Below are 1,153,433 nucleotides of genomic sequence, written 5' to 3'. Positions count from 1 at the left end.
CTTACCGTTTCTAATTTTATTTCTCCCTCTCCCTGTTGTGTGTTCTTATCCTGTTTCCTCTCTTCTCATTTTTATTTTTCCCTCCTCTCTTCTGGATAGCTACAGTTTCTTTTGTGGCCATCACATCCTTTTCCGGAGTGGGGAAAAGTGTAACTAAACATTTTAAACAAAAATAGGTGTCAGTGTTCTTGTGGAGTGTCTGACTACGTTACTTTATCTCCACGTAGGGAAGGAAATGGAGTCGTAAAATGGCCGATACGCCTTGTCTATTCTCTTTGGAAGGAAATCAGGTGCAATTTAAAGTGTCATTTTGGGACTAGTTAAAATAGATCCTCGCAGAGACACCACAGGAGCAATATGAAAATATATACTACATTTAGATATTAAGACTTGATTATGCTCCTTATCCCCTGGCATATTTGTCAACATTGGTGACTCAGAAGACTCTATTTTCATTCATCCATCCATCCATCCATTCATTCATTTTTCCCCATGTCCTGACTCCTCACTTTCCTGTCCCATCACCACCCTTCCCTCATAGGCAGCCCCTGTGAGCAGACACCTAGGTTCTCTGTCACTCAGTGTCCCAGGCCATGAAGGCTGTGAGGAGAGTTCTTACCCATGTCTCCCTGTGGACCTGAGTGGGGGGGGGGGGTGTCTCTGGAACAGGTGCCCCAGGACAACGTTGCTGTGTCACAGGATGCGGCTGTGGCTAAGCTGATGGCTCCCAAGAATGGCCACATTTTCTGTTCCCACCAGTAGTTTCTGGTATCTCTGTAGTCCCCTGGTGGTCACCCTTTTTACATTGGGGACCAGTGAAAATAGGAGAATTGTTTTGGGGACCACTCAGGCAGAAATCACCCTAAGCATAAGCGAATTCAACGAATGATCCTTGGGACTGTAATCTTCCTACAACAGCTGGGCGGTTAACTCTTTCTCAGACCGGCACTAAATTTCTACCGGACCGGCAGACAGGGAGGTGGAAAACACTGGGCTAGAGAGCAGAGTTCTCTCTGTTCAGTCAGATACACTTACTATGTTCCTGGTTAGAGTTTAACATTTTCTTCCTAGAGCATTTGTCTTTTCCTTAAGTAATTTATCAGACATCATTTTCTAACTCCTGTGGCTTTTTCTTTCTTTTAAAAAAATCATTATTTATTTATTTTAGTGAGAGGAGGGGAGGCAGAGACAGACTCCCGCACGCGCCCAACCGGGATCCACCCACAAGCCCACTAGGGGGCGATGCTCTGCCCCTCTAGGACTCTTGCTCTGTTCCAACTGGAGCCATTTTTTTTAGCACCTGAGGCAGAGGCCATGGAACCATCCTCAATGCCTGGGCCAACTCACTCTACTTGAGTTTTGGCTGCAGTAGGGGAGGAGAAGAGAGAGAGAGGAAGGAGAGGGGGGAGTGGTGGAGAAGCAGATGGGCCCTTCTCCTGTGTGCCCTGAGTGAGGGTCAAAACCAGGACATCCACACGCCAGGCTGACACTCTATCACTGAGCCAACTGGCCAGGGTCTCTTTTTGCTTTTTAAGTGAGAGGAAGGAAGATAGACTCCTGCATGCACCCCAACTGGGAACCACCTGGCAACCCCTGTCTTGGGCCAGTGCTCTGCCCCTTTGGGGGTCATGCTCCCTACCAAGCTATTTTTAGCACCTGAGGTGGAGTTTTCACGGAGTCATTCTCAGTGCCTGGGGCCAATGCCCTCAAACCAGTCAAGTCATGACTATGAAAGGGGAAAAGAGAGAGAGAGAAAAAGAGGGGTAGAAGCAGATGATTACCTCTCCTGTGGGCCCTGACAGGGAGTCGGACCTGGGACATGCACATGCTGGGTTGACGTTCTACCACTGAGCCATCTGGCCAGGGCCCTGTAGCTTTTTCTTAAAGTTGTATTTTTTAGTTGCTTATTGCTGGTGTAGAAGAATACCGTTAATTCTTTCATATGTGATTTCATAGTTACCAAGCTTTCTGAATAGTGTTGGGATTCTAGTAGGTCATCTGTCGACTCTGTTGTGTTTTATTGGTGAGGAACATAGAACCTGCATGTAACAGCAGTTCGCTTCTTTATCCTTACACGCTCTTCTTGTATATCGTTACTGAAGGTGCAGGCCAGGGCCTCTAGTACTGTGTTAAGCAGGAACAGTAATAATGGGAATTCTTGTCTTGCGTTCAGACTAAAGGAATTGTCCATAGTTTTCCCGTTAATTATGGGTGCTATAGCTTTCTAGCCTATACTTTTTATCAATTCAAGTAAGTTCCTTTCTGTTTCTAGTGGGGCGAGATACTCTAGCTATTTGTATCTATTGAGATGTCATGTGGTTTTTCTCCTGTGGTATGTTGTGTGCATGCGTGTGCGTGGATAGATCTCTTAAATGTTGAAACATCCTCGCCTTTTGGGAAGGGTGTTGTGTTAGTGACAGCAAAGCGGAAAGTCTCTGAGAAGGGGTTCCCAGCAGCAAATTTTTCTAGTACATTGAATATTTACCAAATTATATTTATATATTCATGCCTTTATTCAATGAGTCCTGCTTGTGATGCACTCACTCTGTGTCAGGCTCCAGACATGAGCGATAGTAAGCGAGCCTTGCACTGAGAGATTGGGCCGTAAGGGTAGCTGTCGTTTCCCCTGGCTTAGCAAGTCCGCTATGAGAAGGTGCATAGACCTCTGTTGACTCTTATCTTGGCCATAAAAGGTAGGTTGTTACCTGTGACCGCTAACTAAGAAGGGGGCAACTGTTTAAGATACAGAGAAAGTGGCATGGGCCGTGGGAGCCGAATGAACACTGTACACACAGCCTGGGCTTCTAGACTCACAGTCAACATGTGGACCATCCGCTTGGTTTAATAGGACCTGCAGCCTACGGGGGCCTACCAGTTCATTGTTCAGTTACTTCCCTCCCTTCGACACAGTTATAAACCAAGTAGAATGATACGTAAGCGCTTGGTGAAACAGGTGCTTTTAAATCCCACCTGGAAATTATCCAAGCAATGAAAATAAAACTTGCTCTCAGCCAGTTCTTTATTTATTTTTCCTGAGGAAAATATCTCAACTCGGTGCATATTATGTACATGGCAGGAGAAAGGATGCCTCCCGGGGAAAGAGCCCCACCTGGAACCTGAGCCATGAGCTGTAGGTGCGGGCTGCACAGTAACTAGGTGGCCCCCATGCTGGAAACAGGTTTGGGGAAAGAGCCCCACCTGGAACCTGAGCCATGAGCTGTAGGTGCGGGCTGCACAGTAACTAGGTGGTCCCCATGCTGGAAACAGGTTTGGGAGGACTAACAACTTGGGGACACCCGAGAGAGGCAGTAATTGGGCTTTACTAATTTCTTCTCTCACCTAATTGGATGTGCAAATGATGTGTCTGCACAAAGAACTCACGCCCACAGTTCCTCCCCCTGCATTGGTATGCGGCCGGCGTGTGCTCAGAGCTGAACTGATACACTGAATCACGCAGGCTTTCTTTCCCTGCGGCGAGATCTCTGCACCCTCAGAGCAAGAAGAGAGACGGCTTCTTAATGGAGGTGGTCTCTGTGACATCGCCGTGCAGTGTTTCCGGTGGTGTGATTTGACCTGTCATAAAAGTGGGGGACAGAGGCGAGGCGGCGCCTCTTAGAGGGGGTTATTAAAGGCGGTTTGCTGTGCACGGGCGTGCATGTAACACGCAGCAGGGGCCCCTTCGGTATGCATAACTGTCATATTTTGCCTCTGTGTCTCCTTCAGACGTTAATTTTGTTTCAGCCACTCCCCCGGGGTGAGACTGCTGAGTGCCGGCTGGGCGCTGCTCCTGTGGGAAGATCTCTGTGCGGTCCAGAGTCCTTTCAGGGATTAGCCTCCCCACTGGTAGCACTCCACGTCTCCATAGGAGCTGCGCTCAACTGCTGGATAGATTTGCCTTAATGATCTGTGCTTACTCCTTCCTTTTTAACTGCGTGATGGCTGCTGCTTTGGGAAGACCTCATGCAGCCGGGGGGAGTCAGGAACAGTGTCCTGGAGAGATGGCTTTATTCCCCAATTCTAAAGGGGGACAGGGCTGGCCGGGAGGAGAAGGGGTAAGGTGGCCCCTTTGGGGATGTGAGGGTAACAGAGTGTGGTTGAAGGACAAGGCCCGTCTGGGGAAGACAGGGCAGAGACTGTGACTTGAATTTTGACTCCTGTTCTCATGCCTTGGTGTGGTGGCAGTGTGTTAAGACCTCCCTTCGCATGCACTTTAGTCCTCCTGGCTTTCTTGTCCCGTGAATCTGTCTGTTTGGCTTCTTTCTTTATAGCAGGTGAGCATGAGGTCAGTTTCTCCAGAGTGAAAAAAATGATGCACCTAAACTTTGGGCATTTGTCTTGCTTCAGGTTAGCATCTTCCCTTTTTATCTCCTCTCACTTAGACTGCCCCTTGCCATCGCTGCTGTACATGAAACGAAGAGAGACATAATGCCTCTGCGACCTTCAGGTTGCCAGTTCGTTAAAGGCACAGGACTCCACACTCCTCGGGCTGCTGTTGCCCAGGCATGAGCCTCCCGAGGCTGAGCCAGTGAGACCGACTGCCTTTCCCAAGGTCAAGAACATGCATGTACTATGGCCAGGATCAGAATTCCATCTTTCTGAGCTCAGTGTTTGTTGTTGCTCCACTCCTCTAAGAGCGACTACCCTTGAATCACAGATGGTGTTTGAAGACATCAGGGGTCCCTTGGAAGCCAAGATTATTCATTGATGACTTGCAGGTTTATGTACTGCTGCCTGATACGCTGTTCTTCTGGCCCAAGCCTATGGTGGGCTCCTCGGAGATGCCTCACTTCTGCCTTATCAGTGGCCCCAAAGCATTGCATTGGCTCTAGAGTGTAATGGACTCTAGAATGCAATGAAGCTCTAAAATACAATGGGGCTCTAGAATGCAGTGGGGCTCTAGAATGCAGTGGGGCTCTAGAATGCAATGGGGCTCTAGAATGCTGTGGGGCTCTAGAATGCAGTGGGGCTCTAGAATGCAATGGGGCTCTAGAATGCAGTGGGGCCCTAGAATGCAGTGGGGCCCTAGAATGCAGTGGGGCCCTAGAATGCAATGAGGCTCGAGAATGCAGTGGGGCTCTAGAATGCAGTGGGGCTCTAGAATGCAGTGGGGTTCTAGAATGCAGCGGGGCTCTAGAATGCAGTGGGGTTCTAGAATGCAGTGGGGCTCTAGAATGCAATGAGGCTCTAGAGTGCAGTGGGGCCCTAGAATGCAGTGGGGCCCTAGAACGCAGTGGGGCCCTAGAATGCAATGAGGCTCGAGAATGCAGTGGGGCTCTAGAATGCAGTGGGGCTCTAGAATGCAGTGGGGTTCTAGAATGCAATGAGGCTCTAGAATGCAGTGGGGCTCTAGAATGCAATGAGGCTCTAGAATGCAGCGGGGCTCTAGAATGTAATGAGACTGTAGAATGTAATTAGCTTTGGAATGTATGGAATGTAATGGGACTACAGAATGCAATTAGCTCTAGAATGTAAGTAGCTCTAGAATGCTGTGGGGCTCTAGAATGTAAGGGGGCTCTGGATAATTAGCTCTAGCATGGAGCTCCGGGCAGGGGCTGACTGGCCCTGGGTGTAGCCCAGTTGGTGCTGTGGGGAATCGAGTACTGTTTCTGCCTCTGGTGAACAGAGAGACCTGGGGAAATTCCTTTACCTGGGCGCGATCCCACTTCTCATCTGTAGATCCAGGGGCCCCGGCCAGGTGATCTTTAAGGTTTTCTCCTGCTGAGAAACAGTTGTTCACAGTATTTACTAGTGCATCCCACCAGCTCAGTACAACCACTGTCTGCATATCCAATTGCCATTTTATTTATTTCTTTTTTACTCTCTTGACTTTTTCTGTGACCTCAACAATATCTGCTATTTCTTCAAGTGCAGCAGTCAAATCTCCGTGCATGGAATTTTTTTTCATTGAGTACCCATGATGAGCAATTTATATTTTAAACTAATCACACATCCTATTTAAAAAAAGAAAATAAAGCCGTCGAGTATCCCCCTGTAAAACACTGACGTGCTGGATTAACTGTTCAGAAGCGCTCCAGAAACTCGCTTCCCTGTACCCGCGCAGCGCAGCAGACCGCCGTGGCATTTACAGAGCTGGAACTGACACCAGGCATATTTGAACACCGTGAGATATGGTATCGCTGGGGACAGAGAGTGAGTCTAGCTAATAATGAATGACAGATCCCATAAAATACCATTACACAGTGTTCAGGGCCCAGGAATGATGACATAATTATTAGGAGACTGGGAGATTAAGATATAATTTAAAACAGACACACGCACACACACACACACACACACACACACAGAGGAGGGTGTAATTGGGGAGACAAAATACACAGGAAGTTTGTAATTTACATGTCAAAATACCTTTTTCATGTTTTGATTGGATTAGATGCTGCCTTTCCACTCCATTTATCCTGGCTGCAATTAGAGGCCGCCGAAAGTGACATCTCATGTTCATATTCTTGACACACGGGGCTCAGAGGCACTTTCTAATTCTAACCGACAGGAAGGGGGAGAGGGAAACTTGGGTTTTCCTCTGTCGTGCACTTTTTACTTAACCCCTAATTTGTTTTTAAATGAGCCTGTCACTGCAGTTCACGCGGCTCCCTGCTCGGGCTGCGCCACCTGGTTCCGGGGGACGCTCTTGTCATAACTTGACGTGCGCTGGCCCCACGGGCTTGTGGGGAGAAGACTCTGACACTGGGGGGGGGGGGGAAGCGGAGAACGGTGATTCCTCCTTGAGCAGGACAGGACGAAGACATAAACAGAGGTGCCATGGATGTTATCAGCATCGTTTTTTTTTCCACGGCTCACGGCATCAAGAACAGTTTCTCTGAACCAGAGGACATGGGTGGCAAACATCTCCTCAAGTTTTCCTTTGTTCTTGCCTTTCTGGGTTTTACCTGCAGACACACCCTCCGTGCACTCGGTGGGGCGGGGAGGGGTAAGTCCGAAGGATTTCATTCGTCTTCAGGGACACAGGTGCCTCTTCCTCAGAGGCCCCAATAGGCAGAGGCTTCACATGGTCTCTAGGTTAGCTCTTTGCCATGTCCGTCTGAGAGCCTCACTCCCACCCATCCGAAGGCAGAGGGTCCCTGGCTGGCAGTGCTAATTACCTGTGAGATGACAGCAATTACTACATGCTCATCTACTTGATGGAAGGGCCCTTGCTTCGCTTTTCATCATTTTGACATGTTCCTTTACATTGGGCAAAACGATGCTACTCCCTCTAGATAGCTTTGGGAAAGTAGCGGCAGAGGAGCTAAGACCTTGTGGGTCACGGGGGGCTGGTGCACGTAGCCTAGTGCTGCTCCCGTCGGCGTCTGGCTGCTGTTTCGAGGTCAAGCTGTGGCCCAGGTGGACCTCAGGCCGGGCATTTCTCTTCCACAGTCGCTACTCTCTGGGTCCCCATGACCTCCCCTGCTTACTAATCCTTGATCGTCAGTTTTAAATCAACCAGTATTTATTTGGGTTACTGAGTAGCTGATTTGAGAAAACTCTTAAAATCATCAGAATTGGCCCTGCCTGTTGGCTCAGTGGTAGAGCGTTGGCCCCGCGTGTTGAAGTCTCCGGTTCGATTCCTGGTCAGGACACACAGGAAAAGCGCCCATCTGCTCCTCCCCTCCCCACCCCCACCTCTCTTTCTCTCCCACAGCCGTGGCTTGAGTGGTTTGAGCAAATTGGCCCGGGTGCTGAGGATGGCTCCGTGGCATCACCTCAGGTGATGAGTTGGGTTGCTGAGCAGCGGCCCCAGATAGGCAGAGCATCGCCCCCTAGAGGGCTTGCTGGGTAGACTTCAGTCAGGGCCCATGCGGGAGTCTGTCTCTCTGCCTCCCTGCCCCTCACTTAATAAAGAAAAAAAAAATGATCAGAATCAATGGACCTTATAATGGGGAGGTTGTTCACTATCCCGGGAAGGCAGCAGGATGGAGAGGCTCAGACGGCCCTGATCCAAGTCCTCTGCTGCCACTCCTGCTTCCTGGGATTTGACAAGGTCACTCTGACCCCTGGCTTTCTCATCTGCTAATTAGAGGTCACGGAGCTGGGAAAGGGGGAGCAAACAGATTCACCCCGGGAGCCTCCAGAAAGGAACAGCCCCTCATGACACCCAGGCGTGCCCATGTCTGCCGTCCGGAACCGTGAGACAATTAATTTGCATTTGAAGCCACGAAATGATACCCTATTAACAGCAGCAACTGAAAACGCGCATGCCGAGGGACATCAGAAATGGAAAATTATCAAAAACCCGCACTGTGGCTCTCTGGCGTCCAGCCCTGTGACCTGTTTTCCATTTGGGCTGGAATTGTTGTTCCTCACTGCAGAACGCCGAGTGGCAGCTCGCAGCCTCATTAATATGCATCAAGGGTGGCATAATTAGCTGCCACAGGTAACCCCTCTCTGGCTGTGGGAACTGAGCTAATGTGCAAATGTGTTCGGCATGGCGGTGCTGGGCGGGGTGGGCGCCGGTCCCCGTTCCAGAAAAAGGAAGTGTTTGAATAATATGGAAATACCCTGGATGTTATTAGCAGGATGTCAGGTTTGACAGTCCGTGTTATTGTGAAAATAAATGAGTTCTGACGCAAATAACTTAGGCATGCATCGATTTTTTTTTTTTTTTAAGCAAATCTCGGAACAAGATGCTATGTTCTGCGCTGTTGGTTTACAGAGATTCTGAGGGCTATTAGGAGGAAATCATGGCTAAGGAGCACTTATTAGCGTATTCATTAAGCTGCTCTAAGGTATAACAATCATTACTTTCCCCTAAAATGTGTGTTGCTCCTCTTGCATATTTAATGGACTCTGGCCACCCATACTGACGACAGAGAAGGATGCTGTCAGCACTCTGAAGACAATAACAGGGAGAACTCAAATGACCATCGTTAGTGCCGAAAACATCACGTTCTGTCTTTTAACTCCTGGGAATATTTTTCCTGGACTGTCTTTATCTTTCAGCAATCTTCCTAATGACATTTCTTTAGCCTCTTTATTTCTTTTTTATTTTCAGGACTTTCTCCTTTTTATTTTTTTTCCTTGAGAGGCTCTGGCTGACAAGCATGAGCCAGCGTCCAGGTGGGCACTTCCTGTCACTGGTCAGGAGCCTGGGACTCTAGGCCCAGACTCCTTTGGCGAGAGAGAGAGAGAGAGAGAGAGAGAGAGAGAGAGGGAGAGAGAAGGGGAGGGGGAGGGGGAGGGATGGAAGAGAGAGAAAGAGAGAGAAGGGGGAGTGGGAGGGATGGAAAAGCAGTTGGTTGCTTCTCCTGTGTGCCCTGTCCAGAAATTGAACCCAGCACATCCATATGCCAGGCTGATGCTCTACCACTGAGCCACCATCATTTTGTTTTAATGCACCTGAGATAAGTAAAGTAATTCAGTCAGTGCTGGCGTTGGCCCATATTACAGATGAGGAAATAGAGGCTCAGAAGGGGTGAGAAGCTGCCCAGTGCCTCTTGTCTTGGTGCTATTGCAGCAAAACCTGTGCCCCACAGTTAGCTGCCTAAAACCACAGCTGTTTTGCTATGATCAGGAACCAGACGGACTGCAGTGGGTGGCCACTCTGTGGCCACTCTGCTTCCCGGTGGTGGGCGGGTCATCAGCTATTTTGGCTCCAGTGATTGGAGGTGGCTGAGACACTTTGGAGGCTGGGTTCCCGCTGTCTGTTAGATTGCTCGGCTCTTTAGCTTGTCACCTTTACTGTGGCTGGAAAGTCCCAGTTCAGCTTCCTCACCCCCGTGCCCGGGGCTGGCCTGGCCTCACGCTCCCCGCACAGCACCTCTCCCCGGGTGGCTGGCTGGGCCTGGCTCACAGCGTGCTGGCCTCTGCTAGCCGAACTCTTTCCACGGCTGTCCTGAAAGTTACAGAAGTCGGCAAGGCTTCTTAAGATCTGTCCCCAGAAGTCCCAGGTCATGCCATCTACCCTAGTCCACAGGCCAAGCAAGTCCCGGAAGGAGGCCTAAGTTGAAATGGAGGGGCGTGGTTCCGTCTGGAGGGGCGTGGTTCCGTCTCTCGGTGGGCGGGGCAGCACCTCCCTGTCATCCGCCCACAGCACCCTCATCTGCCTGCTAAGAGGCCAGGCTGGGCCTGATAGGCCACGTTTGCTACACTTCAACATCCTTGCTTTTCTCCTAAATTGCTTTGTTCCCGCCAGCTTCCTGGGTGTGATGGCCACAGGGTTCCTGGTTCTGCTCAGGGCCCCAGGTCACCCTATAAAATCAGAGGTCCCCAAACTTTTTACACATGGGGCCAGTTCACTGTCCCTCAGACCATTGGAGGGCCACCACATTCAGTGCTCCTCTCACTGACCACCAATGAAAGAGGTGCCCCTTCCGGGAGTGCGGAAGGGGGCCGGATAAATGGCCTCAGGGGGCCACATGCGGCCCGCAGGCCATAGTTTGGGGCCGCCTGCTATAAATGGATGCAGGGCTGCAAGAAGGTTGTGACAGGGCATCCCACAACGTGTTGGGGCAGGGCAGAGAGAAGGGGCAGTGCCACCCTCCTGCTAGGTCGAGGGGCAACAGAGCCAGGCTCATGCCACAGGAGGCCCTGGCTTGAAAGGCCTGAGGGAACATGTTAATCATGGCCAATGCTAATGAGAGGAGGCAAGGGGGAGGGGAGTTCTTCCAGGGAAAGAAGGACAGACCTGGGAGGAGGGGCGGGGCCCAAGTCCGACTTACCATCTTATTTAACGACTTCCGAAGCTGGCTACTTCTTGGGACGTTGGCACCACTCACAGGCTCTAAGGTACACTGTGCCTAGAAATGTGCTAACACCCACTGTGTTTGCAGGAATGGCGTTAGCGGTAGACAGGACCGGGAACACGCACCCCCTTGTCACCTGGCCCTATGAAGAGCGAGTCTGATTGGCTGTGACACTTCCCCACGCACTCTGCTGCCTGGCCCCGGCGAACGTGAATGTTAGCCTCCGCTCCGCCGGCCAGCCCGGCGGCCCCTGCTTTTCCCTCTGACACCGCGGGCACCGCCGGGCCCGGCTCACCTCTGCATTCGCCGTTAACATTTACAAGACCTTTCCCATTTTCCTGAATCCCCACGCGATTTTTCTCAGAATTTGGGGTTTCGTTTTACGTATATAAAATCCCAGGAAGGGGTTCCCAGATGGAGTTGGTGTCTCCATACCTAAGTGCCTCTGTGCCAAGTGGGGATCATTCTCGGGTGTGTCAGGGACCCCTTGTCCCTTAGAACTAACTCCTCGTGCGGTTGAGTTCCATCCGGCTCTCAGGATCCGTAGCTGACTCCACGACACAGCCTTCCCTTCCCTGGGCCATTTCAGCATGCCCTGGGATTGTTGGGGGTTTGGGGGGGAGGAGTAGTTATTGAGGGTCTGTCTGGACCGAATTGTGTCCTCACTATCAATCACATGTTTGCAGTCCTAACCCCCAGTGTCCCAGGATGCGACCGTGTCTGGAGATGGGGTCTTTAATGAGGTAGTGCGCGATAAGGGAGGAAAAGCATTTTCTTCTACCCTGTTGAGTTCTGGCTGAGGCCACCCTGTAACAAATGAGTAACGAGAGGGGGAAAGAAAAGGAACTTGAATTACTTATGCATGGGAGTCCAGTGGAGATAGGAGATGCAGAAGGTGCCCAGAGCATGAGGCTTATCTACTGTCCTGAGCTGGGGAGGGGAGGGGGGGTCACAGGTTTCGGAGCGGGAGCACCCGGGGGAAGGAGACAGGAGGAAATATTGGGGGACACAGGTGGCCCCACCAGACAGGTAAGTCTCTCAGGTGAAAATGGGATCTCTTCGGTTCCGGCTCCTTTTCTGATAAGTTAGACCAGGGGTCCCCAAACTTTTTACACAGGGGGCCAGTTCACTGTCCCTCAGACCGTTGGAGGGCTGGACTATAAAAAAAACTATGAACAAATCCTTATGCACACTGCACATATCTTATTTTAAAGTAAAAAAAAACACAGAATGGGAACAAATACAATATTTTAAATAAAGAACAAGTAAATTTAAATCAACAAACTGACCAGTATTTCAATGGGAACTATGCTCCTCTCACTGACCACCAATGAAAGAGGTGCCCCTTCCGGAAGTGCGGCGGGGGCCGGATAAATGGCCTCAGGGGGCCGCATGTGGCCCGTGGGCCGTAGTTTGGGGACCCCTGAGTTAGAGTGACATTTATAAAATGTTGATTTCCCTCACCAAAGGGAAACTTCTCCTCTGTGTTCAAAGCTTCTCTTGTGTCTGCAGTGACTCCAAATCACCCTCCAGGCCAAAACGGCTCGTCCTGGCGTGGAGTATTCCTACTCTAAGTTCAAACGAGGCCATGGGGTGGCCCCGATCCAGTCGTGACCAAGTCCTTGTAAGAGGCGGTTGGGACAGGGATGTACACATAGGAGGACCGCGTGAAGACAGGAGGGGACAGCCGCTGGCACGCCGAGGGCAGCGCCTTGATTTTGAACTCTGGGACTTCAGAGCTGAGAGACAGCACAGCAGTTTCTGTGTTTAAACTGCCCAGCCTGCGGGAAGGGCCCAGGCAGCCCTCGCCCGTGAGGACAGACTCGCCTCCAGATGAACCATCGCCCGACTCCCGGCTCACGGTCTGCGGAAGCAGGCTCCCCAGTCGCCAGGGCGGGGTCTTCTTTCAGCACCCACGCAGCGCGGAGGGTGGGCTTCACTGTCCCAGCGAACAGGCCAGTGGGGCGGAGCCCGGAATGACTAGGGCGAGGGGACTCTGCCCCCGGTTCCACGGAGAGCCCGGCCCTCGCTCCGCCACGAGGACTGCCCGTGACGCTCACACAGCCTCCCTCGGCGTGACCGGGGGCTGGCCACGGAGGACTTGAGTCCGGAGGAACAGGAAGGCCTTGCCCTTCGGACTCCGAGGGGGCGTGATTGGAAGGGCGGGGCTCCGGCGTCCCGCCTGAGTGTGCGTACTGGCTGCCACCTGGAGGCTGCGCCGCAGGTGCACGGAGGACACCGGGCTGCCACCTGGAGGCTGCACCGCAGGTGCACGGAGGACACCGGGCTGCCACCTGGAGGCTGCGCCGCAGGTGCACGGAGGACACCGGGCTGCCACCTGGAGGCTGCGCCGCAGGTGCACGGAGGACACCGGGCTGCCACCTGGAGGCTGCGCCGCAGGTGCACGGAGGACACCGGGCTGCCACCTGGAGGCTGCGCCGCAGGTGCACGGAGGACACCGGGCTGCCACCTGGAGGCTGCGCCGCAGGTGCACGGAGGACACCGGGCTGTCACCTGGAGGCTGCGCCGCAGGTGCACGGAGGACACCGGGCTGCCACCTGGAGGCTGCGCCGCAGGTGCACGGAGGACGCGTCAGTGTCACCATTTCTGCTTTGGCTCCCGGGAGCAGTGGAAGTCCTTCAAAAAGGGAAATAGAAGAAGGACTTGGAAAGCAGCGAAGTACTGGGGAGACACCGCTGGAGGGTAGGACCTGACCTCCCCTCCCTGGGAGGGGCCGGAGGCGCCCGGAGGACGGACGGGAAGAATGGACAGGGGTGAGTCGGGGAGGAGGGGTAGGGGTCATGAGATGTGGGGAGCACTGCGGCGCTGGGCCACAGTGACACTCTCCGTGTGGACAGGCCGGCCATGGGGGGGGGGCACAGGCCTGGCGCACTCAGGGGACAGGGGGATTTATCCGAGGTGAGTGGCTCACGGGACGCGGACACAGATATGGTTCTCCAGCAGACAGCCTGGTCATCTGTTTTGCTTTCTTCATAAATATGTCTCTCCAAATGCTGATGGGAGAGATCTGGAAATAAAAACAGAAAAAAAAAACATTTTCTACGGGCATGAAAGGTTTAATTTATTACCAACCTTTCCACCAAATGAAAATGATTCCCCTTTAAAAAAAATGGTTTGCCACACAAATGTTTTAAAAATGCAATAGATTATCACCATTGTTGTCCCTACTTTAAAAAAAAAAAACAAATAGTAACTTGACTGATGGGTCAACAGGTGTGCTGAGAATGTCTTTGTACATTTCTCTCCGTGGAGGTGGGACTCAGGGTGAACTTGCCCAGGATGAGTTTCACGTCCAGCGGGCTGTTGGGAGAAGGGGGCAGACTTTCAAATCGCTCGTGCTGCTGTCCCCGTGGCCCCGGGCCTGGGGCGTGCTTCCCGGCGGACGCTGCGATCTCGCAGGGGAATGCTCACGCTTACACTGACCCCGCGGGGTGATGCTGGTGTCCTCGCCCATTTCCCAAGGGCCACCCTCTCTCAGGACCCAAAGGAAAAGCACCCCTTGGGCCTCTCCCACCAACAAAGGCAGTCATACCCTCGGGGTACAGGATGTTTTCACTGTGTGGGCTCCGTGAACCTGGGAGATGATCACCTTCCCTCTTGCCGCTGGTTGCCGGGAAGCTCACCCCTACGCCCGTCCGCGGCCCACGCACCGTCTCACGTCTCTGAGGCCCGTTCTCTAACCACGCTGGGGATTCTGGTGTCTCTCTCACCCTCTTTTATCTAACATTTGGGACGGAGCCAGTCCCTGCGTTCATTTCAATTGATGAAACCCCAAACCAGGGGCCAACACATGGTCGAGATAACTTTCAAATGTCTGTACTTCATTTAGGCTCGGGTGGGTCAGCACCACAATGGCTGGGTGGAAATGGAAAAGAGATAAAAGAAAAAAAAAAAGCGCAGAGAGCTTTCAAAGAGGCTCTCTGGAAATACCCGGACGTCTGCTTCCACTGGGGGCGGCGGGATGCAGGGAGTTTCCCGGGGCTCGCGGTTCCGACCTGACTGCGCAGACACAAGCCATCGCCGGAGTCCCTTGTGGCCTTGCCTCTGCCAGTCTGTGACCCCCCGCTCACTCTTTCCAAGACCCGCTTCCCTGCCCTTTAATCATTTTTATTGCTTCTCCCTGGTCCATCTCCTGGCCCTGACATCTCTCTTCAAACACCGAGGCCACAAGCCAGGTACAGAAACGCTAACGAGGAAGGGAATAATATGGAGGCCATTAGGAGGATTAATCTCTGCCCCCTGCATATGCTGCTAATTCATCCCAGCTTCAGAAGGCACGTCTGAGAAGCTCCCTCACGTGCAGACGGAGGTCCTCCGCGGCCCGAGGTGCTTTCTGCGCTGCACGCTGTTCGCCCGCCTGCCGGCCGGTCCGCAGCTCAGCCCTCCGCGGTCTGTCGGCCTCTGTTCCCAGTCGGGCTGCCTTCCCCAGGGCGCCCGCTGGCTCCGGGAAGAGCTCTTTCACTTTACATTTGGCCCGGAACTGGGTCTCACTGACCGTTCTGCGGCCGCCGCATCCCTTCATGCGGCGCAGAAGCAAGCGTGCTCAGAGCAGCCAGGTGCTGGGTTTCGGAGGCCTGGAGACACGGCACGGAGGAGGCAGGGACTGTCCTGCGCTGGCCCCGCTGTGTCGTCTCGGCCGACCCAGACCTGCTCCAGCAGCTGGCCGCAGCCCCCACGCAGCCTGCGGTGCCGCTGCAGAGGTGATGTCGGAGCAGTGATCACGACCTCGTGGCTGGTGTGGAACAGGCCGCTGCGCACTGGTAAAAACTAAGCGGTGAAATGCGGCACTTGGCGCTTCCTTACACTAACACTGAATGTAGGCAGAGAGCACGGCTTCTGGCTGTGGTCAAGGAAGGCCGGTGTGCACACGTGGACCAGGGCAGGGTGTGGCCCCGTCTGATGCTGTGCAGAGCTCCCTGCTCCGTAAGCCAGGGTGTCGCTCGGAGAACGCAGGCACTGGCTGAGGTGAGGGCCTTCCTGAGCAATCCTCTCGGGCTGGGGAGCAGTTCGGTCATGGACGGGCCTTTCCAACTCGGGGCTGCTGGGGGCTGAGCTCGAGCGTGGGCTCGGGGCCAGAGCTCTCCGTCAGCCCTCACCAGTGCCTCTGGTCTCCTGCCAGCTGTGGGCCTTACAGTCTTCTCATCTGTGTTTTTAAAAAAGGATTTTGCAGGCTTATTGCCAAGGTTGTTGTGAGGGTCAAACTAGAGAGTGGCTATAGGAAGGCTTTATAGATGAAGTTGTTTTTACGGTAGGAGGCGAAGCTTACATATCAGTTCAAATGAGGTTTGGTGGCACACTGCAGAACAAAACCCCTACATCGGATGCTTGCCTCTCGTGCACAGCCTCAGAGGTGCGTGTTCCCTGGCAGTGGTGGCAGCGCCATGAATTTGTCAGCCTCCCAGGATGCTTCCAGTTTTGCTCCATGTGACCTGATCCTCATGGCCCAAAATGGCTGCTAGGGCTCCAGCCATCACACCCTGGTTCCAGACAGCGAGATGGTGGAGAGAGGATGACCTTTGCCTTTCTCATTAGGTGCTGCACAGAACACCTCCATTTTCACCCTGTTGTCTAGGACTTAGTCACTCTCCGTTATCCAGTAGGTAGGTCAGCCATTCCTGGTGTGGGCCACAGCATAGCAACAGCTTGGGGGAGGCGGAAGGTGTTGAGGGGGAAAAGCATCCTGGGGTCAATTGCAGTTGAGACGAGCAGGAGTCAAGAAGTCAGGGAGTCCTTTTTTAGTGGATAATGCTCAGAGCCTTGACTGGATCGATTTGCGTCTCCAGGGGTTGTTAGACGAAGTGTTGGCTGGGAGCTCATTGTCTGTGGAATGCTTGTCGTTGTAAGATGTTATGGGACAGGGTACAGTGGGCCATGGAGAGCCGTGGAGTAGGGTTTCAGCAGCAGCAGAGTGGCCAGGTCGTATTTTAGAAAGACCACTTTGGTAGCTTGAATGAAGGATGCTGAGCGGGTAAAGGACACCATCACATACCTGTTGACCTGACATTTCCTCCTCTAGACGACCTTCCCATCACTGTCTTCAGGAGTGACCTCCACCACAGCTGGACTCCTGGGGACAGTTTATCTGTACATCTTCTACGGACAGTTGTCTGATCTCCCCTCTATAGGGGATGAAATGATTGGGGACCGACGTTTTGCCTGTTCCACTTCAGTAGATACACTCGAAGGCCAATCTAGTTGTGTTGCCACCAACTTAATTACAATAGTATACAAAGACTTGGCTCTATATAGACAAGTTCCCATGTTCCTTCATGCTGTTGTTACCATAGAAATGGCATCTTGATACATGTGTGTCCATCAACATAGACTTATGATTATGACTATGCAGTTTGGTTTTAAACCGGGTAGAAGACACAGAGTTACAAACAAAAATACACTTCTACGGTACTTTATATTTATTTATGGGCAGGTGTGCCTTATTTCACTGGGATTTGCGTTACTGTGCTCTGCAGATACTTCCTCAACTTCAAGGCAAGACCTACCACCAGCAAAAAGATTATGACTTGCTGATGGCTCAGGTACTAGTAAGAATTTTAGAGTAACAAACCATTTTTTAATAATTGTAAGTATTTTTTTAATGCTATTGCATACTTAATAGACTATGATCTAGTATAAACATAAGTTTTATGTGCGCTGGGGACCAAAACATGTGTGACTTGCTTTATTGCGATATTTGCTTAAACGTGATTGTCTAGAACCAAACCCTCAATATCTCCAGGTATGTCTAGAGTTACCTTTTCTGGTATACTTTTTCTCCTCATGTGGGCATAAAGAGTTATTTTCTAATGTCCTTTCATTTCAGACTGAAGGACTGCTTGTAGAGTGAGTTTAGCAGTAAATTCTGTTTTTGTCTATGTGGGAATATGCTAGTTTTGCCTTCATTTTTGGAGGTTAGTTTTGCTGAACATAGAATTCTTGGCTGACAATTTCATTTTCTTGTTGGCACTGTGATGATGTCATCCAGTGTCTTCTGGCCCCCGTGGCTTCTGATGAAAAGTCAGCTGTTAGTCTTCTGGTCACTGCAGTCTCCACTTGACTTGCTTCACAGTCAGCTGACTCAACAGAGGTTTCCTGAAATGCCCAGAGCCAGCACACCTCTCAATCACATCAAACAAAAATAGCCTTGCAAGTAGAGTCTTCCAAAAAAAGCAGCCGACACACCTGAGCAAACAGGTCAGGTAATAACAGTTCTTGGGGAGGGAGGTTTCAAAACAGCTCCGGCTCCATGGCCGCCCTCCGGGGCCCCGGGGCTGCATCGGGGAGTGAGTTGTCACATCTCCAGACGCCCGCTGAGCTGGCAAGGGAGCTGTGGAACTAAAGCAAGTTGAAAACCACAGAGCTCACTGTTCTTAGATTTTTTTAAATTTTTTAATACATCTGTTCTCAGTGGCTGGAACTCTGATGAATTTCTGGAGTTTTGAAAAAAGTTGAGTCTTGTCCATTTTTGTCAACTTCCTCTCATTCCTTTTATGGAGAAGAGAATTTTTGGAAGACTTCACTCCAATTTTTATGCTGACTTCACTCATCAATTTAAAAAGAAAACAAAAACGAGTCAGTAAAACAGTTGTCACAATTAGCTGCCAAGAGGACCTTGTGCCCTGGAGTATGTATGTCCTTTAGGGTCCAGTGGATCTAGGCTTTGTCACTTACTAACTGTGGCCTTTGGCAAGTTGCTCATCTTCGTTGTATGTTGGCATTCTTTTATGAATGGGGCATATCAATAACACTCACTTAACAGGGGCATTGTCACCATATAACATGAATTGATATGTGAAGAGTTCTCATGAGGACATCTGGCACAGAATAAGAGTTTGGTACATCTTAGCCTGGTGACTAACTGTTCTTTTGGACACTCACCCCATTCCTGAGCTGTCGATAGGCCAGCTCCTAAAGTGACGTTGAGAGAATTTCTTACCAATGTCACAGAGGTCAGTCGCGATTGAGTCAACCACCCTTGCAGAGCGGTGGTGAGAATGCAGGAAAAGTGTCAGCTTCTGCGGAAAGGTGCTCCTGAAATGGGAAGCCTTCCTGCTCACTGAGCTTCCCTGACTCCTCCAGAGTGGTGACAAGTCCACGGCTCCTTGACTCTTTCATTTAATTCTTCTGACAAGAATCTTTGTGTTTGGATTCAAGTGGACCTAGTGGCTGACTTGAGAGTTTTGGTGGCATTTTCTTGTGTCTGAGATCTCCGGGTTTTGGCCAAACTGGAAGGCCCAGAGCAAGGATCGGCCACGGTGGGCCTCTCGGTCCTGGCTGTGGGTACACGGACCAGACCGGCAAAGCGGCCTGAGGTGGGGCCCCTGCGCATCCTGGAAGTGACTGTCGCTTCCGAAGACCTCAGCAGGAGGAGGAGGCCGAGAAAGGTCTTTTCAAAGCTCAGTGAACAGGGTTAAAGCAGTTGGCCACAAGTGGCTAGAAATGGAACAGGTGGCCTACATATATACCAGCTGCGCATTATGGCTGGTTTTATTGCCGGTTTATAATGTTGTCCCTGGTTAGTTTACAGCAGTTTTCCTGACTCCTGACGTTGTTGTAAATCTCGCTGTTAAAAGACTCTAATGCAGCCCAACGGCCATGAAATGAGATGGGGGTGGGGGGATTCCAAGGACCCGCCGGTTGTAGTGGCACAGGAAGGGGGCTGAGGACGCCCAGCAAGCAAGCAAAGCCACGGGGGGAAATGAGGGGACTGAATGCCTCCTTATGGACTAGGATCGTCCTCTGTCAATTTGATTACAAGCGAGAACAGTGAGCAGTTCTAGGATGAGTCCACCAGGTGGCACCACCGGACACATTTCTTCAAAGGCCCCGTTCTCCACCTAGGAGAATTGAGAAAACCTGTTCTTTTCAGGGTTACATACGTGCTTATTACTTTATCTTCAGTACTGTGTGTGTGTTGTCCTTGTAAACAATGAAAGACCCTTCAGGGGCGAGTTCGAGTGAGCATCCCAGATTTAGGGATACATTTATCTACAGTATTTTCTGATTAACACTGATATATTTTGTGGTTTTTTTTCCTTTTCTTACCCTATGACTATATAAGTCTATACTTCCAATTTTCTTCTTTTTTTTTATCACTTCTGCCAAGAGGTGGGGGAGATGTCTAAGTGGTTGCATTTCATGATTATGAGATTATAACTTGGGTTTGTTTGTGGGGTTTTTTTTTGACAGATAGAGAGAGTCAGAGAGAGGGACAGATAGGGACAGACAGGAAGGGAGAGAAATGAGAAGCATCAGTTCTTCGTTGCGGCTCCTTAGTCGTTCATTGACTGCTCTCCCATATGTGCCTTGACCAGGAGGCTACAGCAGACCGAGTAACCCCTTGCTGAAACCAGATGAGCCCACGCTCGAGCTGGCGACCTCGGGGTCTTGAACCTGGGTCCTCTGCATCCCAGTCTGATGCTCTATCCACTGCCTGGTCAGGTGAGATTATAATTCTTAAGGCACATGGTATCTGTATAATAGGCACTCTCAGTGTTCCATACTCGGCACATGACGATCTCGTGGAGCCTCAGGTTCTGGAGAGTGGAAGATGGGTGATGCCGGGGGGGGCCCTGGGTCCAAAGCCCCTTCATTTCAGGGTCAGAGAGAACTCTGGGCTCCCGCCTCCCCTCCTAGCGCAGCTGCCGGAGTTTCCGTCCGCGGTCCCGGGGCTCTGCGGGCCGACTGGCCCCCTCCAGCCTCACGCTTTCTCCTCCACAACGACTCCGCTCCTTCCCTTTACCCTTGTCATTCAGCCTCCGCAAAAATTCCTTTTCTACCATTTTAGTGGCATTGGGGGACATCTGGCCTTCAGGTCCCATCTGCCAGTCCCATGAGCTCACAGTAATTTGTTTTATTGGCATTTGCCTTTTTTTTTTTTTTTTTTTATGGAATAAAGAAAAGTCTGGTGCCTGGATCATCCTGGATGTTGACTTCTGTTTGTGGATGTTTGGGAGGAAGTCAACCACAGGGTCCCTGGGTGTCCTGTCCTCCCCCCTGCCCCCTGCCCCCCGCCAACCCTGTGTCCTTTTCCCAGGAAGACCACTGGTTCTGAGGAAGCATTTCTGAAATAGCCACGAGATGATGGTTTTTAATTCTGTCTCCACCCTCAACTTCAACAACAATAATTTCGTCTCCTTCCCTTCTTCCTCCTCCTCTACCGTGTTCAACTTGAGCATGCTAATAATCAGTTTTAAATCTTCTCTCCGGTTTCACAGTCAGGAGGCAGATGTCACTTGAAGGGACTCCTTTTTGTGCTTTATGTACCAATTTATCTTTTTCAGGGTAGCGTGGATTCATTGAGTCTGTCTGAGAAGATTAAGTTATTTCTCTTGTTTATATCACGAGGGGTGACACCTGGCTCCCCGTGACAAGGGTGCCCAGTTAAGCGGAACCTTTGCCTCGTGCCTGCCACCTCCCAGGCGCCGTCTGTCCCCACGATCGAAACTTGTACTGCAGACAGATGCAGAGCTCGAGTTAATTTGGAAAGTGCTGTGCAGAACCTGCTTGTTCTGCTCCTGCCCCGAAGAGGGAAGGCTGATGCAAGTCACAGATGTGACGTCCTAGCCGTCAGAGTAACGGGGCAGGTCGCCCAGGGGTGCTAGTGACTCAGGGTTATTAAGGACAGTGCAGGTTAGCGGGGCATCAGCATAGGTCTGTGTGTGTTTTTTTCAGGCCTCTATTTAAAACTGAACATCATTCAAATGAATTGTTTGAAAGACATTATTATTATTATTATTATTTGCAATATGTTATGAGGATCCTGGAAAATCAGAACGTAGATGCCTGTGGAGAGCATAATTGTCCATGCAAGGGACGCAGCAATAGAAAGCGCACCTGTCACCTCCTCTCTGGGGTCTCCAATGGCACTGACGCTGTCTTCCCCGGGACGGGCTTCAATCAAAGCCCCCCATCTCCTCCTGACCTTGGTGCTGCCGTCTTCATAACCGAGTTGGCAAGAGGAGCATCTAATTAAAATCACATTGGTTCCGGAACCCTCTCTGCCCCGTGTGAGGAGGTAACACTGTCACTCCATATAGGGGACAGGTAACAGCATAAAACGCTTTCCCCTGGAGGCAGTGTGCTTGGGCCCGGGCCCCTGCTCGACTCTGCGGGGAGGGCGGCATCTTTGAAGGGAGATAACTTGGTGTGTTCCCAGGGAGCCGCCTGAGTGTTTTTTTATTGTTCTTTTTACTCTCTCCAGGAAACAGAGCCCACCTAGCCAGCCGGGCTTCCCCCAGCAGGCCAGAGCGGTCACACAGAGTAAGGGCTAATTGTCACACAGGCAAGGGCATCCTTTGCGGCTGCACTTCTGTGCACTCTCTCAGTTGCATAGCAACCGCTGAGTCACCTCAAATGGTCCCTCTTGCTCCCGTGTAGCCACTCCCTTTCTCCCCTACCCAGCCCCCAGTGACCACCGACCTGTTTTCTGTCCCTTAGTTTTGCCTTTTCCAGAATGCTGTACAACTGGCACCTTCCAGGATGTGGCCTTTAGCAAACAGCTGCCTTTACTTTGCAGAATGACGTTGAGATTCATCTGTGTTGTTTTAGTATCTCTGGTTCCTTCCTCCCTTCTTCCCTCCCTCTTTCCTATTTTCCCTCCCTCCCTCTCTTTCCCTTACTGCCTTCCTCCCTCCCTCCCTCTTTCCTTTCTTTCCTCCCTCCATCCCTCCTTCCCTCCCTCCCTCTTTCCTTTCTTTCCTCCCTCCATCCCTTCTTCCCTTCCTTCCTCCCTTTCTTCCTATCTTCCTTCTTCCCTTTCTTTTCCTCCCTCCCTCCCTCCCTCCCTCCCTTCTTCCCTTCTTCCCTTTCTTCCTATCTTCCTTCTTCCCTCTTTCTTTTCCTCCTTCTCTCCCTCCCTCCCTCTCTCCCTTCTTCCCTTTCTTCCTTCTTCCCTCTTTCTTTTCCTTCCTTTCTCCCTCCCTCCCTCCCTCCTTCCCTCTCTCCCTCCCTCTTTCCCTTCCTCCCTCCCTCCCTCCCTTTTTTCTCCCTCCCTCTTTCCCTCCCTCCCTCCCTTCTCCAAATCAGGAACTCTCTGGGCCACATCTCCCAGACTCTCCCTTGTGGATAAGAGAAGGAATTAAAGAAGAAAGGTGCGCCCGCTTGGTAAACGACTGCCCTGTGTGCACGTGGTGCTGTCTGCACGTGGAGAGATGCTCAGTCTCCTTTCTTTGGTACCCCGTGATTTCCAGAGAGTCAGGCGGAGACGGAGGTGGCTTGGGCCGTCAGCGCCTTGGCCCGGCCCTGGGAGGCAGCAGTGTGTGGGGTGAGTGTGTGCGCACCCCTTGCTTCCCCGGGTCGGTCATCTCCTCATCCTGGGACACTGGCCGAGAATCCATCCATCTTCACACCTGGCTGGCTGTGTGTCTTGAGAAAATGACTCTTTGATGCTTGGCTTCTTATATTTCAAATGGGTCAGACTTTATCAGACCAGCATGCTGTTCGTTAGAACTCACCCTGCAAGCGTGGGCCGCGAAGTGGAAGGCCATCGTTGTAAACTCGAAAGCAGGGGCCGGGATGACATGACCCACCATCGCCGTCGTCATCGTCATCGTCGTCGTCGTCAGAGACGGGGGTGCGAGGGAACAGGCCCCGCCTGTGTCTGCAGGGGTGAGGCCCAGAGCTGCCTGGAGGGTCCAGAGAACCAGGTTCTGAGGAGCAGCCCCTGGAAGCTTCCAGTTGCTGACTGGTCACTAGGGAGGGCACCAAGCTTTGCAGGTCAGCCAGAGGGTCGGCTTCTCCTGGAAGGATGTTCTGGGTCGTCTGTGGCGTCACCTAGGGCAGGGTTATTGCTGCGCTTGTGCCTGCGTTCCCGTGTCGGTCTGCGGAGGAAGGAGGCCTCCCGGAGCCACGCAGTGCCTCTGGAACTAGATCAAATCACAGCGACGCGAACCGGGAAACAGAGAAATCAAGGCGCAGGGTGTCGGTGTTGCGGGACAGCATCAGAGGGAAGCACGCCCTGCCTCTCCCGGGCCCAGGCGCCCACTGAGACGCGCGGCCCGCACGGGTGGCACAGGTGGCACCGGGCTCCCACGCTCCCCTCCCTCTGAGGCGCGGGGCACGGGCCGGCAGACCCTGGGGGCGTCGCGCCAGCACGGAAACAAGCATCAGTTCTTCACAGCCGCGTCTTCTCCGGCTTCAGGGACCAGGGTCTCTCTCCCCGCACCTGCAGACGTCGGTCTGGGGGCCCAGGAAGGTCACGTTCACAGCCAATGCGGACGAGGGGGCGTGAGCGAGCGGAGGGTCACAGCCAATGCGGACGAGGGGGAGTGAGCGAGCGAAGGGTCACAGCCAATGCGGACGAGGGAGAGTGAGCAAGCGGAGGGTCAGCCAATGCGGACGAGGGAGAGTGAGCAAGCGGAGGGTCACAGCCAATGCGGACGAGAGGGAGTGAGCGAGCGGAGGGTCACAGCCAATGCGGACGAGAGGGAGTGAGCGAGCGGAGGGTCACAGCCAATGCGGACGAGGGGGAGTGAGCGAGCGGAGGGTCACAGCCAATGCGGACGAGGGGGAGTGAGCGAGCGGAGGGTCACAGCCAATGCGGATGAGGGAGAGTGAGTGAGTGGAGGGTCACAGCCAATGCGGACGAGGGGGAGTGAGCGAGCGGAGGGTCACAGCCAATGCGGATGAGGGAGAGTGAGCGGGTCACAGCCAATGCGGACGAGGGGGAGTGAGCGAGCGGAGGGTCACAGCCAATGCGGACGAGAGGGAGTGAGCGAGCGGAGGGTCACAGCCAATGCGGATGAGGGGGAGTGAGCGAGCGGAGGGTCACAGCCAATGCGGATGAGGGAGAATGAGCGGGTCACAGCCAATGCGGACGAGGGGGAGTGAGCGAGTGGAGGGTCACAGCCAATGCGGACGAGGGGGAGTGAGCGAGCGGAGGGTCACAGCCAATGCGGACGAGGGGGAGTGAGCGAGTGGAGGGTCACAGCCAATGCGGATGAGGGGGAGTGAGCAAGCGGAGGGTCACAGCCAATGCAGACGAGGGGGAGTGAGCAAGCTGCGGGTCTCAGCCAATGCGGGCGAGGGGGAGTGAGCGAGTGGAGGGTCACAGCCAATGCGGGCGAGGGGGAGTGAGCGAGCGGAGGGTCACAGCCAATGCGGATGAGGGGGAGTGAGCAAGCGGAGGGTCACAGCCAATGCAGACGAGGGGGAGTGAGCAAGCTGCGGGTCTCAGCCAATGCGGACGAGGGGGAGTGAGCGAGCGGAGGGTCACAGCCAATGCGGACGAGAGGGAGTGAGCGAGCAGCTAGGGGGCAGACAGTTAGAGGGACAACCTCCTGCTCCTGGACCCGAGGAGGGGAGGGAGGAACCGAACGCCTTGCTTTGCTCCCATGCTTTGCCTGTGTGTCTGCTTCTGCGGACCTATCCCAGACGTGTTCTGTTAGAGGGTCCCCTTGGCCTAACCGAAAGCCCACCTGTCATGGTGAAATGACAGGCGTGGGTGTGGAGTCCCATGTGACTGCATGTCCAATGCTTCTACCTCCGGGCAGTGTGAGCTGGTCACACGTGGGTGTGGAGTCCCATGTGACTGCATGTCCAATGCTTCTACCTCCGGGCAGTGTGAGCTGGTCACGCGTGGGTGTGGAGTCCCATGTGACTGCATGTCCTAGGCCTCTACCTCCGGGCAGTGTGAGCTGGTCACGCGTGGGTGTGGAGTCCCATGTGACTGCATGTCCTGGGCTTCTACCTCCGGGCAGTGTGAGCTGGTCACGCGTGGGTGTGGAGTCCCATGTGACTGCATGTCCTGGGCTTCTACCTCCGGGCAGTGTGAGCTGGTCACGCGTGGGTGTGGAGTCCCATGTGACTGCATGTCCTGGGCTTCTACCTCCGGGCAGTGTGAGCTGGTCACGCGTGGGTGTGGAGTCCCATGTGACTGCATGTCCTGGGCTTCTACCTCCGGGCAGTGTGAGCTGGTCACGTGTGGGTGTGGAGTCCCATGTGACTGCATGTCCAATGCTTCTACCTCCGGGCAGTGTGAGCTGGTCACACGTGGGTGTGGAGTCCCATGTGACTGCATGTCCTAGGCTTCTACCTCCAGGCAGTGTGAGCTGGTCGCCAGATGCTGTCAGGCTCAGTGGAGCTCACGGCGAGGCCCGCAGGGTCCCCAGCGAACACCAGGTCACAAACCCCAGGGGAGGAGGGACAGCGTCACTGCGTCTCTGCAGGTAGCTGTTTCTGTGCTGACCTCTCCTCCGAGCATCGAGATCTTCAGGTCACTCCCCGACTGCGGCACCTGCAGCTGACACAGGCCGTGTGCTCCTGGGGCTGCAGGGGACTCCCGGCCCGGGGCCTCTGCCAAGCCGTTTTCAAGGAGCCCAGGTTCTGGGTGCCCAGACAGACCCCCCAGTCACCCTTTCTCTGGCCCATGCTGTTCAGAAAACAGAAGACACCCCGCCCACCCCACAACACCGGTTTCCAGACGGTTCTCCTCTCAGGTGTTTACTTTCTGGTTAAGTGGCTGTTTCTGGCTCCCCCCAGCTCCCTGGGTAAGGAATGGCAGGAGCCCCCCAGGAAGGCTGGGCCTTTGCCCTGCCCAGGGGGGAGCGGGGTGGTGTGAGATCGGTAGGCATCTGCAGGGTTGGGGCCCACGAGGAAAACTGAACACCTGGCTGTGGCTCCTCCCCATTCCATCACATCACTCCCGCAGTGCGACGCCATTGCCCACACGGGGAGGAACAGCGCCCGTGCCCGCCCTCCCCCTGGCCTGGGAATTCACACACTATCCCTCACCCCCAGCCTCTCAGCCTTGTGACCCTTCGATCACTGGTCCCTGACTGACTTTCCGAAGCCTCTGCTTTAGGGGGTGTCAGTGTCACCCCTGTAGAAGTTTCTTTTCTTTTTTCTTTTTTTTTTTTTTTTGTATTTTTCTGAAGCTGGAAACGGGGAGAGACAGTCAGACAGACTCCCGCATGCACCCGACCGGGATCCACCCGGCACGCCCACCAGGGGGCGACGCTCTGCCCCTCGGGGCGTTGCTCTGCCGGGACCAGAGCCACTCTAGCGCCTGGGGCAGAGGCCAAGGAGCCATCCCCAGCGCCCAGGCCATCTTTGCTCCAATGGAGCCTTGGCTGCAGGAGGGGAAGAGAGAGACAGAGAGGAAGGAGAGGGGGAGGGGTGGAGAAGCAGATGGGCGCTTCTCCTGTGTGCCCTGGCCAGGAATTGAACCCGGGACTCCTGCATGCCAGGCTGACGCTCTACCACTGAGCCAACTGGCCAGGGCTGATGCAGAAAGACTTTTAAACATGCCTTCCAACAAAAGGTCACAGCAGTTTTAGAAAGGGCCGTTGAGAAACACGCCCTGTGTGACACTTCCCAGATCTGCTTGTGGTTAGCCTGAAAATAGCCAAGAGGATTTCACTAGAAAGATGAAAACTCTGACCACAGGAGGAGCAGAAATGCCCTGAGAAATTCTCTAGTCCCTGTGCAGGGCCCGAGAGATCTTGCCCATGTCCTGCCTGTGCCAGACAGGAACTCAAAAAATAATTGCTATACCTGCTGGCCCTGTAGCATTGGTAAGGAGACAGGGCGAATTGAAGGGAATTTCTCTTGTCCTAGAAAAGAAACAGTTGATTCCTCTTCTTTCTCCAAAGTTCTTCCAACCTCCCTGAAGAAAGGGGGGCTCATCAAGTTCCCCACTGTGTCCTCTAAAATAAACTCAGTGCCCATCACATAATAGCTGCTCAGTAAGCACAGTTGCTTGACTAATGTAACTGCTGTGCACCGTCAGTTCACTGGGCTGCTTTGCCTGAATCTGAATCCCCCCCAGACTTGGCCCCTCTCCCTCCGTCCTCCCCACCCATCCCCGTGTCCACGGCTGTATGGCGTCCCACCTTGCAGCTCAGGAGAACAAGATGTCCAGATAGTTCGGACATTTCATCTCGGTCCTGCCAAATAGGCAAGATATTCCAGGAAGTGTTGAAGGAAGATTCGAGCCAATGAAGATTCATTGCACCCTTGCTGTGGGTCGGACAGCACATTTGATTTCTGGTTTGATCTGCCTAAGGCAAATCCTCCCTGGTCTGTAAATTCAGTTGAGTGTGTGCTGTCTCATCCCTCCCTCCGGGAGAGGCATTTTTCTTGGCATTTTCACAGAGAGGGGACCTCAGGTTCACCAAGATAAATAAGCTCTTTCCCAAGGCCACACACCACAAGAAGGCAGGCCCCCAAGAATTCCAGTTCAGACATGCCAGACTCCAGGAAGCTGCTCCTGGACTATCTCTCAGACATTCTTTTTCTGACAGTAATTTTAGCTTTAGGAGAAAGGCTAGACACTGTTCCGTGACCTTTCCAATTATCTGACAAGCCCCGTGTTAATCAGCTGAGTCAGGCTTCATGACCCCGGGATGGCTGAGGCCCCAAACCATCTCCGGATGAAATGATAAAACGGGGACTTCTGGGCTAATTAACAAGTCTGAAAACACTGACACGAGTCCCAGCGATGCCTCACTTCGCCCCTGGCCCGTTCCACACCTTCCCCCAAACAAGAAAGCAATGAATTTGCACAGCCCTTGCCTCTGCGGGCAGCAGCTCTGAGAGTCACTGACATGTGTGATTAGCATAAAATTAATTCCTGTTGGGGACACGTCGTCACCACCTCTAATGAAGTTTAGGAAGCGATGCACACTGTTCACGGAGGAAGGCAGACCCTGGTCTTCTAGCCCTCCCCCCCCCCCCCCCCGCCTCCAGTCAGAATGTGATTAGGGTCAGGTGCCGGTGGCGACTTGCACGAGGGACGTTCCTCTCAGTGACTGGAGACTTGGCACACTTTATGACAACGTAAATGGTCTCTTTGGTATGTTTCTATGTTTTCCTTTCATGGGAAAAGTCTCTGCGTGGAAGACAATTACGACAACCTTAAGCCCTTAAATTGTGTCCTTAACTGAGCTGCAATTTGTATCATCCGTCCTATTTATAAGTTTAAGTAAGATAAAGAAAAAAGGAGGAAAAAGTCCCATCTGGAAATCATTTATTTCAATTACAGAAAAATAACCACCACAATCCTTTTACCTACAGACAAAGAGAGCGAACTTAGTTACGGATTTCCTGTTAGAAAAGTAACTTATTTATTTAACTAAAATCCCACAATATATAGAAACCTACATCTTGTTTTCCATATATGTAATATAATGTTTTTACTAAAAATTCATTATTAATGTCATTTAAATGTTTTCAGAGTATTCCATTTTATGGATGTGTCATAATTTACTTAACCAGAGCCTTATTTTTGTATTTAAAAGAATTTTTAAAATTAATTTTGGAGAGAGCCCTGGCCGGTTGGCTCAGTGGTAGAGCATCGGCCTGGCGTGCGGGGGACCCAGGTTCGATTCCCGGCCAGGGCACATAGGAGAAGCGCCCATTTGCTTCTCCACCCCCCCCCTTCCTCTCTGTCTCTCTCTTCCCCTCCCGCAGCCAAGGCTCCATTGGAGCAAAGATGGCCCGGGCGCTGGGGATGGCTCCTTGGCCTCTGCCCCAGGCGCTAGAGTGGCTCTCTGGTCGCGGCAGAGCGACGCCCCGGAGGGGCAGAGCATCGCCCCCTGGTGGGCAGAGCGTCGCCCCCTGGTGGGTGTTCCGGGTGGATCCTGGTCGGGCACATGCGGGAGTCTGACTGTCTCTCCCCGTTTCCAGCTTCAGAAAAATACAAAAAAAAAAAAAAATTAATTTTGGAGAGAGAAGAAAGAGGGGGGAGGAATATTGATTTGTTGGTCCACCTATTTTTTCATTCAATGATTGATTCTTGTGTGTGCCCTGAATGGGAATCAAACCTACATACAACCTTGGCTTATTGGAACAAGGCTTTAACCAACTGAGCTACCCAGCCAGGGCTCTTAATCTTGGACTTTATGCTTGTTTCTAATTTTTCACTCTGTGGATAATGATACAATTCATATCTTTATACATTCTTTTTTTTATTGCAAATTATTACAGGTGCATTACATTTAAGCAATCTGATTTACCAGCTGGGCAGCCTACTTCAAAACTGACATGACTTTTCAGAGCCCACGGAATACTCTAGCAATATTGGCCCTATGCCGGGCCATAAATCAAATCTTAACAAAATTCCAGTGAAATAAAGCTAGAAATCAGTTATAAAGTGTACTAGAAGATGATAAAATATTTGGGAATTAATATATGTTTAAATAATTCATGAACAAAGATTAAATCATAATGAAAATTTAAAGTTATTTTACTTATGTGAAAATAAAGATATGATGCACTGAAATGTGTGAGAGGCAGTTAAAATCACCCTTAAAGTGAATCAGGAAAGAAGACAAGTAAAATTTAATCATGTGTTGATTTTCTTGGTTGTTTCTAGAACAGGAACTTAAAAAGACTTATCAAGTTAAACCCTAAGAAAGAAGAAATTATAATAATAATTTGATAGCAAACATTAGCTAAATATAGAACAAATATACATTAGAAAACTTACAAAGGTCAAAGTCAATGCTTTGAAAAATTAAATCCTAAGGAGGAGTGATTAAGAGATAAAAGACATACTACTGATATCAGGAACACAAAAAAGAATTATCATAGTCTATAGACATTAAAAAAAATGATGGCAGGATATTGTGAACAACTTTGTGTCAATAAAAATTTAAAATACAGGTGAAGTGAGACATTTTCTAGAAAACCACAATTTACCAAGAGGGAAACAAGAAGAAAATGTCTAAAAAATTTTCTATATTGATTGAAAAAATTGAATGTGTAACGAACAAAATTCCCACAAGTAAACCTGCAGGCACAGCTGAGGCCAGTATTACCTTGAAATTAAAGCATGCCATGAACATTTACAAGGAAGAAAAATTAGAGACCAATCTCAAGAACATAAATACAAATATTTTCAATAAAATCTTGGCAAAACAAATCCACCAATAGATAAAAAAAAAAGACAATATATCGCATTGAATTTTGCTTCATTCCAGAAATAGAAGATTCATTTTACACCGGAGAATCAATCAGTATACTTTCTCACGTTGACAGAGTAAAGGAACAAAATGACATGAGGATCTCAATCGCTACAGAGTCACCATTTGATAAAACCTATTAACTGCTTATAAAACTCAGCCAACAAGAAATAGAAAGAAAAAAACAACCTTCCAATTTTGCCCCTCAGAACAATCGACAGCAAAAAATGATACTTTACGGTATGGTATAGAAGGCATTTCTTGAAGATTAGAAATAAGAATTATCATCGTTATTTCCATTCGCTGTTGTACTGGTCGTCCTAGCGAGAAGTCGCCAGGTCACGGTGCTGGCCCATTCAGTTCCTGGTGGCCCTCTTCAGGGCTTGCAGAAGTCCGCCTTCTCGCTGTGTCCTCCCCTGGCAGGAAGGGGAGAGAGCTCGTGTGTCCCTTCCTGTAAGGGACATTAATCCTGTTGGGATTAAAGCTTCACCCTTAAGACCTCATTGAATCGAAATTACTTCCTGCCTCTGAACATGGTGGCTCTGGCTTTAACCTTTGAGCTTTGGAGGGACATGACTCAGTCTGTCACAGTACGTCCCACCAGCCCAGCAATGTGCCTCTGTCCCTCACCTTGGTGAAGGGATCGAGCCCTCGGGGAAGCCCACGTGGGTAGTAGCTCTTCCTGCATAGACCAGAAGATTCCTCAGATTATCCAACCACATGACTTTGCTTAAATGAGTGGTTTTCAGTCAAAAACAACAAAAAATGTGTTCATCCAACCAATCTTGGCTACTCTGAATAACGATAGCGCAGTGAACACAGCAGCACTACGTCTTTACCAGTGAGTGTTTCAAACTCTACGGTAGAGCCCTGGCTGGATGGCTCAGTGGTAGAGCGTCGGCCTGGCGTGCAGAAGTCCCGGGTTTGATTCCCGGCCAGGGCACACAGGAGAAGCACCCATCTGCTTCTCCACCCCTCTCCCTCTCCCCCTCTCCTTCTTCTCTGTCTCTCTCTTCCCCTCCCGCAGCCGAGGCTCCATTGGAGCAAAGATGGCCCGGGCGCTGGGGATGGCTCCTTGGCCTCTGCCCCAGGCGCTAGAGTGGCTCTGGTCGCGGCAGAGCGACGCCCCAGATGGGCAGAGCATCGCCCCCTGGTGGGCGTGCCAGGTGGATCCCGGTCGGGTGCATGCGGGAGTCTGTCTGACTGTCTCTCCCTGTTTCCAGCTTCAGAAAAATACAAAAAAAAAAAACCTCTGCGGTAGATATACACAAGACACTGGATCGTTGGGTCCTATGGTCGCTCTACTCTTCATTTTTCTGAGCAAGCTCCATACTGTTTGGCGTGGCGACTGCACCAGTATCTAGTCCCAGCAACAGTGCACGAGGGTCCTTGCTGCCTCCCTCATAGATAGCGTCCTCACAGGCGGGGGCCGGTGTCCTGGTGTCCTGTTGGTTTGCCTTCCCCCGACAGCCAGTGAAGTTGAGCATCTTTTCGTATCCCTGTCGCCCATCTGAATGTCCTCTTGGGCAAAGTGTCCACTCAGGTCCCCTGCTCTTTTTTTTTTTTTGTATTTTTCTGAAGCTGGAAACGGGGAGAGACAGTCAGACAGACTCCCGCATGCGCCCAACCGGGATCCACCCGGCACGCCCACCAGGGGGTGATGCTCTGCCCCTCCGGGGTGTCGCTCTGTCGCGACCAGAGCCACTCTAGCGCCTGAGGCAGAGGCCATGGAGCCATCCCCAGCGCCCGGGCCATCATTTGCTCCAATGGAGCCTTGGCTGCGGGAGGGGAAGAGAGAGACAGAGAGGAAGGAGAGGGGGAGGGGTGGAGAAGCCAATGGGCGCCTCTCCTGTGTGCCCTGGCCCGGAATCAAACCCGGGACTCCTGCACACCAGGCCGACGCTCTACCACTGAGCCAACCAGCCAGGGTCCTGCCCATTTTTAATCGTGCTGTTTCCTTGTTTCTGTGGTTGCTGAGTTGTGTGAGTTCTTTACCTATTTTGGATATCAGCCACTTCCCGCAGGCCTCGTCTGCAGGCACCTTCTCCCCTGTCGGTGGCTGGCCCGTGTGTCCTGTGAGTGGCTTCCCTGGTGGTCAGGAGGCCCGCCATGCGGTGCACAGACAGGAGCTCTAAGATCAGACACCTGCAAAGTGTATGTTACTCACCAGTGTTATCCCACTAAATTCAATTTAAAAAAAAATTTTAAAACGAAGGACCTATAATCTGGGGGCCAGCATGGCCAGACTCAGGCTGAGTGACTCAGGGACACAGGCCGGGTGGTGTGGGGAGAGAGGGTTCCACCTGGGAGCGTCCTCAGCCTCTGGGGGGCTGGGCTGTATGAACAGAGAGCGAGAGAGCTGAAGGGGGGGGGGTCACCCACTTCCTAAAACCCTGGGAGCCGCAAGGAGCTTGGCTTGCGGTTCCTGTCCCTGAGAGAAGCTGGTGCACCGTGGGGCCAGTTCCAGCCCTGCTCTCTGTCTAGCCTGGGGGACGCTCAGGCCACAGGGCTGACTCGCTCTGCCTGCCACTAGAGGGCATCGGTGCCCTCAGCGGGCATCAGCACAGGATCTGCCCCAGCCGGGAGCTGGAGGGCGCCCAGGGGCCTAGGTCAGGTCTGCTGAGCTGCCTCCTGGGCACCCTAAGATCTGGCTGGGGAGAAGTTAGAAGGTGCCCTAAACAGAAATGAGAAAGCCCTCCAGTCTTCCTGTGACCCCATGCGGTCTGGGCGGGGGGGAGGAAGGGCGCAGGCGCAAGCAGACTCCGCCATTCTGTCTTCTGCACGGCCTTGGCCTGGGTGGGTTGCCCTGTGATGGCAGCGTTGCCATAGTGACTGCATAGGGCATAGCTGTCCCCGGGCCATCTTCCCCATTCGTTTCCTTCAGCAGAGGTGGTGTGACTGCGCCTGCTCTCAGGTGAGCAGCACTTAGAGAAAAGCGCAGGGGAGCCTCCAGGCACCTCAGTGACCCCTGCCGTGGTAGAGGACGCCACCGCAAGTGTGGCTAACCTCACCGAGTCCACCTAAGACAGTGTGTTCTCCCCCTTTCCCGGGGACCACTGGCCCCCTGGGTCCCCTGGGCATTTGGGACCGTGATGGGCGGCTGCTCTTGCTGCCTTTCAGGGGTGGCGTTGGATAGGTTGAGAGATGCCTTTGGGGCTCCTGGAGGTGTCTTCTTGGTCTTGAACTGAAGGGGAGGGGGCTGTTAGTTAAAAAATAAAGTCAGAGAGTCGCAGCTTCATAGCTGAGCTGAGTCCAGGGTCGGCAGGCTCACGGAGGACCCCGGCGGGAGGCGCCCCAAGACCCAGTTCTTGGCTCAGAGTTAGATATTCTGTTTGATTAAAGGCCCGCCACGTGTGACTTATGCTCAGAATGGGAAGTAGCTCTCAGGGTTCTTGGTAGACCTCTTGCCACACGCGGGCCACGGGAAGGCCACATCCGACTGTGTGATGGGGTGTGGGAGCGCTCCAGAGGAGGCGGCACCTGGCCGTCACCGAGGGGACGGCCCCCTCAGACACCTGTCCCGCTGAGGACAGCACAGGGGGCCCAAGCACCGAGTGCGGGGGGCAGGGGAGACCCCGTGTGCATCCTGATCGCATGTCAACCTGCGCTCTGGTGTGCGTCCAGGGGCCGGTTCCTCCCTTGGACGTGCAGGGTGGCCCCAGCAGCGGTCCAGGTGAGGCCGGAGGAGAGGCGAGCGTGGGTGGGGGGCCGTGCAGGCCGAGGGGGCTGCCGGTGCTATCGTGGGCGCATCACGTGGCAGTGGGCACTGGGCCGAGGGGGCTGCCGGTGCTATCGTGGGCGCATCACGTGGCAGTGGGCACTGGGCCGAGGGGGCTGCCGGTGCTATCGTGGGCGCATCACGTGGCAGTGGGCACCGGGGGGCACGGACGTGCAGGCCGAGGGGGCTGCCGGTGCTATCGTGGGTGCATCACGTGGCAGTGGGCACTGGGGGGCACGGCAGGGGTGCGTGGCTGGCAGGCAGGCCAGGGTCCGGACTGGGGGCCATCCTCAGGGACTGGGGGCTGACTTGGGACAGGATGGGTCGGAGCAGAGGAGGCACTAGGGAGCAGCTGAGAATACGGTCTAGGGACGCGCCCACAGCTCTCTCTCGGAGTTCTCGGGCGAGCGCTGCACCACGCAGGGCCCCCGTTTCCACATCTGCAAAATCGAATGATGCAGGAAGATCGCCCAGCACAGTGCCCGGTGCAGGGAAGTGCAGCCTAATGGGACTAAAGAAGGGAGAGGGACAGGTGGACACACAGGGACATCAGAAAAGCTCCGTCACTTAAGTGGACAGAATCTCTTTTGTGATTAGAAAAAGAAAAGGCGGGGAAAAGCTGCTACCTGCAGCACTTCACCAGTGTGGGTTTTATCTAGAGCTGTCCCGGGCAGTGCTGCAAACTGGAACAAGACCCCTCTGAAACGGTCCCCCTCCCAGGAGAGGCAGGGGCTGGGCTCTGACGCCAGCCCTCAGCTGAAGGGGGGATGCTACAGCCTTCCCAGCCGGCACCTTTCCATCAGGCACCTGGAGACGGACCGTGTCAGGGCACCGAGGAGCGTCGGTCAGTCCTGCCGCCTCCAGGCCCCCGCCAGTCTCGGGACAGCCCTGAGCAGGTGCCTCCTGCCACCCGGCTCCCCGGCCGGACCCCCGCGGAGTGTCTCCAGATATCATCCGCCAGTGGCTGGGCTCGTCCACTGATCTAGGAACCCCGTGTCTCCTCATTCCAGTTTAAATACGTGGTTAGAATTAAGAAGGGTAAAACAATCTCTTCACTGCAGCAGCCTCTCCCCGCTGGGTATTCGCTGTATGGTTTGCTCAGCTGTCTGGTGCAAATCTCCCGAACGGTTGGCGCTTGTACCAAAGTCTGTTTCAGGGCAGCCGAGCTCTGGTCCCATCACGTTCGAACCAAAGATGCCGCCGGGAATGGACGTGACAACCCCCGGGACCCCCTTAATCCATATTATGGACAGTTTTCAGAGCCGGAGGCCAAAAAATATCCTTGCAAGGACAGGCAGAATAAAATCAGATTTTAATTGAATTGCTACAATGTCCAAGTAAGGCTAGTTAGGCCTGTAATTAATTGTTGTAGCTATAGCAACTGGATTAGCGGGCACTCAGGGCCGTGCCAGGGGTCCGATGAGAGGTTCTTGAAAACACAAGTGGTGGAGACGGCAGGACATAATTCCTTCTCCTCCAACGGTTCTCCAGAGGGCCCCACAGTCTCCAGCAACCCCGAGCAAATCACTTAATAATATCTGCTTCGACTCATGCGGCTTTTCTGACACCAAAGGCCCCTGAGGTACTTCCTAAGCCATGATCGTGAGTATAGATTTGGGATAACGCCTCGGGCCTGGTTTTTCTTGCGCGTGCACACCCCGCCGAGGGTCTGTTCCGCATCTTTGGGAGCCCATTGCCTTCAGGGTACATGGAGGCGGTAATTCATGAAACGGCATCCTGACCGGCCCAGAGCTCAAAGCGCCGACGGGTGTGAACTCGGAGGGGTGAGGGACTCCTGAGAGGTCCTAGTGTTTGTGTAACCCTTGCCTCATTCCTAAAAGGCTTCAAGGAGGCTTAAGAAGACACACAGAGGACGCCAGGATGGAATAAACTCAGGGAATCCAAGGCAGAGGCCAACACTAGGAAGAACGAAACAACTAGGTTTATGGAAATGCTTGTACAGGAAACGCAAACAGCAGCCCCCGTCAGACGTGGGCACAGTTGTGGACTCTCTTCCGACCGGACACAGATGGAGTAGAACGGAACCACGACCGGGAACGGACACCCAGCCTCACAGCGATCTTCCCTCTGCCTTGTAGACTCCGGTCTTTAGTGCGGACGGTCCTCAGCCCCTGACCGCTGGAAGGAAGTGTGAGGGGCCCGTGAAAGGGCACATCCCCATCCCTCAGAGGAACCCCCCATCCTTCATCAAGCTGACAACTCTTTAAAAATATTGCATTGATTTTAGAGAGAGAGGGAGAGAGAGAAAGAGAAGCATCAATTTGTTGTTCCACTTATCTATGCATTCACTGGTTGATTGCTGCATGTGCCCCGACCAGGGATTGAACCTACCACCTTGGTGCATCGGGGATGACGCTCTAACCAACTGAGCTACCCAGCCAGGGCCCACCTGACAACTCTTGTGTGTCAGAAATATTTCACAATAGGTTTTTCAAAAATAGAAAGAGGCAGCTTTCTGGTGACCATTAAGGGACACCTTTCTGATACGTGGATCATCGTGGAAGCAGACAGGAAATGCCTTCCCATCCCCGAGAGGTGAGCACCATTCAGACGTCCTGTGAGGAGTGCCTCCCACTGACGTAAAGGAAGGCTCCTCTCAACACTCAAAACAATTAATTCAAACCATGTGCTTTGGAGCACATTAAGACAAAAAACAAACAAACAAAAAAAAAAACCCAACCAAACAAAAAAACCCAAAAACTACAAATTGATTCAATGCTTCTGGGACGAAGGTCGAATAAGTTAATAGATGGAAGCGTCTGGTCCTGAGCCTGACCCTAAATGAGACCAGAAAATATTTGCTGTTGTTCTCATCCTTATGGTTTGTGATGGTGCTTATTTTGCACTCGACTTGGCCACACCAAGACAAAGGACTCTCGAAACGGGAAATGTGATTAAACTTCTAATGACACACTGATTTTTTAAATGATGCAAGGCCCACAACTTAAGATAACCATGACTGGAAACACCTGTCCCTTCCTCCTCACGTCTCTGCCACCAACGCCCAGAGGATGAATGGCAGTGCTCAGGGAGAGGATGTGTCTGGCCGGCAGGGCCTGGCATGCGGCCGTGACGCCAGGAGGCTTCCTAGAAGGATTTAAAATGATACCACGCTCGGTGAGTCACGTGGGCGCTCCCCACACGGTCATGGGTGGAACCCTGGGGCTCCCTGCTGCGGTGCTCACCGTCTCTCAGGGTGGAGACCTTGGGTCTTCTCGTGTCCAAGGCCACTGAGGCATCGTGACAACAGGGAACATTCGTACTAATCCGGGGACACAGGGGACTGTGTGTATGTGACATCTCTGGGGTGAAGCAGACTCACGAGTCAAGTAACTTTTTGGTTCAGGTTCAGCTGCTGTGATTCCTTTGTTGTTGTTGCTGCTGTTTGGGATGAACTGCCTCCGTTTCCTCACATCAGGGCCCGTCTCTTTCTGAGGATGACTGAGTGCTAGTGTTTTCCTCGCGTCCTGTCAGCCTGGTTGACATAACCGTAAACACTTACTCCTTGTTACGTGGTCGATTCCACTGAAATCGGCATTGGCGGGAAACTGGCCTGTGTGGGGTTTTTTTCCTAAGAGGTAAGAATACACTGAAAGATAATATCAACATTCAGGGGCAGAAGTGATGGGGGTTTGTGAAGTAATAGAAGGTATATATATTGGCCTCTGTGCCCCCCACCCCCAGTTCCTGCACGGAGCTCCTAACTCCCTTGGGATTCCCCGGGTGATAGAAGAGAGGTGTCTTTTGTCCTGAGGAGGTGACTCTGGGTGGGCACACGGATGGCCTCAGGGTGAGGAGGGCTTGTCAGCAGGAAGACGCAGCCATGGTCAGAAGCAATGGACCCTCTGGGCCCCCTCACTGTCCCCTCTGAGAAGGGGAGAGTGGCTGGAAGTTCATGGCGATCCCGCCGGCAGGATGAAGCCCCATCCACATACCAACAGCACAGGGTTCAGAGCGCCTCTGGGTGGGCTGATGAGAATGGAGCGCCCCAACTCCACAGGGACCCGGGCTCCTGTGCGCGGGACCCTCCTGCGCCTTGCTCTGCGCATCTCTGCATCCTTCATGGCAAACCTGTGTGCGGCGACGTGGGTCTGAGTTCTGGGAGCCATTCTAGCACTGTACTGAGCCCAAGGCGGGGGTCCTGGGGACCCTGAGGACCCTGAATCATGGCAGTCAGTGGGAAGTTCAGGCGGCCACCTAGGCCTGGCCATTGGCACGTGAGCGGGAGCAGTCCTGAGGGACCGAGCCCCTCACCTGTGGGGTCGGACCCTGTCTCTGGGCAGGAAGTGGGAGAACTGAATGGAATTATGGGACACCTAGCTGGCGTCACAGAGAATGGTCTGATGTACGGGAAAAACCAACCCGCGTCCAGTCACCATGCATGTCACAAGTATAGCGTCCGTGGGGCATCGAGGAGGAACTCCCAGGGAGTGTTGGCTTCAGACTCAATTCCAAGCCTAACAACACTAAACCCACAGACCAGACGGGCTCAGAGCCATGGAGCCACATCGGCTCACGAGACGCCTCGGAACTTACCGCTCTGAGTGGGCTGATCCTCAGGCGCCCAGAAGTGAGAGGAGGGTGGGCAGATAGAGCAAGAAAGGAGAGAAACTTCTAGTTTGATTTTTTTTTTTTTTTCCCTGAAAGGGTGGTTCAGGGAACTAACCTGCAATTACCCAAAGACTCCTGCGACTCCTCCCTCCATGGAAGTCCTGTTGTTTGTGAAACCCGGTTAATCCTCTCTCGGTGTCCTCCTCTATTCTGGGTTGAAAACAGACCTTCCCTCCTGCCCAACCCAAATGTGGACGGTAGCTCTGTCGGCTTCATTGTCAGGGAGGCTGACTGAACAAACCATCCTCTTCTACACCTCAGTTGAATCAGCCCCTGTGGGTGAGTCACGGAGGTGGCCACACTCTGTACAATGAGAGGTCACCGAGGGCCACGCATCATGCCACCCAGTCAGTGTCTCCCGCAGGCAGTGGGCACGCCCTCTCACGCGATGCCTTATCCTAGAGAGAGCCAGACTGACGCGTCCGTTCCTGCAGCCTGCACCCCAGCGGAGCCGGTCTGCTCCCAGGTGGGCTGAGCAGCCCTCCTCTCCTTTCGCCTGGTGTTAATCCTGCCCGCTGCCATTCAACCTCAACAACAACCTGGACTGCCTGCCTGCCCGCCCGCCCACACACCTCTGCTCTGACCTGTCCGCCCACCGCCCCAGCCCTGTGTTGATTCACCGCGTGCGTGGGCCCCGCGCCCAGGAAAGCAGGACGCCTGCAGCTCACCAGAGGTTGTTATACCTTTTCTCGTAATCCCGCCTCTTCCAGGAAGGCTCTGCCCCCTTGACAGCATCTGGCCAGCTCTTACTCACCCTTTGGGAATGAGCTCAGGCATGAGGCTCTCCAGGAAGCCGTCCTTCCTCAAACACCTGGACGAATCCCTGAGCACCCTGGGTGTTGCTCCCTGCTAGCACCGGTCTCGAGGCTCACGCCCGCCTGCCAGATGGAACTGTCAACCCGTCCCGGGCAGGGCCCTCGTCTCGTTGACTTCTGAGGAACGAACACCCAGCACGGGGCCTGACACTTAGGACACACTCTGTGGATGTGTGTTGATTGTTGACGATCTGAACCGATTTCTGGTTCCTGTGGCTCTGGTCACACAATCTGATCAAATCCTTTGTCAACATGCCTCTCCTGTCAGCTTTCAGGGCCCTTGACCTTGGGATGAGGTCGAGTGGGACAGGACCCGGGGTCCAGGCTGAAGACGATCAGCAGCTCCTCTCAGGGGCGCAGCTCCCGTCCCGAGCCCGAGGGAGGGAGAGGGACCCTCCAGTCTCCGGAGTGTTTGAGCATAACGCTTGACCTTCATGTCCTCTGCCCGTCTGGTCATTGCCAGGTGGTTTTCTGTGACTCCGTTCACACGCTCCTGTCTCGAGCCTCCTGTTTAGGCTGCGTGCTTGACAGGAGCCGGCTGCTGCCATGCTGGGTAGCCGGGCAGTAGCGGTCCTTCGTCCCTGCGATTGCTCTTCACTCCTCTTCCTCTGCCTCATGCTTCCCAGCTGAGTGAAAGTGAGGGGCCCATGGGGAACCCCAGGGGTGCCCAGAGCAGCAAGGTCACAGAGAGCAGCCTCCCTGCTTCCCGGCCCAGCAGACGCCCTGGGACACAGCCGGGAGCCAGGCTGTGCCCTCGTGACTCTCCCATGCAGATGCACATGCGCATGCGTGCATACACACACGTTCTTCATTCTTCCGCAGCCCCGCTCTTAAGCGGGGTATGTCCTTGGGGACAAAGGCTGTCGGGTTGACCCTGTCTCGTGACCTGGCCCCTGGGGTAATTAAGAGAATAGTTTTCATCTTTATTGGCTGTTTTGATGCAGAACTGAGGTACAGACTGCCACAGGTCGGAGGGAGCTGGGCCTGCGATTAATTTCCCCGATGACTCCTGTACAAGGAGGCGCATGTGACCGTCACCTCTCAAAGTTGACTTCGTCTTTGAGTAAAAGGTGACGAGGCTGGGAGAGAAGGCGCAGGCAAGACGGCGGACGTGACGGACACTTTCAGCAGGACTGACGCCTCCTCGTGGCCTGGATCACTTTGTAGGGTTCTAGAAACCGACTCCCAGGGGTGTTCTCACAACGGGCGGCCCGGGGGTTGGTCGGAGTGAGCCACTCCACGGTTTGGTCTGGAGCATTTTTCCCGAGACTCCCCGTAGCCACCTCGAGTACTCCAGGGAAAACCACGGGAATGTGCCGTTTTGTATCTCTGCCATTAGAATGGAGGTCTGCTCCCAGCTTCAGACCCGGTTGGATGACCCTTCGGAACTGGGCCCTGAGGCGCCAACACCTCCCCTTCATGGCGCGCCGTCCACGATCTGTCTGTGGACCGTGGTCGCCGGGGCGGGGGACATCCCCTTTAAAACGAGGCGGCGGCTGGGACACAACCTGGCGAGCCCCAGGTGTGACTCCTGTTGAGAAAGAGAGCGCGCGTTGATTTTTATTGCCTAGACATGCTGCTCACTGAGCTGCCATTTAAATCCTTCCTCTCCTGTGATTTTGTTAAAAGACTTTGTTTTTATCACACGTTAAGGAAGCTTTAAGTCAGAGAGACGGAGACATTTTTCCTCCCAAAACACTAAGAGGCCACTTTAGTCAGAGTCGCTCTTTTCTAGGGAATTGCCAGCTTCCCACTGGGGGTTTGTCAGGAGCAATGCGTCTTGTTTCTGTTTCCCGGGGTGCAGTGGTGCCGTCTCATTTCAAAGGCCCAGTGACCTATTGAATTCTGCTGTGCCTTATAGAGTGGGCAGGCAGGTGGGAATCCGTGGTGGGCCGCTCCGGGGGCGGGAGGAGTTGGTTTGTGAGTGGCAGGCAGCTGTGTGCTCTATGGGACCGAGGCACCGCCAGCACTTCCAGCCTGTTTCAGGCACATGCAGCTTGGACGCCTTCTTGGCGGACTGGACGGGAAATTTCCCATGAACTCAGCGCTCAGAGCGTTTTGGAAATTCCCAGAAAGCCCTCCCCTCCAGCGGAACCGTTTACATGGCAGTAAATTCTTCAACATTGTACGGAGCCAAATAGGGTGAAGTGAAGAATGAGTGATTCAGCTGAGCCACACGGCAGTGGTCCAGAGGGGGTTCTTCCGGAAGAGCCATCGCGGGTGTTCCCGTGGGAAGCCTCTAATCTGGCTCTGAAAAGAGTCCCAAGATGGGCGTTGTGAAACTCTCTGTGAAGGGTGTCCGTGGGCCCGCAGAGACTCCTGTACACAGCAACCTAATTCTCATGTAAACACTGCTCTTTTGCCTGATGTTCTGTTCAGTTTCTTTGTTTCCCTTGTTAAAGACTTCGCCCGTTTCCCAAGGATCAGATCCCCGGGAAGTGGGCTCAGGTTTCCCGACTTGACACTGGTCCCTCCTGTCGTGAAAGTCAAGCCGGTCACCTTTCACCACGAGACAAGCAGTGGTTTAAGTCAGAGGGTGACCCCGTTGCCCATGTTTGTGCCGCGTCCCACGGAGGGAACCAAAGCTGAAACCCAGTATCCGGTGGTAGGAAGATCCAGAGATAGAAACCGACCCAAAGTCTGAAAAACAACCGGGGAGAAGGAGCTTTGAGAACAAGGTGGCGTCCTTCCAGGACCTGTGATTGTGTGATTCCTCGGAGATAGCGTGGCACCCCAGAGACAGGAGCGGCACACCCAGACTGATGGGCTCAGAGGTTGGCAAGGACAGCGGGAAACACGCTGAGCAGCGCGTCACCTGGAGGCCAGCGCCCCGTGTCCGTGGACAGTGACTCCTGCTTGTTCTTGTTGACCTGTTAAACTATGGAGAGACCAAAAGTTTCATCGCTGTCAGCACAGCAAGCGGCAGGGATTTCTGGTGAGCCACCCACTGATAGGCAGTGCTCTCCGCTGGGGAGACGGCCCTGCGGAAAGCTAGGCATAGCTCTGTCTCCGTGGAGAAACTAGTTCCACACAAGGACGCGGGATGTCCAGCTCCCAAGGGCTGTAACTGAGGCTCCTTTAGTTGGGACTGGGTGCTTCCCACGTTAAGACAGGACGAGAAAGGGCAGCGACAGCACCTCAGAACTCTCACACTTCCCTTCACCTCAGGGATGGTCCCTACAGGGGATACCCCCACCCCACCCCTAACCTCTTCAGGTCAGGAAGCTCTTTGGTCTGAAATACTGGGGAAGAATCTCACCACACAAGATCTCTTTTTTTTATTATTTTTTATTTTTATTTATTCATTTTAGAGAGGAGAGAGAAAGGGAAAGAGAGAGAGAGACAGAGAGGGAGAGAGAGAGAGAGAAGGTGGGGAGGAGCTGGAAGCATCAACTCCCATATGTGCCTTGACCAGGCAAGCCCAGGGTTTCGAACCGGCGACCTCAGCATTTCCAGGTCGACGCTTTATCCACTGCGCCACCACAGGTCAGGCACCACACAAGATCTCTTAATGGCACGTCCGAGCCAGTGTTCTCTGGCGCCAAACTTGACTGCAGATGTCTCTGTCCTGAGATTTTTTTTTTTTATGCTTCGCCTGCTGGAAATCTTAACTTTTAAAGAGTTTGCATCTGAAATGATAAGAGTAAGACAGTTTTTTTTTTTTAGATGAACTAAACTGAAGAGCCCCACGAGTGACTGATTGACAGCTCCCATTGCCAACCACAGTGTCTTGAGTGTCCAGAGAGGGGCCTGTGGGGACATGAGGGAGATGGCGTGCACCGGGGAGGTGCAGGTGCCGGTAAGACACAGGGAACCCGAGCTCTAGTCCCCGGGTGTCACCGGTGCATCAGCTGGGGCTTGGCCTTTGCTGTCTGCGAATTTCCTGAGCCTTGTCCGCAAAGGGCCAGGACGCCCCCAGGACCTGGCACAGGGGCCAGCTGTGCCAGTGAGCCCACGGGGCACTGTCGTCTCCGACTCCTGAGCAGATCTGAAGGGCTGTCGTATGTCTCCTCTGCTGACACCTGAACGCCGTGCTCGGATTAGCAGTAGACGGGGCCAGAGGAGAGGACATGCTCGGCGACCTCGGGCAACTTCCTCAACACCTCTAGCCTGGGTGTCCTAACCTGTAAACGGATACGTTGCTTTCCCTTGTCTCCTGGGTCTCGTCGATGTGCCCCTGCCCAGAGGTAAAGGGTAGGAGCCCTTTTCAGGCCTGGACGACCTACGGGAAGAGGCCCAACATTGTCAGAAGAGAGTGAAGGTCACGGCTTGTTTAAAAATCCCTTTCCACAGTGCAAATATGGAAAGGTACACAGTCACGAGAAAGGACGGAGCTGTGGCAGAAAACAACAGGGCCTTATCTGTTTGTCCCTGCTGCCGGAGTGACCTTCCTGCGGCGGCTTCCCCGCGCGGGGCGTGAATCTTAACTCTTTCCCTCCTTCACTCACCTGCCCACCGGGGCGTCTTCACTGAGGAAGGAGAGCCCCTGGGCCTCCCGCTGGTGCACGCGTGCGCCCTGTCTGATTCTCACAAGTGACAGAGCAGGGGTCACCCACTCAGCCTCTCACGAGGATAGACCGGAGACTCTCCCAGGTGGCCCCGCTGTGACACGAGTCAGCTGGCCTTTGTCCTGCAGGGGCCTGAGGGGTCCCTGCCTGCTGCTGTCCCCACCCCCGGGGTGGCCTCCAGCCCCGTGCCCCGTGAGCCGCCTCCCCCTCCCCACGGCGACCCCCTGTGTGCCCGGGCAGCAGGTGGTACGTGCGCCCTGTCCACTGGCCTGAGGCCACCGGAGGCGCATGGCTCTCCTCGCGCCACTGGGAGGCGCCAGAGGGGAGTGGGGGGACCATCAGCTGAGAAGTCAGCGAAGCCTGGCTTTTACACGAAATCCCAACACGGACTATTCTGAGAACTTCCAAATCGCTTCCGGAGCCCCCTGAACGTTGGGTTTCTCACGGGGGAAAGGACAGCGATCCTAAGGCCCTGGCAGCAGCACCGTCTGCGGGCCGAAGTGAGATAAAATACACGAACTGTTGGCTCGAACAGCGGACTGCTGTTTGCTCACGAGTTCTCTAGCCAGATGTCCGGCACCCTCGGGGCTCGAGCCCCGACCTGCCCAAAGGTTTGACCTGCGCCCACATGTTTCTTTCCAGAAGATTCCAGCAGTAAGCTCAGAAGGAATGTGGTGGGGGCTTTGTTGGCCTATCCGGAATTACAGCGGACATGATCCTGAAAATCCAGATCTATTGTTAAAAAGTATTATAAAAAAAAAAAAAAAAGCTTCCATTTATTTTTTTTCTGCAGATATACTTCCTCATGTAGGGGTGACCATGGTGTTATTTATTTTTTTTCTCATGTTCTGCCCAACACTGATAGTGTATCAGCCGCTGATAACGCAAGCACTTGGTGGAATTAGGCCACCAGGGTCCAGTAGGGTGGCAGCTCCGGACCCCCGCAGCAGCTGGGGGAGAAGACTCAAGGGTTGGCTTGGGGAACAGTTCAGGACCGTGCAGGGTGGGGGTTGTCAGGATGTCAGATCTTCCTAGAATCAAATTTCACTCATCTCACTGTTGAAACAAATGAATGCCCGGATTTTCCCAGACTTGCCTGACACTTATCGAACATCCACATGGCTTTGCACTTGATGAAATCTGTGCTTTGCAGATGCAGCCCCATGACTACCCTGAACGAGGGGTGAGACTGTGTTAGGGTTCCCACTGCTGAGATAAGGAGGCGGCCCAGCGCCGTGGGGTGATGAGCCTGAGGCTGTGTGCTCTGGGAGCCGGTGTCTGGCTGGCTGGTGTTTCCACTCTCTTCAGTGACTCTCTGACTGGATCGTTTTCCTCTGATGAAGAGGAGACTCTGACCTCTCTTTCCAGGAAAGGCTCTTCCGTTGCCCATAAGCATAGATTTCGAGAAGGGCGTCACACTTCTGCGGTTTCCTACTCAGCGGACTTAAGCGAAGAGGGAACTTTGGGTCACTTCACGGAGTGGAGCTTTCTGTCCCCTGCAAGGAATGCTTTCTTCGGGGACGAGCAGGAGCAAGCCTTTTAGGCATTGACTTTTAAAGGAGGACAACAGATTTATGTCTGTTCAAAATGTCCGGCCGCTTATGGGTGGGTACCAGAGGACACGTGACGTTTCCCAGGGATCCGAAATCCGATCTTTCTTCTTCATGTTCTCTTCCGCCATGTGCTCATCGGAGCCAGAGTAACTCAGCTTCTTCTCCGAGTGCGGCTCCTGGGTGCCCGCGTCGAAGATGTCAGTCACCGCAGCCGACTGGCTGTGCCCCGTCTCACAATCCTTCTGTTTAGCGTAAAAAAAAAAAAAAAAAAAATCTGGTTGGACCCACAGGGAACAAGGCGAGGGTCCTCTGCTTCTTATATTGTTTAAGGAGTTCATGTGCAGGTGGCCGGGCGGGACAGGAGGGGATGGCAAGACTCGGGAGGGGGTGGGTGTCGGGTGGGAGCCCTCGGTGACAGACCCAGTGAACTAGGAAGAGATCGCCTGGGGTTCCGAGTGTTTGGCCAGGGCCGGCGAACCCCCTGCGAGCCCTCTTGGCTTTCTGCAGAGCGGGATGAGGGGCTTCTGTCTGATGACGTTTTCAGCGAGAGTGACTCGGGAGTGACAGGGTGAGGCTGTAGAAGCTGTTTCTCAGCCTGGCTGCAGGCTGTGCCCACAGGGTCTGTGTCTCACCTTCGTGTTGTCAAAGCCCCACCGGAGGCTTCGAAATGGTTCCTCTTCCCTGGGAAAGAGAAATATTATCCGCAATGACAAAAAATGATCCAATTTTATTAGGCACGAGTCAGTGAGATATATATATTTCCGAGTTTTGCTTTGAAAGGATATCATTTAGACAAATGGGACAGATTTTCATTGACTCAAAAGTTGCTATTGTCAAAAAGATATTACCAGGAAAGTACAATATGTTGTAAAATCCCACAGAAACTGCGATTCAGCCCCCTTTTGACTTTTATTTATAAAAAACAAATTAATAGCAAATGAGTAAAACTTTCAGACCATTATCTGAGTAATAATACTAAACAGAACAACAACTAAGACAGCCGCATTCAAACAGCTGTTTAAGAAAAACCCGAAGATATTTCATCCATTGTCAAACGTGGCATTTGGGCCAAATAAAGACCAAAGTAAATATTTATTGATTCATGGGAGAAACCTAAAAACTTCTCCTTTATAAGCAGAATAAGCAAATAAACTATGATTTATAAAAACCCCGACTCACTAAATCAGCTAATGGGTCTATTCAAAAAATTCTTACCATGTAAACTGTGAACTGACAATTATAATTGAAAATTACCAGTTTCTCTATGAATTTAATATACATATAGTTAACCACCTGCTTGACTGCACCACGGAGCCATTTCAGCGTGCAAATGGATGTATGAACGTTTGAAGGCTTTTGAACCAAACACGTTAATTGCCAGTCTGTGTTTATGAAAACAGGCTAAATGGATGCTCATCTCTCTCTGTAATAAATATAAAAATTCCCTGGGTTTCTGAGTGTCTGCGAGGCCCACAGGGATGCCTTTTGAGAGAAAGCTCAGATGAGAGAGATAAGTGCCACATCCTTGACAGGGCTCCGTCCACCCCGGGGCCAGGCTGCTGCGGAGCAGGCAGTGAGGTGAAGGGCACAGTCAGGCCACGGCTCCATCAGGGCCCCCTTCCTTCCTCTGGACACCCAGGTGAGCAACCTCGAGCTTACCCCTCATGGCCTGGGGACCCCGGGGCCTGACCTCCTCTGACAGTGACCCGTAGGCTCAGAAGTGCTTCTTCCGCCTAAAGGATATATTTATTCATCCTGTGTCCCCTGCCTCTCTGCAGGGTTTGGGTTTTTCGGGAAGACCTGTTGGTGTAAATTTGACAATCCTCTGTCTAGTCTCATTCGAAGGGGCCAGTGGTTGTCTGGTGGTGTCTGTGGAAGCTGGGTGTTAGTCCCTCCTGCAGTCTCGCTCGGACACTCCCTGCTTTTCTGTGACTCTGCCTATCATGGTGCAGGGGAAGGACCCTTGCTGGACCCTGAGCCAGAGCTCACTGAGGGGTGTGATACCTGGAAAATGGTTGGGGAGTGGTGTGCAATGTGCCCGGTCCTCCATGTGGGTCGCACAGTCAGTGGGAGGTGGTGGCTGAGCAAGGCGGGTGGGTGCTCAGGTGCCCAGGCTTAGACGAGACTTGGGGTCATGAGACTCCTAGCAGCTCCCACCAGCATGTACCTGGGAGCCGCTGAGGGACTGTTGACCTGGAACCAGCCAGGATACAGCTGAAGCCCTGGGGTCCATGGCCGGGTGAGGCTGAAGAAGGACGGCTGACGTGTCCGGCTGCCGCCAACTCAGTCCTCTCTCCCCCCCCCGAGACTTCTGCAAACGTGGGACCGTCAGAAACTCCCTCTGCCAGGAGGGTCGATACCGTCTCTAGCACCCTCCCACTGGCGGTGGGGTGTTTTGATTCTGGGAGGACAGTGCCGGAGTGCTTGTTTGAAAATGACTTCGAGTACAATGCAATTAATTATTATTATTATTATTTTTTAGAGAGAGAGAGTCAGAGAGAGGGATAGATAGGGACAGACAGACAGGAACAGAGAGAGAAGCATCAATCATCAGTTTTTCATTGCGACACCTTAGTTGTTCACTGATTGCTTTCTCATATGAAGGCCCCTTGACCGTGGGCCTTCAGCAGACCGAGTGACCCCTTGCTCGAGCCAGCGACCTTGGGTCCAAGCTGGTGAGCTTTTGCTCAAATCAGATGAGCCCGCCGCGCTCAAGCTGGCGACCTCGGGGTCTCGAACCTGGGTCCTCCGCATCCCAGTCCGACACTCTATCCACTGCGCCACCGACTGACTGGTCAGGCTATAAATTTTCTTTAAAACCTCCCCTTTATCCGTTGAGATCCTGCCATTCACTTAGGGAAGCAGCTGTTGCTGATCGCAGCCGTAAGGGTTTCAGAGAGGTTATCTTCTGACATCTCTACCTGGGTGTTTTGTTATGTCAGATAAGGTCCAAGTGGGCGTTCATTGCTGCAGTTTCCTGGGGCCCTGGCATTCTGCATTGATCTCAAAGGCCAGAATAACAAACCCTGAGACTTGCTTTTAAATCCACCTCTTTAGAAGCAGGTTCTCTTTAGGAGAGTGGCCAGGTGTCTTCGACTTGATCCTCTCTTAAGGCACATAAAGGAGGCTAGAGACTTTTTTTCTTAATATTATAGTCCTCCTATGTACAGGCATACACATACTTCTTAAACTCGTTTTAATTTAGGCAGAAGAAATATATAAAAATGATTAGGTTTGTGAACTGTTACTCCATAATAAACTATTGAAACTGATTTATAACAATGTAGTTTGTTTGTTTATTGGTTTTAGAGAGAGAGGATAGGGAGGGGGAAAGAGAGATAAAGAGAGACATTGTCTTGTTTTTCCACTTATTTTATGCATTCAGTGGTTGATGCTTGTACGTGCCCCGACCGGGGATCGAACTTGAAACCTTGGCTTATCGGGATGAGACTCTAACCAACTGAGCTACTCGGCCAGGGCTGCTTTGTAGATTCTCACACACACTCACCTGGGCTCCCAGAGCCTTCCTAGTTACGCCAGGGACTATTGTGCTCCAACCTTGGGGTTTTGCTTGTAAGCTCCGGTACTACAGTGATTCAGGGTGTGTAAGAAATACAGGATTGTCCTGTTCAAAGCCTGTTCTTCACCCTTGATCTATTCACTGCCCACTACTAGTGCGCCAACTACCAAAATTCAGGCACACCCTTCGTGTTGTCCCCACCACGGTGGGGGGCTGCTGCTGAGGATGTGCCCTCTCCAGAGTCCCCAGGTGTGTAAACAAAGCAGTTTTTGATGAGCTGTCTTGCCTGTGGGCCAAGTCTGCGCTCCCTTGCGAAGCAGCGTGTCCGCGTCTGTGTGCCGTATTTTGAAGGAAGCTAATTAACTGTGGACCATCAACCTTGATACTTGACTCGCATTGAATCAATACACCAGTCCAGACAAGTCTGAGTATTTGCAGGGATAGCAAATAAAGATAAGCCCTCATACCTTAAATTCTTATCACATGGACTCTTTGATGCCAGCATCTAAGACCAAAAAAAAAAAAAAAGCAACCCATGGCATCTTTATATAAAGGTAAAGTGAATTTGTGTATCAAGAACACAGTAAACATCATATACACGAGGGGTGTTATTTTGTTTTGGAACATTATGCCTTTTAGTTCGTAAATAGATTTGGGGCTGGGAGCAGAGGGGCCCAGTGATTCTTGTACCACGCGATAACTTTTTTTTTAAGATGAAGATAAATTCCTGGCACCTGAGACCCGCAGTTTACTCATTTAATATTTTCCTGACACCTCAAATTCCTCAGGTCCGTATGTTATGGCTTCTATAAAATGAGTTCTCCTGTCCAAAAAAACCTTAATACTCTCAAAGAGTCAGCCCATATTCTATTTTTAAAAGATTTTATTTATTCATTTTAGAGAGAGAAGAGAGAGCGAGAGAAAGGTGAAGGGGAGAAATGGGAAGCATCAATTTATAGTTGCTTCTTGTAGGTGCTTGACTGGGCAAGCCCGGGGCCTCAAACCGGAGACCTCAGCACTCCAGGTCGACACACCACCCACGGTGCCACCACAGGTCAGGCAGGCAGCCCATAATCTATAATACTATTTCACTAAGAAGAAGCATGTATTTTATAGTTAATTTTTCTCAGCTTACAAGTGGGTTTTTTATCTCAGATATTAGGAAATGGGACTGGAAAGAAGGGAGTAAAGGACAGAAAAAAAGAAAACAAATCACTGAAAAGATTTACTACAGAGGCAAATGTTGTTTCCACCCAGCACAATCTGCATTACATTTAGCACACGCAGAAGCTGGTGGTATGACAGTCCAAGGTAGTCTCTCTGTGGTTTAGACTCCATCACAGCTGTAACTTGCTCATGTATAACGCAGAGCTTGCTATTTAAAGGAAAATACTTCAAGTGCTTAGGCAAGCTATAAATGAGCCCTTACAAGTTTGTGTGAACCTGCATTTAGCTATTTCCAACATAAAACTGTAGTTCCCAAATTCAAAGCCAAAATATTGACGAAGGTATCCGGGTGCATATAAATGTTACAGATTTTGCACATACATTTTACAGGTTTCCTTCGCAAGTCATAAAACAAAACTTTAAAAGTCTATTTGTTTCTTTTAAAATATCTCGATTGAAACAGAAAGGCACAAACTGTTGATACAGTAACTTGCCTCAATCTCCAAGGTGATGCTGAGTGAAAAACCGAATTGGGAAGATAGGTATCGAATGGTTACTTTTATTTAACATTCTCCAAATGACAGTATCACAGAGAGAGAACAGACCGGTCAGGGCTTAGGGAAGGGGAGTGTGACCCATGGGCAGCCAGGAGTTCCCGGTACTGATAGATTTATCTTGATTGTGGTGATGATGTAAACCCAGATATGTGGTCAAATGTCACAGAACTACACACACACACACACACACACACACACACACACACACACACACGAACAACGAGTACATTCAAAACCAGGTGAAATCCAAGTAAGGCCTGAACTCTCCTTGATTGAATGTATCCTGTCAACATCAGTTTCCTGATTTTGAGAACCTATGGGGTAGACCGGGCGTCAGCTACATGGGATCACTGTGCTATTACTGTAACTTCTTGAGTGTAGAATTATTTCACAATATAAAGTTAGAAACAAATGTGTCTGCTGAAGACAAGGGCTCCAGCTAGTCATCAGAAACATTCTGGAAGCAATTTAGGCAAAGACGGGGTAACCTTTCAGGAGTCTGGGCTTTTAGATATAAACACGGAAAATCCGATTTGGCCATGCTTGGCACCAACCGCGTCTGCGAAGCTTGCACCGTGTAATTCAAAGCAATTCCTGTTTCCATGACTTTTGTGAACGCGGTGGAATCAGTAAGTGTTGGGAGTGAGCCGAGATCACAGAGGATGTGGGTCAGACTTCTGGGTTTGGGTATCCTCACTTGTAATATGAGGACTTTGTCCTAGATTCTCTGTAGTGTCCCGCTTAGCCCTAAATTTTATAAGTCACCGCTTTCCAGTGTAAACCATGATACTTCAGTGAATTCTGCCTCAATGTTTATTGTATGAAACCAGTGTCTGAATTTCATATTGCAAATGTGGATGCAGCGATGACCTATTTATTATTTAACACCATCTCTAGTATTGTAAACAGTTGAGGGTAAACTACTGGGCTAATTTTTACCACTTAGATAAATTAGTGGTAAATTAGATAAGATTAATTTTCCAGGACAGAGGGGTCTGGTCAGTTTTCTAATTCCCTGGTAGAAAACACACAGCTTTTGTCCATGAGTATTTGGGTGGAAGGGGTAGGTTTATTTAGGTCAGTGTCCCCCAGTGTGGAGCGAGTGACTTCCCACCAGACCAGCTAAATCAAATCTGGGGTGATTCTGGCCCAGTAACATGGAGACTCCAGCTTTAAAGAGGCCACTGTCATTGGGGAATAAAGGTGGCTAATGCTCTGCCGACCACCAGTATAGCTTAAGCTTATTTATGCATCTTAACTACTTTTTCATCTCGGGGAAACCGAGCCCACTATGAGCACAGGCTCGGGATGTGCAGGGCCCATGACAGCACAGACACAGCGTCTCAACAGCTGCAAGCTGTCACCCTGCGTACCCATCTACCTTAAGTCTGCAACAATCCAAGTCAGTCATACGAACACAAAACCAGCAACTCAGAGCCTCAGTGAAATCATTTTATTTAACAAAAAGAACCCATAGGGTTCAAACAGAAGTACAAAATACAATCTTCATTTTTTTCCCTGTGGGTTAAAGTGTTACATTTTTAATATAAACAAATAAAAAAAGCTTTCACAGTCAACTCATCAGAAACATAACCCCTGTCCATTGAGTTTCTTAATTGTGCAAAACAAACGAACAAAAAAGTAGATCTGCCACAGGATTCCGTGTGCCAGAGCTGCACGTTTTGAATATTGCAAGTTTTGCATTGAAAAGAAAATTCTAAGGCCACAGTTTCTTTGCAAACTAAGCCTGAGAGTAACACACAAGCAGAGAGCAGCTGAATTTTTACCTTCATTTCCAAGTATTTTCTGTCTCAATGTAGAATCTTCTACGGTCATAAAATAACTTCTTAAGGAAAGGTATGCAGTTTCAACCCACCGCTGAAGGTCTGACAGACTGACAGGAACACAGTGAGGCAGACCACACATCTGAGTGGTCCTCTAAGTGTGACAGTAGCAGCTTCACTTCCGCTTTCTGGGTTCCCCTCGTGACTTCCCTAATACCGGTGATCAGACAGCCCCAGTGAAGGACCCTAGTAAGTAGTTGCTCTTCTACTTGGAGCCAAGTAATTAGACTTTGTCTTCCCCCGCCCTGCTCCCTGCCGTTACTGTTTTAGAATCATGGAGAGGGGCAGTCTTGAGAAGGCGTGTAGCTACAGTTTTGGAGCTAACAACTAGTGGAAGAGAATCTTTTTAAAAGGAAAAACAAAACCCTTTCAACAGCACTTACACACACACACAAGCTGTTTTCAAACACGCACGGAAATAAACGAAATTAAAACCAGAGCAGCGAACGGTTTTGTGATGAGTTCAGTGTCGCATGTGTTGGTGGAGCCGTCGTGCACTGGGGTTTTTAAACAGTGGCTTACACCAGAGGAAATGTGTGTGCCGCTTACACAACCACAGGGAAGGAGGTCTGTCCAGAAGGGGACAACATGCATTTACATGTTTGGAGGAAAACACGAAATGGCCAATTAATGTTTAAATGCAGAATTTCACCTTAGAAGGCTCTCACTGAGTGTGTGACCGAGAGAGAGCCGTGCTGTTGAATGAAAGGCAGTGTTCTCATGAGAACCTGGGTTTCTGGATCCAACTGTCATGACAGAGGGAACCCACCGCTCAGCGGGTCCCCCGTTCCATGGCAGGAACCCGCCTCCCGCCCCTCCTGTCCAGAAGTGCTCTCAGCTCACAAACCCACAGGGTGAGCGGCACAGCGAGGGAGCGTGTACTGCACAGGAGCGCGGAGGGCAGCACAGCACTCCTCAGACCCAGCAGCAACAAGCCCCGCTGGTCTCGGCACCCTTGGGGGAAATGCCATCAGAACACGGCACCCAAACCAGAAGATCAGTTTAACAGGGTCACTCTGACCAGGTACCGGCAGTGGCTGCCTTCTTCTTTTAGAATTTAAGGCATTTCTGCCCTACTTTGATTCTGCGTTTCTTCTGAGACACCCTGTGGTAGACACACCTTGGCCTGCACCTCGTACTGCCCGTGAGGGATTCCCCGGGTTGGTCTCAGGTGCAGTGATGGGTCAGAGAAGGTGCCGCCACAAAGCGGTGCGCCCTCCAAGACCCGTCAGACTGAGACTTAAGACAACCTGATCCCACCAGAGGCAGGTGAGGGAAAGGCCCCTTTCTCCTCCTCGGGTAGTTGAAGGTATCCTAAAGGGGCGACCTTCCTCCCGTTCGTCTGAAAGGCTCTTAGGTGCGTAAGACACGAGGAAAAGCAATCACATGTCCTGTCACAGTGATTCAAGAGGGTCAAAGTCACCGCCTTCGACGAAACGTGTTTCCCCTTCGGGCTGACAAGCCTTTCAAGGGCCTCCTTCTGTTGGTTTTGTAACATTCCAGCGCCAGGTCATACGCTACATTCTACACTGCCCTGGAAGGAGTGAAAACCGAGTCACCTCATGGGGACCTCCTAAGACCACACTCCTTGGGGAGGGTCTTGCATGGACTTCCGTCCCCCGGGGTCTGGGAGGAACCAGGCCGACCCCGGCACCCATGGGATCCAGGAGGAACCGGGCCGACCCGGCACCCGAGGGTCTCACTGTGTATTCCGAGTGGCCTTTCGCATCCCTGCATGTCCCTGTGCTGCCCACGTCTCCACCATCAGGCGCCCCGCCCCCGGATGTCCACATGCGTCAGTACCTGTTCCACACTCCATCCACCCTGAGAACACTGTGGAAGGCACACAGCCCAGTCCCCTCCTGCTGACATGGAGGCCGGTTGCTCAGGTCAGCACAGGCTCCCTTCTCACCCTTGTCACCACCGGGACCCCGTTACTCTGTGACTTTGTATCTCTCACCCATTCTTCAAAGGGACTGTGGCCCCACGATAAACCTGGACAACCTCGCTGGCCCACTGGAAAGCCCACGTGTTCTTTACTTTCTTGGTGTGGACGTTCGTTTCTGTTCTGAAGCGAGCCTTCCCTCCCTCGTCCCCAGGAGGGCAGGGGAAGGTGCCAGCATTCCTCTGGTGGCGGTCACAGTGGCCTCTGAAGCGTGTTCAGAGGATGAAGGGAACAGGCCGGGTCTCTGTCACGTTACTGGGGTGTGGGTCCACCTGCAAAGACAGCAGCCAGTCACCATGGGAGCGCTCTGCACGGCGACTCCAGGGCCCAGTTCCGATCCTGTGACGGCTCAGAGCCTGCGGTTACTAGTCCCCGTCACCATGGGAGCGCTCTGCACAGTGACTCCAGGGCCCAGTTCCGATCCTGTGACGGCTCAGAGCCTGCGGTTACTAGTCCCCGTCACCATGGGAGCGCTCTGCATGGCGACTCCAGGGCCCAGTTCCGATCCTGTGACGGCTCAGAGCCTGCGGTCGTTAGTCCCCGGAGCCCGCTTCGGTGCTCCATCACGTGCAGGTCTGGCCACCGGCCTGACTGCTGGGCTGCAGCACACTAGTGGTGATCAGCAACCGCCCGTCTGCAGACCTGCCCACCGGAAATTTTGTGCTGGTCTGCACAAGAGTTAACCACCCTGATGTTGTGTGAAAATTATAGACCGAATCATCTTAGTCAAATTTGCTCATGCTCAGAGTGATTTCTGCCTTAGCGGTCCCCCAAATAATTCCCCTATTCTCACTGGTCCCCCAGCGTAAAAAGGGTGACAGCTGCTGCTATAGAGCACAAGGAAAATATTGTGAAGGTGGAAATGCAACAGTAAAAAACGTATTTTTGAAATAGGTATCCCCCACTAATTAGAAATTAGCAAGACACTGACACAGGGTTATTTACAAACAGAGCAATGCAAGTCAAATTTGTTTTCTTTGTTTACCTCTGAATAAAGAGGTGGGGGCTGGAAGCGAAAGTCCCGGACGCAAGCGAACACAGGGCAGCGGGCGCCCCCCTCCCAGCGGGGTGGCTGAGGGTAGAGCGGGGTACAGCTGGAGACCTCGTCTTCTGACACCACGTCGGAGTAGTCTGGAGGCGCTGGAACAAAAACGGAGATGACCTCAGAAATCCGCACCAGGTCAGACCCCATCAGCCCCTCAATGCTGACACGAGCAAGACGTCTTTCTCAAGTTGAAGACAAGACAATAGCGTGCCTTCCTCCCAATCACACAGTTTCTCTGCCCCTTACAACAAAGACTGGGAAGCTTCTGCTTTTATGAAACTACTCCTACGAGCACTGATTATATTCTACTCTTTGGAGACGTGTTACAGTCTACGTAACACGAAGTCGTTGAAATGTGGCTACAGAAAATACAGACCACTCCATGCTTGCACTGTGGCAACTGTCTGGCGTTCTGCTATCGTAAAGCAGAGTCAGGAAGTGTAGGTTTATTCCTGGACCTGGTGTCGGTAGCTGTGCATCCGGGATGAGCTCAACACTCAAGAGTCACTTCCAGGAATGATGTTCGGTGGGTTTTAGTAGCAGGAAGAGCAAGGGGGGTTCTGGGGGCTGCGGGAATTACCACCTGAGCGTGGCCTGTCTCGTGCCCGGCCCCGGGCCCTCCGTGCACAGCTGAGCGCTGCCTGTCTCGTGCCCGGCCCCGGGCCCTCCGTGCACAGCTGAGCGCTGCCTGTCTCGTGTCCGGCTCCGGGCCCTCTGTGCACAGCCTGTCTCGTGCCCGGCCCCGGGCCCTCTGTGCACAGCTGAGCGCTGCCTGTCTCGTGTCCGGCTCCGGGCCCTCTGTGCACAGCTGAGCGCTGCCTGTCTCGTGCCCGGCCCCGGGCCCTCTGTGCACAGCTGAGCGCTGCCTGTCTCGTGCCCGGCTCCGGGCCCTCTGTGCACAGCTGAGCGCTGCCTGTCTCGTGCCCGGCCCCGGGCCCTCCGTGCACAGCTGAGCGCTGCCTGTCTCGTGTCCGGCTCCGGGCCCTCTGTGCACAGCTGAGCGCTGCCTGTCTCGTGTCCGGCTCCGGGCCCTCCGTGCACAGCTGAGCGCTGCCTGTCTCGTGTCCGGCTCCGGGCCCTCCGTGCACAGCTGAGCGCTGCCTGTCTCGTGCCCGGTCCCGGGCCCTCTGTGCACAGCTGAGCGCTGCCTGTCTCGTGTCCGGCTCCGGGCCCTCTGTGCACAGCCTGTCTCGTGCCCGGCCCCGGGCCCTCTGTGCACAGCTGAGCGCTGCCTGTCTCGTGTCCGGCTCCGGGCCCTCTGTGCACAGCTGAGCGCTGCCTGTCTCGTGCCCGGCCCCGGGCCCTCCGTGCACAGCTGAGCGCTGCCTGTCTCGTGCCCGGCCCCGGGCCCTCCGTGCACAGCTGAGCGCTGCCTGTCTCGTGTCCGGCTCCGGGCCCTCCGTGCACAGCTGAGCGCTGCCTGTCTCGTGTCCGGCTCCGGGCCCTCCGTGCACAGCTGAGCGCTGCCTGTCTCGTGTCCGGCCCCGGGCCCTCCGTGCACAGCTGAGCGCTGCCTGTCTCGTGCCCGGCCCCGGGCCCTCTGTGCACAGCTGAGCGCTGCCTGTCTCGTGCCCGGCCCCGGGCCCTCCGTGCACAGCTGAGCGCTGCCTGTCTTGTGCCCGGCTCCGGGCCCTCTGTGCACAGCCTGTCTTGTGCCCGGCCCCGGGCCCTCTGTGCACAGCTGAGCGCTGCCTGTCTTGTGCCCGGCCCCGGGCCCTCCGTGCACAGCTGAGCGCTGCCTGTCTTGTGCCCGGCTCCGGGCCCTCCGTGCACAGCTGAGCGCTGCCTGTCTTGTGCCCGGCTCCGGGCCCTCCGTGCACAGCTGAGCGCTGCCTGTCCTGTGCCCGGCCCCGGGCCCTCCGTGCACAGCTGAGCGCTGCCTGTCCTGTGCCCGGCCCCGGGCCCTCTGTGCACAGCTGAGCGCTGCCTGTCCTGTGCCCGGCCCCGGGCCCTCTGTGCACAGCTGAGCGCTGCCTGTCTTGTGCCCGGCTCCGGGCCCTCTGTGCACAGCCTGTCTCGTGCCCGGCCCCGGGCCCTCCGTGCACAGCTGAGCGCTGCCTGTCTTGTGCCCGGCTCCGGGCCCTCTGTGCACAGCCTGTCTCGTGCCCGGCCCCGGGCCCTCCGTGCACAGCTGAGCGCTGCCTGTCTCGTGTCCGGCTCCGGGCCCTCCGTGCACAGCTGAGCGCTGCCTGTCCTGTGCCCGGCCCCGGGCCCTCTGTGCACAGCTGAGCGCTGCCTGTCTTGTGCCCGGCTCCGGGCCCTCTGTGCACAGCCTGTCTTGTGCCCGGCTCCGGGCCCTCTGTGCACAGCCTGTCTTGTGCCCGGCCCCGGGCCCTCTGTGCACAGCCTGTCCTGTGCCCGGCCCCGGGCCCTCTGTGCACAGCTGAGCACGCACAGCCCGTACCTTCTGGCCGCTCCGGCAGCGTCAGGGCCCACCAGCTCACGTCCACGCTGAACCGGCTTGCCATGCTGCAGTTCCTGCTGCCAAAGCCACTGTAGGGAATCGTGCCAATGACGAGGGGCAGCTCCAGCATCAGCTTTTTAGCACCGGGAATGTGAATGTACACCTATTATACCAGGAAGGAGAGAAAAAGAGAGAGAGGCACCAAAAAAATTTAAACCTCATAGTAAAAATAGCTGATTCATCTATTTTTTCATAGAAACAAATGCCTTTGTCACTCGCCACCCCCCACCCCAATATATTATACACCGTCTGGAACAGTGAAATGCAGAGCAAACCACAGGAAGATGCAGTGACCACTCTGTGATGGGGAAATGGCCTCAGCCTACTCCACTGAGAGTGAGCACGACTTCCACAAGAACTACAGGAAAGGAAGGACTTATCTTCAACACGACAAGCACCCATAATGCACCTAAATTCCCTTATGTCGTTTAATTAAATCCCGGGGGAGGGGGGGGAGTTTTGCATGAATTACAGAGGCCGATTTTCATGTATTTCACAATTTGTTGTGATGCTGTTGACCTAGAATGACATTTTGCTCAGTAGCAGGTGCACATTCCCAGTAACGGCACCGTGACAGCTCCATTCTGCATACGGTGAATTTTAAAGAGCGCTCTGCTTACGGCTAAGGAGTAGTCCACCCGGATGAGGCGGCAGCCCAGGATGGAGGGGGTGACGGGGGGGATCTTCAGCATCTTCCCGTTCCACGTGTCGGTGGTGCCGGAGGCGATGTGGTTCCCGCGCACGTTGGCGACCATGTGCCGGACGGTCTTGGTTTTCCCACTGGCCACGTACGTCTGGGTTTGGAAGATAGCAGCTTTCGGGACAATCAGTCGGGAGGAACAGTTCTCTATTTCTGCGTAGATTGGAATTGCTTCTCCTAAAGAGAGAAAAGAGAGAGAGAAAGAGGGAGAGAGAGAGAGAATCCTTCAGAGACTTCCCAAAAAATTCTCACCGGGGTGGAACAGAGCTGTTACCAATTAGAGCTGAAAGATTTACAGCAAAACTGCAACAAACTGGAAAGCCCTGATTCCAAACTTCTATTGTCAATCCAGCAGGTCGCAGCAGAAGGTTTTCTGATTACTGCATTGCTCACCAATTGTAAAGTTACGGTCCTAACCAGTGCCTTCCAAATGAAGATAAGACTGCAAGTAAATGGTTGAGTATCACATTAAACACAAAAGGTCACTAACAAACTCATTAGCACCCACCCAATTAAAACCTGCCCAACCCGAGAACAAAGCCTCTGCTCTCAAGGACTCCAGGGTAAGGCGCAAGCATCCAATGGAGGGAGCAGGGAAGCTCCATCCCCATCAGACAGCTCCCACTGACTTTCAATAAGCCAGGGCCCGGGAGCGCAGGCCAGATAAACCGCAGGGAATCGGGCCCTAAATAAGTGGCAGTCCTCATACCAACCTGACTGTCAGTGTGCTGAAGGTCTGTGTCCTAGCCCCTGTGCTGGTATTCCCAGCAGGGAGTCAGTGCCTAACAGCTCGTTCACAGTACAAGAGCTCTCCTCCGGGCACTGCAGCTGCGGACACTTTTCCACAACATTAAAATAAGATGCCAGCATCTCCCCATGCTTCTAGTGTTTGTCCTTGTTACTGACGTCACAGGATTGAGGGCGGGAATACCAGTTTTATTGACATCTACTAATCCACTCAAAAATATCTAAATATCAGTTATTTATACTAAAGACAGAAACACTTATTATTTATGTTTTAAAATAGTCTATATTTCATTAATTACGATGGACAGGATTTAAAATCACTTCAAATTAGCTAATAAAATGAATGAATCTTCCAATCTGAACTTTCTGACATTTTGCTTACCATTACAATAGCCCTTTCTTTCAATCTTGGCGCTCAGTGAGACCGGACCGGAAGTGAAAAACCAACAGCCAACCATCTTCTCTTGGGTTTTCAATACAGGGGTCTTGAGAATTTCAAATAAGAAGACAGCATTAATGAAACCAGTCTAGAAGATTCACACAACTTAAAAGTAGGTGATTCTTAATTTAAGCCGTTAGAAAGAAATGTCTTCCAAAAAAACAAATGAAATTTTCTTATGTGTCATCATAGTAGGTAAAATACTTGACTTACTGAAACACAAAGCGTTCAGAACCGTTCCCTGTTTAGGGAAACTCGGATGAACTTTCAGGTTCACATTAGGGTGACACCACTGTTTTGCTCAATAGCCATCGTGTTTCTGGGAAATGATACTGCATCCCTTAGAAAAGCAATCAAAACCGCTAGTGGTACCTGTTACCCTGTCAGAGCTATTCTTTTAAGACTTTTTATGTGTAAATCAAGTCAAAGGCAAAATGGTGTAAAAATCAATCAGAATGTTCCATCTGTATTGGCATTTAAAAGGTGGAATACGCAAATAGCCTTTTTCCCTCTTCAAAAAAAAAAAAAGCATGAGCAGGCAGAACGTTTCAAGTGTGTCTAACTTTAATGGTCTGTGGTTTGGGGTAAACGTAGGAAGACACACAGTGTTACAAACCCAGAGATGACAGAATGCACCACCCCACTTTATACTCAATTGTTTCAAAAGAAATGATACAAGCTAAAAGGCTCAGATTACAAAAGGTGCACCAACCACAAGCTCACTGTAAAACCTAAAGTTATAATGTTCTTCTTTATTTATAGAAAGAATAGAGGATAAATAGTATCTCTTTTTGGCAAATAAAGTAAGTGAAATAAAATCTCTAGTCACTTGCCACAATGGCCAGCTCCACAAAGAGTTTAGAAGTAGTTCAGACACTTAGCATTGTCAATTTCCAAACAGGCATTAAAGCAGGTGGTCAGCCAGCCATACAACAGGTCAGCAGGGGGCCGGCTAGTTTAGGACTTGGGCCACAGCTGTTGCATATTCACAATCTTAAAGGTGAGCATTAGCGTACATTCTATTCTATTTTCATGCAAGAATAGAGTGAAACAACTTTTAACTCCTGGCTTTTTTTCCTTATCTTTAAAAACAATGGCTCTAAAAAGAAACCTCCACTACTAAAAAATGTGGCTTTGTAGTACCAGTGTCACTGATGGAAAGTTTCAGTCAGCTTGTATTTTCTATGAAGTTAAAAAAAAAATCATTCATATTTAAATGAAGAACCATTAGGTCCCAGTAGCTATCATGAAAGCACAAGGTATAATTTTATATTATCTTGATAATACGGGTTTAGATGAAAGAATCTTGCTCATTAGCTTCCATCTTTGCCTATTCTGTTGTTACTTACAGCCTCATTCTTCTCACCAGCCTCCAGGGTTTCTGGGGATTATTAGAAGTTCAATGCTTTAATGTGGCCAAATCTGTCACAAGGAAATGATAAGTGAAGGCTCCCCCAGACAGCTGCACGCACTTACTTAATGTGAGAAAATGACACGCAGGATGGGGGGCGCCACGGAATAATGGCGGCAGCCTCAATCACAGGCTGGGCGTGATTAATACTCTTCCGTAATTACTGGTCCCCAACCTGCTATTATTGGAGAGCTTAGAATGCCACAGCCCCAGGAGTGTGGCCGTTGTGGTAAAAGTGACAACTGTGTGTGTGTGTGTGTGTGTGTGTGTGTGTGTTCCGCACGCAAGCATTATCATTATGCAGCCTTATGAATGCATTGGAGCCTGTGTGAGCGTGTCGGCAGAGGGAGCCCAGAGCAGCCTCTGGGACGTGATGGACGTGTGGACACACATGGTGATGGACGTGTGGACACACACAGCCTGTAATCCACACAGCCTCGCAGCGCAGGCTGAGCACAGCTGTCTGGGCGTGCCACAACGGTATGAGACAGCAAGCGACAGGGCAGGCTCGCACTCAACCGGCTAACGGTGGGCACCGCCCTGGAGAGCAAGGGACGAGGGGGGCCGGAGGGATGGAGGGAAGGGGAAAGGACTCACTAGTAACGCTGGCGTGTTGACGTCGATGTGACCGACCACGTGGAATTCTCGCCTGATGCTCTGGGCGGGGAGCGTGGGCCGCTCTGCCACGGCCCTCACGCAGTACCGAATACTTCCGTACTTCCCGGTGAACGAGGTGGCGAGGAGTCTGAATGAAGCCAAGGAAACGAACGCATGTTTCATCGTTCAGTTTAACAGAACCAGGAAAAGCTCTGAACGTGCTGGTTTGGTTCAAGGGAAAATGAGTATGAGCAGGGGAGGTGTATCCAGGGGGAAATGAGTGTGAGCAGGGGCGGCGTATCCAGGGGAAAATGAGTGTGAGCAGGGGCGGTGTATCCAGGGGAAATGAGTGTGAGCAGGGGCGGTGTATCCAGGGGAAATGAGTGTGAGCAGGGGCGGCGTATCCAGGGGAAAATGAGTGTGAGCAGGGGCGGCGTATCCAGGGGAAATGAGTGTGAGCAGGGGCGGCGTATCCAGGGGAAATGAGTGTGAGCAGGGGCGGCGTATCCAGGGGAAAATGAGTGTGAGCAGGGGCGGCGTATCCAGGGGAAATGAGTGTGAGCAGGGGCGGTGTATCCAGGGGGAAATGAGTGTGAGCAGGGGCGGTGTATCCAGGGTAATGAGTGTGAGCAGGGGCGGTGTATCCAGGGGAAATGAGTGTGAGCAGGGGCGGTATATCCAGGGTAATGAGTGTGAGCAGGGGTGGTGTATCCAGGGGGAAATGAGTGTGAGCAGGGGCGGTGTATCCAGGGTAATGAGTGTGAGCAGGGGTGGTGTATCCAGGGGGAAATGAGTGTGAGCAGGGGCGGTGTATCCAGGGGAAATGAGTGTGAGCAGGGGCGGTGTATCCAGGGGAAAATGAGTGTGAGCAGGGGCGGTGTATCCAGGGGAAAATGAGTGTGAGCAGGGGCGGTGTATCCAGGGTAATGAGTGTGAGCAGGGGCGGTGTATCCAGGGGTCGTCGGAATACAGAGGCCGAGCGTCAGGAGGTACCGAGCACCCACACGCGCAGACAGACGCGTGCAGGAAAGAGACCACAGGTGTTCTCGTGGTTGTACTTACTCAGATGGAAGCTGGAAGCTGAAGGGAAATTCGTGCTTTCCCGGCTGTAGTAAGAGGACGCCTTCACCTACAGGAGGAGAAAAAGACATTCTATTTTTAACTGAGGTTCGTACTAGATCAGGAAGTTTCCCCACCTAGAGCAGATGTTTTCTTAAAGGAGATTTTCCCGAGTATAATATCTATTATACTCCAAAAAGCTCATTAAACTGAGATTTAGACAATTAAAATTTGAATTGGTTTGTACTATATATAGCTTCCGTTGTCAAATAGACAATTACTCTTAAGTTACAACCACAAAGTGGCAAAGCCCAGGGCTCCCAGATACATTAATATGTGTACACACACTCACATAGATATATACACATACATGTGTATACATTTTTCCCCCCACTCTTATGCTAGCATGAGTATACTAACATCAGTATACTATTACTAACACCAGATACCAATATTAATTTTGACTGGAAACTAATCAAGCAAAAAAACAGATCTACTTATTTGGGCATGTCACTTGTTGCACTGAGGTGGAGAGGAGGTGAACAATTTATTTGTAATGTGCACACTGAGCATAATACTGAACAGTCAATCCAATGGGACAAGCTGTTAAGCCAAGTCGTGTCTTTATACTCAGGGTCTACTGACTAATGGGGGTGACTTGCTGGTTAACTTGGGATAGAGAGGGGCTTTGCCAAGCATGACCACGACCCCTCCTCCTGCCCTGGGTCAGCCAGGTGCCATTTAATTTCATGCTGAGGCTCATGGATGACTGTGGGAAGGCCAGGATGCAGACTGTGGGTGGGCCAGCCGGCCGGGGGTGGGGGGGAGGGGTGGGGGGTGCTGCCGAGCCTCTGAGGGCTGCACCAGACATCACCCATGTCATTCAGATGCAAAGCCAAGGCCAGGTGTCAGCGTTGGTGGGAGGGCTCTCGGAGATACCTGAAAACTTGCCCTTCTTCCCATGGTCAAGTTTACATCGCAATTCCATCTGGAGTGGGGTGATTAACATGAAGAAAGAATGGCAGAGACTGAGAACTTTCTGAGATGTGCCTGGTCACTTGATACTAAAGTGAAGACTTCTACTGTCTCCATTCAAAAAAAAAAATTTAAAGGCAGGTTTCACCAGTGAGGTGGGATATTGTTTTCACTTAAGCGCTGGATTTCTAAGACTTTACCCAACTCAGTTAACATTTACACCCTGAGCTTTTGGCGAAGAGGAACAGCTTACTGGCCTGTCTTCCTAACCTGCCCCCAGTTTTCAAGGTGGGACGTATTGTGGGGAAGTCAACAGAATATTTGTCACTGGAGGTCATTCGAATAGAACTAATCCCCAGGTGGGTGAGTTGGAGGCACAGCGAACAGGTCCCAGGGACGTGAGTCCACGCTTAATGACAGCGAGAGCACGTGCCAGGACCAGAGTGCCCGGAGCTGCCCCGGGGGCCTGAGCCCTGTGCTCTGCAGCAGCTGTGGCCCCAGAGGCCAGGGAAGCCACAGGGACCCCTGTGCACTGGGCCACAGCTCTCATCTGCAGTCGCCAGGTCACTATGACAAAGTACTTGACAATGTTTAAAACTGTGGGTTTTGTTTGAGGTTGAAATTTATAGCAGTTCTGTCAGTGGAGAATAAACGTGAATAACTTCAACTCTCCAGCAGGGCAGTGGGGGAAGGAGGCTGGACGCGTGTGAAGCTGGCCTTTGTGCACAAGCAGTGACCAAGGAGTGCTGGAGCCCTGGGGGGGGGGGTGCTGGGGACGGGCACCTGGGGGGGGGGGCTGGGGACGGGCACCTGGGGGGGGGGGCTGGGGACGGGCACCTGGCAGCCAAGGTCAGGGGGGAAACCCAGACGGGTGGGGAGGGGCTTATAGAGGGAACAGCCCGAGGCAGGGCACGACAGACGTGCAGGGGGCACACAGCGGCCCAGGAGACTGGAGGAGGACAAGAGGGACAGAGACGAAGTTCACAGACAAAACCACCCAGGAACTGAAATATCTATAATAAGACTTTAATGACGTCAGAACATAAATAGGAAAAACACTTGAGAAAGTTGATACATGTGGGCTACAGTATTTGGGATCTAATGTTTGTTTTCTTTCTTTCCTTTTCATGTATTTATTTAGAATTTTTAAAAAAAGTTCTCCAGCTGACTTGTGTGTCCTTATGCATGGGGGGACTACCTCGTCACAAGGGTCACAAGGAGATGATCCATTTGCTAATGGTCCTGTGGCCACAGCTCCTAACCCAGGCCCCCCTGAGCGGTGGGAGCCCGGGCTCAGGGCTCAGGAAGGATGCGGGGCTCCCACGAGGTCACGTTGCAGGGAAGGGGGGGTGTTACCAAGAACGGAAGCCAGTGCTCTGGTCCATTTTATCTGTCTACCTAAGTCTCAATAAAAGTATGAAGAAAGTCAGTCACAATGACAGCAAGTAGTTGGGTTAGATTAAAAATGCCAAAGAATTCTCTGAAGAGGTATTTCAAAAACAGACCCCACAGCTACATTTCCCAAACTCCCAATATGCTAAAAATCTCTTCGGGTGATTGAAGCTCAGTGAGGATTTGCAATTTAATGACCCTGGCAATCTACAACTCTGCAAAGTTACAGAGATCAGGAGTCATCTCTCTCTCTTTTCTGTATGAAATCAACTAAAACTATGTTTTTTAAAAAAGTAAAACTTTTTTTTTTGCCAACATTTGTTATAATACATTCTAAAAACAAACTATTCACGTTGTTTACATTTGGACATCCCATCCCACCAGAGTGAAAAAAGATCTGACTTTGTGAATCAAAATGCCACCTGTTAGCCCAGATTGTACCAAATCATTTTCCCCTCACAAGTAATTTGCTAAGCAGGTCTAACTATCGACTCAGTCTAGTCACTGGCCCAGAGACAGAGTCCAAAGTCCTGGACTAAAACCAACTGGCTTCTCTCTCCCTGGCCCTCCCCTCTCTCTGGTTAGCCCCCCCTAAAATCTGTGTGGTCTGTTACCTCTGGGGGAGGCGTGCGTGCGCTGGCCCATCCCGGAGGCCACGCTGATGACACCAGGGCAGAGGCAGCACCCAGTCCCCCAACTCACTGCACTTGCTGATCAGAGAGACAGCTTCGGTTCCAATTATGGTTTTCCTAACTGCAATTTCTGGGATCACTTTGTTCTCACACACCTTGACCTTGAGGACTGAACTGCAGGCAGTCTACACCTGGGCACACACAGCAAAACTGCACAGTTTATTGATTTTGTTTAGCACATGGCAAGGGTTAACGACATAATGCATTTTACTCTTGGAGGGCTGGAGCTAGCTGCACCATTATTTTAGATAGAAGCTATTGAGGCGCAAAGGTAAGACAGCTTCCACGAACCCAAGGAAGGCAAAGACTCAGCGTACTTAGTAATTTCATGACTAATGGAAATTGGTGTTTGCCCCTAATGTTAATTGTACCTCAATGCAGCGGGTTCTCACATGGAGGCTTCTGGAAAAGCCTACAGACTTAACTGGACCCCACAAGAGTGATCTTCCCTCCAAAGACTGTCACCGTGCCCAGACCCCTTCCACCCCACAGGGGTGGAAGCAGGTGAAAAGAAAACAAAAGAATTAAAAAAAATTAAAAGAATGTATGGTGGAGAACTCTTAAGTTACCCGCGTTCCCTAGAGAGGAACACCAAGTACGAGGGCCGAGGAACACGTCCTCTGACCCGCTACCCTCAGGGGCTCCTACCCTGTTCCTAGAGATGCCGCTAATTCATCATGAACCGAGAACCAGGACGAGCCTATGGATGCAGGAGGGGATGCAGGGCGGTCCCTGAACCACTGGGCTCCAGACGGAACTTCCCAGACTCCGGTGCCACCCTCCAGTCCTCAGCGCAGAGGGGACAAGACCCGGATCCCCGCGTGCTGCGTTCCAGACCGGGTATCACAGTTCCCATGACAACGGCTCCCTCCCCGAGTGGTCCAGGAAGGTCCCGGGCCGCCAGGTGGAGGCCTGCGCCCGGTGTCGCGCGCTGGGGGCGCACGCGTGGTTCCCTGCGCGTCACCAGCGGCCAGGCTGAGGCTCCGCCACGCCGCGCGCGCCCCTTCCCCCGGCGCCCCCGGCAGGCGGACATCGCCCGGCGCCGCGCCCCCTCCCACCCCGGTCGCCGCGCCCCCGGCAGGCGGACATCGCCCGGCGCCGCGCCCCCTCCCACCCCGGTCGCCGCGCTCACCGGCCGGGGCCTCGCGCAGATTCAGGCGCACGTTCAGGTACTCCACCTCCGAGGCGGAGGCCGGGGTCGCGGGGCTGTCGCTCGGGCTCCAGGCGACAGCGGCGCGGCCGCGGGCCTCCAGGCGTAGCGCGCGCAGGGCCACGGGCTCGGCCACCTCCAGCAGCACGTGCCCCGCCACCGTGTCGCCCCCGGAGTAGCTGCCCTTGTGCTCATCCTCGAACACCAGACCCAGACTCTTCACGCGACCCTCGGAGCCCGCGGCCGCGGCGGCCCCCGCCTCGCCGCCCATCCCGCCGGCTGCAGCCCGGACCCAGGATCGGAAGCAGAGCGGCGCCGTTGTCACCGGCGCAAGCCGCACACCCAGGGCCGCAGCGGCCCCCGTGAGCTGCCCGGTGGAGCCCTGCCGCGCCTTGGGGCCTGTCGCTTTAACAAACCCCGCCGGGACTGCAGCCGGGCCGGGACAGCCCACCCCCGGCGCGCGCCCATAGGTCGTCTGCGAGGTCCAGCCGGTGCCGATTGGTGGTAAACGGTTACTGAGTCATTTCATTGGCGCCCCACGCGCCGGCTGGCGCAGGTAGGCAGTGCGTGATCAAGCAGTTGTGACCTATCGGGACACAAGGCTGCGCACGTGCACAGGCCGTTTATTGGCTGGGACGAGGCACAGTCGTAGAGTACTGACCAATAATGGGGTGGTGCGCCCATGTGGACAGATAGTGGGAAACAATGTTTGGTCGGGAGGGGGCGGAAGCGGGAATCCCCGGGATGGCGGCGTGTCAGCGTTCCCATGGTTACGGACGGGGGGCGGGGTTTGTGGCAGAGTGAGGATCGCTTGCAGAAGTCACTGGGTTCGTCCTAGAACTTGCTATTGTGGCTGAACTGGTTGTGTTTGTGATTACATCTGCAATGCCCGAGAGGAAATAGATGTCCAGGAAAATGGAACTCAGCAATATTTCTTTGTGAGATTTGGGTGCCGGCCGCCTCGGTACTTTAATGGGCAAGTTGGCATGTCCTAATCTCCAGGGTCCTGAGCCCCTTCTCCGGAGTTTTAGCATCCTCACCCTTTCTTAGGGTGGGAATAAGGCTGTGGTTCTCAGCCAGGTATGACCCCGAAAGAGCTCGACCCCTGGGCTCACAGCCTCTCTAAGATGGGAATGGCTCAGGGCCCTTCTTCCTGCTGCTAATGGGTCATGTCATGAATCAGGTTCTTTCTAAGCAACACCGGCTACCCTAGTTTCTGCCCACCGGAAAGGATTTCGTGACTTCAGTGTCATAGTCCACTGAGATTTCCAGTTGTTTTTAATGACCTGTCCACGCCCAGGGCTCTTTTTGCCCCGTACTCGGTTTGATTTTCTTCTTTATCTATCATTCCTTATCCGGCCCATCTAGCATAGTGGCCACCATCTAACCATCATTTTCTGACCCTTTTAAATTCTTCCCGTACAGAAATTCCATGTTTGCAAACTGTTACAGATTGAGTAATCTCTTAAAATCTTGCCTGGTGTAGCTATTTCTTTTCTTTTTTTTAAGGACCCCAAAGGAAAAGTTACTCTACTGTTCTGAGTTTAGGTTATTACTGTGGAACTTTAGTTAGACTTCACAAGTTCAAAGTTTTCTTATTTCCTCCGAAAGAGCATGGAAGAGGCCACAAGTCCAGCCCTGTGTGAAGCTCGGAAATAGCTGTTTTCCAACCGTGTCATTTATCCAGAATAGCCTCCAGCATGTGCTTACACTGCCTCTTTCCTTCATAACACAGCCTGACCTTATCTCATTACTTGCATATTGTCCATCACCCCCACCTGAACCACAGAACTTATTCTCTCCATTGTTGTTCCGTCTGGTACCTCACACAGAGCTCATCCTGCAATACCTGGGCAGTCAGTGGTTGTTGACCGACTGACTGACTCCCAACCCATGCAGTGTTACTGGTTCTGCAGTAAATAAGCCATATTCTGCCTGTTACTCACTTCCCTTAACCCTCTTTAGACATCTGCCCTTCTCTATCCCTCCCCCCTCCAAATTAAGTGGCTGGGAAGGGATAGTGGCCCTCACAGTGCCCCAAGGGCAGAACTGCACATCCCTCTTTGCCCGGTTGTCATTTAATACTACTGTGACGGCAGGTGCCAGGAGTCAGTTCCTAATCAGAGATCCACAGGCTCCTAAGGGTTCCATAAGCCCCTGAAATCGGGGGCCAAGTTTTGAGCATATGAGGGTGTCTGTATTCGGGGCATGGAGGAACAGGGCTCTTCCCTCTCAGGGGATTTTTAAAGGAAGTCAGTGACAGAAAGTCTTCTAGGAACTGCCGAGAAGACCACCACCTCCATGAAATTCATGTCCGCCCAAAGACACGGCGTTTAAGAAAGCCTACAGAGCGAGGGTCCATTTCATTTCCCTCCTGTTGCTCTCACACTCTCGAACTGCTCGGGCCACCCGTTCCGGTTCTCCGGGGCCCGTGGAGGCTGCCGCGTGCCATGCTGATGCAGAGAAGGTCACCTTCCCTTGGTGCACCACAGCACTGCTGAGCGAACCCGGACTTCTCACAGCCACGACTGGTGGACTAGAACAGATACCCAACACGATCAACCAGGGAAGGAAGTAGGCTATGTCATCCACATCCGAGTCAGGGCTCAAATGGCGCGTCTTGGAAAATCTCACCCCGCTCCTGCTCCAGATTTCTGCTTCGTTCCCCGGATGTCCTCACTGGCTTCCTCTCCAAATTCCCTCTCCACCTGGCTGGCGCTGTCTGCGTTGCAGCTACCTGGGAACTTTGTCACGAGTCAGATGTCTCTAGCAGGCCACGGAGAGACTGTTAGGTGTTTCTGAAACGAGGGGCACGAGCCAAGCCCTCAGCACCCCTCGATTTGAGAGAGCTGAGAGGTTTGAGCTCATCAATGTAAGATTCCACCAATCGATTAGAAAGAGCATTCTAACAGAATTCCTTCGAGGGAATGTGCCTGTGGTCCGTGGCGTCTGGCCACAGTGCAGATTCTGTCTCCCTCTGAGCGCCGCTGCGCCCAGCAAGGTCCCAGCAGGTTCTACTGAGAATGACTCGGGGGCTGGGATGCATGGGCCGTGTCTGACCTCAGGGCCGGGTGCCCTGAATGGGGCGTTTCCGGTTTCCAGCCCTGCTCTGACTTGCTGCACGCGTGTGCACTGTGGGCCCTGTGATGTCCCTGCATCGGGGAGGTTACTCCTTTCAGCTCAGAGAGGGGATGCTAGTGTCCCCACAGTCAGGGAGAGCTGGTCATGGCAGCAGGGTGAAAAGTCACTCCCTTTGGCTGATTGCCAGGGCTGGGGACCTCCTACTGCCCCAGCTGGTGCCATCTGACCCGAACCTGGGTGGTCTGTGAGCATCAGTCTGCAGGCTTAGGCTCCTGGGTCTTCCGCCCCCTCCCGGCCCGGCCTCCAGGCCTGTGCTGGGGTCCAGAGCCCAGCCCTGTCCTTGACTTCTTCCTTCTGAAGTCTCTCTGGGCTTCTGATGCGGCTGGTTTGACCCGGAGGGAGTGTAAAGGTGACATGCCGACACCGAGTCCGGTGATGGAACTTAGAGTCAGTGTCAGGCCCCGCCTTCCCAGAGGGCTGCCATTGGGGGCTGGTGCGGTGCTGCCGGGGCCAGCATTAGCTCTACTCCTGCCTCTCGGTGAGCCCGTGAGCCCGTGAGGGCTGGGCCTTGCTGTCCCAGGCCCGGAAGCTGCTGGCATGGCTGTCATCGTCAGTGATAGTATATACAATTACAATGAGCGTGTCCTGGGTGCTTCCTGTGGTGCAGGCTCTGGACTTAACGAGTGCTGCATATACTGTTACATTTAATTCTCGGAAGAACCCTATGGGACAGTTTGTATTTTAGACACAATGTTCCCAAAGGGGAAACGGAAGCCCAGAAAGGTTAAGCAACTTACGGAGCTGAGATTGGAACTTGTAGTTTTCTGATTAAAAGACTGCGCTCTTCAATCTAAAAAGTCACTGATGAGTTTCTTTTAGAAGCCGCTGAGCATAAGTCGGGTGACTATGTATTTTGGGGGAGGCTTCCAGAGGATTCTGCAAGGTTTGTGCTTCAAGCTCTGCATGAGCCGAGTTCTCACACATCCGTGGCCACATTTTGTGCGTACAGATGACTGACTGCTCATGGTTTAAATACCCGAGAAGGGAGTTGGTACCTTCCATCACCCCCGACTGGGACAGCGAATCTGAGGAAACAGGACTAGCAGAAAGCGGCCATCACTACATACTGCACACCCAGAGGGACAGCAGACTACACCGCCCTCGGCGAGCCAGTGCCGCAGCGGCCCCGGTGACAGGTGCCTTCCTAGCCTGGATGTGAACATGGGCTCCAATTGCCAACAGCCCTGGCCTCTCCAGACAGTTCAGCCTTTCCAGGGCCGTTTCTATAGTGTGAAGAGCTGTCGTTTTGTGTTTGTGTGACATCTGTCCTTAAGGATGCTTCACGAGTTTTTAAAAGTAAATAATTTAAGTGCCATTAACCACCTGAGGGGACTCCTGGTGCTTTGCTTATGGCACCAGCTGTTTGCAGGGGCCAGCGGTGCTGGTGAGGGGCACTTCCCAAGGGGACCGTGCAGTCAGGAGCCGAGTGCCACCAAGGTCCCTGGGTTTTCCATTGTGAGCAACAGAGAACGCGAGTAGGAGAGGGTGGGGGGCTTATAAGAAAGCGTGTGGGGGCTTACACAAGGGAAAGCCCAAGAGCCAGACAGGACAGGAGGTAGGAAAGCTCCAGAAGTCGCAGTGTCAGGAACTACAGTTCTGCCTCCTCAAACTGCTCCGTGTCAGAGTGAAGCCATTCATCTTCCTCTGAGTCATCCCGCTGAGATTCCTGGGCCGGAGAACCCGGACTTTCCCGGCTTTGGTCAAGTGCCCAGTCTTGGAACTAAGAAGTGGGGACAGTCCTAAGTGACACTCTTTTCATGGCAGCTTGAAGGCCAAGATGACCCAGTCACCCTTTCCCTTGATCCATGCCCTGTTAACGTGAGTTCTTTCCACGTGGGGGAAGTGGCTGTGTCCCCACCCTTGAACCTGGGTTGACCCAGGAATTTGCTTAGCCTGTGGTAGGTGGCAGGCCATTTCTGAGGCTAGGACTCTGGGGAGGGGGGGTGGTGGTGGTGGGCTCATAAGCATGTGTTCCTGTCCCTGGAACCTCTTCTAGCCATGTGAACAAGCCCGGACCCACATGTTGAATGCAGACATGTTGTTCCAGCTGAGGTCCAACTTAAAGGCTTAAAACAGCAGTTAACCTTCCGAGGGTCAGGAAAATGAAGGAATGCAATAAATTCCTACCACAGAGCCCCGGGTAGCAATGGCAGTGGCTTGAGGGCAGCTGCGTGTCAAAGGAGCAAGAGCGAGCTGCAGGAGAACCACACAGCCTACCGCTAGAAGATGTGCACATGTAAATGTAAGCAATACACTGTCCAGGGATTCACACACGTTGACAGTAAATACGGAAAGGGATGCAAACAAATTCTTAAAAGACGAGTTGCCCGTCGTCGTGGGAGCTGGTGTGGAGAGAAAAGAGAGGGCGGTCCAACTGGGGGCGGAGCCTGCATTGCCCCCCTCGCCTGCCTTGAGCTCTCTCATTCCTCAGCCCATCAAACTTGACGATGCCGTCAGTCCTTGAGGCCCATCAAACTTGACGATGCCGTCAGTCCTTGAGGCAACAGCGTCTGGCGTTTGCGCGTTCTGTACCTTGGCATCAGGTACGTGTTTTACTTAAGGACAGTTTACAAATCAAAACAGAGACTTGCCGTAAACTCCCTTTACAGTTGCGGTTAGAAGACGTTTCCGATCCCCTTAGGCCTGATTGATAAAACTTGGCGTTTCTCCCGCTCCTGCGCCGGCGCTGCGCAAACTTTATGGCAGAGGGGAACAGCTGGTTAAGTGGGTTCACGGAAGGGTGAAGGTAATACAGCCATAAAAACCAAGAGGATAATGATTTTAAATGGCATAATCGTTGTAACAACACCATTAACCTTTTCCTGCCAATTACGAGTGTGTGGTATTATTTTTTCTTTTTTTTAGAGGTCTAGTCAAAGGTTTTCAGGAATTGCATGCACGGTGTGAAAAAGAAGCAAGATAAAATTTGCTGTCACTTTTTTTTTTTCTCTCCTTCAAATCATTCTTTCTCCCAGATCCATTAAGAAATTAAGACCATGGGTGGGTTTCAACTTATTTGTAACTCATATTGGTAGCCCTGTTCCTGGTCGGTCTCCTTTTAGTCCACTTTGTGTTTGAGGGTGAGGCTCCTTGAGTGAAGGTGCCCTCGGGTTTGTTTGGGCATCACGGAAAATTGATTAGCTGGAAAGATTCAAAAATCGAAGAGAGGCTTGTCAGATAATAAACAATTGCTTTGCCCTCTTTCTGTGTGTGTGTGTGTGTTTTTTAGCACATTGCACCAAAATATTTTAAAGATCCAAGAAAGTTTATCACAAGAACAATTCCTTTTTTCTTTTCTTCCTTCCTTCCTTCCTTCCTTCCTTCCTTCCTTCCTTCCTTCCTTCCTTCCTTCCTTCCTTCCTTCCCTCCCTCCTCCCCCCCCTCTTTCCTTCCTTCCCTCCCTCCCTCCTCCCCCCCCTCTTTCCTTTCTTCCCTCCCTCCCTCCAGAAATACCGTTACTGCTCAGGGGAGTGAAAAGAATTTCTCATTGCTGTTGAACACACTAAATTTAAATTCTGAGTCTGCTGTTTATTATTAGGTTACCTTAGTGGAAACCTGTGTTCTACTTAGAACTTAACCTCTTCATTGTCAAATTACAGATATTTTAAAAAAGAAATCTCCTAAGAAAGCTGTTAAGGATGGAAATAGTACTGGCATGCCTGTCTTTTGGGCCAATGCGGCATTCTTTCATAATGAGAGGATTTTGCTTGGACACCTGGTTCTTCAGAATGAAAATGGAATATTCTGGCCTATGCTTGGCAGCTGCTTGTGGCTATAGAGGGTCAACTTGGGTAATGTGATGGAAGTGGCCAAATCCAAGAACCCTCCCCCCCCCCCCGGTGAAATTGGGGGCCTACCTCTCCGCTGGCTGGCTCAGCCAGGTGGCCGATAAGTGACACATTCACACTGTGACCGTCTCACATTCACACACACACACAATACACACGCATTTTCAACAGGGGACAGTTTCCTATGTTTTGTTATTTACCGCTCACTTTGAATTTCTGTCACAAAGCCCCCCCCTTCGTGTTTGCCTCTCTATATAGTCTGTTTACGTTCGAATATCTCTATTTATACCGACTACAGTAAAAAAAAAAAAAAAAAAAGGGTGTCTGGGAAATTATTTGACATCAAGAGCAGCTTTGCATCTGCTCTGTCAGAACATGGTTTACACAGTGACACCCTCTGCACTGACAGTGTCGTTATGTCGACTCCGGGATCCTTCTCCGTTAAATCGTCTTAAACACTATGTCATAGTGACAGCTCGATGCCGCTGGATGCGACATTTGGGGGGTTTGCAAAGAAAGACTTTTCTAAAAAACACAGCTTTCAGATCTGTGGGTCCTGAGCCCTGTTTGCACAGCTGTTCAATCCCGGGGCTCTGCTTGTGGGCCGGGAGTAATCACTCAGGTCCTGTTTCATGCGTGTCGAGGCCCACGTGCTGGAGAACATTCCCCCAGTCATTTGATAGGCAATCTGCACCAGCCGTGATTGACGTCTCGGGACACGACTCTCGCTCTGGAAATATGCAAACTAGCGTGATCTCATGCCCACAGGAGGGCATTGATGCAGGACCGGGCCCTGCACGGTGCCCCAGGGTCTGGGAGTCATGGGGAGTTAGCCCAGCCCGAATGGACAGCGTTCATCAGGCCCTGTGAGTTAGAAGGCGGGTGGCTTGCTTCATGTGCAAACCCACATTTGGGTTAAGAATTCCCTCCCAACAGGTTTTTTTGTTTGTTTTTTTAAACACCCTCCAAATAGAAACCCAACCCCTCCAGTCTCTGCCCTGCGTTGCAACGAATTACTTATGAAAGGCATACACTCCCTGCTACTCGAAGTTTCCACATCGTGCGGGCTTGGAAGTGAACTCTTGAACTCGCGGTTTCAGCAGTCTGCAATAAACCGTCGGCCCAATGCAAAACTGTGCCTATGATGAACCATCACAAAGAGAGAACCCATTTGACAACCACGTTGCCTGACTGCATGCGGGAAGAGAGAGTGCCACCATCCAGCAGGAATTGTGAAAATGAGGTCCTAGCGGGCCGTGCGCGTGGGCCCTCATGACCCCGCGTTCACATCGGCGGTGGAATTATACGCCGGGTAATGTCCTCGAAAAAGCTGCCACGCTTCAGTCTGGAAAAGAACCTCTTTGCTGATACAACAAATCAATTGATAAGAAGAGTTTTTATTGCACTCAATAAAAATAAAATGAAAAAAAAAACCCCACAACGCAACCCCAAATAAACATACATGGCTCATAAAACAAATTGCTCACCTAAAATGAATTACACTCGAAGTTTTTTTTTTTTTTAAAGTAAATTACAGCACAGACTATTCATTGATGTTTCCAGCCACAAAAAGACTAAGATTATAAACAACACTAAAAAGTAAATGTTTCCATGTTTCCTTTCGGTTTCGTATTTTTTTTCTTCTTTCAATTTACAGGATTACTAAGAGCAAAATGTAAAAGGAAAAAAAGAGTGGTAGAAATGGCCTGTTTTGTGAAATATAGGAAAAAATAGACCATCTGTGATTGAGCTCACTTCTCCATATCCCATCTGTGGTCGGAACGCCATTCTCTGCGAAGGGCTGAATCCATCATTCACGGTTTTTAAAAAAAATTATCCCAAGAAGTCTACTTTTGTTAAGACATGCTTGTTCTTGGCTTGGAGTTTCTTTTGAATGAAACAGTAAAGGTGGGCTTTACAATTGTTTTCTGAATCTAGCACTCCCTGCAAAGGCTTAAAAATTTTCAAAGCTGATAAAACAGAACCTTACTCTATTGTTTCTATTTTTTATTCTATTTTATCTATCTATTTATCTATCTATCTATCTATATTTGTATTTTCCTGAAGTGAGAAGTGGGGAGGCAATTAGACCCCCACATGCACCTGACTGGGATCCACCCGGCATGCCCACCAGGGGGCGATGCTCTGCCCATCTGGAGTGTTGCTCCATTGTGGCGGGAGCCATTCTAGCGCCTGAGGCGGAGGCCATGGAGCCGTCCTCAGCGCCAGGGCCAACTTTGCTCCAATAGATCCTTGGCTGCGGGAGGGGAAGAGAGAGACAGAGAGAAAGGAGAGGGGAAAGGGTGGAGAAGCAGATGGGTGCTTCTCCTGTGTGCTCTGGCTGGTAATCAAACCCGGGACTTCCACATACCCGGCCGATGCTCTACCACTGAGCCAACCGGCCAGGGTCTTTTTTTTTTTTATCTATTTTTTTTTAACCTACCATATCTATTGGGCTCCCGCCCCAGCCAACCTCAGTATGAAAGAAATGCTTCTGAACCCTGTGCGATGGGCATGTGTTTCTTCATTAGCCAATGCAGTCAATATTTATAACCGAATCTCGTTAGAGGGGTTTCAATGTAAAAGGGAATCCCGGAGTAGGAAGCGGGATTATCAGCTGCTTTCGTCAGTGAGGCTTGGTTCAGTGTTGATTGGAGAAGGCAATGGCACACCGTGCTGTGGCCACTGGCCTTTTCTCATCGTCTCAGAATGACGCTGCTGCCCACTCACATCCCTCCGATGAACTCACTTGGTGATACGAAGCCACGTGCTGGCTGCTCCATGCGTCACCATCAAATTATATAAAAATAGCCTTTCTCAAATGCGGCGCTCTTGTCGTGTTGGACCGGACTGTTCCTGGTTGGGGGCTGGCCTGGGCCCCCGGGCCCCTGCCTGCTAGATGCACCTAGCTCCTCTCCTGAGCTGTGACAACCACGCAAATCTCCAGAAGTGACCAGATGTCCTCCAGGAGGGACAAATTACATCACTTCTGGGTGAGAACCGCTCCCATAAAAGGAATCATTAAGTTTTCACTGAACAGTTACTGAAAACTATTACTCGTGCCGGGTTCTCGCAGTGGGTGATCCTGTGGTGGAGACAACTCCGGCACAGAGCGAGGAGGAGGAGGAGGAGTGTGAGGTGGTGGAGGAAAGCCAGGGCCGCCAGGGCCCTGTTGTGATGATGTGTGATGATCAGAGGGTGGCCAGCCCTGACTGTGGCCCGTAAACACAGTCCAGTTCTCCAGGCAGCTGGGGCGACTCTGGAGCCAACCATGTTGTCACAGGCCACCACTCATTTCTTCCTGCTGGGTCCTTGGTGTGTGTGTGGGGGGGAGGTAGGGAGAGGGTCCAACCTGCCTTGGATGGGAAAAATCCTCTTCAGTTTCTCAGAGTCTGGCTTCTGTGTCTTCCTGGGGCTTCCTGGGTTCCACAGGTAACCCTGAATTCTTCTTTCTGTTTCCATGTTGTGAAATTTTGCCAATTTTGATTTAGGACTTCTTATATTCTGCTCCATTATTGAGTTCATTGATTAGATACCTGCCTCCCTTCAGGTGTTATTCACTCTGGGAAGCCAGGTGGTCATGTCACTGCAGCCTAAAATCTAGTCTAGGGCGTGCGTCTGGCTCTGAGTAGCAGAAATCTGGCTGCAAGCGCCTTAAGTGGGAAGTTTGATTTCCTCATGTTGTAAGAAGTCTAGAAGTGGGCAGCTGACATCGTTGGTCTAGCAGCTCAGCATTAGCTAGGTGAGACGCTGGCTTGGTGCCTGTGTTGGTTAGAGCATCATCCCAATGTGCAAGGTTGCAGGTTTGATCCCCGGTCAGGGTGCACAAGAGAATCAACCCTTGGATGCATAAATAAGTGGAACAACAAATCGATGTTTCTTTCTCTTTCTCTTCCTCCCTCTTTCTAAAATCAATACCGATAAATGAATTTAAAAAAAATATAGCTAGATTAAATCTCCAAAATTCTCTTGGCTTTGCTTGTTGTTTGCACGGGGGCAGCTAGCTGCTCAGCCCCTGTCCCCACATTGCAGGCCGGCAGGCGTTGGGGTCTGAAGAGATCAGCAGGCTTCCCTTCCACCCTGTGGGTCTGAACCGGGTCACGCGGAGATTCCTAACTATGACAGAGGCGTGGAGTGGAGATCTTACCATCTGGAGGAGAAAATGGCCAAGGAAAGAAGGCTGAAGTAGATTTAGAATTTGTTTCATCCCCATCGGCTAGGAGCACGCTCAGCACGTGCGGAAGGGAGGAGGGGCTGCGGCCGGGCAGGGCCGCCTGGTCCTGTGCTCGTGGCGCTGGACGCACAGACTGACGCCGTAAGAAAGAAACTTCCTCGGGCATGCCAGGGAACTGAATTCTACTGGACTTTGGCCATCTGGTTTAAATAAGTTTGATCCACAGAGATCCCTCTGTGTCACCTTCTGCCGATCATTCGTGGTGCAGGCGACGGATTCACAGAGCCCAAGGAGAGAAGTGTAGGGCGGAAAGCAGGTGCTCGCCGGTGACCTAGCCCCGCAGAACTGTGGTGCCCACCAGAGGGGACGCAGAAGGCAGAGAGCAATGAAATGAGTGATGGGAACCACGATGTCACAATATTAAGCTAAAGGGGCCGTGTGTTAAGACACGTCTGCATGAGCCTTGAAATTTCGCTCAAAGGACATGATATCGTACCTGCCATTCTGCACCTTGCATTTTTTCCTTTTTTCCTTTTTTATTTTATTTTTTTGTATTTTTCTGAACTGAGAAGCAGGGAGGCAGAGAGACAGACTCCTGCATGCGTCCAACCGGATCCACCCAGCATGCCCACCAGGGGACGATGCTCTGCCCCTCTGAGGTGTTGTTCTGTTGCATCCAGAGCCATTCTAGTGCCTGAGGTGGAGGCCACAGAGCCATCCTCAGCACCCGGGCCAACTTTGCTCCAATGGAGCCCTGGCTGCAGGAGGGAAAGAGAAAGACAGAGAGGAAGGAGAGGGGGAGGGGTAGAGAAGCAGATGGGTGCTTCTCCTGTGTGCCCTGGCTGGGAATTGAACCCGAGACTTCCACATGCCAGGCCAACGCTCTACCACTGACCCAACCGGCCAGGGCCCATTTTTTCCTTTTTTTTAAAACAAGTTATTTTAATAGCAACTTATTCAAAGCAACTTTATTCTTTTAATGTATTGCAGAGTTTTCTTCTGTAGGGATGCAACTCTCCATGGACGCTATAATAATTTTTTTATTTCTTTTTTTGTTGTTGCTTTTCCACTTTGATTGTTTAATTTGTGGTTTCTTTCTCTGTTTTGGGGTCAACTTTGTACCTTGTGTGGTTTTTTTGTGTTTTTTGGGTTTTTTTTTTTGTATAAAATGCTCCATTTTCTTTTCTGTTTGGTTTTCTTTCATCTTTGCTCTTACATTTATTTTCTTGTTCCAGCTGTTCTATGGGTCTATTTTATTGTTTTTTCTTACCTTCTCAGATGAGATGTAAGTCATTCGTTTTTCCTTATTTAGCTATGTATATTTTTAATGCCGCGAATCTAGGAAAACTCATTCTCTTCTTCCTGACACTCTGCTTTTAAAGCAACCAGGAAAAATTGAAGCGCTACTTCAAAACTTTCTAGTTGGTTGACTTTTCCCTTCTAATTTAAACTTCTGACTCTGTATTACAGTTGTTCTTGCCTTGCACGTCTTGTGTGATCACTCTGGCTTCATTCTTTATACTATCAAGGTTTATAATATTTATTTTTTCTTTCCCTATTTCCCAGAGTAATACAATTTTTTTTAAATTTATTTTTATTTTTATTTATTCATTTTAGAGAGGAGAGAGAGAGGGAGAGAGAGAGACAGAGAGAGAGGAGAGAGAGACAGGGGGGAGGAGCTGGAAACATCAACTCCCATATGTGCTTTGACCAGGCAAGCCCAGGGTTTCGAACCGGCGACCTCAGCATTTCCAGGTCGACGCTTTATCCACTGCACCACCACAGGTCAGGCCAGAGTAATACAATTTTAATTGTATATTCAAATAAATTTAGTGCTCATGTCTAGCTCCTCGTACCCAACTCAGCATTTAAAACTAAACGCGGTCATTCTGTTCTTTAATGTTTTTTTGATGAAAGCAAGCCTAGGATTTCACATACATTCTAATTTTCCTGCTCTTTCTTCATCACTGAATGGTCTCATGGCCTCCAGTGTTCTTCTCTTGCATGTTTACTTGCAATCGCTGTTTTTAAGGATGTGTCCCCCAACCCCGTCATTTGCATTATTTCCAGAGAGAGCCCGCTAAGTGGGACTCGGAATGTTCTGAAGCCTGAAGTAGTTCCCACCTCCCAGCCTCGAGCATCCCCGACTCTTGGAGAAATCATGTTAGACTGCCCTCTGGTGGCGGACACGTTAACTGCACTCGTATTTTAATAGTCCTGGGGTTGCTTCTGTCCGATTAACCAGAATGACACCGGATGTTCAAGGAGAGACAGCTCTCCTTGCAGTGAGCTGGGTTTTTCTTTATTTCCAGCACCTTCTTTCCTGTTGTCCAGAATCCCTCATGTCCTAGGTCTCAGAACCTTTCCTTAAAGTCCCCGAGACTTGCTTCAAGAGAACCACAGCACGTGGACGCCTAGGAGTTGGGATCATTTTTCTCTATGATCATCACGTGCCTACCGATATAAAACCTACCTACCCTTGTTTACTTTCCCATAAAACCTTGTAAATTTTCTCTTCAATTGATTGCACAGTGGGTATTAATGAAGCCAGCCCTGCCGATTGTCAATATTTTCTTGCCATGAGGCCTGATCAGAGTCCGGTGACCATACCGATGTCTGGGTCCCACCCTGGTTCTCTCCTCTCTCTCTCCCCCTCCTTCTCTCTCCAACCCCTGTTATTAATGTGCATGAGTGAAGCCTGAAGTCGCAGACCCTGGGTGTGGGTGGCAGGCACGAGGAAAAGGCACCCTCCCTGTGGGTGGAGGAGAGGACGTACTCAGCCCAGTCCTGTACCTGGGTCCGCAGCTTCGGGCTGGGCCCCCACTCGCCCCTCGCTAGGACCTTGTTCAGTGCACCCGTTCAGAGCTCTACCGGCCAGAAGTCCGAGGTCATGAGCTCCAGGTTCCTGGCCCCGGGCCCCTGAGTGCGGCGACCTCATCTCTCTTACAGACCACAGACCACTGACGTTGGGGGGGGGGGGGAGGTCGCCAGTGGGAGTGCCCGTGGCATGGAGAGATGCAGACCAACACCAGATCCTTCCAAGAGTGGGTTTGGATGGGGGCAAAGACGGGAGCCATCTCGGAAAGCCCCGAGCGGCCGAAGAAGGCAGGAAAGGGCAATTCAGATAAGAAAGCCAAGTCAAGTGCCCAGGGACGGGCTTCTCCCGCCAGCGACACGAAGCAGCCTGGTTTACGCGTGTCCCTTCCCTACCCTTCCCTACCCTGGTAAACAACTTCAGGGAAAAGAACTTTTATTTGTCCCTCATCATTTTTATGTGACTGATAATTATGTATAATTCTGGCACTCCTTGCTAATAGCAGTTAGAATAAACAATAAGAAACATTGCAGCAGCTCGACAATTAAGGAGCTAATGAGTGGAATGCAAGTTCTATGACGGATATTTGGACATTCATTAGCCGGGAGCATAAGCACTTAAAAAAAAAAAAAGAATGAAGACTTTAGCTAAATGAGTCAAATCAAAACAAACAAACAAACAAACAAAAAATTGGAGGGGAGGGGAAGATTCCAGAAATGGGCTATACTCTTCACGTCAGAGGGAAAAAAAACTTGCTGAGAGCAAGCCAGAAAACAGATATAAGAACAGGGGCAGGAGGTTTACAACCTCGCAGTCACTAAGTGGTTCAAGCTGGACCTCTTGTTTCTGTAAAGAGACAGTTTCCATGGGGCTCAATGTCTTCGGCTGGCCTCACCGCTCCCACTGGTTAGCTGAGAAAGATCAGAGCAGTTGGCCCACTTGCCCAGAGACACCCAGCTACCTGACCCAAATGCCCATCTTCCCAACCTGTCCTCTAACAAGGGGCAAGGGCATTTCACCTGAGGGACATTCTGGAAGTAGCAGAAATCAGCACAGGCCATGCAGGAGTGTGGGTCATCTCTCTCCACTGCTCCATCTACTGTCTCTTTCTCTGAACTGAGGTACCATTTTCTGTACCAAAATGCACCTATTGTGCCAATCAAAGCGCACAGCTCCATGAACTTGTACAATTCCATTATTCTAGAAAGTTCTGTCGTGCCCCTTTCCAGGTACTCGGCGCCTCCAGAGGCAACCGCCCATCTGTTTTCCATCATCAGGGCGTTCCTTTGCCTGTGCTAGCGCACGGAGGAAGTGGCATTCTAGAGTCGTTAGTGCTGGGTGCTGCTGGGTCCCCTCACTCAACGCGAAGGCACGCAGCTGCACAGATCTCAGTAGATCAGCCATTTGTATAGCCGGGTGTGGTCCCATGTTATGAACGCACCACGATGTGTTCATCTGCCCTCCTGTTGATAGGCATTTGGATGGCGTCCAGCTCTGGGCTGCTATGAATGAAGCTGCTTGCCGTCTCCTCCCTAGGAACACAGAACGCTCGGCTCCCAGGGAGGGCTGCTGTTTAATTGCATTGGAAAGAGGAGATCTAGGGAATTTTAGCCAGTTCTTAACAACAACAACAACAACAAAAAGAAAACATTTACACTTTTATACGTCTTCATTGCCCAATGCAGACTTCGCCCACAGGCCAGTGTCACAAAAATTTAGAATGATTTCATAACGCTTTGGCTTTCCCTGTGAGCAGTTCTTCAACTTCCCGTTTTAACCAAGGAAAAACTGATGAATGCATCGAAGCCTTGTGTGCATTCCGTTTGGCCTGTACGTCTTTGTTAGGGGTTGAAAGATAATAGCAGCGTTGAAAGAGAAATGACGGTGTTGGACCCAGCGTACAGTCACGGGCAGGCTGGGACCCAGCAGAACCGTTCCGGAGGGGGCCGCCCCCTTCCCGGCGCCAGGGCCGCCGCCCCCGGCTGCCTAGCTGAGCGGCGCCACCTAGCGTCCGCAGGGGGCGGTGCCGCGCCTCGTTTCCAGTGGGTATTATGAAATCACCGACGTCCTGGTGACATCTTTTGCCAAAAAACTGGAGATTTCTCCCTTGCATACTTGGCTTTAATCATGCGTCATTCCTGAACCCTCTTGGGCAGGGCCCCTGAGGGAGCCTCTTGCATCCCGCCCTCTCCTCCGAGTCCTTCTCTGTACTGAGAGGCTCAACCCCGATCCCAACCGGACCGGTACCATGGACAGCACCCAGGACTGCGCAGGGCTCAGCGTGTGTCCCCGCTCCCCTGGTCCTCCCGGACACCTCTGCAAGGACGGACGGAGTCCCATTTCGCAAGTCCTTCCGGAAAGCCACCAACGCGACTGTCGCTCACAGGCAGGACTTCTCTCGGAATAGGTTGCCAGGTCGCAGGGGCGTTTTGTATTTACTATCCCAACAAGACGGTGTGGCAACGATCACCCTCCCGTTTTACCAATGGGGAAGGTGAGGTTCTGAGAGGTGAAATATTTTTCAGAAGGTCACACAGCCATTCCGGGAAGAACTGGTTTCCAACTCATCATTTCCCAGTACAATGGTGTGTTTTAGGAGTCCAACCCTTCACGTCGTGTCCTGCTCTCCTGAGATGCCTGTAAACTGTTATTACTCCTGCTTTATCCGTCTCCTGTCACATGGTTGGGAAGAATTCCAGCTGGCCTTTATGGGCTGAGCCTGATCACCCATCCTGCTGACCCGAGTTTCCTTGGGAGGTCCCGTCCAGTTGCGGGCACGGACAGACGTCCTCTGTCCTCCCCTGTGACCTGGGGCTCTTGGCTTGTGGGAAAAAAATAGAGTCCTCTGGGATTTGAGTTGCTTTGGTACTTCACCTCCATTTCCCCGGAAAGCGATGCTTGTAGAAAAATTAAAATTTAGATCAGGAAGAGTCTTTAAAATGCACTTTAGACCTGGTGCCGCAAGATAATGAGGGCGGTGGAGAATGCTATAGGGACACGTCCAACGTGGTGCGGTGGTGTGAGTAGCAGGGCAGATGGGTGATGGGTGACCGTGTCCTCCGCTGTCCAGGGGCTGTCCCCATGTGCAGAGGGGCACACAGGGTGGCCATAGAGGATGTATGATATATAAAACCAGGAGGAAGGTGTTGGTTTGGGGTTGGAGGGAGAGTAGAAAGGTATTCACAGGCAAAAATGAAATCTGAGAGGAGCAGTCACCTGTCTTGAGAGCATGCATGGGTGTGTCCTTGACAGGTTAGTGTACAGGCGATCTTTTCCGAGTTGAATTGTGTCCTGTCAAATTCCTATGTTGAAGTCCCAACCTCCACCACCTCAGCCTATGACCTTATTTGTAGAGGGGGGTCTTTGTAAAGGTTCCCAGGTTAAAGTCAAATCATCAGGGTGGGCCTTAAATCCAGTCTGACTGGCATTATAAGAAGAAACCTTGGAGACAGATGTGCAGGCAGAGAGAGCACCACGCGACCGTGAATCCAGCGGTTAGGGTGGTGGTGACTTCAAGCGGCCGAGGAAGTAAAGACAGCCGCACCTGGATCTCAGACGTCCGCCTCCAGAATTGCCGGACGGTACTTTCTGTTGCTTCAGCCCCCCCAGCCGTGGCCCTTGGTTACTCAGCCCGGAGAACCGGCCACATGCTCCGCTGTGCTCACGGAGTTGACAATGACAGGGACAAGTTCATGTGCGAAGGACGTTGCACAGATGATTATACCCTCCTCTGTTGAGACTGCACTCCGTTTCCTCCTAAATCCAGATGGCTCCCACCTAGAAGTGACCACAGTGTGACTCTGAGAAAGTAAGTTAAAGTCTTCAAACCATTCAGAGTGAAGAGAGATACTTCTAAGTTGCAGGGTCAGGACTAAGGAGAGGCGGTGAAACACATGAGATGCAAGATTTAAGGAGGCCCCTGCTCTCAGGCACTGACCCTGCACTGGCGCTGTTCTCAAAGCCGTGCCTCCTCACTCCATGCTCCCTACACTCCTCCTTCGCTTCCCCCTGGTCCAGACCCTGGGCACTTGTCCTTGGAGCCACAGAGCAAGACACAGGCAGGAAGGATGTCTGGAAACTGACCTGTGATTGCTTGAACTGCTGTTGTAAAGCCCGATGGTTCTAGACAAGGGTCTTCTAGATGACGTCCCCCCATTTCCCTGAAGGTTCTCTGTCTGCACAGCTGAGCACAGGATCGGTGTCACGATTTTCATTTTTAGTAATTCTCAGCTGAGGGTTCTGGAAGAATTTGGGGAGAATGTATCCACAAACACATGCTATGGCTGTCTTTGAATGTAAGTTCAATTTTCTTTTAAAAATTGTTCTCAAGACTCGTCCAAGCTATGTGGCTAAGAATGTCCTTGTGACAGATGTGATCTGGACGGATGTCCTTGGCAAGTCTGCAGGACAAGGGGGAGCCGAGGTCCTCTCGTTGGGACCTGACTGTCCTCCACCCACACGTCCATCCCTCCATCCATCTGCCCAACACCTGGGTTTAGGGACTTATTGAGAGAGAAAAATGAGGCAATTATTGTTCAAGTAGCTCACAGACTCTTAGAGAAGACAGGATTATAACTAGATAGTTATAGTAAATGATGACTTTGCTGTGATAGAGGTGGGCACGCGGATGGTGGACATACTCAGACACAGGGTTGAATTCAGGCTCAGGAGAGACAGAGGGAGCCCATTACCAGGAGGAACTGCTTTGGTGAACGTGGAAAAGAGAGTTTGAGTTACTGAGCCGGGTGATCTCTTTAGGAGGTTGGCCATTGGGTAGAGAATCCTAGGGAAAGGCAGGCAAAGGAATTCAAGGTGGTTTGTAGATTTCTGGCACGGCACCTGCCTCACTGGACACAGCAGAACTGGGCTTGGACCTTCAAAGCGGTCACTTTCAGAGCGAGTGACTCTGCCACTATGGAGGTTAGGACACGTTCAAAATGGTCCACTCTGGGAGCCTGGGAATGTTCATAATAATCAATGAGAAAAAGTCACCTCCACTTTCTGGTAACCAAGGCACAGAGTACAGTATGGCAGGCTGAGTTATCGGTTACTCTTATGTCCCCCATTGACCTTAATGGTAAAGGTTTCCTTTTCTTCCATTTGAGTGCGTCGTAATGAAGTAGACCACATCTGTATTATTGCAGGCTAGAGATACTGCTCACAAACATTAGGGGATATTTTATTGATTCATATTCATTTGGAAATATCTCCTAATGTTTGTGAGCTGTGTAGAATGGACATAGGATGAGCAGCAGGCCCGCAGTGAGGTCCGGCTCCAGGTAGGGGAAGCTTCCCAGGGAGCTTGAGCAATCAGGGAAGCCGGTAGATTGGCCCACAGAACCCAAGGAGGTGTCGCTGGGTGACACACCACAGCAAAATGGGTGATACCGAGTTCCACGGATTATATTTTTGGGCAAAAAGTCCTAGATGAGCTACAGATGATATTTTCCATGTGTTCATGCCTAATGTTTGCAATTACTAATAGTTGGGGACAGTTCCCACAGGAACAGACGTCTTTGGTATTTTTTAATACAAAATTAGTCATATGAATTCCCTGGGACTTCGTGTTTTATCAAGTCTCTTTCTCTCTCTCACTCTGTGTGTGTGTGTGTGTGTGTGTGTGTGTGTGTGTGTGCTGTGCTTTGCACTCTTACAAGATTCTTTTTTTTTTTTTTTTTAATGTGAGATATGCTTTAAAAGTGAAGTGAACCAGTCTCTGCTGAAAATTCAAACAAGCGCCTGTTCTGGTCAGAATACGCCGACAGGAGCTGAAAGTCACCCCTTTGATCAGCGTGCGGAGCGCGCGGATGGTCCCTTTGTTCCGCGCTGGTGCAGCTTGCAGAATGTTTATTTGGCAACGGAAAAAAGGTCACCGTTTTAAGGCGGTTCAGAAACCAAATGTTCCCGTCATATGGCAGCCCGCTCACAAAGCACCCCTTGGCTTTGTCGCCTGGGAATCTGTGCTTCCTACCAGCTCGAGCTCTCTTAGATGCGTGTGTGTGCGTGTGTGTGTGCGTGCGTGTGTGTGTGTGTGTGTGTGTGTGTGTGTGAGAGAGAGAGAGAGAGAGAGAGAGGGAGGGAGACACGGTGGTTGGAGGTCTGTCAATTGCAAAGCTGCAGCTCTCCCAGCAAGGAAGCTATTTTTATCTCAAGGTGGGTTCTTTAAATAAGAAACGGAGGCGGTGGGCACAGACTCCTCTGAGCCAGGTGTGACATCTGTGGGAACAGAACTGCACGAGCAAAGGCACTCGCATCAGGTTGCATCTTCCTGCTGTCCAATCCTCGGCTTGAAGTGGCGTTGTCCACAACCCGCCTGCAACAGAAAAGCCCTCTAATTAGTGCCTGCAGAATGCGTCTCTCTACTGCCACCCCACCGGTTGTTCCGGGGGAAATATCAGAGCTCAAATGGGGTCCTGGGATGGGGGGGGATGGTTTGAAGGAAGGGGTATCCCCACCCTGACTCTGCACAGCCATCCTAAGGGGACATCTGAGGCACTGATCCTGGAGGTGATGATGTCTGCCACACCCAGCAAGGCTGGCAGACCCAGCTGGGAAATGACGCATTTCTGGACACACAGCACGCTTCACGGTCCATATCTATCTTAAAAGGCCAAGCTTCCCATTTCACAGGCAGCTAGGGGAAGTATTTCCGAGGGGGCGTCGCCCCTCCTAACAAAACCGCAGACGGATCAAGTGGGTGGTAGGTGGCTGAGGTTAGGATTCTGTCACATGTCCTCTCAGCCCCTGGAGAGCTAATGACAAGGACAGAAAAGGTGAAACTAATCACAGCCACAGCTCGAGGCGCCAATCGTGGCTGGTGACCCAGTCGGCCCACTGCATCCATGGTATTTATTTTTGCTGCTCATGGATTTAGCCTGTGTTTCCAGTTTTGTCCATGGAAGCCTCGGATTGGGTTTATTTGGTTAACATCTGTTAGGACAAAAGTCTCACTCTTAATTGGTGCCATCTGGAAAGGAGGAGGGACACGCCGAGGAGCTTGTACAGTCTGCAAAAAGGCCGGGCTTTATTTGTGAAGCTAGCTAGCTAGCGTTATAGACAGATTGCCAGCAGTATAATTGGCAGAGAAGAGTTGCCTCATTTCAGGTACCTGTGTGCTGCGTGCGCATGCGCATGCGCCTGTGGGGGTACGTGTCCGCATTCAGGGGTTTTCCCAGTTCTCAGGACCCTCCCGTCACCCCTGGCGCTGTGTTCGGTTTCCATAGAGGCGGCTGGCGGGGACCTGCGCACCAGCACCCAGAGGCCTCTGGGCCCTGAAGGCTGGGATACCGCAGGGCGGGTGAGTGCGTCCGTGCCTCAGGCTCTCATTCCAGAGCGCAGTACTGAGACCCATTGTGTGCAATTGAGAAACAGCCAAGGGGCGCTAGTGTTAAAAATAAAATCGGAGGAGAACCGAGCTGGGAACACAATGCACTTTTTTCCCCCTCCTTATGTGGATTACAGCCTGGGAGTGGGTCAAGACCCAGACCTGCCACCGCTCACTCAGACTGCCAGGAGCTCTGTGGGAGGCAGAGACCCCAGTGGGGTCTTTGAACTGGTTTCCAGATGGGCCTTTGTTGTGGAAGGACTTCTTCTCACGTTCTAATTTTATTCCATTTAATTCTTGTCATTTCATCCTTGCTGCAAGAGGTGTGTGTGTGTGTGTGTGTGTGTGTGTGTTTGTGTGTGTGTGTATGTGTGTGTATGAGAGAGAGAGAGTGGACTGGGGGATTAACTTTGTACAATTAAAGAAACTCATTACAGTTCACATATTATATAGTTGCAAGTAGACGAGATAGTGATCATATATTTATACACCTTATGAAGTGATCACCCTGATATACCTTGTACCCAGCTCATAGCATATACAGTTATCACGAGGTTATTGGCATGTTCCCTATGCGGTACTTTATGTGGGGTGGTGAACTTCCGAGCGATGGCCCAGGAAGTCTTTCCACAGGGCTGCCAGGGGTCCCATCTCTTCCCTCGCAGCTGTCTGCGCTTCCGTTACCCTCAAGGGCTCCTGCTGAGAAAAATGTAAGGTCCCCTTTCCAATTGCCTCATTCGTTAGGGCGAAGTCCAGTATATAGTTGGGTGGTATTAAGTCCATCAGCACTGTTGTGTGGCCATTACCACCACCCATCTCCAGAACTGTTCTCTCCTTGCAACGAGACTCTGTCCCCGTAAACAAAAACTCCTCCCACCCCCCCACCCTCCCCACCCCCGCTCCTGGGACCTTGTTCTACTTTCTCCGAACTTGATGACTGTAGGCCCTCTCGTGAGTGGAATCACACGGTATTTGTTCTTCCGTGACCGGCTCTTCCACTCAGTATCATGTCCACGAGGTTCCTGCGTGTGGTAGCACGTGTCAGGATGTCCTTCTTTTATAAGGGTGAAGGATATTCCATTGTATGTATCTGTTTCTTCATTCACTTATCAATGGACACTCGGGGTGTTTTCACCATCTGCCAACCGTGAATGACGCTGCTGTGAACCTGGGTGTGTAAATTCACGGTGGAGCAAAAGTAGGCGTACAGTTCTGGGTACGTGAAACACGGCGTTTCTTCTTCTTGTATTATTTATTAGTTATTGTATTGTTTTCCATACCAACAACAGCACGCCTCCTTCAACCCAACCCTAAGTCGGAGCCCCTGTTTCCAACTCTTTGGAGGTGTAGACCCCATTCGAATTTTTGTGCCTTTATACATTTTGTTCCCGGTGTTCTCTCTGGGACCTTCTTTCTCTCATTTACCATCACGACCACCACCCTTCTGTTCGTGCTTCAACGAGTGGCTTTCACATCTGCTCCTTGGAATACGTTCCTGGAAAGTCTCAGCAGATAGCGGCTCCCTTAACCCTTCACGTGTTGTCCTTGTAGGTGGGCACGGAGGGTGGGGCACGATGAACTGTGTTCACTCACTGTGTGTGGGTTGTCGATGACAGCCTTCACCAGCAGAGACCAGGCCTTGTGCCCTGTGTCTGCAGGACCCCGTGCTGGGTCCCAGGGAAGACCACTGGAGGCATTCCCATTCTCTTCCTGAAGACAGGACATGTTCATGTAGGAGACGCAGGACAGGTATCGTGTCTTCCTTGGTGAACTCAGTGTGCACAGACCACCTAGCTCACTCGACTGTCATAACTTCATATTATGCTCTTAAAGGGCACCTGAAAACTGAATAAGCCTCAGGACCTCTGCCCGGGTCCATCTCGGTCGCAACTTTTCAACATGGCCGTTTCCCCTGCAGGGGTTGTCAAACTTTTTATAAAAACCGCCCACTTTTGCAGTGCTGGTCGACCTGGTCCCTACCGCCCACTAGTGGGCGTTCCAGCTTTCATGGTGGGCCAATCGCGGTGCTGTTTGGTTGCCCGGTAGGGACCAGGTTGACCAGCACTGCAAAAGTGGGCGGTTTTTATAAAAAGTTGGACGACCCCTGCTAGGCAGAGCTAGCGGCTGGCCGGAGACTGTGCTCACACGTTGGAACTTGACAGGAAATGACGCCATAATCGCCCCCCCCCCCCCGGGTGAGCAGAGTGGTGTCTGCAGCAGGAATGCGGTCTCCATGTTCAGCTGGGGTGGCCCCAGGCCGCTGGGCAGGCTGCAGTCCGCCCCCCTTTGAAGTTCAGAGGCCCAGAAACAGGCTTCCAGAGCTTTGTGATGTCTTCATCTGCTGTCATGGGGGGGAGGGGCATGCTGCCCAAGTGCCACCAACCTGCCCACCTCCACCACGACGTGCAGTCCTGCACGTTAAAGGGCTCAGCCAGAAGCAGGTCCCACAGGCCGCTGCCTGAGTCACCGGGCACTCATGATGGCAAAACAGTGTTGTCACTGCATCCTTGGAGGGCCTTTCTCGTGTACAGATGGGGACCGGAGCCCCAGAAAGATAAGCGAGGGGGTGTAGGAACAGAGAGGTGACCGTGGAGCACATACAACCAAAGGACAACCAATCCATCTGCGTGGGTCTTCCTGGGTTTCATCACTGACACCTTTTAATGTTTTCTTAAGAATCTTCAGGGTCACAAGGTAAGAGGCACCTGCAAGAATGTTTCATGCAGAAGTATTTTTCATTCTAGTGAAGGATTAGAGATACCACAAAAACCCCAAATTAGCAGAGGACGGGAACCTTCGATGTCATTATAACAACATAGTCATAGAAATAATAACTACGTCATTGAAACAAGGATACGGAAAATTGCTCCATGACAAGGCAGAGAATGGTCGTGGAATTGTTAGTTTTGTGTTGGCTCTAAAAGAGGTTGCAAAGAATTAAGCCCTGTTCAAATCCTTTTTTTTTGTAAATTTTGTAAATATATAGGAAGAACATTGGAAATGTATACCCCTAAATGTTAACAGGGTCCTCTTTGGAGGATGGTGGGATGCTTAGTGGTATTTTCTTCTTTGCGTTTTTTACTTTCTTCCAAATAGTATACATTGACTAAGTTTTATTTAGTAATCACAGAAAATAAATGCTAAGCTAGCCCATTGGATGGGCAGTAACCTGTGTCAGTGTAGTTTGGCCAGTTTAATGTTGCTGGATTTAAGTGAGACTTTTCTGGGTGTATCAGTTAAGAGACCGAATATACAAAGCATAGCCAGACCACGAATAAAAATAGAATTCTGATCCACGATCTGCAGGAAGCCGTCCAAGAAGCCAAACAACCACCCCTGTGACAGTGAGCCTGCCCTTTCAAATGGCCAGGGTTTGGTCAGTAATTGACATCTTCCCTAAACAATCACATAGAAGGTCCGCCTTCTGGACTGCCCATTTCCAGTTTTGACATGAACAGCATCCAATCAGGACACATCTGAGCGCTTGCCTCTCCCACTCTAAAGCTCGGCCCCTCTGCCAAGTGCACGTGCCAGTGGTTGACGCCCTCGCTGTGGCAAGCTCAACCAGACAGCCTCTGCTGGTTCCCATCTGGGGGGGGGGGGGGGGGGGGGAGGGTTCTTTGTTCATTTTCACGTGAATTTTAGTCTTTTGGGAAACCGCATACATTTGAAAACCGTTCACCATGTACGTAGCATGATGTTTCACATAGGCGATAAGAGCCCAGTTTATATGAGTATGGCCTTCAAGATGGGTGGCCATTTATTGTTTTCAATTGCATTTAAATATAGAACAAAGTTGAATATCTTAGTTAAATAAATGCTTTAAAGGTGTAAGCTTTAACCAGTGGTAGTCAGTAGTCAACCTGGTCCCTACCGCCCACTAGTGGGCATTCCAGCTTTCATGGTGGGCGGTAGCGGAGCAATCAAGGTATAAATAAAAAGATAGATTTAACTATAGTAAGTTGTTTTATAAAGATTTATTCTGCCAAACTTAGCGAAAATCCAACATAAAGTACTTGGTAAGTACTTATTATTATATGCTTTAACTTGCATATCAATTTTATAAAGTAAAGTTACTTCCCTGCTTTATAAATCACCATTACTGTGGAACCACTGGCGGTTAGAAAATTTTACTATTAACAGAGATACAAAAGTGGGCGGTGGGTATAAAAAGGTTGACTACCCCGCTTTAAACCATCAAATAGGGAGGGAAGAAGCTGGCAATGCCACCACGGAGCGTGGGCAGGGAGACAATGGGCACTTTGTCCTCACAACCTGAATGAGCAGGGCTGTGTTAGCGGCGGGCTCAGTTCCACAGGTGAGTGATGGGTGTCCTCGCAGGGTGGCTGAAAGATCTTCCTCACCTGTGCTAAAGGCGCTTACCTCACTCACCGTCTTTGGCAGCTAGCCATGCTCACGTTAGCCATTCCGGTGTCTGCTTTTAGGGGGTAAGATGGCGACGACAATGTCCATCGGTCAGGCCCACGAGAGCCCACCAGGATCAGCATCCGGTAGCTAGATGTGTGAGATGGTGTCTGGATTTGAAGGAAATGAGTCAGGGTCTATCACACAGGTCTTGGGAATTGTCTTGAGTGTTTTACTCCCAGGAGCTGCTGTAACAGTGCTTACACTTTGGTTCTACCTTTAACAGTGTGACTATTGTAGTCTCTACAGGTAAGTAGGGTCTACGCAGGGCAGGCAGGTTTGGAGACGGAGGGAAGGAAAGATTCTGCTGCCAGACGCCGCTAAGGTGATGGAGGCCAGTCAGGCGGGAGGTCCTGCCGTGGGGAAGACGGGGTTCCTCCCCAGCAGTGGGGGAGGGCGGGAAAAGCAGAGGGAACAGCCTGTGGCAGGAGAGCAGAGAGTTTGTGGAAGGCAGGTGCACAGCGAAGGGCTATGGGGCCAACCTCTGGCCTGCCTGGGGGTCCCGTCACCCTAACAGCCGATGCCGAAATTCTCCAGCTTCCCAGCTCACGTCTGTCATCCTTCCAAACCCTTTCCCGGTCGAAACTCTCTTTTTCGATGTTCTCAACACGCTCCTGCCAGACTTTTTCTTCTCATTTTCTAAAGAGGAATGAAGAAATATTTGGGTAAAGAAAGCTAGATGCAAGAGACTGTGAGATGGCCTGTTGCAGACGCCACTTTGTGTGTTGTCTGTTGATTTTCAAGTTGAATTAGGTGGGGAAGATCACCTTTCAAAGGTGACTAAAAAAAAGGAACTCATCCTTTCTAAGGTCTAATTAAGACCCTCTGTCAGAAATCATCAGAAGAACCTTATATTATATCACTGGGGACAGTGAAGACCATTGGCCCCTTTTGCATGTAATAGGATGTCATTATTCAAAGAAGTTGCCTTTTTTTTTTTTTTTAAATCCAAGACTAGAAAATAAAAAGGAAGCTCTTCTCATTAGTCTGTATCAGAGTGACCCTCTTGCTCTTGTATCTGTAACATGTTCGGAGTAAAATTCCTGGGTCAATATGGTTTTGGAGACAGGAGGTTGCGTATCAAACTGATGAAACTCAGGGACACCGGTGGCGTTAACTCGCAGACGTTGCTCACCCATCCACCATCGTATCCATTTTTGGTTTCCTGTCTAGAAAAGTGAGAAAAAATATATAGAATATTATAGAAGATTAAGGAAGACTTCTGTGCGGAACCGTTCCCCTGTTTTCCCATTTCCCCCCCAAGTGGAAGAAAACTGGACCAACAAGTAGGTCCTGACCACATATGGACGCAACATATGGACACAGTACGGGCCCGGGAACGCCGGTCGGCAGAGAGCAGCGTGGTAATCTCTTCCAAATGGACCGTCACCTGGGTATTGGAAACACCACGCTGTAAACAGTGTTCCCGTGTCCCCAGGAGGTTACGCGGGGTTGCCTGCAGATGAAAGCCTAGATTCACATCGTGAAGCAAAGTACGAAAATGAACATTAACCTGCTGAGGGCTCTTCCCCCCCTTTGTTGTCAGACACTGTTCACTGCCTGTCTTCTCGAAACAGCGCGACGAACATCTTCAACGCTCTGGCCGTTTCCTGAGCCTCGTCCTTCATCATCTCTTTCCTGTGACCCTCTTTCTTTCTCACGTCTTTCTCAAAAAAAAAAAAAGTGGGTAAGAAATTTAGAATTTCAAGGGCTCTGGGGTCCTCTCGTCCACCAAATCTTACTTTAGATAAGTCAGAAATGGAAGCGGTGGGAGGCTGTGTGGCCACACAGCGCGGTGGATAGTGGATGGGCCGGGGGTATAGTCTGCAGACTCCCAGGGTAGGACGATTTGCACGGAGCCATGTCCCCGTCAGTAAGTCCCTGTCTGCTGCTGTCCTGTTTTCATTTCAGGAGAGGACTGAGTTCATCAGCTCATCCTCATAACCAGACTCGGCATACAGAATTTACCACTTAATGATGTAGATTGCATTCGTTCAGATAATGTTTATTTTCCTTAACCTCTTTTATTGTAAATGTATACATTCTCAGCGTACGGATGACCAGAAGCAGGAACATACATAAAGGAGCGAAATTCCCCTTTTCTCTGCCACAGTCCTCTTCCCCTTGCTCAGGAGAGCATACTGTATACCTTGCAGACATTTGGATACCTAAAAATATATGCTATAGTTCAAAATATACTATACGTGTGCGTGCTTGTTAAAAATGGAAGCATGTTACACATGCATGGTTTTTGCAACTTTGCTTTTTAACTTTTATTCACGTAAGAATATAGGCATTTTTCAGGCCTCGTTGATCTCATGTGCTCTTGCACTATTACCGGCACGTGTTTTATATACTTTTCTTAAAAACGGCTTTTATTTATTTATTTATTCTTTTTTTTTTTTTTTAGAGAGGAGAGAGAGAGGGAGAGAGAGAGAGACAGACAGAGAGAGAGAGAGAGAGAGAGAGGAGAGACAGAGAGAGAGAAGGGGGAGGAGCTGGAAGCATCAACTCCCATATGTGCCTTGACCAGGCAAGCCCAGGGTTTCGAACCAGCGACCTCAGCATTTCCAGGTCAACACTTTATCCACTGCACCACCACAGGTCAGGCTTATATACTTTTCTATAGGTCATAACCCATAGTGTGCTTGGTATGGATGCGTATCTCATCATTCCTCTGCCGACGCGCATCTTATGTGGACCCTAATTTTCATCGTTGAAAAGGAGTGTATGTCATCACACCTGCAGAGGGCATTCCTAGAGAGGAATGTTTGGGTTCTTCCAGGTATACTTATTGAGTAACTACTGTGTGCAAGGTGACAGAAGGCTGTAAAATCACAAGGTACAATCTTTGCAGGTCAAGAGATAGCTCCTCCTCTCATGGAAATGCATCCGAATAACAAATATCAAGTAGTCTCTTCGTGAGAAAATGCAGAGAAACTCGGAGGGAAGGTGAAAAACACCTTGGCTTTCAAACCCGGCCGGCGCAAAGGACACGTGTCTCAGAGATGGGGGTCTCAGTGGACGTGCATTGTAAGTTTCTGAATAAAGTTAGTCGTCACGGTCAGTGTGGAGGCATTGAGTCCTGGGCATGCAGAAGGTGGTTTTATTGAAAGGAGTGAAAGGAGTGAGAAAATGTCTAGAAAGCACAATTGGTTTTGAACTTGTAGGAAACAGCTTTATTTATCAAGGGGGGGAATGTGATCCTTCACTAGGTAATACAAGACTGAAAGAACTTTTGTTGCAAAGGTCTCTGCTCTGTGTTGGAGGCAAACAAGGCCTCTATTCGGACTCCAGGCTAAGTCACCTCAGTTTTCAGCATTGTGCAGGTGTGGGCTCAGCGACAGGTAGACTTCCCTGGATTCTGGACTGTTCTGATAAATTTCTTATCTGTCGTTAGTGAAGTAGAGGTGAGAATGAGCCCTTTGTTTTTCCTTTCTTTCCTCCTCTCTTTTCTTTCCCTTCTTTTCTTTTTTCAAGTACAATCCCCAATTTTCCTAGGGAAGTTCCTTTTTAACCTTCTGTATGCTCAGTTAAATAAAAACACCTTCCTTCTTTGGAATCTTACAGGAGGGTGCAGGTTTATGGATTGTTGCTTTTTATAAATCGATTCAAGTATAAAAATATTTCCGCAGAGATGAAAGTTATAAGTCATGTGCTTTGACATCTCTCCCTCTTTCAGGTGAGAAATTTGGTGGGCAAATATTCATATTCTTCTTATTTTGACCACTGGTATTTGGCTAAAATTCCTTCCTTGAACTCTTGGGTTCCCGTTCTCCTTCATTCACCTCCCTGGAGTTGAAGTTACTTCCCTAATATGTAATACACACAAGCTCAGCCCCATTTGTGACACTCAGCGAGGTCAAAGTACAAACGTACCAACACAGCGAAAACCCGCAGGGTGGAGGGGAAGGTCACTGAAAACGGGGGACCGACCCTCGGGCTGAATAAAGAAATGATCGGGGAATCTTAAAACATTTTGGTAATTTGATAATTTGAAGCATTTCTTAACTTTTAGACATCAGAGAGAGCCCCAAATGAAGTCATTGGCAGCTAACAGGCTTCTGATTAGGGTCCCAACTCTTACATTGTGAGAGCAAACCCACGGGGTCCCGACTCCTCCATCGCAGAGCAAACCCACGGGGTCCCCACTCCTCCATCGCAGAGCAAACCCACGGGGTCCCGACTCCTCCATCGCAGAGCAAACCCACGGGGTCCCGACTCCTCCATTGCAGAGCAAACCCACGGGGTCCTGACTCCTCCATCGCAGAGCAAACCCACGGGGTCCCGACTCCTCCATCGCAGAGCAAACCCACGGGGTCCCCACTTCTCCATCGCAGAGCAAACCCACGGGGTCCTGACTCCTCCATCGCAGAGCAAACCCACGGGGTCCCCACTCCTCCATTGCAGAGCAAACCCACGGGGTCCCCACTCCTCCATCGCAGAGCAAACCCACGGGGTCCCGACTCCTCATCTCAGAGCAAACCCACGGGGTCCCGACTCCTCCATCGCAGAGCAAACCCACGGGGTCCCCACTCCTCCATCGCAGAGCAAACCCACGGGGTCCCCACTCCTCCATCGCAGAGCAAACCCACGGGGTCCCGACTCCTCCATCGCAGAGCAAACCCACGGGGTCCCCACTCCTCCATCGCAGAGCAAACCCACGGGGTCCCCACTCCTCCATCGCAGAGCAAACCCACGGGGTCCCGACTCCTCATCTCAGAGCAAACCCACGGGGTCCCGACTCCTCCATAGCAGAGCAAACCCACGGGATCCCCACTCCTCCTTTGCAAGAGCAAACCCACGGGGTCCCCACTCCTCCATAGCAGAGCAAACCCACGGGGTCCCCACTCCTCCTTTGCAAGAGCAAACCCACGGGGTCCCCACTCCTCCATCGCAGAGCAAACCCACGGGGTCCCCACTCCTCCATCGCAGAGCAAACCCACGGGGTCCCGACTCCTCCATTGCAGAGCAAACCCACAGGGTCCCAACTCCTCCATTGCAGAGCAAACCCACGGGGTCCCGACTCCTCCATTGCAGAGCAAACCCACGGGGTCCCGACTCCTCCACTGCAGAGCAAACCCACGGGGTCCCGACTCCTCCATTGCAGAGCAAACCCACGGGGTCCCGACTCCTCCACTGCAGAGCAAACCCACGGGGTCCCGACTCCTCCATCGCAGAGCAAACCCACGGGGTCCCAACTCCTCCATCGCAGAGCAAACCCACGGGGTCCCCACTCCTCCATTGCAGAGCAAACCCACGGGGTCCCGACTCCTCCATCGCAGAGCAAACCCACGGGGTCCCGACTCCTCCATCGCAGAGCAAACCCACGGGGTCCCGACTCCTCCATCGCAGAGCAAACCCACGGGGTCCCGACTCCTCCATCGCAGAGCAAACCCACAGGCAGAACAAGATTTAGTTGCTTTCCCAGGATGCAGAGCAGCCAGCGTCTGTTTAACTGCTCTGTTTGGTCTGTGATGTCTTCATCCGGCAATCGGGAGGCACCCAGGAGCCTGTCAGGGCTGGTTTTCATGGTGCTTCTCCAAGAAGCATCAGGGGCTGGCGCCAGGCAGGAGCCCTGCCAGCCTGCTCTGAGCAGGTCTCCCGTGTGCGTCCCCAGGGTTGCATGGCTGCTAGCGATGGGGAAATGGGGGCAGAAGCAAAGCCATTTTGTCTTTCACAGGTTTCAGCACACCAAGAAGGGACTGTTTGTAAAAGAGGCATCCCCCACCACCCCCTTTCTAGAGGCGTGTGGCCCTGCCTGTAGCTTTCAAGTTCAGAAAGAATCTTAATCAGGACGTAGGCTGCTTTAGAGGAACTCTCCAGAAATGGAACAGTGAACTTGTCTGTCAAGGATCAGACGTAGGAAACATTCTGAGGCCCTGGCCAGTTTGCTCAGTGGTAGCGTGTCAGCCCGCCATGAGGTGTACCAGGTTCAATTCCCATGGGGCACACAGGAGAAACACCCGTCTGCTTCTCCACCCCTCTCCCTCCCCCTTCTCTCTCTCTCTGTCTCTTCCTCTCCCACAGCCATGGCTCAATTGGCTTGAGTGCATCAGCCCCGGGTGCTGAGGATGGCTCCATGGAGCCTCCACCTCAGGTGCTAAAAATAGCTTGGTTGTGAGCATGGGCCCCAGATGGGCAGAGCATCAGCCCCAGACAGGGTTTGCAGGGTAGATTGTGGTTGGGGTGCATGCAGGAGTCTGTCTCTCTATTTCCCTTCCTCTCACTTGGAAAAGAAGAAGAAAAAATAAGCAAATAGGAAACATTCTGATGCAGTTGGTTCTCAACTAGATCTTAACCATTTTATGATAGCAAAACATATCCTAGAGTTGTTTTTTAAATTGCAATTTCTTTATTATTAAAAAGAGTAACAATGTAGTTGGTGTGGTCATGGGTTAGGACAACTGTGGGCTTAGAAGAACCAGGATCTATTCCACCTCTGCTTACTCAACAGGTCTGAAACCAGGCACAGGTTACTTCACCTGTCTGTGCCTCAGTTTACCCATCTGTAAAATAAGACCTCTCATCTAGATTATTAGAAGTAATTAAGGAGATGACTTTTAGAATGCACTTAGCACATGCTAAATAATTATCACAATCAATATTAATAATAACTCGTGTTTTCAATGTCTGTAACGTTAAAATATTACTTAGTATTATGTTCCAGAATTGGTAGGCTTTAAACCAAGACAAACTAATCATTGTTGTTTGGTTTTAATAAACTCCACTTCATCCACAATATTAAGAAATTGAGTCCTGATTGTGACTTGGGCCAATAGGTGAGCATTCTGTACACCAACAGATCACTGATTTAAAAAGTCATTTAATTTGAAACTTTGATCATTCAGCTGTCATCTCTCAGATGGTACAGGAGTCATAACCCAGTTCCACCGTGGGTTTGATCATTGTCCTACATCTTAAATCTTATTGTCACCTCTGAAGAAAGCTCTGATACTTGGGGCCTTGAACTTTAAAAAGGACTGACACAAAGCCTGCCTCTGGGCGAACTCTTCTTAGATAAGAGTTATATTTATTAGCATTCGTGTGTGTGTGTACCTGGTCTGATACCCTCTGACTTACCCCTGTACAGGCTCCTGATAAGAGTCTGTAATAAGACGTTTATCATGTGAGTGCTTTGTACATGCCTGGTTGGAGGACAGGATCTGTGTGTCCTTGGCCCCTGGGGAGGCGATGGTACCAGGTGCATATGCACCTCTAGGACAGTGTTCAGTTAGTTGAGTTCCCTTTTTCCACCTTGAAGGGGTTCTGTCGACTCGACTTCAGTTGGGAACTGTGGTGACCCACCTTCTCCTTGGCTTCGTGTAGCACCAAGATGTTCCTTCTACATTTTGTCACCTCTAGTTAAGAAATCAGGGTTCTCGGAGGTCAGGGACAGCACCAAAGCTGCCCCCACCAGTGGCCTCATAGACAAGAAGTTGGATTCATTTAAATGACGGTTGCGCGCTATTCCAAGTCATAGGGAGAAAGGGGGGATGTGGAGACTTCAAATTGGATTAGTGCAGGGGTACCAGAGAAATGAATGGATAAATCAGCGCCCATTAGAAGATGGGGATAGTGAAACCACGGCAACTGGGATGACCAGGAGAGAATGAGGAAGGTCCTCTTGTAGCCTGCGGTCACCCCACCGGAGATCAGTACGTTGAAGATGAGAATGAGGATAGGGGAGCATCTCACGCCCTTCTCCCTGCACAGCTGGACCAGCAACCTTTCTCTACCAAGGTTCTTATCTTGTCAGTGCTACCCCAGGCCATTGGAACGTGCAGCCGGACTATGAAAATAGACATAGAGAGTGTGCTAGTGGATCAGGGGAATCAAAGAGGGACTGCGGAGAAGGATGGGAAGAGAGAGGTGACAGGAGAGTGTCCCCTTCCCAAGTGTCCGTGAGCGGTTCTGGACCCAGTGGCCTCTGCTCTGAGTCTCCTTCCTTCATTGGTCATATTATCACAAGAGAAAGAAATCCCAACAGCGTTTTATTTTCATGACCTTTACGATTATTTTTAAAATACCGCTGCCCATTTCCCACTCCCGCCCCAGTGCCTGCCTCCTTTGGTATCTCTTCCCTTCTGTGACCCTCCCGTGTGTCGCATGCCCCTGCTCACTCCCACACCTCCCTCACCCACTCCCCGCCACCTCTGCCTTCTGCGCCACCTGCCACGCTCACTCTCCCCCTGCTCGTCCCCAGAGGAGAGGGGCTGCAGCCACCGTGGAAGGCCACCCCGCAGGCTTTGAGTCTCTCAGCTTCAGGACTGTGACTCTGTGACTTTGGTGAGAGTGGGCCAAGGCTTAGGGAGGCAGAACGGAGTGCGGGGACAGGAACAGTGACAGTTGCTGTGAGCCCACCAGCGCCAGCAGGCGGGAAATGTGACTGCAGAGCATATGGGCTGCCTGGAATCACTGTCAGCAGCCCAGATCCGGGCTCTGCTGCCCCGCTAGGCAGCGTCGTCCTGGCTTTTTGAAGAAAGTATTTCCTTATACTCCCTTACCTGCGGCGCTCAGAGGAAATGCCCCGAATAGCAGTTCTATGGGACTTTCCACATTCCTAAGCCTATATATCTGGACATCGTTATCCAAGACTGTGTTGTCTCATTGTGTGGGGGACCATTTAACCATCTAATGGAGTCCTGGTGTTTGGACATGTGGTTTGTTTCCATTTTTAAAAACATTCTAAACAATGCTACAGTGAACTTCCTTTTATATACATTTTTCTATAGGTTTCTCATTACTTTTTAGCTGGATAAAAGAATAGAGATGTTTTTAAGATTTTTGATACATTATTCCCACCTGGCCCTTAGAAAATGTATACCAATGAATACATCCATTAGCTTATGTGACATGACCACAAAACTGAGGTCTATTATTTCATTTATATGTGGGTGTATTTATGTTTTTGTTTTGGAAATATTCTAAAAGATAAACACTGCAATGTGGAGATTAGTTATTTCCGGGTACGAGGATTTTAGGGACTGTTTTGGGCGGGGCGGGGAAGGAAAAGGTTGACATTATTTTTTATTTTTCTAAAATGAGCATTTACGACTTGCATTCTGTAGTTCTCTTTAAGATTGGATGTATAGAAGAGAAAATAATATCTTAGTGAATCCTAATTCGTAGATTTCTATTTTTTCTTTCTTACAGACTAATGGACTCTTAGGCATTTAAGGGACTTTTAAGTTCATCTGGTCTAAATCCATCAATGAAATGCACTGGTGGGGAAGCCGAGTCCTCAGGAGGCTCCCTGAATTATTTACATCCACAGAACTAGTCCGGGGCCAAAACCAGAGCCCAGAGCCCAAGAATGTTCTTGACTCCTTGTTAACCAACCATTTTTTCCCTATATTCTTTCTTCAGCTATCCAAAAAGGAAATTCAGTAGCTTTTCCTTCCTTCATCTTCTATTTTAGACTTGTTGACACTGGCTAACATTCACTTTCCAAAACACTCCGTCAACATGTTTGCAGATCCGGAACTGAGCTCTTAGCTTAGCCTCCGGGAAGATGTAGGTTCCTTCTCGTTTAATAAACGCACGTTGAAATCTTCGGGCAGAAAGAACAGGTGCTCAGCCTGGGAGACGCTGCAGGTTGTCCTCACTTCCTGAAGATGCACAGTTAACACCGACTGGCTCCATCCAGGCTTGGAGTCCCGCACACACAGAACCGGAACCGAGCCGCCCCGCATTGCCGACACCAAACACCACAGGCAGGAAGGCGGGGCGTTTATTCATTCTTTTTGGAAGAAGGATTCTTGGGAAAGCACTTTGGGATGCTTTTAGGATAGACATAAATGAGTCATTTTTTTTTAAATGCTAAATTGGCATTATTAACGCTTTTTAGGAAGCTCACCGTAGCAGGGATGGCACAGAGGATCAAAAGAGGTACCGCAGCAGCAAAGCACTGGAGAGAGAGAGAGAGAGAGAGAGAGAGAGAGAGAGAAAGAGAAAGAAAGAGAGAGAGAGAGAGAGATTGAGAGAGAGACCCAAGTTCACATGTGCCTCTCACTGCCTGGCAGACAGGCCTCACGAGTTCGTGTGAATGGCTTGATTAGAATTTGGTCTTAAAGATCTTGGCCACGAGCCTAGCACGTGGGGCGCACTCACTCTACGGAAGCTGTTATTATTTTCACTCTATGATGATAAATGAGAAGAGAATAGAGCAAGCTATCCAAGTTTGGCTCGCCCACAGGGTTTGTAGACTTTCCCCGAATTCATCCAGCCCCTGGTCGCAGGGCGCTACCTCTCTCTCTCTCTCTCTCTCTCTCGCTCTCTCTCTCCATCTCTCTCAGCTGAATGAACTGTGAAAAGGCTGAGCTGGTTCCCAGAGGAGGCAGCGTCCAGCAGCAATATGTAACCCGTAGTCTGTGAGATGGCGCAGCCGCAGGCCCAGCGAGGGGTCTGCGCACATACCCCAGGAGGGGAGAGCCTTGCGCGCCTGCGGCTTGAGGACTCCAGGGAGCTGCGGGCGCACCATATGCTGCGGGGCCTCCCTGGGGGCGGGGACGCAGCCACCACCAGCAGAATCCTGGCGCAGGACGCAAGCGGCTGCACCCACCCCAGCTTCTCAGGTGCTCGCAGCGTGGCATCCTCTTGGACGCACGCCCTCTCTTTCTCGTTCTTCCTTTTGGAACCAAAGAATGTTCGTTTTGGAACAGAAGAGCAGGAGTGAAACGTGGTCAGCCAGATCGTGCTGAAGAGTGAGGGAGCGAAGGAGAAGCCCCATCTGCCTGCGTTCCGCCAAACGTACCACACACGCTTCCTTCTGAAATGCCGCGGCCTGCCGCGGACACAGCGTGCTGCCTACCGGGTCACTGCACCTCTCGGCTTTCTGTGTCCACATCCTGCAGAGGGCCGGGTCAGCTCGCTTCCCATGGGGGAGCCACGGACTTGTATGAAAGGGAGTAGGCCAGAGGCAGGAGGGGCAGGCATACCAGGTGAGCGGAGCAGAGTGGAAACACGATCTGTTCTTTTCTTGAGATGTTTTACGAATCCTGCTGAGACAGTCCGGGGAGTTAAGGATTGATCGTTGCAACGGGGACGAATTCGAGAGTGAAAGGGTGCAGTGTAATAATTACATGGGGACGGTCAGTGAGCTTACACTGAGTGTCCCAAGCAAACCAGAGCGGTGTGGCCACTGCTGTGATCCAAACTGTGTCCCCGGCCCCCAAAATCACATGCTGAAAGGCCTAACCCTCATGAGACTCTATGTGTAGTTGATGAAGTTAAAATAACCCCACCAAGAGGAAATTAGGGCACACAGAGTGACATTGGCTTAGGCACACAGAGGGACATTGGCTTAGGCACACAGAGTGACATTGGCTTAAGCACACAGAGAAAAGACCATGTGAGGACACATGGCCATCTGCTACCAAGGGGAGAGGCCTCAGAAGGAACCAGGTCTGCCAGCGCCTCGCTCTCAGACTTCTAGCCTCCAGAGCTGCAGGAAAATGAACTTCCTTCGTCTCGCCGTCCAGGCTGTGGTGCTTAGTTGCGGCAGCCCTAGTTGGCGAATAGAGCCACCTAAATTTCTCCAGAATTCTTCCTCTGTACAAACGGAGGGTCACACATCCCTCTGTGGATCCAGCTCATTTGGGTAGGTGGTGCTTTGTACCGTGTGGCGAGGCAATGTCTGTCCACCTTGAGCGGCACAGGCCTGCTGCCAGCCACATGCTGGAAGTCCTCTGTTTCACCAATTCTGGACACGCACTGGGATCTTAATTATAAAGTCAGCCAATGCCCATCAGAGCCACCTAGCCCTGAAAAGTGATCGCCTGAAGGGCTTTTTAATTTGGAACTTGAGGAAAAGCCCAAAAGGATCAGTTAAGAATATTTACAACCCTCTCTCTGGAATAGGAACTAGAAATACAACTTAGTGTAATGCGGTTAACGTCCCTATGATCCCACATCACCGGACCTTTGGTGACGCATGGCGGCGTTCCCACGGGCAGGCTTTCCCGGGGAGAGGCTGCCAGGTGACGGTGGTGGTGCTGGTGGGGGCACACCTGCGTGACCGTTCGTCTGGCATCTCCCACGCTTTGCTGCATGGCGGCGTTCCCACGGGCAGGCTTTCCCAGGGAGAGGCTGCCAGGTGACGGTGGTGGTGCTGGTGGGGGCACACCTGCGTGACCGTTCGTCTGGCATCTCCCACACTTTGCTGACTCTTGCCTGGAAGGTCACCAGCCTGTGGCAGGACCCCTGTCCCCCTTCTGTACTTACTCCCCTGGTTCTGTGAATGTTTTCAGACCCTGTCAGCCGTGACTTCTGGTTCGTCCTGGGGTTAAACTTGGTGGGTTCCCAAGGAAGCCTGCCTCTTCCACCTGCTGTCCCAGTGTCTGAGGCTGGTTACTATGGTGGTGGTGGTGGGGGGACTCTTCCACCTGCTGTCCCAGTGTCTGAGGCTGGTTACTATGGTGGTGGTGGTGGGGGGACTCTTCCACCTGCTGTCCCAGTGTCTGAGGCTGGTTACTATGGTGGTGGTGGTGGGGGGACTCTTCCACCTGCTGTCCCAGTGTCTGAGGCTGGTTACTATGGTGGTGGTGGTGGGGGGACTCTTCCACCTGCTGTCCCAGTGTCTGAGGCTGGTTACTATGGTGGTGGTGGTGGGGGGACTCTTCCACCTGCTGTCCCAGTGTCTGAGGCTGGTTACTATGGTGGTGGTGGTGGTGGGGGGACTCTTCCACCTGCTGTCCCAGTGTCTGAGGCTGGTTACTATGGTGGTGGTGGTGGTGGGGGGACTCTTCCACCTGCTGTCCCAGTGTCTGAGGCTGGTTACTATGGTGGTGGTGGTGGTGGGGGGACTCTTCCACCTGCTGTCCCAGTGTCTGAGGCTGGTTACTATGGTGGTGGTGGTGGGGGGACTCTTCCACCTGCTGTCCCAGTGTCTGAGGCTGGTTACTATGGTGGTGGTGGTGGGGGGACTCTTCCACCTGCTGTCCCAGTGTCTGAGGCTGGTTACTATGGTGGTGGTGGTGGGGGGACTCTTCCACCTGCTGTCCCAGTGTCTGAGGCTGGTTACTATGGTGGTGGTGGTGGGGGGACTCTTCCACCTGCTGTCCCAGTGTCTGAGGCTGGTTACTATGGTGGTGGTGGTGGTGGAGGGGACAGGAGGGGAGGGGGACAGGAGGGGACTTTCTCTCCATGTGGACTGGGCTCCGTGCAGCTCTGCCCTTGCAGCTGGGGACTCTGCCCCCTTAGGACATGTGGCTCTTTCTGCATGGAATTTCTGTAGCACAGACATTGACAGAGGCTTCCTGGTGGGTCCAGGATGTCACCCTCCTGGCTAGATGGTGTCCCAAGAGGGTCTATGAACCATTGCATAGTAACACCAGGAAGAAGCCCAGTTTTATTCAGTCATTCAACAGCCATGCAGGGCCTACTATGTGTCAATCCATCCATCCATTCATCCATTCACTCATTCATTCATCATTTATTCACCATGTTTTTTCTGGTGCACCAGGTAATATTTCTAGGCCCTTAGGATTTAGCAAAGAACAAAACAAGCCCAGTGGGAGGGAGGAAGATATTAAAGTTTGGGAACAACCGAGGATGACGTGCTCGAGTGGATCATTGCCGTGGAGAAAATAAAGCTGAACGAGGCGGCCAGCAGTGCCGGGGAGGCGGGGGTGAAGTGCAGGTGTATGTGTGACAGTCTGTGGGGGCTCTCTGATTGGGGCAGAAGAGGGTGGGATGACAGGGTGAGCCTGGTGGTGAGCTGGGGAACGAGAATTCTAATCAGGGGGACAGTGAGACCTGAATTGGTCGTGTTGAGGCAAACGTGGGGCTCTCAGAGACACTGGCCAGAGCGAGCTGGCCGGTTCGTGTGGGGCCGTGAGGCCTGCGGGACGATGGTGGCTGGATCAGGCTGGGTCTTGGGCGAGGGGAAGGATTTCGGCTCTCATCTGTCTGATGCTCCGGATGGGAGTTGATGGCCTGCGGACGATCTCCTTTGCGGTCCACCTGCGCGGGAGGAACGTGGTTTCACGGGCGCTCTCCGAGGTGCTGAAGCTGGCGGGGGACCCAGCGGAACCCCGGTGGGGTTGGGCCACATGGGACAGAACTCAGGAACGACCCTCCCCAGCGTTCGTCTACTGCCTGCCGTATTCCAGAACGTCCCCTACCTTGTGTCCAAATGCCCTAGCAACATTGCAAGATAAAACAAGGTCTTTCAGATTATTCATGGTGAAACCGAGGCCCAGAGACAGCAAGCCAGTGGTCTGAGGCTGCCCAGCGCGTCCTGGCAGACTGGGATCCCGCCCCTTCCGTCTGCCCTCAATCTGCTATTCATTCGCTCCATTCTCAGCATCTTGAACATTCTTTTCATACAGGATCCTTGAGATGGAACACCGTTCGATCCTTGAAAATTGTAACAGTTTAAAAAACATAGACTCCTGTTAGCCGTTTCTGCATCTCCCGCGCGTTTCTGGCTGTGTGCACCTGCCCACCACCACCTCTTAGAGACCGAGTCCCCACACATCTTCAGCATCAGGCTTTATTTGGGGGGGGGGGGAAGAGGTATATAGTACCACGTATGTCCCTTCTCGCTCTCTTCTTTAAAAAAGCACGATGTGGTCTAATTCACACAGTTGAAATGCACGTGAGCCTGTGTCTTCTATGGGTTCTGTCTGCCTCCGACACAAACGTTCTATAGACCAGGCCCCCTAGACCCGCTCAATCAGAGCCTGCACTGTCAAACACTTCGTAGGGGGCCTCTGAAGGTGTGAGGGGTGCTGTCTCTGAGGAGGTGGCCACGGGAACTGGTGCCGATACCTTAACCTCCCGTTGCCTCAGTTTCCTTTATCTGGACGCTGTGGATGATAAGGTGAGGGGAGGAGTGTCCAAGGCCCAGCTGATGCTGGGTTGGGCTCAGGGGTCCCGGAAGACCCTCCATGGGTATCATCCTCCTGCCGGGAAGCTGCAGTGCCCCCTGGAGTCAAAGCCCAGTGGGAACACATGAGCACCGCCCTGGGAAGCCCACTCCGGAGAGTCAGCCAGCCCCGACTTGCTGGGAGCAGCGGGCTCCGCTGCGATGCCAACCACCTGTCAGGCTGAGCCCAGCCCCCGCCGCTGAGTGCACCGTGTCCAAGTGCCAATCAGCTGCCACAAACCCCAGCGGGCTCCTGACAACAGGTGTCTCATTAAACAGACCGCACCCTCCCGGGCTCACCCACTGACAGCCACCGAACTCAAGCTCCACTGCCGTCTCATCACAGCCAAACTCCATTAACAAGTCCTATTAATTACCAACTTCTAAAGGCATCTCCCGTTCCGAGGCAAAATACCTTATTCTTCTGAGATGGGAACTTGCTTGTGATCCTTCAGAAAGACCCATAATTAGGTCCTTTAAAAACGGGGCCCAGGGGCGGGGGCAGGGGAAAAGCCAACAGTCCCCGGGCGGGGCCAGTGCTGAAAGTGCACAACGCGGGCTCTGTTTGTTTTAATTTTGTGCCTGCTGGTGGCCCACAAGGGCCCAATTAACTTGCTACAGATGCTTGTATCAGTTCCATCCTCTTGTCTCATCCTTCCTTTTCTTTTTCTTTTTTTTTTCTGGAAGGGATAAACTTGTAGCACAGATTGTAGGCCTGCAGGCAGCCAATGATCAACAACCAGAACTGTGTGATGATGTGAAGGAAACCCCTGTGAATCGCAAGCACCCCCTTGCAGCGTTCCTGTTGGGAGGAGCCGGCAGGGAGGGGCAGGGCCTGCGCCCCAGGTGGCGAGGGCAGAGCCTTTATGAAATGGCCCAAAGGTGGACATTCTTGGAAGGAGAGCAACTTTGTAGGCTAGCTTCCTCCCCCTTTTCTATTTTACTTTTGGCTGCAATAAAATCATTATGCTGGCCCTGGCCGGTTGGCTCAGCGGTAGAGCGTCGGCCTGGCGTGCGGGGGACCTGGGTTCGATTCCCGGCCAGGGCACACAGGAGAAGCGCCCATTTCCTTCTCCACGCCCCCCCCCCCCTGCTTCCTCTCTGTCTCTCTCTTCCCCTCCCGCAGCCAAGGCTCCATTGGAGCAAAGATGGCCTGGGCGCTGGGGATGGCTCCTTGGCCTCTGCCCCAGGTGCTAGAGTGGCTCTGGTCTCGGCAGAGCGACGCCCTGGAGGGGCAGAGCATCGCCCCCTGGTGGGCAGAGCATCGCCCCTGGTGGGTGTGCCGGGTGGATCCCGGTAGGGCACATGCGGGAGTCTGTCTGACTGTCTCTCCCCGTTTCCAGCTTCAGAAAAATACAAAAAAAAAAAAAATCATTATGCTTATTAATTATGTATATTCCCTTTTCCATCCTGTTCCTTGGAAGGGATCTTGCCTTTCAGAAGAATGTACATGCCCAGAGGATAGCCTTTGCTAAATACGACAAATAAACAGACAGATTCCTTGTTAACTCGGAGGTGTGCCCAGACACAGCCCGTGGATGGCGGTGAAGAGGGCAGGCTGGACTGGCTCAGGTACAGGTTATAAATGCAGCCGTTACTGAATTCAGATTTTTTTTTTTTTTGTATTTTTCTGAAGCTGGAAACGGGGAGAGACAGTCAGACAGACTCCCGCATGCGCCCGACGGGGATCCACCCGGCACGCCCACCAGGGGTGACGCTCTGCCCACCAGGGGGCGATGCTCTGCCCCTCCAGGGCGTCGCTCTGCCGCGACCAGAGCCACTCTAGCGCCTGGGGCAGAGGCCAAGGAGCCATCCCCAGCGCCCGAGCCATCTTTGCTCCAATGGAGCCTTGGCTGCGGGAGGGGAAGAGAGAGACAGAGAGGAAGGAGGGGGAGGGGGTGGAGAAGGAAATGGGCGCTTCTCCTGTGTGCCCTGGCCAGGAATTGAAACCGGGTCCCCCGCATGCCAGGCCAACGCTCTACCACTGAGCCAACCAGCCAGGGCCTGAATTCAGATTTATTAAAACAAATGTTGCTCTTTTGGTTCCTAATTCATTGTAAGGAAAGAACCTATCAGCCTCATGGGCTATTGGTATAAATGAGGTCTGAGTAGATCATTTTTTTCTTTTTTGTGACAGACAGAGAGAAGGACAGACAGACCAGAAGGGAGAGAGATGAGAAGCATCAATTCTTCATTGCAGCTCCTTAGTTGTTCAGTGATTGCTTTCTCATATGTGCCTTGACCGGAGGGCTACAGCAGAGCAAGTGACCCCTTGCTCAAGCCAGCGACCTTGGGCTCAAGCCAGCGACCTTTGGGCTCAAGCTAGAGACCATGGGGTCATGTCTATGATCCCATGCTCAAGCCAGCGACCCTGCGCTCAAGCCAGATGAGCCCACGCGCAAGCCGGTGACCTCGGGGTTTCAAACCTGGGTCCTCTCCATCCCAGTCTAATGATCTATCCACAGTGCCACCGCCTGGTCAGGCCTGAGTAGCTCATTCTCCAGGAGCTTTCAAACTACAATACATGCACGGGGTCCCAGAATCCTCCTCATCATGCCCAGGGGCAGGACTGGCAGGGTCCAGAGTGCTGAAGTCTGGGACATAATTGTTAAGTGGCCAAGGCTTCGGGTAAACAGGGTCACTTTTGCCTCTTGTGAAAACACTTACTTGGCATTCTCTCTTACCCTGTTTCTGTGCATAAACTAGCGAGCAATGTCCCCACTTTCATTTCTGGTTTAATCACTGGGATCGTCTCTCTTTCTTCTTAGTCCCTCTAGCTGAAGCGTTGTCTGTTCCTTTGAATGGGCCATCCTTTCCTCTCTCTTTGTATGCCTTCTGACTTCTCATTGAAAACCAAATATTTGATGTTAGGGACCGAAATATAAACAGGGTATTTTTATATCCAGGGGACAGGTGCTGGGCCTAACCACCCATTTTACCTGCCCAGTTAACAAAGAGCTATACCTGATTATTGCTTATCCTACCCATGTTCTCCGGAAGAGGCTGAAAGCTAGTTTCTTATTGGTGTAAAGTTAGATCTAAATGGTATGGTGAGGGTTGTCTTTGAGTTGTCTTGGAAACAATTGAATTGCTAATGGACCACGTTTGTTTTCACTGAATAAAGATGGATGCTCTTCTGGGGGCCGCCATTGCAGTGGCTCAGGAGCAGTAGAGACTGTTCACCGTGCGGTCCTCCCGAACCCATCTTTATGTATATATCTTTAATTCTCTATCATTTATTTAATTCCATACCTTTTCCCGTTCGAGGACCCCGTAACAGACTTGTCGTGGCTGGACTGCGACAATTTGAATCTAATAACGTGGCTATCCTGGAAATCAAGTGATCAGATTCTCCCCTTCCACAGTGATTTCTTTCTTTTCTTTCTTTCTTTCTTTCTTTCTTTCTTTCTTTCTTTCTTTCTTTCTTTCTTTCTTTCTTTCTTCATTTTTTATTTACTAAACTGCTGTAGCTGTTTCCGTGCTGAGGATTAGCCTGCAGGGTCATCTTAAACTCTTTTCAAAGTGGTTTCTGAGCCTGTGATGCGACTCTCTAATTTCCCCCATATATGCAGTTACTTTTGCATGTCCTCGTCTGTAATGCTTGGCTCCCGAAAGAGAAAAAAGAGAAAAATGCCGGGGGGAGATACAAAGGTGGCTAGCTCTTTAAATCCCCTGTCACTGCTTCCTTCGTTGGTTGGTGCTTGTAACAATGGCAGCTGGCACCACAAACAGTGGCTGCCCACTCCTTTGTTCCTTTAAGACCAGAATGGCCCCGGGCGCTGAGGATGGCTCTGTGGCCTCTGCCTCAGGTGCTAGGATGGCTCTGGATGCAATGGAGCGACGCCCCAGATGGGCAGAGCATCGCCCCCTGGTGGGCGTGCCGGGTGGATCCCGGTCGGGCGCATGCGGGAGTCTGTCTGACTGCCTCCCTGTTTCCAGCTTCAGAAAAATGCAAAAAATAAAATAAAATAAAATAAGACCAGAAGCAGTAGTTAGTGATTGCAGCACAGGTTCCTAACATTAGGAGGGCAGGGTCCTTTCGGCCAACCCTGGTGTTTGAGTAACGTGTAGCGTGCCTGCCACAGGGCTTTAGTGTGGACAGTGGGCGGCCATTGCTGGGTTAAGGAGCTAAATGACCAAAATTCACCATCATTTACCGTCCAAGCCTTTCCCTGGCCTCTTTACCCTTGGATACAGTCCTGAGTCCCAAAGCAGTTCCCCGGGCGGTTTCTGAGAGTGCAATCTTTGTCTGGGCGGGGAGACAGCTCCATAGTGTTTCTTAGCAGTGATTTGACGAATCACAAAAAGAATTAGGACACTTTCATTTTGCAGAAATAGAAAAGCTAACCCCCCACATTCACCTGGAACTTAAGGGGCCCTTTTTGCCCAAACCGTCTTTGCAAAAGAGGAGAAAAGTTGGAGGAGTCACACATTTGGGATTCAAAACTTCTAGGCAAAGCCACCACTATCAAGGCAGTGTGGTACTGGCCTGAGGCTAGACAGATGGATGCAAGGCCAAAAGGTGGTTTGCACACAATTAGATAGTATTCAGCCAGGAAACTGAGCGCTGTTCTCGTACTTGCCGTCCAGTGAGCTGGTGTTTAGGTCTGTTTCCAGCTAATGTCTCCATAGTAAACTTAGTCCTACCCTTTCACATCGAAACGTCATTGTGTGACATGGTTTGTAACCACGCACATTAAATATTTAAAGACAGAAGAACACCAACGCACGGCGGGCTACTCAGACATCATAGCGACCACATTCCACCCAGCAGGTCATCTTAATCAGATGATATTTAGCGTTCGGTTGAATGGCTCAGAGGTGCCGGCAAGCTTGCTCAAGGAGGTAGATTTTAATTTCTCAGGGCTAACCAGAGACTATGGTTCGGTCACTTGACAGTTGGGGGAGTGGGTGTGTTTTTCCAGTCGATGGCAGAGTAAGGAAGAAAACTGGACCCGTGGTCCCCTGGTGTGGACGGAGCGAGGTATCACTCCGCCCAGTTACCGACCCTGGAGTACTCTATCAATATGCGCTGCTGTTGCTCAGTATTTTTTTTTTTCTTAGCCAGAAGCAAATGAATATATTAGTCATCAGCAGCAAGGCATAGGGCAGATGGCTCCAGGAGCCTTGGGTGATTGGGATTCCACACGTGCGTGGGGGTGCGACGCACTTCAGGACTCATTTTCCCGGATGCTGACACCCAGGACAGTCCTCGGAGACCTGTCCATCAAACCTCAGCACGCCTTGCAGAAGAAAATGACAGTGCTCATGCCCAGACAGAGGGGGCGATGGCACTTCAGAATGGCCCCTCAAATCCCAAGCCGCGTGTTGTTTGCAAAGTAAATGAGACCCACGTGAAGGATGCCACTCACAAGAGCCACTTGGGTGGTGCGTGAAGTAGTTCTTAGCTGCTTTTTGGAAACTTCTGGAGCGACACTACCCCCCTCCGCACGCACAGTGGATACAGCCTTTTCTCCCCCCTTCTTTTTTTTTTTTTTTTGAAGCTGGAAACAGGGAGAGACAGTCAGACTCCCGCATGCGCCCGACCGGGATCCACCCGGCACGCCCACCAGGGGGCGATGCTCTGCCCCTCCTGGGGCGTCGCTCTGTTGCGACCAGAGCCACTCTAGCGCCTGGGGCAGAGGCCATGGAGCCATCCCCAGCGCCCAGGCCATCTTTGCTCCAATGGAGCCTCTGCTGCGGGAGGGGAAGAGAGAGACAGAGAGGAAGGAGGGGGAGGGGTGGAGAAGCAGATGGGCGCTTCTCCTGTGTGCCCTGGCCGGGAATCGAACCCGGGACCTCTGCACGACAGGCCGACGCTCTACCACTGAGCCAACCGGCCAGGGCCTCTCCCCTCTTCTTAAACTTAATTTTGATAACCCTGCAAGGCTCAATTGATTTATTTTAGTGTCTAGATTTCTTGTTTGACTATTACTGCAGTATGACTGGCTTTGCAGATGCAGCGCCTGAACCCCGAATATCTGTAGCCGAATGTCCGCTGTCAGCGAGCCATTTGCAGGTGGGTCCTCTTTTTTTGGAACATGGCAGCGCCTCATGCTCACCGTAATGGTGTGTTTCTGTGCTCTGCGTCACATTCTCGGTGCCTGCCTCGTGGCTGAAGACAACAACAGGCGTGCCAAAATCCATCAGATGAAGCCACCGCCGTTCGGGGGCAGGCTAGCCCGGCAGAGTCGCATTTTCAATTAAAAAAAAAAAAAAGATAGAAACGAGCAAATCACATGTTCCACGCAAAATTATCCACGGGAGGCACAATGACATCTCACTGAAAAGCAACGGGAATCTTTCAAAAGCGCCAGGCGCAGGCGTATGGTGACTCCAGGCTGGAAATAGACCCTGCGCTCAGGGAGGTCGAGTGGTTCCCAGCATCTCACAGAAGGCTTTTCACAGCTCCGGATAATGGCAGAGGCTGGCGAGGATAAGATTTCCCTCCTTGTAATGATAGGCAGTGCTAGCTCTTTGAAACTCCCCGGGTATGTCCTGGAATGCTAATTGAGCATTTGGTTCCCCGCGTAGTGGGTGTTGAGTTGGCTTCATGCGCTGCAGCAGCTGAGAGGCTGAGCCTGCCTGATTTCTGTGAGTGGCGTTTGGCACTCCTGGGGGACGCCTCTGACTCACAGCACCCCCCCCCCCCCCCCCCCCCCCGGATTCCGGCACTTGGAGCTCAGCTCCAAACTGTCCCCCTAGCTCCACGTTTGGGTACTTCTCCGGATATAACGCAGCCTTGATTTTGTTTACCTAGCACGCTGCCTTCCGGAAATCTCCATTAATTCCCGCATCTGTTCTTTGCTGCTCTGGGGATAATTGATATTCATAATAATGACCCCCAAAGCAATTCAGGTGCCTTTTGGAACCACGCAAGGATTTTACATCCTTTGTTAAGTGTGGGCGCCCGGGTGTCTCTCGGGGGGGGGGGGTCCCAAAAGAGTGCCGTGGTCTGAGGGTCACAACTGTATCTGTCATGGGACAAGCCGCAGCTTGCTAGGAAAGGAAGTGCCCCTTGTCCCCTCCCCTGTCGCCATCCCTTAGGCATATACACCCTACATGCTGTTTCTGAACGTGTATCCCAGCCCGTGCACCAGTGATACACAGAGATGGAGTAAACACCCGTCGGGCCTCTCCGAGGGGCCATCAGTACAGACAGAGGACAGGCTTGCACCCCGAAAGTTGTGGCACAGTGTGGTTTGGGGGCATTCAGGATGGGCGAAGGCGGAAGGGAGGTCCAGCAGTAGCGAAAGCGATGGACAGTCCTGGGGTGTGACTGCAGGTGCCATCCCATCATGGTCAGTGACGTTGAGACAGTGATGGGCTGGGGAAGGCAGAGTATTGGACGGTCATCTACACAGGCTCTGAAGTCATCCAAGGCGAAGTGCGGACTTGGGGCCAGAGGAGGATGGACGGCAAGGTGGCCACGTTCCCTGTGAAGGTGTAATAACCAGATGGGACTGTGATCGTCCGGTGTCAGGACCTCACCAGGGCGGTCACGGTCTGAAAGCCAGACAGAAACACAGCCAGTCTGATGGGCCCTTTCCATCAGTCTCTGAGTTTTCTTTTTTTTTTTTTTTTGTATTTTTCTGAAGCTGGAAATGGGGAGAGACAGTCAGACAGACTCCCGCATGCGCCCGACTGGGATCTACCCGGCACGCCCACCAGGGGCCACGCTCTGCCCACCACGGGGTGTCACTCTGCCGTGACCAGAGCCACTCTAGCGCCTGGGGCAGAGGCCAAGGAGCCATCCCCAGCGCCTGGGCCATCTTTGCTCCAATGGAGCCTTGGCTGCGGGAGGGGAAGAGAGAGACAGAGAGGAAGGAGGGGGGGTGGGAGGGTGGAGAAGCAAATGGGCGCCTCTCCTGTGTGCCCTGGCCAGGAATCGAACCCAGGACTTCTGCACGCCAGGCCGACGCTCTACCGCTGAGCCAACCAGCCAGGGCTCTCTCAGTTTCCTATTGTCGCCGTATAAAGGGTGATTCATCCGTCAAAAGGCTCCATCTCCGAACTGCCACCCGTGTCAGCCTGTCCCCCTACCTGTCTCTCGGAGACACACAAGTTCAGGCCGGAATGAAATGACTGACTTGTGATTACCCTTCCTTTTATGAGCCGCTGGGCAAAGGGGCAACTGAGGCGGACGTGGAATTCTACGCCCAGCCAGAACAGACACTTCCTGGTGTCTTTGTAATGCGGCCACAACCAACCAGGTCGTTTCTGCGTCTCCACAGTCCTTACCTCGCTGCTTCTCCATGAAGGTATTTAGGTTTATCTGAAAATCCATCCTTTGGTCAGATTCTCTGTAACTTTTTTTTGTATTTTTCCGAAGCTGGAAACGGGGAGAGACAGTCAGACAGACTCCCGCATGCGCCCAACCGGGATCCACCCGGCACGCCCACCAGGGGGCGATGCTCTGCCCCTCCGGGGCATCGCTCTGCTGCGACCAGAGCCACTCTAGCGCCTGGGGCAGAGGCCAAGGAGCCATCCCCAGCGCCCGGGCCATCTTTGCTCCAATGGAGCCTCGCTGCGGGAGGGGAAGAGAGAGACAGAAAGGAAGGAGAGGGGGAGGGGTGGAGAAGCAGATGGGCGCTTCTCCTATGTGCCCTGGCCGGGAATCGAACCCGGGTCCCCCGCACACCAGGCCGACGCTCTACCGCTGAGCCAACCGGCCAGGGCCAAAGATGCTTGCCTTTAGAAACAGCATTTTTTAAATCTAGATCCAGAATCAGTAATGAATTCTCTATTAAGGAAGAGAGAGTGTCCATGCCAAGCTCTTGATCGCATTGGAGGTTGGAACCACAGGCCTTGACCCATTCTAGAGCAGAGGGCAAAGCCATGAGGACCGGGGTCCCACACTGGAGGCCACCCTTTGCACGGTGACAGTGGAAACTCAAAGGCTATATCGGAAGGGGGCGATCAGACGGGCTGTCTGCTGTGTGGCTCTTAGACCGAGACCACCCTTGGGAGGGCTTGTGGCAGAGTGATCACTGTTCCATCTAGCTCTTACGCTTTCACAGAGGATCTCCCCACCTTTCTGAAGGGAGACTGAGAGCGGCTTGTCTACTCCCTTGTTCTCCTTCAAACAGCTCCGTCGAAAGATGAGCATCATCTTAAAATCACTCTGAGAGGTGGAGTTCGTTAACGGAGAATGGACATACTCAACGTCACCTCAGTGCACATGTGTTTTGCTTAATCAGTGCTACTGTAGCCACACCCTGGGACAGGAAGCAAGGGGAGAAAAATTAGAAAGAGGCAAATAAATGGGAAAGACGTAAACGATGAGTCGGCAAGTTTTTCATGAAGGGTAAAGGTCTCACTGGGCTTCTTTTTATGTGGCGATGGAATTCCCTGAACGGTCTAATTTCCAACAGGTGTTTCTTTAGTGATGCTGTTCATTTCTTAAAAATGTATATGGATACACAGATTTCCTTTGGTGGTCAAGTCATTGTAAAGAGCATCGTGTAACATTTATTTAACTCTGTCCTCAAGCATGTCGCGTGTTTTGTTCCGGGATGCTTCTGAATTTTGTAAAACCCCCGACCAGTATGCAAAGTTTCATGGTTCCCTCGCTTCAGTGATGACCTAAGTTCCTGACTACCATCTTTCCCCGAAAGTAAGACAGTGTCTTATATTAATTTTTGCTCCTAAAGACTCGCCAGGTATTATTTTCAGGGGAAGTCTTATTTTTTCCATGAACAAGAATTCACGTTTATTGTTGAACAACAACAAAAAAATCAACATTTATTAATGTACTGTAGTCATGTCATCACAAATATCAGCATAACCAGTTAAACTCTAAATTACATCAATAATTTTTTGTGACTCTATTTCCATATACAATAATCTACCCTGTTTTTCCCGAAACTAAGACAGTGTCTTATATTAATTTTTGCTCCTAAAGATGTGCTAGGTCTTATTTTCAAGGGAGGCCTTAGATTTCTAAGCTTGAAAAAAAAAATTGTACTAGGTCTTATTTTCGGGTAAACAGGGTATATCATTCACAATTCACCAGCATCACAGTGCAATGCATGTAGAGAATGAGGACATTATTTAAGAGACTCTGTTTTTGATCCCCGAGAAGATCTTATTTGTTCTAAAGATGTTGCAGGCTTTGGGCTGGTTTTGAATAGGACCCATTGGACAAGCCCACGAAGGAGGTCCTAGAATTTCTAGTCACGAGATCTAATTTCTGTTCTTGGTTTTGTTGCTGATTAGCTCCATAACTTTGAAAAATTAAAAAGCTTTCTTTCCCTTTTGGGTACAAAATAAGGGAAATTCATACAATAATTTCTGAGGGCTCATCTACTTCTAAAATTTAAAGAACCTAATTTGTAGACACTCAAGCGTTTTCTTGTCTGAAAATCAAAGCAATTTTTGCATTGCTGGTGAATCTAATTAACTCTGCAACATGGCTGCAAATGGAAATGACCTGGACAGTTACAAACAAACAAACAAACAAAAAACCAATGAGTTTCCTGAGCCCAACTAATTATGCTAAATTATGCTCTCTGGTGGCCCAGGAATCTGTGTCTTCAAACTGTCCCCAGTGATTCTGATGCAACACGTCTAAGGACTTGTGTTGGTCAAATAAGTTTGTAAATATGATATATAGGTTTGCTCGCTTAGAGTTTGCATTGGGTGTGGGGGACAGGCTGTAAGCAGGCAGGGTCGTTATAGCCTAAGGCTTTGTTTTAAGACTAAGCCTTTCCCACCCTAAGTGACTTTGTATCAGAGACTTCCTTGTTTGTATATTGGATTAAAGGTTTTGATTTCTACACTATAAAATGGGGCAGAGGAGCCCATGCTGGAGGAGAGCAGAGAGAGGCCACGTGGAGGAGAGGAGAAGCAGCCAAGATGGCAGAATGCTGAAGGAGAAGCCGGTTTGTGCAGAGTTTGTGCAGAGAGAAGGAGATGGGAAACAGAGGTGAATAAGGCTGGTGAGGTAGAAAACTTTGATTCTAGGAAACTCAGATAAGTCAGTGGCTTTGGGAGCCCTGAATGGAAAGGGAAGTGTTTTCCCACTGTGTGTATTTCTTGCCTGTGGGTGCAAGCTAGGATTAAAGCTAATGACCCACCAGTTCTTAGCTCCATTGTTTCATTACTGTCTGTCTGAATCAAATGCGAACCTGCATGGGCCAGGCGGCTGTGATGATGGCCCTGGCTACTGGCTTTACAACTTGCATTTGAAAAGGTCTGGTTTACGTGACCTCCAAGAGCCCTTACCATTTTGAAGCCTCCCTGATTCTCACCCACGTTTATTAAAGTACTTACCGTATTTCCCCATGTATAAGACGCACAATTTTTTGGAAAACATCGGGTTCTAAAAACTAGGTGCGTCTTATACAGTGGTTGTAGATCTTTTTACTTGCATTTCCTGCTTTTTCACGCTCGTTGTCTGTTTTTCAAAATTTGGGCCCCCAAATTAAGGTGCTTCTTGTACGTGGAAGTGTCTTGTAGATGGGAAATACGGTACTTCCTGTCCAGAACTGCATTCAAATTACGGAACATTCAAATGAGGAAAACCTGTCCTCAGGCGTCTCAATGAATAAAAATGTTCAGACATCTCCTACGCAGAAACGTGACACCAAATCCACTCGGTTGTGACCCCCTTCTATAGAGGTATGACAGACAGCCACGCTGATCTAACAAAACACGAGGGGATTCGTTCACCGGAATAAAAAATAATGGGATCCATATCAATTGTCCAGACCCTAACTTAAAGACTTGTAAATTCAGGTTGCGTTGGAAATACGCAGAGAGAAAAAACAAAAAAACACACAAAACAAACAAAACAGAAACAAACAGACCGACGCAGGGGATATGTGTTAAGGGCAGTCGGTTATCTGGTGTGAGTCCAGGACACCGAAGAATGATCTCATTCGAGACGCACAAGGAGAGAGAGAGCTTATCTTGCCGCCTTCTCACGTTCTCGGACAGGATTTCTCCTCTATTCAGGTGCCCTGGGAGAGGGCAGTGGCTTTTCTGCCCTTCACGTACTTCAGCCTTTGTTTCTAGTTGGGCGCATGCCTGGCTGAAATGGAGAAACAGCCATCGGAGCGCACAGGTTTTGAGGCCAATGTTAATTAGCGGTCCTGTAACAAGTCGGTGGAGAACATGGGAGTTCAGGGGCTGGGGCTGTATGTAGTTCAGGGGACTGCCTGGGAACAGAGAGCATGGTGTTGAGGCGGCTCTCTCTCCCTTGTGTCCCTGGGTAGATGCCTGGGTGGCTTGATTCAATCCCGGGGTGGCTGGGAGACAGGAGAATTGTGAGTCAGACTATTAGCTAACATTATATATATGTATACATGTATGTGTGTCTCTGTGTGTGTGTGTATGTGTGTATATGTATATGTATATAGATAGATAGGTAGATGTAGATATATAGATAGATATCTATTTTCCCCATCTCTCTCTCTCTCTCTCTCTCTCTCTTCATCTTTCCCCAAATGAAGAATAATGACTTGGTGTTGCCAGCAAGAACAGCCTGGAGAAATGGGGTAAAATAATACAAAAAAAAAAAAAAAAAAAAAAGAAAAAGACAAAAAAGGTTGACCAATCATGTGGAAAAGCTTATTTTTAAAACCCTTTTCTGCATTGTCACTTTTTTAATTAAAAGAAAATGTCAGTTAAAAATTAAGTTTACAAAACTCCTGGCTATCTGTTCTTAAAGGTGCTGGAAGTGCTTTCGACACTGAACCCAACAGGCGGCGGTCACGGGGTCACGCGTGTGTGAGACGCTGTTGGACTGTGTGCTGATGTATTCCATCTTTCACAGAATCATGCTGAAGTGAAAATAACCAAATTGCTTTGAGTTGAACACTCATGCCCAGTGTACCAGTTTTTATCATGCCACAATTACAGCTCCAGAACACATATGGAGAAGTTCATGTCCAGTGTTAGAGGTGCGAGGTGACTCCTCTGAGACGCTTTCCACAGGGCAGAGTGGGACTTCTCGGTGGCTCCTAACAGCACACGAAAATAGTTCTGGACAAAATGCAAGGACAAGCCAAAATATAAAGCTAACAACAAAACTGGTTTTTAAAAAATAAAAATAAAAATAAAGGCAAGGGGAAAATATGTCTGCAGAAATCATTCGCCATCTTTGATCTCAGCAAAGTGACCCCGGACTTGGCAAAGCTCAGGAAAGGCGTTTCTTTTATTTGTAAAAGTTGAAATGATTGCTCATCGTGTTCCTTTGTCGCTGCCAAAATCTGAGGTTATTTTTTCTGGCTGGACATCTGTGGCCGCCCCATAGGAACCAGTCGGGCAATAAAAGTTTTCAGGCTCATGAAAATCAAAGTATGAAAAGAAAAACAAAACAAAACAAAAAGACAACCGATCCATGTTCGTTTCGGGAACAGAACAATAGGGTTCGGCCACGGACCCAGAGCAGCTGTGCACGGGACAGCTTTCGGAAGGCTGGAAGAGAGACCGAGGTGGCCAGTGTCAGAGTTGAGGATGTCTGTCTTCGTCTGAACGGGAAACAACTCCCATGCGGCCTAAGACGTGTTTTTTGTGTGGCAGACGGCCTTCGGAAGGGAAGTCAGAGAAGCATCAAATTATTTACCCTCCCCGGGAAAATATTTTAAAAGCTCTACCAGAGCTCCATTTCCTAAAGCCACCTGTCACCTAAAACACACCTAATAAGCCCCAGATGGCTGGATCTCAACCTGCAGACTCCCCCCCCCCCTCCACCACCCCCGCCACTTGGGGAGAAAATATTTCACTCATTTCCCGGGACATCCTTAATTCTTTCGAAGCTAAACTTTCAGGCCATATTTTCTGCTTAAACTTAATAACTTGGCTTTGACATTCCTTCCCCATGACCCTGAGGTTCCGTATGGCCGCCTGGACACCTGCTCCCAAACACATTAGGAGCGCTCCGGTTTTTTTTTCTCTTTAAAGTATCAGTTTTGTTTTTCTTTGCTCAGCCTGGAGGCATCCTTTGAATGGGAGAAAGTGGAGAGGACTCTTTGCGTTTGTTCCATCCTGAGTTTTGTTACCGTCTTAGGTTTCTGGTCTCACGTTTTTTGCTGATGTTGCTTTGCAGACAAAAACGATATATATATATATATTTTTTGGGGTTCATACAGTTTTGGAAATCCGTGCAAGTTTTAGGCTCAGATCTTGATGGGGAAACTAATGGGGAAAGGTTCTCTCTCTGTGTAAGTGATTTGGTGAGAATAAACGTAAATGTTCTTGAGTATTTTCTGTGATGTTAAAAGAAAAAATAAAATCTGAGGTTCTTCCGTACTGCTGGAATTGACATTAACATCCCAGCATGTGCTCTTCAAAAACATAGTTAATGAGCTACAAAAATGTCCAGCTAAAATTTTAAGGGGTCAGAGTTGAGGCTTTTAATCAGTTTGTTTAAAAAATCCAAGAATAAAGAAAAATTCCCAATCTGTTGAAAAATAATAACTCTATTTGTTTTTAATTGGGGGGATTACAGTTAAATTTATTACAGTATGAACAAATGGCTAATATTATTCTACCTTTTTGTATGAAATCATTCTTCCATATGTCTATTTTTAAACTAGTATCCTTTTCTTTTTTTCTTTTTCTTTTTTTTTTACAGAGACAGAGCGAGAGTCAGAGAGAGGGATAGATAGGGACAGACAGACAGGAACAGAGAGAGATGAGAAGCATCAATCATTAGTTTTTCGTTGTGACACCTCAGTTGTTCATTGATTGCTTTCTCATATGTGCCTTGACCGTGGGGCTACAGCAGACCTAGTGACTCCTTGCTGGAGCCAGCGACCTTGGGTCCAAGCTGGTGAGCTTTGCTCAAACCAGATGAGCCCGCGCTCAAGCTGGCGACCTCGGGGTCTCGAACCTGGGTCCTCCGCATCCCAGTCTGACGCTCTATCCACTGCGCCACCGCCTGGTCAGGCTAGTATCCTTTTTAACATTAATGAAATTAGTGATTGAAACATATTCTACAGTGGGGGAGGGGTGGTGGTGATGGATGTGTTGACTTCAGACACTGTGTGTGTGATTATTGGAAATGAATGCTTGTCATAAAAGGAAAACTTATAGCATGGAAAAAGCTAAAGTCTCAAGAACACCCCCGATGACTTTTTACAAATATAAAACTTCTTCGGTGAATGCTTGGGGGGGGGGGGGGGTTAATGACTGTTTTTGCTTGAATGAAGGCAGGTGTGCCTGTCTGTTCTCTATACCTCTCTGAGAAGATTTAAGAAAACAGTTCCCCAAATTGCTGTGTGTGATTCAGAGAGTGACTGTGAAAGAGGCTCCTTTATTTTCGGGAGGGGGCGCCGATGCAGAGGTTAAAATAAGTCTCTGCATACAATCTGTTTTGAGCATATAGTATATATATTTTCTATCGGGGGCCCAGAAACCCCGCCCCCCTATCGCATTTCCTTCTAACTCTAGATAATGCCAAATAAACCCTTAATCACGCAAGAAATCACTCCGCTTTTACTGCGCCCCCCCACCCCCGCCCCGCCCCGCCCCGCGCCGCTCTCTGACCCGCCGCTGGCCCACTTCATTTCCCATGGGCTGGCCTCTTGGCCTCTTTCTTCATAAGCCGTGTCACCTGGCCTTCCAGGGACTTCCAGCTCCTGGGCCCATCTGGTTTCTGGTTTCAGGCAGGTTACCCAGGGTTTACGGGGCCACAGCTGCCCCGGAACGGCTTTCCTCCCTGACTCCAGGCAGAGGGTCTCTCTCCATCTCCGGGCTCGCTCTTCCACAAGCTCCAGAGAGGTCTTCTTTGTCTCGGGAGGGCTGTTTGTTCTGTTCTGTTTTGTTTTATTTCTACGCAAGACGGGAAACATGTCTTCCCCAGCGCACATCACTGATTTCAGAGGCCTCCCCTGCAGACGTCCGTGGGGTTTCTCATCAGAGGCAGGTTCCTGGCTTACAGGACTTGTGTGCCAGCGAATAAGCCCCAAACCACTCAGACAGCCCTGTGGAAACTTCTGACCTGAACGTTAGCATCCAACCTTCAAAAATGCCTCAGCGTCTCAGCTCCGACATGTCCCAAATAAACCTCCAGGTGCATTCTCCCTCGTCCTACCCTGTGTCAAAATGCTTAATGGACCCCTCTTGTTGGTGTGACTGCTTCTGCCTGTGACACCAGGAATGTTCCATCACCAGACTCTAAACTTGGCCAGTATTAGCTATCCCTTCCCCGCTGTGGTGGAGGCAGACTGTATTGGTGGCCCAGTCACCCAGGGGTGAGACAGCCACGGCTTTGACTCGAATGCTTTGGCTTTCTAGATTGGCCAACTGCTCAGATCGTCTGCAGAGAACTGTAGGTAGCAGCCGTTTTTTTTTTTTTTTTTTTTTTTGTATTTTTTCTGAAGCTGGAAATGGGGAGAGACAGTCAGACAGACTCCCGCATGTGCCCGACCGGGATCCACCTGGCAGGCCCACCAGGGGCGACGCTCTGCCCACCAGGGGGCGATGCTCTGCCCCTCCGGGCGTCTCTCTGTTGCGACCAGAGCCACTCTAGCGCCTGGGGCAGAGGCCAAGGAGCCATCCCTAGCGCCCGGGACATCTTTGCTCCAGTGGAGCCTCGGCTGCGGGAGGGGAAGAGAGAGACAGAGAGGAAGGAGAGGGGGAGGGGTGGAGAAGCAGATGGGTGCTTCTCCTGTGTGCCCTGGCTGGGAATTGAACCCGGGACCCCTGCACACCAGGCCGATGCTCTACCACTGAGCCAACCGGCCAGGGCCCGTAGCAGCTGTTTTATTGCAAGGATTAGTGAGTGTATATAAAACACACTGGGAAAATGGGGAGCGTTCAAGATGTGTCAGTTAGTGGTCTTACTCTTATTGATCATGAAGAAGATTGCAGACCTTCAAAATCCAATCTCCTACCGGTGGTCAGCAAACTCATTAGTCAATAGAGCCAAATATCAACAGTACAACAACTGAAATTTCTTTTGAGGGCCAAATTTTTTAAACTTAAACTATATAGGTAGGTACATTCCTTACTGAGGTAGCGCCCGCATGTGGTATTTTGTGGAAGAGCCTCACTCAAGGGGTCAAAGAGCCGCATATGGTCACGAGCCGCAGTTTGCTGACCAGGGTCTAGCCCTGTGATGGCGAACCTATGACACATGTCAGCACTGACACACGTAGCCATTTTCGATGACACGCGGCTGCATGCGGCCGCATACCAGAGAAGAATGGGGCCGCATGCTGAGAAGGACGTTTCATCCTCAGCTCCTGCACGGCCAGGTGCAGCAGCCGAGGATAAAACATTTGCTGTAGTGTAGACGCTCTGTGCTGGAGGTCTGTAGGCCAGAACAACAGAACTCCGGCCCAGAGCGGCTAGTTCTGGGACTTCCGGTTAGGCCGTTAGGGGATCTCTGACCTCACTTCCGGCCGGCGGAGCAGGGAGCAGCGGAATGCCATGGTGGAGGCATCTCTGGGGGCCCTGTGATCGCCATTACCAGCAACCACATAACCACAGCAACCATCATCCAATCTACTGTTCTGGGGTGTCGTGGATTTCTAATTGACCATCGTGACTGAGATAAGTGAGGGGGAGGCTGGGAGAGGCGAGGGCCTGTGCTATGGGTGCCGTTTCCCGCCATTAGAAATAGCAGCAGCCATCTTAATTTACATAAGATGCCACTTGCAGAATTTCAAGACAGCATCTGGGCTCAGGAGTTTGTCGACTTGAGAATCTGGAGCTGGAAAGGTGCCGCTTGGAGAATCAAGAGGAGTGCCACTACGAACAGGAAATTTGGAGTGCCTGCAACCGATTACCAGACACTTTTAGCGCCCTGAAAAATATAGCAATGGCTTTACTCACAATTTTTCCCTCTACGTAGTTTTATGAGACCTTATTCTCAGCGTTCAATAATATCAAAACCAACAAAAGAAACAGATTGACAGATGAAGTTAGTAGCGCTTGCTTGGGCTTGAAGTGTACAAAACACCAAGCTTCAACTGAAGATTTAGCCAATGAAATTCAGCAACAAAAAAGTCACTGACAGGCAGGTTAGTTAAAGAATTCCCCCTCCCCCTCACCTATCTTAGTTCACGGCACCCCACACAAGTTAAATAATATCAAGACCAACAAAAGAAACCTACTGACAGATGAACAAAGAAGTCACTGAGCAGGTAAGTTAAATAATTAGTTTTTGGTTTATTAAATACAGTTATATATTACAATTATACATTTTTGTTATTTCAATTATAAATATTGTGAAATTCTGGGTTTTTTCTCGAAGTGACACACCACCCGAGTTATGCTCGGTTTTTTGGCGAATTTTGACACATCAAGCTCAAAAGATTGCCCGTCACTGTTCTAGCCTTTCCGTCAACGTGAGGGCTGAACCCAAAAAGTAGAGCCCCCTCTAATCATGCTGTTTCATTCAATACCGTCTGGTCTTCGAGTCCCTGCACAAAGGCCACTATCTGAGTTGGCACGTGTATCCGAAGCGCAGAGCAAGCCACGGTCTCTGGGGCACAGCTTCGAAGGACAGGGGCTTGGCAGAGAGACAGCCGCACCCCACGCTCTGCAGTAAGGCAGCTCGGAGACCTTGGGAAGGGACAAGGTGCCCCTCTCTGTGAAATGCAGGGTGTGAGACCGAACTCTGGGGGGGGGGGGCGGTGTGAGGATGACATCGATGATGAGGAGGAGGATGCCCACTGACGGTGTGACCGTGAAAAATCATGGAGACCCACTCCGTGCGTTCATACAAAGTCTTGAAATAAACTTGACTCAAGTGAGACAAAACCAAAAGCCACACCTTCTGCTGGACAGCTGATGGCCAGCGACATCGTTAGGGCCGAACTTCTGCATGGCTTTTAATTAATCAGTTCAACGTCCTCGCTTTCCCTTTTATTCATTAATAAATGTTCACGACGCAGCATCTGTTGGTTTGTGAATACCGCAGCAGGACTGGTGATGGTCTCACGTCTCTGAGCTGGGCTCCGGGTGAGAAGGACTGGCTTGATGATTTCCCGGTGACTTTCGTTTGGGTTTCTCCTGTGTGAGAAGGAAACCCAGACTTAGGGAGGATCTAGGTCAGGGGTCTCAAACTCAACTCAGCATGTGGGCCGCAGAGCAAGATCACAGCCGTTCAGCGGGCCGCACTAGGTCTACAAAAGGCAACTGTTACGCAACACTTTTCTCACTGCAGTTGAAAACAAAAACAAAAAAAATCAGTACAACAAGCACAATCGTACATGCAGTTTACTCAGTGTCACAAAACGACCAGAAACTGTAGTTCGCATCACAACTGCTGTTCACTAAGCTAATATCTAGCTAGGATGCTAGAGAAATGAAAAATACAAGTAGGCCCCTAGGCTTACTTAATTTTATCCAAAATATTTTGAACTTCGTGGATTAGTCTGTGGGCCGCACAAAATTGTTCGGCGGGCCGCATGCGGCCCGCAGGCCACGAGTTTGAGACCCCTGATCTAGGTCCTTCCTTGGTTTCTTTGCCTTCCTGTGTGTGAATGTGCTTCCCCGGCTTGGACCATCCCCAGGGCTGGGTACCTGGCGTTCACGGACGGACGTAGCTGGCCAGGGAGTCCCGCTGTGATGTCGGGAGGCTTCAGTTTCATGTCTGGTCTGGGCGATGTGCTCAGAGGTTTCCTATATGACCTACTGGCAAACGGCGTCTCGATCTCTCTCAACTACCTCCCGCCCCGACGGCAGGCGGCACTCTGTGGGTTCACAAGCAGGAGCTAGAGAGAGGCGCCACAGGCCGCTAAGCTGACAGAGGGTCCCCGGGTCAGCGTCCAGTGTCTGACCTCCTGGCTGGAGTGCTGAGCCGGATGGCAGCTTCCTGGGTCTCTCCCCCTGGCTGCTTGGTCACGAGTTCTCTGTGTGCATGACGCTCCCTGTCAACTTGGACAGCCTTTTAAAATTGATTTTACAGGGAGAGAAACATAAATGTGTTGTACCACTTATTTGAGCATCCACTGATTGATTCTTGTATGTGGCCTGACCGGAGATCGAACCTGTAACCCTGGCCTATCGGGATGACTATCCCACTGAGCAACCTGGCCAGGCCCTGGGCTGCCTTTTGTTAACCTCCAGGACTCTTGTTTTTCTTTCTCCTCTCTCCCTCACATTTTTCTTTTCATACTTATTCCCTGCTCTGTATTCTCTGCAATTCTTCCACCTCGGAATTTGGAGGTGGCAGGAACGCCCGGTTTTTTTGTTTGTTTGTTTGTTTTTTTACAGAGGCAGAGATAGGGACAGACAGACAGGAACGGAGAGAGATGAGAAGCATCAATCATCAGTTTCTCGTTGCGACTTCTTAGTTGTTCATTGATTGCTTTCTCACATGTGCCTTGACCGCGGGCCCTCAGCAGACCAAGTAACCCCCTGCTGGAGCCAGCGACCCTGGGTCCAAGCTGGTGAGCTCTTTGCTCAAGCCAGATGAGCCTGCGCTCAAGCTGGCGACCTCGGGGTCTCGAACCTGGGTCCTTCCGCATCCCAGTCTGACACTCTATCCACTGCGCCACCACCTGGTCAGGCTGGAATGCCCGGTTTTAAAGTCAGCTTAACCGCCAGTATTTGCTTCGCTGGTCTTCATCAAATTATCTCGCTGTCCTGAGCCTCGGAGAGTTTAATCCATCAAAGGGAAAGAGCTTCACCTGACCCGGTCCTTGGGTGTGTGAAGAAGTTGTGATCACATGAGGTAGTTTGTGAGAAAGCTCTCTGTAACTTTTAACTAGTTTCCAAAACCGAGTGATCCTTTGAAAATTCCTGACACGTGGATAGGTTGGCGTGTTTCAAAAGGTGCGGGGAGGAAGTAAACAGGGAGGTTTGGCAGTGGGGGCAGTCAGGGCTCAGTGTTCTAGGTATAGGAGGAAGGATCTGGAAGAGTACCCAGGATCGTACCCATTTTATAGATAAGAATACTGAGGCCAAAGGGTTGGAGGGCCTGGCCTTGCTCCCAAACTTCCTTTCAGATCTTTATCATTTTTTTTTTTTTTTTGAAGTGAGAAGCTGGGAGCGGCAGACAGACAGACTCCCACATGCACCTGACTGGGATTCACCTGACATGCCCACCAGGGGGCGAGGCTCTGCCCATCTGGGGCATTGCTCTATTACAACCAGAGCCATTCTAGCGCCTGAGGCAGAGGCCACAGAGCCATCCTCAATGCCTGGGCCAACTTTGCTCCAATGGAACCTTGGCTGCGGGAGGGGAAGAGGGAGACAGAGAGGAAGGAGGGGGGGAAGGGTGGAGAAGCAGATGGGCGCTTCTCCTGTGTGCCCTGGCTGGGAATCGAACCCGGGAATTCCACATGCTGGGCCAATGCTCTACTGCTGAGCCAACCGGCCAGGGCCCCTATCTTTATCATTTTAACAGACTCTGTTGTCACCTGCAAATATTTCATCTGTGGATTTGTTTATTGTTTATCTGGTCTCCCCCCAGCCCACTTTAATTTCATCTAGACTGTCGGCCCCTGGGGAGCTGGAGCCTGTCTGATTAGTTCTTCTCTGTGTGCCCAGAGCTGTGGGTGGTGCTGTTCACACAGGCAGGTAGCTGGATATTGACAGGGAAAGAGAGAAAAGGAGATTGAGCGTTATATTTACTGAAACTTAGAAAACCTGCTTCGGTAGGAAACTGTAACATCTCATTTAGCTTCGTTTGCTAGAAAGCTAAGAACATTCACAGGCCCAACTGCTCCAGGAATTCATTGCTTCCTCAGAGGTCCATGTACCCTCAGCCCCCTGGTCTCGGGTTGGGGGGCGTTTCCGTGAGGCAGTGCCAGTCCGGTGCTGGGGGAGGCAGGGGGGGATTCTTCTATTTTAGGACATGCTCAAGGGGGGTCAGAATTGGGCCAGGGGCATGAAACACTGGGGTCCAGACACTGGTTGGTGGGCTTAAGGGAAGCTTGTCCTTCCAGCCCAAAAATATAAACACGGGCTAAACAGAGATCTGGCCGTTTTTGCCCACCCTCCTTTTTTTTTTTTTTTTGTTGGTAGTTTTCCAAAGTGAGAAGCAGGGAGGCAGAGAGACAGACTCCCGCATGTGCCTGACCAGGATCCACCCAGCATGCCCACCAGGGGGCGATGCTCTGCCCATCTGGGGTGTTGCTCCATTGCACCTGGAGCCGTTCTAGCGCCTGAGGCAGAGGCCATGGAGCCATCCTTAGTGCCTGGGCCAACTTTGCTCCAATGGAGCCTTGGCTGCGGGAGGGGAAGAGAGAGACAGAGAGGAAGGAGAGGGGGAAGGGTGGAGAAGCAGATGGGCACTTCTCCTGTGTGCCCTGGCTGGGAATCAAAGCCAGGACATCCATACGCTGGGCTGATGCTCTACCACTGAGCCAACTGGCCAAGGCCTTTGCCCCTTCCCCTTTTTTGCCCCCTCTGCCCCTCTGTCTGTAGTCCTGCAGAGAACAACACGCAAAGCCTTGTTTGCAAACATGCTGTGTGGTCGACTGTGGATGGTCCCCCAAGTACAGGCTGTGAGCAGTGCCCGGACTGGACTGAACTCTGACATGGGCTCAGCCATCCTGCGGAGCACCTGGACTTGGGTCTTCATACTGGGCTTACTGAAGACAAGCCTGGACTTGTTCCTTGGTGGGACAGACAGACACAAGACATCGAACACCTGTGAGCAACCTTCTGTTTCAACCCCAAACAAATCTTATTGCAACAGCCTAACCTTCAAGTGCCAGTTTTATGAACTGCTTTTCATGTGACGCTGGACATGAACCCTAGCAGAACCGGCTTCAGAACTGATATCACTTGCATGTTTCTGGAAGTGCCCCGCGAGTGATGTGTCTAATGTCCCAGGGTGCTGCTGGGCGCACTGCATCCTGCCGGTTCAGGGGTGGGGCGTGTCCCCTGGACACATCCTGCAGGACGTCACACCCTCTTTCTGTCAGGCCTTAAGTATCTCTGCAAAAGAAATCCTCAGCAGAGACTTAGCTGTCACGCCCCGTTCTAGGAAACTGATGGGCACAAGGGTTGCTGACTGGTCAAGCAGCTACCCACAGGGATAGCGTGAGAGAAGGCGCCATGTGAGGTCAGGGATTGGGCTGGCGTGTTTGTGATGGGGTCGTGGCGGCTGGTTGACCGCCTGGCCCATCGGAGACCGTTGGTAACTCCTGTCTGTTGAATGAGTGAGGGGATGAATGCATGGCTGCTTTCGAGTACTGATAAACTGGTAGCACATTGGCAAGACGGCTGTGGAAGCGACCCTTGGATGGCCCCTCAGTCCCCTGAAAGAGGGGCACGAGGGCAGCGGGAAGGCCGGAGGATGCGGTATGCTTTCATCTGTCTCTGGAAGTCGGGGTCTGGTTGGGGTGGTTTCCATTCAGACGGGGGCGGGGAGCCGGGGCCGCAGCCGTGGTGGGTATGAGCGGGCCCCCACGGAAACCGTAAATATGCCAGGGACCCACGCCGCAACGCTGACAGATGCACTCCCTCGTGAGGCTCCGAGGGGGAGGGACTCGCCCGGGTCCAGATTTTAAATTAGATTCACCTGAAGCCCTGCAGGGACCTGTCATCCTCGGGAGGGAGGGGAGTGGGGATGGGGGCGGGCGGGAGAACATCTTTGTAGCTGAGCCCACCTGACTCGGCTCAGCGGGAGTCACACGCACACTGTTTCATGTCAAGGGGAGGCAGTTAAAATGCAGACGGCTCACTCCCGGACTCCGAATTCGGGAGGTGTGGCTCGGGCCTGTAAGACCACTTATCTTCCCTGCCTTTGATCTCAGGCTTGATGTGGAGAAAGCCTTTTATGTGTGATTCTCATATAATGGGTAATTTAGTCCATCCCATAATGAGAAAGTAGTCGGTCTAGTTCTGGTTCCTTTCGCTCTCAGGGACTCTGTTTAAAAGCCTCGAGTAATGTACTGTACCATTCTCCTACGCTTTGAGCCTGCACGCCTTTTCTTCCGTTGTTTATAAGACACTTCGGGGCTCCTGGTAGCCAATATAAAGCCGGTCAGTTGCAAGTTAAAAACAGAAAATGAAATGAGGTCGAGGGCGTGTGTTCTGCCCGTGTGCACACGGGTGATATCGGGGGAGCTCATTGGCACATTGACCGGGTAGGACGTGGCTGGTGCGTTGTCGAAATCAATCTCCCATCCTGCCCACTCATTTTCAGACCTGTTTTCTGATCTTTTTATGCAATGATCCATACTTAAAAAAACAAACAAAACAACCCTCCTTCTGCTCCTAAGCATGTATTTCTGAATTAGCTTTCTCAGCAGGTCAAATGAACAGCCCTAAACTCATTCGTAAGAAGCCAACCACGGAAGCCTGGGTTTGAGGCTCAGACATGATGACGTATGAATGACGTGGCCGCTCTTAGGGAAGTTCAGGGTCTTCATCATGACATGAGCCCAACCGCCAGCCAGGACTAGTAGTAACTCTAGGTTCGCAGACCACACACACACATCTCCTCTTTAGTTTTAAGCGACGTGAACAGTTTTGAGGTTGAGGGAAAAAAAGTCTCCCTTCATGTTCACATTTCTTGAATATTCTCTATGCACCGATATTTTTTTGGAGAAAGAATGTACTTTAAAATAATAATTGGCTAATTGCCCTTTAAAATACCGTGGTAGAGTCTTTGAAATAGATACTGTGTGCACTTGACCTTTCTTGGAGAAGACTCAAAGAAGTAGAGAAGAATGGAAAGGGGTAATAATTTCTTATGTCTGTCTTGGCTGCAGACGTATGAGGTGAGAAGAAGGGGGCTTCTCACAGGGGAAGGGGAGGTTTCAATGTTATGTTTTACCTCACTGGGGCATGGGGTAAGAATGTGTTTGACCACCAGCGGCCGAGCGATTTCTGAATAGATTCTGTGTGCAACCTGACGGCGTTTTACGGGCTTCTTTGTACAGCGAAGCATCGCTCAGCCCCTCCAGGGATGCTTTATAGACCATCTGGGAGTGAGATCGATGTGACGGTCTCTGTGAAGGGGCCACAACAAACTTAGAACGCCTATGCAGGGTAGACAACCTCCATGGAAGCCTGTGAGTAAGAGAAGACATTGTCTGCTTGTGTTTTTCAATCACTGGTCCATTGTCTGCTCGGTCCACTGGACATTTTGTTCCGGCTCATGAAAGAGTTTAACCGCCCCGATGTTGTATGATGGTTCTAGACCCGATAATCTTAGTTGAGTTCGCTGATGCTCAGGGTGATTTCTGCCTTAGCGGTCCCCAAAATAATCCTCCTGTTTTCACTGGTCCCCACATGTGAAAAGTTGCAAACCACTGGCGAAGAAGGCCTAGAGGCTGGAACCTAACCTGTTCTGTGTCGAGGTCAAAACCTTCTCTTTCAGAGCAAACGGATTCCAAGCTTTCCTAGACATTTTCTTCCTCATGAAGGGGAAATAAAACACTTTGAAACAATGTTTCGCTCCTTGACAACGTTCTGTTCTGTCTGGGCTTCAGGGTGTCAGTTTTCCACGGTAACCTAAAAATATCAGTAACAAGGCAGAAGACCTGAGACCGGTGCGTGTCCTCCCTCCACCTCCCTCTGCCCAGGCAGCCAGCCAGCCAGCCAGCCAGCCAGAGCACATGCGGCCTGGTTCCCGGAGAGGCAGGGCCAAGAGACGCTCAGCCTGGCCGTGGTGCTCGGCGTCCCAGAGAGGGAGGGCGGGGGGTTCCCAGGCCGGTCGGGACTCAGTGGTGCCGAAGCGACTGGAAGCTTGAACCGCCAGGAGCCGCCGCCTGAGGAGGAGACGGGGCTCAGAGAAAGCTGAAGGTAGTAGCGTCTGCCTAAACACCCAGGACCCAGCCTTGGTGACCAGGCCACGGCCCCCGTTTGCACGAGAGCCAGCCCAGGCGGCTTTCGGGGAACCTTGCCAGCTTGAGCCACGGTGATATTAGCTGGCCCCCCCAGGATGATTTTTTTTTATAGATTGTGGGCTTTTTCCCTCTCTCCGTGGGACCAAGTAAATTCCACGGATTCCGGAGTGAACTGGGGAGAAGGAAGGTCACCCAAGCAACGGGACAATTTCCTGCTACCCCAGTCAGATGGGGGCTAGGGCAATTTTTAAGCCCATGCACTCTTTGACAATTTTTTTTTTTCCCTTTAAAAAGGCAACTCATTTCCTTTCTCTTGATTGTGGGCTATATATTCTGTCTTGCTTCTAATGAACAGTTTATGGCAGAAGGGATGGATGCCACTTCCAATGTTACGTTATAAAAAGACTGCGGTTTCTACCGTGGGTGTATTCTTTTTACCTACCTACCTACCTACCTACCTGTCTTAGATTGCTTGCTCTTTGGGAAGCAAATTGTCACAGTGGTTTCAACATGTGCACAAAGCCCCTGGCTATCCACCTCAGCGGATACACAACGGGGACTCTTCCAGGCATCTTTCCCAAGAGGTTGGAATGTGGTTTCAGGATTTGGCTTACGTGTCCTGCGCATCTTGCAGAGTTCCCAGCTGTTTAGGTTTCAAACATAATTATATTCAATTATCAGTGTCAGCTAGAACACACACACACTAGTCTGGCCCAAGCAGGGCCCCGGCGGTGACACACGGGCAAGTCACATGGGAAGAGGCAGCCCCGAGAGTCTTCTGCACCGAATCCCTTGCTGTGGGACCTCTCTGACCATCTATCAGAGAAAACTTACAGTGGAGACTCTGAATAATAAGGAACGTGGGACGAGTGAAAGATTTATGTGTCCATTCTCCACGAGATTTATTTTGATAAATTGTACTGTAGCAAAATGTAAAAATCTAATAACTGTAACTCTTTAAAGAGGGGGCTGCTCTGATTTTACTGTTTCAGAGAAGAGGTTTGGCAAAAAGTCAGAATGTGCATTAAAAACACCCTTTCAAGAAGTCTAATAAATAAAGCCTTTGAAATATGGCTTCCCAGTGAAAGGCATTTTAAATCACTTTGATAAAGAATCTAAATTAGACCTTTAAATAAGAGAGGCAAGTTCTCCTTAACTTATTATTTATAGATAGTTTGAAAATAAAGTCTATGCCAACGGATTGTTTCTTGCGCCTTTCTCGGGGCAAATAAATACATCGTCAAGTTTCGGCCGCACATGTGGGGGAGTCAGAGAGCGCCGTCATTAAAAGGGGGAGGGAGGGAGGGAACAGATCGCCGGCATTTGTTGAGCGCTCAGTATGTGCGGGGCGCTATGCAGAGTGGTGTGTGCTAAAGCAGGCCCTGGGCCTGGAATGCCGTGTGACCTTGAGCCACGCACACCCTTGCTGTGCCTTGGTTTTCTCACCTGTCAGTGAGGCCAGTGGTGACTGACACCCAGCCCACAGGGTTTGGGGATGTTCATCAAGTGGGGAAGTGCAGAGCGCTTAGTTAGCGTTGCACCCAGGCATGGAAAGGATCGATAAAGGATAGCTGTACGCATTTTCCCTATGCTCAGGTGATGAAGGGGTGGACCCGTAAGCACACAGGCTGGTTAAAGGCGCAGCTTGGCTGCAAACCCTGGGCGTCAGCTGTGTCTGGGGACACCCTCAGATCTGAGGATGACCCTCACTTTTCTCTCAGATGCTGGAGGGCTTCGTCTGTTCCCATTATCTATATGTATGCATCTTATATATATCTATAGTCTATAATACGTGACACAGTATATGCCTATAAAAATGATAGAACATTGCAGTATAGTCTATCATACGATAAAATTATATGATAACCGTATATAATATGTAATGTGTTATATAATATTTGATGCATTATATATTAAGTGTGTTTTATTTTATATGTAACATGTAGATAATATATATAAAATATTACTATATTATGTATTATAAGGTAAAATTTTGTTATGCATCATGTATTGTATTATATATGACATGCATGTTATATATGTATTTACTATTATTATTTATTTTTATTTTTATTTTTTGTATTTTTCTGAAGCTGGAAATGGGGAGGCAGTCAGACAGACTCCCGCATGCGCCTGACCGGGATCCACCCGGCACGCCCACCAGGGGGCGATGCTCTGCCCATCCGGGGTGTCGCTCGGTTGCGACCAGAGCCAGTCTAGCGCCTGAGGCAGAGGCCATGGAGCCATCCCCAGCGCCCAGGCCATCTTTGCTCCAATGGAGCCTTGGCTGCGGGAGGGGAAGAGGGAGACAGAGAAGAAGGAGAGGGGGAGGGATGGAGAAGCAGACGGGCGCTTCTCCTGTGTGCTCTGGCTGGGAATCGAACCCGAGACTTCCACACGCCAGGCCGACGCTCTACCACTGAGCCAACCGGCCAGGGCCTTATTTACTGATTATTTACTGTGCAGTATAATGTATATACTACAGTGTATAATGCGCATGGACGCATATAAATGTACACGTATTTGCACATGAGTGCATGTAGATTCATACACATCAATGCACATATATATATACGGAGGGCTTCCTCTGTGCCAAGCTCTGGGTATAAAATGTGGCAGGAAGACCCTGTCTGGTAGCACTGAACTTTCCAAAGGACAGGAGAGATAGGCCACAGCAGTCATTACCATCCAGTGTGTTAACCATTATGTTCAAGGGGAAATAAATTCAGGTGAAAGTGGGACACCTGGCAGCGGAATTGGCTGTCACTTGCTATGCCGTGAATGGACGCTGACAGTCTCTTCCCATTAGGCTCGATTTGCTAAGGTAGAATTTCAATTGACCAGAATGCCCCACGTCTTAACCATTTTGAATAACTGAGCTATGACTGCAACATCCACACAGACCAGAAAAGGTCAAGACCAGGCTCAAGGCAAGTTGATGTCACCTGCATGAATCTGGGCAAAGCAGAAAGAATGTGTGCTGCTCACTTGGGATAGAATCCCATGTCTGCCACCTATCAGTTGGGTAATTAATTAGACCTTTAACTGGTCCGAAACTCAGTGCCTGTCACTTTAAAAGAGGACGATGCTTCTCTCCTAGAATTTGCCCGTGTCCTAGTGCGTCTGCCCCCTAGCTTCGTGCCCCATATAGAGCTTCCTCATCCCCTGGCAGGGGTGCGGGTGAAAAGTGTCACAGCACTGAACAGCTCACCCGCAGAGGACCAGGCTCCTGGTCTCTGAAGACTCTCATGCTGAGTAACTTGCCACAGACTGACCCATCTTTGTGACTGTCTGTTCTTTCCATCGATTCTCACAGAAACGGCCAAGCTCTGAGCCGGGCAGTGGAGCATCCTGAGGAGTCTTGGGATTGCTTCTTCGTTCCTGGGCGGCTTTCCGTCCACCTTCCCTCCTGCCAGCTTGTGGGTCAGCGCTGAGCTCCCTGAGGGCTGCAGCCTTTGGGGTCACTCCATTGCTACTTTGCAATCTGCCTGTCCTCCCCTTTGCACGCCCAGAGAATTCCTTCTGTCGCCTCCCAACCCTGCTCCTCTCAGAAAATAGCACGCTGCCCTTGGGAAACATTTTGTGACTTGGGAGCATTTGGAGGGTGATGTATTCAAATGAGTTAAGAGTTTAGTTTCACCTGTGGTGATGCTCCCCACCCTGCAACCCTGCAAACTGGCCCCGGCTTTGATGTAAAAATCACCAAACACAAAAACATTCCCTGGGCGGGCGGGGAGGGAGGCACATAGACCTTAACATTCCTCTTTCTAATCTATCCTCCAAATCTTTCACTGCAGAACTTTTGCAGTGACCAAGGCTGTGTCCCTCCGTTGCTCAATTGCTGACCCTGCAGTCGAGTGCCGCCGATGTATGAATGCTCCAGATGTAAACTCCTTATCCTCTCCGGCGCGCGCCCAGGAACACGTGTTGAGGGGAAATTTATTTGCTAAGCACTGTTTAAAACTATTTAAAAATCACTTTCCATTTACGACAGCGCTGTCTAGTGTCACCAAGGCTTAGCTCCAGCCGTGTTGCCATTCAAACCTAATAGCAGAACACACCGAGGCACATGGCTTCTGCATTCCTGTATCATTCATATTCCGGCCAGCGCCAGGAGCCATCACTTTTCGCATTAACATAATCTACATGTGTTCCTATCTCCCTAGCACCCAAGGAAAGCTGAACTGCATCCTCAGTGCATAAATTGCATTTCCCTGCAAAAGAAGAGACATCCAGCAAGGCAGTTAAATGTCAGGGAAAATCCCATTCACAAGCCCATCTGAAATTACAAGTATGGCCCGCGATGTGACATTCTCAAACTCTACCGCTAAGGAGTCAATGTTAATTAGATTAATTACCGCTCTGTCCGCGGAACTGGAAACTTCGTTTTGACTCAATAAAGTGTGAGGTCAGCTGCTTTTCCTGCCGGGGAACGACCTTGGGGTTCCAGAAGCATATGTAGGAAGAAATAGAGCCGTAGATGACTGTAGGTGCAGGAGAGAAAGAGAAAGAGAGAATCAAATCTCAAAAGCCTTCGAGTGTCTCTCCACTTCCTCCACAAATCCACTTGCTGATAAGATGAAAGCTCCATCCCCCGGCCTTCCTGTGCATCTCAATAAACAGTTTCGAGATCGTAGCCCTCCTAAGAAATGAATCATATCTTCCTGTCGCACTCGATCACTGTTGAGTTTATTAATTCATCCTGTATTGATCTCACGCCCATACGTCCTACGGCTGGAATGGGCAACTACCTCACGCTATGAAAATGCTGTCCATTCCGGCACAGAGAGGTCAAGTTCATCTTCTCTTCGCTGAGCTGGGGAGGCATTGAGAAGTGACTCCTTGCCCCTTGATTTCTGTGCCTTCTTTGGTCTGTGCGTCAAGAGACCACCGTCTGAGGGAGCGGAGGGAGACGTGGTGCGTAAGAAGGCACAAAAGCAGGTTTACAAGGAGACGTTTCTGGGGAGGACCTGCCCAGTTGCCTTATTCTGATCCTTTTCTCTGGGCCTGGAAACTCCCAACAAGAACTTGATTAACAAGCTCCCTGGTATTGAGAATGTGGGTTTTTAAAAAAAAAAACTTTGAAGTGCAGACAGTGTGAAAAAGGGGAGGCTGGAACTTCATTTTTTTTTCTGATTAGAAAGATAATACGCACACTTGTGATGGAGAATACGCACAACTTAGAAAAGTGTCAGTAAGAGGCGGAAGCTGCCCTGTGGTCTCGCTGCCCAGGGGCTGCTGTAGTCAAGCGATGTGTTTTAGAAGAAAGAACGTGGGGAGTTCAGGAGCTGAGGCGAGCTCAGATGGGGGGGGGGGAACTCCAGCGCCCCTGTGCGCAGGCCCTGTGACCTCGGGCGGCGCGTTCGTCAGTGTCGTGGGGATCACGTTAGAGACGGTTTTAAAGGGGCCTCACGAGAACCAAATGAGATAGTCCGCATAGAGACCACGCCCTGCCGCCCAGCACGGGATAAACATTTGGTGTGCACAGTGATCGCGTCCGGGGGTGGTGGTGGTGATGGGGGTGTGTGTGTGTGTGTGTGTGTGTGTGTGTGTGTGTGTGTGTGTGTGGTGTGCGGGGGGGGTGGTGATGGTGGGGGGGTGGTGGTGGTGGTGGTGGTGGTGTGTGTGTGTGTGTGTGTGTGTGTGTGTGTGTGTGGTGTGCGTGCGCGCGCGACGGTAGCTTCTGTCTACAGTGAGCGGGCTATGCCGACACATGCGCAACAGACGTTGCCAAGCTCTGGCCACCATGTCAGAATGTGTTGATCAGACATTTTATACGACTTCCCACACGGAGCACCTGAATTTAATGCACTCATTATACAACTGTACTTTATTGAATCAGAGTAATTTATACTATCGTAAGTCTGAATAGGAAATGAAGGTCCTTTCTCTCCCCGCCCCCCCCCCCCCCAAGCAGCTGAACTTGGAAACGGAGCCAGATGCCTTATGGGACGCTAGAGCCATCGAAGGCCAGCTTGGCGCTGGGCACTAACCTTGTATTAGGAGGGGAAATGAAAGATAACCTGTTACCTTTCCCAGCGGGACCATTGTTGAAGCAAAGAAAAGACAGGGAGGCAAGTTCCCCCCCACACACACACACAGGAGGGGGGGGGGCGGTCCTCCACCCTTGAGCGTTAACAGAGGTCTCATTGAAAGTAGCCCCTCAACAGGATTTGAACCTGTGACCTCTGAAACATGAAGCAGCCCGGTCACCCAGTCTCCTGCGAAAGCCCTTGTCCTGCTGGGTGGAATCAAATGGACCAGAACTGGCGTTCTGCCAAGACCCAGGGGAGAACAGTCCCTTTTGTGGGGGGGGGGAGGGGGGCGGGAGGGCGTGTCCCCGCTGCTGTAATGAGCGCCTTTGCAAGGAATGACCTGGTAGGCAGACGGCAATTGTATCTGGGTTGAAATATAGCCAAGACCTTTGGGTTAATACCTCTCTGCTTAGGTAAGCTGTGCCAAGGGGTTGGTAATGACCCTCCGGGTTAGGACCCAGGTTTGTAAGAGAAGAGGCTGAAAGGCGAGCTGTCTGGCATTAGGCGGAAGGTGGTTCAGAGTCCCCACCTCCATGCCTGACGCAGGGGTTGGCTCAGAGGGACAAGCCACAGCACTGGGGGGGGGGGGGAGGGGGTGGCTCCGAGACCTTTCTGATGTGTCCCGTGTGTCAGCGCCTTCTGAGCTGACTCCTCGGAGCTGCTGTGGAGGCGGGGGCCTGAGAGTGATAGTGGGGGGTGGAGGGAGTGGACTTGTTCTCTCCTGCTTAGCACGTCTGGAGTGGTTCTCGAGAGTGTCCGTCTGAGGACCAGCCGCTCTAACAGGCCTGGGTCGAGTCTTGAGAATTAGTCTGGCCGTTTCATCAGCCCGGTTCCCAGGCCCTCAGGCCCCTCCCCCTCCCCAACCCAGCCCGCCACGCCTTCGTGCCCCCCCCCCATCCCCGTATTTTTCTCGCTCTCTCTTTCTCTCTCGCACGCATTTTTACAGAAATGACGGTTTCATGATTCTTGGAGGGTTTTGCCCGGATCCTGAATGCACGTTTGTCTCCTTTCATCTTTACAGTTTTTTCACGCACACGGTTTCGTTTGGATGTTGGTCTAGAAAACATGTCTGCACTGTGCTCACCATGGGCTGTTATGTGGGCGGTGAGCGAGCCAGGCCATTTTCCAGGTGGAGAAACTGAGGCCAGAGATATCAAACAAGTTGCCCAAGACCCATAGCTCGTGAGGGGTGGAGCCAAGGTGCGAACCAGCCTCGGCCTCAAGTCCACCTGTGGTCTTCCTGCCTACATTAGTAAGGAAACCCACGAGTGACAGTGCCTGTGCCTTTTCCACATGGAGGCGTTCGATGAGCCTCTCTCTCAGGCCTGCTGGACGTGTCTAGTAGATTAGACTGCTGCTCCAATGAAGGAGTCGTGCCTGCTGTATGCAGGAGAGAAACATCAAGTCCCCTGGCTTCATAGCTTCTGTCCTTCAGCATCCTGGCTTCTGTCCCCTCCCCAGCTCCCTCGTCCTGGATGAACCAGTTTCGGTGGTGGTGGTTTTTGTGTGACCAGCGCCCCTCCCATGTCTACAGGACTTACCTCATCTCATCAGGATGTCCTTTTGGTTTCAGGCCACGCCTCCTCTCCCAGGTTGTCAGGGGCCACCTCAGGGCTTGGCGTTGCTGTCTGCTGCCCCCTCTGCAGCCGCCCTTGGCGGCCATGCCTCTCCTCACGCCACACCCCTTCCCCTGCCTTTGTTCTCTCGTTTCTCTTCCAAGTCCTGGCCGCCGAATAGCACCCAACATGATCGTAAACTTCGACCACAAGTTGTCACTGATGTTTTTTCAGAACTGAAACGGCCTTGTTTTTTCTATCTTCTCCCACCTGAGGCTCAATGTCATCACTGGGCCGGCCGGGAGAGCCAGCAACAAACTGAACAAGCAGCGAAGAGCCCATTCCGTCTGGGGAGGAGGCACACTCTCTGGGCCATAGAATTTAGGGAACAATACATATCAATTTGAGAGAGAAGGAGAGAAAGAGAGAAGCATCAACCGTTTGTTACACTTAGTTGTGCACCTACTGACTGCTTCTTATATGTGCCCTGATTGGAGCTTGAACCAGAGCTCAAACCAGTGACCCCAGGATTGAGCTGGTGGCCTCAGCACTCCAGGGCATCGCTCTGTCCACTGCGCCACTGGCCAGAGCGGAACTACTTATATATTCTTTCCCATTCATCAAGAAGTGGATAAATGGTCATCTGTCTATCTATCTATCTATCTATCTATTTATCATTTATATTTATCATAGAGAAAGACGGGGAAGACAGGATTCAGTGGTTGAGTTTATTTCATAACATAGGTTTGCCTTCTGGGGCCAGACCCTTTTCTCTTTTAAGTGGATGATATATGATACAAATATTATTCTTAATCAAAAGTATATTAGCCGTCCACCATACATGCGGAGGTACCGGGAAACGCCGCCGCATATTTGGAGAGGATTATTTTCATAAAGAACACGTATCCGTTTCCCCATCTGCCTTTTACCAACATGTATTTATCAAAATGCGGAAGCCTGTTCACGGGCCGCGTTTTAATCACTCCCGGGTTGTAAAGCGTGTCGGGGGAGTAAAGAGACAGAAAGAAGAGGGCGCTCTTAAAATTCGGCCATAATTTTAACTGGGGGAGCTCTGCTGGCCTTGTTCCGAAAAACTGAAGCGGAGTCTCTCCCCAGCTTTTCACCATCACCCTGACATCACCCCACAACACATGGGCACCGGCTCCCAGTTGACTCCTTAGTCTCGACTGTGAATATTTATATTTTTTCTTCAGTTAGAGTTTCCAGATTAAAAATAACATAAACTTGTCAGAGAAGACCTGGAATGTATACCGAAAGAGCAGAAGAACCCCTTGAGCCCTGCCTAGAAGGGTGACATGTAGGTGGTTATAACAATATTCTAGGCATTGTTTTTTCACAAAACCGAAATCATATGGGAGGTGCTATTTGTTATTTCCCTTCCTGCTTAGCAATATACCACGGAATTCTCTTATTTGAGAAATAGGTTGTGCTTTGGCTGGTGTAGAGCACTGTCCTGAAGCACAGAGGTTGCCGGTTCGATCCCTGGTCAGGGCACAGACAGGAACAGCTCGATGTTCCTATCTCTCTCTTGCCTGCTCAATAAATAAAAATAAAAAAGATAGATTGTATGTTATTTTCGGCTCTGGAGTATTTTACCATAAAAATAAATGGGCCACAAACATCCTCTCTATTGGATGTACGTTGTCTTCCTATTTTTAAAGTGATTGCAATTACTTCCACAGTAAACATCGTAGAATACAAAGCCTCGTGGACATCTGATTATTCTTTTAGTATACATTTAGGGTTATAGACTTCTCTGATTCCAGGGGAAGGAGTACACTTGGAGTTCCCTGCAACGTTGCCAGACTGCTTTTAGCAAAAGCTGGGCATGAGCCTTCCCAGTGTACTAGGAGGACCATGGATTCTCCCGGAACATTTCCCAAACCCTCATTCGCATCGAATACTGGTTTCGTTTTTGAAAACAAAAACTATCCAACGTTATTTAGCATGTAAAATGTTTCATCATTCCACAGATCAGTAAAATGCATGGATTTTTAATTTATTTTTATTTTTTCTGAAGTGAGAAGTACGGAGGCAAACAGACAGCTTCCTGCATGGGCTTGACCGGGATCCACCAGGCATGCCCATCAGGGGGCGATGCTCTGCCCATCTGGGCTGTTGCTCCTTTGTAGCCAGAGCCATTCTAGCCCCTGAGGCAGAGGCCATGGAGCCATCCTCAGCGCCCAGGCCAACTTTGCTCCAGTGGAGCCTTGGCTGCGGGAGGTGGAAGAGAGAGACAGAGAGGAAGGAGAGGGGGAGGGGTGGAGAAGCAGATGGGCGCTTCTCCTGTGTGCCCTGGCCGGGAATCAAACCTGGGACTGCCACACACCGGGCCGATGCTCTACCACTGAACCAACTGGCCAGGGCCAATATGCACAGATTTTTAGATGCTTGGATTAATTTGTTACTGACAAATTAGGAAATGGAACCAGATCTTGATCTTTATCTTTCTGGCCTCCTCTGACTCAGCGTCTGAGTCTTGGTGAGCAAGGAAAAACTACAACCTAGTCTCCTCCTCTGGAAAACAGGAGATCAGGCCTCTCCTTTCTCACGGTCTCAGGAGAGTCAGAAAAAACTGGACATTGCGTAACGTCAGCTTTGAAATATCTACCTTAACTCCAAAGAGCTTGATCTTACCTTTGTTTGTGTCTACCCTACTAAATAAACTCTTAGAACCTCCTGTGACATTTAATTCTGCCCCTCTTGCCAAGCTCCTAGATGCCCGTAAGTCAGACTTCACACTGATGTCACCAATAAGGACATTGAGTCCGTTACATCATCCAAAAATAAAATGTTGACTTAAAAGATTGTCAGTATGGTCATTGTATTTGGCCTAACATATGCTGACGAAAGATAGTTTGACTCTGAGTGGTGGATATACAAAGTAATATACAGATCTTGTATCACAGAAATGGACACTAGGAACTGATAGAAGCCAATTAAACACGTCACCCCAATACATTTAATTTAAAAATGTAGTAGTTCACGTTGTGCACTTACTATGTGCCAGGCTTCATGGTGCGCTTGTGACATACAACACTTTATTTCATCCTCTCCATTTTGTTGCCAATGCCACAAGTGTGACTTAGAGAAAGAGGGTCCCATGGAAACAAACACCATACAAGGGGACAACTTGAGCCCAAGCCTTAAGTGAGTCTTTATTGGCGCTTGTTAAGCTAATTTCTGTTATCTCCGTATCTTATCACTTTGTTATAAAAATTGGGTATCCCAGAACCTCACATTTTTTGGCAGGCAGTTGAGGAAAATGTCTCAGACATTTCCTGTGACATTTATCAGGATAAGAGAGAGGGTTGTTTCACTCAGAGCGTTATATTTCAGGTTTTCGCTTTTCAATGCATTTTTTAAAAAATTCAATTGTTTTCAGTATTTAAAACTAGATTTTTTTAAAAAAAGAATCGACAAGATTGAAATTTTGGTGAACAGTTTGATTATCCTTTTTCCTGGTGGGAAAGACATTCAGTAAAAACCCTTTGGAGAGAGAGTGGCCGCAATGAATTCTGTCCATTTTAGTCCAGTTTTTAAGAGTTCAAAAGTGGGGTACTAGACCCCAATATGAACCGTGCTCTGTGAAAATGGAGTCATCCTGGCCTAGATACATTCATTCTGGGTCGTTCCAAAGAGCAGAAAGTAGGGGACGGCCACCGGACCTGTCCTGGGACGACCTGGAAGTTACCAGGCTCGGGGCCCTGCGTGTCTCACTCTGGTTACTGTTGGAGCAGCAATCGGAGCCCAGGGGAAGTGGAGGCCCCGGCTCCGTGCAGGTGACTCTCAACAATGGACAAAGCAGAGGGAGAAGCCAGAGGCTGATTCTCTTTCCTTTTCCTCCTGCCTTTTCTTTGATTCAGGATGTTGTTTTCACCTCAGTAGGAAAAAAAAACACCCCAATTAAAAACATATATTAGAAGAGAACTGGAAGCCAAGGGGCCGTGCGGTCGGAAGGGAGGGTGTCCCACAGGTGCACCGTCAATTACCCTCTAAGCTGAGGCTCTTGAGGAAGATGAGCTATCCCACTAGGGGGAGACGACCAGATTGTTTGCCTGTGTGTGTGTGTGAAGAAAGAAGAAGAAGGGATCAGGAAAAAGATGGGCTTTGGGCAAGGAATCATTACTGATTGAATGCCTTTTTCATTATATCTGATGTCAGCATAACTGTAAATTATATCACTGATCACATTGGCAGCACACACCTATACTAATTATTTGTGTTGATAACTTTAAGAATCACCGTCATTTGTGTAGGTTTTATGATGTGCTACGTGGACATCACCAATGACAGCTTTAGAACTTTTCCATAAGGTATCTGATCAAACTGGAAGAGGTCTGTAGAAATGTGGTTTGGAGGGGACAGTTGATAAGGTGCCAATTCAGTAATAATAGTGCTAATTAACAAATGCAGGGGTTCTTCAAAATTGGAAAGGCGGTAGAATTATGATCCAAAACTGCCTTGGCAGGCTGGAGTTATGAGCTATTGCTAACAAAAATTTATGTTGTGTGACTGAATATAAGGATATTAGATGAAAAAAAAACACAACAACCCTGCATACATCTATTAGGGGGACATAACATAGAGGTTATAGCTCAGTAGCAAGCAGCACAGATAGAAAAATTCTGAAAGATTTCTTGAATGCAAATCATTAAGTCGTGTTTATGGTGGCCAAAAATATCTACCGTGACCTTTGGTTGCATTAACAAAGATATAACATGCAGAATAGGGGAGATGATTAACCCATTCTGCAAAGTGTTTTCTTTTAGAGTCAACACTGAAAAGAAGAGTAAGTGAAGTATGTTCAGAGGAAAGTCATCTGGCTGGCAAAGAGACTTGAACCAATGCAAGGTGTTAGGAAAGATAGCTGCTTAGCGTGTGTGTGTGTGTGTGTGTGTGTGTGTGTGTGTGTGTGCGTGCGCTGAGGAAGAGAGAGGGTTTGAGTCCTGTCCTCAGAATTTTGAAGGGTTAAAAAGGGAATCAACAGTCTCATTGGAGCTATAGTAAGCCAAGCCAAGGCCAGGAGATGGTATTTATAGGTAGATAAAGTTCTTCTCAGATTAAGGAAGTATTTTCAAACAGTTGGAGCAACCTTCAAAGTACTGAGCTGTTCAATAGCACTTTCAAAGTATTTTGGTTCTAAAATTTAGTTCTGTCCATTTAAACCTGTACCTTTAAATCATGACATTTAAACACTGGCCAGTAGATGGCAGTAAGATACCATGGATTTTGCAAATGGAGTCAGGAATTTCACCCTTAAATATTCTGGAAGTAGATGATTTTTTTTTCTTAATTATTATTTGAAGGTGTGCCCTAATCTATTGTTCAGAGAGAAATTGCTGATTTGAAACAGGAAGTAATATTTTTTAATGAAATGGACAAGAGTAATTAGTGAATAGTTTCTTTTTATGCTAGAGATGCTGCAGTTTCTTTATTGGCCTCAAAAATTTGTGGTGTGTGTGTGTGTGTGTGTGTGTGTGAATGAATGGATGAAAGGTCTGGATTCTTTCTTAAAAATTCAAAATTTAACGATATCCGGAATTTGTATAAAACTTAAAAAGTGCCCTACTAAACTGAATAGAAAATCTTTTCACAAAGCAATTTAATGAAAAAGACTTTCTTCCTTATATAAACATATATTTGTGCTTAGATATCTACAATGCATTTCAAAATGAAAGTATGTATTTTTCATAAATTCACTGAATCACTGCTGTGTTCCTAGGCTTTTTCTGCATCGGTTTGAGAGAGAAAGAGGGGTAAGGAAGGAGGGAGAGATAGAAGCATCAACTCGTTGTTCCACTTAGTTGTTCCATTTAGTTGTAAACTCATTGTGTTCTTCTTGTATGTGCCCTGACCAGGGGTCGTACCCGAGACCTAGCTGTGCTGGGGCAACCCTCTATCTATTGAGACCCCTGGCCAAGACCTTACCTACCTCTTTTTTTTTTTTTTAAGGCATTTTGTTAAGGTATTCTCAGCTTGGAAGGTTTTTATCTATAGATGTGCTCTGCCTCTGGACATTTTTAACAGCTTTGTAATAGAGAGAAGGGCCTGGGTTTTTAGCCATACAAGCCTAGAGAATCATTCTTTAACATGGATGTGCGTCTAAACCGTGTGGAAAACAAAGCCTATTGGTATTTCATTTGGAGAGGGGAAGATCATGTTGTTTCATTGTTTCATCCCCTTTTCTTTCTCTCTCTCTCTCTTTTTTCTTCCAAAAGCACAGCGTGACATTCATGCCTGTCAGGTTCCTATGTATCTAACACAGCGACACCTTGTAACCATCTCCCCTGAGCCTGTGTGTTTATATCTGTGTCAGTTTTACATATTCTGTGCAGGTTCCATAGAAAAACAAAGCTGTAGACACAGAGCAGTTACTCCCAAAGCCACATGTGAGTTCCCTCTTTCCTCTTCTAAGTGAAGTCAAACTGGGCTTCCAGGGAGACAGAGAGTTTTAATTTGCTCTCACATTTGGGACTGTCCTGGACTGTGGGAACCAATTCCAGAGTGAAGAGAGGCCGCTGCTAGAGTCTTAGGGAGGCATTTTCTCTTCTAACAAAAAACCAAGCCCCAAATTAATTTCTGCCTAGGCTTGCCTCATTCATTCTCTCTCCTGTTTCACTCCTCTCTTCCTCTCCCTTCCTCTTCCCCGATTTAATTTTCATCGATGGGATCTGTGAGCTGAGCCTACCCCTCTGTGAGGACAGTGGACAGGGGAGGCCAGCTCCCATCACAGAAAGGCTGTGAGTTTGGTCAGCACCCTTGACATCCTGGGCGAGGCCAGCTCTGACGTGTATGCCCTCCCGCTGATGGAAATAGGGCAGAGATGGATGGGACACACGGCTGAGGAGTCGTGTGGTGACTCGCTCAGCGACAGGCTGTGTGTAAAGAGAAAGTAGCTCGCACTTGCACCTAGAACTGTCAGAGTGTTTCTTTTGGGCCTGTAACATCATCATAATTAGCGGTCACCTCTGCACTGTCCCCGTAAATGCTTTATGTCGTCCTTTTAAAGGGGAAGAACTGGAGGGAACTAAATATTCTTTATTCCGGCAGATAAAGATAATGTTCTTTTTCTGTGAAATATACACTTCACCTATATGTGTAGATAATATATAAATCACACACCATCTCTAGTTCTTGCTTTGATGTTTAGGCACATGTTAAAAAAATTAAAAAAATGTTAAGTAATACTTAAGCTCTTTTTTACATGCATTAGTATATATATATGCATATATACATAATTCTTCAATTAAAGTATTGCTTTAAAGAAATACATTTTTGCCTTTCTTTCTTTCTTTCTTTCTTTCTTTCTTTCTTTCTTTCTTTCTTTCTTTCTTTCTGGAATAGAGTATTAGTTGATGGGAGGGTAGAGTAATAGCTACTTTAAAAATATGTAATTAAAAAAATTTAGGGTATTAGTTAATGAAAGGCCAGAGTAATAGCTACTTTAAAAAATATCTAATTAAAATGTTAGAGATTTGCTTCACCCAAAGTGCCTTGCTAAGACCTCTGTGCATTTGTACACAGATTTCTGGCTCTGCCGTTTATAAAACACACCCCGTGGGGGGAGAATCTGCCCACGAACCAGTGTTCCTCAGAAAATACATTTTATTTTATTTTTTTTTTAGGAGCGTAGCATGACAGCAGCCTTTCACACCAGACAACTTGTGCGTAGTTTGAACTCAGAGGAGCTCGTGTTCTGTGTTGATCAGCTTGTCTTTTCCCGTGGGAGGGAGTTAATTACTGAGACCTCGGAGAACTTTGGACCCGGCCCGTGGCTGTGCCCGGCAAACCGGAGTCTAACGAGACCAGGGCCGCGCCCCTATCTCCGCACTGGGCTGACTTATCTGATTTAAAATCTGGGCGTCCCATCACTGGCGAGTTATTTTCAATAATGATTTCTCTGTGTTTGCGGCTGCCTTGTGAAGAGTGATTTTTTTTTTTTAATTGAACACAACGGAGACGGTGCCGTAGATCGGACGTAGGGAAAGGGTGAATCGGGGCCGGCGCACGGTGAGGGCGCGTCTCCTCGTGTAACGGCGTGCTGCCACGCATGTCGTTACTGACAGCCACCGCGAACCTGCAAGCATTGTTTATTTCGCAAATACACATAATGGTGCTTTCACAAGAGAAGGCCAGCGGCTCCTTGCCACGAGAACTGTCTGGTAGGGGCAAGGGACAGACGGCTTGGGGACATTCAGTACGCGGGTCCCTGACCTGGTGCATTTCGCTCCTGCCCTTCCAGGACCACTTTGTGAGGGCCATTCACAAATTCCCGGAGCAGGCATCTCACATGAGCCTCTAAATGAGGGTCTCCTGTAAGTCTGGACAGTGGGGAGATCTGAATATCTGTGAGTGACTTTGGACGGGCGCAGCACACGCGTGCGAAACGAAGCACTTGTGAAAAGCCATCAGTTGGTGGTCGTAAAATGTATAAAGGGACCCAGGGGTCCCCGGGGGGGGAAAGGGGGACATTAGAGTGGAGGGAGGTCACTGGACCAGCATGCCTCTAATCTGTCGCTTGACCCAGAAGAAGAAATGGGAAGAAACCCCTCTGCCCGAGACCCACGCCGCCATGGGTCACTTCAGTATTTGAATATTTATTGTGTATTTTGATGCGAACCCCCCAAAATTTGGGGTGCTTGGGTTTCTTTCTGACCTTCCTTTCTTCTCTCTCAATACAAGATCGGAACGGCTTGGTTTTAGGGGAGACAGACAAGACAGCACGAAGGAAGGGTTGACCCGGAGGGGTGAGCCACGTCGCGCGTCACCTCTGAATGCTTTAGCGGGTCACGGGGACCGAAGCCCCCTGGCCTGACACGCCTGTTCATTTCCCCCCCGTCGATTGAGATGTCGGAGTCGCCGGGAAGCGTTGGGATGAAAGGAGAAAATGTTTGTTTTCATAAATCTGACAAACCTGGGCTCGGACAGATCTGAGAAGTGCGCCTTACACAGTGCAGGGACCCTCCACCTGACATCTGCTCTAAATATTACTGGGTGTCCGGGGGCCTTTGTGGGGAGGGTGAGAAGCCTCTTCTGTTGCAGGAAAACGAGTGTATTTTTGTGATTCAGGAGGGTTGCTCCTGCAAAGGATACGGCCTCACTTCGGGTTTCTTTTCTTTCTTTTCCTCTCCCTCCCCTCACCCCCCCCCACTGTGGATTTTGCAGGGGATACGGCGGGGGGGGGGGGCAGGAGATAGGGGTTCTTCAATTGAAGACATTCCCATGAACCTCCAGTCCCTCTTCTTCCTCGGAAACGCCAACCCTTTATGATCACACCTACGAGATCCACAGCAAGATGTGTAAAGCACATCTGCGCGGAAGTGTATCAGCTGATAGCACAACCTTTGGTCCCAAATTAGGATACAGAACTCCAAGCTCTGTGTTGGCAGAAAGGAAAGTATTTCTAGAGGCATGGAACCACCTCCGAGCTAATCTAAAGCGCGCTCCTCGGACACGGCTGTCCGTGGCTTTCACAATCTTCATCCCCCAACCTGCGCCATCCTCCCCTACCTAACGTCCTTAATGACGTTAACTGCCTGCCGCCTTCCCCGTCCCAGTGGCATTTTAATAAGGATTCTTCATTCAGATTTTTTTGAAAAGGTGTTTGTTCATTCCACCGGCGCGCAGGCCAGGCCTGGGGGCGAGACCGAGGCAGGGACGTGCAGCAGGCTCCCCCCGCACCTGGCAGACAGTGATTTGAGCCAGGTGACCGTGTGTTTTGCTGAGAAAACGGGGCTGGATGGGATACCAGCGGCTTCCTATCAATAGCCGGGCCCTGGAGGCCTGGCTGCTGGGGCCCACCATGATTGACGACTCCTTAATAGACATATAATTGTTGACAAATACTTTCCAATAGACTGCGGCAGCGGCCCAGCAGACAAAGGCAGTTTCGGGATGACAGAGACCAGAGCCCGGCCCTGGGGCGGAGGCAGGAGCACGGGGAGGGAGGGGCTCGCGCGCACAGAGAAACAGAGTCACGCGCGCGCGCCCCTTTGCCGCCTGCCCGGAGCGGGCCTGCCCGAATCGGGAGATTAAAATGAAAAAGAAACAGACTCCTTGTGTCCGCTTCTCACGGGGGAGGGTGGGTGCTTGGGAGGGAGGGACCCAGACTTCATGTGGCTTGGTGTCCAATCGATCGATTTGCCCACATTAAAAAAAAAAATTTATGGATGTATGGGTGTGTATACATAAATACAATTTGATATATAGACTATTTTTAAGTGTTCTTTATAAATGTTATTTATTGATTTTTACAGAGAGAGAGAGAGAGAGAGAGAGAGAGAGAGAGAGAAAGGGGGAAGAGCAGGAATTATCAGCTCATAGTAGTTGCTTCCTGTGTGTGCCCTGATCCGGCAAGCGCGGGGTTTCCAACCAGCGACCTCAGGGTTCCAGGTCCACGCTTTACCCACTGCGCCCCAGCAGGTCAGGCTGCTAGAATACTTTTTTTAGCTTGTTTAATGGCATTAGAAAAACTGTCGACCTCACAGTGCAGAAAACTGGCTATTCAGGTGATGATGTCCAAGAGGCTCGGGCAGGTATTCAATAAGGACGTGGAAAAAATATTTTGCATTTGGCCATCCATGCCACTTACCTCCTGAGATATTCCACCCAGGAGTCCGGAGGAGCCGCCCCTTTAAGACAAGCCCACCCCAAAGCCTTCGGGAGCCTTCAGCTCAGATTCAGCCTGTCTGGCTGAGGCTGCCTCCCCAGACCCCCAGACCACTGCCTGGCTGAGCGGCAGCCCTTGAAATCTGGCCACGCAGGATGTACACCCTCGCTCGGCTGTCTCTGGGTTTCAGTGTGTGTATTTCTCCCTCTTTGGGGGGCGGGTGGGGGGGCTTGCTCTCAACCAGGAGAGGCCACTGTTGCTTTTAGAGCCTGACCGAGGCCTGCCGGACAGAGGGACCAGGCAGTGTTACTTCAATCCGCGAGGTGTTGTAAGCCGATACAGTAAAATAAAATGAAAGCACAGTTCACGCGCAACATGGGCCCGGTCAGCATGAAACACCGGGGCAGACACGGCTGACGGAGCCGGCCGGGCCGCACGTGATCGGCCGGGCAGGTTCCCAAAGGGGGTCCTCTGAGCGCCTCAAGGGGCCATTCCCCAAAGACCTGCCTTTGGATTCTGATTGGTCAAATACGCAGGTTAAATCCCGCATCACACCGCAGGGCAAAACCCTGAGCTTTCTGTGCCAACTTCCAGGGGTCTGAGGGAAGCTCTTCCCGAAGTCCCTTTTTGTGCACAAAGAATGACGTGCACATCTATTTCAGGAAGATGCGGGCAAACAGATGCGTCGGTCTGATAGCCACAGGCTTGTTGGCAGAAGGGGAGACCTAGATAAGAATGTTACAGCTGTTCCCAGTTGTCAGATTCAAACCGGTGGCGAGGACCCATTTCGGAAGGGGGGAGAGGAGACGGGAGAAGAGAGAATTTTTAAAGTGACTTCTTTGCAATCTGTAAGCATTCCTAAACAGGCAGGCTTCTGCAAACAGCTGCCTCAAAGTGTGTGTGCGTGTGTGTGCGTGTGTGTGTGTGTGTGTGTGTGTGTGTGTCCATCAATTCAGAATTACTCCAATTACAAGCTTTTGATGCTTTGAAGCCCTCTCCCTAACCCAAAAGAGATGGAGAGCCCTCGGACGGCCCAATCAGATCGTTTTCCCCGCCGCCTGCAGCAGATGCAAGCAATTTACTTTTTTATTTCTGCATATTCAGTGTGAGCGGAGCTGTTGGGGACCTTTTGCCCCCGAGCCTGCAGGATTCTAACCCTATCAAATTAAAGCATTTTGCTCACTTATTCCCAAACGCTTCGCTGGTGCTAAGCAGACATCCCGCTGCATAGCAATGGCGGGAGCTCGTGTCCACTCATAGCCTCAGCCTAATCAGAGATTATTAAGGAAAAGATACAGTGCTTTAATTTGATGAGATTGGTTATCGGTGGCACCGCGCGAGGTCTCACCTCTGCGTGTATCTTCCCCCGTCTCCGTAATATTTCCCACCCGCCTGACAATGCTCAGCGGCAAACAATAGGCCAAGACGGTGCGTTTATTTATTTATTTATTTATTTATTTATTTATTTTTTTGACAGGCCGCCAAGGGGCTCAAATAGGGATGAAGATGAATTATTGAAAGATTGCATAAACAAACATCCCGGGCCAGGTTGCGTTGACATCTCCCCACTCCGTGCTCTGCGGACGCTGTTTGCCTTAAAAGAACATGTTGGAGACATGAACCTCCTCTGGGAGAGGAGGCGTTTTCGATGGAGACAGCCCTGGTATCGCGGCCAGATGGCTGCTTGCCGCTGCCGCTGACGGTCGGGCGGGCGCAGAGAGCCTGGGCTTCCGGCTCCCCCGGGGGAGGTGCCGCCGCAGGACGAAGTCCCCTCTGACCCTGGCAACTCCTCCACCTGCTGTGAGCTGGTGGAGCCTGCCTGCCTGCCCCTGTGGGTGTGTGTGTGTGTGGGGGGGCTCTTGGGGGGCCCTGAGGTTGTTTACCTGCACCTTGTACCTCTCCAAGAAGGAGTCAGGGTACCAGCGGTGGCTGAATGAGTTCCCTAGTGGGACGAGAGAATTACCTGACTCCCTCTGCTCCTCTGAGGGTTGATTTTCATACCGAACTTTTCTTCTTTCCCAGGCAGGTCTTTTGCTGATGTCTCTGCGTCCATCCCCCTTCCCTCCTCCCGGGAGGGACAGAGGCATTCTTCCCCCCACCCCCACCCCCACCCCTGCCTTCCTGTCTTTCCAGTACAGATGCCGTCCAAGGCGCCGGGCAAGGGATCTGAGAGACAAGGGCAACTTCTAATCTGCTGCCCAACGTAATGGTTTCTGTGTATGAGCAACTGACAGGCTGGCTCACCTAGAAATTTACATGAAAATTGCTTTACGCAGCTGTATGTAAAAATTCAGGCCACAGAGTGTCCCTGCATGGCGCAGGTCACAGCGAAGCCCTGTGGCATTGTAGCCAAAACAATGTGTTTTTCATTCATGGGACGAGGGGGAGGGCTGCAGCTCGGTGTGTGTGTGGGGGTGCGATGGTGTCTCGGAGAGGGCTCCCCAGGACAGTGCTCCCGTGGCGTGTGACAGCTCAGGGCATGGGCCCAGGGACTGCTCACCTCTGCCACCTTCATCTGGGCACTCCTGTCCACGTCTGCGATGCCTCTTTCCCCTGAACCTTTAAGATTCTTAAAGGAAAGCGATGCTTGTTTGATGCTGGTTCCAAGCTGCATGACTTGATGCTCATGCTGAAGCATTTGAGAGACCTCCCTACCTGATCTGGGAAACTGAAGAAGGAACAAGGCCCCTTAAGAAACTTGACCTGTTTCTTCAGACGGGCCAGGAACTTCACAGAATTCCCTTTCCCGATGGATGTTGTCTTGTTTGCAATGTTCACACTCCTGAGATGCGATTATCTGGAGGTAACAGAGAACTCATCATAACAACAATACCAACAACGACAGTGCTGCCACAGAGGACTCGGGAGTCAGTGGGAACTTAGTTGGGGGGCGGTGTGCACAGCCTCCTGGGTCCGGTTCAGGTCCTGAGGATGCTGCTTCCCTGTGTTCCCAATGAAATAGCCACACACTCCAGGGTCTCCTGTGCTCACCCTTTGAGAGCTTCTAGTGCGTTTAAGCTTGGGTGCACGGTGTGTTCCCTGCTGCGCTCACTGAGCCCGGCAAGGCCACCCTCGTCCACGGATCAGAGGCCCCATCACGAGCCCAGTGAGGCCGGCAGGGGCTGGGGCTGCATGGAAGGAGGGACCCGTGCTGCATGGAATCGCTGGGCCTGGAGCCTGCACAGGAAGGAGCTCTTCTTCCCCCCTGGGTTTCCCAGGGAGAATGCTCTGCTTGGAGCTCAAAACGCCAGCAGCCGCTGCATCGTGCCAGTTAATGTTTTATTAATTTGTAAACGTATGCGTATATATCTGCCTCCGTCAAAGTTTTTTATCATCGTTTTATGTCAAGAGACGCGGCCATAAAGAAAGTTAATATGATGGCTCCCATTTCCTGCAGTTACACGGCTAATTGAATATCTCTGTTTGGAACCGTTTGCTGTGGCTGGGACCGGGGTGGGGTTGAGAACGCCTCGGCGTTAGGTGGCGAGGAGGCCAGTCCTCAGCGGGACCATCTCTCTCCGTTCATCTCGCTGGTGCACCATCTAGTTCTCCCCGATCCCCCCACCCCCCAACTTCTGCTGCTCTCTGTTGTTTTCTATTTTAAGACCAGTCCTTTGGGCGTGTATCTCGTTTCATTCATTCATTCATTCATTGTATTTTTCTGAAGTTAGAAGCAGAGAGGCAGAGAAACACACTCCTGCATGTGCCCAACCGGACCCACCTGGCACGCCCACTAGGGGGCGATGCTCTGCCCATCTGGGGCGTTGCTGCATTCCAACCGGAGCCATTCTAGCGCCTGAGGCAGAGGCCATAGAGCCATCCTCAGCTCCTGGGCCAACCTTGCTCCAGTGGAGCCTTGCCTGCAGGAGGGGAAGAGAGAGACAGAGAGAAAGGAGAAGGGGAAGGGTGGAGAAGCAGATGGGTGCTTCTCCTGTGTGCCCTGGCTGGAAATCAAACCTGGGACTTCCACATGCTGGGCCAATGCTCTACCACTGAGCCAACCGGCCGGGGCTCTCATTTATTTATATCATTATTCTTAGCTCCCAAATAAATTTCTCCAACTACAAAAGAAACCTAAAAACCCAAACTGAAAACAAACAGGAGCATTAAAAGGCTCACTTCCCTTCCTTGCATAGCACACAGAGCTGTTTAAACATCGCCCGTGTTCCATCCAGTCCGTTCGTTTTGAGACCGCAACTCTGTGTGAGGGACACCTCACATATGTGCCTTTATTTATACTTTTAAGGTATATCTTGGGGGGGGGGGCAGAGTATGCTGAAGTCAGACCGCAGGTCAGATGAAAATATGCTCCTTTGGCAAGTAAGTCGAGTTATCTTGGCAAAAAAATCTTCTCTAAACTTGGAGGGTCTTACAATAGAAACCTGGTTGTTTTAGGATCCGGAAGAGAGAGGAAAATATGGGATGATTTTATTTTGACGGGTTAAGGAATGACGCTCTTAGTTGGAAAGCTAGGTCGTTGGGTAGCCAGATGTGAGGGGACCCTGGGGAAAGGAGGGACCTAGGCACTGCACGTTGTTGAGCTGATCAGACAAATTCCCTAGGAATACATGCTTGAGACATCTCTCCGATTGACCACCCACTCCCGGTGTCCCTAAAGCGCTTTTTAAATATCCAGATATTTCTCTCCCTCCGTCTTCGGGCTGATGTCCTCTGGCTTCAGTATCAGGCTTGTAGACGGGGTTTACTGTTGTGTTCGGATAGCGGCTGCCATCGTTTCCCTGCCTGGCTTTGCACATGAGATCATGTCACGGGGCCACCTCAGCTGCCCTATGCATCACTGAATGTGTCATGTCATCCAGCCTCACCTGGTGATCGGGAGCAGCAGAGAAGTTTGCTGAAATAGAGATGAAGAACCTAAAAGCAAAAACAGAAGGGGTTCTTCCTAAAGATGTCTGGCCCAGGCATCGTAATTCATCCTCAACCTTTTATTACCTGTCCGGAGCACCGGCGACGTCCAGCCTCGAGTTGGTGGTTTTACGTGTGGCTTAGACCTTGTAGGGAAACAAACAGTATTCTGCCGTTTCAGTGTTGTCATTTACTTCAGTGTAATATAATATGACAGGTTGAAATAACTACCATCCTTATGTTGTCGTGAAATATTTTCCTAATGTATTATTATGATTTTTTTTCCCATGCATGTATCAGATTACATTACAAAGACCCGAAACCTTACAGATGTTGATTTTCACACCGGGGGCCCTCTGCCTGTCATTTTGAGGGTGGCCACTAGGTGGAAGTGGCGTTAACGAGGGTCGTCTAGGTCTCCTTCAAGGGGGAGTCTAGAGACTGATTCTGTGACTTCCATGTATGAAATAGGGTCCCTACAAAATAGAGCTGTGCATACAAGCAATGGCACAAACATCCCCCTCACCCCGACTCATCAGTGTGTGCACCTGAGTTGAAAAAGAAATACAATTTGAGAAAGATGGAAAGAAATAAAGCTACCTTGGTATGTTAAGCGTCCCAAAAAACCAAAGTGACTTAGTTGCTAATCGTTTAGCCCCATGAGGCTGACAGTACCTTTAGGGACAACAATAAAATGCAACTCAAGCACCAATGTTTTTACCCCGCTAATAAAATTAAGTACTTCTTATTTAGGCATCTATTGAAAAATTAAAGAGGGCAAAAAAAGAACCATATTCTTAGTCATCAAAAAGAACCCTCCCCCCCTGCAAAATTTAAAAGAAATTTACATGGATGAAAAATATATAAATCCATCTATTTAGAAAATCTTGTTACTATTTTAAGTATCCTTGAAGTCAAGAACGAAGTTATAAACAGAATTGTTTTAAAGGAAAACATGGAATGCTACTCATAAAAGTCTCTGGATGCTTCCAAAACTGTAATAAAAAGCAAATTAATAACATTATTAAGTAAGAAACATGAAAAGAAATGAGTGAGTCATTTAGTGATTATTTTTTTAACGAGGAAAACCATTTCAGACGTGCCTGTAGAATTCTCTCCAAGATAATACAATAGACAGTACAAATAAACAACATCAAACTGAGAAATGGCCTAACAACAAACATGGAATTGGAGATTATATGGCCTCTGTATAACTCTATGCTGAACAGGTCAAAGCACTCAGTCCAATTAATAATTTTCTTCTTCAGAAAATATAAAATACTGCTACTAATTGCAAATGAGTAAACAACCTGGGTGTGCTAATATCATCAAAAAGCAGAAAGAAAAAAAACTCACACATTAGGAGAAAGGCGAGGGGGCAAAGAAATGAGAAGAAGCGGTGTTTGAAAGAATGCAACATTGGGCATGTCCCTGAGATGCTGAAGGAACACAATCCATTTCAGTTACCATTGGTTTAAAAACTGAGGCTACACATTTTAACTGACTAATGTACGTATTCTCATCAATAACACACCCCACATGCACTCCCATGAGAACCAGAAGTAAGACATGGAGAACATAATGGTCTCTATAGAATACAGGATGCATTACAAATAAAACTATCAAAAGATAAAATAACTCAGAAAGGAGAAATACAGGGGTCTTTTTTGCTACTTTATTTTTATTATTGATTTGAGAGAGAAAAAGAAAGATATTTATTTGTTGTTCCACTCATTTATGCATTCATTGGTTGAATCTTATATGTGCCCTGACCAGGGATCGAACCTGTAACCTTGCCATATTGGGACGATGCTCTAACCAATTGAACTACTCTGCCAGGGCCAATTTATCTCAATAGTTGAAAATTCATATTTTTATTTGCAAGAGGGAACTAGCCTTTATAGTTGAATTAACTATTGATTTTTTTTTCTTTGAGGCTACCTTTCCGTAGTATTAATTGAATGCTTACTATGTCCTAGGTGTTCAGGACAGTCAAAGGTGACAGAGGTTTAGGGACAAATTAGAAGCAGACTCTGCCTTGAACAATTCACATGGAGTGGGTTACTTCTGAATGAAAATGTTGTAGATGTTGACAGTGCTCATGTTCATGACAGTGATGGACCGGAGAAGTGACTCTCAGTCATCCCTCCTAGGGATGAAGACAAGGTGTTCTTTTTCATCTTCACGCTGTAGGCATCTGGTCCAGGGTCTCCAATTCCAAGTGAATGAATGAATGAATGAAAAGATTCCACCCAGCAAGTGCCAGGTTTTACCACCATACTGAGCTCATTCACACTCACCTATGTTTTTGATCACCTGAAATGTTTACAAAAAAAGAATTGTTGGATGGTATTGGCCCCAAGTCCCAGGAAACCCTTTGCAAGCATTTTTGTTTTGGTTTGGTTTTTTTGCTGTTTACAAGATGCTTTGATATGCATGATCTCACTTGAGTTTCAATGCCCTTTTGAGGCAGGTGGAGAGGGAATATTATGCTTTTTTTTTTTTTTTTTTTTTTTGCTTATTTAAAAAAAAATGGCTCAGAGACATCATTTAATCTACCCAACCAGAATCCTATGTCTACTGGGTATGGACTCGAGGCATATCTAACACTGATTTTCATTCAGACAGACTCCGTTAGGAGGCCAATCTCGTCCCGGTCCAAATAACGAACCCACACGGCAGATACGAATCTTGACGAGAACATTTTCCAGTGACCAACACCAGCACCGTTCATGATCAGTTTGTGCCCCAATGCCTCCCTGTAGCTTACCCAGATATTTACTGATAGTTCTTTCCAAAGATAACCCCACAGCAAGTTGTCCTTATGTTAATTATGTTCTCCTGGGGGAATGTTAAGATACTGAGCTTGGTCGGAGCATCAGGAAGTGGGGATTGACCCCCTTGCCTTCCTTGTGGCTGAGGGCAGGTTAACACTTGCCTCTGGCAGGTGACACAGGACACCATGGTCCCACTGAGCCTTCCGGCTCTGTTGGCCTTTGCTCTCCGAACTCTGCCCTCTTAGAGTTACAATAAGACATCTCGAAAACAAAACCAACATTTCTGAAAGGTCAGACTTCAAGAGGAGCAGAGAGGATCAGCGAACGTGACAGAAAAACAGATAAACAGCCCGGAAAACACGTGTCTCGAATGTTGAATGTTGACTCGGGCTGGCCATTTTGGGAGAGTGGCCCCGGGGGCTAGCTGAGACAGGACACCAGAAAAACCACGTCTCTATCCAAGGGGACTTGAGGAGGCTGGCTTTCTGATTGGCTGTGCCTATTTATGCTTCTGCTTATATATGCATGCCGCTCTAATTGTCATACTTACAAAGGATCATGGTTTGCAAACTGTCTTTAGCAGCTTGTGAATTATAGTAATAATTTAAGGTAGTAAACTGGGGGGTAAGGGAAGGTGAGGTGGGGAGAGCTGAAAGGGATTTACTGCTTTTCTTTAATGTCTTTTTAAAATGTATTGATTTGAGAGAGGAAGGGAAAGAGAGAGAGAGAAAGCAAGCAAGAGAGAGAGAGAAACATCGATTTGTTGTGCCACTTATTTATGTGTTCATTGCTTGATTTCTGTATGTGCCCTCACCAAGGTTCGAACCTGCAACTTTGGTGTATCAGGGTGTATCACCAACTGAGCTACCCGGCCAGGGCTTTTTCTACCCCCCGGTGTGCTGCCCACATTTTTCTAAGGGCTGACCATTTCTGCAGAGTCACCCAAGGGACCGTGTATCTGGAAAGAATTAGCGCCCAGACTGTCGAACCACCAAATCCCAAAGCATCCTTGTTCTGTGACCCTGTCTGATTCTGTCCTCGTCTCTTTCCGATGGTTCTGTTCAGAGGAATATTCACTCTGCCCTCTTGCTCTCAGGCTTGCCTCGGACTAGGGCACATCTGAAGCCCCATCCGAATGGCGGGCTCGGAGTTAGATTGTCACTCAATTCCTCCATGACAGAGGGTTCAGGAAGCAGAGACGTTTTAGGCGGTCTATATATTAAATGAGCATGCCCGGGTGCTTGTGTGTGCCCAGGGACCCCTGAAGAGGATATGTGAGATGACAGAGTCCATCTCGGGTGACAGTGGAAGGGAGGACTTAATTGGAGATTATCCGGTGACTCTTACGGCGGCATCTATCACGAGAGACAAACTTCCTCCGGCTTTACCATAAGGTTCTGGACTTGGTCTTTGCAATCAATATCATAAGATATTAATGTTTCTATAGAGGTCAGTGCCAAAGATTTGCGGTGTGGCCCTGCTAAAATTTATTAATTTATAATAGCAGTAAGGAGAATTCCTGGAAATTTTCGCTCTTGCAAGAAGAGCTGAAGGCCTGCCCCTCGTTACAAGATGGGGCTTATTAGAATAGCAGCCTGCATGTCCTGGGGGCTAACTCATTTTCCTTGAAATGAGCAATCTCACAATTAAATCCTGATAAGAAAGTTACCTATCACACTGGTCTCTTGCACCAAACTTACAAAATAAATTCTGTTTCTTTTTTTCTTTTTTTAGGTTTTTGTAAAAGATCTTACTAATATTATATGTTATTTCTCTTTTTAAAAATATTTTTTGAATATTTATTTTCCATGTTATTTCCAACATACCCATATCCAGGAATAAAATTATAGATACAACATGTATGCATTATTTATATTATATATAAGTATATGTATATATCTGCAACTGTCACACACACACACACACACACACACACACGCACGTACAGCCTCTCCTCGTGGTAACTATTTTTTTTCTGTGAACATTTTCTTTTATACTCGCTAAGCCTCAGGGGTTCCTACCATTGACTTCTGTTTGTACTTCTACTGTACAAACGCTAGGACCTTGTCGAACATATACGTTATCTTAACATGAAGTACGCAGGACAGATAGCTAAGAACATTTGGTTTGGGGCCTGTCAGTCAAGCTAACCTGGTTCGAATCCTGCTTCTGCCAGGTACAGGCTCTGTGACTTTAGAGACACCATCTAACTTTCCTAAGCCTCTCTTTGCCTATCGCTGAATTTGGTGTGATGCTACTACCTACCTAATATACCATATGGGTTTTCACGTCTGTGTATGTGCAAGATGTCTGGTGCAGCATAATAATGGCTATTGTTAATAATTACTACTTCAATTATAACCATAATTGGTAAAACCACATTAACTTTGTCTATTGATAATACATTACCGGTAATAATTTTTGCTACCAGGAAGACAGGAGAGCATAGTGAAAAATACACTGATTTATGCTTTGAAAACATGGATTTTTTTAATTAAAATTTTTTTCTATTGATTTGAGAGAAAGAGAGAGAGAGACAAAATGGGGGGGGGGGGAGAGAAGCATCAACTCACTGTTCCACTTAGTTGTTCTATTTAGTTGTGCACTCATTGATTATTTCCCATACATGCCCTGACTGGAGATCAAACCTGCCGTCTCAGTGTGCTGAGAGGATGCTTTACCCACTGAGCAACCCTGCCAGTGCAAAAAACCTAGATTTTTTTCACTTAAGGAAATATGCCTGTTGTCCGAACAGTGCAGTGGGGATGACATGCTGCAGTATCAAAGGTTCTGTTACCCTGTATCCTGCGTGAAGAGAACTGCAGCTAAGGAAACACCATAGTTAAAGGATCTTGATGAATTGTAAAACGATCTCCAATGGTTGGTTGTTATTTCTACAACAACTTGTCATCACTAATATGTAAGACACGGTGGATTTATCTCAGCTCCCACCTAATAAGTTACCACATTTTATTTATACGTTTAGATAGACTACGAAAAATGCTGACATATGGCACAAGACAATTTTATGGCAATGGTCCCTTCAAACAACGTGAGTATAAGATTCCGGTGTGGGTGCTTTTTGTAGTCCACAGCAATTCATAATCTCGGTTGACTGGATGACTTTAAAAAGCCAGGTTCACCCACAAATGCCACAGGTAACCTCTTAAACAGGTATCACTTCTTTTAAAAGGGGGAGGGTTCTTTCTTGAGCAGCTCTCACCCAGGGGTTTGTGCGATACAGGCTCAGCCTCTCCCCGCCGCCGGTGAGGTAAAGCAAACCCATTAGCTCTCACGCCTTCTATTTCTTCACTTAAGATGGTGGAGGTTCATTTGGTGGTGCCTTTCTAAGATCTTAAAGCCGTAAAACTGACTTATTTAATGAAGGCAGGGCTGAGTACACATATACAAATAGGACTGTGTGTATGTGCACGTTTTTTAACCTATTCACACGTATACTCAATGGCTAGAAGGAAGCCTCTCATTTTGAGAGAGGAATTAAAAAACAAACACACACTCGATAGGCATTGGAAACAAGGTTAAGGTTAGATTGTGCCAATTTTCTAGGGAGGAGAAACATAATCCTTTGGCCAACATTATCACCATCTCCAGATATGATTCTGAAAATGCAAGGACCCCGCTCTAAATCATGGTTCTCTTAATTAGGGTCATCACTACAAATGAGAGCCAATCTGGGTGCTTGTCTAATACGAACATGCCAGTTACGGTATATTACCAAGCCTGACTTGCCGGGCACTGAATTTCCTGGTGGGTCTGCTGGGAACCTTAAATGAACGAGAGCAATTATCAACCTAAAGTCCGCAGCCATTTGTTGGCATTATCTCAGGATAATTTCCCTGAAACATTCATGATGAAATGCAAAGGTAGATAATTTAAAAATCCATTTAAAAGAGCTGTGGTATAATTGAAGCGAAGGTTTTTTTCTCCGTAGTAGACATTACAGCAAGACCTGTGCCTTCTGAAAATGGATCGCTCACAGACGATGTTTTGTTAGATCTCATCGCCCTGGGAAGCACTTTAAACAAGTTTAAACAATTTTGTTCAGTCTTGTATAAGTAAAACAACACCACCAATGACACATTGGGTCTTCCTGGTTTTTTGTTTGGAGACAAATGTAAAAGTTCACCTTAACACAGGTCTGCCAACAATGACTCACTATCACCCAAAGGGGGAAAAAAGAATGGTGAAAAATTCAAAGATAATGGTGTTTTCTATCTTGGCTATTATGCACCATAAAACCTCCTGTTCTTTAGGTGACTTCAATAAAAGGTGAAGCCATGGACCTGGCCGAGTAGCTCAGTTGGTTAGAGCATCATCCCGATACACCAGGGTTGTGGGTTTGATCCCCGGTCAGGGCACATTTAAGAATCAACCAATGAATACACGAATAAGCGGAACAACGAATCAATGTCTCTCACCTTCCTCTCTATAATCAATAGTACCAAAAAAGGTGAAGCCATGATTATTTCGTAGACATATAGGGGTGCCAACTCTATACAGGAAAAAAAATGAATTTGACTTTACCTTTAATTTCTCTCTCTCAAAAAGTTCTCTATCAGATATGTTCCATAATAAATAGAAGCATGCAGAAACAAGAGTGAGCCTTATAATAGTGATAAAAAAAAAAACTGAGATAAATTGTGATCCCATATCCATGGGTTCTTTCCCTCTCTCCATCTCTGTCCTTCTCTCTTTAATTTCTCCTCTTACGATCTTGAGGAGGGACCGAAGATCAAGATTCAGGTTCAAGAGCAGCCTGATCTTATTGTTGACCTCTGAACCCTGAACATATCAGTCTATTATAATGGAATTCCTGACACGGGCTGAGCCCCTAATAAAACTATAAGTTGGGCCAGTAAACTACGGCCAGAGCCTCTTACCAAGAACCGCTACTACTGAGAGAAGGGGGAGAAACTCATTTTGTTCTTAGTCTCACTGGAGATCTCTAGCATGACACAGGCGACTTTGGACTTTGCCTGTGCTGAATGGAAGCCTTCCCATGCTTGTCCCCGAGGAAGCCCTGGACTTCTAGAGAAAGGGACCCTCCCCATCATATCCCATGTCAGTGTTTTTATAGACAGAAAGCACTCGGACAAGATTGTATAGTGTCCAATGCATCGCACACGTGGAGTCTGGAATCAAGCACCCGTCTGTGACGTGCTGCCCTGTTGTGCCCAGTAAGATAGAACTTGACTCGCCGCGTGTTTCTGTTGATGGCCGGCTAGGTCACTGGTCCCTGGGCGTAAAAAGGTTGACAGCCGCTGACTGTGGGTCCCATCAAAGTAGGGACTGACTTATCTCTGAAGGAAACATATTAGGACAGGCAGAAAAAGGCCTGTGGGCCACATCTGCACTTGGTTTTCAAGGGAGTTCCTGGAGAGGTGGTCAGCATACCATTTCGCAGCTTTAATGGTGCCCTGCTGTGGCGCAGTGGTCACCCTCAGATGTCTACTTTTAGTCTCTTGTCATTTCTTCAAGTCTCACCTTACCATCTCACCCACAGCATTATTTTGACCGCTCAGTTATGACGACTTGTTGAGAATGGTCATTGGTGTGACTCAAGGGAAGGGTGAGCCATGGTTGGACCTGCTGCCTCTCTGGCCCATGTCCTGACCGGGGCTTCATTCTTCTTATTTCTGGTGCCTGTTGAGTGTAGAGCTCCTGTTGTTCACGGTGCGTGGTCCACAGTCTCTCACGTTGGACTCCGAGTCTCCCGTTTTTAAGACGGGCGTTCAGAAAGAGGGATGCCAACAAGGTCAGCCTTGAGGACATGACACTGGGCAACTGCTTCCCTCTCTGTGAACCCTCTGCTTCCATCAGACTGTAGTGTCCTTACCCTGACTTGACCTAGGGAGTTTTGCCCCCACAGAGGGTTCCATCTTTCTTTTGCTTTCCCAGGATTGGACTGTGTTTTTTTTTGTTTTTGTTTTTTTGTATTTTTCCGAAGCTGGAAACGGGGAGGCAGTCAGACAGACTCCCGCATGCGCCCGACCGGGATCCACCCGGCACGCCCACCAGGGGGCAATGCTCTGCCCATCTTGGGGTGTCACTCTGCTGCAATCAGAGCCATTCTAGTGCCTGAGGCAGAGGCCACAGAGCCATCCTCAGCGCCCGGGCAAACTTTGCTCCAGTGGAGCCTTGGCTGTGGGAGGGGAAGAGAGAGACAGAGAGGAAGGAGAGGGTAAGGGGTGGAGAAGCAGATGGGCGCTTCTCCTGCTTCTCCTGTGTGCCCTGGCTGGGAATCGAACCCGGGACTCCTGCACACCAGGCCAACGCTCTACCACTGAGCCAACCGGCCAGGGCCTGAATTGGACTTTTTTCCCCCCTGAATCCTTCCCTGCGATAAAGTTCAATCTTAGCATCCATACTCCTGCCCCCCCTGAGTTTTACATTTAGATTTCCAGAAACCCCCCCCCCCACCCCCCCACCCCCGCGCTCCCAACACACACAAGTCACACCAGCTCCATCTTGGTACATGGTGACTTCTGGGATGGCATAAAACTGCTTTTGACCAAAGGCTGAGCAAACTGTATGTGTATTCAAAGCCAACTCACAGAGCAAAATTCTATAACAGCATCGTAAAATAAAACCCAGGCCAGTGTTGTGGGCACACTTACAAATCATAAAATAGAAGAGAAGAAAAAAATTATTCAGGAGGAAGAAGGAAGCAGTGATGAGTCAACACCTTCTATACAAAGATCTTTCTGTTTCTCTCTCTCTTTCTCTCTCTCTCTCTCTCTCTCTCTCTCTCTCAGCTTGTTGGTTGTTACAATAAATAATTAGAGGCAGAGCAATTCTGGGTACCGTTTTATGTGAACATTGTTAAAGGAAATCAAGGTGAACAGAGACAGACATAAAAACGACAAAGAAACCATGAACAGAAAATGACTAATTATAGAGCTTTTATTAAAATGTATTTCCCCCCTTTCTTGCAACAGAGTTTTTGTTTGATAATTAACAGACCCACAGGGCCATTATGTACGTTCCCAGACTCTGAGGGTATTGATCCTTCTGTCTCTTGCTGCTACGCTTGTTTTTTCTAGGTCTCCCTCCCCTGAGAGTGTGGCAGATTTCATAATGGAGGAGGGTGGAGGAGGAACCTGGGATGTCACCAGAGGGGAGTTGCTGTGTGACGGGCAGGCTGAGTGTCTTACTGGATCTGGGGGGGGGGGTGGGTCTCAGTTGCTCATGCAATTTTCCTGCTATATTTTCTTTTACTTTTGTCTTTTTGGTGCTTTCACAACAGTAAGGTTTCACATCAGGGTTTTTTTGTTTGTTTGTTTATTTTGTTTTGTTTTGTTTTTTAAAGCACTCAGATGCAAACAATGTGTAGTTAACCCAAACACATACCCTGTCACTAGAGGTGTATTCATCCTTTAAAACAAATGGTACCATTTATCCCTGATGGGTGTCTCTGTGTTTTGTCATTTGAAAGCACTGGAGAGCAAACAGTTTTGACCACTCTGAGCCCAGTTCACAGCCGAGAAGCTGTCGGGGTGGGGTGACTTGAAAGTGAGACAACTCACCCCACCCCGTGAGGAGGTTTTGCTTTGAGCTAGGGCTTCACCATCAAGACCAATTTCTTGCTTCCCCTTAGGGACCCAATGTAGAGAGCCCAGTGGACCCTGAGGATTAAAAAATAATAATAATTTATTAAGAAAATTAAATTTAACAGGGTGACATTGATCAATAAGAGTACATAGGTTTCAGGTAAACTTTTCTATTGCATTTGAACTGTTGATTATGTTGTATACCCATCACCCAAAGTCAAATCACTTTCTGTCACCTCGTATGAGTCCTTCTTTATACCTTTCCCCCCACCTCTTCCCCACAACCCCCTTCCCCTGGTAACCACTTCATTCTTATCTATGTTTGTGAGTTTCAGTTTTATATTGCACCTATGTATGGAATCATACAGTTCTTAGCCTTTTCTGATTATTTTACTTATTTTACTCAGTGTAATGTTCTCAAGGTCCATCCATGTTGTCCTAGATGGCAATATATCATTATTTATTATGGCTGAGTAGTATTCCATTGTATATATATGTACCACATCTTCTTTATCCAATCCTCTGTCAAGGGGCACTTTGGTTGTTTCCATGTCTTGGCCACTGTGAATAATGCTGAGATGAACATGGGGGTGCATGTGTCCTTAGGTACCAATATTTTCAAGTTTTTGGTTCATATGATAGTTCTATTCTTAATTTTTCCAGGGCATACCATACTTTCTTCTGTAATGGTTATATTAATTTGCATTCCCACCCGCAGTGAATGAGGTTTCCTTTTTCTCCACAGCCTCTCCAACACTTGTTATTACCTGTCTTATTGATAATAGCCAATCTAACAAGTGTGAGGTGGTATTTCATTGTAGTTTTGATTTGCATTTCTTGAATAGCTAGTGAAGATGAGCATCTTTTCATATATCTGTTGGCCATTTGTATGTCTTCTCGGGAGAAGTGTCTGTTCAGGTCCTCTCCCCATTTTTTAATTGAATTTTTTGCTTGTTTGTTGCTGAGCTTTGTGAGTTCTTTATATATTTTGGAGTATTAACCCCCGATCAGAGTGCTGTTTGCAAATATCATCTCCCATTTAGTTGTCTGCCTATTTGTTTTGTTATCATTTTCTTTTGTTGAGCAGAAGCTTTTTAGTTTGATATAGTCCCATTCATTTATTTTTGCCTTTACTTCCCTTGCCTTTGGGGTCAAATTTATAAATTGTTTTCCACGGCCAAGGTCCATGAGCTTAATATCTATGTTTTCTTGTATGTCATTAATTGTTCCAGATCTTATATTTAGGTCTTTGATCCATCTTGAATTAATTGTTGAAGATTATTTATTCATATATATGTGGTTTTATTCCTGGGCTCTCGATTCTATTCCATTGGTCTGTCTGTTTTTCTGCCAATAATATTCTGTTTTAATTATCATGGTTCTATAGTATAATCTAGAGTCAAGTAGTGTGATACCTCTGGCTTCACTTTTTCCTCAGTATTGCTTTGGCTATTTGGGTTTCTTTTATGGTTCCATACAAACCTGGTGATTTTTTTTTTTTTTTTTTTTTTTTGTATTTTTCTGAAGCTGGAAACGGGGAGGCAGTCAGATAGACTCCCGCATGCGCCTGACCGGGATCCACCCGGCACGCCCACCAGGGGGCGATGCTCTGCCCATTTGGGGCGTCGCTCTGTCGCGACCAGAGTCACTAGTGCCTGGGGCAGAGGCCAAGGAGCCATCCCCAGTGCCCGGGCCATCTTTTTCTCCAATGGAGCCTCGGCTGCAGGAGGGGAAGAGAGAGACAGAGAGGAAGGAGAGGGGGAGGGGTGGAGAAGCAGATGGGCGCCTCTCCTGTGTGCCCTGGCCGGGAATCGAACCCGGGACTTCCACACGCCAGGCCAATGCTCTACCACTGAGCCAACCGGCCAGGGCCTGGTGATTTTTTTTGTTTTTGTTCTATTTCTTTAAAAAACAACATTGGGATTTTGATGGGGATTGCGTTAAATTTGTACATTCCTGTTGGGGACTGAATAAATAATGAGGGTATTTTTGCAATCTGGACAGAGGTGCTGGGCCCAAACCCCACCTCATTTGCCTAGTTAACAAAGAGCTACACCTGATTCTCATCCATGTTCTCCGGAGGAGGCTGGAAGCTAGTTTCTCATTAGTGTCAAGTAGATTTGGATGGTATGGCGGGGGTTGTCTTTGAATTGCCTTGGAAACTTAATTGAATTGCTGATGGACCTCATTTTTTCTATGAATAAAAGTGGATGTGTTTCTGGGAGCAGACACGTTACGGCTAAGAAACAGTAGAGACTGTTTGCCGTGGCGTCCTCCTGAACCCACCTGTGTGTGTATATATATGTATATAAGTCCCTGTCTATCATTTCTTTAAATTCCATTCCTTTTCCCGTTTGGGACCCTGGTATATACTTGTGGCTGGACCGCAACACACATTACTTTGGATAATATGACCATTTTAACTATCTCAATTCTTCCAATCCATGAACATGGAATATTTTTCCATTTCATTGTGTCTTTTTCAATTAACTTAGTGATGTTTTGTAGTTAGGTCTTGGGCTGTCCTTCGCTGAGATGTGGCTGTTGCAATGATCTAGGCCGGGCCCTGGTCGCATTGGTGGTGGGGCCCGTTGTGAGGGCTGTACTGCTTTACGGCTTAGCTCTCTGGCTTTACGGCTCTAGCTATGGGGATCTTGAGCTTCCAGGCGCCTTCACCTTCCCACGTCTCCACTGACCCCAGGACCTGATGCGGAGCACCTCTCTTCTTCAGGGGAGGGAGCAGGTCCGGAGAGCCGGCTGTGGGGTCTGTCTCGGCCGCCCTACATTCCACGAGGCGAGGGAGGTGGGCAGCTGGGGGCGTGGGGGCCGCACTTGAGTTTTCTCTGTCTCTGCTGAGTGCGGGCTGCAGGCAGGCCACGGGGACACTGGCTGTGACCCCACGCTCTGGCAGCTTCCGTTTCTCTGCCCCTGCCCCTCTGTGCCACTGCTCTTCCTGGCAGAAGGAGACCTCAGCACTCTGGGTTTCCCTCTCTGTGCCCCTCAGGCAAAATCCAGAGAGCCCGAGCTCCCCTCCTCCCTGGAGTACAGCAGAGAAAAAAACAACAACAACAACAACAACAAAAACGCCAGTCTCTCCAGGTTGGGCTCCTCCTCAGGGCTGACCATGAGTGTGTTTTCCCACCTTTCGCCCTCCCCTGCCTTCAGTCTACTCGCTGCGTGGATCTTCCAGGTGAACCGGTTAGTCCAGCTGGGGCTCCTTCGCTGCGTTAGAGTTGTTCAGTTTGTTGACATTTCAAGAGGAGTGATCAGTAGTATCTCTTATGCTGCTACGACTCTGACGTCATTGAGAATTTTTTTTCCCTCTAGTCTGTGAGTGGTGGGGTAAGAGAGGCAGGCTTTGCTTGGATCCATCTTAGAAGCAACCTATGTATCAATCCGTCTCCAAGGGAATGAAGGGGGTCTTGTCTAAATGACATTTTGACTGACAGCCAGCAGTTTATTTGGCTCCTGATGATGCCCAGAGTGGGTCACAAAGCAACTAGTTCCCATGATGTTCTGGGTGGTATGCACACACACAAATCAACCATTTCCTCTCGTGGAACCAGATGTCAGGGAGAAGATGTGGCGGGAAAAATACAGAACTTCTTGTCTTTTTAAATTCTTTAAAAAAAAATCATATTAAAAAAAGACCTTAATAGTAAGAGGCTTATTTTAATTCTGAAGGGTAGTGCCAGACTGAATATAGAATGAAATCATGTTTCTTTCAACTTCTGAATTGTAGATTTCTTTCCTGTGCCTCTTGCACATAGTAGGACCTCAAGAAATCCTTGCTCAATAAATTCCTACTCTAGTAGTCAGTAACATAAGAGAAGAAACATGAGAGATTTCCCTGTCTCATTTCATGGTGGCAGGCTTGCTGGAGCAGGTAGCCACTGTGTGTTGGGAAATTAGCAACCGGGACAAACTCTTATTTACATATGTGGTTGGACCCACAAATCTGGTGGCTGAGGGAGGAGGAGGCATGTTGGTTACAGGAGAACAAGGTCCGATCCAATCTTACAACCTGGCGATGAAGAGCCATTTAATCCAGCCAGAGCCTCAGACACACCACGATCAAGTGGGAGGCAGCCCTCGGATGTCAGGAATTCCTGCAAGGCGTGAGCTCCCTGGTGGCCTCGCCCATTCTGGAGGTCCCTTCCCATGTTGGTCCACGAAGACCACAGTAGACTGCTCACGTGACGTTCTGTGTGCTGCCTGCCTGCCTGCGTCACAACTGTAGTCACCTTAACACTGGGGCCAGAAATGAATTCCAGACATCTGGCACAAGACATCGAAACAGGACAGCCCAAAGTGGAAAGGTGGAGAGTGTGCCCAAGGCTGCCACTCAGACCTTCTCCGTGCCTGGGGCTCCTTGTACCCTTCACCAACCAGCCTCCTTAGAATGTAATCTAAGTGTCCTTACCTCTTTGGACCTATATGTGGCGTTTCTTTCTTTTCTTCTTTCCTTCTCTTCCCTTCCCTTCTCTCCCTCCATTCTTTTTTCCTTTCTTTTTTTTTTTTTTTTTTTTGTATTTTTCTGAAGCTGGAAACGGGGAGAGACAGTCAGACAGACTCCCGCATGCGCCCGACCGGGATCCACCCGGCACGCCCACCAGGGGTGAAGCTCTGCCCACCAGGGGGCGATGCTCTGCCCCTCCGGGGCATCGCTCTGCCGAGACCAGAGCCACTCTAGCGCCTGGGGCAGAGGCCAAGGAGCCATCCCCAGCGCCCGGGCCATCCCTGCTCCAATGGAGCCTTGGCTGCGGGAGGGGAAGAGAGAGACAGAGAGGAAGGAGGGGGGGGTGGAGAAGCAGATGGGCGCCTCTCCTATGTGCCCCGGCCGGGAATCGAACCCGGGTCCCCCGCACGCCAGGCCGACGCTCCACCGCTGAGCCAACCGGCCAGGGCCTTTTTTCCTTTCTTCCTTTTCTTTCTTTCCTTCCTTCTTTCCTGCCTCCTTCTCTCCACCCTCCTTCTCTCCCTCCCCTCCCTTCCTTCCTCCTTCCCATTCCCTGCTTTCTTCTCTTTCTCTCTTCCACTCCCTTTTGCCAAAATCCTGAACAATAACGTGAATAACGTGATTCTTTTTTTTTTTTTTTTGGTTTGCTCTTTCCACTTTATTTTTTATTTTATTTTAATTTTTATTTTTTAAATTAATTTTAATGGGGTGACATTGATAAATCAGGGTACATATGTTCAGAGAAAACATCTCCAGGTTATTTTGACATTTGATTATGCTGCATTCCCATCACCCAAAGTTCAATTGTCTTCTGTCACCTTCTAACTGGTTTTCTTTGTGCCCCTCCCCTCCCCCAAAACTCTCCCTCTCCCCCCCCGTAACTACCACACTCTTGTTCATGTTTCTGAGTCTCATTTTCATGTCCCACCTATGTATGCGATCATATTTAGTTTATTCTGATTTACTTATTTTGCTCAGTATAATGTTATCAAGGTCCATCCATGTTGTTGTAAATGATCCGATGTCATCATTTCTTATGGCTGAGTAGTATTCCATATTATATATGTACCACTGCTTTTTAATCCACTCGTCCTCTGATGGACACTTGGGCTCTTTCCAGATCTTCACTATTGTGAACAATGCTGCCATAAACATGGGGGTGCATTTCTCCTTTTGAAACAGTGCTATGCTGTTCTTGAGGTATATTCCTAAAAGTGGTATAGCTGGGTCAAAAGGCAGTTTGATTTTTAATTTTTTGAGGAATCTCCATACTGTTTTCCACAGTGGCTGCACCAGTCTGCATTCCCACCAGCAGTGCAGGAGGGTTCCCTTTTCTCCACATCCTTGCCATTCTGACTGGTGTGAGGTGATATCTCATTGTGGTTTTAATTTGCATTTCTCTAATGATTAGTGATGTTGAGTATTTTTTCCATATGCCTATTGGCCATCTGTATGTCCTCTTTGAAGAAGTGTCTATTCATTTCTTTTGCCCATTTTTTGATTGGACTGTTTATCTTCCTGGTGTTGAGTTTTACAAGTTCTTTATAAATTTTGGTTATTAACCCCTTATCAGACGTATTGTTGAATATGTTCTCCCATTGTGTAGTTTGTCTTTTAATTCTGTTCTTATTGTCTTTAGCTGCGCAAAAGCTTTTTAGTTTGATATAGTCCCATTTGTTTATCTTGTCTTTTATTTCACTTGCTCCTGGAGATAAATCGGCAAATATATTGCTGCAAGAGATGTCAGAGAGCTTACTGCCTATGTTTTCTTCTAAGATGCTTATGGTTTTACAGCTTGCATTTAAGTCTTTTATCCATTTTGAGTTTATTTTTGTGAATGGTATAAGTTGGTGGTCTAGTTTCATTTTTTTGCAGGTAGCTGTCCAGTTTTCCCAACACCATTTGTTGAAGAGGCTGTCTTTACTCCATTGTATGCTCTTACCCCCTTTGTCAAATATCAGTTGTCCATAAAGGTGTGGGTTTATTTCTGGGTTCTCTATTCTGTTCCATTAATCTATATGCCTGTTCTTATGCCAGTACCAGGCTGTTTTGAGTACAATGGCCTTGTAGTATAACTTGATATCAGGAAGTGTGATACCTCCCACTTTATTCTTTTTTAAGATTGCTGAGGCTATTCGTGTTCTTTTTTGGTTCCATATAAATTTTTGGAATATGTGTTCTATATCTTTGAAGTATGTCATTAGTATTTTAATTGGTATTGCATTGAATTTATAAATTGCTTTGGGTAGTATAGACATTTTAATGATGTTTATTCTTCCTAACCATGAGCATGGTATATGCCTCCACTTATTTGTAACTTCCTTGATTTCCTTTATCAATGTTTTATAATTTTCCGAGTACAAGTCTTTAATCTCCCTGGTTAAATTTATTCCTAGGTACTTTATTTTTTTGGTTGCAATGGTGAAGGAGATTGCTTCCTTAATTTCTCTTTCTGACAGTTCATTGTCAGTGTATAAAAATGCCTCTGATTTCTGAGTATTAATTTTATATCCTGCCACCTTGCTGAAATCATTTATCAGGTCCACTAATTTTTTGACTGAGACTTTAGGGTTTTCTATATACAATATCATGTCATCTGCAAATAATGATAGCTTTACTTCTTCTTTTCCAATTTGGATGCCTTTTATTTCTTTTTCTTGTCTGATTGCTATGGCTAGGACTTCCAGAACTATATTGAATACGATTGGTGAAAGGGGGCACCCCTGCCTTGTTCCTGATCTTAAGGGGATTGCTTTTAATTTTTGCCCATTGAGTATGATGTTGGCTGTGGGTTTGTCATAGATGGCCTTTATCATGTTGAGATATGTTTCCTGTATTCCCACTTTGCTGAGAGTTTTGATCATGAATGGGTGCTGGATTTTATCAAATGCTTTTTCTGCATCTATTGAAATTATCATGTGGTTTTTCTCCTTCCTTTTGTTTATGTATGAATCACACTGATTGATTTACGAATATTGTACGAGCCTTCCCTCCCAAGAATAAATCCCACTTGATCATGGTGTATGATTTTTTTCCATATATTGCTGGATCTGGTCCGCTAATATTTTGTTGAGGATTTTAGCATCTAAATTCATCAGGGATATTGGCCTATAATTTTCTTTCTTTGTGTTGTCTTTGCCTGGTTTTGGAATCAGAATTATGCTCACCTAATAAAAGGAGCTTGGAAGTGTTCCTTCCTCTTGAATTTTTTGAAATAGCTTGAGAAGGATAGGAGTTAGTTTTTCTTTGAATATTTGGTAGAATTCACTTGTGAAGCCATCAGGCCCAGGACTTTTCTTTTTTGGGAGTTTTTTTATAACTTTCTATCTCATTTGTTGTAATTGGTCTGTTTAGGTTTTCTGATTCTTCCAGATTGATTTTTGGAAGATTACATATTTCAAGAAATTTGTCCATGTCATCTAGGTTGTCTAGTTTTTTGGCATACAGTTCTTCATAGTATTTTCTTACAATATTTTATATTTCTGTTGTATCAGTTGTTATTTCTCCACTCTCATTTCTAATTTTATTTATTTGAGTCCTCTCCCTTTTTTTCTTGATGAGTCTGGTTAAAGGTTCATCGATCTTGTTTACCTTTTCAAAGAACCAGCTCCTGGTTTCATTGATCCTCTGTATTGTTTCTTTAACCTCTATGTCATTTATTTCCACTCTAATCTTTATTATTTCCTTCCTTCTACTACCTCTGGGCTTTACTTGCTGTTCTTTTTCTAGTTCTTTTAGATGCAGGGTCAAGTTGTTTATTTGAGCTTTTTCTAGCTTCTTGAGGTATGCCTGTAATGCTATGAACTTCCCTCTCAGGATTGCTTTTACTGTGTCCCATAAATTTTGAGTTGATGTATGCTCATTATCATTCGTTTCTAGGAATTTTTTTATTTCTTCTTTGATCTCATTGTTCACCCATTTGTTATTTAATAACATGCTATTTAGTTTCCAAGTATTTAAGTATTTTTCAGTTTTTCTGTTGTGGTTATTTCTAGTTTCATACCATTGTGATCAGAGAAAGTGCTTGATATGATTTCAATCTTCTTAAATTTGTTGAGACCACTTTTGTGCCCTAACATGTGGTCTATCCTAGAGAACATACCGTGAGCACTTGAAAGAATGTATATTCTGCTGCTTTAGGGTAAAAGGTTCTGAAGATATCTGTTAAATCGAGTTGATCTAGTGTGTCCTTTAAGTCTGCTGTTTCTTTGTTAACTTTCTTTCCTGAGGATCTATCTAGTGATGTTAGTGGGGTATTGAAATCCCCTACTATTATAGTATTGCTGTTGATCTCGCCCTTTAAATTCATCAAAGTCTACTTTATATATTTAAGTGCTCCTATATTAGGTGCGTAGATATTTATAATGGTTATATCTTCCTTTTGGATTGCTCCCTTTATCATTATGTAGTGACCTTCTTTGTCTCAAACTATAGCCTTTGTTTTAACGTCCATTTTTTTCTGATATAAGGATTGCTACCCCAGCTTTTTTTTTCATTTCCATTTTCGTGAAATATTTTTTTTAATCTTTTTATCTTCAGTCTATGTGCATCTTTTGTTTTAAGGTATGTCTCTTGTAGACAGCATATATATGGGTCCTGTTTTCTTATCCATGCAGCTACCCTATGTCTTTTGATTGGATCATTTAATCCATTTACATTTAAGGTTATTATTGATATGTAATTGTTTATTGCCATTTTATTCTTTAAAACTGTATTCCTCTTTTGCTATATTCTTTTCCGCCTTTGATCTGTTTACAATAGGCCCCTTAGCATTTCTTGCAGCATTGGTTTGGTTGTAGTGAATTCCTTGAGGGTTTTTTTTTTGGTCTGGAAAACTTTTTATTTCTCCTTCAACTTTAAATGATAGCCTTTCTAGATAAAGTAGTCTTGGTTGTAGGTTCTTGTTCTGCATTACTTTGAATATTTCTTGCCATTCCCTTCTGGCCTCAAGTGTTTCTGTTGAGAAGTCAGAAGTCATCCTTATGGGGGCTCCTTTGTAGGTGATAGCCTTTTTTTCTCTAGCAGCTTTTATTATTTTCTCTTTATCACTTAGCTTTGGTATTTTAATTATGATGTAGATGTAGATGTCTTGGTGTAGATTTCTTTGGGTTTTTCTTTAATGGAGTTCTCTGTGCTTCTTGAACATGTGAGACATTTTCCTGCCTTATTTTAGGGAAGTTTTCAGCTATGATATGTTTGAACAAAGTTTTTATTCCTTGTTCTTTCTCTTCTTCTTCAGGAACCCCTATGATGTGGATGTTATTTCTCTTCATGTTGTCACAGATCTCTCTTAGATTTTCCTCAGATTTTTTGAGTCTCTTTTCTTTTTCCTTCTCTGCTTCTATGCCTTCATTTATCTTGTCCTCTAACTCGCTGATTCAATTCTCAGCTTCATCCATCCTGCTTTTAATTCCTTCCATTGTGTTCTTCATTTCTCTTTACGTAGGTGTTTGTAATGACCATCTATTGTTGTTCTAAGATCTTTGAGCATCCTAACAATCATTGTTTTAAACTCTGCATCTGGTAATTTGGTTATATCTGACTCCTTCAGGTCCTTTTCTGGGAATTTCTCTTGATTCATTTGTGTTGCATTTCTCTGCCTTCTCATTTTGTCTGTGTAAAAGAAGGTTTTGGCCACTGGGGTTCACTGGGTGGGCCTCTGTGTTCCCTAGGTGTGGTCTGTCTATAGGCCCACCACCCACTCTGCTGCTTCTGCCTAGAGCATCTGCATATGGACATTGCCAGTGCCAGCCCACTGGGGCTGTTGTTGTGGTTTCCGCCTTTCCTTCATTGGGGGGGGGGGAGCTGTGATCATGTGCTCGGGTGTACAAGCCTCGGGGGCCTCGGCCTTCACCCTGCCCCCGTGGGTAGGTTTATGCGCCACACCTGGGCCATGAAGCCTCGGCCCTGAGGGCAGGGGTGAGCACCTTTGCTCAGCTGTGGGTCTCCACCTGATTCCGGGCTTTTATCCTGCCCCTGCAGGAGGAGCCCACTGGCGGGATGGCTGGAAGCCTTGGCTCCACGAGCCGGGCGGTGCTGCGTGCTCACACTCGGTTGTGGGACTCTGACCGATTTGGGCTTTCGTTCCCCGCCCCCCCCCCCCCCACGGGAGGAGCCGGCTCCTGTGTCAGGCCGCAAGCCTTGGTTCCGCAGGCCTGGTGAGGCTGTGCTCCTGCGCCCTTCCTCAAGGGCGGGTCTCTGCCCCTTCTGGGGCCCCTGCCCTTCCCCCGCAGGCTGGATTGTGAGAGGCCCGCATCTGGGCTTGACTACTTTTGTGCGTCCCCTCTGCCCCAGCTGGGCAAGACTGAGCTCACACCCGGGCCTCAGTTGTGGCCATCTGGCTTCCGCCCTTGTCAATGGAACCGCACTTCTGCATCCTGCCGCCGCCCGCCCTCAGGTGAGCCCTCAGCCGTGTGGGTGGGGGTGCTGCAGCTCAGACCCTAACACTCAATATTATAGTGCCGAAAGCTCCCTCCTTCTAAGCTACTCTGCTCTAAGTACTGTGGGAGAGCTTGTTTGGCTGGTGTCCTGCTTCCCTTTGCGGGTATTGCTGTTTCCAGGGGAAATATTCACTTCAGATTTGGGGAGTGACTCAGCCCAGGGGTTAGGGTGGCTGGCCCTCAACGTGTTTCTCCCTGTGTCTCCTAGATTACACTCTCTTCCTGCTACTCTGGACCTCTCCTCTTTCCCCGTCCCCTGGAACCCCAGGTGAGTGGTTGTGAGAGAGGTGTTCTGTGTGGTTCCTTTAAGAAGAATCCTGGGTCTGAGAAATTAGTCTCTTTCTCACAAACAGTATTCTGACTTGTTTCCAGCTAAATACTGTCCATACACCTCTTCTAGGCTCTGGGGCTGCAGGCTGGGGCTTTGTTCCTGGGGCTCAGGACCCTCCCCTCTCTGCTAAACTCACTTCCCACCACGCGAGTCTCTCCAGGCTGCCGTTCGCTCCGGGGAGCTGGGCAGCCCTCTCTGCATTTCTGCTTTTCCTACCAGTCTCAGTGTGGCTTCTTCAGTGTTCTTTGGATAAAGAATCCTCTTAGTTTAGTTCAAAGTTGGTTTTTCCAGATGATGGTTCTTAAAATTAAGTTGTAATCCACTTTGGTTCTGGGAGGTGGAAGTTGGTATGTCCGCCTACTCCATCGCCATCTTGCCCTCTCTCAATAATGTGATTCTTTATGTTACACAGTACTTTTAATAATCATTTCTGAAATGGAGCTGGCTCATAACTCTGTCCTCTCAAGGCTGCGCATTTCTCTTCCTGCTGAATCGAAGGGAATAGACAGGAATGGACAGGAATCTGTCCACACGATTGTGAGCTCGTCCCTCCCTCCTCCCTCTCCCACATGCCCTCATTGCTCCAGCTACTCACCCACTGGTGCAGTCTGACAGTGAGAGGGTGACATCTGACGGAGGGTACCCAATTGCTTGAATGGCCTCTCACCCACAAGGAGCCTGAACTTCCCATTCCCCTGCCGGCAATGAGCCTGGGCCAGGCGGCCAGGCGGTACACAGCTGAGTTTGGACTGCTTTAGCACTCTCTCAGTTTACAAACAAGAGGCCTCATTTGGAAGAAAAATCTATCTGATGATTTCTTTGTGTCCATCCATGTGGAAAAAAAATGTCTGTTCAAAGACGGAGGGGCATTAGAGGTGGCTTATTAACTCTTCAGGCTGAATCATGATGGTCAAGGGCCAATTGGGAGATCATTACTCATCCTTAATCTCCAGACGGGAAAGAAAAGAAACAAGGAGTGCCGGTTCTGGGTTCTCACTATATAAAAATACGAAGCTGATTTTTATTGTCACTCTCTCTAAATAGCTCTTCCACAAGCAGTGCAGTTCGTCCCGGTAGGAGGTGATCAAAGGCCTCCTGACTCTTAATCGTGTTTTATGATGATATGAGAGGATGCAATTAGGGTCACTGGTCGATAGAAAGCTGCAGAGAGTTACTCGAAGTCTTCTGGGTTTTAGCCAAACTGTCCGAGGTGCCGACTCCCTGGGTCCCAACTGGCTGCCATGCAGGCCAGGGCTGCCACCGCCCAGGTTGTCCACAAGTCATCACTGTGTATGGGTTGGAAGGCTAAAGCTAAAAACTTCACGGGAGGGATGGATGACGGTTAAGGTTCACAGTTGAATAATTCCACACATCCGTATTGGGAAGGTTTATTGATTTTTCAATAATGGAGGGAGGGAATGACATGTAAGACTGAAAAGACAGCAGGGAAAAGAGGGAGTTTTCTTCCTCTTAGCACAGTACCTGAGTCTTTTGTAAGCGAGGTGCGATAGCGCTCCGTTAAGGAAGAACAATCCTTTTTTTGCATTTTGGAGATAAAATATGTTCTAAGGAGAGATGAGTCAAATGCAGGCATTGGTTTTGGGGTGTTTCTGGTCTTTTCATTGTAGACTGTTTTTTCTATCACTCTCCTATGGGCATTTTCCCCCTAAGCCAGTGGTTCTCAACCTTTCTAATGCAGTGACCCCGCAATACAGTTCCTCATGTGGCGGTGACCCCAAACCAAAAAATAATTTTAGTGGCTACTTCATAACTGTAATTTTGCTACAGTTATGATTCAAAATGTAAATACCTGATATGCATTATGTATTTTCCGATGGCTTTAGGCGACCCCGCGGGGGTCGCAACCCACAGGTTGAGAACCGCTGCCTTAAGCTCTCAGAAGCCTCTCTTACGTTGAAGACCCGGGAGGATGTGTGAGTGTGGTTGGGACACTGCTTCAGAAAACAACATGGGAGTTTGGACCATGTGTAGCTGGGACAGCCTTTGTCCGCAGGTTGGAGTGCGAAATGAACAGAGATGCCAAGCAGGGGGAGGATCTTTCCTGGAGATCTGCATCTGGGAACAGCGTCATTGGTCCTCAACAGTTGAAGTGAGTTCTTTCTTGAAGGCAGGGGAATGCAAAAATATCTCACCTCACAAGTGACCATGAATCGATTGGTTGAACAGAGTTCTGAGGGCGTGTCTGGGCTCAATGATGAAGATGTCGCAATAGATTACTGATAATCTACTCTTGTATGTGTGTGTGTGCAGGGACAGTGGTGTGCAGACTAGGTTCGGCTATTCCTGCATTGGATTATCTGCAAACTCTTCCCATTGTTTGAGATGCTGGACACCAGAGGGCCCTTCTGACCTCTGCTTGGTGTCGTAATTGAGAACAGGCCAACTTTGCTTTGTCCAGCTTTGGGGTAGCAAACAGTGTCCGTCTCGTCTTTCTTGAATTTTATCTGTTTAGGGGAAAGTTGGGTTCTTCCCCACTTTTTTACAGGAAGGGTGTCAAACTTGCTTAATCTCAGTCAGGATGGGGATCTGTTCATCTGGCAATGTTTTAGGAATGGGCGTATGAGCAATTCTGGCCAAGAAAGTCTTTTCTGAGTCACAATTTGTTAAGTTTTATTTGCTTTAACGAGTGATTCAAAAGAGGGAATTCTCTCCTGGTCTTTGTTTTGCAGGAAGGAGCTGATTAGAGCTGTTTTCTTACTCTTAATGAAAGGCACGTTGGGAGACACTACCCTTTCTAGAAATAATGCGCCCATATTGGTTGGAATTATATGTTCCTTTAATTTTTTGGGGGTAATCAAATAACAAGCAGGATTTAATATGGACAAAAGTCATATATTTGTAACCCGTGAAGGCTAACTAATACGATAAAATAATTTGCAAGAGAAGGCTTGACTATAACTGTTTTTTAACAGTTTATTGGAGTCTATATGACAGATAATAAATTGAATATATTAAAAGCGTACAATTTGTTTGATTTTGACATATGCATACCTGTGTAAATATTGTTTTTTAGCATAAGGTTTTTTTACCTGTAATTGTAATGATATGGTTTGGTAAATTTCAATTTCTGCTTACTTATTGCTAATCTATTTCTAGGTAGAAATTTTGTGTGTGACTCGTGTATCCTGTGGTCTTTATAACTCACTTATTAATTCTTGTGTCTTTTTTTTTTGTAGTTTGCGTCAGACTTCTACATGATCTGTGAGTAAATCCAGCTTTATTTTTTCCTGTTCAATCTGGGTGCCATTTATTTATTTTCTTTGCTTTATTGAATTGGTTGGATTCCCCCACATAATATTGAAATGATATCATTAGAGTTGACATTCTTATCTTACTCCTGTTGTTAAGGGGAAAATGACTAGTCCTACACCATTAAATACCATGTTAGTGATGAGAGTTTATAGATGCTCATTATCAGGTTGAGCAAGTTCCCTTTTATTCCTGGTCTGCTGAAAAATTGTGGTCAGAAATGGAGTTTGCTAAATGCTTATTTTTCCATGTGTTGAAATGATTACATAGTTTATTAGTTGGGGTTTGTTAATGTAGTCAGTTACATTGCTTGATCTCTGAATGTCAAAGCAACTTTGGTTTTCTGTGATAAACCCCACTTGGTCATGTTGTGTTACCATTTGTATAAATTGTCGGGTTGAATATGTTGAAATATTATCTGGAATGTTTGCTTTTTTAATCAAGAGGAGTATTTTTCTGGATTTGGAATTTATTTGTCAGAAGTTGATCTCTCAGTAATGCTGGCTTCTCGAACATACTGGGAAGTATTTCCTCCTAGCCAGTTGTCCGGGTGAAGTTGTGAGAAATTGGTGTTATCTCTTTTTTAAATGTTCTGTAACCCTCAACTATGAAATCAGCAGGCCTGGTGTTTTTTTTTCTGCAGAAGTTTTAACTGTGAATTCAATCTTTACCATAAATATAAGATCATTCTGATTGCCTGTTTCTTGTTAAATGAGCTTGGGTAGTTTGTGTTGGTCAAGAAATTGACCAACTCCATCTAAGTGGTTAAATTTATTGGCATTATCTTGTTTATAATATTTTCGTATTGTCTCTGTCATGCATGTGGAAGCCAAAACGATGCTGCCTCTCACATTCTTGATATTTATGATTTATGTCATCTCTCTTTTCCTTTACTGATCAGGCAACTAGAAGGTTGTCAATTTTATAAATCTCATGCAAGAACCATGTTTGGTTTCATTGATTGTCTCTATTACTTTATGTTATTTTTTTCAATGAGTTCCACTTTGATCTTTATAATTTTCTTTCTTCTTCCTACTTTTCTTTTAATTGGCTTTGGTTTTCCTATTTTTTTTTTTTTTTAAATTTGGGACAAGAGACCTGAAGATTCAGTAGTGTTTATGTTTGTTGTTTGTTTATTATTTAATGATAATATTGCTTGATAATATATATCCATGTTGAGAGGACTTTGGGGTAACATTTTTTATGGGTACCTAGAAAACTAAGAGAAAAATATTGGCTTTGTTAACTTCATGGGAAAAATGAACAAAAGCAAGAAGCTGATCAAAACCGAGAAATAAACAGTATTTAAGTGGTCATGGTAATATTGTACATATACTAAATATCGGATTAACCAGACTTTGTTATAATGTTACTGAAAAATTGAGTGGGTAAGTATGTGTTTGTCTGTGTTGGGGGAAGAAGGTAAGTGCTTGATTCTTATTTTCTATAGACGGCAATGTATCATGTCTGCATTGGAACAGATGAGAAACAGCAAAGCAAAAATACCATGTTCAACCATGAGAGTAAATAATTGAAGCAGTCAGCGAGAAAGCTGGAGTTGGTTTACTCTTGGGGAGTAGGTTTTGGGAATGAAGAGTCAAGGAAGTCCTGTTTTTTTATTTTATTGGACTTTCCCAAGTGTATCCCTTTTGCTTTTCTGCAAATAAGTATTAGGTAAAAACTAAAGTAACATAAAAGAATTCTCAAAGGATTGCTCTAAAGATCAAATGTAAAAACACGATATACTCTTGTTGAACTGTAACTCACAATATAAATAATTATTGTTTTGTTATTGTCATAATTATAGGCAACTTGAGTAGCTCACCATAATTGTCATAGTCCCGCCGTTAACCAACTATGGATAATGTACCTAAGTCATCACTTATTCATCTATAAAATAGGAATTTCTGTCTACTCCATAGGGTTCTGTGTAGCTCAACTCTATGCACGATTTTTAAATTCAGTATGAGGGTTGTTCTTCTAAATGATAATTATAAACATCTCCTAAGATCTGTTTCACAAGGCTGGAGATGGGGAGGGGGGGTTAGACTCACCTAGATGCTTATTTTCTAGAGAGATTTACTTCTGTTTCCTGGGATTGATCACCTAGGAGGTTTCATTCATTTACGTATTCATTCATTCATTATTCATTATTCAGTCATGCATTATTACTTTGATTCATTCATTTTAAGAATATAAGGTGTTTCAGATCTTGGGTCAACTGCTGTTTCTTGTCCTATCCTGACTGGTCACCATGGCTCCATGGCTGACATGGGCTACTCTTGTCTGTATCAGGCAGGCATATAAGAACATAAATATTTAACCTTCAGAGAAAGGACTCGCTTACTGGAACTCTGAATGTATGAACCAGGGTTATAAATCTCGCCATGGCGTCTCAATATGCATAAGAGAATGAAACCACATGAATGACAGAGCTAACTCTCACCGTGGATGGTTTAAAAGCATGGTCCCTTGTCCCTCTCTCTTAAAACAGGGGTCCCTCTGAACACAGACACAATCGTCAGACACACAATGAAATTTATCTTTTAAAGGGGCCCCTGCTGTCTCCTCCCGGTTCATGGAAATTTGTATCAAGACTGTCCAAAAGTTCAAAGTAAATTATATCTTACAGCTGCCAATAGGTTTTGTTTCGCTGGAAATGAATCATTTCACGTCACCCACAGTAGATCGAAAGGCAAGTTCTCATTCTTTGGCTGCCTGTCAGGAAGACGGGGGCAGAAGGGGGGTCTACAGGACAAAAATGGGGGGGGGGGCGGAACCCTGCCGATCAAGCCGCCTGGTGCTACTTATGTGTTCTATTTGAAGGTGTCTACTTAAGGGAACCCGTTAGTTAGCAAAGAGAGGTTGAATTCCTTCTCTGTGCACAAACCTGTCTTAGATGCTAAGATGAAACTTGAAACTTTAGCCTGAATAGATGTAGAGCATATCCCCAAAGGCTGACATACCCCAACTTGGGCAAAAGCAATATTAGGTCAAGTTGTAGGGAGGGTCTGGGGTCTGAGGGTCCCTTATGTCCAGCTGCTTTGACATAACATTTTATGGAACTGCTAGGACGTTCTGTTACGGTCTTCCTTCTACTTATGAGAATATCAAAATTCAAAGAGTTTAGCTTCCCCGATATAACTGGTGTGAAGTAACTGCTATATATGTGCCCCCCTCCCCAATTGAAGTATCCCTTTCCTTCTAGGGCTGATAGATTCTTCCTGGCCCAGGTGTTAAGCTACATCAGAAATCTTTACTGGTGTCACTCATGTTTCTTGCTCTGTCCTTGAAATGCCCGGGGCCCTTGGATCTCCCCAGCTTGGCTTCTGGTCCTCCGATAGTCCTCTCCTCCATTTTCCTCTCATTTTCTCTATTTTTTTCCCCCTAATTTATTTATCGGCATAGTAAAGTGTCTATCTCTTCAGAGCCGAGACTGCAGTTATTTGTCTCTGTGTCTTCAACACATAGCACAATGTCTCGCTCGTGACAGATGTGCGGTGGATGGGTGACTAAGAGTAGACTTGAGTCCACCGCCTCCCCAGCCCTCAATTCCCGCCAGTCCTTGAAGACGTGCCTCCCTCAACATCACCCCTGATCTGGACTCTTTCCCTCCATCTTGTTACTCTTGTAACTATATACCCTTCCTTCCCAACACTATCGTGCTCCTTCCTTAAAATTTATTAAGTGAAACTTTTACTTGAGCTGAGTTTTCCCTGTCACGAGAGAGACAGCGTTGCGTCAGCAGATGAAAGAGTACCGTGTGATTCCAGTCCCCTGCTGGAATGTCTGTGGTCCCTCCATGAACTGACTCGTCTCTTCTGTGTGTGAAAGCGAACACGATATGTGAGGAGCCTCCAGTTTTTTTTTGTTTTTTTTTTTGGTATTTTTCTGAAGCTGGAAACGGGGAGAGACAGTCAGACAGACTCCCACATGCGCCCGACCGGGATCCACCCGGCACGCCCACGGGGGGGGGGGGGCGACGCTCTGCCCCTCCAGGGCGTTGCTCTGCCGTGACCAGAGCCACTCTAGCACCTGGGGCAGAGGCCAAGGAGCCATCCCCAGCGCCCGGGCCATCTTTGCTCCAATGGAGCCTCCCTGCAGGAGGGGAAGAGAGAGAGAGGAAGGAGGAGGGGGGGATGGAGAAGCAAATGGGCGCTTCTCCTGTGTGCCCTGGCCGGGAATCGAACCCGGGTCCCCCGCCCGCCAGGCCGACGCTCTACCGCTGAGCCAACTGGCCAGGGCGAGGAGCCTCCGTTTTTAATCAGCAGAGTTAACGTGAAAATCTGAGCTCTCAGCCAAACCTGGAAACACCCGCCTGGCAGTTGATTCCTCCTGCAGTGACTGGACCAGCCCCAGGAACAGGCGACTCACCTGAAACACGTTGTTGTTCGCCTGCTGGTGCTATGAAGACAGCTGCAAACCTCCACGACATCAAGCGCCCCGTCCTTTGGGCAAAACGCAAAGCGGACAGCCCCGGGGTCGCCAGCAACACTCCACAGGGTGACCTCCGTGTGCCTTATCAGACTAGCCATGAAGATCACCCGCTTAGTGAAATACAGATCTTTTCTTACAGATAGAGGCGGTTATGAGCATTAATTCTGCCTCTGATCTCGCAGCAGTCACTGGGCTCATCATTCAGCTGGGAGCCTCAGACGTAGCCCAGCCACCCGCTGAAGATCAAATGGAAGAAACATTTAATAGAATGTGTTCATTGCATTGTTGTGTATGTGAGTGCAATTTGGTTTCTGATTAAACAGACAAAAGCATTTCCTTTTTTTAAAAAAGCTTTTAAATAAGTCATAATATTGACCTAGCTGTTCCATTTCTAAGTGGGACTTCAAGGTTTGACTTCAACATTGTAGGAGTCTCCATTGTCTGAAAGTCCAGGTTAGATTCAAATGGAGTAAACAGGTGACTGATTATTTTTTTATTATTTTTTCTGAGTGCATTATGTGTTAGACTGTTCTTAGAATTACCTAAGGAATATACTTGTCTAATTATAAGCAAAACACATTTATTTCCAGCATAAAATGGCTCTAAAAGAAAAATTGCACTGGTAGGAATTTGGAGAGAAAGTAGCAACCATAAAATTCAGAGCATGTCTATAGGTTGGTCTCACTGCAAAGGTTTTTCTTGAAATCCTCATTGTTCTTTGGAAACACAACACACTCATCTCCCTGGTTTTCTTATTCACACTATATTAACAATAAAAATAGAAGTTTTGAGGGGTTACTAGAGGCAGGTAGACCTATAGCTGCATGGGTCACCAGCTGAGAGCTTGGCAGGAAGAAGAGGGTTAAAAAAAAAACCCAGCAACAAGGCACTGGCCAGGTAGTTCAGTGGGTAGAGCGTTGTCCCAGTGCACTGAGGTCGTGTGTTCGATCCCTGGTCAGGGCACATAGCAGAAGCAACCAATGAGTGCACAACTAAGTGGAGCAACTCTGTGGAAGAATGAGTTGATGCTTCTCTCTCTCTCTCTCTCTCTCTCTCTCTCTCTCTCTCAAATCAATGGAAAAATTTATTTAAAAAGCAACAACATTTTAAAAACTATTGCAGTTAGAGAAAAGGAATTCTTTGGGGTGACTTAATGTCTTCCTGAGGACACCCGTCTTGGACACCAGTCCTGAAGATTGACGCTAATTTTGATGTTCAGTGCAATGGTTTTATGATCCCCAAAGGCAGCTGCGGTTATTTGGATATGTGTTCCTAATGGATTTCACAGTTAGCAAGAGTTCCATACCCAAATATTCCAAAGTGGGTACGCTTGGATGCTCGGAGTGTTAGGCTTTAATCACCAGAAAATAGACTCATCCGGAAAATACTACCCTTTGGTAATGCTACAGAAGCATGATTAAGAAATAATAATGGATGAACAGTAATCAATCATCAGAGTACCTTGAGAGCTCGCCCCCTTCCAGGCTCTGTTGGGATGACATCACATAATGGTTTCATGCAGTTCTTACAGAGAGCCATCAGGCTTGTCTTCACAAGGGCACTGAGGGACAGAGAGGGTTGGTATCTTACCCAGCACCACACAGCAAAGTTCCAAGGGGGAAAAACATCACTGATATAAAAATAGTGGTAATCTGTAGTTCTACTAAAAACCTATAAAATAAATGGTGGGTTTTTTTTATGTGTGTGACAGAGACAGAGAGAAAGACACACACAAAGAGAGACAGAGAGAGGGACAGATAGGAACAGACAGACAGGAAGGGAGAGAGATGAGAAGCATCAATTCTTTGTTGCGGTACCTTAGTTGTTCATTGACTGCTTTCTCCTATGTGCCTTGATTGCAAGGCTACAGCAGAGTGAGTGACACTTTGCTCAAGCCAGTGACTTTGGGCTTAAGCCAGTGACCTTGATGTCATGTCTGTGACCCATCATTCAAGCTGGTGAGCCCAAGCTCAAGCTGGCGACCTTGGGTTTTGAACCTGGATCCGACTGGGACATTCTATGCTCTATCCACTGCACCACTGCCTGCTCAGGCAATAAGTGTTTTCTGATCTTATAGCATAAACATGCATTTTATCATAATTCACAATATCTAATCATATATGACTTTGGCCTCATAGTTCACTTCTATCAATAAATGTACAGTTCCACAAAATAGCATTTTAGAAACGTTAAGTGAATCATACATTTTATATAAGAAGAAGAAACGGGAGGCCAAACACCAGGCACACTCCACCTTTCCAGAGAAGAGCTGATTTCAAGAAAGCGCCATTCCATGGCAGGGGTCCCCAAACTTTTTACACAGGGGGCCAGTTCACTGTCCCTCAGACCGTTGGAGGGCCGCCACATACAGTGCTCCTCTCACTGACCACCCATGAAAGAGGTGCCCCTTCCGGAAGTGCGGCGGAGGGACGGATAAATGGCCTCAGGGGGCCGCATGTGGCCCGCGGGCCATAGTTTGGGGACGCCTGTAGGGGACCCGCTACCAGAGGCTGGGAAATTCACTTGTGAACATGAAGGACTAAAAGGTTTAAGCGATACAAGCTGACGGGAGATGCAAGTGTCCTTGATAACTTATTCATGACTGAGCAAAGAATAAGGAACTGTGTCGTCGACGAGATATCCTGCCCCAGAGCCTGTCAAGTAAAGAGAAGGAAGCGTGAACCTCACTGGCGCCCTGCTCTTACCAGGTCACGTTCTCTGCTGTGGTTCCGAGCTCCTCTCTGACCTGGACCTGCCCGCTGTCCGTCCTCCTGCCTTCCAGCCCCCACCCTGCTCTCCTTTCCGACACGCGCTGGCCACTGACTCTCCTCCGGGCCCCTGGGCCCCTTCTCTCCCCGCCGCGGACACTGCCTACCTTGCTAGTCTCAACTTCAAGTTTTTTTTGTGTGTTTTTTTTTTTTTTTTTGTATTTTTCTGAAGCTGGAAACGGGGAGGCAGTCAGACAGGCTCCCGCATGCACCCGACCGGGATCCACCCGGCATGCCCACCGGGGGGCGTTGCTCTGTTGTGACCAGAGCCACTCTAGCGCCTGGGGCAGAGGCCAAGGAGCCATCCCCAGTGCCCGGGCCATCTTTTGCTCCAATGGAGCCTCGGCTGCGGGAGGGGAAGAGAGAGACAGAGAGGAAGGAGAGGGGGAGGGGTGGAGAAGCAGATGGGCACCTCTCCTGTGTGCCCTGGCCAGGAATCGAACCCGGGACTTCTGCATGCCAGGCTGACGCTCTACCACTGAGCCAACCGGCCAGGGCCTCAACTTCAAGTTTTAGATGCTATTTCTTTTGGAGAGCTGGCCTGGCGTGGGTGGTGCTGGACGATCCTTTGGGTCACTGCCCTCCTGCCGTGATACGCACTTGGCTGTCCCTGTTCACAGAGGTGTGTGTGCCTCTGGTCCTGCCCTGCAGCGTCTTTGGAGCCTGTGTGTGCGGGGATGCTGGCGTGTGCCTGTCCTGCAGGTCCTGTCCTGCAGCGTCTTTGGAGCCTGCGAGCGCTGCGTGCGCGGGGATGCTGGCTGTCCTATCTGTCGCTGTAGCTCCTGAGAGTCGGGGAATAGATTTTTGCCCGGACGATTCAACGAATGTCTGATTTGATTGTAACCTCCTGCAATTTCACGTACGTGTCCACCCTACCCACCTGCTGAAATGACATCGCCCCTGAAAGTCACCAAACAGAGGACCATGGCTGAGCCACCCAGCATGAGCTTGACTGCTGGGAGCCACCCAGCCTCAACTTGAGAGCCACTTAAGAGAAGTAGAGCTTGCTGGAAAGGGGATGGCTGTCCCCACTGATAATCACACGAGGACAAACTTATTCCTGGGGCTAGAGCAAGGAACGAATTCCCTCCCCTCTGTTACCCTGTTTGCCGTCACGGCAACACTGTGTCCGCTGAGGTGGCAGCAAGGTGCCGAGATTGCAGAACTGTCCTCAGCCACCTGTGACCTAGCAACATGGGTGGCCCTGCCTGTCCCCCCCACCCCGTTTGTAAGTTTATTTATCCAAGAGGTTTTTCTGAAGAATATTAAAATAAAATTAACACTCAGCCAAACATTAGCAGCTGTGATAAAGAGAGGAGGGTCGTAAGCCGTCGGGGACCCTGGGAGCTCTGGCCACCTGCCCGTGGTGGTCACAGCCCTCGCTCAGCAGGAAAGTGGTCCCTCCCTGTCCCCGGCAGCGGCACTAGAAAAGTCTCTGCTGTCACTTGAATCCTTTTTACTGACAATCTCCCTTTACGGCCTGGTTTCAGGGCGCTTGACAGGTTTTGTTGCTGTTGTCGTTGTTAAATCACCCTCCTGCCCGGGGGACTGCGCGTCTCCCTACTTGTCATTCTGTCCTCGGTGTCACCTTCTCAAGGCCACATGCACGCCTCCCAACCGTCAAGCTCATGTGTGTCTGAATCCAGAAACGCAGACGCGATGGACACCCGCCGATGGTGACGAATTAAAAGCTGAAGAGCGGGGCTAATGGGGGAGGGGGGGGGCTCCGAGAATGGCGTCGGGCAGCAGTTAGGACAGGGGGCACGCTTCACAGGGTGGCATCTGACTCCCGTGTCTCCCCAGGAAAGCTTTCAAAACAAGGGCCCAGTTCCGCACCGTCGCGTTCTCGATCTTCCATCCGGGTCCAGACTCCCCTTCAGGGGGTCTTCTCTCTGTGTAGCCCGCACGTCCACTGACCTGCATGGGCCAGACGTCTCTGCTTGCCCGTGGATTCACTCACATGCCCCCCTGCCCACCTGCTGCAATGCCGTTGCTCCTTGAAGCCAGCACGCACAGCACCCTGGCTAGGTCGCCCAACACAGCCTGGAGGGCAGTTTATAGAAGCCGTGCTTTCTTGAAAGGGAATGGGTGTCCCCGGCGATAATCAGACAAAGACCAAATAACACTTGGGATGAGGGCAAAGGGCAAGGGCCTGAAGAAGAGCTCCCTCTCGCTATGGGCTCAGACTGGCCCAGACTCCTTGTTGTGAGGATACCCAGAGCCGCCCTGGATTTGGAGACGTCACCGCTGGTTTAGGGGCCAGAAGACCCCCCCACCCCCCGGTGACAGAAGCACAGACACCCGGAAGTGGGAGCCATTGTCCTCCGAGATAACACCTTCATTCAATTGATTGTTCAGGTTCATTGTTCTATGATTCAGTTGTAGCTCCAGCTTGGTCCTGGGAGGAGGGGAGTGTAGCTTCCACCCGCTCTGCTGCGATGTTGGCTGCCTGACCTTCAAATGACTCGTGAGTTCTTGGCATGATCCCTGCCAAGGGGAAAGCCAAGATTTGCTTGAAAATATATTATCTTTAGAGAAATATGCTCCATTTTCTCCAGTCCGTTTATGCTTTCAATCTGGTTTTTTTCTTCTTTCTTTCTTTGAAGTAAAGCTCACCATCTTGTAACTTCTTGACAGAGCTCTGTGCTCCGGAGTCCATAGAAGAAGTCAAAGCCCACATGCCTATGACAGGCCTTTCAAACGTGCAGGCAGTTCCCACGTCTCCTTCCCTCGGACTTTTCCTTTCGAGATAAAACAACCGCTTCTATGTCGGGCGTGTGCGCTGCCCGGGGCTCGCGCCTGCTCTGCGGCCCCATCCTCTCCTGGATTCTGTCAGGAGCCCTGCCTGGCAGAGGCCGTGATTGACATGTGTGGATGAAGAAACTGAGGTTTAGAAAAGCAACTGCCTTGGGTGCCCCCGAGACTGGCACCCCACAGTCGACCTTCCCCTCACCCAGCTTGACTGACCCCGCGCAGGGGAGCTCGGCTCCTGGAACCTGCCCTCGATGGCCCAGTCCCTGCGTGGCCCTTGTCCCCAGCGACGCCTCCTGCAGCGGACACCCCTTGTTCCCTCTACTCTGCCTGTGGCTTCTGTTACGGTGACCGGCCCCCACATCCCAGCCAGGTGTCACCTAGGAGCCGGCCTTGGCCTGTGTGACTTCAGGACCTTTGGGCACCGAGACTGAGTTGGCGTGAGAGGCTGACCCAGGCGCCAAGTCGAGCTCTCCTTTGGGACTTTTTTTTTAAAAAAAACTGGAACTTGGAGGAGAGGTCACCCTCCTCGGACAGGAGGAATTGTAAGAGAGAAAGTGTGGGAAAGGCTGGCAGCCACCTTGAGGAGTAAACTTATTTACAGAGAGTGAAAAGAAGTGTGACAGGGCAGAGGAGAGAGGGTGAGTGTGTGTGTGTGTGTGTGACAGGGGGAGAGAGAGAGAGAGAGAGAGAGAGAGAGAGAATAGGTCATTACCCATGTCTCTGCCTAACTGTTCTTAAAACGGAGCTTCAGCCCTGGCCGGTTGGCTCAGTGGTAGAGCGTCAGCCTGGCGTGTGGAAGTCCCGGGTTCGATTCCCGGCCAGGGCACACAGGAGAAGCGCCCATCTGCTTCTCCACCCCTCCCCCTCTCCTTCCTCTCTGTCTCTCTCTTCCGCTCCCGCAGCCGAGGCTCCATTGGAGCAAATATGGCCAGGGCGCTGGGGATGGCTCCTTGGCCTCTGCCCCAGGCGCTAGAGTGGCTCTGGTCGCAACAGAGCGACGCCCCGGAGGGGCAGAGCATCGCCCCCTGGTGGGCAGAGCGTCACCCCCTGGTGGGCATGCCAGGTGAGTCCCAGTTGGGCGCATGCGGGAGTCTGTCTGACTGTCTCTCCCTGTTTCTAGCTTCAGAAAAATACAAAAAAACAAAACAAAACAAAAAAACGGAGCTGTGTCCCCGGTGGGTGAACCCCACATTTGATTTTCACGAGCCAGTGTCTTATTATGGCTACAGTTGGATTTTCACCCCTGATAAACACCAGGGTCCTGTCCAAAGTGGGACCTTTCATGTGACAGAGCCTTGCATTAAATCAGCCCATTCAGGTGGGGCGGGGATGCCCTAAGAGTCCCTTCTGTCTCACGCTGTGAAGTCCGCTCTGTCTTCATTAGGCCACAGCTAAGCAGTTGGCTCAACGATTGCTGCCGTCCCCTGGGACTCGGACCATATGCCCACCCAGTCTGTGGCTCTAGGCAACTTGGTATAAAAGTGTGGAGACAGTGTGGAGACGTAGAGCCCCTCCCAGCCTTTCATAAGAGTCTGCGGAGAAGGCCGGTAACACTGGCTGATTTGAAAGCCAATAGGAAAGAGCAAGACCACATAGATTTGCAAGATTTAAAAGCACAATGGTTCATTCAAATGCGTTGTAATCATGGTCAATAGTTTTTCCCTTCAAAGAAGGACATGAGAAAAAAAAATGATACATGCGTAGTTAGGAAATGGGAGAAACAGATGTTGGAGGGACGTAATGTTGCGAAGGTTGCTAAAAACAATGGTAACAGCCCTCGGACGGAGCAGCAGCCTTCCTGGGCAGCCTGTCACTGAGCAGAAAGCATTTTTATCATTACAAGGTGGAGACCATTGGCCTTACTATTGAGCCGTCATTTGCATTGGAATTGGACAAAAGTGACTTACAGTTGATCAATTGTCTGCAAATTAGCATCAGTCTTAAAGAGGTTGCAAAAGATCTGGACCCTAATCAATAGTAGGTGGCCAGGGGGTTCTCAGGTGAGCTGGTGAGACAGTTCCCTAACTCGGAAACCAGGCTCTCTCTATTGCTTTTGTTTACTTTACTTGCAAGTGTTAGATTGTTCTTTTTCTTTTTTTTTTTTTTTGTCATCAAGACATAATATTTGTATGAACTGAGGCACCTTCTGTGTGTCAGTCGTGGTCATTGTAGACGGTCAGCAAGTTTTCGCCCTACCCCAGAACCTACCTGACCCTGCGTCACCAAGGACCATACCATATACTTTATGTGTAATTATTTCATTTAATTCCATAATCACCCTGTGATCTAGCTCTCATTACCCAAAATCTACAGATAAAAAAGCTGAGACCTAGAGGATTTGGGTCGTCTGAGCACGTTGTACCTTAAGGACATCAGGAGGATGCTTCATAAAGATGTCGGTAAATTGTACTTATCACAATTTAAAAAGTCTGCCTTGTGAAAGACCCAGTGAGAAGAATGAAGAGACAACCGACAGACTGGGAGAAAGTATTTCCAAATCACATATTCGACTGAGGATGTGCATGGGTTCTATGTATATAAAGAACTCTCAAAACTCCAGTATTAAAACACAAAAGTACACAGTCTGATTAGAAAATGCACTAAAGCCATGAACAGACATCGAAGAGGCTATGCACACGGCAAGTAAGCCCAGCAAAAGATGGTTAACACCATGAGCCATTAGGGAAATACAAAGTCAAACTAAGGTAAGATGATGCTACATGCCTATCAGAGGAATTAAAAAATAATAATGCCCAGTGCTGGTGAACATGTGGAGAAACCACCTCACGCATGCGTTGCTCATAAGAATGGCAAATGGTGACGTCGTTCCGCAAAAGAGTTTTCAGTTTCTTAGAAAAGGAAACATGGGTCCACCGTATGACTAAGCAGTAGGATTTTGGGCATTTCTCCAAGGAAAGTGAAAACTCATGTCACACAAAAACCCATGAGTGAATATTCAGAGGAGCTTTATGTATCTAGAGTGTGATGTCATGTATCTCTTTATACATGAGGTGATGGTGCATCAGATTAACACACACACACAAACACAGGCACACACGAGTGTGTGTGTGAAACTGACATCATCCAAATATGGTCAGTTGGTTCGAGCTGCTGTATCATTTTTTTGGTTATGATATTTTACCGTAATTTTTTTTTTCTTGTATTTTTCTGAAGTTAGAAACGGGGAGGCAGACAGACTCCTGCATGCGCCCGACCAGGATCCACCCGGCACGCCCACCAGGGGGCGATGCTCTGTTGCAACCAGGGCCATTCTAGTGCCTGAGGCAGAGGCCACAGAGCCATCCTCAGCACCTGGGCAAACTTTGCTCCAATGGAGCCTTGGCTGTGGGAGGGGAAGAGAGAGACAGAGAGGAAGGAGAGGAGGAGGGGTGGAGAAGCAGATGGGTGCTTCTCCTGTGTGCCCTGGCCGGGAATCAAACACCAGGCCGATGCTCTACCACTGAGCCAAACGGCCAAGGCCTATTTTACTGTAATTCTAAGATCTTACATATTGTAATAAGTAAAAGTGGGGAAAAGTGGGCGAAGGGTACACAAGACATCTCTATTATTTCTATACAACTGTATGCCAATGTTCAACTTTCTCAAAGTAAAAAGCTTATAAGTAAGTTTACACTGTGGAAGAAACACTCTTGCTCTGGTCAGGTAGCTCAGTTGGTGAGAGCATCATCCCCAATACGCCGAGGTTGTGGACACACATAAGAACCAATCAATGAATGCATAAATAAGTGGACCAACAAATTGATGTTTCTCTCTTTCTCTTTCTCCCTCCTTCACTCTATATAAAATCAGTAAGTAAAAATTTTAAAAAAGAGAAACATTCTGTGTCCACATCTGGGACCCCTGCTCATTGGATGAGTGACAATCGGCATTTTACCTGATATTTCATGACCACAGTTTTCTCATCTGCGTAATGGGAATCACCGTAGTAGTTAATTTACACAGATATTGATTAAGTGGTAGATATACGTAGAATGATCTCAGCCTAGTGTCTAGCACAGAGTCACCAATCAATAAATGTTATCTGTTATTAACAATGAAAGAGAGTGCTGAGATTTGAACGCGGATCTGTCGAGTACACAATTTCATTCTGTTAAAAATGAAAATGATGGATTAGCTGGTGATTCCTTCCTCTAATTTTACCTGAAGAGTTTTCAGACATCATCACCACCTTCGAGATTCTACTCTCATTGGCTGGGGGTGGGACCCCAGCAATCGGCTTCTTGTTGGCTTCCCAAGTGATTCTAAATACCACCGTTATACACAGTGGTTACATTTGGATTCCGTCTGTTTGAAAGTTTCAAGTTGTATCAGTCTGGCGCTTGGTGACCTTGCCGGCTTTGCCTCCCTGATGTGGCAGTTTTTCAGAGGGATGCTCACCTACATGGCAGCACCCTCCTCTTTGGATGAATGTGACAGTGATTATGGGCTCATTCCCCATCCACGGCTTGTTCCCCGATTAGATGGAGGTGGGATTTATCCCTGGAGAGTGGTGGCCCGCGCCATGGAGCAAGCAGCCTCCAGAGCGTCCATATGCACGCCCGGCCCCACTGAGACTGGGCACACACGCACGCGCACGGTGATATTCGGAGAAGAATTTTCCCCCTCTGGTCCCCTATGAATGACAACCCTGGGCCTCTCTTATAGAATAAATTATGCTTTCCCATCCCTGCTATTCAAAGGCAGACAAAAGATGTGGGAAATATTCTAATCGAAACCACCGGGCAGTTTCAAGAAGAGAGGCTTAAATGGAAGAAAACCCCTGCTTTTCGGTTTTTCAATATTTTATGCGTTCTAACAGAACAGAAGCTACTTTTATAAATGAAAATATTTGGGGTTTTTTTGTTTGTTTGTTTTGCTTTTTAAAAAAATTGCATGAAATGAACATAAGGACAGTCCAGTTTATTGGTTATAAACATTATCTCTTCATCCCCTATCTGTACACCCTCACTTGAACACGTGCGCTGGGGGGGGGGTCCTTAGAATTCTACCCCAGCCCCTCACTGTGCCTGCAGACTATTCTCACGGGAAGAGCTGGGTGTCCCCCCCCTCACCCGGGACCTGGACTGGCCAGTTGGCCCCTTGCTGTGTGACATCTCCAGGGCTGGCCCTTAAGAAGTTAAGGGGACCCTGACTTTGTTCCTGTGCAGTTCAGCTGCCCGCGAGGACGCCCGAGTGCCCGTGCTGCAGGTGGCCTTGTGCGGAGGCCTGGGAGACAGGCCCCTCCCAGAGCGAGGGGCGGGGACGGGAGAGCCTGCTGCCCACAAGAGTGAGGACCGAGGCCCAGGTGGAGGCAGGAGGCGGCCCCGTAACCGCTGGGCGCCACCTCCCGAGTGAACACTGTGAGTGGCGTGGGGAGCCGACCCGTCCAGACCGACTCCGGAAACATGAGAAACAGGAAGTCACTGAGGTTTGGCGCCATAACACCTTCAAGTCGTTGGTCCTGTGGCGACAGGCAGGGGAAGCACGTGGTTTCAGGACAAGCTGATGCCATGTGGCTGGTCCCCAGGTCACAGGTGTTCTGTCCATGCCCCCCCTGCACCCAGTCCTCCAGAACCCTGCTGAGGGGCTTCCTAAGGAGACGTGGTCTTGGCGAGGACCCACGTGAAGGCACAGGAACAGCCCCTTCCACCTCCACGGCCACCGAGAACAGCAGAGGACGTCTGCTGTGACCTGCTCAGAGGGTCCGGCTCGAGAAGACGAGTCAGTGATGGTGGAGTCCAGGAAGACGCACCTATGACATCGCTTAGTCCCGGAGGGCCGGGGTGCAGCATGGGTGTGAGCTCCGGTATACCGTGCCGGGGTCCTTCATTTACGGGCTGCAGGCCTGACCCCCCCCCCCCCCCCAGACACTTCCCAAACGCCAAACCCACACCTATTTCTCCGGGACATGTTTTTTTTTTTTGCCAAGTGGCGTTAATGTGTATTCATCAACAGATCAACCTGAGAATGCACTGAGCTCTGTTCGTTACCCTGGGGACCCGTTGGGAAGAGGGGGTTTTGAGGAGAAGCCCTGTGACAGGAGGGGACAAACCATCTTCCTGATGTGGATTAAATGCCAGGTGATACAAACCGAGGGGAAAACAAACAAACTTACGCTGGGCTCCGGAGTGGTCAGGATGCAAACGTGAAGCTGGGAGGTGAGTTTCTGATGAATGTTCTCACAAGGAGCAGTCTGAGCCATTAATAACCAGGGACTGCTTGAGATAACCATGGCAACGAGGGTTAGCAAAGTACAGTACAATCAATCACCCTGATTACCATAGAATTAGCACAAAACAAATGTTTATTCTTTTCCTGAATGGCTGCATTACTGCAGTGATTACGACTTCCTCCTTTGCCCCTGTTTTCCCTTCTTCACTCCCCTTCCTAAGGGTGGGATCTCCCGTCTTTGCCTGACAGTGGTTTCCTCTGGTCTCTTTCCCCGAGAACCAACCGGAGCCCGGGAAGCAGGTGGTGGCCCGCCTTTCCTCTTCCCCTCGCGCCCCAGTCTGATCCACCGGAATGCCCACGGTACCCATCAATCTATTGATCGCTGTCTGGGTGCCCTGAGGGGGGACGCTCACCTGTAAAAGGTGCTCGCGAGCTCTTTAGATTTATTTTATTTTTATTTTTATTTTTGTATTTTTCTGAAGCTGGAAACGGGGAAAGACAGACAGACTCCCGCATGTGCCCGACCGGATCCACCCCGCACGCCCACCAGGGGCGATGCTCTGCCCACCAGGGGGCAATGTTCTGCCCCTCCGGGGCGTCGCTCTGCCGCGACCAGAGCCACTCTAGCGCCTGGGGCAGAGGCCAAGGAGCCATCTCCAGCGCCCGGGCCATCTTTGCTCCAATGGAGCCTTGGCTGCGGGAGGGGAAGAGAGAGACAGAGAGGAAGGAGGGGGGGGGTGGAGAAGCAAATGGGCGCTTCTCCTGTGTGCCCTGGCCGGGAATCGAACCTGGGTCCCCCGCACACCAGGCCGACGCTCTACCGCTGAGCCAACCGGCCAGGGCCCGCGAGCTCTTTAGATTTAAATGGCCGACCTGCGTGGCATGTTAATTCAAATCACAGCATTCTGAGTTCTCCGGCATCCGCAGAGCAGAGCCCCCAGCCCTCTCTCGCTCCTGGTGTGTCTACTCTATGACAGGTGGGTGGGGGGAGGCATACCCGAGTCTTGGGCGTGTGGCAGCTCCCGGCCTGTCCTCGTGGAGTGCGCGCCTGACAAGGACAGCCCAGGAGTCACGCAGACCAGCCCGGGGAGGCCGAAGTCCAGTCCCACGCAGCCTCTTCCCGCGCCGGCCGGCCATGCAAGCAGTGCTGACAGCTGGCACTCGGCTGTCCCCAAAAGCCCCCTCTCACGGTCCCCAGCACCAGCCTTTCACTGCGATTGAAGCAATTAGCCGCCACGCGGCTGATGTACCCCACGAAGGACGGGTGGCTCGTCTCACACATCTGGGCACTGGCAGTAATTGAAACAGCTGCTTCCACCCATATGGCAGCCAAAGATGGTCCTGTGGAGCGCGCTCCCTGGGCTGCGCCAACCTCCGGCAAATTAGCTGTCATTAATCCCCAGATCTGACCTGCATACGCTGAGCCGCTAATCAAGACAGCTGGGTGGGCAGGGGGGCACTGAGGACGAGAGCCCCTTTAAGATTTCTAAATGGCGTCACAGTCAAAAATAACTAACTAAATAAATAAATAACTAAAGCACAGAACCCCAAATCATTGTCTCTTTCTTCTTCCTACTCCCCAGCTTGGTGAGGACAGTCTGTCTGTTGGCGCTCTGCGTTCAGAGATTGCTGCAACAGCAATGCTACCTGCTGGAAGTGTCACCTGCTCTGTGCAAGCCTGGTGTCCCTACAACTATACATAGCTTGTGGCAGGCTGCGCAGAGCTGGGCACTCTGTAGTCTTGGCGGCTCTGAAGCCCGGAGAAGCCGGGCAATGAAGGCGCTGATCGGGGAAGGTGAGATGCCCTCGCTCAGAATGCTCCCAAAGGTGCTGTGCTGGCTCTTGGAGGGGTCGGAACTTGAAGGGATAGGCCTGCCTTGATTTGGACTTTTTTAGACTGGGAGTTAGTCGTTGGATGTGAGCCGTGGTAACAGGTGAGAGTCCGGTTGCACCTGGCAGGTTGAGGGGCGTTCCCTCATCCTGAAGGCCAACCTATAAGACAGGACAGGGACCTGAAGCATCCGAGGACCATGTTGACTCAGGTCCCGTCTTGTGGGACGGATGAGGGCAGTGGCTGCCTCATTTCCACCTTACAACTGATGTCATTATTCAGATGGCTCGTCGTGGTACCTGACAACACCCCCGGGCATTAGATAGGTGGCAAGGGTGGCGATCAGGTGTGCAATCTCAGAGTTGTGAGAGTGACAGGTGAGTGGGCACAGGGTGTGTCCCTAACCCCCCGAGGCCAGAGAGCCAAAGCAGGCATGGGGACTTCCATTTGTAGGGAAGTGGAAATTTCTGTAATGGACTCCATTTGAATAAGAAAACAGAGCGCTGCTGTTGGATTGAGCCTTAGTTGTACTGGTTTCTGATTTCCTCTCCAGGTCCACGGGGAGAGGACGAGAAGTCCTGTCTCCACTGGGCTGTCACCATTTGCCGTCCTGTGGTCACAGCAGAATGCTCCTCCTTTCTCTCCCTGGCTGCCCACCTGTGCCGGGCTCTGCCACGGGCTACCTAACATAAAACAAATACTAAAGAGCTCCTCCCGTGTGAGCTTCTCACCGTGGTAGTTCCCCCTCATCCGCGGTTTCCCTTCCACGGGGTGTTGTTACTCTCTGTCAACTGTGGTCTGGAAATATTCCATTGGAAAACTCCGGAAACAAACAATTCATTAGTGAGACCAGGGATGTGGCGATTCTGACATCATGGTTTAGTCTGCGGACCATTCATTCCAGTGATGTCTGTCAGTTAAAATAAAAACGACCTGCCTCACTGGTTCTTTGTCCCCTCAGAAGAGGGGACCCCAGTCCCCAAGGAAGTTCTTTATTTTTCTCTGTTTCCCCCATGGACTCCATCATACTCTCTCTTTTCCTTAAATTTCTTTCTCCATGGAGTAGAGGGTCACTGAAATTGCACTTGATGCTCTGTAGGCTGACGGTCCGTTTGCCTTTGGTCCCGGAAGCCAGAGTGACCATGGATGGCAGGTCTCTGGACATTGAGAAGCAGGAGTTAAAGATTTTAGACAGCTCTTAACGGGAGGAGCAGCACTTGAATAGCAGGTCTACACAGCCCAACATCACACCCTGAGACACAGCTCTCCTAAAAGAGACAAATAGTGTAAGGCTCACCCTAAAACCCCTCCAAAGAGCTTTCTCCTTTTATTTCTAATCTTAGGTTTCTAAAAGGGCTCTTTTCAAGAATGAGGCCAGACAGGGAGAAGGCGACACTGTAACCATATGGAGAATCCCTCCCCCACAGGTCTAGGACTTGCTTGGTCCTTTCAACTGTCTCAGACGATGGTCTGCATATTGACCGAACAACATGCCTCCTATTCTATTACTGCCTGGGTATAGGCTCAAGAGTCCCTTCGCAGGCATCGGCTACCCCCTTCTAGAGTTTGAATTAAGTTGTCTTTACAGCAGAGGCAGGGACTAAGTGCCTCTTCGCATACGGCACACTGCACACGATCTAAGAGCGGAGAAAGACCGTGAGAAGGAGGGTTGGGCTCAGTTATCCAACTCCATCCCATGGGCAGAGGGAGCGGCGTCTTTCGACTGCTCCTTTGAGGTCTTTGTGGATGAAATCTCTCGCCCGCCAGTCTGGGAGGGCAGGGACTCCCCTTCAATGAACCATAATTTGGTGTGTGTGTGTGTGTGTGTGTGTGTATGTGTGTGTGTGTGTGATGATGGGGCCTCTCTGTTCAGGGAGGTATATGGTGGAGTGGAAAACAGGCAACAGGATGCATAACACGTCATAATGCTTTCTCTTTTCAGTTTACTACTTGAGGAAAATGAATAAATACTTCAGCCTCGGAACAGAGGCTGACGAGTGGGTTCGTTTTTATTTTTCTCTCCATTTTTTTCTGCTGACATCTCCGGTTCCCGTTCTTTCACAGCATAGTGATGAGTAGGCGTCGGAAATCAATTCGTCGGGTCAAAAGACACAGTCCAGTTATTTCCTCTTTTCGCTGTCTGCGTCTCCCTTCTATTGTGTCCCTGTGAAAGATGATCTCTACGGACGTATTTGAAAGAGGAGAGTCAGCATCCCCGGTCACAAAAAAAAATGCGACGGGTAGAGACGTATTCAATATCATTTCGCCAATTTCCTCTTACAAAAGCTGGTAAGCAAGCAGTAGGCTTGGAAAATGAAATCCTCTGTTGGCTTCAGACTCTAACTCTATCTCCTTTGCTGACCATACATAATCAGTCTTTTAATTACTTGTTTAAATAGGAATAAAGATCGTATGCTTTGCAACCAATTTCTTCCTCGTGCGCCTCAGAGGAGAGCTCTCCCAAACATTTTGACTTACCAGAAAGCACTCACTTTTTCCAACGACTAACAGACTTAGATCACACGTGCAGGAAATAGTGCTAAAAAAACCCTCAGTGAGTTTACCCCTGACTGGCATTTTCTGAAATATAATATGTCCTCAGTTTTCTCATGTTTCAGGTTGGAGTGCTATTGTTTCTGTCCACAGGCTGATACGAGACATGGAACAAAAGGGGATCTTTTTATGTTTATGTTATTTGTAAGTCATACATGGACTAATCTCATATGTACCAAAAATGAATGAATTGCATATCTGAGTGAGTGAAGAGATAATAGTTTAGACTGGCTTTATAAGAGTAATTATTACACCAACAACAGTCTTTGGTTTCTGAAAGTGTTGTTTGTATTAGCTGTTTTTCTCTGCCCTTTTCCTTTCTTTCCTTTTTGTGACACTCCTTGCTTCATATTCTAGGGGTCTGTATATGTATTGAGATATATATATATATATATATATATATATAAAACTTACTTTCTTAGTATGTTTCTTGAGTGACTTCTAATTAGAATCATTGTTTCCCTGGGTATATATTATTGGAGGTTGGGAGGCAAGAAACTAATTAATACCAGTCCTTTTGTCTCCCAGCTGCCACCTGGCGGTCTGTGATATTGATGGAGAGATGCGGAAACCACCTTTCTGCTCTGCCAGTGGTCCCTGTCGGCCTCTGTTCTAGGCTTTGCCAACGGGAGGCGATAGAGAGACGGGCAGGCCGGAGGAGGAAGGAGGGACTTCCGTCTTGACTGCTTCCTATCCCTGTCAGCCTCTGTTCTAGGCTTTGCCAACGGGAGGCGATAGAGAGACGGGCAGGCCGGAGGAGGAAGGAGGGACTTCCGTCTTGACTGCTTCCTATCCCTGTCAGCCTCTGTTCTAGGCTTTGCCAACGGGAGGCGACAGAGAGACGGGCAGGCCGGAGGAGGAAGGAGGGACTTCCGTCTTGACTGCTTCCTATCCCTGTCAGCCTCTGTTCTAGGCTTTGCCAACGGGAGGCGATAGAGAGACGGGCAGGCCGGAGGAGGAAGGAGGGACTTCCGTCTTGACTGCTTCCTATCCCTGTCAGCCTCGCTCCCGCATTGCGGTGAAAATCTCTGCCTGCCTCCTTGTAAAGATACTGTTCTGTGTTTGCTGTTAGGGACTTTATCATGTTAGTATTTACATTTAGGTACATGATCTATTTCAAATTAATTCCTTTGCATGATGCAAGAGAGGGGTCTTTATTATTTTCCTAGCACAGTTCCTTGTCCAGATGAATTGTATTTGTACCATTTGCATATATATGTCAATTGGCCACCTGTTTGCACAACATTTTGTTTTATTTTTGCTTTAAGTGGTTTGGCATGATTTTGTATTTTTTTTGAACTATAATAAATGGTCTTGGCCAATTTAGGATCTCTCTTTTCACCTAGTGTTTCCAGACTTAGCCCATAAAAATATGGGGGTTGGCCAAATAAGTTTGTAAATATGATATATAGGTTTGCTCGCTTATAGTTTGCATTGGGTATGGGGACAGGCAGGGTCATTATAGCCTAAGGCTTAGTTTTAAAACTAAGCCTTTCCCACCCTAAGTGACTTTGTATCAGAGACTTCCTTGTTTATATATTGGATTAAAGGTTTTGATTTCTACACTATAAAATGGGGCAGACCGGGAGCTTGCTCGCTCTTGGTTCCTGAGATTAGCATTAGAGGAGAGAGCAGAGAAAGGCCACGTGGAGAAGAGGAGAAGCAGCCAAGATGGTGAGAGCGGAAGGAGAAGCCAGTTTGTGCAGAGTTTGTGCAGAGAGAAGGAGATGGGGAACAGAAGTGAATAAGGCTGGTGAGGTAGAAAACTTTGATTCTAGGAAAGTTGGATAAATCAGTGGCTTTGGGAGCCCTGAATGGAAAGGGAAGTGTTTTCCTACTGTGTGTATTTCTTACCCGCTGAATGCAAGCTAGGATTAAAGCTCATGGCCCACCAGTTCTTGACTCTGTTGTTTCATTACCATCTGTATGAGTCAAATGTGAATCTGCATGGGCCAGGTGGCTGTGATGGTGGCCGTGGCTACTGGCTTTACAATGGGGCTGTGCGTTAAATATAAGTTTCAGACACCCAAGAAATAAATATCCGTTAGTTCCCAGTTGGTAAATACGCGTCTAAGAGTGAAGACATTCTGTTAGCTGGTGGTTTTCTGCCTGTTCCCAGATGCTCCCAAGATGTCATAAGGTATGAAATACCTTCTTCGAAGCAGTAAGAATTTCAACCACCCAAAGAAACTGTTTATTTCCTTTTGTTAACTTCCTTTTATTTGGCAAATTTCTGTAAGATTTCATTTGCCCAAATGCACACCCTAAAAAAGCGTTTCTGTAGGCAATGAAGATGTATTTTTGAGTTAGGAACCAAAATAACAATAAAGCTGTTTTAGCAAGAATACACTGGCACAGTGAGCAATACCTGTTCGAATGAGGCAAAGACTTGTTTTTGGTCAGAAATAACAATTAACACAAGTGTTTTTGTTGGGTTTTTTTTTTTTTTTTTTGGAAGTCCTATATTATGTTAAATTTACCTTTGAAACATTTCTCTTTGGCTGCCGCACAGAGCTTTGGAATAAGAGGTTTCAATTTTCACAGCCAAGCCCTGTTGTCCCACTTCGTAGCTTGGTGAAGTTCAACATTTTAGAATGCACAATGTCACAAATTCAATATTTTCAAATTCACTGTAGGATCCGGGCAGGAGAAAAGCTCCTATGGATGTGTTCTAAAAAAATGTAATTTCTCCTACCTTTCAAAAACGGAAGGGAGGCTCACCTGTGGTTTTAATGTCTCATCCAATAAATGTTTCAAAAAAAGTAGGACAGACCGCCTCTTGAATACAAATGCCGCTGACATTTCCCATGCCTCCCTTCTGAGATAGGCGAGGATAGAACGGGCTTCCCCAGACGGGAGGCTCTCTCTCACGGTCCCGTGTTCAAAAATAAACAAAAGAATTCCCCAACTCCCCGTCGGACCATCATCTGGAAAGTCCCAGTCTATAGAAAATATATACTCTGACTTTTAAATGTCGACCAGCCTTGGAAATCTATATGACATAAACTTCTGCTAAAAAAAAAAAAAAAAAAAAAAAAAAAATCAATCTTGAGTTATGATTTGATTAGCAGAAAATTGCTGTCACATTCGTTTCTACATTTGTCTACCTCAGTGTCCTTTTCATTCATAGGCTGGCCCAGTCAGGCCTTCTTTAAAAACTCCCTGAGAAAGTCGGTGACATTAAAATGTCCTTTGATGCTCTTTCACTAAGCAGTGAATATTAACAGTTATGGTGACCCCACTCCCTAATGTGTCTCTGCAGGATCAATAGCAGTTAAGTGCCACTGTTTTACAATTAAAAAGGGGGTCGTTTTAAATTTAAACTGCTCATAGCTAATTTTCTTGTTGGCACTTAATGGTGTAATTCATTTTTGAAAACCTCTCATTGGGAGAACATAGGCCTCTCTCTCTCTCTCTCTCTCTCTCTCTCTCTCACTCTCTCTTTGGTGGCATCATAGCAAGAGGCTACTTTTAGCACCTTTTGTTGCTTCTGAGATGATTTGTATCATCCCTTCCATGAGCCAGCAGGGCATCTATAAAATCCTCCCCAATAGGAATAGGCAAACATGGCAATGCTCCCTGAGAAGTAGCAACAGCTGCTTTCTTGGAGACTTTCTTTCCCAAGTGCTGTTGTTTGCAGCCAGTCTTATCTTTACATTCATGTTTCCTTTGACTGATTTTTGCTTTTCTTTCTGTGCCCCATTAGGAACCCAGGCACATGACAGGTGGTTCGGAGCAGGACATACATATTTCCCACATCTAATTGGCTAACACGATGCTGGAAATGTCATTCTGATCCTATCTCCCTGACATTGTAGAGGGCCCCGGCTCTCTCTCCACAATGACGATGGCTTTCCTGGTCCCCAATTACAACTGTAACAGAGGCATCGGGTTACCTATACGGGTGTACCCCTGGGGATAAGAGCTCAATATAGGTCCACTCGGGGGGGGGGGGTCTCCCGCCTGCTTACAGAATTTACATTATCTGAGGCAAAGGGAAGATATTGTCTCTCAATTGCATTTGCTGCTTGAAGCTTAGACTATACGAATGCCTTGGGCACTTTGAGGGAGGGGGGGTGTCTTATTTTAATATGTCCCGTTACAAAGCAGAAGATAGCCACCAGTTTCCCCCTGAATACTAAACAGACATCCAATACCTCTTTTCTCTGGTTCTTGTCCTCCATTACAGAATGGACATGCTTGTTGCTAATTTACGGTTAACGATGAATTCTCAGAGAGCTTCAGTTACATACTCAAAGCCACACAGCTGCTAAGTTACCGCAGAGGAGACCACAGGCTGGCGCGGTTTCACCCCTTCCCTGCCTCTCTCAGGGCGCGGAATCTATCTCTTCCACCGAAACAGCTTTTGATTGCGCAGTACGGCTTACCAGGGGTCCCCAAGCTTTTTACACAGGGGCCCAGTTCACTGTCCCTCAGACTGTTGGAGGGCCGGACTATAAAAAAAAAACTATGAACAAATCCCTTTGCACACTGCACATATCTTATTTTAAAGTAAAAAAACAAAACGGGAACAAATACAATATTTAAAATAAAGAACAAATAAATTTAAATCAACAAACTGTCCAGTATTTCAATGGGAACTATGCTCCTCTCACTGACCACCAATGAAAGAGGTGCCCCTCCCGGAAGTGTGATGGGGCCACATAAATGGCCTCAGGGGGTCGCATGCAGCTCACGGGGCGGTAGTGTGGGGACCCCTGGCTTAGAATTAAACCCAAAGAGAAATTCGCCAGAATTTGCAAGGTTTTATTCAACTTTTTATTAAAACTAGCTAAAATACATGGCATGCAAAATTTGATTAAAAAAATTATTTAGACGTATTTTAGTTTATTGTAGATGTCTGTCACAGAGTATAAGCTGCATTAATTAAAGACTCCATGAAATGACGCATTTTATCTAACTGTACATTTTTGACTGAATGCTGACATATCCGTAAGGAAGTGGAATGGTCAGAGGCACGTGCATTGTATATTAGTGTTTGGAATAAATGAAATACTGGGGTATCCAAAGGCCAGTGTTCCCTGAAAAGACACTTAATTTGTACTGGGGATTTTTTACTTTATTTCTGATGCCCCTCCATAAAAATACTAACAATGGAGGAAGCACACTGATAAATATTACCATGTCTTATGAAAAAACCGGCTCTGATTTTTAAAATCTTCTTCATTTTCTTTTTTTTGTTCTTGTTTCTTTTTCCAACGTCCTGACCCCCTTTCCCTCCCTCCTTTTCTTTCTTTTTTTTTGGGGGGGGAGGTAAATTCCTTTCTCCCCCGAACATACTAAAACCCAGTACACTCCTGGAATTCACTTGTCCTGTTGAAGGACTCTGGCCCCAGCCCAGCCAGGGTAAGAGGAAGGCCCCTCATCTATGCACAGCATCCACTTAAAGGTACCACGTGTCCAGGGGGATGCGGTCCCGCACCCATGCAAGAGCATCCTGTCATCCAGGCCTCCTGTCCGAGGATGCGGCGCCCGCGGGGCAAGTGAGCCACGGGGGACGCTCGGGGCTCACACTCCGAAAACGGTGCAATTAGCCGCTGACAGCAGGTGCTCCCTGCCGCCCTCTCCCACGTTAGTTACTTACTCCCCTCGCATTTCATGTAACGCCCTTTGCAAAGCGCTCCCCCTTTTCAATTGGCCTGCCTGGCTCCTTCCACGCAGGACCCCCGTCCCCCACTTGTCTGCGCAGCTGCAGGGGACTGGGGGAGCCAGCAGCCGTCCCCATATGCACATACGCGCTCAGGCAACAGTGACACCACGGGCAACGGTGACCCCGCTAAGCATGGCCCCCGCGCCCAGTGGTGACAAAATGGCTCCAAGCCTGGCATTGGGCACAGTTTATTCCATATGCCGGAGATGAAGCCAGTCTGGGCTGTGGCTTCTTTGTTTGTATGTAAAGCAGGGGTGAAAGAGCGCTTCTATAAATAGGCTCCAGCAACATGGTCACTGCCTGTCCCTTTGCCCCGAAGGCCCTTGGCTTAGAGGGACCGGGAGTGGCCTAGCCTGGCTCTCCACTCTGTCCCTCTCTGAAGTGGCTGTGACCTCCTGGGCCGCTTTGTACGTTGACCCCCCCCCCCCCCAATCGTCAACCCACACTAGGCAATACCGGCTGCATTCTTTTCCTGTCTAACTCTCCTTTCATGTGTACAGAGAGGGGCTATCCTCTGAGTGGGCATCGCTGACCACTGGACAGGCACCGAGGACCCGCCTGGATGGCATTGGCTGCCCCTTGCTCCGTGTGCCCCCTATGCCACGGGGCTTCTCAACCAAAGCACATGGTGTGATTTAAACTCATGTTATGCCAAATGTATTTTGACATTATTCTTGGTTTTCCCCACGATGGTGAGTCCAGGAAAAAAGGGAGCAGCGGGCATGGCAGGACCCCTTAGAGTGAGGGGCATGGACTCAGGTCCCAGCAGACTTACTGCTCATGCGGCAGGGCACCTGACCTGGCCGGAGCAGCCCACCACCATCATCCACTGCTGTGTGTAAACTTTCCCATTCTTCAAATGCTGGCTAGAGCTAATAACACTTGTTCAGTGCCAGTCAGGTGACTTTCATTCATGTCGGCAGCTACCCTGTGAACCGCTTACTGTTACCTGCATGTCAACCAAGGGAAAAGGGTCCTCAGTTTTATGAAGCAAAAGCACTCAGGATTGCCTCCCCTTCTGCATAAACCACATTTTTCTTTCTGCGTTCACCTGTGGATGAACATCGCTGGGTGGCTGTCAGTGCTGCTCTTCACACTGAAGCTGCTGTGAACGTGTGTATATAGGGCTGTGTGTGTCGTCACGGGCTTGCATTTTCTCAGGTGAAGACTGAAAAGGTGGTGTGTGCCAAATTCTTTTTAAGAAACTGCGAAGAATTTGCCAGAGTAACTGTACCATTTTGCATTACATGGGAGACCCATTGTTCTATCTTCACCTACACTTGGTGCTGGCAGTCTTTAAGTTGGACCATTATAAAGGATATGGATGATCTGGTATTATTTGCTGATGTACCTACTTTTAAAAAATAGTCTGCTCCTATTTTTTTGCCATATAAAAATTGTGTTTCTTTTTTATATTAGTGGAATATGAGTGCTTGATATATTTTGGGTAGAAGTGCTTCATTAGACATAGGCATGATGAATATTTTTCTATCATTCTGTACCTTGATTTGTATTTTAATAAGTGAACACAAACACTTTATTTTAAAACAGCCATATTTATCACTTTATTTATTTATTCATTCATTCATTCAGTGAGAGGGGGGGAGGCAGAGAGACAGACTCCCACATGTGCCCCAACAGGGATCCACCCAGCAAGCCCACTAAGGGGTGTCTGCCCATCTGGGGCATTGCTCCATTACTCAGCAACCAAAGTCTTCTTAGTGCCTAAGGAAGGGGCCATGGAGCCATCCTCAAGGCTTGGGGTATCTTGATCCAGTTGAGCCATGGCTGCAGGAGGAGAAGAGAGAGAGAGAGAGAGAAGCGAGAGGGGGAGGGGTGGAGAAGCAGATGGGTGCTTCTCCTGTGAGCCTGACCAGGAATCAAACCCAGGACATCCACACTCTGGGTTGCTGCTTTACCATTGAGCCAACTGGCCAGGGCCATATTTATCACTTTAAATGATTTGTATGTTGTGTCCAAATTAAACAATCTTTGCCTACCTCAAATTTGCAAAGGTTTTGCCCCTCTTTCTTTTAGGGTTGGCCTTTGACATTATATCCACAGTCCATTTCCAATCCATGCTGTACTCTATGTGATTGAAGGATCCCTTTTCCCCCATGGAGGATGTCCAGCTGTTTGATAGGGTTTGTTGTGAAGAGTTCTCATTCCACATTGTCGAGCATCCATTGGCTATGAGCGTATGAGTCTACCTCTGGATTCTCTACTATGTTCTATTTATCTGAATGTCTGTCATTTCACCCATATTTCACAGTCTTGAAATCAGGTAGTATCAATTTGGCATCCTAATTCTTCTCTTTGAAATAACATCTTCTCGCTGGTTTAAACTTCCATATAAATTCTGGAACCAGAGTCTCCAATTTTGAACGTTGCCCCCTCCCAAAATATAAAAAAAAGAAAACTGGGTAGAGTTTTGATTAGTATCACACAGAACATTTAGACCAGTTTGGGGAAATTGTTTCTGTTGTTTAATTTGGGAGGGTGATAGACCTCTGCATTCAGTTAGGTCATATTTAATATCCCTCAGCAATAGTTTAGAGCTTTCAGTGTAAATGACTAACACATCTCATTTTAATTTTTCTAAGTAATTCATGTGTCTTGATGCTGTTATAAATGATTTGAGTTTCTAATTGTTTGGTGCTAGTACATAAAATGCATATATTACATTTTAAATATATAAATATATACATGTATATATATTTCTTATAAGAATTTTATTGCTTTTATTTTATTTTATTTTATTTCCAAAGTTAGAAATGGGGAGGCAATCAGAAAGACTCCCACTTGCGCCTGACCAGATCCACCTGGCATGCCCACCAGGGGGCGATGCTCTGCCCATCTCTGGCATTGCTCCATTGTGAGGAAGCCATTCCAGTGCCTGGGGCAGAGGCCATGGAGCCATCCTCAGCTCTCGGGGCCAACTTTGCTCCCATGGAGCCTTGGCTGTGGGAGGGAAAGAGAGAGACAGAGAGGAAGGAGAGGGGGAAGGATGGAGAAGCAGATGGGTGCTTCTTCTGTGTGCCCTGACTGGGAATTGAGCCTGGGACTTCCACACACCTGGCCGATGCTGTTCTTCTGAGCTTACTGGCCAGGGTGGTGCTAGTATATTAAAATGCATATGCTACATTTTAAATATATATTTCTTATAAGAGTTTTATTTTAACATGAAATATGTTTGGTTAGACATGAAGTGTTGATTTTTCTTGTCATATACAATTGGCAGCACTTTGCCTCCCAGTAGCACTACCTACGTGCTGTGGAGTCAGCCCCATGCACATATTGTGCCGTGGTCCTCCTGAGACTCGGGCAGAGTTTGTACCTGTAGGACTGGGGCTCTCTATGTCACTTGCTCCTCTGTCCAAGTCTTCCCCCCTTATCTTACAAAGGGTGTGGCTGCTCTGGTTGCAGTCTGGTTTGTTTTCAGAGTTTAAGCTGTCCTGCAGTACATTGTGACCAAAACCAGAGTGACAGGCCAAAGTGACAAAGATAGAAAACTCATCCGTGCTGTCCCTTCCTCCAAGTTTTAAGTCCTTGCAAACTAGGACCATTTTTTCCCACTCTCCAGAATCACGCGGTAGCCACGTGTTGTAAATCTTAGGAAGATGAGAGAGTGTGGGGGGAGTCATGCATTTTCCAAAGGCAGACGCTTCTCTTCAGGGCTTCCAGGTTGTGGTCCGAAGTATTTGGCATCTAATGTTGCCTCCTTCCAGGGAAACCTCAAATTAAGATTTCACATAAAATCTCCTGATTTCTGATGTTGGCCTTTCAACTATGGACATTAAAAGCATTTTGAAATTGCCTGACCTGCGGTGGCGCAGTGGGTAAAAGTGTCGATCTGGAATGCTGAGGTCGCCGGTTCAAAACCCCAAACCTGCCCAGTCAAGGCACATATGGGAATGGATGCTTCCTGCTCCTACTCCCTTCTCTCTCTCTCTCTCTGTGTCCTCTCTCTAAAATGAATAAATAAAATTTAAAAAAATATATGTATTTTAAAAGTGTTTTGAAATTCCATCGAAACACGCCAGCTGGCTGAGTCTGGCCAGGTGGCAACCCCTGACCCACTGTAATGTCAGAACCAGCCTGCCAGCCCCAACACTGTATTTCTGACATCCACGCCATCCGCCACCTTGATTGAAGCACTATCCAAAATGCCCCTTGGTATTTATGTTAGCCTTCATTCAGGCCAATGTGTATTGCTAACCAAGTTCATTGTACTCAGTATATTGGGCAGTTGGCGAGAAAAGGGCTTCCATACTGTGGTCACTCCTTCAGTCCTCTGGCTCGAGGGGATGTTCGTAGGAGTCCCAACCGTCTCCCCGTCAGCAAGCAGGGACAGTCAGTCATCAACGTTTCTGTAATTATCACGTGTTCTCTTTGGGATAGCTAAAACCCGTGTTCTCTGTGGGCTCGCTCTGCAAGCAGAGTTTTTTCAGCTCTCCCTTTGATCGTTCCCGTATTTTTTTTGGAGCACGTTGGGTGGCTCCGCACACGTGGCTGGGCAGAGAGCAGCCCGCAGAGTGGACAGCCCCGTTGCCACTGCCCGTCCCCGGAGTGGACAGCCCCGTTGCCGCTGCCCGTCCCCAGACGGTCAAGCCATCGGTGGGGAGCGGACAGGTCCTGATGAAATAAATGTTGGCTGCTGACTCGTCCAATTTTGCTGCACTCCTCCGTGTCACTAGCGCGGGCTTGTCCAAGATTGAGATATTTGCAAACTGTCATCTTTCATAAATATCGGCCTCGAGTGACACTCACTCCCCTCCCCTGGCCCTCCTCTTTGAAATGCACCTGGCGGGCTCCTAGCCTGAGAAATTTCATTGCTTGTGATATGTAATTAGCAAAGGCATGTGTCCTCCTCCTGGTGCCGGTCCCTTCTCTCCTCTCACCTCCCGTCCACCCCCTCCTTAACCTTCCTCCCTTTTCCTGCCTTCCACCCCCCCCCTCCTCAAAAAGGCTAAAGGCGTTGACTTTGTCAGAGCTGTCACGACGCTAGCTCCAAAAATACTTTTATTCAACCCTCTCAAATCACCATGAGTCACAGTAAAAAATTTGACAAAACTTTTCAAATTAATGTAACCTCCTCTCAACAGGAGATCTTCTGACATCTTCGGGATGTAACCCAATGTGTTCGCATTTTACAGGAGTGGATACTATCTTTTTAAATGCCCTTTTGTCTCTAACCTCCAACAGAAGTAGCAAGAGCGTGTTTTAATGACAAAGTTAGTAACATTTGTGGTCATTTCCACAGGACTGTTTCTCTTTAGGCTCTCTAAGAGCCCCCTGTCACAGCCCACGTAGCCACCACACAAACAAGTCAATATGCTGGCACAGAAATGTTGGGATTACTATAAACGCTGAGACATTGGACTCAAATCTTGAATTGCTAAGGATCATGACATTAAATAGAATAACTCTTTTATCAGAAATGCATATGTTGAGATTATAGGACAATGTCTGACCTGTGGTGGCGCAGTGGATAAAGCATCGACCTAGAATGCTGAGGTCGCCAGTCGAAACCCCAGGCCCACCTGGTTAAGGCACATATGGGAGTTGATGCTTCCTGCTCCTCCCTCCATATCTCTAAAAATGAATAAATAAAATCTAAAAAAAATTAGAGATTAGGACAATCAAACCTTCTCAGTTCCTAATTCATCTTATCATATTTCCCAGGCATAATGTACTAGGAAGAGGTTTCACGTGTTAATGTAAGATTATTTTTTTAATATATTTTGGTGCAGATATTTTAATCCATAGTATCAGGAGTAATTCTAATTTTCAGTGTAAATTTAGTAGATTTTTAATACCCATAAATAATACAATTTTTTCATATAAAACCTTTAATTACCTGACTTTGCTACATTTTACAATATTTCAACTTACTAAACTAAAAATTATTTCAAATCTAGTGCTTATTAAATAAATTTACTCTCAAGGAGATATAATAATGGCAAGGTTGTATTTAAAAACAAAAATACAGTTTTGCTAAGTGTACCAAATTTAGTACAAGTATCTGAGCATTTCTGATTTTCAATGCAAAGTCATGCCCAGAACAATGTAATTAATATAATAAAATACACTGTTATATTAACTACATACTATACTAACTATACTATAATAATGACACAATGATATGAAGTATTTTCTCTGCTGGACTCTCTCCTCTGGAATTTTTTCATGTGCGGCATAAGAATTTTAGGATTTACATAATGTGATCAGTATATAATTAATATAAACTTATAGAAATAAGTCTTACAATATGTATTTTAAAGTTTATTTTTTAACACTTTGTCATTTTTATTCTATGTGCTCACATTTTTATTTTATGGGCTAGGAAATATTTTAATTGCATTAGGACACATATTAGACAACGATGGATTCAGAGTAAGTGATTGATAGAAACTCAAGGAGCCTTTCACTGGATCTCAGAAATATAATTGAACCATGCTCGGCAGGCAGAAATGGTGAGCATCACTGGAAAAGAAAACTTCATAAATATTAATTAATTTTTCACATCTCATTGTTTTATAGAGATATTTTTATCATATCAATGAAAATATCCATACTGACAAGTAATTTCCTTTCTGTTGATTGTATTCAGACCCAAGAGCACAAATGAAATCCTTACTGTTCAGTCCAATTGAATGGGCAGATTTTGGGGTCCCAATTGTGTATCAGTCATTGTACAATTCTAACCTTTGTCACCAATTTGGTCTGGAGGCTTCATAGACATCCTGCGTGGCAAGTCAATGCTACAGTTCCCATTTTGCAGCTGTTTGAACTGGACTTCCTAGATTTTAAGGAACTTGCCTCCATCTGGCCGGCAGTGGAGTGGCAGCACCTGACCTTCCCCTCCGCCAACTGCACCTATATCTGCAGACTCCCCCATATAGCTCCTTTCTGATCTTTTCTTGGGTAGTTAGCTATCGTTACTGTACTAACTCATCACAGTCCCATAATCCAGTCTGAATCTTACATATACATGTCACTTTTCTCTGAATGAAATTTGAGGCTTTGTAAAGCCTGCATGATTTTTAAGACTATTTCTTTAATTATTTTTATTTTATTATTTATTCATGTTTGAGAAGAGAGAGATAGGGAGAGAGAAGGGGGGGAGGAGCAGAAAGCATCAACTCCCATATGTGCCTTGACCAGGCAAGCCCAGGGTTTTGAACCGGCGACCTCAGCATTCCAGGTCGACACTTTATCCACTGCGCCACCAGAAGTCAGGCTCTTAAGACTATTTCTTTAAGAGCAGTTGTAGGTTTAGAGCAAAAGTGAGCGGAAAGTACCGAGAGTTCCCATAATCCCCCGTTTCTGTATCTGCATAGCCCCGCCCACTACCAACATCCCCATCTGTGGTGCAGTTATTACAGCTGATGAGACTGTGCTGACACGTAAACATCCACAGTCTGTAGTTGGCATGAGGGTTTACTCTCGGTGTGGTACGTTCTCTCGATTTAGACAGATACGTGAGGGCAGGTTTCCACTGTGATGAGAGAGCGTCCTACAGAGTGCTTTTACTGCACGGAGCATTTTCTGTGCCCACCTGTTCCTTCATTCTGCCCCCCAACGCCCAGTGACCCCTGCTCTGTTTCCTGTTGCCATAGTTTTGCCTTTCCTAGATTGTCATATGGTTGCAATCACATGATACATAGCCTGTGCAGATTAAACCTATATAAATTTTTATATCCTCAAGACCTGTTCTTTTTTTTATAGTTTTATTTAGCCAATTAATTTTAACAGGGTGACATTGGTCAACTAGAGCACATAAATTTAGAGAAAGCATCTCCAGATCATTTTGACATTCGAGTATGTTGTATACCCATCACCCAAAGTCAAGTTGTCCTCCATCATCTTTCATTTGGTTTTCTTTTTGCCCCTCCCCTTGCCCCACCCCGTCCCTCTCTTTCCTTCCCCTCCCCTGGGTAACCACTGCACTCTTATCTATGTCCATGAGTCTCAGTTCTGTAGAACCTTGTTCCTGAGACTTATGGTTCTAGAACACAATATCTTGCGAAACCATTGAGGATACAAGGCATGAACATCATCTATTTGCAGTGTTCCAGAGCTGGCCTATTGACAGGTAGGTATTCCTCATCCCTGGATACTGATGGTCAAAAAGTTATATGACCACCTATGAGCCCTAATGGGCATAGTAAAGGACACAGCTCCTAACTTCAAGAAGCTTACAGAATAGTATTTTTTTTTTTCTTTTGCAGCCCGTAGACAATCTCGAAAATTGTCTAGACTCAGATTCGGGTGCCAAAAACTAGCAGCTGTCATTGTAGGGTCGAGTCTGTGGACCTGCACATTTACAATGCGTTTCCTTTGTGAGTTCACTTCATACGTATTTTGCAGTGGAACACTTCAGTGCACGGCCTGCATTTGGAAATCTCATTTGCAAACATGGCCTCCTGCTTTCTAATGGCCAGATAGGTTCTGACTGCATGCCAAGTAATGTTTACGGTGCATGCAATGTACTAGGGACGATCACCTTTGGCATGGTTTTTGGGGGGGGGGGGGAAGTCCTCAAATAAACCTCATCTCTTGCCTCTGTATGGCTTTCTGAGTCACCAGAGTAAATTTTAAGTGTCCGATCACAGGAATGGAGAGACCAGATGAACCTTAAGTCTTTTCTCACTTTATATTTGGAGATATGAACTTGTACATCATTTAATTTATTTCTCTTGCAAAAAAAGCTCATGTGTACTCTTCTTACCAACCCTCCTCTAACTGTGCCCCATGCTTCAGTGTCGGTTTCAGGCGTAAATGAGACGCCCTCTGCTAGGGCTAGACTTGGGTCATTGTTCAAAATCATAGTATATATGCCAAGCTTCACGTGGTGCAGTTGTGGGTCTCAAGTCTATCTCTGTATATGTAGAGGCGCCTTAAAATCTTAACACTGCTTCCTCAACACACAAACACACAAAGACCCACACATGTGTCGTTTCTCCTCCAAGTTCATCAAATGTATAGGGTGGACCAAGAAGTAAATTCCACATCATGGTAGGAATGCCTGGCCCTTGGAACACAAGAGAAGGCTGCTCGTTCATATAAAGAGTGGGATGAGTCCCGGAATATTAAACTTCAGGCAACAGTTCACCCATCCCCACTGTTAGTCCCGAACCTTTGTTTCATATTTCTTCTGTATTATTTCCTGGGATTTTTCCTCACCCGTGATGAAAATAAACATAAAAACAGGGGATCCAGATATAATGTAATATTTCTCTAATGTTTTTGATTAAGCAGCAGCTGTTGTTACCAAGCTGTCATCTCTGTTGCTATGAGGGTTTTGCGTGCATGCCAGTGTGGGGCTGTTACTTTAATATACTCATCCTATTGCGAGGGCTGTTCTAGGGAATCTCTGTTGACGTTGTTCATCTAACCGGGTTTGGAAAGGGCGTCACCTTGTCTGTTGAGTCTCCATGTGGCTGGAAGTACAAGATCTCCATGAGTCAGCTCAAACTTACAAAACAAAGAGACCCCAAGACTTAAGAATCTTGGGGTTTCGAGCGAGATCCACTGTATCTGATGTTTCCGGGGTTGCACAACCTTGTCCAGTGGTATGAAAAGTCAAGCACATTCGTGTCTTTCTTTCTTTTTTTTTTTTTTTTGTATGGAGGATGAGAGCAGACACTTTCACATACAGGGCTGCCGCACAGCTATGAGCCTCCCAGAGGACAGATGTCATTCTACAGTTTTAACTCATGGATCTAGCTCTTGACACAAATCTGAATTACCAGCAGTTTTAGAAAAAGATTTTTGCTGAGTGAATGAAACCATTCAACGAACATTATATTTGATGGACCCAGTTGTTGAGCTTTTTAAAAAGGGTGAGTAATTTCCACCCACCTCCAAGCTGTCACCTTCTCATCTAGACTTGCAAAACTCAAAATATCAAATTGCTGCTTTCATGCACCGATAGAATCTTCATTTGGCCTGGGCATTTTTTAATGCCCACATCCCACCATACATTTCGAGACGGTCAGAGTTTTATGCTCTGTGCATCCCACAGTGAATTGAGTCCTGGTGGTTACTGAGGGTGCTGCTCAAACAATATGGCTTTGACATCTGCTACTGGGTCTGTTCTGTCCGTTAGCTGAACAAACCCAGTTAAGGCAACACTCCAAATAAGCTACTGGGAAATTAGAACATGATAGACTTCATCCTTGACGTCGTTTTGTGGCCAGGTGGCCATCTCATTGATGACAAGAGCCATGCCTTACACTTCTTTATGTGACCCGTGGTGTCTTGAGTATAGTAGGTGCTCAATAAACACATGTATCATGTGAGATTAGAGAAGAGGTGTAGAGGTACAATGTCATGCTACCACCTTCCAAGGGCCATACTTCACATCGACATCATACGACAAGAATAGAGAAAATGATTGAATGATTGCATAGTGAGCACCTTCTCGGGTCTAGATAGACTCTTTCACAATGAAAGCCCTCAGCACCTCGGGAAGTAGGTGTTATTTCTTCTTCATCGGTGTGAAAATGAAAGGTTAGCATCCCAGACATCTGGCCCACCTAAATCTCTACTCCATCCTGCCTCTTCAGGGCCAAAAAAAAACAACTGTCATATGTCCCCATAATGATCATTCCTGGCAGCGGGGCCAAAATCCTTAGCATCCTCCTACGGTTTCCCGCCACTGACTGCCGCACACTTCAAATGCTGTTTTTAGAAGGTTTCTGAACAATGTCAGGATGGCTCTTCACATCACAAGAGCAGCATTGCTTTTTAAAAATGAAACGGAGCCTGACAAGAACTTTCTTCCTAACCTGGAGGCGCAGAGCCAAGCCCAGAATGGGTCCCCATAGAAAAAACTTCAACAACCCAAGCTCCGATCTGTGGTTGTCCGTTTTCTGAATGATGGCATGATTTGGTGACGTGATTTGGCCAGCCGACCCCCTTCCCTTCCTTGAGAAGCTATTGAAATGACACGTCCCCAGGCTTCTGATGCATATTTGCAGACCATGTTTAATAATGGTGAGCCCTTCATTCTTTTTGTCTTAAAAGTGCACGTCGGCCCTGGCCGGTTGGCTCAGCGGTAGAGCGTCGGCCTAGCGTGCGGAGGACCCGGGTTCGATTCCCGGCCAGGGCACACAGGAGAAGCGCCCATTTGCTTCTCCACCCCTCCGCCGCGCTTTCCTCTCTGTCTCTCTCTTCCCCTCCCGCAGCCAAGGCTCCATTGGAGCAAAGATGGCCCGGGTGCTGGGGATGGCTCTGTGGCCTCTGCCTCAGGCGCTAGAGTGGCTCTGGTCGCAACATGGCGACGCCCAGGATGGACAGAGCATCGCCCCCTGGTGGGCAGAGCGTCGCCCCATGGTGGGCAGAGTGTCGCCCCTGGTTGGCGTGCCAGGTGGATCCCGGTCGGGCGCATGCGGGAGTCTGTCTGACTGTCTCTCCCTGTTTCCAGCTTCAGAAAAATGAAAGAAAAAAAAAAAAAAAAAAGTGCACGTCGCCTCTTGACACTTTGATGAGCGATGCAACTCTGCGGCCAATGGGTGCGTCAGTGGCATTTTAATGAGGCCGGAGGCGGGTTATATACGGAGCACAACACACTGCGAGCAGACCCTCTTAAATTTTTGCCGATGTTGGTGAAACAGCCGAGCAAACAGGTCAGATGGAACACTCCTTAGCCACGGAAAGGACGTTAAAAGAGGTTTTCTAAGTTACCTCACCTTTAATAAAATGAAGTCATCTTATATATTAATATATTAATATTACAGCAGCGTTTAAACTCCTGTGGACCAAGCTTTCGTTAACCGTTAAATCAAATGGGATCTTGGATTTTATGAGTGATAAAATGACAATAAAAAACGGGTCTGGTCAGTAAAGATAATAACTTGATTCAGTACTTTGGATAGAAGTGTTTAAGGTTTCCATGATAAAACTGTAATTTTATACCCCAAAGTGTGTTAATAACATTAGGTGAGGTAATAGGCAAAGTGCAGTGATAATGCAATACCCACAGGACCACAGTAATAGAAATAATTTATAATGTATCAGCAATAAAATCTTTAATGTTATCTCAATTCAGGCCAGGCACCATATCTGGGAGTTCAGATTACACATGCCCCCTTCTCTCCTCCTGCCGTGGACATAAGTGTTAACCTAAAATAATTAAGAAAATGGTTTTCAGAGTGCAGAAATCTTTCACAATTACGGGTATAATGACCATCCTATTAACTATTTCCACCCCAGCCCATTTGTGTTTGATTGATGGCACTTGATACCAAAGTTAGTAAGTAAGCATTTCTAAAAATAATCCTGAGTCATTTTCATTCATTCTTCGCTTTCTCCCCGCCACCCCCCAACAGAACCAACTTCTAACTTTTAGAGTAGGCAAAGGGATATTTTTCAAAGACAGAATGAACAGTTATTTGTACGACTATCAAATTATTTTGTAAAATCCTGGCCGAATGGTTTTCGAGGGCAGAAACTTACCCCATAAACTGTATCTTTTCTGAATCATCCCCAGATGAGGATTTTCCCGATGATCAAAAATTTAGGCAATGTTATTGGGTAACTTTACTTCCTATTACTTAAGTCGAGAATATTTCTGCTGATAATATCTTCCAGAAAAAAAGGCCACATAGAAAGGGTCCATCCATATAGCACACGTCATTTCAAAGGACAATCGCTTTCTGTATGATTTCAAAGCACATTTGTAAGTAGTATGGGAAAACTTGATATTCAAGTTCTATAAATTCATCCTTCTTTTTATTTTCTTGAGTCTATTCTAAATACTCATCTCCTTAACTCTAAAATCAATGGAGAAAGATCCAGAAATTCTCTATTTGGGCATTCAAACTGATTACAGTAATGTGAGCCATCATAATTGCTACTTTTACTGAGCTTACTGTGAACCCAACTTTAAATTGACGTTTAAAAATAATTAAGTTCTATAATACCTTTATCATTACCGTATTCCCCATGTATAAGATGATGCACTCTTTTTCAAAAATTTTGGGGTCTAAAAACTGGGTGCGTCTTATACAGTGGTTGTAGATTTTTTACTTGCATTTCCCGCTTTTTCCACACAGATGAGGAGTTGTGTATGAATTTTATGATGAATAAAACTTGAGTTCAGCCCTGGCCGATTGGCTCAGTGGTAGAGCATAGGCCTGGCGTGTGGAAGTCCCGGGTTCGATTCCCAGCCAGGGCACACAGGAGAAGTGCCCATTTGCTTCTCCACCCCTCCCCCTCTCCTTCCTCTCTGTCTCCCTCTTCCCTTCCCGCAGCGAGGCTCCATTGGAGCAAAGATGGCCCGGGTGCTGGGGATGGCTCCTTGACCTCTGCCCCAGGTGCTAGAGTGGCTCTGGTCGCGGCAGAGCGACACCCTGGAGGGGCAGAGCATCACCCCCTGGTGGGCGTGCCGGGGTGGATCCCGGTCGGGCGCATGCGGGAGTCTGTCTGACTGTCTCTCCCGGTTTCTAGCTTCAGAAAAATACAAAAAAAAGCAAACAAAACAAAACAAAAAACCAAAAAACTTGAATTCAATAACTTTAGGTAATACATTTTTTTTTCTCAAAATTTAGGCCCCCAAATTAAGGTGCATCTTATACATGGGAGCGTCTTATACATGGGGGAATACGGTATCTCCGTGTTGTCTGAGAGGAAAGCGAGGTGTCCCAGGACAGGAGGTGGCAGGTGTCATAAGACCTTGCTGCTCTGGAGTTGAAGTTCTTGATCACCCATCATACCGCCAGCTGTCTTTTACAGAAACTGCCCTTCAGTTCCTGGTGTAAATGGTTGTTTGCGTTTTCACAAGGTTTTGGTTTCTTGAACACAGGTAACAGAAATTGTTTTTATAGGTGCCACCAGCTGGAGGCAGTTCCTAGCATCCCTGATTGTTACTTTGTGTGACGTTTACCTATATGGGTGGGCACTCAGAAGGCCGGCGGAAGGCTGGGGGGAGATCCCCAGAAACCAGCTCCATCTACTTCCTACACCTTACCCCTGGGGAATTATTTCACTCTCAAGGAGCCTCCATCTTTTAGTACAACGCAAGTGCTGGCGCCTGTCATGTCTTGGAAGGGACAAAAGAAATTCAAAGTCAGTTGCTTAGTTGGTTCAGCATTGAATGTACTTCCTGGCAGTCTTTAAAAAAAAATTATTGCTTAATTTGAGAGAGAGAGAGGTGAGATAGAGAAAGAGAAACACCAGTTTGTTGTTTCACTTATTTATGCATTCATTGGTTGACTCTTGTATGTGCCCTGGCCGGGGATTGAACCTGCAACCTTGGTGTATCGGGATGACACTCTAACCCACTGAGCACCCTGGCCAAGGCTTGGCAGTCTTACTCTCAACCCACGATGTGTCATAATTCTGGAAGAGAAGAGTCTCACTCATGCATCCCTGAAGGCTGAGTTTCTGTGCAAAGGGCTTTCCCAGAACTCGGTTTATATAAAACTCCTGCTCTGCACTCTTATCCTGCCCCAACCCTTCAGAGGAAGGGAAGTGTGCTCCTGGGTCCGGGGTCTGAGCACTCGCTGCTTCTGCACTGCTTGCGTGCATGTTTGCCCGGGGTCCGGAGTGGTGATGGTGACGACGACAACTTCTGTTTTCCTGGCCCTCTATCCATCTGCTCTGAGCGGACTTTTCTCTCTAGCCCATAGCTGGACCTTTCTCTGAAGCGTGGAGGGATGGAGGAGAGGACCAGCTGGACTCCACTCTCTGTAGGGCAGGCAAGCTGAGAGGAGCCAAATGAACTTGGTGTTGGTCTGTCCCTTGCTTGCTGAGGGGCCAGGGCCGACTGTACAATCTAAGTTACTTCATCCCTAGAACTGGGATACTAATTTTTACCTCTCAGAGCTGCTTTGAAGTTGACGTGTTTGATGCTTGGCATAGGGTGTGCACGGCCATCCTGGTGGTCTTCTTCTTCCCCCCCAGTCGTCTCGTTCTGCTGGCTTGAACCCGTTTACTGACATGTGCATTCTCAGGCTCTGCTGTGTCATGGACACCCCCCCCACACACTAGAAAGATGAGTGACTCTGAAGTCGCTGTAGCCTAGTCCTGGGGTTTGGAACCCGGAAGCATTGGATATAAAAGTCCATGCCTTCCAACTTGTCCCCAAAACTCATCTGAAAGCCACTATCAACATGGAAAACCACGAAGAAACAAACCGCTTTGCAGCTATTTCATTTCCTCTTTTCACAGCGCTTCGACCTGTACCTACGCTCGGTGTTTCGGTTGGTAGAAACCCTGTGTTGACTCCACAGTGGCCAGCTCACGTCACTTCAGAATTCTAGGAGATGCCCGAGCAAATTTAGAGACACTGCGGTGACGTCACGGAACAGAGACCCTCCCACCGCGGGTCAGCTGGATCTGACTGTTGTCAGACTCGGTCTAACTGACCTTGCCCGCAGGTGCAGCCACTGAGAAAAATGTCACCCGTGCAACTTGCAACTCTTCCCTTCAAAACTCTGATGCATTAAATTTATTGACTGCATGTTTAGAAACCAAAATCTCTCCTAGTTCCTACAAATGCCATTCACACCCCGATTCTGGTCCATTTAAACGTCCTCACTGCGGCCGGCTGTCTCTACTGCCGGGCGACACAACTCTTGGTCTGTCTCTACAGGGTGGCTTGGACTAGCTACGAAGAAATAAATAATCTTATCTTCTCAGAATGTAAAAATAGCTGGGCCGTGGATTGCCCCAGGCTTTTTAGGCCCAGGTATATTGGAGGCGTGGAGAAAGCCCATTGTCACTTCCCTTCCCTGGGGCTGGAGACCGGCCACTTCAACTGAGCAAGGACTCGCAGATTAAAGGGGATGTGGGTGCACTCAGGGAAGCTTGAAGCCCCCTCACGCGGGGGGGGGCCTTATCAGGCTGAAAGGGGGCTACAGGAGATAAACTTTGAAAGTAAACGCCAAGAAGAATCCCGATTATCACCTCCGCCCCCTCCCTCCTTGTCTGGTCAGCAACGTGTTAAGTGGATCGAAACGAGATCGCAGAGAGAGAGACAGTCGCAGCCTGGTTATCAGTGGCAGTAAATGGAAGATAATGGCCCCACCAGAGAGTTATGAAATGGCCTGTCTTTGAGCTGCCAAAGTGTTTAGTCTCTCTTTTATTATATTCACAGCAGTAATCCGATATGTCCTGACTTCTGTCATCCGTGTGTAATGCTTATCAACTCTCTGACAGAGATTCACCCTCCCCCCCCACTTGTCAGGGACAATTATTCCTCCCAGCGCCGGGGTGACGGCTGGGGCAGGACGATGCCTGGAAAGAAAATACAGAAGGTGGCACGCGTCACGGCGCGTGATCCGTGAGCCGGCGTCAGCCTAAAGGAAAACGTGGTTATGTATATATATTTTTTTGAATATTCATTTATTGATTTTGAGAGAGAGAGAGAGAGAGAGAGAGAGAGAGAGAAAGGAAGGAAGAGAGACACTGATTTATTGTTCTATTTAATTCATACCATCATTGGATGATTCTAGTATGTGCCCTGACCGGGGATCGAACCTGCAACCTTGGCCTATGGGGACAATGCTCTAACAAACTGAGCTACCCAGCCAGGGCAAGGAAGGCATTATTGATTGGAGGAAGGTGAAGTTTAGTTCTCCACTCTGGGGGGCACAGTTTCTGTGGCTGGGGTCCAGTGGGCAGAAACCCCTCTCCCAAAGCTGCTTTACTAATTCATGATGGCCAGACACCTGTGCCTGTGACCTCACAGCCATCTCACCCTTGGCGTTTCACTCAGCCACTTCCAGGGGCCGCTGAGTGGGTTGTTAATGGGAAGAGAGTTGAATGGATATTGGTTGGCACAGAGAGAGACTCTGTAAAACACAGGACAGTCTGCTGCTCTGCTGACGACCCATCTTGCTGTAAGACCCCAGGTGTTTACACCCGGGTCAATGGTGCAACTCTAGAAGGAGTTGGGTCGAGATTCTAGTTGTAGAGGATAGCGCCCCAGTGATCAAGAGAATTGGAGTTGGAAATATTCAAGAGTTTCAAGTTTGACATCAGACAAAAATTGGTTTTGAATGTGACCTCTGACCTTTGGCGGTTGTCTGACCTCGTATAAGCAACGTAATGCCTCTGCACCTAACTCCTTACATATAAAGGATAAAGAGCTCCTGCTAATACCTGCCGTGTAGTGTGCTTGGAGAAGCAAGAGATGATCTGGATAAAGGGCTTGAGGAAATGCTCAGTGGATGCTGTGTGATAACTAGCAATGTGTGAGACTTTTGGTTATATAGATGTGTTTATATTACATATATATATATATTTCCTTAAGCAACAAATGATGCACATGATATAGAGCATAAATAAAATATATCCAGTTATGATCATATTTTATCTTGATATGGCTTAGATTTTTAGAAATGGTTGAGTCAATGTTTGCAAGACCATGGGATCTCATCTTATTCCTGATTTGCTTTTAACTGCTTTTGAAATATATACATTTTTTAAAAGATTTATATTTTTTTTTTGTAGAAAACTGGGTTTGTTTTCCAGAAAGTCAAGTTATTTAAGTGAGGTTTTAAAAGTATAATTTTCAAATAGTATTAAACGATTACATATAAGACATTGGTCTTTAAAAACATCAAATGAGGCCTTGGCTCGTTGCTCAATGGTACAGCGTCGGCCTGGCATGTGGACATCCAGGGTTTGACCCCGGTCAGGACACACAGGAGAAGCGACCATCTGCTTCTTTCCCTCTCCCTCTCCTCTTCCCCCTTCTCTTCCTCTCCTCCTCCCACGGCCAGTGGCTCGATTGGTCCGAGCATTGGCCTCAGGAGCTGAGGATAGCGTGCTTGATTTGAGCATCAGCCCCAGATAGTGGTTGCCGGGTGGGTCCCCGTTGGGGTGCATGTGGGAGTCTGCCTCACTGTCTCTCCTCCTCTCACCTAAAGAAACAAACAAGCAGACAAACAAAAACAAAAAAACCCATCAAGTTAAAAGCAGCTGAACAAACACAGATGAAAAGACATAAAAATGGTTCTGAAGCTCTGTTTCCCTTTTTTTTAATGTCAATCACCACATATCCTGAGATGCAGGTCTACTTCAAAACAAATGTTAGGAATAAATGAAGTTCCCTGCCTTGATTCTATCACCCTTACCAATGGCTTATGAAATTTGTAAATCAACCCCCCAATTTCACTTAGCACTCAGAAATTTGCTTTTGATTTCTTACTCTTGAATTTTCCAAGCTAAACTGGGAAGACATTGTAAGTGAATACCCCAAACTATAAAGACGTGTTAAAAGCTACCTAAATGTCAAATAATTAATCATCTCTATCCACGTGCACATACTGATACACACACTTGCCGTCCAGCGAGGCACCCACATTTGTAATTGTGCGCTGATGGTTCATGCCTCTATATTTGTAATGTTCGTGCTAAATAAAGGCCTAGGCATAATGTATTTTTTTTTGGGGGGGGAGGAAAGGTGGAGGATCAATTTGGGTAATTGCTTGCAAAAAAAGTAAAGACCAGACAAAGGGCCTACCTCCCGTCATTAATGAAACATCTCACGTTACACTTTTTAGTGTGGCTTTCAAATCTGATTAGGAATCTGAACGATCGCTGCGCATATAGATGGGCGCCGTGGCGATACTCTGGAGGGGCCCTACATGCTGGGGAAGAGAGCCGAGGCCTGGTCAGCTGACGGCGGGCAGTGCCTGCGGATGCCTAGTCACTGTTTCATTCCGCCCTCTGCTCCGCTCTTAGAAGCACGCCAGAAAACGACGGCGGGTGACAAGGCCGAGAACAAAAGCCGGCGTCCTAAAGTCCCTCTTTCCTGACCACCGTCTCCATTCCCTCCCCTGCTCCCCCCCTTTTTTTTTTAGTTCCCCCCCACATTGAGACTCCTTATCGGCAAGAGCACTAACAATGAATGCATCCCTCTTCCTGTCTGCTGCGATGCAGTCAGGGGGCGGGACCTGCAGCTGCAGGTTGTTGGGGAACGGCCTCAGGTTTCTATGGCAACTGTCGAATCCACAAGTGGAAGGTGAGAGGGCGCCTCTGACTGTGGAATTCTATTTTGAAAGATCTTATCGCTCCTGTGCTCGGCGGCGTGAATTAATTTGCGAGGTCACGGTGGGTGAAAAATTATTACAAACTGGCACAGTCAGGTACCCTGACGAGTGTGTGTTTGGTGCCTGTGGGCACCAATTTTATCAGCTCTAACGGGGGAACAGAACCTACATATCTATAGATTAAATAGATGATGGGTGGATAGATTGATGGATTACTGAGAGATAGATGATGGATAAATAGATAATGGATGGATGGGTGGATGCATGGGTGGGTGGGTGGATGGGTAGATGGGTGGGCGGATGGATGGATGTACAACTAGAGACACAGAGAGGTTTTAGTTCAAGGAGTTGGCGTATGTGATTGTGGGGCCGGTGAGGCCCATCTGAAGTCCATGGGGCAGGTGTGCAGGGTCCTCTCCTGAAGGGCTGACTCTGCAGTCCCCAGGGTGCATTTCTCCCCCCTCCCCCCAATTTTGCTTTTAAGGCATTTCAGCGGAGTGGCCAAGACCCACCCTGGTTATTGATCATAACCTCCTTTATTTTTTTTTTTATTTTTTTTTTTTTCATTTTTCTGAAGCTGGAAACAGGGAGAGACAGTCAGACAGACTCCCGCATGCGCCCGACCGGGATCCACCCGGCACGCCCACCAGGGGCGGTGCTCTGCCCCCCAGGGGGCGATGCTCTGCCCATCCTGGGCGTCGCCATATTGCGACCAGAGCCACTCTAGCGCCTGAGGCAGAGGCCACAGAGCCATGCCCAGCGCCCGGGCCATCTTTGCTCCAATGGAGCCTTGGCTGCGGGAGGGGAAGAGAGAGACAGAGAGGAAAGCGCGGTGGAGGGGTGGAGAAGCAAATGGGCGCTTCTCCTATGTGCCCTGGCCGGGAATCGAACCCGGGTCCTCCGCACGCTAGGCCGACGCTCTACCGCTGAGCCAACCGGCCAGGGCTGATCATAACCTCCTTTACTTAAAATCAACTGACTGGAGATGCTAATGACATCTACAAAATAGCCCACAACATCTAGGTTAGGGTTTGATAGCATAACCAGGTACTGTATACCCTCTGCACAATGACAGGCAACACTGCCCCCCACACTGACCACCAATATCCACGCACTAGAATATTTTGGGATTGCTGCCAAAGTGTGTGGACGTTGTCAGTAGATCTTGATTATATATCAGAGTCAACAAGAATCAGTCTTTTTTTTTTTTTTTTTCTGAGTCACTCTGCTTGTGAAGCTGGTGTCAGGGGCACCAGGCAAGCTTTCCACTGAAACCACGGGCGTCTGCGTGGGCTGGTCTGCACCTGGGGCGTTGGGTGTCAGTGGCTATGAAGGTTTCTAGGTGGATGTGTGGGAAATGAAAGTGTTCGCTGAGCTCTGTGACATCCAGCAGCCCTAGCCTCCAAGTGTCAGTGGGAACCGTGATTGTCCGGCTCGCGGGAGACCTGGGTGGTGTGAGCTCACGTCGCACGCCAAAGGGACCAAAGCCGCCTCCTTGTGAGACAGAAATGCTTTCACTTTTCCCGCGGTGAGCATGTGTTCTCCGATAGAGGAATACGAACAGTGCATGTAAAAAAAGGACGCTCTCGATTATTAATCCTGTACTCTGCAAAGCTTCTCTGTCTCACGTGTAGCCCTACCACGGGCGCCCTTGGGACACAAAAGGCGAGAATCTCGTTTTCTCTTCCTTATCCTTGTGTATGGACATATGCATTACCCAGTATTGAGCCTGTGAGTGACGTTACTGAGATCAATCTGCACGCAAGGGACCTTGTGATGGGCAGATAGACTGTGGTCCTGCCTATGGTCCAGTGGCTGGAGCCCAGCAGTCGGTTCAAAGAATCGGAACTGAGGTTGTTTTCATTCCTGCACAGTCTCATCATGTTCAAGTGTTATTTTGGACACACTGTAGGCTAAAATCCACGCAGAGATCTGAGGGGAATGAAGAGAAGCAAGACAGCTCCCTGCCTTAGAGAGAGCACCGTGAGTGGTGAGTGGCATGAACGAGATGGGACCAGGGTGATGGGGAAGACGAACACAGGCACTGAGCTCAGACTCTGCCACGAGCCCCGGTGCGAGTGGTGGGGATGGAGGGCCCCGTTCTGTGTGTGGCACCAGCGTGCCCTTTCATTTTCGACGAGACTCTCCACATATGGCTCAATTAAACATGAGGTGGCTGGCCGCCATCTCCTCTTCTGGAAATATGCAAATTGACAACACATTGGTTGCCCTCCCTGGTTTGTGTCAGAGTTGGCGAGGAGGTCAGTTTTTACCTGTTCCTCCCCCTTGCCCCCGACCCTCTGGACCTTTCGCAGACTTAATTGTGTCCAGCTGGGTGTCCTCTGCCCTTGCCCCCAAAATAAGACAAAGGGATCCTTACCCTCACCCGCTTTTCAAAGGCTTCCTCTTCCCTTTGGATTTGTGGTTCAACAGAGACCACATCTTTCTTGACTCAGTGCCCAAATTATTATAATAGCCTGTGACATCCAAGAAGTGACCTCCACCCTGTTCTGGCTTCTCTGGGGCCTTTAAATCACACCTGCAGTCATTTAAAACAGTGTCACCAAGCTGTGGTCAATTCCCGGGGTCCCATCTGCTCAGAACCGTGGTTAATAATGAAGAGTTCTTAGTCCTTCACTCTCAAATATTAAAAATAAATTTCCCCTAGCCTCTTCTCTCTCTCCCCTTCTCCCTCCCTCCCTCCCTCCCTCCCTCCCTCCCTCCTACGGCACACTATCATAGCATCAGAGTCTGATCAGAACAGCATCTAGAAGCTTCAAAACACTGGCTGTCAGCTCCACACCTCACAGTCTCTCTGTCCTCACAAAGCCTCAGTTTCTTCACCTGTGAAATAAATGGCGCTTGACATTTGAGGGAAGAAACAGAGATAATAACAATGTTATGAGCAATAAACTCAATGGGTGAAAAGAAAGGTACGGAGAGAGAGTATGAGTGGCCGGTATTCGATCTAGGAGTCAGGAAAGGACTCAGCTAGGATGTGACATTTGGACAAGAGGCCCAAGAGGATGATGGAGGGAGCTGGAGAGTCACCTGGGCGGAGACCTCCTGGGCGGAGACCTCCTGGGCACAGAGGACGGCAGGTGTATATACCCGGTGTGCTGGGGGGGCCAGGAGCGGGACACAGAGGTCACCAGTGCGCTTAGAGCCGGGGTTGGGGTATTCAGAGCCGTCAGAGGAGTTTTAGCAGGGGGCGGGGCAGACGTGAGATTGTCATGTGAAGATGGCTGCCGTGCTGTGCGGAGGACGGGAGAGGGAGACGCGGCTGAAGCCCTTGTAGCCTCCCGGACGCATGAGGGCGGGGACTCAGATTGGCGTTGGTCATGGCGGCCTGGCACAGCTGGATCCAGGAGACGATGTGGAGAGAGGCGCAATCAGAACGCGGAGGCTTTTGTCCTGAGGAGCCGGGCCAACGGAGTCGCCCTTCAGTGAGCGTGAAAGCCGAGGGAGGGTTGGTTTAGGGAGTAGAGATACGGAGAGGAGGCTGGCTTCAAATATGTTAAATAGGATGTGATTAATGAGTGCCCAGGTGGCATTCAGAGGGGAAAGCTCTAACCAATTGAGCTGCCTGGCTAGGGCCAGATCCTTATTGCTTCTTATGTTTTTATATAATATTCACCTTTTATACTTAGTGTATTGGTTAATTTCATATATCTTGTTCCTATCTTCTTTATCGATTTTATGAATGAATTCTTTGTATCTTAAAATCATAAAGAGCTGAATGGACCCTTGGCAGTCGGCAGTCCCACACTTGGTGCCAACCTCGTTGATCTTATTTTTTATTTTTATTTTTTGGGGTATTTTTCCAAAGTTAGAAGCCAGGAGGCAGACAGGCTCCTGCATGCACCCTAGGGATTGACCCAGCATGCGCACCAGGGGGCGATGTTCTGCCCATCTGCGGTGTTGCTCTGTAGGAACCGGAGCCATTCTAGTGCCTGAGGCAGAGGCCATGGAGCCATCCTCAGCACTGGGCCAACTTTGCTCCAATGGAGCCTTGGCTGCAGGAGAGGAAGAGAGAGATAGAGAGAAAGGAGAGGGGGTGTGGAGAAGCAGATGTGTGCCCCGGGAATTGAACCTGGGGCTTTCATACACAAGGCCGATGCTCTACCACTAAGCCAACTGGCCAGGGCCCAATCCCATTGATCTTATGTGCTCCCAGGATCCTCCTGGTCTTTACCTCATGATGCCAATATGGATGCCACAATCTAGGTACCGCACCTTCCCACCAGTATCCCAATTAGGGAAGGATGGAGGTTCTTACGAACAGGGGCTATTAAGAACACCACGGTCTTCTTAAGAAAAAGGAGCAGTATGTGGACTCTGGGTAAACATAAACAAAGTATTTTCCCTATTGGACATTTATAGTCTCTTAAAATCCTAGATTTAGGAAGTCAAAATGGCTCCACTTTTCTGATTATCATCTCTGCTTCACGCTTCAGAAAAAAATAACATAAAAATCTCTTTACTTTTTTTTTTTTTGTATTTTTCTGAAGCTGGAAAAGGGGAGAGACAGTCAGACAGACTCCCGCATGCGCCCCACCGGGATCCACCCGGCACGCCCACCAGGGGGTGACGCTGTGCCCACCAGGGGGTGATGCTCTGCCCCTCCGGGGCATCGCTCTGCCGCGACCAGAGCCACTCTAGCGCCTGGGGCAGAGGCCAAGGAGCCATCCCCAGCGCCCGGGCCATCTTTGCTCCAATGGAGCCTCGGCTGCAGGAGGAGAAGAGAGAGACAGAGAGGAAGGAGAGGGGGAGGGGTGGAGAAGCAGATGGGCTCTTCTCCTGTGTGCCCTGGCCAGGAATCGAACCCGGGACTTCTGCATACCAGGCCGACGCTCTACCACTGAGCCAACCGGCCAGGGCCCATAAAAATCTCTTTATAAGACTCACTTTGCATCTGTCAGTGTGACTTTCAGTGAGTTTCTTAACTTCATGCCATAGTCATTTTTATTTTGCCTGGTGAAAGAAATAAAAACTTGGACTGCTTGGCAAGTGCCAGATATAATGAGGACTTTATAAATAAAGAAATGCAACTCTAGCCCTGCATCTGCCTCGCTTTCCTATGAGGAGGTAAAACTTGCTTCAAAATTCCTCCAGGGAAGAAAGAATACATTATTCGTGGTTGGGTCAGCCAAGAGCTGCCTTTATATTTGGCTATATAGGTCTCTTAATGAGTATCTATTGACTGAATTAAAATTAGGAAAGAGCTATATGTGTGGATAGTGAAGGCTTCACCTTGGCTCCAAACAATAATAATGATGTTGCTTTCCAAAGGGAAAAATCACAAAGAAAAAAAAATACTTCTATATTTTTTTTTTTTTAACAAAGTGAAGAGGAAATTTTTCTCTATCATGGAAACTAAAATAAAGCAAATTAAAAGATTTTTAAAAATTGGGAGAAAACATTTCATGCGGACATTTCAAATCTAATGGTCTTAACGGTTCAAGAAGCCACATAACCCCTTAAAAATGTTTGATAAGTATATAAGAAAAGCAAGAGCTCAGTCAATTACATAGAGGTAATTATGATAAAACCCAGATTTGCAAGTTACTGAAGAAACACCAAACAAAACAGTGACGTTTATTTTTAAACATCGAAACAGGCAATACTGACAAGAGCCTGCCGAAGCCGGCACCCTCGCAACGTGATGGAGATGGGGACACAAATTAGTGCCACTTTCCAGAAACCTAATTGGAATTATGAATTAAAAGCTTATATGTTTTGCTCAAATAACATCCTCCCTGCATCTCTTTGAATACAAAATTTAAATCCAGCCACAGTTTTATGCATAACACTGACATTTTAAACAAAAGGCATCTGTAAATTAAGAGTATGTCGGCTCAATAAAAACTTCTTAAAAGACATTGAAACATTTTTTTTTTTTTTTTGAGGACCAGAAAGGGAAAAAATCCAGGTAGAAAGTTATTTCTACATTGTCACCTCATTATGTAAAAAGGTGATTCTGAGGAACTTCACCCAGCCGCGAACATGACTTCTCTCCAGGAGTTTGCATTGGCTTATCTGTAGTTTTCTTCTGTCTCCCTCATTCCTACCTTAAGGAGAATTTGCTTTGTCCAACTTCAACATCCATACAGTGACGATCGCTCTGAATATCTGCGGTTTGCCTGTATGGACTTGAAAAGGCTTTAGAACTCCCACATTGTTGTGGTTCTTCCGGTCCTGCGCGTATGAACAAAGAAAGGGCTACTTTCTCCATCTTAAATTAAGGAACGTGGGGCTCTATGTGAGTCGGTCACATGGAGTGACTTCACCAAGGACATCAGCTGTAGTGTGTTAGGACCTCAGGGCCTGCCTCTCAGTTTCTAGTTCAATGTCCCCTCCACTGGGCAAAGACGTCTGTGTCCTTTGTATGAAAGTGTGTCATGTTTTGCTTGGAGACATCAATGTCGATTATTTGGTTTTGGTGGATTATCTGAACCCCGTTTTGAGTGTCCAAGGAAACACTTCTGAATTATTTTGGGAGCCTCTCCAGTCGCACCGCTGGGGTGGAGGCTCTGGAGTCCGCCTACGGGACAAGGTCTGCGTATAAATACAGAGGAGCACTCCGCGTGGAGAACCCACTGAAAACCCATTTTGACAATCTGGAGAAAGGTGGCCTTGGGCAGACCAGAATGCTCTCTTTCTGTTCCTGTGACCTAAACATCTGTGTGCTCCATTCTCCCCCCAAATTGGGGAAAACCTCTCTTCATCTGGCATTCTGCAACGGCATGAGAATTAATCATGCTTTTTTTTTTACTGAAATGTTCCTCTTCAAAAACAAAAACACCTGTGCAGGCAATTAAATATATAAATTTATGAAAGCAATTGTTTCCAATTGGTCTTTGTGGTCTAATGAGCGCAGTACTTGTGCATGTCCTCTGGGACAACTAGCCCTCGTGTAATATATGAATTTGGGGGAAATCTAAGTATAATAAGTACTGTTATGTGATCATAGAATTATAGAAAAATGTTCTGAAGCATCATAATTCAAAAAAGCTTTTGCCTTATTGATAAAATAAGGAAAGTTAAATGTAAATATAAGTAAGCAGCAGAAATTCTGAATATGGGCAATCCTTATTATATTCACTTGAAAAGATTTTTTTTTAAAAATTGAGAGTGTCTCATTCATACTGCTTTTGAGACACGATGGAAAAGCCTGTCTTTCATGGTAGGGCTAGGGCTACAAAGCCTCAATGGTCAGACCCTACCAGACTGCTTCCCAATTTCAAAAAGAGTGTCATTGTCACTTGTCTGGGAACTTATTCTTGCACTTGCTCGGAATGCCTACCTCCCTTTAACCCACATGTCTCCTCCTCTACCTTTTTTTTGTGCCAGTAGAAGGTTGATTCCTCCCCGAGACTTCTCGATCACTCCTTGATCCTATCTAGTGGTACTTAAATAAACTGCTCGTTGCCTGCAGTTATTTCAAAGTATTGTAATTACTTGCGCACACACAGCTGGTTTGTCCACTGAATATGAATTCTCTGGCGGTATGGACACTGTTCAGATGTCCTTATCCCTAGGGATGTAATAAGCACTCAAGAAAGGTTTATTCAGTTGAAGTGAATGAAAAAAAACCCCAGTACCTCATACTCTGATGGGCTCATCAAAGTGTTTTCTCTGATGTAGTATGAAGAATGTATTAATAATAATTGATATGTTATCGTATAATGTATTATGTGTTAATATAATATTAATATATTGAAAATATTACACACGATGGATATCAATATGGTCAGGTTTTTTTTTTTTTTCTGTATTCAAAGGAGACTGGGAGGAGGGTAGAGGGGTGTAGATGGTGATGGAGGGAGACTTGGGGTGGTGAGCACACCATGCAATATATAGACGATGTAATATAGAACTGTGCACCTGACACCTATATCATTATCATTGTATTCACCTATGTCACCCTAATAAATTAAAAAAACAGAGGAGACTTGAAATGGAAATTGATTCAGATTGTACACTTCAAATTGAAATGAATTATCTTCAGTCTTGAATAGCAAGTGAAACAATATAATTTTTGGTTTTTAAAATGTCTGGAGACGGCGATGAAGAACATCAGTAATGCTCAAGGCATACGTCGCCTCAGTCTGTATACGTGAAAGGTTCTTTTTTTTTTTTTCTTTTCATTTTAACGAAGCTGGAAACGGGGAGACAGTCAGACAGACTCCCGCATGCGCCCGACCGGGATCCAGCCAGCATGCCCACCAGGGGGCGATGTTCTGCCCCTCCAGGGCGTCGCTCTGTTGCATCCAGAGCCATTCTAGCGCCTGAGGCAGAGGCCACAGAGCCATCCCCAGCGCCCGGGCCATCTTTGCTCCAATGGAGCCTCGACTGCGGGAGGGGAAGAGAGAGACAGAGAGGAAGGAGAGGGGGAGGGGTGGAGAAGCAGATGGGCGCTTCTCCTGTGTGCCCTGGCCGGGATCGAACCCCGGACTTCCGCACGCCAGGCCGACGCTCTACCGCTGAGCCAACTGGCCAGGGCCTACGTGGAAGGTTCTGACCTAATAATGGTGCTAGGCCTTGGCAGACACGGGAGTCACCTGGAGGCGCTATAAATACCGATGCCCGGGCCCCGCCCAGTGGGTCAGGGGCGTGGTGGGGTCTGTGAACCTCCCCGGCTGGGCCTAAACGTGCAGGTTGATCACTTCTGCCTTACAACCAAATAGCTTCCAAATGTAATACCCACCGGGTCTGGAAGCAGAAACGTAACCTGTTGCCGACGTCCAGCAGATACTGCGATGAAAAGCAAAGAAAGACATTCGGGGGGTGCGTGGGGGGGGGGGGTGATCCAAGCCAGCAGGGAGTGACCTGTAGTTGAGTATGGCGCACAGCTGTTTTTATCACACCCACATAAATAAATCACAATTAAAAAAAAACACAAAACAACTCTGAACAAAGAGTGGGCATCAGAACATGATTAACTTTCCCCACAAAGTCCGGGCAGGCATTTAGCTCGTCCCCGTGGCGAGCTGCGATTCCCACGTGAAATGTATCAGCCCACTTCCTCCATCTGTCAATCACTTATGCCACGCGGGGTCCTGGTATGTTGGGTCCTGACCTTCCTCCTGGACATGAGCCAAGAGACACTCGTAATTTGACTGGCGTAATTACTTAGACTGTTTCTAATAAGCCTTAAAATGCGGACGTTAACATTTTTCACATGTTTGTTGGCCTCCGGTCTTCAGGTAATCCCCGGCATTCTTTAGTTATATTGGAAGAAAAGACCGTTTTTCTATAGGTGAGTGTGCATCATCGCTTTCTATTAGAAATGACCCTGCTGACAGGGCCAGATGCTTTTTTATAGAATTTTGAAAATTTTTAGAATTTTTTTCGAATTTTGCCGCAATCGACTAAGCTGACAAAAATCAAAATTTATTCAACAGCAATTTACTGAGCATCTACTATGTGTGACATAGGTGCAGAGAATTAAAAAAAAAAAAAAAAGGCCAAGTTCAAGTCCTGGAGTAGATAGATGAGTTGGCAAAAAATAAATGGACGTTTCATGTGATTAGTGGACACACATGGTTTACATCCCAGCTCTGTGGGTTAGCCAGTATGTGAGCCTGGATATGGTGTTATTGGACAGACTGGGAAACTGAGGCACAAAGTTCCAAAAGGCATTATGCAGAGAACTGATCTGGCGATAGAAGAAATTCGGCTCTAGAAACTGCGCCCTAACTTGCAAGAAAAAAGGGGGAGGGCTCATGTGGAAAACTGCCCGTCTCGAAAGGTAGCCATTCTAGCCCTGGCCACATAGCTCGGTTGGTTGGTTGGTTAGAGCACCCTCCTGATACCCTCTGCACTCAGAGGTTGCTGGTTTGATCCCTGGTCAGGGCACATACAAAAAGAGATCGATATTTCTCTCTCTCTCTCTCCCCTTTCAACTTTCTCCCTAACCTTATCCTTCCCCCCTCTTATTTATTTACTCTACTGAAATCTCACAGATGCGGTTTCTATAGGATGACAATCTTAAGTTTCAGAAAAGGATCTTTGGGCCCTAAAAAAAAAAAGCAAATTAACGGAAAGTTGAGACTCTTGTTCCCCACAAGTAGTGTAAGAACTGAAAACATTTCGGCCCTGGCAGGTTGGCTCAGTGGTAGAGCGTCGGCCTGGCGTGCAGAAGTCCCGGGTTCAATTCCCGGCCAGGACACACAGGAGAGGCGCCCATCTGCTTCTCCACCCCTCCCCCTCTCCTTCCTCTCTGTCTCTCTCTTCCCCTCCCGCAGCCGAGGCTCCATTGGAGCAAAGATGGCCCGGGCACTGAGGATGGCTCCTTGGCCTCTGCCTCAGGCGCTAGAGTGGCTCTGGTCACATCAGAGCGATGCCCAGGATGGGCAGAGCATCGCCCCCTGGTGGGCAGAGCGTCGCCCCTGGTGGGCGTGCCGGGTGGATCCCGGTCGGGCGCATGCGGGAGTCTGTCTGACTGTCTCTCCCCGTTTTCAGCTTCAGAAAAATACAAAAACAAAAAGAAAAAAACCCCAAAAACATTTGTGTGACTGTTCTGCTCTCAAAAATTAGGGGATATTTCAAAATGAACACGAAGCGATCAAATATCTCCTACTTTTTATGAGCAGGTATTTCAAGTTCAACTTAAAGCAGGTACCAGAGGCAATTAATGGATCCCTGCCCATTGAGTTGAAATATTTCAAATTTATCCGCAGCAGTGAGTGAGGGGACCTAATCGTTGAGTGACAGGAGGATACTTTTTAGGCATGGGTGGGGTGGGGGAGGAGGGATCCTGTTTAATAATTCAGTAATCAGATGCACCGCTGTCACCTGTGAAATTCCTAATAGCTTTTTAGTGACAAAACACAGTGGAGGCACCTGTGGTCCCCCAGGTTGTAAGATGGCTGTATCGGGGCGGACACAGGTAAGCGAGTGCCTCACTCAGGTGTGTGCAGACCCAGGTGTGGAGGTGGCTGTGGATTGGTAGCCCGTGTTTTCGCTTCCTCTCTCTCCAATTGCATCAGCCAGGGCAGCCCTGGATGCGGCCAGAGAAAGTGGGGGAAATCAAACGCCCCCTCGTTCCCGTTCCCTCATCCCCGTGGTCTAATGCCACCCGACCGTGACATCAGCATCTGGTTCATCCAAAGAGGGCCACTTCTCCAGAGGTGAGCGAAGATATCTCAGCACGCTGTTCCCAAAGTGCTACCTGCACAAAGGGATGCGCTTGGAGACTCGAAAAATTTTTTTTAATCTTTTTATTTTGCAAGTCATTTTTTTCCCCCTTGGGAAGAAAAAGAAAACACCTTCAAAAGAAACAAAGAAAAGGTGAAGGATGCTAACAGCAGCATGCTAATTAGCAAAGATGCCCCGGCCACTTTTGCATTAGCAACTTCGGTACATTATGTTTTATGTCTTTGTTCACTGCAAGGACTTCCAGCCGCCTAATAATTCACTCTCGGACTAGCTGTATCAAGAAGACACTCTGTTTTAGGAACTATAAAAGATCATTTAGAACAGTAACAAATTACTGCTTTTAATAAAATGCTTCTCTCTTTTTTTTTTTTTCCACTCAATAGGGTACTATAAAAAAAATGTCCATAGAGAAGTCGGCTATAGAAAGGGAACATTTTTATCTTGGAGAAAATAATACCGAGAAGATGATAATGTAGACGTGACTCATGGTACAAAACCGGGGACGGGGGGGGGGGGTACAAATAAAAGCTCATTCGCTGACATCTATCTGTCTCTGCGGCTCTTCCTTCTCTCCTTTCTGGCTTCCCTCACAGGATCTTTTATCTCCAAGCCCTGGTCATTTAATGTTGGGGTTCTCCAAAGAGCAGCACTTTCCCCTCTATTCTCTTCACCCTTCACACCTGGGTCCCCAAGGTGGTGCAACCCATCGGTTTCAAAGACTAGACACACATTAGAATAATTCCCCGGGGTGCATTGCCCCCATGTGGACTCCTGGCCCCCACGCCGGACCCGCTGAGTCAGAATCCGTGGGGAGGGGGAGGTGGTGGGACCCAGGATTCCCCTTTGCCAGGTGACACTGGAACTGGGAACCTCGGTTGCAAACTTCTGGCATCTTGTAAGCGGCCAAAGACCATACGGATCTGTCCTGGAAGGTCCCACCTCTCCCTTCAGCCTCAGGCACGGCCATCGCACTGCGGGATAAAGGTTCCTGTCTAGATGTCACTCACACTGGTCACATGTGTCAAGCCCCAAAGCAGTTTCTCCCCCCCCCCCCGCCACCCCACCTCTGGCATTTACTGGAGGGGGGAGGCTGTTGTCTGCAGCCCAGCAAACAATACCCAAATACTAGCCTGTCTCCTTCATCTTCTACATTGGGCCAGCAAAGCCAAAGACATGCCCTCTTGTTCCATTTTCTCTGTCTGTCCTAGTGTGGGGGGGTTTCTGGTAGCTTTGCATGGACTAAAAGAACAATGACTAAGTTCAAAGATCCCAACAGGAAATGAGTTACCTGCCATTTCCGGTTTGGGCTGCCTCATCCTCACAGCTGGAATTTCTACTCATTGGCCGACTCTAGACCTATAACACCTGGGACGGGGGGGGGGTCCCTCTTCCTCCGCAGGACTTAAGTAAACATCCTCGTCATTACCCCAAGTTCCCGCCCACCAGGGATTCGTTATTCAGGAACTTCCTTTTAGGTTTCCACAGCTTACAGGGAACCTCTGTGCCCAGATACCCCAGCTCTGCTAGGGACACGTACAAGGGATGTTTTTTTGGAATTTAGACATCTTTTATTCGCTCAACAAAGCTAGGCTTTTAAGACCACGAACTTTGAAAAAAAAAAAAAAAGTTAGTGTGAAATTCAAGCAGAGCAATGACTTCTTTGTCCTCAGTGGCATTTGGGGCCCCCCTCCACCCCTCTGAAACAATTAACGCCATTGATCCCATGGGTGAGAAACTTCAGGGCCAAGTGATTGACAGGGAAGGGAAAATACATTGTTTTCAATATCATCCGTCCCCCGCCCTTCCCTCTTCCCCCACCAGACTTTTGCACCTTTGAAAAGCACATTTGTCCCCCCTCAGGGAAGTGCACCCCCCTCTCCCCAGGAGGGAGGGTGTCGTTCCTTCTGTGTGCAGCTGGGCCAGGGAAGGAAAGTTCCCTCCAGCTCTGAGTTTGTGGGGAGCCCCATCTAGGTCAGGCGGCCTCCATCTTCAGTGATTCGGGACAGAAATCCAGTCCCTGAAGTGACCAGCGGGTTCTTGTCACCCGGAGGAGGCAGAGCAGCAGGGCAGGAGGGGTTCCCAGCCCCTGCGTTCACGGGATACTGGGCACTCCTCACGCCTGGGTTCGTCGTGTTTGTCCATCCTGACTTGACTCCTAAGAATGCCTCTCCCCCTAGAGCCATTCCTGTTGGCTATAAGGAGACAAGGGATGTAAAAATTGGGAACAGAGAAAGAGAAACGCAGAGAAGTAGAGGGTGAAGGTGAAGCCAGATGTTGTTTTTTTGTTTTGTTTTTTGTTTCATTTTTGTCTTGTTTTACAAAGAAGCCTTAGGGAAAACAGGCTAAGGGTGGAAAACTTGGATTTTTATACTCTTGTCTGTCAAAGAGGGGGCTAGAGATATGCTTGTCTATCACGGGCTGATGCAAAGTAATTTGCCATAAAGTTGTCTGGGATAGAATTGAGTCTATATAATCTTGTATACTCTCTCTCTGTCTCTCTCTTTCTCTGTCTCTCTCTCTCTCTCTCTCTCTCTCTCTCTCACACACACACACACACACACACACACACACACAACGTTTGGTGTTTGGCTTTCCTCGGTCTCTAGATTTCACATTGTAAGATTTCAGAGAGCGGCCCCCTGACAATCGTGTCTGTGTGCCTCTATCTTTGTATAGACCCCTGTGCCCTGCAGCGCCCGGGACACAGTAGACCTTTGACAAGGGGCCGAGAGGAAAGACACAGAGAGAGGAGAATGAGTAGAAAGGAAAGTGAGTGGGCGAGTTTATGATTTCTTTTTTTCAAATAGCTTCGCTTAGAAATTTTGCAAAAGGGACTGTAAATATGCCAAACATCTGTCTTTTGAATTATCGTATAGAGTAATGTAACACTAACATGATGGAGTACTGTTCAGTCCATCATATTGTTAAATGAATGGCTACATGGACCTGATTATAGAAGAAAAACGGACTCTGGTAGACAGTAGCTCACACCAGGAACTTTTATTTATCTGGGGTTTTTGGCAATTAGCTGGTGAGGAGCCCAGCAGGCTAAGCAAAATTATCTGAAAAAAAGGATGTAATAGTCTTTGACAAATCAAATTGTTAAGTCAAGAAGGGGTTAGGATGCAGAGTAACCTTAAGAGTCCAAAAAGCATAAAAAATATTTTTACAGGCCCTGGCCGGTTGGTTCAGTGGTAGAGCATCAGCCTGGCGTGCAGAAGTCCTGGGTTCGATTCCCGGCTAGGGCACAAAGGAGAAGCGCCCATCTGCTTCTCCACCCCTCCCCCTCTCCTTCCTCTCTGTCTCTCTCTTCCCCTCCCGCAGCTGAGACTCCATTGGAGCAAAGATGGCCCGGGCGCTGGGGATGGCTCCTTGGCCTCTGCCCCAGGCGCTAGAGTGGCTCTGGTCGCAACAGAGCGACGCCCCGGAGGGGCAGAGCATTGCCCCCTGGTGGGCGTGCTGGGTGGATCCCGGTCGGGCGCATGCGGGAGTCTGTCTGACTGTCTCTCCCTGTTTCCAGCTTCAGAAAAATACAAATATATATATATATATATATATATATATATTTTTTTTTTTTTTTTTGCAAATTTTTTTTTTTGTGTGACAGAGAGAGGGACAGATAGGGACAGACAGACAGGAAGGGAGAGAGATGGCAAGCATTAATTCTTTGATGTGGCATCTTAACTGTTCGTTGATTGCTTTCTCATATGTGCCTTGACGGGGGGGGGGGGGGCAATACAGTAGAGCGAGTAACCCCTTGCTCAAGCCGGTGACCTTGGGCTTCAAGCTAGCAACCTTTGGGCTCAAGCCAGCGAGCCTGTGCTCAAACTGGTGAGCCCCCACTCAAGCCAGTGACCTCAGGATCTCGATCCTGGGTCCTCTGCATCCCAATCCAATGCTCTAGCCACTGCGTTACCGCCCAGGCAGGCTATTTTTACAAATTTTTAACTATCGCCTAAATTATATTTGTGCCTGGTTTCATTTTAGTTTGCACTTAATTAAACTCAGCCTCAGAAATCATATGAAATCATATGATATTATTTATTGACATCCCTTTAAAAAAAGAAAAAAGAAAGAAAACTCGTTGAGTTTATAAGAAATGAAGAAATATTCCATTTGGAACAAAATTTCACTCTGGGTATTAGAGAACATCAGCTAGGCTAGTCGTTTTCTTTTCTTTCCATTGTATTTTAAACTTTATTGTCAAATTTCTAAAATGATTGTCTACATAGCACGAAAAATGTAGAACAACAGCTGTTTAGGGAGAAAACAGAATTATCGGTGTTTGGTTACTAGATTCCATGTCATTCATCAAGTTCTGTTTAAAGAAGATAGTACTTTGGACTTCAGCAATCACAGAGAAATTCTACCAAAGGAAAAATAATGTTAAAATCTTTTTACTTGCCCTTCCATTGATGAGTGTTTGTTTCAAAGATTAGGGGCTGTGTATTATTGTTCTTCTCCAAGTTCACATGATAATAAAATATTATTTTGCTTTTGCAGATGTTTAAAGACATAATGGCAAAGATACACTTTTTCAACCAGAACCCTCAAGAAATGTCACTTCTGTGTCTTGCCAAGAGAGAACCAGCACTTTCTCTTCATAAACATCTGCTGGAAATGTTTTAAAGGGAGGTCTTTTAAATAATGGCGCTTGTCTCTTCTTGTCTTTAATAAGTTTGAAAGAGAAGGGCAATGAATTTTGGATACATTCTCTCCCAAAGCAATTTTTTTCCCCCATTGGTGAGCATCAAATTGGATGTTTAGAAAGTGAAAACATTAACATGGTGTTGGGTGGAAATGGTTAAAAACATTTTTGTATCAATCATACCTGTGAGATATTCATAAATCACAGGTCCCTTTAAGTCTAGAAACCCCCACCAGTTCATTGTTATGCTTGCTTGTTTGTGGCAATTATGCTCTTTTTATATTTACATAATAATTGGATTTTCTATAAACAAAAACACCCTCAGAAATGTGAGTCAGAGAACCATAAGTTAGCTATACAACCTGAACAATGCAAATTCATTTGTAGTGAGAATGGAAACTTCATCTTGTTCAAACCAACTTAGATGTTGGGGGGATAATTCTCTGTAGGAAATGCAAGATATATAGCCAGGCTCTTTGAGGTTCCAAGAAAGAGACATATAAAGATCGCCTCTGGTAATAGGTGTTTATTGCAAAAATGCAATAGGATGTGATTTAGCAAGGAATGCTTGCCTTGTAAACTATTCCGGGTTTCACTGCATCAAATAGTCGAAGGTGCTGCAGGCATCGTGAAGTGACTTAGTGTAAAAATAGCGAACTGAGTGTCTTTCCAATTAGAAACTAAACTCAAGTGATCTGCCCCTTCTCTCACTTTATCCAACATTTTTACTCCCCCAAATAACTAGTTTAATTGATAGCTTTGCCACCACCCAAAATAGATGTACTACCCATCATGAAGAGTTTTAGCGCACATCAGCCCAGGGCACTCATGTTCTCATTGCTAGGCAGAAGGTTTGATCTCTCTTGGCACACAGATGGAGTTCCAGAAGAAGCCATTGATTCAATAAAGCACTGGTTTGAGCTCTTAGATTAGAAGGTAGCAGTGACCATGGTTGATACAGTTGTCCTGGAGCTCATGGGTACCACCGACAGCTGGCTTTATAAAAGAAATAAGAAAGCAATTAAGAAACAAGGAAACAAACAGAAAAGCCCTGCTTTTGTGGGTGAGGAAAATTAGCACATGGAGTTGCTAGAATATATCATTGAAATGTTCAGTTTCCAACAACAAAAACAGACTTACAGAGAAACAGACGAGTGTGATCCACACGGAAGAAAAGTGGACAATGGAAGTTGCTTTGGAAGCGTTGGCGGACTTAGTGGACGAGCACCACGAAGCTGTTATTACAGCTGTGTTCAAAGAAAGTCATGCTGCAGTAATTAAGGAAAGCTATGATGACAAAACTATCGCTAATAGCATGTACCAGGAAAGATACAGAAGATATCAAAAAGAATCAAATGAATGTTCTGGTATTAAAAGTACAATAGCCAGGCCTTGGCCAGCTAGCTCAGTGGTAGAGCGGCCCAGAGTGTGGAAGTCCCGGGTTCGATTCCCGGCCAGGGCACACAGGAGAAGTGCCCATCTGCTTCTCCACCCTTCCCCCTCTCCTTCCTCTCTGTCTCTCTCTTCCCCTCCCGCAGCCAAGGCTCCACTGCAGCAAAGTTGGCCCGAGCACTGAGGATGGCTCCATGCCCTCCATCTCAGGCACTAGAATGGCTCCGGTTGCAAAGGATGGGCAGAGCATCTCTCCCTGGTGGGCATGCCGGGTTGATCCTGATTGGGCGCATGCAGGAGTCTATCTCTCTGCCTCCCCACTTCTCACTTCAGAAAAAATACAAAAATAAATAAATAAATAAATAAAACTAAACTAAAATAAAAGTACAATAGCCAAATGTAAATTTTTGGAAGGCGGTAAAACTCTGATATCAAAACCAAAGACATCACAAGAGAAGAATTGATAGAGCAGTATTTCTTATGCATTTAGATAGGAAATCTTATATGTAAATATATATATAGCTATAAACATGGATGTATATATGTATATACATATATTAGTGCATATTCACATATAAGTACATATTTAATCGAATAAAACACCATTAGAGGGTGTTTTTGCAGAACTTACTATTTTAGGATTTTTTTTTTTTTTTATATTTTTTGGTTTCTGTATTCCTCTGGAATACAAGGGATTCAATCTCATAGTACACAGAACACTACCCATTTTATCAAACATTAGTTCGTAAACCGTCAGTTCTCTACTGGCCCCTCTTCCTGCACACGTCTGAAGACACGTTACAATGTTTTCTTCAGTCCCCACAGTGGAGTCAGGTACATTCTATTCAAACCTGGACCTTGGCATGTTTTTATCTTGCAGAGTTGTGAGCTCTTCATATATAAGCCAAAACACACTTAGAAAACAGTATTTAAAGCCCGACTTTAAATTCCTGCTTACTGGAAAGCAGGTCAGTTGAGACAGGGTTTTAAGATATAGGAGTGAGCATTTTTTAAAAAAAAAAAATTACAGTTTTAATATTGTCCACCGCCTCTGAAATCTCCTTTTTTAAAATCACTCATGTGAGATGCATTGTACCAAGTAGATTTCCGTATAATCATTGAGCTACTGATATTTCCGAATTTTCAATAAATTATACAAAATCGATGCTTTGTATTAAAATAAAGCAAACAACTATACCATCAGCTGTTAGAAAGTTAATTTAGAAACTTCACAGTGTTTATTTTACATAGATTTTTTTAAAAAATTAAAGACTGTATTATTTATTTTATGGGAGGGAGGAAGGAGAAATAGACAAAATATTTCTTTTACTTTTGCCCTGCCTTCCAACAGAGAGCAAAACTGATGTGAAGAAAAAAACAGCTTCTTTTAAAAGTTTCAGCGCAGAGATCTATAAACAATGTAATTATCTTTTCAAGGAGCCTGTCTCTTCCATGGTATGTTTTGTTCCTTTAACGGCGGGTTTTGGATGCAATAATAGAAATACTACAAGATATACGTTAATATTTTCTAAAAAGCAGTCTAAAGAAGACATCAAAGGGCAGATACTACAACACAAGAGTTACCAAAAGAAAAAAAAAAATCATGTCCAAATCTTTCCAAATGTATTGATATTCATCGGACCAATAAAAAAATAATAATGATAATAATAATAAAAAGCATTACATGCTTAGTTCCAGAAATTCTCCATTTTCATTATTGCTGGAAAAGCCATCTTAAAAGCATTTGAAGTTGATGATGTGCGGTTGTTTGCTCTCTTGAAAAACATCCTCTCTAAACAGGGGGAAAGGTTAGAAATGATTTGCTCGGCATCGATCAATTTATCTGAGTTGTCTTTCGACAGATTGTATTAATGGAACTTCATTTTCTTTTATTCCGTCGACGGCTGATTTTTTTTTTTGTTGTTGTTGTTGTCTCTGAAAATGATCAATGATAGCGTCTCACCATCTTTTCACAAAACAAGATGATTTTTTTCCCCTTAAACTTAAAAAAAAAAAAGACTTTATTATTTTGTTGTAATAGATTTTTGTCCTCCTCTTCCTTGCTTCCAACCCCCTGCTGGGAGTTCTCTAATGCCTGCCTATTCTTTTATTTTTGTGCTTTGTAGTTTGGACTTCAATACCTCAAATGTGGCTTTTTTTTTTTCTTTTCTCATCATTCTGGGTACCACAGATATTTTTAGGGACATCTGTGCTGGGTGGATAGGCCGGTGGTTGTTCACTCTTGCAATAAAAACACAATCAAACAAGCAACCCAGAAGAACAAGAACGCATTTGGAGTGCGGCATGAGGGACCACGTCTTTTCAGAGTCCTTAGAAGCGAAAGCTGGCCGCTTCGACCGAGGCTGGGTGGCAAGAATGGATCTTTCTCTGCAGGGAGGGTAGGGGGCTGAGTAGACCTCATTTGCCATTTCTTGACATTTAAAGCATCTTTCTATGAATGTAAATGCATATTTTTGGCTGATGGGAACATTCTTTTTTTTGGGGGGGGTACGACATGGCATTATTATAACACGCCCTTTCCAATAATCAGGAAATATAGGGGCGCTTATAACATTCTGATTCATAATGCAAAACTCAGTAAGAGACAGCAACAGACATCATGTTAACTATGCGAATAGCCAGATGTTATCAGTCGGAATGTTTTTGGAGCGCTGCTCTGCCAACACCAACTTTCTATACAAATTAGCCACTCGTATTTACTAGCCGTTTATTCATAAAGGAACTCATGTTTCTGAATGCCGACTACAGATCTTGTCCGTAGGGTAGATGGACCCAGAGAGATAAAGTCATTCATGGTTTCCCTCTTTCACAACATTAATATTTTAAAGGAAATTAAAAAAAAATGGGAAAAGCTCTAGGATTATTAAATAAAGCAAATGGGTCTAGAAAGGATAAAGGACATTGCAATAACGAAGTGTTGATAAATTCAAATGGTGCCAATGCAAACAGAGCTCAGCGTCATTGGGCCCTTGTGGACCCATCTAATTCCACCCAACACTCCTGCCCCCTGACCATAGCCTTTTCTTTTCTTGTGATTAGTGTCATGTATTGTTTGAAACAGAGGGCTGGAAGTATAGCCTTTGACCTAAGAACATGTTGACCTAAACATTTATTCTCTAAATATTTACTGAAGGCCCTGACCAGGTAGCTCAGTTGGGTAGAGCATCGTCCTGATACACCAAGGTTGTGGGTTCAATCCCTGGTCAGGGCACATGCAAGAATCAACCAGTGAATGCATGGATAAATGGAACAACAAAGTTATGTTTCTCTCCCTCTCTTTCTCTCTCCCTTTCTCTTAAATCAATCAATCAATCAATCAATCAATATCTATTGAAAATTTACCAGGTGAAGCTATCAAATTAGATTATAGATCCGTGACGGCAAACCTTTTTATAAAAACCTCCCACTTTTGCAGTGCTGGTCAACCTGGTCACTCCCGCCCATTAGTGGGCATTCCAGCTTTCATGGTGGGAGGTAGAGGGGCAACCAAACAGCACTGCGATTGGCTCACCATGAATTCTGGACCGCCCATTAGTGGGCGAGAGGGACCAGGTTGACCAGCACTGCAAAAGTGGGCAGTTTTTATAAAAGGATTCGCCATCACGGTTCTAGATTAAGGAGCTGCCTCTCTAGTTGGGTAAGGCTGAAGTTCTTACCAAAGACCAACCATGCGCACCACTTTCCTTCAAGAATGGTGATGGCCGGAGGCAAGGTAGGGCAGGAGGGTACAGGGAAGATCAGTGGTGATGGACAAAGACTTGACGGGGTGGGGGGGCAGTGAACACACAATACAGGGTACAGAAGTGTGTTGTAGAATTGGGCACGTGAAACCTGTCTATGTTAATCAGTGTCACCCCACTAAATTCAATTAAAAGCCTACAGTTAACATGGATGAGAACTAACTTCTGATTGTTGAATAATATTATAAAACTGGAAAAGCAAAAAAGAATGCACAAGGTGAACCGATGAAACACCTTTTGTGTGTGTGTGTGTGTGACAGAGATAGAGACAGGGAAAGACATGAAAAACATCAATTCTTCGTTGTGGCTTCTTAGTCTCCTTAGTTGTTCGTTGATTGCTCTCTCATATGTACCTTGACAGGGCGGGGTGGGGGGAAGAGGGCTACAGCAGAACAAGTGACTTTTGCTCAAGCCAGCGATCATGGGGTCATGTTTATGATCCCACGCTTAAGCCAGTAACTCTGCTGTCAAGCTGGTGAGCCTGCACTCAAGCCAGCAACCTCGGGGTCTTGAACCTGGGTCCTCTGCATCTCAGTCTGATGCTCTATCCACTGCATCACCTCCTGGTCAGGTAAAACACCCTTGCTTTTAAATATCAAAAATGATGTGATCTCTTCAGTCCTATGCATAACCCTGTGCATCCATTGCACTAGGCATCGAACATGTGATATTAATAGCTTGCATGTCGGCAGACTGACTGGTGTGGTCAAATTTATAATGATCTCATTAGATTCTTTTATTCAAGTTCTAACTTTACATAGCATGCTGTCTCAGATGCGTTTCTTTCTTCCTTTTTCCCTTCTCCTTCTTCTCTCTCTTCCTCTTTTCCTCCGTCCTTCCTTTTTCCCCTTCATCATCATCGACACAATAAGCGAGTAGTTTACAATCTAAAGCCGTCAGTGGACATCCAAGACCAATGCTGATGTGATGAAGGCTATTATTCCAGGATTACAGAAAGTGATGAAAATAGGAGACAAGGAGAAGGGGTATGAGAAGGTCTCTCTAATCAAAGTTACGTTCTTGAGCTTTGATAGACTTGGTTTTATAAGAGCACTGAAACCCTGGCTGGTTGGCTCAGCGGTAGAGCATCGGACCAACATGTGAAAGTCCCGGGTTCGATTCCTAGTCAGGGCAAACAGGAGAAGTGGCCATCTGCTTCTCCACCCTTCCTCTCTCCTTTCTCTCTATCTCACTCTTCCCCTCCCACAGCCAAGGCTCCATTGGAGCAAAGTTGGCCCCAGGCACTGAGGACGACTCCATGGCCTCTGCCTTAGGTGCTAGAATGGCTCTAGTTACAATGGAGCAACGCCCCAGATGGGCAGAGCATTGCCCTCTGGTGGGCACGGCGGGTGGATCCTGGTTTGGCACATGTGGGAATCTGTCTCTCTGCCTCTCCGCTTCTCACTTCAGAAAAATACACACACACACACAAAAACACTAAAGGTATTACTTGGGTGATTACTGCATTTTTATATTGAAGAATCCATGCGCTCTGACAAGAAGCAAAGTTTCCGAGAGGGCAGTGACACTCAATATCAGAACTGAGGGAACGATGACCTGACATACGATACCCCATTTCCAAGCAGAACTGATGGGTAGGTGGGCTGCGCTATGCTAAGCAACCTATTGATCCCAAGTTCTGATGTCTTGAGGCCCTTCAGGAGCACATGACCAAGACAACGATCAGGTGATAAACACTCTGGAAGACTTGCTGATAAGAAGCAAACGATTCTGCCATTAGCATTGATTGTTAATTGATTAGAAAGAGAGTAGGTCCAAACCTACGCAATCAGTTCAGACAAGAGACACATTGACTCGCGGCTGCCAAGTGTCCGCTTTAATCTTGTTCTACACGGTGTTTCCCAGGCATGGGCATTCTGGCCACGAGCCGTGGACCCTTGAGCATAAAACAGATTAACATAAAGATTCTGGACAGGAAAACTAGAGAAGACAATGTCCGGTAGACACAGGGCACACTCAGCGCTCTTTATTGTATAACTGCACTAATGATCAGGTGCACATCGAGCCAGAGAGCTAAACAGTTGTTTCTGAAAGCTTCGTGATGGCCATGAACCAAATCTCTCATCTACGTTTGTCTTTGGGGACCTGTGTCCCAGTAGAGCCCAAGCTCTATGTCGATCAGGTGTCCCTGATTCGACTTCCCCGTGCAGTGGGACACTCCTGCTTATCAGCAGGTCTGGCAGCCTCTTCGAGACTACTCTTGAGGCGGCTATGAGGATGCCACTGTTAAATGCCACCAGAGGAAAGACACGACCGACACACAAATTAGTTGCAATAATCACACAGGCAATTTATTACTCACAAGTCCTTTTGGCATGCCTGGGTACAGCTTAAGGGGGCCCCGTCGGCGTGCTCCTCTCGGCTGGCTTTGGTCAGAGCTCAGAGCCGCGTGGAGACAGTCCACATCAACGTTGGAGTCTGGGTGACTACTGCAGCAGGGGCCCCTCAGCTTTAGTACCCTTTCTGGCCAACGCCTTCTAACAGGTGTCAATCTACAGGATTATCACCTCAAACCACCTTTTTGGGAGTTCCTCGCAGGGAACCCCCTTTATATCAATCTACTGAAATGTTTACATTAAACCACTTTTTAAGATGTTCTTATTTTCATTAATTTACAAAGTTAATGTAAATAACACCAAGCCACTCCTTATCTATGTATAACTTCACACACACATACTAACTGGGCTCTGCTTGAAAGTCAGAGTCTGTTTATCACATTACAGAGTTATGGCACCAAGCCGCTATATGAATTCCTATCCAATTGGCATCACTTTACTTAATTTTAATATCCTTTTAATTACTTTTATATATCTTCCATACTTTTATATTTCTATATATTTAATTACTATAACCTTCTATTACTACAACCACCTGTTTTGGCAATATCACGCGGAGCTGAAGAATGAGACCTTTGGCTTCTTCAGGGGCCGTAGGCTTAGCCAAGGTGGAGCGTGGGGAGGCAGGACTGGCTACGTGCAATGTTGTCCGGCTCTGAGCGAGGAGAAAGAAAAACTAAACCAAACATTCTGGTGTGAGAGAGGTCCGTCCGCAGGTTAATGTTCAGTTTGGCCTTCAGGTGTTTAAAAGACAGAGCTTCTTTCTGAAGCCCTGAAGTCCAGTGCACTTAGTTGTCAAAGACCACCTAAGAAAGAGACCCCTCTGACATTGAGGAGAGAATGCTATTCTTTAAAAGGGGGGTTACAGAAGTAACCTACATGCTCCTCAATAAAGGACTAGTTCAATAGGGTGTGGTCAAGAGACAAAGTGGAATGCCTGAAATGGAAATATTTCTGTTCTTAATGATACAGAGAGGCGTTCAGTGCTGTTGCCAATGATTAAGCACAATGTAATTTCCTTTTGTAACAGAAAAACACGCACACATTTGTCTGTACCTATAGAGATGTCGTAAATAAGTCTCCCTCCCTCACTCCCTCCCCTCATCTCCCTTCTTCTTCTCTCTCTCTCTCTCTCTCTCTCAAATCAATGAGGAAAAAACAGGGTCTCTGGAGCTGGTGTTATTCTATTCTTCAAATAATTTTTTACAAACTATGTTTATGAGCTTTTGACCCAACCGGTGGAACAACTCAGAGAATCCCTTGCTGGAAAGAATTCAGAACAGTTACCCCCAGGCTTGGGACCTGAAGCACAATTTTCTTCAGCGCATTCTCCCGGGAAAGAGAAGTTGTATGCTCCCCCTCCGTTCTTGGTTGAGAAGAATACAATCCTTGCAGCAGAGCATTGTGTATAATATTCTGCTCGTGTTCCAGGAGTGTTCCAACAGGGCTCACTTGAAACATTTCTGTCATTTCCCAACTTTGGGAGCAGAACAGGGAGCGCTTTCCTGACCTGGAATCTAGCAAATGCCACTGAGTAAAAATAATCCAGGACACGTGATAAAAAAAAGGGGGGGGGGCTCACTTCAAGAAAGCTAAGCTTTCTCCTCTCCCCGCACCCCACCTGCAGCCAGCTGAGCTCCCCACACTGTCAGGTCCCTGATTGTCTCACCCCCCCCCCACACACACACATAGAAGAAGGTGTCACCACTATGCCTGTGCTCATTTGCATATCCCCTTTGCCCGGAGTGGAATTGGCGCCTGGCAAATCAGGGGGCTGTCACAAACAGCTGTCCACACCAGAGACTGTGGGAAGGACCAGGAGCTGTTTGAACACGCTCGGTGGTAGGGTTTTAATTGGAGTAGCAACTGTTCAGAATTAAGATGAAAAAGGACGAAAGTCGGTCACTGCAGATTGGGTGACACACTTAAGACACAACATTTCGGGTGTGAAGAGTGCAGCCCGGAGGTAGTTGTTGTGTGTTCCTCCCCTTTGCTAATAGGACTCCAGCCCCACCCCCTCCCCCACTGGCTGTTTCCTGGGTGAGGCAGTGCATGTGTCTAGTTTGGAGAGTTCAAGGGTTCCCAAGGTAGGATAGTCTAGTCCGTTATGCTGAGACCCTTGTTGCTTTAAGAAAATAGGGTTTTAATTAGAATCACAGACAGGGTGAATAGGGTAGAGCCCAGTGGGTCTGAAAGAAGAAGAGAGGTTGGCAGTTTGGAGGATAGACATCTTTGTCTTTATCTAGACTCCGCGTGGCCCAGCCATGAGCAGCCCCACCCCCGCCCCCACCCCTGGGCATCTTCCCGGACACGGGAATTTGCAGAACACCTTTGAGTCAGGCCCTTGACTTGCAGAGTGAGGGGAGTCCAGTCTTGATGGCCCATTTAATCCTTGGCTCCCCTCCCGAGCATGCCAGAAAGGGTCTCGGACACAGCTGACTCAGAAGAGGGCGTGAGGAGGTAGAGGGTGGACCTGGAGACCCGTAGTGCTTCCCTCAAACCTACGTTCAACCTCATGGAAGAAAAAAACCCACAAAAAACACCCCCTCAACTTTAACATCTCATTAAGGTTAGAGAATACCTCCGATGCGCCTGAAATAGCCAGTCATAATACGGAGCAGGATTCAGACACGAGAACCTCACTTTTATTTTTATTTTTTTTTAACTATTTTACATTCACGATCGAACTTGGGTCCTCAAGTCAACATAATCACTTCCACATTCGTGAGTCCCGTGTGCAGTCGGCTCACCTGCAAATCGAAACCGGGTGTTCCCTGGGATGCTTTGACGTTCACTGTGACACAGATGGAATGTGGCGTTAGTCCCTGACACACATTCATTTTAAAACCATTTTGAAAGGGGACATATTGAACTTAATTGATAATGAGAGCAAATGTATACAGTATGGTTAGATACATATATATTTTTTTTTGGTAGACCTTTAAAAGAAGGAAAAAAACCCCACATTAGAGCAGATCAGGCACAGACTCAGGACATGGATCGCGCGGAGGAGGCAGCTCTGGGTGGCCAGGAGCGGAGGTGACAGCTGGTGACTCAGCAAACAGATCTCAGTTTGGGATTTTCTGAACGTTCTCATGGGCTTCTCCGCCACGTCTTTTGTTCCCACTTCAATAACAAAGCCGCGTTCTCCGTGTCGCCCTGAGATGTCGGGTGGGTCAGAGAACAGACACAGAAAAGGGTGAGATCGGGCGACATTTAAACAAACTGTCTCTGACCGTCTGATGCAGCGTCACAGCCACAGGAGGGAGGCGAGGGCAAGGGGCGGTATTGAAAAGGACGCAGCCCGACGACATTTGCAAAAGGGAAGGCACATGTGACATTTCATTTCTCCGGATCATTCCCCTTTAAGTTATATTCTCTCTGGCCAACCCTTGCCTCTCCCAACTTCAGCCAAACTGGGTCAAGGGGCCCAGCCCCCCGGAGGTGGGCGGCTTGAAGGAAAAGAAAAAGAAAAAGGTAAATAAACCTGTGAATAGTGAAATCAACAAGGACCTGGAAGGCACTGCTTCTCTTAGCAGCCTGGCTCATTTCAAAGCTGTTAGACAGTGAGGGGGACGGTTATGTTTGAGTCCCGGGGTCTGTGTGGCCTGCGTTCATCGCCCGTCTTGAGGCAAAACACCAATTTGTGTTTGTTGTACAGATCTGTAAATACTCTCTCCTGGCAGCTAGTGTTTAATTGTCTGCGGGGGTTGGGGTGGGGCGGGGTTGTGACTGAGTCCTCTCGTGCTGTTCACATCCTACGTGCATGGTGCCTGGAACAGGCTGTTCCTCCGGCCACAGGGTCAGAGAGGCTGACAGGCTTCAGAATTCAGCCCTGGCCTTCGTGTGTCAGGCTCAGGTTCCTGGGATAGTGCTCGTAGCTGTGACCAAAGCACGCTGCTAATATATGCACAACTTTTAGAATAGAAAGATGATTGAAACGAGCATTTCACCCTGGCTGGTTGGCTCGGTGGTAGAGCATCAGCCTGGTATGCGAACGTCGTGGATTTGATTCCCAATCAGGGCCCACAGGAGAAGTGACCATCTGCTTTTCTTCCCCCCCCCCCCACTCCTCCTTCTCTCTGTCTTCCCCGCCCACAGTCAGTAGCTCCGTTGGTCCGAGCATCGGCCCCAGGTGGGGTTTGCCAGGTGGGTCCCGGTGACAGCGCATGTGGGAGCCTGTGTCTATCTCCGCTTCTCTCTCTTAAAAAAAAAAAAAAAAAATCAGCGTTTCATTTGCCTGCATTCTGCTGTGGAAACAGGTCAGGTTTCAGTAGCACCCTGCTCTCAGTTTTTCTAATTCTAGTTTGAAACTACAAAAAGAGTGCAGATTACATCAATAGATTTATAAAATATACAACACCAATATATATATACAATATATATTGTAAGGTATTTTTCCCCGCCGAGAAGGAAGGAAGAGGGCTAGGAGCTGCAAAGTATAGAATAGTAAAAGGCTTTATTGAAGTCCAGAGCATCCCGCCCGGCAAGGTTCCCTGGCCCCGAGGTAAGATGGAGGCCAGGGAAGTTGCAAGGATTAAACCACGTGGGAGATATTTAAAGGGGTCCCTCTAGGGAAGTCGAGCTAACATGACATGGTGAAATCCCACTGGTTGGTAGATGGTCGCTTTTTTCCAAACGGTTCCTGTGAAGCCTTCTTTGGTGCGCTTGGTTGTGGGCGGGTCTAGGTTCCCCACGTGACCATCCCCCATTATCCACCGACCTTACATATACATATATATATATATATATATATATATATATATATATATATAATCTGTTTATACAACCAGTCTATTAATATTGGTAAGGCTATGCTAGGAATAATGTGAGAATGTCAGAAAAACCTCAATGGAGAGAGGGAAATCAAGGCGTTTTGTGGTGACTAAGTAGGGTGCTGACCCTGGGCTGCTGGGAGCATTTTGGCATGTTACCCTCCACAGCCTCGGGCTCCCAAGTGGTTGCTGGTGATTATGATACATTATGGCTCATTCATTCTATAAATTCCGGCAGACTGCAGGTAAAACCACATATCTTGAGATTCAACCACAGAAAGTCTGAGGATGGCATAATCACCTTTGCCTCTCAGATGAGAGTTAAAAAATATATACAGATAGATAGATACATACATACATAGATACATAGATAGATAGATATGTGGGTGTTCACAGCATGACATCTAACAGTTTTTCTCCAGCCTGCTTACAGTATGTACTATAACTGTACAGTACATCATACAACTTCTTGGAGAGAGGTAAGAACATTGGAATAGCTTGGGCCTCCCTAATCACTGGGATTTTAGAGTCTGTGTACTTGCTACCACTCTTCCGACCACAGCTATAGACTACAAATTGAGCCGAGAAATTTACCAGCATAACAAGGTGGACAAATGAAACATTTTTGCTGATCCTGGTTATTAAGAAGGGTTATTTTGTGACACAACCCAAAAGGAATTTTAAGTAAGTGCTTTGCCATGGAATGTGAACTTCAAGATTATCTGTGTTACACAAGTATGATGCGAATCTTTCAAAAAAAAAAATACTTAGCTGGTAACTTTTTTTTATTTTCCGCATGGGCAGGTGTTTTTCTCAGATATCTATCAGTCAGATCTTTTGTGTGTTTGCAAATGACAACTCTCCATTGATTTTGTACTCAGGCAATTGAACTATTTTTTCCAATATGATCATATTTAGACACACAATGGAATTTTTAAAATATGTAGAGGCCACAGGAGAAAACGACCCTGGGAGTCCGGAGGAGCACAAAGCTACAAAACAGTGCGATCTGTTGTTTAAACTCGTGCTATGTCGAGTCCTCTCTTTAAATTTTCCCTGTGTTATTATCATGTCAACTACGGAAAAATAGGGAAACAAAGATGACAAGAGAATTAGAAAGAGCACTACAGGGTAGTGTCTGTGGAGTTTCGCTCAGGAACCGGAGTGGGAAGGGGATGCTAGTTACTGAAACCATTGGAGTTGCGCTCAGGAACCGGAGCGGGAAGGGGATGCTAGTTACTGAAACCATTGGAGTTGCGCTCAGGAACCGGAGCGGGAAGGGGATGCTAGTTACTGAAACCATTGGAGTTGCGCTCAGGAACCGGAGCGGGAAGGGGATGCTAGTTACTGAAACCATTGGAGTTGCGCTCAGGAACCGGAGCGGGAAGGGGATGCTAGTTACTGAAACCATTGGAGTTGCGCTCAGGAACCGGAGCGGGAAGGGGATGCTAGTTACTGAAACCATTGGAGTTGCGCTCAGGAACTGGAGCGGGAAGGGGATGCTAGTTACTGAAACCATTGGAGTTTCGCTCAGGAACCGGAGTGGGAAGGGGATGCTAGTTACTGAAACCGTGACGGTGGTTTTGGGCAACATCATGCCCCTCCCTTCTGAGCGTCAGTTTACTCCTTGAAAAAAAGAAAAAGAAAAATATATTTTGTTGGAAGAATAGGTAAATGAGTCCATGCTAAGCACTGTAGAGGGTAGGGTACCTCATACACAAGAGAAGTCAACACATCTTTCCCGCTCTCTCAATGGGAATAAGTGTTACTATTGCTATTTTCCTCACAGTCTCCCTCAATCCAGTCCTCCAAGATGTTAATGTTTATTTCTTGTCCATCCTTTATTCTGTACTTGTTTGTCTTACATACTTTGACTATTCCATATATCCATCATTCACCCCTTTTGGTGAAGCATTTTAAAAGCAAATAATAACAACACGTCTTAAAAGAAGAGTTTCCAGTGTGTTTTACAACCAACATTTCCAGTTCTTTTTAAAGCTGTGTGGATTTGTTTATAGGGCACATTAAAGAAAATATAATATTGTGCAACTTTTTTTGGGTAACATGTTTGCGATGCTATAAGTCTTTGCCCACTACGGTTGACAAGTTCTGTCAAGTTCTGCACTGATATGTAGTCATTACAACATAGTCGATGACACATAATGTGTTTGCCCCAAATATGTAAAAGCTGTCCTTTTCTTTCAATATCAGGGTTATGAAAAAATATAGTGTATTTTCTCATAGTCAATATTGATATTCTTCTAGCAAATCATTTCCTGATTTATATACTCTGACCTTAATATTTTTAGGACCAGTGGATCCTCACGCCTGTGCCTTAACACACACACACGTGCATGCATGATCCTAGCATGGTTATATTAATGCATACATCTGCACCTCTAAAAAGAACCTGAGCCATTCATATCTATGCTTATCCAACTTTAGGGGAGTTCCTATAACTAAGCAAAGGCTCCAGATTTAAAATGAATAAAGACACGGTCTACCATGTCACTCCACGATTGGGCCACCTATCCTAGCAGCAGATTTAAGAAGTGCAGATCTGAGAAGGGAAAGGACCTGGTTAGGACAGAGGCAGGCCGCAGAGAAAGGGGCTATGGCTTCAACGGGACACTGGGGGTCGCGTGTCCCTCTCATCAGGCAGGCCGCAGAGAAAGGGGCTATGGCTTCAACGGGACACTGGGGGTCGCGTGTCCCTCTCATCTGTGCGCATGGTCCTGTGACGTCCGTTCACTTTGCCAGGGTTCTCAAAGTCCAGAGCCCTACGATATCTGGAACTATTAGAAAGCATGAATTATAAATATATTGGGGAAATGAAAGACGGGGCCTCGGGCCCCCGGAAAGCACCAAATGATCTCGCCCGTTATTCAACAATGATACGAACATCTTCTATGTTGTTTGCCCCAGATGGCTTGTGGTGGCTCTCCCTTCCCGCCCAGCGCCATGTCCATAATTACTAAATGGGCCAGGCATCTGCGCAATTTCAGCTCAAGGGCTATTACTGACCCGTAAGACAACGGGGCCAATTCTCAGGACAGGGCTCCGTCTCCTTATCTAAGTGGCTGGTGCTCAGAAGGGAAACCTTGAAGCCCTCATTTCCTTCAAAAAGAAGGAAGGGAGGGCTCGGTTTTCCATTTTGTTCAGCTCAAGGACGCGGACTCGGAGGGAATGCCTTTTTCATATAAACCTGTTTTCATTTCCAGGGGTAGAAAGAAAGAAAGAAAGAAATAAAGAAAGAAAGAAAGGAGGGAGGGAGGGAGAGGAGGGAGAGAAGGAAGGAAGGAAGGAAGGAAGGAAGGAAGGAAGGAAGGAAGGAAGGAAGGAAGGAAGGAAGGAAGGAAGGAAGGAAGGAAAGGAAGGAAGGAAAGAAGGAAGGAAGGAAGGAAGGAAGGAAGGAAGGAAGGAAGGAGAATGAAAAGAATTGTGCTTAGTGGAAGAAGTAATTACATCCTCCCCCCAAATCTCGAAGGAATAATGCTTTTATATTTCCCAAGATGACCCACTTTGCTCTGTGCTATGCCCCTTTAAATATCAGTGTACGATGTCCTGCTCTGCACTGTCCCCTTACCCCGCCACTACCCGGTACAGATGCCCCCCCCCCCCATCTTAATTCAGATTCACTTGAGCCCTGATCTCTCAACGTGCAGAAGTGAGTGCACATCGGGCTGTTCCTCCCGGCAAGGATGACTTAAAATGAAGGACTTCTCAGTCACTTTCCCCTACTTGCCTCGCCCTTGCCCCCCAAATAAGGCAGCAAGTGAAGTGGCTACAGCTATAAACCATCTTTCAAACTGCACAAGTCACCCCCTACACACACACACACACACACACACACACACACACACACACACACACACACACACACAGACACTCCTTTAGCAGAACGAGGAGTAGCCTGACTTGTTACTGCTCAGAAACACAGGCTGAGCTTCCGGGTGCAGGAGCCAGTGGGTGGCCGTGGGCTGTAAGGCAGGGTTCCGTACCCCTGGCCGTCTCTCTCCGGCCCTGTGGACACAGACGTGTGTCTCAGGGCTCTGCTGCCTGCGGCCATGCAGCAGCCAGCTCCTCTGAAACACCTTTGCTCTGCAATAAAAAATACTATTGCTTAACCTTTCTGGACTATATATATATATATTTTAAATGTGGGCACCTAACAATATCGTTGCCAGTGAAGACTCCAAAACAGCATATACACACCTTTGAAACATTATTTGAAGTATTTCAATTAAAATCTAAGACCTTCCTCGAATTTTATTTGTGTCAGCTAGGCTAGGGTGATTTTATATAATAACAAATTCAAACATGGTTTCCTGGGCACCCTCTGTGGAGACTAAATCTAGAGATGAGGACAGGGTCCATGGGTCCTCAGTTTTCATAGGCTCACAGGCGATACCAGAGCTGCCGGTCCGGGGACCATGCTTGGGGAACCATAGTTCTGCGCTGTCTCACGCAGGCTGATGAATGAAAAAGGGAGGCGCAGGGTGGGACGCCCGGGAGCTGGTCGCAAATTGGAGGCATCGTAGAAGCCTCTGGGACATTAAAAGAGAGAAGAAAGGATTAGAGACCTTGAATAAAGATAATATGGACATGATACACATTGTTGCCAGTGACGGAGGAGTAACCTCACAGCGGGAGACTGAGACACAGGATGCTCAAAAAGACCCTTCGAGGCCGGCTGCCTTAGGAACGGACAGGCCGAGGTGTCCTGGCATTGCCGTGGTACCTGGATATTGGCACTCCCGGGAGCAGTTAGAGAAACAGAGTGTAAGGAGGTGATACTGAACCATGCAAGCACACATGGTCTACCTGTAGCTCCATTGTCCAGCAGTGGGGGAAGAGCCAGCATTTGAAAGGGTCCATGGGGTGGGAAAAGGTATTCTCAGGGGGCGGTCAGGTTTTGGTAGGGATGTGAAATCAACCTTCACATATACATAAATCGAAGGAGTTTCCCCGCTGACAGACCATGTATTCCAAAAGGCTCAGTGGAGAGCCTGGAACCCTGGGGAGAGTTGGATGTTTGGGTCACACCGGGTAATGCCAGCTCCTCTCGGGAGTTCTAGTCTGGCGCTGATGGATGACCCGGGCATGTTGGCTTCTCAATGAAGAACGCAGCAGAAGCAGGGGTCTAATGGGATGCCTTCTGATGGGTGTCCAAGGTGAATTGTCCCAGGTTGGGGAGGGAGACGGGGGGGTCTGTTCACTGCATCAGGGTTCTGGAGAGACTCCAGCCCTTCCTACTGGCTTCTAATAATCCGCGGGCTCCCACCATACATCAATCTTACCACCCTCCACTGCCCATCGCGTCTCGTTCCCCACGCCCATTGTGAAGGCAGGGAGTGCGGACTCCATCCCGATAGATGCATTCTCTTCTCATAGGACACACGTGCAGGACGGAGGCCAAAAAATAAAAATAAACAAGTAACCAAGTCTCTAAGTTCATAAGTAAGATCATGTCAAAGAGCGACACATCCTGTGATAGAAGGTGCTGTGCATTCGATGAAGATACTAGTTCAAGGATATTTTGGACACAGTGGTTAGAAAAGTCCTCTCTCGGGGAGTTGATATTTAACTCGAGACTGAGATACAGGAAGAAAGAAAGGGGGAGGGGGAGGAGAAGGTGGCTTTTTTATTCCTACAGAGGAAATATTCAACGCACTGGCCACGGGGTGGGCTGATTCGTTGCAGACTAGAGAGGCCAGTGAGCTAGAATGCGGTGCACTGGGAGTCGGAGGTAGAGACCGGTTCAGATTAGCTGGTTCAGAATAGGCTCCAAGTATGAACAGGAGGCGCTGGAGGGTTGTAAGAAGAGTGACATAAGCTTATTATTTTCAATGAACTTTCTGGATACCATGGAGAATTGACCCTGGGGGACAGAAGACAAAATAGAGGTGGGTTTTGTTTTCAGGCGTATCGATCTGTTCAAGCAGAGTGAGACTCCCGGTGATGTGCACTCGAGGTTTGAAACACGGGGGTTGGACCTGCTCAAACCAGTCTGGAGCTCGATGTCCTCAACAGCTCTGAGTCACCGTGTCATCTCACTGTACGATCATAAGACCATGACTCACCGGTGTCACCATCCCTTTCCTCTAGAACATGTTTCTTCTGTAATTGGATTTTATATCTGTCTGGCCGGTTTTGATCAGAGCATCTTCCGTTGCTACATTTGGGGTAAGGATTATGTTGGCTATGAAAACAGCATCATTGTTGGTTCAGGTGTCTGGCTGGTTTTTATATCCCTAAAGGGAGTTTCATCAATTCGTCATATTCCTAATAGGGGGGGAAATCAGGCCAATTTATGTAAGTCGATAACTTAACCTGTTTGTTGCCTCCAGGTTCAATAATGTAATTTAACAAGTAAGAGGGGGTGTGCTTTTTCTTAGAGAGATGCAAACTTTTCTTTCTTTTTTTTGTATTTTTCTGAAGTGAGAAGCAGGGTGGGGGATAGGGGGGGAGGCAGAGAGACAGACTCCTGCATGCTCCCAACCAGGATCCACCGGGCATGCCCACCAGGGGGCAATGCTCTGCCCATCTGGGGCGTTGCTCTGCTACAATCAGAGCCATTCTAGCGCCTGAGGCAGAGGCTATGGAGCCATCCTCAGTGTTCGGGCCAACTTTGCTCCAATAGAGCCTTGGCTGCGGGAGGGGAAGAGAGAGACAGAGAGGAAGGAGAGGGGGAAGGGTGGAGAAGCAGATGGGCGCTTCTCCTGTGTGCCCTGGTCAGGAATCGAACCCAGGACTTCAACACGCCAGGCCGATGCTCTACCACTGAGCCAACCGGCCAGGGCCCAAACTTTTCAATTAATTTACAACACTCTCCCCAGAACAATGGGTGCTAACCACGCCCGGGGTTTAGGGTGGGGAGCTGGCCATAGAATGAACAAGGGTCAACCTTCCATTCACACCCACAGTTTTCCTGCCTCAGTTCAGTTCTGAGTTAAATGTCAAGGAAGACAAAGAATTCGTTGTGAGTGATGACTTCACTGGTTTTAAGAACGAAATGGGTCCCAAGTCCCCTTGGGGTCAGAAAATTTAGTTGGTCATTTACCTCTTCCACTCGCTCATTAAATTTTGGGGGCACAATTTAAATATCCTCTCTGTGTCATTATTTTCTATAAAAGAGAGAAAATAATATTGTCCTAGAAATGGCCCTGGAAAATGAAAACATATGAATAAAAGTGTGTGTGAAATTTCTTTATCTACAGAGTACTTTACAGAAATACAATAGACTTGGTATTCAAATATATTTATGTCCCATAATTCATATTTTGGCCTTTTGCGCTAAGAAAACATAAATCTTTTATTCAAGATAGAAAAAAAAAATGGCGCTCGTTCATACTTGCTAAGGCATCAAGGATCCTGATCTATAGATTGTCATCGAGGGCCAACTATGAGCCAGGCCCTGTAGCAGGCACTAGAGTTTAAGCACATGAAGAAAAGCTGGGTGGGTGAGTCATGAACTGTCGAGGTCAGCGCTGGTGGGGGTGCTCAGACGGACATGTTCAGTCTACTTCCCAGGAGCTCCAGTAAATATGTCAGGGTCGAGTTTTCTCCCTGTACTTGATGATGTTCAGGCAGAGTCGTAATAATAACAAAAATAATCAATGTGTATTCAGGGACAACGGTGGGTAAATATCCAAGTTTTATTCCTAATACCCAGGATCTTTCTAAAGAGGTGGTGCCATGATTCCAGTTTCAGTTCCGAATAGTTAGATTTCATCCCTTGCTTGAGGTCTGTGAAGAGGAAGTTGACAAGTCAGCATGGACACCCAGATCCAGCTTCCAAGGCTATAGATTTTCTTTGCCAGTTCCCTACAGATTATACCATGTATCACTGTGAGACATCTTTTAAGAGTTAGGTTGTTTGGGTGGGTCTGATCTGCTGCAGGAGTTAATGCAAAGCCATCAATGTGGAAGAAAACTATTTCCCTTCATACGATTAACTTAGTTTGCATTTCGTTCCCCCTCCCAGTCATCTTATTTTATTTTTCACAGTGTGAGAGAAGACGAACATGCTGTTTGTAATGAATATAATATGGAAGAAGAGAGTTAGGGCCAACAAGACGAGGTCTCCCTAAGATTACACAGCTGGAAATGGACAGACCCGGAGATGCTCTCTGTCTATTTTCCTCTTTCTACTGAGCCTCCGAGGCTGAATTAGACTACCCTCTTTCTTCTTGGTTCAGGTAGACTTTCCCTGGAGGGATCTGAGCTAGAGTTGGCCAAAATAAAGTCACTGAGAAAGTATAATACATCCTGAATGCTCTCACCACCAAAAAGAAATGGTGATTATGTGACATGATGTCGGTGTCAGCTAGCACTCTGTGGTAATCATTTGGAAATATGTATCAAATCAATACATTGTATACCTTAAACTTACATAGTGTTATAGGTCAATTATACCTCATTAGAGCAGGGGAAAGACCAAATGTTGAACATGAAACAAATTATTTAATGCCCTACCTGTGGATGCTATTCAGCCTTCCTTCCCTGCCCAACAGTCTCATGCCTGTTGCAGCAATAATGCCAGTTTTGCGTGGATTCATCTACAGGTGTTTCCACTCTCCCAGTTCAATGTGTTTGTAGTGACTGTTGAGTTCGCACCTTACCCAAGAGAGGACCTGTGATTCCTCTCTGCTTTCTGACTAAACTAAAGACATCTTCTTCTGCACATTATATTCTCTGAATGGTAATGACTGGATTAATTTTGCATCTCTTAACTTTTCTAAGGCTTGGAAAACTGATTTATCTTAAATAATCCTAACTATCACGAACTCGTTCAAATTGAAGTAATTTTATTATTTTTTTAGTTGGAAGGGTGATGGCATCTACTTTTTTATTGAAGATGTTACTCCGTCAAGATCCCGTAGCTTTGGCCAGAATTCTATAGAGAACAGAAAGCAAGCCGGCTAGCTGATTTAAAACTCTCCTGTGTCTCGAGAATGTCTTGCAAACCTGCCGGCACAATATTTATTCCCCGCGCCCATCGTGATTTACTCCATAATTTATAATCACACTTGAACTGTCAGTTCTAAATCAAAGAGCGTTTTTGAGATGGTAACGCGGTCCCGTAGAAGACTACTAAATCTCTCCCTTAAGCATACTTGAACTTTCCAGCACTCCTTGGGGGCGACTCATGAGATATAGTATATGGTACGCAAGCTACTTATGGGAAAATATTATTATTTTTGCTAATTGGGCCATTAAAATACAGGTGTCGATAAAAATGCGAACCCTTCCTTGAATAGCCACATAGCTGATAACCAGAAATGAGCACTTTTTCACCCCATACTCTACGGAGCTAAACATATGAGCTCATTCACCCAGCCAATAATAAATCTATGTCCGCGGGTCGGGATCAATTTACTTGTCCAGTCAAGCCAAACTGATATGAACTATCTGAACACCAACCAACTGAGCAGAACAGCAAGATTTAAAACAGGCGTGATTGAAATCTCTGGACCAATTCAGTGGGATTGAAGAGTCAAAAAAAAAAAGAGATTGTCAGTCTGTTTCTGAGATGGAGCCAGAGAGATTCAGTGGCGGGTGTGGGCTGATGTGAGAGAGAGGAAGAACTTGAGGATGCCCACGGCCCGGGTCCCTCTCCAAGTCCGGTAACACCTGTGCCGCGCTTCCACGGCAAACTTTTTTTCCAGTCCAGCCGACCTGCCTGGTCAGAATTTCAGCGACTATAATTTGTGAAAGAAGGAAGGAAAGGAGTCAAACATCTACAAACCTCTTCTTATCCTTTTCAACATCCACTTCCTTTTGAAACTTAGGAAACCCACGCTCCGGGTCGGGAGGCAAAGGTGCTGACAAGTCTATCTAAATGGAAAATAATTGGATGCCTGTGAGTCAAAGCGCCGAGGCACATAGAGCGTAGTACCCCGGACATCAATGGAAAGGCAAGTGGGTCACGAGATAACCTACATCTCCTGTATCCTTCTGCATTTCTACCTTTGAAAGGCTCTCTTTAGAATTCATGGTGTTCTCTTATAACCCAATGAAGTCCAGCCTCTTATTATAGTATGTTAATAGTACTGGACAGCTGGTTCGGTTCAGACCCCTGAAACGGAAAGAAGTCACCTTTGAAGGCTTGAATGTAAGAACCAGAAATAAACCTTGGCAAATCCCTCCATTAGAGGAGAAAGTCTTCAAAAATATTTCTAACCCAAGTCTCCGAGTGTAAGGAAGTTTTCTAATCTAAGCTAATCGGCGTGTGAGGAGAATGATTGGACAAGCGCCCATCGGCCCATTCGATATGGTAATTAGATGACAAATCTGTGCAAGTCAGTCATTCTCACAGAAGAAGGGGTAAAACCTGCTAATTCTCACTCGGTTTATTCTCCAAAAGATTACTGAAACAAGAGCACACCACTTCTTAACGTTGAGTTTGGTGATCTTAAAATTAACAGTCTATATATTTTGAGAGGAGTGTGACTTAAGAAATTAACTTCATTAGTGTGACTTTAGAAATTCCTGAAGGGAGGGATATATTTTATGTTAAGACTTCACCCTTATTTCAGGCTTGTCATGACAATGACTTCTTGTATGAAACATTACGGATCCCGGGCACTGAAAAATGGTTTCACACTCTACCTTGGTAATAACCAACGTCTGATAGATTCTGGGAGGCAGTCCCGTATAACCCCGGGCACGGCTGTGAGTCTGAACTGGGTCGGAAGCTAGCTCGATCACGTTCTGGTTTTAGGAATTCAGAGAAGATAGTATAACAATCGCTATTATATCCCTCACTGTGGTTATTTATTCCAATAACCCATTTAAAGCAATAAAAAAATTCTTAATATACATTCTTCAAGTATTCTTCTCTCCTGTTATCCTTATCTTTCTCTCTTTTTTTCCATTATAAAAGAGTTAAGATTAGATTCAACAGTAATTGACCGAATACCCAAAATAACAGTAGCTTCAACCAGAGAAGTTTATTTTTCCTCTTCTGAAAATGTAGGCAACTCAGGGTGACTCTGGTCACGTGATCACCAACTCATGGCTCAGTAGAGCTCACCACCTCAATCCGTTACAGTGACATAGCAGGAGACAAGGTGAGGGGCGGCCGCATGGCTTTACTTCAGGGACAGACACTTCTTGGAACTCAGACTTCATCCTTCCACTTGAATGTCGTTAGACAAGACTTTGAATGACAAGGCAGCTGTGATAGCTAATATTATGCGTCAACTTGATCTGGGCATGAAGTGTCAAGATATGCGGTTAAACATTATTTTTGGGTGTGTTTGAGGGCGTTTTGATGAGATTGGCACTTGGATCAGTAGACTGAGTAAAGCAGATAGATGGCCCTCCCAATGTTGGGTGGGCCTCACCCAATCAGTCAAGGCCCTGAATCAAACAAAGTATTGGAGGAAGAGAGAATTTTCTTCACCCGAGTGGCAAGCTGGGACATCAGTCTTCTCTTGATCTCCCACTGGACCTTATACCATTGTCTCCGCAGTGTTTGGGCCTTGGAACTTAGACTATAACTCTACCCCTGGCTTTCCGGGGTCTCCAGTTCACAGACAGCGAACTGGAAGCCTTCTCCGCCTCCATAATTGTGTGAGCCACATCTTTATATATATAGGTGTATATACAAAGAAGGTAAGACTAGTCTTTATCTACGTGGTCAGATGCCCAACCATCAACATATTGCTTTTTGACACAGTGTTGAAAAGTAATTATGGAAAAATGGAGAATGAATAAGAGGAAGAATTCTAAACCTCTAACACATGTCCCTCCCACTTTCTGTGCCCACTTCCTGAATGAAGTCAAACATGTTGGTGGAATTATTACAAATGGTCATTTCAAAGAGAAGCAGAGTTTTATTTCAATAAAATCAAATTACTCCTTGAGTCAGTAGACTAATTTGAGTGAATGACTGAGTGGGCCAGTTGATTTGGCTTCAGATACAATGAGTCAAAATGGGATTATTATATACTTTATTTATAATCCAAGTAGTAGATGGCTTTATTTATGTCTCTATTATGAGCCCTGTGCGCAGAGACATTTAGAAAATAGTGAAGATAAATTGTTATAAATTCCCAGCTATAGACATTAAGTTTGAAGTAATACCAAAAAGCTTTATTTTAAGGAGAATGAGTTGGGATTTTAATTTCAAAAATCACCTTTTTTTTTTTTTCATATGTCCTCCAAATGAAAAAAAAAAAAGAAGAGTAAGATGTGTCTCTGAGCTAAGAATCCAATTAACACATGAAAACCACCAGCTAATTCAGTTTTCTGTATTCCTGTGGGGAGAATTGGCTGGATAATCAATTTACCTGTACATAAATGAGCCTGTAGCAAAGAAAAAATAAATTTGGCAGGGATCTATTTTACTCAGGGGTTTGGGTGTGTGAGTTGGAGAGATGATTTGGGTATTAAATGAAATTGTACGTTCTCAAGTCTGTGGGTGTGGTCCTGGCTGGTTGGCCCAGTGGTAGAGTACTGGCCTGCAGTGTAGATGGCCTGTTTTTGATCCCCAGTCAGGGCACACAGAAGAAGCTATCATCTGTTTCTCCACCCCTCCTCCTTCCCCTTCTTTCTCTCTCTCTCACGTTCTCTCTTTCTTTCTCTCTCTCTTCCCCTCCCACAACTATGGCTTTATTGGTTTGAGCTCATTGACCCTGGGCACGGAGGATGGCTCCATGGAGCCTACGCCTCAGGTGCTAAAAATAGCTCAGTTGCAAGCTTGTCCCCAGATGGGCAGAGCATCGGCCCTAGACAGGGGTTGCCTGGTAGATCCCAGTTGGGGCGCATGTGAGAGTCTGTCTTTCTATCTGCCCGTCTCTCACTTGGCAAAAAAAAAAATAATAATAATAATAAAATAAATAAATATATAAAAATGAAGTCTATGGATGTAACAGGTGTTTCCATTTAGAAACTAGAAATTTTGAAATTGCATCTTCCCTGGCTATAAACGCCACCTGGCCTTTGTGTCTTAGACCAGATCGTATTATACATGGAGACAGGTGGGTTCTGGATGGATCTTCCCCGAGGAGGACGGCCTGGGAGACTGCGCTGTGAATTGATGAGAATCATTTCAGGACGGCTCCTCCTTCTAGTTCTACGATTTTTGTCCCTGAGACTTGGTGGTTTGACTTTCCTGACAAGCTACCCACTGTTTGGTGTAGGATGGAGGTGTCTTGAGCAAGGTGACATGAAGTATTGTGACATCTCCGCTTGGCGAGCTCCTTCCAACATTTGAAAATCTCCGCCTGTCGCCTGCGCAGCATCCCTTTGAATTGGCACGACTTCCCACTGCTGCCAGCCGAACGGGTAACAGCAGGTTCAAGTGATTTGCAAACTGTCAGGAAAACGACCTCCGACACCCAGTCATTTTCAGCGACGGGTAGATACGCCTTCAGGCTAAAGCCACAGCAGAATTATAAATAAAGCAGCTAGATCCAAGCTGACTAACATCTCCGCTTCTGACACTGGTAATAGTTCAGGCCCCATCAGCCTCACTCCAGTTCCTCTTCTGATAGAAATGCCACGTTACCTGCAGAGGCTGCCCAATGACGGGCATGTTCTAAGAAGAAATACGGAGCGGTTACTTGAAATTTCGATCTAATTGCCTCTCCTCACAATCTGAAGGGCCCCTCTCTCCTCCTACCCCTGAACATACGCAGGATATTTTTGGCACACTTACAACAATTTGTACTTATTGCAATCACCTCTTTTAGTCTAAAATCTGACTTTGCTACCAGGAATTTCATCTCTTTAAAAGCAGGGACAAAGCCAGTAAGTAGCATTTGACATTGTTTTCCATTGTGTCTGGAGTGTGTGATGGTGCTCAATAAATATATGCTGAATGAATGAATGAATGAACGAGTCAATAAGTGGATCCAAATTCAGAGAAAAGGTCTTATGTGAAAATCAAGGGGAAAGTATAGTTGGGGTTAATACTTAATCTCTTTAATTGGTGCCACTGGATATTCTGACGTTGTCATGACCTTCTTCCAAGTTGGGCATAATTTTGCTCTTCTTTCAGTTCCCTTGTTTAATTTGGGGTCATCTCTGCTGTATTTTCCTCTTCTGCTTTTTTTGCTGCACTATAGATTTTTCTGAATGCATGCTAATGTACCCAAGATGGTTCATCTTGTTATCAATTCCCCGACTGCTGGCTCCCTAATCATAAACTAATTGTCTCTGTGCTCTATTGACAACTTGGCCACCTTCTTGCTAATTTTTGCTGACACAAGTGGAGGCCCCCCAAGAACTGGGCTAACCTTGGGCTGTCCACTGCAGAGCCACAGGTGGGCAGCCCATCGACCAGGCTGGCCTTTGTGCCCAGGGAAACCTCATCAGTGTTCCAAGCGATTTGTCTAATGAGGCGCCATTAATTGATAACGGGCAGGTAGATGAAGAAACTCCTTTATTATGAATATGGTTTTGCTAACGTGGACCAGAGCTTGGAAAAACAGAAGCATGTGTAAAAGTGGGTTGAATGATGAGCCTTAGGAGAGAGGGGTGAGGGAAAGAGAGAGAGAGAAGCAGCAACTTGTGGTTCCACTTAGTTGTGGCCCATTAATCGCTTCTCATAAGCGCCCTGACCAGGGCTATAACCGGTGACCTTGGTTAAGCCAATGCCCTGGGGATCCAGCTGGTGACTCCAGGATTGAACTCGTGACTCCAGTGCTCTGGGACAACACTCCATCCACTGTACCACCAGCAAGGGCAACTTTGGGATTATTTTTGAAAAAGAGGGTGAATTTCTTTTTTTTTTTGAAGTGAGAAGTGGGGTGTTAGTTAGACAGACTCCCGCATGTGCCCGACCAGGATCCACCTGGCACGCCCACCAGAGGTCGATGCTCTGCCCATCTGGGCCATTGCTCCATTGCAACCAGAGCCATTCTACCTGAGGTGGAGACCATGGAGCCATCCTCAGCACCCGGGCCAACTTTGTTCCAATGAAGCCTTAGCTGCAGGAGGGGAAGAGAGAGACAGAGAGGAAGGAGAGGGGGAGGGGTGGAGAAGCAGATGGGCACTTCTCTTGTGTGCCCTGACTGGGAATTGAACCCGGGACTTCCACATGCCAAGCTAACACTCTTACCATTGAGCCAACCGGCCAGGGTGAGGGTAAATCACTTTTTCTTCTCCTTTTGGCAACTTTGCTTATTAAGGAGTGTTAAAGTTTAGCCTCAACATTTTCTGTTAAATTATATTTATTGTGTCTTACCTTGGTGCAATTAATATAGATATCACATTGTACGCCAGGTCTAAGTATCACTAATAATCAGTGCTACTAATATATCAGGTCTGGTGCTGTAGTTTATCATCATTGTGACAGAAAAGTAATAATCGGGAGAAATGATTTAAATCTATTTTTTTTTTTTTTTTTTGTATTTTTCTGAAGCTAGAAACGGGGAGAGACAGTCTGACAGACTCCCGCATGTGCCCGACTGGGATCCACCCGGCACGCCCACCAAGGGGCGATGCTCTGCCCACCAGGGGGCGATGCTCTGCCCCTCTGGGCGTCGCTCTGTTGCGACCAGAGCCACTCCAGCGCCTGGGGCAGAGGCCAAGGAGCCATCCCCAGCGCCCGGGCCATCCCTGCTCCAATGGAGCCTCGGCTGCGGGAGGGGAAGAGAGAGACAGAGAGGAAGGGAGAGGGGGAGGGGTGGAGAAGCAGATGGGTGCCTCTCCTGTGTGCCCTGGCCCGGAATCGAACCCGGGACTTCTGCACGCCAGGCCGACGCTCCACCACTGAGCCAACCGGCCAGGGCTGAAATGATTTAAATCTATACACAGCTTGGCCCTGTGAGATCTGAGGTAGAGACAGCTTTGCCTTAAAAACACTGCAGTGTATGGGGAAACTCTTATTTTTTTCTGTTTTATTGTTCTTTCTGCACTAGTCATCTGGTTGCAAGAGGTTTCTAAATAATGAAACTGCCACAAAATTTACATGGAATAACACAATTTTACAACCCCAGGAGATTTAGCCGGTTTTGATTGCATTTGAGGAAAAAATTAAAAGGCTAGATTCACTGTGTGGACTTGCTTTTCCCCCTGCCCTAATCTGTTCCTTTTCTAAAGGAGTCTTGTGCCCTCGTGGTATGACCCTCAGGTGTTTGGTTCTCTCTCAGTCAGCCGGATAAATAAACAATTGTGACTGCCCTCAGTGAGGCAAAATCCCCTGTGTTGTCAGAATTTCTAACCCCTAATTTAAATAGGAAGTCAGTCTGATGGTCAGTGTTTGTGTCCTCATGGGGGCTGGGCTCGGGCTCCCAGATCTTGTTGACTCCTGAGTGATACCTAGATACGGGAGAAGTGGGGCAGCCCCCGATACTGCCACCCTCAAAAATTCACTTGGACCCTGTGAATCCTCAAGAGAGAATTCCATTCTGGTGTTTACGTTGGAATCATTGCTTGTACCTTGGCCGAGTTCTCCAGTCTCCCTACTTAGAAAACAAAGGAAATAAGAGTCATTACTCTCAAATGGTTTTGTGAAGAGTATGTAAGATCGTGTTGGTAAAGAGCGACCGGTGCCTGTGAGAATTCAGTAGTTATTATTCTTGTCATATTATCATTGTTACTATTATTGTTTCTTAACTGAGATTTTCGGTTAAATGTGACTTCTTCTTTTCTCACTGACCTCATTATTCCCAGTGATTCAAAGATTTGGATCCAGTTACTCAAAGCAATCAGTCGATAGGGAAACACTAGTCAATTCATAAAATAGTTCCTCTATTGACCTGTGCTGTCTTTTTGGTAGTCCCAGCACCAAATTGATAACGTATTCAATCCTTTGGGGATTTGATGCTATTTACATTGATTAAGCCCGAATTAAGTGTCTGAACTTGAAAGATAATTTAGTTCATATATGAGAAAGGGTGTGTTCTTACCATACCAACTCTAGTGAATGGTTGATGTGAATGTGGAGTTTTCAGTAGTTCTCTTTGCAGGGAAACATTTTAAGTAACCGGAATTCAGATCCGTAATCTCACTGTTATCCAGTCAAGAATTGATTAAAAGAGAGGAGAAAATAAACAAGAATGGACTGACACAATAATGGAGGATCCTGAAGTTCAGGTCTAACCAAATTACACAAAAGAATGAGAGAATAATTGTCAACAAAATGCTATTGCTGGTCGCTATAAATGGAAATTGAATCTATGTCTTTTAAAAATATTTCATTATTTTTAAGTTTTTTTTTTTGTTTTATTTAAATTCACTGATTTTAGCAAGAGATGAAGGGAGAGAGAGGGAGACATTGATTTGTTGTTCCACTCACCCATACAGTCGTTGGTTGATTGCTGCAGGACCAGGGATCAAACCTGCAAACTTGGTGTAGAGCAGCGGTTCCCAACCTGTGGGTCGTGACCCCGGCGGGGGTCGAACGAGCAAAACACAGGGGTCGCCTAAAGCCATCGGAAATACATATTTTATTTAAAAATGTATTGTATAATAAATATGTATTTTCCGATGGCTTTAGGCGACCCCTGTGTTTTGGTCGTTCGACCCCCGCCGGGGTGGCGACCCACAGGTTGAGAACCGCTGGTGTACAGCGATGATATTCTAATCAACCGAGCTACACAGCCAGGGCCGTGAATCTATATATAAACACCATCTTTCAGCACAAACTCCTCACTGGGGTCTGACATTTTGACAAAAGGTTATGATTCATTTTAACTTTTTATTATTATATAGTTTTTATTTGTAATTTGCTATTAAGAGCCCAAACCGCTTTCTGATTCTTGTCCACAAAACCTAAGTAGATGATACCTTCTTTCCTAGCCTTGTTATTTCTCATTTGCCAAGAAGAGAATTTACTTCTCCTCTGACAATTCGTTTTCTAATAGCCCGATAACCTTCTGTCACAGTCATGATAATTTAGTTTTAAAATGTTTACAACGCAGTATCTTGACCAAAACATTGACAGGGAACTTCTTCCATAGCCCCCCTTCATTGCTATGTTAAGTTGACATCTATTTGGCTCCATCTTTGGTTACCATGGAAATCGTTTATTATTGTTGTCAAAGATAGATGGCCCACGTACATTTTAAATAAGGCTAATGTAGAAACTTTTCATAGAAGAAGACTAGTTCTGTCACTGTCTCTGAGAACCTTGCTCTCAGAAGCAGCCCATGACATTGCAGTTCAATTACGGGCACCATTAGCATGAAACTTCCATAAACATTTTCAAAATTACTTTAAAATATAATCCATCTTTTCTGAAATGCCTGCTTTTCTATTACTTCTCTAGCCAATCTAATTCTGCAAAAAAAATAAATAAATAAAAATAATAAAATAAATAAATAAATAAATCTAGGAAAAGATTGCACATATTTAATGTATCATTTTCATTACACACTAGAAATCAGACCGTAACTAAGCAGATACTCAACATATACATTTAAATCAGGCCATCAGTCAATTTCTCTTTGGAATAGTATCTGCTTAGGAAAATATAGTGTTATCAGATAGAACACAACCAGTAATCTTCCAAAGGGACCAACAAGCACCCATATTTAAAATGGTGCGTGTTTCCTTGACACTATACACGTGTACCCATCTATTATCACAGATTTGCTAGGTGTATTCAGTAACTTTTAATTTCTTTTTGATTTGACCTTTCTGGGGTCTGTTCAACTGAGTCATTCTTGTACTTAAAGGTATCGGTATACTGTTTTCTCAGCTCTGCAGAATCCCAGTAAGTTGGCGAGGGCAGCCCAACTTTAAAACACATGGCAAGCCAACATTTCTTGGCTCTGCAGTTTTCCCGATGAGATGGTGGAAACCAAATGTCACGCAGGTACGTAGGGAGAAAACGTTCTACTCACACAGAAGGTTGTTCTCTTTGGCAGTAAAAAGTAGCCAAAAGGGATTTCCTTCAAATTCGCTACCTATTATATTCCAGATCCTTCCCCACAGTGCTGCTGCCATAATTGATATCAATTGAATTTTATTTATTTTTTTATTCTTAAAATTTTATTATTAAGTGAGAGGCAGGGAGGCAGCGACAACTCCCACATGCGCCCCAAACCAGGATCCACCCAGCAAGCCCCTACCAGGTGATGCTCTGTCTATCTGGGACACTGCTTTGTTGCTGGGCAACAGAGCTATTTTAGTGTCTGAGGCAAGTACATGGAGCCATCCTCTGTGCCCGGGGCCAACTTTGCTAGAACCGTTTGAGCCATGGCTGCGGGAGAGGAAGGGGGGGAGAGTGGAGAAGCAGATGGTCACTTCTCCTGTGTGCCCTGACCGGGAATTGAACCCAGGATTTTCACATGCTGGGCTGATTCTGTACTACTGAGCCAACCCGCCAGGGCTCAGTTGAATTTTAAGACATCATCTATTTGGAAAGCTAGAACTTAGTAGGGTGATTCTACTTGCTAAACTCTACTTGCTTTGCCAGGACCATTCTGTTTATAAAACTGAGAATTCTGTATCCCAGGAGCACCTCAATCTGTTAAACTAAGGTGATTGGTCATTCTATAGCATAGTTGGAAGTTTTATTATCTATCACCTATCTACTATCTATTTGATATCTATTTCTCTATCTACCCGTCTATCTATCCATCTGGCTACCTAGCTAATCCTTACTGTGTGTAGGTACGCTTGCCTTAATACTTCCGTTCATTTTTTTAATGATGCCATGTGTGACAACACCATAGTTCATGCAGGCTTTCTTTTTTTTTTTTTTTTTTTTTTCTGAAGCTGGAAATGGGGAGAGACAGTCAGACAGACTCCCACATGCGCCCGACCGGGATCCACCCGGCACGCCCACCAGGGGTGACGCTCTGCCCACCAGGGGGTGATGCTCTGCCCCTCCGGGGCATCGCTCTGCCGAGACCAGAGCCACTCTAGTGCCTGGGGCAGAGGCCAAGGAGCCATCCCCAGCGCCCGGGCCATCTTTGCTCCAATGGAGCCTTGGCTGTGGGAGGGGAAGAGAGAGACAGAGAGGAAGGAGGGAGGGGGTGGAGAAGCAAATGGGCGCCTCTCCTATGTGCCCTGGCCGGGAATCGAACCCGGGTCCCCCGCACGCCAGGCCGACGCTCTACCGCTGAGCCAACTGGCCAGGGCCTCATGCAGGGTTTCAGTCAGAACTGCTTGTTTGGAAAGAGCCCACCTTGGAAAGAGATTTTGAATGTAGTTTCCTCCTTTCAGTGTTCTGGACAGGCAGTGGGGGTGACTAGCATAAATTAGTGTGGGGAGCACATGGCCTGAAGCCAACCTCCTCGCTACTCTTCCATCCCGGGAACCCTGTAGGTGGAGCCCTGTGCTAATTCCTAGGGTCTCTCCACATAGATTGACTTCCGTTGGGTTGATGATGATTGATTATGGTGGTTTCTTCATTACTCTAAATCTAATCAGTGCTTGGAGTAATTTGAGTAATGATTGCTCATTATTGGCAATTGTGAAGTTTAAGTCTGTCTTGATTTTGCTTCCCGCGCAAGCCAGTCTGGAAATCCTGGGATGCCTCCCCGGTTCACAGGCGTTTTCCAGGAGAGGGTGGGAAGAACGTGTTCTCAGAGCTCAGTGAGGGACGGGAAGCCAGGGAGGTTTCGCAGAAGTCACATTGCATGGTTTCTCAGCCGGACATGGTGACAGTTCCAAGTAGATCAAATGGGACCTTCAAAGAGCCAGTTCTTACTGGGCACAGAAGACAGTCATTCTTTTTCTGAAATTCCCAAGTTCAATAAATCATGCTATTTCATGTAATATCGTTCTACCGCTCTGTCTTGTAAATGAAGATCTATGATTCTCCAACCAATTTGCTATTGTTAAAAAAAAAAAAAAGATAATTAATGGTGCTAGCGTATAAACCAACACTCTTTGACACGACAACTTATTAGAAGGTGCGTTTTTAAGGTGCTTCCCAACTCTCCTCAGTTAAGTCAAATTTAAAAGGAAGTTTGCTTGTATTCTTTGATTGATTTTCAGCCTTCAGATCGGCTACACCAGGGGGAACATTTAGGCTGTTCAGCAAGTAAGTAACTAACAAAGTCATTAGATACCTGAGGACATTACATACAGTGACTTTCCTAAGTTAACGTTCTAGTACCACTTGAAGAACCATGAATTTAGAAAAGAAACTACATTTTAAGAGGCGACATTTGCATCCTAAAAGTTGTAGCTAATGTGGCCTCTTCGAGGTGTGCGTGTGTGTGTGTGTGTGTGTGTGTGTGTGTGTGTGTGAGATGAGGCTAAACTTATGAGAAGTGTAAAAGCATTTATAGTTTTAGACCATCATAAAAAGAGCTAGTATTCATCAGAAAAGTTTCCAATTTGATCCTTACATTTAAAGCATTTTTGTTTTTATGTCAAAATCTACATTAAGAAAAAATTTAAAATTTTTCTTTAAAGATATAAAAGCATATATAGATATACCTATATATCTACAGAGATACAAATTTGCTGAAACATTTAACATGAGGTCTCCCCTCGTAACAAATTTTTAAGTATCCAATACATTATTGTCCACTTCAGGTATAATATTGTATAGCAGATCCCTGAAGTTTAGATATCTTGTTTATTAGACAGGCTATTCATACAAATGTCTGTTTTTCCCAAGTTCAGTTCTTTGAACTTGGCGGCCATGTTGGTGTATGCAGGGAGGGATGTAGAGTCCTCGCCTGTGGTGTTGGACATTCCTGGGGAAGCAGAGAGCAGAGGGGGTCCTTCCTGCTTATGCAAAGCTTTATTACCCTTCTTCCCCACTTGCTTTTCTCCCTTGGGCAGGGGCTGGGGTATCTCACTCACTGTCGGTGAGAGCTGGTTTTCTGAGATTGGTAAGAGCAGAGCCCTATCAAACAGAGATGTGCCCAGAAGCATTGTAAGGCAATAGACCAGCCTGATGGCTGAAGTGACCCAGTATGATATTTTTCTATTTCTCCTTGGCTCTTCAATTTCTTACTATAAGCAAGAATATTTGTTCATGCTAATTGTTTTCTTTTATTTAATGGGGATTATCAATATCATTAATACAGTAAAATGGCTCAACTTTATCAGAAGTATCCATGTAATTAATACAGTATAATTTATTCAACTTTACTTTATCAGAGACATCAAATTCCTTTTGTGTCACCACTTTTTTTCTTTCCATGTGAGAAGAGAGATAGACTCCCACATGTGCCTCAACCAGGATCCACCCAGCAACCCCTATCTGGGGCTGATGCTCTGCCCATCTGGGGCCATGCTCACAACCGAGCTACTTTTAGCTCCTGAGGTAGAAGCTCTGAGCCATCCTCAGAGCCTGGGGCCAACTCGGTTGAACCAGTTGAGCCATGGCTGTGAGAGGGGAAGAGAGAAAGAGAGAAGTGGAGGAGGAGGAGTGGATAAATAGATGGGCACTTCTCCTGTGTGCCCTGACTGCGAATCGAACCTGGGACATCCACACGCTGGGCCAACCCTTTGCCACTGAGCCAACCAACCAAGGTTGTGTCACCACTTTGAGAGCTTGGTTTCTGAAGCCCCCAGCCCAGGGCCTAGGCTTTCATGATATGGCCCTGTCCTTAGTTTTCAGGGCTGACCTGAACAAACAGAGGTTGGGCGGGTCGTGCCAGAAAACGAGAACCTACCTCGGAGGGAAACGAAACTTCTTTTAAAATGACCTTCCTATTCCTTCAAAGCAGCATTTCCCCTTCCCTTCCATAACTCTTCCCCCTTGTTTCTTTGCTTTTATGATATAGAGAAAATATTACATAAACCACAGCTAACAAATGGAAACTTGTATGTAATAGCTTGCAGGCGTTCCCAAACTACAGCCCGTGGGCCACATGCAGCCCCTGAGGCCATTTATCCGGCCCCCTGCCGCACTTCCGGAAGGGGCACCTCTTTCATTGGTGGTCAGTGAGAGGAGCACTGTATGTGGCCGCCCTCCAACGGTCTGAGGGACAGTGTGTGTGTGTGTGTGTGTGTGTGTGTGTGATGAGGCTAAACTTGTGAGAGGTGTAAAAGCATTTATAGTTTTAGACCATCATAAAAAGAGCTAGTATTCATCAGAAAAGTTTCCAATTTGATCCTTACATGTAAAGCATTTTTGTTTTTATGTCAAAATATACATTAAGAAAAAATTAAAAAATTTTTTCTTGTAATTTTACACAGAACTGGCCCTCTTTGTAAAATGTTTGGGGACCCCTGGTTAGAGAATAAATACAAGTGCTGAATGCAACACGACATCGTCCCCTATTCCATCTCCAGCTGGCATGTACAGGAGACATCCCTGTTCCCCTTCCCTCCCCACCCCCAGGCCCCCAAGAAAACAAGCAAATAACCTGCACAGAACAAGTCAAGATTGGACTGGTGCTTTAAACAAATTAAACCTTCAAACTGTTTGACATGTGTCTCTCTCTCCCATCTTGATAAGGATACACTGTCAGAAAGAAGCAAGGTTGTTGCTGCAGGATTTAACGATGGTGATTTGAGCCATTCCTGGTGCTGTGTTTATCAGTGTCAGCCGAAATTAGCTATCAGCACTTAGGATGAAGTCAAGGCAGTCAGCTTCTGAATGTGACACGATGTGACAGAGTGTGTCATCAAAGTCTGCTCTGCAACTAAGTGCATAGTGACAGTAAATAGCAACCCAACTGTGTAATGTTCAAAAATTGTTCAGGGGCCCTGGCTGGTTAGCTCAGCTGGTTAGAGCGTCATCCTGATATGTTAAGTTTGTGGGTTCTATCCCTGGTCAAGGCACATACAATAATCAACCAATGGCCCTGGCCAGTGACTAAGTAGATAGAGCGTCAGCCTGGCATATGTATGTCTTGGGTTCAATTCCTGGTCAGGGCACATAAGAGAAGCGACCATCTTTCTCCCCACCTCCCTCTCTCCCCCTTCTCACCTTCTTTCCCTCCTGCAGCCAGTGGCTCAATAGGTTTGAATGTGGCCCCAGGTGCTGAGGATAGCTCAGTTGGTCTGAGTGCACCAGCCTTAGGTGCTAAAAATAGCTCTGTACTCCAGCATCAGCCTCTGATGGGATTGCTGGGTGGATACCAGTCAGGGCTCATGTGGAGTCTGTCTCTTTATCTTATCTCCTCTCACCTAAAAAAGAAAAAAAAAATCAACCAATGAATGCATGAATAAGTGGAACAACAAATCAATATTTTTCTCTCTTTCTTTCTTCTCTAAAATCAATAAATAAACAAAAGCAGTTAAGATTAGGAAAACTGTTATCCAGTCTTCTCTCTTGATTCCTGCTTGATGGACGTATTGATAGAGCTTCAGCCCCGAAGCGCTCAGAAACCGCAAGGCACACAGGCCTCTCCCCTGAGAGAATTCAGGCATTTTTGCAAACTGTTTCCAAATGGTGCACCTCTGTTAACCCTGCTTAAAATGCAACCTGTTTCAGCAGGTGGAAGCGATTTGGGACCACATCCCTCCCCTGCCAAGTGTCAGAAAAATGATTGTGAATCACAAGTGCCACAAAGCATAGTCAGCGCCACCAATTTGACAGATGTTTGAGCGGTTGCCCAACATGGGCCCAGCATATTAGCTGAGATAAAACTATAGTTTAATGTCATCACTCTGGCCAAATGAAATAAGCGGTCACCTTCTGGAGTGAGTGTTCATGACCCATGGATTTCCACCTCTGTTGCAAAGGTATTGCTTATCCCCGATTTGCCAGATCATAAGGTCTACCTGGAACATCTATTAATAAGAGGCATTTCTGGGGGTGACTCGTATATGACCTTCTGGGAAATGGACCCAAGAATCAATTTCTTTACAAAGGGTCCCAGAAGGCACATTGAAGGAAACTGGCCACAGAAAAAATTTTAACACATCAGTGTCAAAGGATACGTAACTAGAAAATAGAGAATGACTGTGATACTTACCCAATAACAGCAAGAAGAAAGGATTTTAAATTACAGGGGGGAAAATGAAGGCTGAGGTGAGAAAGAGTGTCCAACATTATTTTTGAAAATGAAAAACATGGCATCTTATGAAACAGGTCAGATAACCATTCGACTGTGAACATTTTATGTCATAGGTCTCAGATCTTGAAATGCTGAGCTCATTAAACACAGTGACAGAGTTAGCATCAAATAAGAATCATTAATTTAAAGGGAAAATAGTACAGCAAATTTTATACCTTACCCACTGCTTTCAAAAAATGGCAAAAAATAAATAAAAAATTTAAAAAAGGCCAAAACCAAAACACCAAACATCAGTAAAAAAAATTTTTATTGAAAAATATTTCATATATACTATTGTGTTAATTTAAGGGGCACCTGTATTGATTTGATACATTTATATATATATATTGTCATATGATTGCCAGAGTAGCAACAATTAGCACGTTTATCACATCACATAATTATCATTTCTCTTCTGTGGCTGGGATAATTAGGATCTAGTCTCTTAGCAAGATTGATGATTATAACACAGTATTGTTGTCTGGATTCACTATCGCGTGCATTGAGGCTCTAAGACTTACTACTCACTGAAGGTTTCTACTTTAAACAACATCTCGCCTATCTACCCCTACCTCCCACCCCCTGGCAGCCCCAGCCTCTGATAGCTCTCTGTCTGTGTTGGGTTGTTTTTTTTTTAATTAGATTCCACATAGAAGTGATTGATAGCATACATTCTATCTTCCTCTGTCTGACTTATTTCACATAGCATGATGTCCTCAAGGTCCATCCATGTTGTCACAAATGGCAAAGTTTCCTTCTCTCTCATGGCTGAACAGTATTCCATTGTACCATCTGTTGACAGGCACTTTTTTCATATCTTGGCTATCGTGAATAATGCTACAATAAACAGGGGATTGCACGCATCTCTTCACTATCTTTATGTTTTGATTTCTTTTGTGGAAAAATACAAAACCCAGAGATGAAATTGCTGAATCTTATGCAAGATTTAGTTTTGATTTTTTTTAAGGAGCTGCCATATTGTTTTTCGCAATGGCCGAACCAAATTACATCCCCCTCCACAGTGTTTAAGAGTTTGCTTTCCTCTCCATCCTCACCGGCCGCACTTGTCATCTCTACTGTTGGCAATAACGGAAAGGACAGACAGCAATCTAAATATTTCTCAGTAGCAGAACAATTATATGGCATGGGTAGCGTATCTGATACCACTAAATATTATGAGCAACGAAGAACAAGACGTTACTTTAGGCCCAATCATGGGGAAATCACCAAGATGTTTTTCAACTAAAATCAAATGAAAGATAAAACTCAGGCATAAAGCAATATTATATATTTCCCATAGGTGCACATTTATTGTATGTTTACACGTAACAACAGGCATGAAGGACACATACATTTCATTGGTCCCTGTGGTTGATTCTCTCTCTCTTTTTTTTTTTTTTTTGTATTTTTCTGAAGTTGGAAACGGGAAGGCATCAGACAGACTCCCGCATGCACCCGATGGGATCCACCCGGCACGCCCACCAGGGGGCGATGCTCTGCCCATCTGGGGCTTCGCTCTGTTGCATCCAGAGCCATTCCAGAGCCTGAGGCAGAGGCCACAGAGCCACCCCCAGCGTGCCCGGGCCACCTTTGCTCCAATGGAGCCCTGGCTGCTGGAGGGGAAGAGAGAGACAGAGAGGAAGGAGAGGGGGAGGGGTGGAGAAGCAGATGGGCGCTTCTCCTGTGTGCCCTGGTTGGGAATCGAACCCGGGACTCCTGCACACCAGGCCGACACTCTACCACTGAGCCAACCGGCCAGGACTGTTGATTCTCTTGAAGGAAGATGGTCACTCGTGCTTGGGGGCGAGGAGGAGGTGGTTATGGGATGATTTAAGGGGCACTTGAATATTAAACATATTTTTTTTACGTTTTTACAAAGAGATTATATTTTTACATATTATTGAGGGTGATGAACTACATTTGTTATTAAGACAAGTCCACGTAAACCAAAGCATAAGGATGAATACAAAAGCACTTCTGAAGAGAAGCCACATGATTCTGAGAGCCACATAATAACTAAATGGTACTTCAAAGAAAGCACTGCTTTAAATAAAACACTGTTGACCTGTCTGGAAGATAACTGTGACAACTGTGACAGTCGGCACAGCCGTCCTGCTCAGTACGTCTTTATTTTGCACTTGACGTTTTGGGGTGAGAAAACCAAGAGATAGCTAATGAAAGAAACATGCTGCTTTGAATGTGACCCGGGAAGCTTACGGAGCGAGCCACATCTATTAAGGTCCCTTGCGTCTTTTCCACATGTTCGGGTCACCAGAGTGGTTGGAGAAATCAGAAGCCTGGTGAGAATGAATTATCGCTACTCAGATGTAAAAGCTCAAACGCGGGGGAAGATTTACACATTTACACAGCAGGTCAACTGGAGAAAACAAGATAAATGCAAATTATTTATTGATAAACTCTCCTGATTCGATGCCAGTGTTGTAAACAAGCAGGGGCAATGAGCCTCAAGTTTGCAGGAGCAAACTCAGTGGCTCCAAAAAAAAAAAAAAAAAAGAAAGAACGAAAGAAACAACATCATTTCCATTTCGAGTACCAGTGCAAGAATTTGGTCCTTCCTTCTTCATTTCAGGAACAACTTGTTGACGATCTACCACTTGCTGCTGAGAACTGTCTCGTGTTGTGAATTTAACCATGAACAAGTCAGGGGCAAGCATGCCCCCCTACCTTCCTCAAACGACTGATGCTGATGTAATCTTTCAAGTAAATACTAGACACATTCATAATAATTTTTTTTGGAAAGCCTATCAGGTTGATGTGCTCTGACAAAGGAAAACCCACACCCCAGATTGAAAATACACATTTGGTTTGCCTGAATGACAGAGCAGAGCCAGAAAATCAGAGCAATTAAGCAGAGAGATTTTAATCCAAACCACCGTTCATACACACATGGCTTAGTTCTGGGATATATGCTAAGAAGCAGTGGTCGGTCCTAAAGCCGGAAGATTATATCCCACCTGAAACAAATACCTGTCCTCTTACTTCTTTTGGGTTATTATCTGGGAAAAGTAATTCCTGATTTGCAGGGTTATTGTGAAACCTGAAGGGTGATAATGCCTGTCAAATTATCTTGAAACATACAAAAACGGTTATATTGTTTTGAATTTGCCAGCTTTGTTCCAACTTCCTTTCCCCCTCTTGAAATCTGATACTTTAACTCAGGGGTCGGGAACCTTTTTTGGCTGAGAGCCATGAACGCCACATATTTTAAAATGTAATTCCGTGAGAGCCATACAATATGTTTAACACTAAATACAAGAAAATGTGTGCATTTTATGTAAGACCAACACTTTTAAAGTACAATGAGTCTCTGAATTCTTTTTAATAACGTTCTTATGCTGTTGCTAACTAATAATGAATAAAATACTTCTTACCATTAATGAGACTTCTGGTGCTGCATGGTTTTGCTGATGACTTTGTAGTCTGTTTGATACGTTGTGAGGTTAAGCTTCATGCAGGCGTTGAGACTTCCATCCGTTAAACGTGATCGTAGGTTGGTCTTAACGTTCTTTAGATGTGAGAAAGACTGCTCACATGCATACGTAGAGCCAAACATTGTCAGTACAGCAATACTCACACGCTGCAGGGTGTGGTATGTGACGGGAAGCATGTTCCAAGTTTTGACAATCAGCTGGTTCGCGGGTTGAATTTTTTTCATTTCTCCCCACTGTGTTTGCTCGCCAACTCTGCTTACTGTCGTGCAAGTCTTTCCAAATCTTCATTCAGTGACTTTAACTTATTCACCCACATGTCTGAGGCCTTCAGGTCAGCAGCTTGTAGCTCAAAATCTCTGATAGAGACACCGGGGATGTAACTCAGGTCAGTGCTGTCCACTGCACACTCGTGTGGATGGGTGATTAACTTAAAAAGACGAGTGTGCTCATGAAATTCTCCAAAGTGTGCTTTGAATGACTGCAGGAGATTAGATGTGAAGCCCACTAGCTGCTGGAGATCAAGAAGTTGAGCAGGTCACTTGCTGTGCATGCATCTTTAAACTCTCCCAGTTTTTCAAAGTGTAGTAAACGATCTGTTTCAATTTCCATGATGAAGAGTTCCAGCTTGTTTTCAAATGCAAACACTGCTTTTTGAAGGGGTAAGATTGTATTTCCAACGCCTTGCATTTTCACATTGAGCTGGTTCAGATGTTCAGTCATGTCCACAAGATTGTAGAACTTCAGGAGCCACTCAGTGTTAGCTAACTCAGGATGCTCGACGTCTTTCATTTCAAGAAAAGTCTGGATTTCGTTCAGACAAGCCGCGTAATAGCTGAGCACCTTCCCTCTTGACAACCAACGCCCATTGCTGTGCAGAAGCAGATCAGGATAATTATTCCCAACTTCATCCAGCAGTGTTTTAAACTGGCGATCATTTAAAGCTTGGGCAACAATAAAGTTGACCACCTGAATGACCAGTGACATCACCTCACCAAGCTGCTCGCCACACATCTGAGCACAAAGCGCCTCCTGATGTAGGATGCAGTGAAAACTTAGGATGGGTCTCTTTTCATGTTCATGAAGAAGCGCTACGAATCCTCTGTTTTTCCCCACCATGCACGGAGCACCATCAGTACACACTGAAATAAGTTTATCCATTGGTAGATTTTTTTCTTTAGCGAACTCTGTGAAAGACTTGAATAAATCCTCCCCTCTTGTTGTCTCTTTCATAGGCAGAACAGCTGACTTTCCTCATGTAGTGTGTCACCGACAGCATACCTTGCAATCACGCTGAACTGGGATAAATGGCTTACGTCTGTTGACTCATCCAAAGCGAGAGAAAAGAATGGTGCTGCATTTATGTCCTTCACTTGTGTTGCCTCAATTTGATTTGCCACCATGATGGTACGATCGTGAACAGTTCTTGCCGACAGAGGCATGTCTTTTATTCGTTTGATTATCTTGTCTTTATCTGAAAAGTCGTCAAAAAGTTCACTGGCAACATCAAGCATGAATGTTTTGGCATACTCCCCATCTGTGAATGGCTTTCCATTTCTCACAATTGCTAAAGCACCAGCAAAGCTAGCCGAATTCCAGTCACCTTGTTGGGTCCAAACATGGAGTTGCTGCTGACTAGCTTGCACTCTGCACAGTAGCTCTTGACATGCTTTCTTCCTGCTGCCCCCCCTGGATATTTCGATGAAAATGTACTATGGCGTGTGTCAAAGTGCCGCTTTATATTTGACCTTTTCATCGATGCAATTTTATCATTGCATATTAGACACACTGCAGAACCTGCTCTCTCCACAAAGGCGAATTCCTCTGTCCATTCCTGCTGAAAAGTATATTTCTCATCTTTTTTGCTTTTAGCCATCTTCTTCGTCAAAAGGTTTCTGCAATTAGCTAGCTGACTACTCAATTAAAAGGAGGGACGTTTATTTCTGTCTGTCTGTCCCTGTCTGTCCCTCTCTCTGACTCTCTCTGTCTCTATGAAAAAAACAAGCAAACAAACAAAAACTACATTATTTTACTTTGTACTCAAAAGAAAATTAATTCCAACTGCTATTGGGGAGGATATAGGGGAGATCCAGAAAAACAAATCTTATGGAATCTCAGTATGTTTATAAAATTAAAAAAATAAAAGGAGGGAAGTTTACTTCCTGACCTCACAATGACCTGTGTATATTACACATTATCCAATAAAAATTTGGTGTTGTCCCGAAGGACAGCTGTGATTGGCTCCAGCCACCTGCAACCATGAACATGAGTGGTAGGAAATGAATGGATTGTAATACATGAGAATGTTTTATATTTTTAACATTATTTTTTTATTAAAGATTTGTCTGCAAGCCAGCTGCAGCTGTCAAAAGAGCCACATCTGGCTCGCAAGCCATAGGTTTCCGACCCCTGCTTTAACTCAGCTGTAGTTTGCGCATGATAACATACCCTTTAGAGGGAAGATTTATGAAAGGAAACAGTTACTTAATTTTTTTTTAACTTACTGGTTATAGTGAGAACCCACTTAAGATGTGGCATCTTTTAAACTGCAGCTGTGCATATATTTAAAAATAATCTGCCCTGAGGATTGTGGTTCCTCATGTTTATGTATATTCATGGGGTCTTGGCAAATTCTCATGGATCCATTTAATGCCAACTCAAAAGCGTTGAACCAAACATTCGCGAGACTCTTTTACTTAGACAAATTGCATAATTCACTGGCACGAACATGAAAATATCCTTTTCCAATTAGGTTTCCTTAGGATGAAGTATATATTTTAAAACCTCTAAAGCACTCAACTGATTTTATAAAGAGCACTAATACTTCCTCTCCCAAAACATTACCAAGCACATCAGCCCCTGATTTAGGGGCCTAAAATCCCATTTGCTAGAGTAAATGCCTAGACAAGAACAATTACTAGGTGGTGGGGGTATCCTATGGGCTACATTTGATCACTTTTAGCTAAGTTTCTCCCCCCCCACCCCCCAGCCTCCTCCCAGGAATGACCGTGCCTTGTGAGTTAACGGAAGTGTTTTTTCCTTCTGGGTGCGACATTCTTAAACTTTATAGTCCAGAAGTGTAGCATCTCCTCTTTCGACTTACTCACACTGCTCTTGAAATTTACATTTTGACAAGAAGCTCGGGAATGACAAAGGGCAAGCTGGGGACACTTGGTATTCACACAGTGAACACAGTCATTCAGTGTCAAATGGTTCTTCTTGAATTCATCCAGCACTTGTTCTATAAATGGCTCTATTTCCTTCTTCAGTGAATGAAGTTAGTGACTTGGTGATTAATTTCATGTATATTGAGTGCCTACTAAGTGCTGCACAGTAGTTCTCCAGCGATTTAAAGACGAACAAATGGTTAAGTACAAAATAGCGTAACTGACCGAGACCGTCATTGATAAAACTGCGGCTCTGGAATGTGACACCTCTGAATCTAATTCTGATATGGAATGACCTTCGAGATGTTTGTCGCCTCTAATGTCATGCATTCTTGCCCTGGGAAAGTGCCCTGAAAGGTTGGAGGTGCTTTAGCAAGTCTGTGTGCAGGTGCAGACGCTGAAAGCAGCGATGATATTCTCTCTCCGGGGAGGCGGGGCCGACCTCCTGACGATCAAAGTCAGAAGATGCTCTTGTTGTCTTCCCAGCACGTCACAGACGAAGCTGCGTTTGTTTGAAACCTCAGTTAGTGCGTGTCCTGATGAGTATTTGACTACTTAAACTAATTTCCCCGCCAGGTCTTCAGGAGAACTGTACTTACTCGGTGCCAAACAGTCTGTTCCCAGCTAGCACCCCGCGCCTGCGCACTGCGGACTGCGATCGTAGCAGCTGCGTGTTGTTTGCTTGAACCTGTAGCCCTCCCCACCAGACCTGTCTGCTTGTAGTTTTCAGAAACCCTAACATATCTAGAGAAAGTGAACTTTTATCCGGATCACTTTCATGCAAACGATCTCATTGGAGTCTTCTCATAGCCTAGCAAAGGTAAAAAAAAAAAAACAAAACAAAAAACAAATAGATGTTCTTATTTCCACTTAACAGCAGGGAAGCGGAGGCTCATGGACATTGACAGTCTTGCTCATCGAACTGAACTAAATAACTCCAGCCCAGGAATTGGGATCCAAGCCCAGGACCACTGCGTGACACCGCACTGCCTGTACCTTTTTCTTTTCTTTTCTTTATTTATTTAGACAATTAAATTTAACAGGGTGACATTGGTCAACCAGAGTACATAGATTTAGAGAAAACTTCTCCACATCATTTGGACAGTCGATTATGCTGTACACCCATCACCCAAAGTCAAATCATCCGTCACCCAGTATTTTGTTTCTCTTTAAGCCCCTCCCCTTCCCCCCACCCCCTCCCTCTCCACCCTTCCCTTCCCTCTGGTCACCACTGCACTTTTATCCATGTCCATGAGCCTGAATTTTATGTCTTACCTATGTATGGAATCATACAGTTCTTAGCTTTTTCTGATTTACTTATTTCACTCAGTATAATGTTATCAAGGTCCATCAGACTAAGAAGCTTCTGCACAGCAAAAGAAACTGTCAACAAAACAAATAGCCAACTAAATGGGAGATGATATTTTCAAACAACAGCTCAAATAAGGGGCTAAATATCCAAAATATATAAAGAACTCACAAAACTCAGCAACAAACAATCCAATAAAAAAAAAAATGGGAAAAGGACATGAACAGACACTTCTCCCAAGAAGAAATACAAACGGCCAACAGATATATGAAAAGATGCTCATCTTCACTAGCTGTTAGAGAAATGCAAATAAAAAATGCCTGTACCTTTAAAGGCAGATTAGTTGGTGTCCAATAGCTTGAGCCTGGGGATGGAGGATGAAGGCTTCAGAGGGTGATCCGAATCATGGTTCTACCACAAAAAATTTCCAGATCTCCTTTCCTATTAGAGCAGCCTTTACTTAGTACACGTAAAAAGTTGTATATATAAAACTCTAGGACCGATTCCTCTATTTCTGTGTGATCTGCTTCCTCTGTGTCTTTCATATCTGTTGGTGATTTTGACAAAACAAAATGAAATGCCTCCTAGTAGTCCCGGAATAGAGAGAAGTTATCTTGAAATCATTACTTCCCCTAAGAGAGCCGCCTTGCTGGAAGTTACACAGACCCAAATCAAGGGAACTTTTGAAATCCGTTTTTTTTTTTAAATTTATTTATTTATTCATTTTTTAGAGAGGAGAGAGAGAGGACGAGAGAGAGACAGAGAGAGAGAGAGAGAGAGAGAGAGAGAGAGAGAGAGGAGAGACAGAGAGAGTGAAGGGGGGAGGAGCTGGAAGCATCAACTCCCATATGTGCTTTGACCAGGCAAGCCCAGGGTTTCGAACCGGCGACCTCAGCGTTTCCAGGTTGATGCTTTATCCACTGCGCCACCACAGGTCAGGCTTGAAATCCGTTTTGATCGGGTTGTTAATCTGTTGTTTGGTGAATCACATCTTATCAGACCTTTGCCATCCGCTGTTGAAAATCACAGGCATATACACGTTGACAATTTTCATTAAGTCTTTAGACGCTCTCTGTCCCCATTTTGTGGTCAAGGTGCTGTTCGGTGCTTTTGAGTTTCAAATCTGCAAAAGGAAAAGTTTGAATGAAGATCTCTAAGGTTTCCCTAATTGTTCCATGTCTGTGACTTTGGTCCGACAGTGCTGCTCTATCAAAAAGTATCCGTGTCTAATGACTGCATAGACTCACTACCTTAGTATTTTATCCTAACGATGTAATGTCAGGCATCGGTCACTCAGGGAGCCTTGTTTCAGAAATGACACTAACTCCTCTGTGATTTCAAAGAGTGGTCAGCTCTATTTCTGTTGTCGTGAATAACTGTGCAATAAATTCTACCCTGCATGCATACCATACAGACGTACAGGTATACAAACAGTCATTGTACTATTCTGTGACAAACTAAATAGCTGGTTGTTAATTAAGTAACCTCTGACCATCAAAAATAGTATTGGCTCAGGGTTAAAACTTGCCTTTCAGTTAAAACATTTATGATGTATAGATTTACTGTATATGGGTCTATTCTATTATTCATATATACGTTATACTGCTGACAGATTTTTTTTTAATTCTTTTTTTATTTTTGTTCATGATCTCTGATGACTTATTTAGATGACTTCCAGGCACTCAAACCTTCCAAAGAATAAGCCATATTTACTATGGTTATTTTTTGACATTATGCTATAGTTGAGTCCTGCCCAACAGGGGCGAACCCTCTCTTCATTGCCATTATACAAGGAATAAATCCTAACTAGGAAAATAATACCATCACCAATATCTCACAGTGAATGGTATTATAATCTCAGCTCAACCCTAATGAAAATATCCTGGTGTAGTATATAATTTTGGGGCACAACAAAATTCATAAATAGATAAAGGGGGAGGGGAGAAGCTAGTATATAAAATCATTATGTGGGTTGGTTTTCTTTTTCTTTTTGTTTGCTTTTAGATAAAAGGATGAAACTGATAATACAAGTCAAAACCATACTACAGTACCAGTAACAGCGATTTCCCACGTAATATCCAGAAAGAGTTGTGATGGATTAATATAGGAGAATGCTAAGTGAAGATACACTTTATTATATAATTATTGTAAGTCTTTTTTTTTTTTTTTTTCAAGTGAGAGGAGGGGAAATAGTGAGACAGACTTTCACATGTGCCTTGACCAGGATCCACCTGGCAACCCCTGTCTGGGGCTGACGCTCAAACCAACAGAACTACCCTCGTTCCCGGGGCCAACGTTCAAACCAATCGAGCCACTGTCTGTGAGGGAGGAAGAGAGAGAGAGAGAAGGGGAAGAGAATAGGGAAGAGAAGCAGATGGTCACTTCTCATGAGTGTTCTGACTGGTGACTGAATTGGGGACATCCACACACCAGGCCAACGTTCTATCCACTGAGCCACTGGCCAGGTCTATTGTAAGTTTTAAATAAGAAATCACATGTGATGATTGATGTGTGTGTGTATGTGTGTGTGTGTGTGTGTGTGTGTGTGTGTGTGTGTGTAGTAAGTTGATTGTCAACACATGAAGAAAAGGTACTGCTTTATTATGAAAAATAGCCACAAGTCTATCAAAATATGTGCCCAACATTAGATGTTAATTTCCAGGTTTATTATACATATTTCCAGATAAGTCTGATTTGCACTAGTGGACTCAACATGTGGGCATTGTCCTCCCCATGAATTAGCAAAAAATGACTCAGTAGCTCACAGATCTCGTTTGGAAGGGGGGCTGGCTGTCCCAGCCGCGTTCTGTTCACACGGTCACACTTCTCCCTAGTGTTGTGACCAATTTAACACCGCATTTTTTTTCTCCTTCTTCACCGCATTTATAAACCATTTTGTTGCCAGGAACAAGGGGAATTCCAATGCCAAGATCCAAGTTGGATTTTTTTTTTTTTCTTTTCTTTCTGGCCAGACCAGAAAAACAAACAAACAAACAAACACCCAAACCTTCAATAAACCCGATAACTCAGGAGGCTGATCTTTTGGCTCCGTTTCCTGTAAGAGCGCAGTATATATGTTAATGACTCCATTGTCACCAAATAGAATACAATTAATTTTATTTTTTAGTATGTTATCAGCAAGCAAAGCACCAGTATTAGCCTGCCACCATCTGGGAGTGACAGTTTCCTTATTACAAAATATGTTAAAATATGGATTTCCTTAAGGAGTCTGTTGCATTGCATCTGCCCAGACTTTTGTTATATGCTAATGGTTTTAACCCAGCATATGAAGCCTGCAAGAAAAGAAAAGAGAGAGAGAGAGAGAGAGAGAGAGAGAGAGAGATCATTGAAACTTTCCAGCTAAATCACGCGTTTCACTTTTAAAGCGTCTCAAAGATGGAGGGAGCCACACGTGTGCGGTTCAGCCGCAGGGGCTTGAGCCGAAACAAAGAAGGGAAAAGCAAGCCGTCTTCTTACCTGACGGGAAGTCCCTCCCTCGCTCGGTCTCCAGAGAGCCCACTGCTGCACAATTAGGGCCACTTGCGCGCTGTGAGGAGTGCGAGTGCGTGTGTAGGCAGCACGGGAACTGTAGATGCTAAATCCCAAATGATCACTCGGGATAACAAAGGGATTGTGACTGATAAGACAATTGTTATCCTTCCGCTCCACGCCCGTCCTGTATTAAACAATTACAGTGTTTAAAATGGGCTATTATCATTTGGAAGCCGTTCTCCTGGGGAAGGTTTGCCTTTCCTACCATCCCTGACCTGTCCGTCTTTTCCCACCTGCACTTCCATGCGGAGAATCCATCTGAATGAATTCTGCCCGAAAATGGGGACCAGATTTCCAACACCGCCAGCCTCTGAGTCCCCCCCACCCCCCGCCTCATTCAGGGAGAAAGACCTGTTTTATTTGTCAAGCGGACCATAGTAACACACTGAATTGGGTTTCTAGAACCTTCCCAGGGCGGAAGTTTTATGCTGGGCTGCTTGCCGCTTCCGCCTGGTGATCTTGAAGAACTTTGCTCCAGGCTGGCGGAATATTTGCGCTCCTGTAACAATATGATGTGAATTGCTTTCTCACAAATGTCTGTCCTCTGGCTGCAGACTGTGAAATATATGAGGTATTGCTTTTTCACAGGCATCATCCCAAGAGACATCTCCATATTCCATTCTAAAAAAAAATTTTTTTTTATCAATGTTTTGTATTCGCCAAAATTGCTGTTTTTTTTTCTTCTCTGGTATTAAGAATGGGCCAGTGCTTTTTGCTTCTTGGTAGGAGACATATGGATATAAGCCTCGATCGTCTACGATAAGTCTCCGGTTTCTTGAAATCAGTTGCTAAGTTTAGGTGTAAATCTTGTAACCTATGTCCACGATAAGTCTCCAGTTTCTTGATATCAGCAGCTGGTTTTCCACATATAAAACATTATCCAGGCCCTGGCCGGTTGGCTCAGTGGTAGAGCGTCGGCCTGGTGTGCGGGGGACCCGGGTTCGATTCCCAGCCAGGGCACATAAGAGAGGCGCCCATTTGCTTCTCCACCCCCCCCCCTTCCTCTCTGTCTCTCTCTTCCCCTCCCGCAGCCAAGGCTCCATTGGAGCAAAGATGGCCCGGGCGCTGGGGATGGCTCCTTGGCCTCTGCCCCAGGCGCTAGAGTGGCTCTGGTCGCAACACAGTGACACCCCGGAGGGGCAGAGCATCGCCCTCTGGTGAGCAGAGCGTCGCCCCCTGGTGGGCGTGCCGGGTGGATCCCGGTTGGGCGCATGCGGGAGTCTGTCTGACTGTCTCTCCCCGTTTCCAGCTTCAGAAAAATACAAAAAAAACCCCAACCAAACAAAAAAAAACATTATCCAGGAAGATGGTGTGTCTGAAAAGCAAGGTGATGGGAATTACATATTTTAAAAAAAATGGAAAGAAAAAGACACTACATAAAGCAATGCATAAATGCATTTCTTTTTTAATTGTCCGTCATGGAACCAGTTTTTCGTTGGCCGCACTTCCCTGTCCTGCTGGCTGTGTTCAGCCTTGTTTTGGGTTATATGCATCCATCTCGGTTAACCCACACTTTCACACACACGAGTGTCAGGACAGGAAACAACGCCTTCTGATATAATTTGTCGACAAGTCCCAGTAAAAGAGTAGCTCTGGTTTTGTTAGGTATTAAATTAGCTACCGCAATGATGAGGGTGTAGTATCATATTTAACTGAGGTTGAAATAAAACATTTGTAGGCCTTCAGATAAAATGGCACTGAATCATCTCGACGTAACTGGGGCAAGGGGGCGGGTGCTGGGGGGGGGGGGAGTAGCTCAGGGATTAAAAAGAGGGACAAAGACTTCAGAAAGAGATGACTTTGGCTGTGTTTGAGTCAGCACACACCAAGAGGCGAGATTCTCTTTCTCCCCAAGAGACAGACGGTAGGCTCCACATCTACGGAAGAGGGAGCGGTCCCCTGCGGATAGTTGACGTGTAAATCTTGTAACCTATGTCCGTTCTTCAGTCTTTTTTTCCATTAATACCACTGGGCTTTATCGAGAACTTGAGCCATCTCTGGCTCTGCGATGGATGCTTAGATTGAATTGTCTCGCTCAGTTCTTGCACGGACCCTTTGAAATAGGACCCACTGTGCTTTTTATATGGCTGATCAGAAGCTGAGAATGGGAGAAATGAGAAAAAAAACCTTCCCCATTCAGCTGGAATTTAGGGAGGGCCAGGCAGCTACGCTAAGATGGCGGCGTAAGCTCTGGAGGACCTGGAGTAAGCTCCGAAGGATGGCAGCACCCAGGGGACTAGTGGGGACATTTGCTCACTCCCTGTGCTGTGAAAAGCACTGGGTGCATTCGAATGTTTGTTGCAAAGTGGAGACCGGACTGCAGGTCTGTTGGAACATATTGCAGCTTCCACGTGGAAGAGTGTCCTGCTAGTTCATTTTGGACCAGACCCAGAGGAGTTCCACTTAGGCACTTAAATCTTGGCTCAAAACTGACCTCAAACCAAATGTCAATGTTTTGAGGTCAACTACCTCAAAAGGGACCGGTGTCCTAGATGTCCCCTTTCGGTTTCTTTTAGCTGCACTGTCTTCTGTTATGCCAAAGGGAAGAGGGAAAGCCGGCTTCACACATGACGGCAGGGGAAACTTCATCGTGTGTCAATCTTAGATTTGAATGCTAATTGACGGGGAGCAGAGACAAGAATTACTCTTCGTCATCTTAAAAGCTGAGGCGTCTCTGTGTTACGGCGAGGCACCCCGGGTGAGAATAGGGCCAAAGGGGAGTTTGTAATGGATCGCAATGAAGTCAGACTGACTCTCCTTCCAGTACATTCCTGACAAGGGATTCAGTAACAGATTTAAGTGGTACTTACGGTTTCCCCGCTGCACGTTGTCAGTCGACTTGAAATAAAATCGACCTGGAACGTAGCAGCTGTGAACTTGGTGAGCCAGGAAAGCTTCATAGAACTTTCTTCCTGATGAGCTTGCAGAAGCGAGTTCAAGTTCATGGAGCTATCATTAAAACATGGCAGCGTGGCACTTGATCAAGTCCGCCTTTTAAATAATTCAAGAGGTGGAACATTACTTTTTCTCTACCCCTTGATGGGGCGTTCCTAGAGATGCTAAAATCATTTGTATTTATAATTTACTACTGGGCTTAGGAAGAAAATATATCATATGCTATTATAATTTTATTTAAAAAAAAAAAAAAACTGTACTAGAAAGAATGAGCAGAATGAGTTACCAAGAAGTTTAAAAGTTCAAAGTCATTTGTTTAGGGACTGTGTGCAATGGACATTTGAAAGTTCAGAAAAAAGAATGTGTTTTTTTTTTTTTTTTAAGTAATTGATTCTTTAAATTAAATTTATTGGGGTAACGCTGGTTAACATAATTATATAGGTTTTAGGTGCCCAATTCAGCAAAACTTGCAACACTGCATTGTGTGTGCTTAACCCCTCCCCCCAAGTCAAATCTCTCCCCCGCCCTGGCAACTACTCCACTGTTGTCCGTATCCATGAGTTTTTTCTTTCTTTTTCTTTTTTTTTTTTTTTTTGGTCCTTTTTTGCTCAACCCTCCCCCTGCCCCCATCCTGTACCCCCGCCCCGACTGTTGTCACTTGCCCGTGTCTGGTCCGAGCACAACATCATCTGTTGAAAAGCTATCAGGCCTCCTCAGTCCGGTCAGTGGTTCTGGGCAGCGGAGGGGCTGGTCTTATCCTCGTCTGGCCATCCTGCGAGGGTCACCCCTAGGATTCCTGTTTTACTCCCCTAGTGTCCCCAAAAGTAACTGTTTAGATTAGTCGACAACAAATGTATCTTCAGTTCTTTTGAACCCTTTTTCCTTTAATTTGCAAAGTATAATCTGCCATAAGTACCTGGTCCATTTTCCTTGGGGAAGAACACACGTTTTTCTCCACATCAGCCTTCCAGTTCAGTGAGTCACCCCACCCCCACCCTGCCCTGTCCCCCCAGGAATCATCCCCAGTGGACTTTTGCAGCATCTCACTGTCTAGGGACTCTTCAATAGCGTGACAGTCAGGACATGTCCCTTTTCATCTCTGCCTCCCTTCACTCTCTCTGGCAGGGGTCCGGTCAGAAATGGTTGGTTTTCTTTCTGCCGCAATTAGAACTCTTCAAAGGAGAGAAAATGAGACTTGGAGCCGAGGTCTTGTCGCAAATGCTTCTAGGACCACAGCGGCCCTTGCTTTTGAAGTTCCATCTGCCCACCCTTTGGCGCTGCGACCCTCTTAATGGCGGTGTTAGCTATCAACTGCATGGCCAGGGCGGCTGGGGGAGGGGGAGGGGTGCCTTTCACATAGGACTTGGCTGCTCTGCTACCACACTTGAAAGATAAAATCATTTTTGATTTATGTGGCCCTCGTGTATATATATGGAGCTTAAGTTATTTGCTTAGTAAGCACTGGGTTTACCTTTCTGTGTAGGAAAAAATTTATTGACTCTATTGGAGGGACATTGCTTAGTAAATTTCTACAGGTTTCAGTGGCACAATTCTTTTTTTTTTTTTTTTTTTTTTGTATTTTTCTGAAGCTGGAAACGGGGAGAGACAGTCAGACAGACTCCCGCATGCGCCCGACCGGGATCCACCCGGCACGCCCACCAGGGGACAACGCTCTGCCCACCAGGGGGCGATGCTCTGCCCCTCCGGGGCGTCGCTCTGCTGCGACCAGAGCCACTCCAGCGCCTGGGACAGAGGCCAAGGAGCCATCCCCAGCGCCCGGGCCATCTTTGCTCCAATGGAGCCTCGGCTGCGGGAGGGGAAGAGAGAGACAGAGAGGAAGGAGAGGGGGAGGGGTGGAGAAGCAGATGGGCGCTTCTCCTATGTGCCCTGGCCGGGAATCGAACCCGGGTCCCCCGCACGCCAGGCCGACGCTCTACCGCTGAGCCAACCGGCCAGGGCCCAGTGGCACAATTCTATAGCACATGAGCTGCGTCTTGCACATCAAGTCTCCCTCCATCACCACCCATCCCCCTTCCACCCTCCTCCACCTGCCCCTCCCTCTCCCTCCAGCCCTCAGTCTGTTCTCTGTGAGTCTGTTTCCATTTTGTTTGTTCGTTTATGTTGCTCACTAGAGTCCACATGTAAATGAGATCATACGGTACTTGTCTTTCTCTCTGACGGGCTTATTTCACTTAGTGTAATAATCTTCAGGTCCGTCCATGTTGTTGCAAAAGGTAAGACTTCCTTCTTTTTCATGGCTGAGTGGTATTTATTCCACATTAATTCATGAAGATGAGAACTCCACAAGACTGATTTAAAAGACAGTTACTCAGTGAGGTGTCTATTCAATGCTACGGCGATATAAGACACAGTTTAAGGTCCAAATAGTCCTGATATTTGGGACATCTCATCAGAAATGTCTAATAAAAAGAGATGAAAGATGCATTAAAATAATGTCTTCCCATAGGTAGAGAGCATAAAAGTAAAATATTTATCTTACACATTAAAAGAAAAAATATACAATAAAACCCACCCTTTCCTTTCATAGAAAACAATTTTAACAATAATCTTCCAGGCCAGTCTTCAAATTCTCAGTATTTTAAGAAGATTCCCTCCCTTTTTTTTTTTTTTTTTAGAAAAACTTACTTTCTCTCTTCTTTCTGTTCTCTTTTCTCTCTTTTTTTCTTTCTTTCCCCTCCCTCCCTCTCTCCTTCCCTCCCTCTCTCCCTCCCTCTCTCTCTCCCTTCTTCACTCTCTCTTTACTTTTTCTTTTTGTGTTTATTTATTTTTTTTGTAGACTTTTCTCTTATCTGGGACCTAAATTAGTTACCCCCCATAAACGTACAGTTATCATAATCAGCCACTCATTTATTAAAACCTGTGGACAGTATTCCTCTTAGTAACTGAAACCGTGGAAAATACAGTAGCAAGTCTTGGCTGCAGCCACCATTTAGGACACATTGAAAGAGTCCTATTACCCCCCCACACCCCACCCCCACCCCAAACAGGACCAGTTAGAAGGAATCTAGTGGGTTGGTTTTTCAACATAATTTCTCTGCTGTCCCATGTTCCACCAACAAAGTGGGCTTTTATTAGCCATTTGCAGTCGAAAGACCTTGACTCCTTGTGAACTGGTCCAGGGTGGGACACCTAGACGTCTCCCTTAACCTGAGTCAGCCGGATCCTAGCACTGTCAGGGGTTTCAGTCCCAGCCCCATGTCCATGCAGGTGGAAGGGACATCCAGACAGGCCTGCAGCTGAGATTTCTGGGTCCACTTGGACTCTTCAGTTTATTGAAGTCGGATTGTCCAACATTTCCTCTGATTCTGTGCAATACCTTCCTTGCAAATCTCTTGAGGACAGACTTTCACGGTGACTTGCAATGAAAATCTTTAACTTGTGTAAGAAGATTCAGAGAGCTAACTGTGAGCAAACATCAAAGAAGGGCTTGGATCTCAATCTGTAGTTATCTTTTTCTCCCAGTGGAATCTCTGAGGCTCGGAAGTCTGGTGTGGCCCCTGTGGTCTTTCCTGTCGATTTTAAGAATGGCTGATCAGAATAAGAGGGTGATTTCTTTTCTTTGTCATCGATTTCTCTCTATTTTCTTTTATCTTTTCAACTAAATTAGAAAAAAAAAAAAAACAGATGAAAAGAATCTGAATGCCACGGGGGTATAGACAATTGATTCCTAATTATAGTTCATTTAAATGATAAAAACACACATTCAAATGAGGAAAAATATTCATTCAGACATCTGCCGAAAACTCAAAATGGAAAGCTGGAGAAGTTAAAATATATTTCAGTGTCTCGCTTTCCAAATATTCAGGTTTTAATTGGCTGTTGTTCCCTTTTATAACATACCCCCTTCCCAAGTTTAGAATGAGGTTACCCCACAGTTTACTTAAAAAATTTCAGATACTGTGATTATAGGACTATTCCAATACCTTGCTGCCTATCCCAGTTCACAAACTGTAATCAGTTGTATACCATGTGAATTCCTAAAGATTGGACAATTGGCTTTGTTGTTCCCTTTTATAACATACCCCCTTCCCAAGTTTAGAATGAGGTTACCCCACAGTTTACTTAAAAAATTTCAGATATTGTGATTATAGGACTATTCCAATACCTTGCTGCCTATCCCAGTTCACAAACTGTAATCAGTTGTATACCATGTGAATTCCTAAAGATTGGACAATTGGCTTTTTATCCACCCACACCTGAATGATGGTTACACAGTTAATTCCATACATCGACCTTGTGCACAGAAGATGCAGTGTCATGAGCCAGGATTATAAAAATAAATACAATAAAACACAATAAAAATGTTGTGTCATAAAAATGACTAAAATGCCAACACAGACTTTCAACTTTTAATGAGTGTGTGTAATTCAATTAATAAAGGTCACTTCATGGTAATTGACCCAAAAGTTCTACTGAGGAGCTTGCTGAGGATGGGCGTGGGAGAAGTTCAGGGAAGTGCCTTGAAGGTCCTGTTCTTTTTCAGGACGGTTTCCCGGACTCCAGCCAAGTCGCTGTTCTTGTTTCGGGGAAATTCTAGTAGCATGCAAATGAGGGTCATCTGTGGCATATTTACATAGAATATAAAATTCTGTGTAGAATGCCCATCCTGTGGGATTGAACTCTGTCTCTGCTTCTCCACTCAGCTCCTGATTGCTGAAGAGCTCTGAATGAAAGCCTATAGGTCCCATCACTGATTCAGAATATAATCTGAAACATACCGCTCCACCCACAGAGTGCCCGAGGACAAACAGAACATCCGGGGACATGGATTAGCATTTACATTTTAGTAGAAGGGAAAACAGTTGTCTTTGTTTTTCTTTTCCCTCAACGGAACAAAATATTTTCAAATCTTTTAGCTAGGAACACAAAGACACATCAATGTCATGAAATGCCATAACTTTATTTATTTTATTTTTATTTATTGATTTTAGAGAGAGAGGAAGGGAAGAGAGAGGGGGGGAAGAGAAAGAAACATCAATTTGTTGTCCCACTTATCTATGCATTCATTGGTTGATTCTTGCATGTGCCCTGATCGGGGATCGAACCTGCAACCTTGGCGTATCGGGATGATGCTCTAACCAACTGAGCTACCCGGCCAGGGTTGGAATGCAATGATTTAAAAAGTCAGGATGGTAGAGCAAAGTTAGCTTAACATTTCTGAGGATGAGTTACCTGTGAAATCATTTTCGTACCTTATTTTACCCAGCGTGGGATGTTGTAATGCCCATTTTACCAAAGCTCAGAAACAGAAACTCAGTGACCTACATGCGCACATCTGGTAGGCAGCAGAGCTGAAATTTGAACTCTGGTTGGCCTGATTCCAAAGCCCTCAGCTGCTTCCATTATGACATTTTGTTAAAGTCACATAGTAAGAGGGGGAAATGAGATAATTACAATGTGTGTTTTCTCCTAGAGAGCAAATCCTAGCCATCTGATTTCTTGGGAGTGTGCTTGGCTCTCTCATTTGCCCTGTGGGATAAAATACACTGTGTGTTATGCAAGGTTATGAATAGACAAAATAGCCCAACTTATTATTCTCCTTAGCTGGTGTGTTTCTGCATAACCACTCATCTTAGTCTGAAATGTGAAGAAACGACAGTGACACGTGGTTAAGGGGAGAAAAAAAAGTACTATTTTCCCACAGTTCACCACAAGAGAGTCTATTCTGACTCGATTACAAACCATAACAAAACTCAACGCGTGTTTGCAAGTGAACACAATGGTAATGGCCACGTCTTCTATAGGGTTTGTCACAAAACCTTCTGTTTCCGTAGCATGTAGGTGATGTAGGCAGAGGAGCAGCCGCCCTCAATGATGTCTTGGTCCTAAGTCATGCAACCTGGGAGTATATATTACCTCACATGGCTAAGGGGATTTTGCAGGTGTAATTAAGTTAAGGGCACTGAGATGGGGGCAATCATCCCAGTGATGTCACAGAGGCCCTTTCAGGAGTCAGAGAAGAAGGCAGTGCTAACAGTCAGAGAGAAAGAGCTGCAGCAGCCACTGGCTTCCGAGGTGCAGGGTGTGGCCACAAGCCAGGGGAACCAAGCAGCTCCTAGCAGCTGTTGTGCAAAGACCAGGGGGTCAGCTTTTAAAATTGTCCAATTTATTTATGTCTTAGAATCTAAAATGTGTATCTTGTAGGGGTTGTAGAATGAGTTCATTTTTTATTTTTCAAAATCCAATCTAGTGATCTTTGTTTTTTTGTTTGTTTGTTTTTAAGAGTCTGGAACAAAAATTTTTCGGTGAAAATCACAATAGGAACACTGTAAACCATAAATTTGTTTGTGATAGAATTCCGGACTGTTCGTGGTCTTTTTCTGGTACGAGTTCATTGATAAACCAACTGTAACCTACTGCTCTTTTTTTTTTTTTGCCAATGGGCAAAATATTCCCATTTCAGAAATTTCTCTAAGTTCTCATTTTTTTTATCTGCATCAGGTAACATAGGAGCATGAAAAATGCTTGCATTCTTTTTTATTTTATTTTTTTTCACCAAATTCATATTGTGAATTATCTGCACAATTGAGAGTGAGAAGAACATTTGGTGGCATACTTTTGCGGTATTGAAAGCCACTGAACTCTTAAAGAGCTTTCCTCCCTTCCCCTAATAGAATAGTACTGTCTACAGGAGGGAATTCTCAGGCTCATCACTAGCCAGACACTGACAAGCCGTCCATTTCATGCGACTCTGAAGAAAGGACACAGCTCCTGCTGGTGAAAACGCGTCCCCTTAGATACAAGTCATTTTCTTTCACTGCACTTAAATATATCAGGATGAACTCAGATAATCATGTTGTTCTTTTCTAAGATAACACTTACGTCCTTCTAACAACCGAAACACTTCGTTCAGTCTAATTTGTCTCTTGTGAGAACAAATGTAAATTTTACTACCTACCCGCACCATCACTCACTCGAGTTATGGCTTGCATAATTTTTCTGCTTTCCTACAATATTTCACAGTAGTCAATTTAAAGATTTCATCACCTGATGTAATCTCTGTTTGCAGCTTGATGTCAAAAGCGCTCAATAAGCCCTGGCCAGATAGCTCGGTGGATAAAACATTGTTTCGGCTCGCTGAGGTCACGGGTTTGATCCCCGGTCAGGGTATGCACAAGAAGTAATCAATGAATGCACAGCTAAACGGAACAGTTAAGTGAAACAGCGAGTTTATGCTTCTTTCTCCCCCCCCCCCCCCCGCTCTTGCTCTCCCTATCACTCTGAAATCAACAGAAAAATTTAAAATCAAAACATACTCAACAAACCACAAGTGGGTGTCGAGGCCAGTGATGCACCCTTTTAAAGATTACACAAGCGATCTTGTCCTTTGCTCACACAATCCCTTCCTGTGACCGTCCTCTGTTTTCCTCAACAGAAACCTTGCTTGTTTGTTGGCGTTTGAATGATCCCTAATTTTGGCTAGCGCTCTTTAGCTCAGACCAAATAGCTGCTGAGGGTGCAATTTCCTGGACATTAGACAAAATGGGATCCTGTTAAGAATCTAGTCTATGACTCGAAAGTAGAATTTTGAGAAGCACTCCAGTGTTAATCTGGGAAGAAGGACACGACATCTTATAGGAGGCCACAGGGGCAGAACGGAGCGTTGGCAGAGAGCCAGGGCTTTGCGTTAACTTCAAGAGCAGAGGCGATTGTTAATACTTCAACATCCTTCATGAAATATTGTATATATAATTTGTACTCACAAGAACAAGCGTGCTCTCCAAGGAATCATTAAAATAAACAGCTTCTTTAACTCTTTTGTACCTTGATCATATCTTACTTTGATGAACCCATAAAACAAGGGAAGGTGAGATTGATGTTGGATGGATCAGTAGGGCAATCGTGTAGTTTATTACATATTTATGAGTCTGAAAGATCAAAGGATGTTTTTTTTTTTTTTTTTTTTTATGCACATAACTTGGCAAATGTATTCCGCCACATTCAAGATAGGTTCCAAGAGTGAGGAGATCTGGCGCGTTGCCTGTAATGCTATTTGGCAAAGATGTTGAATACGGCGGGGCTTGAGAACATGGGAGCATACTGTCTTACGTGGGAATGTATACACACTTTCTATATGTGGGCATACATTCACTGGTCTATAGGGAACGTGTGACTGTCTACATACGCGACACAAATATGCTCAGCTACCTAATCAGAGCGATTAGAGAAAATGGTGGGTTCTGCGTGTGCTGATAAACTAGGGGCGTTTGGAAGAGCTGTGTTATTTTTCCTTATTCTAACGGGTTCCCCAAAATCACAAGTGAAAATCTTTCCATTCATACCCTGCAGATTTTTAAGATGTTTATTTAGGAATTAAGTCCTATGTGGCTTTACGTGAACAAACATTTTGAAGGGTGTGCTGGTTGGGTCCCAAGCACCATAGGGCCAAGGACACTACAAAGGAACCATAGGGACAAGGACACTAAAAAGGAAGTTTCTGCCCCAGAGACGGGCGCCTCCAGCTTCTTGAAATCCGGTGGCCTTTCTTCTCTCCCACTCTTGTCCAGCAGAATTTCGTCTTGTGTATGATGTGTGTGTGTGTTCGTGCCTGTGCATGCACACTCCGCCTGTGGGGGGTGATTCAGTCTGGGTGTGCCTTTGCTGTCATTCAGTTACGATTGTCAAAGAAGTCTAGTATCTCATGAACAAAAATACTTGAAGTTTAAATTTAGATGCTGAAAAGAATAAGCCTAACCTTTGATTAATTTCCTTCTGTATTCAAATCATGGCTTTTACTTCCTAAATATCAACCGACTGTTAAAATTACACTGTCTCAGGATTTTTCAAAGTATGGTGCAAAGAACACATAAATATTCTGGGTCCTTGATGAGGTTCACTTCAGAGAAAGTGCATCAGCAGAATTATATTTGGGGGAATTCCAAATTTATATTTGGGGATTTCCAGAAAGCTGCCCCAGCTTTTCCTAAAGTGATCAGAGTTAATAATTCCTCTATGCATTGTATCCAGAGCCTTGTACACAACGTACTCTAATAAACCTCCGATTACCCGATGGGTCTGTCCTTGTAATAATAATTTAGAAATCTACTCATGACCAACTGTTGAGCGCTTCCACCTTCTTACTCATTGTACAAAGGACTCACCTAAACACTCATATCAAACCCTTAAAACATTCTACAGAGGAGGAGAAAGTAAGACCAGGACCAACGGCAGAGCATGTGGCTAATGACCGAGTCAGACAGCGACAAGAGACGTTTTTCAAATCACACTAAAATAAAGATCATGTTAGACTATTTTGAACCAAGTCTGAGTCTTCATTTGATCAGACATGAAGAGAAAGCACCATTCCATCTACTTCCAGGTCACAAATTCTTTGTTGCCAGGGGGACAAGTGCTTCCTCCTTCAATTAGATGGTTTTCATGTCGATGTGTTGAGTGTTGGCTCCTAGTTGCCAAACATTACTGCTCAAGTCATCAGAGGGCCATTGTTAAATATTGAGTATATTTGCAATTGTTTTCATCAGGGACAGAGGTCTATAATTTTTTTTTTTTTTTTATCATAGTATCCTTGTCTGGCTTTAGTATAAAGGTAATGTTGGCCTCGTGAAAAAAAGTTTGGAAGCGTTCCCTCCTCTTCAGATCTTTGGAAGAGTTTGAGAAGGAGAGGTATTAACTCTTCTTTAAATGTTTGGTAGAATTCACCGTTGATGTAATGGGGCCTGCACTTTTATTTGTTAGAAGGTTTTTGATGACTGATTCAATCTTTTGCCTCATGACAGGTTGGGTCAGATTTGCTATTTTTTCATGATTCAGTCTTAGGAGGTTGTTTATTTCTTGGGATTTATCCTTTTCTTTTAGGTTATCCAAGTTGTCAGCATATAATTATTCACAGTGGTCTTTTATGATCTTTGTAATTTTGTGGTAGCAGTAATAATGTCTCCTCTTTATGACTTTATCGATTGAAGTTCTCTCTCATTTTTTTAAAGTCTTTCTACAGGTTTGTGAATTTTGTTCAGCTTCATTCATCTTCTTTTTTTCTAGTCTCTAATGTAATATGATCCCAGGGGTAGGTGGGGCCTAATTTTTAGTGGATTCTGAAGTTATATATAATTTCATATATTAGATTAACTCAAAATGAATTAAAGCCTTAAATATAAAGTTTGAAACTATCAAATTATTAGAAGAAAACACAGAGAAAAAAAAATTTGACATAGCTCTCAACAATGAATTTTGGAAATGACCCAAAAAAGCTCAGAGAATAAAAGAAAAAGATGAACAAGTGGGGTTGCATCAAACAAAAAACTTTCAACAGCAAGAGAAACAATCAAACTGAGGAGACAGCCTATGGCATGGGATGATGTACTTGTGAGCCTTATATATGATAAGGGGTTAATATCCAAAACGTATCAGAAACACAAACAGCTCCATAGCATGAAAACAAATAATTCGTTTAAAAACATGGGCGGAGGCCCTGGCCGGTTGGCTCAGCGGTAGAGCGTCGGCCTGGCGTGCGGGGGCCCCGGGTTCGATTCCTGGCCAGGGCACATAGGAGAAGCGCCCATTTGCTTCTTCACCCCCACCCCCTCCTTCCTCTCTGTCTCTCTCTTCCCCTCCCGCAGCCGAGGCTCCATTGGAGCAAAGATGGCCCGGGCGCTGGGGATGGCTCCTTGGCCTCTGCCCCAGGCGCTAGAGTGGCTCTGGTCACAACAGAGCGACGCCCAGAGGGGCAGAGCATCATCCCCTGGTGGGCAGAGCGTCGCCCCCTGGTGGGCGTGCCGGGTGGATCCTGGTCGGGCGCATGCGGGAGTCTGTCTGACTGTCTCTCCCCGTTTCCAGCTTCAGAAAAAGAAAAAAGGACAAACAAACAAACAACAACAAAAAAACCAAAAACATGGGCGGAGGCCTCAGTCGGATGGCTTGGTTGGTTAGAGCATCGTCCCCATACACAGAGGTTGTGCATTTGATCCCCAGTCAGGGCACATAGGAGAACAGATGGATGTGTTTTTGTCTGTCTGTCTCTCTTTCCCCCTTCCTCTCTCTCTAAAAAAAAATAAAATAAAATTTAAAAGGTTCTCATTAAAAAGTAAATACATAGAAATAAAAATAAGAAATGGGCAAAGGACCTGAAGAGATATTTCTTAAAAGAACACACAGAATTAGGAAAAACAAAAAGAACACATAGAAACTCACTGAGCCACCCGGCCAGGGCAAGGGATGATCCAGCTTCAATACAACTCTGCAGGTAGAGGTCCTCCTACTTTCCTTAAACTGAAAGCCCTAATTCTCAATTAAAAGGTTAGTCAACCAGGGCCTCTGCTGGGCTTCCTGGCATAAGCGGTGTGACATCGTGACATTGCACAGTGTCCCCAGTAGAACAAAACACCGGCATTCCTAATAACTGTGGCCTTTATCTAATGCCTGGGTTTCCAAACAGGTAGGTGGGGGCTAATATTTAGTGGATTCCAAAATTTTAAAGTAGACGAGAGGCAAATCTCTTTGCTCATTCTATTTATCAATCAGTCTCCTAGTCAAAATCATTTTCAGCCTTCAGAAAACACTGAAAAGAAACAGCTAAGCAAATCCTAAGTTCGTCAGAAACAGGGCAACATAGCCCAGGGCCCCATGTTTATAAAGACCTATGCCTGGTCTTATGCTTTGCTGTCATCATCTTGAAATTCTCAATATTTTGTAACAAGGGCTCTGCATCTTCCTTCTGCACTGGCCCCACAAACTGTGTAGCCAGCCCTGTTGGTAAGCATTCTGCTTGCTTTTCTCAAGTGGAATCTCAGGTGCTGCTTGCGAAATCACGTCTCTGCGTGTCATCCTACGAGGTCGGGCTTACTAAGTGTTCCTCAGATGGACAGTTATCCTTAAGGGAAGTCGGTTTATCCCAATTCCTTACGTAATTTGTTCCAAACCAAGTGGGTTCAGGAATATGCGCCGCTCCGATATTTTCTCTCTCCCTTGCCTGTTTGCAAACACTGAATCCCAGGCCTCAGGCAGGTGGGAACATTGGCTCTGCCCTGAGATTCCAATCATGGACGGGAACAGCGTGAAACGAACCAGGAGGCAGTTTCCAAGGCACCGCTATTTCCCTATCTGTCCCCGTCTGGAAATCGAATACCCAAGCAGTTGGCCTACAATTCGCCATGTGCGGAGTTTTCAAACAAGAAGCCTCGCAAGGGGGGAAAGGATCTTATAAAATCACGGGGTAGAAACATTCTGAGGTCATTTATCTGCAATTCGCCATGCGCTCACTTAAGCCAAGTAATCTCTGATCTCCAAACTTGCGAGCAGATAAAAAGGAAATACCCTTTCTTCAAGGAGGCGTGATAGTCCAGCCCTGATGAGGGTCTCTTAAAGGGAACGCGTCCCACCTTTTACATGCTTACACGCCGTGAGAGCCTGAGATGAGGAGTTCTGAATGTACTCAAGCAAAATTCTCATCACAGCAATGCAATGCTGTCTTTTTTTTCCCCCCTTTCTATTTCCTGCTGAAAAACCGAAAACCCTCAACTTTAAAGGGCTCTTTGTGCCGGCTTGCATGCAGTTCTCACTTATTAAGTCCAGAGAAAAAAGAGAAGTCTACTGCGATGTCACTTGAGAGAAATCTTCCTAAAAGTTGAGTATTTTTTTTTCAATGCTGTTGATAATTCGCAGCATCTAAAGAGCTCTGAATTTGGGGAGGACTCCGCTGAATCGGGGACGTGAGTGAGGCTCCAAAATCCCTATTTTTGAATGGGACCAGAGGATGATTGTTTTTCCAACTCCTGTCTACACAGGGACCTTTAATTCTTACTCTTGTTTGTTTATTTATTTATTTATTTATTCTTCTGAAGCTGGAAACGGGGAGAGACAGTCAGACAGACTCCCGCATGTGCCCGACCGGGATCCACCTGGCACGCCCACCAGGGGGCGACACTCTGCCCACCAGGGGGCGACGCTCTGCCCCTCCGGGGCGTCGCTCTGTTGTGACCAGAGCCACTCTAGCGCCTGGGGCAGAGGCCAAGGAGCCATCCCCAGCGCCCGGGCCATCTTTGCTCCAATGGAGCCTTGGCTGCGGGAGGGGAAGAGAGAGACAGAGAGGAAGGAGAGGGGGAGGGGGTGGAGAAGCAGATGGGCGCCTCTCCTGTGTGCCCTGGCCGGGAATCGAACCTGGGACTTCTGCACGCCAGGCCGACACTCTACCACTGAGCCAACCGGCCAGGGCCAATTCTTACTCTTGTTTAAACGTCCCTACTGCCTCCCAGGGTCCTTTCCGCTCCATCCTGTATCCTCCGGAGGTCCCTGCCTCCCTCCCGTGAGGAGCCTGTGGCCCAGGACTTGCTGTGGCAGCTCCGAGGCGGCTCTCCATTCCGGCCCCTCAGAGGTGGCCTTGGCTGTGTGGCCGCCCCAGCGCCGGCCTGTGGAGGGCGTCTTCTCTCCTCTGCCGAGCTCCCCTGTGAGGGTCGAAGCCTTATTCCAACGAGAGTGGGAAAGCCTCGCGGAGTTATTAGACGTTATCTCCGCGAGCAGAGAGATTTTTCTGCAACACAGCCTGGGAGTTTTCCTCTGAACTCAAGTTCAAAACATAAAAAGAAAGAAAGAAAAAAAATAAAATATAAAATAAAATAAGTAAAAAAAAACAAAAACAAAAACAATGTAAATTGGCAGATAATCCGAAGAGAGAAAACATAGGTCACTATCGAAAGATTTTCGTTGGGCTTAGAGTAATTTTTAAACTTTCTCTCTCTCTCTCTCTCTCTATTTATCTCCATCTTACCTACATGAGAGTTTTCAAATGTACTCCCACGGAGCCAAGACCAGTTGATGTCATTTGTAAGAAACAAGTATGCGAATAACTGCAATGAGCCATATGTGTCCGTTTGTCTGTCCAGCTCGGCTTTCACTTCCGGTTTAAGTGGCCACACCCCCTGAGACAGGGAACGTACTGGGCTGGTCAGGGATGGCCACTGATTGGATCACTTGTCCCCAGAGGGAGCTCATTAAGAAAGCGGTAAAAAGGCCCAGGATGTGTAGTTCTTCCCCAAAGGTGAGGAGTGACGTCAGCCCATTTTTTTTTTTTTTTTAATCGTGGACATTTGAGTCAAAGGGTACAACAAAACTCTTTAAGCATTTGTCATCATTTACTCTCATTAAAATCCAGTACCTGATCAGTACTGTCCCTGTCTTTTAGAAGTGACACTGAGCTTCGTGAGGGTGAGTGCATACCTACCACACATAGTCCTCATTCCACTCCCAGCCTGGCGGTCTCTCTGCTGCCTCTCAATTGTTTGCCAGGAAATAAGCACCAGCCAGGTGATAAAAGTGTCCACCTTCTTATGTGGGGTCTACAAGCCACACGACATTATGAGGACTTACTTAGTTTGGAAGTTAAATTCCTGGGTTTATATTAAGATTGAAAATCACAGCACCATTTCTACAATCACTGCTAAGCAAACAAAAGTGTGTGTGTGTGTGTGTGTGTGTGTGTGTGTGTCTGTGTGTGTGTAACCAGAAGAAATTCAGCTGCTGGCAGTGCCCTTAGCACACAGTAAGAACATCGTGATTCCTTGCTGACTAAAAACATGCACAATTCAGAGAAATCTTGATGAGAGGTTTTCCTTTTTCTTTCTTTCCTTTCTTTTTTTTTAACTGGCCCATTCAGCATCATCGGGGCAATTTTGAGCCAGTTGTTAATATAGGAGCTGGAGCTGCGTCTGGGAGAACAATGCTTTGAACAACAAAGCACTGAGTCACTGTGGTACACAGAGGCTCAGAGCCCTGGGTCCCTCTGCAGTCAGTGTGTTAGGGAGCTCACCGATTAGCTAATCAGTACTTAATTTAATTATTAATGCCATTTCCATGCTGGGGTCACGGCGGTCATTAAGCGGAGTCTTGCGTCCTTCCGCTTCCCACTTGAATTTTCACATAAAATAAGGGAGGCGAGAAGGGGAGCGTTCAGCTACGGGGTTCAGAAGGCCGACAATCCAGAAGGACTTGTCATGAACGATTAAACAGAGAGGGAGGAAGGCGTTCCGTGGAAGTGACTGAAGGGTGGGGTGACCTCTCTCCAGAGAAGTCATCGGCGAGGCGAGGCGGAGGCTCCGTAGAGGCGCACGGTTTATCACAAAACACGGGAGCTCGGTCACCTGGTCACGCTTTCAGCGACTGCGGCCGCTGGTGAAGCCACATGTCCCCGTCAGGCCCACGGTGGCTGCAACAGAGAGGCGAGAGGGGAGACTTTGTTTTCATACTTTTTCTCCCCAACTTCATGCAGACTGGCATCGGCCTGCCAAGGGCTGCCCTCCCACCCAAAAAAATGAACACGCCCTCTCCCCCAAAAATCCCGGAGACGGTACCCATTCTGTCCTGATTGAACAAACACAGCTGCACCGTTGAGCAGCCGGTCAATGGGGAGGGCAGGGAAGGCAATGGAGCAAGGTTATGTGTAATCTCACCAGTCAATGGACTGTGGGCCAGCCCGGGGCGGCCCCGCGCTGCAAGTGTCAAGGAGATAAATAGCGGAGTGTCCTCCTCAAAAATATGATTAATCCTTTCCTCGGTCCACTGCTGAAGATGTAGTGGGTGCAGCTGTTCCGGACGGCAGCTGCACGGAGGGAGAACCCGGGACGGTGGCAGCGGAGCGGAGAGGGCAGCGAGGGGGACAGAACGCCACCGGAGCAAGGGCACCGAGGCCTGACGCACAGGGTGGGCTCGAGCCAGGGGGCTTGTCGTCCACTGCAGCCTAAGCAACGCTCGGGTCCCCCAGGCAGGTGCACCTGAGCCCCTGACATCAGGACCTGGAGAGGGAGAGAGGAGGCGAGGTCGAACTCGGAGGGAGACTACATACACGCCAGTCCGGAAGCAGCGCGCCATCTTGACGGTCTGTCGTGATGGCCAGGGTGTGACCAAACTCACTCCCTTGGGATCTTGGTTTAATTCTCACAGGCCGGGATGCGGTGATGGGGGGGTGGGGGTGGAGGGGTGATTCTTCACCTGGGAAGAGTGAGGCCCAGGAGACGCTAAGTCGCAGGTTCAAAACTGTGTAGCTAATAGGTTGTACAGGGATCCGGGACTCACACATTTTTTTTTTTTTCTGAAGCTGGAAACGGGGAGAGACAGTCAGACAGACTCCCGCATGCGCCCGACCGGGATCCACCCGGCACGCCCACCAGGGGGCGATGCTCTGCCCCTCCGGGGTGTCGCTCTGCCACAACCAGAGCCACTCTAGCACCTGGGGCAGAGGCCAAGGAGCCATCCCCAGCGCCCGGGTCATCTTTGCTCCAATGGAGCCTTGGCTGCGGGAGGGGAAGAGAGAGACAGAGAGGAAGGAGGGGGGGAGGTGGAGAAGCAAATGGGCGCTTCTCCTATGTGCCCTGGCCGGGAATCGAACCCGGGTGCCCCGCATGCCAGGCCGACGCTCTACCGCTGAGCCAACCGGCCAGGGCGGGACTCATACATTTTTATTCTTCTCACCAAACCAGACTGGTCGACTCAGATTAAAGAAAAAAAAAAAAAAGAAGGAGAAGAAGAAAGGATCCTTGGCCACATAGAGAGCTCAGTTGGTTAGAGCATCATTCCAATGCACAGAGGTTGCAGGTTTGATCCCCGGTCAGGGCACATAGAGGAAACGAATCGGTGGTCCTGTCTCTTTCTCTCTCTCTCTCCTTCCTCTCTCTCTAAAATCAATAAATAACTATTTTTAAAAAAAATAAAAAAGAAAAGAAAAAATTTTAATTAAATGTATTGGGGTGACTCGTTAGTAAGATTAAATAGGTTTCAAGTGCACATTCCTAGGATACACGGTCTGTATTGTGCATTGTGTGCCTACCACCCAAAGTCACATCTTTTTCTGTTACCATCTAGTTGACCACTTAAGCCCTTTTATAACCTTTTGAGAAGAGTTGGTCTTTGACTATTTGCGCTGATTTCTACTCCACATCTCTTTTGCTACATTTTTCAAAGGATATTGGCCAGATATTTTTTATTTCTATCTGGTTTTTCCCTTTGCTTATGTACAAGGATGTCAACAAAGGATTTTAAACATTCCCAACTGTAATACTGTTACACACATGTGCCCCCACACACACACACACAATGGCTGCTGAGAGTGAAAAGTAAATTGTCATGTTCTAGGGCCTCCTGTTTCGCTGGTGGGAGGCAGGGGAACTTCCTGCCCTTGGAGCAATATATCTGTCACATTGTCTTTATCAGACGATTCCTTTCATCACAGTCAAGATACTGCTGTGTCCTTAAAGCCAACAGAAATGTCTTCCCAACACACTATAGCCCGCGGATGCTCCTTTTAGAGTAACTAAAGTCCAGACTTCCCCCCAGAGCATACTCCATGAGGATGTGGTGATGTCAAGGACAGGGGCAGCAGGAATGCTGAGGCAGGAAGCTGACTGTAGAATCCACTAGAAGGTGACTGTGGAGCCTTGTCCCCCCCCTCCCCCCCACTCATGGAAAGCCACCGCAGAAGCAACGATCTAAAAGTCCACAGAGGTTGGTGACTTCATCTCAGTCATTGAAACCATTCAAGCAAGGCACGTCCTGTGAACTGTAATTTACACTTTTCACGAGCCTTTCACGTGTGATGTCTAAAATGCATTCGCCGTCCTCATCTCCAGTAGGGCTTCTTCAATGGTAATCTTTGCGTGAATCACTTGGGATCTTATTATATAATGCTGATGCTTCCTGAGGAGGGCTCGGGTAGGGTCTGAGATTCTGCACTTGGGATGAGCTCCCAGCCAATGTCAACAGCCACTCGTCCACATGTGGCGTTTAGAGCAAACCAAGGCGCAATCGCACGTCTTACGTGGTGAAATGGACCAAATACACAGGTAGCGGACGTCAGAGCCAGAATGTGAACTCTCGACCTCAGGCTGCTTGACCACAAAACACATGCATTCCCTGCACGTCCGTGCCTGAGACATAAGCACTTGTCACTCAGTCCCCTGAGAGCTGTAACAACTGGTTGCAAAGGCAGGAAATCTGATAGGAAAGTCAGTTTCTGAAGTGACGACCATCTCAGTGCAGGTGGATCTCTTTCTAAGGTGGCTCTGACTGGATGGGACCCTGGGCCTCTGTAGAAGTGTGGGACCCCAGTAGGATGGAAGGAAGAAATCCCTGAAGCATCCATAGACCTAATTTGTTTAAATGGGATACCTTGGTTATAGAGAGAACCAGCCAGTAGGACCAGCCACCTAAACATTTGGGGGTTTCCTCCCGGCCACAGGCACAGACGCACAGACCGAAAATGTCTAAACATCAGTGGCCCCTAATCGGACCACAGTAGATAGACCTCTGCGTACTATAGATTTTTGAAGTTGGTTTCACAGACGACACCCTGGTGTCTTCCAATGCTCTGCAAACCCGTGAAAAGAGGTATTTGTGTTGACATGACTCTGAAGTCGCCCCTCTCCCCAGGTAACTGGGCTCTGCTCACTGAAGAGAAGGCCAGTGGCTCAGTCCTACAACATTGTCTTAGACATATGGGTATTCAGTAACCAGTCATAAGATGTAGCTATGTAAATAATGAATCATTCTAGCAACCCTAAATTATGGCTACATTTTCACACATTGCGTTATCCCACTAGCAACAAATATTTTCTGACCCTCTAGCGTCGATTTTAAATATTGTAGATTGTTACCTATTACTATACAGAGAAACAGATATATAGTACTACACATGGGCACATTTACGCATTTTTCTACGCATGTAATTGTTTCTGCTCAGTATTAATCTGAATAAATAAATATATTTTATTGCCAAATTAGATTGAGATTTAATATAAACCCAATAGGCTTCTTGAATACGTACAGGTTTATATGAAAACTCCTATTATAAAGAAATGTACTTAACTTCATTCAGCTTGGCACATCTAACAAGTATTAGAGTTGGGTTTTTGTTCCTGTTTTCAAAAGATCTTCGGAGTAGTGTTCTCTGTAGAGACCTTTGCTTAGAAAATGGTTCATATATCATTGGGTTGGTGGGTACAGTGCAGGTTAATGGACACATCTGGATTTGGTTTGAACAATCCATAAATTTTTAGGTCGTTGCAGCAATAAAATGTGTCATTCATAAAAGTGCGTGATACATTGTGTCTTCTAGGAACTTCCCTGAAATAAATGTGTTTCTAATCAGTTGGTTCCTTCCACAAAAATGCACAAAATGTTTAAGAGAGATTTTAATTAAGGGATAAGGCAATTTAGTTTCTAGGAATTGAGGCTTTATGAGCTGTATATAAACACATGCACAATATTTATCTAGCAGGGTGTTATCATTTGCGGAAATGCGAGAGGAATCTCTTTATTATGACACACGATTTAACATAAGGAAATTATGTAAAAGTTATCAAAATTGTTTGGTGAATCTGTCTCATCAGCCAAATGATCATGTAGCCCAAGCTTTCAGCTTACCGATGTACAAAAAGACCTGAGTGACACCCTCAAAGTCGCACCACTGGTGAGTGGCTAGACTCTCACCTTGACCGGTGTCAGTGCTTGACCCTGAGCCACCGAGAACACAATGCTGTCCACCCTGACCAGATCCTGAAACTCCTCAAAACATCTGAGGACGTTTCCCAATATGCTCTGATGAGGTTGTATAACCCAAAAGTACTGGTTGAAAACTACAATCTCAACCCAGCCCGTAGTTTTGGGAACGGGGCCAGAGGTTGGTGGTTCTTAGGGACAAACATAAATTGACCATGTCCCCACAATTTTTACATCATTGAAACGAAGAAGCCTGTTATTCGAGTTCTTGAAATAGACGCTTGGAGTTCAGTTCAAAAAGGGATCCGTTATTTGACTTGTGCAAATCATTTCCTTGATTGTTTTAAGTAAGCCACACGAATATAAATGACTTTCAGTAGAGTTTTCATATTCTGTGTTGAGGGCCAGGGGAGGGGCACTAGGTTACAGAGGCGTCACCATGGTGTTAAGGAGGTATTTTATTCTGGAGTGGCGATGGAGAAAACCTGACATCATCCCATTTTTCTTCTGACACGTAATCTCGGAATAAAACACTAAATAAATTCATGGACTCGGGACCTGCACTAAAACTAGATGCTTTCAAAAGGCTCTGGTTAATGAGGAATCTTTTAAATGTCACATCAACAGTGCAAATTAACCAATACTGCCTCACAAAAAACCCCTCACAAGAAATCTGGTCAATGGTTTCTGACAAAAAAATTAATGTTTTCTGTCAAGGAGAAGGGTTAAGTTTAGTATTAATCATAAAATGACCTTTAATTGCCAAACAAAAGCACTGTGTTATTTCACTCCCATCCCGAACTCACCCCGAGCATTGGGGGGGGGGGGGGAAAGAGTCATAATTTGCTTAGTATAAATGTATTAAAAGTATTACACCCGCTCTGCTACTCAATTAGTAAACATGTCAAGGGGCGGGTGAGTTATTCATGGTTCAGAGGGCTGGCCCCTTTTCACGGGCAACTTTTTTTTCCCTCTCTAATGAAATGATGGATAATCTGGAAGTGAACGCTTTAAGAAGATATTAATCATTCCGGGTGGTGATGTTATTCATGCGTTCCATCATCTCCCCAGACGTCGTGGCTTCACCTTCCTCTGAGACAAAGGGCACCTACGCCAGGACCGTCTTTGATCACCAACGTTAGGTGTCCGGGCATCCTCACGATAAAAAAAAAAAAAAAAAAAAAAGAGCGAGTGGGGCACGAAACGGGTCCAGCTGCTTTCTGAGAAACGTGGACTGGGGTCTCTCTCCATCCCTCATCCTTTACGTGGTTCCCCGTGGTTCAGAAGAGAGGCAGAAACGACTTAAACTTATGGAAGTAGATGACAGGAGTCCACCGAGTCAAAGCTATAAATGAATGTCTTGGCAAAGCGTTTTTTATCGCCCGAGCTTCTAATTTTATGAAATGCTAGCCTTCGTGGGGGTCAGATTTATCTCTTCAAATGTCTCCGATGTCTCCTTGGATTAATGAAACATGGCGCCTCCACTGAGACTTCTGGCCAATTCAGCGGTTTTTTATGGCCAGGGGTATTTTAAAGGGAAATATATATATGTTGAATCTAATCTGAGGGCATATCTTAGGAAGCTAAAATAGCTCTCATCATAGACTCATTTTGAATGCTTCTTAGACGCCCCCATCCCCCAGAAGCTAGAGAAGACATTGGGAAGAACTCCTACAGGTAAGAGGCTATTTCCTAGAGACTGTCTCAGAGAGATAAACTCAGGGGAACCATCAGTGCATCTGTCATCATGCAGAAGTATTAAAGACTCTATAGAGTTGAGATAATATCTTCATAGAAAAGGGGCACCATTTTCTTAAAATCCACATGTACCTACAAATGGACATGCAGGTTACAGATGAGGCGAGGTGATGACCTTTCAGGGGTGCACATCCACACAAAAGCAAGTACTGTCTGGGGGTTGGCTTACCACGCTCAGACCCAATCTCTAGAAATGCACTTCTGGACAAAACTAGTGATTTTGTTCTGACCTCGGATTTTCCCCTCCTGTAGCCCATCCGGCTGTAGGTTTTCACATCAGTTCATATGTCACAACCACCCACCAAATGAGTTAACTAGTTCTATGAAGGTGCATTGTCATTTGCCTAACGATTTGTCTAATTTATTGGGTTTCTTGACTCTGAACACCTGCCCCACCATTTATATCATGGCCTCTCCCTACTACCTGGGCCACATGGTAAATTTTGTCATCTCCTACAGTGGATTCGTCTTGAAACTTTACATTTCAATAGCCAGTTTCAAGTGGAAAGATGAGTGTCATTTTTCTCCTAACGTCACTGCCACTAAACTTCCTCATTGGCCTCAGCACGGTCACTCTATGTGTATGCTTCCTTGCCTGGTCAACAAAGCTTGTCACAACCCCCTGTCTCCCGCCATCCCTCTCTTACTGTCTAATGCATCCAGCCAAACTTCAGTGAGGCATTCTCCTAAAATACTATGTCTTTATGTACTTTCCCTACCATGCACTGGCTTAGTAAAATGTATCATCCACCCCTCAGCCTGGAACTTTATAAATATGTGGCTTCTGGTGTCAGTTGGACTAACCAATATTCATACTGCAAAGCCTCAAAGCTTACCACAGAGTTTCTTCACACTCTTCAAGCATCATCTTTGACTCCATTCTCCTTTTTCTCAGCCTCTGCATTGAAATCAGAGAGGCCCAGCCCTGACCGGGTAGCTCAGTTGGTAGAGCACTGTCCTGAACCACAGAGGTGGCCAGTTCGATCCCCGATCAGGGTACATACAGGAACAGATGGATGTTGCTATTTCTCTTTCTCTTCTTTTGTCTCTCTATAATATTAATACATATTTTTTTTTTTGACAGAGACAGAGAGAGAGTCAGAGAGAGGGACAGATAGGGACAGACAGACAGGAAGGGAGAAAGATGAGAAGCATCAATTCTTTGTTGCAGCTCCTTACTTGCTTTCTCATATGTGCCTTGACGGGGGGGGGGGGGGGGGGGGGGGGGGCTCCAGATGAGCCAGTGACCACTTGCTCAAGCCAGTGACCTTGGGCTTCAAGCCAGTGACTTTTGGGCTCAAGCCAGCAACCCTGGGGTCACGTCTATGATCCCACGCTCAAGCCAGTGACCTCGGGGTTTCAAATCTGGGTCCTCTGTATCCCAGTCCAATGCTCTATTCCAGTGGTAGTCAACCTGGTCCCTACTGCCCACTAGTGGGCGCTCCAGCTTTCATGGTGGGCGGTAGCAGAGCAACCAAAGTATAAATAAAAAGATAGATTTAACTATAGTAAGTTGTTTTATAAAGATTTATTCTGCCAAACAGTGAAAATCCGACATAAAGTACTTGGTAAGTAATTATTATTATATGCTTTTTTTTTTTTCATTTTTTCTGAAGCTGGAAACAGGGAGAGACAGTCAGACAGACTCCCGCATGCGCCCGACCGGAATTACCCGGCACGCCCACCATGGGGCGACGCTCTGCCCACCAGGGGGCAATGCTCTGCCCATCCTGGGCGTCGCCATGTTGCGACCAGAGCCACTCTAGCACCTGAGGCAGAGGCCACAGACCCATCCCCAGAGCCCGGGCCATCTTTGCTCCAATGGAGCCTTGGCTGCGGGAGGGGAAGAGAGAGACAGAGAGGAAAGCGCGGCGGAGGGGTGGAGAAGCAAATGGGCGCTTCTCCTGTGTGCCCTGGCTGGTTATTATATGCTTTAACTTGCTGTAACTCTGACTTATAAATTTTATAAAGTCAAGTTACTTCCCTACTTTATAAATCACCATTACTGTGGAACCGGTGGGCGGTTAGAAAACTTGACTACTCACAGAGACACAGAAGTGGGCGGTAGGGATAAAAAGGTTGACTACCCCTGCTCTATTCACTGCATCACTGCCTGGTCAGGCAGCAATACATACATTTTTAAAAGGAAAACAAAACACAGAGGCTCAGAGGAGAATTCCTCTGGCAGGTTTGCCCTTGCCATGATCTTCCCTTCCGTTTTCTGCAATGAATTCTTCCCTCCATGTTAAATATTTGGCTTGACCTCTTGACTTTCTTCTCTTCCCGTTTTCTGGAATTCTGCTCCTCTAATGGTGTGATCTTGCTCCAGAATCTCTGATTTATTTCAGTCTATACATAACTCCACTACAATGCTTATTTTATGCCATGAACTCTCAATGTCTGTCCTCCAATTCCCATCTAAAATCTTGAAAGAAGAGTCTGTGCCATTATAGTCTTTACTGAGTCACCGTCTCTTTTCTCTTGGATCCATTTGACTGCATTGACATTCCCATTCCTTAGGTCTTCGATGGATCCCTACTAAATGTTGAGAGCTTAGTACAATGCCCGGCATTGTTCTAGTTACTTGGGAGACAGCAATGAACAAAATCGTTAGGAAGAGACTAAGGTAAGATCTCAACTTTCTTGGACCTTACATGATAGTAAATTGTCCAAATGGCTGTTTATTTGAATTTACTTTTGGGACCTCTTGACTGTCTCTTACTTGCATCACTTTGACACACATTCCCTCATAGTTTCTGTGTGGACTAACCTGGAATGGTAGTTTTCCTCTAGCATGCTTAGTGTATTCCATTTCTTTTCCCTCGTGCATTTATCTACTTAATTTTATCCACTCTCAAAGGTCCAATTATCATCTCTCTGCTGATCTCTCCTAAGTCTATCACTTTAAGCTGAACTGTTATCCTAATGATCAGACCTATATGCCTCCCTGCTCTAGGTAGACAGAGAACAGGCACTCAAGTTCAGCGTTCTCAAACTTAACGAATCACCTTCTCAAAATCGGCTCTTCCTTCTTCTCCTAACTTAATTATGAAACCACTGAAATCTACTGTCATTTCATGGAAGTATTTTCTGGTTATCTATCACCTCCACAATGTGCCCCGCTAGGTGTCTGTCTTCTATGGCCCTCCATTCTCCATCCTTACAATAGCATTTTATAATTACCTCTTTCTATCTCAAGCCAACTCTTACTAGATGGATGACATTCCTGAAAGTTTAATAGCAGCCTGGTCCTTCTGTGTGGCAGGGTATTTTCAGGACCAAAACTACCCTGGTGGGGACACTTGGACTTTTTTATCTAGGACAAGGGCCAGGATCCCATCATGGCTAACTTTTTTTTTTTTATTTTTTTAAATTTATTTATTCATTTTTAGAGAGGAGAGAGAGAGAGAGGGAGAGAGAGAGACAGAGAGGGAGAGAGAGGAGAGAGAGACAGAGAGAGAGAGAAGGGGGGAGGAGCTGGAAGCATCAACTCCCCTATGTGCCTTGACCAGGCAAGCCCAGGGTTTTGAACCGGCGACCTCAGCATTTCCAGGTCGACGCTTTATCCACTGCGCCACCACAGGTCAGGCCCATCATGGCTTTTTATTTTGAAATGATACCTACATGTCGCACAAACATTAACTGTTGTCAATCTACATTCAGGGTCAACAGTTTTGCTAGATGCCCTTCCCCAGGTGAGGTGCTTCCCCAAGAAGTCATCAAACTAACACAAACAGTTCATTCTTCCTAAAGTCCACGGTGGGGGACTGTCAGTCACATCTCCTTCAAGATCTTCTCTCTAGAAAGAGCTAAGAATTCTCCCCATTGGTCCTTCCAGTCATGGTGACTGTTAGAAACACACAGCAACATGCTTTTCACTAGAGTAAATATTAAATTCACATCTAGTTTCAAGAGGTACAGAGAGATAAATTCCAAAGGGCCTCACAATTTCCAAAGCCGCCTTGCCCACAAGGGAGCCAGCATTTCTGTCCTGCACTTGACTGAGTGTCTTTTCATGACCATGACATGAAGATGTCACGATCATAAACACATCGTCAACCAAAGGGAGGAATGAAACACCCCCACACGAAATATCCGTTATCAAGTTAACTATGCTTGTGTTTACTACAACTGATCATTTATATTTAAACTATAAAATTTAAAAAAGCCAATTTTAGAATTGTATTTTCTTCAGATGCAGGCTGAAATTTAAGTAAAAGAGTCATACTCAACTTAGCAGAAGCTCTGGCACTCAAGAGCCCCTATAATGACATAACCCAAAGACTCACCATAGCTTCTCATCATTTTTTTTTTTTCTTCAAAGTGGCCCCTGGCATGACTCTAGAAATCAGATTCTAATTTCTTGAAGTTTGTAAAATTCATTCGAAATTGAGGTTCATATCATTGGCGGTAGTTGGCAAGAATATTGGATTACTAGACACAATATAGTGTCATGTTGTCCAATAACTCAATTTTCTTTTGCTCTCATCAATTATATTAATGTTCTTAAATCAAAATGAGTTCGTAGTTATAATTATTTTCCCCCCACAAATATTCACCAAAATATAGACTACAAAAAAAATAAGTGCAATATTGAGCATATAGACCATAGTATTTCCTGAAATGGTTCATAGCAGTAAAAAAAAAAAAAATCAAATTTACTAGTTTGTATTGAACTTTATAGACCAGGGAGCTAAGAAAATATGCATCATTTCACTCAAGTCATTACCCAAAAGATTTGGATAGGTCACAGCTCAAAGGTTATTCTTCAAAGTGCCTCAAACAAACATACTCCTTAAAATATTTACATAATTTGTTTAAAACACTTGTGATGATTCTCCCCCCCCCCATACCAGTGCCAAAACAATTTTCTATTTAAAATTTTTTCTTAGTGTATTAAGAAATAGGTTTACCTTATATCACTGCTGAATAGCCATCCTCTCTGTATATGCTAATAGTCACCTCTGAGGTCCGGTGTACAAGAACAAAATGCCACATGGCTGGCAGGATGCGGACAGATCCCCAAGATCTATTGTGAAGGACATTGGCTCTGTTAAAGGACAACGGCCACTCCCTGGGACCATCACAGCACAAGGAAAACAGTCTGGAACAATAATCGCTCACACTTTCTAGATAATTCTGGAAATAAAAATAAAAGCACTTTAACCGCTTAGCGCAAGAGCGTACCTCCTATTGTTCCATTTCTTCTTGGAGCCTTCCAACTCAATCTGCTTAAGCCCAGTGCTTCTGACGTGACCACATCCTGAAAAGCTGTCAGCGGAATGTTCACTGGCCACGACTCATGTCTTGGGCTTATGTATAAATTCAGGCTGCAGTTAGAAGATGAGTAAGACTGAAAGGCTTCGATTATTCCTCTGTGTTTGTAGTTGACTAGCGTATTCTTTTTTTTTTTTTTTTGTATTTTTCTGAAGCTGGAAACGGGGAGAGACAGTCAGACAGACTCCCGCATGCGCCCGACCGGGATCCACCCGGCACACCCACCAGGGGCGACGCTCTGCCCACCAGGGGGCGATGCTCTGCCCCTCCAGGGCGTCGCTCTGCCAGGACCAGAGCCACTCTAGTGCCTGGGGCAGAGGCCAAGGAGCCATCCCCAGCGTCTGGGTCATCTTTGCTCCAATGGAGCCTTGGCTGCGGGAGGGGAAGAGAGAGACAGAGAGGAAGGAGGGGGGCGGGGGGTGGAGAAGCAATTGGGCGCTTCTCCTGTGTGCCCTGGCCGGGAATCGAACCCGGGTCCTCCGCACGCCAGGCCGACGCTCTACCGCTGAGCCAACCAGCCAGGGCGACTAGCGTATTCTTAGACGGGGCCTCATTCATTGCTCGGACTTGCGGACGTAGCTGAGCAAGCAAAGGAAAGGGTCAGAAGGACAAAAGGCGGATCTTGGCGTGAGGCCGGCTCAGGTTTAAATGTTGACTTCGTCACTTGCTGTGTGGGTGAGCGTAGGTTGGTTCCATGGCATCTCTACTACTCGGATTCCTCCTTTGTAAAACAGAGATGTTAATCCTTGTAAATGACTGATTCTGTGCAGGTCCCAGGGGTGTCTGCTTGGTAACTAAGAGCTGTGAGTTCCTATGGAAATATACATCTCTGGAGAGGGGAAGAAAATTGGTTACATTGTACTTTCTTTCATCAGAACACACTTAGATTGTCTTCTTCATTTCTAGGGCCCCCTCTCTAAGAAAAGGGGCTTTGCTGATGGTCAGATGGACCAGAAGGGTGTAGGAAATCTTAATTACGTCCTGTGAGCAGCAGCATGGAAGAGAGAGTACGTCAAAAGGATAGGGAGATATGTAAAATGATTGCAGGTTGATCATGTCTGAGGAAAGTTAGGGCTATTCACGTGATCGCAGATGGCCGGACGGAGATGGGGGTTGGGAGACCGTGCAGGCGGACTTGGCTCAACAGAAGGAAGAACTGAATCAGAGCCCGGGCGCTGAACTAAAGGGCACCAGAAATACATCTGTTCAGACAGAAGCCGGCCACTCTGTGGTCGGGACATTTCAGAGCCAGTGGTCTCAGTGATAGTAAATTGGATTATATTATAATATAATATGTAATGATGAAGTAAGTCGGATTATTTGCTATCTAAGGAGCTGTGTCCTAAGAACCTCTTTAAATAGCATGTGTGTGTGACATAAGTTAAAATGAAGACCGTGTTTCCGTTTTCAAGAGCTAGAGATCTCTACCAAGTCCAACAAGGTAGTTGCATGGATCATGATTCATCACCTCCTCATTCTTTAGTGACCCCAAGGTCTACTTGTCACCTAGGCCTTTCTCCTCCCTCCATAACCAAAATTATCTACACAATGTGATCCCCACCTCCATTCTTGGTCTCGTACGCTGTTTGCCGCTCATGGGCATTCTTGGGTGAAACGACCCAGTGCTACTCATCCATGTAGAAAAGGGGGCATATCCTCTCTCTCCTTTATGACCTATGCCTGGAGAACTTACTCTCCTCCCTTGATCCTCAGAATCTCTCTTCTTGTCAAACCCTAGAAGCGTTTTCCGAAACACGACTATCTCTCAGTAATACCCAGACATGCTTGTGGCTGGGATCATGTCTTCATATCTGCCATGGTCTCAACCGGGTCTTGCACATGTGATGTTTTTTTGATAATTATGAGATGTTGATTGACCCCAGGCATTTTCATTCAAAAAATTTTTTAAAAATGGCAAAAAAGTTCAATCATAGTTCTCTGTAAGACTTTCCAGCCATAGTCATCTGGGTTCCTCTTGAACTGAATAGTGTTAATACCCAAATTTAAAGGCACGAGCGTGATAGAAGATATGAACCATGTTTTTTTCAATATAACAGAGATGACATGAAGGTATTTCAGGAGGCAGATTTACTGTGCAAGATGATTTTCCACACTTCCTAGAAAATGGTGACCACTGGCCACTCTGATCGATGGGGCCAGGCTCCCACGGCCACGCCAGCTCGGGAGCTCTGACGAGGACACCTGCATTCTGCTAAATTGGACATGGCCCCTCTGCCCTCCAAGACGAACAGCCCAAGCCCAGGTTGCCTGTTTAAAGAAACAACGACTTTAATTAAGATCCAGCTGAGACTTTGAGGACGCGAACAAATCGATTTTTCCAGCAGCCCGCCTCCTCTCTGGCTCGGGAAAACGAGGCTTTGGGGGACCGCGACGTGTGCTCAGGGCACAGCTTGCGTCTGGACAGTCTGCTGTTCGTTGATCGGGAAGTGACCACCCTTCCAGCTGCACCCGTTGTTTCCAAGTGGTTCCTTTTTTTTTTTTTTTTTTTTACAGAGACAGAGATAGGGATAGACAGGGACAGACAGACAGGAATGGAGAGAGATGAGAAACATCAATCATCAGTTTTTTGTTGCGACACCTTAGTTGTTCATTGATTGCTTTCTCATATGTGTCTTTACTGCAGGCCTTCAGCAGACCGAGTAACCCGTTGCTCAAGCCAGTGACCTTGGGTCCAAGCTGGTGAGCTTTGCTCAAACCAGATGAACTCACGCTCAAGCTGGTGACCTCGGGTCTCGAACCTGGGTCCTCCGCATCCCAGTTCGACACTTTATCCACTGCACCATCGTCTGGTCAGGCCAAGTGGTTCCATTTTTATGTCCCCTTTTCCAGGGAGATGAAGGCCTATGTTCTTTGAAGGTCGCGGCTGCAATCGACCAGGAAGAAAAGAGTTGGGTCGACTTCGGCCTTCCACAGCTGATCGGAGTATTGATTGCGCCGTGATTCCACCAGCACCTTCGATCCTGCTGTGACCTCCGGTCCATCCAGGGAAGTGGCAGGTCCCTCTTGCTGCCTGCTGCTCGCTGAGACTCCATCTTCCCTTCCCCACCCAGTATGGCTCCTGTCAGCTCTGCTGAGCTCCAGCTCACCTTTCTTTTTTTTTTTTTTCTGAAGCTGGAAACGGGGAGAGACAGTCAGACAGACTCCCGCATGCGCCCGACCAGGATCCACCCGGCACGCCCACCAGGGGCGATGCTCTGCCCAACAGGGGGCGATGCTCTGCCGTGACCAGAACCACTCTAGCGCCTGGGGCAGAGGCCAAGGAGCCATCCCCAGCGCCCGGGCCATGTTTGCTCCAATGGAGCCTTGGCTGCGGGAGGGGAAGAGAGAGACAGAGAGGAAGGAGAGGGGGAGGGGTGGAGAAGCAAATGAGCGCTTCTCCTATGTGCCCTGGCCGGGAATCAAACCCGGGTCCCCCGCACGCCAGGCCAACACTCTACCGCTGAGCCAACCAGCCAGGGCCCAGCTCGCCTTTCTTGTTATCATTCAGCCCTACACTTAAGCCGGAGACCTTTCCTATTGGATGGCCACCCTGACTTGGTACCTCCTTTCTCTTGTGTTCCGGTCTTAGGTACTGATCTGTTGTGAATGGACCCAACTGGCTCATGGGAGGGGGTATAGCCGCTCACCAGAGTTACCTATTGACCAAGACTGGTGTCTTCTTTCCAGAAATCCACCAATAATTTTAACATCGTCCCTCTTTTCTCTTCACTCAGTCATGACAGTAGAACTCGGGGAGACCGTAAGGGAATGGAGTCCAGGCAACAACAATTGAACCACCAACTTATTAATGGAGACACAGCTTGCAAATCTACCATACGACGGGTACCGCAAGGGACAGTGGAAATACAGCCGTGGGCAGTTTGTTCCTCAGAGAGCCCCGAGAATAAGATAAAATAGCATCTACCCTCATATTTATTTAAATGGTAATAAGCCTTAGAATAAGCTTTAAAAAAAAATATCAAAGCCCTGCACAACCACAGAGAGGCCCGGAGCGGGGGGGGGGTAGCCCAGGCCTAGTCCCAATGCTGCACGCCCCCCCCCCCCGGGAACATCAGAGGTGCTGAGGGAAGGGCTTCTTGTATACTGAATGTTGTGTCTTCAGAAAGTCCCATTGCTATTTTCAGCAAACTCAACCAAACTGAGCTAAAATATACTGTATGTACACTTGAAAGGAAAACAGAGTCTCTCTCTCTCTCTCTCTCTCTCTCTCACTCTCTCTTTTAACAGAATGTGTTAAACTCAGAAAAATTAACTCAACTACTTGAATGCTGAGTACTGTGCGAGGCAGAATGGTACCCTGCCCTCCAAAATGTATTACCTGGGAAAAGGGGTTTGGCAGTTGTGATTTAATTAAATCCTTTTTAGGTGGTGAGGTTATCCTGTGTTATCTGGGAGGGCCCCACCACATTCAAAGGGTCCTTGTGGATGGGAACAGGAGGGTCCCAGTCAGAGGTCCCCACGGTGCTGGGTGGGGAGCCGAGGAGCGAGGGCCGCCTGCGGGTGCTGCCCTGGGCACAGACCAGCTCCTGCTCGGGGGCCTCCGCGCGGACCCAGCCCTGCCAGCGTGTTTCAGACGCCTGACCTTCAGAACTGCAAGCTGATGGGAACTTGTTTGCGGTAAGCTACTCGGTGCGGTCACCTGTTAGAGAAGCCGTACTAGACAGGTGCAGATATTCCCAGAGCTCCATCAACAAGCGTTGAACTACTGGTAGATTTCCGGGAGAGGATGGTCAGTGTGTAGTGCATTGGAAAACGTTGCTGAGAATCAGAATGAAGAAGAGAATCTGATTATTTTTTATAAGGACCCTTTGTAAAATGGATACACGGCCAAGTACGTGCGGTGCAGTCACACGGGACTGTGCCGTCACTTTCCAGCTCATGACTTCTAACTGAGTGACACTTGACGGACACACAGGTTCGGGCTTCCCTCAGCCTCAGTACCCATGGGAGTATTCCTTGGTTCATAATTACTCTCCTGACGTTATTGGTGAAGGTCCTTGAAAGGAACCTAAATCTATGAAGGAATATTAGGTCTCGGTTGATATAAATATCCAAAAGTAATACCAATTTCTATAGGGAAAAAGGGAAAAGGAAAAAGGAAGATTGACCACAATAAAATCCCAGACATTGTCCCAATTGCTGAAGGAGGTGCCTTCTTATGCAAGTTGTTCACATGCAGAAGGATCTTGTCTTGCTTAATGCTTATGTAGTGCCTTACATTGTGATAAAAATATTGGTACCATGCCTGAAATTTCTACTTTTCTTTAGAGGAAAAGCAGGCACGTGCGCGAGCACAGACACACACACACACACACACACACACATGTACACACACACACAGACACACATGCACACATATGCACACACACACAACAAAACAGTAAGGACTGCTCATTGGTGTCATTATCTCATCTCACTATGCATTGCATACCTGCTCCAGCGCTTTGGTTCAAGACAATTAATCCTCATATCCAACCCCTCCTGTGGTCATTTCTCATCTTGGCAGGTTGCTTTCTGTAATGACTAAAGGGGAGTGGCCTGGTTCCCCAAGCTGGGCTCATCCAGATGTGCACTCCCGCGCAACACGAACAGCTTGTCCGCGCTCTCGCCGTCTTCATTGTTCTCCTCCTTGTTCTTCTCTCCTTCCCTCCCTTCCTCCTGTCTTTCCCTCCTCTGTTGTCCTTCCTTTCTATCTCTCCTCCCTTCTGTCTTCCCTCTTGTCCTTCCTTCCTTCCTTCCTTCCTTCCTTCCTTCCTTCCTTCCTTCCTTCCTTCCTTCCTTCTTTCCTTCCTCCTTCCTCCCTCCCTCCCTCCCTCCTTCCCTTCCCTTCCCTTTCCCCTTCCCTCCTTCCTTCCTTCCTTCCTTCCTTCCTTCCTTCCTTCCTTCCTTCCTTCCTTCCTCCTTCCTCCCTCCCTCCCTTCCCTTCCCTTCCCTTCCCTTTCCCCTTCCCTCCTTCCTTCCTTCCTTCCTTCCTTCCTTCCTTCCTTCCTTCCTTCCTCCTTCCTCCCTCCCTCCCTCCCTCCTTCCCTTCCCTTCCCTTTCCCCTTCCCTCCTTCCCTCCTTCCCTCCTTCCTTCCTTCCTTCCTTCCTTCCTTCCTTCCTTCCTTCCTTCCTTCCTTCCTCCTTCCTCCCTCCCTCCCTCCCTCCTTCCCTTCCCTTCCCCCCTCCCTCCTTCCCTTCCCTTCCCTTCCCTTTCCCTTTCCCTCCCTCCCTCCCTCCTTCCTTCCTTCCTTCCTTCCTTCCTTCCTTCCTTCCTTCCTCCCTCCCTCCCTCCCTCCCTCCTTCCCTTCCCTTCCCTTTCCCTTTCCCTCCTTCCTTCCTTCCTTCCTTCCTTCCTCCCTCCCTCCCTCCCTCCCTCCCTCCCTCCCTCCCTCCCTCCCTCCTTCCCTTCCCTTCCCTTCCCTTCCCTTCCCCTTCCCTTCTTCCCTCCTTCCCTCCTTCCCTCCTTCCCTCCTTCCCTCCTTCCCTCCTTCCTTCCTTCCTCCCTCCCTCCCTCCCTCCCTCCCTCCCTCCCTCCCTCCCTCCCTCCCTCCTTCCTTCCTTCCTTCCTTCCTTCCTTCCTTCCTTCCTTCCTTCCTTCCTTCCTTCGTTCCCCCTTCCCCCAAAACAGTTTGACTTCCGAAATCAAAGCTAAGACAAAGCAAATGCGCCTGCGGAAGTCACCCAGGCTCTCAGCCCGCTGAAGAACTTGGCTGTCGCCAGCTCTGACCCCTGTAAATAGGTCACTGGGAAATGGCGGGCAGCAGTGGAGATGGACTTAAACCCTGTTCTCGTGCCTGCCTTACTCCCAGAGGGAGCTCCAGTGCCCTAATTTGTCAACCGAATTCCCATTTCATATTTATGAAGAGCCCATCTCTGCCCCTCCCCCACCACCTGCTGGCCCAGTGTACTTCTCGGCAGGTGTCACAGTATCCCCACCCTTTGCTCGCAAGTCCTTTTAGTTCCCTTTTCTCTCCACGTCCTACGGTGCTCACTGTCATCACTGCACTCCACGCTCTGACCAAGAGAACAGATCGTTGATGTTTATTTCCCAAAGCCAGTGCCACACTGCGAATTGGTCTCGATCTCCAGAGACAATGAGTGTAAGAGAGAGAGAGAGAGAGAGACAGAGAGAGAGAGAGAGAGAGAGAGAGAGAGAGAGAGAAAGAGAGAAATGGGCAGAATGCAATAACACAGCCACAGGACACTGGACAGAGGTCCCCCATCTACTCCAGAGTGGCTACATTATGTGTCCGTCCTCCCGGATGCCACTTCCTCTAATGACAGACTCGACTTCTGCGTGCTCGTCTCACACGGTGGTGTCATTGCTGTGTGGGCATGTGACTATCCTGTGTACACACGAGCTTTTGCCAAGATCTGCATGTGGGAAGCAGTGAGCAACGGCGAAAATACCATTAGTCTATACTCGGCATTTTTCTTTCTTTCTTTCTTTTTTTATCAGCTAAGACAGTCTTCTCATCATTTATTCACATTTGAGTTAGCTTGGACACATTGGTTATTTACCAATAACTTTGTAAACCAATAGTACTCTGTGACGTTATATGGCACTCCAGTTTGGCTCTTCCTAACAAAACATTAACTGTTATGGTTAACATAACTCCATTATTAGAAATAACCAAAGGACCAAGACTTTTCCATCTTTTTTTTTTTTCTTGAAGCAAGAAGTGGGGAGGCAGAGACAGACTCCCACCTGCGCCCGACCGGGATCCACCTGGCATGCCCACTAGGGGGCGATGCTCTGCCCATCTGGGGTATTGCTCTGTTGCTGCCAGAGCCATTCTAGTTCCTGAGGTAGACAGCATGGAGCCATCCTCAGCACCCTGGCCAACTTGGCTCCGATGTATCCTTGGCTGCAGGAGGGGAAGAGAGAGACAGAGAGAAAGGAGGGGAGAGGGGGGAGAAGCAGATGGGCGCTTCTCCTGTGTGCCTTGACCAGGAATTGAACCTGGAACTTCCACACACCAGGTGGATGCTCCACCACTGAGCCAGCTAGCCAGGGCCAAAACTTTTCTATCTTCATCCCGATTCTGCCCAGGCTGGCCAGATTGAGAAGGTGCAGTCCAGACATTTTGTTGCAGGCATTGAAGCAATATTCTCCATACTGTTTCCACAGGGTTGCTGTGGTCCTTACCAAGCAGCTGGGAGTTCTCCATTTCTAGGTATGATGAGAATAACACCCTACAGTGAGAGCCTTTCATATCACCCAGAGGGGCTTTCATGATCCCAATAGCAAAATGGAGACTTAAAAAATCTACCCTGGCCAGATCGCTCAGTTGATTGGAGCATCGCCCCAAAGCACGGAGGTTGTGGGTTCAGTTCCCAGTCAGAGCACACACAGGAACAATTCAGTGTTCCTCTCTCTCTCTCTCTCTCTCTCCCTTTTTCTCTCACTAAAACCAATAAATTAATTTGAAGAATGTTAAAGATTGTAAAAAGCCTTAAGAAATTCAACAAACAGCAACTCTATGCTACATAAAATCAGGTGTAATGAATAGAGTTATGGTGATTCAATAAAAATAAATAAATAAAAATAAGTAAATCTTGGTAGAAATTAGAGCCCAAGAATAGGATAATAAGTTTTTCCAATTGTTGCACCATGTAGAAATTTCTGAGTGGGAGCGACTGAACTATAATCAATAAAAATGTATTTTCATGGGCTATTTTTTGTTTAGTATTTCTTTGTTTCAAGTGGGGATGGCTTGTTTTTTGGTTTATTTTTTCAACACTTATTTATGCATGTTTATCAAGTGTTACTTGCATTCAATAAACACCCAGCATCCAGTGGACACCCTCTTTATGAATGATAATGTCACCACTAAAGGTTTTATTCTAAGGCTCCACCACCCTTGAGAGGCAATGGCGTTGAGAGATTCTTGACATTCCCCAATAAAACGTTGAAGATTCCACATTGATTAGACAAGGTAATTGATCAGTAATTGCACCTTCCCAGCCCTTACTCTGCCCACGCACAATGTAACAAGTATCAACGGGAGCAGTTGTCTTTGATTTTAGAAGCACACGTTGGAATTTCTAAAGCTCGGAGAGGCGGACAAAGGGATATTTTACTCTTCTTAAGTCTCCTGATACCTGCCTAACCAGAAACATAACTCTCAGATACTAACTCTTAATCTATGACACAGCCTCACCCAACTTTTCAAATGTTTCCTCCTTTCCATTGTACAGTTTTATTGTTCCGTTTTAATGGTGATGAGAGATATACTATCATAAGAGAATGTATTTTCATTTTGTGTCATAGAAAACCCTGGCTCTAGTATCTAAATGTTAAACACATCTGTTAATAGACCAAAGATTGACCCCCTCTCTCTCTTGCTTTCTCTCTCTCTCTCTCTCTCTCTCCTTTATTTTTTTTTCAAACCTGACAGTTAACAAATTTTAAACAGAAATAGGTTCAACCGTTTTGATTTTTTTCTCTTATCCATACAAAGAACAGTTCACACAAGTAGACACGCTTGCACATATATGATGGTGCTTAATAAACACATGCCTCAGTGAAAAGAGGGCGGGGTGGGGAGAACCCAGGCTCCTTCATTGTTAAGAAGACCCACCCAGAAGCAAAAGGCCCTTCTGTTTCATGGGACCTTGTCATCTTGCTCTGGTCCCTGTGGCTCCAGCTGGTGAACTGATGCTTCTAATTCTGGTACTTCCTTTATACCAACTCGCCCCTCCCCCGCACACCAAGGAGCATCCCTAACAGATTTTAGTAGGATAGCCTCCATTTAATTTTAGAGGTGCCATTCCTACTCCATCAGAGACCAAGCAGGCTTATTAATCACACTCAGGACCACTAATACCAACAATCCGTCACTGCAGCCGACTGAATGCATCATCAACAGTAACTAGAAAATTCACTCTGAGACCCGACCCTTTGTCCTGGAACTGAGTCCTGTGAGACAAATCAAACAGGGAACGGTGGACGGACCTGTATGCTCCCATCTGTTACACTCCTCCTCCTCCTCCTCCCCCTCCCCCTCCCCCTCCCTCTCCCCCTCCCCCTCCTCCTCCTCCTCCTCCTCCTCCTCCTCCTCCCCCTCCCCCTCCCCCTCCCCCTCCCTCTCCCCCTCCCCCTCCTCCTCCTCCTCTTCCTCCCTCTTCCACTGGGCCCCTGAAGACTGGGTTATTCTAGCTGCTGTAGCAGAGAAGTTGGTTACTTTGTAATCTTTCTCCTGCTGAGGAACAAAGTTTCTGTCTCAGCCTCTCTCTTTCCCCGGGTAACTTGTAAACTACACTGTTACCCGGGCTCATTACAAGGGAGACCCATTTACTTCCCTGATTCTCCCGGTGTAGGAGATGAATTAGATAGTTGCCTTCATAATGGTAAACATTTGTTCAGAGCTTATTAATCCGTTCCTGGACCCTGTTCCTCAGGACTTTACAGGTACCTGCTAATGTAATCCTTACCATAGGCCGACGAGACAGGTATCATTTCCCTACTTAAGAAAATGGGAATTGAACCACGGAGAGGTTAATGGACTTGTCTAAGTTCTCGTGGCTTAAAGTGGGGAGCACAGATTTCAATTCAGATAGAAGGATCCTGAAGTCTCCCAAGCCCCCTAATCTTAACAGGCACACAGTGTAGAAATCTCCTCAGTTGAATCGCTTAACTGCTTCAAGATAGAGTCAGATTCCTGGTATTGGCACTGCTCTGCGAATTACCATTCCAAATTTATAGACCCATGCTTTAATTGATTTCCTGATCATTTCCCAATTCCTGAGAGACATCTAGACTTAGAAAATCAAAGTGTGGCTTGTCCAAATGCACAGACCACTCCTTAGATAAATTTAATAAAAGAAACGATGGTGTTCCATCAAGCACGTTTTCTTTCCTACATGAAAATGTGTTCCATCGGATTCATTAATTAGAGATAAAAGAAATTGAGAAGCTATGGACATTTTTTTTTTCAGATTTTTAAAAAATAGATAATAAGAAAAAAAAAATTCTTAATTGAGATTTTTTGGTGTGTTAGTTTTTCGGGGCCAACCTAAACAACGGAAATTGTTTCTTTTGCATAGTTGGAAGCTAGCAGTTCAAGGTCGAGGTGCGGGCAGGATTGGTTCCTTGTAGAAGCTCTGAGGGACAATCATTTCTAAGTCTCTCTATCAGCTTCTGTGGCTCCGGAATTCCTTGTGGGTTTGTGGCTCTATTTATATCTGCCTATTTATATCTGCTGTTGTGTGGCTCACACTTTGCATGGCTCACACCTCATGTGTTCCCCGAGGAAGCAGAATATACAGTTATCAGAATCCTTTATATTTTAAACAATTCTTATACTTCTTAGCTTTTAAAATGCTTACCTTTTGTCTGACCATGTAGCAGCACAGTGGATAGAGTATCAACCTGTGACACAGAGGACTCGGGTTCGAAACCCCAAGGTCGCTGGCTCGAGCAAGGGGTCACTCGCTCTGCTGTAGACCCCGGGTCAAGGCTCATATGAGAAAGCAAACAATGAACAAGTAGGGTGCCACAATGAGGAATTGATGCTTCTCATCTCTCTCCCTTCCTGTCTGTCTATCTCTCCCTTTCTCTCTCTCTCACAAAGAAAAACAAAACAAATCCCAAAACAACAACAACAACAAAACACTTTCCTTTTAATAAAGTGACTTCTTTTCAGAATCTAGAGACCTGATAAAGTAAAGAAACATTTTTTTTTAAATAGAGAAGGATTCATTGAGGTAGTTTCCTTACCGGAATCATTTAGCTCTCTCTATATATACATCTATGTGTTTATATTATATAGGTATGTGTATATAGATTTATGTGTGTGTATATAATATTTATATTACGTACTATGTATTATATACATATATATCACATAGTATATTTAGAGTGGGCATGGTCATAATTAAGTACCACTTTTCCACCTGTCACCCCACCACCAGCTCTGGGCCCTGAGACTCTTCGCCCCTGAAATGAGATTTTGGGTGCGGGCTTTGCCGGGATTCCAGTCCAGAAGCAAAATCTCGTTGGTAACAAAATGAACTAATTGTGTCAGCACGATTGTACAATGTGTCCCTGTCAACACAAATAAACCTGGTTTTAGGCTTTTCCTTGAATTTCCCTTGTGTATCCTATTCCTGAATCCACGCAGGATGTGTGATAGGGAGCGGCAAATATAAGAGCCCCTACTCCCTTGCTTGGCTCCGATGGAAGTGTTCTCCATGGCACAGGCAACACTTAGTTTCTTTCAGTTCTCTGAGCTGTATTTAATGCACCTGTCCCCATGGGAGGGGGGCTGTAGGTAAATACATAGGAGTTACCTTGTTACTATTTCCTTTGATAAAATATTTTTTAAGATTTTCTTCATTTTAGAGAGAAAGAAAATGTGAGCATGTGAGACAGAGAGAGAGAGAGAGAGAAGGGGGGGGGGGAAGCAGAAGCATCAACTCCCTTATGTGCCTTAAGCAGGCAAGCCCAGGGTTTCGAACCAGCAACCTCAGTGTTCCAGGTCGATGCTCTATCCACTGCGCCACCACAGGCAGGGCACCTTGTTACTGTTTCCTAAGGCTCACTTCCTCATATATTTCTTACAATGGGACTTGGAGGGCAGGCACTGCCTAGCACTCAGCAACAGTTACATATGAAACAACTTGCAATGTCTTTAGAGACGAAATTTGTTCCTCAAATGGGAAGTTGTTTCTTAGAAATAGATATGGATTTAAAAAGATTCACTAATATAGCCCCAGCCTTGTGGAAAGGATCGCTGTCTCCATTTCTGCATATGAGGAACGGAGGCATAAATGAATTCACTAAAATGTCCAAGGTCAGCCAGAGAAAGAGACGGAGACAGAGACTTCTGTTACTCGCTGGCATACTGGCTCCTCGGTGGCAGGAAAGCATTAAATCCACGCCTCAGTCAAGGATCTTGACCCGCGTTGATGCCTTTAAAAACAGCCAGGGGTTTCCCTTCATCCTTTTTCTCGATTCTGTCCCTATTGCTGTTTGCTTTGTGAGGGCGGTGAGTCATTTTTCCAAGAAATAGCCACACAGTTGTTGTTTTTTTCTTCTATCTATAATGAAATTACGTTTTGCTAAATTTGGATGACGTATTATTCGTTGCTTCACCAGCAGAAAAACCCCTCCTGTGTGGGCGAGACTCCTAACTATAAACTAACTCTAAAGGGCCACGTGCTGCCCAGCTGTATACGATGCTCACCAGTGTGTCTGCCCCAAATCACACATGCTCAATAAATAGCTGCTGCTGAGTAACACACACGCACGCACGCACGCACGCACGCATGCACGCATACACACACACACACACAACTGAGTTTTTCGTTGGTCTTGATGTTTTCATTTTTACCGATTTTCTGACAACTTCTCAAAACACCCCAGTTGCCCTGGCTGGTTGGCTCAGCGGAAGAGCGTCGGCCTGGCATGCGGGGGACCCGGGTTCGATTCCCAGCCAGGGCACACAGGAGAAGCGCCCATCTGCTTCTCCACCCCCCCCCCTTCCTCTCTGTCTCTCTCTCCCCCTCCCGCAGCCAAGGCTCCATTGGAGCAAAGATGGCCCGGGCCCTGGGGATGGCTCCTTGGCCTCTGCCCCAGGCGCTAGAGTGGCTCTGGTCACGGCAGAGTGATGCCCTGGAGGGGCAGAGCATCGCCCCCTGGTGGGCAGAGCATCGTCCCCTGGTGGGCAGAGCGTTGCCCCTGGTGGGTGTGCCGAGTGGATCCTGGTCGGGAGCATGCGGGAGTCTGTCTGACTGTCTCTCCCCGTTTCCAGCTTCAGAAAAAAAAACACCCCAGTTCCCAGCGTGTGAAACCCTAATAATGAACTCAGTGAGCATCAAGGATGATCAAACACAAAGAAAAGTGTCCCATCTCCCCCGCCCTTGACTCTCGCACACATTCCGTGGGAGGGGGAATGAATGACTTGTGTCCGCGGGACGGTGCAGTTCTGCGGAGACGGTGAGCCAATGTCAGGGGACACTTCTATTCTGACGAAAGACCATTGCCCAGCTCTCTGGCCACAGAAGAAACAGTCACGGGTGACCAGAGAGACCTATGGCTTTGGTGACACCAATGTTCCTCTGGCCCCTGACATTGAACTTGTCCCCACTGAGGATCTGGGGGGAACTAGAGCAGCGGTTCTCAACCTGTGGGTCGCGACCCCGGCGGGGTCACCTAAAGCCATCGGAAAATACATAATGCATATCAGGTATTTACATTCCGAATCATAACTGTAGCAAAATTACAGTTATGAAGTAGCCACCAAAATTATTTTTTGGTTTGGGGTCACCGCAACATGAGGAACTGTATTGCGGGGTCACGGCATTAGAAAGGTTGAGAACCACTGAACTAGAGGCAAAGTACAATCTCAATTAAGATGGATTAGATTTATCCATGACTAAGGGATGGGAGAATTCTGCCATCTCTGGAAAACAGACGAGAGATATACACACCTAAGAACTCAGAACCTGGTGTTCTCTGGAGAGCGACTGGCAATTCAGAAGTCTTGGGCATTTAATGAAATATGAGAACTCTAAAACCATGGGAAACTGGTCCATTAGCTGGCTAATCAGCCCTGCAGGATGGAACTCCTGAATCTGAGCTCCTGAGCGCCTGATGCTGAGATGGGGGCTGGGTGGGGGGACAAGGGGCAGGCTTATAGACGAGCTCAGAGGTGTCCCGCGGCCCCACAGGGCGTGCCGCACCCATTCCCGCTGTGGATGCCCATGTGCTGCTGAATGTTGATGCCCCAGGACCAACCCTGGGCCCAACTTCATAATTGTATTTGACTCACGTGTATAAAGAATGCCCGCTGCTGTCATTTTAAATTGTGCAATTAGGACTCCAGGGTCGGAGGCTCCGTCTGCCAAGAGTAGATTACTTTAGTTCATTTTTGTTTTTATTTTTACGAAACCATGTTGTGAACCCAAAGGGAGGAGCAGGGTAGAGCCTAGGGGACCAAGTGGCCCCTTCGTTACATCATTCGCTGACTTTGGAAATGTCAGCCCCTCTGAACGTTGTTCCCTTCAGGTGGAAAATCAGAGTAGGGGGCCTCTGCCCCGGTGGCACATGGGAGGGTGGGAGTCTGCAAAGTCAGTGAGGAGAGCCCGAAATGAACACCCTCAGAGGAGAGAGAAGGCAGCTTCGTCCTGGAAGGTGAGAGCATTTTACCCCGAGCTCAAAGATGAAAACAAACAACTGAATTAAACTAGAACAGGAAACGCTAACCTCAAAGCCGGGGGCGTAACTGATGAAAGGCTGCAGCTTCTTGAGATTGCCTCCCTCCCGGACATCCAGTGAAGACCCTCTCCCTGTTAGGGAAGGACTGAAACCCACTGGCCAGCATCACAGCACTGCTAAGCATCCTGGTGACAGGCGCGTCGTACTAACTTAGATCCGGGATTTCCTCTCAGCATCTTGATGCCAGTCCTGTGTTGTAAGGCGGTGATGTCTTCTTTCTCTCCTTTAATAGACGCTGAGTATTGCACGGTAGTGATGTAACACGGGGTGTAGCAGCCATGCCTGCCGCCCAGTCATCACAGGCTCTTGAAGGGTCTAAGTGTGCATCTGTGGGAGGGCATCTTCTAGTGGGAGGGCGTCTTCTAGTGGGAGGGCGTCTTCTAGCGGGAGGGCATCTTCTAGTGGGAGGGCGTCTTCTAGTGGGAGGGCGTCTTCTAGTGGGAGGGCGTCTGTGGGAGGGCATCTTCTAGCGGGAGGGCGTCTTCTAGCGGGAGGGCGTCTTCTAGCGGGTGGGCGTCTTCTAGCGGGAGGGCGTCTTCTAGCGGGAGGGCATCTTCTAGCGGGAGGGCGTCTTCTAGCGGGAGGGTGTCTGTGGGAGGGCATCTTCTAGCGGAAGGGCGTCTTCTAGAGGGAGGGCGTCTTCTAGCGGGAGGGCGTCTTCTAGCGGGAGGGCGTCTTCTAGCGGGAGGGCATCTTATAGCGGGAGGGCGTCTTCTAGCGGGAGGGCGTCTTCTAGCGGGAGGGCGTCTTCTAGCGGGAGGGCGTCTTCTAGCGGGAGGGCGTCTTCTAGCGGGAGGGCATCTTATAGCGGGAGGGCGTCTTCTAGCGGGTGGGCATCTTCTAGCGGGAGGGCGTCTTCTAGCCGGAGGGCGTCTTCTAGCGGTGGGCGTCTTCTAGCGGGAGGGCGTCTTCTAGCGGTGGGCGTCTTCTAGCGGGAGGGCGTCTTCTAGTGGGTGGGAGTCTTCTAGTGGGAGGGCGTCTGTGGGAGGGCATCTTCTAGCGGGAGGGCATCTTCTAGTGGGAGGGCATCTTACAGTGGCCGGTTTTGGTGTTTGCTTTATAGATCCATTTGAAGGAATAGGGCTTGCTGAGCAGAGTTGCTGGAATTGAACAATTTAACTCGATTGACATATATAATAGATTCATAGGAAAGGGTTGGGTCTTAGAAGGGCTGCTGTGTTGCGCTGGGGATTTATCAGACGTGTTTATCATGGCTTAGAGGATCTTGTGCAGCTGAGAGGGTAGAGGGGTCTAGGGAAGAAGGGGAACAAAAACTAGAAGAGGTAGAAATGGAAGTGATTATACTTATATGTATATAATATATCTGTATATGAATATAAATATATATATATATATACACATAGGATATATATATAATATATTTTAAATGGAGACCAGAGTAAAGGATAAGGTCCTATTTTCTTTTTTTAATTAAAAAATTATTATTTTAGCCCTGGCCAGTTGGCTCAGTGGTAGAGCGTCCGCCTGGCGTGCAAGAGTACTGGGTTCGATTCCCGGCAGGGCACACAGGAGAAGCGCCCATCTGCTTCTCCACCCCTTCCTCTCTGTCTCTCTCTTCCCTTCCCGCAGCCAAGGCTCCAATGGAGCAAACTTTGCCCAGGTGCTGAGGATGGCTCTGTGGCCTCTGCCTCAGGCGCTAGAATGGCTCTGGTTGTGGCAGAGCAACGCCCCAAGATGGGCAGAGCATCGCCTCCTGGTGGGCATGCCGGGTGGATCCCGGTCGGGCGCATGCGGGAGTCTGTCTGACTGCCTCCCCGTTTCCAGCTTCAGAAAAATACACACAAAAAATATTATTTTAGAGAGAGAGAGAAACACTGATTTGTTGTTCCACTTATTTATGCACTCACTGACTGATTCTGATACGTGTCTGGCCTGGAGATCAGACTCGCGACCTGGCTGTTCCAGAACAACACTGTAATCAACAGAGCTACGCAGCCGCGGTCAACCTCACTTCACCAGCCGTCCTTCTCTCAGCAATACTCAGACCGGTGTGGTGTTTTGATTCATTCTCAGCAACAAATACTTTTTCTAAAAGCAAAATGCTGACCTACCTTCATTGACCTAAAAGAGAGGGCACATTGCACACCAGCCTTCCAATTTCCCAAAGAAAGTTTTGCACGAGGAGGATTCCATGTCTGCTCACTGAATTCACTCATCTGGTTCCCCGAGAACATCAAGGTGCTTTCCCCTCGGAGAGGGAGGGTGAGATCAGGAGAGACCCAGGGGGGAAATACGAGCTTTGTAATCCGATGCAGCCTCTGGGATCTATGTAGCCTTGGCCACGGGCGGGCCAGCCGGGAGCTCTTTGCGCCTTACATATGTGCGGGGGTGGAAAGGTCAGAGTGCATTTGCCACGTGAGCGGTGGGGCGGAGGGAAGCCCTACGCACCGGGCCTGGAATTATGAAGAAGGGCGATCGATGGGGTGGGAGGGGAGGTAGCATCCTAACAAAGAACTTGAAAACTTCTGCGGAGATTTATAGTTGTACGATCCGCGCCCAGGGGAGATGTCTATGGAAGAACACTCCCTGCCCGTGAAAATGTATGAGGTGGTAATGGTCCCTAATGGTGCCCTGTTCTCCACCAGACCATGACACATCATATTTTGAAGGAGGCAGGAGGGTGAAGGCGTTCTCTGCCTTAGGACAGCAGCTGGGGGGGGGGGCACTGGGGGCTGGTTTCTATCCTGAGTTCTGATCACCAAGCCTTCATTCAGCCCTGCAGAGGGGCAGGCTGAGCTAGAGGAAGCAGTGCCTTCGTGATGGGCTTATTTCTGCTGGGGGAGGGCATTATCTTTTCCTAATTTGCATAAAGGAACCGTGTGGACTAAGGTCTGCCTGGTCTGTAGTCAAAGAGCCCATAGGTGTCAGGATTATCAACTCTGCGGACACCATTTCTCTTCCCCGCCATTTCTTGTCCTATCCGATCGCTTCCCATTTATTGTTTCTCCCTGAAATTCAGCGATGGTCAGACTCCAGCAGTTTAGAAGAGTTGGGATGTGCTGATGTTCTTTAACAGGTGCGTCGTAAAAGGAAAATGTCTTCTAACAGCGGCTCAAGCCAGGTCATGGCGTGGGCTTGTCTGTTTCTGTTTTAATGTGATTGATTATAATAATTTGAATGGAACAAACAACCTGTTGGTACAATTAAAGCTGGTCGTCACTCCTGATTTGGAGAATGGGTCAAAGGATCGCCCTGTCTGGGAAGGCTCTCACTTTTCCATGACAAGCTGGGTACGGATGCTGGGAAGAGCCCGGATTTCTTTCTACAACCTCATTTCTTTTGCGATAGCAGCTTCATCCTGTGGCTCCCTTACTCCCAACCAGTTCTATATTTTGACCAAAGGAGAGAAAGCATAGGCTGAGTATGACACGACGGTGTGACCCTGGGCTGAGAATCCAGCGTCTCAGATGGCGGAGTCACGGCGTGATTTGGGGCAAGTTACTTACCTCCTCTGATGACCTGAATTTGGCCCAAACTTCATCGTCTTCCTGCCTTTCGGAGACTGGTGACACTTATTAGCCTCGTCAGGGCTCTGAGTGGTCCTACAACAAAGAATGCCATTTACTGACTGGGGAATGTCACCTCATCTGCACCCCACCCCAAGCAGATCATAAATATCAATATACTAAAAATAACATTCCAGGAAGAGAGAATAATGTTAGAGATGATCCAGGAAAAGTAAAATAAAATAAAACTTGACATAGCTCATTTGATTTAGTAGCAGAACCGAAGTCACATAAAAACCTAGACAGAGGAAGCTGACCTAGTGATGTAAGACTTTACAAAGCTTTGCAAGAGACGTCGTGAGTTTGGGACCCCCTCCCGAAACAGGCTGCTTGGTGGCAGGCGGGTAGCCCTGAACGAGAAATTACAGAGACTTAGGGACTCGTCTCTGTTCTACATCAACCACGTGGACTGAGGCAAAATCTCTTTAATTCTCCGTCTCCACATCCACGACGCGGGAATTCCCCGCATACCTTACATGGTTCTGAACATCAATTAAGGGCTTGTGAAAGTATTCCGCGTCTATTCTGGACTCTATAAATACAAGAGGGCTACAAAAAAAAAATCTCAAGAATGAAATTCCATAAAGGGTATGCTATTCACAGTTTCGTTTTAATGAAGCATGCAGGAGTGATGCATTTAATAGTTCAACCTCATCCAGTCGGCAGGAGGAACCCCCTACAGAACTGAATCTGTTCTGTGCACAGCCATACTTGGACTTTGGCTCTTGCTGGAATCCACTGAAATTCAGGATCACTGGCTAGTGGCTTTAGGACCTCTTTCCTTGACAGGTGGCGAGATTCCAAAAATAATCTAAAAAACCTGTAAGCTCCACGGACCACGATCAGTTTCAACACATGTATTGGATCGTCTTAGCGTACATTTAAATGGTCCAACCGAAAGACGTTTTTATAAACGTCAGCTTCCATTGTGAGCTGAAGTCTGAGGATGAAAATGTGTATCCGAGCTAAGGGGACACGGAATTTGAACCTGAACAAAGAAAAGTTTTATAAGATCACTTAGAGACCTCAAGTGTTTTCTTTCTTTTTTTTTTCTTCTTTTTCCTATAGCTAAAGCAAAAAGATACGTTTCTTCTCACGGGAACAAGAAACATCTGAGAAGTGGCTGAAATGTTGTAGATGGTCTCATACATCCGCTACCCCCTTAAAAAAAAAAAAAAAAAAGACTCCCTCGCCACCCATTAGAGACACTGAGGGTGTCTCGTTAGATGTCCGGACTTTACACACAGATTTGCAAGCCAGAATGTCCCAACCCTGCAGTTGGATTTGTAGGTTTTGAAGCTTCACAAGTTTGGCCTTTGAGCAGAACTTGAGAAAGGAAGAAAGGAAAGAGGTAAAAGCATGAAGAAGAAAAGCGAAATAAATCAAAAGCGGCGTGCGTGGTCGCACCGCCATCTCCGAGGCCACATGTGCAAGGGCCAGGGCTCTAATGATATCAATTAGGCCCGACCCACCGGGACCCGGGAAATATATTATACCCATGGAGTCCGCTCCAGTCCATATGTAAAAGGTCATTATCAGGGTACCGGATGCTGCCAATTGTCAGCCCGGGGTGCCTCCCTGAGCCCCCCGATACTTTCAAGCCTTCTGAAATAAATTATAAGCAGTAATGCTTTCACAGTGAGTGACAGGGTAATTCCACTTAGATTTTCCTTCCTGAATCAAGGAAATGAATGTTTTTTAAAAATATAATTGCGTGGTGAATGTGGAGTTTCTCACACACACACACACACAGACACACACACACAGACACACACACACACAGTGCCTGTGTTTCCCAGCTCGGTCTCCCAGCAGGAAGAGTGAGAATGGGATAGGTGACCCCTCGACTGGACTGAGTGTCTCCCAAACCTTTTCCTTCCTCGGCTGAACCTTCAGCAATTGTTTTCAAATTGCAGTGGGGGTCTTCACAGTGGCAGGCTCAATTTGCCGAGGTAGAAATCGGAAGCTACCTAACAAAGGCCCAGACTCCCCTATTCACCTGCAAGCATGTTGGCAGCCCGTCCAGGAGACGTCAGCGCGCCCAGGGCTGCATTTTGGGTGCTGTGACCACCAGAAGGCATTCTCGCAGGCTGACCACCAGAGGCCCTTGGCCGGCTACCCCACCTTCATCAGCAGGCCCCTGCTGAAGCTACAGAGATTTCCCGTCCCCACGCAGATACGTCGCCATTCCCGCGCAAACCAGAGCCTTGCTCCTCACAGCGACTCAAGTTGTGACCCAGTAGTAGTGCCTTCAGTGTTTGGTGAAACCTTGAGTGACTCAAGAAAGGGGGCTTCCTCAGTTGAGATCGCATCTCCCCACCGTACCTCTACAAAAGCCACGCTCAGAAAGCCACCTTGGGCAAGTCCTTCCTACCTCCTCGGCCGAGCCTCATGTCCGTTCAAAGGGGGTGGGAAGACCCGGTGGATCTGAAACCCCTCTTAAGTGACCAGTGAGTTTGTTCTGAGTTTGGGCAGCTATTGCTTTTCATAATACAACAATAACACAAATGACAGCGTATTCAGAAAAACTGGACTTATAAAAATCACCAGTGTATTCAAAGGGAATTTTTAATTAAAATAAAAAAGCGTGTTTACCATTATCAAAAAAAGCAAGTGATAACAAATGCTGAGGAGGATGTAGAGGAAAGGGAATTGGTGCAGCCATTATGGGTCCTTAGACAATTAAAACTAGGGTGACCATGTGACCCAGCAGTTCCACTTCTGCATAGATAGTCCAAGGAAATTAAATCACTGTCTTGAAGAGATGCCTGCACCTTCACATGAATAGCAGCATTATTTACAACAGCCAACACATGGAAACAAACTCGCTGCCCATCAGTGAATGAAGCGGTAAAGAAATTGTGGTATATAGACCAGAATACTACTCAACCATAAAAAACAATGACCTCTTACCATTTGCAACAATATGGATGGACTCAGACGGTATTACGCTGAGTGAAATAAGTCAGACCAGGAAAGACAAATACTGTGTGATCTCATTTATATGTGGACTCTTAGAGAGAAAAAAAGAAACACTCTGATAGATACATGAATTCATCAGAACTTCCAACTGCCCTTTTGCTGTTCCGCTTGTCTATCTGACCCCACCCTTGCTTACTTACTATCACCCTTGAAGCAGAAAAGTTCTAGGAAGCTGGTGGGCTGCCCCGAGGAGAAGCGTTCCAGGAAGCCGAAATCATGGGACTGCAGAAGGGAGCACACCAGGATTGCTGACTCAACGCACACTTGTTCAAAGCTCTCCCCACCTTAATAAATGTTTGCCTCAGAGTCTGTCTCAGTGCACTTCTCCCGGAGGAGTGCCCCGGCAGGGTTCCTTTCTTCCTTTCAATAAAGCCTGTGTCTCTGGTCTTTCCGACTCCCATGGATCCCAACACACTCTAGAGAGGCAGATATGCCCAAGATACTGCTCAACATTCTGCAATGCGCTGGACAAGCCCAACAAAGACTTATATCCAACTCAAAATATCAATAGTTCCAAGGTTGGCAACCCCTGCTTTGCACCCTGAGCACCCAGAATATTTTCTGTGCAATTTATTTTTAATTGATTGACAGAGGTTTAACCGGAATACCCCTCCTTCTCTCCTATTGTTCCTCTTCTCCCTATTCTTGTCTCTCCTCTCCTCCCCTCTCCGCTTTCTCTTTAAGAATTAATACCATACATCATATAACTGACTGCATGCTTCGTTTTTCAACATACTTTCATGACCCTTGACTCATTTCATCATCAAACTTCACCAAAAGGAGAGGCAAAGTATATTAACAGAAATAACACGGGATTTCAGGTCCAGGTTAAATCTGACTTCACTTACTGGCTGTATAACCGTGGGAGAGGCAGGAAGACATTCTGGCTCTTAGTGACATTGTATCGTTAAAATGATGGGATAACATTATGTTCTTTCTTACTTTAGTTCGAAGAGTACTACTTGAGCTCCAAAAATATGGCAGCCTCCCTATGATACACACCAGGAAATTGAGACTCAAATGTATTAATTCAATTTCCCATTCCAATACAATCTGAAAAATTCACAGAAGAGACTAGAGTCATTTCAGCCACACTCAGTTAAGACAAAACCTTCCATCTCTCGAGAGGTTTCTGCCTCATTATTAGTATTATTAATTTGTATGGTCATCTCCAGGTGACCATGAATATCGGGCACAGATAAGTGACCCTCCAATGGATTCATCACTTTTTCTACATTTTGTGTGTGTGTGTGTGTGTGTGTGTGTGTGTGTGTGTTGAAAAATGGCCTCAGCCAGGTGCAGAGGGGAACCCATCTGCACATCATGACCCCGGTCTGAAAATATACTTCTTTCATTTTCTTGGCTGCAAAATATGATTTTTCCTTCCTTTACACCTTCACTTTCTAAGCCGCCTCAGAACCACATCTGTTTTCTATCTGTTGAAGGGGGAAAACATGAATGCCTTATTATGCTCTCCATAATCTGATACATTACATTGCTTATGGGCTGCGTATTATATATATATATATATATATATATATATATATATATATATATATATATATATATATATATATATATATATAAAAGAATAAAGTCAGAAATCTCTAGGGGTACAGAGACACAGGCAGATCTAGAGAAGGGAGCGTTCGTGGACAAGGAGAAGCCAAGGGCATCCCTCAGATCTTCGAGCGCTCAGGCTCTGGGGTCCTATTTTCCCCTTTCGAGGCTGACAAGTGATCGCTTAATCCCCTAATACACTTTATTTATAGAGGAGCGTTTGAAATTGCAGGCCACCTGCGCACATCTGCCGGGAAGAGCCAGGGGGGGCCAGGGCAGCAGCCTCAGTCTGTAATCAGAGACATGAGTCGTAGTCAGTCTTGACACATCTGGGGCACACTGCATTGCGAGATCGGGTTGGGTTCCGATAGGAGTCCCACCGCGGACTAGCTCAGTTGTTGCCAGAAGAACAGTCCTCTCAACACCCAGTTTTGAACAATGATTCCAAGTCCTAGGACAGCCCAGTGATGAACTTAACCTCAGTCCTTGGTTCTTTTCATCTTTTCAATGAATACTATGTCTCCGATGGTCAAGTCCAAGTTTACGCTCTATATTCTGTCCTCTTTATCCATTTGAGTAGTGAGGTGTTTTTTTTTTTCATGCTCGCTGACCCCCAGGAATGAGGTTTGTTTTTTTTTTCCCCAAAAAGGAAATTAGTTCCAGTTACAGTTTTATTAACTTAAAATCATGTTTGTTTGATAACCAATTTATGGAAACAAGAAGAACATACATTTGCCTTTTTTTAACGTTGCCTGAAACATTTTTTTTTTAAGTAAATCAATCGTACTCTGGATGATCAGGAGGCACGAGGACGTCCACGAGTGTTTGCACTACTCAAAGGGTTAAAGAAGAGACATCTCTTCGATTATTTTCTTTGGGAATGATCTTCAAGAAAAAATGATATTCTGAAGCAGAAAACAAAGCCCTTATATAAAACTGGGCAGAAGACTTGACCAATTAATTCACAGAGGAGGAAACGTAAATAGACAGTGAATGTAAGAAAAGCTTTCTCAGTCACATGAATAATCAGGGAAATCAGACGAAATAATTGAGATTCATTTTCACTCCCACGAGACTGGGAAACACAAAGGAGTGTGACAACAGAAATCTTGGTAAGGGCACGAAGCAAAGGAATCATTACCCTTTGCTGGCGGTACTTGATTTCAGTTATTTGAAAAGTAATTGATCAATAGCTGATAAAGTGAAAGGCGCCTGTTTTTTGTCACTTGGCGATTTCATCCCTCAGTCTGTATCCTAGAGACACACCAGAAGACATGAAAACAATGTTCAGAAAAGCGTTGTTCACAAAATCAGGAGCTTGCAAACAGTCTTCCATCCATTAGCAGAAGAACGGGAAAGACTTGGGAGGTGTTCGAAGAATAAGATATTTTCATCCACAAAAATGAACTAGGGAGTAACACAGTTGCAATCCAGAAATAAAATACTAAAAAACAAAAACAGCACATTACCCAAGAGTGCAGGCAGTATCACTTATAAACTCTTTACAACGGGTAAAAAAAAAAATTCTCTAGAGTCTTGATTCATATATGAATTTTTAATAAAAATTCAGAGGAATGCCTAGGAATGCCAAAAACCAGATTCGAAATGGGGCTCATTTTCATGGGGAGAGAAAAGCCTTTTATTTTGAAGAGAGGTCTCCAAGAAGCATGCTTTTTTTTAACTATTTTATTTACTTTATTTATTGCGGCATGAGTAGTATAAGACATTCACCGTTTTTCCATGCATGCTTTCTTTAATTAAAAGTGTAAAAGGCCCTGGCTGGTTGGCTCAGCGGTAGAGCGTCAGCCTGGCGTGCGGGGGACCCGGGTTCAATTCCCGGCCAGGGCACACAGGAGAAGCCCCATTTGCTTCTCCACCCCCCCTCCTTCCTCTCTGTCTCTCTCTTCCCCTCCCGCAGCCAAGGCTCCATTGGAGCAAAAGATGGCCCGGGCGCTGGGGATGGCTCCTTGGCCTCTGCCCCAGGCGCTAGAGTGGCTCTGGTTGCGGCAGAGCGACGCCCCGGAGGGGCAGAGCATCGCCCCCTGGTGGGCAGATCGTCGCCCCTGGTGGGCGTGCCGGGTGGATCCTGGTTGGGCGCATGCGGGAGTCTGTCTGACTGTCTCTCCCCGTTTTCAGCTTCAGAAAAATACAAAAAAAAAAAAGTGTAAAAAATAATACTGGGTATCATTTCACACTATTTTTGTGAAAGTCCCAATTCTTCACCCTCCCAGTGAAATCTGAGTCACCCTTCACTTGCCTGTGTCGCAGATAAACCAATCGAAGTTTGTTTAGGGCACAGTAAGCATGTCACGTTTTAAGGATGTGGTTATGGGAGAAACGAGGGTCACATGTGACCCCAAGTATTTGCCTGAATAACAACTCTACAGATGACTGAGGCAGGGAAACCGGAGAGGAGATCGGAGGTCGAAGGAGAGAAATCACGTACTTGGTTGGGCTCAGTTTGAAGTGTTTGCGAGGCTTCCATGCTGAGCTGCTGAGTCAAATAGTTGACACGAAGTCTGGACCCCGCAGATGCACCAGGAGATGACAGAGTGATGACCATCACCCTGGCAGTACTGTTGACAGCTGTGGTGACTCTCCATGGATAAAAGAGGAGGACACCAGCATTTCTGGGAGGGATTCCTGAGGATACAGGGGTGGGAACAGGCACGAGCATTCCCTCGGGATGGTGGGACCCAGTAGAGGACACACCTCCACCGTCACAACAGGAGGAAGCAAGAATGGCCATGGCGGTCTCGTGGGTTCTGAGGAAGGTCTCCTCTAATGTCCTCTATGTTTTCAGAAATGACAGAAATGACTTGAGGAGGGGTTGTGTTGGGGGTGTGACCAGACAGGAAACTTTTAATATTATTGAATCCTCGGTAAAAGCAGGAAAGTCTGCTTACTAGAAACGCAACATTGGATGTAACATGAGCATTAAGATTCACTTCCTGAACAGTCACCTTGATGAGGTCCCCGAAAATCTTGGAGCTGTTAGTAATGAGCAGACTACTGCTGGAGCATCAAACGAGATTGTCCTCACCAAGTACACAAACGCAAGAGTTTACAAGTGCAGATTTTTGCCTGAATAGAATTTAAATAAGTTTTGCGTAAATTTTATGATTAAAATAAGTGTTTTAATATGTTCTATTTTGAAATTGTAGACAAATTCTGATGCACTCATACCTTTTAGTGTATTAGTGTATTTACTGCATTATATACATTATTATATTTTTTACAAAGATGATGCCCAAGAAGACATTCTACTTCATTATGTTAAACTAAATGTTGAAAATTTTACAAGATGAAAACCTAAAATCTTGAATTGCAAAAAAACCCTGTAGCTTACAGAGAAAAACTAATGTCAGATTTGAGATCAGCACGTTCGAATTAGGTAAGAACAAGTGTTTTTGTGGATGCAACAACAATTTTGTTCCCCGGGGTTACAGATATGTTTAGCAGCCGACAGGCACGGGCACTGACAGAGCAGACGGAGCAGAACCACCGTGTTAACGACCGTTCTAGTGTCACTGCCGAATGCCAGCCCTGCCCATGTGCCCCCAGGACTGCCCCGGGTACAGGATGGCTCCAAAGTGAGCTGCAGGGCCCTGGCCGGTTGGCTCAGCGGTAGAGCGTCAGCCTGGCGTGCAGGGGACCCGGGTTCGATTCCCGGCCAGGGCACACAGGAGAAGCGCCCATCTGCTTCTCCACACCCCCTCTCCTTCCTCTCTGTCTCTCTCTTCCCCTCCCGCAGCCAAGGCTCCATTGGAGCAAAGATGGCCCGGGCGCTGGGGATGGCTCCTTGGCCTCTGCCCCAGGCGCTAGAGTGGCTCTGGTCACGGCAGAGCGACGCCCCGGAGGGGCAGAGCATCGCCCCCTGGTGGGCAGAGCGTCACCCCTGGTGGGCGTGCCGGGTGGATCCCGGTCGGGCGCATGCGGGAGTCTGTCTGACTGTCTCTCCCCGTTTCCAGCTTCAGAAAAACACAAAAAAAAAAAAAAACCAAAAAACAAAAAAACACAAAGTGAGCTGCAGACTTCCTATCATGACGCTCCAAGCCTTGATAGTGCCTGTCATAGTGATCTCTATTTTTTGTATTAAAATGAATCAGGACAATTCTGATTTTAGTTCTTCCTCAGCCCTGTTAGCTGCCACACCATTCCGAGGTTGCACTGTTTCGTGAGGCAACCTATTTAGATCCGTCCTCTGACACACAGCAATGGCACAGAAACTCCTGTCGGCGTTCTGATTTGTGGTTCAGAAGGTAGATTCCCCCTAGGATAGACAACAGTGGTCTCGCTTTTATGTTAACACGCACATGTGTGTTTCCTTTCTTTTCTCTCCTTTTTTTTATTTTAAGAGAAAAACACTAATGCATATACAATAAATTCTAAGTCAGGACTTATGGTTTGAAGTATCAAAAACTGTTCTCCGGACCTCAGTTGGACTTGAACCAGTCTACTTGACATGGATAACTCCCATCGCGCCACTAACTGCAGAGGCCGCTCTTGGCCGGCAGGTTGGCGGGAAGACAAACTGATGAATGAAAATCAGCCCAAATAAAGAGAACGTGTGTTTGAGACCTTGAGATTCTCCTGATTTTATTCCTGGGGTTGCAGGAACATGAAAGTTACCGCAAAAGCATTTCAAACATCGCCGTGATATAGGGAACCAAACAAATGAACAGCAAAACACGTGTAGAATTCTGAGGATTCTATCCTGGATATACTGATAAGTTAGGTAAGCTGAGAAAGGATACAGGTCATTTACGTACTTTCTTTTTTTGTTTGTTTTTTTTCTTTTCTTTTTTTTTTTGTATTTTTCTGAAGCTGGAAACGGGGATAGACAGTCAGACAGACTCCCGCATGCGCCCGACCGGGATCCACCCGGCAAGCCCACCAGGGGGCGATGCTCTGCCCCTCCGGGGCGTCGCTCTGCTGTAACCAGAGCCACTCTAGCACCTGGGGCAGAGGTCACAGAGCCATCCCCAGCGCCCGGGCCATCTTTGCTCCAATGGAGCCTTGGCTGCGGGAGGGGAAGAGAGAGACAGAGAGGAAGGAGGGGGGGTGGAGAAGCAAATGGGCGCTTCTCCTGTGTGCCCTGGCTGGGAATCGAACCCGGGGCCACCGCACGCCAGGCGACTCTCTACTGCTGAGCCAACCGGCCAGGGCCACGTATTTTCAATGCACAAAGTATCAAAATGGTAGACACAGACAACAGTATGGTGGTTACCAGAGGGGGCGGGGCTGGAGTACTGAAGGGTAAACTGAGTCAGACATAGAGTGACGGGGGGAGGTGGGACATTGGGTGGAGGGCACACAATGCAATATTCAGACAATGAATTAAACACTCGAAACCTAAGTAACTTTAGGAACCAATGTCACCGCAATAACTTCGTGAAACTCTTTTTTTTTTAATATCAAAATGTCTTGAAAGTTATTGTCAAGTCTAGTTTCCATTTTTTAGTTGAAAATTATACGGCCTTTCCCATGAGCCCTCGCTTCACCAGCAACTCACTCCTAGGTTCAGTAAATAGTTTAATGAATTAGGAACCTCAAGCAATGTGGATGTTAAGAGTCTGAATTCATTTACTGAGCGTTCCCGACAGGGGGCTGAATTCCTGACAATGCTTCTGGCATTTACCCGAGAAGAGAAAAAAAAAATGTAACGAGTGTAGTTAATGTAGGTATGATGATGCAGAATTTGGGGGTGCGTAACATGGGATGGGTGGAACGGATGGAAGCAGATATTTAAGGGCATCAGAACATAGAGGAGGCAGCCACACATTGGCAAATGACCGGGCAAATCTTCCGTGCCACCGTCAGCTTTACGAGGTCAAGGGCAACACTTTTTCTCCCCAGCTGAAACATAGCTCAGAAACCTGTTGCTCAGTGAATGCAGGAGAAGCAACACACAGGGCTGAGGGGGAGGTAGCCCATATAAGAGTGAGGAGGAAGACCGAGTTTCGGGGTTAAGGCTGTGTTCTCAGGAAATTTTTTTTTTGTATTTTTCTGAAGCTGGAAACGGGGATAGACAGTCAGACAGACTCCCGCATGCGCCCGACCGGGATCCATCCGGCACGCCCACCAGGGGGCGATGCTCTGCCCACCAGGGGGCGATGCTCTGCCCCTCCGGGGCGTCGCTCTGTCGCGACCAGAGCCACTCTAGCGCCTGGGGCAGAGGCCAAGGAGCCATCCCCAGCGCCCGGGCCATCTTTGCTCCAGTGGAGCCTCAGCTGCGGGAGGGGAAGAGAGAGACAGAGAGGAAGGAGAGGGGGAGGGGTGGAGAAGCAGATGGGCGCTTCTCCTGTGTGCCCTGGCTGGGAATCAAACCCAGGACCTCTGCACGCCAGGCCGATGCTCTACCACTGAGCCAACCGGCAGGGCCTAGGAAATTGTTTTGACAAAGGAGGCGGGTAGACTTCCAAGCTGTAGGCACGTCCAGTCCCCACTCAAGAGTAGATGCAGCCATTGCTTTGCCCCTTGGCTTGCAGGTTGTAAATGGAGTGTGGTCTCTTCCTCGTTGACATGTTTCTCTCCTGGGGTGGTTACTCCATATATGCCGCAGATAACCCTGTCTTTTCCCTGCTCCCGAATGCTCTATGGCTGTGACACGCGTCGGCTCTCTGCCACGTCCCCCATCTCACCATCTGTCCAAATTCAGCCCGTCCCTTTGTGCTTTTAAAGCTTTTGACTTTTATTTTTACAGGTCGTGAATCACACCTTCTCTGTATAGTTTACAGCTTTTTCTTACTCAACAGTTTACCATGGGTACTTATTCATCTGGCTTGTTTTAATTGTCTGAACTCTGGAGTAACAATGCGCCATCATTTCATGCTGTCCTTTTATTATTAGTAGTAGTAGTATTATTAATTATTGTTATTATTGACTTTAGAGAGAGAGAAATGGAGGCAGAGAGAGAGAGAGACAGGAACACCCATCTGTTCCTGCATGTGCCCTGACTGGGGATCAAACCAGCAACCTCTGTGCTTCAAGACAAGGCTCTAACCAGCCGAGCTATCCAGCCAGGGCTCAGCCCATCTTTTGAGATTCAGCTCAAGTACCACCTCCTTCACAGAGTGACCTTTAAACCCGTGAGGACTTTCACATTCGACATCTTTTACACACACATGCTGGATCTGTGTTCTACAGTGGTCTCTGTTTTACATATCTGTGTGCCATCATAATTTTTTTTTTAATTTTTTTATTTTTCCAAAGTTGGAAACGGGGAGGCAGTCAGACCGACTCCCACATGCGCCCGACCGGGATCCACCTGGCATGCCCACCAGGGGGGTGATGCTCTGCCCATCTGGGGCATTGCCCTGCCGCAATCAGAGCCACTCTAGCGCCTGAGGCAGAAGCCACAGAGCCATCCTCAGCGCCCGGGCCAACTTTGCTCCAATGGAGCCTCGGCTGCGGGAGGGGAAGAGAGAGACAGAGAGGAAGGAGAGGGGGAGGGGTGGAGAAGCAGATGGGCGCTTCTCCTGTGTGCCCTGGCCGGGAATCGAACCCGGGACTCCCACACGCCAGGCCGACACTCTACCACTGAGCCAACCAGCCAGGGCCTGCCATCGTAATTTTTTGAACGCAGAAGCTGTAACGCAATTTTCCTTTCATCCACGTGGTACCTGTAAGATGACAAGTGCAAGGTATTAAACACCATAATCCCGTAGTTGCAAGAACTCTCTTAAACATATTTCTCTTTCCAGTGCTGGGCACACAGAAGGCGCTCAATATATATCTATTTACATGAATGAATGTAAGAATGAATGGCTCAGTTCAGCTTGGTTCTCTCCATTTTTGGAATGTTTTCTTCACCCCTGACTCCAATTATTTGAATTAAAATGTGACATCCTTTACCCCCCCCCCCCCCCCTCTCTTGGCTAAGACTGTTCTTACAGAAGATCGCATGCATGTGATGTTTTGACAAGAGAATCTATTAATAGCACAGAAAGAAAAAAAAAATGAAAGCCAAGTGAAAATCCCATAAGTAATTTTTTTTTTTTTTTTTTTGAAGAATGGGAAACTACTTTCATGCTAAAAAACAATCCCACAAATTAATTCGCAGGTGAAGGCAGGAAGGGAGCCGGCCTCTCTGGGTTCAGAACTAGCCCAGGAGCGGGGAGCGGGGGTGGCAGAGGCCACACTTGAAGAATACTAGAAAAGACTTCGTAACAAATTAGACTCCGAATGCAACTGCTCCTGGTGTTACAGGCCATCATTATGCACGGCTACGGAATGCTAGTATGCATTCATAATCAAGATCAGCGGCACCTTCTAGGGAAAAAAATAGTCTTCTTTTAATTAACTTAAATTTTTTATCAAATTGATAGAAAAGCTCTTATCCTGTCTTTTTTTTTTTTTTTTTTACTTTCAAGTATTCTGTGCATGGGCCTAGTTTATCCCTATAAGTTGGTATTTTGAAATATTTTGAGACAAATGAGAGATATAGAGAAACATCAATTTGTTGTTCCTCTTATTTATTCATTCATTGGTTGATTCTTTTCTTCTTATTTTTTTAAAAATTGATTTTAGAGAGAGAGGGAGAGAGAAGCATCAACTCATTGTTCCACTTAGTTGCTCCATTTAGTTGTGCGCTCGTTGGTCGCTCCTCATGTGTGCCCTGTCCAGAGATCAAACCCAGGGCACCCCGGGAAGATGCTCTAGCCACTGATATACCTGGCCAAGGCCATAGAGTGGAGGGATTCAAAAGTCAGAGAAACCCAGTAGCTGGCACAAGGCCCCTCTCCACCCCAAAGCCATTTATTGAGCAACTACTATGTACCAGGCCTTCTGATGAGCACTTGGAGAGACCAAGATGAGGACAGGTCAGGCTCTATTATAGTCCCTCATTTTTCTCAATTATTCTTTGGCAGTTTATTTCACGAGTCCTCAAAGCTAGAGGCACATCTTCGGCACTATTGTCAGAAAATCTTTATTGCAGCTAACCCTAACCATCCTGGTTTGAGGGCATACTAACCCAAGCTCCCTCCTTTCTCATGCGTGGTGCATGTGCCGGACCAGGGAATACAGTTCCCCGTGGTGTAGAGAACCCAAACTTTGAAACCTTTGTAGGGGATTGAAGCTTCCATTTAGGGCCTGTGTGTTGTGATTTCATCTAAAAACTCTTTGACTTAATTCTGTCAACGCGTTTCTGGGTATTAAGTCTGTTCCTAATACCCATGGCAGTGGCGTGTTTACCCTGAGGGAGGTTCCCGCTCCCTGAGTGGTGTTTCTCACCAGACCTCCCTGCAGACTTCACGAAGAGACTGGAATAAACATCGAGACACCAAGGCTTGGGTGTGTGAATCACAGAAACTTGTCTGTCATTTCCAAGGGTCCCCTTATAATGCCTGGGTGGAAATTCACTGACCATGGGCTACATTGTCAGACCCTCACTCCATCTCTGTTATTAAAGAGGACAAAGAATTAAAGTTGAGGGTGTTGGGGATGGCCCAGGAAGATGAGTCCATGTGGGTAGGGTGAGACTTACGAAGGAAAAATAAAGTGATGTATCAGTATGAGTGATATCTTAATTTTTGTCAAACTGACATGGAAACCATGTTTGGGTGTGATCTATTGGGCAATGTGTTCTATCGCGCCATTTTTTCAAGTCACTGCCACGGGACTGTCCCCATAACTATTTGTTCCCACATCACTTCCTGCAGTGGCACCTGCTAGAGCCCTTACATATAAAAAAAAAGCCCCACCAAATGCAGCCAGGTAAGATTGAAGGTCTTCTCAGACATGGGGCAAAGAGGAGTTAAACAGTTTGTAAGAGAAAGATAATCAAGGAGTGAGTCTATAGAAATACTTTGATGGATTATATGGAGGCAATTTTCTGATGTTAATAATGTGGGTGGAAGACAATGTTTCTGATATAGAGATGTCAATTCATCGTGCAGACTCCATTACAGAGGACTACAAAAGATCCGTTGATTTGAGCATTGCTTACAGGAGCTATCCGCGCGTGGGAACAGGCCCCCTTCCTTGAAACCGGGACATTGTACTAAGTGAAGGCTCATTCGGATGAAATAGATACCATTACAGGAATGTTAGAAATAGCAAGAAGCCATGTGGCAAAGTTCGGTCACCTTGTAGTGCTAGTCCCCGGTTTGGATGTTGCAAGTAAATATCGCCTTTTACTACCGAATCCCCTTGTGCTATACAAAGGCAATAATTGTGTCTTTATTTTTTTAATTTATTATTTATTTATTTATTTTGTATTTTTCTGAAGCTGGAAATGGGGAGAGACAGACAGACTCCTGCATGCTCCCGACCAGGATCCACCCGGCACGCCCACCAGGGGGCGACGTTCTGCCCACCAGGGGGCGATGCTCTGCCCCTCCGGGGCGTCGCTCTGTTGCGACCAGAGCCACTCTAGCGCCTGGGGCAGAGGCCAAGGAGCCATCCCCAGCGCCCGGGCCATCTTTGCTCCATTGGAGCCTCGCTGCGGGAGGGGAAGAGAGAGACAGAGAGGAAGGAGAGGGGGAGGGGTGGAGAAGCAGATGGGCGCTTCTCCTGTGTGCCCTGGCTGGGAATCGAACCTGGGACTTCTGCACACCAGGCTGATGCTCTACTACTGAGCCAACCGGCCAGGGCCCAATAATTATGTCTTTAAAAAGCAAAAGAGACCTGATCTGTGGTGGCGCGGTGAATAAAGCGTCGACCTGGAAACACTGAGGTTGCCAGTTCAAAACCCTGGACCTGCCTGGTCAAGGCACATATGGGAGTTGATGCTTCCTGCTCCTCTCCCTTCTCTCTTTCCTTCTCTCTCTCCTCTCTAAAATGAATAAATAAATAAATAAAATAAAAATTAAAAAAAGCAAAAGAAATACCCATTGGAAACATTATTTTGGCCTTGGTTTTTTTGTTTGTTTGTTTATTTGTTTTGTTTTTTTTCTATTTTTCTGAAGCTGGAAACAGGGAGGCAGTCAGACAGACTCCCGCATGCACCCAACCGGATCCACCTGGCACGCCCATCGGGGGGCGATGCTCTGCCCATCCGGGGCATCGCTCTGTTGCGACCAGAGCTACTCTAGTGCCTGGGGCAGAGGCCATGGAGCCATCCCCAGTGCCCTAGCCAACTTTGCTCCAATGGAGCCTTGGCTGTGGGAGGGGAAGAGAGAGACAGAGAGGAAGGAGAGGGGGAGGGGTGGAGAAGCAGATGGGCACCTCTCCTGTGTGCCCTGGCCGGGAATTGAACCCAGGACTCCTGCAAGCCAGGCCGACGCTCTACCACTGAGCCAACCGGCCAGGGCTGGCCCTGGTTTGATGGCTTTGTTGGTTAGGGCATTGTCCCAGAGCACATAGGTTGCAGGTTTGATCCCAGTCAGGGCACACACAGGAAGCAGCCACTGAATGCACAACTGAGTAGAACAACAAATGAACGCTTCCTTTCCCCCTCCCCTCTCTCTCCCTTCCTCTTTCTCTCTAAATATCAACCAATCAATAAATTAAAAGTAAGTCCAGCTGGACAGCCCGGTTGGTTTGTTGGTTGGAGAGTTGCCCCGAAGCGCAGAGGTTGCCAGTTTGATCCCTGGTCAGGACACAAACAGGAGCAGTTCGATGTTCCTGTCTCTCTCACCCTGTTTCTCTCTCTCAAAATGATGATGATAATAATAACCATAGTGAAATAAAAATAATTGCAGTGATGACCCAATAAAGCACTTTTTTTAAGTCAATTTGTAAATCTAATTCTCATTCATTTTTTTTTTTTCAAATATGTCCTACATTGAAAAATATTTATAGCCCTTGATTATTTTTTCCTAACAAGAAAACCCAGGCAGAGCTAATGCAAGATGCGACCTTCTTTTTCTCCCCTAAGTAGGATTAATGATGATGTGAGTTTCCTTGTGGAAGAAGATTCTCTTTGCCACCAAGCTGGTATGAACTTCCCGTTCAAAAGGGGCTATACTGTCAACACGACACTTGAACAAGCCACCAATGTGACTGGGAAACATAGACTTCACAATCCATGTCAATGTGTTTCACGTGATCTCAGTCCCAAGAAGTGTGCGGGAGGAGCGTCAACACAGTTGGTTAAGTTTGTTTCACTGGACAGAGAGCTCAGCATGAGAATTTGGATTATATCATAAGAATAAGGTGACACCAGGTGCCTTCAGGTGACACCAGTTACCAGACATTCAAGTGGTGGGTGCCAGCCAAATTCTTATTTCACCACCACCAGCAAAATGTGCTACAAATAAAAGAAAAAGAATAAGAGAAGACTCCAACCCAATGTACATTGTTGGGATGACATTGTGCTGTCATAAATGTATCATCTCAAAATAGGGTTGTGCAGATTAATTTTGAAGGACGCCTGTGAATAGTAATAATTCTTTTTCACTGTCCAATTGTGATAATACTTCTGACTCTCAAATTTCATATTTCTAATGGGAACACCACACAATTAGCCACGTTTATCTTCTCAATGGACTTTATAGCTTCACGATTCTCCAATACACGCGAGATGGCTGTGTTCGTCTCTTCTGCTCCTGTCCTTTGGAAATTCTCAACGGCTCTTTAACAACCCTTCTAGTTTTTCCTTTCAACCTCCTTCAAAAATGAAGAGGCCCACTCCCTTTCTTCTTAGGAAGTTTATTTTGTAGAACTACTATTCACTTTGACGTTTATTGTACGATTTGGAATGACATTTTCTTAAGCACCTGCTGCATTTGAGAGAAGAGTAGGATGTCAGCATCTGAGAATGAAAAATAAAGCACTTTTTTTAAGTCAATTTGTAAATCTAATTCTCATTCAGTTTTTTTTTTTTTTTTCAAATATGTCCTACATTGAAAAATATTTATAGCCCTGGCTGGTCAGCCCGGAGTGTGGAAGTCTGGGCACACAGGAGAAGCGACCATCTGCATCTCCACCCCTTTCCCTCTCCTTTCTCTTTCCCTCTCTCTCTCTTCCCCTCCCACCGCCATGGCTCAGTTGGAGCAAGTTGGCCCCAGGCGCTGAGGATGGCTCTTAGGTCTTTGCCTCAGGCACTGAACTGGCTTGATTACCGAGGAACAGAGCAGCAGCCCCAGATGGGCAGGGTATCGCCCCTTAGGTGGACCCTAGTTGGGGCACATGCCAGGTGGACCCTAGTTGGGGCACATGTGGGAGTCTGTCTCTCTGCCTCCCTGCTTCTCGCTTCAGAAAAGTATTGACGTGTTTTCCATGTGGACCCTATGTCATGGAAGTCTATTTAGTGGGTGTAATCAAACAGAGTGAGATGAGACTGTGAAGGGACCACAGTGTTTGATCTTTTCATTATGGCCGGAATGCCTGACCACTTGGTCACATGACTCTCCCATCTCTTCACTCTACTCTCAGGCTGTGAATACAACTTATTTTCTTTTTCGCTACTCAATAGCCAACAGTATCTTGAATCTTGAGGAAAAAAAAAATCCCTACTCTTTTTTGTGACTTTGTAAAAGTATTTGAATTGACCCAGGAGTTATCCTCCAAAAGTGGAGACGAAATGGAAGCAAAGTATGAACCGTATGAAACCTCCTTCCAGGTGCCTAAGGAGGCCAAGTTGCTGTGCTTGGGGTGACCCCCTTTCCGCTTGGGGTGACCCCCTTTCCGCTTGATGAATGTGAATGAAGGGTTGTGCAGTTGACGGGTCAGGTTCACAATCACAATGTGCTCGTTACACTAAGATCTCCCATCGAAGCCAATGGATTTCTGTCTTCAACAACAGAGAGGATGTGAACCTTCTTCTTGGGAAGACTTGAAAGATAAGTCACACTTTCTGAAGAAAAGTCGGCTAATTATTTTTTCATTGGCATTAACTTCTAATGAGTTAAGGTAATTAATACACCTCGGTAAAAATTGGGGGATGAAGAATTAGCTGAGGGGTTAAAAAGTGTTTTTGCATTTGGTGCCTCAGGGAAGAAGGTTACCCTGAGCCAATTAAGCATTTTGGTCTCTAAATATTATTTCCTAACTGAAGCATTTAGATCTAACTTCTGCATGAAAAATACAGGGATAGTCTTGATATTTATAGCACATTGGTGGGCAAGTGAGGCTTAATGTAGAGTTTATGTACTTTCTTTTATAAAATAGTTTATGAGGCCCTGACCAGTTGGCTCAGTGCTAGAGTGTCAGCCTGGCATGTGGAAGTTCCAGGTTTGATTTCTGGTCAGGGCACACAGGAGAAGTGACCATCTGCTCTTCCACCCCTCCCCCTTCTCTCTCTCTCTGCCTCTCCCACAGCCACGGCTTGAATGGTTTGAGCAAGTTGGCCCTGCATGCTGAGGATGACTCTATGGCCTTGCCTCAGGTGCTAAAAATAGCTTGGTTGCCAAGCAACAGAGCAGTGGCCCCAGATGGGCAGAGCATTTTCCTGTAGGGAGCTTGCCAGGTAGATCCTGGTCAGGGTGCATGTGGGAGTCTCTCTGCCTCTAGCCTCTCACTTAATGGGAAAATAAAATAAAACAGTTTATGAAATTAAAGCAGTGTAGCACACAAAACATTTAGAATACCAAGTGAATTAAATGCATTAAGATGAAGGGTGCTATAGAGCGTGATCACCAAGGGGGCTCAGGGCAGATTCATCATTTATCTTATAAAGGGTCCAAGGAGCAAATTACAGGGGTCCCCAAACTTTTTACACAGGGGGCCAGTTCACTGTCCCTCAGACCGTTGGAGAGCCGGACTATAAAACAAAAACTATGAACAAATCCCTATGCACACTGCACATATCTTATTTTAAAGTAAAAAAACGAAACGGGAACAAATACAATATTTAAAATAAAGAACAAGTAAGTTTAAATCAACAAACTGACCAATATTTCAATGGGAACTATGCTCTTCTCACTGACCACCAATGAAAGAGGTGCCCCTTCTGGAAGTGCGGTGGGGGCCGGATAAATGGCCTCAGGGGGCCGCATGTGGCCCGCGGGCCGTAGTTTGGGGACCCCTGGGCAAATATATGGTGATGGAAGGAGACGTGACTTTGGGTGGTAACCGCACAAATGCAATTTACAGAAGATGTATCCTAAAATCTCACACTTGGAAACTATATATAATTTTATCATTGCTCCAATAAAATACTATTAAAAATTAAATTAAAAAAAAAAACACCACGAATCAGTAGCAGACCAAGCACACACTGAATAGATACGTGTTCCTGATGACAGACTCTTGGCCCCACGCAGGCGTGTGGGACCCCCACGGTAGTGGCACTTTGAGCTTCAGAAACCAAAGGCGCAGTGGAAACTCAAGGTCAGGTTTTATTCTGGTTCTTAGGGTATCATCATAAAAACCTAGTCAGCCAGGATAAGCCTAGTTTTCACCGAATTTTCAGTTTAACCGAGAGTCATCCAAAATGTGTCCTTGTTTTAACACCTGTAGCTTAAAGCGGCCTTACGGGTCTCCAGTCACTTTCCTGCTATAGACAGGGTGGGCAAGAATCGAAGTCTGTTCAAGGGCTCTTCATTGTGTGAAGACTTTATTTTTCACTCTGAGTAGAGGACAGGAGAAAGAATAAAGACTAGCAAGACGTGATTGTCTCCTCGTTGTCACCAGCCTGCTGTGTCTGGCATTTCACACCTTGTAAGGCAGTGCTCTCTTCTCTGTAACAGAGAGTGCGGCTGGCCCCACCCACCTTCCAGAACTATCAGGAAAACGCATGCACTTCGGTTAGCATGTAGCATCATAGGAATATTAAAGAGTCTGTGGCTAGAGAAAGCACGCAGAGATAGATACTAACCCTAGATTATTATACCTTCGGGGGGTTTTGCGTTTGATTCATTTTTTAGTGTTTTTGTGAATTCTTTGCCTCAGCATGAAATTTTTAATAACTTGCATCTGTTACCTAGAAGGGTAATTGGAAAATTATATCTGCCAATAATCAAGGATTGAACTTAAAAAAAAAAAAAAAGGTTTCCTCAGCTACCGTGGAGTGAGTCTGGGTTATGTCCCAGATACCACATTGAACCATCTGTGACCTCACTCCCATTCAAGAGACAGAGACAGTCCTGATTTCCTGCTTCCTACCGACAATGGAGAGCTCTCTTCTGGCTCTTTCCTTGTGCAGGGGAGGGAAGAGGGCACTGTGAGCCTGTCTGTGGACACTCCTTACCGCGTACCTCTCCGACACCTGTCCTGTCCTTCCCACTGTAAGTTATTAGCATAAACAATAAATGAAAATGGAGTTCAATTTTAGAAAGGAAAGAACTCTGATTTAGAGCCTGCTTATTGTCTTACTTACTGATACGAAGTCAGTAGCAGAAGACAAAAACAGGAAGCTCCAGTTCTGGGCAGGTGGCTCAGACGGTTAGAGCATCGTCCCCATACACCAAGGTTGTGGATTCAATCCCCGGTCAAGGTCCATCCAAGAGTCAAGAGTCAACCAGTGGATGACTCATAGGGTTCTTTCCATTATATGACTCAATTGAGTTTTTCTTTTCCTATATCAGGTCAGTTGTGGAATTTTATCTATAAAAATATATATAATATTTATTCCCCTTCCTTGAACATTTTGTGATTCTATTTCATAGATTTTTTTACTTTTGTACCTGAGACTTTCATGTAAAAAAAATACTTATTTCACTGTATCTTATAGAGTTATTCAGCATAAATGTATAACTTTCTTTGTTTATTTTTTAATTTAAAAAATTTATTGATTTGAGAGAGAGAGAGAGAAAGAGAGAGAGACATTGATTTGATGTTCTAATTATTTAGGCATTCATTGGTTGATTCTTGTATGTACCCTGAGTGGGGATCGAACTCACAACCTTGGTATTACAGGATGATGTCCCAACTATCTGAGCTACCCGGCCAGGGCTCCTTTGTTGTTGTTTTGAAACTCTGTGCCACTTCCTGCCCATACAACAAGAGCGTGTTGGAGGTATAATGCAGTCCGTCCTATCAGATCCCCAAGAACAGAGGCTCTACCATTACAGCGGTGCGAGTCTCCGTCTCAGAGCGCAAACGTCCTCCCCCCACTCCAGCTCCGCCTGGGATGCTTTCTGGAATCTATCATTTAGTCTGTGGGGCCACCCCAGGGGATGCTTCTCACTGTCACACTGTCTCAGCACAAGTGCATTTTACAGTGATTTCCCGCAACTTGAAGAGTGACATTATCACAGTGGGGGTTCCTGGCGTCACCTTCCAGGAGGGGACCTTGTCCCACGCGGGTCAGCCTAGATGGAGTTTAAAGTGGTATTTAGTCACTAACACTGCAAATTCAGGGAGGCACAGAGCGAGGGCTACAGCCCTGCAAAGGTGTGATGCCCCGCAGATCAGAGCCCAGGACGGTGGCGCATGCGTGTGTGTGTGTGTGTGTGTGTGTGTGTGTGTGTGTGTGTGTGTTCCTGCCTGTTTCAAGGAGTCGGTGGAGGTTTCTTCACACTAATTTCTGTGTCAACAGGTTGGAGAATGAAACAGCCAATTGACATTTCGCATAATAGCCTCAAATAAATAAAAGAGTAAGATGTAACACGTAGATACAGGTATTGATCTAGAAAGAGGTAGATACGTTTCCCAGGACTGCTGTAACAGAGGTCCCCACAGTGAGCGGCTTGAAACCATGGCAATGTGTCGTCTGAGGAGGGGGCACAAGAATCCTGAAATCGACATGTCAGCAGGGACATGCCTCCTCTGACCATTCTAGGACAGTCTTTCTCTGAATCGTCCCCGTTCTGGAGTCTGCCAGCCGTCTTTGCGGCTTCCCAGCTGGCAGACACCTCACGCCGGCCACTTGGCCATCTCCTCCCTGCCTGTCTGCCTCTACGTCTGGGGTACACACCAATTTCTGCTGCCAAGTCCCGGGTTGTCCCATTTGTCAAAGACCAGAAATGAAAGCCCTACCCTTCTGATATTTTACACCAGGTCTCCTCCTCTTGTCCCGCTTTTCAAGTTTTTTTAATGTGTGGTAAGTTTGTTTGAGGGTTTGAGGTTTTTTAGTTATAAAAATAGTACAGGTGCATCCTACGCTACGAGGAGAAAATTTTAAATTAAAGAAGTAAAACAACCAATCATAAACCTACACTTGGCAATGAATTCTTTTTGATATTTTCATGTATTTCCTGCTGATGTTTGTAATTGAGCAGTAAATTATTTCCAGGAGCCTCTTGAAAATTTGTTTGTAATGTTTTTTTTTTTTTTATTTTTCAATTACAGTTGACATTCAATATTATACTAGCTTCAGGTGTATCTTATATTTTTATATTTTTAAATGAAAGATGTAAATATAAGTTTCTCATGCCATCAAATTCTTTAGAAACCTTTTTTATAACTGCAGAGTATTCTACTCTATGTTTTTTCTATGATGCACATAGTAAGTTCCTAAAGTTAGAGACAAAGGTGTTGCTATCAGTGGCCATTATAAATAATGCTTTGGTGAACATCTTTATGTTAGAAAGAGTTGCTCTTACTTCATATTGTTCATCCTTTTTTGTCCATCTTCTAGACTTTATCAGACTAAGAATAAAGTAAATCAAACTATATTAAACCTTTTAGTGAATTATAGCCGACTTACTCATTAGAAGTTCTATGTCGAGGTTGATATGCATAAACATGTCATATAGAACGCATAAACATTTTTTAAAAAATAATTAAACTGTCTTTCCTAATGAACTTAGAACCAATGAGAAGGGTCAAAAAATAACAAATTCTGGTTCAAGCCAACTGTAGCCCTGTATAAAAATGTAAATAGTCCTTTAGGCACATGCTCAGTTATTTTAAGGAAAATGTTCAGTTCCTTAGATTTTTCTCTCCTTCCCTCTGTTGTCTCCCAAATCATACATAGGGGAAAGAGACTTATGTCACCTCATGGTGGCCAGAAATCGGGGAAATTGAAGGTCAGACTAAGCCCTGTGGATTTTTACGGGGCCCTAAGGACTAGTTCTGGCCCACTGCTTAGCTTGGGCACCACAAGGACATTTCTGCCTCTTAGCTTCTTAGAATCACAAGCTGATACCTACAGCCTTGGCCATTCGGCCCCTGTCGCAAAGGCCAAGCTTGATGTGCAAACTTGACCTTCTCTCGTGCCTCCGCTGAGACACAAAGGCACCTCTGGGTGCGAAGGGAACCAAGGACCGGCCTCAGAGACAGGGGAGCATTACCCTAGACTTCACTCCCTGCCTGCTTTCGGCCCCTGGTGCCTGCTGCCACTTCTGCACCATCATGTAGGAAATGGGTGCCAGTAAGGAGTCACCTAAGAAGAAAGTGCCAGCGTCCCCTAACATGCTCCTAGAGAAACATGTCCCATTCTGTGCATCAAATTCAAAGCATCACCTTTTCTCCCCCGTCCCAGTGAAGCTCAGAAGGGGAAGAAGCAGTATTCTCTTTTCCTGACTTACCATTGTTTTCCTTCTTTTGCCCACAGGCCCCGGGCTCAGAACTGGTGGGCAAGGACTTTTCACTTCTTCTGCATGTCCTCTATTTCTTTTTTTTTTCCCTTTAGTTGGAAAAGGGGAGGCAGACAGACTCTCGCATGCGCCCGACCGGGATCCACCCGGCATGCCCACCAGGGGGCGATGCTCTGCCCATCTGGGACATTGCTCTGTTGCGACCAGAGCCATTCTAGCGCCTGAGGCAGAGGCCACGGAGCCATCCTCAGCGCCCAGGCCAACTTTGCTCCAATAGAGCCTTGGCTGCGGGAGGGGAAGAGAGAAACAGAGAGAAAGGAGAGGGGGAGGGGTAGAGAAGCAGGTGGGTGCTTCTCCTGTCTACCCTGGCCGGGAGTCGAACCCGGGACTCCTGCACGCCAGGCCAATGCTCTACCACTGAGCCAACCGGCCAGGGCCTGCATGTCCTCTATTTCTACCCAGTAAAAGTAAGAGACCACGTCTGCCTGGCTTCCCTCTGTCCAAGGTGGACAGATGGGAACTTCTTCCGCACCCCACCGCTTTGCCAAAGTCCAGCTGGCGGACCCACTGTCTTGTAGCAGAGACGTAAGTCTCCTTTTATTTATTTTTTTATTTATTTGTATTTTTCTGAAGCTGGAAACGGGGAGAGACAGTAAGACAGACTCCCGCATGCGCCCGACCGGGATCCACCCGGCACGCCCACCAGGGGCGACGCTCTGCCCACCAGGGGGCGATGCTCTGCCCCTCGGGGGCATCGCGCTGCCGCGACCAGAGCCACTCTAGCACCTGGGGCAGAGGCCAAGGAGCCATCCCCAGCGCCCGGGCCATCTTTGCTCCAATGGAGCCTTGGCTGCGGGAGGGGAAGAGAGAGACAGAGAGGAAGGAGAGGGGGAGGGGTGGAGAAGCAAATGGGCGCTTCTCCTATGTGCCCGGGCTGGGAATCGAACCCGGGTCCCCCGCACGCCAGGCCGACGCTCTACCGCTGAGCCAACCGGCCAGGGCCAAGTCTCCTTTTAGAGGTCAAGGCGTGAGCGGGAGCTCTTCCTTTCTCTTCCCATTCCTGCCCTGCCCATTCTAGTTCTCTTACGACCAGGCCGACAGCTAGCTTGCCCAGATTAGGGACAAGGCAAAGTACGCAAAACGGCGAGGGGACAAATCCCAGTCTAATGTGTAGCAATATTGGCCTCCAGGGCTCGTTGGGAACGCTGGTGACTCCCCAAGCTCCCGCCTGATCTCGCCAACCGGTGGTGCTCCTGCAGTCCCCGCCTCCAGGGCAGACACGTGCTTCCGAGTGTCTGCTCCCACCCGTGGGCCTGCCGCGAATACCCGGCGCTCCCCCTGCCTTGCTGTCTACTCGGGATCCCCTGGTGGCACGCACCATCCCTTCTCTCTTTCGTTGTATTGATTACCGTGATTACCACACTGAATTCCACTTATTCTCGAAGAGGGGTTGTTCCCATGGAAATCCCTTCGACCCAGGGTGCTTGGCAGAGGAATCCAGGAATCCTGCGCTTTAACAAGCGCTCGCGGACTAGTGGCGAACAGAATGGATGGAGCATGCGCAGACGACGGTCACGGAGGAATCCTCCGCGGCGGGTGCCGGCCGCAGCTTGCTGTGATTGGAGCAGCCCCCAAATGATGACGACGAAGACAGCAGAACCGCAACAAAGAGCACGCACGTGGCCCAGCATTCCCCCCCCCCCATGCAAACGACCCCTCAGGCCACCGCTGTGCTCGTGGCCGGGGTGTGTGAACTTGCCCGAACCCCGGCGGCCCATCTCGAATGGGAATCTAACAGAAAATGTAAATAATGGAAACAGGTCGCAGGTGCTGAAATTCACTACTGTGTTGACTGCCAGCAAAGCCTGACACTGCAGACCAGTGCCCGATGTGCTACAGAAATCAAATATTTATTACCTTCAGATTCTCCCCCAAGCTTTTTTTTTTTTTTTTTTTTTTTTGGTGGCAAAATAACAGAGCATCCGAATTTCAAGATAAACCAATCGGCACCGGCCTTTTATAGCTATTTTGTTAAATAATTCTCTTTAATGGTTTAAAGCTTTCCCGCGTATGGACACAACTTCATGAATTCTAAATAAACCTCGAAGCCAAAGGCAAGAAAGGATGGCAGTGCCGTCTGTCACAGATTAATCTGCCCTTGACTCATCACCAGGTACCTCAGCCTCCCCAGCTCCGAGGCGCTCAGAGCGTAGTTAGCCACCGTGGGGAACAGACGAGCGGTCAGCTTGGGACAAGGTTCCAGGTAGAAAGGGACAGGAACGGAGAGACTGGAACCCGTGATTGGAGAGCGTCCCGTGGGGACAGAGTGCTCGGAATCACTGACCTTCAGCTGAGGACGCCTCCCTTCCCTGCGGAACTCCCGGCATCACCAGCTAGACCCCGAGCTACCTGCTTGGGCTAGAGCTGGAGTCACGTGGTGTCTCCCACACGTGGAGACAGCAGACCTTGCAGCTCTAGAAAGTGGTGAGAAATAGTCCCCCAGGAAAACCTTCAGCGAATGACGGATCGCTGGGGTAAAAAAGCCTTTCTCCTTTCAAAGATGTCTGCGACTCTCTGGCTAGCTCAAGAAGGAAGGACTCGTGTGATTTCATCTTTGAAATAGTCACTTATTTCCTTTATTATTAACTAATGAAGACCCTAAGGTCAGACCTTTGGCCTGCCAAAATTTACATAGCTCATATTTACAAACTTTGCTCTTGATTTCACCACACACACACACACACACACACGTACATATATGTATACATATGTATGTATGTGTATGTATATATGTATATATTTTGGCTACCTACTTTCCAGTTCAAAATTTTATTTAAAGCGTATTTAAATATTTTGAAATGTGACCCACTATCACACACGCAAACTGTTAAGGAAGAGCGTTAGGTGGTATGCGATATGGCAAAGTCGTGATTGAATTTCGGGGGGATGCTGGGTGAATGGCTGCATCTGTGCCCTGCTCCCGGGGACAACATACTGGGTGACAGAGATCCAGGTAACAGCCTCCAGACCGGGGAACGCAGCTGGTTGGGCTCCAATTTCCTGAACTGGGCTGGCCCGGGAGATGTAACCGGATCCGAGACTTACACCTTAGACCCAACCACTAGGCCGAGGGTCAGCCTCTTCTGAAGAGCACGGCGAGCCCTCGTGTGAACTGAACCCCAGTGAAATCTTTCACAGGCAACAGATGGGAGCCACATGGGAAGAGAAAGAATAATAAAATCAGGTGTTGGGATGGCGATGGCTCTCTTTGGCCCATCAGCTCGTCTAAACCCCTTTGTTAGGATTTCCATAAGGATCTTCCCTGTGTGATGATGATGATACTGATGATGATGACGACGACAACAACAACAACGATGACGATGGTATAATTGGCGAGACAAAGCAAGAAAACGAAACAAAGAGATGGCTAGGTGACTTTTTTTATTTTCCAGATAGAACATAAAGGGAAGATGAGAAAGATTTTTGTCTAATTAAGAAATACCAGTGAGCATTTAAACAAAAAAATGGCATTCAGGAAATAAAGTCATGTAACCAGGTATTTAAAATACGAATTTTTTAAAGCAATTCAATAGCTTCAACACCTAAAAGAGGAGCTGGGACAAATGATCATCTTACCCATCTTCCGGCGGGGTCTTTGACCTTACAAAATCAACACACTTCTCACACCTAAGAGAGCCTGCAATTTCTGGAGGAGGAGGCCCTGGTGGAATGTTGGAGGGTTTTTTGTTTTGTTTTGTTTTGTTTTTTCATTTGAAACTAATATTTGAGCGTCAACTGAAAAGTCCCAGATGCAATTTCATAGTTTGTTGGCATGGTGGCCCACAACTGAGCATGGTCATAGGAATGTTCTCTCAAAGCAGTGACACTCATCTCCAAAAACATTTGATGTTCATCTCCAAAATCATTTCAAGAGTCACATGAAAATGAGGATAATGCCATCACTTTTAACATAATAAGCCATCAAACATTCTCTGTGTAATGCTAGGTGAGGAAAGATCTTTGGAGAAAACAAAAATAGTTTTGGCCATTTGAAAGAAATAAAATACATCTTCAGTATACACATCAACTCTTATAAATATAACCTTCATGGGAATATAAACTCTCCTATGTTCAGAAGGCCATCCAAACGACTTGAAGTAGCAAAAATAAGTAAAGGAAACTTCCTGATGATCTTGAATACATATTTGTAAATTATAGGGATGCTAGATCATCTGCAACAGAGAGGTGGTTACAATATGCAATCTCTACAGAAGCAATTCCTTTTCTAAGTCCAATACCATGAGCCATCATTCTGTTTCTGTGGATAGCATTACTATCCTCCGAATCATCCAAGTTGGAGAATGAGCTGTCCCTCGTGAACGTCAAAGTCATCGAGTCTTATTGATTCTCCCCTCAGCATGTGCAGTTATTTTTCTTTTTCTTTCTGTTTTTTTTTTTTTTTCATTTTTTCTGAAGCTGGAAATGGGGAGAGACAGTCAGACAGACTCCCGCATGCGCCTGACCGGGATCCACCCGGCACGCCCACCAGGGGCTACGCTCTGCCCACCAGGGGGCGATAATCTGCCCATCCTGGGCGTCGCCATGTTGCGACCAGAGCCACTCTAGCGCCTGAGGCAGAGGCCACAGAGCCATCCCCAGCGCCCGGGCCATCTTTGCTCCAGTGGAGCCTTGGCTGCGGGAGGGGAAGAGAGAGACAGAGAGGAAAGCGCGGCAGAGGGGTGGAGAAGCAAATGGGCGCTTCTCCTGTGTGCCCTGGCCGGGAATCGAACCCGGGTCCTCCGCACGCTAGGCCGACGCTCTACCGCTGAGCCAACCGGCCAGGGCTATTTTTCTTTTTCAAAAACCCTTGTGAATGTTGAAAGAACATCTCTTTTCTGGACTTTTTAACCTGCAACCTGTAATCAACCTCTGTTCCACTGAAATCCACCCTCCGTTAAAAGAATGGCTTGCTAAAACAACAGCATGATCATGGCAATTTCTACCCAAAAATCACTGACGAGTCCCCCTTTTCCACAGGATAAAGACCACCACACATCTAGTAACCACCTGAATGTTCAGAATTCCCTTCTCAATGCCTATACCAGAGCCAAGAGAGAGAGAGAGAGAGAGAGAGAGAGAGAATACACACGCGAGAGAGATATCAAATTAAAAACCACCTCAGAGACAAGTTTCAAAATGCAGCCCCTTACCGCCCCCTTCACAGAATCATAAGTCGCAATAACTCTGAATTCTACAGCAAAGAGCAGATTCAGTAGTCACCTCACATATTATTACCTCCTGCTCACCAGCCGGCACACCCATCCTCTTCCGATAGATTTCATCAATACAGGAAAACATGCTCTGAAGAGGAGAGCAGTTAAGCTTCATTAGTGTTTGACTCTCAAAGAAGAAAAAACCCTCAGGGATGATTTTTGTTTGTTTAGAACGTTTTCCTGGAAGAAGAGACTAGAAATAGCCCCTTTTTAAAGACCATCATGTGTTTGTGGGTGCGTACTAGATACACCGGCCCATGGGAAATAAACCCCACTCATGAAAGCACTGGGATCCGAGTGTCATAAATATGTTTCCGTATCTTTTTTGTTTGGGGGGGAAAAAAATGAAAAAGTACCAAATACAAGATCTGATCTGTGCTTTTCATCTGGAATATACTTAGCATAACAAATTTCCAGAGGACACAGCTGATTAGAGTAATTGGAGTCAGACTTATGTCTTACAAGTTGTGTGAGCTAACACGTGGGACCCCTCCTTTCTGTGCCTACTAATGGGTTAATAAGTCCACCTGTCCTACAGAAGAGTTGCCAGAGTTAAGTGAGATACACAACATAAATGGTTTAACACGGTACCTGTTGGTTATTATTCCTGTTAAATAACTGAAATCCCAGGGACAGAGAGGTCTTTGTAAGCCACAGCCTAGATCGGAATGGGTCCGAACAACAGAGTAGTTCAGAGCGGAGGTCTGGTCAGACTGTATGAGTTTAACACTCATGAACCTGATCCCACTGAGCCTAACTAACTCCAACTAACTAACTACCATATTTCCCTATGTTTAAAACGTTCCCATGTATAAGACACACCTTAATTTTGGGGCCCAAAATTTGAAAAAAAAAGTGTATTACATCAAGTTATTGAACTCGAGTTTTATTCATCATAAAATTCACACAACTTCTCATCACTGTCAAAACTCCCATCCATGAGCTTGTCCTCATCTGTGTCTGATGACGAATCACTGTCTTCAATAATGAGCGCAAAAACAAGCGCAAAAAGGCGGGAAATGCAAGTGAAAAAATCTACAACCACTGTGTAAGATGCACCCAGTTTTTAGATCCCAAATTTTTTGAAAAAGGATGCATCTTATACACAGGTATATACAGGTATATCATCAGGTTGCAAGACCTGGACAATCTACTTAATTTCTCTCTGGTGTAGTTTTCTAATTAGCGACACAAGGACAGTGGGCCCAGGCTGGGTAGCTCTGTTGGTCAGAGCGTTGTCCTAATACACTACGGTTCAGGGTTCAATCCCCAATCAGGACACATATAAGAGTCAACCAATGAGGCCCTGGCCAGTTGGCTCAGTGGTAGAGCGTTGGCCTGGGGTGCAGGAGTCCTGGGTTCAATTCCTGGACAGGGCACACAGGAGAGGCACCCATCTGCTTCTCCACCCCTCCCCCTCTCCTTCCTCTCTGTCTCTCTCTTCCCCTCCCTCAGCCAAGGCTCCATTGGAGCAAAGTTGGCCCTGGGCACTGAGGATGGCTCCATGGCCTCTGCCTCAGGTGCTAGAATGGCTCTGGTTGCAACAGAGCAATGCCCCAGATGGGCAGAGCATCGCCCCCTGGTGGGCATGCTGGGTGGATCCCGGTCGGGCGCATACGGGAGTCTGTCTGACTGCCTCCCCGTTTCCAGCTTCAGAAAAATACAAAAACAAAAAAAGTCAACCAATGAATGCATAAATAAGTGGACTAACAAATCAATGTCTCCCTCTCTCTCTCTCTTTCTCTCTCAAATCAATCAGTAGATTTAAATATAACAAGGACAGTGACAGTATTTTTCGGAGGCTGTTATGAGAACTAAAAGTATAACTGTGTTCAAAGAGTTTAAGCCTGTGTCAAACACTTGTAGCAGCTCTGTAAACAGCAGCTGGCATCATTCACTTATACCAAGAAGTTTTACTATGGCCCAACCTATGATAACATCATTCGGAGAAATGCCTGTACTGTACTTTTATACTCATGAACAAATGCTATCAGAAATCTGTGTGAAAAGGGGCGATGTTGAGAAAATTATCGTCTGGGGACAGGGCAGTCTAGAACCTTCGAAATCCCAGGACTGTAAGTATGAAATCACGGCCACGAATGCCTGGCGTCCCCCGCGGAAGGCCGAGCTCTCATCTGGGCTCACACGTGCTGCTTCTCTCCCTCCTGGGAGATGCCGTCTGTGCTCGGAGACCTTGGAGAGGCTCCGCACAGCGAGCGGGACCAGCTTCTCTTCTTCGCTCTCCTCAGTGCTCAGCAAGATTCAAATACCAACCCAGTACTCTGTAACAACAACAACAACAACAACGACCTGCAACCGTGGGTTGCATCCAACCGCAGTGTTTGGATGTGTTCCCGTAGCTGAGCACCGCGAAGTACAAGCTGGTCTACCATGTAGACCGAGACGGGAGCGTGGAGTATTTGTTTTGACAGGTCCGGCCCCACGGTGTTTGAGAATATGCTACCCTGGCTGTCTCCACCTTGGAGATTGGAACTACCCTTGAACGTTGATGGTGGAAATCGGCTCCCCGTGCAGAGACCTTGGTGGCTTCTCTTTGCCTACAGGGTGTGTCTGCCTTTGTTATTGTTGTTGTTGTTGTTGTTGATCTTAGAGAGAGAGAGACATCGATTTGTTGTCCCTTTTATTCATGCATTCATTGGTTGATTCTTGTGTGTGCCCTGACTGGGGATCGAACCTGCAACCTTGGAGTATCAGGCGATAACATCTGTCCTTAATCAAGTAGGTAAGGATCTGTGGACATGAGCTCCACTTACCCTCCTCCCTGCATGAACATTTTCTGCAGAATGGGACAATAACCTTTTCCTGACCGAGACTGTAAGAAAACAATCATTTGCGGTTGAATTATTTCAAGAAGTAACCTATTCTGTTTCTCTAAGTTATTCCTATTGGACGTTAACCTGTGGCGGTCTCTGGAAGGTCCTGCATCCAAGAAACCTGCTTGATTTGATTTAACTCAAACTCTCCAGACCTTTAGAGTCATAACCGATTGGATAGGCAGTTTTAAAAGAAAATATTATTCCGGGAAAGCGGTCTATATTTTGTCATGCCTGGTAACATGCACCTGGTCCCCGTTTTCCATCTGTGTGTACATAGATGGATGTGGTGTGGGTTTGTGTCTTCCCGAGTTGAACACCTCTCCCCACACCTGCGCCGCATACACACACACACACACACACACACACACACACACACACACACACACTGTTCTCCAGCACCTCGGCTCACACAAACATCCCATCCTCTTTTGTGCCATCTAGGCCAACAATGACTTCCCCTGCACAAGATGGCCTTGGCTCCTGCATGTATATAATTCCCTGCCGTCTACATCTGGGATTGCATTGTTTATAACCTTTTTTTTTTTTTTTTTTTTTTTTACAAATCCAAATTGAGAGTGTAAGTTTTTTAGAATCACTGTTTAGTGCGGCGGTGGGTGGACGGGGGGAACACCGGCTTTAAAGTCGGGAGGGTGGGCGCAGCGCCGAGCCCAATTCTGTTCTCCCCGGTGGTGGAAGTTCTGACACGCCTTTCCCCTCAGAGCCGCGTGTCCTCCGCAGAGCAGAGGTGGGTCCTTTAAGTTACAGGACCCGGGAAGCACAGGACACTCAACAGGCATCGTTAATACTGCCTTCGTCGCACCCCCGGGATTCCCAGCCCGGGGTCCTTTCTATCAGGGAGCACTCTCAGTCCTTGGTTTAATTGCTGGAATGACACTGTTCGCTCTCTGAAACAGTCCCTGGCTTCTGTCGTCCCATCTGTAATGTGTCAGGCGACAAGCACCGAGTGGAGATGAGAGGGCGCAAAACCGGGTGCCCGAGGGAGACAGGAGGCGCGTGGGGAGAGGCCCGGGGTTGGGGGGCGGTGAAGGTCAGCCTGCCAGGGCTCTGAGCGCCTGGCGCGGGCCCCCCTCCCTGGGCTGGGACGCTCTCCTCTCCGCCGGCGGCGTCTCTGCCCAGTGGCCGGGAAAACGGCACACAGATACCCTCTTGTGCTTCCCAGGGTTCCCTCTTCCCGGATCTGAAATGCCCACAGAACACGCCGATCTCCCCGTTACACTCGTCAGGCTCAGGGAATGCTCTCGACCCTCGACCCCCTCAGAAGGAACAGCCGGCCTCGTCATTGACCAGCTCGGCTTTGTCTTTTTCCAACACAGCACCTTGGTGAGAAAAAGAGGAGCCCTCCCGGGCGTCATGAATAAATACAGATTCCTCATTGTTTTTTTCCCTGTGCGGTGGTGTATTTGCGCTTGCGCTTGGATATAGAGGCAATAAATTTCCAGGGAAATGAAACGCACTTATCAGATTTCTCAGCGTCCACTTTCATATTAGGGACGAAGAAGTCAGTCCAACTGGGTTCAGCGTAGCCGTAAACCAATATAGGCGAGCTGCCGCGGAGATTAGGCCTTCGTCTTTGCATGCGTCAGCGTTCCGCCCTGGGCCGGAAGGGCTAACAATTTCTCGAGCTGTTATTTAATGATGCATAATATTTCTTTAAAATAATAAAATGGAATGCACACAGACAACATCGGAAAGATCAAATATTCTCTCTCAAAAAGGCTCAAGCGAGCTCGTTTTCCCTTTGGAAATAGATGTGAAGTCTCTACATTTCTAAGGCAGTAATTTTGTAATACCTTTGGTGATGCTGTAAGAAGCGCTAAAAACCACTATTTTATGAGACCATTTAAAGTTTCTCCTTTCGCCCCCCCCCAAAAAAAATTCTTATGTCAGCGTCTTTTTTAAAATTTGAGATCAAGTTCTAACCAACATCATTTTACTATGACTTCAATTTGCTTATCAGTACTTGCTTTTTTTTTTCCAACAAAATACCAAGTTTTGTATGAACTTCACAATGGTAAATAAAGTTATTTATGAGCAATGACCAGAAATGAATGTGCATGCAGCATTGCAGTCCGTGCTGGTTTGGAGAATGGAGAGTAAGGAGAGAGACATGGTGTAATTATCAGTATCTCTATTTCCTGCTCGGATTTTTAGACACCTGAGCATGCACGCACAAATGCACACAGTGAGCGTGGGCACACGTTACCACATATACTACCTATGCTTGAAATTCTAATGGAAGCTGTTAGCTGTGGCTCTCATTGAGCATAAGTAAAACGAGTAATGATGTTTGTTGCAAGAAGCTAGCAAATCACCGTTAAAGGCAACACATGGATCCACAGTTTCCAACCAAGGAGATGTTAGGCAGGAAAATCAGAAAGTAAAACCGGAGCTCAATCCTTCCCGGGGCTCCCCCTCCAAGCGCGCTGGGCTGCGAGCGTCGTTTACAAGCCTCGTTTTTAAGTCAGAGTTCCAGAGGTCCCGCATCCTTCTTGTGAAATGCAAACGGCTGCACGTTCATTTTAACCCTCCCCCCCATCTATTTTCTTAATGCAAGCTGTGATTGCTATTATATGGACACCTTCCACTCCAAGCATCTGCGCAGTGTCTAACTTGAACACTCAGACAAACAACTCCTGTGTTAAACTCCTGCAGCAGGAACCGCTTTGTTTAAAAAAAAACTTCAGAATTTCATCACTGCCCACAAAGACCATGTTTACGTACGCACTCGTAGCTTAGAAGAACGTTCAGAACCCGTACAAAAAAATAAAAGGAGTCTGTGAAATGGGGGGGCAAAAAAAGGAAAGGAAAATTAAAAATAAGAGAAAGAACGAAAGGGTAAGAGAAAAACAACAACAAAGGCTTCCTTTCGCCCCGAAGGAGCTGTGGTGAATTCACTGAGGACCGGGGGCTGATCTTCGCTGAACAATTTGTTTGAAGAACTTTGTTCAGTTACCTTTCATATGACAAGTTTGTTGTTTCTGACTCCCCATTTCAGATGTTCAGACACTGCTTACACCAAGTGTCGATTTATTGTTTCATTTCCATGCAAAAAAAAACACTGTTATCAAATAACAACTTTTCCTTATTCAGTGGGTGATATTTAAATTTTTTTCTTTTCTTTTTTTTTTAATTTCCTCTTTAAAATAGTCAACGCAGCCCCAAATCTGCCCAGAGCTCTAAATTAACCTGGAAAGTGCCTTAGAAAACCTGCCATATCAACGCCGGCCCTTTCCGGCCTCCGCCACTAGGAGGCACTGCAGCCTGCTTTATGAGGGGCGTGCAACCTGGGGACGTGAATGTTCCACACCACCGTGGCTCCAGTGTCATTCCCTATTTAATGGCTGTCAGTGAGGGGGAAAGACAACGTGGCGGGTAATTAAAACCAAATTGCAGGCAGGAGATGACTGCACAAGAATGATATTGTCATTAATACTGATTTAACATGCACCTGGGTAAGGTGAGGGAGCGCGGCGAGGGAATTCGCGCAGACGCCAGGGTTGCCTGATTTAAAGATGTAGTGTTTCCAGCTGAAGCATGTTTAAAGAAACTGAATAAAACCATCATATTATGACAGCAGAAATAAAAAGGAAACAAATGTCCTACATATGTCTGCTTAAAAAAAGAGAGAGAGAGCGAGGGAGAGAGAGGGGGGAAGAAAGACATAGCTTGCATTTCTTCCAGCTCAGCAAACAGAGCATGTGTTTGGTCTTCTGAAGTTCAAAAGTCTTTTTCCAGAAGGTTCTCTCTCTCTCTCTCTCTCTCTCTCTCTCTCTCTCTCTCTCCCCCCACCGTTGTTGGCTTCTCTCATATGGACTTGTAAGCTGTTTGTGTAGTTTTTCTATTTTCACAAGACTGTAGAGATGGAGCAGTTTTGGTTGAAACAAACACCACTGATTTACAAAACCTTATACCACGGGGGGGAAATTTTTCAATCCCAGAAACATTTTAGGAGAAGTATTTAGCTCCTGGGATTCAGGCTTGTTTTTGGTTTGTTTGTTTTTTTTCCATTCACAGGAATACCTCGTTAGAATGATTGGAACGAAAGACTGAAAATCAAAGACATGGTCAAGGACGGCTCTCATGTTGACCTTTCCCGCCCTCAAATAAAGAAGAGGCTTACTCTCATCTCAATGCTCCTCAGTGATAGCGCCTTTTTTTTTTTTTAGTGATAAGTGGAAAACCCCAGAAAGCCATAGTCAGAGCTCCAATGAAATAGCCTGTTTTATTTAAGATAGATGAAATAATCCGGTGGCTATTTTCCCATTAACTGAACCTTTCTGCGTTATGACCAAGTACAGAGGTTTGGGTCATGTACAAATAGATTTGAAGGGTCGTAGGTTGCTGAAGGCAGAAAGCATACCCCGATTCAGTGTGCTTATGGAGAAGGAGAAATGGTGTCGGTGCCAGTCCCAGAACTCAGAGGATGCCCCAAAAACCTATTCTGATTGATGAATCGCCTTGGGTTTCACCTTAAATGAAACGTGTGTGTTATAGAAGTGGTCACCCCTTCCGCCCCGTGCCAAAGGACGTGAATCATTAGGGATGTCACGAAGATTTTATAATCACGCTGTACAGAAAGCAAATTCAAAGAGCGTTCCTTGAGCAATAAAGAGCATGTTATAGGAAAGAGCTCACCACACAGGTTCAGCTAATCAGAGATAGTCCAAAGTCATGGTCGCTGGATCTAGCAATGGGAGTGGTTCTCACGCGCCAATCATGAATTACAGAACAGTGGTCAGACCTTCTGGGTTTGACCCCAATGCTGTGCTGTGGGCGTTTGTCATGCCTTTGGAATATACAGATCATTTCTGTGTTTGTTTGAGGGTTTGTGCCCTCCGTGGTAGCGATGGTGACTGGGTTCCGAGGCAGGGGGACATCCAGAAAGTGCAGCTAAACCCAGATAACATTGAAAAGAAATGGATAAAAGTTGGAATCACTGCCTCGATGGATGAAGACGCCCAGCCAGACCGACCGCAGGAGACGCCGATGGCTTCAGGGAGTGGTGGGTGGGTGGGTGGGCGGGTGGGTGGCGGCGCTGCGGATGCCGGACGGCACCTCGCTTTCCAATCCTGTCCTCACATCCGAACTGAAAACAGGCCGGGGCAGCTCATCCCCACTCAAGTCTGAGGATTATCTGGGATCAGCCGCTTTTATGAGGGGGAGACAGCAGAGATCTCCGTGGTCTCCCCGGAGAAATAACTTCAGAGACGATGAGTATCCTCACATTTCGGGCTGGGCGGGAAGACTGCAGGATCCAAAAGCCCAGTTGTTAAGACAACTCGCCTCACCGAGGTGCCTGCCAGGGACAAGGATGTGGAGGGAGACGGATGCTTTGTTACAATCGGTCTTGACTTGTCCCGGCCGGTCCAGACCCGGGGTACATGTGCTGGGGACCTGCCCAGCGATGACGGGAACAGCGTGCCAGCCCTCTCTCTGATTGTCACCCCGTGTACTTTGGGAGGGAGCCTGGCACACGTCACCGCTCGCTCGGACGGTTCTCCCAGGTTGCAGTGGAACAAATATAATTTTTCAGGAAGATGGCCGCTGCCAGAAGCCGGATCAGAAACGTCCATTTTAATTAAACATTTTACTTCCAATTACATCTCTCAGTGCGCACATGGTGACCCGGGCTTTGCACCGCGTGGACGTTCAACTCGCTGCTGCAGCCGTGCCTTTTCCCTACACGGGGACACTGGTGTTGACGAAAAGGACTCACCTAGGAAAAACTCAGTTTTTTTCCCCTCAGCTTGATGGATGGGGGAGTTCTTTTTGAAAAGGGAATAGTAGCAGCAGCACATCTGGATGTAAAGACAGGTTTGAAGATGTCTGAGAGCAGGGAACCCCCGGATTCACAAAGGCACAATCTTCTGACTGACAGCAGAGTGACCTGTGTTGTACAAATGCCCTTTATCCAGAGGAGAAAATGCTCTAGTTAAGCAACTTCACTGATATGTCGATGCCACAGCCAGCTTTAGAAATTTACGATCTTCATTAACAGCTACCCCAAAAAATGTATCTCATGTACCCTCTACACAGCAAAGACCACAGATGTGTATCCCTAACCCCCAGAAGCTTATAATACAAGACCCGTCTGCACGGATACACTCATCTGGTTTCAAAATGATCCATAAACACATTATTTCAGGGACGTTCTTTAGATGTCTGCAGATTAGGAAAATATCTTTGTCGCGACAAGATAGCGACCTCATTCCCGGGCCTCTGTGGAGCGCGCCACCTGAATTATTTATCACTGCAGGAAAGCAGGGAGGAACTTCGGGTCGGTATGCAGGTGCGGGGCCTTTCATTGGAAGCAGTTATAATTGGGGGATAGTACGGTTAGGGCATCGTCGTTTTAACGATGCATCTGAGAGGGGGTTCCCGGGGGGAAATGGCTCGTAGGAGACCATTTCATAGCATGGAAAGTGAATCCCGTGTGAGATGACCCACTCCCTCCATCCCCAAACTCAGACCCCTGTCTGGAAATGAAGCAGGAGCTGAAATTCCCCTGGACCCAATGCCCTCCCTGTTGATGACCTGCTAATGGCATGTGTGACAATAGCGTGGGCCGAGTCCCTCTGACAGGGGACAGTGTAAAGATAGGGAAAGGTTTGACTGGTTGCTTCAGTTTCACTTTTAACAATGCTTTTTTTCTCCCTTTTTTTAATCATTATCGTATGATTATCCAATGTGCCCACACTGTCTCCCTCTCTCCTTCTTTCTTCCTTTCTTCCCTCTCCTCCCTCCTTCATTTCTTCTTTTCTTTATTCCTAAAAGAATAGGCTCATAAAATATTTTTATGTTTAGGGTTTTGTTTTTAGTTGTTTCTAACTATGTCCATTTTTAGGAAATCGTCTCTAATAAAATAACTGAGAGGTCAGATTAGGGTAACGCACGAAGTCATCAACATTGTACCTTTGTTCAATGGGAACACTCAGACTTAAAGGAACACATTAAGAAAATATCTTCACCCAAGTCAGGTTCAGGGATTCTAAAGCCAGGAAAGTGTTCTAAAAGGTGCCCGTGTAACGATGAGCCACACCGTGGCCGAGGCTCCAGGGTCGCGCTCTGCGTGGGACAGTTCTGCAAAGTTTCTTCTTGCTATTTTTTTTTTTTCTTTTTCAATAATCGCTTGCATGCGCTAAACCTCATGACAGCCACATGAGACAGGGAACGGATGTTTCTCGCCTGGAAAAGCTGCAGGACCCGAGAGAAGTCACACTTGGGGATTGGTGGTAGAGTGATGACAGGCTACCTGACAAGTGGAGCCAGGAAAGCCACACCTCCCACCCAGCTGTGTGTGGGGTGAGGACCCGGGGGAAGGCGACACGTCCCCCCCGGCAGGCCACGAAGTGCGTTCCCATACTGCTCTCCGGAAAGACAAAGCCTTCGACAATCAGCTGGACAAAACTCCCTAAAAGGTGTTGTGGGTCATCCACAGGAAAGCGGGCAGGACTGGGCATGCAGTCGTCAGAAAATGGTGTTGCAATGGAACCCATGAAAGATATGGCTACACCACTGAGCACTGACATACAGGTACATACCTATGTGTGTCGACCAGGCGTGGCCAACAGTTTTTGCCCCCCGGGGCCAGATTAGAAAGAAAACTCTATTCACAGGCTGGATGAAATATTAAAATAAAAAAATGTTAAATACAAAAATGATTCGTTTAAGTAAACAAAATTTTATTATATAATTTGTTTATGAATAAATGTGAGTGAAAAAAATTTTAATATACAATATTATTTTAATAAAAATATAATTAGAGGCCCTGGCTGGTTGGCTCAGCGGTAGAGCGTCAGCCTGGCGTGCAGGAGTCCCGGGTTCGATTCCCGGCCAGGGCACACAGGAGAAGCGCCCATCTGCTTCTCCATTCCTCCCCGTCTCCTTCCTCTCTGTCTCTCTCTTCCCCTCCCACAGTCGAGGCTCCATTGGAGCAAAGATGGCCCAGGCACTGGGGATGGCTCCGTGGCCTCTGCCTCAGGCGCTAGAATGGCTCTGGATGCAACAGAGCGACGCCCCAAAGGGGCAGAACATCGCCCCCTGGTGGGCATGCCGGGTGGATCCCAGTAGGGCGCATGCGGGAGTCTGTCTGACTGCCTCCCCGTTTCCAGCTTCGGAAAAAAGAAAAAACATATATATATAATTAGATACCATATAATATCCAAACTGTATCGCAATCAATCGAAACAATATTTAATTAATAGAATGAGCTTGAAGAGGTTATATCACAAATAAACAATTATTTCGTTTTACAAACAGCCTGGACACGTTTTCAGTTATTAACTGCAGCTATTGTCTATGCTACAATGCCACTTGATTCAGCACACTTGACCACAAAAATAATGAATTGTTTTACCTTGGGGGAGCACTGGCAAACTCCGTCTAAAAGAATGTGGGGCCTGACCAGGCAGTGGCGCAGTGGATAGAGCGTTGGACTGGGATGCAGAGGACCCAGGTTCGAGACCCCAAGGTCGCCAGCTTGAGCACGGGCTCAACTGGTTTGAGCAAAAGCTCACCAGCTTGAACCCAAGGTCGCTGGGTCCAACAAGGGGTTACTCAGTCTGCTGAAGGCCTGGGGTCAAGGCACATATGAGAAAGCAATCAATGAACAACTAAGGTGTTGCAAAGCACAATGAAAAACTGATGATTGATGCTTCTCATCTCTCTCCATTCCTGTCTGTCTGTCCCTGTCTATCCCTCTCTCTGACTCACACTCTGTCTCTGTAAAAAAAAAAAAAAAAAAAAAAAAAAAAAAAAAAGAATGTGGGTTTCACATCGCCGCTATATGTTAAACAGTTAATATCGAGTACAGACGAGTACAAAAGTTGTAAATCTTTATAATAAAATTTTTTTAAAAAAATAAAGAAGTATTGTAAATCCATTCGACCAATTATTGGAAGTTAACCCTAGATTAGTCACACGTGGAATTCTTTTCTGCCTATCACTATCTTCTTAAATATCTCGATTTCCAATAATCAAAGACGCTTCCGCTTCTGAGTGGCTGAGATTTTAAAGTAGCGAACAATATTAAAAATTTAATCATGAGCAGAGTAACTCATTACGCAGATCCGGCCCCTGGGCTGTATGTTGGCCATGCCTGGTGTAGACACACGCAGCACAGGTTTGTCTGGGCCTAGTTGATGAGATGAGTGTCTTTGAAAATGATTACCCAATTAAATATATATATATATATATATATATATAGATTGATTTTAGAGAAAGGAAGGGGAGAGAGAGAGAGAGAGCAAGAGAGAGAAACATCAACCTGTTGTTCCAACTATTAATGCATTCATTAGTTGTCATCTATGTTCCCTGACTGGATATGGAACCCACAACCTTGGTCTATCCGGATGACACTCTAACCTACTGAGCTACCTGGCCAGGGCTATCACTGAAATTTGAAATTAGCCCATCCATCAAATCAGAAAATCTTGGCAATTTTCCACTCAATAATGCTTCTCTTTATTACTGTTAGTGCTGTTGTTATTGTGGTGGTTACTTTACCAGCCTGCTGGTTTCAGAGCAAGCCCAGACCTCATCTGTGTGACACACATGGTCATGGACGGTCAAGGTGACCACAGGACCCAGTGAGCACAAGGCAGTCTTGTTCAAAAGCTGTTGTTTCAGCATATTTACAACAGCATTTCCTTTCCCTCTCAAAAGTGGCCAATTGAAACAATGAGACATATATATACTGATGAATGAAAAACACGTGAAGTCACACATAGGCAAACTGTGGCCCATTGTTACACATCAGAAGGTGGGTCGTGAAGCGTGTCCTGAAATGTGTTTATAGCTCATTCAGCTGATCCGCCCTCATACTAAGGGTTTTGGTCAGAAAGGAAGTGTGATGGATTGGTGAGCCTGCAGGGCATGACAGGGACACCCCCCAAGAGTACTGAAGCTCAGTCCTCATCTCTTTGTACCACCACAGCTGACCTTGTGCCATGGCCGCAGTCCCGGAGATCAGGCCATTGAGACAAGTGAACAGAAACATGTTTCTTCCTGGTGTGCCCCTGTTTTCATACCAGCAAAGTCATAACACCACGCAGCTCTGAGGAGTAATGTTACTAAACATCTGTACACTTTGGTATGGAGGAGGGCAGATATCTGCTGCCAGTTTGAAAAGATTATATGTGTTATCCTTTCCTTCATCATTAAAAGGGAGAAAAATGTTCCTATATTTGAGTTGATGAGATATTTCAGGGATATTCTTGACAGGTTATAAAAAAATGTATTATTGGCTTTCAAGAATTTATTTGAGAATTAAAACCTTATCTATATATCTTGCTCTAAGATGTTCTGCCCGAATCCCTGGAACTGTCAACTGTGATAACATTATCCTATCATAATCTCTGGGACGATGATTAAAACATCACACCTTGATGACATCGTACCGCATGGCAGAAGTGACTTTGCAGATGTGATTAAAGTCACTAATCAGTTGGCTGAATTAAGCAAAAGAGTTGGGCCCGATGTAATCATGTGAGTGTTTTAAGAAAGCAGAGTTTTCTCTGACAGAAAGCAGCAGGGAACGTCTAGATTGATACCCCATGTGACAAGAGATTTGGTAGGCTGTTGCTTCTTGTGTACGGAGGCATCTATGAGACAAGAAATGCAGGTAGGTGGCTTCTAGAACCCCTGAGCCACCCTTGACTGATGGCCCACATGGTGACAGGCACTTCAATTGGACAGCAGGAAGAAGATACATTTTTCCAAGAACAGGAATGATCTTTGAAGAGGAATCTGAGACCCAGGTGAGAACAAAGATTGCCAACCCCTTGATATCACCTCCTGGGTCACTGAGCAGAAAGCTCAGCCACACGATGGTGTCCTTCAGCTGTGAGACACCAAATGGCTTGTTTTTTTTTTTTTAAGTTGACGGTAATCTGTTCTGTGGCAAAAGAAAACGAATCAAGGTGGTGTAACTCCTCCCTCTTTGTTCATCTTCTCATAGTTGTTTTTGGATGTTCAAAGACCTTTCGACGTCCATGTAAGTCTTTAGATTGACCTGTCAAACTCTATAGGATTACATTAAATTACAGTTTAATGTCTCCTTTTCAAACCCAATGTCTTTACTCTCCTCCTCCCTTTTCCTTATTGTACCTGCTTGAATTTCCGGGAATATGTGAAATAGAAGTGGTGAGAGTTGACATCCTTGTCATATCTATAATCTTAGGACTAAAGAATTCAGCCTTTCACCATTAAACTTGATGTTAGCTCTGTCTTTTCTTTTTTAACATGCCTATTCAAAAAGTGCAGTTTCTGAGATTGTGGAATTCTATTTTCTTCTTAATTTTCCTGATTGATTTAATCACAAATGTGTGTTGAAATTTGTAAAGTGCCTTTTCTTTACTCTAAAAATATGGTGCATCAGCCCTGGCCAGTTGGCTCAGCAGTGGAGTGTCGGCCTGGCGTGTGGAAGTCCCGGGTTCCATTCACGGTCAGGGCACACAGGAGAAGCACCCACCTGCTTCTTCACCCTTCTTCCTTTCCTTCCTCTCTGTCTCTCTCTTCCCCTCCCGCAACCAAGGCTCCATTGGAGCAAAGTTGGCCTGGGCTTTGAGGACAGCTCCATGGCCTTTGCTTCAGGTGCTAGAATGGCTCTGGCTGCAGCGGAGCAACATCCCAGATGGGCAGAGCATAGTCCTTGGTGGGCATGCTGGGTGGATCCCGGTGTGGTGCATGCAGGAGTCTGTCTCTCTGTCTCCCTGCTTCTCACTTCAGAAAAATACCCACCAAAATAAAATAATAAATAAAAAATGAATAAATAAAAATATGGTGCATCACATTAATGGTATTTTGGAAGCTAATCTAAGCTTGCCTTCCTGGAATAAATCTCACTGTCACGATGTTTGCTGTTTTATATATGTTGCTGGAGTCTATTTGCTAATACTATCTTGTTAAAGAGATCTACGTCACTGTTTACAAGCGATGCTGGTCTGTAGTTTTCTTTTCTTGTGATCTCTCTGTAAGGGTTAAGTTTCATAGTAATTATGACTTCATTGCATTTATTGGGACATGTTTTCTCTCTGTTTTCTGAAAGAGCATTTGAAATAATGGTGTTCTTTAAATATTTTATAATATTCACCAAAGAAATACTTGAACTTGGAATTTTATTTTGGGTGGGGGGGGGACTTTGTAATTATATACTCAATTTCTCCCCTTGCTACCAATTTATTCAAATGTTCTATTTCTTCATGATTCCGTTTCGGTAATTTGTGTCTCTTTACGAATAATATCTATTTCATCAAAATTGTCTCATTTTTTTGACATAGAGTTGTTCATTAGATTTCCTTAAAAAACATTACTGAATTTGTAGATTTAATGCTAACATCTAGTTCACCCTTGATTTTGAGCATTTACATCTTATCTCTCTTTTTTTTTTTCTGTTGGTTTGGCTAAAAACTTACCAAATCTGTTGACCTTTTTAACAAACCAACTTCTGAGTTTGTTGATTTTCTTTATCTTTCTTTCTATTTCACTGAGTTCTAACCATCCTCATTCTTTTTATCTGGCTTCCCTTGTGTTTAGTTCACCATTTTTCTGATCATTTAAGGTGGAAGCTTAAGCCCATTCATCTGAGACTATTCTTCTTGCCTAAAATAGACGTTTAAAACCAAAAATGTCATCAGGGCCGCCTGACCTGCAGCTCATGATCATTCCATGTTGTCCTTTCATTTTCATCCATTTCACAATACTTTCTACTCTTCTTTCCGCTTTGTTTTGGACCCATGGTTTATGTAGATGTTTGTTGTTTAATTTCCAAACGTGGCCCTGGCCGGTTGGCTCAGTGGTAGAGCGTCGGCCTGGCATGCGGAAGTCCCAGGTTCGATTCCCTGCCAGGGCACACAGGAGAGGTGCCCATCTGCTTCTCCACCCCTCCCCCTCTCCTTCCTCTCTGTCTCTCTCTTCCCCTCCCTCAGCCGAGGCTCCATTGGAGCAAAAAGATGGCCCGGGCGCTGGGGATGGCTCCTTGGCCTCTGCCCCAGGCGCTGGAGTGGCTCTGGTCGCGACAGAGCGACGCCCTGGAGGGGCAGAGCATCGCCCCCTGGTGGGCGTGCCGGGTGGATCCCGGTCAGGCGCATGCGGGAGTCTGTCTGACTGCCTCCGCGTTTACAGCTTCGGAAAAATACAAAAAAAATATATATTTTTTTAATTTCCAAATGTTTGGAGACATTCCAGATTTCTTGCCGATTCTTGATTTCTGATCGAACTCCATTGTGATCGGAGAGCCATTCTCCCACCGGCGGACTGGTGTGTTGCTGAGTCACGGCTCCTCCACAACTGTGTCCACTTGCGTGTGATGAGCGGACAGATTTACTAGGTAGGGTGTGGGAAACTCTTCCCACTCTGTCATCCCTCTTCTGATTACGGATCTTCACTAGGGGTTAGATTACTCACATAAAACAAATTTTCAGTTTCTTCCTCTGCGTAAAACAAAAACGAATGCCTGAAATAAAAATGACATGGTGTTTTTCTCTTTAATGATCGTTTCTTAACAGTTCACTCAGGGCACTAAACAAGGTGAGGGCTGCAGTCGGGAAGAGGAAAGTGCAGATGTTTCTAGAGCCCTTGGATGAGAAGGAAGTAGTCAAACCATCTCTCTGCATTTCCCGTGGTGTGGGCGGCGTCAGGGGTCACGCTGCCTTGTTTGTAGGTGTGATTGCGACAGGGAACGTCACCAGTGGAATTATAATGAGGTTGCTCACAGTGAGAAGAATAATCCCTCCGGAACTCTCATAAAAATAAAAGATACTTGAACTTCATCAGACGATTTCAATCTTACAGGAAATCCTCTCTTTCCCAAGTTCTATCATTGTGCTGTGCACATAAACTCAAATGTAGCAATGCAGGAGGTCCTCGGGTTATGACAGTCTTAACATATGGCGTGTTGAGTTTACGATGCTCACTCCCATAAAAACTTTTAAAAAACTGAAATGTGAGTGTTTTGGCTTATGCCATTAGCGGCCTACTTACAGACCCTGTGGGTGAACAAATATGGTTGCGCGTCGCGGAAGAATTGGCAGTAACTGAGCGTATGAGTGAGGGAGTTAGGTTTCCACCCCATCCTCTACGTTCACCTACGCCATCTTGGGCTGTTAAAAGCGCAAGTGTCCCATTTGTGTTGCTTTGTTTGGCGACGTTCTGGTCCTTATTGTGGCTTCTAAACGAAAGTCAGAGTCTTCAGATGGCAGTGCTTTGAAGAAGAGGAAAGCCTTCACCATGATGTCACAGAGCTCCTGGCGTCCCATGGAGAGGAGCTGTCTGCTGAGGCCCTCACTCAGCTGGAGAAGTTAATTGAAGAGGAAGAGATAGAATCCCCAGAACCCAAGAGGTTCACTACCAAGGGTTTGGCAGAAGGATTTTCTATGGTAGAGGATGCGTTGACAGAATTTCAGGCTGAGGACCCAGTGATGACAGATTCAGTGAGGTCTACAGAGCTGTTATGGATGCCTTGCAATGCTGTAGGCAGATTTTGGAAGAGAAGAAGTCATCGACCTTCCAGACTAGCCTGGAACAATTCTATAAGAAGACAGACAGGCCTGCAACAGATCCTGTACCCTCCACATCAGCTGCTTCTCCACATGAAACACCTGTCGTACAGGTAGAATCCTCTCCAGTCTCCTGCATGGTCCTCAGGCAATCCTGAGTCACCTGACCCCCTATCTCCAACACCTTCTGCAGGTTCTCCTGCCTCTCCAGCTCCCTCCTCCCTATAGGTCCCTCTCTCCCACCTTGCAATGCCTCTTCCAGTGTGCAAGCCAACCATTCATTTTTCATACTCATTTTTTATTACGATAGTACAGTATATTTAATGTCCTTTTCCTTTTTCTGTGGCTTAGTTGTGTTTTTATGTTCTAGATTATGACTTGACAACTGTATTAGATAGACAAGGGTGTGTTTCGACTTACACCAAAATTCAGGTTACATCTCTGTTGTAGGAACGAAACTGTGTCGCAACTTGAGGACCCCCTATAATCTATTAATTACATTTTTGTCTTAGTCTCTATTTTTTTGCCATCAACTGCTTAAGCATTATAAAATTAAGCATCTCAAGATTAGCATTCAAGGTTTTAGTAAAATACCGCATTATAGTTTAGCTATGTATCCATAATCAAATTTATAGTAATTAGATCAAATGCATAAGGATTTAAAATCCATCTTTCAAGTAATCTAATTTATATTTATAACTTCATAATTAAATTATGTGACAATGATTATTAGAATTTTACGTATTGAGAGTGAACAATAGATTAATGATAGACTTTTATCTTTTCCTCGGTTATTAAAGCTCACTAATTATACATTTAATAATGATCAATTATAAGTTAATGTACATAATTGTTTGATTAAATCTAAGTCATACTTAAATGCTTATTTAATAACACTAAGTTAGTGTGCCCTTTAATATCCGTTAGTAAATTAGAGTTGCATTTGCCCACACAAAAATTTTGAGTTTTACATTCTTTCTTGTCCTGTGTTTGCCACCTTGTCTTGAATTTAGAGTAAAATGATTTGGTATGGTGAGTCATACTTATATTTGAAATGACAGAGTCTATTTTGTTTGTTGGCTTGTTTGGGAACCCTGGTGTGGCTAAGAGGGAAGACTTATATTTATTTTCACAAGTAGTGGTATAGTCAGAACTTGAAGAACAGTTAACAAATTTAGTCAGTCTAAGCTCTTTATATTGCCATCTCATTTGAGCTTCGAGCAGTCCTGACAGATGGGTACTATTCTTGTTCCCCTTAAGGGAAGAGAAAGTTGAGGCAGGGGAAGTTAAATAAACTTGGTCAAGGTCAAACAGGCAGCAAGTGGGAGAACCAGAACTTAGACTCTTCACTTCAGATCTTTCCCTGCGACCCTCACTGTCCTAAGCTTCAACTTTATTAGGAGATGAAAATCCAAGTCATGCAACTGTAACTATGTGAGTTATTTATCACCTCATGCAATATGTACCTATTGAAACATTACCGCCGTTCTTGTGAATGGCAAATCTTTCTAGTTGAGTGTGTTAGAGAGGGGGGTTTGTCGCTCCACACACATGTGACCCTGGAATTCTATTTAGGGCATTCAATTTAAGTTTATCACAGTGGTGTTTTCTTTCATTTCAAATAAAATTAGTAGGCCAAAGCAAATGTATTCTAAGTGACTGAAGCAGATATCTAGAGTAAGATTGAAGTAAAGCCACAATAAGTCCAAGAAAATGAATCGATCAAAGTGGCAAGGTGTTTGAAATGTTTGGCAATGTGTGTGCCTACCTACCTACACATCAGGAAAAATTGAAGACTGCTCCTTGAAGCTTTGAGCGGAACAAAGGCCAATCATTTATTTGACTTTGGGTGATGGGCACACACTGCAATCAATAGTTGAAATGCTATAGAGATGTTCACCTGAAACCTTATTGATCACTGTACTCTTATTGATCAATGTCACCCCATTGAATTTAATTTCTAAATAAAAACTTTAAAGAAAGAAAAACAAAAGGAAGTAACAAAGGCACAGACAATTGTTATAGTTATTGAGTGAAATACCTTTAGGGGGATTTTATCAAGAAACTAATTTTGCCAAGTTATGGAGAAGGAAGCCAAAATTGTTGAAGAGTGCTTCTTATGAGCAAACACTGTCTGCTCGTACTCATCTGATTTTCCTTATGACCTAGTGAAGGATTTTGCCATTTTATGTTATTGTTTGATTGATTGATTGATTTTAGAGAGAAGAAGTGGGGAGAGAGAGTGAGAGAAAGAAAGAAACATGGATTTGTTGTTCCACTTATGATGGTTTCAGTGGTTGATTCTTTTTTTTTTTTTTTTTTTTGTATTTTTCTGAAGCTGGAAACGGAGATAGACGGTCAGACTCCCGCGTGCGCCCGACCGGGATCCACCTGGCACGCCCACCAGGGGTGAAGCTCTGCCCACCAGGGGGCGATGCTCTGCCCCTCCGGGGTGTCACTCTGTTGCGACCAGAGCCACTCTAGCGCCTGAGGCAGAGGCCAAGGAGCCATCCCCAGTGCCCGGGCCATCTCTGCTCCAATGGAGCCTTGGCTGTGGGAGGGGAAGAGAGAGACAGAGAGGAAGGAGAGGGGGAGGGGTGTAGAAGCAGATGGGTGCTTCTCCTGTGTGCCCTGGCTGGGAATCGAACCCGGGACTTCTGCACGCCAGGCCGACGCTCTACCACTGAGCCAACCAGCCAGGGCCCAGTGGTTGATTCTTGGATGTGCCCTGACGGGGGATCGAACTCACAACCCGGGCACATTGAATGATAACACCCTAACCAACTGAGCTGCCCAGCCAGGGCAGTTTTATGCCACTTTAAAGATGAGAGATCTGAGACACAGAAAATTTCAAGTGAAATACTGTGAAAATAGCATGGTTTTCTTAGAAACCAGACTTTATCTAATGTCAAACTCTTGTCGTTTTTCACTCATTTAAGATTCTTATTGCTTCGAAGTAATTTAAATATTAGAATGCTTCCAGAGGGTCACATTTCTGTGTTTGATTGGCCTTGTACTAAATAGGCCGTATTTGCACACTTGATAACAGATCTAAGTGAGTATACATTGAGTATATAGCATCTGTTCATTCAAAAGGATAGTTACTAATTTTGCTTACGCAGAACAAGACATTGATTTCTTAATATTTGAACACTGCTGATGACTAAAACCAGACTTTCATGTGTAAGCTACAATGTGGGCCTCCCAAGCTGGTTTCATTTTAAATCATTTTTGCAGTGAGGTCCCAATTTTTAATAAGATAGCCGGTGTTTCATAATAACGGGGCATATATAAAATGTGGGTGTTGTGAACCATTTTCTTGAGCTTTTTACATTACGAATTGGAAACAAAGTAAAGCTGGTTGATTCTGGTTAAGCCCACCAAATAAGCTTCCACCCTCAACTCTCATGCCTTCTTAAAGTTTTAAAACGGTATTAATAATACTTTTATAGCACCCAAAGTTATAAGCATCCTTTGTGGCGCTTCATGGACTCGGTCACAGTTGATGGACTTGTTTGCATTCAGTGCAGGAAAAAGCATTTTTTTTTTTTTACACTCATTCAGGCTGGCTTTACGATATCAGCTCCATTCAAAGCGACGCCTTCCGGGAAGGCTACCGACTTGACAGATGAATTCAGTTCACTGCGTCAGGCCGGTGTGACCTGGCCCCCCAGGGGATACATTGACTCATTCTGTTTCCTTGCTGAATATCTGCTCAAGGTGGCAGGCTGGAGAGATGGTATCTGGGAGGTGGGTGATTTGGCAAAAATGGTGGTAATTTAGCAGCAATCTCCGTGGCTACTCGACCCCAGTGGGAGCCATTCCGTTCTCTCGTAGGGAAGCACTCTGATCAGACATCCACGCGGGGAGGCTTCTGTCTGCGCTCGACATGGAGTTAAGTTGAAAAAAATGGGTAAAACACACACAGCCTATTCCAACCCAACAGGCCATACTGTGCACAAGACCCAGTGTGGGTCCACACAGAACCGCGGAACCGCGGGGAGGACTTGGACCAAATCACTTTCTCTTTGCCGTTTACTGATTTGGGCAAGAACTTAGAAACAGACATGAGTGCTGGATAATGAGTGAGAGAATTGATCCACAGGACACAGAAAATGAATCTCACTCTGTCCCCTGTCTTCTCTCACTGTTCCGAGTCAAAAAGCAGCGGCATGTGGACATCCGAAGCCTTATGTTGGGGACAGTCACATTTCCAATCTGTGATTCTAACAACTGTACAAAATAACTTGGAGGATCGATGGGAGACACAATTTTTTTCTTAACCTGCCTTAGGAGCAAGTTGAGAAAAACTATAAGATGCAAGGAGTTGGTAAAAACCACAAGATGCAGAATTTGATGGCGTGGAAACTACAAAACGTACCTAAACTTCACTCACACGTTACTTAATCTCATTGTTTACTAAACCGACTTTGCTGAGCATATACTGAGTGCTGTCTTGATCTCCACAGTCAGATTGAAAATTTATTGGCACAAAAGACAAGACAAGCAGGGGTGGATTTACCACAGAGCTAGATAAACCTAGGTTTCGAAGCAAATTACTTGGGCGGCTGTCTCTTTCTGTGTAGAGACGTCTGCAGGATGTCACAGATTTATATCATCTCTCTTGTCTTCAATTTGTGTTTATCTGCTGCAAATTGTTTGCTCTGTCATTAAAAAGGGGCTATCATAGTCTCCAACTAATTATTGTTCAATGGTCCCAGCTCTTCCTTCAGTTTGGTCCATTTTGTTCCATATAGTTTGGGTCTCTTTTGTTAAGTACATGTATGTTCATAATTGTTATATCTTTCTGATAGATATAACAGAACACTTGGGTGTCTTTACTTCTGACTTGAGATCAGGCAAAAAAAAAAAATTATTTTTAGAGAGAGACCTAGAAAGGAACAGACGTGAAAGAAAATAATCACAATTAGATTCCACCACAGTTTAAAAAAAAAAAAAAAAAAGTCTGTTTGTCAAAAGACACCATCACAAAAGGCTTGAAGAAAATATATGCAAAAGAGTGGCTTCTGTCCTGTGGATAGAGGGGCAGTAGTCATGCTTTTACATAATAATTTTCTAAAAGATTTTCAGCTTTCCTCCAAAACTTTCCAAGGTGGCTTACTAGTTAGTGACTTTTCGAAAAGTCAAACACAAAACACATCGAAGGAGCACTAACGTTTTCAAACAGAGCATCCAAATGCATTCATTCATATACACTATGGCAGGGGTCCCCAAACTTTTTACACAGGGGGCCAGTTCACTGTCCCTCAGACCGTTGGAGGGCCGGACTATAAAAAGAACTATGAACAAATCCCTATGCACACTGAACATATCTTATTTTAAAGTAAAAAAACAAAACGGGAACAAATACAATATTTAAAATAAAGAACAAGTAAGTTTAAATCAACCAACTGACCAGTATTTCAATGGGAACTATGCTCCTCTCACTGACCACCAATGAAAGAGGTACCCCTTCTGGAAGTGCGGCGGGGGCTGGATAAATGGCCTCAGCGGCCCGCGGGCCGTAGTTTGGGGACCCTGCACTATGGAATACTACTCAGCCATAAAGAAATGATGACATCGGATCATTTACAACAACATGGATGGACCTTGATAACATTATATGGAGTGAAATAAGTAAATCAGAAAAAAAAAAAGAACTACATGATTCCATACATTGGTGGGACATAAAAACGAGACTAAGAGACATGGACAAGAGTGTGGTGGTTATGGGGGGCAGGGGGAGGGAAGGAGGGAGAGGGGAAGGGGGAGGGGGAGAGGCACAAAGAAAACTAGATAGAAGGTGACGGAGGACAATCTGACTTTGGGTGATGGGTATGCAACATAATTGAATGACAAGATAACCTGGACATGTTTTCTTTGAATATATGTACTCTGATTTATTGATGTCACCCCATTAACATTAATAAAAATTTACTTATAAAAAAAAAAACCCAAAAAAACAAATGTGTGCATTAAAGCCACATTTCATGATGGATTATTTTAGATTATTTACACCACCTTGGTTGAAGGACTGAGTTAGGGAGAGAGTTTACTTAGAAAGGAAACATAAATTATTTTTCCCTGTGTTACCTAAGGAACGATAAGTACAAATAAATTTCAGGATGTTTATGTGTGGCTATCACATCCATCCCATTAGATGAAAAAGGGCTTTTTCAGTTTCTAATGATATATAAACACCCAAATGTAATTAGAGCTAGATTAAGGACTTCCTTCAATTCTTCAGAAATTAAAGAGGCAATGGTGTCTGGTGTTCCTGTCCTTAAGGAAGAATAATGGAGGCACAGAAAAGCGCATAATGTGATTGCAGCGCCGAGGATTAATTTTGAGGTGACAAAGTAAAGTGACTCGGTATTATTCCAGGAAGCACCTTGCTGTGTCACACAGTTTTTAGGGAGTTCCAGAGAACACACCCGCACTACACACAAGGGACCCACGCAAACCACCTCTGTGTTCCCAAGCCTTCCGCACTATTCGCAATGAATATTCATATATCACATGTTCTCTAAAACCCATACACACAATGTGTTCCCTAGGGTGGGGTGGGTTTCCCTAGGGTGGGGGTGGGGTGGGCCCCACCCTGATTTTCAGCGTCCTTTCTCATTTCCAACTCAATTCATTACGGTAACAAATACAAAGCCAACCAATATAATTAACAATCAGACTGTTATTGAGTAAGTCATTCTTAGCTCCGAAACAAATGTGCCTGTCTTTCTTGAAAACATATGAAACTCAATTGCTCCTTTGACCATAGTGTAGGAAGGACTGAAGTGGGCATAGCCCTTACTTATTTGGGTGTGAACTTGGCCGATGGGCAGACGGTAAGCCCTGTGTCTTCCCTAGGGGGGGACTGATTCCCTAGGTCTGAGAAACAAATGTGGCTATTTCCACGCTGACATCAAGTGTCTACGGTTCTAGAGATTTTTTTTTCCCAAGGAAATGGATTCAAGCTCTTTCAAACTGAGGCCTTCGGAAATAATAATCACAGATTCTTCTCCTTTAAAACCATTTGTCCCCCTGCTCTCGATTTTCATCAATTCTCTGTCATTTGCGCCCACTCTGTCTCGGGACAGTGAGTTATCATTGGTTGCCACCAGAACACTCCAGGGCCGTTTGTCTTATTGAAACATGGGCTGGCCCCGTGGCTGTGAGTCATCATTCACTCTCTCATATATCACATGTTCTCTAAAATTCTCTCTTCCTCTTAAGGACAACGAAAAGCTGGCCTGCAGCTGATGAGGCCAGAAATTAATTGTTTTCCGGCAGTCTGAAAAGTGCAGTGGTTGTTTTAACATGTTCATTTTTAAAAATGTGCCCCGGATGAAAGGCATTTCCTGAAAACCAAATAGTTAAACCATGCCCCGTGTGTGAATAAGAATCTCTTTGACCCAGGCAAAAGCCAGGCAGTGTGGCAGTGTCATTAGGGTAGCCAGACCTGCTAAATTGAGCATGTGTGCATTTACTCTCCCCCCCCCCTTTTTTTTTTGTCTAGATCTAATTTTGCTGAAAGTGGGTTGATTGGACAGTCTGTAACTTTGTTATTATAATTCCACAGTACGTTTTTCTGTTTGGCTACCAAGGTTATGTTTAAAGAATAATATACCAGAATTTTTAACATGCATTTAAAATGGCATTCCTTTATTTTAGTATATGGTAGCATTTCTGATTTCAATAATAAAAACTCTGATTGACAACGGTCAGTTTTTTTTGTTTTTTTTTTGAGGTTCTTTGTAGGGTTTTTTTCATAGTGCAACCTACACTTCCAACATCAGGCTTTTTTTCTGTTTCATTCTACTTGGAAAATGGCATTTTCAAAGGGAAAGCTCTTGTAAAATTCTGTTTCGAAGCCTGTTGGACATCAATATAATTTCTTTAAGGCAACAGTTGGGTGAATTAAATGCAAACACATCAGAAACATATGGATCGAATATTCCTTAAAGCACACATGGGCTCGAGAAGGAAGAGAGCTAACGTTTGGCAAAACCAGTCTTGGGTTTTGCCAAACGCAAAATATTTGAAAAGTAGTTGGATATATTTTTCAGCAACATGAATTACGAGGCAACAATGGTGATGCCAATTTTGATGATGAAACATGTTACCAAATTCGTGGCGGGCAACTTTCATTCCAACAGAGTCCTAATGGCTATTGTACTTAGCAGAATCAACTGGCCACTGATAAGAACCACCAATAGGATTCCAGGGCCACAACAGCCATTGTTATCTGCAATGGGGAGAGGCAGCCAGCCGTTCCTCCGACCTTCAGGTCCCCATGGGAAGTTCTTCCCTTCACACCGAGGGCTTAAGGGGACCCAGAACCAATCACATGTGCACGGGCTTCTTTCTGATGGGGTCATCAAGCATGAAGACAGAGCTAAACCCTTCTATATAGAGTATGGTGCCTAATGTTATCTAGGATTATGTCTTTTTAAAATTCCTTAATTTTTCATTTACAGTTGACATTCAGTATTCTATAGTTTCAGCTGTACACCATAGTGATTAGTCATTCATATAACTTAACAAAGGGACCACCCCACCTAAGTCTAGTCCTCACCTGGCACCATCCACAGTTACTGCAAGATCACTGACTCCATTCCTTGTGCTGTACTCGACATCCTTGTGATTGTTTTTATAACTGGCAACCTGAATTTTTTATTTAAACCTTGATCTATCATTTTTATTGTTACTGTACGGTATAGAAAACCAGATTTCTATACTGCGATATGGAGTCAAGTCAAGCCCTGGATCTTTTTAGCTGTGTCTCCTGGTGCAAGTTACCTAACTTCTAAGAACTTCAGTGTCTTTTCTACCAAATTCAGTTCATCATACGTATAGAATGTGGTCTCGCAAGGTTAACGGTGATGTACACGCTATGCTTAGCACCATGGGCAGAGTACTCTGTCAGCTACTGGTCAAATCAGAAGATAGGTAAGTTCTTAGAAATTTCACTCATCTTAAACTGTTGAATTCGATAAACTATTTCAGTCACCAACCCTCAATAATTAAATATCGATTTAATAACTAGTGATTATCAATAAAATATTAGTAATGATTATATTGTATAGATGGAAATACAAAGTTATTTAGACTATTTAAATTCTTTTTTTTTATTTTTTTTTTATTTTTTTAATTTTTTGCATTTTTCTGAAGCTGGAAACAGGGAGAGACAGTCAGACAGACTCCCGCATGCGCCCGACCGGGATCCACCTGGCACGCCCACCAGGGGCGACGCTCTGCCCACCAGGGGGCGATGTTCTGCCCATCCTGGGCGTCGCCATGTTGCGACCAGAGCCACTCTAGCGCCTGAGGCAGAGGCCACAGAGCCATCCCCAGCGCCCCGGCCATCTTTGCTCCAATGGAGCCTTGGCTGTGGGAGGGGAAGAGAGAGACAGAGAGGAAGGCGTGATGGAGGGGTGGAGAAGCAAATGGGCGCTTCTCCTGTGTGCCCTGGCCGGGACTCGAACCCGGGTCCTCCGCACGCTAGGCCAACGCTCTACCGCTGAGCCAACCGGCCAGGGCCCTATTTAAATTCTTAAACACACATAACAACATGATCGCAGTGACTCTCTGATAACTCTTTTGAGATGGTCAACTTAAGGGGGTTCTAGTTTTCTGCCCCATCAGTGAAAATGGCTAATTATACTACATCAGGTATTAATTATCCCTGGGGCAGAAAATACAGGGGGACAGTGAGTTGATAATGTTTGCAAATATTAGTACTGTTATCCCTAGAGATTTTTTTTCTCTAGGTCCCTCATGTTGTTCTTTGTTTAGATAAAGTTATATGATATGTATCTTCAACGTGTCTGGCAATCACAATTCAGATAAGCTCTTAGTTTACACAGGTGTAATAAGGCACAATACAATCACTCTTTGTCTCTTTCTCTCATGCACACACACACACATATGCGCACACGCACACACACACAAGACAACTTCATTCCCCAACTTTAGAGTCTTCATTGACATAACCAATTAAACAGTTGCTACAGTGATTTCAAATATACATGAAATGAACTGAAGAAAATGTTCTTCCAATCAACAGTCCCAAGAAAGACTCTTATAGGACTGCGATCTTTATTCCTGAAAAATAGCTAAAGGGGAAAAAAAAAGTATCTGCAGGGAATTTTTAACCTGGGGGGCAGGGGGTTTACATGTGGATTATACTGGGGTTGTAATTTACCAGTTGTGGGTCTCTGTTCCCATCTGAAATCTCTGATCTCTAACAAAGTTCTGCTCTATTATAGTTTTTAAAAGAGAAGAAAATAAGGGCGTGCACATGACATCTTAGAATTTTCTGTATTCACTCCATCGGGAGCCGGTCGATTCAGCTGCGACTGAACCAAAGACACAAATGAACGGACGAACCTGGCTTATGGGAGCGCATTCTCCAAACCGTGTGTGTCAGTGAATTGAAAACCTTCCCGTGGAAGGTGGTGGGGTTCTCCGCCTCTTTCAAACCATGACCCTACATTCAGGCGCACACAACGGGCCGTCTTCAGATGTGCCGAGGACTCTTTTGTTCTCTGGGCTCTTCCAAAGCCCCGCGCGCAGAATCCTACAGGGAGACACAGAGGATGTCATGGGAATTAGCACAAAGGTTACAAGGGTGCTCCCCGTGCATGAAGAGGTCCGCACTGCAAGTGACAGAACAAATCCATTTCAGCAGACGGGAGGTCAGCGCCTGGGAATGGGTTTCAGCCCTGTGACAGCCCCTCACCCTGATATGTGGCAGCCCGAGGACCCCGAGGTTGAGACTGTCTGTGTCAGCGGCAGCGGTTCCCCGGCCCCGGCCCCTGGGACGGTCCCGCAGCAGGTGTTTAATTGCTGCTGGGGATGCCCTTTGCAGCTGGCAGCCAGCGGAGGTGGGTGGAGTGATGATCCCCGTTCTCCTGTGGCTCTGTGTCCCTGGGCTTGATGTTCTGAAGATAAGCTGGCTGGGGACCACTTGAAAGGCTTCTGCCTGTAAATCTGCACCCTGTAGGGGCAGCCCAGGCGTGTGTTTGGGCCTCCTGCCTTCATTCGTTCGTCCATTCATTCATTCATTCATTCATTCATTTTGCTGACTAAAAGATTTCTCCTGAGAATTCAGCCTAGCTCCTGCTGCGTCTCAGGGTCCCAGCACAGTGCATTGGTGAGCTCAGGGCTCAGGTTGGGGGAGCAGGAGGTCGCCTCCACATGCTTTTTTCTGGAGGTTCAGCTGTGCAGAATGTCGCCCCAGGTGGCGCCGCCACAGCGCTGAACTCTCACCCAGTCATTTTCTTTTTTTTTTTTTTTTCTGAAGCTGGAAATGGGGAGAGACAGTCAGACAGACTCCCGCATGTGCCTGACAGGGATCCACCCAGCACGCCCACCAGGGGGCGATGCTCTGCCCCTCCGGGGCATCGCTCTGTTGCGACCAGAGCCACTCTAGCGCCTGGGGCAGAGGCTGAGGAGCCATCCCCAGCGCCCGGGCCATCTTTGCTCCAATGGAGCCTCGGCTGAGGGAGGGGAAGAGAGAGACAGAGAGGAAGGAGAGGGGGAGGGGTGGAGAAGCAGATGGGCGCTTCTCCTGTGTGCCCTGGCTGGGAATCGAACCCGGGACCTCTGCACACCAGGCCGACGCTCTACCACTGAGCCAACCGGCCAGGGCACCCAGTCATTTTCTTTCCCTGTCATCAGCCGTATTCATAGAGGCGCAAAGCAAGTCTTCTTCCATCCGTCCCCCAAGCCCCTCCCTCCTGACAGCTGTCCGTCTGTCCTGCATGTCCAGGCCTCTGTTTTTATTTTGTTTGTTGGTTTGTTTTGTTCATTAAATTAGCCAAAAAAAAAAACCCATAAGGCAACAGTGTGGTGACGGCCGAAAGGAAATGGGATGGCGGGGGGTGGGTGGGGTGGGCGATGTGGACAGGAGGACGCTTTGCTCAGGGAGATGGGCACACAGTGCCGTGGGCAGGTGATGTTCGGTTGAGTTGTACACTTGAAACCTGTATGGTTTGGCAAACCAAAGTCACCCCAATAAATTCAATTAAAAAGGAAAAAAAAAAAAAGAAAAGCAAGTCTTCGTGGAAACCAGGGTTAGTAAAGTTATATTATGTGTGTATATACAAATACCATGTGTGTGTGTGTGTGTGTGTGTGTGTGTGTGTAATATTACTGAGCCATAAAAAAAAAATGAAATTTGACCATTTGTGGCAACATGGTTGTACCTACAGGGTAGTACGCTAAGTGAAATAAGTCAAGCAGAGAAAGACAAATACCGTAGGATTTCACCTATATGGGGAATCTAAAAAAATTATCAGAAAAACAGATGAACACACAAAGCAGAAACAGACCCATAGATACAGAGAACAAACAAGCTGATGGTTCCCAAAGGGGGAGAGAGGGGGGCGGATTGATGAAAAATAAATAAAGGAAGGACATGTCCGTGCCATACATGCTCCGTGAATTATTAGGCAACATGGACACAGGTATCATGGTTTTTGGATTAAACATCCAGTAGGCTGTAAGCCATTATAGAATTAATTGATACCAGCATTTCCCCATGAGGCATCTCATGGTAGGACAGATATTGATACATTTTCAGTGGGTTTTTTTTTTGGAAACCTATTGGGAAATTGGGTTAAGGTCTCAAGAAAACAACATTATTGCTTCTTATTTATAACTTTAAACTCTTAAACCCAGACAAAACTGATGGTTTTTTAACTGACGTCAATCTACGTGGTTTTTATTGAGTTCGGGTAGATTCAGAAGATCACAGTCTTGTTTGCAACATCACGCTTTGAAAGTCAATGTTCACATGACACGTGGGCCTGAGAAGTCAGTTAGGTTTATTTCCAAGCTTTTCTTTATGGTTATTTTCTAATTATATTTAGTTTCAGTTGGTACAGATTAATGCAATTATAAATGAGAGATGATATCATGCTGACCCTTTGAATGTATTGCCACACTTTGCATAGAACTTTGAGATCATGTTTGGTAGTAAAACACCCAGGGAAACACAGTGTGCCTTAGAATGTTTCATTCTCCTCATGGGAGCACAGGAAATTTGCATAATTATTTAAACTTTTTTTTTTTTTTCCTTGCTTGCTTATAATTCAGCGCTTGAATACATGTCTGCAAAAATGGTCCTCTATGTTGGAGGTAGGAAGTTCCTATGATGTATTGGGAAACCAATGGGTTTGGTGTCCCCTCTTCTTCAGGACTAATATGACAATAAACCACCAGGGCAAAACCTTGCATGAGCGATACTTTCTCTTTTCTCTTTCTTTGTGTATCAAACCATACTCCCAGTTTGGGATTTGAGGATCTCTGGATCAATATTAAGGATTCTGCAGGCTGCTTACTCTAGGGAGACCTGACATGTCAAAAATCTATGTCATCTATGGCCCCGGCTGGTTGGCTCAGCGGTAGAGCATCAGCCTGGCGTGCGGGGAACCCGGGTTCGATTCCCGGCCAGGGCACATAGGAGAAGCGCCCATCTGCTTCTCCACCCCCGCCCCCTCCTTCCTCTCTGTCTCTCTCTTCCCCTCCTGCAGCGAGGCTCCATTGGAGCAAAGATGGCCCGGGCGCTGGGGATGGCTCCTTGGCCTCTGCCCCAGGCGCTAGAGTGGCTCTGGTCCCCGGCAGAGCGACGCCCCGGAGGGGCAGAGCATCGCCCTCTGGTGGGCAGAGCATCGCCCCCTGGTGGGCATGCTGGGTGGATCCCGGTCGGGCGCATGCGGGAGTCTGTCTGACTGTCTCTCCCCGTTTCCAGCTTCAGAAAAATACAAAAAAAAAAAAATCTATGTCATCTCATATTGTCATAGCTCGCCTTGCCGCAAGCCACAGCACCTGTGATGAAGGCTGCTATGAAAACTCATATGTGCTCCTTCTCAATGACTAGCATCTCTCCAATTAAAGCTGCCTCTTCTACTAAAACCTGATCATTTTCAAACAGAAATATCGATTAATTCTCCTATGGTCGGCACATAGAAACGTCTCTTAATGAGAACAATCCTCAAGCTCCGCCCTTTCACTCTCTCTGCTCGTGGTTAAGTGGTCCAGCAGCACGTCACCAGAGAGAGAAGGACATGCTAGCTCTTTATTGTTGATGTGGGGGTGCCCAGAAGACGTTCTTGAAGCCTCATTTTGATGGTGGATGGGGCTGGGAGTGGCAAGGAGAAAGGTCACTTCCTCAGAATGCTCTCTGCTTGTTTGACAGGGTCCCACTCATCAACCCAACACGATGGGGGGGGGGGGGGTTGGGGCAGTTGTCCACCCAACAGTCACCGAGGAGAAGTACATACTATTAAAGAACCGCAGGTTGAACTTCCAGGCACACAGTGATCTCAAGCTGCATAATTCTGTATATCAACAAATATATTATCTACAGCAGGGGTCCCCAAACTACGGCCCGCGGGCCGCATGCAGCCCCCAGAGGCCATTTATCCGGCCCCCGTCGCACTTCCGGAAGGGGCACCTCTTTCATTGGTGGTCAGTGAGAGGAGCATAGTTCCCATTGAAATACTGGTCAGTTTGTTGATTTAAATTTACTTGTTCTTTATTTTAAATATTGTATTTGTTCCCGTTTTGTTTTTTTACTTTAAAATAAGATACGTGTAGTGTGCATAGGGATTTGTTCATAGTTTTTTTATAGTCTGGCCCTCCAACGGTCTGAGGGACAGTGAACTGGCCCCCTGTGTAAAAAGTTTGGGGACCCCTGATCTACAGCATCCTCCCCTCAAATAGCTTCCAGTTGCCAGACCTAAGCCTCGGCTTACTGTTCAGAAACCAGATGCCAGGCCATCAAACCAGCATGGAACTGGTAGCACCTGACGATTAACTTAGCGCGCCGGCCTGCTCCCTGCCCCCTCCCGCCCTTACACTTACTTCAGATCCGATCACCGGTGGCTACCAAAACACTTTGAGCGAGCACACACACTTCCTCTGAGATAAACGCGCACCCGAGAATACCCTGACAGCTTTTCATTCCGCGCCTTCCTGTTTTATTGTTGCCAATACAACTGTTTATGAGACTCATGATGCAGACTGGCTCTCCCAAGCCTTTCACCCGAGTAGGTGCTGGGTCAGACTCTTCCCCCATGTCCCACGCACACTGTGCAGATGGCAGATGGCAGATGGCGGATAGTTGACTAAATTGAACTGCACCCCAGTGCTGTGCTTCCTATACTTGCCTCTCTGAACACTTTGTAGAACAATAAGATCGATGCTAATAGGCTGCCTGCCAGGCGGTGACGGAGCCGCACAGTGACTAGTCGTCAGCCGACGGCTCCGTTTGGTACATGACTCCTCGGTGGCAGTAGTCCCAGAGAGGAAGCTCCTCAGAAGTGTGGACGCGCTCGCGCGCTTTACTTTTGAGTTTATTATTATTGTCTTGTTTATTTTGCAATGGGAAGAGAGGAAGTGGGGTCAGTGACTAGAGAAAAAAGAGGGATGTAGGATGTCACGCGCTCACGGTCGTGGCAATAAAACAGGAGCATCTGGACTTGGGGACCTACAGGGAGATAGATGCCAAGCGCGCTTTCACACACTCCCAAATGCCGGACGGAGCGCGGCTCCGCTGACCCGCGACTAAGCGCGCCCGATTGTGTGGTAATGCGCCCCCCCGTTGTGTGGAGGTCCTGGTGGTCCCAACGTCCCAACGGATGCCACGTTGTGGGAAGACACATGACGCAGGGAGGGGTCCGCCGGCATCCTGCATGGGGCTTACTCCCTTCCTTCCTGACATCCCCCGTCCATTGTTACCACCTACGTACTGAGTTCCACACGGTGCCCCCAACATGGTGTGTACATGAGCGCACTCAACCCCAATAGCAGACTGCAAGCAAGCAGGAATAGTCGCGGTAAGACATAAAAAGAAACAAGGGGTCTGAGGTATTCATTTATGTGCCCTAGACTAGAGCACCTGGCCTCAGAATCTGAACCAGGATCTGTTTCCATCGATCGTGTTCTTTTGCTACCATCTCACACGGCTTCTCCAATGAGCATGCCATACTTTAAAACTTGGTTGGGCCCTGACAAGGTGGTTCAGTTGGTTAGAGCATCATCCTCATACACCAAGGTTGCGAGTTTGATCCCCAGTCAGGGCACATGACAAGAATCAACCAATGAGTGCGTAAATGAGTGGAACAACAAATCAACGTTTCTCTCTCTCTCAAATAATAATAATAATAATAATAAAGCACAATAGGGTTGGTTTTTAGGGCAAGAGCCCTTATAAAACTTGCAACAAATCCACATTTCTTTCTCTCTCTCTCCCTTCCTCTCTTTCCCTTTCTCTCTCTCTCTCTAAGATCAATACATAATAAAATTTTTTAAATAAAGGTTAAATTTTATCTTAGCCCGTGCTACTGTGAAATCAAGCGTCCAGCGGCCACAAAAAGGTGACAGTACCATTTTCTTCGTGACTCTGAAGGTGCTGAACTCCATCACGAGGGAATTACATCCCCACAGGGGGTCTCCCCACGTCGGCTTTCCGGGGAGTCATCATCCTTAGCACTCCATCTCATTTTCCGCCAGAATCACTCTCTGCCCTGGACGAAGCCCAGGCTCAGAAAGCCACGTTAGGGAAACAATCCAATCTGCAGAGAGGACCCCAATCTCACTGTCCGTCAGGAACTCTGAAATGGACCTGCTCACTGAATTCCCTCTGTAATTTCTGTCGGCCGCGTCTGCACTCGGGGCTATCGCAGGGCCTTTGGGCCCTGGGACACACTCTGTCCTGTTACTTATTTCTTTTCTTCTTCTTCTTTTTCTCTACTTATATTTCTTTCCCTGTTTTCTTTCCCTTCCCTTTTCTTCCCTTCCCTTTTCTTCCCTTCCCTTTTCTTCCCTTCCCTTTTCTTCCCTTCCCTTCCCTTCCGTTCCCTTCCCTTTTTCTTTCCTATGTCTTTTTACCTGCCTGCAGCCATTTCCTCTGACCTCTTACATCTAAAACGGCCGGAGTGTGAGGTTTCAACGTGCCCCGTTGGACTGCTGTGAAAACTGCTCAGTTGACCGTCTCAGAGAAATGCCAGGTGGTCCATAGACGACACCTAATGATGGTGATGATTGCTAGAAGCTTCTACAGAGCAACCATCCTGATTCCGAGGGTGGCACGCTCCCAGGGAGGTAGCCGTCTGCCCTCTCACGCCAGGTCCTGTCATTTCTGTTCTCACCACTACTACCCGCAGGCACACCCTTCCAGAACCACCTGCTCCCTGGGACACACGGCCCACGAACCAGTGTGAGGTCAAGCTCACTTTTGTAAAGAAAACTGCATTTCTGGGCCCCGGTGAATGGAAGGGGTGGTCTCCTTGTTGCTTCCCCCCCCCCCTTTTTTAAACTGGAGGCTCTCGAAAGCCATAGAATTCTCCAGAACTCAGCATTTGTAGGGAACAGATCTCTTACTTTGCAGAAGGGCCAGAGGAACCGTCCCAACGGGGCAACAGGGCTGGGCTGCGGCCACCTCTCCAGACGCACTCTGCCGCGTCTGTGACGAGATGAGCAGCCGTGCTGTGTCTCCTCAAACACGTGTCTTTTGCTTCTATTTTTGTTGTTTCTTTATTGCTCCTGCCCTCTGCCTGCCCGTCGCCTCCGCCAGGTCTGCCCCAGACGCCTTTCTGAGACTCACAGGCGCTCAATGGCTGTGCTTCTTGTGAATTAGAGTCACCCTCATGTCTCAGCCACTGGAGAGCTGGTGAGGGGCCCTGGACCACAGCCAGGCCATGTCCTGCTCCTGTCAGCCTGCCAGGCAACCTGGTGGGAGGGGACAGTCCACCCAAAGCCACCACCGGGAGAGGGAGAGGTCCGGTTTGTCTTACTGAAGGAACATTGATTTTCAGCACAGAGCCGTCCCTACATTTCTGAACTCATGCATGGAATCCGGAAGGTTCAGTGTAACCCAGCAGACGGATGTCTGTAGGCTGAAACTCTTAGTCATCAGAGGCTTGATTCTTAAATGCAGAACCATCCGTCTTCACCCTCAACTAGCATCATTTTAGTGTTCCTGAGCAAACAAATTTCCAGGTCGCATGACCTTTTAATTTTTTTTTAATACTCTTATTTTCCAATTACAGTTGACATGCACTGTTATATTCGTTTCAGGTGGAGAACCTAGTGATTAGACATTTACTTACCTTACGAAGGGGTCACCCAGTATGTCTAATACCCAGCTGACACTGTCCATAGTTAGTAAGACAGTATTGACTCTATGCCCCATGCTGTTCTTTACTTCGAAAATTGCGAGTTTCCTTAACGATGGTTTGTTCTGGCTAAGGCCAGGAGGGTGACAATTTTCCATGTTAGCCAGAGGGTTTATTAAAAGGAGTATCTGCATGGAAACATGATTAAGTGTTGGGGTGAGACACCATGAGGCCCCGTTTCCCACATTTTCCCTTGTTTCTTCAATTGAAAACAAAAACACAAGGAGCGAGAAATTCACAAATCAATTCTTGTCCTTTTCCGGAATTCACATGTCTCTTGATGACAATGTAGCAGTTTTCCCATTCATCAGGAGAGTAGATTGGTTACTTTCTCGTTTTCATTTAAGAACATGGTGTAGCAGGCTGAGCTGTTGGTGTCCAATTCTGCCCTGAAGGGATACAATTCTTTTAGGTGGCGGCGGATGGGAAGAAGCCACACTCACACGCACGCACTCACGCACACCCGGTCCTACGCACGCACGCACGCATGCACGCACGCCCGGTCCTAACCCTTGGCATTCTCCAGCTCTGCCACAGACCCCATTACCACCGCCTCAAAGGGTTAACGGCGCTCCTACCCAGGGCACAATTCATTCCCCTGCTAACCACGATGACAAACAACCATTATTCTTTCCAGCCGCGCTGATAATCGGGACAGCTTAAACATTTTCGCCGGAATAAGTGAAACCATTAATCCTCTCGGATTTCGTGATAAGTGGTGACGGTGGAATAATGACTGTGTCATTGAAGGCAGGAAAGAAATGTTAACAATTAAAACACGTTAGCCATTATCTTACCGGGGACTGAACCGCTTTCACATTTCATTAGCAATATTGTAAATGATATGTACCTTATTAAAAAGCTCTTATTATCCAAGAAACCTAATTAGTCAAAAATTCTCCGTCACGACTGTAATTTTCTAATGGTACGAACGCGACCATGGGGATTGGGAGGTGGGGGAATGTTTCTGTTTCTCCCTGAAAGATCCACGATATGGAATCATTTCTCTGGAAATAGCATAGCTCACAGGTAGAACTCAATATATATATTTTTTGATATAATGATATTTTTCTTCTCAGTAATTCACTTGTCTACTATGGCACAAAATACAAAATCTTCCCTTAGCTAACAGTCTCTTTAAGTCAAATGTTAAGCTTTGTGCCAAAAGATTATATAAAAAAACAAACAAACACCCAAGAAAGGAACAATGACAATTTTATGGTGGGTTTTGGAGGTGTTTTTTATCTCTCCTTGCGCTCAACTCTTAAGCTTCTTCTATATAAAATGACTGGACGAATCCTCAAGAACCATTCCACCTACATTTCTCAAAAGGAATGTCCAAGATCAAGTTCAAATCCAACAGCTTTATTCTCTAGACCTGTAAAACAATGAGAATAATGCCACTATTTCTGTTGGAAAAGGTATAGATACAGATATATAGAAATCTGGATATTATCTGCATGTTTATTAGAAGGAAGGAAGGAAGCTGTCCCCGTCAGGATAATTCTCCATTCAAACACAATTTTTGTTCTTTGAAAGTCAAACTAGAAACCGGGTTCGATGTGCAACCCATGGAATCAGGATGATGTACTACACTAAAACACCAACGTATCTAATACTAATTGGAATGATTAATGTCAGACACTTAGTGGAATCCCTGACGTTTATAAGTGTTCAGTGCACGGTAGCTATCATATAATCATCAATACATCAGATTACTCCAGGAATATCAAGTGAAACGTGTATACATATATATGGATAGATAAGAAAGACATAAATGGACTCTCCTACATACTATGACGCATAATGGACCTGACAGAAGTCAGAGGGCTTTTTATGCAGTCAAATTCTGCATGACAAGTAACAGCAATCACTTGCTTTTTAAAGGTTTATAAGATTTTGTTCAGCTATCTTTCAAAATTAGATACCTTTTTAAAAAAATCCTGTATAAAACAGCTAGCAATGGTCTAAAGACCAGAGAAGTCCTCAAGAAATGGAGGGGAATGAGACAGAAGACAGAGAGCAGGAATATTGGAGACCGCGGTGCAGCCCACCCCTGTCCACTGTTCCTGGGGACCCTTCCCTGCACGCTCCTTGGCCATTGTAAGGTCCCAGGCTACCAGAGTTTGTGCATTCTTCAATAAGGATTTTAAGTCAGTTTTTGTAATAGGATGCATGTGGGTGCCCACTCCGTGTAGGCATCATTTCTGGTGGCCTCACCCATGTGCACACGGCACATTTGCTACAGGTTCTCCCACCTCTGTGACCTGCTCCCTCAGGCCACTTTCTACTCCACCTCCACCTGTTCATCCTAGTGTCACCTCCCCGCATCCCTGGACACGCACCCCATGGAAACATGGATGTCCCGTGTTGTGCGTCCTGGGGTCCTACACGGGCCTCCGTGCACTCAGCAGACATTTCTTGAACAGATAGGATAACGCAATCTTAATTTTCAAATCTCACACTGGGCCACGTGATAACTTAATGTATCCATAGGGTTTAATAAACCATGTTCCATAGGAAAACGATGCATTATGCAAAACCGGACCCGTCCTGGCGTCACGTGGCCATGCATACCATACATGCCAATGTCACCTTGTCGTATGACACGCAACCTGGTTCCGACCTGGCCCGGCTCATGGCACAGCCTCCTGTGGTCAGGAAGCCTACGATGGAGTCTGCCACATAGAAACCGAGAACATCAGGGCTCCAAAGGAAACAGGCCTGTCCTGGCTATCAGCCTTTGGCTATCTATCTCCCTTGTGTCTGTAGTCACCATGAGACCATCTTCCTTAAGTACATCTTATAATTTAAGGAGTCTGAGGCCCTGGCCAGCTAGCTCAGTGGTAGAGCATCAGTCGCAAGGAAGGAATGTTCCGAACAGAAATATGGTAATGATTAAAGCCCTGCCTTGGGAACCACTCTGGGTCCTCACAAAGGTCTGTCCAGTGGCCCTGGCTGGTTGGCTCAGTGGTAGAGCGTAGACCCAGCATGTGGAAGTCCCGGGTTTGATTCCCGGTCAAGGCAAACAGGAGAAGCGCCCATCTGCTTCTCCACCCTTCCTCCTCTCCTTTCTCTCTTCCCCTCCCTCAGCCAAGGCTCCATTGGAACAAAGTTGGCCCCCGCGCTGAGGATGGCTCCATGGCCTCGGGCGCTAGAATGGCTCTGGCTGCAGTGGAGCAACGCCCCAGATGGGATGGGCAGAGCATTGCCCCCTGGTGGGCATGCTGGGTGGATCCTGGTCGGGTGCATGTGGGAGTCTGTCTGACTGCCTCTGCACTTCAAACTTCAGAAAAACACAAATAATAATGATATTATTATTATTATTATTATTATTATTATTATTATTTAAGGGGTCTGAGTTCGTGCAGAAGCCCGGGAAGAAATAATGCTGATGGCTTTATCCCCGGAGAATGCCTCCCATGCTCCACCGAGAAGGCTTCCCTTTTCCTCCTACAAGAAGCTTGGATAGGACTGCTTCTGGAAGCCAAGAGACTCTTAGGCTCACTCGGACGGTTCAGGGGGTGCACATGGCTTCCTTCAGTGCCCACAGCCTCAGTGTCCCTGGGGACAAAGTGTTGCTCCCAGAAGACCACCTGGTGGCTGTGGTTCCCACTAACACTGCTGATGAGTGACACCTCCCTGTACGTGCTGTGGTGGGACTGAGCCACATGCTGGTGGAACTGAACAGAAACACGTTATTAAACTTCTCTCTAGATCAGCGGTTCTCAACCTGTGGGTCGTGACCCCGGCGGGGGTCGCCTAAAGCCATCGGAAAATACATAATGCATATCAGGAATGCATACATTCCAAATCATAACTGTAGCAAAATGACAGTTATGAAGTAGCCACCAAAATTATTTTTTGGTTTGGGGTCACCGCCACATGAGGAACTAGATTGCAGGGTCACGGCATTAGAAAGGTCGAGAACCACTGCTCTAGGTCCTTGTAAATTCAGAGGCAATGGTCTCTGTTCTACTCTCTTCAATGCTGATGACTTTCAGGGAACTGATCATTTCTATCAGTATCTTGATTTGGAGATAACAAAGGGATTTCACATCCTCAGGTAACACCCCTGACTCCACGAGGAGGGGTTCCATTGATAACTAAATGTTCAGAGACATTAAGATCCTTGGCCAGTGGCACATGGCTGGTGAGTGTGAAACTTTAGTGCAAACTCAGCATCTTTGACTCCAATTCTGGTGTCATTGGTACTAGACCCTTTTCCCCTACGTTTCAGACAGAAATCGAGGTCAAAACCACCAAGGAAGACTGCAGCAGACTCCTGCAGGAAGCTGTTGTAATGGTTGGCTTTGAAAATGTCCGTCATGTTTTTTAGTAGATCTGTGACATAAAGAAATTGCTCTTTTGGCTTATCCTAGAGCTAGCTTACCAGAACTATCAATTAGTCTGGGCAGCGGACAACTTCGAATTCTGGCACATGAGTGGGCATTGACTTTGAGGTCTCCCTGCCAAGGGCACGCCAGATTTTGAGCTCGGATGAGAGGCACGGTGGTTTCACGAATGCGCACGGCGTTGTTGTTGTTTAGTAACGCATGCAGTGGAGGGGACAGTGAACAAAAACAGATGTGAGCTCAGACACTCCCAGAGAGAAAAGGGATTTAGTCTCCGGAACCTTGACCCACAGCCCTCTGGGAACAGCGGCGGGGATGTGTCACACGTGCACTATTTGTGCAGAAACACACAAAGGAAAGATTTGGGTGTTTCCTCCCTCACTGCCGGCCAATGAATTACGTTCAATTCCATTTCCTGTTTATTATTATTATTTTCTTGATTTCAGAGAGAGGGAAAGGGCGGGGGCAGAGAGATAGAGTGAAAGAGAGAGAGAGAGAGAGAGAGACATCCATTAACTGTTCCGCTTCTTCGTGTACTTATTGGTTGCTCTTTGTATGTGCCCTGACCAGGAATCGAACCTGGTGCCTTGGCATCTCAGAACGATGCTCCAACCAACTGAGGTCCTGGCCAGTGCCTTCCATTTCCTTTTTTGTTTTTTTGTTTTTTTACCTTGAGGTGGACTGCTCAAAGCACAAACAGAAGGTCATGCCGTAGCCCCCCCCCCCCCCCCAATGAAAGCAGAACTTCAGGAAAGGACACGGTGCTGCAGCCGACCTGGGGCTGTGAACCGTCCGCCCACACGTTGTTCAGAGACAGGTCGGAGGGGGCTGGAGCCGGCCCCGGCTCTGCCGCTGAGCCTGCCTGAGTTCGTTACCCCCCAGGTGACCGCCGCGTCACTAAGGACAGGGTACAGGCCAGCGGGGCCTGTCGTGTTCCATCTCCTCCCCAGGCCTCAGCCCCACGTCTGCAGGTGCTGCTCTGCGCGGAGCCTCCCCGGGGACCCCTTGGCAGAGCAGCCGAAGCCGGCTGAAGTGAAAGTGATTTGATTTGGATCCTATTACAGCCACTTTACCTCTTCTATTTCCGTGATAATAGCAGATTGGAGTCGATTATTGTACTGGGAGGGGAGTTAATGTGATGTCGAGAAACATTGGAAACACCGGCGCAGGGAGGTGGGGGGGTGGCCAGCGAGCTGAGCGCAGGCGGAGTCTGTGGCCCGGAGCCCCACGCCGCGCAGGGCCAGGGGTCATTTGTCTTGCTGGTGCTGGTTCAGGGACAAGAGAGCGCTTTGGCGACTCAGCTCGTTTGATCCAGCCTCCCCTGCCTTCCGTTCCCTGCCCCTCGTCCCCGGGTCTCCCGGCTCCGGCTGCCTGTCCGTCCACCCCCATGGTCTGCATGAACCCAAGCCCCGGAGACCTCACGTCCTTTTCCCAGGAGGGCAGCGCGGGCACCGGCTTGAAGCAACTCGCCTCTGATGGTGAGACGAGCCACAAAGAAATCTGGGCTTATTCTAAAGGAAGTGCTTTGTGTTTGCTCGTAAAAAAAACAAAAACAACAACAATAAAAAAAAAAACCAGGCACTTCTGCTAGGGAGCTAGGCAGACATGGACAGAGAGGGCTGTCAGCCCCCTTCGCTGTGGCCCCCGCCCCTGTGCCCGCCACCTGAAGGAGGAAACCGTGGGTGAGAAAAGCCCGGTAGAATGAAAGGACAGCCCTGGACCGGCCGAAATCCTTGTCAAAATAGCTCCGTGTCACGGGAGGTTTGATCTCGGGCACTGTGACGATGCCCATCCCCATCTGTCCCTGCATGTGCCTCGTAATGCTGTGTCAATGTCGTCGTCACCATCCTGGGTTGCACACCAGCCCGTGAACCGTCTGGGACTGGAATCTTCCTTCTGAAACGCGCCGGCTTTGCAGCCCTGCCCTCTGAACGAGTCGTCCCAGTCAGGCACATGGGGCATTCGAGACGAGATCTTCACTTTCCTGCCGCCATGAAAGATGGATCTACAGAATCTTATTTCAAAGGGCAGGGGAGCAGCGTGGGCAAAGAGGCTCTCTTTTCTTTTTTTTTGAAGCTGGAAACGGGGAGAGACAGTCAGACAGACTCCCGCATGCGCCCGACTGGGATCCACCCGGCACGCCCACCAGGGGGCGATGCTCTGCCCCTCCGGGGCATCGCTCTGCCACGACCAGAGCCACTCTAGCGCCTGGGGCAGAGGCCAAGGAGCCATCCCCAGCGCCCGGGCCATCTTTGCTCCAATGGAGCCTTGGCTGCGGGAGGGGAAGAGAGAGACAGAGAGGAAGGAGGGGTGGGGGTGGAGAAGCAAATGGGCGCTTCTCCTATGTGCCCTGGCCGGGAATCGAACCCTGGTCCCCCGCACGCCAGGCTGACGCTCTACTGCTGAGCCAACTGGGCAGAACAGAGGCTTTCTTTTCTTGCTTCGCTTTGAAGCCTGACGCGCGCCCAGAGGAACACGGTTTCCATGCGTCTGTGAACCAGACGTGTCCAGATCACGAAGCAGAAACCACCTCCGTACTCCCCAAAGTCAGCCTCTGTCTTGAGGTCCGATCGCTCAGGTTACTTTGGTCTGCGCTTGAACACTGGTGGAATCATATGTTCCTTGTTCTTTGGGGCCTCGCTTCCTACACCGGTACTATGTCCGTGAGAGTCATACAGCTGTTGCGTGTAACTGGGATTGCTCATTCTCATGGGTCGCCGTGTGCTTTGTGGGAATGTGCCACAATTTTATTGACCCCCTTCTAATATACATATTTTGGGTATTTTGGGCATTTGGGCCGTACCCAGATTGGAGAGATGAGAATGAAAACATCACTACTATTTGTGAAATGGACCACCGGATGTAATGCCCCCCCCCCCAAATAATAAAATCTGACTTGATTATGATGCTTCTTAATTGTAAATAGCTCTCCTTTTACCAATAGAGGGACGGTGCAAATAGCAGGATGCTCTATTTATTTAAAATCCCATGAGCCAGTATTTGCAGAGCTAGATGGCTTTGACCCTTTCTATAGATGTGTAGTCTCATCGCTGCCATATTTCCTAACTCAATCCTTTCTATGAAAATGTGTCAGGGTAACATAAAAATGTTGCTCTGATGTAATCAGCTTTTTATCTTTTCCATCACTCGGGTAGAACCAAGTATGATGTTTCACCATGCATATGTCATGCGTGTGGTACCGCATTACATGACTTTCTTTCCTGGGTCAGATATCTTTTTTTTTTTTTTTACAGAGACAGAGAGAGTCAGAGTGAGGGATAGACAGGGACATACAGACAGGAACAGAGAGATGAGAAGCATCAATCATTAGTTTTTCGTTGTGCATTGCGACACCTTAGTTGCTCATTGATTGCTTTCTCATATGTGCCTTGACCGTGGGCCTTCAGCAGACCGAATAACCCCTTGCTCGAGCCAGCGACCTTGGATCCAAGCTGGTGAGCTTTTTTTTTTTTTTTTTTTTTTTTTTTGCTCAAGCCAGATGAGCCTGCGCTCAAACTGGCAACCTCAGGGTCTCGAACCTGGGTCTTCAGCATCCCAGTCTGATGCTCTATTCACTGCGCCACCGCCTGGTCAGGCTGGGTCAGATATCTTGAAGAAAGAGAGTGTTGAGAGGGGCTCTCTAGCTGCTTACTAACGTTTAGCCCCTCTATTCTCCTGGGGGACATGGAAGACTGTATTTTCCAACCTCCCTTGCAGTTGGTTGGGTCATACAGCCGGGTTCTGGCCAGTGAAATTGGGAAGAAGCGATATGCACCATATCTTACTTCCAATCAAGTCACTATTATAACATAGATTGAACCATTACTTTTGAGCCCGACTCTGTGTGTAGATAGTCAGATACGCCTGTCCCCCATCCTCAGGGAGCCCCAGCTCCCACGTAGACAGACACACCCCATAACTAGACAGATCCCATTGCCAGAACTAGAAGGACCATGTGTATGAAGAGCTACAGGGTCTGGAGAGAGCAATGACTTCTTCTTCTTTCCTAACTACAAATTGGAGAAGTAAAGGATATTTAGAGGGGGGAAAATCACATTGGGGGATGAATTCAGCAGGTGAAAATGGAGAGGAAGGACATTTTAGGCAGAGAAATGGAGGCATGAAAAGTTCAAAAAAATGTGGGTAGTTTGGGATGAAGTCAATTTATGGAGCTTGGAGTGATGATTATTAGGCTATTTTCTCTTAGTTCCCAACTCCTCTTCCTGTATCTGCTTTGGGAAGATGGAGAGGACAGTTTGTCGGTCCTTTGTCAGCCGACTTCCTGTTAGGGTGTGATGTGGGGGGCATAAAGGGAGACAGGAGAGCAGAGAGCAGAGAAGGACTTCCTCCTTCCCCCTCCTGTCGGGATCGCCCCAGCAGAGACCTTCCACATCAGAGCCGTTCCGGTCAAGCCCCACTAGCGCCTGCACCCCCACAGCCAGCCCTACTTCAGGGGACCAGTGTCCATCGCAGAGTGTCCTGTTTGCAGACTGTTTGGTCTTCTTTAGTTCTAGGTCAGGAGAGTCCCATCTGTTCCCCTTCCTCCCCAGCCGTATGGGTGGTGGTAGTTCCTTCTTGCAGTTGCTATCTCTGTGTTATCTTCCGTTTTCTTTATTCTTCGTAAGTTCCCCAACCCCTATGTAATCCATATTAAAGTCTGGCCCTGGTCAGATGGCTCAGTTAGTTACAGCACTGTCCCAAAGCACAGAGGTTGCTGGTTCGATCCCTGGTCAGGGCACACACACAGGAACAGATCTATGTTCTTCTCTCTCTCTCTCTCTCTCTCTCTCTCTCTCTCTCATTCTCTCTCCATACCTCTCTCACTAAAATCAATAAATTAAAAATAACTTGTTTAAATTTGTTGCTATATCTAGTGGGGTCTTTGTTTTCCTGACTGGATGCAGAGTGACACGGGCTATGCTCAGAAAGTACCTGAAATGTCAGCTCTACCATGACGGACAGTCAAAGGCTCGTGGGAGAGAAATCTTGAGGTAGGAATGCAAAGGGGATGCTCAATCCAAGGCCATGACCAGGACAAGGAATAGTGAGGCTAGTGTTTCCATTTGCAGTTTCGGCATAGGAGCCAAATCTAATGGATTCACTCCCCCTCAAGTTCAAATGTAAACAGGAAATAAAAGGAAGAATCAGAGCGATGTGTCAACTAACTTGATCACGTCGGAATTGCGGGCAGAAAGAAGGCCCAGTGTTCAGTGATGGGAGGAATCAGGAACCGCGCCTCTGTTTCTGCCACGGTGTCGTCGTGGCTTCCAAGAAAGTCCCCAGAGAAGGACACAATGGCCAACAAGAGAAAAAGGGAGTCAGGAAAGGGACAGAGATGAGACGCAGAATCACTCAAGGCCAATTTATCATTAGTAGACGATTAAAAGGACAAGTTGGCAAATGCCTACACAAGCCTCTGCTACAAGCATGGGATAATGAATGGCTGACAATGACTCCATGGGACTTCTCAAAATTAATTCAGCTGTCAAGGAAGAGGCAGGGTGATGTAAGCTGTTGGAGTGAGGTAATTTATGAGATTTTTGAGAGTTTTTAGCTTGATTTTACAGTAATTTCTGCAAGAAGGTCAAGGACAAAAACTCTATACATGTAATTTGTAAGATTAAATGGTTCCTTAAAAAGGCAATGGGATGTGAATGTGATAAATCAGTTGAATAGCATATTGGCCTGATGCGTGGGGTGTTGTTGAAGGCGTACAAATAAATTTACTGAAACCCATGCTTCAATTCTGACTGGATTCCACAGCGTGACTGTCGCAGAGCTAAAACACGACTCGGCAAGACTTTTTAAACTTCAACCATTGACTTTCATTACTCCCGTTTTACACAGAGCAGCTGTACATCTTCAATGTATGAAATGTAATGACCCCTTTGTGGACATTGCCTTTTAACAGGGATAGAAAGCAATGATCAGCTAAATTGACTTTATTTGTAAGCAGTCAGCAAAGTATGCATTATAACCAGCAAAGTCCAAAGGCAGTTAACAAGACTGAGAAACTCCTTTGAATATAAGAAATTGTTAACAGTGGTCCATTCTTAAAATCGTTAACAATGGCTCATTCTTGGATTTAGGGAATGGAGGAAGAGAAAGAGTCATCTGTTTTAAAATTCATCCCTCTGTCTTTGTTTCAATTTTTTTTTATCTAAGCCTGTTATATTTTCCCTATTAAAGATATGAATAGGTATTTTGGAAGTAAAAGAAAATGTATGTAAAGATCATGCATAGTGGGAGTTCCAAGGTCGACTTAACCGCTTTCTGTTTTGAGAACCAAGAGCACCTTAAGGGAAGGGGCAGCTTGTACTCTGTGTTTTGCAAAATGAATAAAGTTAGGTAATCAGGTATATGAAAAAGAAAATCTCTCTGCAGGAAGTGGGGGCACCATGTTGATCAAGGCTGACAGGACAGACGGATGTGTGGCATTGAGAAGAAACAGACTGTGAGGGGTAGAAGTCAGTTCAGTGGGGCTGGATAAGCCCATTCCAGAAGCCAGACTGTGCTGGTCCTGAACTCCGGAGGGTGTCAGTTTAGGAGACAACGTTCATTGTTCGGGTGAGAGCTGATGGCGGTGTGGACTAGGGTAGACCAGTCAACCATTTTTAAAGGATTCCAGGTGTATATTTGTTTGTTGATGGGCAGGATATGGGCTGGTAAGGACAGAACGTGTCAGGAATGACTCCCAATGATTTACTCGGTGTGTGACTGGATGAAGGTCAATGCTTTTTATTGAGAAGAGGATCCCTGAAGGCGAATGGCCCACCGTGAACTCACCTGGGGGACATCAACGGCTCAATATTGGAAACGTTCAATTTGAAATGACTATCGAAGGCCAAGAAAAGGTGTTGCATTAGATGTTTGGATTTAGGCTGATGTTCAAAGAAATCCAGGGCTAGAGAAAGAATTTGAGAGCATTGTCAGCTTAGACACGGTGTCTAAAGACTTGGCAATAGACAGTGGCACAGATCTTGTGGTCAACGAGGAGGCCCTGTGGCCATATGATGACCTCAGACAAAAATCAGATTTGGGAAGAATATTTTTAAAAAGAAAGAGAGTGTCATGAGCCAGCAGCAACAATGAGAACAACCTATGAGTGTAGGTAGCACTGATGAGGATTCCAGTGTCCGAGGAATTAAAAAACCTGACCAAAGTCTTACAACCGGGCCTCGAACCCAGATCTTTCTGCCTATAAATCTTAAACCCTTTTCACTATGGACAGCAGACAGATGAAAACTTCACCACAGATATAAGAAAGCAAACAGACAAAGATGAGACCTAAGAAGAGGCGAATATATAAAGCAAAACTAAGGCCCTAGATGGATAGTTTGGTTGGTTAGAACATCATCCCAGTTACTAGTTTGATATCTGGTCAGGGCACTTACAGGAACAGATCCACGTTCCTGTCTCTCCTTCTCCACCCCCCACCCCCATTGCTCTCTCTCTCTCTAAGAAAAATCAGTAAGCCTGACCAGGCGGTGGTGCAGTGGATAGAGCGTCAGACTGGGACATAGAGGACCCAGGTTCAAAACCCTGAGGTCGCCAGTTTGAGTGCGGGCTCATCCGGCTTGAGCATGGGCTTACTAGCTTGAGCACAGGGTTGCTGGCTTGAACGTTTGATCATAGACTGACCCCATGGTCGCTGGCTTGAACCCAAAGTTTGCTGGCTTGAGCCTAAGATCACTGGCTTGAGCAATGGGTCACTTGCTCTGCTGTAGCTGCCCACCTCCCGATCAAGGCACATGTGAGAAAGCAATCAATGGACAACTAAGGTGCAGCAATGAAGAAGTGATGCTTCTCAACTCTCTCCCTTCCTGTCTGTCCCTATCTGTCCCTCTGTCTCACTCCATGTCTCTCTCTCTCTCTCTCTCTCTCTCTCTCACACACACACACACACACACACACACACACACAAGAATGAAAGAAAAATCAGTAAATAATTTTTAAAAACCCACTTTTTTAAATAAAGCAAGACTAGGGTAGAAATTTAACTCAAACTCATGAGCTCAATGGCCAAAAGCAAAACGGTCATTAATGAGTCCCATACTGAAATGGGGCTGACATTAAAGGGACAGATGCTTGAAATACCGTAGACATGACTCAGGTACCATTCAGAAAGCCTCTTTCTCTATTGCTCCAAATTACAATCAGCGGTCTCCACGAACTCTTTGCAGAACCCCACAACCTGCGGTGGTGCACCTGTTCAAAGGCCAATTATGAAAGTATTCAACTGCCATAGGACACAGGCAATTGCAAACTCTTCATCTTTCCTTAGGACAGAATACAATAAACAAGAATGACTACAAAAGAACAAGAGTATAAATAAAGATAAGGACACTAAAATTAGTTTCATACACAAGAATGAATCCCAGATGGATCGAAGCTATCTTAGATGCCCTAAAACAGAGAATTCTTTTTCAGCTCAGTCAAAGTAGAGAGCCCAAAGAAGAAACTCTCATCCTTGCAACAGGGAAAACCTGATAGGGAGAAAATTAAAAACTCTTCAAGAATCTATCTGATAAGTGAGGTCACCCCGGTGGTCAACACACGGCCGCTCCAAAGCCCGAGAGCTGATGACACCTGCTATGAGATGCAAGTGACAAGTACGGCAATCGTGACTCTTAAATTGAAGCAGAGAGAAAAAGAGACTGAAAACCATCTGAGGGGATACTTTGATGAAGAGAGGGATTATTGCACATTTTTTAAATTACTTAATAGCAAGGAAAGCCAATGAAGATACAATGGGGGAACCAGATAATATCTGGACTGGGAGATGGGGTGTTACCTGTATCCAGATAGGACGTGCCGAGAACACAGCGGCTCTTGAGTCGTGTTCTGAGTGGAAATGCATAACCTGAAGTTGATCCCGTGGAAACATCGTACAAACCCCACATGCAAAATATCCCAGGCCCCTAAACTGCTAAGGTTGTATGAGACTAAGAAGACTTAAAACATGAATTCCTATTTTGTTTGTTTGCTTTGCTTGTTTGATTCCACACACAAATAGAACCAGATGGCCTTTATCCCTCTCTGATGGGCTTATTTCACTGAGCTCGATGCTCTCTAAGTCTGTGCATGCTGTCGCAAAGGGTAAGAATACCTTCTATTTTGTGGCTGTGTAGTGTTCCATTGTATAAATGTAACACAGCTCTTTTTATCCACTCCATCTTCTGCCGGGCACCTGGGTGGCTTCCGAAACTTGCCTATTGGAAATATGGCTGCCATGAACATAGGGGTGCATAGATTCTTTCGAATTAATGTTTCAGATTCCTTCAGATGTATTCCCCAAAATGGGATTGCTGGGTCATGAGGCAGTTTCATTTTTAATTTTTTTGAGGTAACTCCGTCCTGTTTTCGACAGTGTCTGCACCAGTCTACGTTCCCACCAGCAGTGCCAAGGCCTCTCTTCTCTCCACACCCTCGCCAGTGCTTGTCGCTTGTGGATTTATTGATGAGAGCCATTCTGGCAGGCGTGAGGTGATATAGCTCATTGTGGTTTCCATTTGCATTTTTTTGATGATTAGTGACATTGAGCATCTTTTCATATGTCTATCGACCATCGGTACATCGCTTCAGAGAAGTGTCTATTCAGGTCCTTTGCCCATATTTTCAGTGGATTGTTTATATTTTTGGTACTGGATTATATAAGTTCTTTATCGGTTTTGGATATTAACCCTTTATCAGATGTGCTGTCGGTGAATATGTTCTCCCGTTCAGTGGGTTGTCTTCATTTTGTTGATGGTTCCGTTTGCTGTGCAAAATCTTTTTAGTTTAATGTTTTCCCATTGGTTTATATTTTCTTTTATTTCCCTTGCTTGAGGAGATAGATCAGGAACCACACAGTACTGTGTGGAAACTTTGAGCTTTTACTGCCTATGTTTTCTTCTAGGAATTTTGTGGTTTTGAGTCTAATTTTATATGTTGAATCTAATGAACAAAATAAACTAAGAAACAAAATAGAAAGAGACTCATAGATACAGAGAACAAACTAATCGCTGTCAAAAGGGGTGTTGGAGGGTTGGGTAAAAAAGATGAAGGGATTCAGCAAAAAAAAAAAAACCCCAAAAACCTCCTCATAGACACAAGCAACAGTGTGGTGATTACCAGAAGGCTGGGGCTGAGGCTGGGGGGAGGGAGAAGAAATAAAGGGGGTGGATGGTGATGGAAGGAGACTTGACTTGGGGTGGTGGACACAGAAGACAGTATACAGAAGATGCATTCTAGAATTGTACACCTGAAACCAGTATACTTTTTTTTTTTTTTGTATTTTTCTGAAGCTGGAAACGGGGAGAGACAGTCAGACAGACTCCCACATGCGCCCAGCTGGGATCCACCCGGCACGCCCACCAGGGGGCGATGCTCTGCCCCTCCGGGGCGTCCCTCTGTTGCGACCAGAGCCACTCTAGCGCCTGGGGCAGAGGCCAAGGAGCCATCCCCAGCGCCCGGGCCATCTTTGCTCCAATGGAGCCTCACTGCGGGAGGGGAAGAGAGAGACAGAGAGGAAGGAGAGGGGGAGGGGTGGAGAAGCAGATGGGTGCTTCTCCTGTGTGCCCTGGCCGGGAATCAAACCTGGGACTCCTGCACGCCAGGCCAACGCTCTACCACTGAGCCAACCGGCCAGGGCCGAAACCAGTATACTTTTATTAACCAGTGTCACCCCCAATAAAGTCAGTGATATTTTTTTAAAGAAAGGAATAGAGTGCTAGAGTGTTGCAGGTCATTGGTCGAGTTAGTGGCAGGGCCCCATGCTTTAGAAGAGCACCGCCCTCCGTTGTCCGTCCTTGTCGAGGGGATTGCCTATTGAAGAGGTCCTCAGAGGACCAGGCTGACTTCCAGCCAGCCTTGGAGGCACCGCCGATTAGCTGGGGGGGGACTTCGGACAAGTTCCTGAAAACTCTTGTCTCAGCTTCCTGATCCAAAACTGAAAAAGAAAAAAAAAATTCAACCTTGCCTTCTCATAATTTTATTAAGCAGACTTTTGTGTCCCAGTGATGGTAGGATAAAGTCCAGTCAGGTTCAAGCGTGGCTCACGTGACAGGAAAGAAGGTAGTTTGGTAAAGTCTGATTCTTCAAATTCTATCGTATGAAAACTTTCATGATATTATGTTGCGATGGAACAAACCCAGCAAACTTAAACATACTTGTGCAAAAACTTAACCAAGAAAACTCTTTCAGGTCTATCTGGTGTATTGGCCAGTTACCAATAGTGTCTTTTTTTTTTTTTTTGCCCATTATCTTATTTATGTATTTTCAAATGTAAGATGGGTGTATTTGGGAGAGCTGGGGTTAAAAATTCTCATTTCAACTAGCGGGGGAGTAGGGAGAAGATAGATATAGTATAAATTATTATGCATAATTTATAAAAGAGGTCATGGTAATTTAATACTACTATGAAAAATACCTGTATAATAGAATCATTTGGGTGATTAGAGCACATCTAGAAATACAAAATAATATGAAGAGAAAATGATCTATTGTTGCAACTTTACATCCCAGAGAAAGTACTCTTCCTCGACCAATCATTTTTGATCTTGCAAAATTTAAATGATGAACTCGAAGTAACATATTCACTAAGCACAATAGATAAGTAAGCGTAACAAAAATTATTTAAAAGCCAAAAGCAATCACAAAGTGGACTTATGATTTCTACGTATGCCTATATAATTTATTGGCTTTCTGTGTAAATAGTAACTTCATTCTGAATACATTTGTTTTAGGGTCCACGGTAGCGCAGTTATGTACAGATGCAAAGAAGCTGATTTGTCTGAATTCTATTATTTTTCATTTTCTTTCTAAAACAATACTCTTTAGAAAACTTAGATGGATTATCTTTGATCAGGAATGCACATCTATTTACTACCCTGTTTCCCCAAAAATAAGACAGTGTCTTATATAAATTTTTGTTCCTAACGACATGCTAGGTCCCATTTTCGGGGGAGGCCTTATATTTCTAAGCTTGAAAAAAATCGCACTAGGTCTTATTTTTGGGGAATGTATTATTTTTAGGGAAACAGGGTACATACCTTTTCAAAATTGAATTGAATTGAATTGAATTTGAATATTTTATTTATTGACTTTAGTGAACGAGAGGGAGAGAGAGAGAGAGAGAGAGAGAGAGAGAGAGAGAGAGGCAGTGGGGAGGAGCATCAACTCATAGTAGTTGCTTCTCATATATGCCTATTCCAGGCAAGCCCAGGGTTTAGAACCAGCAACCCCAGCATCCCAGATCGACACTTTATCCCCTGCGCCACCACAGGTAAGGCCATTTACTATGTACTTAAATGCTTCATGCACACATATTAATACAATATACTTGAACTGTATTGAGTATGCATTAACATCAGTGTTTAAAACCCCTGAGACACAGAACGATTTTTTTTTCAGCCTATGAGACTATTTTACAATACTTCCTTCTTTTCATCATCAGTTGATATATTTAAAAATTTGGCTTTGCCACGTGAGAGACAACATGACTTACGGAAGCCCGGGTTTGCCTGCGGTGCGCAGGGCTGGCCTATTTCCAGATACCAAGTGCGTGTCAACAAGCGAGCCCATGTGGGCGGGCTGGCATCGTCCCCCCGTGCTGGAGAAGATGCCAGAGCTCCACGGGGCTGCTCCCAGAGGTCTGGCTTCCCACGTTGTTATGGGAACCGTTCCTCACAATGAAAACTCACAAGCAACGGTTTCTGAATCCAGAGGAAGAAAGATAGCACCGTTTGCAAGCAAGGTATAGAAATTTGCTTGCTGCCTTTCTTACAACGAGAAGATGTTTGCAAAGGAGACAGAGGCGCTCATGTCCCTTGAAGGAAAGTGGGAGTGCCCGTTGGAAGCCAGCATGGCGCCCTTTCTCTGCTAACCCCGGCAGAACGGGGAATGCATTCCTTATTGCAACGGCATGGGGTGATAATGCACCGCGCATTGCTGAGGAGGGCGTCACGCACTCCGAGAAATCCAGTGCGGACGCACCTCTCCGTCTCACCAACGCTCAGCTCCTGGCCGGCTTTCTCAAGTCTCTTGAACACCTCGTCTGCCCTCGTTCGCTGTCCTGTTCCCTGGGATTCTCTTCACATAGGGGTAGACTTTCCTGTGACCCATCCCCTATGTTCTCTTTCTCGGCCCCTTCATTCCTGTCCTCCAGACAGAGCCCCGTTTTCCCCAGTTTTATTGAGAAACCGTTGACGTACTAGAGAAGGCGTGATCTGACTCACATGTCTAGTGCAGTGGGCACCACAGTAAGTTTAGTTTAACATCTATAGCTCACACGGATACAAATAAAAGAAAAAACATGTAAATATATATAGATATATTTTTTTATTTCCTTGTCTCTCGTCACTTCCTTATAACCTTTCTTGCCCTTATTGCCAAATTTCCTGAAAAAAGTGGCTCATACCTGTAAGGTACTTTTTCCCCCGCCGAGAGAGAAGGAAGGGGCCGGAGCTACGAAGTGTGGAATAATAAAAGGCTTTATTGAGTACAGGGCGTGCATCCCGCCCGACGAGGTTCCCTGGCCCCGAGGAAAGATGGAGGCCAAGGAAGTCACAAGGATTAAACCACGTGAGGGATATTTAAAGGGTCCCTAGGATGGGCGAACTAATATGATGTAGTGAAATCTCACTGGCTGGCAGACGGTCGCTTTTTGCCAAAGGACTCCTGGGAGGTTTCTTTTGGCGCTCTTGGTTGTAGGTGGTCCTAGCCAAAGTTCCCAGCTAGGGAACTCACGTGACCTTCCTCCATTATCCACTGACCTTACATTCTGACCTTTTGTGTTAAATAGTATAGGGGCGCCATTAATTCGTCTGGCGACTTCCTGCTGATTAGGGGTGTCGTGGGGAGGGGAGATTGGCCGGTGGTGGTTTTGAGGGGTGTCAGGAGGAACATCTGTGTGGCTGTGACTGGAAAAACTTTGTGGATGCGGTCCTGTAAGAATTAAAAAAAGAGGAGTAATAGGGGGATTTGTAGGGTCCAGCCTTTTGGTGAGCTGGAGATGGGTGGAGTCCAGTGGTTCCAACTGCCAGTGGTCCGGTATGGAGGCAAGCTTGAGGCAAAACTGCATGTCAGGAGTGGCGTAAAAAGGAGAAAGGAAGGGGTCCCATCCACTCCCATAACCGAGACCCATGAGGGAACTAGAGGTCCAGAGTGTGATGGCAAAACAGAGAAGGCAGCCCCCGTGTCCACAAGAAATGAGATGGACTTACCCACTAGTTGCAGCATACCCTGGGTTCTCCGAGTCCAGGCTGTGTCCTAGGAGTTTGAGCGATGTGCCCACCTGGCTGGATTGGCCTCCCATTCGGGCGGCTTGTCCTCCATGTAGAGGTGCTGAAGAAAAGCCTGTTGCCCAAAGGGGCAATTATTCCACCAATGACCAGCTGTTTGCAGTCAGGGCAGGGCTCAGTGGGCAGCTGCGGGCAGGGGCCCTGCCGGGACCAGTGACCCTGCTTGCCACATGTAAAGCAAGCCGCTGGTGGGATTTTCTTTGCGGTCCAGACTTGGGTCGGGCACTTCCTGTGTCTTGCCTCTGTTGTTGTGCCAGCCTCAGCGTTGCCACAAGAGCTGGGGTTTGGAGTGTGACCTTCTGCTGCATGAGGGCCTGGTGAACAGCCTTGGCCTGTTCCTACTAGTTGAGACCATTAAAAACTTTAAATGCCATGTTCACAGGTTCCGGATAGGGGTTTTCAGGGTTAGAATAAGAGGAGGAGGGCTCCTGGGGAGCCCGGCACCCAGATCCCACAGGAAACGCTGGAGCCAGAGGCAGTACAGGGCCAGAACTTCCTGCAAGAAAATTGGGATTGGGCGTCAGGGTCCTGCAAACCAGTGTAAGAGCCAATAGTAGGTGGAGAAAGGCCTGACGGAAGAGGGGTTTAAGAACACAGTGGAGAAGGGAGGGTCCCCTGGCCAGCAGGGGAGGAGAGAGAGAGAGACTAGAAGTGGTGAATAAGAAATAGGATTTTGCGAAGGGAGGGGAGGGGGCTCTCGGAGGGAAGAGACCCGAGCTAAAGAGGTCCACAGAGGGACCAGAGAGAAGTCCCGAGAGAGGGGTGCCCCCGGGGGTCAGGCAGGAGGGAAAGAGAGTTGGGAGTCCACAGAGAAGGAAAGATCAGGAGTGGAGGTTTTAGGTGAAGTTTCTCTGGCCAGAAAAAGGGCCTGAGTGGTGGAACAGGTGGCACAGAGATTAAGGATAGGTGCATGAATAATTAGAAGCTGTGAATGTAAGAGATCTTCAATCAGTTCCCAGCTTTTTTGGCGATAGTTAAATTGGTGAGGGTGTTAAAACCTAAAGTCCCTTCAGGAGGCTAATTCAGTGGGTTCTCTGGCTTGGCCACAGCGGAGAAGAAAAACAGTTTCTTCTTCTTTAGGGAAGGAGATTCCTATGCCCCCACAGCCGCCCTCAGTCCTCAGAGTGGTCAGATTTGAGCATCAGCGTCCCAAAACTCAAGCTCTGGCCACGGACGGATAAGGTAAAGTGGATGTGCTCAGGACGTCTCCACGGGCACATGCACTGGAAACGGAGAGAGGTCCCTGACGTAGCTACAGTTTCCGGACAGGGAGTCTTGGCAGAAAGAACTCAAGGATGGCTGGAGGCAGGGGACTTACTGCACCATGAGCTGAAGTGGGTGGAAGGTTGGAGATCCTGGTTTTTTCTCGGAGGGGACGGGGAAGAGGAGCGGTCCTTGCCGACTTCTAACTCCTCCCGGGTTTCGGCACCAAAATGTAAAGTATTTTTCCCCACTGAGAAAGAAGGAAGGGGCCGGAGCCACGAAGTGTGGAATAATAAAAAGCTTTATTGAGTACAGAGCGCACATCCTGCCCAACAAGGTTCCCTGGCCCAGAGGAAATATGGAGGCCAAGAAAGTTGCAAGGATTAAACTGCGTGAGGGATAATTAAAGGGTCCCTAGGGTGGGTGAGCTAATAATCTCACTGGCTGGCAGACGGTCACTTTTTTCCAAAGGACTCTTGGGAAGTTTCTTTTGGTGCGCTTGGTTGTGGGTGGTCCTAGCCAAAGTTCCCAGCTAGGGAACCCACGTGACCTTCCTCCATTATCCACGGACCTTACAAATACCTGGTTTTTATTTCCTGACTTTTTACTGGCTTCTCCGTCCACCATCTGAATGGACACATGTGTCCTAATGTCCCCCATTCACCTGGTGGGATGGAGCTTCCCCACAATGGCCACAGTAATGCTAAGTTCACCAGGTGACCTTCCGACCTCATGTTCACTTAGTGTTTTCTACTTCATCGATCCTGCCTTTGGTTTCTACGACACCAGGTCCCCCCCGGCTCTCTCTCTGCACCTCCACAGTTGTTGTTGTGTTTTTTTTTAATTTTTTATTTATTTATTTATTTATTTATTTATTTATTTTTATTTATTCATTTTAGAGAGGAGAGGGAGAGACAGAGGGAGAGAGAGAGAGAGAGGAGAGACAGAGAGAGAGAAGGGGGGGAGGAGCTGGAAGCATCAACTCCCATATGTGCCTTGACCAGGCAAGCCCAGGGGTTCGAACCGGCGACCCCAGCATTTCCAAGTCGACGCTTTATCCACTGCGCCACCACAGGTCAGGCCACAGTTGTTTATTGTAGGATTTCCCCTCCTCAATGGGTCTTTCCCATTGCAGCCTCTCATCTTCTCCACTCTCATGTTTCCTTCTCTTCTTATTCTCTCCTCTGTCCCTCACGGATCTTATCGAAGTCCATGGCTTTAATGACCTGGGCTTCTCTGGCCACTGACCCACAGTTATTGGATGGCATCCACGCCCTCAAACTCCAAATCTCCAGCTCTCCTCTCCTCGTGCCCATTTCAACGGCCCAATGTCAAAACGATGCCTGTGCAGAGCCTTCAGAAAATTTCCTTTGAGGTTAAATACCACCCCAAGCAGTACACAGAGGACGCAAGCGAAAGCTGAACCCGGTGTGCTAACCACTGCACCACCATGCCACTCAAACGGAAACAAACGGAGACAGAGAAAGGCGGCTAACTTTTTGTACTGTGGCTTGACTTCCAGAAGAAGGCAGAGTAATGTCATTGAATGCCACTGAGTTTAGGGTCAGAAAACAAAAAAAAAAATGGGTTTGAGTCTTCATTCTACTCCTCAGCAGCTTTGAGTTCATTGCTTAGGTTTGAAAGGTCACTTTCCTCAAATGTAAAGTGGAGCTAATAGTGTCCTTATCTCAGGATCGCGGTGTGGATTACCACAGGACCTAGTGACATCACATAATATCTGTGACTTCGCCAAATCTTGCGCTGGTTACTTTGTGAACCACAGAAGCATGATTTAAGGATGTAATACTATTCGATTTTATATAGGTGTATGTATATATATATATATATATGTATATATATATCTCCACATATACATATTACATATACAGATATTTTAAGGAGAAAATGCTACATTAAATTTAGATATCATTATTTTTATAAATTTTTATTGTACTGATCTTAGAAAGAGAGAGAGTGGAAGGGAGAGAGGGAGAGAAAGAAAGAAAGGAACATCCATCTGTTCCTCTATGTGCCCCAACTGGGGATCGAACCAGCAGCCTCTGTACTTTGGGATGATGATCTGACCAGCTGAGCTATCCAACCAGGGCTAGACATCATTATCTATGGCATTATTACCTCTTTGCCCAGAGAGAGAGATAATTCCCCAGGCATTTGACCATCTGTAAAATATTAAACCTTCTGCAACACACATCACAGGTCCAGTCTTTTTTTGTCCCTGAAGGCCATTCCCTTGGCCTGAAGTGGGCACCAGGCTGCCCACGCAGCCCAGCAGAATGGGGGGGCTTGCTGTGTCTTTGGGGAAAGCAGTCCACACACACACACACACACACACACACACACACACACACACACACAGAAAAACATGCCATCCAGTCTCACAAGTGAATGTTAACTTCAGATGTTCAGGAAAGTTTGAGTGGCGATGATCCGGGTCCCCTCCAGACAGTCTCTGGCTAACTCATTTTTATCACACAGTTTGTAAATCTGCATAAAATTACAGCGAGATCAAACCCTGCAGACAAATGGTTTGGCTAAACGCCCTCTCTTGTGAGCTGAATACCAACTGCTGTGTTGTATAATCATTTCTAAAGGAACCTGGAGGTAGGCAGTCGTGGGGGGGGGAGGGGTCATTAATTTCAGCCCACCCAGGAAGGTGTGTGACTGTGCCCTGTCCTCCTAGCTTGATGATGATTAAGCCGCCCCTTTTGTGCCTGCCCCAAGGGGGCACACCGACTGTATCACTCTGCCCCAGTCAGTGTAGTGCCATCACACCGAATCCAAACTTGTTTATCCCGAGGACGGGGCAGGCTTGCCCAGCCAGGGTCTTCCTTTTAATTGGGGTTCACAGCGGAGCGACCGCCCTCTTCCTTGTAAAACTCTAGATGTCTCCAGGGCACGGTTGGTTAACTCCTTTCTTGGGAACACCGACCACCATTCTCTTAGAGATTTTCCGAATACCCACCATCAACACACGTGGCCTCTCACCGAAGGTCTAGTGCGCTTCTCACTTGACGGGAATCCTCTCAAGCCGTTCCAGAGAAATCCTCAAATATCCGCAGGAGACGGATTGCTCTTCGCGTTTTACTTTTATACTTTTTGGATCCTACATCAATGGCATGAGTCGAGGACGATGTTCAGTATCTTCCCATGCATTTCGATCCTGAAGCCGGGAGAGGCTTAAAGGACTTGTCCAGAATGGCCAGTGTCAGCCGATCCCCACACGGAGGCTGGGAGAATGTGACCTCTGCCCCGCTGACCTCTGAGCAATGGTTCTTTTTTTTTTTTGTATTTCTCTGAAGCTGGAAACGGGGAGAGACAGTCAGACAGACTCCCGCATGCGCCCGACCGGGATCCACCTGGCACACCCACCAGGGGGCGACGCTCTGCCCACCAGGGGGCGATGCTCTGCCCCTCCGGGGCGTCGCTCTGCCGCGACCAGAGCCACTCTAGCGCCTGGGGCAGAGGCCAAGGAGCCATCCCCAGCGCCCGGGCCATCTTTGCTCCAATGGAGCCTCTGCTGCAGGAGGGGAAGAGAGAGACAGAGAGGAAGGAGGGGGGGGGTGGAGAAGCAAATGGGCGCTTCTCCTATGTGCCCTGGCCGGGAATCGAACCCGGGACCTCTGCACGCCAGGCCGACGCTCTACCGCTGAGCCAACCAGCCAGGGCCTGAGCAATGGTTCTTGGTAAAAAAATTAAAACGGTGTCATGGGTTTCACTGAGTTTTAACGGAAGCCACAGTCTGGCCTATTGGGCGTTGCAAGGCAAGTATAGTTTGGGGCTGATGGGTGACGGTTACTTTGATGGTACGAACAATGACATGTCGGAGCAGGACCAGGACAACACGGTGATTAGGGAGCTCTCCGCTTTGGAGACATCTGGGTCACCACATGGTACCTCGAGGGCTCCTATGCTCCTTGGCTGAGTGGCACTTAGCTGAGGTACCGGAGTGAGCAGAGCATGGTCTTTGAAATCAGATCTGACTCGGTCAAGCTCTCTGAAACTCAGTTTCATTATATGGCCGGATGAAGGTAAAATATACATTTTTTACATTTTATCAGCCTGCAGTAAGTGACAATTCAAAACCAGAATGAGTGGGCAATGCCTGGTCCCTAGCAGGCTCTTAATTGACACCCTTATATTTTCATGGTCTTTTTTCCCTTACATGAATGTATCCATCTTACCCCTTCCTGGTCTGCAAGTATCTTCTTATTCACGGGGATGTGATGACATCATCTCTGATGGCCCCGAGTAAGGAACACCATGAGTGCTCATTGAATTAACACTGTCATCCTCAGGGGTCTCAGTAGTGTTTCACCAGGAACAGGAAATAGCCAGAATGCATCCAATCCTTTTAGTATTAGGGCCAGTCCAAGGTATGGGTGCCCACTCATTGTCAAAGTAGGGTATAAGGAACCTGCTTCCCAGTTCAGAGGATTGTGGGTCCTACGTCCTGATGGAAATAAGCAAGGGTCAGGGAATCCAAGGGTTTGGGTGGGGCAAGACTAATGAGTGGTTGTTCTTTGGAAGAAAGATGGAGAGAAAAATCTTGGAAGAAAACATGCACTTTAACCTGACCAGGCAGTGGCGCAGTGGATAGAGCGTCGGACTGGGATGCAGAGGACCCAGGTTCGAAACCTCAAGGTCACCAGCTTGAGCCCAAGGTCGCTGGCTTGAGCAAAGGGTCACTCGGTCTGCTGTAGCCCGCCAGTCAAGGCACATATGAGAAATCAATCAATGAACAACTAAGGAGCCACAACGAAGAATTGACGCTTCTCATCTCTCTCCCTTCCTGTCTGTCTGTCCCTCTCTGTCTCTCTCTCTGACTCTCTCTGTCTCTGTCACATGCACACAAAAAGAAAGAAAATGTGCACTTTAGATACATGTTAGTGTCATGTTCTATTTGTCCCAAAGAGAAGGTGATGGTGAGATACCCATAGAAGAGCAGATTAATTGACTGGGAAGAAATTCAACTCATCAACATTTCAAACCAGGTTCAGCAACAGCACCTTTGAACATAGCCGAGATATGTCTTGGGGCTCAGTCAGCAAGAATGAGGTGAATAATGTCTAGAACATGCACCCCCGCACTCTTACTTCACCCCCTCTTCCATCCGACCAACCTGTCTCATTTTGTCCCCTTTCAAAACTGGTCTTCTCCATTTCTTCTTTTTCCTTTCTGCATTAGACAGAAAAAGGTTGATAGCAAACAGATCATCAGAATGACTGGGAGTGAATCAAGGATTTCAAAACCTCTCCTGCAAATCCAATTAGGTTTGCATTCACCACTTGGCATTTTTTAAAAATTAAATTCCTGATACTACCTGGCAGATTTCAAAATATGTGCATTTGAGCAAAAACATCAGTGACCACAAAACCTCTTAGGAGAGGGGAGTGAGAAAGCTAATTCAAATCTCCGGGCCTGTGCTTCTGTGGGTAATGCGCTACCTGACACTGGGCATTAATATTTCAGATCTCGGGAGGAACTTGCCTATCACACAGCCAGCGAGCGTGAGCATCCCATGTGCCCTCAGAAAGGGCGCACCAGGAAAGGGGACCCGACGAGACTGTCCCAAGGCAAGCTCCACATTTCATTGGTACCAAACAAAAGCAAGGCTATAGTTAGATCAAAGAAGAATTTAGGAGAAATTAACAGAGATAAACATAAAGGAACTTTAAGTATCGTTTTTTTTTTCCAAACAACCATGCTTCCCAGAGAAGGTAGTTAGTTCTGTGTCTACAACAATGTTGCAAGTTCTTTCTATTAAAATTTACATGAGAATAACTTCTTAAAGGAAGCCACAGCAAAATCCAAGGACAATTTGTGCTCAGTAAGGATACAAATAAAGGTGAAGACGTTGAATTCTCTCTGTTTTATTCAGTCTTATAGTCCTTGCAAGTCCTACATGTATCTAGATATAATTAAGGCTGAGCCTAATACTCCTTTCCCATAAGCAGAAAAAGAAAGTGTGTGTATCCCAGACACAAGGTCACTCTGCTCCATTCAGACTCAGCCTGTGCCTGCAGGGCAAGTCTGGGCAAAATCTGGCCCAGAGAGTCAACATAACTACATTTTGTTTAGTTTTATCTTTTTCCTCAACATCAAAGTGGGCTTTACATTCAGCTCCATATTCTCTGAAACTATAGTAGTACAGTGTAGAGAATACGTTAATTTCTCAAAACTTTTTTTTAACCATGGCAAATTATCCTTTCCATTAAATTTACCACTTCACACTTTTTTCTCTTTTTTATTGAATCTATTGGGGGTGACAGTGGTTAATAAAATTATACAGGTTTCTTGGGTCCAATTCTATCATATGTCATCTCTGTATATTGTATTGTGTGTTCATCACCCAAAGACAAGTCTCCTTCCTTCACCATTTATCTCCTCTTTTCCCTCTTCTCTCCCCCTCACCCTCTTTCCCTGTGGTCATCACCATCCTGTTGTCTATGAGGGTACAAGTTCAATGGCATTGACACATTCACAATCTTGTCCGACCACCACCACCATCCCTCTCTAGAACTCTTCACCTTCCCGAATTGAAATTCGGGACCCATTAAGCACTAATTTCCATTTCTCCCCTCTTCCACCACCTCACAACCATCCTCTGCTTTCTACCTCTATGGATTTGATAGCTCTAGGACAGCGGTTCTCAACCTGTGGGTCGCGACCCCGGCGGGGGTCCCCTAAAGCCATCGGAAAATACATAATGCATATCAGGTATTTACATTCCGAATCATAACTGTAGCAAAATGACAGTTATGGCCCTGGCCGGTTGGCTCAGTGGTAGAGCGTCGACCTAGCGTGCGGAGGACCCGGGTTCGATTTCCGGCCAGGGCACACAGGAGAAGCGCCCATTTGCTTCTCCACCCCTCTGCCGCGCCTTCCTCTCTGTCTCTCTCTTCCCCTCCCGCAGCCAAGGCTCCATTGGAGCAAAGATGGCCCGGGCGCTAGGGATGGCTCTGTGGCCTCTGCCTCAGGCGCTAGAGTGGCTCTGGTCGCAACATGGCGATGCCCAGGATGGGCAGAGCATCGCCCCCTGGTGGGCAGAGCGTCGCCCCATGGTGGGCGTGCTGGGTGGATCCCGGTCGGGCGCATGCGGGAGTCTGTCTGACTGTCTCTCCCCGTTTCCAGCTTCAGAAAAATGCAAAAAAAAAAAAAAAGAAAAAAAAATGACAGTTATGAAGTAGCCACCAAAATTATTTTTTGGTTTGGGGTCACCGCCACAGGAGGAACTGTATTGTGGGGTCACGGCATTAGAAAGACTGAGAACCACTGCTCTAGGAACTCTTGTACGTGGAGTCATGTAGTATCTGCCCTTTCGTGTCTGGCTTATTTTATTTAGCCTCATTTCCCCAAGGTCCGCTCATGCTGTAGCATGTGACAGAGTTCCCTTCCTTCTTAAGGCTGATTAATATCTCATTGTCTGTATAGACCACATTTTGATGATCTCTTCATTGGTCAGTGGGACTATCGGTTGTCAGGCATATTCTTTGAATGGATGGCCATATGAAGGAATGGATGGATGAGAGCAAAGAATTAATAAACAAGTAAGTAAGCGACATGGAAAGAAATTACACTTCGGAGAAACAAAGTGTCAAGTCAAAGTGTCTGATCTAACATTACCGACTGCAGACCCGGGTAGAGGATTGTACCTCCCGGAATCTCGTTCCTCATCTATAAGGAAGGGAGGTCATGCAATGAGAAAGGTCATCAGCACTGCTAGTCACCCTTCTGTGCCTGGCACCTCCCCTCCGGTCATCCTCTCCTCAGCCACCTGCACAGAGTTGAAGGCAGGGTGGGCCTGGGGTATCGACACCATTCTCTGCAGCAGAGAATGAAAAAACCGTAATATATCAATGTCTACTCTGCTGCCCTTAAAACCTCTTTCGCCCACCCCGAGGAGTCACCTGTGAACAATCTGCTTACGAGTTCACTTTTGGGGAGATTTTACTTCCCCAAACTATGTACACCAGTATTTATTACTTGACAATGGACTGTTTGCAAAGCAATGATCTTCCGTGAATACACCAAAAGCTCCTGGACTTCGATTGTCATGGTCATCCTTGCAACCGTGTGATCTCATGTCTTCACCCAGAAAAGTTGAGGAAACTAAGCAGAACTTATAGAGCAACCCTTACCTAGGGGTCTTCTAATACCACCCAGTATGCTCAGGACCAGAGCTTGTCTAGACCAGCGAGTTTCAACCTGTGGGATGCAAGAATTTTTAAAACATCAATACCTGACCATTTAGGCAGGAGTGCTGACCTCTTTCCTCTTAGATTGTCAAATAATAATGTTGACAACAGCTAGCACACCAATAGCCATCTAGTGTGAATTAATCAAAATGATACCTTTTTTTTTTTTTTTTTGTCAGATTGGCAAAAAGTTATTTTTCGGTGTGCCGCAGAATTTTAGAAATTAGTTTATACATGCCATGAGATGACAAATGTTGAAAATCGCTGGTTCAGACCTTGCAGGTATTATGTGTCACTGAAACTGTGAAGCCTAAGTCTGTGCCTACTATTTGAACGGCCACCCCTGATTGTCTATATTTCTTGGACCCTCAAGAGCAGTCCAGGAAATTGAGGCCACAGCAGGCACCGTTGTTCTGTGGGTCAAGGTGGCACCATGTCCCAAGTGGGGCAGAAAGTTCAAGTTCTTTGGGCTGGGTTTCCAGTCGTCCTGCCCACCCCTGGGAAAGGCCAAAGCTCCAGCTACCTCAGTTTCCAAATATGTCAAACAAAGTGCCGGCTCTTGGTTTGCAGCAAATGTCCCATCAGACGCAGACGAAAGATGCTTTGAGGGCAGCCATGTTTCTTTTTAGTATTACTTTTGTCGTTAGTGGTGTGCTGGATTTTGTCGCCTAGAAACCGCAGTTCTCAGTGCCTCTGGAAAAAGGAGTCGACGGTAACGTAAGCGGTTGACCCTTGCTATGCTGAGCCACCAGGTGGAATCACACCCACCCACATGCAACCATTTTCTCTGCAGGGGCTGAGCAAAAAGCAACGCAAATGCTGGCTCGCGGGTTTTGTCCCAGGCTGAGCGCCACCTCCAGGGCAGAGCCTAACAGGTGACCCGGGTGCAGAACACCGTGGAGACACTAACACGGAAACCCCAGAGCCGGTCTCGGTCACAAATGGTTTTAAATATGGGCCCCTTGTCTGTAAATCACCGCTCATTCTGGTAGGGACGAAACTGATCAGATGGCCCTGAACCCTTACATTTGAGAAGTAGAGCCCTTGAAAGTCAAAACCCATTCGTCCCCGAGGGACCCGCTGGACTTTGAGTCCTTTTGGCTTCTAAGTGTCTACTGTCCCTGAGGCCAGACGGCTCATCTGCTTATCTTTTATTTTTCTTTTTTAATTTAAATCTAGATCATGCCCCAAATACAACAATCAGTAACCAGCCTGTCCCCCATGTCCCCCACAGCCACACACCCTGGTCCACAGCAGGCTAGACCGTGGCATCGACCTCCCCTCTAATTAGCCAGCATTGACAAAGTTAACAACAATAACAAAATTTCATTTCCCCAATTAACTGATTAAAAATTCCATAAATAAAGAGAAATTGAGAACAGCGCTGAAGGAGATACGGAAAGAATGATCAAATCCGAGAGCTCATTACTGTCTCTAACACGGATGACAACTTGAGCTTTTATAGATTTGAGGGTAAAAGGTTTAGGTCTCTCGCTCTCTATCTTTTTTTCCCCCCAATTTTGTGGCCTTATATGAAAAAAAAAAAAAGAAAGAAAAAATGAAATACCCCGTTATGTTGGGTGGAGGATTTTTTTCGGCCAAAAGGTTTTACAATTTAGCCACTGGAGAAATAAAAGGCGCCTTTTTTACCCGACACGGCATTAAAGACATGGGGGGGGGGGATGACGGTCTGAGATGACAGTCTTTATTAGCGTGTTTATAGAGACATTATAGGTTCCCGTCATTGTTTAGGCCGTGAATTAATGAATCCCCCCCCCGCCCCGCGTCTCCATTGGAAATGGTTCGGACGGTGTACGCCGCGCGGCGCTTCTAGAAAAGCCTGTTGTCTGCCGCTCGGGAGAAGGGCCTTCACCCTGCCATTCATCCCTTTCAGCGCATCAGCTGAGTCTAATTGCCAGAAAGCAGAGGAGACCCCGGCCTGATTGTTCCCCCACCTCCTTTGAGGTTTGGAGGCATGAAAAGCAAAAAAAAAAAAAAAAAAAAAAAACGGGGGGGGGGGAGGGAAGAAGGTTTCCTTTTGATCTTCTGTCACTCTCCCTCCCCATCTCCCTCTCCCTTCCTTTTTTTTTTTTTTTTTTTTTTTTTGTCTGCCCACTCCTACTTGAAGAATGACACATTTCTTTATCAGCCTTCTTCTCCTTCTTATAAGGACAATAATTAATAAGGCCTTTATAAAATGAGGCTTGAATTGGTGTCACCTCGGGGGTGGTCTGGGCCTCTGAAGTGCGGGGGCCCCCTACGGGGGCCCCTGGGCTTGTCTGGCCTGGGATTGGGTCAGGTTTAAATACCCTGACCCCAATTTTCAGTCTCTCGCCCTAATGAGGCGATTCGCACACAAGGATACAAAATGATAGGAGGAGGAGGATTGGAACAAAAGAGCCAAGGTGTAGCTGACACCACCCTGGCCGCATTTTATTATTGTCTTTGTGCCCGTGACATCACAGCTGTGTGCGTCCTCCAAGCGCGGAGCATTCTCCCTCGGTTCCCATGGTGAGCTGGGTGGAATGACCTCACAGAGCCCCGTCAGCGGCCTGTCGCCTGACAGGCTGCAAAGGAGTGGCCTGCTCAGGCTAGTGACCGGTCGCAGGTGCTGGCTCGGGGCTCTGTGAATCCTACCAAAGGGGCCTGCTGAATTTCTGGACGCCCGCTTTCTCCAATGGCTTGTCTACATAAAATGGCGTCATTTGTCGCGATATAATGGTATGGGCTTATCACATTGACAGCAAGAGTTTTAAACATTCTCTCCGGTGCGTGTTATCTCGTGTTATTGGTCCCGAATCTGGTTAAAAAGCAATCCGGCTTTGAACGGGACAGGATGGGAAGAAAGACAGCCTCTTGCCAAAATGTCTCAGATGCTTTTCAAATAAACTGAGTGATTTGAATCAATTACATGCGTACTTTGTCCCAGAATTGCTAATAATAGGATGGGTGACCTGTGTGAATTATTATTATTATTATTTTGAGGGGGCTCTTAATATAAATTTTTTTTTCTTTACTAATAAAATGGTGTGACAGAGGAAAAGGAAGAAAGAGTGGACACGGCAAGTTGTAACCGGAAGTATAGAGAGTCCCTTTTCTCTTTGTGACCCAATGTTTCATTACATTTGACACATTTCAGTCAATTTGGGGAGGGGGGATTCTTTATCCATAAAAACATATACTGCTCACAAAAATGAGGGGATACTTTATAGCTTCGTATTCATGTTGAGATATCCCCTCATTTTGGTGAGCAGTATAAATAAATAAGAAGAAAACTACATTGAGAGACTCCAGCAGTAAATATTCAGCCAAATTCCAAGCGCTAAAAGACTACATATCAGAGTCCAGAAAAAAAATGTGTGTGGCCAAGTAAATGTTCCCAGTCCACTTACACAAAGTGAGGTGCAGAGATGTTCTCGTTTTGGGACGATGCTTGTCTTTCCGTTGTTGTTGTTAAAGCAGTGGATCCCCTTCATTTCTGCAGCTCATCAAGAAAGATAGCGGACACTTTCAGAAGAATTACAGCAAAACAAACACCATCCCCCCCCCCAAAGAATCACTACCCATTGACTTTATACAAATATGGGTAATTAAAGACCACTGTCTCTGAATAATGAAGGAAAGAAAATGTATCATAATAGAAGATTTTATGATGACACGGCTGATTCTTAATGGCACTCATTTCAGAGGATGTGGGGCTATCCGTGAACTCGGGCTAAATTGCTTTCATCTCAGAATTTTGTTCACTGGTGCCACGATGGTCTAGGAATTGTTCTGAGGTTCAGGAAAAAAAAAAAGAAATGTCAGTGAACTTCAGGGAAGAGGAATCCTTTGAGAAAAGAGAGATAAAATGGTAAAAAGAGAGAGAGGTGAAAAGGAGTATAGTAGGAGTACGCGACTCTTGTCTCCAGGATATGAGTCAAGTGCAAAGTTCCGGCCAGTGAGCTGGGAGGAAAGTGATGTGTGTCACCTCTAGATGGCACATTTCACCGCCAGGGGACAACCTTCCAGAGGGCTCTTCCCTCTGGTGTGATCACTGACCACAGTCAAGGTGATAAGGCTTCGTCGATCGGGGACTCTTCAGAATAGAGCATCCGTACAACCACAGGGACCTCGGGCCGAGAGTTGACCTACGTTGTATCAAGCCATTGAGATTTTAGGACTGTGTATTACCGCAGTATAACCTGGTTGACCAGGAACAAATTCCACCCACTTGAGCTGAGATAAAGCACCCTGCTTCATCTTGAAATGGGACAATAAAAAAAAAAAAATGCTAAGGGTGCTGCTATATTTCGGGTATCTTTTCTACAGCTTGAAATTGTTGATCACCATTAAAGCTAATGTTTTGTGTTTCTTCTTTTTATTTTTTATTGAATTTATTGGGGTGACTGGTAATTAAATTGTATAGGTTCCATGTATATAAAAGAATGTTTACTAAGCGATCACCTCTTAAGTCATGTAAAGACAACATGGCTACACTAGAATATGGAGAAATCTCAAAGAGCAAGAAATGAACAATGAATATCTGTAATATTTCTTTGAGAAACTGTCTTGTTCTTTTCATTTTGTTTGTTTTTAGAAAATGTTGCCCATGATGTCATAAGGATGAACATGTCTGGTCAAAAGTAAGCGTCTCTGGTTAGTGAAACTGAAATCGGCGAGTTTTGAGTTACAGACCTGGGTTGGACTGATAAGGTGATGTGCATTTATGAATTATGAATCAGGAAGGTATTAAACAGTAAAAAAGAGGTAATGCCTGTGGCAGCTGGAAAGAGCTTCTATGCTTGAAACTATTCAATATTAACCCTAATAATAACACTAATAATAATGGAATTTAAGAATGGAGTGAAGAGACTAAACCTGGCGTTTAAATGCAGCCTCTGACCCAGTCTTCCACCCCTAGGAGATGTCTTTAAACTATACAACCCAGAATGCTTCATCCAAACAACTTTGTAATATAAAATGCTTTCATAATAAAAAAGATTTTCACAATTGGAGGTGGGTTGATGAGTGAGATCTGAAATGATAGTTTCAAACCAACTGTTGTCAGATCGCTGAAGAAAAGACCCAGTTTGGGATAGTAACGCAGTCCAGGAAATTGACAGTTACATCAGTGACTATCGGAGTCTTTGTAGCACGGACCCATAATTGTTATCCAAATGGGTTTCCAAATGCAGCCAAATGTGTTTCTGAATTCAGAGTTTTCGGGTTTTGGAAGCTCTCTTACCTGATTGTCTCGGCGTGGTCCAGGGAAGCCACATTTCCCTGCCATCATCTGACACAGTATCTTTGAATGAAATACGTGGTTTGTCCCACTGAGTAGGAATCATAGAGAAGGCGGCAACCTCATGGTGGGACACATCAACATCTACCAGCAAATGTGCTATAATTTGGAGCTTTTTGGAGTTTGGAATTACCGATGATGTGTTATAGATCTTCACCCAATTAAGGTAGGCTTGGTAGTGGTTCTGAGACCCAAACTGTAGTTGGGTTTGTTTGTTACTCATCATTGTTACCTCTCTCTCTCTCTCCCACCCATCTGCCTGAGTGCATTACCACTTCAGGAACCTGGTAGTGCATGTCATAGAGGAGTTTTGTTATGTTTTTCCCACCCCTAGATTCCTTTATTAATGTTCAAGCCCTGATTTCAGACTCCCTGTAGTTGCTAAGACCTGAGTCCTGTATGTAACCAAGGAGAGATACCACAGTAGGAAGGAGGAGACTCCCACAGAGAACGGGCCACAGTCACCTGGAGGGAACACGCTCCTATAGGATTCCACGTGCCCTTTGTAAATGATCACGTGCCCGGCGCATGAGACAGGTTCCAGCAAATCGCGGCCCCTCTCCCTCCCCTCTCCCAGCAGTGAGTTTCATTTTATATACTGTGTCCATAACCGCACCAAGTCATAGTTACATCTGTAATGGGGGGTACACCTTTAAAAAGATCATTCTTGTCTCTTCTACAAACTCACAACTTAGAAACACCATTTCAATCTCTTGTGCTTGAACAGAATCCACTCATATCTCCCGAAATGTCTCACAGCTCTTCTGGTGCCTTTGATAGCTTTTTCTGGTTTGTTCCTTTAAAATACCATGCTTTTATCTAATTCACAAAGTGACACAGGCTGTTTTCCAATTTTGAGGACATTTTGTAGAATTTGCCAGTTAAGATGTGAGCCTTCTCCTTTCAGTCCATTGCTTGTAATGTGTGTGTGTGTGTGTGTGTGTGTGTGTGTGTGTGTTTAAATATTTGTTTTTTAAGCAAATAGGGAATGATGGCAAAGACAATGTGTACAAAAAATCAGAGAGGTGTGAGTTAAGATTTTAAACAAACTTCTCTTGGTTCTATGTAAATGCATTCCCTGATGTAAGGTAAGGTTATAACATATATATATATACATACATACACACACACACACACACACACATATTTCTTTTTTGACAAAAAGAAATCTCCCTGGTATCAGAGGACTAACTTTATAATTCTCTCTTCACCCTCACCAACTCCCAGGAATGGTGTCAAAGTTAATTAAGTTGTGGCTTAACCACATTTACAGTGTTCCCGAGCCGGTTTCTATTAAGCGAGTGACTCAAAGTGAGGGTCAAGGCTATTTTTTCCCCCAAGTGAGTCACAAAAAGTACTCTGCTGTGTAGGTGGATGAAAAATCAGTGGAAATATGCAAAGTCACTGAGTTTGTAATAGATTCTCTTCCTCGCAGAGGAGGTTTTAAAATGAGTTTTCTCTTTTTAATTTCCCAAATGATCGTAGGGGGATGGAGACATAGGTCTAGATTGGGAGAAAGTCTTAACATTTGGACTTTCTTTGACCGGGCTCATTACCAACAACAGTGATAATATTGAACTCTACTTCCTGATCCTAATCTAATTTTAAGTGCTTGCATCAACAGTGAGCATTAATGAAAAGTGTTACTGTTTCATTCGTGAGAAATTGCATTAAAACAGTAACTATTTAAGTTTGTAGCTTTTGCTTGTGGCTAAGAAATTAATAAGATAATACTTAAAAGTAAGATTCAGGGTATTGCAAAAAATGTTTCTAAATACAGGATGAGGTAAACAAAAGTAGGTTTATAGTTATGGGTGTGCAAAACACAGAGTTTATTCTTATATTCTTATTAATTATTGTGTTTTTTTTCCATGTGAACAATTGTAAACCTATTTTGGCCCCACCCTGTAGACAGACTCAATTTTCATATAAAAAAGAATTAAAATTCCACCATTATAGTCATCTTCATGAAAACAAACTGCTTATGCCAAAGAAAGGCAGGTCAGCTTCTCAATTTCCACCATTTTATCCAGCATCTATTTAAAATTTTCACTTCAGAGCCCCAGCAAAGTAGCGGAGTTGGCTGGAGCATGGTTCCCATACACAATGGTTGCAGGTTTGATCCTCAGTCAGGGGACGTACAAGAATCAACCAAAGTGCATAAATAAGTGAAACAACAAATTAGTCTCTCTGTCTCTCTCTCTCTCAAATTAACAAATGGAAATGAAATTTTCATTGCAGTAGGACCCAAACTGTAGCAGAAATTATACCTGAAATCGCAAGAGCTAATAACATACCAGAGCTTTTTCACAAGTAAAAATTGCAGTAATTAAAAATAAACTTCATAACTTTATTTATTTATTTATTTTTTTACAATAAATACAGAAATGAAATTCACATCTTAAAATTTTCTGTGCCATTTTTTAACCCAGGGCGGTAGCTAATTGAAAACCAGAATAGACTGATTTTCCAGATGACAAATGGGAATGCCATATATATGAAAACGCCTTCTGGTTGCTCTGCATGTTGAAGATGGCTCGCTCAGTTGGTTAAAGAATCATCCTGACTCACAAAGGTTGAGGGTTTGATCCCCAATCAGGGCACGTACAGAAATAGATCAATCTCTCTCTCCCTCTCTCTCTCTCTCTCTCTCTTTCTCTCTCTCTCTCTCTTTCTCTCTCTCTCTCTCTTTCTCTCTTTCTCTAAAATCATTAAATAAATTTTTAAACCAGTGAGAGGGAAATGTTTAGTGGACAAGTGCTTGTGATCTGTGTGTGAACAATGGCTCATTTTGAGTGTGCATCTAGAAGCCCAAGCGCTTAACTTACCCCCAGAGTAAACGCAAAGGCTGAGGTTCGAAGGAGTCGCAGTACCGAATCCCTCCTTGTGAGGTCACCCACCACTAATGAGCACCTTAATGAGCTCCGAGATGCTCACAGATGAAGCCTCCGCCTGTTAGCACTCACACTCCAGGGTCGCCCCCGCCCAGGGAAGCTACTTAGATTGGAGCCTAATAAAGACATCTGTGCTTGTCTCCACTCAGACACTGCTCCTAAAGAAACTCGTTTGTAAAGACTCTTTCTTACATGCCTTAATGTTCTTACAAGTTAGAGGGGAAAAAAAAAAAGTCAAAATGTTTGTGGGTTAAAATATTTGGACAGGACGTTCTCTGGGAGGAGCTATTATTGCTTTGATGGGGGGGATTCTTCACTGACTCTCCTGTGGCTTTCCTTCATGCAATAGGAAATGTGTGTTTCTTCCTGGTAAACAGTATGGATCACAGAGGGATGTTTCCTGGCCCTAATTAAACCCTTACCTAGAAAAGAAAAGGGTACCGTTGACATATCCAGCCTTCGTGAGATTGGTAGCAATGTCAAACTCACCTTCGGACACTCAGGAAACATCACCTTAATCACTGCACGGAATCAAAGAACTACTTTTTTCCCCCATATTCTTCTGATGGATGGGGAAAGTCAGGAATATAATTTTAGTTCTCTTTAATAGGATTATCTAAACTTTGCCTCTGAAAACATGCACTTATAAAAAAAAAAAGATACATAAATACATGAGGTTCCATGCACTTTCTTACCCAGAGTTTTTTGATGGAATTTCATGCCAATTTTATTGGGATTAATATATCCCATATGCTTCTCCTTCAGTTAAAGCAATTGCTATTCAAAACGGAGAAGTCCCAGCACTTCAGGCTGAATGTAATCATCAGCCATCAGGTGGCACTTGAAATTGTGCTCGGCACAAGGAGTGGGGGAGGGGAGGTCAGTTTTAAAATTCACCAGCTCTGATCCCTGCACTTTCTTGGGGAAGTAGACATGGAAAGAGATCAATTAATCGAAAACCAAAGCAAAACAGGGGCCTCTTTTCTAATGTTTACAGCTCTACTCAGCAAAGTGATAGGTATAACTGATAACTCTCTTTCATGCGTCCTTACACACAACCACACACACACATACACACCCTCTAAGCACTCTGGTCAAGACAGCTCCTGTAATAAAATCTTTACACATGAATTCTCCGACACTGCAATATAGGGTATTCACATCTGTGTCAGAAAATTCCCAACCTGCCTTTACAGATATTTTTTACCTTCTGATCTTGTCTGAAGGGCGGAGTATTTCTTTAGCTTCCTGGAGGAAACCTGCTTTTCCTTTGAAGAGCAAATTAAACTGCCCTGTTCTCTTACAAGACAGAAAGGGGCTCTTAACAGATAAAGACGTATTCACATACCCTGTCAATATATATTAAGAGATTGAATGGAATAAAATGCGCACAATGGATTTAACTGCTTGGAAGGATTTCCGTGCATATCCACCATGTGCACACAAGACATCCATATTCGGGATTTGTTTGGACAGCAGCAGACACGGAACAGAGATACTGGTTAGGTCTCTTACATTTTGTCCTATTGGCTGCCCCTGATGGGACGGAGTGTGAGGAGAAAAATGATCACCCAACAGTGGAGATGACAGGGGCCAGCAGCACTCACCAATGACGGAGACACTCGTCCTCAGCGTTGCCATGTTTAGAATGAGGCAGGAAGCTAGGAATGAGTTGTATTCACGTAACTCTGGTCAAGGACCTGATCTTCTCTAAGAGAGACTAAAATAGATACATTCAGAATAGAGTTTTATAAAATAGACCAAAAATGTGGGAGGCAGGTGTTCTCAGGGCTATGACTCAACACAAAAAACGCTCCATGCACTTGATTGCTAGTGACAGCGGCGGTGGTCACAGCTGCCCCCACGCCCTGCGTGGGGGTCTGGAGGTGACGTGCTGTTGTATAGGAGTGGGTGGGAAGCCACAGGACATAGACCCACCAGAGTGACTGGAACATGCAAATGGGAGAGAAGTACAACTCGGATTTACTAAAGAAGTCTGTTTTGTTTGGAGGCGAATCTAATTTTTCAAAGCCGTATCTTTAGGAAGACTGAACTCTGCATTACTAAATGTCAAAACTCTGGATTCCAGTGCATCCCTCTGAAGCAGTGAGGCCAAGTCACACCAACCTAAATTCACCCAGGAGCCGTCCGTCCTTGACAACATCTCTCGAGCTCTCTAAAGAGGTATTACATGATGACATAAGTCATCCCACTTCTAAGAACCTTTCATCAGGACATAGTCAAGACATAGGTGAAGTTATACCCACAATGTTTATCTCAGCACTCCTCATAATAGATAAAAAAACAAAACTACCTACATGGCCCACAATAGAGAAATGATCATTTAATTTAATTTAAGGTGTGAAATAGTCATAAAATATTACCTATTTTTAAATTTTAGATACAAAATAATATACAGATCAAAATATACATATTGATATTAAATCTATCATGGCTAATGCTTTGATTGTGAAAACTTGGTTAATGTCAGTTTTATTATATATGAATATATGTAAAAATATGTATATATTTGCATTTTCAAAGGTTTCATTGATATTACATTTGTTTTATAAGTGATAAAAATTAAATTATATAATCAGTTAAAACTGTAGAATCATGCTATAAATTATTATTAAGGCATCAGTTAATGTGTTTTGACATTTAGTAAGCACCTAGTAATGTGCTTACTATGGTCCAGTCCTTGAGAATGTCAAAGCATATAAGACAATCGAAATGCGATGAAGAGCCCATGTGTTTAGCAATGAACATGTTTACTTTCAATATTTAGGTTAGGTCCTTGGCAAAATCCACACCTAGGACAGAAAGAATGTAAGCCATCATCATCATTGATTAAGACACAGAAAATGGCCCTGACCGGATTACCTGGCTGGTTAGAGCTCTGTCCAGATATGCAAAGGTTGCCGGTTCGATCCCCGGTCAGGGCACATACAGGAACAGATCAATGTTCTTCTCTCTCTCTCTCATCAATAAATAAAATTTTAAAAAGACAAATGAAAATGAACAAAATAGAGGATGTCAAAACTATTTTAAGTTTATCTACATATATACAGAAAAAAGAACAAAACGCTTTAAATGGCAAATATAAGTGATTTTACAAACAACTATGAAAAATATCATTTAAAATGTTTGCTAACAATGAGTCCCAATTAGGAAGTATATTGAAGAACCTCTCCAGTGCATTAACCTGGATGACCTAGAATTCATTGCCATGAACATTTTCATTCAAGCACATATTAATTAGATCTTCCTATATTTCTTAGTTATAAAATGCATTTCATCAATATGCTTTGGAGATCAGATTAGCAAAACATTCATTTTTATGATGAAAGGTTGCATCAGATATTTAAAATTTGAATTATGATGTATTTCTTACGCTTTCCGTTTGTAAATTCCATGATCACTTTGTTTAATGTAGCCAAAGGTCAAAGCTATAGCGCTATGACATTATTCATGAGGAATAGATGCATCATGGAGGGTTCGTAGAATTAGACTTAGGGTCTGACGATAGTGCGTAGGTTTTTGTTCCCTACCGTGGTGCTGATTTTAATGACATGGACTAAATGTTTTTGGGGAAAGTTTGCTTACATTCATAAAATGGTTGGGTGTGTTGTGCCTCTGAATGAGTGTTGGGACCAAATAAATAAACAGGGTATTTTTGCAATTAGGACAGAGGTGCTGGACCCAAACTCCATTTCACTTGCCTCATTAACAAAGAGCTACACCTGATTCTCATTTGTCTCACCATGTTTTCCAGAGGAGGCTGGAAGCTAGTTTCTTATTACAGCTAGTGCTCGACTTACAATCACAGTTGGTTCTGACAGACCAGTCGTAACACGATTTGGTCGTAAGTTGAGTAGGCTCTATGTACAGTACTGTGAAATGATGTTATAAAAATCTTTAAGTTATATTTTATCAAAATTTTCTTTCATTATTGTTATCTATCATAATCTTCTTTGTTCATTTTATGCCATTTGTATCATCTCTATACCATTTTGTTTCTTATTTTTACATTTGTCAGGTTTAAGTAAAACACTGCATAACCAGTACAACTAACTGGTTTGATATTTGCAAAGACAATTTCCTCTTGGTAGACATCTTGGGAGGGGATTGATGAAAAATATTCAAGACACAAAACACAAATTGCTGTACTGAGTCTGAGATAACAGTTGAAATGGTGCACGCGGAGATGGTAGTGCTGCCGGAAGCTGGTCCCACTGTCACACGCCCAGCTGGACAACGCTTGCGCTGCCAGATGCGGAGCAGTCATGGCTAGCGATTGTGGTCGTAAAGTCAAATGGTGGTAAGTTGCAAAGGTCATAAGTCGATCAATATTTGTAGTGTAAGGTAGATTTGGATGGTATGGTGGGAGTTGTCTTTGAGTTGCCTTGAAATTTAATTGAATTGCTGATGGACCACATTTTTTCTATAAATAAAAGTGAATGTACTTCTGGGAGCACAGACATTACGGCTAAGGAACAGTAGAGACTGTTAGCCATGGTGTCCTCCTGAACCCGTGTGTGTGTGTGTGTGTGTATCTTTAAGTCCCTGTCTATTATTTATTTCAATTCCATACCTTTTCCTGTTCGGGACCCCGATATATACTTGTCGTGGCTGGACCACGACAATTGGCCCCCATACGTGTGGCCATCGTAGAAGGGAAAGAGGAGCGGTAATGGAACCCCCCAGAAGTGTGCACACGAAGTAAGTATAAAGCCTCTGGAGAGTGAAGCTTTTAAGTAGAGTTTGGGGGGAGAGTATAATAATGAAGTCACATGAAGTAAGTATAAAGCTTTTAAAGAGTATAGCTTTTAAGTAGAGTTTGGTGAGAAAGTATAATAAGAAATAATTCGGGAGAAAAATAAATATGGGGGTTGTAGGATCAAAAGTGAGGGTCCTTTTCCTTTTTGTACAAATGTTTTTATTTGAGAAGCAGCTGTTTGAACAGAATGAGGTTGAAACAGAGGAATGTAAATATGAGAAAAACTTGGAGTCTGAGAATAACTCAGGAGATGATAATATCACAGCTTTGGACATTTTAAACTTTGTGCCTCCGCCCCTTCTGCTCCCAAAGTCTTTGTCTCAGACCCTTGGAGATCCCCACTCCAACAAGCTTTAGATCAGGCTCGAGATGCAGCGGAAAAAATGGAGGAATTCAGCAATATTAGGCAAAGTCCTGATGAGCAATATCAAGAATTTGTTTCACGGCTGATTCCGGCAGTTGAAAGAATAGTAATAGAAAAAGAAGTTCATATCAGAATATGCGCTGATGTTGGGACTTCATACATACAAGGTCTTGCTTTTGCCACAGCCCTTAAGGTGAGGATTCCAAGAATTTTTGATAAAAGGCAGGAGAAATGAAAGAAAGAGATCAGGGAAATACTTCTGCCTGTGAATCTTGCTTCCAGTGCGTCGGCTGGGTTGGGCCCAGACTGGCGAGGCTGCAGCCAAGGGGAAGGTAAAGCAGGGAGGTGAACGGGGAAGCCTCCCCCCAACCCCTGGTAAACTAGGTCTGCCGCTCGGCTGGGGTTGAGATGGAGGCTTTCGGCATCCCACGTCTCGGTATGATCGGTCTAGGCTGCTGGTTGCAGCAGCTATTAGAATTTAAGAATGTTTAGAAGACTCAGATGTTTTTTAAAGTTGTATTATTATCTGATTTTCTTTAGTAAATAAAAAGACTTAAGAGTTTGGCAAAATGACAGCTTTTTCCCATTATTCTCTAACTTTCTCTAAACTATCATTTTATTTCTTTCCTATTCTATGCCTGGAAAGAGGGCGAAGGAGGAGCCTGTTTGGGTGAGCCTAAACAAAAATCTCATACGGCCAACTTGAGATTTTTCAAGAGAGATTTCTGTTTAATATTTATCTTACCATGTTCCTATTAAAATAGCCCTACTTAAGATCAAGCAGGCCACATTCTAATCTCTAAAATCCCAGGTTTCACACTTGATTTGTGTAATTGTATGTGAAGTCTTTGTTTAATGTCTAAATGTGTCTGTCTTCAAGGACTGAATTAAATTTATGCATGCAAAAATTGGAAATGCCGGCTCTAATATTGTAAAAATAAAATATCATCCCTACAAATTTTTTTAAAAATTTAATTAGAACAAGTAAAGTGCACTTATTAAAATTTAAATAAAGGCCCTGGCCAGTTGGCTCAGTGGTAGAGCGTTGGCCTGGCGTGCGGGGGACCCGGGTTTGATTCCCGGCCAGGGCACATAGGAGAAGCGCCCATTTGCTTCTCCACCCCCCCTCCTTCCTCTCTGTCTCTCTCTTCCCCTCCCGCAGCCAAGGCTCCATTGGAGCAAAGATGGCCCGGGCGCTGGGGGTGGCTCCTTGGCCTCTGCCCCAGGTGCTAGAGTGGCTCTGGTCGCGGCAGAGCGATGCCCCAGAGGGGCAGAGCATCGCCCCCTGGTGGACAGAGTGTCGCCCCTGGTGGGCGTGCTGGGTGGATCCCGGTCGGGCGCATGTGGGAGTCTGTCTGACTGTCTCTCCCCATTTCCAGCTTCAGGAAAAAAAAAAATTTTAAATAAAATGAAATGTAGATTCTAAAGACTTCCTAATTTGGCCAAACTGCTCCAAGCTAAAGTTACTGCAGCTGCAAAGCTTGAAGTAGGGTTGATTTGCTTAACAAAGGTGTAAATTTTTTCTTTTTACTCTTTGAATTGCCTGTTGATTTATTGGATAGAAGTGTTTTGATGGGTGTAGGAATGTTGCTTGAAGGTGTATTTGCTGTATTTTGTTGGAGGTTGGCATTGAGATGGGAGTTTCTTACAGTTTTTGAGGTCAAGGTGTTATGAATTGTACTCAACAAATGCTTAAGGGTCTATTGTAAATAATATAAAAAAAGAGGGGGGGGAGAGTCCTGTCCTGGAACTCCTGCAAATCTATTTACTTTGAAGAATTTCTTTTAAATGCTGATGTACAGGAGATGCCAGGCCCCTTTCTTTTGCAAACTTCTACCCTCTTTTATTTGATCCAGCTAGTAACGCTGTTTTGTGTTTTTTAAAATAGTTCCAGATATACAGAAAAAATTTATATAGGCAGATGTGTACCCTCAAAACCTTCAGCAAGATCTTCTGAGCATGGCTTTTAAGGTCTGTAATGACCAACAGGAAAAGAAAAGGCAGACAAAGCCCAAAAGAGATCAGGAAAAATACCAGCTCTTGGCATACACCCTTAAAGGCTCCAACGCCCCAAAAGGGCTTCATAGGACTCATCAGGGCCCTGCTTCAAGAGTGGAAAGGAAGGTCATTGAGCTAAAGCCTGTCAGGCTTCTCTGCCCCTACCAGGGACATACCTTTTCTGTGGAAAAAAGGGGGCACTGGAAGGTAAGCTGCCTTCTCACTCCTCTAAGGGAGGGCTCAGTCTCTTCTAGCCCTGTTCCAGCCACCTGTTTCTTGACCTTGCCCAGCCTGCTGGGACTTGCCAGTGAAGGCTAAAGGTGCCCAGGGCTGTTGGCCCCATCTCATATCATCATGGACAGGCCTAGGGTATTTCTTCCAAGTAGCAGGTAAACTGATCTCATTTCTTGTGGACACAAGGGCCACATACTATGCCTTGCCTGAATATTTGGATTTTTATTCATTCCTCAAAGATCTCTGTTGTGGGTGTTGATAGTCTTTATTTTCTGCTGCTTTGTTTAATATATAGTGTTTCCTTTATTCCTCCTGCCTTAATGCCCCAGACCTATTTTAGGCTAGGACCTGCTCCTAATTTAGATGAATTTACCTCTGCCACACAGCATAGTTTTATCCCAAGGTTCTCTTCACCATACTACAGCTGCAGAGCTCCAGGGAAAGGCACCCTGGGTTCATCCCTTCAGTTTAAAGAAAACAGAATCTCCATCTCCGTATGTGCTGCAGACAGCTTTACCAGTCTATCTCAATCATTACCAGCTAGAAGCAGTGGTCATTGGGACTTAGACTCTAGCTGCAAAGTGAGGAAATGTGACCACAACTTCAGTGCCCTGTGGACTTTACCTGAATGTGTGTGACTTCCGTTTCTTGGGACAGTTCTCAGACTGAAGTGGGGTTGGGTTACATTTACAAATAATATGAAGCTATTATGGTGTCAATGTGGACTTGGTGAAATTACATTAACATGTTAAGGACATTTAAGACTGTAAGAATTTTATTATAGGTCCTGTTGTATTAGTTAAGACTTTGCTTGATAATATAATCACTTAATTGTATTAGGACACTTGTTATAGTATCTGTTAGCATTAGCTATTTCAATTTTGTTGTTTATTTTATATTTTTTCCAGTCTGCCTCCAAATCGGAACATGGGAATTCAGATGAGTATGAATCACAGCACACGAATTGAAGTGTTAAAAAAATAAAAAGGGGGATATGTTGGGGACCAAATAAATAAACAGGGTATGTTTGCAATCTGGACAGAGGTGCTGGGCCCAAACCCCACCTCATTTGCCTCTTTAATAAAGAGCTACACCTGATTCTCACCCATGTTCTCTACAGGAGGCTAGAAGCTAGTTTCTTACTAGTGTAAAGTAGATTTGGATGGTATGGTGGGGGTTTTCTTTGAGTTGCCTTGAAAACTTAATTGAATTGCTGATGGACCACCTTTTTTCTATTAATAAAAGTGGATGTGCTGGCCCTGGCCGGTTGGCTCAGTGGTAGAGCGTCGGCCTGGCATGTGGGAGTCCCGGGTTTGATTCCCAGCCAGGGCACACAGGAGAAGCGCCCATCTGCTTCTCCACCCCTCCCCCCTCTCCTTCCTCTCTGTCTCTCTCTTCCCCTCCCACAGCCGAGGCTCCATTGGAGCAAAGATGGCCCGGGCACTGGGGATGGCTCCTTGGCCTCTGCCTCAGGTGCTAGAGTGGCTCTGGTCGCGACAGAGCGATGCCCCGGAGGGGCAGAGCGCCGCCCCCTGGTGGGCGTGCCGGGTGGATCCCAGTCGGGCGCATGCGGGAGTCTGACTGTCTCTCCCCGTTTCCAGCTTCAGAAAAATACAAAAAGAAAAAAAAAAGTGGATGTGCTTCTGGGAGCATGGATGTTATGGCTAAGGAACAGTAGAGACTATTAGCCATGGTGTCCTCCTGAACCCATCTGTGTGTGTGTGTGTGTGTGTATGTGTGTGTGTGTGTGTGTGTGTGTGTGTGTGTGTGTGTGTATGTCCCTGTCTATTATTTATTTCAATTCCATACCTTTTCCCATTCGGGATCTCGATATATACTTGTTGTGGCTGGACTGCAACAAACAAGGAACGCTATTTCAGAGACAAAGGGGAGAGGCAGGATTCTGAAATGTGATCACATGAACATGAGCTCCTGCTCTCAGTATCATCTCCTAAAATGGAGCTTCTGAGACCGGTACAAAGCTGATGTCTGAGGCTGGGTTGAACCCCCAATGGTCTCACAATGATTTGTTGAGAAGACAATGCGTTCCCAATTGAACTGTTACAGACATTTTTGTCAAAATTCCCCTGACCACCCATGTAGGAATAAACGTCTACAGTCTCGATTCTGTTGCCCTGATCTATACCTGTATACTCGTTTCAGAAACATTGTACATCTTTAAGAATGAAGAGGAAAACTGGCTCGTGTACTAAGACACAAAGATGCAATTTCTCCTCTATCAAAAGAAGTCTAAATACTGTATAGTAACCCTTTGCCAACACTCTGCCTGTCTCTCTTCTCTTTTGTTAGGGAGTTCAAGTAGCTTCTCACTAGAGCCTGGAAATAACTTCTGGCAGAGTATCCTCAGAGAGGGGGTGACATATTGATCAGTACCATGGAGCACAGCTGGCAGAATGCGGGACTGATGTTGTCCCGGAAGGGAATAGGGAACATGGAGACCAGTGCAGGCATACCAACACTCCAGTCACGTGGGTTCCTCTCATGGCGGGGGGGGGGGGCTGTCTCAGGTCCCCCAAGTGCCACGACTGGAGAGAATACTCACACAACTTGTCTTCATGTGTCACGATCCTACCAGGGGAAACCACTGTCCACTTCGAGTGGAGGCAGTCTGACAAACCCGAGCATATTAATGCTGTCATTATTTTGAGCGCGTTAACAGACCGCTCACTTTGCCTGACACCAAGTGCCACGTTTGGCGGCCTGGGCTTCCGATGAGATGGCGCGTCAGGCTGATTTGCAAAGAGCTTCCCTGAGATGACTTATTCAATCCAAAGGGTCTTTACTTAGGCGTGTTGTTAGCCAGGAGAAGCCTCCCCAAGGGGCAGGTTCGCATTAAACGTAGTTGCCACTGTGTCCAGAGTCCCCCAGATTAGTTAGGTTCAAGGGTACGTCTTTGGAAAAAGGCAGTCTGGCCATTCAAACCCAGCAGTGTTGGACTTTTTGTACCAGGGCTACCTCCCTGAAAAGTGATAGCTTCCCAGGCATCACCAGGGAGCCATAAATACATCTACAGGGGGGGAAAAAGCAGTGTGTCACTTATTATATTAATATCACCACAGCTTTAGGGAAAGCTTGGTCATTCAGGGGACAAGGACCCTCCTGAACACACGGTATATCCTCCGTGTCATAGCTGAACACTGGCCTAGCTCTCTCATTGACCTTGAACTCTGCCTCGGCTCTGTGTTTCCCGGGTCGGTGGTGGAAGTCGGTGTACATGGAGGGCACAGATACCATGCCCTCTGTGTAGTCTCCAGTTACCCTCAGCAGCTGTTTGCTGTCCATTCCTACCTCATGGCCCGTGACGTCTCAACTTGTACATCATGTCCTTTAAGATGCACTAGCAAGGAGTGGAGTGGACGGCCCTTACCCCCCACTGTCTGCTACGTCTGGAATGATTGACTTCTATTTTACATTACCTATATGTGCACAGGGGATCCTGCCTCCTCATAATTTCTTCTCTCTTAAAACTCTCCAATTCCTTTTTCTGTCTTAAACCCCAACCTGAATAAATTGTCTTCACTATGTGGTCAAAGCTGCTAAGTACTACATGTCCCTAGTTCTAGGGTAAAAATCTCATTATGTAGAAATTCTAAGAAATCACTCAAAATCCTCATCACCCAAACCTAGGAAACCCCTGACTGAAAAAAATGTATTACTGAAATACGTTGGAGTCTCTCTGTATATTTGCCCAGCCTGCTACATTATGCATTTCCATTTGTTGAGCATTTGGAAGGAGGACAATGTGTTTAAAGGATCATGGGTTTTGAAGGCAGAGACTCACATGTTTGAAACTGCCTCGGCTATTTAATTGCTTTGTGACATCATGTCATCACATTAGCTGTGCTGACACCTGTGTTGGCACCTGTGTCAATCAGGTGTCCAGAGGGGAAGACAAGGAGGGAAGGAAGGCTCTTTCCTGTGGCAGAATAATAAGTAACACAGGAGAAATAACAGAGTCGGAGAATCACCACTCTGCAGCTACCCCAGTCGTAAGCCGTACAGGCAAGCATCATCAATCGATACCAACACTATGGTGTGGGGTTTTGTTAAAAGAATATAGTGCATCCACATAATCTCAAACTATTGCCACATAGGTTTCTTATTAATGACAAAGGTGAGAGAGAGAGAGAGAGAGAGATCTTTACAGTAGAACAATAGTATGTAAATGACCTCAAGTATATATCATGTGCTTCCTGGTATGGTTCACTGAAGACACAAGGAAACTTACATAGTACTCCTGCCAAAAGAGAAATGCAGACCAGAATCCAATCATGTGGACACAATTAGACCACCCAAAGTCGGGATTAAAAAAAATAAATAAATAAAACACCTGGTTGTTACTCTTCTCAATTGTCAACGTCAGGGGAGAAAGACTAAAACTAAGGAACAATTCCTCTTTCAAGAGAGGAGTGAGACTTCACAACTAAAATGTGATTCTAGTTTGGAACCTAAACTGAAAGGGGAGGAAATGAGTCAGCTACAGATAATGGAATTTAGACGTGATATTCGATAATAGGATTGTGTTTGTGTTCAGTTTCTTTAGTTTAAAAATGGCATTGTGGATGATGTATTTTTTCTATGAGAATATCCTTGCTCTAATAAGAGATACATACGGCAGGGGTCCCCAAACTAAGGCCCGCGGGCCGCATGCGGCCCCCTGAGGCCGTTTATCCAGCCCCCGCCGCACTTCTGGAAGAAGCACCTCTTTCATTGGTGGTCAGTGAGAGGAGCACATTGACCATCTCATAAGCCAAAAGCAAACCCATAGTTCCCATTGAAATACTGGTCAGTTTGTTGATTTAAATTTACTTGTTCTTTATTTTAAATATTGTATTTGTTCCCGTTTTGTTTTTTTACTTTAAAATAAGATATGTGCAGTGTGCATAGGGATTTGTTCATAGTTTTTTTTATAGTCCGGCCCTCCAACGGTCTGAGGGACAGTGAACTGGCCCCCTGTGTAAAAAGTTTGGGGACCCCTGACATACGGAAACATTTAAAAGTTTGTATCTTACGCTATAAGGTTTAGCACAATATAATAGTCACATATAATGAAGAATTTAGCTGGTCTTTGTCCTTGGTTAGGAAGTATGCTCTAGACCAGGGGTAGTCAACCTTTATATACCTACTGCCCACTTTTGTATCTCTGTTAGTAGTAAAATTTTCTAACTGCCCACTGGTTCCACAGTAATGGTGATTTATAAAGTAGGGAAGTAACTTTACTTTATAAAATGTATAAAGCAGAGTTACAGCAAGTTAAAGCATATAATAATAATTACTTACCAAGTACTTTAGGTCGGATTTTCGCTAAGTTTGGCAGAATAAATCTTTATAAAACAACTTACTATAGTTAAATCTCTTTTTGTTTATACTTTGGTTGCTCCACTACTGCCCACCATGAAAGCTGGAACGCCCACTAGTGGGCGGTAGGGACCAGGATGACTACCGCTGCTCTAAACACTTGGAATTCCCTGTCTTGTAGAGTATCTGTGTTTGCTATTCATGATGGGCCTCTCGAGCCACATCTGATAGTTTGTGCTAACTAGGTGACTCACAGTGGGCTCCTCCATAGTTTATGCTAATAAAATTACTTAAGATGGAAGATGGTCGCACTAGAAAAATCAACCATGTGATTAGAAAGCTGAGGCTTTCAGCTACTTGGTATCTGCCCAAACTTTGGGGAGGGGAGTGGGACTGAATATTGAGTCCTATAGCCAGTGATTCAACTGACCCTGCCAACCTAGTGAAGCCCCAATAAAAACTATGGACATTAAAGCTTGGGTGAACTTTCCTGGCTGGCAATGCTCTGTGTATCTGTCACACATTGATGTCCAGAGGATGACACGTCCCCAGAGATGATGGCAGCTTCACATTTGGGACTCTCCCTTACATTGCCTGATGAGTTTTCCCATTTGGCTGTTTCTGATCTGTGTCCTTTTGCTATAATGAAACCGTAACCATAAGAACAGAGCTCACCTGGGTTCTCCGGGTCAGTAGTGGATTAGCAAACCTGTGCAGCTTATAGGAACTCCCGTATTTGAAGATAGGTGATCAGATGTGGGGATGGCCTGGTCCAGAAGGGAGAGCACTCTCCTGAGGACTGTGCCCCTACTCTGTGAAGACTGACTTACCTCTGCGTAGTTGGAAGTTGTCATGGAAGGTTCGTTGTACCATCTTTTCCAAATTTCTATACGTTTCATTTTTCCTCAAAATAAAATTAAAAAAAAAATGTGTCTGACTCTTATATAACTTTAGGAAGTGGGAAGAATAACCTGAAGATAATATCAAATAAACTGCTTGTGTGCTCCTATGGTTATTTCATAACAAACCCTGAGATGTGTTCAGTTAAGTGAATAAGTATATTGTTACTTTAGTTTTTCTCCAGAAGTTAGGTAGCTTGGATTGATAAAGTCTATCTATTTAAAGCCAGTTTCAGTTTATGGGCTTAACAATGCCCCCCAAATACCCTCAGTATTAGGTGCTAAGTCCATTACCAACACTACAATGAATAAATTTTACCTGGTGCATTTGGAAAAAAAATTAAAATGAAAATCTTAGGGCCATGCTGAACACAGTATTCTAAGCAATGAAGGGCAGTCAGTCAATAGAGGTATTCAACCATCTTTGCCTGCCCAGTGAATAGTTATAGTAATAAACAGGCAAGAAATATGAGAGACTTAAGAAAATTGTGGTTTCGATCATTCTTTCCATTAGCATAGCACATTTCATTCCAAAGCTTAAAAAAAAAAAAGTTTATGCAACATGTTTCCATCAACCTGGAGTAAGTTACTAGATGGACAGTTTCATTGACCACTGTGATACTATGGAAAATTATCATTAAAAATGAATAGATTCCCAAGGCATGGGCACAGTGCTAGCCTGTTCAGTCTCTTTACCCACCACGTCACATAGGTGACCAAATGGAAGAATTTGATAACTCTTCCAGAAATTGAGAGAGAGTGATACAGCTACCAGGTAATACAAAATAATATTAAATGAAAACTGTAATTGAAAAAAAAATTTAATTTTAAACATACAGGGAAAAAAGAGGAAATTGAGAAAGGAAGAGAGAGGAAAATTTAGGAATTTAGAAAGGAAACTAGGAAGAGAGGAAGGAAGAAAAGAAAGGAGGAAGAGGTAGTAAGGAGGAAGGAGATCAAGTCTTCTCTTTGTTTAAAAGATACTACGGTAACCATTAAAAACAGAACGCCAATTTTAATTCCTTTCCCTTCTCTGCATTGCTGTGGTTTTGTTTGTCAGCAACCCGTTTTCCCCTTTATAATGAGTTCATCTTGCTTTTGGTTTCTTTGTCTACGCCAATCTCTCAGGCAAACATTTTTTAAATAAATTTCATACGGTCCTGTACATGTTGCTTGTAACTCCTATAGTCGTAATTCAGTGGACTTGAAAATGCATATTAATTCCGTTGCAAACAAATTACACGAAATGCAGGAGAAATAATTTACTCTGTCTCATTCTGCCTCTCTCCCTCCCCCATCTCTACACGTTTTGTACGTTACGTGGTGTATTTCACAACATGGCACTGTTCTACGGCTGTCATTCGGAAGGTTTTCAGCAAGGGAAACCAATTTTTTTTCCCCTTAAGACAGTCAAGTGTCTGACAAGCTGATTTCTTTTCTCAGCTATATGTAACAGCTTAAAACATCAGAATCTATCAGCTGAACTTTTTAATTATATATCTTAGAAGCCCAACATATTCAGGAGCTGTACTCACATATTCAACCTGAAAAGGACTGAGTATTGAATTAAAGTAAGCTACTAGGGAAAGCATCTTTGCTTCATGTATCTGTCGTTAGGTGTGACAATTTATCTAATTAGTTTGCAATACTGGAGGTGTTTTGAATTATTTCCCTCTGGTATGTTTCTGGGCTTTTTTTATTTATAGTCATGGTGTGTGTATGGTCCACATGACATTCTTGGTTTCTGTTAAAGCATGACTTTGACCAGCCTACACTTTAATAGTATTTATTCTGTGCCTAGTGATATGCAAAAGGTATGGTATTATTGAGCTTATGATGACCCAATGAATAAAAATTATTTATTTCAGCCTGACCAGATGATGGCGAGTGGATAGAACATTAAACTGGGTCACAGAGGACCCAGGTTTGAAACCCCAAGGTTGCCGGCTTGAGAATGGGATCATAGACATGACCCTATGGTCTCTGGCGGCTTGAGCCCAAAGGTCGCTTGCTTGAAGGCCAAGGTCGCTGGCTGGAGCAAGGGGTTACTTGCTCCCCTGTAGCCCCCAGTCAAGGCACATATGAGAAAGCAATCAATGAACAAGCAATCAACGAACAACTAAAGTGCCGCAATAAAGAATTTATGCTTCTCATCTCTCTCCCTTCCTGTCTGTGCCTATCTGTCCTTCTCTCTGACTCTCTCTGCCTCTGTCAAAAGAAATAATCTATTTCAGAATGTTACAATGTCTTAGATATCTATTGTACAGCAGTTGGTATAAGTGAACTGGAAGGTCTATAAGACAAGCTTTAAGAAAGGTACTAGTCAGAGTGGACAGGATGACATTTTTCTATCATTCTTAAAAGTATGGCAGTATGTCAGCTCTGGCCATTGGCTCAGTGGTAGAGCATCAGCCAGGTGTGTGGAAGTCCTAGGTTTGATTCCTGGCCAGGGCACACAGAAGAAGCATCCATCTACTTCTCCACCCCCTCCCCCTCTCTTTTCTCTCTGTCTCTCTCTTCCCCTCCCACAGCCAAGGCTCCATTGGAGCAAAGTTGGCCCGGGAACTGAGGGAGGCCCCATGGGCTCTGCCTCAGGCACTAGAATGGCTCTGGCTGCAGAAGAGAAATGTCCCAGATGGGCAGAGCATCGTCCTTGGTGGGCATGTCGGGTGGATCCTGGTCGGGCGTATGCGGGAGTCTGTCTGCCTCCCTGCTTATAACTAAGAAAAAAATACAAAAAAAAAAAAAAGTATAGCAGTATTTCATGAGAGATTAAAGATGCCTTTGAACAATCATAATTTAATGGATTAATTAATAGACACCAATATTTATCACCTTAATTATTAGTTTAGAAAAATCACTGGCCAATTTTGAAAGTTCATCTGCTTAAAACTGTGAACATCCTTTAATCTGACTCCCTTGGGACCACTGGGTCAGACTGTTTCCAAAGACTCCTAGAGAGGCTGAGATCGACACCAACCCTTGAAGGGTGGGGTGGACTTAGCAAATCAGAAGGCGGAGTGTCTCAGGGGAAGAGCAGGTGGAACAGGAAGCAGAAGGCTGGTAACGAGAGCACAGTGGCACAGTGGAGTTCAGGACCCTGGACAGAGACCTGTGCATGAAGAGAAGGCCGATGTGCTTGAAGCCAATGAAATGCAATAAAGGGTTGGACGTTTTGGGTTTTGTTTTTTTTTAAGATTTTATTTGTTAATTTTAGACAGAGGGAGAGATCTGGGTGGAGGTAATAGGAGTAGGAAACATGAGCTTATAGTAGTTGCTTCTTGCATGTTCCTTGACTGGGCAAACCTGGGGTTTCGAACCAGGAACCTTACCATTCCAGGTGGATGCTTTATCCACTACGCCACCACAGGCCAGGCTAGAGGGCTTTAACTTGTATTCTTTAGTCTAAGTAGTGGGTTTCCATTTATACTTTTCTATTTCCTAATGCTATCATGTAAGATATATTTTAAGATATATATATATATTGTATTTTTCTGAAGCTGGAAACAGGGAGAGACAATCAGACAGACTCCCACATGCACCCGACCGGGATCCACCCGGCACGCCCACCAGGGGCGATGCTCTGCCCACCAGGGGGCGATGCTCTGCCCCTCCGAGGTGTCACTCTGCCGAGACCAGAGCCACTCTAGTGCCTGGGGCAGAGGCCAAGGAGCCATCCCCAGCGCCCGGGCCATCTTTGCTCCAATGGAGCCTTGGCTGCGGGAGGGGAAGAGAGAGACAGAGAGGAAGGAGGGGGGGCATGGAGAAGCAAATGGGCGCTTCTCCTGTGTGCCCTGGCCGGGAATCGAACCCGGGGCCCCCGCACGCCAGGCCAACGCTCTACCGTTGAGCCAACCGGCCAGGGCAAGATATATTTTATCTGGAATTTTGTTGTTGCTTTTCTGGGGTTTTTTGTTTGGTTGACTTTGAGGGTTTTATATTTTGGTTTGTTTTTTTTGGTTTTGTTTTGTTTTGTTTTGTTTTTGCAGAGAGATGAGAAATATGAGGTGACATATATATAGGAAAGCATCAGCCCATATCAATAACTTCGCTTAGCGGGCGACAGCAAGGACACACACACAAAAAATAAGAGTTGAAGAAAAAGGGGGATCCGCTGAGCTTTTGTGTTATTTACCACTTAATGAATGTTGGCTGAAAACAGTAGAATAATATTTCATCCCACCTGGGCCTCACTTACAAAGCGTATAAGGGCCAGGGCCCTCTGAAGACGACCGCCGTGACAGTACGGGGTAGACATAATGGGCTTCGAGCCGCATCGAGTTTAAGCTAATATTCCCAACCTCTCCCCTGAACCCGTCCCCAGGATGATCTCCACAGCTAAAATCATCTCAGTGGGTTTTGCGAACCAGTGGGAGAAATAAGTGTAGGTTTGCACGAAAGCTCCCGCTACATATTAAAGGCAAATGGACACCTTTGACTAACAGAGATGTTAAAAAAAAAAAAAAATGAAGTGTCTCACAGCCCCCGGGTTTGCGCTCTCTCTTGTCAAGGCAATCACAGGATGGTATTAGGGGCCAGGAGGGTGGGGCGGGGGCCGTGTTGTCATCCAGGGGAGGGAGAGAGCCCAGGCCTTTAAGCAATCATGTAGAGCAAGCAGAACATCTCAGAGTCGGGCAGGAACAAAGGCGCGCACTGTCGGGGTATTGATCCGCCCCAGAAGGTGCCGGGAGCCGGCACCGCGGTGACTGCCTTCCCCGCTGGGTTGAGAGGGTTCGGAGACAATACAGTATCGATCCGGTCCCGTTGCTGAGAAGTAACTTACAGACAAGCCCGGGCTGCAGGCCACCGACCTGGAGCGCAAACTGTTGCCGAGATGCCCCGTCGCGGGGCGTCCAGCATCCGAGCTAATGGCGTGTGGGTGGCGATGAGAGGGGCTGGCCATGAGCTATATGTCCCTTTCGCTCGCCTCTCCAGATTCCGAAACAGTTCAGTGTCAGGAGTAAGAGAGGAGGAGGGGAGGGCGTGCCCGGAGTCCTATTTGTGAAGCAGTATTTTGTCAAGGGAAGGAGAGGGGAGCTCCTGAAGTTGTGTGTGTGTGTTTGAAATGGAAAGGACATCCCCCTTTGCAGACTGTGATCTGGATTCAGTGTTGTGACTGAACCTACTTCAGGGGTCCCCAAACTTTTTACACAGGGGGCCAGTTCGCTGTCCCTCAGACCGTTGGAGGGCCGGACTATAAAAAAAAAACTATGAACAAATCTTATTTTAAAGTAAAAAAACAAAACGGGAACAAATACAATATTTAAAATAAAAAACAAGTAAATTTAAATCAAGAAACTGACCAGTATTTCAATGGGAACTATGGGCCTGCTTTTGGCTAATGAGATGGTCAATGTGCTCCTTTCATTGACCACCAATGAAAGAGGTGCCCCTTCTGGAAGTGCAGCGGGGGCCGGATAAATGGCCTCAGGGGGCCGCATGTGGCCCGCGGGCCGTAGTTTGGGGACCCCTGATCTACTTGGAAAATGGGGGAGGGTCTTAATAATCAGGGTCATTTGGGGAGGATGTGGAGAAAGTGAAAAATCTCTTTTCATCTCCTCTCTGCTTTCTCTCAGAAAGACAATCTCTCAGACACCAAGTTCCATAAATTAAAAAAAAAAAGAAAAGAAAAGAAAAGAAAAAAGATTTTTCAGGGAAAGAAAAACTTTCAAAACGTTCGCCTCCAGGGGCGTGTGCCTAGGACTTTGCCGGCCAGGTTAGCCCCTGTGCAGCAAGCACCAAACGTCAGGCCGCATGCCACCTGGAAGTAAAAATACACCCGGCTGGAAATTCTTTATTTGCTTATCACTCAGTGTCTCACAGTTTCCTGGTGGAAATTACTGTAACCACAGGATCCCGTACAGTTTCGAGCTCCAGACGCAAGGTAAAATTGGCCAGATGTTACTGAGAAGTTGGAGAACTGGGCTATTAGCCGGGGCTCCTATCCTGGTGTGTAACCAGATCCAAGTACAAATTGCTCTGGACTGCGATTCGTAGGCTACAGACACTTTGTTTCTGCCCATGTTAAGGATCTCCCCTTGGCTGAGGAAGATGACTCTCATATTGTCACTCCTTTGGGCAAACAAGCCGAGTGATTCTGCTGCAGAACCATAAAACCTGGACTTTCCCACCAGCCCGAGACGGGCAGCGTTATTGCTCTGGATGACGCTGTGGTTAAGATGAAGTACATCCTACATCCCTGGTTGGAAAAACTTTACAAGTCACATATAAAAAAAGACTCTGGGGCCCTAGCAGGACAGCTCAGTCGGTTAGAGCTTCGTCTTGAAGTGCAGAGGTTGCCGGTTCGATCCCCACTCAAGACACATACAAGAGCAGATCTATGTTCCTCTCTTTCTCTCTCTCTCTATCTCTATCTCATCAATAAAAAAATAAATAAATAAAAAGGACTCTCGGTGTCCTGTTTTGTTTTGGTTTTTTTTTTCTTGCAAAATCAGAATCAGTTCATTGCAGCTGTAACGTGACAGTTTCATCAATTTCTGAGTCAAATGCGTTGTAGACACAGCCAGTTCTCTGGGAACTTTTAAAACACATAATGAATTTTGTGATTTTGATCTATCTGCCCTCAAAAGCCGCAGGCAGGTGAGAGGCACATCCCACCCTTGAGATGACTTTCTATGGCAGAGCCAGGGACCAAAGCAAACTCACCACGAACATGCCCTCCGCAGGGGCAGTTCGTAATGGTAACAACAATAACGTCTTACAATGCTCAAAGCGCTTCCTGTGCCTGGCCCTTTTTTCTTTCTTTCTTTCTTTCTTTTTTTATAGTCCATGGGGCCCCTGGAGGTCGGCATGCACATTGAACCGGCTTCATTTGATCTACTTCTTTCTGCTTGACCACGGCCTGACTTTTTTCCCAGGTGAAAGAAGGACGCCCAGGAGACAGGCCACCTGGACAAAAGCCCTGCAGAAGTGGTTTGATTTCAACACAATCATTTCATCTCTATTAGCAGAAGTCCCCCGGGCCCGCCCTCCGTATACAAACTCGCCTTTGTTCGGGCCCGTTCCAACAGAGCACTCACCCTTCAAAATTTACCTCGTCTCTCTCAGAAACATTTCAAGCCAAGGAGGCCAACCATTGTCCAAGGTGAAACGCAAGATATTTGCCCCATTGGCCAAAGGCTGAAACTTCTGGGAGGTCTTTTTGAAGCTCTTGACAGTATTTGGAAAGCCGCATAAAAACAGCACGAAATATGTATTTGCTTTATTACAAACATTAAGTATTTAGTCCCAAGCAGCAAAGGACATCGTTATTCAGCCCTGCCCTTATATATCACCAGGAAAAGGACCTTAAGATCAACAATTTTCTGAAATTGTCCACAATTGGAAAGTCATTTGACTGATCTTTGAGTCACGTAACCTAATGTCTTGATTGCTGGGTTATGCGCCTACCACCAATAGAATGTCAATGAATAGAATAATGCCAACTGTGATTGAAAAATAGAAAAAATTATTTAAACTCCAAAAAAAATAAGTCATTTTAGTCATCTTCCTTTCAGGAGGACACTTTCACAAATAACACGTGTGAACAAGGTTCCCAACCTACAAACATAGAAATGTGCAGTAACTTAAAAAATGCCCTACATATAAAAAGTGCCACATGCGTTGTAAATAGGGACCCTGTGTGCAGCCAGCTGTTGCCTCCAGGACATGAGGGGTCCGCACACATGAGCGCAGTAATCACCCACATGATTAAGACCACGAGGGGCCCTTGTGACACCTCCCAGCCCTCTGTGTGTCCTGCTCTCCCGGTTTTGGTGTCAGAAGAGAAGTCACCGTGAAGGGATTAATGCCCCTGAGGCAGGAGCCAGGGCACAGTGGCCTTCTCCAGCGGTCAGTGAAGAATCCAAAGGGACAGTTAGAACAGAGCCACCGAAGTGAACAGCCATCACGCACCGGTGTTAGACGCACCCTCTTCGGGGGCTCCCACAGGGCTCCCTTCGGGCTGCCGGGCCAGGCAGGTCAGCCCATCGCCATGGTGCTGCGGCTCTGCGAGTGTCCCGGCTGACCGCCTGCAAACAGGTTCCGCATGACTGCCGGTGTGTGAAGAACTCCACAGAGAGAGAGAGAGCCCTGGCCGAACAGAGGGGCCAGAGCAAAGCGGCGATCGGGCACTTTACTGCAGTGTGTACGTGCGCGCGCACACACACACACACACACACACACTCACACACACTGCAAAGGCGCGAGAACCCTTTCAAGTCTGGGAACGCTACAAGCACGCACACATTAGGCAGAAGAAAAATAATAGGAAATAGAAAGAAGAGAGAGATCGTCTTTTTCAGAATTAGACAACTTACAGGTACCAAGAATCTTGGAGGCACCCCAGTTAGAATTTTCTGTGTTCATCGAACCCCAGTGTTTTGAAAGAAGAGCGTGAACAGTGGCACGTATGCTTCTGCATAGAGTAGATGGTCCCGCAAGGCAGGTGCTCCGTCTAGGCAGGTGTGTCTCTCTAGCATTGCCTGATACAGGAAATGTAGCACATGAGAACTGATAGAAAATTCCAGTTCTGTTATTCAGTAGAGGAGTTTCTGTGCTACAGGTGCATACGGCTGTGGGTTTTGTTGTCGTTATTGTTACATTGGGCATCCTCAGATGCTTATGTGTTAATTAATGGGCAGAGTTATCAAAATAACAGTACTATTGGCCATGGCCGGTTGGCTCAGTGTTAGAGCATCAGCCCAGCGTACAGATGTCCCGGGTTCAATTCCTGATCCGGGCACACAGGAGAAGTAACCATCTGCTTCTCCACCCCCTCTCCCTTTTCTCTCTTCCTCTCTCTCTCCCCCTCCTGCAGACATGGCTCAATTGATTTGAGCACACTGGCTTCAGGTGCTGAGGATGGCTCCATGGAGCCTCCCCTCAGGTGCTAAAAATAGCTTGGTTGCGAGCATGGCCCCAGATGGGCAGAGCATCGGCCCCAAATGGGGGTTGCCTGGTGGATCCTGGTTGGGGTGCATGTGGGTCTCTCTTTCTCTCTCTCTCTCTCTCTCTCTCTCTCTCTATCTCCCCTCCTCTCACTTGGAAAAAAGAAGAAAAAAAGGAAAAAAAAAAGAACAGTATTAGATGGGTGTCACTGGTTCATTCTGGAAGAACTCAGAGGCCCTTTGACCTCAACATTTCCCTTTTGCAAAATGCAAACTATTGTGCTTCTTCACAAATGATCAGACTCATGAGCCAATGACTGATGAGCACCCTAGCATCTCTTGGAACTCTTTACAAGATGCCATAGTTGCTAAGTGTAACACTGAGCAGTTTTGTTCCATCCCAATTCTGCGTCGTCTACTGAAAGTCTCTGGGTTGGGGGAAAATCAGAGCCTTGTGTGCCCCAGTGAGCCATGAACTAGAACTTGAGTTTCCATAGCCGGGGCAGTGGAGCCCAGGCTGGGGAATCGTGCTGGCAATATTGGAAAAGAGGCTCAAGAATAATTCCTACATTCAGCAAATGGTGTGGAGAGCCCACTTCATCTCAGGTGGTGGCGATGATGACATGTCATACACTCAGCCCAGGCCTCCTGCAGCCCGTGCCCGTAGGCGGGTTGGTGACATGGGACAGGTGACTCTGCTTGTATTGAATCGCATGAAGAATTGACGGGTGCGAACGGAGCATATACGTGAAGCAAACTCAGGCTGAGGGACGGGAAGGGCTTTCTGGGGAAGAGTATGTTCATGTGTTAAGCGAAGAAAGACAGAGTAAAGTGACTTATAAACCTGCTATTGCTGGTTCTGTTATGATTGTCACATGTATCTACAATACAATCATTTTCAGATTCATTCACTCCTTTCTATCCCTAGTCTGACTTCTCTCTCTCTCTCTCTCTTATCACAACACACTAGTTAAATGTGAAAACTGTCTTTCAATTAAATTTGGAAATTTCAGTAGGGAGACAGTCTTCATAGCCTGATTGCTTAAAATAAAAAAGAATTTGCTCTTGTTGCAACAAAAATTGCTAATTGAGCTTTGGCCTGACCTGTGGTGGCGCAGTGGATAAAGCGTCGACCTGGAAATGCTGAGGTCGCCAGTTCAAAACCCTGGGCTTGCCTGGTCAAGGCACATATGGGAGTTGATGCTTTCAGCTCCTCTCCCCCTTCTCTCTCTCCTCTCCCTCTCTCCCTCTCTCTCTGTCTCTCCCTCTCCTCTCTAAAATGAATAAATAAATAAAAATTAAAAAAAAAATTGCTCTGGCCAGGTAGCTCAGTTGATTAGAGCATCGTCCTGATACGCAAGGTTGACAGTTTGATCCCCGGTCAGGGCACATATGAGAATCAACTGATGAGTGCATAAATAAGTGGAACGATAAGTCAATGTTTCTCTCTCCCCCCCTCTAAAAATCAGCAAATTGGAAAATCAATCAATAAATATTTTTTAAAAGAATTAAAAAATTATATTTTGATTTTATAACCAAACCACATAAAATAACCCCAACTGACTTTAAAACTCATACTTCAACCATGTATTAACTTGTGTTTTCAAAAGCACCCACTCTGTAATCCCTTACACTTTGCTGTCATTTCATAACTTATTGTCCTTTCAAAAGTTGATGACTATTATGGAATTTAAGGCTTCGGTTTTAAGCAGAAATGGGATCCCATTTTCCACAAAATTTGGAATATTAAATTCTCCCTCTATTGAGTCGATCTGGCTTAAGGTGTTTGCAGGTATAGTCTTTCTGGAAGTGGGAAGTAAGACTTTTTAAATGTGGAGTTTGAAGATAAACTCGGAAACGCCGACTTGCCAACTTGCAACATATCAAAATGTCAGCTCAGCACCTCAAAGAGTCTAAAGAGATTATTCAGCCCAATTTTCTCTGTGCTTAATGCCATATCCTGGCCTAGAGTCAGGCGCCTCTGGAGGGACAGTTAACTCTTTCTGCAGCCCGCGGCTTCATGGCATGCTGTCAACTTACTGTTTCCTAAGCGAGAGTCTCAGATCTTCTGCTCAGCTCTGAGAGGATCCTTCCTGGGGCACGTAACTGACATCCTGGGACACCCTCAGTCACTTCCCGGCAGGAATATACCAAAGTCACACTCACGCATCCATCCCCAGGGCCGAACACAAATGGTAATAAGAATATTCTTAGCATCACCCCCAAAGAGACAGTGGCTTGAGTCTTATGTCATCCTTTCTCTAAGCGCGTGGGCACTGCCTAATGGCTTTGGTGAAACAGCATAGATATTTAAGCATGACTTTCAACCTCTGAAGGAATAAGTATGTGCATAATATTTGGAAGGGACCTCAAGAGGCACTCGAGTCTATTTTCTGCGGGATTCATGAGTCTTCTCTGTCATTCTTCCGACTGATGGGCATGAGGACTCTACATCTTTTGCCCTCAAAGAACTCCAGAAAGCAGCCTATTACTGGGTTTCATTCATCTGATAGGAACGTCTTTCTTATACTTTGCAGTCACCAACCCTCCAAGATCTTTAACCATTTGAGCTATTCTGTATTAAGAGCTTCATAGAATAGAGCTATTTCTTTTCCTCCCGGGACACTGCTCCTAATATTTTAATTAAATCATTCTTTCATTTATTCAACTATTGACTGGTCACCCACTCTGAATCAGGCACCCGGCTAGTGCAGTAAACAAAACCGTCACTCCCCTGAGGGACTCACTTCTGGGCTAGGAGTGGACAGAGGAGAATGAGTGAGCATGTAAAACCTTAGGATGTAAAGTACAGCACCAGTCATACTGTCATAACTACATATGGTGCCAGGTGGATACTAGACTCATGGGGGTGATCACCTGGTAAGTTCTATAAAGGTCTCATCCCTATGTCGTGTCCCTGAAACTAATAAAATCATTGGGTGCCAATTGGAGTTGAAACATAAAAAAAACGTAAAATGTCAAGTGGTGAAAAATTTGGCAGAGGAGAAAGCTCAGGGGCGGGGGGTGAGGAAGAGACTGTGAGTTTGCCTATGGGGGTCAAGCGAAGACTCACTTATCTACGAGCAAAGACCCGAAGGAGGGAGCCAGGGGGAGGCAGATCAAGGATCTGGTCCCTCCCACTCAGGACTGGCAAATAGTTCTGTTGGTTAACAGCGCTGTCCAGATCTCCACATGGAAGGCTGGGACATCGCTCTTTCCCTGGCTAGTATAAAAGGGAGCTCGATTTGATGAATGGTTTCTGAAGTGGATGCCAGACAAGGACAGACGGACAGTGAACACGAACATATGCGGATTGTAGGGTCTGCGGCGGACCTGCCGTACCCCCTTCCTGGTCTTCCCTTCGCCGGCTACTCTATCTTCCTTCTTTTTAACTGAGAGGCTTACATCTTGCTTTTTCTTTTCTCAATCTTTGCCATGTGTGCCCCTTCTCCAGGGAAAAAAGTCGCTTTCAGAAAGGGTGGAAGTCAGGGCTGTGCTTGGTAATGGCGGAGGTGTCATCGGGTGAGCGGGGAATAGACCCGGAATCCCAGGACCTTTGTTCTGGACTCTGGACTGAGCCCTAATCAGTGTAGGGTCGTATCGATTCGGTCTGGGAGGGACTTTTCATCACACCCCCACGTTCAGAGCTAAGTGGCTGCCAGTGTGACAGGCACACGAGAGACACTTCCTTCTTCTCTTCCTTCCTTGGCGAAAAACCCAAGATGATATTTAAAGAACGTGAGAGGCATGGGGGGTGTACCGTTTGTCTAAACACCACCTCCCCCCCCCCCTTGTCACTTCTAACACACAGTAGAGAACATGGTTTGATGTCGTCCATTCCTAGCAAAAGGTTAATGCTTTAAGCTTTTTTTAAAAAAAAAAAAAAAAAAAAAAAAAACTTTTTCTTTTTGGATCTGTCGGTTGGTAATTGGAATAAACATTCAAATTTGAGCATCAAATTTCTCATTAGTTTCACATCAATACCTGCGCAGCAACTACGGATCAGTGAACTGGGCCCCTCGCTGCCCAAGTGAGTTCATTAATCACTCTCCCCTAAGATGGTCGTGGAGGTAGAGACAGCTGTTCTAAGCAGCTGTCTGTGGAACAACTCCTCTCATCCAGACAGTGGGAAAGTTTTTTGCCTGAGCTGGCTGTTGTTGGAGCTAGAATTCCCACTCCCAGTGACAGGTCCAGAGGCGACCGGGTCCGAGGTCAGGTAATGCAATTCACATTTGTAAATGGTCACTCTCTGGTCACAGGCAGAAAGGCTGAGAGCCATTAAGGCTAAGTTTTCGTATCTTATCTGACTTTTATCACCAGGAAAAAGAAACCCGAGCCTGTGCATTTCAAGTCTGCACTGAATTGGGTGAAAAGCTTCAAACCTGAATTGAACTCTAAAAACACCCCCCACCACCACCACCACCCACTTTTTTTTCTTGTCCCAAATGACATGGCCGGGCGCCTTAGCTCCGCTGACCTTCCGACTCTAGATAGCAAACTTCATTTTCATATTTTCGGAGACGCTTGGCGGCGTGGAGAGACGGAACCCTCACACAGCTTCAAGTCTCCATTCTATTGGAGCGAGGACTCCAGTAACTGGAGCTTATCCTGTTTTAATATATGCAATCAGGAAATTTGAAGCGGCCTTGATGGTCCCTCTAATATTTCTCTGAGATGCTCTCTGATACGTCCGTGCCGACAAGTTCATCCACACAGCAATGACCTCATGTGGCTACATTTTTCCATCCGCTAGAACACTTAGTCGTAACGTGAGAATCTGATTATCTTCTCTTAAGGGGGTGGGGGGGGGAATAGCAGGAGGAGGAGGGAAAGACTAAGAAAAACAACACATAAACATGGGCTGAAAAGGTTCGCTGTCTCGTCTACAGAACCACCAAGAGAACTAGACACACACCGGAGACCAGGGAAGTCGCAGAAGCCCCAGCCATCGCCTGGTGGGAAGGAAGTGGGTGGCGCTTTGTTGGGAAACAGGGACCTCCCGGCACATCCATTTCCTGGCGCCGTAGTTGGTATTTTCACGTAAGGAAAAGAGAAGGAGATGTAAAAACTTGAAGTCCTGAACTTGTTTGTTTGTCTCATTCATTGCAATGGGAAGATAGAGTAGAGGGGGGGAGTAAAGAAGAAGAAATATTTCTCGGGCACTTCTTAGGCAAACCATTAAAAACTGGACTTCCCACTGGGTGCGCCAGCAGCTCTGAGACAGGCTGTGCTGTCCCCAACTGAGATGAGGCAACTAAAACTCATTCGTTCATTCATTCATTTATTCACTCACTGATTCATTCAATATTTCTGTTTTAAATTTGTTCTGAGAAACTAATGCCTACCAGGGAATGGTAGCAGCCCTTGGGAATAAAGGTAAACAAGCCAGATAAAAACCTTGCTGTATGACCAGTAGCCAGGGCCACCATCACAGCCACCCGGCCCATGCAGGTTCGCATTAGATTTGGACAGACGGTAATGAAACAACAGAGCCAAGAACTGGTGGGCCATCATCTTTAATCCTAGCTTGCACCCGGCGGGCAAGTAAAAACACACACTGGGCTCCAAAACCCACTCATTCAGTGCTCACAAAGCTACTGACTTATCTGAGTTTCCTAGAATCAAAGGTTTCTAGCTCACCAGACTTATTCACCTCTGTTCCCCATCCCCTTCCTTCTCCCTGCACAAACTCTGCATAAACTGGCTTCTCCCTCAGCACTCCGCCATCTTGGCTGCTTCTCCTGGCCTCCTCCACGTGGTCTTTCTCTGCTCTCCTTTCTCTGCTCTCTCCTCTAATGCTAATCTCAGGAACCGAGAGAGCAAGCTCCTGGTCTGCCCCACTTTATAGTATAGAAATCCAAACCTTTAATCCAATATACAAATAAGGAAGTCTCTGAAACAAAGTCACTTATCTGAGGCAATAATGGGATTCCTCATGAGAGTGCACCACCCCATATCATGCAATCAGTCAAGGGTGTGGGGAAAAGCTTAGTCTTAAAACTAAGCTTTAGGCTATAACCACCCTGCCTGCTTACGGCCTGTCCCCCACACCCAATGCAAACTATAAGCGAACAAACATATATATCATATTTGCAAACTTATTTGACCAACACTTGCTTTCCCAAACTTCACATTTCCATAGTCAAAAACAGAAAATACACAAGAAAATACCAGCCTAGTGGTCAATATCAGGGATAAAAATAAAAGAGAATAACAGGCCCAAAGACACTGAAGGCTGTGGGGTCATTATCTTTCTCCCAATCTCCACGTTATAGGGTTATCATGAAACACAGGACTTGTCTGATAAACTCGAAATTCGAAAAGATAGCTGGTGGTTAGCTATACAGAAAATAGAAGCTATGGAAACAGCATCATCAGATCATTAAATTACACATTTTCTGTTTCGTCTTGTGCCTCTCCACAGTGGTGGTCTAGGGCTGTTGTAAGGTGCCAAAAAGCTAAAAATTAATATTAATATTCTGGGAGGAAAGGTCAGGCTTTCCTGTCCCGTCCCTCCTTTAGGGAGGGGAGGGAGAAGAATGTAGAAGTCTCTGGCTTGCAAGAACAATGGGTCATTTAGTTTTAAATCTAAAATAAGGGTTAACCAAGAAACTTCTTCTCTTTCAATAGGAGGCAGAATTTACATACCATCTTACATTGATTGTAGTTCTTCCCCCTCCCTGGAATCTTGAGAGTAAAATACCTCTAGGTTAGTGAGGGAAGAGGAACCCTAAAAGATTTGTAAACATCTTTGATTGTGTTACCTTGAGAGTCTAAATGTTTCTGTGTATCCCCTAGACAAATGTTGTCAGCTCATGCCATGATGTCATGCTCTCCCCTGCCCGTGTGTAACCAGGATATATAAGCAGCCCCTGAACTATTTTTGGGACTGCACGGTTTGAGTCTGCTGCCCTGTGTCAGCCATATGTGGCCGGCATATTTAATAAATCTCCTCCTTTAATAAAACTCTTCAAAATTCATCTGGACTGAGCGTCTCTACGTGAACTCAATGAAGTGAGGTACAGTGCCTTTCAGAATCTGGCGTGTGGTACTTAATAATAGGGCTAGACCAGAAATTTGATTGTACTCGCCAACAAGGGGATGTGTGTATGTGTGTGTGTGTGTATGTGTGTGTGTGTGCGTGTGGGTAAAGATTCAGAAAACATTTCAAACCACTACACAGAAAGATACACCTAGAAAGCCTTGGAGAATTGAGCTATCTATGCCCAGTGGGTTCTGTTAGTGGAAATTGTTCAATGAATGTCTCTTAAAGCAATTACTTATTAAAATACCAAATGCTTGAAGAGAAACTTTGGTCTCTGAGAATCCTGGAGAATTTTCTAAACTCTTAACTCCAGGAATGAGTTTAGTCACTCCTGAATTACAGTCCCTTCTGACGTTGACTGTTTCAACTCTTCCCACAAATCTAGCTGACTCAAGAGTCGCCCGAGAGTCCAACCCGAGGCGACGACCTCTAACCCGTGAGATTTTTACAGACCTTTTGACGCAGAATCCGATATTTATATTTTCCCCCTTTTTCCTCTTGCGTCCTCACCAACTTGTTGATATAATTGGTCTTCAGAGCTCATCTGACAAAACCATCTTTGTGTTATGGCATCTACGGAGGAAATTGCTAGGCAATAAATATAAACATAAAAAAAGTATTAAGTAGGTTCCGATTTTGAAATATGTTTGCTAATAATATTCTACTCATAAAAATGACTTACATTATTTTTCCTGGAATGCTCCTCCTGGTTCCTGTTTTTGCTGAAATTCCTAATATGGATCCAATTTCTCCTTTAAATTTGAGATATATTTCATCCTGCTAGCTCCCAACTTCAAGGATGGAATTGAAAAGAATTCTCTGTCGCTGTTTCTGTTTGAGTAGAACAATAATCCAGGAGACTGTGTGGAATGAACCCGGTGAGGAAGTAAGTAAGAACGCACATGTAAATTATCTGTCCCTGCCACTTTGATACTTATACACTTTTCAAGCCGTGTTGTTCTATTATGAAATTTCTGACAGTTGTATTGCAGGTGTGAGAACCCTGAGCTCTGAGCAACAGTCCAGATGTGAAAAATTTAGAGCTTAAAAGAAATTTGAGAAGACATCTGGTACAATCTCTCTTTTTAAAGATAGAGGGTATCAGGATTCAGAAAGGCCATGGGTCTTGCTTCCGGTCACATAGCCAGTTAAGGGTAGAGCCCGGAACCTCGGACTAACCTGTATGAAAGGCAGCAAAGCTATTGGAGGGAAGTTTCCTGGGCCTGATTAATTAACGATCTTAATTTGAAGCTCAGTGAACAATTTATCCAAAGGATATCTAGTAAGGAAAATTTCCACCAACCAGGAAACTGCGTATCATGAACTGAATGTTTGTGTCGCCCTAAATTTATATGCTGAAGCAGTAGCCCTCAGTGTGGCTGTAATTTGGAAAAAGATGCTCTAAGGAAGTAATTAAGGTCGTGTGAGGTCATGAGAGTGGGGCCCTGAGCTGTTAGGATTAGTGTCTTAATAAGAGGGAAAACCATGAAAATTTTCTCTCTTTCTCTCAGATTCTCTCTCTCTGTGTTCCTCCCCCATCTACCTCTCCCTCTCTTACCTTTTTTACCTTCTCCCCCTTCCCTAAAATGCACAAAGAGGTAATACGAGTGGTGTCCACGTATTTGCTAAGAGGCCTCAGAATGAAAACTATCTTGCCAGCACCTTGATGTTGGACTTTCCGACCTCCAGGCCTGTGAGGAATGAATTCTGTTGTCCACACCACCCGGACGGTGGTGTATTGCTGTGGCAGTCTGAGCAGGCTAACACTCCAATGATTCAAGTGAGATGAACCCACATTTTTTTATTTTTTACTAAATAAGAAGAACTTGTTGACTTAGCAAGTGCACGGTGTTAAAATAAAAGAAAAAAAGAAACTCTTCAAGACATTGATTATTGAACATGGACGGGGGCTCGCCTAGTTTGGAAGAGCACATTCTAACCCTGTTGCCACTGCAGTCAACATCCTGTAAGTGGAGTTCAGTATAAACCCTTCATTATCAGTTTAGAGAAACTGGGATTGCTGGGTCAGCTATGCAGGTCCTCAAGCTTTGAAGGAGTGAGTTTTCACAGAAATAGTAACTGCATGTTGCACTGCTCTCTGATGGTTAGCTGTGCACAAGCCGCTGCCGTGTTCGTGGTTAAGAGGCGGTGAAGAAGGTGTTTCTCTCGGGTCACTGCCCTCCACGTTGAAGGGACGCTGCTGAGGCTGTGTTTCCGAAGGACACTCGGAAAGCCAGGAGAGTGAGATGCCGGGACAGAAAGCTGTTGGCACCTTTGTGTATTAATGCCAGAGTACCATGATATGAGGATGCACGGTGGTTGAAAATGAGGCAAAAAAAAAACAACAAAAAAAACCTGTGACCTAATTTAAATGAAAGTCTTCTGTAAAAATAAAGCTAAGCAAGATTCAAGTGTGAGTCTGATCTGAACAAGTTTCCTGAATTGGGGCACTGATTCAAATCATTTCTTCTTCCTCCCTCCCTCCCTCCCTCCCTCCCTTTCTTCCTTCCTTCCTTCCCTCCCTCCCTCCTTCTTCCCTTCCCTTCTTATTTCCTTCTTTCCTTCCTTCCTTCCTTCCTTCCTTCCTTCCTTCCTTCCTTCCTTCCCTCCCTCCCTCCCCCCTCCTTCCCTCCCTCCCTCCCTCCCTCTTCCCTTCCCTTCCCTTCCCCTTCTTATTTCCTTCCTTCCTTCCTTCCTTCCTTCCTTCCTTCCTTCCTTTCTTCCTTCCCTCCCTCCCTCCCTCCCTCCTCTTTCCCTCCCTCCCTCCCTCCCTCCCTCTTCCCTTCCCTTCCCTTCCCCTTCTTATTTCCTTCCTTCCTTCCTTCCTTCCTTCCTTCCTTCCTTCCTTCCTTCCTTCCTTCCTTCCTTCTTTCCTTCCTTCCCTCCCTCCCTCCCTCCCTCCCTCCTCTTTCCCTCCCTCCCTCCCTTCCTCCCTTCCTTCCTTCTTTCCTTCCCTCCCTCCTTTCCTTACTGTCTGGAATCCAAGACCAGTTTTGCACACCATACAATTGGCACCGCCCTTTGCCACCCTTGAGATTAACACACGCATCATACTCCAAGCTCAGTCACAACTGAGTGACATGCCAAGAACTTCATATTCTGCAATCGCTTTGTATCAGGAAATTCTTCAAAACGACCCCTGACGGAGAAGAGCCTCCTCAATAATAAACAGCTTGGAGGGTTTGGCTAAGAAACCTAGTCACCAGGTGCCACACAGGGATTCCGGAACCGAACAGGCCGGCCCTGCCTGCCCGCACCTCAACACATCCCTGTCAGAGGCACGGGAACTGAAGGCTGGCTGGTTTCACTTGAAATATCTCCCTCGTGCTAAACGACAACCAGCACCGCCACCAAAAAACAAAACGGAGCTGTGACTTAGTAAGTATCAAAAAAAAAAAAAATCCTCTTCTACCTGCCGGTGGTAACTTCTCTATTAATGAACTTGAAAGCCAATGTGTGCAAGACAAGCCCCCCCCCTGTCCCCTTCCCACTCTTAGGCCGGAATGGACGAGGCCAAGTTACAATTTTTAAAGGAGAGAAAGAATATCATAGAGACAGACGCATCCCCTCATTCCTTGGAGGAGCGCGTAACCTTTTCTCTTGATACAGTAGCCGGGCATTGATCCGTCACACTGTTTGTTCTGGGAGAGGTCCCAGCGGCACGTTCAGCCTGAAACGTTCGGGCTAGTTCATTAGGCGTCCAGCGCTCGTCCCTCCCAGAGAATCCAGATAACACTGTGGTTAGTTAATGGCTTTCTCTTGTTTCCCCCAGAGCCCGCCTGTCTGAAGCCTGCAGGCTCCAGAAGTTTCCTTCCCTCTCACTCTCTTTCTCTCTCTCTTTTTTTTTTTTTTTTTTTGGCCATTAGTCACAGCTGGGAGAGCTCACAGGAGCCCAGCCTGTTTGAAAACAGTCGGATCACGAACACGTTTGAGTCTTGGCTGCTGCAAGCAACAAATTTGACCTGGGGGGGGGGTGCTGGAGAGACTGCGGGGGTAGGGGTTGGGGGGTGCCGGGGGGGGGGGAGCATGGGGGCCACCCGGGAATGATGGAAGAAAGGGAAATGACTAACCACTTCCTCGCTTCAAAATCTCTCCCTCAGAGGGAGCCCGCCAGCGGCTGCCGTGCTGGGAAGGGTGGCGGACGAACTCCCTTTTACAAAGACGCCATGCAGTGCCCCTCCGGCCCCTGGTTCTGCCTGACGCCCGCTGTGCGCCCTGTATTCTGGTGGGGGGGGGCTAACAAGGACACCCTAGAGGCAGTGAGCTAACCTCCGCTGTTGCAGTTCTCCAACACCAGCCACCCCCCCCCCCCACCTTCCTGCTAGACATACTTTTCATTTTTTAATTTTTTAATAAAACCAAGAAGGGAAGGAAAGAAAGAAAGAAAATAAGAACTTTGATATGATACATAAATTCAGTTTCTCTCACCAAACCCATAGGCCTCTCTAAAAGCCTTAGTATATAAGTCTGCCGGTTGGAAAATGAAGTATAAAAACTAATGACCCAATTTCTTGTTCTTTCCTTGCTTTTTCTTTTTAATTTATTGATTTTTAGAGAGGGCGGAAAGGAGAGAGAGAGAGAGAGAAACATCAATTTGTTGTTCCACTTATTTGTGCATTTACTGGTTGGTGCTTGTCTGTGCCCTGATCCAGGGTCAAACTTTCATCCTTGGTGTATTCAGATAGCACTCCAGCCAACTGAGCTAACCAGCCAGGGCCTGTGGCCTGGTTTCTAATGGCCCTGTTATTGGGTTGTTCAGTACATTCCTTCTCACCAAACTGGCCCTAGGAACGCTGACTAATTTTTATCTCTGGCCTCTGATAGGGCCTGGGTGAGCTGCTAACAGGGGGCCACCTGTCTGTTGTCCCCAGGAGCGGCTGGTGCGTGCAGGGAGATGTTCAGACGTAAGGCCATGATGATGTAGGGATAACAGTGATGTCATCGCTGATGACAAATGACCCTCTGTCACAGCCCATGACCCTGATTCATAAATGCTATGGTTGTGCTGGGTTTACGAGGCCAATAAACATATATGCGTTGGGGGTCGAGTTTAAATACAAGCCGGAAGGGTTTCATTTCCCTTTTCTGGGTGTCTTACGGATTCATGTTGTACCGGGAGATCACAGAGGAAGGCTTTTATGAGGATCAGGTCAAGCCCATAAAAGTAATGGGGTTCTTCACATCACCTCTCTTAGGGAAGTCTGACGGTGGTTGCTTGTCTGGTTCGAGCTTTTCAGACCCACGTCCCTACCTCTCCTTAAATGGTGTGAGGACAGTGACGTTCTGCCTCTGATTTTTGTCTGTTTGTTTGTTTGTTTGTATAAAATGTGTCCTGACCAGGGATTGAACCTGCAAGTTTGGCATATAGCAGGGGTCGGGAACCTTTTTGGCTAAGAGAGCCATGAGCGCCACATATTTTAAAATGTAATTCCACGAGAGCCATACAACGACCCGTGTACTTTACGCATTATCCAATAAAAATTTGGTGTTGTCCCGGAGGACAGCTGTGATTGGCTCCGGCTACCGGCCACCATGAACATGAGCGGTAGGAAAAGAATGGATTGTAATACATGAGAATGTTTTTTTTTATTTTTATTATTAAAGATTTGTCTGCGAGCCAGATGCAGCCATCAAAAGAGCCACATCTGGCTCGCGAGTCATAGGTTCCTGACCCCTGGCATATAGCTCCAACCAATGGAGCTATCTATCCGGCCAGGGCTCAAATAGGCTTTTATAAAACCACCCAAGTTGAAAGGAAACAACTATATTACTACAGAAAATCAAACCATACCTCATGTAAGGATTGTACTTAGACCTACAATTTGTGGGATTTTGTTTAATGTTGGCCTTTTGCTGGTTGCCTACCATTGTCTTAACAACTTGTCCTGAAGGTGAACGTATCTCTGGGTACGCATGCAGCGACATTAGTGTTGTTCGTATATTCATCAGGCACCAGTAAGGACTGCATTATTTAGCACAACTCATTTTCAGCGCCTCTGCTCCTGGCAGTTTTTCCTTCTGATTTTCTGCTCCCGCGTGGTCCCTTCTCCAGCATGTCTGTTCCTCACAGGCCCTGCACGTGGATGGTCCAGGGCCTTGGCGCTTGATTCTGATTGATCCGTATCTTCCTCCTCAGAGGAAGGAAGACTGTGTCTATACACAAAGGCAGGCTTGGGCCCTGTCTGGTTGGCTCAGCGGTAGAGTGTCGGCCCCAGTGTGTGGAAGTCCCGGGTTCGATTCCCGGCCAGGGCACACAGGAGAAGCGCCCATCTACTTCTCCACCCCTCCCCTCTCCTTCCTCTCTGTCTCACTCTTCCCCTCCTGCAGCCAAGGCTCCATTGGAGCAAAGTTGGCCCGGGCGCTGAGGATGGCTCCATGGCCTCCACCTCAGGTGCTAGAATGGCTCTGGTTGCAGTAGAGCAATGCCCCAGATGGGCAGAGCATCACCCCCTGGTGGCGTGCCGGGTGGATCCCAGTCAGGTGCATGCGGGAGTCTGTCTGCCTCCCCCCCACCCCTGCTTCTCACTTCAGAAAAATACAAAAAAAAAAAAAAAAGCCAGGCTTGGATCCCCCTCTAGATGGCTTTCATTAAACATCTGCTATCTGCATGGCATTGTTTTTTTTCTGGTCACTGCAGGGTCTCTAAAGATAAGTCTCATTGCCTACTTTTTGGCAGTAATCATAGTCATAATAACTAAAATCATTTACCTAGAGCTTATTATGTGTCATACTCTGTACAAATAAACTCATCTTATCCCCAGAGAATCTTCTTGAGAAAAGTACTGTCACCCTCCCCATTGTACGAGAAGCAAATGTGGCCACAGAGAGGTTGAATTACCGCCCAATGTCATAACACAAGAATACAAATAACCACGGGACAAAGGAGAATGTGAAAATAAGATTGGAGATCATACAGGAGACACAGAAGAAACTCCATGGAGTCTCAACCAGTGGGGAGGGGTCATAAAACAGAGGCCAGATTTCCTAACAAGCTGAGCTTTCAAGAATTTTTTTTTAATTTTTTTTAATTTTATTCATTTTAGAGAGGAGAGAGAAAGGGAAAGAGGGAGACAGAGAGGGAGACAGAGAGGGAGAGAGAGACAGAGAGAGAAGGTGGGGAGGAGCTGGAAGCATCAACTCCCACATGTGCTTTGACCAGGCAAGCCCAAGTTTTCGAACCGGCGACCTCAGCATTCCAGGTCGACGCTTTATCCACTGCGCCACCACAGGTCAGGCTGAGCTTTCAAGAATTTTAAAGCAAATTTTAAAGACTAAAGACACATGTATTCTAGGGAGTTACAGAAAACTCACTGGTTTTCTTGTCCCTTTTGTGGGCCCCCCTGAGAGGCAGAGCGGGGGGTGGGGGTGGAGCAGAGATGGGTGAGTGACAGAAGGTCCAACTTCAAACCAGCTTTGGGTCCACCATTGACTGGATGTATGACCCTGGGCAAGTCACCTCACTCCACTAGTGTCTACGACCTCACTCCTCTATGTGATAGGGTTTTAGTGTTAGCGTCCTTCTTGCGGATTGTAGTCAGGCACCAACACTGTGATGACGAGGACTCAGAGGGGAGTAGTCAAGGGTAAAAGAAGGATCCATACAGATTCCTAGGTTTCTAGGCTTGAACGTCTATGTAAATAGTGGTGAGATGGGAAAAAACAGGGAGAGAAGGAGGTTTGGAAGGAAGGGAAAACTAGAGAGGTGGGGAATCAGGAGTACTTTTCCAGATATCCCATTTTGCAAAACTTGTTAGAGAACGGCCCGCCCGTTCCAGCATTACATTCAGAGCTCTGTTCCTTCACCCATGAACCCCGGGGCACATTCAGTCATTTTCTGTGTGCACTCTGTGTGTGTGTGCGTATATATATATACGCACACACACACAGTCATCCCTTGCTGTATTGTGGTTCACTTTTCGCGGTTTCACTGTATCTTAGATTTTTAAATTATATATGTCTAATTTTGTGTCACAGATTTTTTTTCACTATATCACAGGATTTTGCGGTATATAGGTATTTTTTATATATTGATTATTTTAATTATTTTGTGGTAAAATGAGCATTTTCTAGCCTAAAAAAATTGAAAACAATATAAGACATATATGTAAAAGATGTTTACTAAAGCATATTAAAAGAATATTAAATCATCATCATCTTCATCATTCAAGTTGTAGTACAGCTGTCCCTCGCCATATTGCAAAATTTTAAATTATATATATCTAATTTTGTACCTTGGATTTTTCGCTCTATTGAAGGATTTTGCGGTATATAGGTTTTTTATGTATTTATTATTTTAATTATTTTTGTGGTTAAAATAAGCAAAATAAGTGTGGGAAAGGTTAATAACAGTGTGGGAAAGGTTTATAAGATTGCAGGGAGGGTTTATGAAGCCACAAAATATATATAAATAATAAAATATAAGGTCGCTACCTCGTGGATTTTCGCCTATTGCGGGGGGGGGGGTTCTGGAACCTAACCGTCATGATAAATGAGGGACCATTGTATTATGGAAAATGTTTATTTATTTATTTATTTATTTATTTATTTATTTTTTCATTTTTCTGAAGCTGGAAACGGGGAGAGACAGTCAGACAGACTCCCGCATGCGCCCGACACGCCCACCAGGGGGCGACGCTCTGCCCATCCTGGGCGTCGCCATATTGCGACCAGAGCCACTCTAGCGCCTGAGGCAGAGGCCACAGAGCCATCCCCAGTGCCCGGGCCATCTTTGCTCCAATGGAGCCTTGGCTGCAGGAGGGGAAGAGAGAGACAGAGAGGAAGGAGAGGGGGAGGGGTGGAGAAGCAAATGGGCGCTTCTCCTGTGTGCCCTGGCCGGGAATCGAACCCGGGTGCTCCGCACGCTAGGCCGACGCTCTACCGCTGAGCCAACCGGCCAGGGCTTGGAAAATGTATATTTCTGAAACTGTTTGATTTCTACCATTTTATTGTTGTATCCAACTCTAGAATACATAATGCTAAAAAGCAAGTATTTTATGCTGCTTGCTATAGAACCTCTAATGCCTTGTACGATGGCTGCTGTATCACCAACATTCAAGGATGGACGGACAGATGGATGAATGATAGAAGCAGAGTTGTCATTAAAACTGTTCAATGAAGGTATTTGAGGCTCAGGAGTCAGAATAAGCTAAAAACACCAAGCCGTCGACGGAAAGGAGAGGCCAAGAAAAAGATGGGGAGACACAGCAGCAGAGAGAGGCTGGGAGACTTGCCTCTGTCCCGGGGCATCGGTGAGAGAGCTGGTTTTGAACTTAGTTGCTTGTTGCCTTCAGAGCTGAGACTTTGGAGCAGTCTGTCCTGTTCTGCCTCCCCTCCACTGGGGGTGGAATCCTTGCTTGGGCGGCGGGTGCCCAACTCACCAGTCTCCCTCCCCCATGCCCTCCACCTGCCCTGAGCCAGATTCAAGGCAGGTTCACAGTGCTCAGCATGTTTGCATTTTGAAAGTGCAAATGGGAAAATGAGGGGAAAACATCGGGAATTGAAAAGAATTTCTTTTTAACAGCAGAATGTTAGGCTTCAGCGGCTGATCATTCTCAGAGATCATCAAGTAAAAACCGTGAGGTGTCTGTGTAGTCTCAGTGGATAAGTGAATTCCTCCAGTCTCTACAGGAAAAGTGGATGCTCCTATCCCTCCCCAAAAGGACAAACATGGTGTTTTCTTACTGCTTTTGCTATCTAGTGAGAAAGAGAGAGATGAGCTCCCTGTGCTACGCCAAGAACTTCGACTACGGAAGCTTGCGAACGGGAAACAAACATGCTGTCAGGAATCAGTGCTCCTTTATGGTTGGACACAAAGTAGAAGGTCTTTTTCATTTGCTCAGGGGATTTTTCCCCCTGCCTACGATCAAGAGTTTTTGGAGATCTGAATTCACGACAAAATTAAGAAAGCAAAAAGTTCAGTTCTCTCAGCGACTCACTCTCTGATGTTCTTCTGTGGTCTCATCAACACTCATAACACAAGGGAGGGCGTGGACAGTCATTTATAACTTGTTCTCCTAAATCTGTGTGTCGCTGGGCAGAAGATTTTTATTAAAGAAGTCAGCAAGCATGGGGAATTTTAGCCTGACCTGTGGTGGCACAGTGGTTAAAGCATCGACCTGGAATGCTGAGGTTGCCGGTTCAAAACCCCTGGCTTGCCTGATTAAGGCACATATGGGAGTTGATGCTTCCTGTTCCTCCCCCTTCTCTTTTTCTCTCCCTTCCTCTCACTCTCTCTCTGCCCTCTCAAAAATAAAAATAAAATAAAAAATTTAAGAAAATTTTATTTTTTCATAAGATATTTAAATTAATAATAATAATAATAAGCCCTGGCCAGGTAGCTCAGTTGGTTAGCACTTTGTCGCAACCAAGGTTGCAAGTTCAATCCCCAGTCAGGGCACATATAAGAATCAACCAATGAATGCATAAATAAGTGGAACAGCAAATCAATGTTTCTCTCTCTCTCTCTCCCTCTTTTCCTCTCTCTCTAAAATCAGTTTTTAGAGATTAAATTTTTTAAATTTTATAAAATAATACTAATAATAATTCAGGTGATCAACTTTTTTACAGTGAAAAATAGGACAAAAATAAATGGAAGAAAACAATATTGTAAATGAAAGAAACATGTTTTTCATTGTAACAATAATACACCATAATATGATAAATACATAATAAAAACATTTGTAATATTTTATATTGTAATTATGCGTACATGCCTATTAATTTTTAATAATAATTGTAAGAAAAAAGTACTCATTTAGATACAAATACGTTACATCACACGCAATGGATCAATTCTGCATAGATCAAATACGGACATTTAGATTAATCTTCCAATATCAAAAAGGAGGACATATAGGAGGACACCTTTCGAGGGAGGACAGAACTTAAAATAGAAGAACTGTCCTCCCTAATGGAGGTCAACTTTTCACCTCACAATAATGGAACGATTTTGCAAGCAAAAATCTTTGAATGTTTCTACTTATTGGAAAGGTAGTAGTTGACTTTTCAATGAAGGTGCAAATTAACACATCTTCCTGTATTTGTATATCCAAAGCTACAATTAGATCACCTGATGAAGTGTCATCATTAAGAGAATAGTGCAAAGATTTTTTTTTTTTAATATGATCAAACATAGTGGAATTAAGATAGAGGCACATGCACAGTAATTTCAACAGTGTTATTCTACAACAGTGAACTGGGGGCAGTTAAGCTGGACAAATCCTCTCCTTTGGACTCTTTCTCCATAAGTAGTTTTAGATGTTGGGTAAAAAGCAAGATGGTGGCAGCCAAGTTGCAACCACAATGAACCATTCTCACCCTCAACATCCCTCAAGGCTAAATTGTGCTCCCTGACCAATCTGCTGGCAAAGAACCCAGATCCATCTTGACTCCTTTTTGGTTATCACAATAGTCTGTTAAACACACTTGTTTAGCATTGAAGTTACTCTGAGACGCCCTTAAAGTTGGTCTTCGAAAAATGTATTTATATTTGCTTTGGGGAGACAGGGTGGGTACCCAGGAAACACGCAAACTTGTGAAATAAAACTTAAGAGTGTCTGTGAGGAACTTCATTTCACATCTGACCTTTTACAGTAATTGGATCTGAATTATAATCAGTCACTTGAATCCTGAAATAGATAAAATAGTATTTTAATGTTAAAAAGTTTTAGCCCTTCGTTGATTATCTATCAGTGCTTACAGTCCTGTGAAAATAAGATAAATGAGAAATTTGGTCTCTAATTAGACTTCACTAGATTTACGGCTCTTAATTTATACGCCAATGCAGCTCACCCCGCACTGAGGCAGATAGAGCCTGAGCCACAGTTTTCAATTGATTTAACAATTTAATTGCAGCATTAACATCCATTAACATTTAACTAACCTTTTAAACTAACCTCAGGCACAACCTTAAAGACTAAATGAAGTAAAATTGCATATAAAAAGGTACTAACATTCAGCTGTAAGAAGCCAAAGTGAATCTTAAGGGAGATTTAGCTTTACTTTCCCCACATCAGCAGGAGGGAGTCTGTTTTCCTTCTTGCAAAATTCAGGAGGAAAGCGTCTTCTAATTTATAGGAAAAGGAAATAGGCACATTGGATGGTTATTAACTTTCCTGCCTGTCTTCTTGTCGGTGGTGATATCTGAAAGATGCAGTACCCCTTACAGCGGTGAAGATCTCGTGGTCAAGTGCTAAGGGACACACAGAATGGGGTCTGAGAAATGAGCAAGATCAGGGTTGGATGCAGTCATAGGAACTGAAATACCCTGCTCACAGAAAGTAGGGGACCAGGGAACACGCAGACACTCCAGCACTTTCAGCCTTTTGTCTAGTGCATTTTCACCCATGAAATACAAGTTGGTTTTGCATCTCATTTGCATCATTGAACAACTTTCTTTGACTTGTCATTTGCTTTTCTGATGTTTCTTGTTTAATGAAAAAAAAAAATCAAATGCTTCTTTTTTTATCACTTCATATTCATTTTGAAATATCCCCTCATTTTTGTGAGCAGTGTATATGTCGAACTCTATTGTACTTGTGAAACATGGAGGATCCATGCATTCAATCCAACTCGTAGAACCTGACCTGTTTGTTGGTTTGTTTGAATTTGGGGTTGAGTGAGTTGGCCAGTGCTTCTCTTTAAAATTCTTTTCAGCCTTTTCCTCCCTCTCTTTTTGTCCATTGAATGGGAAGGTTATTAATGAACAGTGGATTATATTTTTGTTAGAATCCATGGGAGTCCGAAAAGACCAGAGTAACAGGCTTTATTGAAAGGAAGAAAAAGCCTGACCTGTGGTGGTGCAGTGGATAAAGCATTGACCTAGAACGCTGAGGTCACTGGTTCAAAGCCCTGGGCTTGCCTGGTCAAGGCACATATGGGAGTTGATGCTCCTGCTCCTCCCTTCTCTCTCTCTCTCTCTCTTTCTCTCTCTCTCTCTCTCTCCTCTCTAAAATGAATAAATAAATAAATAAAGTCTTTAAAAATAAAAAATAAATAAAAGGAAGAAAAGAACCGTGCCGGGCACTTCTCCGGGGAGAAGGGCACCAGTTAAAGATGAGGGGCAAATTTTATAGCATTTGGGAGAGGCTGAGGGGGTACTGAGTCAAAAGTTCTGGTATGTTCCCTGTTGGGCAGATAAAATATATTATGCTCACTTTGTTAAAGATGGCGCTGCCCACATGGAAGCCGTCGCCCAGGTGATATTAATGTGTATTGGGGGCAGGCTGTGGGCAGGCAGGATCCTTGTAGCCTGGGGCTTGGTTTTAGGACTAAGCCTTTCCTACCCTTTTTGATGTGGGGTGGTACAATCCCATCATGCCCCAGATAAGTGACTTTGTATTAGAGACTTCCCTATTTTGTATATTGGATTAAAGGTTTTGATTTCTACACTATAAAATGGGGGCAGAACGGGAGCCCTAATCTCTTGGTTCCTGAGATTAGCATTAGAGGAGAGAGCAGAGAGGAGAGCAGAGAAAGACCACATGGAGGAAGCCAGGAGAAGCAGCCAAGATGGCGGAGTGTTGAGTGAGAGGCCAGTTTGTGCAGAGTTTGTGCAGGGAGAAGGAAGGAGATGGGGAACAGAGGTGAATAAGTCTGGTGAGCTAGAAACCTTTGATTCTAGGAAACTCGGATAAGTCAGTAGCTTTGTGAGCACTGAATGAGTGGGTTTTGGAGCCCAGTGTATGTTTTTACTTACCCGCTGGGTGCAAGCTAGAATTAAAGATGATGGCCCACCAGTTTTTGGCTCCATTGTTTCTTTACCGACTGTCCAAATCCAATGCGAACCTGCATGGGCCAGGCTTCTGTAGTGGTGGCCGTGGCAACTGGCCTTACATTCCCTTTTATAGTTTTAGGATTTCAGCTTTCTGTAGTGCTCCTTCTTGGGTGGTTGATCAGCTTTCTGGAACTTTTCTGCCTTGGGGGCGACTGTCCAGCAAGTAAGGGTGAGGTCAGGCAGCCAGGTGGGACAACAAAAGGGCAGTTGGAAGTTCTGGTAAATTCATGTATCTATCATTTCTCAACTCTGTGGTATGATAAAAAGGAAAAGAGGTGGGAAGAAGGAGAAGGTATGGGGTTCAGGAAGGAGGTTTGTCTTGGACCAGCCATCTTCTGGAGCTACTTCCTGCTGTGAACCCTATTGGGGGCCTCCTTCATGAACCCCTCCCTGGGGCAGTTGGAGTAGGGGTTTATTTATAGGGTTCTGGATTCTTCTGTTTCATGAGGGCAGGTTTCAGGGTTGGTGTGTAGGGTTAGGTAGATTTTTCCACTTTTCTGATTGGTGAAGGTCTGCATGTGGTTCTGCAAGAAACTAGTGAACAAACGTCAGAGGCAGGGTTCAAAAGTTAGAAAAATAAATAGGAGAGTGAGTGGACCAATGAAAGGCAATAGTCAAGACACCCAGTTTGTGCGAAACCACTGATTCCCTGAATAGTTTGTTTCTTATGAATTCGCTGGGCTTCAGAGAAAGAGAGAGAATAAGACAGGGTAGTAGCCAGTCCCCCTGCCCCTAGACCTACTCTGTAAAGATTCCTAAACAACAAGAAGAGGGATTACCTGTACAGCTTGTTTGGTCCTTAGATTGACAGGAAATGTACTAGGAACTAGACGAGGCTCATGGGGTGGAATTAGGTTGATATTTGGGGTGAGATAGATTAGGGTACAGGTTTCTGTCCAATTAGTAGGGAGACATATATAGGTGTTGGTCCCACACAAGTAGAAGTTCCCTGATTGAGTGATATAGGATGAGAGGTGGATAGAAAATAGAAGGACAAGGGGTCAGTTTTTTTTCTCTGTTTCTGAGCTCAGGTCAGGGTGAAGGAAAGAGTCATCCTAATAAGTGGGGAGAGTAGAGGATCGTTAGCTAGGGTGACTGATTGAACATTCTTTGAAAACCAGTTTTCTGACTGTTCAAATTCTTTTTTCTTGGTACAAACTTCCTACAACCTGCACAAACCTTCTACAACTTACATAAACCCTCAGCTTTCATGCACTTTCTTATCCAGAAATAACTGGCTTTCATAACAACTTGCTTTTCCTTTTTCTTTCAAAAGTATTTCCATACCTTATAACTTCTATTATCAAAACCATACAATTCCTTTCTAGTCAGAACTCTTGATTTAAAAATCTTTAACCTTTAGCGACAATTAAGTTGACTTTCTTTTTACCCTAGTTTCCCTTTTTCCCAAGTGTGATTAAAAGAGTCCTTAGTTTCTTCATATATTTGCCACACGTAGACCAACCAGCTTCCGGTTTGTGGTTGGAGTAAGGCATACCGTTTTTCTACTTTAGCAGCAGTGGGAGTTGTCAGGTTCATGGTGTGTGGACCTGTCCACATGAAAGTCAGTCCTTGGGTGACGTACTGTTAGAAGTGCCTTTTGGACAGTCTTTGAACAGTTTGCTGTACTGTTTGAATCTGTAAACCCTGCAAGTACTTAGGGAAAGGGTGGTTACATTTCTACACTTTGTAGCTAGAGTTTAAGTCCTAGTAACCACTGCTTCTAGTTGGAATTAGCAACAGGTCCTAGCCTACAATAGGCATGGGGCATTGAGATAAGAGGAATAAAGGTGATACTATACATTAAATAAAGTAACAAACTCAGACTGTCAATACCCACAGTGGAGATTTTTGAGGGATAAATACAACTCAAATATCCAAGCAAGGCATAGTAGATGGCCCTTGTGTTTACAAGAAATGAGATTAGTTTATCTGCTACTTGGAAGAAATACCTTAGGCTCGTGAACTATGTCCTTGGACCTTCAGTGGCAATTCCCAGCATGCTGAGAAGGTCAGGTCACAGGTGGCTGGAGCAGGGCTAGAAGAGACTGAACCCTCCCTCCATGGAGCAAGGGGGCAGCTTACCTTCTGGTGTCTCTCTTTCAACAGCACAGGTGTGTAAACTGGTGGGGCTGGGAAGCCTCACAGACTTCAGTTCAATGACCTTTCTTTCCACTTTGGAGCAGGGCCCTGATGGAATCCTATGAAGCCCTTTAGAGTGCTGGAGCCTTTAAGAGCATATGCCAAAAGCTGGTATTTCCTGACTTCTTTAGGGCCTTATTTGCCTTTTCTGTTCCTTCCTTGGCTATTATAGACCTTAAAAGCCATGCTCAGAAGATTTTACTGAGGGATTTGACTAAGAGAGCAAAATTGGGAATCCAATGTCTAAAGAAGCCTATTAGACTGAGGAAAGAAAGGATTTGATCTGTGGTGGTAGGTGGTTGGAGACTGCGGAGGGTCTGAGTTTGATATAGGGTGAGACCTCAAGTGGTGGGGGTTAAGGCGATGCCCAGATAGGCTATGGACTAAGAGTGAAGTTGAGCCTTAGCAGAGAAGACACGATATCACTTCATAGCAAGGAAGTTAAGAAGGGTGGTGGTGTGTCTCCTTGAGGCAGGCAGGGAGGGGCTGCAGAGGAGTAGGTCATTTACATATTGTAAGAGAGTACTAGTTTTGAGATTGCCTGCTGTTAAATCCTGAGCTAGTGCCTGCCCAAACATGTGTGGGCTGTTTTCGAACCCCTGGGGTAAGACAGTCCACATCAATTGCTGGGCTGCATTAGTGTCCGGGTAAAGCCAAACAGAAAGTAAGAGTCAGGGTGTAGAGGAATGGTAAAGAAGGCATCCTTTAGGTCTAGGACTATGAAGTGAGTGGTGTTTGAGGGAATGTGTGACAGTAACCGGTAGAGATTAGGGACTACTGGATGGAGGGGAACTACTGCCTCATTGATTAGGTGTAAGGCTTGTATGAGGCGATAATCCCCTGAAGGTTTTCGAACAGGAAGGATAGGGGTATTGCAGGGAGAGTCCATGGGGATGAGTAAGCCTTGATTTAAGAGGCGGGTAATTATTGGTTTAAGGCCTTAGAAACAGACACAGTTGCACATTAAACAAAGACTTCACATACAAATTATGAATTAAGGAATTTAAATGAGCATGTTTACTTGTTTCAATTAAAATTATACTAGAGATATTTTCTGACAAACAAAGAGACAAAACAGATAACTCACTCACACAGCTCAATAGACAACTCTGCTTTTTTAAGCTTTTCGAGATGGCAGGGAGTTGTCAGCCTAGAGGGGAGGAAGAGAGAAAGCAGACAGATGAACAGCTGGATGGAAAGAAGGAGGGTCAGAATCTGCAGGAGGAGGAGGAGGAGGAGGAGGAGATTAAAGTGCTGGTGGTGGCGCCACGTGGTCAGAGGAGTCAAAAGATTTAGAGCTCTGAAGAGAGGGGAGAAGACTTTCTGGAAGGAAGATACTCAAGTGAAAGAGATTTGCAGAGAGACCAGAGAGGGGTCCCGAGAGAGGGGTGCCCCCAGGGGTCAGGAAGGAGGGGAGAGAGTTGGGAATCTGCGGAGAAGGAAAGATTAGGAGCGGAGGTTTTAGGTGAGGTTTCTTTGGTCAAAAATGGCCTGTGTGTAGAACAAGCGGTACAGAAATTAAGGACAGGAGAGAAGGGCGAAGAAAACCTGCACGTAAGGAATCTCTGAGACCTTCCCAGTCCGGTGGCAGAAATTATCTAGGTCCCTCAGAATATTGTAATCAAATGTCCCATTTTCAGGCCAGTGGGAGTCATTGTCTAATTTGTATTGGGGCCACACCATGTTACAGAAGAAAATGAGGTTTTTTGGCTTAAGATCAGAGAGGCCCAACTTAGTGAGGTTTTTTATAAAACATCCTAGAGGGGTCTGGTCGGAAGGCTTAGACTCTGAAGAGCCGTGGAGACAGGTGAGCAAGAGGGGGCATCCCAGCCTTATGTCACTGTCCCAAGAGGAGAAAATCTCCTTGTGGGGGAGTCGTCCCTGATAGAGGTCGTCACCACCTGTCAGGGAGCTCCAAGAGAGAGAGAGTGGAGAGGTTTGGCTAGGCACCTAGTCTTCCATGCAGTATACTGAGACTGAAAGTCAAACCTCTCAAAAGCTGAGGCATGTCAGAGAAAACCGTCTGACCAGGAAAGGGTGTTTTTTAATGAGAAATTTGGAGGCCAACCGGGGAAGGGGAAGGGAGAAACTCCTTACCTTTCTCTGGTCTGGCAGGGGTTCAGGATAGGGACAGATCACCAGCCAATCAACCTACAATTACACGCCCAAACAGAACCAGGGAGTAAGCCCAGGACGAGCTGCCACTGCCCATTGCTCCCCTGGTTGTAAGTTTGGACGGCAAAGAGGGACCTTCCAGGCAGTTAGCACCCTGTCCCGGGTTTCGGCACCAAATGTTGGAATCCATGGAAGTCCGAAAAGACCAGAGTAACAGGCTTTATTGAAAGGAAGAGAAGAACCCTGCTGGGCACTTCTCCAGGGAGAAGGGCACCAGTTACAGATGAGAGGCAAATTTTATAGCGTTTGGGAGAGCCTGAGGGGATACTGAGTCAAAAGTTCTGGTATGTTCCTTTTTACGGTTTTAGGATTTCAGCTTTCTGGAATGCTCCTCCTTGGGCGGTTGATCAGCTTTCTGGAACTTTTCTGCCTCAGGGGCGATTGCCCAGTAAGTAAGGGTGAGGTCAGGCAGCCAGGTGGGACAACAAAAGGGCAGTTGGAAGTTCTGGTAAATTCATGTATCTATCAATTTTAAATCCACAAGGAAATTAAGGGCTATAGTGGTAAACTGAGTTTTAAGATCAGAAAGATGAATGGAGAACCTCTAAGGCAGGGGTCCCCAAACTTTTTACACAGGGGGCCAGTTCACTGTCCCTCAGACCGTTGGAGGGCCGGACTATAAAAAAAAACTATGAACAAATCGCTATGCACACTGCACATATCTTATTTTAAAGTAAAAAAAAACAAAAAACAAAAAAAAAAAAAACAAAAAAAAAAAAAAACAGGAACAAATACAATATTTAAAATAAAGAACAAGTAAATTTAAATCAACAAACTGACCAGTATTTCAATGGGAACTATGGACCTGCTTTTGGCTAATGAGATGGTCAATGTGCTCCTCTCACTGACCACCAATGAAAGAGGTGCCTCTTCCAGAAGTGCGGCGGGAAGAGGGGGCCGGATAAATGGCCTCAGGGGGCCGCATGTGGCCTGCGGGCCGTAGTTTGGGGACCCCTGCTCTAAGGTATAATCAAAAGCAAGTATCAAATTGTAAAGCATCTAGTTTCCTACAAGCAGGCTCCTCTCTGAGCAAGAACAGTCCTTTGAGACAGCTCTGTTCAGATCGCTGTAGTTTCCTTCAGTGTTGGTTTTACACTTCTGCGTAATACTCTCAAGTTCCGTCAGTGTTGTTCCGAACGGCAGCATTTCATCTGTTCCTATGGCTGAGCCGTACTACGGTTATATACGGAGCACGTCTTCTTTACCCCATGCAGCGTACAGATCACGTGTGGTAGTCGTGCATGCGTGGAACCTATAGAATCTTATTAACCAACGTCGCTCCGGTCAGTTTAATAAAGAGAAGTAAATAAGGAAAAGCAAATGAAATCTAAAATGTTTCTGTGAAACAGCACTTGGGACGGCTAAGCAAAGCAGGGGGGAAATTCTTCTGGTCCTCAGAAAGCTGTCCGGTAGCACAAGCCTGGACCTTGGTCTCACATACAGCCTGAGGCGCTGGGACAGCTGGGATTGTCCCATGGACACCGGGGACAGAGATGTCTGGGGAGGGAATAAGGACTTCCCGTCGGGGGGGGGGCATTCTTGCAGGCTGATGCAATAGAGCTCAGCAGTCCTGACGGGAACCGCCCACGGTTGTCAGCATGGGCACCTTGCTGTGCTTGCTGCTTCCTGGCTCTTCGGTCCCAGTTTGTGGGTCAGGGCTCCAAGGGTGTGTGTTATGCGAATGCTGTGATCAGGCAGGAGAGGTGGGGGTCCTGCGTGGAGCGCTTCCCGGAAAGGGCTGCAGTGAACCTTAGGAAACAGGAAGGAAAGGTCGTGGGCGGCACCGCTGGGGTGATAATCTGTTACAGTGAGCCTTTTCTGCTCACACCGGGTTAGTGATGTTTCATATACAAGTATCCATGATGTGTGCCATTTATCTTGCTGTAGAATCTTATACATCCCTCTTCAGCCCAGGGAGGGGGCCCTGAAGGCATACTATTGATATATGAATTTGTAGCCGGCCTTCGCCACTTGCTAGTTTTAGGTCCAAAGACATTCTTTAAACTCTCTAGATCTCCAGTTCTTTTCCTTAAAAAAAATAAACAAAGTTAATTAAAATATCTCTTTCTCTATAGGCTGATTGTGAATATTAATGAGTGGCTGTGAATATTAATAAGTATTCAGCCTAGTACGCATTCAGCACAATAACCAGGAAGAGTTCCACTCAATAGGGTTGTAGGGGAGAGAGAGAGAGAGTTGAGAGTCAAGGAAATCTGCTAATATGAGACTTATGTCTCAAAATACTGTTAATATTACTGTGGTGCTAAGGGGAATAAACTAGGTAAGAATAATACCAAAGTATTAAGCGAGTTATACTGAAAATCAATCTCCTGACATATTACCCTAGATTAAAAGGCTGTAGTGAAATGTAAAATGATAAAATTTACAGAAAACAGGAGAATATCTTCAGGATGAGTTTCTTAGATTTGCTACCCACAGACTTCAGTGTAACAGGAAGCATTTATTCACAAAAGAAGTATTTATATTAGCATGTATAGCATTTATTTAGAGTTATCAGAGGATAAGGAGAAATGCAATGGTATCTAGAATACAATTCACCATCCAGAATATTGCCTTTTCTTTTTTTTTTCTTTTTTTTAAGAAATGACACAAGATGAACTTTATTTTAAGGCTTATAAAATGCTTCACAATAAGCCTTTCTGTATATTTAAAACACACACACACACACACACACATACACGATGAATATAGCCATTCTTTCTGAGAATACGAATGTTAAAATTAAAAACAAAAGGCAGAAAAACAAAAACAAAACAAACAAACAAAAAAACCCCACCTTCTCCCCTCTCTCCTGTCTCTGCTTTGAATTTCTTGGATGATCCTTCATTTTTCAAGGAGAGCTCTCTCATCAGGGCCAAGGGGTGGAGTGCGTGTCATTGTTGGCTATGCATGAGAAGTGAGTGTGGCACACACGTCTGTGCCCGGAGCGTTGCCAGACATTTCCAATAGCCTCAGAGACACAGCCCGCAAGTCTCTGCTCCTGTCCTGTTCAACTAAAATCCAGGATCCACTTGACAGGAAGTTCATCATTGTTATAAAGAAAACAATGAAACAATGACTAAACGCTCTCCTTTGTGTCAATTAAAACCCATACTTTCATAAGATAAAAGAAATCCTTCTCTAATCCTTTCAAATACTTCTCTTTCTCTCTTTGCTCTTATAATCTCTTTCTCTCTTTTGATTTCTCTCTCTCTCTCTCTCTCTTCAGATAGAATACTAATATAAAGCCAATTACATTGCACTAAAAACTTTGTTCTTCTAAAAAAACACATTTTTTTTAGCTGGCCATGAGTATTGTGATTCTCTATATAAACTAAAAATCCTTCATGATACAAACCTATCTTATTTCGTTATTTAATTTGTTTTAATGGGAAAAATTATGCTTAGCTGAGTGGTACTTTGGAATTGATGAATAAATTATATTTGACTCTCAATGTTCTAGGATTCCCTAGTAGCAATATTTGAAGGAGAGTGGACAGTAATTAAATAATTTCATCACCAACAACAATTGAATATATTCAACTGAGTGGATCATGTATGTAGCATATTGAAAATCCTCTTCTTACAGTATTACCTTGATTGATGGATAAAGAGGACAGACACTTTTTACAAAAGAAACTATAGATTAAGATGGTCCTTCAGTTGTAAAGATATTAAAATAAAACCTGTCTTTTTTTTTACAAGTGGAAAACTCTATCAATTTGACACATTTGAAGCCAACAGTAACCCTCACCTCCAACCCCAATTATGTTCTTTTGAAATACTAGCAAATAAAATTTATTTTGAAGGAATGCAAAATAAATGAAAGTCTCATTAATAGTAAGTTGCATTTTTTCACATTGTCAGGCATACTATAACTGAGGTGGTGTTAGAAACTAATGGGAGCATTGTTTTCTGAGTCACACGTAAAGTAAGTGTGTATATTAAAATTGATGACTCCTAAGATTTATTAAAATATGGTGTGCCCTGGCCGGGTGGCTCAGTAATAGAGCATCAGCCAGGCGTGTGGAAGTCCTGGGTTCGATTCCCGGCCAGGGCACACAGGAGAAGCGCCCATCTGCTTCTCCACCCTTCCCCCCTCTCCCTTCTTTCTTGATCTCTGTCTTCCCCTCCTGCAGCCATGGCTTGGTTAGAACAAGTTGGCCCTGGGCGCTAAGGATGGCTCCATGGCCTTGCCTCAGGTGCTAAAATAGTTTGGTTGCCAGCAACAGAGAAAAGACTCCAGATAGGCAGAGCATCAGCACCATACAGAGCTTGTCAGGTGGATCCCCTGACAAGGGGAGCATGCAGGAGTCTCTCTCTGTCTCCCACTTCTCACTTAAGAAAAATAAATTTAAAAAAATAAAAAATTTAAAAATATGATGTTTTTGACATTATTTCTACTTTTAATATGTAGAAACTTTAAGATGTTTGCTGTGGATGGGCTATATTAATATTTAGGTAAATTCTAACAACTTGTGACATTCATAACTTATTAGAATAAAAAAGGCAATACAGTTTCTAACATATTTTCTAGTTTGAACATTGTATGTAGCACACGGAATTTGATAAATAAAGCACAAGAGGAATTTCTTTACTTAAGGTATAGAGGTAACTGTGTTGTTTGAAAATATTTGGCTGACAATTTAATGTAGCATGTAGTAGTATTCCATTTTGTTGTATTATTGAATTCATCATATTACGTTTTGTTGACCCAATTATGAGGTGATGGTCATCTGAATTATTTTCAATGTGAAGCTATTATAGAATTATAGCATTACACTATAAACAACTGTGCACAAAGTTTTGTGTGGATATGTTTTATTTTTCCTAAGAAGAACACTATGACTATCATTTTATCTCCCCATCAACAATGTCTGAAGCATGTACTATCTCCAGACCTTGAAGAAACTCTTCATAGAAATACAGTACTAATTATTCTGCTCTTTGAAGACCCAGAAGGAAGTAAGGACATGGTAGAGGAAGCCCATGTCATTTTGACAATGCCTAAGTTGGCATAAAAAGATTGTCAGTAGAAATACGGACATTAAAGATGTTGGTGGCGAGAGATCAGAAAGGCATGGGAAACATAGTATATCTAAACTAGAGGAAAACGCCCTGTTGCTACATGGCCAGAATATAGGCTAACTGTGTTCTACAGTTGCGTGGAAAGAAAAACTCCTCAGTGTTGAACTTGGATATTTAGCTGAAGGGATTTCCCATCAAAGTGTTGAAGGAAACTGATACATCCTAATTTTGCCTTTTTTTTTTTTAATTTTTAAAAAAGTTTCAATTACAGTTTACTTCCAGTATTATTTTGTATTGGTGTCAGTTGTGCCACACAGTGGTTAGACAACCGTGTCCTTTATAAAGTGTCCTCCCCTCCATATGTTTCTTTTCTTTTTTATCCTTTTGAGGTTGTACGAAAGAAAACATTGCTAAATTCGTGAGGATTTACTCTAATACTGTTTTTTTTTCTAATATTTTAATTTTTTAAACTATTATATGTATGGCTAGAATCAATTTTTAATTGGTGTTTGAAAAAGGCATCCATCTTCATTTTTTGCGTGTGTATATTCTGTAGTCCTGCCATGATTTAAAAAAAAAACCTCTTCCTTGTCTATTTCACTGTCTCAATTACCTTTGTCAAAAAGTAACTGACTATTTACTGGCCCTGGCCAGTTGGCTCAGTGGTAGAGCATCAGCCTGGCATGTGGATGTCCCAGTTCCATTTCCGGTCAGGGCACACAGGAGAAGCGACCATCTGTTTCTTCACCCCTCCTCTTCTCCCCCTTCTCTTTCTCTATCTCTTTTCTCCCCTCCTGCAGCCATGGCTTGATTGGTTTGAGCACAGTGACCCTGGGCACTGAGGATGGCTCCATGGAGCCTCCACCTCAGGCACTAAAAATAGCTCTGTTGTGAGCATGGCCCCAGATGGGCAGAGCATTGGCCTCAGATGGGGATTGTCTGGTGGCTCCCATGGGGCGCATGTGGAAGTCTATCTATCTCCCCTCCTCTCACTTGGAAAAAAAAAGAAAAAGAAAAAAAGACTACAAAAACAAGACTTCATTTCTGTTCTCTTAATGCAGGTTAAATTTTTTTTTAAATGAAAGACTTTATTTTTTTTTTTTAGAGAAGTTTTAGATTTATAGCAAAATTGAGGGGAAGGTAGAGATTTCACATATATCCTGTGCCGCCACATGCATGACCACTCCCCCCATTATCAACATCATTTACGAGAATGGTGTATTTTTTTTTATTTTTTTTTACCAAGGACAAACTTACACTGACTGACACGTCATAATCACTCAAAGTTCATAGTTTACCTCAGGGTTCACTCTTGTCTTGCTGTTGTACATTCAAGACAAATGTAGAATGACATGCATCCATTATTACGGTATCATACAGAGAATTTATATGCAATTCACATAAAATTCATCATGCTGATGAACTCATCCTGATGAACTCTTGAAGCTTCCCAGTCCGGCTTTCTAAAGCCACAAGCACCTCTCGATGACCAAAAAAAACCAAAAAAAAACCCAAAAAAAACAAAACCAAACAAACAAAAAAAAACAACAACAAAAACAACAAAAAGAAAACCTTATTAGGTGTACATTATTCTATCAATTCAGAAGCATTTCACTATTTTCCATCTCCATTAATGTCAAATTAGACTAGAAGTCCTCAGGAAATATACACAGTGAGTGCATGAACACCGAAGGAATTAATTATGATTGATTTCATTAATAATCTGTGTCTAATGTCCTTACGGAAATGGGATGCTGAAATCACTGAGTCAGTAGCGAATGGCGCACCTAGTGATTACTTGAATACATTTCACAATTAATTGTCCTTCAAGTACAAAATGAGTTTTCCATGTCATTCACACTTTTAAAGTAAACATTTTGTTGGGGGGGGGGGGTGATGATTATAAATTCACACAGAGTTGTAAGAAGTGAAACAAAGTGACCCTGTGTCCCATTTAACCAGTCCTCCCAACCCCATAGTAACATCTTACAACACTGTATTACAATATCCCTGCAAGGATGTTAACATTGGTACAGAGAGGAGACAGAACGTTCTATCAACAGGAAGATCCTTAAGGTTCCCTTTTGTATCCATAACCACCCACTTCCCTCTGGTTCACACACCTCCTTATACCCCTAGTCATCCTTTCTCTTTTCTCTATAATTTTCTATTTCAAAAATGTTGTATATATTAAGTCGTACAGTATGTAACCTTCTGGGGTTGATTTATTTTTTCCTTCACTGAGCTTATTTTTCAATTATAGTTGGCATACAGTATTGTATTGGTGTTCCAGGTAATGGGCTGATTGTTTTACACTAAGTGTCCTAATTAACCTTCACATCAGAATGAGGGTATGGGATCCTCATTTTACAGCTGAAGAGGACCAAGCCTTAAACAGGTTATGCTACTTGCTCAGGACCACATGGATATCGAGTGTAAAACACTACGTTTTAAATATATACCTAGCTGAACCTGGAGCCCCTATAGCTATCATTTATATGTTGGAGACAGTTGTTGCTTTATTGAGACGTAATCTAAATCAGGTATACAGAGTAAAAGTAATTCTAGTTTTCACATTAAGAGGACGCCATATTTGATTCCCTTTACCTAAATCTACAGCACGCTCGTGTCATTTCAAACGGACATTTGTTTTTTGTTCAGCTCTGCTGAGAAGCGAAATGATGAAATTCCGCCTGAACAGTATTTTCAGCTCCAGTGGATCTAGGGGAGAAGTCTCCGTGGAATCCTGAGAGAGCGAAGGAGAGAGGCAGAAAGTCAGGTCAGCAGGTGAAGATGCCGGGGAAACGCCTCAGGGAATAAGTAGGGCAGGATATTGACCGCCTCCTTCACAGAACTTTTTAAAAATCACTCAGGGGTGGAAGCAAGCACTGACTTGGATTCTTTCCCAGCCTCTAAAACATCCCGTTTCTTGCCGGTGAACTTCCCTCAATTGAAAGGTCTTATTAGAGACCGGACCTGTTGTCCACAATTATGAATCTGGAATTTAACCATACTCTATCTAGTCAATCCGTAATTTTTATTTATTTGTTTATTTTTGTGTGTGTGGCTTCTATCTAATGTTTAAAATGCATTTTGGTTACTTTTTTTTTCTTTTTAAGATTGAATATATATATATATATATATATATATATATATATATATTTTTTTTTTTTTTTTTTTTTTTTTTTTTTTTTTTTCCAAAGCCAGAAACGGGGAGGCAGTCAGACAGACTCCCGCATGCGCCCAACTAGGATCCACCTGGCACGCCCACCAGGGGGCGATGCTCTGCCCATCTTGGGGCATCCCTCTACCACAATCAGAGCCATTCTAGCGCCTGAGGCAGAGGCCACAGAGCCATCCTCAGCGCCCGGGCCAACTTTGCTCCAATGGAGCCTTGACTGCGGGAGGGGAACAGAGAGATAGAGAGGAAGGAGAGGGGGAGGGGTGGAGGAGCAGATGGGCGCTTCTCCTGTGTGCCTTGGCCAGGAATCGAACCTGGAACTCCCACACGCCAGGCTGACGCTCTACCACTGAGCCAACCGGCCAGGGCCAAGATTGAATATTTTAATGAAGAATTTTCTTACAGAGGCCAGGATAAGTGTGTGCTCCAATTAGGTGTGAGGGAAGATTTTCCCCCAATAACACCGAGAGGGATGGAGAGTCAACCATGTTTCATTCATAAGTAGGTTAGTCCACATGCTTGGGTATGCGCAGTGCCTGGTGGGAGGTTTCCAGCAGACAGAGGTCTGAGGATGGAGTCGTGGTCATAGTTTAGGAGGAATGCGTTTCAACAACAGCACTGGCTTCGCTGGACCTACGAGGACTGTCTGTCACCGAGCACCTGGCAGGCTTCTCCAGGTGAGGGACCAGCCATTCTTTGCACAGACATCCAGAGGTAGATGAGACAGGTATCAGAAGTGAAGAATGATTCTGCAGTCTAGCCATCCTTGGCCACTTCCATTGACCTGTCCTCCAAAGAGGGGCATGGAGCATTACATGCGTTGTGTTGGGACAGGTCAAATTGTATCAACTGAAAACACGGGCTTTTATAGCACCCATCCTGCGATGCGCTGAGCAGCAGCTTCTGTGTGGGTCTTGGCAGTGTTCATCTGTGATCCCAACACCACTTCTCTATAGAATTTTATAGGGGGGAACTTGCCCGCCTTTGAAGGGGCCGGTCACCTCATACCCAGGGGTAACAGACTGGCATCTCCACTGGGAACCACTCGTTTGGTTTTCCCTGCACCCAGTTACCCTGTCATGCCATGCCTTCTCCTTCCGTGACAGGGGGGATGTAGGGACGCCCGGACTGTGGCACAATTCAGCGCACGAGTCACTTGACACAAACTTGAACGTATGGAGAGGCAGTAGAGAAAATAGCCAAGTGCCTTGTGGTTTTGTCGATATATTTTTCCCTGGAACCACCTTGGCTAAACCTCAGCCCCCACAGTTACTCTCAATCTTGGCCTCTGTCTTGTTTACCTGAAACCAACAGGAAGCCCTGCTCACCTCCATCAATGCTGCTCCTCGAATGATGACCATGGACTCCCGGTTCTCTTGTTTAAGAGCTTATTCAACACCTCTTCCCCCCCCCCCCCAGAGACCTTTGAAGATCTACACTTCCTGACTCGTGGCTACCAATCTTCTGAGGTTAAAAAACAAAGAGAGACAGTTTAGTTGAAACATAGCGTGAGCGCTCCGACTTGTCTAACGATAGGGGCAAGGGGCTGTCACAGAATGACCACATTACGGAGGAGATGGGGAGACTTGGAAACAGAAATTAAACATGTCAATGCTCCAATTTGGGGACACAAGAGAGAAGTTCAAGTGAGCTAAGTAGTCTGTACCACACTAACCTAGAGTTTATAATAAATAAGACTGAGGCGGGACTGAAAGATATCTTTGCGTAAAATAAATTGCCGGACAAATTTTCAATGCGCACACAATGGTAGACAGAAATATTTATCTAAGGAAAATTTTTCAAACACTCCGGAGGCATGCATTTGAATAGAATAATGGAGTGATTTGTATATGCAAACTGACCCTCCCTTTAGGGACTCTTTAAGTCACTCTCTGGATCAGAAAACAGCAGACATTGCCTTGCTTTTAAAAAATATTATAACTCTGTCGTAATTATTAAAGTAGATAGGCTTTATTTCTCAATTCATCTCAATGAGTGTATTTTTACAATATTTTGCATTGATCATATCATAGTCTCTAAGCAAATTAGTAACTATAAATCTCCACAAAAGGAAAAAAAATCAAAGTGCATTTTTTAGACCAAGTGTTTCTAATGTAACTCTTTTTAGCCCCATCAATAAATATTTTTAAACCTTTTTAAAAAATTGATTTGAGAGAGGAAGTGAGAGAGAGAGAGACAGACAGACAGACAGACAAATCTCTATCAGTTCCTGTATGTGCCCTGACCCTAAAATCGAACTCACAACTTTTGTGTATCGGGTCAGTGCTCCAACCAACCGAGCTAAGAGGACTATCGGGCTATCCGGCCGGGGTTCCAAAATTATTATAATACTAGAAAAGGTCAGAGCTTTGGTTGAATGCTAGCTAACACGGACTTGCCAGTCTAAATATGGGTAGTGGGTAAACGCTTCCGGCGATAGAATTCCCAGCGTGTGCAACGGCGATAGAATTCCCAGAGTGTGCAACGGCATCTCCACTGGAGTCCCCAGCATGTGTCCTGCATGCAACACAGAAGAAATCTGTTCTCCATCAACAGAAGGTTACTTTTGTTTTTTTCTAATAAGAGAAAAAAATATCCCATTTGACTGCCCCTTATTTCTTTCCAAATTAAAGCATGACAATCCAACACCACCACTTTTGGCATACTCTTTTATAGAGCATGAAATAAATGGGATTTTTCCCTTAAGAGTTATGTTTTCCACATTCTCTTCATTATAAATCTAAGTATATGTGACAGAAGTGATAGAAATGTTTGGCTCCATTAATGAAAGACACAGTCTCAAAAGCTTTTGTGTTAAGTCAGTTGTGTATCCTTACACGATCGTAGACATTGATTCAAGGATTCAGGACAGCAGAGGAAGATCTCTTCTTTAATATGTGGCGTACCGTGGAATGTGCACCGTGTTTACATTTAGAGTTACCGGGGACCAGCTGAGAGAAAGGAACGCTTCTGCAAGTAGTCCGGTAGGATAGAAACCGGGTGCTATTTGGAGTCAAGTGGCCCGTGCTTGACTTATATGTTACTAATGAGTAAGAGGTGTAAGAACTTGTTAGTCACGTATGTTTCTAAAAGGGCATCGATTCTATTTCTATCAGTGGATGGTGGTGTAGGCTGCACATGGAAGAGGCTACATACCCATCACACATTCATTCAACAAACCTTTGTTGAGCATTGGCGACAGCCCTAGATTCTCTGTTAAGCTTCCAGGCACAATATAAATATGGTACAGTGTTGCCATTAAGAGATGACTCATCTGTTTTTATCACCAGCCTGAAAAACGCAGTAGTCACGGCAAGAGTGACACAGTACAAGAAGTAGTAGATGGAACTTACTGACATTAGCAAAGGCAGTGAGTGAGGCATTTACCAGTTTAGCAACAAACACTGATCGAATGGCTCTCAGAGGACCGAGAGATAAATATGATATAATAGTTGCCCTCAAAGAATTGAGTAGGGAAAACTGGCAGAATAGTCTGGTTCGTGGAAGGCTTTCTTCAGTACTCAGCTCTGGTTAGCGGTGAGCGCGCGCGCGCGCACACACACACACACACACACACACACACACACACACACACACACGGTGAAGGATTTGAAAGAGAAATCCTGCTTTCTGTGCCAAGGGGATGGGGTTATCTCTCTCTGATTGGGGTCCCAGGGGCTGTTTTCTGTGGCCTGTCTCCACCAGCTTGGGTCTACAGGAAAGAGAGATGGGCAGAAGACTAACATCCCGGAGTTAGACCTGCACGGTGGTCGCCGTGATAAAGGGAGGGGTGTTCATTGGACCCTGGAACGCAGCTCCATTCTCAAAGAGCTCTGAGTTCTCCCTGTTTCTTCTCATTTCTCAGTCACAGAAAGTGGCCACAAAGAAGCCACCTGAGAGCTCTCTGAGATGCCGAGAAGGGAAGGGCAGAGTTTTCACAGGAAGTCTCCACCCACAGGCTGTGAGCCTCAAGTCCATTCCCTTGTAAATCAGTCACGCAGTAAGCGCAGCCTGAACACCTCGGCTGTGGACTCCCGCAGGGTCAGAGTCGTGCTTCTTCACGTGGCCACCTCACACAGAAATGGCTTGGAATATTACTGTTAAAAGCAGATCTTGGCTCTACAAGCTTGGGCCAGGGCCAGGGATTCAGTATCTCCAACAAGTTTCCGATCGGTCGTGGACAGAGCTGCCAGTCCTGGGAGCTCACTGCAGGGAGTTAAAAAGGAGTGAAGAAAAGAAAAAAAGAAAAAGGTATGGTCCCTGCTGCTACAAAGCTGATTGTGTCAACGGTGAGACAGATAGTAAATGAATTTCAGCAAAACAGCGCGTTAGGCACCATTTCATGCGATGCACAAAATATCAATAACCGTAAACAAGTCTTTGTCAAGAGACATCCTATTTATAGATTTAAAAATAATAATAATAATAACACACCTAGTAAGGAAATGTGTGCTCAAGGCTTAAAAGTAGAAAGATTAAACACCTTCAATCGAGTTCCTTTAAGGATCTAAAAACAATTTGTAACATAATAGTCGATCGGAAGAAACAGTCTCCTCCAGGGGTAGGAGGTGCAAGAAAAGAACGGGGTGTGGTGGCTCTGAGAGAGCGAGAAAACATGGCTATCACTTTGTTCCTCCTTCTTTTGTGAATTTTCTTCCCCTCTCTTCCCATTGATTTCTGCTGTAGGCAGATTTGGCTAACAACTTTTGAACCGAGAGCTGCGGTTCTTCCGCAAGAAAGAAACTCGAGTTTCCGGTGTCCTCCTCGCGGGCCACCCGATGGAGAGACCTCGTTAGGGCAGTGATCTGAGAGGTCTCCAGATCAGAAGATGAAAGGGAGGGTTTCAAGTGGGGAGCTGCATCTCCTGTGCAGAGTATGTTTGGTTGGATTTCCACTATTTTTATTGAATGCATTTTTATTGGAATAATTTGACATGTAAACTCTCCACACCAGGCAGACGCATGCAGGGCGTCCTAGGCAGGCTGACCCCGCCTCTCCTCTCCCGTCACTTTGAAAACACGAGAAGGCGGAAATGTCTTCTTTCCCAGGTTGTCGTTTCTCCCGGCAAAGCGGGATCCACTGAACCAGAGCAGCTGTCAACGTGCTAATAAATAAGGAGCATTTAACAAGCTCACGCTGACGGAGCTGTGGAGGGGGGAATGGGCCTTCAGAGCCAGCAAAGTGTCCAGAAGCTCACCCCCCCCCCCAGGGCGCCCCTGGGTAAACAGAGGCACTGATGTTGCATCTTGCGTGCCCGCGCTATCCCGTTCCCACATGCCACCCACAAGGGGGAGTTAGACCTTCGTGGAAACAGCGCTTTGTATCACGATGAGAGTTAAACAAGTTCATTATAATAGCATTATGGGAGAGGTTTCAGAGTGTCTGGGTCTGAAACACCCGCTCTGTTCACATCCAGTGTGTGTGGAAGCGTGAGTCTGTGACTTCACACTAGATGGGACTCCTTAGATTTTTGTTTAGATTGGTTTCTGTGCACAAGTAGAGTGTATCCAACAAAATAGAGAGAAAAAGTGTTTGGAATAGTGTAATTATTCATTTATACACACACACACACACACACACACACACTCACACTCACACTCCCTATTCTGGTTTACCTGAAGTGCAGGAATGCAGAATGCCCGTGTCCTCTGTGGTGGTTGACACAGCGCGCTAGTTCTGGTCAGTGTCATTCACAGACAGCACGCCAGGTTCCAGGCACTGCGGCTGGTGATTGCTGAGCCTTCTTCTGCTGCCAAAGGCAAGGCTGAGAGACAGGGAGGTCACATGGACTTTGTCAGCTGCTAAAAGCAAAATGCACAGCCCTTTGTTCAAAAACTGATTCAGAAGTTTGAGGCCATGAATGCAAAACATTGAACAAACATATTGACCTTCCGTGTGGCTGCAGACGTCACACGCCTATGAAACTGGCCCCGTGGAAAGAACTGGAACTCCTATAAAACGGCCGCCTACATTTCTATTATTTTGCATGGTTAGGACACACGCGTACATTGATTTACAATGCCCTTAAGCCTTAAAAAAAACAAAACAAGCAACAAACATTTTCAAAATGGTGCCCTGTCGCTGGGGATGGCTCCTTGGCCTCTGCTCCAGGCGCTAGAGTGGCTCTGGTCTCAACAGAGCAACGCCCCGGAGGGGCAGAGCATCGCCCCCTGGTGGGCAGAGCGTCGCCCCTGGTGGGCGTGCCGGGTGGATCCCGGTCGGGCGCATGCGGGAGTCTGTCTGACTGTCTCTCCCCGTTTCCAGCTTAAAAAAAAAATTAAATAAATAAATAAATAAAAACAAAGTGGCGCCCTGGGTGACCCAGTGGTGGCTTGAATGATTTTCCAGGTGGGCACGGTCCCTTTGAAGTCTTGAGAATCCGCCTCCCCTGCTCTCCGCTCTGGTTCCTCCATTCCCTGAGCTTCTCCAAGGTCCCTGTCGCCTGAGAAGAATGTTCTGAAACAGCCTACACGCTTCCGTTCTTTACCAGGTGGACGTTATTTCCTGCTTCCGGTACCTCCCTGGGGGAAATGGTGAAAATGGATCTGGTTGAAGTCCTTTTCCCCACCCTGGTCCTCCGTGAGTGACAAGCACCCTGCACGTCGCCACGCCGTGCCTGATACCTCCTGGCTGCTCACTGTGGACAGCGTTTCCCTTGTCAACACCCCCCAGACATCCGAAAAGACACTGCTGCTGTTATAGCTATTAGAAAAATCATCCATCTATGGAGGAAATAAACAACAACAATTAGTGGTTAGTGGTTCACAATGTGAAAAAAAAAAAAAGAGGGGGCATGCTTCTGTCATTTCTCTCAAAGAGAGGAGGTTGTCCCCCGGGAGCAAGATTATTACACACGTTTCAAAGGCAATGCAGAGTTTGGAGATGTGTCTGTTCGTCAAAAGTCTGGTAATAAGATGCGTGGACGCGTGAGTCTGTTTAGGCTTACATGCTTGAAATGAGTAAGGCCACACTGCTTGCTCTGCAAAGTGAGCCAAGCTTCAAATTGCAATCAAGTCTTCATTATTGCATGATCTTGGTTTTTATTTTTAATTAATTTTTTAAAATATAAGTACAATTGGTCTACAGTCTTACATTGGTTATATTCGTTTGAAGTACACAATATAACGACTCAATACTTTTATACCTTACCACGTAGCCACCCCAGTAATGCCGGGAACCATTGGTCACTGTGCGTAAACGTAAGACAATATTATTGACTCGATTCCCCTCCTCGTACTATCCCATTCCTCCCTCCCCTCCCCTCCAGTCAACATCCCTCTGGCCTCTGTTTCCCTGAGTCTGTTTTTGTTTTGTGTTGTTTATTTGCTTTGTCTTTAGACTGCACATATGAGTGAAGCCATGTGGTATTTGTCTCGTTTTCCCCCATCAATAATAGGGAGGAAGGCCTGACCTGTGGTGGCTCAGTGGATAAAGCATCGACCTGGAAACGCTGAGGTCGCCGGTTCGAAACCCTGGGCTTGCCTGGTCAAGGCACATATGGGAGTTGATGCTTCCTGCTCCTCCCCCTTCTCTCTCTCTCTGTCTCTCTCTCCTGTCTCTCCCTCTCTGTCTCTCTCTCCTCTCTAAAAATGAATAAATAAAATAAAATAAAAATTAAAAAAAAAATAATAGGGAGGAAGAGATGGCATGAGTGTTATAATTTATAATTACAGCCTGATTCACTTTTTTTCCTCATCCAAAGAGACATTCACTCATCCCGGGGCCTTTTTTTTTTTTTTTTTTTTTTTTTTTTTTTTTGCTACAACAGTGCAACAGTGCAGCTGGCTAGCTCTTTAGCCATCGATTTTCCAAACTGGTTCTTGCCAATTTTTGCAGAGATTTGGAGCAAGGTGGGCATGCCTGGCAAGAACTGAATGATTAATCATATTATTCGGATATCTGTAATTAAAAAAGAAAAACCAAAAAACTCAAACGCCATTATTTCCGCCTGCACACTTAAAAATATGGTTGATTTCCCACCGAGAAACCCCAGGGAAAGTTCTCTTTGCACCAAGCAGCAAAGAACGGAGATGTATGTACAGGGTTAAGGCAGTTAAATAGAAAGATATATGTTTTAACGGAGTGGTGCTTTAAAATTACTTCTAATTTATCCACTTAGCAGACATGCAAGGAGGTAAAATGATCAGCTGTAATGTGCAGTAGAAAGATATATACTTCTTTAATTGTAGCCAAGAGGAAAAAAAGCAGCGTGGAATAACTTAATTGTTGCTAATTATAATATCACGGAGGTAATTACAATAGATTTTGATTGTCTCATTTTCACACCAGAGGAGGGCAGGATGCCTGCGTTCCTCTTAATACATATTTGTTTTTGGAGAGGAGCTGACAATTACACTAATTGTAGTCACAGCATGAAACTTGGTTTTTAAAAAAAATATCCTCCGTCTACATGTCCTATTGGGGGGGGGGGGAAGTCACCCTTTCTGTTTGGTTAGGTGTGAATTATTAGACACATTAACTGCTTTGTTTATTGTGGAAAGAGATCTCTGTATGGCGGGTGACGAGCATTACCGATTTTAAAGGAGTAAAACCCACTTCAAGGTCCTGGAGGGCTGCGAGGAAGTGGCCCAACGCTTCAGTGAGTCACTCTGAGGAGGGCTTTGAAAGACAACCCCTGCCCCCTTCCCTGGGAACCAGGCGTTCCACAGATGGGCCAGTGGCATTCAGATCGATGAGGGCTAATCCTGATGAGAAATTTAGACGTGTTGTAGTAATATATTGTTCTAGTAATTAAATATACAGAAAAATAAAAAAAAAAAAACATGGAAGATATATAAAAGTAATTAGGATATAATATTAAAATTAATTAAGGAAATTAAATGAAGTTATGCCATCTGGGTAGGAATTAATACAGTGTGTACAGAGATGATAAAACAGACTCTGACTTGTGAGCAAGGGCCCAGTTAGGGTGTGTGTGAAACTTAGTTACATCTAGACAAGAAGTGGCTTGATGTCATAATTCTGTAGGTTAACATAAAGAAGCAGCTTCCTTAAGAACACCTTAAAAGTGGCTTGATGTGACATTTCAGTAGATTAACATAGAAAGGGCTCCCTGCGAGGAACTCCTAAAATGGTTGTTGGAGGTGATAATCCTGTAGATTGACACCCCTTAGAAGGCATTTGCCAGAAAAGGTACTAAAGCTGGGTGGGCCCCCCTGCTGCAGTAGTCTAGTCGCCCAGACTCCAACGGGAACATGGACTGTCTCTACGCCGCTCTACGCCGACGGGGCCCCCTTAAGCTGCACCCAGGCACGCCAAAAGGATTTGTGAGTAATAAACTGCCTGTGTGACTCTTGTAACTAACTTGTGTGTCGGTCTCGTGTCTTTCCTCTGGTGGCAGTTAGTGTCAGCACCGGTCAGTAGCATCCTCATAGCCGCCTCAAGAGTAGTCTCGAAGAGGCCGCCAGCCCTGCTGATAAGCAGGAGTGTCCCACTGCACGGGGAAGTTGAATCAGGGACGCCTGATTGACGTAGAGCTTGGGCTCTACTGGGACAAGATGTGTCTGTTATTTCCTCACCCCGAAGAGTCTATACCCGGCTGTAACACTGCCTCTTCCAGAAATTAGTGCCCCTCCTCCCTGCGTCATCCTTGCCTGTACTTTTCCAGAATGTTCTCCCAATGTGGCCCTTTATAATGAGCCCCTCGGATCCACACATTGGAGACCCAGGCACTTTACACATTGGAAAAGCCCAGGGCTTTTGCTGAAAGGTGGACGAGAAACTGGAGACCCTTCACCTCCCCGGCATGCCAGATCCAGACCTCAGTGAGTCCTGTTGAACCTCCTTCTAGATGCAGCCCCTTCACTGTCCCTTCCCCTCGTCACTGCGGCCACCCCCTTCAGGTCAAACACTGAAGCAAGAGAGTCGGAAGCTGCAGCTCAAGTCAACACCTCACGAGAAATCTTAGCCACCTAAAATATGTTCTCCCTAAAAATTTCTGAATAGGTTCTTTCAAAGTACAGACTTAACTCATGACTGAATTGAAAACCTGGAAGATAACTTTAAAAAGTCACTTTCCCATTACCAGGAGCAAAATGAAAAGTAAAAATACTAGTAGCAATATAAACTAGAGGCTCAACCCATCAGCTCCCACTACTACCTCGTAGAATTTCCAGAACAAAAGATGATAGACAATGAGAGATAATAGAGTCCAAGAGCTCAGAGCGGCCCTGGCCAGTTGACTCACTGGTAGAGTATCAGCCAGGTGTGTGGAAGTCCTCGGTTCGATTTCTGGTCAGGGCACACAGGAGAAGTGGCCATCTGCTCTCCACCCTTCCCTCTTCTCTTTCTCTCTCTCTTCCTCTTCTGCAGCCATGGCTTGATTGATTCAATGTGTTGGCCCCGAGGTGGGCACTGAGGATGGCTCCATGAAGCTTCTGCCTCAGGTGCTAATAATAGCTCTGTTGCGAGCATGGACCCATATGAGCAGAACATCTGCCCCAGATGGAGGTTGCCTGGTGGATCCTGGTCAGTATGCAAGCGGGAGTCTGTCTCTCTGTCTCCCCTCCTCTCATTTGGAAAAGAAGAGGGGGGGAGGGGAAGAACTCAGAGCAAGAGATATCCATCTGCATTTAGATTGAAATGGATCACCCTAGAGTAGACCCAGTCCAAGGAGAGATAGATAAAATTTAAAAATTTTAAAAAGACACACTTCTAGACACGTTCTGGTGATATTTCTGACCTTCAAAAATGTGGAGAGGTAGAGAGGACCTAGGAGGTAGTGAAAACTCTGACGACCTCTAAGGATTCACAACAAATCAAACACAGAGGTGTGCTCTTGCATGATTTAAAGCATGGAGGCACTCCTCACAGATATTATAGACACTATTAATTGTGGTTAATTTGAGGGAGTGGTGAGGAGGAAGGCGGAGAAGAAAAGTTTTACGTCCCAAATAATTCCCTTTTACACTTGATGAACATTCCCACTGTGGGCATAGAGTACTTTCACAATACAGAAAACTTGACTTGCTGTTTATTTTAAGTTGGCAGTGTATCGTGCGCATTTCCAAGTAATCAGTTATCTTCAAACACATGACTTGAATTATTTTACTGAATAATAATGCATAAATGTGTCATACATTATGCATACATTTTAATACCTCTAGGATATGTCTTGATGTTTGTGGCCATAAATAAAGCTGGGAAGATAGTTTCTTTTACTGTGAGTCTGTGTTCATGCCCACAGAATGACTTCTCAGGTATAAAGTTATATCTTACAGGCTTCTGGTATACATGAACAATTGCCCGCCAAAAAGATGAAAAGAATATAAGGCCCAACGAAAAGATGATAAAAGTGCCCATTTTGCCATATTCTCAACAATGTCCGGTGCTGGTTATTATGAACATTTTGTTGATATGAGTGGTCCGTCAATCATAATGACTGAATTCTTCTCATAGCCAAGGCACTAAGTGATTTCCCATAGGCAGCCAATGATCTACTTCGGAACATGGGTAAAAATAACAAATAAGAGAGGGGAAGGGAGAGTGAGAGGAAGGAAATGAGAGAGAGAGAGAGAGAGGAGTGTCAACTCATTGTTCTACTTAGTTGTGCTAGTGACCCTGTGGTCAAGCCGCCCTGGTGGTCCGCTCAGGAGTAAGCCCTCTAGTTCCCTCGAGATCCAGCCAGCAACCCTGAGCTCAAACCAACAACCCCAGGCTCCATCCAGTGACCCTGGGATCAAAGAGGCCATTCCAGTGCTCTGGGGCACTATCCTCAGCTTCTCCATGGCACAACAAACAGAACCGAGATGGAAACACAAAGCCCCAGAATGGGACAATGTGTATAATAAATAACAACAAAGGATACAGAGATGTCCGAGAAATAGACGAGGAAAGAGGCAGTTTATGAATAAAGAAATTCCACGGTTCGCACGAGCCCGGTAGTGTTCATTCAGCTTCACTGATAGTCAAGCAATGCGATATTATCTTTGTTAATAATATGGGCAAAGATTTCGAGCATTATAAAAACTCAGTGTTTAATTTTTATGTATGAAAACGTGCACTTTCTGTGGAGGCTACACATCCCCATAAATAGGACATGTAAGGAAAAATTTCCCATAAAAGTATGGGTTCTAGTGTAAGAGACGCTGAGTTGAAAATAGTTTCACAGTTGCCTTTAATGATAATGTGTAAAGAACAATGCATTTTTTAACTTCAAATATGGCATTTGAAGAAAAATGGAACTGAATTTTTACGTAAAATAATTTGCTGGACTCAATACATTCATGGTCTGTTTCTTAGTCCCCCCTCCAGTGAGCTCCTCAAAATGGAAGCCACTTGAGTCACTGGACGCTTTCTGATTCAAACATTTGAGCACATTAAAGTGATCACATTTATTTATTATGATCTTTTCCCATTAGGGGGTCATTCCCTAAATGGGTGCTTGAATGTCCAGTTTGTGAAAATGTGGCCATATGTTGAGAGCAAAATATAAGTTTTTAGTGTATTTGCCCGATACTTCCATTTTTGAAAGACAATCTCAATCAGAAATAGAAAAGACATACTGCATGATTTTCTGAAGCCAGAGACATACTGCTCAATCTTCACAAAATGCTGAGAGAAGTATAAATATTCCACATTTTTAAAACCAGAAAAATGCTCAAATGGGGATGGTACTCAAACTCTTCAAGAGGTTTAGAATAGCTCCTGTGATTTCTAAGAATCAACAGCCTTCTATAGATGCATAAAAGTCTCTAGTTCAAGTTCTGGAAAAACCAAAATGTGAGTAATAAAAAAGAGAAAAGAGCAACTATGCTAAATAGTGTCAACTTGTTTTTATATTTCAGGAAAATGCTATTTGTTATTCTTGACCATTTTTAGCAATGGAGAAGTGTAATCCCTTCCTATCTTAAAATGATTGGGTTCGGTCAGCCATAAAAACAAACAAACACATTATTTAATACTATGCCATCCCTAAATGTCTTATTAAATATATAATTCTACTTCTGAAGTTATTAGTTCCCAAATATGAAGGCAGAGAAAAACACCAAACATTTTTTTTCAAACCCTTAAGCTAGCTCAACTTAAGGGTATATAGTTACTTCTGTCCGGTTTTTATCCTCTGAGGTGGTTTAGCTTCTCAAATTTGTTACTTTTTCATTTTTCCAATTTGTCATATTGATTTTTCTTTTTCCTCTTCCTGGTCCCTGTAGCTTAGAAATTATACCTCTTGACGAAGATCCGTAAAATCTTTTATGGGAAAAAATAATCAAGTTCTGTCAACTGAATCACTCTTGTCTGTTCCTGAAAAGACACACAGAATAAATTATGGCTGGCCAAATATGACCTTTTAAAAACCACACTGGTCCTTTAAGGTCTAAACATCATGCCCAACTCCTGCCAAAAGGAATAATTATATCAGAGAATCTCAAGTCCTGTTGTCAGCGTTGTATGTAATATTTATGCGGGATAATCCCCTTGGCATGTAAATAATTCAGGATTTAAAAGTACTCAGTGAACAAACAACTACTAAAAATTCAAAATGTTGCCATGCTTCCTAAGTGGTAAATTATCCAATCTTGGTTAGAGTCCATGGCCGGGGATAGGAAAATCAATCTAAAATGGAAAAAATAAATCCATTTGGAGTCATATACGTTCTGGGAAGAACCAATTGTGTGTAAAAGAACTATTTTACTTGACACAGTGCAAACGTGTAACTAAATGTGGCTCTGAGAGACTCTGTTTGTTTAGCTTTTTAAAAAGTCTTGGGGATTTGAGTAGGGTCTTAAAGAGGTTTAGGAATAAAGCGAAAGGAAAATCTATCTGAACTGGAGAGATTAGTATGAAGGTTGAGGTATTTTTCTGAAGTGGAAGGATAAATGATAAATTAGCTTGATTGGAGTAAAGGACTCTGGTATGGAGGAGGTTTGGGACACAGTCTTGATAAATCGAGCTGAAGCATGTTTTCATTTGAGCCAGAGGTAACAGAGATTGCTGTAAACTGAATGAGTGTCTCCCAAAATTCATACATGAACCCTAATCCTGAATACGATGGTGTCAGGAGATGGGGCGTTTGGGAGGTGATTAGATCATGAGGGTGGGGCCCCCATGAACGGAATTAGTGTCCTTTCTAAAAAGACACCTTGAGAGCTCTCTCTGAGGCCAGCTATGAACCAGGACATAAACTGAGCCCTCATCAGAGCCTTGGTCTTCCAGCCCCTGGAACTGTAAGAAATAAAATTTGTTGTTTAGCCACCCAGCTGCTAGTATTTTTGTTTTAGTAGCCCCAACGACTAAGACAGGGCTGCATTAAAGAGTCCTGTGGGAGAACTGGTAAAGGATGTATTATTAAAAGATTTTTGAGGGCATGAGTTGTTTAAAAATCTTCCTCTTCATTAGTTTTCCTTTTGCCTCTCAGGTTGGGAGCAGGTTATGGCTAAGACTCCCAGGAGGACACCTGTTCTGTCCCCCCACTCCAAGTAAGGCTGAGCAATTCTAACAGATGGACATTTATTGTATATTGAAATGATTCCGTGAAGGCGGTGCCCTGACCTTGCGAGGCGATCCGTTGCATTTTATATAATGTCTGCACGGGTTAGAGATTCAGCCCGCGTTTAGCTCGAGTTCGCTCTTCCGTTGGTGCCAATGTTTTCACTGAAATTAGCATGAGTCACGGGGGCTGAGTCTTTGCCAAAACATGGTACCCAGAGAGACTCCTTCTTCATTAAGACTTCCGAAAAATAGGTAGCCGTTCGTTTGGGTAGCAAGACACATCTCTATCTAAATGACCGACCTAATGAAGAATTTTTTTTTTTTTTTTTAGAAGCAACAAAATTATTTTTCAAAGACGGAACGCATCAAATAAATTGTCCCCATTTATGATTCTTGTGACTGTTTTGCCAAATTAAGACGCTGCAAAAGGGCAGCCCTTTCTGAGTTCATGCTACCGGGTGCGGGCTGGAAATATGCCCAATTAAGTAGAAAAACAGTATTGAAAATTCTTTCCCCAGATCAAGCTGTGACAAGGGATAGCCACAGAGTTCAAGATTAAATCACCCACACTATCTCCGCTCTCTCAGCGTTCATTTTGTGCATCTCACCCCGCGGAATCGCAGGGTCAATGTCAAGTTTTCTCACCTGCCAGTTTTATTATCAATAAAGCTTTCGGTGCTCCGTTCGCTGACTATTTTGATTAACATTTTCAGCTGATATGGAACGAAATAAAACTTAAGGGTTTCCAAAAGTGCTATTATCTCTGCTCATCCCTGATGTTTATTTATAAATTTCCCTCCAGCTCAAACACTGAAATATCTGCCTTTCAAAGAGAGAAGGCTCATCCAAGCCACCACAATGTGGTGGTGGTGTTTTTTATTCTTTCATTCAACATCAGATTTCCCCCGATATGTAAACACTGAGCTTCCCTGACTTAGCATACGTATAAAAATGTGTGTCAGTTCTAACAATGGTTGCTTCTAATGTTTGGTGCTTTATAGCAGTGTGTTCTGATCAAATACGAGCTACCCATGGCCCCCCACACACAACCAATCTGATAAATATATGTCTGCACTATAGATTTATTCAATCAGTAAAATAATCACATTTTTGTGTTTATTGAAACTTTTTTTTTTTTTTTTTTATTGAATGTATTGGGGTGACACTGGTTAAAAAAATTATACAAGTTTCAGGTGCACAGTTCTGCAATGCATCTCTGTGCACCATACTGTGTGCTCACCCCTCCCCAAGTCAAGTCTGTGCCCATCACCATCTGTCCCCATTACATCCTCCTCCACCTGCCCGCCCCCCGCCCCCAGCAGGCCTCCGTGTTGTCTGTGTTCATGAGTTTATGCTCATTTTTTTGTTTGTTTTGCTCAATCCCTTCACCTCCCCAGGCCCAAATCCTCTCTCTGCTGGGACCCCAGAGGTTGCAGAGATTGGGATATGCATACACACTCCAGATGGGACAGCCAGACTCTAGGAAGGCAAAGCCGAAAGAAACAAACTTTTTTTTTAAACATTTTTTATTTATTTATTCATTTTTTAAAGAGAGAGAGAAGGGGGAGGAGCAGGAAGCATCAACTCCCATATGTGCCCTGACCAGGTAATTCCAGGGTTTCGAACCGGTGCCCTCAGCATTTCAGGCCGACGCTTTATCCCACTGCGCCACCACAGGTCAGGAGGAAAAAAAAAACCAAAAAACTTTTTATGTAAATGAAAACTCTACGAGACCATTACAGAGCATCAATCTAGTTTTTTTCCAGATCTAAAACTTCTTGAAGTAGTTCCACATAGTAGAGTATTTGGAAGATACAGAAAAGAAGAAAATTATAATTACCCTGAGATAATTATTATTAAATCAGTATGCGGGGTTTTTTGGGGGGTTTTTTTTTTAGCTTTTATTTACATGTCTGCATGTATTCATTATAACCTGCTCTGCTTTTTAAGTATCTTTGGGGTTGTTTTTTTTTTAAGTGTCCATTGTGATTACCAAATGATTCTTCGGATTCTTGAAACCCTCTGGGGGCAGGTTTCCGTCCCTGTCACTCCCGTTTGGGAAACGGACAAGCAGGAGATTCTGGCTTTCCCAGAAGTGCTCTGCCGGGGCGGGATCATTGGCTGTTAGAAACCTCAGGCTTATTTTTTTCTTTGCACGGTTCTTCCTCCTTCTCCGACAGGGAAAATCGATCAGCCAGAGGCCAGGTTAGGCGAGAGCCCTCTCGTCACAGAGTCCTGGGCTGGTCAGCTCCTTGAAGGCAGGTGCCCCGGCCTGGTCCCTCCTCTGGTCTTCTCGCATTTTGACTGGCCCAGCTCTCAGTGCAAAGGGAATTGTCCCTAAATGGGAACTGACTCAGAACTAGGTCTTTAAAATTTCATAAATGCCTCCCAGTATTCCAACGACCAGCCAAAGAAGGATGTGCCCTTTGCGATATTATTGTAGCATCTAATCAATAAGGAGATGAAAACAAACACAGGAGCAGCCCCTGCTGTTCCTCCCTAATGGCTCCGGCAGAAGGAATAGGTCACCTCATCTTCCAACTCGTTTCCTTTCCACTGCTCCCTCCCTTTCTCGTTCTAACCGTCTGGGTGTTTGTTTTCAGTCTTTTGTTGACTTTCCCAGGAGTTGATATATTATTATTTTTCCCTCAGAGAGCTAGCTTTTGGACGAATACATTGCATTTCTTTTTCTTTTTTAATAACATTGCTTTTTGGCTTTCATATTGATTATCGCCTGTTTCTTATCGTCTTAGGATATAGTTTCATAATTGTTTTCATTAAAAACTAATTTAATTGGTTTCCTTTCAGTGTTGGGGGGGGTTATAAACTTACTGTTTAACATGATCTTTGTCACAGTTGGTGAGTTTGACCCTATTGTTCTCATATGGTCGGCTAAAGGAAAATCTCCTATTAAAGACTTCACTTTTGTGTTTCCTTGGGCAACAAAGTAACATTCCTTTAGGATTAAGCTGATCTCTTTTTAATATATTTTCCAACCTACTGATTTGTGCTAGAAGCAGGTAGGTACCTTGCCTGTTTTCTGATCGGTGTTATTTTTTTGCAAACAGCGTTTTGGCTCATTTTGACAGGTAACGTATAGGTCACTCAGTTTCATTTTCTAGTCAATGTAAGAGGTTCTAGTATAGTTGTCGATGAGATTTGATCACCAATCGCAGGCGTCTCTGTGCCCCTCCCCATCCTGTTATATACCCTGCCTCCTTCAGGAAGTACTCAGCATTCTGAACTGTGTGTCCCTGTCCTTTCTGATTCATTGCGAATGCTCTTCAGGAAAAATTAAAAAAGCTCATAGACACAGATAACAAGGGTGGTGATTTCAAGAGAGAAAAGGGGTGGGGAGAGGCAGGAGAGATTAAAGGGGGAATGGATGATGATGGAGGGACAGACTTGACTTGGGGTGCGAACCTCCAATACAATAGACAGATGATGTATGATGGAAGTGTGCCTCTGAAACCTATATAATTTTATTAACTCGTGTCACCCCGAGAAGTTCAATAAAAAGTTTTTTTAAAAGCATACATTTAGGACATGTGCATTATGTCTGAAAATGACACTGATTAATAGCACTTGTTTTTAAGGTCTCCTCCGAAGCTGTCCTCTATGAAGCCTTTCGGCTGTTGCGATTTTAGTTCTGTATCCCGTTTCCAGAATGATGTCTCTAAAGCTCATCCACGTTGTGGCTTGTAACTGTAGCTCCTTCATTATTGCTGACAGTACGCCATCGTGTTCGCTGGACCACGGTTTATGTGTCCGTGCTCCTGTGGATGGGTGTTTGGCTTGTTTTGTCTTTTCGCTCTCCTGAGCGGTACCTGCTATGAAGACCCCGGCATGCCTCTCCTGGGGCTGGTGGGCGAGGTCTTAGGCTATGTGAGTGTTTGACTTCACAAGATAATTCTACATCGCTATCAAAGTAGCCATATTAATCACTGCTCTCACCAGCCCTATGTTAACTGTTATCTAGATGCCTTTGATTTTTGTTAATGTGGTAGCAAAAACAAACAAACAAACCCCCAAAACAATACCTCTTGGTGGTATTGATTAACATTTACACAATTACTGGTAAAGCAAAGATGAACATTGCCAATAATTAATAGTAATAGGCACTTTCCCTGTTCTAAAAGTCCTGTTCACATTTTGCATTTTATTTGTAGGTGTCCTTTATATATTCTAAATTCTAACCTGCTTGTTACATGGGTTGCAAATATTTTCTTCCACTCTGTGGCTTTTTTCTTTGATATTATTTATTTATTTATTTATTTATTATTATTATTATTATTTTTGTATTTTTCTGAAGCTGGAAACGGGGAGGTAGTCAGACAGACTCCCGCATGCGCCCGACCGGGATCCACCCAGCACGCCCACCAGGGGGCGATGCTCTGCCCATCCGGGGTGTCGCTCTGTCACGACCAGAGCCACTCTAGCACTTGGGGCAGAGGCCAAGAAGCCATCCTCAGCGTCCGGGACATCTTTTGCTCCAATGGAGCCTCGGCTGCAGGAGGGGAAGAGAGAGACAGAGAGGAAGGAGAGGGGGAGGGGTGGAGAAGCAAATGGGCGCTTCTCCTGTGTGCCCTGGCTGGGAATCGAACCCGGGACTCCTGCATGCCAGGCCGACATTCTTCCACTGAGCCAACCGGCCAGGGCCGATATTTTTTGTTTATTTTTTTTTAGTGGGTGCTTTAATGAAGCAAGTACTTAATTTTCCAGATCAAGTATCTGGGTACTCATCAGAGATACCTCACAACAGAGGGATCTCCATTTCTCTAAGTGACTTCTGTCCCATCAACGTGCACCTTATACTTGAACCTGGTGTTGGCAGCCCCCTGCCCCCCGTTAGCACCTGTCCAAATACCTGTGCGATGGCCCTTGTCGTAAACTAGTATAATTCAGTGCTTCCCCCTCTGCCTGGGAACTCCTTCAGAATGGAGGTGTGTCATTCTCTCATCTAGAATACAGGAAGAAACACGATTCTTCTTTGCCAAGTTTTCCCTTGAGGACCAAATGAGTAATTGTCTCTAAACAGATTGTGTTGGTTTGTTTTATTAACCTGTATTAAAACGTGGCATCACATCTAGGATATAATAGTCTAACAAGCCCAGATTCATCCGACCAGGGCACAGGCACACACGATGACAGAATCTGACCTTGGGCCACCATGACATCATGGTTCGAACCACCTCAGAATGTCTCCGTGGCACCACCGTCGGCATTGCCCGCAAGAAGTCTCTGCCTAAATAAATTAAGTTTTTTTTCTGGTTTTTTTTTTTTTTTTTTTTTTTTTTTTACCCCTTCATGGAACACTGTTATGATAGGTTGTGTCCTCTTTGCATTAAAAGAATGGAGGAGAGCGATAGATTGGAGAGGAACAGAGAGTCTCAGGATTGCCGGGAAAGCTGAGGTGTCTGTCTGCATGGAAAGCATTTGCACGTGCACCCAGCCCTAGTACCTACGATCATTTTACCTGGACAGTCACTCTCGCACCTCAGTCCCCTTGCCACCTGGCCCCAGTCAGATGGGAACAGGCAGGTTTGTGGACTTGGCCCAGAGCTACTGTGATAACAGATATCACAGCCTTCACACCCTGGGCCAGACGCTCATCAACCAAGCTAGGTTTGTTGCCTGAGGCGTGGGGAGCAGAGGGAAATAAATGCCAGCGGGAGGGAGTGGTGGCCCGGGCACATCGAGCAAGCTCTCCAGGCCGCGTGAGCTTGTTCATAAAAGGTTTTGCAAGAATAGGCATCACCATGGCCTCTGACACTCCCAACCGGGGATGTGTATTCAGAAACCTTATCCAGATCTCTCCCTCTTTTTCTCCACTTGTCATGCATTGTTTTTATTTCCTTTTAGGTTTGATTACATACCCTGCTCTTTTACCCGGACAAAATTAATGATCCACGTGTAAAAGGAACCAAATTAATCTCTCTTGACCTTTTCTAATATGAAGTACAATCTTTGGTGGCTATAGAAAAAGCAAACTTCGTGCACGCTGACGTTAAGCGGGATTAAAGAATTCCTGTGTAACGTGGAAATAGCCCGCATATTGTTTTCCTGGTTCAAGGTTTTTACAGCTGCAGGAAATACCATCGGGGTTTGGAAGAGGGAGAATTGACGTGCACGCGTGTGCGCACGCACACACATACGCGCAAACTATCCCTAAAATGGAAGTTGATATTTCCCTTTAAGGTCCTGCCACATATAAATCCCACCCCAATAGAAATCCTAGGAGCAGGAGTGGCTATAGGGTTTACATACTTGGTTAATTAGCAATTCTTACCAAACCAAGTGTATCACTTCTCTTTAGAATCCTACATTGGCCTCGATTAGACATATTTACGGGAAAAGTCAATGGCTAAGACATTAGAGGCCAACCTCAGAAGTCAGAACAGAGCAACTGTAGACCTTAGAGAAGTGCTTTATTAGCCAAGAATTGGTTGGTTATTGATCCCGGTCTGTGTCTCTGGTCACAGTAGCACTTACCCTAATTTTTCTAGTGTAAATATAAGTAAATTTGAATGGGTGTTGCTGAAAACCATCCGTAAATCTACATTTTGTGGTTGGGGTTGTAATTGTAGTTACTGGAAGGTTCAATACGCGGGGCGTGCGGAGGAGACGGAGGACCGTGGCCAGGCACCCTGCTCTCTGCAAATACGTCCTGAAGCACTTTTCTCAGAGGCTATTAACACAACTCTGCCTCCCTCTGCTCAGAGCTCAGAAACCACATGGGTGCCCAGCGGAAAGGAGACGAGGGGGGGGGGGGGAGCCTTGTCAGAAGAAATGTTGTACATTTAACCAGACTTCTCTCCCTCTTTTTTTCCTCCTTGAGGTCAACCAAGCAATTAAGGGAAAAAAAAAGATAGGAACAGGGTATTTTTTTTTTTCCTGTTTTCCTGAATATAAACCGTAATAAATCCTCATCCGTTGCTGCCTCATTATCGTTCCTCTGCTTTTTCGTACTTCCTCTCTCCTCCTTGGTCAGCCCCTCCACCGTCTAGATTTGATATTAGAGACTTTGCAACACATTTGCAATTGAAATTCTAACCCTTGCCCTAGGACACAACTCTTGACCACCCCCCCCCCACCCCCCAACAACAGAAGAGGCAAATGGGTTCATCAAGGAGGGGGAATGGAGATGGTTATTTTGCCTGTATTTTGCCACATTTTGAGGTGGAGGGGAATGTGGGTTAGCAAATGGCTTCACTAGGGATACAACCAGCACAAATACAACATTGAAGACATCCCACTGTTAGAAGACCATCATGAAATAACGAATTGTATCCATTCAGATAGTAGGCTGGCTCTGCTAGTTCTGATGTAGGTCATTTGTGTTCTTTCCAGAGAACCCTGCACCTTTAATGTAGAAGGACTTGGTTGCTAGAAAATGAAAAATGGTATTATGTATATGTGTGTGTGTGTGTGTGTGTGTGTATAAAGTGAATTGAAATGTGTGTGAAACACCTGCCCACACACACCACATTATAGCAGAAATCTTCAGAAGAGACAGGGTGTGGTGGGGATAGAGCTTGTGAATGGTCTATGGCAGCCAGTGATCTACTTTCTGGTGGGAGTGTGGTTCGCCGCTTGTTTTAGGAAGTGATTTGTGCTTCCTGGGGGTCGTATATTTAATGGCAAGCGATGTTCTCTTCTAACAGGCACTCCTGTTTTGGAGCTGTTTTGTTTCACTTCAGTGCATGCCAATGTTGAGTCCCAGCTGTCATGAATTACAAGACCCCAGCATTTGTATCTGCAGTTCATGCCTTGGTGCTGTCTCACATGCTGTTCCCTCCACCTAGAACACTGTTCCCTCCTCCTCCTCTAGCTGGCATATCTTCGTACTCTGGAAACTGACCAAGTGTTACTTCCTCTGGAAAGTAATTTATGAATACCTCCCTCCCCCTCAGTCTGTGTTTATTTAGAGACATGTGCTGCAAAGTGACAGTACCCTAGCATCTCAGCGATACCCCCCCTCCCCCCACTGTGACTTCTCCGGAAACAGGAAGCGTGTGTTAATTTCTAAGTCTGTAGAAAACTGTTGTCTTGGTGTCTGATAGGCAGTCGCCATAGGCAACGAATATTGATTGACAATGAGTAAAACCATGCCCTAAAGCCTCTGGTTATAGGCAGGCCTGCCTGGCTAGGGCAGAATCTGAAACTCAGATAATCATATCAGGGCCAAGTAAACGACCTCCATCAGTCGAGTGACTCACGAGAAACAATTATCTTTCCAGAGCAGATGAAAATACAGATACAACTGGGCCTTCCAATGTCCAAGAGAAATCAGAACTTTCAGTAGTTTTACTTGAAATCAACCATTAAAAAAAAGAATTTGGCCCTGGCTGGTTGGCTCAGTGGTAGAGCATCAGCCTGGCGTGCAGAGGTCCCGGGTTCGATTCCCGACCAGGGCACACAGGAGAAGTGCCCATTCGCTTCTCCACCCCTCCCCCTCTCCTTCCTCTCTGTCTCTCTCTTCCCCTCCCGCAGCCAAGGCTCCATTGGAGCAAAGATGGCCCGGGCACTGGGGATGGCTCCTTGGCCTCTGCCCCAGGCGCTAGAGTGGCTCTGGTCGCAACAGAGCGACGCCCCGGAGGGGCAGAGCATCGCCCCCTGGTGGGCGTGCCGGGTGGATCCCGGTCGGGCACTTGCGGGAGTCTGTCTGACTGCCTCCCCGTTTCCAGCTTCAGAAAAATACAAAAAAAAAAAAAAGAATTTGGCAATTTATACTATTTTTATGTGGCGTATGTGGCCCACATTCTCTCTGATGAACGACAACGACAACTTTACCAGAGAAGCCTCTAGCGTGAGCCAACGTTTAGCTGTGTCTCTCCATCCATCAGAGTAAGAACAGAGCCATCGCTACATATTAACCTGGGCAGGACTTAGAGCCTTCATAACCTGAGAACTGAATGCCGGCTGAGAGAGAGAGTTGGCTAGTTGCTTAGGCATGGAGCCAGCCACAGGCCCTGGGGAGTCACTTTTCCTTGGAGGTAGTCTGTGGAATCAGGAAAGTTTATAATGCCTAGTGGTCAGAGTAGCTAGCACCTGCATTCTCAACATCTGAGACTCCGTTACCGGTAACCCTCGGCTGAGCAGACAGCTAGAGAAAAGTGGTCCAGGGCGCACTCATCGTTAGAGAGACGTGTCAATGAGAGATGTGTTCGAAAACCACGTGATTGTCTGTTTCTACGAAATCGACCCCAAAGCTCCTAGAACTAATAAGTGAGTTTGGCAAAGTCGCAGAATCCAAGATCAATATACAAAAAAGAAAAATCAATTGTATTTCTACACATGAGCCACCAAGACTTAAAAATGAGAATCAGAAATAACATCTATTATAAGATCACAAGGATAAATCAGAAAACAAGCTTTGTAAGACCTGAAAGCTACACTATATTGCTGAAAGAATCTAAAAAAAAAAAAAAAAAAAAAGCCTAAATAAAAGAAATATATACTGTGTTCATGGGTCAAAGACTCAACATTGTCAAGACATTAATTCTCCCCATACTGATCTTTAAAAAACTCAATATTTTTTGAGATATATTTTATGCACCATGTAGTTGTAGTATATTCACAGGATTCAACTATTACCACACTCCAATTTTAAAATGCTTTGCCCCACCAAGTAAACCCTAAATTTGTGAGCGATGACTCCGTTTTTCTCCTTCAACCCCTCAGCCCTAAATGACCACTTTTTGTCTCTATAGATTTGCCTATTCTGGACATTTCACATAAATTGAATCATATGATATGTAGCCCTTTGTGAATGGCTTCTTGCACTTAGCCTGGGCTCAGAGTCCATCCACTCTGTAGCCTATATCAATGCTTCAGCCCCTGTTATTGCCAAATAATAGCCAGTGGGTGACCAACCCGCAATTTATTTACCTGCCACATTTGATTTATCTTCCTAAATTGATCCTGGATTAAACAGCATCTAAATGAAAATGCCATATATATATATATATAAATATATATATATTTATATATATATATTTATATATATATATATATTTTTTTTTTTTTTGCAGAAATTGACAAGCAGTCAATAGCCCATGGAGTTCAAAGCACTGATAGCCAAAAACAAATTTTGGTGGCAAAATAATTTGATACAGTTGCTTTGGAAGATAATTTGGTGGTTTCTTCAAAAGTTAAAACATACACTCTGAGCCCTGGCTGGTTGGCTCAGTGGTAGAGCGTCGGCCTGGCGTGCAGAAGTCCCGGGTTCGATTCCCGGCCAGGGCACACAGGAGAAGCGCCCATCTGCTTCTCCACCCCTCCACCTCTCCTTCCTTTCTGTCTCTCTCTTCCCCTCCCGCAGCCAAGGCTCCATTGGAGCAAAGATGGCCCGGGCGCTGGGGATGGCTCCTTGGCCTCTGCCCCAGGCGCTAGAGTGGCTCTGGTCGCAACAGAGCGACGCCCCGGAGGGGCAGAGCATCGCCCCCTGGTGGGCAGAGCGTCACCCCCTGGTGGGCGTGCCGGGTGGATCCCGGTCGGGCGCATGCGGGAGTCTGTCTGACTGTCTCTCCCCGTTTCCAGCTTCAGAAAAATACAAATAAAACCCAAAAAAACATACACTCTGCCCTATGCTCCCGCAGTAGCATAGCGGAGGGGGGGGGGGGACGTATAATCCCGCAGTAGTGTAGGGCGGGGGGCTGTGATCCCACAGTAGCGTGAGGGGGGGGCAAAGGGGTCTATCATGCCCCGGGCATCACTCGCAGAGAGGCACCAAATGGTCACCAAGACAAACAAGAAAAGCGTAGTAGGAGGGGAGGGGTTGCCAATAAAGTGTCGCTATGCCACTGTGATCCTGACACACTACTTTTAATTATTTGCACAAGAAAAACAGTAACATATGTTTATACGAGGAATTGTTCATAAATGCTTATGGTACCTTTTTTTGGTAATAACTAAAAATTAGAAATAATCCCAATATTCATCAATAGATGAGTATGTAAAGAAACTATGGTATATAATACCACGTGATGCCACTTAGCAAATAAAAGGTATACATTATTGACAGATGCAACCACAGGAATGAATATCAAAATGATTATGTTGAATGAAAGAACCATCTCCGAAATATTATAATAATGCTGTCTGATTTTATCTACTTAGAATTCAAGAAAATGAAAATTAAAAAAAAAGAAAGAAAATGCATGCATAGTGACAAAAAGGCCAATGTTCAATAGATCAGGTTTTTAAAATTTTTTATTTATTGATTTTAGCGAGAGAAAGAGAAAACATCCATTTGTTGTTTCACTTATTTATTCATTCATTGGTAGATTCTTGTATGTGCCCTGGTCTGGGATCGAACCCACAACCTTGGCAGATGGGGATGATTCTCTCACCACTGAGCACCCAGCTAGGGCTGGTTATACTATTCAATTATAGGGTTTTGGTTTCACTGTCTGTGTGTGTGTGTGTGTGTGTGTGTGTGTGTACAAGCCTGTATACTTTTGGGGACTTGTGGCTTTGAAAAAACCTGAAACTTTTAAGAATTGGGGTTTAATCTCCTTTAAGATATCTCTAATTAGGCTTTGTTCCTCTTCTTGGATGAGTTTAGTATCCGAGTCAATGAACTCATTAGTAGCTGTTGAATGAGTCCACAAGGGTTTATAAAAGTCTGGTCATCATTAGGAGTTCTCACCCAAGACTGCAAGGAAGTAGCTCAGGGAAAATCAAACCTGTTCTCCACCCGACCTCCAATTCCAGCACTGTCTGCAGACACCGGGCTCCATCCTCAATCACACGTGGCCAGAGGTGGACAGCCCAAACTGGGCACTAAAGACGATGCCAAGCTGCAAAACAAAGGCAGTTTCCCGAAGACAGGGGTCTTGGAGTGACCCGCCCAGTCTCCACAAGCCTTTGAATTTCACCTTAATGTTGAAATGAAAGCTCAGAGGGGCTCATTCCATTGATTGGCGTGACTCAGAAATCCAGCATGAAAGTCACACAGTGATAAGGAGAGGGTGTGATAGGAAAACAAACCTGGTCCCGTCTGACTCAGTCATGCCCTGATTTTCTTTTTATTTATTTATTTTTTTATAAATAAATTTTTTTTTTTTCAGTTTTCTGAAGCTGGAAACAGGGAGAGACAGTCAGACAGACTCCCGCATGTGCCCGACCGGGATCCACCCGGCACGCCCACCAGGGGCGACGCTCTGCCCACCAGGGGGCGATGCTCTGCCCATCCTGGGCATCGCCATGTTGCGACCAGAGCCACTATAGCGCCTGGGGCAGAGGCCACAGAGCCATCCCCAGCGCCCGGGCCATCTTTGCTCCAATGGAGCCTTGGCTGTGGGAGGGGAAGAGAGAGACAGAGAGGAAGGAGGGGGGGAGGGGTGGAGAAGCAGATGGGCGCTTCTCCTATGTGCCCTGGCCAGGAATCGAACCCTGGTCCTCCGCACGCTAGGCCGATGCTCTACCGCTGAGCCAACCGGCCAGGGCTAAATGTTTATTTTAATGGGGTGACATCAATAAACCAGGGTACATATATTCAAAGAAAACATTTCCAGGTTACCTTGTCATTTAGTTCTGTTGCATACCCATCACCCAAAGAGAGATTGTCCTCCGTCACCCTCTGTCCAGTTTTCTTTGTACCCCTCCCCCTCCCCCCCTCTCTCCCTCCCTCCCCCCACCTCCCGTAACCACCCCACTCCTGTATGCCCTGATTTTCTCACGTTCTCACGGAGACTTGGGACACGTGAAGCCAGAGTTTTGTTGGGCGACTCACTTGCCAATAAACAAATGGATCGAACCGTATGTTAATCGCACTTAGCCTCTTCCGTAATGAAAACATTCCAACGAGAGAACATGAATTCATGATGAGTTTTTTCGTAACGATTTTGTGGACGGGATCTTGAAAAGGATTTCAGTATATTTCACTGGTGTCGTGGTCCTCCGCTACCTAACCCTGCCTCTCCGCATGGTGTCTGATTGCCTCCTGTGAAGGGTCCATTGCTTTGGAGTTGGGACACAGCTGCCAGTGGCCACTGTGACTACGCCCCCCGGTACCTCCAAGGGAGGCTCTAGTACTTGGGCCGTGCAGGGCAGGCGGGACGTGAAATGCCACGGCGCACATCAGGCCAAAGAAGGACGTGGAAAATGCTCAGGGCATCTCTGGCTCCTTCTTCTCAGTGTGGCTTCTCACCCTGATGACCAGGTCACCTCCCCTGCCCGGTATACAGGACTCCCCTCCTGGCAACCCACTGCCTCCCCAGCCCTTATCTTTTCTTGGCTTCTTGGAAAATGCTGAGAACATGGGCGTCCTGGTCTCAGGGGCTGCAGACCACACAGGTGGAGGTGGGGGTGGGGGTCAGGGGACCGTGGTCCTCATGGATCTCTTAAAAAATATCCCAGTGAAATCGAGATGCTTTTCAGTTTGCTAAAACATGACACTATCGAACTTAAAAGATGTTGTTTATAATGATCAGGACCATGAGTACAGTTCTTGAAATGCCACAGGGGGACCATCGGTACTTGAAGACTAGACAGACGTGGAGTGGTTCTCAGTGTATGATCATGAAACGAAGGAATGAACGGAGTGGAGGGTTCTGTAAATTGCCATTTCTCCCAAATGCCTCAGGACGATCATTTAATATCTCAGATGCTTGTGAGATCCAGGGATGACCCCATTTGCTGTAAGAGTGTCGACTCTTGGAATTCTTTCTTCAATCTTATAAATAGATCCCAAAGGTTAGGCAGTTTGCCCAGAGCCAAATGGGTCGTGAATTGAAGACATACTCTACAGTGACTGATGTGTTAGACTCAAGGGAATATGATGGACAGGCCAGCCAGCCAATAGTATTTTCTTATAAGAAGTCTCATGAAAGCCATTTGGACACTCTGTCGGTTGTCAGTAAGGGGAAGAGACAATCTTTCATAGTTTGTTGCTATAGCCATAATCTTTCGGAGCCTTGACTCCCTCAGCTAAAAGGAGAGATGGAAAAACTGAAGCCTTGAGGGTTTTCTGTGAAGATTGGCCGTGATGTGTATAAAGCACCCAGAATAGTGCCTGGTGAATGGGAGGGACTCTCTATCAACATGAGCTGTTATTGCAATTAATTGCTATTCAAAGTGCCTGCTCTAACCATGCAGCCCGAAGAATACATTTCACCCTATATGTGCTCCCCACGATGGTCTATCTTAGGAGCCTGTGGTCAGCGTAAAACATTAAGAGTTGGTTTTAACGAGCTCCCGCCCATCTATTAACCCTTCCCGATTCTTTTAATAACCCTATTGGGTGACAGTCCCGGAGGACAGCGCACGCACGGGCCTCTCTGGTCTGGCGGTCTCTGGCATACCAGGTACAATTACACACAGCTGCTCATCGAGCGGCCCCTGTAATAGCTCTGGTGGACACGGCGCCTGGTAAATAAGGGAGGGTTGGCATTTCCGTGTTGGTTTCCGTTACACAGGAGTCTGTGACTGTAGGAAGAGTTGCAAGTTCAGCACTGCCCACAGGGGTCTTCAAACTTTTTATAAAAACCGCCCACTTTTGCTGTGCTGGTCAACCTGGTCCCTACCGCGCAACCAAACAGCGCTGCGATTGGCCCACCATGAAAGCTGGACCGCCCACTAGTGGGCGGTAGGGACCAGGTTGACCAGCACTGCAAAAAGTGGGCAGTTTTTATAAAAAGTTTGACGACCCCTGCTCGGGAAATGTGTCTGCAGCGCCTGGGATACGGCATTTGGGCTGGTTGTGAGATACGGCAAAGAGTTCCCATCGTCCTGTGGTCTGCAGTCTAAGGGGAGCACAACCGTTCCGCACATGTGGCAAAGAATGGTGCAAGGTGATTTTTTTATTTTTTTCATTTTTCCGAAGCTGGAAACGGGGAGGCAGTCAGACAGACTCCCGCATGCGCCCGACCGGGATCCACCCGGCACGCCCACCAGGGGGCATCGCTCTGCCGAAACCAGAGCCATTCTAGCGCCTGAGGCAGAGGCCACAGAGCCATCCTCAGCGCCCGGGCCAACTTTGCTCCAATGGAGCCTCGGCTGCGGGAGGGGAAGAGAGAGACAGAGAGGAAGGAGAGGGGGAGGGGTGGAGAAGCAAATGGGCACCTCTCCTGTGTGCCCTGGAGATTTAAGAAGTGCAGGAAAGGCTGAAACGCAGAAGATAAGAGAGACCTAGCCTACTCCAGCGGGCAGTTGACCTTCTGAGAGGTGGTATCACCAACTACAATGTGAAGGACGGGAAGGCCTCTCTGTCAGGTGAAAGTCAGAGGCCAGAGATAGAGTCCAGGTCCAGTGAAAGCCCAAGTGAAGTTTCAGAAAGAGCAAGGTGCTTTACAGGGTGTTTAAGGGAGTTGGGGGGTGCAGTCCATCAGGAGCCAATGGGCCTGGGGTCATGAACCACTGGATAGAACTGTAACGTTGGGTAGTATCTCATGTGGAGGATTGTCTTATTCATGCAAAATCTATGAGGACAGCAACAACAACAAGAAAGCAAAACAAACATGTGGCCTGGGCCAGTGATTCACTGGATAGAGTGTTGGCCCAATGTAAGAATGTCCCAGGTTCGGTTCCCAGTCACGGCAAAGAGGAGAATCGACTGTCTACTTTCCCTCCCTCTCTTTCCCTTCTCTCCCTCTTCCCCTCCTGCAGCCAGTGGCTCCACTGGTTCAAGCGTCTGTCCCAGGCACTAAAGATAGTTCTGTTAGAGTGTATCAGGCACTAAAAATAGCTTGGTACTCAAGCATCGGTCTTAGATGGGGTTGCTGGGTGGATCCAAGTTAGGGTGCATGTAGGAGTCTGCCTCACTATCTCCCCTCCTCTCACCTGAAAAAAAAAATGCATTTTCTTCCTTTGATTCACTTGGGCTCTGTGGAATAATTGCAGTGAAAGTCGAATGATTTAAGCTTGAATTGTGCAGTAAGCTTCTGAATTATGGTGTTGCCCGTTCCATAAACCCTGCTCATCTTTCATGGCCCAGCTTAAAACCCACCTCTACCATCAATCCACCCCTGATCCCTGAAAAGTAAGTTTTCTGTGTTCATATCCTTCAGTATTTCTTGCTTTCACCATTTAATTATCCCCGGCTTGTTAAATTATCCTCTCATCCTCTGGTGGCTAACCTCTCTTATTAGACAGAAGGCTTCTAAAAAGCTAAAATCCCTCTGAAAACTTCCTTGTATGTCCCACAGTCCCTGGCATCCACATAATTATTCATTTGGCCAACAAAAGTGGCTCAACACACAAGAAGTATGGCAGGGAAGGAGGCGGAGAAGGATGCTGGACTTGTGGGTCTTAAGTTTTGGTCGGAGAGATAAATAGAGAAGTAAGTTAAAGATGTGTGTGGCCCGGCTGGGTAGCTCAGCTGGTTGGAGCATTATCCTGATATGCCAAGGTTGTGAGTTCGATCCCTGGTCAGAGTGCATGCAAGAATCAACCAATGAATGCATGAATAAGTGGAACAACAAATCAATGTTTCTCTCTCTCTCTCTCCCTCAATCTCACCCTTCCTCTCTCTTTAAAATCAATAAATAAAGTGGTGGGGTTTTTTTGTTTTGTTTTTTTATAATTTTATTTTTTTAATGGGGCGACATCAATAAATCAGGATACATATATTCAAAGATAACATGCCCAGGTTATCTTGTCATTCAATTATGTTGCATACCCATCACCCAAAGTCAGATTGTCCTCCGTCACCTTCTATCTAGTTTTCTTTGTGCCCCTCCCCCCCTCCCCCTTTCCCTCTCCCTCTCCCCCCTCCCCCCGTAACCACCACACTCTTATCAATGTCTAATAAAATATTTTTAAAATATGTTATACATAGACATATAATTTCAAATAATATATATTTGAAATTATATATATTATATAATACATATATTATATACATATATACATGTACACATATATACATAATATATATATGTAATATATATTATATAATACATATCATTTCAAATAATGCAGAGAACAATGATGAGCGTCGAGGGAGATACCGTAGGAAGTGACCGTTTAGAGACCGGCTGCTTTGTCTTGTACGTAAAGCAGCGAGAACCAAAGGGCGTTAGCACTCAGGTCAGGACACAGACGACAAGCAGGACCCAGCCCGCAAGAGGAAATGTGGAGTTGAAGAGCCCAGGTGGACACACTCTGAATACAGAGCTCTCAGACGGGAAATGACCTATGTCATCTGCTCCCCACAATGACGCGTCGCTCCTCAGAGCTAGACTCTCTCTGCCCTGGCAGGTGCGCAGACCGGGCAGGGGGAGGCGCTGCGCATTCCGAGCCGTCCTGTTGCCCGGCACGTGGGGGCACGTGGGTCCCTCCCGGGGTGTCCCTGCCCAGGGGGCTCCCTCGTGCTTTTGGATGGGGAGTCGCTCTGGAAGAAGGGTCTCTCCGGAAGTCTCTGAGGGCACGCTGCGTCGCATAGTGTGTTCCGTGTCTTCACGCTGTCTGGTTGTGACCCAATCTTGACGTCAGCGCTGGGGGAGGTGATTATTTCACTCTTCCAGTCCACTCGCTCTTTCTCGTAAATATATCAGAAAAATAAAGTCCGCAAATACAAAATTGCAAAAGCCAGAAAGATACTAGTTTAACTCTAAAAAAAAAAAAAAAGTGCTAATTTCCCTTTAAGGTACCAATGCCCGTTTGCTATTGTAATGTATTAAAAGTGCCTATGTTGAAATCGATAGTAAGTGATTACAGGCTAATTTTTGATTGATAAATTCCTCATTAAAATTAATGTCCCTCTAAGCTTCCAAACTGTACCTATTAATAAAACTCTAATTGATATCATACGTAGCCGATGCCCTTCTAAGGGTACAATCAATTTGGGACAGATGGTGCCCTTCATTGACTTCTTGGCTAACCAAGGGGGGTTTTCAGGGGTAGGGGGGGCACGACATTTCTGTACCGATCCCCAAAAGTGGGTCTAAGGCACGAGGGCACCTGCCACTTAATTTGGACTACCCTGTGGCGTGGCTAACATCCAGCACCGATGTCAGACAGTGTTGCTAGCGGACGGGTCCCCAGGGTCACCAGCTATGGGAAGCCAGTTGCTGCACTTAGAAGCCAGACTGCCAGAAAGCTTGGTGTTCTAGACACCCCGGCTCCAGCTCCATCTACGGAACTCTAAGTGCCACTCGCTGCGAGTATGGGAAAACCGCCTCCGTCCATACACAGCATCATTAGGTGCTTTTGCGAGGGCGGCGAGCTTGGGCCCCAGGCGAGAAGCCAGGACCTGAAGTCTTCAAAGAAATGCAGTGTCCTCGAACCCCGGGGCAAATCAGTCCCCATGCAAGAGGGACACAGGCATATCGCTCCCTGTGAACTAAAAGGGAGGTGACAAAACGATTCTTTTAAAACACCCCCAAAGATCCTTTACCCTAAACTTGGCTGTGGAAAAGGTTCATGTGGGGGACCTCGGCTGTGGGAAATTAATAGACAAATCAGTAGATAAACAGATAAGTAAGTAAGTGAAGGTCTATTAGGGATCTAAAAGCCCCAAAGAAAGAGAGACAGCATCAATATCTGTTTTTGCTCTTTTCCAATAAAACATGGACAGAATTCACATCTAGCTTGACAAGTCTACAGCCATCAAAGAGCAGCCCGGTGGCTAAAGAGAATTCGATTGAAGGCCGGTGACTCCTCTGCTGGGGCTGAGGGGGGGTGGGGGGGTGGGGGAGGACGTGAAACACAGAGAGAAGCCACCACAGAGAAATGCCTTCAAGGTCAGATTCTGATCTGAGCTCCACGCGGCCCCCGCGTCTTCAGAGGCAGGCACTCAGGGAACGTCAGGAGGGAAGAGGTTCCTTCAGGGTGGCCGGCGGTTTTCCCAGGGGTTCCGTTCTGCTTAACGAAGAGCCCAGAGCCTCCTGCCCATCTTCCATTCCCCACGATGCTGTGAACTCGCCGGGGTGAAAAACAATTAGGGAGAAGCGTTATCCTCACTGTCTGGATGGCCAGGAACTTTGTGAATGAGCTCGAGGCGGTGAGCTGGGAATGGAAGGGACTGTGTTTCACTTCACTTTACCTGAAAACATTAAAGTATTCTTAGTATCCATCTTTCTATCTGCCTGTCTGTCTATCTATCTATCTATCTATCTATCTATCTATCTATCTATCTATCTATCTGCCTATCACCTATCTATCCTTTCTTTCCATTTCACTCCAGGATTTCCTTTAGTTTTGATGGCTAGCTACCCACCCCTCATTCCTCTATTACATTTTCAATGAATCTGCCAGTTTCTAGAGAGAATTGACAAGTGGCAGACCCGGCTTTCAGACCCGGTTGGGCCCAAGACTGGACAAAGACTCAGTCTGACTCAGAGTTCACTCCCGGTTTGTTGATCCCCTAAAACCTAAGCCTGTGAAAGTAAAATTTTTCTGATGAGGGAAACTTTATTCTGTATAGTGTATTGACTTTTTACAAAATGTGTAACCCTTGTTCGTTATAAAAGCGGAGTGCCTGACCGGTGGTGGCGCAGCGGGTAGAGGAGCAACCCATGACACTGAGGTCCCTGGATCGAAACCTCGAGGCCGTCCACTTGAGCGCAGGGCCACCAGGTTGAACATGGGGTCACCGACATGATCCCAAGGTCGCTGGCTTGAGCAAGGGGTCACTGGCTCAGTTTAAGCCCCCCCCCCCCCGTCAAGACACTTGTGAGAAGCAATCAATGAACAATTAAAGTGAAGCAACTACAAGTTGATACTTCTTATCTCTTTCCCTTCCTGTCTCTCTCTCTCTCTCTCTCTTTCTCTCTAAAGTCAAAAAAGTTAAATAATAATAATAAAAGCAAAGAGACATTAACATTGGGAAAAAAAGAAAAAGATCACTTGTTTTTTATCCCTGGCCAGGTAGCTCAGTTGGTTAGAGCATGGTCCCAATGCACCAGGGTTACAGGTTCGATCCCCAGTCGGGGCATGTACAAGAATCAACCAAGAATACATACATGAGCAGAACAGCAAATCAATGTCTCTCTCTCTCTCTTTCTCCCTTTCCTCTCTCTAAAGTCAATTATTAAAAAAAAAAAATCATTTTCAGGTTCACAGCAGAACTGAGGGGCAGGGACAGATTCCCCATTCACCCCTTGTGTCCCCAGAGATGCACACACCCCCCCATTACCAATATCCCTCAGCAGAGTGGTTCATTTGTTACATCTGATAATGCTATATGGACACATCGTTATCCTCCGGAGTCCATAGTTCACATTAGGGTCACCCTTGGTGCTCTACAGTCTATGGGTGTGCACAAAGGTCTCATAATCTGTATCCGTTATTTTGTTATCCGGAGTATTTCACTGTCCTAAATATCCTTCCTCTCTGCCTGTTCACTCCTCTCTTACCCCAGATCCCTGCCAACCACTGATCTTTCTTTCTTCTGCCTCCCTAGTTTTGCTCTGGCAGGATGTCATAGATTTGAAATTGTGTAGTTTGTAGCCATTACAGAATGGCTTCCTTCACTTAGTCATATGCAGCTAAGATCTCTCTGTGTTTTTCATGGGCTAATGGCTCATTTCCTCTTTAATGCTGAGTGATATTCCTTGGACATCTTGGTTGTTTCCAGGTTTTTGGCGATTAGGAATAAAACTGCTCTAACCACCCACTATGTGCGAGTTTTTGTGTGGACATTACTTTCCAACTCCTTTGGCTAAATACCAGAAAGTATGAACGCTGGACCACGTGACAAGATGCATGTTTACTTTGATAAGAAACTGCCGAACTGTTTTTTTTTCCAAAGCAGCTGAACCATTTTGCATTCCCACCAGGGATTATGGAGAGCTCCTGTTGTTCCAGGTACTTGTCAGCACTTGGTGTTGTCTGTGTTACAAATTTTGGCCATTCTAATAGGTGTATAGTAGTATCTCATTTAGTTATGTTTGCATTTTTTTTTTCTGACGACATATGAAACGGGGCATTTCATATGCTTATTTGCCATCTGATTATCTTCTTTAGTGAGTTCTCTATGACAGTCATCAGCCTATGCTGTCATCAGGTTCCTTGTTTTCTTATTGTTGAGTTTTAAGAGTTTTAAGAACTCTTTAATAAGAGTCCTTTATCAGATGCGCCTTTTTTCAAATATTTTCTCCCCATCTGTGGCTTGTCCTCTCACTTCTTGACATTGTCTTTCCCAGAGCAGAAGGCTTTAATTTTAATGAAGTCCAGCTTATCAATTATTTCTTTCATGTTCTGTGACTCTGGTGTAATAGCTAAAAAATTTATCACACTCCCTGAGGTCATCTCGTTTTTCTCCTCTGTTGTCTCAGAGTTTTATAGTCTTGCCTTGTACGTGTAGGTCTATGATCCTTTTTGAGTTAATTTTCATGAAGGGTCACAATTATTAGGTTGCCCAGTAGCTCCCTGGGGACAAGATTGAGTCACCAATGCCGAGGGATACACTGTGAGACACCTCAGGTCGCCGTGAATCAGCACACGTGACCTGCTTCATTCTACAGGCGCTTTCCGAACCTGTGTTGGGTACCAGAGGACATCTAAAAGAAAACGACTGTTTTCTTGTCCTGCTTGGATAGGAGTGACCAGTACTGATCAAAAGTGACAGCAAGGCCAGACAGGGAGATGTGGCACCAGAAGTTAAATGAGACAAGAGGGTGTACTGCCAAGTCTCAGGACTGCCTCTAATTAGCCAGAGCAGGCTCATCACTTTTTCTCAGAGTACGTGAGAGCCGTGTCACCAAGAGGGAAGGAGGCAAGAAGTCGGCACCAGCTAGACAGGGGCCAGTCTCTGCTGGCTCGGGCAAACAGCCGAGAACATTATCTAAATCCCCTGCCTGGTCCCCCCTAAGCCTCCTGCTATCATACCTCATCACGTGGCTCTTCCAGACTGCCCCAGCCTCTGGTCTGCACAAAAAATGAAACATAGACCTTACATCTAGAGGGAGGCCATTCATGACAGGAGACTGTTGTTGTTGGACTCATGGCAGTTATAACTGAGACAAAACTTCTGCCATGAATGTTTAAAAGTACAATGTCATCTTAGGATATATTAATAGGAGCATAGTGTCCAGAAACGTGGAGGGTATTATGCATTCACCTCTAGTGAAGGGTGGTCTGTTCTGAGCAGCACATTTTAATAGGAATATTAATTAGGTAGAACATAAAGATTGATGAAGGACAGGCCTGGACACATCTGCCATGTGAAAAACTATTGGAAAAGGAAAAGGAATTATTTCTTAGAATACAGGGCTTAGGGAAAACGTGATACCAAAATGTGGATGTTTAAACACACTTTTGTGGAAGGTGTTCTACACAGCTCAAAGGTCACTGCTGAGTGTTCAGAAGAAATCTATTTTAGGCCAAGAAAAAGAAAATTTTATGGCAAATTAGTGCTACCCAAAACTGAATAGAATTTCCTCCTGGTGAGGAAGTGAGTTTCTTGCCACTGCAGATGGTCAAGTGAAGACAGCTACTTAAAACTTTTCTTAAGTATCATTTTTTTTTTTTTTTTGTATTTTTCTGAAGCTGGAAACGGGGAGAGACAGTCAGACAGACTCCCGCATGCGCCCGACCGGGATCCACCCGGCACGCCCACCAGGGGCGACCCTCTGCCCACCAGGGGGCGATGCTCTGCCCCTCTGGGGTGTCGCTCTGCCGCGACCAGAGCCACTCTAGCGCCTGGGGCAGAGGCCAAGGAGCCATCCCCAGCGCCCGGGCCATCTTGCTCCAATGGAGCCTTGGCTGCGGGAGGGGAAGAGAGAGACAGAGAGGAAGGAGGGGGGGGGGTGGAGAAGCAAATGGGCGCTTCTCCTATGTGCCCTGGCCGGGAATCGAACCCGGGTCCCCCGCACGCCAGGCCGACGCTCTACCGCTGAGCCAACCGGCCAGGGCCAAGTATCTTTTTTAATTGTGATAAAACATATATAACATAAAATTTATTATTGTGGCCATATTTTTTAAATTATTGATTTTAGAGAGAGAGGAAGGGAGAGAGAGAGAGAAACATCGATTTGCTGTTCCACTTATTCATGCATTCATTGGTTAATTCTTGTCTGTGCCCTGACCAGGGACCAAACCCATAACCTTAGTGTGTCAGGACAGTGCTCTAACCGACTGGGCTACCCGGCCAGGGGCCAATGTGATCATTTCCAAGCGTGCAGTTTACTGTCGTTAAGAACATTCACGTTGCTGTGCAAACATCAACACCAGCTATCTCCACAATTTTTTCTGTCCCGCTAAACTGAGACTGTGGACCCATGAAACCCCTAACCCTTCATTTCTCCTTGCCCATCCCCCGACTACCATCTTTCTTTCTTTCTTTCTTTCTTTCTTTCTTTCTTTCTGTCATTTTTTGTATTTTTCTGAAGTGAGAAGTGGGGGCAGCAGACAGACTCCCATATACGCCCGACTGGGATGCCCCGGCATGCCCACCAGGGGGCGATGCTCAGCCCCTCTGGGGCTTTGCTCCATTGTGACTGGAGCCATTCTAGTGCCTGAGGCAGAGGCCATGGAGCCGTCCTCAGCGCCCGGGCCAACTTTGCTCCAATGGAGCCTTGGCTGCAGGAGGAGAAGAGAGAGACAGAGAGGAAGGAGAGGGGGAGGGGTGGAGAAGCAGATGGAGACTTTTCCTGTGTGCCCTGGCCGGGAATCAAACCTGGGACTTCCATACTCTGAGCCGATGCTCTGCCGTTGAGCCAACCGGCCAGGGCCTCATTCTGCTTTTTGACTCATCCTTCACCATCAATCCAATTTGTGCTGGGAAGGAAGAGGGGATGGCGCCTTTCAGGACAGGAGGTCTCTGGCCTGAAATTTGGCCACAATAATAAATTTTCTGTTATATGTGTTTTATCACAATTAAAAAAGATAATTAGGGAAAGTTTTAAGTAGCTGTCTTCACATTCGAGAAACCACACAGTGTCTTTCCTCTTGTGTCTTGTTTATTTCACCCAGCACAACACCTTCAAGGTTCACCCACGTAGTACCACGTGTCAGGGAGACAGCCAGTTTTGAACTTCAAAAAGTTTTAAGACAAATTAGAAGAGGGTTGGAATAGATGGAGCTATCTTCCAGAATAACGGTCCCCCATCGTCTGACTCGGCGTACTCAGTGTGGAGTATTCGGAGAAAGGTTGATTGGTATAATGGCAGCAGGAGATGTATCTCATGGTCCCTGGGTGCCAGTGTTCTCTAGATTTCCATCTCTTGGTATGCCTTTATTTTTTAAAAGCTACATCCCCTGCTGAGTCTCATCCGTGACCAAGGAGAGGGTGAGGTGGCCAGGCTTGAAGGAGAGAGAGCATCCCTTACGTACGTGAGTCTCTCCCGTGTTGTTTGTGACTCAACTCCTGCTGGTCCACGTCGCCCACCCATTTATATGTATCCAAATGTTGCTGGCCTGCTTTTTTGCAAGCACACAGTTAGAGTCAGCTCACTCCTTTTGAAATGGCCTGCTTCCCAAGAAAAATGAGAGAGGGAACGGAACAGAAAAATCTTAATGAGGCCGGCGGGAGCCAGGCACCAGGGTTCGGGTGTGTGTTGTGTTGGAAAATCTCCTGAGGGCGCCCAGAGGAGGGACTGTCGCCTGCCAAGGGCTCTTTCTCTCCAAGCCGACCCTCTGGGGGACAGGACACACAGGCACCAGGAGGGGGGTCTCCTCCCGTCTCCCCCTCCTCCCTAGGGGGAGCGTTCTCCCCAAGGTTTGGGGACCAGAGAAAGAGGCCACATTAGAATGAAAGGCACTGGGCGGAGCTGACGTGTTCATTGTCCCAAATTCCTAAGTGACTTCCTGAGGAAGATCACAGCCAAGTAAAGCGGCTGGTTCCCTGCGAAATTATATTCTTCATTGCGCTGCCATTGCGGGAGTTATGGACAGCAGGTTGTGAGAGACTCCAAATGTCCTAAGAAAAGTCACTTTGGCATTTGCCCAGGTCACAACAAGGTTCAGTGACCGGCTTCCTCCTTTACTCGATCAGTGTTCACCTAGTAGGCTCGTTCTCTCCTGTGTTGGGCACTGAACTGTGTGACATGGTACCCGGGGGGGCCAGAGACCTCTTGTCCTGAAAGGCGCCATCCCCTCCCCCTTCCCAGCACAAATTGGATTGATGGTGAAGGATGATGCATGTGAGGTTTGGGGGCACAGGGCAGCTCACCTAAGTCTTTCCAAATCATGGAGGACTTCCAAGAGGAGGTGTCTTATTGGTTAAGGTCCAAATGATGAGAAGGAAGAAATGAGATAAGGTAGAAGGGTGGAAGGAGGGATGGCAGAGGGATGAGGTGGGAGAAAGTGAGGTATCCCAGACTAGCGGTCCTCAGCACGGAGCCACGTTGCTCCCCTTGCCCAGGACACTGGGCCATGGCTGGGGGACATCCTTCCTTGTCTCTATGGGAGTGGCGGAAGGCAGAGATGTTACTGAATATTTTGCAGTCTGAAGGACTGCCCCCCAATGAGGAATTACCCAGCTCAAATACCAGTCGTGCCGACACTGAGAAACTCTGGCCCGGGAACAAGACTTCGGACTGGTCTGCTCTCGGGCCTGGGTCACTGCCCATTCATTCTTGAGTTCTGAAACTGTCCGGGAAGTGAGTTCCGTGTGCTGTTTCGGGATGTAGGGATGTTAGCCTCAATCAGTCTTCTGAAACCTTCTGTCATCGCGTATGCCTCCCTTTACTAGGGAACACGCTCTACAGTACTCAGATGATGCATTACAGGATTGCGTGCCTGAAACCTGTATGATTCTACTAACCACGGTCACCCCAAGAAATGGGGCTAAAAATAAAAGCAGGCCCTGGCTGGTTGGCTCAGTGGTAGAGCATTGGCCCAGCATGTGGATGCCCTGGGTTCGATTTCCAATCAGGGTACACAAGAAAAGCACCCATCTGCCGATCCACTCCTCCTGCTCCCCTTCTCTCTCCCTCTTTCTCTCTCTCTCCTCCTCTCTCTCTTTCTCTCTTCCCTTCCCGTAGCCATGGCTCAATTGGTTTGAGCACATCACCTCAAGTGCTAAACATGGCTCCAAGGAGCCTCTGCCTCAGGCACTAAAAATAGCTCAGTTGTGAACATGGTGCCAGATGGGCAGAGCATTGGCCCCCCAGAAGGGGGTTGCTGTGTGGATCCCAGTCAGGGCACATGTGGCGGCAGTCTTTCTATTTCCCCTCCTCTCACTTAAAAAAATAAAAAAAAAATTAAATTAAAGATAGAAAAAAATAAAAGAAATAAAAACTTGCATGTGGATGAAGAGACAGAGCAAGTAGAGAAATAATGGGAGGAAAGATAAGTAAAAGACACATCGATGAATGGGCAAGTGTAAAAGCCTTTGTTGTAGCGTTATCTCCTGTCTTTATTTTGTAGCGTCTAAGGCCATTCGCTCCCAGGTTCGCTGTGCCTCTGGTGGCTGAGGCTGAGCTGGCCCCTCCCACCTCCTTCACTCCCACAAACACCCGGGAAAGACTGGCGACCGTGGCAACGCTGATCAAAGAGACGCTTCTCTGATTACCGAAATAGATAAAAATAAGATTATCCGCAGAAGGCAAAAAGGGGCTAAAAACTCTCCAAATTTTGTCTGAATATGGGGATGATCTGGGCGATGTCATCCGTCATAAGACACTAATAAATAATTCCTGGCTTACTCCTCAGCGGCCGTCAGCATTAGTGTAAGAAGAACCACGTGTCGCAAGGATTCTAAGTCCACTAAGAGCATTGGCAGTGACATCGGAGCGGGGTGACATCTGGGCTGAGGACTCGGACGCCACAGAAAATCCCCCCTTCTCGTTTTCTATCTTGGCAATCCATACAAGCCTTCCACAAAAGGGAGAGAAATCACTTGTGGAGAAATCTTCTTACGCACCAAGTATCTAATATCGCAGGCACAGGGTCAGCTAATATATGCTAGTGCGCACAAAGGAATTTGCCAAACTCTGACGGCCCTGGGTACCACTTAATTTTGCTACTGCATATTTATGAAAATTAATGATGTCCCACTCGCCAGCCCTGCTAACTTTAACTCCGATGATGGGATTTGATCTTGTGGGAACGTACAGTTCTTAAATCCAAAATTAAATGCAAGAGGAATCTGAAATTTTGAGGAGGTGATAGAGACAGAGACCAAGTTGTATATTAAATACAGGAGCTTAAGGAGAACAAAGCAAAAAACAAACCTGGGGGTGTTTCCTCCAAGATGCCAGATCAGCCTCCATTTTTATACACGTGACCTATGCCCACTGTTAAGATGGACGGGTTATCAACTGCCAAACCCTTTGACTCCAAGTACGTGCTTCATTTCAGACTACTGTGTCTACTGTGAATATCTGAGCTATAAAATGTGTGTAGGCTAGAAATAGGAAAGAAAGAACAAAAAACTTCTTAATAGCCTGTCCACGTTTTGTTGGCTAGATGGAAGAACCTTATATCATTATTAAAAATATTATCATTGGTAGTGGACCACAGTTCTTTACTGCAGATACCTATAACCTCGTCATTAACAATTGCCAGCAGTGAGTGACGGCAACAGCCAATTGGAAAACATCAATGCCTTCTCTCATTTTTGAAATCCAACGCCAGATCAAGGGGCAGTGAGACCCAGGGACTGACCTAAGGGGACTCTATGCTCCGCGATGAGGTTCTGAATAGTTTTTGAGTGGAATAGCAAAATGGAGTCAAACATCTGTCCGACATCACTTGGTTTTGGAACAAACATAAACCCAAGCACAAAATATGCTCAGTCGCCTAGATCAAGTTTGGCAAAGACCGTTCATCTGATGGACAGAGCCTGGGCCCCTGGTTGGTGGGCTGGAGAACCCCGCACATAGTTTCTCAGGTGTCCAGGGCGTGGGAAAAAGCAACGGTGGCACAGCTATCATATGATGGCAGTGTCAGCTCTGAGTGATTTCTACTGACTAAACAGCAAAGTTCTGGAAAAGGGCCTCAAGAACTTTTTTAGCTAAAGATAGTACTTATGAATAGATCTAGGTGTGACACAGAAAAACATTCCTTTTTTTTTTGACATTGTATATTATACCTAATATCGTAATATATTATATAAGCTGTATTGTAAGATACAAATGTAATTTGTTCCTTTGCTACCTTCAGTTGCAAAATGAATTTACTAACTTTAATCCAAAGCCTACATTGTACCACCAACTGGGAATTTCTGTGCTAACATGAGGCAAATCCTAAGGAGCCATTTCAGTTTTTACAGTAGATAATTAATGCCAAAGAAACTTGCCCTGACCTTTCAGGATCTGAGTAATAATGAAGGCATATTTATAACAGTCGTCCCTCCAGAAAGCAAGGCAACATGGCCACGACTCTGGAAATGCTGTTGGGAGCTATCATTTCAGGTGCCAGGGAGCCAATGTGGACTGTAGGCATAGCAAGAACTATGGAGGAGCCTTTGATCAAAATGAGTTGGCTGATTCCTGGCTGGGTTGCTCAGTAGAGCATCTTGCAGAAGTGCAGAGGTTACTGGTTTGATCCCAGGTCAGGGCACATACAGGAACAGGTGGTCCTCTCTCTCTCTCTCTCTCTCTCTCTCTCTCCCTTTTGCTCTCTCTAAAATCAATAAAATAAACATTAAAAAGAAATGAGTTGCCCAAACCGTTTTATTCCAACAAAATTTCCACTGAAGCCAGTGACTCAGATTCTTTCGGCAACTTAAGCAGGAGGAAAATCAGGGAGGGGTTAGCACGAGGCAGCCTCTCTATCAGTTTTACATATTGTAATTCTACAAACAAGAGAAACCCTTACCTGGAAACCCAGGGAGATATCGAGCCCGGCTCTGGGACTTACTTTGCATGTTACATGTTATAGTATCTATATGTAACTACACATCCATCTGCTTACATAGAGCTGGTAAACCACTTCCATTTCAAATGTATTTTCTTATGAAGGTGAATCCCAATTGCTCGGTATTTAAAAGTTACTCTTTAAAAAGCTTGTGCACACATGCACATCCAAAAAAAAATGTGCAGTTCATAATTTGGGGGCCAAATCAGCCCAGGATTTAATATTGAAATTGTTAGTGAAGACCTAAAATAGGATCAGAATGCTAAGGATTCTGTAAAACACTTGGCGATCGTGAGATGCGTTCCTCTATCTCACGCTGGTGCTGTCATTTGGGAGAGTGTGACTACACTATCTGACTGTTTCTGCATTTCTGTGGGGTTTTTTTTTAATCTTTAAAAGCGAACTTTTTTTTTTTTTTTCTGCTTAAGCACTAATCTAGTGATTAAACAGACCCAGCCTCTAGCAAAAGAACAATGCAGCCAGTGGTCGAGGTGGTGGCGGAGCCCGCTGATGACTTTATACGGAGTGGCCCACAAATCTCTTTTGATATGCCAGGCAGGAGAAAGCCCTTGAAAGGATCAGGGGGAGAGGGCCCCCCGCCCCCATGAAGCCATCATGTGACAAGAATCCTAAGACTTCTGCAGAAAGGAAAAAAGAGGCAAAAACAGAGAAGGAGCGCGCGACGCAGGCACTGCCGATGGAGACGTTTGGAGGCATCCGAGTGACCCACCCCAGCGTGGCCGGGGCGGCGCGACTACCGAGGACATGGCCCCGCGCGCGCGAACCAGGCCCGGCCGGGCAGCAATCTTGGATAAATTAAAGAAATCTCCATGGAAATTAGCATGAAACATTTTCTAATCTGCCGCTTTTCACTGTGGACAAGGGTCACTGGTTTGCCTTCCCTCTTATTTCATTACTCCCGAGCCATCCTGGGTTGGCAGCCCCATCCGCATTGTCACCTTCCGCGGATTCTTAACCCTCTTACAGCGTCTGCCCTGAAAAGGGATACTATTGTTGTTGCTGCCACTGCCCCTTGTGATTGTTGACATCACTAATGATGCTGTTACTGTGACAGCTTCCAGGACTGTGACTCCTGCTAATGCCACCACCGGCCGCCGCACAGGTGCCCCTTCTAGTCCCTGCGCAGGGCAGTCTCCACTCTTTCCAAATCCAGCTGCTGGGTGCACGCCACAGCTGCCGCGCTTTCCTGTGTTCTGACGGTTCCATGCACCTGTGGGGACTGTCGCCGTCCAGCAGGGTCGGTGCTCCTGCCCTCTGCCCCGCCCCTGAAGTGTGGGGAGCGCCAGGAAGCTCACACCTGGGCAGCGAGGGGGCACACTGCCCAGCAGGATGGGTGTGTGTGTGTGTGTGTGTGTGTGTGCCCTCAAACACGTCTCTGAACCTCCCTGCGCCTCCACTCAGGAACAGGCGGCTGATCCATCCTCGTAAAGGCTGCGGAGGGCATGGCCACAGTAGATGCTCAGAAAACCACCACCAACGTTCTAAATGAGACCCACGCACCCTGCACCAATTTTTAACATTTTAATTAGGATGTAAAATGTTCAGATGTATAAATCACTTATTTAGGTCTCTTATTAATGCAGCCTTCGAGCGTCAGGACTCAACTTTTCATAAAATAAATCCTCAGAAAAGAAAAGGGAAAAGTAGAAGGTGTTGCGTGCTCCTGCGCCCTGGGTGCATTTACAGACACTGTCTCCTTCCCTGCCTTCAGAGACTCAGCTCGGGTGAGTTCTGGGCGGTCAGAGACTCTGCTGAGCTTCAGTCGGCTCTAGATGGCTAGTTCCTCAAATAGCTCCCAACGCGCACTGTGGAAGCCGCTGGTTGCTAGCGAACGCCTCTGGGCTGCGTGTACTGAGCTAAGAACTGTGCACATCTTATTTAATCTCCTCAAGAACTCTGCAAGTGAGGCATCGCTCCCTTTTTTTTTTTTTTAATTGATTTTTGAGCCCTGGCTGGATAGCTTGATTGAATAGAGCATCGTCCACATACTCAGAGGTTGCCGGTTCGATTTCCGGTCAGGGCTTGTACAGAAACAAATCAATGTTTCTGTCTGTCTCTCTCTATCCCTAAAATCAATACGTAAAAGAAAAAAAAAAAGATTTTAGAAAGAGAGAGTGAGGAAGGGTCACAGAAAGAGAGAAGCATCAATTTGTTATTCCACAGACTTATACATTCATTGGTTGATTGTTGTATGTGCCCTGACTGGGGATTGAACCCACAACCTATCTGGAAGATGCTCTAACCAACTGAGCTACCTGGCTAAGGCCTCTCTTATCTTTTTATTCTGGTAGTCTTAAAAGGTGAGCTTCTAACTTTGCTATTTTCTCCATAGTGTAGTCCTTCTGATTTTGTGGATATAATTCTGTGCTTAATTGTGGCTTCGTTCCTTTTGCGTTTCTGAGAGCTTAATTTGCACTTCTGTTTCAAACTTCATCCGAGGACATCAGGGGTCACTGATTTTTTTTTTTTTTTTTTTTTTTTTTTAGTCATTCTTCTTTTTAACATCTGCTCTCAAGATTCATTTCCTTCTAGGCACTGCTGCAGTTGTAGCTCCTCGGTTCCGAACGTTGCGTTTTCATTATCACTGAGCAGAAAACATTTTCTAATATCCATCACGTGGTCTTTGACCCGCGGAATCTGTATTGATAAATTTCAAGTATTACAGCTTCACTGGTTTTCTTTTTCTATTGATTTTTTGGTGTAATTATATTGTGGTTAGAAAATGTACTCTCTCTCTGTGATTTTAATCCTTAGAAATTTGTCAGGACTTTCTTTATAACTTCCAATACGGCCTTAAATTGTTGAGTGCAGATTCGGATATATGTAAATAAGGTCAAGTTCAGTCACCACGTGATTGAAATCATCTATACTTTCACTAATTGTGTCTCTTCTATAAGTTGCTAAACAAGGGAGGTAAAATCACACACATTTAAGTGATCTATTTCTCCTATTAGATTTTCTTTTTTTTTTTTTTTTTTTTTTTTTTTTTTTGAGGAGATAGTGTTAGGTGGACGTGATCAAGTGCAAACCATGCTCTAAGCCAGGGGTCCCCAAACTACGGCCCGCGGGCCGCATGCAGCCCCCTGAGGCCATTTACCCGGCCCCCGCTGCACTTCCAGAAGGGGCACCTCTTTCATTGGTGGTCAGTGAGAGGAGCATAGTTCCCATTGAAATACTGGTCAGTTTGTTGATTTAAATTTACTTGTTCTTTATTTTAAATATTGTATTTGTTCCTTTTTTTTTTACTTTAAAATAAGATATGTGCAGTGTGCATAGGGATTTGTTCATAGTTTTTTTTATAGTCCGGCCCTCCAATGGTCTGAGGGACAGTGAACTGGCCCTTATGTAAAAAGTTTGGGGAACCCTACTCTAAGCCTTTGTCAGGCCTGGTTGATTTCTGATTCACCTCCACAGAGCACTTTTCAATAGAAATATAAAGTGAGCTACATATGGCACTTCAAATGATCCAATAGCACATTTCAAAAGTACAAAGAATAATTGGAAAGTAATTTTGTTATTACTGTATTTATATATCCAAAATATTGCCTTAACATATCATCAGTGTAAAAATTTGAGTGAGATATTTAGCATTTTTTTTCTTTTTTCTTTCTCTTTTTTTTGCTACAACTTCAATGCCTGGTATGTATTATACCCTTATAATAGATCTCAATTTGGACTGGTATACTTTATATGCTCAAAAGTCACATTATTGCTGGGGCAATATTAGACTATGAGTCTCTTAGTCCTAAATTATAGCTCTTTGATGGTCTGAACTGGAACTTTGGGGTATTTATCATGGCCCCTTTTCCTTGGAGGTTCCTAACTTTCAATTGTATCTTCCCAACTAAACGAACCTTCCAAATCTCTGTTTGGCTTCCTGGAATTTTGACCTGTATTTTGTGTGACTTTTTGACTTCTTAGTTCTGAATCATCAAATGCTGTGGTGGGAAATATGGAACGGAATTTCAGGCTCACCTAAATAGACATTTCTTTTTTGGCATCTTCATCTCTCCGGTCTTGGCTGCCTGGGTGGCACGGAACTTGATGATTCCATCTCCCCTGCCCTATGAGTCTGCCAACAGTTGAGCTCAGAGTCCTAGCTTCTTCCTGCCTCTCTTCACTTAATTTTATCATCTCCTGGACCGTGTCACCTACTAATTGGCAAATGACTTAAATGGCAACATCATAGAATGTCAGGCTCAGCACTGTGTACTTTTCTCTTCCTTGGACCCTGGCATGAAAGTGTTTTGGGAGCTCTCTAATGTACCCCCAAAGTATCTGTGGTAGTTGTATTTTATTCAGCTCAGTTATTTTTGGTGTCAGGTCTGGTCTGAACCAAGGTATTACTCTACCCTTTCTCCATGTGTGATCTATACTGCTGAGTTTTAAAATCAATTCAAATATGTCATGGTGAGCAGAGGAAAAAGTTTACACTGTCTGTAGAAATGTAGCAGGTAGTACTTTGATCGGTTTTTACAACCTGAAAAATTGTCATGCTCCCCATTTTTTTTTTTTTTGCCTTAAAAAAGACAGATGTAAAATACACAGATATCTGAGTACATGCCACAGAACCGATACTTATGAAAACACATGCTAACACAGGGATAAATGTCCCACTCAATGAGTCACTGGTCAAATGTGAGCAAATGAATTTCAGGGCTTGAGCCGATATTAATACTCAGAATTCCTAAAAGCAGTCTCAAGGAAAGAATAAAGATAAAATAATCTCTGAAATAAGGACAATGTATAGAAAATGTTTCTAAGTAAGAAAAGGATATTGGAATATTATTAGGACTGATATCTGATTTGCTTTTCTAATAGATACAATGTTGTATTCCTGTAACTGTGTCCTTCTAACTTACATACACTCAAATAGCAATTTCAGTTTCTTTTGATAATGAAGGCATTTATTAATTAGGTTAGGATGCTTTAGGTGCAAGTTTGATCCCCAGTCAGGGCACACAAAAGAATCAACCGGTGAATGCATTAACAAGTGGAACAGCAAATCAAAGTTTCTCTCTCTTCCTCTTTCTCTCCCTGCTTTTCTCTCTCTCTCAAATCAATCAGTCAAAACATCCAAAAGCAAAAAATTTCTTCTCATTTATTTTCTTCTTAGTTTAATTAAATTTTAGGGTGACATTGGTTAATAAAATTATATAGGTTTCAAGTATACACTTCTCTGATATGTCATCTGTATATTGCAGAGTGTGGCCACCACCCAATTGTTGTTTTTTTGTGGGTTTTTTTTTTTGCATTTTAACAACAAGAGAGACTTTCTCAGAATCTGGACTAGAGTCTCATTGACCAGAGGTGGGTCACAAGCTCACTTCTGAAACAATTGTTGGCAACACACAGGGTCAGAGAATCACCATGACTAACTCAGACCAGTTAGATGATTTCCCCCCTTTGGTAAAGGGCACTGTTTCTTATAAGGTTGGTGACTGCTGGGGGGTGGGGGTGGGTAAAGGACAAGTGGGAGGGGGGTAGTCAGTAGGCTTGCCACATCTATTTTAGATAATTTCTGTAAAGATCAGGCGATGCCCCATTGGGGATTTCACAGGGATAATGTCAAACTGTACCCAAAGCTTGCACGACAATGTTTCAACCCGCCTTCTAAGTCTGCGTGGCCGGCAATGGTACGTTACATCCGATTGCTAAACGTGTTCTAAGATCCAACATTATTTAATTATTCAGAGCTCTCACCGAATCTGCGAAACCGTGTACAATTAAACGCAGAAGTTATTTTATTGTTTATTTTCTTGGCGTGACTTGCCCCACAGCTACTTCCAGGAAGCTGTCAGAAAAGGACGAAGACCCACTCTGTCTATGAAACTGATCAATATGAAGACACATCTGGAGGAGCCGACTGGATCGTGTCAGATAAAATTAGTATGCCGGCAGCGCCTGTGTCGTAAAAACAGAAGCCTCCACTTCATGAGGGACTGACTTATTAGCAGTCAGACATAACGCAGTGTCCTCCACAGACATATGCTGTCCGCGCCAAACATCCGTGAGGCCCCTTAATGAACAGAGGAAGAACTTGTTCAGAATCCGTAAACTTTGCCAAGTTGAATAATGACGCTGGCCATCGGAGAAGAAAAAGGAGAGGTTCTCTCAAATATTCCATGTCCCTTTCTCATATGAAAAAAAAGAACAGGCCCTGGCCGGTTGGCTCAGTGGTAGAGCGTCGGCCTGGCGTGCAGGGGTCCCGGGTTCGATTCCCGGCCAGGGCACACAGGAGAGGCACCCATCTGCTTCTCCACCCCTCCCCCTCTCCTTCCTCTCTGTCTCTCTCTTCCCCTCCCACAGCCAAGACTCCATTGGAGCAAAGATGGCCCCGGCACTGGGGATGGCTCCTTGGCCTCTGCCCCAGGCGCTAGAGTGGCTCTGGTCGCGGCAGAGCGACGCCCCGGAGGGGCAGAGCATTGCCCCCTGGTGGGCGTGCTGGGTGGATCCCGGTGGGGCGCATGCAGGAGTCTGTCTGACTGTCCCCGTTTCTAGCTTCAGAAAAATACAAAAAAAAAAAAAAAGAACAACATGTGATTTCTCTCCCAAACCTTGCCCCCAAGACCCAGCCATTGTCCTCCGGATCGAAGAAATAAATAAAAATATTAATTTCCCCCACATCTGTTCCCGTCTATGAACGGTCATGTTTATTTATAATCAGGCCGGTTCCCTTGGGCCGCAGGCTGACTCGGAGAGGAGAGGGGTCCTCTCATGTCTGTTATTTGGTCCCCATCACACTTCACACAGTGTCCCATGCAGTAAGGTGCTTTGTGATCGATATCAGCAACCTGATTGTGAAAGCCCCCATTAAAATGAGCTTTCATTCTTTTTTTTTTTTTTTTTTTGTATTTTTCTGAAGCTGGAGACGAGGAGAGACAGTCAGACAGACTCCCGCATGCGCCCGACCGGGATCCACCCGGCACGCCCACCAGGGGCGAAGCTCTGCCCACCAGGGGGCGATGCTCTGCCCCTCCTGGGAGTCGCTCTGCCACGACCAGAGCCACTCTAGCTCCTGGGGCAGAGGCCAAGGAGCCATCCCCAGCGCCCGGGTCATCTTTGCTCCAATGGAGCCTTGGCTGCGGGAGGGGAAGAGAGAGACAGAGAGGAAGGAGGGGGTGGGGGTGGAGAAGCAAATGGGCGCTTCTCCTATGTGCCCTGGCCGGGAATCGAACCCGGGTCCCCCGCACGCCAGGCCGATGCTCTACCGCTGAGCCAACCAGCCAGGGCAAAATGAGTTTTAATTCTTGTTAAAAGTTAAATAAGCCTGACCTGTGGTGGCGCAGTGGATAAAGCGTCGACCTGGAAATGCTGAGGTCACCGGTTCGAAACCCTGGGCTTGCCTGGTCAAGGCACATATGGGAGTTGATGCTTCCAGCTCCTCCCCCCTCCTCTCTCTCTGTCTCTCTCTCCTCTCTCTCCCTTTCTGTCTCTCTTTCTCCCTCTCTCTCTCCTCTCTAAAAATGAATAAATAAAATTAAAAATAAATAAAATAAATAAAATAAAAGTTAAATAAACAGGAGCACCTCCTTCAGGGAAAGAATATTGTTACCGGAAAAATACGGTCTTGCCGCAACTGTCTCATAAATACCAACAGTAAAGATCAGGTTAAAGAATGGAAAGAAAAATGGGGAAGAAATTGTGATGACTTAGCAAGGAATTGATATCTTGTTATATATAAATATGCATAAGATTGTACATCTATAACAATGCACGTATGTCTGTAATTACACATACATACGCATGTATAAAACTGGATGTTAACAGAATACAAGTAGTATTTGAAATCCATTTTAAACATATACATTTCAGGGAGGGGGAGTGAGGCAACCTGTCTTAGCAGGCTTTCTCTGTCGATGTCTCACACCAGATACCTGGCCTGATTTTTCTAGGATGTCACATCTTTTCGTATGTTAGCGTCACTGCCGGTGGATGGTGAATCGGACATCGGTTAGTGGAAGTAGCCTGAAGGGTTTTGGTAGAGGGGAAGTCCATATTCTTAAGCCATCTTGAGCATCTAAACTTGTGCCATGGCTACTTGAAATATATAACAAGAGCAAGGGAAACTGCCACTGATTATTAAAAGCCTCCTCCACGGCGGGTGTGACCTTTGGACACCATCTCAAAATAACCTCATAATCGGGGATTTCTCCCTACATCCATCCCCTTGTGACAGATTTCCAAATGCGCCCCCTCCATTTCCCCTGATCACATGGACCACCCAGTAGGCAGAGCAGCAGATCACTAGACAATTCACCGTGGTGCTCTAAGACTTTGTATTTCAGGAGGATTTATCTCCAAATGCACAGCCTGCGTGTTCATGCCAAGACAGCTAAAAAAAAATTCCGGTGAATCTTCCCCCCTCTGAGGTGCTCGCAATATGGCAGGATCCGGGTAGTAGACCGACAAACTGGCCTTTGGAAGGACGCGGTAGTCAAAGAGCCTGGAAATGGACTTGGGTCCCGTTCCCACCACGAGACGAGACAGAGAGGGAACATGGCTGTCCTCGGTTGTTCAGTCAAACTTCTGCTGAGGTTTCCATTTATCAGGACGGGGGGGGCGGGGGGGGGGGGGGGAGACCTCCCCGGACCCACAGATGCGTCTCAGGTGCCAGTGCCCGTGCTGAGCTGCTCCAGCCGGGAAGGCGCCTCTGGAAGAGCCGTTGCCTCTAGAGTTGAGTCTGTTTCATTGAAGGTCATTAACACTCCTTCTGTGCAGTCCAGCGCTTTCTGCACCTCCACAGCTGGGAGACAGTGGAGTTCTATTGGACGTCATCACTCCTGCGGGTCCCTGGTCTTTGATAGGAGCACTGATAACTCTCAAGGGGAGAAGATTCTTTAGGGATAGGAGGTCACTTTTAATTTACTCTTTATATGAAGTTCCGGGGGGACGTAATGGTGTTTAATAACGTTTACTTTACGGGTCACAAAAATTAGTGGGGGAGGGGTGTTGCCGGTACGTGTGTGCGTGCGTGCGTGCGTGCGTGTGTGTGTGTGTGTGTGTCTGGTGTGTATTTTGAATATAGAATTTTTATTTTCAGATATAATTAAGCAAGGGAAACAGAATGGCTTTGCCAGATGGTTTAAGCCAGATATTTATTTATTATCTGACATCCATAAGCTGCCCCTCTATCTAATGGACCACAGTGGTATTTTGGAGTTTTATGATCCATATTGTTAGCATTGAGTTAGTAGCTTCTGACCCACAAAGGGTCTGGGTAGTCCCCTTTACCCACTGGTAAATGGCTTCCCATCCCTTTGAGGAAGACTTGGAGCTGCTGTGATTTTATTCAAGGAGTCTTGGGTCTAGGAACAGATTCAAACATTGGGATTAAGTTGAGAATAATGAATCGATATCATAGTTTCTCAAGTTTGGCCCAAGTTCCCCAGACATGAAGCCCACCCCCACCCCCAACACATACAACCCACTGTACATATCATTTAGGAAACTTTAGAAAACTCTCAATCTGCTTTGTCCTAAAGGATCTCCAAATGATGAACCAAGGTCAAAGACCCTAGGGGGCCTGTTTAACATGCTGGCTTTTTTTTAAGTGAGAGGAGGGGAAATAGTGAGACCCCCGCATGCACCCTGACTGGGATCCACCAGCAACCTTCATCTGGGGGCTGATGCTCAAATCAACAGAGCTATTTTTAGTGCCCTGGGCAGAGGCTCAAACCAATCTGGCCAATGGCTACAGGAGGGGAAGAGAGATAAAAGGGGGAGGGAGGAGAGGAGAAGCAGATGGTTGCTTCTCTTGTGTGCCTTGACAGGGGATCAAACCCAGGACATCCATACATCAAGCCGACACTCTATTCACTGAGCAAACTAGTCAGGGCCACTATGCTGCCTTTTTAATTCTGGAGATTACCTGTGAACACCTGGCTTCTGCTCCCCCCACAATCCTTCCACCCGCTGAAACCAAGAACCCATTCCAAGTAGGGTGTCTCTCACAAGCATCTTGAATCCTGAACGAATTACAACTAAGCGTGTTTTGTAGCTGTGGGTGCTCTCATAACATAGTGTTTTTCTCCAAGTCATGCGAAAAAGAACGTCTCTGGTGTTTCTAGGGGATCTAGTCAGGAATCATTCTGAACTAACACATGATAAACGCACTCCAATCTCCTTATCCCAAAGAGCTGTGAGCTTCCTCTACTGCTTAGACCAAAGTTTTCTTGGCATTTCATCTATTTTCCTTAAGAGCCGGTCACCTTTGAGTTCCAGGTTTCCAAATTCAGGCATCCCTCCAAGCAAACAATTAAAACCCCTCCCTGGGAAGTCAGCCAGCACGCTGAAATCATATCAATTTGACCAAATCAAGAGTAACAATCTTTCCTCATTTTAAAAACAAGCTCAGCCTGACCAGGCAGTGGCGCAGTGAATAGAGCATCGAACTGGGATGCGGAAGGACCCAAGTTCGAGACCCCGAGGTCGCCAGCTTGAGTGCGGGCTCATCTGGTTTGAGCAAGGCTCACCAGCTTGGACCCAAGGTCGCTGGCTCCAGCAAGGGGTTACTCGGTCTGCTGAAGGCCTGCCGTCAAGGCACATGTGAGAAAGCAATCAATGAACAACTAAGGTGTCGCAACGCGCAATGAAAAACTAATGATTGATGCTTCTCATCTCTCTCTGTTCCTGTCTGTCTGTCCCTGTCTATCCCTCTCTCTGACTCACTCTCTGTCTCTGTAAAAAATAAATAAATAAAAATAAATAAAACCTTAAAAAATAAAATAAAAAATAAAAATAAATAAAAAAACAAGCTCAGATCCATTTCATACACATTTCTCAGATTTTTGGTCAACATAGATTAGTAAAAATTAGTTAAAACACACACACACACACACACACACACATGCACACACACACACACATGCGGGAAAGCATTCTTAGGAAGGTTTGATTTTGTCATTTTCTCCAGAAATATTCTAGAATATAATGATATAATGCTTGCTTGTTTGGGAGGGCAAAAAGGGATGTCCAGAAAAGGTGGCTAAGAAGAATCATCTGCTTTAAAGTTTAATTACTTAGACAAGAGACTTACTTAAAATTCATTAATGCAACAGCAAACACCATCCCCAAGGAGACGGGGCTGAGCCGGTTTCCATCAAAGTTGCAAGGTCTCTTGGTCTCCCCATCCATTCCCATTCTCACTCTCTCTCCCCCCCCTCATTATCCTGTTGATCTAAGATGTTACAAAGCTTTCATTTCACTAAATATCATTATTCAGTGTCTGCACATCAAACACGAAGTTAGGGTTATGGCTACCACATCTCCAAGTCAACAAGAAGACCCAACAAGAGACAAGGGATTCTCCCAGTCCCCAAGAGAAGTTGAGGACCTCCGACTCCTCCCAGATAGCCTCCATTGGTTTCTGATGGTTCTAACCTTTCCAAATCACTTCCCTGATTTTCACGTAAAAGACACAGAGAAGTTTTACATTTTTGGTAGATAGTGCCATTCAACGCAAACATTCAGCTTCAGCGTTGGCTGTTTCTACTCTCTGGAAGCAGGGGGTTAGATCAGAAGAAGTCTCTGGATGGTAATTGGAACCTTGAACAGAGTTTTTCAGGATTTGGGCTTGTTACTCCCTTTTACCAGCCACGCTGACTTCCTTTTGGCGTTCGTTCACAGCAGCAGGAAAACAGACATTTGAAAAGCGCCTCATTTGGGGTGACCCCCGTCTGCCTTCACCAGCTACATACTGTCCATATTGGAAACAAGACTTTGTGTGTTCTCTGAATTGATGCACTTGCTATTTTAAAATGATGCATTTAGTACATTAGTGAAATTAAACTATTAAATTTGCATCATCCAAATATACTTCTGCTAATGCTAAATCAACTAGTGAAAGAATAATCTGCCAAAAATAAAAAAAAAGTCTTCATTAGCACCTACCACCCCCAAATATTCATTTTCTTTGAATAATTCATTGCTGAAAGGTAGTCTAAAGTAAAAGGCCCAAAGCATAAACATTCGGAGGTTCTTCTCCATCCACTGCTGACTTAGTCCTGTCTAAGCACGTGATGCGATGATGAGACTCTCTCTCAGAAGAGGATGATGAGGCCGCAATGCAGTTTTTTATGGTAGAAAATTCTCATCAAGTGTGCTCACACAGGGAAACTCATAAGTCCTTCAGAGTATAGCAAATACAAAGACACCAAAGACACCCCCCCCCCCTTTTAGGGTAATTATACCTGATTGGCAAATAAAAGTCACATACTCCATGTTGGCTCTTCCAGTAAGAGCGAGAGGCGGGGGGGGGGGGGGTGAAGTGGGTGAACTCTGAGCCCCGTATCTGCGGGCCACGGGGGCCATTGTCTGCCAGGAAGATTCACTGGGCACAGTTGAATCCTGTCACATGTCAGGTGCAGATTTATTATTTTTACAAAACAAAACTTGAAACAGTTCTTTCACTTGGGAATGACAAAATAAAAATGATAAAAAGTTCATTGAGACATCAGCAAAAAAAAAAAAAGGGTGGAGTGGGGAAATCCAAAAATCTGTTCTGTCCTAAAAGCAATAAAATGTGGTGAACGTATCAGACTTCATTTTGAGAGGGAAACTCTAGAATCTAACAAAAAGCTTAAAATAAACAGACGGGCTTTTAATGAAGACAATGAACTGAGGCCCGGGTGGCTCAGTGGATAAAGCATCCGCCCGGCAGGCCCAGAGCTCAGGGGTTCGACCCCTGGTCAGGGCATCTCTGAGGAACAACCAATGGGTGCACGAGCAAATGGAACAACTAAGTGACAGGCTGAGTTGATGCTTCTCTCTCCCTCTCTTTCTGTCTCTCAAATCAATGGGAAAAATTTTTTTTTAATGAAAGAAGATCAACTGAGTCTCAGCCATAGAGCTTTATGGCATTTTAACTTACCTAGTAGTGTCCCTGGGTCCCCAGCTGGGTAGCAGCCTGAGAGACAATAGTTCCCATTCCCATTCCCTACATTTCATTGTCATTTTATTTTTATAATTTTGAGACCCAACACAATGGGTCCTTTTTCTGAACCTATCAATCTTAAAATCTTTAAGATCTTTAAAATCTTTCTGCTTGGAGAGACCAAAGGAAAGGTCGGTTGGTTTCCAACTCCTCCCCCTTTAAAAAAAAAAAAAGTCTATTAAATATTTAATAAAATATTTTTGAACACTTTTTTTTTTCATGCTTGGCGGTACCTGAGAGAGGATAAGGGACATCTGAGGTCATTGGTGAGAAAGGAACATAGATTGAAGCCAAAAGCCAACAATAATAAAGCAACTTGTTATCTACAGAGATGCTATAGTACCCGGGGCATGGAGGTGACTGCAGGTCCTACCCTGAAATGATTGATTGAGGGATGCTGTATAAAGATGGAACCTCAGATAGGTCTCACCCTCAGAAAAAAAACATCCCACACAAAAAGTCACCCTTCAAAATGACATGGATTCCAGCAAGACCTCCAACTGAGTCAGGAGTCTCATTTCTGAATCGTTGACGAAGCGTAGATTGAGGACCCAGGACCTGAACCGCACTGGGAACGCATGAAGCTGGACGTACTGGGAACACATGAAGCTGGACGTACTGGGAACACATGAAGCTGGACACGAACCTAGTTTTTCTCAGAGAATTCACTTGGCAACGAGGAAACCACAGATCAATAATTAAAACAGAAGGTCAAATGAAATCGGTCTCTGAAGCGCCCACACACATCTTACAGTCAAAGCAGCGTCAGGAAGAACAGACTGTGACCACAGGAACCAGAAGACCCTATAAATCGTTGGCATGGGCCCATGGGAATTTTAGGAACATCATGCAATCAGGCATGGAGTTACAAATATGCATGCTATTCTGGGAGAAGAGAGGAGGAAAGCGGTGAAACGGATAAAATTTGGGAGGAGGTGAAGCCAGAAAAGCTTGGGACAAGAGTACAGAAGACATTGAATGTCATTTTAATGCAGTTCAACCTGACGCTTTAAACTGCCAATCCCTAGAGACTATGATGACCTGAAGAAATGGCGCCTGACTTAGATTTTTGGGAAGTAACCATGTGAATGACAGATTTGCATATCTGGTTAATAATGAATAGTTAATAAGATACTTAAGGAACCCCAGTTTTGTGCATGCGATCAATGGGAAAAGAACTTCCTCATGGGTTTTCTTTTTCCCCACTTCACGTCCCCACGGTTTAGTTTGGCGCAGAAACCTATTCAAATTCAAACATCTGTAGGGATTTGTTTTCAAAACTGTAACGACGAATTTAGATACACATGTGCAAGATTTCAACAGGAATACTGAGAAGTATACTAAATACGGTGATATAATCCGGTTCCTTAATATTGTATTCAGAGGAACTTAAAAAGATGCTTCCCCAGGATGAAAATTCACATGGTAAGAAGTATTTGATGTTGTTGAAAAGGGGGAGAGCTGGTTACAAAGAGCATGGACTGCAAGGAAATGGTGAAAAAAAATACCATTGCTGAAATAGTCATCATCATAATAGAAATCATAATAAATACGCCAAAGAGACGTTGAAAGGGTTTAAGTGACGTGACTTTTTTTTTTAGGTGATAGGCTTTGTCATTTTGACAATATATTTAATAGATTGGGAAGAACTGAAAAGAAAAAGAAAAAAAGACCTGCGTTGAGTATAAGAAGTCGTAACAAAGCCTTTTTATATACAGAGCCTGTGTTAATTAGACGTGACTTTGAGAAGTCTTTTCACGTGCAGGTGAGAGAGGAGAGGTCTAGCTGGTTCGGAAACCAGCCAGTCAGGAACAACTTATTGAGCACATCAGTAGGAAACGTCTTTCCCCAGAGACTCGTTATTTGATGATTGAAAAAGAATGTCTAGACATCAAATGGATTTTGGACAGTTTAAGGTACTAAAGCATTTTCCTGGGGAAAAAATTTTTATATTAGAGACAGATCATAGAGTTCTACAATGGTGGAACAGAATAAAAAATGAGCACTGCCCAACTTGTAAGATAGTGTACGTCCCTGTAGCGAAATATATTTGCATTTCCCCCAACAGTCTCATGAATGAAATATGGTGGTATGTTTGTGGGAGATGTTTCCTAGGTAGTGGAGTTGCACTAGTGAGTTGGCATGACTGTTTATATAGAAGGTCAGATTCTCTGCAATTAAATCTCAAAAATCAAATCAAATTCTCAAGAAAATATTAACAGCCCAAATTCCAACAACACGTTAAAAAGGATCACCACACACCTTGATCAAGTGAGATTTTCCTCTGGGGATACAAGGATAGTTCAACATGATGTGAATCTGTCCACGTGATCTACCACTTGAAAAGAATGGAAGACAGAAATTGTATGGTCAATAGAGGCACAAAAAGCATTTGACCAAATTTGACATCTCTCATGATAAAAACTTCTCACCAGTTGGTTACAGAAGGTACGTAGATCAACATAATAAAGGCTCTATGTAGCAAACCCATAGCTAACCCTGTACTCAACTTAGAAAAGTTGAAAACTTTCCCTTTAGTATTAGGAACAAGACTAGGACACCTGCTCTCACCACTCCTATTTAGCCTACCATTGGACGTCCTAGCTAACTAGTGGTTAATATATTATTCAAGTTTTCTATTATATGAATTTAATTATAAAGGTGATAAACCATGTAAAGAAATCAAAACAGGGGCTTATTTTTAAATTGAATTCATCAGGGTGGCACTGTTGAACATAATTATATAGGTGTCAAGTGCTTCTTTTTTTATTTTTTTTTATTTTTCCAAAGTTAAAAGCGGGGAGGCAGTCAGACAGACGCCCACATGCGCCTGACTGGGATCCACCCGGCATGCCCACCAGGGGGCGATGCTCTGCCCATCTGGGGCATTGCTCCATTGTAACCGGAGCCATTCTAGCACCTGAGGCAGAGGCCATGGAGTCGTTCTCAGTGCCCAGGCCCCAACTTTGCCCCAATGGAACCTTGGTTGTAGGAGGGGAAGAGAGAGACAGAGAGAAAGGAGAGGGAAGAGGAGGGAGAAGCAGATGGGCGTTTCTCCTGTGTGCCCTGGCCGGGAATCAAACCCTGGACTTCCACATGCCAGGCTGACGCTCTACCACTGGGCCAACCAGCCAGGGCCTCTTGATAGGGTATTACAGACATCTGTCACTAGGATGTGACATTTCGAGAGATGAGAATAAGCCAGCCCCTCCCGGACAGAGGGAGACATAAGACCAAGTTCGGAAGTCACCATGAGCTCGGCATGTCGGAGAAACTGAAGAATCCCCTCTGACTCAGGAAGAGAGACAGGGAGAGGAGCCGAACATGCGGGGGAGCAGATCGGAAGATCACGTGGAACTGGGTGGTCAGAGTCAGGGCTTGAGGCTTCGTTCAACTCAAGGAAGAACCGCCCAACGTCTTGATAGAAGTGGCAAACAGGATTTCCATCTTAAAGATCATCTACTTCTGCTCTAGGAAGAATAACAATGTGGGATGAGAAGAGTAAAAACGCGGCAGGCAAAGGAAGGCGACTGCCATCCTTGGCAGACATGTCCCGTGCTGACGGGAAGAAGTGGGTAGATGTATTGTGAAGGACGTCTTCACATAACTTAATTGCTGATGGACTTAATGTCAGGATGCAAATTAAAAATGCACGTTTGTGCCTGAGGAGGCCGTGGGGCAGTGGATAGAGCACCAGACTGGGACGCGGAGGATCCAGGTTCGAGACCCCAAGGTCGCCAGCTTGAGCGCGGGCTCATCTGGTTGGAGCAAGGCTCGCCAGCTTGAGTCCAGGGCTGCTGGCTTGAGCAAGGGGTCACTTGCTCAGCTCTAGCCCCCTGGTCAAAGCATATAAGAGAAAGCAATCAATGAACAGCTAAGGTGCCACAACGAAGAATTGATACATCTCATCTTTCTCCCTTCCTGTCTGTCTGTCCCTATCTGTCCCTCTCTCTGACTATGTCTCTGTGACCAAAAAAAAAAAAAAATTAAAAAAAAAATACACATTTGTAATGTTCTAAAAAACTCAGGCTACCTGAGACTAAGTGGTGTCCCATACTTACACAAACTTACTTACTGAAAGGAAAACTCGATTTCATGGAGATAATTTAATATGTTAATGGATTTTTTCTGAATTATGTGTTTTGTTTTTTTTATTTGCAAGTGAGGCTTTTAACTGAAGAGCTGGACCTTGGACAGTACTAACTGTACGGTTTAGGAATGTTTAAAATCTCAGAAAGTTACAGAACTTCCCTAGGCTGCCAGCTCTTAGGAGAGCCCACAGCGGGCTCTCCAGGGCTTCAAATCTTGGGACCCTCAGAGCAGGTATAAGAAAGGACTCACACCTCATCCAACGACTGACTACAGGTTATTTTCCACAGAGTTCTGCAGGGGAAAAAAATCCCCCAAATAGCTGTCCAAAGGGACAAAGTGACCCTAAACAGCCTCTGAAGGTAAATTAGAAACAGGGGCTATAGCTAGATAGCCGTAGGGAGAGAGATGATTTGGAAGGATAGGCAACATAGTAACTATGACTCCCGTTCCTGAGAACCTGATACGTATTAATACTTATTTCATTTGGTGTCTTGTAATGGCCATGCAAGCTCTATGAAGCTGGTGTCTCTGTTTTCAGCTCAAGAAATGGAAGCAGAGAAAAATTGAAAGGTGACACAGCTTGTTAGGGATAGAACAGAGAATTGGGGTTCATGTCTATACTACACCAACATCAATGCCATTGAAGGTCTCTGCCCCATGTCGTGTGTGTCATGTCTAGAGTTCTATACTGAGGACCCAAGTGTCCTAGGGTTTGCGCCATGTTGAATATGACATGTTTGCACTAGTAAGTGTTGACTCTCAGCTTTTGGGGGGAATAAAGTTGAGACTGGAGGAAACCAAGTTATCTACATAAATCTTTAAGGAAAAATATTGTAATGCCCTGGCTGGTTGGCTCAGCAGATAGTGTCAGCCTGGCATGTGGATGTCTCAGGTTTAATTCCCAGTCACGGTCAACCATCTGTTTCTCCTCCCTCTCTTTCTCCCTTCTCTCTCTCTCCCCCTTCTGCATCCAGTGGCTCGGTTGGTTTTGAGTGTTGACCTCAGGTGCTGAGGATAGCTCAGCTGGTCCAAGTGTCAGCCCCAGATAGGAGTTGTTGGGTGGGTCTCAATCAGGGCACATGCGGGAGTCTGTCTCTCTATCTCCTTTCCTCTTACTTAAAAAAAAAAAAGTAACAAAAGACATATCCTACCGGTCTGTGGAGCTGGACTGCCTTCAGACTTGCTAGGACTTAGTTCTAATTTTTACTTTTGTTTTCTTGATTTGAATAAACATTATTGTGGAGTGGATGCAGTAGTAACAGGTTCATCGGGCAGACGCAGTTCCACATAATGCGGGTCAGGGTGTCTTGCTCAGGATTGGCTGTTGCTGCTTGACTTCAGTCCTCTCCCTCTACAAACAATCAGAGGTGATTTTCTGCCACAACAGACAGTTGCTAAATCTCCCTTTCTGCTTCAACTCAAGAGAAACCACAAACGATAGCCAGACAGATGTCCCTCCAAGCTGGTTCCACTGATAAGATCCCCCCTTGCAATCTAAAAACTGTCCCCCCACCCCAGCTGGTCCACGTGCAGTGTTCTACAAGTCAAATGTTTCAGTTGAGTGTCTCTTCCTGACACGTTTGTTCCCGCCCATGTGAAACCCAAGTAAATGACAACTAGCTTTGAATAGAACTATAAAAAAAAACTAGTCTAGGCCCTGGCCGGTTGGCTCAATGGTAGAGCGTCGGCCTGGCGTGCGGGGGGACCCGGGTTCGATTCCTGGCCAGGGCACATAGGAGAAGCGCCCATTTGCTTCTCCACCCCCCCTCCTTCCTCTCTGTCTCTCTCTTCCCCTCCCGCAGCCAAGGCTCCATTGGAGCAGAGATGGCCCGGGCGCTGGGGATGGCTCCTTGGCCTCTGCCCCAGGCGCTAGAGTGGCTCTGGTCGCGGCAGAGCGACGCCCCGGAGGGGCAGAGCATCGCCCCCTGGTGGGCAGAGCATCGCCCCTGGTGGGCATGCCGGGTGGATCCCGGTCGGGCGCATGTGGGAGTCTGTCTGACTGTCTCTCCCCGTTTCCAGCTTCAAAAAAAAAAACACAAAAAAACAAAAAACTAGTCTACCAATCTCTGCACCCTGCCGTAAGATTGGACAGCCTGTCACCTCAAGCTACTACTAACCGTTACTCGTCACCCGCCTTAAAAAGGACACAGCGCCATGATGACAAAGTCCGGAAGTCTCCGTTCACTTGAGCTTTCCCAGAATAGAAACGACATCGAATTCTTAACAAGTTTGTGTTTATCGGCCCTACTAAATTTCATATCGTTAAGACTTCTCTCAACAGTTCAGAGTATTTCTGGAAAGGGGTTGGCCTTTTCCTCTTGGGTTCTGGCTGCTATGACATTCAGAGATGCCCGACCGTCTATGTTGGGAACGTTTTGAGATCTGATGACATTCTCACTTTTGGAATGCCTTTAAAAAAGAAAAAAAAAAAAAAACAACTCATCCATTTGATCCATATTCTTATCAAGATAGTGCTGATCATTTAAAGGGTATTAATAGCCCTGGCCGGTTGGCTCAGTGGTAGAGCGTCGGCCTGGCGTGCAGGAGTCCCGGGTTCGATTCCTGGCCAGGGCACACAGGAGAAGCGCCCATCTGCTTCTCCACCCCTCCCCCTGTCCTTCCTCTCTGTCTCTCTCTTCCCCTCCCGCAGCCGGGGCTCCATTGGAGCCGAGATGGCCCGGGCACTGAGGATGGCTCTGTGGCCTCTGCTTCAGGCACTAGAATGGCTCTGGATGCAGCAGAGCGATGCCCCAGAGGGGAGGAGCATCACCCCCTGTTGGGCATGCGGGAGTCGGTCTGGCTGCCTCCGTTTCCAGCTTCGGAAAAATGCAAAAAAAAAAAAAAAAAAAAAGGGTATTAATAACAGAGTCCCAAATGAAAACTAACAGTATTTCATATCCAATGGATCTGTCTGCTTACAGATTTCAAAGACCACTCTAGGACCCATTGGCAAGTTCAGAGAGAATAGAGAAAAACAGGAATAAAAACAATATGCAGGCATGAATAAAAACCTGAGCACCAAGCACTCCTATGTCTACACGGACCTCGGCTGTAGAAACTCTTCTCTCTCCACGTCGCATCCTGGAACCACGTTTTCTATTTTTTCCTGTTTAGCCTCATTTCCCCCTCCTTGTTAAAAAGAAAGGCCTGGTGGATAGGGTCAGGAGACTTGAATTCTAGACTCAGCTTTACCTAATACTAGCTGTGTCACCCGGGCTTGGTGGCTTGATATCTCTCACCTTCAGTTTCCCAAGAAAAATTAGAAGGTGACATAAGATCTGTCGTTCTCAAACTGCTATCAACAGAACTGTCACTGGAGTTTTATTCCTGGGGCTACAGGGGTTTCATAAAGAAAGGAATGGGGTGGGGGCCCTGTCCAGGAAGTTCAGTCAGTGAGAGCATCACTCCGATACACCAAGGTTGTGGGTTCCATTTCCGGTTGGGAATCAATCAGTGAATGCATAAATAGGTGGAACAACAAATTGATGTTTCTCTCTCTGAAATCAATCAATCAATCAATAAATAAAAGAAATGGGTCAAGACAGAGTCTGAGAAGGTGTGTTTTGAAAAATCCCATATGAACTTCTTTACCAGTATTTATATTAAGGATTAGTGTGAGATTCTATTGCAAAAAATGGATTTTTCACTCCCCTCCTCAAAAATCTGTGTCTCCCTGAATTAGATGCTCGCTCAGGACAGAATCCAAGGGTCTCAGCACCTCTGGGGTCCAGGCGCAATAGTGGGCATTACAGTAGAAAAGCGATTATAGGAGATGAAGGCCAGTCCCACCCTTTGAGAACAATGTCACTTAATCAGAAAGCTCTGGGAAGAACGGGACCCTGGGAGTGAGCACCAGGCACCAGACTGCCTTCAGGCGTTGGCAGATGCTAACCTGCAGTGGGGGAGGCCAGGGAAGAAGTGATACACGCTGGGGAAGTTGCTTGGAGACCCGTGTCGGGAACTCAGTGTTAAGCACACTCTGCGGGGTCTCGTTGCCCCTCTGCAAGGCAATCAGGGAGCACTGCAAATTTTTCTGTACGTTTTTATGAGGCCATGTCCCTCTTCTCCCAATATCAGAGTCCGTTTACAAGTCAAAAAAAAATGCGTTTTCCACACACACACACACACACACACACACACACGTCTAATTGTGTCCCGCGCTCTACAAAACTGCCGGGACACCTCACTTGAGTGTCACGGGACGTGGCTGGCTGTACCAGGCAGATGTAAACAGTTTAAAGCAGGGGTCTCAAACTCGTGGCCCGCGGGCCGCATGCGGCCCACCGAACAATTTTGTGCGGCCTGCAAACTAATCCATGAAGTTCAAAATATTTTGGATAAAATTAAGTAAGCCTAGGGGCCTACTTGTATTTTTCATTTCTCTAACATCCTAGCTAGATACTAGCTTAGTTAACAGCAGTTGTGATGCGAACTACAGTTTCTGGTCGTTTTGTGACACTGAGTAAACTGCATGTACGATTGTGCTTATTGTACTGATTTTTTTTGTTTTCAACTGCAGTGAGAAAAGTATTGCGTAACAGTTGCCTTTTGTAGACCTAGTGCGGCCCGCCGAATGGCTGTGATCTTGCTCTGCGGCCCACATGCTGAGTTGAGTTTGAGACCCCTGGTCTAAAGCGATAGTTGTGTTCCAGAAATGTTGTGCGCTAATCATCTTATTTTAATTTCATCCCAACTCTCAACTCAGTGACATTTTAGCAATTAGTTGGCTTGGATGCTGAGTCATCTTCAACTGGCTGGTGTTGGCGTAATTGTCAACCCATCTTCCCAATGTGCACCCCCTCAGTCTCAGTAACGAGTATGATCTTGCTTGTCCTCCAAATCGTCTCTCCCACTGTGGCTTTCTGGCCCAGAGCCCCCATTTCTAACTTATCTCCAGTTTCTAAGATTGGAGTCTCTGTGTGCCTTTAGACAGCTCTTCGGGGATATTTTGTTGTTGTTATTTATTGTTGCTCCGAAAGAACTCGGCGAAGTGCTGGATGAAGTGTGAGTCCTTTCTCATCTCTGCTCTGATGCTCCTTATATTCTCTGCCGGGGGCGGGCATCTTGCAAAGCAAAAGGCAAGAAGAGTGTAGAACAAGAATTTAACGCAGAGAAGAGAGGCGTTGGATAGCCAAGTGGGCTGAGAGAAACCATTGAGAACTCAGAGGGAACCGAGGCAAGTTTCTAGGTTAGGGAGACCAGTACAAAGAGAATGGAGCTCTTAAGGTAATTGATAATAAAGTGAATAAAAGGTCCTCCTGCCCAGCGACATAAGAATGGACTCCTGAGATGTTCATGTGGCTTGAGTGATGGAGAGATGGGGCAGGTCCCCATTACTGTGCATGTGGCGTGTATTTTCTGAAGGACACTGGACTGTGAGCCTTCAGAGGGGGTGGGACTTAAGACTGCAGTTCAGCTGAATGGTTTCTCACCTCTGAGATGCCGTTGCTTCTAGACCAGCAGAAAAGCTAGGAAGAACACACCGTTCTTGTCTCAGATGTCCCCATGGCCAAAGGCCTGACAGTCATTTCAGAGGAGGAGGGATGTTCTCAACCGAACTAGAAATGGTTGATACAGTTTTGTCATAAGGAGGCATGTTGCACATTCTGGATCTTTTCAGATTTGCTCAAAAAGAAAAATGGTCCCCTCAATAAAAGTCCGTAAGTTTTTACTCCCACGAGGGGGCGGATTTAGGCAACATTGGTTGGATCACGATCCTTAATAGGTTCCTGGGTCTTCAGATCCTGCAGCCACTCAGCCTTCATAACCACATGACCCGATTCCTCATGATAAATCTCCTTTTATCTCCTACTGCCTCAGTCTCTCTGGAGGACCCAGACACCGGAAGATCATTTGCTTAGAGAACATAACAAACCCCGTGTCAATGCTGTAGACTTTACCATCATCACCGTCACCAAGCTGAGCTATGGAAAAGCCTCAATACCTGCTGCCTTTGACTAGGCGTTGGTGACACTGCCGTGAGACCCGTTTGTTTCTTCAAGCATGGGGTCACCTGGTCATGCCCAAGTCACCCAGATGTTCACAGAAGTTTCTGTCTCCCAACTGCCCTTGGGGATACATGTGACCTAAACTCGATCCTAATTTCCCAGATAGTCTAACCATGATCCCTATCTCAGGTGGACCCAACAACAATTTAAGAAGTATTTGTAAAAAGTGATGTTGAACTTACTTATACCTGCTGTCACTGTGTTCTGTCTCCTTGTTGGTTCCCTCTTTGAGTGCCTAAGGGCCATTCTAGCCTCTCTTATCCCCTTAAACATGTGTGTGCACCTGCGCGCGTGCACGCGTGCACACATGCACGCGCACACACACACACACACACACACTGCCTGATTCTCTGGATTGATTCAAACATCATCAGAATTCATCAAGAAGGCTTTGGGGTCACTAGAAATCTAGGATTTGGAAGGAAAATATAGACTTTCTTTCCCAATCAGTTATGCTTTTATGCCCCAAACTCTGGTCCTATTTGATAAAATTCAAAATCGTTTCATGGCAGAAAGATTCTCTGAGAAAGAATTCACGTGTGTGTGAGTGTGTGTGTGTGTGTGTGTGTGCACATGTGCACACATTCCTAGCAAAGCTAATAAGCCATCTTGGACCCATAACTGTGCAAGGGGACACTCTGAGGATGGTCATGCCACGGTCATGATGGATTCCACCTTGCGTGGCTCCCCTGATGGATGAAAAAGTCAACATTTATTGCAAATGTTGCCACATCGATTCTCTCCTTATTTCCCCCGTTTATTCAATGTCTAGTTAAATTCTCAAGCATTGCTGTCAATGTTTAGAAAAAGAAGACAGTGCTGTTGTCTCCACTTTCGAGATGCAAAAACTGAGGTTCAGTGGCCAGGGGACTTTCCTTGCTCATGAGCCACTAGAATCGTACAGCTGTGGGGAACTGCCCTCACCGTGCCGACGTGGGAACCAAGCCCCTCTGAGAACCGACACACCTGGCTCCTGGCCACTGATTTGGCATGAAATACCCATGAGAACTCGGGGCTTCAGTTTCTCTTTCTAGGTCTCAGCTTTCTCCTCTGTAAAGATTGGGGAGAAGATAGGACGACAGAATACCCGGGCTTAAAAAGTTTACATTTATATGATCTTTTACTGTAGGATATTCTTTCTAAGTTCTTTGTTTTATTTGTTCCTCTGATAGAATGTGTTGACCTCAATCCTCCCTTCGTGAATGTTCACTTATATCCATGTGTTAGCATTATACACTATTAATTAATGCATTGACATTTTCTTCTATTAATTAAGTTAATTCACTATTTCAAATAATGTGACTAAGGAGAAACATTTCATTTAGGCTCCAAATATCATGTTAACAAACAATGAACAAAGTCCAGTGCATCACTGTCCAGAAAATGTCCACACACCACAACTGTGGACCCGTTTTCAAAGGGAACTAGATTAAGAGGAATTGGAGTTAAAAATGGCTGGGTATTTGGCCAAGATTAAAAGATAAACCCTGTTTTGTTTTGTTTTCTGAGTGACCCTACATGGGTGGCCAACATAAGCCATATTTCAAATCGTGGGAAATTACAGCTTAGCAAGTGCTCTTTCTCCATGGGCTCAGAGAAAATTTCCTAAAGACTCGAGACCGACCCACAGGCGGGAAAGGAATGGTAAATGCTCCGAACAGGAAATCTCTCAGTCCCACTACGATGGCATTTCTGATCCCTTCCTCCTGCCCGAATCTCCATGTGGTGGTTTATAATCGAGACTCTGCCCATTAAATCCACAGAGTCGGTTCAGGGGCTCTGGGTCCGTCTATTTCACAACCAAGTCCCCAACCCATCCTTAAAGTTTAGATCCTGCTTCTCTCTTTAACTTGATGCGTCTCTTTTGAACTCTTTCTGTAGGCTAGAGAGAGAAAAAACATATTTCTACACTGGACTGTAATAAACCAACCTTCTTATTTCCCCTAAAATAATTTTTTTTTCTAAATATTTTCCATTTTAAACTTTTTACTATATCTCTACTGCACTCATTCTATTTCAACTATTTTGGTCCTTTTTAAAAAATGTTATTGTTTTCTTGGACCAAACGGCTACATAGGGCTTTTTTTTTTTTTTTTTTTTTTTTTTTTTCAGATTTTTTTATACCTGGGCTAAAATCCCATTTTAAGTATATTACACATTTAAAAAAATAATAATCTTCCTATTCAAACTGAGGGACTATGATGATATTGTATATTTTACATGGAATAAAGCTTTTTTAAAAAAAATTCTACCAGCACTCAGGGTCTATGTTGCCAATTAGATGACAGTATGCTTTATAATGTGAAGAAGAAGGAAAAAAAAAATTCCTGGGGACAGAAAGACACAACATGGGAAGAATCCGGAAGATAAAAGACATATAATGATGCACCCTTCGGTCCCCAGCATTGATTTCTATTTATTATTCCAAACTCTTCCAAACACAAAGACTGGATGTCAACATGTTATCCTAGAAGCAGACAATTGAAGAAAGCCGTTACCTGCATGACTTGCTTCATAAAATCTGTTTACCAGAATTGGAGTTTTGTGTTCATTTCAAAGGACTTTGAAGTGGGGGGGGGGGGGGGGGGAGATGATTTAAGCTTCTTTTCCCCTTAATGCTTTACTTTTGAGATTTGCCAGACTTCAGTTAAATAGGGACCCTTCCTGACAACCAGCAAGATGAGTGAAGTGGAGAAGCCAAGTTTTCCTAAACTTCCCCTGTAGGCAGAATGGAGCTCCGAGAGCAGGGCGCCTTTCTCCTCAAGTACAACGAGCTGACTTTGAAAATTCCTCCAGAGTAACAGTGATCAGTGGACCTTTCTTACATTCATCTAATTTCCAAGCCTTGATGTGACATATGGAATAAGAAGAAAGTGACAACCAAAAAAATCAATGTGTCTAAATCGTCTTGCCTCAGAACCTCCTTGTCACTGCCTCAGCTCAGAAAATTGGGTGGAATATTAAATCCGATATCTATTTTTGTGGTGGTTGTATGTGTTTGGTTTATTGCTTCGGAATTTCTGTCAGTACGTGTAGGAAGAAAAAAAGGCAGACAACCTACTTTGCACAGAAGGGAGTGTGCCCTTATGAAACAAAATTCAAAATTATGAACGCATAAACTAATCAGTGCTTGCCCAGCCTTGCAGTGAAGTTTTCTCCTTCTACATTACATGATTCTGATGATAAGGAGTTGGGTTACATTATGGTGGAATTGTGTGCTTTAAGAAAATAATATTAACTGAAAATAAATTTTTTGGAAGTTAATGTACATATTTTAAGTTATAAAAGTATAACATCCTGAACAGTACAGCCCTATAACTCTGATACTTTGACCACTGAAATTTAGAGACAGGAGAGAACTAATATTAGACTGAATTTTCAACACTTTGGATTCTCTGTGGAAACACGGTACGGAAGCACCCGTTGCCATAAACTGCCTTTCAGTTAGTTCTCTATTTTACAAAACATTTTTCTTGTCATTAAGTGTCTAAATTGAAAGATAATATAAAATGTTAAATTTAAATCATCTTCCGAAAATAAAATACCTTGCTTCAGTCTGAAGAAAGAATTCAGGTCTACTCTGTGCATTACAGAGTTTAAAAAACCACTTGAATGCTTTTTTTAAAATAAAAGATACCTTTCAATAAAACTGTCACCACATTAAAAAAATTAACTTTAATTTTAATCTTTAATTTAAACATATTGTAGTCTTTTATAAGTCTTTTTTGAAAAATATCCCATTTGCCCCCCCCCCAAAAAAATTCAATGATTGTCTATTTTTAAACAAAGCATTAACAGCCCTTCACACATATATGCGTTTTTCTTTTTAAAGGATATTTACCCTTTAAGGGGAGATTTCTAACCTTGTGACTCGGAAAATTCCATGCACGCAAAGTTATTTGTTTTTATTTTTCTGACATTCATTCTTGATCACATATTTTCCATGGCTTTATTGCATTTATTCCAATAAAGGCATTGTCTTAATAGTTCATTTTAAGACCTTGATTAATAGGAGGCAATCTGTGTAAATATAATATCAGTGTTGGCATTTTGGGATGAATTACAGAAACTGAGCAGAATGTTGTCTTGTGCCGTTTTGAATTTCTTTTCAAAATGTGTTGAACTACCAATATTTGGACAAATCTACCAAGTTTTAATGTAATCTAAGCATTAAGTGAACTTTCTCACCTGAGAAGGGTGTTCACTTACAATGTGTCCCGGGTCGAGATTGAAGAATTTCAGCCCCAAGATTATACATGCCAGAAAGTGGGAACCACACGCCCACTGTCTGGGACACACGGCCAGGGACACTAACAGTCTTCCAACCAGCTAATTTTAAAAGACCCAAGTAGCAATAGTTACCAGTTTTCTGTCTTTGCTCTCTAACAGTGGCATTAGCCCAATATAGAGGCATTATCCTGACAGCTGATGGTGAATTTTTCCCTTTATACCAGATCTGTAAGATTAAAAATTTTAAAAATGGGACTGTTGAAGTCTTTCCTTCCAGATCTGAGAACAGAAATGGCTCACCGGTAAAATAAAACGTTTCCTTGGAAGAGAAAAAAATAAATAAATAAATGTGCTCATACTTAATTTTTTTTCAAATACTTTGTAAACTTTTCATTTAAAATTTCAGATATGTTTAAAATTTACATGAATAAAACTAGGAGAAAAGAAATGACGGGAATATTTAGTATGAGATTTGTACAGTTTGTTTCACCAAAACTTGTAAATTAGACAGACCAGCTATATTTAATACCAAAGATTTTTTTTTTTTAAAGGAAAGTAAAGAAAAGAAATTTGGGGGTAGGGGAGCTGGCAAAGATGTATGCCCTAGAACAAAGAGGTACCAAAAGCTTTTGAAACTTGAAAGAATACATTCCCACCATCCCCCATCCAACAATTGATAGTTGTGAAATATCAGCCTGACAGTGACTGTGTTTGTTGTTTATTTTTTTTTTTGAAAGAGACAAAATAACTTATCCCAGACCGTGTTCTAATAAGTGGTACTTATAAGACACGCTGCGACTGGCACCATTTTCGACATCCCAAAGGTCAGTTAGTTGCAAAAGGAACCAAGGAGACAAACCCATCAGCCAGCAGTAAATGGAGGTCTTTGTTTTGAAGTTGGGAGGAATGTATGTATCTGATCCCTACAGCCCCGCCGTTCCTGCAGATTTCTGGGCATAAGACAGATGGCAGTACAACCAAGCGAGAACTCCGACTTTCCCTCTCTCCCTCGGGTCTCACTCCCATTATCCACTTGTAAATTAACCTGTCAATTTATCAATCAACACCATCTTGATTCTCCCCCTGTTTGGCAGCCCAGCCTTGCCTCAAATTTGCCTCGTAAATAACTGGGAGCCCCGTGTTTGTTAGTATTGTGAATGAGTTTATTATCACCTTGATGGATGCTATGAATCACAAACGCTGCGGAGAGGCCGATAAGAGGAAAGTACAGGCGCACATTAACAGGGTTGAAACTATTTTCGAGATAAAAGATGGAGGAACTAGGATACCCAATCACTTAAATGGAAAAAGAGAAACACACCAAAAAAATTGTATTTTGTGAGTGTGTGTGAGTGTGTGTGTGCGCACGCACACGTGTGAGGGTTGAACCAGCCCTTAGTTCAAGTAAAAGAGAGAAATAACTCAAGTTCCACTTGGACTGCTGCAAAAAAATGTGTCTGCAAGACCACATTAGTGGACAGCAGCAGGGTGGCCCGGAGATCTTGTTGGACAAAATGCTGTATTTAATGGTCAAAGTGCAAATTTTAGGAAAGACCAGGCTCTATTCTAGACAACCACTCAGTCGGGTTTACTTTTTAAACGCTGCATAGAAACTTCAGAAAGAAGAAAACAACCATCTCAAGTCATACGTGAATTGTGTATTTACATATGCCTATTACAATTTTATCTGAATAATATAGGAAAACACAGCACTATCTAGTCAGTAAATGAGGCTATCTGGTCAACTTGACACATTAATAAACAACATGAAAATGCTAATTATTTTGTTCCCACCTGTTGTCCTTGAAATGTCTACTTATTTGGTAGGTAAAATTACGTTTAGTCATCTGAAGTTAGAGAAATTCTTTGACAGATGCCACATATTAATATAATAATGTTGAATTACAAAATATGTTATCTCCAATTGCTAATAGGTTTTCTTAACATGGTTATTCTTTAATATTTTAAAATATCATATTAATGTTAATCGGTGCTTTTACAAAATACATAATGTCATATTATGATGATTAAGACTAGTATTGTTACATTCAGTCAGATTAGACTTGCAAGGGCTACACTAAATATAAAACTATAGGTTTTAACATGTATGTAAGTTTTCTTTAAGCAATTTTCACTGTTTGTGGCAAATAAATATAAACATAAGACTAAACATTTTAGATTCATGTACATGTGTGTTTTTTTAAAGAAGTACATTTGATATTTTATTAAATGTATATTTCATTTACAACATAATTTGACTATTTCTTGCAAAGTTTCCAATTTGGTACATGGTTTGTGTTGGGAAACTTTCAATATATATTTCTCACTACAAACAACAGCCACATTACTTTTAAAGAAAATAGGAAGTTATGTGTAATAGTGTCATTGTGTGACACATTTATCATTTGTAGGTGATTTTAAAATACAAAGATTTTCTGACCACACTATTTAGGCAGAACTTCTTGAAAAATATTTCAAGGCCTGACCTATGGTTAAAGTTCTCAAACTTAGAAATCAAGGGGAAAAAAATCTATTAGTTGTCAAATGGAAAACACTTTGGCATAATTAAGGCATTGCATAAAAAAAAAAAAAAAAAAAAAAAGAATATTCCCCAAATGTTATTACACCAAATATGTCATCAGTAGAAATGTGATTTTAAAAAAATGGAACTATTTGCTGGAATGCAATTTAGAGATCCCGATAGGTTGTCCATTTTATTCCATTTATAATTAAGATAGTGTTTAAATCTGAAATGAATTCTATACAGGACAATAAGACAGACTCCCAACTCATTTTATCGTAAATTGTGTAATAAGCGATAAGGTAAAAAGTAGGGCTAAAATCCTGTCGGCAAAAAATGAAACACAGCGACCTCAATTGCCCTAATTCAGTCTGGCTTTTTCCCTCTTCTTCCTTTTCTTAAAGTCTCTTCATTTTCACTCTGTTCACATTACTAGCTTACACGTGAGTGCATTATTGGAAAAATCACAAAGCAAACCAGGGACACTTGGAAGGGGTGGGACCTGGGTCCCTTGGACAGCTGAAAAGGTATTCTCATTTCATTTGTTAGGAGTTGCAGAAATAGTTTTATGGCCAGGGAGGGACGATGACCTTTCTCTTTCAACAAGCTTGGTGGTTGGTCTTTTGATGGAGCAAGTAGAGGTTACAACATCTGGTAATTTGTGTTACTGAGCTTAGCAGAGGTCTTAACGATGTAAGCAGATTATTCTTGAAGAAGAACAAAAAAAAAAGAAAAATTCCGGAAGACTCAATGGACTATTTAAAATTATTAGGCAGTGCGTTCTAACACTTCAGACATCTTTTCCGATTGATTTTTCCCTTTAAAGTGATGCCTTCGAAGCAAAAAAAAAAAAAATTTGTAGATCTACTTCCTTCCAATTCCAGTGGACTGTTTTGGTGGTCCACATCTGTTTCATCCTTGACACTGGCCTCCTTTTTTCCATCACAGCAGAAATGATGACTTGGCTGATTAAGTTTTCTCCTTTGAGAACTTTCGGAATGCCAAGTAACAACAAACAAGCATTGGGAATCTTAAAGAAAAGGGGAAATGTGAAACAGAATATTGTAGCAAAAAAGCAAAACAAAACAAAACAAAAAAAAACAACAAAAACTGACCCACCCTATCCAGGATTCCAGGAAAAAAAAATAAAGATGCTACTAATTGGTCTCTGTGAGATCTTTCTCCTCGCATGCACCACTTTAAAATCACATCCGCCATTGTGTTTCCTTCTCTGATAAAAGTGATTTGCAGACCGTGTGATGTGTTAGGAGAAGTACTGATGCAGTTCACAGTGCAAGGCTCGTGAAGATCGTTAGCATTCCAAAAAATTTTTTTCCTTCAATTGGAGTAAGTCCGTAGATAAACGTTAAGTTGAATTTCCAAGATTCTCTGACTTAACTCTGGCTAAGAAATATGACTCGCTTTAAGCGTTTATCTCAAACTATTAGCCTGTCACAGCACAGAGTGCAAAGGATGGACTCAGACTGTCACACACCTGCGAAGCAGGGGGTCTGTGGACTGTCAGGTCAGTCACCCAGACAGGGAGCGCCTGTGGGCACAGGTTCGCGTGTTGTGTCGGCCTTGTGAAATTAACAAAGGGGTCGCACGGCATGTTGATGTCACTCTTCTGGTGCCCACACAGCCCTGGAGGGCAGGGCCTTGACAGAGGTCCCTGGTTCTTTAGGTCACAGGGCTTCACAGAGAGCAAAATGCAGTATCCTAAATAAAGAAAAGGAAGGGAGGGAGGGAGGGAGGGAGGGAAAGAAGGAAGAAGAAAAAGAAAAGAAAAGAAAAATTACCCTGGCAGGGTAGCTCAGCTGGTTAGAGTGTCATCACAATACGCCAAGGTGGTGGGTTCAATCCTGGTTAGGGCACATACAAGAATCAACCAATAAATATATACATAAATAAGTGGAACAAGAAATTGATGCTTCTTTCTCTCTCACTCTCTCCTTCCCTCTCTCTCCTGCTCCCTCTTTCCTCTAAAATCAATCAATAAAATTTTTTTTTTTTTTTAAAAAGGAAGAAATACCACAAGCATTTGGATACTTGAGTTAAGGGTTTATAGTGGAAAAGAACACCAAACAATTTCTACTCAATAAAAAATACCATGATCTTCGTAACCATACTCAGGCGAACAGCCATGTGTCAGTCCATAGTGTATCTCACACTAATGATAACGTCCCACGTCACCACATTTCTCCAAGGTGCTGGACTTTAAGGAACTGCAAGGAATAGGAGAGACATCTGTGACACATAGAGCATGATTCCAACTCAGATTACACTGGGGAACAAAATTTTTGTTGCATCCACAAAAAACACTTGTTCTTACCTAATTCAAGTGTGCCAATCATAAATCTGACATTAGTTTTTTGTCTGTAAGCTACAGTTTTCTTTGCACTTCAAGATTTTAAGTTTTCATCTTATTGTAAAATTTTCAACATTTAGTTTAACATAATGAAGTAGAATGTCCTCTTGGGCATCATCTTTGTGAAAATATAATAATTTATATAATGCAATAAATACACTAATGCACTAAAAGATATGATTGCATCAGAATTTGTCTACAGTTTCAGAATAGAACATATTAAAACAGTTTAATCATAAAACTTGCACAAAACTTATTTAAATTCTATGCAGGCAAAAATTTGCGTTTGTAGCTCTTGTGTTTGTGTGCTTGTTGAGGACAATCTCGTTTGATGCTCCAGCAGTAGTCTGCTCATCACTAACAGCTCCAAGATTTTCGGGAAACTTATCAAGGTTTTGACTGTTCAGGAAGTGAATCTTAACGCTCGTGTTACATCCAATGTCGTGGAAAGCCAACAGCATCCTTTGAACCAGAAGTTCATAGTTTTTGCATTTTTGTTGCCAAAGAAGTTCTTTGTAAATGCCACAAAAGACTGCCATGCTGCTTTCTCCTCCTTATTCATCTTCCAGGCAAATTCTCTGTCACGTATGAGGGTTCCAATTTGAGGTTCATCGAATATACCTGCTTTTATCTTCTTGAAAGACAAGCCAGGAAAAGCAGAAATAATATGTTGAAAGCATTCACTTTCTCTATTCAAAGCCTGAACAAACTGCTTCATTAAGCCAAGTTTGAGGTGAAGTGGGGGAATAATAATTCTGTCTCGATTAACTACAGGTTCATTCACATTATTTTGCATCCCTACTTCCAGAGCTTCACGTTTCGGCCACTCCTTCTGTGTCCAGTGTTTCTCCCGAGCTCGGCTGTCCCACAAACACAGAAAGCAAGGATACTTCGTGAAACCTCTCTGTTGTCTTAGCAGGAAATTTACCATTTTAAGATCCACACAAATGATCCAGTTATGCCCCTCATACTTCAGAAAGTCGAGGACAATTTTTATGTCATTATACTCTTCTCGCAAATGAGTTGAATAACCAATTGGAACTGCTGCATAAACATTACCATTGTGTAGGAGAACACATTTGTGACTCTGTTTAGAGCTGTCAAGAAATAGCTCCATTCTGTTGGACTGTAAGTGGTAACACCTAGCTGGCTGAGAAGACTACTAATATCATGACAGTAAACAAAGTGTTTGTCTTCGGAAAAAAAGTCCACAAAAATTTGTTCACGCTTCCTGAAATGGGATACTTTAGCTGACCAGTGAAGTACATTCTTTTCTTGAAGCCTGGAGGCTAATAACTCAGCTGCTTTCTTTGATAGGCCCAAATCTCTTACTAAGTCTTCAATTAGGGTTGGCTAAACTGCTGAGGGGTTAATGACTGCTTGGCATCAGAAGAAGACCCTTCAGATTCTACAACCATTTCCTCATGCATCTTATCAAAATATATTTGATCACCATGTTCACTTTCTTCGTCTTTAGAAGAAATAAAGCCATTGAAAACTGGAACCGGGAGTGTCTCAGAGTGTGGGATAGGTCGTATTGCTGAAGGAATATTAGGATATGCGATCATATGCTCTTTTTTCTTGCCAATGCCCTTTGTATGGATCAGACAGAAATAACAGTCACTGCTGTGGTCCTTAGGTTCACGTCAAACCATGGGAATAGCAAAAGGCATTTCTTTGTGTTTTCCTTTTGTCCAGTCACGAAGCTTTTCCTCACAATTATGACACACAATATGAGGAGCCCAATTCTTGTCTTGATAGCCAAGGGGAACTTGAAAATAGGCAATATATGCACGTGTCACAAATGATGAAATATTGCACCTTTGACATTGAAGTGTGTAATAGCCACATATATAACAGAAGGTGTCAGGACTATTCTTACATTTATGCCTACTCAAAGAAGCCATGATTCAATCTTAAAACAAAATAAGAGGGTGTTTTTATCAGATAATAATTTTTTTACATTTAATAACAACTACAATTATATAAAGGTGATATTTGTAAAACATTAATTGCCTTGTGGTTATGTTCAATCCAAGAGTCGTTGCCCTTAAACTCTAATTTAAAAACCAATGCATGCCATTAACTATAACAAAAAGAAATTAAAATTACCTAAAAACTAGAGCATGCACCAAAAAACGGATTTTAGATTTGGAATCAGCGATACAGATATATATAGAAACAGTTCTAAAACCTCACGCAACAGAAAATGGAAAAAAATTTGTTCCCCGGTGTTATTTTAAAGAATGCCATAGACTAGATATGTTTGCATTTTATATGACATTACCTTTAATTTGCTTGGCTACAGTCTAACTCGATCATGTCTGAACCATTTATAACTGAAGGTCCCATTAGCTAAGAAAGCTAAATGACCCAGGTCGTTTGAATTTGATCAGTTTTTTACCCAACACTGGATTGGAATGGCCACTGTTGGGAGTTAGCAGAAACCGTTGGCCACGCTATCTTCTCACTCCACCTCTCTAGGCAGCATAGCTTTTTAAAATTAACGGGGAGTCCCTGAGGTTTACTACTTTGTCCTCTCATCACTAAGAGTCATAATGCTTCAAATTGCCAAATCAGAGGCACCTTGAACATCTGGTACTTGCTTCTATACCACAATCTGGTACTTGCCAATGGCAAGTTCAGAGCAGCAATTATAAAGTTCTTTGCATGAAAAAAAATATTTATTTTCAGTTATAAGGGCAACTATATAATCAGAATATTGGCAGATAAGCAACTGAAAAAACAAAAACAAAAAAAAACCCCACCAAAACATTCAGAGAAACTGATGGAATCCCAAAGCTGTTGCCTCCTGCAATCTGGTCTGGCTACGTTCTGCATACAAACTCCTGCTCACTCATCAAACTCAAATGTTCACCTTGCTTGGATGGATTATATACTTGGGGGTATTAAAATTTGGAGTCCCTCTTCATCTTAATGGCTGATAGAGTTCTCATTTTATTTTATTTTTATCTCTTGATTTTTACTGAGAGACAGGGAGAGAGAGACAGGAATGTTGGTCTTTTCTTGCATGTGCCCTGACTGGGGACCAAACAGGCGACCTCTATGCTTCGGGACAATGCTCTAACCAATCAAGCTATCCAGCCAGGGCCTGATAGATGTCTCAGTTGGCAGAGGGTCTCTGCTTCACTCACGGAGGCAGACAAGAAAGCAGCCCTGTCGCCAACTTGTGATCCGATCAATTGTGCCCAACCAACATCGTGGGATTCAATCATAGGATTTACTTATTTATTTTTCTTCCTTGAACCATTCATGTGGTTTCCCCTACTCTCTGTCCATGTCAGTTTCGTCAAATAAGATAGGGAGGACGGCCTAAGGAAGGTCTCACCGCCCAGGACTCGACCATCTTTGATCGATTTCTCTCCTTGGCTCTAACTAGAGCTGGTTATATCATTTCCACATCCCCTTACTGTTTGCTTTCATTCTGAAACAACCTGGCTACTTCTAGCCTAAGAAAACCACTTCTAAATAACTCTCTTAACCACGTCCCTGTAGTTCTTTTTTTTTTTCTTTTTTTTTTTTTTTTGTATTTTTCTGAAGCTGGAAACAGGGAGAGACAGTCAGACAGACTCCCGCATGCGCCCGACCGGGATCCACCCGGCACGCCCACCAGGGGCGACGCTCTGCCCACCAGGGGGCGATGCTCTGCCCCTCCAGGGCGTTGCTCTGCCACGACCAGAGCCACTCTAGCGCCTGGGGCAGAGGCCAAGGAGCCATCGCCAGCGCCCAGGCCATCTTTGCTCCAATGGAGCCCTGGCTGCGGGAGGGGAAGAGAGAGACAGAGAGGAAGGAGAGGGGGAGGGGTGGAGAAGCAAATGGGTGCTTCTCCTGTGTGCCCTGGCCGGGAATCGAACCTGGGTCCCCTGCACGCCAGGCCGACACTCTACCGCTGAGCCAACCGGGCCAACCGGCCAGGGCCGTCCCTATAGTTCTTACAGGACCAACATAACCGTTTCGATTCCTTCGTCCTCCTGGTCCAAGCCTTCAGCTTGGAATCCGAATCCGAATCATGAAGGCTGTTGTAACCTGGTGCTCCCTATCATTTCAGGCCTCTCTCCCGACTTCTCTAGTGGGAAGGTCATACATAGCGTGGAAAAGGCACCAGATTTAGACTCAGGAAACCCAAATGTGCATCCTCCCCCCTCCCACCCCCGGTCTGTCAAAAAGCCATTCTGTTCCACTGGGAAACTCACGTAGCCTCTGAACATTACTTTCCACAAATCCAAGGTTGAGAATTAGGCCAGATGTGGACCAGATGTGGAGTTCACTCCAAACAACTTACTTCACTCTTCTGTTTGATCTGGGTGGTTCTGTGGTCATCTCGCCTATGCACCCACATATCATCTGTAAAAAAAAAAAAAGGTCATGATCCCAGCACACCATATTGCTGGGGGGTTGAATTAGGTCATCTATGCCAAAGCTCCAGGGTGGGGCTTTGTCCACAAGAGATTCTCAATAAAACTCAGTTAAATCTCAGGCTGAGTCGCTTGACTACATCCATCCCCTGGGTCCGGTTGTGGAGATGGTCACAAATGAGCCCTGTCATTGTTCACCTCTGGACTTCTGCTCCCATGTCTTGTAAGACCACTCTCCCTTCCTCCTCTGCCCAGGGAAACCCTCCTCACTCCTCAAGACCAGTGCTGAATGTACTCTCTCTCTATCAATCGTTTCCCAAGTTCCTGACCAGGCAGTGCCCTCCAACATTGGGCAGAATGACAGGGATAATAACTCCGTTGGATTGAGGGTATTCATGCCCGACGGAATTTGCGACTGACCTCGGGAGCCAACAGGCTCAGGTAAGATCTCAGATGGGAAACTGAGATTACTGCATTCCCACCCTACTACACTGTTCTCGTGGTACTGTGTTGATAAGGGATGCATCTTTATACATGTAGATTTCCCCCCTTGAACATCATGAGAACGCTTCTTTTTTTTCCCAATCTACCTGGCACGCCCACCAGGAGGCGATGCTCTGCCCACCAGGGGGCGACGCTCTGCCCACCAGGTGGCGATGCTCTGCCTCTCTGGGGCGTCGCTCTGCCGCGACCAGAGCCACTCTAGCGCCTGGGGCAGAGGCCAAGGAGCCATCCCCAGCGCCCGGGCCATCTTTGCTCCAATGGAGCCTTGGCTGCGGGAGGGGAAGAGAGAGAGACAGAGAGGAAGGAGAGGGGGAGGGGTGGAGAAGCAGATGGGCGCTTCTCCTGTGTGCCCTGGCCAGGAATCAAACCCCGGACTTCTGCACACCAGACTGACACTCTACCACTGAGCCAACCGGCCAGGGCCGAGAACGCTTCTAATGCTCTGATTTGATTGGTGGGGAAAAGTGAAGCTTAGGTGGGTTGTGTGATTTGCTTATGATCACACCGCTAATAAGCAGTGAAGGCAGGACTTAAATAATGGTGGCCAGACCATCATTTCTACGTTTCCTTCCATTAGAATTAGAGCTTCCCATGTATAATCTCCACCGGAAGACTGGACATTATACAGGATTCAACGCAACAAACCCCTTAGTGAGTTCTTGTGTGGCAGACACTGCTTGATGTTGGAGGACCCTGTTAGGTGAGTAAAATGAACTCGCTTCCCATGCTCAGGGAGCAAACTTTCAGGGACACGGAGGTCAGTTTCCACGGGAGAAGCTCCAAGCTTTGCCGAGGTCCTTCCGTGATGAGAGCAATAGTTTCTACATAAAACAGAGAAGTGTTACAAATTGAAATCGGTTAGTCCAAACAATTTCAGACCATGAGTTGCAAAAACCTGATGGAGCCGTCCTCTCAAGAGAATAAACTTGGCAGTGAGATACCACCCACCATGAACCAATATAATTATCCAGATCGCTGGGCTGGGAAAAAATACTGGTGGGTGGCAGAATGTATGAAGCAACTCTCATCAAGGGTATGGTGAGCTTTGGCAGGCCTGCATCTTACCCCAGGGACTGCGAGTGCCAATGCAAGGCGTGGAAGAGATTCCCACCCACCATGCCAGCTAGCAAAGCAGCCACGGGGCAGCGGGGCCGTGCAGGGCTGGGCTGTTTCTCCCTTTTCCCTTTGTCCCGTCCACTCTTTACCTCAGAGCAATAGGTCAACACACTCAGAGGCCAGGGGAGGTCATGACATTGACCACCAGAGAGGGCTCAGTGTGTGGACTCTGATTCCTCAGCGAGTGGAAATCTCCCGTGTTCCAAACTCCAAACCACAGCTGGAACTGGGTAAACGGGGAGTAATTCTGAAAACTTTCTGGAAAAAAAAAAATGTATATTTTTATATATTGTGTGTCTTTGTGGATAATCGAGATCACATAATGAAATCTAGCTTTTATAGAATGTTTATCGGATACCGTGCAATCGGATGTCACTTATTAAACACCATGCCACAACCCCTCACTTTCTTTATTTAGAAATTAAGGTCAATGGGGTGGCACATTGAGCTACCCAATTAAAAACTTAATGGATTTGTTTTGTTTTGGTTTTTAACCACAAGGCACTTGGTTAGTCTTTAAAAGGGAAATACATCCCTGGCCAAAGACCCAGTGCGTAGAGCAGGGGTCCCCAAACTATGGCCCGCGGACCGCATGCGGCCACCTGAGGCCATTTATCCGCCCCCCCCCCCCCCCCCCCCCCCCCGCTGCACACCTGGAAGGGGCACCTCTTTCATTGGTGGTCAGTGAGAGGAGCATAGTTCCCATTGAAATACTGGTCAGTTTGTTGATTTAAATTTACTTGTTCTCTATTTTAAATATTGTATTCGTTCCCATTTTGTTTTTTTACTTTAAAATAAGATCTGTGCAGTGTGCATAGGGATTTGTTCATAGTTTTTTTATAGTCCGGCCCTCCAACGGTCTGAGGGACAGTGAACTGGCCCCCTGTGTAAAAAGTTTGGGGACCCCTGGCGTAGAGGGTCATCCCTGAGCACGGAGGTCGCCAGTTCAATCCTGGGGTCACCAGCTCAGCCCCTAAGGTCACCAGTTCAAACCTCAGTCAGGCCGCATATGAGAAGCAATCAGTGGCCCAACGAAGTGGAACAACAAATTGATGCTTCTCTCTCTAAAAAAATAAAAGAAGGAAACCACCCATTTTTAATAGAAACTAGATCATTGCTTCAATAACTCATGGCAAAGGTTCGCCTGACTTCTGCGCTCTGGAAATGCCCGGTTGCTGTCCTTGGCTCCTGAGTGGAGCAGACGCATCCAGTTGACCGTTTCGGTTGCTTGGTGTTCAAAAGCAGGAGCGCCTTCCGAGGTCTGACTCATACCTCATAGTCTCCCTGCGGAGCTCAGGGCACACCCACACGCACAGCATCCCCACAAACACCACATGCCTCAGCACACGTTAAAATTAGATTTTTCCTACCAAGAGAGCAGGGCTGTGGGACACGCCGCTCCGCTCCTCGCTTCTATAAATGTAGCAGCAAAGCACGGGCTTCTTCGGTCGGTGTCAGAAATACAACGCCAGCTCCTTTCGCTACCTCCTGTGTTTTTCTTCATGACTCGTTCCTCATTCTGTCTTTCATTATGAAAATGAAATCCTCTGTTTCAGTCAGAAAACATGGGTCTTGGGCCCTGGGCTGGTTGGTTCAGTGACAGAGTGTTGGCCCAGCATGTGGATGTCCTGAGTTTGATTCCCAGTCAGGAGTCAAACGCAGAGAAGTGACTATCTGCTTCCACCCCTCCTTTTTCTCTCTCTCCCTCTCTCTCTCTCTTCCCCTCCCACAGCCATGGCTTGGTTGGTTCAAGTACATTGGCCTCAGGTGCTGAGGATGGCTCTGTGGAGCCCCTGTCTCAGTCTCTAAAAGTAGCTTGGTTGTAAACATCGGCCCCAGATGGGCAGAGCCTTGGCCCCAGATGGGGGTTGCTGGGTGGATCCCGGTTGGGGCGCATGAGGGAGTCTGTCTCTTTATCTTCCCTCTTATTACGTGGAAAAGAAGAAAAAAAAATGTGGGTTCTAAATCTCCATCCAAAATTTGACTCTAATACTCATCGAGGACTTGTTCCTATTTCTGTCTGTCCAGACCAAGATGGCGTTCTGCTTGTTGATCTTATTGATGTCCTCAAGCACCGATATGTAGGGTCTTGAGCTGGACTGACTGTGCTTCTGGGAAAGGAGCAAGATGAGTCTGTTTCACTCCAAAATTCCTTTTCTATACAACTCAGATACCCAAATTACCGAAAGTGGAACTTTTCTATTTCTTCAACTTTATTTTCTATTATTTAAATAGCTGTGTTAGGAGCAAAGCTTCCTCTTTTTGGCATTTTTCTATATTCACTTCTGAGGACACCCAAAGCTTCAAGTCCTAGGGCCACGATGGGGTCGGGGTTCGTTCACTGATCCTCAGAGTTTGCCCATTCTTTCCAACAAGAACACAAAGTGATTGGTCCCGCTAAGGAGGGGAGGTCCATGAAAAGCTCATGATGACACCTGGTGGGAATGTTTCGAGGGGGTTTCCCGTGATAAAGACCAGGAGGGAAATTCCATATAAGGTTACGGTATTGGAAGCATAACTTTTCAATGGAATCTTCACCAGGCCCCAGGGCAGACGTTTCTCATCTGCAAATCCTGTTACTATTAGATTTCTGAGGCCTGTTAAGAACAGCTTGGGGAATTTCTGTATCAGGGGTAGCCAGCGCTCGACTTTAAGTCAATTAAACTAAGTCTGCCAAAGCCATTCTTGATGCTCGCTGCCAAATCTTGCCTGGGAACAAGTAACCTTGACTTTCTCTCTGCAGAGCAGGGGTGGAGTGCTGTTGCTTCAACAACAACAGAAACAACTCGGCTTTTGTTTGAATAAGTCCACGGATGATTCCCTTTCCAACCAGGGATGCACCTGCAAAGGAGTGGAACACCGTGTGCCCCAGGTCCTCACTCACCCAGGTTGGAGGATAGCTCAGCGGCCTGTGAGCAATGAGTACCCGGATGATTCCCTTTCCAACCAGGGATGCACCTGCAAAGGAGTGGAACACCATGGGCCCCAGGTCCTCACTCACGCAGGTTGGAGGATAGCTCAGCGGCCTGTGAGCAATGAGTACCCGGATGATTCCCTTTCCAACCAGGGATGCACCTGCAAAGGAGTGGAACACCGTGGGCCCCAGGTCCTCAGTCACGCAGGTTGGAGGATCGCTCAGCGACCTACGAGCAACGCTGTGAACCATTTGCATTCGGTACCTTCACTGCTGACTTGCAAATGGTTCGGGGAAAATAATAGGCCGGTGAGTATTTTCTGTGCGGCCCCTAAAAGCCAGATCAGCTGATACCAGATCAATATCGAGAGCACAGGCAACGACCACAGGTTGAAGTTCAATACTGATGCAGACTTCACTAAATACAAAGTGAGGAGATGTAACCCGTCCTTCCTCCTTCTCCACTTTATTCTAAATCCGCGCTGGCCTCCTACCCCATCCCACCCGAGTTCCTTTCTTTTGGTCTCAGGATGATCCATTTGATGGTAATTTTGGAAAACTGTCTGTCGCATTTATTTGGTGATGTGTGAACTTACCACGTCTGGCCTGTCTTGGTCACAGTAACTGCTTATGTGAAGAGTCACCTTGGACTTGATGCTGGCATACAGTTTATTGTCAGCCACGGTCCCCCCGGGGGGTAGGGGTTTCCAGTGAGTGGCGAGCCGTTGTTTCACTTGAGGGAATGGGAAGAAAGAGGGCTTTTCTCCACCTCTGTAAACAAGATTGCCTCAGTTTCCTCCTCTATAACTCACGACAATTACCAGAGTCATCGTTAATAATAAATAAATGACACCACTACAACCACTATGACCACACTAGTACCTCCACCACCACTCCTTACAAAAAAAAAAGAAAAAAGAGGCCCTGGCTGGTTGGCTCAATGGTAGAGCATTGGCCCAGCGTGTAAAAGTCCCAGGTTCGATTCCTGGCCACGGCACACAGGAGAAGCGCCCATCTGTTTCTCCACCCTTCCCCATCTCCTTTCTCTCTGTCTCTCTCTTCCCCTCCCACAGCCGAGGCTCCATTGGAGCAAAGTTGGCCCGGGCGCTGAGGATGGCTCCATGGCCTTTGCCTGAGGGCGCTAGAATGGCTCCAGTTGCAACGTAGCAATGCCCCAGATGGGCAGAGCATCGCCCCCTGGTGGGTGTGTCGGGTGGATCTTGGTTGGACACATACGGGAGTCTGTCTCTCTGCCTTTCTGCTTCTCACTTCAGAAAAAAAAAAAATACAAAAGAAATAAAATAATACACCTAGGTGAGTATTAAATGACATATTAAATGATAGAACACACAGACAGTGCTGGACTCAGAATGAACACAAAACTATTTGGGCCACTTCTTTCCAAAAGGTAAAATTCCAAGCATCACTCCAAACCAATGGTGTGTGTGAAGGCATGGTGTCATCGGACATAGTTGAGCGGTTTCCTTGGGCTTCTGAAAGACATTCGGACAATTTTAGACAGATGTAAACTTCCCAGTTCAAAAGTTGCTGTAGGTGTGAACTCGGCTCTGCTAGGAAGTGGGTTCTTTCTGCCGATGGAGAGTTGTTCTTTCAAGAAAAACAAACGCTTTTTTTTTTTTTTTTTGGTCCCCTTTGGAAATGGCCCAGAGCGGCCCCAAATGATGCAAGATCACAAAGCTGGCACCAGGAGCTATGGGCTGGTCTTTGATGAAATCTGCCGCTCTTTGTATCAATAAATGTGGCCGGGTAAGCAGCAAGGACGGCTGACCTGCTTGCGTTCGGGGACGGTGTTCAGAGCCATGTCGAACAGGTTGAATAGTCCAAGCGAAGGCAGGACTGTCTCACAAGAAATGGACTGTGGGTGCGATAACACAAGGTGTGTTGTTCCTAAAGCGACTGCAGAGAAACTATTTTTTTGAGAGAACTGGTTGACTTCTTTTCAGAAGATGCCAGACAGTTGGAGTCAGTGGAGTAAAGGGAAGACAAAAGGAAGAAGAAAATGGATCTGAGAAGCCTGCACGTTCACCAAGCAACTCAAACCCTTCCGCCTTTTCTGGAAGCGGAGGGATTTAATGAGCACGCCTCCAAGGTAACCCCCTGAGCACTGGCTCACAGCTGCAAGGTCACCATATCCAAAGAGCCGGACCCTAAAGACGGAGATGATTAGGAGGTGGTTTTGTTCCCAAGGAACATTCGTTCCAAAGACACTCATGGGACAAGCACCGATTGAATGGCTCCCGTTGGACAGACATGGCCATGTTTAGGTTACCGATGAGATGGTGTTCTTGTCTTCAAAGATCACCGTCTATCAGGAGAAACAGGGGTGCAGACAATCTTTTTCTTTTTTTTTTTTTTCCGTGAGAGGAGGGGAGGCAGAGATAGACTCCCACATGTGCCTTGGCAGGGATCCATCAGGCAAGCCCAGTAGGGGGCGATGCTCTGCCCTTCTGGGGCCCTAGCTCCATTGCAACCGGAGTCATTTTTAGCAGCTGAGGTTGAGGCATGGTGCCATCCTCAGCACCTGGGGCCAACTTGCTCCAATCGAGCCATGGCTGCAGGAGGGGAGGAGAAGAGAGAGATATATAGAGAGAAGCAAGAGGGAAGGGATGGAGAAGCAGATGGGTGCTTCTCCTGTGTGCCCTGACTGGAAATCGAACCTGAGACATCCTCACACCGGGCCAGTACTCTACCACTGAGCCAACCAGTCAGGGCCCCAGACAATAATTAAATAAAATCTAATCAAACATGCATATATTCTTATATGGTTTCTTCTGGTGTTTTTCTTCTAAAACATAAATATTAGACTCCCAAGAGTGTGTCTGACCGTTGGTTGACAAAAGGAAGTTTGCAGGTGATAAGTAGGCAATCATTACGTTACCACATTCAGAAGAGTGTTTTGGCTCCAAAGAGAAGCCAACTTTTACATATGTCTTGTTACAGTAAAGACACATTTCCTCACTCCTCTCGGAAAGCACTGAGTTCTACAAGGAATCCTGGTTCAAAAGGATCAGATTCAATACAAAACTTTTAAAATAATTCTTTGCATTTATTGCTTTTAGAGAGAGAGTAAGGAGGGAGGGGAGGGAGACAGAGATTGATTCGTTGTTCCACTTATCCATGCATTCATGGGTTGATTCTTGTATGTGCCCTGACCAGGGATTGAACCCACAACCTTGGTGTATCTGGATAACACTCCAGCCCACTGAGCACCCGGCCTGGGCTCAGTGGAAAATTTTCAAGCAGAAAAACAGAGGTGTATTTTGAAAAAACACACACCATCCTGGAACTTGGAAGGTATGCTCGCATGTTACTCCAGGATCTGATCTGTGTTTTTCAAAGTTCTAGAGAAGAACCCTGAGGGTTGAAGAATTCTGCATGAACCCGGAAAGTACCTTGAACTGTCCTAACAGATGGACCCAGTGCCCTCCACCAACAGGCTCGGCGGCTCTCTGACTATTGGATATTTTATCACGATGTCTTCCCCACCAGAACAGCCCCAGCGCCCCCGTAATGAGAAGACACACATTGGCCCAAGAATCTTTTATTCATCATTCAGATGCTTACCAAGTGTGGTCCATCACCAAATCGATTGTATCATTGCTAATTGTAGTAAAAAAAAAACAAAACTAGGGCTAGGGCTGGGAGAACAGTTCTCAAAGAGCCAAGTCATTTGAAAATCAGGGTCCACAGCTGCGTGTTGGAGCGCCTCCAATTCAGGTCCCTCGCATTCTAGGTGAGCAGCCTTCGCTGGTAGACCCTCTTATTGTGAGTTTCTGTGGACTTCAAGGCTAGCTGCCTCTTCACTTGGAGAATCTGCACACCCTTTCATTTCTTTTCCCAACCTAATGAAAATCAAACAAAACCCAGAAGGCTCCTAAGTGCTGATGGATAGATACACTGTCCCGGGAGAGGGTGGGGGCTTCTCATCCTGTCCCGCCCCTCGCCCCTCGCACAGCACAGGGGATACATGTGTGATGATCCCTTTCTTGGGCATCTACAGCAAACTCTTTATTTTGATGTTTTTTTTTTTTTTTTTTTTTGACAAGAGAACACAAGGAAAATTGCATCTTTCATTTTCGAATAATGCTAGAAGGTTTCTCTGTACATCCCTCCAACGGGAGCCAATCACAGCCCCCGCCAGCAACAAGAAAACCAGTGATCTGGGGACAGTTAATGCTGCCGTGTTGGCCCTGGGAGAAGGGGGACGCTTTTCATTCTCGCATAGTTGGCCACCGCCATAGAGCTGGCCGACATAATGGACTTTCACAAGGAGTTCTGAAGCAATTGGCAATTAAGTGGTTTGAAGGGGTCCTTCTGGGCTGCTGTGAAAAGCTTCAGGTGTGAAACGCTTGTTTTCAAGAGCACTGAACAAAATGTGTGGTTGCTTTCAGCGCACACGCACCCCTTGTCCTTCCGGAGGAAAGGGGGGCGCCCGGGGAGGGGGAGAGAGGGAGGGAGCAAGGACACTCAAGAGCAATTTGCTATTCAACGTCTGAATGGCGGGCGCTTTCTTCCCCCACCCCACCCCACCCCACCCCCCACCATCCTTGGGCGGCTGGTGAAGGGGGCAGATTGCAATGGCACAAACAGCTCCGCGCACAATGGTGGATCAAGAGAGAGGCAGGGAGAATGAGGCCGGGGAGAATGACCGCCTGAATGCAGGGAAGCCAGCTTGATTGTTAATTGTGGGTAAATGTGTTGCAAGTGTGAAAAGGGTTCATGGGCTACTTTAAAGCTATACCCAAGCAGTAAGTAGAGGAGGAGGGAAGTAAGGGGGGTGGTCGCGACCCTTTTTAAGAACTATAGTCGTGCATCTGGCCCACTTGAGAAAGTAAATTGAGAACTGTTCAAAAAAAAAAAAAGGTAATCAAGTGTGTGTGTGTGTGTGTGTGTGTGTGTGTGTGTGTGTGTGTGTTCAAATCCCTGCACACTCTCTCGAGGGGGAAGAATGTATCTGGCAAGTCCCACGCACACACAATGTGGACTTTGAAGCCCACACTGTCCCCTTTGGAGTCTTCGTCAATAGGACCGAGATTGTATGCAATAAGGATGCCACCGCCTAGATAAATATTTAAAATATGACTTTTTCCCAGAGAATGCAGCCCCTCTCTGTTCTAGGATAAAATGTATTTGCGGTGAAAGTAGCACGAGGGGCAAGGGGACTTCAAACAGGCCGCATGAAGGACATTGTTCCCTTCGTTCTGTTTCATGTCCCTTTTCCTGGTCTGACCTTTACTTCCAACGTATTGATTTTTTTCCTCACCCAGCCTTGCTTTGCAGAAAAAAAAAAAGGGAGGAGGGGGAGGTATCGAGCCTTTGAGTTGCTTACATATCACTATTGTACATGCACCCTTAAAGGTGAAGGAGTCCCTTCCAGGAGATGACGGCCTGACTGACAATGTGATTAGGATTGTGTGAGGACTTTTCTTTTGAAATGTAGGAGGCCACGTGTAGCGAGCGATCCAGGGAAAAGAGACAGAAACCGACTCAGATCCGGTTGTCTTTTAAGACGTCGCTCAAAGGGTTCTGGTTCTGCTCGGAGCCACGGCTTCTCAGATCAGGTTATCCGCTCCGTAAAACTTAATCTGGTCCATCCAGACTGGCATGCTCTCTAATTTTCTGATGATCACTCTTCCAAATATATACTTGTTTGCTCAACACGTAATTAATATCAGAGGGCTCTGATAATAGGTTGGTTTTTCTATTCTTCAGTATTCTGGTTTTCAGCAGGGACGGGGGGGGGGGCATTCTTAAAATAGAATTGCACCAGTCGCCATGCTATGGAAGGCTGCACTTAGGGCTCACCCCATTATAACATGTAATCACTGATGTAGAAGGATGGTAAAGCAGTTAAAAACTGGGTCTTCCCTTCCCCTGGTCCCAAGAAGCCTATTAGAATCATTTTGAGATGTTAAAGCGTTCTAGAAATTTCTTGGCAGATGCTACCCGGTCTGTTTCGTGGCTGGATGAAAGCTACAAGAAGGGGAAGGAAGTGACTCATCTTCCTTTTGTCCCAAATGGTGTGATGACCGTGTCAGGACCGGGACCATCATGTTCTGCGGTCTATGAATGGTGCCCCAAAACATATTGTGCAGAAGACTTTTTTTTTTTTTTTTAATCTGAGGTCTTAGAAGAGACCAAGTCAGGCATTTTTCACAGATTGCCTTCATCTGACTCATCATCCCAAACATGTTGGGTGCGTTGCTCGTGTCTAAATTCTCGAACACACCCTGCGGCCCGCTTACGGTACTGTTGTATTTGTCCCACCTTGCTGGTTGGTCCCACTTTAGGCCCGTTGATCAGAGCAGCCCCCTCTGACCCCTTCCTCTCCGTGGTCCCACCCCCAGAAACTTGCACGGGGCTGGCACGTAATAAGATCGTTATAAAAGCTGGAACACACTGGTAGTTGTCAGAGGGGACGGGGTGGGAGATGGGATGAAACAAGGTAAAGAGATGAGCCAAAGACCACGTATATGTAATAGGCGGACGCAGACAACAGCGTGGTGATGGCCGGAAGGAAAGGGGGTGGGGGTGGGGGAGGGGAGAGGGAGGGGGAGGGGGGCAAAGGGGGGGACATGGGGACAGAAAGACACTTTGCTCGGGGTGAGGGGCGCACGATGCAGTGGGAAAATTGACGATGCTTTGTTGAGTTGTACATTCGAAACCTGTATGGTTTTGAGAATGAGTGTCACCCCCAAAAATTCAATTAAAAAAAAAAATACAGGCCCTGGCCGGTTGGCTCAGTGGTAGAGCGTCGGCCCGGCATGCGGAAGTCCCGGGTTTGATTCCCGGCCAGGGCACACAGGAGAGGCGCCCATCTGCTTCTCCACCCCTCCCCCTCTCCTTCCTCTCTGTCTCTCTCTTCCCCTCCCGCAGCCGAGGCTCCATTGGAGCAAAAGATGGTCCGGGCGCTGGGGATGGCTCCTTGGCCACTGACCCAGGCGCTAGAATGGCTCTGGTCGCGACAGAGCGACGCCCCAAATGGACAGAGCATCGCCCCCTGGTGGTCGTGCCGGGTGGATCCCGGTCGGGCGCATGCGGGAGTCTGTCTGACTGCCTCCCCGTTTCCAGCTTCAGAAAAATACAAAAAAAAAAAAAAAAAAAAATGGCGGACAGAAATTGATGGTTATCAGAGAGGCAGGGGTGGAGGGCGGATGAACAAGATGAAGGGGAATAGAGTCAATAAGATTGTGCTAAGTTTGGAGAAGGACAGATGAGTACTAGATTTAATGTGTTGTTCACATTGTAAGGTAAATAAAATGTCGAATCACTATACTGTACACCTAACACTTATATAATATTATGTATCAACAAGACTTAGATTTTAAGCATTGAATAACTATAAATAAAGCGGTAGTTTAAAAAAAAACCAAAGCTGGCGAACAGAAGAGATGAACCAGAAAAGTGAAGACCCCGGTGGAATTTAAGTCCCCACGCTTTGAGGAGTGAGTATCTATTAACCAAAAACTGTTGCCGCAAATCCCCAAACTAAAAAGATTTAAAACCAACCCATTCTTCACAGCTGTTACCGATTCAGCCTTTTTTTTTTTTTTTTTTTGAGTCAAAATGGAAGAGAAAAATAAATGAAGCTTTTCTTTCCCTGCCACCTTCCACCGTAGACCCCAATTCCCTCCAACACATCCTAGGGGAAAGAGATACTAGAACTCCATCCTGGGAATTCAATTTGTTTGGGGAAATTGTACAAAACACGAGAGTTAGAATATTGCCCGGAGTGGAGGCAGAGTCTCTGTGGAAAGAATTCCTCTAAGGATGTTAAGACACTTTCTAAATAGTTTTCTTATTTCAATGGTGCACCTGCTTTTCTACCATAATACCAGCTCATGTGTCTTTTACTTGTCTTTGTTTAGGTAATTACTAAAGTTTACAAATACTTCTTAAAATATAATTGCGGTAGATTTGCCAAGAAAGTAACACAAGCTTTATGCGACAGTTTTTGAGTTGTGTTGTATACATAGAACTGTTAGTTAAAAAACATTTTTTTTTTTTATTTTTAGAGAGAGGAGGGCAGAGAGAGAGAGAGAAACATCGATTTGTTGTTCCACTTATTTATGTATTCATTGGTTGATTCTTGTCTGTGCCCTGACCGGGGATTGAACCCTCAACCTTGCTATATCAGAATGATGCTGTATTCAACTGAGCTATGAGTTTTAAATCATTATTACTTACTCAGTAACAAAACTGTACATGTCAAAAATATACCAGTGTATATTTTCCTGACTTTGCAATGACAATTTCTCTTTTACTTCCCACAATCTTTTCAGTAGTGTGCTCCCTCACAGCTGAGTAGAGGCAACCATGACATATTATTAGGCTACAGGAATGTAAGTCCGGCGTGGCTACCCAGCCCATTGGTCTTAGTGTCTGTGCCCGGCTACCTTTCCTCATCCCCGTGGGTGCCACATCCCTCCTCTTTGTTAGTATCTTTGCAAGTCCTACGTCTTTGCTCCTTATCAACACCTACGTAGCAAATCAAAGATCACCTACCACTGTGGCCAGCACGCGGAGCACCACGCGTGACCTAGCTGAGCGTCAGTTTCCTTGTGTAGTAAATGGGTATGGTAAGAGTGTCAGCTACGTAGGATGCCCGCGGAGGTTGCAAAAGGTAATTCCCACCAAGTGTTCAGCACAGAGGTAGGTGCTCGATACCTGTTAGCTATTTATAGGTTCACCGTCTCAGCCAAGCTGACAGTTCCAACATTTCCTCTGCGGCCTTCGGAACTCCGCAAAGGCAAGTTGCCCGTTTTAACATTCACGTAGAATTGAGTTTTCCATTCGCCTGCCACACAGGAGATTCAAGAAACGGAAAATCCATTCAGAAGAGTGCATTAGCAGAACCAATATTTTTAAACGCCAACTCGACTATCAAAGGGCTTTCACACTCAAGTCTCAGGAAAGGGGAGGATGCCGCGTCCACTCCCACGGGCCTTTGAGCCCCAGCATGAGGACTTTGAAGCCCAGAACAAAGGCTTAGCGGAGGCCGGCCGGCCGCCTGTACCTTCCCAGGTGTGTGGCCACCCAGGAACAGACACTTTACATATCACACTTACTGCTGCATTTTCTTATCTCTGAAGGCGGTTAAATGTGCCAGGAAATTCTTTCTTTTTACCATCCTTTTATTTCAATGCATAATCAGAATAGTTACCAGGGAAGAGCTAGTGGGGGGAGGGGTGGCAGAGAGAAATAGTTTCAGGGAGTGGAATCTTCTCTTGATCTAAGAGCTGCTTTATAGAGCTCTGAAAGTTATTTTATCCTCGGTGTAAAAGTGCATGAGTCTATTATTTGTGAATTAATAAGCTGTAAAAAGCAACAGTAGGTTGAAAAAGATACACACCTGTGCCATCATCACCAGTCTGGAGTCCAATCCTGAGAATTGAATTCAAGGAACTTAAAAGGTGGAGAAGAGTTTCCCCAACTTTATTCACGTTTTGTCCTTGACACTCTGCCTTTTCTCTTTATCTATTCTGTTGTCTCTAATTTAAAAATATCTCTAATTGGTTCTAGAGAGAAAGAGAGAAACATTGACTTCCAATGTTTTATTTATTATGTTCCAATTATTTATGCATTCATTAGTTGTTCCTTGAAGGAGCCCTGACTGGGGGTCAAACCCATAACCTCGGCTTATTGGGATGATGCTCTAACCAACTGCACACCCAACCAGAGCTATAGTCTCTAATTTAAATGACATCCATGTCCTTCCTTTCAGTCCCAACCTCTCCTCCAAACCCCAATCCCTATTTCCAACTGCCTTCCATATGGCGAACCTTGAAATACATCAACCTCTTTTTTTTCCCTTACATTCCCTTCATGATCAAAGCACTTGGTCTTTATTTAATTCTAGACAACTCATTTGTCTTAGAAGTGTCCACTTGCCCTTCGTATGTTTTCACTCATTGCCCCAACTGTCACAGGTGGCTTGAAACAACATGATAGCCAGAAAGAAGTCAGGAGAGCCCTGGTCGGGTAGCTCCGTTGGTTAGAGCATTGTCCAAACACGCCAAGGATGCGAGTTCGATCCCCAGTCAGGGCGCATACAGGAATCAACTAATGAATGCATGAATAAGTGGGACAAAGCAATCTCTCTCTCTCTCTCTCTCTCTCTCTCCCTCTCTCTCTCCTTCTCTCTCTCTCTCTCTCTCTCTCTCTTTCTCTAGAAATCAATAAAAAAATTTTAAGAATCCATTTACTAAGAAAAGAAGAGTCAGCCTTGGCCGGTTGGCTCAGTGGTAGAGCGTCGGCCTGGCGTGCAGAAGTCCCGGGTTCGATTCCCGGCCAGGGCACACAGGAGAAGCGCCCATCTGCTTCTCCACCCCTCCCCTCTCCTTCCTCTCTGTCTCTCTCTTCCCCTCCTGCAGCCAAGGCTCCATTGGAGCAAAGATGGCCCGGGCGCTGGGGATGGCTCCTTGGCCTCTGCTCCAGGCGCTAGAGTGGCTCTGGTCGCGGCAGAGCGATGCCCCGGAGGGGCAGAGCATCGCCCCCTGGTGGGCAGAGCGTTGCCCCTGGTGGGCGTGCCGGGTGGATCCCGGTCGGTACATGCGGGAGTCTGTCTATCTCTCCCCGTTTCTAGCTTCAGAAAAATACAAAAAAAAAAGAAAAAAAAGAAAAAAAAAAGAAGAGTCAGGACGGAGGAGAAATGGAACAGGAAGAAAAGGGAAGAAAGTCGGGCATCGGAGGCACTCATTCACCCTCATGCAGAAGAGCAGAGGAAAACGGATACCCCTGCAGCAGAAGCCGGCTCCCAGGACCTGTCTCCTTCCACTGCAAGCTCCGGAGGAGACCGCAAGCTGCTGCTTTACAGCTGTGCCCCCGGCCTTATTAGCATTTTTGGATTTACCTGCATTCAGCTGGACGGGCGTTCCCTTACAATCGATAGCTGCCTGGAAGCGGCTCCTGCAGCTGGGGCCACAGCTCCCTCACCCTGGGAGCATGCAGCCGGACTGCCGTTCATTCAGCCAGAATTAATATTTCTGAAACTGCCGTCCAGAGAGGCGCCGTCACCGCGCCACTCCAGTGACGCGCCAGTGGGAAGAGGGTTCCCTTGTTGGAAGACCGGTGACCCGGCCATGCTGAGCCCGGCTGGGGTGACGAGAGAGGGCTCTGAGGCAGCCACCCTCCTCCATCTGTAAGGGGAGAGCCAGGGAGAGAAGGGAAGGAGTGGAAAGGAGGGGAGGGCGCAGTCCTGCTTCAGCCGGGCTGTGGCTGTGCCAGCCGTGGTCAAGGCCACGGAGGCCGTGGAGGTTCGACGGCGGCTGGCGTTTGGGGCCCCCGTGCCCTGTTGCCCCCTGGCCACCTGCACGGGCAAAGCACCACCTTTTCCTCTTGCAACCTGAAGCTCCCACAAGAGAACCTGCAGGAGTGTGCACATCAAAGCAGCTCGCAGTAGATTCTGTTGAACACCTTGAACTCGACGTAGAGGAACAGCATGAGCCCCGGAGAGGTTCAGCGGCTGGTGCTGGGGCGGGTGAGGGGAGGCGAAGGCCTGTGACAGCTCTTCAGAGACACAGGCTTGGATTGGACACCTGCTCCGCCACGTAGGGCCGGTGACACCTTCGGGGGGGAGGGAGGCAACTGACTGCGCCTCCGTTTTTTTTTAAAGGAGAAACACACCAGTATCCCGTAATAATCGGTAGCTGTCATAAGCATTTGCTGGTATTGCTATGAGGTGCATCGTTGTTACTTCCCAGGCTTGTGAGTTGAATGATGGAGACTTTCTGGGCTCCGGCCCCACAACTGTAAAATCAAAGCGCGAGAGTCGTCAACCTCCCGTGGTTCCTGTGAACTGTTCCTGGTTTAGCATAGACGGAGCCCACACGTACGCCGGAGCCCCGCCCGGAGAAGGCTCTCGGGAAATGTGTATTGCTTCCTTATCCTTCTGAATATCATCTCCAAAGAAAAGTGTTGCGTTCTATGACGCTGACCTTTCTTGCATAATTAAAATGTTTCAGACTCAAGTCTGAGTTCCCTCAGAGGACGCCTGTGGCTCCTCGTGCCCCCCCCCCCCACCATGGACCTCGGACCTCGGTAGCCTTAGGTTTTAGCGGTCATTAGGGGGCCTCTCAGCCCTCCCCCTCCAGCCTCCCGGCTTGACTCTGCTCACACCAGCGCCTCTCCCTTCCCCTCTCTTCACCTTTCTCCACAACTGGACCACAGCCCCTGGAGAGCAAGGACTGCTCGTCTGTCTCCACGCCCCTGCCACCTAGCATAGCTCGGTGACTGTCAGTACAACACCAGGTTCCCATCATTTCTGATGACAATAAAAGATGACGCAGACTCTGGCCAGTTGGTTCAGTGGTAGAGCGTGAAGTCTGGCTTGTGGAAGTTCTGGGTTCAATTCCTGGCCAGGGCACACAGGAGAAGCGCCCATCTGCTGCTTCTCCACCCCTCCCCCTCTCGCTTCTCTCTCTATCTCTCTCTTCTCCTCCCCTCCTGCAGCCAGGGCACAATTAGAGCAAGTCGGTCCTGGGCACTGAGGATGGCTCCATGGCCTCCACCACAGGTGCTAAAAAATGGCTCTGACTGCAACGGAGCAAGGACCCCAGATGGGCAGAGCATCACCCCCTAGTGGGCTTGCCAGGTGGATCCTGATCGAGGGGCATGCAGGAGTCTGTCTCTGCCTCCCCTCCTCTCACTAAAAAATAAAAAAAAATTAAAAAAAAAGAGGATGTAAAAATATTTGCACTTTCTATGCATCCTATTCAGTAGAGTGTGTCTCCATGACAGAGTCCTTCTTGGGACTTTAAATTAAGGCAGCATTGGCTCTGGCCAGTTGGCTCAGTGGTAGAACATTGGCCCAGCGTGTGGAAGTCCCAGGTTCAATTCCCAGTCAGGGCACACAGGAGAAGCACCTATCTGCTTCTCTACCCTTCCCTCTCTCACTTCTCTCTCTCTCTCTCTCTCTCTCTCTCTCTCTCTCTCCCTCCCTGAAGCCATGGCTCAATTAGAGTGAGTTGGCCTGGGCACTTGAGGATGGCTCCATGGTCTCTGCCTCAGGTGCTAAGAAGAGCTCCATTGTTAGGCAATGGAGCAATGCCCCAGATGGGCAGAGCCATCGGCCCTAGTGGGCTCTCCAGGTGGATACTGGTCAGGGCACATGAGAGCATCTGTCTCTCTGCCTCCCCTCCTCTCACTAAATTAAAAAAAATAATAATTAAGTCAGCATCCTTCCTCCTCTATAACATCCTGTCTCAATTTGAGTCCAGAACAGCCCAATTGCTCAGTAGCCACGTGTGTCTACTGGTTACTCTAGTGGGCACCATGGGTCCAGAACACAGAGATTCTAATGCCCAGGACCATTGTGAAAATGATGTGGACCGGTAGACAGAAAGTACTCAACATAGGCACTTTTATATAAACATGTATATTTCTGCCTGCCTATGATACCTGGCCAGTTGGCTCAGCGGCAGAGCATTGACTCAGTGTGTGGAGGCCCCAGGTTCAATTCCTGGTCAGGGCACACAGAAGAAGCAACTGTCTGCTTCTCCACCCCTCCCTCTCTTGCTTAATTCTCTCTCTCTCTCTTTCTCTCTCTCTCTCTTCCCCTCCTGCAGCCATGGCTCGATTGCCCCAGGCACTAAGGATGGCTCCATGGACCCTCCACCTCAGGCACTAAAAATAGCTTGGTTGCAAGTAATACCCTAGATGGGCAGAGCATTGGCCCCTGAAGGAACCGGTCGGGGTGCATGCAGGAGTCTGTTTCTCTGTCTCCCTCCTCTCACTTGGACAAGAAGAAAAAGAAAAAGTAATACCCTCCATGGTACTATTTTCCTCTTGGGGAAAAATCAATGGCAGAGAAAGGTATTTATAGAGTTTTTTTTTTTTAACTGGAGAAAAAGAGAATATAGAGTTTAACTGTTTATCTGTGAGATATCTGTCATCTATACCAGTGGTCCCCAACCTTTTTTGGGCCATGGACCGGTTTAATGTCAGAAAATATTTTCATGGACCGGCCTTTAGGGTGGGACGGATAAATGTATCACGTGACCGAGACAAGTGTCAAGAGTGAGTCTTAGACGGATGTAACAGAGGGAATCTGGTCATTTTTTAAAAATAAAACATCGGGCCCTGGCCGGTTGGCTCAGTGGTAGAGCGTTGGCCTGGCATGCGGAAGTCCCGGGTTCAATTCCCGGCCAGGGCACACAGGAGAAGCGCCTATCTGCTTCTCCACCCCTCCCCTCTCCTTCCTCTCGGTCTCTCTCTTCCCCTCCCGCAGCCGAGGCTCCATTGGAGCAAAGATGGCCCAGGCGCTGGAGATGGCTCCTTGGCCTCTGCCCCAGGCGCTAGAGTGGCTCTGGTCGCAACAGAGCGACGCCCCGGAGGGGCAGAGCATCGCCCCCTGGTGGGCAGAGCGTCGCCCCCTGGTGGGCATGCTGGGTGGATCCCGGTCGGGCGCATGCGGGAGTCTGTCTGACTGCCTCCCTGATTCCAGCTTCAGAAAAATACAAAAAAAAACAAAAAAAACAAAAAAAAAAAAAAACAAACAAAAAAAACCCATCATTCAGACTTAAATATAAATAAAACGGAAATAATGTAAGTTATTTATTCTTTCTCTGCGGACCGGTACCAAATGGCCCACAGACCGGTACCGGTCCACAGCCCGGGGGTTGGAGACCACTGATCTATACAAACCAAACCAAGAAGAGAAGAATCTAAAGAGATTCAGGTCCCTCCTGTGCCCTCCCTGTACCCCTGGCATCGGCATAGGTGTGTTAGCTGAGAATAGAAACTGCGTTGAGAGCCCCCCACAGTCCGCCCGCCCAGCGGGAAGGACCTGGCATCGAGACCGGGTGGTTTTGCTGCATGGACGCCTTCCAAGGCGGCGGAGTTCCTTCAACGCCAGAGGCAGCCGGGACGCCAGAGGCTACCCGTTCATTTTAAGCCACTTAACAAATGTTCGCTTCCCACAAATCTTGTTTTCCTTGTCGGGAGGAAACAAGGGCTTTAACTCGAACCACAAATTGTAACCCAAGGTGGGGAAAACGTCTACGAGAAAAGTGAAGGATCTCTGGTCAGGTGGAACAAAGAGGGAGAGGTGGGGGGGGGAGTGGGGGGGAGATTAATCTTATTAGGATCGTATATCATGAGGGTGTCAGGTGTGAAAGTAACGAATGGCCTGTGTTTATCTGAGCTAAACCGTGCGGTTCACCCAAACACTCACTTTCCGGAATGTTTTTCTTTTTTCTTTTCTTTTCTTTTTTTTTTTCCCCACCTGTAATAAATTGGCCAAGTCTTCATAGGGCGTTGATAATAAAATACATTCAGGTACCGTTAGAGATTTCTTGCCGGGTTTTTGATGCAACCACTCCCACCCCCCCCCCCCCCCCCACACACACACACACACACTGTTTCCCTCTCCTTTTTTTTTTTTTTTTTATCAGAGTTGATTCGCAAAGCCCTTTGGAAAGATGAAGTAGGTAGAAATCAAAATAAATGGATTCTATTAAAACCGGCAATGCATCAACTGCTTGATAAAGTGATTAATAAACAGCTTAGGATGGTGATTGATTAAGCTCTTTAATCAAAGTGCTAAACTGACTTAATGGGGAGAGTTTCAACACATTCAAAGTGGACACTGTCCCTGCCCGAGGTTTGCGGTTTGTTTATGTAACTTTTTCTCAAGTGGATGCCTTCCTTCGAAATTTCGGAGCCCGGGGTTCTGGAATGTGAAAGGATTATAAAGGATCACAGGCTACAAGAGCCGCCGAAATGTGATGATGACTTCCAGGACATTCTACTAGGCAGCAAGCCATTTTTTGGGAATTTTGGACCCCTTTATCCAATAGGTTCTTTGCCTGAATCACTTCATAACTCTTTCAGCCTTAATGTCTAAAGCAAGAAAGACAGTGTACATTTTTAAAAAATCTTCACCATTTTCATTTCATTCTCTCCTTTCTGGCATCAAGGCAAAATTTTGATGGTTTGGGAGGCAGTGCTTATTTTTACCTCCAGGGTACTTCTTTCTATATTCATTAGAGGTGGCTCAGCGTCATCCACTGTGTGTAATTCTCAGTATCAGGCATGAGATTCTGACAGAATTAATCATCTGCTCACCAATGTAATAAGCCACTTGTCACCTGAAAGTTTGTGACCCCAAAAGGGACTTTTCTTTCAAAATCTGGTCCCTGAAGGCTAAATAAAAGCACAGAAGGAGTTGCATTTGGCGAGTGGGGGAGGGAAGAGGGCTGTGACCATGCATGCACAGATGGGAGAACATTTGTGACCCATCCACATGGTGGTGGCTTTTCAAGGAGTTTATTTAATTCAAGACACAGTTCTCTGTGCCATCGATGCCCTGTGCTGGGTGCTGTGTGTGGTGGTGGCCAAAACACTACAGCTCCGATTCAATGACGTTACTGTGATTACACAAGGTAGAAGGCGCCTTTATTTGTTTGAATCACTTAGGAAGATCCTGCTCCTTAGGAAGGCTTGGCTGAGGCAAAGAAGAGGAGGGAAGATCGGGAAGGCTTCAAAGAGAGCGTTGCGGTGGATTTGGCTTGGAAGGATGAATAGAAGTCACATCAGAGGCTAGATGTCCGGTATTGGGGTTCTAGGAGGGGGTCAAATCATTACTGCAAGATTGTTAAGAATTTTTTTGGGATAACAAGTAGCTCAGTTTGTCTGGAACCCAGTGGTCACGTAAAGGGAAGAGTGCTTTGAGCGCATTTTATAAGGGACCGTGAAGTGACTACTGAAGGATTTTGAATGAAGGATAGATGGGCACCAGGGCAGAAGGGCAGGTTGCTTACTGGTCAGAGCATGACGCTAGAATAGAACCAGAACACCACCGCCTAGGTCTCAGCACTGTCACTTAGAGATTACACGACCTTGGACGAGTACTCAAGTTATCTTGTTGAGTTGTCTTGTTTTTAACTGTAGAGAATAAAAGGATGTTTCATGGAGTTGATGTGTAATGTCTAGATGATTTAAGTCATATAGAGCTCTTAGAAGAGTGCCTAATGGGACCTGGCTGGTGGCTCAGTGAATAGAGCATCAGCCCAGCGTGTGGATGTCCAGGGTTTGACCCCCAGTCAGAACACACAGGAGAAGTGACCATCTGCTTCTCCACTTCTCCACTTCTCTCCCTCCTCCCCTCCAGAAGCCAGTGGATCAGTTGGTTTGAGCTGGCCCCAGGTGCTGAAGATAGCTTGGTTGGACCCAGCATCAGCCTCAGGCACTGAGGATAGCTCGGTTGATTCAAGCATTGGCCCCAGATGGGGTTTGCCGGGTGGATTCCAGTCGGGGTACGTGTGGGAGTCTGCCTCACTATCTCCCCTCCTTTCACCTAATAGTAAGTGCTCAGTGAAGTCATCCATGATCTCATTGCTATTTCCAATACAAGACTTCCCAGAGGTAGAAGTACACACAGGAAACTTAAACTTGTAGTCGTTTATTAAAGCCGTTTGGGGAGAAGAGATACAGGAAGTTGGTGACTCTCTTCGGAGGCTCTCTCAGGACCCTCAGAGACAGCTGAGAAGGACATTCTTTAGGTGCCACCAGGAACTGGCAAGAGAGAGGCAGGTGTGAGAGGAGTTAGGGAAGACAGACCAGGAAGAGAAGAATGAGTCAAGGTGACCCTCCGAGTGTTGTTCGTAATGCTTTGTGTTTTCGGATACGGTGCTCTGAGAAGACTTCTCACGACACGGGATGTGTAGCAGACACATTCAGTAGACAGATTGGAACACACACATTTTTAAGTTTTGTATGAAAAATCCAAGCAAAGTTGGCATTTTGTTCTATATGGGTCCGTGTTTATTTCAATATGGGGACTTCTGTTTTTCATTATGGTAAAACACAGTTCAGTTCATTTACGTGGTTGGGCATTCTATTTCTAGAACTCGCAATCACCCATCAAAATGGGAACTGTGACCCTGGCTGGGCTGCTCAGTGGATAAAGCATCATCCCTGCACGCCAAGGTCCCAGGTTCCATCCCCAGTCTGGGCTCATACGAGAAGCAATGAATGCATGCAACAACTAAGTTAATGCCCACAGAATTTACATTTTCACAAAAAGTCACGAGGCTTCGCAGATGTTTGAGAATCTGCACGTAGCCGGACTTAAGAATTCTTCAGAGGCTCAGAAGCTGACCAAGGGGACCAGGCTTCACATAAGAAATTTTCAATAGCTCGATCAAAGCCGAGAACCCGGAGCAGGGGGACCGATGGCTGGCAGAGAGAGCTCACAGCGTGCCCAGCCATGTCTGAGGAGAGTCGATAAAACTTTAAAATCAATATGCTGATGAAGTGACAGCTAGGAGACATCACAGAACTGGCTGACGTTGTCATAGGGATCTAAGAAGAGCTGCATAGCCCCCGTCCCCATCCTGTCCGGTCCCTTGTCACCCTCGCCGGGTATCTGAATCGGACAAAGTCTTTGGAAACTCAGCAGTTCTCAATGGAAAAGGCAGCTGAAGTTCTGTTTTTACAGATTTTATTTAAAAATAAAGCCGAGGGGATACTTATGGGAAGATTTTACAAAACACAAAAAAAGGCTCAGAAACTGCCCCCGATGCTGCCCCGGTGAACAGGGAACTGTGGTCCGTTGTTTTCTGGGAATGTGTTGGCGCATAACTGAGACATTTTTGTCGGTGCGGATTTTGGTGTGTTTCTTTATGAATGAGATAATCGCATTGTCTCGTGCTGAGGGAGACTCTTTGCTGAACTCATTCTGATTGCTGCACAAGTGCCTTTAGAACATAATTGATTAAATACCCTCCTATTATCTGACCTTTGACTTGTTTCCCATATTAAACCGAGTATCTGTACACATGAAATTTTTTAGAAATGTTTTGTGCTATTTCCTTTCATACTGTAATATGAAAATAATCGTATAATATAGAATGCCCACCTAACAGAAGCGTATTGAGGAACAGGTGTGTATTGAGGATTATGAGCAATATGCCAAAGGTACCCAACATGCACTTTGATCATCTTGAAATCAGATGGTAAGACAAATTTGTTTTAATATTGATAGAATAAAAGTTAAGGCCCTGGCCGGTTGGCTCAGTGGTAGAGCGTCGGCCTGGCGTGCAGGAGTCCCAGGTTCGATTCCCGGCCAGGGCACACAGGAGAGGCGCCCATCTGCTTCTCCACCCCTCCCCCTCTCCTTCCTCTCTGTCTCTCTCTTCCCCTCCTGCAACCAAGGCTCCATTGGAGCAAAAGATGGCCCGGGCGCTGGGGATGGCTCTGTGGCTTCTACCCCAGGCGCTAGAGTGGCTCTGGTCGCAACAGAGCGATGCCCAGGATGGGCAGAGCATCGCCCCCTGGTGGGCGTGCCGGGTGGATCCCGGTCAGGTGCATGCGGGAGTCTGTCTGACTACCTCCCCGTTTCTGGCTTCAGAAAAATACAAAAAAAGAAAAAAAAAGAAAAAAAGAACGTTAATAGAAATGGGGTTGAAATCAGGAGACCAAAATTGACTCTGGCCAGTATACATGACTCAATTGTCATAAAACTGGTTTAGTAAAGTACACCCTTCGCTACAAACCTCGTGTGTGTGTGTGTGTGTGTGTGTGTGTGTGTCCCTTCCTTTCTAGAATGTTCTAAGGATAGTATAATTCTAATTATATTCACTATATGCTATACATAATGCACAGCCACATGTATTGCTGATCACACCATCTATACAGCCAATATTTAAATTTAAATATTATGAAACCTTTCTAAATACCACAAAATAATAATGCAGCATATTATTAACCGTCTCAAAGAACAAACCCAAATGACAACCAGCTAAAGTTTATTCAAACACAGAAAAAAATTTAATAATTCAAATACAGCCTCTTAGCTATATTTAAAATGAGTAATCAAAAGTGTTTTGATAACTCAATTCTAATAAATGTAATATTCTCAAATCATTCATTTTTGAGAGTAATTTTATTAGTTTATAAAATTACCTTACTCAAACCTCTCTCTGAATTTCAATGTGTCTTTTTGCCAGTGTCTAAAAATAGATGGTTTTCTAAAGCTATCTTAACTCTCTCATTCACTGCTTGGGGAGCCTACATTTTTAACTCTCTCAGTTCTTTAGTGTATTAATCCTTAAATATTTTTCTCTGTTGTGTACCAAGACTGGAGCTTGAAAATCATCTATTAGGTCACTATCATAACAGATAGTGCTAGAGATTTTCTAGTAGAAAAACATATTTTCGCCCTGTCCAGGTAGCTCATTGGTTAGATCCTCATCCTGATACACTGAGGTTATAGGTTTGATCCCTAGTCAGGGCACATACAAGAAGCAGCCAATGAATGCATAATAAGTGGAACAACAAATCAGTGTTGTTGTTTCTTTTCCTCCCCCCACCTTTCTCTCTCTCACTCTTGCTTCCTATCTCTCTTTCAAAAAATCAATAAATAAGCCATGGCCAGGTTGCTCAGTAGATAGAGCATCATCCTGGTGCTCCAAGGTCACAGGTTCGATCTCCGTCCGGTCAGGGCATGTATGAGGGGTAACCAATGAGTGCACTACTAAATGGAACTAAGTGGAACAACATGTTGGTGCTTCTCTCTCTCTCTCTCTGTCTTTCTCAAATCAACAGAACAATGAAAAATTAATACATTAAAAAATATATTTTTAAAGAAAAGAATGTTGTTTGTTTAATTAAAACGTAACAGCAAGCCTGACCTGTGGTGGCGCAGTGGATAAAGCGTCGACCTGGAAATGCTGAGGTCGCCGGTTCGAAACCCTGGGCTTGCCTGGTCAAGGCACATATGAGAGTTGATGCTTCCAGCTCCTCCCTTCCTTCTCTCTCTCTGTCTCTCCTCTTTTCTCTCTCTGTCTCTCTCTCATCTCTAAAATGAATAAATAAATAAATAAATAAATAAACAAAAAAATGTAACAGCAACTACATACACATAGACCCCAATATGATCCTCAAAGCTCAGAAGGAAAGAGCATTTCTGAAAATAAGGGACCATGTAGAATTGCTTAGCCAAAGAGTGCCCCACGGCCCCTGCTGTTCGGCTGAAGTTATCAGAGCGGGAATTACCTTTCTTGGAAATAAATCTCATTGTTTTCCTCGCAGATGTCTCAATTTACTATTTAATCTGAGCGAAATGACAGATTGAAGAGCAGAGGAAAAATCTCTTGGTTCATCAGGTTTGGGAAAGTATGAAAGATATTTTATCTCTGTTTCGATGATTTTTTCTGATAATCAGGTGTGTAGACTGTAATTTCAGGGTAATTTGAAGCATAGAAAATAGAAACTCTTACAAATAGGTGTGCCTTGGAGTGACACATAGATCACAGTGGGCTAAGGTATTTGTTTAGAAATAATACGTGGTTTTTTCTTACTGTCAGGTTTAATAACTTGCCCAATATATGTGTGCATATTTCTCAGACAGTTTTCCTAAGGAAAAGGTCATGCAATTTCAATGACTGGCCACATAACGCACTCGATTTGGTCAAGGCAGAAAGCTAGGTGAAGTAGAAAAAAATATAGTTTAGGAAACCATGCATGCTTTAAACTCGGTATCCCTGAAAGTAATAAAAATATAAATCTTTATTTTGCTGAACTCCATGGCAATCCTGTAAACTGTCAATGGAAATGGAATTCTATAAGATGTTAATGGAAGTATGCACAATTCAGAGAAATGTTAGGACTGAAATGTACTGGGTTTAATAAAGAACCAACCAAAACACTTCACAGAGAACAAGGAATCCACATCTATGATTAGGAAAATCTAAGCACACATTTTAAAAACACATAATGCCATAAAACTATTACCACCCCTCCCCAGGGTGATATGGGACCTAATACTCTGATTAAACTGGCAAAACACCAAAGGGTACATAGTTTTAACCCATGTCTCTAATTCTGTGACATGAAGTCTAGAAAGTGACATCCAGGAATTTACTAGAGGAAATGCACAGTTGGAAGAGACTGATATCTGGGAACTAGCCAGAGAAAACACTACAGTAGTACCTTGAGATACGAACAGACCAACATACAAATTTTTTAAGATATGAGCTGCGACTCGGTCCGTATTTTTGTTTGAGATTCAAGCGAAATTCTGAGATACGAGTCGTGACTCGGGAAGCTGCCGCTAGTTGGCACGTTGGCGTATGGCTCCAGTATCGGCAGTTTGATATACGAGTTGACTGACTGACTTAGGAGCTCGGTTACAGAATGAATTAAATTTGTATCTCCAAGTACCACTGTAAATCCAAGAAACAAAAATTTAAAAATAAAAGACATCCTAGAAAATGTGACACAGTTTGTCTTCACTGGTGGCAACATGGCTGATTGGATTTGATGACTGGGAAATATAATGCATGGCCCTAAATAACTTATTAAGGCACATACACACCAGAAAGTATGAAAGAAAGATGAAAATTCATGATTGTGCCACCTTAGTGACATTTCTGGATACCCAACGATTTGGAATATGGTGGAGCGTCCACCAAATAATAGGCAGTCTTTCCCTCTGTGGTGGAACTCTTCGGATTTTAGAAGCAATGTTAAGAGTGCTATGCAACCCACTTATTAAGTTAACTATAATGTCCCATTTTTAAGAGACTCGGGGGATAAAGAAAGCACTTTAATGCCTGTCTTAACTCATCCCTGTGGTTCAGAAGGGTGTCCAAGACTCAGGGTGTATCTGAGGCAGGAGTCATGGAGCAGAGGTGGTAGCAACACTAATGTTAACGAATGTGCACTTTTAAACTAGTAAATGATGACTTTTGTCAACATTTGTAATCCCTACATAATTTAGTGAGCTAAAGTTTTACAAATGACTCATGAAATGCTGACATAAAGTCACGTGTGAGTCAAGCATCCATTCTAAGATGCATCAAATAATTTTAACGTATCAGTTTACAAATATTATCTAAATTCTACATTCAGTTATTTTTTTTTTATAAACCGCCGTTTGTTGAGTTTTGGTGTAATACCAAAGAAGAATATCCACAGTTATCTAAAAAGGCTACTAAAATATCTCTTCCACTTCCCACTAACTGTCATTGTAAAGCTAGATATTCTTTGTATAGTTCAACCAAGAGAATGTATGAGAGCAGTTACTTTCAAAATCAGACATGAAATTTCTAGCCATTTTCCATTAAGCTAAACCATTATAAAGATCTGCAGAATGAAAATCAGTGCTAATTTTCCCCTGTTTCTTGTTTTCTTATCTTATTTTAGAAAATGTTATGTCTGTTAGCATGGAATGACTGTTATGATTACATTTAAATCATTTAATGATCCTTTAAAAACAGTTATCAGTTTTAATTTCTAATAAGGTAAATATTCATACACACAACTCTCACAAACTAAAGCTCTCTGGAATGCCCGATAAATTTTAAGAGTGAAGAGGGGCAAGGAAAACCAAAAGTTTGAGAAGTGCTAAGATAGGTGATGGTATCTTTTCTTTTTTCTTTTTTACTCAGTGAGAGGCGGGGAGGCAGAAAGACAGACTCCCACATGCACCCTGACTGGGATCATCCGGCAAGCTCACTAAGGGGTGATGCTCTACTCATCTAGGGCCCTTGCTCCATTGCTCAGCAACCAAACCGTTCTTAGCACCTGAGTCAGAAAGTAACTGTTCCATGAGAAAGTAACTGCTCTCATGGAACCATCCTCAGTGCCTGGGGCCAACTCACTCCAATGGAACCTTGGCTGCAGGAGAAGAGAGAGAGAAAAAGAGAAGTGAGGGGGGAGGGATGGAGAAGCAGATGGGCACTTCTCCTGTGTGCCCTGACTGGGAATCGAACCTGGGACATTCATATGCTGAGCTAACACTCTACCACTGAGCCAACTGACCAGGGCCAAAGGTGATTGTATCTTTTCTTCTTATTTTTTTTTTAATTTAGAAATTAAATTTCCTGACCTGTGGTGGCACAGTGGATAAAGCATCGACCTGGAAATGCTGAGGTTGCCGGTTCGAAACCCTGGGCTTGCCTGGTCAAGGCACATATGGGAGTTGATGCTTCCAGCTCCTCCCCCCACTTCTCTCTCTCTCTGTCTCTCCTCTCTCTCTCTCTCTCTCTCTCCCTCTCCTCTCTAAAAAAATGAATAAATAAAAATAAATAAATGAATAAAATCTTTAAAAAAAAAAGAAATTAAATTTAATAGGTAACATTGATCAATAAAAGTACATAGATTTCAGCTAAACATTTCTATAGCATTTGAACCCTGTATAGTGTTGTGTGTCTATCACCCAAAGTCAAATCATTTTCTGTCACTGTATACTTGTCCCTCTTTACTCTCCTCTCCCTTGCCCTGCATGAAAGATTGTATCTTCATGAAAATATAAATATCGCCCTGGCTGGTTGGATCAGTGGTAGAGTGTTGGTCTGGCATGTGGAATTCCTGGGTTCGATTTGTGATCAGGGTCAGGGCACACGGGAAGTGCGACCATTTGCTTCTCTACCTCTTCCCTCATATCTCTCTCTCTGTCTCTCTCTCTCTCTCTCTTTCTCTCTCTCTCTGTCTCTCTCTCTCTCCTTATCCCACAGCCCTGGCTCAAATGGTTTGAGCAAAGTTGGCCCCAGGCATTGTGTATGGCTTCATGGCCTCAGCCCCAGGCGCTAACATAGCTCAGGTGCCAAGCAACGGAGCAAGGGCCCCAGATGGGCAGAGCATGCCCCAAATAGGGGAGTTACCGGGTGGATCCCTGTCAGGGCGCAGGCAGAAGTCTGTCTCTGTCTCACTATCTCTCACTTAATAATACTATATATACATACAAATTTTATATATACTTATTTAAATTGGGCATGATGAGTTCAATCGCTCATTCAATCAGTCAATCAATCGGAATCACTCTTCGTTTATCTCTGCCAAATTTAGAACTACAACTTGAAGAAGGAATGGTATAAGTCTCAAGCTAAGTTTATGAATTGTGACGGGCTTGAAGGTTCTACAAGAGTTGATGGTCCGTTGATATGTGTTTTTAAGAACATGTGGGTCTTGCAGAGATTCTCCGTGGAAGCTTTTGTTTATTACTTACCTTTTTTAGCTCGCATATGCCTGTGTTTTCCTCGGTATATAACCGCCACAAGTAAGAAGTTCACCTATAGCTGTGGTGGCCCTACACAACTTTATCTGTCTTTTTAGTTATTTAAAAATCAGGCTGATGGCATTTGCAGACTTATTACAGTTTGCTGTTTAAAAAAGAACCACGCAAAGGGAAACTCAGGAAGTCACTCTCCAGCCAGGAGTTCAAATAACTACTGCATCTCTCTTTTAAAGAAATTCTCCTAATTATTGCGATCCAACCAAACTGTGAATCCACCTCTAAAAATAGCCTTTTTTGGTGGCCGTATTAGTTAAAGGCAACAATTCTCGTGCACATATACGTTCAAGGCTATTGAGAAGTACCATCTGTGGGCCTGAGGTGTTTTCACACCCCTCTCTATTATACACAACAATAAGCCTTCTCCAGCTGATTTCTCTCATTATGAAATGCAAATTGCCTACGAAAGTCCTCAGGGTGTGTGAGAAGACACTTATCAAGCAGACATTACACATGCATTCGAGGAAACGAGGCAGCCTGAGACCCCAGCCAAGATGCATTAAGGGCCAGAGAACATAGGTGTGAAACTGGTCGGTGTAGCTGGAAGGATTAAGGCCTGATGTGGCTACGTTGGTGAAGATATGTAGATTACGCGATTGCTCCTGCTAACTTCTGATCAAGGACACACCCGCCTCCTGCCGAGACAAGAAAGATTTTCAGAGCAGAAGAAAACCCAATACAGGTGATATTTGGAAGACTACTCTATTTCTTTTGATTGACTGATTGATTGGTTTTAGAGAGAAGAAAGAGAAAGGCGGGGAAGAAATAAGAAGCATCAACTGGTAGTAGTTGCTTCTTGCAGGTGCCTTGACCGGGCAAGCCTGGGGTTTTGAACCTGGGACCTCAGTGTCCCAGGTCAACACTCTATCCACTGTGCCCCCACAGGCCAGGCTTGGAAGACTACTCTAAGTCATTCATCTAGTCTTTTACCAGTTCGCTAAATTTTACATGGGACACACGGAATATTCCATACTCTCTGCATGTTCCTCGTGGGAGATTTGCACGTTTTCCTAGGAAACAAGTGGATTGGCAGTTAGAGGTCATACAAGTTCCATGGGGTTAATGAACTTGAAGAATGCACATGAACTTCCACCTGGAAATTCACCGCTGCCCATGGTGCATGAGTAGCCAAACAGGAATAAAATATTCTTAACCCTTTGAGTAGTACGGACATTCATGTACGTCCTTGTGCCCCTTGACCATCCAGAGTACGATTGTACATGTGTAAGCCAACATTCAAAAAAGGCAAATGTATGTTCCTCTTGTTTCCATAAATTGGTTATCAAACAAAAATGATTTAAATTAATAAAACTGGAACTGGAACTAATTTCATTTTTTGAAAAAGAACTCACTCCCAGGGGTCAACGAGCATGAAAAAAAACTCATTACTCAAAAAATTACATGGTAACATTTTTTGAAAAAGTTTTCTTCCTTCAACTCCCCCTTTTCTTAGTTTTCGAATGATGTTTCTAATTTTAGGATGTATACTACTTAGATTCTGTTGTATAGGCTTGCTACTCAGAGTTGTTTATCCTTAATTCTTCCCATGAATTGGTTCAAGGCTCACCTTTTTTTATTTTTGTAATTTTTATTTGTTAAATTTTTTTTTTCTAAGAGAGAGAGAAACATCGAATCATTGTTCTACCCATTCGTGCATTCACTGGTTGATGCCTGTATGTGCCCTGACTGGGGCACCTAATTTCTTCCTCTGCTTCAAGGTGTACCCACAGTCCAAGGTCTCCTCAATTTTAACTGAAGTCCCAAATCGCAAAAGTCAAAATTACTATGGAAAGGCAGCATTCCCTGGAGCTGAGCTGAAGATAGAAATCACACATATCTTTCTCAATTATACTAGAATTGTTCCCCCCCCACCCCCAGCACGTCACCCTCTGTGTTTTTGATACAAATGCATGCTCCTTTCCTGGTTTGGTTGCCTTTGGTTTCCAGAGAGTGAGGGTGGAATCAGGCTTCCTGAGAATGGATAACAACAGGAAGAAAGATGATGACTGTTTCCACCTCTTAGTACCAAAGTGATCACAGTTACCAAATGCAACCAAATCAGGGAAGGAGCATGCATTTGTATCAAAAATGCAGAGGGTGTCTGACCTGTGGTGGCGCAGTGGATAAAGCATCGACCTGGAACGCTGAGGTAGCTGGTTCGAAACCCTGGGCTTGCCTGGTCAAGACACATATGGGAGTTGATGCTTCTTCTTCTCTCTCTCTCTCTCTCTCATATCTAAAATGAATAAATAAATAAAAATAATTTTTAAAAAATGCAGAGGGTTGCCTGACCTATTGGTGGCACAGTGGATAAAGCGTCGACCTGGAAATGCTGAGGTCGCCGGTTCGAAACCCTGGGCTTGCCTGGTCAAGGCACATATGGGAGTTGATGCTTCCAGCTCCTCCCCCCGTCTCTCTCTCTCTCTCCTCTCTCTCTCTCTCTCTCTCTCTCTCTCTCTCTCTCTCTCTCCTCTCTAAAATGAATAAATTAAAAAATAATTTTAAAAAAATGCAGAGGGTGACGTGCTGGGGGTGGGGGGGCAACAATTCTAGTATAATTGAGAAAGATATGTGTGATTTCTATCTTCAGCTCAGCCCCAAGAAATGCTGCCTTTCCATAGTAATTTTGACTTTTGCGATTTGGGACTTCAGTTAAAATTGAGGAGACCTTGGACTGTGGGTACACCTTGAAGCAGAGGAAGAAATTAGGTGCCCCAGTCAGGGCACATACAGGCATCAACCAGTGAATGCACGAATGGGTAGAACAATGATTCGATGTTTCTCTCTCTCTTAGAAAAAAAAATTTAACAAATAAAAATTACAAAAATAAAAAAAAGGTGAGCCTTGAACCAATTCATGGGAAGAATTAAGAATAAACATCTCTGAGTAGCAAGCCTATACAACAGAATCTAAGTAGTATACATCCTAAAATTAGAAAAATCATTCGAAAACTAAGTAAGAAAAGGGGGAGTTAAAGGAAGACAACTTTTTCAAAAACTGTTACCATCCAATTCTTTTCTTCTTTCAGAGCAGGAGACCAATAGCCATCACCTAAAGTTATGAAAAGATTGCCACACACTTTTTCTTTTTAGAGATTTTATACAGGAAATAAAGACTAATATGAAATATAGCTATATAAAATCTAGCATTTCTTCTCTGGCCAGGTAGCTCAGTTGGTTAGAGTGTCATCCCTATACACCAACGTTGTGTGTTTGAGTCCCGGTCAGGGCACATGCAGGAGTCAACCAGTAAATGCATGGATGGGTGGAACAACAAACAGGTGTTTTTCTCTTTCTCTCCCTTCCCCCTTCCCATCTTCCTCTCTCTAAAGTCAATAAATAAAAAAATAAAATAAAATCCAGCAGTTTTTTTTAGTTTCTTCTGATTCTGTTAAATTCAAGAAAATTTAAGTGTAATAATTTCTATTATAATGTACAAGTAATATGAAAACATATTTGTAAAATGATTCTATTTATATATTCTTGTATCTAAGCATTGACATAAAATATATATAAAATAATATTTATTTAATTATGGCAATTTCTAAAGGATAGGCTTTGGAGTGGTTTTATCTTTTTTTTAGTTTTTTGGAACTTTGAAATATGACTTTAAATTATTAAAATAAACTTGAGGTTCTTTTAAATTGAGAGAGAAGGAAACACTGATTTGTTGTTCCACTCATTCATGCATTCATTGGTTGGTTCTTGTATGTGCCCTGACTGGGGATTGAACCCACAACCTTGGTGTATCGAGACGATGCTCTAACCAACTGAACTACCCAGACAAAGCCTACAGTGCTTTTAAAAACCAATGAAATAATTTTTAGTTGCCTCTATGCTACTGGGAATTAGAGTTATTCATGTAAAACCCTGAATTTCAGAGAGCTGTGACCACATAGCCAATGCTTCAGGCCCTTTTCCTGGACCTTTGAAGGAATGAAATTTGATCTAGAAAACTCTCAGGCAGCAACCACTGTTTTCTCAAGCAAACATGGTAACACACAAAAAGGGCAGATTTTAGCTGTCAAAACAACCACTGTAATTAGTTTCTCATGATTCGCTTCTCCTTTGTATGACAGCCCCCCCCACCCCCACCACCTCTTTGTTTGCTGGCCTCTCATATCGACTGGTCATCTCCATCTTAACCATTAATCTGTCACCTGACGGTGTGCTTCTCCCATGACTTCCACACCTTGACCCGCTCTTGGCTAAGGATCTCACCACAGTCTCACTGTCTAAGTCCTGCCCTTTGTTCCAAGTGTGGGCTCCTCCTACATTCTTCCGTGGCAACCACTGAAGATACGAAGCACAGCAATACGGTAACGCTATCCATTCGGATGCTGGCAAGTTAACCCATGAGCAGCAAGTTTGAGCCTTCTGGGAAAAAGACACACACAAACACACATACACAGTGAACCACATTTCTTCTAACGTGCTAGTCATTGAAAATGTCTTTTAAACAGAACTGTTTGTATATTTTAAAATATTGGGGGACCCATTGTGGTCTCACCGAGCAACATTTGGCCCTTCAGTAAATAATTTTCAAAGGACAGTCATCTGATGTTAAAATATTTGACATGATGCAACAAGTAAATCGGGAGAGGGCTGCCACGTAGAGGAAGATCACCTTGACCCGTGTTTGATTTGGGGTTCAGTCACTTACTGATCTAGACTCTTGGGGAAAACATTTTAATGTCTTTGAGCCTCTGTTTTCCCATCTGGAAAATGGAGACGATGAGGAAGTCACGAGCTGGATCACAATGTTTTGGTCAATGGTGGACCGCGTAGACCAGTGGTCCCCAACCTTTTCTGGGCCATGGAGCAGTTTAATGTCAGAAAATATTTTCACGGACTGGCCTTTATAGGGTGAGATAGATAAATGTATCATGTGACCGAGACAAGCGTCAAGAGTGATTCTTAGACGGATGTAACAGAGGGAATCTGTTCATTTTTAAAAAATAAAACATTGTTCAGACTTAAATATAAATAAAAGGGAAATAATGTAAGTTATTTATTCTTTCTCTGCGCACCAGTACCAAATGGCCCACGGACCGGCACCGGTCCGCGGCCTGGGGGTTGGGGACCACTGGCGTAGATGACCATGGTCCTCTAAGATTATAATGGAGTTGAAAATTCCTATTGCTTAGTAACATGGAACCATCTTACCGTCACAGTGCAGCTCATTAGGATTGTTTACGGTGTTCAGTACAATAACGTGCTATTTACATTTGTGACCTGGGAGAAATAAGCCGTACCATCTACCCTAGGTGTGTGGCAGTCTGTGTACCATGTAGGTTTGTGTCAGCGCATTCTGTGATGTTCACACAATGAAGAATCATTCACAGTACATTTCTCAGATTCCTGCAGTTATGTGAGGCCTGGCTGTACCTATCTGTGAGAACCGTTTACTAAGGCTCTTATATCTGTTTCTCTCATTCTTTCTCTTTTATTATTATTTTTTATTTTTTTTATTTTTCCGAAGTGAGAAGCGGGGAGGCAGAGACAAACTCCCGCATGCGCCCAACTGAGATCCATCTGGCATGCCCATGTGGGCTGTTGCTCCATTGCAACTGGAGCCATTCTAGCGCCTGAGGCAGAGGCCATGGAGCCATCCTCAGTGCCCAGGCCAACTTTGCTCCAATGGAGCCTTGGCTATGGGAGGGGAAGAGAGAGATAAAGAGGAAGGAGATGGGGAGGGGTGGAGAAGCAGATGGGCGCTTCTCCCGTGTGCACTAGCGGGAAATCAAACCCAGGACCTCCACACACTGGGCTAACACTCTACCGCTGAGCCAACTGGCCAGGGCCTGGTTCTCTCGTTTTTGAACTCATGATGCCTGCACATCTTTTTTCCTCTTAGTGAGACAGGCAGCGGCGCTCCTGGTCCTCATGAGTTACCTGAGCAGAAAATAACAAATTAACACCAAGGGGAAAAAATTAATAGTTTAAAAAGGAATTTTTTAAGGATGACAGCATCCATGTTACAGAATGTAACTGAAAGAGCAGATAGCGCACTTCCCAACTGAACGTCCCTTCTGTCTCCCAGTCATCTTATCACTGAGTCTTGACTGCGCCTGCTCCTAAAGTGGCTTCCACCATGTCAGAAATATCTCACCCCCTGACTAGGCGGTGGCGCAGTGGATAGAGCATCAGACTGGGATGTGGAGGACCCAGGTTCGAGTCCCTGAGGTCGCCAGCTTGAGCGCGGGTTCATCCAGTTTGAGCAAAGCTCACCAGCTTGGACCCAAGGTTTCTGGCTTGAGCAAGGGGCTCCTCGGTCTGCTGAAGGCCCGCGGTCAAGGCACATATGAGAAAGCAATCAATGAACAACTAGGTGTCACAATGAAAAACTGATGATTGATGCTTCTCATCTCTCTCCGTTCCTGTCTGTCTGTCCCTATCTATCCCTCTCTCTGACTCTCTCTCTGTCTCTGTAAAAAAAAAAAAAAAAAAAGTCTCACCCCCTACCCAGCATTTAAAACCAAGGCTGCCCAGCTATGCGCTCTGGTCTGAAGCGATGATGTTATTTTCAATTCCGGGGACAGAAAATAAATGGGTTGAAGTGGTTTAAATGCGGTTCAAGTTCCTTCCACATGCTCCCAACCAAACCCATTTGGGAAGGGAGACCTCTCCCAGCCAGCGTCCGGTCAGAGGCGGCCTGATGCGCTGTGTTTGTCTTGATGGAGAGTTCCGGTGCAGGAAGCGGACTTCTGTGCGTTCCCTGCGGAGGAGAGAAGGGAAGATGATATCCTGAACCTGTAGGTCTTCCAGCGTTGCCCAAAGCAACGCTGTTTGCAGCAGGGCCCCCGGGGCCCGGCAGGCCCCTGAGCCGCCGGCTGTGGCGGGGCTGTGTGGCTGGTGGCTCCCTGCGTGCGTGCCTGCGTGCTGCGGGTTCGACTCTGCTCGCGTCCCTGGGACCCTCCCCGGACTGGAATTCCCCCGTATCCCCCAGTTCTCCCTTTGTTCCGGTGGCGCTTCTCCCAACGGCGCCTGACAATGAGTGATGCTCTAAACCCCTGCTCTTTTCACACCCGGTGGGTGACCTATAACTTTTCATGGGTCACCTTTGACCCGGCAGCTGACAGTTTGATTTATTGTCCAGTGTTATGATTTATGAGTATCTCCTCAGAATAATTAACAGACAACAGGTGGCGGCATAATAATTTTGATTACCCAGTGGTTCATGAAACCGCGACAAAGGTGACTTCATTTTCTGAATAAGAGAAGGACGACAATTAGAAATGCAACAAAGACATGCTTTTTATGCCACAGCTTTCGGCCCTTTGTCCGTCACACAGAAGACTTATTTAGGGGGCCCGCATTCCTCAGGGACACCAGGAAGGAGTAAGGAACTTGTCCTCTGTGAACATAAGAAGACACTTTTCATCACCGTATGGGTAGAATTATTTTCCTTTCTTTGCTGAAGTCTTGATTAATTGAGTTATGTCAAACCTGTCAACCACGTCATCTTTTCTCGTCCCAGTTTTTGACAATGGTCATTGCCCGGGGAAGAATTGATGGTCAAAGGGAGTTTGGGAAAGCATTGAACTTTTTGTCAGGCATTCTAAACGAACCGACCAACTATACTTCTAAATATTTCTTCCTAACTGTACAAGCAAAAAAACCCACAACAAACCAAACTCAAAAAGACTCCCGTGAACAAAACGTTTTTACTTTAAAGCCTGCGATGAGGAATTTATGGGGTTTTTGAACACAATATTTTCATGGCCCTCATTTATTTTAATTTCCTTCTCTGTCTTCAGTTTTGTGGGATATATTCTCCAATGGACCCCAAATCCCTTTTGTTCAAGTCAAGGGTAGCATCTTCCCTAGAGATTTTATTATGGGCCACTTAGCGTGCTAGGAGAGGACAGTTTCTTTCCAAATGAATCTGCAGTGTGTTTTGGGAAGCGCCTACTTTTAAGAATTCCTGTTGCCATTTTTGAAACACTCACTAAATATTAATCAGGTGAAATTCCTCCCCATAGCTCTCCATATAATCCTTGCAAAAAAAAAAAAAAAAAAAAAAAAAGACCTAAGTGTCAGCAATAAAATTGAAGTACTCAGGCCTGTGAATATGTAACAATCCTGCCTCCCACCCAAATGCTAGGTGGTCGAGGGCCTCCCACGCATATGAAATGCATTTTTTTTTTTTTTGGCACAGGATCCGGAGAGTGATATTATAGGCTTATCATTTTAATTGACTTGGTGACATATGAAAACATTCCTACAATCCTGCTTTACATTATAGTTTAATAACAGCTTAACACACATCTATGAAATATTCATTCCTGCTACATTCACATTTTCAGATATCTGATGGAGAGGCTGCTTAATAGATAAAGGACAGCTCCTGGAATATTAAAGGTACCTCAGTGCAGGTGGGGTCCCCTCACCAGCGAAGAAAACACAATGACCATGAGCACTGCACATTTTTCCTTTTTTTGAATGCATAAAGATTCCCTTGAATTAAAATAATGGGGATAGAAGAGCGATTTTGTGGTGGACTTTTGCTTTTTCTTTCTGCACCTGCAGGCGCGACAATTCTTCCCTGCGAGCCCCAATGAGCACAATCATATTTCTGAAGGGAAGGAACAGGCGTCTCAGATTTAATAGACTGATTGTTATAAGGATGATAATAATAAACTTGCACACGGGCGGCCGACAGCTCAGCGAATGTGGCGCCGAGCAAATATGGACCTGTCCCTGGGTCTCCGCTGGGCCCCTGTGGCCTTGGGAGAGTTTGCAAAAAAAAAAAAAAAAAAAGGAAACATGATCCATGTGCAAATCATTAGGTAATTTGGGTACTTTGTTCCCCATCAATTTTTAAATTAATTATCTGGAAGCAAGCAGCGGTTAATTTTGGCCATAGACTTTTTGATGAGAAGGTCTGACCCCCTTTCGCCTCCTGGCATCAGCTATACAATCCCGATGACATGCAGGGTAACCCTTGACACCTGAGTCCGCGCAAAGTCCCACCCCAGGCCAGACGTCCTCCACACTCAGCAATTCTTTTGTTGCCATGGGACACTCACCCACTTCCAGCCTCGTGGTCGGGCAGCAACGCCGCGGTCCCCTCTGCAGCCGGCCTGCCTGCCTCTGCCTGGAACCTACCTCCCCGGGAAGAAAAGAAAAGCCACCCCCAACACCACCACCCAGTTCCCCCACTTTGTACCATCACTTGTGTTTTACAAACTTTACACCACAGCGCCTTCCCATATGTTTGCGGCCGCACAAGAAGGTTTCTTTACAAAGCGCTGATGCTAATTATAAATTTAATTTGCATTTTAATTAGAATGGTAGCAAATTAAAAGCATGGCAGCTGGAGAATTTTGAACGCTTTGCAGAGAGAGTCGGTGTCAGTAACTTCCCGGTTTTGACTTCTCCGCCTTTTCAATTGTCTTCCTCGCTATCTCCCATTCCCACAAGCGTGCTGCCAATTTCTCTGCCCTCGCCCAGCAGTCTCTCTCTTTCTCTCTCTCTTTCCCACTCGTCTCATTTATATATTTTTTTTTTCTATTCATGTATCCTCCACCCATTCCCCCCCCCTCCCGTGTGTCAAGGATCAAGTTATGAATTATTTCTTTTTCGTGCTGACAAACGGTGTGTGGAGGCTTGTCCGGTGCCAGATACGTGGCCGATGGCATGGCTGACGATGTGAGCGAGCTTGGGCAAGCCCTTTCGAGGACTCCTCTGCTTAGCTCTCTGCGTCTGTCACACAGGTGGGGATCTAACATTTCCTCTGCTTGAAATAGGGGGGGGCACTGTTTCGCGTTCTTGGCCTCTAAATACCCCCATATTTTGGTCTGGGTAATAGTGTCTTTAAATGACTGACGATCTTGGCCACAGGTCTTGGGCACCCTCATAAAATATTCATCCGGCATCCCGCCTGGCTCCTCCACGTGTAAGAAAGGCGCTGTTCAGGGTATACCTTTGGGCGAAAGCAACGTGCTGTCAGCCCTTGCACCTCGGAGACGCAGAGACTCCAGACACAAGCGTTTCTCCAAGCTGTCTCTCACTTGGGATGTGGTCGTGTCTGTTTTTAGCTCTCACGTGTTCGTGGTGAGTCAGTTCTGTCGCCTTCCCTATGTTGTGTCTCCATGGTCATTTTCCCTCCTTCTGTTCGCTTCCCCCACAGTGTCCTTGCTCAATAATTTTCATTAATTGATTGACAGGTCTGATAGACCCAACTAACCTCCATCTCACTCTCGTGTCTGTTTTTAAATAAGTACTTGTACGTCCAATGACCTTGTCGCCTCATCAGCTATCAGAAAATGAGCATGCAGATATGGGAAGGGGCTGATTAGCAAAATAAGCAATAGATGGCGTTTCTGGCTGGAGTCCACCGCGAGCCGTGATGGCGAAACTTCACCGCTTCACATTTCCAAGAGCGTCTAAAAATAAAGGAGGCGTTGCGGAGCCCCCCTCGCTGGTACCCCGTTCAGACACGTTACAGAAACAAGGCACCGCCCACCTTCCCCTCACCCAGAAGGATGAGGTGTGGCCTCTGTCCCCCAAGGTCTCAGAAAAAAAAGGCTCTTCCCCAGCCCCTGCGTTACTAGCCTCATTAAACCTTGAAAGCAAATAGTTAAGTTTGGGGAATTGTTCATTCTGATGGGAAGACGAGAAGCTTGTTTCTACTGAATTGTGTGTGTGTGTGTGTTTGCGCGCACGCACGCGTGTTACCTTTTTGGTTGTGTATTCTTGATTTTGAGGTATGCTAATATCAGGGTTTAAAACCTCCTGTGAGCGTGTAACTACCTCTTACTTCTCACCCACATAGTAATCAGAAAAATGTACATACTTCAACATCACCTCAATCCCTTCACTGTATTAGGTAAAGTATTCACTAAAACAATGTAAAGGATTGAAAATAAGCTATGTCTGATATTCGCCAAACACTTGTTTTGATCTCATTTAAATATGTTGATGTTTACCCAAATCAATAGTCCTATCCTGCAAATGAAATCAGAAAGTTAGTAATTACTTAGTAATGCAAAATCACATTTTTCAAAATATCAAAAAAAAACCCCAAAACAACATTAATGCAAATGATTATATTTATATTTTAATTCCAAGTAATTTTAGTTGATATCATAACTCGCTCCATTTGATAAATATTTATTTTACACCTTTCAGTTGCATGATTTAAAAACAACTTACATGTGGGATGCTGATAATGGTGGAATTTCCCAAAGAAGAAATTATTATATAAATACCACGCATCATTCACACCAAGTTTTGGAAGCTGGAGAGACCTGAAGCCCCAGAAATAAGCGATTTCATTCATTGACAGGCTGGACTCAGATCATTTCAGAGGAAAAGAAAGGCCTGCTACAAAGCTCCGTTCTTTAAAATTTGAATCTAAGAATTAGAAGAGAATATAGCACGGGCACTTTCTTTCAGGATCGGAGAGAATTAGTAAGGTGTGCCAGGAATAAGATTCCAATGATAGCAGACGTATCAGATTTTCACGGTCTGGTTTTCTGGTAGTTTAAACTGCATTGAAGAAAATGTCTTATATCTCTTAAGTTAGGCAGCTTTGATTAAAAATAAAAAAGGATTAAAAAAAAAAAGGAAGAACTCATAGAAACAGATAACAGGATGGTGGTTACCAGAGGTAAAGGTGGGGGGAGGAAGAAGAAGGTGAAGGCAGCAGAGAAATGGTGATGGAAGGGAACGTGATGTAGAATGATGAACACACAATACAATACGGTGGTACCTGGAGATACGAGTTTAATTCGTTCTGTAACCGAGCTCGTAAGTCAGTCAACTCGTATATCAAACAAATTTCTCCCATTTAAAACAACGGAAATAGATTTAATCCATTCCAGCCCTGTGAAACTTCCCCAAACCATCCTAAATTATGAAAAAAAAGGACATGTTTTTAATTAAGAAACACACATGTATACTTTACCAATGTATAACAAAATATATGAAATAAAAGAAAAAAGTGTTATTTAGTACTGATTTCTTACCTTGGAGACAGACGGGTGCGGCTCACGGAGGTGAATGGCGGAGAAGGAGGGAGGGAGGAAGGGATGCAGGCACTGTAGACACGTAAACTAAAAGTGCATTTTCTTTACTTTAAACAAAACTAAAACTGCACTTTTTTTTTTTTTTACTTAAAATGAAACCACCAAAACTTAATCACGCTCGTATCTCAGAATTTTGCTCGGATCTTGAACAAAAATACAGACTGAGTCGCAGCTCGTATCTTAAAAAAAATTTGTATGTTGGTCTGTTTGTATCTCAAGGTACCACTGTCTACAGGTGATGCATCATAGAATTGTATCCCTGAAACCTGTATAATGTTATTACGCCATGTCACCCCAATAAATGCAATGAAAATAAAAAATAAATAAATGGGCATCTTCCATTTGTAATTCTCATTTGTCTTGAACATTGAAAAGCAGGAGGAATCTATCTGTGTGATCTTGGCATTTTAAAAATGTTAATAAGCATATTACCGTCAAAGAGTAGTTGTTGAAAATAGCAGATAATGGTATGCAAAACGCTGGCCATGACTTACCCTAATTAAGTAACACAATATCAGGACAAAACAGTGAAAATAAAAGTTCTGGTTCCCGTGTCATCAAAGCACCCACCACTTGCCTTATTCTCAGCCAAAATGTGCCCACCGTGTGTCTCAACACTGTCCACGTCAATTTCCCGGCTCTAAAGGGACACGCACATTTTTGGTGACATTTTGAAACAGACAACATGGTTTTCTGAGATAAATCTTTTTCATTGCCACTTTGGAAAGGTTTAATTTTTCTCTGTGTAATTTTTTTTTTTTTTTTTGCATCTGTACAGAACACTTTCTTGAACCCAAGCATGGATTATTTGGAGAGCTAATTAATTGATTCTTCAAAATGCCAATTGACACACTCCCGGGGATAACCTGATCTAAAGCAACTACGCTAATCAAGCCATTGTGCTCCCGGTTCGGTCTGAATATCAGACCATCTGAAATGAGAGGAACTTTGCCATCCCGCGCCTGGCCCTCTCGTGGGCAGCTAATTAATGTGAGCCGACTATGACAGTTGAACTTGTACATTCACTGTCCTGCCTGACAATAACTCTATAAAATTACATTTCAGCGAAAGAATGGAAACAGTGTTAAATACCATTATTTGCCATCCTTTGATGTCTCGGAGTCATTATGAAAGCAATTACAGCAGTTTCTCTGTCTGGGTCTACGGGGTATGTGTTATCTGTGCCTGTCTGCCTCCTCCACCAGGTGGAAAGTGTACGGCGAATTAAAGGACAGGGGGATTGAGCCACAATTATCAGGACGGGGACAGAGAAGGAAACAGAATCAGAGTTTCGCAGCTGATCCTGCCGGAGAACAGTAATTTAATATTAAAGCCTGGCGATCTGGGGACAACTTGCCAGCTCTTTTTTATTTAGTTGAATGCAAAAAAGGGGAAAAAAATATTCTCCAGGTTCACAAGCCTGGTGAGTCTAGGGCAAAATTAATTAAAACCAACAGGGAAATGGAAAACACCAAAACAAAAGGAAAAAGAAAAAAGAAATCCTCAGGGCAGCAGCAGAAAACATATTTTGTTTCTTAATTATAAGTGAATATTCTGCCTTTCAACCTTTTTTTTTTTTAACTGACTGGTACAACGCACAAGAAGGATATTTATTTCCCCAGATACATAACCCAAGGTTTTGTTTTGTTTTGTGTGTGTGTGTGTGTGTGTTTTCCACACAGAGAGCGACTATTGGAATCTGGTATGACTCACACACATGGGTTTCAGCTGAGCCCGTACCCCTCTCTATCCAAGATGTCCCTGGACTCCAAAGGACACTTCTGACTGACAAGCAAGGTGTCTATGCCGACTGCCGCATGGAGATTTCCTCCAGAGCAGCGTCCTGGGGCTGGCCTCTGTATGATTCACATTCAGAGAGTATTGATTGTGGGCTCGTGTGTGTTCAGCATCCTGGGACCGCCGTGGCGGATGGAAGATGGAAAAGGCGTATAGAATGCAGTCTCTGCCTCCGAGGGACAGGCAGGAGGACAGAGAGCTCAGCGTTTCCTCTGAGCATCACCGTATTTCATCGGTGGACCAACCACACAAGGTAGCCGAGTGTAGACACCTCCATTTACAGGTCAACAGACCAGGATGCCGGACGTGAAGAGATGTGTCCAGTGTTCACACAGCTGACAGGCAGAGATGGACTTGGTCCCAGCCTCTGTCTGGCTCCAAAGTCCTCTCTCCACCAGCTCACAGTCTTCCAAACGCCTGAAAGTCTAATGGAGGCAGCAAGGGGTAAAGAAGGCAGCCATGTTGCTCTGGGAATGCGAGAAGAGAATGTGTTAATAGAAGAAAGGCTGGAGAGAAGAGTCTTGCAGGAGTCTTGACTTGCACTGACAGAGGGAGGAAAGAGGTTCCCAACTTCCCCGTCCTCTGGGATTCTTCACTAAGACGTGAAAGTCATCCCCTCGGTGATGAAGATGAAAGTCTTTGTGAATAAGAAAATACGACATAGAGATGTGTGCTTATTAATATTACAGCTCTGAGAAAGAATAATTGGAGACCCCGGTTGGGATTGGACAAACAAGATGTGTTCGAAGGACATGGAAGAGGTTGGCTGGTTAGAATTTATTAAGGGCTAGCATTTTTCTTTTCTTTTCTTTTCTTTTCTGTGACAGAGAGAGGGACAGATAGGGACAGACAGGAAGGGAGAGAGATGAGAAGCATCAACTCTTTGTTGCAGCACCTAGCTGTTCATTGATTGCTTTCTCATATGTGCCTTGACTGGGGGGCTACAGCAGACTGAGTGACCCCTTGCTCAAGCCAGCAACCTTGGGCTCAAGCTGGTGAGCCTTGCTCAAACCAGATGAGCCCGCACTCAAGCTGGTGACCTCGGGGTTTCGAACCTGGGTTCACCACGTCCCAGTTCAACGCTCTATCCACTGCGCTATAATGTGGTCAGGTGGCTGGCATTTCTGATGTGCTGTGTTCATAAAGCTTTGAACAGCGCTGTCACTTGTGCCCCAGAGAAAGCAGGACACGCTTGGGTGGAGGTGATCAGCTACAAGGATGCTGGGCAGAGAGGACCCAGAACACTCCACGCACTGCGTCAGAGTTAGACAATCCCGGCTGCCACGAATGATGAGCTTTTATGCCCCCTTCTCCTCCTCCACCTGCTGGTGCATGGGGAGGTTAAAGCCATCTCCAGAGCAGGAAGGATGCTGTCCCTGGGCCCCCATCTTTGCACATCCTGACTTGTATCTCTACATGCAATGATAAAATTGTTTCAACTACCACAAAAACAGAGCCAGCAGCTGCAACGTTTAACAAAGAGTTGAAGTGGACCAGGGCTGAGGGTAAACTTGAGAGAGTAACACGTGGAATCCGGGAAACCAGAGATATTTATTTAAAGAGAAGGTCCCTGGAAATACTTAATTTTGTCCCACATGTCATTGGATCTCAGCAGACTCCGTGGCGTTGGCAATCCCCATACACACACGACTCCGCGTCTGACCTTGAACCGCGTTTTGCCTCTGTCTCCAGGACAGAAGAAGTGTGTACATTTTGTGAGCATGTATGTGAGTCTTGGATTCCCATGTTGGTATGAGCCCATAAACAAGCAAAGGACTAAACCCCTGGGGAGGGGGGAGAGAGTAAAGGCAGTAGGGTGAGACCAAACTGGGTTCAGAGTCAAGTTCCGCTACTGTGCGCACCTCAGGGTTCCTTCCTTAAACGGAAATGGCATTTGTGGCCCATGGTTACAACGATGCCTTCAGTCAAAGAAAACCAGTCAATGACCGGGTGTTGTATCAGGCACATAGCAGGCGCTCAATACACATTAACTCTCTTTCTCCTTTACTTTTTAAGTCAGTGTGTCAAATTGTATTTTAGTAGAAGAGATTGGCGTAAGAGCTAGTAATAACGGAAAAAAAGCTAAAAACTGATTAAATAATTACAGGTTTTAAAGGTGTCTTTTTCATCAGAAATCTGATTTTCCCTATGACTAATGATGGTTCTTAATTTTATAAGGTTTATTAGGTATCATTAAATATTTGCTAAGAAAGAAAAAACCTCCAAAATGTCTGTATCAGTCAAGATGGGCTGGGATAGGCTACAGTAACAAATTATTGGTGAAAATTATCACTCAGAAATCTCGTTGTTGCAAAGCAAAGCCAATTTTCTCCTATCTGCTTCATGTCTGATTGTGGCTGTCTGTGGGCTCTGCTCCATGTTGTCTGTCCCCCACTTGGGGACCTGGAATGCTTCTTGTCCCTATGGCAGAGGGGAGGGTCACTGGCAAGCAATTAGCTGTGACTCATGTCACCTCTTCTCATAATTAATGGGCCAGAAGCAGTCACATGGCCCCATCCAAGTTCAATCCATCCGTTCTCCCAGAAGGTTGGGGAATTGGGTAAACCACGCTATCATTGAGCACCATGGCTTGGCGGTCACACGTTTGTATTACATTCTCTTAAACGGCGTTTGTTGAACTTAAAATTTAACAGAAGAGGGACCACCAACGACATTGAATTTTTTTTCTTTTTTTTGTATTTTTCTGAAGCTAGAAACGGGGAGAGACAGTCAGACAGACTCCTGCATGCGCCCGACTGGGATCCACCCGGCATGCCCACCAGGGGGCGACGCTCTGCCCACCAGGGGGCGATGCTCTGCCCCTCCAGGGCGTGGCTCTGCCGCGACCAGAGCCACTGTAGCGCCTGGGGCAGAGGCCAAGGAGCCATCCCCAGCGCCCGGGCCATCTTTGCTCCAATGGAGCCTCGGCTGTGGGAGGGGAAGAGAGAGACAGAGAGGAAGGAGAGGAGGAGGAGTGGAGAAGCAGATGGGTGCCTCTCCTGTGTGCCCTGGCCAGGAATCGAACCCGGGACCCCTGCACGCCAGGCCGACGCTCTACCACTGAGCCAACCGGCCAGGGCCAAATTTTTTTTCTTTTTTTTTATGACTGCAAACATGTCTCATAATACTTTCCTTTAATTTATTAAGTCCCAGGTGGTCCCGATTCTCCAGCTGAGATGAACTCTTTGCCTTTGGGATTCGGATTGTCAAGCATATAAAGACCTTGGGCCATTTGAAGTGTGAGCAGACACCCCCCTCCCCCGCCGCGTTGGTAAGCACTCCCTTTGGTTCCCATGATCAATAAATAACTCTAGCTACAAAAAAAGATAAAAAATTAAAAAGCACGCCCCCAAGGCACCAGGCACCAAGGGGATAAATGAACGGATGCATATACATGTTCTTAGGCTTCCGGGAAGGACATCCCTGCAGGAGGCCAGGCTGATGGAGACACTGAAAACTGTGGAGCGCCGTGGAGAAGCAGCAGCTGTGTTAGGCTTGCCCACTGGTTCACCAGCTGCAAGCACTTTGCCGGAGTGCGTGAGCCCGGGGCGTTCCAGGTGTGGGTAGTCCGTGTAAGTGCTCGCGCTCCGGGCAGAGGGCGGTGGCTGAACGCCTGCCCCCCGCTGCGAGGGGCTGTTTCTGCGGTTCGCCGCCGGCCTGGGGAAGCGGCTCTCCCTGCGGTGTTGCTCGTCCGCCTTGGGGAGACTGTTAGCCGGGACCGGCCCGCCGCTTTCCGGCCCCAGCCCCGCAGTCCCTGGGCCGTCAGCCCGTGTCCAGTGAGGCCACCAGCCTTACCGGGTCCCGCACCCTTCCTGGGGCAGACAGCTTGTTGAGCCTCTGGGGGAAGGCGTTCTAGTTCAAAGAGGGACGGTTTTCAGTGTCACAACCTGCATTTTCGCACCAAGTACGTGAGAAACGACAAAAAAGAGGGTGGGGGGGGGAGCGAAAGAACAATACCAGGACTCCCGACAGGTACGTCATGGTGACAGTAAACTCTTATTATGATTGGGGACAGTGCAAGCACTTGGTTCCGACAAGGGTCTTGGAAGCCACGCTGGGGCTCTCATTTCTTGTGGGTGGATGGAGGTCAAGGGGGAGAACTGGTTCTTGAGGGCATTTGGAAATACCTAGCGAAACCCTCCAAAATGATGCACGCCCTTTTCACTCAACAATGTTACTTTTAGGAGTCCGTCTTAAGGAACGAATCCGGGGTGTGGCTAGGTTCGGCCCATCATTACTTATAACAGGGTGCTAAGAGGAAAAGCTGAATATGCCGTCGGGGTTTATTTCATTAAAGCAAAATTGATGTGTGAAAAGCTGATGGCCATTGGAAATCTTATTTACTTATTTATTTATTTATTTTTGTACATGTACATTCTTCGAAAAATAAAGGTATGAACAAATTAAAAATAAAACTTGAGGAGTGAAAACACAATACAGGGTACAGAGATGTGTCATAGAATCCGGCACCTGAAACCTGTATAATTATGTTCACCAGGGTCCCCTCAGTAAATTCAATTAGAAAATACAAATAAACCTTCAACATGACCCCTTAGAGTTACCAAAGTGTTTGTATGGGTGTTCTCTCCTCTGTTATTTGCAAAAATATAAGGCCTACCAGAAAGTTCTGTCCGTTTTTAGAATAAAACAAAATACAAATTTTTCTTACCGTCAATAAACTTTATTAAATAATATAATTGCCATTATTATTGATTTCTTGCCAGCGTGAGGGCAATTTGTATATCCCGTTTTTGAAAAATGTTTTATCTTTTGATGCGAAAAATTGAACCAGTGCTTGTTTGATATCTTCTTCATTTTTGAATTTTTTGTCCTTCAAAAAATTTTGTAAGGACAAAAAAAAAAAGTGATAGTCGGAGGGTGCTAAGTCCGGGGAATATGGTGGATGCGACAGACGTGCTTCTGTAGCATTTCTTCCTTGTTGAAATTCGTATAAATTACAGTGGTGTAAATGAACTTTATCAGTAGCCATGGGTACACTATCGCTTCACATGAAAGACTAACATGAATCAACTTTGTTTTAGTTAATTTGCTACGTCAGTATGTATACATTAAGTGATAAAAATAGAGAGGCACACATGCGCCAAATAAACATGTGCTTACATGTTGAAACTTGTTGTGATAGAAACAGACAGAACTTTCCGGTAGACCTTATATATGCAGTGGCTAAAGAAGTTCAGTTGTCCTTGTTTTCCCCAAAATAGAGGAGAAGTCCGGAGATTTTCAGCAGTATCTTAAACTGGCTTTGTGATCACAGCTGATCTGTGGGAAAACTTGCAATTAGAATTAGAATCTAATAGTATGAACCAGGTCAACTGATAGTCTATAAATTAGTAAGAATGCATATCTAAATGTGAACTGAAACGGCACCCTGGCCACATAGCACAGTTGGTCAGAGTGTGGTTCCAATACCCCAAGGTTGTGGGTTCGATCCCCGGTCAGGACACATACAAGAATCAACCAGTGAGTGCATAAATAAGTGAAACGACAAATCAATATTTCTCACTCTTCTGCCTTTCTCTCTTTCTTCCTCTCTAAAATCAATAAATAAAAATTAAAAAATAAAATATAAAAGTGATCTAAAACCATAAGATGCTTAAATTTTTTGTATTAGGTTATATGTACTTTAATTTTAAAACAGAAAATTTCAGTTAGCATAAGTCATATAAAAATGTAAAATATGTCTATCTTTTCTTTAAGGGTTAAGATGTGAGGCTCAGAAGGTAGGGATGGATTGTTAATATATCACTTTTTTTAGAAGAAACACATTGTGACATTTGTTAATTAAACTTTTAAGGTTTAATGCGTTGTCAAGATAGGATATATTTTCAGGAAGCCTGTGATCTTACCAAGCTTTAAAATAGTCCAAAAGCTAGTTTTGACATTCCACCTAATGGAGATGAAAAGGTGTTTTAAGCTCACGCAAATCTAAAGAAACGGGAAAATTTGACGCATTCCATTAATTAGTAGGTAATAACATAATGAGAGAGAAACATTGCTTATTTTCCTCTAAAAGGATGATTAATGCAGGTTTAAAAGGATTTCTGGTTTTTACAAAGTTAATACTGTTTAATTATGTGAGATTAAAATTATACCATACCGCAGTTTATTTGGTGTTGATGGGGCCAATCGCCCCAACGTTTAGCCAACCTCACCCTTCTGCTCTTTCTCAATATTGACTAGACAGGGCGGTTTTCAATGATCAGGGCTGACGATGCTTAAGCCGTTTCTCATGTCTTTTAATTTTAGCTTTATAATCTTCTCCCTGGAGACCACTCACCTCCCTGGGGACATCATCCCAGACGATGAAAAGGGCTGAGACAACAGTGAGTATAACACCCCTGTGCCGGACATTATCCGATTACAGGAACGGTGTGATCCGAACAAAAGCTTCCTACAGTATGTGCAAATGTAATTAATGTGTGCGTCCTGGTGGGGGGGGGTGTGTGGGGTGGACAAAACAATGCTTTGCTCAGGTTGACGAAGAAGCCGTGAAACCGGACCTCTGGTGACATTCTAGAAGGTAGCACAACAGAATGGAAAGAGTGTGGGCGGTACAGACTAGTGTGTGTGTCCCCAATGACCTTTCACTTGCATCTCCGTGTCTGAACCTCCATTTCTTTCATCTGTGAAACAGGCGCTAACAAGGGCGCCACCACGACTTTTGCAGTGAGTCAAGGGGATAATGTATGTGAAGGAAGTGATGTATGAAAGGTGTTTTATAACGTCCCGTTTCCTTCCCTCTCCCCTGCCCCCTTAGCAAAAGACTGTGTTACTATCGGGATTCTGGTGCCGGACGTAGTGGATAAGCCACCAAAAGTGAAGTGTTTCATTAAAACTGGCAAACAAGCTAGAGAGAACTGTTGGTCTGGATGGATCGTCACACATAGCAGGGCAAAGGTTATCAACTATCTAGACATTTTGTGCAGCGATGGATTTTTTACAGAGCCGACTGGAGGCAGGAGGAGGGGAGAACTTAGAATGCGTTGGTAGGGTAGGGCCGGCAGGCTGGGAACTCGCAGCGGGAGCCGACACTCCAGACTGGAGGCATCCTGGTGTTCTCTCCTCTGTGCTTGGACTTGCTGATGACGTCTTTGTCAGCACGGAACTCTGTGCAGCCGGTAGCAAAGCGGGAGATTCCTGGGCCCTGTCTGGGAGTGGATACAATGGAAGTCCTAGCACCGTGGCTACAGTTTTGTTGAGAGCATTGTACCCAAAACACTGACACATGCCAACAAAAAACACATGCACGCATGCAAACACACACACATACACACACACACACATGCACACATGCATGACTCTGCCCTGCAAAAGCGAGTTCCCTCACATTTGAATCTTATCTGGAAGTGTGTGTACTCGGAGGCCCAGGAACAGTTGAAGACTCTCGTTTTCTGTTGTTTCTGTGGGCCATATGAGGTTTCTGTTCCGTATTTTTTTATATATAATTTTATTTAGAAAATTAAATGTAAGGGGGTAGCATTGATCAGTCAGAGTACCTAGGTTTCAGGTAAACCTTTCTACAGCACTTGAACTGTGGATTGCGTTGTGTGCCCGTCACCCGAAGTCAGATCATTTTCCGCCACAGTGTACTTGTCCCTCTTTACTTCCCTTCCCCTCTATCTCCTCCAGCCCCCTCCCCCCAGTAACCCCGTCACTGTTACCTATGCCCACGGGTCTATTTTACATCCCATGTACATGTGGAAGAGCTGGAAAGAGTGCCTCGCGAGGGTGCAGACAGAAAGTGGGTTGATAAACAATGAAAATCCATTTGTCTGCCTCAATTCCTCGAGCTCCAGGCGGAGAACGAGATCCCTCTTTGATCCGGCTAGGATAGGATTGACCTTTTCTTCGTGTTTTAGCAACAACTCCTACTCACGGGAGGTTGCTTTGAGGTCGACAATAGTCCCTGGACCTGAAATTCCCCAAGTGGTCTCCAGATCAGCCTTGTGAGTCCCGAGTCCCAGCCACTCATCCGCAGGAGGCAGAGGGTCCCTAAGTCACATGCCCACCCCAGTCCTTGCGGTCCCGTCCGCCCCTCTTCCTGAGCTCGTCAGGATTGTCCCGTGCTTTCTTCTACCTCCCTTATTCTTAATTTCAGGGAAACAAAAAAGTCAACATTTGTATGTGCCATTGTGAAATACTTTTATTCAAGCACGTGCTGAGCCTGCACGCCAAGTTTGGAGCTATGCTCCAAGGATCCAGAAATGCATGAGAAACAGCGGCTTGCCCTCTGTCAGCATAAGAGAGTGGGACAGGGTGACAAGGAGGAGAGATTAGGCTTATCCTGGGGCCGGGGGGGGGGGGGGTAAACAAATTCAGGGCGTGGCATCTACTGGCCCGAAACCTCCCCCCAGGGACCAGGAGGTCCTGTCCTTCATGGATCTGGCTTGCCATTTCCAGTTTTTGGGCAGGTGAGAAGGTAAAATTGACAGGAGACCAGTAACCTAGACTATTGCAGCCTTCTGATGGCCAATGGAAGAGCTTTGGGGAGGGGTCATCTCAGCATTGAGATTCCTGACCCCCAGGGACAATAATGGGGGTGAAGGAAGCAAGGTGTTTCTCTGCATCACCTGTGCTTACAGAGTAGTGAAATTAAGGGGAGTCAGATGTGGCCGTCACTTTGAGCCTTCTGGTTCCATCTTTGACTTGGGGCCCAATCTTCCCTGTGAGCAAAGCAGAAAGAGGACATTCAAAGATTACCTTCTGATGTTGGGGGGACAGCACCTTCTAATGGGGAAGGGATGTATGGTCAAGGCCCCCAGGTGGCCCTGGGGACAGCGTGTACCATTATCTTGGCCCACCTGTGACCTATCGTGATCAGGAAGCTTTGGAGAAATGGTTTCCCCCCAAAAGAGACAAGAAAAGAGGGGGGACTTGTGTTTAAGAGGCAGACACAGACAGAAAAGCCAGGAGACGACCTCAAGCAAGGAGGACCAAAGGAAGCTTCCAGAATGCAGATGCTGGAGACAGGGAGCACTACCCCGCTGCAAGCGGCTGACTGCCTGCTGACATCGCCCAGAAAGTTTCCTCCAATTTGACATGTCTTGTCAGGAAAAGGGGGGGTGGAGAGGGTGGGGGAACAAGGAGGCAGGAGTACCATTTGAGTAGGAGAAAAAGGGTCACCCAAGGTCGGGGACGGTCCCCACGCTGGACTGGCCACCCCGGTCCCTCCCACCACCCCAGGCAGCAGCCGTCCAGGGCCCGACGGTGGAGAAGGGAGGGAGACACGGGGCTGCCTGCAGGGCCCCGACTCAGGACTCCGCTACTCACCTTCCTTTGTCTTCAGGCCTGCTGGGGCCAGAAGCCTCCAGTGACAGGGACATGTGCTGGCTCTGGGTCACTGATACTGGGAGGGTCTGTGGGGAAGAAGACAGGAGCTTCAGCACGTCCCCTCATGACAAGGAGCCCGCCCGAGAGCCAGAGCCCGACGGCCCAGCCCTGCTGGGCACTGGGTCTCGAGCCTGGGCTGGGCTGGGCTGGGACCCCGCCAGGCCCACATGGCACACCTGAGGTGTGTCCTCAGATGCTTTCTCCGTCCCTTCCAGCCAGCCTGCTCAGGCCCGCGGGGTGGGCTCCTGGGCCCTTCCCACCCCCCTCTCCAACTTGGCCCCAGTTGAAAGGGGTCCTGACAACTCATGTTCAAGAAGAAAAGGACGCTGACAGCGTGAGACACGGTGCCAGCGCCCCCTCGGAAGGCGGCATCATGGTGGGACCTGAGACAGATAGGGCAGGAGGGAGAACTTCTCTTAACGGGGGCGGGTGTTATCAGAACCCCCTGAAATCTCAGCCAAGGCAGGTCCGCACGCCCTTCCTTCCCCGAATGCCGGGGTCGCTGCAGGGAGACAGCATCTCAGGATGGCCACGTGGGTCCCTGGGCTCTTTAGGGGCACAGCGGCCTGTTCTGAATAGGGGGTCTTGCCTGGGCCCCTCAAAAGTCTCAGCTTTCAGGGAGCCCCAAGTGCAGGGTCTGTGTGAGGCCGGTGGATATATGTTCTACCCCCCGGCCAACTGTGGGCATCAGAACCCTGCCGGGTGCCCCCGGAGCCAACGGAAGCAACGGCCACCGGGCAGGGTGGGGGGGTGGGGGCGGAGCTTGCGGCCTGATTGGTCACCGGTCCCCCAACGGTCCCGCCCACCGCCCTGCGCTCCTGGGGGAGGCGGTGGCCCTGGGGCCTCCTGGTACCTGCCTCTCTGTGGGTGGGCGTGGGGGCAACGTCTTGAGAAGACCCTCAAGCTTGCACAAACAGTCCTCTGCCCTTAAGAGGCCCTGATAATTATATAGATTTGTACTCAAATGTTTATGATTATGCGGGGCGGCAGCCATCCCCCGGAAGCGGGTTTGCCCTCGAAGGGGCGGGCACCCTGAGACTGCCACCCTGAGGCCGGGCCAGGAGCGCCCCGCTGGCGGTCAGGGAACAGGCCAGGCAGGGCAGGGGGGCTGGTCCCTGGAGTCACCCCCTCCCGGGGGGTCCCAGAAGCCCCGTGGGCGGAGCCCCGGTTCTCATAAAGCAACGAGAGCGAACAGGAACCGTGCCCAAGGCCACGTGTGCAGGGTGGGGTCGAGGGGGACAGGGGAAGGGAAAGCTGGAGGTCAGATGGGCCACTTGGCAGGTTAGGACGGTGATGCTAAGAGGGAGGAGAAGTGATGGGAAGGGGGGAAAATAAGTCTGGGATGGGGAAGGGAAGGGAAGGGAAGGGAAGGGAAGGGAAGGGAAGGGAAGGGAAGGGAAGGGAAGGGAAGGGAAGGGGGAAAGAGGCCGAGACCTGGGGTGGGCGGCTATATCCTCAGGGTGGTGGCTGTGAGGACTAAGGCACGGAGGCACCGACTGATGTCTGGGAGGCGGGGAGCAGAGGGCGTAGTGACAGGGGGTGACATAAAGCCCCCAAGTGCCCTCCTTTCTTCTTTGTTCCCTCAGCCCAGCCCTCCCGGGAAGCCCAGCCCCAGAAATCAGGAAAAAAGCAGCGAGCTGGGCAAGCTAGGGGTGGGCGGCTGGGAAACAGGGGCTCTTTCTGATAGTGTTGCAGGTGGGGGCCATGACCCCCTCCTCCCTTAAATGGGCCAAGGGACACTGACAAACTGGATGTTCCAGGTCACTAACCCCTGGGCAGCCGGGTGACTAAGCCGGGTGTGGAAGGTCCCCTAGCTTACTTACAATTAATCTTCCATAAATCGCTGAAAGATACCTTTTTCCGTAATGACTACCACCAGCCCCCACCCTCAAATCTCCCATTTAACCCAACCTGTTAGAGAACCGGGGCTGCTCTCTCTCCTTTACGAGACAGCCTGGCGGGTTTCCCCCCCCCCCCCCCCCCCCCCCCCAATAAAGCCAGAGTTACACTGGTCTTTCGGACTCCAAGGGATTCTATCGCTTTCCAGAAGGAAACCTCCACTCCGCCACTGGTTCACAGAGAACGGCAGCTGCAGCTCTGTAATGGTGGAGAGTCAGGCATCCAGCTGGGGCCGGGACGGTGGGGGCGGTTCCGCGGGCCACAGGGTCCGATGAGTCCGCAGAAAGGCTTCTGTTGAGACACAAGGTGACTTCTTCTCGGAAGCTGCTGCCTGCAGAGCCCTGGGTGCAGACACGCCCAGGAGGAAGGCGCCAGACTCACGCCTCTCTTCGCTGAGAACCCCTGCCAGGCTGCTCAGGAAACCCCTGGCAGAGCAAGGGCCCCTGTTCCTTCCCTTCCCTTCCCTTCCTGCCCACAGTAGGGCCCCTGCTTCCCGGGGCGCTGGAGCAGTCCCTTCTACCACAGACGTCTGTGCTGGTTCTAGGAAGGCTCCCATTATTGCTGTAGGACTGCAGTGAGGCAGGAAATGATGTATTCTGGTATCTGCTGAAGAGGTGGGGTGGGGTGGGGTGGGGTGGGGTGGGGGACGGTGACTCTGGGCCACTGACCCGTGTAAAGACCCAGCTCACCTGGAAGAAAGGGCTTTGTGGGGAAGGCCCCTCCCAGCCGACCACCGAACGGGGCCCTGGCCCAACTGCCTGGCACATCCCTTCGTGTTTTTCCCGTTGCCGTGCTGCTCCAGGTCTTCCTTCAGGATTTCCCCCATCCATAAGAAATGCATATTTGGGGGGGGCACTTTGCTGGGCGGTGGGGACCCTGAGACGAAGGAGACAAAGCCACCGCGTTGAAGGCCCTTCCCCCCTAGTGAGAAAGGGCAGAGTGCCATGCTGAGAGTGAAATGAACGGGGTGTCAGAGCAGGAGGGCTTGGGGGTCTTCCTCCCCAGAGTCCTGGCCCACACGGAACAAGACATACTTCAGATGAAGTCTATGTTAAGAAGCATTCGGGGGAACCTTGTCAATCGGGAAACCTGTGACCAGGCAGGGAATTGAAAACTAGAATGTTCTTTGTCCACTCTGGACCAGACACACACTGGTGCAGGGGGAGCAGGGGTGCCCCAAGATCCAGGCTTTGGAGGGGTGTGGGTACTCACAGGGGCTGGGGTTGTATCTGAAGCTACCTCTTTGGCACCCCCAGTGACAGGGCAGAAGCCAGGGACCAGTGCAATGGTGATGACAGAGCTCCGAGCTGATGGCCAATGAGGCGTTTCAGAGACAACTGGAGGGACCCAGGAATGAGACCGGTGGCACTGCGGTGTCACCAAGGTGGTACTCCCTCCAAGTCAGGCGAGAGCCGTCTGAGGAAGGAGCCTGCCCCCCCCCCCTACTGGGCAGGGGCTGGGAGGAAGGGGGCGAGATTGAGCTGGCTACGCTGACACAGTCTCAAAGCACTGAGTTCTCAGGACTCAGAAGAGACATCGAGGGGGGACAAGGGGCCAGAGATGTGGAGGTCTCACCTGCAGAGAGAGACACGGAGAGGAAGCCCAGGCAGTTGGCAGACAGGGCCACGACGACAAATGTCACCGTAGGAGAAAGAGGAAACGGGAAGGGAGAGGGGGTGGGGAGAGCCCTGGGGGCGGGGGCGGGGGCCCAGGAGGAGGAGGAGAGAAGTGGCCACGAGCCAGGGGGCTGTGGGGACAGGGCCAGGGCCAGGGGGAGGCCGGGTGGCAGAGCACATCAGGGGCTGAGGTTGGCCAGAGCTGCTCCCCCAACCCCACGGGGAACAGTGACGTGGGGTGTCCCCTGCTTGCTGTGCAGACATGTGGTCAGTCTTTGTCCCTTCTGCTCCTACCTCAAGACTCGCCCGTGTGGCGTTCCAGGATAATGAGGAGAAAAGGCAGCCACGACAAGAAGGGAGGCCTCCCTGGCGTTGCGTGGGCCTCCCTGGGGGGGAGGCTCATCTCCAGCTTGAGCGCCCCCCCCCCGAGACCTGCTGGGACCCCTGTTCTGGGCCAACCCCAGGCCCGACAGGGAAATCGGGGCGTGCCTTCTGGAGCCTCCATCCCACCTTCCCAGTTCGGACCGGGGGCCCCCGACAGAGACGGGTGATTTCCACAGAAGCAGAGACCCCCGACTCTCAGAAGTTCCCAACTCGCCTGTCCTCACACCTTAGACACAGGCATTCATACGTGTCTAAGACCTGAGGAGACTCACACTGGCAGCCTGGGACATAGAGTTCGGGGGAGAGGCAGACCCTGCCGAGGGGGCACTGGCTGGTCCCAGGTCTGGGGACTAGAAGGAGTGACTGGTAGCAACGTGCGGACCTGAGGCCGGTCCCCAGGAGGCCTTGCCAAGAGTCATTGCCATCAGATGGCCATGTAGACTTTCCAGAACTTTCCCCAGGCACCCGTCACCAGGGGAACCATTTCTGGGCCTGGGGGGACCCCTCCAGGGGAACAAGGCTGGCTCCCCAGCTTCTCCTGCTGCAGAACTCTGCTGCTGACTGGCCCCTAAGTGAGGACCTGATTGGGAGAAGCCCCCCCCCCCCCCCGTGGCAGTGTGGCCGCAGGGACGGGAGTCACAGGCTGAGAGGCGGCCACTTGGGAAACGGACAGAACAGCCAGTTCAGTTCAAAACACGCGCGGCAGCCCGGGTGGGTTTAATGGTTTCCTCATCCAGCTTTCCAAGGGGTTTTTCTCTGGATCAGCTGCTTTGACTGTTTGAGCCGTGGGAGAGGGCCCGCTGGGTGGGGGGCGGGGCTCATCTTGTTCTGCTTCCTTGTAGGAGAGGCCTGCAGTCCCCTCAGCAGGGGCTCCGAGGCAGGGGCCCCCACGGCCCTCCCCAGGGGACCAGCTGAGTCCAGGACACAGTAGCAAGCCCTTCTCATTTGCTAGTTTTCTTCTTGCGGTTATTTCTTTCCTCACTCCAGTATTTTCCACTAAAGAGCTATGAACTTGAACTTGGTCCCAGGGATGCAGCCACAAATAGGGGGCACAGCCCCTGTGGCTCACCGGGTCCCAAGGACGGGCACTGTCCTACATATCAGGGAAATGATGGTCACGCAGCTCCCCCATGGCCTTGGTGAGACCTTATAAATACCTGTATCCCACATGTCTCCTGCACGACACTCACCTAGAAGGACAGCCACTTCAGGCGGTGAAGCTAAGATGTCAGTAGAAAAGGAGCACAGTGAGAGAGTCTTTAGGGGGTGCCAGGTGGGTAAGCGAGCCCTCTCTGCTCCTGAAGATCTCATCGTCTTCAAGGGGGTGCTAACTTGGGTGTCCAGTTCCCTGCCATCTCCCTTTCTGCTCTACTGTTATTTTGGGGACCAGAAAAAATCATTGGGTCCACATGTCCAATGTAGAGAGTACCCCCAAAATGCTGGAGGTCCTGGTTCTACGAGGGGCTGCGTTACGGGCCTGTCGGGGATGTTGTGGCCAGAAGTTTCCTGAGACCAGACGCGGGCTTGCGGAGTGGGGAGCAGGGATGCCCCGGGGGTCCACGCTCTGGGGTTGTGGGCGCCCACCAGGGCTGGGAGTGTGTCTGGGAGCCGCCCGCTGGGCACCCCCAGGGACAGGGCAGAGGCCAGGGGCTGGTCCCGAAGGAAGGATGAGTTTCAGATGCTCGTGGAGGGGACCAGGGTGAGCGGGCGGTGCTGGCGTGTCACCGTGTCACCGTGTCACCGAGACGCTGCTTCCTTGCAGAAACCCACGTGGTCGATGGCTCAACGGGAACGTTTCTGTTGCGTTTATGTCATCTTAAGAAAGGGAAGAAACAGGATGTTGAGCTGAAGCAAAAAAAAAAAAAAAAAAGTCCCTGCTCAGCTTGGAGGATAGGAGTGAGACAGGCCTCACACTCTGTCTTGTCACTGTTGTCAAAGATCTCTAGGGGTGACGGAGGGGGAGCAGAAGGAAGCTGGGGGGGGTGCCCTGGCTCTCACGCCTAGGAAGCCACAGGGCGATGGAGAAGACATCCCGTGGGGACACTGCACACGAGGGCAGACGGGGGAGAAGCCACATTATGAGAGAGGAAGCCACAGGGCGATGGAGAAGACATCCCGTGGGGACACTGCACACGAGGGCAGACGGGGGAGAAGCCACATTATGAGAGAGAAGAAACAGAACAGAGTTGGGAGGTGGCCTCAGGGACCGAGGAGTCACAAGAGTCCAGGTGTGAGCAGGCCTCCCGCGGACCACAGTGCCCCAGCCGCAGAGGGTGGGACGCGGACTGGGATAGGGAAACAGCTGGCTGCCCCCAGCCCCTTGCCCCCTGGCCCCTGCCCCCTTGCCCCCTGGCCCCTGGCCCCGGCCGCGGGCTCTCAGAGAGTCAGCCAGCTCTTCTGAAGGTCACAGTCAACGCGGCCGACACTGAGAAAGGAGGAGGGCCCAGAGGCGGGGGCAGGGCCGGGGACGACGAAGGGTTTCGTAGATGACCTGGGCAAGATGGCGTGTGCTTCGCGTCTGCCTGCAAGCCTCGGCTCCCGGGGTTAGAGTTGCATCTTCTCAACTACGACCTGTGGCCTTCTGGCCCAGGGAAGTCAGAACTGATGGGAAGAAAGACGGTCCGGACCGGAGGGCTGGTGGGGCGGGAAGCTGTCCCCCGCATCTCTCTTTGAATCAAGCTCTGAGCCAGGTCTCGATGAGCCAGCTGGCCTACCTGCGCTGGCCTGAGGAGGCCATGTGAAAGGGGTAGGGGGTGGGGGGCGTGTACAGATGGAAGCATATTGTAAACTACCTGAGAAGTACCCTCGGCCTTAAGCCCCCCCCCCCTGCTGCTGAGGTCAAGGCTGACCTGACCTCACCCAGTGAGCCACAGCCCTGTCCCCAGGCTCATGGCCGCCTCTGGTCAGCAACGCTCGTCCCCAGCTGGGGCCTGCCAGACCCCTGTCCCAGCCCCGCCCCGCTGTCTGGGAAATCTTCCTTTCCCTGCCCTTCAATCTTCCTCCTTGCCCTGGCTCTCCTTTGCTGAGAGCCCTGAGGAAGGGGGTTTGCAGGCACGCCCCTCGCTGTTCTTGTGTGAATAATGACGACCCTCCTCTCAGGCCAAGGGCACTTAAATGTAACTGTTCCCCAGAGAAAGCCCTATCTTGGCAGCGGATGTTTCTTAACGTAAACTGAGGGAAGTGTAAGGCCAGAGACTGGGTGGCCTTTCTTTAGAAAGGGGTTGATGTCCCCCGAGCCAGGCACTCTCCTGAATCTCACAAAGCCCAGCCCTGGAAGTGCCTCGTTCCAGTCCCTCCTGAAACCCAGGCAGTCTTGAGAAGCCAATGGCTAATGGAGCCTTTGAAATGGGTCCCAGGCACAGCAAAATTGTTCCGAAGATGCCCAAATCACTGTTTAATTAAATAAACAAGGTATCCGGGCCCGAGGTCTCAGTTCCAGAACTGCTCTGATTGTAGTGGGTTCGTCCGTACACAGCTCGCCTAAGAGACGTGTTCTCAGAGACACCCGTGAACGCTGTTGACGTGTTTGCTCAGGGGTAGGAAAGGGTGTGAGCCCCTGGCTTCCCCAAAGCTCTGTGCTCAGTGCCCTCACAGTCTGAGGAAGGGGGCCATCCCCTGTGGAATCACTCGGCCCTGGGTGAAGTGTCCCCCAGTGCCCTCACACCTGGAGAAGCCCGGGTCACCAGGTCACCCACAGCAAAAGGCTGCGTGGCCTGCAGCTCTGTGGACGAGAGTCGTTGCTCCGTCTTCACACCAGCGCACCGGCAGGGAGGCGGGCTCCCGCTCGTGGGCGGGGAGGGCTTTGCCTAGGTTTCAGGCTCAGGGGGTTGAAGTGCACAGTTTTATATTGAATCCTCGCTGCTGTGTCCAGGTCAAGACCGGAGGGTGGTGGAGTTGAGCAGGGTGGGGAAGGAGATTGTCCCCGTCCAGCCTGTGGAGTCCCGAGATTCCCACGAGGAGAGGCGAAGGGGACATGGGACCACTGGACCAGGGGAACTGTGAGGTGGCTTTGTCCTTGTTGCAATGAATCTGCCTCTTCCTCTTGAACCGGTCTTGTCACACTGTGGACACTATTTTGTTTTTAAGTAGACCAATAGATGCAGGGTATATATCCCGAAACAAGACAAAGGGTGGAGAGAAGTAGCCGAGAAGAGCAGCAGAAAGGCGTGGGGACAGGAGCCTTAGGAAAAAGCAGAGGGACGCTCTGGAGAGAGCAGAGAGGGGCCACCGAGGGCTCGGGTCGTGGGGCAGGGCCAGGCCCTGGGGCCCCTGGGAGCCAGGGGGCCTCTTTCCCTGAGGGCACATCACGCTATCTGTCAGTGCATCTCCGGAAGAGAACTCCGATGGCAAGGGCCCAGCACGCAGACGTCGCTGTCTGACTTGTCTGTTCCTCCTTCTGATTCTCGGTAAAAGATCCCAAGGAAGAGGAAGCTTGTATAGTATCGGTCTGCCCAACATGGGAGGGCGGAAATAGAGGGTTTCCCCATGGAAGGGGCGGGGCTCCCCACGCTGTGGTGTGTGTCGGCCGGAGGAGGCCCTGTGGCTGCAAGGCAGGGCTGGGGCTGGGGCTGGGGCAGGGGCTGGGGGGAGGTTCATGGCACCCTTGAGGTTCTTGAAACTCCAGCGGCTGCGTCTCCCCCTCCTGTGCTGGTTCTTCCAGGCCTTCTTCCCGACTGAGTTCTCAGCCGGGCCAGAGCCCAGACTGGGTGCTGAAGGGAATTAAACTGACCAAGACCCACAAGTTCTCCCTTCAAAATAAGCATTCCTGAAACAAACTGACTTGGGCCTGGGGTCCCACCCCCCACCCCCCAGAGAGAACCTTAGTGACTAGGGTAGCCTTCATTTCTCCTCTGTCCTGGGGGGCCGACACACTCTACGAGCAAGGAGGGCGAGCTGTCCGCACCAGGATGCACCAGAGAATTATACACTTGAAACTTATATAATTGTATTAACCAAAGTCAGTAAATTCAATAAAATTTTTTTAAAATAAATACATTAAAAAGAAAGATTGGTTTCCCAAGAGCAGCTTGGGCTTGTCCCCCTTTCTCAAGAGAGAGCTTTCTCCAGTGACCCTTGTTAGAGCTCTTTTAACACAGATGAGGCAAAGTCAGGTTGTTGGAAAGGCTAAATGACTTCAAGCATGTTCACCAGCAACTTCCCTTGTACCTCATTCCTCTCTCTGCTTGGTACTGCACCCCCAGCTGTGGCTTCACCTGTTTTCAGCAGACCCCTCCCTCTATGTTGGGTCCTCTGGCCACGGGTGGTGCCCACTGCACCTCAGGGCCTCCCACTGCACCTCAGGGCCCCTGGGCCTTGACTGATGCAATCACACTCTGTAATGAGTCGGGATGCTTACTTTGAAGGGAGCATTTGTGGACCTGAAAACAAGTACAATTTTCTTTTTTCTTTTTGGCAGCTGAAGGCTGAAAGAGTTGGCCTTGATCTGTAGTTTTGGCTGCACCTGCTTAGAAAGTCATGCTCTTCTAGGAACTCTTTCTGTTTCCAGGGCACTGAGTGACTTCAGGTTACCATGGTGGTGGTGGGGGGGGTCTGTGTGGGTCCCTCAGGTGCAAGTGTTCTGACACACAGAAGGTCTGCCCTAACCTGGCAAGCTAATTCTGCAGTTCTTTCTAGAACTCATGGACCCATAATCCTGTCTTCTCCTCCTGGCTGCCTGCCCCACCCTGCCTCCCACACTGTATCCATAAAGCACTTTGGGAATTGGACATTAATGTCTCACTGTCATTCAGCACACGTCTGTGGAAACTCAAGATGAGTCAGACACTCTTACAGTGTCTTGGGGATACAGCAATGAATGAGAAACAGTGCCCTTTTCTCTTAAAGCAGTTAATCTTGTAGCTTAACATTTGGTATCTCCTAGAACAGTAAGGTGGGGTTTGCCAGGTAACATAGGGAGTTAATTTCTTGGAAGACAAATGGAATAAACCCTTGAAGGCACTACTCCATGGATGGCTGGGGTTGCGGATAAGGAAACCTGGAGAGAACTCCGATGTCAAGGCAGAGAGCCCAGCCCAGTCTCAGAGGAAGAATTAACGTCTCAAAGGAACGAGCCTTTCTGGATAGGAGGTGCTCCGTTGGAACGGGAAGCCATTTTATGAAGCGTTCTCATCTGGAAGGCAGCCAGTGAGCCAGCCAGGTGGGGAGAAGTTCTTCAGATGGGGTTCATGAAAATTCCAGTTCACCCAGAGTACCTCTTGGGAATGAAAAAGAAGGGTGATCGAGGGAAAGTCACGGCTGGCAGGGACAGGCGCCAGTCCCTCGGTTCTTCTGCTGGAATAGAGACACGGTGTCCATTTCTCCAGTGTTCCTCAAGCCCACTGCAGCCGCGCTAGGGCCTGCTTTCCTCTGAAAGGAAAGACAAATGAGTGAAGCGCACCATCTCCCTGGCACAGGAGAATCTAGTAAGGAGACAGATTGCTATGCACAGAGATGCACAGAGACGCACAGAGACGCAGGCGAGAATCAGGGACAGAGACTCTAATAACAAAAGAGTTAGAAGAAAAGAAGTGAGCATGTTGGAAGCATTCTCTGGAAAGTCCAGAGCAAAGAACAGTGAGTTAAAAAGAGAAAAAAAAAATATATATATATATATATTAAATAAAAAAGAACTAGTAGACAATGTCAGCAGAAGACAGGGACAGAGGTGTCTCTACCAGAGACCTGTGAAAAACTAGAAAAGGACAAAGAGCAGGAACTCACTCTCGTGTACGATGCTCTGTCCACTCAACCCCAGGACTCTCCCGCGCTGTCACAGGAGAGGCTCAAAGGAAAGCCTGGGGGCCACGGGAACGCCCAGGCCCCAAAGGGGGGAGTGTTGAGAAAGTGAGGAAGGGAGAAAGGATTCTGCCATTGATGTGGAGCGCAAAGTATCCCCCAGGCTGGAAGTGTACCCCTCAACCATCACATTCCTCCCTCCCCCACCCCTACTCCAGTTAACATGGAAGCAGGAGGGAGAGAACGTGGCTGGGTGAGGGTGGGTCCCTTGGAGCCCCTGGAAAAGCCCCAGCCTATTTATCTCTTCTGCTTTTGAAATAAATATTCCAGTTCCCTGCGCACGCTTTGTCAGGGATCTTCTGGCGGTGCCCTGGATCCAGACTTGTGACTGCCTCTGCCCCTGCGAGGGCGTGAGTAGGGCGTCCAGTGGACATCGGCCGTGTGCCTGCTTTGGGGGCCTCGGGGAACTGGTCCTGCTCTGGCACAGTGGGGGAATGGTGCGCCATCATTTGCAATCCCAGGTCTTGGGCCTCAAGGCGGGGCTGGAAGGGGCAGGTCTCGGACCTGTGCTTGCTTGGGCCCTGGCTCGTCCTATCCGCTCAGCTTCTGATGTCCTGTCACTTGAAGTGAAGAGATGCCTTTGAGCTTTAAGTCTTCAAATCAAGAGCGCTGAGGTGATGCAGACCCTTCCTCCTCGGCCTTTCAGCCTCGGTGCACATGGGCTCCTCCACATGGAGGGCAACTGTGTGTGTGTTGACCTCATCCACAGTGAGGCCCAGAGAACAGTCTCCTCCCGAGTCCAACACACGCCCTTTGCTGAGTAAATCACACTGAGCTGTCTGCTTTCCCCGAAGTCGCTCTCATGTTGTTTGAAGCTGCACCTGATTCCGGAGACCTCTGGCTGTAGCCTGTTCCGGACTCCCGTATAGGTGGGACAGGGGGGTGGCACCGAGGTCCCGTTGCGATCCAGGTCAATGACAAAAGAGCCCCCCTGAAAAGCTGGGCCCACGTTCCCAGCTGGAAGCTGGGGCTGGTCTTGAACTATTTGTACCAAGAGGCACGTACCTCTGTCGGGTCCCTGACATTGGAGACTGCAGCCGTCAAGCACTTGCAACAGTCTCGGGGCTGCTCAGAAGACCAGCTCCAGCTTTAGGGTTTATGCCCTGAAAATAAAACGAGAAAGAAAAATAGCCTGGTATTCATTCACTTTTTTCTCTCCTTTCCCTTCAAATCCTCTTGTTCTGGTTTCACGCCTCAATGCAGGTGGCCACCCCTTGGACTAATAGATACCTGAAAACGTTTTCGCATTGTTTATATGAGATCACTGGTGAATATCCCTTCAGTGAACATTTATTGAGCTTTACTTTATGCCAGGTTTCTTGTCAGGTTGTGATTCAGAGTCCACAGGCGAGTTGGTTTCTCCCATTGAGAATGTCACTATTCCGGAGCTTTGATGGACAGACGGCAGAAAAGAGAGGCGGGGTCAGGTGGGTACTCTGTCCTTTGAGGAGTTCCCCGATGGGAATTTACAAACAACACTGGAATTCAAGAAAAAGGCAGTAGGTGATTTCTTGCTGTTCGCAGTTGGAGAACAAAGAGCCAGATGGTGAGGGTGATGGATATGCTGATACTGAACTTGGTTGATTATTCTTTTTATAGCAAATAACTGTGCAGGGGTGCAGAAGAGCCAGGTACCACTAAGAGAGTGTGGGAATGGGCCACCCAGACAGTTGTCCAGGGCAGGGTGGTCCTGGCTGAATCAATTGTCCCTTGGGTAGTGAAGTGGCATCCTGTCTCTTTGCTCCTCCCATATCCTTATTGCTCTTGCAGCCCATTCAGGCTCCAGCCATTTCTGCTTGCTAGCAAACATATTAGGTGAGCCTGATAAGAGACAGACATTTAGTTCCTGACCCTGGCAAACTCAGATGAAAGAAACAGAGAGGCACACAGAACAGAAAACAAGTGAATTAAAGAAATAGATTTGTCTTCTTCCTAGAAACATGAAGATTATACCGTATTTCCCCATGTATAAGACGCACCTTAATTTGGGGGCCTGAACTTTGAAAAAAAAAGTATGACATAAAGTTATTGAACTCAAGTTCTATTCATCATAAAGTTCACGCCACTCCTTACCACTGTCAGAACTCCCATCCATTAGTTTGTCCTCGTCTGTGTCTGACGATGAGTCACTGTCTGTATATATTGCTTCATCCTCAGTTCTCTCTCTGTGTCATTTGAAATGCCACACTTCTTAAATGACTTGACAATGATCTCAGTCTTGATATTATCCCAGGATCTTTTTTCACCCAGGTACAAACTTCTCCTGGAGTGGTTTCTTTATTTTTCCTTCTGGTATCTAATTGTTGCCAGAAGACTTCATCCATTGGTTCCCTTCCTCTCTCATGGCGGCTTTGAAGGGTCTGTTGATGCTGCATCAAGTGGTTGGAGCTTGGGTGTCAAGCCTCCAGGTATGACGGCAAGTTTTGTTTTTTCCTCCGCAGCAGTCTTCTTTGTGTTTGTTGTTATGTGTTTCCTGAACTGATCGTGCACCCATAGGGCAAAAACAAGTGTGAAAGTGGCAAATGCAAGTAAAAAAAAACCCTACAACCACTGTATAAGGCGCACCCAGTTTTTAGAACCCAAAGTTTTTGAAAAAGGGTGTGTCTTATACATGGGGAAATATGGTACTGGCAGAGAGAGAGAGAGAGACTTGGAGGAAGGAAACTCTACAATAAAAAGGAGGAACATAGCAGTGGAAGAAAGTAGTGTCAAAAGAGAATGCCCAAGAAGGGGGAATCCCAGGGAGAAGGAGGGGGCAAGAGGAAGGAGCCCCAAAGACTGAAGAGACGAGTTCTGAGGAAGAGATGAGACCAGAGAGCAGACGGGAGCAGCTCTGGAGACTGTGTCCAGAGCGTGGAAGAGTCTGAAGGCCCACACCATGCCCACCCTCCCTAACGTCCCCAACCGACTGCTGTATTCCCACTCTGGTGAGGGGTCAGCTGTCCGATCCACTTCAGCTGAAGGGAATAAAGAGAAGAAAGAAGTATGATAGAGTGGGTGGGAGGACTCAGGCTGGGGGCGTGTCAGGCAGCTGCCACTTACCTTCCTCATCCCAGTCTAATGTGATTCAAGTAACGATGTCCCTTCTTCCTGGGCAGAGTTTGGGGGAGCTGGCAGCCAGAAACCACCCATCCCTTTTAAGGGTGGATGCTCTGCAGGGCTGTGGAGTGGGAAGTACCAAGGTGCCAAGGACGGACCTGCTAGGCATCAGGATTCATGCCCTTGCTGCCACGTTCAGAGCTACTAAACAGATTTAGGGGGCCCTCCCTAACCCAGATAAAGTCCCACCTTTTTCTATGAATACAAATACAATGTATTATACTTGTTAAAATTTTGTTTAAAACAGGAGCTTTTTTATCGAAGTTCTAATAAAAAGCCCCCCTACATACACAAATGGACAATTTCTGCTCTTTTTTAAAAGTAAGGAGCTGAGAATTACAAAGAAAGTAGCCAAAACCCAAATTCCAAGCCTTAATGTAAGGTATACACAGAAGGGTATAAAAATGTTGGAGGGCTTGTGAAAGAAAAGGGACTTTGTAGCAAGTTCTTGGAACGTGTTCCCCTATTGTCACAAACTGAGCTCACCCACCCCACAATGCACTTGATGTGTGTCCCTTGGATTTTGGAAGGGGCCAGGACTAAAGTGCAGGGACTCCACTTCATTGGGAAGTGGCAGGGAAGAGTGCCAGATGGTTCCCCTTGTGGGGAAAAGTTGACCAGGAGCCATGCTAACAGAAAATCCAGAGGAGGTCCTAGCAGGGATGTGAGAGTAGGAAGGGGAGAATCTGTCTGAAAAGCAAGAGTTGGTTTTGGACATGAGGACATGTTTTGCCTATAGCTGGGAAGTGCAGTTAGACATGCACACTGGCATCATCCAAGAGACACTCAATAGCACCTCACAGAAGAGTCCACCCTGAACATGCACCAAGCCCAGAGCATGTGGTCACCTGATCACATGCAAAGCGACCTGCTGGTCACTCCTGATCACTTGGATGAAAGCCAAGGCCAGGAGGGGTGAGCAGGAGAAAAAGAAGCCCAAGGCTGGGAATTAGGGAGAAGCCCACCACACCCACAACCACCACTAAGAGGCAGAAAGCTCCGTTTGACTGTTACGCAGGACGGGGGTATTTCAGTTGCTATGCTTTAGGTACCAAAACTAACTGATCTGTGTGTTTTTTTACTAAAACTGACTGAATGGCTGGTCATTACCTGAGAGTTTCTGGGAAAATTATGGCACCCACTTGAGTTTTTAGACGATAGTGGGCGAGAAATAGCTTCACAAGGTAGACTTCTACTTGGTAGTTCTTTGTGAATCTGGGGCTCTTGAGCCTTGTAAGTCATTACAGAAATGTCTCTCACTTCTTCCCCAGCCCGTGGGTCTCATGGCCTTCCCTCTCGCCGTGCTCACCTTGAAGGACAACTCCCAGCCCTGGCGACACACTCTTGACTCTTATAGAATGATGACTCTCTCTCCACCTCCTTGATCCTGCTCTAGGTGCTCTACTTTCCTGCGACACGTTCCCTTCCTCCGTTCTTCTCACTCCTCGATCCTCTTAGATTTGCCTTCTTTCTGAAAGTCTCAAATTTTTCCCAGGTGGGGAGAGGTACTCGCCCCAAAGTCTCCATTGTCACCCGCTGTTTCCCGCTGTGGCTCAGAAGTCAGTATTATAATTGTTCTTTATCTCTCCCAAAACACTGTAAATTCCTTCAGGACAGGGATCCCATCTGCATTTACTCATCTGTTTCCAAGGGTTCAAACCTCTTGGCACGTCGTAGACATGCAGTCCGTTGGTTGAATCAGTGCATGATTCTTTGACATGTTGACTTGAAGCATATCTAGCTCTTTAACTTTCTGGGTAGCTATGGGAATTTTCAATTCAATGGTATGTGACTGGAGCACACTTATTTTTAGAGAAAGAGATGGAGAAAATTTAAAATGGAAACTGGGATGAGGAGAAGCACTAGACTTGTTTCTGGGGCCGTGATAAAGAAAAAGGAAGGGAAATTAGACACCTGGATGTTGTGGCGTGGGGGGTACGGAAGAAGAGACTGCCAAGCCCCCGGGCAGCCTCCATGCTGTGCCTGGAAGTCGCTTGGGGGCAGGGCTGTTCCTTTGGCAACATTTAAATATACAACAAAACAAACAACCCAGCTGGGTTATTACATTTCCATCTTCTTCTCTAGAATGTGAATATTTTTTTTAATTATTTTTTTTTTATTTATTCATTTTAGAGAAGAGAGACAGAGAGAGAGAAGGGGGGAGGAGCAGGAAGCATCAACTCCCATATGTGCCTTGACCAGGCAAGCCCAGGGTTTTGAGGTTTTGAACCGGTGACCTCAGCATTCCAGGTCGACACTTGATCCACTAAGCCACAACACTGAGCCACCAGAGGTCAGGCCAGAATGTGAATATTTAAAGGTTCATTGTGATTAGGTAGATTATTTGTGAAAGGGAGAGGTAAAAAAAAAACACAAAAAAAAACACAAGCAAGCCAGAACAGAAGAAAGCACAGATGGGCCTCCCCAAATTTGAGAGCAATTTGTTCAAAATCACGAGGTGATTGCCTGCCGCTCTGAAAGTGCCCCAAAGCAATGGCCAGACCCTAGACATGGCTTCAGGATGTATCTTAAGGTACATCCAGGGACTCAAGCTCCCAGCTCCCATGCCCAACATTAGAGAGTGTAGCCTGGATTAGCAACTAGAATATCTGTTTCCATTGAGACCCCAAGTCCAGAGCGGTTGAGACAGTCCCTGGGACATTTGCAGGACAGGAACCGGCCGATGATGGAGCCCAAAATAAGTGGTGATAAATTTTAAGTGAAAGAAGTGGGAACTCAGAGGCAGATTTCATTTTTTTTTGAACTGAAAAAGGATGAAAACAAGTTCAATGAGGTCACATGTCACAAACCTAAATATTTTTAGGAGAAAAGTCTAACTGCTCAACCCACCATATTTGGAGCATTTTGGGGGACTCAACTACAGTCCTCCACACGACTGGCTGTGCTACCAAAGGGACCGTCCTTGGAACATTTACGATCAGTGGTGACATTTTAATCATCAGAAAGGGAGGCGGAAAATGCTTCTTCAGTTCTGCTGGGGAGATTTGAATACAAATCAAAGCTCTGGGCAACTTGGGTCGCGAAACTCCTCCGTGACTGGGTTCGAGTCAGGAGCATGGAGGAAGACTGAGGCAGTGGAGACAGAGACAGAAGCATGCAGCCCGTGCCCACCGGGGTGGGGGGCCTGACGCCATAAATAGATGGCGCTGTAGGTGTTGTCCGGACATGAATGCAGTCATTCGTAAGCACTGCCTTCAAGCTGTAGTCCAGAAGGTGCCCAGTAAGCAAAGCGTGACTCATGGGAGATATGTGGCAGAAGCAGTAATTATTACAGCCACTGTTAGACTTTATTTTATTTTTTTTATTTAAATGACAGGATGGAAGATTGACTCCTGTGTGCACTCTGACCAGGGTCCACCCAGCAACCCCGTCTAGGGCTGATGCTCCGCCCATCTGGGGCCGTGCTTGCAACCGAGCTATTTTTAGCACTCAAGGCAGAGGCTTCACAGAACCATCCTCAGTGTGTGGGCTGATGTGCTTGAACTAGTCAAGCCATGGCTGTGGGAGGGGAAGAGAAGTGGGAAGGGGGAAGAAGCAGATGGCCACATCTCCTGGGTGCCCGGACCAGGAATCAAGCCTGGAACTTTCACACGCCAGGTCGATGCTCTGCCTGTGAGCCAGCTGGCCAGGGCCCATGGTTAGACTTGTAAGCAGTGAAGACACTAGCTTAACTTAGCGTAAGCCATCGCCCCCAAGGGCGCAATAGTACAAGAGAAGGTTTTCAATGAGTCTTTCAATAGACGGCAAAGCACTGAGAATAGCCCCCCACATATCCAAGACCCTTCCTAAGGGCGGTGCTGAGGAAGATGCAGGGAAATGGGCCAGAGACGTTCCACGGGGCCGAGCCTAGTCTGTCCGTCTGCCTTCTCCCAGCTGCCCCCAGCCAGCGCCACGGCTGCCCGCGACCCTTCTCTCGAAACTCGTCACTCCAAGGGGGTGGTTCCGACCGTGAGCCCGGAGGCCAGGCTGGGAGCAGGGGGCGTGGTGCCCGTTCTGCCTCACAGAGACCGTCATCGAAACTGCCGGGTTTCCAGAGTAAACTTCGCCCGATCATGTTTGAATTGTCATTTGTAAAATTTAATAATCTGGCAATGCGCTTAAATGATAGACCCGAGAAAGGGACCCAGCAAAAGAGACGTTGAACAGATAGATGGGCAACACGGCAGGAAGCTTAAAATTGGATTAAAATGCACAATTGATTTGTGTGGTAGGTGGCTAAAATGCAAAATAGGGCTAAATTAAAATCCAACATTAGTATATTTCAAGTTATCATTATTACCCTTAAAACTGTTTTAGACAATGTTTAGATATTGATATGTTTAGATAATGAAGTTTTAGAAATGTTTAAATAATTTTTTATCCCATTCAAAACCCTAAACACAAATTGTTTTTCCAAAAATTATAACAGTAAATATATTGAAATGAGTTGTAGTTTATATAAGTGGTTAAAATTTGAGATCTCTTCCTCATGAATCATACAAGAAAAATTATGACTTACTAAGTATACACAAAGTGAATGACTGAATTTTGAATTTGCCAAATTCTTTAGAACCTTGTTCAAAATTTGCTTCCTGTTCTCTCAGGAACATAGGAATGAGCAAACGTATGTGAGAAGAGATCCTCACTCCGTCTTTCTGTGAATGACAAATGTAGTCTTCAGTAGTTCAAGGGGGGTAGATTTCATAGGAGTCAATGCTTCTTAGTCCCAAAGAGCTTAGCAAGTATTTTTGTATCATCAGTGAAAAGAGAGAGGTTTTTTTTTTTTTTTACCTCAAAGATATTCACACCCTTGCACCATGTGTGGCAAGAAAACTCCTCAGGTACAAATGTTGTGTCTGATGAATGAATACCTCTATCCAGCATCCAGCAAAGAGCCAGGGCCATAGTGACCAGCGAGAACTTGTCAGGCCCGGAAGGTCTGAACATGGGTTTATGCTAGTAGCTTTGCATCCTTACAACTATTACAAATGCATCATCATCATCATCGCCTGACCAGGCGGTGGTGCAATGGATAGAGCGTCCGCCTGGGACACAGAGGACCCAGGTTCTAAACCCTGAGGTTGCTGTCTAGAGTTGTGGGCTCATCAGGCTGGAGCGTGGGATCACAGATGTGACCCAAAGTCACTGGCTTGAGCCTAACCTAAGGTTGCTGGCTTGAGCAAGGAGTCACTGGCTCAGCTGGAGCCCCACCCCCACCCCCCGCGGTCAAGGCACAAATAAGAAAGCAATCAATGAACAACTAAGATGCCGCAACAAAGAATTGATGCTTCGCATCTCTCTCCCTTCCTTTCTGTCCCTCTCTCTGTCTCTTGTTTCACTTAAAAAAAATGCATCATCATCATAATAATATAAAAAGCAGACCTTGTATCTCTCAAACCTTTATTTTTTGGAAACTAGACTAGACCCCCGTGTGTTCATTTTAGGGTTCCCACTGGCCTTGATTTAACACTGTAATGGACCACACAAGAGAGAGCTCACACTGAGCTAGACTGCTAGAGGTTGCCCTAGGCAAGCTGGTCAGAATCTCATTGGGGGAAGAGATATGTGATGTTAAAACCTTAACATTAGCCTGAAAACTAAAGACAAACTAAAGACAACTTAATCACAACCTTTGTGTTCCCACAAAACTTTGGATAACAAACTTTTCTTGCTATCATAATTATTTTTTATTATATAACTTTTTCATCATAACTGTTTATTTCATGTCTAGCTCCCTTGCTAGTCAGTGAGTATCTTAGCATAAGCACTGTCTTGTTTATCATGGTCATTTCTGCAATCACCTCACAAGTTTAGTTTTTATTACAGCCAGATAGCAGAAACTTAACTAAATTTGTATTGAATTAACATATTGTCAAGTCAGAGCTCACCATAATGTCAGATATTGACTCTTTATTTGCATAGCCAATAATCTTGGCCACCATTTCATTGACAGCAGTATGTCAATTATTCAGGGAGATCAATTAGGAGCTAGGGCAACCATAGATGTCTGTATAAATTTCTGAAAAAGCAAAAGTTGCTGCTAATAAAGCTGGGATTCCAACAGGGGTAGAAAGTTAGGCAGACGGTTTTGAAAAGGAGAAAACATCGTTCCTCTTCCGGTCCCAGGCACTAGGAGCCGCGGGCTCTGGTGCAGACGTGGCCAAGACCAAGAACACCCCACGCTCCACCGGCACAGAGCCGGCACCAGGAAGCCCCGTCACAAAGATGTGGATCTCTTAAGGGTGCAGACCCCAAGTTTTTTAGAAACACGCCCTTTGCCAAGAAGCACAATGAGAAGGGCCTGAGAATGCAGACCGGCAACACCAGGGTCAGGAGCACACGTGCCGAGTGTTCAAGGCCCTCGAGAAGCCAGAGGAGGTGGTCGAGCCTCAGAGCCCGAAGGGCGACAGCCGCAGGCTCCGTCGACTTGGCTGCATTTCTCGTCCCCAGCTTGGGAAAGGGGCTCCTGCCCATGTTGCCATAGGTTTCCCGGCTCTGCTAGGCCAGGGCCAGGGCCAAGGCCACAGCTCAAAGCACATCGCAGCCGGCAGCTGCCGCTCCGCCCCGCTCCCAGCCCCCACGGAGGCACCACAGGCCAGTCCTCTGTCTGCCGATGCAGGGACAGAAGGGACGGTGTGACCCCGGGCTTCTGTCTGTGCGGGGCTGGTGTCCTCCTGTGCTGTGTACAGATAAACCTGAGGCAGGAAAGAGTTAATGAAAATATAAAACCAGCAGACATTCAGTATTTAAACTGGATGGAATATTTAAGAAGTGGTTTTTTTTTTTTTAATAAAACATGAAAACAATATGGATAACTATATATATGACTTCAGTTTAGGGGAATATTTCCATGAACCAAACAATCAAAGACATCCTGAAAGAAAATCTTGATACATTTGATTCCACAAAGCTGTTGCTATTTATGAAAGTTACATTTCAATTTAAAATATAGCAAAGAAAGTTAAATTTCTATTACCAACACTGTTCTATTGAGGGGACTAGAACAAATGTGCTTTTTAAAAAGAAAAAAAGAAAAGAAAAACGTGTAATTGATTTATAAGAGGGAAAACTCCTAAATTGATTAAGAACAAATTTTAAAGAGAACTTAACATCCATGATACAGTTTTCGTAGGAGCACCTGAAGTGATGTCTGGATTGCATGTCCCCGAAGGATGAGTCTCATTGAGGTTTAAGAGAGTGAAATAATAATCTTCTAGTTGAATGTTTAATTAAAACTATTATTTACCCTTCTAGTGGATTTAACAGAACCCGTTACTCGATTTTTTTAAATGTGTATTTGTATTTCACAAGCCACTTAAAATAATTGGTGATGGACGTCCTCACAGAGGGTGGAGATGAGCCTTCTCTGACGGGAAATTGTGCTTGGGATTCACTTTAGAAAGTGCGAAGAAGTCATCTCAATCCTGCCACATCTGTGCGGTCTTGTCTGCATATAAATGTTTTAGCAGTTTCTTTCTTTTTTTTTTTAATTAAATGTATTGGGATGACATGGGTTAATAAATTAAATGGTTTCCAGTGCACAGTTTGATGCCCGTGGCGTGGTGTGCCCAGCACCCAAAGGCAAGCCCTCGCACGGATACATACAAACCCCAAAGTCTTGCATAGTGAATGCAGTGCCCTTACAAAGCGAGCACTAGGTCTGCCTAAAATATCCCCTCGTAAGGTTGAACAGGGGATGTTTGCTTCTGCTTTCTTGTAATTTGAAGAGCATCTCTATTTTTTTTTTTAAGAGCTTGGTTCACACCAGAGCCTTGTCCCAGAAATGAGAGGTTCCTGTCCAGGACACTTCATTATCAGAAATGACAAGAAAGTAGCCATGTTGGCCACTTTCATCTTTTCTTCCTAATTGGCCATCTAGACCTGCCGGGTGTCGCAGAAACAAATCAGACTTCCTCCACAGGGTATTAAAGATGGGGGCGGCCTTGGAGACAACCAAATCTAGACCTTTTATTTTTCCAGAGAAACAGAGGCTGCGGGTAACTGCCCTAACAGGAACTGATGGCAAGTTTTCGTTCCGTTACTTGCTTGGGAACTATTATGAAAATAGACACACCTCATTTAAAATGACTCTGGGCTTCAGAGATAACTGTTCCATGACAAACTCGTCTTTATCTTGGGGTGAGGGAGACTTACTCAGAATGATGCAGGGGCTTACTTTAAGCTATGAAGTTTGTTCATGTTAACACAAATATACCTGGAAAGCACAGGCCTTCTGTCTGACAATCAATCAACATAGGACAGGAACAAGCACACAGCTTTGAGTCTAGACAGGACAGGGTAAAGCTGGCATTAGTTAATCGGTCTAAACTATTCCTTGAGTGTTAGTGAACCTCTCTGTACCTCAGTTTTCTTATCTGTAAAATATAGATGAATGTCTCTAGGATTATTGTAAAGACAGAGACAAACACACAATAATGAGTATCCAGTGGATATGGGTTCTTCTCTGTGGCCACAGGGTTAACAAAACCCTCTTCCTTTTGTCATTGGCTTGACTTTCCATCTCTGGTTTACGAGGATGTCTCATACAGGCAGGGAGTGAAGTGTTCCTAGGCAACGTGGCTGTGGTTGAAGTGTACCCTGGCTAGGGCATAGCATCCCTACTCAGAGGACATATAAACACACAAGGTGTTATAACTCCTAATACGTGGCACTGTATTATTCTTTATAGAAAATTATTTTCTATTTTCTGGGTATAAAAATACTTCATAAAAGAAGACAATTTTGATCCCTATAGACCTAGCTAGGTGTTTTTTAAGTGAGTCTTAGGATTTAAAATTTATTTTGTTTCAGACTTTAAAATAATTTTCCATCTCAAGACCTTCTTGCTGCTAGTTGTATCAAATATATTCCCTCGCCAATAATTCTAATAGCATGCCCTAATTAACTCATTTTATCTTTTGGTATAAATCAATTACAATTAAAATAGAGTTTGTTAAATCTCGGCGGAGTATTGTTTCACGTTAAAAACATTTTTACTCCAGAGATCAAATGTGATTAACTTCAGTAAGAGGCTACAAGTTCAAATTAGTCTGTGGAGGGGGAAATGGTCACAGGTTCCTTTTTTTTACAGAATATTTTATTGCACTTCTAAATGCAGGATGATAAATCTGTATTAGGCTGATTAACTTACTTCAAAGTCAATTTTAAGTGTTTTTCTCAACCATAAATATGAAGATGAATCCAGGGGCTCTGCACAGGGCCTATCAAATATGATTCCTGCCCTGGCCAGTTGGCTCAGTGGATAGAGTGTTGGCCCGGTATGCAGATGTCCAGGTTTGATTTCTGGTCAAGGCACACAAGAGAAGCGACCATCTGCTTCTCACCCCCTCTTACCCCCCCTTCTCTCTCTCTCTCTCTTTTTTTTTTGTATTTTTCTGAAGTTGGAAACAGGGAGGCAGTCAGACAGACTCCTGCATGCACCCGACAGGGATCCACCTGGCATGCCCACCAGGGGGCGATGCTCTGCCCATCTGGGGCGTCGCTCTGTTACGACCAGAGCCATTCTAGCGCCTGAGGCAGAGGCCATGGAGCCATCCTCAGCGCCCGGGCCAACTTTGCTCCAATGGAGCCTCGGCTGCGGGAGGGGGGGAGAGAGACAGAGAGGAAGGAGAGGGGGAAGGATGGAGAAGCAGATGGGCACTTCTCTTGTGTGCCTTGGCCAGAAATTGAACCCGGGACTCCTGCACACTAGGGTGATGCTCTACCACTGAGCCAACCGGCCAGGGCCTCTTTTCCCTTCTTGCAGTCAGTAGCTCAACTGGTTCGAGCATCAGCCCCAGGCACTGAGGATAGCTTAGTGATTCAAGCATTGGCCCCAGATGGGGGTTGCCAGATGGATCCCAATCAGGGCGCATGCAGGAGTCTGTCTATCTCCCCTCTTCTCATTTAAAAAAAAAAAAAACAAAAACAGTTCCCACAACAGAGTCTTGTGAAATACATGTGTTAGTTATTTCCTCCTTTTTCATTGTACATAAAAATAATACCGTTCACAATAATTATGTAATTTTATCATATATATTATATCATTATATCAATATATAAGGTCTACCGTAAAGTTCTGTCCATTGTTGGAATAAAACAAAATACAAATTTTTCTTTTCTTTTTTCTTTTTCTTTTTTTTTTTTTTTGTATTTTTCTGAAGCTGGAAACGGGGAGAGACAGTCAGACAGACTCCCGCATGCGCCCGACCGGGATCCACCCGGCACGCCCACCAGGGGCGACGCTCTGCCCACCAGGGGGCGATGCTTTGCCCCTCCGGGGCGTCGCTCTGCCGCGACCAGAGCCACTCTAGCGCCTGGGGCAGAGGCCAAGGAGCCATCCCCAGCATCCGGGCCATCTTTGCTCCAATGGAGCCTTGTTTATGGGAGGGGAAGAGAGAGGGGGAGGGGTGGAGAAGCAGATGGGCGCCTCTCCTGTGTGCCCTGGCCGGGAATCGAACCCAGGACCTCTGCATGCCAGGCCGATGCTCTACCACTGAGCCAACCGGCCAGGGCCCAAATTTTTCTTACTGTCAATAAACTTTATTAAATAATATAATTGCCATTATTATTGATTTCTTGCCAGCATGAGGGCAATTTGTATATCCCATTTTTGAAAAATGTTTTATCTTTTGACGCAAAAAATTGAACCAGTGCTTGTTTGATATCTTCTTCATTTTTGAATTTTTTTCCCTTCAAAAAATGTTGTAAGAACAAAAACAAGTGATAGTCGGAGGGTGCTAAGTCCAGGGAATATGGTGGATGTGACAGACATGCTTCTGTAGCATTTCTTTCTTGTTGAAATTCGTAAACATTACAGTGGGGTAAATAAACTTTATCAGTAGCCACGGGTACACTATCACTTCACACATAAGACTAACGTGAATCAATTTCGTTTTAGTTAATTTGCTATGTCAGTATGTATACATTAAGTGATAAAAATAGAGGCACACATGCACCAAATAAACGTGCTTATGTGTCGAAATTTGTTGTGATAGAAACGGACAGAACTTTTCGGTAGATCTTATATTAAATATAAAATATAGAATAAAAAACAGGTGTTTCTTAGAGTAAAATACAGAATGCTTCTCCTTCCAAAAAGCCAATATTAAGATATGCAATACATTCGAAAGGTACATCTTGTTTTTTAGTGCTTGTAATGTATTACACTGTATTACTTACATTTACTAGACGCAATAGTAATGAACATGACCATTTGATCATAGATCGTACACTATGGCCAGAAAGTAGCCATTCCAAAGACCTCAGCCTTCCAAAGGCCAAGGTCAAAGCAAAAGCGAATTGTCAACATGGGCTGGATATCTAAACCATGGTTGACTTTTGTGCAGCCCTAATTGTGTGTGTATGTGTGTGTGTAAGTATGTATATGATGATAGAAAATAGATAAGTTAAAAGACAAACTGGCTAATGTATTAAAGCTAATAAGAGTTTAATGTAGCCATTCTTCAAACATCTTAAATATTTCATTAGAGCTATTATGTCTAAACAAAAGCCAGTATCATATTCAAAAATAAAACCCCAGAAGAATTCCCATAAAAGTCAAGACTCATTCAAATCTGTCTACTCCCCATTGTTGTTTACCCAACCACCTTACTGAGTGGCCAGAAGACTAAAGTCTGGGCAGGGTGGACAAGGGTAAGTCCATGCCATGAAGACGAGACACAGCCCCAAAAAACCAGAGAAGTCCCTCTGTCACCCCCATTCAGAACAGCCCAGACATGCTCAGCTAACGGAAACCAATCTCCAAAAAGAAAACGCAATTCTTCACATTTCCTTGTACCTTTTTTGACGTTTCTAGTTTGGAGTACTGATTTTTTTCCCTATTACTTTTATTATGGAAGGAATAGAGTTTACAGGTCCCCATTAGGTATGAAATAATATGGCACAGAATTCTAGCTTCCACGTTTTATAACGGCCGATATTTGTATAAAGCGCTCCTTGCATTGTTCTTCACAGAACAGTCAGACACAACATGGCTTAGTAGGTCCGTGTGATACACAAGGACGTTGACGCTATAAATTCCTCTGTACCTCACAATGGTGAGTACAAGGCCCTCACACTTGAAGTTCGCTATCCGCTCCACCCTGATGCCCACTGGTCATGTTAGCCCCTAGTGTCCTTGGCCTCAGGTCTAAACAGCTTCACACAGAGCACTGAGGTTCCTGACAGTCAGAGGACTTGCCGGGGTTTGTGCCAGAGCAAATTTCCCAAGACATCGGCTCAGCACAGCGCCTGGCATTTTCCCGGGACAAAGCCTGTCCCTCTGGGGAAGCCCCACACTAAGCTAGCCTCTTTCTGCCTCCCTCTCTCCATTTCTGTAATTACCTCTAAATTGAACACACGGCCATTAATGATGGTGGCATGAGAATGTGATTGGAGTTCCCTCCCTTTATTGGATAAATGCATCTGCCTGCCTGACCCCCCATTTTTTTAGCAAGCGCAGCCTTAGTTTAGCAAACCATGGTATTTTTCCCCTCACCCCCGCTTCTGCGTGAAGCTTCCCGCCTTCTCTATTCTGAAGTTCACTGAAGTATTTGTCTGCTTTCCTGCAGTTTTTGAGTAGATAATAAGTTCCCAACTCAGCAGCCTTCTCTGAAGGAAGCTTGTCACGGTGGTTGGTAGCTAATGAAGACCCCTTGAGTTTATCTTCATCAATTGTCAAATATTTGAGTCCGTGAAGTGGTGTGAGGAGGTACAAAGACAGATATTTGAAGGGATTTTAACTCATTTGAACAATTACATGCTTAACTGCCCTGAGATAATCTGCCCGCCGGAGCCTTTTCTGCCCAGCTCCGGTGGGGGCCTGGAAGCGCTGGACTCGGAACAGAAAGGCTCAGGCTGAATGGAAGAAAGGCCCGGAGAGATGCCGGTAACAATCAGCGGGGCTGCTCACCAGTTACAGAGCCCGCGTAGTCACCTGCTGGCCGCGATGGGGTCCAGCTCCCAGGGCGCCTGTCAGGGCAGCGCAGGCGCCGCACGGAGTCCCGAGCACCGACGCCCACCAGCTTCCAGGGAGGTCGAGAATTCACTTTGTTAGAAGTACATGCATATATACAATACACGCACATATTCACAAATGCAGTGTACACGTTTGTGCATGCCATATAGACCTACATTCATACATGGGATAGGGAGGTAGGCCCTGGGGCATATGTTGGCTCAGTGGTAGAGCATCGACCCAGCATGTGGATTCCCCAGGTTCGATTCCTGGTCAGGGCACACAGAGAAAGCAACCGCCTGCTTCTCCGCTCCTCCCCCCTTTCTTCTCCTCCCACATCATGGCTAGATTGATTGGAGTGTGTTGGCCCCCAGACTCTGAGGATGACTCTGTGGAGCCTCTGCCTCAGACACTGAAAACAGCACTGTTACGAGCATGGCCACAGATGGAGGCTGCTGGGTGGATCCTTGTCTGGGCACATGTAGGAGTCTGTCTCTCTATCTCCCTTCCTCTCACTAAAAAAAAAAAAAAAAAAAAAAAAAGATGTACGTATTATTGATAAAATTTGTCAAGAGACCCATGAATTTAATGGCTCTTCCAGGGCCACTTTCTTTATAGTTAACGGGGTCTACCAACCCATATTGCTGTTCTCTAAAAGTGTAATGACTTCAAGTATCAGAAATTAAAGTAAATGCAATGCCTACAAAGCCAAAATAACTTTGGAGAAGGTTAATAATCAAATGACCTCAGTTGAGAAGGGACCATAAAGCCACAGCCACCGAGACAGGGCAGTATTGGTCTAAAGAGGGACGTGAGATCCAGGGGACAGAGTATGACCTTGCAGTAGAACAAAGGGAATCACTTCACGAACGAGTGTGCAGTCACTGCAGACATCGTTCTCCGGGGACCGCGTGTCAGGAAGTGAGGTTTTGTTATTGCTGGCGCCATGGTTACAGAGTGTTGGTCCTTGGCTCCCTTTGCTGGATTGTGGTTGGTATTTTATTCCATTGACCACGTTGTGATGATCGTGGAAGATAGTGGAGGTGACCAGCCTGTACCCTGTGTCCCCCTCCTTCCCACGAGCAAGCATGAAACAACTGCAGACTGCTTCTAGACTTGGGAAAGAAGTCCCAGGAACCGAGGGAATGCGTGGGTCTGCCATCAGCCAGGCCGGGTCTAAGGGGTTAGCACAAAGCAGCCCAACCAGAGCCAAGAGACTTTAGAAATGTCTAGTTCCCTTCATCACATTATTACTGTCACATCATGCTCCTCAATACATGTAATCGTATTTGCGTAAAATGCTCGGTCACCCAAGTCTTTGCGTAAGGTGGCCCGCCCACCGCGCCATACACTTTGGCACGAAGACGGCACGCCGCCAGACCCCACTCCACCCTAATTTGAGAAACACAGTTACTGGAAAAACAGGTGAGAAGTGGAGGTCGCACCCTCGGGCACCCGACTATCCGGCAGGGAGGGCAGATGAGCAGACAGGTGGCGGGAGACGATGTGGAGGTGTGCGCAGTCCGCGGGCCAGAGGCAGGGCCTCTCTGATGATGAGCACACAAAGAGAGCCTCCAGTGACCTCCCCGGCACCCGCCAGAGGAGCTGAAAGCAAGCTGAGGTCTCTAACTCGCCATGACAATGGGCAGCACCACTGCAGGAAGTTCTGTACAGGACAGGAGTGCGTGGGGCCACCTCCAGGTGCCGTCTGCCGCTGGCTCTGCGCTGGTCTTTGTCGTACCCTGTCACATCTGTCTCCGCGGCACAACTCACCAGCAGCTTGGCCCTCCCTTTCCCCACCGGCTCCCAGGGACACTGCCTTCAGTCTGTCCCCGCCCCCTTATTCTGCCACCGGCTGCCATTTCTCGGGAGCCATGTGCTTCCGCACAGCATTCTCCTAACTTCCCTCCGCCTCCACTTGTGTGATTTTTCCTTTGACACAATCGCTTCTAGCTGAGTGTCAGAGTGTAGCCAATGTGAGATTTCTGGCTGTTCTCTGGAACCCATAGGATGGTCTTGCCACATAATCTGTTAATTCCTGTCATTCAAGGGCAGTTCAGGGTGATGTCAGAGAGCACCCATGCGCCGATGCTGTGACTCACCGTGGTCGGCCGTCACCTGGTACATGCTGATAGCTACAGACGCATGTTGTGGTGTTGCAAACCATCGCCACAGCAGTGGCAAAACACCTCACACGGGGGGGAACCGAGTTTTCCCAAGTCACATGGAACGCCGGGTGCTGAAGCCTGACCGCTAATGCACAGGTGCGATTTCCATCCTGTCTTTAGCACAACCTGCTTTTCAAGCAAGCTACCTGTCAGCCATTGGGCAAAGGCTCATTTCTAAAGGTGAGCTTGATGGGTCACTCCTCTGTCCAGTGCTGGTGAGGACTCTGCTTTTCCCTGATGTTTTGTAAATGTTGAGAACCAAGCGCCACAGTATGACCTGGCCGTGAGTCATCTCCCATTGTCTTCCTGTCCTTCTTCCTTAAGGGGCTGTCCCGCAGGTCCCCAAGACACTGTTGGCTTGTGCACTCTTTGCTTCTACTTAGGATGTTTCCTCTCCTGGGTTGTCATTCTTCCTCCTTCTACATAGAAAACATCTGTGTAGAGGCTGCCTCGTCTTTGCAGCCCAGGGAGTGACCTGCCTCTCTTGCAACACACCTCTTGCTGTTCCATCCTATTGATCTGCACGTCTGACTCTTGAGCCAGTCTGACTTCCATGAGAGACAGGTCGCATCTTTCCGATCTTTCCTCGGTCCCCGGCAGAGGGTATGGGTCACAGCACACATTGTACCGTCGCCTTGCAGACCTCCCTTTTATTCAGATCTGTGAGACATGGGCAGGACTAGGACTTCCTTCAGGATCAAAGTCAAATACAAACGCACCCTGTGCAGAAGCCGAGTGAGCAGCAGAAATAAGGTGAGGACCGTCCACGCTGTGGAGTCGCCGAGAAACTGAAGCGCTCGTGACACGGTGACCACTCCACGGCGACTCCCCGTGGCTGTGTGGAACCACGGCTCGGTCTCGCTACATCTATTGATTTCCACCCCAACCCTCCCTGTCCAAACTGAGAGACTCCAGAAATCCAAATGCTTTGTTCAAACTTTTTCTAATTTTCAAGTGCAAGAAACGAATCTTACAAACTTCTGAAATAATGTGTGGACCAAGTATAACACATCTGTGCGATGTCGACCCCGGAGCAGGGGGCTTAAGTACGTCTTCCCCTCCCCCAGCCACATGCCTCTAAAGTGCACGGGAGAACTTGGAGCCGATTAATTTTGAGTGTTAACAGCCTGACGCTTTTTAAAGTGTCGAAGAAGCTATGGCGTCAAAGGGGTAGTTTAATACACTAGTCTAAACATTACCTCTTCTCCACCTAATGCACCCTCAAATTGTCACCTCTAAATACGGAAGCATAGATGTGCTTAGAATTCATAATACTGAACAGAGTGGAACGAAGTCAAGCCATGAGTCTAACATTTCCAACTCTGACATCCCTATTCCCTTGGGGCTCAGCTTTTTAATTATTATTTGTAGACCATCTTTTCCCTAACCACCTAAGAAGTGCAATTATCACCCTGAAATGCAATGTCTGGGGTATCATCTTTTTTTTGAAACCCAGGCATACAATTTATTGCTGCGGCATCCTTGACAGTCGGATACGCGCGTGTCCGCACTGTGAGAACTAATTCACAATTAACGGTGGAACTCGGATTGTTTTAAAAGGAAAACACAGACCCAGACTCTTTGGTTCTCTCGTACGATTGCTCTTTCACACTCATCACAACAACTATTCCAATCGTCGGAGCCAGTTTTTGCCCTTAGCACCATCCTGGTCCTAAAGTCCGTGAATTGTTGGAATAATTTTTATGCATTTTAATGAATGTGGGGTGCATGTTTATTTTTCATTCCATATTTTGTTTTTTGTTTTTGTTAATTTCTTAGTGAGGGGAGACAGAAATAGAGAGAGAGAAGGGGGAGGAGAAGGAAGCATCAATTCCTATATGTGCCTCGACCGTGCAAGCCCAGGGTTTCGAACCGGTGACCTCGATGTTCCAGGCCGACGCTTCATCCACTCCATTCCACATTTTGCAGACTAGATATTCTCCAGCATGCCAGCACATTACCACAATTACCGGGATATGAATGGGACTCCAGCTACACTGTGAAGGGAGCATGCCACCCAATGGGGTTTGAATCCCTAGAGCTCAGGACCAGCGATCAAGTCACGTAGGACTCGTTCCTGGCTCCCTGGGATGAGAGGTGTTCAGAGCTGGCGGGGTGTGTCAGCAGTAGCAACGCTGTGATCCTGAATGAACGGGCACAGGGGAGGGCACCGGGTCGAAGCGTGTGGGAGGACAGAAAGACACCAGCCACAACTCTGAGGGCAGAAACCTGACCACAGGACCCAGCGGCATATGATGCTTTGTGACCCCTACACTCTGGCCAACGCATCTGTGAAGTTATGGGCAATACTATTCTATTTCTGTGTGTTCATTTCATGAGTAGTCGACTTGGGTTGCCCTTTTTTAGAAATAGTTTCTACCAGACTTGACTCCAGCAAGGTAGAGCTAAAACCACCCGTGTTCCAAGCTACTGACTTGGTGCTGTTCATTCTCACCTGTGGGTCGGAAGGGAACTTGCTGGTTAGACCCCACCATCTAACTAGGGCCTGAATCCCCGGTATGACGGGCCCACAAAGAGTCAGTCGTTCTGTAGTTTTACACCTCCTACGACGGGGGACCCTCGGACATATCTTGCTTTACTGGATCTTTTTCTTTCGAGCTTGCATGCACTGTCCTAAATCTGAGCTGTTGATGACGTACAAAACAAAGCGAGTCTCTCGTCTGGGTGACATCTCTCCGACCTCTCTTCAAACAACTGAAAATAGCATTCACGACCTTCAAACTCTCTTCAGTCCCTGCTTAAGCAGCCCCAGTTCTTTCACTTGCTCTGCACATGATGTGGCTCTCTGACCTTTGCTTGACAGAATAATTCCACCCTGGAAAGCCATTCAGAGTCTAGGCTCTAAAACCAGCTAGCCCCGAGCTTTGGGCAAGCCATTGCTTATTGGATAAATTGGGAGGTTATTTGGAACTGTTTTTCTCTGACTTCACCTCTAGTTCTGACAAATGTATTTGATTTTTTTGTTAAGTGAGAGAAGGGGAGGCAGAGACAGACTCCCACATGCGTCCTGACCGGGATTCACCTGGCAAGCCCCCTACCAGGTGATGCTCTGCCTACCTGGGGCCGCTGCTCTGTTGCTCAGCAACTGAGCTATTTTAGCGCCTGAGGCGGGGCCATGGAGCCATCCTCAGTGCCTAGGGCCAACTCACTCCAACCATTTGAACTTTGGCTGCAAGAGGGGGAGGGGGTGGAGGTAGAGAAGCAGATGAGCACTTCTCCTCTGCGCCTTGCCCAGGAATCGAGCCTGGGACTTACACATGCCGGGCCAACACTCTACCTCTAAGCCAACCAGCCAGGGCCTATACTTGACTTTTTTTTTCTGATCCATACTAGTTATAAAATCAGAATATTCAATAGCATTTTGATTATCCATTCACTTAAACATCAACTGTGTGCTGGACATGGGGAAAGATTGGTACTAGGCTTACAGTCGATGACGAGCTTGTCCCTGCCCTCACAGAGAGCTGTCACTTCTAGTTAGGTCACCAACCCAAATCAACCCCCTGGCAGTTGTGGCATCTATGTCCTAGAAATAAGGAGAGACTGGCAAGAGCAGTTGTGTGCTCAGAAAGGCCGCTGCCCCGCCCGCCGCCAGCTTGCCTGTGGGCACTGGCCCAGGCTGCTTGGTCGCTGGGCACCAAGCTGACACCTCTCGTTCTGAAAGTCAGTTGGTGAATCGGGGTGGGAAGTGGACAGAAGAATACACTGTCCATGGACAAAGATTGCCATCTAGGGAGCCAGGCCATCTGGTTAGTGAGACCCCCTCGCTCAGAACCTCATTGCCCCTTGCACAATCTCCATGTGGCCCTTGTCATTTTGTCAAGTAATTGTTGACTTTCCTATCTGCCCCCCACCCCGCTTGCACCCTAAGAGTCTCGAGGGGAAGAGCTGTGTCACCTTCGGCCACGTCCAGTCTGAGTAGAGTGTCCAGCAGACATTTGTAAAACGTATGTGATTTGTTGGCTGAGATCATTCATTGTTTCGAGCTATCGCTCCCTATCACCGTTGTGAGAATTAACACTTGGCTTGTGGGGAAGGAAGCTTGGGAAGTAAGGATAATATCCTCTTCATCATCCTATTTCCATAGCTGTAATTACTTTGTGATGCTTGAAAACTGTATTAGATTAACAGCTGGAAGAATGCAGAACACGCGATCATTTTCAAAGGCGTCATCCCTGTAACCTCTTTGATTTTTCTTCCTTAAAAAAAGCCCAACATGCAGAGATGGAAACAATATATCGGAAAGAGATCGTGTCATTTTCAAGTACCTGACGGAGTCCCTTCATGGGGTACACGCTTATTTCCATTTTAAATGAACTTTCGAAAAAATCAATCATGCAAGGTAGCCTTCTCATGGATACTCTGATGAATATACAATGAATTTTAAATGGCACATTAAATAAAAAAGGATAAAGATGTTTGCGGCATCTACCGGCTCATCCTATTGATACGATTGGTTCGATGAAGTTGTCAAAATTTACCAAGGGAAAACAAATGGCCTCTACATTTATCATCGCAAAGGGTTCCTGCTAATTAGCATCTACAGATAACACGTTATAGATGCTTCTTTAAAAGCCATCAGCCCTCCAACTCTGCTCCGTGACATGGTATCTGTCAAAGTCTCATGGTGCCTGCAATTCTGTCAAAAAGGCACTCCAAAGAGGGGGCACGTAACACCGTATTTGCATTTTTGCATCTCATTATGAACATAATTGCATACCCACACAGCACTTCTTCTTGACTATCTCAACAAATATTATCAGCAATGTCTGAAATAAATGCTGAAATGTCAACTATTGACAAGCAAGGAAAAGCTGCCCTTAGAAGGTTCTCATTGTTCTGAGAGGCGCCCCGCTGCGATGCGCTCCCTAACTTTGTGACCGTGTTTGATAACGGAGAAGGGGCCGGCGGCTTGCAGGATGGGGGTCGTGCGCTGCAAACCAGAAGGGAATCAAGAAATTGCAAAACTGTGACCAATTTATCACTCCTACAAGCAGTCATCTGGCTTCAGTTGAATATTCGCTATGACAGATTTTTTTTAAATTAAATTTACTGGGGTTACGTTGGTTGATAAAATTCTATAGATTTCAGGGGTACAATTCTGTATTACATCATCTGTGAATTGTATTGTACGTTCACCGCCCGCCATGACAATTCCTGAAATCCCCGAAAGTTCAGAGAGTGGCCCTGAACGTGTTTGCAGTGAAATTTCTACAAAGTTGTGTCGTGCGCCCATGTGAACGGCGAAAATTAGTTTCTCCGTGATGGCTGTTATGACAACCCAGTGACCCTTGTCTGCCAGGCATGCAGCCCATTTTACACATTGTCACAAGTAGAGTCTGGGAGTCCGACAAGGGCCAACAGCTAATATAAAACCAGACAGCACCATTTACACCCTCTCATCTGGGTTCTCGTCTCCCCGGAGTGGCCTTCAGCACGCGGACCCCGTGGCCCACTGTGGGCTTTCACACTGTCATCGCCCCATCCTCGGGGCTGCCTCAGATTTGCACGATGATATGGTGCGTGTTTTCCCCCCGAAAGTACCAGTCGGTGTGAGCTCGCATTGAAATGCCACGGAAATGGCTGCCAGTGTCCAGGAAATGCCAATCCGCTTTGAGCATCTTCTGCATGGCTGGTGTCCCAGACCCTGCACCCCGTCCACGTCAGGTAGAAATGATAGGAAATGATGTTAACATGCTCCCCCGCGTGTTTGCTTATCGTTGCTGATGCGTCGGTCACGCTTCGACGGCAACCAGCCGCCCGCATGGGAGCACACCCGGGTTGCACTACTGTGGGCGCCCGCGCAGTGACAGCGTGAAGTGTCGGCAACAGCTCACGCCCCGAGGCTGGGATTTCCACGGGAGCCCTTCCCTCTATTTTGCTTCTGAAGAACACAGGCGTGCTTTCACTTTTTAATGGGGAAATGGGTATATTTTTAAGGCTTCTCATTCTCCCAAGAACATCCCCGAGTGGTAAATCTGCTACTTTGATAGGCATAGCACCTACATTTCTATTGGAGAGCCACTGACTAAATCTGGAAACTGCAGAAAGGAGAGAAGTTTAGGGCTCAAAGCCCCTCTGGCTGAGTCTCTCCTGCAGCAGATAGACAGCTCTCTCTCTCAGAACTTAGAGCTGAAGAGACCTCAGAAACCAGCCACATGAACCTCCCCAACGTAAGGATGACCGTCAAAGCCCTCCCAGAGTGACAGGCCTTCCCAGGAAGAGAATTCCACTCCTCCCCAGGGAGGGGCATCTCGCTAAGCTGCCAATTTGTTGATTCAAAACTTAATTATAAATCTTCCTCAGAACTTTCTCTTTGCACCCTCTACTGACTGATGTTAGGCCAGGCGTGGCCAACAGTTTTTGCCCCCGGGCCAGATTAGAAAGAAAACTTTTTTCACAGGCCGGATGAAATATTAAAATTAAAAAATGTTAAATACAAAAATGATTCGTTTAAGTAAACAAAATTTTGTTATGTAATTTGTTTACGAATAAATGTGAGTAAAAAAAGTTTTAATATACAATATTATTTTAATAAAAATATATTTTAATAAAATTAATTACCATATAAATATCCAAATTGTATCTCAATCAATTGAACAATATTTAATTAATAGAATGAAATTGAAGGGGTTATATTGTAAATAAAACAATTATTTCATTTTACAAACAGCCTGAACACGTTTTCAGTTATCAACTGCAGCTATTGTCTATGCTACAATGCCGCTTGACTCAGCACACTTGACCACAAAAATAACGAATTGTTTGGCCTTGGGTGCGCACTGGCAAACTCCGCCTAAAAGAATGTGAGTTTCACATCACCGCTATATGTCAAACAGTTAATATTGAGTACAGACAAGTACAAAAATTATAAATCTTTATAATGGAATTTTTTTTAAATAAGTATCACGGATTCATTTGACCAATTATTGGAAGTTAACCCTAGATTAGTCACAATGGAATTCTTTTCTGCATATCACTATCTTCTTAAATATCTCGATTTCCAATAATTAAAGACACTTCTGCTTCTGAGTAGCTAAGATTTTAAAGTAGCGGACAATATTAAAAACTTAATCGTGGGCCACATGTGGCCCATGGGCCGTATGTTGGCCATGCCTGTGCTAGGTTATATTTTTTAAGTGAGACAAGGGGAGATAGACAAACTCTCGTATGCACCCTGACCGGGATCCACCCAGCAACCCCTACCTGGGGCCGTGGCTCGAATCAGCTGCACTATTTTTAGCACCTGAGATTGCCACTCAAACCAACCAAGCTATCCTCAGAGCTTGAAGCTGATGCTCAAACCAGTCGAGCCACTGGCTGTGGGAGGGGAAGAGGGAGAGAAGAGGGAAAGGGAGGGGAAGAGAAGCAGGTGGTTGCTTTTCCTGTGTGCCCTGACTGGGAGTTGAACCTGGGACGTCCATACACCAGGCCAACACTCTATCCACTAAGCAAGCTAGCCAGGGCCAATGGCTAGCTAAAGGGGCCTGGGGCTGCCTCTTTCCTGAAAGTGATCCCTCTGCCCCTTAGTCCCCTTGGCATCAATGGCGGCTGGACTACGGAGGGAGGCAGAGTCTTCCACTTCTTCCGTGATGTGGCTCTCGGGTACCCCTCGCTCTCCTGGTCACCCTTCCCTGGTCCCTCCTTTAGATGGCAGAGAGCCATTTTGAAACACCCAGAACCCCCTCCACAACTGGACCCAATAGTCCCAAAGAGACCTCTGCATCTGGGACGCTGGGTGTTACAGTTCTAGGAAAACAATCTGAGGACCTTTAGCACAAGAGTGCTTTGGTTGGTGGTTAAGCTTATACTCTACCCTACTTCTTCAGTTAAAATCAGTTTGAAGCCCTGGCCGGTTGACTCAGTGGTAGAGCATCGGCCTGGCGTGCAGGAGTCCCAGGTTCAATTCCCGGCCAGGGCACACAGGAGAAGCGCCCATCTGCTTCTCCACCCCTCCCCCTCTCCTTCCTCTCTGTCTCTCTCTTCCCCTCCCGCAGCCAAGGCTCCACTGGAGCAAAGTTGGCCCGGGCGCTGAGGATGGCTCTGTGGCCTCTGCCTCAGGCGCTAGAATGACTCTGATTGCGGCAGAGCGACGCCCCAGATGGGCAGAGCATCGCCCCCTGGTGGGCATGCCGGGTGGATCCCGGTCAGGCGCATGCGGGAGTCTGTCTGACTGCCTCCCCGTTTCCAGCTTCGGAAAAATAAAAAAAATAAAAAATTAAAAAAAATAAAATAAAATCAGTTTGATTCGCTGTTTTTACATCTTATGTTATTCTTATTAGCAGTAGTATTATTAGATGAAGCCAAAGAGTCTACAATGTTAAGCGGTCCTCAAAAGGCAAAAGGAAGGAGTCTCCTTTATCCTGAGCCGGGTACGGCTTGTCACGTAGCAGCAAAAACAAAAATCTAATTATTATTAAGCACTTCATAGCTGAGATCTATGGCTATCGGTGGCTCTTTGTACGATTTTTCTCACTTTGCCTTTGTCATGAGCCTGTAAAGTAAGGACAGTTATTATTGCCTTTTTTCAGGTGAGGCAAGTGAGATTCAGTGAGGTTAAGTGACTTACCTAAAACCACTGAGCTACTTACCCGTGAGTCTGACATCGACATCGGTGATCTTATTAACCAGGGGAGACAGCGCCCTCCCCGGCAGAAGCTCAGAACCCACTTGTAACCCTGAGCAAAAGGACATCTCTTTTGGAACGCGTCTGTTTTCTCAGGGAGAACCGGGAGAAGGTGTCCAGGGACCGAGTTCTGTGGTCCTCTGTTGCCTTCCAGGACCTAGAGGGGCGGTGCTGTCTGAGCACGTGGCGACCGGCAGGTACAAAGAGCAGACCGGGAAGGAAACACTGCCTGTGCTGCCTCTAATTGCTGCTGCTGTGGGTGGGCATCGAAGTTCGTCGCCCAGACATTAATTAAAGCAGAGTCGCAGCGAAATGTCAGTCTTCTGGCTGGGGGCAGCCGGGGAGGGGGTCATGGTATTTTCCGCTGTCACAGGGCTCGTAGCAGAGGGCAGCGCTCTTCGTGGGGCCTCGGAAACCGCCCCGTCGCCGATCGGGAGCCTTCCGGAGGAGAAGGCGTGACCGTGGCCCTGCTGCCCGGCCGCTACGTCCGCAGACACTGCCCACCAGCGGGGCAGAGGACGGACACGGGGCGAGCGGGGCTCTGCGGTTGGTCCTGTGCGTGTGTGGATGTTCCCAGCATCCCCCCAAAGCTGTCTCTCCCCCACCCACACCCTTCGCCCAAACAGAAACACAGGGCTCATCTGTTTTAATGACTTAGGAATTGATGAGCTTTAAAGAAAGAGTGGTGGGAAAATGCTGGCTTGTTGGGGGAAAAGGGAAAAGTTTAGCTCTGGCCAGATGGCTTAGTTGGTTGAAACGTCGTCGTGACACACAGAGGTTGCCGGTTTGATCCCGGTCAGGGCACAGACAGGGACAGATCAGTGTTCCTGCTTCTCTCTCTCTCTCTCCAGTCTTCTCTCTCTAAAAGCCTCTTGTCAGTTGCAAAGGTAAAAATCTCAGGACAGAGGATGATGCCTGACAGGAAAAGTGAGAGATTTTTCTTCTTTGATCATGACAGTTCTTTTGGGAAAAGAAAACTTCACAAAGGAAGTGATTCTCCGGGCTTTGTTTTTTCTTCCTTGCTCCGGAGCAAACCCTTAAGTTAGACCATCTGCGTTTTGCCAAGCGCAGCCTGGGAGAGGGGACTTACTTGCTGCGCGGTTTCCCATGAACTGAGTTGGACAGGAAGCTTCCAGCTGCAGAATTCAGAGCAGCTGAGAGCAGCGGGCCTGGCTGGGGTCAGCCACCCGGGCTGAGAGACGCAGTGCGTTTCTACGCCTTGTTCTTGACTCACGTGGGAGACCCCACCCTCGCGGTCCTGTCGCCCACCCTGCCCCGGCTCGAGATTTAAATAAAAACAAATTACAGGTCTTAACAGTGATAGATGGACTGCTTTTACGTCCATGTAGAGTATTTTTGCTCTAAGATTAAAGTCTTACGCATTTATCTGCATAAACTAACCCCTGGAGTAGGGTACGGCTGACATTTCCCAAGAAAAATGAATATCCTAACTTATTCCAAAGAGAAGACTTGGTATTTGTATGGCCACAGTGACCTTTGCGAGGTAGCTTTCCGATTAGGTTCACTACAGGGAAAATTGTGCTCTTACGGTACTCCATAAATCATACCTACCAATTTTCTTTAAAGGGGTATGTAAATATCAGTGTACCAGGTGGGTAAACAACACTAACCTCCTACAAATGGCTGGAAAATGGAAGAAAAGCACGTTATTTTGCTGCTGAAATTGCTTTTGAAGCCTAGCGTCGGGGCTTGACTCGTAGCAGGCAAGAAGTGATTTGCGCACGGGGAACAGGAAACGGGCCGAGGCTGGCCGCCCCCGCCGCGGTTGCTCTGTGTCTGAGTTCTTTCCGTGATCAAAGGTGTCGTCGCCGCCTACGCCTTTTCTCTGCACACCCCAAACGCACGCACGTTTTAAGTGGCATGTGCATATTTTAAGGGGCAGCTTCATTATCTGCCTATTTCCAAAATGGCCGGACATCCGTTTTTGCGGATTAAAATTTCTAGACAAGTTTGTAGAGGTGTCCTTGTTACAAAGTGTTCATATGACACTTCATTGAAGAAGAAGGGAAAACCAAAGAGAAAAGCTACCGCTTTTGAAACTTCCAAGGTCTTAATATGAATGAGGCCTATTTTTGAGATTTAGTGAATTGTGTTCATTGAATCTTTTTATTTTAAAAGGGGAATAGATGTATATGAGGGTACAGGATCTTGCTATTGAGACATCTTGATGGACTATTTGTGGTCTAAGACACAGGATATACTGTATCCGATTGATGGGAATGTTTCTAAATTCAGCTTTGTGCCTTGTTTTATGAACTAGAAGTCCTTGATGTTGACACATTTGGGAGTTTGTGGCAAGAAGTCATGTTTGATATCCTGAAATCATTATATACAGCAAAATTTATATTTCATAATCAGATAACTTGCCAAAGGGGGTAACATGTTTATATCTCACAGGATTTAGGTAAACAGCTTTTGACATTCCTGTGTATTATAAATACTTAGGGAACTTCCAAAATCAGTACAACTTGTTACATATATCTTACCCACCATTCAGTTTGCCTGTTATTTTTAAATACATGACTTATCTTCAAAGGAAAAGTGCATTATGTCAGATATTTTTTTCCTCTACAGAAATTTTTATTTTATTTTTTCTTCCACAGAGGAAAATATTTCTAGAATAGAGATTTGGGTGTTTAGGGTGTTTTGTTTTGTTTTTAGCTCTTAAATAATGAAAAAAATGAGCTCCTGCATTTTTTTTTTTTTTTTTTTTAGAGAAACGTATATATAAAAACTGAGTCACAAAGTGGTACAAGTCACCTGTGAGCAACTACGTGAGTGCCCTCCCTGTCTTTAGACCTGCGAGGTGTGCAGAAGCAGCTAGGATCCCTCCTCGCTCCTCGGGGTGGGCAGGGGGGCAGGGGGGCGGGGCACTGGAGACGCTGCGTAGGCCTTCAGCGCTGGGCTGTGTTCGCCTTTCATCCGGGCACGGTCTTTTCCAACTCCGACTTCCCCCCTTGGGTTCACCAGCATCCTGCTGCCCGTAAGCAGAGTCCGAGAGACCCCTTCCCAATGATATTTCTGAGCCTCGTAATTAAAAAGTGAAGGCTGAAAGCTTTGACTTCATATATTTATAAATGGAGACTGGAAATGGAGTGAATGAAATTTCCAAACTTAACCCTACTGATTATGTTTGCATTTCGCTGTTAGCGAAGTCACAAAAGTCTGAGATTTCCAAAATAAAATTCCTTTTTGAACACAAAATTTCAGAGGATGAAATTTCAGAACTTAGAAGAATTGTTCGGTTAAATGATATCTACTGTGCATCAAATTATTATTTCATTTATTGATTTTTAAGAGAGAAAGAGAAACATCATTTTGTTGTTCCGCTTATTTACGCACTCACTGGTTGATTCCTGTAGGTGCCCTGACTGGGGATTGAACCTGCAACCTTGGCCTATCGGAATGATGCTCTAACCAAATGAGCTACCCAGCCAGGGCCAAGCATCAAATGAAAAGCATGTAGTTTAAGCTCGTCAGCCCATCATTGTTTAGTGTTGACCAGGCAGTTGGTAATACCTTCTCCAGCCCACCAGTAGATGCCGTTTAACTGAGAAAAACATAAAATAGATATTTGGAAAGAAGGATGTTTACAGCAAAGATAAGGGAGGGCTCATCTCCCTTCACTGTCACTGTGCGTTTCCGTGACAACTTCTATCTCATAGAACTTTCTTCTCATACTCACTCCTGCCTTGATTCTTTCAACACACATTTACTGAGTGCCTTCGCATGGCCAGGGGCTGTCCTAGGACCTGAGGACACAGAAGTAAACAAAACAATGCAAGAACAACAGGCCCTGGCTAGTTGGCTCAGTGGTAGAGCATTGGCCCAGCGTGTGAAAGTCCCAGGTTCGATTCCCGGTCAGGGAACCCAGGAGCGGTGCCGTCTGCTTCTCCATGCTCCCCCTTTGCTTTTCTTTTTTCTCTCGCTCTTCCCCTCCTGCAGCCATGGCTCAATTGGAGCAAGTTGGCCCTGGGTGCTGAGGATGGCTCTATGACCTAAGGGGTGAAGAAGAGCTTGGTTGCTGGGCAATGAAGCAACGCCCTAGATGGGCAGAGCATTGTCCCCTGGTGGGCATGCCGGGTGGATCCCGGTTCGAGGTGCATGTAGGAGTCTGTCTCTGCCTCCCCTCCTCTCACTGAATTAAAAAAAAGAACAATAATAAAATCCCTGACTCAAGCTGCAAAATTAGCAACACAATAAAACAAGCTCAGTCCCACAGCAGCACTCTGTTAACACACTAAGATATGACCTTGCTTTTCCCATCACTGTAAGTTCAACATATTTCTGAGAACCCACGAGATTTTTGCTTTTTGCCGTATTTCCAAATTGTCATTAATAACACATTTTTGAGAAATGTTTATTATTTAATGTATCTTTAAGAAGGTTTATTCATTTTTTTTTACAATGGGTAGATTAGGCAAATCACTGATATTCACCTTTTATTAGTATATTTGTATTTGATTTTTTTTTCCATGTGAGAGGAAGAGAAAGAGAGAGAGAGAGAGAGAGAGACATTGGCCCAGTTTCCTTACTGCTTTGAATAACTCTGAAAAAAATGACTGATTTTTTACACTTCTCATTCTCCCAGCAGCTAACACAATGCAGGCAGGAAAAACTCAATAAACACATTTTTTTCCTACTCAGTTTTATGTCAGGGTCTTTGTTTCTTGTTCATTTTTAATTATTCAAGTCTCGATTCATTAAAACTACAGAGGGCTTTTTGCTAAAAAGTACTAAAAAGATGATAATTTTTTAAAAGAAAGATGTTCATATTAGGAGGGGGAGGGGAGTCTATTTCAATAGGAAGTTTTGTTAAAGCAAAATCTCATAGGCCAGAAAAATCCAAAATACACATCCTCTAACGGAGACCTCTCTTCCTCCCCAATTACACAGCAGTGACTCTGCATAGCTCACAAACTTGAAATCACCGAGCCTGGAGGTCAGAAAGGTTTCTATCCGGGAGCCAGAGCTCAGATATATTTTTTCTAAAAACCACTGTCAACTTGTCTACCTTTTTTTTGAGAACAAAAAGATCAGACTCCTAAATTTTCCAAGTTTAACGTACAAAAGACCTTTTGATCTTATGCTTGATGTTCAGCTTCCTGTGTTTCTCTGGTTCGTTTTACAAATACGACACAGGTAAGCGGGCTAGACCTGACTGCAATGAAAAAAGGCAAAAAAAGGTTCTGATTCCGCTGGCGTTTGCAGGGGGCACATTATGTATTTGTTCAAAACATTAGCAGAATGTGGTCCACAAGGGGATAATTCTTAGTTTTAAGAGCTGATTTTTCAGGTCTTTCTCTAGACCAGAGCTTGGACCACATTTTCTGTAATGAGGCCAGGTCTCAAATGTCTTAGAATTTGCAGGTTATATTGTCACTGTGATTCAACTCCCCCCTTGTGGCTCAAAAGCAGCCACAGACTAGAGGCCACAGGCAGGCCGTGTCCCCATAGGCTTTACTTACCCAGATAGGAGGTGGGCCAGGCTTGGCGTGGAGGCCATAGGTTGCCAACGCTGTCTAGATCCATCAAATAATGGAGGTGGGGGGACAGGAAGGTGTTCCGACTAGCCTAAACCCATACCACATAGCTAATTATTCTCACCAAAAAGTCCCCCAGGAATAAGTGGCATTCCAAGGGACCCAGTCAGTCACTAGCAACAACGGTTTGTTACAATGAAGACATCACGTGTCCAGTGCCTTTATTATAATTTCTCTCCAACCTCCTGCTTATTTTAATAGAATAGAACGGACAGCCTTTGTTTCATTGAAGAGAACCAACGAGTTTCCCTTTTTGCCTTGGACATTAGGAAGCTCCCAGAAGAGCTTTGTGCTTTATCACTGTGGCGCCCCTCAACCTTGATAACAGCTCCTCCTCTTCTTCCCCTTTGAGTGATTTCTTCCCCCTAACTCTGCTGTTAATGCTTTATTGCTATTGCGTTACGTTCACTGTAGTCACTTCACATCTTTTTGGGGAGTACTGAGAAAGAGAAATAGAGATGGGAGAGAAGTGCATGGGAAATTTTCCGGAAGGAAGAATGACTTTGCTCTCCGGCGAAACTGGAGTCACTCTGTGAACTGCCGTGGCTCAAGCAAGCATATGGTCCAGCCGCGTGTGTTTGGCCATATTGCAAAGTTGATAATGCTTTTCCACACCATTGTGCCGACAGACAGAACAGTCTGTCGGCTCAGACACCTTATGGAAGGTGTATCGTATTCTGTGTTTGTCAGTGACCCGCATCTGGCCCCTGGGGGTCACATCTGACCTCTGCAGGGCAGGCTGGCGGGTAGGGGCGGGGCCCCATCCTCGGGGGAGGCCGCTGCTGTGACAGTCAGCGTGGGGTTCCCTGCTGACCATACAGCAAACCCAGGGGCTTGCTGCTCCCTGAGACCATGGGAACGGACTCTGAAGGGCTTCTGACAGCTGGGGTCGGAGAAGAGGGGCAGGGCGGGAGGGGGGGAGGGGGTCCGAGCATCAGGAACCTTCTCTGAGCTGTCTCAGCCGTGCTCCCCACTGGAAGCGACCCCCCTCCTACCTCACCTCAAAGACCTGGGGCGGCACGGAAATCAGTGAACCAGCAGCAGCTAGGCTTGTGTGTAACCACTGTCTATACCTTGGCCATTGACTCAACCGCCATGCAATCAAAGATACTTAAACCCTTAAACAAACACTCCCCCCCATTAAAAATATCAACACTACTCAGCAGTAGAGGAACATTCTGAAATAAGTGGGCGAGTCTCACCCCCGGCCCCTGTCTAGCCTTCCCGCCCACTCCTCTTTGAATCTAGTTCCACAGGTGAACTAACCTGTGGAAGGTCTGTGGGGAAGGTAACCATTGCAGCGGCAAGCTTCTCTTTCAATAAGTACAACCAAGTACTTATTGAAATAAGTGGAGGAAATTGTGGATAAAAATAACAATAGTAGATAGAGATTTACTAATACCAGTGTATAATCGTATACATGCATTATGTCCAACTACTCATGCAAACAGATAAATAACCACGGGATTTCACTTCTATGTCTCCAGATGACTTTGGGGGGATGTTTTTTTTTGTTTTTTTTTCTGTGTGTGTATTTTTGTATTTTTCTGAAGCTGGAAACGGGGAGAGACAGTCAGACAGACTCCCGCATGCGCCCGACCGGGATCCACCCGGCACGTCCACCAGGGGCAATGCTCTGCCCACCAGGGGGCGATGCTCTGCCCCTCCCAGGCGTCGCTCTGCCACGACCAGAGCCACTCTAGCGCCTGGGGCAGAGGCCAAGGAGCCATCCCCAGCGCCTGGGCCATCTTTGCTCCAATGGAACCTTGGCTGCGGGAGGGGAAGAGAGAGACAGAGAGGAAGGAGGGGGTGGGGGTGGAGAAGCAAATGGGCGCTTCTCCTATGTGCCCTGGCCGGGAATCGAACCTGGGTCCCCCGCATGCCAGGCCGACGCTCTACCACTGAGCCAACCGGCCAGGGCCTGGGGGGATGTTGAGGACTCAGGCCCGCACTTCTGTAGTGGTCCACTGTCCGTCTCTAACATGCTTTACACACCAGGCAGATCCGTGCAGAGGTGCGGGGGTCTTATAGACTCTTCGTCGGCTATGGACGGAGCTGTGTGGCATTTCAGGGTGGTCAGGAAACCCCAGGGACTGCAAGGCAATAAGCCTCTTACAGACCCTCAGTGTCCCTGAGACCTGGCAACAGTGCCCAGGATCATCCAAACCCACAGCGACAGTGACAGTGACCGGTCCACGTCACCCCAAAGGCAGCACTCAACAACGTGGGGAAGATGTTAGACTTGGCTTGAGACACAGTCTCCAAACAATGGGGCAGAGACGGCATCGTTCCAGGTTTGTTTCTGTTGTGTTAGTACGACACAGACAAAGCAGCCACCATCAGGCAAACAGCCTGGACCGCATTGTCGTGAATGAATGTACAGTTCCTATGAGGCTTTGAAAATATGAGTGATATTCCGATGAGGTGAGTAGGACTGACCGGAGTTTTTTCGAAGGGAATTTGGAAGGCGGGATGAGGGTGGCCGGTGGGGTGCCGCGGTGACAGCACACTCCTAGTGTGGCCTTGTGTTGTCAGGCTCAGCTGAGCCTCCGATCAAAGAGCTATCAATCTTCCCCAGATCTATACAGATCTGTCCTGGGTCAGCAGAATAATCAATAACCCTTTGTTCTCCCCTCGCAAAAACAAAGGTGCTGTTGTGCTGTTTACCTTTCAGATTGTGTCTTGATTAGGGGTCATTAGTGGCAGTTGTGGAATGAAACTCTGTATATTGCTCACTCAGTCTGGTTCACAGCTCAGGACATTGTGTGGCACGCAGGGCAGACCCACACACACACTCTCTGGGGAGAGCCAGGGCCGACACACCAGAGCCCGCAGGGTGTGGCCTAGAGGAAAAGCTGTCTAGGATTAGAGATGAAGGGACATTAGAGGTAGTTTGGTGCAAGCTCCGTATTTTACAGGTAAAGAAATGGGGGTTTGGCAAGAGCATCTACCTGCTGAAGGTCACTGACCTAGATAGAGGTAGTATAAAGTAGAGAGGATGCACCTGTATCCATCTGTCTGTCCATCCGTCTGTCCATCCGTCCGTCTATCCATCATTTTTATATCCATCTATCTATCCATTCACCTATCATTTATTTATTCATCCATCCATCCATCCATCCTTTTTATATCCATCTATCCATCCATTCACCTATCATTTATTTATCCATCCATCCATCCATCCATCCATCCATAAATCCATCCATCCATTCACTCACTCATCCATCATCTATCTATCTATCTATCTATCATCTATCTATCTCTATCATCTATCTGTCTGTATGTCCATCTGTCTGTGTATTGCCTGCTACATACCTCAGTTATGGTTTTCCACTAAGTCCCACCAGATTTCCAAGTCTCTGGCTAACAATTTAACTGGACAGCCAACCTAGCTTCAGCTTCATTTTCTCCATAAAATTCTGCCTTTGCATGGCCTCGGGCAGCAATCCCAAGAGGCCGCCCTCCTATGTTCGGGGCAAGCCCAGGACACACTGAGTGAGAGCCCACCCACCAGAATCTCTGCTGCCTTTTCCTACCGTCCCCCCGTGTGTGTATCTGAGAGTCAGCACTGTCTCTTGAGCGAAGAGCGAGTTTATGCTGTTATGTTTCCTGTCACTGTTGCCACACAAGGAGGATAAATGGGATCACTGTTCAGAAGCGATGGAAAAGAGAATCTAGCCCTGAGTGGTGAGAAGCACGTGACTCGGACTAGCCCTGACACATTCATTTCCTGCTACTTTCTTTGGGTATTCTATCCAGTATCGTGGCAAAGCCCCCAGGGATGCCAACATCATCTCTACTTTTCAGACAGTGAGCATGACGCTGATGACCCAGGTGCCTACATTACACAGCTGGAAAGTGGTGGGGGTGAGATTCGAACCTGGCTCCAGTTGGCTGCAAGCCCTGGCCCATCCCCTCTACCTCGTTCAGGCTCTTCTCCTAGAGGCAGCTATGTTTGTAGAAGAAATCTGGGCCCTGCGGGGGTTAAGGTCAGGCTGGGCCGTTGTGAATGGTGGAGGCTTTAGCTGAGGTCACCGGGCAAGGACGGAGCCTGACTGAGGGCCTGGGGAGGAGGGCAGTTAAAGGAGGGGGACCCCGAATAATAGCTCTCGTGCTCTGAGTGACTCGTCTTCGGGATTCTGCCAGGACCAGGACCAGCGTGGTTCTCTGTGACAAGGACAGCCAAGGAGAAAGGGTGACACAGCCAAAAATCACGTAAGATAACTTGAAGGAGCTTTCTAGCAAGTCAGACCATGCACAGGGCTACCCAGAGGCGCAAGCCCCTTGTCATGACGTGTATGTTAAGTGGAGGCTTTGAAAGCCACAGTGACATTGTTAGGACACAAATACCAAAGTGCTAGCGGATGCGCTGGAGTCGCTGCTGAGTCCTCGCTGCCCTTTGGGGGACTTGTCACCTGTCTCAGGAATCTTCCCGGCACCACTGAACGCTGGCTACTACCCATTCTAATGATGACAAAACTGACAGTTAGGGGGGGGTCACATAACTGGCTCAAGGTTCTGCAGCTAATTGATAAGAGCCAGGATTGGAGCCGGGTTGCTGGGTGTCACAGTCGTGCCTTTCTGCGAGAGGCTTCAGAGCACCCTGCTGACTCTGGAATTATAGGAAAAAAAACCCACCTTCCCTTCCGAGATGAGAGGTGAGAACTCCTCCATCTCCCCACACCCACAAAGACTATCTATTTGTCCTCAGATGGTGACACTGTGATTTTAGGTCTTTATCATGTCAACACACGGCACATTAAAATGAACAATAACCAGGAACAATGGTGCATGTCCATTAAAAGGGACACATTAAAGCCAGATGACACAACTTTACCAACACCTCAGCCATGCCCATGACAGGTCTCAGATGCTTAAGGACATATTCAAAGAAAATGGCACTTTGAACTATAAATTTATTTGCACCGAAGTAGCGAGGCATCCCCTGACCCTGCCTGTGTCTCACGGGACACCCAGAGCCTGGTTGTGACAGCTTGGTCTAATAATAAAAAGGTTTTAAATGTTAGGGAAAACAGCATTCCAATCAGCGCCTAATCAGGGTTATGCTTTTAAAATTATATTGTGCCTGTCTTCACCTCATGCCTATTATCTGCAATAAAAAACAGAAGTGCTTAAGGAAATCCTTGATCCGTGCACATATATACTTTTTTAATATTAATGTGTCAGGCTAGTGGCAATAAGGATATTAGGCAAATGACGGAATTCTCCCCAGCTGGACGTGTTAATTGAGAAGCCAAGTTTCAGAGGCAAAGTTCACACTCGCGCAGATGGCGGGACATAGCCAGGTGTCGGCTCGGGTCAGAGTCAGCCCGGGTCCGGCTCTAATGGCTCAGGGCTCTGCTTTCTGCGTGTCAGCTGGTCCCTCAGGGCTGTGCAGGTTGGGGAAGTCTGTCTCTTCTTTCTTTCTGCCCTTGACTCTGGGGTAGTAATTTCTCTGAAGATGTCAATGTACTTGCTTTAAAAAAAAAAAAAAGAAGAAGAAGAAGAAAAGGGAAGGGAAGGAGGGAAAGCAGGGGGGAGAAGGGGACACGATTAATCATTTTAGTGGGGAGAACTCACATCACAGCTCACCCTCCCTTGTCCCCCTCACTCCCCACCCAAAATAAAGAGTAACCAGCCACCTCATTTGGGGAGTGAAGAATGTTATAATAATCTCAAAATAAGGAGCTGAGCTCCTACAGATCTAAAATAGTAACTAGCCCAATGCCTGTTTTCCTATTTCCTGGTTAGCTTTTATTATTAGTAGCATTGAATTTTATCTGGATGACACTAGTTAGAATGATTATACATGTTTCAGGTGCAGAATTCTACAATGCACCATGTTGTGTCCACCCCCAGCCTCAAGTCTTCACCCATCGCCGTTTACCTGGTTAGTTGGAGTTTTTTTAGATTTTATTTATTCATATTTAGAGATGAGAGAGAGAGAGAAAAAGAACAAGGGGGGAGGAGCAAGAAGCATCAACTCCCATATGTGCCTTGACCAGGCAAGTCCAGGGTTTTGAACCGGCAACCTCAGCATTCCAGGTCAATGCTTTATCCACTGCACCACCACAGGTCAGGCTTACCTGGTTAGCTTTAAAATTTATCCACATTTCCCTGGCTGGATAGCTCAGTTGATTAAGAGCATCATCCAGAAGCAAAAAGGTTGCTGATTTGACCCCCGGTGAGAGCACATAAAGGAACAGATTGGTGTTCCTTCCACTCTCTCTCTCCCTCCCTGCCTCTCTCACTAAAAAAAAAAAAAAAAAATCAATAAATTTAATAATAATAATAATAAAGATTGCCATGGGAACCTCGTTAATTAAATTTTTTTTTACCTACATTTGTTAGCAATTTCCCACCTATCCCTTCTTGCCTTTGAACAGATTTAGATATCAACTACCCACCCTGACAGCACCGAAGCATGGCACCAGCAGCCTTCCATAGCTGTGCTCTCCCAAGGGATGGAATTATCTATTACCTCAAGTTAAAACACGAGCGTTTGGCTTTCCACGTGAGCCTGTTTGCAAAGCCCACTTTAATGAAAAGAGCAACTGTGAGCTCTAAATTTCTTTACTGAGGAGATAACTTACGTAATCACGGTAACCTTTTTCAAGAATACTATCTCACTGTTCATAAAACAATGCCTCCTTTACTTTGGTGATGTCTATTTGCATATGAAAAAGCGCTATTTATTGAGGCTTTTGACTGGTGTCCGTTTTCTTTTGTTTTCATTCAGGAATGCTCTTTTCAAATCATCCGCATACTATTGAATTTCTCCTTGAAAACACGAAGCCACAGTCCTCTAATAGATGTTCATCTATATGTCTTTATGTACATATGCATAAGTAGCCATTAGGAGAGCTTTCAATTGTTGGTTTTGTTTAACAATTTCTAGTTGGAAAATTTAGAGGCCTTTATGTTTCCAAAGCCACTTGTAATAAGTAGTGACTGTGTATTTTTTGTCTCCTTCATAATCAGGGACCAAAAATCTTTCCACAGGAAATAATGTATTTGTGTCAAACCATGATAAGTTCCGGCTCAAGATACCTCAGGGCCCTCCTGTGGTGTTAGCAGCGAACACATTCACTTAATTCACAGTCTCTTTTTTAAGTAGTTTGAGTCCTTTTGCTAATAAACACATTTGGGGACAAGGGAACCACTCTTGAACTATTGCATCAGAAATTTGCTTATGACATTTTTCTCATGGAGGCAAATAAAGATTTAATTAAAAGTGGTTTTTTGTTGTTGTTTACTTTTGATTTTAGAAAGAAGGGGAAAGAGAGAAAGAAACATCAATTTGTTGTTCCACTTATTTATGCATTCATTGGTTGGTTGTTGTATGTGCCCTGACCTGGGATTGAACCTGCAACCTTGGCATATCAGGACAACTCTCTATAATCAACTAAACTACCTAGCCAGGGTTCTAAGGATAAGTGTTTTTAAGTGTCAGTCATAGAACTCATCATGTCCCTTCCAGGTTCTGGATTTGGCCAGATCATTAGTTGATAATGAGCCACTAGGGATAAAACAGTCACCAGGGTCTAACTCGTACCTACCAGTAAGAGAACTGAACAGATCAGTGGCTCTTCCTCCTCCATATTCTCCGCCTTGCTCAAGTCTCCCATAATTTCCACATCACTTCTAAGATTTCTATTTAATTTGAAATTTAGGAACTCTTGCTTAAGCTTATGAAATAGGGTAAGCAAGATAAAATCTTTTCCTCAGAGTTCTCTTAAACTTTGTCTGAAAACTGTTTTTTACTGTGCCCTCTAATCACACCCACATGCACACTCCTTTTAATTAAGCAAGTTAACTTATTTGGCATCTTATGTTTTATACATGAGAACCCACAGCTTTCAGATTACTTCCTTCTTGGGCCCTGTAATTCAGAGGTAAAAACATCCCTAGAAGCATCTTTATCCAGCGGGTGTCTGACATCATTGGTGTTGGAAGAGGAGGCATGTACACACCCAAAGGACCTGTCCAATGAGTGAGGATCAAGATCTTGTATCACCTTGTCGTTCTGGTCGAGACAACCATGATGTTTCATTAGAGGAAAGACTTCTTTTATTTATTTATTTATTCATTTTAGAGAGGAGAGGGAGAGACAGAGAGAGAGAGAGAGAGGAGAGACAGAGAGAGAGAAAGAGAGAGAGAGAGAGAGAGAGGAGAGACAGAGAGAGAGAGAGAGAGGAGAGAGGAGTTGGAAGCATCAACTCCCATATGTGCCTTGACCAGGCAAGCCCAGGGTTTCGAACCAGCGACCTCAGCATTTCCAGGTCAATGCTTTATCCATTGCACCACCACAGGTCAGGCTACTTCTTTTTTTTTAATGTTTATTTTATTGATTTTAGAGAGAGAGAGATCAAGCTGTTCCTTTATGTGCCCTGACCGGGGATCTAACGGCAACCTCTGTGTTTCAGGATGATGCTCTAATCAACCAAGCTGTCTGGCCAGGGCAGGAGAAAAACTCTTAAGTAACTAAATTTCTTCTATTGACCCAGACACCAAAATGATAAAGACTTGTCATGTGGGATTTATTTGGGGTAAGAAAACAATTATTTTCATAAGTGGAATACACTTGCATTATCGTTTTATGTATTCCTGTGTATCTTAGATGTCAGCTGAGTGCCGGACGGGATGCTCTGTGCTGGGAGACGATGCAGGTGGCACGAGGCTCTGTTTCAGGTCTCAGGAAGCTATAGAAGGGGCTGACACCTGCTCGGCAGAATCCATTACAAAGTCAGAGAAGGTTTCGTAGCGCAGGTAGAAGCTAGTTGCATGGCCTTCTCTGTGGAGCCATTGCTTGGGTTGTAAAGCAGTTGGCATCGTGGTCAGGAGAAAGGTTGTGGGGTCAGCTTGCCTGAGTTCGAATCCTGTTTCTGCCAGTTCCTACCCACATGACTTCCGTTTCCGTTTACTCGTCTATAAAATGGAGATGCAAATGGTCCCGCCTTGCCTGGTCTAGCCGAGGAGTAATGAGTGCAAACTTGAGTGGGTGGGGCAAAGAGAATGGCAAAAAGGAGCTACTGTGAACTCTACCGTGAAGGTAGGGAGGGGTGCAGGCTGCTGAAGCCATCTAAGACTCTCAGTTGTGGCTGTGCTTCTTGACACCTATGTAAAATCAGAAAGAAAAAAAATGGCAAAGTCAGCACAAATCCAAGAGGAAATAAGACAAAATATATTTCAATATATATTGGTAAAAACACTGTTGGTGTTAATTAACTAAAAAAAAATTGTCAATTAGATGTAATATTATTCTGAAGTACTAGTATTTATTTTGTTCAAAGTTGTCAGTACTTATAGAATCAATAAAAATGCAAATATGGGGGGATTGGTACTGTCTGGGAGTGGAGAAGTATACATTCACAGCTAAAGCAGAACTGTAAATTAAAATTTTTTTATTGATTGATTTTAGAAAGAGAGGAAGGGAGAGAGATGGAAAGAAGCATGGATTTGTTGTTCCACTTATTCATGCCTTCATTGGTTGATTTTTGTATGGGACCTGACCGGGGATCGAACCCACAACCTTGGGTTATCAGAATGATGCTCTAACCAACTGAGCTACCCAGCCAGGGCCAGATCCGTAAATTAACGAAAGGTTTCTGAGGAAGTAAAACTCACATGCCATAAACATAGTTTCTTTCTAAAACATCTGGCTAAGCAATAGTTAGGTCTTAACTATTTGGTTTAATTTATTTTTTAAATTTATTTAATTTTATTTTGACTTGTAATGACAAGTCCTAACAATTTGCAATAGACTAATGAGACCAGCAAATCTCTCTCTTTTTATCCCTCAATGACAATAAAAGAAACCCAGGGTTTCTTTTCTTTGTTTGCTTGCTTGCTTGTTTTTTGTTTTGTTTGTAGAAACACTCACTGGTGTAACTTTATATTTTGGGATATTGTATTCTATCAGGTGAAGATATTTTTACAAAATATCTGTGGAACAATTCAGGGAAACCCGGTGGACTCTGCTCCTTATCTTTAAAGATTCAGAGCCGTTTTCAGTGAGGCACACCCTGCCTGCCCCCCCCCCCCCCCCGCAAGCACAAAACTCCTCTCTGCCGACCTCACCTAATATTTTTTTTCATCGAATCACTTAAATGTTTCCTGGCACCTCTGTTAAACATTGCTATCCATGGCACATCGAAGGCATTGTGACATTAATTTCAGACGTGGTCCCTTTCAGGAAGAGGGAATAAATATTGCGGCGCTATTGTCAGTGTTGATGCAAGTAACAGGAGCCTCGGCGTACCCCCCCCCCCCCGCAACAATTCATTAATACTCTGGTCAACTTGATTAACATTGATCCCCCATATACAGGGGTTGTTACAGATCCCAGGATGTCTGCGGTCAGTAGCAATATAATTACCATAAACACGTCCACAGACCTGCTGCAGATTTCATTATCAGACCACAGCTCATTCGCACGAGATGACGGGTGGACGTCAAGTCCCGTCTTGGACCACAGACCCCCCAGCAGGTGTTGGCTTAATATTTTGGTCAAAGATCAGCGAGTGAAAGGTTAGGCCAGGGAGAGAGAGAATAGAGGGGTCAGCACGCTTGCAGGAGGGGGTTGAGACCCGATCTTCTCAGGTCTGGAACGGTCGAGCCCCAAGGTCACCCATTAGTGATCCCGCCTTGAAGGACCGTGGGATGTCAACGATAAATCCACCGTGCCGCAACCTTTCACCCCCTAATGCTGTGAACACCAGGAGCCGAGGCCACAGCCCAGAAGGAAGGGACCCAGGGAGAATTGTCCCCACAGTCGTCTGAGGGATGTGACATTTATGTCCTCTGGGTTTGCCTCTCTTCAAGCTGGCGGCTAAGGAAGAAAAAAGAAAAATAGGAATGCTGTTTGATGTTCAAACTTTCCGTACAAACACCTAGGCACAGGATGTAGATGTTATAGGGCTAAAGCGCAGAGAGCATTGTCTAGTCATCACGTGTTCATCCTGCACCCCGGTAACAGAGATGCTCGACGGAGGTGTGTCCACGTGGAGAAACAATCCATTAACACGATGGGATTAACTCAGGGCATCGGGAAATTTCTTCCTTAGTAAGAACAAGATTTACACGGGGGAAAAAAGGCTATAGATTTTTTTCAAAAAGCCTAATGCTTGAATCTCACGAGCAGTTTTGTTTAACGGACCAATCCCTCCCTCAAGTAGCTACCTCCAAATTTATGGCCCAGATTTAAATAACCAGGACAGAGACAGCCAGCTAACTGTACCACCACGAACATTATTAAAGAGAATATGGTAGCTTTCTCCCCACAGTCTCTTATGCCATAAATTCAGGTATTCTAGGAGCAATGATCCCCGCTAAATATCTTGTAGGCATGCTATAATCATCTCTATAATCTAATCATTTATCAAATATGTCACCAAGTTCTTTTCAAAGTCAACCCCACCCCCCAATAGACACAGCATCTGCAGAGGAGATGCTCACATTGAAATCAGCTACAAACATACTGATGCTACTAACGCCTGAAGGGGTGATTCCCATTCCTCAAACACAGATTTCAGTGTAGCCCCCTGTGGGAAGCAGGTTTTTGTCAGTATAGTTGGCAGGTCTGGAGGACTGAGAAAAATAAGGAGAATTCCTACTCACTGTCCCAAGGACTAGAGCCACATTGTGGTCCCAGAAGCGGCATCCTACAAAGAGACAGAACCGAGACCAAGAAACGAGTGACCCTCCCCCAGCCCACCATGGTTCAAGGGGCCAATGTGTTCGACAGCGAACCCCCTGGTTTCTGGGACCTGTTGGAAAACGGCGTGGCCATGTTCATTTTCTATCATTCTTATCCTCACCTCTGCATCAGGGGCTCCTGATTGGCCTGTGGTCCCAGCCTTCACTGGGTCTTGCATTTTTCTTTTTTTTTTTTTTTTTGTCTTTTTTTTTTTAACTTTTTTTTTTTTTTTGTATTTTTCTGAAGCTGGAAACGGGGAGAGACAGTCAGACAGACTCCCACATGCACCCGACCGGGATCCACCCGGCACGCCCACCAGGACGATGCTCTGCCCACCAGGGGGCGATGCTCTGCCCCTCCGGGGCGTCGCTCTGTTGCAACCAGAGCCACTCTAACGCCTGGGGCAGAGGACAAAGAGCCATCCTCAGCGCCCGGGCCATCTTTGCTCCAATGGAGCTCGGCTGCGGGAGGGAAAGAGAGAGACAGAGAGGAAGGAGAGGGGGAGGGGTGGGGAAGCAAATGGGCGCTTCTCCTGTGTGCCCTGGCCGGGAATCGAATCCATGACTTCTGCACACCAGGCCAACGCTCTACCACTGAGCCAACCGGCCAGGGCCAGGTCTTGCATTTTTCTTGAACGACTATCACAGTTTAGACAATATATTCTATAGTCGCTCTACTTAGAGGTGTCTCTGAGTCGTCACAGCATGAACATGACAATAGACGTGCTAGGGGTGAGCAGCTCTGTTCAAGGGACTAACACTGCGCCCTTGACCTGAGGAATTTACTGTACAGTGAGTGGGAGAGACAGGGGAGTGTGTGTCAGGTAGAAAATATTATGGAAGCAGAGAGGAAAGGGAAGTTAATCCTAATTAGGGGAAACTCACAAAGGAGGTGAGATGGACCAAGAAAACTGGGGTGGGGAAGGAACAGCATTGATTGGCCTGGAATATAAGACACGTGAGGTAGAGAAAGAGACCAGGACAGGAAGGCTGGAGCTGTCGGGGGGACTTTGAACATTAGTTCAAGGGTTTAGACCTGTTCTGTGAGTGAGTCGGAGTCAGAGATATTTTAGCAGAGAAGTTGCACGTCAGAAATCCATCTCAGGGAGAGAGATCTCCTCCCACAATGTCGCCCTGGCCGGAAGTGTGGTTGGTTGGAAGCACGGATGAATGTTCCTCTCTCTCTCTCTCTCTCTCTTTCTCTCTCTCTCTTTCTGTGTGTGTCTTCCTCTCTCCCTAAAATTAATCAAATATATATATATATATGTATTAGGAAGAAAATTACAGAATGGTTAGGAGGCTACTGCTATATACAAGGGTGAGAAGAGAAAAGCCATATTTAATAGCTTTTTCATATCAGGTCAAATATACACTCTTATTCTATCTCCTGAAAAAACTTTATGAGGCAGCTGTTATTGTACCGATGTTGATGGTAGTGGTGGTATTTTTTCACAAAGAAAGAAACAGCATTAAGGAGGTTAAGCCAGTTGCCTAGGTAACAGCCAATGAATACAGAGCCTGAACTTGAATCCAACTCTGCTCCGACTCCCAAGCCCTTGCCCACTCTGGTCCAGCACTGAGCTGTCTCTGGAGAACAGAGGAGGAGCTTGGAATCAGCATTTAGAAGTCTCCGAGCAGGATTCCTGTTGTGTTATTTCAGGAAAACGGTGTGTGGCTCATTAGTTTATAGTCAATCAAATTCAATAGAACTTTCTGATTTCCTTTTTTTCCTTTGGAAACAACTATTTATGGAAATGCTGCAAGGAGGTATCAGAAAACGGTCATGCACACTTGCTGGATTTTAGGAGACCCATGAATTCAGTGTGCTTCTGAACAAACTCCACAAACCATTGGTGTGTACAACACAGCTGGCGAGTCCAAGGAACTGAATGAAATAAAACTCAAAATTGTCAGAGTTCTCTGAAAGGGACAATGTCCACACTCAGTAAATGGCTTTTTTCTTTAAAAAAAAATTTTTTTTTGTAGTTTTTGGATTTTAAAGAGGGAGCGGAAAAGAGAGAAAAAAACAACCTGTTATTCCATTTATATCTGCATTTATTGGTTGATTCTGATATGTGCCCTGACCAGGGATCAAACCTGCAACCTGGTGTATCAAGATGAAGCTCTAACTCACTGAGCTCCCCAGCCAGGGCGTGATAGGAATTCTTTCTTGCCTCCCTTTCCGTCACATGAGTCAAATAACAACAACGACAGGAAAGAAAAACTAACAAAATTTAAAAGTAATAACAACAACAAAAATCAATGAATCTGACACGGCAAGCCTAACAGGGAAGAAAACAAAAAAATAATAATGAAATCTTTTTTTTTTTTTTTTTTTTTTTTTTTTTTTTTTTTTTTTTTACAGAGAGAGAGATAGATAGGGACAGACAGACAGGAACAGAGAGAGATGAGAAGCATCAATTCTTCGTTGCGGCACCTTAGTTAGTCAGCAATTGCTTTCTCATATGTGCCTTGACCATGGGGCTACAGCTGACTGAGTGACCCCTTGCTGGAGCCAGCGACCTTGGGCTCAAGCTGGTGAGCTTTTTTGCTCAAGCCAGATGAGCCCACGCTCAAGCTGGCGACCTTGGGGTCTCGAACCTGGGTCCTCCGCAGCCTAGTCTGATGCTCTATCCACTGCGCTACCGCCTGGTCAGGCAATAATAATGACATCTTTTTACGTGAACAGATTTAAAGCCTAAGAAAAGCCTAATGAACTCCTCGCCAATGGCTTCTCCAGGAAAACTTCTCTAAGAACTGAACGTGAGTCAACGTGAGTCGTTCATTTCTACGAATCTGTGTCTAAGGAACACAGAGAGAAAGAGAGGGAAAAAAAGAGACGTTTCGACCCTTGTGAAAATATTGACAGATGTTCCAAAAAAGGCCGAGATCATGATCAATTAAAGCCCAACTCCTGGTGAGACTCGCGAGTATTTACTGCATCTTCCGGATGGGATGCCCCTTGTCAGACATACTATGAATAATGCTGAGAGCACCTGTTTATTTTGCTCTCATTACAGAGGAGAATATTTTGGGTTGGAACCATTAGTTCCAACAACTCAAGTCCCTATTTTTATCCAATCAAACACAAGAGCTGTTTAAATGATCCTGCAAAAGGAGAGTGGACATTCAAGATGGCAAAACTATGACAACAAATTATATAGACACTTTTAAGAAACCTCAGTTTTTTACTTTCCCTCGAAACAAGATCACGGACGACACGTTTTCATGTTGGTAATGTGCACACTGTTGGTTTTCCCCCCCTCCACACACCTGGACTTCAAACATCTTTTGAAAATATCCCTTCTTTGTCCTAGAAATAAGAAACGGCTCTAAAATGAGAGAGGAAAAAAATATGCTTGCCTAACCATATTTTTTTTAGAGGGGGATCAAAAAAAAGGAATCCAGGCCACTTTAGAAACTCAAAGACAAAGAAAGTATATTTCACGATAAATTATTCATGGTACTCATTTCAGATCAATATTTATAGATATTCACAGGCTTTTTATAAAGCTGGGGAGATTCTTTTAAATGTCATAATTTCCTCCTCAAAGGCAGTGTCGGAGCCCAGCTTAGAGCTCACGAGAAAGAGCACTTGAGAGTCCGGCCCTATCTGCCCCTCCCGCCTTCCACATCGGGGCCGCTGGGCACACCGTGGGTGTCTGCCCCTGGCCCACCAAAACGCCCCCCGTTACTGATCTAACCACCTTCTTCCAAGTAGCTGCATGTTATCGGAACCAGCAAACGGAAACTGATCACCACACCCATTGAGTAAGAATGGAAATGTGGCCACTGTTATAGAATACGGGGAGGGGGGTAGAGTTTGCATTCAACCCCGCAGACCCCCAGTCCATGAGCAGTGAAGGTCCCTAGAAAACGTGAGTGGGGGGTGACGTCCCCTGGTTACAGGGGGACGTCAGATCTTTCTGGGTGGCTGCTGGGCGCTGCTTTCAGGGGACGAGTCTGAGATGAGGCTTAGAAGAGAGAAGGAAGGCGTCAAATCAGAGAATGAGCTGCTGATACGAATATTACCTGCTTCACTCCTTTGAGAATAATATGAAAAACAGTGTTTTCTGTTTGTTTTTTAAATTGTCTACCCTTCCTAATGTAAAGCAATTGGGTAATTAAAAATTATATTTTGGAAAATTTTTTAAATTATTAATGGATTTTAGAGAGAGAGGAAGGGAAAGAAGGAAACATTAATTTGTTGTTTCACTTATTGTTGCATTTTTTGGTTGAGTCTTGTATGTGCCCTGACCAGGGATTGAACCTGCAACCTTGTCCTATTGAGACACACTCTAACTCACTGAAGCAACCCGGCCAGGGCTTGGATTTCTTGGAAATTTTAAGCAGAGTAAAAATTCAAAGAAATTCTCACCATTATTATCATTGACAGCACAATTTTTCTTGTCTATGACTTCAAAGAAGCAGAGCCCATGAAATTGTATAGTGGTGGGTGGCTTTGTAGGAACCAAGACTAGAGGCTAAATCTCAAATCTGGGGCACCTCAATGCAGCCCGGTACCCTCCTTGACCTGGTTGTGTCACAAGTGGGGGACCCCAAAGTAAGGGTTGAGTTTCCAAGGGTTGGGTTTTCAAGGGACACACGAATTTAGCAACAAAGCCAGTGTTTACATTGACTGCAAAGTTAATGGGCCCCTCTGGATTGGTCTTAAAATGGTCACTTTATTAAAATCATTCTTTCGATAAATGGATTGCTTTCCCAAGTAGTAGCAACAATTTAGTCATTGACCATATTCGAGTATGTCATCTAGAATTTTTTTTAAACACTTTGAGCTGCAGAACTCTTTGCCAATCTTCAGGTTGAAGGGTGTCGGAATCACACATATCAAATAATACCTTTAGACTAAGAGCACTGTATGCAGACTGGGTACATACCTGCAGGGTCACAGCAGCCTACAGAGCCATCCCCCACGGCAGCTGTTCTTTCCTCCTTTTCAATCAGAAAGCACAGCACAACCCCGCTCGGGGCCGATGCCGGCACCCACCCTCTCTGTTGCTATCTGAGCCCCGTGCACCCCCGGGAGCAGAGATGGACTCCAGCATCATGCTGGAAGCCCAAAGCCATTTCCTCGGGGTTTTCCTTGCAAGACTCCAATGCCTGGCTGACTTGCTGCATGAGCGGTTCCATCTTTGGAACACAAAGATTGATTTTCTCTCTTCCTACAAGCAAAGGTCCAGAGTGTCTGCCCCTCACTCTCCTCCCCTCCCCCCCCCACCCACTGCCACAGGACCCAGGGGGACCGACAGGACAACCACCAGGATCAACTTAAAAAACTCATCCGGGGGTGGGGGGGCCTTTCCCACCAAACTCAGCTTCTCACGAGGTCAAGTGCCTTGTGTATCAATGAAGGCATGCCGGGCTAACCCCTGTTCCGACAACAGCCGCGTGCAAGTCGTTATCTGTAGCTGGAGTTGTGTAACCCTTCGTGTCCCGTGCATAGAAAGTCCACACATGAACCATCAGGATGGAATTTTGAAATGGGGACCTGAGAATCACCTCTTGGTTTAGGACTTCAGAAAAACAAAAGTCGAGGTATTTGATTAGGTTAGGGAATCATTATTGTGGCTGGCCTTCTATGAGCAACTTACATGTTCCTGACGACCATTCCTAGCACTTCAACAGCCCTACTGTGTCTAAGATGGTTTCAAAGTAAAAGTTTTCATTAAAGCAGGCTCCACAGTCTTAGGGAAATAGTTGGGTTTTTTATTGGGGAAGGGGAAGGCAAGTTTTAATGAACATCAACAATGTACATTCACAGGTGGATTTCTTTTTCTGCGCTTTAAGAAACTACTTTTCTGTTTCACGCAAAATGCATCATCTGAACGCACACTAGGTAAAACAGCCAGCTCCCGCATAGACCAGCGTTGCAGACCTGCGAACTTATTTAAAGAGTGAGCGCATTATATTCCATTAGTGAAATCATGTGTTATTCGTGTCGGTGGTCTGAGCATAACAATGTGGCAGGCTTCCTTATTGCTGACGCTATACAATTAAAATAAATAATAATAATTAGAAGAGCCCAAGCTGGAAAGGCACTTATTTTCATGGAAATTACACCACGATCTTAGCTAAGAAGAGTGTTTGTCATTTCTTCCTTACCCGTTACCCATTTCACTACTAACATTTTCTAGAAAAATAATTGCAAATACCCGCCACCTCCTTTGAAAACCCAATTAAGCAAATCAACATTGCCTTGAACCAAGGTGTGAAAATGGCTGATTTCACTTTTCTGAAATAATCCATATTGAATTGGAATTGGAATTGGAATTTGCTTATACCATTATGATATGGGAAATTGAAAAAAAAATCAACGGTTACAATGTGGTCTGTCTTTAAAACTGTCATGTATCTTGAAAACAATAAATCCTTTATCTTCCGATGATGCATTACTATAAAGTGTGGTTCGTTTTATTCATAAAATGGTGTATTTGATTTTAGATTTTGCTTTCTATGCTGTAAACCACCTTCATCCTTTCTGGCGCAAGTTTCTCAATAAACACTCCTTTATTGAGTCAAATGCAGAGCAATCATTTATATCCTGTTTATCAAGCCACCCTCGGTGAAGTCCCTCACACTTTCAAAAGAGCTTATTGGAATAAAATCTGAAGCAAAACAAAGCAGGAGAGAAATTCTCCAATATCTAGAGCAACGGTAGTCAACCTGGTCCCTACCGCCCACTAGTGGGCGCTCCAGCTTTCATGGTGGGCAGTAGCGGAGCAACCAAAGTATAAATAAAAAGATAGATTTAACTATAGTAAGCTGTTTTATAAAGATTTATTCTGCCAAACTTAGCGAAAATCCGACATAAAGTACTTGGTAAGTAATTATTATTATATGCTTTAACTTGCTGTAACTGCTTTATAAATGTTATAGAGTAAAGTTACTTCCCTACTTTATAAATCACCATGACTGTGGAACCAGTGGGCGGTTAGAAAATTTTACTACTAACAGAGATACAAAAGTGGGCGGTAGGTATAAAAAGGTTGACTACCCCTGGTCTAGAGTTTTAAATGTCAAATTTCTATTGGAATTTATCGTTCTTCTGTGGAGGCACATAATCTTGCAAAGAAAATGAAGTACCTTAACTTTAATAATAAAAATAAATGAAAGAGCTGACTAGATTCACTCACCCTCTACTACCCTGATTTATAACAAACTCTGGCCAGCAAAGCTACATACGGAATATTGACTTAATATTCGTGTATGTGTGTGTGTGTGTGGGGGGGTGTTAGGGAGAGGTGATGAAAGGGCAGATTAAAATGATACATGACAAATATTAGTGACCTCTTAAGAAGCCATCGCCCAGGGCCCTGCCTCCTAAACAGCAAAACCAGGTGCAGAGAAAACGGAGTTAAGACGATAGTGCGTTGACAGGAGCGAGCAGACCCCAGCGTGCGTCCCTCCAGACACCAGGAGTGACATCACGTCTTTTCAAAGTGACACATTAATGAGTTAAGCAACACCTGAACTTCTCCTGGCACAGGGCACCTTTGACACCGGCGGGGTCTTTCTTGTCAGTAATAATAGGATTCCACATCGTTCTTCTGCCTCTGTTATTTTTGATGGCAGTATTACGTTCGGGGCCCTAACAAGTTGACAGGGTTCCGTTTTGCTTCCTCTTTTAATGACATCTTTGCAGGTGAGCTGCAAATGTAATGACTTCCTTTTTTTATTTTTTTGTCTTGAAGGTTCCTAAATGTCATTGGGAGACCCGAGATGTCTCAATCTTGCCGGATGCAAACAAGAAGACAAGGCTTTCCAGAGGTACGGTGGATCTTGCTAATGAAGAGGCGTCACACTGCGTGGGGGGGCCTGCCACTTGTTAGTCTGAGGTAGGAGAGTGTCCCAGGTTAGGGTTCAAGCATGACACAGGACGTCACTCCAGCAGTCACTTTTTATTTATTGCGCTTAAAAAAAAAACAACAAAAAACTGTCATTGAACAGTTTGGGCAATCAAACAGGGAACGCTTTCTGCATTTGCGAGCGGTCCGAACAGAAAGGTAATGAGCTCTTGCCTCAGAAATTCAGGACGAGGGGCTCCCCCATTATGGTCAAGTTCAACTATGTGAACTTTAAATATGAGAACAGTCAAGTCACACTGTAAACACAACTGCCCATTCATGGGCAGCTAGAAACTCAAGTTTTCTGTTGATCTGGGTTTTTCAGTCTTTTTCTTCTTTCCCATGAGTGTGACTCAGTAGTTACATAGATATCTCTTTGTTTCTGAGTCCTTCTGCCACACAATAAAAAGGCAAGAACTACAATACACGAGGCCGTCATGAATCTTGCAACAGGGCCCGTGGAGCCCAGAGGGGCCGGGGTGACGGAGGGGAGTCCTCCCGGATTGAAAAGCTGGGCGGGGTCAGCACTCTCTACACATGGCAGGCGCTTGGAGGTCTCTGTTTGCTGTCTTTTTCTGATATTACTCATCAGGCTGGCTCCCCCCCAACCCCATTTGGAAATATAAGAATGGAAAATTCGATTCACTAAATGACATAAAATCCATTGTGGGTGAATAAAGCCCGACCTCCCAGCGAAGCCCAGCTGAAATGCAGGCGTGCTTGCCCGGCACCAAAAGGGTTAAAAAGATCCCCCTCACCCCTTAGCTCAGAGCTACCATCAGATTCCAAAAGGCAGGCCAATAATAATAACGTCCCAAATTACCACAACGATGACGTTTTCAGGCCCTCTGAACGCGCGGACGCCGTGAGCCTGTCTTTCTTACCTGAAAATCTTTCATCAGCAGGCCCTAGAACTTCCCGGATCCGGCAGATTTAGTTGAAAATAGAGGACGTAACCATTTTAGGAGAGGACCAGTTTGTTAAAATAGCTCTCTGGCTGTGGAGTGGCTTGTTCTGTTGTGTTGTTTCTTTCCTGAGGTTTAGAATCCTCCTAATTCTTTTTTTATTCTATTTAACTTATTTTTAAACTGAAGTGATTGGGGTGACCCTGCTTAAAATCATCAGACAGGTGTCAGGTGCCCAATTCTGCAATGCATCCTCTGTACAAAGTATTGTGTGTTTACTCCGCCCCCCCCCAATAATTCTTAACTGTTAGGTTTGCCCCGTATGCCAAAAACGATGCACTGAAAGACAGAAATGGCCTGTCAGTTAAAACTCACGACGAGTCACAGCCTGCGTATCATTTTAGGGGGGAGAAAAAAAAAACCCCACGCACCATGGCGTTGGGTTAGAACAGGTACCACAGTGACTTTTCCACCTGTCAGCCAACGGCCAGCCCAGCATTCCCGCACAGGGCGGCCGTTCCCGTTCAACCCCTTTGAATCGCAGGCTACTTTGCTTTTCAATGGCCATCCGCTTCCCCGGTGTCCCCTTTGTGTGGCCGGCTCTCACACTGGGCTCTCCTTCTGAGGGGCTGGCTCCCCTTTCACAGTGACATTTCAACATAAACAGTCAATATTCATTACCTCAAAGGAGGCTTCCCTCCTATTGCTGACCAATTAAATACCAGCTGAGCGAGGCAGAGACAAAGGTAACAGAAGACAGGCTTCAAGCCCCACTCTCCACGTCCCTTCAAGAAAAAAAATTGTCATCGACACAAAGGGAGCCGTGGATTTGGGGACAGATACTCTCTCCAAGAGACGCAATTCCGTGGGATATTACGGCTCCTGAATCTTTTCTCATCTGGCAGATTGCAGGGCGCATAGGGAATTACTTTTGTTTTATTTTATTTTGCATTTGTGCGTGTTGTGCGTTGCTTTTAATAATTCAGTACCCTGCATTTTTTGTGGTTTCACCAAGGACCATCAGCTCTTAATTAGTTCCCGCCTGAAGATGGTCATATTGGCATAGGCTGTTTACTCAGATGCCACCAGACCTGACATTTATTATCATTTTTTTCCCCCTCTGCTGACTAATTTGATGTAGCTTGATTTCTGTATTTCTCCACAACACGGGACATACTCAGGAAGGCAGCACTTAGGACATCTGTTGAGACTGAGCCTTTTAAGGTGAACTCTGTCCTCAGTGGGGAATGATTGTGAACACGGCTGTAACGGTCGTCAACTTAAGTCCTCTGAGCTGTGCGTCCACTTAGGGGGGAGGGGACACGTGTTCTCAGATTATTTCCTGGACTCATTAAACAGCCCAACTTCCTTCCCAGCCTTCCCGCCCCACCCCCCACTCACACCCTCCCCAAGATTCACTGAAAACCTTGAGGGCCTGTGGAAAACTGCCTCCTTTGGACGGCTGGCGAGGTTTGTCAGAAAATAATAGTAATTCTGCAAACTTCGAACAACTTTGTTCTTCCTTTTTCGCCATTCAGATAGTTCCCTATACACTGCTCACAAAAGTTAGGGGACCAGGGAGCATGCGGACACTCCCGGACTTTCAGCCTTCTGTACATACAGTGCATTTTCACCCATGAAATACCAGTGGGTTTTGCATCTCATTTGTGTAATCGAACAACTTTTCTTTGACTTGTCGTTTGCTTTTCTGATGTTCTTGTTTAATAAAAAAAAAAAAAAAATCAAATGCTTCTTTTTTTTTTTATCAATTCATATTCATTTTGAAATATCCCCTAATTTTTGTGAGCAGTATAACTTGAAATGTGGCCTAGAGATAAAGGGTTGGGCTCCAACCTGCTCTCAGAACTGCCAAGCCTAAGGACTGATTTTTGATAACAGTCTCACGCCGAGAAGGATAGAAAGACAGAAGTCGGCAGAGCGATGAACTGACGTGGCCCACTTTCGTTTTCATAAACGTCCCTACATGTGCTGACTTCGTCCTCAGTCCAAGAAGCCGTCCCGATATTCCTAAAAACTAGCCAACCGATCTCCTCAACTCTCTCCAGGAGTCGGGTTTAAAAGCAATGATCAGTTAATACTCAAAGCAACTTGTGGTCCAACATTTGTGAGTCAGATTAGCCAGCCAGCTGCCTGAGAGATGTGATAGTCCGGTTTAATTTTCTGAAAGCCCCTCCTGAATTATGACTCGGCCTTCCCTTGTGAAAATGAAAAGTCCAATTAATTCCAGGAGGAAACCTTTTATTTATTGAGGGTTTTATTTTCCGAAAGAGAAAAGAACTTGAGCTCATAGAAATAAGGTGGTGCCCCCTCCCCCAAGCCAGAGTAGGTGAATTTCACCATCGGAGAATTTTACTTCCCATTTGAGCTTCCGCAGCTAGAGGGCACAATAGAATGCTTTTACCTTTGCTTGTCTTTTTTTTTTTTTTTTAATCACTAAGTGAAACTAGACTCAAAAATACAGGGAAGGCTTGTGGAGTTTGTCACCTTCTTTCCTTCCTCAGATGTCAAATTTTTCACATTTTTTTCTCCAGCGGAATTTCAAATTTCAGATGACAGTAATGCAAAGAACTTGATCTTCCTAAAATCAAGAGTAAGTCCCAGGCCCTGGCTGGGTTGTCCAGAGCATTATACCAATAATACGCTGAGGTCTCAGGTTCGATCCCCCGTCAGTCAGCGCACGTACCGGAAGCAACCGATGAGTGCGCAGCTAAGTGGAACAGCCAACGGGTTGATGTGTCTCTGAGCCTCTTTTTCTCAAATCAATGGAGGAAAAAAGTTATTTAAAAATTTTAAGAGTAGGCCCTGGCCGGTTGGCTCAGTGGTAGAGCGTCGGCCTGGCATGCGGAGGTCCCGGGTTCGATTCCCGGCCAGGGCACACAGGAGAAGCGCCCATCTGCTTCTCCACCCCTCCCCCTCTCCTTCCTCTCTGTCTCTCTCTTCCCCTCCTGCAGCCGAGGCTCCATTGGAGCAAAGATGGCCCGGGCGCTGAGGATGGCTCTGTGGCCTCTGCCTCAGGCACTAGACTAGCTCCGGTCGCAACAGAGCGACCCCCCTGGTGGGCAGAGCATCGCCCCCTGGTGGGCGTGCCGGGTGGATCCCGGTCAGGTGCATGCGGAAGTCTGTCTGACTGCCTCCCCATTTCCAGCTTCAGAAAAAAAATAATAATAATAATCAAAAAAAAAATTTTAAGAGTAAATCCTAAAGAATGCGCGGCTAGGCTTTGCGCACCATTATTCCGAGTCTGGCCCGTCTCGCCTGTTTCGGAACCATCCCGTCCTGCTCTTCGTTCGAAAGCAAGATGGACACGAGTTCAGCCTTCATCCTCCCAGCGTCTTGAAGAGTCACGTCGGTTGTGATTCTGCATTAACAGCACCTATTATTTAGGCACTAATAAGATGCTCACAAGAATAAGCCTGGAAGGTTCGGAGCAACCTCCCTGTCAATTAAGAAGCAGTCAGTAGTACTTCAAATCAACAGCTCCGACGGAGCTCGGAGTGGGGACGCTGGCTTCAAGAGCCACGGAAGAGGCTCCCACTGCCTCTTCTATCGGTTTGCAAACCATCCGCTGTGCACACGGACAGCCCCCACCCTGTCTTGTAAAGCGAGCCGCCGTGACTCAGCAGTAACCAGCATTCTTTTGGGGGAACCATCTATTTGAAAGCATTTTTTTTTTCTTTCCGCAAGAAACACTAATAATCGTCAGGAGGAGTCGCGTCTATTGCTCAAGTACAAAGTGGGTTGGGCCTCAATAGCATAATATATATAAACACTTTCCCCCCTAATGAACCGCGCCACCCCTTAGGCACAAATGAGTTGGATCCGGATGGGGTGCCATTTGCCAAATTGTAAATTGCCGACATTTATTTTGGGAGTGCACTAAACAGAGTGCTAATTGCCTTGTTTAGCGCCTTCCTTTTCTTTCATTTGCACTGGTGTAAAATCTTCATAAATTAACTCAAAGCTTTTATTATGTAGGTAGCATCGGAACAACCAAGAATTAGTGAGAAGGCGGCATGAAAGGACCGATAAAAAAAAAAAAAAGACAGAGAGAAAGGAGTTGGCTGTACCCATAATGCCATTTATATGTCCCTTGAATTAAAAGGATGGAATTAACTTTTAATCCTTGGGCTTTTCAAGGGGCTGATGTTAACACGCAATGTATTACACCGCCGTTTCATTCAAATTTGCTCACTTAGAATGGGTAGAATGTCAACCTCTCCAGCGTACAGGGGGAATGCGTCTAGCTGTATTCATATACACAAGTGTAAGTATTAAGATTCATTCCAAATAGCAATTTGTGGAGTTACCGTCAATGGCATAGTCAAGATTCAGGCTTATTGTCGAAGACAAAACACTCCAAAGTCATTAACGTCCACGGCAGCACGTTAGCCTATGGGACACTCGCTACGAGTCTCACTGCCGTCCCTAATAGACAGGTGCGCACTTCAGAAGAGCCCTCGTGGGGTTGGGCGCAGCGCAGAATGCGGGCTGGCCAACCGCAAAGCATAGGGACCCATCAGCCCCTGGACTGGAGGACGGAGGTCTTGGACTCTTACAGGTGGCCTCTCGTGGGGGTTTGTCCAGGTTGCTATGGAATCTTGCAAATGGACATGGATAAATAGAGATATTTTGGGCTATTCTTAGTGTTCTCAATCTGACTCTTTTCAGTAGGTTCCCAGACTCCTCCAAGACTGAGGATGCACCCTCAAAATTACCCCTTCAAAAAAAAAAAAAAGCTTTATCCAACAGTGGCCCAGTGCATAGAGCATCAGCCCGGGACACTAAGGACCCAAGTTTGAAACTCCAATATCGCCAACTTGAGCAAGCGGTCACTGGCTCAGCTGGAGCGCCCCAGTCAAGGCACATATGAGAAAGCAATCAATGAACAACTAAGGTGCCGCAACAAAAAAATTGATGCTTCTCATCTCTCTCTCTCTCTCTCTCTCCCTCTTGATAAAAAAAAGAAAAGAAAAAAAAATTGGCACAAATGATGATTTCAAAGGAAAAGCAATCAATAAAAACATTATCTTTGGGTGTTTTTTTTTCCTCTTCTGACTTTTTCCTTTAAACATGATGGAAGTTGTGTTTTAGGTAAGAAGTCTGCCAACACAGAAAATGAAGTGTAGAAAATAATGTTTCAGTTCCTTGTCATTGGCACCAACCTCTCATACCTGGGCTAGAGAAGACTCTCTATGTGACGACCAATTCTCTGGCCTTTGGGAAGCTCTCTGGAGCCTTTAGCTTGGTTCATTCTAACTCTCAACGTGTGTTTCAGGGGCGGCATTATCTGTGTTCTGGGGGACACGAGCTTGCTGATTGAAGACAACAGCAGCAGAAGAATGTCTGGGCGTCCTGAAAGTCAGCTGTATTTCGCCATGTTGAATGTCACCATGGAACCCAGGTAAGAAGATACACTCAAGTCTTGATCATTTTAGCAACAGGGAAGACATCCAAACAACAATCACAGTAACTTCTTTTTTTTTTTTTTTTTTTTTTATGGGCTGTCATCTTTAATTCTAGCTTGCACCCGGCGGGCAAGTAAAAACACACACTGGGCTCCAAAACCCACTCACATTCAGTGCTCACAAAGCTACTGACTTATCCGAGTTTCCTAGAATCAAAGGTTTCTAGCTCACCAGCCTTATTCTCCTCAGTTCCCCATCTCCTTCCTTCTCCCAGATACAAACTGCACAAACTGGCCTCTCACTCAATACTCCGCCATCTTGGCTGCTTCTCCTGGCCTACTCCACATGGCCTCCTTCTTCTCTCTGCTCTGCTCCCTCTGCTCTCATGCTAATCATCCCAGAAACGAACTCACAGTAACTTCTTAACAGATAATATGTTAACGGTAGAGAAGAACTGCAGTCAGACAGCTGCAGTGGACGCCAACCGGCCCACGGGAGCTCTGAGCTCTGGCAAGCGACCTTGCCTTTGTGAGAAGTTCCTTCGTCTGTAAAATGGGATGATGAGACCAACATGGAAATGATGCTGTGTGGGTCACAGACAACAGTATGCTCCCGGTGAGTGTTCATTTCTTTGTGGACCACATTCTGTGGGTGTTCACTTCTGGTCGTACCTCTCTCTGTAGTTACTGAACAAACACTCCTGCTTGGGGATTAGAAGGCAGAACGATGGGAGTGATAACATTCCTTCTGTCCTTCAGATGTAGAAGTTGACAATAGAGCTCCCTTTTATGCAGTATCCAAGGAAAGAATGAGTGAGGACGAAACCTCCGATGATGTTTTAAGATTGCATCTGGAATCGTAGCTAATTCAACGGGACTGTTTGTTGCTAATACTGTTTAATAGTAATCTCCCCCTCCTCCCACTCAGACTTAAAAGCTGGTAGCTTTGAGTACGTAGATATAGATATATAGATATTATAGATATAGCTTTATGATATTTATATATATCTTCACAATATTTATATATATATCTTTATGATATTTGTGTATATATATATAAATGATGCTTATACACACGTGTGTGTGTGTGTGTGTGTGTGTGTGCGAGTGTGTGTGAAACTTCCAGGCCAGAATGATGTGGAGACAGATAGATTGCTTACTAGAACCCCAGAACCCCACACACTTCTCTGGGGGCCATGAAGTCCTACCTGTTGCATGATACCACACTGCGGTTATGTGTTAGTTTTGCACGAAATAGGGTAGGATATCGTGTAAAGGGTGGGGTAAAGGTAGGTTTATAGTTTGTATGAAAAATAATACAACAATGAATAAATATTAATTCAAGAAGAGACGGATTTCTCATACTCACAACTGTAAGCCTCCCTTTACCCGCCCTGCATTTAGGTAACTCGTTTCTTTGCCAGGCTAACAAATTGAGGTCTCACCTGCTAAACATGATCTGAGTTCCCATGGACATGGACAGCATGTTGGCAAATGAAAGCAGGTGAACAGTGACACGGTGCAAAGCTGAAAAAGGACATTTTAACCTATGGGATTTGTTTCATGTTCCCCGTAATACCAAGTGTGTTCTGTCTCGGTTGAGTTTGATGGAATGGCCCTAATGGTACTTCTGCGAAATGATAGTTGCATATGAAATAATACAGGTTTCCCTCAAGTTGTTTATTTATTGACTGATCTTTGATTTGAGCTACCCTGGGTTGATCATTAGTTTTTAGATTCCTCCCTTAAAAACAGATTCCATGGACATCCAGGGCAGTGTTTTTCGCTAATAGAGTTGGCCAAAGATTTCAGAAGTGCGAGCTTCTGTTTTTTCCTGAGACTTTCACCAGGGCAGAGGCAAAAGGTGGCCATCTGTTTTTTAATGAAAGAAATGGAGATTCTGACTAAGGATAGAAGTTTCTACCGTTTCATGCCGATGTGGTTTTCTCCTTCTTAAATCGTGAGGTGAGCATTCTCAAAATGAACCTTTCGTGCTTCACACTGTCGTTTTCACAAACCTGTCACTTTTATGGGCTTCAATTTTTAGTCTCCAAAAAAAGGTAACAGTACTCTGTGTCTCTGTTTTTTTCTCTCCATCCTTCTTCCTTTTCTTTGATCTAATCGGAGACATTTTAATCTATTATCAGACACTGTTAAAAAGACACTTTAATAGAATCCATTCTAACAGATGAGGCAAGATCCCTTTGTTCAGAAGGAAAAGGTGTTCGTTCCTTCTAGGTTGAGTTCCTATTATCTTGAATCTTATGAATCCCTGGGTCCGAGTCTTTCTGTTTTAGAGCACTCGTAACTCCCACGACCTGCAGCCAGCTTCCATCTTGAATAAACTCACCAAATGGTGAATGAGTGTGTAATCTAATTTTACTAGCAAACCGGCCTCGGTACACGGAGTTTTGCAAGATCCAGAGCTATCCGAGACAATCAAATTGGGGAAAATCCCTAACAAAACAATCGTTGTGGTCTTCTTGTTAAGACAGAATTCATAAAAATAACAGCCCTGGATTGAAATATAAAGGTGCTGTGCAGAAGTTTTCACAAATACCTCACTTTTCTTACCGAATACATGTAGCATCAGCTCATCAAGAAATACTTGGGAGGCTGCACTTGCGTGTTGGGTATGGAGCTTGCTGTGGCCGAAGCTCTTCAAACATGGGCAGTTTTCACACCTTGGGAACATTCCGGACATGCAACCTTAGCAAGACAGTAGATGTTAACCCAGGACCCAGCACGAAGGACGGAAACGGTATATATTAAAAGACTGTCTTGTCTGTTATGGTCTCAGGCTATAGTTATAGAATTCCAACCAAATATACTGTTATATATGATTCCATGAGTTGGCATCAATAAAGTCCCTGTGATCCCAGAGTTTTCTGAGACATCTCTTATCACTCATCTGGTAGAAAAGACCCCTATACCCAGACTCATTAAAAAGTCACTTGTATAATAAACTAATGTCCAGAGACTGGGCTAGGCTGGCTCATTGGCCCAATTGTTCCCCATACTGAGACAAGAGGTTCCACACAGCCTGGTCTGACTACTAAGTGTGAATGTTCTCTTTAGTATTCACATATTTTTCTTTCTATTCATGGAGCTAAAGCTAAAAACACTTGGGTAATTTTTATTCATTTGTTTTTTGTTTTTTATTTTATTCATTTTAGAGAGGAGAGAGAGAGAGAGACAGACAGATAGACAGACAGACAGGGGGGAGGAGCTGGAAGCATCAACTCCCATATGTGCCTTGACCAGGCAAGCCCAGGGTTTCGAACCGGCGACCTCAGCATTTCCAGGTCGATGCTTTATCCACTGCACCACCACAGGTCAGACTGTTTTTATTTTTTAATTTTTTAAATTTATGTATTGATTTTAGAGAAAGAAGAAGGGAGGGAGGGAGAGAGATAGAGAAACACGGTGTGTGCCCTGACCAGGGATCAAACCTGCCACCTTGACCTGTGGGGACAGAACTCTAACAACCAAGCTATCCAGCCAGAGCTGGGGTGGTTTTCAATGAGAGTAACTGTAACAAAGCTCTTTAACTAAATCTGTTGCTTTTATAAAGTTTATTCTCCCCTTCTAGTGGGAGTTTATCTATTGCTCACAAAAATTAGGGGATATTTTAAGATGAATATGAAGTGATAGGAAAAAAAAAGCATTTGATTTTTTTTTATTATTAAACAAGAACATCAGCCCTGGCCTGTTGGCTCAGCAGTAAAGCATCAGCCCGGCATGTGGAAGTCTCAGGTTCGATTCCGGGCCAGGGCACACAGGAGAAGCGCCCATCTGCTTCTCCACCCCTCCCCCTCTCCTTCTTCTCTGTCTCTCTCTTCCCCTCCCGCAGCCAAGACTCCATTGGAGCAAAGTTGGCCCAGGCGCTGAGGATGGCTCCTTGGCCTCTGCCTCAGGCACTAGAATGGCTCAGGTTCCAGTAGAGCAAGGGCCCAGATGGGCAGAGCATCACCCCCTGGTGGGCATGCCGGGTGGATCCCAGTTGGTCACATGCAGGAGTCTGTCTGTCTGCCTCCCTGCTTCTCACTTTGGAAAAATACAAAAAAAAAAAAAAAATAGCAAACAAGTCAAAGAAAGTTGTTTGATTATGCAAATAAGATGCATAACCAACTTGTATTTCATTGGTGAAAATGCACTGTACAGAAGGCTGAAAGTACTGGAGTATCTGCACATTCCCTGATCCCCTAATTTTTGTGAGCAGTTGTATTAAGGGAAAAAAAATCTGAAACAGTGGAAGGCCTTATCCAAATGATTGAACTAAATCATTACTTATAGTAGTATTACTTTAATATTAAATAAAGCATTTGGTATAACCCAAAATGCCCGACTCAGAAAATAAAGATGAAATGTGTTGCAGGCAAATAAAAACTTGTTTATAAAGACTCTAGTAATAATATGTAGTGATATTAACTGGGGAAATAGCATAACATGATTTCTATATGACATGATCTTGACTCTATAGCAGCGGTTTTCAACCTGTGAATCGCGACCCCAGCGGGGTCGCCTCAAGTCATCGGAAAATACATAATGCATATCAGGTATTTACATTCTGAATCATAACTGTAGCAAAATTACAGTTATGAAGTAGCCACCAAAATTATTTTTTGGTTTGGGGTCACCGCAACATGAGGCACTGTATTGCGGGGTCACAGCATTAGAAAGGTTGAGAACCACTGCTCTATAGGAAGGAAAAAAATAAAATCAGAAAAGAATGAACTGCATCAAGACAATGACTGAGTTGGGAGCTAAGGTTATGTCAACTTTCCTCTACTCGAATCTGTATTTCTCTGTAGTACAGTACTTGCAAAAGTAGACAGCTGGGGGAAAAAGAACTTCTTTTTTGTATTGATTGATTTGAGAGAGAGAGAAGCATTTATTTGTTGTTTCACTTAGTTGTGTGTTCATTGGTCGCTTCCCATATGTGCCCTGACGGGGTATCGAACCTGCAACCTTGGTGTTTCAGGATGAACTGACCGCACTAACTGGCCAGGGTGAAAAGAGCAATTCTCAACACTGATCGTTCAGTTTCTGGGTGGAGACGGAACCACGATAAACAACATAAAAACACGGAACAAGCTCTGTGAGCACCTGTCTTTGCTTCTCACCTGTTTATAAGTCCAGAGAAACACAAGATCCAATGAACCAGCAGCCCTGGGCCCTAAGACCAGTAAGTATCCTTGTGGAACTAGAAAACACTCTTTAAAATCTCTTTCCCTCGCTTCCTTTTCCAAGTGATCATGCGCCTTAGTGTATTTTCAATGTGCAGAACTCGCCGACCTCATATTTTACTAGGGGCAGTATAAAGTGTAGGTAGAAGGAGAGGGGGCAGGAAATCACAAAATATCCAAAAACAAAGAAACAGAAAAAAGACGTGTTAAAAAAAACAACAACTCAGCCCTTCCTCCTGAGGAATTCCAATTCTATTTACCACTTTCCTGCAACATTTTGAGCTCATGTCTTATTTTTATTTTTTATTTTTTTGCTGCCTGTGTGCCCAAGATTTTTCTCACCTTCCAGAGTGCCTGCCCCGTGCGCATGCTTGTCCAGAAGTGCCTGTATGTTTGAGCGTGCCGTTAGCAATTTTGATTTCCTTGAAAAGTATGCAGGCAGGTCTTTGTGTTTCTCAAGAAATTTCTCGAACAATATTTCTGGGTGTGGCTCCCTTAATTCTCAGCCCTCAGTCCTTCATGCTGACTAGCCTCGCCTCCGAGCCAGGGAGCTCAATGCGGAGAGATTAAGATCCCAGTCAGCAGCGGAGCCCTGGGCTGGAATACATTCCAACAGTGGCCCTTTGCAGAGGTGCCTGTCACTTCTCATCTGCACGGTGAGCACTCCCCCCACACCTCTCCCCTAAGCCCTAAATCTCAGCCATCCGTGTGAAATGAATATTCGATAGTATGTTCCCTGGCCCACGGTGTTAGGGGACCTCAGCCTCGCCCGTCTCAAGAAAATTAAGCTGATTTGAAGGCAGCCATGGTCTCTGTGCCTAAAGAGTTAAACACAGATTATGCAAATAAAGATATTGTCCTTTGTCCCCCTGTTCCTGCGGAGAGGGCTGCTTGGCTGCTTTTTTTTTTTTTTTTTCTCTTCTCCTCCAATTGAGAGATTAACCTGGCCCGATTGAGACGGCAGCCCGCGCGTACCTTTCCGGATCTCCCAGCGCGGCTGATAACAGCTGGGCCCCACCGAGCAAGCGCCTTTCTTCTCCCGTCATTGTTCCCGGCTACACATCCGTGAACCTTCAGCATGTTGTGTCCTTAACCGTGGTCAGGTTGATGTCATTATTTTCTGATTGTCCGGGAGCTCCCGGGACACTGGCCCACATTGACAGGGAAGGCCTGGCGTCCTCTCGGTAGGGGGACCTTTGAAAGACGCGGCCGCGACCACCTGCGCGCAGAGCCCCGGGTCTGTGACATTGCGCTCGGCCTGCCTGTAAGCTTCAAAACACATATTAGCCTGGGTAGTGCTGTTTATCCCGCTTTTTAAATTTTTTTTTTTTTCCCTGGGTCTTGTTAGAGAAACCTCATCTGTACCACGAGAAAATGCTTCACAGAGCAGATTTTTTTAAAGATCTTTGCAGGGAGATCTGGTCGGTCTGGGCCACTGGGCTTTGTCTAAACCGCAACGTAGATATTCATCCATCCATCCATCTCGTCACTTCTTTTTCGTGTTTTTTCCCCCTGCTGCCTGTCCATGTATCCAGCTAACCAGCCTGGCTCGCCTGCAGCAGACAGAACCGGGGGCCAGAGCCCAGAGTTGACAAGAACAGTGGAGTGAGATGCCCGCGCTGCATGAACGGTCTCCACACTTGGCTTTTACAATCCCATAAAAACTGGTCCCGTTGTTATCAGCGTCGACGACAGGGGGGGGGGGGGGTGGTTTGCAACAGCCCTCCCCCGCCTGGGGCTTTGATGTAAGCACCCTGGACTACCTCTGCTTAAACTCCAGCGGATGGAAGACACCTATAAAGATATTAATTAGCTCCAGTTGTCACCAGATGTGGTGCGTGCATTCCCCAAGCCAGCTCTGAGATCCTGGGATTTTTATTAGGCAAGGTAATGTTGATGGCTCTCATTCCAGTGTGAGCCCTAAAGACCGAAGAGGACACGGGAGAGGGGGCGTCTCGTGGGCTGGGCAGTAGTTTTTTTCTATGTTGATCAACTTTCAGAAATCCATGGGAGCTGGGCCTTAGGTTTGAGTGGCATGCTAACTTGAAGGAATCTGGGGAGAGTCTTATGGCAACTACCCTTGGAGGACGGACGCCTTGTCAATTCGCAGACGTACAAACGGCTGGTTTGTATCAGAATTAGGAACTACAATCACGTACCTGTTTATAATAATGTCCACATCATAGCACTGCAGTCTGCAAAAGAATTTGGTACTCGTGGTTATTAACCTGGATACTTACTTATGGGATATATTATGACAACAAAAAAAAAAATTGTTTATTCAAAATGGGTGAATGGTACTTAATTGTTGGGGGAGGGCAATAAGGGAAAATAATCCAAAAATATCTTCTGCATATACCCCCCCCCCGCCCCCTCCCCCACCCACCAGCTTTTCTTTCGGCCCAGTTATGGGTATATCTTTAGGACTCTTAGAAAATTCTTTCACTAATTTTTCTCCTGGATAAAAAAGGAATGGCCAAACCCTTCTTTGACAAAAGAGAAAAATCTTAATTTGGGAAAGGGTGGCAGGCCTAAATGGCTGCTCAGTTTCTTTCAAAGTGTCCCTTGACCTCCTTTTGAAGTCACTCCCCCGTCAAACCTCTGCACATAATGAGACCACCCCCAATTCCCCTGCGGGCTCATGTGATGATCGTGGGCCAGGGATCCCCAAGTCGGACACGGCTCCAACTTTAAATCCCCAGAGGGCTTTGTCCAATTTACAGTTTCATAAGATCTTTTGAGATTTTAAGTGATTATCAGAAATACGCTGATGCATCTTTTTAAAAAAAAAAAAAAAAAAAAAGATTCCTTTATTCCTATCTAAACTCTTTTAACAAAGGTATGACGCTACGTACAAAAGCTGTCCAATTTCTTCCAACCTTTTGGTTCTTTCGAAAACACAGTCATTTTGTCCGACATTGAAAATGTCTTGATTTAGTTGTCTTGCTATTTTGGGCCTGTCCTGTCCCCTGCCGTGGTAATAAGGAGGGGGCTCCCGCTGGGCCCTGAAGAATACCATTTGACGGCCGCTACAGAGCCAGCAGCTTTTATTGATGGAGCCAAGAAAATGAATGGGTATTAGTGTCCAAACATTTCAACATGCTCCTGCGGCCACGCACAAAGGGGACTGATTTGCAGCAAATTTCCACTTATTTTCCAAAAGTATTTACCTTCCCGAAGCTCGGCTGATCACTATAATAGCAGAGCGGAGGGGGAGGGGGAAGAATGACCATTTCAGAACCCAATTCTTTTTTATATATCTATATTTCTGAACCTTAAAAGCGCTCTCCTTGGCAAAGGCCAAGGCCACCAACGCTTGTGCACCCTAGCACGTGATCACAGCCGCTCCCATGAAGAGAAAATGCGGAGGCAGAGAAATACAACACAAATGAACCAAGAGAAATCCCCAGAAAAGGACCTAAGTGAATCAGATATAACCAAATTACCAGATGCAGAGTTTAAAATAACGATTGTTAGGATGCTCAAAGATATTAGAACAACCATAGATGGTCGTGGTGCCCACCCCAGGCATGACAGTGTCAAGGTATGCCGGGATCACGGACTTAATAGCGACTAATCCATCGAGATGTCTTATTTAAGAGCAAGATGTGGGCGATTTTACGTCCCAATGGCCCTGAGGTAAGAACCAGATGCCGTTTACGACCCAGTTTAGAAACCCCCACGATTAATGGGCCCGGAGCAAGAAGAGTGCTACCATGTGGTGTCCGTCGGGTTGTTGGTTTCACAGAGGTTGGTGGATCAAGAGACCCCCTTTTGGATGAGGATAGTCCTGTTGATGAGGATTCTAGCATACTCCTCAATCGCCCACATGGGATGAATAACCTCTATTCTAACATTTAACCCAACTATAACACTACTAAACCTCCTCCTATATATCCTAATAACAACCACGACATTTATACTCTTTATGATAACTTCAGCAACAACAACCCTCTCCCTCTCCCACATGTGAAATAAAATACCCCTAATCACTACTAGCACCCTAACTATTATACTCTCACTAGGAGGCCTCCCTCCCCTAGCTGGCTTCTTGCCCAAATGAATAATCATTCAAGAACTAACTAAAAATAACAATATCACTTTGGCTACATTAATAGCCGTCACTGCACTACTCAACCACTATAAAGACTGCTGTCTTAGGGACAAATGCTGATGAACTATTTCAGCAGTTCCTCCTCCTTCAAAGACTTGTATGTCAACATAGAACTCCATGTTTCATAGGACATACTCGAGCTCACTCCATGCTTCCTGGAGCTTTAGCACAAGGGAATGCCCTTTTTTTTTTTTCTCTTCTTTTTTTTTCTGTATTTTTTCTTTTATTTATTTATTTATTTTATTTCTCTGAAGTTGGAAATGGGGAGGCGGTCAAACAGACTCCCGCATGCAACTGACCGGGATCCACCTGGTATGCCTACCAGGGGGGAATGCTCTGCCCCTCTGGGGTGTTGCTCTGTTGCAACCAGAGCCATTCCGGCACCTGAGGCAGAGGCCACAGGGCCATCCTTAGTGCCCGGGGTGGCTTTGCTCCGGTGGAGCCTTGGCTGTGGGAGGGGAAGAGAGAGAGAGGAAGGAGAGGGGGAGGGGTGGAGAGGCAGATGGGCGCTTCTTCTGTGTGTTCTGGCTGGAAGACGAACCCGGGAATCCTGCACACCAGGCCAATGCTCTACCACTGAGCCAACCGGCCAGGGCCTAGGAATGCCCTTGTTGATCAAGCTACCCAAAAGAAAATTAATTGGAGTAACCATGACAGGTCGAGCAATTCAGTCTCATACTATTCATCACCAGAACGCTGCAGTCCGGTGTAAACAGTTTCAACTTTCCCGGGAAGCAGCACAACAGATTGGGAAATCCTGTCCAAGGGGTCCTACACTACAATCTCTCCCTTCATTTGGAGTTAACCCTCAAGGACCCCTACCAGGACAACTTTGGCAAATGGATGTGACTCATATACCTTCATTTGGCAAACAGTCCTATGTCCACATTACAGTGGATACATATTCCGGATTTATAGTAACCTCTGTCAGAACAGAGAGGCTGCTAAGCATGTTATAGCTCATTGTCTGTATGCATTGTTCTATTATTGGGTTTCCTAAACTGGCTAAACTGAAAAGGCTCCTGCATATGGAGCAAAAGCATGTACGGTATTTTGTCATGCTTACAATCTTTAAAGTTAAGGTATTATTAAAGTGTACCCAGCAAATATTTTAAGGTCAATTTAAAAAAAATTTTTAAAAGGGGATAGTCATATCCTGGAACTCCTACGAGTCTACCATATTATGCTTTTTACTTAAAAAAAATTTAAATTTCTTTTGAATGCTGATGAACAGGAGACACCAAATCTTTTTCACCTGCAAACTACTACCTTCTTTATTAGATCCAGCTAATAACACTGTTTTGTCTTTTTCCAAATAGCTCCAGATATATGGAAAAGATTTATATAGGCAGATGGGGATCCTCAAACCCCTCAGCGAGATCTTCTGAGCATGGCTTTTAAGATACCTAGAGGCAGAAAAAGCCCAATAGAGATCAGGGGAACCACCAGCTTTTAGGATACACCCTTAAAGGCTCCAATGCCCCAAAGGGGTCTCCTAGGATGCCATCTGGGTCCTGCTTCAATAGTGGAAAGGAAGGTCATTGAGCTAAAGCCTGCCAGGCTTACATGTCTCTGCTGTGAGGAAACAGGGACACTGGAAGGTAGGCTTCCCCCTCGCTCCTGTAAGGGAGGGTTGTCTCTTCCAGCCCTGCTCCAGCCACCTATGACCTAACCTTGCCCAGAAAGCTGGGGTTTGCCACTGAAGGCTGAAGGTGCCCAGGGCCGTCGGCCCCATCTACGACACTGTGGACGAGCCTAGGGTATTTCTTCCAAGAAGCAGGTAAACTGATCTCATTTGCAAAAGGGCCACTTAACTATGCCTTGCCTGAATAGTCAGGTTTTTTATTCTTCCCTCAAAGATCTCTGTTGTGGGTGTTGATAGTCCTATTTTCTGCTGCTTTGTTTAATATATAGTGTTTCCTTTATCCCTCCTACCTCAATGCCCCACTCATATCTCAGGCTGGGAGCTACTCCTAATTTAGAGCTCTCTTTCCTCCTTTTGCCAACTTCTATTATGAATCTACCTTTGCCACCCAGCTTAGTGTATCCCAAAGTTCACTTTACCACGCCACAGTCGCAGAGCTCCAGGGAAAAGCACCCTGGTCTCATCTCTCCAGGCAGAGGATGGCTTTTCCAGTCTACCTGAATCATTACCAGCTAGAAGCAGCGGTCATTGGGACTTGGACATGATCTGCAAAGTATAGAATGGTGACAACAATTCCAGTGCCATGTGGACTTTTCCTGGACTCCTGCTCCTTGTGACAGCTCCTAACAGACTGAACTGGGGTTGGGTTGCATTTTTCAGGGATTTGGCATGGTGTTGGGGCCAACTTGGACTTGGTGAACATGTTAAGGACACTACTCTTTTATGGATTCTTGCTGTATTGGCCAAGAGTTTGCTTAAAGGCTTTAATCACTGTAAAAAAAAAATAGAAGACTAGATAGGGAAGATGAGGCACATCTACACCATGGTATACTATTCAGCCATAAGAAATGATGACATCGGATCACTTACAACAAAATGGTGGGATCTTGATAACATTATACGGAGTGAAATGAGTAAATCAGAAAAAAACAAGAACTGCAGGATTCCATACATTGGTGGGACATATAAACAAGACTAAGAGACATGGACAAGAGTGTGGTGGTGAGGGGGTGGGGGGAGGGAAGGAGGGAGAGAGGGAGGGGGAGGGGTACTAAGAAAACTAGATAGAAGGTGACGGAGGACAATCTCTTTGGGTGATGGGTATGCAACAGAATTGAATGACAAGATAACCTGGACATGTTTTCTTTGAATATATGTACCCTGATTTATTGATTTAACCCCATTAAAATAAAAATTTATTTAAAAAAAAAAAAGAAAAAAAAGTGCTCTCCTACTTCCGAATAAAGATAATCCCTCTGGTTGCCAGGCTTTTATGGATATGGGGATATGTCTAAGGTCCTGGGGCCTTGTACTTCTCATGATTGTCTTAAACAAGGGAAGACCTCGCACAGCCCAAAGGAAGATAGCTGTTTGACATACTGGGTGAACTGCACAATGCAAAAAGATCAAGCAACTTTATAGGATCTCAGAATTGCCGACCAATGAATCTGCATGAGGCCAAATAGTGAACATTGCTATAGAGCACATTCAATTCCGGGACCAAATCCCAGATAGGAAGAAGCCCAAAGATGACCTTGGGCTCACGGAGCATCTAGCTTCTATCTGCCCATAAACACTATTAGCTGAGCACCTACTACATGCCACATATTGGAAACCTCCCTCCCAGAGATGTGACAAATGGCCAGAGATGTGACAAATGGCTTTAAGTATTGCTTCCCCACATATTTTGAGTCCACCACTTATGAGACCTCCTTAAATTCATTCATTTCAAAAAGCCATCTCTGAGCAGGGCTGCTCTTTATTTGGCTGCTCTTTATTCTGTATGTATTACATTTTCTGCCCCAGACATGCCTAATCGAAATTTTTTTTTAAGTCTTTTATTATAATGAAACAATAATACCTTGACATTTACAGAGACCTCCCGTCCTGTGTGTGGCCGGGAAGTGACCAGAAGTGACCAGAGTCCCTTCTAGACGAGACAGACGAGGATGGGGAGGATGGGAAGGGGCAGGCAAGCAGGATGGGTGCAGGATGGACAGGGATAGGGATCAGGGGAAGATGGAGGGGAGGTTGAGGAGAAGAGGAGAGAGTTGAAGTTGAGAAGCATCAATTCATTATTGGCAGCACTTCCTTAGTTATGAGAATCATATGTGCCTTGTGCCTTGAATTGCCTTCTCATGTGCCGTGACCAGGGGCTACAGCAGACTGACCCCTATGCTCTTGCTCAAGCCAGCCAGCTCAGCCTTAGCTCAAGGCAGATGAGCCGCGCTCAAGCCGGCAGCCTTGGGGTCTCGAACCTGGGTCCTCCACATCCCAGTCCGACGCCCTACCCACTGCGCCAGTGCCTGGTCAGGCAACATAGAGGCTTCTGTGAGCGCTCTTCTTCCCTAAGTGGTGGGAGGAGCAGCAAGCCGCTTACTGAGTTTGAATGGGGTTTCTTTGCTGGCTGGAGCATCTTCTCAAGACAGGTGTTGCCTGGCACTGCACTGCCTGAGTCCTGGGGGACTATCGGGGTCATCGCCCTCCTTGGTGACCCCAGACAGGATGAGGATAGGACAATGACCCTGAGGTCTCACTCACACTGCTTTTACCTGTAGTTGTCTGTGGCCAATTTCAAGCTTACAGAAATAATGCTAACATTTAACGGTAAGACCAAAGGAGCTCTGTGAGCAGCAAGCCCCCTTCCCGGCCCGCACAGCAGGCGGCCTGGGTGTGACTTTTCCTCAGGATTCACCACTCCTCCAAAACAGGGCCTGATCCCTAACGGCCACTGGCGCACCGGGCCACCTGCCCCAAGTCCCCTCCCCGAGAAGCCCGGGGCCCTACACGGGACAGCAGAGCTCAACGCGGGACCCTCCCAGCCACCAGATTCCCGGGGAGCCTCCTGGCTTTAGGGGCTTGTGTGTTGGTACCTGACGGGAAGGTGTCAGGGTAGGTCTGTGACAGCGGCAGCTTTCGTCCCCTAGCTTAGCGAGAGCACCCTGGTCTCCACACGTGGACTCCTCAGGCGCACATGTAGACCCTATGAGCCAGGCTTGTGTGTCACGGCCTGGTGGGTTTCCACGGGTCACTCTGGTTGGTTACTCAGAACCATCAAGGTCAACAGCTCTCGGGCACGATCGAGTACTAGGTATTACAGCTGGGACAGGGACAGGGACGTCTCAGCACTACAGCCCAGTCTAAACCAGATGGGGAATCTCTCCATCCTGGGGAGCTCTGCATTTCACTACGCAAAAGTTAAAAATTAAATTTTATATAATAATATCCTCATAATTTATATAGCTTCAGATTATTCTTCAGATAAACACCATAATGACACTTAAGAGCAGGTGCAACTGTTCTCTTTTGCATTCAGGTGCAGAAAGCCAGTCATGAAAGCAGACTATCCCTAATTCTATTTAAAAAATAACCATAGAATATTTAAAGAATGATCCAGTAAGGACTGGAACCAAATTTACGGCTTTTTTGAACAGAATAGGAAGAAAATACTTTAAATGATTGAGTTGGTCACTCGATTTATCTTAAAGGCAGAAATGTATAAACCCAACTATGTGAAACGGAGACTATTGATTGCTCAGGTAGAAAACATTTAAAATCAGGCACCCTCTGGTGAAGTGTTACAACAGTTACAGCAATAAACCAACCTATCATTCTGCAAGTGAGAACTTAACATTAGAAGATCCAGAAGAATTCCTTGGCCATGTTTTCATCGAATGATTGGTGCTGATCGATCATTTGTCACCGCTGGTGGGAGTTTCACAGTAGCAAAGGGGTTTTCAGCTACTGTGGAAGGGATGCTTTGCAGTCCCGTTTGTATTATCAGGAGGTGTGGTTTCCGGTCCGGACACCGGGGCTTTGACGGTGGAAGTAGCTTTGGAAACATCTCCCTTCTCCGCAGCTGTTCTGGCGGACAGGCACTGCAGGTAGTCCGGCGGCGGGATGGCCACGGCCACGGCCACGGCCGCGGAAACCTTCTCGGACAAGACCACCCACCGTGCTCATGCTCCTCCCTGGGGCGGGGCTCGGTGAGGGCGCTCTCACTGTCTCCTCCGCGTTTTCTTCCAGCGGCTTCGTGGAGGAGGACAGGAACCAGCCCCTCGCTCTGGCGGCGTCGTCCTCCCCGTAGAGCCAGCCATCCTTGTCCTGTGCGCAGCTCAGCAGGGTCTGGTTGGCGCCGGCCGTGTGCGGGAAGATGGTTCTCACCTTCTGCTTCTTCATCATGTTCAGTCCGGTGGCAACAGAAACCGACCGCTGCAAACTGGGGTGTCCTCCGAAGCAGCTGAATTCTGTGCAACTGTTGCTGGGTTATGAAACATATCAATCCAAGGACTGGTGTTCGCTCTGGCTGACGGCGCCAGGGGGCACCACATGGCTTCTCTCGGTCATTGGGGGGAAGGGCTGAGGCCTCCAGGAGGCTGGGGTGGGGAGAGGGGGTCTTTATTTCTTCTATCATGTGGATAATTTCCTCTGGTACTTTGGTGGCATCGCAACAAGTTTTCTGCCACCTGGGCAGTTTGGAATCGAGTCATTCTGCAGACTGCACGTGGTGGCGCTGCAGCAGGCCGGCCACGCTGCCGTGCTAGTCCTCTAGGAAGCAGAAGCGCCTCTTCTCCTCCAGCAGCGCCTCTTTGCGGCCATCCGCAATGAGTTTCTGGATCTCACTCTGGCGAGAAGTAACTCTGGTTTCTATGTACTCAATTTCTGGATCTCACTCTGGCCACAAGTAACTCTGGTTTCTATGTACTCCATTTCTGGATCTCACTCTGGTGAGAAGGAACGGTTTCTGTGTACTCAATTTCTGGATCTCACTCTGGCCAGAAGTAACTCTGGTTTCTATGTACTCCATTTCTGGATCTCACTCTGGCGAGAAGGAACGGTTTCTGTGTACTCAATTTCTGGATCTCACTCTGGCCAGAAGTAACTCTGGTTTCTATGTACTCCATTTCTGGATGTCACTCTGGCGAGAAGGAACGGTTTCTGTGTACTCAATTTCTGGATCTCACTCTGGCCAGAAGTAACTCTGGTTTCTATGTACTCCATTTCTGGATCTCACTCTGGCGAGAAGGAACGGTTTCTATGTACTCAATTTCTGGATCTCACTCTGGCGAGAAGGAACAGTTTCTGTGTACTCAACTTCTTTGTGTTCGTATTTGAGTACATTGCGTCCTCCTTGACTTTTTCCTTCTGGTCTTCTTCAGTTCGGCTTGAGATTTCTCCAAAGAATCTAACTTATTCCTGTGCTCTGTTTGGTATCTTTTCAGAGTGGCGTTCTGTGTATTTCACATCAAGTTCTGTCTTCTTCTCCAGCTCTTGTATAATCTCTTTATGGAATGTTTTGAAATTTTCTTTAAAACTCTCATCCAGTTTCTGGTGGGTACTCAAAATCTCTATGAGGACATGGCCCCCAGCTCTGTCGACACAAGGGACCCGGTGGCTATCTCACCGATCTTTGGCCACTCCATCGTAGTAGGCTTTTTCCCGCCAGGATCATAGCATTAACAGCTTTTTCATAGTTTTTCCCTCGGTTTATTAAGTTTCGTAGCCGCGGATTGAATTGTTCCAGAACATTCCGGTAGGTGCTCTTGGTGAGCCGGTTCACCTCCTTCCGGGCCTTTCGACATGGCTGAGGCCGCTGGGTCAGCCGCCACCACAGCTGCGGGCCCGCGAGCGCCGGGCGCGCGCGTCTCCACCGCCGCCGTCGCCGCGGAAGACCCGGAGGAGCGCAGAGATGCGGCCTGACGCCAGCTGGACAGGCGGCCCAATCGAAATTCTTGCTATTCAAATTCCAGCCAGCAGGTCCAGTCTTCTACAACCAGTCCCCAAAGCCCCTAAGATGGATGTGAAGGTCTTATTTCTCTCAGTTCCTTCTCAGTGCATTCCTCTTTTTTTGTTTATTTCTGTGCATGGACTTCTGGATAATGAACCAACCTAGGGGGACGGCTTGATGACAGTCACGTTCCCGAAGTCTCATGTGTATCAACCTTTGCACATTGGAGGTGGCCTTTGAATGGGGGGAGGGGCTTTAATGAAAGAATGAGCTTCCCTAACGTCACATACTCTGTGGTCTTCTCCTTGCAGAACTTCTCACTCCACCAGCGTCAGAAATACACGCGTTGTTCTTCCTTTTCCTCCAAGGCACGAATTTGCTTTGCTAACACGTCAACTCTGTCAGTGGTTTTCAACCTTTTTATACTTGGGGACCAGTGACAATGGAAGAATTATTTGGGGGACCACAAAGGCAAAAATCACCCTGAGCATAAGTGAATTCATCTGAGATCATTGAGTTTATAATCTTCCATACATCATCAGGGTGGTTGGCTCTTGCAAACCAGCACGATATTTCCAATAGACCAGTCCGCAGGCCGGCAGTTGAAAAACACTGAGCTCTACTTCACACAATTGTTACCATTCTATTGCTCAAACTTCCATGCAGATCAGCACAACAATGTCAGGCTACCTCTGTAAGTCCAGCTCTAGAATGCTAAGATGTTGCTCACGGTGTAAATAGAAGTTATTCTAATGCAGGAGATGTGCAATAAAGAACAAAACTGCATCCTGTCTCCATAACTAGTTGTGAGACTTTGGGCTGGTTACTTAATTCTCCATTACCTCAGTTTCCTCACTTGTAAAATGGGGATAATCGTAGCTACCTCATGAACTTATGTGCAGATTCAGGGAGTTACGAGAAATAAAGTGCTTAGGACCTAGAGATGGCTCAACTGTTGAGAGATTTTTCCAGGTGGAAAAGGAAGAGGGAACAGCATAAGCAAAGATCCAGAGGCTTAAACCAAAGGAAAAGCATGGGTCCATTCATAGAAAAATGAATCTGATCGCAGGGTCTCTTCTCAAACTAAAGGGAAGTTCGAGTGAGTACCAACTATTATGCCTTTCAAAGGTCTCCCAGGAAACAAGCTACTTCACTCAGTTCAAAACATCACCACCCAGAGGCCATAATGAAATATTGTCGGTAGTGATGCTTCAAGCAAAATCTGCCCATTATTTATGACAACACCTCTTCCCAAATTTATTATTTCCAATAAAAGCCTTCAGTGAATGGGTAGAACTTCCAGGCTTGCTGGCACTTTGTAGAAGTTCTCCTTGCTCAAGCAATCTTACCTGTATGACAGGGCCTGAGGAATTCTCTAGAAGCTGTGGAGCTATGTCTTGATCTCCCTTTTGCATGCCTGTCTTCAGAAATCTCAAAAGATTTAAGGCATGAGGGATTATATATGGAGTTAAAGACTGAAGTAGTGACCAAAATGGCTATAAAATCAAGACATTTTGTCCTGGCTGCATAGCTTGGTTGGTTAGAGCATCAGCCCAAAATGTCAAGGTTGCAGGTTTGATTCCCCAGTCAGGCACATACAGGAACAGATCCGTGTTTCTCTCTCTCTCTCTCTCTCTCTCTTGCTCTCTTTGCCTTCCTCTCTCTCTAAAATCAATAAATATTTTTTTAATCAAGAAATTTTATAAGATGGAGGTAGGAATCTGATTAAAAGAATCTAAGACCTATTTAAAATGGAAGGTAAGTTAGTGGTATCTCAAAACAAACATTTGAATGTCTCTTGTCTAAATTAAATAGCCTGAGAGACCAGGTTTAATAGTCATTCCATAATGTATTTTTTGAATATTGTGCATCAACAAAACAAGAGGAAGTTCCTGGGAAAAGCTAGTAGAAAAGCCACCCATCTCACATACCACATTTTTTGCTCCATAAGATGCACTTTTTTTTCCCCCAAAAGTGGAGGGGAAAATGCCCATGTGTCTTATGGAGCAAATGTGCATTTTTTTTTTTAGCTGCTGCAGGTTCCCGAACAACTAGAAGAGTATTTGAACATTAAACTCTCTTCTCATTTGTTAATCACAGTGCTAATGGCTGTTAATACTGCTGTTGAGTTTACATTGTTAAACTATTATTGTCATATATTTTATGAAATATTTTAACACACTATTTGGTACAGAATATTGTTTTTTCTTATTTTCTTCCTTAAAACCCTAGGTGCATCTGATGGAGTGAAAAATACGGTAAGTTAGTTCCCTTGAATCAAAGGGACTTTTAAAGTGAATAGCTTTTCTCCTTTTTATTCCTTTTTAAAGTAGTATATATGCAGATTTGGCCAATGATTGAAACATACAGCCCAACCCATTCACGATCCCTTCTTCAACCCTCAGAAGTGAACCACACAGAAGCCTCGCTTATTCAAGGCTCTTAATCCGTCATGTAACCAAAAGGAAATTCTGCTTTTTCTTTAGGTGAACAATTACTTTTATGTGACAATAGCCCTACACGCGGTGAATCACACCGCAGAGAGCCGGGGTTACACTGCTTGACCAAACTGTCCAACCTGGCCAGACCCCTGGTTAATGAATAGTTGTTGTTTTTTTCATTTTGTACGAGCAGGGCCTTTCAGAAAAAAAAAAAAAAAAAAAGAACTGTGTTCAGAGAGATCAAGAGAGAGAAAGAGAAGAGAGAGAGAGAGAGAGAGACAGAGAAAGGCTCAGTGCAATAGCATTTTGTTGTAAACCATACAACTTCATCCCGGCATCCTTGCTAAGTGTTGGCAGGACACGTATTAGAAGCATACAGTTCACCTTAAAGCATTGACTCCAAATATCAGACGCTCCCCTCCACGTTGGGGGGAGGGGATCATCATGATGCGGATTGTTGCCCACCAGCCCAAAACCACCTTGGGCGGCAGCTACTTACCAGCTCTAATCCAGTGGTGGTCAACCTGGTCCCTACCGCCCCCTAGTGGTGGTCAACCTGGTCCCTACCGCCCCCTAGTGGTGGTCAACCTGGTGCCTACCGCCCCTAGTGGGTGCTCCAGCTTTCATGGTGGGCGGTAGCGGAGCAACCAAAGTATAAATAAAAAGATAGCTTTAACTATAGGAAGTTGTTTTATAAAGATTTATTCTGCCAAACAGCGAAAAATTCGACATAAAGTACTTGGTAAATAATTATTATTATATGCTTTAACTTGCTGTAACTCTGCTTTATAAATTTTATAAAGTTACTTCCCTACTTTATAAATCACCATGACTGTGGAACTGGTGGGCGGTTAGAAAGTTTTACTACTAACAGAGATACAGAAGTGGGCGGTGGCTATAAAAAGGTTGACTCCCCCTGCTGATCTATAAGAGACAGTGAATGACTACTCAGTCATCACGTCATTGAGATTCTACCATGTGCCTGGTTTGCCGAGACACAGATATCGTGGATGGGTTCACAGGTGAGTGGTGACCCCCGACAAGGGAAAATGATAATACAGCGTGATGCTGAGGGGGTGGGCTTCGAGAGCAGAGAATACAGGTGCAGGGGAAACCAGGCGGCTATTGACAGTGACCCCAGCCTGTGGGGGCGTGTGCGTGGAGGAGGGTGAGTGGTGTTTGGGAAGATGCCATCAGAGGTTTACGAGGCTAATGTTTCTCTGAGCTTGAGCTATTTACTTATTCTTCCTTTTCCTTTTCTACATATTTCCTGCTAGGTACCACTGCTCGATGTAACCTGTACAAGTTTTTGATTATTCCATTAGAACTCAAGAAAAAAAAAAGTGGCAAGGAAATCCATCTAAGCAGCCACTGCTAAAGACTTGAGCTGCCTCTCAAGTGTGTAACACATTTTTGATCCTTGGGTTTTTCTTCCTAACAGGTGCAGAATGTGCTGGCTTGCTCTATGATGTTAACCAACTCATGATGTTGTAGTAATTCCATCAGAACCCATCCACGTTTTTGTTCACAAATGTGAACTTTTCTGAGGGATCTTCAGAACAGATGAGCTACCTTCCCTGAATCCCAGCTCTGCCCCCTTTCTCCCTCCCTCCCTCCCTCCCTTCCTTTCTCCCTAGCCTGCCTGCCTCCCTCCCTCCTTCCCTCCTTCCTTCCTCTCTCCCTCCTTTCCTTCCTTCCTTCCAGTTGTTGACATCTCTGGATTTCAGATTCCTCACCAAGGACATAATAAGTAACAATAAGTGTTAATAACAGGACAGTAATAAAAATAATCTCTGAAATAAAAATGAGGCCACAATCATAAGATCAGCTAAAAAGAGTCGCCCCAAGGGAAATTTTTATCCAAAATTTAATCCATTCTTATTCTAACATTTCCTAGTTTGGAATCGACTCGTTTCATTGTAGACACTGATTTTCTGGCAAGAAAAGAATCCAAGAATTCTCCATTTGTCCAGATCCAACTCAACCTCTAAATCAACCAGTCTTCTTGCATATTTTGGTTCTCCCACCGATGAGAGTCTTAAGGTAATAAGTTTAGGCTGTTAGTTTAGTGTGGTTTTATATTTGACTTCAAACTTATGAGAATTGGGGAGGAGTTGGGCTGTTCGGCCAATGCATTCGCTTAGTACCGCTCTGCGAGCGATTGCGTAGAGACTATGAGATGGGGCAGGTTTCAGGGAGCCTGGCATCCAGACGGTGAGGACAGTGTAGGCGTGGGCAGACTGACCAGGGCTGGGCCAGGGAGCAGGGATGCTGCTACATAGGTCCCATCCCTGAGGACAGTGTAGGCATGGGTAGACTGACCAGGGCTGAGCCAGGGAGTAGGGATGCTGCTACATAGGTCCCATCCCTGAGGACAGTGTAGGCGTGGGTAGACTGACCAGGGCTGAGCCAGGGAGTAGGGATGCTGCTACAGAGGTCCCATCCCTGAGGACAGTGTAGGCGTGGGCAGACTGACCAGGGCTGAGCCAGGGAGTAGGGATGCTGCTACAGAGGTCTCATCCCCAATTCCAGGCGAATCAGCCTTAAAATTCATGGATCCAAATTAACCACTCCAGAGAAAAAAACATCCACTTTTTGTTTCACTTATTTATGCACTTGTTAGTTGTTTTTTGTGTGTGCCCTGACCAGGGAGCGAACCTGCAACCTTGATGTATCAAGATACAACTGGTTCACCTGGCCAGGGTCCAGCCAGAGCACTCTTCTTTTCTGCATGTTTATTGATACATTAACATGATCAACATTCCACTAATAGCCTTCAGTCTAAGGATGGGATGTGATTTTCTGTGTCAGATGATTTTCAACTTCTAAATCAGTGGTTCTCAACCTTTCTAATGCTGTGACCCCGCAATACAGTTCCTCGTGTGGCGGTGACCCCAAACCAAAAAATAATTTTGGTGGCTACTTCATAACTGTAATTTTGCTACAGTTACGATTCAGAATGTAAATACCTGATATGCATTATGTATTTTCCGATGGCTTTAGGCGACCCCGCCGGGGTTGCGACCCACAGGTTGAGAACTGCTGTTCTAAAGCATTGCTACCTTGGCTAACTCGCAGGAATTTCTCTTCTACACCTGGAACCTCCTTTGGGGTGTGATCCACACTGATTACATATGTGCTGTTGGAGGGCTTTTGTGCAATTTTTATTTCATAAAGGTCTGAGATGTTACTTTTATAAGTTTGGGTCGATAGGAACAGGAGACAAGATTATGTTGGTAGAAAGCCCAAAGTTTTCTAAATGTAGATGAGCACAGATTAAGAAAGCGGTAATTAATTTCCTTTGACCTCATGCTGCAATTCCTTTCTAAAGCTGTCATAAAGAGAAAGAGGCCAGAGAGTAGAAGTGAGGCTGTGTAACAATGCAATTAAACTCTTGTAATGAGGTCGGGCCTTGGACTTGTTGCGACTGATATCATTATAGCAAATGAGAAGGCCCTGTATGGATGGTCGGATTATTATTTTTTTTTAATTCATGCCTTTTTTTTTTTTGTTTAACTCTTTACCTCCATATATATATATATATACACACATACACTCCTTGGACATATACAGCTATTGTGCAATGCACATCTTTCTTTTCAGAAGCATCATTCAGTTGGCTCAAGCAACTGTTCTTTTTTTAAAATATACAAAGCAGAGAAGTCTAAGAGTAGCAGAAAGAACTCAGAATTAAGAGTCAGGACAGTAAACTTGTCTCTTGCCTATTGGCTCTTAATTTGAAGTGTCTCCAGAGGGTTTTCAAAGGAGGGCGTGGCTAGGGTAGCCATCCTTGTCCTGCCCTGCCTCTTGGTTGCCTAAGGAGAAATAGATGGGAGGAAGGGAGGGAGGGGGGGGGAAGGAGGGAGGGGGGGAGGGAGGGAGGGAGGGGGGGAGGGAGGGAGGGAGGGAGGGCAAGCAAGCCTAGGGTGCCCTGGCTCTTGGTGGCCTAAAGAGATGAAGACTTCAGGTAGATAGGTAGGTAGGTAGGTAGGTAGGTAGGTAGGTAGGGCAGGGTAGTGCAGGCCTAGGGTGTCCACACTAGCACTGCCCTGCCTCTTAGTACCATAAGGAGACAGACCCGGTAGGTAGGTAGGTAGGTAGGTAGGTAGGTAGGTAGGTAGGTAAGGCAGGTCTAGGGTGCCCTGCCTCTTGCTGGTATACGGGAATGGAGATGCTAGGTTGGTAGTAGGGCAGTGTAGGCCCTGGATTGCCAGCCTGGGCCTGCCCTGCCTCTTGGTGGCCTAAGGAGATGGAAAAGGCAGTTAGGTAGGTAGGTAGGACAGGCCTAGAGTGGGCACACTATGCCTTCTCTGCCTCTCAGTGGCCTAAGTAGATGAAGACTGAAACGGTAGGTAGGTAGGTAGGTAGGTAAGTAAGTAAGCAGGGCAGTGTTGGCCTAAGGTTACCTGCCTAGGTCTGCCCTACATCTTGGTGGCCTAAGTGGATGGAGAAGGCAGGTAGGCAGGGCAGGTCCACGGTGTCCTACCTCTTGATGGCCTGAGGAGACAGAGACGGTAGGTAGAGAGGTAGGTAGGTAGAGAGGTAGGTAGGTAGAGAGGTAGGTAGGTAGGTAAGGCAGGCAAAGCGAGCCCCGGGTGCCAGCCTAGGCCTGTCCTGCCTCTGGGTGGCCTGAGCAGATGGAGAAGACGGTAGGTTAGTAGGTAGGGAGTTAGGTAGGGAGGGAGGGCGTGGCAGGGCAGTACTAGTATAGCCACCCTTGTCCTGCCCTGACTCTTGGTGGCCTGAGGAGATGGAGAAGGCAGGTAGGTAGGACAAGCCTAGAGTGGCCACACTATGCCTTCCCTGCCTCTTGGCTAAGTAGAGGGAAACGGAGAAGGTAGGTAGGTAGGTAGGCAGGGCAAAGCAAGCCTAGGGTGGCCAGCCCAGCCCTGCTGCGTCTTGGTGGCCTGAGGAGGTGGAGACGTTAGGTAGATAAACAGGTAGGTGGGTAGGTAGGTAGGTAGGTAGGTAGGGCAGGGTAGTGCAGGCCTAGGGTGTCCACACTAGCACTGCCCTGCCTCTTAGTAGACTAAGGAGACAGACACGGTAGGCAGGCAGGTAGGTAAGTAGGTAGGTAGGAGAGGGCAGGCCTAGGTTACCACCTTTTTTCTGCCATGCTTCTTGGTGGCCTAGGGAGACAGATACGGTAGGTAGGTAGGTAGGTAGGTAGGTAGGGCAGGGCAAAGCAAGCCTAGGGTGGCCACCGTAGGCCAGCCTTGCCTCTCGGTGGCCTAAGGAGATGGAGACAGTAGGCAGGTAGGTAGGACAGGCCTAGGCTGCCCTGTCTCTTGTTGGCCTAAGCCAGTGATGGGCAATCTTTTGAGCGTGGTGTGTCAAAATTCGCCAAAAAATGCCCTGGCCAGTTGGCTCAGTGGTAGAGCGTCGGCCTGGCGTGCAGAAGTCCCGGGTTCGATTCCCGGCCAGGGCACACAGGAGGAGAAGCGCCTGTCTGCTTCTCCACCCCTACCCCTCTCCTTCCTCTCTGTCTCTCTCTTCCCCTCCTGCAGCGAGGCTCCATTGGAGCAAGGATGGCCTGGGCGCTGGGGATGGCTCCTCGGCCTCTGCCCCAGGCGCTAGAGTGGCTCTGGTTGCAGCAGAGCAACGCCCCGGAGGGGCAGAGCGTCGCCCCCTGGTGGGCGTGCCGGGTGGATCCCGGTCGGGCGCACGCGGGAGTCTGTCTGTCTGTCTCTCCCCGTTTCCAGCTTCAGAAAAATACAAAAAAAAAAAAAAAATTCGCCAAAAAACCGAGCATAACTCGGGTGGTGTGTCACTTCGAGAAAAAACCATAATTTCGCGATATTTATAGTTTAAATAACAAAAATGTATAATTCTAATATATAACTGTATTTAATAAGCCAAAAACTAATTATTTAACTTACCTGCTTAGTGACTTCTTTGTTCATCTGTCAGTCGGTTTCTTTAGTTGGTCTTGATAGTATTTAACTTGTGTGGGGTGCCGTGAACTAAGGTAGGTGAAAGGGAGGGGGAATTCTTTAACTAACCTGCCTGTCAGTGACTTTTTTGTTGCTGAATTTCATTGGCTAAATCTTCAATTGAAGCTTGGTATTTTGTACACTTTAAGCCCAAGCAAACGCTACTAACTTCATCTGTCAATCTGTTTCTTTTGTTGGTTTTGATATTATTTAACGCTGAGAATAAGGCCTCACAAAAGTACGTAGAGGAAAAAATTGTGAGTAAAGCCATTGCTATATTTTCAGGGTGCTAAAAGTGTCTGGTAATCGGTTCCAGGCACTCCAAATTTCCTGTTCGTAGTGGCACTCCTCTTGATTCTCCAAGCGGCACCTTTCCAGATTCTCAAGCTTTGACCTCAAGTCAACAAACACCTGAGCCCAGACGCTGTCTTGAAATTCTGCAAGTTGCATCTTATGTAAATTAAGATGGCTGCCGCTATTTCTAATGGCGGGAAACGGCACCCATAGCACAGGCCCTCGCCTCTCCCAGCCTCCCCCTCACTTATCTCAGTCACGATGGTCAATTAGAAATCCATGACACCCCAGAACAGTAGACTGGATGATGGTCGCTGTGGTTATGTGGTTGCTGGTAATGGCGATCACAGGGCCCCCAGAGATGCGTCCCCCGCGGCATTCCGCTGCTCCCTGCTCCGCCGGCCGGAAGTGAGGTCAGAGATCCCCTAACGGCCTAACCGGAAGTCCCAGAACTAGACGCTCTGGGCCGGAGTTCTGTTGTTCTGGCCTACAGACCTCCAGCACAGAGTATCTACACTACAGCAAATGTTTTATCCTTGGCTGCTGCACCTGGCCGTGCAGGAGCCGACGATGAAACGTCCTTCTCAGCATGCGGCCCCATTCTTCTCTGGTATGCGGCCACGTGTCATTGAAAATGGCTACACGTGTCAGTGCTGACACACGTCATAGGTTTGCCATCACGGGCCTCAGCAAACGGAAACAGAGATGGTTAGTAAGTAGATACGTAGGTAGGTAAGGCAGGGGAGGCCTAGGGTGGTTGAGTTGGCTTGCCCTGCCTCTTGGTGGTCTAAGGCAGTGGTCCCCAACCCCCGGGGCCGCGGACCAGTACCAGTCTGCAGAGAAAGAATAAATAACTTACATTATTTCCGTTTTATTTATATTTAAGTCTGAACGATGTTTTATTTTTTTTTAAATGACCAGATTCCCTCTGTTACATCCGTCTAAGCCTCACTCTTGTCGCCTGTCTTGGTCACGTGAATACATTTGTCTGTCCCACCCTAAAGGCCGGTCTGTGAAAATATTGTCTGACATTAAACCGGTCCGTGGCCCCCAAAAAAGGTTGGGGACCACTGGTCTAAGAAGCAGAGACACTAGGTATGTAGGCAGATAGGTAGGGCAGTGTAGGCCTACTGTTGCTACCCTAGGCCTGCCCTGCATGTTGGTGGCCCGAGCAGACAGAGACAGTAGGTAGGTAAGTATAATAGATAGGGGAGGGGAGGCCTAGGGAAGCCACCTTTATCCTGCCCTGCCTCTTGGTGGCCCGGGGTGCAGGTCACCCTGCTTGAGGCCCCTGCTGGGAAGGCAATCCTAGCCGTCGGTGGGTTAGTGGACGGGTTTACCTTTGAACCTCCCTCTGTCTCTGTGCTCCCTGCTATTCCCAGGCTCTGGCTTCTCGGCACTGATTTCGCTACGTTCCATACTCAGGGGCAGTCCCCTTCCCTTCCTGTCCTAGCAGCGCCGTCCGCCTCTTCTCATTGCTCATTGTTTTTGCTTTATTTCGTTTGCAATCTTCTCCGTCCATTTTCATGTGGGAGCTGCCTTCCCTTCCCCGGAGTCTGAAAAAAAACTCTCCTCTTAACGTTTCATTAGCATTTCATCTCCGGTCCCTCCCCAAAGGATGAGGGCCTTTTGCGATGACATTTCAAAACTTTTCGGAGGCGCAGTTACTATGTGGCTTACAGGGCGTAAAATTCTTCAATTAATAAAATTAACTCAGAAGTGCATTAAAAAAAAAACACACACACACATGTTGGAGCCAACAGGAAAATACTAGATGGTACTTCTTCAATGGTACCCCTAGTTTAATTTTAGAATACTAAGTAAATAAATGTCCTTATGTGCATATAATTTATGGGAATAGTCACTGAGTTAATGTCCTGTCACTGAGTTAATGTCAACATGTAGAAATTACCATAACTGGCTTCTCCCGATCATTAGATGCTGTGCATTCATAGGCTGCACAGTGATTCCAGACTCCGGCAGCATGTTAGAGAAATCGAGGAAGGTATCTCCGCATGGGCCCTGGCCAGGTTGGCTTCGTCCATTAGGGTATTGTCCCGAAATAACAAGGTTGAGGGTTTGATCCCCCATCAGGGCACAACAAACAAGAATCAACCAATGAGTGCATAAATAAGTAGAACAACAAATCGATCTCTCTCTCTCTCTCTCTGGAATCAATCAATAAAAAAAAAAAAACTATTCCCCAGGAGATCTTAATATGCAAGCAGAAATGGAAACTACAAAAAAACAAACAAAAAGCCATGTCCATCTATCTTGGAAAAACACAGTAAATTGTCAAAGATCTTTGCCACTGAAAAATAGGGAAGCTGGGACCCGCCACTGTGGGCGGGGGGGGGGGCTCAAAAAATCTGCTCAAGACTTTAGAGAATCTTATGTTACACCCTAGCGCCCCCCCCCCCCCCCCCCCCCCCCCGTCCCTCTCCTTGAAAATGTTTCCACAAATGCTTTCTTGGAAACAGCAGGCCTGTTCTGCTATATAGGATGCTGAGGGGTATTTAGAACCCCATGCTTTCTGATAGACACAGTGGCCACTGGGCCCTCCCCAGGGGCCCAGCTCAAGGAATTATCTGCCCATTGTCACCTGGCTTCTCCCAGTCCCTGACCCTCTGACGTCCTTAACTAGGAGCACTGTCACAGGATGTCACTGTGGATCACAGGCTCTGGGCTTCCTCAGATCTGCATTCAGATCCACACTTGACCACTATGATCTCTGGGACCTTGAGTTATTCCTTAAAATCAAAAGGTCTCACTTTCCTCCCCTGTAAAATTAAAGTACATGCTTGACTGTATTGTTTTAAGGTGAAATGAAGGATTATAGGCAAAAGGCCACACCTTCTTCCTAACTCCGTTTCACCAGACTTTCCATCAGAACAAACCTACCTGTTGGATACTCTTGTCCAATCTTACGTCGAAATCAGTAGGCAAACATAAAAGATTTCATGCAGGAAAACTATGCCATTCATTCTCTTGTCATTCCCCAAGTGACAGGAGAGGGAGAGATGGTGATTGGAAGAAATGATTGACGTTTCGATGCTTGCAGTAGTTTTGTGCTCATCCTTGTACAAACCTCAGCTTTCAGAGTTGGATCATTCATTCAGGAAACAGCGTCTTCCCTGATTGGCCCAACCCAAGACCTTCGGGAACAAAGAAAGCACAGCTGTCACTCAATTAATTGTTGTTGCAACTTATAACTAGTAATACAGAAACTAAATAATATATCAAAGGACACCCTTTTTATGACTGTAAAAATAAAAGAGTGACTACCTCAGTGTTCACAATATTGTGGGTACAGTTAATGGAGTCTGAATGCAGACGCACCCCAAACCCAAATTTTTTTCCCCCAATAGGTAACCATTCTAATGCGGTGTGTGGATGCTTTGGAATCGGGTGTGGAGATTTTTTTGTTTTTTTCCTCCCCGACATTTTCTGGCCAAGGATATCATGAGATTCTGCAGGAACAAGCATTCTTCCGTTCAAATTTATATCAATTAGTTTAAGACAGTAATTCAATCGGATGGCCCACTGGATTTTGAAAGACTCGCAACCATGTCAAAGTGACGACCTTTCTCCTTCTCTCTCAGCCAAAAGCAATTTTTTAACAAGGAGCCCTGGAAAGAATTGCTGGCTTAATAATTAGTTATTGATCACGGCCAATGCCATGGTGAGACCCTTGGATTAGTCGGAGACCAGCAAGTCAGGAGGTGGGAGTTTCCTTTGTCAGATCAGGAGAACGGAAGTGGGCATGGGAGTGCCGGGCAGAGAGAAAGCAAAAACGTTGACACAATCAAAAACAGCTTCATTAGGTAGGTTTTCGTCTTCCATGAAGATTCCTTTCGTCTGCAAAAGCAGGAGTTCGTCTTGAACCTGGATAGAGGTGAAACCAAATTATTCCCAACTCCTAAATTAACATAAAACAACTTGGTAGTATTGCTCCATTTAAAGAGCCTGCAAGAGACCAGCTATGAGTTCAGTAGGCTCAGAGACCGGGAAAACTGCTTTGGAACAACACCGCACAGTTATTTTGATAAATTAACCCTGCTTTGGCCAGCGTTTTGCCTCGCTAAAGATACCATTAACCCCCGTGCCCTGCAGTGCCCATTAGAAACCATTTGGACACATGCACAAGGAGACCATAACAATTATAGACAGTCGCTTTAAAAGTATAATTGACTTTTCTGAGTGCTAATTTAGGCGTCACTTTAGGACTGCATAAAAATTTCCGCGTATGAGCCGCTTAATGGAAGAAGAAACTTAAAAGAATGATTTTATTGTATTTTGACGGGGGCTAGGGGGAATGATTCCATTAGTTGTACAATTTCTTCCTAGAATAGAAAAAAAAAAAATATATATATATATATATATGAAAATGTAGAGTCAGATGACAAGGAAGTCACAACTTCTGGGGAGTGTTGAAGGTGGGTTTGCCTGGTCCTACGGCTGACAAATATGGAGGTTAGGGGGTAGGCTCCATATTTAGTGACAAAATTTAAGTTGAAATCGCCCAGATCCAAGACAATGCATGGCCATAGTATAGAAATCTTTAACAGTGTGGTGATTGCCCGGAGTTGGGGTAGGGAGAGGTCGAGGGGATAAATGGCGACAGAGAGTTCGGTTGTGGGGGAAGTGACCACACGATCGTGGACAGAGATGTGTTGCAGAATTGTGCACCTGAAACCTGTATAATTTTGTTAACCAGTGTCACTCCAACGAATTCAATAAAAAGGAAAAAAATGGTAAAAAATTTAAAAATAGAGCATATTTTTTAAAAAAAAGTCATTGAAAAATATATATGGGTAAAAAGCAGATGGAACAAATCACTCAACGCTAGCTCTAGGGCAGGGGTCTCAAACTCAACTCAGCATGTGGGCCGCAGAGCAAGATCACAGCCGTTCGGCGGGCCGCACTAGGTCTACAAAAGGCAACTGTTACGCAACACTTTTCTCATTGCAGTTGAAAACAAAAAAAAATTAGTACAACAAGCACAATCGTACATGCAGTTTACTCAGTGTCACAAAATGACCAGAAACTGTAGTTCGCATCACAACTGCTGTTAACTAAGCTAATATCTAGCTAGGATGCTAGAGAAATGAAAAATACAAGTAGGCCCCTAGGCTTACTTAATTTTATCCAAAATATTTTGAACTTCGTGGATTAGTCTGCGGGCTGCACAAAATTGTTCGGCGGGCCGCATGTGGCCCGCGGGTCGCGAGTTTGAGACCCCTGCTCTAGGGTTTTATCTTTCTTGGAGGCATTACCTGTTCCCCAGAAAAAAAAAAAACCAAAACACCTATCCACCTATTTTGCATCCAACCTTAGAGCGTTCTGATGGTTTGAGAGAGTAGAATCACATCCGAATGTCGGGATGATTTTGTGGCAATATAAGAAAGAGATATACAGCATTTAGCTCACCGTCACAAAATGCAAAGCGTGTCCTTAGCACCAGTCATTTCCCTACTTACAAAAGACGCTCAGACCCAACCCGGGCAATTGTTTGATTGGGATGTCACAGCCCCGATTCGGGGTCTCTCCTGGCTTCCAGCTGACTTCCAGGTCCCCAACGTAAGAACTATTCACCTCTCACCAGACCTGTGGTGGCGCAGTGGGTCAGGCCTGGAATGCTGTGATCACTGGTTCAAAACCCTGGGCTCGCCCCATCAAGGCACAGACGAGAAGCAACTACTACAAGTTGATGCTTCCTGTTCTTCCACCCACCTCTTCTCTCTCTCTCTCTCTCTCTCTCTCTCTCTCTCATCTCTAAAAAATCAATCAATAAATTTATTAAAAAGGAAAAAATTATCCAGCTCTAGAAGTGTGACAGGACCCTGGAATTCTTAGAAGGTGAAGCAACTACAGTCAAGTTCACCAGCTCACTTGTTTCTTTGTTTCTACGTCAACCTGACCTTAGACATTGAAAAGAAGTCGGTGGTCATGAGAGTGATGTATATCGCTATATACATATGAACTATACGCTTCTCGAAAAGAACAGCTCAACACTTTCTGTTCACGTGTAAGAGATAAAAAAAAAAAAAAATTAAAAGCGGCCATATTGGGAAGAGCCACAGGCTTCAGAGAAAGTGAGTGTTCTGGTCCCGTTTGACCTGAGATGGGCTGGCTGACTGTGCTCGAGTCACATGTCCTGACTGGTCTCTGTTCTCATGTGTAAAAGGGGTGGAGCCTCAAGTCTCACTGGTCAGTGTGGTCCCGAGGCCAGCAGCCGGCGCCTCACAGGACAGCTTGTCAGAGACGCAGAATCTTAGACCCTTCTTCAGACCCACTGACGCAGAGTCTGAATTTGAATAGGATTGCCAGGGGAGAGAGAGTCTGGTCCACTTGACCTTAAAGCCCTGGCTGGCCAGCTCGGTTGGTTTAGTGTGTCATCCTGACAGTGCAGAGGTTGCTGGTTCGATCCCCAGTCAGGGCACATGCTTCTGTCTCTCTCTCTCTCTCTCCCTTCCTTTCTCTAAAATCCATAAATAAACATCAAAACAATACAAAGGACCTTAAAGATCACTTCCAACCCTGTTCTGGTTGGGAAGTGGAAAATAAAATACATAAGTTGAAAAGGACAGCCCCACTTCTGTTGTGTTTGTGTGCATTTGTGCACACACGTGCACGCAAGGGTATGTGCGCGTACTCACGTCCAAATATTTAGCTTCCTATACCACATGGATGCCTGAACTTGCAAAATCCATTTTTTTTTTTTTTTTAGTTTCAAATGGCCTGAGATAGAGCAAAATGAGAGGGGACCCCTAGTTCCGCTGTGTCGTTGGTGTGACTCAACTTTCCCACTGAGGACAGGATCCAAAGACTGAGACCCCCTCTTTACCCCGAAAGCCCCTGCGAGCTCACATCCAAATTAGGAACGTACAAGAAGTCATCTTATCTTTTATCTCCCCTGCCAGCATCACCTGGTCTGTCAGGCCTGTCTTTAGTAGCCCCGTGCCAAGCTGACAGCTCTCTGCCCCCCAGCTTGGGAGCGGTGGGGACAGCCGCCCCTCCTCCTCTCGGAAGAGTCACTTACAGGGGGCGGCTGACGCGGAGGCAGAGGGCGAACAATGGAAGCCTGTCAGGTCCGACAGTCCGTCCTGGATGTCTGGGTGCCGGGCTGACAGCACAGGGCCTCCGAGGGGAAGCTGCTTTGCTGGAACTAATTAAACAGATGAAATTATTACATGAATATGCAGGTGTTGTTTACATTTCACCATATGGTATTATTTCAGGTAATAACTCGCAGGAGGATCCCTGCCCCTCATCAGGAGGAAGTGGGTGGAAATGTGGGTCCCCTGTGTCACCTTTCGGTTGCTAGGCAGGCACTGAGGACACAGGTCCTGCTCCCTGAGTGGCAGGGAGCGCTCAGCCCGGATCCCCGGGACCCGCTCGGGGAGGGATGGAAGGTGTGGGGGTGGGGGTGGGGGCTCTTTAGTGGAGCTGCAATGGCTACAGCGGCCAGAAAGCCTGCCCTGACCTTGCACACGGACCCGCCAGCTGTCTACAAGGTGAACCTGAGAGTCCCCCCCCCCCCCAAGGCCCGGGCGCAGCCTTCTGGCCGGCATTTCCTCCCAGCGTGGGAGCGTGCCCATCGGGCAACTGATTTGCAAAGCGACACATCAGAACCAAGCGAGCCCTCCAAAGGGGCGCTGCGTCCTCCAAAGCAGACGACCTAGGGAGGCCGCAGAGGCTGCGCGGGTCACGGGAAAACACGCCCAAACAGCCGTCCTTCTTCACCCCCGTGACCCTTCCGTGCCTCTGGTAAGTAAGCACTCACGGCAAGCCACGTGGCCAGTCTAACTCGGACTTCTTCTGATCGCTCGTCACCTGCATCCGGCTCATGGCGGAGCAAGGGCCTGTAGGTTTCACCTCCAAGGCGATCTGTGGTGTTCTCCTGTGGCCTCATCGCCAGGGGGCCGGCCCGGGCCCTCAGCACTGTCACTGAGCTGTGATGGTGAGCTCTTCTACTCCGCCATCCTCAGGCCGCAGTCGGCCCCACTATCAGAACCATCTCTAAAATTCTCACTCTGGCTTGCAAGCACTCACTCAACACTCAACGTCTTCTCCAGGTTTAGTCCCAAACCACACCCCCATCCCACACCCCCACCCCCCAGCTGCTGTGCCAGGCCATCCCATTTCCCACTTCTTCCCACTCCCAATGTCCTTCCATTTTCATTCTAGGCTGTTCCCTGGGTTGTCCCCCTTCCCTGAAACATTACCCCACTTTCTCTCCTCAGCGTAAAGCCAATCCTCCTTTTATGTTTGCATCGGGATCCACCGTGATGACTGTGATTATCTGAAAGAAAAAACGTGACCATCTCATCTGGTCTCTCAAACGCGGCGTTAGTTCCTCCCAAGAGATAACTGACCCAGAGAGCCTTCCCTGAACTGACTCACGCCTCTGCCCAGACACAGGCAGGCATGTCTGCAGGCCACACAAACTTTCCTACAGACCTGAGCTCCTGTTATCTGTGCCAAGCTGCAACCAGCTCTTGCTGCTGAGCAATGCCAGGGACATTATCTAGATCAAATGACAGAAACAGAACACATTCTTGTGAATCCTGCAAAATACTCCAGGCTACCCAAACCTTATCCTTGACTGAACGATTTGGTGATTACTGAATATTCAGGATTTCTCTCTTTCTTCCTTTCCTTGTATTTTCCTTTTTTTTCTTCTTCTTCTTTTTTTTTTTTTTGCAATTGACAATAATGCACTTAGACCATGTTTCAAAGGTTCTTGTATGCAAAGATGCCTTTCTTTCAAAAGCCTAGATTCCCTGTCGGGAAACGGTTGGGTCTGAAGGAACACGTGCTTCTCAATCTAATGGAATTTCCAGATCGTTTCCACACCCCCCCCCCAAAAAAAGGTGGTGATGATCTAGACTTCAATCAGCAACCTAGAAAAGTGACGTCTGCCCGCATCCTTTATGATGTTATGTTCTCCCGCCTTTCATCTTGTTTTCGGTTGCCGTTTTCATTTGGCCGGGAAGAAGGTTGAAAACATCTTCGTTTCATTTGCGGTTTTTGCTTTTTCACCATGAGAGTTCAGCGTTGTTTACGATGTCCGCGGTCTTGCCAGACTGCCTCTTGCTTGAAACCGATGCTAATATCTATTTCCTATTTTTCTATGAAGTTGTTTGTCTTTCTTATAAATGTGGAGGACTTTGTAGATTAATTCTTTGTTTGTGATACGTGTTGCAAATATCTCTTCCCAGGCTATGTCTGTTTTCCTTTAGAGCTTTTTATACTTTCTTGACTCTCTTGAAAAAGGCCTTTTCCCATGCTAAGGTTATTCAAATACCCATCGAATGTTTAATTAGTTTATTTTTAGACTTCCCTTTTTTTTTTTTCTTTCGGAAAATTTTCTTGGCTAGTCTCAATATTTATTTTTTCCATGTGAACTTCACATTTCTCCTGTCACAGTCCTAACTCATCCTCCAAAAAAACTGGTTGCAATTCTAATGAGACTTATATCAAAGTCCTTTATTAACTCGAAAACATGTGGCATTCTATAAGCCTGTATAGTAAATGGATTACTAACTTCTTAGCTTGTTTCATATTTTTTACCTTCAATAAGATTTTGAAATTTTCTTCTATTAAATCCTATAACTTCTTCTTAAGCTCAGTTGGTTAGAGCATAGTCCCCATGCGCCAAGGTTGTGGGTTCAACTCCTGGTCAGGGCACATACAAGAGTCAACCAATGAATGCATAAATAAGTGCAACAACAAATTGATGTTTCTCTCTCTCTCTCTCTGTGGCTCTCTCCCTCTCCCTTTTTCCCTTCCTCTCTCACTAAAATCAACTTTAAAAACTTGAAACGTACACACACAGGCCAGTTTTTTAAAATCCTATGACTTCTTGTTCATTTTCTTCTTGAAATTTTACTTTCTATGGTATTATTGTGAGTCCCTTTTTTTTTTCTATTCTTGTACTGTTAATTGAAAATCTATAAATATCCATAATACCTCATTCATTCTAATGATCTTATTAATTCTAATAGACACTTATGGGTTCTCTTAGATTTACCAACTACACAATCATGCCTTCCTCCAATAAAAATACTTTTAGCTCTTCTTTTTCAATAAGTAATGAAACATTTCATTTTCTTGCTTTATTGCAAGGGCCTAAGAATGCATACTCCCCAGCCCTCATCCCAGAAGGTCCATTTCAGTACATTTAAGGAATCTCTTAAAAGCACCCCAGATGCCAAGAACAGGGGAAGAAACCTTCCCTGCCCTAGGGCAGTTTATCGGAGAATCACAGATCAACTCCAAGTTTTTACTTAGATTCATCTAGTTGTTGAAAAGCCAAGGATGGATTTCCATATCTGAACATTTTCTTTTCCTTTTTTTTTTTTTTAAGTTACTTATTGATGTTAGAAGAAGTGAGAGAGGAAGAGAGAGGAGCATGGCCTTGTTGTTCCACTTATTTACACACTCCTTGGTTGATTCTTGTATGTGCCCTGACCAGAGATCAAACCTGCAACCTTGGTGTATGGCAGCGGTTCTCAACCTGTGAGCCGCGACCCCAGCGGGGTCGCCTAAAGCCATCGGAAAATACATAATGCATATCAGGTATTTACATTCTGAATCATAACTGTAGCAAAATTATAGTTATGAAGTAGCCACCAAAATTATTTTTTGGTTTGGGGTCACCGCCACATGAGGAACTGTATTGCGGGGTCACAGCATTAGAAAGGTTGAGAACCACTGGCGTATGGGGACGACGCTCTAACCAACCGAGCCACCCGGCCAGGGCTGAACAACTTTCATAAAATATTGTGATGGAAACATTTTCCCCGTGATAACCAATTATCCACAGTGCGCCTGCTCGGCAGTCATGCCAAGAGCGTGCACACACTGGTGCTTATCTCTTCAAATGCCTAAATGCATTTCCTGAAGACTCACCCACCGGGCCTTAAAATAGAAATAGGGATGTGGCGTTTAAGTAGGATTTGAATTTAATCCCAAACCTTCTCAGAGCAGTGATTAAAATACATACTGTCCCGTTGGCTACTTAAGATAAACAAGGCACACCTACCAGGGGTCCGAAGGTTAGCGCGAACGCAGAAGCCGTGTGTCAGCCTCGGAGGGAAGTCGGGGTAGCCGACATCCAGGACACACTGTTGTCTGCAACAACTGTCCCTAAACCCGCTGTTGACAGTCTCCGGAACCCTGTGGCACGCGCCCTGCCAACGTCCCACCGTCCTTGGCTTATCTGGGGGCTTATGGAATTAATGTCCCCAAAGTCCTGCTAATACAGGAGTCTTGGCTTGCTTAACTGGAAAGAAATGCATTCAAGGCAACTGCGATTAGCAACTCACTGTGTCCGGAAGGTATCATTCTTACCGCTCTCTTCCGAATGTTTAGACGCCGCGTGCTGGAGGCGTTCATCTAGGTGATAACAGGCCCTTGTCTGCAGCCTCTGATAAAAAAAAAAAAAAAGTGCCATTTTAAGTCACTGAAATTGGGGACTAAGAGGAATAACCCTTGTTAATGCTTTCTGTCTTTTCTTTTTTTAAAAGTCTTTTTGCAGAGTGTCCCAACCTAAGGCAAATTGGCATACTCTCTAGAATGCTTTTTAAAAATGTTCATAGTTTCAGCTGCACCCCAGAACACAGAAACAAATCTCCTGGGGCAGACCAGGTGACTCAGCCCTCCGCCGATGAGCTGGGGCAGCGGTGGGTGTTGGCCACCTCCATCCTGTGCGTCTGAGGGCCCGCCGCCGGCGTCTCACCGGGGGAGGCTACCTCCTGGTAGGCACCTCAGTAGCTAAAAACCTGAATGGGACTCACAGCGGCAGTTCCCATCAAAAGGCGAGCCACAGTATAATCACGGGGGGTTCCACTAACCAGAGCAGACAGTGTAAGAGGAAGAGGCAGCTCTGAGCTGTTGCAAACAAGGACCGCTTTTATCTAAGGGGTGTTGATTCTAGGAATTTTTTTTATTTAAATAGAAGGATCCGTTTGAATCCTTCTATTTGAAAGGTGCCGTTTGAATCTTGTGCGGCTGGGGACAGAGGGGGACCTACTCAGAGTCCCACTGAAGTTCAACAAATGCCTTCTGGATTCCTTCTCTCTAAGCAGCGACAGCAGGGCCCCCACCGCACAGGGCTGCCCGCTATTGTTATATTGTTATGCAGGCTGAAGTCCATTTGTATAACAGAGCTGGACATTTAGAAAGCTCTCCTCCTAGGTTTTCTGTGTGAACGAACGTCTGCAGTTAGTTCACGGCATTCATCGCTAAGCACTGGGTCACGTGGTTTTGCACTGGGTCACGTGGTTTTACCGAGGTTTGGAGGACCTCCGTAGACGTTGGAACGGAAGCATTTCTAGTCCAGCACCTGGAAGAGGTACTCAGTACATGCAGGTGGGCGCCTCTGTCATCCCACTCCGGTGGAGCTGAGATATAGACAGGGTAACTAACGATGGAAATAAAACAAGGAAACAAAAGCACTGCCTACTAAGCGGTGTCCCTCCCGGAGAACTAAGGTTACAAAGAAAGATAAACTCACCACTTCAATTCCAAGTCCGAGTCTCCAGCTCTGGCTGGGTAGCTCAGTTGGTTGGAGCGCTGTCTGGATTGGCCAAGGTTGTGGGTTCAATCCCGAGCCAGGGCTCATGCAAGAATCAACTAGTGAATGTATAAATGAGTGGAACAACAAATTGATGTTTGGATTTTCTCTCTCTCAAATCAATAAATAAATTTTTTATTTTTTTAAATAGTCTCCATTGGTTTCTAGTAGAACCCGGGTCAAAACAGGGGGCTATTTTTATTTTATTATTTTCCCAGACCAGGTAAAGTGACAGCTAATTTTGTGCAGACGTTCTCCAAGGCTTTCGTTGTGTTCAGCGTCGTGTTCCGCACAGAATCAGTCATAAGCGATCTGAACATCTCCAGATGTTTGCAAACTCAGCATCAAAGCAGTGGTTGAAGCCGCTGTGGCTTTTCCGGAACCCGCGCTCAGTGGACTCCACGCGCATCCTTGTGAAGGTGGAGAACCCTGACGCTCTGGTCAGGGGGTGGTCCGGTCACGCGTGGGACCCTCGAGGAAGGCAATCTCCTCCTCCAGGGCAGGCAGGCATCCAACCCAGTGCATGACGTATAACACACGTCTCGGGGCAACTCGTGACTACAGGCAGCAATACCGTATTCTATGCTTCAAAACTGCTAAGAGAAGAGCCCTCACCTATTCCCACCACAGTGCAGGAAGAAAGGGTAATTATGTGGCTTTGATAGGAGGAGCTGTTAGCCAAAGCTACTGTGATCATCACATCACGTCAGGTGAACGTATCCAATCGACACACTGTACACATTCAACACACCGTTTTATAGGTAAATTATATCTCTCTCTTTTTTAAAAAAAAAACAGGCCAAGCAGAGTGAGCAGATATTGGCCAAGCAGATATAAGAAAGAGGTGAGGTTTTCTACAAACTCATGTGGTAACAGCATGAGCAGAAAGAGAAAATGACATGCAGACCATTTGTGTATTGAGATGTAAGCATGCACCATTGTGGTTCGGGTCACAAGTATTTTCCCAGTTCTGATGGCCCTTTGCCAGTTTTGCTATGCAAATTAACACACCAGTGGGCAGGTAGGTGGTAATGAGATGCCCAAAGATCCCCAAATATCCCCACAGTTTAAACAAGTTCACTGCCGTTCTTAGGTCAGGCACACATTCGGGGGGAGGGGGCATAACTACCCAACTTAGAATGTTGAAGTGTTTCCGACCTCATCAGACGACGACTCCTGCTTGCTAAATTTCTAGCAACTAGATTCTATGGCGATGGCTCAATCCGTCTGATTTTCCAATCCGGTGTGTTCTGGCTGGAGTCCCAAATACCATCCTAAAAGTTATTTAACTTGAAATTCAGAGATTTCAGAACTGATCTGTTTCTGATCCATTTCACGGGGGCGGGGGGGGGGGGGCATACGACCTCATCTTGTTCCAAATTGCACGATGAGGTCCACGGAAGAGCAGGGGGAGCCCCTCTTGCCATGCGGACCCGGCACACCGCACTGAACTGCGTGCCAGGAACTCCAGTTAGGGACGGTCGGGTCAGCGTTGCTGGCTCCTCACCAATCAGTCTCTCTATTAACGTACTGCCTGCTTTTAATATGCATGTGAAACAGATGCTACAATTTGCATTTGTGGCTTTTCGATGGGAAAAGAATCCAGTGAACATTTTTTTTTTTTTAATATATGACAGCTCCAGCTCCCCCTAAAAGCGAACAATATGTTCAATGCATCAGAGATATAGTTACTGTCTGGGGTGAACAGGGTGGTGTGCTGTGTTTTAGATACTTCTCATTTACGTATTGACAGAGTTGCTGGGTTATATATTGCGGGGCCGGGAATAAGGTGTTTTTCCAGCCTCCGCAGGTGGTAGGTGGGTGGGATGCTTCTCGTCGTGTGGTTTCTATCGAGCGACACCCGTGCACCAAAGCACTGACGTGTGTAGCAAGCAGCCAACAGTCTATCTGGGAGGACAGGCCACCGTGAGGAGTAACAGGGACGGGGTCCAATGAGTCTCATGCTTGGAAGGCACTTCGCAGGAACCACTCCCCAACAAAGAGGGCGGGACTTGAGACAGCTCTTCCAATGGTTGCGACTTGTAGCTCCAGCCCCGGCCCGAGCTGCCTGGACGTGGGTGACAACACAGCACGTGACAATGAGGCTCAGACCGGGGCTCTGCGCCTTAGCCAGGGTGCGTGCTGCTCTGGCACTCACTGTCCACATCTACGAAATGGGACTAATTCCTATTCCACGAAGGTGGTTGTAAGGATCACTACACCTCAGGGATTGAGAAGAAAGCCAAGCACACATCGATACATTTTGTGTTAGAGAATTTTTCTACTAAACAAGTATTTGTTCAATGAAGGAACGAGTGAGCTGATTTATCTAGTCCTTTCTCGTGAGCCGAGCAGGGAGAGCTGTTAGGAATAACATTTTGCAAAGAGAGAAGAAGAGTCAAGGAGTTCTTTCGGTTGCTCATTGGTTTGTTTGTTTTTTTGTTTGTTTGTTTTTGTTTTTAAGGTTAGCAATGATAAAGTTTCTCTTCTTTAATGGAGACAGAGGCCAAGGTCCCCACTGGGTACCAGGCAGGACCTCACTGCTAAAAGCAACCCATGGGGAAGGAGCTGTGATCTCTGTTTCAGGGGTTATGTGGCTGAGGAAACTGACCCTGCGAGAGGCGGAGGAACTTCCGTGAGGTGCCAGCGCTGGGCAGTTGCGGAGCCGGGATTCAAGCTCAGGTCTCTCTGGTTCCTCCTCCAGAAGTCCATCCGCTCTACTGCATGGGAGTTCAGAGAAGTGGCCTAGAAGCCCAGTCAGAGTGTAAGGAACTAAGCCCACCGCTCTGTGGCTGCAGTCAGACCAAGCGTTATCTTTTCCTGACTGAAATCCCCTTCCGATCTTATAAATAACTGCTGGATGATGACACAGCAGCTTGATGACTCCTCCAGAAGAACACGGAATTTTTCATGAATCTGACTCAGTTCTGGAAATACACCGTCTTGTTATGTTTACACGCTTGCCTCCAAGCTTGGCTTTTCAAAACAGAGGGCATTATTATAGCTTCAAAACAATGCCTCATGGTTGACTGAGAATAGATGAATGTTTACACTGTGGCACCCAGGAAATATTTATTGAAATGAATCAGGGCCCTGGCTGGGTGGCTCAGTGGATAAAGCATCCTCCCGGCACACCAAGGTCACTGGTTGGATCCCCCGGACAGGACACATAGGAGAAAAAACCAGTGAGTGCACAACTAAGTGGAACAACTAAGTGGAACATTGAGTTGATGCTTCTCTCCTTTCTCCTCTCCCTTCTCTCTCTGATCAATCAAAAATTTAAAAAAAAGAAAAAGAAAAAATAACTCACAATGGAACACGATAACCAGAACTACTTTATTTTAATGAGAAACATCTAATATCTAAAAAGATAAAAACGCAGCCATCAAAAAAAATCATGATTTTATAATTGAGAAGGCAAATAGAAAGCTTCTAAAATAAAATCCAAGGGTGATTATGTATATATTTTTGTATTTTGTAGTTCTGTTTATTTGGGGGAAGTTATATTAAGATAATTGTGTCATTGGCTTCAATTCTGGGCCAAAAGATGAACTCTGATCGTAAGTAAATTTCTAGGCTGCCCAGAGCAGGATGTAAATTTCAGGAGGTGGGGGAAAGTTAAGACTCATCCATTTGAAAGATTTCCAATCTGCACATTCACGAAATAGGGGAATGTATTAGGAATCCCAGAAACACATATTCATTGAGTATATGAAGAAATGCTGACTCCAGGTCAAGAAATAAACACAGAAATTGAAGAGTAACACTTTTACTATATATTCTGGCTTGATCTTATTTTAGAACATGATTTAAAATACAGTATAATTTAAAATAGCCATGAGTTATCCTCAGAGAATAGAAACGTATCTTGGAGCATTCTCTAAGGCTATATTTTTCTAATCCTTCACGTATTAGACCAGGGGTCGGGAACCTATGGCTCACGAGCCAGGTGTGGCTCTTTTGATGGCTGCATCTGGCTTGCAGACAAATCTTTAATAAAAAAATAATAATAATAATGTTAAAAATATAAAACATTCTCATGTATTACAACCCATTCATTTCCTACCGCTCATGTTCATGGTTTTGGGTGGCTGCAGCCAATCACAGCTGCCCTCCAGGACAACACCAAAATTTTATTGGATAATGTGTAACGTACACGGGTCATTATATGGCTCTTATGGAATTACATTTTAAAATATGTGGCATTTCTGGCTCTCTCTCAGCCAAAAAGGTTCCCGACCCCTGTATTAGACCATATGAAGTAAATTAATTACAGGTTTTTTGGAAGCGTAAAAATAAATGTATTAAACCCAGTTTTAAAGTTGATAGTATGTCAGCATTTCAGTTTGAGGTCTCTCTGGTTGCGTTTCTCTGTGAGCAAATGAAGGAGAGAATCGGCATCCACACGGCCAGCATTATTTTAAAAGAGAACATTTATTTCGACATCTGAGATTTTGCACCTGTAATTATTTTGGGGTACAAAATCGGCTACACCAGTAATTGCTCCTATAAACAGCTAATTGTAGCTGCTATTAGCCACTTGTGGGTATAATTAGCTGCTTGCCCTTAATCTTCATGAAATGCCTAATTCTCCCTGTAATTAGTCAATTGTAGATGCTGTTCCTTTCACAAGAGAGGAGAAACTGGATTAAAAAAAATTTTAGAGGAAATCTTTACATTTGAATCTTAATTTATGGAACGTGTGAAAAGATTCCACGTGTAACGTGGTCCGGAAATGGTTTCATGTCCCCGACAACCTGTATGTAAGAAACTGCAAGCCAGCCATGTGGTGGGGACCTCGTTCCAAGAAAAATCTATTATTTTCATCTGTGTATTGTTAGCTGGCATTATTTTTATTTTTAAAACTGTACTCTTCGGGGAATATAGTCAATAATATTGTCATCACTTTGCACAATGACAGATGGTTACTAGTCTTAGGGTGGTGATTACATTGTAAGGTATATAAACGTCGAATCACTATGTTGTGTACCTGAAACTAATATACTCTCATAGGCCAACTATACTTATATTAAAAAACAAAAATTAAGTCCTGGCCGGTTGGCTCAGTGGTAGAGCATTGGCCTGGAGTGCAGGAGTCCCGGGTTTGATTCCCGGCCAGGGCACACAGGAGAGGTGCCCATCTGCTTCTCCACCCCTCCCCCTCTCCTTCCTCTCTGTCTCTCTCTTTCCCTCCCGCAGCCAAGGCTCCATTGGAGCAAGGTTGACCCGGGTGCTGAGGATGGCTCTATGGCCTCTGCCTCAGGCGCCAGAATGGCTCTGGTTGCAACAGAGCGACGCCCCAGATGGGCAGAGCATCGCCCCCTGGTGGGTGTGCCGGGTGGATCCCGGCCGGGCACATGCGGGAGTCTGTCTGACTGCCTCCCCATTTCCAACTTCAGAAAAATACAAAAAAAAGAAAACTAAACAAACAAACAAAAAAAATTAAATGCATTGAAAAAAAAGAAAATTATATTCCTTCTAGCCATGTGAATAAAATGTTTAAGGTTCTTGCATAACAAACTTCTGGTATAAAAGGCCTCAGCATTTAAAATGTTTGTTTAGACAGTGAATTTATGAAGCTTAATAAAATTAAGGGCAAGATATTTGAAATTCTGAGTTTACATATAAGCCCTCTCATAGGCTAAGCATATGGCTTTGGGCCTATTCACATCACTAACCTCAGTATTCCCCTTCATAAAATTTTAGGGAACAATGACCCCTGTATTTTTCCAGGTTGTTGGAAGAATTGCACATAGGCGTGAACATCCTGAACACTTGCTAAATATTTCCCAATCTCACTGCAGTGACTAAAATTCAGTTCTTCGTGTTCATTGGAAAGCGTAACATCTTTCTTGCATAATGGTGAAATGTGCTTTTGATATTCGCACCTGAAATGAAGGCTCCCATAGAAAATATATAAAATTCTCCCTAGCCATCGCCGAAGAATTTTCAGAAGGTCCGTCTCATATTTAAAAAAGCATGAATATTTTTCATGGTAGATTTTAGTGGAGTATAATGAATTCTAAGACACTATCCTGACACGATCGTTACACATATACAGTGTGTCCATAAAGCCTTTTTGACCGGTCACAGGAAAGCAACAAAAGATGATAGAAATGTGAAATCTGCACCAAATAAAAGAAAAACTCTCCCAGTTTCATAACTATTTAGTGCAGTTCAATGTGGGCTCACGCACAGATTTTTTAGGGCCCCTTAGGTAGCTATCCCGTATAGCCTCTACAGACTCGTCACTGACTGATGGCCTACCAGAACGGGGTTTCTCCACCAAACTGCCGGTTTCCTTCAACTGCTTATCCCACCGAGTAATGTTATTCCTATGTGGTGGTGCTTCGTTATAAACGCGCTGATATTCACGTTGCACTTTGGTCACGGATTCGAATTTAGCGAACCACAGAACACACTGAACTTTCCTCTGTACCGTCCACATCTCCACTGGCATGGCCGTGGGCTGCTCCGCTGTAATACATGGTGTTACGTCATCATCTGCGCATGCGCACATGCTGCCACATCATCCTACAGAAACTGGGAGGGTTTTCCTTTTATTTGGTGCACATCTCACATTTCTATCATCTTTTGTTGCTTTCCTGTGACCGCTCAAAAGTGCACCATGAATTTACGGACACACAGTATATACATACAAATGTGACCTGTGTTATATGAGCAACGTCACAAAGGATCCTTAGCCTTCTAACCTTTGGAGTATCTTCATGGGTCAAATGCTTGTCCTGATGAAAGAGTAAGCCAGGCAGCGGAGAACTGCGCAGAACAGGACCCTGGTCTTCAGCTCGAGTGCAGCCTGTTGGTATTACCCAGCTAGCATTTCTCCATTATTTAACAACAGAAGGAAAACTCGGAAGTGTTCTGGGATCATTTGAATTTTACCTTCTACCTAGAACACTTCCAGTTTGGGCATAGATCTATCTCATTCTTTGCCTACCACTGCCTTCCCAAATTATGTATGTCCTGATTAGCCTAGGAGCAGTTATATAGTTACATGTCAGCACATGCATGTGTGTGCGTGTGGATGTGTGTCTACGCACAGGTGTGTGTGTGTATCTGCTGTCTGTGTAGACGTGTGAGTGAATAATGTTGTCATAAACCAGACAGGAGGCTTTGGGGGCTTTGCAGCAATATCTTTCGCCACTAAAGTGCTTTATTACCGCCGTCCCCTCCCTCCTGGGCAGGCAGTCAGCTGAGACCAGGCCAAATTGGCAGTCATTTTCAGAGAACCCATGATCTCGGGCAGTTCCCAACCAGCCGCCCTGTCCACCAGCCTTGCGAAGGGTCAGCAACAGTCGCAGCTCCCGAGCTGCTGTCCGCCTGGGCTGCACCAGGAGTCAGGACCGATATACATCTCTCTCTTAAAGTCACCCCGTGAAGGCGTCCTCTATCTACCCACCCCCACGCCCACCCCATAGTGTTTACAGAGTGGCAGCTGTCTTCCTAAGTCTCCGACTTCACAGCACGACCTGCCAGAATTCTCCCAAAAGCAAGGCACCCTTTGGTGACCAGGGGGTTAAATTGATAACAGAGTTGTTCTAAAAATAATAATAATAATAACTTGGGGAGATGTGTTTGACTTGTCGATACACGCACCGGAGACAATAATAGCCAAGGCTGTTGATCACGGCGGGCAATAGTCCTATGACAATGTTTCGACTGGTGAAAAAAATGGGGACAGAAATGGATAGTGACAGGACCGGGGCAGATGAGCCACAAATCCGATCCCAAGTTATAAAATACAGACTTAACCCAATAAACGCATGCTAGCTTTATTGTATTAATATTGTTAAAAATATCATAACACTTTAAGAAATGGAATTGAAGGTGGAGAGAAACACTTTTTTTTTTTTTTTTTTAGCAGTAGTTTTCACTCAACGTGGCTTCGAGGCAGATGATCTTTTTTCTTTTTCTTTTCTTTCTTTTTTTTTTTTTAAGCTAAGTGAAGAGCCCGGCTAAGACGCAGAACAAACCCAAAGGTGATCACATTTCTCTACAGAGAGGATGGAAAATGGAAGTAATAATTATGGAGGATTTTTGGTTTTTTTAAGTGAGCCAAGCATTTTATGTTTATAAGTGGGATTTATTCTTGTATTTTTTTCCCGTTGATTTTGAGAGAGATAGAGGAGGCGGGAGGGAGGGGGAAGGGAGAGAGAGAGAGAGAGAGAGAGAGAGAGAGAGAGAAGCATCAACTTGTTCCACTTAGTTGTGCATTTGTTTGTTGCTTCTCATATGTGCCCTAACTGGGGGGACCAAACCCACGAGCTTGGTGCCTGCTAGGTGGACACTATCCACTGAGCCACCTAACCAGGGCCAAGGTGGGACTTATTCCTGACATTTTGGAACTAAGGAGACCAAGAAGAGTTAAGTAAGTCATCTAAAGAGACATGGCTATTCGCTGGCATCCAAATATAAGTCTGCCTGACTTCACACTAGGGTTTTGTTTTTGTTTTTTAAATCAGACACTGCAGCAAACAGACCCTAAATATAAGAAGAGACAAAAATTTGTGGCTTGTCTTCTGGAGTACGCAGGGCTGGTCTAAGGAAGACTGTTGTGACTCATAACCACCTGAATGTTAGCCTTTCCAGATTGATTGATTTTTTTCCTCCAAAGAAACCCAAAATGAAATTTTAACATGAAATCTCACCTTTTAAACATTAGCATAACGAATGAGGCTGTGGCCCACCTCCAGCCCGGGGTGGACATTCCGAAACCCCCACTCTGTAGGCTCTCCCCAACCTTTTCCTACCAAGAAAAAACAATCAGAAACATTTTTCTTGTTTTCTTGAGATTCTTTGATGAATACCTTTTCCGCTTTGACTATTGACCCATCAAGAAATATTTTCATTCCAGATGCTCTTGGTATAATATTATAATTTAAGTGCTTTCCTCCCTAGAAATCCTCAATTGTATCACAAATATGGATTGCAGGTCAGTGAGAGGTGTATTGTCATATGGGGGGGGGGGGAACAAACACTAAGTCACTGAGAATTTTAGAAGCTCATGTCGGTAACATTGCTGGACTTTTATTTTTTTTTATTTATTGACTTTTTAGCAAGAGAGGAAGCGGGGGAGAGAGAGAAAAAGACAAGAACACAGATCTGTTTCTGTTTATGTGTCCTGACCAGGGACCAAACTGGCAGCCTTTGCAAATCTGGGCGATGCTCTAACCACCTGACTATCCCACCAGGGCAACAGCACCGCTTGACATTTAAAGTCCAAATGACCAGATAATGAAATGCCACCCTTTTCCCAGGAAAAAGGCTGTTAAATTGGAGAAGGAGACGCCAAGACCAGTGTGCACAACCGCCCAGACGTAGGCAAAGGCACCTTGCACACTGGCTCAGGTTGGCTTCTGGGAATTTGGTGGTGGCCTTTGAACACGCGTGCTAAGGTGGGCTAAATTAAGGTGACCAACTGTCCTCCTTTAGGGAGGACAGTCCTTCTTTTGTAAGTTCCATCCTCCCTCAAAAAGTGTCCTCCCGCCCTGGCCGGTCGGCTCAGTGGTAGAGCGTCGGCCTGGCGTGCGGAAGTCCCAGGTTCGATTCCCAGCCAGGGCACATAGGAGAAGCGCCCATCTGCTTCTCCACCCCTCCCCCTCTCCTTCCTCTCTGTCTCTCTCTTCCTCTCCCGCAGCCGAGGCTCCATTGGAGCAAAGATGGCCCAGGCGCTGGGGATGGCTCCTTGGCCTCTGCCCCAGGTGCTAGAGTGGCTCTGGTTGCGACAGAGCGATGCCCCAAATGGGTAGAGCATCGCCCCCTGGTGGGCAGAGCGTCGCCCCCTGGTGGGAGTGCCGGGTGGATCCCGGTCAGGCGCATGCGGGAGTCTGTCTGACTGCCTCCCCGTTTCCAGCTTCAGAAAAATACAAACAACAACAACAACAACAACAAAAAGTGTCCTCCCACATGTCCTCCTTTTTGATATTGGAAGACTCATCTGTAAAGGTCCATATTCAATTGATGCAGAGTGGATCCAATGCGTGTGATGTGACATATTTGTGTCTAAAGGAGTACCTTTTCTTACAATTATTATTAAAAATTAATAGGCATGTAAGCTTCATTACACTATAAAATATTACAAATGTTTTTATTATGCATTTATCATATAATAGTGTATTATTGTTGTAATGCAATGAATAAAATGTTTCTTTTATTTACAATATTGTTTTCTTCTATTTATTTTTGTCCTCCTTTTTATTGTAAAAAAAGTTGGTCACCTTTGCTACATGGCCCGATAGCTTTGGCCATGGCCCGATAGCTCACTTGGTTAGAGCATCATCCGGAAGCTCAGAGGTTGCCAGTTCGATCCCGGGTCAGGGCACATACAGAAACAGATCAGTGTTCCTGTCTCTCTCTCTCAAATCAATAAAATAAACATTAAAAATGAATGAATGACTAAAACACCTTTAGTATCCAGAACGCCCTGTTTCCCTAGTTTAAATACAACCAACAGGGTAGAAAAATCATTCGTATATATATATACGTTTCAGGAATTCACGTGCAATTGACCAAATACAATTCTGCAATAGTTTTCCTCTTCAGCCTTGTCAAGAGCAGAAACGGAGTTCACCCCCGGCAGGCCGGGGTACCCCTCCCCTCCCCCCTGCGGCCACCCCCGTGTCCACCCCCCTGCGTCCAGGCTGATGGGCTTTCACTGCGGACAGGTCATCAGAACCTGACTTAACAGGCAGCCGGGTGAAAAGCTCCAGCCTTTACAGGGTGTCGGGCGTCCTGAGGTTCGCGCTGCCCTCGGTCTGTGATGTGATAACGTCATCTAGAGCCCGCCCGGGCCTGTCAGTTCGGGTGTAAAGGGATTTGATTCGGTGTCAGCACCTTTGGCTCGCAAGGTCACTTTTCTGTTCTTGCTTTTCTTCTAACAAAAGGGGGGAGGGGGGCATGCGTGCGCGCACGTGTGCGCAGGCGCGCACTCAGGTGCTTTCTTGTTTCTGTTAGGGGTTTTTTGTTTTGTTTTGTTTTGTTTTTTTTAAGCCCAAAGCCTGTATTTCGGCCCTGCTGAAACATCTTCATCAGACACAGGCCTCTGAAGTCGACTTGGAAATGTGGATTGTGTAACTAAAAAAAAAAAAAAAAAAAAAAAAAAAAAATCCAGAAAAACAAACCGCAGCCCTCTGCAGCAGCGGCCCGATGGAGAGATGATGTGTGTCGGGCTGTCATATCTCAGGGAAGACATAAAACACGCGGCAACATCAATAAGCAACAAGCTCCTGACAGCTTCGAGAAGTCGCAGCTGACAAGGAGGGAGGGGGGCGGCGAGGTGAGGGCTCAGGGGGGACATTTAAAATGCCTCACAGCCTGCAGAAATGTTGGCAGGCTTCAGGGAGGCTGGGGGAAGACAAGATAAAGTCCGTCGGGTCATCACCTGGTTTCGAGGTGTCTTCCTCCTTGCTGGGCACCGCCACAAGACAGTGACAGCCCTGCCACCAACCCCCCCCCCCCATACACCCCCACCCTCTATTTTAAAATGTTTCCCAGAACCAAGCTGTCTTGAGAGTGTTGCCGGGACAACGTTTGTGCAATTAAAAAAAAAAAAAAAAAAAAAGATTTTTAAAAATGTTAAAAAGGAAAAAAAACGGGTGTGTGTGTGCACACGCAGAAATCTGGGAGTTAAAGAATTCTGCTTCTAGCTACAATGTACAGAAATCAAAAAGGATTAACAAAGGGTTTTTTTCCCCCTTCGTTTTCTTCTTCATTTAATTTCCTGTACATCAGAAGCTTTTGTTAAGAGATCAGAGATATTGCTATTTATTGAATTTTTAATATGATCTTTATTAAAAGGCAGCATGTGTATTTGGTTTTCCTTTTTTTTTTCTTCTTTTTTAAACATGCATGGATATAAAAATCAAAGGGCAGGAATGAAGCATGATTGTTTGATTTCAGTGGTTCTATAATATGCAAGAGGATCTGGTAAAATGCTCATCTATAGTATGTATTTAAATTTAAAAAAATAAGAGAGAGAGAGATAAAAGCCCTCTACTCTTTTTTACCGGTTTTGGGTCTTACAATGAAAGAATTGGTCATTATGCGTTAACCCTTCCAATATTTTAGGCAGGAGTCATTTGACAAATGTCCCCTGGTTTAGTATGTTCTATTACAAGAAGTTAAATGAGAGAAAACGGCGATAATATTGGCTCTGGCTTTTCCCTCATCGCGGCCTGCGTGTTCTTATGAACAGACTCCTGATTGATTTTCAAAGGAAGCTCCTCCCTTCATTAGAAACGGTTGAGATGCATCAGAGGGGGTTAAAAATCCGTAAACATGTGTTCTAGACTCCTGGGTTCCAGAGTCAAAGGCAGAGAGCTCCTACTCCCCGGTGAACTTTAAGACTGAGTCCTTTTTTTAGATTCTAGAAAATACTCCTCTAGACCCCACCTGCATGTGCCCACTCCGCTATTTCCAAACTCAGATTTTACTCAGTTGAAGTCAATTATTATTGCCTGCTTCCACCTAAAACCAACCCTCTTCAAAAAACGTCAAGGACAGAGAGAGGCGGTCAACAGTGCCCTGGGCAGAGCCAGACAGTCCGACACCACTGTCTGAATGACTGGAGGCAATGTTCCCATGAGCACTCAGCTTCTGTTTTTTTTGTTTGTTTGTTTTTATGTCAATAAAATAAGAGTAATGAGGCCAGGGTGTGTGAGGGTGACCTGAGATCCCGTGTGTAAAATGGCCTCGCCCAGTGTACAATACTACTCATATCTGTCATCGTTTTTTTAAAAAGGGCAGAGGAACAGGAAAAGAGTCCAATAAAAAGGGAGAGGGAACTAATAGTGTAAAAACTTTGACTACAGTGAGCAACACTGTTGGACAAAAATGAAGCACCAAGCCTACCAAGGCGGACTGCTGACCCCGGGTTGGGTCAACAGTTGAAGTAAGAAGGAGAATCCAGGTCACTGTGGACGACTAATTATAATAAGAAGACAAATAATATCTGATGACCGGTACCTTTGTCTGTAGTAAGTCCTCTGACTCTTAAAATGATCAGAGGAGAAAGGAAGTATTTATTGTTAGCCCCGTTTTCCAGATTAAAAACTCCGGATACAGAGAGTTTAAGTTGCTCTACCAATGCCCCGCGACAAGAGTTCTGGATTAGTACAAATACACCTGCACTGGCCAGTGGCACAGTGGATACGAGTGTCCTCCCGGAGTGCCAAGGTCGCAGGGTCGCTAGCGCAACCAGAGGGCACCAACCAGTTAGGGCCCTGGTCAGGGAACATACGAGAAGCAACCAGTGAATGGATACACAGCTCTCTTGGATCATGGAGCTAATAGGAACCTGGAGGGAAGCCCGATGACAGAGGAAGAAGACACAGATGCCAGGTCTGAACCAAGAATCCCCGTATCTTGTCGAGTTTTCAAAGCTAACCCGACCTCGGTCCCCGTAGGGGCTGGGAGTCCTCACTCTCCGGAGTCCTCTCTCTAAGCCAGAGGCTCTTTGGGTTAGTTGACTAAAACCACAACCAAACTTTAGCCTGCAGCGTGAGAAACCAGGGAGGCACAGGGAACTGGGGCCACTCAAGTATTGGCCCTCTTTTCGGATGTCATTTTCTTACCATGATACCTACTGGATAATCTCCTAAAATATTCATATTTTAGGCTCATGGGCAAATAATCACTCTGTTTCTTGGGCCCCGTGAAAAGGCTTCTCCGAATGTTAAAAGACATGAGGGATTTATGTTGAGATAAAGGGGTGGGAGTTTGATATTTACTTGTGAAGAAGATGTCATCCTGGAAAAATTACAGTTGCCAACTCTTCTGAAAAGGAAGGGACCCCCCCGGTGAGACAGGTGATAGGTAAAGAAGCAGCTTCCCGGTATTAGCCAAGCAGTAATTCCAGACACTCAATATATTAAGAGCCTCCCATGAGTCTTCACTATCCCATAAAGTTTAGTGATACTTTTTCCAAGTCCTAAATGTTGATTCTAGCATTTTTGACACTATTGTCTCTTGATTTTGATCAATGTATCATGGCACAGAATTTGAACATGAATTTCAGTGTCGAACAGCTTACACACCATTTCGTGACTGAGTAAGGAACTAAAATCTAAGTAAACTTGAGACAAACAAATACGAAAGTACAATCATTAGATCTTTTCATCAAGAAAGTGACGTGTGAGGAACGTGATGCACGATCCTATCTTCTTTAACTGTTGATCTTGCTCTAAACATCACAGAACCACAAGGAGTCCACGAGAAACATCTGTTCCTTTTATATTTAGAAGGCTTTGGCATCTTACCACCATCGCCCTTTCTCCATTAAAAAGAACTAAAATCAGAAATTCACTTTTCTTCCCTGGCTGGGGTGCTTTTTCTTGGTTCAAGCATCATCCCTATATGCGAAGGTTGCAGATTTTTTTGTTTTGTTTTTTTGTATTTTTCTGAAGCTGGAAACAGGGAGAGACAGTCAGACAGACTCCCGCATGCGCCCGACTGAGATCCACCCGGCACGCCCACCAGGGGGCGACGCTCTGCCCACCAGGGGGCGATGCTCTGCCCCTCCGGGGTGTCGCTCTGCTGCGACCAGAGCCACTCTAGCGCCTGGGGCAGAGGCCAAGGAGCCATCCCCAGTGCCCAGGCCATCTTTGATCCAATGGAGCCTCGCTGCAGGAGGGGAAGAGAGAGACAGAGAGGAAGGTGGGGGGGGGGGGGGTGGAGAAGCAGATGGGCGCTTCTCCTGTGTGCCCTGGCCAGGAATCAAACCCGGGACTTCTGCACGCCAGGCCGATGCTCTACCCTGAGCCAACCGGCCAGGGCCCGAAGGTTGCAGGTTTGATCCCTGGTCAGGGCACATACAAACATCAACCAGTGAATGCATGAATAAGTAGAACAACAAAAATTGATGTTTCTCTCTCTTTCTCTCTCTCCATCCCCCTCTCTCTCTCAAATGAATAAATTAAAAAAATTTAAGAAATTCATTTTTTAAATGGGTACAGTTACCTGGTGTAACGCCAGTGGCCAAAGCCAGGCAGGTCCACCTTGGATTTGGGCAGATGGTAGAGAAACTGTGGAATCGGAAAGTGTCAGGCCATTCCCGTTCAATACAATCTCCCAAAGGCAGATGAGCAAACCGGCAGGGAAAACCGCTTCTCGGGCAAAGAAACAGAAAGAAAGATGGTGGCCACCCGCCACCCGCCATCCGCCCTGAGCGCAGGCGCCCACTCACGCACTTATCAGGCAACGTGCTTGCAGCCAGTAAAACAGCAAGCAAGCCTAAGACAGCTGTTGCGATATTTACTTGTGAAGTAAATATCGCAACACCTGGTCTTAAAAATTGTTCTACCTTCTCCCTGCTTATCTGAGAGATCCCAGGAGGCAAAAAATGGTAATTATCTAGACCCAGTATCTATCACAATGAACGACACCGTAGAAGCCCCATGACTACTTTCGAAACTTCAAGTATGGTTTATCAAATATTTGGATATCGGATTGAGCTGGACCTAAGAAAGTGTTGGAGACATAGGCCAGAGTTCAGCGGTGGTTCGAGGTGTGGACTTAAAAACAGACGTGGTTTGAAACCCATGAAACCGCCCGTCTTGGATGTAAGAGCTGGGGTTAGGAGACCTGGCTTAACTCTCTGGGAGGCCTCAGTTTACCCGTCTGCAAACAAGGAGTAATGCTAAATGCAATGGGAATGAAGCTCATGTCAAGCGCTCAGGATAAAATGAGCACCCCATGGAGAGTAATCATTAGTATAAATCACTTTTTAAATAACATTTTCAATATTGTGTTAGATACTTGAGCTTGAATGGACGCTCTTGACTTTGGATAGCTTTTTAGCACTTGCTCAAACCCAAGCTCTGGGAAGGACAGGTCTCCTTCTTAACAGGATTTCACTTGGTATTTATCTAGGAAATATCTAATTCGTTAGCTGAGTCATGGCACATGATGGCAATTAGTAGAGTCCAAGAATCTTTTATTCTAGAAAATAAGTAGAATGTTCTTTTTTTTTTTTTCCAACTGATTTTTTAAAAGATTTTATTTATTCATTTTAGAAAGAGGAGAGAGAGAAGTGAGAAGGGGAAAGGTGGAGAAGCAAATGGATGCTTCTCCTGTGTGCCCTGACCAGGAATCAAACCCGGGACTTCCACAAACTGTGCTGATGCTCTACCACTGAGCCAACTGGCCAGGGCTCAAACTGGTTTTTTTTTTTTTTTTAACATTCACAGTTATTAATTTCATTTACCCCTAAAATGTTTGAATAGTTTTAGTAATGGCTAAAACTATCTAATTCAGATTAAGATACATTCAGACTATACTCTTCTGGATACCTGATAAACAGACTTGCTATACGACAGTGGTTTTCAACCTTTTTACACTTGGGAGTGAAAATAGGAGAATTATTTCAAGGACCGCAAAGGCAGAAATCACCCTGAGCATAAACGAATACATTACCCATAGTATAAGTCACCAGGTATGTTTCTACTTTTGTTTCTTCAACAAATACATTTTTCGGTTTGCTTCCATCCCAAGAATACCACATTTTAACTTTTCTAATTTTTGAAACAAGAACAAAATGAATCTAATGATGGGATCTCTACCTCAAGGACTTTTGTGATGTGTAAATAATTCCCACAAAGTACTTCTTCCAGGGCCTGAGCCTTATCAAGCTCAGTAAAACTTGCTATTTTTAAATGTTACCATTTTATTATAATAAATCTAAGTGTCTGATTCCAGAGAGTAATAATATGTTTGATAAATTCCTCATAGAGAGTAAAACTGCCACAAACTTTGTGCTAGTTTTTAAAAGTACTTTGTTTTAAAATAGATTTAAAGCTCTTATCTAATTACAATTGCATGGTTTGCTGTTAATTACTGGTTTAAAAAAATCTTATTAAATTTTGCCCCTGAAATAAAGTAAATCTCTGATTTTTCCCCCACATACTTATAGGAAAATCAAAGGGATTGATAAATAATTAACACCTGAATTATGAACCTGTTTTTAGCATTATTTTGGAATGATTATCAGAGCTAGTGCCTGACCTGTGGTGGCGCAGTGGATAAAGCGTCGACCTGGAAATGCTGAGGTCACCGGTTCAAAACCCTGGGCTTGCCTGGTCAAGGCACATATGGGAGTTGATGCTTCCTGCTCCTCCTCCCTTCTCTCTCTATTTCTCTCCTCTCTCTCCCTCTCCTTCTCCCTCTCCTTTCTAAAATGAATAAATAAAATAAAAATAAAATAAAAAAAAAAACAAAATAAAAGATTATCAGAGCTATAATAGAGAAAAACAACTTCTAACTCTCTACAGGAATGAGGGCAATGAAAATAACCTCAAACTATTAGAATATATTAGCATATATTCATTCTAATTATTTATCAGGAGTATTATTGGAAAACAAAGCAAACCACTAAGCACTGAATTGTCAATCTCATTTTTTTTTAATACAAGATATTATGAAAAAGACTTGTACTCATCCATACAGTATGGAAAGCAAGAGAATGAGGAAGATGTTAAAATAAGGCTACTTTTTTAAGGTTTTGATTGATTTTAGGGTGAGAGAAGAAAGGAAAGAGGAAGGAGAAGAGAGAAAGAAACACTGATTTGTTGCTCCACTTACTTACGCATTCATTCATTGATTCCTGTATGTGCCCTGATGGGGAATCGAACCCGCAACCTTAGCACAGTGAGATAATGCTCTAACCAACTGAACTACCTGGCCAGGGCAAAGATGCTGTTTAACTCACCTGTCCACACAGAGAGCGTGTATGATTCTATGAGAAGTTGAGGATGCCACAGTGCCATGTTAATTCAGCTTTCTGACCATTTTACTCCTGGCTGCCTAAATTTACATGTAAATCGCTGACTGGAAAAAGCAGGTGGCAAGACAGTGTGTGTAGTGTCATCTCATTTTACTGGATAAAAAAGCTTTTGCACACAGAAAGATCTGGAAAAAAATATGTCTGAACAGCAGTCAAGGCTATCATAATAAAAGTTTTATTTTATTTTTTTCCTAAAAAAAAAAGGCCCCTACTGATTTTTCTATTTATCCGGCTAAAAGAGGCTGAGCATCGCCTTTTTGTGTTTTATCAATACATGGACTCAAATATCAAGTGGGGAAAGGAGACGCAGGAAGGTGACCACTTGAAGCCCACACATGCAAGGCAGCCTGCAATCATCGTCACGCGCACTGCTTAGGAACCTTTTGTGCTAGTCAAAGTCCACTGATCACTTCCTTTTATGTTTATCTGACAGTCAGTGCTATTTTTTTTTTTTTTTTTATGAATTTGAGGCAAGCAGACAGATTTCTCCTCTGCCTGTAGTTATTAAAAGACGCACTTATAAGCCCTGATTTGAAACTGTCTGTGTCATGAGATACTGAGCTGTTCCCCAGTGAACAAATAGAAAGCCTCTTGGGAGACACTTGATTCCTAGGACTTGAGCAGCACTGTGCGGGAATGCTCCACTTCAGCCCGTAACTTGTGCCGGCCATGAATTCTAAGCCTTGGAGAGCTAGTCCTCCCATCCTACCCCACCCTCCGCACACGTGACTGCTTATCATGACAATGACTGGAAAAGCATCTACATTTATAAACACACTCAAATGTTCTTGCCCCCCCCCCAACCCCCCCACCCCTGCCCTGTCTGCCAGTGCTTAAGAATTATTTTTATTAAAGGTCATCAATTCCTAGTCAAGTTCACTCTCTCATTGTTTTTATTGTATCACATGTAACCACTTTTAATTAAAGCACCCTGCACTAGAATAAGTCAGCAATTCATTCGCATTCAATGCATGAGTTTTGGGAAAGAATCCTATCTATACAACCTCCTTTACCCTTTTCCTTTTCTTTTCTTCTTTTTTTTTTTTTTTTTTTTTTTTTGTATTTTTCTGAAGCTGGAAACGGGGAGAGATAGTCAGACAGACTCCCGCATGCGCCCGACCGGGATCCACCCGGCACGCCCACCAGGGGGCGATGCTCTGCCCCTCTAGGGCGTCGCTCTGCCGCGACCAGAGCCACTCTAGCGCCTGGGGCAGAGGCCAAGGAGCCATCCCCAGTGCCCGGGCCATCTTTGCTCCAATGGAGCCCTGGCTGCGGGAGGGGAAGAGAGAGACAGAGAGGAAGGAGGGGGGGTGGAGAAGCAAATGGGCGCTTCTCCTGTGTGCCCTGGCCGGGAATCGAACCCGGGTCCCCCGCACGCCAGGCCGACGCTCTACCGTTGAGCCAACCGGCCAGGGCCACCTTTTTCCTTTTCAACTGAGGCAAAGATAATTCTTTGGGAAATGGCAACTCCAAAATCAAGAGTTACAAAACCACTTCAATTGTATTTTTTTTTTTTTTTTTAAATCACCCAAAGCAGCTGTATGACTTCCCTCTTCGCAAACCCATACAGTGCCACCCAGATAAGTGGGCACCTTCAGATTGCTCACGAAACGGTGACCGCTCAGCCTGTCAAAAAATAGACTCCCATTGAGGTTTCCTGAAAATTTAAATTTTTTTCTTTTTCTCCTTAGGATACTTCGGTATTAATTCTACCGCTTTGCGCATGTCCTTGTTCAATATATATATATATATATATATATATATATATATATATATATATATTTTTGCACATCGGTTCATCAATGAGTTTTTCTTTCATTTTAACTCTGTTACCTATGATTTTAAGTGTATCCCGACTGGGTTTTTCTTTTGTGAATTTGGAATATTTCACATTATCTAAATCTCTCCCTCACCCTCTCTCTCTCTCTCTCTCTCTCTCTCTCATGAGAGGAGAAATCATCTCAAGATTCCCTTTTCAATTCTTTGATGTGGCATTATTCTCTCCATGGTGAACGTCATCTTAGGCAGTAATCCCTTTTTCTCTGCAACAGAAGAATCTAGACTTTTTTTATTCAAGTCCAGTTGAGCAAAATGCAGCCAGCTGTTTGACTCCATGTCTTCAATGTCACGTTGCCTTGATGAGAGGACAGATGCCCCTCTGATGATGATACAAATATTATTGGACGGGGACCCAATGTCTAAGTTCAGAGCCACCCACAAGTAGATACTAGGACCTTGCCCAGTATTATCCTTAATGGATGAACACCAGAAAAGTGCTAGAGTCACAGCAAGATCTTTATTAAGCTGCGTCTTCATTGGCTTTTTTTTTTTTTTTTTTTTTTTTGGAGATTATTAATATGGGTCTTTGCTTAAAAAAATGTCTCCACTCCGGCCCTTCTGAAGACCCTCGCCCTGCCCTCAAGGTTGCCTCTGTTCCCTCCAAAGGAAACATCTTGGGTGTTCGTCCCCGTTTCTGATTTCACACTTCCTCCCTGCGGGTTCTGAGACCCCGGGGTAACGCCTTCCCTTTCAGGTTGGCCCCGCCCCTCGCTTGGAATCCCGCCCCCTCACAAAGACCTCCTTGTGCACCTGCGTTTGGAGTGGTGGCGGGGTTTAGGGAATGAATGTCTTCACATAGGTAGTTGGTGAGGAAACAGAATGGATAATTGGATTTTGAACAAACAGGGTCATTATTAAGGTGACCAATCGTCCTCCTATTTAGGGAGGACAGGCCTTCTTTTGTAAGTTCTATCCTCCCTTGAAAGTGTCCTCCTTTTTGATATTGAAGATTCATCTGTCAATGTCCCTATTCGATCGATGCAGAGTCGATCCACTGCGTGTGATGTGACATATTTGTATCTAAATGAGTACTTTTTTCTTACAATTATTATTAAAAATTAATAGGCATGTAAGCATATTTACAATATAAAATATTACAAGTGTTTTTATTATGCATTTATCATATTCTAGTGTGTTATTGTTGCAATGAATAAAATGTTTCTTTTATTTTTTATATTGTTTTCTTCTATTTAATTTTGTCCTCCTTTTTATTGTAAAAAAGTTGGTCACCAGCCTGACCTGTGGTGGCATAGTGGATCAAGCGTTAACCTGGAATGCTGAGGTCACTGGTTCAAAACCCTGGGCTTGCCTGGTCAAGGCACAAATGGAAGTTGACGCTTCCTGCTCCTCTCTCCCTTCTCTCTCTCTCTCTCTCTCTTCTCTAAAATGAATAAATAATATAAAAAAAAAAGTTGGTCACCTTACCAGTATCCAAACTAAAGACACCACAACATGAAATTCAAGTCAATGTTCTATACAGCGCTGAGTTCTGCAATACGTTACAAATTCTACAAAAGGGAGGGGGCGACAGTTTTTTCACCTGTGTCCAGCCTCTTTTCACCGAGAACTCAACAAGTACCTATGACATCTCCTGGAGAGAAGGCAGCAGAATGACAAGATATACAATTTTTTTTTTTTTTTTTTTTTTTTTAGTTTGAAGTGACCTTGGAGAACATTGGAAGACCCACCCAGGAGGGTGACTGAGCACTTGTCACTTGTCCAAACCTAGTCAGAGTCAGAGGCCCATTTGTCCCATACTGGGTTGGGCTTGGCTCCTGAATGCAATCGGAGTCACTGTCTGTCATCTTAACGAAAATAATAAGATTAGATTTAGCCTATGGTTCATCTTGGCATCCAAACCCTACTGGCTGTCCTTGGGTTCACACTGTCCTTCTGGTCAGTAGTGAAGTGTTCATTGAGTTCTACAGGAAGCTGAAATGTGTGTCCGAGGAAGAAATTGTTGTCAGTATCTTATGTACTGTAGCAGGCTACAAATTACCTGGGAAGTCGCTAGACAACCTATAGGCATTTTACCATATTTATGGCACCATATTTCTGTGTGTTAGGCAAATTGGTCCATAATATGGACAGTTGTCAGCTACAAGGACACCATTACCTGTACATTTTTAATTAATTAATTAATTTTAGAGAGAGAGGAAAAAGGAGAGATGGAGAGAGAGAAACATTGATCTATTGTTCCACTTATTTACACATTCATTGGTTGATTCTTGTTATGTGCCCTGACCGGGCATCGAACTCTCAACCTGGCTGTATCAGGACAATGCTCTAACCAATTGAGCTGCCCAGCCAGAGCCTCACCATTATGTTTTTGTACCTGCACATGCATATGGATGTTCTGTAAAGCAGAAGACACACAAAGATGCAAAATGCATTGTTTGCAAGTTACCTCCGAGAAAGGTATAAGTGTCAGAGGACTTCCGTTTTAACTGCATTTTCATGTGTTTATTTTTTTATTATTACTATTATTTTTATTTTTCTGAAGCTGTAAATGGGGAGGCAGTCAGACAGACTCCTGCATGTGCCCGACCGGGATCCACCCGGCATGCCCACCAGGGGGCGATGCTCTGCCCATCTTGGGGCGTCGCTCTGTTGCAACCAGAGCCATTCCAGTGCCTGAGGCAGAGGCCATGGAGCCATCCTCAGTGCCCGGACCAACTTTGCTCCAATGGAGCCTTGGCTGCGGGAGGGGAAGAGAGAGACAGAGAGGAAGGAGAGGAAGAGGGGTGGAGAAGCAGATGGGCGCTTCTCCTGTGTGCCCTGGCTGGGAATCGAACCCGGGACTCCTGCATGCCAGGTTGATGCTCTACCACTGAGCCAACCGGCCAGGGCCTCATGTGTTTATTTTTAATGAGCATTGTTCCTCTCGTAGGCAGAGAAAGGCAATTCGAAAGAGAGGTTGGGGAAAGAGTACCAGGAACAAGAAAAGAGGAGCTGACAGGTAAACGATGAACACTGGAGGAGCCCGTGTATATGGTCAGAGGTGAGGGAGAGACGGCTGTCATTGAACTTGCTGCTTGAAACCCCATTGGGTCAAGAGCTTGCTGACTGTTAAACTCTCCATTCTGTCTCCTACGGACTGCATTTTAATTCCTGATGTCTCCAGAGCAGAAAAATGTCCAAGCGGGCATCCACAGAAATGACTATTAAACACTCAGCTCTTGAAAATTACGAATAACACTCCCTGCCATCAACTGAGCCACCCCGTTGGGCGAGAGCCATCAAAGATTCCTCCCCGAGCAGCTGGGCTGCGTGACCCACGTGGTCTGCCCACAGCCCTCCGCCACCTCTTCTGCTTTGATTTAAGAGCATTAGGAAACTGTGTAATTTTTTTTTTTAGGTCCTCTTTTTATTTCCATGGTAATTTATATCGGTGGGTAAGCATTTTATTTTATCAGAGACATGGGGCTGGAGTTATTTTCTGGGGCGCTTGAGTTTTCCTTTGATGCCATCGGAATTAAAGGCAACATGACAAAGAGGGACCCGCGCTGCTTGTCACAGAGTCTGGAGTTAGAGTTACCTTCGCTGCCATCTCTTGGGACTGTTTCACGCCAGTCGTGAGGGGTAGCGCTTCTCGTGGGCAAGACAGTGTTAGTAATATTGCAGGCGTCACAACATTTGCGAATGGCATGTAATTGACTTGTCAGTCACATTAGCAATATCTGCTGTGGAAGAACACCCTACCAATGGCCGCGCATAGGTTCCTGGGTTATTTACTTCTGATTCTTCAAGTCTTAACCCTTTGAAAAATTCTGAAAATTTGAGCTCTGATGCATGATGAGTGACAATATGTGTGTGTGTGTGTGTGTGTGTGTGTGTGTGTGTGTGTGGTGTGTTATATACAAAAGTTGATGGCAAAGCTTACTGCTCGAGCTACTAATACATATATCTGCACACAAGGGTTGTTTTCGATCAGTAAGACTCCAACCATGTGAAAGCACGCTCCAAAATCTTACATGATTTTTGAGAAGAATTAGAGTCCTCTAAGGTATGAGATTATGGTACCAATCCATAAATGTTTAATGACTAACTTCTGATTAGAGATATGAAATAATCCGTGAAACTTGAACTGAACTAAGGCTTAAAAGATTTTATGATGTAAGAAGACATAAAAAATCCTATGTTAAATATATACTTTGAAGAAAATACTCTCAAGAAGGCATTAGCTAAACTGTCAAATTTGAATGTGATTTAAAATTCTACCTTCCTATTAGCGGGTTAAGATTAATTTTATCTTGCAATGGATCCTGAGGCAGGAGATATTCTCTAGCTAAAAATAAATTTTAAGGCTTCTGCTGATTGCACTGTGAAATTAATAGGGGTTAGGAATATATATGTAAATACATGAATATCCAGATCACAGGAAAACTCGGAGGTATTATTAGAAAGTCAGGTTTAAAATGGTATAGAGCATTTGTTTTACAAGAACATTGGTTATTTTAAATGAGCAAGGCATTGGCCTGACCTGTGGTGGCGCAGTGGATAAAGCGTTGACCTGGAACACTGAGGTCACTGGTTCAAAACCCTGGGCTTGCCTGGTCAAGGCATATATGAGAGTTGATGCTTCTTGCTCCTCCCCCCCTTTCTCTCTCTCTCTCTCTCTCTCTCATTCTAACTCTCTCTCCTCTCTAAAATGAATGAATAAATAAATAAATATTTTAAAAATAAATAAATAAATAAAATAAATGAGCAAGGCATTGATGTTTGAGGAAAGGAGAGAAACCTTCCACAGAGTCAAGTGTTTTTCTAATGAATGGGACTGTGAATATTTTTTACAGTGAGACATGCTGTTTTGTTACTCACATTTGTATAGTTATAGCTAATACAGAACTAATAACAAGCCATTTTATTTACATAAGAGTCTCTTGCTTTAAAATATTTATTTTCTTATTTACTAATTTTAGAGAGGAAAGAAGAGAGAGAGAGAGGAACATTGATCTGTTCCTGTTTGTGCCCTGATCGGGGATCGAACCGGCTACCTTTGCACTTCATGATGCTCTGACCAACAGAAGTATCTGGTCAGAGTAAGCCTTCTGCTTTTTATTTTACCTATATTATCTGCCCAGCTCAGAAAGAATGCTCAGATCTCTTGGCCTGAGTCCTTCAACGCACATAAATACACAAAAGGTTACTTGACGGAAACAATTCACTGATATTAACAAACACATTCTGCTCCAAGATGCCTGGGGCTTTCCTGAAGCCTCCTTGCTCTTTTGTCTACATCAATGTCACCGGTAAAATACATTTTCAAGAACTCTTTGAAGATATGTTCCACAGAAATAGAGGCTAAGATTAACTAGCTCCTGTCTAAGGGCTCTTCCATCTGGAACAACCCACTGGTCTAAAGTCTGTAGACAAGAACACCCTTGAATCATTTAATAGGCCCCTTCACGCTCCAACTAAAATGTATTGAGCACCTATTTTGTGGCAGGTTCTATGATAGGCGCCGAGGATGCTAAGGTCAGCAACGCTAGTGACATGTAATATTTATCAGGCAGATGTATAATCACAAACCTTATGTAGACCATGAAGAAGAGACTGTAATGGTTTGTTCTACTCAGGGGATCAGGAAAGTGATGTTTAAACCTTGGAAATGACATGGGAGACATTAGGACCATGTAGATATCTTTCAAACCCATTACTTATAACCACTCTTTTAAACAAACTATACATGCTGAGGCCAGTGGGGACACTGGAGTATTTGTGTGGTGCTTAGCCGAGCTTTTGACCTTGGAAACCATGGGACCAGCGCTGAGGATCACATAACTCTTGCAAGCGCCAGTGTCTGAACTTGGGCTGACCAAACCAAATCGTAAGATGACAATTCTATGTTTAAGCGGCCCCTGTTCAGACTCTAATAGCAACTACTCACACTTGAGAATAAGACACATTGCTGTAAGTTTCTCCAGGTTCAGACTTGTCTTTCTCTGTAGAAAAACGTCTAAGAGCCTGACCAGGCTGTGGCGCAGTGGATAGTGCGTCGGACTGGGATGCCGAGGACCCAGGTTCAAGACCCCGAGGTCGCCAGCTTGAGCGCGGGCTCATCTGGTTTGAGCAAAAGCTCACCAGCTTGGACTCAAGGTCACTGGCTCAAGCAAGGGGTTACTCGATCTGCTGTAGCCCCCTGGTCAAGGCACATATGAGAAAGCAATCAATGAACAACTAAGGTGTCACAACGAAAAACTAATAATTGATGCTTCTCATCTCTCTCCGTTCCTGTCTGTCTGTCCCTGTCTATCCCTCTCTCTGACTCTTTCTCTGTCTCTGAAAAAAAAAAAGAAACAGAAAAATGTCTAAGAATCCTGGTTTATTATTTTTTTTACGCAACTGTAATATACTATGCCCAAGCAGGTTGCCAAAATAAAAGTGCTAACAGAGCTCTGTTGACCTTCCCAGATACTTATTTTAAAATCGTGACAAAACACCTATGGCCAGATGGCTCAGTTGGTTAGAGCATCATCCCAAAGCACAGAGGTTGCCGGTTCAATCCCCGGTCAGGGCACATACAGGAACAGATCTATGTTCCTGTTACTCTCTCTTGCTCTCTCCCTTCCTTTTTCTAAAATCAAGAAAATAATAAAAATAAAATAAAAATTGTGACAAAACAAACAGCTTTTTCCCTTTAACCTAGATTATTTCAAATATGAACAATGTATATTGGAAAAACAGTAGTGGAGAGACAAATAATAATCTAGAAAATTTTATTTTCAAAATTTACTAATGCTGAAATGAGATTCCCTCAAAATTAAATAAGCATTTATATTTATATATATTTATATTGTAATTATATATCTATATACTAATTATATATATAAATGTATATAAATTACAAGGTTGCCAGTGTTCAATCAAACCTTTAAAATAACCTATGTTTGGCCTGACCTGTGGTGGCGCAGTGGGTAAAGTGTCGACCTGGAATGCTGAGGTCGCCGGCTCAAAACCGCAGGCTTGCCTGGTCAAGGCACATATGGGAGTTGATGCTTTCTGCTCCTCCCTCTTTCTCTCTCTCTGTCTCCTCTCTCTAAAGTCAATAAGTAAAATCTAAAATAAACCAAAAAAATTAAAAAATAAAAACAAACTAAAATAACCTATGTTTGTTGATCATTTTTCATGAATTGCAGACAGATTTTATTTTTTCCTTAGCAATTCTTTGAAGATCTGAATTAACATCCCAAATCTTCCAGTATTTTAGCTTATTTATTTAATGACCTTTTATGTCATAATCCTGAAAAAACAATTCTCAGTAAAATGAAATGTGTAAAAATGGCTCCAAGGTGGAAAACGGTCATTTCACAAAGGAACAATGCTCCCACGTTTTAGCCTGTGGTATTTTTAAATAGGTTGTGATTGATAAATCCAATAACACCTATGTCCTAAAGCTGGACCTTTTCATGTCCCTTAAAAAGGGAAATGCCCCCAAATTATGAGGCACATTTTGGGCAGATTTGATCAACAACCTGTGTTGAAATGAACGATACTACCATGGCATTAAGCAGGTACAATTTTTGTTTAGCCAGACTCACCATTGCCAAATATAGTCATCTTTTGTAAGGTTATTATAGTGGATTAATTTAATCTTTGCCATATGCACATATGAGTATGATTACTGACAGATAACAAAACTAGTTATATTCATTAAGTATTGCTGTAAATCTCTCTTCTGAAACACCTATAACAGAGTCTTCCTATAACTATAATAATGTAATTTTTTTTTTAGGACAGAGGAGGGGAGAAAGGCAGACTGCCGGATCCACCCGACACCCCCATCTGGGGCCAGTGCTCGAGTACTGAGCTATTTTTAGCACCTGAGGCTATCACACTGTAGTGAAGCTATCCTCAGCACCCGGGGCCACACTCAAACCAATTGAGACACTGGCTGAAGGAGGGGAGGGGAAGAGAGAGAGAGAAAGAGAAAGGGGAGAGGGAAGGGGGAAGAAGCAGACAGTCACTTCTCCTATGTGCCCTGACTGGGGATCAAACCTGGGACGTCCATACACCTGACCAACGCTCTATCCACTGAGCCACCAGCCAGGGCCAAATAATGTAATTCTTTGTTATTCTTTTTACACATAGGATTGCACTGTAGATGTCAGGGTGGGGTTAGGTCTTTGCAGTCCTGTGGCAGGGCGGCATAAGATTAGAAACCCAGGGATCATTGAAGGAAACTTCAGAAACTAAAAAAACTTAGAAGTGAGCTAATCTCTCATCTCCTGCAGGTGAAGAAATAAAACACTTCCAAATTCCTAAAATACATCTTAAAGCTCTCTTGTCAAAGTGTTTCTTTATATTTTCATCAATTTACTTTTTTTTTTTTAGAGCAACTGCCTGTATTTTTTTCTTCCTGGGGAATAAATCAGTGACTATTAAAACCGGCAGGTATGTGATTCTCACATTGCTGATTTTAGGCTTTAAACATTAAGCGTTAAAGTCTGCAATCTCATTGAGAGCTTCGTTCGGCTGAAACCTGTAGCATTTTTTTTTTTAAAAAAAGCATACACATCCAAATATATTTCACCAAAATAGCACTCTTCTAAGAGATTTTTCAGGGGTTCTAATCTCTGCAAGCACGTAAGCGTTTCAGATAATCAAGTCACATTTTTGTATTTGGGAAAAGCCGGCTGCACTTACTTTAAAACTCCCTTCTGCTGCTGCAGAGAGTCTTGAGACGGAGAATTAAAAGAGCAAACCTGCTTCGGAGATCTGAGGCGTGGGCAGGGGGTGCTTTCTTCTCCCACGCTGGCAGTTCTAAGATTAAAAGCCTCTGCAGGCTTCTCAGACTTATCAACCTCGTCCAGCGGCGGGGTATTCCCTGCAGAATTTTCTCCTGCAGAAATGTTCTCGGGATAGCTCTGTCTCTACTCGGGTTTTTTGTGGCCGTGGGCATTTTTGAAGCCTGGAAATAGAGCTCTCCTGATAATTTTCTCCTTTTGGAAGAAGACCAGGAAAGGATGGAGCTTAGGTAAGCACTCTCTACGTGCCTGAGATTTCTCAGCCGGTCACACCAAAGTGTTCTCACAGACTTAACCCTGGATGCTGCAATGAGGGAGTCTGTAGAGTTCTGGAATAAACAACCGTCTGTCTTTTTTTTTATTTCATTTTATTTTATTTGTGGGAGACAGCTTAGTAATGGGCAGCTCAGCTGGTTAGAGCGTTGTCCCGATATGTTAAGGTGGTGGGTTTGATCCCAGGTCAGGGCACGTACGAGAATCAACCAGTAAGTTGGGGGGCTGGGTAAAGGTAAAATGTAAAGCTATTAAGCAAAAAACAAAACAAAAAACCCACATAGACAACAATATAGAGATTACCAGAGGGAAAGGGGGTGGGGAGGGAGAAGAGGGTAGAGGGGGGGAGATGGTGGTGGAGGAAGACGTAACTTGGGGTGGTGAACGCACAATACAGTGTACAGGTGATGTGTTATACACCTGTGCACCTGAAACCTGTATCAGTTTAGTAACAAGGTCACCCCAATAAATACAAGAAAAAGTTTTTTAAAAATTAAACTAAAAATGCCTGACCTGTGGTGGCGCAGTAGATAAAGCGTTGACCTGGAATGCTGAGTTCACCGGTTCAAAACCCCGGGCTTACCAGGTCAAGGCACAAATGGGAGTTGATGCTTCTTGCTCCTCCCCCCTTGAGTCCTTTCTCTCTCTCTTCTCTAAAATGAGTAAGTAAAATCTTACAAACAAAACCAAAAACTATTTTACATATATACACAAAAGAATCAACCAATGAATGCATAAATAAGTGGAATAACAAATTGATGTTTCTCTCTCTCCCTTCCTCTCTGTAAAATCAATAAATACATTTTAAAAATTTTAAAGGAAGCAACTAGTTTTCTCTGGCCCTCCAACTGAAAGCAGACTCTCCCCAGTCAAGTCAAACGAATCATTATGAGAAGAGGTTTATGATGCTTAGGACCAGCCCGGAGGGTTAAGCTTCCCTGCTGCCAACCGGAAACCCATCCATCCAGGCTCAGCTGGTGAGCTCTTGTGTCAGGGAAAGGGGGCCGCTCTGAAATGGGACGTCACCCATGAAGACTCAGAGGTCTCCCAAGTGGCCGCCACCCTTCCTGCATTTCTCAGAAAGAAGTGAAACCACCCCCACTGTGGCCTGTTAACAGACATCAAACGGGTCTTGTTTCTGCAATATCCAACATGCAAACATGCAAAGTGACAAAACTAGAAGCAAGGATGCTGATTTGCATAGCACTGGACCCCTTCTTGGACTGGAGTGCCTCCTCCCACAAATGCACCAAATATGTCAAAAATATGAAAAAAACAACCACCACCTTTTGCTTTTCACAATGATTACAAAATCGTATACGTTTGCTGAACTATATATATTCTGATTACAAACTTCTGAATAATATTGTCGAGTGGAAATTCGCCGTGTCTTCCCGCTTACTCCCTTCTCTTGCCTCCAGTCTTCCAGACCCGCAACTAACGTCTCCTTCACACCATCCTCCTGTTCACAGAACCTGAAAGGCCTCAGAGGGTCTTGTTTGAACCGTGACTTGAAGAGCATGTGTCATATGGCCTCTGCCTTCCTCTTCAGTCCCGTTTCTGCACCTCCCCAGGAAGTCACACACTCTGTCCTCCACCGACACCCACTGACGTCCGGTTCTAGTCGGGGGAGCTCTGTCGACCTCCTAACCCTTGCGTCTGCTGGTATCTGTGTGTGGATCCCCCCCGCTGAGTGTGCCCCATCACCACCGACTCCCTCCCCAGCACAATCCCTGTCAGCCTCCAAGTCTCAGCAGAGAAAACACTACTTGTTCGGATCTCCCTGTCCCAGGGGACTTAACTGCTTCTAGATGTTTCCGTGGTGCCTTTTGTTCCTTTCCACTGTTGCACAGTGTCTCATTAGCTCCTGATACCCGTTTCTCTGTACTGTACCCCACAGTGAGAACAGGGACCACGTCTGTCTTCATTACAGAGGGAACCCCAGCACGTGAGGAGATGCTTGCCTTCGAGAAGTGGTGACTGATCACATAGACGAGACGGAGGCCCCAGCCTTCCAGAACTAAGCAGTTAGATCTCACAGCGGACTCACTGACTTACTGTCTTGCCCCAAGTTCAATCCTCTTAATAAAAAAAATAAAAATAAATTTAACCTACAGAAACTTTTCAAAGAGATGCTTATTATGCAAATTCAAGATCTTAACCAAAAGAAAAATGAACAAGCAAAAAAATCCACACAAGACCACAGTTGAACGGTTAGAGTCCTGAGTGCACAGGCCTCTCCCAAGAGTGTGCTGATCAGATCTTACGGTAACTTAGATGCATGAATCTGATCTTGCTCAGAAAGGAGACTGAAGCAGTGATCTCAGAATTATACATGATACTTATTGTTTCTGTACTATATTTCCTTTTTCAGAATGTAACTGAACTTGCATCTCTTTTACACTGTGTACACAACTATGTGAGTGATAACATGAATATAGTCTCAGAAATGTATAGCCTCTTAAAAAGTACCGTATTTCCCCATGTATAAGACACACCTTAATTTGGCGGTCTGAAATTTGGAAGAAAAATGTATTACATGAAGTTATTGAACTCAAGTTTTATTTATCATAAAATTCATACAACTCCTCATCACTGTCAAAACTCCCGTCCGTTAGCTCATCCTCCTCTGTGTCTGATAATGAATCACTGTTTTCAACAATGAGCGCAAAAATGAGCGTAAAAAAGCGGGAAATGCAAGTAAAAAAATCTACAACCACTCTGTAAGACACACGCAGTTTTTAGACCTCAATTTTTTTTAAGTGTCTTATACATGGAGAAATACGGTAACTTGTAAAAAATGAGAATCACTCTCTGCTCCTCCATATACAAAACACCTGTTCATTTGCCAATGACGTTCATACTAGCTTGATATCAGGCATTGACAGTTTTTTTAATATAAAGAAATGCTGACTTGGATGCAGATGTTGCTTGGAATCCTGGTTACCGAACCACTGGGAGTTTAACTTAATAATCTGTAAAATGGGCATTTTAAGCACAGTACCTGTGTCTCAGGGTTATTGTCAGGATTAAATAAGCTGTGAACTCGATGTGAAATGCCCTTGAATGTGCATATAAGAGGTCCTGGATAAATATTACCATTTTTTCCTTTATCTATAAAACTCCCTTTAAAAGTGTGCCTGTTGGCTGCCATCCGTCTGGCTGCTCACTGTGGACTCACGCCTGCATTTCTGTAAGGATCATTGCAAACGTTCACTGAGAGCTGCTAGGCATCAAACACGGTGCCTTAGGACAGCAGAACAACCCCGCAAGGCCACACGGATTGGAGTGCACATTTACCGAGGTGAAAACGCAAGTGCACAAAGATGAGAGCGACAGAGGCTATGAAAGGGCCCCAACCGGGCAGCTCAGGTGGTTAGAGCATCATCTGGATATGCGAAGGTTGCAGGTTCAATCCCCAGTCAGGGCACATACCGGAATCAACCAATGAATAAGTGCAACAACAAAATGGTTTCTCTCCCTCTCCCTCTCTCTCTTTCTTTGAAATCAATAAACTTAAAAAATAAAATAAAAGAAATGATGCCAGCCCCCAAATTTTAAATGAATGAGAGCACCTAAAGCTCACCACAAGGAGAGGTTGGCGAATCACTTCACCTTCCTGAGACTCTTAGTCACTATTTTGAAGGACAGGAGAAAAATGCTGAATGTAGCAGATATTAGCAAAGCGTTTTACAAAGTGAAGGACATAATCAAGAAAGAGACTATGACAAAGATGGTGAAAACAAAGTACGCGTCCCAGCACATAGCAGGTGCTTGAGAAATCTGGTGGTCCAGAGCTAATACAAAGTCTACACACGTGGACACACCATTCATTGACAGCATGGGTCCCTGCTAACTTATCGGTTCCTCAGTCACCGGTGTCAAATATGTTCAATATCACACCAGTTGAATGTTCACCTCAAACCTATGTACTCATATTGATCAATGTCACCTCATTAAATTTAATTTCTAAATAAAAAAAAAAAAGAATACCTGTACAGTGGTCCCTCGTCTATCATAGGGGTTAGGTTCCAGAACCCCTCATGACAGGCGAAAATTCGCAAAGTGGCAACCTTATATTTATTTTATTATTTATATATATTTTAAGGCTTTATAAACCCTCCCCACCCTCTTATAAACACTTCCTATGCTCTTAAACACTTTCTACACTCTTCAACCTATGTAATTCTAACAACATATAAAATTCTATATGGGTACTCATCAGTGAATATACTACAACTATATACTGCAAAATCTTGCAATATAGTGAAAAACCCACAGTACAAAGTTATACACACACACACACACACACACACACACACACAATTTAAATATCCGCAATACAGTAAAACCCTGAAAAGTGAACCACAATATGGCAAGGAATGACTGTATACCTACTTCCTTATGTGCAAAACACTTTAATGCAAATTGAAACATATTATAATTTCTTTTTTATTTCACACAGAGAATTTGATTTTTAATTCTCTTTCAAGGTTTTGGATTCAAGGAGAAAGTCTCAGCTTGAAGTGGCCATTTTTTTTTAAAGATTTTAGTTATTTATTTTAGAGAAGAGGGGAGAGAGGGAGGGGAGGAGCAGGAAGCTTCAACTCCCATATGTGCCTTGACCAGGCAAGCCCAGGGTTTTGAACCGGCGACCTCAGCATTCCAGGTCAACGCTTTATCCACTGCGCCACCACAGGTCAGGCCGAAGTGGCCATTTTTTTTTTTTATAAATAAATTTTTATTTTAATGGGGTGACATCAATAAATCAGGGTACATACATTCAAAGAAAACATTTCCAGATTATCTTGTCATTTAGTTCTGTTGCATACCCATCACCCGAAGAGAGATCGTCCTCCGCCACCCTCCATCCAGTTCTCTCTGTACCCCTCCCCCTCCCCCTCTCCCTAACTCCCTCCCTCCCCCACCCCCCCGTAACCACCACACTCCTGTCCATGCCTCTTAGTCTCGCTTTTATGTCCCACCAATGTATGGAATCCTGCAGTTCCTGTTTTTTTCTGATTCGCTTATTTCACCCCGCACAATGCTACCAAGACTCCACCATTCCACTGTAAGTGATCCGATGTCATCATTTCTCCTAGCTGAATAGTATACCATGGTGTATATGTGCCCCATCTTCTTCATCCAGTCCTCTATTTTTTTTTTTTACAGTGATTAAAAGCCTGTAAGCAAACTCTTGCGAAGTGGCCATTTTTAACTGCATCCTTATACATACATGCGAAACTTCATTTTATTTTATTTTATTACAACATAAGGATTTATTTTGGTTTAGAAAGTTAGGTTTATGAAAGTCCAGTTTTATCATTGGAAAATAGATATCATTGTTTTTATGATTTGCCAACCTTTGTTCTGTTTACGCCGCTGAGGAGCCCTGAGGAGCCGCTGCGCCACCTCACCCGCAGGTGGTGTAAAGTACCAAAGGCTACAGAATCGATATTAATATTTTAAGAGGCTTAAAGAACATTTTATTAATTTGGGTTAAGGTGTGCAGAGAAATTTTGTGAATAGTCTCTGTACTGTGTGATTGGCATAAAACCAGGATGGCCCTTGGCATTGTATTGTAAATGCAAAGGGAAGGAAAACATGGATTCCCTGACATTCCACCACACCTGTGGGGAAAGGGGTGAATGGCTAGCCAGGTGCAGGAAGAGAAAAGTCAAAAATAAACCTTTTCTTATAGCAATGAACCATTTGCGGGCATTTGTCGCCACCGAAACTACCTCCCCCATGTGAATGCATTTAGTTAATGTGTGTGACTCTGGACAAAGAGATGGCGGATAAACATTAGAAAATATAGGAATGTCTCTTAATATGTAAAGAGACATCTTTCTAGCATTGTGTTGACTTGTAAATTTTGTTTTCTCCAAAATGATGTATGGCTTGCAAATTGAACATGGTTCTATCATGTTAAAGGACATATGACGATAACCAATAGTGGTAAAAGGCACCTAACTGCAATTTTTGCTTCTGTACTTCCCACTTGCAAAACTATAAAAACTAAGTAGAACAAAGGGCTGGCGCGCTCTCCCTCAGATTTCTGTCGGAGTTGCCGCCGCTTGGCCAAGCTAGACAATAAAGCTTTGGTGTGTAATTGACGAATTTTGTTCATGTCTTCAATGTTTCGAGTCCCTCCGAATTAGGCTTAACACCGCCTTCATTTTTCCCCATCTTAGTCATTTGACTATTTCAAAATGCACGGAAAAGTTGAAGGAATAGACTACAACATCTTATCATTTCAATTTCTAATTTCAGGAAGTAAAAGAGAGTTGAGCCATGTCACGTGATCTGAAGTCAGAAATCTAAATTCCCACCATCCGGTTAAGTCAGCCACAAAAATCCATGACTTGCCTTTAGAAATTTCTCTAGTCTGTTTCCTACAATATTAATCAGGCATTGAATGGAACCAATACCGTGGACTCTTATCTAGTTCATGCGAGTTCTGAAACTCAGTCAGAGAGTTTGTGTAAAGCGTTTTGAATTTGTGGTCATTAAGAATGCAATTTATCAGGCCAGCAGCAGTGTTTTTCCAGAGTGAAGATTATTATAGATAAAGGTGGTATTTATGAAAAGCGTTTCTTGGAGAGTTGAGTAGGGTAGGTGAGGGAAAACACAACGGGAGTAAAGAACCTACTTTTAGTTGGAACAGTGTTGGTTTCTTCATCTTCCAATGGGGATGTTTATCTTGTGTGTATTTCTGTCCCTCAGTATCTTCAACAGAGAGAGAGTTAAAATAGAGAGAGAATGCACAGCAATTGTCTTCATGACTATGCAAAAGAATTTCTGTATAGGAGTTCAATGGGGGGGAATTAGCTCTGGTCATTACTTAAGAGTTTAGAAGTGATGTGTGTCAGTTTCATTCTTCAGAGGCATCTAGTTCCTACAAAGACATGGAAAAGGAAAAAAAAGCTTCTATCTTTTACCTTCCTAAGACCTTTTTTTCCCCAACAAGATTTCTACACAGAAGAACAACTTTCTGAACTCTGACTGTGTCTTCTGGTTCAGATAATGACAACTCCTTCAACTGCGTTGAAAAAGTACCGAGGAGTCGCTCCCAGTGCCAAATGATGTTACCCCATCTCGTCGCAGGGCTGATTGACACAAAAAGTAATAAATTAGAACAGAAAATGATTTTACGGGATCTGTGGGCTGACAGGCAGGCTAAGTGTAATATCCTCCATTACACTTGACATTGAATTCTGTCTGGTTCAGCTCTGAGCAAGGAAGACAGGGTTGTATGACGATTTCATGATTTTTTTTTTTTTATCTTCAACGATCTGTCTCTTCAACATGTAAAATGAATTTGCCTATGTCCAAATGCCATAAAAACTGGGAACTGAAAACTCTTTCTCGGTGGTTAAACAAAGGCAGGAATAAAATAATAAATTAAAAGCTGTCATGCCTGGATTCTCTAGGAGACAGGCTCAGAGACCTCCTCTTCTTCATCTGAGCTCGTCAGTTTATAAATTCAAAATCAATAGCCATACCTGCTGTATCACTGGGATTCATCTGGGAAATTATTTTCAAAGTGCTACCCTTGAAAACATCCCATATGACACAATGGAGCAGTCGTCTGCCTCAAACAGTGAGCACACCAAAATTAATCTTATAATTATATACAAGGTGGTTGGATGGTCACATTTATGGCACATTTTTGTTTTTGGTTTGTTTGGTTTTTTTTTTTTCATTTCAGTTATCATGGTCATTTTTTTTCTGAGCTGTGCGGAAGACAAAAAAAAAGTTTGGAAAGGGAAGTTTAAAATATTCCTAGTTTTGATTTTCAGTACTGTCTGCGCCATCGCTTAAATGAGGATGATTTTTAATTTTGATTTATTCAATGAGCTCTCTCCTAATGCGATGATTTTCTCCATGGAAGTCCTTAACCACAGTGGCCATTTGCAGCTGATGATTATTTTTTTATATAAATAATTTATAAAGCCACCATCCAGACACTTATACTTCTACACCGAAGGAGAGAGCAGAACCGCATCTTAAACTCTATTTACAAATTTATCTTGGCAGCGCCCTCTCCACTGCCAAGGGGAAGCGATGTTGCATATTTAATTTGCTCTTTTGTTACAACAGGGCTTAGGTTAGTTAATTTCAATTTTCGATTTCAAAAGCTATCAAATATGGCTCAGATGAGAAATCAATTTTTCTCAGCTGTCTCTGTTTTTGGTGATGGGCGGCCCCTCATTGGCGGGCGGCCCGTCACGTGACGTGGCAAGAGATTAGTTCACCAGACCCCGTGTTGCTCGCACCTCAATTATTGCCTGCCTGTTGTAATTTAGCCTTGTAACACCTAATTTCAAGACAGAACTCATATTTAATTCATGAAAGCTTCCACAAGAGTAATTGTGAAATAAATTGCCATAGAAGATATCCATTTGTGACTCATTTTAATTTTGTATGCTATGTATTCAACTTGTTTAACACTTCAGCACAAACATTTTTCTTTCTTTTTTTTTTAATATTGAACTTTATGCACAGAGAGCTGGGTGCTTTTGCACGATGTCCCCACATTGCATCATCTCCTCAACTGAGAAATCCTTCTTTGCACTGTATTTCCACTTTTCCTTGCACTTGCAATTTCCAAAGGTTGCTAAAATCCGCAACTCCTAATCTCCTCATTATTGAACGTAGTTGTGACGACCCGCACAGGACTTTCCCAAGGAGCAACTAAAAATCACAAATGATAGCAGATAAATGGTAGTTCAATGACAAGGATCGTTCAAAGGGCCGAGCAATAAAGAAGAGTTTCATTTCACTCATATTTTAAACAAAGGCATTCATTAGACGTCCTGACATTCACATTTCAGCGTCAGTCCCTGTTTTTAAAAATTCTTGAACCCAAACATCTAGCTCTTCCTGTGTGTACACACTATTTTGTCCTTTTTCTCCCTGTTGCTATGCCAACAAGGTGGGTGAGGCCCGCTCAACTGCCAAACTCAGCTGTCATCCCCTCACCCTAAAAGCCTTATAATTGCTTTTATTTGCATACGACAATTAGGCAGGATGGCTCACAGCGAGAAAAACCAACCTTTTTCTCCCCAAGTGAACACGACGCCAGCCTGTAATTTATAAAAGATACGCGCCATGTGGTGGGCTACTAAAATAGAGTGATGAGTCCTTTCATTGGATTGTAAGCCATTAACAAAAGAAAACATCCCCCTCTCAGGCTATAAAAATTGCCTATCTGGTGTGAACCTGCAAAATCAGGGGGCTCCCCCCCCTCCCCCTGCCCCTTCACATTCATTATCACGTTTAACTCAAAAGCAGTTCTAGTGAAAGAGTTACAATTTGGGTGTTTATGAGTGATGGTGCACAAATAAAAAATATAAAAGCACACTGGGCTGAAATTACATCCAGAGGCTTTGGAGTTTGGAGGTCATTTTATTTTTCCTTTTTCTCCTTTTTTTTTTCCTTTCTTCTTTTTTTTTTTTTTTTTTTAAAGCCCTGTTTTGTATCACATCGCATGTTGAAATGTCATATTAATATAGTCATTATTACCCTTTTTCTTTGGGGAAACCATGACAGGATTTTCCAATCAGCGCCCGGGACTGTGAAAGCTCCCATCAGGAGCTGTGTGGCTGGTTTAAATCATCCTCTGTTCCGGTTTTCAAAAGGTCTTCAAAAATTAGTGTCTGGTGTAAAAGGTCACAACATGGTTGGAAATCATTTTAGTGATTTACTGTCATCATTTTTTTTTTTCCTGGAGACTTTCATTCCAATTATGAAGATATTTTCATTTTGCTCACACGTGCTGCGTGGAACTGAAGGTAAAATTTGGAACAGATTTCTTCATAAGCAGTATTTAAGGAATCAAGGTATTTTCAGCCTCGGATTGTAGTTCAAGCCATTGGAGACCTAGATTTGATAGAATGAGCATCACACTTGAACTTCCTTTTCTCTAAATTGTCCCAGCCTTAAAATTATTATTCAAAATATACTGATGATGTGTTATAGAATTGTACACAGGAAATTGATATAATTTTATTCACCAGTATCAACCCAATACATTCAATAAGGGAAAAGGATATATATATATACTACTCATAACACTAAAACTGTGACCTACTTCTTTCTCTAAGATTCTTTTAAAAGGCCGTTGGCACCCCATTTTTAGTCACCACTTACTGAATACATATTGATCAGATAGGCAATTTGAGCTCAGGACCTTCAAATGGGTGACACTAATCACAAATCACACGGCCACACGTCTGCCCGTCTCTGCGTTTCAGAGGGGACTGTGATTACAATAACATCTGCAGATGGTTTCTGTAGATCAACTTCTGTAACTGAGTTTTACTCAAACATCCACAAGTGAATTACCACGAAGAATCTGCTAAAGCAACAATTAAAATAGTCAAGAGAAACATTCACTTTGGAAGGCAATGATAAAATGAACACCAAAGCGTTGATTATATGGTCGAAAGTTTCACATTCCTTTAAAGAATTATAAAAGCCAGTCCATGAATACAAGAGACACAACCAATTCACACAAAGGCGGTGAAAGACACGAACGATTCACAAAAAGAAAAAAAAAAAAGTAAAATTTCAACAAGTATCCAAAAAATTTTGTCTCGTTAATCAGGAAAGAAACTCAAGTTGTAGAAAACACGCACTCCAAGTTTCACATGTTAGAATGTAAAGATTCAAACCATGATAACGTCATTTTGGCAAAGACAATGATCTTTAATACACAACCCCTCTTCCAAAGGACAACTTGGCAGTATGCAGTGAGCTCTTAAATGACCGTGTCGTTTGACCCCGAGAATTCCACTTCTGAAATTCATTCCAATGAAATAACCAGAGAAGAATGAGCAAACATATTTATAAGGGTGTTTTTGCATGCTATGGGGCTATTTTCTTAAGACCAAAAGTTTGAAACAAGCTCAGTGTGCAATGTGCAGAATATCACACAACCAGAGAAAAGTTGCCATCAATGTTTCCCAAGAATATCTATCCATTCATCTATCTCTACTTGCATGCATATATATATATAATTCCATTCATATATGTTTATATGTAATATATACACAAACATACACATATACACATATACAACGAGTCTGAAAGTGTCTAATAGTGTCTACTACACCTATTAGAGATGGTATTGCAGTAATATGCATAGACTGAAGACAGGTCTATAAATTTCTATGATGTATTAATTTATAACAAGCACAATTTTCAAGGAAAAGATATACTCATGAGTAGATTTTGAACAAGCAGTGGTTTATTTTTTAGGACAATACATATTGAAACTTTCCTAACACCTCTGTTTCATTCTTCCAGGGTTGTTTTTTTTCCTCCTAGAACCACTATTTAATTTCTTGCCCTCTTCCCAAACCCCACCTCTGATCTGCTGCCCCATCCATACCTGTGTGATTAACCTCCATTACCCAAACTCTCACTCTAGTAGGACTTACCAACGGTTGCTCCAAAAAGGTTAAAATAACACTAGAATGATCTGGCATCTAATTTGGTACATTTCTGCCAGAGACATTCTTAATAGGAATTGAGGAATAAGGAAAAAGAAGAAATCACCGTTTCCTAGGGGAGGGGAGGTCTTCCCATATGAAAAGAAAGCAGGCATGCGCAATGAACAGTGACCTCTGTGTACACTGGGCTCTAACTCTTCTACTGATACACGTGCTACTGACTCTTGGGTTTCCAGCATGGTTGTAGTAAGTGCTCAGTACACTGGTGTCAGATAAATGGAACGAAGCTGAAAGCACTGAATTCAAGCAAGAATCTCCCCAGCAGAGATTATTCCATTCCTATTGGCCTACGGCAGAGGTGTGGGTAACCTTTAAGAACCAAACTCCAAAGGTGAGAATTCAATGGTGTTTCTGGCTAAGTCAGAATACCCACAACTCAATCTTTTATACAGAAATCCCCAGATGTTTGAAAAAAAAAAAAGATTTATCTCACAAATTATTTAGTTGCGTTTTGTCAGATTGACTTAAATTATTTTTGTATTCTCTATTTCATGTGCTCTGAAAACTGCAAGATTTTAGGACCCCAAAATAACAGAATCCAAAGGAAACTAAAAGTCAGGAATTTGCTCCTATTGGGAACCTGGGATTTAAAACTTCAGCACTAATTAATGTTTGCAAAACACACTCGGCATTTTCTTAAACCCACATATTACACACACATAAAATTCCTTACAATCAAAGGAGGCCCAATATCATGATTGACTAAAAAAAAAAAAAAAAATGTATGTGGCTTTTAATATTTTTTTTCCCCAATAGAAAAGATGCATTTCTGGGTCCCCTTAATTTTGTAGGACCCTGACATTTATTAAAGGAAAACATAAAACATAAGAAAACTAGGTAAGAGAAAAAATAGGTAAAATAACATTTACTAAGATTATCCCTAACACACTTGAGCAAATCAATAGATTTATGCCACTCGAGGCTCTCTGCCGCCATTAAAAAAAAAATCATTACAACATAATGCATCTTTAGGAATGGTGCTGTGCCGGGGCTTTATTATGCAAACTCAGAGGCAAAGGACATACTTTTCTTAAAATAGAAGAAATCTGATCAATGAATCTTGGATGCATTTAGAGAAGGGAGTTCTTTCTTTGCATTCCTTAGAAATGCTTCCCTATACTTCTTTGTTTTTATAAAAAGAGTTCTCAGAATCATAAGCATTGTTTTTGAGAAGGTATGTGCACATTGTGTCATTTTCTCCTGATGCACCATAGTATTGTAATTGAGCTGAAAAGTCCAAATAGAGAGCCTATGACAAAGGCGCTGGATGGGGCGAGCCGAAATTTGTCTATTGTCTGCTTCTTCTAAGCTCCCTTTCATTAGTGGCCCGGGGAACTGGAAGGCCAGAACAGTGACTCAGTGAATTTCTCCTGCCATTGGAAATAACAAAAGTTGATCACTTTCCCTTCCACTGAGTGGTAGCCAGTTATTAGGTTTCTTATTTCTAGAAAAGATGGGACAGAATTTACCCCAGTACGGTGAGGGCACTATTACAAGGAGCCGTAATGCATTATTCTTTTTTATTATTCCTGTAGTTCGAATCAGATCATATCAAAAGGGAAATAGGTTACACTTTTCTTTCGCAGGGGGAAAAAAAAAAAAAAAAAAAAAAAAAGACTTCCGTTCCGTTCATTGTCTGATGAGATTTCCACCGTGTTATTTGTTGGGGAGAATGTCCTATTTAAACCACGATTTCTTTTCTCCCCACATCTGCAGTAAAAGGGAATCTATGGGTAAGAGTTCTGAGTCTTCAACGCCAACTTGGTGTGGAGTAAATATTCGTGAGACATCAATAATAAATTTGGAAGTGGGCAAGCCAAGTCTTCCTCTGCCTCTTTTTGTATCCCGGGGCCCCCCAGTCTGTGAACCACAGAGTCTTGACTCTGTCACGTTTAAGGAACAAAGTGTCCCTGGCACTATCTCTCTCCAGCCCCCCTTCCTTCCCCAATTCAAACCTCCCTCTGAGAACTCCCGAAATGAAGCTGTCACTCAGGGCTGCTTGGGGACCTGTCACCACAACATTGAGCCTTTTTATTGTGATGGGTCAGGCCGCAGACCCTTGAAAGAGAAGTCCGTGCACCGTGGTTTCTCCTTCCGCAGGACTTGGAATTCTAATGAAATTCCAAATCACTCAATCAAAGCAAGGGCGCGGGGAAGTAGTCCTACGTGAATCTGAGTGAAATTTGTATTTTATCCTCCCCCCCCCCCCGCGCCCCCCAGACATTATTCCAATCATTCAGGGGCTCGCAGAGCCTTGGTCTGCGGTTCCGGCATAAGAGGAATGAGCTGTCCTTTGTCCCGCGGCTGTACTGAGATGAGGTAGCCGTTCTCTAAAGGGAAAGGCCATGGCTCGAATTTCCTTGTGTAAATACCCATCCACCTATTGTAGTTGGCACATCCTGGGCCCCACATACGTGTCTGAAGGAGGCTGGGCCAATGGAGAAGAGAGAAATTTACATTAGCGTCACTTCAAAAAATTTCTCGCGTGGCCCTGCACCTGTGTTTCAGACACCAGATGCCAAGCTTTCGCGATAAAAAGGAAGAAAATAGTTTGGGATCGGAAAGTGGGCAAGTCTCAGCTCTGGTCCCCCGGACACAAGTCACAGATATTATTTTCATTATGTTCTTTCAATGGGAGTCGTTTGTTTTTTGTTGGTTTTTTTTTTTTTTTTAAAGATACTAGGTTGAGTGGCAACTGCTCTCTTCCCTAGAAAATGACTGGTGGCACTTCTTCCCGGAAGGCACTGATGTGAATGCCCACTCAACTCTAGTTCTTAGTAAATGTGCGTAGGATGCGCTAGAATTATATGTGAATTCACATGAAAAAGCAACTCATTTCAAAATTTACCAATGAGTTTTTTACTCCTTCTCAGTATATTTATGTAGAGCAGTGATTTTCAACCTTTTTCATTGACACTTACACTAATTACTCAAATTCTATGGCACACCAAAAATATGATTTTTTTGTCAGATCAGCAAAAAAATAGGTAAAATTTTGATGCATTCGCAGTGTGTGGCTATTGCCATTTTTTAGTTTGACAATCTAAGGGAAAAGAAGTCAGTGCCTCTGACTAAACAGTCATGTATTGCATATTTTAAACATTCTTGCAGCAGACTGCTTGAAAATCACTGATGTAGAGCATGTATTGTGTTCCTAAGCCTTTAAATAAAATAGGAAAAAAGATGGTAGAGAGATAGAGAGATAGATGGTAGATAGATACTTTTATACCTTTAGATGCAAACAAAACAAAGTTGGCTTTATTGTTCTGTTAACAATCTGACCTCCAGTTAACCTTCATTTGATTATTTAACCTTCAGGAAGAGCTAAGAAGTAATCTTTAATATAAATTACCATGTTCCTCCAGCCCTGACAGCTTCGCAATCTGATTGGCATTAGTTAAAACCTAAGGGCCACCGATCCATACTGCCTGTTTCCACTACGACATGTCACCCTTAATATGTCAGCTGCCTGGACTTGAACTGTCCAAAGAACATCTGGTATAACTCCAGGTGTTCCAGCGTACAGACGTTAGTTGTAAATTTTTCCCCCAGTTGATACAGAGAGTGCAATAGACTACTGCATATAAAACAATCCTGCTACATCAAATCTGGCTGTTTGGGGTGTGTATTAAGAGAAATCACTGAAAAAAAAACAACCCACCGATATTAATATAAATATTAGGAAGAACTCCAAAGCAAAGGCGTTCTCAATTATAAATCCCTGTTTTGGATCAGATGAATTTAGGCACTTGTCTTCAGTTTTACTCTGGGCTTCTTGGAGTTCATTACTTCTTTTTTCTGTTCTTTGTATTCCTAGGAATGTATATGCCCTGCCCCCTTTTATCCCCATAATCTAGAAAAGTTTGTCATTGATTTTTGTTATTTAACTTGTTGCGGCTCAAAAAGAGACTCAGAATATGCCCGTTTCTCAATCTCCTCTAAAACCCAACCTTCCTTATTAGATGGAGAAATGATGAACTACGTCCCTTCATTTTCGGAAGAAATGTCTGAGTTTATAAAGCGGAATACTGTAATCAGCCGTAACTAAGAATGGCTCGTGAGCTGTCAGTCACAGCCTGTCTGATTCTTCCTTGGGGGGTGTTACCCTTCTTCACTGTGGAGGCAAATTAAAGTGTCTAGTTCTTTTTTTTCCCCCTCAGAAATGTACATAACTTTTATTACATTCAGTGTACTCTGAGGTTGTCTATTTCAACTTCATTTTTATTAAGCTACAATTGACATATAATATTGCATTAGTTTCAAGTGGACAACAGAATCATTTCATATTTGTATATATTTCTAAATACTCACTACAATGAATCTAGTGACCACCCACCACCATACAGAGTGATTTTTTTCTTCTTATGTTGAGAACTTTTAAGATTTACTCTCTTAACAACTTTCAACTATACAATACAATATGAGTAACTACCATGACTTATTTATCTTACAACTACAAGTTTGTATTTCTTGTGCCCTTCTGCCTGTTTCACCTGCCTCTCCCCTCATACACATCTCTGGCTACCAGCAGTCTGTTTAATTCTTATTTCTTACAGCAGAGATAGACAAAGGATGAAAAATTATACTCTGACACCAGCTTCAAATAAAGTGCCTTGAAACACTGACTGATCACTTGTGTGTTTACACAAGAGTGCAGCCACTACTCAACTTTGACTACTTGTTGAGTATCTCTTTTCCTCCTAGGAATCCAGTTCTGAAGTTTCAAAACGCTTCAAAAGCAGAGAAACATTGCTATTTACAGAGGCAAAACTATAGCAGCTCATAAAACAAAATCCATACCTATTCACCGGGCCAGATATACAATATAGTTGTGTTTGGCCTGGGTAATTCTTCAAATTAATATTTTCATGGTCAGTGTTTATACTACTGAAATACAGACTACCATGAAAACAGCCTTTAATAGAAAAAATCTTGAATTTTTTAAAAACTGCTTGATGCTGGGCATGTATGTTGGACCATAAAATTAAAATTACTTGTCTTCTCACCTGACCTGTGGTGGTGCAGTGAGTAAAGGCTCGACCTGGAAGGCTGAGGTTGCCAGTTCTAAACCCTGGGCTCGCCCTGGCCGGTTGGCTCAGTGGTAGAGCATCAGCCTGGCGTACAGGAGTCCCGGGTTCGATTCTCGGCCAGAGCACACAGGAGAAGCACCCATCTGCTTCTCCATCCCTCCCCCTCTCCTTCCTCTCTGTCTCTCTCTTCCCCTCCCGCAGCCAAGACTCCACTGGAGCAAAGTTGGCCCGGGCGCTGGGGATGGCTCCGTGGCCTCTGCCTCAGGCGCTAGAATGGCTCTGATTGCGGCAGAGCGACGCCCCAAGATGGGCAGAGCATCGCCCCCTGGTGGGCGTGCTGGGTGGATCCTGGTTGGGCACATGCAGGAGTCTGTCTGACTGCCTCCCCGTTTCCAACTTCAGAAAAATACAAAAAAATTTTTTTAAAATAAATAAATAAATAAACCCTAGGCTTGCCTGGTCAAGGCACATATGAGAAGCAACTACAAAAATATTTGTATTCTCTTCCGTAACAGTTGTTCTTGTTATACCAATGTTGTTGAGCTACTTGCTCAGCTTTTGAACCAGTGAAATCTGGACCTATGTCTGAATGTCATTGGTACTCAAGGCCGAAGGCATCTTCTTCCACAGAGGCAAGCCCTGGGTTTGGAAAAACGCTTCTTGCAAGAATCCATTGCTCACCTGTGCACCAGGGCACAGCTGGTGGATGGGGAGAGAACCAGCCATCGTTAGAGTAGTTCTGTCTCCCTCCATCTCTCTTTAGTAAGATGGTCACAATTCTTGTGAGTTTGGATTTTGTTGCAACTGAAGACCAGTATTTCAGACAAGCATGCAGTGAACTCCAACCCCGAATTACACAGCCTCCCCCTTGACAGGAAGGCCTGCTGGGGACGGCCCATGCATACGCTGTAAGAACCCAGACTGGTGGTAGGACGCTCCCGTTTTGCTCAATATCTCCCAAAATACACAAACACATCCCTCTCCCGCCCGGCGCGCCCCTGTGAGAAGGCGCGGGAAACTGTCTTGAAGCTGAAGGCGGAAGATACCGTGGAAGTACCAGTCACTGTCTTAACTTCCTCCAAACAGAAAATTTTGAGTCTAAATCAACGCTACTTTCTTCGAAGTAAACACTACACATAAGAGCCAAAGTGGTAATGGTTAAAATGCACGTGCCGTCGCTTTGAAAACTGGTGAGATACCCTTAAAGGTAGGAGACACTGTTGACGCGCATGTAAGAGATTGCTTTCTTCCAGGTGAATACTCTCTGTCTGTTCAGGTCTTGGTTGTACCTCTCACTGACAAAGGAATCTCCCTGCATCAGCTTATTCTTGATTGTTATCAATGGGGAGAAATTATTAAATTCCCATGAGACATTAAATCAGGGGTCCCCAAACTACGGCCCGTGGGCCGCATGCGGCCCCCTGAGGCCATTTATCCGGCCCCCGCCGCACTTCCGGAAGGGGCACCTCTTTCATTGGTGGTCAGTGAGAGGAGCATAGTTCCCATTGAAATACTGGTCAGTTTGTTGATTTAAATTTACTTGTTCTTTATTTTAAATATTGTATTTGTTCCCGTTTTGTTTTTTTACTTTAAAATAAGATATGTGCGATGTGCATAGGAATTTGTTCATACTTTTTTTTATAGTCCGGCCCTCCAACGGTCTGAGGGACAGTGAACTGGCCCCCTGTGTAAAAAGTTTGGGGACCCCTGCATTAAATAGTATACTGGCCAAGCGTGCTATAAGCAACTAGAACTCTGCTACCAGCCTCCCCTTTCCCTCCACACGTGTGTGTGTGTGTGTGTGTGTGTGTGTGTGTATGTGTGTCTGTCTGTCTGAGTTCCTTACTCTCTGGCTATATCGTGTGCAAAGTGGCTGTTCCCGACAGCTTACAGTGTGCCAAGACAGCGCTGAATGGGTTAACTGGCATTTCAAAGAAGTGATTGTCAAGTGTAACCTGCAGGGCTAGCACCAGAATTGGAAGGTGAGATGGAGGTCTCCCACCCACTGGAGACTCTTCCATCCCCAAGAGCAGGCTGCGGACAAGGCAGCGCTACCGCTGTTCCCGGATCTTCCCTCGTCGTGGTCGCTGTAAACCCCGACGCTCTCTTCTGACTGGAGTAGATCAAGCCAGTGGTTAGGGGACAGCAGCCTGCGCTCTGTCCTGCCTCTAGAATGACTCTGAGGTGTGACTGTAAGAGTCAACATGCGGTAAATCAGTCTGTGTGTGGGCTGGTTGTTTTTCTTTCTTCTTAAATCATGTATAATGTATCTACACAGGATTTGTTTGGGAAAAGAACTACAAAATGACTGGAGTCACAAAGAGACCGATGGATTTGAAGACCTTTCCGTGGCTTTTGATGTGGGATCTCCAATGTGTATGTGGGTCTTTAAACGGGTAATTGGGAAACCTACGTAAATGCCACTTACCTCTGGGCATGACTACCACAGAACAGATACAACCGCCATGGAGAGTGGCGGCCAGTGGCACCCAATATAACTTCTTGGTTTAATATTGGAATGTTTCATTTTACATGAGTGAAAGAAAAACAAGGAGAGGCCCTGGCCGGTTGGCTCAGTGGTAGAGCATCGGCCTGGCGTGCAGGAGTCCCGGGTTCGATTCCCAGCCAGGGCACACAGGAGAAGCACCAATCTGCTTCTCCACCCCTCCCCCTCTCCTTCCTCTCTGTCTCTCTCTTCCCCTCCCACAGCCAAGGCTCCATTGGAGCAAGGTTGGCCCGGGCGCTGAGGATGGCTCCATGGCCTCTGCCTCAGGTGCTAGAATGGCTCTGGATGCAACAGAGCGATGCCCCACATGGGCAGAGCATCGCCCCCTGGTGGGCATGCCGGGTGGATCCCGGTCGGGCGCATGTGGGAGTCTGTCTGACTGCCTCCCCATTTCCAACTTTGGAAAAATACAAAAAAAAAAAAAAATCCAAGGAGAGAAACCCTAGGCCCTGGCCCACTGGCTCAGTGGTAGAGTGTCGGCCCAGCGTGTGGATGTCACGGGTTCTATTACTAGTCAGGGCACACAGGAGAAGTGCCCATCTGCTTCTCTACCCCTCCTCCTCTCACTTTTCTCTCTCTCTCTTTCTCTCTGCCCCTCCTGCAGCCATGGCCCAATTGGAGGGAGTTGGACCCAGGCACTGAAGATGGCTCCATGGCCTGCACTTCCAGCACTAAGAAGAGCTCAGCTGCTGAGCAATGGAGCAACGCCCCAGATGGGCAGAGCATCGCCCCCTAGTGGCTTTCCAGTGAATGCAGGACTCTGTCTCTGTTCCCCTCCTCCTCTCACTAAAAAAACAAACAAACAAACAAAAAAAAAAAACTTACCCTAAAGGGGGATTTCTAAACAGTGTGGGCGGGACAGCAGCAAATCCTGTTCTATCTCCTATGGGGATCAAAGGTACCTGTCCAAGCTCACGCACTCAACACAAATATACCCACACACCCTTGACTGTGAACTTGGTGAAGGACCATGTCTTCTTCACCTTTCTCTCCTTCGTAGTTCTCCGCACAGGGCTATCCACATAATAGGTGCTCAATAAATGTGGTCTAATTCAATGGCTCTGTGAGAGGGAGCAGATTAGAAAAGGATCATTTACTTACAATAAAATATGCAGGATTGTAAGTAACTTTGGCCACATTGGAATAGGCCAACATTCAGGCTGCCTTGACTGTTAAAAAATAATAATAACTACAGTAATTCCAACTCTGGAGGAATCAAATGAAGTATATAGTAAAAATATATTCTGATCATAGTGTTCTGTTGGGGTTCTAGTCTTCCCAGAGCAGGTGGAAAAGGTCATTATAAAGATACATAAACCTCTCTAAAATCCTCATGATGGGTTTTTGCTAGAAAAGAAAGAGGTGAGATCAATCTACGCCCCCCCCCCCACGCCTTCCCCCTCACGCAGACTCACCCTGTTCCATTACTCCACCTGCCTTGGCCCACAACCTAGCCCAGAGATTCTTGGCTGGAGGAGATTCTTCATCATCCTAAGCATTGTTTTGAGTTGGAGAGCCAGAGTCTTGGCATAAAATAAAGATCACCAAGTGGCCTGGCAGCCGGCGCTTTGGAGCCCAGACAGCGCCACACAGACACGTGCGCACACACACAGGCGCCAGCCCACCGGGCACCGTGGAGTTGGCCACTGCCGCCCAGCAGCCTGCGACAGCGCAGGAATCCACAACCCTACCTCCCGCCTTCCTTCAAACAAAGTAGGAGCCATCGCAAGGGGACCGGTGCCTCTTCCGGTGCAAACAGAAGGGTGAACAGAACTGTGTTCATGTGGCTACGCCGCAGATAGCTCCTTCCTTTTTACCTCTCCTCCTTGCTTGTTTACATTAAAAAATCCCAATTAATACTCAATTAGGGTAATTAGCACCAATTGACTGTGACTTCCATCATTTGGGATACTTTCATCTATTTCCCATCCATAGCTAAGAATATGACAACAGTCAACAGTTCCGTTATTTTGGGGATTGCCCACGTCCCTTCATGGAAATTCATTTAAGAGGACGGCGGCCTGAGGTTACCTCCCCCTTTCCCTTCACAGGCCTGCGTCTACGCGGTTGCCAGTGGGATTCGCACTCCGCATTCTAGAACACGTGGACCGCTGCTCCCCTTTGGCCTTCGCCATCGTCGCAGCCCAAGCCTAATGCAGTATAATTGAAACAATTTTATTGTCTGGAGCTATTCGTTCTAATGTTTCAATGACAGAAAATACTGGTCAATTTGACAAGTTAATACGACTTCAGTAGTCATCTGAACTCCTTTAAGCCACTGGGTGCTGAAATTGCCAGTCACCTCTCTTCACCTGCAGACGGAATTCAACCCGTCTGTGAGGCTGGCTGGGGGTGGAGAGGGAGACAGAGGGAGTTTCTCCCTAAAAAGCAGCTCTGTCAGGAGCCATTGCAAGATTTGATCAGTGACAAGACACCGTCTTTTTTTTTTTTTTTTTCCACAATGGTGGGACCCCTCGCAAAGGCAACACCTGGCATGCCTGTTCACCCCCTTTCTAAAAAGAGGCCCCTCAAGTTTGTGTCTGGACTCATAAGCTAAAGCCTTGCCCAGTGTTAGCTCTCTCTTTCCAAATATATAAAACAGTCCTTAAAAATACCAAGTCGGCGGCTAAGGGATCAAATAAGGGGAATCGTTATTCACGATGGCATTTCAAGATCATTCTGGAAATCTCCCACACCCGTGTTTCCCACTGACAATGGTGGTTCAGAAGTCCCTGTTGCCCAAACTAGTCTCATACGGCAAGATTTCAGCAGTAACTGCTTTGCAGGTAAACTGTTTTAAAAATTTTGTAATTATCTTTTTTCTGAGCCATCCCTAAGAGATTTAGAATAGAATGTTTTAAGTAAGTTTACCTATAACAACAACAACAACAACAAAAAAAAAACCCCTGCTTTTTAAACTAAAAAGCTTCTGGGTGTATTATATCTAAATAGAGTTGGAAATGTATTGTGGAACCTGGTCTATTTTTTTTTCCCAAGAAAACCCTTGATTTTAACGACATCGGTGAGATCCTGACCAGTGTTATGTTGACTTTTTATAACGACAGAAGCTTTTTGTATAATTGGGGGTATGACTTATTTTTGAAGAATAAGTATTAAAATATCCCCATTCTTTCTTGGGGGAACTGAATTTGACCTTGTTTCCGTGGGCAGCTGATACCTGGTCCTACAGGTTCACCCTGTGGCTTTCTTCTGGACGGCGTGAGCACAAAAGTATTTGTGTTCTTCCATTTTCCACATTTTACGGGCCCACCCTGCTTTGTGGGCCTTGGCTTAGCGCTTTTATTTTTTGTTTCTTTGTTTTTGTTTTTATTCAGTGAGAGGAGGAGAAGCAGAGACAGACCCCCCACATGTGCCAGGACCAGGATCCACCTGGCAAGCCCACCAGGGGGTGATGTTCTGCTGTTCTGGAGTGTTGCTCCATTGCTCAGCAACAGAGCTCCTGTTAGCACCTGGAGGCAGAGGCCATGGAGCCATTCTAAGTTAGTGTTTTGTTTTTTAATCTTGTTACTTTGTTTGTGAAAAATCCACATTTATCTGCACGGGGTAAAAATCTGACTTCACAGCATCGACACAGGTCCTTTGGCCCCATTAGGACAAAAGCATGAAGCTGCGTCATGACAAGCACGATATTCAACTTGAAAAGTCAAAAAGAGTTCTTAGAAACTTTTCTGAGAGACAAAATCCAATTTATATTTGCACAAGAAAATAAGTAGAATAGGTTCGTCATCGCCCACCCCCAGCCCAGTGGCTGCAATGGAGTCTGTGGATGGGTGTTTTAGAACATATAGTTTAAGATTTTTTAGTGCAAAGCAGTTTCATGAGTCACTTATCACTCAGAGCAAGACGGTGTGAGGGCCTGGTTGGAGGCTAATGTTTTTCCTCTTTCACATTTTTTTTTTTTCAATGTGCAGACCTTCAACGCGGGACATATGTGCCGAAAAGGCCTCCTCCGAACAGAAGGTGGCCTGTTTATTCAAAGGATGGCCGCCCTGAACTCAAATGATCTATCTATTTGTGTATAAAATCCTGCGACTGGGAAAGGCCTAAAGGCCTCATGAACTATAAAAGGGAAAAGTCAGGATGAGGAGGAGGAGGGGGAAAAAAAATCAAAGTGCTCCGTCGAGATACATCAGAGAGATTACACAGAAGAAAAGCATAGTTTTCGAGACCCCGGAATTCTTGACCAAAGGAGCGGTTAGTACACAGTCTACATCAAAAGGAAGCGGCTTTCTGTGTTGCTGCTAGATTTTTCTGTGATGTTCTGCCCTCCCTCTCAGAGTAATCAAAAGTCACATTAAAAAAAAAAAATTAAATTAAAAAAAAAATAAAAAGATCGGCTATCCCTTTAAAATTCGACCGTCACTTTATTAATATGCAGAATGAGTTGTCAATTGACCAAACAACAAATGTACTTCCTTATATCATGGTTTTTCGCTTCCATCTATGAATATTTTAAAACCCCAATGTGTGTCGGGCCATTTGGGTTTTAAGCAAAGACTGATTAAAGTGTAAACCCTTCATTTTGGTCCCTTAGCTGGGAAGGGCTTCTTTTTCCCTTTTCCAGGGTGTCATTAAAAAAGAAAAAAAAAAATCTGATGCCAGGAGAGCTGGGACTTGGCAAGGTTTGCAATATAATTTGCAATCTGCAGGCTTTGCTGCCTAGCCCCCACCAGCACCCCCCTTCCCCTTACCAGCCTGCCTGCTAGAGTCAATAGGGGGCATCGCTCATCTGTCTAAAAGAAAAATAGCCACATACTAATTAGAATTCTATTTGCCAGGAGCCTCAGAGTTGCTGTGCTTATAGATTTCAGCTTCTTTTGTTTGAATTAAATTGCCAACTTTTTTTTTTCTCTCTCTCTCTTTCCTTCTTTGCAGTCGTATGAGACCAGGTTCCCTAGCTGATGGGAGGAAGGGGTGGGGGTGGGGGGTTCCCATGCACGAGGAGCGTCTTAGCTATGGAAAGGTTTAAAAAATGCCCGGGATGCTTTTCAAGGGCTGACTCCTGTCTTTCTGGGAGTTGTTGTTTTTTTTTTTGGGGGGGGGGGCAGGGGGAAGGAGAGGGGAGCTGGAAAGGTTCGAAGGTCAGAGGTCAGCTCTGAGTGAGGCCCCCTTGCACCAACCCGCGCCTTTGGCCCTGATGCTGGAATTCTAGGGGAGAGTGACACACTTTCACCCCCTGAAAAGCGTGATGGTCCCTGCTCGGGCTGGGCTCACAGAGCCGGTTCCTAATGGAGCACAGTCCCCCCCTGGTTCTGCCTACGGTTCCTCCCAAAGGTGGGGGGGGGGTGGCGCCCGCAGGACCGAGACACAAGCAAGGGCCCTGATAATCACATCAGCCTGTTTGTATGACCCTTTCCCTAAAGTTCTCATTGCGCTTCATTAAAAAGTCAAAATTTCCTGTGAAGAATTTGAAGACAATATCTAGCTTCTGTTTCAAGAATCACGCACCAGCCAAAAAAAAGAGAGAGAGAGGGAAGGATTTGCAGAACAGTACCCAAATACTTTGCTGAGGAATCCTATAATAATTTAGAATAATCCCATTGTCAAGAGTATATCCCTGGAGCTTGCAAAGGCCCGGAACCTTCAGTTAGGATCCACCCTCACAGTTACTGACAGTTTCTCCTCTCAAATACACTAATAGGAAGGCCCGCCACAATGTATTAGTAAGTTAATCGTCCTCCAAAACACGAGAAACAGGAAAGTTAGACCCTGTGAGGGGCAGGGAGGGGGCGTAAGGACATGGCACTGAAATTCACAGCCCAAAGTCAACTGTCTGCCAAAGAATGAGATATGCTCTATTCAGGGGTCCCCAAACTTTTTACACAGGGGGCCAGTTCACTGTCCCTCAGACTGTTGGAGGGCTGCCACATACAGTGCTCCTCTCAATGACCACCAATGAAAGAGGTGCCCCTTCCGGAAGTGCGGCGGGGCCGGATAAATGGCCTCAGGGGTCTGCATGTGGCCCGCGGGCCGTAGTTTGGGGATGCCTGCTCTATATGAATGTGTAAAGGCGAAGTTGTATTAAATGTAATAAAATTGTATTGACGGATACAACACAGAATCTCCTGTTTCTGAAGTAATTTTATTGGGAGGAAAATATTTTGCTATGAAGCAAAATGACCTTTTTTTTTTTTGCATGTTGTGCCATAGACATTGGGTCCGGCCTTGGGATGTTTTATCCATCACCTCCTCTGAAAGATGGATAAAATGTCTTCCTGTTTTTAGAATGGATAAAAAACAACAGTGCAACAAACCAAAAAAGAGACCTTTACAAAAAATAAAGAGAACCATAATCTCTGTTATTGTTAACCTCCTATCTGCTCAATATATATATATATATATATATATATATATATATATATATATGAAATCTTATTTCTGTGGACCTATTCATTTCTTGGGAGCCGGTTTCAAAGATAATCTCGCAAAGAAATGGGACAAACAGGATTCCTTACACATCTCACAGGCATTAGGAACGCATTCCTTGAAATGGACGTGTCACTATCGCCGCTGAAATCATTTTGGGTTCCGGGTCTCAACTGAGCAAGAACTTGACTATGTCGTTAAAGAAGCAAGCATTTCAGGAGATCCAGAAATGATTACTTTCTATACTTGAAACAGAAATTGTTCGTCCTGTCAGCATTCCTTTCTCCTATCTACGGGGGGCCTTTAAATGTCTTAACAGCACTCCGCGGGGGAAAGCAAACTATCTGATGGGTTTGGTATCACGAAAGCCCACTCACGTCTCTGGAATTGCTTTTCCAATTCTAAGCCTCCAAGAACCTAGTCCTCCTTTATCTGTTCTTGTGACCAAAAGAAATGGCAGGAAGCTGACTGGCAGAACGACCCACAAGATGGCACCTGTCACCAGACGACTGGCCCTGCATTCTGCAGGCCAAACTTTGTTTGAACTCACCGTGGCCTCTGTCACAGCCTCAATGTCCCCCCTTCTTGGCTGTGTCTTCCTCCCTCCCATGTGTAGGCCAGGCCTACCTATCCGACTCCTGACACCCGTTCCCTTCCCCGAGCCAAAGTAAGATTTGAATTTGAAATCTGGGCTCAGAATTAACCAGCGGTAGCAGGTGACTCGGTGTCAGGCTTCTTAAGACTTGGAGGCGGTGAAGGAAATACATGTTTTTAAGAGTTTGAGAGTCCCTGGGGGTGCTTGTAGAACTCACCCAGAGCCTAGGCCTCAGGAGAGGAAGCTAATTACAACGCTGATGAAGTTTAAGGATTTCTTTGTTTCTGTCTTATTTCTAAAGGCAAATACAAGCTGGAATGACTGACGGGGAAGTGGTTTTAGACTGATGTGTTGCATTTTCTTTCCCCAGCTAGAGTCAAGCGGGTGTCCCATGCATATTGACAACCCAAGTTCTAGTCTGCAGAGGGGTCAAAAGTCTATTACAGGGAAAAGATTTAATAATGTATTTGAAGAACCAACAGGTTTAAAAGGAAGAAAAAAAAAGAAAAAGGACTCATCTTTCAAGAGAGCAAGGACACGAAGAGTTTTGCGGCCTGTTTGGCAAGAAACAGTACCTGCTTCTCCGACCCCTGAATCTGTGATGTGGAGGAATTTAAACAGCCAGGAATCCCTTAGAGAAACCAATTAGATTCCAGCGTGTTGAAACATCCAACGTGGGTCCGAAGCTTCTGGTACCGTGCTGACCAAGGGTGAGTCTTACTATCAGAACCGCGAACCGTCTTTAAGTGCTAACGACGTGAACTTGTTAATTAATAAGAGAAAGACTACGACTCAGTTGATATTCTTGGAAATGAATGAAGTCAATTCAAATGACAGAGTTGGGAGGGGTGGGGTTGGGTTTTTTTTGTTTGTTTGTTTGGTTGGTTTCTTGTTAATTACCTATAGCATTAAAAATAATTAAAAAGCCAGGCTGGAAAAAAGGGGGTCATGGTACAGGCAGGAGCTAGGGTGGATGGGGGGGAAGACTCTGACCCTTGTTTCGTAGTGGCTGTCATCCTGGTGATGGCCGGAGACAATGACCCCTTCAGTGGACAGCAGCCTCGCCTGCCCTCTGCCTCTTTCTGCAGCCTTGGAGTGAGGGGAGGCTTTGGAAGAAGATGCCCTCCCATTGTGTGCCTCAGATGTGGCGACAACCCCGCCCCTCTCCCCTCTGGCTCCTGGGGCGGGGCCTGTGGCTACCCATCACCTCCCTGGGGGCCACCGAGTTCTCAGCATCTCAGTGAATTCAAGTCCGCCACAGCCTGTCCTAAAGAAACAAACAAGAGAAAGGCGTTGCCTGTCAAGGACCCCGAGGGATGTGGGGAGCCTTATTCTAACCCTTTCCCCTTTTTTTTTTTAAAGTTACCGCGGTCTCCCTGAGTGGCCCTGGGAGCGCCCCTTCCCTTGGGGCTTCCTGTAACCACCAGCTTGTTCATGTGGGAGTTCATTCCTCAGGGTCAGCCAGACGGCATTCATTCTGCCTCGAGTAAAATTGTAAACTCCTCTAGAAGAAATGACAGGCGTGTACGATCACACGTGGTGGTGGTGGTGTGTGTGTGTGGGGGGGGGACACAACAAAGGAGTCCACTATTTATCTTTAAAAAGCAAACTTAACAGGCTGTCTTTATTTTGTACATTTCACAAGCACTGGATGCAGCCTCACGAGTGTGCCTGCACATGTATGTGCCTGTGAGTGTGTGTGTGTGTGTGTGTGTGTGTGTGTGTGTGTGTGTTATTAAGAAAATCCTGTTTCCTCTGTTGTCTCCCTGCTTTGCTAATTATCCCAGGCTTTCTGAACTGGAGGGCTAAAAAAAAAAAAAAAAATAGCATTTTTATAGCACTACGATGGAATCCCATTGAAACCTCTCCTTCCAACTTGCCCCCTGCTTCCTTCTAGTGTTTGATGCTGCTCACAGCTCACTGGCTGGGTCTTTTCTTCGCTGTGGAGAGATTGAACTATGCCAGGGAGGGGAGGGGCGGGGCCGGGAAGGAGAAGCCGAGATGCTCACCGCCTGTGCGTTTATCTGTCTGTGACCAGGACGTGACTATCACTCAGCGAGAGACACTGTTGTCCCTTTGGAGCCGGGCACACGGAACAAGCTCACCAAGTCAAACAAGAGGCCGAGGGGGCTTATCTTCCCCTCCCCCCACGCTCTCTCTCCCCCGGCCCCCCCCACCACCACAACAAATGTTATTAAGAGGGGGTTCGCAGTGGGCTTTTACAAAACTGTCATGGACGGACAAGGTGGGAGAGATCCAATACGCTGTTGTTGAGTCAGGAAATGAAAGCACAAACTTTGCCCAGCGCTCAGGGGGTGGGGGTGGGAGGGAGTGATGCTCAAAGATTAACCCACCCTCTCAATTAACACCTCACATGAAAATCCCCACAAGGTCATGGGATCCGTGCCTCCGCGTGGTCAATGAGCGCTGCCTGGTTCCATACAAACCCAAGATCGAATGCAGAATTAACACCAGTCCCCCAAGCCCTGGCTCGCAGACTCAACGTCAGATTAAACCCTTGCACAGAGAAGATATGAAAAGCATTTCTAATTAGGGTCTGAGGTGACCGCTTTAAAATGCAGTCGAGCAGTCTCCACGCCATTCTTCTCTCTCTCTCTCTCTCTCTCTCTCTCTCTTTCTCTATCATTTTAATTAAACTCAGATACTATTTAATTCCTACCTGCATAGATGTAGTGCTACTTGAATGTAAACCTGATAAAGAATACTTCTGATCCCCACTTAGCAGCCACGAGGACTTATTAAAGAAGAGGTGACTGTCTCTGAGACTTTTCGGAGTCCCCTTGTAGTAATTACTTTTATATCAAATGAAAAGCATAATATTTTTTTTTCCGTAAATAGGTCCCCCACCCCCGTGCAATTTTGACTTCCCCACTCTCTTGACAAAACTGTAATTATAACTTCGCTGCGTGGGTGACTTTACCATCACGCGAACCATTAGAAGGCTTTTTTCTCGCACACCCCCAAGCAGAAGCTCCCGGTGGCTTACGGACTCTTGAGATGGAGGCTGGACGATTTTTCCTTTTTTTTCCCCACGAGCGTATCACTAATCAGACATGGCCGTGTTGCTTCCGTGTTTTTAAATCGCTAGTGATGGGCCCCTCTCTGAATGATTAGGAATTCCGCAGTGTGTCTGAGGTCTACAATTGTCTGATTAGTAGTCTAGTGTCTTTGTACCAGTTTCTAATATCTGTGGTGACCCCGGAAGCCTGAAACGGCAGCTTCCACATATGAAAGCCCTGTCCCTCCAAAGCACGGGTCTGAATAATTCAGAGCCTGTAACGCCAGGTGCACCTCTCTGAAAGCATTTGGACCACTTTGGCAGTCTAAAATTTGTGATGCTTGTTTTCTTTCTGTGGCCCTCTGATCACCGTCCCAATGGTGGTTTCCAATAAGCCATTGCTCCAAAAACACTGCCCTAGTTTCTTGTTGGAATGATATCGAAAATTATCCAAATAAGCTCCCATTTTAAGTACATGTAAAGGAACTATTACTTAACCCAGAAGCATCACCCAGACCAACCCCCCCCCCCCCCATTTACAGGCTAGAAGCAAAAATGCGCTCTTAGGTCTCATTTTGCCATCTTTGATAGAGAAATATCCTACAGATGAAACGTGCTATCATTTGACAATCTATTTTTGCCCTTAAGGACAAAGAGTTTGAAGAAATGATGTTAGAAGTCAACGTGCTCAGACGCGAGCTCACTGGACAGCCATCTACTCCCAATATTTGGAAATGTCTGGCGTCTCAGAATCAATAAAGCATGTTAGGGATCCTGGAATCTAGACTTTGGAGTGATGAGACTAACTTTTGGTCCTCTCTTTTCATTTTTACCCCATCAGCCACAGAACTCAGAAGTGCCCACAACAGATGAAGTTCCAAAGGAGGCAGCTGATATGCTGGGGACCACGGTGTTGACAGGGCTGTTCACAGAAATGTTCTGATTCCCTGGCCGGTTAGCTCAGTGGTAGAGCGTTGGCCTGGCATGCAGGAGTCCTGGGTTCGATTCCCGGCCAGGGCACACAGGAGAAGTGCCCATCTGCTTCTCCACCCCCCCCTTCCTCTCTGTCTCTCTCTTCCCCTCCCGCAGCTGAGGCTCCATTGAAGCGGATGGCCCGGGAGCTGGGAATGGCTCTGTGGCCTCTGCCTCAGGCGCTAGAATGGCTCTGGATGCAACAGAGCAACGCCCCAGAGGGGCAGAGCATCGCCCCCTTGTGGGCATGCCTGGTGGACCCCGATCGGGTGCATGCGGGAGTCGGTCTGCCTGCCTCCCCGTTTCTAGCTTCGGAAAAATGAAAAAAAAAAAAAAGAAATGTTCTGTTGCCTTCAACTGAGGGCCACATCTAGACCGAGCATTTTGTCTGAGACTTCAGCCACAGAGCCACGGACGTGGCCATGTCTGGTCCACCATAACTCTAGCCCTCATCTGGACAACATGCATAACAACGTGTTGTGGGTCAAGAAAAGGTTGTGTTCGTGTAATAGTCTGTCTTCTTAATGTCTCGTAGCCCTCTCTCTTCGGTCCCTACCACCACAGCCTCCCCATCCGTCACCTGGAATATTACAAGAGAGCAATCATTGGCCTCTTCTTTTAACAACTTCATCCCCCTCTACATTCTGCAAGAGGCCATTTTTTCCTGTTTTCTTCCTAAAGGAAAGATGTTATCCGTTCATAGGCATTCGCGGTTTCCATTGCTTACGCAGAGTATCTTCACCTTTGGTCTCCTAAGTACTTTTCAAACCATACCTCTTTGAAACCACCAGAAAGTTCTCTTTGAATCAGGCCAATAGACACACAGAAACTTGAATACGCCCTGAAGTTTTCTACCTCAGGCCTTCTAAAGGCACAGAAGCAAAATGATAAAGAAAATGTTAGTATCTCGTTCCCCATGTCCAGGCGTGGTGACCACGGGTTCCTTAATCTCATCGCTTCTCTATCTAGTCACAGAGTTGATGGAAGAAATAAGTGGGTTATCTCATGGAGAGACCGTAGAACAATACCATTATTATTGCTATTTTTTTTAGTATTACTCTTCTCTGGGAAGTTCTTCCTTCTAGAATCTTCCTGTTGGATGACCCAGGGGCCGTGTAAGGTCCCATGTCTTCCAAGCAGCCTGGTCAGAAGCGGGAAACTCTTCTGTATGTTGCTACCAGCACCCAAGACATTCTGGCATTAATTAGAGTGGCCTCTACAGATCAGCGGTTCTCTATATAACTCATGAGCCCCTAAAAATTTGCCCCAAGCGGGTAACATATTCTCAAGCTACAAGGGAAGACACGGTCTTTTTTCTGGAGGGGTCCAGGGTGTGTCCAGATGAGAGGTTGCACCCCCTGGAGGGGAGCCTGCCTATCTGATCTCCACCTCTCCCCTGGCGCGGCGCACAGTGCTGTGAGCAGATGCTCGGTAAATGTTTGTTAAATTAAATCTCAGTCAATTTGCTTCGATTTACTTAGAACTCCCTGGGTAAGTAATCAGTTCCTATACCATTCAATGAGTTTTTAATAGCATTTACATTGGACTCTCCATATAGGTTAATCAGAACCAGCTCTTGGAAAGTCTCTGGCTTTCTACTTGGGGAGTGAGACAAACAGTCTCAGGTCAGTGCCTGTGACCACCATCACAGAGGCTGCAAATGAACGCAGGAAGCCCAGACCCTGCAGGAATCTACCTCCCATCTGCAAAGCAGACATTGTAGGAAGAAGAAAAAAATAAGACGCTTTGACAAGCCAGTCGAGTCAAAGATTTTATTTATTTCCAGTGGCAACCAGCTGCCTAAATTGTTAAGGTGAGCTGATTGCTTTGTAGAAAGAATGCTCCACGCCCTCAGAATTCAGATGACAACATTTCAGGGCCGGTTGGAAATTTCCCAGTACCTGACATTCAGAAAGAAAGGGGAGAGGGGTGTCAGAAATTTAAACCTGAAAATGATCACGAATACTTCTAACTACCTCTGACCTGTGTACACACATCTAAAGTAAAAAGGAGTGAAATTTACTTGGAATTTCAACTCCTTTCTGGTTATACATATTTTTTTTTTCCTTTGGCAATTTCTGTTAAGCTCTACAATAATAGTCAGAGGTGGTGAAACACAGAGAAATATTTTCCGAGGAACAGAGCCATCACTGGGGTCCCTCGATCACACAAACAGACCCGTGTAGAACGTTTGTTCCAAGACAAGAGTGAGGTTTCGTGCAGCTCAATGGTCCAGATCCTTTCATTTCCGTATTATGTGCAGGGACATTTAAGGGCATGGTGCTTCCGGGCTTCTGCAAAGCGGGGTGATGGGTATGATCAGCCCTCCTTTTACATGAGTGACAAAGTCTATGGGGACTGAGGACCTGGCAAGTTAAGGACAGGTGCCTGCTCCCTCAGGAAACAACATTTTGGTCACAGTGACAGCCTCAACTTTTCTGTCTCACTGTTACCCTTGCTTCCCTGGTGTCCGATCGTCAAGTCGTAACAAGCCTGCTCCGCCTTCTAGCAGATGGGAAGGGGGAAACTAAGGAAGGCGGACGATTTTTATTGAACCAACCCACATTTCCAACTATAGTTTGGGTTTGTTTTTTTTTTGTATTTTTCTGAAGAGAGAAGTGGGGAGGCAGACACAGACTCCCACATGCACCCAACCAGAATCCACCCGGCACGCCCACCAGGGGGCGATGCTCTGCCCATCTGGGGCGTTGCTCCGCTGCAACCAGAGCCATTCTAGCACCTGAGGCAGAGGCCAAGGAGCCATCCCCAGCGCCCGGGCCATCCTTGCTCCAGTGGAGCCTTGGCTGCGGGAGAGGAAGAGAGAGACAGAGAGGAAGGAGAGAGGGAGGGGTGGAGAAGCAGATGGGTGCTTCTCCTGTGTGCCCTGGCCGGGAATCGAACCCGGGATCCTGCTCTACCACTGAGCCAGCCGGCCAGGGTCCTCCAACTACACAATCTTCACTTGGGCTGTGACAGCTTCGGAACAGAAGAATCTGTCGTCCTCTGGGGGAGTCTCAGAGACAGGTGAGACCCAAGTCTCTGGTACTTTCCACCTTGATGTCAATGTTTAGCCACGCTTAACTTCACCAAGGGCACGCCCGCAGGGAGCACTCCACCCATGTTCTCTTCAGGCACCCGTCAAGGACACATGCTAGTGCTCTGTGGCCAGCATTTCAGACTAATGAGGACACACCCACAGAAATGTTTCCTCCTGCTGCACCTGACAATCTCCATCTGATATGTCACGCATTCCTGTCCCAGGGAGACTACCTTGCCCTCGTAGAGTACATATGAAAATCACAAAAAAGATTTTCTTTCTCAGAAAGGCTCGATCCAGCAAACTTGGCATACAGCAATATTTGGCGACGTAACAATGATGATAATGTAAGAATGACAGGCAAACGGGCTAGCCGATGTCTAATTAATATTTTAATTATTCTTCTCTGCAATCTCTGCATCTCTCTGGGCAAGAGAACTGGCTCTCGTGATTTTCAAAGATGACAGGATGACTGTTATGGATGTCCTAGGATACATGTATTTATTATTTTTTTAATGTTACTTGTGCTGCTAATGATGATGACTGTGAGAGTCATTATAAGTTAAGGAAGTGCTTTGTTCTGATGACTCTACTTGGGTCCCTGAAATTTAGTCTTTCCTACTGATTAAGAATTTAGCTGTGGCTGAGGTCAGGTTTTTTGTTTTTTTTTTGTATATTCTACTTGTATACCCACAGGTATATTTTTGTCCACTAAATTATTTTAAAGAGCTTAAACTAATTAGTTTATTATCTCACACAAGATTGTCTTGATTGAGATGGACAGAACTCTAAAATTATAAACATCAAAGTACTTATTTTTAGGTGTTTTTTAAAAATAAAGAATATTGCTGCCCTGGCTGGGTAGCCTAATCGGATAGAGTGTTGTCCCAATATGCCAAGGTTGCAGGTTCGATTCCTGGTCAGGACACATACAAGAATCAACCAATAAATGCATAAATAAATAGAACTACAAAACTAATGTTTCTCTCTCTCTTCCTCTCTTCCTTCTTTTCTAAAATCAATCAATAAATAAATTTTAAAAAATAATACCTTTGCTGGCAGAGAAAATTATAAACCTTTACCTTCTCAATTTTAGACCTCAGAGAGATCATCTATTAAATTTAGGGAACATTTAAAAATAGTTCACTACCAAAAATTCTAGGCTGTCCATAAATGGTATTTTTCTCATGGGGGAGAGCTATGCTGTCCAATATGGTAGCTCCCAGCCAAATACGGCTACTGAGAACTTGAAATGAGGCTCATCTGACTTGAGATGTGCCATAAATGTCAGCTGCTACTTCTCTGGGTTTTGAAGTCTTAGTTCAAAACATAAAACCAAAAAAATAAGAAAAAAAAAACAGATCTCATTGGTATGTCTTAGTATCAATGACATGTTTAAATGTAATACTTTGAGCCCTGGCCGGTTGGCTCAGCGGTAGAGCGTCGGCCTAGCGTGCGGAGGACCCGGGTTCGATTCCCAGCCAGGGCACACAGGAGAAGCGCCCATTTGCTTCTCCACCCCTCCGCCGCGCTTTCCTCTCTGTCTCTCTCTTCCCCTCCCGCAGCCAAGGCTCCATTGGAGCAAAGATGGCCCGGGCGCTGGGGATGGCTCTGTGGCCTCTGCCTCAGGCGCTAGAGTGGCTCTGGTCGCAACATGGCGATGCCCAGGATGGGCAGAGCATCGCCCCCTGGTGGGCGAGCCGGGTGGATCCCGGTTGGGAGCATGCGGGAGTCTGTCTGACTGTCTCTCCCTGTTTCCAGCTTCAGAAAAATGAAAATAAATAAATAAATAAATAAAAATAAATGTAATACTTTGGACATATCAAGCTAAACAAAACATTTATATGTTGCTTCTTTTTTCTCCTTTTTAAACGTAGGTACAAGAAAATTACATAATATGAATAACACTATTTCTATGGGGTACCAAGGCTCCAGAGTTTGGTCTCCATAACAAGTTACAAATCCATTTTACAGACGAGAAAAACAAGTTTGCAGAAATCATCTTGGGGGTCTGAAGGAATGTCCCAAATAGAACTCAACAACTCCCAGACGGGGCAGCAACGATCTCTGTCCTAATGAAATGTTCTCAGCTGAACTGTCCTCTCATTCCTCGGTCCCGGGTTTGCCTCGGTGAGAGGCACTGTGTTAGGATTGGGTAGCACAGGACCGGGGGAGGGGGCTGGTTTCCCTGGGATTGGGCCTCTCAGGCCGTCTGATTGATAGCCTCTGCCTGTGAAGCGGTCACCCACACAGCTGTGGCCTGCTCCCGTCCTCCCCGTCCACCACGGATGCGGCGCTGGTTTCATCCAGCAGCCCCCTTGAATAGCAGTGTCTCCACGTGGAGTGACACCGGGTGTCGCTGTGCGGGGCTCACATCTGCATGCAGGCTCTGTCCCGACACGTGCTCCCTGGCACCCGTCTGCCAACTGACAGGAGGCTGGCAGCACCCCCGCCCCCACTCCGCCTGCTCCTGATAAGCTTCTCGTCTCTCAGATTATCTGTTTTCCTTCCCTCTCACGCTCAAAGCGGAACAAAGGCCTTTGATGGGTTTGTATGCTGCGGTGTGCCCGGTGGCACCATCAAGCGGAAAGCTGCTTTCTCGCCGAGTCTCGACCGGCCATCAGCTACAACTATCTGCTGTTTCATCGTTGCCTTTGATGGCCACGGCGACTCTGATCGTGAAATATTGATCAAAGATGGTGTTATGCTATGATGCCAGGGGTGCGATAGGCAGAGGTCAGGATTCACTGTTCTGGGTGGGCCTGTCCCCGTATTGCTATTGGTGCACTAAAGCGTGTGCCTTCCATGGTGAGTTTAATAAAATGCACGATGCTAGAATATTCCTGTCTTCTAACATACATCTTTGGAAACTGAAGATTTTTATGTGACTATTTCTGCCTTTGGGGCATACTGTAAATATAGAACATTAAATGTTAACAAGTAAATAAATCGATAGCTAACCAGAAAGAAACTGACAAAGATGATAGCTAGATAGATAGCTAGATAGAGGATAGACTTCTGTTGTTTCAAATTATTTTTTATTTCCTTTTTACACTGACAGGTTATATCTGTTTATTGTAGAAAACTTAGAAAAATACAGGTCAAAATGACCTCAGGACTAGCAACCAGAAATAATACATTCTTTGCTATACACAAAGATTTGTTTTTGTTTTTTCTTATTCAATGAGAGGAGGGGAGGCAAAGAGACAGACTCTCACATGCACCCCAACTGGGATCCACCTGGCAAGCCCACTAGGGGACAATGTTCTGCCCATCTGGGTCATTGCTCTGTTGCTCAGCAACCGAGCTCTTCTTAGAGCCTGAGGCAAGGCCATGGAGCCATTCTCAGTGCCTGGGGCCAACTGGCTCCAATCGAGCTATGGCTGTGAGAGGGGAAGAGTAATAGAGAAGGGAGAGGGAGAAAGGTGGAAAAGCAGATGGTTGCTTCTCCTGTGTACCCTGGACGGGAATCAAACCTGGGATTTCTACACACGGGCCGACGCTCTGCAACTGAGCAAACCAGCCAGGGCCACAAAGATTATTTTCTTTTTAAAACCATTTGTCCCTGTCATATTGACTTTAGCATTTTTTTCTCACTTAGATGTTTATCCTGAGTATTTCTTTCTATTTTAAATATTTTTCTGTTTATTGCTTTGATTGTGGTAATGGTTACATAAGTATATGCATATATATATATATATATATATATATATATCGAAAATCATCAAATTGTAGGTATTAATATGCTAGAAATTTCCTACATATCAATTATGTTCAGTTAAGCTGATAAAAAATTATTCCTCTATAAGTTCTGTTGGAAGGACTGCATGTTTAATTCTCTACAGTGAATATAAATACCTTTTTCCTTCATTTCTGTGAACTATCTTCTACGTTGGTAATAACTGAACAGAATGCAGGTTGAAATAATTTAATACTAATTAACTAAGCAGTTTAAAGATCAACTTACCTGGAGACAACATTTATAATCACTGCACAGAATACAGATTAAAATAATTAAATACTAATTAACTAAGTAGATTAAAGACCAATTTACCTATAGACAACATTTATAATCATATACAACATTGTAAATGGAAATGAAATTTCTAAGTGAATTAAAGTTTGTTGGGAATTTTTAAGATCTTTTCTTTTGTTCAGTTAAGCAAAGACATATCTCCAGGGAGAATTTCCTTTCCCACTTACAGTAAAGGACTCTTCAAAATTCACCGCCTTCCACCCTCCCAGGAAACTCTTCCAGATAGCAAGTGTATTTGGATTATTTACCTCTGGAATCAAGAGTTTTCATTTGTAGTAAATCCAATTTAGATGCTGAGTCATTAGCAAAAGTCCCAGAGTAATGATAAGATTGCAAACGCTACGTGATTAGGCATGACTAATCATTTCCTCTTTGACTCCTTCCATGTGAGAACAACTAAATCAATTCAAAAAGTTGCTAGTATTGTCATAAAGATGGTCCAGATGACATTTAGTCTCGTGGAGCTAGTGCTGAGTAATAAGTTTGCTCATTTGAGGCCCTGGCCAGTTGGCTCAGTGGTAGACCGTCAGCCAGGCTTGGAAGTCCCAGGTTTGATTCCTGGTCAGGGCACACAGGAGAAACATCCATCTGCTTCTCCACCCTTCTCCACTTCTTTCTCTCTCTTTCTTCCCCTCCTGCAGCTACGGCTCTGATGGTTTGAGGAATTTGGCCCTGGGCGCTGAGTATGGCTCCATGGCCTCACCTCAGGCACTGAAATAGCTCCGTTTGGAGTAACGAGCTGTGGCCCCAGATGGGCAGAGCATCGCCCCCTAGTGGGCATGCCAGGTGGGTCCCAGTCGGGGTGCATGTGGGAGTCTCTCTCTCTGCCTCCCTGCCTCTCACTTAATAAAAATTAAAAACAATAAAAAATAAAAATAATAAATGTGCTCATTTGAGAAGATGAGAGTTTAACTAGATGATCACTATGTGCCTTTCTTCCCCTGAATTGGTATCACTTCTGGGCACTTCATCCACACTATCTCCAATCAGATCATGCATCAAACACTGAGCACAATGATTAGGCTTGTCTTACAAAATAAAGACTACATTTGAGCATTTGTTGTAGTAATATAAGGTTATAGTAATTAAACATATGGAAATATAAGAATATGGACGATATATAAAAGTAATTAAAATTATATTAAAAATAATTATTAAAATTAAATAAAGTTATGCCATTTGGATAGGAATTAATATAGGGGCTTAGTGCCATAACTCTGTAATGTGATAAACAGACTCAGACTTACAAGCAGGGCCCAGTTAGTATGTGTGTGAAGTTATTCATGGATAAGAAGTAACTTGGTGCCATAACTCTGTAATGTGATAAACAGACTCTGACTTACAAGCAGGGCCCAGTTAGTATGTGTGTGAAGTTATACATAGATAAAAAGTAACTTGGTGCCATAACTCTGTAATGTGATAAACAGACTCAGACTTACAAGCAGGGCCCAGTTAGTATGTGTGTGAAGTTACAGATAGATGAGAAGTGGCTTGGTGTTATTTACATTAACTTACAAAGTTACATCTTAAAAAGTGGTTTAATGTAAACATTTCAGTAGATTGACAGAGGGGATTCCCAGCAAGGAATTCCCAAAAAAAGGTGGTTTGAGGTGATAGATTTGACACCTGTTAGAAGGCTTTGGCCAGAAAAGGTACTAAAGCTGAGGGGCCCCCTGCTGCAGTAGTCTAGTTGCCCAGACTCCAACGTTGATGTGGACTGTCTCCACGCCGCTCTGAGCTCTGACCAAAGACAGCCGAGAGGAACACGCCGACGGGGCCCCCTTAAGCTATACCCAGGCACGTCAAAAGGATTTGTGAGTAATAAATTGCCTGTGTGATTATTGCAACTAATTTGTGTGTCAGTCGTGTCTTTCCTCTGGTGGCACTTAACAGTAGCATCCTCATAGCCGCCTCAAGAGTAGTCTCGAAGAGGCTGCCAGCCCTGCTGATAAGCAGGAGTGTCCCACTGCACAGGGAAGTCGAATCAGGGACGCCTGATCGACGTAGAGCTTGGGCTCTACTGGGACAGCATTCGAAGTGTTTGGGGGGAGAGATACATGTATATATGTTTTCATTCACTTCAGCAGCTCTCCAATGGACCCTCCCTACCAATATCCACAGCTTCTTTTAAAGCTAAGCTAGCCCTGTGATCAACCCGAACCGATAAAATATGGCGGAAGGGAGGCTCCCTGAAGTGGTGTTTCATATCAAAGTCCTCAGAAGCCCCCGATGCCTCTGCTTTCACAGGCTTAGAAAGAGCTGCCAGGGAAGCAGTGAACCATTAGACTACCATGTTGTGAGGAAGCCCAAGCAGCCCATTCACATGCCCGATGGAGAAAGGGGGTCCCCGTCAGCAGCCCACAGGTGGGACTCTGTGTGAACTCACAGCGTCCAGGGCAGTTTAGACCTTTCAGTCATCTCACCATTCCGGTGACACCATGCCCAGGAGAAATGCTCGGTCAACTCACAGAATGACAAGAAATAATAATTGCCATTGTGTTAAGCCCCTAATTTTTGGGATACGTTGCTATGCGGCCACAGAGAATGATATTATTCCCCGCTGTGGGGAATACAGACTAAAATTAGATCTAATTTTCTTTCTTTATGCCTAATGACTAGCATATGTGTGTCTGGGTGAGTGTGTACACACTACATTCTAAGCACAATAGTAATAAAAATCATTTTTTTGGCATTTCACTCTTTTTGATTCAGCTTAAAAACAATTTTACGTCCGTTGACCTGAGACAAATTCCTTGCACTCTTTACTGTTGGGATGCCTACGAGCGTCATTCAATTCTTAAATGAACGTGAGGAATATCTGGTGTATATATTTGGTGTATATCGCTCCTAGGGCAGAGTCAAATCAACAGATTCATGAAGAGACTTCTCGCTCTAGGTCAGGAGAAACTGCCCTCCTGAGAAACATGGTTACACTGAATGGAATTCATGCTCACTAAGTTCTGGAACTCCTAACTCGTGCAATAAGCACGTCTGACGTGACAGGCCCTGATGGGATGATGAGTGGAAACATAGATGCCAGTTTCTGCCACAGATGAAGACAATGGGCACCTATATCCCTCCGCCCAGCCTGCAGCCGGCATTATAAGCAGATGCATCTCACTTTGCATATGGGCGGGGCTTCCACTGAGACATGATGGGGGTATTGGTCACAGAACCTCCCTCCACCTCTCTCTCTCTCTCTCTCTCTTTCTCTACCCCAGCTGACCAAATGAGCAACATAAACAAAAACAACACCAACACACAATTTAACCAACAGCAACAAAACAAGAGGAGGTACTTCCTAATCCTTCCTCGGACGCCAGCTGAGGTAAGAGACATTCGGGCTCAACTCAGGGGAGCACCACCACGCTGAGGAGTCTCCATATGAAAAGCAAGCATCAATGATGTACAGTTAGAAATACCTCCACCTGACCAGGCAGTGGCGCAGTGGATAGAGCGTAGGACTGGGACGCAGAGGACCCAGGTTCCAAACCCTGAGGTTGCCAGCTAGAGCGCGGGCTCATCTGGTTTGAGCAAAGCTCACCAGCTTGAGCCCAAGGTCGCTGGCTTGAGCAAAGGATTACTCAGTCTGCTGAAGCTCCCCCAGTCAAGGCACATGTGAGAAAGCAATCAATGAACAGCTAGGGTGCCGCAACAAAGAATCGATGCTTCTCATCTCTCTCCTTTCCTGTCTGTTTCTGTCTGCCCTTCTCTGTTTCTCTCTGTCCCTGTCACAAAATAAATGAAGGGAAGGGAAGGGAAGGGAAGGGAAGGGAAGGGAAGGGAAGGGAAGGGAAGGGAAGGGAAGGGAGTACTCCTGTCCTACTTAAGGCCCAGAACAACCTCACCACTCTTCTGTCCCCACGCGAGCAGAAACTTCCATTAATAAGACCTCCCCTGCTGACATATCTAATTCCCCAAATAATAGCTCATCGGGTCGTAGCTCTAATTCGGGCAGCTTTTTACAGATTCAAGTAAGAAGCATCTGTCTGTATTGTCACGAGGAGACTGCTTTGAAGTCACAATGCAGGCGGAGTTCAAGCCCCTACACGTGAAGAGAAGATTTGAGCACCAGACTGGAGCTGATGACGTGCTTGGATTTGGCAACAGGAAATGGGGACTCATTGCACTTTTGAGACCTGTTCCTTCTTCTACCCGCTGCAGAGATTAGCTTCAGACAGGAGATGTTGCCACCTTTGCCGCACGGGGTAGGCGCAGGAGGGTGTAGTTCTGAAGTGGCTGGTTTTCTGGTTCTTTCTTCTTTATTTCCTGGATACGTGGGCTCGATCCCAAAGATGCCAGGGCAGGCTTGGGTTTTTTGTTCTCCGCGGGCACCCCCCCACCTGACTGTGCAGCCTCCGCACATCTGGCCAGGCCAGAATGCCCTTCCCAGGAAGCTCACCCCTCCTCACTCTCTAAGCTCAGATGAATAGCCACATGTTCCAACATGGTTCCAAACCAAGGTGTTTGCCCATGAAGAACCCAGAATTGAAATCCAGTATGGGTCATCTAACTACGGGCTGCTTTCCTGGTTTGGGATTATTATTTCAAAGGAGAGAGAGAAAGAGCCTTGGCCAGCTGGTTGGAATGTCGTATGTCGTCCCAATACGCCAAGGTTGCAAGTTCAATCCTTGGTCAGGGTGCATACGAGAATCACCCAGTGAATGCATAAATAAATTGAACAACAAATCGATGTTTCTTTCTCCCCTTTCTCTCTCTGTAAAATCAATCAATCAATCAATAGACTTTGCCGGATAGCTCTGTTGGTTTGGGCACTGGCCCAAAGCACAGAGGTTGCTGGTTCAACCCCCAATCAGGGCACATGCAGGAACAAATTGATGTTCCTGTCTCTCTTTCTCTCTCCCTTCCTCACTGGCTAAAATCAATAAATAAAAATTTAAAACTAAATAAAATTAATCATTAATTTTTTTTTAAGAGAAGAACAGAGAGCAGAGACCAGGGTGAAGCAAAGGAAAAATGAACAGTAATTAGTTGAAGGAAAACAATAGATGTTGTGGGTTTGTTCTGTTATTAAGATGGGAAAGCACGCACACACCCAGCTATCCTGAAACTGTATTTCTGTGCCGCAGTGATACAGTACTTCCAGTCAATTCCTTTTTGTTGCTGTTAATTGTTGAGCTCCACCACTGATTGATTTACAAGGAATAAAACCCTACTGATCTAGTTCTGATGTCAAGTCTGGTTTCCTTCCCAAAGAATGGTACCGAGCATTTAGTAGTTAAGTATTTAGTAGCGAAGCCCCGTTTCATAGTATTTGACTGAGCAACTGATGGTTTATCTACAGTGTGTCCGTCAAGTCATGGTGCACGTTTGACCGGTCACAGGAAAGCAACAAAAGACGATAGAAATGTGAAATCTGCACCAAATAAAAGGAAAACCCTCCCAGTTTCTGTAGGATGATGTGGCAGCATGTACGCATGCGCAGATGATGACGTAACACTGTGTATACAGCGGAGCAGCCCACGGCCATGCCAGTCGAGATGTGGATGGTACAGAGGAAAGTTCAGTGTGTTCTGTGGCTCATTAAATTAAAATCCGTGACCAAAGTGCAACGTGAATATCGGCACATTTATAACGAAGCGCCACCACATAGGAATAACATTACTCGGTGGGATAAGCAGTTGAAGGAAACCGGCAGTTTGGTGGAGAAACCCCGTTCTGGTAGGCCATCAGTCAGTGACGAGTCTGTAGAGGCTATACGGGATAGCTACCTAAGGAGCCCTAAAAAATCTGTGTGTGAGCCCACATCAAACCGCACTGAATAGGTATGAAACTGGGAGAGTTTTCCTTTTATTTGGTGCAGATTTCACATTTCTATCGTCTTTTGTTGCTTTCCTGTGACTGCTCAAAAGTGCACCATGACTTTACGGACACATGTATTTTAAGTATATATCCCTTAGCATCCACTCAAAATTAATATGCATAAACTTCTCACAAGGAAGCAAATTTGCATCCCACTGAGTAATGACCCAGGGTCACAGTGTCTGTCTGCCTCTGCTGTTTGCCACGGTTCCCCTCCAACTTGATCACCAAAGTTTTCATTTCCCTGCAGAATTCTGTGTGAGCAAGCCGCATGCATGTAAAATTGTGTGTGGGTGTGTGCGCCTCTAAGGTGTTAAGCGGTTATTTCTAGATAGAAAATACACACACACACACACACACACACATACACACATATATATATTTTCTTCAATTCTAGGAGATAGTTCGTGCCTGGGTATGTTCCCAAGAGTCCTTTATTGATAAGTTGGAAAAGCAAATATTGAACTGAACCCATGCGAAATGTTTTAAGAACGGTTGTGTCACCACCTCTCTTGCTAAGACTGAATTTTTTAAATAAGAGGAATTCTTAAAAGTTTAAAACACTTGCATAACAAGGTACAAAACCATATTTTATTGATTTTTTTTAAAGGGAGACACACACACACACACACACACAGAAACATGAAGGTGATTTCCACTTATTTATGCATTCATTGGTTGACTCCTGTACGTGCCCTGACCGGGGATCGAACTGGCAACCTTGGCATGTCAGCACCATGCCAACCAATCGAGCTACCCAGCCAGGGCCAAAACATTTTTTATCCTAAGTAAGTGTTCACACATCCTCCCGTAGAGTTGCGCTTCAAAATCACGACACAGCTGTCTTTGCTGTAGAATGGAGACTCTTTTCTGTCACTGTCCCTTGAGGCCTGTTCCCTGAACGACAGCCAGGTACCGATGTAGCCACCACCTTGATCATGGGCTGTGCGGTCCACAAACTGACAGCTTCTGCCGTCCCTGAGAAGACCGCCTGCATAACAGCATCCATTTAATCAAAGTTGACTATTCGCAAGATGTAACGGTGTTACTTAAAACTTCAGCGCTGTCTCAGCTTTTTTTTTTTTTTTTTTTTTTTTTGGCCTTTTGAGATAACAGTCCAGACATTAGGACCCTGAAAATGAAGTAAAACCTCCTAGCCAGTTCTTTTCCATTTACTTACATTTGCAAGACTTGGCTGCCTGCTGAAAGGCACTAATGTAATGTAGTGCCTCCTCCAAGTACATCAAAGACAGAGTGAGATGCTCTTGCAAGTAAAGTTCTCAAAGCTTTTTCTCTTTCTCTTTAAAAAAAAAAAAAGCTAGCTTTTTAATGGAAATGGCTACTACACATCCACAAATTATCTTTTTTTTTTTTTGAAAGAAAACTCCATTTGCTGTTTTGTAAAGAGGGGCTTTGCAACTTCTAAGTACTTTCTACCCAGGTCCTTCATAAAGATGACATCTGAGTCATAGCTTTGAAGGCCAGGAGCCCAGCGTTGACTGTGGGCGCTGCCATTGGACCCCCCGACGCTCTGCTGCAAAAATGTCTTAACCTGATCGGCAGCCACCGCTGGTCACTCTCAGTCTTCACACTTCCATCTTTTTGGTTCTCCCTGCCTGCACCCTTGTTGATCTACATCCTGGAGAAGACAACTTGCATCTCACGGACAGCTTTTTGGCGGGTGAAGGTGATCTCCTTCCATTCTTGTCCCCAAGGACTGGCATCCACTCCCCACCCCAAGCGACATGCTGACACGCCGCCCATCCACTCACAGACACCCGCTCCCTTCCTCGAGAACCTCGGAGCGCCTGACTTTCCGTTTAGACCAGGGGTCCCCAAACTTTTTTCACAGGGGGCCAGTTCACTGTCCCTCAGACCATTGGAGGGCCGGACTATAAAAAAATCTATGAACAAATTCCTATGCATATTGCACAGATCTTATTTTAAAGTAAAAAAACAAAACGGGAACAAATACAATATTTAAAATAAAGAACAAGTAAATTTAAATCAACAAACTGACCAATATTTCAGTGGGAACTATGCTCCTCTCACTGACCACCAATGAAAGAGGTGCCCCTTCCAGAAGTGCGGCGGGGGCCGGATAAATGGCCTCAGGGGGCCGCATGTGGCCCGCGGGCCGTAGTTTGGGGACCCCTGGTTTAGACTGATGGTGACGAGTCACAGGAAGAGGTTCCAGCTGGCTTGGGCACCCAGTGTTTGCTTCATGCCACAGACACTTAGGAGGTGAGAGCAACAGGACTTACTCAAGAGTCTGAATGTGAACCGCTGAGAGGGAAAGAATTGTCCACGATGACTTCCAGCCTTTTGGATTGTGTAACGCGTCGGAAGGGCTATGGTGTCACACACTATAGGAGGGCAGGTGCTGTTTGGTTCTGCTGTGTGTGGGAGACGGGTTATAAACTAGGTGTTGAGTGTGTCTTAGGAAACACCCAGCCTGAAGACAGATGACAAGAAGTTAGTCATCGCAAGCCTGGAACACTAGACACTGGGGGGGGGGGGGGGGTCATGTGGCGTTTCTCACGGTAAAAATGGCGGGCTTCTGGTCATGCCACAATATAGCCATCCTCCTCCTCTTCTTTATGCCATGGCTAAAAATAAATAGCCAGGAAGTCTTCCCTTCCCACCCAGAGGTGGAATGTCATCCCCCATTGCTCTGAACCAGGGTTAGACACACTGGCTAATGGGACATTCGCCCTATGGCTCAAGCAGGGGTTTGAGAATGCTTGCACACAAGGGTTCACCCATGTTGCGGCACGTACAACCCTGATACCACCATGTAATGAGCTCTAGGGAGCCTGCGAGAGGAGGAGAACCACACAACAATGAACAAAGCCAACACCATGTTGACGGCCCCGTGTGTGTGTGTGTGTGTGTGTGTGTGTGTGTATGTGTGTGTGTGTGTGAAACAACCAAAGTCAACCACACTGGGTCAGAGCAAAAAACAAACAAACAAACAACAAAAAAAAACACTTGGCTAAGCCAGAGAATTGTGTGCTAAATACTTTTCTTTTAGAAGCTGGATTTGGGGGTGGTTTGCTTTACAGGAAAAGCTGACAAACGCGCGGAGTGTTACAATGTCTTGTTTCAAGCTGAGCACTTTTCCCAGGTTCCTTTGCAGCTAGATATGGTTTCCTCGCCGCCTCTGGCCAGGAAGATAGGAAGCAGCATGATGGGTTCTGGGAAATTTTCACCTGGACGGACCAAGTAAAACCCCTCCGTGGTCCTTTGGAACTCAAGCCCCAATTTTCCATGTCGCTCATTTTTGTTCTTGTGTTGCCCAACACTGTGACTAAACCATTTCCCAGGCTCCCTTGCGGTGAGGTGATGATCGTGGGACTAAATTCTTCGTGCTAGAATGAGATAAGAGTTATGTGCGCCCCAAGTAGGCTTGGCTCATTAAAAACCTCCTGTGGAATCTTTCCTGTTCCCTCCCTCCCACTGGCCAGACATCAAGGACCCCTAGACATGCAGAGCAGGGTGGGGACTCAATCCAAAAGTACTGTTGTTGACAGTGGACCACAAGATAAGCAAGAAATAACTTTATTTTGTATGAAGCCCTGGAGAATTGGGAGTTATTTATTTGGACCATTTGACCAGTCGCCTTCCAAACCACAACCTGATAAGAGGATCATGCTGTGGGTAACATTCCTTCTCCAGTTTTTCTTTGCAACACCCTGAATCTAATTCCAGGACACGCCCAAACTCTGAGAGCAAAAAACCCTGCTCTCAGGGGGAGGGATAGGAGAAAGGAATGTTATTCTTTTGTTGATAAGATGGCTGTTTGTAATAAGGGCAAGAGTGAGACTACATTGTCCCACACCCTCTCTCCACCCCCTTATCCAAGTATGTGAATACGATGAACCGGGCACTCTGCTGTGTACCCTTGTTTGCCTCTGTCAAGTACCTCTGAGGAAGAAACCATTGTCATTATCAAACACACGTTCAGAAAGACGGAGCAACTTGTCCAAAATCACACAGACAGCTGACCCCCGGCGGAAGCTGGTCGGAAACTCAGGTCCCCTTGCAGCCCGCCTTCTGTCTGGTCGCCTTATTCTCCCCACCAGGAGACTGACAAACGGATTCACAGTGTGACATACATGTGGACACAGCTGGTTCTCTGTCACGTGGGACTAGCTCTTCAGACCAGGCATTGGATTTTTTTTTTTTTTAGGAGAATCCATCATGCTTTCGTTTGCAAGGATAACTGATAACGATGATTTCTGTGACTAGAGCAGGCTGGCACCGGAAGGGGACAGCGTGGGCAGGGAATTGTGCTCAAGTCCTTCTCTCTGCCCAGGGGCACCCTCGCCCACCCCGGGACACCACACCAGGGGTAGGTGACAGCACAGCACTGGGAGCCTATCACAGGGTCACTCCCTACAGATAGTCTCTAAGTCTTCTGCCTCCAGAACCCTTCTCACCATGTCACACACTGTGGGATGAAGCTTGACTTGACTATTATAGCCAAGGTCACTGGGGAGCATGCTGGGGGCCAGAACTGTCCTAGAGGAGGCCATGAGGAAGGTCCTTATTTCTTTTTATTTTTTTTTAATTTGTTTTTAGTGAAAAGAGGAGAGAAAGAGAGAGGCACTCTCTCACATGCACCCCAACCAGGATCCACCTGGCAACTCCTATCTTGGGCCGGTGCTCAGACAAACCAAGCTAGTTTTAGCATCTGAGGCTGACACTCAGACCAACCGAGCTATCCTCAGTGCCCGGGGCCAATGCTCAATTGGCTACAAGAGGGGAAGAGAGAGAGAAGGGGGGGTGAAGCAGATAGTCACTTCTGTATGCCCTGGCTGGGGATCAAACCCAGGATGTCCACATGTCAGGCTGATGCTCTATCCACTGAACTAACAGGCCAGGGCCAAAGTCTGTATTTCTATATGGCCATATTTTTAAAGTTAAAAGGAAGATTAGAGATCATCACACCTCCCTCCTCTCATTGAAGTTTCAAAGAAGTGACAAAAAACCAGGATTGGAAACTTCATCTGTGGAGCACAGCTACCCCTTAGTGGAGGGCGTTGATCCCAGTCTAAATGCAAATTTCCCCAGGAGGGCACATTCATATTTAATGTGATTGACGCACAGAAAGCAAGGGGCTGTAAGCATTGTCAGCGCCTGTGGAGTGGGGACCGGCCCAGGAAAGAGGCGGCTCTGGGCGCCCGCATGCTGAACCCGGTGCCCTAAAGTGCCTTACTCAGAGCTCAGGTACGGATGCGACCACAGCTTTGGTCTAAGGTAACTGTAGATGGGAAGCCCTAAGAGGCACTTTGTGGATCTTTTAGTCACAGTTCTAGAGGTTTTAAAAGAGGCCGACCCCAGGATCATACCGCTAATTATGGGCACGGGAAAGATTAGACCCAATTTCTCCCAACCTGGGGACAATGGCAGGTATCCGTATCCATTCAGCCAGTATTTGGACCACATCTGACCAGATGCCTGTGACAGTCACCAACTTGCTTGGCAAACATGTGGACTGTGTTTACCCCCACATGAACCTTGACAAGCAGCTGCCATACACATTCTTAAGGAAACAGAGTCAAGGAACCTCCTGGGACGTGTAACCCTGTAATTCACTGATTTTTTTTTTTTTTCATTTTTCCAAAGCTGGAAACGGGGAGGCAGTCAGACAGACTCCCGCATTGCGCCCGACCGGGATCCACCCGGTATGCCCACCAGGGGGCGATGCTCTGCTCCTCTGGGGCGTCGCTCTGTTGCAACCAGAGCCACTCTAGCGCCTGAGGCAGAGGCCATGGAGCCATCTTCAGCGCCCGGGCCATCTCTGCTCCAATGGAGCCTTGGCTGTGGGAGAGGAAGAGAGAGACAGAGAGGAAGGAGAGGGGGAGGGGTGGAGAAGCAGATGGGCACTTCTCCTGTGTGCCCTGGCCGGGAATCGAACCCGGGACTCCTGCACGCCAGGCCGACGCTCTACCACTGAGCCACCGGCCAGGGCCTAATTCACTGATTCTTGTCTTCCCATTTCATTACACGGCAGGAAATATTTGGCTAAGACATGACTGCGTATGATCTCTACATTAATGCCAGTTTCAGGTTATTACCCCTTTTGGTTCTACTTTGGCTTCTAAAATAATATCACTGTTCCCGTCTCGTTCATAACATGATAACGAACAAAGTGGTAAGGTCGCGCTGTCTCGGAAAGAAAAAGCTTTCAAAGACATATTCTGTGATGCGTGACATCATCAGAGCTTACGATAAACAATTTCTCTCAGGAGGAAGTTTTTCAAGGGGAGAGTGGAAAAGAAGGGCGAGTCTAAAAAGTCATTTCAGTGGCCAAGTAGATTAAATATCCACTGTGTTAGTCACAGAGCATTAGATGGAATTGGGTTGACCGAGCAGAGGTCGAAGGGTGGGCTGAAGTTTATAGCCATCCAGAGGTGCAATAAAATCCAACCATACTTAAAATCATTCACTTTCAACCCATTTATATGGGAACCAAAACCTCATTGCTCGTAGCAGGAATTTCCACACAGCCAACTTGGTAAAAATGAATCTCATAAGAGTTCTACACACCTCAGGAAATTACTTTTAATGGCGTCAAAGGCAACAGAACGGAACTGGACCCTCCAAGTTCCTCTGCAGAAAATCTGTTGCTACTGGGCTTATTACAACCAGTAGACACACTGGTCTACCCCCAAGACATTCTCAAGCAGATTTGCTCTAACAACGGAGTGCGATGTGTTCAGAAAACTAAATGTTCATTTCTGGAAAAGATGCAACTATGAACTTTCTTTTTTTCCAGCCTCTGAGTTTCAGGGACCCAGCTGAAAATTTCACTGTCCCACCCACCCCACCCCCGCCAAAGTCCTGAACTCTTATCCGATGGGTGTCAGCTTCAGAGCTACTTTGTTTGGTTGTTGGATCCTTTCATTTTGTTTTTAATGGCACATGGAGCTGCAGGTCACCCAATGTGAGACCTTGAAGAGGGTCAGAGAAATGACAAGTGGATTTACTGTGACAAAGGACATATCCCTGCTTCATCTTGACAGTGGGTGGCCCAATTTTATCCAACAAGAGACTTTCTAATGAGGAATATACTTTATCCAGATAAAAGGTTTTATATCAATTTTCAAATGAAGTTAGAATCTGTTTATCATCCAGTATCACATGACACAAGATGCTCTATAATTTCTTTATTTTTTTCCTTCTCCAAGTGAAAGGAGGAGATTCAAGAGACTCCCACATACACCTCAACTGGGATCCACCCAATAATCCCTGTCTGGGGCTGATGCTTGAATCAATCCAGCTATTTTTAGCACCTGAGGCTGAGGCTCCACAGGACCATCTTCAGCACCTGGGGCAATACACTCAAACCAATCAAGCCATGGTTGCAGGTGGGGAAGAGAGAGAGAGAGAAAGAGAAAGGGGAGGGGGAAGGGTGGAGAAGTCAATGGGCACTTCTCCTGTGTGCGCTGACCAGAAATCAAACCTGGGACTTCCACATGCAGGGCCAATGCTCTACCACTGAGCCAACTGGCCAGGGCATAATTTTTTTCTTAAATGTTGGAGATTATTTTCACTGTGTTATCTTCTCCAAAGTTATAGAGCTCATTAAGTAAGTTTTCTCAGCCTGGGTATCCATGGTAACTCAGAAATGAGTACCCTTTACTCTGATCACTTCATAAAAATAGAATGGGGGGGGCTGGAAGTCAAGGTAGAAATTATGTATCCAACCCTCACATTTGACAGAGGAAGACACAAAGGACACACAATGATACATCCGTGGTCGTACGTGACAGGGAAAAGCCTAGAATAATATACGGTCCTATTCAGGGTCAGGCATCTTTGAGATAGCCTCTTCCCTGATCCTGGAATCCATAAAGCCCAAATCAGAGGCTAAGAAGCAAAGTTGAAGTGTATGTAAGAGTAATTTTAAATGGTTTATAATGGATGGAATAGCCAAGATAAGAAAGACCACAGTTTATGTATCTAACCGCTATGTTGACAAAATAAATAAGATCTGATACAAATTATGCTTAACAAGCTTTGAAGATATCAAAAGTCACAGCAATAATATTAACACTAACAGTTCTTCTCTAATGAGATCTATAAGAATATCCTTTCCTCTCTTAAAATTTTTTAGACATAAAAAATATTTCCTTACCTGAGAGGTTGGCCATGTAGTTGTCTGAGGAATAAAAGATTTTTCTTGAGCAAAACTCTTTGAAATGATAATAACCCTTTACGTCGGATTATTGTACACATAACAACGGAAAACAAAATTATCTCCCTATGCGTAGAAAGTCTCCCTCAAATAGAACTCCCTCCAACGTAAGGTTTGCCCACAAGGTAATTAGCACTCATTAACTGTGCGCATATCCCTCATTTTAATGTCCTACGTAGACAGCATATTGTGCACATTAATTGTAAATCAAACGACTGGTTTTGAGCATGAACATCATAATCTGTAAATAGTACCACTCCATGTGTTCAAAATAAATATTCTTTGTTCAGAAGTAGACTGGTTACATAACATTAATTTCATTATCTGATGTCAAGAAAAGCAGAAATCATCGAAACACTTAAGCTTAAGAATGATGTTTAGTAAATCCTACTTGTGACAGCCCTAATGAGAAAGCATCATACAGGTTCCTACGATCCAGAATTCCCCTCAAAACATCGTTTATTTACCCCACACACAAAACACCCAAGTCAGATGCTGCCACAGCCTCATGAAATCAGCTCTGAGCCCAAACCCGGGGGCCCGTACGTGGAGTGGCTAATTATTTCCCCGTTTGTGTGGCTGGTATCATTAGAGTACATCTCATTTTACTGGTTTTGTATGTGCTTTTACATAGTTTTGTTGTTTTGTTTTTTTTCCCAATTTGATATTATCTGTTACAGTCGGCTACTTACAGGCAGCTTCCAAAGCATTTTCTAAGGAGCTCGGGCAGGCGCTTTAATGAGCCTATTACAAGGGGCTCTGGAGGAGGCGGCTATTGTGAGTCCCCCTTCCCGCCCCCTTTCGAGTTTAGAAAGTGGGAGAAAGCGTTTGACAGGAGGGTTTAGAGGAGAGTGGGCCGGTTGATCCACCTGTGAATGAGACGGGTGTGCTGCCGTTGGGCCGAGGGGGTTGTCCCCAGGGAGCCTCTCTGGTGGGCTAACTTGGTGGCCACCTAAAGGCCCCCAACAGGGGGCCGGGTCAGAGTCAGGTCAGACAGAGTCTCGCCTTCACACCAGCATGAATTGGGCAAATTACTCTTTTCCATCCTAGTGTCCATCGAGGACAGAATTTCAATAACCATTGCGATGGATGATCAGATGAAAGAGCCGTGGTGAAGATTCCCCGGAAACGAGGTCAGACCAACCAGCAGCCACCTCTTATGTTTGCCCCCACCTAGCTCTGCGACCTTGAATAAGCTACTTACTAAGCCTGCTTGTGCCTCAGTTTTCCCATCTATACAATGGGCGTGATAACCACGCCTTCCTCAGTTGTTTTGAGGATTAAGTATTGCATGTAAGTTACTCATTTTGCATAGGTTTTCATTACTATTATTATTGTTGTTGTTGTTATTAGTATTAACTGCGACTGTTCCCAGTATATAAATAGGGTGCTCTGAGGATTGTATATGTTTATATGGTCTTCACTGCCCTCCAGAGATCAAGGTAAATAGCAGGTGCCCTAGCCCTGGCCGAGTAGCTCAGTTGGCTGGAACATCACCCCAATATGCCAAGGTTGTAAGTTCGATCCCTGGTCAGGGCACATATAAGAATCTACCAATGAATGCATATATATATATGTGGAACAATATATCAATGTTTCTCTGTCTCTTCCTCTCTCTCTAAAATCAATCCATAAATTAAAAAGAATTATTTTTTAAATAATAGACACCCACATGCATGTTGGATAAAATTTCTAAAAGCAACTACAGCATAGTTGTTAAGGAGGGGGTAAAAAGTAAAACAAAAACATAGCTATTATTATGGTTATTGCTTAATCAGTTATTGAAATGTTACTTGGTGAATTTCCTTTTCAAGGACTCCAACACCATGATGTTAGAGCAGCTAGCCCAGCACCTGGAGACTTTTGTGTTTCTCTGCCTCGGGAAGGTTGTAGAATTCAAAGCACACATTTAAGAGTTCTTCCACAATTTTATCAAAGAGCAAATAAAAGGTTCCAAGCTGGGATTCGCACCTGGACGTGTGTGAGTGCGTGTGTGTTAAACTGAATTTGTGAGGCCTGAGACACACAATTATTCTGCAGTTCACTAAGCTCCGTCCCCCGTTTTGTTTAGCAGTAACCCACTTTATTTGCTCTAACCTTTCTGTTCCTGAAGGTAGTCTGGGGTCCCGTCCTGGAAGCTTGAGGACACACTGTGCTGTGAATCCCTGGAGAGAGAGGAAACAGAGGACTATGAATTTAACAGAAAGATGAGGCATTTCCCTGAGGCCAAAAGGGACCAAATGTTGGGAACAGTGGCTCTGATGGAGGATGCTGTGCCCCTGCCTGATGGCAGCAGGCACTCAGAAGGGTTGGGTCAGAAAGGAGACCCTACTCAGGGACTCCCACCCTCATCCACTCACCTGCAATTAATGCACCCATGTCCATAACCAGATAAAAAGTCACAGAGCCACTGGAGTAAAGCACCACACTATGAGACACACGGGCATTGTCAGCATTCAAGTGTGATCCAATGACCCGTGACAGATGGTTGAAGGGACATCCCCAATGCCTTGGTGCTATGTCACACTGCAGGACCTCGGGCAGCCCTGGAGAATGGAGAGAGAGGTGGAGACTGAACCCAAGGCTCCTGAGATCCTTGGCAGCCAGCCCAAAGGCATATAGCTGTGGGGGGTCCCGCTAAATTAGCCTACGGGCAAAGAGAGGAATCAGAAGTATCCAGTTTGTTGCCTGTTAAGTTGTAGCCCATTCCATTACTGCCTTTCTAACGTGGTCTATTTTCTACTGAACTCCAGAAAATAAATGTTATATTTTGATGAGAGAATGCTGTAATTAAGCTACTATGTAACTGTGTTGGGGACTTTATACAGGAAAAACCTTCCGTGTCAGAAAGGGCATTTTAAGGGTTCTTCTTGCCTACCAGCGCCGTCCTCTCGCCAGACTGCGTGGACAGTCGTCCTATTTATTTGAGTAGAAAAATGACAGTCAATATATACACTTCAGGCAAGACACGCCTTCTCCAGTTTGCCATGGGTCCCTCCGGAAGCCCTACATTCTTTATCGGTCTGCCAGTCATGAAGGCAATTGGGTTTTGGATTATAATGTAGGGGCCTATGTGACAACACTTTCAGACATCCTAACTCCCTGTATATAATAACCCCATCTCCATCCCGTCTCACTAGGCAGGTAGAACCAATCAGACTTCTTTTTGAAAGAAAAATGGTCTCTGAAAACAAAGTAGCTCAAAAATAAAAAAAAATAAAAACAAAAAAAGTAGCTCAGAACCGACACTTGTCTCCCAAACATACTCTCTAGTAGATTTTGGTGACGGAAGTACTTGACTCTAATTTTGTCTTCAAATGTCTGCTGTTGTTGTTTTCAGCAAGATAGATAAATAGAGAAAGAGAGAGAGAGAGAGACAGACAGGAAGGTAGAGAGAAAAGAAGCATCAACCAGTGGTTGAGGCACCCTAGTTGTTCAATGATTGCTTTCTCATTCAAATGTATTTTTTGTTCCTTCCTTTCTTCTTTGCTCTCTCCTTTTTTTATTTTATTTTTTGCTTGTTTGTTTCTTTTCTTCCCTGAAGAAAGAAAAGCTTCCTTCCGATCTTTGGCCTAACTGATGAAAATCTCAAAAACATATACTCTCGTTAATGACCCAAGCCACAGACCACTGGAGGTCAGATTCAACAGTGATGTTCGCTACCTGCTCACGTCTGAACTTCTCGCCGTTAGGCTGCCTGTGACCGCCTGTTCTAAACCCCAAAGCTTTTTTATTATCATGCCGAAAGAGTGTCATCACACAGGTTCTGTTATTGAGTTGTATCCCCACCATTTTCAGGAGAAATTGGGATCCTGTCGTTCCCTTTGTAGCTGAGCAGAGGTGACCACGTGCCCTGCCAGGGTGAATCGCCCCCACAAGTGACCTCAGGAGGCAACAAGAGAAATCCATTTCCACGTTCCTGCAGGTCTTTGGCCCGTCTACTAAGAAGGCCAGCAAGGATGCAAACCATGCCAATTATATAAGTGATTTAACTTCGATAGTGGAAGAGCCGACCATTATTACATAACAGCCTAGATTCAGAGGGATTTGCTTTGCTTTGTGATGTCTCCATTGTTTCACTGTTGGATGCTTTTCCCCCCATCCTCGATGAAAATATTAGAAAATAATCTCAAAGATTCAGATCATCCAGGAATCTGAAAAGTGATATAAATATACCATGGTTCTCAGGCTTAAAATAAATATGCATTTCAGGAAGTCGGAGGATTTGTGTCGGGCCTTACAATGCGATTGATTTAGGTTCTGAGAGACCAGGCACATGAGTTTTCCCTTCTGATTCAAAGTCATCATAGAAAATGTCCCTTTTTTTTTTAGCCCCTTGGGGTTCCGCTGGAGGGCCCCTAGTTAATTTCAGATATTATAACCTAGTATTTTTTTTTTTAAAGAGACACCATTTCAAATGCATGGCATGATTCATTAGCAAAAGTACCAAATGCCACCATAGGTTAATCCTACCCTGTGTAACTATATTCTCCTGCTGCAAAGATGACTGCCTGGAAGGCACATTATCTTGCATTAAAGTGTCTTGTCTTCACAGAGGCGGATTCTTGAACGAATGCGGAAAGATCGGCTGGCTCCATCCCCAGGATAGGAACTTCAAAGCCGCCCACCAGAACTTCTCTTGTGTTGTTTATAGAAACGCAGACACAGTCGAGGGCAGCCCATCGGAGTCTCCTCACTTTGACATCGTGAACAGAAACCAACAGACATGAGACATCCTGTGTGGATGGACTTTTTATTTATTTTACTTTATTTTTTGGCAACACCAATTACCCAAGTACCACTCTGAAATTCGCTCACATCCCTTCTCCTCTGGGCTTCCCACCCTCACCTCTGTGATTCACCTTCCGGGCGCAAAATCATGGTCATTTTTAATGGCGCCCACGGTGACTTAATTACAAAAGAGTAACTGGTCACTTGTGTGTGCTCACAATCAGAAACAAATGCCTTGATGCCCACTACCCACAGCAGATGTAATTATTTCGCCAGCAGAATTTCCACCGGAAATTATAGAAATGACCACTCCCAATTCCAGGTGCGAAAACAAAGGGGCCTTCCATTTATTTGGGTGGAAGCAATTTCTCCTACTGATAACAGCCAACAGATAACGGAGAGAAAATAAATCATGAAAACTGTCTATATGATCTTAAGACATCTCTGAGGGAAGGAACAAGAAGCAGTTGTGGGAGAGAGGGGAAGAGAGAGAGAGAAAGAGAGAGAGAGACAGAGAGGAGAGGGAGAGGGAGAGGGAGAGGGAGAAGGAGAGGGGGGGGAGAGAAAGAGAGAGAGAGGGAGGGAGGGAGAGGGAGAGAGAGAGAGAGAGAGAGAGAAACCAACATTCTTGAAGAAAAAATAATACCACATTATCAAAATGTGCGTGCTACATAATCAAAGCAAGCCTGACTTTCTATCACCTAAATCAGAACCACAAGAACAAGTCTCCAGACCCCAGCCAGGTAGCTCAGTTGGTTAGAGCATCATCCTGATACGCTGAGGTTGCAGGTTCGATCCCCAGGCAGGGCACATACAAGAATCAACCAATGAATGCATAAATAAGTAATAACAACAAACTGACGTTTCTGTCTCAGTCTCTCTCCCTTCCTCTAAAAATCAATTAAAAAAAAAAAAAGAATAAGGCTCTAGACATCCATTTCTTTTCACAGCTAACCGAAGGGGAGAAAGCCTAACACCTCCGTCTGATTCCCGTCCTGACACCCAGCCCGTCGGAAACTTCTCTCTCCCGCCCCTGCAGAAGCCGCGGGCCTGGGGAACCCATTTAGAGCTTCTCGCCGGGCTTTGCTCAAACAACACAAAGTGTTGGCCAAGTATAAACACAGGGAGCTTTTTCTTTGACCCACTCTGCAGCGGGATGGGGTAGTGTTGTTAGTTTATGTGAGAAGAAAATAGCCATAAGCTTTCTGAGAAAAAAAAAAGAGGGGGGGGGATTGGATTAAGGCCTTTGTGCGCGCCTCAATGCTGATGGGAATTAGCAAGAGTTGTAGACACTTAAAGGGGCCCTCATGCCCAAGCTTATCCCAGATTGTGCACAATAAACATTTGAATATCAACAGTGTTTTGCAACCTACAGCACTAATGTATAAACTTCTCTCTTTTGAAATTCCCAAATCCTTCCAAATGTCTGCAACGGCCTCTGCAGACACTCACAAGGGCAGGAGTAGAAAACACCCACTCAAGGATGTGAGTCTGCTTTTTGTAAAAAAGAAAAAAAAGAAAAGAAAAAGATTTTCTCCTTTTCTACCTGCAGGCTCTAGAATGTATTCTATCACTTTAAGGACTTCAGAGGCTCTGTTTAATTTTAATCATTGGATTTTCTTTCGGGCTTTGCATTCTGATGGAAGAGAGGGTGCATCCCAGAAAGAAACTAGAATTCTGGAGAGAGTTTAGACCTGTTTTGACAAAGATTTTTGTTGCTGGTTTTTTGGTTTTTTGTTTTTTTTTCTCAACATCAGAATCCCAACGGGTGTTTTGTTTTAGAAAGACTTCTTACGGAGTTTTTGCAAAAGCAACTCAAGTTGGAAAGACAAGAACTATTTTGTCTATTTAAGCCCGCTGCCGGCCTCATTGGGAAGCCACCCGTTAGCTACTTCCCACCCCAAATGCTAATCTGATACCCAGTCATCCCGACTAAAAAGACACTAGACTGATTTTGCAGCAAGAGTGTCCAACATCAAACACTTATTTGATGTCTCCTGGCAGTAAGCTAGATCTCGTCTTCTCTTGAAGAATTCCAAACTCCCACAAGTGGAATCAAAGTGTTGTCGAGACTGGGGGGGGCAAGGGAGAGGAAGAAGCAGCCACTCCTTTCTCTTCCAATCTCCGTCCCAAGGCAGACATCATATTTTGTTTTCTGAGGGCGGGATATTTGCTTTCGGGGGCTGGGGCAGCAGAATTCTCTCTCTCTCAGTTCTCTGCAGAGTCTGTGCAGCGCTGTCGTCTTGTGGATGCTCTGAGTTCTGTACCAAAGCAAACACTTGGGATGCAGGCACTTGTCTTTTTTCCCAGCAAAATCTACTGCAGTTGTTGATGGGATTTCATGAATAAACGAACCCTCTCTACTTCCTTCCCAGTTTGTGTTCACCGGAGATGATTTTAAGCAACTCCACCTGACTGGAGTGTATTTTATCCAACTGGAGAGTTTACCAGACAAAAAAAAAAAAAAAAAAAAAATCTATCTATGGGAACAAATAGAATCTTACAGCTGTTGTTTGAAATTATTATTTCTAAAATAATGTGTTCATTTCATGCCTGAAAAGACAGTGATGCACATCTCACTGCGCCGGGGAGGAGGGGGGCTGGGAGGGGGCCATGAGGGAGAATGAAGACATAACTGTCGTGTCCAACTCTGCAACACGGCGAAGCGGTTCGCCTATTGAATACGATACAATGATGTATAGATGAATCGAGTTATCTCCAGTTCTGAATAGGATGGTGTCAGTGGGAGGGTTGGAGGGGGGGGGAGGACTGGGAATCTGAAAAGAATTCTTTTTCTTAAAAAAGAAAAAGAAAAAGAACTTGAAGGTCAGGATTCCAGCTGCCGGGCAGGAGCAACGCGCGCAGCCAAACGCCGACAGGCCTAAATAAAGACAACCAAAGGCCACCAAACGTACCCATTGCCAAAGTAGCTTGCTCCGAGGACCTCATGTCTGAACACACATGTCTATAGGCAGAGAGCTCTTTTCTCCCTTTAGGCAGCCTTAGATACTGACGAAAAACCTAGGAACACCAACCAGGAGCATCTGTAAAAATTACAGCTTTCATGCAGGAGACGAAACAGTCCATCAAAGGTAGGAGAACAGAAGAAATTCTGAACGAGTATGCTTTTACTCTAATAGATTATAATTATTAGGGTTGGTATGAACCAGTGTCTGACGGGTGTTCCATTTTCCCCATTTAGCTTACATTTATAAAAGGGGGGGGAGGGAGGGAGGAGAAGGGAGAGGGGGGAAAAAAAAATCCAACAGCCACTCATTGTTATTCTCATGGATTGGCTGCTGAACTCAATCCGAGGCCTTTAATCAAATACAGTCAAGAGATAAAAAAAAAAAATGGTGAACCGGTGACTCTTCGCACAGGGACCCAGTTTTCCTCGTCGTCCTTGACTTGTACATGTTGGTTTGAAAAATGGCACAGTTGCGACTTTGACTGACTCGACTGGGTGGTTCTGAGATAAGAAGGGGTGGTCTCAAGAATTCGCGGGTGGTCGGATGGATGGTAACTCGGAGGTGCGGAAGTTGACGGCACAGCAACCTGATCTAATCAGGTCTCTTATCTGTCAACGCTGGAGCTGTTGATTGTTTCTACGTTGGTTTCCCAAGGCGGTGGTGTTTTCGATGAGGGATAGCGGTTGTTAAAGACTTTGGTTCTGTGACAAGTTTTTAGAAGATAGAATGAGACACACAGAGAGAGAAATAGGATAAGGACAAAGCTCAGGGTGCCCCCAGGGTTAGAGAAGAATGTCCCTCCTTTCCTGTTAAGAGTACAGCTGTTTTCTTTCTAGGGGGGATATGTCTGCAGAGAGTAACTGCAAACCTCAAAACTTGAGACTATTTATATACATGTATTCATTTTTACTTGCCTTTTAAGATATTTAAGGAAACAACCTTCTCTCATACCAGCTCAATATTCAGGTTAGGAACATGCCCCATAGAGTTTTGGCTTCTCTGTAGTTTTAGGCAAATGACCAAAAATGAGTTTGTCGACTACAATGATGCCAAATTATAATAATTCCAAATAAACAAACAATCACAAAAAAAGCCCTTGTTTCTCTATATTTTTTTGCCCTGGAAATCTTTTCAGTCTAGATCAGAACCATGAACTTAACATGATAAATATCCACATAGATTCTTAAAGGCTATTTTTATAGAACCACAATTTTATTTGATATTTGCAATAAACCCCAAAGTAGCTTACACACTTGAAAAGTGCTCAACTTCAGTGGAAAGCTACGAAGGCATTAAGAGTAATGCTTAATAAGCTAAATTCTCTCACCAGCTAAAGAACAACTTTCCACACATCTACATTTTATCAAAGTCACTTCTACCAGCATCTTTTTGCATGTATATTTTATACTGAAAAAACCCGGAATGATTGCAGTGTGCTATAGAGTGGCGCAACTTTTAATCATGACTGTGGTTGCGCGCGCGCGCGCACACGCGCGCACACACACACACACACACACACACACAAATTGGATGAGTTTCTTCGTCTTGCAAGTTGCCATTAGGCTAGTGACACCCTATTGTGCAGTGGAGAGAGGTAAAGTCACCCAGGAGATTATTCAGGATGCGAAAACAGGAAGCGTGTCTTAAGGATGTCTTTAGAGAAAGTGGAGCTTCCCTCGTGGGGTGTCCCAGGCGACAGCGCGAAAGGCAAGCGTGGTGGCGTGCTGTGTTTAATACGAGTCTCACCAACAGCTCGCCCAGATTAGGAACCCGGCGGAATGATGTCAATGGAGGTTCAGGGGCTCCGCTTTCTGAAGTCATTTGGAGTTAATAATTAATGGGTATCTCCCTTTGATGGCTCTTTTATATTTCGATGCCTCTGCCTGAACACCAGCCACAAAAGAAAACTTGATTTTGGTTGTCATTAATTTTGACTTGGCTTGACCAAGGCTTTTGTACGCCCAGACATCACAGCCTTCCCTCTGGTGGCCTTGGCTTCATGTGGAGATGAGATCCTTGATTAACAAAACTGTTGTTAATTTTCAGGTGTGGGTTGATTGAGTTTTATTGATGTTAGGGTCATTCTCAGCGGTTTTTAATTCTTTCAAATGGACTGACTCCAAGTAACTAATCGGTGGTGATGTTAATTTTGATGGTATATGTTCACAGAGGGGCTCCTACTCTGATGTCATATAATAATTTATTTGGAGTCCCTTTAGCAAATGACTATTCTGATACCCTCCTCTATGCCATATTTTTTTAAAGCAAGAGGGAGAATTACATAATTGCCCACAATAAGCAAATCCTAAATGTCCTCTCTCTAGACGGGTTCTGTCCAATAATGTGCAACAATTTGACCAAATTGATATGAAAGACATTCATTGGGAGGGAAAAATTAAACATGGAAATCTACCCAGCCTTGAAGATATTCAGATAAACTGTTGCCATAGGATACCTGTCATTTACCAGGATTTTTATTTGCACCAAATTCAGTCTGTCTCACAGCTCTCAGTATGGTCTTTGAAATAAAGCCACGAATGTAATGTTTATATATGTGCCCTGGATGTCTTTGGTAGAGCCATGCTTCAAGTCATTTTAAATGTCGTTCTTCTGCCAACACAATTCCTGTTGACTCATGTCCAATTTCTAATTATATGAATAATTATTTCTGAATCCCACAGTCCCCCTAAATAGCGTCTATTTTCATAACTGCAATGGATACTTCCATCAGTTAATACACCATCTTGCTTCAGCAAATAACTCCACATCTGCTGGTCCCATTTACTGTCACTGAATAAATGATTTTATTTAAAAGACATCATGTAAATTAGCGAGAGGGACAGACCATACAATCACCCCTCTTCCCACCAGTAGAAGAGCTGCCTATCCCCAAAGAAATGTTTTTATACCTGAAGAAAATTATCTGCCACGCCAGCTTTCTGTAACAAGATTGGGGGATAAAATTGGATTCTGGAAAAAAAAATAATATAAAAATAAATTCTATTTGAGCCAGAACATTCCTTGATATTCCAACTGTTGATATTTCATTAGCTTGTTAGGACAGTGGTGAACATGATTACTCACTTGTTGGGATTGCTGCTGAATTTTCCTATATTGTATATAATGTTACCTAACGTAAGCTTTTGGTCCCTGAGTCTCTAGTTGCTACAAAAAGAGGAACTTGATGTTCTGTTTTCAACACTATTTTTATTCGATTTTTTTTTTTTTTAGTCTGCAAGCATTTAAAAGTGTTTCTCTCTCTCTCTCTCTCTCTCTCTCTCTCTCAGCCCCTTCTAATAGCTTACAGATGTCATCCTTTCAAAAAATAAAATAAAATAATGCCTTCCGCCTCATTCTAGCATCCCGGTGCTGGCCGGGAGCTCCCGTAATTGATACGAGCATCTCTAGCTTGTTCCTATCTGACAGGTGTCACACTCAAAAGCCACAGACACGCCAGGGTCATCCTCTATTTGTCCTTGCCCCTACCTGTTTTCGCTGAGAAGGTTAGAAAAAGAAACAGCTACTACTGTCTTCCCGGATATTTGATTACTACCTGGGTTGGATTTGACAATAAATCTGAAAGATATGTCAAAACGATAGGGAGGGGGACTTCGGAACACTCCCAAACCAAAACACGAAAAGGTGACAAGGTAAAGAGCACGCAAGCTGCACAGAAAATATGCAAAGAATTCTTTTCATCAGTTCAATCGATAATACCATTAAAAAAAAAACAAAAAAACTCTGCTTAAAAAAGAAAGCAAAAGTTACTGATTTTTTTTTTTTTTTTTTTTTGGTGGAAGTGTGTTTTCACAATTTGGGCAGTTACATCAATATTCCACAGTTAGCATAGAAATGCTTTTTAAGGGATATAGACACTTGTTGCAAACATTTGCTTTTGATAACGTCTCACTATTACACATGAAAAGATCCATTTTTGTCCTCAAAGGGCTAATTACAAGATCAATACTGTGCAAATGGCCATGAGCCTGTTTTATGATTGGTTTTGTGTTCCCAGGACTAAAAGATTTTTAGTACCCTATGTAGCAAAAAGAGAACAAGGGCGCTGGCATAACTTAGAGGGATTTTTATCATCCCTGATTTAATTGTTAAAATTTCTCTTTTAGTTAAAAGTGGACATTGCCCCTTGCACTGCTTTTGGTCAAGTTCCATAATTTATTTTATCATCGGTTTCCAAGTTGTCCTGTGTTTTCCAAGGCTAGAACAAAAAATTATTTAAAAACAATGTTTGGCATTGAGGATTATTTAGAGAAAAAAGAGGTGAACAATTTATAATGTGCATGTTTTTTTAAAAGAGATAATGCAAATATTTAAGGAACAACAAAACTAAAGCACTACCAGGTTTTAAGAATTTTTAAATCTTGAGAAAGCTTATCATCGCATTGAATGTTATTCTTGCTGTTGATTATAATAACTTTACCTAAAATGTATAGGCATCTTTAAAACATGTTACCTCTATCTTGGCCAAATGAAGATTCAAATCTTCACCTCATTATCTTACATCATAAATACACTTTCCAAAAGGCAGAGAGCGCCCAAACTGAGAAAACTTTTTTATTCTGGAAAAAAAACCAAAAAACTAGTTTTCATGAAAAAATGAGAGAGATTTAACCAGTTCCTCTATTAGCTTTGAACTATGGCAAGATTCAATATTGTTTTTCCTTAAATTAATGGTATGCCGTCCTGCCGTTTTGAACTGGGCTTTGTACTTCGGTTCTGTTATCCTTTGCTCAGAAGAAATCTATGGCAAGAATATGAGAAAAAAAAAAAATGGCGAGAAGAAAAACGCATCCGTGGTCCAGCGTAATAGATATTGTTTCAGAATGTTTGTCCTCGAGTTTAAAATAAAAGATATGTTAATCAGCGCCCTGTTCAAAAACCTTCTCTCTTATACATGAAGAGGCTTGTTTTCACTGGACGAAAACTATTAATGCTAAAACAAAAATTGTTTTGAATCCATTTTCTGAAGGCTACCCCACCTCCCTCTTTAGTGAAAATCAGTAATCCATGAATGCTTTCTAACTTTTTTTTTTTTCCAAGCTCTGAGCATACTGAGTATTTAAGTTTGAATAATAGTGAAGGCGGGGGGTACGGTTAACTAAGTAAAAGCTTGCTTGATATCTTGGGGTTCTTTGAAGAGTTTTATAGGCTTAGAGTTCACAGTTTGAATGAAGGACATTTTTAAAACTTTTATAGGGAGAATTTTGTTAACCGGCATTTCAATGATTGAATAATTAATTAATTATACTAATTACCTGGGCGGAAAAAAATTTACACTCTGAGCCACCTTAAGCTCACGTCACAAATAGAGCAATAAACTTGACATTTGAAATCATGAGATTTGTTTTTATTTTTTCAGCATAGAATGTTCACTTCCCATGAAAAATAGTCAGGTTATTGATTCTGGAAATATTAATGTGGAATTTATCAATTCCCTTAAATTTTTAACTGTCGCAGCCTTTTATAGCAAAAGGCCAGATACTTACATGTGGCCATGTTTTTATTTGGAGGATTTACAAATATTGGCATAAATAAATTTTTGTAAGGAGACCTGATTCTTCTATGCCAAGAGAGTAAAATTACAAAACAGAAAAGTTGATGGTAAAAAAAAAAATGTAACTTTCTCTTTAGACATTTTACCTTTAAAAAAAAAAGTGTTTCAATGTAATTAACACATACCAAAAATACTATACATTGAAGAAAGGGGAAAAAAATCATCCTGTGTTACTGAATGTTTACTGCCTATTTTCAAAAACCTGCATTTTTCATTTACCTGAGAAGACTTAAGTCCTCCGAAGGACAAAGCAAATAAAACGAATTGAGTCTTGCAGACTTCCATGAAATACTTTTACAAATGAAAACAAGCAAAAACCAACAGGTCGCTTGTGCCAATATTGACAAACACCAATGAGGAAGAGAAAATTCGCTTTTCCATCTGCTCAGAATTTTCCCTCTTGTAAAAAGTCTCTCTGCCACAGTATTTTTTTTTATGATTAACCAAGATTAAAATCTTTAACTTTTCACTGTTTTTTTTTTTTATTCCTACCCAGGAGGACCCAAATGGGTTATTTCTTAACCATGATATGAACTTAGAATTTTAATAGAAATGATACCTTTAAAATACCTTTCGATCTTTTTTAACTTAACCAGCCTCGGTACTTGTGGTTTGTAGAAATGATCTTGAAAATGAAAATTAGGCCAGTAGAATGAGCCAGATAAACTTGAATTGCTTTGCTAGATTTTTAAAAAATGAATACGGACTATAGAAACTGAAATAGTGATAATTATAATTTTATATATCAGATGCAAAATTGTAGATAAAAATTCTGACTTGAAAAATTATAAATTATAAAAATCAAACCTATGAATCATTAGTTTCTCTGCAATTCCTGATACTGCCTTTTAAAATGACTGCTACAATGTATTAAAGCAAAGCCTTTCTAATAGTCCATTCTTACAGCCCCTGGAATAAAAACTGTAGCTGAATTTTATTACATAGAATTAGAATTAAGAAAGAGGCTTTTTTTTACAAATTGTGATAGACTGAAAAACCTATATTACCACAGAAAATGTCTCTTATTTTGAGAGTTTGTATAAAACTCTGCATGAACTTAGTTTTCTTTTTATTGTAATCTAGTCAATAATCAAATAGAGACACAATCAGATGTGTCTAAAATTTACCCTAAATATCAAAATACTGAAAATGCTGACAGGAAAAAATAAAATTCTACTGTATTAAAAGAAACAAGCCATGCTGTTAAACTCTTACAATTTAATACTATCAAAATGAATCTTATATGCCTAATCAATTGCTTTGATTTCATTAATTTTAGTAAAATTATTTAATGCTCACAAGAATTTAGATTTCAAAAACATATCAAACACAATATTCTGAATTCTACTTCGTTTTATGATAGAAAGAAATTACGCAAGCTAAAGAAAGGGCATTTCCAAATAAATAAATTTAAATAAATGTTAGCATGTAATAATTTAACTTATTTGATTTAAAACAAAAATTATCCAATACATGGCAATGAAAGTGGACAAAAACAAAAGACTATGTATTTCTTCTTAAAATTTAAATTATTAAAATAAAGGATATAATGTTTATATTAAAATATTGATTTATTAGAACTTTACTTTTCTTATTTTTAAATTACAGTTGACACGCAGCTATTATAGCTGCAGGTATACAACCTCAACTAGACATTTATATAATTTACAAAGTAATCGCCCCAATAAACCTAGCCCCCATTTCAAACCACATGTGCTTATTACGGTATTGACTATATTCCTGAAGCTGCACTTTATCTCGCTGTCACTGTTCCGTAACTACCAATTTGTACTTCTCAATCCTTTCCCCTTTGCACCCAACACCCTAACTGTCCTCCCTCCAACAACCCTCAAAATGTTCGCTCTGTCTATGAGCCTCTTTCTGTTCTGCCTGTTGGTTTATTTGGGTTTTTAGATTGCACATATAAGTGAGATTACCTGCTATTTGTCCTGCCGTCTGACCTATTTCATCCAGCATAGAGAACACACTTTCCATTTCAAATTAAGAAACTTCAGAAAACACCACTGACGTTTTTTTCCCCCATAAACAAACCTTTCTTGATGTTCGATGAAGAAAAATACTTATGCTGTGTGAGTTCAAATTCCAACTGAGATAAACCACTTCATATTTTAAGAGACTGAAGGCAGGGACAGCATAATATCATTTGAAAAATATATATAAACAAACGTTATTTTTTTGTCTTATTTTTGAATTGTTTGAATGCAAATTATATTGTCAACTGTCAAGTTCCATCTTTAAAGAAATTGAACTCAATATTTAAATAAGCCAATTGTATTAAAGTTGGAAACCACTTTTCCTAATTTTGGTGGTCTGTACTATAGTGCTATTTACTTTTAACCATTTTTGAAATCTTGACAAACTACAATTAAGGTGAAATCATTGATGAGTATGATGTTTGTTACAACTTAAAGAAAAAACGTGTCAAAAATCTAATGTTTTCCCATCATTCATGTTGGCTTGATTTTAATATTTTTCTTATAGGTATATATTTCACTGCAGACCGGAATCATTTAATAGCCCTTTAAACTCTAATTTCTAAAAATGATCTGCAATGGGAATTATGATTCGTGAACATTTGTATACTGGTCAGAGAACATAATAAGTTTTAATCCCAAATGATTCTCACTCACTCGCAAAATTTCCAGTTAAATAAAAACATTTTTTTTAAATGAACACCAATTTTTGTAACTTTTTCTCACATTAGGAAGTCTTTATTATGGACTTTCCTACGTTATTATAATCAGAAACAGAATGTATAGTCATGAATGAGAAAATTCTAGAATAAAAAATAGAGCCTTCCAGAAATACAAAAGGTGCTTAAATGTAGATGAAGCTTTCTGAGGTAATCAAGTTATTGGGTTATAACATACATCATTTAAAAAAATTTTGCTAACAGGCTTTTTAAAATGCTCAGTGATTTCATATTGATGTATATATATATATGTATACATATGACGCATATGTGTACATGTATTTATATGGTTATATATTAATACTTAATATTATATATATTTGCAATAGAAACAGTTAAAATCTTTAGCTGTTAAAGTGTAACAATGTTTTACATTGAACTAAGCGAGTCAGGATGAGATAAATCTTCACAGACATTTGATTGAGCTGAGGTTCACAGACTCGCCGTCCCGCACCGGGCTTCGGGGCACGTTGTGAATAGATAGATTTACAAAGTAAAATTTTGACTTGAGAACGCATCATGACTTGAGCTGATGACTTTTCTGATTACTTTAGTTTACCGATTTGGACTCGATTAGACAAACAGAAAAGTTAGCTGTTTTCAAAGTACTGCACGGAAGACTATCATTACAGTACTTTGATAAGACCCCCTGTTACGACAGGGCAAAGTAAGCAGAACACTGAATTACGTCGAGCGCTAGTCTGAAAAGAATATATTGCATTCACCGGTAAATGTTTTCATGGGAATCCTGAAAATATTTCATTATTCCTAATTTAATTAAGAGGTCTTGAACAGTTAGTTCATTATGGGCCTGCATTTAGATTCTAGAATATACTATATTATTGGCATAATCACAAGAAATGGTGCACTTTTTTTCCAAAGGAAAAAATATTTCCCCCCCCAAGTGAAAACTAGGGTTATTACCCTCACATTTTCTTAAATGAAGACAAGCTGATTGACTTTAGAATCACTCATAACGCACTTTTTTTTTTTTTCAAATGAAAAATAGGCTTATTAAATTTACAAGTGCTCATTTTATATACGATTCCAACACTTTGTAATGTCGGTTGGTACATATTGCCACTGGAAACCTGCTTCAACCAACGTGTTAATTAAACATTAATTTATAAATATTTATACCGGGTTTAAGCTAATACGAAGTTCAATTATATCAGCCTTATTTATATAAATAATGGATATGTCGACCTATCGATAAAGTATACCTCTGGAGTAGTGTATGACATTCAGAAAACGTTTCTAGACGTGCATTGTGTTGGCAAAGGAAGTCACTCACTCACGTACATCTTCAAAGTGCCGCCTCCCTTAACCACACATTTCATCCATATCATATGTATGACCATCCGGGGCAATACACAGCAGCAGGAGGAAACTAGGTGCTCGGTGAGCGTGTTTCAGATGAAATCTATGACAATGAGATAATCCCGTAACGGGAAGATAACACAGGGAGAGGCACTTAACACCTGTGTCTTACGACCCACAGTTCCATTTATTCATGTGGACAAGGAGAAGGGAACCACTGGAAGTCTTTTAAAAAAACCCTTTTGCGTTTCTCGGTTTGGTTCGCTTCAACCTGAGTTGCTCCCTTCTCGCTCCAACAAAACCGGGAAGGGGACACTCCGGTGGACGTGCCGGCCAAGTGGACCGAGCCACGCCATCCGTTTGGTGCCCTTGCTGATACAATTGCTCTGAGTGGGGGAGTGGGGGGAGGGGGTGGGACGTGTGTGTGATCTGATGAGCTTGGCTTGACTGGGGGGAAGCTCCTCCGGGCAGCTAAATGAAAAACCTCCCTGCAATTTTGATCTTAATCACCCCCTCCAAGGCTGTAATTGGGGATGGTCGCTGAACTCTCTCTCTCCTTCGAGAGTGGGATGCGTGATGTTACACCCGCCTCAATTAGATTCTTGCAAGAGAATCCCAATAGCCCTGAGCACGTAGCCTTGCTGTCTCCGTACTAAAGACAGAGGGGTTCTGGCTACATCCGCTCTCACTAGTCTAAATGCATGGTTCCCTTCCTATTTTAAGGAAGAGAACAGAAGGGACGTGTTTAAAGAAAGCACCCGAGTTTCTGACTTTTTCCAGCATTTAGAATAAAAGCCCGTGTTGATCAAGAACAAGGGATTCTTTTGCGTACATTAGAGCTACCATCTGTCGCGTGGATGAAACCCTTTAATAACTGAAGAGCCCTGTAAAATACCATTTAGAAATGAAGATGAAGCTAGCTACCAACCTAACCTTTACAAAAAAAAAAAAAAATTCTACGTGTAAGAACAGACGCATTCTAAAAATATTCAATGAAACCAAAGAAAGTTTATCTGACAATGAAAAGTGATTTTACATCTCTCTCTCTCTCTCTCTCTCTCTCTCTCTCTCTCTTTAACATGGATGTATAAATTATTAGGAGTTCTAGGCAAACTAGGGTGGTTATAGATGGTGCCCAAATCGCATTGTACTCTGGGAGATGATCATAGAAGATTAACTGAGTTTAATAAACTTACTGAGCTGGGCCAAGCCTGGGGGGGGGGGTGCACTCCAAGGGAGCTCCCTACCTGCTCATAAGGGGTTCGCCGTCCCCTGGGAAAGAGAGTAGCCAGTCAAAGGGACACACCACACAAATACCGACTGGATCAGGCAGTCCCAGAAGAAAGGTACACAGAAGGGTCGCAGAAAGAGCCAACAGGAAGGCCATGAGTTGCAAAGAAGTCCACATTTCACCCAGTAAAAGGCACCTTAGAAATGAAAGGGGGCCTCTCACACACAACTGTGCTTTTATAGACACAACTGAGATGCATCAAGGCGTCTCCACGGCTGAAAAGGTGACCTGAGCAGGACAGGGACCAGAGGGTGGTGGTGGTGTGTGGGAACCTGTGTCTCTCCAGCTGGGTCCCAGCGGAGGGAGGTGTCAGCTTGCGAGAGGAGAGAGAGAGAGAGAGAGAGAGAGAGAGAGAGAGGGAGAGAGAGAGAGGAATGCTGTGTTGGAAGGGACAGCCTGGTTGTCTCCCCCGGCCGGGTGCACGGTCCTTGCTGTTGGAGCAAGAGCACACGTTACTCAACAGGCATGTTGTGAACGGCAAACCTCCACTGCCTCTGTTTCTGGGAGAAAAGAATGACAGAGTCACCGGGTCACTCATTCGATTCGGCAGAGAGGCCTCGGTCACACTCCAGCCATGCTGGGCCAGTCCAGCCGGACAAGCGGGTAGGAGCCAGCCCCAGACTGGGGACTGGCTGAGAGTGCGGACCCCGTGGCTGGGAGCTATAGCCACCACTGTCACCTTTACCAACGACAGACCCTGTGGAACGGAGTGACACTCTACCTAGGCAACGGGTCTCTGGTGTCAACTGAAATCCTCCTCTCCTGAGACCTGTGGTGGCGCGCTGGGTAAAGCGTCGACCTGGAATGCTGAAGTCACTGGTTCAAAACCTTGGGCTTGCTCAGTCAAGGCACCTATGGGAGTTGATGCCTCCTACTGCTTCCTCCCATTCTCTCTCTCTCTCTCTACTTTCTAAAAAATAAATAAATAAAACCTTAAAAAAAAAAAAGAAAGAAAGAAAGAAAGAACTCCTCCTCTGGTTTTGCAGACTATAAACAGAATGAGCCTGATCAAGGGAGCAGGGCACATGCAGACACTCCAGGACTTCCAGCCTTGTGTACAGTGCGTCTCACCAATGAAACACAAGTGGGTTTTGCATCTCATTTGCATCATTGAACAACTTTCTTTGACTTGTCGTTTGCTTTCCTGATGTTCTTGTTGAATAAAAAAAAAATATCAAATGCTTCTTTTTGTTTATGGCTTCATATTCATTTTGAAATACCCCCTAATTTTTTTTGTGAGCAGTATATTGACGCATTCACACCAAGATCCCACGGGAAACGCTATCTGGGTCCCTTAATCTGCTGGGACCATCAGAGTCAAACAAAACCAGGGGAAACGGAGGCCCTAGAGGTGACTTGCCAACATCAGCGGCCCGTGACTGGTACCAGCGGGAGCAGAACCGGGTGGTGGGGACCCTTTCTGCACCACATAGGAAGACTGCGTCGCCGTGCTGCTGATGGCTAGTAAGCCGCTCATGGAGCCAGCCTCTCTCCAGAGAGACAAAAGGGAACCCGTTGTGATTCCAGCCCTCAGAGAACTTGCTGCCTCGTGGGGGTGGCAGAGAAATAAAAGGAAGACCGAGTGGAGGGCCTGGCTCGGGCCTGAGCAGGCCAAGGACAAGGGCGACGTTCATTGACGTTTCCCACCCCCTGGTTACCACTCCTGACCCTTCCAGATACCGGGCGTGGAGACCTTCACCTGTTGCATGTGGGGAGCTAGGAATTCCTCGGTGATGCACACAGTAACTGAACATGCATGCAGAATTTTACCAGCGAGGGGCAGACACAACCCACCCTTCCAGCCAGAAGCCGGCCTGAAATCGCTGCTTCAGCAAAATGGAGAAATTCGGGCGATGCCTTCGCCCAGGCTGCCAATCAATACAGCCGGCCATGAAAGCATCCGAGAGCAAAGCGCGAGCATTGGGTACACACGGGTTTCTCCCCGTCACCTCGGGTCTCTTGCTCTGCACAACTAGAAAACGCGGACACACAGCTGCACGGAGCAAGATCCCCAAACTCTCCAGGCCACTGTGGAGCGTGGAGCGCATGCTTGAGATTACCGATGGGGTTTCCAATGTCCCCCTGCTGAGCCGCAAATCGTGGCGCCCCCAGAGCAATGAGGCGAGCAGTGGGAGGTTCCTGGGGCCATGCAGGAGCCACATGGGCGTGGCGCGAGTCCCTTCGCGAGTCCCCAGCCCAAGTGCATGCACCGTTTCTTCCTTAGAAACGGAAGGAGGGAATGTGTGTCTTTTCCAAAGGGTTTGCTTTGGGACGACGATCTTGCAGAGTGTGGAGACTGTCAGTGAGGTGGCAACAAGACTCCATGCTGAGGAAGGTTATCCTGGAGGGACTGTCAGAGAGGACACCTCCCTTCCAGACTGCTAACGGGACATGTGTACCCAAATCCCCTTCCTCAGCCGAGGCGAGGGGTCAAGGGCCCTGGGTCTCTGGTGCAAGACATTCCTACCAACAGTGAGATGCTCTGGAAGAAAACTGTATGGGCTGGGTGGGGAGGTCCTCCGTTACAACACAGTTCCGTTCCTAGGACAGTGACGTAACACGAATTTTGGTGTAAGTCGAATCGCACCCTGGTGTAAGTCACTCACCTATCCTAACACAGTTGTAACAGCATCTAGAACATAAAAATACAACTAAGCCACAGAAAAAGGGAAAAGGACATAAATACATTGTACTGTACACTGTACTGTAGTAACAGAAAAAAAAATCCCTTACCTTTATTCCTGTGGTTTTGAAGGGAGTGAGCATCGCGAACTCAGAACGTTGTACGTTGAGACTGTCACAACTTGAGGACACCCTGCATTCACCCCTGGCGAGATAGCTCGGTTGGTTAGAGCCTTATCCTGATCTGCAGAAGTTGCTGGTTCAATCCTTGATCAGGGCGCATCCAGGAACAGATCAATGCTTCTCTCTCTATCCCTTCCTCCTCTCTCTGAAATAAATAAAATGTAATAGCGCTCACATTTTATCCAACATTTGCAATGTTCTTTTCTTTCTAACATCCCCGGCCCACTAAGGGCCCCCCCAACACTTAGAATCAATAAAGACCCCTCCTTCCCAGTCTCTCAGCAGCTTCCTGACCTCGCCTTCCCGCTTTGTGCTGCAGCTGAGACTTTATTTCTTATGTAAACTCACATTCACACACTTTCCTTATAGAATATTATTTTAGAAGACTCAGCCCACCATCCCAGCCTGTGGTGATAAAAATTTTTATTTAATCTGAATAAGGTCCGTGGATAGCTTCAGTAAGAAAATGGACATTTTCTTTTTCTTTTTTTTTTGCTTTAAATATATATATTTTTTAATTTTTAATTGCAGTTGATATACAGTCTTGTGTTGTTTCAGGTGGACAACCCAGTGAAGACACATTCTATGACTTACAAAGTGGTCACCCCGAGGCCCTGGCCGGTTGGCTCAGCGGTAGAGCGTCGGCCTGGCGTGCGGGGGACCCGGGTTCGATTCCCGGCCAGGGCACATAAGAGAAGCGCCCATCTGCTTCTCCACCCCCCCCCCTCCTTCCTGTCTGTCTCTCTCTTCCCCTCCCGCAGCCAAGGCTCCATTGGAGCAAAGATGGCCCGGGCGCTGGGGATGGCTCCTTGGCCTCTGCCCCAGGCGCTAGAGTGGCTCTGGTCGCGGCAGAGCATCGCCCCCTGGTGGGCAGAGCATCGCCCCCTGGTGGGCAGAGCGTCGCCCCTGGTGGGCGTGCCGGGTGGATCCCGGTCGGGCGCATGCGGGAGTCTGTCTGACTGTCTCTCCCCGTTTCCAGCTTCAGAAAAAATACAAAAAAAAAAAAAAAAAAACCAAAGTGGTCACCCCGATAAATCTTGTTCCCATCTGACACCATAATAGCTGTTCCAGCATGACTCTATCCCCTACGCTGCGTCTTACATCCCCGCGACTATGTATCAATATAACTAGCAGTCTGTACTTCCCAACCCCCCGCCCTGTTTTACCCTGCCCCCAGCCTCCCTCCCATCTCGCAACCCTCAAAATGTGCTCTGCGTCTACGAGACGGTTTCCGTCCTGCCTGTTCCTTTATTTTGTCTTTTAGATCGATTTTGTCCAGAGCCGCCATCGCTGCCCCAGATTTATTTTGTTTGTTTTCGTTTTCAACAAGTAACTTTTCCCGTGCCTTTACTTCCGGTCTGTACGTCTCTCAGTCTGAAGTCTGAAGGGGGTCTATTGCAGGGTTGTGTAAGCCAGTGGTCCCCAACCTTTTTTGGGGCCACGGACCGGTTTAATGTCAGAAAATATTTTCACGGACCGGCCTTTAGGGTGGGACGGATAAATGTATCACGTGACCGAGTCAAGCGTCAAGAGTGAGTCTTAGACGGATGTAACAGAGGGAATCTGGTCATTTTAAAAAAATAAAACATCGTTCAGACTTAAATATAAATAAAATGGAAATAATGTAAGTTATTTATTCTTTCTCTGCGGACCGGTACCAAATGGCCCAAGGACTGGTACCGGTCTGCGGCCTGGGGGTTGGGGACCACTGTGTAAGGACCTTGTTTTGTTACCCATTCAGCCTCCATGTATCTTTTGATTGGCGCAATTGATTCATTTGTGTTTAAAATAATTACTAATATATATGTAATTATTGCAATTTTATTATTTATATTTTTTGCGTTTTTCTTCTTCTTCTTCTTAAAGAAGACTTTTTAACATTTCTTGTAATACTGGTTTAATGGGAATAAACTTGTTTAACTTTTCCTTGTCTGGGGGACTCTTTCTCTGTCCTTTGACCCTAAATGACGGCTTCGCTAGGTAGAGTAATCTGGGTGGTAGGTTCTTGCTTTTATAATTAAATAAGACATTTTCATCAAGGGCGGAGCCAGGTGGCCACCACTTATAATCACCTCCCAACTCATAACCACCCCTCTGGGCAAGGTTTTTTGTTTTGGTTTTTTAGCAAGAGAGGGAGGGAGGGAGGGAGGGAGGGGAGAGGGAGGGAAAGAAGGAAAGAGAGAGGGAAGGAGAGAGTGAGAGAGGCAGAGATGGAGGGAGAGAGGGAAAGAGAGAAGGAAGGAGAGAGGGGAAAAGAGAGAGAGGCAGGGAAGGAGAGAGGGACAGATAGGAACAGACAGACAGGAAAGGGAAGTAGATGAGAAGCACAACTCCTCATTGCCGCACCTTAGTTGTTTATTGATTACTTTTTCATATGTGCCTTCACCTAGGGGCTCCAGCAGAGCCGGTGACCTTAGGCTCAAGCCAGCAACCTTGGGCTTCAAGACAGCGACCATGGGGTGATTGATGTCTATGATCCCATGCTCAAGCTGGCGACCTCAAGGTTTCGAACCTGGGTCCCCTGCATCCCAGGCTGATGCTCTATCCACTGTGCCACCTCCTGGTCAGGCACCTCTGGGCATTTAAAAAGCAACAGCTCTTTGCCTTCCTCCATTCTCTGCCTTGTAATTTTAATTATTTTTTAAATTCCATCTAAGTAAGTGCCCAATCTATGTAAGAGCCAGATGCTTGCTTAAGCAAATGCATCTCACAGCAAACCTCCGTGCCCCTTTTGGCCAGCCCAATTCCTCATCTAAATCCTTCATAGACAGAAATTGGGCAGCCACCGCTGATCAGTGGGAAGTGCTTTGAAATCAGAGAGATCCAGGTTCAAATCATGCCTCTGCCTGCAGATTGGCACATTTTTGGAGCCAAACAGCTCCTCACAAGCAAGCAGATGATCCGAGTTCAGGTACGACGTCAAGTGAAATAACAAGGTCCTGGAAAACTCTCACGGACCGTATGAAAATCACGCAACATTTCTGCATTCACGGGCAGGGTTGCTTCACGCTAGATTATGCTATGAGAGCCCTGTGAGCTTTAAAAACTCTTCTGGAACTAGGAAAGAAAAAGTGTTCTCCTGGGAGGGCTCCTCTAGTGGCCTGTATCAAATGAAAAGCAAGTTATTACCACGGCGATGTCAAACAGATGTTTGCCATTTCCCCCTAAAAGCAGCGGGAAATTGGCTTAAACTGCAAAGATTTGAGTTAGACATCAGGAAAAAATTCCTGACAGGAGGGGTTGTTAAACAATGAAACAAGTTAGCAATAACAATGCTGCAACAGAGGCTGAACCCCGTTAGTCTGGCAGGTTTTGCTAGACGCTCGCCCATCGGAGACCTCCTAGGCTACTTTGCACATCCCGACTTCTTAATTAGTTCAGCATGCTTTTGCATTAATAGCATTATAATCCTGGTCACAACCATTTCAAAGACAAAAATCAGTTTCCCACTCACACACACAAGAAGGTGTTTCGTTCCCCTACCCTCAAGAAATGGGACGATCTGCACGTTTTTCATTCACATGTTTTTAATTACTTGAGGGAAGTTTTGAAAGTGTGATTTCCATAAAGCAAAGTTGAGCCTGGCCCGATACATTGAATTATAAACTGGTAGAAAGGCTGAATAGAAATGTATAATGGAAACATTCACGGGGCTTTAGCAATGATAGCAACAGTGTGTCGCTATAATGCAAGCAAATCGTGTTAAAGTAACTGCCATTGTAGATAAGGGGGTGTCGCTTTTAATAATGGATTTCCCATGCATTACTTCTGCGCTTTTAACATTTTTTTTCCCCCATCGTGAATAGTGACCTTGGAATAATGCCAAGAACCACATTTTGTATTTAACCTAAATACCAAATTTAAAGACTTTAAAGAGATAATGCAAAGGGCTTGCTTCCCTGCCGCTGAAGATTGTGCAAGGTTGGAGCATGCTCCTGCAAATTCAGATGTAATAAAAAGCAAATCTTTTCTTATGGAAAATATGCAACACATAACTACTTTCTTCCAACAAAGCCGGGAGTCATTCGTGGAAAGAGGAAGAAAATGGGAACCGAATTGACAGGTAGATAGAGATCATCTCGGTGCAAAGAGGGGTCCCCATCGCTAGCTCCCCCACTCGCCCCTCTAAAAAGGTTTAAAATAAAATTTTGAGATCACAGCTTCCGGTGACTTCCAGTCTGATGGCTGTCCTAAGACTCTCTTCTATCTAAATAAATTCTAGAACTCCGGTGTGTCTCAAGGGAAACAAACAAAATACATGGAATGTGTATTTATCCTGGTCCTTGACCAAACTGAAAAGTGTGGATTGAAAGTTGGTGGACTTGGACCACTTTTCTTAAAATGCCTAGTCATTCTTCCCTTTGACGCCTCATGCATCTTCTGCGGCCGGAGTAATCAGGTCACACTCCATGTCTCTCGGTCTGTCCCTGCCCTCACCCGGTTCACCCATTGCATGTCCTAGTTTTTTTTGTTGTTACTGTTTTGTTTCTGTTTTATTTTTCAGGATCAGAATGCCAATCAGCAGGTCTGATACACTCACCGGCCCCCTTGTTTGGTGGAAAAGATGTTGGCATGAGACGGACACCTGTCCTAAACAGGGCTACTAAGCGTTAGATGTACCTCTGTCTGTAAGTGCTTGGATAGCGTTGATTAATCTCTTTTCGCTTCCTTTTCCTCAGTTATAAAATGAAGAGGCTAACAATGCCCATTTATGCCGGTTGTTAGAGAATTCAGTGAGTTAATACACATAAGATATAGACAATGACTGGCCCAAGAAAACACCTAATAACTGTGAGCTTGTTGTCTGGCATTCAAGAGGTAACACCTTGGTTTTGACATAATCCAGGCTTTATTTGTCAAGATTTCAACCCATGGAAAGCAAACAAGTGTAATCTTTTGAGATCATAGGTTCTAGAATGTAAAAGACCAGTTTCTCAACCCATGGGAAGTGACACGTTGTACGTAATTGTGTAAAGACATACCAGTCAGTGTAAAAAGAGACAGTTGAGACCAACAAAATCCACCATCCAAACTATTTCCTTAAGAATGACTTCCACCTCAGCCGGGAAGCTCAGTTAGTTGTTAGAGCATCATTCCGGTATGCCAAGGTTGTGAGTTCAATCATAGTCAGGGCACATACAAGAGTCAACAAATGAACGCATATATATGTGGAACAACAAATTGATATTTCTTTCTCTTTTCTAAAATCAATACACACACACACACACACACAAAAAAAAACTTTTTAAAAAATAAGAATGACTTTAGTTCCAGTTTCCACTCCCGTCAAACTGTGTGGCTTTAGACAAGTCCATTGACCTCAATAAGCTTCCTTCATTTTGTCTTTGTAAAAATAAAGACCATACTGATCCCGCGGCAGTTTTACAAAGTGCAGAGGAGACAGTGTCAGTAAAAGGAGTTGATATAAAAGAAAATTGTGGAGAATGATATCATTCGCTCTACTACTATTTTTTGTTCCAGTTTACTAACCTAGAGTTCTTACTTTCTCTAATTTTTTGCCTTAAGGTAACTTGTCTTTTACAAAACCTTACATTTTTTTTTCTTGGTCTGCCTGTCTTTTAAATTTACTGCAGAAGTCTATGTTCTGTCTCAAACAATGTCATTGGCAAATTTTTTTGTCTGCTCTGGGTCCGGGATTAGCCAGGCTCCATCTGCCTGTTTGCATCTCATCTCCCGGCTTCTACTGGGGTCTCTCATCTTGGTACAACTCTTCATATGCCATTATTGATTTTGTTTCCTTTTTTAAAAAAAGCAACACCTTTATCTGCAGAAATGGCTAAGAAAACATTTCACCTTTCAAAAAAAAAATACAAATTCCACTTCCTAGGGTGGCACAAGTTGTTGTATAAAAAATAATAATGTATATTTCTTAAAAAATTAAACTTGAGTCCTAGCTCAGTTGGTTAGAGCATCGTCCCAATACACCAAGGTTGCAGGTTCGATCCCTGGCCAGGGCACATACAGCCATCAACCAGTGAATGCATGAATGAGCGGAACAACAAATTTATGTTTCTCTTTCTCTCTCTCTCCTTTCCTCTCTCTCTAAAATCAATCAGTGAAATTTTTTTTTAATTTATTTTTTTTTTTTACAGAGACAGAGAGTGAGTCAGAGAGAGGGATAGACAGGGACAGACAGACAGGAACAGAGAGAGATGAGAATCATCAATCATTAGTTTTTCATTGCGCGTTGCAACACCTTAGTTGTTCATTGATTGCTTTCTCATATGTGCCTTGACTGCGGGCCTTCAGCAGACCGAGTAACCCCTTGCTGGAGCCAGCGACCCTGGGTTCAAGCTGGTGAACTTTTCCTCAAACCAGATGAGCCCGCACTCAAGCTGGCGACCTCGTGGTCTCAAACCGGGGTCCTCTGCATCCCAGTCCAACGCTCTATCCACTGCGCCACCGCTTGGTCAGGCTCAATCAGTGAATTTTTAAAACTAAAAAAATCAAATGAAAAGCCCAAGCTTTCTTTTTTAAGGTTTGCCTCAGTCTCCTTCTCGCAAAACATCCAGTGAACACCTGCTGATTTATTCACGATGTGGGGATGTAGACGAGATCTTGGCAGTCTTCCTACCTGCTCAACACTGGCTGCACTCGAACAGTTTTCTCTGCTGAATTCCAAGGTGTTTCTCCTCATGTTCAAGTCCAGTCGATGCTTCCAGGATCCAACACCAGCCTTCTACAAAACACTGTTCCCCTGACCTCTTGACAGCTCGCCCCAGGTCTGACTAGGACGCTCTGTCCTTTAGCAATACCCCCAGGACACATCCACGCTGTCGTGTGATATTCATGCACCACTTTACAACCATACACCTGCTGTGGCATCTCACCAGCCTCGCCCATGCCACATCCCTACCCCTTATCTTCTCTGCCCTACTTGAACTATTTTCTTATACTCAAGGCTTTGATCCTAGCATCTAGGTCTTTTTTTTTTTTGTATTTTTTCTGAAGCTGGAAACGGGGAGGCAGTCAGACAGACTCCCGCATGCGCCCAACCGGGATCCACCTGGCATGCCCACCAGGGGGCGATGCTCTGCCCATCTGGGGCATCGCTCTGTTGCGACCAGAGCCATTCTAGTGCCTGAAGCAGAGGCCACAGAGCCATCCTCAGCGCCCAGGCCAACTTTGCTCCAATGGAGCCTTGGCTGCGGGAGGGGAAGAGAGATACAGAGAGGAAGGAGAGGGGGAGGGGTGGAGAAGCAGATGGGTGCTTCTCCTGTGTGCCCTGGCCGGGAATTGAACCCGGGACTCCTGCACACCAGGCCGACGCTCTACCACTGAGGTCTTTTTATATATATATTTCCAACATCCTGGGTACAGCAGACACGAAGCCGGGGAGAACTGAAGGGTGATGGCTTTTCCAGCCTCATTTTCTCTCTCTCTCTCTCTCCAACTGTTTACATCTCTATTTTCCTTCCTTCAGACAATACCAGCACTTCACTTATAGCAAACAAACTCAGGGTTTTCCCGCACCCTCCAATTACACAGACTCGCGTGAACACCAGACACAGAGTCGATGAAAACGAGAAGGGCCCACACTTCCCATTACGTCCGCTATCGGCTCATGTTTCAATTCGAGACACATATTCCTGTTGTTATTTTTCTGGCTCAATTAGATTCCTGGAATTACAAGGTGAAGGTTATGGGCACGGAGCCCTGTGCCCATGACTTCACGTGAGATCAGGATGCTACACAGTGGGTCCCATAGACACACACGTCTTACCCACAGGACTGAAGCGATGAGCACCGAGTGAGTACCATTAGCTAGAGACACAGATATGAATCCCAGCAATTTGTTTTATTACTCGATGCCTAAACTATTACACACATCAGGCTGAATCAGCAAAGACCATCAAATCCAGGTATTACTTTGTACCTAATTTACCTAATTACCTCCCTCTCTTTCAGAGGCCCCTACCTCGAGAGCAGGAGGGAGCGCTGGCTAGAAGGAAGAGGTCAAGGTACGAAGTGACTTCTGGGTCTCACAAATACATTAGCTCCATTGAGCCAAACGAGGAAAAATATTCTGATGGGGAAAAGGCATTGCGCAACGTCGCTGGTGCATTTAAAACGTTTTCTCAGCCCGGTTACATTAGCAGACCCAAACAATCAAGGGCCAGGAGGCGTGGCTGAGGGGGCTGGGAGCTCAGAAAGTTCCCCTTGTTCCGACACCGATAAATCAGCACCTTCGGAGAACGGTAACAAAGGAGAAGGAGAGAGAACTGGGCACCTGTGTGCCCACAGATCTGCCATGGCTGTGACTCACACAGACAACCCCTCTCAAAAAAAATCTCTACAGTGTGATGTATGTTTATTCTCTGCTGAATAAGAGGAGGCTTTGGCATTTTTTAAAACGTTTAGTCCTGGACAGTTAGCTCGGTCGGTTAGAGCAGTGGTCTCCAACCCCCGGGCCGCGGACCGGTACCGGTCCGTGGGCCATTTGGTACCAGTCCGCAGAGAAAGAATAAATAACTTACATTATTTCCGTTTTATTTATATTTAAGTCTGAATGATGTTTTATTTTTAAAAAATGACCAGCCCTGGCCGGTTGGCTCAGCGGTAGAGCATCGGCCTGGCGTGCGGGGGACCCGGGTTTGATTCCTGGCCAGGGCACACAGGAGAAGCGCCCATTTGCTTCTCCACCCCCCCCCTTCCTCTCTGTCTCTCTCTTCCCCTCCCACAGCCAAGGCTCCATTGGAGCCAAGATGGCCCGGGCGCTGGGGATGGCTCCTTGGCCTCTGCCCCAGGTGCTAGAGTGGCTCTGGTCACGGCAGAGCGACTCCCCGGAGGGGTAGAGCATCGCCCCTGGTGGGCAGAGCGTCACCCCTGGTGGGCGTGCCAGGTGGATCCCAGTCAGGCGCATGCGGGAGTCTGTCTATCTCTCCCCATTTCCAGCTTCAGAAAAATACAAAAAAAAAAAAAAAAAACAAACAAACAAACAAAAAAAAATGACTAGATTCCCTCTGTTACTTCCATCTAAGACTCACTCTTGACGCTTGTCTCGGTCACGTGATACATTTATCTGTCCCACCCTAAAGGCTAGTTCGTGAAAATATTTTCTGACATTAAACGAGTCCGTGGCCAAAAAAAGGTTGGGGACCATTGGGTTAGATAGAGCATTGTACCAAAACACCAAGGTTGTTCGAACCCATCAGGGCACACAGGGAAGTGACCAGTGAATGCACAGCTAAGCGGAACAACAAATGAATATGCTTCTCTGTCTTTCTCTGTGTGTGTGTCTCTCTAAAATCAATCAATTATAAAAAAATTATTTTAATTAAAAAAATAATTATTTTGTGATGGCACACAATGGAATATACAGATCGTGTACCATGCACCTGAAATCTATGTGCTCCTATTATATGTTATATATTTCATTTAATTTAAATTTAATTATATTTAATTTTAAAATAAATAAAATATCTAAATTTAATTTAATTTTTAAAATACATACATACAATACCAATAAAAATTTTAAAAATCTATTGTTTGTAACTCTAGGTGACATCTCCCAGTTAAGATTAGTTGCGAAGAGACTGTTTGTCAGCGCAGAAGCCATCGGAATGCATAAGCTGGTTCCAGCTTTGAAGGTATTTCTGCTCCTTGGGCTAAAGAAAACCTCGGCCGATGGGAAAAAGAGGACTTTTTTCATCTTAAATATTTTGATTCAACTGCTTCCTGCAGCAAGTCCTAGAAAGGTATCCATTCGCACTGACTGCTTGAATTCTTTTTCTTTCTTTCTTTCTTTCTTTCTTTCTTTTTTTTTTTTTTTTTTTTGGCTGAAGGGAGAGGCTCGTGTTATAGTCAGGGTTGTACAATCAAATGTCAAATGCCAGCTTGTTTGACAGAGCTGACTACTGGTGTTCATTCTGCATGGTGAGGGGGTTTCATTACCTTCCCATTTCCACTAGGATAGCTCATTTGGGCCCCTTTGAAATCTCTTGCCACTGATATTGTATTTAAACATCACTGGAGAAATCTGGATTTGTGCCTGAGGCAAAGGATTCCAAACATTGAGGACACCCAACAGGAGTTGTGGATATAGTGGCTTTTTTTTTTTTGCTTTAGTCACTTTCTAGAAGGGCAAATTGGAGTTCCCCCACCTGAAGTGTCTGCCCTTGACCTACAGAATTTTCAGGACAGAGGCCAACGTCTAACCAGGGGCCCTTGTCCCTATCTCTGGGCATCTAGTATCTAGTTTAGACCAAAAGAGAGATTCCCTGTACCCAAACCAATAGGGGTTATAATAAGCTAGTTGGAGAGTAAAGTCTTTAACAGGATTTAAAAGGGGTTCTACGGAAGACAAAAAACCTCAGTATTAGTTCATCTCTAAGGCCAATATCAGCCCTGGACACAGGCTCAATCTGGCAAGGCAAAGCCAACTGTCAAGGGACAGTCACACCTGACGGGACATAGATCAGAGGGCGTGTGTCTGTGAGATGTATGTCCACAGCGAAGTTACCTTGCTTTTAAGGACTTACAAGCATTCTTTTCTTGTTACAGAGAAGCTCACTGAGGTACAGAACCACAGATTCGTGAAAGTCCAAGGTCGGAAGGGATCTGAGAGGTTGCACTGTCCAATTTCCTGCTTCTTTGGTCTAGCCTGATAAGACGCGTTGGAACCCTTTCTGCCTTTGTCTTCTTCTTGGATTCATGAAACCAACACATCCACGGTCTTAGCCCCACCAGGGAAGGAAGACCTCTCATCATGACCGGTTCCCCCTTTTAAACCCTCTTTTCCCACAAAGTGAAACCCTCTTGACTTGCCATCAAGTGATGCCCTCGACCCTGCCTCAAGGACAAACTCGAATCCTTGAAGAGAGACGTTGAAGGAGCTTCCGGCTCAGGATCACCCCCATCTCATTCCATTCTGATCATCTGGGTGTCTCGTTAACTCCTTGTCGGCAGAAGCCCAGGACGTGAGCCACATGAGCGCCCAATTAGTTCCATCAAGCTAGGTTATGTTCAAGAACAAACGAATCCCTCCAGTTCTGCCCGTCTCTGTCTCTGTCTCTGTCTCTCTCTCTCTCACACACACACACACACACACACACACACTTATTCATCCTGATGCAAAACTGGCGAGTTCCCTTTCGGACTGAGTCGATCTTACAACGCTACCTTATCACTGTGTGACCACCAGTGCCGTGACCAGTTCAGCAATGGGGGTCCCTGAAAAGAAGACGCTGCAGGACTTAAGAAAAAACACACGGCCCTGGCCGGTTGGTTCAGTGGTAGAGCGTCGGCCTGGCATGCAGAAGTCCCGGGTTCGATTCCCGGCCAGGGCACACAGGAGAAGCGCCCATCTGCTTCTCCACCCCTCCCCCTCTCCTTCCTCTCTGTCTCTCTCTTCCCCTCCCGCAGCTGAGGCTCCATTGGAGCAAAGATGGCCCGGGCGCTGGGGATGGCTCCTTGGCCTCTGCCCCAGGCACTAGAGTGGCTCTGGTCGCGGCAGAGCGACGCCCCGGAGGGGCAGAGCATCGCCCCCTGGTGGGCAGAGCAGCGCCCTTGGTGGGCTTGCCGGGTGGATCCTGGTCGGGCGGATCCTGGTCGGGCGCATGCGGGAGTCTGTCTGACTGTCTCTCCCCGTTTCCAGCTTCAGAAAAAAAAAAAAAAAAGAAAAAACACACGAGACATAACATACAGAAAAGATGGGTGCAGGGGACTCCCAGCCTCTAGGACTGAGAGCCCAGATCTCTGCAGCCTCATGGTATTTCTTGGTCTCTTTGCTCATCAAGCAGAGCAGCAGAGCCTGGGTCAAATTAGTCTACAGTGGATTCAGGTGCAGAGAAAGATGACCAACCGGTGCCCCCCCAAGCATGTAGGAAAATGGCCATAGGGATCAGCTGCTTCCCATAAACAATCTTATCGGTGTTTGCCGGACAGCGTTCTGCCCCCGTGGGACTTGGCATTCTGAAGCCCCACACCAAAGGCTTGTCTCAAGGCTGCAGTTGAATCTCTCAGCTATTTTCCAGCACACGACTGTCACCAGGACCAGGGAGGGAGCACAGGTAGCCCACTTTCTTGGACGCTTGGTCCCAGAACTCACCAGGGTGGTTTCCCGCAGGTCCTGACACTGACGCCAGAACTTTCTGCCACCGAGATGGAATTCCTCCCCAAACCAAGCGTGGTGGTAAAGGGCTCAACCTCCCCGACGCTCCCTGCCTGCCGTGCGTGGCTCTTCCCATCACCTGTTTTATCCGATGTCTCCCTGACCCACTCGGAACACCCCCAGTCCAGACTCCTGTTCTAAACAACAGGAAGTTCCCCCCCACCGATGTGAGCCAGAAAGGTGTAGTAAGCTTTATCACCTTATTGCCCCAGCGAAGCTCAGTGTCGATTCAGTTCTGAATCCATGGCTCCCCACTATCTCACCAGGTCTTAGCTCACAGATGGTTGATTCCTAAGATGGGCTTCATCCTCAGCCCCCACCAGTTAGGCGCTGACGGCCCCAGGTCCACGTGATGACCACAGCGAAGCACATCCCAGGGCAGAGGGAGAAGTGAGTCCTATTCCTGCCCAGCTCGACCTCAAGTGCGGAGTCCTTGCCTCCTCCTTTCTCACTGAGCAGCCCCCACCAGGTGCACTGGGCTGAACTCTCGTGAGATCTCTCTGCCTCTCGTCAGAACTCTCGTGAGATCTCTCTGCCTCTCGTCAGAACTCTCGTGAGATCTCTCTGCCTCTCGTCAGAACTCTCGTGAGATCTCTCTGCCTCTCGTCAGAACTCTCGTGAGATCTCTCTGCCTCTCGTCAGAACTCTCGTGAGATCTCTCTGCCTCTCGTCAGATCTGCTGCTTTGGTTGGCCAGACCTGGGTCACCTGCTTCCTGGAACCAGAGGTGGAATTCAACAGGATGTCAACTAGGGAGAGGGGGCGCGTCCTCCAATAAGAAGTTGGGCTGTTTTTTTTTTTTGTATTTTTCTGAAGCTGGAAATGGGGAGAGACAGTCAGACAGACTCCCGCATGTGCCCGACCGGGATCCACCCGGCACGCCCACCAGGGGCGACGCTCTGCCCACCAGGGGGTGATGCTCTGCCCCTCCGGGGCATCACTCTGCCACGACCAGAGCCACACTAGCGCCTGGGGCAGAGGCCAAGGAGCCATCCCCAGCGCCCGGGCCATCTTTGCTCCAATGGAGCCTTGGCTGCGGGAGGGGAAGAGAGAGACAGAGAGGAAGGAGGGAGGGGTAGAGAAGCAAATGGGTGCTTCTCCTATGTGTCCTGGCCGGGAATCGAACCCGGGTCCCCCGCACGCCAGGCCGAAGCTCTACCGCTGAGCCAACCGGCCAGGGCCAAGAAGTTGGGCTGTTTGAAAACATGGGTGCAGAGGTGTGGGGAAAGCCAAAGACAGACACCAAGTGTCACTCACTACCAGTCACCTAAGGGTCAATCAGCCCCCAGCAGCAGAGCGGGACACCTATCTGTGGTCTCAGCCGCGGAAGTCGTGCCCCTGGCCAACAGACCTGCTCTCCTCCAGCACCTATTGGCCTCCTCCAGTGTGTCTATGGGCCAGGTCCTGCCTTCATCTCAGTGACAGGTTTTATTCGGCATCGCAGGGCCACCCAGCCCAGCTATCCTCACAAACTGAAACTAGCCACGCCTGATCTATACGCTGACTGTAACAATGGCTGGAATAGGACCTTGTTTGTCCTCAAGACAAGTGAATGGCCATACTTCTTCAGGCAACGCTCTAAAAACCAATCCACCCATTCTGCCCCAAATATCACTGCTCTCCAATCGGCCTTTCCTCGTCTTTTCTGCCAAGGCCCTGGTGGACGACTCCATCGGTGGTCTTTCTGAAGTCCACAACATCTCCCTGACTTGTCCCTGTGTCCAAAAAAAAAAAAAGGCAATGAAGTCGTTCATCCGGCAAGACCGGTTCTCAGCGACTCCGTCTTGGTTTGAGACCACCACCCGCTCCCTGCCTTTTGTCCGGGGCTCACAACCACCCTCTGAATAATGCATTCTAGAATTCCACTCGGGATTGACATGAAGCTCACAGGTCTCTAGTTTGCAAAAGCCCTATTCCCCCATTTCAAAAAGCCAGGGCCGTGCCTGTCACCTCCTGTCCCTCGGGGGCTCCTCTTTCTGAGAGGCCACTAATGGAGGACTGGCCTAATGTCCCTTAATGAGGCCGTGCAGAGCCGAGAGGAGCGGGCAGCGGACCGGGAGGGTCCAGTCTCATCTTCGCCTTTTCAACCCTGACAAGCTCTCCACCCTCTTCATTCCCGAGAGCAGCGTTTTCTACCAGAAGCCACAGGCACGAGGTGTCTTTAGTGAAACTGGCCACCTTCCCTCTGCCCTTTGTGTGCCTCTCTCTCCTGGGGCACTGGAGGAAGAGGTGACTGAGGGAGGGGGGTCCAATCCTAGATCTCAGTAAGAGAGGATCTTTGCCATTATTATAACTGATTAGTATTAACTGGTTTGTTCGGGTTTTTTTACTGATTGATTTATAAAGAAAGAGGAACATTCATTTGTTCCACTTAGCTGCGCATTCATTGGTCGCTTCTCACACGTGTGCTGACTGGGTATCAAACTCGCGACCGTGGTGTTTCCGGGTGACGCTCTAATAACTGACTGAGCTAACCAGCCGGAGCCTCCATCGGTTCATTATTTAACTGAGTGGTATGAAGTGATTTTATCTGGAGGACCTTTAAACCTGAATGCGAATATATCTGGAAGCTTAGGGTTGCTCCTCTGTGCAAATGGAACTACCTAATAATTCCCACCATCCAGGGACCCACTTTTTTTTCCCCCCTAGAAAATCTGTACCTTCTGAGTTGGTCGGACCGGGTGGAGCTGTCTTCCTGTCTTCCTTTTAACTTTCTTTCCATTTTCTTAGTTATCTTCACCTTTAAGTATCAGCCCACACCCCATCTCATATCATAAAATCTTCAGCTAATTTAGCATAAGCTAATTAGAACACCCACATTATACCACCTTTTAGAACTCAATTACATATAAATCAGAAGGCTGTTGGGCATGAGTCTGGCCAGAATAGATTTCCAAAGTGGTGCAAAGCGTACTTAGTATCGACAGTAATTTCCCAAAGAGTTCAGCGTCTGAGTGGTGTCATTAGGTTTTATTTGAAGTTTTCCTTTCGATTTAAAAGGAGAGAGAGAGGGGGAAAAAAATCAATGTATTATCTTGCTGTGAAGTAAAAGTAAATGAATCACCCATATATCTTAATTTATTCTACGAATTAAGGAGAAAAATATTCACCTCTCTCGATGGATGGTGTTTTACATCATGAATAGATGCTGTGCTCATTTTTAAAGACTCAATCTGGTCTTTCCACAAAGCAGAAAGACTGTTGGCACTCCTGACTCATAATATAATTGAAGGCAGAACTGACACATACAATTTGAAGGTAACCTTTGATAGCAATCAATGCACCTAACAGTTCCTTCACTTTGTATCGCTTTTCCAAGAAAAGAAATATATACCTTATAGGAAATAAGAACACTGGCAACAAAAAAATAAATAAATAAAAGACCAAATGATAAAAAAAAATTTCTGCCTCTTTTCAGATGGGGAAAGGAAGGAAACACAGTTTGTTGAGGAAATGGGGCACAAAATTTGAAATCACCTGGACCACCTGTCGAGGTTAAGAGCTGAGGGAGGCCATCAACATCTTCGAGACTCAGTTTCACTATGAATGGAAGTCACAACACACAGTTAATGTATTAGTCAGCCACTGCTGCAGTAATGCTCAGTAACAAACAGCCCCTAAATCACAATGGCTTCCAGCACAATAATTTATTCCGCACCCACGAGTCTGTATGTTAGCTGAGGTTCAGCTGGTCTCGGTGGGACTACAGACCTTGGGTGAAGTGGGGATTTGCTCTGCATGTTGTCTTTCTGGACCTGGTTATGCTTTTCTCATGAAAAAGATCAGAAACTCAAGTGGGATGAATAGAGAAACCTCCTACAAGCCTAGTTCTTAAGAGGAACATTGACTTTTCTACCCATAGTCATTGACCAAAGCAAGTTTCTTGGCCAAGCCCAAGATCAATGAGATGGGGAAGTAGATTCCACCCACAATGAACATGACAAAATTGTGATGAAAGAAAAATATGAGGCCTGACCTGTGGTGGCGCAGTGGATAAAGCGTCAACCTGGAAACGCTGAGGTTGCCGGTTCAAAACCCTGGGCTTGCCTGGTCAAGGCACATAGGGGAGTTGATGCTTCTTGCTCCTCCCCCTTCTCTCTCTCTCTCTCTCTCTCTCTCTCTCTCTCCCCTCTCTATAATGAATAAATAAAATCTTTTGAAAAAATTACAAAAAGTAAAAATAAAAATATGAGTGCTTTCTTCTATTCCACTCCACACAGCTATTATAAGGATGTTCAAATGATTGGATTAAGTTACGTAAAGCACCAAACACATAACAGGCCATCAAAATGTGGTAGCTATCCTTGGTCACCTAATGACGTGAGGAAGGGAACTTAAAATGATCGACACATTTCTCAACCTTGATTCTAATGAGCTTTCATAGACCAGGAGTTTAATCTCTTGTTTATCAACCATAATGTGAATCATTGTTGCCAAAGAAGGGTTGGGCCTATTTGAAGTCGTAAATATCAATACCCTGGGTTTGCAGAGAGGGCCTGAGGACCATGTCTGGAATCCGCTCAGACTGTTTACAAGTGGAAACAACTCTTTTGAACTTTCCCACACTTTTCTGGACACACAGGACCAGGCAGCTGCCTTGGTCTGTCAGGTGGTGAAACCGTTAAGAGTTATGTTACTGGCCCTGGCCGGTTGGCTCAGCGGTAGAGCGTCGGCCTGGCGTGCGGGGGACCTGGGTTCGATTCCCGGCCAGAGCACATAGGAGAAGCGCCCATTTGCTTCTCCACCCCCTCCCCTCCTTCCTCTCTGTCTCTCTCTTCCCCTCCCACAGCGAGGCTCCATTGGAGCAAAGATGGCCTGGGGGCTGGGGATGGCTCCTTGGCCTCTGCCCCAGGCGCTAGAGTGGCTCTGGTCACAGCAGAGCGACGCCCCAGAGGGGCAGAGCATCGCCCCCTGGTGGGCAGAGCGTCGCCCCTGGTGGGCGTGCCGGGTGGATCCCGGTCGGGCGCATGCGGGAGTCTGTCTGACTGTCTCTCCCCGTTTCCAGCTTCGGAAAAAAGAAAAAAAAAAAAAAGAGTTATGTTACTGAGTAAAGGAATCCATGCACATTGTTAGGATTTTCGGGGTGTCTGACAAAGCTTCTACGAGATGAAATTTCACAAGATTCACAACCTGTTTTTTGTGCGTGAGTTGGTGTGTTTTGCTGTGTTTTCAAAATCTCAATATTGTTTCCTGCTTGGGACCAAAAGATAGTTTAAGGAATAACATCTTTATTCCCTCCCTCCCCCCCCCCAAAAAAAATGAATCCCTATAGAATGTTCTGGGTAGGCAACAGCAGTCCTGAGGTCCTGTCCAGTTCTGACTTACTTTTTGTACAATCTTAATCTCTCTGTGCCCCCCTCTCCTCAACTATAAAGTGAGAGAATTGGCTTAGAAAAGCTCTATGATCTTCTCAAGATCAAAAAGTCTATGTTTCTTGTCCTGGTGGAGCACAGAGGTTGCGAGTTCGATCCCCAGTCAGGGCACATACAGAAGCAGCTCAATGTTCCTGTCTGTCTCTTAAAAAAGAAAAAAGAAAAATCTGTGTTCCTAACCCAATTTCTGCTCAAACTGGAAAGAACCTTAATAGAGATGTGGGCCGGATACAGGATGGTGTCAGCTGTCAGGGACACCCACAGGCCAAATGTTGCTGAAACGTTCAAGCCAATGGGTTTTGCTAATGCTAAATACCTGTGTCATCTTTGATTTTTTTCTTCCTTCTTTTTCACCAGCAACACTCAAGCTAAATCTGTCCACGATTCTCCATTCCCACTTGTGGCCACTTTGGTAAACACTTTCCATCACTGGCCCAAGAATTTTACGCCTTGTCTGTGTGGTGACCCATGGCACAAAATGCAGGACAAAACAACAACATACTTTGCTTTTAGGTCTTAGTTTTTGTTATTGTTGTTGTTATTTTTATTGATTTTAGATAGAGAGGAAGGGAGAGAGAGAGAGATCGATTTGTTGTTCTGCTTATTTATGCATCCATTGGTTGACTCTTATATGTGCGCTGACCAGGGATCGAACCCACAACCTTGGGTGTGTCAGGACAACACTCTAATCAACTGAGCTACCCAGCCAGGGCTGGGTCTCAATGGGAAAAGCTCACTCACAAGGATCTGAAAAATCTATCTTAACTTCCAATTAAAGTCTCCTGTCACTGGTCCGAGCGCTGTCAAGAATGGCAGCCACCTGCCATTGTCCTTGGACGTCCTCTGGAGCAGTGTCTTGCTGCTCACCAGCACAAACCGTACCGTGAGAACTGTTAGCAAATCGTGAACCACTGAGTTGCTGCTGGCCCCCGGAAATCCAGGCGTGGGGGCCCCTGGGGGTCTTCTCTCTCCTTCTACCTATAGACATCATTTCTTCTCCTGGTAAAGAGCTGGAGTGCCTCTCGCAGCCAGTGGCTCGACGGGTTCAAGCCCCAAGGCAGACACGGTTGGTTGCCAACCAACATGGAGGCTGTTGTCCATGTCTGAAGCTTGCTTTCCCAGGCTCCTTTACTTGATCCAAATTAGAGAGTGAGATTTGAAGGAAAGTGTTGTATTTGGGAGGGGTGAGGCAGGCGGGGCGGGGGGGGGGGAGGGATGAGAGAATTGGACAGCTTCTGAAAAAGGCTGTTTCTTTTTTTCCCTCGTACTACTCAGGGTCCCAGCAGGAAACAGATGGCTCAGACAGGGTAATTATGGAGAATTTAATAAAGTGACTATTTACAAAGTCTGAGCAGGGTTAAGGGAGGCTTAGGAAGGATGGTTAAGGGGATCTACTCTGGGGCTAGACTCAGTGGGGTGCCATGACCGTGCCAGGGTGGAAGGGGTGCATTACAAGAACCCAGAGAGACCAGCTCTCACTGCGAGAGGGGCCACCCAGCAGGAGTGGTGGCCTCCAGCGGAGGTGTGCCGCTCACTGGAGGTGGGACCCAGTGGGGAGAGAGCTAGTGCAGCTGAGAAACTGGAAGCTGGAAGCCAAGGAGGTCAATGTCTAGAGTGCAGAGAAGGTGCGAGAGGGGGTCAAATATATATATATATATATATATATATATATATATATATATATATATATATATATGGATATATATATCTCTCCAAACTTCTGCAAGAGAAAAAGAGAGACGTCCCTTCCCTTCCTTCATCCTGAGAGATGTCACGTGGTGGTGTCAGCAGAGACAGTCTCACGCCGGATTCTCACCTGGGAACTTTGGGCCCAGGGACCCCCTTTTTTTTACTTCATGTCATACAAAGAAAATGAGCGTCTAGGCCCTCGTCAATGGCTCGGTGGATAGAGCGTCGACCGGGCTATAGACATCCCGAGTTCTGTCTCCAGTCAGGGCACACGGGAGCAGGGACCATCTACCCGCTTCTCTCCCTCTCCTCGTTCCCCTCTCGCAGCCAGTGGCTCGGCTGGTTCAAGCATCAGCCCTGGCGCTAAGGACAGCCTGGCTGGTTCAAGCATCAGTCCCAGAGGGGGGGGGGGGGTTGCCGGGTGGATCCTGGGGTCAGGGCATATGCTGGAGTCTGCCTCTCTATCTCTCCTCCTCTCACCGCCCCCCACCAAAAGATGAGCTTCTGAATAAGATCACCGCCATAAAATGACAAGTCTTCGAAAAAAAATGTATATACTGTTTACTCCCTTTGCCTTGATAAGAATATGATTCCTTACATATTCTCCATACGTCAATAGTTTTAAATAGTACCGTCTCCTCGATACCTCACCCCAAAACATTCATTAGGTCTAGCCCCCCTGACGTCAACCACACTAGAAAAAAAACTTTCCAGTTTTTAGAGGACAAAACGAAACTGGGGTTGGTGAGAAACTAATTTCTAATCCATATTCAATTATATCTTTTTCTTTTTTTTTCTTTTTCTTTTTTTTTTTTTTTTTTTTTTGTATTTTTCTGAAGCTGGAAACGGGGAGAGACAGTCAGACAGACTCCCACATGTGCCCGACTGGGATCCACCCGGCACGCCCACCAGGGGTGACGCTCTGCCCACCAGGGGGCGATGCTCTGCCCCTCCGGGGCGTCGCTCTGTTGCGACCAGAGCCACTCTAGCGCCTGGGGCAGAGGCCAAGGAGCCATCCCCAGCGCCCAGGCCATCTTTGCTCCAATGGAGCCTCGGCTGTGGGAGGGGAAGAGAGAGACAGAGAGGAAGGAGAGGGGGAGGGGTGGAGAAGCAGATGGGCGCTTCTCCTATGTGCCCTGGCCGGGAATCGAACCTGGGACTTCTGCACGCCAGGCCGACGCTCTACCACTGAGCCAACCTGCCAGGGCTGTTATATCTTTAAAGACAATGTCACTTAACAACATTAGCAAAGACGGTCTCCATCCGTTTGGAGAACCGTTTCCCAGAGAAAAACGCAAAACCACGTTGACTCCATGATCGTACTGTGACTGGTATTTGCTCTGTTGCTCACAACATATGGGACAGGAAGTCAAGGCTAAGGGGGGAGAGGCCCAAAGATTTGCTCCACGGGCAATTTTAATAGCAAAGGGACCTTGACTTCCGCTTCTTACGCTCCTTCAACTAAAACTGACCTTCACCGTAGGAAGATTTCATTTGCAGGAATAAATGGTTGGACTGATGTCTTTCATTATTAGACTCACAAGCAGTCATCAGCGTAGGTATTTCCAAGGCCGCAATCTGCCTTCCAATTCACACTCCAGAGAACAGAATGGGAAGTCGTGGGAGGCGCTCAGAGCTACGGGGGTCATCTTTGTTTCTTAAGAAAGCCTTGCGATTCCATTTAGGCATCAAATTCTGCCACTCTCCAACATTATCAGCAGTCATTATATTTATCCTGCTAATGGGGTGGATTTATTGTTTGTGTATCATAAGTCGGGCCCACGTTGCACTGATGTGTTTTATGACGTGTAGTCAATGCCGATATATTGCGGGGGTATTACCGCACCATAAACCGCAACTCCATCACTGAAATGAATGAGCCTGAGTATCTACCGATCTGTTTTTAATTATATGTTTATCTTTTTCCTCATTCCTTCGACTCGCATTTTATTTATACCACATGTGGTAGAGAAGCAATATTAGGTTTTTTTGTGGGGTTGGTTTTTGTTTTTTTTTTTTTGGAAAACCTTAAGCAATCATCTGATTTTACTCAATAAAGCCACATTACTTACATTGACAGCAATTACGTTCCCATATATTACAACATTCGTATGATGTCTGGCCCCTTCCAGCCATGTTATTTCCATCCGGAGTCCCCCCAAAGACAGAAGACTTTAAAGCCCATTCACTGGTCCTGGAATTTTTAATGATTTTTCTGAATTGCATTTGGGGTTGTCACCACAACATAATATGAAAAATCAATTATTTAATTATGCTGTCATCCTACGCTTAAAAAAAAAATCACAGCTATTCACTGACTACTTTAAATCACCCTAGGAAATAAATACCTCTAGATCCAATTTAAACAACTATTTTGATTAACAGAGTTTATCCATCTACCAGTGACCTTTCCTTTGACCTAATGGGGCTTTGACAGAGAGTACCAAGGTTTCCCATGAACCAGACATGGTCACTTCTCACGTGTGCGGCCTCTGGTCTTTCTGACCTTACCCCACACTATTTGCAGTAATCTGGGACAAATTTATTTATTTTTTTATTATTATTAATTTTTTATTGATTGATTTTAGAAAGGGATGAGAGGAACATTGATTTGTTGTTCCACTTATTTATGCATTCATTAGTTGATTCTTGTATGTGCCCCGACCAGGGATCGAACCCGTGACCTTGGCGTATCGGGACGACGCTCTAACCACCTGGCTACCCGGCCGTGGCAATAGGTGACTCGCGTCTGGCCTTAGTTTCTTTGACGTGCCCTGAGCTGTCCATGGAATGCAAGCCCGTCTCCCAGGGTCCTCCTGGCAGCTGGGACTCTGACTCCCAGCCTGACTTTCCCTGACCTCTGCCCCAAGGGCCAGCACTCTAACCAAGGGCTGTCACTCATCCCCTGTCACCGGCGTGACAGCAATGCCAGGCCTCTTCTTCTGTTCCTGCCCCGCCTCCTCTATACAGAACCCTGCCGACCCACCTCAGAGTGTGCAGCGCATTGATGCTCTGTCCCTGCGTGACCCAGTCCGCGCCTCCCGCCTTTCCCAGAGTCCCTTGCGCTCAAGCGCCCCCTCCCTCCCCTCCCAAATTAGGACACTCGCCTTGAGGTATCAAAGACAGTTCATTTCTGCATACAGTTACTGTTCAAGCTGCGCTCTCCTGTGCTTATTTCTAACTAAAGAAGACCCCGGGACGATTTCATTAAAGACAGAGGGCACGGTCTCTAGCTCTGCACGTGAGCCTTATCTAATGGGTCGGGGTGCCTGAATTAACGGGAAGTGTGGGGCTGGGAGCTTTATCATCAGGGTCTGGCTCTTGGGAAAAAGCCGACAGGTGGTCCAGAGAGAGCAGAGACGAAGGAATGAGCACTGAGACCTTCAGAATAATTACCGTAACATGGCTGGGTGGCTCAGTGGTAGAGCGCCGGCCCAGTGTGTGCGTGTCCTGGGTTCGATTCCCAGTCAGGGCACACAGGAGAAGTTACCATCTGCTTCTCTCCTCTTCCCTCTCCTCCTTCTCTCCCTCTTCCACTCCTGCAGCCATGGCTCGATTGGTTCAGGCATGGGCCCTAGGCGCTGAGCATGGCTCTGTGGAGCCTCCACCTCAGGCACTAAAATAGCTCTGTTGCAAGCATGGCCCCAGATGGGCAGCATCAGCCCCAGACGGCATGCGGGGTGGATCCCAGTCGGAGTGCATGCGGGAGTCTGTCTCTCCATCTCCCCTCCTCTCACTTGGAAAAGTAGAAGAAGAAAAAGAACCCCACTTACACACTTGCCGTTCTGGACAGGTGAAGGGTCATGGTTCTTACCAAATGACTGTATCCAGTGCCCCCAGACAGCCAGATCCAGCCAGGCTCCGAAGCCCCGTTTAGTCTCCACCAGACTGACTGTCACTCGTATTCACAACACTGGCTCAAGATCTGTCCCCTTTCAGCTCACTTGCTATAAACCAGACACACACAGTGGGCGTGGCGCATGGGAGGCCGGCTCCCCGTGGGATACGTTACATCACGAAATGGAAGCCATGCTTGCCTTCTGATAAACATTCTTGACTCTTCCAAGAAGGAATCTCGAAAGGCCAGTGGCTTGTTGCAAAGCAGGGAACACAGCCAGCTGAAAGCATTCGTTTTGTTCTATTTTTTGAGGAATTCAGCTTGTTCTTCGATCTGAATGCATTCTTCTGGAGTGTGGGTTTTAGAATTTAGAAATGTGTGTTGTGGACTTACTTATCTAAAGCATTTCTGAGAGCTCATTTTTTAAAAATGTTTTTCCGTTGATTTGAGAGAGAGAGAGAGAGAGAAAGAGTAAGGTGGAGGAAGTGAGAGAAAGAGGGAGAGACAGAGAGAAGCATCAAATTGTTGTTCCACTTGGTTGCTCCATGTATTTGCGTCTCATACGTGCCCTGACTGGGGATAGAACCTGTGACCTCTGGCACACCGGGTCAATGCTTTATCCACTGAGCCAGGGTCTCTGAGAATTCATTTTAGTCTTAGAAAAGATTGAAACATTTAAGCTTGAAAGTACATTCATTGGTCCTGGCCGGTTGGCTCAGTGGTAGAGCGTCGGCCTGGCGTGCGGGGGACCCGGGTTTGATTCCCGGCCAGGGCACACAGGAGAAGCACCCATTTGCTTCTCCACCCTACCCCTTCCTCTCTGCCTCTCTCTTCCCCTCCCGCAGCCAAGGCTCCATTGGAGCAAAGATGGCCCAGGCGCTGGGGATGGCTCCTTGGCCTCTGCCCCAGGCACTAGAGTGGCTCTGGTCATGACAGGGCGACGCCCCAGAAGGGCAGAGCATCGCCCCCTGGTGGGCAGAGCGTCGCCCCCTGGTGGGTGTGCCGGGTGGATCCCGGTCGGGCGCATGCGGGAGTCTGTCTGACTGTCTCTCCATGTTTCCAACTTCAGAAAAATACAAAAAAAAAAAAAAAAAAAAAAGAAAGAAAGTACATTCATTTATTCATTTGTTTGTTTATTGAACAACTATTTATTGCTGCATATTCTATACCAGACCCTGGTAGAGGTATTGGGTATACCGGCAGAGAAAAAAATAAAAGTAAAATAAAGAGCTGTCTTCATGGAGGATAGAAGCTGATGGAGAGACTGAAAATAAAACGAAGAATTAAAGCCCTGGCTGGTTAGCTCAGTCAGTTAGAGCAACCAGGGTTGTGGGTTTGATCCCCTAGTCAGGGCATACACAGGAAGCAACCAATAAGTGCACAACTAAGTGGAACAACAAATAATGCTTTTCTCTCTCTCTCTCTCTCTCTCTCTCTCTCTCTCAAAAAAAGAAAAAGGAAAAAGAAGAAAGAATAAATATATGACAGAATGCCAAATAATAAGTATCATAAAGAAATAAAAAGATTACAAGCCAGAGACCAAAAGCCAGGGACAATTTCATAGCCAGGACAGTCAGGCAGGGCCTCTCTGAGCAGCTGACCAACCTACATGCCCAGGAAGAGCATTCCGAGTAGCTCAGAGGAAGAAGCTTCCAGCAGCAGAAGGAAGGCCCCAAGTCCGTGACCCGGAGAAGAACAGACCTGGTCCACCCACAGTGCAGCCAAGGCTGAGGTGCCCAGAGCTGAGACCAGGGAGATGGGTCACAATTGTCCAGCATGGTCATTCCCTACCACCTTACATATTTCTTTTTTTGTATTTTTCTGAAGCTGGAAACGGGGAGAGACAGTCAGACAGACTCCTGCATGCACCCAACCAGGATCCACCCGGCACGCCCACCAGGGGCAACGCTCTGCCCACCAGGGGGCGATGCTCTGCCCCTCCGGGGCGTCGCTCTGTTGCAACCAGAGCCACTCTAGTGCCTGGGGCAGAGGCCAAGGAGCCATCCCCAGTGCCAGGGCCATCTTTGCTCCAATGGAGCCTCGGCTGCAGGAGGGGAAGAGAGAGACAGAGAGGAAGGAGAGGGGGAGGGGTGGAGAAGCAGATGGGTGCCTCTCCTGTGTGCCCTGGCCGGGAATCGAACCCGGGACTTCTGCACGCCAGGCCAACGCTCTACCACTGAGCCAACCGGCCAGGGCCTACCACGTTACATATTTCTTTCCATAGCGGGCCGAATAAATACTGCTTTAAATCAATACTTTTTAGCCCTGGCCAAGCAGTAGAGCATCGACCCAGCGTGTGAAAGTCCCGGGTTCGATTCCCGGCCAGGGCACACAGGAGAAGCGACCATCTGCTTCTCCACCCTTCCCCCTCTCCCTTCTCTCTCTTGCTTTTTCTCTCTCATTCTGCCCCTTAGCTGTGGCTTGAAAGAACAAGTTAGCCCCAGGGGGCTGAGGATGGCTCAGCTGCTGGGTGGATCCGCATCCAGGCGCAGGTGGGAATCTGTCTCTCCACCTCCCTGCTTCTCACTTGATAAAAAAAATAATAATAAAATGAAGTAAAAATAAAAAAAAAATCAAGACTTTTTATTTTTTTACTGCTGACCCCCAACCTGGCTCAGAAGTCACCTTTGTTGGAATTAATTATTTAATCACTTGCATCGCACACACGGCTTCAAGAACGGCCTCATGTTTAATTCGAGACAGTTGGCTTTTCCTTTGAAGGCAGAACAGAGAGGCGGAGTCTTAAACTCAGGGTGGCTTCAGATGAGAGCAGGGAAGTGTGGGGCGCTGGGGGGGACAGGGTGTCCCTGGCACTTCTCTTTGATTGACAAGAGAATCCCATTCACAAGAGCGGCTTTAGATCCTGACACTGACAAGCTCCAAATTTACCCACGCGACAATGTGCACCGACCAGGGCGCATGAGCTAATGTAATAAAGAAGCAATACTCAGCGTAGGAGCCCAGCTCGGGTCGTTATGTGACCAAGGAGTTTTGGGGATGAGGGAGTAAGTGGGGGGCTAAACTGGATTAGAAAGGCAAAACCCGGCCCTGGCCGGTTGGCTCAGCGGTAGAGCGTCGGCCTGGCGTGCAGGGGACCCGGGTTCGATTTCCGACCAGGGCACACAGGAGAAGCGCCCATTTGCTTCTCCACCCCCCCCCCCTCCTTCCTCTCTGTCTCTCTCTTCCCCTCCCACGGTCAAGGCTCCATTGGAGCAAAGATGGCCCAAGCACTGGGGATGGCTCCTTGGCCTCTGCCCCAGGCGCTAGAGTGGCTCTGGTCGCAGCAGAGCATCGCCCCCTGGTGGGCAGAGCATCGCCCCTGGTGGGCGTGCCGGGTGGATCCCGGTCGGGCACATGCGGGAGTCTGTCTGACTGTCTCTCCCCATTTCCAGCTTCAGAAAAATACAAAAAAAAAAAAAAAAAAAAAAAAAAGAAAGGCAAAACCCTGTCACAGCAAGGTCCGGTTCCCAGGCCTGGAGTGGGATCTCCTGGCTGATCAGATTTATTATTGTTATTATTATTATTATTATTATATTATTATTATTATTAGACCGCTGTGATCTTCTCCCTTCAAACCCTAGTCATCGCCTTTCGTAGGAATGTAAGTGATACGATTAGGGCACATGGCATCGTGAGCAATGGGTCATCATTGGTAGCGGAGGGTTTCTGCAACATGACACACCCCTTTCCAGGGCTGCTTGGGGGGCAGACACAGCGGGTGACAAAACGACCCCTGTGCCTGTGGCGACTCTTGCACGGCTGGTCTTGGCCCGATGCTTGGACGTCTCAGACTCTAACTCCACAGGCTTCATTCAGACAACGGCTCCTGAAAACACTCCCGTCGGAAGAAATCCATGCATTTGAGAACCCGTTCTCTTTTTATTGGCTAGATCAGGGGTCTCAAACTCACGGCCCGCGGGCCACATGTGGCCCGCTGAACAATTTTGTGCGGCCCGCAGACTAATCCACGAAGTTCAAAATATTTTGGATAAAATTAAGTAAGCCTAGGGGCCTACTTGTATTTTTCATTTCTCTAGCATCCTAGCTAGATATTAGCTTAGTTAACAGCAGTTGTGATGCGAACTACAGTTTCTGGTCGTTTTGTGACACTGAAAAGTGTTGCGTAACAGTTGCCTTTTGTAGACCTAGTGTGGCCCGCCGAAGGGCTGTGATCTTGCTCTGCGGCCCACATGCTGAGTTGAGTTTGAGACCCCTGGGCTAGATGAAAACTTTGCATTTCTTCTATCGAGGAGTTTTCCATGAGGGAATTTTCCAGGTAACTGAGCACCAAGGTGCCCTGAATTCTAGAGCTGAGAAGAAGCTTCAAGATGTTGCTCTGATGATGTTATCTCCCTGAGGATGAAATAGTTTAACTAAACGTTTCTTGGTCTTGAAGGATGGAGGTATCAGAGGCAGGAGAGGAACTGGGTCTCCTGCCTTTCACTGTCTTTTTTTTAAATTTGAATTTATTTTATTGAGTTTACAGAGAGGAAGGAAGAGAGACGTTGATTTCGTTGTTTCGCTTACTTAGGCATTCACTGGTTGATTCTCGCATGTGCCCTGATCGGGGATCAAACCCACAACCTTGGCATATCAGGATGTTACTCTAACTTACTGAGCTCCCCAGCCAGGGCTCCCACAGTTTTTTCTGACTTACTCAGCTCACAGAGTCTTTTACAAACCAGGCCTATCGCCCCATCTGAACTCACCACCTAACTTGCCTTTACTTTTGTCTAGTTCTTACCCATATCCCACCCCGCCCTCCGAAGCCAGCTAAACCTCCATCCCTAAGTCCACTGGGCTCCACTAGCTCTTCCAGTTTGGTCCTCAGAGATAGATTCTATTCTGCCCATATTTGCATTTTTATCATTTTATCACGTCCTTCCTGGTTCTGTTCCCTGCTTGAAGGAAACACGAGGCCTCGTTCCTCCAGTGAGATTTTACACACTTTCTGCAGACAACATCTGTTTCTTGCGAGGTTGCTTCCCAACATCAGTGATCTCAGAGGCTCACGAGGCCCAGGGAGGCCCTCTGTAAATGCATGTCAGATTGAGTTCAATGTCTATATATAATACAAACCAACCAACCAACCCTGCTCACCGATAACATAACTCAACTTCCTGAATTTGATTTTTCTAATTGCATTCACATCTGGGCATTTCTCAGCACAGCCAATGAAGAGAAGACTAAGGTTAATTGAAGACTTTGTGTATTTTGGCCGCGTTGGTTGACCAGAAGGCCGGGGAGAGCCAACATGCTTATTCTCTGAAGTCCTCTTCATACAACTGCCTTAAAGTATCAATGTTGTTTTATTTTCAACTCTAAGTGAGCCCATGTTTTTTGTCTCCGTTCCAAGAGGATGGTTTGAAATGCACTTTTTTTTTTTTTTCTGAATTGAGTTGATTCGTGTCAAGGCTTCAAAGAGAAACACACGTGCGGGTGCGTCGTTGGAGAGGACACGGCACTCCATCCATTAATAATGCTCTTTGTCCTTGGGTTTCGGTTTCTATTTTAAAACAAAATGACTTGAAGAATGTGTTGACATCTAAATATATAAATGCTACTTGTTAAATTGATTTAAGTGAAAAATATGTTTTAGAATAACAATTAGGGGAAGAGTCAAGGGATAATGTAAACAATATAAGGGGGAAAAGACTCAGAATCAAGCTGCAAAATTCTACCAATTCAAGCATCAACATCTTTCCCTATTAGAAGCTCCACACGTTCTCTTTACACTTAGACAACAGCATGTGTTTCCTTGAGTGTGTGTGTGTGTATGTGTGTCTCTCCGTGAGGAGTATTAGCTACCTGCCTCAAGCTTGTTGTAGGAAATTACCATAAGATATTTTCCTTTGACCGTGATCACACGAGGCTCTCTCTAATCTCCTTCGGTGCATTAGCCATAAGATTTATGGAAATTCTTCATGAACTCTGACACTGACATGGAAGAGTTGCATCAAGTGGATGTGAGATGAGGCCATGGTGTTCACAAGGTATATACCCTTGACCTCGGCTACGGGGCTGAGTCTTCGCCAAGGTCTACTAGTCACCCTGGGATCCAAAATGAAATATGCAGTAAGCGCAGCTTGCATTTGGAATGTCACAGGGTGGAGGTGGGGAGCTGATCAGAGAGGGAGAGGGGTAAAAGGAATAACTAATGAGGGGAATAGCCAGAAACTACAAACAGCAGGGATCCTCTCTGCACAGAATGTGAAAATAAACTAACAATAGAAAGGGTAGTCCTCCGATTAAATAATACTTCTCTCTCTCTTTAACGGTGTCCATGTTATTTAAGGCCCTGACTTCTTCAATCACTTGAACCATACTTTCCACATCATTATCAAAGAGGCAAGTTGTTAAAACTTTTAACAAGCTCATGATCTGACCACGGGAAGTAATATGTCCTAGATGGAGGGGAAATTATTGAGGCTATTTGGCAACAAGGTGCAGTATAATAAGGTTGAAAGTTGAACCCATGTTGGTAAGCTTCAAAAAGAGGAGCTTTTCCATTCATATTGTCTCCCTAGCTCTGGGGGTGTCAGAGAGGATACGAGAGAGAAGAAATCACAGAAAAAATAATGACATATTTCCTCCAAAAGAAGCCATCTTCTCATGGAAAGGAAGCACCGGGCATTATCTATAGTTATTTATTGAATCCAATCCACATTGGCAAGTGGGTGTATTTTGGACGCCCCCCCCCCCCAAAGCATGCCAGTCAAAGCACAGAGTGAGGAATCCCCGCTCCAATACTCATTAGCGTGTGTCCTTAGGAATATAGCTTCACCAGACTACACCTCTCTTTTCTCGTTTCACAGACCTACCCAACCTCTGAAGGTTTGTGTGAAGAGAACAATTAAGTAGTTTATACAAAACGCTTCGTGCCGTACCTGGTGTAGAGTTAGCGCTCAGAGTATTGCTCGCACGTCCGCCTTCCCCTCCGCCACCCTCCTCCTCCTCCTCCCCTCTTTCTTCTTCTTGAAGAATTTTACCTGCAAAATAGGAACATCTCCTGTCTCCATGCCCATGTCTGCCTGGGTAAAGGCAGCCACTAATTTGCATTTTTCCATCACTTAAAAAAATATTTTATTGTAGGTTCCTAGAATCATTGTTGGTTGGGGTCAGAAGATCAGCTTCCTGGGATGGGCAGAGCATCGCCCCCTGGTGGGCACGCCGGGTGGACCCCGGTCGGGCGCATGCGGGAGTCTGTCTGACTGTCTCTCCCCGTTTCCAGCTTCAGAAAAGTACAAAAAAATAAAAAAAATAAAAAATAAAATAAAATAAAAAAAGATCAGCTTCTTTTCCACTGATGAGGAAACTGGGGCTCATTTTATATATATAAATAAAAATAACTGGGGCTCAATATATATATATATATATATATATATATATATATATATATATATATATATATATAATGACTCACTCAACTTAAATAACACAATAAAGTAATAGAACAAAACAAAACAATTGAAGTCACTTGTCCCAAGATGTTATAATCAGCCTACTGTCACACCACACTGGTCACTAGAAATTACTACTCTGCTATGCAGAGAATCTCCTAGTGTAGTTTTTTTTTTTTCATTGATTTATTGGGTGAGATTGGCTAATCAAATTATACAGGTTTCGGGTGCACAATTCTACAGCGTGTCATCTGTACACTGCCTCGTGCGCTCACCACCCCACGTCACGTCTCCCTCCCTCACCATCCATCCCCCCTTCTACTTCCTTCCATTCCTTTCCCTGAAATAAACATTCTAAGCTACTCAAGTCCTTTGTTACCCAAACATACCTACTCTTCATGTTCTCCAGCCACCTCGCTTGGATTCTTCTTCTTTTTTTTTTTTCTTTGCATTTTTCTGAAGCTGGAAATGGGGAGAGACAGACAGACTCCCGCATGCGCCCGACCGGGGTCCACCCAGCACGCCCACCAGGGGCAACGCTCTGCCCACCAGGGGGCGATGCTCTGCCCCTCCAGGGCGTCGCTCAGCCTCGACCAGAGCCACTCCCAGAGGCCGGGCCATCTTCGCTCCAATGGAGCCTTGGCTGCAGGAGGGGAAGAGAGAGACAGAGAGGAAGGAGGGGGGGGGGGTGGAGAAGCAAATGGGCGCTTCTCCTATGTGCCCTGGCCGGGAATCGAACCTGGGTCCCCCTCACGCCAGGCCGACGCTCTACCACTGAGCCAACCGGCCAGGGCTGGATTATTCTTTTTGTTTTTAATTTTTGATGATGAGTGAAAAGGCCGAGAATCATGTCTAAAATCTACCTAGTTCCTCGTCTCATTTTATCTACTTGATGTCAAGATTTCTAGGATATGTAATGCTTGTGACTCAATCTTTAGAACATTCCAGGTCTTGGGCAGTTTGGGGGAATTGTTATTTTTACAGCATCTCTTCAGCATGGTATCAGGCAAATAAAAAGTGGGTGATTTTATAGACTCTGTGAATAGCTTCTGTCTTTATTAATTCCCTTATCAATAAATATTTTAAAGATATATCTTTTCTTCATAGCCTACAAATATGTACATATATGTCTAAATAGTATTTTTGACTCACAGTATTTTTTAATTGATTGATTTTGGAGCTACAGAGAAAGGAAGAGAGAGAGAAAGACAGAAACATTCATATATTGTTCCATGTAGTTGGGCATTTACTGGTGACTTCTTTATGTGCCATGATCAGGGATCCAACCTGAAATCTTGGTGTTTCAGGACAACGCTGTAACCAACTGGGCTAACTGGCCAGGGCCCCATGGTAGTATTTTTCATTCCACAATTACACTTCCACAGCCATAGCACAGTGAAACCTGTAATCCAGGTTCTACCACTATTGCCATAATTTTTATACATTAGAATTACTTCTGACCCAAATTTTATAAAGCCCCCATACCTTACTTAGTCTTAGGTTGCTTTAAGTAACCTTCTAAAATATCATTGAGTCCAGATAGACCTAGACACATTATTGATATAATTAAGGAAAGGTAACTGGAATTTAAGAATTTCACAGCACCCTTGCAAGCAAGAAAGGCAACTTAGCATGCCACAAAGCCAGAGTCTCTGAACCAGAAATTATAGATGTTTAGGGGAAGGACTATGATTATTTCCAAACCTGGGCTTCTATTAAGGGGTTTAGAGTATAAAAAACTATAAGAAAATACATTTCCTATGGCCTGTAACCCTCTGATTCACCCACCCCGCATCTTCTCCCCTTTAATCTTGACTCTAACCTCTTTTCTATTGAATCTCCATATAATCGAAGAAAATAGCTCCATCCTTATGCTCCAGGGTAGTAAGAGGGTTCAAGACTCTTGGAAGCCAAACTAGAAATCTAACCCTTTGGCGAGTAAGCAAACCTGCTGGGTACAATCAGCTCCCTAGAACACTGAGACCCTTCTAGAAATAATCTCTTGCAGCCCACAGTGGAATCCCAGCGTGAACTGATTGCATCTTCCCTAGGTTTGCCACTGGAAGATCCCAGGCCGTGATAGCTTTAGAAGCCAGACAGCCTCCTCTCTAAAATCATTGGTCAGAAAAAGTCATCGTGGAAATAAAATTTTCGATGGATACCAAGATGGTGACAAAGTAGCCGGATGTTCCAACTACCACCTCCCAGGACCACAGTGGATTACAACTTAAGAACAATCATCTTGAAAAACCAACCTTGGACTAAATGAAGCAGAGTCCATAGCCAAGGAGACAAAGAAGAAGCCACATGGAGATGCTAGGAAGGGCCAGATACAGAAAGCCCCCCCACAGGAGCGAGCTGGCTGGAGGGGAGGGTCCTGAGCCCCAGGCTGGGCATCCCAATCTACAGCCCCAGAGCCTAGAAAAGGTGTCCACACAGCATGTGGCGGTGACAAGAACTGAGGTTTGTATCTGGGAGAAAGAGACAGAGCCCTTGGAGATGCAGGCTCCGTCTTCAAGGGCCTGTACAGAAAATCTCTTTCACAGCCACTGACCCGGGGCTCTGGTGGGGGAAGAGCTGAGAGGACAGGAGCTGTGTGAGTCGAGTGTGAAGATGGAGGCTCAGGGAGAAACATCGGGGGACATCCACCAGAACCTCTGTGCTGAGTCATTCTCCAACACCTCTGTGCTGAGTCATTCTCCAACACCACAGCCGCCATCTTTCTGGGGCAGAGCAGTTCCTGCCATGTGGCAGCAGCCAGAGGGAAGGTGACTGTCCCACGCTGGGGAGTCTCTCCTGCCCTCCTGCCTCACCCTTTGGAGACTGAGCTGTTCTGAGAAGTCAGCCAGGAAGCAGGGGGCACATCAGTGACTCAGTTTTCTGGCACTGAGGTTAGAGATTTTCCCTACACTCTCACAAGACTACGACCGGTGCTTCCGCCTCATGGGAGACTCGGTAGCAACTGTCCGGACTGCAGGCAGCCCACGCCTCTGGGTCTCAGAGGCCACAGCCGCCAGGCTCCTGGGGGGCCACACCCTACTGAGGGCTATGAAAAAAAGACTGGATAGACTGACACTTGAGACTTGAGAGGTGGGAACCACACCCACCACCTTTTCTAATCCTGAATTGCGCCAGACCCTAGACTTCACCAGGGGTTTTATTTCAGTGGTTGAGCCCAACAAGCAGCCAGCAGACAGCAGCAGCAGAAGGTGGGGTCACAGGGAACCTTGGCCTTTTGAGGACCTTCCCCCAGGCCCAGAGTGGGTAAAAGCCAGCCTAGGTGTGCAGCTTGGCATTTCCAGGTACACCTGGGCCTCGCAGAGGCAGCCACAAACACTGGATCACTTGTAGCACCAAGAAGGTTGCTGAGGGCCAGTCATGGGCAGTGTCTCCCAATGGTCTGCACCAGGTTTCCTCCAGGGAAGCCCAGGGCTGGCACTTCCAGAGGCCAGCTGCGGAGAGCATCGGTTTAGGATCTAATGACCCTTGCTGGTGGTGTGTCCTCCTAAGGGAGGGCTCTTGGGAGACGGGGCCCAGCTGAGGCAAGTCCCGCTGTCTGGGATCAGCATCTGCACAGCATCTCGTGAGCATTGCACAGGGTGGAACTTCACAGTCAGCCAGCCTGGGTGCTGGGTATCCTGCCCTGCTGGGCCAGATTCCACAGGGGGAAGGGAGAGAGGCTTGGAGCATGGACGTTCAAAGCATGAGTTCCTATGAGCCTACTGTTGGGTCTGGTCAAGGGGCTTAGCCAGTTTCTGGGGGTCACAGTCAGCCCCAGGGGAGGACTCTCTTAGTCTTTCCTCCCTGGGACCAGGGTTTCAGCAGCTGAAAGAACTTCTGCCGAGGGGACTGTCGGCCCCACTCAGTCTGAACCTGCTGCTCACTTAGCTGGGGTGAAATAGAATTGGAGTCTCCAGCAGTGGCTGAGGGATTATCCTTTGGAGTAGGGGCCATTTTTCCCATACTGAGCTACTAACCAGGATACCCCTGAAGTAGGGGTTCCACTAACATTGTATTCTCAACCTCAACTGCCCTAACTCAACAAGCCTGCAACCTGTAGAGGGGTTGGCTGGGCGAGGCCAGTCCGAGCCCACACCGCAGTCTTCCCACAGCCAGGCAGCTGCAAGAGGAGGAGGAGCAGCTGAAAAGTGAAGTCAAATCTCATGGAGCTTGGGGCTTTTACGGACCCGCTGTCATCTCTAAGCAGGGAGTCCACGGCGGGTTACAAACAACGGCTGATGACAACCCAAGAAGACCCAGATCCAACACAACCAGTAGTGGGTGGCAGGCAGCACCAACGCTGGGCTCAACTAGCAACCAGCAAGGCTATCATTTAAAATTGAAGGAGAAAAAAAGCTTCACAGACAAAAAAAAAAGTCTCAAGGAATTCATTACAACCAAAGCAGTACTGCAAGAAAATGTTAAGGGACCTGCTATAAAAAAGAGCAAAGAAAAAGAGAAATTGAGAGAAAGAGGATTTTAGTTTAAAGAATAAAATGGCGATAAATCAGTACATATCAATAATCACCTTAAATGTAAATGGATTAAATGCTCTGATCAAAAGACATAGGGTAGCTGCATGAATAAGAAAACAGGACCCATTCATATGCTGTCTACAGGAGACCCACCTCAGAACAAAAGATGCACATAGACTGAAAGTAAAGGGATGAAAAAAAGTATTTCATGCAAATGGAAGTGAAAAAAAAGCTGGGGTAGCCATACTTATATCTGACAAAATAGACTTTAAAACAAAGGCTACGGTAAGGTATAAAGAAGGTCACTACTTCATGATAAAGGGAGCAATCCAGCAGGAGGATATAACCATTGCAAACATTTATGTGTCGAATATAGGAGCACCTCTTTAAATAAGGCAGATTTTGATGGACATAAAGGGTGAGATCCACAGCAAAACTATAATAGTAGGGGATTTTAATACCCCACTAACATCAATGGAGAGATCCTCCAGACAGAAAATTAACAAAGAAACAGTGGCCTAAAATGACACACTAGATCAGTGGTTCTCAAAGTGTGTGCCAGGGCGCACTGGGGCACCCTGGAAGATTCCCAGATATTCCAGAGGAATATGTGTCTGTTGGGGACCAAAAAATCAACAGGGTTTTTGGAGTTTAGATTTTGGGGGGACAGAAGTGTGAGGAATTGGCTGTAAGCTGACAGTCTGCCCAACCGCCCACCTCACTTGCCTGATTAGGTTGCAAAAGGCTGTTAAGCTGTGGTGCTGGATTGTTTACACTACCCCCATGTTCCCCGGAAAGACTGGAGGCAAGTTTCTTCTATCCTTTTTTTGGTGTCGAGTTAAGATGATATGTATGGTGGGGTTTTTCTGCACTCAACACAATTAAGAGTAAAAAGAGAGGAATTCTTCAATGTATTGATGAGGAAATGAGAGTTTGCCTTTCAAATATATGCCCAAACATTGAAGAAATTGCTAGGACACATCAGGCTCATGTTTCTCATAAACACAAGAATGAAAAATCACATTTGTGCCGGGACCTGCCGAATTTACTAAATCTTATTAAGAATGTATCTATATATATAAAAAGAAAATTTTGTGTCATTTTTTAATTTTTTAACCCCTCTCTTTTACAAATTCTAAAAAGCATAACTCAAAAAATGTAACATAAAAATGTTTTTTAATGTCAGAATAAATTAATTTTGTTGTATATATTTCATTTAATTACCATAAAAGGATGCATGGACTTTATATTTTTTTCTTTAATATTTGACTTAATTATTATAATATTTCTCAGAAATTTGTATATAGTGTGCCTACAATTATTTGTAGAATTTTAAATGTGCCCTGACTTCAAAAAGTTTGAGAACCACTGCACTAGATCAACTGGATTTTAATTGATATCTTCAGAACATTTCACCCCAAAGCAGCAGAATATATATTCAAGTGCTCATGGTGCATTTTCTAGGAAGACCAAAATTTATAAAGAATTTCTAAAACTCAACATCAGAAAGGTAAACAATCCAATTAAAAAATGGGCAAAGGAACTGAATAGTCACTGCTTCAAAGAGGACATACAGATGGCCAATAGCATATGAAAAATGTTCAATGTCACTAATCATCAGAAAACTGCAAATTAAAACCACAGTAAGTCTGACCAAGCAGTGGCGTAATGGATAGAGCATTGGACTAGGATGCAGAGGACCCAGGTTTGAAACCCCAAGGTCACCAGCTTGACCATGGGCACATCCAGCTTGAGTATGGGATCATAAACATGACCCCATGGTCGCTAGCTTGAAGCCCAAGGTCACTGGCCTAAGCCCAAAGTCGCTGACTTGAGCAAGGGGTCACTTGCTCTGCTGTAGCCCTCAGTCAAGGCACATATGCGAAAGCAATCAATCAACGACTAAGGAGCCGCAACAAAGAAATGATGCTTCTCATCTCTCTCCCTTTCTGTCTGTCCCTATCTGTCCCTCTTTCTGTCTCTGTCACAAAAAAAAACAAATAAAACCAAAAAAACCCAAACAAAAACAATGAGATATCACCTCATACCAATCAGAATGGCGTTTATCAACAAAACAACGCAGAATAAGTGCTGGCGAGGATGTGGAGAAAAGGGAACCCTCCTGCACTGCTGGTGGGAATGCAGACTGGTGCAGCCACTGTGGAGAACTGTATGGAGTTTCCTCAATAATTTAAAAATGGAACTGCCTTTTGATCCAGCGATCCCACTTTTAGGAATATATCCTAAGCATACCAAATCACTGATTCAAAAGGAGAAATGCACCCCCATGTTTATTGTAGCATTGTTTACAATAGTCAAGATCTGGAAACAGCCCAAGTGTCCATCAGTGGATGAGTAGATTAAAAAGCTGTGGTACATATACACAATGGAATACTATGGGGCCATCAAAAAGAAGAAAATATTACCTTTAGCGATGACATGGATGGACCTGGAGATTATTATGCTAAGTGAAATAAGCCAGGCAGAGAAAAATAAATATCATATGCTCTCACTTATACATGGAATCTAATGAACAAGGTGAACTGAGGAATGGAATAGAGGCAGAGACAAGGTCACTAGGAACAGAGGGACAGTAGTCAGAGGAAAGGGGGGTGAGGGGATGGGACCAGAGAAGGTGAAGGGATTAGTGAAATTATATCTATATAACACAGAGATACAGGTAACAGGACAGCAAATTCCAGAGGGAAGGGGGGAGGGTGTCAGAGGGAGAGAGGCAAAGGGAATGTAATGGGGGGGCATGTTGTTGGGGCCTGAGGGTGTTATATTGAGTGGGACACTTGAATCCATGTTAACACAATAAATTTAAAATTTTATTTAAGAAAAAAAAAAACAGGAAAAGTAACCACACACATCAATGCTAACCCTCTCCCACGCAGAAACAGGGGGATGCCTCTTTGATTGAGCAAGGGAAATACTAAAAAGACACTGTGTGACACTTCGCATGTTTCGTTTGCCATGATGCTTTAACAGAATACAACAAAGAAACATGGATGAGACATTGTAATGGAGTTGGAGTGAGTCTCTTGGGAATAAAAGGTTTCATTTCTGCTATAATTGTATTACTTGTGTCATTCTGTTCAGCATACAATGTGGCTACTAGTATTTGTCTAAAAGACGCCCTAAGGCTTAAATCTTCCCCCCAATGGCAAGGCAGGCTAGTGGGAATGTGCTTGGGGCATTTGAACCCCTCTCAAACATCATTCATGATGGTTTTTTAAAATCTTTTCCAACATAAAAAAAAAAAAAAGACACAACTAATGAAATGGCCATACAATATGACATTTAACACTGCAGAAAATCATTACTTGAATTTCTTGGCAGTGAGGTCAGACACGCTATCTTCCAAGTACTGTAACTCTATTTTGTGGCTGGAAAAGAATCTTTTGTGTGTGTGTGTTTATGTCTAATGATTCTTCTGACACATTTCCTCAAGTTATTGAGCCATTCTTTGTTAGATGGTAGGATGTTTTAGACAGGTTTTGTTGGGATCATTTTACGACATTCTGAGTAATTCTGTCCCCGCCCACAAGTGCAGTGGACTCAGAGTCATGCTTCTATGCATCCCAAATTTCTAAGAAAACTTACCAAATCAGTAATTTTTTTGCAAACATCCAAAGTTAATCAACAAAGGCATTGAAATATTTTTTTACAATTTTTCCATTGATTTGAGAGAGAGAAAAGCATTACCTCATCTTTTCATTTACTTGTTGCATTTAGTTGTGCACTCATTGGTTGCTTCCCCTACAGCAGTGGTCCCCAACCTTTTTTGGGCCATGGACTGGTTTAATATTTGCAGAAAATATTTTCACAGACCGGCCTTTAGGGTGGGACAGATAAATGATAAATGTATCACGTGACCGAGACAAGCATCAAGAGTGAGTCTTAGATGGATGTAACAGGGAATCTGGTCATTTTTAAAAAATAAAACGTCCTTCAGACTTAAATATAAATAAAACGAAAATAATGTAAGTTATTTATTCTTTCTCTGCGGACCGGTACCAAATGGCCCACAAACCGGTACCAGTCCGTGGCCCGGGGGTTGGGGACCACTGCCCTACATGCCCTGATCAGGGATCGAACCCGCAACCTTGCCATTTTGGGACAATGTCCTTAACCAATTGAGCTAACCAGCCAGGGCCAGTGATTTCTTTTTAATTGAATTTTGCATTTGAGTCTGCCAATCTAGATGAATCCTTCGCAGACTAGTATAAATTACTCTAATATTATTGACTGGGAGGGTCCCATGGAGAATGTGAGTCTCGTATCATAAAAAAGTTGTTCACCTAATAAACAAAAGTACTGGTGAAAAAAGTAGTTCCATCTGTTGACTACTGGCAACCTCACACAAAACTATCAGGACAAATTTCAGAAAGAAGGTCACAGCTTTGAATTGGTCGGCTGGTTTCATCTTTTTCTCGCAAATGGTTTTATTAAGATGCCTAGTTTCACAACCTACAATAAAAACACCAGTGATGGTTCCAGGACTTTTCAAGAATTAGTTATGAACCGTTACCAACGCAACCAGTCTAATGATGAGGCCAAAAGTGCAGTTGTCAGGGAGCTGGGAAAATCGGGCCCTAATCTTAGGTGGTGACCTTGGGCAAATTTAGCCCCTTAGGGCTTGCGTGCTTTTATTTTCCAGATACATGTTTCTTTATGAGGCGATTTAAATTGTTCCCTCTTATTTTTTTTTAATTTATTTTTTTAGAAAATGATTATTCAATAAAATAGTAATGAGGTAAGGAGATTTTCTGTGCTCACCTCTGACACTCTCGTGTAAGCATAAGAAGTGCTGTCCTTATTAGATAACTAATTAAAAGAAGCGAGCTAATTTCAAGTAGCAGGGGTGTTGGACGTATTGGTTCAAGTTTGCATAATATATAGCAATCCTGGATGTAACTTCTATCAAAAAAAACCAACAACCCACTACCTATTACATTTAGCAAACAATAAAAATGAAAAGATTTATTGCACCAATATAAAATCCAAGATTTACTGAAGTGATTATGGTATATCAAGTGGATTTTGTCTCTCTCTCTCTTTTTTTTATTCTGTGTTCTTTCTACAGAAGCACGTTGATGGAAAACAAATGTGTTTTTTGTTAGTAGAAATAGAGTCCTGGTACAAGTGACAAATTAAGGACAGAGAAGGCAAGTGATGAGGTTGAGCTATGTCTTCAGGCCGAGGAACTGCTTGGGCAACGGTCCAGGCTCTGACCCAAAGACCCTGAGATGGGACACAAAAGTGGGTGGGTTTATCCAGAAGTTCTCCTGGTGAACTTGGGTAGCTATGACCTCCCTGCCCCTCAGGCAGAGTGTAAAAATGTATGAACGCTGAGCGTGTCTCCTCGTATCGTTACGTAATGGAGCTAAAGGAATGAATCATACAGTTCCCAATCGTTCAATTTTATAGGTATTTTCACCTTCTGAGTTAAATATGTATACAGTTTGAAATGTTAACAACCAGAGTCTTTTACTTTTATTATTAAAACAGGACAATAGGCCCAGGCTGGGCTGCTCAGTGGCTAAAGCACAATCTCGGGGCACTGAGGTCACTGGTTCAATCCCCAGTCAGGGCACATACAAGAAGCAACCAAGAAATGCACAACTAAGTGGAACAATGAGTTGCTGCTGCTTCTCTCTCTCTCTCTCTCTCTCTCTCTCTCTCTCTCCCTCTCTTTCTCTCTTCCCCTCTCTTCCAAATCAATGGGGTGGGGCAGGATAATACAGAGATCAACAGCACTTTACAAGTGATGTTTTATTTGAATTAGTCATTCCAATATTTATTGAGCGAGGGTTGGGTTAAGTCCCAGGAATACCAAAATGAAAATGACCAGCTGTTGCCTTAAGACCACTCAAATTATTTTAACCTTTAAAAAGATAAAATTCATCTTCTAATTTTCTTTCAAACCTATGTCTAAAATACCCTACCTTCTAACAAAGAATGGCTCAACAACTTGAGGAAATGTGTCAAGAGAATCATTAGACCAAAAAAAAAAAAAAAAAAAAGATTCTTTTCCAGCCACAAAATAGAGTTACTTGGAAGATAGTGTGTCTGACCTCACTGCCCAGAAACTCAGGTAATGATTTTCTGCAGCGTTAAATGTCATATTGTACAGCCATTTCATTAGTTGTGTCTTCTTTTTTTTTAATGTTGGAAAAGATTTTAAAAAACCACTTGTGGCAAATATTTCTGCCACTTAACCCTTTTCTGTATCATCTTTGAGTAGAATTCACAGATTTTGCTATACAATCAATGCTTAAGCATAAATATTCATATATATGATATATTTTTCCCAATAGTTTAGATATTTGTAAAAATATACAACATAAAATGTCTTGAATAGCATACATCAAATGTAGGTCATAACTATTCTGTCCAGTGGAATTCTCAATGGCTTTTATGTTCATTTTTTATAAAATATTTCAATCTCCCATAGTGACTATGGATAACTTTTATATAAATATAATTAAAAGTGAAGATTTATGGTTCTTTTACTTATTTTCCAAATTTCGCTCAATAATTATGTGCAATTTTTATGATCAGAAGTACCCATTATTTTTTATATATTAAATATTTTCAAAAAATTATAATTGTTTCAAATATTTAGCAAAGATAAGAAATGAAAATAAACTTACTTTTTTTTTTTAAGTCAAAGCAGGGAAGACAAAGAGATAGACTCCTGCATGTGCCCCAACCAGGATCCACACAGCAAGCCCCCTACCAGGATATGTTCTGACCATCTAGGGCCATTGCTCAGCAATCAAGCTATTTTTAGTGCCTGAGGCAGAGGCTCCCTAGAGCCCGCCTCAGCCCCCAGGCTAACTCAGTCGAACCAATCAAGCTATGGCTGTGAGAGGGGAAGAGAGAGAAAGAGAAAGAAAGAGAGAAGGAGGGCGGGGAAGGAAGGAAGGAGTGGAGAAGCAGATGGTCACTTCTCCTGTGTGCCTTGATGGGAAATTGAACCTGGGACATCTACATGCCGGGCCAATGCTCTACCACTGAGCCAACAGCCCAAAGTGCTAAACTTATTAATAGTGGTTGTCTTAATATAATGAGACTAAATGGAACTGATGCTTTTATTTTCTGCTTTTTTCTAATTTTCTAAAATGAGCATATATTGATTTCATGATGAAACATAGATGATATTATTTCTCATAAAATGAGTAACTAACATTCATTAAGCATCGACTCTGTGAGAGGTATTGTCCACACACACTGTGTACTATTGTAACACTAATTATACAGGAAAGGACGGAAGGTGGGCAGAGCTTAAGTCATTTTTCCAAGTTCAAATGCTGGTGAGCCAAGATCAAAACCCGGATATTTAAAACACAGAACCCACATTCTTAACCTCTTAACTACAATATTTGAACTTTATTTTTAAAATGCCAGGCAAGAAAGATACCAAATCAAAACTAATTGAATATATTGTTTCGGTTTTTTTTAAATCAGAATATGATCAAAATATTTATATTCATAATGAAAATATATTTAAATGCTTATGGACAAAGTGTTAGAGTGAGAACAAATAAATAATATTATGTTTTCATATAGGTTTTGAGCAAGAATGTGCACAAGTATGCACTAATAAAGAAAAATTGAGTACTGAACATTGTAAATGGACTCTACAGCATGACCGCCTAGCCATCAACTAAGGCTAACATTGGAATCCCCTAGAGGAGGTGAAAATCCAAGTTTTTTTCATGTTTCTCTGGCTTGATAGAAGTGGGGTCCACCAATGTACAAGTCCAACCATATGTAAAGGGAAGGTTAGGCAGTCCTGGCTGGTAGCTCCGTTGGTTGGCACATCATCCCCATACGCCAAAGTTGCCCGTACAATCCCCGGTCAGGGCACATACAAGACTCAACCAATGAAGGCATGAATAAGTGGAACAATAAATCGATGTCTCTCTCTCTCTCTCTCTCTCTCTCTCTCAAATCAGCCAACCAATCAATAAAGTAAAGGCCAGGCAGGAAGGGTTAGGTAATGCTACGGCAGTAACCATTTTGCAATACCGTAAACAGATCAAACCAATTGATTGTACCCCTTAAACTTACACATGCTACATATCAATTATATTTCAATACAGATGGGGTAAAAACAAGTGATCTGGGGAGTCTCTGAGGAGGTGAGCAGTTTTCTGAATGGTGGAGAAGGGTGCGCAGGGAGAATTTGAAAGTTCACCCTATACAGACAGCATCTGGAAACATTTTGTTTCTGCCTGAAATACTGACCGTGATGTCGACACACACTTTCCCCCATCAGATATTAAAAACAAAACCAAATTTTTACATTCATTTTGTACGCACCTTGCTATCACCTTTGTTTATTTATTTACTTGTATTTATTTTGATGTTACAATTACAGTTGACATCCAATATTATTCTGTATGAGTGTCAGGCGTACAGCCTGGCAGTAAGGCAATCATGTATGCTCCAGAGCACCCCTCCCCCAATGTTTCCAGCACACAGTCATTACAATATTACTGACTAGATTCCCTATGCTGTAGTAATGATTCTTATGTTTTTATTGGAATATTTGGGAGGGGGAAAAAAAAAACCTCTCTAGACAAACTAAGTATGCCTGCCCACTTCAGGTACCTAAAATCGGTTCTATTTGGTGCTCTTTCAGCTTCAGATTTTTGACGCTCATAGATCATGATAAATTTAGATATCTCAAATCTCTCGTTTTTCAGAATGTATTTCCCAAGTAGTGGTGGTTAGTTTTCACTCATGTTCATACATTGAAAAATGAATGATGGTTTCCCAAAGGACTCCTGACTGGTGAGTTGCAGGTTACCCGAAACATTTGCTCAGAATATTAGATGCATTCTTTTTCTAGATGCACATGAAAAGCAGACTCGTGCAGTGAACACGGGACGTTAAAATCAGAGGGTGCCTGATCTGTGGTTACGGGGTAGATAGAGTGACTACCTGGGATGTTGAAGTTGCCAGTTGGAAACCCTGGACCCGCCTGGTCAAGGCACATACAACAAAGCAAGCAATAAACAACTCAAAGTGAAGCAACTGTGAGTTAATACTTCCTGCTACCCCACCCCATAAAACCAGAGTGAGGTCTGAGCAATCATGGACCCTTCACCTGAACCCTGAGCTTTCTTTTGTGTATACAGCAGCTATGCTGATATTCCTGACTTCCCAGGGCTGTTGGCAAATTAATGGCAGGAGACATCTGAAACAGGGCACACGACGGGTACTCAGTGAACGAATACCATTCTAGGATGCTTCTGAATGTGAACACCCATGAGTTTGTGTTGTGATTAATCCCATGAAGGTGTTTAAGCTCCGTAAACTACAGTCCGAGTTTTGCAACAGTTTCTGGACCTTATCAACACACGAAACTTTTCACAAAATCTACACTAGGTAATAGTCACTTTTAATTAATTAAAAGCCTACCTGCATATTAAACTGCCTTCCTGTCTGATTAATGAAACTAAATTAGAAGGCAATGTTTTGTCCTACGAAAGGTACATTCCACTGCACAAACGGAGACGGTAAATGGCAGGGGACACCATCTAAACAAAACTCAGCAGCTCCTAACGAGGCTTGTTAGTGATGCTAATCTATGCAAATGTTATTAATTGAGAACATCTCTCTTTTCTCTCCAACGTTTGGTAATCAGGCAATTAAAAAACAATGCCATTCGGGTGGTTTTTCCTACTGGCTTGCTTGCTTTTTTCTTTCTTTTTTTTTCCTTAAGTGATCAAAGAGTTCAGAATAAGAAAAAAGAAAGTCCCTTATCAAGAGGTAGGGCTTGCCTTGAGCTACGAGGCCTCATTAAAGGCAGAAAAAGCTCTGTTGATCACCAATTAACCTGATTTGTGCGAACTCTGATAAAGACCTACTTGAACAGGAGTTTTCTGGCTACTGGAAAATGACACAGTTTGTTGACGAAAATAAAAGTGATGCACTGAAAAGAAGAAAAGAAGGCCATCCAGGAGTCACTGGAACCGGAAGTCATTCTCCCCAGGGACCGGGGACTGCAGGGGAGAGGAGGTTTTGTCCCTCTGGTGGCCTAATACCAAAATGAAGAGACACAATCCCACCTTCCCCAGGTAGAGTGGAAGACTGATTTTATCGCCTCTGCAAAGGTGGGCGGGCCCTGTAGAATATGCCATATTTATTCCCAGAACAATGGAACTCAAATCAAGGATTGCCTTGGGCACCAATTGGTGATGTTTTCAAGTACTTCTCTTTGAAATATGGCCTGGTTTCAAATCACACCTAACAATTTATGTTGTACATGTTTCTATGCTGAAGGTATAGTTACATTGGCTGTGTTGAAAACAGCACTAGATGTTAGACCTGTGGACTCAGACCAGAATTTGCTTCACCAACTTTCGTACTTGAGTTCTGGTCCCATCCTTAGACTTGGAACCAAACCAAGGGCCCTTCTTCTGCCTCTGGAACTTGTTTCCTGAGCCCATTTTTCTGGTTTCCTGAGCCCATTTCTTCCACCACTCACTTCTCCTACCTCTGATTTTCTAAACAAACTTCCTCTTCTAGTCTGAGTCTTGGCTCTGAATTCTTTCTTAGCCAGAACACACAACCTGAGGTTGCTGGACTGAGGTGCAGTCTGACCCCGCTGGTCTAACTCACACACACACACACACACACACACACACTCACACACACACACACTCACACTCACACACACCACCACCACCAACAACAACAACAATAAAATCTCACCAGTGATTTCTGTTTCTAGTAGTCCAAGAAATTAAAATAAGAGACCATTGAAGACGGTTTCACTTCATCGAAACAAATCTGTACTGAATGCTTACTATGTGTAAGGGAAGATTTCCAGAGCCTACAAGATGTAGATGATTTCTGCCCGTTTTATCTAAGGGAAATGAGAAAGTCAACTCAACAGGGAAGTCGTGGTGACTCGTTGTCGGTTGCACTGGGAGGCTAGAAGAGCCACCTCAGAAGATTTGAATTCATGTTACAATAAGACTTTGGAGTTGGCATTTCTTCTCGACATATTTTGCAACAAGAAATAAATCACATTAGCCCCGAAATCTGAGGAATTGGGTTCTATTTCCACTTTAAGGATTTACTGAGTAGTGGTAAGAAAACAGATGTGAAAGGAGAGAGCGGACAATTGATTTATTGATTAATGATTTGAGGGAACCACGAAATGACCTGGATAGTGTGCAGAGAATACAGATGATCTAATGTGCGTGCGTGTGTGTGTGTGTGTGTGTGTGTGTGCGCGCGCACACATGTGTATTTACTACCTTCCTCTGTTTGCTAACCTCTGCATGTCTGAGTTAGATCGGTCCCTGGACAACCACTCAGGGACATTCTGACTTTGCTCGGGCCAGCAAAGTCTGGGTCTAGAGCAGGGGTCCCCAAACTACAGCCCGCGGGCCACATGCGGCCCCCTGAGGCCATTTATCCGGCCCCCGCCACACTTCCGGAAGGGGCACCTCTTTCATTGGTGGTCAGTGAGAGGAGCATAGTTCCCATTGAAATACTGGTCAGGTGGTTGATTTAAATTTACTTGTTCTTTATTTTAAATATTGTATTTGTTCCCGTTTTTTTTTTTTTTTTACTTTAAAATAAGATCTGTGCAGTGTGCATAGGGATTTGTTCATAGTTTTTTTTATAGTCTGGCCCTCCAATGGTCTGAGGGACAGTGAACTGGCCCCCTGTGTAAAAAGTTTGGGGACCCCTGGTCTAGAGTCACAGCGCACCCAAAGGTCCCTGAGGTTGGGGGGAAGAGGTCGAGTCTCAGATGGCCGGGAGGCCAGTGGATGTCAGGTGCGCGCATTATCTTGAAAGTTTGCAGCACAGGCTGAAGCACGCGGCACTCAGAAGAAAAGAGGCGGAGGAAGTCACCAGAATCACTGGAAGACGATTTCTGAGCAGCCACTGCAGACCAGGAAGGGGAGAGATGAAAAGTGACATGGAAAGGAATTACCCCACCAAAGGTCTTGAAACCAACAGGTAATAATTTGCATAGGGCCCAGATGCTAATGGGAAGTTATCTGAGGGTCTTGAGGAAGAGGAGACGGAAAGAGCCAGCAGGAAAGATTATCTGAGGTGCCGACTGGGGGGGTGAGAGGCCGGCCGGGAACCCAGGAAGGCTGGGGGCGGCCCCAGACCACCCTGAGGTCCTGCAGCAGAAGGGACCTTGACAATTTCGATGAAGAAGCAAAACCAGGCAGGTTAAGTGGCTTGTCCAGGGCCCCATTACTTGTTTATTTGTATTCAGTGTATATTTATGTATATCCCATCTTATTCTTTTTTTCTGTGTATTTTATTGATTTGAGAGAGAGAAAAGGAGACAGTAGGAGACAGGAACATCTGTTCCCGTATGTGCCCTGACCGGGGGTATAACTGGCAACCTCTGCGCTTCGGGACGATGCTCTAACCCGCTCAGGTATTCGGCCAGGGCGTGTTGTACTCTGAACATGAGAGTTAGTCTGGGTTGTTTATTGTGTCTATATACTCCAACTTCTCAAAGGTCCTAACCCAATCAACTAGAAGCCAAAATCAATTAAATCAGAGTTGCCAGGGGTGGACCTCAGGCTTGGATATTTTTTTAAAAACAAAACAAAACAAAAACCCTGCTTAGAATGTTAACAGGCAGCCTGGGCTGACAATCACTTTCCCAAAGGCAGCAAAGCAAACAGATGCCCTCGTGCCCCTCAGGTGCCAGGCCCTCGTGACAGGTGACAGATCCGAGGGAGCTTCCAGGTAGCTCAGTTCAAACAGGACAGAGTCTGGGCGAAACGGTTTTCCTTTTGTGCTCAACTGCAGAAAAAGCACCGGTTTTCAGTGACGAAACTTCTTCTAGAAAGTAATCTCGGCCCTGGCCGGTTGGCTCAGCGGTAGAGCGTCGGCCTGGCGTGCGGGGGACCCGGGTTCGATTCCCGGCTAGGGCACATAGGAGAAGCGCCCATTTGCTTCTCCACCCCTCCCCCCCTCCTTCCTCTCTGTCTCTCTCTTCCCCTCCTGCAGCCAAGGCTCCATTGGAGCAAAGATGGCCCGGGCGCTGGGGATGGCTCCTTGGCCTCTGTCCCAGGCACTGGAGTGGCTCTGGTCGCAGCAGAGCGACACCCCGGAGGGGCAGAGCATCGCCCCCTGGTGGGCAGAGCGTCACCCCTGGTGGGCGAGCCGGGTGGATCCCGGTCGGGCGCATGCGGGAGTCTGTCTGTCTCTCCCCGTTTCCAGCTTCAGAAAAATACAAAAAAAAAAAAAAAAAAAGAAAGTTTTCTGATGTGAGGTACATTCGGCGGCAGAATGTACCTCACATCAGAATGTACTTCCTGGTATGTTCATAAAGTTTTTGTGCAAAAAGGCTCCGGTGTCGACTACGGTTTCAGAAAAGCAGGACACACACATTGTGCTAATGTTCTCTGCCGACCTGCTGTCCCGGGGCTCCCACCACCCGTGGAATTCAGAAAAACCACAACTCCAAGAAACTGGGCAAAATGGCCCAGCTACCTTAACAACAAAAAAAAACAACTAACCTTCTACATGAATATGAGATGTTTGAACAAACCTCTAGCAGATGCTGAATTGCAAACATCTCATGACATAATTCTCTAACAGGAATCTTGAGTGAATTTATTTTATGATCTTATTTAAGCTGAGAACCATGTGCTTTCAACACCACACATCAAGACAGAAAAGGTTATTCATCTGCTGCTTGTGTTTTAAGGGTGAGGTTCCCACCTTCCCCCCCCCCAAAAAAAATAGCTCAGCAGGAGGCCAACCCTATTCAAATAAAAAAAAACACAAAGGCTTTTTCTGCAGGGATGCCCAATATACCCTCTCGATGGGGGTCTAGTTCTTTTCGAGAAACGCAGGTAGGTGTCTGGTAGAAACAGAGGCTGCAGGTTTTGCATCAGAGGAAAACAGCTGGTTAGCAAGCCAGCCAGAACGACCACTCTGTTCCAATCTTATTCTCAAAACGGGGCTTTAACACTGACCTTTCCCACCTTCCACCCTGTTTGCATAAGTAGATGTTCGGGTCGGTAAGGCAACAACAACATAGCCCGGAAGGCAAAACGCAAGGAGAACAGAGACTGCAAGGTTTGGCGATAGTGTGGACAAAAAGGAAACCAAGGAGTAGAAGTTGGAAATTGTGTGTTTTTACCTAACGCCAAAACACCCAGCCTGACCTGTGGTGGCGCAGTGGGATAAAGCGTCGACCTGGAACACTGAGGTTGCCGGTTTGAAACCCTGGGCTTTCCTGGTCAAGGCACATATGGGAGTTGATGCTTCCTGCTCCTCCCCCTTCTCTCTCTCTCTCTCTTTCTGTCTCATTCCTCTCTCTCTAAAAATCAATAAATAAAAATTTTTTTAAAAAAAAGAAGACTTAAAAAAAACAACACCCAGATTAAAAAAAAAAATTTTTTTTTAAGACGGTGATCTGGATGCATTAGCCACATCTTATCAAACATCTGGCCCCCTGGAACACCTGGAACATTGTCCAAACTCTTCATTTCCCATCTGAACATCTGGCCTCACCTGGACACCAACCGCCACACGTCTACTGACGCTGGGCAGGACCGAGATGTCTAGGAAGACAACGGCTTGTTTGGTTAGAATCAAATTAATCTTATTAATCAGGTGAGGGGAGTTGAAATCCAAACAGGGGTCTATCTGGTTAAATTTGGATCACCGGGAAATATGCCATGAACAAACCCCAGACAAAGGACAGAGGTAATTATAACCACAGGAAAGAGAGGCCATGCGTGAACACCACCGCGGCGGCAGAGCCGAGAGCAAGCCTCGCAACGTGGCGGGATCGCTGTCGTTGCGTTAAGACATCTTAATTATATGATTGATGTGAACTTCAAAGGGAAGCTCGGAAGCCACCGTGGCTCTGGGGGCAGGAGTATTACTGCGAGGATCAAGACGGCATTCCCCAGAAGAAAAACCGTTCTGAGAGAAGGCCTGGGAGGTGTGCGTGGCAGAACGAATCAATAATGTCTAGGTTTTTTATCTGTATTAAGTTTAATAAAATTTGATGACATCCGTGATTGAAGATCACACACGCAATTATGGCGACATCAGAGGTAGGCTGCAGCCCACGGCCAGCCTAAGAAAGCGCGGCGAATCAGATCCCCCGAGTGTGCCCACGCCACATCACGGGAAGACACGGACCCTCAGCGGGCTGAGGGCGAGTGGAGTGCCTTCTCTTTCCGGCTCTCCGACATCAGAGTTCGCTTTCTTGCCCATCTAAAGCAAGCCCACCTTCCTCTCATCCTCCTGGCATTCTGAGCTCAGGACATTTTTTGGAGGGAAAAAAAAAAAATAGGTGAAAGAGCTTTGCCCTCAAAGGTTGTTCCCAACCAAGTGTAACAAAGTAAACAAAGTTCCTACTGATGGGTCTTGGGTCTTACGTCATCTCCTTCCAATGAAGACAAATGAAGTAAAAAAAAAAAAAAAAGACACAGCAAAGCAGAAAAAAGGAGAAATCTGGTGAAATTCCACCTAGTGACTTGCAAAAAAAAAAAAAAAAAAAAAAAGAAAGCAAAAAGGGGACTTTCTTGTCTAATTTCAAATGCAGCTTTGCCGAACAAAAGGAGAAAATGAGACCCGCAATTAACTCGGCTTTACGAGCTCAGTGCAAAATCACGTTAATCCCCCGGACTTTGTACCACTGTCATATTCTATTCTATTCTATTTTGTCTTCAACAGGTGTACAAATTATTTGGACGGGAGCTGGGTGGCACCGCTCAGACCCCAGGGGCTGAATTCGAGCTCTGTTGCGCGCACGCTCGTCTGGCCCGTTGGCCAAGAAAGAGGACGCCTGTGTCACGGCAAGCTGCTGTCATCAGATGGGTGGGGAGAAGTATCGCCACGTCCCTGCCAACAGGGGTTCAGGAAGGGGACCGTTCCCCGAGTTTCCTGTCATACAGGCAAAGCAGTTGTTGCTAGCTGTAACTCGAAGCACTCAGCCGAGGAAAAGAATGAATTTCGGCACCGTCTCGCTTAGATCGTGTCCGATGTCATTTTATACCCAAGGATCTCTTGTCAGCCGGACAACTGACTAACATGACTGACATGACACCTTATGAAAGCTGAGTTTTTTTTTCCTTTTTAACTTTGCTTTCATAAAAGTAATAAGTAAGCCTGGGAGGGGTGGATCAATGGAGAAGGCGTCCACCTGGCACGCCAGAGGTTGCAGGTTTGACCCCTGGTCAGGGCGTGAACGAGAAGCAATCAATGAGTGCACAATCAAATGAGACAATGAGTTGACGCTTTCCTCTCTTCCTGTATCTCTCTTTCTCTCTCTCTCTCAAGTCAATGGGATTTTTTTAAGTAATAAGCTACAAACCAAAAACAACAACAACAAAAAAAACAGGTAGTAAAATCATGATAAGTCATTAACACATCAGTAAGTAACTATGCTTCTGAGTGGAATTATTTCCCCCAAACTCTTATTGGGTTCTGTTTTCATCTCAAAAGACTATAGCTGATGAAAATTTTCTAGACAGAAGTGAAGTGAATGTGTTTGCCAATCACAACATCCTTGTCTAAGTACGTAGACGGTCCAGAACTCTCAAAGTAGGACTTTTGACCCAAATTTACACCACGACATTTAACTTAAAAAAAATCAACACAATCTCATGTTTTCAATCCCTCCATGTTGCTGGGCTTCTCCTGTGGTGTTTTCTACAGCTATTTCACAGAGACGTCCTAAGGTCATAAGACAGTGAGGGTGAGGGGGACCGTCTTCTGGGACCACAGAGCGAGCCAATAGTCACAACGATCTTTAAAAAAAAAAAAGAAAAAGAAGCTTGGGTTTTTTGCAACAGTTCAGGGTCCTCTGAGAAGCAGCAGCAAAGACAAGATGAGCCACATAAGAGAATTAAACTGTGCAATGTGTCAACTCAGAGACTACTTAAAAAAAAATTTTTTTTTAAAGCCTGTGAAATCCTGAAGAAAAGTTTCCTTCTAGGGTGAGCATGCATTCTGTCCTGAGAGCCACCAACCACATGGCTCTGTCCCCTAGAGAAGCCCACCACCCACTGCATTTCCTGGTGACGTCCTTAGAGCTGGCTGGAGCCACCGGCCTCATCCCGGGCGGGCGGGCAGAGAGTGATGTTATTAGCACTGATTGACCAGGTCTGACGGGGAGAGTGCGCTAGCCAGAGCCCCGTGAATTACAACCAGCGCGCCTCCCGGTGAAAATAAAGGCTGCAACGTGCAGGCAGGAGGGGTGAAAGGGTCCATTGAAAATCAGAGAGATTAGGAACCCATCACATTATCTGTGGGTTATCAGGAGACAGAGGTAATGAAAGTGAGACCTATATCCTTGATCAATAAGAGTTTGACTGCATTTTGAGTTCATTTTCTCCCGCCGAGAGAGAGGCAAGTAGGCTTTGCTATTGATCACCCGTGTTAATCCATAACCAGACTGGGCCTTCGCCTGGTAGAGCAAGCTAGAAAAATAAGATAATAAGCAGGAACTTTTGATCTTTTATTATGGCGTGCTAGATAAAGAGAGTGGTGGGGTTCAAGGTGGCATACCTCGTCGTTAACCCTTGCCTTGCCTCTTCATTTGGAATGCAGAAGAAGAATGCATCCCCACCTTCCTCTGACTTTTATTTGACCTTATTTCGCCTGCTTCCGAGCTGAAATGGATTAAGGACGCTTTTTAAAGATCGGAGGCGGACAGTTACCGGGCCGGGGACGGTGGCAACCATGTCAGCCTGCAGCGAGAAGGAAGCTGTCCCGCTGAGTGAAGGCAACGGAGATGCACCCGGTGAATTGTATCTGTTGATATTTTGTTTTATTTTATTTCTGTGTTTATCATGATAGCTCAGTGTCGCTAGGTCTCAGAATGTTTATCGACATGAACTGTCCACATACGCTCGACTTTCCTGTCTCAACAGTGAGCGCCATTTAACTTTGTTAAAGCAAGCAAGGGAAAGGCAGGCATTGGGAATTCTGTCGCAATGATGTCACAGTCTCGGAGAAATCTGTGGGGGCCCTGGCCTGTTAGCTCAGTCCATTAGTACATGGTCCTGAGACACCAGGTTGCGGGTTCGATCCCCCAGTCAGGGCACATACAGGAAACAACCAATGAGTGCATAACTAAGTGGAACAACAAACAAATGCTTCTGTGTGTGTGTGTGTATATATATAAAATCAATCAATAAAAAGGAAAGAAATCTGTTGGGTCACTAAAGCCAGCATTATCACTGATCTAGAGTCATCTTGGGAAGACCACATTCTGTCTTTTCTTTAAATACTTCCTCAATCTAACCTAAGCCCCTGCTACAATTATGGTGTTCCCTGGCTTACCTTATCTACAAAAATCACCCTTTGTCAATGACTCAGTCAATATTTACTACAGTGGTGTTTGCTGACATTGAGGTGAGCGCTACCATTAATCCTTCTGACGTGTATAAATTAGGAAAGCGTGAGCCCTCTTAGCAAACACAGTATGTATCAAAACCAATCCCATTGGTGAACATTGAGTATGCTTCCAATTTGAAGCAATGCTACAATGACTCTGTGTGTGTGTGTGTGTGTGTGTGTGTGTCCATGCATTTGTGAGGGCTTTCTTCCCCCACTTGGGATAACATCCTAGAAATGGAACTGCAAGATTGGAAGAAATACCCTTTTTGAGGCTGTTGACATCAATTAGGAAACTCTCTCTAGTAAGGTTGTACCAAGTGACAATTCCACAGAAGTTGACCAGAGAACGAAGCTCTCTCTCTCTCTCGTCCTAAGTATTGGAAATGCCTTCACTACTTTACAGAAAATTTTTACACTGACATAGCCCACTAGAAAATTTTGTTTTCATTATGCATTGTGTTTATTGAGTAAGGATCTAAGCGGAGAACCCAATAGGGACATCTTCAAACTCAATAATAAGTAATCATTCATTTCTAATCATTTAATAGCATGGACTGCAACAGGTGCAGTACAAGGGGTACTGAACTGAGAATCAGAGCCACTGTACTCACAGCTACTTCTGCCTGCAGCATTCATAAATTACTGAAGGCCCTGGCAGGGTAGCTCAGTTGGTTAGAGCATCATCCTGATGCACTGAAGTTGCAAATTCAATCCCCGGTCAGGGTCCATGCAAGAATCAACCAATGAATGCACAACAAAGTGGAACAACAGAGTGATGTTTCTCTCTCTCTCTCTCTCTCTCTCTCTCTCTCTTTCCCTCAATAAATAAAAGTTAAAAATAAATAGATAGAGGGTGGATCCCGGTCGGGCGCATGCAGGAGTCTGTCTGACTGTCTCTCCCCGTTTCCAGCTTCAGAAAAATACAAAAAAATAAAATAAATAAATAGATAGATAGATAGATAGATAGATAAATCACTCATCCTCTCTGGGCTTCTATTTCTTCCTCCTTACAAAGTAAGAGCTAGAGATAAATTTATTAATCTCTTGCCTCATAAAGTATCAGAAATCCTCATGATAATCAATGCTGTCATTTTCCTTTGAGTGAAAGACACTAGCCCAGAGACTGCGTCTGGCATGACTGACACAGAAAACTCCAAGAAGTGTTTGATTTTGCTGGTACAGCACCAAGATCATCTCAGCAGAAACCTCATTATCGATGAAGCCCTCCGTGCAGGGAGCAACCGCTGGCTGAAATTCGGATGACGGTTGTGGCTAATGTAAAATTTTCAGCATTTCCCTGAAATTCAAAACTCGAATTCAACAAACATTTCTGGTGCCTGGAGCTATTATTCCACATGAAGAAGATAAAGCAGTGACCCTGTCCCAAAGTAGCTGACCACACATAGTTATGTCATTTGCTCGCAGTGGGTTTTCAACCCTAGAATCATCTCTACTTAACAGGAGAGAATACTCAGACCAAGAGATGCTAAATTTAAAGAACAAAATTTTCATATTACTCTTCCCAAATTGAGTCTCATTTTCATTTTATCTTATTACTTTTTTATTTATTGATGTTAGAAAGAGGGGGAGAGAGAGAGCAAGAGAGAGCAAGAGAGAGAGAGAGAGAGAGAGAGAAAGACAGGAACATCTGTTCCTGTATGTGCCCTCACCGGGGATCGAACCGGCAACCTCTGCACATTGGGACGATGCTCTAACCAACTGAGCTATCTGGCCAGTGTTGGAGTCTCACTCGTAAGTTACTTGCAGATTTTTCTTAGTATCTAATATATTTTGCATATATTGTAAATAAATGGCTTGAAGAGATTGGAGTTGTGTGCATGCTGTGTGTATAAGTGTATATAATCTTACGAACAGCCTATACTAAATTTAGTATTAAATTAACTAATTATGCATTTAACAATGCTTGAGTCAAAGTTTTAAAATTACCAGAGAACTGTGCTTGACATTAGAACAGTAACATGTTATACAATGCCATTACTTAATTCTTAAAATTAACTCCATATAATTAACTAATCCACCAATTAAGCAATATGTAATTAAGTTAGAGTCCCTGCCAGTAGTCACTTAATCATAAAAAAAAAGCAAAGAGTATTTTTACAAACAAATGAAATAAAAATGAAAGCTATTAATTAAATGTGCGGTTGGGACTAATAAACATTAATAATAAATATTATCTATTTCCACAGTCTGCGTAATCAGAAGGCAGGTCTTAGGAGCCACTGCATCGTTATTATATTAGCGTTAAGAACTTGGTGTAGGACGTGGCTCGGTACCTTAGTCTGCACACTGATTCTGCTCTATACCAGCAGCTTCACCTCTCTAAGTTTATTTCTTCATCGGCAAAATGAAATAATGGTAGAGACTACGTCATCTTGTTGTTTTCAGAATTCAATGATAATGCGTGGGTAACTGTCTCCCATGCCCTCTGACACTTGGAAAAGCCTGGATATGATTATTATCCAACCGTTCTCCGGAATGGTAAGCTTTGTGCATCATCTGGTATGAAATCAAAATTCTGGGATACCCAATTTACATCCAGCCTTGCTCATCCCTTTGATTAGTGTGTGTTGTGTGTATAAGTGTGTAGAAATAGAAGCAGCAGTATTATTTGGGTGGGAAGCTCTCTTCTAATGAACGATCCACTCTCTGTTCTAAGGAACTAGGGTACGGCTCCTCAGAGTCTCCCTCAGCCCTGCTCGTAAACAACTTCAGCAAAGTAGGTCTGAAGACTGCAAGCTTGCATTTCCAAAGAGAATTTACATAGATGGGTTCTTTGAGAGAGAACAAAAAACAAAAACAAAAAAAAATCCCTCTGGCTGATGTCAAGTGAAGAAAATCTGTTGGAAGGAGATTAGAAACACAGGTAACCTTCAGAAAGGCTGTAGAACCGGGTTTGGGACCAGGAGAGAACAGAAGCGGCTCTGGAGAATCCCGTGGGTCCATGGGGACCACCGTCCTGCAGTAATCACCTGGCCAGGGGCGGCAGCTGGGGACCAGGCTTCAGACACAAGCCCAGGTCTGTCTGTACTGGGACACAGGAGAGAAAAGATCCTTCCTGTCCCTTTGGGCTTTCCTGGCGGGATACTGTGCCCAGAATGTGGCACAAAATGGGTGCTCTGAGAAATGTGGGTAAATTCTGGATCAGCTCACAGCGTGGGTGGTCACTGTCAACTCCAGAAAGAGTCGCAGGACTTCACGAAGCTCTAGTATGACGGCATTAAAGATACAGTATCAGCTCCCACTCGGAGAGCTTGACAATCACAATACAGTTTTTAGAATTAGGATTTTTAGAAGGAATGTATGTGAAAATCCTGAATAAAAGATTTTGCACCACGTGAATGCAAGCAAAAGTGATAAGTCTCAGTTGATACACATTAGAAAAGTCAAGACTCCATTTTTCCACACAATCAATGAAGGAACAAGATATTTTTGCCTGACCAGGCGGTGGCGCAGGATAGAGCGTCAGACTGGGATGCAGAGGACGCAGGTTCAAAACCCTGAGGTCGCTGGCTTGAGCACGGGCTCGTCTGGTTTGAGCAAGGCTCACCGGCTTGAGCCCAAGGTCACTGGCTTGAGCAAGGGGTCACTTGGTCTGCTGTAGCCCCCTGGTCAAGGCACATATGAGAAAGCAATCAATGAACAACTAAGAAGCCACAATAAAGAATTGATGCTTCTCATCTCTCTCCCCCTTTCTGCCTGTCTGTCCCTATCTGTCCCTCTCTCTGTCTCTCTGTCTCTGTCACACACACAAAAAAAGATATTCTCATCCCCCACCCATTGTTCTCCCTTTTAATAACAAAATTTCCAACTGGTTTCAAAATTGAGGCTGACTTTGAGAAGTGAGATTTTTCTTAATATCAGCTATGCAAATATTTCTTAAAATATATTTTGCATATCTAAATAAATAGTTTGAAGAGAGTTGGACTGTGAGTGTCTTTTGTATAATCTTATTAAGAACTGAGACTCATTTTAACATTAAATTAACTAATTATATGTACATTTAACAATGCTTGAGTCAAAGTTTCAAAGTTAACAGAGAAATATGACTGAGATCACCTAAATAGAATTTTAAGAGGTTTTCTTAACTGCATTTATTGGGGTGACATTGGTTAATAAAATTATATAGGTTTCAGGTAGACAAGTCTATAATGCATCATCTGTATATTATATCGTGCATTCACCACCCCATTAAATGACGTTAAGAAATTTTATTCAAAAGAATACATATCGCCTGGGCATGCTAAACACACACAAACACGTCTCATTTTATAAAGCTTTTCATTGGTATTGCAGAGAAAAACTAAAAATGGCAAATGCTCAGCAATGACACCTGCCTCCGAAGTAGTGATCAATTTGAAATTCAGGGGCATATTCTGACATTAGACTAGGAGGACTGATTTGTTTGCCTCTGTTCCATTTACAGTGCTTAACTTTTCTACACCGAGACTGTCGGATTTCCCAAAAATATTTTATTCTCGCCATTTTTTTTTTTTTCGGCAAAATGAAGCTACCACTGAAAAATTCCCAAGGAGATCCCAGCTGAGATCTTTATAGACAGAGAGGTAATTGCATAGAGGGAATGAATTAGCTGTGACTCTTTGTAGCTGTAGAAAGGCAAATAACACTCAGGCAATAGGATGTTAGCAAATCTGGGATTTGGGAGGCAAACACCACAGAGTAATAATGTATATGGTTAATAGAAAAAGCAAAACGAGAAACAGTTTTAGGATGAGAAATTAAGGTAAACCATACTTTTTTGAAGCAATGTTCAAAAAATAATGTATACATTTCACCAAATATTAAAGACTCCAAATTATATCAAAGTCTTTAAAATTGGAGACAAAAACAAATCCCATTCATTTTATCAATAATGTCTTTTGATATTTGTTGCATTGGCCTGTCTGTCTTACCTTGTAGCTTACAACACTGTTTCATTTGTGTAATGTTATATAGTAAATCTTGAAATCACGGGCTTAAAGTCCTCCAACTCTATTCTTCTACTACAAAATGTTCTTGGCTATTGTAGGTTCTTTGCAATTTTATATCAAGTTTAGAATGAACATGTCAATTTCTTGCAGAAGTCCCTGGTTCGATTCCCGGCCAGGGCACACAGGAGAGGCGCCCATCTGCTTCTCCACCCCTCCCCCTCTCCTTCCTCTCTGTCTCTCTCTTCTCCTCCTGCAGCCGAGGCTCTATTGGAGCAAAGATGGCCCGGGCGCTGGGGATGGCTCTGTGGCCTCTGCCCCAGGCGCTAGAGTGGCTCTGGTCACAACAGAGCGACGCCCCGGAGGGGCAGAGCATCGCCCCCTGGTGGGCGTGCCGGGTGGATCCCGGTCGGGCGCATGCGGGAGTCTGTCTGACTGTCTTTCCCCGTTTCCAGCTTCAGAAAAATACAAAATAAATAAATAAATAAATAAAATAAAATAAAAAGTCTCCAGCAGAGCTGGCAAATCAGCCCTAAACAGGCTACTTCTGGGCTTTTTCCAAGAAGGAGAAATAAAATGTATCTTGTTTAAGCTACTCTCATTTTTGGGGTGTCTTTTGCTGAAAACCCAACTTAATACCAACTGATTCAAGTTTTGATTGGTTCTGATGGACCGCTGGCCAAGCTCTGGACCAAACACTGTAGCCAGGAAGTAGACAGAAACAGGTCCACCAAAGCCCAAGCATTGTTCGTGAAGCAGAGATGACTCCCCAGGAAAAAGCAGGAGGGGAAAAGAGAATCTAGAACTAGAAGCTGAAAGGGTGAGGTAAGTAAGACAACATATACTCACCGCCCCACCAACATTGCCCAAACGTGAACAGAGTGGAGAAAACACATGCGTTGGAAACACAAGGAGGTGGAGATCCCGGGGATTCTGGGAAATGGTCAGCTGAGGGGTTCAGCAAGCTGGCTCAGCTGTGAGAGGAGCCAGAAGCCAATCTATGGGCTAACTCACTGCACCTGCCAGACCAGGAAGCCCTTGAATAAGGCAGCTGCTTATATTGTGTTTATCTTGCTTTTTCTCTCCCCAAACCCTGGGCTCCAAACCTCTTTTGTTTCTTTTACTACTGAAATCATCTATCCTGAAGTTCTCTCCCTATGTTTCAACTAATCAAATTTATTGAACTTTATTGATTGATTGATTTTAAAGAGAGAGGAAGAGGGAGAGAGAGAGAGAAAGAGAAACATCGATGTGTTTGTTCCACTTATTCATGCATTCATTGGTTGATTCTTCTATGTGCCCTGACCTGGGATTGAACTGAGCTACTCAGCCAGGGCTTTTATTGAACCTTCAAATAAATGAAAGAGCAAAGGAGGACTTCCGGTATTGATGCGGCTAAAGAACACGATCATGCATTTTATTTAAAGTGATTCATCTGAAGCATGGTCATCAACCCGATGGGATCGTTTTAACTAGAAACCTGTCCGTCGATGGTATTGCATCTTTTAGGCCAATGACTTCGCTAGAGATGCGTTTGTAAGATGTGACTGCTCGTTATTCAGAGAACGGGGCCCAGCGCTTTCAACATTTACCTTACACTGTAGACGTTGTTTGGAATTCCGCGGAATGGTTGCCTGAAAAGAAAAATTAAATGTGAACTCCAATTTATGTTTTGCTTTTTCAATAGACTACGCAAATTGATCCCTTTTTAATTGAAAATTACTTGGTTTGATTATGCAACCCCAGTTACAATAACTAAGTCGGTTCGCTGTCGCTTAATATATTTCGTGTTTTGCTACTCTGCTGTTATTAAATTAATTCACCCTCTAATAAAAATAATTCCTCATGTTGAGAAAATACAGGTAAGAAAGAGAAGCTTTATTAAGAGCATCAGTATTAAAACTAAATCCTTTTTTCTCATTAAAGAAGATAGTCAATTTAATTAATTCACATTAATCCCTAGTTGACATTAAATTCATCTAAAAATCTGCACTTATAGATTATTAACACTAAGGCATAAAAATATTTTAAATGATTAATATATAGAAGAAACACACTTCCAGATATTCAAGTGGTTATATTTTAAGATGTACTAGAGTAACTCATCTTTTGAAGCCATTTTTTTAAAAAGATTATTTCCTTTATTGATTTTTTAGAGAGGAGGGAGGGAGGGGGAGGGGGGGGAGAGAGAGAGAGAGAGAGAGAGAGAGAGAGAGAAGGGGGAGAAACAGGAAGCATCAGCTCATAGTTGCTTCTCATATGTGCCTTGACTGGGCAAGCAGCAATCTGAACTGGCGACCTCAGCATTCCAAGGTGATGCTTTATCCACTGCGCTACCACAGATCAGGGTTGGATCCATTTCTTTAGTTTTTCAAATATTTTTGAGTTAGAAGAATAAGAAATCAGAAAAGTATTTTTTCTAAGGAGAAAAAAATAGAAATATTCTTAGGCTATTAATTTAGAGTTGACATTTCCTTCTAAATTAAATTAATCACAGTATAAAAATTGAACCCCAGATTTTCTATATTTATAGATATTGTGTGTGTGTGTGTGTGTGTGTGTAATTTAAATTCTTATTTTGAGAGATGACTCTATTTTGTAAAACTTTCTGGTATTTTTTAAAATTCCTTTTTCTAGCAATGGGAAATTCTTATAAAGCAATCAATAGTTCACTTTCAGCATTTTTTTAATCACCCCAGATTGTGCAGCTATTTTATTTTAAAACACCTCCATGTCAAAAAAATATTTTTTCATTGGCCTTTAGAATGAACCTCTAATTATAAGTAGACACCAGATGGCATATATATATATATATATATTTTTTTTTTTTTTTTATCTTGGCATTATCAGTCTGTTTCCACGCTATAGATCACTTCACAAGGAACATCAGTGTGTATGTTAATCCTAATTTCCAACTAAGTTCTCATCTCACGTCCCGGCCTTACAGAAGTTTAACTTTGTACAGAACTCCAATATGCATTAGCGCGAGATGAGCCAAACCAAACCACCACCTCTCCAGGGACTTGGGAAACTTACCTTCCACATCGAATAACAACAAGAAACAGACTTGTACCTTATCCAGCTTTTTCAGGATGACGATAGGCCCCCAGAGCTAATTAATTTCATAAACGAAAAGATGCCAGTGTTCTTTATTGACCTTCTTTTTTTTTTTTTTTGGTCTTGGTAAACATAGCTGCGCCTGAGTGGACACCTCTGTTTTCCTTGGAGTCTTCAAGTTTCCTTTCATGTGTGTGAAAAATAGCTCCGTGTGGCAGGGTTTATCGGACGGAGCCTGGCTCTTTTTTTTTTTTTTTTTTTTTTGGCTGGTCCCTTTCGCCTTATCTAGTAAACACATTACCCTCTCCATCAAAATGTGGCAGAGCAAACAGAGCTACGGGCCCGCGCACGTAACCAGAGCTACCTTTAAACAGCCTCTAAGACTCTTTAAACTCAGCTAGAAAGCTGATTAGGCCCCCAGATCAGGGACATTATCTCATTTTTGATAGCCGTGCTATGAAATGGCAATAAAGAAAAAAGCTGTCTGGGAAGGTGGCACGTTACAGTGTCTGCTTACTTAAGGGCCGCGCTTGAAAGGAAAGGAAAGGGAGGGGGCGGAGAAAAGAATTGTGTCAACTGGTTGAACTATTTGCCCATCTCAAAGGGAGCCATGTTTTTTTAAAAAAAAAAAAAAAAAAGGATTTATAAGTGAGCTAGAAGGCGAACTACTATACTGCCTTCCATCTCGACATCGCGTACAGGAAACTACGGGTCACCAAAGTGCACTTTCTCTCCTGGGGATATTCTAACGTCTTTGTTTCGTCCTTTGAGGCCATCTTTGAAGCTATTATTAGTACAATTATGGGAACGGCAAAGGTGGATTCCAGGCCTGTGAAACAATCATGAAAAAGACGCCTAGGAAGTTACGTGTTGACTAACGTTACCTTGCCCCAAACTAAAAGCACGAGTGAATGATTTAAAACGTGCCCTCCTAACACTGTGTTTGAGTTTTAAGGCGTCTGAAATTCACTTTTCTTACCCAGCGGAACGATGATGATAGGCGGATATTCAGAAGGAAATTTCTTAGCAGATGACCGAGTTATGTGCCTATTTTTTTTTGGAATCTTAATCTCACACAAAGTCCAACCTATTGGGACCTCATGGATTTGGGGCTTAGGACCAGAAACAGACTCCCCTCCATTCCCTTCCCCGCCCCCACACGGAGCAGACAGAATATATAAAAAGGTGTGAGTACTGATGTAGGATGCTGATTTAAAGAGACAGAGGGTGTGTCAAAGTGGCAAGGTCACCGTGAACACGTGTAAGAAAACACCAGCTCCTGTCCGGGGCTTGTTGGCACGATTTACTTTGGGGAGTGACCTAATATGAAAAAAATATTCGGACTCAGGTTGTCACCAGGGCAAGTCCTCTACTCTACCTGGGTAGGGTAACCTAGAAACCAGGGACAGGCCACTGTCAGCTGTCCTTCAAGCCCTCTGGTATCATGTTAGCTCTTATCTCCAATTGCGGTCTGAAGTGGCAAGAGATCAGCTGAAAAACAAAAAGAAAGATATCCCGTAGTCAAGGTAATGCTGATACAATTCCCAGTTGAGGTTGGTTTCGCCTTCATGTGGAGAGTCAACCCGCCCTGGCTGAATGGCTGGTTAGAGCATCGTCCCAAAGCACAGAGGTGACTGTTCGATCCCTGGTCAGGGCACACACAGGAACAGCTCGATGTTCCTCTCTCTCTCTCCCTCTCTCTCTCTCTTTCTCTCCCTCTCTCTTCTCTCTCACTGAAATTAATAAAAATTTTTAAAAAAGGAAATAAAAAGAAAAGTTAACCCCGAAAAATGTTATTATCTAATTCCATTCATTTTCTCAGAAAGATCCTCCTTTTCAAGATGCTAACATACTACTACCAAGGGACTTTTCTTTCTCTTTAAAGTAAAGGTAAACATGAACAGCCAGATAGGGAACAGTGACAAATGGGATAAGCATGTCATAAAACCCAGAAGATATTAAAACATAATACAAAGGACTTAGGTACAAATGACAAAATGGGAAAGGAATGCGCTGTCTTTTTTGCCAGTGTCTAGACAGCGGGTCACACGGCTGTGAGCCTATTTTTAATAAAAGTTTTTATTGATTGATTTTTTTTTTAAGAGAGAGAAGGGAAAGAAAGAGAGAAAGAAACATTAACTTGTTGTTCCACTTATTTATGCATTTATTGGTTGATTCTTGTCTGTGCCCTGACCTGGAATCAAACCCACAACCTCAGCATGTCAGGACCACATGCTAACCAACTGAGCTACCCAGCCAGGGCCAGGTGTTAGCTTTCTTACACGTCATTGGTGGAATATCTCTGCTGTTTGATGTACAGACATTTCAGCTGGATACCCATCACTCTCTGGGGCTTTACTTTGTTTTTCATTTGCATAGAAGCCTATTTTTATTTACCCGGGGCCTAGGGAGACAGAAAGAAAAACAGTCATGCAGATTGGAAAACACATCTTAATAGAACCACTTTACATTTAGAGTTTAAAGTTTTGGAGTCTGGTCACAATTTTCTGGGTGACCATAACTTAAAAATTGTCCTATAATAATAAGATTAATAAGATGCTAATGCAGGCTGTGGACTACCATCAGAGCAGATATGACTATAGCTTCAGGTGTGCTGAGGTGTTATTATAATGTCACATGGTAAGGAAATATGGCCCAAAGAGGTCAAATAACTTACCCAAGGCTCACAGCCAGAAAGTGGCCAAATTTCAAAAAAGCTCATTGGCATATATCTCTGTATGAGAGCATTTATTAAACATGGTAAACATGCCCTATTGAAAAGAAAAAGGACCCTGCCCTGGCCAGATAGCTTGGTTGGTTGGAACACAGGCTGGCAGATCAGAGGTTGCTGGTTTGATCCCCAGTCAGGGCACGAACAGGAATGGATTGATCTTCTTGTCTTTCTTTCTCTCTCTCTCCCTTCCTCTCGGGCTAAAATCAACTTTTAAAAAAAGAAAAGAAAGAAGACCCTAATTTATATATTTTCTCCCCAGAAAACAACCTGTAAAAAGTATTTTCCTTATGATTAAGGGTGATTGATGTAAATTGTATTTTCAAAAATTATTTTATTGATTGATTTGAGAAAGAGAGAGGAGGAAGAAGAGGAGGAGAAGAGGGAGAGAGAGAGAAACATCAGTTTTTGCTCCACTGATTTCTGCATTTGTTGGTTGATTCTTGTGTGTTGTCTTGACTGAGAATCAAACCCTAAACCTTGGGGTATCAGGACATCGCTCTAACCAACTGAACTTCCCAGTTAGGGCAAATTGTATTTCTTTTTTAAAAGAAACTGGTGGTGAATAGCTCTTGAAAACTTTATTTTCAATGCCAATCAATGATTTTTTTTAAGATTTTATTTATTCATCATAGAGAGGGAAGAGAGAGAGAGAGAGAGAGAGAGAGAGAGAGAGAGAAGGGGGGAGGAGCTGGAAGCATCAACTCCCATATGTGCCTTGACCAGGCAAGCCTAGGGTTTCGAACCGGCGACCTCAGCATTTCCAGGTCGACGCTTTATCCACTGCGCCACCACAGGTCAGGCCCAATCAATGATTTTTAAGTTATTTTGGAAAATGGCCGCAAAGAGAGTCACACGGTATGTCAAAGCACCTTAGCTCAGTGATTAAAATGTGTAACTTTGTCCACAAACTGACCTTTATCTCACCTTGCTTGGCCAACCCTAGTAGTTCCTGCCCACCATTGCGTCAGAGGTAAATATTTCCGTTGCCAACCTGCCCTTTCTTTCTCTCTTTGGGTGTCGTGTCCGTACTTACTTCTGATAATGGCTGTTCTCTCGGCAGAGAGATGGATCTCCTGGAGTTTTGCAAATATTTTGGTTTTTGTCATTGCACACCCTCTCAAGGTAAATAGCTACATCTAGGGATAAAAATAAAGTTGCTGAATATGATAGTATCAGCAAAGAAGATGTACCATCAGGGTTTTCCCAACCTGCCCCCAATATGAGGACATTTGATAAAAGGAAATATTAAATGGAATAGGATGCATGGCCCACATTTGGTTAATTTCATTACCACCATGATAAAGTATACAATCAAGCCCAGGCCAGGTAGCTCAGTTGGTTATAGCATCATCTTGATACACCAATGTTGTGAGTTCAATCCCCGGTCAGGGCACATATAGGAATCAACCAATGAATGCATGAATAACTAGAACAACAAATCAGTGTTTCTATCTCACTCCCTTCCTCTCTTTGTAAAATCAATCAATAAAATTTTAAAAATAAAAATAAAGTGCACAATTAAAATAAAAGGTGTATTTCATGCACATGATATTAAAGAATGAGATGAATGAATAAATGAAGAAGACATTTTTAATTGTCAATGTTGCTATTATTGCTATCATGGGGTATATAAAAATATTCCCCCAGTATTAACCTAAGAGCTGAAGAGAGAGAAACTATTATACTTTAGACGTGTTGATTTTTTGGGGGGGAGAGTTTTACACTTAATATTCTTTTGAAATCCCCACCCTCCAGTGCAGTATTATTCACATACCCGGTTAACCCCCTTGGTAATGACCTTCCCGTCTGACTCAGAATGACCGAAGGATGCTGCTGGATTAAGACCCACATAACAGTGCCTACTTTGCCTTTCCAGGTTTCCAGGGTCATCCCAAGAGTTTCTGAAGGACAAATGTCAAACTAGCCAGGACAATACACAGCATTCTGTTACTAGAAAATATAGCACACATTTGAAAAAAGTTTATATAGGCATATATGCACACAATCATTGCTAGCTAGAATAACCATAAGCCAAAACAATGCACAGAAAGAGAGACCCATTTTCATTATAGGGAAAAAAACTATTATCAAGCTCTCATTAATTAGTTTTATATATATTGGGTAATGGCTATCTTTCTCTCTGTCTCTCTCTGTCTCTCTCTCTGTCTCTCTCTCTCTCTCTCTCTCTCTCTCTATATATATATATATATATATATCTCCAAGAAGAAAGTTTCTTCCTTATAGAAATCTCTCTAGGAAGTATTTATTGGTTCTTCAGCAACAAATGCTAATTTTAAGTCACAGATTTCGAAACCTCTCAGGACGTTCCCAGATCATTAGGATAATTTACTTGAAAAGCAAATATTATGAAGTTTGTCCCCCTCACTGGACACTTTAGCACTTGTAAATATATATATATAGATAGATACATACATACATATTCTCACCTGTGGGGGTGATAGTAAAAGCCCAGTTGGCTCCCAAGTGATTTTATAAACCGATTCCCCACACAGCCTCAGGAGACTGTGCAAAGAAACATAATGTCGTCTTTCTGCTGCGTCCCCATCCCATAACCTGTTATCAGAAGGAAGAGAAAAAAGTAGGGGGGGAGGAAGCCCTCACTGGTTGAGATTTTTGCCACTATCACCCCATCCGCATGTCACCCCACCCTACTCCCACCCCAGGTCAGGGCATGTTGGTCCAACCACAAATTAGAATGAATAACCCGACCACGCTTGGGGAACAAGGGGACATAAACATGGCGTCCTGTAATTATATGGACTGAACCATCTCTGGAGGTATTTAAAATATTTGGGGGTTGGCAGATGGAGAAAGGCTTTTTGATGGTTGTTGTTCATTGAAATCTCTTACAGGTTCTTTTTTTTTTTTTTCCTTTTACTTCTTCTTGAACACTGCTCTGTGATGCGAACCCCGCTGTGCTAAATTACGAACCAAAGACTCTGGGGTGCGAACAATCAATCAGGATACCTGGGGAGTGTGTAATGTGCCTGCTCTTGTCAGCGTGAGCAGGCCGCCCTGCACACTGTCCCCCAGCAGGTTAAATAAATATGATACGATAGACAAACCGACCAGATCACACGGCTGCGGCCATCAGCTACTTGATAAAATACAATCTTCCTTTAATACACGTTGAGAAAGTTATTTAACACTTACGAAGCCTAGATTCATTTACTTGTCCCCTGTATTTTGACGTGGTCTTGGAAAGTGTAACACTTTTTATAAAGGGAGCGGGGTGCTTGGCCAGGTGGCTCAGTTGTTTAGAGCATAGTCTAGATACACTGAGGTTGCTGGTTCGATCCCTGGTCAGGGCACAGGCAAGAATCAACCAATGAATGCATAAATAAGTAGAGCAACAAATCTATCTGTCTGTCTATCTATCTATCTATCTATCTTCTATCTATCTCAATAATCAATCAATCAAAGGCAGGGGGAAGTGTGGGGAAGACTGAACTAAGGGCTGTAAGAACAGCGAGGGGCAAGTCTTTCACTAGGGGCCTGCAGTAACCGCGGTCAGGGTGGGAACTGGCCACCAGGCTGCGAACCGCACCTGAAGCTTTAAATGGATAGTTTGTTCATACTTCCCGCCACGAACCCCCTGCAGCCAAAGCAAACCCGGTCATCTCAATTCCACTCATTTCAGCCCCACCTTCTGGACCGGAGGAAGGGACCCTCTTGGATTAATTGGGGGGGGGGGGGCAAAGAATAACTGGACAGGAAGTCATTTAAAAGGGGGAGCCCCCAGTGAACTTAAGAGAAAAGTGAGCCCATAGGGGTGACTTCACATCTGGAGTCAGCAATAGGGACGCAGACAATTGTCCTCACTTCTCAGCCAGGGTGTTAGAGCCTGTGTGATTTGTGGCTTTAAAAAAAAAAAAAAAAGCTCCTTGCTACCATTGTCACCGCAGTCGCCCCACTCATGATCGGGGTTAGGGACAGCACCTTCTACAGCTCCGGCCCAGGCTGGGGTGTCACCTCGATTTTGGCTTTAATCTGTCGCCGGCACCTGGCGTCCCAACGCGCTCACCTTGCCATGATTTTAACCTCAGCTCCTCTCCTCTGTCCCTCGTGGCCCCGCGCGACACTGCACCCTGTGTCCAGGGCCAGGTGGGCAGTAGCTTAAGCCCGGGAAGGACATCCTCCCCACGAGAGTGGCCGCGAGTGGGAAAGCCCAGGGTAAAGACTGACAGGCTATCTCCTCACAAGGAAAGATTAAGGTCCCATCTACAGCTAAGCTCTCCTAAATGCCGTGGGTACAACGCAAATACTGGGAGTGAGGCAAGGCGACGCCTGCCACTCAAAATACCGATCTCTCCCCGCCTGTTGAAATAAGTCGCCAGGCAGCTTGAGGTGTTGATGACCATGTCTGTCAGCGCGTGGCGCTTCCCCCCGGGGCCCTCCTCGCCTGCGATGGGAACGCGGGCCTGGGCCAATCCGGGCGTGGGTGGCCGTGGTCAGCTGCTCCTGCCCCGGTCCCCGGGCGCCATCCCCTCCGGCTTTCCGAAGGTCTACACCGAGACAGTGGCTGCGCCGGGGACCCGGGGGCCTGGGGTCCGAGCGAGCTTAGATCACCGCAAACTGCCACCACCACCCCACCCCACCCCCCAGCACCAGCTTCATAGCAGGCTCGCCCCAGGTGGCCCGGGCCACGCTGGCGCATGTGGGAACAAATCGAGACCGGGATCAGCGCTGGCGAGGGGACGACCCAAACCTGAACGGCCCTCTCCGCGTCCTCGTCTCCTAGGCGCCCACCTCCCCAACCCCCAGGTCCCTGGTCCCCTGTGAGGCTGGTCCTTCGGGCCAGGGGCGCGCAAAGGGACAGAGGAGACCGTGCGAGGTGGGGCTCTGGCTGCGCGAATAGCTCCATAGTTTGAATCCCAGAAACTCTCTTGGGGGCTCCCTCCTCCCGAGGGCGAGCGAGGGTCCCTCCTGCGGTGGCCGCGACCCTGGAGGTAGCGCTGGAATTCTTGTCACCTTTTTTGGAGATGCGGTGCTTTTTCAAGAGCTCTTTCCCTAAATCTGACACCCTCAAGCGCTCTCCGAGGGCCTGTTGGTCAGATGGAACGGGCAGGGCCTGGCTGGGCCCTGTTGGCGAGACTCCGGGACATTTGTCATAGGTGACCCGGCGCCTTGGCTTCTGAGCCCACGCCCACCCACGCGCGCGGGGCGGCCCGTGCTAATGTAATAAAGCCAGAGCGACAGGATGGAAAGGCCTCTTCCGCCCCCGGGGGCGGCCCTGCGCTCACTCGGTTTAACAGTCGGGGCCGGTGGAGGCTGCAACTTCATTTCAGATTCCATTAATATTTACAGCAGCGATTGAATTTCCCATTACAAAGTTCACCATCCACACTGCTAATATGAAATTTTAATAGTATCGTGCACATTAGGAAAAGTCCCCCCCCCCCCCTAGCCTCCAACTCCCCCCCCTCCATCCCCGCTAAGAGGGGACCTGGGAAAAGTTACCCTGGAAGTTATCCACCAGGGAAGGCTTACCCCACCCACACCCCCTTCTCCCCAGGGGGTGAAATGTATTCATCTGCAACTATTATATTACCATAAAGATGGGAACCGGTGGGCATTGGAAATGGGGGAGGGAATGGAGTGGGTAAAAACCTCACTGGTTCAATGGAGTTTGTGCAAAGTCTGTGCGTGTTTTTGGCGCTCGTACAGGAGTCCGCACATCCTGGGAAAGGGAGTGACAGGTCAGGGGAAGCTTCCGGATTGAGACAGTTGCAGCCAGTCCCAGGTGGGGCCTCCTAGGACTTGGGGGCCTAGCAGATGCGTGTCCGGTGCCCTCTCCTCCCGACTGTCCCCTCTCTCCACCCGCCCCGAGCCCCAAGCCCCAGAAGTCCCCAAATCTGCAGTCCCTGGAGTGGGCCCCAGAGGAGAAACTTCTCCCAGACCCACGTTAGAACCACCTGTTTTGCAACTTCTCAGGATTGCTTTTTTAAGGTCGGTGTTTTTCCTGGGAAATGGGGGTCCTTTCACATATCCCAGAGAGACCAGTGTTAACTTGGAGTAAAAAGAGGGGGGGGGCAGGGAGGAGAGGGAGAGGGAGAGAGAGAGAGAGAGAGAGAGAGAGAGGAAGAATTTGGCCTGGACCATTGGAAGTAGTCATGTACAAACAGACCCTAAAGTCCTGTTGTCCAATGTGTCCCAGACCAAGCTCTAGTGAGGAGGGGGTACGGTTGTCTCCCCTGCCTCCCAAGGACCAAGAGGGAAGAGAAAGGGTCAGAGAGGCAAACCTTGTGACACAGAGGGGTCCCCGTGAGCGTCCTCCTCTGCACCGGGTGGGTGGAAAGTCACGCCCTCCTCCTAGTCCTGTCCCAGACCTGCCCACGGCCCCCCGTGGCCAAGGCGTCACATGCGTGAGGATGTGTGCTAGGCCTTCTCACTTTATATAACATTAAGGACAGCCAACTTCCTGGGAGATCGAGCCTCCAAGGCTCTCTCACCTTTTTGCGCTTAACCTTGTCCTAGAGGAGACGGTGAAAATAGAAGGAAATGCATTCTTTATGGATTTGGTTGGGGGCAGGAGGCTCTGAGGCGATTTCTCTGGTCTGCACCGGCTCTCACACCCCCTGCCCACCCACAAGTACCTCCTCCCCCCTCCCACACACACACACACACAGGCCAGGATGTAAATTAGTGTCAGCACGCTGAGCGTCGTGGTGGTATCTTAATAAGCTTCTATTTCTGCAATGAGGAGGCAATTTCTGAGTCCTTCGGGTCACTTTCCAGCTAGAGGGCGGACGGCAGTGGCATAGGCAAAGATGGGTGACATTTCCACAGAGAGATCCGGTGGTGCCTTTTTTTTCTTTCTTTCTTTCTTTCTCTCTCTGGGTTTTAAAAAACTTATGACTATTATTATTATTATTATCCCCCCATTTTGTGTGTGTGTGTGTGTGTGTGTGTATGTTTCTCTCCAGCCCCTAAACGTGTCATGCTTCGTCAGACCCTCTCTGTGTGTTTTTAGAGAATATTTGAATAAAAGGCTCCGTGCCAGGTATTGGTGACACAGGGGGGTGGAATTTTCAGCCATTCCACAAAGAGTTGGTCGCCTCTATTTGCATAAGGTCAGAGGGGTGCTTCTGACAGAACTTCAGCAGCATCCCGGTTTCTTAGCAACCCTCTTGCTCTCTTGGTCCCCGCATTAAATTGACTGGTCCCTTCCTTTTCTTCCTTTCACTGGGAGGCTTACAATAAAATGTCAGCCTTCCAACCTGTGCCTGTCACCCGGTAGGTCATTGGTATCTCCCCCTGCCCCTCCCCCTCCTCTGGCCCGCCCCTCCCATCCCGCCTCCACTTTCCACCCCTGTTCCATCCAATTAGACGATGAGCTGATTTTATTCAGTGGATTCCCCCCCACCACCAAAAAAACAAAACAAAAACCGGCTTCGTTTTCTTGTGTTAATTAATATTAATACCATTTCTCCCTTTGTGATTAATAAAAAGCCCCCGTAAACAGAAGCGTGATAAGGAGCAAATTGCCCGCACCAGCTGAACAATAGGCCTGGAGAGGGTACCCAGGCGAGTGGAGACCGAGCAGGTTCGGGTCGACCTCCTCCGCGCACCCTGTAGATGATGCCGGCGCTTGAGCCCAGCCCCGAATCCCTGGGAGCTCTTGGAAGAAGACAGGCAGCCCCTCTTGGCTCTGGGATGGGGACACGGTGACAGAATCCAGATGCTGATAGGTAGTGTTAATGGGGGGGTCACCTTGGGTCAATAGTATCCATCACTTGCCTCCTGGCTTTGCTGTCAGATGCAGTCATTTCTGACGATTGCTTGACTCAAGATTTGGAAGAGGTTCAGTTATCTGCGCTTTGGCAACAGGATATTCAAATGTATGCCCCAAAGGACAAGATTTATTATGATGATGATGATGATATCTCTCCTCTTGTTCATTTTAATGGAAGGGACCCCCTAAAGTGATCAAAAATGTCTTCCCCGTTTGAGCCTCCTCACAACTGCGTCACTATTACCCCCACAAGGTAATGGCTGTTGAATTCGCACAAAGGACCGTCTGTCTGGATGCCTGGGTGCTGATGGCTGGTTTCATAATGTCATCAGTGGTCCAAGTTCAACAGTCTCTCCTGATGGTTTCTGACGTTTTGTTAGAGCCCAACTTGGAAAAGGGCTGTGGACCTTCTTTAAAAGCACCTAGGAAATGCTTGGGGGTGGGGGGCAGTAGGAGTGTTGGGACCAAAGGGGTAGGGTTTGTTTTTAAAGTTAAGAATTCATGCAAATCAGGTGAAAGCTAAAAATGAAACCCCTTCAGAAGCTCTGCCTGAGTGAGTGGGAATCTGAGATATACTGCAAATTGTTTAAATTCTGTCGCTTGCTTTTTGGGATCCCCCCCAAAACGGGTCCTTTTCTTAAAAGAGGGTTTTCTTTTCTGAAATACTTCCCATCAACTTGAGTGGCACCAATGGGACAATAAAACACCTGCTTTTCCCTGCTATTTTTCACAAACCACTTGCTCTTCTTCCCCCCTCTCTCCTTCCTGGCTTGCACGCCCTGTGATTCTTGCGCTTATATTGCTAAGATAAATTCGCAGGTAATGGGGTCTGAGCAAAGCAACCGGGGTGAAAAGTCAACTAGCGGCTTTTTAATAATTCACGTGTCATATTCCTTCCACGATGTCAAGTTTGCTAAAGAAGACAGACAGGAGCTGATGGGCGGCCACTTGAGTTTATTATTCCAAGCCTCAGAAGGGGGGATAAAATGTGAAAAGAGATGTGTCTCTCTTCTTACAAAGAGGCAAAAGCAGCCAAACCTTTTGCAGAGAATTCCTGGTCTCATTTGCCTCGCCTTGCTTCTTAACTTTCCTCCAAACTGCCTAGGAAGATTTCTAAGGATAAGGGTATAAAAAAAATATTCCTGGGGAAGGATTTCCTTATGTTCATTCACCTCTCTTTACAAAGTTGTCCCTTTTTCTCCTTGTCAGCACCTTCCTTATTGGTCATTTCCACGTGGCGATTTTGTTTGTTTTTATTTGTTTGTTTATTTATTTTGCCACAATACAGAACCCCTTTGCCGGGACCATTTCTCTTACGAGATGGCAGCCCTTGTTTTAAACTTTCTTACAAATGACCTTTTTTATTTTTACAGCTGTTTTGACCGTGGTGTTATTGGCGACAGCTTCCTATGTCTTCTACTTAAGTCTCTTTATTATTTCTTTTTGGAAGGGCAGGAGGGAAAGTTAGAGATGTTTGAATTTCTTGGCTCTCGACAGTTTTCTGTCGACACAGGGCAGAGAACAATAAAGTTGTAAGCCTGTTGGGATTTGATTCTGGAGGATGAAGATATATATATTTAACCAGATTCCAGAGAGGAAGAGAGACGGAGAAGAGAAACCAAGATGGAGTCTTTCCCGTTCAGGCTTTGCCTAAACACAGAGAAAAAGCATTGTGCTCAGTGTCATTTTCATTTTTCTCTTGTTGCTGTTACCCAAGCAAATCTGTCAGGATTCCAGTTTACACAGACCAAGCGAAGGGAGTGATTTCGTTGACAAGTTTTGTCTCCCAATCTTTTCAAAAGCAAAACATGAGAGGGAGATTTTCTACCAAGAGGGTTAAAACTTTCCCTGTGTCACCTATTTAAAGAAGAAGAAAAAATCCTACAGTCCTGCAAACCTTCCAGCCCATGAGGTGCCAATGGGCCTCATTTGCAAAACAACTATTTTGCAAAAAAATCTTTTTAGTTCTGAAGAGTTCTTAAAGACAAATAATACAAACAAATCAGCTGTTGTTGAGGAAGTACAGTTTTATTTTGAAGGTAGAATGATTACTAAATGGTACCTCAGAGCAGGATAAAGAAGTAGTCTCTCTCATTTCATTTATTCCGTGACTTCGATGTTATATAAAAGGTATCTGTTTTTCAGGATCCTTTTCCATTCGCTTAGTTCTGTGGTTGTTTGCATTTAACATAAAGCTTTTTCTCAGCTGCTATGCACCCGGTGGGCACTCGGGACTTGGTTTTCAGGCTCAGATATTTTAATAAGAAACTTCTTCAACTGCCGTCACAAATTTGAGATAAAGGTCTGTTTCTATGTCTGACACAAGTGTGGGGGGCGAGGGGAAGGTTGACCGAGAGTTCCAGAAAGACAGCAAATCATTTAGCTTTATAAAAACCAGGCACACTTTCGACAGCAGGAGAATAAATAGTTCTGAAAGAAACAGACTCCAAAATGGGGTGTGGAGAGTTTGGGAAAACAAAGTTGCGTTTTTGAGGGTCTGATGCACAATGGAGGGGGAGGGGTAAGACATGTCCAAGAACATCACTCCCAGGAAGTGCCCCTTTGAAAGCACTCTCTGAAACTTTGGGGGGAGGTGTTGTTATATGTAGTTTATCTCATCCCACCACCATGCAAGCAAGCGTGTGGGCAACTTGCAAACACAGCCCAGACCCAGAGCTCCCTCAGAGAATGAGAAATACTGAGGGGTACTAGCTACATATTTGCAATGTATCTGCAGTCTGTCCCTTCTTGATAACTAGGAGACAGGGGTGCTCACATTTGCATAGCTTTTTTTTAAAGCCAGGAATGAGGAAGGAAGAGAAGGATCTGTGTTGTATTGTTTGCTGTGTGTGTGTGTGTGTGTGTGTGTGTGTGTGTGTGTGTGTGTTTTGCCATAGCACACTAAATATTGCTTGGGAGAAAGTTTCTTGTCCCTTCTAAGAAACCAACACCACAGAAAGTCTTGCTTTCAAAACTACTAACCACATCCTCTCTCGATTTAAGAAACGAAATTGAATTTGGATACACACAGATCACCCTTTTGGAGACACACACACACACACACACACACACACACACACACACACTCATTTCCTCTAGCGTTTCTCCAGATAACGGCCCCCCTCCAACTCAGTCGGCATTCTCAAACCAACCCCAAATCTCACACGCTGTCCCTGGAGTTGGGGGCTTTGTTTGGGGTTCTGTTTGAGGTCCCCACCCCCACCCCGCTGGGGAGTTCAGGGCAAGGCAAGGCAAGGCACGGCAGGTCTGAACACTCCCGGAGACAGAGCTACGTTCCACCCGGGAAGGGTGATGAAAAGCATTTGAAAAGCTTCCAGGGAGGATGGAGACTCCCCCCTCCCCGCCCCCCACACACACTCTGCAAAATGAGCGCGTGGAGGGAGCAAGCAGCCGCTGAGACGTGGTCCAGGCTTGGCAGAGCCCCCTGCGCCCCGCAAGATGCCTCCCTATCTAACTTAATTCCCTTTTTCTTACGGGTTAAGTAGGTGAGGGCTGAGAAACGCAGAGAGAACCCAAACCAAGTCTAAGAAAGTCTGGTGGAAATGGGGGGCGGGGGGGGGGGACGGAGATGACTGGGTGACTATCCCTGTTCTCCCAAAGGTGCAGAAAGAAACAGGCCCGGAAGGAAGGCGAGAGATGCCCATTTTTTTTTTGCACATAACCTACAACACATAGTGGCCGATTTGGGGTGCGGTGGGGGGGGATGGCGCGGATTTTCTTGGCCGATCGGTGGGTTGCAGGAATGGCACGAGTTGCGGAGGCCGTGGCGGCCGGCGGGGGCCGGGCAAGGCCGAGCCACCGCGTCCCCTTCCGCCAGCTCGGCGACAGCGCACGGGGCCGGCCCAGCCAGCGGCCGAGTCGCTCTCCATCCTGCTGACGCACCTATCACCCGGAGCCCTCGCCGCTCTCTGTCCCGGCCGTTTCTCTCCAAGGCCGCTCGCGGCTGCTTCTTACGGAGTCCTCCGCGTCTCTCGGCCACTCATCCTATAACCTGTCATCAGGTGCCCTGGCCGGCAGGAGTTCAAGTCCAGGGGGCAGCGCTTCGATTGGCAGGGCGATAGCCCAGCGGAGGATGCGCGCAGCCTCCCCTTTGTCCGCGTCCGTCCGGGTTTAACTCCTGTGGGGCAGGTGCGGGGGGGGGGGGGGGGGGGGGGGCGGGGGAGACCGCGCTCCGAGGTCCCGTCGGGGTGGGGGGGCACCCACCAGACCCCCCAAAGCAGCGCAGTCGCCTCCCCCAGCTCCACGGGGAACTCTGCGGACAAAGTTCTGGGCCTGGAGGCTGTGCGCACACCTCTCTCAGAATCAGAAGAGCCTGTTTGAGCTTTTTTTCTTTTTCATTGGGGCGGGGGAAGGTGGCCTGACCAAAAAAAAAAATTAACCAGGGTGGGGACAACAGGAGAAGCACCCCGGAGCAGTCCCCGCACCCCACTTTCTAGTGATTTAACTGGGTCAAACCCTTTCCTGTCGTCAGATTCGTCCTCTGATTATTTCCAGAAGAATAAGCTAAACGGGAAGATTTATTTGAGGGTTCCTGTCCCACATGTGAACATTCAGGGGTTGCTCGGACTGAGATTTTAACCTCACTGGGGGTGGGGGGAGCGTGTAGGGTTTCAGCAATCCCCCCAAAGGGCTGGTATTGGGGTATCTCGCATGCCGCGGACCAGGGGTGGGGTCCTCTAGGCACAGGTGAGCTGTACCTGAATGCCACCTCTGACTTCCATTGTCCTAACCCAAGGGGGTGGCCGGTATCCAGTTCTCTGGGACACTTCTCTCCCACTGATGGGTTTAGTTAGAAAATAGCTCGTCTTCATTTCCTCTTACCTGACTAACCCCCAGAGAAGTCACCTTAGAATACCCCAACAGTCCCTGACACTCTATATGTGTCTTCTATGTAGGTGACAGATAGGCACTGATGGCTGTGGTGTCACCAGCTTGGGGAGGGGGATTAGGAAGACTAGGGAAATAGAACCAAACCAGCACACCCCCCCCTCACAACTGCCTCCCTGGGGCCTTACTTTGTCACTGGTGTTTTTGTTTAAAGACAGAAGTAGAAAGTCCCCTGTGGAGATGGTGTCTCCCTGTCTCCTCCCTGACCCCTGAGACCCCATACCTCAATGTCATCTTCCAGGCCCCCAAATGAGGAGGGCCCCATGACCTGACTGTCACCCATCTATGACTTTGGAAGCGGCCTACCTGTCTCTGGCCTGTAGGCCTGCCACCTTACGTTCTCAGGAGTGTCCCTAAGAGAGGTGCCCCTGACTCTGGCCTGTGTGACAGGTTCCAGACTTCCTGTGCCCACCCCTTTTCTGCTGCTAATTCCTTTCTACGCTGGGAAGCTTAGGGAAACCTTGAAAACAATATTTTCTAAAACCCAAGCCATGTTTCACTCCCTTACAGGAAAGCTAGAGGACTTGGTCCGGTGACCTGGACAGGTGATCTCTCTGGGTTGGGGGTGGGGGAAGGAAAGAGTTTGTGTCATTAAACTGCAGTGAGAGAGAGGAAGTGGAACAATTCAACTTGAGAGTAGAAGTTATTGGATACTCCCCCACATACAAGTTCATTCTGTCCAGTTAATAAGAAAAATAAAACGTATTTCTGTCTTCTGCCTCCGAAAGCCCCGGTGAGACACGGTGACTAGAAAGAAGTTGACCACATCTAGGAAAACTTAAGTGGCAGAGGCTTTTTATTCCCCCAAAGGAAGAAAAAAAAAATAGCAAGGACATAGAGAAATGCAGTTGTGCTTGAGCGATCCTTTCAGGAATATTCAATTGCCTCGTTTCTTGTCATTTCCCCTTTCTCTTTTTGTTTTATTTCTCAAGGCTGATCAGTGGCTACCTGGGTGACCCTCGATGTGAATGTCTTAAAGTGGGACTTGGCCATGCATCGTGTAGGCGTGGCTGCCTTGATGGAGTAGGTTAGGACTGGCCCTTTAACCTCTGGACAAAACCAGAATCCGTTTCCCCTATGGGCCCGACTTTTGTAGACGCTCTGTAGATTGAAAGCCCTGTGCGGGAATATTCAGGACAAATTCAAGGGTCTTGTAAATTATGGCCCATTTTCCCCGGGCTCTATTCACCATGAAGTTATTTGAGGCATGTCAAAGCCAGTAATTTGCTAGATACACACACACACACACACACACACACACACACACACACACAGTGCTTTCTGCCCACTACCTATTTCCACTCCAAAGGGAATAATGCCCCAGTTACCACCAGGCCTGACTTGGTTTTATCTTGATTAATAGGATTAACATGTCAGCCCCTCTCAAGAATTTCCAGATGCAGATCCTAAGTGTCGCGGAGTGGCTGGTATCTTTCTCTCCCCCTCTGATGGGCAGAGTGACGCACCTACAGTCTGAGGACCTTTTGTCTGCTGGAGGCAGGCAGACTATCCGTCTCTGGTGAAACAAGGCATGTTGCGGCTGCCTTTGCCAAGACTCAAAGCCAGAACCCAGTCACTAGAAAAGAAGCGTGTCACTACCTCCCTGGTACACTTGTTTGTGTTTCATTTCTCTTTGGGCCGTAATTGAATGGTTGAAAAGCAAAAATGTAGACACATTCCAGCCGTCCTGAGACGGGGTTCCTTCCTCCCCTACCTTGTTGGCCCGTCGTGAGGTCCTTTCCCTCTCTGCGCAGCAGGTCAGAGTGTAGAAATATAAATTGCATTTTGCATTACTTCTAGATGAGTGAAGCTGTCAAAGCAATAATACGAGCTTTCAGTCCCACATTCTACCACTTCTTCCCCATCTGACGGCCAGGAGGTCATGCGCAAATTGAACGTGACAACCCGGAAGACATGCCCAACAGACTCGTATTGTTACTGCGCTCAGCAGCTGAGCTCATAACGACGTTAAACCCCCGGTCATCTCCGGCCTCTGTCGGGCGGGACGCAGGCTTCTCAGAAAGTCCGTTTCAATGGTGACGCTGCATCTGAAAGTCACAGGCAGCACAAACCTAAAATACTCTTCAACTAAGACTCACAAGGGTGTGATACTTGGAAAGACTTGCCTGGGAGGACCAGGCAAAGAGCTAAAGAGCCCTCCACCCCCTTCCCACAATACACACACACACACACACACACACACACACACACACACACTGAAGAATATACTTGCTTCTATTTGAAAGCATGCAAAATTTTCAGACTCCAGTAGCAACATGGGTTGGAAGTCATCGTCATTGTTGTTTGAAAAATGAAGATGTCATTTGGGAAGCCACCTTATACTATGGATTGACCCTAAGCTTTTATTAGCAAGTTCTGGATAGCATTGTTTATAAAACCAAACCAAACCATGGCATTACAAAAATTCAGGTTCCAGCAATGTATTGTCATTGTCGTTCATAGATAACCCTCCTGAAGCCAAAGGCGTCAGCAACTTCTATCCATCTGAAAAGAGCCATGCGTCCCCAGGATCGGTAATTGGCTATCGATGCGACCCATTCCTGTCCTGCCCAGATTGTAGTTAACAGAGAGCCGTTGCTTCCCTGACAGGGTGTTTGATGATTTCTAGGAAATGGGTGGCTGTTTCCTTTCCTGTTCCAAACGGACAGGTGTCTACATTGGAACTGGCAACCTGGTTGGCACACTCGGAGTTTGGCCAAAGAGCAAATTGTTTATGGAGAATCCACTTCCATCCCTCCTGCGATGCCTTGCGCAAAAGGGTCGGTGCTGGCAGTGGGGAGGAGGCAGAAACGGGGGTGCCAGGCATGGAGACATGGGTCAGGTCCACTCCACGGAGGCAGGCTGCCCGCCCTCTGGGTCCGAGGGGCACCACAGGCAGCCGTGTCTCTCCCACAGCTCATCTTGTGCTGGGTCGAACTCTGAGCGCACAGATGCAAGTCCACGAAAGGCCTGCACCTCCCCCGGGATGCGCGTGGCGGTCTCAACACAGCAAATCAAACGGACGAAGAGACTTTTCTTATCATTTCTGAAATAAGCGCTATTCTTATTTATCTTTATTTTTCTCAAAAATAAGTTCTTATTTGCGTCTCCTCCTCTGTAGATGAGATGAACTATATGTGGGCTGAAGACGAGTTTTAAGGAGGCGGTCTGAAGATCGTACGCAGGAAGACCTGGTCCACAGTAGGCACCTTCCCTCTGGTCCCCGGCGGATGATGTCACGTGTGATCACATGACACCTAAAATGATGACCATGAGCTCTCTCACTGGATGTCTCTCTCCTTTCCCTTTTACACAGAGTCCTCCCCACCCCCAGTTATTAGTCACACAAATGATTTTTATTTCCTGTGCATTACGATAAAGCAATGTGACTCACAGTCTTAAGAAAGAAAGAAAAAAACAGTAATATATCTGAGGATTTGAAGTCCTTGTATTGTCTAACTTCTACTTTCACAAGTATTAAAGTTGCTTTAAGCTTTGGGAAAAGTTAAAAAGAAGAAAGAAAGGGGAAAAGAGAGAAAGAAAGAGGAATATAAACCACCTCTAACTATAAACTGAAGCAAAATTTAAAATTCAAATAAAAATTCACTTAAAACCTATAGAATATTATTAACAAGTGTCATCCTAAAAAATTTATCGTTAAAAATTAAACAGTGAGCCTGACCAGGCAGTGGCACAGTGGATAGAGCATCGGACTGGGATGATGAGGACCCAGGTTCGAGACCCCAAGGTCGCCAGCTTGAGCGCGGGCTCATCTGGTTTGAGCAAAAGCTCACCAGCTTGGACCCAAGGTCGCTGGCTCAAGCAAGGGGTTACTCGGTCTGCTGAAGGCCCGCAGTCAAGGCACATATGAGAAAGCAATCAATGAACAACTAAGGTGTTGCAACACGCAATGAAAAACTAATGATTGATGCTTCTCATCTCTCTCCGTTCCTATCTGTCTGTCCCTGTCTATCCCTCTCTCTGACTCACTCTCTGTCTCTGTAAAAGATAAATAAAATTTAAAAAAAGATTAAACAGTGAGGTCTGACCACATGGTGGCGCAGTGGATAGAGCATTGAACTGGGATGCAGAAGACCCACGTTCAAAACTCTGAGGTTGCTGGCTTGAGCATGGGCTCATCCAGCTTGAGCGTGGGATCATAGGCATGACCCCATGATCGCTGGCTTGAGACCAAGGTCACTGGCTTGAGCAAGGGGTCACTTGCTCTGCTGTAGCCCCCCCCCCCCCGTCAAGGCACATATGAGAAAGCAATCAATGAACAACTAAGGTGCCTCAACAAAGACTTGATGCTTCTCATCTCTCTCCCTTCTGTCTGTTTGTCCCTATCTGTCCCTCTCTCTCTCACTCTGTATCTGCCACACACACACACAAAAAAGTTAAACAGTGAAGAAGTCACTGTTGACATTAAAGAGATTTGCATTTAATTTGGCGTAACCTTTCCAGAATGTCTGTGATTCTTAAGACTATTTAGTTTTTGAAAATTTTAAAGTGTTAAGCTTTCAGTTACAAGCTATTATCATTTTTTCTCCTTTGTCCTAACTTTTCCTTTTCTCTTCTTGATAACATACTTATATAAATCTGACATTGTGTCATTCACTTTTCTCTACTAATTGCCCGAAATTGTAGCAATGAAGATCAAGGCTTTGGGAGAGGCTAACTCTTACACTTCTGCATCATGCATTCTATGACTTTGGGCACATTTGTTCATTCTCTGGGACTCCGTTTCTTCAACTGTAATATGGGGACATGAATAGTCTTTAATTTACAAACTTGTTTGGGGATTCATGTAGTAACATGCTTTCTGTGTTCCTGGAATAAAAGAGTTAGTTCTCGGTGTAAACCACCATGATTTTCATTTATGATGAGGAGGATACAGTCTCTGTGAGTGTGGGGCAGAAATAATGATAATGGCAATAAGGCTGTAGACTAGAGAAAGTGTGGGGAGCATCTGGCACGGTGTCCGAACAGAGCAGGCTTTCAGCAAATGGGAGGTGGTTTCTCATGGTTTGAGCTTCAGAAAGCCAGTGGGAATGGGTGAAGTATTCACTTTGAGAAGGAAATCCATTTTTTTCTGAGAGAGAGAAAGAGAGAGGGAAGAAAAGAGAGAGAAGTATCAACTTGCTGCTCCACATATGTGCCTTGACCAGGAATTGCACCAGCGACCCCAGGCTCAACCTGACAACCTTGGAATTCAAACCCTCCCTCTCAGCATTCCTGCCAATGCTCTATCCGCTGGGCCACCCCTGGTCAGGCAGGAAACCCATTCTTGAAGAGTCCTGGTGGGTGGGTCTTTGTTTTTGGATGGAGAGGCTTAGTTGGCATGGATGAAGCCAAAACTGGGAGCGATGCCCACTTAGTACCCATTGTCCGGTGACTTGAACCCATCCATACCAGCTCTCTCGTGAATCCATCTCAATATGTGGCAGTGAGATGTCCCAGCAAGAGTGGGTGGCGGTGGACAGCCCAGGTCCACCTCCGCCACTGAAAATAACAAATGAAATGAACTCGGGCGACGTGTTTCAAGGATCCAAAGATGAGCGTCGAGTGCTGGCATACATTGCTTACATCCTGGCGTTATCTATTCGCAATTAGGATCAAAACTTTCTGGGGTCTGCAATTAAAGATAAACTGTGATGCCATTTTAAGGTTCCTTCTGAAAAAAAAACCCAAGGGACCCTGTAGACAGTAGCGGCCAGCACCTGTGTGAAGAGCCAGCATGTCTTGGAAAAAGTTCACTCTACCTTGGAAGCAGCCATGAGCCCTGGTTCTCTAAGAACTTTACATTGAACCAGAGACTGAATTTTATTGGGGCCTTTGGAGTGGGGGGAGGTCCATATATCAAGAATAACATCTGATCTTGAAAATAATCTTCTATACTTCGGGAAATTTCCTTGTATCAGAGTTGATGGGTGTAATCTCCTGGAGGTTAGAGGGGGTGGGTAAGAATTGGAAGTTTGCACTTTTTAATAGGCAAAGCTATTTATTTAAAAAAAATATTTAGCCTGACCAGGCGGTGGTGCAGTGGATAGAGTGTCAGACTGGGATGACGAGAACCCAGGTTCGAGACCCCAAGGTCGCCAGCTTGAGCACGGGCTCATCTGGTTTGAGCAAAAGCTCACCAGCATGGACCCAAGGTCGCTGGCTCTAGCAAGGGGTTACTCTGTCTGCTGAAGGCCGGCGGTCAAGGCACATATGAGAAAGCAATCAATGAACAACTAAGGTGTCGCAATGAAAAACTAATGATTGATGCTTCTCGTCTCTCTCCATTCCTGTCTCTCTGTCCCTGTCTATCCCTCTCTCTGACTCTCTCTCTCTGTTTCTGAAATAAATAAATAAATAAATAAATAAATAAATAAATAAATAGTTATTTACTTCAGTGAGGTAAGAAGGGAGGGAAGAGAGAGAGAGAGAGAGAGAGAGAGAGAGAGAGAGAGAGGAACATCGACCTGTTCCAGTCTGTGCCCTGACCAGGGACTGAACCAGCAACCTCTGCACTTCAGATCAACACTCTAACCAATTAAGCTATCCTGCCTGGGTGGGAGTTTGCATTTTAAAATCATTTATGTGTGACACAACAAAATAAAATACTTGTCCTGGCTGATTCTCTGCATAAAAGCCACACATTCCCTGAATGGTTAGGTAGAAGACCAATGTGTTCCTAGAACCCCTATTCCAGGCTCACTGTATCAGATTTGACCCGTGTGTGCACCTGCACTGGGATATCTAAAACTTGCTACTGTCTCCACTTCAGCCAGAAAGCCGAAGGGAATTGGGTTTATTACATTCTCTCTCAATATACCTGGAAGAGGGAACTGGATTTGGTGGAAATGAAAACGTAGACAAAGAGAAGGAAGCTCTCTACCCAGCCAGCCAGCGCGGAAGACCCGCACCGCCCAGCGTTCGGTGCTGGCTGGTCGGCTGCCTGGGTGACCGCAGGGAGCAGCCCAGATGACAGGAACACAGATGGACGCATCATGTGATTAATGGGAGCCACCGGGCTTGGTGGTGAGCACGCAGGAAATGGCGACAGACAGGAGCGAGCCCCCTTTTTGGGTTAATGCTCCATCCAAGCTTTGGAATAGGGGGACCAGGAAACGAGTCCAGCCCCGTTCTTTGCTCGAAAAACTGAAGGCGCCATTTGTCCTTCCTTCAGACTTGCTGGCTAAGACCAGAACTTTCATGGTTCAACCTCCTGGTTGGCTCATCAAAATTATATTCTTCCTTCCTTCCTTCCTCCCTTCCTTCCTCCCTTCCTTCCTTCCTTCCTTCCTTCCTTCCTTCCTTCCTTCCTTCCTTTCCTTCCTTCCTTCCTCCCTCCCTTCCTTCCTTTCCTTCCTTCTTTCCTCCCTCCCTCCCTCCCTCCCTCCCTCCCTCCCTCCCTCCTTCCTTCCTTCCTTCCTTCCTTCCTTCCTTCCTTCCTCCCTTCCTTCCTCCCTTCCTTCCTCCCTTCCTCCCTCCCTCCCTTCCTCCCTTCCTTCCTTCCTTCCTTCCTTCCTCCCTCCCTCCCTCCCTCCCTTCCTTTCTTCCTTCTTCCTTCCTTCCTTCCTTCCTTCCTTCCTTCCTTCCTTCCTTCCTTCCTTCCTTCCTTCCTTCCTTCCTTCCCTCCCTCCCTCCCTCCCTTCCTCCCTCCCTCCCTTCCTTCCTTCCTCCCTCCCCTCTCTCGCTCCCTCCCCTCTCTCCCTCCCTCCCTTCCTTCCTTCCCTCTACCCTCACCCCTTTCCTCCCTCCCGTCTTCCTTTTTCTTTATTTCTCCTTTCCTTCCTCTCTCCTTTTGTTTGCTCTTTTTTCCCCCTTCCTTGCCTTCTCTTTCTCCTTTTCCTCCCAAGCATCATCTCGCCTTTCAGCAACCTCAGAATGCAAGCTGGCCCACAAGAACGGGCTGCCCACAGCACCTCTGATAAAACTGCAGAGCTGGGGAGAGCGGACGGAATGGCGGCAAGACCCATGGCCACCGCCAAACTTGTTTCCTTTGAGTCTCCGCCAGCCACTTTCTAACCAAGAGGGTCCTTCCTCATCATAGACACCTAATACACCAGGAATACAGGAGTCCGGCCCTGGACAGATAGCTCGATTGCTTAGAGCATCTTCCTGGTACACAAAGGTTGCGGGTTCAATCCCTGGGCACAAACAGGAACAGATTGATGTTTCTCTCTCTCTCTCAAATCAATAAATAAAAAAAATTTTAAAGAATACAGGAATCTGTTTCAGTTTTCCTTGTTCCTTACATTCTACATGTAAGTAAAATCATATGGTCTTTGTCTCTCTCTGACTGACTTATTGCACATAGGCCATAAAACAAGAGAATTTTAATGAGCAAGTTTGGGGCACCCAATAGGATCACAAACCAACCATCTGCTCAAGAGGGAAAGAATAGAAAAAAAGAAAAAAGTTCTGACCACCAATTCCACAATATTTTCTGCAACTACCTGAGTTAATTCGTGAATTAGGTATGCAAAATATTTTTTAAATATATAGGAAACCAAGTTTCTACCATTAAATATGGGCCAAACTTGCCCCCTGGCTGGAGAGCTTGTTTGGTTAGAGTGTTGTCACAATATACAAAGATTACAGGTTCGATCCCTGGACAGGGCACATACAAGAACAGAGCAATGTTTTTTCCTCTCTCTCGTCTTTCTTCTCTATCAAAAATAAACCAATAAAATTTTTAAATGCCTAAAAAAAAATGTTATAAATGGGCCAAACCTGAGGCCACAGCCTCAGATCACCCCCCAAGTAGAGAATTCTTTCCTTTGATGGCTTAAAACCTTAAGTAGGTCATCGAGATTTGCAAGAAGTAGGAAAGGGTCAAAAATCACCCTTCACTCTTGTCTCCTAGCCCCTCCCCCCAAAGTTACCAATGCTTCTTTTAAAAATTAACAGACTTCTGGGGGGAGCAATTTTAGGTTTTCAGAAAAACTGAGTAAAAAGTATGACAAGTTCATATATGTATATATATAGTGAGTATATATATGTGTGTGTATGTGTGTGTATGTGTGTGTGTGTGTGTGTGTGTGTGTGTATCTCCCCTCATACCCTTCCAGACCTCCCCCGCCATTATCATTAATGCCACTTTAGTGTGGTACATTTATTATAATTGATGAGCCAATATTAATACATTATTATTAGCTAAAAGTCCATAGTTAACATTCGGGTTTGGTTTTGGTATCATGCATTCTGCAGTTTGGGACGGAAGTATAATGACATGTATGCACTCTGTTATGTAGAATAGTTTCACTGTCCTAAAGACCCCCTATGTCCTATCATCTCCCCTCTCCACAAAACTTCCAGCGATAGCTACTGTGTGCACTCTCTACAATCTGCCTTTTCCACACTATGTAGCCTTCCTAGACTAGCTTCTTTTACTGAGCAGTATGCATGTAAGATTCCTCCGTGCCTGTCCGTGGCTTGGCAACTCATTTCTTCTTATTGCCACGTAATATCTCATTGTCCAGACATACCACGGTTTGTTTATCCATTCACTTACTGAAGGACAACTGGATTAGTTCTCTATGTGTTGGCAAAATTTGAATACAACTGCTATAGACACTTGGGTAGGTTTTTTGTACCAACATACATTTTCCACTCCTGTGGGCCAATACCAAGGAACGTGATTACTAGATTGTATGGCAAGAGTATGCTTAGTTTTGTCAGAAGCTGCCAAACCCTCTTCCAGCCCAATGTGGTTTTTAAGTGGTTTTAAAGTATCTATTAGTTAACACGATAGGTTCTTAGCAGAGATGGACCGCAGGTCGTCCTAACTGCTCCTGGTGAACAAAAGGCAAGAGCTATCCCCATTTGAAGGGACACAGAACTGCTCTTAAGAACTTGACTCTGACCAAGCTACAGGGGTTCGCTTCTTGCCTTTGCTACTTGCTTGCTCTGTGACCTCAAGCGAGTTACTTAACCTTTTCATGAATCATTTCCTCAAGTAAAATTAAGCTTGGTAATAGCACCCAGACATTAGGGTTCTGAAAATTACCCGAACTATTTCATGCCTGTGTTATCTTAGCACGCCATTTGATACAATAGAGGTGCTCGATACGTGTGAACTATTTTTCATCTCTTCGAAAAACCTAGCGTCTTTCCCCAAAATGACCAGTACACATTTCAGAGATGAAAATTTTTTTTCTAACAGTAACAGTCGATGACAGAAAAATTGGATACATTGTGAAATCAGGTAAGAAGTAAAACATGCAGCCACTAAAAATGAAGGGAAACCCATGTTACAAAATAACTGCTTCCAAGGGCAGAGGTTTTCGTCGTCTGCGGAACCAAGTCCTCCCCTCTCTTCCTACCTCTGGTTGCCCTTAGTGATTTGCTGGCTTGAAACCCTTTGGGGTAAATCCGGGATTAGGAAATGTGGCCTCTCTCTGGTGGCCTGCCAAAGCTTCGTGTGCAGACACCCAGGCTAACCTGGCACGGGCGGCTGGCACGAGACATCGCCTTACCCCGGGGGGCCTGACTCATCGCTGTCTCAGACGGCTCCCCACGCAGGCGGGACTAGCGAGGGCCTAGCAAGGGCCATTAAGCAATCCAAGCGCTAATCTCTTCTAGTTTCTTTGGACCATTCTTTCATGTTGACGTAATGACTTGTGCGTTTAACAGTGAAAGCTCAGGGCACTAGGGCTGCCCCTCTTTGCATTGAATTTATTTTGCAAACCAGCGAACATGCCACCAAGAACTTCTTTCACGGGGACTCCTTATTAATAATCGATGGGTCTCCACAATTGCCTATACACACCAAGCAGGCAGTGGAAATGTGGGTGTGGCGACCAGCTGATCTACCCTCCTGATATCAGATAACTAGTTTTCCTGTTTTAACTGGCCGGGCAGGGCTTGGGTGTCATAAGGTCAGAGCGTATGGAATTATTTTGAAAACTCAAGGGTAAACAAGGAAACTCGATAACTTCTTCCGAGCTTGAGGCTCAAACTCAGGCCCTGGCTAAATGAAGTTTGCCTCCATATTTCAGTGCCTAGCACAATATTCACATAGGTGGGTGCCCAATCAGCTTTGATAGAAATGGAAGAGAGTGAAGACAGGGAGAGGCAGATGGAGGGAAGGAGAAATAGAAGAAGGTGGTAGAAAATACAACAACAACAAAAAAGCTGTCACTGTAGAGTAGTTCCTAATTTATCATACCCCTGTGACCTCTCCCTTCTCCCCTCTTTATTTCCCTCCTTCCTCTAACTTCTTTTCATAGAGATGGCACAGTGAAAACAAAGTTAACAAATTGCATAAGGCAGTTTGATCTGTTTTGAGGTTTGTAGGGTTTGGTTTGGTTTTGTTTGGTGGGAAGGAACATACCACCACCATTCAAATATATTTCCAAGCTAATTTACTCAATGAGCATGACATGTCATGTCTCTCCAAACACATCTCAATAATTGAATGAGAAAATATATTCATTAAAATACCATTTTTTCATTTAAGATATGAAAATTTTGCGAATTTCCTTTTCTTTTTATTTTAGAGAGAGGAGAGAAAATGAGAGTAGCATCGATTTCTTGTTCCACTTACTTATGTGTTCATTGGTTGATTCTTGTACGTGCCCTGACTGGGGATCGAACCCGCAACCTTGGTGTGTCTGGACAATGCTCTAACCAATTGAGTTACCTGACCAGGGCCTTGAGTGTTTTCTGGAAACATCAAATAATTCCATCTTGACAGTGACATTATAAAACTAATAAAAAGAAAGTCACTAGAAATCATATTATTTCAGGGTGCCTGGGGAGAGGCACATTTCGGCACAAATCTAGAGAAAATATGGTCTTTGGATAGTTAAATATTTTATTTTTAATTTTATTTTGCTAGTAACTCATGCTTGAGATGTTCATTTATTTCATAAAATAGATGTCTGTTCTATTTAATAATAAAAAAAAAGGGGCCTTAAACCCACCTCAGGGAATGTAGAAATTGGCACACAAAGATTGGTCAAAGCCCCTTTAAGCCATTTCTCCTAAGATATAAAATTTCAAGCTGTACTTAGCTACAAGAGGGTATATGTGCTTAGGAACTAGATAAAAATCTTTCAAAAAAAAATGAGGCTTTCCATTGCTTTTGGTGAATTTCCTGTTTACGTGTGCAGAAACTTCAAGAAGATAAAAATATAAGGAGGGCCATTGTATAATAGCATCATAGAAGAGAGTACTCCATGGTCATCTGCATTATCGACTGCATTTCGTTTGCTCACCTTAAGGGGTAAGAGTTCAGAGATGGCAGCACTCCCGAGCTGGGTGAGAAATTGACTGCAATGTAGGTTCACTCACAATAAGAGATTGCAAAAGTTAGAATTACAGTCTGGGCTGGAAAATAAGAGAGATTTTTCTCAGGCGTTCAAGGTATATGCCAGGCAGAGTAACTGATAGATCCTTATTACAATAAGAGACCGGGTCACTCGAAGAAGTTAATGCGGAGGAAACTGAGTTCTAGGAAGTACTTCTTCACCTGGTAGAATTCCTTCCGAGGGATTTGCTGTCAAGGGCAGTCATAGGATCAATCACTAGGTTGGGGTGTTCAAAGGGGCGGAGTTATGTATGACCCACTCTTCTGGTTAGTTACAGGGGAGGGCGGAGTGTAATCCATTTGCCTGCTTGTTAGGGGATCACAGGTGATTTACAAGTGGGGTCAGCAAAAAATGTCCCCTACACTTACTTGATCAGGATAATTTTAAAATGTATGTCTAAACCTTGGCCGGATAGCTCAGTTGATTGGATCAAAAAAATTAAACAATATAAAAATCAATACCAGGAACTAATTAAAGATATTTCTAAATTTTTTTTCACAGAAGCATTTTTCTTCTGGTCATCTACATATTCCACAATTTTTTTTTGTTTGTGTTTGAACAGGTTTTATTTATTTTTATCAATTAATTTGAGAAAGAGAGAGAGAGCGAGAGGGAGAGGGAAACATTGACTTCTCATTCTACCCATTCATGCACTCACCGGTTGACTCTTGCATGTACCCTGACAGGAGACTGAATCCACAACCTTGGCATATAGACAATGCTCCAACCAAGCTACCCAGCCAGGGCTAATGGTTTTGTTTTTGAATCTGATTCTCTGACAAACATTCTCAGAGTACATCTGCCAAACTGAAAAATGGTTAACACGCATGACTTTCTTTCTCTTCAAGTTTCACCAAAATTGCTGAATGCACAAGAAATATTAACAAGGCAATGATCATTTTTGAGGATGTCCTGTTGCATGTCAATAATGAGTTCCTTTGATAAAATAATCACAGTGTAAATTCAGCTGCTTTTTTTTTCCCTACCCCAACTCTTTAAGGTATTTTCTAGAAAATGTGGGGTAGTCTCTAGGAAACATCCAAAGCAATAGTGCACCTTTGACATTTTAACTTAGCAGCTTCTGAAAGGGACACCAAGATGGCACTCATGTGTGGTTGGAGCCCACATTTCTGTCTGGGGACACAAGAATGTCATACAATCTATTAAAAAGAGAGAGAGAGAGAGAAAGAGAGTAATTTTGCTTTTAAGAATTACAAAGCACCTGTGGTGGCGCAGTGGATAAAGTGTCGACCTGGAAATGCTGAGGTCGCTGGTTCGAAACCCTGGGCTTGCCTGGTCAAGGCACATATGGGAGTTGATGCTTCCAGCTTCTCCCCCCTTCTCTCTCTCTCTCTGTCCTCTCTCTCTCTCTTTCTCTGTCTCTCCCTCTCCTCTCTAAAATGAATAAATAAATAAAAAATTAAAAAAAAAAAAGAATTACAAAGCAAATTAAAATTCGAAAGAAGCACAAGTAAAACCTCCCCTTTGAATTTCAATAAAGTCGTAGCAGTGCGGAAAATGCAGAGAGAAAGCATGGTTTTCACCTCCTGGGACCCAGGAAGTATACCGACCTTACCGGACATGGACCTGTCCGGTTCCATTACTCCTGTTAGAAAAAAAACAGAAATGATAAAAAGTGGTTTCGGAAGTTCTTCCTTGGTAAACCACCCTCGTTTGTGATATTTGAAGTTTAAGAGTAGCCTCATTTTCATAAGCACGTTTTATTAAAACATTGTCTTGCCCTCCCAATAAGAAAATGCTAAGAGTAGATATCTCAGCGTTAACGTCAAGAGAGCTGGGTCTCTACAGTTGCAGGGTGCTACGCTGGGAGCTCTCTACAGAGCATTCCCGATTCAGAGCACGGGGGACCCACCCCTGCCGTGAGCAGTCCTGTGGGCCCACCCCGCTGGGACCCATTCCTAGCTCTGCCTCTCATCACCTGGGCTATCAGCAAGTCATTCCATTTCCCCGGCCTCAGTGTCGTCACCTGCAAAACAGGCCACTAGCGCCTACATCATAGGATGGGCAGAAGTTCAAGTCAATAGGAAGTAATGAAAACTGCGCCTTTGGAATGTATACAGGAAGTGGACTGGGCTTCACAGTAGGCGGTGGGAATGGAGAGAGAGAGAGCAAGCAGTTAGAAGGTAGGGACAGTGAGGTACAAAACTGATTCGTGAAATTCACCCTTCCATTGTACCCATCCCCTGAAGAGGTATTTCACAGAGGCAGACACATGAGGGAATCCAGATGAATGATTCAGGTCTTTGTTCTCGCTCTGAACACAGCTGGGATCTCCCATTCAGAGATACGAGATAACAACTCTAACAACCACTAGCACATTAAAGATGGAGCCTCTCTGTCCGTGTGGTCCATCGTTCATTCATCACAAGAGTCCAAGGAGGTATGGAACGGTTACCACAATCCAGGTGAGAAATTTGAGGCTAAGTCACTAGGAACTGTGCCCAAGGTCACACAACCAACAATTCGCAGAGCCGGTCTGGAAAGTATCGGTCAGCTGGTTCCAAGATTTTCCCTTTTAGCTTCTGGCCAACACTACCGCCCTCACCCAAAGCCAGATAATGCGACATGGTGGGAAAAAAAAACCTGAGGTCCGGAATCTGCAGAGTCACATTAATTATCAGCTTGAGCAGCTCACCCCGTCCCGGTTTCATCATGTATGATATGGGAATAATAGTATGATCATCCACCCTGCCTGCCTCCCAAACCCCCGCCCGAGCACGGGAGATAGAGGGCTGGCACGCAAGAACCTCAGACACAGGAATGTGCTACACAAACACGGGTGCACATCAGGGTGTATTTACAAGCAGAGCCTGTTGACGGATTTGTATGAAGCTAGTTGGTATTTAGGGAGCATTCTCTGTGTGACAGTTGCAACTGATGAAACAAAAACAATGAAATCTTCCTACACACATAACTAAATATTAATTGCAAGAAAGCAGTGTCTGTCCCATGAGCGTGCACCCCTGGCTTGGGGAGTAGTGACCGGCGGCACCCCTATCGGAAAGCGGGATATCAAAGACATGGTTCCCCTTCTGAAAGCCACTGTGTGGAGGAACAGCAGCGTTTACAGATTAAGCAAAAGGGAAATCCATTTGCATGACAGGGACTTCCTTGGAGATTTACAAATATGATCTTAGCTAAAGAATATGCCAGCAAGCCCTGGCCGGTTGGCTCAGCGGTAGAGCGTCAGCCTGGCGTGCGGGGGACCCAGGCTCGATTCCCGGCCAGGGCACATAGGAGAAGCGACCGTTTGCTTCTCCACCCCCACCCTCCTTCCTCTCTGTCTCTCTCTTCCCCTCCCGCAGCCAAGGCTCCATTGGAGCAAAGATGGCCCGGGCGCTGGGGATGGCTCCTTGGCCTCTGCCCCAGGCGCTAGAGTGGCTCTGGTCTCAACAGAGTGACGCCCCGGAGGGGCAGAGCATCGCCCCCTGGTGGGCAAAGCGTCGCCCCTGGTGGGCGTGCCGGGTGGATCCCGGTCGGGCGCATGCGGGAGTCTGTCTGACTGTCTCTCCCCGTTTCCAGCTTCAGAAAAATACAAAAAAAAAAAAAAAAAGAGAAGAATACGCCAGCACCTTCATATTGGAAAAGATTGATCACTTACAAGGTTTTTAAAATGTATGTGATAGCCTATACATCTTCCCCCACCCCATATACTTTTCTCTAAAAAAAATGATGTTATCTGTCTCCATTCCATGTGCAAAGCTCGGAGGAAATGTGGTGTGAAAGAGAAGAAGTAAACTTGAGGTCCAGTGTCATCTATCAGATTTTTCCACCAATCCTTAGCAGCGTAACTCCCTTTGCTTTCCACATAAGATGACACCCTTACCGTAATCATTCATTTTCCCTCCTGTATTCATTGAGTGCTCAAGCGCAGAGTTGAGCACTAGAGAGGAGATTGGTAATTTCTCTCTCTCCAGCATCCGGTCTCCCTTTATGCAATAGCAACCGGGTCTTCCTTTTGAAACCCTGTCCCCTCTTCAATTGCCAAGTCCTTAGATTTCAACGGGGCTGACTCTGCCCACTCTTTCCCCATGGTGGGCACTGACCTAAGCTTGACCAGTAAAAATAACAGTGATTTTTTTTTCAAGGTTGGGCATGTTACCCAATCAAGACCTCTGGGTATGTCTGATGTAACCATTGAGAGAGAAGCTAATCATGTAAGCTATCATTTCTGAGATACTAGTAGCCATCTCTGCTGCCACTTGAAGAGGCTCTACTTGAAAATGAAGCCAACACCGAGAAAAGCAGAACCAAAAATGAAATAATAGTTTCTTAGGGGAATTATTTGCACTTACCTCCCCCCCCCACACACATACATGAGTCAACCAATGAATGCAGAAATAAGTGGAACAACAAATCGATGTCTCTCTCTCTCTCTCTCCCTTCCTCTCTCTAAAATCAATGAATAAAAACATTTTAAACAAAAACTTGGCAGAAGCCTTTAGTGGGCTCAAAGTTGAAATTGACAAATAGTAACAGCAATAAATAGTTGTAGAATGACTGAACTTTTAATAATTAAAGAGACTGCCTCTCAGAAGCACTTTTCTGTATGAAACTACTTTAAAAGAGGCATAAAAATAGGAAAAGAGGTGGAAGAATTAAAATTAAGCTTTTAATTTGCTCATATTAATGAGTGCACTCAACAAATATTTATCAGTTTTGCAGTCGATACCAGACACTGTGCAAGTTACTTTATAGAGACATACTGGTTTATCAACAGGTATGTAACAAATTAACTCAAAATTTGGCAAGTTAAAACAACCAACTTTATGATCTCACAGTTTCGGAGGGTCAGGAATCTGAGAATGGCTTAGCTTTTGGGGTCTCTCTGAGGTCGCAGTCAAGGCTGGAGTTGAGATCATCTTCAGCCTGGACTCAAGTTGAAGGAGAATCCGGTCCAAGTTCGCTGTCCCGGTTCTGGCCAGGTTCCTCGCTGGCTGTTGGCAGACACTTCGGTCCCTTTGCCGCACGGACCTTTCTGTAAGGCTTCCCAGAGCCAGAGACCCAAGAGGGAGAGAAGCAGGGAGCATCTACCCCAAAGGGAAGATGCAACTGGCTTTCTGTTACCTAGTCTCCAAAGTCTATACTTCCGTGTCACTTCTCACAATTACTCTCCGTTTTTCATTAAGGATCATTAGAAAATGTGTAAATCAAATTTTAAATCCATGAATGTGGTTGCTTAAAAAGGAAACTGGTAAACATATTTTTTTCCTTCCCCCCACCCTTTTTTTTTTCTTTTTGAGAGAGAGAGAGAGAGAGAGAGGCAGAGAGAGAGTGGGGAGAGAGAGAGAGGCAGAGAGAGAGTGGGGAGGGAGAAGGGAAGCATTCGTTTGTTGTTCCACTCAGTTGTGCATTCATTGGTGGATTCTGGGTATGTGCCCTGACCAGGTTTGGAACCAGCAACTTTGTCATTCCAGGAGGACGCTCTTAACTGGCCTGAGCTAAACAACCAGGGCCATAAAAATTGCTTACTATATTTTTTTATTTTTAGACTTATTACAATTAACATGTGCTCTTTTGTTCATTTCATTTTCTATAAATAGACAATATAGAGCCATGTGCCGGGGTTGGGAAGGGAGGTAGTTAGTCCCGAGTCTAGGGTATGAGCCTCCTTCTCTGTCTCCCTCTCTGAAGGAAGCCCAGAAGGTGTCATTTTCTCACCGGGATATTTGGTATCTTTAGATGAGAGATGTTCATTTCTATCCATGTGCCAAGATCTTGCAGAGACCCCAAATGCTAGTTGGGCACCTCGGTACTCAAAGATGACATCGAAAGGCTATCAAAAAAGATCAATCAGGGATCCTAGAAACTGTCACCTAAATATACTTCCTAATGATTTGTCATGTTCCAATTCATTTAACTTTTTTAATGGCCTGACTGGATTTTGACCTGTTGGGCTGGTGAGCAGCTCGCAACGTCGGCCGTTGTCTGGCATTCAAATAATAAATCTGGAGTAAAATTTCCATCTGTGAGTTGAGAGAAGGCAGCCTCTCATCCTGGCATTGAAATCAAGTTCCCCTTCACCTTTTAGTCACCAAAGCACCATGTCATCGTCCGTGGTATGGAAAGCCACAAATCAATTAAGCTTACCTGGCTTTTGTTGAGTACCCAGGAATTGCATTTACAACAGCTTTATGGAAAAATACCATGGCACCGGGGTGCGACAGAAAGTCACACAAGTAGGGAGATGGCACGTTTGGGGTCAGCGACGCCTTTCCTTTCTGTCCTGTCTGTGACTCCGATGCAGTGCGTCCATGTTTTTTTTCCTAGCGGGCTCACTGTGATGTGTCTGCTTCCTGGTGGCTGCATGTCAATCTAAAACCACACGCAGGTTTCTGAAGAGCCCGTGGCTAGGAGAAAGCCCAGGGTTGAAATAGAGCCCCTTGTGATTCTCTGACAGATGTGAGGAAACGGCTTCCGAGAGTTCCAAATACCGGCAGTGCCCCTGCGAGCTACATTTCACCTTTCATTTCTGCCTGAAAATCTCCATTGGCCACACATCTGACGGGGCTTATCATTTATTCCATGTAAGTTTCCCAGTCATTCGTGCTCACTACATCGGCGACATAGGAAGACGTTTTTTCATTGACGGCCACAGATTAGTGAAGGGCGCCCTGTGCATGTGAACAGCACAGACAGCCACACGTTGAGCAGAAGGAAACGCTACTAGCACCCCAAGTTGTAAATTCAAATTTATTTTACCCTTTTTTAATTTATAAATTTATCATTTCAGGTTTTGGATAATTGCCCCTTCACACAAAATACTTCTTCTCTAGAGGGTTTAATGCCAGAATACACTTTAAAAGTCTCTCTTCTTCTAGCCTGACCTGTGGTGGCGCAGTGGATAAAGTGTTGACCTGGAAATGCTGAGGTTGCTGGTTTGAAACCCTGGGCTTGCCTGGTCAAGGCACATATGGGAGTTGAAGCTTCCTGCTCCCCCCCCCTCCCCTCTCTATAATGAATAAATAAAATGTTTTTTTAAAAAAAAGTCTCTCTTCTTCAAACCAAATAATTTCAAGGAACAGAAACAACAAAACAAAAAATTGGCCCTGGCCACCTGGTTCAGTGGATAAAGCATCATCCTGGTGCACCGGGGTTACAGGTTTGATCCTGGGTCAAGGCACCTGTGAGAAGCAATCAATGGCACATCTAAGTGGAACAATAAGTTGATGCTTCTCTCTCTTTCTTTCCCACCCCCTTTCTCTCTCTCAAAAAAAAACAAAAAACAAAAAAACAAAAAGAAGCAAAGGATATATAAATTCCCAAGTTCATGCAGCATCATAATAGCCTAAATAGGAAATATGAAAAAAAAATGTGATATAGACAGATAGGCACAGATAATGAAATATTATTCAGCCATTAAAAGAAGGAAATCTTGTCATTTGGGAGAACATGGACGGACCTTGAGGGTATTATACTGAGTGAAATAAGTCAGACAGAGAAAGCCAAATACCTTATGGTCTCACACTTATATATGGAATCAAAAAAAAAAAAAAAAAAGCACTCATAGATACAGACATACCGGTGGTTGTCAGACACAGGTGGTGGGGGGCGGAGGGTAGAGTGAAACAGGTGGAAGAGTAAGACAAAAGGTAAAAATTTCAGTTATAAAATGAAGAAGTCACAGAATACCACATACAGCATGGTTAATAACACTATATTATATATGTGAAAGTTGTTATTTGAATAGATCTTAAACATTCTCATCACAAGAAAAAATTATAGCCGAATTTTATAATCTTAGGTGACAGCTAGAATTATTGTGGTGATCCTTTTTGCAATATATAAATATGTCAAGCCGCCTGACCTGTGGTGGTGCAGTGGATAAAGCGTCGACCTGGAAATGCTGAGGTCGCCGGTTTGAAACCCTGAGCTTGCCTGGTCAAGGCACATATGGGAGTTGATGCTTCCAGCTCCTTCTCCCTGTCTCTCTCTCCTCTCTCTCTCTCTCTCTCTCTCTCTCTTTGTCTGTCTCTCTCTCTCCCTCTCTCTCTCTAAAATGAATAAATAAAAATTAAAAATAAATAAATAAATAATAAAATAAATAAATATGTCAAGCCATTACGTTGTAAACCCGAAACTAATATAATGTTATATATCAATCATACCTAAATAAAAAAAAATATTTAAGAAACAGCGGTAGTCTGGTTTTGTCCTTGTCACTAGCGGCTCAGAGCCTCACAGTTTTTCCTTTCTTTGAGTCACAAGCTGGTGTCTTGATGATACCACAGCTCTCAGGATTCCAAGACCAGTATCTCTGAGATGATATCAAGGTTAACATGGCCTCCTTGACACCAAGCAAACAAAACCTATACACTTCTTTACTGGAAACTTCTACTGCTCCCTACAGCTATGAACAACATTGTAAACAAAGTGCTCCAAAGTGCAGAATTCCTCGGCAATGTGAATTGTAAACAGAGAATTCACAAGAGAAAGGAAGTGGTAAGGAGGATTTTTTACTTTTATTTTTAGGGAGAATGTTTTTAGCAAAGAAGAATAAGATGTCTTTGCCCCTAAGCCAGTGAGAACTTAAAATTACTCCAAGCTAAGGGGCCAACAGACTGGCTAAAATAGAGGATAGAATTAAGAGGAAGCTGCTTTTTTTTTTTAAATCTCATTTTATGGGTTTGTTTGTTTGTTTGTTTTTATGCTGGTTTCCAAGATCTAATTGTGCCTCTGTTGGAAACTGTTAAGTCTACCTGGCCTGTGGTGGCACGGCGGATAAAGAATCAACCTGGAATGCTGGGGTCACTGGTTCAAAACTCTGTTTGCCTGGTCAAGGCGCGTATGAGAGGAACTATGAGTTGATGCTTCCTGCTCCTCCCCCTGCCTTTCTCCCTCCCTCTCTCTCTCTCTCTCTCTCTCTCTCTCTCTCTCTCTCTCCCCTCTAACTGGGGATCGAACCCACAACCTTGGCGTATTAGGACAATGCTCTAACCAACAAAGCTACCCAGCCAGGGTGAAGATACTGTCTTCTTAAACACACTTTAAGCCAAAGGACTATCTTGACACATGCAGATTATACATAAAGTAATAACAACAACAAAGCATAGGTACAAAGTCAGTTGGGTCAAATGAGATTTTACTATATCCATGGGTGTAAATAAGATGAATATAGCAACCATGCCCGAGGTTTTCTCTCATGCTAAGACATGACTAAAGTGGAGGAAAAAAGGAAGAGGAAAAAAAAGACAGAAAGTAAACACTCAAGCAACTAGTCACCATGCTAGTCAATCAACTCATTGTTCTGAAAACTGAAAATAAAAGAGGAAAAAAATTTAAAAAGCGATTAAAGCAACAAATTGGACAACATTGATTTGAAGCCCCTAGCACAGCGGTTTTCAAACATGTGGCTCTTGAGTTTCTTGGAGGTGACCATCCAAGGCTGAGGTAAAGGACACAGTATAATGTCTATTGTTCCCCTGTCCTGCACCCCAACCAGCTGACCCCACCATAAATAAGAACTAAGCTGACAATAATGACTTTATGCAATCCCATTGAAAAACCCAAAATGACTAAACACCAAAAGACGTTCAGATGCTCCAACGATCATTCACACAAATTAAAAACCGATCTTCATCAACTGGTACCCAGCCATTCATTCAGAACGTCCTGTGGTCTCGTTCTGTGCCTGGCATTGATCCAGGCCTGGGAATACGAGTCAATCAGCTAAACTCCCAGCCTCCAAGGAGCCTGCAGCCCCAAAGGAGAGACACACACACAGGACTAACCAGAACAGCATGCTTCATCTGCTCTGACGGAAGCACAGACAATGCAGAGGAAGCCAAGACTTCGGGCACACGTGCCAAATTAGGGATATGTTCTGGCAGATTCTTATTTATTTGGGGGCAGTACAATGCTTCTTGTACTAATCTCCTCTGATAGCTTCACAACCTTGTCTATTTTATGTGTCCTCTCTGTCTAAAACCTTCAGCTAAATGCCTTGGACACAAGATGCTGAATTCATTCCTTCTAGAAGGAAATCTAAGTATAGCACATCAGTTGGACTAAAAAAACAACAACAAAACACTCCACCTACTCAGAAACAATGTCAAATCCACTCCCATAAAAATGACAGGGAAACAGAAGACACACTCGAATTCAGAACTACAGCTTCTCAGTCTGACCTGTGGCAACACAGTGGCTAAAGCATCCTGGAACGCTGAGGTCACAGGTTCGAAACCCCGGGTTTGTCCGGGCAAGGCACATACAAGAAGCAACTTCTACCGGTTGATATGTCCCTGCTCTTCCCCTTCCCTAAAAAAAATAATTACAAAATCTTAAAAAAAAAAAAAAAAACCACCCCACAAAACTATAGCTTCTTGACACAAAACTCCAACAATCCAAGGGACAATGACCTTGTTTGACCTCCTGAGAAATGAGAACTTTCTCTGACCTTGTAATGCTGGTGGTCATGGCCATGCAGGGTCCTGTTGGATTCCGGCAGATGGTAAAGGAACCGTGGAGCCGGAGGATGGAGAGCCGTTCCGTTTATTAGAGTCTCACAATGGCGGGCAAGGAAGCAGTCAGGGAAAACCACTTCTCTCTCTCTCTCTCTCTCTCTCTCTCTCTCTCTCTCTCTCTCTCTCTCGGCTAAATGAACAAAACAAGCTGGGTAGGGGTGGGGGGGATCCCTTCTCCAGCAAGCAATAGCAAACAATGGCCCTTCCCAATGCCAGCAGGCAATCTGCCATCTACAATTTGCCGCCCTCAGGGCCGGCACCTGCAGCCTTATGTAGACTACACACACATGGTGCTGCCCCGCGCTCACGCACCAATCACGCAAAGTACAAGTGAGCAAGCCTAACACACTTGTTTGCCCAACAGCCCCTCTCTGTCTTTGCTCCGTGCTCCAGTCAGAGTTCTCATGTCTCTTTTTTATCCTCACTCGTGCCCTGCTCCACCTCCCACATCTTCTGAGTCCAAGGTCAAAACACCCCCCCACGGTGAAGTCTTTCCCAGGCAGGAGGGAGCAGTCGTCTCTTCTTCAAGTCTCCAAAGCTGTCTAGTCCATTCTCACCGTGTATGATGTCATCTTTTCTCACCTCTCCCACCACAAACTTAAAAACCCCTTGTGGCCGGTGCCCACGACTTATTCATCTTGGCATCCACGAGGGCCTGAGCCACGCTGGGAGCACCCTACTCCCTCCATCAGTGGGTGTTAAATAAATGTATAAATGAGAAAGTTCCCGTGGAGAGTAGGAAAATAATCACTCACCTCTCTACGGAATTTCTACCATCTCTGAGCTCCATCCTCAGACCCATGGCTTCACCCACCCTTCCACCTGCTCCCAACATCCAGGACCCACTGCCCAAGCCAGAAAGCTCTAAATGCAGAATAGACCAGGTGGGGGGGGGGGGCAGGGAGGCACAGCTGATCTTCATTTACAATATTCCCTTAGGCCTGGCTGACTCACCTGCCCTCAGGTGACTGAGAGTCAGGGGCAATTGGAGATGTGAATACTTTCTGTCACTGTTTGGAATCAACAAAATAATGGCTAGCTAGTTGCACTGATTTTTTTTTTTTTGCACTGTGGCCTTTAAAAATATTAGATGCTGCCTGACCTGTGGTGGCACAGTGAATAAAGAAAGCATCAACCTGGCACGCTGAGGTCGCTGGTTCGAAACCCTGGGCTTGCCTGGTCAAGGCACATATGGGAGTTGATGCTTCCTGCTCCTCCCCCTTTTCTCTCTCTCTCTCTCTCTCTCTCTCTCTCCCTCTCCCCTAAAATTAATAAATAAAATCTATTTTTAAAATATGAGATGCTTAGCCTCGTGGACGTGTGCCTACACCTTGCACCTGGCCACCAAATTTGAACAGTTCCCTTTGCTCCGGGCCGCCCCTTCCGTATGGCTGAACGTGTATTCATTCTTGCTTGGCTCTGCCAGGGTCCCAGTGACCAAAGGGGACAAGGGACAGAGCGGGGCTGTCCTACGTCTGTGAACAAGGGCCGGCAGTGGAGTCAGTGGGCAGTGGAGGGGCCAGCCTGCACAAGGTTTTGCCTCCTCAGCGTCCACGTGGGTCCCACTCATCACAGACCCCTGCCTCACGTGGTTTGCATGTTCATTCACACTCTGCCTGCAAAGAACAGGCAACAAGCCTTCTCACAGAGGAGGAGCCGATCCCAGGAGGCAGCCAAACAGGGAAAAAGCCCAGGCGACCTCTGGAAGGTTTGTAGAAACCTACACAGGTGGCAATGCATGGAAGATGGGGGGAAACATTAGAGCTCTCTTCAGGAAGACAGTTATGAAATGGGAAGATGAGACAGTTTAAGGGAGGAGGCGTCAGTTACCTTCACATATCTCACTTTTCTTTTTTTTTTTTTTTAATTTTTTTTTTAAATTATTTATTTATTTATTCATTTTTTAGAGAGAGGGAGAGACAGAGAGAGAGAGAAAGGAGAGACAGAGAGAGAGAAGGGGGGAGGAGCTTGGAAGCATCAACTCCCATATGTGCCTTGACCAGGCAAGCCCAGGGTTTCGAACCGGTGACCTCAGCATTTCCAGGTCAACGCTTTATCCACTGTGCCACCACAGGTCAGGCCACATATCTCACTTTTCGTCTGAGCCATTCCCCCACACAAAAACGGGTTCTTACATCCATATGCCCTTTTGCATACTGCAAAAATGGGAAACTGACATGGACTTCTATGAGCAAAAACTCTGGGGTGAGACAGTTGCCCTTCAAACCTTGCCCCTGCCACGGACTGGTTAGGTATGACCTTGGTGTGACCTCTCTGTGCCTCAGTGTTCACATCTATAAAATGGGAGGCTAGGATAAAGGAGGCGGCTAGATGGTGATGGAGGGAGACTTCAACCGGGGTGGTGAGCACACAGTACAAATGTACAAATGACGTATTACAGAATTGTTCACCTGAACCCTATAGAATCTTATTAACCAACATCATCACCATAAACCCAGTGAAAAATAATAATAAAACAACTAATTGGCTCTTATGCTTGTTGCAAGAATTAAATTAAATGACATAAATAAATAAGGTAGGAATGTGTCAGGGTCACATAGCTAAGCTCTTCTTCAGGTAGAAGCGAACAGCAGATGCTGCAAGTCTTAATGTTAGAAGTGACAGCACACAGAAAGAATTATCCTCATAGTGGCCACTTGCTTTGACTTAAGTTAGTATTGTTAATGTCAGGATGACCACAGCTTTTGCTTGCTATGAATAGCTAGAGCTATTCATAAATATATAAACATAGATATAAAGTATAGATATAGATATAGATAGAGAGAGTTTCTAAGGAAGATGTTTTCTTAAATTCACTCACCTGCTTAACTTAAGAAGTCACCCTTCTGAGAAAACTCCAAAAAGAACTAAAAAAAAAAAAAATTTAACAAAAGGTAAGTCAAACACTACGCACACTGATTTAGAAGGATAGTTAATAGTTCTCTGTTCCTGCTACTACATAAGTGTGTGCAGTGTTTTTCAACCAGTGTGCCGTGAGACATGGTCAGGTGTGAGTATAAATACATTTAGAAACTATATTATTAACTATATGTATAATATATACTGTGTTAGAGTGTCATTTTGTGTCATTTTGGTAGGTGGTATGCCCCAGGATTTTGTAAATGTAAAAAAATGTGCCGCGGCTCAAAAAAGGTTGAAAATCACTGTGTTACAGTTATGCCCAAGGCATAATCCACTCTCTTAGTTGGGAAAAAAATATATATCAGTTTTAAAGTCCCTGCTTCTTCACGAAATTTGTGAAAACAGCAAGGAGGTAGATGAAAAGGAAAATGTGCAGAGATGCTCTCCTTGTCCTTTGCGCCTCTGGTGACATAAGTGGACAGGCTTCTGTCCCACCCTGAGGACGTACCCAGGGTCTCGGGAGAAGCCAGGACTTCTCTGTAATGGGAAGTTTGGTGGGTCCTTACATCTGTGTCTCTCCCCATCATAAGAGGGACGGTTTGAAGTGAAACCGCTTGTTTTGATGTTGCAAGTTGCCCTGTTTGCCCTGTGCCTGCCTGAGTGCGTCTCCCAGGTGTTACACATTTCCCTCTCTCCACTCTGCTCCTTACCGATGCAAGCGTCCCTTTAATGGGCTCTCAGAAAGGAATAGTTATCCTGCGTTCCTTCTATGGGGACACATGACACAGCAAAGCACCCCGGTTTGTCTCTGAAATAGAAAGAGCAGAGTCATGCTGACCGCCTGCCCTGGTGGCGGTGGCGGCAGGCTGCGCCCTGGAAAGATGGAAAGATCGTTGAGCGGTCTACACGCTTGGCTCTGTCAGGAATCGGGTTCCTGGCTCCCAGAGGGCTGGGACAGACCTCCGGGGGGCGCCCCTCTGTGCCAGAGAGAGGCTCTCTTTATCGCTCCAAGTGAGCTGTTCTTGTCCTGAGTCAGGTCTGGGACCAGAAGGGCCAGCCGATCTGGTTCCATTCAGACCACGTCTGTTCCTAGCTGGCCGGGCTTGCTCAGGGCTCCTAACTTCCCTGAACCTCAGTTTCCCCAGCAGCAAAAAGAAAGCGGGATAGCAGGACCTACGTGACAGGGGTGTCGTGAGAACGTAAAGGGGCTGGCTCATGCTCATTAAGGCTCTCCTCATTCTTGTTTTCTTCCGTGTCTTTCCACAAAAGAATCTTTTTAACTGCCTTCATGCAACTTGGTTTTGGCAAAGGGTGATACCCGGTGGAAATCAGTGTTGAGCGAAGATGAAAGATAGGAAGGTCAGAAATGCAAGGATAAAGATTTCGTCAGGACTAGGGGTGAAGACGAACCACCGTGGAGGTGGAGGGAGGGGTGCAGGGGTGGGGGGCTGGGGCCCAAGCCCAGCCTCGCTGCAGTCCCAGGCAAAGTGGGTCTCATGTCACCCAGATGTGCCCACTAGGCCTTGCTTATGACCCAAAGTGAGCAGGACAAGGTGTTGTCCTTGACTCCCTCACGCACTCTGAAGCCCTTTCTCCCCTCGCCAGGCTTTGGAGTGAGGAGGGCGGGCGCGGGTCTGTCACATCACACGGGGAAGGCTGAGGTGCAAATCCAAGACCCAGAGAGAACGCTGGGTGCAAGCCCACGCACGCAGGACGACCGGCTTTTCTCCTATATTCGGCTGAGCATTGATTGAAGCCGTCTACCCCAACACAGCCCCTGAGGTGGCACTGCCCTCCCCAGCCCAGCCCCAACCTGAGGCCACTGGACGAGCAGGTGACCCACCGGGAGTCCCCCGCCGCCACACCTCCTAGTCCGGCCAAGCAGGGAAGGAACTGGAGGCCCCAGAGGAGCAGATGGAGGCGTGGGGGTTAGGGAAACGCAAGCACACTGGCTCAGGGAGCCGGATGCCTCCTGGAGCCACCAACTTTTTGGTTCCGAAGACAACCTGGTGTCTGGGAAGCCGGGGAGGAAGCTAAAGATCTCCCAGGGAAAGAGAGGACCAACAGGAGTCATACCGATGCGATGCTCGTGGTGAATGCCAACCCCCACATCCTGCATTTCTCTCATCCATCCACCGGGCTCGCTTCCTCTCACCCACCCCCGCCCCCACACCGGCTAGGCGCACCCCAAGTGAAGGCGGGAAGGCTGGACCATCTGGGGCAGAGAGGCGGGCCCCAGGATGGTGCCTCGTACCCCGGACCCTCTGCTTCTATTGGCCTGTTCCGCCCTCAGGGTTTCAACCCCAGCTCCACGGACCGGACCGGCTCCAGACAGCCTCACGGATGGGTGCCCCTCACCGTTCTCGTTCTAGGAGCGGGAGACAAGGAGCCCCTGTGCCTGCAAAAAAATCATCCCAGACTGTAGAGCTCACTGGCAACTGGGAGACGGCGGAAGAGGCCCAGTTTCGTGGGAGACCCTCGGGGGCCCAGTGTGCTGGTCCCAAGTCACTCTGGACACCCGCCGAGGGCCGATGGAGCAGCCAGGGAACTCTTGTTCCGGGCAGTAGGGGTGGAAGACCCCTTGGCAATCCCCCCCAAACTTTTCTCAGTCTGCTGCGCCTCTGAGGACCCCGCCAAAGGCAGTGCTGACGGCCAACGATCCTGACTGGGAGTGAGGGCGGGACTGCACACGTCTAAAGGTGGCTCTCCACCGACACGGTTCTGTGGAGCCCACAACCTGGGCCAGGATGGAGCCGGCAGCGGCGGAGACTTGGGCCTCGGGTCAAAGCGAGGACAGGACCGGGGAGAGTGGACACGCGGCGGAGGTTCAGAAAGGGGAGCGAAGACACCACAGGCCCCGGCGGGAGGCCAGAGGCGGTGGCGGCCAGTTGGTGCTGACGGATCCTCCTGGTTCCGAGGCTCTGGCCTGGAGCTGCAGGGTGGAAACCCCAAGCTGGAAGGGTGGATCCGAGCCTGGGCGGCCTGGAGGGGGACGCGCGATAGGGCTTCTCAGCGTCGGGTCCCAACAGCTGTGTCCCCTCCCCCCCCCCCCCACGATTGGGCCGGGAACTCTTGTTTGCTTCGGGGCGACCCCGAGAGGCCAGACCAAGGCTGGGGGCGGGGACGGTAGGAAGTACAGGGAGGTGGCGCTGTGGAGTCGCCGGCTAGGGCAGCGGGGAGAAGGCGAGTCCTGCAGACACGCTGGGGCCTAGGCCTTGGTGGCGCGGAGTTGACCCTCCACTTCATACTGATTTTTCACATTTCTGCAACTCCAGGCCCTACGGTCCTCCCTATTCAGTCTCAGCCTGGATTTCAGCCCGCTCCGGTGCCTCGGAGATACTAGATACATCCCCAGATACTAGAGTCACCCGCGGCTGCGTGGGACCTCCGGGGGCCCGGGTTCCGCCAGCTCCGCCCGGCGTCCCCATCCAATCCGGCCAGCTCTGCCCGGCGGCCGCAGGCGGGGAAAGGCAGGCCGCGCAGGCAACTTTTTTTTCTGAAAAGCATCGCTGTCTCCTGAAAGGTGTTATATAACAGCAATTCAATTACAGTAAATGGCGCGCGCCGTTGGCGCAGCTGGAAAGTCAGTAACTGTGACCGACTGACCGGTGTCGAGGCCCGCGGCTCAGTTCCCTGTGCTGTTACTTTGTTTCCTTCTCCTGTTCTTCCCGTCTTTTCTCCTTCGCTCTGCATTAAGTGTAGCTAAGACCACAGGTTAGTTAACTCCCCACAGCTCGGTGTCTCTGGACAGAAACGCACCGAGAAATGGGCAAGAAATCCCCAAACTGAATGTGGTGTCAAAAAAAAATAAACCTGTCGCCAGAAGTTCCTCGCGTTTGTTTTCAGGACTACAGCAGCCCCGACCTGAAAGGGGAAGAGTTTGGGTCCCCAGTGGCCCCAGCCTCCTGGGAATGTGGTCACCTGGGCAATGCGTGGAGCTGATACTGCCACGTCTCAGGAGCCTCGAACCAAGAGCTGACGCCCCCTAAATGTCATACAGTTTGGCGTGCCTTCCTCGGGTGTCACCGGGGTGTCTGCTTCCTGGGCTGGCACTTCATGACCGGCACACTCGCCTTTTGTATCCTGGCACAGCCCGTGCATTGCAAACTAAACTTTCAACAGCCGTCCCTGAAATTAACAATATCAACTAAGATGAGGCTAAGTGGGGGGAGGGGGGGGGGAGGAGGAGGGGGAACGCTACGGGCTCCAGAGGGGCGTTAAATCATTACTGTACTCCATATGTCAAAATCTAGAGGGGTGCCCAAAGAGGGGGAGAACCCACCCCTCGCAGGTCAGCCTGGGCAGCCATCTAAGTAAAGGTGAAATGATCAGGCGCCCTTTGAAGGGAAGAAAGAGTGTAGATAACTAAAAAGAAGATGGTATTTAGTTCATGTCAGAGCAAAATGGTAAGAAAGGCATTGCCTTCGCCTGGAGTTTTTAGTTTCAGGATTGGGAAGAAAAAAATCATTTAAAAAGGCCAAGATGGTAACTGGGGAGTTCCAGCGCGTTCCCGCCGCCCCGCGGAGAGGGCTTCTGCGGCAGCCACGGGAGATGGCCCACGCTGGAGACGCTCGCGTTTCCGCGCCGGCGGAGACCGAGTGGGGAAAAGCCTCCACTCCGCTCGCCAGGCCCGTTTCCCCGCAGCACGCACGCGGCTAGGCCCGGGAGGGTCTCAGTGTGTGAGTCCCGGAGAGGCCGGGCGCGCCGGGTGGGGACGCAGAGCGAGCGGCTCAGCCTCCAGCGCCCCCTGAGCCATCGCTCCACCTGAGCCCCGGGCCCTCCGCGCCCCCCTCGCCCTGGTCGGCGCTCCCCACGGGGTCCAGCAGATGCGAGGAGGGGTGGACGGAGCGTCTCCAGACTCGAGGCCAGCTGGAAGAGGCGCGCGGGGCTTGGAGAGCTCTCGGTTGTCCCCAAGCAAGCACAGGGCTCGGAGCCCGCACGGCCGGTGACCGGTGACGCACAGAGCGCGGGACCAGGCGCGGCCAGAGGCGTTGGAGTTCTTTTCGGGTTTTCTTTGCCTGAAAACCTGGAGGCTCGAATTGCCCTCCAGATACGTGAAGCCTCTGAGCTTCAGTTTGCAATTTTCATCTACCTATCCTCTATCTATCTACCTATCCTCTATCTATCTATCTATCTATCTATCTATCTATCTATCTATCATCTATTTTTCTATCATCTATAGGGACAGGGTGGCCAGAGGAAGGTGACTTGCGGGTCCTCAGCTCGCAGGGCTCGCGATGGTAGCAAATGAGGACCCTTTGATATGACCTGAGGACACCTGCAGACTGTGATTTGGAGTTGTCGCCCTCCGTCCCCAGGCCCTGGAGTCCTGCTTACAAGGTTGCGGGATGGGCATTCCACGCCCGCCGGCCGTCGCTGGCCGTTAGCAGTCGCCTGGGTTTCACCTCTTTCTGGCCGGAGAAAAGAGCTCTGTGGTCGGCAGAGCGGGCGGTGCTCTAGTCCGCTGCGTTCTGGGGTTTTGTACGGAGCCTCCTGCCCGCTCTGCGCTCTGGAGGCAGGGAGACCCCCAGGCCTCGCACGTTCCACCCGGGGAGCCTCAGGTCATTCTCCCGTCCAGCTCAGGGGCTGTGCCCGGCCCTCTGCGCGCCTGCGGTGGGTGTGGACCTCCCCCCGAGCCCTCGCCTCACTGTGCTGCCTCCCACCTGGGGCCCCAGGCGCGAGGTGTCGGCTCCGAGGCGACATGGTCCCCACCACCCAAGGGTCCCCCTCCTGCCTGTCCCCGCTTTCTTAGGCTGATCCCGCCGGCACCTTGACTCTCAACGCGCTTATCCTGGAAACCAGGACGGGCCCTTTCGTCTTCAATACACAAACCTCATCTCTTAAAGCCCGGTTGGGAGCGTCGGTCCTTCCTTCGAAGGAGCCGAGAGGAGACGAAATTGAGAGCCCCATGGGTGGCCCCTTCCTTTGCGTCTCTGCTCAAGTTTTTTAAAAGTTATATTTCGGACCTGCTCTTTATTCCTTAACTGTGGACCTGGAAAAAGTATATGTATATATATATATATATATATATATATATATATATATATATACACACACACACACACACACACACACACACATACATACACACACACACACGTACACACACACACACGTACACACACACACACACACACACACATACATACATACACACACACACAGATATACACACACACACACAGATACACACACACACACACACACACACACACAGATATATTGGAGAAATCGATCTGGCCAGACGCAGAATTGCTCTCTAAACCTCCAGGGCGGATGGGAAGTTCTGCCTGCGACTGGGTTTGGCCACAGGGGTGTCTGCCAAGGCCCTCGAATGGGGCATAAGGGGCACACATAATGCATTCCCCGCCCCCCACCTTTCTCCCAGAATCACCCAACGCCAGGGTGCCTGGGGCCTAGTCCTCCCCACACTGTCACACCAGTGCTGGGGCGGTTGAGGCCTGTCCCCGACAGCCCCGCCACTGCAGGGGTCCTGTCGTGGCGCTCCCGACTCCAGGGTGCCTACCCCAACCGGCAGACAGACGGATGGACGGTAGAGGGCTCAAGGATTTGAACTTGTCAAACCAACCAGAGCAGCCTCACTCATTTCCCTTTCTGCCCACCTGTTAAAAAAACAAACACACGATTAGGGATGGTTTAAATCAATAATTCAGAAAACAGAGCGCTTCCTGGGCCCTGCTCTGGAGAGATGTCCTAACGCCAGGCGCTTCAGGAAAGTTCTCGGGAACCTCACTTCTGCCCTACTGGTGGCAGAGTGAATGAAACTAACTATAACTCGGAATATTCCTCCCAAATACCTTGCTGTTTGTGGAAGGGAGCCTGGTAAAAAAATAAAATTAAATTAAAACTGACCAAGGGAAGATTAAATGTGTCCTTTTATTAACCTGCTTTTCCTGAAGTTTGCCAAACTGGTCAAAATTAATTTTAGGTGATAGCCGTCATCCCTGTTGGCTGTTGCCACTGTGTTCTCCAGCCCTCGCTGTCTCTAACCCATCTCTTTTTATTTTTATTTTTGCATCAGCTCAGCCTGGTCCCATTTCTGAGTTTCTCGGTTTGATCTATTTTCATGAAATCCTCCCTGCTCCGTCCCTTTTCTTTTCTCTCTCCTGTTGGGTCAATCACAGGGACCATTGATTTTTTTTTTTTTCTTTCTGTGTGTCCTTTTTGAAAGAGAAAGCGCTGACATCTTCATGGGGGCAGGAGACCTATGTGTGAGCAGTTATGTCTCAGGAACTACGGGGAACAACTAGGCCAGTCTCCCGGTTTAGTGATCCAAGTGGTGCATGCACACACACAAGCAGAAGTGTGTCCTCTCATCTCCACACCCAAACTGGAGGGTGGTGAGAAACTCTCGTGACAGGCAGGAGCACAACACGGAATGAGAAATCGCTGAGAAACTCTCGTGACAGGCAGGAGCACAACACGGAATGAGAAATCGCCTTTCTACCCGGATAGATCAAGGAGATCCTAGATGTCTCAGACTGGGTCATTAATTATGAAATCAGAAACTCTGGTCAGCTGTGGTCCTAGTTACGTTAGAAAAAGCATCCCTTCACCTCCTCCTCCCACCCCACCCTGGGCAATAAGACCCCCGAAAGTCCTTCCGACTGAAAGGAAGTTACAAGCCCAGATGCAATTTTCACTTTCTTTTCTGACGACTCTCATCCATAGGATCACAGCCATGTCAGAATGTCTGCCTTGGAAAGAGGGAAAAAATAAAAGTGAAAAAAAAAAAAGAGAGAGAGAGAGAGAGAGACTGAGCTAGTGAGAGAAGCCCTTGCGAGCTCACGGCCATCGCTGCATCAGAATTTTCCCCAGAACTCTATTTTTGACTGTGATCCCACTGATCTGAGTTGGAAGCGCGAGCGCTGCGAAGCCCCCGAAAGCCTTCAATCATGTGAAATTTTCAAAAGATCTCTACAAGCAATCTCAGCTGCCTGACCCCTGACAGGCGCAGGTCCCTTTATTCCTGCCTCTGCCCGTACTTCATTTGTTGGAATATCTTTCAGATTTGCACCTTCTGATGACAAACCCGAGTGTTTATTATGTGGACATGAATCGGAAATCTTCAACCCCCCCACCCCCCACACGCAGATGCGCGCGTGCACACAGACACACATACACACTAAAAAAAGCGCACCATCTTAAACAATATTTAATTTCCCAGCCTAAGTGCCTGCTTCTTTATTTGCTTTTCATTAGCTTCAATATTTTTTCCAGGTCTCCCTGTGTGTCACTTTGATATTTAGATGATTCTCTCTTTTAATCAGCCTTTCCCCCTTGGAGGAAAAAAAAAAATAAATCCCCTGTTGCTGAAGTCAGTCTGAGGACTCAACACTGGCAATGTCACAGCGCGGCGGCCCCGTGAGGCCACAGAGCCCAGCGCGTCTCCGACAGGGGTGGTGGCCCGTGCGGTGACACAGAAATGCTTGCTTTTTAGCCAGCAGCCAGGGCTGGGTGGGGACCAGTGACAGATCTCCATCGCACTCCACCTCCCTCATGCCGGCTTTTAATTTTTTTTCCCCTTATATTATTATTTTTTAACAACAAAACAAAAAGCCTCAGGTGGCTTTTAAAGGTGCTGGGGGGCAGCCTGACCTGCTGGGAGACTATCTACCCTACCGCTGGTGTCTCTGAGTGGGGCTCAGGCTGAGACATCCCGCCCAGATCAGCGAGGCACAGGAACCTCCCTCCCACGGCCTTTCTGGGGATCCCTAATTCCTGGGGCGGTGAGGGCACCAGAAGGAAAGGAGTTGGGGGGGGTGTCTGCTTTGTCACAATGCCCTCTGCCCACTAATGTCATAGACAGGGTTTGAGGAAGTGGAAACTTCGCGCACTCCTTCCCCAACCCCAGCCCCAGAGTAGGGGGACAGATTCCTGCAGGGAACCCAGGTGTGCTGTGTGAGGCAGAGTCGCACCCCACCCTGGCGACAGCAGGAGGTGACTCCCTATTCCCCAGCACAATCCCAGGTCCGGAGGTGGCAGGCCGGAAGCCTGGACCCCCACACACACACCCTCCTCTGTGTTTGGTAGGCCCGTGTTGCTATGATTAACTTATTAAACACCCTGGTAATTATTTTAATTTGACTCAGAAAAAAAAAATAGTTTGGGTGGCATTGAGACGTGTTTGCATTTATCTACCTTCTCCCCCCCCCCACCTCCCCATAAAACCTGTGTTAAAACAAATGTTACTTTTCTCTCTTGTCCATAGGCCCTCCCCCCCCTTTTTTTTTTGAAATAGACCGCAGGGACAGCCATTAGATCGAATGGCAAGCCTTTATAGAAAGTGTTTTGCATAATTACATACCAAAGCCAGAACAGTCACCTCCACATTTTATGGGTCACAAACCATCAACAATTGCCACATTATTGTCCACGAAACCTTAGTCCCTTCATTGACAGAGCGGGACTCCCAGGCCTAATCTAGAACGGGAGAGGCTGGAAATTTTTTCTAATAAGAACCCGAGAAGATTATGTCCCTACTGACAACGTGTTTACATATAGTTATAAAGTTCAGAGGAGGAAGGGGGCTCGACCAGACCTGATTAAGAGCTTGGTTGGTCTAATATAGATAGTGCATCAAAGGGGGGCGCTGACTGCGTCTCCCCTTTGGAGATCCGACCCCTTCCCTACCTTTGTCATGCAGTAATTAAGATATTCTTATTTAGACAGACAGCTTCTCTGGTAACTGAATAATATTAGCTCCTTTGATGTCAAACTTTTGACAGTTATCACACCAGCGCCGGGCAATTTAGCACAAATGCCCTCCTTTACAAAAAAAAAAAAGAAAGAAAGAAAGAAAGAAAGAAAAAAGAAAAAGAAAAAGAAAAAGATAGAAAACCCCCATCGGCTTTGAAGAAATCTAATAAGTGTGATCCTTATCACCAAATGATGTAAATCGCCGCCGACAGGCCGCCCGGCTATACATTACAGTGGATGTTACATAATGGCGCCGAATTTAGGTCTCAGCTCAAGGAGGCGGTGCGGGCGGCCACCGAAGAGGGAGCCCCACAATTCCGGCGCGCCCCCCCCCTATTCCCGACCACCCAGCCGATGCCTTGAGTGGGAGGAAACCCCCCACAAAGTCTAGCGGTGGCCGGGCAGGGCAGGGCAGTGCAGGGCAGGGGGTGGGGAGATTGGGCCCAGGTGGGGGCCGGTGCTGGCACGGCTAGCTGCTCGCCCGTGTCCCAGCTCCGGAGAGCCGGGCAGCACACTGGTCACCTACACCCGGGTGACACGTCGTCGCTGTCGCTTTCGGAGCTTAGTCGCCAAATTTGGGATTTGCCAGATGGCAGGATTATTTTAGCGTCTGTTATATTGTGTGTGTGTGCGCGCTCGCGCTCGTGTGGGGAGGCGGGGAGGGGGATCGAAGGCAGGGAAGTCCGGGAACACTCTGAGTCCTTTACAAGGAACGCCGGCCCGCTGCCTCGGCCCATCCCACTCCGGGAGCTCGGGGCGTCTCGAACCCCCCCTGCTCTGCGGTGCCGGGACCCCCTGTCCCCACCTCTAAACCCCAGCGGAGCCGCTGCCCAGATGCGAGGGCTTGGGGGAGGGAGATAAGAGCTCCTCCTGGGGGGTGGAGGGAGGGAGGAGAGTTAGACGTGAAGGGGGCAGAGAGGGCGGGGTGAGAGGGATGCCACCGTGAAGGTGACACCTGGAAGGCATCGTCCTTGAGAGCGACACCTGTCAATCTCTGCTCAGGTCTGGGGTCTGAGCCCGGGGTGGGGAGGCCGCGGGTCTCCTCGGTGATGTCATCACAGAGTCCCGGCCTGGAGGCCAGCGAGGGGACCCAGAGGGGCCCAAGCCTGGCGGCCGCTGGGAGAAGGTGAGGGAGAAAAAGAAAAAATAAACGGCGGTGGAGCTCCCTGGCCGCGTGCTCCGCTCGGCTTGGGATTGACGTGGCCATCAATAACCCCACTTCGGTGTCGTTACTAACCCAGAATGACCCGCCCCGCCTTTGCACGGGGGCAGGAGGTACGGGGGCAGGAGGTATGGGGGCTCATCCTCACCCTCCGCGCGCCCCTTGGGGCGGCCTGGGCATCCCCCAAGCCTTGAGGAGTTCGACCCTCCGTCCAGACCCAGCGCCCGATTTTCCTAGCAATCTTTCCCAGCACAGGCTTCGGGCTTAGGAGGGGACCCTCTTCAGGGATGAGTTTTGAAAGTCTCGTGATACTGCTGGGGGCGAGGAGAGCAGGGGCCTCGGCGTGGGTGGGCGCGCCAGGTGCAAGGTCGGAGGCGCGCGGTGCAGGGTGCGCGCGCTCTGGAGGCCCCAGGAGGGAGGCCGCAGCTTGGGGGGGGGGGGTGACAGCGGTGGTCCGCGGCCGAGAGCTGCTGTGGAGTCCTCAGGAGTCTCTCTGGTTGGTCCCGGGAAATTCTGTGCCACCTACTGAGCCCCCCCCCCCACACACACACACACCCTGAGCACTACTGCACTGCCCTTCCTTCTATTCTTTTCAGCCTGAGCTAATTAGCAGCCTGCCAGCGGCCTGATTTATGGAAACGCTGGGGCGGGCGGAGGCGCTTCGCCAGCCAGCGGAGTCGGGCAGCCTCCGGGCGGAGGGGAGGAGGAGCCTCCCCCGGCCCCCTCCAGCGGTTCCTCTGAACCCTGCCAGAAACTGGAAGTTGCTGTCCTCTCCACCCTGGCCGCCTCAAAGATGCCCGCGACCTCCAAGCCCCAGCCTGGCACGTTGGGAACTCTGGCGCCAGCAGGGCGGGCCGGGGCCTGCGGCCGTGCAGGGCACCACCGTGTCCCTGTCGGCAGGTTCCCGCTCCTGCTGACCAGGAGGGCGATCCGGACTCCAATAGAACGGGAGCCTGGTGGGCGCCTCCCTTCCCACGTTCCGGTCTCCAAAACAGGGAGGGGACGTTACACCCGCTCCCCAGCCGACCCCCAGGCGGGAGTGGGGGGTGTGGGGGGGGGGAAGGCGTCGCAGGCCAGGCTGGGGCACAATGAAACCACCAACTCAGTAGTCCCCAAGTAGCTAGCGATCATCACAGGGGGAAGGGTGTGGTTCATTCTTCCACCCCACCTCCCACCCACACACCCTTTCCCCTGGCTCTCATCCTCCGAGGGGGCCTCTGAGTCCAGCGTCCGGCCAAGAGTCTGGGAATCTCAAACTAAGTGAACTTGGGGCCACGGGCCGTCTCTAGAGCCTCCCAGCCACGCACTGGCTCCCAAACGCGCCTGGTTTTCTGCCTTCCTGCTATCTGTGGTCAGGGGGCAGAGGCGAGAGGGGCTCCCCTTCTGTCCTGTTGAACCCAGAACCAAAGATGAAAAGGGACAGGGAGGGGGGGCGTGGAAGAGCCAGGACAGGAGAGCAGCAGGACCTGTTGCTGGTGACCCTGCAGCCCCTTGCCTCTGGGGACCAGGTTAGATGCGGAACATGGGGTGACAGGCATTGGGAAGAGGACTACAGAAGCCCGCACCCCACCCCACCATGTCTGACAGTGACCTACATTGCAGCCGGGCAGCTAAGTTCTCCAAGAAAACGTGTCAAGTTTATTTCAAAACACCCACCGAGTTCCCCTTCCTCAGAAGCCATATCTGGACTCTGAGAGTGGCGGGCACCCGTCTACCTCATTACAGGATCTCTGGGTGCTGCCCCAGTTCTGTTGTTTCCAGGGTCCCCTAGCAGCCTAGGGGACCACCTGATGTCACCGAGAACCCAGCGCCCACTGGCCTCCCAGAGCCCCTGGAGGTTTTAACTTCCTGCTCTTGCTCCTTGCCTTCCTTCCCCACCTCTGCTGCCACCGCTTCTGAAAGGTCAGTGAGATGAGGGTGTCTTGCAGGCCCTGACCCTCCCCACCTGACTGAGGAAGGAGGCGGACACCTGGACACCCTCAGCCCACTGGGGAGCTGGGTTGAGCACCTTTCTATATTGTGGCCCAGGAGCCAGCTCCTTCGAATATCCAGCTGTGTCAAGGGCGGGGGTCACACGGCGGGCGGCCTGGATCCGCAGGGAAAGCCTAAATGGAGACCGACTCCTACCAAAATATCACCTGTAGGCAGTGCAGGACGCGAGGGTAACGCAAGTTCCCCCCCCCCCCCCCGCCGCCACCCCACCCCAAACAGCTCTTGCAGGCCGACTCTGGGACCCTCGGCCCACGCAGCAAATGCTGCCTCTTAGGCACCCAAATAATATTCTTCATTCGTCTTTTTCAAAGTTGATTTATAGCCATCGACAGGTTAAAGCCTCATCTGACTTCATTACTTTTAAAAGCTGTCTATTTCACAACTGTCACTTTTCATCACTTAACTCAAATAAATACTTGAAGAAATGAATTGGAAGAGACTTTGAGATCATGTTTACCATTCCCAGTGACCACGTTAACAATCCTAATGACCTGACCCTGAGAGTTTCCAAGGGCTCCAAATGGAGCCGAAAATCCTTGCATTTTTATACCAGACAACTTCAAACTAGGTGAGTCTGTCAGGGACGGCGACTCAAGGACACGCAGCTGGTGCAAACAGGGGACCCCGTGCAGGCTGGGCAAAGCTTCCCCGCGTGGAGCCCAGGGCCCAGGCCAGTGTCTAAGACCACTGGCCAGCGGGACAGCCCCCAGGATCAGAAAAGCCGCTGGACAAACAGCCCAGCCTACCATCCGTGCCTCCAGCGTTGCTCTGACTTCAGGAACCGCCTGCAAACCCACGAAGAAATCTATGCGGGATGGCAACACTGTTTCATTGTTAATATTGCTATTATTATTTCTATCACTGTTTCATAAATGGTTTTAAAGGGGCCTCCCCCTTTAAAGGCATTTTCTTTCGTGGTCTTTGACTTGGTGCTTGTGAGGGTGCCCACGGAAACGAAATCGTATGATGGAAGTGTATTCAATAAATCAAAATAGTGTCTTTTTCAATTTTGCTGCCATTTGCCTAATTCTGAGTCTTCTAGGGGTGGGATCAATCTTTTCTTTCTCTCTCTCTCTCTCTCTCTCTTTCTCTCACCCATCTACACAGAACTAGCTCTCGGAAGTTAGCCAAAAAGAAAAGAAAAACAGAAAACAAAACAAAACCAAAAAATAAAAAAGGGAAGAAAGAAAGAAAGAACGAAAGGGAAGATTACAGAGAAGAAAAACCTATCAAATAGAAAAAGAACCTAGTCTGGGGGGAACAGCAACGCCGAGGACATAAGATTTTCTATCTTTTATGATTTTTTTTTTCTTTAAAAAGAAAAAGAAAGGAAAAGAAAAAAAAGAAGCGAAGTGTCCTGAGCAAGGGTTGGGAGAGTTGGGGACTCCCTTGGTGTGTTTGGGCCCAGCCTCTGACGCTCAGGCTGAGCCTGATCCCCGCGCGCCGGCCCGCGAACCCCGGGGGCCCCGCACCTCCTTGGGGGCCCCCGCCTGGGTCCCACCGCGAACCCCAACTTCGCCCTCCGCCCCGCCCCCACCCCGTCCCCGCCCCCGGAGCCGCAGCGTGCCCGGGCCTGGCCTGGGCCGCGCTCCCCGCCGCCGCCAGCCGCTCTCGGTTCGCCCACCCGCCGACCGGTCGGCCCTGCGGGGCCGAGCGCTGCCCCGTTTCTCGCCCGGGCGCAGGGAAGCCGGCTCTCACCTTGCTCCGTGGCCGCGGCCTCGCTGCGGGAACGCAGCCGCCAGCCGGGCGCGCTGCCGTGCCCTGGAGCGCCACCTCGCTGCGGAAACTGGAACGACACGGCCGTGCCTCCCAGCCTTCCTGCAGCCTAACTTGACCACCTTGGGATTTTCCCCCCACCCAAATCCTAAGACACGCTAAAATAAATGCACAGGTCTCCTTTCCGCCCGCGAAAACACACTAGCTGTAACAGACAGTATCACGCAGTGTCTGCATTGGGATAAAGGGAACATAACAGGAAAAAAGAGGAAAAAAAAATCTGTTAGTACAATTTCACCAAGTCTAAGCTGTGCTGCTATTTTGGCTGAAACTATAAAACAAATGAGATGTCTTTAAGAGGCCACAGGTGCGTGCCGCCGTAGCCGGGCCACTCAGCCGTGGCCAGCGCATGTATCTCCCATCTTCATTGGCGGTGCCACTGAAGTCATCCTTTCACAGTTACGATTTCCACCGAAATCCACTCATTCTGGTGGCCAGACATCCCAGGTGGCCAGCCTCATACCCCGCAGCCTTCGGCTCTGCTGAGCAAAGAACCCCCAAACGCAGCCTCTAAACTTGTATATATATATATCAGCCAGTGACCGTCAGAGAGAAGAGTTACAAATTGCATCCTATTTCCCTGCAAGGTGCATGTGGACGTTTGATCTTATTTTATCTAGTTAGTAACGTTAGAGGCTTGCCACGCTCTTAAGTCCTCACAACAAAAAAATATATACACAGAGAAAATTTAATTCACTTATACGGCAAATCTCTGCTTCTTTCCAAACGCGCCACCCCAGAGATGGCTGTTATAAATAAAAACAAATGTCAGACAACAAAATTTTTCCTGCAAAGGGCCCAAACATGGTGCTAACACTAGAGTGTCAAATTTGCGATCCTGTAAGGATTTGTGTGGCTTCTTTGGTTTTTTTTTTTGGGGGGGGGGAGAGGGGATAAGGGGGACACACAGAATCTTTTTCTAATGTAGCTTTGTCCAGGTTTGTTTTTGTTGAAAGGAGCTCTGCGGATCCCGTCTAGGATTCTGGCTGAACTGGAAGCTACGGGCAGAGCACAGCTGGGTTGGTGTTTAAGCCCCTGCATTTCCCTTGCCTGAACCAACTCCATGCACAGACCGGGTTGGTGTTTAAGCCCTTGCATTTCCCTGCCTGAACCAACTCCACGCACAGACCGTTTCTTGAAAAAGTCTGCCCTTTCTGAGTGGGCAGGGTGAGCCCCCACCGGGCAGGCGGGTGCTGGAGGAAGTGTCATCCCCCTTGTAACTCACACTCGGTGCAGATTAGGAGGCTCTGGGAGAGACTTTGCCCAGAAATTACAGGGCTGCACCAAGAAAATAGCCAGGTTAGTTTTCTGGGTGGTTTTTGTCTCCTCCGTCAGGGCTAGGAAAGGCTCCCGAGAGCCCACGTAGGAAAGAGGCTCTAATCTCCTAGCAGGAATTGAATGAGGACCTATCACCCCAGCCAGCTGCGGAAGGGTGGTGGGGGGCGCCTGAGAGTTCTGGGGCTTTGTTGCTGGGGGGGATGCTATCCTGAGGAGAAGGAGACTGCTGCAGGTAGGGGTCAGGAGGGACAACGGTCAGGAACAGAAGCGAAAACAGGGGAGAACAGAGCTCTCAGAAAAAAATGTCTCCAGTTTTGAGAAGTCTTTAAATTGGAAAGATTTCTTTTCTCTCTCTCTCTCTCTCTCTCTCTCTCTCTCTCTCTCTCTCTCTTTCTCCCTCCTTCTCCTCCCTGCCTTCATTTTGCTCTCTCCCACCCCCTCCTCTTCTCACATTCAGATTTTCTGGGGGTTTGTTCCCCCCCATCACTGAATAATGCCTGAAGATGAAAAATGATTTTTATTGCTATTACACTTCCTACCGCAAGATGCAGTGCAAGGCGGCAGAGTTTGTATTACAACTATGTCACAATGTCTCATTGATGCAAAACATGTAGCCAGAGGGTGCTGCTAATGACTCCTGGATTAGAGGGAGATAGAGGCTGGGCGAAGGAACCCGAGTGAGAGAAGGAGAGACAGAGAAAGGGAAAAGAGAGGGGAATTTCATTCGAGGATGGGGGAGGGGTCACTATATAATCAGGCCTAATCATCTAAACAGGATATTTTCAGTTTCAGGGTTTTTTTCCCCCCACACTTGAGTGTGAGCTAAAAAGAAGCCAATCTCCATTTAAACGCCACAAGGTGTTTGGGTTTTTTTGCATGTTAATAACTATTATGTTTACAGCCAGTTAACGGAAGAACTCTCTTTTGGAAAGAATCAAACTTCGGAAAACTCTTAATATAGATAAAAGGCTTTTCCAGGAGCCGAGGCCGCTTGGAGGGAGGTGGGAACCCGGTAATCACCCCAGGGCGGTGTTCGGAGCGCCGTGCGGCCTGCGGAGGCCTCACGCGCCGGCCCGTGGCCGCGCGCACACGTGTGCCCGTGCCTGTGATCGCCTGGTGGGGCCCAGGGTGCCCGCCGGGCGGGCGGGCGGGCGGGCTCGGCCTGCGCTTGGTCTGGGCGCACATGTCCCTGCGGGGCCCGGACTCCCCGACGCCCTCCCCCGGGACGAGCCCTTCCTCTGGGAAGCGGGAGGTTTCGCGGTTCCTACCGTGGCCCGGGCCGGTCCCACCGCCCTGCAGTCCGCTTCTGCCCCCCGGGGCGCAGCGAGGAGGGCATTCCCGGGGGGGCGGCGGCCCTTTGAACCCGGGGAGCCCTGGCTCCCCGCCGGACGCTCAGAACTTGCTCGGGGCCCGGCTGCGGAGGGAAGTGTAGGTGCGGGGTGGGGCGCAGGGGCGTGCGGAGCGGCGGGGGCGCAGGGGCGGGGGCGGGAGCCGGGCGTTAAGCCTGGAAGCTTGGCTGTTTACCCAAACGATTTTCCTTTCAGGCCCAGACGCCAATGAGACAAGATCAAACTCCCCTGTTCGGTGTGTGTGTGTGTGCGTGTGTGCGCGCGCGCGCGCGTGTTGGTGTGCGTGTGGCCCGCCTCCCCCAAGCGGGGCTTTGTGAATGGGTGCCCGGGGACCACGGCTGGGAGGGACCCGAGCGCGACCCGGGCACCAGCGCCTCCTCCCGGGGGCTGGGAGAAGCCGGCGGAGGGCGCCCCGGACCGCCCAGGGGTCCCGTGCCACAGAAGCCAGCGCCCGGGACGCGGACGGCGGGGAGGGAGCGCCGCGTCTCCATAGGCCGACGCGGGAGACGCGCGGTCCCGTGCGGGAGGGGGCGGGGGCGAATCGTCGGCATCGCGTCTTCCCGCCAGTCCCTTAATTTCCGATCCCTGCAAAGCTCACATCTAGCTCCTTAGGCCACCGATTCCGCCCCGGCGGCCTCACTTGAGAACTATTAGCTGTAAATTAGGCCAAGGTTTTGGGGATTACGGTAAAATGAGGGCCGCGTGACACGCGCCGCTGGGCCTGCGCCTGGGTCCCCCGCGCAGAAAAAAAAAAAAAATGATTAGAAGAGGGAATGGATGGTCTGTTATTGACAAGACATTTGTCATTTTTAAAGGGGTCTGTATCCTAGAAGATCCATCAGCTCTGCGGGAAGGGACAAGGGGGGGGGGACCAGTCCCAGCGGCCGCGCAGCAGGTGGTGGCCGTCCGTCCTGGGCGTGGTTTCCGCTGTGGCCTCCAGGACCCGCAGGGACCGAAATGTCGTTTGCAAAATAATAATAATAATAATAATAATAATAATAAAGCAATAATAGTATTAGCATTATTGATAAGAAGAGGAGTTCTGGAAGGCGGCGTGATGTTTATTTGAGGTCAGAAGATCCAGTCCGGCTCCCTGGCGTTGTGCGTGGATTTAGTGGCCGTGCCCCCAAACGACTCCTTCCCCTCGGCCCAGGCTGATGAAAGGCTTTACCCAAAGAATAGTTTTTGCAAGAAAAACGTGTCATTCCGACGTTCTGAGTCAGCTGCGGCCGCTCCTCCTGCCTCGGCCTGTCCCTGGTGCCCCCCCCCCCACGCACACACAACCCTCTTCAACACACAAGCCTTTCCTTGCTTTTCTGTTGTTTGTTTTTAAAGCAGCGAACCACTGTCCACTTTCAGAGGACGTTATTTGACGGAAATGCCCCTCCCCTGGATCTGACCTGGGCAGTGACAGTTAGGGACCGGATAACACCACCTTCGTGTCTTCTGCTTAAGGCAGCCGCGAGCCTGGACACACATTGGGGGGGGGGGGGGCGCAGGGGCCTCGAGTTCGCCCCTTGTGTGTGGGGTACAGGGCTGTGGCTCCCGGCCTCTGAGGGGACAGGGGCGAGACTAGAGGACCCCTAAGCATGGAGCGTGGGGACCGCAGCCATGTTGTGGAAAAACCGTGTGAGAGAGGAAACCAGGTGTGCTTAATAATGACACCAACAGCTGGCATTTATTGAGTGCTAACTGCGCACTAGTCATTGTGTCCAGACTGCTGGGAGCTCCCAAACCTGAGAACAAACCATCGTGGCCAAAGGCAGGCTTTGGGGAGGGAAGCCGGCAGAGTGAGCAGGTGACCAAGCAGGTGTGGTGGCATTCTGGGGACAGGGCTTTCTGCCCCCAAACTCCTTCTCCTGGCCCAGAGAGGCAGGGCGCTGAGGACAGTCAGGAGACAGGCCCAGTAACCCTCCCTCCCTGCCTGTGGGCATCTTCCAACAGCCCCATGCCCAGCGTGGCCAGGCGCTGTGGGCCCAAGGCCTCAGGATGGGGCGAGGGTAGGCCAGCAGGTTCCAGTGACATTCCTGTTTCCTGGAGTTGGAGCTCTGGAGGGCAGGAACTGGGCTCCAGGGCTGGAAGCGCAGGTCCCCGGCGGGTGGCGAGGGGCAGAGCCAGGCTGCACCCTGCATCTCCTCCCGCCCTGACCCCTGACGCAGCGGAGATGCTTCAGCCGTCTGTGTCTCCCTCCTGGTGCCAGCGGCGCTTGGTCGCCCCCCGGGGGTCTGGGCAGCTGAAGACGGAGTCTTGGGCCTCGGAGGCCTGGTGCGCCCCAGAGACAGAGACAGGCCACAGGCCGGGCCGCGCTCGCTCCACGCCGGGGAACTCCCAGCAGTTTGGGCCCCGTTCACCGCCCCTTCCTCCCATCCCCCCGCAGTGGGCGCTGAGAGTCGCCGGTGACCCGTGCGGTGCCCCGCCAGGGCTGAGAGCAGCAGGAGCGAGGCTGTGCGGAGACAAAAGGCCTCCGCGCCCGCCCGCCCGGGCTCCTCAGCCTGCGCGGCTGCAGGTTTCGCACCCGCCTCACCCACGCGGAGGAGGTGGGGGCAGGTGACAGTGGGGTCGTGCGGGCGGCTGAGTCCAGGGACTTGACTGATTCCAGGAACAGGACATCTCCAAGTGGAAGGACATAGGCGCAGTCTGCACATCTGCTCCAAAAACATATCCAGTCTGTGCCTACCCCTCACATCAGTCCCTGCCAGGCCCCAGCCAGCCAGCCTCCTGGACAGGGGTCCCCTGGTGGCTAGTTGTTCCCTTCTCGTCTTCTTAGAAATCCCCTGACACCTTGCACACCCTCGCCCTGACGTCGACCTGCAGAGGTTACCTCTTCCCTTAAAACGTGGCTCTGGGTTTCTTCGTAGTCGATCCGAAGGTGTATTCAGTGGTTTAAAGATTTTTAAAAAATCATTGAACTCTCTCTGGGTGTGAGACGCCGCTGGAACCCGCGGAAGCTCCCTGCTTCCTTCCCGGCCCCAGCCCTAGCCCCCTGCCACACCTGCGAGGCCAGGCCTGCGAAGAAGAAACAGCCTTTTCCTGCAGCCTACCATTGCAGTCTTCCAGAAAACCGCCGTCGAGCCAGAAATCCCCCCCCCCCGGCAGAAGAATATTGATAGATGATAGGAACGATAGTCACGATCGATCCTTTAATAGGCAGACGTCATAAATCATGTTCAATTCCCTGACAGCCCAGTACTTCACTTAATAATATAATTAAGACTAAAACTCAAGAGGGGTGGCAGGCAGCGGGTATGGAGAGTGTCAGAAATTGCATTCTGGTTACGATGGTAGAAGGGAAAAGGACCTTTGGAATATCCCAGCCCCTTCTCCAAAGGTGGCGTATGCAGGGTGTCCCGGCGGCCAGAGCTTTGGGGGCCTCCTTCCCCACCGTAGCCACACACCTGTCCTCCCCAACACCCACCAGTCATCTCATCTCTGATAGGTGAGCAGGGAGTACCGTGCTTCCTTCTTAGAAATCACAGCCAAAAAGACAAGGAGAAATGGGGCTGGGCTTGGGTGAGTTTCCTGGCTTTAGGAATCTTTTTTTTTTTTTTTTTTTTTTTTTTTAATCCATTCCTTTAGCTTTGAATCTGGAGGAATGTTCCAGAGACCTAGGAACTGATGCCGGTTGCTTCTTTCCAATACAATTAATTTGCTTGATCCTGTTTTCAAAATTACAATAGAAATCACTGAACATATGCAGGTCCTGCCAGCCGACTCCTTCCTGCCATGTGGTTCAGCTCCCCCCACCCCCCCACCCCCTGCCCTGCTCTCCGGGCCCAGTCAGGAGCCCGAGGACCGGAACCAAAGTTCACACAGGAGAGGAAAGAGCAGAGAGGGGCAGGGTCCGCGGGGGTGGCGAGCTGCTCTCTGCTTCGTGGGTGGAGCTGGCTGTCAGTCCCAGCGGCTGAAATGATTTCAGAGCGCGGTATGAATCAGATCCATCAGACCTGACAGATGGGAAATATCTGAAAGTCAGTGGTAATTTACAACTTTGTTATTAGTTAAGAATCGGCTGCCTTGGAACAGCAACTAATAATAGAGAGGAGCTGTTGGGACATTCCCCTGCACCTCTTCGTCTTTCTTTCTTTCTTTCTTTCTTTCTTTCTTTCTTTCTTTTCTCTGTCTGGTAAGAAATGAAAGAGAGAAAGCAACCAAGTGGGTGATCAGGAGGAATAGGAAAAACACCGAGTCAGTCATCTGTTGGGGGTGGGGGTGGGGTGCAAAACTGGAAAATATAAAAGGGGGAAAAAAGAGGTTAGTCGCCTGGGAGGCCATCAGGAAATAAAGAAAATACAGGAGGAGGGTTAGTAAATCAGAAAATGAATTCTGTCACCATACCCCACGAGCAGGCTGGCAAAAGGTTGAATTTCAAATGGCCCAGAAACCCCATCAAAATGAACAGTGCTGCCAAAAAATCTTGCAAGTAGCTCAGCTCTGAATCAAGGCAGAGCTGAGGGCATTGTCTGTTTTGTTGTTGTTAACAATGTATTTCTTTCTAGCTCAGGAGCAGACGTGTGCAGGCTGTTCCCCAAATTCCATCCCCGAGACCCGGCTGGCTTTCATGTTCTGGTGTTAACTCTGTTCTCGGTCCTAGAGGGTCCCCTCCCCCGTCCCCGGCCTTCCATCGATTATTAGATTGTCTCATCCCCACCTAAACAACACACCGAAATAATGACTTGTTGGGGGAAAAAAAAAACACAACAAACTATAAATCATTTCAGAGTCTGAGCTTGGAGAGGCACTTCAGTCAACAGGCTTGGGGTGGAAAAGGTAGAGAAACTCCCAGCCATCTGCTCTCCAAGGAAAATCTGCGACTTCCCTGAACTTTTATTTGTTGGATGGGGGGAGTTTTTGTTTTTTTCAGGTTGGTATGGGAGGAAGGATGGAGGGAAGAAATGACAACTTTGGCAAACTTTGGCTGGTCTTTCGTGGAAGCCTCAGTCTTGTCTCACTGAGCTCAGGCCGGGTCCACGTGAGGTGGGCAGAGATGGAAATCTATTGGTCTCTAAATTAAAAGATTCATTTGATAAAAAAGGTTAACTCAAAGTCCCTTCCCGCGACCGACCGGCTTCGAAAACCACCTCTGTGGAGTCTGCACAAAGACGGTTCAAAGAAATCCTACAAACACACCCACCAACACACTATCACACTCGCCTCCTTAAGCCACAAATGCGATTTTCTTTTCTTTGTTTTGTCTTCTGTTACAAACCGCCCCGTTTGTTTCTTTCTCTAGGTGGCCGGGGGGGGGGGGGGGGATGCCTGGTTTCCCCCCCCCACCCCCTATGCACAACACCCAGCTGAACTTCGCCATTTGTGTGTGTATCTTTGGCTTTTACCAAGCAGTGAACGAAAGAAGGAGCTATAAGAGTGCAAAGGGGAAGAAGTGAAGTGATTCAAATAAAGCAAAATACCCCACGAGGGGCACGGAAGAGGGAGAGGTGTGTGCTGGGGGGGGGGGCGGGGTGGGGGGGGGGGGAGAAATAGGCAAACTGGAAATGGCTGAGATGAGTTTTCAGTGATCAGTCTAAGGGTCCGTCCAATTGGGACGTGGAAGGATGGAGGTTGTGGAGAGAGGACCAAGGAACAGAGAGAGAATATTCCAGAGGGGAGCAGAGAGGAGACAGTGGTGAGGACCCCAGATCCCAGGCTGGGAGAGAACTATGGGAATGCTAATGAGGGGAAATTAACCTTCGGGTTGGGTCTGTGACATGGGCAGTCCACTGCATGCCTGGCCCAGGGGCCACGGGCAGCTTCGCTCTGCACCAGCGACATGAGATCATCGCCCCGAAGCTACCAGCCCCGGTGCAGGAAAAGCCGTGGAACACTGTCGTGAGGCGTGGAGACTCTGAGCAGCTGCCCCCAAAGGAAAGAAAAACAAATGAGAAGCACCCAGAAGCACGGCCATGAGCAGAGAGCCAACCTGTAGACATTGGGCACCTTGGCTTGGACTCTGGAACCCTCCAGATTGGCACATAAAAAATAAAAATAAAAAAGAAGGTGGTGTGGGGAAACAGGGTCTGGGGACTGAGAAATGTCCCCATCTCTGTCACCGTAGTCTGTCACCAAAGGCCTCCCGGATAACTGGGCCCTCGCGAGGCAATACAAGGGATAAATGGATTTTATCTTCAGGAACGTGACCACCGGGCAGTGGATTATTGCTCAGCCAGAGAAAATGTACGAGGTCGGGGTGGGGTGGAGGGGGAGAGGAAGAACAGAGAGGCACCAGAAACTGACTCAAAGGCACCTTTTAAAAGTGGCTGTGGTTATACGTCAGGACAGTGACATGGAGACATTAAACACACACACACACACACACACACACACACACACACACGACATGGATTTTATGAAAGTGACACATCAAAAATAACATTCGCTTCTGCTGTATCACAAGAAAAGGGAGTCTGGAATGATGGTGGGGGGCTCCTGGGCGAGACCCTTCGGCCTTTATTCTTGTCTATCTATCTGCCTTGTCTCTCTCAGCTTTTTCTTAGAAGCCCCGAAGTCCCGGATGGAGCAGGGGCCTCCCAGAGGCCAAACAGGGAGGACTCCCTGTTGGAGGCGAAGGGGGTCCTGTTTCCAAGTTGAGACATCAACAAACCGCAATCTTAGTGACAGTGACAGCACAGAATTATGTTTAATGTTGCCAGGGGGAAAGGGGAAATATAAAATTAGTGCAGAGAAAATGTTTCCCAGACCTTCCTGACAGGGAGGGCAGCTGCAGCAGGAGAGGTCTCTGAGCACAGGGCCAGGGCTCCAGGCGGGGGGGGCCAGGCCTTTACCCCCCCCCCCCGGGAGGCCTCATTCCCTGGGAGGCAAAGGCACCGCCCTCTGACCAATCACCTCACTTGGTTCTGTCTTTTTATTTTTTATTTTTTTGGAGAAGAGAAGATATTCATTCTGGTGTTAACAGTTGAACAAGTGGCCCACTCAGACCCCAAATCACAAGAAGTTTTTAAAATAGTGATGATGACAGTGCAGGGGTGACTGGGCCCCAGGAAGCAGAGGAGAAAATGGGGATATATATCTATATATCCACATCGGTAGCCCCAGACCCTCTTCTGCAGGGAGAAGATGCTAAGAGGAACTAAGAGTTATTGAATAAACGAGCAAGCTCCTCTTTGGAACTTGCTATCAGACCTGGGAAGCCACCTGTCCCTCCAGGTGGGCAGGGCCCCACATCATGCTCCAGAGCCCCTGTCTCCATAGGCACCCCACCCCCACCCCCCAGCCCCAGCCGGGGCTGAGGGCACGAACATGGCTGCCAGCGGAGGCGATTGGCTCAGACGGAGCCAGGGAGGTGGGAACGGTGGCATTTTCAAGGAGGAAGCAGTTTCTGTTCAGCGCAGGAGATAATTTCCTAAGATGCTTATTTAAAGAGACAGAGACAAGAGCGAGAGAGAGACTCTGTACCCTATCCTTGTCCTGTTGTGGTTATAAAAAATATCATCTTGCCTTTGTCTGGACACTGTATTACTGTAGTTACTAAACAACACAATTCCTGCTCTTAGGCTCAGGTGACAGAAGGGGGAATGAGAAAGAGGACGAATGGAAAATTCATTTTCAAAGAAAACATCAATGTATTTTTAAAAACAATCTGGCTGGGGTGAAAACAGGAGAAGGGAGAGACTGCAGGAAGAGGGAGAAAAAAAAGGGGGGAAAGAGAAAATAGTCTGATTCTTTAAAGGTGAATCTGTATGGAATGATCTAGAAAAACAACTGGGGGAGAAGCAATGGCCGTTTCCTATGTCCTCGCTCTACCACTTTTGGAAAAAGCAGGAAAGACATTCTACATTGGGGTTACAGGTTTAGAGTCTGATTTTAGCAACAAGTATCAAAAGGATCTAAACTAATTGATTGTGGAGCCCCTTGGCCCTTCTCCAAAGAGCAATATAGATTTAATTGTATGTTGCTTAAAACTGCATTTCTTGAACAGTGTGAAACATGTAATAAAAAGTCATAAAACCTATCGGGGAATTATTTCCCCCCCACAAGCATAAATACCCAACTGGCACTTGGAAATCTTAGCTAATACTCCCTAATGGGTTAAAAAAAAAAATAGCAATCTGGGAGGGGTAGCCACATAATAAAATCTAAACTGTTAATCCATTTTAACTCATTCACAACGGACCTGCGGTTGCGGGTGGGACGCTTTGCAGAGGAGGGGTCGGGTTGAGGAGACCCCACATCAGACACCCGACTTGTTCCAATGCGGTTTGGCTAAACCACACTCCCTTCAAGAAAAGCAAGTCCTGGCTTTCCAAAAAGACACCAGAAATGTCTCCACCCAAGGGAAAAAAAAAAGGAGCTGAAAGTTACAGCCAAACGGGGCCAGCCTGAGCTCGCGCTCTCTCTCTCTCTCTCTCTCTTTCTTCCTCTCTTTCTCTCCCCGAGAGATGGGGAAGCCACTCTGGGCAGCCTGCTTCCCCGGAAGACAGAGGGAGCTGGAGGCCGGCTGGAGCTCTCCAAATCTGCTCGCAACACCCCCTCGCCCCCCCCCACAGGCGGCCCCCCCCACCTTGTCCTCTGCTCTCCAGGACCCCCAGTAGCTGGTGGCATCTAAAACCAGCTCCCACCCCGGCACCCCCTTTCCCTGGCCTGGGGCATCTCTGAGAAGGGACCAGTCCCAGCTCTCCCCGTGATTCTGTCCCTGATCAGCCCCTGTCGCCAAGTTCGCGGCCACGCAGCCCGGTCTGCAGGCGGAGAGCTGTAAAAATCCATGTGAGCTGTCCCCCCCCTGCCCACCCCCCCTGCTGCCCGTGGCCCCTGACACGGCAGCATTGAAGCCGGCCCGAAGTCCCCGAGGTCTCCGAGTGTGACAGTACTCAGCATAGCGGGTAGATGGCACAATTTTCTAACATTTAGAGAGAGGAACCCACGCTGGGAGCAATAAGTCCATTTAAAAGCCCTTTATTTAAAAGGAACAAAGATAAGTGACAAGCGAAGTAGAGAGACATCTCAATGAAATTTCCAAAGAAGAAAGAAATCAGAGGCCAAAGCAAATGCGAACCGGGCTTGATGGAACAGGCCAGCACTTCCCTCCCCCTCCAAAAGGGAAGATGAAAGACAAAAAAAAGAAAGAGGTAGTAGTCGCTGGGTGTGCAGCGAACAATCCGAGTTCAAACCACATTCTACAATTCCATAGCCACACCGACTTGTGAGTGGCCGGGGCGGCTCTGCTGGGGCAGGGTGGGGGTGGGAGAAGCCAGATCTGTTCAGGGGTAGAGACGTGGAAGTTTTAACCCCACCTTCAGTTTACACCCTAATCTTGGATAACAGCTGCCTGGTGCCTCAGCTTGGCGGGGTCCAGGGGACCCAAGGAGGGAGGTCACGTCACAGGGGGGCACTCGCTCTGGGCACACTCGGGCTGCTCCAAGCGTCTGGGAACCCCAAGCCTCTGTTCTTCACCCTCCAGAATGGTGCCCAGCACTGGGGCTGTTGGGCCCAGTGAGGATCCCATGACCCAAGATTCGGTCAAAGCCAGGGCACTCGAGAGCCCACTCACAGGCTCAGGGACAACTGCTATCTCTTCCCCCCTAAAGGGACAGGAGGGGCGGTGTTGATGTCTCCAGGCAAAGACAAGACAGCCCACCCTTCACCATGGACTCCTGCACGGCCACCAGCCGCCCCCCACCTCCAAACCTACGTACCGGCTTTCCCGTGCCCGCCCAGAGAGGCCACCCGAAGGCCGAGGGCAGGGACGGAGGAGGGGGTGAGAGGCCAGGAGAGGGGCGGCGCACCTGTGGTCCAGGCCCGCCAGGCAGTAGCTGCAGGGGCGAGGCAGCCAGCGCCCACCCCACAGGAGGACCACATGATTGTATTTGGGTGGGTGCTCGCAGACATATTTGCTGAGTAAACCTCCCTCGCTGAGCTGAAGGCGAATCCCCGTTGATAAATCCATCATTACCATTCGGATGCAGGCAGGCAGCAGCGCCACTAAATTCATCTTACATTTGTAGCGCTTTAATAGACATTTATTAAATGCTTTTAGAGAGAGGCATGGGGCGCATGATTACATCCTAGTTATAGACAGAACATAAAGACCCGCGTTAACACCCATTTGCAGGAAGGAAGGAAGAGGTGGGGAGGGGGAAGGAAGGCAGAAAGATGCCACGAGGAGAGGCCGGGAGAGGTGCGGCGTGGGGGCGGGTGGGGGTGGGGGCTCCGAGCCTGGGCGTTATTAGCCAGGGCGGCCTGGCGGGAGCAAGGCCAGAGCCGCAGGAAGTTGCCGGTGGCCGAGTGGAGAAGTCCCGCAGGCCCGCCTGCCTCCCGTGCCCTGGGCTTTCCCTTCCTCTGCACCCTCCCCCCGCCGCCACTCCGAGTGGGGAGTGGGGGCTCTCGTTCCGAATGCCAAGGCACAGGGCACATTCTCCCTGCCTCGGAAGACCCCCTTTCTGTCCCCTCTGCTTAGTCCTCATTTTTATTCTAGGCCTCTCCAGCTGAGAGTCCGAGGCTCAGCCAAACGAGACAGAGAAGGGTGACCCCGCACTTCAGGACCCCCAAGAGCTTTTGTGAAGCATCCTTCTTGCTCACCCACCCCCAAACCAGCTAGCCAGAGAGCTGAGCCTCGGTACAAAGCAGACAGACTCCCCTGGCCACCCGGCCGGCTGGAATCGCCTCGCGGCTCCAAGGGTTCCTTGGCCTGACATTCTGCTCCTGGCTGCCTCCTCCGCGCCTCGGCACCAGGCGGGAGCCGCGCCACCTTTGAACCTCTGGCCATCTTGTGCCTTGGGGAATTTGCCCTGAGCTCACCCCGGCCCCTCGACCTCAACCTCAGGGAGCTAGGCCTTGCAGGAATGTCTGAGCCTCCCCAAAGGGCCTAACGCTTTCTGGTCGCCCCAGGGCCTTGCCTGAAGGCCCAGGCCCCACGCGCAATCAGCTCTGCTCGCACCCTCGCTCCCGGGGGGGCCGCAGCCAGCCACTGACCTGGGCCAGACAGTCGGCGGTCAGGATTCCCGAGCCCCCCCCTCCCCGTCCCCCCTTTCCCCCCTCCGCTTTTGGTAAGGTACACTTCTACTATCTCAAAGTTGCCCTAAGAAAAGAAATACAAGTGACACTGTGCTGGGCCCAAGCTCATTAGTTCGTTGTCCAGGCGTAATAAAGGAACAGAGCGCAAATTACAGAGTTCAGCTTCAACACACGCTCTGTCACCCGAGATCAGCGCTCTCCGAGCCTGATTCCAATTGCTCCGAACTTGCTGAGCGGCCCGCCCCCCCCCCTCCCACCACCACCACCACCACCACCACCACTCTGCCTCTCCACGAGCAGGAGGTTGGGTGGAAAAATATAGTTCCAAAGGGGGTAATGATCAAGCCTTTCCTCTCGGAAGCCTGCGTCGCCTCATTTCCCACCAGTAATCCCAATAAAATTAATGTCGTGGCTGCGATTGAAAAGAGGAGGGCCCGCGACACTCCTGAAATAACACTCCCCCCCCCCCCAGCCAAAGGTAAAAAACCCAAACCGCCCTTTGTTCAGCTAATTAACGAAGGCCCAACTCCGAAAGCAGATGTGTTTTCTTAGCTAATCACAAGCATGTTTCTTGCAAGGAACGTCATTTCGAGGGGGCGGCTTGGGGGGGGATCGGGAAGGGGACACACAGCACACACACACTCCCCACAGGCCCTCTCTGCCTCAGGGGTGTCTCACCCCAGAATAAGACCCACATTCTGAACCCAGGCAGCGAATCTCTCCCACCTCTCTCCCCCTTGACCTCTACTCCAGAGCCTCAGTAGGCACCTGGGCACTAACCTGACTGCCAGGCCTGCAAGACCCCGGTGAGGAGTGGGGGTGGGAAATAAAACTTTTAATGACACAGATGCCATATTCAATGAGGCGGCTTTACAATTCGCTTTGAATAGGACGCTAACTTATTACAAGTGTGTTATCAGAAGGACGATAAGATTTATAACTCCAAGAGTCAGCTTTTCGCCTTAATGACAATGGATGTTTAAGCGGAGGGAAATCTGTTCTCTATTAGAGACGAGAGTCTCTTCCCTGTCTTCAGGCATTTCTACAGCTACATCCAGGAGAGCAGATACCAAGCGCCTTTGTGTCTCCTGATGAGAAATTCTCCCTTTCCCCTTTGGTTATGAAACCGGGTCTCCTTGCTAGGGAAGCACCTGGCTCAGCTTTTGACTGTGAGCTCGGGAGAGAAAAAAAAGAGAGGAGAGAGAGAGAGAGAGAGAGAGAGAGAGAGAAAAGAAAAAGTTGACCAAAGTAGGGATGGAAATGGAGGTGAGTGGGGGCCGTTCTGAGCCCTGGGTTCACGCAGCAAAAAACTATTTCCCGTTTTTTTTTTACTTGGCCATACAAAAGATGGCTTTCCCCTAAACCAACACAGTAACCAAACTTTAAAAAACTGGGGTCCTATTACAAACCAACGCCCAGCACTAACTGCTTTAAAATTACTGCATAATTAGATTTAGTTGAATTTCACCATTAATTAGGCAGCCGCACTGCAGGGAGCCTTTGAAATCTGAGAAAATGGGAAAAAATCATCTGAAGCACGTTTTTAAAACCCAACTTCAATAAATCTTGACGAGGCCCGGAATTCAGGGAGTACCTCGCTCCCCTCCCCAGGAGGCTTGAGAGGGTCTCCAGCTTCGGGGCTGGGGCTGGAATTGGACAGAAGGGCCGACCTGTCCCATCCACTGAGAGCATGCGACCCCGGGGCCTAGCCACTGTCTCTGCAGAGGGCCTTGGAAGACCCTCTTGGGGAGGCCAGATCTGCCCCACGGCCGGCCTCGCCCGCTCTCAAAGCGATTACAGAAAGGGGGGCCCTCGCTGCAGGCGCGCTCCTGCCAGGGGCGCTGTCCACGCGGGTCCACACATTTCTAAGGCCTGCGACACCCCCCCCCCCCACACACACACAGCCCAGAACCGGTCCCTCACCTCCTGCACGCCCCCCCGTCGGCTCTCCTCCGCGAAGCCACCTTCCCTATAACTTGGACCTGCAAGCAGCAAGTTCTGCCCACGTCCCGCGCGTTCCGCAGGCTGGCCCCCACGCCCCCACGCCCCCAGCTCGGCCGGCTCACAGCCGCGCGCAGCCTCGGCATTAATGAGCGCGATAACCGACCGAGGTCTGCGCACACCCCTCCCCCCTATATCATTAAAACATTTAAAGATCGTTTGAGGATCCAGACTTTTGCTTCCCTTCAATTGATGCTCGAAAGGGAGGGGAGACATAAAATAAACTCTCCTGAATGGCTGAGGCGGGGGCGGCGTGGGGGGATGCGGAGGGCGAGCGGAGAAGGGGTCCTGCGTTACCAGCGTTACCACGATTTCCCCTTACGAATCCTGCTGCTTTAATTACAGATCATCGCGTACCGAGCGCACTCCCCGGCCAGGCAGAGTTGAAAAGAGGGTTTTCTGCCTGCAGATGGAATGGCCTTTGGCCGTCCCCCCCCCCACAACCGCCGCTACCACCACCACCACCCCCTTTTGGAGAGGGGGGACCAATGTGTTTCCTATTACCCGGCCCTGCGGTGCCTGGCAGCCCGGCGCTCGCCGAGCCCTGGGAGACGCCATGTTGGCTCAGCTCGGAGGACCAAGTCAAAAGCGATCTCGGAGGCGCGAGTTTCACACGCTCGGGGGTCCCCCCGCCCCCGCCCCGCGCGCCCAGCCGCTCGGGGGCACGGCCACGGCGCGCGGCTCCGCTCGCCCGGCACCCGGGACGTTCCCGGGGGCGCGCGGGCGGAACTCCGCGGCGCGTAAGTGGGGGGCGGGGTGGGGGGCCGGCACTTGGCCGCGGCGGCTGCCAACTCCAGGCCCCGGATCCCCCGCCGCCGGGCCGGATGCTGCCCCTGCCGGCTCTGCGGACCGGCCCAGTCCCGGACGCCGCCCGCTAACTGGGAGCCCGCGGCCCCTGGCGGCCCGGAGACGAGCCGGGGTGCAAGGCCGAGCCTGGCGACCGCGCGCCCTGCAATCTGGCCGGGACCCCCCCCCTCCCCGGCCCCAGCTCAGTCTTCCCCCAGGTTTGTCTGCAAGTGGCGAGAAGCAGCGATCGTCTCTCTCTCTCTCTCTCTCTCCCTCTCTCTCCCTCTCTCTCTTTCTCTCTCCCCCTCGGACTATTGTTGCATTTCGTCTAACTGGGTTCTCTCACACCCCCGAGCGCCGAGAGGAGGAGGGGGAACAGGGCTGGGAGAAGAAATAAAGCGAGCTCAGATCAGATGGAAAAAAAAAAAAAAAAAAAAAAAACCAGCAAGGAAAAAGAGACACTTAAAGGGAAAGAGTCGCCATGTTTAGCAGCTTTTTTTTTTTTTTTAAAGATCTCGTCAATTTCACACAGAACGCACTCGCTGGGTCCCAGCCCTCGTCTTTTGTCCAATTCAGTCGCAGCAAAGATCTTTTGTTCTAACTCAGCGTGAAAAGAAAAACTTTCTTTAAATGCAATAAACTTAAACCAAGCTCAAGACTCTAAACAGATCCTCCTCCGGCCACTCTAAACATATACAAGAGGTTTTGTTTTAACCATTTGGAAAATTTTGGGTCTTGGTTTCTTTTTCCTTTTTTTTTTTTTTTTTTTTTTCCCCTCTGCCTGGCAGACCCCAAACTGGCTGCTGAAACTTAAGAGAGAATGAGTGAGATTCCCCAATGTCTAGAACACATGCTTGAAGCATAATAAAACAGGGACTGTCTTTTGCTTTGAAAATCATAAATTATAATTTAATGCCAATAATAATTTACAACAAATGGCTGTTTACAATAAACTAACACAAAACAAATAAGGAAAAGGGCCTGTGTTTTACTTATTAGAAAAACTTCACACACTCACATGGATAACACTTGCAAGAGGAGAAAATAAACAGCAACCTACAAAACCTGGATCTAAAGGTCAGCGATATTCTGCATAAGGACAGACATATTCAGAAGTATGCGATATATCTACAGAAAGAAGCGCAGGCTCAGCTGGAGGGCTCTGCTCACATGTACAAATCAGACAGATATTTCTGGTCTACACGGATTGACTGGAACTGGGTATCAAAGTTTAATACACTTTGCAAAATGACCCCTTTTCTTTCACCTCCCCTGCCCACCCCATTTTAAAATAAAACCACAACATAGGAACCTGGGGCGGGGGGCGGGTGTGATGCTGGGAAGACTCTAGAAGAACTAAGTTGCAAGCTCTCACCAACTGAGCCTTCTCCAAACCAGGAAAAGAGGGGGGTGGGGGGTGGGAAGACTCCAAAACAATATTCCTACTTCCAAATCAGCACATCCTGTAAAGTTCCCTTCCTTCTTTCTCTCTCTCTCTCTCTTCTTTTTTTTTCTTTCTTAACTTGGTGTCCAAGGACAAAGGATCCCAAGAGCAGTGCAGATTGTATCTACACCATCTGAAATGTCAAAATGTCCATGTTTCTTTCTTTCTTTCTTTTTTATGTACATAACTCCAGTGCACAAGATTCCCTTGACCTGTGGTCATGCTCTCACAGAAAGAACACCAGGGGGGAGGGGACAGGCAGACCCACTGTAAGTTATCATATATACATTAAAAGCAGACCTCTCAGCACTATGAGCCGAGCCGTATCACTGAATCTGAAATCCTCAACACAACCACGCCTGATGACAACCACAGAATATTATTTAAAAACACACACACACACACACACACACCAAAAAAACCACACCTACTTCAGGACAAACTCATTGCAAACAACTGCTCTCTATTCACAACACTGTGATTCGCTTGCTTGAATGGCCCTCTGCAGAACTGTCAGAAATGTACAAAACACTACTTTTTTTTCCTGATCATAAAATAGATACTGATCTCAAGATTTCTAATACTTCTCACAATACCTTCCCTAAGCAGGCACTTAAGTGTGACAAATATAAGGGCCTTTTATTATTATTATTTTTTCTCCTGGAAAAGCTATTTTTAATTAAAAAGAGGATTAGGTGAATGGGGATGAATTGGGTTTACTATATCAGTATGGCACTTCCTAAACCATAGATAACCCATTAACTTCAGCTCCCCCCCCAACACCCCCCCAAAGTTAAGCAGGCAAAATATACTAGTCCACTTTTGAACGAACTGAGGGGGTGTAAACAATTGGACCTCCCAGCCCCACTCAGTCAGAGCTCACAAGGGCTCTTTTCGATGGAAGACAGTGAGTGGGGACAGCCAAACAGGTTTCAGATATCAAATAATATTTTAATTTCTGAATACTTTCAAATTTTCCTTGGAATATAACACACAAAGACTCGACCAAACAGTTCAGTTATTATAACTTTTACAGTATACAGAAATGTTGCACTTAAAAAAAAAAAAAACCTTCAGTTTTTTTTTAAAACACAAACTGTAAACTCTAAGATACTGAATCAATCACATTACCTATAAGTGCCAACAGCGTTATTTTGTCATGCTGATTTCAATGGTATTTTTTTAAAAAGGGGATATCAACAATTATAATACAAAGGGGTTTGCAAATATACAAACAGATAGAGGATTTTCTTAACAATTCAAGAACTAAGCGGGACCCAATTCAAATTACAAAAGTTCATTTTTTTATTCAAAACCTCAGCATGTGTCTTGGACACATTCCTTGGCTACCAATAAATTCCACAGTTCATTCTCTTTCTTAAAATATTTTTTAAAAAGCTAGGTTTGTCTTGGTGTCTTTTGGGCGGGGGACTGGGTGGGGGAAGTTAAGTGTTGTATGTGGTTCCGGCAGTTCTCAAATTAGAGCTCACCTTTAGCTAAAATTTTTGGTCACCACCTATGATAAGTGCGTTTCCATGATCTTTGAGTTGCCTTTTAAAGTTTTATGTCTTCCTATGATATTTTCATGGACTCAGTTTTAATTCTTGCAGAACATATATTTTAAGGATACACAGTTTTTTAAGAAGCCAAGATTATATCAAAACTTATTATAGAACCACAGAATAAACTGGTTTGGAACCAGGAAAGTACAAAAAAAAAAAAAAAAAAAAAAACCAAAAAAAACCAGCTAGAGGTACATAGACACAGGACAATTAATAATTTGGAAAAAAAAAAAAAAGACTTACTTTCTCCATTCTGCTAATTTTCTCCCAATCTCCTTAAATGCACTTTTAGCAATAGTTTGCAAAAATTTACCAAAAAAAAAAAAAAGAAAAGAAAAAGACTAATTTCCTTTTTATACAAAAAAAAAAAGATAAGTAGCAAGTTGTTCTGACCAACACAGGAGCTTTCTTTCTTTCTTTCTTTCTTTTTAATGCATTCTGTAAAAGTTCTTTTGACAGTCTTTTTATTTTTATTTTTTTGGAAATTCACAGTCCATTAAATTCTTCCCCTCTCTTCTTTTAGCAAACTTGTAACATCCTTTTATATCCTTTCTTAACAGAAGGAATTTAAGCAAACAAACCAGTCTTTTTTGCCTTTTCTTTCTCTCTGCTTTCACTCCCCCTTCTCATTTTAAAAAAAAAAAAAAAAAGAAAAAGAAAAAAAAAATTTTTTTTTTTATTGGATTGCCATATACGGCCAGTTAAAACTGCTGCCGGACAGTAACATATCCCGGATCAGGGTTTCGATGGGGGTTTTACCTACCAAACGGACGAAAAACAATTGCTCTATGACTGAGGAGGAGACGGTGCGCAGGGAAGGAAGCCGCAGCAAAAGCTTCCCGAATCGCGTGGGCTGGTTGGGGTACTGGCTCCGAACGTATTCTTCCAAAGCACACTGGGACTTTTCCTGTAGGCTTTCCACGTGGGCTACGTCAGAGAGACCACAGGCATCTGCAAGAAAGTTAAAAAGAAGAAGAAGAAGAAGAATTCTGTCATCAGATTAACAGGTTAGAAATGGGTCACCGGAGGGGTGTGTGGGGACAGCTGTGTCAAACTGCCCCAACCAAGGAGTTGGGAGGAAATTGCCTTCTAGAACTGAAAACTTTGCAGGGAGGAGGAGGGGGGGGGGAGGTGTCAGGATGAGGGGAGCTCGAAGGAGATGGTCCTAGGGTATTTGCTTCAAAATAAAACCCAGCTCGGTGACACTACAGGCTTCTCTCCTCCCTGCCTCAGTCTGTGCTCAAGCTCCGTCCCTGGGAGGCCCAACCTGAAGTGCACTGGTTGAAATCTGGCTCGAGTCAGTCGACAGAAAGACAAACAGAAGAAAACCCAAAGTGCCGGCTGCCCCCCCCCCCAAAGAGTGAGGCTTTAGAATGATCGAGTGGGAAGGGGCACAACCTGGCCCAGGACCCAGGAATGGCGCCCACGACCCAGCCTCAGATTGTCCCCAAAGAGGGCGACTCATTTTTCTCCAGTCTTTGAAACTGATTTAAGTGGCCCTTTAAAACTGATCTTGTCAGTTTAGCCTATTGAAAGGCAGCCATGCAAACTGTGATCTCTCTGTTCATTTGAGCTGTTTCTTTCCCCCCTTTCTTCTCTCTCCCCTTTTTCTCCTACCCGCCTTTATTTATATATTTATTTATTGACTAAAAAAAATCAAAACAACAACAACAAAAAAAAAACCCCCACCAAAACCCAGGTCCCTCCAAAAAAAAAAAAAAAAAGACCCTCCCCTCCTTATCATCAGGAAAAACACTTTTCTCTTTCTGATATGTAAAAATACAATAAGCGCCTTTGAAAGGAGAGGCTTCTCAGAGAAGGCGGTGCAGGTTGTGACCTGACCTTTCGGGGGCTCCCCAGACAAGACTGAGGCGAACACATACACATTGTGAATCTTAAAACAGGTCTTGGAGAACAGCCACCACTACCTCCACGCCACCCCCACCCTCCCCAGAACCGGGACACATAGGCCACCCTCCTCTCTGTTAGTCTCCAGAACTGGAGAGATGTCTGTGGTCGGGCATGGAAAGATCTGTTTGTACTAGACTCCTTCCCTGAGCATCAGCCCTGCGTGCCTTCCTCTGAATCAGAGAACAGGGGACCTGGATCCCTTTGTGGGGTGATCTGCAGCCCCCCCATCAGGCCTCCGCATTTTCCAAATCATAATTCATTAGGCTGGGATGAACAGTGTCAGGGAGTTGCCTTCCCTTGCAAGACCAAGGGGAAGGCTAAGAGCTAACAATGATATTGAGAAATTAACAGCCGCCCCCTACGGTCAGGGAGCTCGGGGTGGGTGTACGGCAGTGGGGGCAGTGTGGGGCTGTCTGTCCGACTTGCACGTTGGCATCAGGCAAACGTTCCAGTTATGACAGGTCCCCCCAAGGAAAGTAATCCAGATTCCAGCCTCTGCATACAGCCCCTCCTTGCCTAGATGCTGCCCTTGAATTGATCACCTAAGGACTTTTGAGGGCACTGGTGAGGGGGTTTTATGATAAAAGCAGCAACGTGTAGGAAAGACATAGAACCTGCAACAGAGTCAGCTCAAGCCTGGAGTCCCCAAACAGCCTTCAAACAATAAGGAAGGGACTGTGGACCTTTGTGTCTGCCACAGGAACTACTCAGCTCTCTCCCAGTGTCCTGATTTCAAGCTGAGAATAAAAACCCCAGTAGGTGACTAGGTTCCAAGCCCTCCTACCCACGTCCACATGGCTGGGAGGCTGAACTGGGAAACCCTTTTTCCCCTCTCGGCCTTGACGGAGGGGTCAGCTGACAACTAAGAAAGAAGAGGGGGTTCCACCTGCCAGGGCCAGGCTGAGAGCTCAGCCTGGAGGCAGCCAGAAAGCTCAGGCGTGGTCCCGAATGCCAAGCCAGGCACCTTCGAAAATCATTTGGCCTCCAGAGTTAATTAATATTAGATCTATTACTCACACAGGTTAAACTACATGCAAACTAATTAGGTTTCATAATGCAGTCAATGACGGTTTTATATCTCCGGCAACATTCATATCCAGCTCAAGTTGGCAGACACTTTGGGTTGTTTGAAAATCGCCTTAAGTGTTTGCCTAGGCAGGGGAAGCAAGAGCCCAGACTCTTCCGACCTCTGCAGACACCCCGAAGAGTTATGATGGCCCCTTTCTGCCTCCTGTCCCTCCCTTCCGTGGGGCTCTCTCTCCCCTGTCTTGGCAGCCTGCATTGTTTTCAGTAAGAGTATGATTTTCCAAATGGGAGCCCTCCGGTTGGCTCTGCCTCGAGCTTCAACTCCTCCGGAGTTCACAGGCAAACTTTCCCCCTGCAGGGGCAAACTTTCCCCTGCATCCCGACTCCAGGGCGGCCCCAGTGCCCAGGGGCATCTTCCTAGAAGTTAAGGCAAGGGGACAGGGAGAAGTGTGGGGCAGACAAGATTCCACAGGCCCAGCTGGCCCAGAGGGCCAGGGCCACGGGAGGTGAGCAGAGGCTGCACACCCCCAGCCTGGCTGAGGGCAGCAGGCCCAACAGGCTTCCCTTTGGCCCCCTCTGAGAGTCTGTGTTTCGAAGCATCCTTCCTGCAACCCAGCCTTCCTCTGCACTCCGGGACCCGCCTGTGTGGCCCAGCAGCTATTCCAAGTTCCCATCCAAGTTGTACTCAACAGTTGGGCTTTTCAAGGGGGAAGGCTGGACCCTCGTCTGGGGACGCCTGAGGTGTCTGGGCCCTAACTCCAAGCTAGGAGCCCTTAGGAGAAGGCGAGGTTCCTTCCTACCTGAGGTGAACAGGACTATAGCCTTGAGGCAGCTGTACTCGGCGGAGTCAACGTGCAGGGCCTTGAGCTTCTCCACTTGTTCTTGGAAGATCCGTATGTGGTCCATAAAGGCGACCACCCGGTCGGCGGACATGGGCGAGGCGTGGAGGCCGGCGGCGGCCAGGAGTGGGGCGACGTGGAGGGGCATGGAGCACTGCGCTGCGTTCAGCACGAACAGCTCGCTCCAGGTGAGGCGAAGCAGGGCCACCTGGTCGGTGATCTGCAGGTCAGGGAAGAAGGGGATGTTCCGGGCCCACTCCACGGCGCTGAAGAGCATCCTCGCGGCCAGTTCGCAAATGTTCTCGATGCCCATGATGTTGTTGGGTTGCATGCACTGGCTGCCGAAGCGCGACGTGGGGTAGGGCTCCGCGCGCAGCAACAGGGAAATATATCCGGACAGGTACGAGTGGCAGTTGAGGGGGTCCCCGTTGGTCAGCGCGAACTGCCCGTGGGTCGGCTGGGTGGGCGGCATCCTGCCTCTCTGCACCGCTGTGGGGAGGAGAGAAGACACTCCTTGGTTAACGGACCAGCCTGGGTCCCCGGCGCCCCTGGCAGGGCCTGCCCCAGCGCGACCCCCACCTGACCCAGACCCCCCGCGCACGAACAGGCGGGCCTGCTCCTCCACCCAGGGCCCCTGGGCCCGAGTCCTGGGCGGCGCGGAGGCGGCAGCGATCCTCTCCAACCTCCACCCAGGCCGGCTCTGGAGGCCAACGCGGCACACTTGCCTCCCAGGCCCGCTCGGGGCTGGGCCGCCGAGCACCCAGAATTGGCCACTTTGTCTCGGGGTCCCCGGCGCGGTGGGCGGGAGGTAGCATTCGGGGGGCATCTTTCTTCTTTACTGCTAAACAGCTGATATTTCTTATTGATTGGAGGAGAGGGAGCGGGAGGGGCGAGTCTAGGGGTGGGGTGGGGAGGGAAAGACGTTTTTTTCAAAAAAAAAAAAAAAAAAAAAAGACACAAGGGCTCACCCAAGACGGCCTGTGGCCACCCCGGAACGACTCTCCCCGCCACCCCACCCCACCCCCAAACTCAGCAGCCCCCAGCCCGGAGGGGCACTCCTGGTGAGAAAGACACGAGCGGAGAGCTGAGATCCGGCGGCAGCCTGCTCGCTGTGCTCGGAGGAAGGAAGGGAGACAGAGAGCGAGAGGGCGGAGAGAGAGAGGCCGGTCGCGCCGCGAGGAAGCCGGCGAGAGGCGGGGAGCCAGCGGCCGGCGCGGCCCCGCAGAGGGCCTGGGAGAGGGGCCGGGGCGAGCCGGCCGGGCTCGGGCTTAGGGCTGTTATCTGACGCCTGACGGAGACAGATCCGCTCTGCTAGAGACACAAAGAAACCCCGGGGACCGCTCGTCCCAGCCCGGAGCCCGCGCCCGGCGCCCGGCGCGCCATTGGCCGACCTGGCTCCTCGGCGCTTGGCGAATTTTCTATCACAAAGACCCAACTCGCGCAGAGCGAAAGCAGCCGCCTAGGGCCCGAGCCCACCCTAACCCCGCTCGCCCTCACGCTCTCCTCCTTTCAAAAGTGAAAGGAAAAAAAAGAAAAACCAGAGGAATGTTTTCTCCCTTTTTTTTTTTTTTTTTTTAAAGCAGAATGTTAATCCACGTTGGGTCACAGGCGCGCAGCCCGGGCGGCAGCGTTAATACGGCGAAGTGCATAAAATTGCCATTTGTAATTTGAACCTCCTGTACAAAAGTACAATCTCAGGTTGGTGTTTTTTTTTTTTTTTTTAAAGAGGGTGGGGGCTGGGGAGAGGTGGGGAGGAGGGACATATGTTGAACATGCAGGAGAAACTAGGCGAGAGGAGAGAGAGAAACTGAGAGGAAGGGAGAGATGTAAACCGGGCTTGAAAACAACAACAACAACGACAGCGGCAGCAGCAACACCGCCCCATCCTCTGCAGAAAGGCGCACTCGAATGAACTCGCAATCCACGCAAAGAACATGAAACCGGCCCAGAGAGAGAGAGAGAGAGAGAGAGAGAGAGAGAGAGAGGAGGAGATCAGGCGGCCAAAGCATGCGGACCAGGGGGCGGGGGCTCCGGGTTCCAGTGCAGAGCTGGCTTCTAGTCTCACCCCCTTTGAGCGGCAGTGGAAGAGCGCACAGAGCTGGGGGACTCCTGGGTCCTGACCCAGAGCAGGCTAGCCAAACGCACCCCGGGCCCCGGGACCCCGGGCGAGGGGGGGGGAGGGGAGAAATGAGAGGCCGATACCTTCCCGTCTCATGCCCACTTTGAGGCACTTTTTGAGGCGGCAGTACTGGCACTGGTTGCGGTGGTGCTGGTCGATGGGACAGTTCCGGTTGGCGCGGCACGTGTAGCTCAGATTCCTCCGCACGCTGCGCTTGAAGAAGCTCTTGCAGCCTTCGCACGTGAACTGGCCGTAGTGCTTGCCGCTCGACTTGTCCCCGCACACCACACACTCGATGTGCTGCTGCTGCTGCTGCTGCTTGTCGCCGCCGGGGCCGCCGGGGCCGCCCTGGCCGCCGGCCGCCGTCTGGGCCGGTGTGCTGGCCGGGCCCCCTTGTCCCGGCGTCTGCGGCGTGTGCGGGGCGCCCGGCGGCGGGCCGGGCACGGGCGGCGCCTGCGAGGCCTGGCTGCCCTGCGAGCCGGGCACCTCGTCCTGGGGGTCGCGCCACGTGCTGACTACCATTGCCATATCTATGGGGGCCGCGTCCGGACTTCCTGCTCCCCTGGCTGCGGGCGGCGGCGGCGGCGGCTCCCGGGTCGCGGGCTCCGGTGCGCCGCCTTTTGTGTGTGCGAGGGCGCGGGAGGGCGCCCCGGGTGGCTCGGGGGGCTGCTGGGTTGAGGTTGGTTAGTTTTTCCTTTTTTGTTTCTGCTTTTTGCAAAGTTTTGTCGATGGCTTGTCTGGCCCGGTGTGTTTGTTTTGTTTGTGTCCCTCGGCTCAGCTTTGTTGGTTTCGGGGGGCTTTCCGCCGGGAGGGGAGGGGTAAGGGCCGGGGGAGAGCGAGTAGGAGCCGAACTGGAGAGAGAGGGAGGGGAGGGAGCGCTGCAAGTCGATTGTCTGGCTTCAAGACAGAAGTAGGAGGCGAAGAAAATCTCTCCCAAGATCTCGCTCGCTCGCTCTCACTCTCTCCCTCCCTCTCTCGGGCACTCTCTCGCTCTCAGAGCTGGTGTGCCGAGGAGTTGGAGGAGGAGAAGGAAGAGGAGGAGGAAGAGAAGGAGGAGAGGCGACTGTCCGGGGGCCAAGTCCAGGGCAGCCCACAGTCAGCCATTCAGGAAAGCCATCGAAATCGGGAGGACTAGGAGAGCCGAGGCGCCGGTGGCGGGCGCGCCCAGAGAGCCGGGCAGGCCGGGGCGGAGGCCGGCGGCCCGCGGAGTGGCCGGAGCGCTGCCCGGGTCCGGGGGAATCAGCATGAAAGTGGTCCGCGTCGGGCGCTGCGCGGCGTCGTCCTGGCGCTGGGCCGCCGCCGCCGCCGCCTGCCCCGGGCGCCCGGCGCGCGCCTGGCTCGCTCCGGCCGCCGCCGCCCGCTTGCGCCGGATGGAGGCCGCTCGCCAATCCCTGCGGGTCGCCCGGGCCGCCGCCGCCGGAGCCGCCGCCGCCGCCGCCGCCGAAGCCGCCGGGTCGGGCCCGGAGCCGCCGGGTCTAGCGCCGCCGCCGCCGCTGAAGCCGCTGCTGCCGCTGCTGCCGCCGCCGGAGCCGCTGCTGCTGCTGCTGCCGCCGCCGCCTCACACACATAGGGAAAGAGTCAACTCGCCGGCGGCGGGGGAGAAATGATAAAAGAGAGAGAGGAGGGCAGATCGCCACCTAGAAGCACATCCTTCGTGCGCAGAGCGGGGAGAAAAAGACGGAGAGAAAGAATGAAAGAGGGGAAAAAAGGCAGCACGGCAGCCGGAGAGAGGAGGCAACTCGGGCAGAGGAGGAGGAGGAGGAGAAGAAAACACACACGCGCGCACGCACACACACACCGCGGAGAGAAAAGAACAGAGAATCAAAGTGATCAAATATGCTAAAAAGGGGGGCGCGGGAGGGAATGCGATTTATAGGCGCCGGGGCTGGCAGAAGTGCCTTCTCTGCGATCAGCTCACTGAGCTCTCTATATAGTGAACTTTGACACGACTGCTGCAACTTAGCGCACGTTGCCATGGCGACGGCGCGCCTTATAAGGCAGCAGCCGGGGTTGGCCTGGCCATGCGCGCGCGCGCCGCCCCCTCGCCGTCATTGGCCGGAGCGCGGCGGCCCCGCCACGGCGGCCGCGGGCTCAGCTCGGTCCTAGCGCGAGCGTCGTGGCGGCCGCGGCGCTGGGCGCCCGGGGGGGCCGGGGAGGGGGGCGGCTGCGTCCCCAAAGCCGCCGCCGAGCGGGGGATGGGCCCAGAGCGGCCCCGGGCGCGCGGCCCTGGCGCTCTGCGCCGCCCGCACCCCGCACCCGAGGTTTCCGCCCCAGCGGGGAGTGGAGCGCGGCGCGCACACGGAACGCTTCTTAAAGGCTCCGCGAGAGGCTTGGGATGGAATCGAGGACTTCGCCGCTCGCAACTTGGCGATGCCGCGAAATCCGCCGCTCGCGCACCACCCGGGACTCCCGGCGCATCCTCGTGCAACACGATGGTCGGGAAGGAGAAAAGTTCCCCGGTTTCCTTGCAGAGGGGTAGCGGTTGGGGGTGGGAAGGTGTCGCGAACCAAGCTTGCGGGAAATTCACCAACGAAAGATTTGGCCAAATCCGGGTGATGGTAGACCCTTCATCAACTCGGGTCACTTGTTTGGTTTGGTGGCTTTTTTTTTTTTTTTTTTAAAAAGAGAAAAAAGCCATTCAGAGTCTTGTGTTTTCCTTGTAGGGTTAACATTTCACAGGTATGTGGCCTGACATTTTAATTGCTCACATAAAGCATCTCGGATGCTGAGAAGCAGAAATAGACTTCATCTCATTGTCATGACGCAATAAAAATAAATTTTCTTCAACTTTATCCTCTCTCGTTGGTTTTGGCTAACTCGCAAGCCAACATCCTGCCACACACCCAGCCATGGTAAGAGGGGAAAAGGGCGATCTGCCTGCTGATGGGCAGCTTCCCAGCCTCCCCTGTAAATAAATACCCCCTGCACATACATGTAATCGCACATATATGAGGATGCGCATTTGTCAATGTACACAAAGACTTCAGCGACTATGCTTCTAGGTCATAGAACAGTTGAGTACCGACTTCATTGTTCCTCAAGTTTCCTTAAAGCACCCATAGAGCCATTGAAACACACCCAGAGACTCTGCGTCCAGTTGGGAATAATCCCAGTCCAATTCACAAGAACCACACTCCAGCCATAGTCTACCCCCAAGAAACACACTGAAGTAATACCAACTTCAGTGTCTCTTCCATTCTGCTTCATGGGCTAAAATCATCCAGTCGTGTATCTAAATTCCAAGGGGCTGGGTTTTCAACATGAAACATCTAGAATTGCACCCCCCCACCCCCAGAACACACTATTCCAATGCAGTAAGTAACCTTTCTGTTTGATTAGGACAAGTTAAAGGATTATGATTATTCCATACTCACAGAACAAAATTGTGACTCTGTCATATACACTTTGCACCAAGGGAAAAGAAACTGTCAATTGGTAAGCCAACCAGGTTTACAAACAAAATATTTTTACACAAAACACGCCGAGCTTCAGGAGACATGAACGCGCATAAATAGTAATGAACGACCACAAGACAATATCCTTGATAGTTAAAAAAAAAAAAAAATCAAGATTTTTTTTTAAAAGAAAAAGAAATCACACACAAAACTAGCATATGTAGATTGCATTTTTCATTCAATACCCTTTACACACACAGGCAGAATACAAGGTAGGGACTAAGCGAAGATGTAGGCAGATAGGGGCTAGGTTTTAGGAAAGAAAAAAATCCTTTTTGCTTCATTTGTGAAATTTTAGCTCCCACCCTTCCTGCGCTGAAATCACATATTTCACGAAAGCTGCAGGCACTGGGATTATCTGAAAGTTGTAAAAAAAAAAAAAAAAAAAGACAGAAAAAACAACCTATAGTGGACACTGAACTATCATAAACCTGGTGTGTAATTAGCTTGCCACAGAGCGAAGCCAGGCTGAGAATTTCAGGTTGATCAGAGACACTATATAACTTTCTCCTGAAGAGAAAAAACAGGGAAGGATCCCCCCCCCCTTTCCTTTCAACTTCTTATGATTTGGGAAATTGCCTCATGATACAAATGTCAGTAGATTAGGGGCCAACTCAGCAGAGATGTGGCAGAGCTGGGGTTGACACAGGGAAGCTGATGGGCATTGCCATCTCAGTTTAATAGAAGAGAGAATAATTGATTGATAGAGAAATCTTAATCTTGCTTCTGGTACAGGCATTTCCATAGCGAGATCACCTTTGACAAACAGACAGTGAAGGGACATTTTGAGGAAGAAGAGCTTCCCCAGTCCAGTTAGAGATATTTGGTATTTGAAGTTCACTTGGATGACCTCAGATTTAAAATCAAGAATTCGTCAACCATCAGCAACAGCAATGGAGCCTGCTAGGCTCTGAAATCAGAAATGTTTCACTCTATATTTTAAAGATTCACTCATAGTTATGCAGATGCTATTAAAAAGCAAATAGTATTAATTTCTGTTCATTTTACTACAAAGGACTACAGACCAAGAGGAATAAAAAAAAGTATTTTTAAATATCTTCTTTAGAGATGCTCATGTCCATGAACCAGCTCGAAGGCTAACTGATACATAACAATATTTTGTGACCATTAAAAAAAAAAAGAATCCAGTCTTTTATTGCAGATGTAAATTTATTTTAATGAGAGTGATGATAAGCTTGAATTTGGCCAGAGAAAGCTGGGGGGAAAAAAATATTGGTCTCACTCTGGGAATCAAAAGAAAAGGAAAGCCACCAGGAATAGGATTTTATTCCAGAAAGGGCTGTAATTCTTCACAGATTAAATCAAGATATGGAGACAGACCCCAGCAAACGCCCGAGTTTAACTCTGAACTCAGTAGAAACCAGCCCTGTCCACCAGGACTCACTTGAATTCCTCCTTCCCCTCAATCTAGTGGGTGTATGTTTTTCTCATCTACCACACTGGAGCTCTATGAATAGGAAAAGGGGCTTCCATTGTGTCCCTCTGAACTTCCAAGTCAATGCAATTTTTAACCACTGGCTTGTGGTACTTTGAAAATCACCAGGGGCTGTCAGAGTTGGGTCCTCTGAAAAATTTACAGGGCTAAATCAGAGCATATGCTGGGAGGGGAAAAAAAAAATTGCTTAACATTGGAGCAAGTACAGTATCGGTCTGCCCCCTAGTGTAAGAGTGCTCGCTGCCTAAAAATTCAACTTTAAAAGAAAGGAGCTCTTAAAGGGAAACGACTTGAGGCTCACGTAGGCATAGGAGCCCGAAACTTCTGTACATTTTAATCTGAATTAATTCCCTAGGATTTAAAATTAATTGGCTCTGGCTTTGGTTGGACTGGACCCGGATCTCGCCACCTCTCGCATTTCCCCGAGTCACTAGCGGAGAGGTGATGATTTTTTTTTTTTTTTCCTTCCCCTCCTGAACTGGGTTTATGTGCGTCCCTCTCACCCCCTCCTCTCCTTTTCTTTCTCTGTCTCTGTCGTCTCTCTCGCTGGCTGTTTTGTGTTGTGTGTGTGTGTGTGTGTGTGTGTGTGTGTGTGTTTTAATGAGGACCGTTCCCTTGAACGTTCTGGACAGAGCTCAGAATCGCTTCTTAAAAGTGTCAGCCCCGCCGCGTTTGCAATAGACAGCCAAAAGGTACACGTTTGCCTGAAACCCGCAGGCCAGCTCCACCACCCCGCCGGATGGTGAGTACCCTTCGTCGCGATTGTCCCCCTAGCTTAAAGCAGGCGCTCTCCTCGCCTTCCCCGGAGCCGCGGGGCCGAGGCGCCTGTCGCAGCTCTCAGCTTGTCTCCCTCCCTGCCTGGCTGCCTGTCAGTTGCACAAGGTTGCAAAATGCAGCCCGGCGGCCAATCGAACGGTAAATGCTGATACTTAGTGCGAGCCTGGCCAGCCTCTTTGCTAGAGAACCGAGTCATCTATTGCTTGGAGAAACACGCTCGGAGGACTGGTGTGCAGTTTGCTCCTACCGGAGGCAATGAGTGTGAGCAGAGACAGGACGAGGAGAGGGAGGCACCGCGGTCTTTACGCTTCGGTTTTAATCATAATTTGGCAGCTTCGCGATTGTATTTTCCCCCTCACCCCCCCCCCTCCGCCACACACATGTAATAAAATATGGCAATGCATTGAATAGACTGTCCCCCCCTTCCCCGAACCCCTTAAACCACAGACCTAGGCATTTCATACACGTTAGCAGTCCGATTTTTGGTAAGGAAAAAACAAACCCAAGTCATCCCCAAAACCCACACAGCACAAGAAGAAAAGTGAGAAAGGAGAGAGAGAGAGAGAGAGAGAGAGAGAGAGAGAGAGAGAGAGAGAAGAGAAAGAAAGAAAGAAAGAAAGAAGGAAAGAAAGAAAGGAAGGAAGGAAGGAAGGAAGGAAGAAAAAAAATACTGGAAGCAAACATACCAAAACCATATTTGCCTGGTTCAAGGTCCCAAACCGCTTGCATCTTCCTTCTAAAACTGGAATAACTCTCCTTTAGTTTGGCGGGTGAAATAAGCGCTTTGTTGGACCCCTGAAAAGATGTGCCTTTGATAATTAAAGAGACTCTCTTCCTCCGTGTTTATCTAAGCGATTGTGCAAACTGATAAAGGAAAAAAAAAAAAAAAAAAAAAAAAGTAGGCACTAGCCTGCAGGGAAAGGGAAGAAAGGTGAAAGGAGACAGCTCCCAGCTCTGGGAAGCGCCTTCCTCTGTACCAGGCGCCCTCAGCCTTGGTGAAGCTTGCACACTAACTTTAGAGAGAGGAGGTTTCAGGGATCTTGTACATAGCTGCTGAGGAATGCAAGCCTCGCCTTTAAGAAAAAAAAAAACTCCCCCCAAACCGTAGGTAGGAGATGTCTGGAGTGATCCTTGTCTCTCATCTCATTCCTTAGAAGGAAGAGTGCGTTGTTACACCTTGTTTGGGGCTGGAAAGGCGAGACTTTAAAAAACACCCGTCCAATTGGAGAGGGAAAAAAAAAAAAATCTCCCAACTTAATGAGTTTTCGGAGGCTTGGAGCAAACGGCTGAGTCTCAGCAGAAAACCGCCAACAGCTCCAGGCGACTGCGAGGCAGGGCGACCCCGGAGGCACAGCCAGATTCCACTATTTGGGGTTGACAGGGATGGAGGCTAATCTTGAAGCAAGTTGGGAGAAAAAAACAAAACAAAACAAACCAGAGGTGGGAGAGGAAGGGGGCAGAAGCAGCAGCCTCAGGCTGGCAGCCTGGCTCCCCTCACCCCGGACCAGAGATACAACTTGAAATAGAAGGGCAGCGTTTTTCCTAGGAATCCGTTGGAATCCTCATTTTTCTACGTGCAACTCAAGTTCCTTCAAGTGATTTTTCTCCCCCCTCTCCCCTATAGATTCACACCCTCCTCTCATTTCCAGTCCCCATTCTAGAACTTTCCTAAAGAGGAAACCTGTTCCTTTTTGAGGGGGGAGGGGTTCCCCATTTCCTGTCATCAGATAATGAACACTTCATTCACCCTCCTCCTTTCCCCCACCTCCCCCCCCCAAAAAAAAATGAATAAAGGAAGCAGGAATACAGTAACTAAAAGAAAATGAGAATAAAGTGTGCTGCTCCTCACGGTTTAATACAGTGGTTTTTTAACTAGTGGATTGTGTGTGTGTGTGTGTGTGTGTGTGTGTGTGTGTGTTTTGTTTTAAGAGAAGAAGAATGGGAAAACACGGATCTTTTATTTTAGGAATCTGTATGGTAAGATGTATGTCAGACTTGACAAATGGAACTAAGCTCTTGGGCTGCTTCTTGTCCTTGTCTTAAACAGGAATTAAGTTAAACACAGTGCTAACTGTTAATTACATGTTTACTGGCTAATGAAAATTACAAATGGTTTCGCCACCTCAAAACAATGATGAGAAACTCTGAAGACACTGTAATTATATACTTTGAGGGAAATAACTCAGAATATTGATCATAAGAAGTGTAAATCTTTTTTTAACTATTCATTAATACCATAAATATGGGCTACAGAAGTTTTGCATTGCGGTTTGTCTCATCAGTTACACGGAGAGGATGGACGGCGGACTCCTTTGGGAGGTGGTGAACTCATTCTCTCGGAGAAGGAGGCCACTTGTGTAACTGGGGGTGCCCCCTCCTCCCCGCCCCCGCCCCCTTCAACCCCAGCAGAAGATGGGGGGGGCGGGGAGTTGAACAGGGGAGGGGGCTGGGCTCAGGGCAGGTGAAGGTGATGGCAGCCCACCCTCTTCCCCTCTCCTCTTCCCCTCCTCTCTCCCCCCCTCCTCCCTTTGGCCGCCAAGTCTGATCGATGACCACCTTCCCCAGCTCCGGCGCGCCTGTCCGGGGGATAGCCTGGCATTCGGGTTCCTAATGGAGGACAATTCACTGCAACCCAGCGACAGGACAAGCAGTCCTGACAACTTCAGTTCCCTCCTTCCGAGGTGTCCGGGGGGCAGTTCGTTGCAAAAAAAAAAAAAAAAAAAAAGGAAGAAGAAGAAGGAGAAAATGAAGTTGGGTTGGGGGTGGAGGTGGTCACTAGGTAAGGTAACTCAGGCAGCGGAACCCGAGCTGGTTTCCCTGGCTTTGGGAGTAGAGAAATATTTGGGGGCTTTGTTTTGTTTTTAATTTCGGTTCTACACCCTCTGGCAGCAATGCGATCCTGAGGGTCAAAGGTGAGGGCTGCACTAACCCTAAAATGCTGGTCTGGCCGGAAGGCTGAACGCAGAGAAGAGTAGGGGGGTTGCCAGCCACACAGCCCGGCGCTGCGGAGGGGGCGCCTGGGACGCCCACCCTGGGGGCCACAGTACAGAGAGCAGTTTTTTTTTTTTTTTAAAGTGCAATATTAAGGATTTTTTTTTTTTTTAAAGTGCCCTAGGCTTGGGGGACTGGAGTCCTCTTTTTCCCCCGAGAATTCCCAAGGCGCTGGTCTTTGTCTTAGAAGGAATGGAGTTTCTGAATGGTGTGAAAGGGACAGAGAGGGTCGCTTCAAATCGATTTTACTTGTCTTTTCTGTCTTTTCGGATCAACGCCCTTCAATGGGCACAGAGGTGCTCTTTCAACCAAAAACTTGTGCTACATTTTCTGCCTGTATTGGTGCTAAGTACAATCAGCACTGGGCAGATTTTTTTTTTTCCCCTCTTTGCTCTCCAACGCAAGAAAGCACCCTAATTAAATTGTTTTATATGGACAGTCAAGACCGCCAATTAAGTATGCATTAGTATAAAGATATAGTGTGCAGATAAGGCGGTTTAGAAATTCATGTCTAAGACAAAGGAGAGGGCACCAGTGTCGGGGAGGGGTGGACGGATCCAGCAAGGTCGTTGGTCTTCTTCCCTGGGCCCCAAGGGAATCGCAGAGGCCCGGGCCTCAGGTGAGAGGGGAGCAGGCCCGCTAACAGGTGGGCGACAGTGTCGGAGCCCCAGGCCTGCGCCTCTGGCCGAAGCAGAGCAGCGGTAACCCCTGTGTTAGTCTTGCTCATGTCTTCGGGCTGGGACAAGGGAGCGGTCCCAGGTGGTGGGGCCCGGGAGGAGGTGGCCAGTGCGCGCCGCCGCGCCCCAGTCCGAGTCCGGCCTTTTGCTTGGTGTCTAGGTACAGGGCGCTGCCTCGTTATCAGGAAAGACTGTGCGCCCCGGAGGCCGGGAGGGCCAGAGAGGCATAGACCTGTCACTGTCGCAGCTGCAGCCCTCTGGAAACCAGGATCCGGGTAGGAGGCCCCCAGCCAACACCTCCAAGCTAAGCGCTTTTTCGCTTCTAAGGAAACGGAAGCTTCTCTGCGAGGAAAGTCAAGTTCCCACTCGACGCCATCCCGCCCGAGGGGCCTCGAGGCCCAGACGCAGAAGTGGGGGTATGACCGAGGGCCGGAGAGGAGGTAGCGAGGAGAGGAGAGTAGCTCCGGCTTTGGCGAAGGTGGCTAGGGGCTTCTCCAACCCCTGTCCGTCCTCCGAGGTGCGGGCGGGTGGAATGCATCTGGCCCGAAGGCGACGACCCCCAGAGCAAAGGGCCTGGGCCTCCGGGCGTCGCGGCTCAGGGCTGTGATAGGTGGTCCCCGGGCCACGGGGACGCGCAGCGCGCTGCTGCACCAAGGGTGCGCAGGGCGCACCAAATGCCCTAGGTCGGGGGCAGGCTGGGGGGAACAGGGACGAGGATTAGAGTCTGGGGAGGCAGCCGAATGTCAAAAGTAAAAAGGTTGAAAAGCCAATTTTCCAGGCGCGCTTTTGCCCCCCTCTTGGCTGGTTGCGGAGGCCGTAAATCAGCGGCCGGCGGGCGGCGAGGGCTGGAGAAACCCCCTCGGCGGGCCCGGCGCGGCCCCCGCCCGGACAGTGCGCACCTCCCGGTGGGCCCCGAATCGATCCGAAGCCTAGCTGAGGATGTCACCGCACTAAATATTTACTGATCACACACAAATAGCCGGGGCTCGAACGATTTTCCTCTGTGCGGAGAGCGCAGAGAGGAGGGTAAATCATTTTATTAGTGTGGATAAAGCCCAGAGCACACTCGGGGCTGGAGTGTTTTAAGATGTGTCTTCAACGGGATGAAAAGAGTTAGGGAAATCGATACTGGGTGATTAGAAGCCCACGGGGTGATGGAGGGGGCTGAGGCTTTCTGGGGTTTGGTGACGCTGAGAGGGGGGAGTGCGCCTCGAAGGGGGCGGCCCGACCACCTCCGGAGAGCTCCCAGGCGCAGGCCCGTGTCCTTCCCTCTTCGACGGGTGACGCCAGGGCGCACGAGCTGCGGGGCGCACGCACCGACCCTCTCTGTGCCGGGCCGGATAAGGGCTGCGCGGGCCGCGGGCTAGGGAGCCACCGGCTCCACGCCATGAGTGGCATGGCCGAGTGGCCGCGGGAGTGGACCGCAGGCCTGGCGCGGGGACACGAGGAGATGCCACCTCCACGCGCGCGGTATCTCCAAGCGGCCTCCTGGAGTGAAGCTCTGGTCCTCACGCGTATCCCTTCCAACCCCCCGCCGACACACGCAGCACTCGCGAACTTTCTTCCTGTTGATACACGCCTGTCCCTCACCTCCTTGAATATTTCTAGAGAGCATGCAGCTGCCCAGCCTGGCTAGCTGCTTCTTCCTGCCGCCCACCCAGTGGCCAGAGCGGCGGCCAGCGGCCCGCCGGGTGGCAGAACCCACTGGGGGGACCCGGGAATCGCAGGGCCAGTGGCTTCCAGGTCGGGGCCCCCTGGACAGGTGGAAGGATGTTTCAGGCCGAGGAGGAAGGCAGGGGGGGGGGCAGGGTGACACACACCAACGATGAACCCAAGACGTCCTCCTTCTTTCCTGGAGGGGGATCTAGCTTTGGGGGCATCAAAGCCACCCTGCAGCGCGCTGACCTCAGTCCCTGGCCCCGAGGCTGCATGCAGGAGCCCCAAGAGGCTGCAGGGTTGGCTGAAGTTAGCAAAGCCTGGGCAGGTGTCTGCTCCCCCAAACTCAAGCAGCGAGGTCCTGGCCTGACACTGGCTTGGCATTTCTGGAAGCGGGGAGTCTCACCAGCTACTGTGGACAAAGCTTGAGGTTTAAAACAGCTGCAAAGAATCAAAAAGGCACTCATTTGAGGGGGGGGGGGTGTGTGCAAGGCAGGGGCACCAAGTGAGAAAAGGAGATAGATAATCTTTCTCCGGCTTTCTTTTCCTGCTCTGGCTTTCTCCTAAAAATCTGCTCTTCCTGGGGAAATTGATAGCTTGATGCTCTATCTATCTATCTATGTATCTATCTATCTATGTATCTATGTATCTATCTATGTATCTATCTATGTATCTATGTATCTATGTATCTATCTATCTCCGCACGCCCCCAATGGCTCGATTTTCTGGGCAGCTGGCGGGGCTCAGCTCAGGCTGCCCTGCTTGGCCCCTCTGTGCAACAGGAAATATATAAGACTGCAGCTCCAATGAACTGTTTTCCAAAAGGGAGCATTTTTTTTTGTTTTGTTTTCTTTTAAAATTATGGATCCCAATGGGTTGGAGTGATATGTCCAGGTGTGAGGTGACTGGTGCCCCTGAGTTCCATCCTCGCTAATCTCATTCCTGTGACGGAGCCTCCAGCATGGAGGGTCAGGCTGATCTGAAGGCTTGTCAGGAGCGGGTTCCATTAACCCTTCTTGGTCTTGGCCAGCGGAGGTTAACTACGCTAATATACCAGAGGGGCTGTAGGGGGAAAAAGGAAGGAAGGAAGGGAGGAAGGGAGGAAGGGAGGGAGGGAGGGAGGGAGGGAGGAAGGAAGACAGGGAGGAAAGGAGGAAGGGAAGAAGGAAGGAAGGAAGGGAGGAAGGGAGGAAGGAAGGGAGGAAAACAGGGAAGAAGGGAGGGAGGGAGGGAGGAAGGAAGGAAGGAAGGAAGGAAAGAAGAAGGAAGGAAGGGAGGAAGGGAGGAAGGAAAGGAGGAAAACAGGGAAGAAGGGAGGGAGGGAAGGAGGAAGGAAGGAAGGGAGGAAGGGAGGAAAGGAGGAAGGGAAGAAGGAAGGAAGGAAGGGAGGAAGGGAGGAAGGAAGGGAGGAAAACAGGGAAGAAGGGAGGGAGGGAGGGAGGGAGGAAGGAAGGAAGGAAGGAAGGAAGGAAGGAAGGAAGGAAAGAAGAAGGAAGGGAGGGAGGAAGAGAGGAAAAAAGGGAGGGAGGTTCACTCTAGTTGCAGGATTTTAGAGCCCTCCGCCCTTCCCTGGACCTCTCCCACCCCCCACCCTTCCTATGAAATGTTTCCTTTCAGAAAGACAGCTGAGTCCTCCATCAATGCAGCTCACTTCCTGGAGATGGATTTTGGGGAATAAGAACACATAATGTTATGAAACATTTTCTTCCATTTCAAAACCGAATACCCTGTTCTCCTGAACAATATTTCTAACATGTATACAACGACAGGTCATTGTAGGAGGGAGTTAGATACCTCCCAACCCAATATATGTTTTACCTTCTTTCATTGAAGCTGGTTTTGAATCTTGTCAGTAGCCCAATGAGAGCCATAAAAACCTGGGTGACATAAGGGAAATACGTTCAGCTGAATTCAAATCCGGGGGCAATCTGATAGTTATATAATGTGGATGAAGGTGTGTGTGCGCACTTGGGTGTTGGAAATTCCATGATGGGTTAAAGGGTCATACACTCAAGCAGAAGACAGAGGCTGTCACTCGTGTGTACGTGCTGGAGGTCAGGCAGAATGCAGTGCAAAAAAAGGAATTTTGAATGAGCTCCTTGGAATCACTATTGTTGAATCCAAGCTGAAGCAACTTAGCAATACTATAGCTACTGGTGCCTTGCAGAGTCTCAGAGAGACACTTCAAAGTAAAAACGTCCATTTTCCTTCTGCTAGCTCTGGCGAGGCGTTTAAACAGGTGAGCGGCTTTTGCCTTAGACATTGATTTCAAAATTCAACATCACACTGCTCTGTTTATTTATGTTCTTTTACTTTTCAGAGAATTAGGACGATAAAGAGAATAGGCTGTCGCTAAAGATGACAACAGAAAGGGCTTGTTGACTATTTCACCACGTCTGGTGTGGGCTGTCCATGCTTTTGATATTATATTGCAAGGCAACTCCTGCTGAGCAAGTTCTAAAGACACCCAAATCCATGTGGACAGCAGTTCATAAGAGTGGACAGAGTGACGAAAGAGTGTCTGATTCTATGTGTTTTCTCTCTCTCAAGAGCCTGGTAATGAAATCTTTTAAATGACGGTTCATTTTTGGTATGTTAAAAAAAAAAAGCATTAATCAAACGGTGTCAGGTACCAGTCATTTAAATGGCAAGGTGTTCAGAAGGCCAATAGCCAGATCAATTAATATTGTTATTTAGCTGTGTCCAGTCCACTTAAAGGAAATACAAACAGAACAACAGCCAAGGGGATTTACCTGATTCAATTTCCTTTAACCACAGACTCAAGGTGAATTTCAGGAGCAAAAGAATTTCAACACTATCCTATAAAGCCTATGATTAGGGAAGTAAGTAGATGGACAAAGACAGACCTGCTGCTGTAAGAGAAAAAACATTATATGAATTTAGAAAATGTAACTAATTATTTAATTACCAACCGCATGTCTCCTCTTAAAAGGCTAATTGCTTGAATGTTGAAGGTACACGGTAAAAATAAAAAACTCCTATGACAAAGTAAGAGAAGGGTGTTTGAACATAATATTTAGCTCCTTGACCAAAGAAAGTATTCTGTTTGAAAGTTTAACAAAGTATAATGTTTAAATAACATTTGCAATATTTTTTTTAAAATTTCTTTTGAATACAAGATATAGAGAGGTACTTTTCCTCTTTGCCCATTATAATTTTAAAAAATTAATCAACCTCATGGAAGAGATTACACTGTGCTTGACCGAGGTAAATTGATTGAGATGATACCACTTAAAATAGTTCACAGCAAAACCAAGAATGTTAAAAGAAGGGAATTTTGACTTCAGTGAAAAAGGACACATTGGGTATTTCTTGACAGGGCCACATCACGTCACAAATTAGGGAAAAGGAAGTTAAAAAAAATTAGGCAACCTTACTTCTTTGCAGAATATATAGTAATAACTTATTTATTGACTCTCAAAGTTGGCTGCAAATTTGCACTGGGTGTATAGTTTTGTGGTGTTGTTACTGAGCAATTAGAAAGAGGCTAGCGTTGTCAGATCTAATGGAGGCTGCTTTAAAAATGTTTTTCTTCATCGGCTCCTCGGAGTGATAAGGACTTATGTTGATTTATTCATTGATTAAAGAAAAACAATTTTGGTTAATTTAATGTTTTTTTTAAATAAACCTTTTTGCTGAAGTCTACATTGTTGTCAAATTGAAAACAAATTCAAAGGCATCAGATCTTGTTGAGAGAGTGTAACTGACTGCCCAGTTATTGAAAAGCTTCTATTTAAATATCCCAGGTTCTATTAAAAACAAATACACTCATAAACACCTAAACCTATTCTTCTTTTCTAACAACTCTTAAAATTGCAACTGGCGTGGCAGGGGCGGGGATGAATATTTTATATAAGAGCCTTTATCTCTCTTCCTACTTACCCTGGAAATACCTTTAATTTGTCTTTTACGCTTATGAACTTTCAAAGGCCTTGGTCAACATGTGAGAATTATTCACCCCCCCTTAAAAAAAAAAAAAAAACAACCAGCGAATAAAAAGTCTAATTATAGAAAAGAGGTGTGATGTTTACTCTAAAGTTACAGGAACATATAAAGTTTTCTTAATAAACTAGAAGAAACTCTATCCTGGGTAAACTTAAATAGGGCAACTGTTGAGTAAGGTTTGTATTCATGTCCCTTGCCCTCTTTACTTTGGTGTGGAGGTAGCTGGCTTTTAGTAGTCCCACACTGTCTATTGTTAACAGAGTGCATTTTTGAGATTACAAATTATTTTCAAATTGTTCTACCTCTAGTGCATAGTGCTTTATTAAACTGAAATAGAATACTCATTTCTGTTTAAATGTCTATGTCGACTATAACGGGGAGGTGTGGTTCTCCACTCTGCCCACCCCTAGAAAAATAAAACCTAAAACAATATTATATATATATATATATATATATATATATATATATATATATATATGTTAAAGAGGGGAAAAAAATAAACCTTAGGATTCAGTCTGTTGCAAATACAGGCATGTGTTTCCACAGCAGAGCTCTTAATAAGGGTTTTGCTTTTTTTTTTTTTTCCTCCATCTGAACTATCTACCAAGATGTGATGCTTCAGTTTTATGGAGAATTTTTGAATCTTTAAGCAATTGTTAACAATATAACCCCACAGGCTTTTTGAAATGAAGGAAAAATCTGAAAAATAAAATAAGCCTGCAAAATACAAGACCCAGTAAAGCGACAAGGTAAAGATGGCATGCCTCAGGTTTTAAGAATGTTAGGCAAGTTTTTGTTTTAAAAATGACAGTGATATGCTTTTGCAGCGAGTCTAAAATGAGATGATTATAGGTGGGGGAAAAAAAGAGAAGGAAATGATGTGGTCTTGCGTTCCCTCACCAAAAACCCCAAACAGCAAAACTTTCAAGCAAGCCCTGATCCTAAAAGTGCACCTTAGAATCCCCTTAGCACTTTGGGGGGAAAAGTTTCTGTGGAAGTTCTTGCCAGGGCTCTTAGGTGGGTGTACTTTTCAAAGGCAGCAAACGGTAGTTAGACCCTGGGCAGCAGCCTAGGAAGTCTGGAGAGAGATTTCCCCGAGCCCTGTGGCAGAGAACGCAGCACTTTAAGAGCGAAAACTTTGAAAATCAACTGCTGGGGAGTTAGGCTCACCTCTCTCGTCTTCACAGGAAGTGAGCAGAAAAGCAGGCCAGGGAGAGATGATCTGACCAATTTTGTTATTTTCCAAAGGCAGCCCTACCTTGTATGGCTCATCCTGTCCTCCCTCCTTCCTTCACTATCTGTCTTTGTGCCTTCAGGGCCAGCGACAGAGCAGGGCAGATTCTAGATTGCTTTCAGAGTTTGCCTTCTCTGATGATGGATTACCATGTCAATTTAAACGGCATAGGATTAATTTGTTTCAATGATTTCTCTTTAGGCTGAATGCCAGCCGTTTTTCTATCTCTCCCTTTGCTCTTGAGAACCACCACCACCACCACCACCACGAAAAATAAAGGAAGAAAATAAATAAATAAATACATAAATACATACATAAATAAATAAATAAAATGAAGCCTTCCTTCCATATTCTAAGTTAGGAGACAATAATAGAACTTGACAAGTTAAGTGTAATGTTGCAACTCAGTTATAGGTCTGAGCGGGGTTTTTTTTTTTTTCTTTTCTTTTTTCTTTTTTTTTTATCTTTGCCTAGGAGGTTGGAACGTACAGTCAGTCAGATTAAAATGAAATTGGACTCAACATTTATATAATAAATACTTGTCTTGTAGATAATCCAGTACCGAGTGCTTTTGACACATAAGGGCTTAATTTGTCTTGAATAACAAGTTATTAATATGGCACATTTAAAACCTGCCACCTACAGTCAGGTTATTGAATCTGTGACAAACTCAGACAATCGTTGCGGAGAATATTTGGGGAGGGAGGGGACATTTCGGGACTGTCTTTACTGCACCTATCCACACACACACACACACACTAGTAACACATGTCTGTTTCACCTCACATGCGGACAGAAAAAAAAAAGTTCAACAAAGTGAAAAAATGCCCCTTATTAACCAGCTGTATCTAACCTTTATCCCAAAACGAGAATGTGTCAAAGAGTCTTGTCTTTGGAAATATTTCTAAAGCGCACAAGAAAAATAAAAAATGCTGCATAAATCCCACTGCTTTGAAAGACCAACGCTCGTTATGAGGTGGAAAATGGCATAAAAAAAAACAACAACAAAAAAGCATACCTCCTTCTCTACATATTCCACCTGGAATAACCTGGCAGCCAGATAGAGCATGCTGCTTATAGAAGAGAGGCGATTTGAGTAATACAATCTATCCCCAAAGTGAGTATTGTATTTCCCTCTCTAACGGGAAGACCTTCAGAAGCGCCTGTAGTTTCATCCTATGGACCCTAGAGGTAGAGCGCGTTTGGATATTTAAACACAGGCTTTTGTTTGGTTTGGTTTTGTTCATCGTTCTGTTTCTCCTAATGCCTCTTCCTTTCCCCAGCATCCTCACTGCCCCCCCCCCTTTCCCACACTGAAATTAACATCCCAGTTGAAGATCATAAATTGCATTCTGAATATGAGCTCCAATGGATGTTACTTACACCCTCCCCGGCCTTCTAAGCTCTCTAAATGCACAGGCGGGCTTTTTTATTTGAGCAGGTTTCGCCGTTGTCCTCGACAGACACACATATACCGCTCAGAGGGGCCAGCGACTGTCAGAACCGGAATTGAAGCAATTTTAATTTGTAGAGAAGTTGTTGGTGGTTAACCTTAGGGCTGGGGGTGGGGGGGGGTGGAGGGAGGAGACTGTGCATTTCTGAGAAACCACAAATCTTTGAGCGCTCTCCCTTGGAAATAGTGTTACAGGTGAACAGAAAAATCCAGGCAAGAAAGGCTAATTGAATGAAGAGAGGGAATTAGGTTAAAAAATAGAGTACAATCTAGTATCACATTTTCCCTAGTGTAACTTGAAATGAAGGTGTCTCCGAGTCGCCGTTCATGCCAGAGTGTTTAGATGTTGGCCACAGATGGGAACACCTATTGAAATGTGTCTGAAGAAGATTAATCGGGCTTGTCACTGTTAGGAAAGCAGTGCTTTGCTGTAAATTTCTACCAGCACAAGATGAATTACCGATGAATGCTCACTTATCAACCCCATCACTATCGTTCGACACTAAATCAAATTGAGAAGTTATCTGCAATCAGAAAATTTCTTTTTAAAATAGACATACACCTTGAGGCCCCAACTCTTTAATAACCCTGCTTGGAAAACAATTCCCCATCCCACGATGCACCTTGCACTTAAACACAACAATCGCTTCATAATGAATATATATATATATATATATATATATATTTACATCCACACCCCTCGGTCAACAGCAAAGTTGGACAGTGTTTTAGCCAGGGTATGAAGGCTTTCTTGGAAGCTGCCTTTTAATATTTCATAAAATGTGTTCCCTTTCTCTTGTGATGTTTCTCTCCTTTACGAGGAGGCTAAGAAGAGAACGGGTTGGCATTTTCCTGTTCTAAAACCCTGTTCCTGTGACCTAAATGTTATCTAATTCCCTGGTAAGATAAGGAGTTGAGAGAACAGTCTGGTTTAGGTAGAGAACAGTAGAACAGGATTTAAATGAATGAAGATCGTTAAGGAAACGCATTACTGTACTTCTCTTATGATCCGATGGTATTGTGTATATCTCGTTTCTAAGGTGGTTTGTTTGACCAAGAAAACAGTGACATGATCTCTTCTGCTGACTCCAAGCACTCAGAAGGAGGCTTTTCAGTGTAGGAAGAACAATGTGGTAATACACCACCAACCTTTGGATTTTTATAAGGGCCCTACCTGCTGAAAGAGCTGTCACATGCTTAACTCGGTTGATTTTTACTGGAATCCTGTACGGGCAGATAATTCAACTGCACAGTTTGCTGATGAGTAAACTGAGGCTCAGGGAATTACCTAATGCCATGGAGGCAATTGGAATATAGTCAGAATTTGTACCTAGGTCTTAAAGGTTCGTTTCAGGATCTTTATGCCAAGTCATTATGTAAATGAAGAAGAAGATGTTGACCTAACAGCAACTAATACCACATTTCCCCATGTGTAAGACACATCATTTTCTCTAAAATTTTGGGTCTAAAAACTGGGTTGTCTTATACAGTGTTGTAGGCTATTTAAACTTGCATTTCCTGCTTTTTCGTGCTTGTCGAGGAGTTGTATGAATTTTATGATGAGTAAAACTTGAGTTCAATAACTTTATGTAATACATTTTTTTTTCCCCAAATTTAAGGTGCGTCTTATACCTGGGGAAAGACGGTATTTACTATGGTATTTACTGTGTATCAGAACTATGGTAAACATATACATGACATGTTTCTTTATTTAATTTCTATACAACTCTCTGAAGTACTGTTATTACTTCTTTTTTAAAAGTTATTGATTTTAGAGAGAGAGAGAGAGAAACATTGATTTGTTGTTCCACTTATTTACGCATTTATTGGTTGATTCCTGTACGTGCCCTGACCTGGGATCGAACCTGCAACTTTGGCATATCGGGATGATGCTCTAACCAACTGAGCTACTCAGCCAGGCAATACTATTATTATTTCCATTATTCAAGAGAAAAGATATAAACATTATCGCTCAGGGCTTAGGTACTTGCCTGAAGCTGACACTGCTCCCAAGTCATGGACACGTATTCAAATCCAGGAAGTCTGAGTTCTTAGCCACTGCCTTATCCTATGATCCTGTCTCCAATTGGACTGGGGGTGGGGGAGGGGAGGTCACAAGAAATCCCATTCCTTTTTGGAATATAAAAATCTGAGGCAGCATGTCATCGCAGAATAGACCCTGGTTTAAAGACCTGGGGTTTTAATTCTCGCTTTACCAGGAACTAAGTATGTGACACAACTTCTTTGTCCTTTATTCTCCTTTATCTCTGGAGGGGTTTTGTCACATGAAACCATGGACTTCTGCTTTGGGTACTTTGAGAAGGTGTGGTTTCCATCTCAGAGGCTGGAGTGGGGACACCCTCAGCATTGGGTGGGTGACGGCTCTGTTTTCTTCTTCCGCCTCCAGAGCCCACTGAATACTCAATAAGACAATGAATAAGTCAGTGATGAGTCTTTTCTTTTTATAATTTATGTATTGATTTTAGAGAGAGAGAGAGGAAGAGAGAGAGTGGGAGAGACAGAAACATCCATCTGTATCTGTATGTGCCCTGACCGGGGATCGAACCCTCAGCCTCTGCATATCGGGACACGACGTTCTAACCAACCGTGCTATCTGGCCAGAGCTCAGTGATGGTTCCGTCCCTCTCTTATTTTTCAGGTATAGAGCACAAGGAGAAACCTGAGGCCTGGAGAAGTTAGGTGACTTTCTTTAGGTCAGTTACCCAGCTGTTTGGGGACAGAGTTGAAACTAGATGCCTTTTCTCTTGGCCCCTAAACCCCAAAAATCCACCCTCAGTCCCCCAAACATCCCCCCTGCACACTGTTCTCCATCTGCTCATGTCCGAATTACAGCTGTTCCTCTATTTTATCATATGGTACCTTATTATTGGTTGTAATATAAAAATGTTCTGAAATCTCTCCCACCGCCGTAATCTTTCCTGAAATCTATTAAGCTCACCAGCCAAAGAGTCGAAGTTGCCATGAAGAATCACCCAGTCATAAGCATATTCTGTAATCTCCATTAGGGTCACTCTCATATTCCAACCTGTATTTATTACAACCCTCTTCTGATGCCTACATAACCAAAATTGCTAGATTTATATTGTCTAATGGTTCCCCAATGGGAAAAATCTGTGTTTTTTATCTACCTCTTCCTGCTCTCAATCACCCTTCTACATACATTGCCCGCTATGGTAAAAACCCCCGTCTGGGTTTAATCAGAACTTGCAAGACAAAATGTGCATTATTAAGAAATATAAATATTTTCAGAAGCAATCAAAGGGATGAAAGATTGATTCAGCATGTAGATTGGACCTAATTCGAAGCAGCTTTTTTTTTTCTAATGAGGGCTACTGCGGTACCAAGTCAGGACCTGGCGGGGAGGGGGGGGCACCAGTTGGAAATTCCGAATCGTGACAATAACATCAGGATTTCTCTCTCTCGGTAGGCGTGCCAAAATAATTTTCGCAAGGTGTATTTCTCCGGGTCTCCGGGGTGAACCACCTTTCCTGCCACTCTTTGGGATTTGTTTGGGAGCTATCTTTGAGAAATTATGACTAATTCCTTCTCTTAAGAATTTAGATCAGCAAGTACCTCCCTTTTCACAACCCAGGAAGTTGGCTTAGCACTGACTTTCCTAAGAACACTGGCCTGGAGGCATTTGTATTACAACTTCTTTCTTGGCTTTAATAAAAGGTATCACATTATCTACCTGGTCAATCTCTATTGGCTTTCAAAATAGAGACATGGAAAAACCTAATAAGCCTCATTAGGATATCTGCTTAAAAAACAATGAAATCTGCCTCATTTAGTTTGTGGCTTTGAAGTGTCCCAGCAGAACTGGGTGGTCCCTGCTGGAATCTATAGGTATTGCTAATTTGGGATCTTTGTCAGTCTGGTAGCTCTAGGGGAAAAAAAAAAAAAAAAAAGCTTAATGTGTAGGTGGGATTTTAATACACAAGGGATCAAACCCTGATTGCTGTCTTTTGTTTTTATTTTCTTTCTTTCCCTTAGTCCCAGTTTTTTTTTTTGGCCACATGGCCTTGTCCGCGCAATGGCTTGAATTTCTTGAGATGGTTCACCCACCCACAGCTGGGATCTCAAAGGGGGCTGAAAATGTCTTTAAAATCAACACCACTCCTGGAGCCTGAGAGAGTAAGTTCTCCTTTGTTGTAGGGTCTAGTATTATTTGCTGTAGATTTTTTTATATATATATATATATATATATATACATTCTAAATTAGGCTGGCAACGGCCGGCTTCATGTTTAATTCATCATGCTCAGCTGAAAGAGATTAGCAATGTCTAGCACGCACCCCTCGAACGGTGCTGACCTCACCAAGTATGGTCTGAAATTAATTAGCCTCATTCATCCCAAATGGAAAAGGATAATGGAGCAACATTTTAGAGATGACCATCACAAATTGTAGGCAGCACATTTTTTTTTTTTAAAAGGGTCCCCATTTTCAAACCATGTGTAGATTAAAATTCTTGCTGGGTTTTACAATATGACAAGAGTTATCAAGCACCCCAGAGCAAAAAACCCCGGGCAGGCTGCGGGTGTCTTGTGTCTGGGTGTGCACATGCATTGTGAGCGGGTGTGCGCACTAAGTGTGTGGGTTATAGGAGGGTTTTAGCGCTTGTGTGTTGACGGGTCCGTCATTAGCTGGCTTGCTGTCTAAGGTGACATCCGGGATACCTGACCAACAGAAACCGGAGACTAAGTGGACTTTTTTTGTTACTGTTATCATAAAAAGTGAGCGTGTCGGCATAAACGACATATTTTTCTGGAAGACATTTTTCAACCTCTATATTAGAGGATGTTTAAATGAAACACTGGAAAGCCTCCTATGGACTTTGCTATTTTGCTCAATTTTTCTATTTTGAGATATTTTTAAACTTTCTCTCTTTTCCCTCAGTCCCTACTGTTTGATCATATTTTCAAACATGAGGGAGGACCAACTCGGACTACGGAATCAATTAAAATCACCAGCTAAGATTAGCTGACTTTCCCCTTGTGGGACTGGCGGAGGGAGGCCAAATGGTTGAACAGCAGAACCTCTTTCTTTTCCAGCCAAAAAAAATCCCGAGCGGGGTTCTTTGAGGTTCTCGAAGATGTTGTAAAGTTTATTTTTGTGAGCAGTCACTTGGGGGACTACAGATTAGAAGAAGAAGAAAAGAAAGAGGAAAACTCTGACTTTTTGTGTTTTCGGATTTTAATGTTTTAACTAATACAAAATGTAGTTACTTTGTGAAAAGCTATCAGGATTGTTGGGGGGGGTTTATTTAGTGCACTTAAAAAACCCACTTTTTAAAATTTATGTTTTGCTTTCAGAGAGAGAGAGAGAGAGAGAGAGATATGCCAATCTGTTTCTGTATATGCCCTGACCTGGGATTGAACCGGCAACCTCTGCATTTTGGGACAATGCTGTAACCACACAAGCTATCCTGCCAGGGCTAGTGCACATTTCTTAAGAACAAAAACAAACAAACAAACAACAAAACCCACATGATTCCAAAATAACTTTGTTTAGTTAAATTGAAAAGTAGATATGCAAAGTAATATAAAAATGCATTTTTAGGCAAATGATCTTTTTAGAGCTCATTGACATATTAATCTCCAAATGTAAGTTATTTAAGATTATTTTGTCTTATAATTAAACTGGAAGCATGTTGCCCATTTTCTCCCCAAATGTAGGATTTAGGAATTTCTCTGCGTTCACTTTTGCCTAATCTTCTCATCCCAGAAGGCCCATTGATCTAATGGGCATAGATCACTTATAAGTACAAGATCATCAATCCCGAACTGTGAACCTATCATTTTGACGTAAAAGAACTAGTCTCAAATCTCCCCCAACCTCTAGCATATAATTTGAGAAAATTAGCTATAGATCTCTAACTGTTGACAGACATAAAGACTTTTTGTTACTTATCATTTGCTCAATTTGGAATGGCATGACTAATCTACAAGGTATGAAATAAAGGGGAATGTTTGCAAAAAAAAAAAAAAAAAGAGTTTACCTCATTAATAAAGCACGAGTTACCAAAAGTATCTTTTCCTTATTTACTATTGAGACAAAAAACGTATACATTCCATAACAGTGCAATTTGCTCAAATGCTAAACAACGAGTCCCAATTTTTATTAAAAAAAATTTTTTTACCCCCTAAGGTGAAAATGGCAGAAAAACCATAAATATAAGGATTAAGGCTGCATGACATTGGAGTTCATTCAAATGATAAAGGCAACGGAAAATGCAGATGCACTTACCCAATTTTATTGGAGATCCACTTGAAGCGATAAATCCTTTCTGGGCACTCGAAAGAGTCGAAGAAGGTTCACCTAAAATTCAAACCAGGTTTCCTCATCCCTAACCCAGACTCACTACGTTTAGGGTAAACTAGAGTTGTGTTTGGGGTTCACAGTAAAACGTTCGTCCCAGCTTTAGCTAATGATGGGTCAATCAATGACGGGCTGGGGGTAGAGAGCTAGAATGTATTTTGGAATGGCTGTTTTCCCTACTTTATTTCATACTTTCTATAATATGCTGACGTATGGAAAGATGAACACATATGAGAGCAGAGAGGGGATGTCAACAGTTAAGTACACCTAAAGCTTTCTTTAAAAAGGAGAGCCCAGCCCTGGCCGGGTAGCTCAGGTGGTTGGAGCATAGTCCCGATATGTCAAGGTTGTGGGTTCAATCCTCGGTCAGGGCAGATAAGGGAGTCAACCAACGGATGCATAAATGTGGAGAACAACACATTGATGTTTCTCTTTTCTCTCTTTTTATCTCTCATTCTCTTCTAAAAAAAAAAAATTAATACAATTTTTTTTTCTTCTTTTCCAAGTGAGAGGAGGGAAGATAGAGAGACAGACTCCTGCATGAACTCTGACTGGGATCCACCTGGTAACCCCCATCTGGGGCCATGCTCACCACTGATCTATTTATAGTGCCTGAGGCAGAGGCTCCACAGAGCTGTCCTTAGTGCCGGGGCCCGATGTGCTCAAACCAACCAAGCCATGGCTGTGGGAGGAGAAGAGACAGAGAGAGAGAGAGAGAGAGAGAGAGAGAGAAAGAAGGGGGGGGGGCGGGCGAGGAAGAAGCAGATGGTCACTTCTTCTGTGTGCCCTGACCAGAAATCGAACCCAGGACTTCCACAGGACAGGCTGACACTCTACCACTGAGCCCACCCACCGGGACAATAAATTTTTTAAAGCTCTGTCTCAACTTAATTTAGCGGACCATAACAGTACCAGGCCAACACTGTTATTTCCATTTTGTGGATGAGAAAGACTAGGCCCCGGGAAGTTACACAACTTGTCCAAAGTTGCGCTGCTCCTAAAAGGAACCTGAACCCCAGGCTGCCTTGTCCTGGAATACAAAGCCGTGCCGCCTCCCAGAGGAAATGCAGTGATGACGTTTGGAAAACAGACTGCTACAGACTAAGAATGAGGGAGATATCCACCCCTCACCCTTTTTTTAAAAAAAACTCTTGAGAACATGAAGTAGTAAATGTAATAGGAAAAGCCAAAGAGGGGAAAGCTCGTTCCTGTCTGAGCTTTTTATCCCAGATGAACAGAGTTGACGTCCCAAATCTCCCATAAGCCTTTGCCTGGCTGCCTCTTGGGATGATGCTACATATGTCAGACAGGGCAGAGATACATTGAGGGGAACTCAAAGCAAAAAGTTGGAAATGACAGGGTGCAAGAGCGACTGGGGAGGAAGGGTCGAAGGAACTAACTGGGTAGAACTAAGAGAAGCAACAGTGAGTGTAAAACTCAATTTTATTCTAGAAACATTTAGAAAAACAAGAACGCTCAAAATGTCACCAGGGAGATTGGAAAGACGTAAAGAGAAAGGTTTAAGAGAAAACAAATTAATGTAACTCCGATGTTTGTCATGGGTTTCCAGGACCTATATAATATAGGCTATATTTTCCAGAACTTTCTCAGGAAAAAAAAATTTCTTCCTTGCCTTGTGTAGGTTGAATCAGAAAGATAGACCATATATATATATGGTTTAAAAAATGCTTTAATCAGAATAAAATGGAATATCCTCACAACCTTTCTAGTCACTTTCTCGTTTGCAAGGCATGTGTGAGTATGTCCGCTTTGCAGATGTGAAAACTGAGGCTCAGGGAGGTTGTTACGTGCCCAGGGTCACGCAGCCTACAGTCCCTCTGAGTCTTCCCCAACCCTGGACCCCTCCCAGCATGCCACCCTGTGTTCACACACGCAATGTCCTCATGACTTTGCCCAGAAGATGATGTCACAAAACAACTGGTCTGCAGCCAACTTTCATTGTGATGCGTTGCCCGCAGGAAACATACAGATAAGAACACATTCCACTGGGATGAGACACAGACCCCGCTTCTGAAATCTGGCTGCCATCCTGGAAGAGGTGGCCCGGTCTGCCCAGCTCTTAAAGAAGCCGTACACCTTAAGAAAACATCCCACCAGCGGCTCAGAATGGATGGACAAACACACACACACACACACACACACACACACACACACACACACACAAAATGAAATGAAATTCTCCCACCTAGGCCTCCCAGACCTCTGCCTTTATGGACCCCCCCAAATCAAATCACCTGCTGTTTATAGGGGTTCTTAGTACTGATGAAAAGGATGAGTTATGCTCCAAACGTTTCCCCCTGCCAAAGGAGAGAAGTTCCAGGTTCTGGGAAGGTATGTAAAGCATCCGATCTGAAAAGTGGCAACAGCATTTGGGACCAATTACCCCAGATTAAGAGGCAACCATGTTCCGTTTACAATGCGTAGCCGAGAGCTGTTTGGCCCGGGCTCACATTCTGCAGATTGTAAATTATAGATATTTTCAGCCTAACTCTGACTCCTCCTTTGACCTCTGTGCCCCAGTGTGGAGAAAAGCAGGTAGAGGAGCCCTGTTGTTACTTGCCCTGAAACTCCAGTGAACGGGGGAACTGAACATGATCTCCCAAGTAAGACATTTAACACTCCGCTCTCCTGCCGCGGAAGCTTGGGTGTCTCACTGCGGGAAGAGTCTAATTGCGTGTGATGTGTCAGGATGTGTTTTTTTTGCTATTTTTTTTTTCTGTTTGATGCTCCTCAAAGATGATTTTTGCAAAAGAAGTTAGAAAATAAAGGCTTTCTGACTGACATCTTTTGCTTACTTGCTGTTGCCCTCCAATATAACTCCGTTTTCCAGTAGACCATGGATTGATTAATCAGTAAGAAATGAGAGATAAGTGAAGTCAGCCCCAGAAGAGAGCTATACCGCTCAGGATGGTTAAGACATAGATAGCAACAGATGACAGCCACTGTGGGCAACACCCCCCCCCCCTCCCAAAAATTTGGCCTCACCCCTGACGGCTAAGAGGGGTTTGAACCGTCTGGGGCCTGTGGCTTAGTTTTACCCTTTTACAAAGGAAGACAGTCCGGACTTTGTGCAAATTGCTGATCATTCCCGAAGCTTTGGGAAAATAGTCATCTTGGATTCTCGGAACATAATCCTGAGGTGAAGAAGGGCTTGACCTTGCCGGGGAGAAGGAACCACAGAGGTCAAACAGGAAGGAGAAGAAATGGGAGACGTCCCTTCCTGAGTGACCGTCCTGCCAGGCGAAGCCGCTTGGGAAAGACAATGTGGAGACCGTCGAAATGGAACCATCCGACCACAGAGACTGAACTCTTCTTCTTCACATCCTGTGGGTGGGACAGTCATTTAGATGACAACCGGATTTGTGGCTCTGATGGCAGAGCATTATGGGATCGTGCACTTGGAAAGTACATTTATCCAAGGACCCAGGGCCCACTTAACAGAGAGAGGGCCATCCTCCGAGGCGATGCCTGTTTGACATCCTTCCCGTCCGTTCCCCTGGCAGCACCTTCTCCTGATATAAACACGGACCCAAAACTAACACTAAGCAACTCTGGTATTCTTTGACCCTGGTATATCTCCACCATTGACATTTTCTGCAATGTCAGAGTTTCCTGACATTGACAATTAACTCCCAAATTAACTTAGAGATGATAGTAAGCTCTCAGCTAAATGATCTAATGGCCACTGGGGACCAGGCCAATTTTCTAGAATAAGGTTAGGACTGAGTCACGCTTGTGACAACACTGAGGTGGGCCAGGGGGAGAGGTAGCTAGCTGTTCAGGGGAAGAAGGAATCTAGGTGTGAGAGGGGGAGATTGTTATCTGCCTTTCCTTCTGCCGGTTACTCAGCCCTCTGATATTTCTGCAGCCCCCAAAAACAGGGATAACCGGTTTTGACACTGTTGTGGAATTCGAGCCGCCAAAGTGAAATCATGAAGTCATGGACTCTTCCCCTTGGAAGGAAGCTCCCCCGTGAATCCAGAGGTTGAGAGGTGGGCACGCGGTGAGGCAGACAGCGATCCAGAGATTGTCAGGAGTTGTCAATTCAAGGCAGGTAACATATATGTATGAAGAAGGCCACCAGAGTGGCCAGGGGCAGCCACCCAGGCAGAGGGGTGGCTGGGGCGGGGCTCGTCTCCCCAGGGTTCATTCTTGGGGAGCTTCGCTTTAAAAGGTTTTGTTCCTTCGATGAAAGCAAAAACTCTCTGTCTGTAGAGTGAATTTCCACTGGGTCGAAGTCCGTCCTCAGAAGCAGAATATCTGAATCTCATTCCTTTATCCTGTGACAGACTTTCGAAGGCTGGAAGACAGCTTTCACCTTTCCCCAGCTCCCAGTCCCTTATCAGATGTGGACACAGAGGGTCTGTTTTCCTGAGTCTCTCTGGTTTGCCAGGGTCTCTTAAGAAGTGTCCAGAAACAAATAAAATACTCAGAAGTTGAGTGGCCAGTGCTGTCCTCCATGTCACATGACTGGCTTTAGACAGAGAGCCCTGAGTCACGGAGGAGTCCCGTTCTGTGGAGCCGGGATCCAGTCATCTCTAGGGTCTCCTACAAGGGGATTTATTGCATTTAAGAACGTCTTGTGTTTATCCCCCATTAAACTGCATTTTGTTTTGGCTTTTTGGTAGCTTTTACAATCTGTCCTTCATCTTATTATTTTTTTTAAACAAATCAACTGGCCTGTCTTCTACAGTTTGCCCAATCATTGATCTAAATATTGCAGAAGCCAAGCCCTCTGGGGTTTTAGGGTCTTGGATGTCACTAGTGATTATGTGAGAAATTGTTACGGGTTTATTTCTTCAGTTAGTTCATGAGCAATGGTTAACGGTAGGGTCTCTGGGTCTGGATTAAAACCTGGGTCTGCCAATATCCCAGGTGTGCGGCCTTGAACGTGTTGATTTATTTGCCTCAGTTTCCTCATCTGTAAAATGGGGATCATAATGCAGCTATAACATATATAGTTGTTTTGATAATTAAATGAAATAAGAGTAAAGCACTTTGATTAGTGACATGCACAGCATACACACTATTTATTATACATAAAATAAAAAAAATTAAGACAAGATCCCTAAAGATAGTCTCCCTTATACTTATATCTCTAGAGACAAGCGCTGTGCCTAGAATATATTTGGGACTAAGTAATTGGGTATATGAGTGAATGAGTTTCCATTCTAGACACTGGATGCAGTGAGATAATATAATCAATGCTATAGCTTCTAATACTAACTGATTTTCATTGTTATAAAAAAAGGTCGTGACCAGGAAAAATTATGCATATTCAAGCTTGGACCATCATCACGGTGGTTATTTTACTGCTAACTTTTCTGTGACTGGTCATCAGAGTTACTTTTGTTTTCATTGATGCTAATCTCTCTTTTTAAAAAATTTCCCATTGTTTTAAGGAGGGGGAAGAGGGAAGAGAGAGAGAGAAGCATCAACTCACTGTTCCACTCAGTTGTTCCATTTAGTTGCTTCTCGTACGAGTCCTGACTGGGGATCGAACCCATGACCTAGGCACGCCAGATGATGCTTTATCCACTAAGCCACCCACCCAGGGTTGATGCTCTGATGCTCATCTCTTAGGTCTCCATTTAGCATGCAAGACTGGAGAAGTCACCCACTTAAATCCACTCTGAAGGTGATGGGTTTCTGCCTTGTCAGCTTGCACCAATCTGAGAGGGGACACTGTCTATTTTTAGCAAGAAAAGGCACTTCACCAAAAAAATGCTAGTCAGGACTCTGCGTTGCCTCAACTTCCGTTAATGTCCAGTCGTCAGCAGGCCCATTCAAAAAGACACACTGTAAAAAGTCAACGTTTTAAACATCATCCGCAGCATGGAACTTTCTGCATCTCCCTACTTTTCCGTTAACACCCAGAACGAAGTGTTGACATCCAGATGGGTCCTGACTTAAGTGCTTAGCAACCTAATGCTCCCTGGGTGCAGCCCCAGCAGGTCGAGTCAAGTTCGCGTCGGGGTAAAAATCCAAATCTTTCTCAGGTACTTCTTCCGTGGAATTCTCTTTCAACTTCTGTGCATGCTCACTTAAACACCTTCCCTCTTTTCCTCCTTCTGTTCTTTATTTATTTATTTATTTTGTATTTTTCTGAAGTGAGAAGCGGGGAGGCAGTCAGACAGACTCCAGCATGCGCCCAAACTGGATCCACCTGGCATGCCCACCAGTGGGAAATGCTCTGCCCATCTGGGGCGTCGCTCTGTTGCAACTGGAGCCGTTCTAGCACCTGAGGCAGAGGCCATGGAGCCATCTTCAGCATTCGGGCCAACTTTGCTCCAATGGAGCCTCGGCTGTGGGAGGGGAAGAGAGAGACAGAGAGAGAAAGGAGAGAGAGGAAAGGCGGAGAAGCAGATGGGCGCTTCTCCTATGTGCCCTGGCCGGGACTTCCACATGCCGGGCCGACGCTCTACCACTGAGCCAACTGGCCAGGGCTCCTCCTCCTTCTGTTATTAATGCAGGTGAGCTCTGAGGAGAACATTCACCAGTGTCTTGTCCTTTTTTGTGTGTTTAGTTACCCACCGGGAGACTCAGGAGGAGCCATTCTGTGAAGGCAGGGCCACCGGCAACGTGATCTGTGGCTGTTGAGTGTGTAAAGGGCTAGCACTGTTGACAGCAGGCATCCTAAAAGAGCTATAGAGAGTCAGGTGAAATTTGTACACAGGTGGCCCTATCCATTACATATCGCCTGTAGCATACCCATAATCCCCCAGGGCAGAGATGCTGTTACACTCTGCGGGCCAAGGTCTGCCCCCGCTTATAGACACACAACTCCCACCAATTCCATGCCACTCAGACAAACTTCCACGGGGGTGTCGGTGGCATAAATCTAGCCCGGTATAGTCACAATCACAGCGAGTGCAGAGAAACAGAGTGTGTCATAAAGGCTGAAGAAGAACCAAAAAGCTTCCCGTTTTCATAAGAAATCTTATCCCTAAGGCATGCAGAATTGTACCCTGACACTCACCACACTGTCCTGGTCCTATAACCTGCTGATCCCGTGCTGGGGCCAGGAAGCAGCTAAAACAGATGGATTTGGAGAAACAGCAGTCTGGTATAGGGCTTAAAACTGTGCTTGGCATCTGACTCTTATAATGTGAGGAAAAAAAATTCCCCCTAGGTGGTCCTCAGAACATGTATATATCAACACTTAAAGGGATGGCTTGGGACCAATGATCCTCTTGAAATATAGAATGTGGAAAATGCCCAAAATAAGGGCACAAGGATGTCAAGCTTTTGAAAGTCTCCAGTCTATCCATTTTGAGTCGCAGTGTCACGGGTGCTATAACATATCGTATTGTATGTTGTCGTGCGAATACGGGAAGGGGTGTGTTAGTCTTCCCGTGACGCCTTCTGCCATGTTAGCTAGTGCGATTCTTTGCGAGGTCTTTCTCGGCCTTTCAGATATCCCCAAATCATATCTTGTAAGTGAGCAGGTATCAGTGATCCCAAGCCCAGTCTGCAATAAACTCCAGGATTTTGACTCTCCTACGAGCCCTCACCGTTGCAACAACAACAACAACAACAACAAAATTATAAATAAATAAATAAAAAATCAAGTCTATTCATAATCATCAAAAGTGCTATTGTTTGGCCCTGACCAGTGGTGCAGTGGCTAGAGCATTGAAGTCACCAGTTCGAGCCCTGGTCAGGGGACAGATGAGAAGCAATCAGTAAGGGCACAACTAAGTGGAACAATGTGTTGTTGATGTTCCTCTCTCTCTCTCTCTCTCTCTCTCCCTTTCTCTCTCTGAAAAATATAAAAATAATATAAAATAATAAAAAGTGCTGCAGTGTGGAGGGCAGAGCCCAAGTTCGAGTTCTCCCTCTGGGTGTGTGTCCTGAGAATGGTGTCTCACATCTCGAAGCCCTGGTGTCCCCAGCTACATCCTGAGGTTAACAACATCTTCTTCACTGTGATGCTGTACAGACCATACCAGAAAAGATGCGTGAAGCACTCCACACAACATACAAGTTCCGTTGAATGTCGTCCTGTGTGGGGTGTAGTGGGCATCCCGTCAAAGCTTTCTCCTCCTTCTCCTCTGCTTCCCGACTACAGCTAATAAGCCAACACTCATGGAAGCCTATGTATATTAAGAAAAACACTGCCTTTAAAGAAAGTAACTTCATTAAATATTTTCCCATGAATGACAAAACGACTACACACTTAACAGAACACATTTAAAGGTGCAGTCAAGCCATTCCTGACGGTGGTTATAGAACAGATAAGAATGAGCTTTTCCAAAAGAAAAGGGAAAAATAACGAGTAAGCAAGGAACCAAATTAGACATCCCATCAGGTCTTGATTAATGGCTAATTACAGGCAAGACTGTAGCTGAGTTTAGGGACCCTGCCTCTCTGATTGTCAGTGTACAGTGAACAAGTGACCATTCTAACAAGTCAAATGTATAAAGCATCCCAAGTTCACAGAGATTTTTCTGTCTTAGTTTGGGAAAGACCAAAAGTTGGGTGTCATTCTGTAAATGTTATAAAACTATTATCTTTCATGATAACAAATGCAGATATAGAAAACTATTTTTCTCCTGAAGAGATTAAATTTCTTGTCATTTCTTTTTTCTTTTTTTTTTATTTCTTCAATTTGAGGGCTGTACCTCTGAGTAGAATTAATCCTGAGTTACAAAGTGACATCACTCTAAATGACTTCTACTCATTCTAAAAAAAAGGTAGTCCGGGTCACATTTAAAAAATAATGTGTTCTTGAATAGGAAAAAAACTGCAGTAGGTTAATTTGAAAAGTATGAATAATTCAACAAAGAATCATGCATTTCTTTTTACATATTTTCCCATAGTGGAAAAAAAAATTGTCACTTTATCATTGTGAAGTAAACTCCCTTTGGCACTTGTAAGTCCCCGAGAGCTCAGATGGAAGATGTAATTTTGTGCTTATTAGAGGACAGTGAGAACTGAAGTTTAATAAATTTGGAAAAAGGGCATGCATATTTGTGTGTGTGTGTGTGTGTGTGTGTGTGTGTGTGTGTGTAGGAACAGACTTTTCTTAGTTCACAAAGTAATCTTTGGTTTGAAATTGCAGTTAGACAATGTTAAAGTGAACAACGACAAAAAAAAAAAAAAAAAAACTGACCAGGATTTGCATAAAGTTCGGGGGGCTTTGAAGAGCATGTGTGTAAGAATTTGAAAACGAGGGGGCCACTTCTATCTCTGTAATAAAATATCAGCAAAAGGACAAAACAAAGCAAAACAAAAACAAGATTTATTCTAAGTAGAAGTTTAGAAGTTAAGGAAGCCAAGCTCTAAATAGGAAATAAAATTCATATACACACATTCAAACATCCATGATCAATTCTTCAAATCCTTTTCATCTTATCAAAGGCAATAGAAACATAGTAAGACTTCAAGCTGCCTCCTGCTCGTAACCTTGCTCCCTGTAAACACAGGGCAGATCCCAGTCGCCTCTCACGTCCAGCTCACTTTGCGGTCAGTGAATCTTGTTGAACAAAAATGCTTTAAAAAACAAACAAACAAGGAAACAAGATACCCCCCCCCCCTTCCGCTTGTCCTTATTTTATCTCCATTTTTATTATTCCCTGCACCCTCCGGCGCATGTCAGATGCTAGTATCATATCAGCCTGCAGCGAATCGATTTAGGACACTGCGCATTAGTCCCCACATTTAAATTCCCCGTGAAAACCGAACAGGACCAACGACAACAGGCGAACGGCATTGTGGGAAGAGGGCCAGAAGTCGAGCACCCGCGAAAGCAGGATTTTTCTATCAAAGAAGAAGGGGAAGAGGGTCAGACAGAACCAGAAACGAAAGGAAAAGCAGGGCAGGAGGAGAGACGGGACCTAAATTAGAACAAGAGGCTATGTTTATTAATAACCTTGCTGACCCACAGGCCCCTGACACAAAATACACGAAGTATTGTTGGGACATTCCGCTCTGTCACTCAAAAGGAGGAGCAAATAAAATGGTGTTGGAAGCTGCTGCAAAGTTTTTGAGAACAGGCTTTCCAAAAGCAAAATAAATAAATAAATAAATAAATAAATAAAAGAAATAAAAAATAAAAGTTTGAAAAGAACAGAAAAAGCCAGAAGAAGAAGACACAGACTCACTGGTGTGAGCAACTCCTTGGGCCAGGTTCCTCTTTAGTCGACTTGATCTGCCTGGAACATTCTCTGTAGCCAGCCTCCTGGCCGCTTCTACGTATCCAGAAAACTGGGATTTAAAACACAGAACAAAGTATTTTTTTGTGTGTGGGGATTAATACAAAAGAATGAAAAGTCAGTGAGCCCTGGCCAGATAGCTCAGCTGGTTGGGGCATCATCCCAGTATGCAGGAGTTGCTGGGTCGATCCCAGGTCAGGGCACATACAGTCTGTTTCTCTCTCTCTCTCTCTCTCTCTCTCTCTCTCTCTTGGCCCCCCCCTCTCTCTCAAATCAACAAATTAAAAAAAATTAAAAACAGAAGTCAATGAAAATGGCCTAGTGTCTCATTCTCATTGCTTGAGTAGAATCTTTTTCCTTCCTCTTTGCCCCATGCATATATTTGTGTATCTGAAGAGTACAGTGTAACCCACTATTTTGTAAGTTGGTTCTCCTGACCGAGAAGACGTAAAAATATCTTCTCATGTTGTTGAAACTATTATAAAGCAAGGTTTGGATGTTGGGGTCATATTTTGTTACTGTAGGAATGAGCATTCATTTGACCCCTAGAGAGAGATATGTATGTTTGTAACTTTTTGTCTTTTATAAAAACTTCAAGTGCATCTGCATGTCCTCTGGAGATTTCTAGAAGTGAACTTGCTGGCTCAAAGGCATTAGAATATTTTTTAAAATTTATTTTTAATGAGAGAGAAGAAGAGAGAGAGAGAGAGAAAAAACAACAACAGTGATTTGTTGTTCCATTTATTATGTATTCATTGGTTGATTCTTGTATGTGCCCTGACTGGGGATCAAAAATCACCTTTAATGTATTTGGGACGATGCTCTAACTGACTCAACTACCCAGCCAGGGCTCAAAGGCATATTTTGAGGGGCTACCTTTTGCGGAGTTGCCCTCAAAAGTATTAAGGCTAGTTTGTATCCCCACTGGCAGGGAATGCAAATCACAGAATTCACAAACCAACCTACTCCTTCCAAACTAAAATAAGAAACTTAGATTCTTGTTAGAATTTGTATTCCTTTGGTTTTTTTGGTGATGCTAACTTGGCTACTTGTTTTGAGTGTGATTTGCCTGCTATTTTTATTTACTTAAACATTTAAAAATAAATTTTCTATTAAATTTTAAAAGTTCTTTACATAGTCAGCCCATTAACCCTTTTGCCACGATGCACTGCAAACATCTTCTTCATTTTATCCTTGGCTGTTTAGTTGTTAATGCATTTTGTAAATGTTTATAAATTTAAGTATATACATGTTTTTCTTTATTCTTTCTTCCTCAATGCTTTTTTATATTTTGTAAAAATTTATTGATCGATTTTAGAGAGAGAGGAAGGAAGGGAGAGAGGAAGAGAGAGAGAAACATAGATCTGTTTCTGTGTGTGCTTCGGGGATCGAACCGACAACCTCTGTGTATTGGGACAACACAGCTATCTGGCCAGGATCTCTGCTTTTGGGTTTAGAAAAGCCTTGTATATCCCAGAGTCAGATAAATATCAACCTATGTTTTCTGCTAGTGCTTTTGTATTAACATTTCAATTCCTCATTTATTTGAAATTTATTCTGGTCCATGTGGTAAGAATCTATTTACTAAAAATCTTTTTTTCTTACTGATCTAAATATTGTATGTTATTGGGCTCATTTTCTTGTTTTTAAATTTTATTTCAATATATTTTTGTCTCCATCTCCCCCCTCCCCCTCCAAACCCTCTCATTTTGTTATTATAATTTAAGAAGATGCTTCTGTATCTAGTAATATAAGTCCTTCCTCATTACAGTTAATTTTCTGGGTGATGCTCCCTATTTGTGAATCCATAAGAGATCATTAAGTTCAAAATGTAAGAGAGTACAATTTATACATGAATATGTGGGGATTTGAGGTCTTTTTATTTTATTTTATTTTTATTTATTCATTTTAGAAAGGAGAGAGAGAGGGAGAGAGAGAGAGAGAGAGGAGAGAGACAGAGAGAGAAGGGGAGGAGGAGCAGGAAGCATCAACTCCCATATGTGCCTTGACCAGGCAAGCCCAGGGTTTCGAACCGGCGACCTCAGCATTTCCAGGTTGACGCTTTATCTACTGCGCCACTACAGGTCAGGCTTGAGGTCTGTTAATATTGAGTTTGCTCGTGTAGTAAGGAAGCATGCCTTTTCATTTATCTTCCCACAGAAACTGCTGTTAAGTTTAGTTTTGCCACGGAGTGTCTCAGTATAGTCTCAAATTTATTCTTTGCTATTGTGAACAGAATTTCTCTATTAAATTTTATAACTGCTTGCTAAAGAATGTTATTTAGTTAGGTATTTTTACTCTGTATTTGCCACTTTCCTGCTTTCTTATTTAAATAGTTTGCCAGGCCCTTGCCAGGTGGCTCAGTGGGTAAAGAGTCAACCCAGTGCACCAGAGGTCGCAGGTTCGATCCCTGGTCAGGGCAGGAACAAGAAGCAATCAAATGAGTGCACAGCTAAGTGAATGAGTTGATGCTTCACTCTCTCTCTCTCTCTCTCAAATCAATGGGAAAATTTTAAAAATGAAAATAGTTTGATCCATACAAGTAAATATTGTCATGTAATGTTACATTTGTCCTCTTCCTCCAAATCATGTAATTTCTTCATTTTTAGGAATTAATTTATTTTAGAGAGACAGTGAAAGGAAGGGAGAGAGAAAGACAAAGAGAAAGAGAGAAACATTCATTTGTTGTTCCACTTTTAGTTGTGCATTCACTGGCTGCTTTCCGTATGTGCCCTGACCCAGGATCGAACCCATGACCTTGTCGTTTTGGGAAGATGCCCTAACAGACTGAGCTAACCTGCCAAGGTCCTTCATCTCCCCCCCCCCCCACCCCTGTTTATTGCAAAAGATTAGAACTTGTACATTGCTTTAAAATATTCTGTATTTGGAATGTCGGCAAGATTTCACGACTCAGTATCATGGCCTGAATACAATGTATTTCTGAACAGTTCTGGCTTTCAGTCAACCTTCCTGAACCTTCTGTTCGCTGGCTCCCTGCATGCCCGCCCTTCTGCCCATACTGACAAATCTTACCCTTTTAAGACACGAGTGTTCTATCTCTATCCAGAGAACTGCATCACATACCGACGGCTGCTGCTTTCGTAGTCGAAGCACCTCCGTTTTACTATGGAAGGGCTCTCCTCCAATTCTCAGGCCAGCACATTACAAATCGGAATCATCATCGCTGTATGTGTACATCCGCTGAAACTACAAGGCTGTTTTCTGCCAACTTAAAACTTAGATTAAAAAAAAAAAATATTTGCATGTTAAGAAAATGCTGAACTATTTTCTCACAGGAAAATTATCATTTCATTTGAATTTGCTGACTTTTGGCCAGCGAAGGGCAAAAATAACCGATGATTTCTGCCAATGTCGTGCAAACAGGATTGGTTCCGTGGGTTGGACTGTTTAACAATATGTGAGAATAGACTGAAGAACAAGAATCAAGGTGACAGTTTGCTATAGTTTAGTTCCGGGTTACCTACGGGGAGGTAGGAGGAGGCATGCCCTTGCGGTGGGCAGGACCCAATCATGGGGGGGAATAGGGACACTTCCTGGTGGCACCTTGAGTCTAAGCTTTTCATCTCTAAGTGGCAGTCCATCATGCGCCGGTCTCGCAAGTGTAACGTAGGAATGAGAAAGAGGAGTGTCAGTCATTCCTTAGGACGTACTCTCTTGGGTAGGTTTGAAGACAGGAATAAAATGGGTCATATTGTGGATAATAAAATGGAAAAAAAAAAGCGCCTTCTCTTCTATCATAAATCTCTATGTAGAGTTAACCCCAAACATGCTCAAGAATTTTAGGATTTGGCCAACGGGCAATGCTACAGCTGGGGTGTATTTTTACAGGGCCACCTCCCACCCTGCCTCTGTCTTGGTTTGCCAAGTATCCGTGGACCCCACTTGCTGCTGTCACATCCTGATGGACCATGGTTTCATCTTCCTCTGAGGGGGGAGACCGGAAAGGCTCATTTCGATAACACAGTAAACTCGTCATTGTGGTCAGGCGCCTGGCGTTTAAAAACTTCCTTGTCAGCACGCCTTAATTCTTTTCCAATTTGTGAACCTCAAAAACATGCTTATTAGTATCACATTGAGGCCTTAACAAGGCAGAGTAAAATCTTTCTCCTGTCATTCCCAAAGTGAAGATTACAATTCTGAATTTTTTTCATGATTTTACTTGGGAGATTTCCATAGTGTTATTGTTTAAAATCAATTATTCTTTGCTCCAAATTCTTTTTCTGTTGTTTATTTTATCTGTCCTTCTGTCCCAGAGGGGCAGAACGAAGGCCCCTATTTGGTTTTTATTAGCGTAATCAGTTAATAGCTGTTCTATAATGCTTTACTTATTGTGTTAATTTTCTGTAGTTATGTCCAGAGGCAGAAAACCACATTTAAAAACAAAAAATAAAAGATCTCACTTATTTCCCACTTTAATGGGTCCAGTTACCATTTATAGTTTCAGCTAAGATTATTGAACACTATTGATTTACAAGGTCATGGAAAATATATATACACTGCTGCTATTATTTTTAAATATCTCTATGGTAAGCCTAAAAATACCATTAGTACGGCGAAAGTGCAGAAATGAACTTGAGCGTCTCTGTTGACATGGGCTTGTCACACCAGTTCTTCGGATTTACCCTGAATGTGTCAAAAACATAGGTGTAGTCTATCCTAGCTATACTCTGCCTGTCACTGTGGTTCTGTTGTATGGGTGACTAAACTCTGGGTCCCAGAGACCATTGTCCTGTTGGGAATTTTAATATGGTAATGCACTTTATACTAGTTTTTCTTCTTCTTCTAATTTATTGACTGATTTTAGCAAAAGAGAAAAGGAGAGAGAGGGAGAGAGAGAGAGAGAGAGAGAGAGGAACATCGAGCTGTTCCTGCGTGTTCCCTGACCTAGATCGAATGGACAACCTCTGTGCTTCAGGACAATACTCTAACCAACCGAGGTATCTGGCCAGGGCTACACCAGTGTTTTTAAATCGCTGGTCCAGGGACCAGTGTGTCAGAAATTTCATGCAGATGGGCGAAAGCATTCACCACCTCGACAGTATAGGAAGATAATAGACCCAATGATCTTAGTCGAAGTCGCTAACACTCTGGGTGATTTCTGCCTTAGCGGTCCCCGTAATAATTCTCCTATTTTCACCAGTCCCCACGTGTAAAAAGGTTGAAACCCACTGCCTGACATGAACTTCAGTATTCATGGGAGTAGTCCTCGAATTCCAATGCATCTTCAAAGCAGAGCATCGGGATAAAGGAACTCCCCCTAGAGGTGTAATGGATTGGGCCCCCAGGTCAGGCTGTTTGCGGAATTAGCTGAATGTACGGAAGTGAAGGGACCCCGACGGCAGGGCTCCGCCCCATGCGTTCTAGGTCGGACCTGCCTCCGCCGTGCATCAGCTGGAAGGCCTCTGGGGACCTCAGTCCCCTCCTCTGGGAAGTGAGAAGCCCGGATGAATGTTCTCAGGCCCCGCCCCCAGCATGTGCACTCTGTGCAACGCCAGGTGCAGGTGACCACGCCTCCCTGCCCCTGTCCCTGAGCAGGAACCAACAAGGGGTAACGGAATCAGGACCAGAATGCTTCCCATTCATTGTTGAGTCTCGGGAGACGGGCACAGCACTCGGCCCCAAATAGGAGCCCATCGGTGCTTTTATAGTGAAATTTTATCACACAGCCCAAGGGAAATTCTATTTTGAGGACTGTTGTTCATGCAGTATGACGACGCCCGTGTGTGGAAGTGAGGAGAGCCCTAGGACTGACAGTCACAGAGTCTGAAGGTCACAAGGGCCAGCACTGTGACCCTGGTCAAGTCACTTTCCTCCCTCTGTCCTCTCTCCTTCATCTGTCAGATAAGGGGCTGGGCAAGACTTGCTGAAGTAGCTTCTAACTATATACAAAGTAGCTTCTAACTAAGGAAGCCGTTGGCCTTGTGAGAACTGCCTGCTTTGCGAAACACTTAAGGAGATTTAAGCGTTCTCCTATGTCCAGTGCCCAGAGCTTCGGAGCTGGTGGCTGTGATGTAATGTTCACCCATCACTATGGGGATGGGATAGGAGGAGAGGACCGGGAGGAGGTCTGTAGCCAAGGGCCGGCTGGGAATTCTATGCAGAGAAGGGAATGAGGTCTCTTGTAATTGCCTGTTTTCAGAGCTGCAGGATATATCAAATGCTACATTTCAGCCAGCGCAACGCCTGGTTCTTACACCAGGGACTCACGTTTTGTCCGTGTCTATATCCTGCTGGGGTGGAGATGTTGGAGAACTTCCCACCCACACAATGCCCTCACAAAGTCATAGTGTATTTGAAAGAAAGAGGGAAAAATAAAACCCATATACATTTCAACGGAAGTTTTTTTGAAGGCATCACAGGGAGGAGTCTGAGAAATAATTACCATGCTTAAACAGAAAGAATCCTAACTTTTGATCCTATTTTCGTCTCTAAAGCAATTAGGGACATCATTTTTCGAGCTCTAAGCTGAAAATTCTCACGGCTAGACCCAAATGCATTTGTTTGCATCTTGGGACTTCTATGACCCACCCCCTTCCTCCCTCCAAGAAAAGTTTGAAAAATTAGTAAAGTGATTTTCCAGGGAGATGAATGCATGAGTCATTTGCCGGTCAGCTCTCATAAAAACAACAGCATAAAACAGGTAGGTTTAAGTCATATTAGATCCAGTTAATTGAACTGAGTTAGAAATCTGGAAAGTTGATTTAATGGAGAAAAACTGTCAAGATGTGATTGGACTTCAGAATCCATGGGTGTGTCCTCAGATAAAAACAGACCTTCAAGTCTGCCCTGTGGTGGTGCAGTGGATAGAGCTTTGACCCGGAACACTGAGGTTGCCGGTTCAAAACCCTGGCTTGCCTGGTCAAGGCACATATGGGAGTTGATGCTTCCTGCTCCTCCCCCTTCCCTCTCTAAAATGAATAAATAAAGTCTTTAAAAACAGACCTTCAGAGAAGAACATAGGGGCAAATGAATTTACAGGAATAATTACAAAGGAGATACTAAAAAAAAAATCAATGTGATAGACTGAGCCCCAATATTAGGCTGTGTTTTAAAACATTTTTTTAACCTGAAAAGGTTCATAGTTCATATATATATCAATTGTCAGTTCCCTGATGGCAGAGAATGACTATTGTTTTTTTTATTTTTATTTTGCATTCCCAATGCCTAGCACATGGTTCTCGGCATATAATAGATTTGCATTAAGTGTTTATGGAATAGAATAAAAATAGTGTGTTAATTAAAAAAAAAAGTTGTGGGATATCTTCTTACCAACAACTAGATCAACTGATCACTTGCGCCCGGCTAGAAAGCAGAGCAAAGGAGGCTTACACACTGAATTTGGCCGCTCTCTGTCTAACCCTTAAAATCAAGAAACTTCACCCTGGCTGGGCAGCTCAGTTGATTAGAGCATCATCCCAATACCCCAAGGTTGCAGGTTTGACCCCCAATCAGGACGCATACAAGAATCAACCAATGAAGGCATGAATGGGTGGAACAACAAATCGATATTTCTCTCTCTTTCTCAAATCAATAAATTAAAAAAAAATTTTTTTTTTTTAAATCAAGAAACTTGAACTTCACATAACAATCTGGATCTCTAGATTCTGTCAAAAAAAATCTGAAAATGTGACGTTACTTGGTCCAGAGCTGCACACGACACGGTGACAATCAGCAGGGACCCGGGAGCAGCTGCCCCCATTAGACGGGGCTCCTTTCCAGTCAACACTGTTCCCCAGTCCATGCCTCTGGGCTGATTTCACCTGCTTATGAACCAGCCTGGTCCGCGGATAGGCCCTCAGATGAGAAAAGATCTCATAACGTCTTATCGATGTTTGAGTTGGATGAGTTAAAGCTCGAAGGGTGAAGGATGAGCCCCATGAAAAGAGAAGGTGAGACCCCGAGTCCCGGGTTTGGCAGAAATCGGGACTGTGTGCCTTCTTCCAGCCAAACAGAACAGAAGGAGAACTCTGACAAACCCTCATCATCGTGGGTGTGGGCTCACGATGAGAGCTGCTCAGGTTGGTCGGGGCATGTTAAACAAATACAAGACATTCACCTCCTCAGAAGGGGTCTGTCAGTTCATCCGTCTATACATTCCTTCCTGAAATCAACTTTGTCCGGAGCCTTTTCAACATGACATCACCTACCCCCCCCCCCCCCTTCCTCGGTGGCAAGGCTGGAGAACAGACCGGAATAATGCACGTTGGCAAAAGTCCTATAATTGAAATCATTATTGCTCCAGACACCGTTGCCTTAATCAGCCTGATCATAAATCAATGCTTTTTCACAAGCGAGGGTTTAAAATAAAGTGCTGTTAAACAGATTGGGCATGATGCAATTGGGCGGCTCCTGAAAATGGAGATAAAAGTGGTTTCTGAATGGACGCAACCAGTTCTCGCATTTTCTCTTCCACTCAATTAAAAAAAAATATTACCTGGTCCCTTCTTAGAAATGGCAGGCTGGAGGTCTATAATGGCCAAGCCTTTAAAGCCATTAAAAGAATTTACTCCCAGGAATAGTTAATATTTGACGTCTAATTGCTTTTCCTGGTTGGAGAGGAAAATATGTTTCTTTCCTTCCTTTCTTGATTGACTTTTCAGAAATCACCTTGTGAGCTATAAAGACGGAGAGGATTTTCAGAAAGTCAAGTGCACACGGATATACTTAGTCACGTGCGTGCGCATGCGTGTGTGGGTTTGGGCAGGGGACACAGAAATCTCCCGTATACCAGGAGCTGATACCTTGCTCAAGATAACTCTACAAGGCAGGCGTCATTATCCTTGTTTAAGAAGAAAGCTGCAGAGGCTTGGAGAGGTTCATTGCTTGCCTCAGGTCACATAGGGAGTACGCAATGGGAAACTGAGTCGACCGCTTTGTCTGCCTGTAGTTGTACTCCATAACCACGTGTGTAAGAGAGCCGCGTGCCGGCACGAAATGCCAAATCATTGGTCTCCATGGTTGGAGTGCCTAATCCTCTCGGTTTGCCTCACCTGCACCAGCATCTGGAATTTGGCTGTAAGGCTACGCTACCCACAGATGTTGAAAGAGCCCAACTATGATTCGTGCCTCTGATGGGACTCATCCACTGTCACTGAGCCAGCAGAAACGGCTGACCCAGACTCGTAAGTGAAAGCCACTTAGAAGGGATTCCTCATCAGACAGTGTTAAGTGGATGAGTAGAGAGGTCAGAGGTTCTCTTTATTAGAACAACACCCGCACAGATTTCAAATAACTTTTCTGGGACTCTTCAGAACTTGTGTCAAGAGAAAGAAAGGACCAGCAGGACGTCAGTGTAGAGAGGGTGGGGGAGGGAGCCTGTCTTTGGTCACCTACCGCTAGAAAATTTTCACTTCGACCTTGTCAACTCCTCACCTTTCACATGTAGTGCGTTCACCACCCAAGGCCGAGGTGTTCGCTTTCTTTTCTTTCCTTTTTTTTTTTTTTTTTTTTTCTCTTCCCACAAAACCAGGTATTATTAAAGGTCTCTTGCAGAACTGCCCAAACCAACTGTTCCTCCTTATATTATCCCTGTCGGAGCTCAGGTGATAAGCCTCATTGGGTTACACCGTCTCTGTTTTGCGGTCAGTTGTGGGCTGTGTGTCATTTGACATTATTTCATCTTGCAAGAAAATATTTGGATATTAGCCTCCCTGGGCCCCATTTCCCCTGGGAATGGTCCCTTGTGCAATGGCGAGCAGTTGGATTGCCAGCCTTTCTGGGCACCGCTGGACATCTGGCAGAGAACCAGGGGACCATTCTTTATCCTCTGTGACTTCATTCAGCCAGAAACTACAAAGGTGTTACTGCAGGTCAGGTTTCTGAGAGGTTGCGTACGACATTTTGAGTCGCTGTTTAGAAGGACAGTGGCTGATGTTGAGCGAATAGACATCTGCACCATTCACAGAATTTTTTTTTTCTAGGTCTGGAAACACAAGAGCTTACTTGTATGCTGGCTTTTTGCTAGTTTTAATTTTTTTCCCCCTTTTTATTCTTGGTCAATAGTAATTTCCATTGTTCATCAGGAAAGGGTGAAACAGATACTCTCTGAGGGCTGTGATACAGTATATTGGCAACACCCTTCTGGAAATTCATTTCGCCGTGTGTCTCAAGAGCCAGAACACTTTTAAAATAACCCTTGACCAAATAATTATATTCCTGGGGGGGGGGGGCATCCGTTCTTGTACCAAAAAAAGATGATGTCCAGAGATGTTCATCAAACTATTGTTTATAGCAGTTAGGACCTACATATAAATCTAACAATATGGAAAATGGAACTGTAAAAACACTTTCTTGATGTTGATTGCTATGCAAATGATGTAATAATATGGAAATAGACTATATACTCTTAATGGTTACAAATACATAGGCAAAAGCTTGTACCATCATAGTCATGGGTAACATTTATTATCTACGTCATCTCTGAGAGCCAACGCGTCAGATACTTTGTATTCATCGCCTCCTCTAATCTGCTCATAAGCCAGGTTTTATTATCTCCCCCTTTTACAGATGAGGAAAGAGGGTAGCTATGCTAGTCTGAAATCCGAACCCCATCCTGATGGACCACAGAGCCGACACTCTTGTTAATTCCTCGGAATACGTCAACCTATAGCAACAACAACAACAAAAAAATCCCAACCCTAAAACAACCCACCACCGACCAACAACAACCTGACAGGTTCTACTTGTAGGATAATCACAAGAAAAAGTCAGTAGGAAAGCTTAGACTGAGAGAACACAGTCCAACTCGAAAAGGCTTACCTTAGACCAGCTAATACAAAGACTGGTAGCTATTTGAAGCAACATGAATGTTTTAAGCTCTTTTCTCTCGGTGGGAATTTGATACTGGATGTATGAGCTTATACTAAGAGAATCTAATTCATATTATTCTGCCAATTTAAAGGAGCCGATTTTACAAGCGAGCAAGTCTTACTGTTCCGAATGACTTGCAAATTTTCTTGTGGGTTGAGCCCTAGATCAGTGGTTCTTAACTTTTTTTTGTGTGATTACATGTTTGAAAATACTAATAGCATCTGTGGTCTCTCCCTCTTTTTTTTTCTCTTTACCAAAACAAACACATCTATTAATATTTATACAAAATTTGGTGGTGTATCTATTTAATCTTATTCAGGAATCTTTGGAAATCTTTTAGGCAGACTGCTGGCTTGAAGTTGTGAATTCCATCTCCCTTGCTGTTTTTTTTTTGTATTTTTCTGAAGCTGGAAACAGGGAGAGACAGTCAGACAGACTCCCGCATGCACCCGACCGGGATCCACCCGGCACGCCCACCAGGGGCCGAAGCTCTGCCCACTAGGGGGCGATGCTCTGCCCCTCCGGGGCGTCGCTCTGTCGCGACGAGAGCCACTCTAGCGCCTGGGGCAGAGGCCAAGGAGCCATCCCCAGCGCCTGGGCCATCTTTGCTCCAATGGAGCCTTGGCTGCCGGAGGGGAAGAGAGAGACAGAGAGGAAGGAGAGGGGGAGGGGTGGAGAAGCAGATGGGCGCTTCTCCTGTGTGCCCTGGCCGGGAATCGAACCCGGGACCTCTACACGCCAGGCCGACGCTCTACCACTGAGCCAACTGGCCAGGGCCTCCCTTGCTGTTTTGGCTTGCAGAATGGTCTTTGTCCCACGGTTTGGGGGATGTGCTTTTGTCAACGGGTCCAACATGGACATGGTTTCTTCTTCAGAGCCCTTTCTACACCTGGGCCATGGAGGTTTGTCAAAGAATTAAATCTGATGCATAATTTGGTTTCACTGTTTTCTTTAACACGATGGCGTGTAATTTTACATGCACTTGTGTTTGGATGCACGGCTCACCATTGCCTGCTGGATTTTCTGTTTCAGGAGGGGAATAAAATGCACACCATGCATCCCCCAGGGTCAAAGGCAGTGGAATCGACTCCATCACAAAGAGAAGAGCTTCGAAATGTAAGTGGACAGCATCATGCACAGTGTTCCTTACCACACGTGCAGAAACATACCCTCATTAAACACGTGCGACGTGCACATGCGGAAAGGCCAAGTGTCAGATGGGGCCGTGAAAAAGGGTCGACGGTGCCCTTGTATGGGATTCTCCCAGGACCCCGGTGCTCTGAGTCTGGACAATGCTCCTGGTACTTATCAGCTGCGCTTCTGAGACCCTAGCGAGGGCACCGTTTCTGGCCATGAAAATTTCAACATCAGGAAGAAAGAAATTATTTTCACCCTTTCTAGTTTTTTCCTTTCTTTTTTTTTTTTTTATTAAGTGTGAAGTGGGGAAGCAGAGAGACAGGCTCCTGCATGTACCCCAACTGGGATCTACCTGGCAAGCCCCCTACTGCTATGTCCATCTGGGGAATTGCTCTGTTGCTAAGCAACAGACCTATTTTTAGCACCTGAGGTGAGGGTCAGAACCCAAAGCCAAGTTGATAGAACCGTTGGAGTCATGGCTGCAGGAGGAGAAGAGAGAGAGAGAAAGAGAAAGAAGAGGGGGAGGGGTGGAATCGAACCCAGGATTTCCACAAGCCAGGGTGATGGTCTACCGCTAAGCCAACCAGCCATGGAACCCAAGGCCAAGTTGATAGAACCGTTGGAGCCATGGCTGCAGGAGGAGAAGAGAGAGAGAGAAAGAGAAAGAAGAGGGGGAGGGGTGCAGGGGGGGAGGGGTGGAATTGAACCCAGGATTTCCACATGCCGGGGGCCAATGGTCTACCGCTAAGCCAACCAGCCATGGGTTCTGGTTTCTGATATTTAAAAAGCGACTCTTTCTTTAGGTACGCATCCCCAAAAGACTTTCTGTGCACTCCCCACCTTCTCTTCAGGATGGCGCAACAGGAAGACAGAAATACCAAATTAAAGTGCGCCTACTTGCAGGAACTTCCCCTGGGCAGTGGTTGCTGCCTCTGTTACCCAAGACGGCAGAAATACCAGCCATCACGCATCTGGCCAAATATGCAACGCTTTATCGCAAGGGGAAATTCCTTCCCTACCCCAGCTGGTGAACAGTTATGCCCTGGGGCCCGGGATGAACATGCCTTGTAACTTTTTAACCTAGTTAGTGGAACTGCCAATATTATTCCTATTCATATAAATGTCTAATCCTTTTTTGCATCTTGCTAGACTGTTTGCCCCAGCGGTATGCCCTGCAGCAGTGAATTCCACAGGCAGATTATGCGCCATTTAAAAAAGCTATTCCTTTTTTTATTTGTTTTAAATTTGTTACCTTTTAACATCACAACATGGGCCTTGCTCTTGCATTAAGTGGCACAGAGTGCAGGCTTTTCAAACAGGAGCTTTAATTTTTCTAAGCACTTTCTTGGCCGTTATCAAAACCTCATTTTCTCTGGGAATATTCTGTTTGGCATCTACAACCTTCACAAAATAAGACCATTAAGTGAAAACACATAATCGGCACGGGGTGGGGGTGGGGGGCGGAGCTCTCCTTGATATTCTGTGTCCTTTCTTGGGCAAAGAGTTATTGAGTATCTATGGTGTGCAGGAACTGTTCTAAGTATTGGAAGGACGGCTTTGGAAAAGACCGGGTCCTTGCTTTAGAGAGAAGACGAGAAGTAAAATAGTGAATAAAAGATATCCACGACATGGTTTCAGGCGGTCTTAAAGATGATTGGAAGCTGAGGGAAGTGCGGCTGGAAATGACAGCAGGGGCCACTGGCTTTCTGCAAAGGGGACAGTTGAGAGTGGCCATGAAGATGCCATCTGCTGCCATCTCCATGGAGGTGAACTCTCCTAGACCATCACCCCGCACCAGTCGGGACACCATCTTTATTTGCCAAGCGAATTGGATAAACCAAGGTTGAGAAAGACAGTCTTAGGTACAGAAATCACCGTCCCTAAGTGGTGGTTTAGTGTATCAGTGGTTTAGCTCCGTTTGGAGTTGGATAAACAGGGGCTTTTAGTTCATTAAACTTATATTGGACCTGCCTGTTTCTTTGACCTTGGACAGGTCACCTGACTGCTCATCCAAAGTGCTGTCATTCACAGAAATGGGAGTCAAGCTTCCTTCCTTCCGAGGGTTTGCAGGGTTGGAGGTAAAATGACAGGTAGTTCTTCTGAAGTTTCCAGATGGGAGTAGCAACGGCCATTTTTCATGACTTTTTTTTTTTTTTTTTTTTTTTTTTTTTTTTTTTTACAGAGGCAGAGATAGACAGGGACAGAGAGAGATGAGAAGCATCAATCATCAGTTTCTCGTTGCGCGTTACGACTTCTTAGTTGTTCATTGATTGCTTTCTCACATGTGCCTTGACCGTGGGCTTTCAGCAGACCGAGTAACCCCCTGCTGGAGCCAGCGACCTTGGGTCCAAGCTGGTGAGCTCTTTGCTCAAGCCAGATGAGCCCACGCTCAAGCTGGCGACCTCGGGGTCTCAAACCTGGGTCCTTCTGCATCCCAGTCCAACGCTCTATCCACTGCGCCACCACCTGGTCAGGCACAACGGCCATTTTTATGGGAACCAGTTCTCAGAAGTCACCACTCTCTTCTTGCTCTTCCCCTCTTTGCTGTCCCCTCTTTTGTTTTCTCTACTCCGTTTGACTCCTGCCTCTGTCGAAAACTCACCAGCAGCACCCATGGTATTTCACCCGCTGCCCTGAGGTGGCTCAGGCAGAGGGGATGTACCTTCATGAACTTATTGTCTCTTGCTCTTAAGGACTTTAAAAATGGTAGCAGATGGACTGACTGTTCAGACAGTCAAATGGAGGTCTATTTCCAATGTGATTGCTTTTTAACCAAGTTTTTTTATTGATTGATTTTATAGAGAGTGAGAGAGAGAGAGAGAGAGAGAGAGACAGAAATATTGCTCTGTTCCTGTATCTTCCCTGACCGGGGATTGAACTGGCTACCTCTGGGTATGGGGACAATGCTCTAACCCCCTGGTCAGCAAACCGTGGCTTGCGAGCCACATGCGGCTCTTTGGCCCCTTGAGTGTGGCTCTCCCACAAAATACCACGTGCGGGCGCTACCTCGATAAGGAATGTACCTACCTAGATAGTTTAACTTTAAAAAAGTTTGGCTCTCAAAAGAAATGTCAATCGTTGTACTGTTGATACTTGGCTCTGTTGACTGATGAGTTTGCCGACTACTGCTCTAACCAACCGAGCTATCCGGCCAGAGCTACTCACTTTTCTTTTTTATGGATCTTCTGGGGTCCGGTCCACCGAACCTCTCTCTGTAGAGACAGAGGCCTCACCTGGACTTCTGAGGGAACTGTCCCTCAGAAATGGAGACAGGCTAGAGCGCTCTGGTCACCTGCCTGCTGCCCTGCGCACCCCAGCGTGGTGGGCAGACACCACTTTCTCACCTGTCCTCTTGCTGTTTTTCTTCTAACTGCCCCTCCATTTCTTATTCCCCGGCGCCCCCACCAGCAATTTGAAGTGCAAGCATGCGTGGTCCTGCCTCGTAATGTATTAGAAAGGCATTTCATGGAATAAATTATTAGAATTGTTGACACGCGTGGTTCAGATTTATTGGCAAATGGCTTGGGCCTCAGTTTTGCCATGAAGCTGCCAGTTCAGTGTCATTCTGGCTAAGAGTGCAACGGGAGACATGGCTCTTTGGTGTCCCTGGCCAGTACGTCCTTGGTCTCGTTCCTCTTCTTCCAACAACCCCCCTCCCGCCCCCAGGGAACTAGGAGAAGCTGTCAGGGTTTTTTTTACACATTAATGGGAAGGCATGTCATGGGTCCCGCTCTGCCCCAGATCAGTCCCCCCCCCCCCCCCGATGAAAAAGAGGTGTACAATGGAATAACTCTTCAATGGTATAATTTTAGCCTCCGTGGCAACTGGGAAAGGTGGCTATTTTGGGCTGTGGGGCTTTCTCCTTGACCTGAGAGGGTATCACTGAGCCTGTCACAGGGGCACGGGCCAGCCCAGCATGGGGTCCCTCTGGTGGTGTGTTTGCCATTCCTGGGGCTGTGGCTCCGTGGCCGCGCTGGACGGTTCCTCGCTCTTCCCACGGGGAGTACGTTTGTGCCGGGGCGCGGCCGGCCGGCGTGCACCTGCCTGCGATGTCGCAGGCGGCGTCTTGAGGGACAGCAGGGGTGGGGGACACACTCCCGCCCACATATAGGGGGTGGGGACATTTTCTAGGCTAGCTGGTCTGTCCCCCAGGCCCCATCATCTATCTATCGGATGAGCTTAGGGCATCCTCACCGTGGTCCTGACTACTCTGCTCACTGTCTTCCCATTCCAGGTCCTGATGCAGCCGAGGCTGGTAGACCCTGAGCTGCCGGGACCAGCGAGTCGGGACTCCCACGGCAGATGGGCGGCCCTGCAGCTATGGGATTAATCGATGGGGGCCGACACCACAGTGCTTCCAGGTGAGGGGGGAGTCATAGCCAAGGTCACCACTGGGGAGAGTGTCTTGGTTTTGGATTTTACAACCTAAAAAAGTACACAGAAGCCTGACCAGGTGGTGGCACAGCGGATAGAGCATTGGACTGGTATGCGGGGGACCCAGGTTCGAAACCACGAGGTCAGCGGCTTGAGCCCAACCAAGCTCACTGGCTCGAGCAAGGGGTCACTCGCTCTGCTGTAGCCCCCTGGTCAAGGCACATATGAGAAAGCAATCAATGAGCAACTAAGGTGCTGCAGGGAAGAGTTGATGCTTCTCATCTCTCTCCCTTTCTGTCTATCTGTCCCAATCTGTCCCTCTTTCTGTCTCTCTGCCTCTCTGCCTCTGTCACAAAAGAAAAAAAAAAAAAAATAAAAAAAAGTATACAGAACACTCCAAAATCATTCAGGACAAAGGAATCAAGTCAGTAACAAACAGGGAAATGGGAACACTGGTGTTTTTCTGTTTTGTTTTACAAAAGATTTTATTTAAGTTGTTTTACTCCAAAAGAGAGAGCCCTGGCTCTCTGGGTGGGAGGTCTGGCCGTTAAAGAAGTGGAGGCTGGAGGAGAGAGAGAAATGGAGGGGGTAAAGGAGAGAGCTCAGGATATGGAGAATCTGACTATGGAACAGGGAACAACGGAAGGTAAGAGGAATAAAAGATCAAGAGACAAAGTTATCGTCCATGATCTGCCTTTGAATTAAATCGAACAGTTCTTTGCTGAGAGCCCCCGGTTCCGTTGGCCCGGTTACCTGCTTCGGCCTGACGGATGCCCCGAGCGTGGACCTGGCGCACACCACACACGTCCTTCCTCCTCTGCCGTGGCTCTGCGTGTCCGCGGGGCCCGGGCCGCGGTTCTCACGAGGATGAGATGTGACGGTGGCCGAGGGTGGAGTCCCCAGAGGTGGCGGCTGACCCTGCGCTCTCGGCCGCAGGGCCGGGTCACTCCGCGAGCCCTCAGTGCGCTCCCTTCCTGGCCTCTCGGGATGGCCGCTCCGGACTCCAGATACGAGTGTCCCGAGAGAACGAGGGAAAAGCGGACCCACTCTTTTTTTGGGGGGGGGGCTGGCCGAGGACCATCCTGGCCCGCTGTCGCTGAGCTCATCTCAGATACGAGGGGACAGCACACACCTGCTAAAAAATGTCCAGACACGACGCCAGCTGTCCCCAGCTTCCCCAAGCCCGGGAGCTCCCCGGCTACTTAGAGCTGGGAAAACCAAGGAGTCAGCGTGAGTCATAAAATATCTGTTCTTCAGAAGAGCCAGGTGATGGCGGGGTGTGCTCCCAAGGGGTCGAAGACCAGGATTTGCACAGATAGAGGCCAAAGGCGGAGTGTGGGTCGGAATGCCTGTGGCCACTCACTCGGAGAGATGGAAGGCAATAAGAGGACAGCGGTGGACATCCCCTCACTTTGGAATTCTGGGGAGCTTTATTCCAGCCCTCATGTTTGTCCTCTGTATCTTACCTACCTGTCACTTGTCTTCTCTCCCCCGGCCTTACCTTGGTTCTACCAACTATCATTTCTTTCAGCTGCATTATTCTCCTGTTGCCCTAAAACTCGCTCCATCTTGTTATCCGCCTTGACCATCCCTTGATCCTTTCTGTGCGTGAAGAAGGCGCACCCCCCTCTCTTTCCTTCATTTGCCATTTGTCAGACCCAGGGTCCCTCCTCGCCCTTCCCTGCCCGCCGCTCACTCAGCGGCTTTGCAAACCTGTTTCCATTTCGCTTTCCTCCTCTAGGATTGTTGTCTCTCGCCTCCTGAAGCCGTATCTTACGTCCCGGGCAGTTCGTGTCCTTCTTCTGCTCTGACGTGTCTCCTGTTAGAGACCCAGCACAGTGTCACGGCGCGACGGGCCCTGGGGTAACAAACTGCCAGCGTCTCACATCAGATGTGGCTCGGACGTCTTCACGGTGGGACCCGCCTCCACCTCCGAAGACTTGGTGGTGGGTTTGCAGTTCAGCTGCTGGTCTTCCTGTGGGAAGACTTCCCTGCCTTCCATGGTCACCAATGATAAAGCTTCTCTTCCTCTGGGCCTTTCGTCTCCAAACAGCGCCCATTCTAGACGTGGTCGTGCCCCTTCTCTCCACTTAACACAAGTGGCGTGTGTCTACTATAGAAAACCCAGAACACATAAAGAAGGGAAAATAAGAAAACAGACCCTGGCTGGGAGGCCCAGTGTATAAAGCATCCTCCCGGCATGCCGGAGATTGCAGGTTTGATTCCGGCCAGAGTAATTACAAAAAGCCACCGATGAGTAAACAACTAAATGGAACAATGAATTGATGCTTCTTTTTCTCTCTCGCTCTGTCTTCCTTCTGCTCTTTCTCTCTTTCTCTCTCAAATTGGTGAAAAAAAAAGAAAAGAAATGTTGTAGAATTAAACACTGTTAATAGCTTGGTGTGGGTCCTTCCCATCTTTTCCCTCTATACTTGTGATTTTGATTTTTTTTTAAATGGAATTACCACATAGATAGGCAGTGCTCTCCTCCAAGCTGTTTGCTCTTTTATAGAATCAGTGGTTACTGGCCCTGGTTGATTGGCCCAGTGGTAGTATCGGCTGGGTGTGTGGATGTCCCGGGTTTGATTCCCGGTCAGGGCACACAGGAGAAGTGACCATCTGCTTCTCCACCTCTCCTCCTCTCCTTTTTCTCTATTTCTCTCTTCCCCTCCCGCAGCCATGGCTCCACTGGTTTGAGTGCATTGGTGTAGGACACTGAAAATGGCTCCGTGGAGCCTCCGCCTCAGGCACTAAAAATAGCTCAGTTGTGAGCATGGCCCCAGATGGGGTTTGCCGGGTAGATCTCGGTCAGAGCATGTGCAGGAGTTAGTCTCCCTATTTCCCCTCCTCTCGCTTGGAGAAGAAGAAGAGGAAGAAGAAGAAGAAGAAGAAGAAGAAGAAGAAGGGGGAGGAGGAGGAGGAGGAGGAGGAAGAAGAAGAAGAAGAAGAAGAAGAAGAAGAAGAAGAAGAAGAAGGGGGAGGAGGAGGAGGAAGAAGAAGAAGAAGAAGAAGAAGAAGAAGAAGAAGAAGAAGAAGAAAGAGGAGGAGGAGGAGGAAGAAGAAGAAGAAGAAGAAGAAGAAGAAGAAGAAGAAGAAGAAGAAGAAGAAGAAAGAGGAGGAGGAGGAGGAGGAGGAAGAGGAAGAGGAAGAGGAAGAAAAGAAGAAGAAAAATAATTAGTAGTTACAGGAGTTAACAGCCTCTGGACCAGGGGTAGACATCAGATCTCAGCTGAGTCAACACCTGCTCTTTTTTTTTTTTTAGGATTAAACCAGATGGTACTGGGGTCTGGAAGTAAAATAGCACATAGAGGTAGGATTAGAATTTTCACCTCAAAACCAAAAGCTTTTGTGGAAAAGCTGGCTTGCAAAATCTGAGTAGGGAAGACGGAGAGAGATGCAGGGGCAGATGCGGCAGGGGGCATGGCTTCCATCTGGCACTAGTCCCCAGGGTGACTTCATTAGGACGGCTTTTCACTCCTCCCTCCAATCCCTCTTCAGCTCTGGAGAGTGTCTCCGGAACTCTGCTACTTCCACCTAACCATACCTGAGCGGAGGACACTTCTTTTGTAACCTGCTTTCTGTTGCTTAATAATACTTGGTATGTTTTGTTGTTCTGCACTGTCATATATTCTCCTGGATTATAATTATGGTGACCGCACCATGGCGACGGTGTATGTTCAAGTATTGATGGGTGAATGGGATGTGCTGCTTGAGCTCTGGGGTGAAATAACAGAGCTCAAGTGTTGCCGTGACACTTGTTAGCTATGTGATGTGGGCCAATTATTTAACCACTTTATGTCTCATTTGTAAGACGGATATAACCACACAGTGAAGTGATATCATGAACCCAACGTTCCCAGCCCACAGCCTGTCATCTAAATAAGTGAGGGGTCAACAGATGTTGCCTATTGTTAGTAGTATCATAATTAAGTCCTCTACTATTGCTCATCGAATAGCCCACTTATTTCTCAACCGTTATAAACATAGTTGCAATAGACATCTATACTGTGAAATCTTGATACATGATTGTTTCTTAAGATAAGTGCTTGGAATTTGCATCCTTGGATCAGATTAGGGACACTTAAATGTTTTCCAGAAATGTACGCTCACAGCTTTGGCTGGATCTCTCCTCAGCTGTGCCCGTCCCAGCCTTGACCCTTTCTCTTCTTGACACCAAGTTCAGAGACAACATGTCTTTCTCTGGGTCTGTAACTTGCTCTGGGCTCACCTTCCAACAAAATTAAGGTAGTGTCACACCCCGCATTTATTTGCATTGGGTGTCTTTCAGGTAGCTTGAACTCACTTGTTCAGTCATGCACACACCCACGGCAGGTGCAGACTAAGCCTGGAACTAGATTTATAGACCACGTCTGTATTTTTAAAGCTGACATCGGTGTTGCTAACCATGGGGTTAGGCTTTTGAGTGTTGTAGGCAGAGTTCCGGGCAGGTCGAAGGCAGTCAGAAATTGACCAAGGCATACATTATCTATAAAATCTTTCCTGTCTAGAAAGAGGGACATTTGTCCCTGGCCAGTTGGTTTGGTGGTAGAGTGTTGGCCCAGTGTATGGATGTCCCAGGTTTGATACCTGGTCAGGGCACACAGAAGAAGAGACCATCTGTTTCTGTTTTTCCTCCCCTCTCTTTTCTACTCCCCCTTCTTTCTCTCTCTCTTTTCCTCCTGCAGCCATGACTGGATTGGTTCAAGCAATCAGCCCCAGGCGCTGAGGATGACTCTGTGGCACCTCTACCTCAGGTGCTAAAAATAGCTTGGTTGTGAGCATGGCCCCAGATGGGCAGATCACTGGGCCCAGAAGGGGTTACCAGGTGGATCCTATAAGGGTACATGTGGGAGTCTGTTTCTCTATCTCCCCTCCTCTCACTTAATTAAAAAAAATAAAAAAGAAAGAGGGACATTTAAAATAGGAAAAACGCCATGGCCAGGCAAGAGAGAGATGGGCCTTGACCAGGGCGGTGTTGGTGTGCTGCCGAGTTGGGGTTGGTGGGGGGGCGAAGATCTTCATGGAACCTTCTTCCTCTGGATTCTCCGAGCACTCTGTGTCTTTCCCGGGGTTTGCTTTTGCTGTGTCCCAGGCAAAAGCTATGCACACCTTCTCTTGTATATTTTTAATTCTTAAAAGGCAGGCAGAATTACACTTTATTTGCCTTAATACCCATTTTTCTTTTTCTTTCTTTCTTTCTTTCTTTTTTTGCTTTGCTTTTTGTCAATGAACGAATTCCCAAATTATCCTTCTCAGATGCTTTCTCCTTCTGTACGCCTTCTAGAAAGACTCCGAGGCCAAGCCCCACACGTCCTCTTTCTGAGACACGAGAAGAATCCCTGGACCCCCTCCGCGGTGAACTATTTGCAACGACGAGGAACAAGGAAGACCAGGTAGCCGTTTAGCAGAGGCAGACCCTTTAAGAGTCTGTGTCACATTTATTGCTATGAAATATTTTTCTCTCTCTGCGAGACATCTGGTTCTCATTACGCACAGTATTGGGTACTTGAGTTCACCAGCCATTTTGCATACCAAGGCAGCGAACATGTGAAGCATGCCCGTGTGTGTTTTTACTGTGCAGTTTTTACTCTCTGGGCACTGACAGCAGTTCCTTCACCACTTAATTCTTACCAATACTCTGTCGATGTTATTTTGTCCCAACGTATTTTAAGGACCACGTGTGCCTACGTCTGGGAAATGCAGACCTTCCAAACCGGGGAGGCTCCGCTCCCCTACCACCGTGAGGTCCGACTCTCTATAATCTGGCACCAAAGCCCACACAAAACATTGCAATTCGAAGTCTCTATTTCCTAGTCTCATGGACCCAGCAATGAGAAACACAATACGGAATGTTTGCTAATGAGTCATGAATTTCATTATAATTGCTTCCATATTCAGGACAGCTTCCTTAAACCACCTAATCTTGACATATCCTGCAACAATCCCATGTGTTGTAAATGATTTTGTTTTATTTCTTAGGTTATTGTTAAAGGCTTATTTTATGGTTCATTTCATTTTCTTAAAGTAAACCACACACGTATGTGTGAGCATGTGTGCACGTGCACACGCACACACACACATACACACACACACACACAACCCACTGGACCTTTTAGCTCAATCTGTATTTTTTTTTGGAAATAAAATAATTAAGAAACCAAAGGAGCCATCATCATTGGGTTTGGAAATAACAATAAACACATTTAGGAAGAAAGCTGAAATGCGGTTCACTCTGTAGGTTTTAATTCAGGTCTGAGAATTAAAAGCAGAATTGAGCAAATGTCTCAGTGAGCAGCAGTCTGTCCCTTTCCCTTCTCTGGACTTGAGAATCTATAACTGAATGGATGGATGCAACCAGCATTCGGTACAGTCATAATGGAGAATTAAATACGGAAAATTTAAAAACTGCTCACATTATCAAATGATCTATTAGCATTATACGACTTCAGCACTTAAAGTGACTGATTCTAATTGCATGATTTGGCCCATGGCAAGTGTTTAAAAGAGCTGCCGAATCTTGCAGGTATTTTATCTCTTTTGGGATATTTTAAAGTGGATTTTTTTTTTTTTTTTTTTGCAGGAGAGCTTTGTTCCTGCCACATGAGATTGTGCCGAAGGACTCCCTCGGTTCTGATAGGACCGGAGGTAATTATATAGTATCTCCTTTGATTCATGAATCAATAAGCCAACTATTTAAAAAACAACATTCCTGCATTTCCCCTCCTTCTTTCTGAAGGGGAACTCTGCCTCTGTGCCTTGTGGGTATTTTGGTGCCGGAGTAAAGAGGGAAGCCACCCTCTAATGAGCTTTCCTGGCAATCAGAGAGAGAGAGAGAGAGGCATACATTCTTTCTCCGCACCTGCTGGTCACACTGCATCGTCCACAGCTGTCTCGGGACAAGCCCAGGGCTCGCCAAGATGATGAGGCAGTGCCCTACCCCGCACTGAACTTAATTTAAACAAGTTCACATGAAGCCGGAGCTACAGGGACTTCTGGGCAGATGTTCTTCGGAGATGTCCCCACAGACGGGGGACGCAGTTTTCATAAAAAGAGCAAAGACTATAGGGATGATCATGTGTGTTTTGTTTTGTTTTATTTTATTAATTTTTTATTTATTGATTTTAGAGAGAGGAAGGGAGAGAGCAAGAGAGAGACAGGAACATCAATTTGCTCCTGTAGGTGCCCTGACTGGGGATTGAACCAGCAACCTCTGTGCTTCGGGATGATGCTCTAACCAAACAAGCTATCCGACCAGGGTGGTCATGCATAATTTGAATTCGACTTCAGGTTTATATTATCCACAGGCTTGTTCATAATTGCATCATCTCGATTATAGGAAAGCTTCTCAGTTGAACAGTATTAGAAGTTGTAGCTTTTCAAAACAATGCTTTCATTTTTTTTTTTCTTAAAAAGATGCTGCAACTAAGAGTTGAGGCTTCTTTTTCTTTAAGACTTTATTTATTCATTTTAGAGAGGAGAGAAGGAGGAGAGAGAAAGAGAAAGAGAGAGAGAGAGAGAGAGAAGAGGGGAGGAGCAGGAAGCATCAACTCCCATATGTGCCTTGACCAGGTAATCCCAGGGTTTCGAACCGGCGACCTCAGCATTTCCAGGTCGACGCTTTATCCACTGCGCCACCACAGGTCAGGCAATGCTTTCATTTTATTTTATTACTTTTAAAAATGTTCCCATTGATTTGAGAGAGAGAGGAAGAGCGAGAGAAGTATTATTGCTCCACTTAGTTGTGCGCTTGCTGATTCCTCTGGTAGGTGCCCTGACCTGGGATAGAGCCCATGGCCTCAGCACGCTGGGGTGGTGCTCTACTCACTGAACCACCCAGCCAGGGCAGGGTTGGCAGCTTTTTCTGCCGGAGTCTTTGTTGAACTTACAGGTTTTAGTAATTTAAGCTACACTGAAATTTTAGCTTAATCTACCTGCATATGGACTTCTTGTTGGTGGTTTTCTAATCTCCCAATCGTAGAAAAATTGCCTACTATGCTTTAGATTAAAAAAAATATTATCGATTTTAGAGAGAAAGGAAGGGAGAGAGAGAGGGAAAGAGGGAGAGAGAGGGGAAGAGAGAGAGAGAGAGAGAGAAACATCGATTTGCTGTGTCACTTATTTATGCATTCATTGGTTGGTTTTTACATGTGCCCTGACTGGGGATTGAATCCACAACCTTGCCATATCACGATGATGCCGTTCTAACCAACTGAGCTACCTGGCCAGGGCTCTGCTTCCGATTTTTGATGTAACAACCTACGTTGCTCTCCATTTAACTGACAGTGTGGGCTTTTTCAGCACATAACTTAAAAACCCCAGTAACCCTGCCACGGAATAAACACCAACCTTATTTATTTAAAACACCTCTTTCTAAAACTGATACATATAGACATATTTTAAAGGACAGTGATAAGAAGAAAGGCATTTAAAGGTACTCTGGCTCCTTTTGACTCTTACCCTAACAAGTCCTTTGTCACTATATTTGCCCTTTCTCTTCCAAAACTTGGATTCAGCACAAGAGAGCAGAAATCCTTGTCACTGACCTGAATTAGGGTAGAAGGGAGCGAAGATAAGATCACAGCCGTGGGCGCCGTGCTTATGAGAACAACATTTCGAGGATATGCTGGAACCAGGCAGGAGCAGTGCCCTACCCACTGCTCCCAGCATGGTTTACATGCAAACCTGGCTGGAGGGGAGAATGGTGCCCAGAATTAGGACATTTCCTTCCCTGTCGGCCAGTGTGGCACACGATGCCATCTTGTACTCATTCCTCTTTTTACTTTCTAGAAAAATACTGTAAACTCTGTTCTGGAAATACACAGGAAAGTAAAAATCTATGAATATGAAAACAAAAAGTATATAAAGATGCATAAATAGAAGGACAGAAAAATCATTTTTTTTGTTCTAAAAAATGTATTTTATTTTAAAACAGTTTCAAGAGGCACAGGAAGTTGCCAGAATAACACACACACACACACACAGGGAGAGAGAGAGAGAGAGAGAGAGATCCCCTAATTCCCTTCACTCATTTCCCCCCCCAAATGAGCATCTCACATAGCCATGGTAGCATGTCAACGTTTGGAAATTGAGTCAATACTATTAAGCCAGTTAGAGACCTTATTTGGAGTTTAAGAGTTACATGCGTTTTCTTTTTGGGTGTATATAAATACGTAGGAATGCACTGACCACCATTGTAAACAGATCATCTCTCAGCAATGACTATTGGTGGCATGTAAGACTCTCAGGTCCTGTGGTTTCATACATCCTGTGTATGTAATGACTAAAGAGGAGAGAGAGTCGAATACTTTAATAAAGATCCTTTAGCTCTGGCCGGGTAGCTCAGTTGGTTAGAGTGTTGTTTTGATATTGCCAAGGTTGTGGGTTTGATCCCTGGTCAGGGCAGATACAAGAATCAACCAATAAATGCATAAATAAGTGGAACAACAAATTGATCTTTCACTCTCTCTCTTTCTCTTTCCCCTCTCTCTAAAATCAATCAGTAAAATAAAGACTTTTTATAGAAATTGCTTTATCTATGTATTAATTAACTAAAATCTCAATTAATCCTATGTTGGGTGCCACCTGAAGAGACAAAGATGGTGACATTGACTCTGATCTCAAAGAACTGACAGAAAGAGAAAAAAAAATCCCGACATTGACAACACAGCATGTTGTATAGCATAGTACACGGTAAACAAACCAACATTCCTGAGCACCTACAATACAAGTGCCAGGCACTGTGTGAGGCACTAGCAATAAAAAGGACTAGAAAGACGTGTGCCTGTCCTGTGGATCTTACTGCTGAGAGGAAGGAGATAAGACCATTCATAGGTAATGCCAACAGAGTGTTCTAACAGGAGATGGGGGCTTCAGAGAAGGCAGGTCCTGTCCGAGTCAAGGGGGGTAGGAAAGAGAGTCAAGAACATGTCATACAGCATTGGTCAGCATTTCAAGATGTCGAGAATGACTATTTATGGGGTCTTTGGACCAACTTCTGCTCCATTTCATTCAAGCCTACACAGCCTCTTCTAGCTCGGCTGGAGTACGTGAGCAGATGGTTTGCTGCTGGATAAGAGCAGTCATTGTTTCTTAGAACTGGCTCTCGAGCTCTTTGATATTGTATCTGATATGCCAGATCCTTCCCACTCACCACTGGCAGGTCTGGTGCTGGCTCACGTAGGATACGGGCTGGAAGGGGCTCTGTTTTCTAGGAGTAAAGGGGAAGTCGTTTCTTAGAGCACAGTTGGTGGCCAGTGCTAAAAAAAAACAAGCTTGCATGCTTCCATATTAACAAGTGGAGGTTCCTCATTCAAATTGTGACATCACTACAACTATCCGGCTTACTAAAAATAAGATCACGGGCCTTTTCTCCTTAGCTTCTTTGCATTGGACGTCAGGCAGCATCCAGACTTCTTGCTGTGGTCTACAAGGCCCTGTGTGCTCTGGATGTCCCTATATGTACCCTCAGCTTCATCATGTTCCATCATACTTTCTGTTCCTAGTGGTCCCGCAATGCAGGCCTGTGTCATGGTCTTTGACTTGCTAAGCTGTGTTCTACCTCAGGGCTTTTGCACGTTCTGCTTCCAGAAATGCTGTCCTTCTTTTTCTATATGTTCTTTTATATTCTCATTCTTTAGGCTTCTCTTATAAGGCTTCCATTCTGTATCAAGTTCTCGCTGTGAGTCCCATTTTATACTTCCTTACAATTCCTGTGTGTATCATAGCACACAATCCTCTATGTAATGGTGTGATTAGGTATTAGTCTGTCCTATTAAGTTGTGAGTTTCCTGAGGGCCCCAGTGATGTTTATTTTTGTGAAGGTCTCAACGTTCAGTAAATATTTGTTGAATGAATTATCAAGTAATAGATAAATGAATAAAATAATGACACATATCCTCATTTCTTTGATAAGTCTAGGTAGTGTCCTCTCTGGGATTTGGACACATTTCTGCACTGTTTCTGGATTATTTGTTTTATCTGGTATAGCTTGTGATTGCAAGGTCACTCCAATAAGGGGCACACCATGGTCAGCTGCCTGTGCCTCATTGAAATGTTGGCCATTCCTTTGCAAAGAGTAACCCAGAGGTACTTTGATCACCTCAGGGCTCTCTGAGCACGGCTCTCTGGTGTGTTGGTGACCTTGGGGGACGGAGGTGTTTCAGCAGACAGGTGTAATACTTCTTTGATAGAATTTGTATCTGCTGGATTCTAGATCCCAACCCTGTCTTTATCATCGTCAAGATGGGGAAGGCCATGACTGGGATGAAGTAGGCTCATTTGTGGAGATCAAGACGGAAAGGTGTACAGAACGTGGAGAGAGAGAGGTCAGGTGCCATCTCCAAGAAGAATCTTTGAGCTGATTCTAAATTGCCGGACAGGGCTGAGTTAGCTCTGTGGGAAAATGTGACACTGGCTAAGGGTCAGACAGAGGAGTAGCATGTACAAAGGTCTCGAAAAGACTCGGCAACATCCCTGGAAAATGTGGATAGGAACTCAAGTCTCTTGAAAAGAGCGGTTCCCAACCTGTCCCTCCAATGTGAGTGAGCTGGATAATTGGTTCGATTCTGTGGTTACCTACCCACCCTCAGCCTATGTTTGTAATAAGTGTAGACAGTTTCTTTTCAATTTGTGTGGGTAGGTAATGTTGCATGTGAATTTCATTTCTTCTTTTATTTTTATTTTTTCAAGTTGAATTCATGGGGGTGGTATTGGTTAATAAAATGACATAGGTTTCAGGAGCACTATTTCATAACACATCATCCGTGTACTGCACGATGCTCTCACCTCCCCAAGTCAAATCTTGCTCTATCTCTTGTCGAGGTTTTTTTTTTTTTTTTTTTTTTTTTTTTTTTATCAAGGTGTCTTCGTGTGAGAGTCTTTACACTCGTGTCAGTCTTGTCCAGGTATAAATAAAGATCACAAGACTTGTTTATAATAAGAGCTGTGGGCCTGAATGGGTGGGTAGCACAGTGGATAAGAGCATTGGCCTGTGATGCTGAGGACCCAAGTTCGAAACCTCAAGGTTACCAGTTTGAGTGAGGGTCACTGGCTTGAGTGTGGGATCATAGACATGACCCCATGGTCGCTGGCTTGAGCCCCAAGGTTACTGGCTTGAAGCCCAATGTTGCTGGCTTGAGCAAGGGGTCACTGGCTCTGCTGGAGCCCCTCTCCCCCGTCAAGGCACAAACGAGAAAGCAATCAATGAACAACTAAGGTGTCGCAGCAAGTTTATGCTTCTTATCTCTCTTCCTTCCTGTTTGTCCCTGCCTGTCCCTTTGTCTCTCTCTCTCTCTCTCTCTCTCTCTCTCTTTCTTCCTCTTGCTAACAACAACAATAACAACAACAAAAAAAAGAGCTGTGGGATTCTGGAGACCTGCTGCTCAGGGTGGATATGTCGAGAGTTATAACCCAGTGTGTCCAGTCAGGGGAGCTCACATTTTGGAGTTGAAGTTCTGGGGACAGGGTGACCTTGGGCAAGTCGCGTCATCTTCCCGAGCCTTCATTTTCTGTAACTTTAGGGTGACCATAAAATTATTTGCTTCATTTATATCTCAGAATGACTTGTGACATTATTTATACGAAAGAACTTCCAGAATTGCGAAGCCCTCCGCACTCAAGTTATAAAACAAATGCACTCCTTTCAAAGTGTGACAGATCAGTACTGCACACGTGGAGGGAGCTCAGTGTCACTTGAACATTTACAATCGCATATTTCAAATATGGTAGCAATGTGGCAGCCAGACATTCAAACATTTCTAAGAGCAATGGAAATGCACATTTATTATGTCGCAGATGTGTAATTTACACAGCGGTTCAATGTTGTAAAAATTAAAGAGGAAGTCGGCTCCCAGATAAAAACTGGTAAACGTTTTTGATTTTTTTTTTTTAGTAAGAAAAGGCACCGAGTGGGTTTTCCTAAACTTCTGGATAACTCGTTTTGCATTATTTTCAGACATTGAATGCCCTTAGAATCGCTTTCCAGGATAGAGTAAGAAACTTCCTTCAGAGATTTTATTTAACCAGAAGAATGACTAGAGCAACCGGAAAGAAAGGCAAACACATTTGATACGTAGGAAAAGACGATCTCAAATGTTAACTTAAAATGTAACACTTTGTAAAACGCACGTGCAATTCAGTATTAAGAAAATGGGGAAATCCTTTGATAAAGAAGTGGATTTTCTAGAAGTGGATTTTACTAAAGAGGGGAGGGCTGGGTTTACTCAGACAACCAAAGCCCAGGAAGGGCTTGGTGGGTGATACAACTGGATGATTGACAAGGTGCGGGAAACCGGACGGTAATTAACACCTGGAGAAATAACCATGGTGAACCACTGTAGACCGAGGTAGATTTTTGTTTGTTTTCTTTTTTTTTTTCTTTTTCTCTTTCTAGCTTTCCAGTGAGGACTTTTCTTTGTCCTTCACTCTTGAGACCCCCCCATGAATGAAAACAAATGTTAAGATATTGCTGAAGAAAACAGTAACCCTTTGGAAATGTACCAAGTCCATATGATGGTATTTATTCATTGGCTGGCTGGTCACCACCTCCGTCAGCTGGTGCATGGAGGAAGCTAGAGAATGTCTTCTCATCGGCCCTTGAGATCAAAGTTTCGGTTCTTGAAAACTTAGGGCATTTAAGAGGAGGAGGCTACAATCCACTTAAAAAAAAAAATGTCTGGCTGTGTGATCCACTGGGAAGGGTTGATGTCAACCGCCCAAGACTCGAGACTGAGTTGCTGCTGTGCCACAGTGGCATAGGGTCAGCTGGAGTCTTGCCAGCCACAAAGTCACCACGGTACACTGATCCTGAGTGCTGCCATTTGTCCTTTGTCACCTTATCCACCCCAGAGCCGCCCAGCAGCTAAGACGGTTCTTGAATGTCAGACTCCTGCTCTCTGTGCTCCCTGGAAATTCATTCCGCCTGCCCTGTAATAGAGAGTCCTTTGCTTGGAGGTGGACCCACGGGAAGGGCCGGCCGGACTCAAACCTCAGGACGCACACACGCCGCATCTTTAAGAAATAGTTTACTTGCAAATCAGTAAAACTGCACCAGACAGAACAGCCATTCCTTATGCATTCCTGCAAACCCGGCAAGGTGAAAATAATGGAATAAACATCATATACTTCATTATGATATCGGTTTACACTTCCAGGGTACACAGAGAGGGGCCATTTCATCAAGCTAATTGCCTGAAAGTAAAAGAGAGGGAACTTTAGCTATTAGTCTATTATGGGGCTTTTTTCTTAATCACAAATAGGGGCCGTGTGTCCCTGGAGGGATTGTGTATTCTAATTTACAATTGAACTACGGATCAGGGCAATCAATCTTGGGCGGCACTTTTACAGTGTAATTGCGGCAACATAACAGATAGAGAGAGAGAGAGAGTCAGAGAGAGAGAGAGAGAGAGAGAGAAGAAGAAGAAGAAGAAGAAGAAGAAGAAGAAGTAGAAGAAGAAGAAGAAGAAGAAGAAGAAGGCGTCAGCCGAGGCTGAGCTACAGTTTGAGCTGGAAATATTTCTAGGCTCAAGTTCAAGGTGGGAGGGAGAACAGAAATGCCACAAACATGAATATGCAATAAGGGCTCATTAGCGGCCCAGTGTTGCCATGACGAATAGCATTATCCCCAGCCAGTGCTGCCTAAACATGAATTTTATAACGACCCATTTATCATGACTTGTCATGGGCTTCTGTACTGTACTTTCCTGAGGCTCACACACCTTTCCCCATTATGACGCTGGGAATCTTTCCTCTTATTATTACGGTTCCCTTTTGTATTGATTTTCGGATCGTCCAAGCAAGTGTCCCCACAGATCAACATGCTAATGAGCGATGCGTGACTTTGGAAAGTTAAAGAACAAAAACTTGATTATTCATTCCATCTTCTTTATAACTCCTATAATTCAGGGGGAAAAAAAAGTCAGACTAAGCTCTTAAAGACATTTCTGAATGTCTTTAAAATCTGACACTGCAGATTATTTTTTTTAGTTTAAAGTTAAACTAGGTTGTCTTTCTTTTCATTCATCTTATTCCATATCTTAAGAATCTTTCTATATCTTAAAAATGGAATGCCAGACGTTTTGAGGTTTTTTTGGGTTTTTTTTCTTCTCAAAAATCTTGGAGCTGTGTCAGAAAAAAAAAAAGAGTATAAAAATGAAAATGCTGGAATGATTTTTGATGTTAGCATTTAACAAGTGCATGAGTGATTTTTCTTACGACATGAGGAGGAAGGTTGGTCTGTTCTTTGACAGTGACTTCCCAAGGTGTACATTCTACTGACAGCAAAATGGGTGATGGGCATACCACGCAACCAATAGTTCAAATGCCACAGAGATGTTCACCTGACACCTGCATCCTCGTATTGATCAATGTCACCCCATTGAATTTCTAAATAAACAAACAAGCAAAAACCATGAAAGCAATCTCCCTTGATAGAAACCACAACATCTGTTTCCATATTTAGGAGCCACAGAATTACTGTATGTGAAGACTTGGGTCTTTACCACTGGCCAGGAGAGTGTGTGAGTTCATCAAAGCTAAGTCTAGCCTTGGCCGGTTGGCTCAGCGGTAGAGCGTCGGCCTAGTGTGCGGAGGACCCGGGTTCGATTCCCGGCCAGGGCACACAGGAGAAGCGCCCATTTGCTTCTCCAACCCTCCGCCGCACCTTCCTCTCTGTCTCTCTCTTCCCCTCCCGCAGCCAAGGCTCCATTGGAGCAAAGATGGCCCGGGTGCTGGGGATGGCTCTGTGGCCTCTGCCTCAGGCGCTAGAGTGGCTCTGGTCGCAACATGGCGACGCCCAGGATGGGCAGAGCATCGCCCCCTGGTGGGCAGAGCGTCGTCCCATGGTGGGTGTGCCGGGTGGATCCTGGTTGGGCGCATGTGGGAGTCTGTCTGACTGTCTCTCCCTGTTTCCAGCTTCAGAAAAATGCAAAAAAAAAAAGCTAAGTCTACCAGTTGGCCAAAATGATGGGGCTAAATGGTCAAAAGTGCTTTATTGTAATAAAGACCCATCAATGGGCTCTATGATTAGTCTATTTAGTTACCGTAAAGAGAGCAGCCTAAGATGATTTCTCCATTCGGGGAGGCAAAGCGTAGAAGAGCATAGGAGTACAAGGGAGTGGTGGAGTCTGAAATTGTTTTGCACACCCAGTGATTATAGTCACTCCCATATCTAACTTGTAAATGGTATGTGGCCAGATCCTTTTTGAGTGTGATCATCTCTGTTGCGCCCCTGGATTCCACATGAGCACTAAGGATACTTTCACATGAATAGTTACATGTTAATTATGAATAAAATGAACGGTATTGTATCTTTTAATGATGGTTTTTATATATTTGCAGCCTTTCGCCATTCCAAAGGTTTCTTTTCATCAGATTGTCAGGTTGACTGGTGGCAGGAACATTAGTCCCATTTTAAAGAAGCAAACACTGAGGCTCAGAACTTAAGTGATTAGCTCAAGGTCACACAGTTAGAAAACAGAAGTGCTGGCACCCAATATCTAGTCTTGAAATCCTCAGGTCAGTGGCTCTATGTAACCCAAAGTCATCAGAGCGGAAACTATTCCATAAAGGTGAAGTCATCTCTTGTGGCATTTAGTAACGAGTGAAGAAGCTGGGCAAAGACCCTTTTGGAAAGATGGCCCTGCTCTGGCCAGACAGCTCTGTTGGTTAGAGCATCGTCCCCTAGTGCGGAGGTTGCTGGTTCGATTCCCAGTCAGGGCATGTACAGAAACAGATCAGTGTTCCTGTCTCTGTCTTGCTTTCTCCCTGTTTAAAAAAAAAAAAGATGGCCCTCATTGACACTCGAGAGCCTGTTATTCTTCAAAACTACTTACTGGACTTGAAATCAACACAGGCATGTCAGTTAAAATTAACTTGCCATTTCAACCCTACGTTGAATTATTTTTCGTTGTTTACAAACGCTGATAGGATGTGTTTACAATGTAAGAATGTGGGCACCATTTTGGCTGGTGCTTTTTTTTTTCTTTCTTTTAGATTTTATTTATTGATTTTAGAGAGGAGAGGGAAGGAGGGAGGGAGAGGGAGAGGGAGATGGGGAGGAGAGAGAGAAAGCTTGCCTGGTATTCTTGTGTTATGAGTCCACTGTGCATTATATTTTTTGTTTCTAAAAAAATATCAATTTGTCCCTCCCTGCATGAATTAAACAGGGAGTTTTAGAGATAATTTGGTGAAGAAGGGATTCAACTATTGGAAAATGACATTAAAGAACATTGCGATTATGACTGAACAGATTAAGACTGTGTTTATATGACACCAAACATCTGGAAGAAAATGGAAAAAATTAGTAAAAATCCTTGATGTTTTGTTTACTTGACACCATACATCTGGATCTTTGGAAACATCTGGAGTTTTGACTGTTTTTCTTCCAGGTTTTAGCTGGGTATTTGGCATCATGTACAGATAGGTAAAAAGTTAGAGAAAAGAAAATAAGATAAAATAAAATAAACCTTTAATAGCATTGTGATTGAATTAGATAAAATTATTGGATCTAATTAATCTACAAATATTAACTAATTATTCTAGTGAACGTAATATTTAATGAATGCATTTCTTCAGCAGGCAGATGCGTACAGAAATAGAATGAGGTGATTTTAGAATAAAACTGGGCTTCAAGCATATTTAAATCTTGGTCATAGTTGACTGACAGCAATTTCCTTGGGCAAAAAATATTTTCAGGTCTTCCGACAACCATATTCTCTCCTGGAGTGTAATTTTTCCTGGTGTTATGGGGAGTTCCGTTAACTCTGAATGTGTTTTGACAATAGTAAAATTTTGTAAATACTTAGTAACATGGGAAATACATCTAATAATAGACGTTTTCTTGGCCAAGTGAATTATGCAGCCCGATAAGATCAGTGTAAACCCACTTTCTAAGCAGCCTTCCGACATGACATGCCGGAGGCCGAACCCCCCCCCCCCAAAAAAAAGAGAGCAACCAAAATAGGACTTCAAAGAGTTCATTGCAATGAAAAGCACCTTATGTGACTGATTTTTTTTTTTTTTGAGATGTCATCTCAAAAAAAAAAAAAAAAAGAAAGTTATAATCATCGAATATTTCCTCTATAGCTTAGGCTCAGTCCAATCAGTTATAATAAAAATAGCTGGCCTTTTTTTTTTCGCTATTCTCAAGTTTTTGAAATGATTAGCGCTTCCTTGAGATACCCAATTAATTGGACACACAGCCCAGATGAAAAGCCCGAACGAAACCCAGGAGTACACAAAAAAAAAAAAACATAAGTTTTGTTGCAATTTAAGTGCCTTCGAAAAGATCTAATTTGATTTTTTAAAAGCAATTCTGCAGATGTGAAAATTAAAGGCAGACAGAAACAAGAGAAGGTTTAATGAATGTGTAGGTGAAGAAACATTGAGAGGATTCATAGCCTTCCTCCAAAAAAAATTTTTTTTTTTTTTTAACTTAGCTGTTAGGCTGAAAAGGTTGGGTCTTGCCGAATTTTACGGGCTGCCGTTTCCTGATCGAACCGCCTTGCATTTTCCTACCCCAGTGCGTTTCTGAAGCAACTAGGAATTTTTGTCGGCCGCGTTTTGGTCTCAGTCCTTGTCCATCAGATTTTAAATTCTAATAAAGGAAAGAAGTCTCTCCGCTTGGTTTGTCTTAGCGGTTCTGTCAATGTGCCCACCCCCTCCCAACCGGGAGCAAATTGTATATACTTATTCCCACTTAAAAAGAAAAAAGAAAATGAAAAAAAAAAAAAAAAAAAAACACCCAAAAAACAAAAAAACCCTTCTCAGGGCTCTAATGACATCTTCAGTCATTAATGAGTTAATAAAAATCTCAAAGTCATCTGGGGCTCGATAAGAAGGAAGAAAGAAAAGTATTGTGCTGTAATGACCGGCTCCCTGGCTGCCCTCTGCGATGTCATGGGTCAGTCATGTTAAGAATGTGTGTGTCCAATGATCTGCTGATTTTTATCAGCTGGCCCCGGAGCAGAAACTGACAAGGGCCAGTTTGGGAGTCACCATGAATAAACAATGACTTTTTGGCTTGTTGGGGGCTGTGTAATAGAGTGAGGGGTTTATATATACTCAAACATGATGACATTAACAATCAATATAACAATTACCGGACAAGTTATTGGATGGGGCCTTCACGGGTCTTCAGCCGTCTTGCCCGCCAGTCGGCTGACAACTCCTGCTCAGAGGCCACCAGGGGGGGGGGGGACCCAGGACCCGGGCTCTGATCTACGAGGCGAGCCCTGCATCTCTGGCTGAAGTCGTCCAGACCTGGACATTCCCAATCACTTGGAAAGTTTATTAAAAATACCGATTCCTGAGTCTCCTTTCTAGAGATGCCCTCTCAGGGGTGTGGGCCAGGGCTGGGCTATCGCTTGGTGCTGGTTACAAAGGCTGCAGGTAAGTTTGCCCTGGCAGGGCAGGGAGCCGGTGTAGAGCTGTGGGACCCCAGGTTGGGAGGTTGAGCAGCAGCTCATTAGGAATGCAGATTCCCAGGTGCTGTCATTAGACCTGTTGAACCAGACGCTCTGGGAGGCGAAACTTGGAGGTCCGCTTTTTAACAGCCTCCAGGTGGGTCTGACGTGCCTCGGGGTTTGGGGACCACGGGTCCTCACAGCAAAGATCTTTGTCACAGAGTTGCAGCTCAGAGCTACCATTCATCCCCTCAGAGCCTACTCATGGGTAATCTGTTACTCGTACTAGGGAGGAGGCTGAAGTATCCAAATGATGCGCTTAAAACTCTAAACGAGGGTAGAGCCAAGCTTAGCTCCATAGTCATGGCACTCTCATGTTCACGGACACCGGCAGGCTCCCCTGAGCCATCTGGAGCCCTGAGTGGCTTTGCTTACAGAAAGGGGGGAATAAACATGGCTTTTTTCTGTATTTAAAATAAAAAAAAGAGGAACATGGCTTTGTTAGTCATCTTACAAGACAAAAGAGATGCTGCAAGAAAAATCAATGTGTGGGAGGAATTTACTTACTAATAACTTTAACTGTATTATTATTCATCTGGGCATTCAATGCCCATAGGCTCTTGCATTGATTAGTGAGGTTGACTTGAAAATACAAAAAAAAAACAAAAAAACAAACCATCCCAAACCACAGAATGTGCATGTGGCCCAATGAGGAGAGGACACGTGCATGGCCCAGGGCTGGCATGTCACAGGAAGAGGGATGGCCAAGTCCTTCTTCCACTGCAGTGAGAGACTTCTCTTATCTGGCCGAGAATCTTACCAAGGGGACAGCCCAGAGCTTGCCAGAGTTTCAAAAGAGGCGGACGAGTCAGCCAGATGTGCAGTAGGTGTGAATCCGTGTTCCTCAGAATAAGTGTCAAAGGACAATTCCAAGGTTCTAAGCCTCTGTCATAATGAAAGAAGTATCTGGGTCAAGTGAGAAACTCTAGGTTAAACGGAGTGAAATCAGGTGGTTTGAAGCAATGGCTTCTCACGCAAGACTATCCACCAGGAGAAGGTTGTCCATTTCATCAGTAAAACCCTTTTATAAAGAATCATCTACCTTGTAGCCCTGGCCGGGTTGCTCAGTGGGTAGCACGCTGTCCTGGCATGCCGAGGCCACAGGTTTGTTCCCTGGTCAGGTTACATACCGGAAACAACCAATGAGTACACAACTAAGCGGAACAAGGAGTTGATGCTTCTCTCTCTCTCTCTCTCTCTCTCTCCCTTTCCTCTCCCCTCCCCCCCTCAAATCAATGGAAAACAATTAAAAAATAATGAAAGAGTAATCGTGTAGAATTAAGGTTCTGAGGCATTCAAACCTTTTCAGATGGCACATACCAGCGGGGAAAAGCTAGATATTCTGTGTGTTGTAAAATAAGGCACGTCTTTCTTTGTTATAATTTATGAAATGCTCTGTGTCTGGCGTCAACATTCATTACGCGGTGGCTTGAAGCCATCAAGAAGGTTCGTGTAACAGCACCAAAGAGTTAAATAAGTTGTCCAGCTGTTGATGGTCTGGTTAAATCATCCCTGAATGGTTGGCACAACTCCCAGAACAGGTATTCATTAAAAAAAAAAAAAAAAAAAACCAAACCAAACAAACAAACAAAAACCTACTACCCTGTATGGCACTAGTGAGATTACATTGTATTTTCACAAACGAGAGATCATTCCATGGCGTCCTGCGCCCGCACCCAGAAACTTCCTACAGAAACAGAAGTGCACCCAGGCTGAGGGTGGAACTGCATCTGCCCCCCGCTCCCCCGCTCCCCGTGAGGACAAGACTGTCCTGGTCATGGGCACCTCGCCAGGTTCCACAGGGCAGGGGCTGTGGCATCACCCTGGCTCCCACACTGGCGATTCCTGAAGGGGACAGGAGGTTGGGGAGGGGGGGTGCCACGGAGGTCTGGCCCGTGGGGTCTCAGGCACACTTCTCTTCAAGTGTCTGCCATAGCTGCGTGTTCACGCCAAATGTTACTTCTTGCTGGGGACATGATGTCTTATAAATGTTCTGAGAGAAGATCATTTTTCCTGTAGCAGGGAAGGCACTTTTAAAGCCATGTTAAGAAAGGGATTAGTTTCCCCAGGAACATCTGTAGGTCACATGTTTGCCTATAAATCGCTTCTTTGCTAAGATCCCCCACTCCCCACCCCCCACCCCTGCCCCCCCAGTCGTTGCTCAAGGCCTGGAAGGAATTCTTACATGGAAGAGAGAAGAGATCTTAGCTGAAAGACGGGCCGAGAATAAAAATAAACAAACAGAAACTTCCTAAAAATAAAACAATCCCACCCCCACCACCCCCCCATGCTAATGCTTGTCATCATTTTTCTACAATGGTCCCGCAAGTCTGCCCAAGATTCAGAATGCATCAGGAGAGGTCTCCAGACTAAAAATATGACGGCAGACCCCGACTTTGGGAGGTCTCAAAGCCCTTTTTTTCTCGTCTCCTCTGTCAATATGTCCCCACTGACATCGCGTGTGCTTTGGAGACACAAGACGAGGGCAGGAGGGGACTCCACGCCCTCCGGAAGGGCCAGGCCAGTCGAGTTCCCTGTGGTCTTCCCACCACTCATCTGGCTGGTGATGGAGTTGAATATTTCTCCCCTTTCTAGACTCCGAAATGTTTCTAATTAAAATAGCTTACTCAAGGTCACTGGAGGCATATGGTCCTGCTCAAAACTTTAAACAAAACATTAGTTTTTACAACCTTTTGTAATTTGGTATTGTATACAACATGGTTCTATGCAGCATTTCTGTAATCTTTTCAGTGGGTGACAGAAATATGAGAAGCGAATTTATAAGCCATTTAGTGAAGCATTTAATCAATTTCATGCATAGGAAATAACTCCGATGGTTTTGCTTTATCAATCTTTCTCTCCTGGAGAGAACTCCAGTCAACGCCATCTCCAAACAGCGGCTGAGGGTGGGGGTGGGGGAGGTGGAGATGGTGGGGGTGGGGGGGGAGCGTGTGAGAGCCTGCACTTGACAGGTCAGGGATTTTGACATCCGCCCCTGACGGGGACACCAGCATCCCTGAGCCTTCTGGAGGCTGTTAATGTATTTCAGAAAGAAAAGGCTCGGACTTTAGTGTTTGGAGGAAGTTTCCAAGGCCGTTTCTACTGCAAAGTTATTCATTAAACACCCTTTTCCCAGCTGACCCTCACGTGCTCGGCTAGCCAGACTATATCCAACCGCAGACTCACAAGACGACATAGATATTTTTAAAACCCCGTAGCCAGGGGTTTACTTACTTTGGAAACGCACGAAACATACGACAGCTTACATGAAAACTTACTTATGAATCAAGGAGTCGCAGCAGTATGACCCAAATGATTAAAAGTCCACCAAAGTGACCCGTTCCACGTAAGATGTATGTGAGCGAGCTTTTTTCAGACTCTCTGACCTGTCACCTATGGTCAGTGTTTTCCAGGCTCTTTGGAATTGCTTAAAAGATTTGGAATTGCTGGACTACATGGTGGGTTAATGTTTTCTTTTCTGTCATGTGCGCTGGAGTTCCTCTTGTAACACAGCACCCCAAGCGCCGTCAAGGTCATAACTGAAAAAGTCTGAAGGGGACAAAAGAGGACCTTACTCGAATCACCATCTGCTACATTATCTTTTTTTTTTCTTTCTTTTTTTTCTTTTTGTATTTTTCTGAAGCTAGAAACGGGGAGAGACAGTCAGACAGACTCCCGCATGCGCCCGACCGGGATCCACCCGGCACGCCCACCAGGGGGCGATGCTCTGCCCACCAGGGGGCGATGCTCTGCCCACCAGGGGGCGATGCTCTGCCCCTCCGGGGCGTCGCTCTGCCACGACCAGAGCCACTCCAGCGCCTGGGGCAGAGGCCAAGGAGCCATCCCCAGCGCCCGGGCCATCTTTGCTCCAATGGAGCCTTGGCTGCAGGAGGGGAAGAGAGAGACAGAGAGGAAGGAGAGGGGGAGGGTGGAGAAGCAGATGGGCGCCTCTCCTGTGTGCCCTGGCCGGGAATCAAACCCAGGACTTCTGCACGCCAGGCTGACGCTCTACCACTGAGCCAATCGGCCAGGGCCTCTGCTACACTCTATTAAAATTACATTAGTGCTAACTTGTCTTCTAATATTGGACCTGATACCAAGGCCCTGTAGACATAGTCTCCAATTTATAGAAATTAATTTGCTTTCACTTATTTCCGAACCTAGAAAAAAGTTATTTCCGGGAATCAATTCCAATCGAGATGATCAATTTTTTTTTTTTTTTTTTTAAATCAAGGATTTCATCTCAGGCAGAAAGGATGTTTCATGCTTCCTGTTATTTTACTTTATTTGTTATTGCGTTTATAGGGGTGGCACTGGTTAACATAATTGTCCAGGTGTCAGTGACCCAGTGCTACAGCACCTCTCTGTGTACTTTCTGTACCGTCACACTTCCTTTTAAGTAATGATGTGCGAAGCGGTGTTCTTGCCTGGGCAATACAGTGAGACGCCATTTTGTATTTATTCTTCCGCCTTTTTAAGCTGCAGGGAGTGCACAGTTATAATGAGCAAAACTGCCTGGCAGTCCTGCAGAAAATTGGTAGCTCTAATTGAGGTTAGCCAATGGGAGGTCTGTCTATCTATCATCTATCTATCTATCTATCTATCTATCTATCTATCTATCTATCTATCTATCATCTATCCATCCATCCATCCATCCATCCATCCATCCATCTGCCTATATCTACCTACCTACCTATCTATATCAACCATTAACTCCTGGATGAACCAATGCCTCTCTGACTTAAAAAAAAAATATTTTAGAGGAAAGCTGTCTTTGATACAAGACACGATCTTTGAAAAAGCCATTCCTTAGGACCAAGGGAATTTAAAACTTTTGACTACATGTTACAACCCACTAGAAATGACCATGCACTTCCCCTCCTTGTGAATACAGAAGCGTTAGAAGATAAGGCTGACGTCCTCCCGGCCACCCCCACTGTCCTTCCACCTTCCTTGCTATGACCCACGTTAGCACAGGTGAGCATCTTTTTTCTATCTGAACAAACCTTTACCCTGTGTGTCCCATTAAACGTATAATTGTGCATTTGCTATTTTCACTCATCAGTGTGCGGAGGGAGGGCTCGCCTTGTTTGTAGAGAAAGATGCACATCCTTCTTTCTAACTACTTCAAGAATTTCACACTAGACGGGTGTACCAGTGCTCGCCGAGTTATTTTCAAGAAGAATTAAGACTTTCTTATGCACCCAAATATTTCTCATACATTCGTATGCCCAAGAGTCATACTACTCGTTCGTACACAATGAGTATTTTTCTAGTATGGGTCTTCAAGGGAAATTGCTGGGTATGCACATTTTATGTTTTAATAGTTACTGCCAAATTAGCTTGCAATGTGAAGTGAAAGTCTTACCAGAATTTTTTTTTAATCTATTGAGTTGCCACAGTTTGCCACACCATACAGGTTTCAAGTGTACAGCTCAATATAACACCGTCTACACACCATGTCACACCCTCCCACTGCCGCAAGCAAATCCTCTCTCCTCCCCTTTGCCTTCCTCCCCCTACCTCCTACCAGAATTTCTTGTTTTTTTATTTTTAATTCTTTTATTTTTTATCAAGTGAGAGGCAGGGAGGCAGACAGACTTGTACATGAACCCCAACCGGGATCCACCCGGCAAGGCCCTTGTGGGTCAATGCTCTGCCCATCTGGGGATGCTGCTCTGTTGCTCGGCAATCGAGCTATTTTTATCATCTGAGGTGAGGCTGTGCAGCCATCCTCAATGTCCAGGGCCAACTTCCTCAAACATGTCGAGCCATGGCTGTGGGAGGAGAAGAAAAAGAGAGAGAGAGAGATGGAGAGAGAGATAAAGGGAGAGAGAGAGAGAGAGAGAAAAGTGGGAGGGATGGAGAAGCAGATAGTCACTTCTCCTGTGTGCTCTGATCAGGATTTGAACCCGGAACTTCCATGTGCCAGGCTTATACTTTACTGCTGAGCCAACTGGCCAGGGCTCCTTTCAGAATTTCTGACACAACTTTCCTCAACACGACTCAAAACTACACACCACTCCACCACTCTTATTCTTTGTCACAAACTTTGCCTTGTTTTTTTTCTCTAGGAAGATAGAGACCATCCAAAGTGCCTTTCCCAAAGAAGGAAAACTCATTATTTGCAGGTGACATGATACTGCATACAGAAAACCTTAAAGATTCCACCAGAAAACTACTAGAACTGGTAAATGAATTTAGTAAAGTAGCAGGATACATAGTTAATATTCAGACATTAGTTACACCAATAATGAACCAGCAGAAAGTCAAACTAAAAAACACCTAATTTACAATTGAATAAAAAAATAGAAAATATCTATCATATATTTAACCAAGGTGGTAAATGACCTGTGTTGGAAAAATTATAAGCCACTGAAGAAAGAAATTGAAAATGATATAAATAAATGGAAGCATATACTATGCTCATGGGCAGGAAGAATTAACATAATTAAAATGTCCTCTCTATCCATAGCAATCTATAGATTCAAAGCAGTTCCTGTCAAAATACCAATGATGTTTTTCACAAAATTAGAACAAATAATCCAACAGTTTTATATGGAACCACAAAATACCTCAAATAGCCACCGCAATCTTGAGAAAGAAGAACAAAGTTGGAGATATCACATTACCTGATATCAAACTATACTACAAGGCTATAGTCATCAGAACAGCATGGTACTTGTTTAAAAATATACAAATAAGTCAATGGAATGGAATAATAGATTGCCCAGAAATAAACCCACACATATATGGTCAATTATTATTTGACAAAAGAGACAAGGACATACTACAATAGGGTAAAGATAATCTATTCAATAAATGGTCTTGTGAAAATTATACAGATACATGTAAAAAAGTAAGCTAGACCACCTTCTTACACCATATACAAGAATAGACTCAAAATGGATTAAAGACTTAAGTGTAAGACTCACAACAGTAAGACACCTAGAAGAAAACATAGGCAGTAGGATCTCTGACATTTCTCATAGCTGTATTTTTTCTGATACATCTCCTTGGGCAAGGGAAACAAACAAATAAAATATAAACAGATGGGGCTACATCACACTAAAAAGTTTTTGCACAGCAAAGGAATCCATCAACAAAGTGAAAACACCTACATAATGGGCCAGCTTTTTCCTTTCCTTTAAGAATACCTGTCAAATGTTGGAATTTCCTTTCCTTTAAGAATACCTCTCAAAAGTTGTTTTGAGAATTTATTCCTAATAATGAGTAATTGGAAGCCAATTATGTGTCTTAAGAGTAGACTGTCTGCATACACATAGCATGGCAATATTGCACTATTATGTGGGCATTAAAATGTAATGATGTCTGTAGCAATATTAAACAACTGTTTATGATAGACAGATAAGGAAAGCAAAAAGGTGAAATCATCTGTAAACTTAATCTTATATGTGTACGGAACATGAACTTGTCAGGACGGTAGACTTGCGGGTAATTTTATTTCCTTTAAATTTCTTTGACTGTTACAATAATGAAATGGAGATTATAATGCAAGGGGTCCACTAGCTGGATTGCTCCTACCTGGGCAGTGAGAGTTGGACTGGTGGAGTGACATTCCTCCTTCCTTCATCCCAAGATGCCAGCGGGAGGGGTTTCCCCTAAATGAGAAAGAGCACACATTGTATTTACAAACAGGGAGACTTGGTCCTGGCTGGTTGGCTCAGTGGTAGAGCATCGGCCTGGTGTGTGGATGCCCTGGGTTCAATTCCTGGTCAGGGCACACAGGAGAAGCACCCATCTGCTTCTCCACCCCTCCCCCTCTCGCTTCTATCTCTCTCTTCCCCTTCTGTAGCCATGGCTCGATTGGAGCGAGTTGGCCCCGGGTGCTGAGGATGACTCCATGGCCTCTGCCTCAGGCACTAAGAAGAGCTCAGTTGCTGATCAATGGAGCAATGCCACACATGGGCTGAGCATCACCCCCTAGTAGGCTTGCCAGGTGGGTCCCGGTGGAGGTGCATGCAGGAGTCTGTTTCTGCCTCCCCTCCTCTCACTGAATTAAAAAAAATACACCCCCCCAAAAAAAAAAAACCAGGGAGACACCACCAGGATTCCCCTCAAGGAGCCTGGTTTAAACAAACACTGGTTTGAGGCTTCAGCACAAGGCAGAACTCCTTGCACTTGCCCAGTTCCTGGGAACACACCTGATTCTCCTGACCTCCAGTGGGTCAAGTACCTTCTGTGGGGCAAAGGAAACTAGCCGATGGGCTGGCCAAGGTGTTTGGACAAAATTCCTGGACATTTAGAGGCGTGCAAACTGGTGATTTACTTTCCAAGGGATTTTTAAGGTGCATTTTGGAGAGGCTCTGAGACACGCGATGGTCCATGAATCCCACGTTGAGTTTCAATGAAATTTAACTGGATGTTCTGTGATCCTTTGTCAGAGGGAGGTCAAAATCCAGGACAATCTGTCAGAGGGAGGTCAAAATCCAGGACGATCTGTCAGAGGGTGGTCAAAATCCAGGACAATCTGTCAGAGGGAGGTCAAAATCCAGGACGGTCGGCTGGGAGGGAAGTTGGGGATGGAAGCAGAGCTTCCTTACATGCCTCATGGGGTCAGTAAGAACGGTCTATGTCATGCTTACCTTTTTTTTTGAGAGAGAGAGAGAGAGAGAGAGAGAGAGAGAAGAAGGGAGAGAGAGAGAGAAGCATCCACAATTCGTTGTTCCATTTAGTTGTGCCACTGATTGCTGACCGAGGCTTCAACTGGTGACCTGGGAGTGAAGCCGGTGACCCTGGGATTGGTGACCCCAAGCTCCTCCATGTGACAACCTCAGTGCTCTGGGATGTTGCTGTATCCACTGCGCTACCGGGCAGGGCTGTTTCTTTGTTTTGTTGTTGTTGTTAATGAGTATATGAATATACAGCAGGAGAGGGAAGCTGTATGTAGACCAGGGTCCTTCAAACCGTTCCGAAATCACCTGGGGGCTGTTCTGATTTAGTGTGCTCGCCTGGGTGGGATGAGATTCCTCACCGCCCAGGGGCTTCCGGGTGATGCTGCTGGAACAACACTTTGAGTCCCAAGGTTTGAGACGATGAGCTCCAAATATGGCTCGTTCCAAACCCAGGTTCCCACGCTCCGTGTCTGCAGTCTGTGATTCGGTTGGAAAGCACAAGACTGTGTTGTCGGGCTTCCTAGGCAATGCTATTGTGCAACCCTGTAAGCGTGTGACACCACCGAAGCAGTCACGGCGTCACTCGAGGTTTGACTGCAGCACGGATAGATGTCCTTGGACCTGCGTGGGCCTTTATTCAGTCCTAGGTGATACGATTACCTCCAGCTCGTTCGCTGCGTCGGATTCTACTCCATCTTCTGTTCTCACAGGGCTGAGCTTCTGTGCCCGGGCCCAGCCTCGGACTCTGGGTCCTCGGTGACTTCCTTTTGAACTGAACTGAGCCTCGCTCCGTGTCCTGGCACTAACTTCACGACCCGTGTCAGTACTTTTCAACCGCAGGTCTCCACAGACCAGTGCCGGCCTGCCAGAAAATCTTTGCCGGTCTCCCCCAAAAGTGAAGCACCCTGAAGCAGTGTGAAGGTGACAGAGTGTCTGACCTTTGAGTCTATAATCTCTATACAACATCAGGGTGGCTCACTCTTCAGCCCACCGGCCGGAGAAAACACTGCTCTAGGTGGTCAACGGATATAAGATCTTCTCTAGCAACTCCGATGAGGATCAAATAGGAAAGAGCCTGAAACAGTGTCCAGACCCTGGAAACCTAGGTTTGAGGCTGTTCTCTGTCCTCTGATGTGACCTCTGACAGGTCACCGGAGGTCTCTGACCCCCTCCCTTTTCAGAAATAGCCAAAAGGTTTTAAAACTTAGGAAATGCTACATCAACTTGGAAGAGTTTTATTATCCCTGGTAGAAAAATACATTTTTTTTTTTAAATTGGGCCAAATTCACATGTAATATTAACAGGCAGAGTTTAACTAAGATGTTGTTACATTTTACATGAAGTCTCCCCATTCGCAGGCATTTCTTAGGAATATCGGAGAGAGTGGCCTGCTAAGTATTGCTCACTGGTACTGCTTTCCACCTGATACGTGTCCTAAATTTCCATGGCTCTAGTTGGGGACCGTATTTGCCCAGCTATAGGTGCCACCTAGGAAGGTGACAATGATGCCCTTCCATGTTGGGCACATGGTGACCCCAGAGAACCACCAGCCCTCAGCATTTGGGCCTCGCTAGGTTAGAGTTTTGAAGATCTGCTTGGCATTGGCCAGAGACAGAAGCCGATGACTTCATGTTGATTTTGCCTGTTGCCCCAGAGTCACCTTTTCCCTCTGGGCTGTGACATCAGCATTCCTGTGACACTTATCTCGTCTGTCCCATTCTTTGCCTGAACTTTCTTTCAATAGTGAAGTTTACAGACGAGATCCAGGCAATGATTTTTTTTTTCTATTTTTTTTAGGGTTGCTCTGCCAAACTGAAGACTTCTAGTGAAAAAAGTCCAGTTAATTACATTTAAGTAGATTAAGGGCCAAATTAATAGGCTACTGAGCCAGGAAAAGGATGAGTTGGAAATAGTAAAAACATGCAAGAGATGGTGGGTTAAGAATAGGTTTCTGGTGGCCTGAGATAATTTTTTTTTCTTCTTTTTCAAGTGAGAGGAGGAGAGATAGAGAGACAGACTCCTGCATTTGCTCTGACTGGGATCCACTCAGGGACCCCCATCTGGGGCCAATGCTCTGCCCATCTGGGACCATCCTTGCAATAGAGCTATTTTTAGCACCTGAGGCAGAGACTCCACGGAGCCATTCTCAGAACCCAGGGCCATTGTGCTCAAACCAATTGAGCCATGACTACGGGAGATGAAGAGAGAGAGAGAGAGAGAAGGGAAAGGAGTGGAGAAGCAGATAGTCACTTCTCCTGTGCGCTCTGACTGGGAATTGAACCTGGGACTTCCACATGCCAGGCTGATGCTCTACCACTGAGCCAACCAGCCAGAGCTGGCCTGAGATCTTATTTGGGTTTTCCCATCATCTCACTGGGTGACCTTAGGTATGTTAACTCACCTCTCTGAATAATAGCTTCTCTCTCTCTATGCAAAGATGATTAAAGGAGGCAATCAATTCTGTTTGAATCTCTCCTGGTAGGAGCAGAGATCTTTGCTGTGTTCCCCAGCATACTTCAGATACCCATGAAAGTTCCCTGACTATAGTTAGTTAATAGCTCAGTTAATAGTTGTTGAAGGAACAGCTTCTTTCCAGAGGGACAGAAAATGTGTGTCTTTAAGTTTCCTGAAAATGTTTCTCTACATTCTTTGACAACATGCCTTCAGAGGGATGGTCTGTTCTATTGGTGCTTTGACAGTTCACTGGCCCAGGCTTTTGTGTACCATCCCAGACAAAAACTGGTGGCACAGTTAAAAGTCTGAACATCTGTGGATTTTCCTTCTTTTTTTCATTAAGTGAGAGGCAGAAAGTCAAAGAGACAGACTCCTGCATGTGTCCCAACTGGGATCCACCCGGCGAGGTCCCTATGGGGCAATGCTCTGCCCATCTGGGGCCACTGCTCTGTTACTTGGGCCAACAAGCTATTTTAGCACTGGAGGCAAGGCCATGGAGCCATTCTCAGCATCTGGAGCCAACTTGCTTGAACCATTTGAGCCATGGCTGTGGGAGGAGAAGAGAGAAAAAGAGAGAGAAGGGGGAGGGGGAGGGGTGGAGAAGTAGATGGTTGCTTCTTCTGTGTGCCCTGACCAGGGATTGAAACCGGGACTTCCACACGCCAGGCCGATGCTCCACCACGGAGCCAACAGGCCAGGGCCTCTGTGGATTTTCATATCATCTAAAGCATTTACTGACTTGAATGAGATAGATGCAACGATTTGAAGCTTTAACCAAGTTTAATGTTTTTATTTTTAATTTTACTCTTTCTAAAACAAGATGTTTTTTAGATGTGATGTACACATCGAAGAGAAGAGGGCTATTCCCAATATTATCTTTAAGACATAAATAGCAAACAATGCCAGTAATCAAAATTTACTACGATTGTAATAGATGCTGGCAGAATGTCTGTAGTATGGACGATGCTAATATCTCGCAGACTTCCAAGAATAGAGGTGAGGATTGCTAGTTTGGCTTTGTTAAATGGAAAAAAAATAATAAATCCACTACTGTATTTGTAGTTTTTATTACATTCGGGAGATTAATTCTCATAAATAAAATTGCTTAGACCGACTTCCAATCAGAAAGTTGAAATGATCTGTGGCAATGTTACCACTGAAAACTTGTGTATACTCTGAAAATATTTCAATAATTAATGCATGCTCCATCTAGAGTAATTGACAGGAGGTCATAAACCTAATGGGCCAGCTGTGTTTGATTTGTACATGAAAATGTTTAAAGGGCTAGGCAGGTAATTCAACCTCCTGCAGCAAGAAAGATGGGTTCCAACATCTCTAGGTAGCAGAGCCATTTACTAGAATTTTGTTTCTTTTTTTCTTAAAGTCTTTTCCAGATTTCCCTGTGAGCTATGCATGTCTCTCTGCTTCTCATTCTAATCCAACAATCCCTTTTTAGAGTTTTGGTTGTAGGCATGGAGCCCAGCCATCCTCGACAATTACACTTGGCTCTCCCAGCCATTTCAATGACAACTTGAAAGCACGTGTCTAATTAAAACAAACAAAACAGAACAAAAAACCTGAGGCTCACTTCAGTGCGATGACTTTTTATCATTCCTTCTGCTCAATGTGGCCACTTCAAAAATTTATTTTGCATTTTCTCCTCTCTTACTGTCAGTAAACAATGGTGAGTAATAAAAGTATCAGGACCATTTAGGAGTCTTGGTAAGATTTTTGTAGTCCCAGTTATTTATGCATTCATTGGTTGATTCCTGTCTGTGCCCTGACCGGGGATTGAACCTGAAACCTTAGCTTTAGTGGGATAGTGGAAATTGAGCTACCCGACCAGGGCCATTATCTTTTCATATCTAAAGTGTACTTGCAGAGTGATCAGGATGAGAACATTGAAAATTGCCAATGAATGTGGTTGCTGTAGGCATGAGAAGCGAAGGGTATTTAAGAAACCCTGGCTGTCGCAGGAAGAAAACACAAGGCAGCGAAGGTTGTTTTAGACACACCTGAGGACACTCAGAAGGCCACGTCTGTAAGAGACTGCTGAAAGGGGACAGAGGACGGTGACACGGGTCAACCTTTTGTTTCTTGTCAGCCAAGCATATGAGGTTGACTTGGCCTTCAGAACACAGGAATGGTCATCCTTACTTCATCCTTCTGAGCAGAAGAAGTTTCCCGTATTTTTATGCATATTCAGTCACTAAGAACCCAATATGAGATAGCTACAGTCTTTGCCACCCAGAGGTGTCGAGTTCAAAGCAAATAACAATATGAGAGGCTAGAGGCGACTAGATCATCTATCAAAGAAGACCCAGCCTGGTGTGATAGCAGATGAAAAGGCTTTGCTGAGATAGTTTCAGCTGGTGGACGTAAGTGCCCAGCTGTGTTTTCCATCACCATGAACTTTCTTCTCTTGTTTGTTTTAATACATAAAAGCAATGTATTCTCGTTACAGAGAAATATTAGAATCACAAAGAGCAAAAGTAAGGATACCTCCAAAAATGAATTTTGCCTTTCCCTGGTATATATTCTCACACACAAATAAAATCCTTTTTTTGTTGTTTTCATTAAGTGAGAGGTGGGAAGGCAGACAGACTTCCTCATGTGCCCTGACCTGGATCCACCCAACAAGCCCACTAGGAGGTGATCCTTTGCCCATCTGGGGCATTGCTCTGTTACTTAGCAACCGAGCTCTTCTTAGCACCTGAGGCGGAGGCAATGGAGCCATTTTCAGTGCCCAGGGCCAACTTGCACCAATTGAGCCATGGCTGTGGGAGGAGAAGAGAAAGAGAGAGAGAAAAGCAAAAGGGGGAGGGGTGTAGAAGCAGATGGTTGCTTCTCCCATGTGCCCTGACTGGGAATCAAACCTGGGACATCCATATGCTGGGCTGATGCTCTACCACTGAGCCAACTGGCCAGGGCCTACATATTCATTTGTAACCAGCTTTCCCATCATAAGAATCAGCCAGGATCTTGTTTTCACCAGACGTATTTATTTAATATCATTTTTCTGGCTTCAAATGAGTCCATTGTCTGGATTTACCAATGTGTATTTCAACAATTCACGTTTGTTACAATTTTGGATTGTTTCTCACTCTTCTCTATTGTGAGAGATTGTTTTAAAATATGTCTAATAAGACATCTTGATTGGTATAATCATCAGAAAAGGTGTATGTGCTTGAATTAGAAACTATTGTTTGTCAAGAAAGACATTACATGGAGAACACAGTTCCTATGTTATCTTTAACATTTTTATTTAATTTTTTATTTATTTTTTAATAGCTTGGAGATTGTAGGAGTGAAGTAAGGTACATATTTGGGGGGGAAAAGTGAGAGCATTTAACTACAGGCAAACACATTACTTATTTGTGCTTGTTTATTTAATTTGTAAGATATATAGGTTGAAGGAAGGAGTCATAAATAAGGAACAAATGAATCTGTGAAAAATATCTAGCATGTTCCAAACCCTGGGCTAGGTACTCGACATCCAGTGTCACTTAATGGTTTGATCAGGTCAGGGTTAATATATAGAGCCCACGGGTCCCCATTCACATCAGCAGAACACCTTCTAGAAACATTCTTTTTTTTTTTTTTTTTTTGTATTTTTCCGAAGCTGGAAACGGGGAGAGACAGCCAGACAGATTCCCGCATGCGCCCGACCGGGACCCACCCGGCATGCCCACCAGGGGGCGATGCTCTGCCCACCAGGGGGCGATGCTCTGCCCCTCCGGGGCGTTGCTCTGTTGCAACCAGAGTCACTCTAGCGCCTGGGGCAGAGGCCGAGGAGCCATCCCCAGCGCCCGGGCCATCTTTGCTCCAATGGAGCCTCTGCTGCGGGAGGGGAAGAGAGAGAGAGGAAGGAGAGGGGGAAGGGTGGAGAAGCAGATGGGTGCTTCTCCTGTGTGCCCTGGCCGGGAATTGAACCCAGGACTTCTGCACGCCAGGCCGACGCTCTACCACTGAGCCAACCGGCCAGGGCCCTAGAAACATTCTTTAAGAAACAGAAACCAACCATTTTTTAGAAAAGTTACGTAGGGGAGGGGCTTAGCCATAGAACGCTACTCTTGAAATTGGCCACCCACAAACCAAGTCAAATACTTTTATTGACAGATGTCATTCAAGAAGCAGGAGAGACGGCAATTTTAACTGACACGCGAGTCCAGAACCCTGACATGGCTTTCTAAGAAGCCCATTGGAATGGTTTTGCTGGTTGTACCACAGAGGCACTAACTACTGCCGCCCCAAAGACATGTCTGCTCACCCTGTTTTTCCCAGGCTGTCCTGAGAGGGCCGGTGTGCTGGCTGCGCCTCCCCTGAGTGGAGAGTCTCAGATGCTCATTTTCCAACCCAGCACACAGCTGCGGCCTCCTGGGGACCCTGGGGAGCTGGGCGGAGCCCAACAGGATGGAGACCTTTGGACATATTTTTGTCACAAAGCAGTTTTGTCATCCATCCTTTTGAGAATGGCTTTTGCTTTATTTGTCTTTAATATGTCCTGGAAGCTGCATTAAAAAAAAAAAAAAAACATTTCGGCCCTGGCTGGTCAGCCTGGCGTGCAGAAGTCCCGGGTTCGATTCCCGGCCAGGGCACATAGGAGAAGCACCCATTTGCTTCTCCACCCCTCCCCCTCTCCTTCCTCTCTGTCTCTCTCTTCCCCTCCCGCAGCCAAGGCTCCATTGGAGCAAAGATGGCCTGGGTGCTGGGGATGGCTCCTTGGCCTCTGCCCCAGGCACTAGAGTGGCTCTGGTCGCGGCAGAGCAACGCCCCGGAGGGGCAGAGCATCGCCCCCTGGTGGGCGGAGCGTCGCCCCCTGTGGGCGTGCCCGGTGGCTCCCGGTCAGAGTCTGTCTGACTGTCTCTCCCCGTTTCCAGCTTCAGAAAAATACAAACAAACAAAAAAACATTTTAAAAATGTATTGATATTTTGAGAAAGAGAGAAGAAGAGAAGGTGGGGAGCGAGGGAGCGAGTGAGAAACATTGATTTGTTGTTCCACTTCTTTAGGCATTCACTGGTTGATTCTTGCATGTGCCCTGACCGGGGGCTCAAATCTGCAAACTTGGTGTATTGGAACAATGTTCTAACCAACTGAGCTACCCAGCCAGGGTAGTGGGCTGCTTGTAGGTTCCTCCTTCTGTTACCTTGAGATAGAAGAGTCTGAGCTATAGTTACCCACCCTTGCAGACCCGGTGCCTTCCTACGGGATAGGAATCCATTCTCATGGCCCAGAAACGCAGCCAAGCAAGGCTCTGGCTGAAAGATCCGCTAAGAAAACTTCAACAAAGCCAACCACGGATACCTCCGATGCAGAATTTGTAATGTAACAACCCGGAGCAGTAACTATCAGGTCAGTGACTGGAAGTCTATCCTATAAACAAGGATTATAAGATTTAAACAGGGCTTTGCCTCATAACAATGATGTCAGCAGCCACTGGTGATGGCGGAGAGCCTCCCCAGGTTGCTGCTCCCTCACTTAAAGTGACAGCGTCCAGCGTTGCGCTGCATCTATTATAGAGACACATGGATTTCCTCTCTGCAGAAGAAACACATCTTTCTTTTCTCCCACGGAAAAGATAGATCTGACAGATTTTAATCGAATGTCGTTGTTCAGAATTACAGGAAACGACATGCAAAAAAAAAATACACCAGTTAGTAAGGAAAGAGTTGTGTGGCCAAGTTTATTTGGAGAAAACACTTCAATAAAAACATACACACAGCCAGACCAGGCGGTAGCATAGTGGATAGAGTGTCGGACTGGGACCCAGGTTCGAAACCCCGAGTTTGCCAGCTTGAGCACGGGCTCATCTGGTTTGAGCAAGGTTCACCAGCGTGAAACCAAGGTCGCTGGCTCGAGCAAGGGGTCACTCGGTCTGCTGTTACCCCCCGGTCAAGGCACATATGAGAAAGCAATCAATGAACAACTAAGGTGCCACAACAAAGAATTGATGTTTCTCATCTCTCTCCTTCCTGTCTGTCCCTATCTGTTTCTCTCTCTGTCTCTCTCTGTCTCTGTCACACACACACACACACACACAAAAAGATACACACTCACACAGCTGTCAGGTCTGTGAATTGGTTAATATTTTTCAAGCTAGTGTGTTATGGATAGTGATATCAGGAATTATTGGTCTCCATTAAAATTTCCGCTAAAACTATTCTGTGCAGTTTCTCTGTTTAACTCTAAGATGCTGGAATATCGGGACTTGGTCTTTATTTTATTTATTTATTTATTTATTTTAATTAAAAAATATTTTAGCAACTTGATTTTCTTTATATTGATTTTTTTCTTTGAAAGAGAAACATTAATTTGTTGTCTTTCCCATCCACACATGCACTGGTCAATTCCTGTATGCGCCCTGACTAGGGATTGAACCCACAACCTTGGTGTACAGGACAATGTTCTAACCAACTGAGCCACCTGGCCAGGGCTGGGACTTGGTCTTCAAAATGAAGTGTTTCCCAAAATGAATCCTGGCTTTTAGGAAAAGCAGCATTTGAGATATATAGAAAAATGAGGAATCTTTGTGTTTCTTATCAAACAGGCTCTCACAATTATACTTTTGCTCAGCAGTTGGCTATGTCTGAGGCAATTACATTATTCTATAAATTTATATATTGAGGAGCTCTTATTTTTTTTCAGCGTGTCTATAGAGAGTCACATTGTTTATATATGTGGGGTTTTTGTTTCATAAATTTACACAGACATTTAAACAGATCTTTCTTACAATTTTTTGATATTATAAAAGTGGTGCAGGCCCAGTAGCTGAGTTGGATAGAGCATTGTTCTGATGCTCCAAGGTTATGGGTTTGATCCCCGGTCAGGGTACATAAAGGAATGGACCAATGAATGCACGGATGGGTGGAACAACAAATTAACATCTCTCTCTCAAATCAATAAACAAAAATTTAAGAAAAAAATCTTTGGAAAAGAGACTTACATCTTCATTGACTAGTTCAGGCTTTCTCACTATAGGCTGAGCTAATTTGTAATGATACTTTTCTAAATATTTGAGTCTTTGCAAGTTTTGTCTTTTTTTCTCAGTATGTCTCGTGTTCACACCTCGTGGCAATTTCCTGCCCAGATATTTTGGCATAATATATTTTATTTCAGCTAATTATCAGTGGCAAAAAAAAAAGAAAAAAAAAAGAACTCCCATCATGAGTAGAAGCGTGGAGATAAAGTTTTAATTGACCATCAATCCAGTCCTGCCTTAAATGGTGCATCTTTTGAACAAAGTTTTTATCATTCTATCCTCATAATTTCAACGTTATATTAGGATGCAGAATGCCAGAAGAATTGTATATATTTGGAAAGAAAAGTATTGTAAGAAAGCTATTTTAACAATCCTAGTAATACATAGTGAGTCCTAGAGAATTGATTGTGTTTCAATGGGCAAAAATAGAGAATTAATTCACTTTTAAAATGTGAGCTCAAAAAATTTCCCTCTTGTGTGCTTCCATTGGCATTTCTAAATTCCTAAATGTTACGAAACTTTGTTATTTATATGAGAACATGCCGTATAAGAGGATTGCCCTGCAATGCCTTATTGGGTTAACTTTGACAAAGGCCGGGTTTAAGAATGATCTCACAGCAGTGATATGTGTCCTCGATGTGTCATTAAGATATGTTGTTGTTTTTTCTTCTGAAAAGCATAAGGTGATATGAAAAAGAGGGGAGTGGCCAAGGCAGAAGTTACCTCGCAAGAATAATATCAGATATTGTCGGTATGTACCATATTTCCCTGTGTATAAGACGCACCCTTTTTCAAAAAATTTGGGGTCTAAAAATGGCGTGCGTCTTACACAGTGGTTGTAGATCTTCTTACTTGCATTTCCCGCTTTTTTTTTGCGCTTGTTTTTGTGCTCATTGTTGAAGACAGTGATTCGTCATCAGACACAGGTGAGGACAAGCTCAGGGATGGGAGTTTTGATTGTGATGAGGAGTGGTATGAATTTTATGATGAATAAAACCTGAGTTCAATAACGTTATGTAATACATTATTTTTCAAATTTCAGGCCCCCAAATTAAGGTGCGTCTTATACATGGGAGCGTCTTGTACATGGAGAAATACGGTAAATTGAAAGAGGAATACACTCACTTTTTCAAGGAATAAGAAAGGGAAGCCAGAAGAAAGGGGGAAACTCATTCACTTGAAAACAATGGTGTCCCTGGTAAGTAAGCTTCAGCCAAGTGGCTAAAAGCGTGTCCTAATTTCTTGTCTGCTACTGGTGCCATTTGCAAGTTTAACTAAAAATAAAAGCAGATCAGATTCCTTTCTGAAAAAACATATTTGCGGGACCCCAAACTACCAACAGTAGAAGACGTGAAGGCCAGCGGACAATAGTTCCCGGGTCCTGATTTAATACACGTGCAGAACAGACAATGGCCCCACCCGCTCTGGCCCCCCGCAGACAGTGCTAGCTACCAGCTAACCACACCTCCGGCACAGTATTTCAAAGCACTTTTCCCCAAGTTTTTTCTTATTTACAAAAGAAGCAATTCATTTTGTAGGACGTGTCAAATTGGCCAATGGCCAACCACGATCTTGACCGAAGGCTGGGAGCAAAAGGTGTTGCAAAACACAAAGAGAGAGAGGATATTTTGGAATGATGGGAACAAAAAAGGAAGATTCGTCATCTTCCATATGGCTTTTTCAAACTGGTTATAATTATGGACTGTTTCTGGGAGTTTCTATAATTTTTTTTTTTTTTATCCATTGAGAAGGCGGAAGACTGAATAAGTTTGTGAATGCATCGTGGGAGAAAGAGAGAGAATTCAGAGGGTACAATGGAATTCTGCTGATTGATGATGACACTGTTAACCTGGTGAATGGAGAACGTTCTCTCATTTGTTTTTCCCAAGAAGGGATTTCAGGGACCTCACCGAACATTAAAGTCCCAGTAATAGGATGAATCGTACGCATTAATAGCTGCACCACATCAACTGTGCATCCGATTGAGAAGGTACATTTATCAGAAATCTTCAAGCTGGTTGCTGTTTATCTACCTGGTATTCATGGAAATGCATTTCAAGAAAAAGGAGAGCCTGACCGGGCAGTGGTGCAGTGGATAGAGTGTCGAACTGGGATGCGGAGGACCCAGGTTCGAGACCCCGAGGTCGCCAGTTTGAGCACGGGCTTATCTGGTTTGAGCAAAGCTCACCAGCTTGGGCCCAAGGTCACTGGCTTGAGCAAGGGGTTACTCGGTCTGCTGTAGCCCCCTGGTCAAGGCACATATGAGAAAGCAATCAATGAATAACTAAGGTGTCGTAACGAAAAACTGATGATTGATGTTTCTAATCTCTCTTTGTTCCTGCCTGTCTTTCCCTATCTGTCCCTCTCTCTAACTCTCTCTCTGTCTCTGAAAAAAAAAAAAAAAGAAAGAAAAAGGAGAAAATGTAGGGCTTTTTTTTTTTTTGTATTTTTCTGAAGTTGGAAATGGGGAGACAGTCAGACAGACTCCGGCATGCGCCCGACTGGGATCCACCCGGCATGCCCACCAGGGGGTGATGCTCTGCCCATCTGGGGCATTGCTCTGTTGCAACCAGAGCCATTCTAGTGCCTGAGGCAGAGGCCATAGAGCCATCCTCAGCGCCAGGGCCAACTTTGCTCCATTGGAGCCTCGGCTGTGGGAGGGGAAGAGAGAGACAGAGAGGAAGGAGAGGGGGAGGGGTGGAGAAGCAGATGGGCGCCTCTCCGGGAATTGTGTACCCTGGCCGGGAATTGAACCTGGGACTCCTGCATGCCAGGCCGACGCTCTACCACCGAGCCAACCAGCCAGGGCCAATGTAGGCTTTTTAAACATGTGGTCAGATAACTTGAGATAATATGCCATTTAAATCGGTTGGCATAGCACTAATTCAGGCCCTTGGCCTCCCATGATTCAACTCTAAGAAGATTTCTAGACATTTTCGATCTAAATAGGATTCTTAGACTATTCAAAACCCATTCCACAGTTGTGTAGACTTTCTTAGAAAATGCCAGCTACATTGGAAGACATTTTAGTTGGCAAGTTATTTGCAGAGATTCACAAACAACCCCATGCCTCCGACACACATCGACCTTGTGTTTTCAAGGTGAAAAGCGAAGGTATCTCTGTCGGGGTTGGATTTCCATGTGCTTTGAGAATAATCTTTGGAACCTTCCTCAATTCTCTGCAGCTCCCTCACATTAGGAAGTCAAGGGATGGCATTTCATTGACATTGGACTCACTCTAGCTAGAGGCACAGCTTGGCCGGAGTCTAGCCGCTTGGGACCTTGAGAGAAGCTACTAACGTTTTGAAGTCTTTATTTACTCATATGGAACATGGGAACCACAATGCCGAACTCATAGAAGTTACATGCATTCACGTCACCGAGGAACTGAAAATTACTACAGAGAAGAACATCTCACATAAGAGCGAGCTGTGGATGAAACTCAAAAGAAAGAGGGAGATGGTGATTAGTGGCTTTGAGACTTTTCGCTGTCACCCCTAATCTTTCGTTTCTGCTGCTCTGATCAGCAATGCTCTCTCTCTCTCTCTATGGATGTTTGCAGATTCTTGTGACATACTCTTGCTCGTCTTGTTACAGACTACTCAGTTTAGAACCTCAGAACTCCAAGAAATGAAATGTTCTCTGGAAAGGAGTGACTTCTAACAGAGGAAGTCCCTCCCACCGTGCCTTAGTAAAACGGGTCCATCACAGTGAACTCCTCCCAGAGGCTGGAAGCGTGAGTCTTCTGTCCAAACATCCCAGCCTTCCCCGGATTAGTTACATGGCTGCCTCACTGCGCAGCTAGTAATTGCAGAGATAATCACGTTGCCAAGATGCCATTTCATCTGTGTTTGGCACACGTCAAGGTTTCATCTTCGTAACAGAGCCACCAAAGTTTCGTGGGGCCTGACTGCTGTTGGACGCAAGAGTGATTCATGCAAAGGGTGGGTGGGTGGGGGGGGGGGCTTGCCGTTTGCCTGGGGGACCCGGCTCGCAAGATGGCAGCTGTCAATCCTTAGGCACTGGACGTACAAGGGGGGGTTCCACGCACTTGGTCCCTAGCCAATGGCGCTGTCCCTCACCTCTGATGCCACACCCCCCTGCCCACCCCAGGCTACGGATCCTGGGCCTCTGTTGTAGATTGAGCTCTCCACGCCCTGTAGGTTGGGGGAATGAATGTCTGGTGAAGGGAAGGGATAGTTTTTCTGGCCTTCTGTATCCCTGACACTTCTAACATAGGCTATGGAACCTAGAGACCCCCGAGGAAGGCAGCGTGGTACAATGGAAGGTTGCAAACTCGGGAGTCAGAGAAATCTAAGCATGGAATCCTGACTCTACCACTTAACCAGCCACATGGAATGAGGCTTCCTTCCATCTTGTAAAGCCAGGAGGCACGGCCAGGGCCACTATCACAGCTGCCTGGCCCATGCAGGTTCGCATTGGATTCGGACAGTCGGTAAAGAAACAATGGAGCCAAAAACTGACAGGCCATTTTCTTTAATTCTAGCTTGCACCCGGCAGGCAAGTAAAAACACACACTGGGCTCTAAAACCCACTCACATTCAGTGCTCACAAAGCCACTGACTTATCCGAGTTTCCTAGAATCAAAGGTTTCTAGCTCACCAGCCTTATTCTCCTCAGTTCCCCATCTCCTTCCTTATCCCAGATATAAACTCAACACAAACTCAGCACTCCGCCATCTTGGCTGCTTCTCCTGGCCACATGGCCTCTTTCTGCTCTCTGCTCTGCTCCCTCTGCTCTCTCATGCTAATCATCCCAGGAACCAAGAGCGCAAACTCTCATTCTGCCCCCATTTTATATTGTAGCTTCACAATCTCTAATCCAATATACAAAACAGGGAAGTCTCTAATACAAAGTCACTTCTCTGAGGCATGATTGGATTGTACCACCCCACATCAAAAAGGGTGGGAAAGGCTTAATCCCAAAACCAAGCCCCAGGCTACAAGGATTCTCAACACACATTAATATCACCTGGGCGATGGCCTCACGTGGGCAGCGCTATTTTTAACAAAGTGAGCATAATATATTTTATCTGCCCAACACATCTCTTTAAGCCTCAGTTTCTCTCATGACCTGGACAGTGTCACCTAGGTAGTCTAGCCAGGAGTTGGAGCCAGGTGGAGATTAATCCTAAAGTCTCATGACCTGGTTGTCCTGAGCCGAGGGAGCTCTCTTACAGGTCCCTGAGTGGCTGGATGAGGCTGTCCCTCACGCTGTCATTTGTGTTAGGAGGTCATCACTGGTCACATAGAGAGAATAAGACATTAAGAGGGTCACCATGCAATGGCATACAGAAATAGAAGTAGTGTAGATAAATATTAAAGATGTCTGGGTGGAGAAAAAGAAGAATGAAACAGAACAGTTTGTAGACATCACTTGTATAAATCAAAGACACAGACACACAGAACAAGAATATACTCCTTGTCTTATGAGGATATTATACAAGTTCAATGAAACCACCAAACCTAATTGTGCTGTTGCTTAGGGGTTGGGACAGAAAACGGGAGGAGGTAAATTAGATAAAAGGTAATAGAGCGAAGGGTCTGGTTACAAAGTTACGAGTAGAGGAGGTATGACTTAATCAACTTCCTGCCCCCTGATCCAAAAAGATTTAAGGAACCCTGGCCTGGTAACTCAGTTGGTCAGAGCAACTTCCGATATGCAAAGGTTGCCAGTTCGATCCCTGCTCAGGCACATGCAGGCATCAACTAATGAATGCATGAGTAAGTGGAACCACAAATCAGTGTTTCTGTGTCTCTCTTCTTCCATTCTTCTCTCTATAAAATCAGTTTTAAAACAAAAGATTTAAAAGAAAAAAGGAAAAGTTAAGGACAAAGTCATGGCCTCATTAAAAAGAAGTCATGGGAAGGGATTTAGGATCAGGGCAGGAGAAAAGGTCTCTCGGTTGGTTCTCTCCCCCCCCCCCCCCACCCCCCCCCCCCCCCCCCGTTTCCCTCAGAAGTCAAGAATCCTTAGGAAAAATGTGACACCAGTGAGCCTCTGGACACACCTAGTTGCTGTTATCTGAACTCTTTATCTCCACACACTGCAGCTGCCTCAGGCACTTCCCTCATTTTTCCCAACTCTCATTTTTTGGAGACTTACTCACTGGAGAGCAGTTGAGAAGGTGTGGTGCCCGTTCTTGTCAAACGAGTTGAGAATTTCCGGGATCCCCAACCCTTTGGCCCCCTGCACATCAGCACAGCTGATCTTCCCATCAATGAGATCTTTGTGTGCGACAGGTCAGAGGGGTGTTACTGTGTGAGAAAAGGCCACAGGGAAACTCCCATCATTTTCCTAGAGTCTGAGAAAAAAAAAATATATATATATATATATAAACGGGGCTGGCTTTGTAGTTCCCTTTTGTGGACTGGTGAATGGAAAAATGACTGGATTTATTGGGTTGGTATAACAGTCACTGTTGTATGGGAACTGTGATTGTCACCAAGTATATTGACGAAGGAAAAGAAACCATTGCCCTCCCCAATGGGGTCATTCATGTAAGCCTTGCCTGCTTCAAAGCTGTGTCTGTTCCCCCAATAAATCAATACAATAAATAATCTAAAAAGGAGGATGGAGTGATCTGTAATCTGCTCCCTTTCTTGGAAGCTCAATTTTTGAGATAACATGAAGATAAAATTATCAAGGCACCTCTGGGCTCAGAAAGGCTACTCTTGGGTGGCACATTGATTGATTGCCATATCCGTCTCCAAATCCTCCTCTCCCTCTGCTCTCTTTCTCTGCCTCCCGCTTCTTGGTTGGCCAATCAGGTGTCTTATCCCTCTGAAGGCAGTGATTAGTTCCAAGGATGGGTGCATGATCCAGGCTGAGCCAGTCCAAGGCTTCTCTGGGACTTTGGTTGGTGATATAAAGAAAGAAATGCTCTCCTTTCTAGGATAGCCGTGGATAATCCAATAGCTGTCAGTGACGACAGCCTGACTGAGAAGGATGCTAGTGACAGAAAACACAGAGCAGAGCAGAGGAAAAGCAACAGTGAGGTTAAGGAGATGCCAACACATGAGTGCTTGCATGCAGCCATGATGGAAGCTAGAACTTTCTGGACCCTTCACTTATGTTAACTAATCAATTACTCTCTCTTAAAATTTTTTTTTTCTCTACTGAGAGAGCGAGAGAGAGAGGGAAGAGAGAGAGGGGAAGAGAGAGGGAAAGGGGGGACAGAGAGATAGAGGAAAGGAGAGAGAAAGGGGGGAGAGAGATAGAAGAATGAATCAACTCGTTGTTCCATTTAGTTGTATGCTCACTGGTTGCTTCTCAAAGGTGCCTCAACTGGGAAATCAAACCTGCAACCTCCGTGCCCTGGGATGATGCCTTATAGCCACTGAGCCACCCTGTCAGGTTCTGATCAATTCCTCTTTTGATTTTAGATAGTTTGAGTTGACTTTTTTGTCATTTGTGTTAGAAGATGGTTTGAATCTAGAGTGATGGCTGGGTCTCAAAGGGTAAATAGACCCAGAAGTTTTACAAGGAGCTGCTTTTGTGGTTTTTCTGCCTAGGACTGTATTGGACTCTTAAGAAATTTACTATTAATAGATGATGCTCGTGGATACAGAGACCATCCCAGAAAGTGCATAAGAACTTCAAGAGACGTCCGCGTGATGTCTGTATAGAGAACTTGCAAAAGGTTGTTTCTTTTCCGCTTTCATATTTACTTTGTGTTAAGGTTATAAGGCTCTCGCTGGCAATGTTGCTGATGTTATTTTTGTCAACTCTGACTCCGTTCAAAAGCAGCAGAATGGAAATTCTGAGCTGCAGCAACAATAAATATATTTTATGTCCCCTGGAACATTCAAGCTGCAGTATGTCAGAGAGTCGGGGAAGGTTGCTTTTGCCTTGAACTCTGAAGCAACATGAAGAAACAGCCAAACTTTATTTGTTTGTAAGTTTCAGAGATTTTTGTCTTTGCACTTAGTCAAAGCTAGATCAAATTTTTGATAGATCTACAAAGTCAAATGTAGATCTAATCCATGTTAAGTACTTTTGGCAAAATATCAAATATGCCTGTTTTGGGGATGAGGGAACAGAACAAGTTCTCATCAGCTCTGTGTGACAGTCGGTGACTTCCGTCAGTCAGACTGTGACCTTGTGGGCTTATGGATCCTATAAAAGAAGTCAGGGGCAGATATGGCCGGGTAGCTCAGTTGATTAGAACATTGTCCTGATACACCAAGGTTGCGGGTTTGATCCCCAGTCGGGACATGTATAAGGATCAACCAATGAGTGCATAAACAAGTGGAACAACTAATCAATGTGTTCCTTTCTCTTTAAAAAAAGGAAAAAAAATCAATAAAAAAAATTTAAAGAAAAAGAGGCAGATATGTAATCTGGGACATCTTTCTGGTCCATTTTAGTTTGGTCTGACTCTGAATTAATTTCTATAGAATTTCACAAAAAGGAGCCCATTTCTATATTTTTTATTCCCTCTCTTCTGAAAGGGAAATTTTCATATCCTTGTTTGAGTGACATGGTCTGACGGTATTCAAAATCAAAGAAAGATGATTGTATTTGTGTTTCAGCATGTTCGGTATTGGGTTCCTTTACAGAGAGATATGGCGTCAGGACAATTGCGTATGTGTGTATAAGTTTTGTTTGAACTCACCACGCTGAGATGCGTGTATAGACTCTAAGTGTCTCGAAGGGCAGAGCGGGGGTTGTATTGTTCATTTTGTTAACCCTGCAACACCTGGTGGGAGATTCACAAAAAAAATAAAATGCCAGTGTACAATTGTGTGGACTCTCCATTCCTGAAGATGTCTGACTGTGAGCGTGGTGGTTCTTGAAACCATCTGGTGAGCTGAGCTGGGCAAGGGCTTACAGTGGTTAACTTCACAGACGATGAGTGTGAGCCTCAGAGAAGAGGGAGGGGTCTGAGATGCCCCCCCCCCCCCTGTGTCTCTCATTCACCCATTTGTTGCGATCCACAGCTGGACTCCTTATGTCGAGTAGGAGGAGTGTCACCACGCAGGGAGTCAGGAGGAAGGGGGCTGCCGGCGAATGGCGTGTTTGAGCTCACGTGTCGGGGTTAGTGACAGTTGATAAAAGCCATCCTATAGAGAGCCACAGGACTCGTCCATCATCACGGGCACCTTATCTCCCCGACTGGAGGGAGTATCAAACTACATTCACAACAGCCCTGAGCAAACCCTCTGCATGACGGGCAATGAGGTTTCCACATGGATGGCGGGGGAACTGCCTCTCCGGCTTGCAAAGTGATCCCTGGGGCGCCTACCAGGTTTTCCCTTAAAGCTGCAAGTTCGGCTGGAACGGCTTTTCCTAACTTGTACCCGGTGGCTTTGGTGGGAGGCAGAGTTATCGCTTTAGACGGACAGGAAATCACATTGCAAGTGGGTCAGCCATGACTCATCGGGCACATGCCACGTTGTTATCTTCCGGGTACAAATATTTACAAAACAAAATGTTCTTATCTCTCAGAGTCGTAGTGAGAGGATTCACGTTTAACTAAAGTCCTGCATGTAATTTTGGGATGAGCAATGGAAGAATGTGGCTGGTCCCTTAGCATTGCATCATGTGCTGGAACACATGTTGGACCCATGGTTTACTGAGCACGTACTACACACCAGGTGATAGTGCTCGTGATGGGGCTATGGTGAAAATGAGATATACACAGCACACCTGCTTTCATGGGACATATAAACCAGTGGGGACAGCCTGGCCTGTGGTGGCGCAGCGGGTAAAGCATTGATCTAGAATGCCGAGGTCGCTAGTTCGAAACCCTGGACTTGCCCAGTCAAGGCACATAGGAGAGATGATGCTTCCTGCTCCTCTCCCCTTCTTTCTCTCTCCTTTTTGAAATGAATAAATAAAATCTTAAAAAAAGAGAAAATCGATTAAAAAACAAACAGTGGGAACAGATGAGAAGGAAGGAGCCACAGTTGGGTCAGTCTGATGAAAGAACAGTCTTAGGAGAGGGGAAGAGCTTTTTCAGACGGTTCAGCATGCTGCAGCTTTCTGGTTATCTCAGAGTCTCCTGTCTTCACAGGCTGGCGCTGGTCCTAGTAGCTACAAATTGTTTGGGAGGTGTCATGACCTCTTGGAACCATAGTTTTGTCATCTGTGAAACACGAGACTTAAACTGTATACCCTTAAAGTTCTTTCTGGAGAAACAGTGGAAGTTTTCCCTCTTATGTCAAGAACAAAACAGCAGTACTCACTGTTACTACGCCTATTCAAATAGTTTTGGATGTCCTAGCCAAAGCAATTAGGCAAAAAAATAAATGAATGAATGAATGAATGAATGAATACATAAACATAAAATAAAAGATAACCAACTTGGAAAAAAAAAAGTAAAATTGTCTCTGTTTACAAATGATATAATCTCATATACAGAAATTCCTAAACACTCCACCAAAAACCTCTTAGAATTAATAAAGAAATTCAGCGAAGTTTCAGAATATAAAGTCAACATACAGAAATCATTTGTGGTTCTATACACTAACAACAAAATATTTAAAAAGAAAAAAAAATTAAAAATCCCATTTATAATAGCACCAAAAACAATAAAATACTTAGGAATACATTTAACCAGAGAGGTGAAAAATCTCTATCTGGAAAACTATTAAAGATGACAAATAAATGGAAAGCTATCCCATACTCATAACATTGTAAAAATGTACGTACTAACCAAAAGCTACTTATAGATTCAATGCAATACCTAGCTATGTTCCAAGGGCATTTTCACAGCTATATATAAAATAACATTCTAAAGTTCATATAGAACAGTGGTTCTCAACCTTTCTAATGCCGTGACCCCACAATACAGTTCCTCATGTTGCGGTGACCCCAAACCAAAAAATAATTTTGGTGGCTACTTCATAACTGTAATTTTGCTACAGTTATGATTCGGAATGTAAATACCTGATATGCATTATGTATTTTCCGATGGTTTTAGGTGACCCCGCTGGGGTCGCGACCCACAGGTTGAGAACCGCTGATCTAGAACCACAAAGACCCCAAATAGACAGAGCAACTTGAAGAGAAAACAACAAGGCTCAGGGCATCACACTTAATCACACACATCAAATTATACGACAAAGCTGTAGTAATTAAAACAGTATGGTGCTGGCACAAAGACAGACGGAACACAATTGAGAGCCCAGAAATAAACCCACACATATATAACTGTAGTTAATAATACTGTATTCTATACTTGAAACTTGCTAAGAATAGTCTTAAATGTTATACACACACACACACACACACACACACACACACAGCTTATGTGAAGTGATGGTAATCATTTGGCAATATATAAGTGTATCGAATCATCACATTGTCCACCTTAAACTTATGCAATGTTGTATGCCTATTATAAATCAATAAAGGTGTAGAAGGGGGGGAGCCTTTCCCCTTGACCCAGAGGACAAAACTGTGGTGTGAGGTTGGCTTGGCCAGGACTTGGTCCCACACTGCCAGCTGTGTGATCCTGGCCAGTCACGTACCCGCTCTAAGCCTCAGTTGCCTCACCGAAATGGCAGGGCTAAAAATATCCACCTTGAATGGATGCTGGAACCAATGGAGATTATTCATTGCAAATCTGTACAGGGCCCAGAAAAGAGGATGTGACATTACTCCTGTTCATCAAACCATCAGAACACTCTTTGGTAGTAACGATCATTTCCGCTTTTCTGCTTACAAAGCACCAGTTCTAATCAAGGTTTAACTCCTTACCTCCAAGCCCTGCCTGATTTGATTCCTGCTCATGTTGCCAGCCTGTCTTGGCCATTTTCCCTGTTACTCGTTCTTTTGTTGCTCAAAGAGCCCTAGCCTCACTCTTCTACCCCAGGCTCTTTGCACATGCTGTGCCCTTGCCTGAAAATACTCTTTCATCTAGCTATTATGCCACTACTCTTTCTTGTCTTAGAAGTCTCAGCTTAAATGTCACTCTCTCAAGACTTCTGTGAATTCCAGAAACCCCAGACCCCCTTTTATATATTCCCAGAGCTTTTTCTTATTTGAGATATTTCTCCCCATCGTAATTAAGAATTAACTCATCACTAATTATTTAACGTCTGTCCTGTCACTACAATGTAACCTCCAGGGGTGCATTGGTCATGTCCATGCTCTGTCGCTACTTCCTGAAATGGGGTCTCACTCATAGCTGGTGCTTGATGAAGTCCTCACTGAATAAATGAAAAAAAAAATAAATAAAATAAATGAGTTGATAAGTAAAGGATTGCCTTATTTCAAAAATTCCCCTAGACATTTCCTGACCTGGTTTCTATTAAAAGAAGACCATGGCATATGAGCCATGGAGACTTTGATCAAAGTCACGGGTGTTCGCCCAAAGTCGTGTCCTCTTTGCCCCTGAGGAGAGAGCAAGACTTCCTAGGGGAACGTTTGCTACCCGTGGCCTGGCCGGCAGCCTGGCCATCTCAGTGGGCTGCATCCACTCTGGCCAGAGTGATAACGTTGGCTGGTGGAAAGGTACCACCTCCCACCTCTCTGAAACGGATGCCTCGTTTCACGACGGGAACAGAGAAGCCAAATCCTGCAGCTGCAGGTGGGCGGACCTGGGTTCTGTGGAGAAATCCTCTGAGCCTCCTCGGGGAGGTGGACTCACTCTGTGTTTAATCGGCCACAGGTCGAAGAAATGGCTTCAGTTCAGCCCAACAGAAGCCCTATCACCAGAGAAAGATGGAGAGCCGACGCGGTCCGTTGTTCTGAGCACCCTCTTCATTTGCAGGAACGGTCCGGCACCCACGTGAATCACGGAAGGAACGAGCGGTCTGGCCGGCGTGGAGGGCCAAGTGTAACCCTCGGTGCATCCTTAAAAAGAGTTCTCATTTGTTTTCTTAGTTACTATTTTAAGGAAAGTGAGAGAGAACTATGAAACACATTACTTGACCACGTAAGAAGTTCCCTGGCTTGCCCTGGTTGGGTAGCTCAGTTGGTTTTAGAGCATCATCCCAATACTACACCAAAGTCACAGGTTCGATCCCTGGTCAGTGTACATACAAGAATCAACCAGTGAATGTATAAATAAGTGGAACAACAAATCAATGTTTCTCTCGCTCCCTAATCAATCAATCAATCAATCAATCAATAATAATAATAATACAAGAAAGGAGTTCCCTGGCTGAGAATTCAACATGCTTAAAGAAGAACTTTCCTATCTGAAATGTCTGAATCTCTTACTAGAAAAACATATTGCAGCCAAGGAAAGAAACCTCCGAAGGAATACAGCCATTCCTCCGGCTGCTTTTTATGCGTGGCCATGTTGGCGGTTCATCTGGACGCAGCCACACGTGGCGACCACATCGCCATCTGTGTATGTGGTTACCTGCTCGTCCCCCACAGGCTCTCGCTGTCAGTGGCTCGTCCTCTGCCTGCCTTGGGTCCCCCAGAACCTGCCTGATGACACACAGAAAACAGACACACTGGTCAGCCACACTTCGCATCTTGATGGCTTACAAATGCCAGAAAAGGGATGTGAAGTTTGGGCGGGGCAAAACGCATTATCTAAACTCGGTGGTGTCCTAGCCACCCCCTCCCCCCTTTCTCTGCAGTGAAAGGAAGTAATGAGTAGCTTGGGTATAGACACACCAGTGGCTGTGCCAGAATCGTCCGGTATACAGTACATCCATGCTTTCCTTACAAGTCCTCTCCCCACACCAACGACCGTTTTCCCGATGCTTTGCAAGGACACCGAGTGACCCAAGGTACCCCTGTGAAGTTTATAAAGATGCACTTCCGGAGAGACCGGCTGAGCAAGGCTGAGCTAGTCGCTCAGTAGCTTAGCCCTGGATAATCCCCATGAACGTGCTATCAAATCTCACTTCACCTGGGGCACACCGAGGATGCTTCTCAGCCAACGATATGCTAAACACCCCGAAAGTGAAGAAGAAACTTAAGAGGCTTAACAATGGATGCAGAAAATATTATCGTCCGCCATCAGCAGCCCTGGCACGAGATTTAGGCTGTGGCGGACGAGGACAAGCCCAGGAGAAGTGTGTGGTCTGTTTAAATGTCAGCGAGTCAAGGGGAAGGGAGTTGCTTTAACGCAAAACCCGCACGCGCAGATCGTCTGCTTTTTGTGCTGAATAGGATGCAAAACACATCGCAATTACAAAGGACAATAGCATCCCAAGAGGCAAGGTTTGTTGCAGGTCTTTACGGGGGAAGCAGTTACCAGTGAAGCAGGGGAGGCCAGCCTTTGTAGACAGGAAGTCTATAGCAAATACCAGAGCAATTCCCGGGATCACAACCCAGTTCTGTGTCTCCATAGGGAAGGTGAGCCGTTTCTCAGGGAAGAAAAAAATATGTTGCCTTATATTCAAGTCATATAAAAAGAGTCACTGACCCTGGTCAGTTGGATCAACGGATAGAGCATCTATCGGCCCAGTGTGCCGACATCCCAGGTTCGATCCCTGGTGAGGGCACACATGAGAAGCAACCATCTGCTTCCCCTTCCCCCACCTCTCCCCCTTTTCTCCTTCTTTCCCTCCTGCAGCCAGTGGCTTGACTGGTTCAAGCGTCAGCCCCAGGTGCTGAAGATAGCTCGGTTGGTCCAAGTGTTGGCCTCAGGCACTTGAAAGTGGCTCAGTTGATTCATGCATAGGCCCCAGACTGGGGGTGGGGGGTTGCCAGATAGATCCTGGTCAGGGTGCATGTGGGAGTCTGTCTCTCTGTCTCCCCTCCTCTCACTGGAAAAAAAAAAAAAAAAGAGCCACTGATTTCCTCCAAACACGGGCATCAGGCAATATGTCAAAATCTAGCAAAAAGGTGGGTTGATTCTTCCACACAGCACACTTGCCCTATTTAGACAACATTCAGGAGAATAGGTTCCCCTCCAACTCCCAAAGTAAGCCATGTGCCAAATGCCCTGATGTGAAAAGTACTTCATGTTCTCCAGTGTGTCAATCACCCTGCAGTTGCCAGGGCAAACTGAACAACCTTCCTGGCATGATTTCCGGTATCACTGGCACCAACCTCTCTGCTGCCATCCTGATTCAGTCCTTCGCACACACAGGCACAGGACACTGGACAGGCGGGGGAAGCCCTGACACCTTGCAGATCTCAGAATGCCGGCCTGGTGGCCTGCTACTTAGCAACCCTTTACCGAGCAGACCCTGTAGTGTTGCAACATGCCACCAACTTACTTACGGGTGATGGTCCTTTCGCTGAGTTTGGAAATTGATGCCTCTTTTTCGATTGAAAAGCTTAGAAGTCTTGGCCACTAACGGACACGTCTGTCCATCTCAAACCCACGTTTGTCTAGCTCGAACTATTTCTCATTCCAACTTCCACGGTCACCTGGGTGGCCCCTGGGGGACCAGACGAATGCCTTCCTCGCTTGCAAAGCTGGTGGCCTGGACCAGTAAAGAACGATCGTTCTGAGACCATTGTCGTGGCTAGCTGGTGCTTTTTTTCTGGATTCTTGCAACTTGATGGGTTCGGCATTAGAAACACGAGTTCCAGGACCTTTATCTCAACATCCTTAACTGGCAGTGTTGTTCTTGGTCATCAAATTAGCTGCTTCCTCTCACTTTAAATCCACTGACAGTCAGAGGCGGTTTCAGTTGAGTGGTTTGGACAAGGGGAAATAGGCGATTTCCTCTGGCTCTTGGAGAGTTAATCTCACACCCAGATACTTCCAAAGCATCTCTGTCAACGGCCGTCTTTATTCCCGCCTTTGCGGCAGAACCACAGAGAACAAGTTTCTTCTAAACAACGCTCCAGCTCAGAGTCCGCATGATAGATGGTTTCCTGGTCCCGAAGAAGATACTTAAACACTTACATTTCTTTCAACAATTTATCCCAGCGCAAAGGAGAGAGTCTCTCAGTCTGTGTGCCAACAATAACGCCTGGCACCTTTTCAAGAGCTGGGTGAGAAGAAGGACCTAGAAAGAAATGTTGCCAGCCAGAAATATTATTTTCTTACACCCACCGTTTGCTATTTGGGGGGCTTCCCTTCTGTCTGCATACATTTTCTCTGCTCTTACAAGGCCCCATGTTGGTCTGCTGAGAGAACAGACCTTCTTACTATGGATTTTTGGGGTGTATGTTTAGTCCTTTCCAGTGGCTTCAACCAGGGACACTTCTGGGTCTTAATCTTCCCATTCCTTTTGTTAGACACCCATCCTCTCCCTTCCCTAAGCACCTGTCCCCTGGCTGCCCACCAAATAGCAATCCAGTGCTCAAACTGGCCCAGAATCGAGGACATGTCCACAGCTTTGCTCTGGCCACATCTTTCCTTTTCCCAAGAGTAAAACGTTTGTTTCAAGCAACGCATTTTGTTCAGGACATCTCAACTGCCAAAACGCCACTCCTGTGGCAAACTTGACCGGAAGGAAACATTTGCAAACATTTTCCGAGAGGAGCCCTCCTTCTAGAGCCTGACAAAAGTACAGCTAAAACCGGCGCGCATCTCTTTAAAATCCATTTTCCCTTTCGAAAAGGCATCCGTTTTCGGCAGGAAGAGGTGTATCTGTGCCACGATTCTCTACCCAAGGGTAGACACATTATATATTTTGCCATATGGACTTGGCCCACAGAGGCTCAAAGGGGCCATAACATCTTGGAGCATAGTAACGACGTTAATAATCTTGTGACAGGCTTTTTTCCAACTGGCAGGTCTTTGGGGACCGGAGACCTGCTTCTTTCATGGGTGCCTCTCCGGGGAGCACTTACCATCAGGAGTGATTGGTGCTTCTCTCCTGTATTTGCAGAGGGCTGAATTCTCTCCCCGACATTGAACCTTCCCGGAAGGCTGAGCCATCCCAAGACTAAACAGGAATGCCCGTCACTCAGAAGCCTGTCAACTTCCTTCGGCGGCATGTGACCGCGAGACCCATCTCAGAACAACACTGAGAAAGTTCATGCCTCATCACAGAGAAACATCTGCGGCTGCCACAGACCCCAGCTTTGGAAAGACACTAAGGAAAGGGATTCATTTCAAGCCAGTTACTTTGGCTAAACCTTCCCCCATCCCTTCGAGGTTTTAATACATTCATGTCCCCCCGCTGGTCCCCTAAGTGTCACCTCGTTTGTCTGATGAGAGAGAGGGGGAAACCGGGACCCGTAATTTATGGCTCTTATTAAGAGGGTTGGGCTGGACGTGTGGACAACATGTCAATAATTGTTTCTGGGGGGCCCCCCTAACAGCCGAGGAAGGGCCTCCGTCCAGTGGCTTATTTTAACTGAAGACAGATATGCCTGACCTGGGTTTTATGACAGATGTCAAGTATGTTGAAGTGTGTTGTGAAGCAAATCGCCTTATTGGCAAAGAAATGAAAGACCTCCAGGAAGATGAATGGGACCCTTTCCGCCAGGGTTTTCCTGCCTCTCCGAGTCGGCTCGGCGGTGAGCCCGAAGGCGGCCGAGGGCCCGATGGGAGTCCAGACTCGGCAGGCAGTTCCGACTTCCGCCTGCCTGTGGGACTTGGAGAAAGAGTCCGCAAAGCCTGGAGGGTTGAGGGGAGAGTGGGGAGCAGGCTGGGGACTGGGGTGCTGTGCGTGAGCACCCTGAGAGCCAGGGACTCCCCCAAGGCGCCGCCTGGAGCTGCTGAAAGAAGGGGGGTTCTTTTTTTTTTTGTATTTTTCCGAAGCTGGAAACGGGGAGAGACAGTCAGACAGACTCCCGCATGCGCCCGACCGGGATCCACCCTGCACGCCCACCAGGGGGCGATGCTCTGCCCCCTCCGGGGCGTCGCTCCGTCGCAACCAGAGCCACTCTAGCGCCTGGGGCAGAGGCCAAGGAGCCATCCCCAACGCCCGGGCCATCTTTGCTCCAATGGAGCCTCGGCTGCAGGAGGGGAAGAGAGAGACAGAGAGGAAGGAGGGGGGGAGGGGTGGAGAAGCAGATGGGCGCTTCTCCTGTGTGCCCTGGCCGGGAATCCAACCCGGGACCCCTTGCACGCCAGGCTGACGCTCTACCACTGAGCCAACCGGCCAGGGCAAGAATGGGGGTTCTTTAGCTTTCCTTCTTGAGTTTGGTTTGAGGAATACTTCCCATGGGTCCTCCCGGGGCCGAGCGCTGTGTGGGCATCGGAGGTCATTGCTGAATGCCACCGGGGTCCTGCTCTGACCCTTGCTCTGGTTGTCTACCTCTCCATCTTCCTTCTCCTGGGCCCCTGTACTGTGGGGGGGCAGGGGGACTCGGGGTCTGTGACTAGCTGCTGGGCCACCCGCGGTAAGTGTGTCCACTTCTCTGAGGCGGCTTTTCCTCCGTTAGAAAAAGGGGACTCCGACTCCAGCCTTACGGAGTTGAGATGGCCGAACAGAACAACGCTGGCACGTTTGCCCAAACGACTAGAATGGGAACCGCCAAGGGGGACGTAAAGGCCATCCACCGTTGACCCTTTATCCCATAAAGACTGCCGTGGAGCCTGACCGGGCGGTGGCGCAGTGGATAGAGCACTGGACTGGGATGTGGAGGACCCAGGTTCGAAAGCTTGAGGTCGCCAGCTTGAGCGCGGGCTCATCTGGTTTGAGCAAAGGCTTGCCAGCTTGAGCCCCAGGTCACTGGCTCGAGCAAGAGGTCACTCGATCTGCTGTAGCCCCCCCCCCCCCCATCAAGGCACATATGAGAAAGCAATCAGAGAACAACTAAAGTGCCACAAGAAGAATTGATGCTTCTCATCTCTCTCTGTTCCTGTCTGTCTCTATCTGACTCTCTGTCTCTGTTACAAAAAGAAAAAAGAAAAAAGACTGCTGTTCAGGTCACTTATGACCTCGTCCACTGAAAGGATTTTCCATTAGGTTACAAGCTCCCTGTATCCCTGTGCTGTGAACTCCTTATGTCAAACAGTTATCAGGAAACGACCCCGTGGGCTAGGTGAGCTACAGAGGGCCAGCGCCACCCTTCCTCCAGGTGGGCGTGGCCAGCACTGTGTGTGGAGTCCAACTGCCTCTTCCGCTGGGCACCGTTTTGCTGGGTCCGACCTCCGCTATCCGTGGTGGCCCTGCTTGACTTCACACTGTGCTGGGTCCAACGTACACACTAAGGAACTGTTTTATTTTCTTTAATGTATTGATTTGAGAGAAAGAGAGAGAGAGAGAGAGAGAGAGAGAGAGAGAGAGAGGAACACTGAGCTGCTCCAGTACATGCCCTGACCGGGGATCGAACCGACAACCTCTGCACTTCGGGACAATGCTCTAACCAATGGAGCTATCTGGCCAGGGTGGAGATGGTTTCAATTTAGTACAGTCACTCTTAGGCCCAGAATGATGGCATTAGATTTTCAGCGCTTACTTTAGTCCTTGGAAACACCTCATGGAAAAAAATGTAGAAAGTCACCACAATAGGATTCTTTTGTCCGCTTAAAATATTTCTTCCTCTGAGTTCATCATAAAAAAGAATATAGTATTTCATTCCTTCTGAGGTTACTGAACATAAACCATGAAGGTAAGTTTTCTTTTTTTTTTGGGGGGGGGTTAAGGTTTTGTTTTATTTTTATTTTTGATGACCAAAGAACCCATGGACTACAGGTAATCAATGACACAAATTATTAAAGATTACATGTGTCTTTATACATATGAGACTCCTAAACTTAGGTAAGGGGGAGAAAATAGAAAAATCGAGAACAATTTGCAGGGGAAAGTGACCTAGAATATTAGTTGGTCTGCTTTTCCTTTTGATGGTGTAGAGCAGGGGTCCCCAAACTTTTTACACAGGGGGCCAGTTCACTGTCCCTCAGACCATTGGAGGGCTGGACTATAAAAAAAACTATGAACAAATCCCTATGCACACTGCACATATCTTATTTTAAAGTAAAAACAAAACAAAACAGTAACAAATACAATATTTAAAATAAAGAACAAGTAAATTTAAATCAACAAACTGACCAGTATTTCAATGGGAACTATGCTCCTCTCACTGACCACCAATGAAAGAGGTGCCCCTTCTGGAAGTGTGGCGGGGCTGGATAAATGGCCTCAGGGGGCCGCATGCGGCCGGTGGGCCGTAGTTTGGGGACCCCTGGTGTAGAGGCTAAAATGAAATTCTTAATAGATAGAAGAGTTGTCCTGTTGACGTTTTTTATTTTGTCCCATGTTGAGAAGGGAAACGTTAAGAATACAGCTCTTGCTCATTTTCTATCCCCTACCCCTTGATCTACTGGGCTTTGACCTTGACACTCCCCCACAAAGGGAGTCCGTGTTGGGATGTGAACTTGTCTCCTCGGCTTTTTCCTCCAAGTCACCTGCCAAGGTCACCTGCCAAGGTGACTCCGTGCTTGCTTGCTTACTCTGCACAGGAGAAAATGCAAGTCTCCCTAGAACAGCGGTTCTCAACCTGTGGGTCGCGACCCCGGCGGGGGTCGCCTAAAGCCATCGGAAAATACATAATGCATATCAGGTATTTACATTCCGAATCATCACTGTAGCAAAGTTTCAGTTATGAAGTAGCCACCAAAATTATTTTTTGGTTTGGGGTCACCGCCACATGAAGAACTGTATTGCGGGGTCACAGCATTAGAAAGGTTGAGAACCACTGCCCTAGAAGGAAAAACACAAAATCTCGCTTTTTAATTTTTTTTTGGTAAAAGACAGACAAAGGGGTAAAAATGGAACCAAATGAAGGCATTGCTCTCTATGTGGGACAGCTGTCTTAGTGACAGCCCAAGGATGAAAGGGAGTCGCTTGTGGATACCTCCTTCCTGGGCGGGCTGGAAGTATCAAAGGAGAAACGAGTTTGTTTTTTTTTTTTTTAGTTTTGAAACTAGAAAATGGAGACTCTGGCACTGGGCTGAAGCGGGAACAAATGGGTTTTCAGCCACAGGAGTATTCCCCAAATTCATACTCTATTTTTTTTTTTTAATTCGGATTTTCTTCTTGGTCGCCCTGTTCCTTTATTTCCCTTTGAATTTGTATTAAATTCGTTACGTGCTCTTGAGGGAGAGAGGTTCTCAGGGGTTTAATCGAGGTTGGAAGATGGCAGGAATAAAAAACTGGAGTGATCTAGGAATTCACCGTTGCCTCGTTGAACTAAACTGTGGCTCATTGCAATATATACCTTTCTTCGCTGGGACGTTCCTTATGTCTCCAAGGCCTTTAGGAACTTGATCTTTGGGAATAGTGTTTTAATTTTTTTCCATAATCATCATGCAAATTGATCATGGTAATCTCTGGAAAGGAAAATAAGTGAACTGATGGCCTCATTAACTCTGATGCCACGGGGACCTGTGTTCCTGAGAGCTGGTGCCCTGTCCCCACAGCAGTCCCGGGGACTTCTTTGTGTGTGACTCGACCAAGTCCCCGACGGGCGCCGTGGCTTGTTCCTGGCCTGGCCTGTGGAAATTGCCTCATGCATTTTACTCCCTTACAAAGTAATGGGAATAATTCGAAAGGTCTCAACTTTACAAAGGAAGCATTTGCGTTTGGTTAGATACCCATCGGGGTCCTGAAGTTTCCTACGGAAGAACCAAATAGTATATCACTCCGCCACATGCACTATACGAACTTTACTTAACAGACATCGAGGTCTCAAACTGCTCAACTCCGGATGATTAATTGAGTCCGCATTACAGACAGACAGCTCGGGATACCTCATTTTGAATATGGTTTTGTTGTGAATGAGGGGGTGCTTTGAAAAGCGTGTGTTTTAATTTTAATTTAATGGAGGGAACGGCAGAGACAAATAGACCTGTCCAATCTACAGGAGGGTAAACAGATTTCTGAGGTAGTTATTAATTTCATGTAAGTGGCTCCTCTTTTTATTTTTATAAACCGTAAAATTCAAGAGAAAGTGGAATCCAACGGAATACATGTCTACTGATTCCCGGCTGCGTGCCCAGCAAGGTGTTAAATGTTTTTAGGAGCTGCCTCATTAATCCTCAGCTCGCAGATGAGGGAAAGGGGGTGGAGAGAGGCGATGTAGCTGGTCCAGCCCGGAAGTGGCAGAGTGATTGACAGATCTGCCTCATTGTTAGAAAAAGATTTGCACCCTGGCTGGTTGGCTCAGTGGTAGAGCATCAGCCCAGCATGTGGATGTTCAGGGTTCGATTCCTGGTCAGGGCACACAGGAAAAGGGCCCATCTGCTTCTCCACCCTCCCCCACCCTTTCTCTATTTCTCTTCCCCCTCCTGCAGCCATGGCTCAATTGGTTAGAGCGCACTGGCCCCTGGCAATGAGGATGGCTCCATGGAGATTCTGCCTCAGGCGCTAAAAATAGCTCCGGCGTGAGCATGGTCCCAGATGGGCAGAGCATCGGCCCATGATGGGGGTTGCCAGTGAATCCTGCTTGGAGTGCATGCGGGAGTCTGTTGCCCATCCTCTCACTTGGAAAAGAAGGGGAAAAAAAAGATAAGTCAAGGAAAATACATTCTACTGTGAAGAAACTTCATGTTTAACTTGACCAAACAAAAGTACATCATTGTCTTGGCCTTCACCGTAAATATGGTGCAGTTAGTTTAGGAAGGTGGTGGTGAATGAAGAAGAATTGGCACTATAGTTAATTTATCTAGAAGGACGGTATTTTCTCAAATTATGCCTTCAAAGAACAGTCGTTCCCTGAGCTGTTAACTGGTATTGTCAGCGAAAATGTGGTTTCAAGGAGAAATAAAACGTGGGAAACAGGGTGTTGGGCTGTTACCTGGAATGCTTTCTTGCGGGAGTTCTCGGAGCCTGTAATAGACCCCTCTGTGTTGTCAGTTTCCAAGAGCTTGCCCCAAACCCATTTGTCTTTCCCTTTTCACAGTTCTTACAGGGCCTCCGCATCTCCCTGTGGACAAGACCACGCTGGGGCAGACGCAGCTGTCAGCAGCTTTTAAGAAGGGAATGGTTTCTGTTTCAGAAAGAAACTTTGGGACAGCTGGGAGACAGAAAGCCAGTGGTCAGAGACCGGACTCGGGGCAACCTGTAGCCAGGTGGTGAAACTCCTCTAGGCAAAAGAAAAAAAAGATCTGAATTGAGACATTGAACGTATAAGGGGGGTGGGTGGAGTCAGAAAGTACTTAGCAGGTGGAAAGGGTGCTCTAGGACCTAACGGAGGAGGAGTGAGGAAAAAGATTTGAGGGTGATTTCCTGGTTTCTAGTTGGGAAGCTTAAACAGAGAAGAGAAATGTCGGGTGATGACGACACTGAATTAATTTGGGACATGACATAATCGAGGCTGCCCATAAGACGTAGAGATAGAGTTGGAGATATATTGTTTTAACAGTGTGTGTGTGTGTGTGTGTGTGTGTGTGTGTGTGTGTGTTTTCCTAGCAGTGTCTCGGGGTCGTTGCAATTATTACTAAGTACTGCTTAACCATAGATATACAAAATCTCAGGTTATAGAGAGCTTTGCTTAATAGAAAGTTCAATACAAAACAATCTGTTCACTATGTTTATTGAGATACTAATACGTGCCTAGCACAGCAACCGTGGAGAAGGAAAAACCAAGCAAAAAATATATAAATGAATATACAAACAACAACAACAAAAAAGAAAAAGATACAACCGTAACCAAAGGAGCTTATTATCTGAAGACTCCAAAGATATTGCAAGTGGTCATATTACCGAGGTTAGGATTCTGGAACTTTCCCTTGCTAGGTGACCTTGGGCAAACTATATAATTTTTTAAAGCCTGGACTTTCTTATTTGGAAAAATATCATTGATAGAATAGCACCTCTTTAAGAAACTGTGGGAATTTGCCAGGGTTAAACAGAAATGCACTTTACTGTACTTCGAATGTATAAAGATAAAATTCTTTAGGAAATAATGTCTGCATTGTGATCTGCTTAATAAATCGTACCATTCCTTTATTTGATTTCCAGTTAATATAAAATAATAACCTGCCTTTTGGAATTTCAAAAATCAAGCTGGTTCAAATTTTAAAAAGTGTGAAACGATTCTTCAGTTGGCAAAAGACACCTAACACTTTCATCAATTAAAAATAGGTAGAACGTGTTAAAAAATAATGAAAAGTTCATACTGTAATTGAACGGGCTTTTTCACAAGCTTATAATTTTATGAAGCTTAATGAAAGAAAAACTGAAATGACCCATGATGAAATCTGTGTTAATTGTTATTATGCCCATAAAGGTCATGTGATCACAGAAAGTTTTGCGCTGAGGTCGGCTAGAAGCGTACAGTGCCTGCCTTTCGTGTTTTGTGTGTTTATTTTTGGTAATAAAGCCCGCTAGTCACCTTGGCAGACAGAGCCTTTGCTAAATGAAAAACTTCCTTCAAGCACACCAAAAACTTTTGACCTAAGAGCTGCAAAAATTGCTGCGTGTTTTTGTCGGTTGGACAAAACTTTCTTTGTTCTTCCTGGTTTCTATCCAGAGTCAGACTATTTCTCCAGTGACTGTGACTCCAATACTATCATAATCTTAAATATCGTGGTGCTAGGAGGCATTGCAATATTAATTAAAAATATAGTCTAATTATTTACCCTGGTTGGGTCCTACAAATCTCTACAGTATAATCATCGGACTCCCTGAGGGCTTTCGTGGTATTTTGGAGTGAAAGAAGGAGGCTTGTTCCTGACTGAATCCAGGCTCACGAGTGTAATTAAGTATAACCTACAATTCACCTTGAGGTCACTAGATCAAATATAATTTATCTGGGCAACGTCCAAAGGTATGTTGACTGACTGCTGTTGGGTGCTATGTACATAAATGAGTGGAACTTTTAATTTACCTCCAGGCACCTCAGAGAACATTCTGGGTGTTTCTGGAGACAGAAGGAAAGCAGAGGAAGACCAAATTGGTCATTTGTTTGTTTATTTATTGGTTTGAGAGAGAGAGAGAGAGAAACATTGATCTGTTCCTGTATGTGCCCCGACCGGGGATCGAACCCACAACCTTTTGCGCATCGGGATGGTGCTCTATAACCGACCGACTTATCCGGCCAGAGCAGTCATTCATTTTAGACAGTTCTCACAAGAGCACCATAAACCAGACCCAGAAGGGCTTCAGCTGATGGAAGGTGACCTGTGACAACCTCTTCCCACCTCTGGCCTCAAGGCTGGCCTGATGGCAGAGAAATAAACATTTGTCAGCTGTGGGAAGTGTGGTGTGAAGATTCCTGGGTGTGCCCGGGGCTGAGATGCCAGGGAACAGTTGCCTCAGGAAGCAGAGCAGAGACGTCTCCATAGCCAGCCAGGGCAGATCTGTCTTGAGATCCTTGTATCTTTGGGATTACCTGGGACTTTTTAATAACAAAGAGATTTCTCCCAGGAGACTCAGGAGGACCTGTGGTCTCTTCCATAAACAGAGTGGCAGTAACAACACTGACTTCAGAGCCTAAAGTGTCCAGATGTCACCTGACTCGCACCCTTACAATTTTCTTCAGTGTCTACGAGCCTTACGCAGTTTGAAACATCCAATTGGCTGGACTGGGGAAGAACCAAACAGCAAAAGAAACAAAGAAATGGTAAAAACAACAACAACAACAACAACAAAAAAACAACTTTGGGCAATGGGAAACAGTAGTAAAAATGAGATGCCCCTGGCTGGTTAGCTCAGTTAGTTAGACTAGAGCAGGGGTCCCCAAACTTTTTACACAGGGGGCCAGTTCTCTGTCCCTCAGACAGTTGGAGGGCCGGAGTATAAAAAAAACTATGAACAAATCCCTATTATGCACACCGCACATATCTTATTTTTAAGTAAAAAAACAAAACGGGAACAAATACAATATTTAAAATAAAGAACAAGTAAATTTAAATCAACAAACTGACCAGTATTTCAATGGGAACTATGCTCCTCTCACTGACCACCAATGGAACAGGTGCCCCTTCCAGAAGTGCGGCGGGGGCCGGATAAATGGCCTCAGGGGGCCGCATGTGGCCCACGGGCCGTAGTTTGGGGACCCCTGGACTAGAGTGTCATACAGAACCACCAAGGTTGTGGGTTCGATCCCTGGTTAGGGCACATATGGGAAGCGACCAACCGTACCCAACCAAGTGGAACAACAAATGAATGCTTTTCTCTCTCCTTCTTCCTCTCTCTCCCTCTCTCTGTCTTTCTAGAGTCCATCAGTAAATTCAAAAAAGAGTTTTAAATAAAATAATATTCGACGCTAGATACTGAAACTCGTTAGAACTCAGGATGGCTGACCTGTGTATTCACTTGGAGACACGGTGGAAGACATGCAGGGAAAGGTCGTGTGGGCTAGATGTGAAAGGCTCTGAACTCCGCACATCCTCCTTGGAGAGGAAGGGAAAAAGCGGCATAGGTCAACCTCACCAGTGACTCAGCGGGGTCAGAGTCCCTCCGGAGTCAGAAGGGGGGGCCGAGTATTTACTGTGACTGCTGTGACCGGATTCAACCTGCAATCCTGGCCAAGGAAAGTTAACGAATTCAGAGCAGAAAAGGGCTAACTTGGTTTCTTTCTTTCTTTTATTTTAAGTTTAATTTTATTTCTTTTTTATTGATTGATTTTAGAGAGAGGATGGGGGGAGAGGAAGAGAGAGATGTTGCCGCACTTATCTACGCATACATTGGTTGCTTCTTGCATGTGCCTTGACCAGGGATCAAACCTGCAACTTGGCGTAGCGGGATGATGCTCTAACCCACTGAGCTACCTGGCCCCGGTACCTGACTTTCTGTTTTTGAAAGGTCCTTCTGGCCATGTGGAGCGGAGAATGGGTGGAAGAGACTACAATGGTTACGGAGAGATGAGCTGGGGACTCAGAGACGACACTAACTTGGACTAGACCAGGGTTTCTCAGGCTCGGCACTTGTGACATTTTGGGCTATATAATTTTTTGTTCTTGGGGGCTGCCCTGGGCAGTGTAAGACGTTGAACAATCTCTCTGGTCTCTACCAACTGGGGGCCAGGAGTACCTCCTCCCCACGTTTGTGACAAGTCCAGACAAATGTCCCCTGGGAGGTAAAGCTGCCTCGTTTTTAAAATCAGTAGGTTGTGTTGTTGGTCAGCAAGGAAGGGAGAGACCAGATTTGAGAGATCTTGGGAGGCAGAGTCAGCAAGAGGGGGTTGTGCATGAAGTGACAAGGAAGGAAGCGACCAGGGGGACTGAGGAGCCTCGAAGACTGGCCTGGACGGAGGCTGGACAAGGGGCAGGCTTGCTGCAGGGGACGGACGTGCTGTGTGGAGCCGGCCCCGAGACACCCCTTCCCCAAGGGCCGATGGGAGAAGCAGGTTGACCTTCCAGGCATGAAATCCAGGAGCAAAACCTGGATGCAGAGAGGGATATTTAAGTTAGTGGCTGGTGGCCGGGGATCGGGGTCATCGTGGCTGTGGAAGGGAACAATTATGGAGCTGCTTAGAGGAAGGAAGAAGAGAACAGAGCCGAGGACAGAGCTGTAGGAGGACCCAGAGAACCAGAGACTCACGGAGGAGCCGCAGAGAGGCCAGACAACTCCCTCCCCAGAGACTGCGGTCGCTTGAAGGCTTCCCGGGAAATAACGTTGTGATCAAGACGAAGACTCTATAGAGTCCAAACCGACCTGGCTTGGGAGTCCTGATTCCGTCACTTAAACTTAGGTGACCTTAACGCATACGACTAAAGCTTCACAGTCTTATTGGAAGGAATTGGATGCCATGCTACGTTTAAAATCTTCAGCACAGCGGCCGGCTTCTAGGAGTTAAGGGGGGGGAATGTAGGAAGGTACGGAGCATCACGAAGCTGCAGAAGGCACGTACAGATGGAGATAGAGAGGGTGGGATATCGTCTGGAGACGTTCAACTTGAAGCCTAGGCAGCTTTCACAGGAGCAGCGAGCGAGAGCAGCTCAGCTGGCGGGCCTGCACAAGCTCCGCTGTAACTCGACACAGCCCAGAGCCCATGTGCCCCCCGGGGGGCAAAGTAATGCAACAGTGTGTTCCTCCCTTCAGGCCTGGGGCTCCACTGATACAATTTAGGGTCTCAAATTCCAGGGTGTAATTGTTTGTTCGGCAGACAAGTTAGCCCGGTTCAGAACACCTGCGGACTAAGTTCTTTTGATGCACAAAAGCCTGTCTTTTATTAAGCTCTTTGCGAGCAGTCAAAATAAGACCAAATGTCCCTGTGTCGCGTCAGGCGCACGTGGGCGTGCAATAAGCCGGCGTGAGTGCCGCCCGGGTGAAGTGCTCAAAATAACAAGTGCATGGCAGGGCTCTGGAGAATTAGGTGATTCGTGCAACCAGCCTTAGATATAAAATAAAATTAAATATTTTATATACGTATGTAGAAACTTGCCTACACCCACATAAAATCCCCTTATTAGCTGTACGCGGGGTTGAGCCGTGTTGAATCGATAAAAAAAATGATTTAGAAGGGATGGTTTTCAGCAGCTGGTTGTGCCCCCTTCCCCCCTCCAGTCTCCCATAAAGAAGTGAAAATTAATTTTAATATGTTGATGGTGCTTATTGATGATAATATTCCTAATAAATATCCGCTGGCAAAGAAGCCTGCTGGCTCACCCGTGCGACAGAGAGGTCAAGGATGTTAATGACAATCACACGACCAAATTCAATCCAGTCAATTACCTTAATTAAATCTAAAACTAGTTTATGTCTTCTCATTTATATCGTAAACGGACGGCGGGGAGAAGGGCAGCATCTTTGATTGGGTTCGTTGGAGAAGTCCAAAGATGCGGTCTCCGATTGTGTGTTGACACTTGTAGCTTTTCCGTTGTGTGGAAGGAACATTTTAAGGTAACGATGAGTCTTACAAGAAATGCCACTGCTTGTCTTGTAGATGAAAAGGTAGAGATTCCCTCTCAAATTTAGTTTCATAGAGAAGAACTTCTCCTTCGCAGACACGAATCTCCTATTTAGACTGGGTTGCATTGGACAGGGCCAACATACATTCCAGGGTAAAGGGTAGAGACGTCTCCATTTCATTCAGTCCTTGTCAGTGATATTGTTTGCAACCCGACAGAAAAGAACACAGCTGTCTGAAGTTCTCAGAGCCGCCCAAGTTCGGGTGCTTCCAACTCAGTCGTTCACACAATACAAAATGTTTTTTGTTTTGTTTTTTAAAGTCAATTCGGGCATCATACAAAACTCTATGTCCCTTAAGCGTTCATGTTGTTCAACTTGGAGAACAGAAAGGTGTTCTGTATTTTTTTAAACGAGTCAATCAACTGATGAACATTCGGTCTTTCAACAAATAGCTATTTTAGTTCCAAGTAGTGCTGGGGTATATCCAACTAGCGCTGCAAATCGCACAGACAAAATCCTGTACTTATATGTAAGGGGGTTTCCATTTTAGTTCAAAATAAGTGAGGAAACAAACGAGTCAATTAAATTATATAAGGTAGTAGCAAAGCCTATGAAAGCAAAAGAACAAAGCAGGGGGATGACAAGGTGTCTAATCTTTCCAAGTTTTCCCAGCACTGCCCTGGTTTTAGCACACACACACACACACACACAAATCCTGCATCCCAGGAAATGCTCTGTTCCAGGCACATGGGGTGATGGGTGACTCTAGTAAATCCTGCATCCCAGGAAATGCTCTGTTCCAGGCACACGGGGGTGATGGGTGACTCTAGTAAATCCTGCATCCCAGGAAATGCTCTGTTCCAGGCACGTGGGGGTGATGGGTGACTCTAGTAATGAGAAGGGGAGCCTAAGAAGGGGTTTCTTTTGGATGGGTAGTCAGGGAAGTCCCCCTTGGGGAGGTGACATTCCGTAAGTCTTTTCTGTTTTCTAATTTCTATATATTTAAAATATTGCTATTGATTGATTTTAGTGAGAGAGAAAGGTAGAGAGAGAGAGAGAGAGAGACAGGAACACCAATCTGTTTCTGTATGTGCCCTGAGCGGGGATCGAACCGGCAACCTCTGCACTTCGGGATGATGCTCTAACCAACCAACCGAGCTATCTGGCCAGGGCTTCTTAAGTCTTCGCAGAGAAGACTTTGCATATTTATATTTTTGGATTCTCCACTGCAACTAGCGTTGGTCATTGCATGTCGTATAAAAGCCATATACATGTTTGTTGACGTTCGACTACTCGGAGGGTTGCCGCTGGCCTCCTAATGAAGCTCAGACGATCATTCTCAATGATTTTTCTACAAGAGAGTTTCTGAGTGGCTCCCTTTTGGGTTTGACTGACAACTATCAGGGACCTCAAATGGAACAATATCCCTTGCTGTAGTTATATTTTAATGCAACTTATGCCATGATGAAAAACTTTGAAGATATCAATGTCTTTAGATTAAAATACAATCCTGTGAGAAAGTAATTCTGGAATGGTAGAGTGAGGGTGTAAAAAAAAAAATCCACTCCTTGGCCTCCCAGCGCTGGTGCAGCAGACAGAACATCACTCCGGGGGGCTGACACTGCTGGTTTGAAACCCAGCTGCTGGTCACCAGCTCGAGCCTGGGGTCCCTGGCTTGATCCCCCAGGAAGGCACAGATGAGAAGCAATCAATGGATGCACAACTAAAGTGGAGCAATGAGTTGATGCTTCTCTCTCTCTCTTAAAAAAAAAAAATCCACTCCTCCATATAAATAATAAGAATACTGGCAAAAATGAACAACGAAGACTTTTTCAAAGCTCTAGAACAGGCGTCCCCAAACTACTACGGCCCGTGGGCCGCATGCGGCCCCCTGAGGCCATTTATCCGCCCCCCCCCCCACCCCGCACTCCCGGAAGGGGCACCTCTTTCATTGGTGGTCCGTGAGAGGAGCACTGTATGTGGCGGCCCTTCAACGGTCTGAGGGACAGTGAACTGGCCCCCTGTGTAAAAAGTTTGGGGACCTCTGCTCTAGAAATTAGTCAAAGCCTTGAAAAAATCTAAAGAATATTTATTCAGGAAAGATGGCTACATCATGTTTATACCAGTAAGCATTGTACCATCTGAACTCACACTACTTGACCCTACTCTCCCCAGTCCTGTAGGTGTCTTGAAAATCAACAGCAAGATAGTGCAGACCAAGCATCCAAGCAACCACTGAATGGAGAAAAATGGGTTGGAAGTTTCCCCAAATCTCCACTCCCAGAAAACTGCCACAAGTTGAACTGTCTCAAAGATTATTTTTATTTGACTAGACTCAGAACCCACCCTGTACAAATAGCCTTTTTTTTTTCTAGTTTGTTTGTTAAAAACTATTAATGGCAATTGTTTAACGTAGCAGCTGTCTGATGCGGTAATAAGAGTTGGAGCTACCAAGAGGCAAAGCGAAACATTAACAAGGAATAAACTGGGTAACGGAATGTCTATCGAGGGCTTTGAAAAGTTCCAGCATATTCCTGGGAGTCTAGAAACGGACAGGAAAGTGCAGGGTTATGTCCATGCCCAGGAAAGACCTGAGATGGCTCTAATCTCTCCCCTCCGGCTGACCTTGAAGCTCTGCATAAGCAGGAAGTGAAGGCTAACGTGCAGTTCTCAACTACATGGCTGAGCATTGAATTGAAAATGGAAAAAACTCACCCTTCTCAGAGCTCCTTGGCAAAGGCAGGGAGATTTATTGATCAAATAATTTAAAGTGACCCCTCTCTAATTATTAGCTGACCACTAAGTATCTTCATCGGCTGTACATGACAAAGATGATACTCTGCAGAAAGTTAGTTCAAAAAAGTCACTAAACAAACAAGCAGTAGCAACAATGAAAAAGTTTAACAATGAGGGTATCTTTGTATGTGTGTTTTTTCAAATCTTATTTCCATAGTAGCAACATTAGCCACACTATATATATATATATTTTAAATGTTCAGTTTCCAAAAGAAACAGGAAAGGATGGCCCACATCCATGGAAAAACAAAAAGCAGTGAATAGAAACTGTCCCTGAAGTAGTCCAAGTTGGACTTACTAGGCAAAGACTAAATTGACTGCTATCACTAAGTTCAAAGGAAGCAAGAGAAGTCTGAGAATAATGTTTCACCAAATGGAGAACACCAACACAGAGATATATATTATAAAAAAGAACCAAATAGGAATTTTGGAGTTGAAAAATACAAAAATTTAAATGAAAAATTTGCATATTTGAATTGACAGAGTAAAGAATCAGCAAAACTTCAGATAGTTAAACTGAGATTGTCTAGTCTGAGAAACAGAACAAAAAAGGATGAATAAAAATGAACAGAGCCTCCAAGGCCTATGGGACACTATTCAGTATACAGAATGTGCATAATGAGAGGCAACAGAAGAAGAATAGAGACCCTGGCCGGTTGGTTCAGTGGTAGAGTGTCAGCCTGGCACGTGGATGTCTTGGGTTTGATTCCTGGTCAGGGCACATAGAAGAAGCAACCATCTTCTTTTCTCCTCCCTCTCCACCTTCTCTTCTCTCTCTCTCTCTCTCTCTCCTTCTCTCTCTCTCTTCCCCTCCAGCAACCAAGGCTTAATTGGTTCAAGCACATCAGCCCCAGGTGCTGAGGATGGCTCCATGGAACCCCACCTCAGGTGCTAAAAATAGCTCAGTTGTAAGCATGGCCCCAGATGGGCAGAGCATTGGCCCCAGGTGGGGGTTTCCAGGTGGATCCTGGTTGGGGTGCATATAGGAGTCTGTCTCACTATCTTCCCTGCTCTCACTTAAAAAAAAAAAAAAAGAAGAGAGACAGAAAGGGGCTAAAAGAATGTATAAAGAAATAATGACTAAAATCTTTTCCAATTTGATGAAACACATTCATCTGCACAATCCAAAATCTCAACAAACCTCAAATAGGATCAGCTTAAAGAAAACTATACCTAACTACATTATAGAATGATTCCTAGGTAAACAAAACCTGAGAGATCATGGCTAGCAGACCTGCTCTACCAGAAACGAGGAAGGGAATTTCTCAGGCTGAAGTAAAATAATACTGGACAGTAATTGGTAAATGTAATTACACGGGTAAATATAAAAGACAGTATAAATGTATTTTTCCTTGTAAATATTCTCTTCTATTTAAAAGTCCACTTCATGAAGCAAACATGAAACTATGTTGATGGGCTCATAATGTGTAAAGATATAAGTTGTAGGACAATAATTGTGTGTGTTGGGGAATGGACCTTATGGGAACAAAGTTTTTAAATACTATTGAAAATAAGTTGGTATTAATACAAATGAGGTTGTTATAAGTTAGGATGTTGATCATAATACTCAGGACGACTACTAAAAAGGTAACAAAAAGTTGTAAAGCAAACTCAAAGACATAAAAACATTGTACTACAAAATATCTAACAAACACAAGAGAAGGCAGTTATGGGTAAATAGTAGGGAAAAAAATAAGATAGATAGAAAACCAAATGGCAGATATTTTTACCTTACTAAATAATTACTTAACAAAAATGAACTAATTGCTTTAATCGAAGGCAGAATTTGGATAGAACAGCCAGACAGGAGATCAACAAAGAAACAGAGACCTCCAACAACAATATAAACCAAGTAGACATAACAGACAGCTATACAGAACATTTCACCCAACAACTGCAGAATACAGACTTCTGTCAAGTGCGTGTGGAAGAATCTCCAGGCAAGACCATGTTAGGTTATTTAAAAAAAAAAAACTGGCCCTGTCCTTAGTGGTAGATATTGGCCAGGACATGTGGATGTCCCAGGTTCAATTTGTGGTCAGGGCACACAGGAGAAGTGACCATCTGCTTCTCCACCTCTCCCCTGCCCTCCACTCTCTGCTCCCACAGCCATGGCTCAATTGGTTCAAGCGCATTAGCCGTAGGTGCTGAGGATGACTCTGTGGAGCCTCCATCTCAGGTGCTAAAAATAGCTTGGTTGCGAGCATGGCCCCAGATGGGGCAGAGCATCGGCCCCAGACAGGGGTTGCTGGGTGGATCCCAGTCGGGCGCATGCAGGAGTCTGTCTCTTATCTTTCACTTGGAAAGAAAGAAAGAAAGAAAAAAAAAACCTTAATAAATTTTAAAGGATTAAAATAACACAAAGTATATAAGAAGGGCTGAAGGAAGACCAAGAAGTTGGGGTGAGCACTTATTAGAAAAATTTTTTAAAAGTGGGTGATGGTAACAGGATTTCTCATCTCATTTTATATCTTCTTATATCCTATAATGTGTTTTTGTATCTTGATAACATGTAATTATTTTCAAAAACTTTTTCTTTTGCAACAGTCTTAAGACGTACAGAAGAATTCAGAGGGAGTACAGAGAATTCCTGTACACCCCTCACTTAGATCACCTTCATGTTAACATCTTACCTAACCCTGGTGCTGAGAAACTTACTAAGCATTAATGCATATAATTTATATATAAATAATACTGTTAAACTAAACTCCATACTTTATCTGATTTCATTAGTTTTTCCTCCAAGAGCTTATTTCTGTCGTTGTTCCAATCCAGCGTCCAAAATCACATTTGGCCTTTCCACTTGGAAATGCCCCTTAGCCAGATTTAGGTAAAAAAAAAAAAAAAAAAGGATACTCACAGACTCTCTCTCTCCAGTCCAAGATGAAGTCAAGAAAACCAGAATGGGAACTAACAAGTGTCTGAGGCCTGGATCCGTCCTCAGGGAAACCCTAGACCTGTCAAGTGCATGGTGGTGGGGACCCAGCCGGCCAGCACCGTAAAAATTACACCTGCACTATCATCTGCCGTGGTCATTCATTCATTCATCAAGCAACATAGCACGTGATGCCCATTCGTCGCTTGTTGGCATTTCTGGTCTTGAAAGTCTGATCATTAAGTATTTAATGAATGCCTACCAGGGGGCCCTCGGATAACGGTTACGAACTTTCCATGAACACCTCCTTTAAAGGCCTGAAAGAGTTAACGTACTAGTGCCGGGCTAGCCCCATCTTGACAGGGGCTGTTTGATGCATTAGGCTTCCAAGTTTGTATTTTCTTCCCCGCTCTGTTTATGTCTCTTGTCTTTCACAAAATCCGCTCAATGGCAACCCGTATCTCCCCAAGTTCTCCCAACAATGCTATCAATTGCATTAAGAAGATGAAGCCCGATGGGGCAATTAACTCCCCAAAGTGGGACGGAGCAGAGAGCGCACAGGGGAGGCCCGACCTGTGGTGCTCACCCCGGAGCCCCGCCCCCCGGAATGGAGATAAAGCCCTATCAGCCCCCGGGGTTGTGTTTAATGTCTGCTGCCGCGTCCACACCGCCTGTGACAACCTAGCGGTCACCATGTTAACACTCCCCAATATCTATTACAATTAGTTTTTGATTAAGAGGCCTAACGTGGCTTTTGAAGCCTTTTTATGTTGTGTCAAACGGCCAGTGATCGAGTGAGACACGCAGACACCTCCCAGTAACAAAGCATCTTGTAAAAGGTTTCAAGTGAACTATTTTATCATCCTAATGGAAACCAGATGACTCGAACCGCCCTCCTCCCCCCCCCCCCCCAACCCTCTCTTCATTTCAACTATTTACTGAAGGGTACTTGTTTGGAATTACTTAAAGATTTATTCTTGAGTGACCACCTCATGCATTAAGAATCGTTAATAACGGGGCCCTTTGGAATTTGGGGAAGCTTTTTTAAAACGACAGGGGCGGTTTTCACAGTGGGCTGATTTTCTTTATTTCTTTTCGATTTTTAAACAGAGCAAAAAGGCCTGAGCCCTTCCCTAGTATTTAATTATTATTTTAATTATGGTTTAGGAGCCCTGCTTTCTCTGCTGGGGTTTTGGGTCCATAGTCTTGGCTCATTTTGTAAGAGAGAGAGATCATTGGTTATTTCGTGAGGGAATAAAAAAAAAAACAACTGTTTTGTTATGTCAGATTTAGTCTGAGGGAATGGAAAATATGTGTCATTTTTATAAAGGTATGTTCGATTGCATAAAGAAGAATTGTTTTGAAACTTCAATGCACTCTAAAACGTACCAGTAAATTTAATGAAAATTGTATATAAATATAATTTGTGAATGTGAACGTCCTCACTTTCTAAACTGTCTTTTTTTTTTTTTTTTTTTTTGCCATCTTTTTCATTGTCTCTGTGGCTGTGGCCACATGCTCTCCTTCAAATGTCGGTGTCTTCATCTATGACCTGGGGGTTGGGCTGAATGTCCATTCACCTCCGGAAGTCATTGGTTCTGTGATATCTGATGTGCGGGGGACCATTAGCCCCTTGTAGCAAAGGCTGCATATTGGGGGAGGCAGTGTGTTCCCTAGTGTGATCTCCACTCCTTGGGGACCCAGATTTCCTCTCTGTAAAATAAGGACAATTTTATATACTTCGCAGGGTCACAATTAATAAATAAAATCAGGCACACGGTGTTGAGTAAATGGTAGGAGCCTCTGAGTAATTTCTACTTCTTGTTTTTCCTTTTATATTCTGTCCTGGTTACTGTGGCCTGGCACACCTGAATAAATGTAAATGACCTCACTGGGTTTTGTGGACATTGCTATATATGATAAACATGGAGCGGGCACTTGCTAAGTGCCGAGTGTCCAGCGAGGTCCAGGGCCTCTGAGACGAGAGGCAGAATTCTTGATCATACATAGATCGTCGGGTCATAGGCAGTTGGCAGAGAATCTGAAGAGATTTAGGCAGAGAGAGGTGAGTGGAAGAGGGTCGACGACCCAGTCCAGACTGCCGGAGAGGGGGGGTGGGCATTCCTGTTGGAAGGGTGACTCTTCACATAGGGTCACATGTGTCATTTTAGGCTGTCTTCTCGATACCCCCCACCCCCATGCCAAGTCTCCACTTTATAGATAAGGAAGCTAAAGACCGGAATTGTTGGATCTTTCGTTATCGTGATTCATACAGTTCCCGAGACCTTTCAGAATAAAACTGGCTACCACAAGTGTCACCGCAGCATCCCCATGCCAAGAGTTTGACCAACACGAAAAGCTACGGCAGAGCCATTCATTAATATTTTACTTATCTGAGTCTCCTTCCTAAGTGCTATTGCTTCGAGGTCGCTTTATTTCATTCATTGATCCTGTCACTCAACACGGAGGGACTGGTCTCCTAGCACGGGGTCAGGCAGTCGAGGTTCCGAGGTGGAAAGCGAGCCCTGGCCTTCAACGGGGAGAAGGATGCGCGCCCCGCAGCAGCCGTGACTGTAGACGGGGGAGGGGGTAGGTGGAGGGGGTGGGGGGGGGAGGGGATCAGACAGAGGTGCCCCAGGGAGCACGAAAGAGAGACACCTTGATCACCTGGAAAGGGGTTAGGTGAAACTTGAAGGAAGAGGAGACACTTGAACATGGCTGAATTTTATAGGACAAGTAAGGAATCACCCAGGCCAAAATTGAGGGTGATGTGGAGGAGGCTTTAGGCTCACAGAGGCTAGGAGAGATGACAGCATGGTTGACTGTCCATGGTGAGAAGGAACCATGGCGTGGGGACATGGCTTTGGAGGAGGACAGAGGGGCCAGATGATGAGACCATTAGACCAACACTTCCCTTTCCATAACAGGTTCAGAAACAAGTCCCTATATACGCCGCTGCCGTGGATGGATCCTAAAGGCTAGCCCACATTTAACCAGGCAACAAACCCTCCACCTGAGTTTCTCTCTCCCTCCTTGTCTGCTGCCTCTGACTGGTCTGGTTCCATAGTCCACCCTAGCAGTTGGTTAGAGGCTGTTATTAGTATAACCAACCTTAAATCATCTGATTTTCAGGTCGGGTACATCACAAAATCTCCCGTGGGCTGGAGAGTCAAACTACACATTATCCGTGTATAAGACGCACCCCTTTCCAAAAAATTTGGGATCTAAAAACTGGGTGCGATTTATGCAGTGGTTGTAGATTTTTTTTTACTTGCATTTCCTGCTTTTTCACACTCGTTTTTGCGCTCACTGTTGAAGACAGTGATTCGTCATCAGAAACAGATGAGGACAAGCTAATGGAAGGGAGTTTTGACAGTGATGAGGAGTTGTACGAATTGTATGATGAATAAAACTTGAGTTCAATAACTTTGTGTAATACATTTTTTTTCAAATTTCGGGCCCCAAAATTAAGGTGCATCTTATACATGGGAGCGTCTTATATATGGGAAAATATGGTATTTCAACACTGGTTTCTTCATACTGTATTTGAAAGCCATGCTAATCACTCATCTGTGACCCATTAGGCCACAATATGCAAAAGTATCTTGTCTGACTTGCATTCACATTGTTCTGAGAAGAAGGTTAAGGTCCTTACAGATCTTCCAATTCTTAAGTCAATTGGTTATTTTATTCATTTTCTCTCTTTTAAAAAAAAAAATATATATATATATATTCCTACAGGGAACTATGCATTTAAAGGAGGAGAGAGACTGTATCATAAAGTTTAAGGATACACTCACCCTTTCTTCCTCTCGGCAAATGTTCAGGGATTTTTGTTTATTTATTTAATTAATTTATTGATTTTTGAGAGAGAGGAAGGAAGAGAGAGAGAGAGAAACATCGATTTTGTTGTTCTACTTACTTATGCTTTTATTGGTTGCTTCCTGTATGTGCCGTGACTGGACGTTATCAGGATAATGCTCTTAACAACTGAGCTACCCGGCCAGGTATTTTTTAATTTAGATCAAAAATTTAAACTGGGCCGATGAGACCTTCGGCCCAAGCATGGTTTCAATAGTTGTTAGCATTTAAAAGTCTAGAAGTCTATAGAGATTTCATATAAAATTTGACTCCTTTAAAAAAAAATCAGAAGACGTGATGTTATGGGCTCAGAGGACAATTCCCTGTAGGGATCGGTCACCTTTGCTCTCTGTCCCCCAAGGTCTAGAGGGGCATCTCACTCACTGGGCTTCCCTGTCTGTCCCTCCCCTTCCCGTCCCTTTGCCTTCATAACTGTAGATCTGGCTACATTGATTTTTCGCAATAAAAACACCTGCACGTGGATATTCATGGGCAGCTTAAACATAATTGCCCAAACTTCCAAGCAACCAACGTTGCCCATCAGCAGGGGAATGGATAAACAAACTGTGGCACGTTTAACATTTTATTATCTTCTTCGGCGCCGAAGAGTGAATGAGCTCTCAAGCCACGGGAAGACACGGAGGAACCCGAAATGCTTATGAGGAAGTCAAAAAACCCAACCTACATGACGTCCTGGAAAAGGCAAAACCGTGGAGACAGTAAAAAGGTCAGTGGTTGCCAGGGGTTGGGAGCAGGGCGGGCACAAGTAGCTGGAGCACAGAGGATATTTAGGGCAGTGAAAACACTCCACATGGTTCTTTAAGGATGGACACATGTCATCCTACAGTTATCCAAACCTGTAGAATACACCACGCCAAGAGTGAACCCTAATGTCAACTGTAGGCTGGGGGAGATGTCATTGTAGACCCATCAGTTGTAGCGAATGTATTACTCTGGTGGGAAATGTCATAATGGGGGAAGCTCTGTGTGTGTGTGTGTGTGGGGGGGGGGGCAGGGAGCCAGAGGGTGTATGAAAATCTCCATACCGTCCTCTCAATTTTGCTTTGAACCTAAAACTGCTCTAAAAGAAAAATCAAGTCTCCAAAAAGCAACAATAACGCAACCATCTCAAACTGGTTTCTGGTGAGAAAATATGAAATACAGAAAAGGAACAGGAGTGTTCACTCCCTAACAATCTGAAATCATCACAGGGTTTTCCTCATCCTTTTGTGGGTGGGTAGGTGGGTGGGGTGTTCCCTTCACACTTCCTTTCCCGAGCTTGGTTGAAAGTGTTAACTTTTTCCTGATGTTAATTATTAATGTGACCTGTTTATGTACCAGCTATCCGGCTAACCATTAATACCTGTTTACTCATTGATGACCTTTGCAATTTCATACCTCTCTCCTGGCTGTAAATGTCAACCTTTCTTTTCTGTTCTTTCCTTTCTTTCTTTTTTTTTTTTTTTCTTTTCATATATGCACAAAGTTTTCTTCATACCTACGGGCGTTCTGAAGTGACTCCTTCACAAAGCAAAATAACACCGAGCCAGACAAAAGCGATCTTTATTTGGATTTAGAAAGTAAGAACGAGCGCTGATGGGAAAAGAGGGTTAAGACACACAGCTTTCTGTGTCGCAACGAGCGAGACACGGATGCCCACAGCCAACGGGAAGATCCTTGGGGAAGGGGGACAAGAATTGATGGGAAGAAAATAAAGTTCTTTTGCTTCTGTGTGTGGAAATCAAACCAAGGGAACTGGTCCTTCGGGAAGGGGATCCGATCTCCCCCCCCCTTTTTTTTTCCCCCAAAAATGTCAGTGTTAAGCACTTGCACTCGGGCAAGCCTGCCGCATTTATCTCTAGTTACATGAACCCCACTCAGTCTACATGAACCCCAACGCTAGCCAGACGATACCATTCCACGCACTTGTAATGGCTAAAGCTGAGATTAAGCAATGCAAGTGGATTAGGGCTGCAACCGATGACCTTAATTTTACCTCACCCACCACTGGACGCTCTGTAGATCTGACTCGTCTTAATTGCATTTACCTAATCGAAACAGACATTATTTCCCCCACTTCCAAATAATAAGAAAAGAAAAGAAAAAGACGCTATTTTTTAGACATTTATCACAAAGACAGTCTCACCATGGCGGCTGCTCAGATAACAAAATCGGCCCCTTTAACATACCCTTGTTCCGTGAACACACCAGCATGGGAAGGATCCTTTGAAATGTTATTATCTTTACATAATAGTACATTTTAACATCTCGGGGGTGGGGGTGGGGCACGCCTTTATTGGAGGGATTGCAAATATTAATACTACCCTGGCCATAAATAACCGTGACGGCGTTCGCAGAGATTCAAGTCCCGAGTGATGCGCTAAGTGTACAGTCACATTTTCTTGTTCATTGAGTCTTAACTTCAGTCAAATGAGTTTTGTTTTGTTTTTTTTTAAGTTTTTTTTCAAAATACGGCCCTGAATGCTTGCTGGGACTGTCACTTCGTGTTGAATTTATCATGCAGAGTCTCAGGCAGAAGGCCAGGGAGCGATCTGTCACAAACATCGTATTTGTAAGCTTGGAGGGTTGGGATGGGGGCTGGGAGCAAATAAGCGTGCGAGAGCCCCGCTTCATAGTGGGGACCCTTTATCTGGACCCAGTCCCCAGCCCTGTGAGGGGGGTTTGCGTAGTAGACGGTGTAATGCCTTCCGGGCAAGCCTTTCTCTGCTGCTCTGCCCGCCAAGCCCAGCAGCACCTCTCCGGTTCTCTCCGCTGATAATTCACCTTGTCTCTCCCAGTGAGTTCCGTAATAAATAGACACATGGGCTAGACTCGGGGGTGTCCTGACTTCGTTAGATCTTCCAGCATCCTAGAATAGAAAGGGAACCCATCCCTGCACGGGCAACACGAGCCCGAGACTTCCCAAGGCAAGGGCAGCATGCCTGGCTTTGATGCTACCTTCGTAATGACAGGTCTAAGGCACAATTCAGAGGCAAGCTCGGGATTGCAGCTCCGAGTCTCCAGGGAAAGATCTGGCCCGAAAAGTGCCTCATTTTCTTTGAAAACCGAAGGCCCATCAGGGACCGCATGAAATGACAAGTTAAGCACAGCCGTTGGGCTGGTGGGAGATCTCATCGGCTGTGCGATGTGTTTGCCCTGGGAACGAAGAGGAAGATTTTCCCAAGCCTGCTTCTCAGGGCTGCGCGTGTCTCTCCCTCGGATGTGCCAGGCCCGCGTCTCCTCCCAAACCTCCGCCTTTTTGGACGGCGAGCGCTCTTCTCTTCATCGCTTGCAGATTTGTATCTGGGCGGCATCGGAATGAAGAGGCTTTGAACTTCGCCAATCAGAACCCCGCATAAACATTTCCTCTTCGTGTCACATGGTCAACAGGCTTCGCCGACACATGGAGAATTTCCTTTCCACGTCGTCTTATTCCGGGCAACCCTGGAAATCTGGGTTTGCGGAATGTGCCAGCAGCTCTGAGCTGTCTTGGCTTTGCCACCGTGGGCTTGGTCCCGGGCCCAGTGTGACGCAAGCTATGCATTTGTTTCCAACTCGCAAATGAACTCCGCTGGAGCCACAGCAGGAGCGTGGGTGCGTGCGTGGGCCCAGGAGGGGCGGGGCGGGGGTTCAGGCTCCCTGCTCCCTTTCCACTGCGAGGCTCCGGCTCATGTTCTGTGTCAGGACCGGGGCCATGAACTTCTGCAGGAAACCTGCTCTCTTTCCCAGTCGGCCGTCTTCTGAGGCCGGAGCCCCAGGGTCCCCGGGGATGCCGGGATTATCCCATTTGTAACGCTTACCATTGAACTATCCCCTGGGACACCCCCCCCCCCTCCAGCGAGACCATGTTGTCTCCTCAGCACCCGGCACCATGGTGTCTGACGTACAGTGTCAATAAAAGCAGCCAGGCCCTGGGGTGCTGAGAAGTTCCAGCTGTCCATCATCCTGGTCTCCTGGGAGAAGAGTCCAGGGAGAAGGACAAATGTGGGGACTAAGAACTGGCGTTTGGGAGCATGACAAGCATGATGATAATGCCAGTAATAATTCCTAATCATCGAAGGGTCACTCGAAGATGCCAACGGTGATGCTGGCCGATGTCTTTGTCTGGGTTTGACAGGGGACACACACAGGCTGGCGAGGTCAGGTCATGAGCACAGGGTAAGCCGGGGAGGACGAGAGGGAAAACACGGGAGCGCCAGGCTGCCACTGATGACCCTCCATAGTCTGCTTTACCTGCATAAAGACGTTTCCATCGTCAAAATACAGTTCCGGAGGGGGCGCAGGTCTGGGGAGGGCCGCAGAGGGGCGCCTCGACGGAGCAGAAGCGTTCTTGCTGACCCAGGCCTCGCCACTGTCCCCTCCCGGTGGCTCGCAGAGGGCCTTGTGCCTTCAGTTTCAGAGTTGTAACATTTTTTTTTGTTTTGGCCCACGCAGCCTGGCATTCCTCACGCTGCATGACACCTTGGTGACCGCTTTCACCGTCTTGACCTGCTCGGGAGTTGTGGCTTGGCCGTGTTCTGGCTGTGTGACCCTGGACAAGCTGCCTGACTTCTCTGGGCCTTGGTTTCCTTGTCTGTGTTCGTGGGGGTAGAAGGTTATTCTTGGGGAGCAGCTGTTCTAATACTTGTAAAGCCCCCCAAGAACAGCGCTTGGGCATAGAGTCTCCACGGGCAGCAGATACTGGGCATTAGGGGCGATTGGTGTTCCGCTGACCCTGTGTCCCTGGTGGTCAGCGTCGTGACATCTGTGTCCCTGCTGCCCACGGGCGCACCGGGAGCCATGCTGAAATGTCTGCTGAGCCCGGTGATGGGGTCTAGTTATTGAAATGGGCCTTCCACCCTTCCTGTTTGCAGCTTGGCCACAGGCAGAGGCCAAAGCCTTGCTGGTAGCCTGGTCCTCTGACTTGCAACCCCTTCCCATCTACTAAAACCCCTCCCTCCTCCTCCCCTCCCCTCGGACCCCCACCCTGACTCTCTGCTCTTAGAGGCCCCCCCTTCCCTCTCCTCCTCCCAGCAGCACGAACCCCTCCCAGAGCTGAGGCTTTGGGGAAACAAAAGCCAGGTGTCTGGGTTTTGGCCTCTTAACACACAAACTTCCCTCGAGGCAGGGGGCCCAGAGAGGGGGCCAAGGCAGAGATAAAAACACAAATTAATATATCAGTGGCTTATCCTGCAATGCCGGAGTACTCTCTAATCAGGAAGGGAGTGAGAACGGGGATGAGGGCGTGGGTGGGTCAGACTACAGCGGGGGTGGGGGGTGGGTAGGACTACAGCTAAGATGTGGAGGAGAGAAGGGAGCCCCAGAGGCAGGAGCTGGGGGGTGGGGGGAGTGGACAGCAGGAGGCTTCAAAGCCTGAACTTTCCCCCTGAGATGTCCCTGGGTGTGACAGAAGGAGACAGACAGGAGGAACCTATGACACAAGAAGAGGCAGGGTTAGCAAGTCACAATGGCTAATGGAGGGGCAGATATTTTTGCGAACATACCACATGCCCCAGCGTAGCTTGCTTGCGCTCACCGTGCCAAATCACCACAACATCCTTCAGGACGGGACAGGCTCACCACCACCCCATTTTACAGATGGAAAAACTGAGGGGAGAAAGTCTGAGTGGACATTCCCGATGTCCCACAGCCAGGAAGTGGTGGAGGCAGGCAGGTTTCCAGGCACAGGATTTGGGGCTGCCCTGAACCCTGTCCCTTTGTGTCCCCACTCCCCGGTCCACGCTCTGATCACACGGTGGAACCAGAAATGAATGTATTCTCCACCGGGGAGTTTGGTGGCGCGGTGTGGAGAATGAGCGCGAAGGCCTGTTAGCACGAGACGGGGTTAAGAATAGAAAAGAGAATGAAGGACTTCAGTGGGAATGAAGGTGTCAGAGCAAAGGCTGTTGCATCGTACATCCGAGAAAGAGCTCGTGCGAACATGGCCTCCCTGGCCCCATCCCTCTAGGATAGACCAGACTCAGGGTACCACGCCATTTCACAGATGTGGAAACTGAGGCTTGGAAGCATTGAATTGCTGGGCCAAGTGTCTAAGAGGCAGAAGTTCAACAGCAAGCACACATCTATTGGCTCAAATGCTGACAAGACGGTGGATGTGATCGGTCAAGGTGGTCCCAGCACCACACTTGGGGATCAGCCCGGTCAGGGGCAGGAGTAAAGCAGGAGCCTTTGACCCCATGTGGCTCGGAGGGCTTACTCAGAAAACATGCTTGCTGAAGGTCAAGTGTGGGAGGGTTGTATCAATGGGAAGGGAATGAGTGGGGGGTGGTGTCTCAGCTTAAGCATTAGATTTGGCACAAGAGGAAAGAGAGCTGAGATTCAAGATATGATCCTTGAGCAGAAAAATAGTGCCCAGTTATGAGAAGGGGGAAGGCAGGAAGGATGTACAAGTGACATCCCAGAACAGAACGCCGGCCGCGTGATTTGGAAAGGAAAAAGATGGGGGAAAAAACGGTAGGAAACGAAAGGGGAGGGAAGTGGACGAGAAAACGAACACATGGACCATTTGGACGTTATCCTCAGAAACTAGCAGTGCTGCCTGGAATTCGCACAAAACAAGTGGCTGGGTAAAGGGAATAGAAAATCAAGGAAACATCTGTAGAGGGAAGGGTGTGGGGACAGGCCAGAGCCACACCTCAACCAGGAGATGCAAGCTTGACCTATGGACATCATTAGGATGAGAAAAGACCATGGATACATTTCAGCCAACATAAAAAGAGAGAGAGAGAGAGAACGGGAAAGGGAAGAACCAAGAACCAGTGTTGTTTGGAGAAGTTGCTAGGAACACAGTAAAAATGTTGAAGCATGAATTCTTCCACTGGGATTTCCTGAACATGTCTGATAACAGTCTCTCTCTCTCTTTTTTTTTCTTAGGGACCATCTTGAATATCTTGTGGAACTATCATTTTATTTGTGGCCTGAAGGTGGGTCCTTTTGGCCCCTAAATTCTACCCTTTCAAATGATAGTATGTTTTGAGTTTTGAATGGTGGATAAGAATTCTTCCCCACGGCTGCCTGGGTGCAACTGTGCTTGAAATCTGAACTTGGAAACCCAGGCTTGTTTGAATTTCCCCGATGCGAGTATCACAGGGTTTTGAGTATCAGCTTGCAAGACTTCCAGGAGCAAAGATATGAGCTGAGACTTTCAAGTATTCTGAGCATCCCTGAGATTTTTCTGGCTTACGTCCTTGGTTCTTAGCTTCCATTCAGAAAGCAGAATTTTTCCAGCTCATTGACCTCCAAATAGTGGAAGCCTGTGTTATTGCTACTAATATTGGCTGTGCCTAAAACCAACAGAGTCAGCCTGCAAGATTATACACAGTGAATCCAGAGGTTAGGCGGCCTATTTTGAGGACTTCTCCAAACTTTGATCGCGCGCACACACGCTCATCTGATGTTTCTAACACTGGTGGGACATATTGTTTGCCAAATGATAGTGAACCAACGTATGAGAAATACATGATTGATCATCTACTGGTGGGGTTGGAAAAGCCAGGAATTGAGCCATGATCCAACACACTTCTCTTGTTCCTAACAACTCTACAACGTAAGAGTGTAAACTCATGGTGGAATTTCCACTCTTTTTCACAAGTGAGTGTGACGGAGGCATTTCAGTGGAGGATGTCTCTGTCCCTTTCAAGCATTTTTTTAAAAAAAATAACAAACCACAGACCCAGAATTTAAACAGTGTCAAGATTAAAGCTGGCCTCTTGCCATGAAGTTAGCTTTTATCACCAAATAACATCCTTATCTCTAGACCTGCTGGTGATACCCAAGATGTCTCTTGGGGGAAAGTTTAGGAGAGAGCACTTCAGGGTCCAAACACGTGCATTAAAGGAAAATAAAAGTGAACACTCTATGGTTTCTAGGTGAAGAGAAATGATAGTCCCAGTTTGTGATACATTCAGAGCAGTTTGTGTCCTACTGAGCATTATGTTTTTCCCACCCCTTCCCCTTTTATTATGACAATTCTATTTTGAAAAATAAAGTTTACTATGAAAAAAAATTTAAACATGGCAGTTGAAAGAGTTAGACAGTGAACACCCATGTACCTATGTACGGACTCCACAATGAACATGCTACTCTTTTTTGCTCAATCCTACATCTTTTTTTAATGTTTTTTTTTGTTTGTTTGTTTGTTTTTTTTTAAATTGATCTTAGAGAGAGGAAGGGAGAGAGATAGAGACAGGAGCATGGATCTGTTCCTGAATGTGTCCCAGCTGGGGATTGAACCAGCAACCTCTGTGCTTTCAGATGATGCTCTAACTAACTGAGCTATCCGGCCAGGGCTTGATCTTATATCTTATCATCCATCTCTCTATCCAATCATTCAAGCATGTTGTTCTTTTGAGGCATCCTAAAATAACCTGCAAACATTGACCCCTAAACACTGCAGCACGTGGATCATTAAATAATGTTCCCTCTTTGTTCACCAGAGGTTTTTTTGGGGAGGCAGATTCATTGTCATGCATAAGTTGCAAGTATACCTTTTGATTTATTATGGCAAATGCATGCAACTATATATAAAGCCCAGTGATTGCCAAGATCTGGACTATTCCCATCTTCCCAGAGAGCCGTCCTCACATCCATCCCAGCCAATCCCCACCCCATTCTCCCACACGGAATCATTGTATCGATGTTTTGTTCCCACCATCGATTAGTTTTGCCTTTTTAGATTCTCCTATAAGTACATCATATCACAAAAAGTGCGTTGAGTAAGGCTTTTTAACTCAGCATAATGGTTTGGAGATTCATCCACGTGTTTGCGTGCCTGGATAGTTTGATCCTTTTCATTGCTGCATACTATTCCATCATATTGCAATATCCATGGGCACTGTTTTAAGAGGCACAGAATATGTGGTGTCAAAGTAATTCTAGAGAAGAGTTTCTAGGATGATGAGAAATTGGCAGAGGAAGGAGACTTAAGATATTTATACGAAAAAAAAAGCACATTTTGGCCCTGGACAGGTAGTTCAGTAGGTTGGAGCATCGTCCCGATACACCAAGGTTGCAGGTTTGATCCCCGGTCAGGGCACATACAGGACTCAACCAATGAATGCGTAAGTAAGTCAAACAACAAATTGTTCCATCCATCTCAAAACAATAAATTAAAAAAAAAAATTAGGGAAAGACAGGAGAACGACTTTTAAATATTTACAGTAGGGGTTAGCAAACATTTTAGGAATTTTAGGCTTTGCTGGGCTAAACAGTCTTTGTCACAACTATTTAATTCTGACCTTGCAGTAGAGCGGCGATTTTTAGCCTGTGCGCCGCAAGAGTTTTCAAAACCTGCAATATCTGACTATTTAGTCAGCGGCATGATCTCTATCCCTTCTATTGTCAAATAAAAAAAGCGACAACAGCCAACATAACAACAGCCATCAGATGTGAATGAGTCCAAATTATAGCTTTTTTTTTTTTTTTTTTTTTTGTCAGATTGGCAAAAGATAAAAGATGTATTTTTCGGTGTACCGCCGAATTTTAGTCCTTGGATGACGTGTACCATGAGACGGAAAAGGCTGGGAGCCACTGCAGTGGAGGAAGGAAGAAGAGGTAAATGACATAAACAAAGAGTGCTCGTGCTCCAATAACACTTTATTGATGGACACTTGCAATTTGAGTTTCATGTGCTTTTTATTTGTCACAAAATATTATTCCACCTTTGTTGTTTTTTTTTTTGTTTTTTTTTAGGCTTCTGAAAACCGGCAAGTCATTCTTAGCTCATGACCCAGGCAAACATGGGCCGCAGTTTGCCAACTTCTGATCTACAGAACTTTCAAACTGGAGGAGGGATAGTTATACTTCTGTTTAAGGGGAGTGGCTCATCGGTTTTGTGCAGAAAACTGAAGATCTTTCGATTCAGTAGTGTTGAAATAGACTCGATGTCCTTCTCGTCTCTCTCCGCTGTCCTCACTAGTAACATAGGGTTAAAGGGACACATCCCAGAGCTAAGTAAGTAAGGTGTTTAGTTCAACCCGCCAGCTCCTCTCTGTCTAGCTGCGGGACCTCCTACAACTAATTTAACCCCTTCCTGTTTCCACTGACCCATGTATAACATCAGGGGCATTGTAAGGATTCAATAAGTTACTGTATATAGCCCTGGCTGGGTAGCTGAGTTGGTTAGAGTGTCATCCTGATATGCCAAGGTTGTGAGTTCAATCCCTGGTCAGGGCACATACAGGAATCAACCCTGAAAGCCTAAATAAATAGAACAACCAATGAATGTTTCTCTTTCTTTCTCCCCTTTCTCTCTCTCTAAAATCAATCAATAAAAAAATTTAAAAATACATAAAATAAAATAAAAAAACATTAAAAAATGTCACTGTATTAAAAAATCCTAAAGCCAGCCCTGACTTACAGTTGGCACCCAGTCTCCTGCCTACAGTGTCTGGCACCCCCCGTAAGTGCGAAGCATGTGTTTGTCATTATTCTCGCTACTACGGCTACCATCGTCATTACTGCTGTTCTTGTGAAGATGCCCGAGAGGCTGGACGGGTTTGCGTGAGGTTTTGTTAGAGGAATTCCTCCTCTTCACGGTAGGCTGGACTAATAGACGCTTTCTTGTTCTAACGAACAATCGGCGCTGTCTTCACTTTAGTGCCCGAGGCCTCTCCACCCTGAGATTTCAATTGCCGCTGAAACCCGAGAAGAACTAGCGCGATATTTCAGTCCTCAGTGTTCGCCAGCCCCCGCGCGACAAGCTAAAAGAGCACGTGGTTTTTCTACGCGATCTCTCCTGATCTGGGATCTTAGACTTTCCCTCCCAAGGTACCTTATGAACTATCAGGCCTGATGTTAGGGTGTGGCCTGGGATTCATGTTACTTTAATTTTTTTCTCCCCCTATGAAAATGTGGGAAGAGGATCTTGGCTTTGTGATAGGAAATAAGTCACAGCAAAAGCATCAACAAAGGCGTGGGTCTCCCTGTGAGCTAGATTCACCTATTGGGCAACGCCAGATAACGGCATACCTGGACCACAGGGTCTGCGTGTCATGTGACATTGACACCAAGCCCATGGTGAGGGCTGCTGCCTGTCAAGAGGAGAAGCATGACCTGAGGGGTGACTCCCAGACCTCCCTCTGCACCTCATCACCACCCCAGCTATAACTCTTGTCATGTTTTGTCGTCACCGTTTACGTGGTCTCCGACATATTGTGCTCCCAAGCCTGTTTATCTTGACCGGGGCCTGATTACTCCGTTAGCTGGCTGGACTGGTTGCCTTTAGGTTGGGGAGTGGTCAACACAATAGTAGTCTCCAAAGAGCACTAGAAGACCACATGGGGCCATTAATGGCAACATCTTTATTTTCTACATGAGGCAACCAAGTGTCATAGAATCCTCATGGCTTCCAGTCCAGAGCTACTCGTCTATAAGAAGGATCTGATATGGGGTGTATGAGGGGAGGGCCAGATAAACAAACCAACCCCCCCTCCCCATTCATGGCTGAAATATAGAATGTTGGTTTTACTTCGACATAAAAATATACCATCATGCCTGACCTGTGGTGGCGCAGTGGATAAAGCATCAGCCTGGAACGCTGAGGTTTCTGGTTTGAAACCTGGGCTTGCCTGGTCAAGGCACATATGAGAGTTGATGCTTCCTGCTCCTCCCGCCTTCTCTCTCTCTCTCTCTCTCTTTCTCTCCTCTCTTAAATGAATAAAGAAATAAATAAAAATCTTAAAAAACACACTACCACCGGAAGACTCGTCTCTACAATATTGATCATTCTCAGATAGCATGACTTAATATTAACTACTCCAACCCGATCTATTATTGTTCAGGCCTGGTTTGGAGTCTCACCCGTGGCCCAGGCCTCTGACTTTCTGTAGCCCTGAAAAGCTCTGCTGATGAGACAGGGAAAACCAAGGATGTAAATGGATGTGGGCGCGTGGGACCAGGTCATGACGGGAGAAGGGTGGTAGAGGCACCAGGCAATGTCAGGACAGATATCAAGTGACATTAGTGGACCAGTTAAAAAAAAAAACAAACAAACCAAGTCAATCAATATAAAAGGGAAGAGAGAATGCTAGAAAGAAAGAAATGGCAGGTAGTGGGGGAAAAAGAGGGAGGTGATGGTTCCAAGAAGTTAAGATGAAGGGCAGATACCAAACTCGTTGATGGGGGGGGGGGGGCTCCTAGCTTCTGACAACAATAGAAACACAGGGTGTCCCCCATGAGCTCCCCTACTTGCGCATCACTGAATAAAAACTCTCCAAACATCTCCTGTGTTGTTCTTTGGAGCAAGAAGGGATTTGAATGGACACTGACAATGTCCCATCTTGACCCGATGATGGTTTTATAACCCAGCCAGTTCCAAGGATTGCATGTAAACAATGTCATAAGAGTCATTCATTTTAGCCGCAGGGGCTGGACTTTGGGGAATTTAGTACCTATGGCTTCGAATACCAATGGCTTCTGCTTTTCAGAGTATCCTGTGAAATCACACACTGACCATGGAGCGAATGGACGGTGGACCCGAATTACTTAAAAAAAAAAAATTGTATCTATAAAATTGGAAGATCTTCTTACCTCCGTATAAGATACTTATGCTAATGATTTATTTATTTAAAAAAAAAACACTCTGCTGTCTAAACAAGGGGGAAGGTATAAAATTCGTTTATCACAGCGGAGGTCCTATGATCACACACGACCCCAGAGGTTGTCAGTGCAGGGTCACCGAGGGGTCTGAGAAAGGCAGCCAATGAGACGTCTGTTTTTCCTTTCAAAGTCCTGTCTGTTTCCTCCACCCTCTTCCAAACACCCTTAAGTGGACACATATATCACGAGGTCAAAGTAAAACAAAAACAAAAGAAAGTTTAAAAAAAGAGAGAGAGAGAGAGAGCGAGAGAAAGACTCAGAACAATGGAGTTTTCCCGCATGACCCACTAGCCCTGTGCGCTTTAAAGCCCCGTCGGTACCAGGAGAGAAATAACACCCGGGCTCTGATAAAGGTGTGCTGCCGGTGGGATAATATTCCCCTCTCACCACCACCTCCGACTCGGGCAGGGAAACCGAGGGAATGGAGTAATTGATTTCCCACCGTGGAAGAAAGATGGGTTCAAAGTTTCAGCAGAGGTATTTGTTTGGAGGGGGGGGGGGGGAGGATCAAGACTTTCTGGTATTTACAGAGGAAAACACAGAACAACACGGGGCCCGGCCCCTGGAAGAAGAATGCATGGTTAAATTGGCTCAGATCGTCCGTAGCAACCTGAACTCAGAGGCTACGGCTTTTTCTTTGTCCCCCCACCCCCCCTCTAAGAAAGCAAGTGGGAACTTGAAAACTATGCAGCACGTGGTGAACAGGGAGCGGTGAACTTTGCCCAGGTCTGCAGCCAGTGCTGAAATCTGAGCTGGCAGAAATTTCAGGAGGGGTGGAATTTTCCTTCTTCCTTCCTTCTTAATCCCTGGACACAACATGATTTTACAAAAGTCTCTTAAGGGTCTGGAGAGGAGTCCCACTCTCAAGAGGAACCCCAAGGAGGAAATACTGAACCCCAAAAGCGAATATTAAATCCCACCTGATGATAATCCTATTTAAACCTCGTTCTATATGTCTGGAGGACAGTAGAAAGATTTTTTTTTTTTTTTTTTTTTGGCATTCATTTTAAAGCTAGCCTTTACAATTTTTGAGATTTCCCAAGTCGAGCTGATCACCGGTGGGGAAGCTTCCCCTTATATCATTGGGGATAAAAAGGAAAAAAAAAAAAAAAAAATCACACAGTGTCCCAAAGTGCAGGCTGCTTGCCGTCAGAAGTCTGAATCTTTTCACAACAACAAGTTACTCGGTAACTTGAGCTGTGTTCGTTCCTGAAATTCTTTCACATAATTGAAGATTAATTTGATTCCCCAGATTGTCGAAGAGAGGGTTGTTGACAGTGGGGGGCTGGGGTGGGAGGAAATAGATTATTCAAATCACAAAGCAGTGGGTGTGTCCTAAGTGACTGTTCCATTACTGCTCAGAAATGTTTGCCTTCCTGAGTGTTCCTCAGCCCCCCGGGCTGTGGGATCGTGCCAGGAGCAAGAGGCGAGGGCCCTGCCAGCCTTCAGAAAGCAGGTGAACCTCAGAGAGACCCGAAATAGTTTGTCAAGAGAGCTCTATGTATTCGTGGCGCCTCCACAATCCATTAACACCGAAACCAGCCAACTGACTGGCTCTGCCTTTCTCAAGTGTCTAATGTAAACAATATGAAAGTCAATAGTGGGGGACATTCCAAGATAGTATTAACACGATTGATTTATTGATGATTGCACAATGGGAGGTTATCTTCTGTTAATTGACTCAGTAAATAAGCTCATAGGCGTCGGGGGATGGGAAGGAGGGGTGGGGGAAGTACCTAGAGGAAGAAAAGGCCAGACACCTGGATTATATAATTTTTTTCAACACCCCCCCCCCCAGCCCGTCTTGGTAAATTCAAACAGCACTTCTGCTGCCAAATTCAGAACACAGCTTAGCGATTTTATTCTACCCAATGTCAGCAGTAGACCCCACGAGGGAAAGACTCAAAGGCTGTGGGTTGGCATCAAACATTATATATTTTGTTAAGCTTTGGCTTTGGGAGGATTTCAGACTGAGAGAGAGAGAGAGAGAGAACATCCATCCACTAACTTACTAAGAGACCCAGAACAGTGTGCAAGATGCCGACATGTGCCTAGCATGTGTGGATACCTGTAACCTCTGACCCGTGAGAGACTGAAGGATGGGGAATGATACCATTTACTCTATAGACAGTCATTTAAGGGCACTTCTCCACAAAAGGTGACTAATCCTTTGGGAGCTCCTCCTGGTGGCGGGTTGGGGGGGGAGAGATCACCGTGACAACCCCCTTTCTAGGCTCTGGTAGAGTCCCCAGCATTATGTCACCGGAAGTGGGGTCTCCCAGGGGCAGATGTCACCCTTGGAACATGTCTAGATGGATTCATCTCAGGACTTGTAAATTTCCATCAGCGAGCCCCCAATCTCTTCTGGCTACTGACTACGCTCTCTGCTGGGAGCCTAGTATGGAAATCAAACAGGTGCCCGTGTCTAGACCAACGGGGTCTCCTCTCCACCTGCTAGCCGGGCCGTAGCTGCCTCGTCCACCCACTCTCCCCCTAGCCTTCTCTAGTCCCCAGCATACCCCTCCCCCCTCCCCCATTATCTTTGGCCCCAAAAGATGGAGTCACACCTTGCATATCCTCACGTCTGCTTATCTCATCCAGGAAGTCCTTAATTTTTATAGATCCCACTCCTTACATGGATAGTTCCTATTCCATCAGCTTTGCCACTCAACTAGAAAAGAAAATGGCCCCGGGGGAAGTGTCCGATTCCTGTCTGTGGCCCGAAGGAGTGAATGCGTTCCTGCCTGTGCCTATTACTCCGTTTTCCTCCCTGATAATCATCTCTGATCCTACTCTTTCAGGGCCCAGGAGCTGTCACGACTATCTCCTGCATCGAGCGGCGGCTCAGCGAGTCCTTCCAAAGCACAGACGCTCCCGACGTATTTATTTATCAATAGTTTGGGTTTTCTCTTCCACCCTACTCTGAAACGTTCTATGCTTAATCCCCCAAACCGCGTGGTCTCCCCTAAACTCATCATCTCTCCGCCTAGACTGCCATCCTCATTTCTTCAACCACCCTTCCGAGTTCAATTTCTGCCCGGTTGTTAAAAGGTCCGACCCGAAGGTCACCCGTTTCTCGACAGAGCTCTCTCTGGTTCCGTACACCGAAAGCCAGGTGGGCCACCAGGGTTTAACGTACGTATTTCTAGACTCGATTTGTTTTTTTCCAGGAGAAGATAAAACACTTGGGAAGAAGCAGCTAAATCTTACAAACCCCACCACACCCCACCCTGGCCGTGGCTGGTTCTCAATGCCTTATGGACAATAGGCACATAGAATACAACCACCGAGTGACAGTCATTTTCCTTTCTTTCTCGTTATGGCAAGGGTTTCTGCTCTTTCTCTTTTGTGTGTATGTTGTTGTTCAGCATTGTGTGTATGTCTGTTGGTGTGTGTGTATGTGCGCACGTGTACGTTTTGTGTGTGTGTGTGTGTGTGTGTGCGTGTGGTTTCACCGCTGGCTAGCACAGTCACCGTGCTCAGTCTCGAAACACGCATGTGCTGGCCATTAATTTAAAGCTATATGTTCAGGATGACCCAAGGCGCGGGGAGAGGCGCTCCTTCCATAGGACCCTGGGCAGCTTGCTGGGAGCTCCCTCCCCCAGTTTATGCTCCTTCCCTGCTTAGTGTCTGGGAATTAGTTACACTTCAGTTCCACTGTGCCCGGAGCTGCCTGCAATTTGAGATGCCAACTCCAACGTTGGGGGGCCACTTTGTAGAAGCCTGTGGCCACTCAAGAGACAAAGGCCCCCCTGTTTCTGCTTCTCAATCGCAATGAAGGCATCAGGCTAATAGAATCTTTAGATTCTTGCATCGTGTCTGCAGAAGAGTTTGTGTTTGGGAGAGAACTACTTTCTGAGCCATAAGGTCACCCAAGAAATGAGAGGGGGGGGGGGAGAGAGAGAGAGAGAGAGAGAGAGGGAGGGAGGGAGGGAGAGAGAGAGAGAGAGAGAGAGAGGGAGAGACAAGGCGGCATATTAATTGTGCACATTGGTGGGTTTTGGGGCAATGCCTGTCTCCTTTGCAGTGTGTCCTGGCTTTGGAGCCACTTGGCATGAGAACACTGTGATTTAGTCCAGAGAGGCATTTCCTGGGCGAGGAATCCCCTTTGTGGATGGGACCTGGCTCTGGGAGGAGGCGGGGCCCTGGGAAGGGGGAGGGAGCGGTTTCCCTGGTTCACATTCTAGGGTTCCCTTAATGAATGTAATGTTGTCACTAATGGGATTTAACCACAATACCTATCTCTAACCTTGTCACCAAAAAAAGGTACTCTACATGTCTCTTTTTTTTCAATACCGTCTGCCTGGTGACTGTGCACAAGTCTGTTCTCCCAATTTTCTAAGTGGTAATCCTAGAATTATCTTGGCTCAGAAATAAATGAAGAACTCGTGTAGGGGACTCAGATTTCCCTACAGGGGTTGTAACAGAAAGAAGGATTAAGTACCAGTCCACAAAACCTCTCCGGCAACAGGGACAACGTGTCAATTGCCAACCATTCCCCACCAGAGAGGGCCCTCAGTCATTCTCTATTCTAAAGCAGGCGATCAAGATTGGGCACGGAGGGATAGGCAGGGCAGTTCTGCTCCTTGCAAGGCATGCTAGTTGGGAAGGAGAGAGCTATATTTAGCTCTGTGACAGGCTCTCCAGGAAGTTGAAGCAACCAGGCAATTAAATGGTAAATTGTGTGTGTGTGTGTGTGTGTGTGTGTGTGTGTGTGTGTGTAGGGGTGTTTGCAGGAGGAGGGCAAATTTGGGGAGATGATAATACAGGCAGAAAAGAAAGTGTTCAGGAAGCCCTGGCCGGGTGGCTCAGTAGATAAAGCATGGTTCTGGCTAACCAGAGGTCGTGGGTTCGATCCCCGGTCAGGGCACATACAAGAATCAGCCAATGAATGCATGAGTAAGTGAAACAACAACTTGATGTTTCTCTGCCTTCCTCCCTTTCTCTAAAATCAAGAAATAAAAATTAAAAATCAATAAAATCTCAGGGCATTTGAATCCAAGGGGATTGTCCTTTTTTTTCACATTTATCCTCTCAAATTGAGGTCGGTGAGAATCAAGGATTATATTTGGGAAGTCAATCTGTAAATTTGGAAGATTAGTTCATGTTCATTCAGAAACAGCTTATGAATAAGAAGTCTATTTCCTTAAATGACATGGTTGTTAAGTTTTCTGCCTTCTGTGCAGAACGGAGACAATAATGCTTTGGAAAATCAAATTTAGAAATAAACATTTAAGGATGATGGAGGGGCCAATCGAGCTTTTTCTCAAAGGAGACAAAGCAATGCGTTCCATGTATCTGGACTTCTTTGGGCCTCGGTGGGCCAGATCACACCCCAGGCCCTGGTGAGCTCTAAAGCTCTACACATCTACACTAGCCACCCTTCCTTTCATTGCTGGGCTCGTTCTCCTTGAGGGATGGAGGTGGAGTTGGTCAAGGAGGCCAAAGTCAGCTCTGGGGCCCAGATGGAGCTGTAGTTAGAGAAAAGAACCATTCTTCCTCCCAGCTCAAAGACAACGAGCTATGAGATCTGCTCAAGTTCGAAGCGGATGAAGAGGAGAAAGAATACTAAGCAAGAATTCTAAGCTTGAGCCCGGGCCAGTTGCTAAGTTGGTTAGAGTATCGTCCTAAAACACTAAGGTCATGGTGTTCGATCCCCAGTCAGGGCACATATAGGAGGCAACCAATGCATGCACAGCTAAGCGGAACAACACAGGAATGCTTCTTTCTTTCTCTTCTTTCTTCTCTCTGTCTCTCTAAAATGAATTCAAATGATTTTTTAAAAAATCATGAAAAATGGTGGCTATATAAAAATCTAGGCTCATGACAGAGAACTGGAAGCCACTCTCCGGGTGGGTGGTCCTGGAGGTCACGTACCTGGGATGACTTCGCTCCTGCTAGTTCCTGATTATCTGGGTAGGGGAGAGACGGCGAGGCTTGATCAGAGAGCAGGTGTGGAGACGCTGCCCCGGTTGGCTTGGGAGCCTCTGTGGGCTTCTTCCCCTAGAGACCCGCCTTCCTAATTACGTGTGGCTTAGCCCAATATTAAAAATGAGTTGGCTTCCCTAGGGTAGCTTTGAAGTGGAACTGCGGAGGGAGTTGGGTGGGGAGCAAACGCCTGTTGGAATATAGAGGATGAAACATTTCTGGTGCTAGCGGAGCTCCAAAAATCCCAGAGTTATTTTAATCTCCAAGAAAAGCTGAATTTTGAGCCCCCTAACCAAAGCCTTCACATTGCCTGAAATGCTATAAACCGGTATAACAATTACACAGATGAGATGATTCCTACTTAATTGTGTGTTTACTTTGAGAATATGTTTCTCACCTCCACTCTTGGTGGCAGTCGCAGCAAATAGTGAACCAGCCCCCTCAGACGCAAGCACAGCGCCCTGCACATGATGTGATCGGAAATATTTGTTGAATAAATAAATGCTCCTGTTGAGGAAGGGCCTCATTCTGTAGCCATAGGTTCGAGTTGAAATGTTAGAGCTATAGGGATCTTGGATACTTAGGCTACACAGTTGTTATCATAGGGGTTCTTGGCTGAGCTCCCTACTTCCTTTCTCTAAATTTAAAGGATTTCAGTCCTGGCTGGATAGCACGTTTGGTGAGAGCATTATCCCAATACACAAGGGTTGCCGGTTCGATCCCTGGTCAGGGCACATAGAGAAACAGATTGATGCTTCTTTCTGACTCTCTCTCACCTCCTTCCTCTCTCTCTAAAAATCAATAAATAGAAATGATAAAACATATGATTTCACATTCTAATATTACTTTGGTATTATATACACACTGGGAAGTGGACACAGTCCTTAGGTTTATGGCTCTGAATCAACTTCAAGTCCAAAACAAACTTACAGATTGAATTCAAACAAAATGACACACACAATGTTCGAATGAACAGCATTGATTTAACGTGATGGATGACGGATTACTAACATTAAGTCACCACTCGTGGCACTAATATTGTACCGACTGGTAGGCTGGAGACGGTTGATTTGAATGTGTCTATATTTCCACGGGACACATACAATGATTCTTAAAGCACTCTTCTCTATTTAAACTACAGCGAAGCTTTGGTCCACACAGCATGCTGGAACATCAATTGGCTGCCACTTGGCATAAATCCATAATTTACTTACTGGGGTGGATCCAGGTTTTATGGGGCTTGAATAGTATACAGTTCCAAGGGCTTTTTTTTACAATGAGAATATAATAAAAACAAAGTGCCTCTAGCGCCCCCCACAGGGCTTGGAAGCAATCTGGCCACAGGAGAAGTCTGGAAGCTCAAATTCAGCTACCTTCATGCTAAATCTATCTGTATTCACGTATCAATTCTTTCTCAGTTGGTTTTTCCCTTGTTGCCAATGAAGCGGTAGAATTGGGTGACAGTGCAGAGTGGCTTTTTAATTTTATTTGAAGATCAACTTGAAATGACATATCTGTGCTTTTAAGATTCTACTCAAAATAAAAGCCAACATTGGACATTTTTTTTTGGACAACACCAAGGCAGTTGAGAAAGATATTTCTGTTAAATCCCTTTCCCCTGATGAAGCCCTCAGAGAAGAGATACCGAAATAAAGTTTTAGGGCTCTCGCTATACTTTGCTGCGTTGGACTTAGAGTGGTCAACATTTGGGATAGAAATAGGGAGGTGAGCAATTTCTTGGAATCACTTTTCCCAGGCGGTCCGGATGCTTAGAGCTTTGAGCACAGTCCTAGGGTGTTTACCACGCCTGGGCTCCGTATCTTGTCTGGTTGGGACCTGCAGTCAAGGTTGACAAAACCTGTGGGCAGGTCCAGCCCAAGTGAACCTCGGGCTAGTTATTATCTCAGAGGCCCGAGGGATAAACAGAATCCAGACGTCTGGATTCATCTCAGGGACAGAAGGTGTGATCAGGTATGATGTGAGTCAGAGCCCAGGGGCCACCAAGCAATGGTCACAGGGGGGTATGGAAAGGTGGAGACCAGGGTTAGGAAGCACTCTGAGCCACGACTTTGGATGGCGTGGCCAGGCAGGTATTTACGATCACCAGCAAGGCAGTCTCACACTTCGGCCCAGCGGTCTTCAAAACGGGAGTCTGGTAAATGTTGGGTCTGAAACCCCGTAGGACAGGAAATGGGCGTGGCTTTCTCAGCCAGGGCCATCCATCAACTCCAAGATTTCTTCGTTTTAAGACTGGAGAGTAAGACAGGAAGGTGTCAGCATCTAGGACATATTCTAATGAGCTTAGTTCCAATAGAATGCTCATCTTAGAGAGTTTTGAGTCTTGTCATAAAAAAAAAAAAAAAAAAAAAGCGATAACTTTTTACTCCCCTACCGCGTGGGGTTACTGTAAAGTTCCGGTGCGATTACACGTGTCTGTGAAGACACTGTGCTTGGTGAGGACTGCCTTTGCCGGGTATGCTGATCCCATTTCTTTCCAACAAAGGTGTGGATTTTTGTCCCACTTGGTAATTCTTTTCAGGGGAGACTATCTCACCTAATAAATACTTTTTTCTTTTCTGTTTTGTTTCCCTTCTATTTCTGTCTCTTTTCTATCTGGGGAAAAACATGATTTTGTTGGAAATTGCCTATCAGAAAAAATATTTTTTAGAGATGGGAGGGTTTCTCAGATTTAAAAGAGAACGTTTTTATTTTGTAAATTTTAAACTCAAAGCTGTTTGAGCTTTTCAATAAACCTCTTTCTCTAATCAATTAGGCCTTTGGTACAAACCAGTCAGCTGATGCATTCCCAGTCATGTGAGGGGAGGTCTTACCAGCTCCAACAAAGAGAAAAAATTAGTTGTTCTTTTATTGGAAAGGGGGTAGCATTAGGCTCATACATTTTTCTTTTTTTGAGGGGGGTACTTTTCCGAAGTAAGAAGGGGGGGCAGGCTGCCCCGCATGCACCCAACCAGGATGCACCCAGTATGCCCACCAGGGGGCGGTGTTCTGTCCATCTGGAGCATTGCTCCATTTTAACCAGAGCCATTCTAGCACCTGAGGCAGAGGCCATGGAGCCATCCTCAGCGCCCGGGCCAACTTTGCTCCAATGGAGCCTTGGCTGCGGGAGAGGAAGAGAGAAACAGAGAGGAAGGAGAGGGGGAGGGCTGGAGAAGCAGATGGACACTTCTCCTGTGTGCCCTGGCCGGGAATCGAACCCGGGACGTTCACACGCCGGGCCGACGCTCCACTGCTGAGCTAGCCAGCCATGGCTGCCCATTCATTTTTTATTTCCTGACATATTCGGGGCAATCTGACAACGTTATAAAGCAAACAGGTTGTTTTGTTCCAGGAAATACTTAGCAGGGTTGGTTTGGTGACATGAGCTTTACCAGAATTTCCATGATGTCCCCAGCACGTTAGGGACTGGAGGGATGGCAGCCTACTGCCACCGTCCAAACATCACAGCCAACTGTCCTGACTTGGGAGGCTCCGGCTCATGCTGACATCTTTTCACCACCGGATCACGTACGACCCAGGCTGGGGTGTCACTTAGGCTGTGTCCACAGAGCCCGGAAGATGAGAAGGAGGCCGGGTGCGGAGGGCTAAGACGCTTGGGAGGCGTGGATCAACCTCCAACACGACATACTCAAGACCCACTTGCCATCCCCAGACGCTGCCAAAAGGTTCCAACATTCAGGGAAAAAAAAAAAAAAAAAGTTTTCTGTCCTTTTCTTTCTTCCTTTTTTTTTAAATCAGGATGTTTCAAAAATATCCTTTATTTTCTCCTTCCCCCTCCTCTGCCCACCACTCCCAACCTTCGCCAGATGATGCCTTTCTTGGAAAAAAGCTTTTAAGGAGTCGGGTCCACCCAGAAATGTCACCGAATAAAGATGAGTTTATGTTTGAGAAAGGAAACAGCTGGACGGGGCCAAAGCAGGGAGGGAGGCGGCTCTGGTTTCATTAGCGAAGGGAGTTCTCGGGCCAGGGGAGAAGAGTTCTCCGGCAGCAAGAGCGCTACCAGGCCGGCAGCCATGCTGGGGGGCGGGGCGGGGAGAAGAGGAAACACGCAATCATAAAGAACTAATCCTGAAAAATGGAAAGTGAGCTCTGGCCAAGAACAGCAAGCAATAAATAGATTTTTTGGAAGAGGGGCAAAAAGGCCGAAGAGGAAGGCTAAGCCGTGCGTGGGCAATGGGGCAGAGAGAGAGAGAGCCCCCGTGGCTTTCATTGGAGGGGGGAAAAAACAGGAAAGAAAATGTAACAATTCTGAAAATCATTAGGAAAGTCCTCTGGAAGATGTTAAGATAACTCTGCAGACCCAGATTGTCTTTCTGTTGTTTACATCAGAGCCGATGTCAGAGTATGGGAGGAACATAAAGCTAGAGGGAGGAACTTAGGGTATGATGTGGCAAAGGGATGTGTTCTTCCTGCTTTTTCTTTTTTCTTTTTCTTCTTATTTCCTTTTTAATTTCTGCTTGGTGTGTAAGGTCAGAGATGGCAGCCACACTGCCAGAAATGCGGGCATTTCTAAGAGGAACGCGTATGAATTTCAGCCTCCGTTAGAAATGTCACATCTCCCGTTACCTGTGTGGTAGGCACCTTGTGCTTACTCTGTACGGACCGAGAGAGTGAGGATTTCAGACCCACAGGTCTATCTCCAAATACTCTCTTACGACGTGAGCCGAGATTTAAGAAGGACTTAAGAGGAAAGCCAGATCCGGCTCTGCCCTTCATCTTGAAATCTCTTCAACACACTAAAAGACACAAACATGGCCAAGAGTCAGGCAACCCCGGAGAGAAAACGTTCTTTAAAAAAAATGATTGGAAGTTTTCCATCAGTTACAGATAACACCTCATCAATGAAATGGTGTTGGTTGTTCTTTTCATTTGGGGAGTGCCTAGTGATTTCTTTTCTTTTCTTTTCTTTTCTTTTTTTTTTTTTTTTCCATTTTAAACTAGTTCCTAATAGCAGCCCGTATTTAAAGAAGGAAAGAAATGCGTGGTGGTGAGTTTCCATAAATGTACATTGATCTTGTTAATTACATAACAATTTCACAGTTGGCAGGACGGGACTTCTGAATCAACCTGTTTTTTTTTCTTGTGGTAGCTCTATTTGAGAACGAAAGCCAGGCGACCCGAGGATTTGTGGAAATGTGTGAAGACAGGATACAGGATTTCCTATGATTTGATGTTGTCCTTAATGAGGAAGTATATTGGCGACACATGCTAACATGTGTTCGGGATGTTTCATTGTGGCCAAATAGACACTTTCAATTACAACATCGACACTCCGGGCCCGTCAGAATCCACACTGCTCTCTGCTCACGGCCTGCACAGTCTCTTTAGAGATCAGCTCAAGGGCCAGTCTTCTGTTGGCGTCCTGGGCAAAATGGCTCCCCCACTGCATGTGGCCCGCCCGGTGATCTTCAGCTCAGGGTAGAAGTCAGAGACTGCAGGGCGGTGACCTCTGATCTCGGCAATGCTTCGCGGGGAGGTAAGGAGTGGTCCTCTGTAATGAGCATGCTCAGTTTGACCCAGAGTAGGAACTGGATGTCAAGGACCCCAAACAGCATCCTTTCAGTGATGTTTACTTTTGTCTTGGGGGAAGAGCAGAGGAAGGAAGGAAGGAGATGGAAAGTGAGCAGGAAAAAGGGGACGAGTGGAGGTAGGTTTATTAGAGAAATATTTTCCAGGTACATGATGAGCCCTGTTCATTGAGAGCATTGTTTGCCACATAAGGACTTGAAAACCATCTTGACGTCCTTCACAGAAGATGGGTAAATGCACTGTGGAGCACTCAAGAGCGGTGAGAAGGAGTTTCTGGCCCTGGCTGGGTGGCTCAGTTGGGTAGGGCGTCATCCCTAGACACCAAGGTTGTGGGTTCGATCTCTGATCAGGACACATACAGGAAGCGACCAATGAACGCACAACTGAGCGGAACAACAAAGATTGCTTCTCTCTCTTTCTCTTTATCCCCCTCCCACTAAAATAATAATAATAATAATAATTAATAATAATAATAATAAAAAAGTTTGTAACAAGGCCAGGGCTCAACAGATGTTAAGGGAAAAGAATCATGGTTCAGAATACTTTGTTTACAAGGAAGAGAGATAGGCAGTTTAAACGTATGGCTGACTCTTTTTAAGAATAACAGCGGTTTTAAATATAAAATGTGGAAAAGTGATTTCATAATTAAAAATAACATTTAAAAAATAAGTTTTAAATTATTTATTTAAACAAACCCCAGTAAAACAACGGTTCATATTTCCCATGGGTTTAGACAAATGTATGCAAGACTATCTCACATATTTTGGAAGGATATGTATCAATAGTAGTTCTGTCTCAGAGGGGTTAGGGGAAAAACCAAGATTACTAATATGCTCAATGAGAATCTTTGCTCTTTAATAGTGTATGTTGTTGCCCTGGCCGGGTAGCTCAGTTAATGGGAGCGTTGTCCTGATACACTGAGGTTGCAGGTTTAATCCCCAGTCAGGGCACATACAACCAATGAATGCAGAAATAACTTGAACAACAAATCGATGCTTCTCTCTCCCTTCCTCTCTCTCTCTAAAATCAATCAATAAAATTTTTTTAAAAAAGAATAAGAAGTTTATTTTGTCTTCAGTGCACGAACATAGAAGATGCTCAATGAAGTTTTGTTCCTTGAATTTGCAGGCTGATAGTGGGTTTTTTACTTGGTATATACCCATGTGTGACATTTTCAAAGCCTCGGAAATTAAGAAATCATTTTTCTGCATTTTATATAGCCAACCACATGTTTAAACTGTCTTTTTCTTCTTCTTCTCATAAACAACCCCACACACGATATGGGTGAAAAAAAATATTCATCAAAAAAGTGAGAACGGCCTGACCTGTGGTGGCGCAGTGGACAAAGCATCAACCTGGGAACACTGAGGTCACCAGTTCAAAACCCTGCACTTGTCTGGTCAAGGCACATATGGGAGTTGATGCTTCCTGCTCCTCCTCCCTTTCTCTTTCTCTCTCTCTCACTCTGTCTCTCCTCTCTAAAATGAATAAATAAAAAGAAATTTAAAAAAAGTGAGAACGTACAAAACAGCATTCCTTTAGCGAGAGTGGATTTTTCTCCCTAGATTCTTACAGGGAAGATCTTTTAACCAGTATGCCAGCTCCTCTGTAAACCATGAGATGAAGTAACTGACCATCAGAACTAATTTCAAGAAGAAAAACTGTCATCTCCAAAGCAGTAAAAGTCTCCATAAAGCTGTGTAAATGACTGGGTTAAGTGAAATCACTGGGATGTATCAGGCCCCTTCCAGTGTCTCCAGGGCGGACATGATCCCGTAAGTCTCCAATCGTCTCTCTGGGAGGCTGGAGTCGTGGGCAGGGAGAAATCAGTGTCATGGTATCACTGAGTTTTGGTCCTGAGACATATCGAGAGACCACTGGTAGCAGATCACACATATAGAGATGCCTCTTCATGGGCAATGATACAAGCTGGCCCTCTCTGAGAACTGTGGGACATGAACTCAGGGGACCTTAAATGGAGATGACGTGCCCACTTACTCTGCCTTTGAAATTTCCAAAGGTTTCTTTTCACCCCTCCTCAGCAAAGGACGTAGGAAACATTTTGTATTAGATTATGTTTTTCTATAAACCTTTTATTTAGTGATTTTAGAGAGAGAGAGAGAGAGAGAGAGAGACAGGCAGACAGAAACATCAATCTGTTTCTGTATGTGCCCTGATCGGGGATTGAACTGGCAAACTTAGCATACTGAGATGATGTTCTAACCAACCAAGTGTTCCATCCAAGGCATAGATTACATTTTTTGTGTGTGTGTGTGAGAGACAGAGAGAGGGACAGATAGGAACATACAGACCAGAAGGGAGAGAGATGAGAAGCATCAATTCTTCGTTGAGGCACCTTAGTTGTTCATTGATTGCTTTATCATATGTGCCTTGACTGGGGGCTACAGCAGAGCCAGTGACCCCTTGCTCAAGCCAGTGACCTTGGGCTCAAGCTGGTGAGTCTTTCTCCAACCAGATGAGCCCGCGCTCAAGCTGGTGACCTCGGGGTTTCAAACCTGGGTCCTCTGCATCCCAGTTCGACACTCTATCCACTGTGCCACCACCAAGTATCCTTTGGTATTATGTCAATTAAGTAACAATCTACATGCTTGCAATTCCTAAAAAAAAAATAAAATTTTAAGTTTGTTTTCTTGGCCCTGCTTGGGAAGCTCGATTGGTTAGAGCATTGTCCCAATGAGCTAAGGTTGTGGGTTTGATCCCCAGTCAAGGCACGTATAAGAAGCAACCAATGAATGCATGAAAAGTGGAACAACAAATCAATGATCTCTCTCTCTCCTGTTCTATCTCCCTCTAAAGTCAATAAATTAAAAGAGAAAGCTTGTTTTCTTTTACATTAGAATGAGAAGCCATGCTGTAGTCCAGTGTTTGGCAAAGGAATCGTCTTGGATACGAATGGCTTGATATCTCCATTTACTCAACAAAGACTGAGCACCTATTAGACGTCCAGCCCCATGACAGGCATTTAGAATACAAGGATAAAGAAGACACAATTCCCAAGTTCAAAGAGCTGGAGAGTGGAGCGTAGATCCCACACAGAATCACGCGCGTAAGTGTAGGGTGGAGTGCCCTGTGAATGGGCGTGGAAGGCAGTTCCAGCCATCTGCGCTATGGTGCCCAGGGCTGGACACTGGGGCAAAGAGAAGGATGCTGTTAGGAGGCTGGATCGTAGAAGTTTCATTTCCCAGGCCAGGACGCTTAAGCTTTTAGGCAGGAGTAGAACCTCAGAAGGCTTGGATGGAACTGAAACATCTTTGCCCAGAGCTGTGTGGAGAACAGCCATGGGGGTGCTCAAGCCTGTCAGGAAACTGGTGCTGTGTGACCTGTGGTCCAGGGACAGGCTGTCAGGGGTGGAGCCAGGTGGGTGTCCCGGGATGTAAGCCGGTGGGAGGAGCTGACGCTTGTGGGGGCGTGGCCTGTGGACCCGCGGAATTGGGAAGGGTTCCAGGGATGCCCAGCTTTGAAACTTTGGTACCTGAAGCTGTCTTCTGACATAGGGAATAGGTAGGTATGAATGAGGTTTAGGGTTCAATCTTAGGCATTCCATGAAACATGCATACAAAAGATGTCAGCGGATTGTGGGTTCCTTAAGAAAGGGCCCATGACTATGGGTTATTGAATACCTTATGTTGCCCTGAGCTGCATTTACCGTTTCTTCTAGTGTATGGAGAAGGCCTATGGCGGAGAGATTGTGGAAGGGGTAAGACGACAGCTGTGCCCCTTTGTAGCTCTGGGGACCGAGGACAAGTCACTTTAGCTGTCCGAACTTGTTCCCACTGATAGAAGGGGAACGATAGATAGATCTCACAAGCTCGCTCTAATTTTCAAACAGGTGATTTTAATTTGATGCATTAGCAACCAGTTCATGTGGTAGTGCTCCCCGATTCTGCAAAAGTTCCCTCACCCAAATCTATGAAGCCACAAAGGGGTTCTTCTTCATGCTTACAGATATTCTTAAGTCCTTCTCGAGACCTGCTTGCCACTCTTAGATCATGTGAATAGCTCAAAAGAATGTGTTTCCCCCAATACAAATGCTCTTAACCAGAACCTGCCAGACACAACAGAAACGCTCACACACAAAGCCTCAATTTTCTTCCTTTGACCAACTGCCCAATCCAAACAGCGGGCCACTCCTGGTTCCCCCGGGAAAGAGCGCATTATAAATAAAACTGTGTGTTTTTCCAAATTAGCACAATACCCCCCAAAAATGTATTTACTCAGTGTACCTTAATGGCTTTCCAAGAGCCATTAGGCTCCACTGAGTGAATTTATGCATTACCAAAATATGCACAATGTACCCTAAAATGGGCCTTTGACCTGTACATACGATTATAGCACACACCAACCACTCTTTGAATTCTTGTTTGCTCCTTTTTTTTTTCCCCTTTTGCTAAGTAATTTTCTCAGCTCATTTTAGAGCTTGAGGATACGTTTCCCCAAGGTTTACCTGTTTGCTCGCTTTGTTCCAAAACTCAAGGAACAACTAAGAAATGCATTCATCTGTCGAGTGGTCTAAGTGAGGGCCTTCTACCTGAGTAAGAACTGGGAGACTTTCCTTCTTAACAACAGCACCAGGCAAACACGCATGGTAAGAGGATGAATGAAAAATGGAAAATGTCTGCATAACAGAACAATCACCTTAGAGAAACCCAAACACCTGTCCCTCCCATTAATTTAAGTTCCAGGCACTTTAATTTGGTCAACTCAGCATCTACATTGGGTATTTGCCCAATTCCTATCCGTCACCAGAGGAAGCACAGGGGTTAATAATTGCTGACAGTTGAAGAAGAAGAAAAGGAGGAGGAGGAGGAGGAGGAGGAGGAGGAGGAGGAGGAGGAGGAGGAGGAGAAGGAGGAGAAAAGAATCGTTTTATTGCAGAAATGAGAATTGAACTGGAAACATTCCCAGTCAGAATGAAAGGGCAGACAGGCAGATCTGAAAAAGCCACTATCATCCGTGCAAAGGGAAAGTTCTCAGGGATTTTAGAGAGGCCATAGAAGAGGGCCTATTTTATATTTGAGAACCATCGTTTAATTTAGATTTTTAAGGGCGCATGCGCAAACGTGCAGCCTCCGCACCACGTGCGTGAGGGAAGTGGTTCAGGAGCTCCGTTGGATGGCGGACAGACAGGCGTCCACATCGACAATGCCTTGTGCGGCGTTGCAAAGATACGTCTCTAGGTGGTTTCACAAGAAGTCGATGTGTAATTTCATGCACTGACTTCTATTTCTAAAGCATCACGCTGTTTACTAGGCTATCTGAGGGGGGACGGTTCCATCTTGCGGGGTGACCGGGTGACAGGGCAGCTATCAGCCCGCGCGTCCCTGCTGACAATTTCCAGATATGGTCCTGGAGACACCCAGAAGATAGAATTCAAGGATTTAGCTCTTTCATTCAAGCTAGGCATGGTGCCAGGTGGGTGCCTGAAATGTTGGGGGCGGGGGGGACACTTTGTGAAGCAGATGATTGTCTGCCTCACCGCTATGCTGTGCACCTGACATTAATACAAGATAATATTGGATGCAAACTGTAAAAAAAAAATTAAATTAAAGAGAAAAAACAATGTGCAGCCATGGGGAAAGAGCTGATTCCAATGGTCCTGAACCACTAGTTATACAACACAAGCTTTCAATAGGTACCCAGACACCTGGGTTACATACACTGCATAGATTACAGTTCAACAAGTCAGAGATTGGGCCCCTGGGTTGGTCAAAAGCGGGAGGTAACTACTGAGAAAGCCACCGAATTCCAGTGTCCTCACTGGCAAACTAGGAATGCCTGTCCTGTCCACGGGCTAGGGCTATTGTGAAGATTCTACGGGGGTGAGGTCCTTAAGATACCAGCACTGTGACGGGAAGAGGTGCACTGGTTTTTTTTCTTCCGGTGGACGTCGCTGTTCTAGCTCAGAGCTCCCCCCAAAAGCAGGAGCAGAGGCCCCGCGAGATGCTCCATGGGAAAATGCACCTGCCAGTCACATGTAGCAGCTGTTACCTTCCCTTCTATAGATTGTTACTGGGGCTGTCAGCCTATGAAAGATTCTGGAAGGCCCAGACATAGAAGAAACAGCTTCATTTACTGAATACAGTATTTCTCCAAGTTATTTTATCACTGGATATTTTTTTTTTCAAGTGGCAATTATTAATTGATGGTCAGCAGGACATGCTTGCCGGTCACCCCTCCCTACGATCGCTGATTTTCTCCGATGCTATAACCTCCCTCTGGGAACGGATGGTATGTTTTGGCCTAAGATGCAGCCTTTCTAATTACCCAGAAGAACATCGGCTCTTTTTTACTGAATGGCTAATTAGAGTGGACTCTTATGTTAGAAACGATTCTATTTAGCTATGATAGTTCTGTTCTTGAACCGCCTGTGTGTACGACAGCAGGACGCGACCGGTGTAGAAAGGAACGGAGCCACCAAATGTAGAAATATCGTTAATAACCAAACAGTAGAAATTCAACCAGCCCGTGGTTATCATATAAAAATAAAACAGTCCCATTTTGGGAGCTCATATCTTATCCTTGAAACCAGTGGGATGGAAATAAAATTAGAAGAGCAAGTTATGATCGGGACTAAATTAATCCAATTGTCCAAAATAAACTTGGTAGAGATTTTATATAAGCGCACTAAAAAAAACCCCCACAAAAAACCCAAAAAATATAAAATGGGTGTTGGAGGATGGATAGCGCTATTTCAGCCGCACAGATGACAGTCTAAGAGGTTTTGGAAAAACAATAGAATTTGGTAGTTTTTTTTTTTTTTCGCCGACCTTGTTTGCCCAGAATGGGCCCCTAGCCGAAGGGGAGTATCTGGGTTCTGACGTGGTCCACCTGGGAATGGAAAAGCAAAGGTGGCAAATGGACCTCCCTGGTTGAGGCGTGTTTGTAAAAGGATCACTTAGTCAAACACGAGCGGATGAGAAGATTTGTTCATGGGTACGTGGCCTTGGGACAGAGAGGTCTGTGAATTTCACAGTCAGCTTGAGAGGCCACAGGATGTGCTTCATAGAAGTACTCAAAAATTGTTGTGGCTGCTGTCATTCCCTCCCCCCCCCCCCCCCAAATATCTTGTTCTTTCAGATTTGGGATGAAAAATCTCAGATGAACAGCTCTGCTTGTGAGCTTTCTGATCCTTAGACTCTGGTCGCTGCCAGCAAGGCTGTGAGAACACCGTTTTGTTTGGTATTTGAGCCCTTAGGCCCCTGGCGCTGGCTGCGGACCAAGGGAGTGAACACGACCGAGCGTTTCAGAACCTCAAAATAGTCAACTAAAAATGGTTCGCTCCGCTCTGGGTTCTAAAAATGACTGACCCCAGAGTCTTGCTCCAAACCATCTGGTTGGTCCATCGCTTATGTGGATGACGACTGGAGTTTTAGAAATCATTGAAGAACTTTTCTTTTTTTTTTTTTTATTATTGATAACCAAAAGCAAAACAAAAAACTAAAAACAACCAATCTAAATGCTTGTCATACAGATATCTAATCACTATAGCAGAGGCGAGACTTTATGAGCAAGTAATATAAACACAGATTGGGTGTTGGATGAGGACACCTGGGTTTGAATGCTGACTTGATCGATGACTAGCTGAGTGACGAGGGTGTTCATAAGAATAATGAAAAAATAATTATACCCATTTTAAAACAGGTCATCATGGGGAGCCAAGTATTTGAAAAATACTTTTAAAATTGCAGCGGCCATGATATTAGCAAAGCTAGATTCACAGTTATTAGGAGTCTGGACTTTCTGATCACATCCATCTGGGTTCAAATCCTTCCTCCTCTGTTTCCAGTTCTGTGATGGGAGCAGGGCACTGAAAAAGCTTTGACCACAACTTTTATCATCTCTGAAGCAGAGATAGCGTTGTTGGAAGGAGTAAATGAAGTAATTAATGTATATAAAATATTTGGCACATGGTTAATGCTAGAGAAATTAGTGGCAATTAATAAACATATAACATGATAATGATGATGATGGTGATTGTATATGCTCATAGTTATGGGAGCCAGTCCAAATACAGACACGTGACCATTTGGATGGAGTCTTGAGAACTCTATGGACCCTTCTCCCATAACGTGACACACTCCAGAATCTTACGGGGCGAGCGGCAGAGTAGGGGCGCTCTGAGTCTGCGGCAGAGTAGGGGGCGCTCTGAGTCTGCGGCAGAGTAGGGGGCGCTCTGAGTCTGCGGCAGAGTAGGGGGCGCTCTGAGTCTGCGGCAGAGTAGGGGGCGCTCTGAGTCTGCGGCAGAGTAGGGGCGCTCTGAGTCCGCGGCAGAATAGGGGCGCTCTGAGTCCGCGGCAGAGTAGGGGGCGCTCTGAGTCCGCGGCAGAATAGGGGCGCTCTGAGTCCGCGGCAGAGTAGGGGCGCTCTGAGTCCGCGGCAGAGTAGGGGGCGCTCTGAGTCTGCGGCAGAATAGGGGTGCTCTGAGTCCGCGGCAGAGTAGGGGCGCTCTGAGTCCGCGGCAGAGTAGGGGGCGCTCTGAGTCCGCGGCAGAGTAGGGGGCGCTCTGAGTCCGCGGCAGAGTAGGGGCGCTCTGAGTCTGGCTGAGCAGTATTTCCTTAACTTACATGGTCAGACCCCAAAACATGGGTTGGCCTAAGTGTAAGGATCTAAGGGAGGGAGTGAAAATGCTTGCGGAGTCAAGTATGAACCAGTGCTGATCTTGGTAATTTTCAGCATCTAATTTTTTTTTACCAGTCAAGGAAGACAAATGAAAATGTGTAAATACATCCAAAGGCCATCATAAAATTGTTGCTACATTGAAATGTGTATCTCCTGGTCTCGCAATGCCAAAATAGCAGTCTATTGCTTCTGCAAGTGCTTTTTGGTACTGAGAATTTCCATAGGGTTCTTGTGATCTTAAAAACAAATATTCACCATGGAAAGCTGGGCTGGCCACCAACAGGACTGGTGGCTTCTTTACTTGATACATAGTAAATGTAGAAATTTAGTATACATGAGATTTGATTACATAGTTACAGGTCATTTTTTAAATTATTATTATTAAGTGAGAGGCAGGGAGGCAGAGAGACAGACTCCCACATACATTCTGACCGGAATCCACCTGGCAAGTCCCCTATCTGGCAATGCTGTGCCCATCTGGGGCTGCTGCTCTGTTGCTTGGCAACTGAGCTATTTTCACGCCAGAGGCATGGTGCCATCCTTAGCACCCAGGGCTAACTTGCCTGAACCATTCAAGCCATGGCTGCGGGAGAGGAAGAAAGATAGAGAACAGAGAGAGGGGAGAGAGAGAAGAGAGAGAGAGGAGAGAGAGAGAGAGGAGAGAGAGAGAGGAGAGAGAGAGAGAGGAGAGAGAGAGAGGAGAGAGAGAGAGGAGAGAGAGAGGAGAGAGAGGACAGGAGGGAAGGGGTAGAGAAGCAGATGGTCATTTCTCCTGTGTGCCCTGACCAGGAATCGAACCCAGTAATTCCACACGCCAGGCTAAAGCTCTACAGCTGAGCCAACCAGCCACGACCAGGTCATATTTTTATCCAGTAAAAATGTTGTGTTTTTAATCTACCTTGGGGAGATGTTTAGTCCGCTGTCTCTTTAAGGCAGTGGTCACATGGTATGTTCTCATCTGTCCCTCATGGTCTCAGTCCCTGAAAGAATACTCTCATTGACTTCTCCTTCATGGGTTTTTAATCCCTAGCTCTCTCCACCCCCACGTACGGAAGCCGCATTTTCATAGACACCTGGCTTTCCCAGAGCCAGATCCGATGACAACAAGCCAATGATCTTCCCCCTTTGCCGTTTTATCTCGTGGCTATTTTCTTGGCACCACCCCGTTATTCACCTTGTGTTCCACGATTTATCCTTTTCTTCCCAATTCTGACGACTTCTCTCCTGGGGCCACACAGTGCTAGTTCGGGATTCTGTCGCTTATCATTTCCTCACCCAAGATTTTATCTGTTGGTGAACCCATTCATTCTTGCCATGCCAGTTATCTTCGCCACCCCAAGGGCTGGGCCACCATCATTTTTTCTTCTCAGCTTGCTATCTGTACGTGGATTTCCTCAAACTCAATCTGTACAGTCCGAACTCAGCAGTGTTCTCAGGGCACCAGATCTGCCTTGCCTGCCTTTGGGTTTGGGTGATTTTTGTTTGCCCATGGGGATGAGCTTCTCCTGGTGTGAAAAACCTCAAAACTCCAGCATTATCTTCATCTCTATACTTCTGTTTGGCTGCCAGACCCTAGGAAGTCTCAGACGTCTCTCACTGTTCTAAGACAGACATGGGCAAGGGTCTGTGTTAACACTGGGATGTCATTCTCAGTTCTCAAGATGAATGCTAGGGACTCCAGCCATCACTTCTGTGTTCCAAGCAGGAAGAAGGAGAAAAATCACAGAGGGGACAAGCAAGGAAGGGGCGTTGCCAACTGGGGGGAGAGCTTTCCTGAAGACAGCACCCACTTATCTTTTCTTATTTATGTCTATAGAGCAAAGCAGTGTTGCATGGCCACCAGAGAAGTGTCATCTAAAAATCTGGACACAGTGCTTGCTGCTCTAGTAAATTAGAGTCCAACTGATCAGACAGACAATACACAGTGATGTTGGGTAGGTGACTGGTGAAAGGATATTGAGTTGCCTCTACAAACAAACCTGTTCTCCTTACTTTTTCTATATTCTCTTAAAATAAACCTCCACTGTCTTTACTAGGATGAAAGAGGCTGACATGCCTTATTTTCTGCCGTCATCATCTTGGCTCACATCCTTGTCATCACATGGTTTAGATACTTGCCACGCTGAATGAACTGGGTGTGTCCACACTTCGTGGCTACTACTGTACCCATTCCTCAACCCATTTATTTTACAAGCAAGGACTGATGACAAGCTTGGGATGAATAAAACCAGGATGTTTAGCTTCAGGGGCTCACAGTTCATTTGGGGAGACTAACATGGTACCAGTTTATTCTAATGCAATACACCACGCGTCATACCAGAGACAGACACAGAGAGTTGTAGAAGCAGAGAGAAAACCAAGAATGATTCAGTCTGGAAGTAGCTGGGAAGATTGTCCGGAGAAGGTGATGCTGTGACCTGAGTTGTGTATTATTAGGAGTTTTTCAGGACAACCCAGAGATAAATAATAAGAAATGTTCTGTTTTTTTGTTTTTTTTTTATATAAACTAATTACCAATGAAAAACAAAGTAGGTATAGACCTGACCTCAGCCTGAACTTAATTATTTAAGAAGCCATCATAAGTGAAAGCAATTTGAAACCTAACATTGTAGGGCACGGTACTGATAAATGAGAGGGAAACTGGTTCTTAAAAAGAGTGTCCCCTGAAATTAACTGAGAACTCATTTGTCAAGAGTGTACCTACCCCACAGAGAATTCTTCCAATTAACATCAAAAGCGATCATTCTTAACCTCTCACACATTAAGAAAATCTTGTCTGCATCCAAGGTGCTGTTCTTAATCAATGGACTCATTTACGTATGTTATTTCAAATTTATCACCGAGCATATTAGTCAAATGAGTGAATGAATAAATAAATTTGCTGTAGGTCTAGGAGCCAGGTTTACTTGTCTTCTGGTGCCCGTGAGATTTTCTTTCGGTCTCTGAGACACGTCACCGCAGTTTCTCGTAGCGTGGGATATTTATTGACAGCTACTGACAGCACATGCGGGTCCTCATAAACCAACTGTGCGAGGCTGTATTGGAAGAGTGGTCTTTGGGGGATTAGTTATATTCTGAAAGTGGCAGGGAAGTCACTTTCAGGCTATGCTAAAAGGCAACGCAAGCCTTGTGGTAGATCAGTTATCACAGTACTATATTGTTATAAAAAGCATGGGTCGAAATGCATTAAATAAAAACACATGGCCCTGGCCGGTGGCTCAGTGGATGTCAGCCTGGCAGATGGATGTCCTGGATTCGATTCCCAGTCAGGGCACACAGAAAAAGTGATCCTCTGCTTCTCCACCCCTCTCTTTCCCCCTTCGTTCTCTCTTTCCCTCCTGCAGCCAGTGGCTCAGTTGGTTCAAGTATGGCCGTGGACAATGAGGAGAGCTTTGTTGGTCTGAGCTGCATCAGCCTCAGTGCTAAAAATAGCTCAGTTGATTCAAGCATTGGCCCTATACAGGGTTGCTAAGTGAATCCTGGCCAGGGCGCATGCAGGAGTCTGTCTCACTATCTCTGCTCCTCTCTCTTAAAAAATAAAAAAAAATTAAAACATAAAAAAAGAATAAAAATGATAATACATAAGGCTGGTGAGGCTATAATAAGATTGATACCTTCCTAAGCTGACTGAAGAGTAATACAGGGCAACCTTCCTGGAGTCCAATCCCATGGTATATCATACACTCCCTAAAACATTGACCTTCTTTGGTTCTTAGCTCTACTCACAAGGATGTACTTCTGGAGAGGATCAGAAATTTAGACTTCTGAACAAGTCTTAGTGTAGAAGGATGGCTACCAGAGCATTAAGTGACTGCAGACTACCCACGGGCTAGACAGAATATTACGCAGTTATCAAGATTTGTGTTTTCAAATAATTTTTGATCACCTGGAAAAGTACCCACTATATTCAGTGAAATGAAAAAAAAAAAAGACAGTTGTATTAAGAAGGTTTAACCTCTTTTTATCTCTTATATATCTGCTTTTTTCATCTATCTATCTATCTATCTATCTATCTATCTATCTATCTATCTATCGATGTATCTATCATCTATCAAATATAGGCGCGCATGAGCACATACACCTTGCAAATAATGGGCCTCAGAATGTTAACATGCAATTTCTGTAATCATCCTTAGAATTCCCTAAATCTCTACATTGCTGCATTGAGAAGTATGAATTTCATAATCAAAAACAAATCACCCTTAAAGGAAAAATGAGCATCTGACCAGACGGTGGCACAGTGGATAGAGCGTCGGACTGGGATGCGGAGGACCCAGATTCAAGACCCCAAGGTCGCCAGCTTGATCGTGGGCTCATCTGGTTTGAGCAAAGCTCACCAGCTGGGACCCAAGGTTACTAACTTGAGCAAGGGGTTACTCGGTCTGCTGTAGCCCCACAGTCAAGGCACATATGAGAAAGCAATCAATGAACAACTAAGGTGTCGCAACGAAAAACTAATGATTGATGCTTCTCATCTCTCTCTGTTCCTGTCTGTCTGTCCCTATCTATCCCTCTCTCTCTCTGTAAAAAAAAAAAAAAAGAAAAAAAAAAAAGAAAAGAAAAATGAGCAAGAATCAAGCAGTAAAGGATGAATTAGCAGATAGTACCATCATGTGAGGGATTGTTAGGACACACTGCCTGGCTCCACCCCCATGTTTCTGAGTACACATAGGGTGATGGCTAAAACATCCCCTTCTAACAAGGTCTCAGATGCTGATGTGGCTGGTCTGGGGACCACACTTGGAAAACCACTGCTTTTCAAAAATGGGGAGAAAGGGACTAACGTAAATGAAATTCCACCTTGCCGTTGAATGGAATGCGGAAGTCAGGAACACAGAATTTGGAAATGAGAGACATGGATTTGAATTCTAGTTTGGCCACTAAATGCTTGAACAAGCACTAAACTCCTCTGAATCTTCATTTTCTTGCCAGAAAAGTGGGGATTTTATTACAGCTCTTCCCTCCAGTGGTTTGGAGAGTTATATGAGATTGGGTGGCTAACTATGATAACGGACCTTTTTTCCCTATGTCACAACTTTATAAAACAGACTTTGCTCCCATTGTACAGATGAGAATACTGAGGCCTGTAGATGGTCAATAACATACCTGAAGTCATCTATTCCAGGTAAAGAAGTACGTAGCAAGGCTGCGATTCTAATTCATTTTTATACTTTCTACTCTAATCCCAACACAGCCTATTATAGTATATGAAATGCACACCAAACATTTCCTGAAGTTGGATTTTCATATTTCTTTGTGTGAAATCCACCATTGGTAATGTCATATCTCAAAACATCCTCTGGCCCTGGCTGAATAGCTCAGTTGGTTACAGCATCGTCCCAATACGCCAAGGTTGTGGGTTTGATCCCCAGTCAGGGCCCATACAGGGAGCAGATTGATGTTTCTGTCTCTTTCTCTCATCCTTCCTCTCTCTCTAAAATCAATCAATAAATTTAAGAAAATCCTCCTGGACTTTTAACTTCAGGATATTTCTGTGGTGATGGGCACAAGTGTAATTCCCATTTCATTTTAAGGGGCTATGAGAAAGAACAAACAAGGTGGGTAAAAGTAATTATTAAAAACAAAACAAAACAACTAGTATAAGAAAAACTAAGCCAAGTTGACTAAGCCGAGTGTCTTCTTACAATGCTTTGTTACCTCACGGCCTTAATAGTTTCAGTAACATTAGAAAATGCCGTTGGATTTTCTTTACTGTTGTTTTTCTTGGGGGAGTAAAGGTACTTTTTTATTGTAGACTTTATGATCAATAACTTGATTTCAATGGCACTTTTGAACGTGCTAGACAGTAAAACAATAGAGAAAGGCCATTTTTCAAATTGAAAATTCACACGTGTGCACGCTAAATGCTAGGGTTTGATTTGGTTGTTTCTATAGAAACAAAAGAAAATGGAGATTAAAATAAACTAAAAGGTATTTGAGATTTAGGCAACAGATAAAGGAGCTTATTTAACTTGTTCTCAGTCTAATGCTAGTGAAATAAAATTCTTATTTAGACTCAGACTGTTTTCCTGGCCAGTTGGCTCAGCGGTAGAGCTTCAGCCCGGCTTGTAGAAGTCCCGGGTTCGATTCCCAGCCAGGGCACACACAGGAGAAGTGCCCATCTGCTTCTCTACCCTGCCCCCTCTCCTTCCTCTCTGTCTCTCTCTCTCTTCCCCTCTCGCAGCCAGGGCTCCATTGGAGCAAAGTTGGCCCGGGCGCTGGGGATGGCTCCATGGCCTCTGCCCCAGGCGCTAGAGTGGCTCTGATTGCAGAGGGGCCAAGCATTTCCCCCTAACGGGCGTGCCGAGTGGATCCAGGTCAGGTGCATGCGGGAGTCTGTCTGACTGCCTCCCTTCTTCTAACTTCGGGAAAAAAAAAACCCCAAAAAACAAAAACTCAGACTGTCTGTGGACATTTCTGTCTTTGGAAGAAGTGGTCAGTTCAGGGGTGTGTGGCCTACTGACAAAGAGATGGAAGGGGACAGAAGAGATGATCAGCAGGAAAGGAGGACACCCAGTGTGAGGACAACGGTCAAGAGAATTCGCCTCCCACTAATCAGAGGCTTTCCTAGTTATTCAACACAACACGTTCATGCTGACCCTCTCAGAACCTCCTTTGAAAAGCTGGATTCGCATACAACTACGGAATATCACACTTAACAGACACACGCCCCTCACCACGGACTGGAGTGTTCACAGGCACGTCGGAAGCGGTTCCTGCAGTGACCCAGAGAACTTGTCTCCTCTTTCCAGTGTTAAACCTAGACTCGCTGACTCCAGACAGAGAGCAATTAGATGGGGGATATTTTGTCACGATTGCCCGTAATTTAGATAAAGTCAGGGTGTTTCTTGAGTACATGCGTGCATGCACGCACACACAACCCATGAGTTACTGAGACAGACAGACAGACAGACACACACACACACACACACACACACTATACGCAGGCATGGCCCGCAAAACTAGTTGGACCACTTAAGTTTTTCACTGGGATAAGGTGACAAGTCTCCTCTCTTAAATCACTCTGTCTAAAAAGATAACAGCTTGTTGATTTAGCAGAAAGGCGGGGCCGTGCTCTCCAGGGAACCACGGAGTCCAGGTTGGCTAGCTGAAGCCTCTGTAGTATTGATTATTTGCAGAGATCGCCACCACGCTACTGATAACCATGTAGGGAAATGTCCAAGGGAAATAGCTTTCCTCTGCTTTGTGTGTTCCCCTTGAGTTAAAAAAAAAAAATGTGAAAAACGTAATAAAGGATGTGATATTTAATTAGATAAGGCTTTGGGGCCATTGCTTTTCTCTAGTGCGTGGCCCAACTCACCAGACCGGTTGCCTTGCATGGCCATGTGTTGACACAGATTGGTGGCGTGAACCTTAAACTATTGTAAACACCTATAAAATGTGGCCTTTACCCACATGGTCAGCGAAGAGGCCTTGACGGGGTGACACCTGTCATCTGATAAGGTTCGGGTCAGGAGTCACGGGATTGCTTTGCTTTTTTCTGCAGCTGTCAAATAGCCAAAAGCTTTTAATGTTTTTAATAAGGAAATTACCTAAACATGCACGGTCCTGTTGTGCATATTAAGTCTTCAGAGGCCAATGTGAACTCAGGATGGCCCGCCAAAGGTCAGAGCCTGTGCACAGGGTGTGTTGCAAGCGTGAGAACAAGGCTTTGGTGAGAACCATCTAGGTAGCTGAGACTGATTTCAGAGCGCCGGCATGGCTGGGGGGCCGGGAAACCCTCTTCAGCCGAGAACCACAGGGCACCATGTCGGGGGAACGGTGCGGACATTTTTTTCCAGTGTTGACAATATCCGTACTCTAGTGGAGAGGGTTATCAGTGGAACTTTGATTAAGGAAGACTATTTCTCTTTGCAGCAAAATACATTTTCGCATTCGAATTAGCATTTCTAATTAGGACATCTATCACGTCCGTTTTATGACATCTTGGAGTTTAAGGTAAGTAACCAGACATTCTTTGTGCTGCTATTTGGAATGCAATGAATGTGTGACCAGGTGGCTAGGCCAAAGGGCAATGAGTTATAGCAAGAGTTCCCCTCCATAGTTACCGTGTGGAAGATGTCTTATTCAGTGAGTCCTAAACTTATGAATGGAAATGCCTGGGTAAAAGAAATGTTTCATGGCTACTGATAAGTCTTGTTTTTTTTATATCACTGAGGATGGGGTGGCGTTTGGCTTGGGAAAGAAATATTTCAATACGTTGTATAAAGTCACGCCTGGCCTATGGTGGCACGGTGGATAGAGCTCCGACCTGGAACGCTGAGGGTGATGGTTGGAAACCCTGGGCTCGCCCGGTCAAGGCACACACGACAAGCAACCAATGAGCAGCTAGAGTGAAGCAACTACTTCCGGTCCCTGCCCCCCCCTCCCATATAGAAGATTTCCGTTTGCTTTCCCCTTCTTATCTCTTCTTGTGCTTCAATCACTGCTGAGAACCAACCTGGGCCTTTTTAGGGCTTTTGGGAATAGCTGTCTATTTATAGCCTTAGAATTTGGCACGTATGTAGGCCACTTTAAAGCACGTAATCCCTACAAGATTTCAGAGCAAATCACTGCGCTTTTCACAGTGTCTCCCCATTGATCTAATCCCACCCTTGATTCCAGAGTCGGCGTTGCGGGAAGGCCTGATGCTAAATAAAGGCCTCCACACTCTCGCACGATGACCAGGTTTCCGCGGGGGTGGCAGTATCCATTAAGATCTGCTCCCTTCATGTTTAAATATATAAGGCAGCATTGTTAATTACAGTCCCCACTCGCTACAGCGGACTCAGTTCATGCAACTTAAAAGCCAGGATTTCCTTTCCAATCATAAAAAAGAAATCCAACAATTTGTAATCCACGGATACGTCCCAACTGAGCCTGGCAGGGACTTCTCAAACAAGAGCAAAACGAGAGGTAGGACAAAAGAAAACGTACGTGTCCCCAACCCAAGCAGGTCCAGGCTCTCTCTGCGGGAGAGAGGTGGCTGGTTCCGAAGGAGCTGAGAATGGGCAATGTCTTCTCATCCATACTGTTTGAGTCCATTCTGGGCCAAGACCATTTATAATGCAGAACAGGCAAAAAAGCAAAGTAGATTTTTAATCTACCCAGCGCTGAAGGGCTGTCTCATCACCCACAGGCAATGTGGATTTTTATCCTTTATTTAATCCTTACCGTTCTGTCTTAATGCCGGGGAGTGGCGGCAGTCCAATTCTAGCCCTGCTTTCCTCTTGAAACTGTGGTTTCTGTCATTATTTACAAAACGCTCGTCCAACCTGGTCCCAAGTCCAACGAAACCAGAGTTCTTCTGACTTCAAAACCACTCTCCGTTTAACATCCCTGTAAGCTTGACGACAAAATCTGTGGGATGCGCATTTGTGGGAGATGGGGCAGTTTCCACAGTTTACTGTATTTTTATGTTTTAATTTATTGCTTACCCCCTTTCTTTAGAGAGAAAGAGAAGCATCAATTTATTGTTCCACCTATTGATACAATCATTGGTTGATTCTTGTATGTGTCCTGACCCGGGTTTGAACCCACAGCCTTGGCATATTGAGCCAACGCTCTGACCCACTGAGCTATCTAGATAGGGCTGGTTTCCATATTTTACATCACATTCTTGTTTCTGTGTCACAGAGTTATGATTTGACATAATTTACAGATTCCTTTATTTTACATATCCTTTAAAAATTTATGTTTTTAATGTCCTGGTTTATTGAGATATGATTGACATATATGTAAGATAAAGTACACAATGTATACATTGTGAAATGATTACCATAATAAGGTTCACTAAGACCTCTATTCTCTCGTACAATTGCCTTTTTCTGGATGTGAGGTGATATTTTTTTTAATATCTACTCTCCTGACTTTTAAGTATATAATACAGCATTTTTTGAAGATTTTATTTATTCATTTTAGAGAGGTGAAAGAGAGAGAGTGAGAGAGAGAAGGAGGGAGAGGAGCAGGAAGCATCAATTCCCATATGTGCCTTGACCAGGCAAATCCAGGGTTTTCAACTAGCGACCTCAGCATTCCAGGTCAATGTTTTATCCACTGCGCAACCATAGATCAGGCTACAGCATTGTTAATTATTGTCACCATGTTATGCATCAGATCTTCAGAACTCACTCACCCTATAGCTGGAAGTTGGTACTATTTGACCAACATCTACCCATTTCCCCTGTCCCTGGAAACCATCATCCTATCAAGATTCATTTCCACAAATAATGTAACCAACTGAAGGTCTAGATTCATAGACATTGTGTATAATTATAAAGTGGGGCGACAGATCTAAGGTTTGACCTTGAGTTTCCTATCCCGTGTGTCTTTCTAAAATTGGCCTTGCAGAAATCATACTGAAAAGATATATTTGTAAACTTTACCTCCCCCCCCCAAGGCATACGCATCAAATATATTTTCCCCGTAAGACTATCTAATATCATCTAAGTGGGTAATTAACATTCAAGGTGCTAAGACCATGTCCACATGATGAAAAGTGTTTTTGGAAAAGGAATAAATGAGTGTATGACTAATGAAAGAATCTCTTCCTTTACAAAAATTTACTGAATTATGCTATTCAGATAGCCCACTGTCCCATAATGCCTGGATAAATGGAGACAGACAATCTCATTAAGACCATCAAGAACATTATTTGTAATTCTCAAAGTCAGGATTTGGAATCAACAAACTACGAACTTCCTCTCAGATTCAGAGGTAATCACCCAGCAGCAGCAGCAGCAGCAACAACGTGCTCAACTGGAGACAGAAAAACAGAAGACATACTCTTGACTCTCACGTGCAGGGAAGTGCTTTTCAAACTAGGTTAGCTAAGACCCAGAGTAAGAAATATATGGCCCCGGCCAGGTAGCTCAGTCGGTTGGAGTGTTATCCTGATGGGCCAGGGTTGTGTGATCAATGTCCAGTCAGAGCACATACAAGAATCGACTGATCCGTGCATGAGCGGGTGGGATAACACATCCATGTTTCCCGCTCTCTCTCAGAAACTCAATCAATAAATAAAAATCCAAGAAATATATATTTTACATTGCAACACAGATGCCAATGTGTATAACTAAAATAAACTTTTCCAATGTGATCTTTTTACTACCTTCAGTACATACTGGTATTTTATTTTATTGTATTCTATTTTGCTGGGAAAAGTAAATGTTAGTTGCAAACCATACAACTGGTATCCCTAATAGAGGCTGGGACCCACAGTTTGCAAAAGAGTGACTTTGTGGTTATAGTTACATTTTTTTTTTTTCTTTTCTGAAGCTGGAAACAGGGAGAGACAGTCAGACAGACTCCCGCATGCGCCCGACCGGGATCCACCCGGCACGCCCACCAGGGGCGATGCTCTGCCCACCAGGGGGCAATGCTCTGCCCCTCCGGGGTGTCGCTCTGTTGTGACCAGAGCCACTCTAGCGCCTGGGGCAGAGGCCAAGGAGCCATCCCCAGCGCCCGGGCCATCTTTGCTCCAATGGAGCCATGGCTGCGGGAAGGGAAGAGAGAGACAGAGAGGAAGGAGGGGGGGGGGTGGAGAAGCAAATGAGCGCTTCTCCTATGTGCCCTGGCCGGGAATCGAACCAGGGTCCCCCGCACGCCAGGCCGACGCTCCACCGCTGAGCCAACCGGCCAGGGCCTATAGTTACATTTTTGATGAATAGAATAGATGGATTAAGGAGCTTTCACAGGCCCTGGCCGGGTAGCTCAATGGATAAAGCATCGACCCGGCACACCAGAGGACTCAGGTTCGACTCCCACTCAGGACATGTAGGAGAGGCAATCAACAAGTGCACAACTAAGTGGAACAACTAAGTGAGACAGTGAGTTGGTGCTTCTCTTCTCCCTTCCCCTCTCTCTCAAATCAATGACAATATTAATAAAAAAGAAGCTTTCACTAAAATTTGTATTCACGAGCTGCACGGAACCAATACTAAACACTACCCTAGAATATACAGTCTGTGGTATATGATAGGAGCTCAATAAAAATTTGATGAAATAATTAATAAGACAGCAGAAAAGAAGAAGGCACGATGGGTAAGCATAGCAGACTAGCAAATTAGTCCTCCATTTTGCCATCAAAGTTATTGTTACATTTTTCATTACTTTAAATTCTAAAAATTCAATGACTGTACTAAGGCATATTTCTTTCTTTTGGGTGAGAAATTTATCAGCATTTTAAACAGCTTGGAATAGGATATTGAAGAGATACCCGCACTCTCCCACGCTCATTGTAGCGTTCTCCAACATAGCCAAGACATGGAAACCACCTAAGTGCCCCTCAATGGATGAATGTAAAAAGAGAAGGAGATGGATATATGATGAGATATTATTCAACCACCGGAAGAAAGAGGTTCTGCCCTTTGCAACAACAAGGATGGAGCTTGAGGACACGATGCTTAAGTGAGATGAATCAGACAGAGGAAGAAAAATGCTGTAGGTTAGCACTTATATGTGGAATCTATAGAGAAAAGCCAAACTCACATAACAGAGAGTACAATGGTTGTTGCCAGGGGAAGGGAAGTTGGGAGGATGAGAAGATTTTTTTTTTTTTTTTTTTTTTGTATTTTTCTGAAGCTGGAAACGGGGAGAGACAGTCAGACAGACTCCCGCATGCGCCCAACCAGGATCCACCCGGCACGCCCACCAGGGGGCGATGCTCTGCCCACCAGGGGGTGATGCTCTGCCGCGACCAGAGCCACTCTAGCGCCTGGGGCAGAGGCCAAGGAGCCATCCCCAGCGCCCAGGCCATCTTTGCTCCAATGGAGCCTTGGCTGCGGGAGGGGAAGAGAGAGACAGAGAGGAAGGAGGGGGGGGGGTTGGAGAAGCAAATGGGTGCTTCTCCTGTGTGCCCTGGCCGGGAATCGAACCTGGGTCCCCCGCACGCCAGGCTGACTGACGCTCTACCGCTGAGCCAACCGGCCAGGGCCGAGAAGATGTTTAAGAATATACAAACTTTCAACAGGTAGTAAAGAGATCCTAGGGACCTCGTGTATAGTACTGCGAATATAGACAATAATGTTGTATTATATGCCCTGGCTAGATAGCTCGGTTGGAGCATGTCCCAAAGCATGGCGGTTGCTGGTTCGATCCCCAGTAAGGGCACATACAAGAACAGATCGCTGTTTCTTTCTCTCTCTTTAGCTCTCCTTTCCTCTCTCTCTCTAAAATTAATAAATCAAAGAAAACAAAATAGAAAATATTGTATTATAATCATCAAACTTGTGAAGCGACTAGAACTTAATTGTCCTAACCATTAAAAAGAAACGATGATTATGCGATGTCACAGAGGTGCTAATTATCGCCACAATGGAAATCACATTACAATAGATCCATGTATTAAATTAACATGTTGTATACCTTACGTTTACACCAAGTTATGTGTCAACTAAATTTAAATTTAAAAAAGAAGGAGGATTGGGAAAAAACTTCCATGTATTAATGATGAAAAAACATATTAGATTTTTGAGTAAGCAAGGCTGGACGTCTACTGGTCGGACCATGTTATCTGGACAATTCAGACAACAAGACCCTGGACCACCTAATCATTTCAGTCCACGGGAAGAAACAACTGGTTGGTCCAGTGCACAGTGTTATCTCTTCTCCCCCTCACATGGGAAGACACAGAAAATTCTTAGGATAGCTTGTCCTCTCTTTCTGCCAGAGGTTGAGCCATTGGAAGACATAGGTCAGCAGCAGTCTTCATTGCTGGGATGCCACGTGAGAATGGATTCCTTCTCTGGATTCACTCACTGGGTAAGGCAGTTCTCTGTTCATTTCTTCACGAAGCCCAGTGAAGGGTCAAGCGAACTGGCTCTTCTGACACCCTCCCAGGGACGACTCATTAGATGCAATGTTCATAAAGACAGAAAGCAGTGCCGTAATGCCCATAGTAGATGAGCAATAAAAATTTGGTGGAGAGAATTGAAGACCAGATGGTCTCTGTGGACTCATTCCTCAGCAAAAGTCCCATGTGTCAGGACTGTGGGTCATTATGAATTCAGCTAAATTAGCCTCCAAACCTGCTGAATTCTTCGCTCTTCAGCCATCCACACCATCGTTTCCAAGATAGATTTGTATGATAAAAAAAAACGTGAGGCCCTGGCTGGTTGGCTCAGCGGTAGATCGTTGGCCTGGCATGCAGGAGTCCTGGGTTCGATTCCCGGCCAGGACACACAGGAGAGGCGCCCATTTGCTTCTCCACCCCTCCCCCTCTCCTTCCTCTCTGTCTCTCTCTTCCCCTCCCGCAGCCGAGGCTCCATTGGAGCAAGGATGGCCCGGGCGCTGGGGATGACTCCTTGGCCTCTGCCCCAGGCGCTAGAGTGGCTCTGGTCGCGACAGAGCGACGCCCCGGAGGGGCAGAGCATTGCCCCCGGTGGGCAGAGCGTCGCCCCTGGTGGGCGTGCCAGGTGGATCCCGGTCGGGCGCATGTGGGAGTCTGTCTGACTGCCTCTCCCTGTTTCCAGCTTCAGAAAAATACAAAAAAAAAACCAAACAAACAAAAAAACGTGAATGGGAATGAGGAAAAGCGCAATGAGTTATCAGAATGAAGGACTGTCGGTGGATGTTTCTAGACATTCAGAAGGACAGTTTTATAGACTCCATCTGATTAGATGCTAATCCATACACAGCACAGTTCTGTTTCTAGTACCAGCTGTTTCATTTGTGGCCAACGTTGTTTTCACATTAGTGCCTGTTGACTTAGAGGTATTAACACTCGTTGATTTTGCCTGTGGATCTATTTAGTGACCATGTTAGGATAAAGAGCTATATCATGGATGACAATATATTAAAAAAAGTAATGAAAAGTTGTCCTCACTAAAGATTTCTAATAAATAAAACAAGCTGGGGGCTGCCTAGGAGGACCTCAGGATGAATGCTTCGAGAAGTTCTGATGAAATCGAGCAGCAGTCCCCACATTCTGACTTCAGTGCAACTGATCTTGAGCATAAGTCGTGGGTGTGACTTCATGGCCAAGCGGATGAACGTAATGAGAAAGAATTGCAATGAAAAAGGCCTTTGTCATCCTCTTGCAAATGTGTAAAAATTTCAGAGAACATAGTTTAGGATTTGTTTGGTTTTTTGGCTTTTCTTTTAAGTGAGAAGAGAGGATATACAAAGACAGACTCCTGCATGCACCCCAACCAAGATCCACCCAGTGAACCCCATCTGGGGCCCATGCTCTGCCCATCTGGGGCCATGCTTGCAAACAAGCTATTTTTAGTGCCTGAGGTGGAGGCTCCATGGAGCCATCTTCAACACCTGGGCCAACACACTCAAATCAATTCAGCCATGGCTATGGAAAGGGAAGACAGAGAGAGAGAAGGGGAAGTGGAAGGGTAGAGATTGCCTTTCCTGTGTGCCCTGACCAGGAATAAACCCAGGACATCACATGCTGAGTCAACACTCAACCACTGAGCAAACTGGCCAGAGCTTTTTTCGGGGGC

General features: G+C 46.2%; 2 protein-coding genes, 5 long non-coding RNA genes, 1 other non-coding gene and 1 pseudogene across 16 annotated transcripts; all 9 read right to left on the bottom strand.

Annotated features, from left to right (window-relative positions):
- Positions 1 to 34,597: 34,597 nt before the first annotated feature.
- On the bottom strand, positions 34,598 to 43,273 carry LOC136384647 (uncharacterized). Of its 4 annotated transcripts, none has more exons than XR_010747628.1 (3): positions 39,025 to 43,273; positions 37,544 to 37,929; positions 34,598 to 36,476 (listed from the first exon to the last, which is right to left on the bottom strand). It is a non-coding gene; the product is annotated as an uncharacterized lncRNA (long non-coding RNA). The 4 variants fall into 4 exon arrangements; XR_010747631.1 differs by having other exon boundaries at positions 34,598 to 36,256; XR_010747629.1 differs by having other exon boundaries at positions 37,681 to 37,929.
- Positions 43,274 to 52,527: 9,254 nt separating this feature from the next.
- ARRDC4 (arrestin domain containing 4) lies at positions 52,528 to 67,980 on the bottom strand. Of its 3 annotated transcripts, XR_010747616.1 has the most exons (9): positions 67,532 to 67,980; positions 63,344 to 63,410; positions 62,282 to 62,429; positions 60,217 to 60,319; positions 59,008 to 59,264; positions 58,328 to 58,490; positions 55,864 to 56,018; positions 54,580 to 55,150; positions 52,528 to 54,542 (listed from the first exon to the last, which is right to left on the bottom strand). XR_010747616.1 is itself a non-coding variant. In XM_066354876.1 (8 exons), the coding sequence occupies exons 1-8, from the start codon at positions 67,818 to 67,820 to the stop codon at positions 55,094 to 55,096; spliced, it is 1,239 nt and encodes a 412-aa protein (XP_066210973.1). In that variant the 5' UTR covers positions 67,821 to 67,980; the 3' UTR covers positions 52,528 to 55,093. The 3 variants fall into 3 exon arrangements, 2 of the variants coding, with proteins under 2 accessions (XP_066210973.1, XP_066210974.1); XM_066354876.1 differs by having other exon boundaries at positions 52,528 to 55,150; XM_066354877.1 differs by lacking the exon at positions 67,532 to 67,980 and having other exon boundaries at positions 52,528 to 55,150; positions 62,282 to 62,502.
- A 45,879-nt stretch (positions 67,981 to 113,859) lies between these two features.
- On the bottom strand, positions 113,860 to 113,935 carry TRNAD-GUC (transfer RNA aspartic acid (anticodon GUC)). The gene has a single exon. It is a non-coding gene; the product is annotated as a tRNA-Asp (tRNA).
- A 308,443-nt stretch (positions 113,936 to 422,378) lies between these two features.
- On the bottom strand, positions 422,379 to 1,130,700 carry LOC136384679 (uncharacterized). Of its 2 annotated transcripts, none has more exons than XR_010747638.1 (3): positions 1,130,667 to 1,130,700; positions 422,742 to 422,874; positions 422,379 to 422,463 (listed from the first exon to the last, which is right to left on the bottom strand). It is a non-coding gene; the product is annotated as an uncharacterized lncRNA (long non-coding RNA). The 2 variants fall into 2 exon arrangements; XR_010747637.1 differs by lacking the exon at positions 1,130,667 to 1,130,700 and adding an exon at positions 764,810 to 764,876.
- On the bottom strand, positions 627,849 to 630,752 carry LOC136385082 (uncharacterized). The gene is made up of 3 exons (XR_010747700.1): positions 630,603 to 630,752; positions 628,632 to 628,717; positions 627,849 to 628,024 (listed from the first exon to the last, which is right to left on the bottom strand). It is a non-coding gene; the product is annotated as an uncharacterized lncRNA (long non-coding RNA).
- On the bottom strand, positions 712,190 to 730,908 carry LOC136384902 (BAR/IMD domain-containing adapter protein 2-like 1; annotated as a pseudogene).
- Positions 932,839 to 939,970, bottom strand: LOC136385005 (uncharacterized). Its single transcript, XR_010747676.1, has 3 exons — positions 939,871 to 939,970; positions 939,120 to 939,165; positions 932,839 to 932,959 (listed from the first exon to the last, which is right to left on the bottom strand). It is a non-coding gene; the product is annotated as an uncharacterized lncRNA (long non-coding RNA).
- On the bottom strand, positions 973,008 to 985,918 carry NR2F2 (nuclear receptor subfamily 2 group F member 2). 3 transcript variants are annotated; one of them, XM_066354733.1, is made up of 4 exons: positions 979,174 to 979,912; positions 977,697 to 977,866; positions 976,933 to 977,460; positions 973,008 to 974,146 (listed from the first exon to the last, which is right to left on the bottom strand). In XM_066354733.1, exons 3-4 carry the CDS (start codon positions 977,441 to 977,443, stop codon positions 973,872 to 973,874), a joined length of 786 nt encoding a protein of 261 aa, XP_066210830.1. In that variant the 5' UTR covers positions 977,444 to 977,460; positions 977,697 to 977,866; positions 979,174 to 979,912; the 3' UTR covers positions 973,008 to 973,871. The 3 variants fall into 3 exon arrangements, with proteins under 3 accessions (XP_066210830.1, XP_066210831.1, XP_066210827.1); XM_066354734.1 differs by lacking the exons at positions 977,697 to 977,866; positions 979,174 to 979,912 and adding an exon at positions 985,465 to 985,918; XM_066354730.1 differs by lacking the exon at positions 977,697 to 977,866 and having other exon boundaries at positions 979,174 to 979,764.
- On the bottom strand, positions 1,012,259 to 1,076,429 carry LOC136384677 (uncharacterized). The gene is made up of 4 exons (XR_010747636.1): positions 1,076,089 to 1,076,429; positions 1,056,621 to 1,056,697; positions 1,013,224 to 1,013,326; positions 1,012,259 to 1,012,612 (listed from the first exon to the last, which is right to left on the bottom strand). It is a non-coding gene; the product is annotated as an uncharacterized lncRNA (long non-coding RNA).
- Positions 1,130,701 to 1,153,433: the final 22,733 nt, after the last annotated feature.

This window comes from Saccopteryx leptura, chromosome 13, assembly GCF_036850995.1.
Source record: "Saccopteryx leptura isolate mSacLep1 chromosome 13, mSacLep1_pri_phased_curated, whole genome shotgun sequence".
Lineage (NCBI taxonomy): Eukaryota > Metazoa > Chordata > Mammalia > Chiroptera > Emballonuridae > Saccopteryx > Saccopteryx leptura.
The sequence above is the reverse complement of the archived record's forward strand: the minus strand, read 5'-3'. Positions and strand labels throughout refer to the sequence as shown.

What these genes read in the sequence shown, in the direction of transcription:
- ARRDC4 (XM_066354876.1), bottom strand. Translation starts at nt 67,820, where the DNA reads ATGGGCGGCGAGGCGGGGGCCGCCGCGGCCGCGGGCTCCGAGGGTCGC. An exon ending in TCTGCGCGAGGCCCCGGCCG is followed by an intron (nt 63,411 to 67,531) that starts GTGAGCGCGGCG and finishes CTCCTCCTGTAG; the next exon opens with GTGAAGGCGTCCTCTTACTA. An exon ending in GCTGCCGGAGCGGCCAGAAG is followed by an intron (nt 56,019 to 58,327) that starts GTACGGGCTGTG and finishes TTTTTGTTCCAG; the next exon opens with CGCCTCCAGACTACTCCGAC.
- NR2F2 (XM_066354730.1), bottom strand. Translation starts at nt 979,618, where the DNA reads ATGGCAATGGTAGTCAGCACGTGGCGCGACCCCCAGGACGAGGTGCCC. An exon ending in AGTGGGCATGAGACGGGAAG is followed by an intron (nt 977,461 to 979,173) that starts GTATCGGCCTCT and finishes TCCTCCCCACAG; the next exon opens with CGGTGCAGAGAGGCAGGATG. An exon ending in TATAGTCCTGTTCACCTCAG is followed by an intron (nt 974,147 to 976,932) that starts GTAGGAAGGAAC and finishes ACTTTCTTGCAG; the next exon opens with ATGCCTGTGGTCTCTCTGAC.